At 40.5% G+C, this 1,145,784-nt stretch overlaps 3 protein-coding genes, 8 long non-coding RNA genes and 1 other non-coding gene across 17 annotated transcripts; 4 read left to right on the top strand and 8 right to left on the bottom strand.

Moving 5' to 3' along the window:
- Positions 1 to 4,449: 4,449 nt before the first annotated feature.
- On the bottom strand, positions 4,450 to 4,521 carry TRNAC-GCA (transfer RNA cysteine (anticodon GCA)). Its single transcript has one exon. It is a non-coding gene; the product is annotated as a tRNA-Cys (tRNA).
- Positions 4,522 to 108,368: 103,847 nt separating this feature from the next.
- On the bottom strand, positions 108,369 to 113,153 carry LOC129620689 (uncharacterized). The gene is made up of 2 exons (XR_008698667.1): positions 112,741 to 113,153; positions 108,369 to 108,703 (listed from the first exon to the last, which is right to left on the bottom strand). It is a non-coding gene; the product is annotated as an uncharacterized LOC129620689 (long non-coding RNA).
- Positions 112,071 to 123,024, top strand: DIO2 (iodothyronine deiodinase 2). Of its 2 annotated transcripts, none has more exons than XM_055536453.1 (2): positions 112,071 to 112,978; positions 121,078 to 123,024. In XM_055536453.1, the coding sequence occupies exons 1-2, from the start codon at positions 112,757 to 112,759 to the stop codon at positions 121,663 to 121,665; spliced, it is 810 nt and encodes a 269-aa protein (XP_055392428.1). In that variant the 5' UTR covers positions 112,071 to 112,756; the 3' UTR covers positions 121,666 to 123,024. The 2 variants fall into 2 exon arrangements, with proteins under 2 accessions (XP_055392428.1, XP_055392429.1); XM_055536454.1 differs by having other exon boundaries at positions 121,078 to 121,653.
- A 33,918-nt stretch (positions 123,025 to 156,942) lies between these two features.
- Positions 156,943 to 182,492, top strand: LOC129620687 (uncharacterized). 2 transcript variants are annotated; one of them, XR_008698666.1, is made up of 3 exons: positions 156,943 to 157,196; positions 158,341 to 158,450; positions 182,137 to 182,492. It is a non-coding gene; the product is annotated as an uncharacterized LOC129620687 (long non-coding RNA). The 2 variants fall into 2 exon arrangements; XR_008698665.1 differs by lacking the exon at positions 156,943 to 157,196 and adding an exon at positions 157,439 to 158,039.
- Positions 182,493 to 291,580: 109,088 nt separating this feature from the next.
- On the bottom strand, positions 291,581 to 295,714 carry LOC129620684 (uncharacterized). Its single transcript, XM_055536451.1, has 2 exons — positions 294,087 to 295,714; positions 291,581 to 292,482 (listed from the first exon to the last, which is right to left on the bottom strand). The coding sequence occupies exon 1, from the start codon at positions 295,379 to 295,381 to the stop codon at positions 294,617 to 294,619; it is 765 nt and encodes a 254-aa protein (XP_055392426.1). The 5' UTR covers positions 295,382 to 295,714; the 3' UTR covers positions 291,581 to 292,482; positions 294,087 to 294,616.
- Positions 295,715 to 313,936: 18,222 nt separating this feature from the next.
- LOC129621873 (uncharacterized) lies at positions 313,937 to 340,230 on the top strand. Its single transcript, XR_008699778.1, has 4 exons — positions 313,937 to 314,111; positions 323,742 to 323,893; positions 331,136 to 331,266; positions 339,786 to 340,230. It is a non-coding gene; the product is annotated as an uncharacterized LOC129621873 (long non-coding RNA).
- A 44,963-nt stretch (positions 340,231 to 385,193) lies between these two features.
- On the bottom strand, positions 385,194 to 443,239 carry LOC129621872 (uncharacterized). 3 transcript variants are annotated; one of them, XR_008699777.1, is made up of 3 exons: positions 443,116 to 443,239; positions 386,944 to 387,040; positions 385,194 to 386,451 (listed from the first exon to the last, which is right to left on the bottom strand). It is a non-coding gene; the product is annotated as an uncharacterized LOC129621872 (long non-coding RNA). The 3 variants fall into 3 exon arrangements; XR_008699776.1 differs by lacking the exon at positions 443,116 to 443,239 and adding an exon at positions 388,837 to 388,950 and having other exon boundaries at positions 386,944 to 387,078; XR_008699775.1 differs by lacking the exon at positions 443,116 to 443,239 and adding an exon at positions 388,781 to 388,905 and having other exon boundaries at positions 386,944 to 387,078.
- LOC129621871 (uncharacterized) lies at positions 404,378 to 414,427 on the bottom strand. The gene is made up of 4 exons (XR_008699774.1): positions 414,379 to 414,427; positions 413,965 to 414,029; positions 413,401 to 413,625; positions 404,378 to 404,869 (listed from the first exon to the last, which is right to left on the bottom strand). It is a non-coding gene; the product is annotated as an uncharacterized LOC129621871 (long non-coding RNA).
- Positions 443,240 to 478,100: 34,861 nt separating the features above from the next.
- Positions 478,101 to 509,061, bottom strand: LOC129621870 (uncharacterized). Its single transcript, XR_008699773.1, has 2 exons — positions 508,011 to 509,061; positions 478,101 to 478,233 (listed from the first exon to the last, which is right to left on the bottom strand). It is a non-coding gene; the product is annotated as an uncharacterized LOC129621870 (long non-coding RNA).
- An 11,063-nt stretch (positions 509,062 to 520,124) lies between these two features.
- Positions 520,125 to 1,133,055, bottom strand: LOC129622140 (neurexin-3-beta). The gene is made up of 7 exons (XM_055539030.1): positions 1,132,984 to 1,133,055; positions 940,049 to 940,282; positions 726,767 to 726,938; positions 695,218 to 695,307; positions 689,043 to 689,350; positions 578,367 to 578,445; positions 520,125 to 521,479 (listed from the first exon to the last, which is right to left on the bottom strand). Exons 1-7 carry the CDS (start codon positions 1,133,053 to 1,133,055, stop codon positions 520,554 to 520,556), a joined length of 1,881 nt encoding a protein of 626 aa, XP_055395005.1. The 3' UTR covers positions 520,125 to 520,553.
- LOC129621867 (uncharacterized) lies at positions 858,564 to 886,380 on the bottom strand. The gene is made up of 3 exons (XR_008699770.1): positions 886,140 to 886,380; positions 859,409 to 859,849; positions 858,564 to 858,985 (listed from the first exon to the last, which is right to left on the bottom strand). It is a non-coding gene; the product is annotated as an uncharacterized LOC129621867 (long non-coding RNA).
- LOC129621865 (uncharacterized) lies at positions 862,822 to 869,144 on the top strand. 2 transcript variants are annotated; one of them, XR_008699768.1, is made up of 4 exons: positions 862,822 to 862,956; positions 863,962 to 865,526; positions 865,625 to 865,717; positions 867,324 to 869,144. It is a non-coding gene; the product is annotated as an uncharacterized LOC129621865 (long non-coding RNA). The 2 variants fall into 2 exon arrangements; XR_008699767.1 differs by having other exon boundaries at positions 863,962 to 865,717.
- Positions 1,133,056 to 1,145,784: the final 12,729 nt, after the last annotated feature.

Genomic DNA, 1,145,784 nt, shown 5'->3' with positions numbered 1-1,145,784 from the left:
TGAGATTCATGGGGTCGCAAAGAGTCGGACATGACTGAGTGACTGAATTGAACTGATTTGTTTCTTTTTGCTTTTATTTCTTTTCCTTGAGATGACAGATCCAAAAATACATTGCTGCTGTTTATGTCCAGGAGTGTTCTACCTGGTTCTCTTCTCTTCTGTCTTCTACTGCTTTATGGTTTCAGGTCTTACATTTACTTCTTTAATCCATTTTGAATTTATTTTTTTATATAATGTTAGAGAATATTTTTATCTCATTCTTTTACATGTAGCTCTCCTTTGGTCTCAGCACCATTTATTGAAAAAACTGACTGTTCTCCTTTGTGTATTCCTGCCTCTTTGTTGGGCTTCCCCTGTGGCTCAGCGGTAAAGAATCTGCCTGCAATGCAGGAGCTACAGAAGACACAGGTTCAATCCCTGGGTCAGGAAGATTCCCTGGAGAAGGGCATGGCAACGCACTCCAGTATTCTTGCCTGGAGAATCCCATGGACAGGGGAGCCTGGTGGGTTACAGTCCATGGGGTCACAAAGAGTCAGACACAACTGAAGCGACTTAGCAAGCACACACATGCACGCCTCCTTTGTCATAGATTAACTGACCATAAATGCATAGATTTATTTCTGAATGGTTTATTCTGTTTCATTGATTTATGTGTCTCTTTTTGTCCCAATACCATTATGTTTTGATTGCTCTAACTTTGTACTATCGTCAGAGATCAGGGAGAGTGATACCTCTAGCTTTGTATCTTTTTCTGAGATTGCTTTGGCAATTATGGGTCTTTTGTGGTTCCATATAAGTTTTAGAATTGTTTGTTCTAGTTCTGTGAGAAATGTGGTGCATATTTTGATAGGGATTGCATTAAATCTATAGATTGCCTTTGGAAATATGGACATTTTAGAAATATTAATTCTTCAGTCCAAGAACAAAGGAAATGTATTCATTTCTTTGTATCATATTCAGTTTCTATCATCAATATTTTATGGTTTTCAGAGCATAAGTATCCTACCTCATTGCTTAAACTTATTCCTTTGTATTTTATTTTTTGATGTGATTATAAATGGGATTGTTTCCTTAATTTCTCTCTCTGATAGTACATTATCATTGTATAGAAAAGCAACAGATTTCTGAATAGTGATCATATCCTGTAAATTTACTGAATTTATTTATTAGTTCTAATGTTTTTTTTTTTTTTTGGTAAAGACTTTAGGGTTTTCTATATATTGTGTCATGTCATCTGCAAATAGCAACAGTTTTACTTTCTCCCTTTCAATGTGGACTAGGACTCCTACCATACAATTATATTCAGTTACATGCCAGTAAGATTATGCTCAAAATCCTTCAAGCTAGGCTCCAGCAGCACATGAACCAAGAACTTCCGGATGTACAAACTGGGTTTAGGAAAGGAAGAAGAACCAGAGATCAAACTGCCATCGTTTGTTGGAACATAGATAAAGCAAGGGAATTCCAGAAAAACATCTACTTCTGCTTGAGTGTGTTAAAGCCTTTGACTGTGTGATTGCAGCAAACTGTGAGCTATCCTTAAAGAGATGGGAATACCAGACACCTTACCTGTCTCCGGAGAAACCTGTATGTGAGTTAAGAAGTAGCATTGCAAACTGGTCATGGAACAACTGACTGGTTCAAAATTGGGAAAGAAGTATGACAAGGCTGTATATTGTTACCCTGCTTATTTAACTTCTATGCAGATTACATCATGAGAAATGACAGGCTGGGTGAATCACCAGCTGGAATCAAGATTGCTGAGAGAAATATAAACAACCTCAGATATACAGATAAATACCACTGTAATGACAGAAAGGGAAGAGGAACTAAAGAACATCTTGATGAGAATAAAAGAGAAGAGTGAAAAAGCTGACTTAAAACTCAACATTCAAAAAAACTAAGATGATGGCATCAGGTCCCATCAGTTCAGTTCAGTTAAGTCGCTCAGTCATGTCTGACTCTTTGCAACCCCATGAATCGCAGCACGCCAGGCCTCCCTGTCCATCACCAACTCCTGGAGTTCACTCAGACTCACGTCCATCGAGTCAGTGACGCCATCCGGCCATCTCATCCTCTGTCGTCCCCTTCTCCTCCTGCCCCCAATCCCTCCCAGCATCAGAGTCTTTTCCAATGAGTCAACTCTTTGCATGAGGTGGCCAAAGTATTGGAGTTTCAGCTTTAGCATCATTCCTTCCAAAGAAACCCCAGGGCTGATCCCCTTCAGAATGGACTGGTTGGACATCCTTGCAGTCCAAGGGACTCTCAAGAGTCTTCTCCAACACCACAGTTCAAAAGCATCAGTTCTTTGGCGCTCAGCCTTCTTCACAGTCCAAATCTCATATCCATACATGACCACAGGAAAAACCCTAGCCTTGACTAGACGAACCTTTGTTGGCAAAGTAATGTCTCTGCTTTTGAATATGCCATCTAGGTTGGTCATAACTTTCCTTCCAAGGAGTAAGCGTCTTTTAATTTCATGGCTGCAGTCACCATCTGCAGTGATTTTGGAGCCCCCCAAATAAAGTCTGACACTGTTTCCACTGTTTCCCCATCTATTTGCCATGAAGTGATAGGACCAGATGCCATGATCTTCGTTTTCTGAATGTTGAGCTTTAAGCCAACTTTTTCACTCTCCGTTTTCACTTTCATCAAGAGTCTTTTGAGTTCCTCTTCACTTTCTGCCATAAGGGTGGTGTCATCTGCATATCTAAGGTTATTGATATTTCTCCCAGCAATCTTGATTCCAGCTTGTGCTTCTTCCAGTCCAATGTCCCATCACTTCATGGCAAATAGAAGGGACAACAATGGAAACAGTGACAAACTTTATTTTTTTGCATCCCGCTGTCACTCTGAATGGTGACTGCAGCCGTGAAATTATAAGATGCTTGCTCTTTGGAAGGAAAGCTATGAGAAACCTAGACAATATGTTAAAAAACAGAGACATCACTTTGCTGACAAGGATCTGTATGGCTGTGAGAGTTGGACCGTAAAGAAGGATGAGTGCCAAAGAATCAATGCTTTTGAATTGTGGTGTTGGAGAAGACTCTCAAGAATCCCTTGTACTGGAATGGGATGAAACTAGTCCATCCTAAAGGAAATCAACCCTGAATACCCATTGGAAGTACTGATGCTGAAGCTCCAGTACTTTGGCCACCTGATGCAAATAACTGATTCATTGGAAAAGACCCTGATGCTTGGAAAGGTTGAAGGCAAAAGGAGAAGGAGACAACAGAGGATGAGATGGTTGGATAGTGTCACTGACTCAGTGAACTCATTTGAGCAAACTCTGGGAGATAGTGGAGGGCAGAGGAACATGGTGTGCTACAGTCCATGGTGTGGCAATGAGTCAGACATGACTTAGCAACTGAAAAACAACAACAACAGCAATATATTCCTCTCTGGTTGTCAAGGACTGCTGCCAGTACTCAGCTGGTGCTCTGTGAGATCTTCTGCATCTGAAGATATATTCTTAATGCATCCAGGGAGAGGTATGTACTCCATGTCCACCTACTCCTCCACCATCTTGTCTTCCCGACCCACTGTTTTTTTTACTAGCATGCTGTTTAGGTTCCATATATTTGTGCTTTTACCACTTTTTCCTGTAATTGATCTGTAGTTTCGTGTTGTTGTGGTGGAGAGAAAATGCTTGATATGCTCTCTATCATATCCTTAAATTTGTTGAGTTTGTTTTTTAACCTAGTTTGTGATCTGTCCCAGAGAATATTCCATCTGCACTTGAAAAGAATGTTATTGTGGGTTGTAAGTTTCTGAAGATGTTCAGTTCAACTGATGTCCTGTGTCATTTAGGACTAGTGTTGCCTTATTGATTTTCTGTCCAGATGATCTGTCTATTGATGTATGTAGTGTTAGAATCCCCTCCTATTATGGTCAATTTTTTCTTTTATGTTGTTAATATTTGCTTTGTATATTTAGGTGTTTCTGTATTGAGTCCATATATACTAATGAGTGTAATATCTTCTTGTATTTATCCTTTTATCATTATATAATGTACTTCTTTTTCTTCTGTTATAGACTTCATTTTAAAATCAGTTTTGTCCGATATAAGTATTGCTACCCCCACTTTCTTGTCATTTTCATTTGCATGAAATACATTTTTCCACCCCTTTACTTTTAGTCTATGTTAGCATTTATTTCTGAATCAGCAACCCTATGTCTTTTGGGGCATTTAGTCCACTGGAATTTAAAGTTATTATTGAAAGTATGTACTTATTGCCATTTTATTGCCTTTTTTCCAGTTTTGCTTTGTTTTGTAGTTCTTTCCTGTATTCTCTTCTTTTAACCTCTTTCCTTGTGAGTGAGTGAAGTCGCTCAGTCATGTCCGACTCTTTGCGACCCCATGGACTGTAGCTTATCAAGCTCCTCCGTCCATGGGATTTTCCAGGCAAGAGTGCTGGAGTGGATTGCCATTTCCTTCTCCAGGGGATCTTCCCAACCCAGGAATTGAACCTGGGTCTCCTGCATTGCAGGCAGACGCTTTACCGTCTGAGCCACCAGGGATTTTCTTTAGGGATATGCTTATGTTCCCTCATGAATTGTAGGTTTTCAATTTGTGCTTACTGTAGGGTTTGTATCAGTTCAGTTCAGTCACTCAGTCGTGTCCGACTCTTTGCAACCCCATGAACCGCAGCACGCCAGGCCTCCCTGTCCATCACCAACTCCCAGAGTCCACTCAAACCCATGTCCATTGAGTCAGTGATGCCATCCAACCATCTCATCCTCTGTCGTCCCCTTCTCCTCCCACCTTCAATCTTTCCCAGCATCAGGGTCTTTTCAAATGAGTCAGCTCTTCACATCAGGTGGCCAAAGTATTGGAGTTTCATATGTTGACCTAAAAACTATATCTAATTGTTTTAAACAAGCAGTCATTTAATTTAAAACACATTTTAAAATGTGTGTACATTTTTTATTCTATTCCCTCACTCTTTGTATCTTTGATATTATATTTTACATCTTCAAGTTTTGTTTTTCAGTCGCTCAGTCATGTCTGACTCTTTGTGACCCCATGGACTGCAGCACGTCAGGCTTCCCTGTCCATCATCAACTCCCAGAGCTTGCTCAAACTCATGTCCATCACGTTGGTGATGCCATCCAACCATCTCATCCTCTGTCGTCCCCTTCTTCTCCTGCCTTCAATCTTTCCCAGCATCAGGGTCTTTTCTAAGGAGTTAGTTCTTTGCATCAGGTGGCCAAAGTATTGGAGTTTCAGCTTCAGTGTCAGTCCTTCCAATGAATATTCAGGATTGATTTCTTTTAGAACTGACTGTTTTGATCTCCTTGCTGTCCAAGTGACTCTCAAGAGTCTTCTCCAACACCACGGTTCAAAAGCACCAATTCTTTGGTTCTCAGCCTTCTTTATAGTCCAACTCTCATATCCATACATGACTACTGGAGAAACCATAGCTTTGACTAGACGGACATCTGTTGGCAAAGTAATATCTCTGCTTTTGAATATGTTGTATAGGTTAGTGATAGCTTTTCTTCCAAAAATCAAGTGTCTTTTAATTTCATGGCTGCAGTAACAATCTGCAGTGATTTTGGAGCCCAATAAAATAAAGTCTGTCAGTGTTTCCATTGTTTCCCCAACTATTTGCCATGAAGTAATGGGACCAGATGCCATGATGTTAGTTTTTTGAATGTTGAGTATACCAGCTTTTTCACTCTCCTCTTTCACCTTCATCAAGAGGCTCTTTAGTTCCTCTTCACTTTCTGCCATAAGGTTGTTGTCATCTGTGTATCTGACATTATTGATATTTCTCCTGGCAGTTTTGATTCTGGCTTGTGCTTCATCCAGCCTGGCATTTCACATGCTGTACTCTGCATATAAGTTAAATAAGCAGAGTGACAATATACAGCCTTGATGTACTCTTTTCCCAATTTGGAACCAGTCCATTGTTCCATGTCAGTGTCTAACTGTTGTTTATCCTACTGATTATTGTAGTTATACTTTATTTTACAAGTTTCTTATCTTTCAATCTTTGTCCTAGCTCATTTAAGTAGTCAGTCCTTAGCCTTTACTGTATATTTCCCTTTGCTAGTGGCATTTATCCTTTCCTATAGATACTTCTCCTTACAGCCTTCTGTTTTCCACTTGAAGAAGACTCTGACTTTTTTAGGATTGCCTTAGTCTTAATGAACCGTTTTAGTTTTTGTATGTCTGAGAAGGTCTTTGTCTCCCCTTTAATTCTAAATGATAAACTTGCTGGGTAGAGTATCTAGGTTGTGGGTTATTCCCTTTCAGCTTTTTAAATATACCATGACATTCTTTTCTGGTCTACAGAGTTTCTGCAGAGGAATGAGCTGGTAGCCTTGTGAGGGTTCTATTGCATGTGACACTATTTTTCTCCTGCTACCTTTGGAATTTTCTCTTTAACTTTTGTCATTTTAATTATGATATGTCTTGGTGTGGATCTGTTTGGGTTTATCTTATTTGTTATTCTTTGTGCATGCCTGGTAATTTTCTACAGGTTTCCAGCATTGTGAATTTTACGTGCTTGGGGGCTGAGTTTTGTTTTATCTTTTAAATAGTCTTTGACTTTTTTCTGAGCGGTAGTTAAATTATTTGGAATCAGTATGATTCTTTTGAGTCTTGCTTTTTAGGTTCATTGGGGCAGACCCCAAGTCAGCCTTTAATACTAATTTAGCCCCACTTCTAAGAAAAGGCCATACTGAGAACCCCACTTAATTCTGCATGTATTAGAGAGCCTTTCTACTCAGGGTGGTTAGATTAGAACTATTGTCAGCCCTGTATGAGTTTTAGACAATGTTCCACGTCTCCTTTCCCTGGCTTTGGGTAGCTTCCTCTCATGTACATGCTCATCAATAGTCAGAATGTGAAGGACTCTCCTCCTTCAGATCTCTGGAAATCTTTCTCTGTGCAACTCCCTGTCCATACTGTGGCTCACTAATTCTATCTTCTTTCACCTCCTTGAATTATAAACTCTGTCTCCTTAATTCAGAAAGACCTTTGGTCCTATTTGGGTTCCTTTTTTTTTGTTGTTGTTCCAAAGCCTAGAAACTCTTAGGGAAGTACATGAGGGCAATTATAGGGCTCACTTCATTTGTTTCATTTCTCTCAGAGACCTCAGTCCTGTGGTGCCAGTTGTCAGATGTTTGAATATCATTGTCTCACATTCCTGCCACGCCTCAATGCGTTTTCTTGTTGTTTAAGACAGAAAGATAAATCTGGTCTATATTGCTGTATCCTGACTGGAATTAGAAGTTTCTTGAAGGGTGAAGTGAAGTGAGAGTCGCTCAGTTGTGTCCAACTCTTCGCAACCCCATGGACTACAGAGTCTATGGAATTCTCCAGGCCAGAATTCTAGAGTGGGTAGCCTTTCCCTTCTCCAGGGGATCTTCCCAACCCAGGGATCGAACCAGGGTCTCCTGCATTGCAGGCAGATTCTTTACCAGCTGAGCTATGAGGGAAGCCCCTAAAGGATACCACTCTTTAAAAGTTAAGGCCATTTTATGTGTTATTTCATTTACATCACAAGTGTTTTATTCTCACAAATTAGAAAACTGAGACTCAGAAAGAAAAATTATCTAATGTTGAAGAATGTTACCATATAGAGGTTAAGAGCATGGCTGAAGAGCTAAGGCCATGAGTTCAAATACTGACTTCATCACTAATAAGCCATTGTGGTGGTTTAGTCACTAAGTTGTGTCCGGCTCTTGTGACCCCATGGACTGTAGCCTGCCAGGCTCCTCTGTCCATGGGATTCTCCAGGCAAGAATACAGGAGTGGGTTGCCATTTCCTTCTCCATTAGACCACTCTATATTTCTGTTTCAAAATTAATAATAATAATTTCTAATTCATGGATGCATTATATAGAATGGGCTTCCCTGGTAGCTTAGTGGTAAAACATCCACCCACCAATGCAGGAGACATGGGTTTGATCCCTGGGTTGGGAATATCCCCTGGAGAAGGAAATGGCAACCCACTCCAGTATTCTTGCCTGGGAAATCCCATGGACAGGAGAGCAAGGCTGGCTACAATCCATGAGGTCATTAAAGAGTTGGACATGACTTAGTGACTAAACAACAACATTATGTAAAAAATGTCATCTAATATATATCAGGTGCTCAGAACAGTGCCTGGCAAATACTGAATTCTCAGTGAATGTTCAGTTCAGTTCAGTTCTGTAGCTTAGTCATGTCCGACTCTTTGCGACCCCATGAACTGCAGCTCGCCAGGCTTCCCTGTCCATTACTAACTCCCAGAGCTTACTCAAACTCATGTCCATTAGTCGGTGATGCCATCCAGCCATCTCATCCTCTGCCGTCCCCTTCCCCTCCTGCCTTTAATCTTTCTTAGCATCACGGTTTTTTCAAATGAGTGAATTTAAAAAGTGAATGTTAGTTATTGTTATTTTCAAAGTCACATGGTCTGTAGTGAAATAGGGTCTAAAATGGGGTCTCTGAAGCTCTTCAATTCACGTGATTTGTATTATTTCATGTTGGTTCTGGAATAGCAAGCCTTATAACCATGATGTTCTCAAATCTTAGCTGATGGAATCTGTTGAACACATATGCATTAACTGTATTGACTTAGGGTCCTATGTATTCAAAACCATAGAGCTAGCTGTTTGTGATATAAAGTTACCCCCTAGTGATTCAAGTTACTTTAGGGGCAGTCACTTAGGTCTCGGAATATAAAAATTGATTGAAGCATTCCTGATGTCTGCTGCCTAGAGTAGGCCAATACCTTGGTAAATTTGCAAGCAAACAGTGCAAGAATCATTGGTACATCATTTTCTTCTCTCCTTTCCACTTCAGGCCACTCTTTTGCCATATATCCACACTGTACCCATTCAACTCAAATTCAGCTCACAGCCCGTGCAAATATTTTGGGTGGCACCCTTGCCTGAATCACAATGCCCATGGGGGCTGGCATGTTTCTGTAATTTCCTTTCAGGTTCAAAAGTCTGTGAAGGACTATTTTAATGAAAGATTAATCTCTTTCAGGAGGCGTGATTCTATTTAGACATCTTGAGAACATAGTGAAAAAGACATCGGACCATTTTTCTTTATTCGAAGGAGAGACAGAGAAGAGAGAGGGAAGGTGAGGGTGGAGGGAGCCAGAGAGACTAAGCCTTCAAGCAAGCTGGTGGCCTGGTGAGCCATGGAATAGAAAGAAATGATCAAATGGAAATTTCCATCATATCTAAATGTTTAAAAGAAACATAATATTCAGAGTTCCTCAAAATGTTGGAAACATCTACAAAAGCCCCCAGTGTTCGAAAGAAGGTAAATAATTAGGGGATTAATGAGCTGTCGCCCTTATTTTTCCAACAACTTATCTACATTGGTAAGCTCTTAAAATGGCTATTCATCCTTACCAACATGGCCTTCATTTCTCAGAATTCATCTCAATTAATGTGGCTTTCCTGTCAAAATAGTACTTTTTAAAGGCCAATCTGTTTTTCTTATAATCTGGGGTCAATTCAGGCCTTTAAGGGTTTAGTGGACCTAATTTTTTTAATTTAATTTCTTCATCCCTTTTGTGTCTCTGTCATTTCCCTTTATGATTACATCTGAATGGAATTTCTTCACTTTAATTATAAGTCACTAGTGTTCTTCACAACTTGCTCCCCAAGCGCTGAGGAGCAGCTGGTGGTTCCAGGAGGCAGGGGGGTGCTGAGAGGCCCTCTCTGTGCTGAGAAGTTGTGTCAGGAATGTCCTGTGTTTAAATGTAAGTTCCTTTGTTTGTTTATCTGCAATTGCATGACTGACCTAAGCTAAGTGAAACCCGATGAAAGAGAAGGAAGACTCTCATCACCATCCACTTTTTGTTTTCTTGGCCCACTGAATATGTTTTCCCAAGTTTCTGGCATTTCGTGTAAAAATTGATTTGGAACTATTTTTTTGTGTTTAAAAACAAATGCATTATACTCTCCTTTGTGATTTGCTGACAAAGCTTTACAAAATGGTTAACTGTGACGTAAGAACAAAATTTTGTGTTTTAAATTATTTCTCTTTTGCAATGGTAGAAGAGTTGGTGTCTTAAACAATCAAACTCGTAAACTTCAATGAAAAGTGCACTTCAAAAGCATTGGTGAACAGTGAAGTTTCTTCTGTTGATACTTGGGATCATAAAGCCATTTAACCTTGATTCAAAAAGAAACTCTTGTTTGATTGTTTTACTTTTCCTGGGACCTACTCTGAAGTGAAGCAATTCATACCTCAGAAACCAATCAATGCTTGTGCAGGCAGAGGTCGCCAAGTAAATTGACGCAAAGTGCTACGTCATGTAATTTTACCAGCCATGACTTCCGAGAGCATGATATGCTGCCTACGGTCACCTCCCATTCTCAGGGGAGTGCTTCACCACACAACTGAAGTAGAAGTCATTAAATTGTAAATGCCATCATATAGACACAGAAAGGATTGGTTAAAACACGCAAAACGTTCTCGAGGTTTATCATGTTTCCATAGTCTTTCTTACGGAGCACGTTTTAGTTTTTCAGATGGGTACAAACATAAAGGAGGTTTGAGTAAATGGATGCAGGAAATAAAAGATCTTGTAATTGCAGTTTGTAACCTCATAAAGAAAGTTGCTATGTTGAATGTGTATTTATTTTCATTTCCCTATTGGTGTTCTACATTTACTTAGGGTAGTGGTGAGCTGGAGCCTTATAGTCCCAGAATGCCAAATTTATTTAGTGTTTATAGCAGCAATTCCCAACCTTGTCTGGGCATTTGAATACCTTTTGAACTGAAAAAAAAAAAAAAATTTCAGGTGTCTGCTGCTGCTGCTGCTGCTGCTAAGTCGCTTTAGTCATGTCCGACTCTGTTCGACCCCATGGACTGCAGCCTGCCAGGCTTCTCCATCCATGGGATTCTCCAAGCAAGAACACTGGAGTGGGGTGCCATTGCCTTTTCCCTCAGGTGTCTGAGCCCTACCCAGAACCTACTGAAAACTAATCTTTAGAGATGAGGCCTACGGATTTGATTTAAAGCTCCATTAGTGATTCTTATATACATCCAGGATTGAGAATTACACTTGCATTTAAATTTTTTCTTTTAGTTTTTATTTTGAGTAGTTCCACACTTCTTCCCATACAGTATAGACTTATTAGAGTAGTCCAGTTAGTAGTCAATTTGAAAGATTCCAAATATCCAGGTATATATGTATTTTCAGATAGTGATTTTGAGAATTTTATTGTGAGAAGATCTCTCCTTTTCTTTCTTCAATCTTTTGCTCTAAAATAAATGACAATAATCATTATTGTTGTTGTTGTTCAGTTGCTAAGTCATGTCTGACTCTGCGATCCCTTGACTGTGGCACACCAGGCTCCTCTTTCCCTCACCATCTCTAGGAATTTGCTCGAACTCATGTCCGTTGAGTTGATGCTGTCTAACCGTTTCATCCTCTGTTGCCCCCTTCTCATTTTGCTGTCAATCTTTCCCATCATCAGGGTCTTTCCCAATAATCATTACTATCATTCTTTATTGAGAGTCCACTTTATCCAACACCATACTGCCTTTTTTTATTCAATATCTTATTTAATGTTCACATTTATCTACAAGTAATAGCAGCAACAAAGCAAAAGCCAGAATTTAAACTGATGCCCATGTGATTTCAAAATTTGTTCTATTTTATACCATTCCCTTCTCTCCTCATTTCTTTTCATCTTTCCTACCCTTTGCCTCTCAGCTCCTGTTACCTTTAGTTTTTGTCTTGTTTTCTTTATCTTTCCATGCCATAAGATATCTGTCTTGAAAATGAGAGAGAAATTTTTGTGCGAGTCTCACAAAAATTCTTGGTAACAGTGATTGCCTCACTCTTCTTATAAATATTTCCACTTAGAGGAGTTCTCATAGTCACTGATTTGACAAACATTGGTTTGGTACCATTTGACTAATGGAAATATTTATATTTTTTGACTGCTTCATTTTAAAGAATGTCCTGGGATTTGCTCAAGAGAATATAAAAACCTGCTGTCCCTGTTTCCATTTCCAGGCCCAGATATGACCCCAGTACTTTGAAGCATCTGCTTTTAATTTTGCATATTTTCTATCTTAAAGGTCATCTTTCTGAACTAGGTTTAAAGTAACTCAACAAACTAAACATGGGAGATAAAGGTAATGAGGCAATGACTCTGGTTAAAAGTGGTAAAAATTGCAGAACTATCCCCCTGGGATATTGAAGAGTTCTGTAACCTGGTCTTTGGTGGAGTCATGTAGATGGCCTCCTATTCATGACCTCCCACCTGTATGTGCCATGGGCCCCAGAGCATCTAGCTTCTCATCCACTGCTGCTGCTGCTGCTGCTAAGTCGCTTCAGTCATGTCTGACTCTGTGCAATCCACTGGTGCTTCTCAAATCCCACCAAAGAAATGCATCATTGCGTAACCCTTTCTCCTCTAATCCACTTACTTTCCTCTCTAGATTTGGGCGATGGGGAAAATGGTTATGGCTTAAAACTACTATGTAAAATAAGGAGAGACTTTAAAAACTGATAGGAGTAATGGGGAAAAGCTTTGACTTTCACTCTGTGGTTGAGATGGGCATATACGTGAGTGGTCATATTCCAAGCTTTGACTTTCACTATGAGGTTGAGATATGCATATATGTGAGTGGTCAGATTCCATGTGATACTTTTTAGCATTTTGGATAGAAGTTGTAGAGGAGACTAGTTCTAGATTCAAGGAGTGCAGGGATGAACAACTTTTCTTAATCAGTTTCAGAACTGAAGAAATTGACCAAGTTGGCAAGGATTAACTACTCCTGCCTAGCAAAATTTATATTGTACATAGCTGATGCTTACTAAATATTTGTCAACTGAGTATGCAACCAAAGAAGAGTAGAAGGATATGTTAGGTTAGACAGCTGGAAGCCCCAGAGCAATGATGTGGAGCCAGAAACATCCATTTCTGCCCTGAGGACCATGTGTGACCTTTCCTTCTCCAGAGGTTCTGCTTATCCTTCTTCTCCAAAATGAGGGTTGTTGTGGCAGCTACCTCATAGGTAGTTGTGAAAGTTAAATAAAATACTCTATGTGAAAGTACTTTGTAAATTAATGGCCGTGAGTAATCAATTAAGGAAACAGGAGAACTCTGACATCACAGATATAATAGTGTGGATTTAACTAAATGTTTGGTACAGAGTTTGGAGAAGGAAATGGCAACCCACTCCAGTATTCTTGCCTGGAGAATCCCATGGACGGAGGAGCCTGGTGGGCTACAGTCTACGGGGTTGCAAAGAGTCAGACACGACTGAGCAACTTCACTTCACTTCACTTCACTTGGTACAGAGTTATAAAAGATAAATTAATAGGGGCTTCCCTGGTGGCTCAGATGGTAAAGAATCTGCCTGAAATGCACAAGACCTGGGTTTGATCCCTGGGCAGGGAGATCCCCTGGGGGAGGGTATGGCAACCCACTCCAGTATTCTTGCCTGGAGAATCCCTATGGACAGAGGAGCCAGGTGGGCTACAGTCCATGGGGTCACAAAGAGTTGGACATGAGTGAGTAACTCAGCCCACATACAATAGGGGTAAAGTTATATAGGGGAATTCCTAGGTGGCGCTAGTGGTAAAGAACCTGCCTGTCAATGCAGGTTAGATGTAAGAGGCACAGGTTCAGTCCCTGGGTCACTAAGATCTCCCGGAGGAGGGCATGGCAACCCACTCCAGTATACTTGCTTGGAGAATTCCGTGGACAGAGGGGTCTGCAAGATGCAGTCCATAGGTTTGCACAGAGTCAGATACATCCGAAGTGACTTAGCACACAAGCATGCAAAGTTATATAGACTATGCATGTTTGAACCTAGAATTTATGTCTTAAGACAGAAACTCTGATTTAAGGTAGATAATTGATTCAGGGCAAGGATCCTCTCTTATTAATACTTAAAGTTTCAGTTCTAGCATGGAACTTGAAGTTCAGTGCACATTTGAGGAACAGATGGATAGGTGAACAGATAGTAGTGTGGCTACATAGCTCTGTAGTCATTTTTGTTTTAAAAATAGAAAGGCAGTTTTTGATATTCCCTTTAGCTCAGCCCAATACAGTCTCAAACGAAAACCAATATCACAACTTTTACTAAACGCTTTGGTGAGACATGCAGCGTTTTATCTCAGCTTTTAGAAAAACAGATGATGTCTTGAAACACTGCTGAGAGAACAAGGCTTGTTCTGTGTGATTGGAAACTACATTTTCTGAGTTAGTGTTATAGTCAACTGATGAGACCCACCAACTGTTAAATGATTGTTAGCACAGAAAAAGCGGTAGAAAGAAAGAAAGGGTGCTATCCACCCTTCTTCTCACAGGCCAGAATGTGCACAGTGGCGCCTGCTGGCGATGAGAACCAATATCCTTATTAGGCACTGAGGTTGGAGGAAGGAAGCGACCCCTTTGGGGAGCCAGCTTCATCCAAAGTTAGAGACAATTATGAATGAGGTGTTTACTTTATGTGCCAAGATTCATTTGAACCCATCAGAGTTTCGAAAGCACCAGTTTGTCCTATCTCAGAATTTGTGAGTTCATTCCTGTCGGCTTGAGTTTTGGGGCCCTTACATTTTGCCCATTAACATCTTGCACAGAGAAGAATTGTGTATGTTTTTAGATATCCATTCGAACTACCGGTGAATTCAACCAAATAGCTGTTTGGTTGCACGAACTTGTTTTAATAGTTTGAAATCCCCTGTTAGGAAGCAGGACACAAAAATTTGACCCCTGGAGGTTAACAAAAGAGACATGAGGGTCTGTGATAATAATTCAGTTCCTGTTATCTCTACCATGGGGGAACTTTCTTGGGATATGAGAATTCATCAAGTTTAAGCCGACGCCAGGGAAATAGGATGCTTCCTAGTGACTAGACAACCAATCTTCAGCCATGAAATCATGATTATAATGTCCATGTGCAAAGGAGAGAAAGACCTGAGGTTCTGGGTGGGAGAGAATGGCTCAGGCCGTAAATATTACTTGTTGTCAATATCTAGGCTTAACCGGGTAAAAACTCACTCCTTTCCATTTTTCTGTCTTCAAGACCTTAAAGGGTACTGAGAGCAAATAGGTTACCCTATGATAGTATCCCTAGATCAGGAAGATCCCCTGAAGAAAGGAATGGCTACCACTGCAGTATTCTTGCCTGGAGAATTCCAAGGACAGAGGAGCCTGGAGGGCTGCAGTTCATGGTGTCACAAAGAACCGGACACGACTGAGTGACTAACACTTGTACTTTTTCATGATATTATTAGGTGAAGTGTGGATTTGAAAGTCTCTTTGCTATTTATTTATCTATTAGCAAATGTTTATCTACCAGATGCTATTTGCCAAGTGTTATTCTAGGTGCTTGCGTTACAGTGATAACACAAAACCTCTGCCTGTTTGAAGATTACATTCTGGTGGAGAAGCTCAACAGTGATCAATTAACCAGATAACCATATGTCAGATAAAGATAAATATGGTGAAGAAAAATAGAGAGATGAACCAGCACAGATTGAGGAGGTCATTTTATTTATTTTGTTTAACTTTTAATTTTATATTGGATTATAGCCAGTGAACAGTGTTGTGTAGCTTCAGATGGATAGCAAAGGGATTCAGTTATACATATACATGCATCCATTCTCCCCCAAACTCTAGGGGAGGTCATTTTAAAGGACATGGTCAATTACTTCTTGGCCTTTCGGCTAAGATCGAACCTAAAGGAAGTGGTCAAGGAGTTGACACAGGAGGAGAGAGCTGAATGAGATGAAGGCTAATATGCGGGAGGGTCTGAGAAGAAGGTGAGCAGCATATACAGAAGCCTTGAGATAGGATCAAGCCTAGGTTCTTAGAGAAGCAGAAAGGAAGGTGATTTGCCTTAAGTGGAAGGATCATAGGAATGAGAGAAGACTAGAAGCAAGGGTGAGGGACGCCCATGTAGTTAGAATTTAGATACTATTCTAAGTGCAGTGAGAAGTTAGCAAATACTTTTTAGCAAGTGGGCAATATTATTCGATTTGCATTTATTTACTGGAATATTGTTTTACAATGTTGTGTTAGCTTCTGCTGTACAACAAAGTGGGTCAACTATATATACACATACATCCCCTTCCTCTTGGATCTCCCTGCCATACCCCTGTCCCATTCCAGCCCTCAGGTCGTCACAGAGCACTGAGCTGAGCTCCCTGCTCTCAATAGCAGGTTCCTGCTGCTGCTGCTGCTAAGTCGCTTCAGTCATGTCTGACTCTTTGCGACCCCATGGACTTCAGCCCACCAGGCTCCTCCATCCATGGGATTTTCCAGGCAAGAGTACTGGAGTGGGGTGCCATCGCCTTCTCTGAGCAGGCTCCTACTAGCTAGCCATTTTATACATGGTAGAGTATTTATTTTTCTGCTGCCACACAAAGACTAACCTTCTTGGGGGCAGTCACACTTGGAAGCAAGGAGACCAGTTATCTCCTCTCACGATCTCTAGCTTACAAAGAAGATGAGTTCTATGTGAAATAGATCACCAGTCCAGGTTTGATGCATGAGACAGGGTGCTCAGGGCTGGTACACTGGGATGACCCAGAGGGATGGGATGGGGAGGAAGGTGGGAGGGGGTTTCAGGATGGGGGACACATGTGCGCCTGTGGCGGATTCATGCCAATGTATGGCAAAAACCACTACAATATTGTAAAGTAATTAGCCTCCAATTAAAATAAATAAATTAATTAAATTAGAGAAAAAAGACGATGAGTTCCTCAGGGACTCATCTCTACATATCTCTACATCTCTACATATTATTGTTTCCAGGGCTTTGCCCTATGCTGGTGCTTCACAGGCCTGTGGTAAGTATTGAATATATTCTAGAAGAGCAGATAAAGCGGATTTCTAGTCTAGAGTGGAGCAGGAATATTTCAGCCTCGTGACTTGGGGCCCTTCTCACAGAAGTGTCTCTGCTCTGTCTTCCCCAACCATGAGGGCGAATCAAGCCCCTTCTGTTTTCTATAGTCTCCTAAGTGATTCCCTGGAATTATGGGAAGATAATTGTACCAACGGCTGTATAGTCCTTGCAGGGAAATACTGGGGAAGCTGTGAAAGCATTGCCTGAAGTGAGGATGAGGAGAAGTTTGAGCTGTACAGAATGTGTAGCTTGAAGCTAGAGAGATCAAGCCTAGACAGGCCAGAGGGTCAATTTGTTGTGCTGACTTCAAAGACACTTTGTGGATTTAAACCATGGAAGCATTAAAATCTCCCCTTCCCCCTTGTCAGGATAAAATGTATTCCACGGGGTCAGCGAGCATTGGGTAAGAAATAGGTCTTTCTTCTTTGATGGGTCCCTCTGGAGATGTGCCTGGACCAGTGTTAGAAAATCACCCTTTCCTAGCTAAATAAAAGAGACAACTCTGTGCAAGCCTCCTTATAATAATTTTGACTTGTGGGTGTCAGGTAAGTCTGTGAGCTCCCGCCCTTGTTATAAACACTGACTCCAGAAGAGGCGAACATTCTTAATTTTTACAGTCATGATGCAGTCATGCCTTGAGAGCGTCTGAGAAGTGCTGTAGGGGCACAAAGCATTATTACTATCATTATGGCAGTAATGACTATGATTATAATACAGTTGGGGGAGCTGAGGAGGAAAGGCAGTTAAAGGTGAGTAAGCTGTACCTTCTGTATCTGAGTAAGATGTGCAGTGTTAAAAAATTTGTGCATGTGTATGTGTGTGTGTGTGTGTGTGTGTGGTGGGCACAGGGAGGCATCATTGGGTATTGAGATATCATTGCTGCGCTCGTCTATTTTAGTGAACCTGTGTTCAGAAAACATCATTGCATGCCTGTACTTAAATCCTAGAGCCCAGTTTTATTTTAATAATATGTTGATGTGAAATATGATTTCCCTGTGTGTCACTTGGGGCGTGATGTGATCTCAGAAATTCTGGATGCAGCAAGAGTTTGTGATATAAAGTATTTATTTCAGCTATTGCTCTAACTGTGATGGGGAATAAGAAGATTTGAACAGAAGGTCTGTAGTCTGGCTTCTTTGTCACTCCGTGTGTTTTCTCCACTTCCTTTCTGGATCTCCATTTTTGGGAACCTGTGATTCCGAAAAACTACTGGCTACTCATCTGGCAAGCATTTAGGGAGTGTCTATTAAACATCATACCTAGTATTAGCTTGTAGGATTAATGAGATAAATATGATGATTTGTTCCCTGCTTTCAAGGTTTTACAGGTGAGTGAGGGAGTCAGACAAGAACATCAATGGGTTTGATGTGTTAAGTTCAAGCTCACCAATTGCCCAAATACTTTGATCAAATTTGCACCTTAGGCACCTCTCTCTGGGGTCAGTGGGTGGGATGGATTTAATGGGCTGAATTGGAAGCAGGGGGGATCTAATCAGGCCCTTGCAGAGGTATAGCTGAAAGATAAATGCCTAACTCTCATGTCTTTTGAAAGATTTTTCACCTCTGAAACCCAAATACTTGGCATTATTTATCATGAGATCAGGTGGAGGAAAGGACTATTTTGTAGAATTCTGATAATTTGTGTGTCTGGAACATTCAGTTCCCGGATTGTGTGGCCTGGCTGTGAACTGAAAAGGACAGCGATCATCTCTGCAGGGGTGAAAAATGCCTGCACACTTCCTCTGAGTTTGAGGGATTCTGGGCAGTTGAGGACTTGTTGTTGTTTGGTCACTCAGCTGTGTCTGACTCTTTTGTGACCCCATGGACCGTAGCCGACCAGGCTCCTTTGTCCATGGGATTTTTCAGGCAAGAATACTGGAGTGGGTTGCCATTTCCTGCTTCAGGGGCTCTTCCTGACCAGGGATCGAACCTGCATCTCCTGTATTGGTAGGTGGATTCTTTACCACTGAGCCACCTGGGAGCTGAGGACTTGACTTACTCAGAAGTGTTTTGTGAACAGCTGTCATAAAAGCCTGGGGTTACACGTGACATTTTGGGCATGGTCCTACATATTGCCCAAGAGAGTGTGCACACTAACAGTGACCAAAATTATTGCATCTTTTATATCAGACTGGATTGCTTAGAGAAATTTTAGAAACCCTCTTTTGGAATTTGAGGATTATTTGGTGGGTAGGAGAGAGAGAGGGAATGGAGAGAGACCAACTCAGAGAGACTACATCTATTACCATGACTGTGGTAGATGCAGCGTGTTTTGGAAGAAGATCCTGGTTGTTCATTTCAGGTATAGTGTTCAGGTAAAACTCCCAGGGCTATATGAAACATGCTCTATAATTTCTTCCCTATCTTGAGAAAGCTATAAACCCATGACTTTTAAGATTATAAAGAAGAACAGTGTTTTGAGTTTGTAAGTTTGAAAGGCTGAGTTTGACTTTGTATCACTGGGAAAACTATAACCATTATGAATGAACCATGCAGAGTACATTCACAGGGGTTGTGTTTTACCCACTTTGGAATCAAATAGCTTCTGGAACTTCTGGAACTTTGTATGCAAATATTTGCTGTTAATTACAAAAGAGGCTTGATTGAAGTCAGCCTAACTTCACACACCTGAGTTATAAAATTAAAGAACTGTTTCCATTCCCTCTGCTGCTGCTGCTGCTGCCAAGTTGCTCCAGTTGTGTCCGACTCTGTGTGACCCCACAGATGGCAGCCCACCAGGCTCCCCCATCCCCGGGACTCTCCAGGCAAGAACACTGGAGTGGGTTGCCATTTCCTTCTCCAATGCATGAAAGTGAAAAGTGAAAGTGAAGTCGCTCAGTTGTGTCCGACTCTTAGCGACTCCATGGACTGCAGCCTACCAGGCTCCTCTGTCCATGGGATGTTCCAGGCAAGGGTACTGGAGTGCGGTACCATTGCCTTCTCCCCATTCCCTCTGAGAGGACAGAAAAGAGGAATGACTCTAAACTGAATCAGGGAAGATAAAGCCAGCAAGGCTCATTCTTAGTACAAGTAATATAAGAAACAAACAGCAGAAGACTGATATCAAATCATCAAGAGAAATATCCTGATGGCCGTTTTAATGAAACCTTGAAGTAGCCTACCTAGGTTTTGCCCAACTCTTCTAAGAGTTTAGATAAGATAGGACTCTGCCATCTTTGAAGTGTTCTCTCAGGTGTGGGGAAGGGACTAGATAAGCTCCGTATATTCTGTATTAATGTAACATTATATGTAATTGTAAGTTACCTTTGAATTGATAGCATTTGCTACATGGACCATTGTTGAATTTAAAGGTGATACTCATCTATTGCTTCTAAGTAAGAAAAGTCTTTCTAAATTTATTGTCAGAAAGCATCTTTATATGGCTGATTCATGTAGATATATGGCAGAAACTAACCCAATATTGTAAAGCAATTATCCTCCAAATAAACATAAATAAATGAAAGAGGAAGCATCTTTACCAGAAGCAGAAATAACATGGGTTGCATGGGGACACACTCCAGGATGTGAAATCACTCCCTTTTATAGTTACACAGATGATTTTTACAGCTTCAAAAGCAACAAAAAATGGTCCCCCGTTAAGATGCCTTAAGTGTAATTGGATTGCTGTTTATTCACACCTTCTTAAGGTAGGCCCAATACTAAATGTTTCCATACGCACGATCATGTTACATGGTATTTTATTTTACTTTCATTTGTGATTATTGTTTTGGCCACACCCTGCAGTGTGTGGGACCTTACTTCCCTGACTAGGATTCAGACCTGCACCCCCTGCATTGGTATTTGAGAGTCTTAACCACTGAAACAACATCATATTTTATTAGATGAGGAAACAGGTATAAGAGACTAGTGAATTGTTATTTTTTTTCCAGGGACACAGAGATAAAATGTGGCAGAACTAAGACCTGAAGCTCTGACTTTGTGGCTCAAGGTCCTCTCCTGTGCATTGTGGTCTGCTTTTACTGACATACTGCTGGAAACTCTGGCCGTCAGGCAAATCGAGCCCCAGGCGATGTCGCTGTCCCCCACACCACCTTCAACCCTCATCCCACCACAAGCTACCCTAGTCATTTGAACGTTTCTACCTCTGCCTTCTAGCTTCAGCTGTTATCTGCCTCCATACCCAGTGTTGAGAGAACAACTCCAGGATCCTCTTAAACTTTCAGAAATTTTGGTTTCAGAGGTCTTCCTAATACAGCCTCTGCTGTAATGTTCAGAGGCATGCTAGAATACATGTTAGAATCTGTTAGTTCTAACACCCAAATATTTCTCAGGTTGGTCAAATTTCCTCTATTACCACATTTTCTGTCCTAGCTCAAGCCACCATTTTGGAAGAGGCGAGAGTCTGAACTATTGCAAAAGTTTTCTCATATTATGCTCTTCAGAGTGTCGTCTGAGGACCACTATCTTTCAGATCAGACTGTCATCCAGGAGTTTATTATAAATGCAGAATTTCATGCCTTGCTTTAGAGAATCAGAATCTGCATTTGGATAAAATACCCAGATCTTTGTGTTTAAAGTTAGAGAGTCATTGTTCTTATAGACTTCACCATACAGGTTTTTATTTTAACTTTTTAAAGTTTTATGTCATTGTTTTCTTTTTTTTTTTTTGAAATTATTTTTTGATGTGGACCACTTTAAAAGTCTTTATAGGATTTGCTACAGTATTGCTTCTGTGTTATATTTTGTTTTTTTGGCTATGAGGTCTGTGGGATCTTAGCTTCCTGACCAGGGATTGAACCTGCCCTCTCTGCATTGGAAGGCAAAGTCTTAACCACTAGACTACCAGGGAGGTCCCCTGAGCTTTTAAAAATGGATATGCATTCATACCCATTTCTTTAAGTCCTTGATGTCTTCCCCAAACCCAAACTCCTTACAATAATCTGTAAGGTAATTGGAGATCTAATTCCTATCTACTCCTGGGTATACTAACCTCCTTTTAGCTCCTAAAACACACCACACTTCTACCCACAAGATGTACCCACGTTATTTCCTCTACCCAGAACACTCCTCTCCTGCTGTAGGATTGATAATTAGTTTCCTTTGTTTTGCCTCAGTTTAAATATCACATCTTAGGGAAAATGCACCTGAGAACTTTAGGTTCTTCCAGTTTTTCTGTATTATAGCCATGTTGTTTTCCTTTAGAACATATATCTCAGTTTATCATATTATTTATTTTTCCTAATAATTATCCATTTTCCCTACAGGACTATATAAGGGTAAGTACGTAACGGTTTTCCTGGCATTTGACACAGCGATTAGCACAGAGAAGATGCTCTATAGATGTCTGTGAAAAAGTGAATAAGCATACTGTGGTTACACGTGTGTATGTGTCTGCTCAGTTGTGTCTGACTCTGCTACCCATGGACTGCAGCTCACCAGGCTCCTCCATGAAATTTTCCAGGCAAGAATGCTGGAGGGGTTGCCATTTCCTGCTCCAAGGGATCGTCCCAACCCAGGGAATGCTTCTGGATGAATTTTTTCAGGAGTATATAATTCAGGAAAGTTTGTTAGAATTTACAATTAATGCAATTGCTACTAGTTTTTTTGTTGTTGTAGTTTTACCTGAATTATGTTATTTATGTATGTTAACCATACATCTTCTGTAAGATTTTCCTAATACTGATTTGTAGCATTACCAGGAAAGGAATTTTCATTTCTAAGCTGTTAGTAAATATGGACTAGTTCTCATTTACCTACCATAACCAACACATATTGCTCTCACACCAAATGTCCAGCCATCTCCTTAATGGAAGCCAGAGAAGGTTGTCAACAAGTATAATTGCTTTGGGCTAGAGTTGATATTGAACATATTGAACAAATATTCTTTCTTTCTGCTTTCTTTTTATTTTTTTAGAAGAGAGTGCAGTAAGGAGATGGGGAAGAGTTCAAGGGCTGATGTCTTGAAATATTAGGCTGTAACTGATGGCTACTCCAGGGTCAGAAAAAGAAAACTCCCTTGTGATGTAGGGTTGCACAATTGCATAAAGCAGATGTGTAATAAAGGCTTGTATCTTTCCCTGAAACATCTGGCATTACTCATCATGAGAAGCAGGTGCCTAGGCTGGACAAGACCACATGTCTGTTCCAGGATGACACATTTCTGTTGTTTCTGGGTTGCATTTGAATTTTCTTTGGCTCCTGTCAACCCAAGCACGTTAACGATCAAAATGATAACACAAAGATTGCCCAAGAAAAAGAGTAAACAAGGTGGCTGCTTTTTCTGGCATCATGAGACTTTGAGTTTCAGAAAAATTAGTAAGCCACCCTATGCCTGACATCCCATGACGGTCCAGATACAAGGCTTGTATACTTGTTGTGACAGGTTGAATCATGACTTCCATGGACTCCAAAAGGAGGGTTTGCCAGCTGGTTAGTCTTTTTTAGGTCTTAGTCAAACATGGGTCAGGGTGTCATAAAGTGTACTGAATTGTACCCTTCTCCCCACTTAAAGCCATGCTGTCTCATCGGACAAGGATTTGTGAAAGTATTGGAAAAACGTTGACAAGTGTATAAAACTTCAGCCAGGGTACATCTTGTAAAAATTGACTTATTAAGAGAACATGATGCAATCACCTGTCTTGTTAAAGCCTTTTTTTTCCTTGCTTTACTCTCACGTGGAATTAAATCACCTATTGTTAGATTTCCAGGATGAAAACCATCTGGTTATTCAGGTCCATGCATACGCTTTGGATTATGATCTCTCTCTGAATTCCATGCGGTTTGGCTAGGACTTGTTCATATTTGCGGTTCTGATAATGGCAGTGTTTCTCAAGGTGTGGTGTTTGATTATCTGCTTCAGAATTACCTGGCACACTTGTGGAATGCATCAATCTCTGGCTACGGAATCAGCATCTCTGACATAAAGTTTGAAAGTTGATGTTTTCAACAGGTTCCACATGATCCGAGTGAATTCTAGTGTTTGAGAACTACCAGCCTGTGTTGAAGTTAAGTTTGCTATTTTTGATTATTTTCTCATAGGCTTTAAATAGACTTGGAGGTTAAAATAGTCAACTTTAAAAGTAAGGATTTCATGGATCAGCTTAACCTTACAACTTGGTTTTGGCTATGATACTAATGAAAATTATCCTATAGTTAACCCTTAGAAGTGTGAATGTGTGAGTCCTACTCAAAAGTGATTAGGACAGAGGCTTATGTTCAGGGATGGTTTACATGGTTTGGAGTGTTTGTGTTTGTGCATGTGTACACATGTGTGTAGAAGAAAGTAGAGTTAATTGGGGGCCTGTTTTGGATGAGAACCTTATATTACTTCTTCTTGTCCCAGGTTGAATATATATGGAATAGAAGAACTAAGAGGAATTTGTCTTTTGGATTTTTCCCTTAAAGAAATGTTTTTGTTTGTTTTGCAAAAGAATAGATGTACACTATAACTAAATTCTTTTCTTGACTCTTTTTTTTTTTTTTTAACTCTTTAGTACAGAGAGACAAAAACTGTCATTTAAAAACCATCCAAGATGTTTTAATTCTCACTTGGAAACATAATCTTCATTTCCTAGCAACATTTATTGAATTGTAAAATACAAATAGAAAATATGCAAACTGAACTTCATCATGTAACCAGTACTGAGATTAAGAAACAAAACTTCATTGACACCCCAAAGTTGCTCTTGTCCCTAATTCTGGTCACTTACACTTCCCAAGAAAAGACATTTTCCTGATGACTAGAAGTTATCTTATTTCTAATAAAGATCTAATCATTTACTTCGGAGAAGGCAATGGCACCCCACTCCAGTACTTTTGCCTGGAAAATCCCATGGGCGGAGGAGCCTGGTAGGCTGCAGTCCATGGGGTCGCTAAGAGTCGGACACGACTGAGCGACTTCACTTTCACTTTTCACTTGGATGAATTGGAGAAGGAAATGGCAACCCACTCCAGTGTTCTTGCCTCGAGAATCCCAGGGATGGGGGAGCCTGGTGGCTGCCATCTGTGGGATCACACAGGGTCGGACACGACTGAAGTGACTTAGCAGCAATCATTTACTTATCTTTTGTAATTATTAGTCTTTCTCCAGATATTAGAATCTTTAATGTCTTGATGATCAATATTAATTCAGTCTGAACTTTTTCTGGCTAAATATTGACTTTAAGAAACCCACACTATTCTGTAAAGCATTATCCTTCAATTAAAAAATAAATAAGCTTAAAATTACAAAAAAAACCCCTTTTTCCCTTTATTAATTTATAATTCTAGAAGTCGTCTTTCATTAAGTGAAATTCTCTAGGTTCACACAGAATCATTTCTGTTTATTCCATGTTTTGATTCTAATCTGAAATGTACAAATTAAAATTTCAGGGTAGATGTAGGTATGTAGTCAATATTAATTATGGAACACTCAGGGTGATTATTTGAACTACATCAATTTAAAACAAATGGTTAACATTTTTTTCCATTTTATCCAATGGGAAAATTTGGTTAATAAGCAAACCAACTTATTGCATATAATGAATTTAGTGTAATAGTTTATTGGGACTAGAGATAATTCAATAGGAGTTGACATTTTGGTGTATTGGACCTACAAATGCAAAGAAATATGGAGCTATTAGCGACGTCACATGATTATCTCTTTTAGTCATAAATCAGGCTCAGCAAGGGGCAAGCCTACTGTCTAAGGATTAAAAGGAAGGTGTCGTGATGATATGAAAAGAATACTTTGCTTAGAGTGTGCCACCTTGAACAAAGCAAGTCATATAGCCTCACTAAACATCAGTCTGCAAATCTGTAAAATGAGAATAATAATATTTTCTTTGCAAAATTGTAGCAAGACATAGATAAGATTAATGTTCATAACTGTCTAAGCAAACAGTTGAACATAGTGACCAGTCAGTCACTGTGAGTTTCTCTCCTTCAGCGGGGCATTTCCAAAGGAATTTCACATGGGAGGAGTATTCTAGTAAAAATCAGGCCATACTATATCCTTTACAATACATTTCTTTCTACTTATTTATTGGTCTATCTATCTATCTAAAACCAATACATGCTAATTACTTAGAAATTTGGAGATCAGTTCAGTTCAGTCACTCAGTCATGTCTGACTCTTTGTTACCCCATGAACTGCAGCACACTAGGCTTCCCTGTCTATCACCAACTCCCAGAGCTTGCTCAAAATCATGTGCATCGAGTCAGTGATGCCATCCAACTATCTCATCCTCCGTTGTCCCCTTCTCCTCCTGCCTTCAATCATTCCCAGCATCAGGGTCTTTTCCAATCAGTCAGTTCTTTGAATCAGGTGGCCAAAGTATTGGAGTTTCAGCTTCAAGATCAGTCCTTCCAATGAACAACCAGGACTGATTTCATTTAGGATGGACTGGTTGGATCTCCTTGCAGTCCAAGGGGCTCTCAAGAGTCTTCTCCAATACCACAGTTCAAAAGCACCAATTCTTTGGTTCTCAGCCTTCTTTATAGTCCAACTCTCACATTCATACATGACTATAGGAAAAGCCGTAGCTTTGACTAGACAGATCTTTGTCGGCAAAATAATGTCTCTGCTTTTTAATATGTTGTCTTGGTTGGTCATAGGTTTTCTTCCAAGGAGCAAGCATCTTCTAATATCATGGTTGCAGTTACCATCTGCAGTGATTTTGGAGCCCCCCCCCCCCCAAATAAAGTCTCTCACTGTTTCCATTGTTTCCCCATGTATTTGCCATGAAGTGATGGGACTGGATGCCATGAGGTTTTCTGAATGTTGAGCTTTAAGCCAACTTTTTCATTCTCCTCTTTCACTTTCATCAAGAGACTCTTTAGTTCCTCTTCACTTTCTGCTATAAGAGTAGTGTCATCTGCATATCTGAGGTTATTGATATTTCTCCCGGCAATCTTGATTCCAGCTTGTGCTTCATCCAGCCCGTCATTTTGCATGATTTGGAGATAGAGATATGCCAGAAAAAGTCCCTTAATATATACTCTCAGAGACAGCCACAGGAAATACTGGTTCTTATAGACATCCTGTTTATCATTGAATTTCCTTAGAACCTCTCAGAATAGTAGGCTTTCTCAATGATTGAGAAATTGAACTTTTTCAAATACTCTATTAAAGTACTCATAAATTCTTTATGAATATTAATTATGGGCTTAGAATGGAACTGAGGAGAATTTCTGGCCCACCTGTTATTTTTTTCAGTCCTTAAGGACAGACACTTGCCTTATTAACTTCTCAAATAACTCTTGAATCAGAGATGATAATGTATCTTTTTATAACAGGGTAGAATTAAAAGTAGATGTTAATATAATAAAACATTAAAAAATTCTCTCTTATTAGATTTTCATTTCATTTAAAGATTAAATTGTCTTATTTTCCTTTCCTTCCCTCCCTCCCTATTTTTTCTCTCTAGTAGAGCATGGGAAAAATTGATTTCATTCATTGTCTCCCTTGCAATATAGGCAACTTCAGCCACCTTGTAACCCAGGGGAAATAATTCCTGCCCTGCTTTCCTCTTAAGCCATGACTGTCAAAAATCAACCGTGATAATGTATGTGTTTTTTATGAAATAAAGTGCTATAAACTTTTTGTATTGATATAGCAATAACAGGAAAACGCTTGTGCACAACATTAATGTAAATATTTATATTGGGCTATACATGAATGCCAAAGAATGCTCAAACTAGCACACAATTGCACTCATCTCACATGATAGTAAAGTAATGCTCAAAATCCTCCAAGCCAGGCTTCAATAGTAAGTGAACCGTGAAATTCCAGATGTTCAAGCTGGATTTAGGAAAGGCAGAGGAACCAGAGATCAAATAGCCAACATCTGTTGGCACATCAAAAAAGCAAGAGAGTTCCAGAAAAACATCTATTTCTGCTTTATTGACTACGCCAAATCCTTTGACTGTGTGGATCAAGACAAACTGCGGAAAATTCTTAAAAAAATGGGAATACCAGACCGCTTGGCCTGCCTCTTGAGAAACCTGTATGCAGATCAGGAAGCAACAGTTAGAAGTGGACATGGAACAACAGACTGGTTCCAAATCGGGAAAGGAGTACGTCAAGGCTGTATATTGTCATCCTGCTTATTTAGCTTATATGCAGAGTACATCATGAGAAAAGCTGGGCTGGAAGAAGCACAAGCTGGAATCAAGATTGCCGGGAGAAATATCAATAACCTCAGATATGCAGATGACACCACCATTATGGCAGAAAGCGAAGAAGAATGAAAGAGCCTCTTGATGAAAGTGAAAGTGGAGAGTGAAAAAGTTGGCTTAAAGCTCAACATTCAGAAAACTAAGATCATGGCATCCGGTCCCATCACTTCATGGCAAATACATGGGGAAACAATGAGAGACTTTATTTTTCTGGGCTCCAAAATCACTGCAGATGGTGACTGAAGCCATGAAATAAAAAGAAGCTTACCTCTTGGAAGGAAAGTTATGACCAACCTAACAGCATATTAAAAAGCTGAGACATTACTTTGCCAAAAGTAACTTTGACAAAGATCCATCCAGTCAAAGCTATGATTTTTCCTATAGTCATATATGGATGTGAGAGTTGGACTCTAAAGAAAGGTGAGCGCTGAAGAATTGATGCTTTTGAACTGTGGTTTTGGAGAAGACTCTTGAGAGTCCCTTGGACTGCAAGGAGATCCAATCAGTCCATCCTTATGGAAGTCAGTCCTGAATATTCATTGGAGGGAGTGATGTTGAAGCTGAAACTCCAATATTTTGGCCACCTGATGCGAAGAGCTGACTCATTTGAAAAGACCCTGATATTGGGAAAGATTGAAGGCTGAAGGAGAAGGGGATGACAGGGGACGACAGAGGATGAGATGGTTGGATGGCATCACCAACTCACTGGACATTGAGTTTGGTTAAACTCGGGGAGTTGGTGATGGACAGGGAGGCCTGGCGTGCTGCAGTCCATGGGGTTGCAAAGAGACAGACACGACTGAGAGACTGAACTGAAGTGATATTACCTCTTTTCTAACTTTCAGTGGATATAAAAAAGCAGCATCATGATAAAGAATATAACACATTTTTCTAGCCCTTATTTTACCCAGGGTATGGCCCATTTCCATTACCATTTTTCTTCAGCTTTTATATTTATATATACAATAATTACTGTTAGCAAAGCATTAAACAGGCTACCTTGCATTTGGGAAAAATTAACATTAAGCACTAAATTTTACAGTCATGCATCCCTTAGACACAGATTAGACTTGTGTGTCTCTGTGCAGAAATAATACATGATGTGCTCTGAAGTCAGAACAAACTGGTTTTGAGTCATTGCTCCACTCTATCAGCTATGTGACTTTCAGGGTAAATTATTGTCTTCTTTCAATCTCAGCTTCGTGAGGATTAAATGAAATGGCATATATCATGTCCCCGGGACAGTGCTTGACTGAATTTAGGAATACTGTCAGGATTAGTTCCCTTTTTCTTCTCATCACAACACCAAAATATTTACTTATAAGAGATATGAATGGCTTGATAATTTAGAGTCATGTGAAAAATCTATAACATTTATTTTTACCTCGGCAGCATAGTGTGAAAAGTCATGGTTTTGTCTACATGGATTAAGAGGCTATAAATTTTATTTTCAAAAAAGATGTTTAATTGGAAATTTGTTTACCTTGCATAAGGCACACACACATGCTACCAGTGAATTAATGACTTAAACCCATAGAAGGGATAGGAGAAAACTTGGGAGAATATTTGAATGAGCTTGGATTAGAAAAAAAGGCTTTCTTCATGTAACAGCAATTCAGGGATCATAAAAGAAAAGTATGTCACACTTGATTATACTAAAATTTACTACCTCTGAATAGCAAAAACAAAACAAAACTATAAAACAAAGAGTGAACTGTGGAAATTTACTTATAATTCAGAAGCAAGGCTAATATTCTTAATATGTAAGGAGCTCCTACAAATCAACCAGAAAAGATGAACAACTTAGTGCAGTAAACCAAAGTCCTGAAAGGGCAAAAGTCTAGCTTTTTAACAATTTTCCTCAAAAATTCTTATATTGGTAGTATTGAGTCCAAATACTGAAGAATGAATATTACACCATCTTTCTACTGGAATAGGAAGACAGTGGTTGTAATTAGACTCATTTTGCATGAAGGACTTTTCTTAACTGGCTGAGTATTTAGAAGCTGTGTGTGTATGCTCCGTTGAGTCTGACTCTTTGCAACTCCATGGACTATATAGCCTGCCAGGCTCCTCTGTCCATGGAATTTTCCAAGCAGAATATTGGAGAGGGTTGCCATTTCCTTCTCCAGGGAACCTTCCGGACCCAGGGACTGAACCTACTTTTCTTGCATTTCCTGCATTGGCAGGCAGATTCTTTACCACTGCACAACCCGGGAAGCCCTTTTGTAACTATAAGTTTCCTAAAAATATTGTTTGAAAATTCTAGTTTTTTAAAACAGTTATCTTTTTAAACATCGGTTTTCTCTGCCTCTTTTGTCAGAGCATTAGGGAACAGACACTGAACTCTTTCTTGATGACTTCGTGAATCATTAAGAACACTGGTGTTTGTACTCCATCAGGTAGTTGTCGTTCGGTGCCTAGTCTCTTTGCGACCCCATGGACTGCAGCACGCCAGGCTTCTCTGTCCTCCACTGTCTCCCAGAGTTTGCTCAAATTCATGTCCATGCACTCTATTGTAAAGGAGTGCAAAGAGGTTATAAAGGTTCTTTACCTCAGTGCTTGTTAGGCTCAGATTGCTATGCATTTTTAATTCTGAGGGAGATATTAAGGCTGGCAACAAAAGACAATTATATTAATTAAAATTACCCTTGAAAATCCCTTAGGAAGTCTCTTCTATGGAGATCAAAGTACAGTCTCAGGAACTCCAGAACAGTTTCTCCTAGGCATTGGAAGGGATTGCTGTTTCTCTAATTGAGCATCAGATAAGATAATTTTTTCACTATGCGGTATCAGGTTTTGTGGGAAAAAAAAAAATGTCTGTTTTTAAGCTCTAAGGCACTTCCTTCGTGTTTATACATTATGTGAATGTACTGATTATATTCTCAGATATATCCCGTGAAATGTGTAAATATTTTATATTCATTTTACAGGTGGGGAAATGGAGGCTTTGAAGGATGAAATTCCTTACCAAATAACACATAGGTTATTACATATGGGGAGGCTTTCTGGGTAGTGCTAATGCTAAAGAACCTGTCTACCGATTCAGGAGATAGAGTGGTGGGTTTGATCCCTGAGTGAGGAAGAGCCTTTAGAGGAGGGCAGAGCAACCCAATCCATTATTCTTGCCTGGAGAATCCCATGGACAGAGGAGCCTGGCGTAGGGTCACAAAGAGCTGGACACGATTGAACACACACGCAAGGATAACATATGAGAGAGCCTGTGACTTTGATTTAGATTAATCCCATGGGCTTCCCTGGTAGCTCAGACAGTAAAGAGCTGGCCTGCAGTGCAGGAGACCCAGGTTTGATTCCTGGGTGGGGAAGATCCTCTGGAGAAGGCAATGGCAACCCACTCCAGTATTCTTGCCTGGAGAATCCCATGGATGGAGGAGCCTGGTGGGCTATTGTCCATGGGGTCACAAAGAGTCAGACATGACTGAGTGACTCACACATGCTATATCAAATTTCTTAGAATTGCACGGTTCTGAGTGAGAGTCCAATAAACTTTTTTATTGAATAAATTATTGAAGTTTTAGATACTAGCTTTGGGAGTGAATGTGTATTAGCTATTCAGAGATACAACTATCTTCTACTTCTCATCAGTATTCTGCCTAGGCGAGGTATAAGTAAAGTATAAGGTGCCACAGTTTGCAAAGATATGTTTTTCATCATGTATGCAGCTTGCCACACTGATATTAGGGAAAACACATTATGATTGAGCAACATATTTAAACCATTTCACTTTGCATTTCACATTTCTGTACTCTCATTGTCCTCATGAATCTTTCATTGTACCTCAGAATTGGGAAATAAAGTTGAGCATTTCAGGGAAGGAAGCTTTCCTGGGAAGAATGTCTGTAATCAGCTGATGAAATGAATACAGTTGGCTATGTATGATGGAACTCCTACCATATACATCCCACAGAAAGCCCTGAGTAAGGGAAAACAAAGCCACCACAGCATGTTTACCATTCATTCATGAGTGCTCAGGTCTTGACTTCAAGACTCTGGCATCAAAGATATGATATGAATAGCAAGCATGAAGGTGAGACCCTGAAAAACAGGAAATTTTATATAAATCCCTCTTGTGATTGTGATCAAATTACTTAACGTTTCTCTGTTCTTTCTAAGAGGAGATTAGCTAAGGAATCATTGTCCAAACCTTACTTCAAGCAATTAATCCTAATACTTACCCAGATGTTTTAGATTCTCATGACATCTAAACTTCTCATTCTCTTTTCAGTGTTCTCAATGAGAGTTGCTTGTGTTCCCCTTAGGATGAGTCTTCTGTGTCTTTTCAGCCATGATTTATCATCTCTTCTCCTGTCCTTCCTTCTAATCTCCTCTTCTCCTATCCATCCTCTTCCCAACTCCGTCACATGAGTGCTGCACAGCTTAAATAGATTTGCTGAATTATGCATTTAATCTGCTTTGTAGGGTCCATTTTGTTCTTCTTATGGACCTTCCATTGCTACAGAACTTCGCCCATGTTTAATGTATGAGCTGCCATAAAGAACTCTATTTTTTCAGCATTTTTGCTGGAAATTGTCTCAATTTCCCTGTTTTGTTAGTGTGTATGGACTAGCAGCTCCTTGTTTGATCCTTCCACCCATTCTCCCCTTCCTCTCATGCCTGAGAGAATGCCGCTGGTGGTCACGCTTAGAAACCGTGGCTAAAGCCACTCACAAGCTGGGTGACTTTGGGTTCTTTCATAACTTCTCCCGTCTTAGTTTCTTATCTCCAAAATGCAAATGATAATAATAACGTCTCTTTGAGTTGGTGTGAGGATTAAGCAAGATGATGCGTATGAAGTTTTGGCATATTGTACGTGTACAGGAAATGTTGAACTATGGTTACAATCATCCCCATCTCGTTTCTCAGTTCTTTCGTATTTGAAACACAATTTGTGCTTTGCAGTTTGTACTCACTTGGAAGTAAATGTTTTATGTTGTGCTGATTTCTGTTTTCCAACCCATTCTGATGGTCCCTGTATTTTTCTCTTCTAGCCACTGCCCTGTTTTTTTCCTTTCAATATCACATAATTTGAAAGCGTATTCTACATTGTCAGCTTTGAGTTTAGAATTTTAGAGGTCTTCAGATCTGAAGACTATGGGGCCCCTGCTCCCAATATCTACCCATATATAAATTAAAATAAAATTGCTTTTCAAAACAATTTTTGAAAGCAACGCAAAATTCCGTAATAACTACCTTTAGGTTGTGTGTATGTGTGCTCAGTCATGTCCAACTCTTTGCCACCCCATGGACCATAGCCCTCCAGACTTCTCTGCCCATGGAATTTCCCAGGCAAGAATACTGGAGTCGGGTACTATTTCCTACCCCAGGGGATCTTCTCAACCCAGGGATCAAATCCATGTCTCTCGCATCTCCTGAAGTGGAAGGTGGATTCTTTACCACTAGTGCGATCTGGGAGGCCCTATACAGATAAAAACATATGAGCTTTAAATGATGAACTTAAAGATTTAAAATTTTAAGTTTATAAATTTCTGAGTCAATTCACTGAACTTGAACTTTTAGTTTTTTTAGAGGGACCGCTGGTGAACTGTTATGAATTTCCATGTTAAATAATTCAGCCTTATAAGCCAGTTGTCATTTCCTTGTAAGACAGATGTTTATACACACATACTAGTATATATTATATATATATATATTCATAGTATTGTTCAAAGTACATAATATCTGGAGAGAGAAGATAAAAACAGTTGTCATATCTGGCATTCGCTGGCAGGTTTTTATATAGGTTTCTCAACATCTTTGAGTCTCCTTTCCTGGTCTGTGAAAATTGGGTCATAACAATATTTTCTTCTCAGTGTTGCTATGAAGATTAGGGAAGATTACGCAGGCAACACCTTTTGAGAGGTTATTACTCACTGTATAACTTTAGTGAGTTAAATTTACATTCGGCATACTTTCTTTGTCTTATTAAACCATTTAGGTGTGAAATCAAGGTCGGTACTGAACAACTGTTACCTATCTATCCTCTGCTGTTCAGCAACTGGTCTGGGCTGCTTGGTGAGCACAGTCTCTCTTTCCCACCAACACATGAACACCAAGAAGAAAGGCTCATTTCGTGACAACAGGAAAGGTAAGGAGTAGATGCCGGGGTCCAGCCCCGGCTGATCCAGGGTATTCGAAGGAGAGACGGCGTAGGCGAGGGTCAGGAAACAACTGCTTAATTAAATGTTAATTAAGGATATAAAGAGTAATAGAATGAGGATAGCTCAGTAGGAAAATTCAGTGGAGAAAAGAGGCTGAGTAGCTTGGTTTACGCGGGAGACCAATAAAACTTCAAGACAAGAAGTTTGCACCACTTACGTAGGCCACAGGCGTCCTTCCATTCTCCCGAAGGAGAGGAGACACTGAGGCCTCCCCGGTCGGATCTTAGAAGCCCAGGCATAATTAGTAAGCATGGTGGGTTCCGCGCTCCAGATGGAGACTCAGCCAGAGTGAGAGAGAGACATGGGGAGACCAGTCTTTCGAGGAACTGATCCCAATTCTTTATTTTCCATGGTCTACTTTTATACACTGAGATGTTATGCAAAAGTCACGTGGGGTCAGCAGTCCTGACTTTTATCAAAGTCAGGTGCTTCATACAAATGTATACAGAGGTCTTAGGGGTGTTACATCATCTTCTGGCCAGGGGGCCTGCTGACAATTTATGATCCTCTCCTTGTGACAGCGGTCAGTCAACCAGGACACTTATTTCTCCAGGGGTGATTATTCTTAAAACAGACGCCACCCAAATAAAGTTACATTCCTATAGGGAGAGGGTGTAGTGGGTTTTAGTTAAGGAAAGAATTTACTTAGCCTAAGGTCTAACGTGATTAATATCAAAGGTTAATACTTATTTCTTCTATATATTCATTAATGTGTATAAGGGCAGGGGATGTGGAGACTTAGCAGTAAACATTGGCTCAACAAATGAAAAACCCTTCACCAATACGATTTCTAATCAGCCCATTATACTTATACTAATAATTTTCTAACTTTTCTAAGGAACCTGTTTTTAGAAGGTTTAAAGCATCTCGTGCCTCTCACAGTTGGGAGGCTGTGAGCAATCACATGTGGCCGGACAAGCCTGTCAGGCAGGCTAGAGAACCTTCAGAGGAGTTTGTAGGTTGAAACGCTCCTATCACGCCCAGGAATTATTATTAACTGGAGCTCTAAGTTAACTCCTTCTCCAAAAGAGGTGGTGGGGGACAGCCCCCCGTAAAGTCAGAGGTGTAGGGGAGAGCGCAAAGTAGTAAAGTAGGCAGGCTCTGGTTATGGGGGTAGATGCTTGAGGATTTCCAGGGGGACTCCTGAGGCTCCATCCCGCCTTTGCGTATGTCGAGCCTCCTTCCTCATGACCTTTGCCATGGGCGGAGTGCCTCACGCCGGCCCCCAACAAGTAGATATGAGAAGCAATATCGAGTTCATAGTCTTGTTGGGAAGTTTAAATGCAATTATTTGTAAATTACTCACCACACTGCCAAATGTAGAAATGCTTATGATTAGAAAATGCTACATAAACGGGGCTGTGCTGATTGCTGCTGATAAAATCTTCAGAACCAGGGTGCCTTCCAACTTTTGGTTGACATAAAACAGGTTCAGGATTTGCAGTAAATGAGGGTGACAGTCAGACCTAGGTGAATACATAATTAACACGGAGGAAGACATAGTGTACATAGGCAATGGCGTTAGTCCTCATGATTTTCATGGATGGTGAATCTGGACAGTCAAGCTTTTTTTTTTTTTTTTAATACTATACTTTCTTGTTGCCTGTTATGGAGAATGGGTGATGTAAATTAAAAGACCTTTATGTTTCAGAGTGTCATGGGGTTTGGGGTACAATTTAGGGGTAGTTTCTGAGGCAGAGTTGAAATTTTCAGCATTCTAAAGGGGAAAAGTATTTGAAGATCCTGAGAAAATTGGAGAAGGGAAAGAGTCAACAAGGTTGGTCAGTGTGTGGTTGAAGGAGAAGAGGAAGAAAAATCCTGGTAGTGATTTAGAAAAGAAGTCTCTAATGGGTACCTTTAGACAATTTGGAGGAATATGCAATTTAAATCTTTCTCCATATTCCCGACAAAATCTTCAGTAAAATCTGTACTACCCATGAATGATTGGGTGTAGATGCATTCTTTAGAAGAACTATGAAACACAGATATACCTCTAGTACCGCTAACATGAGGTAGTGCAAAACTGGTGCATTTAAGAACATCTGAGTCACACTCTGCCTTTCCATCTATCTTTTTACTCCGTTGTTCTCAGAGCATTGTTTTATAAAGAACAGGCTTCCTCATTCATAGCTTTTTTATACCCAGATTTGAAATCATCTTAGAGTTAAGTTCTCAATACCAGAACCCCCTTATCTACCTTAACTTGCCCTAGAATATGCACACTACTTTGATATGAGGGCTTAGATATTTAGTCCAAGGGAGGAGAAGGTGAAATCAGAGTGGTAATGATAGTAGCAATAATTGCTACTGGCTGAGAGAGATGCATAGAATAATGGTATAATGAAAAAAGATCCGTGTAATTGTCCAGTCCGATCAAGGTTCTGTCATTATTTGCAGTGTGACCTCAATCAACTTATGTAATGTCTCCAAATTTTTGGTGTTCTCATCCATAAACCCTCTCCTCATAGAGTTGTGAAAGACTCACAGAGAAAGGGAACAGTGATGGAAAAGCAACAGGTTGAAAGAATCCAACAGAAAGCATCACTGTTTATTAAAACGAATGATTTTTTTTCCCCCTAGATTTTAATGAAGTTGTAGTCCTCTGGCTAAATATTTAATTTCAATTGTAGAACATGGCTAGTTATACTATATACCAAAAGAAACATGCACTTTTACAAATGTTAACTTATTCTCTTTTGTAAGAAATTAATTGTGATAGTCAAAAAATCTTCAGATAGTTTCATTTTTCATTATTATTGTGAATAATCTAGTAAGTTTATGCAAGATTCTAATATTTACAGTAGTAGGTAGTATTGACTGCCTACCTATGTGTGGAACTCAATTTTTAAAAATTATCATTATTCAACTAACGAGGATAAACAATTTGCCAGTTTCTTTAGGCACAATCTGATACTGGTAAATTGAACAATTCTAAAACCAGTTATATGCATCACAAAATAGCAATAGAAATATGCTCCATTTGAAAATGTGCTCTTATCTTTGGATTTTTATTATTCAGTTAGCACATTAGCTTAAGGTGTAGTTCAACTACTAAAGAGAGGATGACTGAGCCATTTATTAGACATAGAACATGAAATCACTCATTCTCCCCAGTGAGTTTCAAATTTCTAGTCCATCTGGAACTAGGCAATGCCAACCAATTTGAAAAGGAAACAATCACAATCTCTTTGCCAAGATTTTCTGTCTTAATAGAACTGAAGACTATGAACAACATTTTTCCTTTCGCTGTTGCTGGGCAAAAGTTTTACCTTCTCTAAATCTTGCTTACATAACAAATGTAGTGGTACTTGAGAAATACAATGGATCATAATGACTGTTTTGTAGCACTGTCTTTATTGAAGAAAATGTTTACCCCAGTATTTCAACATTTATGGAATAAACAAGGGAGTTAACAAGAGAAGTTACTTTCAAGTTTCTTGATTCATGACACTGTGGGATGTTTAGCTGTGGGAGTATTTTTAAAGTTTCTGTTCCTATTACAAGGGATGATCAAAGGCTAAGTATAAGTAGGGCTCCCCTGAGCAACCAATATACAATCATTTAGTAAATAAGTGAGAAATTCGAAGGCTTATGTGATAAAGTACTTTTTTTTCCAAGTAGAATTTAAAAATTAACAGGGGCCAGATGAAAATTAATATAATTAATAGAATCTATGATTAAGGATGGATGGCCTGATCAAGCCATTTTAAGCATATTTATTCATCTTCAAAGCCAAGGGAAAATGCTTTTGAAATTAGGTCAAAAGGAGAAGTGGTTTTTCTTAGTTTATTGTATGATCTAACATTGTTTGAATTCTATATTGTAGAGTAACAGACCACAACGAAGATACTATGAGATTTGTTTACATTTCAAAGAAAAGCATAAAAGACTTTCATTCTGCAGAGTTGAGAATTTATGTGATTCCTTTACAGTTGATTCCAGGGTTTCTTAATTATCTTTAATGACAATAAGTTTTCTGATTTTTTCATATCTTACCTTAAGCAATTTTTGATGTATTAGAATTAGAATTATTGCAAATACTATTAATCTTTTTTATCAAATAAGAAAAAACCTATGTTATAACATTTTAAAACTTGGTTTTGTGATTTTGGTTTGTTAGATATTAACTTGTATATTCTTATAAGTTAAATGCAATTATATTGATATATAACCATTTCAAGAATTAAGCTGCAATTGACTGGTTACATGACAAATGTAATGTATAAAATTACATTTGTAGACATTAAATTGAACACTTGTGAATTTAAATTTTTTAGTTTTAATATTTTGGAACAAATAGATATTTTTATATCTTTAGTATTTTTGTAGTCTTTGCATCTTGGTTCCACAGATAAACACATTTTTAAAAATCCCAGGTCATTTCTTTGTATCCCTCCTATGTTTCACAACTGATTGCTTACTACCTAGCATGTGTTTGCTATTGCTGAAAACTAACTGATTATAAAGTACAACCATATTTTAAACTTTGAAATAATTGGGTAGCCATTGTTGGCATAATTAATCATGAGCTTGAAGCTCAACATTCAGAAAACTAAGATCATGGCATCTGGTCCCATCACTTCATGGCAAATAGATGGGGAAACAGTAGCTGACTTTATTTTTGGGGGCTCCAAAATCACTGCAGATGGGGATTGCAGCCATGAAATTAAAAGACGTTTACTCCTTGGAAAGAAAGTTATGACCAACCTAGACAGCATATTAAAAAGCAGAGACATTATTTTACCAACAAAGGTCTGTCTAGTCAAGGCTATGGTTTTTCCTGTGGTCATGTGTGGATGTGAGAGTTGGACTATAAAGAAAGCTGAGCACCGAAGAATTGGTGCTTTTGAACTGTGGTGTTGGAGAAGACTCTTGAGAGTTCCTTGGACTGCAAGGAGATCCAACCAGTCCATCCTAAAGGAGATCAGTCCTAGGTGTTCATTGGAAGGACTGAAGCTGAAACTCCAATACTTTGGCCACCTGATGCAAAGAGCTGACTCATTTGAAAAGACCCTGATGTTGAGAAAGATTGAGGGCAGGAGGAGAAGGGGATGACAGAGGATGAGATGGTTGGATGGCAACACCGACTCAAAGGACATGAATTTGGTTAAACTCCGGGAGTTGGTGATGGACAGGGAGGCCTGGCGTAATGCGGTTCATGGGGTTGCAAAGATTCAGACACGACTGAGCGACTGAAATGAACTGAACTGAACTGAATCATGACAGTTTGTACCTAATGACAGGCATTAAAGAGTTAACCTCTTGTAGATTCAGTGTATATTCTTATCAAAATTCCAGCTAGCTTTTTTGGAGAAATTACAACCTGATCCTAAAATTCATAGGGAAATGACAGAGGATCAGACTAGCCAAAACAATTTTGAAAAAGAAGAACAAAGTTGAAAGACACACATCCCTATTTCAAAACCTACTATAATACTATAGCAATGAAGATAATATGTCATTCTGGCTCAAGAATTAACATGTAGATCAATGAGATAGAATTAATAATTTGGAAATAAACCCTAGATTTTTGGTTAATTGATTTTTGACTAAAGGACCAAGTCAATTCAATAGAGGGAAGAATAGTTTTTTCAACAAGAGGTATTGGGATAACTAAATATTCATGTGCATAAGAATGGATTTAGATTTCTACCTAATATTATACACAAAAATGAATTCAAGGTAGATTATAGGCTTAATATAAAAATTAAAACTAAAAAGCTCTCGAAAGTAAACAGTATTAACTCTCTGTGATCTTGGGTGAGGCAATGAATTCTTAGAAATTATATCAAAAGCATAATTACTAAAAGAGAAGATTGATAAGTTGTGCTTCATGGAAATTAAAGACTTTTGTGTTTCAAAGAACACCATGAAGAAAGTGAAAAGACAACCCACAGAGTGAGAGAAACATTTACAAGTCATATAACTGATTCTTTTTTTTTTTTTATTTTATTTTATTTTTAAACTTTACATAACTGTATTAGATTTGCCAAATATCAAAATGAATCCGCCACAGGTTTACATGTGTTCCCCATCCTGAACCCTCCTCCCTCCTCCCTCCCCATTCCATCCCTCTGGGTCGTCCCTGTGCACCAGCCCCAAGCATCCAGTATCGTGCATCGAACCTGGACTGGCAACTCATTTCATACATGATATTTTACATGTTTCAATGCCATTCTCCCAAATCTTCCCACCCTCTCCCTCTCCCACAGAGTCCATAAGACTGTTCTATACATCGGTGTCTCTTTTGCTGTCTCGTACATATAACTGATTCTTAAATCTAGAATATATAAAGAATGCTTACAACTCAATGAGACAAACAACTCAATTAAAAAATGGACAAAGAATTTGAATAGGTAGTGCTCCAAAGATATATGAATGTTGAATATGCATGTGAAAAGATGTTCAAAATTATTCATTTTTAGGAAAATACAAATCAGAACCACAATGAGATGCCACTTTATGTCCACTGAATAGCCATAATAAAAAAGAGAGAAAATAACAATTGTTAGTGAAGATGTGAGAAATTTGAACTCTCATACATTGCTGGTGGGATTATAAAACTTATCACCACTCTGGAAAACTATTTAGCAGTTTCTCAAAAAGTTAAGCACAGAGTTACCATATGACTCAGAAATGCCACTCCTAGATACCTATCCAAGAGAAATGAAAACATATGTTCACACAGAAATGTGTATAAAGATGTTCATAGCAGCATTATTTATTAGTAGCCAAAAAAGTGGAAACATCCCAAATACCCACCAACTGATAAATGGATAAACAAAATGTGGTAAAGCCATACAATAGAATATTATTCTATAATAAAAAGGAATTAATTACTGCCACATGCTATAACACTGATGAACTGAAAAAGCAGTATGCTAAGTGAAAGAATCAATCCCTAAAGATCACATGGGGTATGTTTCTGTTTATATGAAATGCTCAGAATAAACTAATCTACAGAGACAGAAAGTAGATTAGTAGTGGCCTATTGGCTTCCTTGGTGGCTCAGAGGATAAAGTGTCTGCCTGCAATGAGGGAGACCTGGGTTTGATCCCTGGGTCGGGAAGATCCCCTGGAGAAGGAAATGGCAACCCACTCCAGTATTCTTGCCTGGAGAATCCCATGGATGGAGGAGCCTGGTAGGCTACAGTCCACGGGGTTGCAGAGTCGGACGTGACTGAGCAACTTCATTTTCTGCTTTTCTATGGGGGAAGGGGTGACGGGGTTGATGGGAGTGACTACTAAGAGGCGTGAACTTTCTTTATGGAGTGATGAAAATGTTCAAAAATAAGAGCATGGTGATCATTGTGCAGCTCTGTAAACATACTAAAATACATTCAATTGTACACTTAAAATGAATGAGCTTTGTGGTATATAAATTGCATATCAGTGTGTGTGCTCAGTCACACACTACTTATTTTGAACATTTCATATAAACAGAAACATATCATATGTGATCTTTTGTGACTGATTCTTTTACTTAATATACTATTTTGGGGGCTCCTTGATATTATACCATGTAGCAGTAAGGTATAGCATGTAGCAGTAATTAATTCTTTTTTATTATAGAATAATATTTCATTGTATGGCTATACCACATTTGGTTTTTCCATTTATCAGTTGGTGGGTATTTGAGACTTAGGCAAGAATACTAGAGTGGGTTGCCACTTCTTACTCCTGGGGATCTTTCCTGACCTTGGGATTGAACCTTCACATTTCCTGCATTGGCCAGTGGATTCTTTATCACTGTGTCACCTGGGAAGCCCTCAAATTATAGATCAATAAAATTGTTTAAAAATTGAGGTAGCTTCCAAAATGTAATAAACTAAGTGGCATGTGAATATTTCTGATCATTGTTATTTATAACAGCTTTAACAGCTGTGCTCCCTATTTTCTCTGAAAATAGTCTAAATATAGCCAGTTTCATGTACTCCATCTCTGTTTCTATATCTGTGTTGGCTTCTACTTCTTCCTGTCTTTTGCTGTATCTCTAGCTAATTCAATCTGTAAAATTAAAGCACTATAATAAGATTTGTTTTAAAATCTGTTTAATACAGCACTGTCTTCCCATGTTTTACTAAATATCAGTTCAGTTTATTTCAGTTTAATGTGCGCTAAGCTAAGAAACCACTTTCTTATTTATGCTGGATATTAGCAGATGCACTTGGCAATTATGGATCATAGCTGATCCTAAGTAGCCTCAGATGAATTGTTGCTTTCTCAAGTCTTGACATTTCTCATTAACATCTAAGAAAATGCTGATTATTTGAGGAAATAGGATGAAAGACACTAAAATTACCTAGGGAAAGAAAGCTCACTGAGGCTCTTTTAGTGTTTGAAGGATAATGGCCAGTTAATCTCCATAAAATCTGAGAAATATATGTAAAGACCAGCAACAATAATTTTGTTAATGTCTCAGGAACAAATTCCTGAGAACAAGGATTTCAAACTCTGAAATGAGTTACAAAATCTAAGCTGGGCATTTCTTTCTCTATCCACAGAGGAAAAAATAAAAACAATTTACACAGCCCACTGTGAACATAATGGTTCAAGGCAGAAGATGTCCTTAACTGAATCAATTAAGCATATTTATTTTTTTCCTGGTAAGTCTTTAGTTTTTTATTGAGAAAGTTCATTTATGGACCAAATATTGAAATTAGTGTTGATGTATTTCACATCAATCATTTCATGATTAAAAGAGCTTCTGGTGAAATAGGTCAGTTGAACGGACATCCTAGGCTAGCTTTGAACAAAATCATACAGTTGCTAGCGTTGTTCTTTGGTAGTCTCTTTCTTCTTTCATGAATTACATCTCTTACTAGTAGGCAGCATGGTGTAGTAAAAACACTTGAGACCTGAAAATGCAACCCAGTTTCCCATATGCAAGTTGTCCCTTGGGTTGTCCGGTTGCTGAACTCTATTTCCACATATTCAAGATGAATATTATCAGCCCTACTTCATGGAGTAGAAATGAGCATTAAATGAGACAGTGTCACAGTGTACAGGAAGTGAAAGAAATGGTTCCTCCCTCTTCTTCTCAAAGTCTCTCCTGTCACAAATACAGCAGAGAACTTCAACAATTTTAAGATGATCTTGTCTTGTTAAGGAGTATATGAGTTTTGAAATAGCCTGTGTAGAATTTTAAATAACATCGGACATGTGAGAGGGAGACACTTAAAAGCACAAAGAACACTCTAAGTTCTCTTAATTAATATTATGGAGGTGAGCATGCCCATCATGTACTGATTCGGGCCAGTTTGGCTCATGTGATTATACAAGTTATCAGCTAACTGGCCAAGGATGTTTGGCCTGATGGCTTTGATCTAATGAGCATTTAGGTGATATTTAAAAATGGTGACATATAGTGAAATATCATTCAGCCTTAGAATGAAATTCTGACACTTGCTACAACATGGATGAGCCTTGAAAATGTTGTGCGAGGTGAAATGTCAGATACAAAAGGGCAAAATGTGGGATGACTCACTTATCTAAGACATCTAGAAGAGTCAAATTCGTAGGGCAGAGAGTAGAATAGTGGTTTCCAGGGGCTGGAGGAAGGGGAAATGAGGAGTTATTGTTTAATGGGCCTAGTTAAACTCTAGGCCCAGTTTGTGATGATGAAAAATTTCCAGTGATAGATCGTGGTGAAGGTTGAATAGTGTGAATGGACTTAATGCTGCTAGCTGAACTACACACTTAAAAATGGTTAAAATCTTATATTTTATATCATGTATATATGTCACAATAACAAGGGCAAACTGCTAAATACAAAATAAATGATATAATACAAACAGTGGAAAGTGTAAAGATTGTAGAGCTTGTGAAGACAAGCCACAGACTGGGAGAAAACCTTTGCAAAAGACATATCTGATAAAGGACTGTTATACAGAATATACAAAGAATCCTTAAAACTCAATGGTAGAAAGTGAATGACTTGATTTAAAAAATGGGTGCCTGAACAAGTATCTTGCTAAAGAAGATAAACAGATAGCAAATAGCCTTTAAGATCTGCTCCATATCACATGTTAAGAGGGACATGCAAATTAGAACAAAAATGAAATATCGCTATACACCTATTCAGTCAGTTCAGTTCACTTGCTCAGTCGTGTCTGACTCTTTGCGATCCCATGAACCGCAGCATGCCAGGTTTCCCTGTCCATCACCAACTGCCGGAGTTTAACCAAACTCATGTCCATTGAGTTGGTAATGCCATCCAACCATCTCATCTTCTGTCATCCCCTTCTCCTCCTGCCTTCAATCTTTCCCAAAATCAAGGTCTTTTCCAATGAATCAGTTCTTCACATGGTGGCCAAAGTATTGAAGTTTCAGCTTCAGCATCAGTCCTTGAATATTCAGGACTGATCTCCTTTAGTATGGGCTAGTTGGATCTCCTTGCAGTCCAAGGGACTATCAAGAGTCTTCTCCAACACCACAGTTCAAAAGCATCAATTCTTCGGTGCCCAGCTTTATTTTTAGTCCAACTCTCACATCCATACATGACTACTGGAAAAGCCATAGCTTTGACTAGATGGACCTTTGTTGGCAAAGTAATGTCTTTGCTTCTTAATATGCTGTCTAGGTTGGTCATAACTTTTCTTCCAAGGAGCAAGCATCATTTAATTTCATGGCTGCAGTCACCATCTGCAGTGATTTTGGAGTCCAAAAAATATATAAAGTCTGTCTGTTTCCACTGTTTCCCCATCTATTCGCCATGAAGTGATGGGACCGGATGCCATGATCTTAGTTTTCTGAATGCTTAGTTTTAAGCCAACTTTTTCACCCACCTCTTTCACTTTTATCAAGAGGGTCTTTGGTTCTTCTTTGATTTCTGCCATAAGTGTGGTGTCATCTGCATATCTGAGGTTATTGATATTTCTCCCGGCAATCTTGATTCCAGCTTGTGATTCATCCAGTCCAGCATTTCTCATGAAGTACTCTAAATATAAGTTAAATAAGCATGATGACAATATACAGCCTTAACGTACTTCTTTCCCTATTTGGAACCAGTCTGTTGTTCCATGTCCAGTTCTAACTGTTGCTTCTTGACCTGCATACAGATTTCTCAGGAGGCAGATCAGGTGGTCTGGTATTCCCATGTCTTTAAGAATTTTCCACAGTTTGTTGTGATCCACACAGTCAATGGCAAAATACAGAAATCAAACATCATCAAAGGCTGGACAGGAGCTCTGATTAATTGCTGGTGGGTGTGTGAAATGGTGCTATCACTTTGGAAGACAATTTGTCTACTTCTTACAAAACTAATGATACTTTTACAATATGAACCAGCAACCATGTTCCTTAGTATTTACTCAGAGGAATTGAAACCTTCTTATCATCCCTGTTAACAGCCACCCAATTCTACTTCTGGGCAGTAGTGGTGGTTTAGTTGTTCAGTCATGTCCAACTCTTTGTGACCTCGTGGACTGTAGCCTGCCAGACTAACATCCATGGAATTGTCCATTCAAGAATACTGGAGCAGGTTGCCATTTCCTTCTCCAGAGCATCTTCCCGACCCAGGGATTGAACCAGCATCTCCTGTGTCTCTTGTATCACAAGCAGATTCTTTATCCACTGAGCTACTGGGGAAGTCTGTTGAAACCTGAAAGTGAGAGTGAAATCACTCAGTCACCTCCGACTCTTTGCGCTCCCATGGACTGTAGCCTATCAGGTTCCACCGTCCGTCTGTATTCACACAAAAACCTTTACAGAGATGTGTGTAGCAGTCTTGTTCATAATTGCCAACATTTGGAAGCAACCGAGGTGTTCTTCTGTAGGAATGGATAAAGAAACTGTGTAACATCCAGACAATAAAATATTACTCAGTGGTAAAAAGAAATAAGCTACCAAGCCATGAAAAAACATGAAGAAACCTTAAGTGCATATTACTAAATGAAAGAAGTCAATCTGAAAAGGCTACATCCTTTATGACTTTAACTATATGACGTTCTAGAAAAGGCAAAATTATGGAGACAGTAAAGAGATCCTGGTTATCAAGAGCTGAGAGGAGGGAGAGATGAATAGGCAGAGGATAGAGGATTTTTAGGGCCATGACAGTATTTTGTAGAATCATAATGGTGATGTACATTACCTAATACTTGACATTATACATTAGTCAAAATCCATAGACTGTGAACCCTGATGTAAAATATGGACTTTGGATGAAATTATGTATAGGTTGATCAATTGTAATAAATGTACTGCTCTGAAGGAGGGCGTTGATAATGGGGTAAGCTATAGACATGTGGAATTAATTAAGTGTGTGAAATATCACTGCTCATTCCCCTTATTTTTTTATGAACCTAAGGGTTCCCTAAAAATATTCTATTTTTTAAATAAGTGTGCAGATCATAATTATATAGCTTGGTGGATTTTCATAAACAAAACTTACTTTTATAACCAACACTCAAGTCAAGAAATAGAAATACGAGAAACCTCCCATGTCACTTTTTATACGCTATCCACTTGCCATAAGCAACCACTACCCTGTCTTCTAAAATGATCCCGCCTTCTAAAACTATTTCATTGTGTGAATATTCTGTAATTTATACATCCATCTCCTTTTTGATGGGTATTTGAGGAGTATCCTGCTTAGAGTGATTATGAAGTATGCTTCTATGAATGCTGTAGTGCATTGTGTGTTTTGGTGAACATATGAATGCATTTGAGTCATCCCTTGGAGTAGAACTGCTAAGCCATCGTGTATACATATATTTAACTAGATACATATTCTCAAGCAGTTTTTCAAAGTCGTTGTATCAGTTTACACACCACTAGCAGTGCATGTGAGTTGTGTTTGCTCTGCATTATCACTAGTCTTGCCAATTTTATTTTTCTGTCTGTTCATTTTAGCTATTCTGGTAGATGTGTAAGCAGTATCAACTCATAACATCTTCCAAATAACTTCTCACTTGGCTCTCTCACAAATATCTAGGTGTCTCTGCTTTTAGTTAAATTGATATTTAGATTTTTTAAAAGTCCCTTTATTTTTTACCTAATATCTAAATTCTTATTTCACATGATGCATTCTTAAATAAAACAGTGGATTTTTGGTCTGGGTTCCACTTTTGTTTTCCTGGCAAATACTCAAAAGACAACTATTAGCATCAAGATTCCAGTGTCCTGGTATGAATAAATTAACAGTTGTCTGAGAACAGTTAAAAATCTAGCTTAATTCTTTTGAAATATTTTGACAACTGTTTTTACTGATGTAAGTAATTTGGGTGGTCTGTTTTTATGGAGAAGGAAAATCAAAACGTTTTGAAACCTCAAATGGGTAAAATTACTGATATTGACTAGTAAAAGTTCATTATTTATCTAGATATATAACCAGGATATGTAGAAAAATTGGGTCCTGCTAACTGGTGGCTAAATAGAAATGACATTAAATCTTACTAATTCAGATTAATTGAAAGACAGTTGTATTAGTATTAAGTTTGAGGTCTATGAAAAATTTAGTTTTAAATATTCTAAATACATACTAGAGAATGGGTAACTAAAGTACTTCGGAGGTCATCTAGGACTTTGATAAATTCCTAAAGAGTGAATGAATAAGAAGAATGCATAATAAATTAAGAATTGATAAAAATAAGGATTTCCCTGTAGCTCAAATGGTCAAGAATCTGGCTGCGATGCAAGAGACCAGGGTTCGATCCCTGGGTTGGGAAGTTCCTCTGGAGAAGGGAATAGGTACTCAATAAAATTTATATTTTCTAGTCAAACATGAACCTATGAAGTACCATATATACTAGAGATTTGGTTAATTTACCATTTCTCCTTTTTTTAAGCTTTTCTCTGATCTACAACAAATTCAAAATGGGTAGATTATGAATTAAAGAGTAATTTGTAAGAGTAAGTAAAGAATTTTTGTAGCACTTTGATCTTTGGGGACTCCCAGGATTAAAATTACACACATCCAAACAAAAGAATTATTTGAATATCAAATTATTTGTGTTAGTTGATAAGAAGCACATATAAGTTCTATAAATAATTAACCATCATTATGTATTGCTATAACTGCCAACAGCATTATACTGTTTGTGATACATTTTTAAATAATCAATCATGCTGCAAAATCCATTAACAGTTCTGTTGGTCTTGTGTCAATCCTCAGCTGTCACTCAAGGGTCAAACAGTTTAAAGGTGGAAGGCACGGTTTTATATTCACACTAGAATTCAGTCCCAGGGTAGATATGAAAAAGTGGCCTTCCACATTTTCACTATCTGATGTTGAAACAGGAACCGTCATGAGTCTTCTTATTTAGATCTCCTGGAGGGGCGCAGAAGGATGCCCTTGAGGTATTTAATTAGATGGATTCATCTCTATCCTGGGGTTATTGAGGGTTTGCCAAAGGAATATAATACTTTGTTGTTACTTCAAAAGGCTTGTGTGCCAGTTGAAAAATTATACTTTATAGGTTTCAAATGAGCAAGTAGAGATCCAAGGTTCCCAGCCATTTCATTCACCACAAAACTGTCAGAAGTGTTCTCCAATTGTTATTTTCATTTGTTATTACAGTAAGATCCTTCCTGTTATTGTTTATTGTGATTTTGAGGAAACTTCATTCCCATCTCCATCATGATTCTCGGAGACCTTTTCTTTTGTATTTCATTTTCTGTTAAATTTCTGACTTCCGTGAATCACCCATCGGCTTACATTAGACTTGGATAATGTCATTCCTCTTCCTGGCACACATGGTATCCTAGAATACAGTCTCCATGGTGACAGAAACTTTTGTCTGTTTCGTTCAGTGCTACATCCACAGGGTCTAGCATAATGCTGGAAACATAAATTTTTCTTGGAATGAATGAATGATAGACAGCAATTTTGGCTCTGGGTAAATTGTAGCAATTAAAAAAAGTAAGATTGAACTAGTAATTTAAATCCAGTTCTCTAGATATCATTGGTAAAGGAATCTATTTTATATAAAACTTCCAGATAATCCATGACGAACCTCAAGAACTCCTTTCTTGTTTAGTTACAGAAAGTTACCTAGGCTTTCTTATTTCCTTTACTGTCAAATGCTTTGAAAATATGAACTGTCTCTTCTTCCTTGCTGATGGGTCATCCACTTTATCTCCTTCTCCTCCCACTGTAGTCTGACTTCAACCCTACCATTTTTCTGGAGTTCCTCTCGTTAATGTTACCAAAGATACAGAAGTTTCTTCTGAGTTTCTTTGACACTTCTAGAGGGTTGATCCTTGTAGCCTGCTCCTTTTTGTGAAACTCTTTGCATGCCTTCCGTTTATCCATTTTTCTTGGTTCTCCCAAATTATTGCTTATTTATCGGTTCACTTTGTGACTTTTTTCTGCTTTTACAAGGGAATTGGTCTTCTTTATACCTATTTCTCTTCTTAGTATGTATCATTTCTTCTGTGATCCCATTTATTTTTTTTACTTCTCTTCCCACTGCCTTTCTATATCACCAATCTGACCTTATTCTCCAGTTTCATACCTTTATGCTCAAAAGCTTTTAAAATCTATGTGTCCCTTACGTTGAGCCTATTCAACCTATTTGAGTCCAACCTATTCAAAATTTAGGTCAATGCCAATTCTTAAAAGTTGTACACTCTCCAGTCTCCCTATTTCAAGTGATAGAAACATTATCTCAGATACTCAGGCAAGAAAAGTAAGGTTTATTCTTGACTTCTATCTTCCCCACATCCATCCAGGCACTGAATCCTATAAATTATAAAATAAGGTTATTTTCACTCTTCATGGTAGTTAAATTCTATAAAGCCACTTTGATGATGAATCAGCAAATACTGATTCATCAAAGTCTATGGTGATTCATCAAAATCAGCAAATCCTATGGTTTGCTCATAGAAGAAATACATGATTAGATATCTGTGAGCCTCTCTGGTTATAATATTTTTGTTAATTGATTAATGCATAACTTTGTTTCATGTATTATTGTTTAATAATACATGGCATCTGGTCCCATCACTTCATGGCAAATAGATGGGGAAACAGTGGAAACAGTGTCAGACTTTGTTTTTTTGGGCTCCAAAATCACTGCAGATGGTGACTGCAGCCATGAAATTAAAAGATGCTTACTCCTTGGAAGGAAAGTCATGACCAACCTAGATAGCATATTCAAAAGCAGAGAAATTACTTTGCCAACAAAGGTCCATCTAGTCAAGGCTATGGTTTTTCCAGTGGTCATGTATGGATGTGAGAGTTGGACTATAAGGAAAGCTGAGTGCCAAAGAATTGATGCTTTTAAACTGTGGTGTTGGAGAAGACTCTTGATTGTTCCTTGGACTGCAAGGAGATCCAACCAGTCTATCCTAAAGGATATCAGTACTGAATATTCATTTGAAGAACTGATGCTGAAGTTGAAGCTCCAGTTCTTTGGCCACCTTATGTGAAGAACTAGGACTCATTTGAAAAGAACCTGATGCTTTGGAAAGATTAAGGCAGAAGGAGAAAGGGATGACAGGGGATGAGATGGTTTGATGGCATCACTGACTTAATGGATATGAGTTTGAGCAAGCTCCGGGAGTTGGTGATGGACAGGAAAGCCTGGCGTGCTGCAGTCCATGGGGTCGCAAAGAGTCACACATGACTGAGTGAACTGAATTCCACTGAACTGAGAATATGTACATTGGGCAGCTCAAATTTTCACATCTCTGCATGTCTATGAATGACCACAAAAGGAACATTAATACTGATGCGAGGGTGACAAAAATTTTTAGTAAGTAGGTATATTTTTAAGAACAGACCTTAGGGGTACTTAGGATCAATTTTAGCTCTGAATCTCTGAACTTTTCCATCTCCATTGTTTACTTCTTATGCTCATCATTTCTTTCTTGAGTTGTTATAATACTCACCTATTATCATTGGTTCAGATCTCCCTTTAATTCCTCCTTCTACTGTTTTTGAGAACTCATTATTGATCTTGTCACATTGAAGTATAAAAATTTGTAGTGTGTAACCACACTGGTGAAGGATTATCTTTAATATATCAACACATCATACAGATTAGTCCCAACCAGTCCCATCTTTAATACACACACTACTATTTGAGCATGAGTATTCAGTGTTCAACAAAACCCAATACATTTTTATTTTATATCTCTAGGCATTTTAATACTTGTCACACTCTCAGTAGTAACCTTATCCCTCTTCATTGCTGGATAAAGACATTATCTCTTTTGAGTAGACATTTGAATCTTTGTCAGGCAGGTGATTGTCCTCTCATCTCGCTTCTATAGATTATCTTAATTTACCTTGACTCTAGTATTTGCACCGTATACTGAACCTTCATTAAAAATAAGAACCATATCTGGTTCATATAATTGCTCTTTCTGCACTCTTATGTTGGAGAAGGCAATGGCAACCCACTCCAGTACTCTTGCCTGGAAAATCCCATGAGTGGCGGAGCCTGGTAGGCTGCAGTCCATGGACTCGCTAAGAGTTGAACAGGATTGATGACTTCACTTTCACTTTTCACTTTCCTGCTTTGGAGAAGGCAATGGCAACCCACTCTAGTGTTCTTGCCTGGAGAATCCCAGGGATGGGGGTGACTGGTGGGCTGCCGTCTATGGGGTCGCACAGAGTCGGACATGACTGAAATGACGCAGCAGCAGCAGCAGCACTCTTATGTAATCTTTGTAAAAGTTTAATTTTATTTTTCATTTTAATTAATTATTTTTGACTGGGTTGAGTGTTGCTGCACATAGGCTTTTTCTAGTTGCAGAGGGCAGGGGCTACTCTCTACTTGCGGCATGTGGGCTTCTCGTTGTGGTGGCTTCTCCTGTTGTAGAGTTCAGGCTCTAGGGTTTCAGTATTCACAGCATGTAGGCTCAGTAGTTGTGGGACATAGGCTCAGTTACCCTGGGACGTGTGGAATCTTCCCAGACCAGGGATTGAACCCATGAAACAACTTAGCAGCAGCAGCAGCAGCCTTGTATTGACAGGCAGATTCTTAACCACTGGACCATGGGAAGTCCTCTACTAATTTTATGAATTTGGCTTCCAAAATACCTGAGAGTACCAGGCTTAGCATCTAGTCCTTGTTAGCCTAACAACATATGTGATGAGTACACGAGTGAATGCATGAAAGAATAATTAATTGAACTTTGGTCAATTCGTGAGAGATTTTTGGTTTGTCATATACTTACACTAGCAATTCATAAGAGATTGTAAAATGACGGTCCAGAACAATACAGTCACTAAAATTAAAGCAACTAGAGTATGCAACATTTGCTGACATTTGTTTCTTGTGTAATCTCTCTTCATGATTGTATTATGTTTCCTGTAGAATGGAAACAGGATGACAGCCATTTTGAAATTCACTCTGAGCTGGTGGCACTCATGTTCAGTTAGCGTGGGTCAGTTACCAATAACTTTTGCTAACAGGATTGTTTAGGGAAACAATGAGAGAAGAAATGTGTTAAGATTCTGAAGAATATTGAGTTACAAACATTATTTTATAGTTAGTTTCTTTGCAGGGAGATCATAAAAGAGAAAATGATCATATCAAGAGAGTTCGATGAAATAATTTGTAAATGATAGTATGAAAAACTTGACTGTATTTATTTTTCCTTGGAAAGTAATAACATTTGAAGCCATGAATGTCTTTTACTGTGATCCATCTTTACATTTTAGAAAAGTCATTTATATGCTGATGAATTTAATACCTTTTGCCCTCATTTTTAGATGAACATCATTGAGTTACTTGGATGTTAGCAAGAAAAATTAAACTTCTGAAATGCTTCATTCATGACTAGAAATTGAGTATTTTATTATATTTCTCTCTAATGGATAAAAAACTAGAAAGGATGCATTTTTATCTGTGAGAATTTTGTTTTTTATATCTAAAATGTGTTTTACTATTGCTTGGAAGCTATCATAAAGCTTTTATCTTCTCTGTATTCATAAATGCTTGTGTGTATGTTTCTATCTGTTGTTCAGTCACACAGTCCTGTCTGACTCTTTGCAATGCCATGGACTGCAGCACGCTAGGCTTCCCTCTCCTTCACCATCTCCCGGAGCTTGCTCAGACTCAATGTCTGTTGAGTCGGGACAACATCCAACCATCTTATCCTCTGTCATCCCCTTCTCCTCTGCCTTCAATCTTTCCCAGCATCAGACCCTTTTCCAGTGTGTTGGTTTTTAGCATCAGGTGGTCAAAGTATTGGAGCTTCAGCATCAGTCTTTCCCATGAATATTCAGGGTTAATTTCCTTTAGGATTGACTGGTTTGCTCTCCTATAACAAGATATATACCCCACAAGGTTTATGTATGTATTTCTATCTATTAAAATTTTATTTAATTTTAGTTGAAGGATAATTGCTTTATCATATTTCATTCAGTTCAGTTCAGTCACTGAGTTGTGTCCGACTCTTTGCGACTCCATGAATTGCAGCACGCCACGCCTCCATGTCCATCACCAGCTCCCGGAGTTCACTCAAATTCCTATCTATCGAGTCGGTGATGCCATCCAGCCATCTCATCCTCTGTTGTCCCCTTCTCCTCCTGCACCCAATCCTTCCCAGCATCAGAGTCTTTTCCAATGAGGCAACTCTTCGCATTAGGTGGCCAAAGTATTGGGGTTTCAGCTTCAGTATCAGTCCTTCCAATGCATATTCGGGATTGATTTCCTTTAGGATGGACTGGTTGGATCTCCTTGCAGTCCAAGGGACTCTCAAGAGTCTTCTCCAACACCACAGTTCAAAAGCATCAATTCTTCAGTGCTCAGCTTTCTTCACAGTCCAGCTCTCACATCCATACATGACCACTGGAAATACCATAGCCTTGACTAGACAGACCTTTGTTGGCAAAGTAATGTCTCTGCTTTTGAATATGCTATCTAGCTTGGTTATAACTTTCCTTCCAAGGAGTAAGCATCTTTTAATTTCATGGATGCAATCACCATCTGCAGTGATTTTGGAGCCCAGAAAAATGAAGTCTGACACTGTTTCCACTGTTTCCCCATCTATTTCCCATGAAGTGATGGAATCAGATGCCATGATCTTAGTTTTCTGAATGTTGAGGTTTAAGTCAAGTTTTTCACTCTCCTCTTTCACTTTCATCAAGAGGCTTTTTAGTTCCTCTTCACTTTCTGCCATAAGGGTAGTGTCATCTGCATATCTGAAGTTATTGATATTTCTCCCAGCAATGTTGATCCCAGCTTGTGCTTCTTCCAGCCCAGCGTTTCTCATGATGTACTCTGCATAGACGTTAAATAAGCAGGGTGACAATATACAGCCTTGACATGCTCCTTTTCCTATTTGGAACCAGCCTGTTGTTCCATGTCCAGTTCTAACTGTTGCTTCCTGACCTGCATACAGGTTTCTCAACAGGCAGGTCAGGTGGTCTGGTATTCCCATCTCTTTCAGAATTTTCCACAGTTTATTGTGATCCACACAGTCAAAGGCTTTGGCATAGTCAATAAAGCAGAATAAATGTTTTTCTGGAACTCTCTTCCTTTTTCCGTGATCCAACAGATGTTGGCAATTTGATCTCTGGTTCCTCTGCTTTTTCTAAATCCAGCTTGAGCATCTGGAAGTTCACAGTTCACATACTGTTGAAGCCTGGCCAGGTGAATTTTGATCATTACTTTGCTAGTGTGTGAGATGAGTGCAATTTTGTGGTAGTTTGAGCATTCTTTGGCATTGCCTTTCTTTGGGATTGGAATGAAAACTGACCTTTTCCAGTCCTGTGGCCATTGCTGAGTTTTCCAAATTTGCTGACATATTGAGTGTAGCACTTTCACAGCATCAGCTTTCAGAATTTGAAAGAGCTCAACTGGTTTTTCCATTTGTCATGTATGGATGAGAGAGTTAGACTGTGAAGAAAGCTGAGCGCCGAAGAACTGATGCTTTTGAACTGTGGTGTTGGAGAAGACTCTTGAGAGTCCCTTGGACTGCAAAGAGATCCAACCAATCCATTCTGAAGGAGATCAGCCCTGGGATTTCTTCGGAGGGAATCATTCTAAAGCTGAAACTCCAGTACTTTGGCCACCTCATGTGAAGAGTTGCCTCATTGGAAAAGACTCTGATGCTGGGAGGGATTGGGGGCAATAGGAGAAGGGGACGACAGAGGATGAGATGGCTGGATGGCATCACTGACTCGATGGATGTGAGTTTGAGTGAACTCCGGAGATAGTGATGGACAGGGAGGCCTGGTGTGCTGTGATACATGGGGTCGCAAAGAGTCGGACATGACCGAGTGACTGAACTGAACTGAACTGAACTGGAGTTCCATTACCTCCACTAGATTTGTTCGTAGTGATGCTTTCTAAGGCCCACTTGACTTCACATTCCAGGATATCTGGCTCTAGGTGAGTGATCACACCATCATAATTATCTGGGTAGTGAAGATCTTTTTTGTATAGTTCTTCTGTGTATTCTTGCCACCTCTTCTTAATATCTTCTGCTTCTGTTAGGTCCATACCATTTCTGTCCTTTATCGAACCCATCTTTGCATGAAATGTTCCCTTGGTATCTCTAATTTTCTTGAAGAGATCTCTAGTCTTTCCCATTCTGTTGTTTTCCTCTATTTCTTTGCATTATTTGCTGAGGAAGGCTTTCTTATCTCTCCTTGCTATTTTTTGGAACTCTGTTTCTATTAATTTTTTTTTTCTTCTGAGATTGGGATTCACAATCTAATATAGAGAAAGAGAAGTAGAATTGTGCAGCATAACGAAAAAAAAATTTACTTTTGACCTTGGATCTAGTCTTACCTCTAACTTTACCAGTAAAATTATGTTACTTTAAGCAAGCCATGTGATATCTCTGGGCCTTATTTCTCTTACTTGTATAAATGACTCATTTGGACAATATAATTTCTAAGATTGAAATTTCTTTCTTGAAAGATGAAATTTTAGTTACTACACAGGTGTTGACAGATTTATTCCAAGCATGGAATAGATACTTAACACATTGAATACATATTTGTTAAATGAAGGAATCCTGTGTGATGGGTATTTTTATGTGTCAACTTGACTTGGCCACGAGGTGTCCAGAAATTTGACCAAAGCTTACCTGGTATGTCTGTGAGGCTGTATCTGGATAAGATTATCATTTGAATCAGTAGACTGAGTAGAGCAGATTGCTGTCCTAATTGGGTGGACCTACTCCAACCAACTGAAGATTTAAATAGAACAAAAAGGCTGAATAAGAGGAAACTCCTCCTGACTGCCTGCTTGAGCTGGAATGGGTCTTTTCCAACCTGAAGCATCAGCTCTTTTGGGGTCTCAAAGTCTGCCAACACTTGAACTGAAACTTACACCCTTGGCGCTCTCTGGCCTTTGGACACAGACTAGGATTACACGTTGGCTCTTCTGGGACTGTAGCTTGCCAACTGCATGATGGGGTACTTCTTGCCTTCATAATCGTGTGAGGTAATTCCTTATAATTTATCTATCTATCTATCTGCCCATCCTATTGGTTCTGTTTCTCAGGAGCACCCTAATACATTCTGTGTGTGTTCATCTCCTTAATCCTTACTTCTCCACCTATATCCAATTAGACATTAAGTTTTGTGAATTCTTCTTCCAAATTGTCTGGGATCTCTCCAAACTAAATTTTACTGAATTGAAGCTACCATTAATTTTATAAAACAATGCACACAGTGTCTTCCTTTGTTCAATATCTCTTCCCACAAACCTGTTTAACAAGTGGACTAACAATTTTCTAAATGTATCAGTTCAGTTCAGTCACTCAGTTGTGTCCGACTCTTTGAGACCCCATGAATCCCAGCATGCCAGGCCTCCCTGTCCATCACCAACTCCCAGAGTTCACCCAAACTCATGTCCATCAGTCGGTGATGCCATCCAGCCATCTCATCCTCTGTCGTCCCCTTCTCCTCCTGCCCCCAACTCCTCCCAGCATCAGAGTCTTATCCAATGAGTCAACTCTTTGCATCAGGTGGCCAAAGTATTGGAGTTTCAGCTTTAGCATCAGTCCTGCCAAAGAACACCCAGGGCTGATCTCCTTTAGGATGGACTGGTTGGATCGCCTTACAGTCCAAGGGACTCTCAAGAGTCTTCTCCAACACCACAGTTCAAAAGCATCAATTCTTTGGTGCTCAGCTTTCTTCACAGTCCAGTTCTCACATCCATACATGACCACTGGAAAAACCATAGCCTTGACTAGACAGACCTTTGTTGGCAAAGTAATTTCTCTGCTTTTGAATATGCTATTTAGGTTGGTCATGACTTTCCTTCCAAGGAGTAAGCGTCTTTTAATCTAAATATATATTTTATTATAAATAAGTGACCTTTTATCTAGATAAGTTTTGATATTTCTTTTTTTCATGACATGTGCTTTAATGAAATTAAGATGTAGGACTACTGTACAGATTAGTTAATTTTTAAATGCAAGGGATTCATTTGTATTTAAAAGGACAATGGGGAGTAAATAGTGAGTAGCAAACCATTGGTATCAAGGTATGTAAAATGTAAGATCCATGAAATGTGTGTTAATAATGTGGATGTATTAGAATCATAGCTTCCTTTTTATAAAAGCATAATTAATTAAGTAGACAACATGCTAGGTATTGGAGAAAGAAAGATAAACTTATCCTTAAAAAGACAAAGCAATCTTGAGAAAGAAGAATGGAACTGGAGGAATCAACCTACCTGACTTCAGGCTCTACTACAAAGCCACAGTCATCAAGACAGTATGGTACTGGCACAAAGACAGAAATATAGATCAATGGAACAAAATAGAAAGCCCAGAGATAAATCCACGCACATATGGGCACCTTATCTTTGACAAAGGAGGCAAGAATATACAATGGATTAAAGACAATCTCTTTAACAAGTGGTGCTGGGAAATCTGGTCAACCACTTGTAAAAGAATGAAACTAGAACACTTTCTAACACCATACACAAAAATAAACTCAAAATGGATTAAAGATCTCAGTGTAAGACCAGAAACTATAAAACTGCTAGAGGAGAACATAGGCAAAACACTCTCTGACATACATCACAGCAGGATCCTCTATGACCCACCTCCCAGAATATTGGAAATAAAAGCAAAAATAAACAAATGGGACCTAATTAACCTTAAAAGCTTCTGCACATCAAAGGAAACTATTAGCAAGGTGAAAAGACAGCCTTCAGAATGGGAGAGAATAATAGCAAATGAAGCAACTGACAAACAACTAATCTCGAGAATATACAAGCAACTCCTACAGCTCAACTCCAGAAAAATAAATGACCCAATCAAAAAATGGGCCAAAGAACTAAATAGACATTTCTCCAAAGAAGACATACAGATGGCTAACAAACACATGAAAAGATGCTCAACATCACTCATTATCAGAGAAATGCAAATCAAAACCACTATGAGGTACCATTTCACACCAGTCAGAATGGCTGCGATCCAAAAGTCTACAAGTAATAAATGCTGGAGAGGGTGTGGAGAAAAGGGAACCCTCTTACACTGTTGGTGGGAATGCAAACTAGTACAGCCACTATGGAGAACAGTGTGGAGATTCCTTAAAAAACTGGAAATAGAAGTGCCTTATGATCCAGCAATCCCACTGCTGGGCATACACACTGAGGAAACCAGAAGGGAAAGAGACACGTGTACCCCAATGTTCATCGCAGCACTGTTTATAATAGCCAGGACATGGAAGCAACCTAGATGTCCATCAGCAGATGAATGGATAAGAAAGCTGTGGTACATATACACAGTGGAGTATTACTCAGCCATTAAAAGAATACGTTTGAATCAGTTCTAATGAGGTGGATGAAACTGGAGCCTATTATACAGAGTGAAGTAAGCCAGAAAGAAAAACACCAATACAGTATACTAATGCATAAATATGGAATTTAGAAAGATGGTAACAATAACCCTGTGTACAAGACAGCAAAAGAGACACTGGTGTATAGAACAGTCTTATGGACTCTGTGGAAGAGGGAGAGGGTGGGAAGATTTGGGAGAATGGCATTGAAACATGTAAAATATGTATGAAACGAGTTGCCAGTCCAGGTTCGATGCACGATACTGGATGCTTGGGGCTGGTGCACTGGGACGACCCAGAGGGATGGTATGGGGAGGGAGGAGGGAGGAGGGTTCAGGATGGGGAACACATGTATACCTGTGGCGGATTCATTTTGATATTTGGCAAAACTAACACAGTTATGTAAAGTTTAAAAATAAAATAAAATTTAAAAAAAAGTTGTCTAGTGGAGGAGACAATGCATTTTATTAGAGGGAAGAATCAAGTCTTATGACTGAAGTTGCTTTATTCTATTGTTAAATGGGATATTAGTAATATAGTAGTTACTTTATACTGTTATGGATTTTAGGTTAAAACCAACTTGTGCTTCTTTTTCTTGTTACATGAACACTGCAGATTATCTGTGATGTTGGTGGATTTGGTTGGTCTCTCTTGGGTTCCACATGTCTTCTCATTCTGGGAGTCATGTTAAGGGGTCCACGTTTGAACATCCTGTTCCTTTGGTGAAGATAAGAATAAAAGAGACAGAGCCAGATTGTATGCAGGTGTGCAAAGCTTCTGCTCAGACTTAAGGTACATCTGGTTTACCCGGATTTCATTGGCCAAATCAGGGCACATGTCCAAGCCTCAAAAGAGCAAATACTCTGCCTTCAAGGAGCATGGCACAAGTAAGAAACAAATAAATTATTTAGGAACAAATAATGTAATCTACTACAAGATGTAATACATGTAAAACACATAAAGGATTTACTGCATCTGGCACAGAGTCCACATATAATGTTTATAATTACATGATATAATGTTTGTAATTATATGATAATATCAATAATGATGATAGTGGCTAAATGGTAAAGAAACACTGATAATGCAGTAATCTCATTATTGCAGGGGACTGTAGGACATCACTATAGAAGAGGAAATATTAGGCCAGTAGTTCAGGGGAGAAAGAGAGGAAGGTAGCTCCAGATGGAAAAATACAGTACTACAGAAAAAGAGTCAACTAGAGGCAAAGTAGGCATAGGGTTTATGAGCCTTCCTGAAAGTAATGTCTTATATCTAACTAGTTATAACATTTATGATAACTTCCAGTAATAGAATATTTAATTAAAAGTAGCTTAAATTGCAAAACATGTGTGTATCACTGAATAAGAAGTCGGTGGTGAATTTCAGGATTCATTCAGTAATATAGGCGTGTTTTCACTGAGGTGTTTCACATTTCCAACCTTCGACCCTTAGGGTGATGGTTTTTGTCCTTAGATCTTCCTTCCTGTATCCACACGTTAACTTCTGAAGCCCAAGGTGTCATGACCTCACTCAGTAGCACCTAAATGCGGGATGAGAGTATTTCTTTTGGTATCCCTCTCTCTTTTTTAAAAATCAGATCTGAAAATATTTTTCAGAAGCCCCCTTCAAAGCTGAATTCTTATGTTACATTGGTTAGAACTAGCTCAGATGTCCACTCCTACATAATCAGTGGCAAAAAGAAATGGAATTACCATAATTGATTCAGTGCAATAATGGTATAAGGAGGTTCTTACCGTCTCTAAACATATTTCTTCTTCTGGACAAGGATAAAATCAAGATTCTCTTAGCAAACAAGAGAGTAACAGCTCTTAGGCCTTCCATGATATTTCCCATGCACAGATATGAGATTTGTGTTTTCTATTCAAGATGTGTTGGTAACATGGAGACACAGTACAGGGTCCAGGATTTTGTGTGACAGCCTCCTTTGTCTTCAAAACTTTTCAGAGGTTTGGCAAGTGTATGATCTGATTTATATGACAAACTGAAATAGACTTCATTGGGAAAATATCTACCTGTCTTTTTCCTAATAAGCACATTTGGTAGATCCCTTCTCCTATTATTTTTTTCCTTTTCTCTATTGATATATTGTGGCAAACTTCATCAACACTGACAATTTTTGTGGTTCTAGAGGTTGGAAAGTCCAAGATTAAGATGCCAATAGATTTAGGGTCTGGTGAAAGCCCATTTCCTGGCTCAGAGACAGCTGCCTTCTTGCCCTGTGCTCTTTGTGTACTCATCAGGGCATCAGTCCCATATGCCTCCCCCCTCTCCCCCCCATGACCTTATCTAAGCTAATTATCTCCCAAAGTCCCCAGAGCCAAACACATCACACTGGAGGTTAGACTTCAGCATACATATTGGTTGGTGGGCTGGTGGTGGGGGGGCACAAATATTCAGTCCGTAGCAATACATCATAACTTCTTTTTCAAAAAAAGACTCCTTAATTTTGTATAAAGCCAAAGGACAAAGAATGCAGCAGTATACTCCCTTGAAATGTACTCCTCTTTCTGCCATTGCAGAGGCCAATTTAAACATCTGATCAATTTGGAGCTTTCTTGAATGGGATGTTGATTCCCAAGAGTAACTGCAGGGAACAGTAAATGCCAATGAGATGGCATGAGTCAACACATACACACACACTTAGGATTTAAAAAAAATGTTAAAGCTTAATTTATCACAATGAAAAAAATTAAGGTTCTGGAGCAAAAGGTAAAACTCATCTATTTTCCTCTCAATCCATATTCTAATATTCAGACAGCATTGTTCTGTGACTCATCGGACTAATCTCTCTGTTTATGACATATTTCAATGCCCACACATTTTTAGTTCTTATGACTTTCTTTTTTTTTATGACTTTCTTTTGCTCATAGTTTGAGTCCATTATGTTAGCTCTTCATCAGTGTATTAAAGAAGTTTCTACCACTTTATCCTTCAGTGTCTTACGTTATAGGCTTTTTGCCGCCCCCTCCCTCCCATCCCTACTGCCTGATAGAATTTAAACCACAAAATGGAGAAAAAAGAAGAAACCAGGATGCATGGAGTTTATGGGAAAGATTAATCATGAGAAATAATCTGAAAAAATAAGAAAACAATGAGGACAAAGCAGCTAAAAATGGCTGTATAGTGGGTGAACCCCTTGAGGAAAAAGACTTCATAACCATGGAGGAGGCAGAAGGGTTTAGTCAACACAGTTGGTATATAAAAGTCAGATCCTGCTTTTCCCAGTTTGATTGGTAATTTTAACTTTTAAAACATTGAACAAATAAAGCTTTCTCTTAAATATTTATGTCAGGATTTATGGCATATCTCTTGAATTTTCCTGCTGAAAATAATTAGCAAAAGCATGGGCACAGCAATTTTTAGATTTGTTTTAGCAACTTACTTATTCCCATTATATTAAAAATACTATGAAGAAAACATGTTTAAGTAGATGGAAGTTTCTCTAGGAACAACGGCATAATCAAGCATGGTCCTAGGCAACTTCCGTTCAGCATCTCATGGAGTCTTTCAACAATCCTGAGAGGTGTGCTTATGTTCATTTTATATACAAATGAATCTAACCTCACAAAGTTCGAGAAATTCACCTAGGGTTTTCAAATGGGAAACTGGGACTTGAGGCTCTCTCTCTCACTCCAAAGCCTGTCTGAATCATTCTCTATCATGCTTTTAAAGAGGTCCACGCTAAGTTGCCTCCGTTATGTCCAACTCTTTGCAACCCTATGGAATGTAGCCCATAAGACTCCTCAGTCCATGAGATTCTCCAGGCAAGAATACTGGAGTGGGTCGTCATGCCCTCCTCCAGGGGATCTTTCCAACCTAGGGATTGAACCCTCATCTCTTAGGTCTCCTACATTGACAGGTTCCTTATCACTAGTGCTGCCTGAGAAGCACCTTTTAAGGAGTTGGATGAGATTAAAAAAAAAAACAAAAAAACAAAACAGGTTTAGAAGAGCATTAGAATGAATTTGGGGAGAAGGAAAAGGTAACCCACTCCAGTGTTCTTCCCTGGAGAATTCCATGGACAGAGGAATCTGGCGGGCTACAGTTCATGGGATCACAGAGAGTCAGACATGACTAAGTAACTAACACTACTACAAGAATGAATTTGTGATAAATATATCAATTTTATATACTCACTAATTCAGGAAAAGCTATGCTTGCTTCTTTTAATTGTTATAACTTTATAGTTCCTTTATAACTTTATAAAGTTATTGTTATAACTTTAATTGTTATAACTATAGTTCCTTTTTCTTGCTAGAAGTAGAAATTGTTATGTAGCTTTGACTTAAGGGCTTACATTTTGTTTTTAAATTAATATATACTTATTGTATACTGCTGGTGGAAAGGCAGATTGATAAAATCTTAATGGGTACAAGTTAGCAATATATATTGTATGTATATTAAAAATGTTTATATCCTTCAAGCTAATAATTGTCCTCCCATGTACTTGGTCTAAAGAATCTGTTACAGTCTCGAGATTATGTCAAGGATGATTATTGCAACATTACTGTAATTTCAAACATCTGAAATGGCCAACAATGGATTATTGATTGAATAATTCAGAATTTAGCCATGAGAGGAAATTCTATGCAGTCATTAAACATTATAATTTAGAAGAGTAATAATTTAGGTAAAGATTTATTAACTGAAAGGTTAGTTTACAAAACAGTGTGTAAAGTATATTCCAATTTAATTTAAGTTTAAATAAATATATCTATTAAGAATAAATAAGCAGACATGCCAGAAAGGTTAAAGATGATTATCTGGGTTGAAGAATCACAGACAATTTTAATTTTGTCCTCATGTAGACAATGGGGTCAGATTGAGAAGGAAATTACCCCTCTTTTCTTCCCTAGCATCTTTTCTTCTTGATGCTCTTTATTTATTTATTTTAATTGTTGAAGTACGGTTGCTTTCCAGGGTTGTATTAGTTTCTGTTGTACAACAAAATGAATCAGTATACATATACATATATCCATTCCTTTTAAGATTTCCTTCCCATTTAGGTCACCACAGATCACTGAGTAGGGATTGCTGTGCTAAATTAGCTATTATTATTAGTTATCTATTTTATACATGCAACTTAGCAGCAGCAGCAGCAGCAGCAGTGTATATATGTCAATCCCAATCTTCAAATTCATCAGGAAGAAAAAAATCATACAATATTGCTTATATATGGCAACTAGACAAGGGTACAGATGAGTATTTGCAAAGCAGAAATAGAGTCACAAATGTAGAGAACAAACTTACGGTTACCAAAAAGGGGAAGAGGGAGTGCGATGAACTGCAAGACTGGGACTGATGCTCTTTAAATCAGTTTTAAACTATGACATGTGAAAACTGTGTTTGTGCTTAGCTACTCATATTTTTGCCCTTCCTTGCCATAGCCTCTCCCCACCAATCAGGCCTACCCTCAAGAGGTCAGTTTGGACACCTGAGCTACATCTCAACGTTTGGCAAAACATGGCAGCAGTAAACCAGAGGACTCATTCCATTTAAATAACCAATGGTTTTAGACCCATATGCTTCTTCAATGTTGTAATAGGATCAAGGAAGCCCTTCCCCAATCCACTAGGCTTTCTCTACTGCAGGGATCAGGTGTGGAGGCCAACTGTAATATTATTCAAGTAACTTGTCTTGCAACTAGTCAAGAAATTTGAGGAGTGGTCACCTTAGTGAAGTATTCAATCTGACCTAGACTTTCTTTCTGTACCTTATTACTGGCTGTTGATTTGATAAGCACCAGAAACAGTCTTAAAAGGGTGTTGAGTGGATTTTAGATCATGCCAATCATTACATTTTCAGAGGTGGTGCTTTGAGGGGATACTTTTCACCAGACTCTAGATGGGAACAGAGTTCACTTGTCTGAGCTTTCTTACTTCTCGTGTAAGGACAGAGGCACAAAAGTATTCATGAAGCATCTGGCAAGAACAAATTTTACATATTGCAATAAGGATATGAGGCAACATGTCTCTTTCCTTTGTATTCTTCATCTTAAAGTGAAGTGGCTCAGTTGTGTCTGACTCTTCCCGACCCCATGGACTGTAGCCTACTGGGCTCCTCTGTCCATGGGATTTTCCAGGCAAGAATACCGGAGTGGGTTGCCATTGCCTTCTCCAGGGGAACATCCCGACCCAGGGATCGAACCCGGGTCTCCCGCATTGTAGGCAGACGCTTTACCGCCTGAGCCACAAAGGCAGTCACTTCATCTTCAGAGGTCAGTCTATTTATAAAAAATCGTTGTAAATGCCTTCCCCAGTGGTCCAGGGGTTAAGAATCTGTCTTGCAATGCAGGGGACACAGGTTTGACCCCTGGTCGGGGAACTAAGTTCCCACATACTACAGAGCAACTAATCCACGCCCACAACTAGAGAGTCCATGTGCCGTAATGAAAGATCCTGCATGACACAACAAAGGTCTTGTTTGTGGCAACTAAGAATTGATGCAGCCAAATAAATAAATATATTTTTAAAAAATGGTTACAAATGGATATATGCAACTTTTTTCTTAGAAAACACCCTAAATTGCAAATGCTTTCATAATTATTACTAATAGACATAACATACCTAGTACTTTGTGCTAGGTACTGTGGCAAGTGCTTTATATATATTAGTTCATTTAATCCTCACACCTCCATAGGTTAATTATTATTATTATTATTATTATCACCATCCCTATTTTATAGATGAGAAAATAGGCTCAGAGTCCCCAGCGCAGGGTTATACAACTAATATGGTGAAGCCAGATTTGGAACCTAGGCAATCCAGTTCTACCATCAGATACTGCCTTGGGTTAGTTAGATATCTTTCTAGAAAGTATTGATATTGATAGGCCTGATTTTAATAGCAACAGCACCATCACAAACACCTTGTTTAACCATAATTGTCATTCTAGGGGATGATACCAGCAGATAAGTTTTCCTTTGCTAAAAGCTGATATAAAAGACACCCATCACTTGAAAGACAGCCCTATAGTTCCATATAGCAAAGAGAAAGTTTATGTTATTCAGGAGACTGTCAGCTAAGTCTTTGAATTAAAAAAAAAAAAGATATTAGAGGATTTCCCTGATGGTTTAGTGGTTAAGACTCCTTGTTTCCAATGCAGGGGTTGCGGGTTCAATTCCTGGTCAGGGAACTAGGATTCTGCATGCCATGGTGCATGGCCAAAAAAAAAAAAAAAGTCATCAGTATCAGTATCTGAGCTGAAACCACTGAAACCAAGCCAGAGGTGACCATACTTTTCAGATTATGGTAATAGGCTTGGACTGAGATTGCAAATTTTCTGCAAGTGGTAGGCATCAGACCCAATGTTTAATTTCTTGCTCTACCACTTACTGTTGAGATGACTGTATTTATTTAGTTTTTCTAATTTGTTTTAAACGTTGATCTTGTGTAATTCTGCTGCTTAAAATCCTTCAGTCTCTTCTAATTTCTTGGTAAGTAAAACCTAAACTCTTAAACATGACCTGCAAGGACAAGTGAAAGCTTGTTCCTGCCTACTTTTTCAGTCTCACAGGGCACTTCTTTCCAGTTCAGTCACATCTCACTGGCCTCACTGGCCTTTCGTAAGCTCCTTACAGTTCTAAGAGGCTCTTCCCTTTGCTTGATACATTATTTTCGTTCCTTTCACCTGGCCACTCGTCCTCCAGATCTCAGCTTAGATGATCCTGCCTTAGAAAAGAGACTCCCTTCCCTGAATTAGTTTCCCATCCTTTCACTTTATGGCCCTTATTCCAACTAGCCGTCAAACATTTATTTATGTAATTATGTTTTAACATTTGTCTCTCCTACTCTTGTTAGCTCTTTGTAGTAGCTACTACAAACTCTGTTTGGTTCCCTATTTTTTTTATCTAGCATGTAGTATAGTGCCTGGCAATATATAGACATTTGATAAACATTCATTAAGTAATGAATGAGCCTCCGTGCCTTCATGTACAAAAAGGGACTTTCTAAGATTGCTGGGCAGATTACATGAAATTTATTCACAAACACTTACACACTCCCTGTCTAGTATAGTTCTAACATATTAGTAGATCCCAAATAAATACTATTAGTTTTTTTGCCTTTTTCCTTTGATAGTCATGACTCCACTCTGGGTTCTGTTTAGCTTCTCATAAGTCATGAATGAGGATGATGAACAATGGCTGGTGGAGATGCTAGGTGTGGGGAATGGGAGAATTCCAGGAAGACGGAGCAGTGTGAATGTAAGCAGAGAGACAGAACATTGAATGCCAAGTTTGAAGAAAAGAAGTTCTCTTGATAGACTAAAACTCAGACCTATGTAAGAGAACTATGGTAGAAATGTCTAGATAAAATAGATTTGAATCAGATTTGGCAAGTCTTGTTAAGGAGTTTGGAAGGGATGTTGAGTCAGTGGTACAGATTTTGGTGTTATTTGCAAGCTTGCTTGGGAGGGAAGAAAATTCTAGTGGGATACTTCACTAGCAGCAAGAAGCAATGCAGAATATCACCACCGGTTAGGCTTGTGTATAGAACTGGCTATCATTTCCTTTGCTATTTTTTTCTTCTTCCTCTTGAGTGCCAATACTTTCCAACTCTGACTTAGTTTTATTTCCTCCTTATTCTGTTCTTCTCCCTGAGTGTCTCATTCTGTTTACCTGTTATAGGACTGGACTATCTCTTTCATACTTATGAACATTAAATCTTATTTCAGTTCAGAGCATTAGCTCCAGATTTCATCTAGCCAACACTCCCTGGACTTCCCTAAGATATGTCAATCCTGATGTTTCTAAAATCCAATCCACTATCTCCCCCCAAACCTCTTCCTATATTGCCTGTCTGTAAGATATAGCATAAGCATCATCCATTCAGTAACCTAAATCACCGTCCATTCTTTCTTGCTCTCTTTCCCTCCTGTGTGGAATAAGCAAGTCCTATAGATTTTATCTCTTTCAGTTCAGTTCAGTTGCTCAGTCGTGTCTGACACTTTGCGGACTTTAATCTTGACTATTCTCTACTTACTCCTCTCTTCTTCACCCTCAGTGACACTGCGTTAGTTCATGCTCAATGAGTCCTCACCTAGCCAACAATAAGCATGTCCCAATAAGTCCTCTCATCTCTAGTTGAATATTTTCTTTCACTACTTTAAGCAATTTTTCTAAGATGCAAATATGTGTGACTTCTTGGCTTAAAATGCCTGTTTCTCTTTGTCCCTGGGATGAACCCTAAGAAGTTTAACATCTTTATTTTGACCTATGAGATATACCTCTTCCCAGGTGGGGTTATTCCAAACCCTCTTCAAGCAAATCTGCTCTTTTCTCCTATGTATATCACTCTATTTTCAGGCCAGACTGAGTGCCTAGCACAATGCCAAATACGCAGCAGGTTTTAATTAATATTTGCCAAAACAAAATGTCCTGAAGGTTGAAAACAGACTTGGACATGGCTTTCACATGGCACGTAGGAGGAGAAAACAACAGAGCCAGGATAAGAGTGAAAATGGGTGATGAAGATAAAGAACAGTTACTGAAATTAGAGGAGGTAAGAATAGACCTTGGAATTAGAGAAGGACAAGAGTAATAAAATCAGCTTGCCTTTGATTTCTAAAGAAGAAGGAGCAGGTCAAAACTGTCAAACATAGCAGGAGGGTCAAAGAAGAAGAATGAGAAAAGATGTTTTAATTGGGGCTATTAGTAAATACTGAGGAATGTGGGACAAGGAGGTTGAGGCAAGAAGTGCTCTTGAGAATTTTAATCATAAAACGAAGAATGTTATCATGGAGTTCACGTTATAAGCAGACGTCCCCCCTTTTCCCCAAAGAATGCGTATTACAAATATCCTTCCAATTAATTTGGGAAAGTTTAAAAATGTGATGTAGTTAGGTTTTACACATTCCTCTCTCCACACCAACTACTTCTAAATCTTGGAAAGATTGGTAGGATAAACATTGTACATGTAAGGAACTGGGTTTGGTTGGAGAGAAAGAAAGAAAAATACCTTTTTATATGTTACTTACCCACTTTTTCAGTTTTTCAAGGCATTTGTGCAGATTTTAAAAGTAATGCATATTTATTACCATTGTAATATTGTCATATGAAATCATACATAATTCCTCTGCCCTGAGAAAACTATTAACATATTCATATTATGTGTGTGTTAAAGTATAAATATACCTATTGCATAACTTAATTTTAGCATCCTGGCTCAAAGTTTCAATGATTAGATAGCAGTGAGGTGGGTTTATTCATTGTTTGGAAATTATTGGAGCTGCATATAACTATTTTTTCCCCCCAGTGGAAGCTCCCACTGCATTTTTACACTTAACACTTGTGCTGTTTGAGTGTAGTCTAACAGCACTGAGGAATTTATGACAAAGGTTTGTGAGTAGCAGGCTAAGGCGCAGAGTTTCTAGGCTTAGCAACCCAAAGAGAAACGGTCAATCAATAGTATGTTGTAAAAATTCTACAGAATAAATAATTCAGGCTTTCCTCTTCCTCCAAAATAAACTCACCCTCTCAGTGGTTCTTGACGGACTTTTCATTCCCTGACTGCTACCCTCCATGACGTCATAGTTCCTTTGTGACCAGGCCAATGGTCACCCAGGGATTATAACCAGGGGTGTCCTAAGACTCTCCAAGGAGAGCAGTTCTTACAATTTCCTGAGCTGTCAGAGGACACGGGACTATGGAGATGAAAGTTCTTGCCATTTCTTACCATATTTCTAGCTGGCAGCTATGGGACCCAGGATTGGACTCTCTATTGAGGCTTTGGGAGAAACTCGAGTTCTCACCTTAAAAAGTTCCACCAGGTTTGGAGAAAAAAGCAAGCAATGCAGGTACATTGTTCTGGTCCTTTATGGACTCTGTAGTCTCAGGGCACTGCTTTTTAGTGTTATTTGAAGCCTGCCCTGTCAACTACAGAGGAGATGAAACTAGCCTGACTTCTAATGCCAGCCACACTCTAATATTGCCGTCTTCCCTGCCTTTTACAATATTCTTTACATGTCATGCCAGAAAATAAAATAATAATTCGTGAACCTTTTTACCCCGATAAGTGCTCACACAATGAATTTAATTAAAATCCCCTTTATCTATTATGCTGAAAACAAGGAATTAACAATATCCATTAAAATGACTATTACATTCACATCAACTGGATTTCAATACCTGACTAAAATGATATGAAGGAAGCCATAATCATGTGAGGCCCAATATGGTGTATAAATTTTAAACCTTTCGAAACCCTAAATTATTCTAATCTGCAAATGTAATTATCATAAATGTCAGTCAAACTTTCTCATGGCCTCTTTCTGTTGAACATAAAGAAACAAATGAAACTCTGAAGCTTTTAAGTTTTACAAACTCACAATTGACTCCTCTATGACCAGTGGACCGTCAAGTTGAGAAGAAAGAAGAGATTTTTAGGTAGTTTAGGACCTGAAATATAGTTTGCAGAAGAGATAATCAGGAGATTATGGTCAATGATTTACAGTATTCCTTTGAATTCAAGTTGGTTGGATGATAATGCCAATAACTTTTTAACAGTAGCTATAGAGTCAGCTTTTTGCTATAAATTTGTAACATGACTAAGAATCTCTATATAATATTCAACTTTATATAGTAGGTAAGGTTGTTGCTTTCCTTGACACCTTTAACAAGTAGTGTTCCAGAGCCACATTTAAGGTTGAGACATGAAGTAAATAAAGGTAGCGATCATCTCTCTTATGATATCAAAGGGCATATTTATCAAAACCCAATGCTATTGCTCCAGGAAAGGGAAGAAAACATATTATTTCTTGAGAAGAGAGAACCTAGTTTTAATTGAAGCACTGTATTAAAAAATGATGACCACAGAAGAGATATACACTTATTTTAGTTCATTCTTTACCATCATTTCCAGTTATGCATAGTATCTAAGCTATGCATTCTAACTCACTACAGGGATAAAAGTTTTTTATCTATGGGATATTTCCTTCTGGAGGACAAAAAGCCAATTCTTTGCATGTTCCAGCTCCCTTCTGACATCAATCATTATACAGTCAAAATTCCAAACTTCAGTTAAAAAGAAGACAAAGAACTTCGTAAACAGCCCTCTAATTATACACAGATTGTAAAATTGCCTGAAAGTTATCTGTTAACCTGTTAGATATTTAAAATGAACTCCACAAACCAGGAAAGTAGCCTTGTTAAGACCTTCTTCACATCATTCCCACTTTAAATCACATCAACCCAGGGCTCAATCTATATTCCTTTTTCCTTTGTGATTCTGTTTTTAACCCTATTTGGTATTTGTCCCTTCTCCATTGTTGGGAAGGTCTGAAAGCCTGTCATATTGAGCCTGCTGCCTCTCCATTATTTGCTTTGAACAATCGCTATTATGTTGCCCTAATAACCACAGTTGTGTAAGCATCTATCAGTCTCTTTTATCGTGGCATTATTTCTATATATGAAAGTGATTTGCCCTCCCTGTCTGCTGATGACTTCCATTGCTAGTATTGACACATGGCTCAACTCTCAACCCTTAACTCTTGTCTGCTCTTTCTTTCCCTCTCTCCCTCTGGAGCAATTTTAGCCTTTATCCTAAAACATTACTCTAAAATTAATGAAACTAGAGTGGCCATAGATCTTCAGTGACCAAAAAGGCAGCAGAAAGACTGAATTGCCAAATCTTGGGGAAAAAAAAAAATCTCAGCGCAATGCCTCATTTCTGAGGCATGATTATCATCTCTACTAATTGATTGCTATGCTGACAGCATTATTACCCTCAAGAGTGCCAAGGATTTTAATGAAACTTGAGACTGGATGCTGTCTTTGGACGCTGTTACAGGGACAGCCAGAAGTCCTAGTGATGCCGCTCTAGACTGCAATTGTTTCAAGCTAAAGGTCTTTCGGGGGTTTCCCAGGTGGAGCTGTGGTAAAGAACCCGCCTGCCAATGCAGGAGGCGCAAGAGAGGTTGAGATGATCCTCTGGAGGAGGAAATGGTAACTCACTGCAGTATTCTAGCCCAGATAATTCCTTGGACAGAGGAGCCTGGTGGGCCACAGTCCATGTGGTTGCAAAGAATTGAACATGACTGAGCAGCTGAGCACACACGTAGACACAGAGGTCTTTGGAGCAGGCCAGATTCTGACCTTGTGAATTCTGACACGCCTGTGAATGTTGACTATGCCATGGATGTTCCTGTTGGTGATTTTACCATGAGCCCATACTTTTCCAGATAAGACTTTGAATGAGGTCCAGAGCACAGGAAGCAGGATTAGGAAGAATTTCTATTGCATCTCTTCAACTTGGTTGACTACATGTCACAAATGAGTAAACTGAGGTTCAGAGAGATTAAATACATTGTCAAAGGTTCCTCAACCAATGAAGTGGTAGAGTCAAGATTCAAACTCCAACCCTCTCCCCATTTTATCATGCCTCTGAAGTGGAGTTTGGAGTCCTTAGCCTCTGCGGTGGACACTGACCCAGAGTTTTGTGATGACAGAGCAGGTGGAAGCAATTCTTCATGGCGCGCTAACAACATTCAGACTCAGAGCAACGTGGAGCAATGAAGAGAATGCTGACAAACATTGTGAGCTCACTTGGGGCAATTGTTCAGCAGTTGTGAGCTGAATCCTAAAGCACCTATTGAATGTAAAAACTGTACCTGCAGTCTCAGATCAGGCCAAATCACAGGTTTTATGTATTGGATTGACCAAAAATTTCATTCGGCTTTTCTCAAAGGTTTTACATATTGGATTGGCCAAAACCTTCATTTGGCCTTTTTCCTCAACATGTTACAAACTTTTGGATCTGCCCAATATTTTGTGTTATTAGCTTTAGCTGTTTGGTGTGTGCATGTTTATGCATAGGCATATGTGTGTGTTGTTAGTGTTGTGACTAGTCATGAGATTAGTCTGATCCTTATTTACTCTGTGAGTGAGAGAGGTCGCTCAGTCGTGTCCAACTCTTTGCGACCCCATGGACTGTAGCCTACCAGGCCCCTCTGTCCATGGGATTTTCCAGGCAATAGTACTGGAGTGGATTGCCATAAACATAAACACACCTTCTCTGGTGGCTCAGACGGTAAACCATCTGCCTACAATGCGGGAGAACCAGGTTCGATCCCTGGGTAGGGAAGATCCCCTGGAGAAGGAAATGACAACCCACTCCAGTACTCTTGCCTGGAAAATCCCATCGACGGAGGATCCTGGTGGGCTACAGTCCATGGGGTTGCAAAGAGTCAGACACGACTGAGCGACTTCACTTTCACTTTTTTTCACTTTCTGTAGTAATCAAATCCTATTGGCCTCACCTTCAAAACGAATCTGAAATCTGACTATTTCCCACCACCTCCACTATTACCATTTTAGCTTAAAGCCACCATCCTCATTTGCCCGAATCACTCTAAAAACTTCCTAACAATTGTCTGTGTCCTCCTACATTCTGTTCTTACCTCGCAGTGGTAGTCAGAGTGCTCCCTTTAAAACTCTTATCAATGCCCTCGGGGGCCCCCTTCACAGTTGTATTATATGCATCCCTGAAAAGTCCTTAAGAGCCCACCAGCTTCTGCACGGTCAGAATCTGCTCATCTTTGGATCCATTTCTTACATGCTGCCCTCTCTCTGCCCTCACCACTGCCTCCTTGCTGTTCTTGTCCGTCAAACATGCTTATGTGTCAGAATCTTGGCACTTTCTGTTCCCCTCACTGGAGGCTCTGCCTTCCACGGTGCGCTCTCATTCACTCACGCATCTTACATCAAAAAAGGCTTCCTTAAGCCCTGCTCCTGCTCCCTGCCCACTGCCCACACATATTCACTTTCTTTTAAAAAAAAAATAAAAATTTGTTTTTGGTCTTTTTTTTAATGAATATGTTCATTTTTAACTGGAGAATAGTTGTTTTACAGTATTATGTTAGTTTCTGCCATATGTCAACATGAATCAGCCATAGGTACACACATGTCCCTCCCCTCTTGAAACTCCCTCCCACCTCCCACCACATTGCACACCTCTAGGTGGTCACAGAGCCCTGGGTTTGAGCTCCCTGCATCATACAGCAAATTCCCACTGGCAATCTATCTATGTTGATCATATAATATATATGTTTCAATGTTACTCTCTTAAATGGTACCTTCCTCTCCTTCACTTTCCACAAGTCTGTTTTCTATGCCTGCATCTCCATTGCAGTCCTACAGATAGATTCATTGCTGCCGTCTTTCTAGGTTCCGTATACCTGTGTTAGTATACGATATTTGTTTCTGTCTTTCTGACTTACTCGGTATAATAGGTTCTAGGTTCATCCACCTTATTAGAACTGATTCAAATGTGTTCCTTTTATTGCTGAGTAATATTCCACAAACAATGGGATATTACTTTGTACAATATTCTATTGTTTATGAAATATTACTTTGTTATGGATAAAGAACACATTTTCTTTATCCATTCATCCATTGATGGACATTTGCTTCCAGGTCCTAGCAATTGTAAATAGTGCTGCAATGAACACTGGGGTCCATGAGTCTTTTTCAATTACTATTTGCTCAGGGTATAAGCCCAGTAGTGGGGTTGGTGGGTCATGCGTAGTTGTATTCCTAGTTTTTAAAGGAATCTCCATACTGTTCTCCCTAGTGGCTGTATCAATTTACTTTCCTACCAACAGTGCAAGAAGATTCCCTTTTCTCCACACCCTCTCTGGCATTTATTGTTTGTAGATTTTTAAATGATGGCTACCTGCCTCTTGAGAAATCTGTATGCAGGTCAAGAAGCAACATTAGAACTGGACATGGAACAACACGCTGGTTCCAAATAGGAAAAGGAGTACGTCAAGACTGTATATTGTCACCCTGCTTATTTAACTTATATGTAGAGTACATCATGAGAAACGCTGGGCTGGATGAAGCACAAGCTGGAATCAAGATTGCTGGGAGAAATATCAATAACCTCAGATATGCAGATGGCACCACCCTTATGGCAGAAAGCAAAGAGGAATTAAAGAGCCTTTTGATGAAAGTGAAAGAGGAGAGTGAAAAAATTGGCTTAAAACTCAGCATTCAGAAAACTATGAACATGGCATCCGGTCCCATCACTTCATGACAAATAGATGGGGAAACAGTGGAAACAATGAGAGACTTTATTTGGTGGGGGGGTCCAAAATCACTGCAGATGGTGACTGCATCCATGAAATTAAAAGACGTTTGCTCCTTGGAAGAAAAGTTACGACCAACCTAGACAGCATATTAAAAAGCAGAGACGTCACTTTACCAGCAAAGATCTGTCTAGTCAAAGCTATGGTGTTTCCAGTAGTCATGTATGGATGTGAGAGTTGGACTGTGAAGAAAGCTGAGCGCTGAAGAATTGATGCTTTTGAACTGTGGTGTTGGAGAAGACTCTTGAGAGTCCTTCAGACTGCAAGGAGATCAAACCAGTCCATCCTAAAGGAGATCAGTCCTGAATATTCATTGGAAAGACTGACGCGGATGCTGAAACTCCAATACTTTGGCCACCTGATGCGAAGAGCTGACTCATTTGAAAAGACCCTGATGCTGGGAAAGATTGAAGGCAGGAGGAGAAAGGGACAACAGAGGATGAGATGGTTGGGTGGCATCACCGACTCAATGGACATGGGTTTGGGTGAACTCTGGGAGTTGGTGATGGATAGGGAGGCCTGGCATGCTGCAGTCCATGGGGTCACAAAGAGTCGGACACGACTGAGCGACTGAACTGAACTGATTCTGACTGGTGTGAGGTGAGGCCCCATTGTAATTTTGATTTGCATTTTCTAATACTGAGTGCCGTTGAGCATCTTTTCATGTGATTATTAGCCATCAGTTTCTCTTCTCTGGAGATATGTCTGTTTAGGTCTTCTGTCCACTTTTTGATGGGGTTGTTTGTTTTTCTGGTATTGAGCTACATTAGCTACTTGTGTATTTTGGTGATTAGCACTTTGTCAGTTGTTTCATTTGCTATTATTTTCTCCCATTCTGAAGGCTGTCTTTTCACTGTGCTGCAGCGTGAGGGATCTTCATCCTATTGTGCGGGATCTTTCCTTGTGGTGCATACACTCTCTGGTTGTGTCTTGCAGCCTCAGTAGCTAGGACATGTGGACTCTCTATTTGTGGGGTGTGGGCTCTGGAGCAGGTGGGCTTAGTTGCTCCACAGCATGTGGGATCTTAGTTGTCTGACCAAGGATTCAACCTATATTCCCTATATTGCTGGGCGAACTCTTGGCCACTGGACTAAGGGAAGTTTCCACATTTACTTTCTATTCTTGGCTCTGAATGACTTTTCTTCATAGCATATAACACTGACTGACATCATATTTAGATCAACTTTTTTTTTTTTTGCTTTGGTTTGCTTTATTTTATGTCTCTCCCACTAGAATATAAGCTCCAGAGAAGTGGGACAATTTGGGGCTTGTTCATCACTCTGTCTTCAGTGCCTAAAGTGTCAGACATATAAGTTTTACAATAAATATCTTCAATGGATTAATGAATAAAAGTAATTATTTAACAACTTCCAAAGAAGAGATGCACATTTGCTTTGTATCCCTGACAATGAGTGAAAAATTTGTTAATAAGTGCATAATGGAGTTCTGATATACTAACATTTATTAAACTTAGACTAGGTTCTGGGAATACAAATAAGAAACAATTAATGCAGTCTAGATTTGAAGAACTACTGCTGGAGGAAGAGGCATATAGATAAGTGTTATGATACAAAGAAGCAAAAGTTACTGTGAAACTTAAGAAGGTTCAAACCTGGTCAAAGCAGAGGAGAAATTAGAGTCAGAGAAAGACAGTTAGAATTTCCAGAGGTTTCTTAAGGAGGTGATAGCTCACTTCAGTTCAGTTCAGTCGCTCAGTCATGTCTGACTCTTTGTGACCCCATGAATCACAGCACGCCAGGTCTCTCTGTCCATCACTAACTCCCGGAATTCACTCAGACTCATGTCCATCGAGTCAGTGATACCATCCAGCCATCTCATCCTCTGTTGTCCCCTTCTCCTCCTGCCCCCAATCCCTCCCAGCATCAGAGTCTTTTCCAATGAGTCAACTCTTCGCATGAGGTGGCCAAAGTACTGGAGTTTCAGCTTTAGCATCATTCCTTCCAAAGAAATCCCAGGGCTGATCTCCTTCAGAATGGACTAGTTGGATCTCCTTGCAGTCCAAGGGACTCTCAAGAGTCTTCTCCAACACCACAGTTCAAAAGCATCAATTCTTTGGCGTTCAGCCTTCTTCACAGTCCAACTCTCACATCCATACATGACCACTGGAAAAACCATAGCTTTGACTAGACGGACCTTTGTTGGCAAAGTAATGTCTCTGCTTTTGAATATTCTATCCAGGTTGGTCATAACTTTCTTTCTAAGCTCAACTGAGGGCTAAAGGATCCTTAGGATTTATCTAACAGAGAATGTGGGAAAGGCTGATCTAAGAAGCAGGAGTAGGTACATATGAAAGTGCAGAGAGAGAGACTGAGAGAGTGAGAAGGAGAGTGAGACAGACAGAACGATTGACTTTAAAGACCTTCAGTGGATCTCATTCATGCCCCATTTATTCGTGAATGAAAATGGAGAGAGAGGCAGGAGATTGTGCCTTAAGACAGACAGGTAGCAGGTTTCTTGGTAAAATGAACAACAACAAAAAAAAAATCTTTTTTTCCGAGAAGCTTCAGAGAACCTTATATTGACTGAAATTTGGAAATTTTTAGAACTGCTTTATGGTTCTACTACTTGAAGTTTGAAGGTGAAAACTTGGCCAACATAGATTCTTCTAGTTCTAATGTAGGGTGACACTTTTCAAAGCACTTTATTTACTCTAGATATATAACATGTTTTGAGATTTCATATTAAAAATGTCTCTTATTATTAATCTGAAATTACATATTTGTAGCCAAGTTCTCAATGACTCCAAAATTTTAGCTGAGTCCCAGAAATTTTGGCTGCAAACACTAAGGCCAGCCTCTCCTGATATCAAAAATAGCATGGGATCTGTAAAACCAAAGTTCTCTGTGCTGTTGTTATTGTTCCGTTGCTAAGTTGTGTCCAACTCTTTGTGACCCCATGGACTGCAGCATACCAGGCTTTCCTGTCCTTCACCACCTCCCGGAGTTTGCTCAAATTCATGTCCATTGAGTCAGTGATGCCATCCAGCCGTCTCATCCTCTGTTGCCCACCTTGTCCTGGTGTACTGTATTGATATAAAAGTCTTATGGTTCAAGCCTCTGATTGCAGACAGCGTTATACTCCACGAATAAACCTTGTAGTGCGAGGACTAAGTGGGCCTTATGGGGATTTGAATTTGAGATTTCAGAGCTTCTAAGTATTTTAGCTGATGCTCAGACAACCACCTGATTCCTTCAGGGCTTTTTTGTTCTACTAGTGGAGGAACTCAACATAAATAATCTATGGACAAATTCTGGCTCTTCTGGTGGATTTGTTAGAATCTTTTGGAACTTACACACTTCCAGAGTTGAACTCAAGCCTCCCGAACTGGCCTAGAACACTCGTGTTGACCCCTTCACAAAGATCATATTATGTGGCAGCATCTCAGACATTTTTATTATATCCAGTTGGAGAAACAAAAGACAAAACCAAACTCGCTGAAAAAATTCACTGGATTGAGTACAGTTTCTCTCTCTCTTTTTTTTTTTTTTACTTTGGAGAGAAAGCTCTCATAGGCTTTCCAGCTGCTTATCCTTTCAGAGTTCACTGTGACCAAATTCACAAAGCTGTTTTCTGGCATTACTGATAATTACGCAAGCAGATGTACCACTGAATGCTTTGATCTTAATGGTTGTGAATTAAACCAGCTTGAGCTTTGTCAATACTTTTAAGGGGAAGTCTACAAGAAATGGTAAAGGTCTGAAGCAGTAAACCTTGCTGTTTAATACAGTTGAGTTCGAAAGCGACCTGGAGTACAGTAGTTGTCCAAGAAGGCTTTCTGTGTTGTCCAGAAATTTATTCATGATGTCATTATCCTTGATATCAATTTTTAAAAGATGGCAGTAATAAATTACAGCAATTTTTAATTTAAAAATTTTGGCAATAAGTGATACTTGGTATTTAAGAAACAGATAGGCTTGAGGAGGCCCAGAATCTAATCCAAAGATTCATCTATTATTTCTATGGATTAATAAGTATTTCCCTTAATCATCAGCATCACCAAAAAATGTCTTCATATCTGGATCTGTTTTAAGTCCTATATTTCCAGCTGTGTATGGAAATACCAGAATTACAGCATGGGGAGAAAACTCATTATTTCCTCTCCTTTTCTAGGGCAACTACTGTTTCTCAACTCTGTGGTTTCTAAGCAAAGGAATAATAAAGTTGTCAGGACACTACAGATATAAATGAGGTAGCATCTTTTCCTTTTATTTCCAAATTCATTAAGTCACTTTGGTGTGTTAATTCTTTCATACAGTGGCTCTTAAATCTGTCTTTTCCTCTTTATTCCCATGATCTTGATTCATGTTCTTACTACATTATTTAGAATTTGTGGAGGACAAAGACACTCTCAAAGAGTCTTAGACTCTTCCTAAACAGTTTAATTTCTTACTCACTCTCTCTCAATCTCCTGTATATCCCTAAAATTATAGGCTTCCTTAAATCCTGTTTTGTCATGACGACCTTTACAAAAAGTTCAAGCTTTGTGTCTGACTTTATTTGTCCCCCAGTGATCTTTTATAGCTGTGCCTGTTATTCCCCATCACTCTGGGGCACATATCATTCGTTCCATTTTGACTTTTTCCTGCACTCTGTGCCACATCATGGCCATTCTACTCGGACACATAGCAAGAGTCCTGGACTAGGAGTCAGAAAGTGTAGGTCTTGGTTCTACTGCTGTGAATTATCTATGTGGACTCGGGCTTGCCATGCACCCTCCTTGGATTTCAAGTCAAATATAACTCCAAAGAAGTTGCTATATTGATATCAATAACATGCAAAGTAAAGACAAAGGAAAAAGATTACTTGTGATTTTGAGAAGCACTGAAAATGATGAAAGGCTAAGTTCATAAAAATGAAAACGTTCTCAAGCCTTGTGGCTCATCTGGTAAAGAAACTGCCTGTAATGTGGGAGACCTGGGTTTGATCCCTGGGTTGGGAAGATCCTCTGGAGAAGGGAAAGGCTACCCACTCCAGTATCCTGGCCTAGAGAATTCCATGGACTGTATAGTCCTTGAGGTCACAAAGAGTCAGGCACGACTGAGCAACTTTCACTTTCATACTTTCAAGTTGTATATATACATCATTACCTCAAAAATTTAAATCAAAGATTAATAAAATCACAGGAAATATACTTCAAAACACCATCAACGCTGGTGATATTTCTTTTAGTCTTTGAGAGCACATGTCAACTCAGATACTTTTATATCTACATGCATAGAAAATTTAAACCAGAAAATCAGAAAGCCTGTTCTAATTTACCAATATGGAACATTGTATCCATCAACTGGATAAAAAGTATTCGTTTCAGGCACATACAAAACATATGAGAACTGACCCTGTGCTGTAACATAAAATTAGTCACAACAAATTTCAAAGGATTGGCAGCATAAATGCCATGTCATCTGATCACATGCATTCTAAGGCACTTCAGTCCAGTCCTTTGTGACCCTATGGACCATAGCCTGCCAGGCTCCTCTGTCCATGAGATTCTCCAGGCAGGTAATACTGGAGTGGGTTGCCATGCCCTTCTCCATGGGATCTTCCTGACCTAGGGATCGATCCCGTGTTTCTTAGTCTTCTGCATTGGCAGGTGGGATCTTTACCACTAGTACCACCTGGGAAGCCCGAAAATGAGGAAAGATGGTAAAAATTAACAAAACCAGAAGTTCATTTTTTTGAAAAGTACTAATGAATTAGATGAAATTCTGACAATGTTAATTAAGAAAAAAATGGTGAAAATTACAAATAAACATTATTAGGAATGAAAATGGGACAGATGTTATGCAAATTAAGAGATATTATAAATAACCTATGGCAAAATATTTGAAATCCTAGGAGAAGTAAACAAACTATAGAAAAATGCAACTTCTGAAACCGACCCCAGGAATTCAGTGTACAGCTAATTATATAATCATTAAAAAAGTTTCATTAGAGTTTAAATTTTTTCTCACAAAGGAAAAATCATGATAAGATGATGTTATGGATAACTTATACTAAATTTTTAATAAAAAGATAATTCTAAACATTATAAACTCTTGAAGACAAAAAGATCATTCTCTAGCTAATCTAAAGAGACTAATATTACCTTGATACTGAATACCAGGCAAAACTATTAAAAAGTACTAAGGCAATCTCCTTATTAAACACAGACATAAAATAATAGCAAATGAAATCAAGTGATGTATAAAAGATTTAATCATGACCAAAATAGGTTTACCTTAATGATAGTCTAATATCAGTTAAATAAATGATCACATTAACAGAGTAGGGAAAGTCAAATGTCACATCACTAAATAGGTTTAAAATAGCATTTGGTGAAACTTAATATCCATTTTAGATAAGAATTCTTAACAAACTGGTAATAAAAGAAACTTTCCTTATTCTCATGCAAGAAGCTACAAAATCCTATAGGAAGCATCATTTTAACTGTGAAATATTTGAAAGCATTCCCTTTCATATCAAGATAAAGTCAAAAATTGTTTACACAGAAAATTCTGAAGATTCTATAGAAATTTTATTACAGTTAACGTGAATTTAGCATCATTGCTAGGTATAAAAGCCACATAGTAAAGTTCATTGTTAGATATAATAACTATGTAATAGTCTGTGAGCGCCAAAGAACTGATGCTTTTGAATTGTGGTGTTGGAGAAGACTCTTGAGAGTCCCTTGGAATGCAAAGAGATTCAACCAGTCCATCCTAAAGGAGATCAGTCCTGAGTGTTCACTGGCATGACTGATGTTGAAGGTGAAACTCCAATACTTTGGCCACCTGATGCGAACAGCTGACTTATTTGAAAAGACCCGGATGCTGGGAAAGACTGAGGACAGGAGGAGAAGGGGATGACAGAGGATGAGATGGTTGGATGGCATCACCGGCTCAATGGACATCAGATCAGATCAGTCGCTCAGACGTGTCTGACTCTTTGTGACCCCATGAATCGCAGCACGCCAGGCCTCCCTGTCCATCACCAACTCCCGGAGTCCACTCAGACTCACGTCCATCAAGTCAGTGATGCCATACAGCCATCTCATCCTGTGTCGTCCCCTTCTTCTCCTGCCCCCAATCCCTCCCAGCAACAGAGTCTTTCCCAATGAGTCAACTCTTTGCATCAGGTGGCCAAAGTACTGGAGTTTCAGCTTTAGCATCATTCCTTCCAAAGAAATCCCAGGGCTGATCTCCTTCAGAATGGACTAGTTGGATCTCCTTGCAGTTGAAGGGACTCTAAAGAGTCTTCTCCAACACCACAGTTCAAAGGCATCAATTCTTTGGCGCTCAGCCTTCTTCACAGTCCAACTCTCACATCCATACATGACCACAGGAAAAACCATAGCCTTGACTAGATGAACCTTTGTTGGCAAAGTAATGTCTCTGCTTTGGAATATGCTGTCTAGGTTGGTCATAACTTTCCTTCCAAGGAGTAAGCATCTTTTAATTTCATGGCTGCAGTCACCATCTGCAGTGATTTTGGAGCCCAGAAAAATAAAGCCTCACACTGTTTCCACTGTTTCCCCATCTATTTCCCATGAAGTGGTGGGACCGGATGCCATGATCTTCGTTTTCTGAATGTTGAGCTTTAAGCCAACTTTTTCACTCTCCACTTGCACTTTCATCAAGAGGCTTTTTAGTTCCTCTTCACTTTCTGCCATAAGGGTGGTGTCATCTGCATATCTGAGGTTATTGATATTTCTCCTGGCAATCTTGATTCCAGTTTGTGTTTCTTCCAGTCCAGCATTTCTCATGATGTACTCTGCATATAAGTTAAATAAACAGGGTGACAATATACAGCCTTGACGAACTCCTTTTCCTATTTGGAACCAGTCTGTTGTTCCATGTCCAGTTCTAACTGTTGCTTCCTTACCTGCATACAAATTTCTCAAGAGGCAAATCAGGTGGTCTGGTATTCCCATCTCTTTCAGAATTTTCCACAGTTTATTGTGATCCACACAGTCCAAGGCTTTGGCATAGTCAATAAAGCAGAAATAGATGTTTTTCTGGAACTCTCTTGCTTTTTCTGTGATCCAGCGGATGTTGGCAATTTGATCTCTGGTTCCTCTGCCTTTTCTAAAACCAGCTTGAACATCAGGAAATTCATGGTTCACATATTGCTGAAGCCTGGCTTGGAGAATTTTGAGCATTACTTTACTAGCGTGTGAGATGAGTGCAGTTGTGCGGTAGTTTGAGCATTCTTTGGCATTGCCTTTCTTTGGGACTGGAATGAAAACTGACCTTTTCCAATCCTGTGGCCACTGCTGAGTTTTCCAAATTTGGTGGCATATTGAGTGCAGCACTTTCACAGCATCATCTTTCAGGATTTGGAATAGCTCAACTGGAATTCTATCACCTCCACTAGCTTTGTTCATAGTGATGCTTTCTAAGGCCCACTTGACTTCACATTCCAGAATGTCTGGCTCTAGGTCAGTGATCACACCATTGTGATTATCTGGGTCGTGAAGATCTTTTTTGTACAGTTCTTCTGTGTATTCTTGCCATCTCTTCTTAATATCTTCTGCTTCTGTTAGGTCCATGCCATTTCTGTCCTTTATCGAGCTCATCTTTGCATGAAATATTCCTTTGGTATCTCTGATTTTCTTGAAGAGATCCCTAGTCTTTCCCATTCTGTTGTTTTCCTCTATTTCTTTGCATTGATCGCTGAAGAAGGCTTTCTTATCTCTTCTTGCTATTCTTTGGAACTCTGCATTTAGATGTTTATATCTTTCCTTTTCTCCTTTGCTTTTCACTTCTCTTCTTTTCACAGCTATTTGTAAGGCCTCCCCAGACAGCCATTTTGCTTTTTTGCATTTCTTTTCTATGGGAATGGTCTTGATCCCTATCTCCTGTACAATGTCATGAACCTCATTCCATAGTTCATCAGGCACTCTATCTATCAGATCTAGGCCCTTAAATCTATTTCTCACTTCCACTGTATAATCATAAGGGATTTGATTTAGGTCATACCTAAATGGCCTAGTGGTTTTCCCTACTTTCTTCAATTTAAGTCTGAATTTGGCAATAAGGAGTTCATGGTCTGAGCCACAGTCAGCTCCTGGCCTTGTTTTTGCTGACTGTATAGAGCTTCTCCATCTTTGGCTGCAAAGAATATAATCAATCTGATTTCGGTGTTGACCATCTGGTGATGTCCATGTATAGAGTCTTCTCTTGTGTTGTTGGAAGAGGGTATTTGTTATGACCAGTGCATTTTCTTGGCAAAACTCTATTAGTCTTTGATCTGCTTCATTCCGTATTCCAAGGCCAAATTTGCCTGTTACTCCAGGTGTTTCTTGACTTCCTACTTTTGCATTCCAGTCCCCTATAATGAAAAGGACATCTTTTTTGGGTATTAGTTCTAAAAGGTCTTGTAGGTCTTCGTAGAACCGTTCAACTTCAGCTTCTTCAGCATTACTGGTTGGGGCATAGACTTGGATTACTGTGATATTGAATGGTTTGCCTTGGAAACGAACAGAGGTCATTCTGTCGTTTTTGAGATTGCATCCAAGTACTGCATTTCGGACTCTTTTATTGACCATGATGGCCACTCCATTTCTTCTGAGGGATTCCTGCCCGCAGTAGTAGATATAATGGTCATCTGAGTTAAATTCACCCATTCCAGTCCATTTCAGTTCGCTGATTCCTAGAATGTTGACATTCACTCTTGCCATCTCTTGTTTGACCACTTCCAATTTGCCTTGATTCATGGACCTGACATTCCAGGTTCCTATGCAATATTGCTCTTTACAGCATTGGACCTTGCTTCTATCACCAGTCACATCCACAGCTGGGTATTCTTTTTGCTTTGGCTCCATCCCTTCATTCTTTCTGGAGTTATTTCTCCACTGATCTCCAGTATCATATTGGGCACCTACTGACCTGGGGAGTTTCTCTTTTAGTATCCTATCATTTTGCCTTTTCATACTGTTCATGGGGTTCTCAAGGCAAGAATACTGAAGTGGTTTGCCATTCCCTTCTCCTGTGGACCACATTCTGTCAAATCTCTCCACCATGATGGGTTTGGGTAAAGTCCGGGAGCTGGTGACGGACAGGGAGGCCTGGCATGCTGTAGCCATGGGGTCGCAAAGAGTCGGACATGACTGAGCGACTGAATAGTCTGTAAGGATTAAAATGAATAATGTATATACAGCACTTATCATTTAAAACTCAAATGACAAAATTGCTATTAATATTTTAAATGTTGTATCCCTATACATTGGTGAAAAGCAGAAAATATAATTTCAAAATACTGTGTTAGTCTGGGTTTCTTCAGAATCAGAGCCTAAAACAAGGGTTTTTGTGCAGTTAGATAAACTCCAGGAGATAGTGAAAGACAGGGAAGCCTGGCATGCTGCAGTCCATGGGGTGGCAAAGAGACAGACGTGACTTAACGACTGAACAAGGACAACAAGGTAAGTTGAGAACCTGATTCCACGTGGCAGTTGTGACACATGTGGGGATGACTAAGAAGGGAATGAAAGCCCAAGATATAAGTCTGTGTTATTGATCTGGCCACGTGGGTTCTGGAGAGCTTGTGAAATCCATCTCAGAACTCTCCTCCCAGGGTAGGACAGGGAGAAGCATTTATCCACAAACTTCTGTCTACCAGTGTTCAAGGATGGACTCAACAAGGACTAACTCTTGCACTTTCTGATGCCTACAGAGGAACATGATGAGTTAAGCATGTTCTTAGTAGGGTTGTGCATTAAAAAAATGTACATCAATGGGTTAATACATTCTCATGTATCCCAAGGGCTTTCCTGGTGGCTCAGTGGTGAAGAATCTGCCTGGAGATTCCTTAGATGTGGGTCAATCTCTGGATCAGGAAGATCCACTGGAGAAGGAAACAGCAACCCACTCCAGTACTCTTGGCTGAGAAATCCCATGGACAGAGGAACCTAGAGGGCTACAGTCCATGCGGTGGCAAAGAGTGGGACATGATTAGCGGCCAAACAATGTATCCATACAAATAAAGTGCTACTCAGTAGTGAAAATACATGACCCATCCCTATGTATATGTATAAGCATCAGCATCAGTGTGGATAAACAGCAAAACTTCATGTTAGGGAGAAAAACATGTTAAGGAGAAAAAAAAGAGTAATATACACAGCATGATTAATTCCTATAAAGTTAAACCCTAAAAATATGTTATTTAAGAAAAACCTACATAAGTGATAAAACTATAAGAAAAACAAAGAGATGATATATATGAATTCAAGGTATTTCTATTCCATAAGGGCTTTTAAACTAATGTCATTTTTTCTCCCCTTACTCTTTAGTGCTAAATACATGGGATTTTATATTATCATTGTTTAAATTGTTGAGATTTGTTTAATGTACCATTTTATGAAATGTTTCAACATGATAATAAAAAAATAAAAGTTTCAGTGACAGAGTGTTCTCATAAATAATTCTAGACATGTCTATTTTATGAACTATTTCCCTACATGAAGCTGAAGTATTCAGCACTTATTCTTTATTTGGTCTATAAAATTTCACTGAAAATCAAATCCTTCTTATACATGACAGCTTTTTAAGTACTCCAAGACGGTTGTCTCTCTTTAGGTTTCTTCTGTTCCAAAAATCAACCATCCTTAAATCATGTTTCTAGCACGTCACCATTTTGGCTACCTTCCCCTAGACACGCAGCCAGAACTGAGTACAACATTCCAATTTGTTCTGGCCAGTGAAACGTCTGATGGGACTATTAACTTGTTTGGGACACTACATTTATTGACGTAGCCCAAAATTGACCTAGGTTTTTTGAAGCCCTGTACACCTCATTTATTTAAATTGGACTCCTCATTATTTCAAACCTTTAAGTCTTTTTCTTACAAAGTATATGTAATAAGATTTTCTCATCCTATACTTGTGAGGTTAATTAAAAACAACAACAACTATGTTTAGGACTTCACATTTACCTCTGTTGTTAACCTGGAACTCGGTTACATTGTTGTAACTTGTTGAGATCTTTTCAATCCTCATTCTGACATCTATGTGCTTTTCTTTCTAGTTGTGTATCATCAGATTTGATAAGCAGTCATTTGATTAAACAAATATTATTTAAAGTTACCATGTATGCGGCAATGTGCTAGGTAATGGAGATTCACCCCAGAAGTTAATAAAAACATTAAAATAGAGATATCCAGAAGTAAAGACTTCTCTCTAAGTAGTCAGTCTACTCAGGATCAAAACCTCTTGATGTCTGATAAAAATTGGCATGTAGATTTACAATCCATATTTCCCTATCACTTTCCCTTAAAATTTTTCTCTGTTCTCAGAGTGAACTCTCATGTCTTTGGTGACAAGACCTAAATCTATACCTTCAGCCTTGATTGAATTTTCATCTGTGATTGACTTGTCTGTTTTGCTACTTCAACTTCCTCAAAGCAAAGCTATATGCAGGATTTTCTTTATGTGCAAACCTGTCCCTTTCCATTGGTTATTATCCATATTTATTCATGGCTTTTACATCCTCTCGATGTTCATTCCTGATCAACTTGAAGTCATTGTTTTTTAATTTTAAAAATCATGTTGATTTTTCCCCTAGTATAGATGAATGTAGGATTTCATTAGTTTTAAAAAGAGGAAATTAACAGTGTGATGGTCCAAATAACAATTAAATAACCTATAACTTCAGCATCCAGAAATGAGCATGGTTATATTGATGTTATTTACCTAGTCATTGTTCTGTGTATTAGAGAAACACCTTATTCACTTACCTGAATAAGTAGAAGTTTAGTAAATAGCTAGAGAATAAGTAGAAGTTTAGTAAATAGCTAGAGAATAATCACAGAAGGATCTATCTGTGTAACTGTCAGTCACATTAAGAAGCAGGTTATTGCAAACAGCTAGATGACCCTCAAATGCTTTTTCTATGAATATCTTCTCCCCCTCTCCAAACATTTCTATTCTGACTTAGAGTATTATTAGTTTGTTTTGCATGTTTTTTAAACATTTATTTAAGTGAAATATGTAGTCTTTTGTGTGTGGCAAGTTATTTTGTCCCATGTTATATTTGTGAGATATATTCACATTATATGTGGGACAGTGGTTTATTCATTTTCATTATTGTGCAGCAGTCCATTGAATGAATATGCCACAATTATTTGTTCCCTCTAGTGTTGATTGGAGAAGGCAATGGCACTCCACTCCAGTACTCTTGCCAGGAAAATCCCATGGTCGGAGGAGCCTGGTAGGCTGCAGTCCATGGGGTCGCCAAGAGTAGGATACGACTGAGTGACTTCACTTTCACTTTTCACTTTCATGCATTGGAGAAGGAAATGGCAACCCACTCCAGTGTTCTTGCCTGGAGAATCCCAGGGAAGGGGGAGCCTGGTGGGCTGCTGTCTGTGGGGTTGCACAGAGTCGGACACGACTGAAGCAACATACCAGCAGCAGCAGTGTTGATTAGCATTTGAGCTCTTTCAGAATGAGATAAGCGTGAATAGGGTTTCTATGAATATTTTTGTGTATGTGTACATGTATTTTCTTTGAAAAAGGCCTTAAAATGGAGTTGGTTAATAGAACATACTTATAACCAACTTTTAGAATCCACCAGAAGTCTATGAGAATTTTAGGTGTCTCACATTCTCATCAACATTTAGTTTTACCAGTCTTATTTTCCCCACTCCAACTGGTACATGTTGACATCTTCTTGTGGTTTGGATTTACATTTTCCTGAAGTGTCAGAATGTTAAGCTTCTTTTCATTCAGATGTCTTCTTTTGTGTACTAAGTCCCTATAAATATCTTTTCCCAACCAGTTATTTACCTTTTTCTCTCTTAAAGGATCCTTTAATAAACAGAAGTTCTAAATTCAGATGTCTTTCCCTTTCGCATTAGTGCCTCATGTGTTCTAGTTAAGACATTTTGCTTACCTCAAAGTATAGGAGACAGTCTCCCATAGTTTCTTCTGGAGCCTTCCTTGTTTTATCTTTCACCTTTGGATCTATGATATACTGACTGATTTCTGTATGTAATATGAAGCGTATTCCCTTTTACAATATCTAGACCCAGAATAATTGGTTGGAAAATGCCCATTATTTCTCCACCGCTTTGCATTGCTACCTTTGTCATGAACAAGCTTTATATATATTTATGCCAGTGTAAGTGTGTTGATGGACTGACTATTATGTTCTGTTAGTCTAGGCATCTACTCTGTTGGCAATACCAAGCTCTCTTAATTACTGGAGTTTTAGAATACATCTTGGCATCTGTTAAAGTACTTTAATTCTGTTCCTCAAGATTTTCTCCACAAACTTTTGCCATTTACATTTTTACTTTTAGAATTAGTTTGCCAATGTCTACGCAAAATCTCACAAAAAATAACAACAGCGGCAACAACAAAACCCCACTTCCTGAATTTTGACTATGGAGAGATTTAACTGGAAAGATCAATTTAAGGAGAATAGATATCTTTATTATATCTTCATTATATATTAACTTACTTTATTCCTCTGATTATTTAAATCAGGGGGTGATGAACTACAACCCATGGACTAAATACAGTCTTCTGCCTCTTTCTGCAAATAAAGTTTTATTGGCACACAGCCACACCTGCCTATTCACATATTATCTATTTCTGAATTGGCATTACAGGGCAGAGCTGGCCAACTGTGATAGAGACTATCTAGCCTATAAAGGTTAAAATATTTATTATAGGATCCTTTACACAAATATTTGATGCCTCCTCATTTGGATACTGCTTACTTTTTTCCCATGATATTATTCTGTTTTTTTCTATGTGGAAATGCTTTGCATATTTCCTTAGATTGACTCCTAGAAATGTAGTGTATTTGGATGCTGTTGTAGATGATATCATTTAAAATTTCATTTTCTATTCTTGATGTTTAGAAAAATACCACTAATTTTTATATATTGACTTTGTACCCAGTCTGTAGACTCTTTTTGATATTCTATCACACAGTCCTGTGAGTTGTTTTCTCCTTTGCTAGTTCTCATATATCTTTATTAAATTGGTGACAGTGGGAATCCTTGTTTTGTTACTGATAAGAGAGGGAAAGCTTTCAACATGTCACTATTATGTAGGGGATTTGCTGTAATTTTTTCAAATAGCTTTTTATCAGATTAAAGAAGTTTTCTTCTATTCCTTGTTTACAATGAGCTTTTATTATGAATTGTCGAATTTTATTAAATATTTTCTCTGCATTTATTTTCTCATATGATATATGACATATCCATATGATTTTATTCTTTTTTCAATTAATGTAGGAAGTTAAATTAATAAGTTTTGAAATGACAAACCTCAATTTGCTGAAATAAACCCAGTTGGTTCTGATATATTATTTTGGTGTTTTTTTCAAATAGTTTATGTAAATATATATATATATATGTGGCAATTACAATTATTTCTTTTCTTATAAGATTTGATATCAAGGTTGCTGCTGCTGCTGCTAAGTCACTTCAGTCGTGTCCGACTCTGTGTGACCCCACAGACGGCAGCCTACCAGGCTCCTCTGTCCCTGGGATTCTCCAGGCAAGAACGCTGGAGTGGGTTGCCATTTCCTTCTCAAGGTTATGATACCTCAAAAACTGAGTTGCAAAGTGTTATTTTTATTATTCTCTTGAATAATTTATTTAAGATTGGCATTATTTCTTCCTTAAATATTTATATAATTTATTTATAATATCATCTATATATGGAATTTTCTAAATGGAAGGATTTAAATGAGCTAAAATATTTTATAGCTATAAGAATTTCTACTTTCTTTAAGATGCATAAGTTGGTGACAGAACATTGCTTCTTCTGCAACAACTAGAAAAACCTGAATAAATTAAAAATTATATATATATAAATTGTATATGTATCAATTATGTATAAAAGCCATCAGATAATTGTGTGTAGAGGTCTAGAGGAATCAGTTTCCAGAGAATGAAGAGACCTTCTAGATGGGAAAATTTGGCAAACACCTTTCTCTCTGGGGGCTTGTATCAAGTCTGATCATGAGCTAAAGTTTTAATACAGACCAGCAGACCCTGCTGCGGGAAAGAGAAATCACGAGATCTCCATAGATGGATGGCATAGCTACTTGGAATTTGGATGAGTCCTAATGCAGAACTTTTCTCCTTTGCTTTTCGCTTCTCTTCTTTTCACAGCTATTTGTAAGGCCTCCCCAGACAGCCATTTTGCTTTTTTGCATTTCTTTTCCATGAGGATGGTCTTGATCCCTGTCTCCTGTACAATGTCACGAACCTCAGCCTATTGTTCATCAGGCACTCAATCTATCAGATCTAGTCCTAGCATGTTGAAAAGCAAAGACATTACTTTGCCAACAAAGGTCCGTCTAGTCAAGGCTATGGTTTTTCCAGTGGTCATATATGGATGCGAGAGTTGGACTGTGAAGAAAGCTGAGCGCCAAAGAATTGATGCCTTTGAACTGTGGTGTTGGAGAAGACTCTTGAGAGTCCCTTGGACTGCAAGGAGATCCAGCCAGTCCATTCTGAAGGAGATCAGCCCTGGGATTTCTTTGGAAGGAATGATGCTAAAGCTGAAACTCTAGTACTTTGGCCACCTCATGCGAAGAGTTGACTCATTGGAAAAGACTCTGATGCTGGGAGGAATTGGGGGCAGGAGGAGAAGGGGACGACAGAGGATGAGATGGCTGTATGGCATCACTGACTCGATGGATGTGAGTTTGAGTGAACTCTGGGAGTTGGTGATGGACAGGGAGACCTGGCGTGCTGCGATTCATGGGGTCACAAAAAATCGAACATGACTGAGCGACTGAACTGAACTGAATATTTCTCTGCCATATTCCTCCACTGGACCATCTCTAGGGTTATATAGCAGGGAGACTGGGACTGAAATACTCAATAAACACTATTTCTGTGTCTCAATACTTTGAAGCCAAATTCTGCAAGATGGAGAGGTTCATTAGGAACACAGAAGAGCTCACACCTTTGTTTAAAGTGGCAACACAAATCTGACTCAGCTCAGTTTCTAATTATTTCAAAACGATCTGCTTCTCCTTGTGTCTGCTTGATGAGGGAAAAGGTGTGCATTATGTACATATATCTAATAGTCGGCACCTGCTCAGTTGCAGACTCTCAATCCATCGCCCCTCCAGCCTCACCCACTCTTGGCGACCATATGTCTGTTCTCTATGTGAGTCTGCTTCTGTTTCCTAGATAAGTCCGTTTGGTCAGATTTTAGATTTCACTTAAGACTGACATCATATGGCATTTGTCTTTCTTTGATTTTTCTTAAGATACTTTTAAAAGTAGAAATAATTATTCATTTTTTGACCTAGATATCTTTGGGTCCATTATTCAATCAGCCACAATATTTAATTCAATTGAGAACTTCTTTGCAATATGTTAGAGTTGCTTTCTTAACATACCCTCACCAGGATTAATTTCTATCTGAAAAAAATATTTGTAATTTTATACGTGAAAAATAATATCATGAAGTTATTTAATTTATATTTCTTTTAAATATATGTTTATGCATTTGTTTTGGTCACATTTTTCTTACATTGTCTATTCATGTCTCTTGCCTGTTTTTCTACTGGATTAATAGAAATTTTCTCAGTTAATTTAAATAACTCATAGGGAAATTATATTTAGCCTCTATTTACAATAAATTTATTGGGCTTTTTTCTCAATTAATTATTTGTCTTAATTTGGTTCATAGTAGTTTGTAAACAAAGGTATATTTAAATCTATTTTCCTTTGTGAATTCTTCTATTATTTGCTTTAATTATTCACCTCCAAAAGAGAGATTTACCTGTCTTGCCTTATAGTTGTTTTCATGATTTCATGCATTTTTTAATAGGAACGTCTTTCATACATGTGAATTTGATTTCACACATATCTTTAAAATGAAAACTCCTCAGAGGGCAAGGTCCAAATTGTCATAATATTTTTATCTCTTAACATAGAGTACTTGGAGTGACAGGGACATAATAACCTGCAGTTGAATAAATGTTTACAGAATAAAGTTGTCTGTGCGCTTATTTCTTCAACTACTTTGTGTCTGTATTTCTACTTTTCCCTATTCTTGAGATCCTGTGTGTTTGATGAACGTGTGGTTGAATCCTCCTGGTGTCTTCCTTTTATAATTAATATAGTCATTATAACATTACAAATTTACCTGATGTAAGCTTTATAACTGACTTTGCCAGTCATTTTGTGGTATAAGCAGTTAGCAGTTGCGAAGTATGTAGGGAAAAACAAAGTAGAGATGAGAATGTGTGGAGAATGCCTTTATAGTTCTCCCCAAGGCAGATTTATGGTATGTTAATGAAGCTAAATCTCAGGCCCTTTACTTGCAATGTGTTTATATAGTCATATATTTTTGTAAAATTTACACAAGGGAGGTATGTTAACCACGTCTGGTTAAAACAACTGTCTCTTTACATCCCAGCTTTTATTCTTTTATACTTCTTGTATTTGGGGGTTTGGATAGTAGCAGACACTTTTAGTAGTAATGCCTTTAGTTCAGTTTAGTGGAGCGTGTTGTTGTTTAGCTGCTAAGTTGTGTCCAGCTCTTTGAGACCCATGGACTGCAGCCTGCCAGACTCCATGGTCCATGGAATTTTCCAGACAATACTGGAGTGGGTTGTTATTTCCTTCTCCAGGGGATCTTCTGACCCAGGGAACAAACTTGCATCTCCTGCATTGACAGGTGGATTCTTTAATGCTGAGCCACCAGGGAAGCCCTTTAATGGTATGTGTTTATGTTATGTGTAGTCACTTGTGCGTCAGTAAATCATTGCTGGCTGATCTGATGTGGGATTGCACCTCGGAATGCTTTCCTCCATGACCAATCAGTTGATACTATGACAACAAGGTATAAGACCAGAGGACTAGGAAAAGTGGTTTCGAAGGAAAAATAGGATTGGAAATATAAATTATAAACTCATCACTGGAAATCCTAGCCTTACAACTCTCGTATAATAGAAAATTTGACATTACTTTTGCATTGACCTTAATGACTTATAAAGCTAAAAAAACTGATCAATACTAAGAAATTTTATTCCTCTTTGCAAATTTACAGAAAAGACAACTTATTCTCTATAGAAAATTGTATGACAGTATTGTTATATTATGAAGAGATGATAAAAAGTGCAGTCACAAAATATAAGAAATGTATCAGGTAGTTAATTAGTAAAGAATACTGCATTTTCCGATGTTTGTGGTATTTCTCAGCCTTTTAAAATTTGTTATTTGTTTTGATGTCTTTTCAACATTCTGAATAGCTCCCAACATTTTTTTTCTTAGAGAGGGCCTTCCCAAATTACAGAAACTTTGAACCTCATAAAACTTGTGTTTTCCCTTATGCCACGTTATTGACTAAGAAAAATTCGTAGATAATTGTTCCCATTAGTGAGCCAAAGTCCTTGGATCTGCAAAGTCAATAAACTTCAAATCACTCAAATCACATGAGACTTCTATTTCTAGTAACCGTAGTGCTCCTTTCTCTTTGGGGGCGGGATAGGAGGACAGGGAGGAAGACCGAAATTTTGGTGGGTGAAACTGCTTACCTGATCCTGACAGCCTCTCAGGCTGGGATGGTCTCATCAATAACCCCGTGCTGAACTATTAGCACTCTCAGCTTCCTCTTAAGAGATGACAGTTCAAGGGTAGCTTTCTTCACCCAGTGACACTCCCTCAATCAAAAGAGCAAAATGCTTAATTGGAAGGAGGAGCAAGACTGCATATTTCTGGCAACAAGAACTGGCTGCGTATTACTTTCAATCCACAGAGCTCCTTGTACTTATTTTTGCATGACTGTGAAAGAGATCCTCCGCAGAAGCCCTTGACTTGCTGGTACAAGAGCTGGGGCAGGGCTTGTACCCTTTGCCTTTGAAGGGAGTGGCTGTGATGCTGGGAACAAGAAGGTTACAACAACTGTGCCTGTACACTCTCACAAGTGATGCCTGATTAAAAATAATAACAATAATCGCATGCCCATATTTGTTTGTACATGCATTATCTTTGTAGGATGGGCAGAAAGGTATTGCTGGCTGAAGGTATTAGAAATGAAAGCCAGCTCTTAAGCTTCGCCCTCACTTGGTAACAGGAGGAAGGTTGCAATGGACTATCTTTAGGGGTTGTGAGGATTATTCAGTCCTGAAAGCAGAGTTGAAATTTTTTGGCCCTAATGCAAATAGGATAGATGTCTAGAGAGTATCACATAACTTCTGGTATTATTATTATTATTTTTTAATTACATGAGTTGAAGAGCAATCACAATGCAAGTAGAAGCTTATTTGAGTTCTAGCTGCTCAGATGGTGTCATTTCTACAAACATTTACAAAAATCTCTTACTGAAGGATTTAAGTTTTTTGTGTTCACATATTTATGCTATTATTTTGAAAGTAAAGGGATGAAAATCTGCTTCATAAGTTTCTATTTCTCTTAAGGATCATGCTCTCTTATTGCTATTGGGCATCTTTTTGACTAACATCAATTAGTTTTATTTTTTTCTGCTGTAGAAAGAACAGAGCTCCCATTTGGGGGTGAAACAGGGAGAAAGCATCTCAGTTGGCCTTTTACTAAATCCTTTTCTCCTTACCTCCACTTCTAAATCACCTACAGAATTAAAAAAAATGCCTGTTGGCCACTTAACTTAATGAAACTGTTAATAGCTAATGCAAGAACCTTGCCTCTGTGTGCTCTAGATACATATATGCATAGAACTGCTCTGGGTTCACACCTGCCCTGAATGTCAGGGTAATCCATGTCTGTCAAGGACCGGCTTTAAAATCCTCATTCTCAGAAAACTAAATTGAGAAGTGCTGACGAGAAATGGCACAGGAGCAAGCTGTCTGGGGGTCTAGAGATCAGCCACAACATTGTCTGGTTAAAAATAAACTCTCCATTTTTCTTTTAAAGAAGTCTGTCATTTGTGTCAAAGGGGATCCTTGTTGGCTTGTCTTACAATTACTATGATTTTCTTTAAAGCAAGATGGATGTAAAAGAGGCAGTAGTTCTACTCTTTGTCTCTTAAGTTACCCCATTTTAGGAATTGGTTATATTAGTTATCATGTATGGTTGTTCTAAATCTGTATTTTTCAACTGGGATTAATTCTGTTGCCCAGGGAACACTTGACAGTATGCGAGACATTTTTGGCTGGGAGATCAGATGAGACGGTGGAACTAAGCATCTGGTAGATGGGCGGACAGCTTCATCTCCGTTGGCCATCCTATTAGGGAGTAGTCTAGTGGTGGTTTCACGGTAATCAGTCAGGTTGGTGTAAAACCTTTCTGAGCTCAGGACAAATAAGTGTATCTGTAATGTTTATAATTTTCATAAATGGACTAGAAGTCATTGTGTCCCCTGTATTTGCTATTATGCAAAAATCTTGTCTACCACCACCAAGTAAATATTTGCTGTTTCAGTTTGTTATCCTACCTGATAAATTCTCAGTTAAGAAATCACAGATGCTATTATCTAACAATTTTTGACAGCCTATTTGGATAACTAGAAGCCTTTTTGTGGAATTGATTGAAATGCCTATAGAATATATAATCACTGTTCATGTTAAGAGAAATTTTGAGCAAATTAATAAAAGTATTTTCAGTTAAAGATCCATTATTAAATTTGAATCACACAGATACACTCAACCCACTCCATAGATCTCTCCATTATGCTTAGATCTTGAACAAAATCTAGTTTATTTCAAATATGGAACCATTTCTGAGTTTTGCAACGATAGTGAGATTCCAGAAGAAAACTAGAAAGATAATCATGACAGTAGAAATTGGTCCTGTAATAAAGAGACTAAATAAATGAGAAATATTCATTCTATAAAATTTTAAAGTGATGTGAAGTCATTTAATGAGTGTGGGGGACTATCATAAAGGACAAAAATAAACTAATACCTATTGCTGTAGAAGGCAGAGCAAAAAGAAGTGGATCATTTATAAATTAGAAGGGAATATTTCCAAGAGTGAGATAGTCGAATGTAGTTGTGTGTTACTGAAGGAAAAAATTTTAAAACTAGAGTTTCTAAAAATAAGAACATTTAACTTATGTTCAACAGTTCGGCTCTTTTAATGGCAGCCTGTATTAGTTTCCTACAGCTGCTATATTGGATAATCACAAATCAGTTGGCTTTAGCCAATAGGAATTTCCCCCTTACCATTCTGGAGGCCAGGAATCTGAACTCAGAATCACTGGGTCAAAATTAAGCTGTGGATAGTGTCACGCCTCCTCTTGAGGCTTTCGGGAAGAAGCCTTTCATTTTCTCTTCTAGTCAACATCCCTTGGTTTGTGACCACATCATTCTAATCTTCCAGGCTGTCATCTTCAAGTTGGTTTTGCTGTGTCTGGTCATACCTTTTCATGTGTGTATGTGTGTGTGTGTGTATGTGAAATTTCCCTCTGCTTCCCTTTTATGAGGATGCATGACATGGCATTTAGAGCCAACTCAGATAATCCACAATATAGTCACATCTGCAAAGACCTTTTTTCCAAATATGGTGACATGTATGGATTCTAGGGATTAGGATTTAGACTTAGTATTTTTGGGGGTGAGGTTTTGGTTGTTTTGTTTTGTTGTTTTTTCCAGCCTGCACACAAATTGAGGGAGAAGCTGATAAGAGCGCTTCAAGAACACTTTCAGCATTACGGTTTTGTAATTCAAAGAGTATGACCTTTGGCAATTTGCTTTCCCCTCTCTTAGCCCTGGTTTTCTTACAAAGTGAGCTTAATACTGGTATGTAGGCCAATAAGATTGTTCTGAAGATTAAATGACTTAACACAATTAGAGGAGTGACTAGTACTAAGAAGTCTCATTCAGTGTCAGCTGTCATTACTTGTTGGCGCTGTCTGTGTTGATATTATCATAAAAGAAGGATTAAGTGAGATGATAATTGAGCACCTACTTGGTGGCCTATTATATAATCCACGTTTTTTTTTACAAGTGCATGCTTGGTCACTCAGTCGTGTCCAACTCTTTGTGACTCAGTGGACTGTAGCCCACCAGGCTTTTCTGTGCATAGGATTTTCCAGGCAAGAATACTGGAGTGGGTTGCCATTTCTTCCTGCAGGGGATCTTCCTGACTAAGGGATCGAACCTGAGTCTATTGTGTGTCCTGTATTGGAAGGTGGATTCTTTAACCCCGAGCCACCTGGGAAACCCGCACATTTCTTTGCTATTACTTTATTCTGTCTTGACATGTTTAATAAAGTCAAGTCTTGACTTGGTATCCAAAGAATATATTTGATCAGCTTTGTCGAATTTATCGAACATTGTCTACAATCAGGACAGACTAAACTACACCCCAAAACTGAGACAGCAACTCAGAAATCAAGTCTTACAAATGTTTCCATTAATAATAAAAGCCTTAGGAGTAGTAGAGATGACCATATGATCAGAGAAGGAATTATCTGATACTCTAAAAATATTGGAGTCACCTCTTCAACTTTTTACAAACATAAATAAAATCTCAAACTTTTAAGTTGTAACACATATCCTTTCCTGCTAAACTGAGTACCATCCTTACAAAACGTGACCTGTTTAATATCAGTCTTCATTCAGGTTGGTCTTTGTACTTCTAAAACTTTAGACTGTCCTTTCCCCCCTCCCCATCATTACTGTAGAATCAGCACAACTAATGTGTTAGTAAGAAAGCAGCATATTGTGTACAAAACCTTTTCTAGTCAAAGGTTTGTTGCTTAGTTGCCAAGTCTATCTATCTCCTTTGTGACCCCATGGACTGAAGCCTGTCAGGCTCCTCTGTCCATGGGATTTCCCAGCTAAGAATACTGGAGTGAGTTGCCATTTCCTACTTCAGGGGATCTTCCTGACCCAGGGATCAAACCCACATCTCCTGCCCTGCATTGGCAGGCAGATTCTTTACCACTGAGCCACCAGTCAAAGGCCTTACTAGGTCTTTTAAATTGTGACATTCTGTGTTCGCACATACATTTTAGATTTCATCATTTTGAAGACGAAACTGCTATGCCTACTGCACATACTAATTGGTAGGGCCTAATTCTTTCAGGGGCTACATTAGGCCAATGACAGAGTCATTGACTGACTAGACTAAAAATAATATTAATTTATTTTTATTATTAATATGATTCAAAAAACAAGATTTCAAAAATGTCAAGTGTGCACGAATGGAAATAACACTTTCTTTTTTCTTTTCTGTGCATTTCACCAAAGAATACCATGTGTAGCTCAAGAGAAATGGCAATCTGTAGACTTTTTGCTATTTGAAATACTATTAGGTTAAACAATATGAAATTGCTGTTTTTGCAGGTCATAAAAGGTTGAATATGGTGGTTTCATATTGTACAAGGTGAACTACCCCTGTGAAAAAGGAGCTCAATTTTCCAGAGCTATTAAATGAAAGTAGCTAGATGAAACATTCAAGTATATAGGGAAAATTCTGCATTTTCAAGTTACTTGTATTTCTCCTAAAAAATATAAACTAAGTCTTCTTTCACATCCTCTACTTTAGTGTCAGTGATTATGGGAACATACATTATTAAAAGAAGGGAAATGAGCAAAAGAAATTCATAGTGGAGAAACTAGGTAAATAGAAAGCAATGAAAAATGCAGATTGTTACAAACTTTGTAATCATTTCTGTTTGACAGTTTTTATCTCTTTAAATGTTTATCTTCTTACTCATTTTTATTTCATTTTTATGTGTCTCATCAAGTTGGATATCACTCAATGTTTAGCTCTTTGGTGTCTCAACATGGAAAGCAGATTGCCCTGGCACTTTTATGTACTGTAGAAAAGGAAAGTCATTTTCATTTATTGAGATTTATTATTTGAATATGTTTTCCAATATAGCAAAGCACACCTACAAAATTTAATGTACATGCATATGCAAGTACACTATTCTAGCATCGCATCAGATAAAATTTTATACTTCCTGTAGGAGAAAATGCAGAGTCAAATAGATGCAAATACTTTTCCCTTCTCCCTGCCACCCTCTTCTTAGTGATCAGTGATATGGTATTATATGGTATGAAATAGAAAGGTATTATATTTTCCACAAAACCCTCCAAAATATCCATTCATCACTTTTGGGGCTGGAGATTGTTCTGGAATGGTAAGTAGTTGAGAAGATGGCAGATCTCTGGTGGAAGAGTTTATTACCTTCTGGGAATGTTTGATAACTTAAGGAAGGAGAATGACTGTGGAGTTAGGCATACAGATCTATTATTATGGATTTCACAAAGTTAAATTTTATGTTCATATGATGTTTGTTTTTATATTAAATTTCTGATTTTCTTTTCTCAATGTAGCTTCACCATTAAAAATTTCACATCAAGAAATATATTAGCTTGCCATTGATCACCTCCCTGAATTCTTATCACAAGCTTTTGTTCTATCAGAATTGCCAGAATTCTTATGACCTAGTTGGCAACTTCATGTCACACCTTTGTAATGCATTGCATTTTGGGGTGGATGCAAATGAGTAAGTCGAGACCACCTCTTAATTTAAAAAGCAAGCTTACTCTGGGTCAGCATGTGTACTGCATACAATAAAAGGCAAATGAAAAAAGGAAATGACTGTGGTTCAAGAATGAGTGGAAAATGCTAGTTTTATTATCTATGTACACTTTTTTTATACCACGGCCATTACTGTAGCACAAGGGTACTCAGATGAAGATGGGATTCAAGCCCAGAGATACTGGGAAGGAATGTCCATTTTCCATTTCTTTCTTAGTGGCTTGACGGATGTGTCAGAGTGATTAAAAAGGTAGATACGAAACAATAAATCAATTAGCTAGTTAATTTATATGATACTTTCTGTAGGCAAAGAAACATTGGAGATGTTTTTGGAGAATCAAAAATCTTGACTTCCTTCAAAATTACATGAGAAGCAGGAAAGTGGGTGGAGATGAAACAAGATTGGTCATGAGTTTATATTGTGGAAACTGGCTGATGAGTACATGAGGGTCCTTTATTCTCATCGCTCTAGTTGTGCATATGGTTGAATTTTCCCTTAATAAAGTGTTTTCACATCCCAGGATTTAACTAGTTCCCGGCAGGAGTTTATATTTTAAGTATGGAAGTAAGAATGTTCATTGTGCACCAATACAGCAGGTTCTGCTTTTCATGTGTGTGAATCATGCTAAGTCGCTTCAGTCGTGTCCAACTCTGTTCGACCTTATGGACTATAGCCCACCAGACTCCTCTGTCCATGGGATTCTCTAGGCAAGAATACTGGAGTAGGTTGCCATTCCCTCCTCCAGGGGATCTTCCCAACTTAGGGATCAAACCTTCCTCTCTTACGTGTCCAGCATAGGCAGGTGGGTTCTTTACCATGAGCGCCCCCTGGGAAGTCCCCTGCATTTCACAATATTTCCTATTTCCATAAAATCTTGATTTCTGCATTTTTCTTTGACTAATTCATAAATTTTCCCAACAAGTAAACATCATTGTTTCTAACTCTGCTTTCTCTACACTGTCAGGGGGATTTATCATGAGAGGTCAAAGGTAATAAAAATCACAAATAAAGAAGAAAGAGGGATATGCTAAGGTATAGACTAAAGAGAACAGAAGGAATGAAAATTTGGATTAAAGTCATTCTGAGTTACTGGGCTCATTTTTCCCTGCCTGTAGCAGTTTAAAGGCCCATCCTGTTTGATGGTCATTAATTTGGAATCTCAGGATGCTTTAGGAGCTTCCTGGGTGTAGTATCTGTGTGTGTTAAGTGGCTTCAGTCATGTTTGAGACCCCATGGACTGTAGCCCGCCAGGCTCCTCTGTCCCTGGGATTCTCCAGGCAAGAATACTGGAGTGGGTTGCCATTTCCTTCTCCAATGCATGAAAATGAAAAGTGAAAGAAAAGTCGCCCAGTCGTGCCCGACTCTTAGTGACCCCATGGACTGCAGCCTACCAGGCTCCTCTGCCCATGGGATTTTCCAGGCAAGAGTACTGCCTAAAAATAAGATGATTGCCTTGAAATCATGTACAATGGTCATGGAGAACTGGAACCGATCTTGTCTCTGCCATCCTGTCTTTGATATATTCTTTAACTAGATGTGAATGGCACTGCCAAGTGCTCCCAGCCTCCATGGCAAAGTCATAACACTAAGATGTTAAGATTGAACTTGTACATAGTAACTTCCTGTCAGTTGAAAAGTAGACAGGGTATACCCAGGTCCTTGTTTCTTGTTGTTACTGATAGGATCTGTCCAAAGAGTTTTGAGCAAACTTTTTCATTTTGTGTAGCTGTAACAGCTCTATTGTTTATCAAAAGAAGATTATTTATTTCTAAATAACTTTCCCTGGTGGCTCAGATGGTAGAGACTCTGGCTACAATGCAGGAGACCCTGGTTCAATCCCAGGGTCAGGAAGATCCCCTGAAGAAGGGAATGGCAGTCCACTCCAGTATTCTTGCCTAGAGCATTCCATGGACAGAGGAGCCTGGTGGGCCATGGTCTATGGGGTCTCAGAGAGGTAGACATAACAGAGTGACTAACACACACACACACACACAACTTATGTTCCAGGGTAAAAAAATTCTATGTGAGTTCCTTTAATAGAGATTAATGATAAAATATTCTAAACACAGATGTATATGAAAACATTGTTTAAAGTTTGCTCCATTAACAAGCACTATGTTCCTAAATTCAATTTTGCATATTTAGTGGGGCCTGTGTATCTTCTTCATTAACTCTTTCTTAACTTATCCCACACGTCTATGTGTACTCAGTTGCTCAGTTCTGTCCGACTCTTTGTGACCCCATGGACTGTAGTCTGCCAGGCTCCTCTGTCCACGGGATTCTCCAGGCAAGAATACTGTACTGGGTAGCCATTTCTTTATCCAGGGTACTTCCCAACCAGGCACTGAACCCATGTCTCCTGCAGATCCTTTACCACTGAGCCACCTGGAAAGTCCCTATCCCACATAGAATTGACTAATAGGGTTTCCCTGGTGGCCACCAGTATGGAATCTGCCTGCCAATGCAGGAGACTCAGGTAGACTGGTGGGCTACAGTCCATGGGGTTGCAAAGAGTCAGACAGGACTTAGCGATTGAACAACAGCAACAGTTCTTCCCTTATGCCATACTGACTGCTGCAGTTCTCTCCGTTATAGCCCCTAGAATGCTGAGTTGCCTCTTTGGTTTACATGTCTGTCTCCCCCTATTGGACTCTGAATTTGATTGAAACCCAGGGATCCTTTTCAATGCCAGTATGATGATGAGCTCTTTGTAGGTTTCAGTAGACATCTGTAGTCAGAGGAAGACTATCTGAATACATGTCTTGTTGTGGCTAATCCTTTGAGTGAACTTGAGCTAATTTTACAATGTAAGCAAATGTCTTTGGTTTTTTCCTATCCCTTTTCTCTTGTTTCCCATATCCTTTCACTGAGAGCTGCATATAGAAAAGCAAAGTATTTTGCTCACTGATTTCCAATTTCACACCCTTTCCTTGAACATCTACGTTCTTTATATTTCTCTATTTTTCCCAATATTTAGCATCTGTTGTGATCAAGGAATTGAATGTTATCAATTATGTCCTTTCCCCCTCCAATATTTATTATCAATACACTTATCCTTCTAAATCCTTGCTTCTTGACTCCTCCCAACCCATGAAATCTTCTGATTCTGTCTGGAAAAGCCATTCTGTCACACAAGAAAACAATTAGCTTTGATAGCTCTTTGGAGACTATTGGGATTCCCTGGTGACTCAGACAGTAAAGAATCTGCTTGCAATGTAGGAGACCCAGTTTTATTCCCTAGGTCAGGAAGATCCCCTGAAGAAGGGAAAGGCTACCCACTCCAGTATCCTTGCCTGGTAAATTCCATGGACAAAGGAGTGGGTGGGCTAAAGTTCATGGGTTCACAAACTGAGCAACTAACTCTTTGCAATTATAGTTCTGGAGAGTAGGGGCATGTTTTCATGTAGCATGAATAAAACAAAGTGCCACACATATTGATAGACACTGAATTTTGTTAAGGCTTCAGTTTGATAAGCATATTACCCACTAAAATGTCAGTGGTTTTCCTCCTTTGTCATTGAACATTTATCTGCCCAATTGTGGTCTAGGAAACTTAGGAAGTCAGTTGCTTTCTAGGATCAGGAATATTCGGGTAGTTTTTCTTTCTATTCTCCCTAGAATCATGAAAGATGCAGAAGTGTGTCATGGTGAATAATTTAGAGCTGAGTTTCATACTTCTCTAGAGGTCTCTCAAACAGATTCAGTTCAGTTTTGAGTCTGCACAAAGATTCAGGTCAATTGTTGTTATTCTTTAGGCAAAGTTTGCTCCCATCTCTAACATCCCCATTGACAGCTAATCTGTCCTGTTTTCCACTAAGTACACAATGTTTCCTTAAAGTCAGGTAGAGCAGGTTGGTAATTAATACTAAAATCAGATCTGGCCTGCCAAGAACTTTTTTTTTCCCCCTCAAAGAAGTCTTTATTAGAAGGAACTTACTGACTTGAGCAGGTCTGAATAAGCTTATCAGCCAAAATTGCTTTTTATTTTGAGTATTTTTTTTTAAAAAGACTAAGTCTTTTCAAAAAGCATGGATGTGTTAGCCACCAAGATGAGAAAAACGTGGGAAGACAGCTTTAGCTCCATTTTACAGGTATGGAAATCAATACAGAGGTTTGCTTTTGGTCATATGGGCCTCTGTGGCCCCAGAAATGGATGGAGTCTGGTGATGGTTAGAACAAGATATCTCTTGATAAGAGGTGAATGCCAATTTTCTGAGTAAGCTGTTATTATTTAACATTTAGCAAGAAGCACTAGAGATATTTGGTCTGAAGACTTTGAAGTCTTGATATTTATTTTTATTTATTTTTTGGCTATGCTGAGTCTTCATTGCTGTGAGGGCTTTTCTCTAGTTTCAGCAAGTGGAGGCTACTCTAGGTGCAGTGCACAAACTTCTCATTGCAGAATTTGAGGACTTAGATTTGTGTATCATTTAGATCATTACTGATACCAAAAAATCATAAAGAGTATGGATTCTATTTTGGGAAGGCAGATTTTGAGTTCTTAAAACATGATAGACAATTTCCCTGGGAAAACAAAATAAAACAATTCAAGAATTTGTAGCTATCTATTTTTAAAATTTTTTGTACAAGCTGGGTTTAGAAAAGGCAGAGGAACCAGAGATCAAATTGCCAACAGTTGTTGGATCATGAAGAAAGCAAGGGAATTCCAGAAAAACATCTACTTCTGCTTCAGTGACAATGCCAAAGCCTTTGACTGTGTGGATCACCACAAACTGTGAAAAATTCTTAAAGAGATGGGAATAACTACCTTACCTGTCTCCTGAGAAACCTGTATGCAGGTCAGTAAGCAACAGTCAGAACTGGACATGGAACAATGGACTGGTTCCAAATTGGGAAAGGAGTATGACAAAGCTGTATATTGTCACTCTACTTATTTAATTTCTATGCAGAGTACATCATGCAGAATGCTCGGCTGGATGAATTACTAGCTGGAATCAAGACTGCTGGGAGAAATACCAACAACTTCAGATATGCAGATGATACTATTCTAATGGTGGAGAGTGGAGAGGAACTAAAGAGTCTCTTGATGAAGGTGAAAGAGGAGAGTGAGAAGCTGGCTTAAAACTCACCTTCAAAAAACGAAGATCATGGCATCTGGCCCCATCACTTCATAACAAATAGATGGGGAAAAAGTGGAAACAGTGACAGATTTTATTTTCCTGGGCTCCAAAATCACTGTGGATGGTGACTGCAGCCATGAAATTAAAAGACATTTGCTCCCTGGAAGGAAAGCTATGACAAATCTAGACAGCATATTGAAAAGCAGAGACATCAGTTTGCTGACAAAGGTCCATCTAGTCAAAGCTGTGGTTTTTCCAGTAGTCATGTACAGATATGAGAGTTGGACCATAAAGAAGGCTGAGCACCAAAGGATTGATGCTTTAGAACTGTGGTGCTGGAGAAGAATCTTAAGAGTCCCTGGGACAGCAAAGAGGTCAAACCAGTCAATCCTAAAAGAAATCAACCCTGAATATTCACTGGAAGGACTGATGCTGAAACTCCACTACTTTGGCCACCTGATGTGAAAAGCCAACTCATTGGAAAGACTCTGATGCTGGCATCAAAGATTGAAGGCAAAAGGAGAACAGGGCAGCAGAGGATGAGATGGTTAGATTAGCATCACTGAATCAACCAACATGAATTTGAGCAAACTCTGGGAGATAGTAGAGGACAGAGGAGACTGGCTTGCTGTAGTCCATGGGATCACAAAGAGTTAGACATGGCTTAGTGACTGAACAACAACAATTTTTAAATAATCATTTACCTAAGTGGTTGTGTCTTGATAAAAGATACCAGTGTCCATTTAATAAATGAGGCTGAATTTTAAAAATTGATTTGAATTTCATGCCTTGTATTTTCTCCTTAGAAGACATGCTAATTCATTCACATCTACTGACTCTTAGAAAGGCATAACTATTTACTTAATCATACAAAAAATAAGTCTTCAGAATTGAAATGGACAAAGAGATAATTTATGATTATGGTATTCTGCCATTAGCCCAGCTGGATTATTTTATGTATGTGTTATATATTAACTTATTCTTAACTATTATCTTAATAGCACCAGAGGCTTAAAAGGGTTTTGAGAGATTATCTCATTGGCCTCCCTCTCTACCTCGAGAAGAGGTCCACTGATAATATTTTCATAACCTCCCTTGGGGATATATCTTATTGTACAATCAATCTCATTGCAGGTATTTTATCCCCATATCAAACATGGATTTTTCATGCTACAGTTAATTCTATTAGCTTCACCACTTTCACTGAGCTTGAAATAGAATATCTATCTTATCTTCTCTATGCATTTGTACCTACTGAATCTTGAGAGACAAGGTGTGGCATCCTTTGCTCTCAGTGGGAACAAGCTACAGTATTACCTCTGGAATGGCATGAAGCAGCATGTGTCTTAATATTTTTTGCCAAGCTCTGTGTTCATGTACTCAGCATATGAATGAGGTGATGTATATGTGATTTTTTTTAAAAGAGCTACTATAAAACCATTTATAGAGAATGACTTATTTTATTTTAAAACCTAATTATCATCTGGTGGTTTCCTATGAGCTGTAGAATGAAACAAAGGAGAAGAAAAGTTGTTCCAAAAATGATGACTGATTCTGACTGTTTCCTTGTTTCTTTTGGTCTATTGCCTTGGGTCAAGGATTTGGGGAGAATGAAGACACTGAATCAAATTTTGGGAAAAGAGATGAGATCAATTTGTTCCTTCTGAGGGCTTTTTGTCCTGAAGGAGTTTGCTGCGTGTAACTTCACAGAGTGTTCTTCTTCTCATCTATTCCACTAACCCTCCATCCAACCCTGGTGTCTCCAGAGATTAATAAACGAGTCTCAAAACTCACACTCAGAGAGTCTCAGAGCACCTAAAGAGGTCTGAGCACCAGGGGTGCAGACTGGCCATCGGTTTAGGTCTAGACCAGGTCAACGGCCAAGGAAAGCCGTCGTCTCCTCACAGCTGTGGCCTCTGTGAATTGAGTCGCTGGCATCCATCTAGTTTCTGGTCGTCTGTCTTCCTGCATCACCGCAACAGGCATTAATGGGCTCTCTTGTGGCAGCCTCCGTGGGCAATTCATTGAGTCTCCTCCTTTCTACATTCCTTTCTCCTCTCCACCAGCATCATCTTCCTTCTCTCCCTATCTGCTTTCCCCTCCTCCTGTGTTTTCCCTTTTCCTTTCCTTCTTGGTTTTGCCAGTAGGTGGCCTGGAAGAAAAAAAAAAGAGCAGCAGCTGTTCCTGAGGGGAGAATGTCTTAACACCTCAGACAATGCCCTCTGCCAGGGTTTGCCAAGGGACCTAAGACACAGCTGGGCTGCTGGGATAGACTGCTCATCCCTCCCACAGTGTCTGCCCCTTCTTGGCCCCAGCATTAAGTTGCTTGGTTCAAGTGTGTCAGAATTGACTCTGGGGTGTCTGTTTATCCACTGAGCTTCCCCTTTCATCACAAGGCAGGGAACACAACTGTTTGTAGAATGGATGGGCCCACAGGGAATTCTGAGTGATTCAGTCACTGTGGTGTAAACCCTTCATTATAACTCCCTCTCAGCACAACCAGGAGTCACCAGGGATGGAAGGTAGTGGTGGCTGGGTTTCCCAGGTGGCTTAGTGGTTAAAAAAAAATCCATCTGCCAATGCAGGAGACACAAGTTCGATCCCTGGGTCAGGAAGATCCCCTGGAGGAGGAAAGGGCACTCTACTCCAGTATTCTTGCCTGGGAAATCTAGATCTTATAGACAGAGGACCCTGGCAGGCTGCAATCCATGGCGTCTCAAAGAGTCGTACATGACTTAGCAACTAAATAACGACAATGTTTGTGATTTCCTTCTCTGAAATGCACACTTGGCAGGTGGGTGTATGTATGGCAATCATATTCCCAGACCACAATCAGTGCAACCTGTCCTGACCAGACATTATTGGATTTATAATATATTGATTAGACAAGTTTTTTTTATGAAAGTAAAATTTAATCTCCATTTAAAATTTACTTTAGCAAATCACTTGAGTTAGAAGGAATAACATTTTATGAAACTGAGACTGCTTGAAAATCCACAGCATGAATTCCATAGATTCTTGAATGCCCTTTGGTGTCTTCAGACAACAAAGAGTAGGGGTAGCTTCCATCCTTGAAATCTCCGGGTTTGCTTTTAGGTTATCCAACTTCATTCTCTTAATCTCAACTTAAGAGTCAAAAAGTAGACCAAAGGAAGCCTTATAACTCAGAGGCTTGCTTTTCCAACCAGAAGGAGCCAGTGAATGGTAGTACATGCTGCTCTCAAGCTATCAAAAGAGAAAAAAAAAATTAAACAAATTTATAGTGATTCTCTTCTTATTAAAAAGCCTAAGTCACTTTTCTCTAGCTACCTCTCTTTTGGAATTTAAAACCTGTGTACAACATTGTATGGGGAAATTCAACCAGCATACCACATATTGGGTTGTATTATATGCTCAGTCACTCAGTCGTGTGGCTCTCTGTGACCCCATGGACTGTAGCCTGGCAGGCTCCTCTGTCTATGGAATTGTCCAGGCAAGAATACTGGAGTGGGTTGCCATTTCCTTCTCCAGGGGATTTTCCTGACCCAAGATCAAATCCACACCTCCTGCCTTGGCAGGTGGATTCCTTACCACTGAACCGCTAAGGCTAAGAATACTTATGTGATCAAGAAGATATCCAAGCTTTTTGAATGGAACCAAGAGTTTGAGTTGGGCAATATTAAGCAGATATGGAATCCCAGATATCCTTTGTAATTCAGAAGGTAAAATTACCTAGTACCACCACTTTGGGCAAGGGTTTTCATTTTCAGAGTAATGACCAGGATCAATAAAATAGTCACACAGGAAAAGAATTGAGGTTTAGAGTTGGGGGAAATACCCGATACCAGCTCGGTCTCTACAACCTTGATAATCTACTTTCTCTCATTTACACATTGGGAGAAATCATCCTCTGTCACTTTATGGGTTGTTTTTGTCACTTAAAGGATATAAAATTACTTGAAGATCAAAGTGCTAAATATTAATAACTAGAATAAGCTATTAGGAATCATGATAAAAAGAGAAATAGCTTTGGAGAAATATAATTTCTAGATTAGGCAGACCATCTAAAAAGAACAGTGCTTGGTTTTGTGATTTATTCATTCATTCATTTAGAGAAAGTGATAGAAGAAATCTGAGAAATGTCATGATCAGATTGACTTTCTGCCAATTTGTTCTTCTAATTTTTTTAGGAAAAAACCCTCTCAAACACTTCTGATTTTATAGGAAAGACCATAAATAAAGAATGTAAAAAAGAAAAAAAATCTGATTTTCACCATTTGTAGTCTGCATGTGCCTTGAACTTTGCATTTTAAAAGAAGGCATTTTTTTTTCTGATTTTCTACCAAACATCCTCTTTGTCTTGCCATTTCCAAACATACAACTCGCACTGAAAGCAAATGACAAGTGCAGGAGAAATGGTTCGTAGCTACCAAGATATCTCTACCTTAAAGTAGCACCAGTTTACTTCACACAGAGCAAAAGGAATGTCTGAGAAGGGGTGAACTTTTCAGGCTTGGGCACTGTGTGGCAGTGTCTGTTCCTGAGTCCACACCTTCTGTCATTGTTAGCTGGCACTTCGGGCACCATAGTTTTCCCATCTACACCAGTTAAAATACCATGTTGTCACCTCCCTTTCTTTGTCCCTTCTTTTCTTCCATAGTGCGTCGAGAAAACTGAGGGAATGGAGTGAATGTATATTATGTATACAAATAATATCCTTTGCTAACACTGTATGCTAGTCATAGGAAAAATATTTTTCTATGTGACTTCTGTTCATTTTTCCAAGCTTTGACGTATTCTCTAAAAATTTAGTCCATGTGACGCAAATCCAAAACTTGCCATGAGCTAAAGTGATGATAAAAATGAAGGAATCAGGTTTTTAGGACAATAGGGAGTGGTGAGGACTGTGCCGATGGGGAGGACCACCCCCAAGTCCACCAGGTTGTACAAAGTTTTGGAGCACCCCAGTGAGTGTCAGCATATTGTATGTGGATAGTGCCCCCTAGTGTGGAGCAATGTATGCCCAGCCCATCTGTCCATTCAAGACTCCTTCCTTGAACTTACTGTGTGCCAGGCATGGTTCCAACTGCTAGGAGATAGCAATGACCAAAACAGACAGAAAACTCTGGTCTCTCAGAACCTACAGGCACTCGCATTCAATTATTTTCTTAAAGCCAAAAAGCACTATGCCAACCAGATAAAGTGCATATGCATGCTGAATTTGGCCCATGGGTCCACTAATTAATAACGCCTGCCCTAGGCTTTTAAATGAGTTCTGTAATCTTGCAGATTTTACCCACAGGGACAAAACAGAGAAATGGGCCTCATATTTGCACCCACTGCTTAACTCATGCATAAGGAGAGCTCCTTGAACATGGAGAAGTCCGAAAATTAATTTTCAACTACCATTCTATATCCCCACCCCAATGTCTGTACTTGCCATTCCTTTTTCCAAGAAAATATAATTCCTAGAGGTGATCTGTTAGGTGAGTGAGGAAAGAAAATTAGAATGAGATGGAGGTCATGGCATTCTGCCAAAGCATTGTCTGACTAAGTACCTGTCTGTTCAGAAAGCAATGGGCAAAGCAAGCACTGAGTGTGGTCAGTGTGACTTGAGACAATTCAAAGTCTGCTCTTAACGACCTACAAATTTAATTAAAATTTTTTCAAGCAAAAAGGAAGATTCCCCAAAGTATCATGTTTCTTAGGGCTATGCTAACAGAAACAGGGCAATTTCAGAATTTAAAGAGCTCTCTTATAAAGAATGTATTTCTTACTCTGATGGCATCTTAATGCCATTAGATAAAAGTTTTATTTAATCTGCATCTAGGCAAAATGGAATGGAAAGGAAGTCTGGTCACCTAGCTACTTTCATGGGTGGAAGATTTTCTTGTTTCTTTCTTTCTTTTTTTTTGCATTGGAAATTTCAGTAAAACTGAAAAGAAAATTTGCACTAATTTTCTACAAGAAGCTTTAAAGAAGTGCTGTGATGGTATTCAAAGAGTTTAAAAGTTTTCCACCTCACAGTTTGGATTTTCTTAAATAAGACCATGACTCAAAAGTACTTAAAGAACCTAGGTCACAAATCTGACGGGAGATAGTTGTAGGATGTAGACATAAAGACAGAAGGTAAGCATTCACATCTTCCAAGAAAGAGAACAGAGATCATGTCTGATCACTCTTCCTCTTTTCTACCTGCCTTCCAGGAACCTTTCTTTCCCAAACTCCTTATAAATAAACAAGAACAATAATAATAATCAGAGGAGAGAGAGTTTCCCCATCAACCCACATGCTATATTAAATAACTTTTCCCAAAGTTTGGGAGCATTTCCTGAAAACCCTCAAAGGTATTAATTTTTTCCTCTCTCTTTAAATCACAAAGCAAAATTCCACTGTCCCTCTACCACCCCCCCCTCTTCTAAAAAAAAAAAAAAAAAAAAAAAAAAAAACTTGTCGAGTTTTGCTTTTCTATTCACTGCAGTCCTGGCCAAAGTAAAGCCCTCTTTCTCAATGACGTCAAGATCTTTACCAAGATTAGGCTTTCATTTCTCTATTGCAGCAATTAGCCAGGGAATGTATAAAAGGCTTCAGGGAGACTCACTGGGCTGCAGAGAGAGGCACTTTGCACCACAGACAGAGCAGGAAGGAGAAGCCAGAGGCAGTCAGGGAAAGAGGAGTCAGACGCTCCTGGGGAAGGGAGAGAGTGAGACAGGCTGGAGAAGAACAGAAAGTGTGTGTAAACGGAGTAAAGAGGGGGAAAAAACTACCCTACAAGCACATTTTCAAAACTCTGGCAATTCTAGAAAGAAACGGGCTACATTTCTGAACACAGAGACAATGAAAAGCTACAGAAAATTTTGCAATCTCTGCCACAGTCTCATAGGTGCTTAGAAATGAAAGTAGAACTGCCTGTCTTTAACCGACTCTGAGAGGGGTAACTGGATTAGGGACGGGTACGCCAGTTTTTTTGTTTTTGTTTTTGTTTTAACATCTTAAATCCTGAAAAAAAAAAAAAAAAAAAAAGCAGCAGCTCCGAATTGAATGAATTGATGGGCACACTCCAACTGCTGGGCTGGAGAGACTGGAACTTGGTCTTGCCATTTCTGCTTCTTTGAAAAAGGAGACAACTTGGGCTTCTTTTTTAATTTATTTTTTCTCCTTCTCTCCCCCTATCCCCTACCCCCGACCTCCCCCTTCACCTCCCCCCACCTCTCTCCATCACTACCCCCACCCCCTTTTAAATAAGAGGCTGAAGGGGAACCAGAGCGCACAAGGGAACTGACCCGGGAGGCAGAGAAGATGGGCATCCTCAGCGTAGACTTGCTGATCACACTGCAGATTCTGCCAGTTTTTTTCTCCAACTGCCTCTTCCTGGCGCTCTATGACTCGGTCATTCTCCTCAAGCACGTGGTGCTGCTGCTGAGCCGCTCCAAGTCCACTCGCGGGCAGTGGAGGCGCATGCTGACCTCAGAAGGAATGCGCTGCATCTGGAAAAGCTTCCTCCTCGACGCCTACAAACAGGTGAGCTGCGCTCCAGGGGCTTCTCCGCAGGGCTGCCGGGGGCGGGAGGCGGAGATGCTGGAGGGGACCAGATGCCTGCAGGAGCTGAGGGGTGAGCTCTCTGGAGCCCTGTCTGGAGGCCGTAAGGTGATGCTCGGGAGTTTACTCTCTACACCTGTCCCACGATCACGCACCTGAGATTTGGGGATGACAGGTATTACTGAGTCCCAGTGACTGTGTGACTTCAGAAGGAGCCTTTCTAAGAAGAGTCAGGAGTGGCTTGCTTTGACTTGGGAGCAGAGGGTATTCGTGTCTGTAGAATAATGTTGGGAAACGTCAGAAAGGTGTCCCGGGAGGGCAGACCCTGCCTTTATTCTGCTCTCATCATGAACTGGTGGTTTTGATGTTTTGGTTGATGAGAGGCTGCATGAGACTTTAGGAAAGACTGTTTAATGGGTGGGCACTAAAAAGCAGGGGGGAAGAAAGTCAACACCACACAGGACTCTCGGAGAGCTGACAAGATTTAAGGAAATAACAGAGTGGGTGTGATTCAGTGGGTCTCGGCTTCACTCCTGGTAGAAATATGAGTTAATGGGAGCAAGTCTGTGTGCCCCTCAGCTCCTGCCTTGATCTAGATTTCAGCCTTTTGAAGCAGTTATCTGGCACCGAGTCTGGAGCTACTCGGTATCTGTTTGAAAAGGAAAGGTCTGAGAACAACCTGTCAACAATCCAGACTTTGTTCGAGAAACCACATTTGCTTTGTTTCTCAAAACTTATGCAGGTTGCCTTTAGACCGAGCAGATAAGTCTAGGGTTCACGACAGTCTCAAAGCTGTTATAACTCGTGCCTAGAACCTTGAAGCAGTGGCTTCACTTACCTGCTGAAGCCATGTCCCCGGGGCTGCCCTTTCAAACCCAGAAAGGTTTTGTTTCTAAGTGAAGAATGCTGCTTCGAGGTGGTGGAGCATCCTTGGGTCAGATCTTAAGGGGCAGAGAGGAAAGGGCACCGAGTCCTCCCCTATGCCCGTGTGACTCCTGAAGGTCCCTGAGCTTAGGAAGAATTGACTCATCCCATAAAAGCTACTATCAAAGCAGACATCCTTGATTTCCCTGAACAGTATTGAGGGACCTTGCCCGAGATGCTGGGGAAGGGGGTTTAAGAGAAAGGTGGGAGCTAGTGAAGTGATGTATTATAGGCAGACAGAACCTCAGAAACAGAGCTGGAAAACTAGAATAAGAGGAAGAAGAGAACGAGTCCTCTGTAAATAAACACTAGAAAAATAAATCTAGAGAATGAACTTATGGTAACCAGGGGGGAATGGTTGGGGGGAAAGATAGATTGAGAGTTTGGGATTGACATGTTCACACTGCTCTATATAAAACAGATCATCAAAAAGGACCTATAATATAGAACAGGGAACTCTGCTCAATACTCTGTAATAACCTAAGTGGGAGAATAATTGGAAAAAGAATAGGTATGTTTATATGTATAACTGAATCACTTTGCTGTATACCTGAAACTAGCAGAACATTGTTAACTATACTCCAATATAAAATAAACATTAAAAAATATCTGTGCACCAGCAAAGGATAAGAAATCATTTCTAGTAACAAGGAATCCAGAGTGGGATCCTTCCACTGAAAATTAAACAAATGTTTAAGAAGAAAATATTCATGGTGAACTAGGAAAGTTTTAGTATGATACTTGTCTTTGTTATTGGCAGTAACCTGCAGAAGGTTTGTATTCGTTGTCCTGAAGATAGGAATATAGTTAAGAGCTCTTGTTAGTAAGTGAAATGTTCTTTATAATAATATTAAGTGATACTCAAAGTTCTAACACCAAAAACTCATTTTATATTATGTACATGGGCTGAATGGGTGATGTGGGAAGGAGATATTGAGACGATCGCTTCATTTGCATGCATTATATACTGAATGTTTATGTTTCATTTTGAGGGGTAGAGAATTTAGAGGAGAGTGGGGCTTATACAAGTGTGTTAGGTGTATTATGACTTAGGAAGTTCTTTCACCTGTATCTGTTTTTCCTAGGTGTTAGGAGATATCATGGCAATGTCAGTTATTTGATCTCTATTAAACTCTTCCTGTTTTGAAAGTCATTGACTTTTGCCATACAGGAAAAACCACTGCTTTGGAGAATTTTACCTGTATTCATAGATACCCTCACACAAAATATGGAGGTGGTAATGGTACCCACCCACGTTAAGTGAGGCTGTTTCTCCTATCAAGCAGCTTACTGAAGTAAAAAGAGAAAAGGAAACACATGCCTCTTTAATAAACTTGATCACTTATTTATTTTTTCACCAATGTATAGGGTTTCATTGTGTTGCAATGTTTTGTTGTCCCTCCTGTAAGGGACTGAGAAGCTTGAGTGATCTATTTTCTTCTTTGCACATGGTTTGTGTGTTCTTCTTCTGTACTCTTTCTGTCTACTGATTGGTGACCAAATTCATGACTGATGTCATGCTGCTTGTTTTTCATGACTTATGTAAATGCTGCCATGAGAAGAAGCAACCCAAGAACTCATATATCCAGAGATAAGACTGGACTGGGTGTGTGATGACTGGAAACATGGTAAACGCAGCTTGCACTGAATTTAGGTCTTCTTCCATCTCCAAGTGTAGCAAGGGTGGTGGTGGGTTTCAGGGTCACTCAGAACCTCTAAAATGGGTTGAATCACTTCCCTGAATGCTGCTGCCATCTGTGCCACTGCCGTTGGGTGTAGCCATGTCTAGAGACTCACTGGAGGAGTCTCTGTTTGGTGTCGCCCTGTTTCACAATCCTGACCTAAGGCTGCCACCCCCAGAAGCAGAGTGTTCCGGGATGTCGAGTGTGCACATACCATCCAATGAGGCAGGCCGTTTCTAACTCTCCTGGTTGTCGAATGGCAGATACTTGAGAAGCTATTTAGAGCAAGTGTGGTAAAAATGTTATCCCTGTGTTTGGCTTCTGCAGGAGGCAACAAAGAAATGAAAAAAACAAAAAACTTGGGACAAAATAAAACGGAAAACCCTTCTTTGTTAAAATGTTGCATGGGACTTAAAATGAACTTTCTAGGGAAGCCTGTAAAGATAATTTGGGTTTGATTAGAGGGAGTCCCAAGCATGATTTTGATGAAAAAAGGAAGTCTAATGGATTTTGTTGAGAGATTGAGGTGTATAATAGATGTTTGTTATTTAAGTTTTCCCTAGTCAGTGTCCCTGCGTCTAACACTGCATCTTTGTGCTGGTACTCAAAGACTCAGAAATGCAACCAGTAAGCAGACCGCTCTGTCTGGGAGGCTGGCTCCTACCTAAATGAAGTGTAAAATAAACACACAGTATAGATGCTGACAAGCACTTTAGCTCCTACATGGGCAATACTGCTGTGGCACAGAAAACATATTCATTTGAACATATAATTTTGGTTTTGAAAGGGTCTCTTTAACATTCTCCTCCTCCTCTTCACTCCCCTCAGCCTTTTGACACTCGTTTCTATAATGGAAAATGGCTCTTCTAAGAAAGAAACACTCCCCAAAGAACACAAGGCAGGCTCCCGCCAGAGTTTGTTCATCACTTGGATAAAACACTGGGAAATGATAGAGCTTCGAGCTGTGTTTTCAAGTTACAAATCAACAAGAGAATGGCCAAACAGGGAATTGAACTCAGAGGAAAGAGTAGGTAGCTGATCCTCTGATTTGTTTGGCCGATTTGAATATAAATGGTTAAAATGCTGCTTAATAATTGTTTGGCCACGTCTGTAAGGACATTGATATAGCCTGGTCATTGTGTCAAAGAATTTGAAATTTCCAGGGCTTTGGAGAGCAAGAAGGAGGTGTAAAAAGAATTCTGCCACATACCTACCCCAATTTTTATCATTTGCTTTGCTTTCTATCATGAGATTAGGTGATATTTTGTCCAGAGGCCTTTCTCAGGCTGTGGAAAAGGAAGAAAAACAAGGTTAGTAGTATATGCTCTATTTCCAGCTTCTCCTTGATGAATGGTTCTTTCTTTTTTTTTTCCCCTTGCCCTGCATTTCACAGTCCACATGCTAAAGCAGCATTATCCTTTTCCTCATGCACTGAAAACTGTCAGCAAAAGGGATCCTATCATCAAGGGAATCAAATATACACCATATTGTTCATATTTATAAATATGGCTATGACAACATTTGAGCGTGGCCCAGAGATGTCTTCTGTTATAAAAATACAAACCCTTTATTTCCCTCCCTTGTTGGTGTTGTGTTGATATTGATTTTAAAAAACAGAAGAAAGGACAGATGTAATAGAGCAGATGAGAGAGGTAAAAGTCAGTGATGACGATATTACATTTTACGTATGTCCTTTCTGATCCTTGCAAAATAAAGGGACCCTTTGGGAACATCGGAACTTCAAGACCAATTAGTGGAAATGATGCTTCTTGTGTTTGGGCATTAAATACTGGGCAGGGTTCTCTTTAGAGCGGCTAATGCTGGCAGGGAAAGAGGTACCGACCTAATTACTCTTCCGCAAGAGTAAAAAATGCCTTTTGAATGCCTCTTTGGCAAATATGTCTCATTAAGGACAAAAACCAAACACAAACCCTCTAAGAAGGAGAAATGAAGATGATAGGTAACTTGTGGCCAGGAGACTTTCTGTGCCACTGTGGGAAATTCAAACAGGGTTTGGGAGTACCAGGGGATAACTGGTTTTTGTCAAGCTTCTTTCCTGCAGCCTAAATGTTACTATGGACCAACTTTATTTTCTTCATCATTTTGGCTTTCTGTCAAGGAATGCTTTGCTCCTGGGGAAAGACTCTTCCATCATGGAAGACAGCGATGATTCTCCCATTCTACCTCAGCAAGGTGTGAAGCAGAGTAAGAAATTCACCCTTTGAAACTTTGGTCATAATACAAACCTAATTTTCTTGATAACCAAATAGGAAGGTGAGAAATGAACAATAATATCCTTCTAAAAGATTTTTTTTTTCAGTTTAAAGCAGACTTTCATTTTATAAAAAGCTTTTCCCTTTATTGTTGCTAAATTATCCCATATCAGCAGTTTTTAGAAAAAATAGACAAATTGAATGATTAAAATATGACATTTATAAAAGCAGACTACTGATCTACTCATGTCTGGACCTTCAAATCATGGGTGTGTGTTTTTCCCTCCTATTTGTAGTAATAGCATTGTGCATACCTATGCATTTTCTCTTACCTAATCACCCTCATGAACAAAAGTATAATTCTTTTTATGGCATTCTAATCTGCAGTCAAGTCCTATGGCTCCTTTACAAAATAAAGAGGATTGGCTGCTCTCATTTTATGCACTGAACAGCAGAGATGATCAAGAACAGAACAACAGGACTGGGTGTGGACTGTGGCAGTCTCTACAGGGGCTTCCAGGGGCTTCACCCTTTGAAGTCACCTGCCTTGGTGAGGTCTTCCATCACTCCAATGTGCTGATGTTCACTGTAGGTCAAGGTTATTATTAACGTAAAATGCTTTGCTGATCTCCAGCTAAGATGATAACAGCTACCATCCATTCAAAACTTTATTCAACAAAAAATTCCAAGCATACATATCCATTGTTCTCCAGCTTAACAAAATGCCAACCTCTGCCCCCTCCCCCACCAAACACACATACTAAAGAACATGATATATTTGGTAGCTTATCCTGATATTTTAAGTAGAGGTGTTGTACTTGTTCTAAGTTGAACTAACATGTTTGTATTTTGAGAAAATTATGTAGCCGAACTAGACATTGTCACTAAAGAAGGAGAAGGTGCTTTAACATTCCAAGAAAATTAATTACAGGTAACAAGAGAGTCACCTACGACTGAAGTCAGATTAGATTACTCAGTTGAAGAATCAGGCATAATGCAAGGATCAACAGTTCGGCTTGGGTGAGAGTCAGGTGCATCTGAGGCCCATGTCACAAGGCCAATACAACTGTTCCATTCTTAGAAATGACTCCAAAACGCAGGTGGATGTTTTCCACCTACCAGGAACCTACAAGTCTGCAGTCCAGAGATGATTCTTCTCCTGTGTATGGGTTCCTCATTTCATGAGAAGTTGCTACAATAGCTAGTGGATTCAGACTGGTCTGAATGCATTCAGATCTTCGTATCACAGCATGTTGAGAAGCACAGCGTGACAATATTGTTAGAAGCAGCCATCCTAGAATCATTATTCTTTTTTTTTAATGGGGAAGATATAATGAGAAGGTGATGGTAATGCTACCTTTTATCTAAATCTACAAAGAAGTACAAAAATAACCCATAGATTAAAAAGCTTATCATACCTTTAGGATGTATAGTACATTTTAAAATTTCAAGAGATGAATGTAGCTCATATAAAACAGTCCACCTAAAAGTGGTTTATAGGTTTTTTCACCTAGTTCCACTTACAAATTAACCAAGAAAATTAATATAAAGAAAATAACTTTTTTCCTGACAGTGACTGAAAAAAATGTACTTATTTAAATCACAACACCACCTTCCTTTTCTAAGAAAGAAGATTATTGTTTTAATATTTATTTTAGAAAGCTTATAGTCTTTGTTTTAAACCTGCCCTGCTAGGATTTTTCACAAGGGAGATAAAGGATTTCTTGACTACTTCTTCTGCAGTTAAAACGAGTTATGTATTAACATTAGGTAGAAGCTTCTCCATGAAACCCCTTGAGTGTTTTATATCGGTTTAAATTGTTGAGTTTTTAACAATTCGCTTGTAAGTGACTTCAATTAACATCAATGTTATATGCGGTGGTATTTATATGAGGGGGAAAAATGAATCCAGTTGGAAGTGTTTTGTAATATTAAGGACAGTGTATAAAAATCAATTATACTGTTGTAAGTTGTCCCCAATGTTATTGGCTTTGATTAAACCATTCTAGGGGAAGATCCAGTTCTGCTAATTCAAACTGAAGTAATTGGCTCTTTTATGTTGCCTGCTTTTTATTATCAATTTACAGATTCAAAGGCCAGCAAACTTTCTTTCAGTCTGTGTTCAATGATTTAAACCACATGCAAAGGGAGCACCTAGAACAGTTTTGCGCTACACCTCTTCTGCCTGAGTATTCTAAATCCAGTGGGATTTGTTAATAAAATGTACGGTAGGAAAGTAAATGGCTTGTGACTTCTGAGATTAAAAAGGTGAAACAAACTAAAACACACATGAAATATGAGAAATTAAAAGTCAGATTCTACAAAACATAAAAGTATATGTTTTCATTCATGTGTTTGTTTAATGGAAATGGCGAGGTTCTAATCAAAAGAACCCTGAAGTATGCAGTAGCTATAGAAACCTCCAGAAAGGATGTCATATCAAAGAAAGCTTGAATCACTTCTAAGAATAATTATATTACAACATAGAATTACTCAGAAAAATGGTATTCAGTTTCACATGTTTGCATGGCATCTATAATGGCAACTTACACTCCCACAATGATTTATAGTGTACAGAGCTCTTTTCCCTGTGTCATCCTTCCATACACATATAGGAAGATGGACATTATAAATGACCATTTTACAGATGGGATAGTTGCAGCACTTGAGAGATTAAGTGGGAGTAGCTCTTCTTATAAATGGCAGACCCCAGGTTTTTGCATTCTGGGTAGGAATAGAGTCCATAGGTATCCTTGTCCATTGGTTCAGATTAAATGACTTTTAGGCAAGACTATAAAGGACTTTCCTGAGTACTTTAGAATTCAGAAGTGGGAATTCAGAAAGAGGTGCCATGTCCCACAACTCTGATCATTTATTTTAAAGTAGACCATTCACTTTTCACTTCTAAAATGAAACCCATTAATCATTTGTTATATATTGTGAGCTAAGCACTGACACAGAGTAAGCTCAGTAAAGAACACTAGCCTCAACTTAATTATGAAGACAGTTAACTGCAGTACCTTCAGTGATGGGAAGAATTGCCTTTAGTGACTAGACAGAATGAAAAAGACTTTTATTCTCTTTAGGGCCATTCATTACCTTACCTGCCATGATGAGTCTTTACTCAAGTCAATATGTGTTTACCATATCCTCCGAAGGAAATGCCGCATTTTATTAGAGCCAATCGTTTCTGTACAGAGTGAACTGAAGTGAGTGCGTGCTTCATGTGGTCTTGCCTCTCTCTTTCGTTTTCCATCACCAGGTGAAACTGGGTGAAGATGCCCCCAATTCCAGCGTGGTGCATGTCTCCAGTCCGGAAGGAGGTGACACCAGTGGAAATGGTGCCCAGGAGAAAACAGTGGATGGAACTGAATGCCACCTTCTGGACTTTGCCAGCCCTGAGCGCCCACTGGTGGTCAACTTCGGCTCGGCCACTTGACCTCCTTTCACTAACCAGCTGCCAGCCTTCAGCAAACTGGTGGAAGAGTTCTCATCCGTGGCTGACTTCCTGTTGGTCTACATTGATGAGGCTCATCCTTCAGATGGTTGGGCAGTGCCTGGGGATTCTTCTTTGTTTTTCGAGGTGAAGAAGCACCGGAACCAGGAAGACCGATGCGCAGCAGCCCACCAGCTCCTGGAGCGTTTCTCCTTGCCGCCCCAGTGCCGAGTTGTGGCTGACCGCATGGACAATAATGCCAACGTTGCTTATGGGGTAGCCTTTGAACGTGTGTGCATTGTGCAGAGACAGAAAATTGCTTATCTGGGAGGAAAGGGCCCCTTCTTTTACAACCTGCAAGAAGTCCGGCGTTGGCTGGAGAAGAATTTCAGCAAGAGATGAAAGCTAGATTAGCTGGTTAAAAGTATGATTGTAACAGAGCTTTTTTTTTTTTTTTTTTTTTTTAATTTATGTAAAGACAAGGAAACTAAGAATTCAATCCACTATTTCAACTGAGTCCCATTTTCTCACTGAAAGACGGGAATTTACGTGTCAGAAGAACATAAACCTCTAACATCTGGATACTCCTTTCACCACTTAAATGGCTTTTGGCTAAATAGTAGCCCTATCTCTTCTCTTCCTGGTGAAAAGCCCAGAATGAAAAGATCCCAAGATGGAAAAGAAGAAAACTTGTTTCAGCCTGTGTTCATTTCTGCCCTGATAAAAGAAGTGATACAGCTGATGCCTGCCCTGGGACCTGAAGAAAAGACTAGGGGAATGACTGCTGTGTTAGGGAAGCCACCATCCTTGTTAGTATAAAGGGTGTTACCTGGGCTTTATTCAGCATGGAGAGAGCCCAACTGGATATTTGCCAAATCTTTACTTAGAATGAGTCTTCAAGTCCAGGCCATGTGGTTAGGACCTTATTGTTTAACATGTTAGAGAAGTTTCTGACCTTCTAGTTTCTAGCCATGTACTGCTCTGTGCCAGTCTGAATGTCCCAGAACTCGCAGGTATATTTGCAGATATCAAGAATGATACCGACTGGAGGGTTAGAATGGTCATCTGATATCTGATGGTTACTTTCTAGGCAGGTGGAGAAAGTACTAGAAGCAAATCAAATCGACAAGCTAGGAAAAGGAGGCAGAAAGATTAGGAGGCTTCATAGAGCTTCACCTTGAAACTGTAGAGAGTGGTACTAATTTGTCAGTCACAGAAACATGGAAACATACGCAAAGCTAGAAAAAGAAGCTCCACTAAGATAGCATAGAGAATATACATATGAAATCTATGTATTTGTCATATATTCCTGGATTGAAGAGAAAGGGGGATTGAGAGGGAAAAATGCATTTTAATATTTGTATTACTTTTTGAAACACGGTTGTGGTGTTTATGTGATGCTGATGAAAGGTAGCACCAGTGGGCCCAGTGGGGCCAGGGTCCCCCTCTGCATCCCTACAGTTGTGCTGTGGTCCCACTGCTTCTTGGTCTGGGTCTCTATGGCAGTGTTCTCTGAATGATGAGCTCAGCAATATAGAGCCAAACAGAGGACAAGAAAGTGTGAGACAATTCCCATCAGCGATTTTGGAGGCTTTGCTTCTGATGGAATCCTCAGGATCATGGAGTTTGGTAGGATGGAATTCCCATTCATATTTAATTTGGACTTGGGTTTTCCTCTGTTCCTCTTAGATGAGGTATAGTCATCTAAGACTTCTGTAGTACATTTTTATAATGCTATTTAAATATATATTCCATATTTCTCTTTAAAATGAAGATATTATAGTTCTACTTATAAGTAATATAAGTATTAACTAATGTCCTAACTTCCAAAAAAGATCAACCAATTTTGTATATTAAATTTTTCTTGTAAATTTGAGGATGTTATCAGATCATAGTATATGGTTATATTTATATGTACAATCAAAGGTTCCTATGGCCATTCCATTAATAATTGAATCATAAAAGTAATAGAAAAGGTATCTAAAATTGAAAATATCTTCCTGAACTAACTGCCTGAAATCAGAAAAAAAATGGGAACTGAGTGTGCAAGAACCGAAAACCATTTTATTTTTTAAATGGAGCAACATAATAGTCATATCACTGCATCATTTATTGTTCAGATATTAAAGCTCCATTTTAAAAACTGATTATTTTTAACTGCAATATTTAACCTTCTTACTGTTCTAAATTCTACAAAATGTACCAACAAAGAAACAAATTTTGAAAATGTGACATTAATGAATTTCTGTAAAATCACATTGAGAATAGATTATTTCTGAGTCCTCAGTTGTTAAACCCCTTGATTTATCAGCATAGCCCCTTGATTTTTACCTTCAAAATAGTGTCGTGATTTGTGTGGTATCCTAGGGAAGAAAAAGAAAAGTTGGTGGCAGCACACTCACGCTGTTGTCTGTAAACCTCCCCTTTGTTCTACACGTACAATAAGGGAACAGGATGTTGGCGAAGCTGGTGGGGGGATGAGACGTGGCTAAGGCAGGCAGTGCCAGTTGTCTGGGGGGAAAGGGTGATGAGAAAACTACCCTGCTGTGATACATTTTTAAAGAAAGAGAAGGTTGTGTGCATGCAGTTCTTCTCCCTGAGGATAGGCCGGTGGAGACGGGAAGCAGTGGGAAGTAAACATACAAAGGTATAGGCTGAGTATCAGGGACAAAGACATGTTCAGTGGAACACAGGAGAGTTACTGGAAGAAAGGCTGTTGAGGGCCAATGGAGAAAGTGAATTGACAAAGCTCAGGAATCCTACAATATGTAAAATGGCTTGGTGTTATCAGAGTTAGGAGAAGCCTATAACTACGTAACTTATTTATCTCAACATGAACTTTTGTGATTTCCTGTGGTGTATCTTTAAGGAACTTAATAAGAACTCATTATTTGAGATAGAGGAGAATCAGTGTTTAGCTGGTATGCTCAGAGAAATTCTTAGACTGTCAATATCCTGAAACTGATGGGTATTGTCAATACCCTGAAATCAATACCCCACCTATCTTATCTTTTATAAAGTATGTTCCTTTGAAGAATTTTTGTTCCTGTTCTCACAAGGCAAAATTTATAAATTTATATGTATATATATGGTATAAGATATAAGTTTATATATACATATATAAACTTATATATATATATGATGTCTTTTTTTAGAACCTAAATATTTCCCTCCCACCCAACCCCATAGGCTATGTTTACATGGAGCTATCAGTTTAGCCTTTTAAACTGAATTAGCTTGTCTATTATAGAAATAGTTTCCAAGCAATTTTGGGTGTTATTTATAGCATCTGGATTTACTCCAACATGTACTGTTTGAAAGACTTATATCTTGGAACTATTCAAAACTTACTTTATTGCTTAGAGAAAATAATAGTGAAATCAATAATGACTTTCTTGAATGGGCATAAATGAAATGCTTGCACAATAGGATAAGTGTTTCATAGAGATTGGGCTTCCCTGGTGACTCAGATGGTAGAGAATCTGCCTCCAGTGCAAGTAGACACAGGTTCAATCCCTGGGTCGGGAAGATCCCCTGGAGAGGGAAATGGCAACCCACTCCAGTATTCTTGCCTGGAGAACTCCATGAACAGAGGAGCCTGGTGGGCCATAGTTCATTGGGTTACACAGAGTCTGACACGGCTGAGCGATGAACACTTTCACTTTCATACAGATATTAAAGTGTATCTGACCTCCTTAGAAGCAGGTTAGTGCTGTACTTGCTATGTATAGCTAAAGTTATGATCATTTAACTCATATGACTTTTCATATTCATATTTTTGATCTCTGGTCTTTTGTCTTCACCTTGTTTGTAGAATGTACCCCTGATTTTTAGTAATATCAACTTTGAAATGGTCTGTTGATTTAGTTAAGTGGTGGCTCAGATGATAAAGAATCTGCCCACAACGCAGGAGACCTGGATTCGATCCCTGGGTCAGGAAGATCCCCTGGAGAAGGGAATAGCAATCCACTCCAGTATTCATGGCTGGAGAATCCCATGGACAGAGGAGCCTGGTGGGCTACAGTCCATGGGGTCACAGAAAGTCAGACACAACTGAGTGACTAACACTTTCACTTTCCTACCATTAACCAGGAAATGCCAATTCTGTGATCAAGAAGAGCAGAAAGGCCTGCTCTCTTTCATTTTGTCTGAGTGTATTTCACATTTTGGGCTCTTGAATAAAATTTATGAAATATGGGGAGATCATACATGGATGCTGCCTTGCTACATAAAATACCAGAGGCACAGGTTAAAGACAACGTCTGTGCCTTTGGGGAAATTCCCAGCTGGATATAGGATATTAGTTGCCCTCAGCATGCCCTATGGGCTGTGTCCACAGTAAGCAGAACGCATTGATGTACATGCAGGACTTCCCATTCTGTGGATGATAAGAGGATAAACATGGACATTTATTCTACCTAATTTCTGACTTACAGTTGGAAGATAATTACAATCAGATGGCCATTGTAAAGGAGAAAAAATAGACACTAACTTCTGTCCCATTGAAGAATTAATAAAACCTTTGCCAGCATTTAAAGCTTTTCAGAACAGAACTCAGTGCTATTCTCTGAGCAGTGGAGATTAACAGTGAGATTTTTAATTTCTCAGTGAGGTTTTAATTTAAAAATTTAAAATTTAATTTTTTTAAAGAAAAACAAGGGTTTTTCTTTAAAAAATGATATTGCCAAAAATCAGAACTAAAATATTTTTAGTTATATTCCAACCTCCTCTCTTCTTCCTCCTTTACCTTAAAAATAGAAGCTAAGCCCAGTCTTCCTATGTAAGTCCAGACGGGGTGTAAGTACCAACCTTGGCTTGGTGATTCACCCTCTCTTGGTAGTGTCCTGTATGAAAGAAGGGGACCAGGACCTGGGTGATTCAGGAAGTGGCAGACTGGGAAGAACTAGGCCCTGGGGGCTTGGTCTATTGATCTGGGAAGACCTGAAAAGAAACTTCTCACCTTTGGAGGAGGACTGATGAGTGCCATTAGAGTGGCTTTAGCAAAATATTGGGCCACTTCCTAATGCCTTACCTTCTGGATAGCTCCAGAAGCAAGGTCTCAGACTTAAGATCCAGTGCTGTTCCAAGGTGAGTCAATCAGTTGGCAAATACGTAGTGATCTCTGAACAATACTGCTCATGCAAGTTGGGGCTCTCTGCCAACTTGGACAGCAGCACTGGAGCTCCATGGAGTTTATTTTTTTTTAATTTGCTGCAGAGACTTTGACGACCCAGGAGATGGTTAATGAAGTCACTATTTTGGCTCAAAACTCCCATTCCCTGCCCCCCCACCCCCAAAAGCAAATAGGTAAACACATAAATGAAAGAAACCCACAGAATAGAGTGGGAAAGAAATAAAATCCTCTCAAGGCTTCTCCAGTCCATGTCACTGGTCGGTGCTGTTTTTATGGGTGTTAAGATTGGAAGATGTCATGACATAAGAATCCAGTACTTTATAACCAAAGCAATTAAAAGATATTGGGTAGGGAATGTTGGCCAGTTTTGTTTAAATTTGCATCACATCGTCACCAGACTCCATCTCTTGCCCAGATAATCGGGCACCCGGACGGGGAGATTAGAATGTGCAGAAGTTACTAGTGTGCAAATGATAACTGCTAACGAAAGAGTCCTTGACTCAGTTAGTGGTTGGATGTAGTCACACTCGTTTGCCTCTGCCCATCCTCGCCTCCCTAGCAAGGAGAATATTCGGGGCATGATGCTATGAGTACTGGGTAAATGTGGTGAGAATGTGTGTGTGTGTATCTCTGCTTCTCAACTGCAGAAACAGAAATGCTTTGGAGATTATCAGTAGAAAGAGTGTATTATATTGGTGCTGAGTGGTATGTGTGCTTTTAAATTTGTTCTTTATTTTAATAAACTTTGAATAAAAGAATAAAGTTACTCTCTGGTTCTACTTGTTTATTTTTAACTTACTCTCTAGACCTTGCCCCTGGCAGGAATACATTCATGGTTGACAAGGGAAAGAGAATCCATCATTCTAATATTTATTCCTTGGTATTTGTGGGCAAAATCGCCAGCAACGCCAGGTTATTTTAATCTCATGCTGTGTGCCAGAGTCTTCAAGGAAATCAAGACAAGTTAAAAGAAAATCTTCAGATACTTTCCATATTCATGAACAAGTTGCACTCAGAATTCATGGAAAGGGGCCTGTTAAAGGGACTGTGGAGCAAACTGTTACTTTGTTATATTTACACCCCAGGTTTTCTAAGTGCAAAAAATAAACTTTCCAAGAAGTCGGTTTAAGCAATACATATAACACACAGCATGTATGCATGTATGTGTGTGTGTGTATTTATGCATATATATGTAGTTGTGTATATATTAATATGTATGTCAGTTCAGTTCAGTTGCTCAGTCGTGTCTGACTCTTTGCGACCCCATAAATCGCAGCGCACCAGGCCTCCCTGTCCATCACCAACTCCCAGAGTTCACTCAAACTCACGTCCATCGAGTCAGTGATGCCATCCAGCCATCTCATCCTCTGTCGTCCCCTTCTCCTCCTGCCCCCAATCCCTCCCAGCATCAGAGTCTTTTCCAATGAGTCAACTCTTTGCATGAGGTGGCCAAAGTACTGGAGTTTCAGCTTCAGCATCAGTCCTTCCAAAGAACACCCAGGGCTGATCTCCTTCCGAATGGACTGGTTGGATCTCCTTGCAGTCCAAGGGACTCTCAAGAGTCTTCTCCAACACCACAGTTCAAAAGCATCAATTCTTCAGTGCTCAGCCTTCTTCACAGTCCAACTCTCACATCCATACATGACCCCTGGAAAAACCATAGCCTTGACTAGAACCTTTGTTGGCAAAGTAATGTCTCTGCTTTTGAATATGCTATCTAGGTTGGTCATAACTTTCCTTCCAAGGAGTAAGCGTCTTTTAATTTCATGGCTGCAGTCACCATCTGCAGTGATTTTGGAGCCCCCCCAAAATAAAGTCTGACACTGTTTCCACTGTTTCCCCATCTATTTCCCATGAAGTGATGGGACCAGATGCCATGATCTTAGTTTTCTGAATGTTGAGCTTTTAAGCCAACTTTCACTTTCATCAAGAGGCTTTTTAGTTTCTCTTCACTTTCTGCCATAAGGGTGGTGTCATCTGCATATCTGTATGTGTATGTGTATAATTATTTACATGATTGTTCACTAGTGTGTGATGAAAATCAACATCTAAAAACATTTATATTAAGCACTTTCCACTATGAGACAATATAAAGGATAAGAATGGTTTACGAAGGCGGTGTCCTGTTAATGACAAGGAATATATTTGCAATGTGGTTAAATATGGGCTTCCTTAGTGGTTCTAACAGAAAAGAATCTGCCTGCAATGCAAGAGATGGGGGTTTGATCCCTGGGTCAGGAAGACCCCCTGGAGAAGGGAATGGCTACCCACTCCAGTATTCTTCCTGGAAAATCCCATGGATGGAGGAGACTGGCGGGTTACAGTCCATGGGGTTACAATGAGTCTCATGACTGAGTGACTAACATTTTCACTACTTTTTTAAAATATGTGCATTTTGCTCCTGAAAAAAAGGTAACTTAACCAAAGTATTAGTATCTTTTGAGACTCTTGCTCATCATTCCCTATACATAGTAATTTAACTAGTATTTGTAGTATCTTATATAATATTCCAGAATTTTAATGGAAATGTAAACAATCATTACTAAATGAGACAACTATTGATGGAATTTCTGTTCCTCGTGAGGTGTATCCTGTGCTGGGCTCAATGGGATGTGAAAAAGCAGTAAAACTACACAAAGACGTGACTACCTCAAGGAATCTGTCACAGATTCATCAAAACTAAAAGTGGCAAGATGATGTTAATCTACAAAAAAGTGAGTATGTTGGCTGATATAACTAAACCCTGGAAATGCTTGGTGTGAAACTTACCCCAGGGACAGCAAAAACCAGAAAACTTAGAAACCTTCAGTGCTCGCTGGGTCTTTCATCTCTTCTTTTTGGGGGTACCAGCTTTTTCTTTCAGAGCAGCTTCTCTTTATGCTTGGTAGCCTGGCTGGGGGAGGCTCCTCACTCCCAAACTATGAGATGGCTCCGATAGAGTTTGAACCTATCCTGAGGGAAGTACTGGAACTGGAGCAGCTCGCGTTGCATGCCCAGTCTGTGGTCATGGGAGTGGGGTTGCTACCAGAAGGACAGCAAGGAGTGCTGGGAATATACTGAGGTGCATGCATGCTAAGTTGCCTTTGTGACCCTATGGACAGTAGCCACACAGGCTCCTCTGTCCATGGGATTATCCAGGCAGGAATACTGGTGTGGGTTGCCATTTCCTCCTCCAGACAGACAAAGGCATCAGAAGTTCACTCAATGGCTATTATTTTTAACTTGCCTAAAAATGAGGTGCATGTCAAGAAGTGACTGCATATGTACAATAATTAAAAACAAGTTCAGAGAAAGAATAGAGCCCTCAGAGGAGACTTTGTGCAGTTTAAAAAGACTTGAATTGACGTAGGAGGATGGGCAAGATTTAGATAGAAAAGAAGATGAATGTCTCCCATTTAGTAAGTCAATGCATATTTACAGAGTGTTCATTAGTTGTAACTAAACAGGACAATTTAGCAAAAAAACAAAACAAAGCAAAAAAAAAAAAACCCACTAAAATATGTTGATCACTTTTAGAAGGGAGAATTCAATCCAATTCATAAAAATTGAGAGAACTGAGGATAGGAGATATGTCTTGTATTTCTTAGGTGAAATACAAGTTATTCTGCTCACCTCTCTTAGGTGAGCAGAATAACTTCACTAATAAATAACAAACATTAAATATCCAATGAATGTATGAGCACCTATTGTCATAAATAAAGTGCTAGTCATCAAAACAGCAAAACCTACCTTCAGTGGTTATCTATACAAATGGTATAAAATATGATTTCCCGTACTGTGTTTATACTCTGGCTGGTAAATGAAAAATCTTAACATTGTAGTACCTAATGTACTAGATATAATCTTCAATTATACTGAACCATAAAACCTCGAAGTTTTGCCATTTAACCCCATCTAGAAAGACTTCTAGAAGAAACAAGAACAAACATAGAAAAGGGCATTTTAAAAACAAGGGAGTCTTCCAGTCAGCATTGAGCCCTGAAATATAGTTCAGGAAAATTTGTAATAAAATTCCTTAGTAGAATAATGTGTTGTATTGGGGTATTTTGCAAAGGTATTCACAAACCTTTCCCAGATTTCACATGGGTGAGGGTTTGCTGAGGCTTCATCATCTTGGTCAACTGCCTAGATTTGTGCAATAGACAAAAGGAAGCTATTCTATAGTAAGAGGTATAGAGTAAATGCCCATCATATACTAATGAGAAAAATGGAAAGCTTAATCAGGAAAATGCAACATATGTTGCTGTGAAATTAGTGAGCTGTCCTGGGTGAGCCTGCACTTGAGGAATGCATGGGTCTACCTGAGGAATCAAGACTGGCTAGACCCCTGATGCCCTTGAAGCCCAAGCTGGCACTTTTACCATGTGGCTTAAACAACAGGGGGAAAAATTCTGGGTCTTGCAGTTGCCTAGGTCTTATAGAGTAGTGGCAGAGATTCCAAGTACTTTTTGATAAATGGTAGCCATTTTAACCGGCCCAAACCAGGGAGACTGGACTGAGAGAATGCCTGGGAATCCAGAACCCACCCATTCCCACTCCTGCTTCAGAAAGTGGAGTTTGACTTTTGTTTCATCTCCTGGCTTTGCTGTTCCCTCCTTATTTTCCCTCTTCTTCCAAAAAATATAAGAACTTTAGCCTGGATGCCATGAGCATGGATATGGGGTGGGGTGGAGGGCATTGTATCGTTGACTTAATCCATGTAATACAGGCAAAAATCTTGATTCATATATTTTAGAAAACATGTGTGAAGCAATTTAGGCAATTTATCAACATGTGTCTAGACCACAGACCTAGGTGTCCTCATAGGTCACTCCCGTAGGAGGTGCCATCCCCACTTAACACTGCAGGATGGTTGTTCCTCAGGTGTTCCTGCCTCAGCCACCAAGCCTTCATTGCTTTTTGCATTTCTATTTATCTGTACTTTATCGGTTACCCTTGCTACCTTAATTGTTTGGGGTTTAGGTGCTCTACCAATTCTCCTGGGAGGAATGCACTGTAACTATTTGGCATAGTAAGTTTCTTTACAATGAAGAAAATCCTAAGGGAAATTTTAGGAATTTCCACCCCCTGATGGTACTAAGAAAATCTAATTCCCCATTTCCAGCAGTCATCATCCTATGGAGACAAACCTCCTCTGCTTTTGTAATGGCTGCACTTTCCTTCATCAAACACAACAGTAATTTATTTTATTGGTCAATTCCACTGATTACTCTACCAATGTAAGTATTCTCCCTATTACTCTTTTAGGATGTACACGTATAGGCTATATTGTAATGACTGAATTCCCCTAAATGTATTCTTTACCACTATTTTTATGGAACAATTTCTTTTGGCCTATTCGTTCTCAGCTTGTACACATAAGCATCACCCTTGGGTATAACTGAGGAATGTCTGCTCATATTTTGCTAAGTTCTAGGTTCTGACCTGCATCCACTTCTCCTGTTCTAGTGCTCAGGGCTTCCATATAGATGGTAAGTTATATAAGGCCCACCTTTTAGTTGTATCTTTAGAAGGTTCATCATCTTCTATTACAGGTGGACACTACTTTGCTCTTCTGTAATACATTATTGGCTGTAATCTATGTAGTTCACTCCATGGCATCACATGGTTACCTTCTAAACAATTAGAGAAAAAGAAAAGGAATCCCCTCATTTAGTGAAGAAGAGAGATAGGTTGGATCCCAACTGAATTGTCAATTGAATTGTGACCAGGCATGTTCCTACTGGGTGTGTCACGATTACGGAAAAGACACCAGGAAATTATCCAGAGTAAGGGCTATTCAGGTACACCTAGTTACACCCATAGCCCAGAAACACCAAACATATTTATATGCCGATTTTGTGTGGAGCTGGAGGGCCTCCAGGTAACCTGCAAGTGGCAATAATCCCTTGAGTGTTGTGCTGCTTCACTGACTTCTTAGTAATTCTTTGGAAACAGTCCTCTAAAGGCACCAGTGGCTTCCTTCTCATCTAGGCAAGTCCGGGGGTATAATTTGTTTTCAGTCCTCACTCGTATTTCATAGCATGTGAGCCTTCTCGCACGTATAGCTTCTTTTCTTCTCTCTTCCTATTTATTCTATTAAAAGTGGATGTTCCCCTAGTATTATTCCTATGTATTCTGCTTTTCTCTTGTAAACTTTCTGAAATAAAGAGAGAAGATGTGTCATTGCAAATGGCACTAGTTAGCATTAGGTTTGCCTGTGAGGAGCAGAGACCCAAAATAGCAATGACTTAAACAAGACAGATCCTATTTTTCTCTCTCCCGTAAGCATGCTGAGGTAGGCAATCTGCAGTAAGTAAAGAAGCTCTGTTCCATGAAGTCCTGAGAGATCTAGACTCCTTCTAGCTTTCTGCTCCACCCTCACGATACTTTACGGTTCTTATATCCCAGATAGAAAGGTAAAAAGGAAGAGAAAAGGGGGGAGATTCTCAGAAACCGTTTTATGGATGTTTCCACTTACATCTCATTGGCCAAAACTTTCATCACAAGATGACTCTGCCTGCAAAGAAGGGAAGAAAATGTCTATTTCGGGCAGCCATGTGCCCATCTGAAAATTCTATTACTATAGAAGAAGAGGAAAACATATTTGTAAAGACATTCTGTATTTTCTTCCAGCAGTTTTAATATTTGCTTTTCCTAAGTATGTATTTTACCCATCTGGAGCTAATTTTGTCTATACATTAGGTAAGCAACCTAATTTGACTTTACTTTCCTGCCTGAGTGGTAAGTCACTTCATCATGTCTGACTCTGCGATTCTATGGACTGTAGTCCCCCAGGTTCCTCTGTCCATGGAATTCTCCAGGCAAGAATCCGGGAGTGGCTTACCATGCCCTCCTCCAGGGGCTTACCATGCCCTCCTCCAGGGGATCTTCCCAATCTATGGTTAGAACTCACATCTCATATCTCCTGCATTGGCAGGAGGGTTCTTTACCACGAGTGCCACCTGGAAGGCCCTTAATTTCCTGACAGAGAATTATTACAGTAGCTTTATTTTTTTTTCCCCTCCCACTGGTCTATAATGCCAGTTCTGACTAGTTTTCTTATATGCATGGGTCTGTCCCAACATTCTCTGTTCTGGATTTTCCTTGTCTATATGTTATTCTCTAAACCAATCCTATGCCATATGCTTTTTAAAAGACATTGTCTTTTCTTTCTTAAAAATATTTTTTTTCTTTGGCAGCGTCTCGTCTTAGTTGCAGCATGTGGGGTCTCCTTCCGCCATGTGGGGTCCCCTTCCGCCATGTGGGTCCCCTTCTGCCATGTGGGGTCCCCTTCCGCCATGTGGGGTCCCCTTCCGCCATGTGGGGTCCCCTTCCGCCATGTGGGGTCTTCCGTTGCAGCACACGGCCCTTCTAGTTGCGGCACAGACTCAGTACTTGTGACGCCTGGGCTTAGCTGCTCCATAGCATGTAGGATCTTAGTTCCCCAACCAGGGATTGAGCCTGTGCCCCTTGCATTGTAAGGCATATTCTTAACCACTAGATCATCAGGGAAGTCCTCTACGTCTTTTTTGTTATTATATTGAACTATAAGAAGTTATCAATTTTAGCTTTTGACCTTTAAATATACCAGTTTCATATGATTCGAATCTAATACTATAGTTCCATAAAAGCTTTGCGATTACAAATCCCTTCCCTTACTTTTCTCATCCATGCTTTTTCTTTCTGAGGAACTTCGTGGTTATTTTCGGCATTTTGTTCTTTTGTATAAATTGTAGAATAAATATTTCAAGTTCCAAGAAAATATATTTTAGCGCTTTAATTAAAATTTTGTTGCAGTTATAATTATCTTGCAGGATACTCGACATTTCTGTGGTATTGCAGCTTTCTATACATGAACATGATACATCTTTCCATTTGTTTAGGTATTCTTTACTGTTTTTCAATGACGTTTTGTACTTTTCTCAATGTCGGTCTCACACATATTCTGAAATGTCATTATGGTGCATTATTTTAATTCTTTTTTTTCAAATTACTATCATTTCATACACAGATGTTCATTTATATTTACTTGAATATATACCAATTTATTTGCTTACCAATTCTTCTTGGCTATCAGGTCTGCTTCATGAAATGTGTTTATTTCTCCTAAAGTTCATTCTTTAGATCTTCTTTTAGTGAAATTGTGCTTGTACTAGACTTTCTGTCTTTCTCTTCTTTTTAAGAAGAAAGGATTTCTTAAAAAAAATCCTTTTTCACTCTTGTTCTTTAGGCAGGTATATAATTATATTATAAATAACCTTTCAGAGATACTATTCTACTGATATTTCCTATATTGCTGTTGAAGTCTGATGACAATCTGTTACCAATTTGTATGCATTTTCCCCTTCTTCTGGCTATATTTTAGATTTTCTCTTTGATAACAGAGTTTTGAAATTTCACTATCATGTACTAAAATAAACATTTCTTTTTATTTACTCTTATTGATGCTGCCATGCTTTTTGAATTGAAGATACATGTCTTTCAGGGAGTCTAAATAATTCAAAGACATCAGTTCTTTGAATACCAATTATCCTTCATTTCTTTACTTTTTCCTCTGTTAACTCCAAATAGATGTATGTATGTTCTAATTCTATTTTCCAAGAATAGAATAAATTTTAAACTTTCAAAGGTGCTGCATTTAAAAAAATTTTTGGATTTTTCAGATATGTCTTATGAGTTCTACAATTCTTTCTTTAGTTTTGTCTAAAAGATTGCCAGGAGAAATATCAATAACCTCAGATTATTATGCAGATGACACCACCTTTATGGCAGAAAGTGAAGAGGAACTAAAAAGCCTCTTGATGAAAGTGAAAGAGGAGAGTGAAAAAGTTGGCTTAAAGCTCAACATTCAGAAAACTAAGATCATGGCATCTGGTCCCATCACTTCGTGGGAAATAGATGTGGAAACAGTGGAAACAGTGTCAGACTTTATTTTGGGGGGGGGGCTCCAAAATCACTGCAGATGGTGACTGCAGCCATGAAATTAAAAGACACTTACTCCTTGGAAGGAAAGTTATGACCAACCTAGATAGCATATTCAAAAGCAGAGACATTACTTTGCCAACAAAGGTCCATCTAGTCAAGGCTATGGTTTTTCCAGGGGTCATGTATGGATGTGAGTGTTGGACTGTGAAGAAAGCTGAGCGCTGAAGAATTGATACTTTTGAACTGTGGTGTTGGAGAAGACTCTTGAGAGTCCCTTGGACTGCAAGGAGATCCAAACAGTCCATTCTAAAGGAGATCAGTCCTGGGTGTTCTTTGGAAGGACTGATGCTGAAGCTGAAACTCCAGTACTTTGGCCACCTGATGTGAAGAGTTGACTCATTGGAAATGACCCTGATGCTGGGAGGGATTGGGTGCAGGAGGAGAAGGGGACGACAGAGGATGAGATGGCTGGATAGCATCACTGATTCGATGGACGTGAGTTTCAGTGAACTCCGGGAGATGGTGATGGACAGGGAGGCCTGGCATGCTGAGATTCATGGGGTCTCAAAGAGTTGGACATGACTGAGTGACTGAACTGAACTGAACTGAATCTGTTGTTTAACCAATCTACTGAGTTTTGAAACCCTAAATTTATATTAATAATGTATTAAAGTTCTTTTGAGTTCTTTTTCAAATGTTCCTGGTTATTTCTTTAAAGTACCATGTTCTATGTTCTTATTTTTAATTCTCTCTTCCCTGACCCCACCGCCACATGCCAAATTTTTATAAAGTTTATTTTAAGATAATTTGTATCTGATGATTCCCACGTTTGAAGACCTTGGGCTGTTTTTCTCTGATTCTTGCTATTAGTACATTGTTTACTTGTGTTTTTGATAACTTTATATTGTTTCTTTTAGCTGATATTAATTTATGGAGTTTCTGAGGAATCTGAGTTAAGGCAATTGTTTCTCTAGACTGGACTTGTGTTCCCTTCTGTCAGGTATCCTGGGCCACTAATAACCTAAAGGTCCTTAAAGATTAATTTTCCTTGCAGTTTACTAGAATGCAAAGGTAGCAAGTGTTCAAGTCACTGTGAGGACAGGCTTGTCATTATGAATTTCCAGTGGAGACTCATTTTCTCTTTGTACTGAGACCTAAGGAAAGCTTGCTTCCCTGTTGCTGTCTTTCCCAGTGGATGAATTTTTCCTGGCTTACATTTTTATTGAGGGAATGACTCTTCAAGTAACTTTCTGTAGGAGACTGATTTGACTTATTACTGTGACCCAGACAGAGGTCTTTCTCACCTCTCCTGGTCTTGGCCATTAGAACCCGAGCATCTAGATTTCTGCTGTCAAGAGATGCCCATGGCAATTTGTGATTTTAAAATTGGCTTGCACTCAGTTTCAGGCTCTTTAAGGCTTATTTTTTAACCTGAGAATTTCTTTTACTTTTTTGTTGCTCAATTATGTTTTAAAGTCTATTTGCTTTACTTTATCCAGAATTTCTCAGGGTTTGTAGTAGAAGTTTTTTCTGGAATTTGTAGGTCAACCTGTTGCTGAAAGCAGAACTTTATGCTATTCATTTCTATGGAATGTTATCCATTCTAATTATTATTATTATCATCAATTCTAATGACGTGAATTCCAAATCTATATCTTCAGGCCTAAACCCTCATTTGCTTTCTATTTCCCTTAGGCATTTATTAATATGACATAACAGCCTGAATATTTTGTTAGCTGTTAAAACTCAAGGTAACTGAGGTGAAATTTATCTTCTTTGACAAATTGCTTCTCCCATTAAACATTGCACCTTTCTTATTTTAATGTCAACATTATTCCTAGTTTTTAGCCTGTAGACCTTGAGAATACTAGAAATGAATTAGTCTACCTTCATGCCCTTTATGTAATCTAACACTGTCTCCTCTCTTTGACCCAATATCTATATCAAAAATTATCATTTTAAATCCCTACTCAGAATACAACTACCTCATTTAAGATTAATTTGATGTAATTTTAATGTAGCAGATATATATTGATTATCTGTTTTCTCAAAGATAGTATGCAAGTTGCTACAGATAATACAAAAGACATGATATTTAGCCCTTTCCTCAAGATTCTTGTTTTCAATGACTAAAGAAAAGGCAGTTATCTACTAAATTTGTATACATTATTATTCAATTAAGTAGTGACTCAACACGGGCAATTGCCTAAATGTCAAGATCAGGTAATACATGTATGGGCGGGGACAGGAAGTAAGAGATTTTAAATGCTTGCTGGAGTTAGGAAATGACACTAAAGGAAAGCAGAGCTGAGATGGTTTACTGATGACATCATTTCAGTACCTACATCTAAACATTCTTAAATATAGTCTAGCTAAATAAGTCCATTTTTTTCTTTTTCTTTTTTTTTTTTTTTTTTGGCCTTTTCATACAGTTCATGGCATTCTCAAGGCAAGAATACTGAAGTGGTTTGCCATTCCCTTCTCCAGTGGACCACGTTTTGTCAGAACTCTCCACCATGACCCGTCCGTCTTGGGTAGCCCTACACAGCATGGCTCAAATTTGCATTGAGTTAGACAAGGCTGTGGTCCATGTGATCAGATTGGTTAGTTTCCCGTGATTGTGGTTTTCAGTCTGTCTGCCCTCTGATAGTGGAGAAGGCAATGGCACCCCACTCCAGTAATCTTGCCTGGAAAATCCCATGGACCGAGAAGCCTGGTGGGCTGCAGTCCATGGGGTTGCTAGGAGTCGGACACGACTGAGCGACTTCACTTTCACTTTTCACTTTCATTCATTGGAGAAGGAAATGGCAACCCACTCCAGTGCTCTTGCCTGGAGAATCCCAGGGATGGGGAAGTCTGGTGGTCTGCCGTCTATGGGGTCGCACAGAGTCGGACAAGACTGAAGCGACTTAGCAGCAGCAGCCCTCTGATAGACAAGGATAAGAGGCTTATGGAAGCTTCTTGATGGGAGAGACTGACTGAGGGACAAAGTGGGTCTTGTTCTGATGGGCTGGGCCATGCTCAGTAAATCTTTAATCCAATTTTATGTGGAAAAGCAAGAGAGTTCCAGAAAAACATCTACTTCTGCTTCATTGACTATGCCAAAGCCTTTAACTGTGTGGATCACAACAAACTGTGGAAAATTCTTAAAGACATAGGAATACCAGACCACCTGACCTGCCTCCTGAGAAATCTGTATGCAGGTCAGGAAGTCCTAGTTAGAACTGGGCATGAAACAACAGACTGGTTTCAAATCAGCAAAGGAGTACATCAAGGCTGTATATTGTTACCCTGCTTATTTAACTTATATGCAGAGTACATCATGAGAAACGCTGGGCTGGAAGAAGCACAAGCTGGAATCAAGATTGCTGGGAAAAATATCAATAACCTCAGAGATGCAGATGACACCACCCTTATGGCAGAAAAGAAAAAAGAATTAAATAGCCTCTTGATGAAAGTGAAAGAGGAGAGTGAAAAAAATGACTTAAACCTTAACATTCAGAAAACTAAGATCATGGCATCTGGTCCTATCACTTCATAGCAAATAGATGGGGAAGCAACAGAAACAGTGACAGACTTTAGTTTTTTGGGTTTTGAAATCACTGCAGAAGGTGACTGCAGCAATGAAATTAAAAGACGCTCACTCCTTGAAAGAAAAGTTATGACCAACCTAGACAGCATATTAAAAAGCAGAGACATTACTTTGCCAACAAAGGTCTGTCTAGTCAAAGCTCTAGTTTTTCCAGTAGTCATGTATGGATGTGAGAGTTGGGACTATAAAGAAAGCTGAGCACTGAAGAATTGATGCTTTTGAACTGTGGTGTTGGAGAAAATTCTTGAGAGTCCCTTGGACTGCAAGGAGATCCAACCAGTCCATCCTAAAGAAAATCAGTCCTTAATATTGAAGGACTGATGCTAAAGCTGAAACTCCAATACTTTGGCCTCCTGATACAAAGAACTGACTCATTTTAAAACACCCTGATGCTGGGAAAGATTGAAGGCAGGAGGAGAAGGAGACGACAGAGGATGATGATAGATAGACGACAGGATGAAATGATTGGATGGCATCACCGACTCAATGGACATAAGTTTGGGTGAACTCTGGGAGTTAGTGATGGACAGCGAGGACTGGTGTGCTGCAGTCCATGGGGTTACAAAGAGTTGGACACGACTGAGTGATTGAATTAAACTGAGCTGAAGTAAGTCCATCAATTTCCTTCTTCCCCTTATATTTCTTTAGCTTTTCTTTGCTATCCTCTTGTCCCCCTTTATTTACTATTTTATTTTAGTCATCCTGCCTTCCCCTGTAGTTGTCCGGTTGGGGTTTCAGTTCAGTTCAGTTCAGTCGCTCAGTTGTGTCCGACTCTTTGCGACCCCATGAATCACAGCATGCCAGGCCTCCCTGTCCATCACCAACTCCCAGAGTCCACCCAAACTCATGTCCATCAAGTTGGTGATGCCATCCAGCCATCTCAACCTCTGTCATCCCTTTCTCCTCCTGCCCCCAATCCCTCCCAGCATCAGTGTCTTTTCCAATGAGTCAACTCTTCACATCAGGTGGCCAAAGTATTGGAGTTCCAGCTTTAGCATCAGTCCTTCCAATGAACACCCAGGACTGATCTCCTTCAGAATGGACTGGTTGGATCTCCTTGCAGTCCAAGGGACTCTCAAGAGTCTTCTCCAACACCACAGTTCAAAAGCATCCATTCTTCAGCACTCAGCTTTCTTCACAGTCCAACACTCACATCCATACATGACCCCTGGAAAAACCATAGCCTTGACTAGACATATCTTTGTTGGCAAATTAATGTCTCTGCTTTTGAATATGCTATCTAGGTTGGTCATAACTTTCCTTCCAAGGAGTAAGCATCTTTTAATTTCATGTCTGCAATCACCATCTTCAGTGATTTCAGAGCCCAGAAAAATAAAGTCGGACACTGTTTCCCCATCTATTTCCCATGAAGTGATGGGACCAGATGCCATGATCTTCGTTTTCTCAATGCTGAGCTTTAAGCCAACTTTTTCACTCTTTTCTTTCACTTTCATCAAGAGGCTTTTTAGTTCCTCTTCACTTTCTGCCATAAGGGTGGTGTCATCTGCATATCTGAGGTTATTGATATTTCTCCCGGAAATCTTGATTCCAGCTTGTGCTTCATCCAGCCCAGCATTTCTCATTATGTACTCTGCATATAAATTAAATAAACATGTAAAATATCATGTGTGAAACGAGTTGCCAGTCCAGGTTCGATGCACGATATTGGATGCTTGGGGCTGGTGCACTGAGACGACCCAGAGGGATGGTATGGGGAGGGAGGAGGGAGGAGGGTTCAGGATGGGGAACACATGTATACCTGTGGCGGATTAATTTTGATATTTGGTAAAACTAATACAATTATGTAAAGTTTAAAAATAAAATAAAATAAAATAAATAAATAAATAAATAAGCAGGGTGACAATATACAGCCTTGACATATCCTTTTCCTATTTGGAACCAGTCTGTTGTTCCATGTCCAGTTCTAACTCTTGCTTCCTGACCTGCATATAGGTTTCTCAAGAGGCATGTCAGGTGGTCTGGTATTCCCAACTCTTTCAGAATTTTCCACAGTTTATTGTGATCCACACAGTCCAAGGCTTTGGCATAGTCAATAAAGCAGAAATAGATGTTTTTCTGGAACTCTCTTGCTTTTTCGATGATCCAGCGGATGTTGGCAATTTGATCTCTGGTTCCTCTGCCTTTTCTAAAACCAGCTTGAACATCTGGAAGTTCACAGTTCACGTATTGCTGAAGCCTGGCTTGGAGAATTTTGAGCATTACTTTACTAATGTGTGAGATGAGTGCAATTGTGCGGTAGTTTGAGCATTCTTTGGCATTACCTTTCTTTGGCTGGGGTTTAGTTTCCAACAATAACAAGAATCCAAATTATCCACCTCCAGTGAGGTTTCAATCTTGCATTGCCCTGAGGTTTCCCCTTCTTTTTGCCTCTAGAGTTACCTACTCCTCAAGACTCATTGCCCCTTGAAGTGTGCCTTGGAGTCTCTATTGTTTTCTTGCTATTTTTGGATGCCTATTACATTCATTTTCTTTCTTTCTTTTTTTTTTTTAAATCAAAACAACATATGGCTAAGCATTAACTATTTTATATCTACCTTAATCTGTGTCTTTAACCAATACTAAATATAGGAAGGATAGTAATATAATACATATCTTAAAGTCATCTTTCTATCCTTGCAGTGGTAAGCATAAAGCCTGATTCATAATTAGTGCTCAGTACATGCTTGTTGGACTGAATCTTGTGCCAAGAAGACTATTCCCTGAGAAATAAGAAAAAGAAAAAAATTTTTCCTCCTACGTCTGCCACCTACTACAGTGAGATCTCTGATTCAACATATATATTTAGAAGACAATTATTCTGTAACTTGATGGGTGGTCAGGAACTTTTTCTTCCAATATAAATATTCTTGCATCATAGTCACTCCTTAAAATTCAGCTTCAATAAAAAACCAAATTATTGGCTGGAAATGTGGATTGTTAAAAGCTAATGTTTTTATCTAGTTCCAAAAATCTTGTTTTAACTTTTGACTCAATTTACTGCCTTTGTTTGAGCCTCTGATTCCAATTTGCCACCAATAACAATAAGTTCAAAACACAAACCCCCATCATAGATTATATATGTTATATTTGCTGTACTCTATGAACTATAAAGAATTCTGATTTTTGATCTGGAGAAACACATATTTATATTATTCACTGTTTGAGATTCTGCTACAGATGGGTACTGCTAATTTATGACTATAAAGACAGATCTCATTTGTATTGTTTGTTCTTTTTCTCTCTGATGAGTGTTCAATATAGTTTCTTGAATATGGTAGATGTTTGATAAATATATGTTGGATAAACGAGCAAAATTATGTATTTTTATAATAAGGTTAATAAAGAATCAAGACTTTTATTTACACAAGTTGGACCTTGTATAGTACAGAACTATGTTGATATTTATGGGTTTTTTTTGTTCAGACACTGAGTCATGTCTGACTCAGCAGCCCCACAGACTGCAGCATGCCAGGCTTTCCTGTCCATTACTATTTCCTAGAATTTGCTCAAACTCATGTCCATTGAGTTGGTGATGCCATTCAACCATCTCATCCTCTGTCACCCCCTTCTCTTCCTGCCTTCAGTCTTTCCCAGCATCAGGGCCTTTTCCAATGAATCGGCTCTTTGCATTGGGTGGTCAAAGTATTGGAGCTTTAGCATCAGTCCTTCCAATGAATATTCAGGGTTGATTTTCTTTAGAATTGACTGGTTTGGTCTCCTTGCTGTCCAAGGGAGTCTTGAGTCTTTTCCAGCACCACATCCAAAAGTGTAAATTCTTCAATGCTCAGCCTTCTTTCTCAAATCTTTTAGTGTCTCTATCTCAAAGCATTTACTTGTCATGCAGCAGGGTAATGTGCTAACGCAAGTAGAGAAGAGAGGAGGGGTCCAGGGAAGATAGGAACAACAGAGAGATATTTTTATAATACACCTCATTCTTTAAATAGCAAAAAATTTAATTTCAGGAGACGTCCTATTCATTATGAAGTACATCAATAAGGAGACATGAGTCAAGTGAGGAAAGCCTAGTTTATTGTAGCTCTGTTGCCAACCAGCTATGTGTCCTAGGGGGATATCACCTTCCTGGTCCTTTCTCCTCATTTAAAATGGAGAGACAGGCTTGATTTTGCTAAGGTTCTTTCCAGCCCTGACTTTCTATATTTTATACCCATTCCACAGTGTTGTGTGTTTCAGACTCAGGGGACGACAGTTGAAGGCACAAGCCATGCCTGCTGCTACTCAACCTGAGTAGGTTTCAGGCAGGAATATAATTCTGGTGTGAGCAGATCTTCATATTCTTAAAAACAAACAAATAAAACCCAGATATCTTGATTTTATGTGAAATTTCAAATTTTTCAATATTGGCCACAAAGTCAAATAGTTTTAAAACATTATTTAATCCAAACAAAATACAACAGCAGGCTGGGTTTGGCCTATGGGCTGCCAGTTGTGCTTTAAGGAACTTTTTATTCTAGCTTTATTACTGCTATCCTGGTCAGCTGTGTATATTATTTTTCTGCTGCTTCCACAAAGGATAGATCCAGCCCAGGCTAGTAGGAGACACACTGTAGCCTACTAAATCTCCAGTATGTGTAGGTTTAGCATTCTAGCGTGTCATTATAGTTACAGCATAAGGAAAGACTATGTGAATGAAAGCTGCTCAGTCGTGTCTGACTCTTTGCAACCCCATGGACTGTAGCCTGCCAGGCTCCTCTGTCCATGGAATTCTCCAGGCAAGAATACTGGAGTGGATAACCATTGCCTTCTCCAGGGGATCTTCCTGACCCAGGGATCAAATTCGAGTCTCCTGCATTGCAGGCAGATTCTTTACCGTCTGAGCCACAGGGAAGCCCTTATTCTTGCTTAAATTTCCAAGGTATGTTATTTCCAAGGTATTTTATAGCTAGTTATTTCATATAGGCCCCAGTCAGGATTGCCGTATTATTTGCGGAAAGGAAAGAGAAGTCTACAAAAGGGCCTTGGAAGTACTGCAGTCAGAGATTCAGTAGAAACCTTGAGGTCTATTTCCCATTTTTTATCAGAGAATATATAAAGTAGACTCAGTGAAGGAGGAATGGTATTTCATATCTAACCCAATTATATTCCTTCTACAAGTTTTATGGCTGGTGAGGTCATCTAAACTTAATTAAAATTTAATTGAATCAGAATGGTGTGGCAGAATATCACATGGACATTGGAGTCATACTTGGGTGTGAATCTAATTTCAGACACTAGCTGCATGACCTTAAAGTTATTAATCTTGTCTGTGTCTCAGATACCTTTTCTGTAAAAAGGAATTATAATACTTACCTCTGATGATTATTGTGGGGAATAGAGCTAACACATATATTGATACAGAGTGTATGATAAATAATAGCCAAACTTAAACTAAAGTTAGCATAGTTCTTTTTGGAGTCTCTCCTACGAGAAAGTTTCTGTTTGTGCCTTTAACAGGAAACAAACCCAAACAAAGCATTGTTTCTGGCTCTCAAAGATTGAATGCTGTAATTGGGGAAAGGAGGTATAATCATACATGGTTTTCATTCATGGTAGATGCTAGTGTATATTAATAAACAGAAAGAATAGGAGTACATGTAAAATCACATACCTCCTTTATTAACACTTTTATTATACACCTTATTGAAAATTCCTTGTGTCTTGATTATTTCAGTAGGAAGAGTTAGATTGAGAAGAGGTGCTAGGAAAGCCCCTCCAGGAGAATTAAACAGCATAAGAAAAAGCATATTTTCCAGAAATCATAGGACATACAATTGATGGAAAATACAATGAAAACAGATTTTGGAAAGATGGTTATATTAGCAGAAGCAACACCCCCATCATCAAATACCAATGGAAAGATGTGGGAAAATAAAAATTAGTAAGTGCCATCTTTTAAAAATGTTAAGAAATAAAGTTGAAAAAAAGTATATTACATAAAGTATAGAAGAGAGACCTAAAACTTCTCCCTATATGAGGGCAAGTGCTCTCTGCTTGGGAAAGTAAAGATTAGAGAAGACTCCGGTAGACTGCACCGATGGGACTCTAATTGAGAGGAATGGCAGGCCTGGGGTAAGAAGTCATAATAAACAAATTGGAAGATCGAAAGTTTTTACCCTAGAGAAATGGGGAAAGTACATTTGACTAGTCTTGTTCTAGTAGAGGCCAAGTGTGATTGAATTTTTTTCTTCATCTGTGCTGTGCTGTGTGCTGGGTTCAGTCACATATGACTCTTTGCAACCCTTTGAAGTGTAGCTCTCTGTCCAAAGAACCAGGCTCCTCTGTCCATGGGATTTCCCAGGCAAGAATACGGGAGTGGGTTGCCATTCCCTCTTCCAGGGAACTTGCCCATCCAGGGATCCAGTCTCCTGTGTCTCCTGCACTTCAGGCAGATTCTTTACCAACTAAAGCCCACCACTGAGCCATTGACCAGTAAATACAGAATATCATCAAACACAGGGTTGCAAAGAGTTGACATGACTGAGCAACCAAACAACCACAAATTCAAAAGGATAAGACCACTTTTTCTTGGGTGGAAGAAAAAAAAATTAGAAGCATTCTCATTCTTAATGTGATTCAAGAAGTCACAGTTTTGAAAATTGAGCAAGTCATTGTGAAAGGATATATTCTAAAGTCATAAAAGATTTCATGGGAATTTTTTTTAATGCTTAATTACAAGGAGGTGATGAAAAGTTGATTAAGTACTCTGAAAACTGAAAAACAATGTTTGGAAAGTTGAAAATATCTCCAAGAATCAATGGTATAAAAATTAGAATTCTTGAGAGGAGAGAGAGAAAAACTGGACACAGATATAGGAAAATCTCTACACAGAGTAGATTGCAAACCAGTAGATTGCAAACCATAAAACCATCTTTATGTCAGAAAGATGACATAAAGAAGTAAAAGAAGAAATTGTTCTGAAATGAAGAAAGATCCAAGTCTTTGGGAGGACTCACCAATTATCAGATAAATTTAATGGAAATATACCAACATTTAGATATAGTTTGATGACATTTTTAAAAATCAAAGAGAAAAAATAAACTTAAAAGCATAGAAGCAATTTTAAACAATTTGGGTTAAAAAGAACTAAAATGGGTCTGGCATCATACATCTTCTCCAAAATATTGAAGATAATAATGAAGAATGAACAAAAAGGTTTTGGATTTTAAAAGACTGTCATCAAGAGTAATATATCTTAGATTTGCAGGGGCTTGGAAATTATGTCATCACAGTACCCCCACAAAAAGAGAAATTACTTGAACATACATCCTCGGAAAGACAACTGACAGTTAAATAGTAAACTCAAAAATAAGAAAATTATAGTTAAAACTAAGATTTTGTTTGGAGCAAGTAAACTCTTTGAGTATCAATACTTATTTCTTGGGTGACAAACATTTTGGATATCAAATATTGCCTTTAAAATAAAAGATTCATAATAAGGTAAGATAAATAATAATTTGATCTTCAAATTCAGATTATAGAAGCAAAACCTATGAAACTGATGAGTAAATAAAATAATTATAAAGTAAAATAAATGTCTTACGTACCAGGAAAACACACTCTTTTCATTCCTGATGCTAATAACTAGAAAGTACTAGGTTATAATACATTTTTGAAAGACAAATTAATCTTTTCATCACTGCCAGGAAGAAAACATGATGTAAACCTTCCAAATCACTGCAGCAAAAAAGATAACCTTAGGTAAGTGTCATGACACAACAATTAAATAATATAACCATTTAATATATATATTAAATGTCAACCATTGTTAGTTCTTTGAAGTATGGAATAAGTTTACTTGTCTACTCATTAATGCTTATCTATGTTTTGCATGCTTTTTACAATAAAGACCAATTAACTACATAGTAACAATTTCTATTTTTGAGCCAGTGCACCAAATATCATTTTAAAAATTAATAATTATTTTCAAGTATAGAAAAATGCTACCAGTATTCTATCAAATGAAAAAGAAATAATGTTTTCACTTTTGTAAGTAAGGACATATGTAGACAGATCAAAATACATTTGAATGGTGAAATTGGGATTCAAATTTATATCATTTTTCATATTTTTTGCGTTGATTTTCTGTAATTACCTGAACAACAGCAACAACAAATGCTGTCAAGACCTTAGCTGGAGCCAAGGTGTGCCTGGAGAATTGAATATAGGCTAAGGGGTTTGAAAAAGTTCTTGGCCAATGGGGAGACATTGAAGCTTTTTAAGAAGAGAACAGATATGAACAGATTTGTATTTTGAGAATAATAAGACAGAAGTATTGTTATTGTTTAGACTGGATTCTAGTGGAAAGTTGATCAGAGTTTATTGTAATGGTCTAGACAGGAAGTAATAAGGTCCAGAACTATATCTCTGCAGCAGGGATAGGAAAGAAAATAGACATTTGATCTAATAAAGAAGAAAGGTCAAGGGGACTTGGTGACAGCATGTAATGTTAGAGAGCTCAGGAAAGAGAGAAACCAGAGATAGAGAGTCAAAATTATTGGGAGAACAATGGTGCTCTTAGCAGGAATAGGACAGTGAAGGGAAGAAGGAAGAGGAAAATGTTTAGGAAAAAGGATGCTGAATTTGATTTCAAATACGTTAAATTTCTAGTGGTCAAGAAACATCATGTCTTTGAGGTTTTATGGAGGAACGGCTGCACTTCCCCTAAAATACTCTCTTGGAGTTGTGATGGTCTTATTGGATGATCCTTCCCTTCCTTGACAGCATATGAGCAGAAATCCAGACACTCCCTGCCCTCTATGGCTAATGACCCATACAAGTGCCTTCTGCCTTCCCTGCCTTGAGTTTAGTGGCATAATTGTAGACTCAACGTCAAAGACTCCACCGAGATCAAAGTGTGCCTAGGTGATTCCTAATATTCTTGGCCAGCCAACACTGCTCTTGGGCCATGGCAACTAAGGTCTTTGACCTTGGCTGAGCACTTTACATAGTCAACCTCTCCAATAGGGAGTGATCCCCACACTAGACCTCTCCTCACTTCTAGATTGTTCTGGGAACCTGAGATACTGAAGGCGGTTCTTCTCAGAGCTGGATCCTCTTCCCCAGTCTGTCCTCCCAAGAGTGAATTGCACAGTTGTTCTTTTTCTCTTGACCCCAGGGTAGCTGAAGACTAACTCTTGTGGAGGAGGAGTATGAATTGAAGTGGGAGTCCACTCCATGTGGCTAAGGCTCTTTGTGGTGAAAGATGGAAACAGATGTGGAAAAGGTGAGTGGACCATGGTATGGGGCCTTCATTTGTACTTTTGCTGTGAACCACACAGTCTAACTGGCAGGAGGGCAAGCACAGGACAGCCGAAAGACATTTAAAATCTAGGAATATATTAATGTTTTGGTTACGATGCTAATATGCTGAGTGTACTGGCTGGTAAGGGGAAAATTAGGCACAGTTTTTTTAAATAAGACTTTTTTTTTTTTTCCCTAAACCACAATTAGTGGCCCCCTTGAAGAATTTTCTTTCCTTTTGTGACTCATAGAAGGCTGAAATCACTATTTCCTATTGAGGGGAAACACAAGAAAAGAGAGGAGATGTATCACGCTTTGGTCTACCCTGGCTTTATGTTTTCTTGGCCTGGTTCCTAAATAAAGGAAATCATTTCCCACATATTCCTCCTTATTCCATGCCTCCTTGTACATCCTTAGCACCATTCACAAGTCCCAAACTGCTCCTGAAGGGGAGATTTAGCCACTTAAATGATTTGCGTCTCTTCCTCCATCTCTCTTTTAGAAACTGAGCCTGAACACTGATCCTTACTGCCTTCTTTTATCATGTAGCCCTGAATGTAATGGCCATTACATTGGCCATTGATTGGATCAAAGGGAAGATACCTGAGCCAACGCTCCTACATGTTAGAAAGTAATGATGGCAGATGCCTAAGATGTTACCTGGGACCATATGGAACCAAGGAGGCCAATCAAGATAGAGAGGAAACAGAGGGAGGTCAAAAGGCAGATGCCAGTGCTGCTGAAGAGAAATGAGTTGCCCCAGCCCCGGACTTCCCAGTTCTAGATATACTTGTGTAGCCCTAATCCTCTTTCTCTTCTCTCAGCTGCCTGTAAAACCTCTTGTGTATAAGCTTGTATATAAGTTAAAGAAAAGTGAAAAGAAATTGAAGTCGCTCAGTCGTGTCCAACTCTTTGCAACCCCATAGACTGTAGCCTACCAGGCTCCTCTGTCCCTGGAAATTTCCAGGCAAGAATACTGGAGTGGGTTGCCATTTCCTTCTCCAGGGGATCTTCCCAACCCAGGGATCGAACCCAGGTCTCCTGCATTGCAGACAGATGCTTTACTGTCTGAGCCACCAGGGAAGCCCCCATATATGTTAGCTATGTGTCTATTCCTTGTAACAGATAATCACAAAGACAATTACATCAACTACACTTGGCAGAATTTAGTCCCTTATTCTTAAGATTCAATGATCAGGGACTTCCCTTGGTGGTCTAGTGGTTAAGAATCTGCCCACCAATGCAGGGGACATGATTTGATCCCTGGGTCCAGGACGATCCCTCATGCCACAGAACAACTAAACCCATATGCCAAAACTACGGAGCCTGTCCACCTAGAGCATGCGCTCTGCAACAAGAGAAGCCACAACGATGAGAAGCCCTTGAACTGCAGAGTAGCCCCCACTTCCTGCGACTAGGGAAAGCCTGTGTGCAGCAATGAAGACCGAGCACAGTCAAAAATAAATAATCAATTAAAAAAAGAAAGACTTAAAAAATGATTCAATGGTTGACACTACTGAGCTTGGTCATGTTGACCATTTAGCTCTTTTATAAGGATGCTGGAGCATGAGAGATTAAACAGCTTGTCAGTTTCCCTCAGAAAATTCAGAAGACTTAAATGCAGTATCTTGATTTGGTTTTCTTTCTTTAGCTATCCTCATACTCTGTTCTACAGCTTGGTACTACTTCATAAATATTGTTAATCAAAATATGGTCAACTTATCAAAAATACCTATACCTTGGTATAATGTGCAAATCCAGTTTTTCCTGCTTCACTAATGTTTTCTCTCCTTTCCTTTATAATCAGTCCCTTTTCTTAGTTTATTCTAGATGCTATACTGAATTATGAGGCCAGCGAGCAAAGTTTCTGTATACATTTCTTTTACCCTTCTGATCAAATGTTCCTGACTTTGCTAGAAACTGCTTCCTGAGAAGGCAAGATAATAAATTTAGCTTCATATTCAACCTAATCATTTGGCAAAGCTATTATACCATTGGACATTGAACAGTATTCCAGAGCTCACTCACTGACCTCTGATCTCAAAACTCAGTTGACTCTCACTGTGGACAGTCACAGGTAATGAGAGGCATGAAACCACCTCCTGTATCCATCTCCTCCTCTTACATAGCTCTGATTCCTAGGGATGCCTGGACGGTATTGTGTGGATTGCCCAGAAGAGATTCTCTACATATGAGCCATGGATTATGTGCAATGTACTGTGGAATTGCACTTAGCGAAGAATATGGTCAATAGACTCTCTCCAATCTGCTACCTAGATAATTTTGGCTCACATTCCAAAATGTTGTATTATATTTGAATGCTCATAGCAAGTAAGTAGGTAAAAAGAAAAAGGAAGTGATAGCTCTAAATTTTATAAGGCATTTTGTTTTACAAAATACTTTTGCCACATAAGGTTACTTGTTCTCAGAAAGCTCTAGGAAGTAGATACTATTACACACATATATATATATGTAATAATATATATATATATATATATATATATATATATATAATTACTTGGAAGAAAAGTTATGACCAACCTAGATAGCATATTGAAAAGCAGAGACATTACTTTGCCAACAAAGTTCCATCTAGTCAAGGCTACGGTTTTTACAGTGGTCATGTATGGATGTGAGAGTTGGACTGTGAAGAAAGCTGAGTGCCGAAGAATTGATGTTTTGAACTATGGTGTTGGAGAAGACTCTTGAGAGTCCCTTGGACTGCAAGGAGATCCAACCAGTCCATTCTGAAGGAGATCAGCCCTGGGATTTCTTTGGAAGGAATGATGCTAAAGCTGAAACTCCAGTACTTTGGCCACCTCATGCGAAGAGTTAACTCATTGGAAAAGACTCTGATGCTGGGAGAGACTAGGGGCAAGAGGAGAAGGGGATGACAGAGGATGAGATAGCTGGATGGCATCACTGACTTGGTGGACATGAGTCTGAGTGAACTCTGGGAGTTGGTGATGGACAGGGAGGCCTGGCGTGCTGCGATTCATGGGGTCTCAATGAGTCGGACACGACTGAGCAACTGAACTGAACTGATATATATATATACACATATATTTTTTACTAATAAGCATGCAACTCTGGGAAAAGTTCATTTCTTTGATAAATGGCAGACATAGAACTTGAATTCCAAATTTGCGTTTTTTTGGCCTACATCCTGCTAGCTTTCATTTCTTCACTCAACAAACATTTCTTGAGGACCTATATGGGTTGGGCACTGTGCTGAGGACTGAGCACAGAGTGGTGAACTTCTGTCTTGAGAGGTTAGAAAACACTTTACAATAGGAGTGGCGTCCAAACTGAGAAGGGAAGCGGCAGTAGATGTTATTCAGGCAAAGTGGGAGGGCTGGGAGCATTCCAGGGACCAGATTTTTATCTCTAAACTATCCCTATGGACCTTCAAAGTAGAAATTAGGCAGGGAAGCTGAGAACTAAATTTCCACAATTGTGTAATCTCATGTTTAAACATGAAGAGTGATGCATCCGTTAGATTTCCTCTTTCCTTTCCATGTCTTGTCACAACCTTCTCAAGACCAAAGGAAAGTATGAAGTGACTTGTCACTACTTTCTCGAGACCAAAACAAGTTTGACACTTGTCAAAATGGCCTTTGATTTGTTTTCATTAACTCAATGATAATCGTTTGGCAATCTGGTTTTTTTCCATTATCTCAATGATAATTAAAGATAGAATTTTGACTCTAACTCTTTCACAAAAACTATGAGGCCACCCTTAATAAAAGCTGGCCTGCTTTCTCAAAAGCCAAGTGATATAGTTGGGCTTCCGTGGTGGCTCAGACAGTAAAGCATCTGCCTGCAATGCAGGAGACCCAGGTTCGATCCCTGGGTCAGGAAGATTCCCTGAATGATGGAAATGGCAACCCAGTCCAGTATTCTTTCCTGGAAAATCCCATGGATGGAGAAGCCTGATGGGCTACAGTCCATGGCATCGGAAAGAGTCGGACATGACTGAGCGACTTCACTTGGACTTCCCAGGTGGCGCTAGTGGTAAAGAATCTGCCTGTCAATGCGGGAGACGGAATAGATGCGTGTTCAATCCCTGGGTCAGGAAGATGCCCTGGAGGAGGGCACAGCAACCCACTCCAGTATTTTTGCCTGAAGAATCCCATGGACAGAAGAGCCTGGAGGGCTGCAGTCCTTGGGGTTGCAAAAGAGTCAGACACAACTGAATCGACTTAGCGCACCCACATAGGTGGCTCACACAGAAGCCATTAGAAAAAGAGGGCATCTGGCTGCAAGAGCAAGATCTGTAGCTGGGTATTCCATGGAAATTTAAGCAGATGGCAAACACTTCCAACCAGTCAAGCAAAGTCCCGGCTCCTTTTCCCACACACAGGATTAACAAAGACAGCGGCAGGGCCAAGCTAACAGCCTGGTTTGGGTGTGTTAGAAAGCTGACTAGTTCAGCCCTCAGATTGGCAGTTGTCAGAAATGAGGAAAAGATAGAATCCATGCTAACTCATGAAGTCTTTGGCACATAGCTCCATCATCCTCCTAATGAATCCCATATTCCACTGGCTTCGAGGAGAGTCAACACCCAAGCAACATAATAAACACTGCATTTGGAAGCAGGAGAGTATTTGCAGGGGTGAGGTAACAAAACAGTTTACAACAGAACACTGAGAACAGCACTAGAAAGACTGCAGAGAGCAGTGCAAAAGCAGACCCCAAACTGGCATGGGTTGGATTACATATGACATATACAGGGACATAAACTCAGGACACTTCTGTAGGCAGTCAGGGACATGGTTAAACTCTGTCCAATCATCACTGAAATAGTTATTTCTAAGCAAATTCATTGTAAGTAGCTAGGATGGCAATTCATGAGGAGCTATTTGAAGAGCAAGGGGTGTGGGAAGACCCCTGCTTGCTAGCTGAGTGGCTCAGAAGCCTTGATTTCAGAATGAATGGATAAATTTATAAATTAAGGTATGCCTCTTACAGAATTGTTATTAATAAAATCAATAAGACTCAGTCCTTCCTTTGAAGGAGTTCGCAGCTTAGAAGGGAAGACATTTAAATTAAGGTGTGTTGTCATGATTTATAGTGCTCTGAGAGATTTGCATGGAGTGCTGAGACAGTACAGAGGGGAACATCACTGCCTGGGAGAGTTACGGGAAGCTTCCTGGTGGAGGTGACATTTCATCTGGATCTTGATGGATTAATAAGAGTTTTTCAGGATGAAGAAGATGTGAGCACATTCTAGGACAAAGGAATTACCTGTTCCCTCACATCCTTGTCTCTACTATCTCCTGTTAAAATCACATGCTATTTGAGAAAGTTCACCTTTGTGAATTTATCATAATAGAAAGAAAAGCCCTGAGGATGGAGAACAGTGTGGTCCAAAAGAAATAAAATGTGAGCCACAAATGAAAGCCACAAATGTAATCTCAAAATTTATAATAACCACATTACAAAAAACAAGAGTAAAGGGAAACAGTTTAATTTTAATAATATATTTTATTTAAGCTAATATACCCAAATACTTTTATTTCAACATGTAATCAATATAAAAACATTTGAGCAATATTTTTCTGCATTTTTGAAGTCTGTTTTGTGTTTTATACTTTATAGCATATTTCAGCTTAGGCTAACTACGTTTTGAATGCCCCACAGACATTTGTGGCTTGTGGCTACCGTACTGGACAGCTTAGAAGACCAGCTTGTGAATTTTGCAGAATGGGATGCTCCCAGAGAGGTCAAACTTAGAATGAGTCACAGAAATGGCCAGGGAAGTACAAAGGTTGAGGGTGCTTGGCCGGGGCTGGGAAGATCAGCTTTGCTTGCTTTCTGATTTCATCCAAAATTGGTCAGCAGGGTCAGTACTGGTGTCTGCTGCTCCACCCGCAGAAAGTATGTTCAAGTCAAGTTTTCCTGGGAAAACTCTCATTTTGCCTTTCTTTTTTAATTTTATTTTAAAAGCCCACAGGCTATTCTTCTCAGTACCTAGTAATGCCTTTTGCAGCTCTCTTAAGAATCAGGGCCCTGAAATGTCTCCCACATGTTAGCCCCAATGGACCCTGTCTCCGTTCCATGGAAACCTTGCCCAGAAATGACCTCACGATCGTCTCATCATGGCCAGAGGAAAAATCGTACTGTCTGGGGCACCAGGAGCAGGGGTCGGAGGCGAGCTCAGTGTCCTTGAAATAGTGTATCATTACCATTGCTACCCACAGAGACCAGTTGTAAACAGTGCTCACAACTAAATCAGGCCTGACCAAGGCATAAGAGAACAGGTCCATGAAGCTCTTGGATTCCTTTGTCCAGAATGGCTAAAGGAGCCAGTCACTGTAGACTTTCCTCTTCCGTCCTGGCTTCCTGCTCCCGACTGACCCCAGGCTAACAGCCACGCTTCTGACCCTCCTATATTCCCAGTACTTAAAAATGAAACAATAGGTAGGATGCTACTGCACGTGACCTGGTCATTGTCTTTAAGGATTGTTTCCAAATATACTTTTACTTCTAGAAGGTCAGGGCAAGCTACCCTGGATATGGCGGTAGCTGCAGGATCATTAATAGAGACAATAGGGACCACGAGAAATTAATCAGTAGAGGAGATACCATTTAATATGAGTCCTGTGCTAGTCCTCACTGCTTGTGAGAGTTGGCTCTGTTGTGTGTGGCTGCCAAAGGGCTGTTTGGAAGAAATAAGCCATTTCTATTCATCTTTTTTTTGATAATAGGTAAATCAAGATCTCTGAGAAACTTGCAGGAAGTGATTAAAAGGAAGGGGCTTGCTAGGTGCCTCAGCGAATAAAGAATCCGCCTCCAATTCAGGAGACAAAGGTTTGCTTCTTGAGTCAGGAAGATCCCCTGGAGAAGGAAATGTCAACCCACTCCAGTATTTTTGCCTGGGAAATCCCATGGACAGAGGAGCCTGGTGGGCTATGGTTCATGGGGTCTCAAGAGAGTCAGATACAATTTAGTAACTAATCAACAATTCATGCATTGGAGAAGAAAATGGCAACCCACTCCAGTATTCATGCCTGGAGAATCCCAGAGACAGGGGAGCCTGGTGGGCTGCCATCTATGGAGTCGCACAGAGTCGGACACGACTGAAGCGACTTAGCAGCAGTAGCAGCAGCAGCAACAACTCTAGGAAGAGGCCATACATCTTTGGATGGAAAGCCAAGGCAATTTAGAATGGAAATAATAAGTAGTTTTTATTTGGATTGTATAATCAGCAGCAGCATTTATTACTATTGTTTTGTTGTTTTTTCCAGATTTGATCCTTTCTTGAGTCATATATTTTAATTATGTAATTGTGTTTACATTCTCTCTACTAAAACGCTTTTAGGCAGCCTAGTCCACCAGAAGACAATGTGCATGCCTGTGAGTGCATATGTGCAAATTCAGCCTTTGAGTACAGGTAAATAGATAAGACAAGTCATTACTTAAATCACTGTAGCCTGGGTCATTACCCACAATATCATCTGCTGGCATTTTCTCAAACATTCTTCTGTTAAAGAACCATTAAATAACTTCTTGTAGGAAACTTAAGTATCAGAGGATAGGGCAAATAAATAGGATAACAAGTAACTGTTTGCACTGTTTTGGCTAGCATCCAGTGTCACTCAGTCTATTTATTAATTAAAGATACCCTAAATCTGATCTTATCGATGGAAGAGGGTTGGGGTGCAGATAGGACTTCAGTACTAGAATAAGAGGCTGAATTCCACATGGTTCTATTAAACAGTGCAAATGATAGCATAATTTTAAATATGTACCTCCCTCTGGTAGAAAATAATCTGTGTGTTAATATTTTGAGAAAAAAAAACAGAAATGGAGAGGATTTTGCATTTATACTTGCTGATGATATATTATGCTCAGAGAATCTCACTTGAAACCCACCTAAACATATTGTTACCCCAGAGTAAGGGGCCTGCATAGTTTTGGTATGTATCAATGTATATTATGTATATAGAGCTTAATCTTCTGCTGTCTAAACCTTGCTCATCATTTGATACCAATTCTGTTTTAATCCTTACTGCCTGTGTGAATTGCCTGTGTTGCATATAGATGCCTTCGGGATAGTTGGTGCTGGTCTAGCCAAGGGTCAACCTAAGGGCTTTGTTCTTTATTGCTGGAGCCAGACAAGGGTTCTCAATTAAGGCAAAAGATGCTAAGACCAGAAGAGTTGCCTCAGAATATTGCCAAGTATCAAATTTCAAATGAGAATGAAAATGAACACTAAATCTGGAGAAGTCAAAGTTGGAGGCCAAAGTTGAGAGTGTAGGGTCAAGAATTTGGAAGTAGGAAGCTGAATCACTCAATCCATGTTTACCATGACTCCATAGTTCTTCATATAACACCATGCTTCTTCCTCTTCTATTAAAACTAGATGTTAGACTTCGGTCATGTTATTGAACCTCATGTTTCATAGGTAAAAACACAGCCTCACAAGATAGTTATACTTGTAAATAAGTTCTGAAAACATCATGCATGCACAAGTCATTATCATCAGATAATTAGCTATTTCCCAGGAATACTCAGAACTATACTCAAAGAAAAATCGCTGTGTCTTTACATGGTTCACATGGTAAATAGCCATCTAAGTGGATAAAAATCTATATTGGTGGGCTCTTTCATTTTCATATTACTGAATTTTGATAGAATATTTTCCCTGGAATCAAATTGTTAATTGATTGAATTGACTGGTTGTTAATTAAATCAAAGCAGCTGAACCAACTTTGCATAGACACATCAGAAACATTCCTTTCTGATGATCCTGGTTCTTCCCGAGGTTTAGGGCCTTCAGTAAGGAAAATCTTTTTAACAATCAAGTTTGCTTTGGCTCTTTGTGAGTGAGCAATGGATGTGTCATGAAGTTCACCAAGGAGGCAGTAATGATTCTACACATTGGGCAACCTCTGAGATTTACTGTCTTCCGTGGCTCCACTAAAGAGCCCATATAAAACTTCACAGAACATTGTTCAGTGTTTAAAATGCAGTTGATATATTTCCTCTACTGTTGGTTGAAGGCTAAATTTTCCTTCCCATTAAAAATTAGTATAATTACTTGGATATTTCACAGATATTGAGAATTAGGTAAATGATCATGTCTCTGTTTTTGCTTTAATTTCCAGGAAGTTCTGAGAAAATTTTGGCTGAAATGTATATATATATATATATATATATATATATATATATATATATTTATACACACACACATATATATATTCCAAAATATGATATATATTTATATTAAATGATATATATTTGCTTATATATATGGATATATCTTATATATATGCATATATCTTATATATATATATGATTGCATGCTTATATATTTGTGTTCAATCCCCCCCTTTCTTTAAATGCTTGTTTTTATTTATGGTTTTTTCTAATTTTAGTTTAAAAAATATTATGACATTAACTTTCTGAAAACTGAGTCAAGTCCTACAGGATACACAGGCATTTAAACAAAGGAACAACTAATATGTGTTCACAGTAGGTTAGACTATATATATAAGACCCTAGTGCTTCTACATGAGAAATAAGTTAGTCAGTGATGTAGTACCTCATTTTGTCTGCTGGCTTTCAGAAGCATCAAAATAAAAATAGTTTTTCTCCCTTTTCTGTCTGTTAACAGAATCCTTCTTGTCCTTCATGACCCAGCTCAAGCTCTGCTTTCTCCATGAAGTCTTCTTGGCTGTTCTAACCAAATGACTCTCTTCTTGGAATTTCCATAGCACTTTGAGCTCACAGGGCACAGTTTAACATTCAGTGTGCTTCCTTGTATTTTTCCTTCATTGTTTCTGCTCCAGCCACACTGGGTCTGCTTATTATCCCTTCACCCTGCCTGATGCTTTCCCAGCTGTGACTTTGTTCTAGAATGACCTCTCCTGAACTCTTCACATCAGATTCTACGTACTTACCAGCCTCCAGGTCAAATAACGTTGCCCCACAAACCTGCACAGTCTGTCTGTATTTTTGGTTGCAAATGATAAAATAGCAAATCAAATGAATTTAAGCAAAGATAGAAATCTGTTTTATGGGAGTCTACCTACAGTAGAAACAGTCTGGTGGTTCACCAAACCATGGCTCCTCTCATGCAGGCACTCAGCTGCACCTATTTCCCATCCTCTCTACAGTTGGGCATGACCGTGTGAATGGGTTCTACCAGTGGAATATAGGTCTAGTTCATGAATCCATCGCCTGAAAAACTTCATTTTCTTTTCCCCTTTAGCCCCTGAGAGAAGGTTCTAAGGACCAAACAGAAGTGATGCATGAGATGGAAGACACCTGAGTCTCCTTGAATCACCACTCAAACAAAAGCCACCTGATGAAGCTACACAAGTGAGATATGTGTGTGTGTGTGTGTGTGTGTGTGTATATATATATATATATTTTGTGTAAAGCCACTAAAATTTTGGAATGGTATTAACCATTGAATACATGGGGGTAAGGAGAGTGAGAGAAATCACGTACCATAATTTTTACCTGTAGGAGACAGATTTTTTGCAATTTAGAGATAAGTAGGAAAGAGCATGGAAAAGAGGCACTGCTCAAAGTGCCTCTTATCCAAAGAGACATTGGATAAAGACCCAAAGGAGTCATGTTCAGGCTTGGCTTATTATCTGTTGGGCTCCAAATTAAGGAAGGTTGTCAACCTCTTTAAGGGGAAAGGGAGATAACTCTCTATTAATATTTTGACAGGGCTTAGGACTCTGAAACTCTGCCTTGAGTCCACTGAAAAATGCAGACTGTTACAGTGACTTTTAGATATCCAAACCAAAGGGTGTGGATTTTACTCTTATAAATGATTAATTTTTTTATTTGTTTGTGCCTTGGCTGCCATTGAGAATATTAAGTGCCTTGTGAACTTTCTAACTCTCCTTTTGACTCTCCAGACTTATTTCAATAAGTGCCTCATATGTGTTCTCATTGATGGCTTATTGATTTGTCACTTCCTCCTCTTTTCATGCTCACATTTCATTTGGAGGTACAAATTCAGATTAGAAATCCCATTAAATTACTGAAAGAAGGCACACTATTGTTTTAGAGGAAGCCTAAATTAGAAACGCCTTTCTTTTCTGGGTTAGATCATACTTGCATCTTTGGGTTATACTGAGATGGGAATTTAAAAATGTTAGTAATCATATGTTGATCAACAAGGTTTAAATATTCCTTGCTCCCTATAAAATACTTTAATATATCAAGGAATACTGGATATTCAAGGAAACAATATCAAGGAAAAAATATCAAGGAATAGTGTCTGCCAGATCTAATTCCTTGAATCTTTTTATCACTTCCATTGTATAATCCTAAGGGATTTGATTTAGGTCATACCTGAATGGCCTAGTGGTTTTCCCTGCTTTCTTCAGTATAAACCTGAATTTTGCAATATACATCTGATAATCTGAGCCACAGTCAGCTCCAGGTTTTACTTTTGCTGACTGTATAGAACTTCTCCATCTTTAGCTGCAAAGAACATAGTCAACCTGGTTTTGATACTGTACATCTGGTGACGACCTTGTGTAAGTTCATTTCTTGGGTTGTGGAAAAGTGTGTTTGTGGAACCAGTGCGTTCTCTATACAAAACTCTGTTGGCCTTTGCCCTACTCTGTTATGTACTCCAAGGCCAAACTTGCCTGTTTTTCCAGGTATCTCTTTTTTTTTTTTTTTTAATTTTTTAAAGTATTATTTTATTTTATTTTTAAACTTTACAATATTGTATTGGTTTTGCCATATATCAACATGAATCCACCACAGGTATACACGTGTTCCCCATCCTGAGCCCTCTTCCCTCCTCCCTCCCTGTACCATCCCTCTGGGTTGTCCCAGGGCACAAGCCCCAAGCATCCAGTATCGTGCATCGAACCTGGACTGGCAACTCGTTTCATATATGATATTATACATGTTTCAATGCCATTCTCCAAAATCATCCCACCTCTCCCTCTCCCACAGAGTCCAAAAGACTGTTCTATACATCAGTGTCTCTTTTGTTGTCTTGTATACAGGGTTATTGTTACCATCTTTCTAAATTCCATATATATTCGTTAGTATACTGTATTGGTTTTTTTCTTTCTGGCTTAGGCTCCAGTTTCATCCACCTCATTAGAACTGATTCAAATGTATTCTTTTTAATGGCTGAGTAATACTCCATTGTATATATGTACCACAGCTTTCTTATCCATTCATCTGCTGATGGACATCTAGGTTGCTTCCATGTCCTGGCTATTATAAACAGTGCTGCGATGAACATTGGGGTACACGTGTCTCTTTCAATTCTGGTTTCCTCAGTGTGTATGCCCAGCAGTGGGATTGCTGGGTCGTATGGCAGTTCTATTTCCAGGTTTTAAGGAATCTCCACACTGTTCTCCATAGTGGCTGTACTAGTTTGCATTCCCACCAACAGTGTAAGAGGGTTCCCTTTTCTCCACACCCTCTCCAGCATTTATTGCTTGTAGACTTTTGGATCACAGCCATTCTGACTGGCGTGAAATGGTATCTCATAGTGGTTTTGGTTTGCATTTCTCTGATAATGAGTGATGTTGAGCATCTTTTCATGTGTTTGTTAGCCATCTGTATGTCTTCTTTGGAGAAATGTCTATTTAGTTCTTTGGGCCATTTTTTGATTGGGTCATTTATTTTTCTGGAATTGAGCTGTAGGAGTTACTTGTATATTTTTGAGATTAGTTGTTTGTCAGTTGCTTCATTTGCTATTATTTTCTCCCATTCTGAAGGCTGTGTTTTCACCTTGCTTATAGTTTCCTTTGTTGTGCAGAAGCTTTTAATTAGGTTCCATTTGTTTATTTTTGCTTTTATTTCCAATATTCTGGGAGGTGGGTCATAGAGGATCCTGCTGTGATGTATGTCGGAGAGTGTTTTGCCTATGTTCTTCTCTAGGAGTTTTATAGTTTCTGGTCTTATGTTTAGATCTTTAATCCATTTTGAGTTTATTTTTGTGTATGGTGTTAGAAAGTGTTCTACTTTCAGGTATCTCTTGACTTCCTACTTTTGCATTTAATTCCCTGTGATGAAAAGGACATCTTTTTTTTTTTTTTTTTTGGTGTTACTTCTTGAAGGTGTTCATAGACCCACAATACCTCTAAGAACTAGCACCAAAAAGTGAAGTTGAATTGGTCAACTTCAGCTTCTTCGGCCTCAGTGGTCGGGGTATAGACTTGGAGTACTCTGATGTTAAATGGTTTGCCTCAGAAATAAGCCAAGATCGTTCTGTTGTTTTTGAGGTTGCTCCTAAGTACTCTGCATTTCAGACTCTTTTGTTGACTATGTTGTTGCTGCTGCTGCTGCTGCTAAGTCGCTTCAGTCGTGTCCGACTACTCCGTTTCTTCTAAGGGATTCCTACCCACATTAATAAATATAATGGCTATCTGAATTAAATTCACGGATTCCCATCCATTTTAGTTCACTGGTTCCTAAGATGTTAATGTTCACTCTTGCCATCTCTTGCTTGACCACGTCCAATTTACCTTGATTCAAGGACCTAACATTCCAGGTTCCTATGCAATATTGTTCTTTACAGCATCAGACTTTATTTGCACTACCAGACACATCCACAACTGAGCACTGTTTCTGCTTTGGCCCAGATGCTTCTTTCTTTCTGGGGCTATTAGTAATTGCTGTCCACTCTTCCCCAGTAGCATATTGACCCAGGGGGCTTCTGACCCAGGGGGCTCATCTTCTGGTGTCATATCTTTCTGCCTTTTCATGATGTTTGTGAGGTTCTTGAGTCAAGAACACTGGAGTGGTTGCCATTTCCTCCTTCAGTGGACCTCATTTCATCAGAACTCTTCACTATGATTTGTCCATCTTGGCTGGCCCTGCATGGCATGGCTCATAGCTTCACTGAGTTGCACAAGCCCTTTCACCGTGAGAAGGCTACGATCTATGAAGAGGTGTTCAAGAGGTATGGATTACCAATTCTGCAGCTTCTTTATTTGTATTCTGTGAGTGAATAAATAAGTGAATTACAGTGATATGATAATGAAATCCAAGCTTTTTGACAGATAAAGAACTTGCAAATAAGTAAAAAGTGAAGGCTAAAGAGAATCTTGTACTATTGAATTGTATTCAGAGTTACCTGATTATAAATTCAGTCATATTTGAGTATAAACTCATGATTTTGAATGTACATGGAAATAGAAATAGGTATATCTGTATGTATGGTTTGGAATACTTCTATAATTTCTAGCTCTGCCATAGAGAGAGACTAGAAGTAATGACACCCTTGTAGCAAAAAAATACCTAGCCCCCCCTCTTCAGATCTTGGTTTCTAACACCACTCACCAACTGGAAGATCCCTATTCCTCAGGGAAATATCTGATTCCGGGCTGGGATCAGAAAAGTACATGATGAGCCTGAAACATTTTATGATGCCAAAAAGTCAGATGTGCTCAAAAGCAGATGGGATCATCTCAAGGAGTCAACTTGAAAGAATTCCAAACACATTTGAGACAATTTGTGTAATAAAAAAAATAATGATTCCAATAGCTTAAAATATGTAGGATAAAATAAACATCCATTAGCCCATACAAACATAAGCAAATAAGTGGTGGAGAAGGGGCAGTTCTTTAAATTGAATTCTAAGTTAATAAATGAGGAAGTCATAGAGAAAATAAATGTCTGAAAAACTGTCAAGCAGGGTGAACCTAAGGAGACATGGTAACTAAGTGTAGTCTGTCATTCTGGATGGGATTCTAGAATAAGAAAGATGGTACATAGAACTGAGAAAATATGAATAAACTATGGACTTTATTTGATAATAATGGATCAATATTGGTACAAAAAGTATATTTTTGTAAACTGTTAGTAACAGGGAAACTAGGTATAGGGTATATGTGTATTCTAAAACTGTTCAGAAAGAATTTATTTAAAAGATTTTTAAAATCACCATTTGGTTAATACCAGAATTACTGCAGTCAAGTATTATCAATAGATGTTAAAGTTAGTAAGCAAAATACAAAGAGAAATAGGATGCTTGTATAGTTTCAAAGTGTCTCTGTATCAGTGAAAGTGAAAGTCGCTCAGTTATGTCCAACTCTTTGTGACCCCATGGGCTATACAGTCCATGAAATTCTCCTGGCCAGAATACTAGAGTGGGTAGCCGTTCCCTTCTCCAGGGGATCTTCCCAACCCAGGGATCGAACCCAGGTCTCCCTCATTGCAGGCGGATTCTTTACCAGCTGAGCCAGAAGGGAAACCAAAATACTTAGTAATTACAAAAAGAAAATAAGTAACTTTATAGTAGGGAAACTTAGCAGATACCACCATTTACAAATGATCAAAAGCAACATCAGTAATGAAACTTATTGACAACCTATGGCTCCTCTTATGACACAGTTTCCCTATAGGCAGTGCTTCTTGAGTTTTAGTACTCATGCAAATCACCTAGGGAGTGTTAAACATGAAGATTTTGATTGAGGCAGGATGGGTCCTGAAATCATGAATTTCTAGTAAGATCCTTGTGATCTGACAGTGCTGTCAAGTGGATCACACTTTGCAGATCAAGGCCTGTAGGAAAAGCCCTGTGAGCTCTTCAGCGGTGGGGAAGTTGGGTGGTAGGAAAGTATTCTCATTGCTTTTATAACCCTCCTCCAGATTTTCATTTACCTTATTTGAGATTTCTTTCTCCAGTGCATTTTTAGCATCATATATATCCAAAGCTCAAATAAGTATCATGACTAAGCAGAAAATTGTAAGTGAGAGATTTGCACGTGATAAGAGTTTTCCTTTCTTGGAACAAATATGTACCCCATCTGTTTTGGAAGCGGTAAGACCTCTAAGCATACTTCACTTAGAAACAATTGTCAATAGGCTCTACCTGTTAATATTATCTGGTGTCCATGAGTAGAAAACTTTGTTTCACAGGGTACAGAAAAGGCACATTGAGGTACCATTTAGGGAATGATCCTGAACGTTCACGAGGACAATGAAAGACCAAGTACCACATTAACAGCAAGGCTGAAGAGATGTTTTCCAACAGCATGGGGCAGTACCTAATGGAAGACAGGTATAACTGTGCATCATTTATTGGTATTGATTCAAATGGAGTTTTGCATCTTCATAGAATTCTGCATGTGTTTGCTATTCAGACTTCTCAGTACCAGTGAGGTTGCTGCTGGCCTGGCCATCATTCCTAACCTTTCCATTTCGGAGACAGCAGCTGCCTAATGATAGAGAACGAAAGGGCCCTCTTGAGCAGGATGATTTGAAAGAGTGCTTGAACCATTGTGTTGTTGGCCTTAGTTGCTGGACTGGAAAGATCCTCAATTGTAAGGAAACATGAATAGCTTTGCTCCCTGGTGTGACTGCATTTTATGTTTCAGGGTCATATATGAATTCATGAACGCTAAGCTAATCTCATCTAAGAAAATGCAATTGGGGTGGGAGAGTGTCTTGGTGTCAAGATCTTGGTCAGCCCCTGAAGCATCTCCCTCTCAGGGGCTGGCACCAAGTAGAAAGTGGCTGGAAATGGTTTTGTTGTTGTTCCAGGGCACTTTTTTTCTGGCTCCATATAACAGCCTCTACTTCCAATCCTTTTACTCTCAGCAAGATTTCCTACCATGTTCTTTCATGTTTAAAGCAATGATGCTTTGGAAAATCTGCCTGGATTTCAGTTCAGCTCTGTCTCCTCCCCACTCACCTCTAATGTTGCCTCTCCAATTAACTTACCTGACTTTGTGTCTTGCAATCCACAAACAGTATTTCACCTCTCACATCATATATCAGAATCTCTTAAGGCAGGCAATGCCTTCAAATTTCTAAGAGATGGTCATATCTAACCAAGGATTCATGCTAAGTCAAACTTCTAGTAATTCCCAAGCCCCCAAAGTAAGAATTATAAGGAGTTTCTTGGAAAACTGCTGAAGATATGATGCACCAAGGTAAAGAACAAACCCAAAACACAAATAGTTGGGATCCTGGAAACATGAAAGCAAACACAGGAGAGGGCCAAAAGGAATAGTCAGCATAATAATCAGGGAAATTCCCCAGGATGCAACTGTGACATTGTCAGGAATGACAGTCCTGATTGGAACAGGAGGGTTGAGGACCCAAGGAGAAATTCAGTTGAACTATATTAGGATTTTGGAGAGGGGCAAAGTATATGTGAGGAAAGGCAAGATGTGTAAAAAAATCAATGCTTACCTTCCACTTAAGAACATAGGAAAGTTAGGAAAGAGCCCTGTATACATGCTTTGTAAATATGAAGAAGAAAAGAATAGTTAAGGAGTTAACCAAGGTTTGTCTCTGAAGCTGATACATGGAAATGAGCACAAGGAGATGGCTGTTTTTGTTGAAAGGCTTGGAAAACATATTTTTCATATATATACACATACACATGTACACACACACATTTGAAAATATCAAATGTTGATCTTTTTTCAGGTAAGTGGATGGAGTCATATATATATATACACACACAACTACATATACATATATACATATATATATATACATACATACACACACATGCACACACATATATGATAATGTCAGTTGTTGATTGTTTTTCAAGTAAGTAGATGGAATGATTTACTTCAGGCAATTAGTAATCCTGACAATGGTCTTAAGAGTAAGGTGGCTGAAGTAATACAATTCAAAAAGCATTTATTTAAGCATGTGCTGTGTGCCAAATGCTATGGTGACAAGGACAAATAACATAACATTTCTACCCTTGAGGACATCACAATCTAGGCAAAGAGGACATGCACACAAATACCATGATGCAGAATATGATAAGAAATACTGTGAATAATGCTCTGGGGACTGTGGAGGAAGGAGCAATGACGTCAGAGGGGCTGGGTTCCTGAAGGATGCAAGCAGAGTTCAGTGTGAATGGCATTGCCCAATAAACTGGTGAACTGGTTTGTTTTCTAGTTCTTGTTCCTTTTCTTCTGTTTGAACAGAAATCAGATGATAAGGAATCTCTTTCTGAATTCTGAATATTTGTTGGGTTAGGAGAAATTTGGGTCTCTGGAGAGAGGAGAGGGGAAGAACCCTACAAATGAAGGGGTAACTGGAAGAGAGTTGCAGGAATAGGGCACAAATGGTGGGTGGGGAGAATGGCAAGTGTTACACGTGAGTATAACCTGCAGGGAAGAGATGTGGCCCGTGGTCAGTGGAAAGCAATGAATGCTCAGAGGAAATTGATCTATTCAACCAAAAGAAGTGAATGAGATCCTGAAAGTAAACTGGTCCATAGGGGAGCCTGTGTGAGAGCTGTGATTGTCTTTGTATTTCCTGTGCCTAGCTAGTGTCTGGCATGAAGTAAGCAGGTCAAGTTAATAGAATGGAATCAGCCACTGGTCTTTGGAGGTAAACGCAAAGGAGCCATTCCCTGAAGGATCATCACTAATGATCCTAGTAACCATAATGCAGATGATTCACATTTTTTGAGTATTTAACACGTGCCCCATTGAAGTAAACACTTCACTGAAGAAGCATTGGCTTCCCTAGGTGGTATGTATCATTAGTAGGCTCATTTTATACATAAGTAAAAAGCTGAGACTTAGAGAAGTTAAGTTACCTTTGGATTTTGGAGCAGATACCATTCTTCTCTTTGTTTTAAATTGTGTAGGTGTTTAGATCACCCAGTTATAAAATTACATGATGTTTTTAAAGGGATTATTATATTGCAATGCTGCTTTATTTGATCCTACAAGGAGCTCAAATTGTTGCATTTCATTTAAAGTTGGCCACAAAATTACATAAATATGATTCCACCTTTGATTTAAAATAGTACATATAACTGGGGATCAGCAATATGATTCAGCATTTTTTCACATACCATGTGTGCAGGCTAAGTGGCTTCAGTTGTGCCCATCTCTTTGTGATCCCATGGACTTTAGCCCACCAGGCTCCTCTGTCCATGGGATTTCCCAGACAAGAGTACTGAAGTGGGTTGCCATGCCCTTCTCCAGGGGATCTTCCTGACCCAGGGGTGGAAACCACATCTGTCTCCTGCATTGGCAGGTGCGTTTTTACCACTACACCACCTGGGAAGCCTACATACCAGTAACATATAAAATAGACTCCTAATTAATTTATAACCTGCCACCAATTGTAAGGCAAAAGCCATTTCAGAAAATTTGCAATGTGAGAAAATATTCACCTTAAAATGAATTGAAGTATAATGGTTATAAGGTAGTGAAATTATAGGTGGTTTAAATCCTCTAGCAGAGACATTACTTTGCCAACAAAGGTTCGTCTAGTCAAGGCTATGGTTTTTCCTGTGGTCATGTATGGATGTGAGAGTTGGGCTGTGAAGAAGGCTGAGTGCAGAATTGATGCTTTTGAAGTGTGGTGTTGGAGAAGACTCTTGAGAGTCCCTTCGACTGCAAGGAGGTCTAACCAGTCCATTCTGAAGGAGATCAGCCCTGGGATTTCTTTGGAAGGAATGATGCTAAAGCTGAAACTCCAGCACTTTGGCCACCTGATGCGAAGAGTTGACTCATTGGAAAAGACTCTGATGCTGGGAAGGATTGGGGGCAAGAGGAGAAGGGGTTGACGGAGGATGAGATGGCTGGATGGCATCACTGACTCGATGGATGTGAGTCTGGGTGAACTCCGGGAGTTGGTGATGGACAGGGAGGCCTGGCGTGCTGTGATTCATGGGGTCACAAAGAGTCAGACACAACTGAGCAACTGATCTGATCTGATCTGATTTAAAATATAGGCATGGTTCTAAAATTTCAGCATTACTTTTATCCCCATAAGAAATTTTTTTTTAAATATTAGGAATATTTAGAACATCCTCACAACCTGGAATATAGATATATAATATAGATAGTAGACATCAATGTAACTTATACCATTCATTTTTTAAAATTAAATTCAGTAAAAGCTTTGTGATTGACATGTGTGAGAATAAATTCCCTAAAACAGACTGTTATCAAAAAGTTTAAAAGGGAAAGAGGATTTCCTACAAAATATGCTGGAGTAGACGTATTTATTCTACTTCTTACAGCTGCCCCATGCCAGAAACCTAATGAACATTAAAGCTTAAATTTGGAAATATAAACTCATATTTGCATTAAAACTTAAAAGTGACTAAAATTCCCAATTACGGTCTATGAATTGTAATTGTCCATCAAATATAGTAGGAAAGAAAGAAAGAAAGAAAGTGAAGTCGCTCAGTCATGTCCAACTCTGCCACCCCATGGACTGTAACCTATACCAGGCTCCATTATCCACGGGATTCTCCAGGCAAGAGTACTGAAGTGGGTTGCCATTTCCTGCTCCAGGGGATCTTCCCAACCCAGGGATCAAACCCAGGTCTCCCACGTTGTAGGCAGACACTTAACCGTCTCAGCCACCATATAGTAGGGCTTGGATCAAACAGAAGGAAGAAATCGAAAGCCAGTTTTCATCTTTCTGAGCCTTAAGCAGAGTACAGATTCTTCTTAAAGTAAGTCCTGATAGATCCATGTAATGATTTTTTTTTTAATTTGGAACAATAAGAAGTAAGTGTCTGAAGGATCATAAGAAAAATGATCAAAAGAAACACCAAATCCTCAGGTAACATGCCTTTGTGATGAGGTGCTTCCTTGCAAGTCACATAGACTTACTTGAGTTGTCAGTTGCAGAAAGATCTACCCAGGACAGAAGACAGAGCCAACCGGATGGAAAAAGTGCAGAAATGACAAAGCAGTTAACACAAGTCAACCACCTGCCCATTCCCCATACTCTTCTGAGCAATAATCAGGAGGAATCCAAAGCAGGACCTTGGCACAAACGCTACAGAAACAAGAAGATGAAAAAATGCATGACTTACATTAAAGAGCAAATGAAAGTACATTTTAGGGAAACACAAACTTTCTAGGAAATAGAAGAAAATTCTACCAAATACGTTTTATACACTTTGACGCCATTCGAGTTACTCATGAAACCAGTGCCCATGAAGGTCAGACTGAGGCACCAAATATAGATGAAAAAGTAGATCTTCATTTTATTGCATTAGTTCATGTAGATGGGCATCTCTATGAATTTGATGGACGGAAACCATTTCCAATTAACCATGGGGAAACTAGTGATGAAACTTTATTAGAGGATACCATAGAAGTTTGCAAGAAGTTTATGGAACGTGACCCTGATGAGCTAAGATTCAATGCCATTGCTCTTTCTGCAGCATAGCCCATCCAGAGTGGAAACACCAAATACTGTATTATTTGCAACAAAATTAAATTTCCTCTGCCAGACAGTAACTCACAAATTTTGATATTTTCATTAACTTGACTGATTAAACTTTATGTGAACTAAAAAAAAAAAAAGGAATTAATTGAGAGACAAAAAATTACTTTGGAAAAAAATGAGATAAAAGTAGTTAAAAGAGGTAACAAAAAAGTATTGGGAGATGGAAGGGACACTGACAAAGCTCAAGAATAAGGCTAAGAAAAAAAATACACTATTGCATAAAAAGTAATGACATTAAAACCAGCAGCAAAAAAATAGATTTCTATAGTACTAATAGCATTTTAAAACTGAGAAATGTCATGTTGGTGACGTGATATTTAGACCCGAGGATGTCACAAAGGAAAATATAATTAGAGAGCTCATGATATGGAAGCTATAGGAGTTTGATAGCTATAGGAAGCTATCAAAGTATCACATAGCTAGTATATCTGTGGTATAAAACATACAGAAATGGAATATATATTCAAAGATAAAAACGGAAAAAATTTCACAGATAAAGGAAGACAAGAATTTCCAGGGTGTAGGAGTGTAAGATCAACATGGAAACAGAAAGAGTTTAATTTCAAGTGTGATCTAGTCTCAGAGTTTTCTCATTGTCATCACAGAATTCTGAAACAAAATATTATACACACACACACACACACACACATATATACACACACAGAAACATGCAAGGACTCATGAGCCTTTCCTGGATTACAAAAGAAAACAAAAAACAAAAATCAAAAGAGAGAGAGAAACTTCCCTTATGGTAAAATTCAACCTCCTGAGATGAATTTTAAAATTCATCCTAAGAGATGAATCAACTAAAGACTAAGAGAAGCTATATCTTGTAAGAATAGTCAAGAAATGGAGATTCAATTTAAATATAGGCCTTAGCTTGAAAAACAAAGGGATTATGATAACTAATTGAATGCAAATGTTAAAAACCTTGACAATATAAAATTAAAATATGGCATATAAATTTCTGACAGGAAAGGAGAGGTTGAAGAAAATTTTAGTGGAGAAATGTCATATTTCATAACTGGAAATATTATATAGCATTAATACTGCCTAATGTTGAAAAATAAAGAACTATAAATATTATATTAAATTATAAATATAATCATTAATGAAAATTATAAATATCATTAGATTCTAAATATAATCATTAGGAATATTATGAGTCAGTGAGTCAAATTCGCTCAGTCGTGTCCGACTCTTTGCGACACCATGGATTGTAGCCCACCAGGCTCCTTTGTCGATGGAATTTTCCAGGCAAGAATACTGGAGTGTTTTGCCATTCCCTTCTCCAGGGGATCTTCCTGACCCAGGGATCGAACCCAGCCTTCTGCATTGCAGGCAGATTCTTTATCATCTGAGACACCTGGGAAGCACTTAGGAATACTATAAATATCATTAAATTATAAATATAACCATTAAGAAAATTATTGTAACATAAAGTACAATAACTTTAAGTACAATAAAGTCTCAATAACAATGGGAAGAAAGCAAAGAAATTTTAAAAATTTTTTAATTAAAGAAATTTTAAAAATTAAAAAACTAGTTTTACCTGTTAACAATAGCTATAATAAAATTTTTTTTAAAAAAAGAATTTTTAGCTTGGATTTAAGACAAACTACAATAAAAACAATCAAATAATTTATATAGTGAAAAATACAAAACTTTGAATAGATATACAGATATATATATAGATATAGATATACATATATGGATAGATATACATACACATATATACATATCTATACATATATCTATGTATATCTATCTATCTATTGAAATCTTGGCAACAATCTACATGTTAGGTTGAGTGTATTTCAACCCAAGCATACCACAGAAAGAAGACTGAGATATCTATCATCTATTTATATGTATATCTATGTATATCTATTTATCTATCCACCTATATATATATATTTAACATATATATACATATACTAATATGTAGCTATGGTTAAAATAAAATAGTCTGTTACCTGAAGAGAATAAATTGCAGATAATTTATAAGGATATAGAACTGTTTGATTTAAAAATTTCTAAATGAATAGAAAATTCTAGAAGGATGCCCAAGAAGCAGTTTATATTATATACATCTTGGATGATCCAGTTCATTTTCTGTATTGCTGACTAATTGAATTTTAACACTAGAGTATATTACTTTAGAAACTAAAAAGTAAAAATTACCTTTCCTTAAAAAATATTTTTCAGCTGATATTGTTGAGTTTTGTCTTCCATTTGACTATAAAACATAATGCTAATATTTCATAATTATTTATAAAACAATGGCTAAAAATAATATAATACATCATAAGTTCATATTCTATTTAGGCTATCTAAATTCATGTGCTTTCAGAGTGAACATACCATTTTCATATTTTTTATATATTTGCCTACCAGCAAGTACAGTCACAAATTATAGGCAAATCATGTAAAGATGTAGGATATGTTTTGCAATTTTTGTCTTGTTTTTTAAATGAATACAGTTATCCAAAAGTAACAAAAAATTCACATCTTGCACAGAAAAGAATTTTCAATACATGTAGGAAATTTAAAAGCCCAAAGTGGAAAAAGTGTCAATGAGAAATATTAAGGGGACCACAAGTGATTTTTTTCCTTTAAACTATTTATATTAAAAATTCTACATATAACATGCATCGCCTATGAAACTGAAAGAAAAAAATATAAGGAGGCCAAAGCCAACTTTTGGTAAAAGAATTTAAAAATACACATTTGTCAACTTCAGAGCTGTCTTAGACCTTTTTGATTTCCTCCTTTCCTTCAAGGCTTTTAATTGCAACTCTTGGTAAGTCCCCAGCGAGAACCTGTTTTCTCTATGGGAGTTTATATTTCAATGGTGGCGAGAGACACAAATAACAAAGCTATGATTTATTGCGTGTTACAATAGAATATTAAGGAACATAGAAAAAACTTTGTTAATTGAATAAATATGTCTGGGAAACTTAGAGGTAATATAGTGGAAGGCACTTTAGCTGAATCTTAAAGAGCACAAAGAGAGTCACAGCGTAAAATATTACTTGGCATGAGTTAAAGGTACACAGTAAGCCCTGTAGTTTGGCCAAAGGACAGGCTCCACTGCCCAGTGGGTGTGAAGGTGATAGGTCTGCCAATGCAGACTGGGGTCTGTCTGGGAGAGGACTTTAACATCACGCCCAAAAGCCTGAACTATAACTGACTAAGCGATTTGGTGCTTTATGGGGTTAACTAATGATGAGGGAAGGACAATGGATTTGTCATAATCGTAATAATAGGGAGTAGGAAGTCATGATACTTTTATGACTAGATGGACTTTTGTTGGCAAATTAATGTCTCTGCTTTTGAATATGCTATCTAGGTTGGTCATAACTTTCCTTCCAAGGAGTAAGCGTCTTTTAATTTCATGGCTGCAGTCACCATCTGCAGTGATTTTGGAGCCCCAAAAAATAAAGTCTGACGCTGTTTCCACTGTTTTCCCATCTATTTCCCATGAAGTGATGGGACCATATGCCATGATCTTCGTTTTCTGAATGTTGAGCTTTAAGCCAACTTTTTCACTCTCCTCTTTCACTTTCATCAAGAGGCTTTTTAGTTCCTCTTCATTTTCTGCCTTCCCTGGTGGCTCAGACGGTAAAGCATCTGTCTACAATACGTGAGACCTGGGTTCGAGCCCTGGGTTGGGAAAATCCCCTGGAGAAGGAAAGGGCAATCCACTCCAGTATTATTGCCTGGAAAATCCCATGGACAGAGGAGGAGCCTGGTAGGCTACAGTCTATGGGGTTGCAAAGAGTCGGACATGACTGAGCGACTTCACTTTCACTTTCTGCCATAAGGGTGGTGTCATCTGCATATCTGAGGTTATTGATATTTCTCCCGGCAATCTTGATTCCAGCTTGTGTTTCTTCCAGTCCAGCATTTCTCATGATGTACTCTGCATAGAAGTTAAATAAGCAGGGTGACAATATACAGCCTTGAGGTACTCCTTTCCCTATTTGGAACCAGTCTGTTGTTCCATGTCCAGTTCTAACTGTTGCTTCCTGACCTGCATACAGGTTTCTCAAGAGGCAGGTCACGTGGTCTGGTATTTCCATCGTTTTCAGAATTTTCCACAGTTTATCGTGACCCACATAGTCAAAGGCTTTGGCATAGTCAATTAAGCAGAAATTGATGTTTTTCTGGAATTCTCTTGCTTTTTTGATGATCCAGCGGATGTTGGCAATTTGATCTCTGGTTCCTCTGCCTTTTCTAAAACCAACTTGAACATCTGGAAGTTCACAGTTCACGTATTGTTGAAGCCTGGCTTGGAGAATTTTGGGCATTATTTTACTAGCATGTGAGATGAGTGCAGTTGTGTGGTAGTTTGAGCATCCTTTGGCATTGCCTTTCTTTGGGATTGGAATGAAAACTGACCTTTTCCAGTCCTGTGGCCACTGCTGAGTTTTCTAAATTTGCTGGCATATTGAGTACAGCACTTTCACAGCATCATCATCCAGGATTTGAAATAGCTCAACTGGAATGCCATCACCTCCACTAGCTTTGTTCATAGTGATCCTTCCTAAGGCCCACTTGACTTCACATTCCAGGATGTCTGGCTCTAGGTCAGTGATCACACCATCGTGATTATCTGGGTCGTGAAGCTCTTTTTTGTACAGTTCTTCTGTGTATTCTTGCCGCCTTTTCTTAGACTGCATGAATTTTTTTTCCTGACGAGTTTAGGTGAGTGCATATCTTCCTGTCTTTTGTCTTAATTCCACTCTATGCGCATCTGCCTTAAATGAAAATTCAGAAAGCAGTGGAAAGTAAATGTATAGGGAAAACAGAAGATACATTTTTAAAAGAGAGGTAGAGGCAAGATAATAATATGGAGACAACCAATATCACAGAAAACCAGAAATATAATGCCATATAAAATAGCATGTTTACAAATAATGAGGGAAATAGGGAAGAAAAACAATGAGATTTAAGCTTCAAATAATTCTAAATACAATAACAGCTAACACACACACAATATAAAAAAGCACCAATTAGTGACAAAAATGAACCCGGAAGAGTCAGAGACTATCTGTGTAAGTTCCCGTATGCAATGTTAGTTATGTAGAAGGATGTGCCTAATACAACTTCATTTGACAGTCAGGGCTTTTCCTGAGACCATCAGGGCATAGAAACCATATTAGTGTTAATTCAATTTATTCAATAACCTGTGTTAGTCACTCAATCATGTCCTACTCTTTGTGACCCCACAGACTGTAGCCCGCCAGGCTTCTCTGTCCATGGAGTTCTCCAGGCAAGAATACTGGAGTGTATTGCCATTCCCTTCTCCAATTCAATAACCTAATTAATATCAATTTCATGTAGGCCAGTTAGCTTCATTAATGAGTATAAGCTCCTAACAAACTCAAGATCATGAGGTCAGTATGAGTCAGCTAAGTTTTATCTATTGGAGGACATGTGTTATACTTTTAAGACCAGTTACCCCCAGTTACCCCTGTCATGAGTGTATTTGGTCATGAAATAAATGGAGTGCTGGTGGCAGGCATGCAGAGTGGGTGGGCAGAATTTATTTAACAAGGAGAATATGCATAGTTTGTATAATCTGTGATGACACTAGGAAAATAATTCAAAGCACCTATGTTATGAAGAAAAGTCAGTAGCATCATCTTTATTATTATTATATATTTGCTAAATATGAGTAGGTTACTTAACTCTGTACCATTGATAAAAACCAGTTTACCAATATGGAAATCAATTGAATGCTCTTCTGTTCTTGGGTGGTTTTCTTCCTTTTAGCAAGAGTAGTTTTGGTGTTGTCCAATAAACACGACAGGGCTTGGAAGTGGCCTTGAAATATGATTAATATATTTGGAAACAGGTGAATTGGAGATAATTATGGGAAGAGGATGCTCTTTCCAAAGTTTTGATGGAGGCGGGGGGGGGCGGGGGGGCAGTACAGATTTAAATGTAAAGTGTTAGAAACCAAAGAGATAATGGATCAAGAATAAACATTATAAATATTTTAAAAGTTGTAGGAAAACATTAGATCACCGAAAATTTGAGTTTTACTGAGGACATACTGGGCCAATTCTGAATTCAGAAGAGACTCATTAATGTATGCTCAAATGTGTTCAGAGAAAGTTACAGACCAATAATACACATTGTCTACGTAAATGCACATATAAATACACTGCTTCCTGAATGTGTGCCTCTGTGTACATATGTACACTTAAACTGAGTGTAAATGGACAAGAGCCAAATAAATATCCATGTTTAAAGAGCAGTGTATATATTATATTTCCATTTATTCTTTTAAAAGAATAGTTGCTGAGGCTAATAATTTTCTTTAAAGGCTACTCTAAAGACCTCTGGGATTCTGCCCTGCTCAGTTCTTTCTATAAAATTATAAGCATTGAAAATTTACCACATTCAAGGTCCTTGACATTTATTTTAAATTATTTAACTTCCCACAATAACTCTATGAACTCTGAACTATCATTGTCCCTATATTAAAAATGAGGAAATTGAAGCTGGGCGATAATAAGTAATGTGCCTAAAAATCATGATTAATGAAAGGACTAAATTTTGATTCCCAAACCCATCTTTTAATTCTATACTGCCTCTTTTTGTATTTTATATTAGAATCGGTAGCATGTTAAAAAGAAAAATTGGTAGCATTTATCAAAATTGGAAGCATGGGTTTAGGTTCTAAGATTTTCAAAACCCCTTGTGAAATTTAAAAGAAATAGAACAATTGTTCAATAAATAGAACAATTTTATAGGTGATAAAGCAGATAAACAAGCAATTAAACGTGACAAGAAAAGGCTACGTAGAATTAAAAGTGTGATTTTACTACTTAAATCAATATCACTAAAGCTAATAGCGCCTTTCTGTCTTAGCAAAAATATGAACTTAGTGTGATGAATTATGCATTACCTGAGCAAAATCTGATTGTGAAATCCTCTGAAGAATTTACTTGAATCCTGTTTTTCCAGTTAGAGCTTTTATTTGCTTCAGGGAGAATTTGGTAGTGAGGAGAGGTTCACAGAAAAGGAGCAAATAAGAAAGAGATTTCTCTAACCCACCTCACTAGGGAATAGTTGGAAATTTATGGACATACTACCATAAAAAAAAAAAAGGCAACAAGAATAACAATAGCTGACATTTCCTGAGTGTTTTGTGCTTTAGGCTTTCAGGCTCCCTCTGAAGGGCTTTACTGTATGTTAACTTGCTTAATCTTCACAAAACAAAGGCAAGAATAAACCTGAAACCTGGACATTGTGGCACTAGTCCCCCCGCCCACCCCCCCACCCAAAAAGTGTGGCACTACTTTTTGAGGTAGAGATGCACTCTACTTAATGAAAGAAGTGAAAATTTCAAACATATATATGAGTTGTCAATCATGTGCTATGTAGGAAGAATCGTTACAGATTGCTTTATTATATTTACTTACTTAGTTCGGGTTGAGCTGGGTCTTCGTGGCTGCAGGAGGGCTTTCTCTAGCAGTGGCTAATGGGCTGCTCTTGCAGCCTGTTGCAGTTCATAGGCTTTTCGTTGCAGTGGCTTCTTTGGTGGAGCACAAGCTCTAGAGTGTGTGGGATTCAGAAGTTGCAGCGCTTGGCTCAGTAGTTGTGGTTCATGGGTTGGAAGGCACATGGGCTCCAATAGTTGTGGTTCAGGGCTTAGTTGCTCCATGGCATGTTAAATCTTCCTGGACCGTGGAGGGAACCTCTGTCCCCGGCATTGGCAGGTGGATTCTTATCCACTGTACCACCAGGGAAGTCTTCGAGCTACTTTAAATATCAAATTTTTCTAACACGTTTCAACTACCGGATTTATAAAATATTGATTTAGATAGACACTTCCAAAAATATCATTTTTAAATTAAAAAATATATATACTTCTCATATTTATTTGTCAACCCCACCCAATCTAAAGATGCCTGGCTTAGAACTTTTAGAGAGATAAGGTTAACCAGTAAGATGATTCTCCTCTTTTGCTTTTGTTTTTAAAAGTATTATTGAAGTCATTTACTAGGGCTATACTAGAAGAGTGGCTTCGACTTCTTCTGCAAGACTCATTTTCACTTCCTTTGGTCCTCCTTTGGTTTCCTACAGTCACGGACCATGTCAGATCCTGTAGAGTCTGCTTCTGATGCCTGGTCAAAGTTGGAATCATGGAAAGCTTAAGCTGGAAGGAAAATCCTCATATATCATGCAGTAGTTTAACTTTCCTCTGTTTCTATATAGATGAGGAAGGAAAAAAAAAAAAAAAACAAAAAAAAACCAAGTAGAAAGTGGTAAAGTGACATGACTTTTGTTGAGCAACACTTCTAATTCATTTTTCCAGCACTGATTGAATTGTCTACATGTTTACTTGTGGCTGTTTTCTCAGCTCACGCAGGTAAGTAGGTACTATATTAATAGAAAATAAGTATCTCGGTAGACTGGATTCTTGGCTACATGTCAGTGATTTGTAATTTGATTTCTCTCCAGCCTACCTCTTATTAATAATGTGGTTATTCTTTTCAAAAGAACAATTTGATCTAGTTCATAATCTGAATATCAGAGTCTATTAGTTGGCATCTAGCTCCACATGTGTTCTTGGCTTTTGTCCTTTTGCTCAATAACTCTCTGAAAACAAAGTCATGAATATATTGCAGATCACACCCTATAAGATTTAAAGGCTTAATTAGAGTCATGCGGCTTATAACATCTAATAATTCTCAAGATGGCACTGGGTCATCTCACCAAGGAACCAGAGAGGGAACTGTGCCTGACTGACCATTTACTGTTTGGGGATGACTAGGGCAATTGGTTCCAATAAACACTTAGTTTTTACCCATCCTAGGCTGAATATAATGTTAGATCACATGGGAAATTTCAAGAAGTAAAGGATGTAGTCTTTAAGAAGTTTCTGTGTTACTAAGGAGTTTCTGCAGTACTATGAGTCAGGGTGAGGTATTGGCATGGGTCAATCAGAAGAGGAATCTAGCAGGAAGATGAGTTAGGTGGGAAGTAAAAAGTGCTGATTTGAGTGAGTGAAAGTGAACTAGTTCCAAGAGTATAATAACAGCTTGCTTATTGAATTCTTACTTCGTGCCAAACGTTGTTCTAAACACTTCACTTATATCAACATAATATATATAACATAAACATTTGTATTAATCTAATTTATAATAATCCAGTGAAGTGAACCTGCTATTGTTCTCATTTTGTGAGATGAGGAAGGCTAGACAGAGATGTTGGTTTACTTGCTTATGACCAGATACCTGTAAAGTGAAGGAAGCAGATTTCAAATCCAGGGAATCTGGCTTCAGAAGTCACACACTAAATCACTGACTCATGATGACTTTGATAGCTGATTGTTCCATGAAAAACATAGTTAATTAATTGGCCATTAGACACAAATGTCTTAAAGAACTTTAAGAGTCCATCTTATCCCCTAAATGCCAGATAGATGATAATCACAGTGACCTGTATTTTGCTTTTTAGATGCTTTTTGAGAATTCTTTTCACCTCAGTGCAGGAAAACATGGGAAACTCAGTACTTTAAAGAAGGAAATCATTATCCTATTTAAGATAATTTTTACTAACATATACTTAACAAATTGTAAGATATACAAAATTGCATATTTTAAAACATTTAACATAATCATTATACAAAGAGACTCAAAATGACCACTTACTCCTATGCTCTAGACAAGAAGATTACCTAGCCAGAACATCACACTTAGACGTTATGGAAAAAGTGAAATTCTAGGGATATTTGAGGAGCAATGAGTATACAGAGCAGCCTTGGAAGAGACCAGTGCGTAAGATGAAGGGCAGACCATGAAGTGGGAAGTCAAATGGGCAATGCCAGCTTGTCTTTGAGACAACAGTGAGATTGCCATTCAATGCACTCATTCATTCCCTTTCCTAATAGCTTTACCTTTGTGATGATTAAGAGAGGCTTAAGCTGATCTTTTAGGTAGATAACCAATCTTCCAGCATCTCACCTTAGATCCTTTCCAAGAAACTTGAAAGAAACTACTGTAATGAAATCTATTTATCTCTTCCAAAGATGATATTTACCTTAGTTAGACATTAGGCCCAATGGTATCAATGCCTGCTGAGCATTGACATAATTTTCCAAGATAAACAATGGCTGTTGAATTCATTCAGAAGGCATCAACTCTTTTAACAAGGTTGCCTGGTTTTTAATCCCAAAACCATGAGTCAGTGAAAAGTTTCAAGGGTATTATAAAGAGTCTCAGTGGAGTTCCAAATTTTTTTTTCCTTCAAATCTATCAGAATCCTCCATCTGTAAATGTATATCCCTCCATATTTTGGGTAGTGGTCTCAACACAGTATTCAGGACACATTACTCTTCTGATTATGTCAAAATATCCAAGTCATGTAATTCAGGTATACTGTAATGATAGCGCAACACTCAAGCCAAAATCCAAGGTAGGAATTGCTTACTTGTTGCGAATAAATATTTCCCAACGCCTTTGTCTTTTACTATTAAGATGATTACCTTAATCTCATATGGGCCTGGCAATACAGCATGTCCTCTCTCATCAGGGAACTCCAGATGGGATAATAAGTGGCTGGATTTGACCTGTAATTTTTGTGGTTATGCTGCCAAAACACTGACACCAGTATCAGATTTAGTCACACGAATCTTACCAAACAGGCTGACTATGAGTTCTTGCTGTTCTCTGACAAACAGCTTTACACACTGACACGTTCCTAATGCCATGAGAAAATTCTTGGAAGCTTGGTCTACCTAAGGCTGTAAGGTTGACCATGTGGGTTAAACTGGACAGTTACTGATACAACTACTCACCCCCTTAAAATTATAGGTAAATAAATACATTAACCCATAGTTTTAGTTAATTCATTATGGCTCTGAAGTGAGTTGAGAAATAGTTCAGCACAGTGAGACCCAGTGGTATAGGAGAAACCACACTGGATACAATGCAACCAGGAAAGAAAGCCGGGTTCCGAGAAGCCATGGAAAATGTGAAAGTCACTTCATTGTTCTGAGTCCCAGTTTCCTTATCTTTTAAATATTAAAATTACTGAATGATTTGATTAGAAAACTTCATTAGAAAAACTTACTGGGATGGTTAAAAGTTACTTATTTTAAGCTGTTAAAATTTTTTTTTTTAATTGTTAATTTAATTAAGAGAACTCTGTAGTTTTCCACTCAGATTGCAATTGTTCTACCTACACCCCATATAAACCATAAATAGTTATATAGCAAGTAATTTGAAAGAAAGAACCACACTTTGGTTATCATTATAGGAATCCCACTGTATCACAAAGTAAATAGTTCTATCTTTTATCTGCATTTGAAGATCAGAGGGCAAATGGCTTTGGGAGTTTTAGAATTATCTATTAGTTTAATTCCAAATCAAGTCTCTTTGGATCCTATTAAATGAGTAGCCTTCTTACTTTTTACAGTTCTCCCACTGAAATAACCTCTTTCTTTCCACTGTTTATGGAGAATTCTTTTGTCCCCCAAGACTTGTCCCCCAGGACCAAGTATCTCACCCCCTAGAAGAGTTGTCAGAATTCAGCTTAAGTTCAAAAGCTCTTCCCTGTCTAGAGTAAATGTGAGGACTATGTATCTGTCCTCTATTGTGTTTTATCACCAACGTTAATCTCATTGAGTGTTGTGTTGTTAGAAAGCAACCTAGTTCTCTCTGCGTATGACTCCACAGTGGGACACTGCTGAAGGACTTTTATTCTTTTTGCAGAAGCTCATAGGACTGTCGTGGCAATTTAACTGGGTTATGTGTATGAATTTCCAGGTATCATGCTTGACCCAGAGTGGGTGTTAAATAGATATTAGTTCTCTCTATATATCTTTTTAATATTTTATACCAAGAAATACATATAAAAGCCAACTTTCATTTAAAAATATGCTTTGGGTTGAAAGTTATCATTCCTGAGTTTTTAGCTTTTTGGCTTCTGTGTATTGAGGAAGCAACTCCAGTTTCTAGAAGGGGTAAAACTATAATGCAATTTCCATGGCTAATTAGTCTCTTTGTTAATATCGGCACCATTGAGTACAAAATTTACCCAGATTCCTCCTTGAAGTTTTTGTGAAGTACATTCTTCTTCCTTCATCAATCTGACAGTTGCAATTCAAAAGACTATGTGTCACTTGCTGGTGCTATCTCCAGCCCCTGATGTTAGCCGGCTGGGAGACAGCTGCTACCTTCCACTTCAGAAATGACTGCAAATCAGCTATTAGTGAAGGGCCCCCGTATGAGGGCTTTTCAGCTACATGTTGAATTTCTCAAGAACAGAATCCTGATTTGTTGAGCTTGTGTTATTATCCAGGCTTGGCCTACGTACACAAACCAGCTTGGGAATGAAACAGAGATTGAATTCAGTTTCTTCCTTTTAAGTGACTGACTAAAACCTTTTTATTAGTTTTCCTTTTCCAATATGACTAGTTTTATTTCCTCTTCAAATTATTGTGTCTAAATAGACAGGGCCTTGGAATGAGATCACCGAGTCAACATTCCATTATGAATCTTTCTTGACTGCAAGGAATAGAAAAGGCAGAGGGGAGGGGAGGGAGGCAGGCGGTGGAGAATTAAGTGTGAAAGCATCCCAGACAAGAGCAAACACTGGTGACCAATGTCAGGCACATTTCCACCTGCAGCTGCCTGGAACCAAGCGTGCTCATTATTTGATTTGGGGATATTTAGCAAGGTTCATTTGACTGTTCCAGAATGACTTGTCTCATGTCCATTCCCATGGTCAGTCTGTCCTTGGACTTTGTAAAAGGCCTTCCAGAGACATGTACTAAAAAGCATTTTTTTTTTTTTTTCAGGTTTCCTTAGAGGAATATCCATATTGGACTTTTCTTTCAGGGGTATTAATTTACCGAGGATGGATGGAACTTTCCCTTCTTCCTCTTTTCTTTGTTTGTTTTTCTTTTGAGCCAGTCCTCCTCTTAAACTCAATGTTATTATGCAAAAAGAAGGAAAAATTTGCTTGAAGAAGAACCAAAGAGTGTTCAGTTCAAGCCTGTAGTTAAAAGAAACTGCTTATTACTTTTTTATGTCCCGATTTTCTCTTTGTTTTTACAAGTATGCAAGTATCTTAGAGACCTAGACTGATTACAGAGTGATTCCATATTCCAGTTATCTGACAGATGATATGTAATAATCAGTTAATTAAATAGGTCTTTGCTTGACTTATTAGGACTGGTACAATTTTTCAGAATATGGAAGAGCGCATGAAGAAGGTGCCCTAGCCAGCAGGCACAATTAAGGAAAAATTACAGCCAGTGGACACTGTCACAGCATCACAAGCTTTCTGAACTAATAGTACAACCCAGAGCTCAGATTCAAAATACCAGCTGTTGAAAGAGAATTCGAGACCAAATGTTTTATACATCTGTGTCATGGAAAACAGCAATCTGCTGCACTTTTTTTTTTTTTTTGCAAGTAGACTCTCTCCAAGTTAAATAGGGCAATGCCCAAGGAGCGTTCCATGGATTCTATAATCATGTCCTCTTTGTATCAAAGATTCCATTAGTTGGTTAAAAAAAAAATAGGGTGGTGTTTCTACCTAATTGATTTTTTCCCAAGAACCAGTTGACTGGTGAAGAAGCTTAACTCCCTCAAAGGTCTGGTTTCCAAGTATTCTAAAAATTACCACATCTAAAATCTTATCAAAGTTTGAATTAGCCCTATATGGGATTAAGGAGATGTGGCAGAAACATTTTGCTATTCCCAGGAAGGTCCAGAGCTACATTAGTCAGAGGAGATTTGCAAAGTGTCCAGAATATGAGGCAATTTCCAAAGGGCTGCTTACAGGGCCCTCCTCATTGACCAAACATATTGGATCAGGCTTGACAAAAGATCAATTGACTTTGGACGATGATTTGTTTTCTCGACCTAAATGCTGCAGTGATATAATGAGGATGAGAGAGGAGTGGGGGGGCGGGGGCTTGCACAAGCTACTCTTCCTTGTACATTTTTTTCTCATGCATGGATTAGAACAATAGAGAAATCTTCCTCCTTCCAAAGACTGATTGCTCTTCTTGGTGTAAACGTTATACTGAAATTACTCTTAATGAAGACTAGTTAACTCTATCAGTGAGAGAAGAAAATATCATAAGAGACCTGGGAAACCACACTTTTATCTGTGATGCTTTATTTCTTACACTGAATGGTAAATTAATGGATCACATTATATTATTTTTTATGCTTTTTGTATATCTGAAACACCTCAGTATTAAACAAGAATCTCCCAGGTGAGCCACTAAGAATCTGGGGCTTTGGAATGACACAGACCTAAGTTTAAACCTTGTTTCTCCCAAACATCAACTGTGGGGTTTTTTTTAAATTTACTCAGCCACAAATCAATTTCTTCAACCTTAAAATGAGAACACAGGGGTACCTGCTTCATGGGGTTATTTTCTGGATTAAATTAATTAATGCACTTACAATGCACACTGCTTGACATGATACAATCAAGACAGTAAGGTTATGCTTAGACATAAAGTGCAGGTTGTGTTCTACACTTGTGTGTAGCGTAATTACCTCTTTGAAAACTTACTAGCCACATTATACTGGCTAAGTCATTTAAACCTCTGAGAGCCCGATTCTTCCTCTTACAAAAAGTGAAAAGAATTGCATTACCTATTCTGTCTTTGTTACAGGATCCCTAGGAGTATTAAGTGCAATAGTGTGTAAAAACACTTTAAAATATTTAACGTCTCCATAAAAATTAAAGCATTTCTTTAAAAAAGTTAAACTATTTTTATTTGTTACCATTCACTCATTCAACATCTTTTAATTGTTGGAAAGAAACTACTGCTAAATTGGACCCTTTGATAAATTCTGTGACTACAGAAATAATTTTAATAAAATATATGATTTCTACCCTCATGCCCTCTTAGAGTGCACAGTCTGGTGAAGGGGATGAACAGTAACTGAATATCTTAGTCAGCCTAAGCCTCCGTGCTGCTGCACAAAAGTAAGAGTCCCCATGCTACTGCACAAAGGTAAGAAGTGGGTTTCATGGTGAAATGCTGGAGAAGTAGGAGTGGACAAACAGCAAAATCTTTGTAAAATGTGTTAATGATGTTGGTCAAAGAAGTCACTGAAGGACACTAAACATAATGTTATGGGACCAAATTTATTTATTAGGTCATTTTTAATTCAGATTAGAAAGGGAAAAGAAGTGAAGTAGGTAAACCAGTTAAGAAGGGTTTTTTTTCAGTCCAAGAAGAGAGTCTAGGAGTTTGGAGTAGAGTGGAGGTGGGGTGATGTTGGAGAAAGATATATTGGGTTGGTTACAAAGAAATATGCAGAGTACATCATGAGAAACACTGGGCTGGATGAAGCACAAGCTGGAATCAAGATTGCCGGGAGAAATATCAATAACCTCAGATATGCAGATGACACCACCTTTATGGTAGAAAGTGAAGAGGAACTCAAAAGCCTCTTGATGAAAGTGAAAGAGGAGAGTGAAAAAGTTGGCTTAAAGCTCAACATTCAGAAAACGAAGATCATGGCATCTGGTCCCATCACTTCATGGTAGATAGATGTGGAAACAGTGTCAGACTTTATTTTGGGGGGCTCCAAAATCACTGCAGATGGTGATTGCAGCCATGAAATTAAAAGACACTTACTCCTTGGAAGAAAAGTTATGACCAACCTAGACAGCATATTAAAAAGCAGACATTACTTTGTCAACAAAGGTCCGTCTAGTCAAGGCTATGGTTTTTCCAGTAGTCATGTATGGATGTGAGAGTTGGACTATAAAGAAAGCTGAGCACTAAAGAATTGATACTTTTGAACTGTGGTGTTGGAGAAGACTCTTGAGAGTCCCTTGGACTGCAAGATCCAACCAGTCCATCCTAAAGGATATCAGGCCTGAACATTCATTGGAAGGACTGATGCTGAAGCTGAAATTCCAATACTTTGGCCACCTGATGAGAAGAGCTGACTCATTTGAAAAGACCCTGATGCTGGAAAAGACTGAGGGCACGAGGAGAAGGGGCTGACAGAGGATGAGATGGTTGGATGGCATCACCGACTCAATGGACATGAGTTTGGGTAAACTCTGGGAGTTGGTGATAGACAGGGAAGCCTGGCGTGCTGCAGTCCATGGGGTTGCAAAGAGTTGGACACGACTGAGCAACTGAACTGAACTGTACAAAGAAAAACCTGAACAAAGCTTTCAGCCAACTCAAATACATATTTAGGACTGGAGAGTGGCTGATGGATTGGCTTTGGGTTGGGTGGAGCTGAGACAGGAAGAAAAGTTTCCTGCTTCATTGACTGATATTGGATATCACAGCCTATAAACAAAAGGTTGGATGTAAAACTTTTGAATGATCCCTTAAAGTGTAACACTTTATTGAAAGGTAAATTAATCAATTCACCCAGAATACATTTACTGAACTACTAATGGCAAAGTACTGGTCATACAATGGAAAACAATAGAGACAGATGTAATTCTGCTCTCATAGTGCTTACAGACTAAAAAGGGAGAACATGACTAAAATAAATAGATAAAATCATCACAAGTTATGATAACCCTGAATTGTTTTCCTGTGGCTGCTGTAGCTGCTGCTGCTGCTAAGTCACTTCAGTCGTGTCCGACTCTGTGCGACCCCATAGACGGCAGCCCACCAGGCTCCCCCGTCCCTGGGATTCTTCAGGCAAGAACACTGGAGTGGGTTGCCATTTCCTTCTCCAATGCATGAGAGTGAAAAGTGCAAGTCGCTCAGTCGTGTCTGACTCTTCGCGACCCCATGGACTGCAGCCTACCAGGCTCCTCCGTCCATGGGATTTTCCAGGCAGGGGTACTGGAATGGGGTGCCATTGCTGCCGTAGCAAATGACCAAAACCCCAGCAACTTAACAGAAATGTATTTGCTAATACTCCTGAGGACCAATAAGTATCACTGGGTTGAAATCCAGGTGTCAGCAGGGCTGCCGTCACTTTAGAGGTTCTGGAGGGAAGCCCCTCTTTGCCGCTTTGAGCTTCTAATGACCACCGGCATTCCTGGGCTTGTGGACTTATCATACCAGTTTCTGCGTCCATGATCATGTTGCAACCCTCTCTTTCATGGTAACATCTTCTTCAGCCTTCCTCTTATAAAGGACACTTGTGATGGCATTTAAGTTTCCTCTGGAGAAGTCAGGATAATCTCCCCATCTCAAGATCTTTAACTTGATTACCATTGCAAGGTTTTTCTGCCACATACAATGACACATATTCCAGGAATTAGAATGTGGGTATCATTTAAGGAAATATTTTTAAGCTTACTGAATGCCTTATGAAGAAAATAAGCATGGGATTATGATGTGAGATAATGATGAGGATATACCTGATGGCTGGAGGGTAATGATGAGGAAGATTGGCACATTGAAGGAATGATGAGGAATGAGGTACATTGAAAAGAGAGACTGAGATCAGATCAGGGTGCTGCAGGTGTCCAGATTTTATTCTAAATGCATTCGGGCACTCATCCAGGGAATTGAATTAGAAGGCAATGTAATTTTATTTACATGTTTATAAAGATCATTGTCTCTGCGGTAAAGAAAATTGGCAGGAGATGAATGACAATGGAAGCAGGGCGATATGCCAAGAGGCTACTATGATCATTAGGACAGAAGAGGATGATGGTTGGAATGTGGAGGTGACAATGGAGATGTAGCATCTGGGACAGAGCTGAGATTCATGTTAGAGATAAATAATCAGGGTCTGATAGATTGGGCTTCCTGGTGGCTCAGATGGTAAAGAGCCTGCCTGCAGCATGGGAGACCCAGGTTCGATCCCTGAGTTGGGAATATCCCATGGAGAAGGAAATGGCAACCCACTCCAGTACTCTTGCCTGAAGAATTCCATGGATGGAGGGGCCTGGTGGTCTATGCTCCCTGGGGTCGCATAGACTCAGACATGCCTGAGTGACTAGCACTGAAACACTAAGTGGATCGGGTATGAAGGGTGAGAGGGACAAGGAAGAATAAGGGAGGAGATTGCACTTACATTTATAACTTTAATATTAAATAACTGATGATCTTACTCACTGACACGGAGAAGGGAAATTCAGGAGGAAACAGGAGTCTGCCTTGGAATGTGGATCCTCAAATGACCATGAGGTTATGGAGCTGTCAAACAGGCAGATGCGTGAACAGATCTGGAGCTCAGGGAAGAGGTATGGGCCAAAAATAGAAATGAAGGAATATTTAGCACAGAGGTAGGAATTCAATTACTTGCCATCTCCTGCTTGACCACTTCCAATTTGCCTTGATTCACGGACCTAACATTCCAGGTTCCTATGCAATATTGCTCTTTACGGCATCAGACTTTGCTTCCATCACCACTCACATCCACAACTGGGTGTTGTTTTTGTTTTGGTTCCATCTCTTCATTCTTTCTGGAGTTATTTCTCCACTGATTTCCAGTAGCATATTGGGTACCTACCGACCCGGGGAGTTCATCTTTCAGTGTCCTATCTTTTTGCCTATTCATACTGTTTGTGGGATTCTCAAGGCAAGAATACTGAAGGAGTATTATGAAGAAGGAGTTGTATGAAGAAAGTTAAAGAGAGAGGAAAAAAACAACAACAGCAACAGCAAAAGTTAGAAGGAATGGCCAGTAACAGAGGGAGGAAATACCCAGAAGAGTATTGTCCTGGAAGTCAAGAAAGGGGAATGTTTTATACAAGAGGGAGGATGGAAAAAAGTGCTTTGTGTATTTGACAACATGAAGGTCACTGACTTTGACAAGAGCAGTTTCAGTGGAATTTGATGATGGTACCGAAGCCAGGTTGGACTGGTAAGCCATTAATAATAGGAAAAGCAAAAAGGTGAATGTAAATGAGGATATAGAGACAGCACATAGACAACTTTCTGGAAGTTTTCCTGTGGAGGGGAACAGAAAATAAGATATAACCAGACAAAGATTTTAATTCTAAAGGAAGATACTATTAGGGTACGTTTGTATATTTTCCGAATAGGGATAATATAATAGAGAGGAAGAATTTTGGTGACACAGTGAAAAAATACCTAAGTTAGTTCCACGGTGACCTTGTAATTGAGTAAAGGACCATGGTAACCTTGCTTGAGTAAATGAATATCAAAACTTTCAGCAGCTGCGTCAGCTCTCCAACTCTCTGACGTTCACCTGTGTTCTGACACCTGCGTTCTGTCCCCTGGGAAGAAGACAGAGCCTTTTTAGTGTTAATCAAACAATCCATGTCTATTTGAGAGGCTCTACTGTACCTAGTAGCTTTCGGGGCAGAGTCACTCTCATTTATTACTTTGTTCTTTCCACTTGAGAAGCCCCAGAGTTTCTTTTATGATTTAAGAGGACTTTTCTTAAAATCAGTTTTGGTTTCATCCCCATGCATTATACATCTTGCTAGCAATGATCGAGCCAGATCCTTTTCCCAGGTTCCAGCAGGAGGTGGGATGGGAGGGGATCACTTGTCACCAGATATTCTTAAGTGCTTTAGGAACAGGAGTCGTCCAAGACATCCCCACCCTTGGCCTCTCCCCTGCCTCCACATGCAGCTCCCAGCAATACAACACTCCATGCTTCCGCCTATCTAGAATTGGGTTCTTTTTCCCAAATAGGTGCACGGGCAAGGCGTTGACTGGAGGAGAGACTTCAAAGCCTTGAAAACGTCAGCCTCCAGTCCCCAGCCTTACCTCTTCACTCTTCTGCCTCATGAGGAAGTTGTCAGGGTTTGAATACCAGTCCAGCCATTTGCTGCTCTGACTCCCCAATCCCAAGCTTCATTAAAAATATGCCTGAAATGTAGAAGGTAGATGTTATTGCTAGAAGATATTAAGGAAGAACTGGACATTGCAGCTTCACGTTCCATGAAGACATGGGATCTATGTTTTCAGTCAGCTGTAGTTCTGTCAAGAAGGAAGAATTTGTTGAAAGAGGTTAGCAGAGGATGAAGTTCGCTTTCCTCTGCCCATTCCTTACTAGGATTTGAATTTGAACAGCCCTGATTTGTAAGCACCAACCCTAGTGTTTACCTTGAGACTCCCCAGTCCGGGAATCTGGTGATTACTTCCCTATGAGAAGAAGGACATGTATTATAAGGAATCAGGAAAGTGAAGGTCAAAGTGAAGTGAAGTGGAAGTCGTACAGCCGTGTCCAACATTTGTGACCCCATGGCCTGTAGCCTGCCAGGATCTTCTGTCCATGGAATTCTCCAGGCAAAAATACTGGAGTGAATTGCCATTTCCTTCTCCAGGGGATCTTCTGGACCCAGGGATTGAACCTGGGTCTCCTGCACTGCAGGCAGATTCTTTACCTTCTGAGCCACCAGGGAATCCCAAGGCAGGAAGGTTAAGGTACTATTTTACCAAAATTATTGGAATAAATCCAGAACTCTATGTCACGTTCCCCCCAAAAAATCTTACCTGAGGGGGGAAAAAAGAAAACACGTGACTTGGTTCGGAGAGTAAAAACATGTACTAGGTGAAAAGTCCATTGTTGCAGCCACAGGGCAAAAATCAGGCTTGATAATGATGTTCATGGAACTGTGGCATAGTAGTGCCCCAGAGGAACCTGATTAAGAGTTGCAGTTAAGAGCCAGTGGTCCCATGGGGACATATTCTGACCTGTGTGCACACTGAGGCAGTTTTGAAACATTTCTAATCTTGGGTGAGCTTAGCAACTCAGGCATCCCTAGTGATAAAAAACAATAACCCCGAGGAGAATACTAATGCTAAACTTAACTACCCTCCCCACAACTTCGCCACAAGAGAATCATCATTTATATTTTTGATATTTGTATTTCAAATAATAATTTTAGCCTAGGATAACTAATCTATGATTTACTCTGGCAACAGTAAATCCTTTATCTCCACAGTATGCATTTAGACTTGCTTAAAATATTCTGTATTCTCTCAAGATAGGCTCTTGTTTCATTTTTAACTTCTGAGGTGGCAAGAGAGAGTGATGTTTAGAACCATAATAAGAATGGCAGACAGGGGTGCAGAGATGAAAGTGACTTTCCTCTGTTGAAGAATGTTCTGAAATGCAGGGCTGGCATTTTGATTCTCAAGTAAGGGCTATGTACTCTGGTTACAGGCAGAGGTAAAACTTTCTAACTTCTCGTTGTTGAAGCTGAAAGCCCATAGTATTTCTACAACACTCTAAAGGAGAATTTGGATCAACCAAGATGATACCAGTTCTAAAATGTAACTCTGAAGCTACTTGCCATATCATCAGAACACATAGAACAGGTTGCATATTCCTCAAGATCTCCGATAGGTCTTTGCTTATGTGGCTTTTCACTGATCAGTTAGCATCTACTGGGGAAGAAGAGGCTTTCCTGGTGGCTCAGAGGGTAAAGAGTCTGCCTGCAATGCGCGAGACCTGGGTTAGATCCCCAAGTGGGGAAGATCCTCTGGAGAAGGAAATGGCAACCCACTTCAGCACTCTTGCCTGGAAAATTCCATGGACGGAGGAGCCTGATGGGCTACAGTCAATGGGATCACAAAGGGTCAGACACGACTGAGCGACTTCACTAGGAAGAAGAGAACATAAGCAGAGCAAAGGAAGTGACAAGGCAGAGAGAGGACATCACAACCAGGAACGTTACCTCTAAATGCTCTGCTTCAAAGGTTTGCTTTTATTTGTCATCGGCTTATCTTTCACTCCCAGAGAGTCTGTCAGAGCTTCATTTGAGACTGCTTTCAACTGTGGTTTCATGTAGAGGGTGACCTGTCAAAATCCAGTGGAGTCCATGCAATGAAATGGAGCAGACACTGGAAACTGCCAGGAGAGCAGAGGCTGCACTTTATTTCACAACCAGATGATGACAAGGAAAAACCAAAAGTCCAGGAATCCAGGCTGCCATGGGGACTTGGCAGCTAGACCCAAGGCCATGAGGCAGGACACCAGAGTTCAGGCAGACAGTGTTCCACCGGAGCTCCAGGCCAGTTGAATCATCCCGAACCATGAGATGGGAAAGACGAAAGGTCAGGTGCTTCTTTTACCAGGGGCCAGGAAGAGATCGCAGTAGTCCTTGAGATTTCTTCTCCAGTGTTATTCAAGGGTCAGGTGGCATCTAGAGGGCCCTAAGGGTTTCAGTAATTCTTGGAAGGGATAGCCCACGGCTCATCAGATTAAAAGCATTACTGGGCATTCAGAGGCCAATTTCCTGGGCCAATTGCAACTCTTCACCTTTATGTCCTTGAATCATGACCAATGGCTTGCCCTTCCTCTTTGGTGTTTGTACCATTCAGATATTTACTCTCTATTCTCAGGCACTCTCATGCCCTGGGTAAAGCCATTAATGAGTGAACAAATGTTTGCTGAAATGGATGTCTCTGTGTTAGATACTGAACAGGGAACACACAAGTTCGGGGCCAGAGGCTCTCCCCACAGGGCCTTTTCAAAATGCTCTGGTCAGCGTAGATTACTGTTGTCACTGTTACAAGATACGGTTCAGTTCAATTCAGTTCAGTCGCTCAGTCGTGTCCGACTTTTTGTGACCCCATGAATCGCAGCACGCCAGGCCTCCCTGTCCATCACCAACTCCCGGAGTTCACTCAGACTCACATCCATCGAGTCAGTGATGCCATCCAGCCATCTCATCCTCTGTCGTCCCCTTCTCCTCCTGCCCCCAATCCCTCCCAGCATCAGAGTCTTTTCCAATGAGTTAACTCTTCGCATGAGGTGGCCAAAGTACTGGAGTTTCAGCTTCAGCATCATTCCCTCTGAAGAAATCCCAGGGCTGATCTCCTTCAGAATGGACTGGTTGGATCTCCTTGCAGTCCAAGGGGCTCTCAAGAGTCTTCTCCAACACCACAGTTCAAAAGCATCAATTCTTCGGCACTCAGCCTTCAGTTGAGGGTAAGTGGTGAATAAGAGGATGCAGAAGTAATAGTTATAGAAGCTCAGATTACTGAACTGATTAGACAGAGTAAAGCAATGTTGACTCACTGAGGCACAATAAGACTATTATTGCCTATTGCACTGTTGAAGCCATCTCATTCATTAGGCTTATGTTCTTTGCTTCCTAGAGTAGTACCTTGCTCATCTGAATATACCACATTGTATCTAGTACATTGCTTACCTTGTAGAGGCCACTCTACAAAGGTCTTTGAGCCTCTGGGCATATGGTTTCCCTTTCTGAAAGCCTCTCCCAGCACCACTACTCCCTTACTCCTGACACTTTTGCTGGAATAACTCATGTCATTCAGTTTCAGGTTGGACATCACCTCCTCTGGAGGGTTTACCTAATTCTCCCTCTAGATGTTTTGGCTAGGTGTTCCTCTTCTGGTTTCCACTGTGTCCTTGTCAAGACACTTACATCACTCACTGAATTATGTCTTCCCTTACTGCCCTGTAAACTTGTGGGCAGGAACAGGGTCTTGAGTGCACATGCCCAGAGCAATGCCTGGCTCAGAGTGGAAACTTAATAAATGCTCACTCTTAATGAATGAATGCATGAAAGAGTGAATGCATGAAAGAGTGAATGCATAAAGGGAGGTGTCATGAAGACACGGAGGCAGTTGCTTTGGCTGTGTTTTGAGCTCCTTTCCTGGTCTTCAAATTGGCCCCCTTCTTCTGGCAATGGGGTTCCTCTCATCTACATCCACCTGGGAGGTCTCATTGGAGTGATTTGCAAGGAAGGGGTGCAATCATCAGGATGTTTATTGGACCATCCTCTCCCTCTAGGCTGGCTGTTACTTCACAGGAGTGGAAGACTGGGCAGGTTACAACTCACCAGTCTTCCCACTGTGACTCTCTTTCATTTCAAGCCAATTGACAAATGTTTATTGACTTTTCTCAGTGCACGTTCTCTGTTGCTCTTGGCTTAACAAAAACCTGTACAACCATCCTCTGGTTAAATTTCTACTCTTTCCCCAACTTTACATGTGAAGAAACTTAGTTACATAACATGCAGGCAGTCAGGCCAGGCTAGTGACACATATCCCTTTCGAACTGGAAGCATCTGGGTTTACAAACTGTGACAGGTTGTTCCCCCGCTGCCTTGGAGGTCCTGGTTCACTATCTCCTGTCAGTAAGGAATGAATGGGGGAAAGCATTTCCTAAGTTTGAGTTCCTATGGCTTTCTTAGAAAATAAATACCAGCTTTTTATAGATTCTGATGTATTAGCCAAGCCAGCTTGCTGAATGACTTTGAAAACGTTTGGAATCCATCGCTGTGTTAACAGTGGTCACAAAAAGGAGAAAGTGGGACTATTCACAATGTCAGCCTTGGTTTTCTTTCACCTTCTCTCCACTACCACTCCCAGACTCACCTTCTGAAAGGCATGGCCATCTCTCAGGGCCCTTGGGATATTAGAAAGCCCTTCTTCTCCTGGAATATCTTGGATTCAGTGTTCCCTTCTGCTGGGCTTTTGCTTCATCTGAACAGGCACCTTACCTCTCAGGACTCCTCTTCCATTGTCTCTCCAGGATTTCTGAAATTTCTCCAACCAAGAACAAAGCCTTTCTTTAGTAATTAGTAATAAGTTTTGAGCCACGAATACCCAGGGATGAGAAGCCAGTTGATTCAACTTGATATACATCAGATTTGTCCCCAAGGCTTGAGTTTCATAGTGAATAGGGAATATAGAAGTAGATACTGATTTCATGGAGAATTCCATGGCAGGGAAGAAAACAAATTAAACTGGAGATACCCAGAGAAGTTGCCATCTTCAAGGTTTTCCCTTAGACAGTTTTCTCATAACAGTGTTCATATCTTTATCCCTTTTGTCTTCCAAACATTTGCTGTGAAGATGGAAGTCATAGCAATCATATTTTTTTTGGAGGAATACTTAGGGCTTCCCTGGTGGCTCAGAAGGTATAGAATTCACCTTCAATGCAGGAGACCTGGGTTTGATTCCTGGGTTGGGAAGATACTCTAGAGAAGGGAATGGCTACCCATTCCAGTATTCTTGCCTGGAGAATTCCATGGACAGAGGAGCCTGGCCAGCTACGGTCCATGGGGTCTCAAAGAGTCAGACATGATTGAGTGATTTTCACTTTCACTTTTTCATAGACATGGTGGGAACAGTAGTACAAGCGGCCAGTTAGGAGTGTTCACCCAATGGTAGTCAAAGTCTTCTCATTTAGAGATTATAGAAATGTAAGAGAAAGCATCCAACCAGTCCATCCTAAAGGAAATCATCCTGAATGTTCATTGGAAGGACTGATGTTGAAGCTGAAACTCCAATACTTTGGCCACTTGATGTGAAGAGCTGACTCATTTGAAAAGACCCTGATGCTGGGAAAGATTGAAGGTAGGAGGAGAAGGGGATGACAGAGGATGAAATGGTTGGATGGCATCACCAACTTAATGGACATGAGTTTGGGTAAACTCTGGGAGCTGGTGATGGACAGGGAAGCCTGGCGTGCTGCAGTCCATGGGGTGGCAAAGAGTCGGACACAACTTAGCGACTGAACTGACCTGAACTGAACTGAAGAGAAAACAGAAGGAAGAAACCATTCATGGTCTTTATTTTTGACACATATAAAGTGTTCTTAAGTTGCAGACAGTATTCTTTAGCTGGCTGAATAGGGTTTCTCCAGGCAATAGTCTCATATTTATCTTTGTTTCCCAGAACCTAGCATTGGTCCTGGTGTTTATTATGTGCATAGTAAATATTTCCTAATTTGATATTCATATGTATTCCCTTTGAGATCCTTTGTATTTCATTTACCTAGGGCCTCTCAAGTTTTTATATTGGTTTTGTAAAATGTAAGGATGTTTCTTGAAATCTCTGTGAAATATTTTGTCTTTTATTTGCAACAGGTCTCTTATTTGTGAGAAGCTCGCTCTTCCTTAGGAGAATAGGCTGTATAATATATGTGAAAGGACCAAAATTACTCCAGAGATAAATACCACACTTAAACTATTATCACCTTTTTCATTCATGCGTGTGCCCTTGTTGCTTTCAGAAGCGTCCCTGTTTGGACAAGTGTGATAGTGTCTTTAAGCTCTTCGATGGTATTGATTCCTCAGTTACCATTTTATTAGGTCAAGCAGCCTGCAGGGGTCTTAAATTAACAGTAGCCCCTCATGCAAACACGCGCCCTACATAGCAGCCATGGGGTCACAAGCAAATGTGAGTTCCTGGTATGATTTCCCCAGTGGCCCTTGTGAGCAATGATCTCTGCTGCCTCCCAGAACCTATAGGCCTATGTTCTACTTAGTTAAGGCCCCTGTGGGGCTGATCAAAACCTTCTCTTTTGGTTTGAATTGACCAATAAAGTCCTAGCTTGGGAACCCCAAAGCACTCCACCTATGGCCATGTACTCCAGGTCCTGCCTTCCTCTCTGTCTGCCTTGAGCCCCCTGCGTGGCTCTTCAAGGCATGCTGTGTACTTCCTCCAGGACCTGTGACAAACTTGTTTATTTCAGTTGTTCTTGTGGTCAGTGGTTGAACCATGGCTCCTCATCTGTCGTCCTGTGTTCCACTGAACAAATGTTAATTTGGCAAAGTCATAAAAGCAATAAATTACACAGTCCCTATAAAGCCCTTGGAGTCAGAAGACTTAGGTGATAGTCCTAGACTGCCCATTTGTGACCTCACACTAGCTATTTACCAACCTCTGGTCTCAGAATGAGTCTCAGTATCTTAGCTAAAACAATCTCTTCTTCCTTTACCCAAGCCCTTGTTCTCATTCAGCCCGTTTTATCTTCCTTCCCTTAGTCACTTGCTATCCTATCTCCATTTTATTCTCTTCATAGCACTAATCAGTTCATGAATTCTAATTATTTTTTGATGCATATACTGTCTTTCCCCTCAGTCCTTGCCCCTCCTGCACACATAAATGCAAGTCCTTAAACAAGAGCTTTGTTTTCTTCACTCCTGTAATCCTAGAAGAATACTTAGAAAATCACCTAGAGGAGTACCTAGTACACTTGACATGCTGTACAAATATGATATCTAACTAACCAAAGTCAAAGACTTTTAATGCTGAAGAGGATAGATGTTAGAGGAGAAGTTTTGATATTCATTTTAAAAAAATTTATTGCACTGTAGTTGACGTACATGTTGTGTTAGTTTCAGGAGTGATATTCTCTTTCATTAGATCAGTCTTATACTCCTTCACTGTGGTCCAACCGAGTTTGTACAAATTAAATGGTTGACATTCAGCCTGGCTGAAATGTGTTAATGAAAGAGAGTTTGCCAGAAGAAAGGAATAAAAAAAGCAAAACTAGAATAAGAAGGACTCTATTTTCTATAGGAAATGTCAGTCGTCTCATCTCACATGAGGAGATGTCACACTTTCTTCATGATATTTCCCCTACTGGGAACTTCTCATATCGAGCAGACTACTTTTTATTTTGAGGGATGTCTTTGAAACATATAGTAATATCATCACATGGGGTTCAGCTTACCCTCCCATTTGTGCTGTCAATTTTCATTTTGGTTTCTTCTCAAAGAGATCTGCCATTGTCACCAGTAACTGGTAAAGGAGGTCAATTTTGAGTCTCCTTTTGTTGGTGAGAGGAGTTAAGGGCAAAGGACAAGTGGTAAGCTTTTAAATCAAATCCATTCAGAGGCATTTCCTCTTAGAAAAGCAGATTGTGTAGTCCTAGCCAATGAGAAGGAAATGGCAACCCACTCCAGTGTTCTTGTCTAGAGAATCCCAGGGACGGCGGAGCCTGGTGGGCTGCCATCTTTGGGGTCACACAGAGTTGGACACAACTGGAGCGACTTAGCAACAGCAGCAGGAGCCAATGAGATGGTTAAGTTTATGCATCAATTTGTTTGGACTAAGGAATGCCCAGATAGGTAGTATAACATTATTTCTGAGTGTGTCTGTGAGTGTTTTGTGGTGTGTCTGAGTGTGTCTGTATCTGTGTGTGTTTCTGGAGGAGACACATTTGATTCATACACTAAGTAAGCAAATCATTCTCACCAAGGCCGCCAGACATTATCTGAACCATTTAGGGTGTTAAGTAGAACAAAAATTTAGAGGAAGGGCAGATCTGTTCTCTTATTGGGCTGGGACATCCATCTTCTCCTGCCTTAACCACCAGCATCACTGGCTTTCCTGGACTCCCAGGTTGCAGATGGCAGATCATGGGGTTTCTCAGACTCTGTAATTGTGCAAGCCAACCTCTAACAATAAATCTCTTTTATATATCTGTATATATTCTATTGATTGTGTTTCTCTGGAGAACGCTGGCTAATAGAACCAACATTAGACTAATGAGGAAAAGACAGAAAATATTTACTTTGATAAGTTGTAGTATAGCTGACTCCCTGTAATAAAAGTTTATTATAATTCTTAAAATCACAGGTTAGTTTGTACTCTTCCTCATGAAGGAGTTTATACTTCTTTGATTAGTTTGCTCTAAAATATTATAGAAAATGCTGGCTGTATGGGACTCAGATGTTATGTGGAGGAACTGGGTGACAGCTAAAGAAATTGTCTGGGCTGTTTGGCAAAACTAATACAATATTGTAAAGTTTAAAAATAAAATAAAATTAAAAAAATAAAATAAAATACCACATATTTATCATTGCTATTGTTGCTATTCTCTGCAAGTCCTAGGTTCAGAGCTCATCACATTTTAACTAGAAAAGGAAGTTGCATTTCCATTTACACCAAAATTGTAGGGCACCAAGCTCAGGTAGGAAATTAGAACTCCTCATGATATCCTGTGGGCTTCCCAAGTGGTACTAGTGGTAAAGAACCCACCTACCAATGCAGGAGACATAAGAGATGTGGGTTCGATCCCTAGGTTGGGGAGATCCCCTGGAGGAGGGCATGGCAACCCACTCCAGTATTCCTGCCTAGAGAATGTCGTGGACAAAGGAGCCTGGCGGGCTACAGTCCATAGAATTGCAAAGAGTTGGACATGCCTGAAGTGAATTAGCATGCATGCATGTGTGATATCATGTTATTTCTCAGACAGCCCAAGGTAAAGCTTTCCTTGTACAAGGCAGTCTTTGAGCTATAGCAATATTTTGGTGGCTACTATGCTTTTTCTTTCCTGATTCAGTAATTACCATTTAACTATAGCCTCTGAGAAGCAACTTAAGAGAGGCTCATTATCTTTGTGAGAAATTCAGCATCCAAACCTATAGTAGACTTGGTGTATGAGTGTTCCTTCCTCATAGCTGAATATCATTACTCGGTATGTATGCTCTTGTTTTAACCCCTTCTATATTGACTCTGGCCTTGACCATGTGACTCTAGCCAAAAAAAGATTCAGGTCATAGATTAGTAAGTGCTTGTACAAATGCTGGATATTAAATATCTTGTTCTATTGGATATTCTGTTTTAGAATCCACTTGTCAGGAAAGAAATTGTATTACCTTGAATCTACCATGCCATGAGAGAGCCCAAGTTAGTCATGTACAGAGGCCAGAAAGTGCATTGAGAAATCTGAGAAAGAACTAGAACCAGGGTTCCAAACACATGACCTCTGTTCAACCACCCCTCACCACTTGAGCCCTCCCACTGACGGCTCCAGGCCTTAAGAGGCAGTGATAAACCACTCCCACTGTACCTGCCAGAGCTCACAGAATCATGAGCAAATAAAATAATTGCATTTTTAACTGAATAAATTTTGAGAGATGATTTGCTAGGCAGCAGTAGATAATGGAAATAAAACTATTGTCTTCAGAATTCCCTAATGCTGCTGGGCCTATATAGAAATGGGTAAAATTGCTTATTGCTAAAGGGTGCTCAAGCTGAATTTCTTCCCTGGTCTGACTCTCACTGACCTTAGTTAGGTCACATGCTCATCAATGACCCAATCACTGATGGCCAAAGTATTTTCTCAGGCCAGGGCTACATATTCTCTCTGGGAATTTCACCTGAATCAGAGATGGGGGTATTATTACAGTAAAGGGAAATAAACTTTAAACAGCCAGAAAAGACAGATATCTATTGCAAACACACAAAAACCAATGCCAAGTTCTGGTCCATTGTCCAAAATTTCAATAATAACATATCCTAAAGAAAAGTCATTATTTCCATTGTAACTTCATGACTCTTTGGCCAAAGAGGAGTAACCAAAGATAAGACATATCAGAATCTGATGCTATTCAATGGTGTTAGCTACCAAGAATTCTGCTATATTCACTGCTACTTTTGGATTTCCAGGGGGTTTTTATAGCCAAAATGGCCTCCTTATATCTCTGTTTGGCCAGAGTCCTTACTCCTAGACTCTTGGAAATTGATTCGGCCAAGGTGATTTTTGTATCCCCCACAGATACTTTCATTGACAGAGTTGCACTTTCTGGGAATGAGATTTGAATGAAATTTTGCTCTATATGAAATGTGAGAGTTCTCCAATGAGAGAGACAAAGTCCTGGGTTTTGTGTTATTAATTGTTCTCTGGGTTTCACTTCCAGAGTACAAGATGACTTTAGTCAAGGAGTTAATCCTTTTCATTAAGACCTGAATTGGAATTTAGGGCATGAAATAACCAGCTGGCACTCTTCTCATCCCTAAAATGCAGTCCACCTGGCTGCCACACACAGATAATGGCACAGCCTGTTTGGGCTAAGAAGCCAGGTTTGCTCAGAAAAAAAGTCCAAGCTTTTCTAACCTTTCTTTCCCAAGGCCAGGATTCTTGTCCACAACCTGAAATTATTAATGGAAAACTGCATATTGATAATGTAAGTCTGTGTTTGGTGGGTTGGAAGAATAAGGATGTATGGTAGACAGCTTTTAGCTTTGCTAGTCCAGAATCAACATTCTTTACTTCTGATAATGACACTTAGAATTTACTTTTGAAAATTACCAGTCCCTCTCTCTATGTATGTTATATAAGATGGATCTATGCCCCACTTTAGGGATGAGCACCTCACTTCAACCTAACGAATGTGTTCTATTTTATTGCCATATTTGTTGGTTCAGAGTTGGAAAGATCTAATTTTTACCAATGAGAAGACTTTTGTCTTCTCATTTTTGTCTCACAATTGTTTCAAGAAACAATGTACTCTTCCTACTGATCACGGGATGAGGAAGATGTGCCTTGAGCCAGTGTAGGGGAACACCACTCTGGAGAAGACCTGACTAAAGGTGATGCCAACATAAAACAGAACAGAATTAGGAAATGGAAAGAGAATGGAGACATAGTCCTGATGATATTGAGTCTCCAGATCTAGCTATGCTTGAAGTCAATTTTTGCTTACAAAGACCAATAATCTCTTATGTTGACTTCCAATTTGAAGCTAAAAGATGCAACTCAGTGAATTTCAAGCAATGTTTCTTAACTTCCTTCTTCCCTGGACTGGCCATTGTAACCCACAGACTGGGGAATTAGAGCTGAGGATGGCTAAATAGGGGAGCCATAGGGGATTTTGATTTATTTTGGTATCTAACATGCCCATAAACACTATGGGTTATCTCAAGACACTCTAAATTGGCCTCTGCACCGCTGGCATATGCTACTCTAGTCAGTTCTTCATGCTATAGTCAGAGTGAACCTTTCAACATGCAATCTAACTATGCCACTAGCTTGTAGGACGAGTCCAAATACCTTAGCATGTTCACAAGGCCCTTTTGTTTTAATTCTTGTTTATCTCATCAGCTGCTGCAATTCCAGATTCTTCCTCATCTGTCACCTGCCCCAACCTGCTTCTCTTCACCCAGACATTTTGGTGAAGTCTTTGGTTCTAAGCCTTATTCTAAGTCTTGATGCCACTACTTCCCCTAACCCCTTTACAATTATGTTACAAACCCCCTAGTATATGTTATTGTATCACAACACTTAGACAATGGAAAATACAAGTATATAATACAGCACGTTGTCCCACTAACCACACTATATATCCTATTTGGCCAGGGACCATAAAGGCCTCAATCACCATTGCATTTACAGAACCTAGGTGTCACTTACATACATTACTGAATAAATGACTAAATGAATATACCTATGTATTCTAGACTGACTTATACTGTTAGTTGTTCATGTTAATGCTTCTTTTAAAGGCCAGAAAAAGGAGATGTGAGTACAGGATCCCCTATTTTCTTTTTATGAATTTCTATAAGTGGAAGACTTCTTTTTTTCATTCCCAGGAACTCGGGAATGGTTTGAAATGGTTATCCAGGCTCCCTCCTGTATCTTTCTCAATAGTCTCCAAGGATGAGGAGTCATGAATATGAATGGTGAGAAGTCTACTTCCGGTGGGTCACCTTTCTCTATGGAGGGCACTACTCACGACCAGAAGGGCCAGTCTGTCTTGATCTCTTGGACTGGAATGTGCTCACATCCAGAGGTGTGCTGTCCTCTGGTTCTCTTTCTCTTCTGATGCCCAGGCATTAAACCCACTGGGGTGGACATGGGGACTGTCAGTTTCCGGCTTCTTGCATGTGACTAAGAAGATAAGTGAAATGAGGCTATCTTGAGTACAAGGGTAATGAATTGAATAGTGCCTGCACTTTCCGCTGAAGTACATGTCCAAGTTCTGACCTCCAGAACCCGTAAATGTGACCTTATTTTGGAAAAAGGCTCTTCACAGATATTAAGTATCTTGAGATGGAATTATCCTAGATTTATAGTGAGCCTTAAATCCAATGACAGAGTCCTTGCAAGACACAAGCAGAGGGAGATTTGAGATGAAACACAGGAACACAGGAGAGAAGGCAAGTAAAGATGTAGACAGAGACTGGTTATGCTTCCACAAGCCATGAAGCCACCAGAATAGCAATTTAAGATGAATCTTAAGCACACTAGGCTGCCCTAGTATGCTTTACTAGGTATTATCAATTAATGGCATTAATTGATACAATTACCATACGTAGAGGAGAAGGAAATGGCAACCCACTTCAGTATTCTTGCCTGGAAAACCCCATGGACTGAGGAGCCTGGCAGGCTACAGTCCATGGGGTTGCAAAGAGTCGGACACAACTGAGTGACTTCACTTTACTTTATTTTACACTTTACCATAGATAGAAATGTTCCCTCACTACATACTGTAGTAATTATTATATATGATTTATATAATTATATTTTAAATATAAAAATTTGTCTTTGTATTACATATGTATATTTCAAACTGTTGAAAGTGTGTGAGTTGCTGTATTTCAACAAATCATCTGAGTGCCTAACATTGTAGCTGGCACTATTCCAAGAGGTGGGGCTACCATGGTGAATATGGTAATCAAGGTCCCTGCCTCATGCAGTTTCTGTTCTAGTGGGGAAACCCAAGAAATAAGCTAAAATAAAAACAAAACAGGGTGGCAAATACCTAGGCTTGGGATATGCCCATTAAAATAATTAGAACCCATCTCTCTCATGAGGTCGCACTTGGGTTGAGAATCAAATAGTAGGAATGAGCCAACCAGGTTGGGGATGTTGGGAGAGGGGGATGAAAACATCTAAAGCAGAAGGAAGGATTTTCCTGGTGGCCCAGTGGGTAAAACTCTGGGCTTCCTCTGCAGGGCCACAGGTTCAATCCCTGGTCAAAGAAGTTTTATATACAACGGGTTGTGGACAGAATAAATTAAGAGGGAAGATTGAGAGTAATGGTCCTGAAGCAGTAATGAACATGGTGTGTAAAGTATTTGGATTATTCTAGGCACAAGAGTATCCACTGGGGATTTTAAGCCACTGAATGACATAATCTGATTTATGCTTTTTAAAAGATCATGTAGATAAATGGCTGAAGTCATCCTGAGTTCAAGGATTTGGTTTATTCTTTTCATATAAAAAGTTTTTCCTGTTTAATTTTTGCCAATAAAAATGTGGAATAAATGACCCCTCCTTTGCAGCTTTATTTTGAACAATTGACTGTATTGGTATAAATTCCTCTGCAAGTAAAATAAAATCTTAAGACCCATTGTCACTTCCCTTTATAGACGAACAATCAGTGTGGTGAATTGTCCTTGAAGGCAATCAAGCTAAAATGTTCCCTTCTGTTCCCTCCAAGATTCCCTGAACCCAGGCAGGCTGGATGCGTACTGATGAGGTGGAGATGGCGTCCTGTGCAAAGAGAAGCCAGCTGGGATTTGAGTGGTGGGGGAGTGCCAACTTGCTCTTGGCCTCTCCGGTAGAAAAAGCCAAATCACTCAGGGGCCAGGCGATTGTACTCCATGCATGGTTTGCTACTAATTGTACAGCAGAGGAGGCCTGGAGCACCTGGTGCCTGTTTGCAATGCAAGCTGGACAATGCAAGAGAATAAACATCTCTCATAACCTCAGTGATGACCCGCTTGGGATGAGCACAGGGTCTTTAACCTCTGGGGACTCCCCAGCCAGATGTTCTCACCTGTGGCAGATTCATTTCGATATTTGGCAAAACTAATACAATATTGTAAAGTTTAAAAAAAAAAAAAAAAACTCTCTTCTTATGATTGCACCAGGACTTACCCTGCAAAAAACAACCTCCTAGACCAGAGGCGGGCACCTTACCTGCAGACAAGAGCCCTACCTTCTTCATTTCTCCTCCTCAGCTTCCCCTGGATTTTACTCACTTTAGAGAGACCCATATACACAGATATGAGTACTGCTGAGTTAAATTTCAATGAAAAGTGAGTCAGGAAATGATATGGAAGTTTCTACAGAGCAGCATGTGACATTAAGTATTAATAATCTGATTCTTTTCAATGTGTTAAGCATACGGCTACAATATCCAGTTGCATTGCATTCTAATAACTGAATAAGTTAATAGCTAAATAAGTTTTTTTCTGTTAATCTAACTTTTGACCTCTAACTTCTGGCATAGGTTTATTTGGGGAAGATAGTGTTCCATCTTTGCTAGTCATAGATGATGATAGTCACCCCCCCCCCCAAAAAAAAATAGCTTAAGTGGGATTCTAATTCATAAATGATTCTTCTGATGTAGAAAGACTGGCAGAGTCCATATTAAACCTTATATCTGAACCTGAGCAGAATTTATCATCTCTGTATTTCACACATCTTCTTGGATCTTTGAGAAGGAGTCTCAATGTTCTCCTCTTATTTTCTTCTATTATTTTCAGATCTTTTTCTTTTTAGCTGAAGTTATGTTGACTTCTTACTTGCTGGTAGTTGATGTCAATGAGATTTTTTTGATGCCAAGAATTTATCCCCTTGATTTTCCCATGGAATTCTTTCTCTAAAATGGAAATAGTCTGGGTTGGGTTGCAATTCCTCACACCTGCACTTGCCTGCTATGGTCTTTTTCCACTGAAAATCCTTCTCTTATCCATGTCTGGCATATGACCTGAGCTTAGCCAAACAAGCATTTCCCCATTCCCTCCAAACTTCTATGACCCAGATAGGCTCTACACTTTAGTTATTGACACAGAAAGATGATGGTGTTTGGAGACCACATTTATTTCGGCACATAAACAGGCATGGAAGTTACAGAGGAAGGAGAGCCAGCACTGCTGGTGGCAACAGAAGGGACATTCAGACCAACTTTTCCTGTTTTGCCAAGAGATAACTGTATTTCCTCTTCTGGTTTCAAATATCGATAGCACCCTTATTTCAGTTTATAAGCTGATCTCCCAGCATCCAGTTCATTCGTTGGTGAATGCCTGCTGCTATTTACCTGAAAAGTCCCTTAAATAAATCCACTCTTATTCAAAATAGCCAGAATGAGGGTCAAATTTTGCTTGCAGATTAGAACTCCCACTGACCCTTTTTGATCACCTTCAGGAGGTGATTCAAAAGTAAAGTCTCCCTAATAAAAAACATGAATTTTCCATCAATGAGCCTGTCAATTCATTTAATATTTATTAAGTGCCTGCTATTTTCTAGGCCCAGGGGCATGAAGATGAAAAGTAAAATATAAGATAGTACCAGACAACCTGATCTGAGACAGTCAGTTCCTAGGCAAGTTGATAGGGAGTCTAGGGGTCCCCAAGGAGAGAGGGGTCTGGAATTCTCAAGGAGGAAGAAAGGACAAGCTTTTTTTTTTTTCTTTTCTCCACATTCCTTAGGATTATATAACAATAATGTATCCTGCCTAAGGACAGTCTTTGGATTCAACCTTTTGTTATCTTAAAATGTTAATTATGGGAGTAGACCTGGTCTTTACAAGGATGTATCTTGCCTGAGGACAGTGTTACCTTAAGATGTAAATTATGGGAGTGGGTCTGATGAGGTCTTTGCAACCTCCAGACATTCTTTGGCTTATATAACTTCATTGTTAACACTAGCAAGTGGGTACTCTTTCTGCCCCCTTCTGATGCCTATGTCAGAAGCTTTCTCTATCTCCTTTATACTTTAATAAAACTTTATTACACAAAAGCTCTGAGCAATCAAGCCTTGTCTCTGGCCCCGGATTGAATTCTTCTCCTCCGGGAGCCAAGAATCCTGGTGTATTCGCGGGATTCAACAACAACCTTTCAGATCTGCCTCTTGAGAAATTTGTATGCAGGTCAGGAAGCAACAGTTAGAACTGGACATGGAACAACAGACTGGTTCCAAATAGGAAAAGGAGTACGTCAAGGCTGTATATTGTCACCCTGCTTATTTAACTTCTATGCAGAGTACATCATGAGAAACGCTGGACTGGAAGAAACACAAGCTGGAATCAAGATTGCTGGGAGAAATATCAATAACCTCAGATATGCAGATGACACCACCCTTATGGCAGAAAGTGAAGAGGAACTAAAAAGCCTCTTGATGAAAGTGAAAGAGGAGAGTGAAAAAGTTTGTTTAAAGCTCAACATTCAGAAAATGAAGATCATGGCATCTGGTCCCATCACTTCGTGGAAAATGAATGGGGAAGCAATGGAAACAGTGAGCGACTATTTTTCTGGGCTCCGAAATCACTGCAGATGGTGACTTCAGCCATGAAATTAAAAGATGCTTGTTCCTTGTAGGAAAAGCTATGACCAACCTAGACAGCATATTAAAAAGCAGAGACAAAAATAAAATAAAAATAAAAAAATAAAAAGAGACATTCCTTTGCCAACAAAGGTCTATCTAGTCAAAGCTATGGTTTTTCTAGTAGTCAGGTATGGATATGAGAGTTGGATTATAAAGAAAGCTGAGTGCTGAAGAATTGATGCTTTTGAACTGTGGTGTTGGAGAAGACTCTTGAGAGTCCCTTGGACTGCAAGGAGATCCAACCAGTCTGTTCTAAAGGAGATCAGTCCTGGGTGTTCATTGGAAGGACTGATGCTTAAGCTGAAGCTCCAATACTTTGGCCACCTGATGCGAAGAGCTGACTCATTAAAAAAGATCCTGATTCTGGGAAAGACTGAAGGCTAGAGGAGAAGGTGAGATAGTTGGATGGCATCACCAACAAGAGTTTGAGGAAGCTCCAGGAGTTGGTAATGGACAGGGAAGCCTGGCGTGCACAGTCTGTGGGGTCGCAAAGAGTCGGACACCACTGAGTGACTGAACTGAACTAGTTATTCAGATTCTAGTGGTCAAGAATGAAGCACTAGCCAGATACATGTGTAGTAGAGAGTGGGCGATCACTGGGGATGCCATCTACGTGGGCCATCAAGGATGAAGTACCACAGTTACTGGATTAAGGTTTTCTTTTGGCATTAGAGCCAGACGAAGCATTAGACACACTGGAAAAGAGAAAGGCACCGAGAAAACTGAACTGGTCTTGCCAGAGAATAATGGGATGTGCTATAAATAAAATAAATTTTCCCAGGGTTGATCTAACTCAAAAAACAACAACAACAACAAAAAATACAAGAAAATCTCAGCAAAGAGCATCCTCAGACTTTTTTTTTTTCCCAGCAATATTAACCATTACAAATGTCCAGAGCAGCTAAATAATTTTTGCGGCTTTTGGATAGTGAAAGGTAATGACCTAAAGATAAATAGTGAGAACACAGCACAACCAGAAATGAGGCATGGACCAAAATTCAGCTGGCAAAACTTGGAGCAATTATAATAATTTATCACATTTATATGATATCATTCAGTTTATAAAACAGTATAATGCCAATGTGTTATTTAGTGCTCAAATATCCATTAGATAGTGAAATAAAAAGCACAATATCTCCCCCCTTTATTACATAGAAAAGTTAATTGAGGTTCAGTGGGGTTAAATGACTTGTCCCTCCTCCCAGAATTAGTGACTGAAGTACAAGACGGGAACTCGGGTCATCTGATTCATAATCTAGGGCTTATTCCAAAACCCAGCCCATGGGTCCAACCCAGTTTACCTTTCTCTAGGGTGCTTCATGCTTGAAAATTCAGCAAAAGAGATTTTATCAGATTAACTGGTACACATGAACCAGTGTGGTCTGACCCCCCACTAGTAAGGAATTTGAGATGTTTAGCCTAAGGAAGGGAAAATTGATTCAACTTGCTAGAGAAAGAGGAAAAAGGAAAGTTACAAATGTTTTGCTCAGAAAAAAAGGTTGGTTACTAGCTCTCTTTACATCACTCTTCATAAAGGTGTATTATATATATGAAATCTAGAAAAATGGTACTGATGAACATAATTGCTGGGCAGGAATAAAGATGCGGATATAGAAAACAGACTTCGGACACAGCAGGGGAAGGAGAAGGTGGGACGAATTGAGAGAGTACCATTGAAACATATACATTACCATATATAAAATAGACAGCTAGTGGGAAGTTTCTGTATGACCCAGGCAGCTCACCTAGATACTCTGAAAACCCAGAGGGGTGGAATGTGGTGGGGGATGGGGGGAGGTTCAAGAGGGAGGGGGCATATGTACAGGATGGGTAGGCTGATTCACATGGTTGTATGGAAGAGGCCAGCATAATATTGTAAAGCAATTATCCTCCATGGAGAAGGAAATGGCACCCCACTCCAGTATTCTTGACTGGAGAATCTCATGGACAGAGGAACCAGGCAGGCAACAGTCCATGGGGTCACAAAGAGTTGGACACAATTGTGTGGCTAACTTTATCCTCCAATTAAAAATAAATTTTAAAAAAGTACTTAAATATTTTTTTAATTGTGTGAATTAGTTAAATTACAAGATGTGATGAAGAAAGATATTATGATTGTGAGTTTTCTCGATGTCCACAGTCTTATCTCTCACTAGGCTGTGTGATATTTGAAAGATATCATAGTAAAATATAATTTTACTTTATACGAAGAAAGAACTTGACAAACGCCTTCCTTCTATACCAAATCAACAATGTACAGCAAAATTTAAAACTCTTTAGCCTTATCCTCCATTGGACACGTTCCAATCAATATTGACAGTAACCTAAAACTATGAGAAGGGAGATGAAGAGAATTATGGGTTTATTCAGGGGAGTACTTGTATCCATTTTCAAACCAGATCAAGGGAACTATTGTCTTCATCCTGCTTTTATTTTCCATAGGATAATGTAGGATGAGTTAGACAGAATCACCTCTAGAGGGTGGAAATGGAGCCACACTTTAGGAGAGATTCACAAACTCTGATGAATGCAGCTGCCATTGATGGAGGAAAACCTCTAGATTTACATCAATCATTGAGGGAAATGTTTAACAGGAAACTAAATCATGGTTTAATAAGCCACAATGTCTTACAATTTTATAGAACCAAACATGAAGTCTAGATCTTTTGGCATTTCTATCTCAGTTTGAGGTGTTTCTCCATTTGAAACAATACCAGAAGTCTTGAGAATAAGTCAACTTATCAAATACTAATATTCGTATTGACTAGTGAAAGTTTATACATAGTTACAACTAGGCTATAAGTATATCATTTGTCAGGTTAACATCTGTTTTGAGCCCTTTTGAATTAAGACTAAATATCAATATATCAATACATGTATGCATATATATAAACAACTGTGTGTATGTAGATATATATATATATATATATATATGTATATATCTCCTGAAGTTTCCCCAAATTCATGTCCATTGCATCGATGATGCCATCCAGCCATCTCATCCTCCGATGCCCTCTTCTCCTTCTGCCCTCAATCTTTCCCAGCATCAGAGATTGATGACCATGAGATCACAAGGAGTCGGACCTGACTGGGTGACTGAACAAACATACATGTATTTCCTAACAAATTAGGAACTCCACAAATATGCATTTCCAATCACATGATTCACAACTATTCTTTCAATGAGTACATACCTGCATACTCAGTTGCTAAGTCATATCTAACTCTTTGCGACCCCATGGACATTAGCCCGCCAAACTCCTCTGTTTGTGTAATTTTCCAGGCAAGAATACTGGAGTGGAATGCCATTTCTTTCTCCAGGGGATCTTCCTAACCTAGGGATTGAACCCACATCTCCTGCATTGGCAGGTGGATTCTTTACCACTGAGCCACCTGGGAAACTCCTTCAATGAGTACACCTATGACCTGTTTCTCATTGTTGATAGTTTGTAAAATGAATGAATGAAGTGAAGCGAACATGAACGTCGCTCAGTCGTGTCCAACTCTTTGTGACCCCATGGACTGTCCATGGAATTATCCAGGCTAGAATACTAGAGTGGGTAGCCTTTCCCTTCTCCAGGGGATCTTCCCAATCCAGGGATCAAACTCAGGTCTCTCGCTTTGCAGGTGGATTCTTTACCAGCTGAGCCACAAGGGAAGCCCAAGAATACTGGAGTGGGTAGCCTATCCCTTCTCCAGCGGATCTTCCTAACTCAGGAATCAAACCGGGGTCTCCTGCATTGCAGGCAGATTCTTTACCAATTGAGCTATGAGGGAAACCCCAAAATGAATGAGGGAATGTCATTTTTATTTTATTTATTTTATTTTTTGGGGGGAATGTCATTTTTAGTTCAATTCAGTTGCTCAATCGGGTCTGACTGTGACCCCTGGGACTCCAGCATGCCAGGCCTCCCTGTCTATCACCAAATCCTGGAAGTTTATTCAAACTCATGTCCATTGAGTCAGTGATGCCATCCAGTCATCTCATGCTCTGTCATCCCCTTCTCCTCCCGCCCTCAATATTTCCCAGCATCAGGGTCTTTTCAAATGACTCAGTTCTTCACATCAGATGGCCAAAGTATTGGAGTTTCAGCTTCAGCATCAGTCCTTCCAATGAATATTCAGGGCTGATTTCCTTTAGGATTGACTGGTTGGATCTCCTTGCTGTCCAAGGGACGCTCAAGAGTCTTCTCCAACACCACAGTTCAAAAGCATCAATTCTTCAATACTCAGCTTTCTTTATCGTCCAACTCTCTCATCTATACCTGACTACTGGAAAAACCATAGCTTTGACTAGATGGACCTTTGTTGGCAAAGGAATGTCTCTGCTTTTTAATATGCTGTCTAGGTTGGTCATAACTTTTCTTCCAAGGAGCAAGTGTCTTTTAATTTCATGGCTGCAATCACCATCTGCAGTGATTTTGGAGCCCAAAAAGATAAAGTCTGACACTGTTTCCCCATCTATTTTCCCTGAAGTGATGGGACCAGATGCCATAATCTTAGTTTTCTGAATGTTGAGTTTTAAGCCAACTTTTTCACTTTCCTCTTTCACTTTCATCAAGATGCTCTTTAGTTCTTCTTCACTTTCTGCCATAAGGGTGGTGTCATCTGCATATCTGAGGTTATTGATATTTCTCCTGGCAATTTTGATTCCAGCTTGTGCTTCTTCCAGCCCAGCATTTCGCATGATGTACTCTGCATAGAAGTTAAATAAGCAGGGTCATAATATACAGCCTTGACGTACTCCTTTTCCTATTTGGAACCAGTCTGTTGTTCCATGTCTAGTTCTGTTGCTTCTAGACCTGCATACAGGTTTCTCAAGAGGCAGGTCAGGTGGTCTAGTATTCCCTTCTCTTGAAGAATTTTCCAGAGTTTGTTGTGATCCACACAGTCAAAGGCTTTGGCATAGTCAATAAAGCAGAAGTAGATGTTTAATAAATGCCACAGTACTGTTTTTTTAATAATTCATTAATTCGGCAAATGTTTATTAGGTACCTACCTTATTCATGGGAAATAGATGGAGAAACAGTGGAAACAGTGTCAGACTTTATTTTTGGGGGCTCTAAAATCACTGCAGATGGTGATTGCAGCCAGGAAATTAAAAGACACTTACTCCTTGGAAGGAAAGTTATGACCAACCTAGATAGCATATTAAATAGCAGAGATATTACTTTGCCAACAAAGGTCCATCTAGTCAAGGCTATGGTTTTTCCAGTGGTCATGTATGAATGTGAGAGTTGGACTGTGAAGAAAGCTGAGCACCAGTGAATTGATGCTTTTGAACTGTGGTCCTTGAGAAGAATCTTGCAAGTCCCTTGGACTGCAAGGAGATCCAGCCAGTCCATCCTAAAGGAGATCAGTCCTGGGTGTTCATTGGAAGGACTGATGCTGAGACTGAAACTCCAATACTTTGGCCACCTCATGCGAAGAGTTGACTCACTGGAAAAGACCCTGATGCTGGGAGGGATTGAGGGCAGGAGGAGAAGGGGATGACAGAGGATGAGATGGCTGAATGGCATCACCGACTCAATGCACATGAGTTTGGGTGAACTCCGGGAGTTGGTGATGGACAGGGAGGCCTGGCGTGCTGCGATTCATGGGGTCACAAAGGGTCAGACACGACTGAGCGACTGAACTGAACTGAACTGGACTGACCTTATTCATGCCACTACTGCTCAAGATGCTAAAACACAGCAAAACAGATAAAACACCTTGCATCCTAGAGCATAAGTAAAAGGTCTCGTGCATTCGATAGGATGTGTTCTAATTTCTTTGGATCTCTTTTTTTTTTAACTTTGGACTGTAAGTACTTTATCATGTTGTGTTCATTTCTGCTGTATGATGAGGTGAATCAGCTGTGTGGATACATATATCCCCTCCCTCTCTGTCAATAGTGATGTGTTCGAAAGGAAGAAAATAAAAGTGTTAAAGCATTTTGCAATTTTACATAGAACCTCTAGGGAAGAGTCCACTGAGAGGAATAGAACAATTTGTTTGGATATCTGGCAGGAAGAGCGTTCTGATCAGAGGGAACAGCAAGTTCAAAGGCTCTCCGGCAGGGCCGTACCTGGTATGTTATAGGAACACTGAGGAGTTCAGTGTGGCTGGAGAAAAATAAACATCATGGCCTGGGCAGAGGGGGAGATGTGGGTAGGAGATGAAGATAAAGTGGTACCCAGTGGAGCTGTGGTAGGGTTGCAGGTCATTGTACGGAATTTGACATTTACTCTCAGTGCAATTAGATCTTTGGTAAAATATTTATAACAAAATGCAGATATGTTTTTGTAATTTCAGAACTTGACCCCGATACAAAACAATTCAACTCTAGAGCAGTTTTCTGAATATATTTTATTGAGGACATTTAGATTTATACAAACATTTTCTGTTGGAATTTGTTTTTGCCTGACCAAATTTAGTTTTTAAATGCTCCAGAAAAGGAAAATTTCCACACAAAAGATTGCTAAGGTGAATTGCTTATAAAGAAGTTGCCATTTGACTTGTTGGTTTTATAAATTTATTTTCCACATCATTTTTTCCTAGGCTAGGTGCATGTATAATTTTTATTCAGGTATTAAGCTGATGGCTCAGAGGGTAAAGAATCTGCCAACAATGCAAGAGACACAGGAGATGCAGGTTTGATCCCTGGGGCAGGAAGATCCCTGGAGAAGGAAACAGCAACTCATTCCAGTATTCTTACCTGGAAAATTCCACGGACAGAGGAGCCTGGCGGGCTATAGTCCATGGGGTCGCAAAGAATCAGACGTGACTGAGCTCACAGCGCTAGCACTGGCAAGGTATGTTCAAAGGAATTTTAAAGGTAATTTATGTAAATTTTCTCATTAGATTAATTTGCACTTATCAGAATGTTCTAGGATTAAGTAAAGAAAATCAGTCTCAAAATTCCATCTCCCTTTATTGCCTTTATTGAGTCCTGGAAAAAGCAACTGGACTCAATGATTTCAAAAACTCTTCCAATCCTCCAACTTCTAGAGGTCAGATTAGAAACGCATAGATGTTCAATTGGTGTACAAAACCATAGAGTTGGAAGGGGACCACCTTTATAGCTGAGGAAGGAAGGACTAGATAATTTAAATAACTTGCTCAGGTTACCTACTAGCTTGACCAAGATGGGCACCCAGCTGCCTCTGTGTGTACTTCACTGTGTTTCCAGTGAGAACTCTGTTTTTCCTTGATTTCCTCACTGTGGACTTAGCAAGGATGCGTAACTAAGGATCTTCTTTGGGGTGACCAGTTTCTTCCTTGAGAAATGGTTCTCTCTTCTTCGCCTTGGTTTTTACTTTGGTGCTCAGTAACATTCCGGTTCTACTCTTTGGTGTTCACCCCAATTCTAGTCCACCCTAGATCATTTTTGGTTTCCATCCTTGTACAGCTGAAAGGCCTTTCCTACATTTGTCTCCGTTCTGTATGTATTACTTTTGATGAAGTCTAATTTCTTTTCCATGTACATAGGAAAGGGTGCATCTGCCTCATTTATTCCTCTCTGCAGTGTCATCTCAGTGATTTTACAAGGCCCTGGATATGCTTGTGTTCTGCTATCCAGCTGTCCCTTTTTAGAAAGACAGAAGAGTTGGGCTTCGATCTGAGTCAAGTCTAATGGGGGTAATAGAAGATCAGGAGGTCAGAGTTAATACCAGCACTAATTTTTTTTTTTTTCTTGTCTTCAGAGTTCTGGCTTCATGCAGCAGACAGAAGGTGAATCTGGTCTGCTTCCAGTTGTTGAAAGGCAGCAGATTTACTAGACGAGTGAGATCATTTTAATGCTATTAAAATTGGCAGGCAGGACTTTGCTATTACAAGCATTTTGAATATTAGATCTTGTCTTTTATATATTGCCACTTGCTAACAACATGTGGGACAAATCCTAAGTGACCAGAGAGATTCTTGGAGGCAGCAAGTCCCATTAATTTAAAAAGAGATAAGTATCACCTAAAATGACTGTCTAAAAGCTTTACAATTGCACATTCTCTTGGAAAACGCATTTTTTTTTGAAATTCAGAAATTCTTATTTCTCTTCCTCCTTTATTCTTTTTGAAAAAATAAAAGTAAATTAAATATTTTAAAATGCTTGAAAGCTTTCTTATGAGGTTAGGGATCAAACTTCAGCTTATGTTGGACCAGAATTCCTGGTCACCTGACCAGCTAGACCCTTTTGTGACAAGATGACCATTGATTACATATCCTTAGTTGGAGTCAGTGGGGACCAAGGCTATTCTTCGAATAACTTTTTGGAGAGGCGGACCATGAATTCAGGCCATCTGGAGTGACTCTTGTGTTTATCTGAACAGTTTTGCAGCACAATAGGCCCTATTGACCCAACTTAAAAATCATAGAACATTGCAGTTAAAAAGGAGCTTATCTCATTGGAAGGTCAAGCACAAGGCCACAGTACTGTTCTAAGGCATCTTTCATGGAGGTACTCACTTCAGCCAGCAGTGACCCATCTCATTTCAGTGTGGTTTTCTCCACAGCTAGACATTTGCCATGCCTAGTAAATTAATCTTTGCAACATCTCTTGTTTCTGCCCTTTCTTTGCATCTTGTTGCCACTGATTCTAGATCAGACCTTCATCTCCTTTAGCCAGACAATTAAAATAGCTTTTGAGCCATCTCCCTTATTATCTCTCCCCTGTTTCTAATCTATTTTACTAATTAATGTTGAATTGATCTTCTTCTTCCCTATTCAGTAATTTTCAATGATTCTTAACTACATAGGCTTTAATAAAAGTGTCTCGTGCAGGCATCTGTGGAGGGAGGGAAGTGTTTTGGAAATTCCATTAGCATTGGCATCAGAGACTTGGGTTCAGATCTGAGTTTGGCCTATTTCTAGCTAGGCGATTTGGGAAAGCTATTTCATATCTCTGAAATGCAGTTTTCATGTATGATACAGAGGTGATGATAACTATTTCTTAGGAATTTGGGGACGATTCAACAAGATGTTAGATACTGCTGCTGCTGCTGCTAAGTCGCTTCAGTCATGTCTGATTCTGTGCGACCTCATAGACAGCAGCCCACCAGGTTTTCCCGTCCCTGGGATTCTCCAGGCAAGAACACTGGAGTGGGTTGCCATTTCCTTCTCCAATGCATGAAAGTGAAGAGTGAAAGTGAAGTCTCTTAGTCCTGTCTGACTCCTAGCGACCCCATGGACTGCAGCCTACCAGGATCCTCCTTCCATGGGATTTTCCAGGCAAAAGTACCGGAGTGGGGTGCCATTGCCTTCTCCAATGTTAGATACTAGGTAAAACGTACTCAAAAAACCATAGCTGTGTGTATCCTGAGCCTTCTACAGCATGATTTGAAATATATTCCACATTACTTTTCTATCAGAATCCTACGTTCCAACAAAACCTGTTCTATGATGTGAGTTTGATATACCATATTTGGTTGCAGCCTTTTTAAAAGTATTGTTGATGTCCTTATAGTATTCATAGTGCTTTGTGCATATTAGGTACTCAAAAAACATCTGTTAACCTTGGATTCTCAAATAGATTTCATTACCAGAAAGAGCTATTTCTCCTTTGTAAGATTCTAAATTGCCTTTCTGAGTCTAAGTGATCCCACCAGGTCTGGGCAGGGTGAGCCTATTGTACCTGCATCAGATCCTCCCTGACTAGGCAAGTCATCAAGCTTCCAGGTAGACGTGGAGTTCTTCATTCACTTCTGGGTTCTTTGCCCCAGACGTTTTACAGCTTGCAGTGAATATGGAGATTGGGATCACCTTGATGTTGTTTGCTGCATTCCTTTCGTGGGCAGCAAAATAGGGAAGGGTGGGAGCATTTCCTTGAGGTCAGTTTGATAGTTGAGGGTAGGGAACTTAGGCAGGTCAGTTGGCCAACTCCACAAATGGTAGGTGAGTGCTGATGGGGAGGAAAATCAAGTGTGTGCTAGAAAGGGAATCACTGCCAAAGGTATTGTGGAGTTCTATTTGATCAAATGTTAGCTACAGATTTTAAAGAGAAAATACAAGCTTGTAAAAAGTACATGCAACAGAGAGCCAGTAGAAGACATTCAAAACTCCCTGATTTAATTCCTGGCATTTACCTGCCCCCTCCTCCTCTCATAGCTCAGTCAGTAAAGAATCTGCCTGCAATGCAGGAGATCTGGGTTTGATTCCTGGGTCAGGAAGATTCCCTGGAGAAGGAAATGGCAATCCACTCCAGTATTCTTGCCTGGAAAATCCCATGGACAGAGGAGCCTGGCGGGCTACAGTCCAAGGGGTCACAGGAGTTGAACATGACTTAGCAACTAAATCACCAAACCACCTGCCCCCTTGACCTTCGTATGCCAGTTTCACATACATCATCACATTTCATCCTTTGTAAAACGCTGGTGAGTAGGCAGGGTAGGCTCTGTATGCACTGTCCATCACTGCTACACTCCTCATCCACTCCCCACTCTCTGCCTTTTTTGTTGGTTGTTAGAAGTTTGGAGGAGTGTAGGGAGTTCTCCCAAGATCTGACAGCAAGTGGTAGAGGAGCATCAGACCCAGCAGTTTTAGTCCCATGGTACTTTCCAGTACAGCGGAGGAGAGAGGGAACTTGATTTCTGACCCCTGTGTCACTCTGACCCCACTGAAATAGACTTAGTACCTTCTGCAGATAGAAATTCACCATCTTTCTTTTTGCTTGTGCAAACAGTAAGCTTTAGAGTAACAAAAATAGAAGTTGACAATTATTTATTATACATCATGTGTCTGTAAATATATGCATTATATAATATTACATATGTATGTGTGTGTGTGTGTGTGTGTGCTTGTCTCATTTATTCTTCCCTATTGCCCAGTAAGGTAAGTGTTGTTTGAAAACTTAGGCTCAGAGAGGTAAAATAAATTGACTAAGGTCACACAGTTGGTACAGAGCTAAACGTTAGAGCTGCAGACTGAATTCCAGCTTGCATCTATTTGACACTCCCATCACTGCATTACCCTGTCTTCAGCTTCCTGTAGTGGGTCCCCTTCTCACCCAGACTAGTTTTATGACAACCAGTCACAATGTTCACCCATTCAATATGACTTGTTTTGTTTTCTGCAAAATTTGATGAGAGAATCCCTCTCACAGATTCTGGTATTATTCTGGGAACCAATTTATGCAAACATACTCTAAAATTCCATATAAAAAGAGGGAGTTTTTGACCTCTTGAGCTTCTGTGGTTGGCATTGTGGTATCTCATGGAGTGTGAAATTGAGAGAACATATGTGAGAGTTCATTTCCACATTCAAAGAAATCCAAGATCATTTTGGCAGGTTGTTTGCTCAAGCCTCCCCTCCATCTCCAGGAACATAAAATAAAGTGTCCTTTGAAAAAATAAAGCGTCCTTTGAAACCATGGGTGTGTTCCACTTCTCAGTACTCCAAATTGCCTATGGGAGCCTGATTTATGTCTTCACACTCAGGAGTCATGTACTTTCAGCCAGATGACCTTCCTTGACACCACTTTTAAGAGGAGTAGGAAAAAAAATCAGAGAAAAGACGATGGGCCATAGGTTCTGCTCTGCTCTGGATATCTCAGATCTATTCTTGTTTCTGAAGACCATATCACACTTTCCATGCACTTAACACTTCCAGACACTACCTACAATATACCCAGCACTGTCCTTTGACATTTCCAAATATTAACTCATTTATTCCTGACCTCCACTTTGTGGTGATTATACAATCCTTGTTTTAAAAATAAAGAAACTGAGGCAGAGAGGTTAACCTTTGAGCTAATAAGTGGCAGTCCCAGGATTCCAATTCATATATCAGGATCCCAGTTCACATACCTATTAAAAACTTACTGAGTTGATGTGAAAAGGAGAACATTCTCACAGATTCATTTCTTCCTGTATCAACTCTAAGTATGCATGTCTTTGTTTCTGGTCTTGCATTTTCAGATCCATTTTATCTTATTTCTCACTTACTCTTTGATTTCCTGCCATGTTTCTTCCTTTCTAATGACTCTAGTCTTCTTTTTTTCTGATGACTATACCATACCTAGTCCCACATCCTTGCTTTTTATTAGATTTTTGCCCTGTAGCTTGGAATGCTCAAATTCCCCTTTTTCTAGTTAAAAATTTATTCAGCTTAAATTCCATTTCAAGTTTCATCCATGAAAATTTTACTCATAATTCCAGACCGGGCTGATTTCAGTCTGTTTTGAATTTCTTTAGCACTTGGCTTCCCAAGTAGCTCAGTGGTAAAAGAATCCGCCTGCCAATACAGAAGACACAGAGTATGCAGTTTCGATCCCTGGGTCAGGAAGATCCCTTGGAGGAGGACATGGCAACCCACTCCAGTATTCTTGCCTGGGAAATCCCATGGACAGAGGAGCCTGGTGGGCTACACCCCATGGGTCGCAAAGTCGGACACGACTGACCGTACATGAAATGTGTCTCTGTACCTATGCAATGGAGAACATATTATTTATGTTTATAGGCTAATTTTGCCTCCTTACCTAGGTTGCAATCCTCTTGACTTACAAGATGACATACATTTTTTTCAAAAAAAAAATTGTTACCTTTCCTAACAAAGTGCTGTGGATTTTCCAAATGTTCAGCAGATAATTAATTGAATTTTCTAACTATCTGGATATTCCTGGCAGACACATGTGCTCACTTCATTCCCTAAAATCATCTTCTCAGTTTGATTGGTTTGATGGCAAAGGGATTTCGTATCTGTGGCCACCCCAGTGGATTGCTCAGGATTGCCTGGAAGGCTATGGAGAGGATAATTTCAACGAGTTATTGGAAGGCAGTGGGAGGGAAATTCAAAAGGAAGAGGATATGTGCATACATACAGCTGATTCACTCCCTTGTACAGCAGAAACTAACACAACATTGTAAATTAATTACACTCCAGTTGAAAAAAAAACAGAGTTATAGCTTGATGATTGCTAACCAGTCACAGCATCCTTTCTTGCTGTTGCGGGTGTGGTATGGGAATGTGAGGGTAATCAATCCTGAATTTACTGACCCTAGTTTGGTAACAGGGAAAGAGAATAATCTATTTATGAGGGAAGTGGATTGAATTTCAGCCTAAGGATATTTTAATATAATTGTTGACCTGTCTGATAAGTAGTACAAAGATTGGAGCAACTCGGGGTGTTGATGATGAATTATTTATTTATTGAGATGATACCAGAAAAAAGTGTTCTGCTTTTCATTTGCCTATTTGATTTTATTTTATATGTGTGTCATAAAATCTCTTTTTCATACAATGTCTGTAAAGAAATGCTTCTTATGGCTTTGTAATAATTTATATATATATATATATATATTTAATACCCAGCAGTTTTGTTTCTAGGAATTTGTCCTTACATCGTGCCAGAGACACATTCAACATACATACATTATACAAACAAAAATTGCAAACATGCAGTTACTTTTTATGTTGCCCTAAGTTTGAGGCTTATAACAAGGAAACCCAGTTGCCCGAGAAAACAAATCACGTGAAGACAATTCCCATCCCAGTTGTGTGTGGAGGCGAATGCTGCCCCAAATTATGTGTTACTAAAATGTATTCCTTGAAAGGTCATTTGTCCACAATTCAGAGCAGAACTGGACTATCATGCAACCAGGGGAATATTTCACTTGAGGACACTGTGAATGAGTTAATAAGTGGAAAAGTATTTTATTATAAAAATCTGGTACTTTTTATCAGCCCCAATTTTTTCTTCTTGACATTTCTTTCTTGCATGTTTGCCTTTGCTGAATTGAGGTTAAAACTCAATAAAAAACAAAACATGGACATTTAGGAGATTGGCTTGGGGATGTCTAATAAGCATTCCTCTTTTTATTCTGGCTTTCTAGTTTTCAGTCTAAGGTCACACACACACACACAGACACGCAAATTATCCAGTCAGAGAAGAAGGAAATAATCTGCCTAATTATTTTTTGAGTGTTGAGTAACTCCTTGTTCATGGAGGGTAAAAAGTCTTTATTCACATCACCAATGTAGCTTTCTTCTCAAATCATAGGAAGAAAATCACTGTGCCCTGATTTGAACTGTATATTGGATATCTGGTTTAACACATGGAGATAAGTTTCTAAGATAGTTGCAACTAGGGAGACTTTAGAAGGTTGCTGCTGCTGCTGCTGCTGCTAGGTCACTTCAGTCGTGTCCAGCTCTGTGCAACCCCATAGACGGCAGCCCACCAGGCTCCCCTGTCCCTGGGCTTCTCCAGGCAAGAACACTGGAGTGGGTTGCCATGTCCTTCTCCAATGCATGAAAGTGAAAAGGGAAAGTGAAGTCGTTCAGTCGTGTCTGACTCTTAGCGACCCCATGGACTGTAGCCCACCAGGCTCCTCCGTCCATGGGATTTTCCAGGCAAGAGTACTGGAATGGGGTGCCATTGCCTTCTCGATTAGAAGGTTGCAAGATGAGTCAAATGCAACCTGGCTTTCTAGAAACCATATAGCAGAATGTTTCTATCTGGGCCTCAGATAAGGGCATATTCTGTCTACCTTGCTCACTGCTTCAGTCCTAGGGTCTAGAACAGTGCCTTGATCATGGTGAGTGCCACAAAATTGTTGTTGTTCAGTCACTCAGTCATGTCCATCTTTTTGTAAACCCATGGACTGCAGCATGCCAGGCTTCCCTTTCCTTCACCCTCTCCCAGAGCTTGCTCAAACCCATGTCCATTGAGTTGGTGATGCCATCCAACCATCTCATCCTCTGTCATCCCCTTCTCCTGACTTCAATCTTTGCCAGCATCAGGGTCTTTTCCAGTGAGTCGGCTCTTGGCATCAGGTGGCCAAAGTATTGGAGCTTCAGTTTCAACATCAGTCCTTCTAATGAATATTCAGGATTGATTTCCTTTAGGATTGACTTGTTTCATCTCCTTGCAGTCCAAAGAACTCTCAAGAGTCTTCTCCAACACCACAGTTCCAAAGTATCAACTCTCATATGTGTACATGACTACTGGAAAAGCTATAGCTTTTATTTTTTGGACCTTTGTTGAGAAAGTAATGTCTCTGCTTTTTAATATGCTGTCTAGGTTGGTCATAGCTTTTCTTCCAAGGAGCAAGTGTCTTTTAATTTCATGGCTCCAGTCACCATCTGTAGTGATTTTGGAGCCCCCCAAAATAAAATCTGTCACCATTTCCATTGTTTCCCCATCTATTTGCATGAAGTGATGGGATGGATGCTATGATCTTAGTTTTTTGAATGTTGAGTTTTAAGACAGCTTTTTCTCTCTCCTCTTTCACCTTCACCAAGAAGCTTTTTATTTCCCCTTCACTTTCTGCTATAAGGGTGGTATCATCTGCATATCTGAGGTTATTGATATTTCTCCTGGCAATCTTGATTCCAGCTTGTGCTTCATCCAACCCGGCATTTTGCATGATATATTCTTCATATAAGTTAAATAAGCAGGGTGACAATATACAGCCTTGACGTACTCCTTTCCCAATTTTGAACCAGTCCATTGTTCCACGTCCAGTTATAATTTTTGCTTCTTGGCCTACATACAGATTTCTCAGGAGGCAGACTATCTATGGAATAAATAAATAAATATATGTACCCATTAAGAAAAACTCAGTCAATGTAGATCTTGTTCGAGCACCAAAATTATGACCTTGGTTAGTCAGTTCAGTCGCTCAGTCGTGTCCGACTATTTGCAACCCCATGAGTCACAGCACGCCAGGCCCCCCTGTCCATCACCATCTCCCGGAGTTCACCCAGACTCACATCCATCGAGTCAGTGATGCCATCCAGCCATCTCATCCTCTGTCGTCCCCTTCTCCTCCTGCCCCCAATCCCTCCCAGCATCAGAGTCTTTTCCAATGAGTCAACTCTTCGCATGAGGTGGCCAAAGTACCAACGTTTCAGCTTTAGCATCATTCCTTCCAAAGAAATCCCAGGGCTGATCTCCTTCAGAATGGACTGGTTGGATCTCCTTGCAGTCCAAGGGACTCTCAAGAGTCTTCTCCAACAACACAGTTCAAAAGCATCAATTCTTCAGCGCTCAGCCTTCTTCACAGTCCAACTCTCACATCCGTACATGACCACTGGAAAAACCATAGCCTTGACTAGATGGACCTTTGTTGGCAAAGTAATATCTCTGCTTTTGAATATGCTATCTAGGTTGGTCATAACTTTCCTTCCAAGGAGTAAGCGTCTTTTAATTTCATGGCTGCAGTCACCATCTGCAGTGATTTTGGAGCCCAAAAAAATAAAGTCTGACACTCTTTCCACTGTTTCCCCATCTATTTCCCATGAAGTGATGGGACGAGATGCCACGATCTTAGTTTTCTGAATGTTGAGCTTTAAGCCAACTTTTTCACTCTCCTCTTTCACTGTCATCAAGAGGCTTTTTAGTTCCTCTTCATTTTCTGCCATAAGGGTGGTGTCATCTGCATATCTAAGGTGATTGATATTTCTCCTGGAAATCTTGATTCCAGCTTGTGCTTCCTCCAGCCCGGTGTTTCTCATGATGTACTCTGCATAGAAGTTAAATAAGCAGGGTGACAATATACAGCCTTGACGTACTCCTTTCCCTATTTGGAAGCAATCTGTTGTTCCATGTCCAGTTCTAACTGTTGCTTCCTGACCTGCATACAGATTTCTCAAGAGGAAGGTCAGGTGGTCTGGTATGGCCATCTCTTTCAGAATTTTCCACAGTTTATTGTGATCCACACAGTCAAAGGCTTTGGCATAGTCAATAAAGCAGAAATAGATGTTTTTCTGGAACTCTCTTGCTTTATCGATGATCCAGTGGATGTTGGCAATTTGATCTCTGGTTCATCTGCCTTTTCTAAAACCAGCTTGAACATCAGGAAGTTCACAGTTCACGTATTGCTGAAGCCTGGCTTGGAGAATTTTGAGCATTACTTTACTAGCGTGTGAGATGAGTGCAATTGTGTGGTAGTTTGAGCATTCTTTGGCATTGTCTTTCTTAGTCAAGCTCACCCTAAATTAGAGAGTTTCTGTTTTTACAATCCTCAAATATTAGGACTTTGGAAATAAGATTATTTTTATTTTTTTAATAAGAATCTTGATTTAGATGAGTTAAGGAATTCTTATATTGGATTTTAAAAAACATGGCATTTTATATAAACTCATGTAACTGATTATAAATAGAAAACTAGAGGTGTGGTTTACATTTAATTGTGCGTCTTTCTTCACTTAAGAACTATTGAACTTGCTAGGAACATATTTTAAATATCAATCTGGCTACCTCTGTTCCATACTATCTATTTTTAGTCTTCTTTTGTTGGGCTCACATCTCTAGATATTGGTTTATAAGTAGCTGCTGCTGCTGCCGCTGCTGCTAAGTTGCTTCAGTCGTGTCCAACTCTGTGCGACCCCATGGACTGCAGCCTACCAGGCTTCTCCGTCCATGGGATTCTCCAGGCAAGAATACTGGAACAGGTTGCCATTTCCTTCTCCATTATAAGTACCTAGATAACACTAATTTATGTTTCATTCCATATACACAATTTTCTGTCTTAATATTGATTGCTACTCTTTTGCCATACATTGGTTTCTATTTCTTTGTGCATGCACATGTTGGGCATCACATTGATTCACTAAAGAGGTGCCACTTCTCTTTTTCTAGTTGGCTGCTGCTGCTGCTGCTAAGTCATTTCAGTCATGTCTGACTCTGTGCGACCACGTAGATTGCAGCCCACCAGGCTCCTCTGTCTCTGGGATTCTCCAGGCAAGAATACTGGAGTGGGTTGCCATTTCCTAGTAGGAAAAGTCTATGTATTTCAAGCTCACTTTCCAGGACATTGGGCTCCATCAGTGTTTTCCTAATTCCTGAAACTTGGGCTAACCTAAGCTGTCTTTAGCATTGCTTCTCAACACTGCCCTTTCTCTTTGGTTTTCTTCTCTCAGTACAGGACCCAGCAGCCCAGTCCTCTTAAACAGTGGTTCCCAGCTTACTGCTGTTATTCATGAGCTATTAGCAACTGTAATTGCTAATGGATAAACTACCAAAAACTGTAAATAATTTGCTTTTTAAAATACAAAGGAGAAATCTAAAACAGGATTCAGAATTAGGTACAAAGAAGAGAAGTGCATTTCTTATCAGAGAGGAAGAAAGGGAATTTGCAATTCACCAGTACAATACTGATTAGGGAAGAGAGATTGCAATTTTAGAATTAGACAAGTTAAGCTAAGAAACAATGGTGCATGTGATATTTTAGAGGTTTAGGAAGAAGAAAATGCACATAGTCTTTCAGTGTTTTTTTTTCCTCCTCCCTTGACTTTAACAGTTACTGGCCTTTAGTGTTTAAAAACATCATTTCTTTCAGAAGTGATGAAGATAATATCCTTGATATTTTAATAAATATAAATAAACTCAAATTTTTTCCAAGTTTATTTTTACATACCTGAGTTTATTATATATAAAGGTAATGTTTTTCTATATAATTGACTACATACTTAAAAATCTAGAATAATTTAACAACTGTGTCACATTTTATATACTATGAACATACTCTTTAAAAGTAACCTCTGTATAAAAATGTTTGATTTATGTCCCTGAAAACTAATCTCAATTAAAATATTAAACCAGAACAGATTCAAGGATATTTATACATTCTTTGGGATATCCTGTTGAATGAGAAAGAAATAGGATTACAGCTGGAAATTGCATACTGTGAATATACTCATAGAAGTTTATTATTTTAGTGTTTGTCTTATAAAGGACAAACAAAAGGAAAGCCTACTGAGAGACCATTGTTAGGTCTTTAATGTTTGGTTGTAAAGCTCCAGGACCAGGGACATCATTGGTGGTGTTGCCTTACTAACCCCAGGCTGTAAAGTTTTCCTCCACTAGACTAGTGTCTCCACGGCCCCTCCCTGGTTCTCTTCACAGCCAGTGCATTCTCAACCTTGGCCTCAAGCAATCCTTCCTGACTCCACTGGTCTCTCCTCTTGGCTATCTGGGAATGGCTCTGAAGTACTCTCTTGTTTTGCAAAGGATAGGGATGTTTCTCTGTAGACTGATCCAGAAGACTGTGGGTACCATAGGCCTCTGTGATGCTCCCAGTGTGGCTTACCAGAGATTCTTCCATCTCACAGAGCTGGGATGGATCACAGACCCTCTCCTCCAGCGCCCACAGAACCAATTCAATATATATTTGAAGAATTAAATTAAAGCTGAAACCACTGGCAAATTTGTAATTTAATTTAAAACTGCAGCTGTCCCAGGGAGAGAAAAAAAGACTTTTTAGCACTTTCAAGTCCCATCATTCATTTCCTATGTGACCAATCGTGGCTAGAGAGACCTCCTAAAGAGTGCCTCAGGGAATGCTTCGGAGGGGTTACAACCCCTGGCCAGCAGTGGCAAGTCACTTAAGCTTTCTTTCCAGGTGTTCATACAAAGCCTGGTCTCCAACAGTATGTCAGAGAATAGTGCTTTTAGATTAGATTTTTAACTTGGCAATTAAGCAAAATAAAACCCTTGAATTACAGAAATAAAGTGCAGAGTGAAACATGTGACTTCCTAATGAAATGAGCCAGTCTACACACCTCTCCCTTCTCTGAGAAGCTTGGGACAAACCCTGCCTAAACTTGATGGCTCTTCTGTTATGAATCCTATATGTATTTTCTAAAATCAGCTAGACGCAGGCGAGTATCTCACACTTCTTTGTGAGTATTTCCAAGTCAATTCCCATGTGTGGATTTTGTGTTTAGAAGAAAATCCTTCATGAGCTTGGGCTTTCAGTGTTCTTCTCTTATTTCTCGCAGCACTTAGTCGATTGCCTACTGAGTCAGAAACTGCTTGTTAACCAGATTACTTGCAGGCCCCAGCTGCACTTGGGGTGGGGTACTTGGTAAGTATTACTGACTGCCTCCCTGGCTTTTGAGGCTAATTATTCTTTTACATCTCATGGTAGAGCTCTACCACATCCTGTGAAGCTATCACCTTGATGTAAGAATGTACATCTTCAAGCGTTCCAGCACATATCAAAGAAAGAACTGAAACATGGAAGTCTTGCAAATATTAATTTATTATACTGTTTGCTTTATGTTTGAAGGTAGGAGCCACAGATCACCTGATATGCAGCAATAATACTATTAATAATAATAATATTGTGTCAGTCACACTGTAGGGTTTCCATAAATATCTGATGTTTCACTGGGTTTAAAATTCACTGTGCCTTCTGTCATATTTATGTATGTGTGAGTGTTTGTAAATACCCAGTATAGCATCTCTTTGCTGTTGTTGGCTTCTTAAGAGGCAAGACTAAGAACAGACTTAATTCAAATATGAGGTTAAGGTCTCAATCGAAATGTTTTATGTTGTTTTACATATACTGGTGATCGGGCTAGATTTGTGATATTTTAAATAGTATTTTCCATTTCTCTACCACTTTTATAATAAACATAATTATATAATTTATGACACTACCTAAAACTGAATTATGTGTCTTCTTGAATTTAATGACCCATGATGTCATTATCAGGTTACATAGTCTGTGTCTGTTTAGCAGGGACCCAACAGCCTTCAATCTAGTCAATACATGCAACTAAAAATCTGTATTATAATGCATTTTAAAAACACTTAAAATATTCTCTGTATAGAGCTCCATGGTTTTAAAACAGGGCTACCTTTGATGTGTGTGCTGCGTTACAGTAGTTGGATTGCTTTTTGAGAACGCTCTCTCCCAACCTCATAGACTGTGGAATCTCTGAGACTTGGGGACACTCTGCTGACTTGGCTGGGAGAACGTTCTTGCCTATTCAGTTTTTGCCACTGCCTTTGGCACCTAGAAGCCTACTTCCTCTTCCCCTCCCGGGTTTCTGTATAATAAGTGCGTCTGGGTTTCTGTTGCACGGAACGTCCCAGGGCGAGAGACTCTGGGGCAGTCAAACAAAGGCAGGATTTCATTCACCTGGCACGCTGACCCCTTGGATCCTGGCTGGAAACCGGGCACTGGGGCCCAAGGGCTGAAGCAGCGCCTTACATAAGCCCCAGGGCTAGCAGCTGCTGCCTGCCCGACCGGCTACAAGGGAGTGCTTCTCCCCCAGTGGCACATGGATTTCTTGTTGGCCAACATGCTGTTTCATAATTAAAAAATCCACTGTCTTCTGCAGATATGCTCCTCGATGATGTCCACACATACTGGTATCTTGGCTCAAATGAGAGAGGGAAATTTGCATGTTAATAGAGTAATCTAATTAACTTCTGGCAAAACGCCCTTAATAATCTTCTTACTTTTTTCCTCTTCCTCTATTGCCCAGCTGTGCCACAGTTAAAATAGCAACAGGTCAGGCTTCCTAAGACAGCCCTGGCCCCATATTCTGTCCTGTGCACACCTTCACAGCATTCACAGGTGACCCCTGAGAACTAGAGTCATGTGAGCCCAGCTGAGAGTCACTGCAGAGCCTCAATCCTTGTACCTGAGAAAAAGAAAGGGTTCTACCCAGTGATTCTTCCCATTACTAGTCCTTTGGATTGTGTGGCCATATCCCCCATGGGGATCTTCCGGCCCACCAGCCTCCTGGGTGGTTGTCTGTGTAAGGCATGTCTCTGAAGGCTTTCTGGAAGGATGGTGTCCATCTCCACTCTTGGGAACAACTTTATGTTTCATGAGCAAGTGAGGGCTAAAGGCCTCCTCCTGCCCCTGTGGAGGGCATGAGACCGCATCAGCTAAGTCCTCCCAGTAGCTTTCCCATGCTGGAGTCTGGCACTCTTTGCTTCCCAGGAACTGTAAGACTACTTTTTTCTTTTACCTAATTTAGGGTTATCAGTTTTTTTTTTTTTTTTTTTTTTAACCAGGCAGAGTGATAAATCAGCCCTCTAAGAGGGCTGGTTCTTGAAAGCCATATAAGCAAAAAAAAAAAAAAAAAGCAGTATGAAATGTTTTCAAATTCATAACAAAAAACTGTATTCCTAAGTGGCTTGCTGCTTTTTTATTTTGGCTGTTGTCTCTAGGCTGCTGCAGTGTGTATATCTAATTTTGACACCTAGACTCCAACTTCCCAGGTGGAAAACTTGGTCTTCTGATTTCACCTGTTTCTGTGGACTAAACTGTTCAGTCCAACTGACGCTGATGCCTCCTTCATCAAGCCGGTCAGCTGGTTCAGAGCTCTTCTCCCAGCCAATAGGCAGCCTTGTGAACTTGACCTTTAGCTTCAAGTTTAGTTTTGCTTAAATTTCCCATTTTGTGTTCCTGATTTGGGAATGGACACTGAAGTCAGGAGTGGATGACATGGTGACTTATTTTCTAAAAAGGCGGCTCTTCCTCAGTGGGGAATTAAGGTGGAAAACAGAACTAAAGGATACAAATTGTAAACCCAAAGAGGTCACGTGCGTCTGTCACGCCAGCAGAAGATTCAGCAGGACTCTGTCACTGGCGTCCATTCAGACTTCACAGGCCTTTAATGTATTAGCAGATCAGTGGGAAAAAAAAAGTAGCTGTACCATGTAGAGAGGAGAGCCATCGCTTGTTTTCTTTCTTTTCACAAAGTTAGTTTCCAAGGAGGGTGGCTCAGATTCTCTCTCACCACTAGTGGGGTGTGTGTGGGGGAGGAGGAGACTGAAACCCTAAGAGGCTGGCATCTCATTAGTGGACCTAGAGTCCATACAGACTTGCAGAGTAAAGTCCGCTCCCACTCTGGATAAGAAATAACGGAGACCTTCTCAGGCCACTGGGAGGAGGTGCTGTCTAAAAATAAGAAGACTTTGAAGGGGAATGTTGCAGCTGGGCCAAGAATCATGAACTCAAGGGTGGACTTTTGCAGTCACCAAACACTCTTTGGGGATTCTAATGTTACCCATCTTGAGAGCAGTGGTGACCTGCTGTTTGCACAGTCCCAGCCCTGGTCATATTTTTGACTGTCTTCATCGTGGCCTCTAGCAGGCCTGGCTGTTCTCTCCATATTCCCGCCTTCTGTCTCTCCTACAGCAGTGGGTGTCAGCTAACATAGAAAACATAGTTACCTCTTTGGGAACTGGGGAGTGTGGGCGAAAACTCATTTCCTCGGGCAAACAGAGAAGTATGGGAGGGGAGGGACTATGGAATTTGGTTGAGGAAAAAGAAAGAAAATAAGTTTATTCTTGTCCCTTGGGAGCTAAATTTGACAAATGCCTGACTTAATAAGGAAACCCAAGCCTCCCAATACTCAATATTATGTATATAAAAGGGAATAATAGCATCTCAGGAAAGAGCCACCAGGGCTTTCATGAAAACTTTGAACGGTTGTCGGTTTAGGACAACTGGATTCTTCTTGCTTTAATGTTTTTTTATATCCACTTGTGCCAGTGGGCTCCTCATGAAGGGAAGGGTTTGGAAAGTAGTAACTGTTCCTCCTTTCCCCATCTATGTCAGTGCGTGTATTTGTGATCTAGGACCCCAGAGATAACAGACACCACTAAAGTAAGTGAACACCTTCCTAAGAAATCCAAAAATATCCAGCAAAATGTATAGAAGAGCTTGTTTAATCTGTTACTTCCTCACGTAGCTTCTAGGTAATGAGATCAGTTGTGTTCTAAGGGGAGTTAGCAGGACTCAGCATCCCAGGATTTGTGAGTAAATAGGTCTGTGTCCTCAACAGAGCAAAATCCCACGGTGGGAATGGAAATGATAAGGAGAGATCATGTACATCAGGGGCTGTGGACAGTTTCCCATCTTTCTGCTGGTCTTTGCTCTCCAAAATTAGGTTTAAAAAACCAAAAACAAACAATCAACAACTTGGCCAGAATTTATAGTAAGTATAGGACCTTTTTTTTGGCTATGACCCCAAGGAACGTGCTCACAAGTAAATCATTAATCCAGTTCAGCACAGATAAGCACATTGCCGCAGTCTGACCATCAATTTTTCCTTGACTGCTTGGAGAATAATGCATCTCAATGCCTGCTACACCATAATGACATAAATACAAGGTTTCAATTTATCAAGTGCTTTCTCATTCATTACCTTGTTTAGAACCTCATGGCAGCCTTTTGAAATAGACACTGAATATTTCCTTAGTCACATTCTTTTAAATGAGCAGATTGAAGTGTCTGAAACTTGACTGACTTGCCAAACACCTTGCAGATGGAGTACAGCAGAGTCAGGCCCAGAGTCCAGGCCTCTTGACCCCTAGCCCAGTGACTTCCTGTAAGCTCTTCAGAGTACCAGTGTTTAAGTGGAGGAGGATCCATCTGAATCCTCTAGGGAAGTGTATAACATGGCTTCTCCCAGTTCCAAGGGGCAGAAAACTCGGTTCAATTTCTTTTAAGGAAAAAGACAGGATTCTTTGTTTGTATAAATAAGGGGTCTGGGAGGACTGGTTGGCATCAGTTTAGTTCAGTCACTCAGTCGTGTCCGACTCTTTGTGACCCCGTGAATTGCATCACGCCAGGCCTCCCTGTCCATCACCAACTCCTGGAGTTCACTCAGACTCACGTCCATCGAGTCAGTGATGCCATCCAGCCATCTCATCCTCTGTCATTCCCTCCTCCTCCTGCCCCCAATCTCTCCCAGCATCAGAGTCTTTTCCAATGAGGCAACTCTTCGCATGAGGTGGCCAAAGTACTGGCGTTTCAGCTTCAGCATCATTCCTTCCAAAGAATACCAGGGCTGATCTCCTTCAGAATGGACTGGGTGCAAGAATGGATCTCCTTGCAGTCCAAGGGACTCTCAAGAGTCTTCTCCAACACCATAGTTCAAAAACATCAATTCTTCGGCGCTCAGCCTTCTTCACAGTCCAACTCTCACATCCATACATGACCACAGCAAAAACCATAGTCTTGACTAGACAGACCTTTGTTGGCAAAATAATGTCTCTGCTTTTGAATATGCTATCTAGGTTGGTCATAACTTTCCTTCCAAGGAGTAAGTGTCTTTTAATTTCATGGCTGCAGTCACCATCTGCAGTGATTTGGGAGCCCAGAAAAATAAAGTCTGACACTGTTTCCACTGTTTCCCCATCTATTTGCCATGAAGTGATGGGACCATATGCCATGATCTTCGTTTTCTGAATGTTGAGCTTTAAGCCAACTTTTTCACTCTCCTCTTTCACTTTCATCAAGAGGCTTTTTAGTTCCTCTTCACTTTCTGCCATAAGAGTGGTGTCATCTGCATATCTGAGGTTATTGATATTTCTCCTGGCAATCATGATTCCAGCTTGTGTTTCCTCCAGCCCAGCGTTTCTCGTGATGTACTCTGCATATAAGTTAAATAAGCAGGGTGACAATATACAGCCTTGATGTACTCCTTTTGCTATTTGGAACCAGTCTGTTGTTCCATGTCCAGTTCTAACTGTTGCTTTCTGACCCTGCATACAGATTTCTCAAGAGGCAGGTCAGGTGGTCTGGTATGGCCATCTCTTTCAGAATTTTCCACAGTTTATTGTGATCCACACAGTCAAAGGCTTTGGCATAGTCAATAAAGCAGAAATAGATGTTTTTCTGAAACTGGTTGGCATGGCTAGACCCAAATCCATAAATATTTTGTAAGAAATAAATTATGTCAAACATTGTCACATCTCTAGGCAATCTTTCCTTCTCTGTGTGTTTAATTCTTAGGCAAGCTCTCTGTAGCATAAAGATGGACAACAGCAGCTCTTAGCTTTATAATCTTCCAGTTAAGTGATATCATAATATCAGCTAAAGCAAGTCACTGTTTTTCTAATAGTTTTAATCCAAATCCTGAGATTGATTTTGTCTTTTCTTTTTAAAAAGTTTTTTTTGAAATTATTATTTTAAAGATTTTTTTAATGTGAACTGCTTTTAGCCTTTATTGAATTTGTTATGATATTGCTTCTGTGTTTTATGTTTTCATTTTTTGGCCATAAAGCCCATGGGACCTTAGCTGTCTGCTCAAGGATTGAACCCACAACCCCTGCATTGAAAAGCGAAGTCTTAACTGCTGGACTTTTTCACTGGCATGATTTGGGTCACATGCCAGGAAATGTGGTATCTGATGGCAGGACTGGTTCATGGGTCTTCCATCCAAACAGGATTGGGGCAACTCTAATGGCATAGATCTGGAGTGAAGGAATGGTGGTTTCTCAAAGGAGGGTCAGGTGCTATTATCAAAGAAAGAGAGAATAGACCCTTAGCAAGATAACAAACAAACCCAAAGTCCTTTAGAAGGGCTGTTTCCAACTTACATATGAGTTGACCCACCCTTCTTATGAGACTGGAGGAACATGTGGGGCGTGTGTATTTTGAATAAGCAACGTAGGCGGTTCTGATACACATCCTTTCCTCTGCTTTTCTGACAACTAACACCCTCTATCTTGCTGTTTATCATTTAACTAGAATATTTGTTTCCTTCTATTCACCATTCTGGGCTTCAGTTCAGTTCAGTTGCTCAGTCGTGTCTGACTCTTTGCAACCCCATAAACTGCAGCACACCAGGCCTCCTTGTCCATCACCAACTCCCAGAGTCCACCCAAACCCATGTCCACTGAATCAGTGATGCCATCCAACCATCTCATCCTCTGTCATCCCCTTCTCCTCCTGCCCTCAATCTTTCCCAGTATCAGGGTCTTTTCCAATGAGTCAACTCTTCGTATCAGGTGGCCAAAATATTGGAGTTTCAGCTTCAACATCAGTCCTTCCAATGAACACCCAGGACTGATCTCCTTTAGGATGGACTGGTTGGATCTCCTTGCAGTCCAAGGAACTGTCAAGAGTCTTCTCCAGCACTACAATTCAAAAGCATAAATTCTTCAGCACTCAGCCTTCTTTTTCAGTCAGTTCTAGGCCTTTACAATGAAGGTAAACCACATTTTCTTAACATGGACTCATTTCTGGGAATGTTTTAGATCCTAGGAACTTCATTCTCAAAGACAATGCAATCTACTCTTGAAGAATAAGACATTAAAACAACTTTTTGTTGTTGTTCAGTTGTTAAGTCATGTTCAACTCTGCAACACCATGGACTGCAGCATGGCAGGCTTCCTTGTCCTCCACTATCTCCCAGGGTTTGCACAAATTCATGTCCACTGAGTCAGTGATACTATCAAACCATCTCATCTTCTGCCACCTTCTTTATCTTTTTCCTTCAATCTTTCCCAGCATCAAAGACTTTCCCAATAAGTCAGTTCTTTGCATCAGGTGGCCAAAGTATTGGAGTTTCAGCTTCAGCATCAGTCCTTCCAATGAACACCCAGGACTGATCTCCTTTAGGATGGACTGGTTGGATCTCCTTGCATCCCAAGGGACTCTCAAGGGTCTTCTCCAGCACTACAATTCGAAAGCATCAATTCTTCAGCACTCAGCCTTCTTTACAGTCCAACTCTCATATCTGCACATGACTACTGGAAAAACCACAGCCTTGGCCATACAGAACTTTGTCAGCAAACTGATGTCTCTGCATTTTAATATGCTGTGTAGGTTTGTTATAGCTTTTCTTCCAAAAACAAGCATCTTTTATTTTCATTGCTGCAGTCACTATCTGCAGAGATTTTGGAGCCCAAGAAAATAAAATCTATCATTGCTTCTATGTTTTCCCCTTCTACATATCATGAAGTGATAGAACCAGATGCCATGATCTTTGTTTTTTGAATGTTGAGTTTTAAGTCAGTTTTTCCAGTCTCCTCTCTCACCCTCATCAAGAGGCTCTTTAGTTCCTCTTCACTCTTTTTCATGAGAGTGATATCATCTGTATATCTGAGGTTGTTGATATTTCTCCCAGCAGTCTTGATTCCAGTGTGTGAGTCATCCAGATCAGCATTTCACGTGATATACTCTGCATAGAAGTTAAATAATCAGGGTGAAAATATATGGCCTTGTCACAACATTAAAACCTGTGTTTTCCACATTTCTATATTTTAGGAAGCAGGTTGCACTTAAAATTTTTGGTTAATAAATTAAGAGCAGTTATCTACCTCTCCCCCCCAAAACCGTCAATTTTATAAATGACGTGCTTTACAGTTGATTGGAAATTACAATGAGCAGAAGTCTGACATTAAGTATAAAGAGCCTTAATAACTTACACAGAAACCACTGAAATATGCAGCTATCTCTCAGCTTTTGCATTATCTCTTTATGGTGGGATAACTGTGAGGAGCCACAGATTTGCATAATGTCTTTCCTTGGGTGAAACATGGGTTCAAATTAATTTCCAAATTATTTCTTACATTAAAAAGATTCGATAAATGTGTGTGGAAAAGGGCAGACTGAGAAGAACTTGCCTTTGTATTACAAAGGGTCCATACACAAACACATACATTCACAAAAGTACACCACCCACATTCAAGTGGGCTTTTCCCTGATAGCTCAGTTGGTAAAGAATCCACCTGTGATGCAGGAGACCCTGGTTCAATTCCTGGGTCAGGAAGATCCACTGGAGAAGGGATAGGCTACCCACTCCAGTATACTTGGGCTTCCCTGGTGGCTCAGCTGGGAAAGAATCCACCTGCAGTGTGGGAGACCTGGGTTCTATCCCTGGGTTGGGAAGATCCCCTGGTGAAGGGAAAGGCTACCCACTCCAGGATTCTGGCCTGGAGAATTCCATGGACTGTATAGTCTGTGGGGTCACAAAAGTCAGATGTGACTGAGCAACTTTCACCTCCACTTTCATTCACGTTCAAGTGTGCACTCACATACACATTGTTAAGAACTCAGTTGATTTTGCAGAATCATTTCAGAGGAAAAACTTAATTGCACTAGACTTTTCCCCAAATGGCTCAATATCCTCCAAAGTCCAACACAGAGCTCTACGGCCAGAATCACAGGCCTTTGCTTGTCACAGGTAACATGCTGGCTGCCACTTAATACCACTGCTGACAATAACTTCACATACTCCTCAAAGAAGGAAGAAGACTGTATGAACAAGCTTCCTAACTCACCTCTGTTCCATTAGCCATAATATCACTGTCAAATACACAATCATTCTGAAAGAATGGGATAGTAAACCAAAGATGACTCAAAGCAGGTTGTAGGAAGAAATGAACCCAACCACTAATCAAATTTCTCATTGAGCACATTATTCAACAGCATCCAAATAATATGTATTCAATGACTATGGGTTTACCATGTTTGTGTTTGTTTATAAACATTGTCAAGGATGCAGAGAGATGATGAGGAGGAGAAAATTTTAATTAAGAAAGTTTATTCAGGTTCAGAGACTGGATTGTGTAGTTACAGAATTAATCTTGGTCTGTTGCAATCCAGTGGTTATTTTAGGAATACCTAGATCCATAGTTCTGACTCTTGGTCAACACTGAATAAAAGTTTATGCTGTAAACTGAATGTTTGAGTTTGTATGTTGAAGCTTAATCCCCAACAGAATGGTATTTTGAGGTGGAGTTTTAAAAGGTGATTGAGTCAGAATGGCTGCAATCCAAAAGTCTACAAGTAATAAATGCTGGAGAGGGTGTGGAGAAAAGGGAACCCTCTTACACTGTTGGTGGGAATGCAAACTAGTGCAGCCACTATGGAGAACAGTGTGGAGATTCCTTAAAAAACTGGAAATAGACTTGCCTTATGATCCAGCAATCCCACTGCTGGGCATACACACTGAGAAAACCAGAAGGGAAAGAGACACGAGTACCCCAATGTTCATCGCAGCACTGTTTATAATAGCCAGGACATGGAAGCAACCTAGATGTCCATCAGCAGATGAATGGATAAGAAAGCTGTGGTACATATACACAATGGAGTATTATTCAGCCATTAAAAAGAATACATTTGAATCAGTTCTAATGAGGTGGATGAAACTGGAGCCTATTATACAGAGTGAAGTAAGCCAGAAAGAAAAACACCAATACAGTATACTAACGCATATATATGGAATTTAGAAAGATGGTAACAATAACCCTGTGTACGAGACAGCAAAAGAGACACTGATGTATAGAACAGTCTTATGGACTCTGTGGGAGAGGGAGAGGGTGGGAAGATTTGGGAGAATGGCATTGAAACATGTAAATATCATGTATGAAATGAGTTGCCAGTCCAGGTTCGATGCACGATACTGGATGCTTGGGGCTGGTGCACTGGGACGACCCAGAGGGATGGAATGGGGAGGGAGGAGGGAGGAGGGTTCAGGATGGGGAACACATGTAAACCTGTGGCGGATTCATTTTGATATTTGGCAAATCTAATACAGTTATGTAAAGTTTAAAAATAAAATAAAATTAAAAAAAAAAAAAAATAAAAGGTGATTGAGTTATAAGGGTGGAGCTCTTATGAACGGGATGGTGCTGTGCTCTCTCCGACTCTTTGAGACCCCATGGACTGTAGCCCTCCAGGCTCCTCTGTCCATGGGATTCTCCAGGCAAGAATACTGGAGTGGGTTGCCATTCTCTCCTCATGAATGGGATTACTGGTCTTATAAAAGAGACCCCTCCTGCTGTCAGATGTTACGGTGTAAAAAGGCAGACATCTATGAACCAGAATCCAGGAAGTGGGCACTCACCAGGGGCCAAATCTGCCAACACCTAGATCTTGGACTTCCTTGAATACAGACCTGTGAGAAATGAATGTTTGTTGTTTAAAAGCCACTCAATCTATAGTATTATATAATGGCAGCCCAAATGGACTAAGATAGGCTAACTGGTAATGAATATAGTCCTGTGCTAGCATTTGAGACAGGATAGGGGCAACCTATTCCTAGAAAGTGTTTAGTGTGATAGTTTATATCTAGATTCTATTACCTTCCTGTGATTTCTTCTACTGAGCCTGGACATGCAGCCTGTTTTGGCTATGTGACAAGAAGGATATCAAAGATCCCTCCTTGGATAAGACTGTGGCTTGCCTAACACTGACGACAGCCTTGTGATGTTAGGCAGGGTTGTCTTCACTTCACTGGCGCTAGCCAGAGGTAACACAGTATAGCCTGAATTTGAACCCAAGTCTTTTTTTTAAGATTAGTGCCTTTATGCTTTCATGATGTTTTCTGCCAAATTAACTTGCCTCAATTATCTTTTCAAATTAAGTTGAGGACTAAAAGCAAAACAAGAGTATATTCCAGAAGCAATTTGATCTGCATCTGTTAATCTTTGCTGAGATTGATCTCAGAATAATGATTATCCTCCAAAAGGTCTACTAATGAAAGCTTTCTTCTCCCTTGCTTGCTAATTGTCTCCTACAGCACAGGGTCCTGCCATTCAAGCATCCCTCTTTTAATAAACAGAAATACATATCACAAGAGAAATACTCATCTTCTTATAATTCTTGCCTCAAAGTAGATAGAGAAATAGAAAAATTACACTATGGAATAACTACAACAGAGGATAATATTTTACTGTACCTTTAATACTATTTTCACTGGCAAAGCACAATAAACTTAAGTGAAGACTATGGGGCCAGAAGACCAAAAACATGTACATGTGTACATGTGTCAGATTTTCCACGTTAGTTCAGATGAAGTCAGTTTGTGTGTGTGTGTGCTCAGTTGTGTCCTACTCTTTGCGACCCAATGGGCTGTAGCCCAACAAGCTCCTTTTTCCGTGGGATTTTCTAGGCAAGAATCCTGGAATGGGTTGCCATTTCCTCCTCCAAGGGATCTTCCCAATCCAGGGATGGAACCCGCATCTCTTGTGTCTCCTGCATTGGCAGGCGGATTCTTTACCACTAGTGCCACCTAGGAAGCCATAATATAAAACATACACTTGTATCCAACTCTTTGCAACTCTATTGACAAAGTAAATTTGGCAATTACTTATGTGCCACTCACTGAGTGGGTAGAAAATTCTAGGAAGGGCCATTCTGAAGTGCACTGTGAAATGGGAAAAATGTAAACATACTCCCCTTTGTCTCTACAGACCTTACTCTTCCAAATTTATGGTGCCTAATTCTGGCAATGGTTTTAAGCATGACCTTACTAGCGTGGGAGATGAATGCAATTGTCCAATGGTTCGAACATTCTTTGGTGCTACCCTTCTTGGGAACTGGGATGAGGACTGACCTTTTTTCCAGTCCTGTGGCCACTGCGGGGTCTTCCAGATTTGCTGATGTAATGAATTCGAAACTTTGATGGCATCATCCTTTAGGGATCTGAATAGTTTTGCTGGAATTTCATTGCATCCACTAGCTTTATTGACAGCAGTGTTTCTTAAGGCCCACTTGACTTCACCCTCCAGAATGTCTGGCTCTGGGTGACTAAACACGCCATCGCAGCACTCCAGTTCATTACGATATTTTTTGTACAGTTCTTCCATGTATTCTTTCCATCTCATCTTGATCCCTTCAGTGTCTACTAAATCTTTACCATTTATGTCCACTATTATGCCCATCTTTGGGCAGGATACTCCCTTGATGTTTCCAGTTTTTCTGAAGGGATCTCTAGTCTTTCCCCTTTTGTTGTTTTCTTCTAATTATTAACCATTGTTCATTGAAGAAGGCCTTTTGCCTCTTCTAGCTGTTCTTTGGAACTCTGCATTTAATTGGATGTATTTCTCCATTGTTTTTTGCTTCTCTTCATTCTCCTGCTATTTACAAAGCCTGCTCAGATAACCACTTTTCTTGCATTTCTTTTTCTTTGGGATGGTTTTGTTTGCTGCCTCCTGTACAGCATTATGGACCTCTGTCCATTGTTTTTCAGGCACACTGTTAACTAGATCTGGTCCCTTGAATCTATTCATTACCTCTACTGTGAATTCATACAGGATTTGACTTCATGCTTAAAATCTTCCATGCTAGGCTTCAGCATTATGCAAACCAAGAACTTCCAGATGTCCAAGCTGGGTTTAGAAAGGAAGAGGAACTAGAGAACAAATTGCCAATATTCACTGGATTATTGAGAAAGCAAGAAAATTTCAGAAAAACATCTATCTCTGTTTCATTGACTATGTTAAAGCTTTTGACTGTATGGATTATGAAAAACTGTGGAAAGCTCTTAAAGAGATGGGAATATCAGACCATCTTACCTGTCTCCTGAGAAACCTGTATGTGGGTCAAGAAGCAACAGTTAGAACCCTATATGGAACAACTGATTGGTTCAAGATTGAGAAAGAAGTATGAGAGGGCTGTCTGCTGTCACCCTGTTTGTTTAACCTATACTCTGAGCAAACCATGAGAAAAGCCAGGCTGGGTGAGCTACAAGCTGGAATCAAGATAAGGGGGAGAAACATCAACAACCTCGGATATGTGGATGATACCCTCTAACGGCAGAAAGCAAAGAGGAACTAAAGGGCCTCTTGATGAGGGTGAAGGAGGAGAATGAAAGAACTGATTTAAGACTATTTTTAAAAAATTAAGGTCATGGCATCCGCCCCCATTACTGCATGGGAAACAGAAGGGGGAAAGGTGGAAGTAGTGACAGATTTCCTCTTCTTGGGCTCCAAAATCATTGTGGGTGGATACTGCAGCCATGAAATCAGAAGACAGTTGCTTCTTGGCAGGAAAACAATGACAAACGTAGACAGTGTGTTGAAAAGCAGAGACATTCTGCCGACAAAGGTCCCACATAGTCAAGGCTGTGGTCTTCCCCATGGTCAGGTATGGTTGTGAGAGCGGAATCATAAAGAGGGCAGAATGCCAAAGAATTAATGCCCTCAAACTGTGGTGCTGGAGAAAACTCCTGAAAGTCCCTTGGGAAGCAAGGAGATCAAATCAGTCAATCTTAAGGGAGATCAACTCTGAATATTCACTGGAAGTACGGATGTTGAAGCTGAAGCTCTAGTATTTTGGTCATCTGATGCAAACAGACGACTCATTGGGAAAGTCCCTGATGTGGGAAAGATTGAGGACAGAAGGAGAAGAAAGCATCAGAGGATGAGATGGCTGGATGGCATAACTGATGCAATGAACATGAACTTGGGCAAACTCTGGGAGATGGTGAGGCACAGGGTAACCTGGGGTTTCAAAGAGCCAGACACAACAGGGTGACTGAACAACAACAAAATCCCTCCCAATATGAAAATAGGCTCCCAAGAAGGGATTGACAGATTCATACATACAGCTGAATATACATATATAACCATTTTTGCTGGAGATTTTCTGCTTGCCCATGCACATTTTCTCATAACTATTCTTTACCATTTTCTCTGCCCAGACCATGCCATATGTTACTTATATCAAAGAGCTCTCTAGCCTCTTGGCTTTAGGTTTGGTTTGGCCAACAGCAGTCCCTAGCAAAAGACAGGAAGAAGGGATAAAAATGAAGCCAAGATATTAAGTCACCTGCTACCCCTCTGCAGGGGCCACAGGCTGCTTTCTGTCCCCTTTCAATGAAAAGTCACAACTCCTCTCAGGGTCCCCTTTCCACACAACTTTTACTTTCTAGGGCCTAATGATTGCGCTCTCTCTCTCTCTCTCTCTCCCCTAAATCCTTTGGATCAAAGGATAGTAATTGTCTTGGGATACTTCATTATCTCCTGTATTTTAAAAAATATTCTGCCTGGGACTTCCTTAGCAGTTCAGTGGCTAAGACTTCACCTTCCAATGCAGGAGGTGCAGGTTCGATCCCTGGTCAGGGAGGTAAAATCTCACATGCCTCATGGCCAAAAAAAACGGAAACATAAAAACAGAACATAAAAACAGAAACAAATTTAATGAAGACTTTAAAAACAGTCCACATCAAAGAAAATCAAATCTTAAAAAATAAAAATAAAAACTCAGCCTGCCCCCTTATAAATAGTTTCCTTACTAAACTATCATGAAATTATCCTAATTTTATTGTGCCAATTTTCTTTTTTCCTGAGATCCTGTGTGATGCAACCAATGGGCTTTCACATTTTAAAAGAGCAATGCATGAAGACCCAACAAATCAAATTTTATTTATGGTATTTCAATTCTGACTAGACAGAACAAGTTCTAGGTTATATTAATAGTCTATTGCCAAAAAGTTCCTTAGTATACAATAATAAGCGATCACTTAGTTCATGAGTCTGCAGAGTTCTGCTGATCTGGAGTAAACTGATAATCTCAGCTAAGCTGACTCTTTGGTTTGCAGTCAGCTGCAGGTCTTCTAGATGTCTCTGCTGATCTTGGCTGGGCTCATTTGCAAGAGGCTGAATGTCTGCTGGCAGATGGATGATCTAACCAGGCCTCATCTGGGACAACTAGGCTACTTGGCTTTGATCCATCTGGCTTTCTTCTTGCAGCAGATTAGCCAAATGTTCTTATGGCAATGTCAAAGGTCAAGAGGGAAGAAGGCCAATTGTGTAGGTGCTTTTCAAGCCTCTTTTCAATTCAGGTCTGCTAACATCTCATTGGCTTAGCCAGATTTTAGGGCCAGATCCGGAGTCAGACAGAACATTACAAGGCTACCTGGCAAAGGATGCACACCTGGGAATCTATGATGAATTGGAACCTCTGATGTGACCAATTAACCTCAGAGGCTGTTACAGCTATCTGGTTCTTTACAAAGGAAGTGACATTTATTGTGGGCCTTGAAAGATGAGTAGACTGTCATGAAACAGAGGAGTAAGACAGTATGTGCAAAGCTTAGAAGCATGAAAGTTCTTGGTGTGCTTAGGAAGTGGTAAATCAACACATATTCTATTTTTAAACTTGATATAAATGGGTCATATATTATGAACTCCTGTTTGGCTTCTTTCACTAAACATTATTGAAGATTCAATACTGTGAATATGTCAGTTTTCCTTAAAGTGATCTATAAATTAATGTAATTTCAATAACAATATCAGAATTCTTTTTTATAAGTTAATCAGCTAATTGTAACATTTATATGAAAATCAAATAGCCAAGATAAATGATCTTCCTTTTAAGGTTTCAGAGCCTCTGGATTTAGTTTTAATACAAATTAAACACTTTGAAGATTATACAATCAAATAGTTGTTTTTGGTCCCATTAAAAAAAAAGCCTCATTTTAAATATTAGTTGTGTGTGTGTGTTTTTTTTTATGGATTCTGCTAAATGGGAAAATTTTAAGTGCCAAATGGCCACAAGATACTTGATCTTAATGCTCAAGCTCGTTCGCAGTCGTATCCAACTCTTTGAAACCCTATGGACTATAGCCCGTCAGGCTTCTTTGTCCATGGGATTTCCCAAGCAAGAACACTGGAGTGGGCTGCCATTTTCTCCTCCAGGGAATTTTCCCAACCCAGGGATCAAATCCTTGTCTCCTCTGTCTCCTGCATTGCTGGTGGATTCTTTACTGCTGAACCATTGGGGAAGCACCAATTTTATCTTAATAATATCTTATAAACATATTGCTGTTAATTCAAACCAAGTAAATTGCCAGCATGCTCTATTTTTTTATGTAAGACAAATAATCTTAACACAGGTGAAAGAATTTCACTACTAAATATTTTCTAATCTAGGAAACTGGCATATTCTTTCATTTATGTAAATATTATTTCACTTCCTCTATAGTGGCATTTTGCTTTGTTTTGAGATCTTAAATAAAAGAGATCTTAAAATATGAGGATCTTAAATAAAAGATGCTAGATTTTTCCTTCTAATCTTCTCAATGTGGCACATACCCAATAAGGAGATTAAAAAAAAAAAAGATGGGATTTTTTTTTTCCTGTGCTTTTCTCATGTTGTTATTTCTATGAGAAGATTCTGATCTGAAAAGAGAAACAGTCTGGAGAGATGACAGTTCATGATGGGACCTTATTCTCTATGCCCTTTCCTGGAGTAAACTTTCCTATAAGATTGAGATTCTAGATTTGCCACCTCCTTCCTGTCTGTAGGCTCTTGAAAATGCAGCAGCTCCCTTGATGAGTCTCACATGAAGAATAGAAAACGTGACGGCATTGATATCTCCCTGTCACACCTCTTTCTCAATTTCCCATGGTCCCCAGGTGCCTTGGGGAATATTCCATGTCTTCTGAAGCCATGAATAAAACCTAAGTATTAGGTGAGAGGGAAAGCTAAAATCCCAATCAAAAGATAAAGCGAAGGCCTGGATCATCTTCATGGAGTGAATGAGGGTGTAGCTGCATCCTTCTTAGAATGTAGATGGCAGAAATCTGCATTGCAGTCAATGGAGAAGCATCAGATGGATCAGGTACCACATGCCAAAAAAGCACTGGGTGTTATCTAAGCTTGGAAACAGGATAGGGGCTTTAGTTACAGATGCTAGCATGATCACAGAGAAAAGAAAGTGTGCTGCTTATTCTGTAGAAACAAAAAAAGGGAGCAATGAACCACCCAGAGCCTCTGAATCAGGGCCAAGAAGAGGGAGAAGCATAGAACACTTGGAAGGGACTGAAGGGCGGGGTGGGGGGGAATCCCAATTATATTAAGGTTTAATCTGGAGGTGACTAGGAAGTTACTGGACAACAATAGGGGAAAACCTAGAAATAAATGAATTTACTCTGAAATTTCAATAATTAGTACAGCATGGAAATGGTAACTGAAGACCATTTTTTGATCACAGGAAAGAAAGAACACTTAGAGTTTTTCACACTTCAGTTTTGTAGGCTATTGAGACAGTAAAGAGTGTGTTTGAAACAAAGAAGTAAATGAAGGCAGATTTTAAACAGCCTTGACTCACAGGAAGGAGTTTGAGCTCTGATGTGGCCTATAGAATAAATATTTCAAGCAGAAGATTAAATATGGTCAGTTCTATTACATAAGTACACTTGACCCTTGAACAGCACATATTTGAACAGTGTGGGTCCACTCATACACAGATTTTTTCAATAGTAAATTCTACAGTGACACACAATTTGCCTCAGCTGAATCCGTGAGTGCAGAAATGTGGATGTGGAAGAACAAGAACCATGTACACGGAGAGCCAATATGCAAATATTAAGGATGCTAAGGACAGCAGATTTTCAGCTTCGAAAATGGTTCAAGGGTCAACTGTATTTCTAGTAGCAAGGTAGGATATGCTATGAAGGAGAGCAACTTTTGCAGCACATCACATAGGAGGTTTTAAGACATCCAAGCAAGAGATGTTGTTGTTGCTCACTTGCTAAGTTGTGTCTGACTCTTTTGCTACCGCATGGACTGTAGCCTTCCAGGCTCCTCTACTCAGGGGATTTCCTAGCAAGAAAATATTAGAGTGGGTTGCCATTTCCTTCTCCAAGGGATCTTCTCAGCCCAGGGATAGAACCCATATCTCCTGCATTGGCAGGCAGATTCTTTACCACTGAGCCACCAGGGAAGCCCATACTAGAGATGACAAAGACTTAAAGCAGAGGCTTGACAATGAAGTTTGTACACTGGTGTACAGTATATGATTCAGGAACAGAACTTTAAACCTCAGTTTGAATCTTCTAAGGGTGTGAGAAGAGTTGAAGACTCTTTTTTGTACTTTATTTTTTTAACTTATTGGAAAGTAATTGTTTTACAATGTAGTGTTAGTTTCTGCTATACAATGAAGTGAATCAACTCTATATTTACATATATCCCTATCTCTTGAGCCTCCCTACAGGCCCATCCCACTCCTCTAGGTCATCACAGAGCACTGAGCTGAGCTCCCTGTGCTATGCAGCAGGTTCCCACTAGCTATCTATTTTACACACGGCAGTGTATATACATCAGTCCCAATCTCCCAATTCATCCCTTCCTCCCTATCCCCTCCTGTGTCTACATGTCCATTCTCTATGTCTGGGTCTCTATTCCTGCCTTGGATACAAGTTCATCTGTACCATATTTCTAGATTACATATATATGTGTTCATATATGATACTTTTTTTCTGTTTCTGATTTACTTCCCTCTGTTTGACAGACTCTAGGTCCATCTTGTGTGGCATAGTCAGAAACTGAGAAACAAGAAGAGGGTCAGGTCTAGGGACAGAAACTATGCATGCAGTTGTGTACATGCATCTAAGATGTCTCTGTAATATTGAGGTAAGACTTGTAATGAAAAACTAAGGATGTAAAGCAGGAACTCAGAAGAGTTTGAAGACTGGAGATGAAGACACAGTGGCTGATAACTTTCTGTGTGCCAAAAACTTTCTTAAGGACAGTTTTTTTTGGAAAATAGAACATAGGAAGTCTAGTCATCTTGGGTCTCTGTCACTGTCTGAGTAAATAGTAATTTGTAGGGCCCTGGGAAATTCCTTGCCCCCAACAAGCCAGCCAGATGTCTGAAGTCTTACTGCTAGAATATATTCCTTTGTTTCAAAATTGCCTTATCACATGGCCCACTTTTAATGCAAATGTTTATATAAGAGATACATCATTGAAACCCCATATCTTGATAGTAATTTGGGAAGAAGGAAAGTTAGAAAATACTAATACAGAAAGAGGCGATAAGGATGGATGACTACAATTTTATGTGTACTTCATATTTTCATAAAGTCTTCAAAGATACTACTGTGGTAATCTACAGTGTCTGAGATTTCAGTCACTATTTCAGATTTATGTATTTTCGTCTTGTGACATAGGTCTTTTTTCAGTGTAACCTCTGCTACATCTCTGCCCCCTTTATTTCTGGAAAAACTCTATTGGAGTCACAGCCTTAGTATGTAATAAACATAATTACAACCTTGGTCTGTATCCACATCTTTGGAGGCTTATTGTTGGTTTTTTTTTTTCGGAAAGCTAAAGAGTGTTTAGATACAAAACCAAAGACAGTAGAGGCCTTGCTTAATTGACCTGAATAGAATTGGGCTTTGGAGGGATGAATAGCTATAAACTCTAGAATATTTCAGAATTTTGTTCCTGCAACAAAGAAAGGTTAATCAATTTCTCTAGAGACCCAACAGACTCTTCTTAAAATCCCAGCTTATTCCATGTATTGCAGCCACAAGAACTTGAGGGTTTCTGTGCCATAGTTTCTAAATATGTAAAATAAGGAGAAGAGTCTATTTTATAAGGTTGTTTCAAGGATTAAAAAGCATGAAACATCAGATTGCAAGAGCTCAATGAATTGTGGGTATGTAACTGTGGTGTTGGAGAAGACTCTTGAGAGTCCCTTGGACTACAAGGAGATCCAACCAGTCCATCCTAAAGGAAATCTGTCCTGAATATTCATTGGAAGGACTGATGCTGAAGCTGAAACTCCAATACTTTGACCACCTGATGGGAAGAGCTGACTCATTGGAAAAGTCTCTGATGCTGGGAGGGATTGGGGCCAGGAGGAGAAGGGGACAACAGAGGATGAGATGGTTGGATGGCATCACTGACTCAATGGACATGGGTTTGGGTGGACTCTGGGAATTGGTGATGGACAGGGAGGCCTGGCATGCTGTGGTTCATGGGGTTGCAAAGAGTCAGACACAACTGAGCGACTGAGCTGTACTGAATGCTCAATGGATCTCATCTAACATCTCTTACCTTCAATCCTGTGTGGAGATCCCTGAAACACACCTCCTTTTACATATCTTTGGATACAACGCAGGGACTCAAAAGAAGAGACATGTGAAAAATGAAAAGCAGTCATGTGAATTTGAAATGTTGGGTGGGGAACGAGCTGGAACATGCACTAAAACCATTACTGTGTCCAGGCTGGGTAATCATGCATCTACGTATCATTCCTTTTTTAAAAATGTTTTTTTTTAATTGTAGTAAAATTGTGCTCACATAATATAAACCATGCTATTTTAACCATATTTAACTATACAGTTCAGTGGCACTAAGTACATTTACATTATTGTGCAATTCTCACGGTCATTCATCTCCTGAATTTTTCTCCTTCCTAACTTGTAACTCTGTCCCCATTAAACATGAACTTCCCATTCCCCCTCCCCCACCAGGCCCTGGCATCCACCAATACACTTTCTGACTGTATGAATTTGTCTATTCTGGGTACCTCATATAAGTGAAATCCAAGCCAGAGAAAATAATAATCCCAAAAGATACATGCACCCCAATGTTCATTGCAGCACTATTTACAATAGCAAGGAAATGGAAGCAATCTAAATATCCATCAGCAGAGGAAAGGATAGAGGATGTGGTACATACATACAATGGAATATTACTCAGGCATAAATACAGCCCATTGCATGTCAGACAGAACTTCCTTAGGAGTAGAAAAGGATGAATCATCACACACTGTGTTTGAAGTGGGTGGAATCCAGGCAGTGGCTGTAATTTCATATTCAAAATGACTTACTCTGCTCTCACAGTGGATTTTCTGATCTTCTTGGGTGGCATCCTTAGTAGAGGGCGTCACATGTGAAGCATATCATTGCATTCCCATCAGCAAAACAACATTCTCCGGTGGTGTTTTGGGAAGGGTGTGTAAATGCTAACCAAAACCACAAAGAAAGGATGTTGCCACTTTCCCATGGCATGTAAGAAAAACATGAATGTTTAGATATGTCCAATTACATGCACACTCAGCATAGCTATGGAGAAGATCAGTTTTCAAAGTACGACTGCATTGAGTCAATGAGGTATGACTACAAAGAAAGTAACGATGTTTTCAAGTGCAATTGCTGAAGCAGTCACATATGATGTGTGTGTGTGTGTGTGTGTGTCCTTTTCAAGCTTTTTGCCTACCATTTAATTTAATACTGGGAAAAAATTTCAATGGATTAGAAAAACAAGTCCCACGCATTAATGCTATGTTTTTAAACAGTTTGATTCCAAGTTATTCATAAATAAGTATCTAGAAAACAGAACATTTGATGACAAGAAATATATACATTTACTTATTTTATAAGGCAGGGTTTGCAGTAAGCATTAAAAGCTACCCCTTTGCACTCTGATTTTTGGCCCTATCCACATCTCCTCTGAGGAATGAGTTACTGAAGCTGTCTCTTTTACAGACATTTCATATTCATAAAGTGATGGCTTTCTCCTGGCAGGCTTTATTGTCATTCAGCTAAACTGGAAGTCATTTTTCTGTAGAGAGCCTCACTACTGGAACAAACTGAACAAGTACTCACATCGCACATAAAAAGCTTTTGGAAGAGACCTGGGATTGGCTCTGGGGTAGACATAATTCAAATGCAAATGCATTTCATCAGTGGTTTGTCTTGCATGCCAAATTTTGGAGCAAAAGGGAAACTAACTACTGATCGTTTGCTCTTTTCTACCAGTAAGCAGGGTGCCAACAGTAGAACCAATATCTTTTCTTCAAAATAGCGTCATAAGAGACTTGAAGCATGGTAATGCTCAATTCATCATTACAGAGAGACATCACCAACTCTACCCCATAAGTATTTCTCATTGACCTGAGTCTTATAACGATAAGAAAAATTAATTGGCTACATTTATATATAACAAGGATTCATATATGCAATCAAAAGGATAAAATAGCCACATTTGTCTTATATCTAAAAACAGTATTCTTAAAATTTTTTTACTTTTTTTTGCTTTGCTTTTATACTGAGTGTTGCTTATAGAGTTGTGGTTTAACAACCAGTTTTTTATGCTCTCAACATCAGAGAAATATCTTCTTCAACATTATATTTTTAAGGTTTACATAATATTCCACAATGTAGCAATTCTAGAATTTACTTACCTGTTTCCTCCAGGAAAATTAGACATTTAGGCCCTTAAAAATATCTCTTTAGGATTCTTTCTTTATGATAGATGCCCTAGAAGTATAATTAACAGCTCAAAAGTTATGAGCATTTATTAAGGCTTTTGATGTTGTTCACTCGCTAAGTCATGTCCGACTCTCCGTGACTGCACGGAGCGCAGCATGCCAAGCTTTCCTGTCCTTCACTGTCTCCTGAAGTTTGCACAAGCTTATGTCCATTGAATCAGTGATGCTATCCAATCATCTTATCCTCTGTCATCCTCTTCTCCTGCCCTCAATCTTTCCCAGCAACAGGGTCTTTTGCAATGAATTGGCTTTTCATATCAGGTGGCCAAAGTACTGGAGCTTCAGCTTCAGCATCAGTCCTCCCAATGAATACTCAGAGTTGATTTCCTTTAGGATTGACTGGTTTGATTTCCTTGCTGTCCAAGAGACCCTCAAGAGTCTTTTCCAGCACCACAATTTGAAAGCATCAGTTCTTCAGTACTAAGCCTTCTTTATGGTCCAACTCTCACATCAACAACCCCTGAATGCAGATGACACCACTCTAATGGCAGAAAGCAAAGAGGAACTAAAGAGCCTCTTGATGAGGGTAAAAGAAGAGAGTGAAAAAGCTGTCTTAAAACTCAACATTCAAAAAACTGATATCATGGCATCTGGTCCCATCACTTCATGGCAAATAGATGGGGAAAAAATGGAAACAGTGGCAGATTTCATTTTCTTGGGCTCCAAAATTAGAGATGGTGACTGCAGTCATGAAATTAAAAGACAGTTGCTCCTTGGAAGGGAAGCTATGACAAACCTAGACAGCATATTAAAAAGCAGAGACATCACTTTGCCCACAAAATCCATATAGTCAAAGCTATGGTTTTTCCAGCAGTCATGTATGGATGTAAGAGTCAGACCACAACTCTTGATTCTTTCTAATTCCCCTGTACCAGTGGTCCTCTCTTAGATGTGATCATGCCCCTTCTCCCACGGGGTGTCTGACAACTCTGTAGACATTTTTTTCTCCACAACTAGGGAGGTGCTACTGGCTTCTAGTGGGTAGTGGTGAGGGACACTGCTAAACATCCTTTAGTGTCAAAGACAGCCCTCCACAGAAAGGCTTTTTTGGCCTGAAATTATTAGTACATGATTCTTGTTTTCATACCCGCTCTTGAGAATTACAGTTGATCCTTGAGCAACGTGGAGGTTAAGGGTGCTAACCCTCTACACAGTTGAAATTTCATGTAGATAACTTTACAATCAGCCCTCTGTATCCTTGATTCTGCATTGTCAGATTCAACCAACCTCAGATCATGGAACACTGTAGTACATATTTACCAGAGAAAGATACACATTTACATGGACCAGTGCTATTCAAACTCTGTTATATGAGGGTCAATTGTTATTGCCTTGGTTATTTCAGTAAGAAAAGATTGATTGAGAGGAGATGCTAAGAAAGATCTTCCAAGCGAAGGGTTAGGGAAAAAATCCTACTTGTTAGAAAGCATAAGGCATAATAAACAACCAGAAATATCTCTAGAAATTGTCAAATGTTCCCTAAGGAATGAAATAGACACTATCTGAGAAACACTGATTCACGCCAATCAAATTGCCTTGCTGTTAGTTGGCATTCAACAAATAATTGTTGATACATATATGAATTATTTCAATTGTGCTTGTTTGTTAATTTACTGAGGTATTAATTCCTCTCTCCTTTCCCAAAATAGTAGCTTGCATATTTAAATGCAACTCGTGTATTTAACTGAAAACTGAGCAATAAAAGACTCTAAATTATTGAAAAGCCCAGAAATTATGATGTTCACTGAGTAGTAAAACAAGCCAGCATTCCTGGTAGCAAGCAATTAGCTTTTTTCCAGAAAAAAGAATTGAAGTTCAGAAATTTGGGCTGATTTGTCCAAGGTCACACAACAATTTCCATGCTGGAGCTAAATAGTAGCCTCTTCTTATTGAGGACACAGAGCCATCTTCACGTTTGGCACCCCCAGGGCCTTTTACCCACCAGCTCCATCTTCTGCTGTAGAAAAAAGTCCTATTGAGAACAAAGACTGGATCTTCCATCTCTGTCTTTTCCACAAAGTCAAGCCCAGTGCACTGTATTAAGTATCAGAATTCAGATATTCATTTGAATCAGAAACGTGATTCAAATGAATAACATTTCCATTTACTCAAGATCTGATTTCCTTTCTACGTCTAATCAGAATCCTTACCTTTCAGCTGCCATAGATCACAGTCATTATCAACTGATGGAGACGATCCAAGACTCTAAATTTATGGTTCTGGGAGTCAACAAAGTGCAAGTCTCTGTCTGCACTTCAGCTGGTGTTTTGGAAGGATGCTCCATGAAGTTTTTATGTAGAAGCCTGGCAGCAGCATTTGAAAAGTGGGGAGTCACAATTGACATTCATTGTTCTTTTAGCATTCTGTTGTTTAATCAGTGCAGTGGCTCAGTTGTGTCTAACTCTTTGCGACCCCATGGACTGCAGCACGTCAGGCTTCCCTGTCTGTCAACTCCTAAATTTGCTCAAATTCATCTGCATCAAGTTGGTGATGTTATCCAACCATCTCACCCTCTGTCATCCCCTTCTCCTCCTGCATTCAATCTTTCCCAGCATCAGGGTCTTTTTCAATGAGTCGGTTCTTCACATCAAATGGCCAAAGTATTGGAGCTTCAGCTTCAGCATCAATCCTTTGAATATTCAGGACTGATTTCCCTTGGGATTCACTAGTTGGATCTCCCTGCAGTCCAAGGGACTTTCAAGAGTCTTCTCCAACACCACAGTTCAAAGGCATCAATTCTTCAGCACTCAGCTTTCTTTGTAGTCCAACTCTCACATCCATACATGACTACTGGCGAAACCATAGCTTTGACTAGACAGACCTTTGTTGGCAAAGTAATGTCTCTGCTTTTTAACATGCTGTCTAGGTTGGTCAAAGCTTTTCTTTCAAGGAGCAAGCATCTTTTAATTTTATGGCTGTGGTTACCATCTGCAGTGATTTTGGAGCCCCCTGAAATAAAGTCTGTCACTGTTTCCATTGTTTCCCCATCTATTTGCCATGAAGTGATGGGACCAGATGCCATGATCTTAGTTTTCTGAATGTTGAGTTTTAAGCCAACTTTTTCACTCTCCTCTTTCACTTTATCAAGAGGCTCTTTAGTTCTTCTTAGCTTTCTGCCATAAGGGTGGTGTCATCTGGGTATCTGAGGTTATTGATATTTCTCCCAGCAATCTTGATTATAGCTTGTGCTTCATCCAACTTGGCATTTTGCATGATGTACTCTGCATAGAAGTTAAATAAACAGGGTGACAAGACACAACCTTGATGTACTCCTTTACCGATTTGGAATCAGTCTGTTGTTCTATGTCCAGTTCTAACTGCTGCTTCTTGACCTCCATACAGATTTCTCAGGAGGAAATTTGTATGTTGCTTAATAGATGGTCTCAAAGTAATTATGTGCCAGAGTCTGGGCAGCAATAAGGGAGGTCAGTTTGCCCTGAAAGGCTTTGGTGAGGGTACTTGGCTGACTGGCTGTTTGATATTTGAGTCAACAAGTATTTATTGAGGCTCTACTCTGTGCAATACACTTGGCTAGGCACAGTAAAAGATAGAGCCATGGTGCAAGATAAATCGCAAGCATTAAAAGGAACTAAAAACTTGTAAGGGAGAGAAGCACATAAATTAACATTGGGCTTTAATTAGAGCTGTGAGAGAAAGTAACAATATGGACTTGTGGGGTCAGATAGGAGAAGAATTATGACTAATTGAAGATTCAGTTGAAGATCCATATATAGTCATGTATGGATGTGAGAGTTGGACTATAAAGAAAGCTGAGCACCAAAGAGTTGATGCTTTTGAACTGTGGTGTTAGAGAAGACACTTGAGAGTCCCTTGGACTGCAAGGAGATCCAACCAGTCCATCCTGGAGGAGGTCAGTCCTGGGCGTTCATTGGAACGACTGATGCTGAAGCTGAAACTCCAATACTTTGGCCACCTGATACGAAGAGCTGACTCATTTGAAAAGACCATGATGCTGGGAAAGATTGAGGGCAGGAGGAGAAGGGGACGACAGAGAATGAGATGGTTGGATGGATGGCGTCACCAGCTCAATGGACATGAGTTTGGGTGAACTCTGGGAATTGGTGATGGACAGGGAGGCCTGGTGTGCTGCACTTCATGGGATCTCAAAGAGTCAGACACAACTGAGTGACTGAACTGAACTGAATATCCAGAAAAGACTTAAGAGCTGGCATTTGGTTTGGGCATTGAAGGATGGATGAGTTTTTGACTGTAAAGAGGAATATAAGGTGCAGCATGAGCAAATTCTCAGAGATTAGGAAGCATAGAACATGTCCAATACATAATAATAGTAATAATAGTTTGATAGTTAATATGCATTAAGGTCTCACTATTTTCAAACATATTCTACTAAACTTTGTATTCTTTTATTTTAAAAATGGAACCAGAGTATGGGCAGAGGATCTAAATGGACATTTTTCCAAAGAAGACACACAAATGGCCCATAGGGACATGAAAAATTGTTTAACATCACTAATTTATCAGGAAAATGCAAATTCAACTGCACAAGGAAATATCATTTCACACCTGTTAGAATGGCTGTTATCAAAAAAACAAGGCAAGACAAATGGAGAAGATGTGGAGAAAAGGGAACCTTTGTACACTATTGGTGAGACTGCAAATTGGTGTAGCCACTGTGGAAAAGAGTAAGGAGATTTGTCAAAAATTTAGGAACAGTACTGCAATATAACCCTGTTATTCTACTTCTGAGTATTTTTCCAAAGAACATGAAAACACTAACCAGAAAAGATTCATGCACCTTTATGTTCATTGCAGCATTATTTACAGTAGCCGAGATATGGAGACAACTTAAATGTTCACTGATGGATAAATGGATAAAGAAGATGTTACACACACACACACACACAGGACTATTACTCAGTCATAAAAAAAGAATAAAGTTCTGCTGTTTGAGACAGCATGGATGGACCTAAAGCGAAATAAGTCAGATGGAGATAGACAAATAACATGATTTCACTCATATTTGAAATATAAAAAGAAAACAAGCAATCAAACAAAAACCCCTTAATAAGCAAAACAATAACAAAATCATAGATACAGAGAACAGATTAGTGGTTTCCGAAAGGGAAGGGCGTTGGAGGTGGGTGAAGTGGATGAGGGGAGCCAACTGTATGGTAGGAACGGTAACTAGATTGTGGTGGTGGTTACTCTGTATTATGTATAGATGTTGAATTATGATGTCGTATACCTTAAACTTATATAAAAAATAGAACCAGAGTCAATTTATCTATTAGGCACAGTGCTTAGGGTCCACAATAGTTTTAGAGATCCATGAAAATGTTTTCACTTTTTTTTACAACCAGAAGGAAAATAACATAACTTAGCTTGGATTATGTTTGTCTTTATACCTATACGGTTATAAAATGATAGTTGCTCTGTCATGTCTGACTCTTTCTGACTCCATGGACTGTAGCCCACCAGGCCCCTCTGTTCATGGAATTCTCCAGGCAAGAATACTGGAGTGGGTAGCCATTCCCTTCTTCAGAAGATCTTCCTGACCTAGGGATCATACCCAGGTTTCCCACACTGCAGGCAGATTCTTTATTGTCCCTAGTAACTCAGATGGTAAACAATCCGCCTGCAATGCGGGAGACCTGGGTTCGATCCCTGGATTAGGAAGATCCCTTGGAGAAGGGAAAGGCTACTCACTCCAGTATTCTGGCCTGGAGAATTGTACAGACAGAGGAACTTGATGGGCTACAGTCCATGGGGTCGCAGAGAGTCAGACACAACTGAGCAACTAACATGTACAGTCATAAAATATAATTTTAAATATTATTTTCATGGCAGAAGGGCCCACAAAAGACATGGTCCTGAATGAAACCATCTTTGACTCCTCTCATTCCTTTGTTTCTACCTTCAAACTACTGGGTTGGACAGAAAAGTTAGTTCAGGTTTTCCCATAACATTTTATAGAAAAACCAAGCGAACTTTTTGGACAACCCAATATATTCTAAATCTTTCCTCTCCCATTGTATCAGACAAAGGCATACCACCATAATCTCTTACATGGATTGCAATATAAGCTGTTAGCCATTTCCCTGCTCTTACTCTTGTCCCCTAAAATCCATTTTCTATACAACTGCCCAAGATTTGTGACCATTCCTCTTCTTAAAAAATTCCAGTGGCTTCCTATTACACTAAAAATACATTTTCAAATTCTTATCTTCTGGGAGTTGGTGATGGACAGGGAAATCTGGTGTGCTGCAGTCCACGAGGTTGCAAAGAGTTGGACACGACTGAGTGACTGAACAACAACAATTCTTATCTTAGCCAAAGGGCCCTGCCTACCAGCTTCAACTCAGTACTTGTCACTCTCAGCATGACCACTGACCTGATAACCTAGATGTGCTGGTCTTTTCTCTGTTCATTGAACACACCTATAATGTCCTCGCCTGCCCTTGTTTTGTATGACTTTGGTTTCCCAGTATTAGATCTCAGTCCATATGTGACTTCCTCAGAGAGTTTTTCTATGGCCACAAACCAGACACTCCTGTATATCACCCCATTTTACTTTTTTTTAAATGGCATTTATCAATACGTGAAATTCAATATGTATTATTTGCATTTTTGTTTATTATCTTCCTTAACTAGAAGGGGAACTTCCTGAGAAGAATGACTATAATATCCTCAGATTTTAGAAAAGTACCAGGCAGACAATACACACTGAATTGTAAAATTATTCACTGGATATAAATTCTGTGTCTGCTACATATATGACATTGGGATTCAATGTGGAATAATTTGGGCTTCCCAGGTGGTGCTAGTGGTAAAGAACATGCCTGCCAATGCAGGAGATGTAAGAGATGTAGGTTCAATCTCTGGGTTGGGAAGATGCCCTGGAGGAGGGCATGGCAACCCCCTCCAGTATTCTTGCCTGGAGAATCCCACAGACAGAGAAACCTGGTGGGCTACAGTTCACAGGGTTGCAAAGAGTAGGACATGACTGAAGTGACTTAGCCTGCACGTGGAATAATTTGGAACTCATAGAGCTTAGAGTCTAGCAAGATTTACATTTGTTATCTAAATAAATCCTTGCAAGGAATAATGTAGAAACTGTTAGTATTCCATTTTACCAAAGGCTGACACTGGGACTAGAGAGGTCACTTCTTGTGTTTGGCTGGGACTTGAACCCAGGAAGTTCATCTTCAGAACCTGTCTCCTTAAGAAAATTTAAATTTCTCTCAATAATAAGTATACTTGTCTTGAGCTTAGGTAATGGGTGGAAATATTTTGAAGTGCCTAGGATGCCAAGGTTGAGAACATTTTCCTTAAGTGAAAAGTCAATGAAAAATTATTGAAAGGTCTTAAGCAGAAATGTGCTTTAGAGACAATGCCCCGGGAATGGTACAGGAGGTCTATGGGAACAAGGGAGCCTGGAAGTAGAATCAGAGTTAGAAGGATAATGCTATGGTCTGTCAACCATTCATCATATTTTAGGAACTTAATAATAGTTCAAAATTGTATGTTTGTACACATTTCCTTAATAACAGCTGCTGAATGAAGGAAGGTTCATTTTATGAATCTATTGAGGACAAATCTCAGGCAGAAACTTTCCAATTCTATTCTGGAAATACCTATTTCAGATATTTCCAGATGAAAATTACCAGAAGTCTTCATATCCAAAGATAATTACAGCTGTTCTCTACAACAATTATCAGCTTGTAGCCACAGATAATATTTAGTGTGGCCATGCTGACCTGAAATAGTTTTGTATTCCCTTCGTATTTCAGATTGATCATAACTATCCAATATTCATTAATTCATTTCTTAATTCATTAATCACACATGCATTGAGCATAGTATTTTTGGGGTATGCCCAGATCATAGTTTAGTGAGGGAGACAGACCTATTCCCCAGTGAAGAAAATTTTCTAGAATCTGGATTTACTATAACCAGAACACTTCTCCCTGTCTCTACCACTGTCACTCTGGACTAGCCTTTCTCACTTGATTTTTTCTAATTGCTTTATAATTAATCTGTCTCTTTTTACCTTTCTCCTTATTCTATACATAACAACTGAAGTGATTCTTATAAAACATAAAAAAGATGATTCCATTCCTCTGCTCAAAGCCTGCAACGGCTCCTTATTACACTCAGAGGAAGGGTTGGAACTTTCAGAGGTCTACCATGCCCCATGTAATCTATCATAGACATTAGCGTCGATTCCTCTTCCCTACCCACCTCCATCCCAGTCCCCCTTCTCCAGCCACACTAACATCTTTAGAGCTCCTCAAATACCCGATGTGTCCTGCAGTGTTAGGACACTGCCGGCATTTCCCAGCATCTACCAGCTCCTAACATCCTACATCATGTATCTTTTATAGTATCATTGTCTGTCTCCTTCACCTTGCCTCCCTCCACAAGGGCAACATCTTTCTTTGTTTTGATCACTGCTGATGTCTCATTCACCCAGAATTGTGTTGACACATAAGAGATGCTCAAAAATTTTTGTTGGATGAATAAATAAATATGCAGATATTTAATGCAACATGGTGATCTGAGTGAAGAAAGTGTTCAAGAGAGTGGATCAAAGAATAGAGACTCAACTGGAAAGAATTGTGGGAAGAACTCTGAGAAAAATACCCACCTTAAACCAAATATCTAGTATTCTGATTCGCTGAGACACATTTGAAGGCAAGCGTGAACAGCCTTGTTGAACATCCCCACATTGAAGAAAGGAAGAGGACCCGAGATACATTTCAAATACTGTTCACCACCCTCTGCCCTTTTATGTCCACATGAGCCCCATTTATAGCCGACTCATCACAGAATTTTCATATGAAATGACAATGGAAGATCGTTTTCCATCATGAATAAAGAGAAGCTTGGTTTATACACTAATGCTGACTTGTTCATCACCCTCAATGTTTATTAATGATAACTTGGGTTAAGCCTTAATATATTGGCTGGAAGGTAACATACAAGCCCCAAGAAAGTTTTTCCTTACCTCCAAGTGTTCTCCCTACCAACATTCTACAGAACCTTAAAGTTTTTCAGTAAGACAAGTATTCCTTGTGGGGTTTTTTTGGCCTCTGTTAATATGTATATACTTCTGGTAAGATTAGCATTAACCTAGAGAAGGAAATGGCAACCCACTCCAGTACTCTTGCCTGGAAAATCCCATGGATAGAGAAGCCTGGTAGGCTGCAGTCCATGGGTTCACTAAGAGTCGGACACGACTGAGTGACTTCACTTTTACTTTTCACTTTCCTGCATTGGAGAAGGAAATGGCAACCCACTCCAGTGTTCTTGCCTGGAGAATCCCAGGGACGGGGGAGCCTGGTGGGCTGCCGTCTATGGGGTTGCACAGAGTCGGACATGACTGAAGCGACTTAGAAGCAGGAACCCTTTGGAGTGAATATTTTATTGAACATTTTCAACCAAGAATTCAAAAAGAAGATGCTGATGGAGTAGGGAAATGAGATGGAGGGAGAATATGGAGTACTAACTGGAAAGGACTGCCTTGTAAAGAGTTTCAAAACAGAACGTGTGTGTGTGTGTGTGTGTGTGTGTGTGTGTGTTTTAGGGGATGGAGAGTGTAGGCTGAGGCAAAGCAACGTCAGTGAGCCCAAATTAGGAGAAAAGAGTTCTTACAGAGGTTGGGCATTGTGAGGACTTTGAAGACAATTCCTATGTATCACTCAATTCAGCGTGGGTCCAGTCTCGTCCTGGGCCGGTGCAAGGGGCATCCCAGTGCAGTGGCTAGAGCACTGGGCACCCAAACTGCCCTTAGCGTAACCCCTTTCTATTTTTGTTGCCTTGAACTGTGATTTCTTCATCTACATAGCAGAGATAACACTGTCTTATCTTCCTGTCTTCAAATATTAGGATCAAATGCACTCACCAAAGGAAAAACTATGTAAAACATCTAGAAACTTAAGAAGGTGCTTCCCAAAGGAGAGGAAGAATGTCAGAATGACCTAAGGGGTATTTTTGCATAACACTTGCTCCCTGCAAAGTTCCCAATTGTTGTTTTTCCCTCCAACACTTTGATTTTTTTTTTAAGCCATTTTTTTTTTCTTATGATAGATTTCGAACACACACAAAAGTAGAGGGACCAGTGGAGGGGCATCGCTTAACTTTGCCCTACACTCCCCATCACCTAAGTACCTTGGCATTGTCTGTAACCTTGTTTTAACAGTTTTCAGTATATTGCCTAAGTTGTTTCATCTAAATCTCCCCACCATCTATCCCTCACTGTGTATTAATCATTACAGCTTTATTGAGATAACATTTGCATTACATAAATGCATACATTTAAGTGTAAAGGTCAATAAGTTTTTGTAAATTTATGAAGTTGTGCAGCCATAGCCATAATAGACTTTTAGAACATTTTCATCACCCAAATAACTTCTACCTTTTCTGTATGCAGTCTTGTTCCACATCCTGCCCCTTTACCAGGTTGAAGAATTTCCTTTTCTAGTAGTTTATTGAGAGTCTTCGTCATGAACAAGGTTGAATTCTGTCAAGTGCATTTTTACTCATCCATCGTGATAACTACTTTTCCCTTTATTCTGTTAGCATCGTTTATCACAATAACTGATTTTTTGAAATTAAAGCAATTTTGCATTACTGAAATAACTCCCACTTGGTCATGGTGGATAGGGCTTCCCAAGTGGCTCAGTGGTAAAGAATTTGTCTGCCAGTGAAGGAGACACCAGAGACACGGGTTTGATCCCTGGGTCGGGAAGATCCCTTGGAGGAGGAAATGGCAACCCACTCCAGTATTCTCGGCTGAAGAATCCCATGAACAGAGGAGCCTGGCGGGCTGCAGTCCATGGGATTGCAAGGAGTCGGACATGACTGAGCACGCATGCTGGATAATCTTCTTTAATATGTTGCTGGATTCAATTTGATAATTTTTAAAAGAAGGAATTTTTCATCTCTGCTCATGAAGATGGTAATGACAACCCTGTATGCGAGATAGCAAAAGAGACACAGATGTATAGAACAGTCTTTTGGACTCTGTGGGAGAGGGAGGTGGGGGGATGATTTGGGAGAATGGCATTGAAACATGTATAATATCATATAAGAAATGAATCGCCAGTCCAGGTTTGATGCAGGATACAGGAAGCTTGGGGCTGTGCATTTCTTTTTATGTGATTTGTCTGGTATTGGTATCAGGATAATACTAGCCTCATAGGATGAGTTGGAAATTGTACCTTTCTCTATTTTTCAAAAGAATTTGTGAATTTTTGGTATTATTTCTTCTAAAAATATTTACTAGAAATCACCAGTGAAAGTCATCTGGACTTGGACATTTCTTTGTAAAAAATTGTTTGTTTATTTTTTAAGTAGATTTGCCAGTTCTTTGTAGAACTTTCTCTTTCTTTTTGCCTCAGCAATTGGCAATACTCTAGATGGTAGCTGCTCCTGGAAGATTTTTAATTGATAATTCAATTTCTTTTTTTCATATGCCTATTACTTTTCATACTGAATCAGTTGTGGTTATTTGTATCTTTTTAAGAATGTCATCTTTCCATCTAAGTTGACTAATTTGTTAGTATAACATTGCTTATATGGTCCTTTTCATTGTTTCTTCAGTATTTCTCATAAGGCAATGCTCCTAAAAAACATTTCCCTCAGTCTTTGTTTACCTTAGAATGTCTATGTATCACTTAACATAGAATTCTCAGTTGAGAGTTACATTTTCAGTATTTGACTGTGTCATTTCATTGACTTTTCAACTCCATAATTTTTAATGAAAATTCAGTCATTTAATGGTATTTTTATTTCCTGGATGTGAGGAATTATTTTTCTCTTACTGCCTTTAAGAGTCTTTGGCTTTCAATAATTTTATTAGGTTGTTCTTAGGTATAAAATTTGGGAGTTTGTATTCTACTTAGGGTTGGTTGAGTCTCTTTACACCAAGTTTTTTTTATCAGTATTGGGATATTTTCAATTATTCTTTATTTTCATTTTTTTCTGCCCTTTGCCCCCTCTCTTCTCCATTGAGGACTTTTATAGCACATACATTGTATGCTCGACATTGTCCCATAGGACTCAGGATCTGTTCAATTTTCTTCATTCCTTTTTTTCTCTGTTCTTCAAAACTGAGTACATTCTTTTAATGTGTCACTGATTCTTCTTTTATTTCAAATCTGCTATTCAGCATCCCTATAAAATTCATTTTTTGTTTGTTCTACTTTTCAATTCCAAAATCTTTATTTTTTAAAATTTCCATCCTTTTGTCATAATCGCTTATTTGTTGACTTCTTGTCATCGTACTACATTTCATTCTCTAAGCAGAATTTCTTTAGCTTTTTGAACATGAACAGTTCCTTGAGAGTCTTTACTTGATAAATCCCAAATGTGGGATCTTTTTTATTTCTTTTTCTTGAGAATGGGATAAACTTTTTGTTTCTTTCCATGTCATATAGTTTTTTTAATTTTTGTTGAACACCAGATGTTTGGATAACCTATTATTGCAACTCTTGATTGTAATCCCACTCAAAGTGTGTTGTTGCTGTTGCTTATGTGTTTTGTAACTTATCTGAACTGTATTTATGGAATCTGTTTCCCTATATTGTGAAGCTACTGGTATCTTTGTTCAATATACTTTTTAAAATTCTTGTTTTTGCCTTTAAGCCTTAATACCTCAAAGTCACATCTCTGTTTTTGCAGAGCTCAGTAGTCAGCTATTGATTGGACAGAAGTTGTACTCGAACACCTCAAGCCAGAGTAGTTTACACCTTATGTTGGTGGAGATGTTTTTATGCTAAGGAGTGCATTTAAAGTTCAGGCAATTTTAAATTTGCCCAGATTTTGCTTCCTTCTAAGCTCTCTCATATCTTCTGTGCAGTTTTAGGCAGTATCAAAATCAGCCACGGATGTGTGGATGGCTTGGGCTCTCTCCAGTCTTTCCTGTGCAGATGTGTTTCTAATACATCTCTGTAAAATTTCTGGCTAGTTTGCTATTCCATTTTTTTGTCCTAGCCAGGACTATAACCTCAGGCTAACTGAACCTCTTGTCTTCCCAATTCATTGCCACTTAAATTCATTTGCTTCCCAATTCATGTGCCTTTTGTCACGGTTTTTATTAGATGATAACACTGGTTGTGTTCTGATCCAAATCAAGACATCCCCTCTAGACACAAAGCTGCTTGTTTTATGCGTTGCCCTGCATTGGTAGCATCACCATGCAGATTTAGCTGAGATGAGGGATGGGAGCAGCTTCAGGAGGAAATGTCACAGAACCTCAATGTTATTATAAAAAATACCAGTTTTCTTTTTTAAAACAATAGACACTTCTCAGTTTGTTGTATTATTGTGGTCAATTTTCATAACCCTGAATTTCTTCCAGTTGTATAATATTTTGTGGGGAGAAAATTTACTGAACTTTTTATTTTGCTATATCAGACTTTAGATTCTCATATGCCTCTCTCTCCCCTATTGTGAACTGTTGCCAGGATGAGCCTCTCTTACTGACTGAAGTGTTCCCTATACTTAAAGTTTGTACTCAAGTGGGCAAAATGTGCAATCATATGTATGGATTTATAACTTCAGAAGAGATAGTTTTAGGAAGGTAAATCTTTGCATGGATCTGGAAAGCAAAGTACATACAAAGTACATACATATCAAGTACTTTCCTCTATGCACGCATGACTCCCTAGGTTCCACTAATTTCTCCTTAATTTTTTTTCAATTAATTTATTTATTTTGGGCTGCACTGTGTCTTCATTGCTGTGTGTGCAGGCTTTCTGTAGTTGCAGCTAGCAGGGGCTACTCTTCCTTGCGGTGTGAGGGCTTCTCTTGTTGAAGAACACTGTTTCTAGAGCATGGGCTCAGTAGTTGTGGCACATGGGGTTAGTTACTCCGAGGCATGTGGGATCTTCCTAGACCGGGGATCGAATCCGTGTCCCCTGCATTGGCAGGCAGATTCTTATCCACTAGGCCACCAGGGAAGTCCCAATTTCTCCTTAATTTTGTTTTATTTTCTATAAAGCACTTGGGTAAGTGAAAAGAAAAACCATCTGCTTACTTGTCCATAATGTTACTTTTCCAGCCTAGGGTAATCAACCATGCTGGTTTGCCCAGAGATATCCCAGTGATAACATTACAGATTCCATCTCCTGGAAAATTCCTCATTTTCATACAGATTGGGATAGTTGGTCACCCGGGTTATCTTTTCCTCTGTGAAGCCTTATATTCCAGCTGTGCCAAATCCCAGAGAATTCCAAACTCTCCTTCAAAGATAAGTCTGCACACATGCATGGAAAAAGTGTAAGAGCACTAGCTGAACTGTGCAATCAAGTTTAAACTTCTGTTTATATCATGTTTGCAAACATTCCATTGGCCAATGCAAGTCATGTGGCCAGACCCAATATCCACGGGATGAAAAAAATATATCATGCCTCTATTCTGAGGATCCGCAAAGCCACACAGGAGAGGGTATCCGTACAGAAGTTGTGAGGTACTGGGGACAATGGAGTAAACGTCTACACTGTTTTTCTCAAATCAGCCTGAGCATAGACTCTGCTCAGTGACCAGGACATGCCTCAGGCATTCAATAACCATGTGGCCTTAGGCTAGTTACTTTACATCTTTGTATGTGAATGTTCTCATCTGTAAAATGGAGATGATAATGACCTATCTTTCATAGGATTGTCCAGGATAGTAAGTAAGATTATTCAGGCGAAGTGCTTAGCATTGTGCGTAGCATACTGCCTCACATCTCCTGGCATATAACAGGAAACTAGCAAATGTTTGCTGAATGAATGAAGAGAGGAGAGCTAAGAAAGGAAAGAGCTAAGAAATACACAAAAATATATTCTAAAATGTTGGGACAGTATAAAAGATAGACTTGGAAATTGGAAAAGTCAATTAGGAAAGTGAATTACAGCTTAGTTGTGGTGAAAGAGAACATATTGAATGTTTGCCCCTGGGTAGAATTAAGGCATTTATCCAGATAATCAGACTCTATAATGAATCATTTCACTTAACAAAGAAAAGTTCTAAATATTGGCCAGGAATACCTATTGTAGTCAATACTTCTAGCACTTAGCTACGTGGTCAGTTCTGTGTGAGCTCAGCTTCCTCTCATCCTCGCTTAGGCTATGTTGACTGTAAACGTAAGTGATATGTTTTGTTTTGTTTTTCTTTCTGAGGGCCTTTTCCAACATCATAGAAACAGACATTGGAACTAAGGGGAGTTCTTGCCCATGGGACACTCTCAGCTGGAGGGGTAAGAGTCCAGGGACAAAGGCTTCAGCCTCCCATACATCAGGAGGTATTTCATAATCTGATCAGAAGTTTCCAGTAGAATTGAGCCCCAATTGTAGAAAGCATCCTGGTATTGGCTTTTTCTCTTTCCTCCTCTTCTCTCCTAATTCCTCATACTCTTCCTAAATAAACTTACTGAATACTCTCTCAGGTTCAGCTTTCAAGGAAATCCAAGCTAAGGCATATATATTTTTGACCTCCTTTTTTTAATATCCCCAGTCTGCCCTCCCGAGTCTGTCTCATGCTTCCACCTGGAATAAACATTTCTATTTGGGAGGGAATGTTTATTCTGTCTATCCGACCGTACCAATCAAGATTTCCTTAAAGCTCAACTGACAGTATTTTGTATTACGAAAACAGAACGGTTTATTTTTGTTTTCAAAATATAAATTGAGTTAAAATATAAAAGTTACATTTGGAAATAATTTCTTCAAATTATAAAGGCATTTTGGAAATGCTGATGCTCTTTTCAAGAAGGTGTCTTCTCTCTGGTTAAAATTTAGCAGTCTATCTAATCACATTCATACCTTCCTGAAAACGTTGTTCCAGAGCGTAAGAAAAACACTTTAGTATTTTTCTGGCAAATTGTTGACCCTGAGGAATACATAGCTATGGAAAACACTAAAATCAAATAATATTTCTTTCAATGGAATCCTTCCTGCAAGCATATTTCAATAATCTTTCTGGTGAAAGTTCAAAATTCTGTTTTTGGTTTTCATTGTGGACTTTGTATAATGGAAATTCTATAACTGTAAGCCAATCTATGATGAATTCCTTATTGAATAAATGAGGAAACTAAGAAGGAAATTATTTCCTTGAGAAATGATCTTGAGAAGGAAATAATTCCCCAAAGCTCCTCAACTGATTGTCACCAGAATTTCAGAATTCCAGACTCTTAACTCTTTAGCTAGTTATATCTTCCATATTTTTCTGACTGACTTTTTCCCTTCAACAATCCCAATTTAAGATGTTGCTGCATGAAAGGTCCATTCTCTTCATGGAATCATGCTTCCGGAACTCCGTATCGTGTTTACTGTTGAAGATTCTCTTTATATCTTACTCTTAAGTCTCTCACTGACCTTTGGGATTTTCCAACTATTTTGCTCCCCAAGCCCACACTCACCTGGAATCTTACACTTGATGCCATTTGATCTCTCTGCACAGCATGCTCAGTTTTGCCTCCTGAAACTCAGGGCAGGCTTGGTGTCTTTGCACCTGAGTCTTTATGGGGGAGTTTGAACCCTGGTTACCTTGTTTTTGAGATGAAATAATGAAACACTCTCATAATAAGAGTTTATACACAAATTCATACTTACTGATTACCAAAGAAAATGAAACAGTGAGATGTTTCTTTTTCCTTCTTAAATATTTTGATACATTCTAACCAGAAAAGCTTGATCAGATACCACTCTTAATTCTCTCTTCCTTTCTTCATTCCTGCCTGTAAACAAAGTCTCTTCTCTAATTAAGCAATGTAAAGAATATAATGGACACACTACATGTCCTTTAATCTTCCTGTGCCCTCACCCTTTGTCTATAGAATGCCTGAATTCTGCTTTGCTCCTTTGTTAAGTGAGATGTCCATCTTTATTCATTGTTGCCAGTGGCTCTGATTGGGATAAAAGTTTGGGTAAAGCTAGGATGCTATATCAGGAAGGCTATCCCTGATCTGCATTGGGGCCAAGTGCTCTAATAAACTTATCAGTAACAAAGGGGATGTTTTGAACTCTATCTCTTTGACTTATGCACTTATTAACTTGCTTCTAAAAAATCTCCAACAAAATCTCCTAAATTCCCAACATACAAAATGAAGGAAAGGCTTTAAAAATTTTTTTTTTCTTAGCAACACAGAAACCTCAACAAAGACAATGGTCATGGGAATGACTAAGAAAAACAATAACTGGCTATTCCTAAATGTTCAATTGACCAAAAATTTGGAAAAGTTACAGTATTCTGAGGGCTAAAGCTATAATTGTTGCTGCTGTTATTTAGTCACTAAGTTGTGTCTGACTCTTGTGCAACCCCGTGGACTGTAGTCTGCCAGACTCCTCTGTCCAAAGTTGGGTAAATGCAATTACCTAAGTGGAACAAGATCAAAATAATCCAGAAACTTTACTACCATAAAGCTATTATTTCAGTACTTAATATTAAAAGATACCATGGTATGTAATAAAGCACTGTTTAACCAAAATGTTGCTAGCATGTTAAAAAACATTTTTTATTAATAAAGGGCTTTTTTATTTGTACCACATTTCTAAAAAATTATCTTAGTTCTTTCAAAACTGCTTTGATTCTAGAAATTAACAAATATGGTATTTCTCCATATTTTAACACAGCCCTTTGATATCTGCAACTCATTTTGTAATATGAAACAACAGAGTTCTGGTCTTATGATGATCAAGTTTATTAATTATGTGGATTGGTAGAAGTGAAGTGGGTAGGGAGTGACTTGAATTCAGTTCGTGGTTTATTTTGAACTAGGGAGACTTTCTGAGTGCACATTACAGTTTTCCAAACCTGTTGCCTCTTTGCTTGTTTGTTTTCATGCAGGTGCTACTTTTATCACTTATTTAATCTAATCAAATTGTGGTTAGAGAATATGATCTATAATGTCTTTTCGTGGAGTTTGTCAAACCTTTTTTGTTGATAATTTTTGTACATATTCCATGAGTACCTGAAATATATATTTTATTTACTGAATACAAGGTTGTATTTAAAATCTGTTATTAATAGATTGATCTTATTAATTTTATTTTTAAAACTTACCATATTTACTAATTTTTATTGGCTTCTTATACTGGTTTCTGAGAAAAGAGTGGTGCAAATCATTACTCCACTGTGAATTGGTCAACTTCTTTTTGTAATTATGTCCACTTTTGTTTTGTATATCTCAATTTTCAATTGGTAAGTGTGTATATGTCATGATCTTTAAATCTTGGTGGAATTTTCTCTCTATCACTACCATATATTTTTATCTTAAATTCTAACCTGGGTGCTATTTTAGCTACAGTAGCTTTTTTATCATTTAAATCTGCTGTATTTGTATATGATAATTTTTAAATTAAATTGAAATAAATTCTAGCACATAAGTAATATGTTTACTATACTATTTACCCATCATTGCATAACAAACTACCCCAAATCTTCAGTTCAGTTCAGTTGCTCAGTCATGTCCGACTCTTTGCAACTCCATGAACCACAGCACACAAGGCCTCCCTGTGAATCACCAACTCCTGGAGTCCACCCAAACCCATGTCCATCGAGTCAATCATGCCTTCCAACCATCTCATCCTCTGTTGTTCCCTTCTCCTTCTGCCCTCAATCTTTCCCAGCATCAGGGTCTTTTCCAATGAGTCAGCTCTTCCCATCAGGTGGCCAAAGTATTGGAGTTTCAGCTTCAGCATCAGTCCTTCCAATGAACACCCAGTACTGATCTCCTTTAGGATAGACTGGTTGGATCTCCTTGCAGTCCAAGGGACTCTCAAGAGTCTTCTCCAACACCACAGTTCAAAAGCATCAATTCTTCGGGTCTCAGCTTTCTTTATAGTCCAACTCTCACACCCATAAATGACCACTGGAAAAACCATAGCCTTGACTAGATTGTTGTTGGCAAAGTAATGTCTCTGCTTTTGAATATGCTGTCTAGGTTGGTCATAACTTTCCTTCCAAGGAGTAAGCGTCTTTTAATTTCATGGCTGCATTCACCATCTGCAGTGATTTTGGAGCCCAGAAAAATAAAGTCAGCCACTGTTTCCCCATCTATCTGCCATGAAGTGATGGGACCAGATGCCATGATCTTAGTTTTCTGAATGTTGAGCTTTAAGCCAACTTTTTCACTCTCCTCTTTCACTTTCATCAAGATGGTCTTTAGTTCTTCTTCACTTTCTGCCATAAGGGTGGTGTCATCTGCATATCTGAGGTTATTGATATTTCTCCCAGCAATCATCATTCCAGCTTGTGCTTCCTCCAGCCCATCATTTCTCATGATGTACTCTGCATATAAGTTAAATAAGCAGGGTGACAATATTCAGCCTTGGCGTACTCCTTTTCCTATTTGGAACCAGTCTGTTGTTCCATGTCCAGTTCTAGCTGTTGCTTCCTGACCTGCATACAGGTTTCTCAAGAGGCAGGTCAGGTGGTCTGGTATTCCCATTTCTTTCAGAATTTTCCACAGTTTATTGTGATCCACACAAAGGCTTTGGCATAGTCAATAAAGCAGAAACAGATGTTTTTCTGGAACTCTCTTGCTTTTTTGATGATCCAGCGGATGTTGGCAATTTGATCTCTGGTTCCTCTGCCTTTTATAAATTCAGCTTGAACATCTGGAATTTCATGGTTCACATACTGCTGAAGCCTGGCTTGGAGAATTTTGAGCATTACTTTACTAGCATGTGAGATGAGTGCAATTGTGCGGTGGTTTGAGCATTCTTTGGCATTGCCTTTCTTTGGGATTGGAATGAAAACTGACCTTTTCCAGTCCTGTGGCCACTGCTGAGTTTTCCATATTTGCTGGCATATTGAGTGCAGCACTTTCACAGCATCATCTTTCAAATCTTAGTGACTTTAAATAGTGGCATCACTTATTTTGTTCATGAATTTGTGATTTGGGCAGGGTTTGGTGGGAAAACTCTTCTCTGCTCTGCTTGGTGATAGCTTGAGACAGCCCAGGCTGGGGTTGGATCATCTGAAGGCTCTCCCATACATCTCATGCCTGAGTGGAGAACACTCAAATTGCTGCTGCCATTCTCTCTATGAGGTCTGTCTAGTATGACATTGCAGGGTAGCTAGACTTCTTATATGCTGGCTCACGCCTCCCAGCCAAGAGAGCTAGGTACAAGTTGGGTTGCCACTTATTATGTGGCTTAGGAAGTCCAGCAGCATCAACTAAGGCCAGCCCATATTCTACAAGAGGGCTGGACTTACCCTTGCCTTTGAGAAATTACATTATTTATTTTTAAAATTATGTTAAAAATATATATAAAAAAACAGAAATTTTGTCATTTCAACTATTTTAAGTGCATTTCAGTGATATTAATTACATTCACAATGTGCAATCACCACCAAAATTTTTTCATAATGGGTTATCCATGTTAGAGCTTATATAAGAACCCCATTCCTTTTCATGGCTGCATAATAGTCCATTGTGTGCATATATCACATTTTATCTACCTGTTCATCCATCCATGGACACTTGGGTAGCTTCCATCTTTCGACTATTGTGAATAATGCTATTATGAACACTGATGTAGAAATATCTGTTTGCATTTGTGCTTTCAATTCTTTTGGGAATATACCCAGGAGTGCAGTTCCTGGATCATGGTAATTCTGTGTACTTTTATATTTAAGAACTGAAGTACTGTTTTCCACAGCAGCTGCACAATTTTACATTCTCATCAGCACTGCACAAAGGTTGATATTTCTCCATATCCTCACCAGCACTTGTTTTCTGCATCTGTTTTTTTTTTTTTTTTTAAATAATAGACATCCTAATGAAAATGAAGTCTCATGGCTGTGAACCATCTCACTTTTTTTTTTTTTTGAAATTGGAGGATAATTGCTTTATGATATTGTGTTGGTTTCTGCCATACATCAGCAGGAATCAGCCAGAGGTATACACATGTCTCCTCCATCTCACCTCCCACTCCACCCCACCCCTCTAGGTTGTTACAGAACACCAGATTTGAGCTCCCTGCATCATACAGAACATTTTCACCAGCTATATGCTAATTTATGTGCCCATGCTGCTTTCTCAATTTGCACCCCCTCTGCTTCCCCCACCATGCCCACGAGTCTGTTCTCTATGCCTGCATCTCCACTGCTGCCCTGCAAAGTGGCTCATCAGATCCACCTCGCTAGATTCCATAAGTATGCATTAATCCATAATACCTGTTTTTCTGTTTCTGACTCACTTCATTCTGTGCAACAGGCTCTACTTCCATCCACCTCACTAGGACTGCCTCAGATGTGTTCTTTTAAAGGCTAATATTCCATTGTATATATCTACTATAACCTCTTTATCCATTCATCTGTCGATGGATATCCAGGTTGCTTCCACGTGCTAGCTATTGTAAATAGCGCTGCAACGAACATTGGGGTACATGCATCTCTTTCAGTTATTGTTTTCTCAGGGTACTATGCCCAGCACAGCAGCTTCATTTTAATTAGTTTGCCTGATACAACTTTTCCATACCTGTGATGTTTAATATGTCTGTGTGATTTTTTTTTAAAATAAAGATTGGTGAGCTATATTTTTTAAAAATGGATGTTCTGTCTTCTAACTTGTAAATTAACATATACCATAATCACAGACATATTTACAATTACTTCTACTATTTCAACTCAAGCTTACTGTTTATTCTTCTTTTCCTTGGCTTTTAATCTTCTGCTTCCTTGTTTTCTCTTTGAACAATAATTTAAAAATAACCCCTTAATTTTTCTCTGCATATTTAGAAGTTATGAGATTATCTTAATTTTTCACATACATATATTCACATAATTTGTTCTAACAAATCTAAAGATACAGGAACCTAACACTATAATTACACAAAGTATCCTTTTTTATCTTGTTACTAATGTTTTAGGTGTTGTTATTTACTACTACTAAGTACTGGAGTGAACTTTAATCTGAGGAATAATGTTTTACTCAATTCCAGACACCTCTCTGGAGAAAGCTCTGATCTCTTCAACTGGCACTTCTTCATCATTTCTTAATCATTTTCTTGATCAATCTTCCTTGTCCCTCTGTCTTTATGTGTATTTCTTTGACTCTTCACATTAAATTATGAGTGAATTCTTTTAAACTATATTCTAATTCATTAGTTCTCAGAGATGGTGAAAATCAACAATGCTCATTCAGTTCAGTTCAGTTGCTCAGTTGTGCCCTACTCTTTGTGACCCCATGGACTGCAGCACGCCAGGCTTCCCTGTCCATGACCAACTCCTGGAGCTTTCCCAAACTCATGTCCATCGAGTTAACCATCTCATCCTCTGTCATCCCCTTCTCCTTCTGCCTTCAATCTTTCCCAGCAGCAGGGTCTTTTCCAATGAATCAGTTCTTTGCATCAGGTGGCCAAAATATTAGAGCTTCAGCTTCAGCCTCAGTCCTTCCAATGAGTTTAATAATGCTGATAATACACTCTAAAGAGTATTTTCATTACCATGTGGCAATGGCAAGCAAGCACCTCTTCTATACAAGGTCATACTATAGCTATAATAATAGGTGACAAGTGCTTCTTCTGTTATTGTTATTTTCTTACCAATGATAGCCCAGTGTTACTTAGCTCCTCCCACTTTATGAGCAAATAAATTATTACCATACCCAAATGTTGAATTGCTAGCCTCTCTTCCTTCTTAACAATATCCAATTCAGAAGCTTTCTCCACTTCCATAATTCATTCCTTTTTCAAATAATCCTGGCAATGCACAAACACACCCTCAACTACCTTTACTGAGATTCTTCCATGGTGCACTCTGCCTTGTTGTAGTAAACTAAATAAACCTAACTTTATTTGGGTGTATATGTGCTTTTAAATATATGACTGCAAGTTTGCTAATAATTTGGTGATAGGTTTTTAAAAATAATTTTACTGTTTTCGTCCCCCTTTGGCTGTTTTTTGCTGCTGCGTGGGCTTTTCTCTAGGTTGCAGGGAATGGGGGCCACTTTCTGTTTGTAGTGCACAGACTTCTCATTGCGGTGGCTTCTCTTGTTTCCGAGCACATGTTCTAGGATGCTGGGGCTTCCGTGTTTGCAGGGTGAGGTCTCAGGAGTTGCAGTGCAAAAGCTCAGTAGTTGCAGCTCCCCGACTCTAGAGCACAGGCTCAATAATTATGGCACTCGGGCTACGCAGCATGTGGGATTTTCCTGCCTCAGGGATCAAACCTGTGTCTCCTACATTGGCAGGTGGATTCTTTATCACTGAGCCACCAGGGACTCCCTGCTGACAGTTTTTGTATGGTGGATTTCAACAGCGTTCAGTTTAGATTCCATGGGTGTTCTTTATCTCCAAAGTTTCTAATTTTTTTTCTGAATTGTTACATATTTCCTATTTTTACTTTATATTTCTTATAAGATTTTTAATGTGAATTTTTTCTCTCTTTTTATTACATTGAGCATCCTAATTTTAAAATCTGTACTAGAAATTATATTGTGAGTGGGAGATAACATGTGTCTTTATTGTTGATTTTGTTGGCTGACTTTCTTTTGTTTGCAGATTTCCTCTACCCCTTCATGTATGTAAATTTGGCATTCTTTAATAGTCTCTATCCCCAAAGATCTAAAAACAAGATTCAGGTCTTATAATGGAATTTAGGTATACCTGCTTTCTAGTGGTAGTGAAGATAATTCAGATCTAATCAACAGTCATTTCAATTTTGCAACTTTTACATTGTCTGACTATGTCCTAGGATACTTTTCAGGGGGATGGTGGTGATTGATGATGAGGTTTATTTTTTATATATTTTTAAATTGAGATATAATTTGTGCTAGTTTAGATGAAAGAAAGAAAATGAAGTAACTCAGTCTTGTCAGACTCTTTGTGACCCCATGGACTGTAGCCCTCCAGGCTCCTCTGTCCATGGGATTTTCCAGGCAAGAATACCGGAGTGGGTTGCCATCTCCTTCTCCAGGGGATCTTCCTGAGGCAGGAATCGAACCCGGGTCTCTAGCATTATAGGCAGACTCTTTACCGTCTGAATCACCAGGGACAACAAAGCAAACAGCAAAGCAATTCAGTTATACATATATATAACTTTTTTTCAGAATCTTTTCCATTATAGGTTATTATAAGATAGTGAATATAGTTCCCTATGACATATGTCCAACATATGTCCTTGTTGTTTATCTACTTTATATATAGTAGTATATATATATTAACCTCAAACCCCTAATTTATCTCTCAATCACTCTACCGCATTATCCCCTTTTGGTAACCATAAGTCTATTTTCTACGTATGTGAGCCTATTTCTGTGTTTATAAATAAGTTCTTTTTTATCATTTTTTTAGATTCCACATAAAAGTAATATACATATATGTCTTTTTCTGTCTAATTTGCTTCACTTAATATGATAATCTCTAGGTCCATCCATGTTGGTGCAAATGTCATTATTTCATTCTTTATCATGGCTGAGATGTGGTGTATACATATATGTGTGTGTGTATACCACATCTTCCTTATCCATTCATCTGTTGATGGACATTTAGTTTGCTTCCATGTCTTAGCTGTAGTTCTTCTCATCAGGTGGCCAAAGTATTGGAGTATCAGCTTCAGCATCAGTCCTTCCAACAAATATTCAGGCCTGATTTTCTTTAGGCTGGACTGGTTGGATCTCCTTGCAGTCCAAGGGACTCTCAAGTCTTCTCCAACACCACAGTTCAAAAGCATCAATTCTTCCATGCTCAGCTTTCTTTGTAATCCAACTCTTACATCCATACATGACTACTGGAGAAACCATAGCTTTGGCTAGATGGACCTTTGTTGGCAAAGTAATGTCTCTGGTTTTTAATACACTGTCTAGGTCGGTCATAAGTTTTCTTCCAAGGAGTAAGCATCTTTTAATTTCATGGCTGAAGTGACCATTTGCAGTGATTTTGCTGCTACTGCTGCTGCTGCTAAGTTGCTTCAGTCGTGTCCGACTCTGGGCGACCCCATAGACGGCAGCCCACCAGGCTTCCCCTATCCTGGGATTCTCCAGGCAAGAACACTGGAGTGGGTTGCCATTTCCTTCTCCAATGCATGAAAGTGAAAAGTGAAAGTGAAGTTGCTCAGTCGTGTCTGACTCTTAGCGACCCCATGGACTGTAGCCCACCAGGCTCCTGCGTCCATGGGATTTCCTAGGCAAGAGTACTGAAGTGGGGTACCATTGCCTTTGGAGACCCCCAAAATAAAGTCTATCACTGTTTCCACTGTTTCCCCATCTATTTGCCATGAAGTGATGGGATGGGATGGGATGCCATGATCTTAGTTTACTGAATGTTGAGTTTTAAGCCAACTTTTTCACTCTCCTCTTTCACTTTCATCAAGAGGCTCTTTAGTTCTTCTTTGCTTGTCTTCCTGATGCTGGGAAAGATTGAAGACCCTGATGCTGAGAAACACTGAAGGCAGGAGGTGAAGGGGATGACAGGATGAGATGGTTGGATGGCATCACCGGCTCAATGGACATGAGTTTGAGTAAACTCCAGGAGTTGGTGAAGGACAGGGAGGCCTGACCTGCTGCAGTCTATGGGGTTGCAAAGAGTCGGACACGACTGAGTAACTGAACTGAACTGAACTGAACTTGGCTATAGTAAATAGTGCTGCTATGAACACTGGGGTTCATATAGCTTTCCAAATTATAATTTTCTCCAGATACATGCCCATGAGTGGGATTTTAGGATCACATGGTAACTCTACTTTTAGTTTTTTAAGGAACTTCCATACTATTCTCCAGAGTGGCTGTACCGATTTACCCTCCCACCAACAGTATAGGATGGTTCCTTTTTCTCTGCACTCTCTCTAGCATTTATTACTTGTAGACTTTTTTAATGATGGCCACTGTGACTAGTGTGAGATACTATTTCATTGTAGTTTTAATTTGCATTTCTCTAATAATTAGTGATGTTAATCATCTTTTCATGTGCCTGTTGGCCATCTGAATGTCTTTAGAGAAATGTCTGTTTAGGTCTTATACCCATTTTTTGATTGGGCTTTTCTAATATTAAGCTGTATGAGCTGTTTGTATATTTTGGAAATTAATCCCTCATCAGTAGCATCAATTGCGAATATTTTCTCCCATTCTATAGGTTGTCTTTTCATTTTGCCAGTGGTTTCCTTTGTTGTGCAAAAGCTTTTAAGTTAAATTAGGTACCACGTGTTTATTTTTGTTGTTATTTCCATTATCCTTGGAGACACATCCAAAAAAATATTGCTATGATTTCCTCCAGGAGTTTTATAGAATGCAATCTTACATTTAGGTCTTTAATCCATCTGAGTTAGCTGTCCGATTTCCCCAAGAACATTTATTGAAATGGCTTTCCTTTCCCTGCAGTATACTCTTGCCTCCTTTGTCGTAGATAATTGACCACAAGTGTGTGGATTTGCTTCTGGGCTCTCTATCATGTCCTATTGATCTATGCGTCTATTTAAGTCCCAGTACCATACCGTTTTCATTACTGTAGCCTTATAGTATAGTTTTCGGTCAGGAAGCCTGATTTCTCCAGCTTCATTCTTCTTTCATAAGTTTATTTTGGCTATTAGAGGTCTTTTGTGTTTCTACAAATTTTATAATGCTTTGTTCTGAAGAAGTGAAGTGAAAGTCACTCAGTTTTATCCTACTCTTTGTTAACCCATGGACTATACTGGAGTGGGTAGCCTTTCCCTTCTCCATGAGATCTTCCCATCCCAGGGATTGAACCCAGGTCTCCCTCATTTTAGACAGATTCTTTACCAGCTGAGCTACCTTCTAGTTCTGTGAAAATTGCCATTGGTATTTGATAGTGATTGCATTGAATCTATAGATTGCCTTGGGTACCATAGTCAGCTAACAATATTGATTCTTCCAATCCAAGAACATAGTATATTTTTCCATCTGTTTGTATCATCTTCAATTTATTTCAACAGTGTCTTATAGTTTTTGGAAAGCAGGTCTTTTGTCTCCTTAGGTAGCTTTATTTCTAAGTATTTTGTTCTTTGAGACATGATGGTAAATGGGATTTTTTTTTTTCACTTTCTCTTTCTGATATTTTGTTGTTAATGTATAGAAGTGCAGCATATTTCTGTATGTTAGTTTTCTATCCAGCAACTTTACTAAAATCATTGATAATATCTAGTAGTTTTCTGGTAGCGCCTTAGGGTTTTCTATATAAAGTATCACATCAGCTGCAAACAGTGACAATTTTACCTGTTTTCCAATTTGGATTCATTTTATTTTCTTTCCTTCTCTGATTGCTATGGCTAGGTCTTCCAAAACCACATTGAATAAAAGCAGCAAGAATCAGCATCTTTGTCTTCTTTCTGATCTTAGAGGAACTGCTTTCAACTTTTCACTTTTGAGTATGATGTTACCTGTGGGTTTGTGGCCTTTATTATGTTGAGGTATGTTCCCTATGTGCCCACTTTCTGAAGAGTTTTTATCATGGATGAATGTTGAATTTTATCAAAAGCCTTTTCTCTACCTATTGAGATGATCATATGATTTTTATTCTTTAATTTGTTAATAATATTTTATTTTTAAAGCTATAGCCACAATTTTCAGGAAGGTGTGATGATAATGATAGTCACCTTTCCTACATATCCTAAAAATACCTATAAAAATATCAAGAAGAATAAATAAAACCATACAAGTCACAAACATCATAATTATAAAGCAAACAAATATTACAACCTCAAATTACCTGTACATGGAAAAATAATAATTTTGAAGAGAGCTAGTTCTTGAACTCCCACAATGAGTCCTTGTAGAGAACAAGAGGGAAAGAGCAAAAGTGTGCAGAAAAGAGAAGACTGAAGTAAAACCACATTCAGAAAGACACATTTTTTTTTTTTTAGTGCAAAAATACTGAGAAACCATCCTGGTAGATCAAAGCATGGACATAAAAAAATGTCTAGCCCTAAAATACTGTCTTATACAGGCAATGCTTCTTGGGAAAATAGACTAGAGAGGAAGGGACAGTTTTCTAGTTCTGGCCATGAAAATTTAACAGGGCATACACTTACTCTCCCATGGTAAACAAACAAGGACACTGAATAAAAAATACATTAACTCATTGTTTACAGATGTTGGACAACTGACAGCCCAAGACAGGGACCCTGAGAGCAGAGAAATAAAGAAAATGGGCCCTGTGATTTACCTGACTCTCTGACTGGAGGCACATTCTAGACCTCAGTGAGGGAAAGGAGTTCTAAGAACAACATGCCAATCTTACTGAGTTAGGTAGATAGTCAGAGGTAAAGGAGGCATAAGTCTTAGGGCAGGAATTTTAGTTTTAGGAAGAACAGAGCTGCTACTACTACGCAGACACACGTGGCTCCAGAGAATCTGCATAATGGTAATCTCTAGGCTGTATTGATTATTAAGCTGTGCTTTTATGAAATTCCATAAGCTGAATAGAGAACAACTTCCATGGAGCTAAAAACTGAAATACTGCCTGAACACACAGAAGGTGAAGAAATGTTCATGCTTCAAAATGAAGAATTAGGAGTTTTCACTAAATATCTGAGACCCTAGACAGTATGTTAAAAAGCAGAGACATTACTTTGCCTACAAAGGCCTGTGGAGTCAAAGCTATGGTTTTTTCTGGTAGTCATGTATGGATATGAGAACTGAACAATTGAAAGACTGAGCACTGAAGAACTGATGCCTTCAAACTGTGGGGCTGGAGAAAACTCTTGAGACTTTTTTGGACTGCAAGGAGATCAAACCAGTCTATCCTGAAGGAAATCAGTCCTGAATATTCATTGGAATGACTGATGATGAAGCTCATACTTCAATATTTTAGCCACCTGATGCAAAGAACTGACTCATTTGAAAAGATCCTGATGCTGGGAAAGATTGAAGGCAGGAAGAGAAGGGGATGACAGAGGATGAGATGGTTGGATGGCATCACCAACTCAACAGACATGAGTTTGAGTAAACTCTGGGAGATGGTGAAGGACAGGGAAGCCTGGAATGCTGCAGTCCATGGGTATGTGGAGAATAGGACACAACTGAGTGACTGAACAACAAGAATGAGCTCTTAGAAGGGTCATATTCAGCAGCTAGACTATATAATCCTGGGGGCTTCCCGGGTGGCTCAGTGGTAAAGAATCTGCCTGCCAATGCAGCAATCACAATCCCTGGGTTGGGAAAATCCCCTGGAGGACAAAATGGCCACCTGCTCCAGTACTCTTGCTGGAATAATCCCATGGACAGAGGAGCCTAGTGGGCTGCAGTCCATGGGGTAGCAGTGTCAGTCACACTGAGTGACAAAGCACACATGTATGCTAAATAACTTTGAGAGGAAAGGCTATTCAAGGCTTGCCCTGATGCTGCTGCTAAGCCACTTCAGTTGTGTCCGACTCTGTGCGACCCCATAGAGAGCAGCCCACCAGACTTCCCCGTCCCTAACAAAGCTTAAAACCAAGCCTTAAAATTATCCAATTGATCTGAAGTAAATTGACTCTTTACCAAAGCACAGCCTTACAAATTTAATAGAAGACAATAAAATCCAGGCACTCAAAAACTTACAGATCTCAAGATACAATATCTAATAAAAATGACTAGACATGTCAAGAATCAGGAAAATGTAACTCATAAAGAGAGGAAAAATAAGTGAACAGAGCAAACACAGAAATGAGATACTGGAATTGTTAGAAAAGGATTTTTAAATAGATATTATATGCAGGTTGCTCAAGGATTTAAAGAAAAATATGAACATAAAGGGGAGAGACATGGGAAATATAAAACGTACCAAAAGAGTCATCTGTTTATAAAAGCATAATATCTGAAAAAAAAATCTATTGTAATAAAACATACAACAGAACAGGGCAGAAGTACAGATTAGTGAACTTATTAAGTACATAGTTATAGAAACTATCCTAGTGGAATAGAGCATAGACAAAGAAGGATGAAAATATGAGGCTTATTAACCTAAGAGAAAATATCAAGCAATTTAGCATACACATAATTGCAACATAAGATGGAAAAGAAAGAGAAAGGGAAAACCAGAAAAACACCTGAAACAACACTGGCATAAAAATTTTTAAGATTGATGAAAAGTATAAAACCACATCTTCATGAAGCAAAGTGAACTGCATGCAAAATAAAATCACTAACAGAGAAAACCCCACCAAGTAACATGATATTTAAATTCTTGAAACCAGTATAAATAAAGTGATAATTCTTAACAGAGGCAAGAGAAAAAAATCCATGCTACTTAGTGAGAAAAATGATAAGGATTACAGCAGACTTTTCATTTTAAAATGTAAGCCAGAAGATGATGGAATATCGTTTTCATTGTATTCCTGCCTAGAGGGCTTAGTTCAGTTCAGTTCAGTCGCTCAGTCATGTCCGACTCTTTGCGACCCCATGAATCTCAGCAGGCCAGGCCTCCCTGTCCATCACCAACTCCTGGAGTTCACGCAGACTCACGTCCATCGAGTCAGTGATGCCATCCAGCCATCTCATCCTCTGTCGTCCCCTTCTCCTCCTGCTCCCAATCGCTCCCAGCATCAGAGTCTTTTCCAAAAAGTCAACTCTTCGCATGAGGTGGCCAAAGTACTGGAGTTTCAGCTTTAGCATCATTCCTTCCAAAGAAATTCCAGGGCTGATCTCCTTCAGAATGGACTGGTTGGATCTCCTTGCAGTCCAAGGGACTCTCAAGAGTCTTCTCCAACACCACAGTTCAAAAGCATCAATTCTTCAGCTTAACCCAAGTTCAATTATAAGGAAACATCAGACATCCACAAGTTAGAGACATCTTCAACATATCTTGCCTGTACTCTTCAAGAATCTTGATGTCATTAAAGCCAATTCAAAAAGAGACTCATTTAAGTGATGAAAGTAACATGAAACTAAATGCAATGTTGATCCTAAAAAGTTTTTCTACCATATATGCTATAAAAGATAGCATTAAAACAATTATCAAAGTTAAAATGAGTTCTGCAGATTATAGAATAATGTATCAAACTTATTTATCTGATTTTTATCATTCTACCATGGTTATGAAAATGTGAGTATTTGGGGGTAAAAAGATCAAATTTTTGAAACTTTTTATCAAGTATATGTATTTACATATATGTAGAGAGTGACGAACCAGATGCAGTTAACAATTTGAGAGTATAAATTACATTTTAAAAGCAAGCAAACACTTTATTATTTATTTATTTATTTTTGTTAACTTTTACTGGAGTATAGTTGCTTTACAGCACTGTGTTAATTTCTGATATAAAAAATAAAATCTTGGAAAAAAATCAGATTTGTGATCACCAGAGACAGGGATGGTAGGGAGGAATTGGATGAAGGCAGTCAAAAGGTACAAACTTCCAGTTATTAGATAAATAAGTACTAGGGATGTAATATGGAGAAGGAAATGGCAACCCACTCCAGTGTTCTGGCCTGGAGAATCCCAGGTATGGGGGAGCCTGGTGGGCTGCCATCTCTGGGGTCGCACAGAGTCGGACATGACTGAAGCGACTTAGCAGCAGCAGCAGCAACAGGGATGTAATAATGTACAATGTGATCAATATAATCATAATAACAGAGTGTTATATTTGTGAAAGTTGTTAGAGCAAATCCTGAGAGTTCTCATCACAAGCAAAACATATTTTCTGCTTCCTCACTTTTATATTTATGAGATGATGGATATGCACTAAACTTTTTGTGTTAATCATATCATGATATATATGCCACATCATTATGCTGTACACCTCAAACTTTTACAGTGCTGTATACTAATTAGATCTCAGTAAAAGAGGAACAGGAGCTTCCCTCCTGGTGCAGTGGTAAAGAATCCGCCTGCCGACGCAGGGGACACAGATTCCGCCCTTGGTCCGTGCCCTGGGGCACCTAAGCCTGTGTTTACTTGTGCTTGGGCTTTGCTCAGTTTGACTCTTTGCATGACCCTTTGGACAGTAGCCTGCCGGGGTCCTCTATCCATGGGATTTCTCAGTTAAGAATACTGGAGTGGGTTGCCATTTCTTCCTTTAGGAGCTCTTTCTGACCCAGGGATTAAACCTGCATCTCCCCTGGGTTCTTCACCCACTGAGCCATTGAAGAAGCCTCAGCGAAGCCCATGCACTGCAACTATGCAGCCTACACTCAAGAGCTGGGGAAACGCAACTGCTGACCCCAAGCACTCTGGAGCCCGTGCTTCGTAGCAAGAGAAGCCACCATGATGAGAAGCCCGAACACCAAAACTAGAGAGTAGCTGCACTTAGAGAAAAGCCTGTGCAGCAATGAAGACCTGGCACAGCCTATATAAATAGGTAAAAATAATTTTTAAAAAACAAGAAGAAAAAAGAAGCAGTTGGGAAATTTAAATGGAGTCTATGTAAAAGTCCTTTCTACTCTTACGATTTTCCCATAAATTCCAACTATCTCAAAATAAAGTGTCATGTTAGTCACTTAGTCGTGTCTGACTCTTTGTGACCCCATAGACTGTGGCCCACCAGGCTCCTCTGTCCATGGGATTCTCCAGGCAAGAATACTGCAGTGGGTTGCCATTTCCTTCTCCAGGGGATCTTCCTGACCTTGGGATCAAACCCAGGTCTCCTGCATTGCAGGCAGATTCTTTATCATCTGAGCTATAGGGAAGTCGCCTATATAAAGTAAACCTTTGCTCCGAAGTAACCACTGCCTCCCACCCCAACACATACATATGCTTTTCCCAAGTGAAGAGAAGCCTATTTCCCTGGCTTCAAACAGCAGTCTTGTTCCAGCCCCCTTTTTTGCACGTCCCCCTCAGTCCCTAGAATTCTGAAGAATCCCTATTTCTGAATGGCTCAGTCTGCTTTTGAAACAAAGCCCAGGAGTCTTGGGCTTCAATTTACTTATGGGCTTGAGAATTTTGTCCACAGTTACTTATCTTGTTTTTCACCATAACTATGTCTCATTGCTTCATTTTGTTAAAAATGGCACTGACTACTGAAAGAGTATAGAAGTTTGAAATTATGGAACCATTTAGATCAAAAATTTTAGTTGGTGGCTTTAACCAAAGCTACAGCCACTGTTGTATTGCTAATGGCATTAACAACATGTATTTTGCCTAAAACTAAGTATATGCAGAATTCTGAGTCTTTTAAAGTCATTTCTGTCTTTGGAAATCCAAATTCAACAAATTTATTAGTTCAGCAATACAGTCCATCCCCTGGGATATCTAGTATATATGATTAGTACAGTGACCATGGGACAACTAATGAAAAAGCAAACTGAAAATAATTTAGGTAGGCATGAAGTTTGATTTTAGAAACTGATGTTAACTCATGTGAAACACTTTCAGCATTCACCAAAGAAATATTCTGAGTGCTTACTGCATGCAATGTGGAGCTAAGTCACGTTATAATGAATCATCCCTACCATAGCTTCCAGGATCTTACCAATAGGATAGGATCTTACAATCTTCCAGGATCCTATCCAATAGGATAAATAAGCCATCAATAAATAACCACAATGGGCTTCCCAGGTCACACTATTGGTAAAGAATCCTCCTGTCAAGGCAGGAGACATAAGAGAAGCAGTTTCGATCCCTGGGTTGAGAAGATCCCCTGGAGTATGAAATGGCACCCCATTCCAGTATTCTTGCCTGAAAAATTCCATGGGCAGAGGAGCCTGGTGGACTACAGTCCATGGGGGCTGCAGAGAGTCTGCAAAGTCAGGACTGAGCATATGCATATCATTCCAAACAACAATGCTCTTAGGAATTCAAAGAAATGAGTGATGAATTACAGCTCTAAAGGATTAAATAAGGCTTTTAGGAAGAGGTGGCTTTGTGGGTATGTCTTTGGGATCCTGAAAATGGGTTCTTTGTAACTATTAAAGGAGGGGTAGGAGTTTAATCTTGGGACAGCTTAATTAATGGTGGAGCAGCATAAGGAAGAAAATAGCCTTATTTCAAATATATGATTTATCTAACGTGACCATTTTGTATGTTCGTAATGGCTATGTTCTTTTCTCATCCATAGCTTCTTTCCCCCCTCATCATCTATCATTCTCTAGCTTGTGATTTTTTTTAGTCTATTTAATTTTAGATTTATTTTCCTTTACTAACCCTCTGAGTAGCTGTAGTCGCTGATTGTTAGTGATCCCCTACGAACAAATCTTGTCACAGGAGGAAAAAGCAGCAATTTCTAGTGATCACTTTCAATGCCTAGCAGGCCCTTTCTCATAACCCCGTTGAAACGTTTATTGTCTTTCAAGGAGACAATGCAATAGTTTTTACTTCTATTTCAGCATCTCCTTCCCCTGTAATCATACTTCTTTATGTCTCTGGCAGTGTGGTATAATGGACACACAGTTGAAATCTGCCAATCTGAATACAAATTCTGGTTTTGCCTCTCCCTGCTTGTATCCTCAGACTCATGTTTCCTCAGTGTACAATATGGGGCCGTTCCTGTAAACCTTTCAGGCTTGTGGAGGCAATGAACAAGTTAAAGGCATCAAGGTGTCTAGTTTACATAGGAGTAATCGATAAATGCTATTTTTCCTACTTTCTCACTGCTTTTAATGATTCTCTTCCTGCAGCCTTGCACACCCTCATTTTCTTCCCCTTCCTCTTGCTCTGTTTATTAAAATCCAACTCATCTAAGTCTCACTCTATCTCCTGTGGATCCTTCCCTAAATCACTGCAGTGATAATTGTTTGAACTTTATTTTGTGCTCTAAAAACATGTGAACGGACTTCCATTTAGCACTTAGAGTGCAGCCCCATTGCTCAGGGCATCAGTTAAAATAATTCAACTCAAGGAGTTTGGCGATACTGCTATTGCACCATCTATATTAACAGTCGATGAATGCAATCAAACCCAAAAGAGTCACTGTCTGTTGGTGAAGCCCTTGGAAAGAATGCGGGAATAGATTTCAGTGTTCTCTGTCATGACTGAGCTGTATTCCACCTGTTAGATATTGGTGATAACAATATCTATATCATAATATTTTCTTGGGCTCCAAAATTATTGTAGAAGGTGACTGCAGCTATGAAATTAGAAGACACTTGCTCCTTGGTAAGAAAAGCTATGGCAAACCTAGACAGCATATTAAAAAGCAGAGACATCACTTTGCCTACAAAGGTGTGTACAGTCAATGCTATGTTTTCTTCAGTAGTCATGTACAGATGTGAGATTTGGACCATAAAGAAGGCTGAGTGCTGAAGAATTGATGCTTTCGAACTGTGGTGCTAGAGAAGACTCTTGACAGTCCCTTGGAGAGTAAGGAAGTCAAATCAATCAATCTTAAAGGAAATCAACCTTGACTATTCACTTGAAGGACTGATGCTGAAGCTGAAACTCCAATATTTTGGCACCTGATGCGAAGAGCCAACTCATTGGAAAAGACCCTGATGCTGAGAAAGATTTCAGGCAGGAGGAGAAGGGGATGACAGAGGACGAGATGATTGGATGGCATCACTGACTCAATGGACATGAGTCTGAGCAAACTCTGGGAGATGGTGAAGGGCAGGGAGGCATGGTGTGCTGCAGTCAATGGGGTCACAAAGAGTCTGACATGACTGAGAGATTGAACAACAGCAAAAAAAATAACAAGGGTGATATTAAACATTAATTTAAGCCATAAAGAAACACTGGTTAATAAAGAATTTAAAAAAGAACTCATGTATACACCACTAAACTGTACAGACACTTGGGTGTCCAGAGAGCAGTTTGGATAGCATGTGTGTCTTATGTATTCCTTTTAAAATCAAATATTGTAAAATATGTCTTCTTTGCACTTCTCTACTTCGTATTTCTTTATCTCTTTGTAAAACTGCATTGTAACCCCTTGAGGACCAGAATTATACTGGGAATGTAACATATTTTTAACGAATATTTAATAAAATTAAAACTGAAATGGGATATATGGAGATACATCAGTAGCAGAATAAGGCAGAAAAAGTCAGTGGAGAGGCTGGCACCTGATAAGCCCTTTGAACAATCAAAGTTAATCCTTTAAGTGCACTGCATACATCTTTCCTTAGATCTTCCTTTCATCTTCATGGAAGTCCCATTGTAAAAACCAGTTATGACCTCTACCTTACAGAGGAAGAAACTGAGGTTTAGAGAAAGCTTAAATAACTTGCCTGAGGTCAACTTCAAGTAGGTGGCAGAGACAAATTTCAAATATAAACGTAAAAAAAGAAAACCAAATCCACAGTCCACAATTCTGAATCTTTAGTCTTCCAGATTTCAAAAATCCTTTTTCTCCTTTGCCTTTCACTCTCAGACTATAGGATTCTTCTTGCACAATATCAGGCTAACCAGTCAAAAATTAATTTATTTTACTGTTCATTAAACTAAACAATGTAAACATAGACCTACGGTAATTTGAAAGACAGCCTATATGAAGCCCAGTTTCAGTCTTTATTAATGTTGGAAAAATTGTCTTGTCCATGAGGATGAACCAAACCTAAAGGCATGCTTGGGATCCTGCTTCGGTTTGTGTTCTGTCGGTCCCTCTAGAGGGGTTTAGGGAAGGACCTACTAGGATTTGATTTTGTTTGCTCATCAATTTATGGGGGGTAACTCATTTTGTTTTACTGCAAAAGTATCTACATCTTTGACATTTTGTAATTCACATAGGTCAGCTTGATTGTGCTAATGGAATAGAACTGTGGAGATTTCAAGAACAAACGTTCTGAGCAGAGTTTTCACTGTTCCCATAACACCTGAATAGATATATGGAATGTTCCCTTGTGAAGGAGACTGGCAGGGTATTTGGCTCAAAGAAAGATAGAAGGCAAAAAAGAGGATGAGAAGACGAAAAGAACCTGGCTCCTTTGAAAACAGCTTATTAAAAAGAAGGTTTTGCCCAGGAAAATGTTGGCTTTGGCTGCTCTCTAGTGGTGGGCGGTGTTCACTGTCAGCAATTCTTTCTGCCTAGTTTCCACGTTGAAGGGCAAGACGGAAAAATCCAAACGTTTGCTTGGACACCTAGAGCTGGGTTGCAAACACACACACACACACACACACACACTTACACATGCATACACATGTGCAACAAGCCTGGGGGAGAAGGAGAAGGTTGGAGAGAAGACTTCTCTGGGCAGGAAAAGAGAAAGGGGACAGAAAGATGGAGTCTTCTATGGCATCCAGAGAAAGGCGTGAGAGCAGAGGTGAATTCCATAGAGTCTTAGACTTTGGATAGCTGAACTCACTTTCCTCTTTCCTTCATTACCGGAAGCAGCCACAGGAAGGACTCAGCTTCCTCACTGACACCCAGTCTAAATGTAGCTACTGTCGTTTCCAAGGTTGGAGTTGCGTCGGCACCAGAGTTATAGCTGGTGGTTCAGAGCTGGCTTCTTGCACAGATCTACAGAAAATGAGCAGGAGAACTGGAATACAGCGGCTGACACCTGTGACCCTTGCTTTCTGGAGGAAAGATTTGCGTAGGTCACTCTTGTCTTCTTTCCACCTTGAATTACTCAGCACAAGGTGGCAGAGCCCAGGAGACGGCGGACCTCTGGGGTCACGTCCAGGTTTCCCTAAATCTTACTTTGTACGACTACACTTGTGTTTTGTTTCGTAAGCATTTAGTGAAAAGGTCATTAAGTCAACCATTTGGGGGTTGTTGTTTGGTTTTTAGAAATGTGCTGTTTTGGTTTACAGCTGACTTATAACTTGTGTTTGAATTTATCTCTGCACTGATTTTCTGTGAAAAGGTATGCAGTTATTTTATCCCTTTACGTCCCAATTATTACATTTATAAAATGGTGGTGGCAGGGGAGGGAGGCTGGTTGATATTCTGGGCTCCTTTTATCTCTGACATTCTTAAATAGTAATATTCATCAAAGACACATGTTAAAGATAGCAAAAATAAAAAAACATATATATATCTCCTGGGTTATGTGAGGGACCCTTTACTAAAATATCCTTTACTAAAAAAGGGTTCTATGTGAGACCCTTTGAGTCCCAGCCAGCTGAGCAGTGGTTCACACAGAAAGGACTACTCAACCCAGGATAGCAGGTAAGTGCACAGCGGTGACCTGAGGCACTTCCGTAAAGAAATAAGCTCGTAGCCATCAGCAGAATAAAGATCCCACGCAAAATTCCCTTCATTCCGCCATTTTCCAGGTCTACTTTCTTCGTGTTTATGACTCTATATGTAAAGCAATGTGGGGAATTAAAGCAATGATTTGGATAATTCAAGCAGAGAGAAACTCCACAACACCCACATACACTGCAATTATATCTAGACATTTCAGGCAGACATGGAGCTCAAGCCCGAATTATCAGGATAGTGCTTCAATTCTTCTGAAAAACAGCAATGTTAATTGCCTGACACACTCAATGTGGAATCACAGGAGGCTGATGAGAGAGCAAAATTCTCACTTGATATGACTAACAAGGAGAGCATGGAACAGAAATATTCCACATCAGATGAAACTTGGTAGGAAAAGATAAAGGTAGTGAAATGAGGACTGCCAGCAGAGGTTGCAGAGGCCAAAGGAAGGCTTTTATAAATCGGCTGGGGAAATGGAGAGATGGGGAAAATTAAGGCTGCTAAACAGTGAGGATGGGCATGAAACTGACAACAATTCTAAAGTAGCTGAGAGACCAAACTCATTCTTTGAATCTAGTTTTAACAGAAAAAATGAAGCAAACAAATTTGGACTATTAAAGATATAATGAAAACCTTGCCAAATAGCTATTGGCAATAATCAGGTGAGGGAATACAGAACTTGGAAATTTTTCACATTTATAAATCATCCAGCCAAGCACCTGAGATTACTAAGAGAATTGGCTGATATGAATTACTTACTAAACAATTCACACTTAACTTTTTGAAAAAAAGAAATTATATAGCTAGGATGGTCATAAACGCCTTTTGAAAAAAAGATACCACAAATCTTCTTTCTGAAAATTGTGCTATTTCCTGAAAGGGCAGTCCTACAAATCTGAGGTTCAAATAGCAGACAAAAGATGGACAAAATACCACTAATGTATATTTAAACTATAGTTCCCTTTATGACCAGTCCAGGCAAACAGTAAATGCTTAATAAGAATAGTGATGAACCACAGCAAGGTAAAACAAATAAGACAGAACATGAGTGACCTGTCATTAAAACATTAAAGTCCAGGAGGCCCAAGTTTGCTGAGCAAGGCAAGAGACTTTCAATGTGTGATGCAATGGAAAGACTGTGCCTTATTAGCTTTGTGACTCTGACCAATTTACTTAATCTCTCTGTGTCTTATTGTTACTACCCTTTTTACAGGTCATGAAACTCCCAATTTTCCTGGCATTCCAATGAGCACACAATGTAGATAAAATATCTAAAATTGCCCTGGACTGTAGCAAATATTAATTCCCTTATCTTTCCATTAAGAATCCCCTGCCTCAGCTTTTAGTAGATAAAATTTGGATCTTTTCTGAATAGTACTCCAGCTAATTGTAGAAAATCTTGTGGTTGGAACAACCAGTAACTTCATCCTGAACACAGATATAAAAATCCTCAACAAAATATGAGCGAATGAAATTCAATAGTACATTAAAAAGATCATATGCCATTATCAAATGGGATTTATTCCCAGGAGACAAAGATGGCTTATCATACACAAATCAATAAATGTGATACACCATATCAACAAAAGGAAGGGTAAGGATCATATGATCAGCTCAATAAATACATGGGAAATGTGGAAGTGAAAGTGTTAATCACTCAGTTATGTCCAACTCTTTGTGACCCCATGGACTGTAGCCTGCCAGGCTTCTCTGTCCATGAAATTCTCTAGGCAGGAATACTGGAGTGGGTATCCAGTCCCTTCTCCAGGGGATCTTCCTGACCCAGGGATTGAATTCTGGTCTTGTTCATTGAAGGCAGATCCTTTACCATCCGAGCCAGCAGGGAAGCACATGGGGGACTATGTCAAATTAAAAAACATCTTCACATCAAAGAAAAATCAAGAAAATGGAATGGAAGAAAATATTTGCAAACCACATCTCAAATAAGGGGTTATTATCCAAAATATGCAAGAAATTCAAAAAACTCAGTAGGCTTCCCTAGTAGCTCAGTTGGTAAAGAATCTGCCTGCAATGCAGGAGACCTCAGTTCAATTCCTGGGTCAGGAAGATCCCCTGGAGAAGGGATAGGCTACCCACTCCAGTATTCTTGGTCTTTCCTAGTGACTCAGCTGGTAAGGAATCGGCCTGCAATATGGAAGACCTGGGTTTGATCCCTGGTTTGGAAAGATCCCCTGGAGTAGGGAACGGCTACTCACTTCAGCATTCTGGCCTGGAGAATTCCATGGGCTGTATCGTCCAGGAGGTTGAAAAGAGTCAGACTGCACAACTTTCACTTTCAGTAGTAGAAACACAACCCAATTAAAAAAATGGCCAAAGAACCTATATAGATGTTTTTCTAAAGAAGATTCACAAATGGCAAAAAGATACATGAAAAGGATCTCAACATCACTAATCATCAGGGAGAAGCAAACCAAAACCACAAAGTATCACCTCCTATCTGTTAGAATGTCCATTATAAAATAAAAAAGACAAGAGAGAGCAAATGCTGTCAAGGGTATGAAGGAAAGGCAAGCTTTGTACACTTTGGTGGGAAGGTAAACTGATATAGCACTAAGGAAAGGAACATGAAATTTCATCAAGAAATTAAAAATAGACCTACCACATGATCCAGCAATCCCACTTCTGGGTTTACATCTAAAGGAAACAAAACCGTTATCATGAGGCAGTATTGGTACCCCAATGTCGGTGTGCCTGCTCAGCTGCTGAGTCACATCCAACTCTTTTGCAACCCCATGGACTGTAGCGCCAGGCTCCTCTGTCCATAGGATTCTCCAGACAAGGATACCGGAGTGGGTATCTATGCCCTCCTCCAGGGAGTCTTCCTGACCCAGGGATTGAAACTGTGTCTCCTGTACCTGCTGTATTACAGGCAAATTCTTAACCACTGAGCCACTGGGGAAGCCCCTCTCCCATGTTTATTGCAGCATTATTCATGATAAGCAAGTTATGGAAGCTAAACATTCATTGATGGATGAATAGATAAAGACAATTAGACAGAGATAGATGATAGACAGAATATTAGTCAACCTCAACAAGAAGGAAATCCTGCCATTTGTGACAACATGGGCATGATGCCAACTGAAATAAATCAGAGAATGACAAATACTGCATCATACCATTTATATGTGGAATCTTAAATAAAAAGCAAATTCATAGAAATAGAGAGTAAAAAAGTGGTCGCCAGGGGCAGGATTGTGTGGAAAACAGACTGGTATATAAATATAAACTTTGGTTTATAAGATGAACAAGGTCTGAGGACCTAATGTATAACATGGTGGCTATAGGGCTTCCCTGGTGGCTCACATGGTAAAGAAACTGCCTGCAATGCAAGTGACCTGGGTTCAACCCCTGAGTCAGGAAGATCCCCTAGAGAAAGATATGGCTACCCACTCTAGTATTCTTGCCTGGAGAATTCCATGGACAGAGGAGCCTGGAGGGCTAGAGTCTGTGGGATTGCAAAGGGTTGTACATGGCTGAGTGACTAACAGACAGACAGACAGACAGACAGACACACACACCACACACACACACACACACACACCACACCACACACACACACACATACACCACACCACACACACACACACACACACACACCACACACACACACACACATACACACACACACACAGGGTTTCCCAGGTGGCTCAGTGGTAAAGAATCCATCTGCCAATGCAGAAAACAAGAAATGCTGGTTTGATTCCTGGCTTGGGAAGATTCCTGGAGTAGGAAATGGCAACCTGCTACAGTATTCTTGCCTGGGAAACCCCATGGACAAAGCCCTGGTGGGCTACAGTCCATGGGGCCACAAGACTCGGACACAACTGAGCATTACACACATAGTTGATAATACTGTATTATATAATTGGAATCAATTTGCTAAGAGAATAGAACTATGTTCCTTGTAGAAAAAAAACAACAAAAAAGATAAATATGTGAGGTGACAGATGTATTAATTAACTCAATGGTGGGAATTCCTTCCCAGAGTGTATATTTCAGCCATTTCAGTTCAGTTGCTCAGTCGTGTCCAACTCTTTGTGACCCCATGGACTGCAGCATGACAGTTCTCCCTGTCCATCACCAACTCCCGGAGCTTGCTCAAACTCATGTCCATTGAGTTAGTGATGCCATCCAACCATCTCATCCTCTGTCGTCCCCTTCTCCTCCTGCCCGCAATCTTTTCCAGTATCAGGGTCTTTTTAAATGAGTCGGTTCTTCACATCAGTTGATCAAAGTATTGGAGTTTCACCTTCAACATCTGTCCTTTCAATGAATATTCAGGACTGATTTCCTTTAGGATGGACTGGTTGGATCTCCTTGCTGTCCAAGGGACTCTGAAGAGTCTTCTCCAACACCACAGTTCAAAAGCATCAATTCTTTGGCGCCCAGGTTTCTTTATAGTCCAACTCTCACATTCATACATGACTACTGGAAAAACCATAACCTTGACTAGATGGACCTTTGTTGGTAAAGTAATGTCTCTGCTTTTTAATATGCTGTCTAGGTGGTCATACCTTTTCTTCCAAGGAGCAAGCGTCTTTTAATTTCATGGCTGCAATCACCATCTGCAGTGATTTTGGATCCCCCCCAAAATAAAATCTGATACGATTTCCACTGTTTCCCCATCTATTTCCCATGAAGTGATGGGACCGGATGCCATGATCTTAGTTTTCTAAATGTTGAGCTTTAAGCCAACTTTTTCACTCTCCTCTTTTCACTTTCATCAAGAGGCTTTTTAGTTCCTCTTCACTTTCTGCCATAAGGGTGGTGTCATCTGCATATCTGAGGTTATTGATATTTCTCCAGCAATCTTGATTCCAGCTTCTGTTTCTTCCAGCCCAGAGTTTCTCATGATGTACTCTGCATAGAAGTTAAATAAGCTGGGTGACAATATAGAGCCTTGACGTACTCCTTTTCCTATTTGGAACCAGTCTGTTGTTCCATGTCCAGTTCTAACTGTTGCTTCAGTTGGTGTTTAATCTCTTTTCATTAAATTGATGAAATGAGTGAACTCACTAATTAATTCTTATTTTTGTATGTACTAAACCAATTTGTTTCCTACAGTCTTCATCTGGCTGATTGCATCCCTGTGGTCTATTTCCTAAAGATTGGGAGTGAATATGGAGGCTTGAGGGGTTTTGTGGGTTTTTTTAATGCAGTGAAGAATTCATAATCCATGATTTCTTTTGATAGGACTTTAATAGTCCTTGATTGCTTCCTTCTTCTTTGATATTGAAAGGTTGTTGTTGAATCACGCGAAGACACCAGGATTCTTGGCCCCCGGAGGAGAAGAATTCAATCCAGGGCCAGAGAAGAGGCTTGATCGCTCAGAGCTTTTGTGCAATAAAGTTTTATTAAAGTATAAAGGAGATAGAGAAAGCTTCTGACACAGGCATCAGAAGGGGGCAGAAAGAGTACCCACTTGCTAGTGTTAACAATGAAGTTACATACTCCAAAGAATGTCTGGAGGTTGTAAGGACCTCCCATAATTCACATTTTAAGATAACAGAATTAGCCAGAAGGTTTGATCCAGAGACTGTCCTTAGGCAGGATACATTATTGTTATATAATCCTAAGGAATGTGGAGAAAGAAAAAAAGTTTGTCCTTTCTTCCTCCTTGAGAATTCCAGACCCCTCTCTCCTTAGGGACCCCTAGACTCCCTATCAACCTGCCTAGGAAATGACTCTCTCATTCTCCCCTTTTCTTTTAGGAGAACTATGTTGCCTAAGGAAAAGGGGCATCATTCTCATTCTATAACTGCTTCCGAGCTGACAAGGGGCATTGTCCCTAAATTGGTGAGGCAACATATTCTCCTAATCCTCATATTGAGGATATCTGATCCAGGGGCCCCAAATAGTAGTTGGAGGAAGCTACAGCAGTAGCAGGAGTTTGAGCAACCATTTGTAACTTAAAAGCTTTCATGCGGCTAGAAACAAATCCAGTTATACAATTACAGGTGCAGGGAGCAAACAGCAAAAACACAACATTCAGAATCAAAATTAAAAGTCACATCATGTCCATAGTTAAAGTGCAAAGTGTTGCACCAGTCCATTTTAGGGTTGGTAGATGTCATCAGATGAAGAAAAGGCATCGCATGTGATTGTTGTCGAAGGTATTCACAGACTTGGAGAAAGTCTTTTCCTTGAAGTGGGGATGTCCACCACGGGAAGCCTTCCACTGACGAAGAGGGAAGCGCTCCGCAGACCCAGCAGTTTATCCTTTAGATCCTCCCGAGCTGCATAGTTTAAAGTTAGGAATTGAGAACAATTGTGATCAGGTGTTTCATTTTCCTTCTCAGGAAGGAAAGTGGCAGGATTTAAATTTCCACAAACTTTAAGCTTAGTTACTGGTCCTTCTAACAACAATGACTGATACTTAAGAAGTCTACTGTCTGTCATCCAAATATTAACCTTAGAATTTAAGATTCCACTCACCTCATGAGAAGTCAGTACAGTAAGGTTTCATCCATTAATTATTTTTAAAGCTTCAGGTGCTAATAAAGCCACTGCCCCAATTACTGTTAGGCAGTGGGGCCACCCACATGAAACTACATCTAATTCTCTGCTTAGATAAGCAATAGGTTGCTGGTGAGGCCCTCGGGGTTGGGTCAAAACTCCCAATGCCACACCTTTTCTTTCAGTGACAAACAAATTAAATTTGACCCTGTGGGCAAGCTCAGAGCTGGAGCTTGCAGGAGAGCAGTCTGAAGAAACTTAAAAGCCTTTTGAGTTTCTGGAGACCAAACCAGTTTGTCAGTTTGGGCCTGCTGAGTTTCAGCTATAAGTTTATATAAAGGCCGGGCAAGTTCCCCGTAACCCAGAATCCAAATGCGACAGTAACCTGTGATTCCCCAAAATCCTCTCAATTGTCTTAAAGTCATAGGTAGGGCATGATTTAGTATCAGTTTAATTCTCTCAGGGTCTATGGCCCTAGTCCCTTCTGATATGATTAGGCCCAGATATCTAACCGATTGTTGACAAAGCTAAGCCTTTTCTCTTGATGCCTTGTAACCAGTCTGCCAGAAAGTTTAAGAAATCTTCTGAGGCTAGCGAACAAGCTTCCTCTGTCTCAGCACAGAGCAAAATATCATCTACCTATTATAACACCACTGCTTCAGAGCTGTTAAAGTTTTGTAGATCCCGTGACAAACTTTGTCCGAATAAGTGAGGACTGTCACGAAATCCCTGGGGCAAAACTGTCCAGGTTAACTGGGAAGCTGGCTGCATAGGGTCTTCAAAGGCAAATAGGAATTGACTTTCTTCGGCCAAAGGCACTGAATAGAAGGCATCCTTTAAATCAATTACTGAGAAATATTTGGCCCATTCAGGAATTTCAGACAATAGAGTATAAGGATTAGGCACCACAGGGTGTAAAAGAACTACAGCCTCATTTATTATTCATAAATCTTGAACTAGTCTCCATTTACCATTCGAATTCTTTATACCCAAAATAGGAGTGTTGCAAGGACTGTTACAGGGAATTAATAGTCCCTGCTCCTTTAAATTTTCGATGATGGGTTTTAACCCTTCCTTAACTTCAGGTTTCAGTGGATACTGCTTCTTATGTGGAAATATGTGCGGGTCTTTGAGCTTAACAACTACAGGAATAGCATTTTGAGCTCGACCCACAGATTTTCCATCAGTCCATACTCTAGGATTTACATTTTGTTCAACTAAAGGGAGAGAAAGGGAGGGCTCCATATTCATGAAAACAGAGGCATGGACCTTGCTCAGTATATCCCTTCCCAACAGGGGTGAGGGAGATTCTGGCACGATCAGAAACTCGTGTGAAAACAGCACAGAATCCCAGTTGCAAGATAAAGAATAGCTGAAATAATACCTTTTGGCTCGTCCAGACAGTCCCATTACGGAAGCGGATCAGGAAGAAAGTGGGCCAGGGGCTTCAGTAAGCACAGAATAAGTTGCCCCAGTATCTAAAAGGAAATCGATGGATTGGCCCCCCCACAATTATTAATACCCGGGGTTCCTCAGGTGTAATTAGGACGGGAGCCTGTGTGGGGACCCCCTGGCACCTTCAGTCCTGATTGTCTTGAGAGTCCAACCCGGGAGACCTACGCCTCTGGGGGCAGTCTTTCTTCCAGTGTGGTCCTTTGCAGACCGAACATGGAGCCGGGAGCAGCTTAGATGCCTGAGGGCAATCCCGCTTGAGGTGCCCCTCCTTTCCACAGTAATAGCAAGCCCATCCCTTTTCACCTGGGCCCCTCTGGGCATTTTTCTCAGGCTGTTTAAGAACGTTTTTCATAGCCATGGCGAAGGCTTCCACCTTTTCCTTTGTCTTTTTTTGCCTTTCTTTCTTTTCCTCATATTCCGTACCATAATAGACTGTCTGAGCCAGTTGTAACAGAGTATCTAAAGACTGATTTGGTCTATACCCCGTTTTAATAGCTTACGGCGGATATCTGGAGCCGACTGAGTGAGATAGCTATCCTTTAAGATCACTTTTCCCTCTTCATTTTCGGGATCAATCTCAGTGAATCTGCGAAGGCCTTCTCTCAGTCTATCTAGGAATTTACCAGGAGCTTCTTTCTCCTCCTGTTCTATATCTGCCAATTTGCCATAGTTTAAAGGTTTAGAACACGCCTGCCTAAGTCCTTCAAGAATACATCTAACAAAATGACTCTGATCCCATCTTCCTTTAGCTGTGTTGTAGTCCCAGTCTGGTTGTATAGTTGGGACCGCCTGATTCCCAGTGGGGAGGGCCGCTATCTCGTTCTCCCTCTTCCCTACTGATTCATTACCAAGCCATTCATCTCCATAAGCAACCGCTTTCCCCAAAACTCGAGTCTTTGACTCAGGAGTCAGCGTTTGTCCCAAGATATACATCACATCCTTCCAAGTGAGGTCATAAAGCAGAGTAACACCTTTAAAAGCTCTAATATATTTTTCTGGGTCCTCTAAATAATCTCCCAGATCCTCCTTGATTCTTTGTATTCCTTGATAAGAAAAAGGCTTATTAACTCTCACAGACTGATTATTTCTCCCGGTGAGTGTTTCATAAAGAGGCAACAGCTTGTGTGGCTGTTCCTCAGTCTCTCTGGCTGCTCTGTGCATATGATCCCAGGGATAGATTGGAGAAACCTGTTTTTCCTCTTCTCTTTGTCTCCTGTCCTCCATCTCATCTCTTACTTCGATGGTCTGAGTTTCTACTGAAACCAGAGTAGTCTGAGGTCATACTGAGACAGGGGTTGTTTGGACCTCCATGTGGGCAGTTTGAATCCCAGTTTGGAGTCCCCAGTATGGGGGCAAAGTAAGAGGACAGGAGGGAGCTGAAGGTTTCACGCCCAAATCTATACCCTTAGGACATAAGTCTGGCATACTTTGCAGAGAGAAAAAGGGCAACACATATGCTACTTCTACCCATTTCCCTTGTTCCTTACAGAACTGGTCTAATTGTAGAACAGTATTATACTTAAGAGACCCTCCAACTGGCCACCGTTCGCCGTCCTCCAATGGATACAGTGGCCATGCAGTATCACATAGGAAGACCAGGTGTGTCTTCTTTAAGCCCTGGGGATCAAATCTATCCCAGTTTTTCAGGATACAGTTCAAAGGAGTGAGGTTGGAATTGTTAGCTCCCATCTGTAAGAGAGAAAAAAGCGACCAAGGCCATTTTTCTACCAGAGGCGTCCCTCCCTGCTCTAGATGGGGGTGTAGACAGACGTTACACCAAAAGCTTTCCCTTTCTGGTCGGACTTAGTCTGTCCCTTACCGACACAGGCGCCATACTCGTCCCTCCCGGTTCTACCACCGAGATGGGGTGGGGATGTACTAGGGGTAGACTTGATAGCATCCCTACTTGACGTCCAGCTCTTCACCCTTAACCTTGCTTGCCTCTGATGTCACCCGGGGTGAATCAGAGTAACCTTCCGGAATGCCTCCCAAGCTAAGACCGCTGTGGGAAACATTCATCACCTGAGTGCCTGTGCACGACCCTGAGTATTTCCTGACTACAATAAGACCGACATGAACATAAAACTGAGATGTTCTTTCCAAGCATCACCACACCAGTATAACAGCCTCCTCTGATCCACTAAGAGCCAGTGTTACCAAAGAAAAAACCCATTGCAGTCCCAATCTGAGTAACCTTTAACTTCAGAGATGTTCTGGGAGCTAGAGCTCCATCTAGCTTCTGAACTTTCGATTCCTAGCGAGGCTAGGTGCTTTATTGGCTACCAATCCAAGTTTGGGACCTAAGCCACAGTACACAATAACAGTATAGATCACAAGTCCCTTGAAAGTCTATGATCCAATAGATTAGGTTAGTACTTCTAATTCCCAAGAAGTTATGAAATGGTCAAAGAGACCAAAAATTTGACCAAGAAAGGAGAGTTCGGTCCACATGCTTTGCCCATTTCTGGTCGGTTCCCGAAGCAGACATTGGGTGCCTCTTGGCATTGGCAGGTCGGTATAATGCCCCAACAGGTTTCTGCCATAAGCCGTATGAGATCACCGTAGAACCGCAGAGCAGGGCTCCTTCCTTGCTTCACGCAGAGCATGCCATTCATTCACACAAGCACACCATAGAGTTAGTAAAGCACAGCAGAAAACGTGTTCGCTAAGAGAACAAAGAACTAAAGCTTCAAGCATCCTTACCTTGTCCTGAAGGATCCCGGACGAGCCCCCAAGATGAAAGGTTGTTGTTGAATCACGTGAAGACACCAGGATTCTTGGCCCCCAGAGGAGAAGAATTCAATCCGGGGCCAGAGATGAGACTTGATCGCTCAGAGCTTTTGTGTAATAAAGTTTTATTAAAGTATAAAGGAGATAGAGAAAGCTTCTGACATAGGCATCAGGAGGGGGCAGAAAGAGTACCCACTTGCTAGTGTTAACAATGAAGTTACATACTCCAAAGAATGTCTGGAGGTTGTAAGGACCTCCCATAATTTACATTTTAAGATAACAGAATTAGCCAGAAGGTTTGATCCAGAGACTGTCCTTAGGCAGGATACATTATTGTTATATAATCCTAAGGAATGTGGAGAAAGAAAAAAAGTTTGTCCTTTCTTCCTCCTTGAGAATTCCAGACCCCTCTCTCCTTGAGGACCCCTAGACTCCCTATCAACCTGCCTAGGAAATGACTCTCTCAATATGATAACATGTTATAGGCTCAACGTTCAGTTCCTGCTCTAAACCTGGAGTCTACCATATTTCCCAAAGAATTTGATTCCCCTAGTGGTTTCTAAGGGTGCTCATCACTCCTGGATTTGTCGTTATTTTTAGGCCTCTTGAGGGGAAATAGATGAGAATGTTTTTTAAAGTTGTTTTTTTTTTTAAACGTTTATTAATGTATAATGAAAGGACAATAAATTCCAAGTACCTAAAAGGTGCAATTTGATCAGTTCTGATGTGTGCAAACACTTAAAAAACTATAATTGAGACAGCAAATAATTTTATCACCCCTAAACATTTCCTCTTGCCTCTTTGTAATCCATTCCTCCTTCTACTCCTGTCCCTAATCAACCACTGACCTGCCTACCATTAATATAAATGAATTCACCTTTTTAAGAATTTTATATGAATCAAATCGTATTTTACATGCACTTTTTGACAAACTTCTTTCAGTCAGTATAGGCATTTTGAGATTTATCCATGTTGTTGTATGTATCAATATATCAGTTTCAGGGTGAATATATTTCCACTTCTGTTGGGTATTTAGGAGTGAAATACTCAGTCATATGGTAATTGTTGTTTAGCTTTTTAAGAAACTACCAAACTGTTTTCCAAAATGGTTATACCATTTTACCTTTTTTTCCAGCTGTTTTTAGTGAGTTCTTGTTGATACTGTGGTTTCAATTTATGTCTCTCTGACTACTGATAAAGCATCATTCTTTTTTGTGAAGTGTCTGTTCAAATTTTGCTTATATTTTCATTAGACTTTTTAAACTAATCATTGAGCTTTGAGAATTATTTATACAGCACTTTAATATTTGTGTTGTATTAATACTTTCTCCCATTCTGTGGCTTGACATTTTTTTTATTTTCTCAGTGGTGCCTTTAGAAGAGTAACTCTTTTGCATTTTGTTTGATTAAGCTTAGCAAACTCTTGTTTTATGGTTTATGCTTTTTTATTTCTAAGAAAAACACCACAAGTTTGCAAAACTGTTCTCCTGTGTGTTCTTCTAGTTGCTTTATAGATTTAGATTTTATAGTTAAGTGTATAATAAATCTGAAGTTAATTTTTTTATACACTGTGTGAGGTAGGGAATCAATATAATTTTTTATCATTTGGCTATTTAGTTGGTCAAGCATTATTTGTTGAATTTCTTTTCTCATAAACTGTGTTGACAAGTTTGTTGAAATTCAACTATTCATATTTGTAGGGATCCTGCTTTTGATTCTCTAGTCTATTTCTCTCTTGTTTACCAATGTTTAACTGGATATTTAAAGTCTTGTGTATACAGTCAATTACCAATTGTATATTTAAGTCTTGAAAACATATTTTAAGTCCCCCACATGTATTCCTTTTAAAAACTGCTTTCGTTATTCCAGGCTTTTAAAAACTTCCTCATAAGGTTTAGAATCAGTTCAGTAATTTCTATAAAAATGCTTGCTGCAATTTTTATTGGGAATGCATAGAAACAATAGGTTATTTGGGGGCAAGTATTCACCTTACAAATATTGAGTCTTATAATCTGTGAAGGTGACATATTTCTCCATTTATTTAGGTCATCTTCAATTTTTCTTTGTAATTGAAGAATACCCATAAATAATGTAGTGTCATATGACTTTCAGTGTAGAAGGCTTAAGTACCTTCGTTATATCTATTCCTAAGTGTCGTGTCTTATGAAACTATAACATATCATTTTAAAATATAGTCTAATTTTTTAATATTTAAGAATATATATTACATTTGTATCCTGTGACATTGCTAAATTTGTTATTTTTAATAATTGTTTTGGACATTTCTTGTGATTTTTTTATGTAAACAATCGTTTCCTCTATAAATTGGGGCAATTTCATTTTTCCTTATTATTTATGCCACTTTTTAAATTTATTGCAATGGCTAGCTCCTTCAGCATTATGTTGAACAGAAATGATCAACATGGACACTTTTGCTTTGTTTATGATTTCAAGGGGGAAAAATTTCAATATTTTACCATCCAATATGATGTTGACATTGGCTGTAGATCTTTGTAGTTTTTACAGATTAACAAAATTCCCCACTAATCCTAGAGTATACAAGTTCATTTGATATGGTTTCAGATGCCACATTGCAACTAAAATTTAAGAAATCTCTACTTGTGTTACATGAAAAAAAGGTGACTGGTTCTTCAGGTATTTCAAACAATTGGACAAATATCTTTCCATAAGACAATCAACACACTTCAGCATACAGCATAAATATAGTGTACATCTGATTTTGTCACTTAGCATAAGAACAATATGTGTAAACAAGAGATGAGATTAAACAAAATTAATTACTTTTACAGCTTCATCAAGAACATTCATAATGGTGTTTTTTAAAAAAACCACACATGCATTGAGGTGAAGAATATAATGACTAATTAATACCATTATGCACTACTGCCTTGATGAAGGTTAAATAAACTTACCCATGATTGCTTTTGCACCTTTCATGTAAAATGTCAAGATAGTGAAAAAGGTAAATAACGTCATATTATTAAGAAAATAGTTCTGATATTATGGATTCCTGTCAGAGTCTCAGTTTCCCTCAGTGTTCCACTTAGAGAGCTAATTCTCCTAACTACTTCAGCCCTACACATAAAAGCATGACCATTATGAGGTCAATACTAAATATCCTGAATCTTCAATAAGGTTTCTCTACTTTCACAGGTCAAAATTTGAATAGTGCAGCACCTTACATGAGCTCTGGGAATTGTTTCCTTACAGTGATTCTTTGCCTGGACTGATGGAATGGTTTACCCTCAACTCAGTAATTAGTCAAAGACTTGAATAGACTTTGCTGGGATTTTTCTGGAACTTTCCCTTATTTCTAGCCATCTGTTCCACAATATCTACCTGCCTCAGCTTCCAGTCTCTGCTCTTCAACTCAACTTGGTTATGTTTTTGCCACAACCTGAAAAATACCTTAAAGTAGAAATTCAGGGCTATTACTGAGCTCATAATTCTGTTATCTGTTTCTGAGATGCCACAGTCATTCATTGCTTGCTGTCAAATGTCAGAAAATTGTGTGTGTGACATAGATTTTAGTTTTCTAATTGTTCACCATTGAAAAGAAAATTTAATTCAATTTATTCTATCATGCCCAGATAGATAAGTCAAATTATTATATTTTTTTAAGCCCAATATTTCCAGTGGGTTTCTTCCAATGATTTTTTTTCTCATTTTATGATTATATTTTTCCATATTTCCTGAAATATTTTAAAATCTTGATTCATCTTTTCTCTAATACTTTTACTAGAGATTGTATATACATAAACCAAGTCCTTTTTTGCCTTTTGAGGTAGTTATACCACTCTAGTGTTTAGTTATACCATTCTAGTGTTTAGTTCAGAGAAGGCAATGGCAACCCACTCCAGTACTCTTGCCTGGAAAATCCCATGGGCGGAGGAGCCTGGTAGGCTGCAGTCCATGAGGTCGAGAAGAGTCGGACACGACTGAACGACTTCACTTTCACTTTTCACTTTCATGCATTGGAGAAGGAAATGGCAACCCACTCCAGTGTTCTTGCCTGGAGAATCCCAGGGACGGGGGAGCTTGGTGGGCTGCAGTCTATGGGGTCGCACAGAGTTGGACACGACTGAAGTGACTTAGCAGCAGTAGCAGCAGCAGCAGTGTTTAGTTATCATGGCCTGTGAGTTTGTGTTCCCTGGGGGCACCAGCTACTCTGATTACTAGTGTAATTTGGAGAAGAATTTAGGAAAAAAGCATTCATCTGTGTTAAGGCCTAATGTGTTTGAGGAGAAGGGAAGAGATGGGCCAGAGAACTGAGAAATCCAGGTACCAGAGATCCCCTGTTGACCACTCCTATTTGCTGTCACTCCACCACGCAATTTTTCTGGTCATAGTTTCATCTTCTAAAGCTAGGAAAAGCAATGAAAGGAGGCAGTTTCCTTAGAGTATCACATCAGCCTTAAAGGTTTTGATATGAAGTGGGGAGTGAACGCTTGAGGAGAACTGTTACCATCTGCTCTTCATTACAGTAGGGCTTTGGAATTACCCTTTTATTAGCACTGAGGTCTGGCTCACCACTGTAGGTTTCTCCCAGTAAGAGGGCAGTTAGTGATTGCTCCAGGTACCAGAGGCAAACAGCGTGAAACATCCACTTCTGTCTCAGTCTTCATTTTCTTACTTTTGCTAAAATTTTCCACAGGTATTTTTATTTTGCTATTTTTGTTGTTGTCAGTAGCTGGGGTCAAAATCTTCCTTTTATTTCTAAGATTTCTCCAGGACTTAAAAAATGACAGTTGAAGTGAGATATCACTGCCATTTTGCTATTCAGTTGTAATTGCAAATCTCGCTCAGTTTCCTTGCTTAAAATAAGAATAACATTAATATCCATCTTATAGAGCTCTTTTATTTTGTATTTATTGTCTATTTATTTTTGGCCACACTGGCTCTTCTCTGCTGTGCATGGGCTTTCTCTAGCTGGAGCAAGCGACGATCTAGTTATGGGGAGGGGGCTTTTCACAGCTGTGGCTTCTCCTATGGAGGAGCACAGGCTCCAGTAGTTGCAACGTGGGGGCTCAGTGATTTCGGGTCCCCGGCTCTAGAGTGTGGGCTTAGTAGTTGTGGTACACAGGCTTAGCTGCCGTCTGCCATGCAGGATTTTCCCAGACCAGGGATCAAATCTTTCCCTTGCATTGGCAGGCAGATTCTCAACCACTGGACCACCAGGGAAGTCTCATCTTACAGCATTTGGAGAAGATTAAATGAGAATACCCATAATCTGGTGCCATCTAGAACAGTGTAAAAACTCAGTAAAAACTAGCTGTTACTATTCTTACTGGAGTAATCATTACTCATGAAACATTGAATAAAACAAATCCAAAAAGAGAGGCACTTGGACTGCAAGAAGAGCCAGCTAGTCCATCCTAAAGGAAATCAGTTCTGAATATTCATTGGAAGGACTGAAACTGAAGCTGAAACTCAATTCTTTGGCCACCTGATGTGAAGAATTGACTCATTTGAAAAGACCCTGATGCTGGGAAAGATTGAAGGCAGGAGGAGAAGGGGATGACAGAGGATGAGATGGTTGGGTGGCATCACCAACTCAATGGACATGAGTTTGAGTAAACTCTGGGAGTTGGTGATGGACAGGGAGGCCTGGTGTGCTACAGTCCATGGGGTCACAAAGAGTTGGATACAACTGAGCGACTGAACTGAACTGAAGAGAAAAATCTATTGTCACTGAGTATATTTATTATATGGGTAGGAAATGGCAACCCACTCCAGTATTCATCCCTGGGAAATCCCATAGACAGAAGAGACTGGAGGGCTATATATAGTCTGTGGGGTCGCAAAAGAGTTGGACATGACTGAACAATTGAGCCTGCATATTTATTATACTTAGTATATTTACTTACTAAGCCACCTAATTGTATATTATTCAGGCCTATCTTTCCATCTTGTCCACAGGATTTCAAGGGAGGCACCTTGTCAACGCTGTGATAAAATTCAGAGGCATTTCTTCTAAACAGGGCTCTGCTCTAGTTCACCAGGATAAAAATGATCCAAAAATAAAATTAAGTAGCTCCAATATGAGATCTTCGCTGCAAATTAATGTTTAAAAGTGAGGTAATAACCACTATGAGAGAAGTGCTCAGACCTACATTTTAAGTGAATAGATTTCTCAAAACTGACAATCATCTCACCAGGCAACCATTCACAGAACCCTATTTGTGTGTCTTCTATCTGCTTGCACCTTCCTTTTAATCATGGTTCTTCAAAAATTTGCAAGGATGGTTTAGCAGTATCAAAGTAGGAACTCTTGGTATTCAGGAAAATCACTAATTTTGATCAGGAGCTTTAAGCTCACTGAGTGAGGCTGGTTCTTGATTACATTTCCTGCCCTCATTTGGGCTTTTTCACGGTGAGTGTAAGAGAAAATGGCTTCCTACATGGCACTAGTGGTAAAGAAACCACCTATGAATGCCAGAGACATAGGAGACGTGGGTTCGATTTCTAGGTGGGGAAGATCCCCTGGAGGAGGACATGGCAACCCACTCCAGGGTTCTTGCCTGGAGAACCCCATGGACAGAGGGGACTGGAGGGATATGGTCCATAGGGTTGCAAAGAGTCAGACACAACTGAAGCGACTTAGCATTAATGCATGCATAAGGGAAAATACCGTTTTATACTCAGCTGTGGTTCTCTAAGTCACTTTGCATTCCAAGGGCAAATGTGAATAGAAAGATTTTGATTTCCTGGAACTCGCCTTCTTTATGACCCTGGAGGCTACCATTTAGCTCAGCTTCTCAGACCACAATCTCCTTCCCTTGATGAATTCACTCAGCATCTCATCTTGCCTCTAGCTGTGCTTCTTGATCACATTAGTCCATTATCTTCCTCCCCTACACACACACACACACACACACACACACACACACACACATGCACACCCCATTTGAGCTCTGCCTTTCCTCCCAGAAAGCCCTGGTCCTAATCTAATTATGCATATTTTTTCACCCTGTCTCAGAACCTGCTTACCAGAGGGAAACAAGATGGATTCATCTTCATCAAGTCACAAAAATCTTTGTTAAAATTTTCCTTCAGGACAGGGGGCACCTCTTGGTCTTGCATTTGCACGACTTAGTGTAGCTCTCTCAAGTACTTCCTCTCATCCTGCTTATCATTATCAATATGCTCTTACATAAGGGTTGGGAAGATCCCCTGGAGAAGGGAAAGGCTACCCACTCCAGTATTCTGGCCTGGAGAATTTCATGGACTATTTAGTTCATGGGGCTGCAAAGAGTCAGATACGACTGAGCAACTTTCACTTCACTAAGCTGTGTCCACCTGTGGGCTTGTGAGCCACTGGACACTTCTCAGAGCACCCTGCCTTCAAGCAGTCCATTCCATACCTTGCACTTTGGTTGTAGGACATTTCTTCGCTCCTCTGATCCTGAGCTGACCAGAGGCTTGCTTCTCAACCACCTTGGTCTTTTTGAATTCCTCTTTTTTGTCCAGAATTAGATCCAAAAGAGTAGCTTTTGCTTTTATGCTTCTATTTATTTTCTCACTTTTTGAGAGAAGATATACCTATAAATTGCTCCCCTAGTGGCTCAGTGATAAAGAATTTGCCTGTCAAACAGCAGATGCGAGTTCGATCCCTGGATTGGAAAGATCCCCCAGAGGAGGAAATGGCAACTCACTCATTCTTGCCTGGGAAATTCCGCGGACAGAGGAGCCTGACAGGCTACAGTTCACGAGGTCGAAAAAAAAATCAGACACAACTTAACGTCCAAACAACAACCATATACCCAGATATAATACTTGGATATACTTGCTTGTTTTTTTTTTTTTTTAAGAGGCATCCTTTTCCTGAGGCATCTCCCAATTATCCATTGTTGTCTCTATTAGAATATTATTCTTCATCCCCCTTTCTATCCTTAAATATATCCCAGGGCACAATATGATTATTTCTGCATTTTCTACAAGATAAAATTATTTTCTCATTGTTATTTATTTTTATTTTATTCATTTATTTTTGAGTGGGCAGGATTAACGGTCACATAGAAACATTAACTCTAAAGTACTTCCAGAACTGGTAACTGCCATGTCCCCCAGTAATTAACATTAACTACTACTAAAATAATAAAGTATATCTATATCAAAATATCCAGCTAACTTTTCTATCTGTAAGGGATTAACAGTTCAGACATAGTGAACAGCACTTCTAAAATTTATAATCTATACAGACACATAAGCCCACATACTGAGAAAATAAAGGAAAATGAAGTTGTCTTAATTTATTTTGTTCAACAAACTTCCACAGACACACACATCCCCCACATATCTTCCAAAGGTCTTAATTTTGGAGTTACATAATTTTTCTCCTATAGAATGAAAAAAATGAACACTAGCTACTTCCTTTAGCCAAAGTACTGCAGAGATAAAACTTCTTGCAAACTCAGCGACCTGAAAATAGGATTCTTTATTAAGGTGAAATTGTGGAGAAATGTAATTAATCAAATATGTATAGACTTCCAGTTTCAGTACTTTGGGAGACAACAAAGCTAATTCATGTCTTTTGTTCTTAATATTTTCTCTGTTGGAAGAAAAGCATATGCCTATTTACCTAATTCTGAAACAAGACCCATAAAAGTTAGTGCTTCAGTGGAAATATAAGGCTTACAGGGTAAGGGATTGTAATGGTCAGTCTATGTGTCAGCTTGGCTAGTCTATCGTGTTTGTGCTTAGTTGTGCCCAGCACTTTGCGAACCTTTGGACTGTAGCCCGCCAGGCTCCTCTGCCCATGGAATTTCCCAAGCAGGAATACTAGAGTGGGTTGCCATTTCCTCCTCCAGGAGATCTTCTCGATTTGGGGATTGAACCCACGTCTCCTATGTCTCCTGCATTGCAGGCAGATTCTTTACCCGCTGAGCCATCAGGGAAGCCCATATTATAGTTCCCCGTTATTCATCAAGCACTAATCTTGGTGTTGGTGTGAAGGTACTTTGTAAATTTAATTAACATTCATAGTCAGCTGACTTCAAGTAGAGGACATTATTCTGGGTAATCCCCATGGACAGAGGAGCCCGGCAGGCTACAGTCCACAGGGTCACAAAGACCTGTGTCCGACTGAGCAACTTAGAATGCACGCATGCATGCGTGTGTGTGTGTGTGTATATATATATATATATATAAACACTTACTCAGTTGTGTCTGACTGAGCAACTTAGCGTGTGTGTATGTGTGTGTGTGTGTGTGTGTGTATACATACATACATACACTTAGTTACTCAGTAATGTCTGAGTCTTTACGACACCATGGACTGTAGCCTGCCAGGCTCCTCTGTCCATGGGGATTCTCCAGGCAAGAATACTGGAGTGGGTTGCCATGTCATCCTCCAGGGGACCTTCCCAACCCAGGGATTGATCCCAGGTCTCCCACATTGCAGGTGGATTCTTTACCGTCTAAGCCACCAGGGAAGCCCATATATATGTATATATATATACATTACTGGTTGAATCTTGACAGATACAGGGATTAATCCTGGATTGTTGATGTGGAGATTTTGAGCTATACCTTAGAGAATGAGTAGAATCTAAGAGGTAAAGTCAAAGCTACTGGGCCACTGGAAAGATATGAAAGTTTTTATACTTCTGCGCTCCAGTATTATCTTCCCACTCCTTCATCTATCCTTCATGCTCTTACTTCCTCTAATATACACTAATCATTTTAATTAGCTGCTTTTCACAATGCTAATGTTTACTGTTTTGAGCACCTATTATGCACTAGGCTTGTGTTTGTTTTTTCCACTTCTCATGACAATGATTACTATTATTTTATGAATCAGAAAATAGGTTCTCAGATAAAGTGCAGCTAAAATCTTTATTTCATATCTTCGTAGTTTTGTCAGCTCTGTTTCCATTGGAGATAGACATCCAGATGACTGTGAGCCTGAGGGAAAAGACACAACATCTCAAAAATGACCATAGAACATTCTATTGAAAATGAATGTTCACAGTACTGTCTCTGAGTAGTAAAGGAAAAGTGTTATTTCCATATTTTGTATTTAATAAAGAAAATCAGAAATATTTTATCACATTTTGTATTTTTCAGGATTGCCTAGAGATACAGAATATATATGTATATAAATATATACACACATACATGTATGTATATATGTGTATGAGAAAGATATATTATACATGTGTGTATATATATATATATATATACACATATATATACACATATACATATATAGCGAGAGAGAGAGAGAGAGCGCCATTATGAGGAATTGGCTCATTTGAATACGGAAGCTAAGTTCCACAATTGCTGTCTGAAAGCTGGAAACCCAGGAAATCTGGTGATGTAGTTTAATCTTTGACTCCAAAGGCCTGAGAACCAGGAGAGCTTATGATACCTGGGGCTTCCCTGATGGCTCAGATGGTAAAGAATCTGCCTGCAATGCAGGTGACCCGGGTTCTTCAATCCTTGGGTCAGGAAGACGCCCTGGAGAAGGGAATGGCTACCCACTCCAGTATTCTGGCCTGGAGAACTCCATGGACTGTATACTCTATGGGGTCACAAAGAGTCAGACACGACTGAGTGACTTTCACTTTCATAGGATTCCAAAGTGGGAAAGGAAGATGGACAATGCAATGAAAGAGCTAGCATGTGAGCTGGCTACAATGATGGACTGTCTTATGATTTTGCATAGAGCATGGCAGTTAACATGGAAAGAAGAGCAGACTAGAGCAAGGAGCTGGAGCTTGGGTTCTTTAGAGTCCAAAGAGTTCCTTGTCCATTGCCTTTTGGCTGACTGGACTCAAATTACATCAATATTAGTCACCTTTTGGCCTGGTCCTGCTGTTGCCCACTGCCGGGGTCCAGCCCCGGTGGATCCAGGGAATTCGAAGCGGGGACGGCGTCGGCGAGGATCAGGAAACAACTCCTTAATTTAACTTTAATTAAGGATATAGAGTAATAGAATAAGGATAGCTCAGTGAGGAAATTCAGTGGAGAAAAGAGGCTGAATAATTCAGCCAGAAGGTGAGAGAAAAAACGACATGGGGAGACCAAGTTTTGGTGAACAAGGCCCGCACTTTATTTTCCAAAGTAGTTTTTATACCTTAAGTTATGCATAGAGGATAATGAGGGAAGGGGTAGAGTCATGCAGCAAGCCAGGCTTTCTTCCTGCAAACTTATCATATGCAAAAGCTTAGGTGATTTGCATCATCTTCTGGCCCGGAGGCCTGTTAACATTTTAAGACCCTTTCTTCAGAAAGCTTATTTTTCTCTAAAGGTGATTGGTCAGGAGGCACCCTCCAAAAGCATTAGATAAAGTTGCATTCCTACAGAGCAAAGGTGTGGTGGGCTATAACAAGAAAAAGAATTAACTCAAGGGTCCCAGGTTACAAACATTAAAGCTACTACTTACACCAATTTTATTAATCAATACACTGCCAGGGACACAGCAGGTAAGGGATATGGAAACTTAGCAGCAAACATTGGCCCAACAAGTGAAAATCCCTTCACCAATACAATTTCTAATCAATCTTTTAACTGCTCAAAGGAATCTGTGTTTAGACAGTTTAGAACATCTCATACCTCTCACAGTTGGGAGGCTCTGAGCAATCACATGTGGCCTGAAAAACCTATTCAGGCAGGCTAGAGGATTTGCAAAGGAGTTTGTAGGTTGAAACACTGTCACACCCAGGAATTGTTAACTGGAGCTGTAAGCTAACTCTTTTTTCAGAGAGAGGTAGTGGGGGACAGCCCCCCGTAAAGTCAGAGGTGTAGGTGAAAGCACAAAGCAGAAAGTAGGCAGACTCTGGTTTTGGGGGGTAGATGCTCGAGAATTTGCAGGGGGACTCCTGAGGCTTGATCCCGCCTTTGCGTATGCCGAGCCTCCTTCCTCATGACCTTTGTCATGGGTGGAGCTCCTCACGCTGGCTCCCGGCAGTGATAGAATTCCAGTTGAGCTATTCCAGATCCTGAAAGATGATGCTGTGGAAAGTGCTGCACTCAATATGCAATATGCACTCAATATGCAATATGCCGGCTCCCGGCAGCCCACAATGCAGGTTTTACTGCTTCCTTCCCAGCCTTCCATAGTTGTCACTGCCCTGAAGCCTTTGCTCAGAGTCCAGCTTTCTCAGTGTCTTGGACTGGCCTGTCGGGGTCAGTCAGCTACAGGAGTTCTCCAATTGCCCGGGGCAGCATCTCAGGCCTCCTGATGTCTAGCTTCTGTCTCTCCTGCCTGGGATTTCCATAACTTGGCTTACGGTACAGCTGTCCTGCAATGAACTTCCAAACAGCCTGCCACAAGGAAGACACCGCCCTTTCTGCCAGTCATATCACTCTGTCCATCCTATCTGACTCCTCTTCATTTCAAAACTCATGACACAGGCAGACCAAGCTCTGGGACCTGCAATGAATTTTATATTTTCTAATTCTCATATAACCAAATATGAATACTTTGGGAGGCCCATGGAGTTTGCTATAAAGAGACTTTGCCTGTAAAGGAGCATACCTGTTTCTCTTTCGGCCAAAGGAAGCAGAATACAATGTCCTTCCTATTGCAGAGGCACCTGGAAGAGACAGGGGCAGGACTTGAAGGTGTTCAGCTGAGTCAGGGCACATAGAACCTTCTGGAAACTGACCATATGAGTAATTTACAGCAGGTATTATACAAAAGCATTGGCTGGGATTAAAATACTCTTTGTAATAGAGTAGATAAAGACCTCCAGATTAAAGTCTGATCTTTAGACTCGTTTGTAAAATATTGAGGATAAAAGTCCTAACGTAAAAAGGTGACCTTTTTACTCCTAGAGCAAGTTATGGGACAAGAACTGAGAGTCTTGGGCTTAAGAGGATCAGTAGGACCTGGATGGTGTAAGATGGAGGAATTCGGTCCAAACTAGAAGAGATTCTTAGGAATACCTAGTAAAGATCTTTCAAAGACCCCTTAAGTAAGAGAAATAAATATTTTATCAGAATCCCAGTAGATATAATTTAAATAATTCTTAAATATAATTAAACTTAAATAATAGACAAAGACAGATATAACTTTTTTTTCTCATAGTATAGGTTGATATTTTCAATTAATAGTTTTCCCATCTTAATAAAAACTCAAGTTGAAGAATGCCAAATTGCTATCATAGATAGGGCATCTTCATGGGACAGATCTTACCTGTTATTGCCCTCAAGATTAATTAATTAACTAGGCAAGTATTTATTAAATAACTATGTGCTTGACCCTCTTCTAAGTACTTGATATATATATCAGTGAAAGTAACAGATTAAAAAAAAAAAAATCTCTGTCCTCATGGAAAGCCAGCTTAGTGATGTTCTATAGAGAAAGCTACCATGACAAAGACTGTTTCTGCTAGGATATAAAAGTAAAGACAGAGAAGAGGAGAGAAAGAGAGAAAATACATGAATGAAAGGAGAAAGTTTCTTAGTCTTATCTTGAAATCTTATTTACATGTGGTAGTCCAGGTTTCTAGAGTTACTCCACTGATACAATCAAGTATTAGATATCAAGTGGGAATTGAAATAAAGGTATTTGATATTATCGAGGCCTTACAAATAGCTGTGAAAAGAAGAAAAGCGAAAAGCAAAGGAGAAAAGGAAAAATATAAGCATCTGAATGCAGAGTTCCAAAGAATAGCAAGGAGGGATAAGAAAGCCTTCCTCAGCAACCAATGCAAAGAAATAGAGGAAAACAACAGAATGGGAAAGACTAGAGATCTCTTCAAGAAAATTAGAGATACCAAGGGAACATTTCATGCAAAGATGGGCTCAATCAAGGACAGAAATGGTATGGACCTAACATAAGCAGAAGATATTAAGAAGAGGTGGCAAGAATACACAGAAGAACTGTACAAAAAAGATCTTCATGACCCAGATAATCATGATGGTGTGATCACTGACCTAGAGCCAGACATCCTGGAATGTGAAGTCAAGTGGGCCTTAGGAAGCATCACTACAAACAAAGCTAGTGGAGGTGATGGAATTCCAGTTGAGCTATTTCAAATCCTGAAAGATGATGCTGTGAAAGTGCTGCACTCAATATGCTAGCAAATTTGGAAAACTCAGCAGTGGCCACAGGACTGGAAAAGGTCAGTTTTCATTCCGATCTCAAAGAAAGGCAATGCCAAAGAATGCTCAAACTACTGCACAATTGCACTCATTTCACATGCTATGAGTAAAGTAATGCTCAAAATTCTCCAAGCCAGGCTTCAGCAATATGTGAACTGTGAACTTCCTGATGTTCAAGCTGGTTTTAGAAAAAGCAGAGGAACCAGAGATCAAATTGCCAACATCTGCTGCATCATGGAAAAAACAAGAGAGTTCCAGAAAAACATCTATTTCTGCTTTATTGACTATGACAAAGCTTTTGACTGGGTGGATCACAATAAACTGTGGGAAATTCTGAAAGAGATGGGAATACCAGATCACCTGACCTGCCTCTTGAGAAATCTGTATGCAGGTCAGTAAGCAAGTTAGAACTAGACATGGAACAACAGACTGGTTCCAAATAGGAAAAGGAGTACATCAAGGCTGTATATTGTCACCCTGCTTATTTAACTTATATGCAGAGTACATCATGAGAAACGCTGGACTGGAAGAAACAGAAGCTGGAATCAAGATTGCCAGGAGAAATATCAATAACCTCAGATATGCAGATGATACCACCTTTATGGCAGAAAGTGAAGAGGAACTAAAAAGCCTCTTGATGAAAGTGCAAGTGGAGAGTGAAAAAGTTGGCATAAAGCTCAACATTCAGAAAACGAAGATCATGGCATCTGGTCCCATCACTTCATGGCAAACAGATGGAGAAACAGTGGAAACAGTGTCAGACTTTATTTTTCTGGGCTCCAAAATCACTGCAGATGGTGACTGCAGCCATGAAATTAAAAGACACTTACTCCTTGGAAGGAAAGTTATGTCCAACCTAGATAGCATATTCAAAAGCAGAGACATTACTTTGCCAACAAAGGTCCGTCTAGTCAAGGCTATGGTTTTTGCTGTGGTCATGTATGGATGTGAGAGTTGGACTGTGAAGAAGGCTGAGTGCTGAAGAACTGTGGTGTTGGAGAAGACTCCTGAGAGTCCCTTGGACTGCAAGGAGATCCAACCAGTCCATTGTGAAGGAGATCAGCCCTGGGATTTCTTTGGAAGGAATGATGCTAAAGCTGAAACTCCAGTACTTTGTCCACCTCATGCGAAGAGTTGACTCATTGGAAAAGACTCTGATGCTGGGAGGGATTGGGGCCAGGCGGAGAAGGGGATGACAGAGGATGAGATGGCTGGATGGCATCACTGACTCAATGGACGTGAGTTTGAGTGAACTCCGGGAGTTGGTGATGGACAGGGAGGCCTGGCGTGCTGCGATTCATGGGGTCGCAAAGAGTCGGACATGACTGAGTGACTGAACTGAACTGAACTCTCAATTCCAATAATTATGATAGATTTAATTTCAGGAATGTGAAACTCTTTGGGCAAAATTGTGTATTATGTGCAGCATGAGTTAATTCTTCTGGAAAAATGTAGCTTAGTAAAAAGAGGGTTGCACAGTAGAAAAAGGAGGCACTCCAATTAAAAAAATATGTTTAAAGAAGAAGGCGGCAGTGGATTGGTGGAGAAGAAGCAAGTTTGAGTAAACAAGAAGGAGATCAAGAGTCTAAAAGAAATAAGCAGCAAAATACTTATTACCATCATGTTTTGCATGCTTCAGTCCAGAATATGGAAATGATGCTTTGTTTAATTTTTTTCCCTCCCTTTTCAAGCCCTCAATTAGGTCCTGAGAAAGGAGTCAGTGCACCTTTAAAACTTTCCGCTTAATCACCTATAGCGAATGCTCATTTAATGATTGTCTTTTTGTACCAAACAAGAAGTAACAATGCTTTTAGCAAAAGAAATGGAATGAGAGAGAAATTGCCTAATCAGCCCTGCTCATGCAGTGCTTTGTGAGAAAGATTATTGAATTTTCAGTCTCTGCAGAATTTTAATGAAGCTCCATCTTGCTGGAAAATCCAGCCCTTTGTCAACAGAGTTCAATAACTCGACCACCCATGTAATAAGATGTACCACTAGAAATCTTTTGCTTTGCCAAAGCCAGAGGCTTGCTTAGAAGTATCCAGGAAATATGGATGCACTTGCTGTGTCTGCCATCCTAGATAAAGCTCTGGTGGTTATGGGTAAAATATAGTTTTTGCACTATGATATAAACACCATGTGCACTATTTATATCATAGCCTAGTGTGTACTCTATTAATATTTATGTGAAAGTGTTAGTCACTCAGTCATGTCTGACTCTGCAACCATGTGGACTGCAGCCCACCGGGCTCCTCTGTCCCTGGGTTCTCCAGGCAAGAATACTGGAGTGGGTTGCCATTTCCTTCTCCAGAGGATCTTTCCGACCCAGGGATCGAATCTGAGTCACCTGAATTAAGGGAGGAATTAATATTATAGCCCTAGTTAAATAATATTAGTCAGGACTCAAAAATGGTAGCAATAATTATGTCAGGACTCCCCTGGTGATCTAGTGGTTAAGAATCTGCCTGTGCTTAGTAAACTCAAACAGGGGCTCTGTATCATTCTAGAGGGGTGGGATGGGCGGGAGATGGGAGGGAGGTTCTAAAGGGAGGGAATATATGTATACCCATGGCTGATACATTTTGAGGTTTGACAGAAAACAACAAAATTCTGTAAAGCAATTTTCTCTCAATAAAGGAAAATTAAAAAATAAAAATAAAAAAGAATCTGCCTGCCAATGTAGGTGACACAGGTTTGATCCCTGATCCAGAAGATTCCATATGCCAAGGGTCAACTAAGCCCGTGCACCACAGCTACTGAGCCCATAAGTGGAAACCACTGAAGCCCACATGCCCTCTCACTATCTCCACTTTGCAGATGAGAAACTAAGGTTTAGTATGGTAGATAGCATGATCCCAAAGGTGCCTGTGTCCTAATCCTTAGAATGAGATGGAGAGATTTTCTGGGCTTGATGTAATCACAAGACTCCTAATGTAAGGGGAGTAGCAGAGTCAAGACACGCAGAGTAGAAGACGCGATTATGGAGACAGAGGGTGGAGTGATACAAGAAAGCTCCATGAGCCAGGTGACTGCTAGAAGAAGAAAGAGGTAAACAGGTTCTTCTCTAGACTGTCCAGAAGAACCAGTCCTACCAGGACCTTGACTTTAGCCAAGTGAGCCTGATTTCCAACTTCCGGCCTCCACAATGGTAAGAGAATCAATTTGTGTTGTTTTAAGCCATCCAATTTGGGGTTATTATAGCAACACGAGGAAATGAATGTACTTAGTAAGAGTAGGGAATTCCCAGAAGGTTAGTCATTTAGGGCAGGGTTTCTCAACCTAAACTCTACTGAAATGCGAGAGTGGGATTTCATCATTGTTCATGCTGTTCTGTGCATTGTAGGATGGTGAACAGTGTTCATGGTCTCTATCCACAGTTGTTGGTGGCATCCTGTTCTGTTTTTAACCATTAAAAATGCTTCCAAATATTGCAAAGTGTGTTGGGGTGATTATCCCAATTGAGAATCACCGATCTAAGGGAGTGGTAGAGTCAAGATGCAAGCTTACATTTTCTGGATCAAAAAATGTTTCTTTTAATAACTACTGTCTCTACTGCCTCATCAGGTGATAGGGTGCACTTGTAATTGTTAATTATCAATGAGAACTTGCCCCTGGGGTTACATAAGTCTTAATATATCCCTAGAAACCCAGTTTACATCCTTTCAAATCCTGTGTCAGTTATCTTAGGTTGGGTTTGGAATGTGAGATGCTTATTGGAGATCAACATCTGTGAAATTAAGAAAGGGGATCATTAGTGGGCAGAGTAGAAGCTGAAGAGCAACACAGCCTGCCAAACCCTCACCCAACCCAGGAGAGCACTCCAGAGAGAAGTTGAAATGGTCCCATCTTGGGTCAAGATGGCCAGGTCTTCCTGCCAGTGACTCCCTCAGTCACCAGCTATGGGTTACCTGGGAAGACCTTAGATCAGATGACTCTCTGAAATTGAAGTAGACACCAAATGTTAATGTTAGTTGCTCAGTCATGTCCGACTCTTTGCGACCCCATGGACTGTAGCCCGCCAGGCTCCTCTGTCCATGGGATTTCCCAGGCAAGAACACTGGAGTGGGTTACCATTCCTTGCTGAAGTAGACACCAAAGGAACTTACTATACTGCTTACAACTGAGTGGCAATTCCTTTCTTGGAGGTGAGTCTAGGCAACCCATCCCCATATTTACCAATACTGATCCACTGCATTATTCAGGTCCATTTCCTCATATATGTTTTGGGAGCAGATGTAGGATTCTGATAGCTTCTCTTATGAGTAAACTTAGAAGAGGGAGCCTGGAGTCTGTAAATGACACTTGTCCTTCCTTCCTTCACTATCTACATTATGTTCTCTCATCTTTGGCTATTGTTTTTGTTGAACCTGGTGACTTACCTATGGTATGACCCAAATTCTCATCCCTGAGTACACTGAATTCATTGTCACCATGCCTAGGTAACTATACTTGATGAATTACAGAAATAATGTGGTGGGGTAATTACTAAGACACCCCCAAGTGGATCACATGGTCATCACTATTGAATAGGAGGATTATCTCTTCCTAATGATCAGGATTAATTGTCTTTGCTACCTTGGCTACATCTTATCTATTGGTCTATGGACTCAAGAAGTCCAAAGATCCCAAATGGCCACCGTAGTTGTTATTCAACGGGACTTTGACAAATATGCTCTGTGTGAAGACCAGAGCCTTTAATTCGTGAGAATGAAAAGCATAAAGTCCCTGAATGACTCATTGGAAATAACTCTAAATGGAACCATAACTAACCACTTCTTTGTTCTTGTGCCCATTTATTTTACCTATTAGGGACATCGTATATAAAGATGCATCATATAATGCCTATGCTTTTTGCTAGAATGACTCCCCATCCTCCTGAGTATCACCTCTGAGCTGGTGCTTCAGATGTGCCTTCATTGGCTGCTCAATCAATCTGGCATCTTCCAAGTGGTAAAGACTTCATGCCTTTCACAGAGCATCTCTGGTAACCAAGGAATGTGAAGGCATAAACTGGGAATCATGATTTTTATTTGACAAATCTGGAAACCCTCCATTTGAAGCACTTCAAAATAAATCTATTATTATTCAATAATAAGTAATATATTAGAGGCTTCCCTGGTGACTCAGATGGTAAAGCGTCTGCCTGCAATGTGGGCGACCTGGGTTCAATCCTGGTTTGGGAAGATCCTCTGGAGAAGGAAATGACAACCCAATCCAGTACCCTTGCCTGGAAAATCCCATGGACAGAGGAGCCTGGTATGCTACAGTCCATGGGGTTGCAAAGAGTTGGACACTACTAAGCGACCTCACTTTTTCCTTTTTCTAAGCCTCCTCTTATCATCTTGAGCTTTGGCCATCCAACATGCCTGGTGATGCTCTAAGTGAAACCCTTTTTGTGGCTCTTTGTTCATATCCTTCCCCTGGAATGCCTCCTCCCACTTTCCTTCCTGGTAGATTGCACCCATCTCTTAAACCTCAGCTTGACTTGCTCTCTTTGCTTCCCCAAATCCCAGGTAGTCACTTCTTTCTTATCTACTTATATTTCCTTCAACTAAAACATTTCGGCTGTTCTCCACCTATCCTCACTTTATCTATTGGGTTAGCCAAAATGTTCATTTGACTTTTCCATAGGATGTTATTCCCAGACCAGGGATCAAACCCATTCCCCCTGCCATGGAAGCACAGAGTCCTAACCACTGTTCTGCCAGGAAAGTCCCTCTGTCTTTTATTTTTGTTCATCAAGCTATCCTAACCTACTTGAGGGAAAAGCTTCATTCTTTCTTGAAATGTCTAATGTAGTGCTACACTCTACAGTTCAAGTTATCTTGGTTTTTGAAGCTCACATTTGTTTAGAATCTTTCAGAAATTTTATTCATTTTTATAAATATTTATGTTCATAGGTTTTGTCACAGCTAATTTTATGTGATGTTGCCTTTTTACTATGTGATTTCTTAAAAGAATATAAACAGTATTTTTCAAGAGAAAAGAACACAGGGAAAAATTAGGACTCTATGTTGGGCTAATTCATTAGACTAGCAGCTGTGAAGTTTTGCATTCACAGAAGAAAAAAGGAAATTGATCTTGCAAGCTTGGTTCCATTACCACCAGTTTATCATTCTCTGTGAATCAAAATGTATCACACGGCGCTGACTCCTCCTAGAAATTCCCAGAAGCTTGGTAGCAAAAATACTACTGGGAACATGTGAAATCCACAGTGGAAGCTAGAAAGACACCCCAGCTCCAAATGTCAGCAATAAATTTGGGTCAGAATTGATTCAAATAATACAGTTTTAATTTTGACTGTTATTGCAAATATCAAATATCTTGTAAGTGATCAGTTTTATATGCACCTGTTTTTTTTTTTTTTTTTTTACTCAGTTGTTTGATATGAGTCATGAATGTTTTTCAGCATGCTAGTATAATGATCAAATCACACTTAAAGGAAATAAGTACCATGATCATGTCACAGTGGATTAAAGTGTAGAGAACAAGGGAGAGCCCCAAGAGAAGAGGTTGTTATTAATATAATGATCGAGGCTGAAGTTAATATGACCTGAGCCGGAATAGAAGCACCAGAGAGATTATCATAAGACATTTACAAAACCAGGTGATTTGTGGTCATGGAAGGTGAAAGCCACCTGGTTTTCAAGCCTAGGAAACTGCAATAATGACAACAGATTCTTGGAAACCAGAGAGAAGAGAAAAAGGAGGAGTTTCTGGGTGAAATAGAAAGTCGTTTCTTTGCATTAACCCAGAAGTGATAGGTAACTGCAAGTATATACATTTAAATTACTTGTCAAATTTTCCATGATATATTCCAAATAGACACACTGCCATATGCTTATTCATTCAGCAGGCATTTGGTGAATTTTATCTCTGTATTTTGGTATCTTTGACAGGACCCAGTGCGTTTGGTTAAATGATAATTGGACCAGAACACAATACAATCAATATCCTAGTATTGTTCAAAATGAGCACTGGTTCAATTTGGGTCAATTAATGATTTATCCATTTCAACAACAGAAATTGCCCTGAGATTAAGACAGTACGTCCAGAAGAGTCTTCTATGTAAAACCAAAGGCTACCATAGTGATAACATATCAGCCACTTAAAATTTTGCTAATAAAAATGAGGGAGACTAGTAACAGTCTGGGAAGCACATCAACATCTTTAGCTTCAACACAGTTTAACATTAACTGGTCTGCATAAAGACAAATTTTCAACTGTGCTAGATAAATAGTGAAAAGGAAAAGATGAAATTTGCTAAGCTTGGTCCTCAATGTGGGCAAAAAACTACCTGGAATTGCATGGTCACAGATCAATGATGTGCTGAGAATGGGTAGTTAATATGAGGACTTGCTAAGGTTTCATTCATCTCCTGCTCTCTTGAAACCAAAACCATCAGGTTTTATTTTTCAGTTTCCATTTTGAAAGACCACAGTTTTCTCAGAAGAAAAGGGCAGACAATCACTGCTTCAGTAAACAGTGGGCTCAGTGTGGGTTGTCCAACTGTCGTGGTTTGCTGAAGACTTGAAGGGATTCCAGGGACCTGGGACTTTAGTTTTATTTTATGTTTTAATTGGAAGACAATTGCTTCACAATGTTGTATTGGTTTCTGCTGTACAACAACGTGAATCAATTATAACTGTCACATCTCATCCCTTTTGAGCCTCCCTCCGACCACTGCTTACTATTAGAGAAATGCAAGTCAAAACGACAATGAGGTATCACCTCACACCAGTCAGATGCCATCATCACAAAGCCTACAAACAATAAACGCTGGAGAGGTTATGAGAGAGTCAGTTCCTAGGCAGGTTGATAAGGAGTCTAGGGGTCCCCAAGGAAAGAGGGGTCTGGAATTCTCAAGGAGGAAGAAAGGACAAACTTTTTTTTCCTTCTCTACATTCCTTAGGATTATATAACAATAATGTATCCTGCCTGAGGACAGTCTCTGGATTAAACCTTCTGGCTAATTCTGTTATCTTAAAATGTAAATTATGGGAGGTCTTTACAACCTCCAGACATTTTTTTGATTCATTGGAGAGTATATAACTTCATTGTTAACACTAGCAAGCGGGTACTCTTTCTGCCCCCTTCTGATGCCTATGTCAGAAGCTTTCTCTATCTCCTTTATACTTTAATAAAACTTTATTACACAAAAGCTCTGAGCGATCAAGCCTCGTCTCTGGCCCCGGATTGAATTCTTCTCCTCCGGGGACCAAGAATCCCAGTGTCTTCGCGTGATTCAACAACACCCTTTCAGTTATGGACAAAAGGGAAACTCTTGCACTATTGGTGGGAATATAAATTGATATAGCCACCATGGAGGACAGTATGAGTGAGTGCTAAGATGCTTCAGTTGTGGCCAACTATGTGCCTCTGTGGATGTAGCCCACCAGCTCCTCTGTCCATGGGATTCTCCAGGTAAGAATACTGGAGTGGGTTGCTATGCCCTCCTCCAGGGAATCTTCCTGACGCAGGGATCAAATCCGCGTCTCATGTCTCCTGCATTGGCAGGCGGGTTCTTTACCACTAGCACCACCTGGGAAGCCTGAAGAACAGTACAGAGATTCCTTAAGAAACTAGGAATAAAACTACCATATGACCCAGCAAACTCACTCTTGGGCATATACTCTGAGAAAAGAAAGTGAAAGTGAAGTCGCTCAATCATGTCCGACTCTTTGAGACCCCATGGAGTCCATGGGGTCCTCCGTTCATGGATTTTCCAGGCAATAGTACTGGAGTGGGCTGCCATTTCCTTCTCCAGGGGATCTTCCCAACCCTGAGAAAACCACAATTCAAAAAGACATATGTATCCCATGTGACTTTTATTTTTAAACTACGATAGTCTTGATTAAAGTGGGAAGAGTGGGTCACCCTAGAGCTTCCGAGTGTGTTTTGGGAGCTATTTATGTGGTCTTGGCTGCTAAAGAATATGAGTTTCTTGGTTGTGAAATATTTCTTCTGCTTCCTGATGGTCTGGCTGAAGAGATTGACATTGGGGCCAGGTTTTCAAATGGTCAAGGTGAACTTAGATGGGACATATACGAGCAAGAGTTTGTTCCTCTTGAGTTCTGTCATTAGAAATGTTTTCTGAGTCGAGTGATTTGGGATGTATTTCCATAAGCCAGTTTACTTGTGCACTAAATATTTGTGCTTTGCTACCTGGTTTTACATGGTTTTAACTCCTTATGAGAAATGCATGCATTGACAAATACAGATGAAAGGGCTGTATATTTTCTGTAGTAAGTAGCAAAAATCCAATTCAGGCTGGCTAGGAGAAAAGGCAATTTGTTTGGCAGGTTGCTAGTTCATTTCACTTATCCAAACAACAAGAAAGGTAGTCACAGGGATAGCTGGAATTCAATCCTCCCATACTTTTCCATCTCTCACCACTGCTTCTTGTAGCAAATCTACGTTATGCTTTGCCCTTTGGACTAGGTTACATGCTGCTGCTGCTAAGTCACTTTAGTCATGTCCTACTCTTAGCGACTCCATTGAGGACCACAGCCTACCAGGCTCCTTCGTCCATGGGATTGTCCAGGCAAGAGTACTGGAGTGGGTTGCCTTTGCTTTCTCTGTACCTTACATGACATACAGGAAATACCAAGACCTCCTACATTTCATGCTCTGGCACTTTGTACCAGAGATAGAGTGAGAGAGAGATTTTCACATTTCTGATCTCAATTAAAAAAAAAAAAAAAAATTCCCAGAGAAATGTTCTGATTAGCAGAGTCTGTAACAAGTGCCTCGCCTTGTACATTTCACCAGTGTTCACGACCTGTACAGTCGTGTAAACCGCTTAAGCTGCGCAGCTGGAGTCCCTAAAAAGTGACGCAGTGACAGCAGGGGACACGTGGGAAAAAATGTCGGCTCTAGATTTCAGAATGGTCAGCCTAGCAGAAGGATGCCTCCGCATAACTTACAGTGTGTTTTGCAAAGCACTGCCCCCAGACCAGCAACATCAGGATCACCGAAGAACGGGTCAGGCATAAAATCCACAGCCTCACTCTAAATTGGAAATTCTGGGGGCGGGACCCAGCAGTGTGTTTTAGCCAGCTCTTCAGGTGATTCTGACGCATAATAAATTTTATAAACCTTAACCTCAAAAAATAAGAGAGCCACATTTGAGTAATCGAAAACATTTGTAAGAGGTACTGGAGGACCTGAAATAAAGATTAAAGAGGCCTCACTTATTCCACAAACCTCTCTCCTGTCCAGCCCTCTTGTCAGAAGAGAGTTTGCTTCAAAATTCCTGTCTGGGATGGGTAGCTTAGCATCTCACTCTTGTTCATGGAGTGACATAGCGAGCCCTAAATTAACACATGATGCACAAGAAATAAATTGTCTTATTTAATGGATTTCTGGATAACTAAGAGTTAAATGACAGCAACAAAAGGAAGCGAAAAAAGGATTTTCAACAAGGTCCAAACAAAAGCGTTTGATTGTATTCGCTCACTTCCTTTAATGTCTCAGCAAAGCAAAATGAACCTAAATGAACCTGCTTTGCATTAGTCAGTGCTGTTGGTCTTCTTATTATATTATTCCAAGTATTACTGATTGTTTTACAGTAAAGAAGAAACGTTTGCTTAAAAGATTGTTTTTAATAAATCTGGTTTTTTTCCTTCCTCCCTCTCTCTGTCTCTCTCCGTCTGTCTATGTATGTCTCTCTCTCTGCCTCTTGCTTTTTCCTTTTCAATCAAGGCCAATACAATTTTTTTTAATGTCCTATTTAACATAGGCTAAGGAATGATGCTAAAGCTGAAACTCCAGTACTTTGGCCACCTCAGGCAAACAGTTGACTCATTGGAAAAGACTCTGATGCTGGGAGGGATTGGGGGCAGGAGGAGAAGGGGACGACAGAGGATAAGATGGCTAGATGGCATCACTGACTCGATAGATGTGAGTTTGAGTGAACTGGAGTTGGCGATGGACAGGGAGGCCTGGCGTGCTGCAATTCTTGGGGTCACAAGTAGTTGGACATGACTGAGCGACTGAACTGAACTGAATTGAAGCTGGAACAAGCTACCTGGAAGCAAAGTTGCTCAAGTTTCCTTTCATTTGGAACCTACATAGAACAATTACTATTTTCTGTGGGTAACTACTTGTTTAGACCATTTAAAACTTTAGACTGAAATTTAATGCCAGTTTTCTTTACAAAAAACTTGAGAGACTTGCTTAGTTTCTCTCACAGTTTTTCATAAATGTTGTTTTCATCCTAAGATACTATGATATTTGAAATTTTTCTATCATCTATATTGTAGAATTGAGATCATCAGACTGCCTGGATGAAATTCTGCCACTTTCTAACTGTGGTATTAGGCAAGTTATACATCTTTAACTCTGATTCCCCTCATCATTAAGCCAAAATATAAAACCACCCACTTCATAAGGTTACTGTGACAATTAATGAGCTCACATCTTTAACCCAGCAGTGCCTGGCATGTGGTAAGGTCCCCAGTACATGCTAGTGATTATTAACTGTTCCTTTTGTGAGATGTCGTCTCACATTCTCTTGATCTTTCATCAGTAAGTGCAGCCAAAGACTTGGCCAATTTCATTTGCAGCTTGTTAAAAAAGAAACAAATATCTAGGAATGAGGAAAGGAGTTAAAGGCTTCCCCTATAGTAGTTTACCAGATTATATATTAATGAATTACATTTAGTAAATATACAGAAGTTTTATAAGTCTAAGAATGAATAAACATATCTTGGTCTGAAAATAAGAATCATTTAAATGCTGCTAGAACCACCTATAACATCATGTCCCATGCACTAGATTTAGTGTCACTGGTTAAATGGCAATAGCAGTGCTCCAACATAAGAGTATACATTTTTATTGTTGTTGAAAGAACTAAGTGAAAGGGTCTCTGTATAACATGCCAACTGATTTTTTTTTTTTTCATTAAAATCTGTTTTATTTATTTATTTATTTTTTACTTTACAATATTGTATTGGTTTTTCCATACATTGACATGAATTCACCATGGGTGTACATGTATTCCCCATCTGGAACCCCCCTCACCCCTCCCTCCCCATCCCATCCCTCTGGGTCATCCCAGTGCACCAGCCCCGAGCACCCTGAATCATGCACTGAACCTGGACTGGCGATTCGTTTCACATGTGAAAATTTACATGTTTCAATGCCATTCTCCCATACCATCCCACCCTCACCCTCTCCCACAGAGTTCAAAAGACTGTTCTATGCATCTGTGTCTCTTTTGCTGTCTCGCATACAAGGTTATCGTTACCATCTTTCTAAATTCCATATATATGTGTTAATATACTGTATTGGTGTTTTTCTTTCTGGCTTACTTCACTCTGTATAATAGGCTCCAGTTTCATCCACCTCGTTAGAACTGATTCAAATGTATTCTTTTTAATGGCTGAGTAATATTCCATTCTGTATATGTACCACCGCTTTCTTATCCATTTGTCTGCTAACTGACATCTAGGTTGCTTCCAAGTCCTGGCTATTATAAACAGTGCTGAGATGAACATTGAGGTACATGTGTCTCTTTCAATTCTGGTTTCCTTGGTGCATATGCCCAGCAGTGGGATTGCTAGGTCATGTGGCAGTTCTCTCTCCAGTTTTTTAAGGAATCTCCACACTATTCTCCATAGTGGCTGTACTAGTTTGCATTCCCACCAACAGTGTAAGAGGGTTCCCTTTTCTCCACACCCTCTCCAGCATTTATTGCTTGTAGACTTTTGGATAGCAGCCTTTCTGACTGGAGTGAAATGGTACCTTATTGTGGTTTTGATTTGCCCGAGGTCAGCGGCAGAGGCCGAGAGGAGCAACCCCACGTCCAAGGAGCAGTGGCTGCGCTGGCATAGGAGGGCCGAGAGGAGTTACTCCATGTCAAAGGTCAGGAGGGGTGGCCGTGAGGAGATACCCCTCATCCAAGATAAGAGAAACCCAAGTAAGACAGTAAGTGTTGTGAGAGGGCATCAGAGGGCAGAATACTGAAACCATAATCACAGAAAACTAGCCAATCTGATCACACAAACCACAGCATTGTCTAACTCAGTGAAACTAAGCCATGCCGTGTATGGCCACCCAGGACGCGAGGGTCATGGTGGAGAGGTCTGACAGAATGTGGTCCACTTGAGAAGGGAATGGCAAACCACTTCAGTATTCTTGCCTTGAGAACCCCATGAACAGTATGAAAAGGCAAAATGATAGGATAATAACAGGGGAACTCCCTGGGTCTGTAGGTGCCCAATATGCTACTGGAGATCAGTGGAGAAATAACTCCAGAAAGAATGAAGGGATGGAGCCAAAGCAAAAATAATACCCAGTTGTGGATGTGACTGGTGATACAAGCAAGGTCCAATGCTGTAAAGAGCAATATTGCATAGGAACCTGGAATGTCAGGTCTATGAATCAAGGCAAATTGGAAGTGGTCAAACAGGAGATGGCAAGAGTAAATGTAGACATTCTAGGAATCAGTGAACTAAAATAGACTGGAATGTGTGAATTTAACTCAGATGACCATTATATCTACTACTGCGGGCAGGAATCCCTCAGAAGAAATGGAGTAGCCATCATGGTCACAAGAGTCCAAAATGCAGCACTTGGATGCAATCTCAAAAACGACACAAAGATCTCTGTTTGTTTCCAAGGCAAACCATTCAATATCACGGTAATCCAAGCCTATGCCCCAACCAGTAACGCTGAAGAAGCTGAACTTGAACGGTTCTATGAAGACCTACAAGACCTTTTAGAACTAACACCCAGAAAATATATCCTTTTCATTATAGGGGACTGGAATGCAAAAGTAGGAAGTCAAGAAACACCTGGAGTAACAGGCAAATTTGGCCTTGGAATACGGAATGAAGAAGGGCAAAGGCTAAAAGAGTTTTGCCAAGAGAACACATTGGTCATAGCAAACACTCTCTTCCAGCAACACAAGAGAAGACTCTACACATGGACATCACCAGAAGGTCAGCACTAAAATCAGATTGATTATATTCTTTGCAGCCAAAGATGGAGAAGCTCTATACAGTCAGGAAAAATAAGACCGGGAGCTGACTGTGGCTCAGATTATGAACTTCTTATTGGAAAATTCACACTGAAATTGAAGAAAGTGGGGAAAACCACTGGACCATTCATGTATGACCTAAATAAAATCCCTTATGATTATACAGTGGAAGTGAGAAATAGATTCAAGGGACTAGATCTGATAGATAGAGTGCCTGACGAACTATGGGTGGAGCTTCGTGACATTGTACAGCAGACAGGGATCAAGACCATTCCTATGGAAAAGAAATGCAAAATAAGCAAAATGGCTGTCTGAGGAGGCCTCAAAAATAGCTGTGAAAAGAAGAAAAGTGAAAAGCAAAGGAGAAAAGGAAAGATACAAGCATCTGAATGCAGAGTTTCAAAGAATAGCAAGGAGAGATAAGAAAGCCTTCCTCAGTGATCAATATAAAGAAATAGAGGAAAACAGCAGAATGGGAAAGACTAGAGATCTCTTCAAGAAAATGAGAGATACCAAGGGAACATTTCATGCAAAGATGGGCTTGATAAAGGACAGAAATGGTATGGACCTAACAGAAGTATAAGATATTAAGAAATGGTGGCAGGAATACATAGATGAACTGTACAAAAAAGAGCTTCACGACCCAGATAATCACAATAGTGTGATCACTCACCTAGAGCCAGACATCCTGGAATGTGAAATCAAGTGGGCCTTAGAAAGCATCACTACGAACAAAGCTAGTGGAGGTGATGGAAATGCAGTTGAGCTCTTTCAAATCCTGAAAGATGATGCTGTGAAAGTGCTGCACTCAATATGCCAGCAAATTTGGAAAACTCAGCAGTGGCCACAGGACTGGAAAAGGTCAGTTTTCATTCCAGTCCCAAAGAAAGGCAAAGCCAAAGAATGCTCAAACTACCACACAATTGCACTCATCTCACACGCTAGTAAAGTAATGCTCAAAATTCTCCAAGCCAGGCTTTAGCAGTACATGAACCATGAACTTCCAGATGTTCAAGCTGGTTTTAGAAAAGGCAGAGGAACCAGAGATCAAATTGCCAACATCCGCTGGATCATGGACAAAGCAAGAGCATTCCAGTGAAATATCTATTTCTGCTTTATTGACTATGCCAAAGCCTTTGACTGTGTGGATCACAATGACTGTGGAAAATTCTGAAAGGATGGGCATACCAGATCACCAGACCTGCCTCTTGAGAAACCTATATGCAGGTCAGGAAGCAACATTTAGAACTGGACATAGAACAACAGACTGGTTCCAAATAGGGAAAAGAGTACGTCAAGGCTGTATATTGTCACCCTGCTTATTTAACTTCTATGCAGAGTACATCATGAGAAACGCCAGGCTGGAGGAGGCACAAGCTAGAATCAAGATTGCCAGGATAAATATCAATAACCTCAGATATGCAGATGACACTACTCTTATGGCAGAAAGTAAAGAGGAACTAAAAAGCCTCTTGATAAAAGTGAAAGAGGAGAGTGAAAAGGTTGGCTTAAAGCTCAACATTCAGAAAACGAAGATCATAGCATCTGGCCCCATCACTTCATGGGAAATAGATGGGGAAACAGTGGAAACAGTGTCAGACTTAATTTTGGGGGGCTCCAAAATCACTGCAGATGGTGATTGCAGCCATGAAATTAAAAAACGCTTACTCCTTGGAAGGAAGTTATGACCAACCTAGATAGCATATTGAAAAGCAGAGATATTACTTTGCCAACAAAGGTCTGTCTAGTCAAGGCTATGGTTTTTCCAGCGGTCATGTATGGATGTGAGAGTTGGACTGTGAAGAAATCTGAGCACTGAAGAATTGATGCTTTTACTGTGGTATTGGAGAAGACTCTTGAGAGTCCCTTGGACTGCAAGGAGATCCAACCAGTCCATCCTAAAGGAGATCTGTCCTGGGTGTTCATTGGAAGGACTGATGCTGAAGCTAAAACTCCAATACTTTGGCTACCTCATGCAAAGAGTTGATTCACTGGAAAGGACCCTAATGCTGGGAGGGATTGGGGGCAGGAGGAGAAGGGGATGACATAGGATGAGATGGCTGGATGGCATCACTGACTCGATGGACATGAGTTTGAGTGAACTCTGGGAGTTGGTGATGGACAGGGAGGCCTGGTGTGCTGTGATTCATGGGGTTGCGAAGAGTCAGACACAACTGAGCAACTGAACTGAACTGATAATGTGTGATGTTGAGCATCTTTTCATATGTTTGTTTGCCATCTGTATGTCTCCTTTGGAGAAAATTTTTCTGGAAATGAGCTGCAAGAGTTGCTTGTATATTTTTGAGATTAATTCTTTGTCCGTTGCTTCATTTCCTATTATTTTCTCCCATTCTGAAGGCTGTCTTTTCACCTTGCTTATAGTTTCCTTTGTTGTGCAGAAGCTTTTAATTTTAATTAGGCCCCATTTGTTTATTTTTGCTTTTATTTCCAATATTCTGGGAGGTGGGTCATAGAAGATCCTGCTGTGGTTTATGTCAGAGAGTGTTGCCTATATTTTCCTCTAGGAGTTTTATAGTTTCTGGTCTTACATTTAGATCTTTCCTCCATTTCGAGTTTATTTTTGTGTATGGTGTTAGTGTTCTAGTTTCATTCTTTTACAAGTGGTTGACTGCTTGTTAAAGAGATTGTCTTTTCTCCATTGTATATTCTTGCCTCCTTTGTCAAAGATAAGGTGTCCATAGGTGCTTGGATTTATCTCTGGGATTTCTATTTTGTTCCACTGATATATAGTTTTGCTTTTGCACCAGTACCATACTGTCTTGATGACTGTAACTTTGTAGTAGAGACTGAAGTCAGGCAGGTTGATTCCTCCAGTTCCATTCTTCTTTATCAAGAAAGAAGAATAGCTTTGGCTATTTGAGGTTTTTTATATTTCCATACAAATTGTGAAATTATTTGTTCTAGTTCTCTGAAAAATACCGTTGGTAGCTTGATAGGGATTGCATTGAATCTATAGATTGCTTTGGGTAGTATACTCATTTTCACTATATTGATTCTTTTGATCCATGAACATGGTATATTTCTCCATCTATTTGTGTCGTCTTTGATTTCTTTCACCAGTATTTTATAGTTTTCTATATATAGGTCTTTTGTTTCTTTAGGTAGATATATTCCTAAGTATTTTCTTCTTTTCGTTGCAATGGTGAATGGAATTGTTTCCTTGTTTTCTCATTGTTAGTGTATAGGAATGCGAGGGATTTCTGTCTGTTGATTTTATATCCTGCAACTTTACTATATTCATTGATTAGCTGTAATAATTTTCTGGTGGAGTCTTTAGGGTTTTCTATGTAGAGGATCATGTCATCTGCAAACAGTGAGAGTTTTACTTCTTTTCCAATTTGGATTCCTTTTATTTCTTTTTCTTTGATTGCTGTGGCCAAAACTTCCAAAACTATGTTGAGTAGTAGTGGTGAGAGTGGGCACCCTTGACTTGTTCCTGACTTGAGGGGAAATGCTTTCATTTATTCACCATTGAGGATAATGTTTGCTGTGGGTTTGCCATATATAGCTTTTATTATGTTGAGGTATGTTCCTTCTACTCCTGCTTTCTGGAGGTTTTTTTTTTTTTTATCAAAATGGATGTTGAATTTTGTCAAAGACTTTCTCTGTATCTATTGAGATAATCATATGGTTATTATTTTTCAATTTATTTATATGGTGTGTTACATTGATTGATTTGTGGATATTGAAGAATCCTTGCATCCCTGGGATAAAGCCCACTTGGTCATGATGTATGATATTTTTAATATGTTGTTGGATTCTGTTTGCTAGAATTTTGTTAAAGATTTTTGCATCTATGTTCATCAGTGATATTGGCCTGTAGTTTTCTTTTTTTGTGGCATCTTTGTCAGGTTTTGGTATTAGGGTGATGGTGGCCTCTTTGAATGAGTTTGGAAGTTTACCTTCCTATGCAATTTTCTGGAAGAGCTTGAGTAGGATAGGTGTTAGCTCTTCTCTAAATTTTTGGTAGAATTCAGCTGTGAAGCCATCTGGTCCTGGGCTTTTGTTTGTTGGAAGATTTCTGATTACAGCTTCAATTTCCATGCTTGTGATGGGTCTGTTAATTTTCTATTTCTTCCTGGTTCAGTTTTGGAAAGTTGTACTTTTCTAAGAATTTGTCCATTTCTTCCAAGTTGTCCATTTTATTTGCATATAGTTGCTGATAATAGTCTCTTATGATCCTTTGTATTTCTGCGTTGTCTGTTGTGATCCCTCCATTTTCATTTCTAATTTTGTTGATTTGATTTTTCTCCCTTTGTTTCTTGATGAGTCCAGCTAATGGTTTGTCGATTTTATTTATCTTCTCAAAGAACCAGCTTTGGCTTTGTTGATTTTTGCTATGGTCCCTTTTGTTTCTTTTGCATTAATTTCTGCCCTAATTTTTAAAGATTTCTTTCCTTCTACTAACCCTGGGGTTCTTCATTTCTTCCTTTTCTAGTTGCTTTAGGTGTAGAGTTAGGTTATTTATTTGACTTTTTTCTTGTTTCTTGAGGTAAGCCTCTACTGCTATGAACTTTCCCCTTAGCACTGCTTTTAAAGTGTCCCACAGGTTTGGGGTTGTTGTGTTTTCATTTTCATTCATTTATATGCATATTTTAATTTCTTTTTTGATTTCTTCTGTGATTTGTTGGTTATTCAGCAGCGTGTTGTTCAGCCTTCATATGTTGCAATTTTTAATAGTTTTTCTCCTGTAATTGAGATCTAATCTTACTGCATTATGGTCAGAAAAGATGCTTGGAATGATTTCAATTTTTTTGAATTTACCAAGGCTAGATTTATGGCCCAGGATGTGATCTATCCTGGAGAAGGTTCCGTGTGTGCTTGAGAAAATGGTGAAATTCATTGTTTGGGGTGAAATGTCCTACAGATATCAATTAGGTCTAACTGGTCTATTGTATCATTTAAAGTTTGTGTTTCCTTGTTAATTTTCTGTTTAGTTGATCTATCCATAGGTGTGAGTGGGGTATTAAAGTTTCCCACTTTTATTGTGTTATTGTTAATTTCCCCTTTCATACTTGTTAGCATTTGTCTTACATACTGTGGTGTTCCTATGTTGGGTGCATATATATTTATCAATGTTATAGCTTCTTCTTGGATTGATCCTTTGATCATTATGTAGTGTCCATCTTTGTCTCTTTTCACAGCCTTTGTTTTAAAGTTTATTTTAATCTGACATGAGTATTGCTTCTCCTGCTTTCTTTTGATCTCTATTTGCATAGAATATCTTTTTCCAGTCCTCCACATTTAGTCTGTATGTGCCCCTTGTTTTGAGGTGGGTCTCTTGTAGACAACACATAAAGGGGTCTTGTTTTTGTATCCATTCAGCCAGTCTTTGTCTTGGTTAGGGCATTCAACCCATTTACATTTAAGGTAATTATTGATAAGTATGATCCCGTTGCCATTTACTTTATTGTTTTGGGTTCGAGTTTATACACCCTTTATGTGTTTCCTGTCTAGAGAAGATCCTTTAGCATTTGTTGGAGAGCTGGTTTGGTGGTGTTGAATTCTTTCAGCTTTTGCTTGTCTGTAAAGCTTTTGATTTCTCCTTAATATTTGAATGAGATCCTTGCTGGGTACAGTAATCTGGGCTGTAGGTTATTTTCTTTCATCACTTTAAGTATGTCCTGCCATTCCTTTCTGGCCTGAAGAGTTTCTATTGAAAGATCAGCTGTTATCCTTATGGGAATTCCCTCGTGTGTTATTTGTTGTTTTTCCCTTGCTGCTTTTAATATTTGTTCTTTGTGTTTGATTTTTGTTAATTTGATTAATATGTGTCTTGGGGTGTTTCGCCTTGGGTTTATCCTGTTTAGGACTCTCTGGGTTTCTTGGACTTGGGTGATTATTTCCTTCCCCGTTTTAGGGAAGTTTTCAACTATTATCTCCTCAAGTATTTTCTCATGGTCTTTCTTTTTGTCTTCTTCTTCTGGGACTCCTATGACTTGAATGTTGGGGCATTTAACATTGTCCCAGAGGTCTCTGAGGTTGTCCTCATTTCTTTTAATTCTTTTTTCTTTTTTTTCTGTTTCATTTATTTCTACCATTCTATCTTCTACCTCACTTATCCTATCTTCTGCCTCCGTTATTCTACTGTTGGTTCCCTCCAGAGTGTTTTTTATCTCATTCATTGCATTTTTCATTATATATTGACTCTTTTTTATTTCTTCTAGGAGAAGGAAATGGCAACCCACTCCAGTTGCCTGGAGACTCCCAGGGATGGGGGAGCCTGATTGGCTGCAGTCTATGGGGTCGCACAGAGTCAGACACGACTGAAGCAACTTAGCAGCAGCAGCAGCAGCAGGTCCTTGTTAAACCTTTCTTGCATCTTCTCAGTCCTTGTCTCTAGGCTATTTATCTGTAACTCCAATTTGTTTTCAAGGTTTTGGATCATTTTCACTATCATTATTCAGAATTCTTTATCAGGTATATTCCCTATCTCTTCCTCTAATTTTTTATGTTTTATATTTTTGCTGAAAAAGATGAGGAAAAAATGAGTTCCTCATGGTGATTTAAAATATGTCTATGCCATGTTGCAACTAGGTTCTTTATAAGATTGAGATTACATAACCCTGTCCATAAGTTGTCTTCTTAGCAGAAATCCTGGGTCTTAGAAATATGAAATTAAAAGACGCTTGATCCTTGGAAGAAAAGCTGTGACAAACATAGTGTATTGGAAAGCATAAGCATCACTAGGCTGACTACTTTGGCCACCTGATGTAAAGAACTGACTCATTGAAAAAGACCTTGATGCTGGGAAAGATTGAAGACAGGAGGAGAAGGGGATGACAGAGGATGAGATGGTTGGATAGCATCACCAACTCAATGGGCTTAAGTCTGACCAAACTCCAGGAGACGGTGAAGGACAGGGAAGCCTGACATACTGCAGTCCATGGCATTGCAGAGTTGGACACGACTTCATGACTGAATAACAACAAAGAAACAGAGGAAGGAATATGTAGGTCTTATCTGTTGAAGTTCTTATTAGAAAAATTTGGTACAAAGCCATTTTAGTTGCTAAAACTGGGAGAAAGTAGAAGTCAATCAAATATAGCAGCTGTCTTATTGCTATACAATGATACTGCATAAGAGTTCACCTAAGCAGGATACAAAACCCAGTTCCAGTTACTGCACTGGGAATTTCAGTAGACTGAATGTAATGACTTTCTTTGGAGTTAGGCCAAGGTATCTGGGTTGTGAGCATCTTGTTTTGGGCAATTTGTGCCGTGAGACCATTAATGACTAAATGTGCTTGGTGTCTAATTTCTTGATATTTCACAGAAGCCAGAAAGAAACTTCAGTAGATTGTCTTATTCATCACTCTGATTCCAAACAGAGCAGGCTATACCAAAGAGTGATTTTTATAGATGATAATATAATCTGTGGAACTTTTGAGCTGTTAAGATGGTGAGTATTAGCAGATGCAATTATTAATATTCATTATGTTCCAAGGGACTTCTAGCAACTTAAAGATTCAAACAGTGAAAATAAGTGTTTACAATGCTGAAAAAATGAATGAACAGATAAATCTGCAGTGACTTTTTTCCTATTTATAGAAATCAAACAGAAACCCACTGAGTAGTTCCATATATTAACAGACTATTTGAAGAGTAACCTTTAGGCATGGTTCTACACAAGAGATTAAGTTGCTCAAATAAGCCAGTTCAGTTCAGTTCAGTTCAGTCACTCAGTCGCGTCCAACTCTTTGTGACCCCATGAACTGCAGCACGCAAGGCCACCCTGTTCATCACCAACTCCCAGAGTCCACCCAAACCCATGTCCATCAAATCAGTGATGCCATCCAGCCATCTCATCCTCTGTCATCCCCTTCTCCTCCTGCCTTCAATCTTTCCCAGCATCAGGGTCTTTTCCAATGAGTCAGCTCTTTGCATCAGGTGGCCAAAGTATTGGAGTTTCAGCTTCAGCATCAGTCCTTCCAATGAACACCCAGGACTGATATCCTTTAGGATGGACTGGTTGGATCTCCTTGAAGTCCAAGGGACTCTCAAGAGTCTTCTCCAACACCACAGTTCAAAAGCATCAATTCTTTGGCACTCAGCTTTCTTTATAGTCCAACTCTCATATCCATACCCGACCACTGGAAAAACCATAGCCCTGACTAGATGGACCTTTGCTGGCGAAGTAATGTCTCTACTTTTTAATATGCCGTCTAGGTTGGTCATAACTTTCCTTCCAAGGAGTAAGCATCTTTTAATTTCATGGCTGCCATCACCATCTGCAGTGATTTTGGAGCCCCCCAAAATAAAGTCTGACACTGTTTCCACTGTTTCCCCATCTATTTCCCATGAAGTGATGGGACCAGATGCCATGATCTTAGTTTTCTGAATGTTGAGCTTTAAGCCAACTTTTTCACTCTCCTCTTTCACTTTTATCAAGAGGCTTTTTAGTTCCTCTTCACTTTCTGTCATAAGAGTGGTGTCATCTGCATATCTGAGGTTATTGATATTTATCCTGGCAATCTTGATTCCAGCTTGTGTTTCCTCCAGTCCAGCATTTCTCATGATGTACTCTGTATAAGTTAAATAAGCAGGGTGACAATATACAGCCTTGACGTACTCCTTTCCCTATTTGGAACCAGTCTGTTGTTCCATGTCCAGTTCTAACTGTTGCTTCCTTACCTGCATACAGGTTTCTCAAGAGGCAGATCAGGTGGTCTGGTATTCCCATCTCTTTCAGAATTTTCCACAGTTTATTGTGATCCACACAGTCAAAGGCTTTGGCATAGTCAATAAAGCAGAAATAGATGTTTTTCTGGAACTCTCTTGCTTTGTCCATGATACAGCGGATGTTGGCAATTTGATCTCTAGTTCCTCTGCCTTTTCTAAAACCAGCTTGAACATCTGGAAGTTCATGGTTCACATATTGCTGAAGCCTGGCTTGGAGGATTTTAAGCATTCCTTTACTAGCATGAGATGAGTGCAATTGTGTGGTAGTTTGAGCATTCTTTGGCATTGCCTTTCTTTGGGATTAGAATGAAAACTGACCTTTTCCAGTCCTGTGGCCACTGCTGAGTTTTCCAAATTTGCTGGCATATTGAGTGCAGCACTTTCACAGCATCATCTTTCAGGATTTGAAATAGCTCAAATGGAATTCTATCACCTCCACTAGCTTTGTTCATAGTGATGCTTCCTAAGGCCCACTTGACTTCACATTCCAGGATGTGTGGCTCTAGGTGAGTGATCACATCATCGTGATTATCTGGGTCATGAAGATTTTTTTTTTTTTGTACAGTTCTGTATATTGTTGCCACCTCTTTTTAATATCTTCTGCTTCTGTTAGGTTCATATCATTTCTGTCCTTTATCGAGCCCATCTTTGCATGAAATGTTCCCTTGGTATCTCTAATTTTCTTGAAGAGATCTCTAGTCTTTCCCATTCTATTGTTTTCCTCTATTTCTTTGCATTGGTTGCTGAGGAAGGCTTTCTTATCTCTTCTTGCTATTCTTTGGAACTCTGCATTCAAATGGGTATATCTTTCCTTTTCTCCTTTGCGTTTCACTTCCCTTCTTTTCACAGCTATTTGTAAGGCCTCCTCAGACAGCCATTTTACTCTTTTGCATTTCTTTTTCTTGAGAATGGTCTTGATTCCTGTCTCCTGTACAATGTCATAAACCTCCATCCATAGTTCATCAGACACTCTATCAGATCTAGTCCCTTAAATCTATTTCTCACTTCCACTGCCAGTATCCCTTAGCTTTTCTTTCTTTCCACATTTCCAAATTTCAGATATATCTAGACATGCCTTAAAAATCTAGAAATTGAGTCAACATAAATATTTAATTCAACAGATTTCTTAGAGTTGACATTGTTCTAAAGATAAGTAAATCCCAGCTTTTGCTTTGAAGGAGAAGTGATCCAGAATGGCAATTGGCAAATGTACTTCACCCTTGAAAAACAAAAACAAACAAAAAAAATCCCAACAAAACCTGATATTCAAGGCACAATATTAAAAATACCACAAAGAGTATAACGTGTTTTGAGTTGGAATATAATGGTTTAAAGAAGGAAGAGCTCAGCTAGTGATTGGAGAGATTAGGAACAATGAACCTTGAGGGACAGGATGGATTTCTAATGTAGGAGATAGGAGGCAGGCTGTCATTCCAGGCAGAAATCACAATCAAAATGATCTAGCATGTTCTGGTATTAAAGAAAGGTAGAGTTTGTTTGAATTTTTGGAAGCTTACATGTAGAATGAAAATATTATTGTATGAGTGACTGAGACTTTATTTTGGATGGTCTTAAATATCAGAACAAGGTCACAGGACCCCCCAGCCATGAAGGTTATGGGGGCAATCTGTATACTTTCTGAAAGTGACAAGGGCAGCGGGGTAGAGAGAACTTGGAACTAAATGGCTTTGAGTTGTTCAGATAATAAGACATATGGGCCCATATTTGGGTACTTTTAGTGGGGGTATTCCAGAAAATTTTGGGTCAGTTTTATAAACCAATAGATGTAATTTTATGAGTAGTAAGTTCAAAGCACTACACTTGGATATATAAACAGAATTGTTATAAAATCATAATTGAGAAAATACAAAATAGTTGAATAAGAAATCAGATTCCATACATAGAAAGAGCTACAACGTTACAGAGATAGCTGATTAGAGATAAGTTGTCTCAAACCAATAGAACCTTACATTTCATTCCCTCTGACCAACTACTGAGATCTCCTTTTTTTCAAAAGCATATTATCAGCATTCCCTACAGATAACAACTCAATTATAAGTGAACAGCACAGAATATTGAGCAATATTTTTATAACAATTTGACATCATCATCTCATGACTTAAAGTGCCAAAAGAAATCTGCTATCTAATGGTCATGTTTTGATATTATTTGGAATAGTGAATCTGGTTTTTAGGTTCAACTTTCATTGTTGTTAATAAAGAAATAGATCTACCTCGACAATTCCCATAAAGGGAGAGTTGTCTATTGTTTCTGTTATGTCATTTTAGATAGTGGAAGATGATCTTCTTGGTAACTTTTTCTCAAACCCTTGTAGTTATTAAAATTATTTTGTTTAAGCTAAAAATATAATTCTTATGATGCTTTGTTTTCCTTTGGTGTTCATTTTGACCTGTCTGCCTTATGCTGCTTTTGTTTATGATTTCTATTTTACTCTTGTGATGTCTAGTATGAATTAAAAATTTTAAAGTCAATAAGCACCATGAGTGATACAAGAGCTATCAATTTCACGACCAGAAATCCATGAGAAAAGTAGGTAGGCACTTTAGTTTAAGGGCCCATATTGGGTGTCTTTTTCTTTCTTTATTTTTTTAACCAATTTAAATAAAAATTTTCAACAAAATAAAAGGAGTACTGAAAAATTAAATTCATGCTTCTTAAGCTTCTACACTCAGTGCTGTGTTTGGTGTTATAAAAGTGGAAGCTCTATAGTAAATAATAAAACAGAAAAGGAAAAGAAAGATTAGAGGAGCCAAACAAGTACCTTTAAAAAAAATTATACCTGAGGCCAAAACACCACGTGTGCTCTCCCTCTCTGTAAATAAAAGGTGGATAACAAAGTGCTGTATTTTAAAATAGCCATGTTCTATAGCAACTGAACTTTATAAGGTAAATTTTTGTGTTTTCACTAATGCCAGAAAAAAATTTTAACTTTGGTTGGGATACATTTAATAAGAACAATGCTGTATCATAGGTTACAGATACAGATCAGTCGCTCAGTCATGTCCAACTCTTTGCGACCCCATGAATCGCAGCATACCAGGCCTCCCTGTCCAACACCAACTCCCGGAGTTCACTCAGACTCACGTCCATCGAGTCAGTGATGCCATCCAGCCATCTCATCCTCTGCCGTCCCCTTCTCCTCCTGCCCCCAATCCCTCCCAGCATCAGAGTCTTTTCCAATGAGTCAACTCTTCGCATGAGGTGGCCAAAGTACTGGAGTTTCAGCTTTAGCATCATTCCTTCCAAAGAAATCCCAGGGCTGATCTCCTTCAGTTAGAAGTTATTTCATATAAGAAAATGATAAATGCCATAATTGAATTCTCACCATCTTTCAGGCACTTACTCTGCTAAAGGCTTTATGGGTATAATTACATTTTGCCTTTACCATCATTCTGTTGTTCTTGGTCAGTCATTTAGTCATGTCTGACTCTTTGTGGCACCATGGATTGCAGCACACCAGGTATGCCTGAACTCCACTCTCTCCCAGAGTCTGCTCAAACCCATGTCCATTGAGTAGGTGATACCATCCAACCATCTCATCCTCTGTCGTGCCATTCTCCTCCAGCCCTCAATCTTTCCCAGCATCAGGGTCTTTTCCAACGAGTGGGCTCTTCACATCAGGTGGGCAAAGTATTGGAGCTTCAGCATCAGTCCTTCCAATGAATATTCAGGACTGGTTTTCTTTAGGATTGACTGGTTGGATCTCCTTGCTGTCCAAGAGTCTTCTCCAGCACCACAGTTCAAAAGCTTCCATTCTTCAGTGCTCAGTCTTCTTTATGGTCCAACTCTAACATCCATACATGATTACTGGAAAAACTATAGCTTCAACTACACAGACCATTGTCAGCAAAGTAATGTCTCTGCTTTTTAATAAGCTGTCTAGGTTGGTCATAGTTTTTCTTCCAAAGAGCAAGAGTCTTTCAATTTCATGGCTGCAGTCACCATCTGCAGTGATTTTAGAGCCCAAGAAAAAAAAGTCTGTCACTGTTTCCATTGTTTTGCATCTATTTGCCATTAAGTGACGGGACTGGATGCCATGTTCTTCATTTTTTGAATGATGAGTTTTAAGCCAGCTTTTTCACTTGTCTCTTTCACTCTCACCAAGATGCTCTTTAGTTCCTCTTCATTTTCTGCCATCATCTCATTATTTCAGCCCCACCATCATCTTAAGAAGTGTTATCTAAATTAATTAAGTAAAATTGAACTGTTCATTTGGTTTTTGACATTTAAAAACATCTCATTAAATACTTTTATAAAAATAGCATCATTTGTACTTCTCATGTTCAACACATTTAAATGCCTATGTAAAGAGACAGCATGGTTCTTACATGTTATCTCATTGGACAATGCTATATCAGAAGCTAGTTAGATGTTGCTTCATGTAAGAAAATTATGTGTATACCTGTGGCAGATTCATTTTGATATATGGCAAAACCAATACAATATTGTAAAGTTAAATAAAATAAAATTAACAAAAAAATAAATAAAATAAAGAGAAAAAAATAAGAAAATTATGGACACCATAATTGAATTCACCACAACTGAACTCTCACCATCTTTCATGTGCTAAAGAGATTATGACATTCCTATCATCTTCACCATCATGCTGGGAAGTATAATCATTCTGATTTTACCGATGAGGAAATTCAAGTCCCAAGAGGTTTAATTCTAAAGATCATTTACTCAGACTCATTTGTAGAAATTGTAGGAGCTGGGTGAGGACATAAATAAAGGACTTCCTGCCATATGGCAACATATTTAATAGTAATAGCTCAAAGTATCACAGTGGTAAATAAATATATTGCATTCTTCTATTTTGACACATGTACTTTCATAAAAACAAAATTGAAAAATAGATGTAAATCTATATTTTTTATATTACTCAGTTCAGTTCAGTTATTCAGTTGTGACCGACTCTTTGCAATTCCATGGATCCCAGGGAAGCACACCAGGCTTCCCTGTCCATCACCAACTCCCAGAGCTTACTCAAACTCATGTCCTTTGAGGCAGTGATGCCATCCAACATTTTGTTGACAAAACATTAAAAGTGATTAAAGTTAACAATTGCTGTATGTTTTCAGATATTATGTCTCTGGAGTAAAAATGTATGAATGAGTAATAACATAAGAAAATAAAAAATTATTATGATGGATATTCCTTAAAATATATTTTTCTTGTCTTGAGCACAATAATTATACTGTTATAAGCAAATTTTTTTGAAATATTTGTATTCTACCAGTGTAATAATCTAAAGGATTAAAAAAATAAAGCAAAATTGTACTGAAAGTATGCAACATTTGCATGTATTTTGCCCAAATTCAAATATTATGTACCCAATATAGTTTATCAAAACTATAAATTAAAATCAATGTAAAGGATCAAACTACTGTGATTCAAATTTAAATTTATTTTCTTCTAAAATATTTTAAATTATTAAATTTTGGAGAGCCTAATATAAGTATATTTAAAGAATATTAAACTAATTTCATAAAGATGAAATGCTTACTTCAGTCTTTGAAATTTAATAAAATCTCAAGAAATATTTTATAAAAACAAAACTGATCCCACTTTGAGTATTTAATAGCCATTTAAACACCAACGTAAAGAGATGGCATTACATTGTCCCATACTACATCTCTTGGGCTTCCCTGGTGGCTCAGATGGTAAAGAATCTACCTGTCAATGCAGGAGACACAGGAGACCTGGGTTAAATCCCTGGGTCGGGAAGATCCCCTGGAGAAGGAAATGGCCACCCACGCCAGTATTCTTGCCTGGGAGATCCCATGGATGGAGGAGCCTGGCGGGCTACAGTCCACAGGGTCACAAAGAGTCGGACATGATTGCATAACACCACAGCACGTGTTAGATCTCAGTATACCCACATATATGTACAAATTGAATGTAACATAATGTTTAATGTTACAAAATGTTCCTTAGTCACCAACACAACTGTTGCAGAAACTGCTCTAATTAGTGGATGTCTTTGGAGCCATTTGTTTCAGTACAACTTGGAAATGACACTTCATTATGTAAGAATGTATTGCATTTATGCTATCTAAGAGGAAGTTTTGACAAGTTAATTAATTTGTCTTTTATCTAAACGCCTCTGCTGCAGCTCCAATCGTCCCTGCGCTCCGAAGCAGTGTTCTTCTTTGATGTCCCAGCAGCACCGCCCGCAAGCCTTCGCAGTATTCCAGTTGGAGGTGACTTTTCTTCTGAAGAGATATGGGGAAACATTTCTCTGGGTCCTGAATTGTGTTAATCGCGAGAATGGATGTTGACAATCGTGTGTCAGTGTTGAATGCAGGATCCTGAGTTAGTAAATGTAGTTTGGAAGTTTTGGATCTACTGCTGCTGCTGCTGCTGCTAAGTCGCTTCAGTCGTGTCCGACTCTGCGCGACCCCATAGACGGCAGCCAATCAGGCTCCCCCGTCCCTGGGATTCTCCAGGCAAGAACGCTGGAGTGGGTTGCCATTTCCTTCTCCAATGGAGGAAAGTGAAAAGTGAAAGGGAAGTCGCTAGGTTGTGTCCAACTCTTCGCAACCCCATGGACTGCAGCCTACCAGGCTCCTCCTTCCATGGAATTTCCCAAGCAAGAGTACTGGAGTGGAGTGCCATTGCCTTCTCCGTTTTGGATCTGAAAACCCCTTAATCCACAGAGTCCAGGGTAGGTGTCCTCTTTTCTGGGTCCAGGAGGCATTATGACACAACTGGATGATGGAGCAACTGACAATCCAGTGAGGACCTCGCTGATTCAAGAACCTAACTCTTCATCATGAAGAGTCAGTCGCTCAGTTGTGTCTGATTCTTTTCAACCCCATGGACGGTACCCACCATGGTCCTCTGTCCATGGAATTCTCCAGGCAAGAATATTGAAGTGGGGAGCCATTCCCTTTTCCAGGGGATCTTTCTCCCCCAGGGATCAAACCCTGGTCTCATGCACTGCTGACAGATTCTTTACCTTCCGAGCCAGCATCATGCTGCAGCTCAGTTAGCCTCCTGTGTTAGGTACTCAGCTGTTTTGTACCTACCTTAGAGGGAGTTGAGAAGGAGAACAAACGTTTAGCTTCTGTTGTAAGTGATAAGAAAATAGGGGCATCAGAACACTCTTTAACCTTTTCTCAAATCCTTCCTCAAAAATGAAGGATGAACATGTACAGATAAAGCGTATTTCTACAAAGCTTTCTCAGCTTCCTTTTACTCTTGAGTCCATTAAAAATGAATACATAAATAATAAGCAAAAAAGGTTTCCTCTTCTAAGACTGTTACGTAGCCAAGAAGCAACTTCAAAAGCTGGGTTCTCACTTCCTTCAGTAAAAGCAGTCCTGGAGCCGACTGGAGAAAACAGGGTGGAAGCCTGGGGGACCCTCGTCATCCGGGGGACCCTTGTCATCACTCTCCCCAAACAAAGCCAGTCTTCCCTGTCTCTGCCTTGTGCCTCTGTGTGATGCATAAGTCTCCCAAGAAAAACAAGAGCACAAAAAGCTCTTCAGGTGCTAAGGAGGCTGGACGTGGGTTTCAAGTGCCAATGAAGGAGCTGAATTAAAAGCAAGTGTCAGTGGTGCCTCTAAGCAGTTTTCAGGGCCTTAAGAATTTTTCTCTTCTATAGTGGCCAAATTCTCAGAAGAAGAAGAAGAAAAAATTGCGACTGAGGATGTCCGTATTAGAGAGAAAATTCCTTCTATTTCCTCATCCTCTCCATCTATCTCCATAGCCCTGTGAGTGTTTCTGAAGTAGGCATATTTTCCTGGTGATATAATATATATATGTGTGTGCTCAGTCGTGTCCAATTCTTTATGACCCTACAGACTATATAGCCCATCAGGCTCTTCTGTCCATGGGATTCTCCAGGCGAGAATACTGGAGTGGGTGGCCAGTTCCTTCTCCAGGGGATCTTCACAACCCAAGGATCAAACCCGGGTCTTCTGTATCTCGTGCATTGCAGGTGAATTTTTTAACCACTGAACAGTCGGGGAAGCCCGATATAATACATACCATGACACAATTGCAATAGGTTCTTTTTTTCAGGATGAATGAAGGATGACCACTGACTCCATGGTGTCACCTCAGATTTTCTTCTTTTTCAGAGTATCTCAAGAGTGCTTTTGTTTTCACTGGATTCTTTATTGTAAGTATATAATTGGAATCCAGCAAAGGAATCATGAGAACATTCACAAAACTTACAAAAATATTCATCTGTGGCTCTTTCCATGCCCCTGACAACTTCTCATTTTATTGAGGTGATGTCTTAAAAAATAATATTGCTCCACTGCAAGGCTCCCGATCTTTGCTGTGATTCTCCAGTTTCCATACAATTTGCATAATTTCTTTCATGGGCAGTTTGCCACACTATTTATGTACCTGTGTATTCTTGTGGAGTGCAGAAGTATTGTCTCCACACTCCACAGCAGTGAGTGAGTTCATGGAATATTTGAGCAGGAAGCAACTTTTCATGTCATCTGGGCTGTCATGTAACAGAACAAGAGCTGGAGACTAAAGAGTCTAAGTGCCTTTCTGGGCTACATGCTGAGCTGGGGATCACTGATGGAACAAAAAATGTCACATCTAAGACCTGAAGAAGTGAACTGAAAGCTGGAAACTCTTAATGGCCTTTTTAGAGCTTCTGTCTTAATTCAGGCTACTCTGTTTCTCCCTATTCCAAGTACCAAAGCTCTCCACGTTATTCTCCTAATTACATGGAATCCCCAAAAGACTGTCTCCCCACCTTTTCTAGGCATCCCCTTTGCACTAAGACTATTCTCCCATGCTCTTCCCTATATGCCTATCAAAACATAACTATGCTCTGTTCCACACCTGCCCAGACCTCAGCTACCTCTGAGGACCACTCAGGCAAACACATTTATGAAAAGTAAATGAACAGAGTGTGCTTGGTTGCTCAGTCGTGTCTGACACTTTGCAATCCTTTGGACTGTAGCCCACCAGGCTCCTCTATCTATGGGATTTTTCAGGCAAGAGTATTGGAGTGAGTTGCCATTTTCTTGCTCCAGGGGATCTTTCCAACCCAGGGATCGAACCCAGGTTTCTTGTATCTCTGGCATTGCATGTGGATTCTTTACCCGCTGAGCCATCCCAGAAGCCCACATGAACACTAATAACTCAATGAGAGTCTCCAAAAATTCTAGGACTTATCTGCACTTAATTAAAAGACTAGTGAAAATCCTTAGCATAACAAGAACAAATTGCACTTAGTAAGAATATTGAGAATAGGAATAAAGATAAAAAACTATAGCCCTACCAACATGTATTTTTGCATTTAAACACAACTGTTCATTAAATTATATACAGTTGATTGGAGGACAGTGATTCAATCATTCTTGGTAAATGCTTTTTGTTTAAGTAATAAAGAACACTGTGTAGGTAATGCTGCTCAAACACAGGTAGACCCAACCATCATTTCAATTTATGATTCCACAGCCAAGGAAGATGAGTCAAGGTGAGACTCTTCCGAGCAAGCTGCTTCAACGGGGTGAGTTGCTGTCTGGTGAGCTCCACGCGACAATGGGCACCCCAAACTTGGAAAGAACGAACCAGATACAATAAGGTCATGACACGTGTCAACTGAAAAATATTTGCAATCTTAAATTTGAGAGTTATGCTTTATTTGGTGGGAATTTTTAGGACTTCAAGCCCAGGAGACAGCATTTCAAGTAACTCTGAGAGAACTGCTCCCAGGAGACAAGAGGAGAACCCAGGTAATATAGAATTTTTGCAACAAAGGGCAGGTAGTCTGAACATCCAAACATTATTGCTAAAGAAAACCAGATACCACAAGTTAAGGAATTTAGTGCTGTTCCAGTTATGGAAAAATGCAAGAGACTGGGCTCACTGAAATCATTCCTTTGATATGTGTGCCAAGTCGATTTAGTCGTGTCCAGCTCTTTGTGATGCTATGGACTATAGCCCGCCAGGGTCCTCTGTCCGTGGTGATTCTCCAGGTAAGAACACTGGAGCGGGTTGCTATGCCCTCTTCCAGGGGTCTTCCCGACTCAGGGATCAAACCCACATCTTTTCTGTCTCCTGCATTGGCAGGCAGATTCTTTACCACTAGTGCCCCTGGGAAGCCCTTCCTTTGATAGGCACCTCAGCTATCTGGGGTCAGCTTCCTGTTTTTCACATTCTAAGCTTCCTTCAGGCTCATCCTAAGGAGTGTCTGCAGTTTGATGGCTGCTTCTTCCTGAGCGCCCTTGGAGCTCACCAGCTCACCTTCGGTGGTGGCTGCAATTTCTAAGGACCATGACATCCTTTGTCCACTGATACGGCAGGAAATACTCCATTTCTCACAGGCACCACAGTGTTTAAATTACTAGAGATGCTGACTACCACATGTATCTGCTGAAGTAGAAGTGACTAACTCTGGGCTCTGGCTGTTTCTTTTAAGGAGAGATTGCCATTTAACTCTAATTCCACACCTACCCCTCAACCAAGTAACCCTTTTTAGCTTTTTATCACCAGTAACTGTCTTGCTTGAGTTCTGTTTCAAAGAGGATAACGCTTTGCACCATAAAGATACAAAATTCAGTCAAAATGTTTATATCACTTAGGATAAAACTTCCATGTTTTTACTCATATTGGGTTTCCCAGGTGGCTCAGTGGTAAAGAATCCACCTGCTAAATGCAAGAGATGCAGGAGACATGGGTTCAATCCCTGGGTTGGGAAGATCCCCTGAAGGAGGAAGTAGTAAGCCACTCCACTATTGTTTCCTGAAAACTCCCATGGACAGAGGAGCTTGGTGGGCTACAGTCCATGGGGTTGCAAAGAGTCATACAGGACTGAACAGCCACAGCCATACCCATAGTATGGAATATTTCTCTCTACTGTTTGCAACAAGGTGTTTTGGTTTTCTTTCTACTTTTGGAGCTCCCCCGTCTTGTAGGTATAAGCATCAGCTTCAGGGAGTAGAGAAGGAATAATGGAGGAGTCAGTTCTGCTGCTTGTATGGCACTCAAATTTGTGGATCTTTTGCCCAAATGCAAAGCAAAAATTCTCTAGTAGTTTTGGAGTTCAGAACAAGCCTCACCCAAATATGTCATGTTTACATGAGGATTATTTTGAGCTAAGGGAAAACAAGTAATTAACAAACATCTGCTCATCTTCTTATTGTCCTGGGAATGACCCTCCTATCCTTGGAAGCCCCCAGTCCCTATCAAACCAGGTGTTCAATCCCTGGTCCGGGAAGATTCCACATGCTGCAGAGTGAGTAAGCCCGTGCACCACAAGTATTAAAACCTGCATGCCCTAGAGGCCATGCTCGGCAACAAGAGAAGCCTCTGCACTGCAACGAAGAGTAGCCCCTGCTAGAGAAAGTCCACGTGCAGCAGTAAAGACCCTGCACAACAAAATGTAAATAAATAAATGAAATTATTAAAAACTTAAAAGTAGAAACTTTTGAGAGATGATTTTGTAATCTGGAACTCATTTGACAATATAGGAAGAATATGCTATGAATTAATTTGCCTTACTTGCCAGAAACAATCCAGGAGACCCTAAAATGTGAAACAGGTGTACTGAATGTTTACTCATTAATAATAATGGCTCTAAAATTAGTTGCTTTGTGTGCAAAATCTTATTCAGGTAGGTATTGATATTCCCACTGCTCAGATGAGAGAAGTGAGACTCAGAGACGTAACCTTATGATGTTAGTACAAGCTAGGGCTGGGCTATAAACTCTGAACTATCTCCAAGCCCCATATGGTTTCCATTGGATCACATGCCTTTTTTGTTCCCTCCCCTTACTGTGTAAGGGCTTCCCTGGTGGCTTAAATGGTAAAGAATCTGCCTGCAATGTGAGAGACCTGGGTTGGGAAGATCCCCTGGAAAAGGGCATGGCAACCCACTGTAGTGTTCTTGCCTGGAGAATTCCATGGACAGAGGAGCCTGGTGGGCTACAGTCCAAGGGGTTGCAAAGAGTTGGACATGACTAAGCATGAAGTGAAGAGGAACTAAAAAGCCTCTTGATGAAAGTGAAAGAGGAGAGTGAAAAAGTTGGCTTAAAGCTCAACATTCAGAAAACTAAGATCATGGCATCTGGTCCCATCACTTCATGGGAAATAGATGGGGAAACAGTGGAAACAATGTCAGACTTCATTTTTGGGGGCTCCAAAATCACTGTAGATGGTGATTGCAGCCATGAAATTATAAGACGCTTACTCCTTGGAAGGAAAGTTATGACCAACCTAGATAGCATATTGAAAAGCAGAGACATTACTTTGCCAACAAAGGTCCATCTAGTCAAGGCTATGGTTTTTCCAGTGGTCATGTATGGATGTGAGAGTTGGACTATGAAGAAAGCTGAGCACCAAAGAACTGATGCTTTTGAACTGTGGTGTTGGAGAAGACTCTTGAAAGTCCCTTGAACTGCAAGGAGATCCAACCAGTCCATTCTAAAGGAGATCAGTCCTGGGTGTTCTTTGGAAGGAGTGATGCTAAAGCTGAAACTCCTATACTTTGGCCACCTCATGTGAAGAGTTGACTCACTGGAAAAGACTCTGATGCTAGGGGGGATTGAGGGCAGGAGGAGAAAGGGATGACAGAGGATGAGATGGCTGGATGGCATCACCGACTCGATGGACATGAGTTTGAGTGAACTCCGGGAGTTGGTGATGGACAGGCAGGCCTGGTGTGCTGCGCTTCATGGGGTCTCAAAGAGTCGGACACAACTGAGTGACTGAACTGAACTGAAAGTGACTAAGACTTTCACTTTCTGTGTAAACAGGAAACACTCAATAAATATTTGATGTGTACCAAAGACACTTGACCTAGATTCCCAAAATGTAAATAAAGGATATATGAGGTCAAGCTATGTGAAGTAAAAGTGTGTGTTACTTTCTGGCAGGTGGAAAAGACCAGCTGTGGGTAAACTCAGGACATGAGATATTTGACTTTATCAACTTCCACTCTGCCATGCATACTCACCCAGAAGCACCTGAAAAGTTCTCTCCGAATCCCCACCACCAACACACAATCTTCTCTCCCACTTTTCATCGCTCATTATTAGAGCTAATAAGGGGCTGAGATTTTACAACTCCAAGAGAACTCAGAGAACCCTTGGAACCCACAGAAGTAGCTCTAATAGCAAGTTAAGGCAGAGACAGAACTCTAAGAACAGTCACTTCTCCACCCAGCATCCAGAAAGCAATCTTGAAGTATGACTCCAGTCATATCCGCTGTTGCTTGCAATCTTTCTGTGGCTCCCCACTGCCAGCCCAACCTCCACAAGGTGGCCGGCAAGGCCCTTCATGGCGTGACCCCCGTCTGCCCTTCAGCCTCATCTTAGGCCACTGTCCACTGTTTTCAGTGCTTTCCCATTGTATCAGACTCTGTAGGTGCTTCCAACTCACTAAACTCTTCATCTGGGTCTCATCACATGACTTTCTCTGTCTGGTTTATCTGCATGACCGCCTCCGGATCATCCTCTGAGTTTTGATTAAAACCTTCTAAGAGAGACCTACCCTGACCCATTTACCAAATGAAAAACTCCCATCTGTGAACTCATTCTCCTCTTCCTGAACCCTGTTCATTTGCCCCTGAGAAATAGAATACTGCTGCCATGTCAGTAAACAAGTGTGTACTGTGCCCACACTGCATGACAGCCACCCTCGATGGTGAGCCCTGAGGTGGTGACTCAGGATGGAAACAAGGAGTGACCATCATCTAGCAGTCATAAAACTGCAGTTACCCCTGACAGAGCACCCCAAATAGACTCAGGATGAGAAAACACACTAAGACAGCCGAGGTGCACATCAAAGGAAAGATGCCAGTGAGCCCAGACTTCCCACACATTAAAAGTGCTAAATTCCTTAACTTGAAATGTCTGATTTTCTTTTATTTGTTGCTGCTTTTGTTCAGTTGCTAAATCGTGTCTATTTTGCAACCCCATGGACTATAGCCTATCAGGCTCCTCTGTCCATGGGAATTCCCCGGCAAGAATACAGCTGTGGGTTACCATCTCCTTCTCCAGGGGATATTCCCAACCCAGGGATCGAACCCACGTCTCCTACATTGACAGGCGGATTATTTACCGTGAAGCCACCAGGCAAGCTTTCTTTTATTAACGGTAGCCTTTTGTTCTGACTTCCTGGTGTTGTTGCAAAAACTCCCGCATATCCGGGCTTCCCCCCTTCCTCTTTAAAGCAGTTTTCTCAGCATTATGCAAGAGTCCTGGCTCCTAGGCTTGAAGTCCTGAGAATGTTTGCAGAATAAAATACAACTCTCAACTTTTAGGTTATGCATATTTTAGTGTACACTTCTATTGGAGATGTCACCATTTATAATTATAGATTTCATTGGGTTTCCCCATCAGGGTGTAAACTTCCTAAAGGCCAGCAGCTAGCAAAACACGTGTCATATTCACCAGCAAGCACTGAGTGCCAGGCTCACTGCCAAGCACCTAGTAAGTGGTCATTTAATATTTGTTGTATGAATGAATAAACTTGAGTGTTCTGAGTACAACAGTATTCTTTCAATGACAATTTCCAGCTTTCTTTCCTCACCCTTAGCCCTTGTTTCCTGCCTGTGCTCATTTCCTTATTTTCTACCACCTTAAATGCTTTGCAAGCCCTATAGCTCAGGGATCAAGAAGATCCAACCAGTCCATTCTAAAGGAAATCAATCATGAATATTCATTACAAGGACTGATGCTGAAGCTGAAGCTCCAATTCTTTGGCCACCTGATGCGAAGAACTGACTCATTGGAAAAGACTCTGATGGAGGGAAAGATGGAAGGCAGGAGGAGAAGGGAATGACAGCGGATGAGATGGTTGGATGGCATCACTGACTCAATGGCCATGAGTTTGAGCAAGCTCTGGGAGTTGATGATGGACAGGGAGGCCTGGCGTGCTGTGGTCCATGGGATCGCAAGAACATGACTGACTGAACCAATTCCTTTGGTGGGTACTGATTTACTAGATAAAGGCTTCCTGATTTACAGTTTAAAAATAGTTGTGCCTATTGTCTTTTTTTTTTTTTAAATGCACAATGTGAGAGTTGCGAGTTAAGTTTTATTTGAGGCAAAAGAGGACTGCAGCCTGGGAAAACACATTTCAGTTGACTCTGAGAAACTGTTCCAAAGAGGCAGGAGGGAAGGTCAGTATGTATGTGATTTTGATGAAGGAGAAATACATGCAATCAAGCACATTTTTTGCAGAATATTTCTGCTAGTCATGACGAGCAATAGGCACCAAAAAAGATTTTAGTGCTTTGTTAAATATGAGGAAATGTAAGAATTGGGTTTATAAAATTGACTCCTAAAAATATCTGTCTGAAGACTTGTTCCGCCAGGGTTTCCCCTGGGCACAGAGTGCCTCAGTTCTGCTCTCCTCCCTGAACTCTTTCATGGGGTGTTGAAAATCAGCAGCTGCAGCAGCACATGTTTAATCCTTGCAGAGGTAGATGGCAAGTGCCAAGGACAACTGCCAATCTGTAGTTAACACTATCTTAATTTAAAAATCTTTCTCTTCAACAGACTTTTTTTTTTTTCTCTCTGTTACACAGATGCTCATTCTGCTCACACTTTGGACAGGGTTGGGTGCAGTACAAATCTGAACAGTTTTCTCGCCATGTCCTCGCACTAAGCGTATATCTAGCCCAAGCAGGCGTAATAGAGCTGCCCAGGAAATGTGAGCTTCAAAATTGACAAGGGGTGTCTGTGGTAATATTACCCAAGAAGTATCATAGACCCCTGTAGTGCTGGGCAGAGTTGTGGGAGGTGGCTTAGAAGCTGTTTCTTTCTATTACTTCTTCCCATGCAAACCGAGAGACACTGACTACAGAGAAAAAGAGGCTGTTCCTGAGCAACTGGCAGCCACAGAAGGACTGCAGCTGAGTTCATTAAAGAATACATTTCCTTAGGTTTCATTTCTGCAGGGATGTGCTGTAGCGGGGGAATTGGGGGAGGAGGCAGAATCAGGGGAAAGATCTCTATGGGCAGTTTGAGGAAGAGCCCGCATTTGGTCTGCATGAAATACCAGTCTTACACCAAAGACTTTATGTTAATATAAAGGAATTTAAGTTTCTCGCTGCTACCATTGCTCTAAATTCACACTGACAGAGTGTGTGGAGCTCTTGGTGAGGTGAGGATTGTGCTAAATAAGAAGTGAGAGGAGAAGATCCACACTCTAAGAGGATGTTTCCCCCAACTCACCTGGCTCAGGGTTCACTAGTGCTTTACGAAGTTAAAGTGAGAACTCAGAGACCGTGGCTTATGATACTGGACCAATTTCATGCTTATGTCAATTCATGTCATGGGAAAAAAATAAGTCCAATCATTCTGGGATAAATTTTTTGTTTGTTTTTTATTAAATCTAGATTTTAAGGAACTTAAATCTCATAGAGTCTGAGGATATAGGAATATTCATTTGGATGGATGGGGATGCGGTGTCAACCATCTGATATGTTAACGACTCTTTCTGTGTTGAATAATAATTAATAGTAATTCAATTAATAATGAATATTTTAACAGTAAATTTAACTATAAATGTGCAGGTGAATTTTTAAAAATAAACTTAAGATAGATAAAGTCTTATCATGACATTAAACCAGAAACTATAAAAGAAAATAAATTAATAAATCCATAACAATTTTCACAGAAGACAGTCAAAATTGAAAATACTGATTAAAAACTGGGAAAATTATTTGCAATACACAAAATAATTTAATATTATTAGTAATAATAAATGTAAATTTATTACCCAACATATATAGTGATTATTTTGTACCAGACATTGTAATAAGCTTAACTAGCTTGCTAACAACCACGTGAAGTATGATATTCTTAAACTCACTTTACAGATTAGGAAACTGAGGCTCAGAGAAGTTAAAAGAGTTATCCAGAGCAGGAGTTTATAAATGGTAGAAAAGGGATATAATGAACTTTTACAAAGAGAAAAAGCAAACACTCCACAAGAAAAATGGGAGATCTTCTTTAAAAAGACAATGGAAATGAACAAAAGACTACAGTGTTTTTTATTCTTTTCGTTATCACAGGAAAGAATGAGTTTCTTCCCAGGAAACACTTTGAACGGACTTTATGGTTGAAAAGATAATCCCTCTTGATTCAACCTAACTTAAAAGTTTAAGTACAAGATTCAGATTGCCTTGCATTTCAACTAACAAGAATGTAGGATTTCTGGGAAGACTAAAGGATCTGGAACTCCTGAGAAGGGCAAAGACTTCTGAGGAACTCCTCAAGAACACTGAGAAGGAAAGAAGAGTTCAAGATTTGAGAAGAAGCTTGTGCAAGGGCTGAGCAGATGCAGGAGGGCAGAGGAGGTCTCCCCTTGGTGGGCAGGAGCAAGACCTCTGGGAACAGAGAAGTCCAATACTCAGTTTTAATTTATTGGCTAATTTATATTTGTAAGCCCCAATGATCTAATTTCCCTAAACATTTGCAACTCACAACAGGTTTATGTTAAGACTATGTCTGAAACTGCAAAGGAGGAGTGGTGTTCAGTGTCAGGGACAGTGGTGTGGAGCAGGCTGGAGGCTCAGAGGATGAGCTAAGAGTACAACCAACTTCACCATGTGCTGAATCCTCAGAAACCATGATTCACAGGATGTGGGGAGGGAGATTAGCCAGGGGCTAGAGAGTTTCAGAAGTGCGGTGGTTGGGAACATCCAGGCGGCTCACATCTGGGCTCCATGGGCAGAGCATATAGAGAGCAAATGCTTAGGAAAATACAGATAGCAATCTGTACAGAAAAAGCTGTTCATCCTGACTATCAAAAAAATAAAAACTTCATATGAGAAATGTCTGCAGATGAGACTAAAGATCTTTTAAAATATGGATAATAAACTTGGGTACACTGTTAGCTAGAATACTTCCAGAACGATGGTTCAAAAATGAGCTATGAATGGATACATGTGTGTGTGCGGCTGAGTCCCTTTGCTGTCCACCTAAAACTGTCACATTGTTAACCAGCTATACCTCAATATAAAATAAAAAGTTTTTTTAAAAAACCAGAAAAAGATCACACACACAGAAAAAGACACAAGCAGACATTATTCAGGTATTTCTGGGGGGAAAAAAAAAAAAAAAAGACCTAAATCAGATCAAACCATCAAAGCAAGCCTCTAGATCAAATTGCCAGTTTTCAGGAAATATGAGAGGCCAAAGTACATGTTAAATGACAACACAAGGGAGCAATCATCCAAATCCAAAATTCAAGAGACTCTACCAAGGAAATTGCTTTAAAAAAAATGTACTAAGGGAAAAAAGACATGGGAGAATTTATAAATTAGAAGAAACTTAAGAGACATAGGAGGACCAAGTGAATGTGTCAACACTGTTTAGAAGTTAATTCAAACAAATGAAGATTAAAAAAAATCATTTTGGAGGCAATCAGGGAAATCGAAACACTGGATATTTGTTGATATTACAGAACTGTCAATTTTTTAGGTGTGATCATGGGATGTGGTTATGGTTTTAAGCAATTTTTTATCTTTTAAAGAAACAAACAAATATTCAGGGATGAAATGAACAAAAAAATGAGTTATGAGAGTACAGTTACTCCAACTGTTAAGGCAGGTGCAGCCCTGAAGCTGGTTGGCCTTGCTGAGAACACCTTTCCCTCTTTACCCTCAGACCGTCCAAATACTGTCATTTCCTCTCTGTGCTTTTACTAAAAAATGATGAGAAGTACCTGGTGAGTGTCTGAGCAGTATAAATATACTAGAGTGGCTTGGCAATTCAGATCAACAGCTTGAACACATATACGGTTAGACTTGGCAATTCTATTTCTAGAAACCCAGAGAAATTTACTGGAAAATGCACAAAGATATATTTCAATATGTATATTACAGCATTGAGTGCAAAAACACTAAAAAAGCAAAAAGTTGTGTTAATCTATTTTCTATTGAAATTCATTTATGCGGGGACTGTACAGTATAACAGTAGACATCCTCTCAGGGCATCCCTTGTGACTCAGTGGTAAAGAATCTGTCTGCCAATGCAAGAGACATGGGTTCGATCCCTAGTCCAGGAAGATCCCATATGCCTTGGAGCAACTAAGCCCATGCACCACAACTATTGAGCCTGTGCTCTGGAGCCTGAGAACCACAACTATGGAAGCCTGAGCATCCTAGATCTTTGCCCTGCAACAAGAGAAGCCACTGAAATTAGAAGCTTGCACACTACAACTAGAGAGTAGCCCCCACTTCCCACAACTAGAGAAAAGACTCAACACAGTCAAAAATAAATAATTAATTTTAAAAGAAACATGAAGGCAATCTATGTGTACTTGTCTGATGCTACATATATAGTGACAAAAAGCAATGTAGTAGCCAGAAAATGAAGTATAATATTTATAGCATAAATTACTAAAAGTTTTATGGCTTCCCTAATAGCTCAGTTGGTAAACAATCTGCCTGCGATGCAGGAGACCTGGGTTCGATTCCTGGGTCAGGAAGATCCACTGGAGAAGGGATAGGCTACCCTCTCCAGTATTCTTGGGCTTCCCTTGTGGCTCAGCTGGTAAAGAATCTGCCTGCAATGCGGGAGACCTAAGTTCAATCTCTAGGTTGGGAAGATCCCCTGGAGAAGGGAAAGGTTACCCATTCCAGTATTCTGGCCTGGAGAATTCCATGGACTGTGTAGTTCATGGGGTTGCAAAGAGTTGGGCATGACTGAGTAACTTTCACTTTCAATAAAAGTTAAAATATAAGCATTGAGAGTTTATCAAAGAAAGGTGAAAACAATAAAGATTTTTATTTTGGAAAGAAAAGATTTACTACCATTTCAAAAAGTCAGTAAATACCAAAAGATATTTCTTTTTTTTTCATAAATGTATTTGTTTTAATTGGAGGCTAATTACTTTACAACATTGTAGTGGTTTTTTCAACAGAATAAGATATTACAGTCAAGGTCTGTTGTATACTCTAGGCAGACGATGAATACAGCTTTTCATATTGGCGTCTAGTGTCTCTTTTCTGCCTCGGTGTGTCATATGTACTCCTCACTAGCAAAAGAGAGAAGACAGCTTGACATAATCCCTATGAGAGATTATAGGGACTTCCCTGACTGTGGTTAAGCACACACACCTGCCATGTGTGTGTGCTCAGTTGCTCAGTCATGTCCAGCTCTTTGCGACCCCATGGACTATATATAGCCCACCAGGCTCCTCTGTTTGTGGGATTCTCCAGACAAGAATACTGGAGTGGATTGCCATTTCCTTTGCCAGGGGATCTTTGCAACCCAGGGATCAAACCTATGTCTCCTGCATTGGCAGGCAGATTCTTTACCAATGAGCCACCTTGTAAAGCTACTTGCAATGTTGGGAATGCTGGTTCAATCTCTGGCCAGGGAACTAAAGTTCCACAGATCAACTAAGCCCTCATACTGCAACTACTGAGCCGACACACCACAACTAGAGAGTCAGTGAGCTGCATGAAAGATTGAACATGATGCAACGAAGATTCTGAGTGCCATAGCTAAAACCCAACACAGTCATACAAATAAATATTCAAGAGATGATACAGTTCGACCAGATACGCAAGTGTAGTATTGGTTTGGAGTCAGGAATGCTGGGGGGAAATGCACCTCACTATTTCCAACTTAATTAGAGAAGTCTTCAGAATGAGCTTTGAGAATTGCTAAGCCAGCATCTTGCAAGAATTCTATTCATCTCCCAGTAATTTTCCCCTTTCATAGGATTAAAGAACTAATTTAATACGATTGCTGAACAGATTTTTATCAGGCTTGAGGCTATGCCAATATTTGAGTATATATATGCATACATATAATGAGCAGGTTTTCCTTTCTCTCGTCTTCTGCCAAAACCCCAAACATTGACAACAAAGATATAAAATGTGATAAAAACAAGGACATGTTATCTGGAGACTGAAAAGGAAGCCAGTCTTCTAGAGAAAGAGATAAACATGCTTCATTACATCCTAAGCTATTAGTGAAACACTTCTGTGCAAATGTATCGAGCATCCTCTATGTAGAAGGCATTCTTGAGACTATCAAGGAATACATGAATAAATACGTAACTGTGGTGTAGAGTGGAGAAGGCAATGGCACCCCACTCAGTACTCTTGCCTGGAAAATCCCATGGATGGAGGAGCCTGGTAGGCTGTAGTCCATGTGGTCGCTAAGAGTCGGACACGACTGAGTGACTTCCCTTTCACTTTTCACTTTCATGCATTGGAGAAGGAAATGGCAACCCACTCCAGTGTTCTTGCCTGGAGAATCCCAGGGACGGGGGAGCCTGGTGAGCTTCCGTCTATGGGGTCGCACAGGGTTGGACACGACTGAAGTGACTTAGCAGCAGCAGCAGCAGTGGTGTAGAGAGGCTTATAGACTATAGAGGAGAACAAATATAACATACAAGTCAAAGGTTATGTTCTACAGTTTGTACTGCAGAAACAGTAGGGTTCTTTGTTATAAGTGTATCATCTCCTACGTGAAACCGAACACATTTCAAAGGCTGGGTGTGTCTGCTGCAGGAGGAATTGAGGACAGAAACTCAACAACTTGAGTTACAGCAGAGTCTTGACTTCTCATCGTTTCTTTCAGGATGATCAGTCTCACCTGAGTAAATATTTAGATACTTTCATCTTGAATTTCCTGAATGGGCTGACTCTCCCCTCCACTTTTTACTTCCCAAGGCAGTGTCTTGTTTCAAAGGAGAGCTAACACGACCTGAAGGCTTCAGGGTTTGGCCTGATTTTCATGTTGCCTTCCTCTCATTCTCTCTCAGTGTTGATTCAGTGGTGTTGGAACCTGTTCCACTGACTTTGGAAGGACATCAGTATTTGTCACTTGTCAGGGGACATTCAACTTTAAGGAATCCAATATGTTGTCTCCCCTTGTGTGCTGTTTCTCAAGGACTCTGTTCCTTATCAGTTCCTGGAAAACAGGAACGAGCAGAGCTGCATGCAGTTCTCAGGACCGAAATCATGGGAAAGAGCACCTGCTTGGATTCCCTTCAGTGACTCCCTTCAGTGACTCTCTTCAGTGACCTTGTACTTAAAGGACTATCTGTTTTATTGCAACTGGTGGAATTTCATTCTTCTTAATGGCTGAGTAATCATTTTATTGAAGATATATAAGCATGCGTTTCTGCAAATAAAGTACCCTTGTTTCACTCAAGACTTGGGTCCCCTGCGTCCTTCTTGTTGACTCTGGTCCCCAGGTCCCAGTCTACGAAGACTGTGACAGTCACTGACTTTGAACCATGGCCACCACGAGCCTACAGAGGGCATTTGCCAGGTCGGAGACAAGAGTCTCCTGCGTGTGGACACAGTCGTGCACCAAGGGCAGAATGGAAGTTAGATCACAGTTGCACACCTCTCCAGGAGGCTCTTTGGCACAAGAACAACCTGCATGACCATTCATGGGGCTCCTGCCATGAGCATTGCCTCTCACAAAGCTTCCCTCTTCTGCTTTTTCTGTAGTTCAAAGTCAAGTGTTGTGGACCTGCTCAGTCCTCACAGATACTTCTCCTCTTTGGAGGAGCAAGTAGTGCTTCTGGATCCCTTTCACATCAGAGGCCATGGGGAGTCCATATCATGATCTTCAGTCTTGAGCTCATCAATCTAGGTAGCAGTGAGCTAGATCCTGGGACAGAGGCTGCTTGCTGATGGACACTAAAATCCATGAGTACATAGACAGCCTGTTGCCAGAGTGGGAGCTTAAGGATAGACTAAGCACATCCCAATTTTATTATCTGCCTATAGGATCAGCACCTGTACATGGCTTCTACCTGCAGTCTAGTAAAAATGCTCTCAGAACACTTATTTAATTTTGCAAACATGAAACACAAGTAAAATGTTGAAAGTAATTCATGTTCAGTAGACCTTGATTGGGAATTCCCAGGTGGTGCAATGGTGAAGAATCTGCCTGCCAATGCAGGAGATGGAAGAGATGAAAGAGAAGCAGGTTTGATCTCTGGGTTGGGCAGATCCCCTGAGAAGAAAATGGTAACCCACTCCCACTATTCCTGCCTGGAGAATTCTGGGGATAGAAAGGAGTCTGGCAGGATATTGTTCATGGGGTTGCAAAGAGTCAGACATGACTGAGCATACACAAAAAGACCTTGATTTAGGTACGTGGTTTGCAACTGCCTAGCTCTAAAAAGACAAAAATGATAGCTTATCCCATTACCATACCTAATGATTTATATCCTGCTATATAACTTTGTCAACAATATAACATTGGCATTTTAGGTATCAGTGAACTAAAATGTACTGGAATGGGTTAATTTAACTCAGATGACCATTATATCTCCTACTGTGGGCAAGAATCCCTTAGAAGAAATGAAGTAACCATCATAGTCAACAAAAGAGTCCAAAATGCCGTACTTGAAAGCAATCTCAAAAACGACACAATGATCTCTGTTCGTTTCCAAGGCAAACCATTCAATATCACAGTAATCCAAGTCTGCGCCCCAACCAGTAATGCTGAAGAAGCTGAAGTTGAACAGTCCTATGAAGACCTACAAGACCTTCTAGAACTAACACTCAAAAAAGATGTCCTTTTCATCATTGGGGACTGGAATGCAAAAATAGGAAGTCAAGAAACACCTGGAGTAACAGGCAAATTTGGCCTTGGAGTATGGAATGAAGCAGGGCAAAGGCTAACAGAATTTTGCCAAGAGAACTTACTGGTCACAGCAAACGCCCTCTTCCAACAACACAAGAGAAGACTCTACACGTGGACATCACCAGATGGTCAACACCAAAATCAGATTGATTATATTCTTTGCCACCAAAGATGGAGAAGCTCTATACAGTCAGCAAAAACAAGACTGGGAGCTGACTATGGCTCAGATCATGACCTCCTTATTGCCAAATTCAGACTTAAATTTAAGAAAGTAGGGAAAACCACTAGACCACTCAGGTATGACCTAAATCAAATGCCTTATGACTATACAGTGGAAGTGAGAAATAGATTTAAGGAACTAGATCTGATAGCCAGAGTTCCTCATGAACTATGGACAGAGGTTCATGACATTATATAGGAGACAGGAATCAAGACCATTCCCAAGAAAAAGCAATGAAAAAAAAAGCAAACTGGCTGTCTGAGGAGGCCTTACAAATATCTGTGAAAAGAAGAGAAACAAAAAGCAAAGGAGAAAAGGAAAGATATACCCATTTGAATGCAGATTTTCAAAAAAGAGCAAGGAGGGTAAGAAAGCCTTCCTCAGTGATCAGTGCAAACAAATAGAGGAAAACAATAGAATGGGAAAGACTAGATATCTCTTCAAGAAAATTTGAGATACCAAGGGAATATTTCATGCAAAGATGGGCACAATAAAGGACAGAAATAGTATGGACTTAACAAGAGCAGAAGCTATGAAGAAGAGGTGGTAAGAATACACAGAAGAACTATACAAAACAGATGTTCATGACCCAGATAATCATGATGGTATGATCACCAACCTAGAGCCAGACATTCTGGAATGCAAAGTCAAGTGGCCCTTAGGAAGCATCACTATGAACAAAGGTAGTGGAGGTGATGGAATTCCAATTGAGCTATTTCAAATCCTGAAAGATGATGCTGTGGAAGTGCTGCACTCAATATGCCAGCAAATTTGGAAAACTCAGCAGTGGCCACAGAACTGGAAAAGGTCACTTATCATTCCAATCCCAAAGAAAGGCAATGCCAAAGAATGTTCAAACTACCACACAATTGCACTCATCTCAAACATTAGCAAAGTAATGCTCAAAATTCTCCAAGCCAGGCTTCAACAGTATGTGAACCGTGAACTTCCAGATGTTCAAGCTGGATTTAGAAAATGCAGAGGAACCAGAAATCAAATTGCCAACATCTGTTGGATTATCAAAAAGCAAGAGAGTTCCAGAAAAACATCTACTTCTGCTTTATTGACTATGCCAAAGCCTTTGACTGTGGATCACAACAAACTGGAAAATTCTGAAAGAGATGGCCACACCAGACGACCTGACCTGCCTCTTGAGAAACCTGTATGCAGGTCAGGAAGCAACAGTTAGAACTGGACATGGAACAACAGACTGGTTCCAAATAGGGAAAGGAGTACGTCAAGGCTGTATATTGTCACCCTGCTTATTTAACTTATATGCAGAGTACATCATGAGAAATACTGGGCTGGATGAAGCACAAGCTGGAATCAAGATTGCCAGGAGAAATATCAATAACCTCAGATATGCAGATGACACCACCTTTATGGCAGAAAGTGAAGAACTAAAGACAGCGTATTAAAAAGCAGAGACATTACTTTGCTGACAAAGTCCATCTAGTCAAGGCTATGGCTTTTCCAGTAGTTATGTATAAATGTGACAGTTGGACTATAAAGAAAGCTGAGCACTGAAGAATTGATGCTTTTGAACTGTGGTGTTGGAGAAGACTCTTGAGAGTCCCTTGGACTCCAAGGAGATGAAACCAGTCCATCCTAAAGGGAATCAATCCCAAATATTCATTGGAAGGACTGATGTTGAAGCTGAAATTCCAATATTTTGGCCATCTGTTGTGAAGAACTGACTCATTTGAAAAGACCGTGATGCTAGAAAAGGTTGAGGGCAAGAGGAGAAGGGAACAACAGAGGACGAGATGGTTGGATGGCATCACCAACTCAATGGACATGAGTTTGAGTAAACTCCATGAGTTGGTGATGGACTGGGATCCTGGTGTGCTGCAGTCCATGGGATCGCAAAGAGCTGGACAAGACTGAGTGACTTAACTGAGCTGATATAACTTTGTTATATTATTTGGGAAAAATAAAGAGCTGACTGCACCATGACCATTGAAAAGTGATTAAAATGTGAGAAGTTACTCACTCTCTTATAAACTCACCTCCTTGTTAATATATACAAGGCATTCTTCCTCTGGTATGAATTTTTGTTTTTTATTGTTTAATGTAATTTATGCTTGTGATTTTCAGACAGTCATGCCAATGTGACCATCCTGAGACTATTCTCCAAGACTGTGCACAGCATTCAAGAGTGCTGCTGCCAGAGCCTCTTCAGAGAGCAATAGAGATTGCGTCTTGAGAAAATCTGCATGACCCCTCAATCCGTTCACAAAAGGTAGCAGGAAAGAGTCCATGGCTTCCATCCCATTTCTTAAAGTTCCCTAACAAAAATATATCAAAACAAAACAAACATAAAAAACCTATGACCCAGTGTACAATTAGAACTAGCCCTCAGGGAGATTTCATTACACGATTGTATTATAATCACTTCATTACATACACATATATATCTTAGAAGATATTTATATGTCTTTTCTTTGAATTCTTTAAACCTGAAGCTTAAGTGAGCTATCTTTGTTCTTCAGAGGTTAAATCACTAGGGCTTGTGGGAAGAAAAGCCAGAAAAAATGAACTTCCTCTCACTCTGTAAGCCTGCTGTACAAATTTAATATCTGTTGGAACCTCCAGGGCCTACTGTGGAGCAATATATAAGAACAAAAATACAATACCAAAGAACACTGCCTCATATGCTATTGCAGTCACACATACACAGCTTTTTTTTTTTTTTTCCTGTCTTCAAGAGGAAAACACATACAACCATTTAAGGTGCACTTCATTTGCATAGAGAAATGAGAATTTTAAGATGTTGCCATGAAGAACTGCAAATAGAATGCAGACTCTTTTCTCCATTAGAGCTCGAGTCAAAATGGCAAAATGAATATATTCCCCTCTTCAGAAGTATCCTTTCTTGGGAGCTGAAAAAATATTTGCGGGAATAATTTTCAAAAACAATGTAATTTAGGTCATTTTGATTAAGGAAGCTATAGTCCCTTTGGAACATGAGAACAATGCACCACAATTACTTCAAAATGGTATTTTATTTATTTAATCAGAGAGATTTTTCTCATTGAAACTAGCTTGTTTTCTTGCTCTTGTTGTCAGCTTCCATCTTGCATCTCAACAGTGCCAAGGACTCAACAGATCAAGCTCCAAAGCATCTGTGCCATCCTTCTTTGTCCCACTGTAGCTACCAAGGCTCGCATTTAAGCCATCTCACCTAATTCATTGCTATAGACCCTCTATAGCAATGGGTCCTTTCCTCTAGGCCCACTTTTCATAATCATTTCTCTAGACTACAATCTAGATGAACGTTTGTAAAAACCCAGGAGGAATAATCTTCCTACCTTCCCCTGCAACAAACATCTAATAGTTTCTCCATGGAACAATACAATTCACCTTTGGTTTGACATTCAATTGTTTACCACACACTTTCTGCTCTAGCTCAGATTGCAACCAGCCCTTTCAACGTTATACCTTTATTGGGTCAATCTGTGATACCCTAGGGACTGGGCATCTTTCTATCTAAACCCTACTCAAGTTGAAAAAAGTCTTCATATGTCTCTTGTCCACCCTAGCAAAAAGCAATCTACTCTATTTCTTAACCCCAATAGCAGACCTTCCATAAAGGATTATAGCCTCTTTGTCTAGTACAAAGAAGTCATTGCTCAGCCTTGAATTTGGACTTTCTTAAGTCCATGGTGCGATAACAATCTTTGAAGCCAGACCACTTGATAGACAGCAGGGTTTTTCTAAATCCCGACAATCCCTTAGGTATATCAAAAACCAAATATGAAGCACAAATGATAAAAGAAAATAGATAAATTAAATTTCGTCAAAATTAAACACCTTTGTGCTTCAAAGGACACCAGGAAGAAAGTGAAAAAATGACTCATGGAATGAGAGCAAATATTTGCAAATCCTATGTCTGATAAGGGATTTATATCTAGAATTTATTTTTTAAAAAGTTTTGTAACTCAGCAATAAAAAGACAACTTGAAGAAAAATAAGCAGTCTTTGAAGCATTGCTCCAAAGAAGATATACAAATGGCCAATAAGGACAGGAAAAGGTGTGCAACATCGTTAGCAGGAATTGCAAATTTACAAATGGCCAATAAGAACAGGAAAAAATGTGCAACATCGTTAGCAGGGAATTGCAAATCAAAACCACATCGAGATGCCACTTTATACACAGTAAGATAACTTCAAGCAAAAAGACATATAAGAACTTTTGACAACATTGTGAAGAATTGGAAATCTGTATACTCCTGATCTCAGTGAAAAACAGTGCAACCTCCTTGGAAAATATTCTGACAATTCCTCAAAGGGTTAACCAAAGGCTTTCCATTTAACCTGACAATTTTCAAAAGAATTGAAAATCTATCAATGCAAAGAAATAGAGGAAAACAACAGAATGGAAAAGACTAGAGATCTCTTCAAGAAAATTAGGGATACCAAGGGAACATTTCATGCAAAGATGGGCTCGACAAAGGACAGAAATGGTATGGACCTAACAGAAGCAGAAGATATTAAGAAGAGGTGGCAAGAATACACAGAAGAGCTGTACAAAAAAGAGCTTCACAACCAAGATAATCACGATGGTGTGATCACTCACCTAGAGCCAGACATCCTGGAATGTGAAGTCAAGTGGGCCTTAGGAAGCATCACTACAAACAAAGCTAGTTGAGGTGATGAAATTCCAGTTGAGCTATTTCAAATACTGAAATGATGCTGTGAAAGTGCTGCACTCAATATGCCAGCAAATTTGGAAAACTCAGCAGTGGCCACAGGACTGGAAAAGATCCGTTTTCATTCCAGTCCCAAAGAAAGGCTATGCCAAAGAAACCTCAAACTACCACACAATTGCACTCATCTCACATGCTAGTAAAGGAATGCTCAAAATTCTCCAAGCCAGGCTTCCACAGTACATGAACTGTGAACTTCCAGATGTTCAAGCTGGATTTAGAAAAGGCAGAGGAACCAGAGATCAAATTACCAACATCTGCTGGATCATGGAAAAAGCAAGAGAGTTCCAGAAAAACATCTATTTCTGCTTTATTGACTATGCCCAAGCCTTTGACTGTGTGGATCACAATAAACTGTGGAAAATTCTGAAAGAGATGGCCATACCAGACCACCTGACCTGCCTCTTGAGAAACCTATATGCAGGTCAGGAAACAACAGTTAGAACTGGACATGGAACAACAGATTGGTTCCAAATAGGGAAAGGAGTACGTCGAGGCTGTATATTGTCACCCTACTTCTTTAACTTATATGCAGAGTACATCATGAGAAAGGCTGGGCTGGAAGAAGCACAAGCTGGAATCAAGATTGCACGGAGAAATGTGCATATCAATAATCTCAGATATGCAGATGACACCACCCTTATGGCAGAAAGTGAAGAGGAACTAAAAAGCCTCTTGATAAAAGTGAAAGAGGAGAGTGAAAAGGTTGGCTTAAAGCTCAACATTCAGAAAACTAAGATCATGGCATCTGGTCCCATCACTTAATGGGAAATAGATGGGGAAAGAGTGGAAACAGTGTCAGACTTTATTTTTTGGGGCTTCAAAATCACTGCATGGTGATTGCAGCCATGAAATTAAAAGAAGCTTACTCCTTGGAAGGAAAATTATGACCAACCTAGATAGCATATTGAGAAGCAGAGACATTACTTTGCCAACAAAGGTCCGTCCAGTCAAGGCTATGGTTTTTCCAGTGGTCATGTATGGATGTGAGAGTTGGCCTGTGAAGAAAGCTGAGCACCAAAGAATTGATGATTTTGAACTGTGGTGTTGGAGAAGACGCTTATGAATCCCTTGTACTGCAAGGAGATCCAACCAGTCCATCCCAAAGGAGATCAGTCCTGGGTGTTCATTGGAAGGACTGATGCTGAAGCTGAAATTCCAATACTTTGGCCATGTGAAGAGTTGACTCATTGGAAAAGACCCTGATGCTGGGAGGGATTGGGGGCAGGAAAAGAAGGGGACGACAGAGGATGAGATGGCTGGATAGCATCACTGACTCGATGGACATGGGTGTGGGTGAACTCCGGGAGTTGGTGATGGACAGGGAGGCCTGGTGCGCTGTGATTCATGGGATTGCAAGGAGTCGGACACAACTAAGCAACTGAACTGAACTGAACTGATGTCTAAGTGAATGTTCATAACAATGTTGAGCACCAAAGTTGATGACCTAGAACTGTGGTGTTGGAGAAGACTCTTGAGAGTCCCTTGGACTACAAGGAGATTGAACCAGTCAGTCCTAAGAGAAATCAACCCTGAATATTCTTTGAAACGACTGATGCTGTAGCTGAAGCTCCAGTACTTTCGCCACCTGATTCGAAGAGCCAAATCATTTGAAAATACCCTGATGTTGGGAAATATTGAGGGTAAGAAGACAAGGGGGTGACAGAAAATGAGATGGTTGGATGGCATCACTGAGTCAATCAACATGAGTTTGAGCAAACTCCAGGAGATAGTGAAGGACAGGGAAGCCTGGCATGCTGCAGTCCATGGGGTTGAAAAGAGTCAGACATGACTGAGCAACTGAAAAACAACAGCAACAATGTTATAGCAACTGAACAACAACAACAATGCCATTCATAGTAGCCAAAATGTGAAAAGAACCTGTATCAGTCTTAATTGAACAATGAATAAGCAAAATGTGGTATATCTATACAATGGCAGTAAAAAGAAAGGAAGTATCAATACATGCGACAAGGATGAACACTGAAAATATTATGTAAGTGAAGCCAGTCATCAAAAAAAAAAAAAAAAAAATGTCCACACACTGTATAATCCCATAGGATATACTCATAGTGGGCAAATCCATAAAAACACAAAGTAGATGCAGGATTTCCAGAGGCTGAAGGAAGGAAGGAAATGAGGAATAATGGTTAACATATTTGAGATTTACTTGGGGTAATGAAAGTATTCTGAAATTAGACTGTGGTAGTAGTTAGGTGACTCCATGAGTATGTTTATAACTACTGAACTGTATACTTTAGAAGACAATTTTAATCCATTTTGAGTTTATTTTTGTATATGGTGTTAGAAAGTGTTCTAGTTTCATTCTTTTTCAAGTGGTTGACCAGTTTTCCCAGCACCACTTGTTAAAGAGATTGTCTTTAATCCATTGTATATTTTTGCCTCCTTTGTCAAAGATAAGGTGTCCATAGGTGAGTGGATTTATCTCTGGGCTTTCTATTTAGTTCCATTGATCTATATTTCTGTCTTTGTGCCAGTACCATACTATCTTGATGACTGTGACTTTATAGCAGAGACTGAAACCAGGCAGGTTGATTCCTCCAGTTCCATTCTCTTCCTCAAGATTGCTTTGGCTATTTGAGGTTTTTTATATTTCCATACAAATTGTGAAATTATTTGTTCTAGCTCTGTGAAAAATACTGTTGGTAGCTTGATAGGGATTGCATTGAATCTATAGATTGCTTTGGGTAGTATACTCATTTTCACTATATTGATTCTTCTGATCCATGAACATGGTATATTTCTCCAACTATTAGTGTCCTCTTTGATTTCTTTCACCAGTGTTTTATAGTTTTCTATATATAGGTCTTTAATTTCTTTAGGTAGATATATTCCTAAGTATTTTATTCTTTTCGTTGCAATGGTGAATGGAATTGTTTCCTTAATTTCTCTTTCTATTTTCTCATTATTAGTATATAGGAATGCAAGGGATTTCTGTGTATTGATTTTATATCCTGCAACTTTATTCATTGATTAGCTCTAGTAATTTTCTGTTGGAATCTTTAGGGTTTTCTATGTAGAGGATCATGTCATCAGCAAACAATGAGAGTTTTACTTCTTCTTTTCCAATTTGGATTTCTTTTTCTTCTCTGATTGCTGTGGCCAAAACTTCCAAAACTATGTTGAGTAGTAGTGGTGAGCGTGGGCACCCTTGACTTGTTCCTGACTTGAGGGGAAATGCTTTCATTTATTCACCATGGAGGATAATATTTGCTGTGGGTTTGTTATATATAGCTTTTATTATGTTGAGGTATGTTCCTTCTATTCCTGCTTTCTGGAGAGTTTTTATCATAAATGGATGTTGAATTTTGTCAAAGGCTTTCTCTGCATCTATTGAGATAATCATATGGCTTTTATTTTTCAGTTTGTTAATGTGGTGTATTACATTGATTAATTTGCAGATATTGAAGAATCCTTGCATACCTGGGATAAAGCCCACTTGGTCATGGTGTAGTAAGACCAGAAACTATAAAACTCCTAGAGGAGAACATAGGCAGAACACTCTCTGACATAAATCAAAGCAGGATCCTCTATGACCCATCTCCCAGAATATTGGAAATAAATTAAAAATAAGCAAATGGGACCTAATTAAACTTAAAAGCTTCTGCACTACAAAGGAAACTATATGCAAGGTGAAAAGACAGCCTTCAGAATGGGAGAAAATAATAGGAAACGAAGCAACAGACAAAGAATTAATCTTAAAAATATACAAGCAACTCCTGCAGCTCAATTCCAGAAAAATAAATGACCCAATCAAAAAACGGGCCAAAGAACTAGACATTTCTCCAAAGAAGACATACAGATGGCTAACAAACACATGAAAAGATGCTCAACATCACTCATAAATCAAAACCACAATGAGGTACCATTTCACTCCAGTCAGAATGGCTGAGATCCAAAAGTCTACTAGCAATAATGCTGGAGAGGGTGTGGAGAAAAGGGAACCCTCTTACACCGTTGGTGGAAATGCAAACTAGTACAGCCACTATGGAGAACAGTGTGGAGATTCCTTAAAAAACTGGAAATAGAACTGCCTTATGACCTAGCAATTCCACTGCTGGGCATACACACCGAGGAAACCAGAATTGAAAGAGACACGTGTACCCCAATGTTCATCACAGCACTGTTTATAATAGCCAGGACATGGAAGCAACCTAGATGTCCATCAGCAGATGAATGGCTAAGAAAGCTGTGGTACATATACATAATGGAGTATTACTCAGCCATTAAAAAGAATACGTTTGAATCAGTTCTAATGAGGTGGATGAAACTGGAGCCTATTATACAGAGTGAAGTAAGCCAGAAAGAAAAACACCAATACAGTATACTAACGCATATATATGGAATTTAGAAAGATGGTAATGATAACCCTGTATGCGAGACAGCAAAAGAGACACCGATGTATAGAACAGTCTTTTGGACTCTATGGGAGAGGGAGAGGGTGGGATGATTTGGGAGGATGGCATTGAAACATGTATAATATCATATATGAAACGAATCACCAGTCCAGGTTTGAAGCATGATACTGGATGCTTGGGGCTGGTGCACTGGGATGACCCAGAGCAATGGTACGGGGAGGGAGGTGGAGGGGGTGGAGTTCAGGATGGGGAACACATGTACACCCATGGCGGATTCATGTTGTTGTATGGCAAAACCAACACAATATTGTAAAGTAATTAACCTCCAATTAAAATAAATAAATTTATATTAAAAAATATAAGACAATTTTATGCCATGTGAATTCTATATGTCAAACATTCATTTTATAAATGCCATTGGGAACAAAGTGTGATTAAAAAAAAAAAAAAGAGTCATGGAGGGCTTGAACCATGAAGTTTTACTACAATAGTAAGATAAAGAAAGGCTATCAGAGCAACTTTCCTTCAATTTAGAAAGAAAACAAAGTGTTAAACCATAAGCAGGAAGCAGAGAAAGAAAGAAAAACTGAAAGAGAAAGATGATGCCTGGGTTCTCCAGTAGCCCCAAAGCACTGCACGCAGGCAAAATGACAGAAATTCTGGTACAAAACCTAGATCCCTTGAGAAAAAACTCTGAGACCCTTTGGGCTGGTCTTCTGCTTTGCGGCATATTGCACAAGGCAGTTCCTCCCCTTCAAATGCCTTGGCCTTTTATCTTTTGCAGTGATTGACCTTAGAGACCTTCAGATTTTCCAACTTCCTGAACTTCTGTTACAAACATCACTCTGACTTAAGAATTTCCTCTATTTTCTAAACTGTATCTGAGTCCCTGTGCCCCGCCTCCACTCAGACCCTAACAGAGATATAAGGCACACAGAATAGAGTAAGAATATGAAGAGGAAAGTCAAGGCACCCAAATCGGCCTCTCGCCTGGGATGTCAACAGTTTATAAGCTACCGTGTTTGCATATTAAGCCATTCTGTTATATCCTTTGATCCTCAGCAGGGGACTAAGGAAGAGTCTTTGAAAGGACACTATACAAAGACCATCAAGAAAGAAGATTTATGGTCCTAGGGGGACAGTGAGCAGCTCCAAATGCTGTCTGTCTCTCAAACTACAGGGACAGAAAGAACAGTCCTTCAAGTCTGGAGATGAAAAACAAATAGGGGCATTGGTTTTAAGGTCAGAAGGACTGTAATATTCAGCAAGAGGCCAGCACAATCAAAATCATCAGTAAAACCTGGGGAAAAAAGCCACTGACCCAGTATTCAAAATTATCCTAACAGTAAAACAAGGATATAATGACCTGTGTGTGTGTGTGCGTGTGTGTGTGTGTTAGTCGCTCAGTCATGTCCAACTCTTTGTGACCCCATGGACTATAGGCTGCCAGACTCCTCTGTCCATGGAATTCTCAGGCCAGAATACTAGAGTGGGTTGCCATTTCCTTCTCCAGGGGATCTTCCTGACCCAGGGATTGAACCCAGGTCTCCTGCATTGCAGGCAGATGCTTTACCATCTGAGCTACTAGGGAAGCCCTGTAATGACCTCTCCTGTTACCCAAATCCTTTGATATGACACACATATATGCCTATGTTTTTATAGATTATATAGATGTAGATGAAATCCAGAGCACAGAAACATCAAAGGTAACACCCTTAAACCAAAACTCGTGAAGAATTCCTTAAAAATAGAAGGCAGATAGAATTCAATTGACAAAGAGAAAAGATCAGAAGAATCCACCACCCAAATGCACCCAAGAAGAGGGCAGCTGTGATGATGACAAGGATTCTGAGCACTCTTATTCAACTAGATTAACAAGGGAAACACGTTGAGACCCTGAGGCATTAGACAGCAAAACTAAATGGGTAACTGCACTCAGAGTGCCAGGTCTGTTGGGTGAACACTGGGAGATCTCCACAGCATCAGTCCAGACACAGAGTGTGCGCAGTTAGAGATGGAAGCAAAGCAGCACATTGGCTGCTGGTAATGGGATCTCCAGGAGGCAGAGTTTTCAGTCCCATTCCCTGATACCCTGCATGGCAGCCTTATGTTCCACTACTAGGTCACTTGAAGTTCCCTAAATGTGTCTACTGGTCTTAGGCCACGAGTCTGTACATGCTATACATTTTACCTAGCATACCATCTCAACCCAAGGCGTCTGGTAAAGTGTTAGTCATTAAATAGATGAATATATGTAAACTGTGTACACTGCTTATGACCATGCCTGGACATAGAACATACTTAAGGAATCTTGGCTATTTTTCTATCATTAATTATTATTATTCACCAATTAAGTCTAATTTCAGGAAACCACCGCAGAAAATCATTCCTTTACCTGATACCCCCAAAGTGGTGGAATTAGCACCTTCTAAAACACTTAGCCAGCTTCTCTGGTGGCTCAGTAGTAAGGAATCACCATGCCAGTGCAGGAGATGTGGGTTTAATCCCTGGGTCAGGAAGATCCCTTGGAGAAGGAAATGGCAACCCACTCTAGTATTCTTGCCTGGAAACTTTCTCGGACAGAGGAGCTCGGCAGGCTACAGTCCATGGGGTCACAAGAGTTGGACATGACCTAGCAACTAAAACAATGACAAAAACACTTGGGTGTGGAAAAATGAATCTATATTAATCTGCCTCTCAATTTTAATTGTGAAAGGAGGAATTTTTAAGGTATTAACCTTCATATATTCAGCATGTAACTCACATACCAGCACATTAAGGGCACTAAACAGTTTCACTGACAGAATGAACAAATAAATAGGACTGTAAAAATGATCATTTTCTTCAGATAATCTACAAAGGGTGTGCTTGTCAGCAGATCTTTGAACATTAATTATTGTACCCCAGGGGCTAAAAACTGACATCTGTGTGAGCTGCATTGCCTTTGATATGAGGCAAGATATTTCATGTCTTCAAATTACATGGCTCATTGAACTTCCCTGGATAAGACAAAGGCCATCATTTTGCCAAAACATCACTGCGTGTCACATTTCTGTGATCCTAGCTTTTGAGAGGAGTGATTGAAAACTTCATCTGGACAGCTTCTTTTTGAGCTGGCCAAGACACAGTTGAGACATGGGTGTGATCTCAGGGTCAGGAAGATCCCTGGAGAAGGGAATGGCAAACCCACTCCAGTATTCTTGCCTGGAGAATCCCATGGACAGAGAAGCCTGGCAGGCTGCAGTCCACGGGGTCACAAAAGACTCAAACATGAATTAGCGAGTAAATGACAACAAGAAGACACACTTGGAGGGACTTCCCTGGCAGTCCATTGGTTAAGACTTTGGCCTTCTAATGCAGATGAGAGCTTGATCCCTGCTTGTAGAGCTAAGATCCCACATGCCTCATGGCCAAAAAAGCCAAAACATAAAACAGAAACGTTATTGTAACAAGTTAAATACTTTAAAAATGGTGTGCTTTAAAAAAAAGACACAGTTGGAAATTATTGCTTATGTGCTAAGTCGTGTCTGACTTTGTGACCCCATGAACTGTAGCCTGCCAGGCTCCCTGTCCATGGGATTTCCCAGGCGAGAATACTGGAGTGGCTCACCATTTCCTTCTCTAGGGCAACTTCCCGAGCCAGGAATTGAACCTGTGTCTCCTGCAGGTTCTTTCCCCCTGAGCCACCCGGGAAGCCCAGTGGTCCTAAAACCATTGGTTTTCCTCCATTAATGGCCACAGAGAATCTGAGAGTTAACATTATGTGTCCCAGTACCCAGCCGTTTGGGCCAACATTATTCTAGATATTTCTGTGAAAGTATTTTTAGATGAAATGAGCATTTAAGTCAGTATACTTTTAATAAAGCAGATTCCCCTCCATAATATAGGTGGCCTCATTCCATCAGTTGAAGGCCTGAATAGAAAAAAGGACTGACCTCCTGCCAGGAAGAGGAATTCTGCCAGCAGACAACAATGTCCATCTAACCTGGGCCTCTAGCCCACCCTGCAGCTATTCGACTTGCCAGTTTCTTCAATTACATGAGCCAGTTCTCTAAAATCTATCTTGCTATCTATCTACCCATCTCTTGCAAACTCACACACAGATCCCATTGGTTCTGTTATTCTAGAGAAACCAGTCTAATACAGTGAATACTCAGAGCCCACAGCTGACTAACCTGTGTGATAACTATCATATGCTAAAGCCTCAGTTTCTACCTCCTAGCAGATGAATAGAGCCTTCCCCTGGTCAATTTATTGAAGTAAATAAAGTTTACCCTCAAGGACATCTCTGGTAGAAGAGAGGTTAAGAACTTGCTTTGCAATGCAAGGCATGCGGGCTTGATCCCTGGTCAGGGAACTAAGATCCCAGATACCAGCCAATGTGCCACAACTAGAGAATTCAAGTACCACAACAAATAGATTCTGCATAACGCCATGAAGATCCCAAGTGCCGCTATTTAGACCTGGCACAGCCAAATATTATAAATAAATTGTTTTAAAGTTTGTCCTCAATCCGATTTTGTCTCTCTTTTATATCCTTTTCTAACATACATGATCATCTTCATCCTCCCACACAAAGGGCCATGTGTCCTCATGTATCCACCATGGGACCACACAGAAATTTAAAATTCCATGGGCCTGCCTCTCTTCGATGGAGCAGACAGCAGCTTAAAGAGAAACTACACACAGGTGTAGAGAACAAACATATGGACACCTTCCTAAATTGAAGCTCTGTCCCCATTATACACTAACTCCCCATTTTCCCTCCCCGCCCTCCAACCTCCTAGCCCCTGGCAATCCATCAGTGCACTTTATGACTATGAATTTGACTGTGCCAGGTACCTTGCGTAAGTGGAATCAAACAGTATTGGTCTGCACCTAGTATATATTGGAATGCATTTTTAAGGTTAACTTAATATATGTCCTCCAAGCAGATTATACCTTCTCCCCTGCCCCCCGCCCCATGCTATACAGCAGGTTCTCATCAGTTATCCATTTACTACAACAGACTGGGGACAGAGCTTCCATTTAGGAAGACGAAGAACTCAGGAGATGGACAATGGTGAGTTGTAAACAATGTGAGTGTACTTAGAGCTACTGAACTGTATGTACAGTTAAATATGGTTGAAACAGTATTTTATATTATGCTACTTTTGCCATGATAAAATACTACTAATAAAAAGAAACTGAACTAACATGACTTGTACTAATTGTTGGATCTCTTTGGGCAGCCTTACCTTTCCTCTGGGGCTGCTGTTGACACAGATCCTCTCAGAGCCATGGAGGGCCTTGTGGGAAAGGACTGTGCCCTTCCTCCTTTCTGTGTGGGGTGCTTCTCCCCTACCTCTTCCTCGTTGCCATTCAGCTAATAGGATGTTTTGAGCAGTGGGGTGAGAGGTAAGAGACATCTGTAGCAGGGATGTCAAGAGTCCTTTGCAAAAGAGAGGAGTTTTTAAGACAGTGTAGCTTTAGCAAATCTCTGTGGCATTTTTGCCAACTTTGAGAAAGTTACAGTATACGTTTGTGACTTGTGTGTGTGCTCAGCTGCTCAGTCATGTCTGACTCTCTGGGATACTATATGGCCTGTAGTCCACCAGGCTCCTCTGACCATGGAATTTTCCAAGCAAGAATACTGGAGTGGGGTGCCATTTCCTCTTGCATGGGATCTTCCCTACTGAAGGATCAAACCCATGTCTCTTGAGTTTCCTGCATTGGAAGGCAGATTCTTCACCACGAGTGCCACCTGGGAAGCCCAGTTTGTGACATATTACAATCAAATTTGGATAGACATAAGAGAACGTATACTATAAAAGTCACAACTAACCATATATTTTCAATTTTTAAAAATTGAAATAAGAGGTGTTAATAATGGAATTTGATATTAATCCTCTTCAGTGGTTATAGGAACTACAAGCTTTAGGCTTTGTCACCTATTTAACTGTGTGATCTCAGTTGCTGCTATGAAAATCTCCTAGCAATGACTGTTCTTGTTTCGATACTCATTAAAAGCAAGCTGCCTTTAACCAAGTTCTATAACAAAGCTAGTAGAGGTGAAGGAATTCCAGCTGATCTATTTCAAATCCTAAAATGTGATGCTGTTAAAGTGCTGCACTCAATATGCCAGCAAATATGGAAAATTCAGCAATGGCCACAGGACTGGAAAAGATCAGTTTTCATTCCAATCTCAAAGAAAAGCAATGCCAAGAATCACAACAAACTCTAGAAAATTCTTAAAGAGATGGGAAGACCAGTCCTCCTTCTTTGCCTCCTTACCTGCCTCTATGTGGGTCAAGAAGTAACAGAACCAGATATGGAACAACAGACTGTTTCCAAATTGGGTAAGGAGTATGTCAAGGCTGTATATTGTCACTCTGCTTATTTAAGTTATATGCAGAGCATATCATGCAAAATACTGGGCTGGATGAAGAACAAGCTGGAATCAAGATTGCCAGGAGAAATATCAATAACCTCAGATATGCAAATGATACCACCCTTTTGGCAGAAAGTGAAGGGGAACTAAGGAAATTCTTGGTTAAGATGAAATTTTCTTGGGCTCCAAAATCACTGCAGACAGTGACTCCAGCCATGAAATTAAAAGACGCTTGCTTCTTGGAAGAAAAACTATGACAAACCTAAACAGCACATTAAAAAGCAGAGACATTACTTTGCCAACAAAGGTCCACATAGTCAAAGCTATGATTTTTCCAGTAGTCATGTATGGATGTGAGAGTTGGATCATAAAGAAAGCTGAACATCGAATTGATGCTTTCGAACTGTGGTGTTGGAGAATACTCTTGAGAGTCCCTTGGACTCCAAGGAGATCCAACCAGTCCATCCTACAGGAAATCACTCCTGAATATTCATTGGAAGGACTGATGGTGAAGCTGAAACTGCAATACTTCGGCTACCTGATGCAAAGAGCTGACTCATTAAAAAAGACCTTAATGCTGGGAAAGATCAAAAGCAGGAGGAGAAGGGTCACATTTAGCAGCTGGACTAAATAACCCTGAGGGCTTCCCAAGTGGCTCAGTGGTAAAGAATATGCCTCTCAATGCAGAAGGTGCAGAAGGTGGGATTCGACTGAACAAAAATATTTTAATATTCTATACTTCTATATGGGCTTCCCTGGTGGCTCAGAGGTATAGAATCCACCTGCAATGCAGATGTGGGTTTGATCCCTGGGTTGGGATGATCCGCTGGAGAAGGAAATGGCAGTAGAGTCTAGTATTCTTGGCTGGAGAATCCCATGTACAGAGGAGCCTGGCAGGCTACAGTCCTTGCAGTCGTGAGAGTCACACAACACTTAGCTACTACACAACAACACAATAATACTTCTATATGATTCATGATCAGGAACATCAATGATCATGTAATTTATCAAATTCATCAATGATCATTCAGAAGCACTGATAAATACTGATACCTCTTTTTGTATGATAGTGTAACTGAAGTGAAGTGAAGTTGCTCAGTCGTGTCCGACTCTTCACGATCCCATGGACTATTGTCTACCAGGCTTCTCTGCCCATGGGATTTTCCAGGCAAGAGTTCTGGAATGGGTTGCCATTTCCTTCTCCAGGGGATCTTCCTGACCCAGGAATCAAACCCAGGTCTCCTGCATTGCAGGCAGACGCTTTACCCTCTGAGCCACCAGGAAAGCCCGATAGTATAACTAGCACTATGTCAGTTCAGTTCAGTTCAGTCACTCAGTTGTGTCCGACTTTTTGCGACCCCATGAATCGCAGCACTCCAGGCCTCCCTGCCCATCACCAACTCCCGGAGTTCACTCAGACTCATGTCCATCGAGTCAGTGATGCCATCCAGCCATCTCATCCTCTGTCATCCCTTTCTCCTCCTGTCCCCAATCCCTCCCAGCATCAGAGTCTTTTCCAATGAGTCAGCTCTTCGCATGAGGTGGCCAAAGTACTGGAGTTTCAGCTTTAGCATCATTCCTTCCAAAGAAATCCCAGGGCTGATCTCCTTCAGAAAGGACTGGTTGGATCTCCTTGCAGTCCAAGGGACTCTCAAGAGTCTTCTCCAACACCACAGTTCAAAAGCATCAATTCTTCAGTGCTCAGCCTTCTTCACAGTCCAACTCTCACATCCAAACATGACCACAGGAAAAACCATAGCCTTGACTAGACAGACCTTTGTTGGCAAAGTAATGTCTCTGCTTTTGAATATGCTATCTAGGTTGGTCATACTTTCCTTCCAAGGAGTAAGCATCCTTTAATTTCATGGCTATAGTCACCATCTGCAGTGATTTTGGAGCCCCCAAAAATAAAGTCTGACACTGTTTCCCCATCTATTTCCCATGAAGTGATGGGACGAGATGCCATGATCTTTGTTTTCTGAATGTTGAGCTTTAAGCTAACTTTTTCACTCTCCACTTTCACTTTCATCAAGGGGCTTTTTAGTTCCTCTTCACTTTCTGCCATAAGGGTAGTGTCAACTGCGTATCTGAGGTTATTGATAATTCTCCCGGCAATCTTGATTCCAGCTTGTGCTTCTTCCAGTCCAGCGTTTCTCATGATGTACTCTGCATATAAGTTAAATAAGCAGGGTGATAATATACAGCCTTGACGTACTCCTTTTCCTATTTGGAACCAGTCTGTTGTTCCATGTCCAGTTCTAACTGTTGCTTCCTGACCTGCATACAGATTTCTCAAGAGGCAGGTCAGGTGGTCTGGTATGTAGCAGTATGTTAAATTTGGTGTCGCTAGTAATAAAGAGGGCTTCTCTGGTACCTCAGGTGGTAAAGAATCCACCTGCAATGCAGGAGACCCTGGTTAGATTCCTGGGTCAGGAAGATCCCCTGAAGAAGTGATAAATTCCCCACTCCAGTATTCTTGGGCCTCCTTGGTGCCTCAGATGGTAAAGAATCAGCCTGCAAAGCGGGAGACCTAGGTTCCATCCCTGGGTTGGGACTATCCCCTGGAAGAGGACATGGCAACCTACTTCAGTATTCTTACCTGGAGAATCCCCATGAACAGAAGAGCCTGGCAGGCTACAGTCTATGGGGTTGCAAAGAGTCAGACAGGAATGAATGGCTAAGCTCAGCAAAACACAGTGATAAAGAAGCCACCTGTCAATGGAGGAGACATAAGAGATGCAAGTTCAGTCCCTGGATCAGGAAGATTCCCTGGAGGAGGAAATAGCAAACCACTCCAGTATTCTTGCCTAGAAAATTCCAAGGATGAGGAGCCTGGCTGGCTACAGTCCCTAGAGTCACAAGGAGTCTGACAAGACTGAAGTGACCTAGCACACATGTAAATTTGAGAATCATGATTCCTGCCTTTTACGGTGTACAATCTAAGACATACTAATGTCATTAAAGGATGAATATCTTTAACTTTAAAACATTTCAATTAAAATGAACAGTGGGCAATTGACAAAATAAGATGGATTAAATAGCTAATAAACATGTGAAGAAAACTCTAGTGTGACTAATAATCAAGAAAAGAAAATGTTTATAATGAGTTATCTTTTTAGACTCAAATTGATGAAATGTTATTAGTTCTTACCATCAGCAAGGGTTTGAAGAACTATATATTTCTATCCCACCAAGGAGTCAATGAGTCAGTAAATTATGTGTTTTTTTTTTTCCTCAAGCTAATTTGAATTGAGTCTCTATCACTTACCATAGAATGAATCCAACACTGTCCAAATAAGATATTTTTTCTTCCTTCTTATAACTTAAAAAAAAAAAATTTGTTTACCAAATTGAAATTATGTTATCTCTCTCTCTCTCTTCCTCTCTCTCTCTGTCAATCTAAATATTTTAAATCAGGCTTAAAGGGCAAGGAGAGAAAGACTTTAATTTTACTTATGCATAGTTCTTAGTTAACTAGGTCCTACTTTCTCTGCTCTTGCTTGCTTTAATCTAAAAGCTCAGTTTCATCTGGTTTGTGATGAATTTCAAAGAATAGAACTTCAGACTTGCTTAAAATAAGTCCAAAATAAGAAAGACCAAATTTATACATGAACATCAAATCTGAGACATTTTATTTTACCAAATAGATGCCTTGCTTTTATAAAAAAAGGTTTCTTGTATAATTCCTTTAGATAACTATTTCCTTTAGTGAGCCTCCAACGTGATTCAATTTATAAGTAACTTTCCAGAAGCATCGATAATGTCGGGCTGGGTGGTGATCATGTGATACAGGGGCTCAACCCCAGTCTTCACTATTGAAATTAACTTGCAAGAAGAGAAGCAAGGCCCAGAATATAGTCAAACAAGGTGGATAAAACTTTCAGATATCCTCAGAGTAAAATGAATCTTTTTAACATTTGGCACTCTTACTACCTGTAGATGTTGTAGTTTATCCTTGAGTTGATATAGCTCCTGTCTACCTGGGACAATTTGTTTTTTATTTGCGTGCCATTGCAATCAAAAAAGTTAACAGAAAGCAAGTGTTAAAGAAAACAATCTGATTGTATTGCTTGGTTGATTGAGTTCTCTCTATGGAGTCTTAAATGCAGACATCTCAAGGGCTGGAAAAATGTCAACTTATAGACCGCATGAAATTGTGGAGAATTTCAAATATCTCCTTGGGCTGTATAAATCCCCTAGTCACTACTCTAAGACATAAAGTTACTTGCTTTCCTGGACAATTAGCTGATTGTGTTTTTAATATTTCAATGAGATATTTTGGTGTGAGAACACAACTATGAATAATAGATAGAAAAGTTCTGAAAAAGCATAAGTAGAAAGTATATTATAGCCAAAAGAAAGAGCTTCTTTCCTTAGTGAATCAAAAAAGCAACTCTACAGTGTGTATTATTTCTACTGTTGAACAAATAGGTAACTATGGTTCAAGTTATTGGCTCATAGACAAGAGGAGCACAGACCTATAATTTTCCCTCAAAGATTTAAGGATGATGACAGAGAATAAAGTCTCAGCTAGGAGCTTGCCAATGATTTCCTTGGAGCCACAGGGGTCCTGGGACATTATGAAGATAATAACGAATATTTCAATTAGAAAAGATAACTGAAATGACTTAAGAAATAAGGGCATACGTAGATCATTACTTGAAAAGCTCAAGGGTAGTGCTTCGTGCATACCTGGTTGAATTTAGGAGCTAAAGTCATTCCAAAGGGAACTGGTTTTTGTCTCTGTGACGATTAGTTTTATGTCTCAACCTGACTAGGTCATGGAGCTCCCAGGTATCTGGTCAAACATTATTCTGGGTATATGTGTTTTTGAGAGTTATTGAAATGGCACAGAATTCACTACCAATTCTAACTCAAACACACTCCTCATCACCATAGGGGAAGAGAGAATTGTCCTTACTATGGAGCCCTATACCAAGGTCCCAGGATAAAAATCTCTGGAATTGACCAAACCCCATAGCAACTGTTGCCATAAGCCTCAGGATCTAAACTGGCCAGTTCCCTGACCCCATATTGGTGAAATATGCATCCTGTATCGACCCTATAGCACCCTGGTGAAAGAAAGAAAGTGAAAGTCGCTCAGTTGTGTCTGACTCTTTGTTACCCTGTGGGCTGTAGCCCGCCAGGCTCCTCTGTCCATGGAATTCTCCAGGCAAGAATACTGGAGTGGGTAGCCGTTCCCTTCTCCAGGGGATCCTCCCAACCCAAGTATCAAACTGAGGTCTCCTGCATTGTAGGCGGATTCTTTACTAGCTGAGCCACATCATTCCAGTAGGAATTTTTCTGTCTTGAGGTTATAAAAACTGACTGCTAGCCTGTGAAAGGGTTTGGCTCTCTCTTGAGCCAGCTGAAGTGTCTCCCACTCTAATAAACTTTATTCTCTTCTCATCCTGCCTCATGTCTGGAAATTCTTTTCCAACCTGCTCACGGACCACAGCAGTTACTGCAAGTCAATTAATTGGATGTGAAGGTAACAAGTTTGATCTTTGTCCCTAAAAATCTATGAAAGGCATAGATGGATGCCATATCCATTTCAAGAAAAGTCTGAACATGGGAAGTGGTGGAGGCTGCATTGGTTAATAGCAGCACTCAACCCATGCTTCCTAGGGATTAACTGTGGGGCTCAACCTGGAAGCCAGTATGACACCACCCAAGGGGGCTGCTTAGAAGGAAGGTGGGACTCCAACAGAGTAAAGCACTGGATGCCCACGGTCTGGGGTGGAATTACAAGCAGACACCAAAATGAGAAGCACTGCTTTAACCGAGGCTGTTCCCACTGGGGAAATTTTTGAGAAAGACACAAAAGTTCCCCAAGAGATAATGAGTCAGCTTTGGCCACCCGCCAGGCTCAGAGACCAGCAAAGTGAGATCATGTGGGCAGGAGCCAGCCAAGTGTCACCTTTCCTGCCCCTAATACATCTTCTTCCTCTTGCTATTCCCCTCCCTGCACCCCCACACTACTCCCAGAATGGACAAGGAAACAGCACAGTTGGGTGAAATAAGAATTCTAACCTCAAATAAAGCTCGGAGTCTAGATTACTACCACAGACTGGCCATTTTAATTATGAAATGAGATTGTTATTGCATTTAGAAGTACAAAAGAATCTTTTTTTAATTAGCTAAGAGCCATGAGACCTGCCCCAGTCTTTTCTGAAGGTCCAAGGAAGAAAGAACCTATATGAGTGTTTTAAAGGGGCAGAGTTTTATTTTGCTTTCGCTTTGTTCTCATACCCTAGAAAGTCTTACTTGTTAGTCGTAATGTTTGTATCTGGATGGCGTTCTTTTTGGTACTGTAAACATAATAATTGAAGGTGCCACCATGGAATCAGAGCTAGATTCAAATGTCAGCTCCACCACCCGTAAGCTATGTGAACCTGGACAAGAAACTTAGCCATTGCAATCTTTTTCTCTGGAAAATGGGGATAATGATTATTCCCAAAGGGAAACCCAGTCCAGTATTCTTGCCTAGAGAATCCCATGGACAGAGGAGTTGGGTGGGCAGGCTACAGTCCATAGGGTCTACAGTCCAAAGAGCTGGACTTAACTGAAGCAGCTTAGCACAGCACAAGGCACTACCTCACAGAGCTGATGTGAGGGCTAAATAAAATTATGTAGGCAAAATCGCTGAGTACTGTGTGCACCATAGTGAGTGTTCTCTAAATAGTAACAATAATTAATCATTTTTACCAAACAGTCACAATTAACTTCTTTCTCCTTGTCTCCAAGAGTGTATTGATATTTGTCAGACAACTCATTTTTCTGCTACTCACTAAACTCATCTTTTGGATTTCAAATTGTTTTCTTTCTAACTGCAAGATAGTTACAAAATGGTGTTAGTTTCTGCTGCACAACAGCATGAAGCGGCCATAAGTGTACACATACTCCCTCCTTTTTGAGCCTCTCCCTGCACCCTCCCCCCCGCCCCGCAATCCCATCCCTCTAGACTGTTGCTGAGCACCGGACTGAGCTCCCTGCATTGTGCAGCAACTTCCCGCTAGCTATTTACACGTGATAGTGTGTAGTTATCAGTGCTACTTTCTCAACTCATTTCACCCTCTTCTTCCCCAGCTGTGTCCACAAGTCCATTTATTGATTTCCTCATTCCGTTTCCACTTATTTCTGCTCTGATTTTTATGATTTCTTACCTTTTTCTAACTTTGGGTGTTTTCTTTAAGCTCTGCCCACTGAAGTAAAAGTCTGCAGTCATTCCTAGTAGCTGGCAGCACTGCGATGGGGAGTGGGAAGTATAGCCAATTGAAAACTGAAGGCAGAACTCTCAAGTGAAAAGCGATTGTTTTGCCTGGCAACTCCCCAGTTCCCTGCAGAGTGAAAAATCCTCTGCCCCCTTGGTAGGAATGATCTAGGATTTTGAAGACTTCTGGGTTCATCATACTGATTTTCCACCACTTTTGAGATAATCATTTCACTGAAATTCCAGTTGCATGGGGCACATCACATTGTGGCATTTTCAAATATTTCCACTTATGTTATAAGAATTATTGTCTGATTTCTTCCTTATAGGTGGGAAAGGAAAGAATTAACATGATTTAAACTTTACAAAAAAGATCTTCATGACCCAGTTAATCATGATGGTGTGATCACTCACCTAGAGCCAGACATCCTGGAATGTGAAGTCAAGTGGGCCTTAGAAAGCATCACTACGAACAAAGCTAGTGGAGGTGATGGAATTCCAGTTGAGCTATATCAAATCCTGAAAGAGAATGCTGTGAAAGTGCTGCACTCAACATGCCAGCAAATTTGGAAAACTCAGCAGTGGCCAAAGGACTGGAAAAGGTCAGTTTTCATTCCAATCCCAAAGAAAGCAATGCCAAAGAATGCTCAAACTACCACACAATTGCACTCATCTCACACGCTAGTAAAGTAATGCTCAAAATTCTCCAAGCCAGGCTTCAGCAACATGTGAACCATGAACTTCCTGATGTTCAAGCTGGTTTTAGAAAAGGCAGAGGAACCAGAGATCAAATTGCCAACATCCGCTGGATCATGGAAAAAGCAAGAGAGTTCCAGAAAAACATCTACTTCTGCTTTATTGACTATGCCAAAGCCTTTGACTGTGGATCACAACAAACTGGAAAATTCTGAAAGAGATGGCCATACCAGACCACCTGACCTGCCTCTTGAGAAACCTGTATGCAGGTCAGGAAGCAACAGTTAGAACTGGACATGGAACAACAGACTGGTTCCAAATAGGGAAAGGAGTATGTCAAGGCTGTATATTATCACCCTGCTTATTTAACCTATATGCAGAGTACATCATGAGAAACGCTGGACTGGAAGAAGCACAAGCTGGAATCAAGATTGCGGGGAGAAATATCCATAACCTCAGATATGCAGATGACACCACCCTTATGGCAGAAAGTGAAGAGGAACTCAAAAGCCTCTTGATGAAAGTGAAAGTGGAGAGTGAAAAAGTTGGCTTACAGCTCAACATTCAGAAAACAAAGATCATGGCATCTGGTCCCATCACTTCATGGCCAATAGATGGGGAAACAGTATAAACAGTGTCAGACTTTATTTGGGGGGGCTCCAAAATCACTGCAGATGGCGCCTGCAGCCATGAAATTAAAAGACGCTTACTCCTTAGAAGGAAAGTTATGACCAACCTAGATAGCATATTCAAAAGCAGAGACATTACTTTGCCAACAAAGGTCCATCTAGTCAAGGCTATGGTTTTTCCTGTGGTCATGTATAGACCTTGAAGAGAGCTGAGCACCGAAGAATTGATGCTTTTGAACTGTGGTGTTGGAGAAGACTCTTGAGAGTCCCTTGGACTGCAAGGAGATCCAAGCAGTCCATTCTGAAGGAGATCAGCCCTGGGATTTCTTTGGAAGGAATGATGCTAAAGCTGAAACTCCAGTACTTTGGCCACCTCATGCAAAGAGTTGACTCATTGGAAAAGACTCTGATGCTGGGAGGGATTGGGGGCAAGAGGAGAAGGGGACGACAGAGGATGAGATGGCTGGATGGCATCACTGACTCGATGGATGTGAGTCTGAGTGAACTCCGGGAGTTGGTGATGGGCAGGGAGGCCTGGCGTGCTGTGATTCATGGGGTCGCAAGGAGTTGGACATGACTGAGCGACTGAACTGAACTGAACTGAACTGAAGCTGATTACTCTTGAAAATGGAAAGCCTCTCATCTTAAAGAGCATTAGGTAATCAATCTCAGGTTATCCTCTGTCTTCTAAAATCTTATAAAAATTAAAAAGGATCCATAAAACTAGCATGCAATGATAAGCAGGGCTACTCAAATGAAAAAAATAGACAATTGGCAAAGAGGGCATGAAGTGCACGTCAAATATCTGCTGTTTCTACCTGGCTGTATTGGGGTGTTATTGTGCTCGAGGATCTTATTGTCAAAAGAAGCCTCAGGGGTTGTCTATATCAGTCTCCTCCATCCCCTTCTATCTTGCCATCTGATCCTGACCCTCCCAACTGATGATCCTTAGCTTCTGCCATGATTTATTGGACTGCTAGAATAGTTACCTCATTCAGTGTTTTGTTTTAGAGATATAATACATTTTTGTGGTTCAAAATTTAAAAGGCCCAAAGGGGTATATAGTAAAATATTTCTTTTTTTTTTTTATTTTTTGTCTCAAAACACAGCTTGTGGGATCTTAATTTCCCAACCAAGGATCAAACCCATGCCCTCTGCCATGGAAGAGCAGAGTCCTAACCACTGCACCCACAGAGAATTCCCTGTCTTATCCTTATTCACAGATAACCACTGGATCTTCCCAAAGGGAACTATTGTTATCAGCTTGATATTACATAATGGATTTTGCACCTTGATTATTTTGGGGAAAGGAAATGTGGACCCTCTTTTAATATCTTTATCAAATTTGTTACAGTATTGTTTCTGTTTAAGACTTTGGTTTTTTGGCTACAAGGCTTGTGGGATCTTAGTTCATTGACCAGGAATTGAACCCACAGTTCCTTCATTGGAAGGCAAAATATTAACCACTAAGTCCCCTGCATCTTGAAATTTTAACCTAAAAATTTATTTTAGAAATTTTTCCTTATCCATACATAAAGAGCATTCTCATTCTTTTTTATAGCTGTGTAATTTTCCATTGTATGCATATACCATAATTCATAATTCAGCTAGTCCCCCGCTGTTGACATCTATACTATTTCCAATATTCTGTATCTCAGAAAAATATGATGAATAATTTTGCATAAAGGCATTTCCTATATGTGTATGAATACATCTGCAGATGAAATCTCAATAGTAAAATTACTGAGCAGGAGGATATATGCATTTATAATTTGGATGTGTCCACATAAAGATAATGGACAGACACACACTCATGTTACATGGCATGGGAGAAAATTAGGGGAATTTTTTTTTTTTTCTTTTCTTTGGCTGTGCTGGGTCTTTGCTGCCTTGAGCAGCCTCTCTCCAGTTGTGGTGAGTGAGGGCTCCTGTTCATCGTGGTGCCTGGGCTTCTCGTTGTGTTGGCTTCCCTTGTTGTGGGGCACAGGCTCTAGAAGCACACGTTTCAGTAGTTGCAGTGCTTGGGCTCTGCAGGTGCGGCTTGTGGGCTGAGTTGCTTCTTGACATGTGGGATCTTCCCAGATCAGAGATCAACCTTGAGTCCCCTGCATTGGCAGGTGGATTCCTACCCACTGTGCCACCAGGGAAGTCCCAGAAAAGTAGGTTTGTTGGGAAAACTCACAGGTGGGAAGGTTGGTAGTGTGTAAGGCTTCACTGTCCTGTTAAGCTCCCAAGGAGAGGCCTTTTGCACTGGGAACTACAGGATGTACCATGGCAAGTCCAGGAAGAGGACCCTATACACATTCAGCTCTTTGCATTTCTAGGGTGATCCAGGAGAGAGCACTTCCTTAATTCCATAGCAGGTGATGCTTCCTGGACTGGGAACTGTCCGCTCAGTTAGTGACTTTGTATACTAATGTTGCTCTTAACCACAGGTCTCCCACTAGCCTAAAGGCCCAACTCCAACCTGGAGAACTAGCTCACTGCTAAGCTACAAGAGGGTAAAGAATCCGCCTGCTAATGCAAGAGACGCAGGTTTGATCCTTGGGTTGGGAAGATCCCCTGGAGAAGGAATGACAACCCAGTCCAGTGTTCTTGCCTGGAGAATTCCATGGACAGAGGAGCGTGACAGGCTACAGTCCATGGCATGGCAAAAGGAGTCAGACAAGGCTTAGCCACTAAACAACAAGCTACAAGAAGTGAAAAGTGAAAGTGAAGCTGTTCAGTCGCGTCTGACTCTTTGTGACCCCATGGACTGTAGCCCAGCAGGCTCCTCCACCCATGGAATTTTCCAGGCAAGAGTACTAGAGTGGATTGCATTTTCCTTCTTCAGGGGCTCTTCCTGACCCAGGGATCAAACCCCGGTTTCTCACATTGCAGGCAGATGCTTTTACTGTCTGAGCCCCTAGGGACAAGAAGGATAAGGGAAAAAAATTTAGAGGAGGCAGAGAGCTGTGACGATTCCCAGGATTCCTTTCCTTAGCTGTGTACCTGCCTGCCTGCACTTCAGTCCTGTCTGACTCTTTGCAATGATATGGACCATGGCCTGCCAGGGTCCTCTGTCCAGACAAGAATACTGGAGCAATGATCTTCCAGGGGGTCTTTCCAACCCAGGGATCAAGCCTGCATCTCTTATGTCTCCTGCATTGGCAGGCAGGTCTTTACCACTAGGGCCACCTGGGAAGCCCCGTTTCCCCAGCTGGTCCCAGTCCAATAGCCCTGCATAGAGGTTATGGTAATTTACACTCACGCTAATGAATGACAGGTTTCCTCATACCTGGAACCATGAGGACATTATCATCTTTTCTGATCTTTGATAATATGGTGGTGAAAAGTGTAGCCTCAGTATGGTATCTTTTTTTATTATCTAGGCTGAGCATCTTTTCATATGTTTTAAAATAACTAATTTTCCTCTTTTGTGATATGCCTGTTCATATCCTTTCCTATTTTTATATTGGATTATTGGTCTTTTTGTTATTGCTTTCTGGAGATTTTTATCTCTCATATATGTTAGGAAATTAATGCTTTGTAACATGAATTGTAAGTGTTTCCCAGTTTATCATCTGACTTTTGACTTTGCTTATGGTGGATTCTATCTTGCAGGAATTTAATTTTTCATGCAGTTGAATTTATCACTTTTCTTTTTTTGGATTTTATGTTATATAGAAAGAACTATGTACTCTGAAATTATTTTAGAAAGCAACACTTGTGCTGCAGGCTTTTTTTTTTTTTTTTTAAGGACGTTCATGTAGTACTTCTTTTTCTTTTTTTTTAGACATTTAAATCTTTATCTAATTATTTCTAGTTTTTCAAGTTGAGGATACATAGTATAAATCTGTACATCATTTTTTTATCTAAGGAATTAGGAGTTGCCTGCTCTTTTTAAGTACTCAATTATTTTAGTATGCTAACCATTCAGTCAGTCAGCCTTGTTTTCTATGACTGTAAACTGTCTTAGGATCAATTTCCCTAGAATTATAAGCAGGTAGATAATACTAGACTTCCATGAAGCTTATATAGACATCTTTTCCAGTTTTTGGTTTTTTTTAAATGCTTATCTAGCATTCAGCCATTCTTACTGGGTTTTAAGTAGTATTATATAACTTTATCCAAGTTGCTCATAAGAACTTTTTAATGAGAAAAAAAGCTGGTTTTCATACACATAGCAAAGTGGAATAAAAGTTTCAGTTGAAAGGTTGTAGAACCAATTCCAGTGCCAGGGGATGGTGAGGGTTTCCCACATATCCAAACACACAAGGCTGCAACACCAGCCAAGCGTCCTCTGTGCCTGTGTGCAAATCACTTCAGTTGTGTCCAAGTCACTTCAGTCACTTCATGGGGTTATTTGCAACCCCATGAACTGTAGTCTGCCAGACTCCCCTGTCCATGGGATTCTCCAGGCAAGAATATTGGTATGGAGGTATGCCCTCTTTCAGGGAATCTTCCAGACCCAGAGGTCAAACCCATGTCTCTTGTGTCTCCTGCACTAGCAGGTGGGTTCTTTACCATTAGCGCCAACCAATGTCCTACAAGGCAGCTCAGTTCTAATACTATCCACCCAGAGACAGAGTCAGATCTCACAGGTTAAGCACTCTGTCCGAGGAGACTGCCCTCTACTTCAAATGCACATTGCAAACTCAGGTTGTTATTTATCCTTGTTTCTGAGATCTCTGCACAAAATTTATACATAGGATTTGTAACTCCTTCTCTCTGGCTCTCTTCTTTCTGGAGTTTTCCCCACCTCACTTCTCTTGTTTTTTACATTTTATTTAATTAATTTATTCATTTTTGACTGCACTGGGTTTCCGTTGCTGTACATGGGCTCTCTCCATCTGTGGTGAGTGGGGGCTATTCTTCAGTTGTGGTGCATGGACTTCTCATTGCAGTGGATTCTCTTTTTGCAGAGCATGGGCTCTCAGATGTGCAGACTCAGCAGTTGTGGCACAGGCACTTAGTTGCCTTTTGGCATGTGTAATCCTCCTCAAGCAGGGATCAAACCCATATTCCCTACATTGAAATGTGAAAGTGAAATTGTTAGTCACTCACTCATGTCCAACTCTTTGTGATGCTATGGACTGTAGTCTGCCAGGCTCCTCTGTCCTTGGAATTCTCCAGGCAGGAATACTGGAGTTGGTTGCCATTTCCTTCTCCAGGGGATCTCCCCAACCCAGGGATCAAACCCGGGTCTCCTGGATTGCAGGCAGAGTCTTTACCCTCTGAGCCATCAGAGAAGCCCTCCCTATATTGGCAGGCAGAATCTTAACCACTAGATAACCAGGGAAGTAAGTCCCTCTTGCCTTTTAGAAATTGTAGCTCCTCAACTCGGTCCTCTGCTTTTTAGATCAAAAAGAGTGTGGTTTTCTGTTAGATTTTCACCTGTCCTGCCTGTCTCTGCCTGCCACCTGCTTTACTTAAACACTAATGAGAAAAGAAGAAGAGGAGGAGGAAGAAAAAGGAATGAAAGACAAGGATAGACTGACAGTTATCCAGTGCATTTACCTCTCCCAAGGGTCAGCTCCCCTTCAAAACCAGTTTGTTAATTGTCCAGCGCTTTCAGGTACTTTTTTGTGTTGTATCCAGAGTTTGCAATTGTTGTCTGTGGGAAGACAGTATGCAGGAGCTTACTTGGCCTTACTAGAAGCAATGAAAAACAGAATATTTAAAAGATGCTTGTAATTAGAGCCTATTGATAAAAAAAGGGCAGCATTTCTCTTAAAGATAGAACTCTAGGGAAACATTTTAATGGTCCTTTGGCTTATGTAAATGTTAAGGCCAAAGCTAGAAGGGATAAGAGGTATTACCAAAAAATGGGATGCAAAAATTGTGATGCATAATGAAATAACAGGGCTATAGTTCCCTGGGGATGAGACTGAGGGTGTTTCTAAGATAAGAAGAAAAGGATGGGGAAGAAGGGTGACATTAGAGTACCAGAGGAACTTGGCAGGAGGCAGGGTACTAAGAGATGAAATAAACAACTAAGTAAATAAAGGAGCCCCTAATGTAGAGGAAATAGTGTCAGGATTGTCTGATATTCAAGGGCAAGTTGTATCTTTGTTTTAGTCCTCTTTAACCCAACCCACAGTTTATATCCCACTAATTATAAAAAAAATTTCAAAAGGGGGCATATACACTTTATCTGATTACTTTCTTGTATTGATTACATACTACTTCTCTAGCAGGTATATTATCTGAAAAATCATCACTAAATTAACTCTAGGACAACAGCCTCCTAGAAAGATTAATGATATATAATTTACCTTTATGAAAGAAGCAAGCATCCAATAAATTAGAAAATGCATACCATCATCCAATAAATTGTGAAGTATCCCAAGTGCTTACCTTATCGATTATTTGACAAATGGACTTCACATTCATTCAGTTACATCATTCCTATTTTCATGTGACTTGCTCTATTGTTTGCTTAAATGTATGTCTTTTCACTAAAAATGTTAGGTGTACTTCATCCATTCTGTGTCCAGGAGGGATAATGAGCAAAGATGATCACTTTGGAACACTGAATAGTCCTTGATCACCTGTCACTGCTGTTACTGCTTCAGATGGCCTGGGTTCCAATAATAGTCTCATTCTATCTATAGATAGGTTGCCAAAAGTTTAAATGTATTTTATATAAAAGATTCTTTTATTATTTTCAGCACAGCCCATAATTCCATGTTGGGAAATATTTGCTTCTAAGTAACAATTTTCGTTTTCATTTCAATAGGAAAAAAGGTATAATTGGCAAGCAGAGTGTCTGCCTGGGTAAGAACAACAAGGTTGAAAAATTTCCATATAAACACAAAATATCTGTGTTTTAGTTAGCCTGGTAGCATTTGCATAGATAAATACACAGGATTTGTTTTCACTTAAAAACAATGAAAATGATTTGTAAGTACTACATCAAGATACTTTTTTTAAGTTGCCCCTCCCCCACCTTCTTTTTTTTCTGATAACCATTTCTTTCTATTCCTTTCATTAAATAACCTCTTAAGCTTTATCAGTTCCCTAGGGTGACCATGATGCTGATACTGAAGCTGAAGCTCCAGTACTTTGGCCACCTGATGAGAAGAGCCCACTCAAAGGAAAAGACCCTGATGCTGGGAAGGATTGAGGGCAGGAGTTAAAGGTGGGGGGCAACAGATGAGATGGTTGGATGGCGTCACCAACTCAATGGACATGAGTTTGAGCAGACACTGGGAGATAGTGGAGGACAGGGAAGCCTGGCATGCTGTAGTCCATGGGGTCACAAAGAGTTGGACGCGACTTAGCAACTAAACAGCAAGGATGACCATAAGAAAGTACCAACCTGAATGGCTTAAAAACAACAGAAATGTATTACCTCACAGTTCTAGAGCCTAGAAGTCCAAAACCAAGGTGTTACCAGTACACACATACTTTTTGAAACCTGAAGGGGAGAATCCTTTCTTGGCTCTTCCTAGTTTTGGGCAGTTTGCTGGCAATCTCTGGCATTCCTAGACTGGCAGCTGCAGAATTCCAATCTCTGCCTTCATCATCACATAACATTCTTCCCCTTCCTTTATCACCATTGTCTTCTTAGAAAGGCATCTGGCCATGTTGGATTAGGATCCACCCTACTTTAGTATGAACTCATCTTAATTAACTGCATCTACAATCACGCTATTTCTCGATAAGGGCATATACTGAGGTATGGAGGGTGGTTAAAATTTTAACATTATCTTTTAGGGAAGCACAGTGCAACCCAAGAAATCACTTTGCTCAGCCTTTTGGATGGGTCTGACTCCACGTTTAGCTCAAGAGCTTGGCATGTGGCTCAGAGCTAGTCAATCAGAGCTTTCCTTTAAGTTGCCTCTCCCCCAGCTTCCATTTTTCTGATAATCAGAGAACATTCTCCTGCCCGGGCTGCTTGGTTCAGGTCCCTGCCTATCTATGAGTCAGAGTTAATTAAACACAATGGGGGATTTTGCTGAGATTTCAAAGGAAGGAGCACTCTGGTTTAATTGTGCATTGTTTAATTCTGAACCTAAGGCATGTTAAGCCTAGACTCCCCGCTGGCAGCACACTTACCATGAATTGTGTTCATTCATGGAGGAATGTTGAGGAGAGAGAAGGAGAGGGGGAGGGAGATTAGTCAGGGTTCTCCAGAGAAACAGAACTAAGAAGTCATTTCTTGCAATGATGGAGACTGAGAAGTCACAGGATCTGCAGTTAGCAAGCTGCAGACTGAGGTCTCCAGCTAAGAGATCCAAGACTATACTGGTGATATATTTCCAGTCTGAAGACCTGAAAACTGGGAGACCTGATGGTACAAATTCCAGTCCCCAAACTGGCAGCCTTTAGACCCAAGAAGAGCCAGTTTTTCCAGTCCAAAGGCAGGAAAAGACTGATATCCCAGCTCTAGCAGCGTTTATAGGCCATTAGACCTTCAACTGATTGCTTGAAGCCCACCCACATTAGAAAGAGCAATCCGTTTTATTCAGTCTAATGATTCAAATGCTAATCTCATCTTAAAACCCTCTCTCTTCAAAAACAGTCCTCTTTTTTACCCTCTCCAACATTTTAAATATCTCTGAGGCAGCCCTTATGCTAAGGATTGCCAAAGCAAGTTTCAGGACACTTCTTTTGCAAGTATTCTCATTCGAGATTGTAGAGGTATTGTTCCTGGTGAAGTTAAGGTTCTTTCTTCACTGCTGCTGCTGCTGCTAAGTCACTTCAGTCATGTCTGACTCTGCGAAACCCCATAGACAGCAGCCCACCAGGCTCCCCCATCCCTGGGATTCTCCAGGCAAGAACACTGGAGTGGGTTGCCATTTCCTTCTCCATTTCCTCACTGCAAAATAATTCAAAGACAAAGCAGGGAGATTAAGAAAGTAAAATGAAAGTATTTAAGCAAGAATACACCCTCCAAGGGAGAGCAGGCACACAGATGACGGGCTACGACGCTGGGTTTCTTTGGCAAGTTGTGAGGGGCATACACATGAAGGGGCAGAATATTCACTGCGTAAGGAAGAGTTTGAAAAGGCTCATTTTGGAAAAAACCATGATGCTGGGAAAGATTGAAGGCTGGAAGAGAAGGGGACGATAGAGGATGAGATGTTAGATGGCATCACTGACTCCATGGACGTGAGTTTGAGTGAACTCCGGGAGTTGGTGATGGACAGGGAGGCCTGGCGTGCTGCGATTCATGGGGTCACAAAGTGTCGGACACGACTGAGCAACTGAACTGAACTGAACTGAAGGAAGGGTTTGGGGATCGTATTCCTTGGTTTTCATCCCAGCTCCATTTTCCCGAGGAGAGGGGTGATTCTTGTCCTTATTTAGCTTAGATCAGAAGTGTCAAGGTGTCAGCTCAAAATGAGTGCTCCTTATCTGCAAGGCCAATCTTATTGTAATGAGAGCACAATGAACAACTGGTCACAGTTTGAAGGCACGAGATTCCTGCCTTTCCCTATCTGTCTTTGTCTACTGCCCAGACACTTATCACCCAAAATGTATGGTTTCCTATCAGTCCAGAGGCTCCTGCTTTCTTTTGTCTGCCCATGGACCCCTACTGTTCACCATTTGCATGATTTCCTGCCACCTGGCCCCTGACCCCATTTCTCTGCGCATTCCTAGCCACCTGCCTGCTGGAACAGTATTTTGCACCTATTATTTGTTCTTAATCCTTGGGGTCTTAAACTGACACCAAAAAATATTTTTTTTAACATCTTGTTATAGATGCTTTTATATTTTGGTTAAATTGTTCCTGTATGGAATAGTTTTAAAAATGGGGAAAAAAAGAATGAATAGTTGTTCTGTACTTTTCAAACATCTAGCTATTTCTATTTTTATGATGAAATTTTCCTCAGACAGAACAAAACATGCAATGGGACATCTCAGATACTAAATCCTTAGACCGCTTCAGTTTTTAACCTGAAATTATCCTATCGTATTCGAAAAGAAGCTTATTCTCTACCATTTACATTCCAAAACTTGGTGCTTCTGAACCCTCAATTAAGCCTAGCTAACTTAATTATCTTAGCTAAGTGTTTCTTTCTCATTCAGCTTGTAGTTCATTTATCCCTTCTTGGGATATAAGTCATTATGATAGAGCTATATAACCAATATACTTGTTTGTCAGGAAGTCATTTTAATGTCTTTGAAAGACTGAATTATCACAGTTTGAGTTCCATATCAATATAAAGAAAGAATTGAATTCAAGCCCAATAAAGCCATCTCTTCTTGGTTTTTATCCTCTTTGACTGCCCTGTATCAATTGTATATTAAAATTCCTGACCAAATCTCATTTCACAGGGCTGCCTCTGCCTCTGTCTGTAATGTAGTGACTTTTTCGACCTTTTCTCTTCCCTTGACTTTTGTGGCTGACTCTCTTCCTACCTTTGGACTTTCCTCCCATCTGCTTCTTTGAATCTTAGGCAGTGTCCTTGGCCATTTTCTTCTTTTCTTTCCCTTAGCAGTTGCATCCATACCCTGGTAGAATGGCCACCTCTCTGCACCTAATTTCCCTGGTATCATCTTGACTTTCTTATTTGTTCCCTTGCAGTGATTTGTGTATTTATGTTTATTGTGGTCCTTATCACATCAAAGTGCAATCGTTTTCCTGTTGGACTGTCTTTGCATCTTTGACTTTTAGATCATTGACATTAGGGATGTGGCTTCTGGTTCACCTATCCAAAACCAGACATATAGAAAGTGTTCTTTTGAGTGATTGAAGTTTTCTGTCTTTACCATGCTTGTGATAACATCTGTATGTCTATTTAGTTCCTGAAACTAAACATGGATAAAACAAATGGAATCATTGTTTACTACTGTCAATTAGAAAACGGCACTTGCCATGGGTGCTTGCCATCGGCCTCTACAAGGATTAAATCATGTGCTGTTGCCGTGGCTGACTTTCAGCATCGTCTGAGGGGAGTTCAGGAATGGAGATCAGAAATGAGGCACTCTGCACTGCAGGAAAACTGGCAGGAGAGCTCTTCAGATAGTTAGTCTCAGGAGCTGATTTTATGAGCCCAATTCCTGTATCTCCTCATTTCTAGAAAAGCACTAAAAGCTTTCACGGTGATACTTGTTTCTTATGACTCGCAGAAGCCTCCCAAGACCAGCAGAAGCTTTCTACAAAAAATACGTGCTTGATTGCATGTATTTCCCCTCTCCCAAAAGTATATATATATATATGTATAAACTGTCCTCCCTCTTGCCTCTTTGGAGCAATGTCTCAGAGGAATTTCTAGCTGAGGTGCTGTCTCCCAGGCTGCAGTAATAAAGCTTAATTCACAGCTCTCAAGTTGTATATTTTTAAAGTCAATACCACCAATCCTTCCTTCTGATTTCCTAACTTTAGTTACAGGATTAAACTTAGATTCTTCTGTTGGCCTTATCTAAGTAGTCATCAAGTCCCGTCTATTTTGCTTGGGCAAATTTTTACATTTGATCCATTTTTTTTTTTCATACCCAGCTTCCAAATCTTCATTATCATTGGTCCGGAAATGTATATTAACTTTCTAAATGCTCAGTTGTGCTCCAGAGAAAGCATAGTTTTGAAGCCAGGCAGATCTAGCTTCATATCTGAGTCAATTATTAAAGGAAAAGCAATTTACTTAATGTTTTTGAACTTTCATTTCTTCTTTCTTTTTTCTTTTTTTGCATAGTAATCATTATCTCCTCCACTGGATATAAACTCCTTTTGGGCAAGAATTATGTCTTTCTTGACTTTCTGTTCTCATAAGCATCTATTAATTGATGTTATTTGCTAAATAAATGAATAAAATAAATGAGAGTGATAATCTACCTCACAACGCTAAAAAGATAAGCTAAATGTGATAAAACATGTCAAGGGGCCCAAATAGGTATGTGGAGGGGCCCTGTTAAGGATAACTAAGACTCCTGTTGACATCATCAGATGAGCTATCAATGCAGCCAGGACCAGCTGCCAACCATGTCAGTGATGCTATTTTTGACTTCTCATTTATCCTGCCAGTTCAACCAACAACATAGTAAAGAGAATAGTCAATTGACAGAGTCTTTTTATTTCTTTAAGCAACTAAGTTTTGGAACAGTATAGCAATGGGGTAAAGCCATAATATAAACTTAAAATACATGGCAATGGCTTTGAGGTTGCACTGTGGGTAGAGGAATGAAGACAAGTAGGGAGACTTAGTATAAGCTGATAAGGTAATGAGGAAATTAATGTTAAAGGCTAGAGAAAAGGCATCCAGTCTTCTATAGTGATGGAAGCTTTGACAACATTGTCACCTATTGTAATATGGATGATATAAAATATAACTAATAAACTTGAGGATTTTGCAAAAGTTGTTCAAGGTAGAGCATTGAAAATGTCAATTGGCTTCATTTAACTGCTGATAATGGCGTGACGAAAGAGAAAGTAGACCTAAAGAAACAGTTTGGATTTCAAGCAGAATTCAGAGGAAAGTCTTTCAACCTAAGTTTTAAGGATGGAAAATAAAACTGTTTCTCATTCCAAGCCTCTCCAGACGGTTAAGTTGGCAATGTAAGAAATAACTCTGGGAAAAGATCAAAGCCAGGATGATGGTAGTACGATGTGGTATTAGATCAGGACCAAGTAAAGGATGTGTCTATAAGACGATTGCATGCTCAGTCACGTCCAACTCTTAGCATGAACCCATGGACTGTGGCACATCAGGCTTCTCTGTTCATGGGATTTTTCAAGCAAGAATACTGGAGCGGGTTGTCATTTCCTCTCCAGGGGATCCTTTCCAACCCAGGGATTGAACCTGGGTCTCTCAAGTCTCCTGCTTTGGCAGGCAGATTCTTTACTGCTGAATTACCTGCAAGCTCGTAAGATTATTAAGACCTTATAAAGACTGCTTCCTAGTTGCTCTCAACTGGATTAAAAAAAGAAAAAACAGCTTATAAAAAATGTAAGGGCCTGATTTACAGACCCTTACAGGTAAAGGAGATCAAGACAGTTAGTCGTAAGGGGAATCAACCCAAAATACTCATCGGAAGGACTGATGCTGAAGCTCCAATACTTTGGCCACCTGATGGGAAAAGCTGACTCACTGGAAAAGACCCTGATGCTGGGAAAGATTGAAGGCAAAAGGAGAAGAGGGTGGCAGAGGATGAGATAATTGGATGACATCAATGATTCAATGGACATGAACTTGGGTGAACTCCAGGAGATGGTGAGGGACAGTGGAGACTGGTGTGCTGGAGTCCATGGGGTCGCAAAGATTTGGACACAGCTTTGCGACTGAAAAACAACAACTCAGGTAAATGATTTGCAAAACTTTTAGAGGCTGTGTTCCATAGCACCCTAACCCTCTCCCCAAGGTTGAAAGAACCATAACTTTGAGTGTGTATATGGCTTTGGTCAAAAGATGCTGACCCCAAAAGTTTGTGTGGCTTATGTCCAAAGATACTAGCCCCAGTAGTAGTCATAAGCAATCTGCAAAGTTTCTAAGAGAACTGTCAGAAGGAATCAGTGCTGGTTTAGACTAGAGATTGGATTAGGACTGAAATTGTTCAAAATGAATCAAGATTTCTGGACTCCTAACCCTCTACTGACAGGAAATAGGATGAGAAAAAACTTCTCAAGTGCAAAACCAGGCCATTTCTAAAGGAAAAGAGAGTTTTATTTAGCCGGAGTATCTGGAGTTCAGACTGTAAAGCCAAGGAGAAAAATTCAAAGGGAGTAAGATGTGGTCCTCGTCAATGTCCGTTTCCTGATTCTGCATCACGGAAACTTAGCCACGTGTGTCTGGCTGGGTATCATCATTTCTATAAACAGGTGACAACTTAGGGCTACCTGCTTCCCCTTTTTGAGTGGGAACATCTATTATGATTATCCTATTCCCTATTCTGCACTGTTTATTGGAGATACGAGAGGGGTAGATGCTTTATAGGTTCCTACACCCAAGAAGACTCATTCTCAACGGAACCTAATTTAGCTGAAAAAATTTTGGACCTTGAGTCTGATGTTAAAATGGCATGAGACTTGGGGGAGGGGAATAGGATGGGAACAGTTTTCATATGGAAGGAGTATGAATTCTTACAGCTAGAGGATAGTGCTAGATTGTTTCTACAAAGCTGATGCAATAGTATCTTCTGTTCCATGTGCTTCTTTGCAGTATGATCTTCCTGTTCCCCTACCAAGCCATGGAATATATTTCCCTTCTCCTTAAATTTGGCATACCCCATGGGGCTTTCTTCATAGCTCAGTCAGTAAAGAATCTGCATGCAGTGCAGGAGACTCAGGTTTGATTCCTGGGTCTGGAAGATCCCCTGGAGAAGGAAATGGCAACCCACTCCAGTATTCTTGCCTGGAGAATTCCATGGACAGAAGAACCCAGAGGGCTACAGTCCATGGAGTTGCAAAAGTTGGATGTGACTTAGCTACAAAATCATCGGAGGCAGCAGCATGATATTTTTTGAACAAAAGATTGAAGCAGATATAATGCTGTGCAAATTCTGAGGCTGGTCCCTCAAAGATCTATCACTTCTACTTTTGCTACTAGGAACACACATCAGAATCTCACTACTATGCTGTGAGGAAGCCCAAGGAGTCCCAGGAGAGGCTCAAGTAGATGAAAATTGAGGCTCCTGGTTGATTACCCCAGCTGAGTTTTCAGTCAGCAGTCAAAACCAACTATAACAATATAAATAAGACAATTTTAGATTTTCTAGTCTTCTTATCACCTCAGTTCAGTTCAGTTCAGTAGCTCAGTCGTGTCCGACTATTTGCGACCCCATGAATCACAGCACGCCAGGCCTCCCTGCCCATCACCAACTCCAGGAGTTCACTCAGACTCATGTCCATCGAGTCAGTGATGCCATCCAGCCATCTCATCCTCTGTCGTCCCCTTCTCCTCCTGCCCTCAATCCCTCCCAGCATCAGAGTCTTTTCCAATGAGTCAACTCTTTGCATGAGGTGGCCAAAGTACTGGAGTTTCAGCTTCAGCATCATTTCTCCCAAAGAAATCCCAGGGCTGATCTCCTTCAGAATGGACTGGTTGGATCTCCTTGCAGTCCAAGGGACTCTCAAGAGTCTTCTCCAACATCACAGTTCAAAAGCATCAAGATTCATTTGGTGTCAGCTTATCAGCTCAGCTGACACCAAATGAATCTTAGGTACTCACGGAATCTTAAGAAATAATACATTGCTACTGTCTTAACTGGGGCCTCCCTGGTGGGTCAGCAGTAAAGAATGTGCCTGCCAATGCAGGAGACGTGGGTTGGAAAGATCCTTTGGAGAAGAAAATAGCAACCCAGGCCAGTATTCTTGCCTGGGAAATCCGGTGGACAGAGGAGCCTGACAGGCTACAGTCTAAGGGGTTGCAAAGAGTCTGACAGGATTTAGCAACTAAACATCAGCAATAACTATCTGAAGAAACTAACTCTTGGGGTTGGTTTGCTACACAATAAGAGATAAAGGAAACAAAAGACATACTTGGAGACAGATTGTAAATATCCTGGCTACTGTTTGGGAGCCAAAAGAAGGGTTGGATCGTCCAGGTCATAGTTTTCTATGACCTCACACAGCTGACCTTATGGATATTTACACGCCTGGGAGTCAGTGGGTCTTCTGAGGCTTGGAGTCCTTGATGCCTGATATAGTATCTGACTTACTAAAGATTTAATAAGCTCAGGCACACCTCAAAGTGTGTGCTTAGAAATCCTCAGATCTTATGTTTGTTGCTTTTAAATCTTCAGAAATGGGAAAAATATATGCCTCAATATATTCTCAAGTTTATTTTCTTGGGTTTCTCCCACTATTCCTCTGGATATAGTCCTATTCAGTCAAAATAAACTACTCATTTCCCCCAAATATCGTTTCCTTTTCAGACTCTGTTTCTTTGCTACAGTCACTTAATCAATCACTTTTGTGGAAGTTCTCTGAAAATTAAAAGGGCTATAAACTTTTATTACTTTGCATCGGATTTTAGTTACAGGCATATTTTCTCTACAAAATTATAATTCCATAAGAGTAATGAATGTCAATTTTATTTTTGTTGCATCCTCTGTGCTAAAAGAGCCTTAAACCTAGTTGGTAATCAAAAGCATTATATTTCTGTCTACATGTCTGTCTGTCTATCTATTATATCTAAGTCTCAGATAAATCTAAACCCAATGCCTATAAAATCCAAACTCTCTGGCATGATGCATGAGGCCCTTCACAGTCAGGCCTCTGCCCTCTCTCCAGCCTCATTTCTTGCCTCTCAATCACTTTCACTAGGGATTTGCAATGATGGAAACTATTAAAGAAAAAAAAAAGGCAGTATGTTCAAAGGATTTGGGGCAGCCGTTAATGACAAATCACTGCTCCATGGAACCCATGGCAGAGACTGCTCTCTCTCAAGATTCCTTCTCTTTTCTCTAATAATAGAACCACTGCAAGTTAGTTAGGCAAATATTCATCTAAAACATGAACTTCATTTTCCTTGAAGCTTCATGTAACCATGTAACTAATTTATATCCAATTAAATATGAAGAGACGTGTCATGCACAGCTTCTAGGGAATGTTCTTAAAAGGTGGGGCTGATTACTTTTACACTTTTTTTTTTTCTGCAGCTGAGTTGCGGACATCAAGGGACTCAAATAAATCATCTTGGACCGTAAGGAGGAAGCTACATGTCAAAGATGGTAGAACAATAAAATATAATGATCAGAGCCACTGTACACATTCTGAAATGCTTATGCCAGAATTAATTTATGTCTGAGAGCAATAAAGGTAAAGCTACTGCTATCTGAGCATTTTTGTTACTCATAGCTGAAACAAGTCTTCCATAATACCACGCCTAACCTACGGAAGGATTGTTGAATGAACCATCCTCCAAGTATAGGGGTATTCATGTGGCAATAAGGTTCCCACTTCAGTTGAAGTTTAAGTCTTTTTGGTTTACCTCATCTGGATCAACCCAGCTCGCACATGGAGAATAAAATGATAACTTTCATAAGTAAAAAGGTTTGTGTTCACTTTCAGTTTTTTATTTGCTTTCCATTTAATCTAGTTGAACCTGCCTGTGCTTGTCTTTTTGACAATAGCATCACTTCCCTACCCATTTCACGTTTAAAATCACTGAAATGTGACATGCAGTTTCAAAGAAAGAAAGAGATGCCTTTTCTTCTGTAAAAGGATTCTAAGCATTGTCCCTACCCATTCTCTCCTCTCCTTAAATTCCTTCATCCACTTGACCTCCCTACTCGCTATATGGGGATGACTAAAGGAAAATATTGAGGCATTTTAGCTGCTCCCATGTTTTTAATACTTCCAAGATTATCCCACATGGCCATGAGCTTATTCTTGGTGCGAAGGCAGCCACGGCTGGCTTGCTTGATGCCTCTGACTTGTGTGGATGGCCTGATAGTGTGTAATGCAGGAAGTGTCACATGTGAGCAAACCTTGTTAAGCTCAGATGAGGGAATGGGGACAGGGATGCCCCTCTGTTATAATTTCCAATTTGGCAAAAGAGGTGGGATATCAGAGGACTGTTACAGGCAGCAAAGTGATAGATGTGTGTGTGTGTGTGTGTGCGTGTGTGTGTGAGCTAGTTGTGGCCAACTCTTTGTGGTCCCATGGACTGTGGCCCACTTGGTTCCACTGTCCATAGGATTTCTCAGGCAAGAATACTGGAGCAGGGTGCCATTTCCTACTCCAGGGTACCTTCCTGACCCAGGGATTGAACCTGCATCTCTGGCATTGGCAGACAGATTCTTTACCACTAGCCCCACCTAGGAAACCCAAAGTGACAGATAGCCTTGCTATTTCAAGGAAAATAAAACCTATTCACACAGTTGAAGATCAAAAGGAAGATTGCATCATTAGTTGTCTTTAATAATTAAACTATTCATTAAATGATTACATTTTAGGAGTCAAAATCTCTGGAAATCTTTTTATTCTTATTAAGATTGTTTTCATTGGTGTTAATCTTGTTCTTTCTGTCTTAAATGTCCTTCCTATTCTTCTCTATTACATCATGTCCTTTACTTCCCTTGAGATTTTATTAAAGGCTTGCCTTTTATAATAAAAGACGGTCATAATCAACTAGCTACCTCTAAATTGGGATACCTTGTGTCTATACTTGATGTGCATAGAGAGACTGAACAGAAAATCAGGATGGCAGTGATGGTGGAGCTGTTTTTGAAGCATGAAATTCAAGTTCCAGATCATCTCTGCCCAGAATGACCCCACATAAGCTTTCTGTACCGTGAGAATTCTTTGATAATGTGAGTGAGGGATTGACTTCTTTGTAAATATGAGTGATCAATCCATCCAGAAATGACCAAAAGCAACCTTAGATCTTTTGAGAGAAAACACAAGCAACTTCATTTTATGTCTACTCTATGGTGAACATGTCACTGGGTCTGCAATTATTATTAAGACAGAGACCCTGCCTTGGATGACTCTCATTCTGGCAGGGAATACAGGCATGGGCTTCAGCAACTTGGTTTATTTAGAAAATTTTGTTCCTAAAAAAGAAATCAACTTGCAAGTGGAAAAATTAAAGATGCATTTTTTTAACATTGCATATCCCAGACAGTCCAGCAACAGCACCACTGGGCATTTATCTTAGACAAAAGAAAGCTTCAGTTCACACCAAAGCATTCATATGAACACTCATATCAGCATTGCCAAAGTGAACAATCCAACGTCCTTCAGTGTGTGAATAGATCAACACATGCATACATTCATACAGTGGAATACTATACAGCGATAAAAAATAAATAGGCCACTGATGCAGCACAACTTGAATGGATCTCAGGGGCATTATTCTGAATGGGAAAAGAGCCAATGTCAGTAGCTTATATATATTATGACTTTATTTATAAAACTGTATTAAATGGCACAGCCATAGAGATGGAGAACCAAACAGTGGTTGCTAAGGTTAAGATGGTGTGTGCATATATGCTAAGTCACTTCAGTCATATCCAGCTCCTTGCGATTCTATAAACTTTAGCCCACCAGGCTCCCCTGTCCCTAGGATTCCCCAGGAAAGAATACTGGAGTGAATTGCCATGCCCTCCTCCAGGAGATCTTCCGGACCCAGGGATGGACCCTGTGTCTCTTGGCCTCCTGCACTGGCAGGCAGGTTCTTTACCACTGATGCCGCCTGCGAAGCCCAGAGGTACAAGCAGATAAGGGCAAAGGCAAACTCTGTACTATGTTTACAACTTCTTGTGAGTCTCAAATTATTTCAAAATTTAAAGTTTTTTAAAAAAATCACATATGATTGTGAGACTCGGGGGGCAGACATTCAGGCAACTCGCTTGGAAATATTGGAACCAGGGGATGGAAAGCCATGTCAAGGAACACTCTTTCTGGGACTTCTCTGGTATTCCAGTGGTAAAGAATCCACCTTCCAAGGCAGGGGATACAGGTTCCATCCCTGGTGGGGCAAGGAAAGCCCCTGCCCCACAATTCTGAGCCCGCACACCTCTCTAACTAGAGGAGCCTGTGCACTAGAATGAAGACCCAGCACAGCCAAAATACAGAAAAAACACAAAAGCCTCTTTCTCTTACTGCCGCTTCTCTTGGTCATGCCTGCTTCATTCTCTCTCTTCAAAACTAGCTTTCTGTTATTCACTTCTACCTCTATATAGAATAACAGAAAGTGGGAAAACTGCAGTTTGTAAGTTTTAAAATCCTCTCCATTTATGCGTCCGAGATAAGGGTGGCATTTCCTGATCTCAACTCCAAATATTACAGAAGGGATGGCCCCAGCTTCAGTCACACACAGACTCCTTATACAAGCCGTTATTGCCAGAGAAACTGAGTTGCTGCTGCTAAGTCACTTCAGTCATGTTCGACTCTGTGCGACCCCATAGATGGCAGCCCACCAGGCTCCGCCATCCCTGGGATTCTCCAGGCAAGAACACTGGAATGGGTTGCCATTTCCTTCTCCAATGCATGAAAGTGAAAAGTTAAAGTGAAGTCACTCAGTCATGTCTGACCGTCAGCAACCCCATGGACTGCATCCTTCCAGGCTCCTCTGTCCATGGAATTTTCCAGGCAAGAGTACTGGAGTGGGGTGCCATTGCCTTCTCCGGAGAAACTGAGTTACACTGTAACAAAAAAAGTCACAGTGTCCAGGGAAAGAAGAATGGTTTAGGGCTAAGGAGACATACCAAAAAGTGGTTATACAGGTACACGAGCAAACCAATTGTATTATGGGTTACTGTGATACTATTGAAAGTATACATTTGGTCCTTCCACAGAGCTTCTAAAATTCTTGGAATTTCCTGAGTGGTAAGGCTGAAAGGCGGAGAAGGCAATGGCACCCCACTCCAGTACTCTCGCCTGGAAAATCCCCATGGACGGAGGAGCCTTTCATATGTTGGAGAAGGAAATGGCAACCCACTCCAGTGTTCTTGCCTGGAGAATCCCAGGGACGGGGGGAGCCTGGTGAGATGCCGTCTATGGGGTCGCACAGAGTCGGGTTGCACAGAGTCCGACACGACTGAAGTGACTTAGCAGACTTAGCAGCAAGGCTGAAAGGAGCATCTTTTGTTATTTAAAGTCCCTTTCAACAATGCCTGCCTTTAGGCTAGTAAGGTGACTTTTGCAAGATGGGGATTGGGTTCCAGAGGAACCAACCATGTGATTAGAGGGTTAGAACTATCACCCTCCTCCCAACCTCCGGAGGTGATAGAGAGGCTGGAGAGTGACTTAATCATCAATGGTCAGTGATTTAATCAATCATGCCTACAAGTGAAGGTCTCTCCAGGTGGCTCAGTGGGTAAAGAATATGCCTGCAATGCAGGAGACTCAGGTTCAATCTCTGGGTTGGGAAGATTTCCTGGAGAAGGAAATGGCAACCCACTCTAGTATTCTTGCCTTGGAAAAGCTCATGGACAGAGGAGCTTGGCAGGTTACAGTCCATGGGGTCACAAAGAGTCAGACACAACTGAGTAACTACGAAGGGAGAGACCTTAAACAAAAGAGTTTGGAGAAATGGGGGGGACAAGATGAATTGGGAGATTAGGATCGGCATATATACACTAGTGATACTATACATAAAACAGAAACCTTCTGTATAACACAGGGAACTCTCTTCCATGCTCCATGGACCTAAATGGGAAGGAAATTCAAAAAAGAGGGATATAAAGATACAGATAGCTGATTTACTGTGCTATACGGTAGAAACTAACACCGCATTGTAAAGCAACTATACTCCAATAAAAATCTAAAAAGAAAAGAAAAAGTAAACTCATGGCTCACATACAAATACAAGAGCTTCTGGTGGGTGAACACATACATACACTGGGAGGGTGGCACACTCGAAACTCAACGGGGACAGACATTCCTGCATTGAGGACCCTTCTGGACATAACTCTATGTACCTTTTCATCTGACTGTTCATTTGTATCCTTTATAACATCCTTTAAAATAAACCAGTAAATGAAGTGTTTGCCTGGACTCTATGAGCTGGGGTAGCAAATTATTGAACCTGAAGAAGAGGTTCTATGAAACCCATGCTTTACAGTCAAGTCAGACAGAAGTATAGGGCTTCCCAGGGGGCTCGGTGGTAAAGACTCAACCTGCCATGCAAGAGACACAGGTTCTATCCCTGGGTCAGGAAGATCCCTCGGAGATGAAAATGGCAACCCATTCTAGTATTCTTGCCTGGGAAATCTCATGGACAGAGGAGCCTGGAACACGACAGTCCATGGGGTTGCAAAGGGTTGGATGTGACTTAGCGACTAAATATTGATAGTAGCAGATAGACCTATGGGTAGTCTATAGGTCCACTACTTGTAATTGGCATCTGAAGTCCTATTGGACTGAATTCTTAACCTGTAGGATCTGCACTTACTCCAGGTGGGATCAGAAGTGCATTAAGTTGTAAGACACCAAGGGATTCCCAGGTGGCACAAGTGGTTAAGAATTTGCCTGCCAATGCAGGAGACACAGAGACATGGGTTCAATCCCTGTATCAGGAAGATCCCCTGGAAAAGGAAATGGTGAATTGCTAGGTGTAAAAAGCCCATGAATTTGGGTTCAGCAATATGGTGAGTGGAGGACAGTTTTCTTACGCATTACATTTAGAAAATGCTACACCACCTGAATGAAGAATTCGCTTTGAGGTATAAAAACTGGATCATCTATCTACCTCTGTTTGACTAACCCCCAGCACTGCATTTTTTTTCTTTCTCTTTTTATATTTTCTTGTTGGTGTTCTTGAATGTGACATAGGAATCCTTTCCTGTTACTTCATCATTGTGAAGCTGACACCCTACAACAGTGTTGCCCCCTAAGGCTAGCAGATCTCTTGCCTTGATCTCTTTGGGTGCTTATGGAAGGGTTCTGTGGCTATCAGTCAGGGTAGGGTGGGTTGTGGTCACAGCAACCAGCCCTTTTGTAGTGGCTTATCACAACAAACGTTCAACGTTGTGCTAGTTAGTTTCTGCTGCACAACAATGTGAATCAGCCTTAGGTTCACATATATCCGCTCCCTCTTGAGCCTCCCTCCCACCACCGCCCACCCCAACCCCTCTAGGTCATCACAGAGCACCAAGCTGAGGTCCCTGTGCTATCGAGCAGCTGCCCCCAGCTATCTGTTTCATACACAATCATGTATATATGTCAACACTACTCTCTCAACTCACCCCCCGGGCCCCGACTTCCCTCACTGTGTCCACAAGCCCATTGTCTATATCTGTGTCTCTATTCCCACCCTGCAGATAGGCTCAACAATATCATTTTTCTAGATTTCATGTGTATGTGTTTTCAGTCATGTCTGACTCTTTGCAGTGCCATGGACTCTAGCCCACCAGGCTCCTCTATTCATGGAATTTTCCAGCAAGAATACTGGAGCAGGTTGTCATGTCCTACTGCAATGGATCTTGCCAAGCTGGAGATTGAACCAGAGACTCTTGCATCTCCTGAATTGGCAGGCAGATTCTTTACCTCTGGTGCCACCTATGCGTTATTATATTTGTTTTTCTCTGACTTACTTCACTCTTTATGTCAGGTTCTAGGTTCATCACATCACAGGACCCAGTTTGGTTCCTTTTTATAACAATACTCCATTGTGTATATGGAAGGGGGGTTGATCTCCATTTCATGTCGCTGTCACAGGATCTAGGCAGAACGAGGCTGCATTTCGGGGAGCTTTGCTGCTGCTCCCTGGACAAGAGGAAGTGGAACACAGAGTATTGTATACTGGCTCTTAGAGGCGTCCTTACAAATACGACACACAGCATTTCCATTCACTTTTTTTTTTTTTTTTGACCAATGCAAGTAACTTGATCATGTCTAGCTCTCTGTAGACAGGGGAAGTGCCAGAAAGAGAAGACCTGGAAAAACTGTTGGACAGCACCCATAGTTGATTGGACTCTAGAAGCTTCGTTTGCTCATGAGCTCCTCGGATGGCTGACCTCTAGCTCTCTGAGCAGTATATGTGATTTCCCAGTGCCAGCTCACTTTCTGTGTCTTCCTCCAGCAATTTCACTGTGGAGTGTGTAATCTCTGTAACAGAGGGAAAGAACTTCCTTAGTGGTACATTTAGACTTCTGCTTGCTCTCATAAGTGTATGTAAGAGTGGGTGCTAAGTCACTTCAGTCAAGTCTGACTCTTTGCTACGCTATGGACTGTAGCCCGCCAGGCTCCTCTGTCCATGGGATTCTCCAGGCAAGAATACTGGAGTGGATTGCCATTCCCTTCTCCAAGTAATAATGAAGGTGAGAGACAAATTTCACTTACTTCATTAGGCTGGTCCCAATGGTTCTAAATGCTTTAGTGTCTAAAATATTGTTTAGGTTTTTGATCTAAAAGCCATTGCTTGTCTCATTCCTCATCACTCTGTGACTTAGCCCACAGGAGATTTTGTTACAAAAGCAGAGGACAAATTCATGCCACAGAATGACTGAGAGTGTTTGTTCTTTGTTAGACATACCACTCTTTTTGCTTGTCTTTGTGTGCTTGTTTCTAGCAATTGCTCCAGCATTTACAACATGCATCTTTAATCTGCTACAGTTGACTTGCAGATACCATTTCACTACAACATAAGAACCCTGAGGGGCTTCTGGTTAGCTTCTTAACTGGTGGTCCTGTGGTTAAGATCTGGTGCTCCCAAGGCAAGGAGCCCAGGTTTGATCCCTGGTCAGGGAACTAGATCCAGCATGCTACAGCAAAGATCAAAGGTCCTGAGTGCCGCAATTAACCTGACACAGCCAAATACATAAACAAACATTAAAAAAAGAGAAAACCTTGAGTGAAGTAAGTCAGACACAGAAAGACAAACACCAAATGATATCACTTATACGTGGAATCTAAAAAATGGGTACAAATGAACTTTTTACAAAACAGAAGTAGAGTCACAGAGGTAGAAAACAAACTTATGGTTACCGGGGGAATGTGGAGGGGGGGGATAAACCGGGAGATATGGATTGACATATAAACACTACTATATGTGAAACAGATAACTGAAAAGAACCTGCTGTATAGCATAGGGAACTCGACTCATTACTCCGTAATGGCCTATATGGGAAAAGAATCCAAAAAAGAGTGGCCACATGTATATATGTATAACTGATTCACTTTGCTGTACCCCTGAAACTAACACAACATTGCAAATCAACTCTACCCATAACAATTACAAAAAAGAAGCAGCATATTTCCATTTCCTTCTCCCTCTACAACTTGTACTATTGTTGTAAAACACTTTAATTTTATGTATTATAGATGATACCTTTCATCATTTTTGCTGTAAAAAAAATCAATAGCTTTTAAAGAAAGCTGAACATGAGATTTAAAAGCCTTTGATATTTGCCATATGTTTGTAATTTACCATACCTTTTATTCAGTCTTTTTTTTTCCCTAAGATCCAAAATCCCATCTGAAATCATTTTTCCTTCAACCTGACAAACTTCCATATCATATCTTAACATCGAGGTTGGCTGGCAACAAATTCTCTCAGCTTTTGTTTGTCTGAATATGTCTTTAGCATGCCTTCATGTTTAAAGATGTTATTGCAGGTTTCAGAATGCCAATTTGATAGGTTTTTTCACTACTCTGAAAGTCGTTTTTCATTTTGTTTTGGCTTGTCTCATTTCTTTGGAGATGTCTGTAGTAATTCTTTTCTTCATTCCTCTCTAGGTACCATGTCTTTTTTCCCTCTGGCAGACTAAAATTTCCTTATCATGGTTTTCGGGAATTTGTTTATGATGTTCTTTGGTCTCATTTTATGTGTCGTGTGTGTGTGTGTGAGTGTGTGTGTGCATGCAGGCATCTGTATTAGTGCTTATGTGGTTATTTCCTGTTTGGGTGTCATTGGACACCTTTGATCTGTAGATTTTGTAAATTTGGAGGCATTATTTCTTCCTAACCCTCTCGTAGTTTTCCTATCCTTCTGTGATGCCATAAACACATATGCTAGACCACTTGATGAGGCTTTGCTGGTGGCTCAGATGATAAAGAATCTGCCTACAATGCAGGAGACCCAGGTTTGATCCCTGGGTCGGGAAGATTCCCTGGAGAAGGAAATGACAACCCACTCCAGTATTCTTGCCTGGGGAATTCCACAGGACAAAGGAGTCTGGTGGGCTATAGTCCATGGGGTCGCAAAGAGTTGGATAAGACTGAGCGACTACCACATACACACACAGACCACTTTGTACTGTCCTATTGTCACAAAGACTATAGTTATTCGTCTTCTTTCTGCATTTCTGTTTGGGTTGCTTCTACTGCAGTGTCTTCAGGCTCACTAATTTTCACTAATGCAGTAATCTAATCTGCTGGTAATCCCATCCACTCAATTTTTCACCTCAGACACTGTATTTTTCATCTTGAGAATTTCCTCTTGGAACTTTCTGATATCTTTCCTTTCCCTTCACATTGTACTCATATTCTTTAACTCAGACACAATGAGCATATTCATAATAGCAGCTTTACAGGCCCCTTCTGATAGTTTTTTTAATTTCTGTCATTTTTGTATCTGTTTCTATTGACTGATTTTTCATTTGGTTTTTGGTCACATTTTACCTCACTTTATATAGTTAATAATTTTATGTTTGAATGTTAGACACTCTAAATTTAATGTTATTTGGGATCTTTTGTGTGTGTCTTCCTACAAAGAGTGTTGGAAAATGGTTTGGAAGGCTCCAAAAGTTACTTGCTGCTGCTGCTAAGTCACGTCAGTCATGTCCAACTCTGTGCGACCCCACAGACAGCAGCCCACCAGGCTCTGCCATCCACAGGATTCTCCAGGCATGAACACTGGGGTGGGTTGCCATTTCCTTCTCCATCAAAGAAGAAGAAGGAAAGGAAAAGGAAAATGGCAACCCACTCCAATACTCTTGCCTGGAAAATCCCATGGACAGAGGAGCCTGGTGGGCTACAGTCCATGGGGTCACGAAAAGTCAGACAGGACTGAGCAACTTCACTGTCCATCAAAAGTTACATACAGATTGTTATTTCTGTTTAGTCTCTAAGTCCTGTCTGATACTTTTGCAACTCCATGGACAGTAGACTGCCAGCTTCCTCTGTCCATGGGATTTCCCAGGCAAGAATACTGGAGTGGGTTGCCATTTCCTCCTCCAGGGGATCTTCCCAACCCAGGGATCAAACATCTCTTGTGTCTCCTTCATTGCCAGCGGATATCTTACTGCTGAGCCATCAGGAAAGTCCTTACTGTAGTATGAAGTGAAGTGAAGTCACTCAGTCATGTTCAACTCTTTGGGACCCCATGAACTGTAGTCCACCAGGTTCCTCTGTCCATGGGATTCTCTAGGCAAGAATACTGGAGTGGGTTGCCATTTCCTTCTCCAGGGGATCTTCCCAACCCAGGGATCGAACCCGGGTCTCCCGCATTGCAGGCAGATGCTTTACCCTCTGAGCCACCAGGGAAGCCAGGCAGATGTTTTAGTTTTATCCTACTACTGCATGCCCCGCTTCTGCTGATTGGAACTCAAATGTCTCTCATCCTTGTGTGAGCTCTGGGATTGTTCTGCTTTGTTGTTGTTGTTGTTGTTCAGTCGCTCAGTCGAGTCCAACTCTTTGCGACCCCATGGACTGCAGCACACCAGGCTTCCCTGTCCTTAACTATTTCCCGGATTTTGTGCAAATTCATGTCCATTGAGTTGGTGATGCCATCCAACCATCTCATCCTCTGTTGTCATCCTCTCCTTTGCCTTCAATCTTTCCCAGCATCAGGGTCTTTCCAATGAGTTGGCTCTTTGCATCAAGTGACCAAAGTATTGGAGCTTCAGCATCAGTCCTTCCAATGAAATTTCAGGGTTGATTTCCTTTAGGACTGACTGGTTTGATCTCCTGGCTGTCCAAGGGACTCTCAAGAACCACAGTTCAAAGGCATCAATTCTTCAGCTTCAATTATGAGGTGATTTCAAAATCATTTATATTCTTTCAATATATAAACATATGGATCAGACATAGGCTGACAGATTTCTAGGTAATAATTTTTGATAAATGGCAACTTCTGGAAGAATGGGGTGGAAAATGGACAATGGAGCATAAAGGGCTAAACAGAGAGAGTGGGCTGCTCCATGGAAGACCATCAAGATAAATTGTTAGACACTTAATTATTTAATGTTGTTTTTTTTAATTAATGACTTGCAAGAAGATTTACAGGTGTTTGAAATGAAATAATTTTGGCTTGCAAAATAGAAAACATTAAAGGGGGAGAAAGATCTAATGCTAGGCCTATAAAGGGTAGCAAAACTCAAACCCACAAAAAGCAGAAACACTGAAGAGACACATTGCAACCATCATCAATTTATAAATGAGTCTGTAAAGCATCAGCCAGTTTAAAAATTTGAAGACTTCTATTCTATTATTGGGCTTTCCTGGTGGCTCAAATAGTAAAAAATCTGCCTGCAATGCAAGAGACCTGGGTCTTGATCCCTGAGTTGGGAAGATCCCCTGGAGAAGGGAATGGCAACCCACTCCAGTATTCTTGCCTGAAGAATTCCATGGACAGAGGAGCCTGTCGGGCTATACAGTCCCTGGGGTGCAAAGAGTTGGACATGACTGAGTGACTTTCATCCATACACACACATTCTGTTATTGTCCTGAAGATAGATGTTTCCAGTCATTAAGTGAAATGTTTTTAGAGGTTTTGCTGTTTGTTTTTTTCATAGTAATAAGTGATGGATATATCAGCAAGAACTGAAATAAGTGTGTTTGGTTTAGTTCAATTCAGTCACTCAGTCATGTCCAACTCTTTGTGACCCCATGGACTGCAGCACGCCAGGCCTCCCTGTCCATCACCAACTCCTGGAGTTTACTCAAACTCATGTGCATTGAGTCTGTGATGCCATCCAACCATCTCATCCTCCTTTGTCCCCTTCTCCTCCTGCCTTCAATCTTTCCCAGCATCAGGGTCTTTTCAAGTGAGTCAGTTTTTTGCATCAGGTGGCCAAAGTACTGGAGTTTCAGCTTCAGCATCAGTCCTTCCAATGAATATTCAGGACTGATTTCCTTTAGGATGGACTGGTTGGATCTCCTTGCAGTCCAAGGGACTCTCAAGGGTCTTCTCCAAAACCACGATTCAAAAGCATCAATTCTTCGGCACTCAGCTTTCTTTAGAGTCCAACTCTCTCACAATCATACATGACTATTGGAAAAACCATAGCCTTGACTAGACGGGCCTTTGTTGACAAGTAATGTCTCTGCTTTTTAACATGCTGTCTAGGTTGGTCATAACTTTTCTTCCAAGGAGCAAGCGTCTTTTAATTTTATGGCTGCCGTCGCCATCTGCAGTGATTTTGGAGCCCAGAAAAATAAAGTCTGACACTGTTTCCACTGTTTCCCCATCTATTTGCCAGGATGAAACCAGATGCTATGATTTTAATTTTTTGAATGTTGAGTTTTCAGCCAGCTTTTTCACTCTCCTCTTTCACCTTTCTCAAAAAGCTCTTTAGTTCCTCTTCCTTTCTGCCATAAGGGTGGTGTCATCTGCATATCTGAGGTGATTGATATTTCTCCCGGCAATCTTGATTCCAGCTTGTGCTTCCTCCAGCCCAGCATTTCTCATGATGTACTCTGCATATAAATTAAATAAGCAGGGTGATAATATATAGCCTTGACATACTCCTTTCCCTATTTGGAACTAGTCCATTGTTCCATGTCCACTTCTAACTGTTGCTTCCTGACTTGTATACAGATTTCTCAAGAGGCATGTCAAGTGGTCTGGTATTCCCATCTCCTTATGAATTTTCCACACTTTGTCCTGGTCCACGCAATCAAAGGCTTGGCATATTCAATAAAGCAGAAGTAGATATTTTTCTGGAACTCTCTTGCTTTTTTGATGATCCAACTGATGTTGGCAATTTGATCTCTAGTTCATCTGCCTTTTCTAAAGCCAGCTTGAACATCTGGAAGTTCATGGTTCACGTACTATTGAAGCCTAGCTTGGAGAACTTTGAGCATTACTTTACTAGCGCGTGAGATGAGTGCAATTGTGTGGTAGTTTGAGCATTCTTTGGCATTGCCTTTCTTTGGGACTAGAATGAAAACTGACCTTTTTCAGTCTTGTGGCCACTGCTGAGTTTTCCAAATTTGCTGGCATATTGAATGCAGCACTTTGATAGCATCATCTTTTAGGATTTGAAATAGCTCAATTTGAATTCCATCACCTCCACTAGCTTTGTTCATAGTGTTGCTTCCTAAGGCCCACTTGACTTTGCACTCCAGAATGTCTGGCTCTAGTTTGGCGATCATACCATCATGTTCATGACCATTATCTGGGTCATGAACATCTTTTTTTTATAGTTCTTCTGTGTATTCTTACCACCTATTCTTAATATCTTACGCTTTTGTTAGGTCCATACAATTTCTGTCCTTTATTATGCCCATCTTTGCACGAAATATTCCCTTGGTATCTCTAATTTTCTTGAAGAGATCTCTAGATTTTCCCATTCTATTGTTTTCCCCCTGCTGCAGGGCTGGGGACACTGAGTGTAGCAGTGCATGCATGGGACCTTTTGAAGGAGGTCGCCATCATCTTCATTACCTCTGCCATAGTTTGGCCCCAGGTAAATAACAGAGAGGGAACACAGTGCCACCCATCAGAAAAAAATTGGATTAAAGATTTACTGAACCCATCAGATTTACCACCCATCAGAACAAGAACCAGCTTCCCCCTCTGTCAGTCTCTCCCATCAGGAAGCTTCCATAAGCTTCTTACCCTTCTCCATCAGAGGACAGAGAGACTGAAAACCACAATCACAGGAAACTAACCAATCTGATCACATGGACCACAGCCTTGTCTAACTCAATGAAACTATGAGCCATGCCATGTAGGGCCACCCAAGACGGACAGGTCATGATGGAGAGTTCTCACAAAATGTGGTCCACTGAAGAAGGGAATGGCAAACTGCTTCAGTATTCTTGCCTGGAGAACCCCATGAACAGTATGAAAAAGCAAAAAGATAGGACACTGAAAGATGAACTCCCCAGGTCGGTAGGTGCCCAATATGCTACTGGAGATCAGTGGAAAAATAACTCCAAAAAGAATGAAGAAATATGCATGAGTATATATATATTTCAGTTCTTCAAATTTAAATTTAGAATTTTTAGGCATTATAAACTTTCTTAAAAAGAATAAGGTTTCTTTAGCTAGACCAATCTGAGACGGCAATGGCACCCCACTCCAGTACTCTTGCCTGGAAAATCCCATGGGCAGAGGAGCCTGGTAGACTGCAGTCCATGGGGTTGCTAAGAGTCAGACACGACTGAGCAACTTCACTTTCACTTTTCACTTTCCTGTATTGGAGAAGGAAATGGCAACCCACTCCAGTGTTCTTGCCTGGAGAATCCCAGGGACGGGGGAGCCTGATGGGCTGCCGTCTCTGGGGTCACACAGAGTCGGACACGACTGAAGTGACTTAGCAGCAGCAGCAGCAGCAGCAGCAGCTAGACCAATATTTATTCAACACTGAACCTCCCCATACTTGTCTAGGTGGGAACGCTGTGTTTTCCTTCCTTCTTTCTGGTGAACGTGGCCAAGACCATGAGACTTACTGGCCAACTCCAGCTCATACTGGCTCTCCCAGCTTGAACTCAGAATATTCATACAGTCCAAAATAAAATTTGCTTAGAATCAACTAGTCCTTATGGCCATCAAATCAGCATGTAATACCACACTTCCTTGGAGTAGTTGAATTACCAGTTCCCCTAGGACCAGCTCTGTTTTTACTACCTCTCTTGCTAGGCACAGAGGCCAGTAAAATTTTACCTGATGGTTTACCAAATCTCTCAAAATGAACTTGGAGAGAAGAATATCTAGTTTCAAGAAATACTTCCACTGATTGTCTATTTAATCTTGGTCTTCCATGACTTTGTACTCACTTCATGCATGCGTGTATGCTATGTCGCTTCGTCTATGTCCTACTCTTTTCTACAGTATGGACTGTAGCTGCCAGACTCCTCTGTCCATGGGACTCTCCAGGCAAGAATACTGGAGTGGGTTGCCAGGCCATCCTCCAGGGGATCTTCCCAACCTAGGGATGGAGCCCACATCTCTTTTATCTCCTGCATTGGCAAGTGGGTTCTTTACCACTAGCGCCCTTGGGAAGCTGTATTTCACAGACTTAGGTTTATGGTGGGCAACGAGGACCCTGAACATATTTAAATGTCAGTTCAAATACCTTTAGAGACCAGGTATGTAATGAGGCAAGCATTTGAGCCTATGACAAAAGGAAAACGGAGTCTGTGGAATATCCAGTAAGTTTCATTCTTACAATAAGTCTCATGAAATAAAAATAGTTTATTAACCTCCTTTTATGGGTGGGAAGACTGAGGCAGAGAGAGAATAAATAGCTTACCCAAGGCACAAAGCTAGTTATGATTAAAGCTAAATTCAATCCAGGCTGTCTAGCACCAGGATCCGTGCTCTGGGTAGCCAGAGGTATAGTTTGGCAAACCAGGTAGCAGGAGGTCTACAAGCTGAATGTTGCAGAAACAGAAAATAACTTTAAAGAGTTAAATGGCCTGGGTCACAGTAAAGGAAATAAGAAAGAGATGTTAATAGCAAATCTCACCCCTTTTCTCCATCAGGAAATGTTCACATCCTTTTTGATAGATGAGGGGTCAGTGCTCAGGTGAGGCCAGGTCAGGGCCTATAAGAGCAGATTCCCAGCGGGGGCTCGTGACAGGACAAAGGCGTGTGTGTGCAATGGTGCAGCGATGCTCACAAACCATCCAGAGGAGCTCACAGAGATGAGGACTGTCTATTCTGTCAAACCTCTCCAGAATCCAGCAGAGAGCTTAGGAAACATGTCAACAGGAAATGCCAACGTGAAAATACTGAGATTGAAATCAAGGCAGACACAAGGAAACCATCCATTTAGAGATGATGTTTAAGACAGGAGAAAGGATAACAAATCATTTTGACTTCCTGAAGTCTTGCAGTGTTCTTAAATACCTATTAAGCATGAATGATATTAATTAATCTCTTCATTAGAGATAATAGAGTACACTGCTTTAATCCATTTGGTAAAATGGCCATGAGCAATTCCTACTGTATCGCTCCTCAGTTTCCATGCTCCTTCTTTTTTCCATTGTATTCCTTTGAAGTTCCCCCCACAATAGGCTTTCCAGCATACCTCAAATTTTAGAGAGCAGAGATGTGGACATAAGACTGTTCTGAATTTTCTCTCTGGCTTACAGGCTGTAGGGGAAAAAAAAAAGTAGTGATACAAGTTTCCTACACATGAGGGATTGGGTTAGTACTGGTCTGGATAGGAGATGCACGGGCTTCTACAAACCTATTCTCATGGTAAATACTTTACAATCCTAATCCTGGAATTTGAGAAGGAAGCTTATTAATATGTTTCAATCACAGTAAGCACCTTTGATGAAAGGTAGTATATTGTAGTAAGTCTAAACAATGTTTTCCTCCTCTGCAAATTTCCCTGGGGATGCTCTGTCGGTTAGATGGCAAAAAATCTTTCTGCCTTTTCCTCTTTTATCCCCGCTTTCTGATCGAGCTGATTGCAGACTCAGTCAGCTTGTTATACCTGTTGGCCAAAAGGAAGAAGGGAAAGAAAGAAAAATATTTCTAGTTATTTGCTGGGATTCAATGCTAAATCATATGGTTCCTGAGCTTTATCTGAAGGGTGTATGTGTGAATGTCCTGCTGCTAACTTGGGTCTGCGTAACTGCACTTTGGGGCTGGCAACAATCAAATGGGAAACAGCTTTCACAGCTGAGTGGCTTTTTAATTTTCCTCAATAAAACATGTACTGGTATTAGGAGGGCTCTGCTGGTAATCGTGGTTGGCTGCATTATGGGCCACCTTGGCTGATAATTATCCTGTGTTTCCAAGTGTTTGTGCATCCTAAGACCACGTAAGCATCAGGAGACAGGGGCTGGTCTTCAGTTGATGCAATACAAATGCTCTGATGTCTGGGAGCTTTGATGAAATGGAGAGGTATGCCAGAATTGTCAAAGCATCTGGGCTGAGTGCTTTGGGCCTCTGAGGAGATTCTCTATCCTAATAGGCAATGGGCCAGATTTGAAAAAGAAGCCAACTTGCTTGGAAATGAAAACACCTGTTTCCTCACTTCTCCTTGATTCTCAGGAAGCTCTCCATGGATGGGATTGATCACATCTTCATTCATTCCCTTTTGCCCCATGTCTGAGTAGCACACCCTTGTCTTTGGAAAGCTACCCATTGCAAATCTGCTCTTCAGACTGGCTCTCTTCCATTCCCTGCCTTTGGATAGCTCAAGATTGGTTTTTTTTTGTTGTTGTTGTTGTTGTTGTTTTTTCCCTAATTCTCAGCTGAACAAAAACTCCTTTTAGCAATAAACAAGGTGTTAACCCTTCTGTACCGGAGGGCCTCATGCCCTATTTTTATTACAATATCTTTATATAAGGGATAATTTTTTTTTTTTACCCTGAATGTGACTAGTATTATTTAGTCTGTGGAAAGGTTTTTATTATTAGCTTCCTACTCTCCTTATTCCAGCTCCAACCTTATTCTGCCTTTCTTAACTCCAGTTATCACTGCTATTTGATTAATCGCATAGCTATTGAGTCAGTCCATAGCCATGCCCTCTGCCTAGCCATGGGCATCATCAGTCATCTTTTCATATTTGATTGTTTATTTATTCAAAAAGTATTTATTGTTGTGCCTGCTAGCCACAGGCAGTAGGGCTCAGTCTCTTTTTTCAACGTCTAATAAAGAAGACAAATGTGAACAAAGTACGGCTACAAGAAAGCATATTTGAGTCAGAGGTCAACCCCGGAAAAGTAAGAGTTTAAAGATAATCCATTATCTTCAGGCTAGAGTGCATGACTAAAGTGCTGAACTAATTACATAGGATATGTAAATCTAAATTAGGTTATTCCCTGAGATCATGTATTACTGGACAGCACTAAGTACATTAATTCAACAAACATTTTAGTACATCTCTCTGCTAAGCACTGAGCCTAAAGACCTTATGGAAACCAAGCTGATGCCATCTGTCCTCTGCCTCAGGGAGGTCACAGTCTAGTGAGTGAAAGAGTGAACCAGCATTTTATTCATGTTGGGGAAGTGCTTTGAGACAGGAGTAACAGCAGGGCCTGGGTACCCAGACGTGGACACTCAACCCACCTGGGAGGTGGCAAGTTTTGAAAGAAGGTTTTTCTTCTTTAGGTTTGGGCTTTATTCAAGTGGAAAAGGAGAAGGACATTGCAAACAGAGGAAAGAGCGTGTGCAAAGCGTCAAGACCAGAAAAGCAGCATGGCTTTCCACATAGAAATAAACCAATGATATTACTCACTGAGCTTTTTGAGAACTCGATTGTGCTTTCAAAGCACCCATGATACATGATGAAATTTAACCTGCAGATTGAAAAAAGAAGAGACAGGTATTGTTTCATCAGTTAAGGGGAAGCAAGAGAAATTTGCTGTCAGAAAGAGAGGTGTCTGCCCTGGGGCTTGGCTTTCATATTGCCACTGGGATGGCTCTGCTGGGGGTGCTGAGACTTTTCTCTAAGGTGAGAGCTTCACCCTGGACTTTTCAGGGCTGGCCTTGACCTGTGAGGGTAGAGACAGCAACACTCTCTCTTGTGCCTCACAAAGGATCGTTTAGATGGTATTTGGAACTTCCCCACTCAAGCCCACATTTCTCAAAACAAAGTTAACAAGCTATTGACTCAGTGGAATCCCAGCTAGAGGCTAAAATGCACGCACAGGGTCCTAGGATCCCTACTCAAGAGACTTCCTTGCAATCAGCCTAGGTGAACCTTGGAGATGTAAGTGCCTCTCAAGGGAGACTTAGAACTGAAATTGATTCTATCAAAACCCACTACAATATTGTAAAGTAATTAGCCTCCAATTAGAATAAAGAAATTAATTTAAAAAAAACTGTCTCAGCTACACTGACAAAACTTTCCACATCCAGAAGAGCAGAACTATCTGAAAATAAAGAAAAACATGAAAATCTTCTTGACATCATGGAAGACCTGAGGAGTACAAGCTTAATATAGGATGTAACCAGCAATTAATAGCCTTGTCAATCTCAAGGCCCTGTCTTTGCTCGGGTCCATGAATGGTGTTGGTAGGTAAGCATTTTAAACCCTTGCCACATGATGGAACCAAATTATATCTCACATGTTTATTTTTACAGTGGGGAAACCTGAAGGACAGGTGAGGCAAGGAGAATTGCCCAAGCCCACCCAGTTTTCAAGTTTGGGGACTAGAAATGTATTTCCGAGATCCTCTATTTCTTACTCCAGCTACCAGGATGTGTTTGCTGCTGTAGTTGGATTAATTGAGCCACTACTGAAAATTCTCTCCAATTTTCCTTTGCTAATTGAAAAAGGGTTCCAATTCCAAAGCTTCCCTGGAGGCTCTGTGCAGACATTACTTTGGAAGTCAGCATGTCAGAGGGAAAGCTGTTTCTGTTTCTTACACTTTCTTCTTGAAAACTGAGAAACATGTGGACCAAAAAAATCATAAGCAGGCTTTTGGGCTTGATGGTCTATGAAGGCAAATGTATATAGTGTATTATTGATTTATACACTATTGTATAATTATTCCAGTGTCTGAAAAAAGAACATGGAAAGGCATGATCTTTCTTCCCTACAGGCAAATTTATTTATGGTGCATTTTGTCATCCTGACCATCAATATTTTATTAAAAGGTAAACACTGAATTATCTTTACTTATTTATTAGAAAAAAAAAACTGAGTTCATAATGTTTTTTGCTATATCAAGTTTACCTGTATTTTGAAGAATTCGGTCCACTAGAAACTGTTTCCCTTCTTTTTCAAATTCTTCTAAATGTCATAATTATTAATAATGCCCTTTCTTTTAGAGATAATTGTCCATATCTTTTGGTTAGAAAAGTTAAGTAACCTGAAGGTTTATCTTTTTAAAAATTATAATAAACATCTTTTAATCCTACATCTTATTCATTGATACTGAAATCTTTTGTTAATAATTTGTATCAGTGCAAGAGTCTCTCTTAATTCATATCAAAACTCAAAAGGAAATTACTTTTGCATGTATTTTAAAAGCTCCAAATGTTCAGAATTAAGAATATCTAAGGATTTTTAGATGCAATTATTTTATTTCATGCTGATTAGATGCTTGCTTTAATAATTGCTCCAAGGATATCTGGACCTGAAAACACCAGCTGAATAGTGAGGAGCTGAGAGGTTTACCATGACAAAGGTGTGAAGTCTGTCAAAAGGATTCTGGTGTTTTCAGAGGCACAAGAAATTTTAAATTAGTCAAATTCCTTTCCCACTCTTATCCTTGGCCTTTGTCTCCTTCGCCTGCCTCTTAAAATCTCAGCAGTTTCTCTGAGATGAATGACTGAATTAGATGACTTGCTATGAATCACTTATTTGCAAGGTAACAAACAAACAAAAACAAATTTCTACCTGCAAGCAAGGACTGACACTACAGATGATTTTTTTTTTTTTTCAGGACAGTTACCTCTAAATTTGTGTTCTAGGGAGAAGTGGTACTGATCAGTCCTCTGATTGCTACGGTGATAGCAGAATGAACTAATAGGAGGATTATAAAATATTTTGATGATGGAAGAAATATTCTGTAACATTTATAAGCTTTTGTAAAATCATACACCTCTGACTCAAGGTATATAATTTTTTTATATATAATCTAGTCAAAGCTATGGTTTTTCCAGTGGTCATGTATGGATGTGAGAGTTGGACTATAAAGAAAGCTGCTGCTGCTGCTGCTAAGTCACTTCACTCGTGTCCGCCTCTGTGCAATCCCATAGACATCGGCCCACCAGGCTCCCCCCTCCCTGGGATTCTCCAGGCAAGAACACTGGAGTGGGTTGCCATTTCCTTCTCCAATGCATGAGAGTGAAAAGTGAAAGTGAAGTCGCTCAGTCATGTCTGACTCTTAGCAACCCCATGCTGAGTGGGGAAGAATTGATGCTTTTGAACTGTGGTGTTGGAGAAGACTCTTTGAGAGTCCCTTGGACTGCAGGGAGATCCAACCAGTCCATCCTAAAGGAAATTAGTCCTGAATATTCATTGGAAGGACTGATGTTGAAGCTGAAACTCCAATACTTTGGCCACCTGATGAGAAGAACTGACTCATTTGAAAAGACCCTGATGCTGGGAAAGATTGAAGGTGGGAGGAGAAAGAGATGACAGAGGATGAGATGGTTGGATGGCAACACCAACTCAATGGACATGAGTTTGAGTAAGCTCCGGGAGTTGGTGATGGACTGGGAGGCCTGGTGTGCTTCAGTTCATGGGGTCACAAAGAGTCAGACACGACTGAATAACTGAACTGAACTGACTTAAGGTAACAACCACAGAGCAACCATCATGGCATCAACACATTTCCAAGAGTTTGTAAATGAGGATTCTAAGGGACTATGGATATTAAAAAGGGGAGCTCTGGACTAGTAACAAATCAGGGTTTATTGTTTTCATTGTTATCTGGTTTTCCATTTCTTGGACTGGGGAATCTTTACCACATGGCCAATAGCATGAAGAAGCATAGGGATCTGTTTGGCTAAAGGAAAGGTGGTACAGCATGAGGTGCCATGTGCAGGGCAGAAACTGGGGCAGAAGCCAATATCATGGCAGAAAGTCATTGTTAATCATCAGGACAAAGGCATGGAGTATTCTAGAATGTGATGACTTCAATAGTGTATTGGGAAAATAAATTCCAGTAGTGATGAGATGATAGAGCTCAGGATATAGGTCAGGAATATGTGTAAGGATCTCTCTGCTTGAGAGTCGGCCACACGCTGTGGTCAGAGTTATTGCTTAAAGAAAGTGCAAGGGACTTCCCCGGTGGTCCAGTGGATAAGACAAAGCACTTCCAATGCATGGGGACAGGTCCAATCCCTGTTCAGGGGGATCCCACATGCCACAACCAAAGATCCTGCATACCACAATGAAGACTGAAGACCATATGTGCTTCAACTAAGACCTTGTGAAGCCAAATAAATACATTTTATATATATACACAAAAAAATACATTTATATATATATATACACACAAATACATTTATATATATACACACACAAAAATACATTTTTATATATATATATACCCCCAAAATACATTTATATATATATATATCCCCAAAATACATATATAGATACACACACACACACACACACACACACGAGAAGGCAATGGAACCCCACTCCAGTACTCTTGCCTGGAAAATCCCATGGACGGAGGAGCCTGGTAGGCTGCAGTCCATGGGGTCGCTAGGAGTCGGACACGACTGAGCGACTTCACTTTCACTTTTCACTTTCATGCATTGGAGAAGGAAATGGCAACCCACTCCAGTACTCTTGCCTGGAGAATCCCAGGGATGGGGGAGCCTGATGGGCTGCTGTCTCTGGGGTCGCACAGAGTCAGACATGACTGAAGTGACTTAGCAGCAACATACACAAAAAACATTAAAAATGAAGAAAATACAAAGTTCTGATCATTAAGCTTCCCTTGGTAGAGGATTTTACTGGGGTTATATAGTTCTCTTAGCATAGCATGGTAAACTTTGAATGCACTTAAAGGGTTGGTTGGGCTTCCCTGATAGCTCAGTTGGTAAAGAATCTGCCTGTAATGCAGGAGACCCCAGTTTGATTCCTGGATTGGAAAGATCCACTGGAGAAGGAATAGGCTACCCACTCCAGTATCTTGGGCTTCCCTGGTGGCTCAGTTGGTAAAGAATCTTCCCACAATGCGGGAGACCTGGGTTAGATCCCTGGGTTGGGAAGATCACATGGAGAAGGGAAAGGCTACCAGCTCCAGTATTTTGGCAAAGAGTCAGACAGGACTGAGCGACTTTCACTTTCACGCCAAAGCCTTGGTTGGGCTTACCCAGGTGGCACTAATGGTGCAGAACCCGCCTGCCTCGGCAGGAGACACAAGAGAGGAGGGTTTGATCCCTGAGTCTGGAAGATTCCTGGAGGAGGGCACGGCAACCCACTCCAGTATTCTTGCCTGAAGAATCCCATGGACAGGGAAGCCGGGCATGTGACAGTCAATGGGGTTGCAAAGAGTTGGACACAACGGAAGCAACTGAGCACACAAAGGCTTGATTTATGCTGTGGGTTTGGAGAAGAGCAACTTGTAAGAAAAATGCTATTAAGAGAGGTTAAATTCAAGTACTCATCATTCTTTGAAGGCAGCAGCTTGGTAACACTTCATAAAATATGCACCAATGTCACAGATGTGACTTCTCCTCTGAAGAATCAGGATTGGAAGAGATCACTGATGTCACCGAGTACAAGGTCACTACTAATTTATTTTTATTAGGCTGCTGAAATTTTTAGACATGACCATGCAGAATACAATTTAATTCAAATCGTATTCACCACTTCATCACCATGACTGGTCTTTATTTAATTAAAGAGGACTGTTTAATTTATGAAGTGCCAACCACTAATGCCCCAATGGCAAGGAGGTGCCAGTTTCTAAGATATAACATAACTTTAACATGTGGTATTGGATTAAGAGATGTGGGCTTTTCAGAGTACACACAAACTTACAGAATTCACTATTCATTAAGAAATCCACATGCCATACCTCACCTGACCACCTCAACCTTAGGGGCACTAAAAAAAGCTGAATGAACCAATAAATCTGATGAAGTTCATGAAATTTTAACAGGGTTACCCAACTTCAGCCTCTAAGTACTCTGTTGGGGAAGTTGAAACTCTCAGGTTTGACTTATGAAGAGAGAAACTCAAAAAGGAGCTACTCAATCACCTCCCTTGCCTGGTACCTCTAACATAAATAAAAATGAAAAAAGACCCACTCAAACTCTCCTACCCTCTGTGCTTAAGTCCCTATTGACAATAAGCACTCTCTATTATTTAGATAAGTAAAATCTGAAGGGCCCATGAAGCAAACAAGGTAAAGCTGATATAGTATTTTATATATTTCTTTTCTTTTATTGGCTGCACTATGGAGCATATAGGATTCTAGTCCCCTGACCAGGGAATGAACCCTCTCCCTCTCCCTTGGAAGCATGGAGTCTTAACCACTAGACCACCAGGTAAGACCTGATATAATATTTTAAAACTAAGTTAATAATATTTTAAAAATAAGCTATTCTAGCTGAGTAATTATCCTAAGTGTTGTTTTTTTTTTTTTCTGATGAAACATTTGCTCCTGCTTGATTAATTAGTATTGAATGAAAGGGACTGTAAAAAACTGTCCTTCAATTTTCTGCTTGGGATCAGATTTTAATGATACTACCATAACTAAAAGATGATGCTGTGAAATGCGGCACTCAATCTGCCAGCAAATTTGGAAAACTCAGCAGTGGCCACAGGATTGGAAAAGTTTAGTTTTCATTCCGATCCCAAAGAAAGGCAATGCCAAAGAATGTTCAAACTACTGCACAACTGTACTCATCTCACACGCTAGCAAAGTAATGCTCAAAATTCTCCAAGCCAGGCTTCAGCAATATGTGACCTGTGAACTTCCAGATGTTCAAGATGGTTTTAGAAAAGGCAGAGGAACCAGAGATCAAATTGCCAACATCCGCTGGATCATGGAAAAAGCAAGAGAGTTCCAGAAAAACATCTACTTCTGCTTTATTGACTATGCCAAAGCCTTTGACTGTGTGGATCACAAGAAACTGTGGAAAATTCTGAAAGAGATGGGAATACCAGATCACCTGATCTGCCTCTTGAAAAATTTGTATGCAGGTCAGGAAGCAACAGTTAGACCTGGACATGGAACAACAGACTGGTTCCAAATAGGAAAAAGAGTACGTCAAGGCTGAATATTGTCACCCTGCTTATTTAACTTATATGCAGAGTACATCATGAGAAACGCTGGGCTGAAGGAAACACAAGCTGGAATCAAGATTGCGGGGAGAAATATCAATAACCTCAGATATGCAGATGACACCACCCTTACGGCAGAAAGTAAAGAAGAACTAAAGAACCTCTTGATAAAAGTGAAAGAGTAGAGTGAAAAAATTGGCTTAAAGCTCAACATTCAGAAAATTAAGATCATGGCATCTTGTCCCATCACTTCATGGGAAATAGATGGGGAAACAGTGGAAACAGTGTCAGATTTTATTTTGGGGGCTCCAAAATCACTGCAGATTGTAATTGCAGCCATGAAATTAAAAGACGCTTACTCCTTGGAAGGAAAGTTATGACCAACCTAGACAGCATATTAAAAAATAGAGACATTATTTTATCAACAAAGGTCTGTCTAGTCAAGGCTATGTTTTTTTTTTTTTTTTTTTTCCAGTAGTCATCTATGGATGTGAGAGTTGGACTCTAAAGAAAGCTGAATGTCAAAGAATTGATGCTTGAGAGTCCCTTGGACTGCAAGGAGATCCAAACAATCCATCCTAAAGGAGATCAGTCCTGGGTGTTCATCGGCAGGACTGATGTTGAAGCTGAAACTCCAATCCTTTGGCCACCTAATGCGAAGAACTGACTCATTGGAAAAGACCCTGATGCTGGGAAAGATTGAAGGCAGGAGGAGAAGGGGATGACAGAGGATAAGATGGCTGGATGGCATCACCGACTAGATGTCCATGGGTTTTGGTGGACTCCGGGAGTTGGTGATGGACAGGGAGGCCTGGTGTGCTGCAGTTCATGGGGTCGCAAAGAGTCAGACATGACTGAGCAACTGAACTGAACTGAACCATAACTAAGCTTCATCAAATTGGTCTAACCTATGTGCCAGATTTGTAATTTTACTTCACAGTAACTATAGGAATTTATTCAATCACTCAACGAATATTTATAGAAAACCTACAGTGTATGTTTGAGACACTGCCACAGATGTGGGATGCCAGAATTACTAGCCGGACATGTTTCCCAGTCTATTAGTTTTCTAAGGCTGTTGTAACAAAGGATTGCAAACTGGGCGGCTCAGACAACAGAAAAACTAGGTGCCTCATGCTTCTGGAGCCTAGAGGAAACAAGCTGTCCACAGCAGTGATTCTTTCTGAGGGCTGCGAGGGGAAGCTTTGTTCTAGCCTCTCTTCCTGGCTTGCAGATGGCCATCTTCTTCCTGTGCCCTTTTTCATCACCTCTCCTCTACATGGATCTGTGTTTCTTTCCAAATTCTCCTTTATATAAGGACACCAGTCATACTGGATTAAAGCCCTTCTGTCTTCCAGGAATGCCATCTCAGGTGGCGCAGTTGGTAAAGAATCCACCTGCCAATGCAGGAGGCTCAAGAGACACATGTTTGATCCTGGGTTGGGAAGATCCCCTGGAGGGGGAAAGGGCAACCCACTCCAATATTCTTGCCTGGAAAATTCCATGGACAGAGGAGTCTGGTGGGCTACAGTCCATGGGGTCACAAAGAGTCAGACACGACTGAACTCACACGCCCAACAACAGCTATTCCAGGACAGGCCTTGTTTTTAACTAATTACATCTCCAAGCACCCTATTTCCAAATAAGGCCACATTCTGGGTAAGGTACTTGGAATTAGAACTTCAGTGTGTAAATCTGGAGGGATGTTGTGTGTGTGCTCAGTCGCTTCAGCCGTGTACGACTCTTTGTGACCCTATGGACTGTAGCGCTCCACGCTTCTCATATCATGGGATTCTCTAGCAAGAATACTGGAGTGGGTTGCCATGCCCTCCTTCCGGGGGTCTTCCTGACCCAGGAATCAAACCCGAGTCTCCTGTGGCTCGGGTTTGATCACCTGCATTACAAGTGAGTTCTTTACTGCTGAGACACCAGGGAAGTCCCTTGGAGGGATACTACTCAACTGATAACATTTGATCTGTGGACCTTTAACAGAAGCAGGTGACATTTTGATAACAAATTACAGCAGAGCATAAGGAACATTATACTGGAGTAGGGGTCAGGTAGTGGTTGAGCCCACAACCATAGTTAACAAGCCCAGATTTTATCCGAAGGCAATGGAAATCCATTTTGAAGGTATTTAAATAGAGTTTTGATGTAATGAAATTTGATTCTTAGAAAGATCACTCTGGCTTCCCTGTGAAAATATGTAGGGGAGACTAGACAGAGGATGAAGGTACTCTAGTCTAGCATAGAAGCCGTAGGTTGATAGAAATGGCTGGGTTCAAGAAATATTTAGAACAGACTCAGTAAAATGTAGTATTCAATTGGATGAGGAAAGTGAAGAAAATAAAGGAGTTAAAGGTGATGTTCATGATTCTGGCTTGAAAAACAGTTTTTCAAATAGCAATATCCTTTGCTAAATAGGCAAACAAAGAGAAATAAGAGGAGGAACTGACATGTTCATTGCTGGCCACGTTAGTATATAAATACGTCTAGAAATTTTAAATGGGCTTCCCTGGTAGCTCAGCTGGTAAAAAATCTGCCTGCAATGCAGGAGACCCTGTTTCAATTCCTGGGTTGGGAAGATCCCCTGGAGAAGGGATAGACTACCCACTCCAGTATTCTTGGGCTTCCTTGGTGGCTCAGATGGTAAAGAATCTGCTTACAATGCGACAGGCTTGGTTTCGATCCCTGGGGTGGGAAAATTCCCTGGACAAGGTCATAGCAACCCACTCCAGTACTCTTGCCTGGAGAATCCCCATGGACAGAGGAGTCTGTGGTCCGCAGTGCTGGGGTCACAAAGAGTCAGATGCAGCTAAACAGAGCATGGCACAGAAATTTTAAATAGACCTTTCAGTAGGCACAGTAGTTCGTTTCATGGATCTTGATCTTAGCCTAGAGAGATCGACCTGAAATGCAGATTGGGGTAATCTCAGCATGTGGGTCAGGGTTCTGGCAGCAAGTAGATGGCATCCTGGAAAGAAGTCACTTGAAAGGACTTTAATGAATGAACTATTTACAAAGTTATTGGCTGGGTTCAGGGAACACAGCAAGAGTTGGGGAAGTACTCTGGAACGAGCACAACTGAAAGCTGCTACTATCTCGAGGCTCGAGGTGTAAAGGGAAAGGAAGAGTTACTGGAACCTTCCAAGAGCTATCACTATCGGAGCAGGTTGCCTAACAGGAAGGGTCTTTGACCACTCCAATCCAGATCTAGGCATGTAAGAAGCCAGAAACAATAATAGCATCTTACCTCTTTCTCCTCCCCGGATCCAATTTCCTGCTGATATCCTTCTTGACAAAAACACACCATTAACCAAAGGACCAAAGAAGCCGTTTATAGAAAGCAACTTCCCAGGGCCTAGAACAGGATGAAGAAAGGTGGGCAATTTACCTGGAGGGGCAAAGAAGCCATATGTACCAGCACAAGCCATATGTACATGATGAGGGACTAGATATTTGATAGGGACTCATTATCTGAGCCCTGGCAAAGAGCTGACTCGCTGGAAAAGACCCTGGTGCTGGGAAAGATTGAAGGCAGGAAGAGAAGGGGAAGACAGAGGATGACATGGTTCAATAGCATCACTGACTCAATGGACAGGAGTTTGAGCAAACTCCAGGAGATAGTGAAGGACAGGGAAGCCTGGCATGCTGCAGTCCACGGGGTCGCAAAGAGCAGGAAGTGACTGAGCAATCAAACAATAGATCATCTGGGAACAAAACATAGATGGAAGGAAGAAGGCAAAGACCTTCTTTGCCAAACATCAAAAGTTCAGAAAACAACTAAACTTGAGGGTCTAGAAAAAGTGAACTAATCATCAAAGCTAACAACAACCAAAAAAGATTTAGAAAAGCAGAGAAGCATAACATCTCACACAACAATGAAAAAGAGAGAGCAGCAAACAGTGTCAAATGCTGTGATGAAGCGAAATAAAGACAGAAAAGGGTACATGAAGTTTAGCTTGTATGGTGGCTATTTGAGGACTCGGGGGTAGCTTATATGAAGTGGCGGGGTTAGTAGCTGACTCAAAGAATAAGGAGCATGTGAAGAAATGAACAGAACAGATATAGCTAATTTATTCCTTCAGGGGACTATGAAAGCATATATCCCTCTCCTTTGTTAAAGGATTGGACAGCATGTGTTGTTAGTCCCAACAGTTCAGCCCATTACAAGACATTGTAATTGGTCTTGATCTTTTTCTCTGGAGACTGGCCAGCCCAGGTTCAGGAAGAGGATGTTGCCTTAGGTGGCTGTGGTGTCTCCAGGGCTGCCTGCCTTGAACACGTCTAAGAGTCAGAACGTTTGAAGAATGGCCACCATTTAAAAGGCTGGCATCTGGTTCTCTTTTCTACTCTGGGAACGACACTGTGGCTTTTCAGGGAAGGTCCAGCAGACTAAGGGGTCTGTCTGCTTAACTCCGTTGCGATTATCACAGTCTTCACTGATGCCAGTGTGAGGACAGGGAGAAGCCTTTCCAGCCTTCCCTGTGTTGCCTCTAAGGGTTTTTATTACTCCACCTATCTTGAGATTTAAACATGAATCTCTGACATGCAAGGCTTCTTTAGAAGACCAGATGTTGGCCGAGAAAACCACTCGGCTGTTCTACTTTCTCACATTCTTGTGTGACTGTGACATACGGTGTGAAGCAAATATTAGTGCCTGGAAATATAAAACATCAGGATGCATCTGAGTTATTCCTCCCCAGTTACGTTTGATCTGTGAATGGCAGAAACACTCCATTTCATAGCCATATTTATCATTCAAAGTAAATCATGCATTTGGGGGGCATAAAATCAGATGCTTTAGAATGCATGTGATTACCAACTATGGCATATTCCTCCAAAGAAAGATTGGAATTATGCAGTCAATGAGAAGGATTGCTGCTTTAGAATGTGGCAAAGAGAAGATAAGGTGAGAGATACATTATAATAGATTAATACTAAGCAAATGTTATTTTCCCCTTTCTTTTTCAATCCCAGAAACCAATCCCCATAGGGATAACTTTGCGGGGTATTTTTCTTTGTTTAGTTTTTATTTCTTGAAATTTGAAATCTGTAAATCAGATTTTTATAGGCCCAATAATATTTTCTGATTGATTTACATTATATTTTCAGAGATGAGTTTGCATAGAAAAGTAAATGTTAAGACATTAAAAATTACCTTTTAAATAATTGCTGATGTGAGACTATCAATATATACATCAAGAATCGGTATGAGAGAAGCTGTATCTAAATGCTAAATTCAGTGTTATAGGTTAAGAAAATGTCCAGAGCAATTTTGCAATTGTAAGTTCAGTTTAGTTTCAGGAGTTTAAATGAACAATGGCAAAGGGACCTGAGTGTCCAGATTCAGATCATATCAGATCAGATCAGTCGCTCAGTCCTGTCCGACTCTAACCCTAACCCATGAATCACAGCACGCCAGGCCTCCCTGTCCATCACCAACTCCCACATGTCCATCGAGTCAGTGATGCCATCCAGCCATCTCATCCTCTGTCGTCCCCTTCTCCTCCTGCCCCCAATCCCTCCCAGCATCAGAGCCTTTTCCAATGAGTCAACTCTTCACATGAGGTGGCCAAAGTACTGGAGCTTCAGCTTTAGCATCATTCCTTCCAAAGAAATCCCAGGGCTGATCTCCTTCAGAATGGACTGGTTGGATCTCCTTGCAGTCCAAGGGACTCTCAAGAGTCTTCTCCAACACCACAGTTCAAAAGCATCAATTCTTTGGCGCTCAGCCTTCTTCACAGTCCAACTCTCACATCCATACATGACCACTGGAAAAACCATAGCCTTGACTAGACGAATCTTTGTTGGCGAAGTAATGTCTCTCCTATTGAATATGCTATCTAGGTTGGTCATAACTTTCCTTCCAAGGAGTAAGCGTCTTTTAATTTCATGGCTGCAGTCACCATCTGCAGTGGTTTTGGAGCCCCCCCAAATAAAGTCCGACACTGTTTCTACTGTTTCCCCATCTATTGCCCATGAAGTGATGGGACCGGATGCCATGATCTTCATTTTCTGAATGTTGAGCTTTAAGCCAACTTTTTCACTCTCCACTTTCACCTTCATCAAGAGGCTTTTTAGTTCTTCTTCACTTTCTGCCATAAGGGTGGTGTCATCTGCATATCTGAGGTTATTGGTATTTCTCCTGGCAATCTTGATTCCAGCTTGTGTTTCTTCCAGTCCAGTGTTTCTCATGATGTACTCTGCATATAAGTTAAATAAACAGGGTGGCAATATACAGCCTTGATGTACTCCTTTTCCTATTTGGAACCAGTCTGTTGTTCCATGTCCAGTTCTAACTGTTGCTTCCTGACCTGCATACAAATTTCTCAAGAGGCAGATCAGGTGGTCTGGTATTCCCATCTCTTGAAGAATTTTCCACAGTTGATTGTGATCCACACAGTCAAAGGCTTTAGCATAGTCAATAAAGCAGAAATAGATGTTTTTCTGGAACTCTCTTGCTTTTTCCATGATCCAGCAGATGTTGGCAATTTGATCTCTGGTTCCTCTGCCTTTTCTAAAACCAGCTTGAACATCAGGAAGTTCACTGTTCACGTATTGCTGAAGCCTGGCTTGGAGAATTTTAAGCATTACTTTACTAGTGTGTGAGGTGAGTGCAATTGTGTGGTAGTTTGAGCATTCTTTGGCATTGCCTTTCTTTGGGATTGGAATGAAAACTGAACTTTTCCAGTCCTGTGGCCACTGCTGAGTTTTCCAAATTTGCTGGCATATTGAGTGCAGCACTTTCACAGCATCATCTTTCAGGATTTGAAATAGCTCTACTGGAATTCCATCACCTCCACTAGCTTTGTTCGAACTGATGCTTTCTAAGGCCCACTTGACTTCACATTCCAGGATGTCTGCTCTAGGTCAGTGATCACACCATCGTGATTATCTGGGTCTTAAAGATCTTTTTAGTACAGTTCTTCTGTGTATTCTTGCCATCTTAATATCTTCTGCTTCTGTTAGGTCCCTACCATTTCTGTCCTTTATCGAGCCCATCTTTGCATGAAATGTTCCTTTGGTATCTCTGATTTTCTTGAAGAGATCTCTAGTCTTTCTCATTCTGTTGTTTTCCTCTATTTCTTTGCATTGATCGCTGAAGAAGGCTTTCTTATCTCTTCTTGCTATTCTTTGGAACTCTGCATTAGATGGTCAGATGTTTAGATTCAGAGTGTCCAGATTAGGAATCAGCAGAAGCACTGACTTCGCAGCATGAGACATGTCTTACACAGGAAATCCCAAACTCCCCATCCTTATTTTGCTGTCTCAGTGCTCCTCCCCTTCCCCTCTGACTTCCACTACAAAGCACATACAGTTAGGGTGGCATAAGGATCTCAAAATTTATGCAAAATCGTTGCTCTGAAAATTGTCAGTTGAATACTATCTTAAAACTTCCGGCCTGTCAATGTAAGGGATAGAATAGGTAGTACTTACAGCTTAATTTTTAGAAACTACTTTTGAAATCATTGCCTTTGGTAGCTATGTTTCCCTGGGAAAGTAAAGTAAAATCCGACTCTTTGCAACCCCATAGACTGTAGCCTACCAGGCTCCTCCATCCATGGGACTTTCCAGGCAAAAAGGCTGGAAGACCTTTCTAATTTATATATTTTCATATTCTCATTCCTTTTCAGTTGATGGGATTCTCCAGGCAAGAACACTAGAGTGGATTGCCATGCCTCCTCCAGGGAAATCTTCCCTACCCAGGGATCAAACCCATATCTAAGTCTCCTGCATAGGCAGGCAGGTTCTTCACCACGTAAGAGACACAGCTTCAGTCCCTGAGTCAAGAAGATCCCCTGGAGGAGAGCATGACAACGCACTCCAGTATTCTTACCTGGAGAATCCCATGTTCAGAGGAGCCTGGTGGGCTACAGTCTGTAGGGTTGCAAAGAGTCAGACACTACTGAAGTGACTCAGCATGCACACATGCACATTCTCTTTCCTGCAAATCCTCTCTTCCTTCCCTCAACAAGTCCATGCCCATGATATGCCATCAAGCCTGCTTTGAAAATCTTGACTCTAAACATTTTTTTTTTTTTAATGACAAGCCTGTTCTTAAAAAAAGTCTCATTGAATGCGTTACAATATTGCTTCTGTTTTACATTTTGGTTTTTTGGCTGCAAGGCATGTGGGATCTTAGTTCCCTGACCAGGGACCGAACCCACACATCCTGCATTTGAAGGTGAAGTCTCAAACACTGGACCACCAAGGCAGTCCCTCCATCCTTCCTTTCTAAGGTATCAACTCTTCATTTCATCAAACTAATGCTATTAGCTTTTTTAAATACAGTGTCCTTACTTTTGCAGTGAAGTATTGGGTATGGAGGCCTTCCGGTAGCTCAGCGGTGAAGAATCTGCCTGAAAGGCAGGAGACGCAGGTTCGATCCCTAGGTCAGGAAGACTCCCCTGGGGGAGGCATGGCAACCCATTCCAGTATTCTTGCCTGAAAAATCCCACGGACAGAGGGGCCTCGTGGGCTACAGTCCACTGGGTCACAAAGAGTCGGACACAACTGAGACGGCTTAGCATGCATGCACACATTGGGTAAGAAAAGAGCCTTGGCTTTCTTAGGGGCAACAAAGCCTTTGTTTTTTTGGTAAGATCCAAATCATTCCTGCTCACCTAACAGGGGAGCTTATATGTAGTCATTCTTCCTGCTTTTCCCTCTGCCCTCCCTAACCATTTGTTCTCAAGATAGTCTTCTATACATATTTAAGTCTCAGTTCAAGTTCTGCCTTCTGCAATGAAGCTGCCTCTGTTCCTCCTGGAAGACTTATGCCGTCCTTCCTAGGCATTCCCATGGTATGTTTTTTATTAAAATATTAAAACCTATTTTACATTGCATTGTAATTTTATTTCTCCTCTCCTCAAACCACAATGTGCTTTAAATTAAAGCTTATCTCATTCTCGACCTAATCCCCAGCACTTGACATAGTATATGGTATATACCAATAATAACATGAATGACAAGGAGATACAGAAACAGAAAAAAAAAAAGCAATGAGAATAACAAAAAGCAAATGACAAGGCTATTGAGACTTGTGGGTGCATGTGTGCTTAGGCGCTTCAGTCGTGCCTTACTCTTTGGACTCTATGGACTGTAGCCCACCAGGCTCATGGGGATTCTCCAGCAAGAATACTGGAGTGGGTTGCCATGCCCTTCTTCAAAGGAATCTTCCCAACCCAGGAATGGAACCGACATCTCTTATGTCTCCTGCATTGACAGGCAGGTTCTTTACCAATATTGACACCTGGGAGGCTTACTATGAGGCTTACTCTGATCCAAAGTTGGTCTTGATCAATTTGCAGGTTAAAACTGTTAGAAGTAGGTATGGTTACAAGGAACAGAAAACCCCAAATTAAAAATGAGTTCAAAATGATAGAAGTTTATTTTTCCTTCACATTCAGCAGACCAGAGGTAGTAGGTCTGGACATGATATGTCAATCTGTGGTAGCAAGAATCCAGGATTTTTGTATCTTGTGATCTTCCTTGGTTGACTTCTATTCTTCAGATCCTTAAGATTATCCCATGCTTCAAGCTGGATACCAGAGCACCTCTGGAGCTCCAGCAGTCATACCCACATTTAGGCAACAGGGGAAGAGAAGGAGGGGAAGCTTCTGTTCTGACCCCACCTGCTTCTTTTCCTAACTTTTCTCAGAAGTTGTGAGTAGTACTTTTTTTTGTGCCTTATTGGCTGAAATTAATCACATGATCATTCTTAATTGAAAGGCATGGTGGGAAATGAAGTCTTTACTCTGAGAAGGGATGTGCCCAAATAAAAATTGGAGATTCAATAAAGAAGTTAGGAAGAACTGATATTAGGAGATAATTAGCAGTCTCTGGCATAAGTATACTATCAAATTTAACCCTCTCAACAACTTTATGAATGCTAACCTTAGGGTGCTATTATTATTGCCATTAACTCATTTGCCAAATTTGTGCATTACTATATATTAGATCTAGTTCTAGGACCTTGGTATTTCGAAGGAAATAAGGTGTGTAGGCCCTTGTCCTCTTGGAGGTTTTATTCTGGTTGGGAAGGCAGGATTAGGGTTAGACACATATGTAATATAATGTTAGACAGCAATAAGTTTCTTGAAAAAAAGTTAATCGGTGTAAGAGAATAGTGTATAATACAGTTAAGTTTAAATAGGATGATCCTGAAAGGACTTAGAAGGAGTAGCTTTTGATGGATGGAATCAGAAGAACATCTGAAGACAAGGTTTCCAGGCAAAAGGAATAAAAACACCTTCAGTGGGACATTAGGGGGTTAGTAAACATACTGGTTAGTGGGGAAATGAAATCAGAGAAAATGAGGTGGAACCAGACAACAAAGGGCTGCAGACAGTGACAGGAAATTTGGGTTTTATCCTGAGTTTGATATGGGCTGCTGGAGCTTTTGAGCCAATGAGTGTGATGATTAGACTTAGGCCTTAAACCACTTGGGTTATTTCATTAATAATGGACTCAAACAGCAAGAGGTCAGTGGAATAGAAGGCAAGGTGAAAGCAAATAAAGCAAAAGGGGGTCATTTAGAGAGTTTAGGTGAGAAATGATGGCAACTTGGACTAGGACGGTGATAATGATGAAGGTGATACGTGATCAGAGGCAGGATATATTAAAATTAGATGTGCGGGAAGAGTAAAATTCATCAAGGATGTCTTGTAGCTTTTTATGATGGTTGATTTTATGTGTGAACTTGGCTAGGCCACAGTACCCAGTTTTTGGAACTGGTTCCTGAATCTGATTAGATTTAAAGGCACTAATGGCTATTTCCATTAACAATAAGAGCACAGATAGTCCCTGGTATAATGTGACAGGAGCAATTCACAAAATATCACCATTGGATACTCCTAAACAATTAATTACTCAGATAAGTTTCTGAGTTTCCATGCATTTGATACCTCAGAAAACTGTTGTCAAGCAATGGGTACATACTAATTGCTCCTAATTGTATTGAACAAAGTGAGGAAATAAAAGAATGTACTCAGGGGTTCAAATCTCCAGTTTGTGGCTTGCATAAATGATCTAAAAATTTCTAGTCTATCTTGAAAGAAACTTTTATCGCTTGTAGCCAAAGGGCTAAAGTTGCTGAAAACCAAACCCATAGTTTCATCCTGGAAATAGTTGAATTACAATGCAAATTGAATTTCCAACCTCACAGGGTGTCTGCTGTTAAAGTGAAGGTATCAACTGGGAAGGAATGGTATCCTTGTAATTGGAATGGGGACATATGGGAAGACCCTGATGAAGCTGAGAACACTGAAATTTCAATGAGTCTTCTTTGCTAGTAGAAGCAACTGTTCCATTCCCATCAGAGGAGATGAACTCTACTTTACCTGAGAAAATTATAATGCTTCCCCTGAAGTAGTTGCCTTGCAAGACTTCATTGATTCTTCACTATTCTTTGTTTCTAGACCTATTGTAAGACTCGAGTTCCTGTAGGTTCCTGAGGTAGAAAGTGTGGCTTTCTACCTACCACTTTCTTTCCTACCACTTTCCTGAGTTAGAAAGTGTAGCTCATGAAGAGATTTAGTACACTCTGCAAGAATGATATGACTTTTCCAATGTGTATAAACAAAAATCCATGGACCACGTGGGGGAATAATTATTAAAAGTGTGGCAAAGCAGTGGAGTTGGTGATGGACAGGGAAGCCTGGTGTGCTGCAGTCCATGGTGTCACCAACAGTTGGGCACGACTGAGCAACTGAGCTGAACTGAAAGCAGTGGAAAGATCATAAAATTAGATAAGGCAGAATTAGGGAGTTAGAACTTTAACAGTTGGTTGTCTGGATGCGACATGAACCAAATGGGGGCTTCCCCTAAATGAACTGAAGTGCCAGAATAGCCTTGACATACTGCAGAGGAAGATATTCAAAGGCTTAGTTAGAAAGGATTTATCATTTAAGACCTGGTCACCCAGCCTAGGAGAGTACAAAGGACATATCTTTCTCCAGAACTTTCTCATATCTTCTCACAAATGTGAGAAATAAATTTGTGACAAGACCTACAACATTCTTGAAAATCTCTGGGATTACTCTTCTCTGTAGGTCATACATTATAGAGGGAACTGCTATCACTGAATTGGAAAACTTAAGTGCATTGAATGTAATTGGATCCCAGGATATCAAGGGCCAGGCTCAGGGCCCCTTGAATGAATGAAGGAGGGGCCAGCTACCCTCCAGGAAGGACTCTAGTACCCTGCCAAAAATGTATTCAGTTACTCTTTCTCTTACTCTCCTCCACAGGATCAACAGCTTTCTACCAGAGTACCTGTGCATTGAGGAAAAAGAAATGAGCTGACTTCTTGAGGATTATTGGACTCTAGCCCTGAATTGGCACTAATTCCAGGAGACCAAAAATGTCACTGCGTTTCACTAAGAGATAAAACAATTATTCTATTGAACTAGAAGTTTAGACTGCCACCTGCTACCATGAACTTCTCCTGCCTCTGAATCAACAGGCAAAGAGGAAGTTACTGGGGACAGGCAGCCAAATTACTGATTAGTACTAAGAAGAAACTGCACTGCTGCTCCACAATGGAGGTAAGAAAGAGTATGTGTGGATACAGGAAATCCTTTAGGGTGTCTCCAGACCCCCCATGTCCTGTGTTTAAAGTCAGTGGAAAGCTACAACAACCCTATTCAGGTAAGAAAACTAATGGTCCAGATCCTTCAAGAATGAAAGTTTGGGTCACCCTACCAGGTACAAAACCATTACTAGATGCAGTGTTTGCTAAAGGCAAAGCACATACGGAATGAGTAATACAAGAAGGTATTCGAAAATATGACATGGCCAGTTACAGAAATGAGGGCTGTAATTATCATAAGCATTTTTTCTTATTGTGCTATGAACATATTTATAAATTTTACCTTATATATTATATATTTTCTATATGTATTATAATATAATATCTTTGGGGGTTTTATCCCTTTATCATACAACATAAGATATATTGGCTTTACATCATACTATTTAACCAAAGGATGTCAAAGTAAAAAGTAAACATCAGCTGAGGACTTTGCATCCTATTCTAGGGACAATAATACTGCTTTTATGGTTATACATGGGATTTTTGTATCCTGTTAGACAGAAGTATGACCTTGATATGTCCTTTACTTGGAGATTAAATATGGTGTATGTAGATGTATATGAGTTCCAACATGACAAGGGGTGAACTGTGAAAGTTAATTATCCTGTTCACTTCATTAGATACTTCTGTGAAGATATTTTAAAAATGTGATTAACATTTAAGTCAGTAGACTTCAAATAAGGGAGATTACCCTGCATAGTGTAGGTGGGCCTCATCCAATCCATTGAAAGCCCAAGATAAAAGACTAAGATTCCCCAACAGACAAAGGAACTTTGCCTGCAGACTGTGTTTGTACTCAAGTAACAACCTCAGAGAAAAGGAAAGATATAAGCATCTGAATGCAATGTTCCAAAGAATAGCAAGAAGAGATAAGAAAGCCTTCCTCAGCAATCAATGCAAAGAAATAGAGGAAAACAACAGAATGGGAAAGACTAGAGATCTTGGCAAGAAAATTAGAGATACCAAGGGAACATTTCATGCAATGATGGGCTCAATAAAGGACAGAAATGGTATGGACCTAACAGAAGCAGAAGATATTAAGAAGAGGTGGCAAGAATACACAGAAGAACTATACAAAAAAGATCTTCACGACCCAGATAATAACGATGGTGTGATCACTGACCTAGAGCCCGACATCCTGGAATGTGAAGTCAAGTGGGCCTTAGAAAGCATCACTATGAACAAAGCTAGTGGAGGTGATGGAATTCCAGTTGAGCTCTTTCAAATCCTGAAAGATGATGCTGTGAAAGTGCTGCACTCAATATGCCAGCAAATCTGGAAAACTCAGCAGTGGCCACAGGACTGGAAAAATCAGTTTTCATTCCAGTCCCAAAGAAAGGCAATGCCAAAGAATGCTCAAACTACCACACAATTGCACTCATCTCACACGCTAGTAAAGTAATGCTCAAAATTCTCCAAGCCAGGCTTTAGCAATATGTGAACTGTGAACTTCCTGATGTTCAGGCTGGTTTTAGAAAAGGCAGAGGAACCAGGGATCAAATTGCCAACATCTGCTGGATCATGGAAAAAGCAAGAGAGTTCCAGAAAAACATCTATTTCTGCTTTATTGACTATGCCAAAGCTTTTGACTGTGTGGATCACAACAAACTGTGGAAAATTCTGAAAGAGATGGGAATACCAGACCACCTGACCTGCCTCTTGAGAAATCTGTATGCAGGTCAGGAAGCAACAGTTAGAATTAGACATGGAACAACAGACTGGTTCCAAATAGGAAAAGGAGTATGTCAAGGCTGTATATTGTCACCCTGCTTATTTATCTTCTATGCAGAGTACATCATGAGAAACACTGGGCTGGAAGAAACACAAGCTGGAATCAAGATTGCTGGGAGAAATATCAATAACCTCAGATATGCAGATGACACCACCCTTATGGCAGAAAGTGAAGAGGAACTCAAAAGCCTCTTGATGAAGGTGAAAGTGGAGGGTGAAAAAGTTGGCTTAAAGCTCAACATTCAGAAAACGAAGATCATGGCATCCGGTCCCATCACCTCATGGGAAATAGATGGGGAAAGAGTGGAAACAGTGTTAGACTTTATTTTTCTGGGCTCCAAAATCACTGCAGATGGTGCTTGCAGCCATGAAATTAAAAGATGCTTACTCCTTGGAAGAAAAGTTATGATCAACCTAGATAGCATATTCAAAAGCAGAGACATTACTTTGCCAACAAAGGTCCGTCTAGTCAAGGCTATGGTTTTTCTTGTGGTCTGTATGGATGTGAGAGTTGGACTGTGATGAAAGCTGAGCGCCGAATAATTGATGCTTTTGAACTCTGGTGTTGGAGAAGACTTTTGAGAGTCCCTTGGACTGCAAGAAGATCCAACCAGTCCATTGTGAAGGAGATCAGCCCTGGGATTTCTTTGGAAGGAATGATGCTAAAGCTGAAACTCCAGTACTTTGGCCACCTCATGCAAAGAGTTGACTCATTGGAAAAGACTCTGATGCTTGGAGGGATTGGGGGCAGGAGGAGAAGGGGACAACAGAGGATGAGATGGCTGGATGGCATCACTGACTCGATGGACATGAGTCTGAGTGAACTCTGGGAGTTGGTGATGAACAGGGAGGCCTGGCGTGCTGCAATTCATGGGGTCGCAAAGAGTCGAACACGACTGAGCGACTGAACTGAACTGAACTGAACAACATCTGCTTATCTCTGCATCTCCAGCCTGTTGGTCTTCCTTGTAGATTTCAGTCTTACCAGCCCTTACAATTGCATGAACGGAATTAAAAAATACATCTCTCTCTCTATAAGTACATACATCCTATTGGGTCTCCTTTCTGGAGGAGTGGGACTGATTGAGTTTTGATGTGAGCAACTGGGTGAATGGTTGTAACACTGGCCACAATGGGACAGGCAGTGAATTGAATGGCAGTGAAGAAAAGAGAGAGGAAATGGAGAGAAATAGGAGTTTTATATTAGATGTGCTAACTTTGAGAACCTTATCACACAGCCAAGTGGAGGTGTAGAGTAAAGCATCTATAAAGCAGTGTAATGCTGGAGGGGGCAGGGGATAGGTCACAACTAGAAATCTAAAACTGGGAGTCATCTGTATATAGAAGGTATTTAGAACATTGGGATTAATTAGCTCAACTACGGAGAGAATGTTGATAGAGAGCAGATGACTGAGGACCGAGTCCCTAGGAAGTCCACTCTTTAGAGGTCAGGAAAAAGGGAAATCAAGCAAAGGAAACTGAACAAGGACAGACCCAGGTACAAGAAAACCCAGGAGGGTAGAGTGATCCAGAAGATCAAGAAGCTGTCTTAGAAACAGGGCATTCATCAATGGTGTCAGATGCTGCTGAGAATTGGGAATTGTTCATTGTATTTGGTGTATAAGAGATTCACCTTGAGAAATGGAATATCAGTAAATGGCGGGGACAAACCATGACTGGGGTGGGTTAAAGAGAAAACAGCTATTACAGAAGGAAAGCTAGCAAGTATAGACAACTTTCTAGGAAGTTTCAACTATGAAGATGAGCAGAGAAATGGGGAGTTGATGCAGGATTTCATGGGATTTAAGAACAAAGGCAGATTGGTGAGATTGCAGAGGGAGGACAAAGGAGACCACTAAAATTTTTTTAAATTTCAGCCTTTCATCATTAATGTTTTCAAATTATTGAACATTGAATGCAGGGATAGTTCCTTAGGTTTTTATGCATTACCAGGCAAGTTCTGCTTTTGAACTGTGGTGTTGGAGAAGACTCTTGAGAGTCCCTTGGACTGAAAGGAGATCCAACCAGTCCATTCTAAAGGAGATCAGCCCTGGGATTTCTTTGGAAGGAATGATGCTAAAGCTGAAACTCCAGTACTTTGGCCACCACCTCATGTGAAGAGTTGACTCATTGGAAAAGACTCTGATGCTGGGAGGGATTGGGGGCAGGAGGAGAAGGGGACAACAGAGGATGAGATGCCTGGATGGCATCATTGACTCGATGGATGTGAGTGTGAGTGAACTCTGGGAGTTGGTGATGAACAGGGAGGCCTGCCGTGCTGCAATTCATGGGTCGCAAAGAGTCGGACACGACTAAGCGACTGAACTGAACTGAACTGAACTGAGGCAAGTTCTAGCATTGTTTAAGGAAAGATGGCTCTAACAATTATATGGCACCTGGAGTCATATACCCTTACCACAATGAAGTCCCAGGAAAATTTTTTACTTTTTAGTATGGAAGATATGTCTGAAATTTTTTATGATGATGTTAGCAATTCAAGACAGAGAGAAAGGGATGCAGGAGAGAAAAAAAAAAAAAAAACTGCAACAGGAAAGTTATAAATAGGCAAGAGAGGATGGGATTGAATGTATTCATGGAAGGTAGATATTAATTCGGAGAAGGCAATGGCACCCCACTCCAGTACTCTTGCCTGGAAAAGCCCATGGATGGAGGAGCCTGGTAGGCTGCAGTCCATGGGGTCACAAAGAGTGGGACACGACTGAGCGACTTCACTTTCACTTTTCACTTTCATGCATTGGAGAAGGAAATGGCAACCCACTCCAGTATTCTTGCCTGGAGAATCCCAGGGACGGGGGAGCCTGGTGGGCTGCCGTCTATGGGATCACACAGAGTCAGACATGACTGAAGTGACTTAGCAGCAGATATTAAATTTGACCAGGGAGAATTAAATTAAAGCAGGGAGGCTGAGTATATGCATAAAAATATAGACAGATGAGTGATGGGGAAAAAGTGTAGTTTTCTTCTGATTGCTTTGAATCTTATCTCCCCCCTCACACACCCCCTTCCCCCAGTGAAATAAGAGTTGAAGTCATCATTTAGACGTAGAATATTAGGAAGGGGTTAGAGTTTTGAGGAATTAGAAAAGCATGTGATAAGCCATTTGAGAGTGTGGAAGCAGAACTTCTCCAGGAAAATGCAGAATGACTGTTGGGTTCTGGTGAGTCCTTCTTCACATCTGCCATCACAAATTCAGAATAATGTTGTTGTTTAGTCACTAAGTTGTGTCTTACTCTTTTATGAGCCCAAGGACTATAGTCCACCAGGCTCCTCTGTCCATGGGATTTTCCAGTCAAGAAAACCAACATCTGATGGATCATAGAAAAAGCAAGAGAATTCCAGAAAAACATCTATTTCTGCTTCAATGACTATGCCAAAGTCTTTGACTGTGTGGATCACAACAAACAGTGGAAAATTCTTAAAGCGATGGGAATACCAGACCACCTGACCTGCCTCCTGAGAAATCTGTATGCAGGTCAGGAAGCAACAGTTAGAACTGGACATGGAACAACGGACTGGTTCCAAATTGGGAAAGGAGTATGTCAAGGCTATATATTGTCACCCTACTTATTCAACTTATATGCAGAGTACATCATGGGGAATGTTAGGCTGGATGAAGCACAAGCTGGAATCAAGTTTGCCATGAGAAATATCAATAGCCTCAGATATGCAGATGACACCACCCTTATAGCAGAAAGTGAAGAGGAACTAAAGAGCCTCTTGATGAAAGTGAAAGAGGAGAGTGAAAAAGTTGGCTTAAAACTCAACATTCAGAAAAAAAAAAAGATCATGGTATCCAGTTCCATCACTTCACAGCAAATAGATGGAGAAACAGTGGAAACAGTGGCAGACTTTATTTTCTTGGGCTCCAAAATCACTGCAGATGGTGACTGGAACCATGAAATTAAAAGACGCTTGCTCTTTGGCAGAAAAGCTATGATCAACCTGCTGCTGCTAAGTCACTTCAGTCGTGTCCAACTCTGTGCAACCCCATAGATGGAAGCCCACCAGGCTCCACCATCCCTGGGATTCTCCAGGCAACAACACTGGAGTGGGTTGCAATTTCGTTCTCCAATGCATGAAAGTGAAAAGTGAAAGGGAAGTCACTCAGTTGTGTCTGACTCTTCACAACCCCATGGACTGCAGCCCACCAGGCTCCTCCATCCATGGGACTTTCCAGGCAAGAGTACTGGAGTGGGTTGCCATTGCCTTCTCCAATGATCAACCTAGACAACATATCAAAAAGTAGAGACATTACTTTACCAACAAAGGGCCATATATTCAAAGCTATAGTTTTTCCAGTAGCCATGTATTGATATGAGAGTTGGGCGATAAAGACAGTTGAGTGCCAAAGAACTGATTCTTTTGAACTGTGGTGTTGGAGGAGACTCTTGAGAGTTCCCTGGACAGCAAGGAGATATAATCAGTCCATCCGAAAGGAAATCAGTCCTGATAATTCATTGGAAAGACTGGTGCTAAAGCTGAAACTCCAATACTTTGGCCATCAAATGTGAAGAACTGACCCATTGGAAAAGATCCTGATTCTGGGGAAGATTGAAGGCAGGAGGAGAAGGGGACAACAGAGGACAACAGAGATGCTGGATGGCATCACCGACTTGGACATGAGTTTGAGCAAGCTCCGGGAGTTGGTGATGGACAGGGAGGCCTGGCGTGCTGCAGTCCATGGGGTCACAAAGAGTCAGACAGGACCAAGTGACTAAACTGAACTGATGGTAAAGAAACACCGCAGATGTAATTAAGGTTAAGTAGAGTTTAATATGAGCTTCCGCCGTAGAGAAGGAAATGGGAACCCATTCCAGTACTCTTGCCTGGAAAATCACATGGACAGAGGAGCCCAGTGGGCTACAGTCCATGGGGTCGCAAAGAGTCGGACACGATTGAGCAACTTCACTTTACTTCACTTCCCTCATAGCTCAGTTGGTAAAGAATCTGCCTGTGATGCAAGAGACCTGGGTTTGATTCCTGGGTCAGGAAGATCCCCTGCTGAAGGAAATGGCAATCCACTCCAGTATCATTGCCTGGAAAATCCCATGGACAGAGGAGGCTGGCAGGCTACAGTCCACAGGGTTCCAAGAGTCTGACACAGCTTAGCAACTAAACCACCACCACCAGAGTTTAAGATAACAGTGATTATCTAGGTGGCCCATGGTAATCACAGGAGATATTTAAAAGCAGAAATATAGAAAAGGAGGTCAGATAAATTCAAGGAATTTCAATAAATTTATTAGATAGTAAATGAGTGTTGCTTCAAACCACTGTTCGTTGTAATTTGTCATGGCATCAATAGGGAACTAATATGTAGGTTGCAAAGGTCAAGTTGTTGATAGACTATGCAAAGGAATGATCACTAGTAATGGACTAAACAATCCTACCAAGCAGGGTAAGGAAGAAGTAAAATGAGAAGGACGATGAGACAAAGTGAATTAAAATTTTTGGAAATTCCTTGGCAGTCCAGTGGTTAAGACTTTGCCTTATAAAGCAGGGGATGAGGGTTCAATCCCTGGTCAAGAGATAAGATCCCCCATGCCTTGTGGGGAAAAAAAAAAAACAAACACAAAAAAACACAAAAAAATGGAAGCAATATTATAACAGATTCAACAAAGACTTAAAACATGGTCCACATCAAAAAAAATCTTAAAAAATAATAAAATGAAAAAAATACACTTGATGGATTGAATAAGTATTAGAATCACATGCTGAAGGAGGTAAGTTGGACCCAGAATATGGCCATCAGAGTGTATGGTTGAAATGGGATAAAAGCAAGAAATTTTGAATAGCAAAGGACAAATTATTGTTAAAAGCCAGGAGAGTGGATGGATTATCTGTATATGTGCTGAAGCTACATAACATGGTGACAGGAATGATAATTGAGAAAGACCTGGAGAATGAGCCAGGCACTAAGGTCTCAGATGAAAGGTAAGGAAAGAGCAGGGGTACTGATGGACAATTGTGTCATGAATGGATGATAGATAGTAGTTTGATGTCATGCATGTGTGCTAAGTCACTCAGTCACATCTGATGCTTTTTGACCCTATGGACTATAGTCTGTGAGGCTTCTCTGTCCATGGAATTTTCCAGGTAAGAATGCTGGAGTGGGTTGCCATGCCCTCCTCCAGGGGACCCTCCTGACCCAGGGATCGAACCCATACCTCCTGCATTGGCAGGTGGGTCCTTCACCACTAGCACCACTGGGGAAGTCACCATAGTTTGATGGCACTTGCTTCAAAAGTCATTGGGCTTGTGGGTGGTCAGAGGAGAGATGATTTAGAAACTGTAACAAAGAACAAGGAGGACAATTATTTTACAAAAAAATGTCATAGAGAAACAGCTATCATAGGAGAGAACTTTAGGAAAACATTCATTTTCCCTTAAAGAAAGATGGTGAGAGAATCCTTTATAAAATAGCTTTTTTTTTCGCTCCCTGATGATCAAACTATGATTCCAAAGAGAAATGTGGAACAGTTTGGTGCTTTGTAGAAAAATGACAGCTTGAGTTAGATTTTGTTTTTGTTCTTCAGTCGCTAAGTTGTATCTGACTCTTTGTGATCCTATAGACTATAGCACACCAAGCTCCCCTGTCCCCACTATCTCCCAGGGTTTGTTCCGTTTCATGTCCATTGAGTTGGTGATGATATCTAACCATCAATCTTCTGCTGCCCCATTAGATTTAGGGTTGTATAGAGCTATAGTAGCATAGGAGTCCTTGTAAAGAATATCATGTGAGCTTGGACCTCTTGTGGACTTAGAAGTCATGGAAGCCTTTTTTGGAGAAGGTGGGCCTTTGACTCTAATTTTGCCTTCTTTCTTGGAGTTGATTAGTTAAGCAATGGGGCTGAAGTGGTAGTATTATAGAGGTAGGGATTAATGGTATTATTAGGTTCATGAGACAATCTCTGGACATTCCTTAAATCCTGATGTTTTACATTTAATAACACTGAGGCATAGGGAGATTGAATAAATCTTATAAATTTTGTCAGCATGCAAGTTAGAAAGCTAGGATCCAAGTTCAAGCAATTGAAGTCTAGAGAAGGGAGTTTTAACTATGATGTGAGAGGCACTCTGGATTGCTTGCTGACTAATGGATGGATTCAGAGGGATCTGGTATTTGGGAAAACATCCTTGCTGGGGGTTAGGGTTATGTCAGTTTGCTGAAGATCCAACACTAGTGAAACACTGGCTTGAGTCTATGAGACTTTGAAGACTTATTGCCATAATACTGTGTTCTTTAGTCTCTTACTCTTAGAATACTAACTAGTCCTAGAAACCCAGTCACCATGCTGTAAGGAAGCCCAAAAGAGAAATGGAGGCCACAGGCCCTGAGACTCAGCTGACCTATCACTGGATCAATGGAACCAGCTTGCCAGGCATGGGGGTAAGATGTCTTGAGTATAAATCCCCCAGCCCTAAACTGTGCTCCCCAATTGATGCCACATGGAGCAGACACAGGCCTTCCCTTTTGAGTCTTGCTCAAATCTCATATTTATGAGAAAAATAAATAATTGTTATTGTAAGCCACAAAATTTAGAAGTTTGTGATGCCACAATAAATAACTGGAAAATTGAACCACCAAGTTACCAGATATCCAAGAGCTTTTGCTTCCCCAGTTGTAAAGTGAAGATCCGAGCATCAGACCAGAGGTTTATCATACAGATTCATGGGATGTGGAAACACACATATTCTGGTCAAAGTTGCCTTCCCCACTCTCGTGCCCCCTACACATCCCAGATTAGAGAAAGGAGCCAGAAGTGTTTATTTTAAGAAAATTGTTTCCTTCTGCTGTGTATTTGTGGTTGTTGTTCAGCCACTAAGTCGAGTATGTGTGCATGCTAAACTGCTTCAGTTGTGTTCAACTCTTTGCAACCCTATGGACTGTAGCCCACCAGGCTCCTTTGTCCATGGGATTCTCCAGGCAAGAATACTTGAGAGGGTTGCCAATTTCCTCCTCTAGGGGATCTTCCCGACCCAAGGATTGAACCCACATTTCTTCTATCTCCTGCATTGGCAGGCAGATTCTTTACCACTAGTGCCATCTGGGAAGCCCTGCAAGGCAGAAAGAAGATTATTCTATCTATTGATTCTGATTCTCCAAATAGTTCACATTCTCACTGGATTCAGGTCTCTGATCAAATTCCATCTTCCTAGAGAGGCTTTTCTTGGCTCCCCTGTAAAAAATATAAAATACTCTTTAACTTAATATTAATTAATACTGTTAATATTCATGACTTTTCTTCATAGCTTTGATCATCACCTGAATAGCAGTATATATTTGTGTGTTTATTATATCGTTTCACTCAATGAACACAAAATCTCACAAGAGCTGGGATTTTTCACTATTTTGTGCTCTACTATCTTTGAAGCACCCAGGACAGTGCCTGACATAGAGCAGGAATTCGATGAATATTGGCTGAATGGTTAATGAATGAACTTTCTCTGGTATGGTCCTTGCTTTTGTTTCAATTTACTTCTTTCAGATGGTATGTGGAAGACATGTTGAACAGAGTACTGACTTCAAGATTAGAAAGTGAGACAGACTGTAAGAAAGGAAAAGGCAGTCAAATATGCCAATTACTTCCGAAGGGTAATGGCATATTTTGAAATTTGGAGGCTGCTTTATTAAAATTCATTTTGCGCTACATAAAATAAGGAATTGGGAGGCTGACAGAAATGAAGCTCAAATAGGCATTCATTTCCTTTATCTTTTTACAAGACAGATCAATTAGTAATTTTATGCTTGAAAAAACTCATTTTTAAATGTTACGTGGGACTCAGTGTAATATCAAATCTGGCCTAGAGTCACCTTTATTAGGGAATTGAAAGCACTTCTACATCTGTGCATTCCACCAAAAAAAAAAAAATACTCAGCAACTCAGTTTTTGCCATCTAAAGTTTATAACAGGAGGAGAAAAACGGGCACAGAAATGATCTTGTTTCATAATTAACTCCCACAAAAAGTTAAGGCAGATGATCAGCTCTGGAATGGAACGTTTTGGGCTACACTTGCATTCGTAAACCAAGCCATGGAAACCCTTCCAGACAGGTGTGTTAGAGTCCAGATGGCCTCAGTGAGGGTCCAGGAAGCCAATGCCTTCTGCTGTGTTCCTGGCCACTCGCACAGGCTCGCTGGATTTGGCGGCAGCAGCACCCAGCTGGGGGGCGGCCACCGGGGCGTGCAGGTGGTGCTAGATGAGAAGCAGTGTTTCCAAGCAAGAGACTGCCTTGCTCCGGGAGAACTGCCTCCCTTTTCACTACCAGGTTATAAAGCTAAGATCCAAGTCCATTTACAGCTGATAAAGATCCCAGATACCTTTTTGATAAGAGAGCTTAGGTGTTACTTAACCTCAGTATCCTAACTGGGGTAATTGCACCCTGCCACTTGAAATTTCCCCTGAGAATTCAATTAGAACCAGCCTTGGCCTTTGCTTTTCTGTCCCCTTCTGGGTTGCTATGTGGCTATTAAACAGCTGCTGAGCTCCACTCTACCCAACACAAAAGAGTGTGTATTCTTTATGAACTGGATATTGGGGTAAGGATGTGGAATGTTGGCAAGCCTCCATGTGGATCTAGTTCTAGCAGGATGTTTCGCTGGTATAATTATACACAAGGAAACCTTGGCCCTTTTGAATGCAAACAGTGTCTTAGGGAAGTGATGCTGACTGATGCATTTGGTCCCTTCCAGTGAGAATAAGGCAGTGAGGGAACTCTGCAAGTCACAAATCTGATGATGGACTCTCTACCTGGTGGAAGGAGCCCTATGGGATGACTACTGTGCAAACAGCCCTACCAAGAAAAACTCAAAGAACCATATTCAAAGTTCTGGAAGGAAGCCTTGTCTTTCTTCTCTCCTCTCAGCACTTCCAGGCCCACTGTGGCTCAGAGGGTAAAGCATCTGCCTGCAATGTGGGAGACCTGGGTTCGAACCTTGGGTCAGGAAGATCCCCTGGAGAAGGAAATGGCAACCCACTCCAGTATTCTTGCCTGAAGAATCCCATGCACAGAGGAGCCTGGTGGGCCACAGTCCATGGGGTCGCCAAGAGTCAGACACGACTGAGCGACTTCACTTTCACTTTCTTTCAGCACTTCCATCAACTTACCCTCCATCCAGCAGTTATGTTCTAGAAGGGCTTATCCGTGGAGGTAGAACCCCTTTGGAAGAAAGCTGAAAGCTCCCAGTTCCCCAGATATCCACCTCCTCATTCTCTTAGCACTTTGTTGGGTTAAGACTGCATTTTCAGAAGGAATTGTTAAAATAAGAGTGTGTTAATTCAGAAATCTATTCATAGCTACATTTACTATGCCAGCAGGTTTTAAATAGTCCCCTGTACCAAACTCAACCAAAGGAAATCCTCAAAGAGGACAGACTTCCAGGTTACATCCATGCCTGTGCCTGATTCCAGGAGTGCTACTTAGGGCTCCATCCTTCTCTCACAACCAGATGGCTTCCGTGGACAAGCAAAGGGAAGGCGGGCTACTGTAGGAATATTACTCGGGGCACTTTAATTTATAGAAAGAGAAATAATTCACTAATGCTAGTTCCTTGACAGTGGGAAAAAAATGTGACTAGCCAAAGTGTCTGTAAGTCCTTTTCTGTATTCTTCTCTTTGTATAAATCCATATTTACAGAAAAAAAAATGCTCATCTTGTACTTTTCTGCACAGATGTGTGAGCTAGTCCTTCAAAGTCTTCAAATAAGACATGTCAAGTTTTTCTCTCCAAAATAAGCTGCTTTCATCAATATTAAATTCTGCTGAAGCAGTTTGTGTCACTCAGAATTGTGATGGTTTCAAGCAACAGAAAGCTTAGCTGTAGTTCAAACAAACAGACTTTTCTCACATAACCAGAACTCCAGAGGTGGGTGGTTCAGAATCGGCACAGTCGCTCTAGGAAGTTTATATTAAAGAGCTAGGCTTCTTCTACCTCCTGCTTCATCATTCTTAGCTTGTGTCTATTAATCAGTACTTTGTGATTGTAAGGTGGCTGCTTTCCTACCATTGACCTTGATAGTGTGCAGATACAAATTGCCTTTGGTATGAATCAACATACATGGTCCCCAGAAAAAATTTCCATCAGCGGTAAATTTACTACTTGTAGGATTTACAGTGTCAAACCTACTCTTGTCCTCCTCCTCTATCAACCTCAGGCATACAGTCTTGAAACCCAACTTCAGGATACTGGTTGGGAGAAAAAACTTTCCCTCTACCCTCTTACGTTCAGTCTTGGAGGTCTGTGGATTAAACTAACAAAAGCCATGTTAAGAGAAGAAAGGCACAGAATTTTTCTGAATAGTCATATGCACAGTAGTTCATAGGAATGACACTTAAAAGCAGACTCAGGGGCTTTTATATGATTTTACCATAGGAAAGGGGGTTAGGCTTCAACGATTACAAATTGTGATTAGGAAACATTTAGGGGAACTAAAGGGTGATAAGGGCTATTTTAGTAAGATTTGTTTATATAAACTCATCTTGGTGTTGATGCCTCATCTCAGGTGATAAAGAGTCACTCTTTTCTTCTTGTGACAATGGGGTCACCTTCTCAAAGGGAAATTTATGCTTTGTTTTTAAGCAGAGAAAGGGAGGGCAGAGAACTCTTCCTACATCTGTTGATTCTCAATTGCCTTCAGCTTAAAGCAATCTTTGGGTCAAAATGGCATAATTTGGGGGCTTACATCCTGATCCCCATCAACATCTATCTGCAAGATCCCCTACAGATTGCCAGTTATTGAGGAGAGGAAAGTTGATTGTTTCATGTTGGAATTTTATTTGAGTCTATAAAAGGTCTGAAGATGAAAGTCTTTAATAAGGGGAGTCTCTGTATAAGTGTTAAATTAATGACGATGAGCCTCACAGTTGATTATGGCCCAGAAATATATCACAACACTGCAGCTGAGCACGGGGCACTAAACAGTGGGATAAGTCAACTGTTCTTTCCTCGGACAGTAAAGAATCTGCCTGCAATGCAGGAGACCCAGGTTTGATCCCTGAGTCAGGAAGATCTCCTGGAGAAGGAAATTCTTCTTGCCTGAAGAATTCCATGGACAGAGGAGTGTGACACGATCTAGCAACTAACACTTCATTATCGTTCAACCTGGTGGACAGAATGAGACCTGGGATGTGTAAATGTTGATGGCTGGGTTAGAGAGACAGAGAGAAGACAAAACAAAATGGTAGCACTGCAGATGCTGCTGTGGTAAGTGGTCACCCTAGGGGAAGGCTTAGCAGCTGGCAAGTAGAAGGTAACTTTGAAATCCAGCTTAATCTTCTCCCTGAACCAGGGGGCCAAATCTGCTTTCATGGCTAGAGTCAAATGCCCTAATTATTACCCAATTTGCTTTAAACTGATTCCTTTTAGTTTATTAACAAGTTTATGAGTTAGGTTTCAGTGAACTCTTCACCTATACAAGTCTTTTTGTTTTTCTGTCTTGATTTCAAGAGTGAGTTAGTGAAATTATTGACCAAGATTGGGTCACGGCAATGAAATGCAAACTACGGTTGTTGAATTGAGGTGAAGAATCAGATTCACTTGGGAAAATTCAATCTCATTTTCATTCTCTTCTCGTCACTAATGGCCTTGAGGAAGAACCTTCTGTAAACACTATAATTAGTATTATATAAACAGAGGCTTTCTCTAGGTTTTCAATGGCCTCTGGGAGGTGGTCTCAGGTCCAACCCATGCACAGATCTAGGTGGGAAAAAATTTATTCTGTAATAGGTGTGGGTTTAAAACCCAGTTCTTCCTCCACTGCTGCTTTGGAATAGAAAGTTCCTGAACAGTCTGTTAAAAGGCAATTTAACTGCCTTAAGACAAAACCTAAGATAACTGTTTCCAGTAAAATTGCAGGAAGAATTTGAGAAAGCAGGATGAATTTTCTAATATGGAATTGGGCCAAAGCAAAGGCTAACTCACTGTACCAGGTCCTTAATGGGCACAATCTTAGGGCCATTGCCTCTTCCATTAAAATACCTCTAGGTTTTGAACTGATCTTCAATGTTGCTGAATCCTGTTATTAAATTGGCCATTTTGCTTTTCATGTTTTATTTGCTTTTTTTTTTTTTTCTTTTGACCTCAAAGCCTTTTAGGTCTTCATCATTGCAGCTGGCAGAAGACCTCCTATCTTCATTTAGTTGTTTCTGTTTGCCATAATGTCTCTCCTTAGCCTGAAGCATGTTTTAATTGGACAAAACCATCATTTTATGTTCAAGTTGGTTAAGGAGCTCAAAGCCTTACTTTAGGGTGCATGCTAAGTTGCTTCAGTCCTATCTGACTCTTCGTGATTCTATGGACTGTAGCCCACCAGGCTCTTCTGTTTATGGGATTCTTTAGGCAAGAATACTGGAATAGGTTGCCATTTCCTCTCTCAAGGGATCTTCCTGATCCAGGGATCGAACCCATGACTCTTATGTTTCCAGCTTTGGCAGGTGGATTCTTTACCCCAACACTACCTGGGAAGCTCAACCTTAGGATGATTTGCCTTATTAAATGGCCTGTACAAGACATGTTGACCTGGAGACTGAAACTCTTCCAAGACTTACAGATCTCCTGGGATCCAGAGAATAAGATCACAGGGCAGAGGGTGTCAAGAACTTCCTGATTTTAATGATACTAATAAATAGATTTTGCCTCAATTGGGCCACATTTAACCTGCTAATGGAATGGAATGGGAAGCCAGATTGTTTTATAATTGACAGCTCTGTCTCCCAGCAGATGGCTATAATCTCCTGCGTGTGCCAAACACAGACTCTAGGATTTTTGAGTTTGTAGTGAAAACAGAAAGGACAAATATTTATCGTAATTACAACATTTGCACATTGGATATAGTTTCACAGCCTTTTAATCCTCCTTGACTAGAAAATACAGAGTGCCTTTTTCTTTGCCATGCCAGTAAAAGTTTATTTACCAAGGCTTTGAGAAACATTTCAATTTTTAAAAAATATAAAGCCAGGACATACAGAAACAGCTCTCTTTTTAGCTTACTTACTAGTGAATCTGTACAGTCAATTCTGGATTGATCTGAGGAAATGATCCAGTTTTCAGATTTCTTTTTTTCCATTCATGACTGCTTGTTAGTTCTTGTCAAGAAGGTCAGTTGGAGATCTCTCCAGTTATTTTCATGACTATATTCTATTCAATCTATGAAAACTGCTTATGGGACAACATGGCCTGCACCCAATTAATCCTATTGGATTATGTCCACCTCCATTGTTAGCAAATCGTGAGTCAGCAACTACATTATGGTCTTTCCCCAAAGTACTGAACTGTTTCCAGAGAACTGCAAGTTGTAATTCAAATGTGAATTGCTGGGACCAAAATCAATGGAAATCATACAGCCCCAGCAAGTATGAGTTTAAGACACACCTCTTCCACTTCAGGTTTTGCTGCCTTGAAGAAGTGAAGTGAAAGTCACTCAGTCTTGTCTGACTCTTTGCGACCCCATAGACTGACTATACAGTCCATGGAATTCTCCAGGCCAGAATACTGGAGTGGATAGCCTTTCCCTTCTCCGGGGAATCTTTCCAACCCAGGAATCGAACGAGGGTCTCCTGCATTGTGGGTGGATTTTTTATCAACTGAGCTATCAGAGAAGCTCACTTGCTGAAGCAGAAAAGCAAGAAACACTTGCTGCCTTTGGCAAGTCCACTAATGTTTAGACCATCTCCTGACTTGTCTAATACTACACTTTGAATATGATGAGTTTGACAAAATGTTCAACAGTATCATATATCTGGTCACTCAGATTCTTGCTTCTTGTAGTATTTGATTAAAAGTATCTGATGGTGATAGATTGCATACATAGCCACGTCATGCCACGGACTATCCGTGCTCTCCTTACTACTTAAAAAAGGTGCACGGATCCCATTCAGCCAACCTGAATTATGGTCTGTGGAGCTATGCAGTGCGTGAAACGTGCATGGGTATACACAGCAGCCTTGGGAAGGATTAATTCAGGGGGAAAAAAAATTATTTACTGTCCACTGATTCCCAAGTGACATTCTGAGCTGTGGAACGACAAAGACAAAGCAGAGTTGCCCACTGTCTGTGATGTGGTCTGAGGCCAGGACAATGAGACAGTTGCTCTAACAGAGTTGCTGTGTGCAGACCGTGGAGGAGGGAACCGGCTCTGTTCGTTGTAGCTGACTGGAGTTTGAAGACTGCTGCTGCTGCTGCTAAGTCGCTTCAGTCGTGTCCGACTCTGTGCGACTCCATAGACGGCAGCCCACCAGGCTCCCCCGTCCCTGGGATTCTCCAGGCAAGAACACTAATTTGTCATTATTCATGCCAAAAGGGGAAGTGAGTCATTCTGAGCAGAAGAAACAGACAGATGAAGCTCATGACACACTGGAAAAACTGTCCTACGTACATGTGACTATGGCTTAGGTAAAAATTTTGCAGGTTAGCAGAAATGAGCAAAGAAAAATTTAGAATGTTAATTTGGGGCCACTCAGAAAGAGTTCATATTCTCCCAGTGGTTTAAGTTTTATTGCTGAAACAAAGATCCTAGAAACTTCCCAAGCAGCTGAGTGTTTTATTTAAGTGTTATGTTTTAAAAACTCAGTAATAGGAGATTTCTATGGTATCATAGCAGAGAAGGCAATGGCACCCCATTCCAGTACTCTTGCCTGGAAAATCCCATGGACAGAGGAGCCTGGTATGCTGCAGTCCATGGGGTCACTAAAAGTTGGACACGACTGAGCGACTTCACTTTCACTTTTCATGCATTGGAGAAGGAAATGGCAACCCGCTCCAGTAATTTTGCTTGGAGAATCCCAGGGAAGGGGGAGCCTGGTGGGCTGCCATCTATGGGGTCGAACAGAGTCGGACGCGACTGAAGCGACTTAGTGGCAGCATGGTATCATAGAAAGAAATGAAGATATTAAATCTAAAAGGGAAAGTTGATAAATTCAGCTTATCTTTTGATTCATCTTTTGTTTTTAAAATTATTTCTATTTGCAAAAAATAACTTGAGAGTTAAATTCTGTTAATACTGACTACAAGGGTGGATCCAGTTCCATCACTGGTACTCCTTTACAATTTCATCAGTTTGAATGTTAGCTAGAAACACATCACCATCACTTAGAACCTGGAAATTTTTGTCATGCAAAGACTGCCTCTGTTGTAAGGGGATCTGATACATAATCGTGCAGAGCTATAAACAATACCACTCAGACCAACAGAGCTTTCTGAGAACTTGTAAAGAGCAGAGGTCACTCAACTATATCTGAATTTGTAATTCCTCTTGAGAGGAAAGTCCAGTTGGATAAGCTTTATATCCAATCTTTTTGGTTTTTTGGCTTTCCAGGTCTTCTCTATGGTGACATTTACCATGATAGATTGCCACCTGTATTGTGGGCACTGATTTCTGGTTAAGGTTTGGCAGTTCAGGCATTCCTCTAAAACACTGGCATCCAGATCTGCTGTATCATCAGAATTCGAAGTAAGACCTTTAGGCATTCTCTCTGGGATGAAATTACTGCTATCAGCCTCTTAGGCACCCTATTTATAAGTTTTTCAGATCTAGAATTCATTGTTAATAGTTTTGACTGTCCTAATAGCCCCTCTGCTTTTTTATCACACAAATTAAGAATGGACAATAATGCTCTGTGACTTGTGGACACAGCAGAGGAAGGAGAAGGTGGGACGGATTGAGAGAGTAGCATTGAAACACTTCCAGTACCGTGTGTAAAGCAGACAGCGAGTGGGAAGCCGCTGTGTAACTCAGAGCTCAGCCTGCTGCTCTGCTGACCTAGGCAGGTGGGAAGGAGGTTCAGGACAGAGGGGATTCATGTGTACGTACAGCTGATTCATGTTGTGGGATGGCAGAAACCAACACAACATGGTAAAGCAATTATCCTCCAATTAAAAATAAGTTAAAGAAAAGAATGCTCTGTGATGACCCAGATGGGTGGGATAGGGACTGGGAGGGAGGCCCAGAGGGAGGGGATATGTGTGTACAAAAAGCTGATTCACTTCCTTGTACAGCAGAAACTAATACACCACTGTAATGCAATTATACTCCAATAAGAAAAAAAAAAAAAGAATGTCCTAGTTATGGTGCAAATGACCCTCAAGATAGCACCACTGCTCCCTGGAAATCTTCATCTAACAATGACAATCCACTGAGTTTAAAGTCTTTATACATTGGTGAGCAATCTTTGAAAAAGTGGCCTTCAGAGCAAAGAAAAAAAATCAGGGAGTTATAAATGACCTGGTGAGACATGGATGTCCAAGCAGCTGCCAGAAGTTGACCGATCCAAAGTCAAAGGAAAACTCAGTTTGAGTGTTGGCTCATTTAAGGAGAAAGCATGATCATTATTGCCTACCTAAAGATTATTGTCACACGGACATAACAGACTAGTCGTCTAAATTGAAGAATATTTGTGCTAGGAAATCAAGTGCCTGGCACAGAGTAATCACTCTGTTAACATTGGCAATTAATTCATATTATGTTATATTATAATTTATATTATATAATTAATAATTATAAAATAATGCTTTTATAATCATAAAATAATAAAAATAACGTTACAAATAGTATTATAAACATATTACTATTCCATAGAACTGAGAAATAAATTGAAATTTCAAGTTGAACATAAAAGCAAGTACTACTCTTTTACATGAATTAACACAAAGCCTATAATTCAAGCTATATATTGAAAAAACCTTTCTGCCAAATTCATAATGTGAGGAGATGGCCCGCCTGCGCTTTGATCCTGCTATACAGGTGGAAGTACAAAACAGCTCATGTCTGATAATATGTACTCCTCTACAGTGTTCGACAGATATAGTTTGGAAGATGTGATTTAACTAAAAGAATCTCTGGAATGGAAATGACAAGCCTTCTTACAATGAGATTAAGCATTCTGCAGCTTCTAAGAACAACTCTAGTTACAGTCTTGGGAAAAATGCAACATATTCCAGACACCTTGCTAGATTTCATATTTTACAACCATCATCCCATTGGATTTTCTCAGAAGTCCTATGAGGTAGTATTCTTCCTTCTTTTCACATATGAAGAAACTGGGATTCAAGAACTGGTTCCTATCACACAGCCAGTAATTGGTGGGCTGTGGTTTGAACCCAGACTGACTGAATCCAAAGTCTGTATTTTTAATCACTACAATTCATGGCTTTCCCACTAATGCAAGTTCAGTGTGAGCTCTATTCTTCTCTTTGCATTATTTTATGCATCAAGAGGCTTCACAAATGTGATTCCTTTAGACTGTCTGAATGATTGAGTGAACCTCAATGCAAGGATAGTTAGGTTTCTCTGAAACACCCTGTCTGTGATAAATCTCTCAAAGGAAATAGTCCAGGGATAATAAATTGAGGCATCTTGGGGACTCATGGGAATTTACCTCTGTGATTGATGGAATGAGCCGACTGTCACCTGCACATATAGTAAATAAAACCATGGAAATGCATGAGATTGCCGCCTGAAAATTGACATTGGTTTGTTCATTTTCTTACAGGAAGAATATAATTGAAATGAAGGAAGCTAAAGGGAACTGTAAGAGTGACTGATAGAAAGATAGAGCTTAGATTAGGAAACTAGGCGAGAGAATGAGAAGTTTTATTATTATGATATTACTATGTCTTCAAAGTATGCCAGTGCCCTTTTCTCAGTGGAATCACAAAGTATATAGCACTGCACTAGGCACCGTGGAAGAGGGAGAAAGAGAGAGATCTGGGGGAGAGAAGAGGTGTGCGGTCTGCTCTAGACAGCTAATGATTTAATTCATGGTTTAAAATTAATTTATTGGATTGACTGGCATTCGCATGAACACCACAGGCATGGGTTCATCACCCAAGCCCACTTTGCTGATGATTTCATGTAATTTGTCTATAACAAAATGGGCCTTCTAAGGAAGAAAACCCAAGCTCTCTTGAGCTGGAAAGGCTGAACAGAATGGAAAATGCACTGTGTCAACGTCATGGAGGCAAAGCGCTCCTTAAAGAGGCAAATGAAAGAACACAAAGGCAAGACCCTGCCTTTTATTATATGGCAATGGAAAGCGGATAATTAATGATGTGAACAGCAGAAGACCTTGGTGCTTCCAGTATCTCAAATTTTAATCGGGGAATAGAGAATTGATTACAAAAGGAAGAGGGTCAGGAAGAGTTCTTTAAATATGGCTTTATCAGCCTTATATTTTTACCTCAAAAATGTGTACTTAATTTGTACATGATATAAATGGCTGACATTCCAGAGGATCTGAGATAATCATCAGGGCCTCTTACAAGAAAGGGGAGGTACTGGGCTAACTCCTCAGAAATTATTTAGATATCTACTTCCAAGCCGCAGCTACATGGAAATGATAATGGAAAAGCATAAGCATTAAATTAGGAGGAAGTAACAGGAGGAGAAAAGTTCAAAAAGGGAAGGAAAAATATTTTGTTTAAATTTCAAGGAAACAGGAGGATAGCAACTTCCAACTGACGCTGTGTTTGGGCCTCCATGAGGAATTGTAAACATTTCCCTTTGAGACACTTCATACTAGGGTGAATCATGCTTCTAGCAAAGTCTTTTCTAATTAAGTCTTCTGTATCTGTCTATAGGATGTGGAATTAGCTATGTCCTTGACTCCCAAACCTTTCCAGAATTTAACTCCAATTGGAAAACTTTAGTGTGAAACCGCACATCTCTCCTTTAAAGTCATAGCTGTTAAAAATGTGCTCGTGACTGTGGGCTATTGTGTCCCTGGAATGAGAATTCCCAGAGAATGACAGGCTCAGGGCCATGGAGCCTGCTGAAAGTTCTTGAATGAACAGACCCTGACCACACAGTTAGAGAACACCTCTCTCCTACTGAATCTCTCTAGTACAAAATCTCACCCCGTGTCATTGTCCTCATGACAATGGACGTGTTCGGAAGCCAGGTTCAGCATTCTGTCAGTGGTCAAGCCCTTTGCCATTTAGACAGCCACTACCCCTCTGCTCACTCGAGTTGTGGAGGCAAACAATGATTGTCACTCGGGTTTAATGATAGTTTCACTTTGAAGAGTTCAGAATAAAAGACACCCTGAACACAAAATAATGGTCTCCGCGGATTACTATGATCGTCCAAGAACAGAAGAGGAAAAGGGAGAAGTCCTTGGTAGTGCAAGCTTTTTATGACATATCAATGCACAGCCCATGCTTTCTGGACCCAGGATGTCACAGAGACCTGCCAAATTTGAAGGTTAGGAAGTTCTTGTGGGCAAACAGAAGTGACATGCATTGCATAAGCTTCTGCCTGGAGGAAGTTTCAAAGATTCCTCATATCCTGGGCTACATGAGAGCTATAAAATCTAACCAATAAACATTACAGATCTAGACTGCTATCTTCCAATGCAGGCATTTATTTTGGAAGACTGGATACACATATTGTCTTTTCATTGGGAAGACTGAAAAGTTCCAAGTGCATAACCCTGCCTCTCCCTCTCTTGGATTAATGTCAGTTAAATGTCTTGGTTTCAAAGTGTCAGTGAAAAAGCTAACAGCACTTCATTTGAAAAGGAAAGATGCCAGGAGACACAGTGACTTAATGTCAACCTCCATCCAGTTAATGCTTAGGTTTTCTTCAATCAGAGAATGATTTCAAGTGAAAGAAGCAAAATTCTCCATTAACTACAGATTTAGTCATAATTTCTAGAGAGCTTAAAGTAAGGATGAAAAAATCACATTTTTAGACAGTTTAGAATATAAATCAAATATAAAAACACACATAAAATTCATTTCTTGGTTAATCAGAAGACACAGCATATCAGTGCAAATGACCCTTCTATTAAAATTTAATGGGAAAAAAAAATTAGTTAAAGTTCACCTGGTTGACTTAATTGCTGATCTTTTTTTTTTTTTTTTTTTTTTTTTTTTTTTTGCCTTTTCATACTGTTCATGGGGTTCTAAAGGCAATAATGCTGAAGTGGTTTGCCCCAGCCCCTTCTCCAGTGGACCATGTTTTGTCAGAACTCTCCATCATGACCCCGTCAGTCTTGGGTGACCCTACGTGGCATGGCTCATAGTTTCATTGAGTTAGACAAGGTTGTGATCCACGTGATCAGTATGGTTAGTTTTCTGTGACTGTGGTTTTCATTAGTTTTCTGTGACTGTGATTTTCATTCTGTCTGCCATCTGATGGAAGAGGATAAAGTGCAAGCTTCCTGATGGGAGGGACTGGCTGTAGGGGAAACTGGTCTTGCTCTGGTGGGCATGGTCATACTCAGTTCAGTTCAGTTCAGTTGCTCAGTTGTGTCTGACTCTTTGTGACCCCATGAATCACAGCATGCCAGGGCTCCCTGTCCATCACCAACTCATGGAGTTTACTCAAACTCATGTCCATCGAGTCGGTGATGCCATCCAGCCATCTCATCCTCTGTCGTCCCCTTCTCCTCCTGTCCCTAATCCCTCCCAGCATCAGGGTCTTTTCCAATGAGTCAACTCTTCACATGAGGTGGCCAAAGTATTGGAGTTTCAGCTTCATCAGTCCTTCCAATGAACATCCAGGACTGATCTCCTTTAGGATGGACTGGTTGGATCTCCTTGCAGTCCAAGGGACTCTCAAGAGTCTTCTCCAACACCACAGTTCAAAAGCATCAATTCTTCTGTGCTCAGCTTTCTTCAAAGTCCAACTCTCACATCCATACATGACCACAGCAAAAACCATAGCCTTGACTAGACGGACCTTTGTTGGCAAAGTAATATCTCTGCTTTTGAATATGCTATCTAGGTTGGTCATAACTTTCCTTCCAAGGAGTAAGCGTCTTTTAATTTCATGGCTGCAATCACCATTTGCAGTGATTTTGGAGCCCCCAAAAATAAAGTCTGACACTGTTTCCACTGTTTCCCCATCTATCTGCCATGAAGTGATGGGACTTGATGCCATGATCTTCGTTTTCTGAATGTTGAGCTTTAAGCCAACTTTTTCACTCTCCTCTTTCACTTTCATCAAGAGGCTTTTTAGTTCCTCTTCACTTTCTGCCATAAGGGTGGTGTCATCTGCATATCTGAGGTTATTGATATTTCTCCCAGCAATCTTGATTCCAGCTTGTGCTTCCTCCAGCCCAGCATTTCTCATGATGTACTCTGCATATAAGTTCAATAAGCAGGGTGACAATATACAGCCTTGACGTACTCCTTTTCCTATTTGGAACTAGTCCATTGTTCCATGTCCAGTTCTAACTGTTGCTTCCTGACTGCATATAGGTTTCTCAAGAGGCAGATCAGGTGGTCTGGTATTCCCATCTCTTTCATACTCAGTAAACATTTAATCCAATTTTCTGCTGATGGATGGGGCTGTGTTCCCTCCCTGTGGCTGGAGGCAAAAAGATGGTAGGGGTAATGGCAGTTTAGTTTAGTTCAGTCCTTCAGTTGTGTCTGACCCCATGGACTGCAGCACACCAGGCCTCCCTGTCCATCACCAACTCCCAGAGTTTACTCAAACTCATGTCCATTGAGTCAGTGATGCCATCCAACCATCTCATCCTCTGTTGTCCCCTTCTCCTCCTGCCTTCAATCTTTCCCAGCATCAGGGTCTTTTCAAATGAGTCAGCTCTTCTCATCAGGTAGCCAAAGGATTGGAGTTTCAGCTTCAGCATCAGTTCTTCCAATGAACATTCAGGACTGATTTCGTTTAGGATGGACTGGTTGGATTTCCTTGCAGTCCAAGGGACTCTCAAGAGTCTTCTCCAACACCACAGTTCAAAAGCATCAATTCTTTGGCACTCAGCTTTCTTTATAATCCAACTCTCACATCCATACATGACTTCTGGAAAAACCATAACCTTAACTAGATGGACCTTTGTAATGTACACAATCATAATATAGCTCTGAAGTGGCAGAGAATGAGTTCAAATCTGACACCCATAATTCTTCTGTTTCCACTGTGCATGTGACTCTGATTTTTGCAAGTTTAAAAGTGGTCTAATCTCTGCTTCACAGAGATTAAAATGATACCATATGTTCACCATCTAGAGTAGTGTTTGACAACCAATAGGTATCCACAAAAATGTGATTATAGCAATCATGGTTATTGCTATTAAAGGAAAAAGTCACAGAAAGACTTGCCCCCATGAATGGTCTAATAATAATACCCTGAGTTCTTTAAAAGAAAAAGATCTGTTACTTTGGAAATATAACCTATCTCCAAAATCTGCATGCACGTATTTCTTGCTAGAATAGACAATTTTATCCTGAGATTTGGTCACACATCATAGATCACAGTTAAGCGTCGACTGGATGGAGGATATTTTGTAGTGGTGCATAAAGAGAAAGAAAAAAAAATTACAGCCACTTCAAAAATTCTAAGCAATGAGTAGAAAGCAAAAGATTAACTGCCTAATAAATATACCTGGAAAATTCCTTCCATGGCTAGAATATGAAACTCAACCCAGTATCAGAGAAACCTATTTAAAACCAAAAATGCATTTCAGATGAGCACTTGTATACGCTTCGGCTGCTTGTATTTTAGCTCATAGTAAATGAAGATGTTCTAGCAATGTTCAGAGATTCTCTCATGTACATGATTGTGTCATGGCTGCAGGAGAAACATTAAAAACTGCCAAAAAGGAGGATTGGTAAAGATGAGAAGGGTATAATGGTTTGCTTCTACCGGGGCAGAAGAAGCAGTGTGACAACTTGCTGTGGGTGGGCTCTGTCCCCCGTATTCAGCTCTACATTGTCTAAAGGAAACATCCTGAAGTGGACAGGAAAGGTTATCAATAACCCCAGCTGAAATGATTTTCCTATTTTTATGCAATTTCTTTCAGAGAACCTACTTCTCTGGCCCTTGTTTCACTTTATCAACTGCATATGTATAAACACATATACCACCAGATCGTAAATAGAGTAGCTGGGAGTAGTAAACATGTCTGGTTTTTAAGACAGGATGAGTAGAATACCAATGGTCCATATTTCTCATTTGGGCCGTTTTTGTCTATCGCGTAGTGACTTAAATGTAACACTAGGCTATTTAATCCACGTAAATTTAAATTATTATTTGATCCTAATAGCACCTGTCTAACATATTCACCTTCAAAATCAGCAGCAGCATCCCATTAACTAGGCCTCACCTGTGGAAATAAAGGACCAGCATCGGGAGAGTTTTCAGCAGAGAAACCTGGAAAAGGAGCGTCTCTTAACTGCTTTAGATCTAATCTCGGTAATGGGACAGACTCTAGTTTCCCTGTGTCTTTTCCCCTCCTCCTTCACATACTCACTTTGGGTAATTAAAGGAAAAAACAGATGTAGAAAATTCCTGAGGACATTAAATTAATCCTCTGTGAAATTTCATTATTTTATTCATAAATGGTATGGCAGGGTTATAAACATAGTCAGATAGTAATTGTGTTAGGACTAGCTGCAGTGTAAAATTTTTAAGTACTAAATTTCATTACCAAAACACACTTGGAGACACCATAAATGAATGCGGGCTTTAATCTTTGAGTGAATATAAACCGCATCCTCAACTGTGTAACTATTTTGCACATCAGAAAGAGGGAATTTCTCATTAGCTGCTACATCAAGCTTTTAGTTTAAGGAAAGAGCCTTGCCCAGTAAAACTGAAAACAAAGCCAGATCTTAGCCAAATTGATTTCTCTTTGCAGGCCTGACCTCTAATAAGTGACTTGGGTAGAGCCCTTACCACTTTTTTCATAAGCTAAAGGAGAAAGAATCATTAAGAGATGAGCCTAAGGCATTCTGAAATATACTTGCCAAATAATAAACGTATCAATTTCTTCTAAATGAATAAATTATTAATTCTCATCCAACTCTACCAAGCCTAACCATTAGGAAATGTAGGTGCCAAGAAGAGAAATGAATCTCAACAAAGAGTGTATCTCCTATAATAGGAGAGTCAAGACAGACAAGTTATTAAGTTATTAGATAGGAACCTTACAGATAATGCCTTAAAACATAGGAAGGGCAATGTTCAACTAAACATTAGGAAAATGTATTGCAATTTTAAGTGTTTCCAACTACAGACCAGAGAAAATGTTCAAGGACATAAAGAGATGCCTACCTTAACTTTTTAAGATTCATCAATACTGATCCTTACATCTAGTAAGAAACTTGATTGTACACTAGAACTAGCATTGGTGATGCAAAAGTGTGTGTCCAGCCCTTTTCACATCTAACATTTTACACATAAATTCTCTAGTAGTTATTTATTTCATTAGCACAAGGCAAGTTTCCCATTTTTCTAAAGGTGAGGGTGGTTTTCTTATTATTACTGCATAGAAGACTGCAACCAAATTTCGTGACAGTTCAGTTCAGTTGCTCAGTCGTGTCTGACTCTTTGCGACCCCATGAATCGCAGCACGCCAGGGCTCCCTGTCCATCACCAACTCATGGAGTTTACTCAAACTCATGTCCATCGAGTCGGTGATGCCATCCAGCCATCTCATCCTCTGTCGTCCCCTTCTCCTCCTGTCCCTAATCCCTCCCAGCATCAGGGTCTTTTCCAATGAGTCAACTCTTCACATGAGGTGGCCAAAGTATTGGAGTTTCAGCTTCATCAGTCCTTCCAATGAACATCCAGGACTGATCTCCTTTAGGATGGACTGGTTGGATCTCCTTGCTGTCCAAGGGACTCTCAAGAGTCCTCTCCAACACGACAGTTCAATTCTTCTTGCACTCAGCCTTCTTTATATTACAACTCTCACATCCATACATGACTACTGGAAAAACCATAGCTTTGACTAAACAGACTTTTGTTGGCAAAGTAATCTCTCTGCTTTTTAAAATGCTGTCTAGGTTGGTCATAGCTTTTTTTGCAAGGAGTAACCGTCTTTTAATTTCATGGCTGCAATTACCATCTGCAGTGATTTTGGAGCCCAAGAAAATAAAGTCTCTCATGGTTTCCATTCTTTCCCCATCTATTCGCCATGAAGTGATGGGACCTGATACCATAATCTTAGTTTTCTGAATGTTGAGTTTTAAGTCAACTTTTGCACTCTCCTCTTTCACTTTCATCAAGAGGCTCTTTAGTTCTTCTTTGCTTCCTGCCATAAGGGTGGTGTCATCTGCGTATCTGAGGTTATTGGTATTTCTCCTGGCAATCTTGATTCCAGCTTGTGCTTCATCCAGCCTGGCATTTCGCATGATGCACTCTGCATATAAGTTAAATAAGGAGGGTGACAATATACAGCCTTGACATACTTTTTTCCTCATTTGGAACCAGTCTGTTGTTCCATGTCCACTTCTAACTATTGCTTCTTGACCTGCATGCAGATTTCTCAGGATGCAGGTCAGGTGGTCTGGTATTCCCATCTCTTTCAGAATTTTCCACAGTTTATTGTGATCCACACAGTCAAAGGCTTTGGTGTAGTCAATAAAGCAGATGTTTTTCTGGAAATCTCTTGCTTTTTTGATGATCCAATGGATGTTGACAATTTGATCTCTGATTCCTCTCCCTTTTCTAAAACCAGCTTGAACATCTGCAATTTCATGGTTCACGTATTGCTGAAGCCTGGCTTGGAGGATTTTAAGCATTACTTTACTAGCATGTGAGATGAGTGCAATTGTGCAGTAGTTTGAACATTCTTTGATACTGGAATGAAAACTGACCTTTTCCAGTCCTGTGGCCACTGGTGAGTTGTCAACATTTGCTGGCATATTGAGTGCAGAACTTTCACAGCATCATCTTTTAGGATTTGAAAGAGCTCAACTGGAATTCCATCATCTCCACTAGCTTTGTTCATGATGCTTCCATGATGCTTCCTACGGCCCACTTGACTTCACATTCCAGGATGTCTGGCTCTAGGTGAGTGATCACACCATCGTGATTATCTTGGTCATGAAGATCTTTTTTGTACAGTTCTTCTGTGTATTCTTGCCACCTTTTCTTAATATCTTCTGCATCTGTTAGGTCCATACCATTTCTGTCCTTTATTGCATCCATCGTTGCATGAAATATTCCCTTGGTATCTCTCATTTTCTTAAAGAGATCTCTGCTGCTGCTACTGCTGCTAAGTCACTTCAGTCGTGTCTGACTCTGTGCGGCCCCATGGACTGCAGCCTACCAGGCTTCTCTGTCCATGGGATTCTCCAGGCAAGAACACTGGAGTGGGTTGCCACTTCCTTCTCCAATGCATAAAAGTGGAAAGTGAAAGTTAAGTCGCTCAGTCATGTCTGACTCTTAGCGACCCCATGGACTGCAGCCTACCAGGCTCCTCCATCCATGGGATTTTCCGGGCAACAGTACTGGAGTGGGGTGCCATTGCCTTCTCCCAAAGAGATCTCTAGTCTATCCCATTCTATTGTTTTCCTCTATTTCTTTGCACTGATCACTGAGGAAAGCTTTTTTTTTTTTATCTCTCCTTGGTATTCTTTGGAAGTCTGCATTCAAATGGGTATATATTTCCTCTTCTCCTTTGCCTTTAGCTTCTCTTTTTTCAGCTATTTGTAAGGCCTCCTCAGACAACCATTTTGCCTTTTTGCATTTCTTTTTCTTGGGGATGGTCTTGATCACTGCCTGCTGTACAATGTCATGAACCTCCACCGATAGTTCTTCAGGCACTCTCTCTATCAGATCTAATCCCTTAAATCTATCTGTCACTTCCCTTATAATCATAAGGGATTTGATTTAGGTCATACCTGAATGGTCTAGTAGTTTTCCCTACTTTCTTCAATTTAAGTCTGAATTTGGCAATAAGGAGTTCATGATCTGAGCCTCAGTCAGCTCCCGGTCTTGTTTTTGCTGACTGTATAGAGCTTCTCCATCTTTGGCTGCAAAGAATATAATCAATCTGATTTCAGTGTTGACCATCTGGTGATGTCCACGTGTAGAGTCTTCTCTTGTGTTGCTGGAAGAGAGTGTTTGCTATGCCCAGTGCATTCTTTTGGCAAAACTCTTAGCCTTTGCCCTGCTTTATTTTGAACTCCAAGGCCAAATTTGCCTATTACTCCAGGTGTTTCTTGACTTCCTACTTTTGCATTCCAGTCCCCTATAATGAAAAGGACATCTTTTTGGGGTGTTAGTTCTAGAAGGTCTGGTAGGTCTTCATAGAAACGTTCAACATCAACTTCTTCAGCATTACTGGTTGGGGCATAGACTTGGATTACCATAATATTGAATGGCTTGCCTTGTAAATGAATAGAGATCATTCTGTCATTTTTGAGATTGCATCCAAGTACTGCATTTCAGATTCTTGTTGTCTATGAGGGCTACTCCATTTCTTCTAAGGGATTCCTGCCCACAGTAGTAGATATAATGGTCATCTGAGTTAAATTCGCCCATTCCAGTCAATTTTAGTTCACTGATTCCTAAAATGTCGATGTTCACTCTTGCCATCTCCTGTTTGACCACTTCCAATTTGCCTTGATTCATGGACCTAACCTTCCAGGTTCCCACGAAATGTTCTTTCCAGCATCAGACTTTACTTCCATCACCAGTCACATCCACAACTGGGCATTGTTTTTGCTTTGGCTACATCCCTTCATTCTTTGTGGAGTTATTTCTCCACTCTTCTCAGTAGCATATTGGGCACCTACCGACATGGGGCGTTCATTTTTCAGTGTCATATCTTTTTGTCTTTTCATACTGTTTATGGAGTTCTCAAGGCAAGAATACTGGAGTGGTTTGCCATATCCTTTTCCAGTGGGCCACATTTTTTTTCTAGAACTTCATTAAGACATGTCCATCTTGGGTGGCCCTACATGTCATGGCTCACAGTTTCATTGAGTTAGACAAGGCTGTGGTCCATGTGATCAGTTTGATTAGTTTTCAGTGATTGTGGTTTTCACTCTCTCTGCCCTCTGATGGATAAAAATAATTTAGTGACAAGCAACCATTTATTAAAGATTCCCTATTGTAGCCAGTTGCTTTGGGTCTCTGCTCAAAAACCATCAACCCCCACTTCTGTTTATTTGTTTTTAATTTATTTGTTTTTAATTGGAGGATAATTGGTTTACAATATTGCATTTGTTTATGCTATACATCAACATGAATCAGCTATAGGTATACTTATGTCTCCCTCCCGAACCTCCCTCCCATCTCACACCCCATCTGACCCCTCTAACTCGTCACACAGCCCTGAGCTGTGCTCCCTGCACCATACAGCGTATTCCCACTGGCTGTCTACTTTACATATAACCTCCACCTTTAGCAGGAGTGAAAAGTTAGAAAGTTAAGTCGCTCAGTCGTGTCCGACTCTTTGTGACCCCATGGACTGTAGCCTACCAGGCTCCTCCCTCCATGGGATTCTATCCTTGCTCAAAACTAGCCAACTTCCTACCTTCAGCAGGAATTAACATAAATCTTTAAGTTAAAGCTTCCAGAGCTAAAAAAGGAAGCTACAAACAAAACACAGATGGAAACAGCTAGGAATTATAAGGCATGACTCTGACCTCCAACAGACCCTAAGTTTTAATATATATTGATTTGACTATATTAGCATATTAAATGAAACACCCAGACAGAAGGACCAAAACAGGATTAAAGGGGGTGTCCTCCTACTCTGTCAGAAAAAGCTCTGCCCTTTCCCCATAGACTAATACATAGCCTCCCCGTCATTAGCCTCACTCCTCCTCCCTTTGTCTTTACTCTCAAAACTTAAATCACTCTCACCAGGTGTGTTTCCCTGGTGGCTCAGTCAGTAAAGAATCCTCCTGCAATGCAGGAGAGCCAGGTTCGATCCCTGGGTTGGAAAAATCCCCTGGAGGAGGAAATGGCAACCCATTCCAGTATTCTTGCCTGGGAAATCCCATGGACAGAGGAGCCTGGTGGGCTACAGTGCATGGGGTCGCAAAGAGTCAGACACCACTGAACAACTAAAACCACCACCAGGTGGGCAAGAAGCTGATCTGTGAACTCAGTTTCCACTTGTCTATTCTTTGGCCACCGAATAAAGCTTGTACTGCGTCAATCTCAGCTTTGGTTTCAATATTTGCCTACTAGAATTCAAACAAAAACAGACACCCCCTCCCCTGCCGACACACCATCAAGGCATCAAGGCAGAGAGCCTCAGCTGGGCTAGGGACACAGCAGGGTTCATAAGACTTAATTCAGCAACTCTACGTGTCAGGAATTTCAACAGCGCACAGAAAGAATGGATTGTTTCTGACCCATGTTGTCGGAAGCATCATCTGAAGATACTAGGAAGGCTGAGACTAACATTATCTGAAGGCTGTTCACTTGCATGCCTGATACTAATGGCTATCAGCTGGTACTTGAGCTAGGCTGGTCAGCCAGATGACTAAATGTGGCCTCCCCGTGTGGGCTGATATTCCTCAAAATATGGTGGCTGGGATCCAAACACGAGGGTCTCTAGAAAGGAAGTGCTAGATGATAGTTGTATCACCTTTTGCGTCCTGGCCTCACATGTCAGACAGCATCTCTTCTTTTGCACTCTGTGTGCCGGGTGGTCACAGAGGCTGACCTACATCAGGAGGTGAAAATTAGACTCCCTGTTTTGAAGGAAGAGAAATGTCAAGGTTCTGAAATTCTGGGACTAGAAACCTGGCTGTGGACATTTTTGGAAAATAAAGTTGGCCACAGTGATTTTTTTTTTTCCCTTCTCTTTTCATTTCTTTATGTTTCATCTTTGCTTTCTTATAGTGTCTAAGGAAAATAGCAAATCTCACACAGAAACCACACTTCTGGTAAATTCTAGTGATATTTTGGTCATTTGCTGTGAATCAGCTTATTGTATATTAATGACGTTTTTACCTAGGATTATTCTGGTAGGCCTACCAGCTGTTTGTTCTGACATAGGCATTTTGGAGTTTAAACTTGAGGATAAAAGAAAGTAAAGGAACTTGGAAGTGCTAATTGTTGGAAAGAAGTCCAGAACGCAAAAGATGTTTAAAAGTGGAATGAAGACAGATGTTGAGATTTGCCTCTATTGAGAAGAGAGATTTAGGATGTGAAGGAAAGAACGCTTTGTTGAAAAGGATTAAATGTTTCTTGGAGCATGTAAAGTTTTCTGAGGATTTTTAGAAATCGCTTATTTGACTTCAGGGCATGGTATTTTCTGCATACTGCCAAGTAAACATTTTAATGAAGAAAAAAAATCTTCATTTATTTATCAACAGATATAGTAACCCCATTTCTAACATTCTAGGAATAAATGAGTGATGCTTTTGAATAATCGCCTATGTCCTGATGCTATTTCCCTGACTCATTGAGGATACTTACAGATGATGGGCCTGGCCACTTTACTTCCTGGAATGAAGTAGGCAGCACAAGCGAATTCTGAGCTAATGCAGTTGAGTATTAACAAAAACGTAGAGAAGAAATCTACTTCTTTGAAAGCCACATCCCATGAAGATCTCTTTTGATATTACAAATCAACATTCAGCAATCGATTCTATAGAAATAATTTCAAAAGTGCATGAGGACGCTTATTGTAGGATTGCTTGTAATAGTAACAACTGAAACAAACTAAAATGGACACCAGTAGGGGAACGTTTATATTTGTCAAGAACACTACCTCGGCCTTCAAATAACATATACCTGCTTTCATGGAAATGTGTCTGTGTTTTATTGAACCAAAAAAAAAAAATTGTAAAACATAATGAGTAGCACAATCTTATTTTTGCTTTTAAAAAGAACATTTATATCCTAAATAGAAGACTTAGCTTTCCCATACTGCACAAAATCTCTAGAAATGATAGGATATTTTCAAAATTCACAACCTGCATGTAGATCAATATGCAGAACTTTCAATGGACCCAAATGTATGAGAAATTCTTGAAAGACGGAAAGTGAGAGAAATGAAATCATAATAAAAAAAGTTCCCAAAACATGCAGAGTGTTTTTCTTTTAGAGAAGTTAGAAGCAGTAACAAGGGAGCTTCATATCCAAGTCTAGTGGATATTATTGCATTGGCCAAAAAATTCATTTGGATTTTTCCATAAGATATTACAGAAAACCCAAATAAACTTTTGGGAAACCCAATAGGATCTAGACATTTCCTAGGAGTAACCAAATGGGCCATTCAGAAAGGAGAACTAAGTCATGAGCTGCATATTCCACCTTCTGAGTCCAGAGAGCAGCATAGGAATGTCAGCCCCGGGTACGATGCAGGGCTTTGCAATGAACACTTGGGGCCAAAGAAGCGGGGGAGCATTGAAGGCTACCACGCTGCACAAGGGGCGTAGCCCAAGCCCGTCCGCTCTGAATGAAAGCTGCCAGGGCGCAGGTCACAGCGGTTCATCTCATTTCTCCCCGTAAGTGGGGATGTCAGTCATTTCAGCTACAAAGATGACAGCTCACCAGCAGTTGCCAGTCATCTGAGGAATTCAATGCTTTGTTGTTTCTCAAGAAAAAATGATTAACTCCATCTTGAGAATAGAAACTTAGGACAGTAAGCATCATAGAAAGTTTAGAGGAATTTATATCTGCAGACATATAAGAAAATATTTGGCGCATTTAAACTTAGCCTACTATGTGATGGAAATTGAAACACGTCATCAGGATGTGACAAGTTCAGAACCCTGCACGCTATTTTTTCCATTTTTTCAAATTTAAATATATTTTTAATCTTTATATTAATTTTAAACATGTTTAATTTTTTCATCTTTAATCTTTATGGTTTCTGCCATACAACAATGCAAATCAGCCATAATTATACATACATCCCATCCCTTCCCAGCCTCCATCTCCTCTACTCATCCCATTCCTCCAGGTCACCACAGAGCCCCAGACTGGGCTCCCTGTGCTGCATTCTCACCAGCTGTCCATCTTACAACTGATAATACATCTATGTTGACACTACTTTCTCCATCTGTCCCACTCTCCCCCTCCCCCACTGTGTCCATCACTGCACACACTATTGATCAGACTGAAAATTGGTCCAGGTGCAGTGGAAAAGAGTATGCAAGAGCCTGAAAAAATTAAAAATAGAATTACCATAGGATCCAGTGATCTCACTTCTGAGTATTTATCCAAAAGACTTGAAAGCAGGATCTCAAAGATGTGTTAGTACTCTCGTGTTCATTGTGACACTTTTACAAATAGCTAAGATGTGGAAACACCTTAAATTCTCATTGATGGATGATGGAAGAGAAAAGGTTGTTTATATACAGAATGGAATATTATAGCACCTTTAAAAAGAAGAAATTCTGCCATATCCAATGACATGAATGAAACTTGAGGACATTAAGCTAAGCAAAATAAACCATAGAAGCACAAACATTTCATGACTTTACTTATATCAGTCATCTAAAGTAGTCATACTCAGAGAAGGGGAATATAGAGTAGTGATTGCCAGGGGCTGGGGAAGGAGGAAATAGGGAGTTGCCATTTAATGGGTATAAAGTTTCAGTTATACGAGATAATTTCTAGAGACCTACTGTACGGCACTGTGCCTATAGTTAACATCACTGGGTTGTACACTTAAAATTTTAAGAGGGTAAGCTGCATGTTAAGTGTTCTTACTTTAATAAACTTTTTCAAAATTTCAAATAAAACTGTCATCAACTGTTTAAAATAAAACTCCGTAGCTGGGATGAATAGGAAGACAGTCACAGTTCAAGAGAAGCTAGCAACCTGGCATACAGAATCAAAGTATATTCTAGAATTTTATAGTCAGAGAGGCAGCATTGTACGATGGTTGAGAACACAGACTCTGGAAACAGACTGATTAGGTCTGAATACCAGGTGTGTACTACAAGCTGTTGTGATATTGGAAAAAAATATTTTTAAAAATGTGTGCTCATTAAGCTCTTTTTTTCTTCTTTAAACCCCAAATATATCCTATAATATTAGCTCTTCTTTGTGAAGCTAGGGGCTAGGGCATCACAAACTTTATTTTCCTTCTTCCATTTGTTTCCTGTAAAGTCATGTTGATAGAGGTCACAAAAGCGCAACTTAGAGGCGGGAAGCAGTGGTAGGAATGCTCTGCCTGCCTGTCATTCCTGACGCCAGATTCTAACAGCGGAGGTGATTCTGGAAGTAGGATTGGTCCTGTCTCTATCTTCTCTTGGCTCCCCCAGAACAGGCTCCTCCCATCTCCTCCCTGTACTGGCCAGTGAGCACCATCTCATTTCCAAGGCCCCTCCGCTCCCTTTGTGACTTAGATGGCGCCCCTTGCTCAGAGTTCTGTACCTCAGTTCTATGGAGTTTCTCAGTTCTGACAGTCTTCCTACATTCCCCAGACATAGGGATGGTAGCCACGTGCTGCAGCTCTTACCTCCATGTACCTCTAGGTACCTCAGTGTTCTCATTTTGCTTTCTTAGTATTCCAGTCCTAGCTAGACCAATTCCCTGTGTAAGTTTTCTAGCCAGAAGTGGGTGGCTATAAAGAATAAATCGAGTTAATACACGTAAAGTACCAAGAACAGTGCTTACACATAAAGAGCCTTGTAAGTATTCACTATCATTATCAAATTTTACCTCAAAAAGCTGAGAGAGATGTAAGAAGAAATTGAGAGGCATTGAAGACAGAATTAGGAATTTCAGCAACTGCTTCTGTTTGTAAGAATAGAACTTACTCAGAGGAGGCAATGGTAGCTATATAGATAAATATTATTGATAGATATAGATGGTAAATGAGAAGATTTGGCTGAGTTTGGTATAGCTATGCCATTGGCAGAACAAAACACATCCATGTAAACAGACACACAGAAACATAATACCTTCTACCTAGGTATCATTTTCAAATTTTAGACTATTAAGGATAAAGGAGTTAGTACCAATCTTTATTTTTATCAAATGTATATAAGGAGAGAATAAGAAAATAATACTATTTAATGATTTAATTTGTGAACATAGGTGCAATATCTCAAATAAAATACCACTAATAGATCACAGCAATGTATTGGAAAATAATATAGAATGATTAAGTAGCATTTATCTCAGAAATGCAAGAGTAGTTTAATATTAGAATTCTTAAAGAGATGGGAATACCAGACCACTTTAATTGCCTCCTGCGAAATGTGTATGCAGGTCAAGAAGCAACAGTTAGAACCAGACATGGAACAACAGACCGGTTCAAAATTAGGAAAGGAGTATGTCAAGGCTGCATACTGTCAGGCTGCTTATTTAACTTATGTGCAGAGCATATCATGCAAAATGCTAGGCTGGATGAAGCACAAGCTGGAATCAAGATTGCTGGGAGAAATATCATTATCCTCAGATATGGAGAAGACACCACCCTTGTGGCAGAAAATGAAGAGGAACTGAAGGGCCTCTTGATGAAAGTGGAAGAGGAGAGTGAAAAAGTTGGCTTTGTGAATGCCAACTAAGATCATGGCATCAGGTCCCATCACTTCATGGCAAATAGATAGGGAAACAGTGGAAACAGTGGAAACAGTGACAGACTTTATATTCTTGGGCTCCAAAATCACTGCAGATAGTGACTGCAGCCATTAAATTAAAAGACACTTGATCCTTAGAAGAAAAGCTATGACCAAACTAGACAGTATATTAAAAAGCAGAGACATTACTTTGCCAACAAAGATCTGTCTAGTCAAAGCTATGATTTTTCTAGTAGTCATGTATGAATGTGAGAGTTGGATTATAAAGAAAGCTGAGTGCCAAAGAATTGATGCTTTTAAACTGTTTTAAACTGGTGTCGGGGAAGACTCTTGACAGTCACTTGGACTGCAAGGAGATCCAACCAGTCCATCCTAAAGGAAATCAGTCCTGAATATTCATTGGAAGGACTGATGCTGAAGCTGAAGCTCCAATACTTTGGCCACCTGATGTGAAGAACTAACTCATTGGAAAAGAGTCTGATGCTGGGAAAGAGTGAAGGCAGGAGGAGAAGGGGATGACAGAGGATGAGATGCTTGGATGGTATCACCAACTTGATGGACATGAGTTTGAGCAAGCTCCAGGAGATGGTGATGGACAGGGAAGCCTGGCATGCTATGGTCCATGGGGTTGCAAAGAGTCAAACATGACTGAACTGACTGAACCCTATGAGCTAACTTTTACTTTGCAACCAACCGTTTCAAAGCTCAGTTACTCAAAACATTTGATAGTTCTCATGATTTGGTGAGTTAAGTTTGGAAGTTGTTCTCACTCAGCTGAAGACGAATCATCTAGAATGAGCTTACACCCATGTCAGGGTACCTTCTGGAATGGCAAGGATAATTAGGGTGTCCAGGAAGAGAAGCAAATGTAACTGCAGAAGTCTTTGTCAATTTCCTACTTGTGTCAGATTTGCTATTATCTCAGTGGCAAGCAAGTCACGTGGCCAAACTCATAGTCAGTATGGGAGGGGACCACACATAAAGTCAAAGAGATTGCACAGTAAGCAGTGAAGAGGGGGCATACCAGGGAGATGGACATAGTGGAGGATGAGGAAGGATTTTTTATTTCTTCACTCAGTAACTTAGTGTTTTGTTGTTTACAATGAACATATGTTACTTCTGGAAATTGTATTAGTTAAAAAAGTAAATAGAAGAAAACTTTCTTCCGTAGGTAAGGAATCTCCAAATTTCCGGGACCTTGACTTCATTCTCTGTGTCTGCCTCCCTTCAGCCTCCCTAGCCACCGAATCTTCTGGCACTTACCTTTGTCAACATGCCTTTTCCCATGGTGAGATGCAGCAAGATGCCCACCTCCTTCTAGAAACATCACGTTTGCAGTCACCCTAGCATCTGCCAGCACATATGCACAGATATCATGGAAACATGCATAACAAGGTCAACCAGGACAAACAGCCTTTTAGAAATCCCTAGTGGTAGCAGCTGTTTCTGTCTCCCAAGGGAGTGTTTAACTTTCCCATAGAGCCAAAGGCTTTTCGTGCAGTGAAATACCACCACTGGCTGATTTAGGATGCAAACGGTGAGTCTCCCAGGACATGGTTTAGAAGCATATAGAGTAAGAAAAGGTTTATTGTGAGGTTGGAGAAAATAAAGATGACCCAGGAAGCTATGAGAAAAAAAAAAAAAAAAAAAACAATGGGGGGAAAAAGCAAAACGGTGGGTTTTGGGTGGTTAAAATTCTTTTAGATGGAAGTATGTTAATTACTTCCCTGGTGGCTCAGATGGTAAAAAGTTTGTCTGCAATGCAGGAGACCCAGGTTTGATCCCTGGGTCAGGAAGATGCTCTGGAGAAGGAAATGGCAACCCACTCCAGTATTCTTGCCTGGAAAATTCCATGGACAGAGGAGCCTGGTGGACTATAGTCCTTGGGGTCACAAAGAGTCAGACATGACTGAGTGACTCACATACGCTATGTTAATTACTAAGTGATTGTCTCCTTTGTTGCCCTTCTATACCCTGCTTTGCTAAGCTGATGCCTGGATGCCGCAAAGTACATTTTCCCTTGTCAGTTAGGTATTGCCAGAATGAGCCCGGGACACGCTCCTTCCTCTTTGCTTGCTATTCTTGTCCTTGGAGCCCATTTGCTGTTTCTGTAAGCATCCCCCTAAGACCTTCACTCCAGTAAAGGCACTGGCTTCAGTCTCTGTCCTTTGTCAGACTCTGTTAGGCTGTAAACTAAACTAAACTGCTTGACTAAACTAAAGTGCCTTTGTTCAGCTCATGGAGAGACAGTACAGGCACTGGCTTCAGTCTGTATCCTTTGGCACTTCCAGAACCAGCCTCACTGCACCTTCTCAGGGGTGTGAGCACTGGAGCCTCAGCATCCTTTCCCCCGAAGGCTTGCTGCAGGGAGGAAGCCAATTCCGACCTATGCTGGAAACTTTCTTTGACTTGCTATTCGTTGCTTTCGTGATTATAACCATATTCAGTGGCTTGCATGGAGGACTCTGCCCCTCTGCTGGACTGTAACCTAAACGTGCCTTAGGTTAGCCCAAGGGAGAGACTGTCCCTGCCCACCTGGGAAGAGAAGAGAGCCACACACCCATTCCAGAGGTTGGCCATTCCCGTGGCGATGTTTGCAAGACTGAGACCCTTTCACTTTACTTCCCCACTTCCTCTCCCTCTCAATTCTGCCTTTTGACTTCAGCTCCTCATTGTTTCTTTCTCTTTGATCTATAAAAGAACCTGGCATCCAGGCCCGGATAAGATAGTTATTTTGAGGGGCTAGTTGCCGGCTCCCTGACTCAAGTCTCTTCCTTGCCTCAGCACCTCATCTTTTGGATTCAGCAGCCTGTTCTGGGGCGAGGAAAGCTAGCTTGGATTCGGTAACAGGCTCAGCTCTGAGGTAAGCCCTACCATCTCCCAGATACTAATGTGCTAGCATCAGTCATATGGTCTCTCCCAACCTTGTTGGGTCTGAGCTACTAGGTCCTGATTTCCATTTTTTTTTTTCCCCTCCAGCCTTAAGGGGTAGTGACTGCTTGCAGTGTTTGTAATGTTTGTATCACCTCAGTGTAACCTCTTTTTATTTCACTGTGGAAATAAAGAACACCCCAAACAAAGAGCAAACAGACTGATTATTCAGCGCTTTCTACATAGCAAGAGTCAGTCATCATCATTTGCACTCGGCAGAGACTCAAAGGCAGTGTGGAGTGTGGGAAATCTTTAGAGTGGAAGGAAAAAAGGGAGCTGTGGGGCATGCTCTGATTGGAGGTTGTTGGAATACAGAAGCTGGAGGCAGGCAAGCTGGAGGCAAGGTGTCTGAGGTGAATGTTTTGTGGAAGGACATTTGGCTTAGGCTAGGCTATGCTCCCCAAAAGGGATGGTATAAAAAAAAAAAAAAAGATGGGGAAGCTGGCAGTCATTGGTTAAGTCCTGATCATTCTCGGCTGATTGCTATCAGAGGTTGATGGTGAGAGTTATATTGTCATATATAAATAGGCCATTGTTCATTTGTACATTCAGTTGCTTGCCTCCAATTCCTCTTTATTCCCTATATTCCATTTTTCTCTGTTAGAATATCTAGCTCATTTTCTGTTTTCCTAACTTGATCCTGGCTGACACGAACAGTGTCTAATATTCGATACTCAAAAGTTTCCATTGTGTGTGTGTTTATCAATTTTGCCAGATCTTTCATAAATCCGATACACAGATGGCTTGTATGAATGGTGTTTGGGAAAAAATCGACGACATGAGTACATCTGGAAGAGTGTAGTACAGGAAGAACAGCTGCAGGACATGAGGCGCTAGTGAAACCAGACTTCAACAGAAACAGGAAGGTGAACCTGGAGGGGTCTAGAGAACCAAGCCCCAGAGGCATTTCCATCCCATATTCTATCTCAGGAACTGGTCGCTTTGGTTTGGTTAACCAGTTCCCAATTAATATATCGATTTTTTATCTAATTGTATTGGCAATACTTCTGTAACTCATCTGTGTGTGTGTGTGTGTGTGTGTGTGTGTGTGTGCCAAGTTGCTTCAGTCGTGTCTGATTCTTTGTGACCCTATGGACTGTAGCCCGCCAGGCTCCTCTGTCCATGGAATTCTCCAGGCAAGAATACTGGAATAGGTAGCCATTTCCAACCCAGGGCTTTGTTCACAATTCTCTTCAACTTTCCTTTACTGAATTCTTAGCCTGAGCTCGATGTTGTAAGATATTTTTAAAGTGGAAATTACCGAACCTTTGTCCTCAAAGGGCTTAGAGGCTTTCTGAGGAAGAGATTAAGATCCAGAATAAGCATTAAAACTAAATGGTACTATTTTATTTTTCGAAAGAGAATAAAATGCATATTGTGTCTGTACATTGTGAAGACTTTGCAGAGTAGATCACACTTTTATAAAAATTCGCTTTTCCATAAAGAAAAAGCCAAGATTTAAAATTTTTGAAAAGTTGTGATTGCAAAAATTGCTTATAATTCTACCTATTGAAAGCTCAAATTTTTTGTTTTACCTTTCACATATACACAGTTTAAACAGTCATAAAGGGCTTCCCTGGTGGCTTAGATGGTAAAGAATTTGCCTGCAATGCAGGAGACCTGGGTTCAATCCCTGGGTCCGGAAGATTCCCTGGAAAAGGAAACAGCTACCCATTCCAATAATCTTGCCTGGGAAATCCCATAGACAGAGGAGCCTGGTGGGCTACAGTCCATGGAGTCGCAGAGAGTCGGACACGACTGAATGACTAACACATTCACTTATCATTTGTATTTACATTGTCATAAATATTCATGTTTTGCATATTTTTATGTTATGTTATTATCATTTTAATGGCTTGTAACATTCCATTGTTTGTGTCAAAAACAACACAAACCTTCTCTGGGCCGTTTGTTCATTTTAATTTTGCCATTTTACATTTATGTATGTAAATACAGTGTAATACACATGAAGATATTAACTGTGCCACTAAATTTTTGTTTCCAGTAGATTGTTTCTTTGGATATACTTTTAGAGAAGAGAGGCTGGGTTATTAGCACATTTATGGCTCCTACTTTTGAGATATTATTTTACAAAAAGATTGTACTGTGTTGGTTACGAAGGAACTGATTTATCTTCGCCACATCAGCTCATGTTATTTTTTTTTAAATCCTAGTTTTCAAGGTGCTATAATTTGCATTTTTAACTACTAATGAGAAATAGAACCTTTCCATCTGTTTTCTTTTTGTTGATGAGGATTATAAAACATGTAGAGGAATAGGAAAAAACCTTGAAGAAAGGAATGAACAGGGCTGAATGGTAAATATGAAGCTGGCTGGATGATAGGAGAATAAATAGATAGAAATGTTATTTGTAATATGTACATGTACTTATATATACATATGCTCATATATGCTGATCTGTCTCCAGATTTTTCTCTGATCAAATATATGCTGTGAGACCAGCATTACATGAAATGATGCTTTAAATAAAGCATGTTTGTCTTGCAACAACCTGATGTTTGCTTTCCTGTTTCTGTGCTAAGAAACTGAAAGCTCAAGGAGATTGTCCCATGCCTGTAGCCACCAAACTTAGTAGCAGCGTGGTTTTTTTTTTTTCCATTGCCTGTCTTACTCTAATACATTTCTAAACACCAGGGGATGACTTTAAATGTTTTAATTAATGTGGAGAATTTATATTGAGAAATAAAGGCATACATGATAGGTTATCATAAATTGGTAATAATGGAATCTTCCTGAGTCCTGGTAGGATTTATGAAAACAAGATCCATATTGGCCATAAGGACTATATTCATCCTCTGCTGCCAAATGGACTTGGTTTTAGTTTAATTCTCTTTATAGAATTGATGTTTGTTCTTGGCTAACCATCTATGATATCATTATACTGCACACAATGAATTATTCACCCGACTGTGCCTTACAATTAGCCTCAGCAGAGTATTTGCTCCTTTCGTCCAAACATTTTACTTTATCTATAAAGATTAAATTAATCATCTCTGCCAGCAATGAATAACTGAGAGAATTAGTTTTTAATATCTGAAGTAGAGAAGGGGAAATTGCAGGCAGAGCAATACATTTTGCTTGACCAGTGTTCCATGTTTCCTTTCATAATTTGCATTCTGTATCACATGCAGCATCTTTGCCTGGGGAGAAGAAGAAATAGGACACATTATTTGATCAATGACGGCCAACCTTTTGGGAGGAAGGCAGCTGGACGAAGATTAATTAAAATGCACTTTGAGTCATACTATTTCAAAGTCCCATTATTAATTTTTACAACAAAACTATAAGTTAGATATTATTAGTTTCCTATTTTACAGACTTAGTAAAATCAGCACAGCGAACTCAAGTGATGAACCCAGCATATGTGCCTAGGCCATGCAGCATCAGTATTCCAGTCCTGAGCTCTGTTCTGGTGCTTTCTGATGGGTTCACTGCCTTGGGTTCACTCTTTCTGTTCCAATCTACCACCAACTCATGGCATCACAGAACCATGAAATTCCATGAAGGAAACCATCAGGAGAGAAAGCAAAACACCCTCCAATACATGTACTATTTGGAAGGGAATCGACAGTTGTTTACCTTTAACCTGGGATGAAAAATTTGGAAATAAGTTGCCTTCTTGAAACAGTTTTTCTGGCTGTTTCCACTTTTGTGTGATTGAATGGTTAAAAAAAAAATAGGAGAGATGAATTTTTTCCCCTCAAACAAGTCACAAGTTCAGAATGTCTCAAAATGCTGTCTGTTGACCACTTAGGTTAGAAACACCTGGGTCCCACCCCCCCACCCCCACATACTAACTCACAAGCTTGGAGAGTGGGACCCAAGAATCTTCATTTAAAACCACTCTCGAGTAACATTAAAATATATATAAAACGTCTGCCTGCAATGTGGGAGACCAGGGTTTGATTCCTGGGTCGGGAAGATCCCCTGGAGAAGGAAATGGCAATCCACTCCAGCACTCTTGCCTGGAAAAGTCCCATGGATGGAGGAGCCTGATAGGCTACAGTCCATGGGGTTGCAAAGAGTCGGACACGACTGAGTGACTTCACTTTTTTTCTTTCTATGTGTAAAATAGATGGGAAGTTGCTGTATAACACAGGGAGCTCAGCCTGGTGCTCTGTGACAATCTAGAGGGGTGGGATGGTGGGCTGGGGGGAGAGGGAGGCTCAAGAGGGAGGTGATATAAATATATATACACACACACACACACACACACTTTTGTCTGATTCTCATTATTAGATGGCAGAAACTAACACAACATTGTAAAGCACAATTATCCAATTAAAAAAAATATAACCATTCTCCATGGTTTGAGGTCTACTATTATGAAGGTTTCCTACCATAAGATAGTGATAGTGATAATGATGATAAATGGAATGGTTCTTGGCACCTTATTAGTGATATATATATATAAATTATTAAAATTTTTATGCATAGTTATCCTATTTAAACTCATAAAAACCCTGTGAGGCAGTTACTATTATTATGCTCACATTAGATGAGGGAACGACAGCTGCATAAAGAGAAAGAATCAAATCTAGGTATTCTGGTTCCAGACTTCATCATGCCTCCTGAACATCTACATTATATGTGTTTCAATTATAGAAGAGTTCAGGCAGCAATGTCCAAGGCAAAGTGTTACAACTTACAATGAAACCCAAAAATTAAATAAAAAGAAAGCTGAACCTCTCATTTTGTATAAGAAAGTTTTCTGCCAGTTTCCATGGAATAACTAGTAGAATAACTCAGAGGAGCAGTAGTGGTATTGTGATTACCTTTAAAAAAAATCCTGTAGTTTATTAAAAGATGTAACTAAAATCCTAGCTAAAATTTTATGAAATATTTAAACATTAGCATGAGAAAACCAGACAAAATTGAATAAAAATAAGAACACTTCTCAACAGTGAGAAAAATAAGACATAACTATGTAGCCCATAGAGAACAGAAGTGGTCTTCAAAGGGTGGTAATTGCAGAGTGGTCTCAGAGCTGTCAGGACTTTCTTTATCTTGACTACATAAACTAGTGGGGATTATATTTCCTAGGGATCTCGACAAAGCTTCCTAATCAGAGAAAATCTGGGGCAATTTCCAAATGCACTTGTTATTACGATACTTAGAAGTAGCAGCATGTGACTTCATGCTCTCAATTTTTTCACATATTTTCCACAGTAGTCATAAAATACCATGGTATCTTGGAGCCACTTTGGAGGGGAGAAAAGAGGCTCAAATATTGATGGTTTGTGTCACCACAGTTTCTTTTTAAAAATTAGAATGGGTGCATCCTTATTTATAGCCTGTTGAATTGTACATTTGTACAAATGTTTCTGTAGAGCAATTGGCTTAGGTAGGTTTTGAAAACATTCCTTGATCTAATACATCTAGCTATACAAATTTATTATAAGATAACAATGAATGATATGAACAGAGATTTTTTCCACAAGGAGGTTTATCATGGTAGTTGCAATTTCTGTAAAAAAAAATTGGTAATACAGAAAACTACTACTTGTTATCTCAACACAAAAACAATGGCAATAATGAAACATAATGCACTTGCCTTCTAGTCATTTTTTATTTATCATGGCTGTACCTAATTGTCATTAATTATTTATTATATCTTTTTAAACTTAATATCATGTCATAAGCTTTTGCTCATACTGATAAATTGTTGTTTACATGAATTTTAATGTCTTTAAAATGATTTAAAGCAGTATTGCAAAGGCTAATCATTATTTTAATTGCATTATTTTAATGATGTTGCATAAATAAATAATTCCCTATTGCTGAATAGTCCCATCCCTTCATGGGAAATAGATGGGGAAACAGTGGAAACAGTGTCAGACTTTATTTTTTTGGGCTCCAAAATCACTGCAGATAGTGACTGCAGCCATGAAATTAAAAGACGCTTACTCCTTGGAAGGAAAGTTATGACCAACCTAGATAGCATATTCAAAAGCAGAGACATTACTTTGCCAACAAAGGTTCGTCTAGTCAAGGCTATGGTTTTTCCAGTGGTCAGGTATGGATGTGAGAGTTGGACTGTGAAGAAGGCTGAGAGCCAAAGAATTGATGCTTTTGAACTGTGGTGTTGGAGAAGACTCTTGAGAGTCCCTTGGACTACAAGAAGATCCAACCAGTCTATTCTGAAGGAGATCAGCCCTGGGATTTCTTTGGAAGGAATGATGCTAAAGCTGAAACTCCAGTACTTTGGCCACCTCATGCGAAGAGTTGACTCATTGGAAAAGACTCTGATGCTGGGAGGGACTGGGGGCAGGAGGAGAAGGGGACGACAGAGGATGAGATGGCTGGATGGCATCACTGACTCGATGGACGTGAGTCTGCGTGAACTCCAGAAGTTGGTGATGGAATGGGAGGCCTGGCGTGCTGTGATTCACGGGGTTGCAGAGAGTCGGACACGACTGAGTGACTGATCTGATCTGATGTGATTGCTGAATATTTTTCTATTTTGTTTAATATATAAAATAATGACAAAACAATTGAATATTTACTTATAATTATTCACAACTAGAGGTAGTTTTTAAACCTGTAAATGTAGATGTTTAAAAAAAAAGTCAAATCTCACAAAACACAAATTGGACGTTTTATTCAAAACATAATAAATGTAATATACATTTATCACATAAATAACCACTCCCTTTAAAAAAATTCTGTTTAGGATTTCATATTATTTCCTTTTGTCTATTAACTTTGCTTAAGGGAAGATTGGAGAAGGCAATGGCACCCCACTCCAGTACTCTTGCTTGGAAAATCCCATGGACGGAGGAGCCTGGTGGGCTGCAGTCCATGGGATCTTGAAGAGTCGAACATGACTGAGCGACTTCACTTTCACTTTTCACTTTCATGCATTGGAGAAGGAAATGGCAACCTACTCCTATGTTCTTGTCTGGAGAATCCCAGGGACAGCAGAGTCTGGCGGGCTGCCGTCTATGGGGTTGCACAGAGTCAGACACGACTGAAGCAACTTAGCAGCAGTAGCAGCAGCAAGGGAAGATTATCTCTACTCAGCTTTAATGATTTGAATTAATATAGTCAGGCATTTACCAGTGAGGATATACAATTAGTATTTCTCAAAATCATGTTCATCACCTAATGATTATCAGGAGATTATGAAGTCATATTTTTTCCTCTAGTTATATTTCTATAATATTTCCTCTATCTTCCAAATTGAAGACTAATACTGTTTTAATGCTTCAAAAACACATAAAAAGAAAATATTCTTTATTAAATGTAATAGCTTACAGTCTAAAGATGTTGGATGTTATCCACGTTGTTGGGTAAGCATGTGTGCATATGTGCTCAGTTGCTAAGTTATGTCTGACTCTTTGCAACCCCATGGACTATAGCCTGCCAGGCTCCTCTGTCCATAGGATTTCCCAGGCTAGAATACTGGAGTGGGTTGCCATTTCCTTCTCTAGGGGATCTTCCCGATCAAGGAATTGAACCCACATCTCCTGTGTCTTCTGCATTGGCAGGCAGATTCTTTACAGCTGAGTCACCTGTTGGATAAGAGCTACTACCAATGATGATTTGGATTGGTGAAACTTTAACTCTGGTACTGTGTTATAAAGGATCTTTATTCCTGACTAAATTGCTTAGGTATCAGGATCTTCTTTCACTGATATTTTTCAGTAGTACCTCTGCTTTCTTTGAAAGACTGAAAATTCCTTTTTTCCTTGAATGTCCATGAAGAAGTTAAGTAGGTGATACATATTTATGTTTCACAAATAAATGGAAATAATTGCTTTGTCTCAAGGTAAATGACTAGAAAGTAACTAATCATGCAAATTCATCCTTCTATCTCAGACTTTTTGAAAAGTATGGGGTATGTTAACTTATTAACATAGAAAGATGGTTTACAAAACCCTATAATTCTGCTTAAATGAAAAGCCCTTGACAGTATAAATCTAAACATCTTGTCATTAATAATATTTTCATATATTAGCCAAAGTCTTGCTCTCAGTAATGCTTTCTTTTACCCCATGGAATTTATCCAATGCCTCAGAGGAGTAAAACTGCTAAGAGAAGCTAATAATAATAACAACATATCTTAACTATTTCAGAAACCAAAGCTTTTAATTGCAAAACCATAAATATTATTTTTCTTTCTTCCTAAGGACCTTATATGAACCTTGGTTTCTGAAACACACAGTCACTGTTTCACACAAGACCATCATTTATTTTGTTTTACTTTTAATAATGTAAAGAGTGCCCATACTCTCCAAGAACAAGAACCTTATCAATAACCTGCACCTGCTTATATGCTCCTCCTCTACCCTTCTTCCCAGAGGTGACCCTCTCTCAGATTTTGTCTTATCATTCCCTTGTAATTTGGCTCGTGAACACATGAGCAAGAGTTGCTCTTTGGTAAGCAGGAGCGGAATTGCTGGGCTGTAGCAACTCTGTCAGGTATCCAATCACAATAGATAATGCTAAAGAATTTGAAGCATGATTGTACCAATTTACCCTTCAATGAGCTCTGCATAAGCAATCCTGTTGATTTCTGTTCTGGAATTGCCTGACATCTTTACCAGTTAAATACAATCAAAGCTCATCTTGTGTATGTGATTTGCTGATCTTGATCGACCGTGGTTGAGCATACTGATTAATGAGATATATGTTTTCTTCTCTGTACATGGTTTTTGCTTTCTCTTCACTTTTCTGTTGGTAAGTTTTGTTTTTTCTAATGATTAGTTGGATATATTAATATACTGATATACATACATAAAAATATATTTAAATTTTTTCTACTGGTTAATAAAATATATATATATATATACACATATATGTATACATATGTATATATAATAATCTTTGGGATTATATATATTGCATATATGTTCTCCTAGTTTATTGCTTATTAAGACTAAGACACAGGATTGATTTTGCAATATGCAGTCATCTTTGTTTCCATATGAATTACAGATTTTTTTTTTCTATTTCTGTAAAACATGCCATTTGGAAAGGATAATGTCAGCAAAGATGATGAAATAGGAAATTCTCAGTTTACACTCCCCCTGCAAACAACAGTCTGGCAGCCATCATGAATAAAAGTGCCTCTGTGGGAACTTTCATCAAGAGGCTTTTATTGGAAAAGACCTGATGCTGGGAAAGATTGAAGGCGGGAGTAGAAGGTGATGACAGAGAATGAGGTGGTTGGATGGCATCACTGACTAAACAGACATGAGTCTGAGTAAACTCCGGGAGTTGGTGATGGACAGGGAGGCCTGGCGTGCTGCAGTCCACGGGGTCACAAAGAGTTGGACATGACTGAGCGACTGAACTGACCTGACTGTGGAAGCTTTGGGATCCAGGTAGGAGGTTTTGAACTCCAAATAAGGCCAAGACTGAGAAAAGCTGCTTTGAAAAGGCAAACACACATCCTGTGGCAGGTTTGCTGCACACAGTCCCAGCTATAGACCTAAGCGTCCCCATGTCTATGGACTCAGCTCCAGCAACTTGGTCAGACTCGTGCAACCAGCTTCACCTGCCACAGGTCTTGGGAGGAACCATTTCTCAGAAGAAGACACCCACATGGTCAACAGGTATATAATAAGGTGTTCAACACCATTAATCATCAAGAAAATACAAGTCAAAACAACAGATATCACCTCACATCTGTTAAATGGCCATTATTAAAAAGAGAACTGTTGGTGAGGATGTGGAAAGATCTAAAATCTTGCACACTGTTGATGGGGTTATAAATTGATATACTCTTTATAAAAACTATATGGAGTTTCCTTTAAAATTAAAAATAGAACTGCCATAAGATACCAATTCCCCTGTGGGTATTTTCCCAAATGAAATGAAATAATTATCTCAGACAGATGTCTGTATCCCCAGGTTCTCTGCAACACTACTCAGAATAGCCAAGAAACTACTTAAATGTCCATTGGTGAGTGAAGTGGGCAAAAAGTTAGTGTATACATAAGAAAATATTATTCAGCCTTAGAAAAGAAGGAAACACTGAAATACCAACAACATGGATGGAACTTGAAGACTTTATGCTAAATGAATAATGACAGAATGGACACAGTATAATTCTACTTAAAAGAGGTATCAAAAATAGTCACATTCATAGACTCAAAGTCAGGGCTAAGGGGGAAATAGGAAATTACTAAATCAATAGATCAAGTTTCAGTTAAGAAAGATGAATAAGTTCTGGATGATTTGCTATACAGTGTTGTACCTACTGTCACGAGTAATGTATTGTACCTTTAAAAATTCATTAAAGATGCTGATCTCATTTCAAGTGTTCTTACCACAAGAAAATGACAACAGAAAAATAGAAAAGACCCCAGATAAGCATCCATTAATACATGTATATGCAGGGAGAAAAATTATTGTAGAAAACTCAGTAGAAATAATGAAGAAATTTAAAGGATTGCTAAAATAAGGCATATTCAGAAGTGTAGCTAAGCTTTTTGAACTATGAAATCTGATTGAAAATTCATGAGAATAATTTTCTTAGGAGAAAGTTAAGAGAATCATGGCTGCGTCAAGCAAAAATAAGAGCATATATATATATATAAAACAACTACAAACATAAAAACAAACACAAAAATAAGACAAATTTTATACTATGAAGAATAGATTTAGCAAAATGCATGAAACCATCACCATATTTAAAAGCCAGTTTTCCTAGCCCCATAACAGGCCACAGAAGGAAAATTTGCTGAAATACCTAAAAAAGAAACCATATGTTTAGAACTGCCCCTCCATTAGATAAATCTGGCTGGAGAAGGAGACTAAAACTTAAGAGTCCAGAACACCCGTATGTCACCCCAGGAAGAACCTGAGGAAGGTGGAAACCTTAAAGGGATTGCCTGTGTGACATAGGGAGGGAAACGTGGAGGAGAAACAGCGATGTGGGAATGTGAATTTCCCTGATGCTAACATAAAGGTGTGTAAAGGATGATTTCAACAGTAGCTAGAGACCTGATATGAACAGGTTGATGTAAGGGAAAAAAAGTACCAGTCATCATGGAAAAACAACCAGAGCCAATCAAGGATAAGAAAGAGAGGAAGGAAGGAAGAAAAGAAAGAAGGAATGGAAGGAAGGAAGGAGGAAATCAAGAAAGGAAGGAAGAAAAGAAAGAAGTTGCAAAGAATACCACAGGTTAATAGATCATAATTAAGGTCCAGAAATCTTATGCGTTGGCAATGTAGGCAGGTTGAACTGATTAAGGACATGCTGAATTGGTTGTGACCTCCTTGAATTAATTGAGCTTCATTTCTGTCACCAGGTGGGGTGGGTTAAGATAATGGAAAACATATAAAGAGTGTTCTCAAATTTTAACCCATATCAGAATCACCTGGTGGGCTTATATATAAACCACAGATTGCTGGCCCTACCTCTAGAGTGTCTAATTCAGTGTGTCGGTAAGTCTCAAATGGGGCTCAATAATTGCATTTCTTATAAGTTTCAAGGTGGTAGGTACTACTGCTGCTGCTCTCAGAACACATTTTGAGACTCAGTGCTGTAACAGAGAAGCAGCCACATTGCAAAGGCTTAGTGCAGTAGAAACATAATTGTTTATAACATCCTCTCAATGTGAGAGTGTATGTGTGTGTGGCAGGGGAGTGATGCTGTTTCTACATAACTTCCAAGGTCACCTTGGGCATCATTACTAGCTGTCTGACAGTGGAAGGAGGAGGAAGATTATATGGGAGGTTTTGATTGGCTGAGACTGGAAGAAACTTCTCTTTTTCTATGGGCCAAAACTCAGACACATGGCCACAACTAATTGCAAAGAAGACTGAAAAACATGGCTTAGTTACATTTCTAGGAGGAAGGGGAAACAGATTTGGTAAACAGCTAGGCAATTTTTACTGTAGTGCTCGAAATGTTAACATAGGCTGAGTTAAAGTAAAAGAGAGTCAGATATCTTTTATGTCTGAATTTTATGGCCTGGGGTTTTATATCATCAACACAGATGACAAGAATAATCATGACCTGGTTCCTGCCTACATCTAAAGCCTCATCACTCTTCTTTTTATTCCTTTGCACCTTCTGCCACAGTTTGACAAAGCTCATTTCTGTTTCTCAAAGGAGTCATGCTCTCTGATTCTTCTCTGTATCCATTTTTCTTTACCTGAAAGGCTATTTCCCATTTCCTCATCACCTTCTTGTTGTGCATTTGTCCATTAACTCATTCATCCCGTAGGTCTCACTTTGAAAGCCACTTCCATAGGGAAGTCTTCCTTGACTAAAGAAGACTTTAGACCACCCAGACCCTAGACTACAGTAGTTACAGCTGACATCAGGATGTGCCAGTTTTATTTTTTCTTGTTTTCACTTTTGTAATTGTGTAATTTTCCTATTGGACAGAAAGCTCCAGGTCAAGGTCTGAGTTTATTTTTTTCTACTATTTTATTAGCACTGCTCAGAGTGTTTCAAATAGTACTCAAGAAGTACTTGTGGAAGAAAACAGAGAAAGAAGGAATGAAAGGAGGTAGGAAGGAAGAAGGAAGGCAGGCATTATTTTTTGGTGAGATTTCAGAATACATCAACCATGAGCTTGTGGTGTTTGTTACATACTGACTGCCTAGATTGACAAGGTAGGTGTCCCAGTAGTTGAATCTACACCCCTTCCCCCCTCACTTTTCCACACGTGCTCTCTACAAGCTGCGTGCTTGGCCAAAGAGAATGCCTCTGAGAGGGGAAAGCCCTTCCTCATAACTGTCTGTGGATCCATGTCCTCCTTGGCATCACTAAACAGGGTTTCATTTCTCCATAATGGGAAATGTAGTTGTAATATCCTGATGAAAGTGACTGCGGACTACAGAAACAGCATAGATTTTGACACACTGCTGAGAAAGAGAGAGAAAGGGAGAGGGACAGGGAAAGAGAGACACACACAGAGAGAATGATGAAGACAGCTTTGAGTCTTCCAGATTCTTACTGAAATGGAGAATACGAAGACAGGAACTGGAAGACATTTATCTTGATGTTGTACAAATGAAATTTTGAAGATAAAAGGAAGGATGATTCAAGAAACCCAGTGAATCTGAAGTCAGAAGTGACTCAAGTTGGGAACCTGGTCTGCGACAGATTATAGCTCAGCTCAGGTTGTGACTGATAAGGCATCAGGCTTCCCAGCTGGCACTAATGAGAAAGAAGCTGCCTGCCAATGTAGGAGACTTAAGAAATGCAGGTTCGATCCCTGAGTTGGGAAGATCCCCTGGAGACATGCAGTGGGAACCCACTCCAGTATTCTTGCCTGGAGAACACCATGGACAGAGGAGCCTGGCAGGCTACCATCCATGGGGTCTCAAAGAGTTGGACATGACTGAGGCAACTTAGCACAAAATACTGGTAAAAAAAAAAAAAAAAAAAAAAGAACAATGAGGAGAAAGGTAAAGTGAAAGAGTGCTGCAATTTTCCCCAGCTTGAGTATAACTGAGAATCTTACATGCTGGTATTACTGAGGCTAATTGATGGAAGGCAGAAAATACAGAAAAAAGAACTCCTGAAACATACTGCCTCTTTACGGTTACTAAACTAGAAATTATTCATGTTCGTAGTCTGGGCCCTTGTCACCTGGCTCTGCACACACCTTTTTCTGTAGGTTAACTGCTCAATGCTCTTTGAAACAGAATGATAAAAGTCCTATGTTCAGCTCTTCTGCCAGACGGGTTCAGCACTGCTAGCCCTGTGCTGTAAATGGAGTCTGCTGAGATACCTGTGACCTCTCCTTGAGGTTCGGTCCCTTTCTCCTTTTCTCACTGTGGGCTTTTTGCCCTGCTTTGCGTGATCCTCCCCAGAGACTGTGGCGGCATAATCAAAGGAGAGGAAACATAAGCCAGACAGTTTAGTAATGATTTGTAGCTCTTATAAAACCATTTCTCTAAGGAAGGAGATGCTAATGAATTGTTGCCATAAGGGCTAGGGATTATCTGTGATTCCTAATTATTCCAACTACCCAGAACATTTTCGCCATAAGAATTAAGACCTGCCTACACGGTTTGGATAATTGAGATCAGGTTCCTGATTTGCTGAGTAATTAAAAGCACAATTGATCCTTGAATCTCTAACTGTGTATGTACCCATCTCCTTTATTAGATATCTTTTTACATTTAATGCATATGGTCCATGTTTAAGTAGGAATCCTGTAACTTTTATTTTCCTCTATGGATCAATGAAACTCTCTAAGTAATAGTATGCTAGGGTCAAATCCTATTTGCATGAATAAAACTGAAGCCAACTTTTTAAAATGCCAGCAGAAGAATGCATATGTTTTGACTAGTTTTTATTGTCAACTGATTGGGGTTTAAAAAAAAAAAAAAAGCTTTTATTTTTAAATGGCAATTATCTTTGCATTTACATATCACCACTTTGTGAGGGAGTCTGCAGTGATAGGTTATTCTTTCATTGTTATTCATGAGATACTGTCGCCAAGTCATAAAACTGTAGAATGAGTTGCCCCAAATTGGGATTAGAGTGTAGCAATCAGTCATTGCCTCTGGAATGCAATGAGGCCCCAGTGATGCAAAGCTATAGTTTCTGACAGCACATTTATTTTTTAAAGAAGTTGGATTGGAGAAGGCAAACAGGAGGTAAGAGGAAAAGTTCACCCGGAGAAAGCATGAGAACTCATTAAGACTATTTCAGAGGAGGAAGACTGGAAACAGTGAAAATCAAAGAAACAGTAGTGGTCCTTGTCCTTCGGAAACATTTAGGGAATCCACTTTTAATCCACAAAGTAGGTTGAACTTAAATTGTAAAAAGCACTAAAATTCCTATGGGAGCATTCTACACCCAAGCTACCTTAAAAATAAGCAATATTCCTACAATATGAGAGAAAGAATGTAAGCATGTACTTGGCCTTCTGCCTCATCTCAAGTAAGATATCGTCTGCTCAACTTGAAAGACAGCCAGAATGCATGACGCTCGACTCGCAGAAAATCAAAATTTCCTGTTAATACTTCTGTCCTCCTCCCTTGCCCTCATCGGCATGGTGACCAGATTTAGATATTGGAGGAAATAATTACGTGTGAAAATAGAAACGGGTAAATATTTATGGGAAAATAATATCCCATTTTCCTGAAAGTATATACTGAATAATAAAAAACAAAACATAAAATAGATTTGTATACAAATACAGGGAGAATAAAATTATGTGCTATAATTTTCTTCAAGTAGGTTTTGTTTTTAAAATCCCCTGGAAATGTCCAAGAGTTCGATGGAAACTACTCTGGATACAAAGAGCTGTCCTTTCTGTTTCCAGTTACTAAAGTATCCTTACAGACATTTATTTTTGTTCTACATTTCCCTTTCTCTGGCACCCTAAAATAAAGTGATCTGGTGTCCCAACTTGGATTCTCTGGTCATTACTCCAGACGACTCTCTCTTAATAATCAGTTACTCTGCCCTTGCCAAGCTATGGATAGAATAACTAAACCTGTTTTGCAAAGAGTTATTTCCTAGACTTTCTCTATCGACAGGGATAGCTAGAATTGGATATTTTAATCTGACAGGAAACATTTCAGGTAGGATTAATAGCTATCCCGCCTCTTTGGGAAAGTAGCCTGTTACGGATACAAATGTCTAGATTTATCCATTTTCCACCCAGGCTGCACAAGGTGCAGAGTGAACATCAATAAGAGGGGGCCACAAACTTAGATATTATTACCACTGAATGTAGATCTATGCTTCAGCTAAGCAAAGGTGGGCCAGTTACCAATTAACAGTTAATTTCAATTAAGAATGGATAGCCTGACCTTCTGAATGTGCTAAGTTGCTTCAGCTGTGTCCTACTCTTTGCGCCCCTATGCACTGTAGCTCTCCAGTCTCCTCTGTCCATGGGGTTCTCCAGGCAAAACACCGGAGTGGGTTGCCATGCCCTCCTCCAGGGGATCTTCCCAACCCAGGGACTGAACCTGCATCTCTTACGTCTCCTGCATTGGTAGGCAGGTTCTTTACCATTAGTGCCACGTACATCAACCTAAAACTTTAGAGGCACTTTAGACCATAAAATGGGTCTTTGTATAGGAAAAAAGATACTTGCTACTCCACAGATGATTTGGATTCTTTACAGAGTTAGATGCTTGCTGCTTGTGTTCTGGTCCCAGGGTAGAGTGTTGGCTGCTATGGTGAATAAAAGATACAGTAAAGAAGAAGTTTCTATCACTTGCTATAGTCTATATGACAGATTTTGCCTTAAAGAAAAAAAAAGGTGAATCCCCTTCTTTTGCTACTTATTTCAGTACATTCTCTTCTGCAAAGCAAAAATGGTGATGTAGCATGGGAGACTGTGGTGTCATTTTTTTAAGGAGGAGGAGCTCAGAGAAGAATTCTAGGTGAGTAATAGTACCCCACTCTTGGAAGCTGCAAACAAAAAGATCTAGAATTATGCACTCTTACCCACAAAAAGGGAAAATAAAATGATGTGACCCACAATGTCAATCACTTTAACAACCTGCAAGGCAAATGACACGATGCATGCCCTGCTTTCCACCCAAGTTAAGGAATCATGGCAATCTGTTCCTGCCTCCACAGAGCAATTGCTGCAGTTACTGATCATATCTGTCGAGTGGTGACAAGGGGAAGATACCAGATTCCCCACTCTTTTCTGAATAATGAAAATTAGAGAGATGACACTCTTTGGCAGTCAATTTCCTTTGGGGAGGGGAAGGGAAGGTAGGAAAAGTGACCTGTTTCTTCTCCTTCTGGGTGTATTTGTGGGTTTTATCTTCAAAGATGGCTTAGAGTCAGTTCTGCTAAATTTCCTCCGAAATGCTTCGCAAATGGGTATCAGCCACATGCTGATAAATATACGTAGACTGTAGCTCAGACGGTAAAGAATCTGCCTGCAATGCAGGAGACTTGGATTTGATCCCTGGGTCAGGAAGATCTCCTAAAGAAGGGCAACCCACTCCAGTACTCTTGCCTGGAGAATCCCGTGGATAGAGGAGCCTGGTGGGCCACAGGCCATGGAGTCACAAAGAGTGGGACACAACTGAACGACTAACACGTCTGCTAAACAAGCATACCGCCACCAGAAAGACCCCTTGATCATTAAAATAGCCCGGTAATTCAGATGGTTGTCGGCATGCTGAATATTTTCTTTTCTGCCTAATGCTTAATTCATTTGCTCATTCATTCAGTCACTTATCACCAACAATTTATGTATCTTCATAAAGGGTTAAGTATGAAATGTAGCAAATTGATATATTTTCTCTAATTTCCATCTTTTACTGTTATTTTCCTCCTTACTCCTCTCCCTTTGGTTATCCTCTGGATAAGAAGAATTAGCCATCACATTATTTATGTGTTTTTATATGTTAATTTATCCAATGAACTTTAACTGAGCACCTAGTATTCACTAAGCTCTGAGCTAAGAACTGCAGGGAATACAATGATAATTAAAACCTGATCCTTGAGGAATTTCAGACTACTGAGTTCCAGCAAACAGACTACTTATCTTTTATATTCTTTCGGGTAGAAGAAATATGGAGAATTTTCCCTCATTGCAAAATCACTGGGCCATCTGATTTTAATTTTCAAGAAGCTTCCATCAGGAAAATCCATCATCTCTCTCTAAAAAATATGATCTTTCCGCAACAGTGTAAATTGTCTTGGCTTATTGTCTTTACTTCCTCACCTTTTGGTAAGTCCTCAATTCCTGATATTGGAGTTCTGCCTCAATTACCACAGGGAACTCTCCTTACCTAGGCTATCAGTGACCTTCAAACCCAAGTCAAAGAAACAGAAATGAGAGAATGCATGGCGTGTGCATTTATCCTTATTTATTTTACAAATGCATACTGGGTATCCACCATGCACCAAGAGCCAGGCATGTTGAGGGAACTCTGAGTAAGTCTCTGTTGAGAGTGGTTTTCCTTACAAGGCTGCAAGTCTCTTGAGGGTAAGAACTTTGCTTTTGCTTTTTGCCTAGAATTTCACAATACTTTTCAGATCTTATCTGAACTGCTGTGCTGTATTTGATGGAAGAAATTTCTCCCTCTTTGAAGCTCCTCCCTTCCCTAAAGCATGGGTGAAAAGTGGAGTGAAAGTGAAGTTGCTCAGTCATGTTCTACTCTTTGAGACCCCATGGACTGTAGCCTACCAGGTTTCTCTGTTGGAGTGGGTTGCCATTTCCTTCTCCAGATCTTCCCGACCCAGGAATTGAACCCAGGTTTCCCGCTTTGCGGGAAGACGCTTTACCGTCAGAGCCACCAGGGAAGCCTTGGTAGTTATGTTCTAATGTGGTTTACTTGTTTTTTACGTAGCCATGCCTTCCTAGTGTCATAACGCCCTAATGAGTAAGGCTGTCTTTGCAGTGTTCCTCAAGCGGTTGAGACTAAGTGTATTTTCGACCAAGAAGGAGCATTAAAATCAGTTTCTAGGAGAAGGAATGAACCGAGTTCAAATGTGGATAAAGCTAAGATTTTTTGACTCAAGAAAGGCAAAGTGGAAATACCAATATCAGAGGTGGGTTTGATGTTGACTTTATAGAATCAGATGTGCATGGACTACGGGAAAGGACCATGGTGGTTTTCAGAAGGAGAAACTTTTAAAATTCTCCAAATCCAAGTGGTTCAGTGTTATCGGTCAGAGCATAGATGGGGTACATCTATACATGAATTTATAATTTATCACAAATAAATAAAACTTGTCTCTGGTATGGTAAACACCTACTCTTTAAAAATGTTTTGAATTTCTGAAATTTAAATTTAAATGAGTGTTCTTTTTTAATGAGTGCTGCTTCTTCTCTGCAGAAAGGTTAGAATTTCCATGTATTCCATTATTTACTCGCTACACTTTTATTAAAATTTTAAAATCATTTTCACTTTTATTTTATTCTGTGTTTTGGCCACACTGTGTGACCTGCAGGATCTTAGTTCCTGGCCAGGGATTGAACCTCCACCCCCTGCATTGGAAGTGTGGAGTCTTAACCATTGAGCCACCAGGGAAGTCCCTACCCTCTACTCTTTTATATATACCTCCAGTGAAGTTTGAACAATTTTGTCCACATCCCCAGTTTTGATTAAACATAATATATCAATAATTCTTGATACAGCTCTCCCATGAACTTGTTGATCATCTTGTATTTATCCTCTTTTCTATGGATATCCATTACCATGCTTCTACATGTATTTAACAAATATTAAATATTGCACACAACAACAAATAAGACAGACATAATTCTTGTTCTCATGAAGCTAAATCTGAAGGGACATCATGCTCTGTATTGAAAGATCAGTAGTTCCCCCAGAGCGGCTAATACTGTGGCTGGTACACAGTAAGTGCTCAATAAAAAGCTGTACTATGAGTGAATAAATGAATACATGTGCCATGTTCTCTCTCATCTCTGTGCCTTTGACTGTATACTTTTCTTGTCTGGAAAGCTCTGTCCATACCTTCAGTAATTCGTACAGTTCATTTGATTCCTTCTTGATGCCACTGTCTCTTTTTGGCCTTTTCAGTACACGCCAGGCAATCTAGATGCTCCATTCTCTGTCATCCTGATACATTTCATTCACACTTCATTTGCACACCTTAGGTACAAACACCAGGATAAGGTTAGTTGCCTTCACATGTGGTCGTTAATTGCCTATGAGCCGGAACCATGTCTCTTTCAGATCTCTCTCTAGAGCCCAGCACAAGGGCTGGTTCACAGTAGTTCATCAGTGAATATGAATTAATAAATGGGAGGAAGTGAATGAAATAAATTCCATGGACAGAGGAGCCTGACAGGCTGTGGTCCATGAGATCACAAAGTTGGACACAACTGAGCAAATAAGCACAGCTCACCAAATGATTTTGCATCCAAGGCTTGACATGCTTTGATCCCAAATTTTCACTTATGTATGTCCCATTTCTCCATGTATCAACTAGGATCCAGCCAATGTGTTGGTCTCAGATGTGTCTTTCAATTTCCCCATCTTTATGCCTTTTACATATTGTTGCCTATAAGTGAATGCATCTTATACTTCTCCTATTGCTACTAACCATTTACGCCTCAGTTCAGTTCAGTCCAGTTCAGTCGCTCAGTCGTGTCCAACTCTTTGTGACCCCATGAATTGCAGCACACCAGGCCTCCCTGTCCATCACCAACTCCCAGAGTTCACTCAGACTCACATCCATCGAGTCAGTGATGCCATCCAGCCATCTCATCCTCTGTCGTCCCCTTCTCCTTCTGCCCCCAATCCCTCCCAGCATCAGAGTCTTTTCCAATGAGTCAACTCTTCGCATGAGGTGGACAAAGTACTGGAGTTTCAGCTTTAGCATCATTCCTTCCAAAGAAATCCCAGGGCTGATCTCCTTCACAATGGACTGGTTGGATCTGCTTGCAGTCCAAGGGACTCTCACGAGTCTTCTCCAACACCACAGTTCAAAAGCATCAATTCTTCGGTGCTCAGCCTTCTTCACAGTCCAACTCTCACCTCCATACATGACCACAGGAAAAACCATAGCCTTGACTAGACGAACCTTTGTTGGCAAAGTAATGTCTCTGCTTTTGAATATGCTATCTAGGTTGGACATAACTTTCCTTCCAAGGAGTAAGCGTCTTTTAATTTCATGGCTGCAGTCACCATCTGCAGTGATTTTTGGAGCCCCCAAAAAGTAAAGTCTTACACTGTTTCCCCATCTATTTTCCATGAAGTGATGGGACCATATGCCATGATCTTCGTTTTCTGAATGTTGAGCTTTAAGCCAACTTTTTCACTCTCCACTTTCACTTTCATCAAAAGGCTTTTTAGTTCCTCTTCACTTTCTGCCATAAAGGAGGTGTTATCTGCATATCTGAGGTTATTGATATTTCTCCCAGCAATCTTGATTCCAGCTTGTGTTTCTTCCAGTCCAGTGTTTCTCATGATGTACTCTGCATAGAAATTAAATAAGCAGGGTGACAATATACAGCCTTGACATACTCCTTTTCCTATTTGGAACCAGTCTGCTGTTCCATGTCCAGTTCTAACTGTTGCTTCCTGACCTGCATACAGATTTCTCAAGAGGCAGGTCAGGTGGTCTGGTATTCCCATCTCTTTCAGAATTTTCCACGGTTTATTGTGATCCACACAGTCAAAGGCTTTGGCATAGTCAATAAAGCAAAAATATATGTTTTTCTGGAACTCTCTTGCTTTTTCCATGATTCAGCAGATGTTGGCAATTTGATCTCTGGTTCCTCTGACTTTTCTAAAACCAGCTTGAACATCTGGAAGTTCACAGTTCACGTATCGCGGAAGCCTGGCTTGGAGAATTTTGAGCATTACTTTACTAGAGTGTGAGATGAGTGCAATTGTGTGGTAGTTTGAGCATTCTTTGGCATTGCCTTTCTTTGGGATTGGAATGAAAACTGAACTTTTCCAGTCCTGTGGCCACCGCTGAGTTTTCCAGATTTGCTGGCATATTGAGTGCAGCACTTTCACAGCATCATCTTTCAGGACTTGAAATAGCTCAACTGGAATTCCATCACCTCCACTAGCTTTGTTCATAATGATGCTTTCTAAGGCCCACTTAACTTTACATTCCAGGATGTCTGGCTCTAGGTCAGTGATCACACCATTGTGATTATCTGGTTCGTGAAGATCTTTTTTGTACAGTTCTTCTCTGTATTCTTGCCACGTCTTCCTAATATCTTCTGCTTCTGTTAGGTCCATACCATTTCTGTCCTTTATCGAGCCCATCTTTGCATGAAATGTTCCCTTGGTATCTCTAATTTTCTTGAAGAGATTTCTAGTCTTTCCCATTCTGTTGTTTTCCTCTATTTCTTTGCATTGATTGCAGAGGAATGCTTTCTTATCTCTTCTTGCTATTCTTTGGAACTCTGCATTCAGATGCTTATATCTTTCCTTTTCTCCTTTGCTTTTCGCTTCTTTTCTTTTCACAGCTATTTGTAAGGCCTCCCCAGACAGCCATTTTGCTTTTTTGCATTTCTTTTCCCTGGGGATGGTCTTGATCCCTGTCTCCTTTACAATGTCATGACCTCTTTCCATAGTTCATCAGGCACTCTATCTATCAGATCTAGGCCCTTAAATCTATTTCTCACTTCCACCATATAATCATAAGGGATTTGATTTAGGTCATACCTGAATGGTCTAGTGGTTTTCCCTACTTTTTTCAATTTAAGTCTGAATTTGGCAATAAAGAGCTCATGATCTGAGCCACAGTCAGCTCCTGGTCTTGTTTTTGTTGACTGTATAGAACTTCTCCATCTTTGGCTGCAAAGAATATAATCAATCTGATTTTGGTGTTGACCATCTGGTGATGTCCAAGTGTAGAGTCTTCTCTTGTGTTGTTGGAAGAGGGTGTTTGTTATGACCAGTGCATTTTCTTGGCAAAACTCTATTAGTCTTTGCCCTGCTTCATTTTGTATTCCAAGGCCAAATTTGCCTGTTACTCCAGGTGTTTCTTGACTTCCTACTTTTTCATTCCAGCCCCCTATAATGAAAAGGACATCTTTTTTTGGGTGTTAGTTCTAAAAGGTCTTATAGATCTTCATAGACCCATTCACCTTCAGCTTCTTCAGCATTACTGGTTGGGGCATAGACTTGGATTACTGTGATATTGAATGGTTTGCCTTGGAAACCAACAGAGATCATTCTGTCGTTTTTTAGATTGCATCCAAGTACTGCATTTCGGACTCCTTTGTTGACCATGATGGCTACTCCATTTCTTCTGAGGGATTCCTGCCCACAGTAGTAGATATAATGGTCATCTGAGTTAAATTCACCCATTCCAGTCCATTTTAGTTTGCTGATTCCTAGAATGTCGACATTCACTCTTGCTGTCTCCTGTTTGACCACTTCCAATTTGCCTTGATTCATGGACCTGACATTCCAGGTTCCTATGCAGTATTGCTCTTTACCACATTGGACCCTGCTTCTATCACCAGTCACATCCACAACTGAGTATTGTTTTTGCCTTGGCTCCATCCCTTCATTCTTTCTGGAGTTATTTCTCCACTGATCTCCAGAAGCATATTGGGCATCTACTGACCTGGGGAGTTCCTCTTTCAGTATCCTATCATTTTGCCTTTTCATACTGTTCATGGGGTTCTCAGGGCAAGAATACTGAAGTGGTTTGCCATTCCCTTCTCCAGTGGACCACATTCTGTCAGATCTCTCCACCATGACCCACCCATCTTGGGTTGCCCCATGGGCATGGCTTAGTTTCATTGAGTTAGACAATGCTGTGATCCTAGTGTGATTAGATTGACTAGTTTTCTGTGAGTATGGTTTCAGTGTGTCTGCCCTCTGATGCCCTCTTGCAACTCCTACCATCTTACTTGGGTTTCTCTTACCTTGATCATGGGGTATCTCTTCACGGCTGCTCCAGCAAAGCACAGCCACTGCTCCTTACCTTGGACGAGGGGTATCTTCTCACCTCCACCCTTCCTGACCTTCAACGTGGGATAGCTCCTCTAGGCCCTTCTGCGCCCATGCAGCCATGGCTCCTTGGACGTGGGGTTGGTCCTCCCGGCTGGGGCCCCTGGCCTCGGGCCTGGGGTTTCTCTTTCCGACCACTGTCCCTGGCCTCCGGCGTGGGGGTGTGGGGTAGCTCCTCCCGGCCGCTGCCCCTGACCTTGGACACGGGGTCAAAGCCCCTTAAATGCTGATCTCCTTCGCTACTTTTATTACACTCCTCACATTTCTGACTCACCAAGTTCAGTTCAGTTCAGTCGCGCAGTCGTGTCCAACTCTTTGTGACCCCATGAATCGCAGCACACCAGGCCTCCCTGTCCATCACCAACTCCCAGAGTTCACTCAGACTCATGTCCATCGAGTCAGTGATGCCATCCAGCCATCTCATCCTCTGTCATACCCTTCTCCTTCTGCCCCCAATCCCTCCCAGCATCAGAGTCTTTTCCAATGAGTCAACTCTTCACATGAGGTGGCCAAAGTACTGGAGTTTCAGCTTTAGCATCATTCCTTCCAAAGAAATCCCAGGGCTGATCTCCTTCACAATGGACTGGTTGGATCTGCTTGCAGTCCAAGGGACTCTCATGAGTCTTCTCCAACATCACAGTTCAAAAGCATCAATTCTTCAGTGCTCAGCCTTCTTCACAGTCCAACTCTCACCTCCAAACATGACCACAGGAAAAACCATAGCCTTGACTAGACGGACCTTTGTTGGCAAAGTAACGTCTCTGCTTTTGAATATGCTATCTAGGTTGGACATAACTTTCCTTCCAAGGAGTAAGCGTCTTTTAATTTCATGGCTGCAGGCACCATCTGCAGTGATTTTGGAGCCCAAAAAAATAAAGTCTGACACTGTTTCCACTGTTTCCCCATCTATTTTCCATGAAGTGATGGGACCGGATGCCATGATCTTCATTTTCTGAATGTTGAGCTTTAAGCCAACTTTTTCACTCTCCTCTCTCACTTTCATCAAGAGGCTTTTTAGTTCCTCTTCACTTTCTGCCATAAGGATGGTGTCATCTGCATATCTGAGGTTATTGATATTTCTCTAGGCAATCTTGAATCCAGCTTGACTCACCAAACACCTCCTCATTCTTAGCATATTTCCCACCTCCCTATATGAAACTACCTCATCTTCCCATGAAGTACTGTCAGACTTTTCCTATTAGGTCAAAATGAATTCTCTCTTCTATTACAGTTTAGGATCTAATCACATCAGTTCAGTTCAGTTGCTCAGTCGTGTCCAACACTTTGCGACCCCATGAATCACAGCATGCCAGGCCTTCCTGTCCATCACCAATTCCCGGAGTTTACTCAAATTCATGTCCATCGAATCGGTGTTGCCATCCAGCCATCTCATCCTCTGTTGTCCCCTTCTCCTCCTGCCCCCGATCCCTCCCAGCATCAGAGTCTTTTCCAATGAGTCAACTCTTCACATGAGGTGGCCAAAGTATTGGAGTTTCAGCTTACATATTCCATAGTAAATTATAAGGACTCTGAGTAGGAGAAATTATGCCTTACAAAGAAAAATCACATCATATTTACTCAAGTTGTCTTTGTGCACTAGCTTCTTCTTAAATACAGGTAAACCATTTGCAGGAGACCCAGGTTTGATCCCTGGGTGGGGAAGATCCTCTGGAGAAAGGAATGGCTACCAGCTTTCTTGCCTGGAGAATTCCATGGACAGAGGAGCCTGGCCAGCTACAGGCCATGGGGTCTCAAAGAGCTGGACACATCAAATAAATTATCACTTTCCCTTTCAGACTATTTGGACAGGTAGCATCTCTTTCTATCTCCCATGAGCATGTGCATTATAGGAATGCAGGTCAAAACAGGGAGAAAGGATTTCTTTTGATAAATTCTAGAGAATACAATCTTTATTCCTTTCTCTGACAAAATTGTCAGGTTCATAAATAGATGACCCTGTAGCAGACACGAAAGCATGTCATCATGGCATTTCAAATACCAAGAATAAAGAGAAGATTCTGAAAAAACAAGGTCACGCACAGAGGACACAGAACCAAAATGGCACTGGTCTACTCAATAGCAACATAATCACACAGAAAACCACGGGGGAATAAAATTCTTAGGGAAAAAGAGTTCCCCCTATAGTTCTGGTACTGAAACAGAACTATTAATACTTTGAATAAAGAAATTTCCAAAGATGCAAAATCTCAAAATTTATACACCATGCATCTTTTCGCAGGAATTTCCTAGAGAATGTGCCTTATTTAACAAGGGAATACAATTAGGAGAAGAAAGAGATAGAATCCAGGAAACAGGAAATCTACCATAGGCGAGAGTGAGAAAATAGCAAGTTGATGACAAAGGATGATAACCATGACGGAGGTGACTGAAAGAACTACCAGTTCATGTTGGAGTAACAACATGGAGAACTCTAGGAGGGATAGCTCCATGAGTGACAAAAGGCAATGGCTAGATGATTGGACAGATTTGGTGATGTAAAGTCTTATCCTGGTAATCATTTTCCAAAGCCATTAATGGAACTAAGAAGGTTTGGCCATATGAAGGTTTGTCCAAATGAATCCAAGTAAATGGGAAAAAAAAAAACAGAAGATCAATTCTGGAAGAAGACAGACATTGTATGAAAAGTTTATATAGGAAAACAAAAGTAATTGTAATACACTACTCAACAGAGAACTGTTTTTATATAATCGTAATCAAGAAAGGAACAAATAACAATAAAAATGTATAACTAGTTTGAAAGAATGAAGTAGAGTAAGCGGGTGTATATTAGAAAAATTCTAATGTTCTACATTAGGAAGTCAGTGAATGATGTTTTAAATTAGTGAATCGAAAGATAGCTAGCTACATGCTATAGAAATATGGAGGTAAATACCAGATGGAATAGCAAAGCATAGAACTGGCTGCCTTTGGCAAGCAGGATGAGGGTAGAGGGGAGGAAAATGAGAGCAGGGGATGATATTTGTTATAAAGCTACTATCCTATTAGCTCTGATAATACAGATAATAGGATTCTGTACTGCTCTGATACAAATAAGAATCTAAATTAATATACCCTTGCACCCAGTAAACTTTTGGATATGGACATAAAATTTGACAATATGTATAAGGTGGTGGCACAGTGGTAAAGAATCCGCTTGCCAATGCAAGAGACACAAAAGACACGTGTTCAATCCCTGGGTCGGGAAGATTCCCTGGAGTAGGAAATGTCAACCCACTCCAATATTCTTGTCTGGAAAATTCCATGGACAGAGGAGTCTGATGGGCTACAGTCTATGGGGCTGCAAACAGTTGGACATGACTGAGTGACTGAGGACACATGCATGGTTTATCACAGCATTCTTCTGCTGCCAATGCAGAATCAGTGAATTTTTTGTGTGTGGAACCTTCTAGCCACATTAATGCAATAGTCTGCATTTAATATGTGGATTGCCATTCAAGAGTCTAGGAAGGGTACTGCTTGACATTAGGGTTTGGTGGTGGTATATAAACAGGGTATGCCTTAGAATTATTTGTCTTTAGTTCATATCTTGCCAAGCTATACAACCTCAGGAAGATTGTTTACCTTCTTGAGTTTTCTCAAACACAAAACTAGGATAGTAATACCTTATCATAGTGCTTTTTAGTATCAATACTCTACTTGCTATGATAACAGTTGGCACTTTTCATATTGCTGTTAGTGCTGGTTCTTCTATCATGCCTGTTTGGAACTTGACTTACATATTTTAAATTCTTAGGTATTAGGAAAGAATTAAGTTTTGATCCCCAAACCTACTGGAAGTGTGACCTTGGGTAAATTCACTTAAATTCTCTTAACCTCATTTTTCTCGTATGTGACACAGGGAGAGAAACGGTGCTGATCTCAAAGGATTGTTATCAGGAATGAATGAGATAATACATGCAAAATTCAGTAGATAGTCTGACAAAGCCTCAATGTGCAGTATTCATTTTATTTTTTATGTTATCTTTTGCTTATCATAGATCAGTTTCCTTCTCTGTCGTATCACTAGGGATTCAAATAATTTACCAGAAACTCTAAGAATTTTCAAGTTAAAAGGTACCTGAGCTATCAGGCAACTAAAGACTTCAAGTCATGCTTTTTTTGGGTCTTTTAATTTACTTAGTTTTTAACTTTAAGCTTAAAAAACTAGGCTCAAAAAGGAAGAGAGAAGAGAGAGTGTAGAGAAATGACATTCCAACCCTTCTCAGGAAAAGCCAAATTTTAGATTCTTTGGAATAAAATGGGTCTTTACTGCTTATGAGGTTATTTCTGTGATGTAAAAATTCTCTTCATATTTTTCACTATTGCATCATGTTTTTCTTTTATGTCCTCCTGTTGCATCTTGGCTGCGTCAATCAGACAGACAGAAAATAAGCATGCACCTTTTTCTCTGCATCTATAATGGAAATCTTAGCAGTAGACAGTAGCTGTTCTGTCTGCCCATTAGATGCAAGTCACACTTTTTTAAATTAGCAGAGTTGAGTGCTTCTTTGCCCTTAAGTGTATACATGCTCTTTCATTACTTAATGGGCTACGTGGCTCTCAAACGCACCAACAGCACACCATCACGTTTGCACGTCAGAAATACAACTTCTCAGGCGTATCCTAGACCTCTTGAATCAGAAAGTCTGATTCTTCTGGGGCTCTGCAATCTGTGTTGTAAAGAGCCCTCCAGGTGATTCTCATACATACTGAATTTGACACCAGCTGGTCTAGATCTTTCCAAGCATAATACCAGAAAAAAAAAAAATACAAAATGATAGCAATGCATTTGCACATGTCATGAGTAGCAGGTCAGCTATATTCATCTGTTCCTTCCACGAAAGCTCACTGCAGATCTCCTTCATGCCAGGCACTGTAACAGTCACTGAGTATTCAAGATGTTTTATCAGGGTATAGCAAACATTTGCCAAGATACATCAAACAGAGCCTATTGGACTCACTAATTGCTTTCTTGTAAATGTGGATGCATTATCAGGCCCTCTAGAATTATTTCCTGGGCTGTAGCTTTCTTATTTAAATCATAATGGTTTCTGATGTCTCATGTCTATTCTTGAGAGCTGATATATTGTATATAAACTCACTTGTCTTATTGAATGTTCTACACAGAATTTGGTTATAAAATAAGTAATTTTCCTTTTTATCCAAGTAAAGCAAATACCTAACAGCAAATTATTTTTGCCCTTACATGTTTTTAAACTGTAGATGATTATAGCTGGGGTGTTTGTTATCCTTCACAACATATTATTCCAAATGTACACCCTTATCTCCAGTCATCAGAGAGAGTCCCTGAAAATACAGGTTTTTTTTTTTTTTTTTATTGCTCTGGGTAGCTAACCAGGGACTCAGTGTTCTCAAGACTTTAGAGAGCCACCTAATACACCATTGCCACTCCCTGGCCCAGATAAAAGTTTTCAAGGCCTCAATTTTAATAAAGGATTAAAATCCAAGTAGATTCATTTTAAAGCAGGAGAGTAAAATAATAGAATATGGGCTATAGAGGAGGGAAGACAGGAGGTGGGAGAGAGAGAGGCAAAGAAATAAGCATAATTGGCATTTTAATGGGAATAAGTAAACAGCCTGCACTATAATAAATCTCCTAGGCATTTGATCCCAGTAAACCATCTTAATCCTTAGGGCTATTCTGGCAGCAAGAGATAACTGTTTTGAAACCAAAATGTATTTAGCATAAAACTCACATTCCAATGTTTACTGTGTATCTGCTTTTAAAAAATAAATTGAAAATCCAAACTTCTTTGAAGTGGTGTAAGGGGAAACAGCCTCTTAAGGCTCCTTCTATGTGTCACCCAGCACCCGCCTGCCAAAGCCAACACCCGAATGCCCACTGGCCTGGGAACTGGAGGCCTTGTTAACTGAGGCCCTTAAATCCACTCTTTCATCTGAGCATGTTTGACTGACTTGAGCTGTGGAAAATTTCCCTTGTTTGTGTACATGCAGAGGGCTTTTTGGTAAGGGTAGGACTTTCTGGAATCTCATTTTCAGAGGTTAACAAAGTTGACTTCAGTAAGTCAACAGTCTCATCTCAGTAGACTTATGTGATGGAAATATCAAAGTCACAAGTCAATGCTGACCTATAAAATCCTTGAATTTAAAAAGACAAGAATTATTTTTCAATGTTAACTATGACTGAAGAGTGATTCAACTTCTTGTTTCTCCTTTTTTCCCTCAATAGCCCACCAACTTCCCTATACCCAGTATTCCTCATAACACACACTTGCCAGCTATTGCAACATAACATCAACCTGTCTAATTATAAAAGCTAGTGCCCAGAGTGATGTTAGTAAGAGGCAAAAGAGGTGATTCTCAACTTAATCCACCCTCACAGAAAGAGCAGCTAGCAACTATTCATAAATAAAACACCTTTGTGAAGATCTCAAAACCCAGGGGTGAGGTTAAAACACTCCATTGGACCCCCCCAAAAAAAAAAAAGAGAGAGAGAGAGAGGAAAAGAAAAAACATGTTAGAAGGTAAAAGAAGTGGTTTCACTCTGATTGCAAGACCCTTCCCCCAGGTTGGTGCAGCACCACCCTGAAGGGGATCCCTCTGGATATACAGTTCGTCCACCGGGAAGAGAAGAGCTCAAGGTAGACATGCAGCTTCTCCAGCATTCTGGGGTGCTTTCAGGGAGACACACTTATATACTGCCTTACATTTATCAGTGGGAAATCAGGTAGAGAAGAAACGGGATGGGTCTCACAGTAATGTGCTTATGGATCTTGGAAGACCACATTCCCGCTGCTGTAGTGCCCAACTGCAAATTCCAACTGGTGTGTCTGCTCTTCTGCAGAACTAAACTGGTGGCCCCATCTGGCCAGAAAGGCCAGATCAGCCTTGTTTGGATCCACAGTTGACAGCTTGTTTTATTCAGAAAGCACAGTCTAGAGACCCACATGGACAAGAAAGCAAGACAATGGCCCAGGCCAACTATTAAGCATAGCCTTTAGCCCTGGCAAACTGGGAAGTCTGGCCAGAGATTCCAGGCAACATCACAGCACCTCTACAGGCTGAACTTAGACAGAAAGCAAGTCTTTGGCCCTGCCAAACTGCTAAAGATATGCTCCAGCCCTTTCCAACCAGGAAGCCTGGCCAGGGAAATCTAGCAGCTCTAAAGTATATCCTGTGTCCCACCAGGGTAGGGAACAAGTCAGCAATTCCACCACTGGCTGAATCAGGTTGGAAGGAAGAAGGGAGAACTTCTTTAAATATGCAAATAGTAATGCAAGTAAAGATGATCATGAAGAATCAGGTACACATGATATCACCAAGGAAACTAATAGAGCTCTAATAATAGACCCTAAGGGCTTCCCTGATAGCTCAGTTGGTAGAGAATCTGCCTGCAATGCAGGAGACCCCCATTCGATTCCTGGGTTGGGAAGATACCCTGGAGAAGGGAAAGGCTACCCACTCCAGTCTTCTGGCCTGGAAAATTCCGTGGACTATATAGTCCATTGGGTTGCAAAGAGTCAGACATGACTGAATGACTTGCACTTAACAGACCCTAAAGTAATGGAGATCTATGACCTGTCTGACAAATAATTTAGAATAATCCTCCTAAAGTAATTCAGTAAATTAAAACACAGACAGACAATGAGATAAAATTAGGAAAGCACTGCATGAACAAAATGAGAGTTCAACAGAGAAACAGGAAGCATAAAAATTAAAAGAAAATGAAATCCTAGGTACAGTGACTGAAGAATTAAACTTGGCCAAGCAGAAGAAAGAATGTCTGAGCCTGAAGACAGGTTAGGTGAAGCTATTTATTCATAACAGGAAAAAAAAAAAAGAATGAAATCTTGTGTGAATTATAAGATATTATTACCATTGAAAGAAAAATCTACACACTACTAGAGTCTCAGAAAGAGAATAGAGAGGCAGAGAAAGGGGCAGGCAACTTAATTAAAGAAATGATGGCTAAGAACCTTCCAATTCTTAATGTTTCAGGATATAAAATCAACATGCAAAAGTCAGTTCTCTTTCTACACATTACAAATAAACTATCTGTAAAAGAAATACATAAAATAATCCCATTTTTAATAGCATCCAAAACAATAATATACTTAAAAATACATTTAACCAAGATAGGGAAAGACCTTTACACTGAAAATCAGAAGATATTGATGAAATAAATTTAAAAAGACACAGATAAATGGAAAGTTATCCCATGTTCATGAATCGGACAGTTTAATTTTGTTAAAACGTCTTTACTACCAAAAGCCATGTATAGATTCAATATAATCCCTATCAACATTCCTATGTTATTTTTCATGAAAATAGAGAAAACGATCCTAAAATTCATATGGAACTACAAAGACCTTGAATAAAGCAATCTTGTAAAACAAAAACAAAAATGAAAAAAACTGGAGGCATCATACTTCAAACTATATTACATTGCAATATAAGGTTATGGAATACAAAATTATAATAATCAATACAGTATGGCACTGGCATAAAAACAGACCCATATACCAATAGGACAGAATTGAGAGCTCAGAAATAAACCCATATGTATACCTTCAACTAGTATTTGACAAAGGAGTTAAGAATACACAGTGGAGAAAGGACAGTCTCTTCAACAAATGGTTTGAGGAAAAATGGATATTCGAATGCAAGACAATGGATTTGGACCCCTAATTTATACCACAAAAAAAATTAACTTCAAATGGATTTCATAGCCAAAAACCTCCCCAATACCAAGCTCTTTTTTTGACAATGGTTCCGGGGATGTTTTTCGGCTATAACACTTCAAGCATAAGCAACAAAAACAAAAGTAATGAAGAAGAACTACTCAAGCTAAAAAACTTCTTCCCAGCAAAAGAAAAAAATCAACAAAATGAAAAGCCAGCCTACTGAATGGGAGAAAATATTTGCAAACTATATGTCTTTTAAGGAGCTAATATCCAAAATACATAAGCAATTCTTAATTCTTACAAGTCAATACAAGAAAACAAATATGATTAAAAATGAGCAAAGAACATGAATAGACATTTTCCCAAAGAAGACATACAAATAAGTACCTGAAAAGGCACTCAATATCATTAATTATTAGGGAAATGCAAATCAAAAGCACCAGGAGATATCACTTTATACCTGTTAGAATGGCAATTATCAGAAAGATAAGAGAATGTGGAGAATGTGCTGGTGAGAATGTGAAAAAATGGGAACCTTTGTGTTGGTAGGAATGGAAATTGGTGCAGCCACTATGGAAAAGTGTGCGTGTGTGTTTATTAACATCCGACACTATTTCTGGAATGGAAAGGTGGGGTGGTTGGGGGACAGGGAAAGAGAGGATGGAGAAAATTATTTGAGAGGCTCAAATTTGGACCTATCTTCTGAGCAATTACAAACTGCAGGGATTTAGAAGCATCTCTTCTGCTTCTGCTCTCCTCTTGCCCACATTTCCCTCCTTGTTTGGTTTCTACTAAATGACTATTCTAGTTTTCCCATTTCAAATTGGACATCACAACAGAGCTGCACAGCGTGCTGCCCATCCCCTAGTCAACACGCATCGGCAGCATCTCACACCTACCTCTCTCCACGCTTCTATTTCCACTTCGATGGTTCACGAGCATGTAGGCCACTTTTTCAGCTAACTGGCCGAGGAGAAGCACGAGGGCTCCAAGAGCATTTCTTGAAAAGTGCAAAACCAGCGAGGTGACCTCACTCTCTTCCAGGACAAGCAGAAGGTTGTCTCAACATGAGCAGGATAAAACCCAGGATGCTGGGAAAGCCTTCATTTTCACGGAGAAAAACCTGAACCAGGGCCGTGTGGGCCTGCATTGCCGGCCGGGGTTCTGTGTGCGGAGATGCACCTCCATGGCTTCCGGGAGAGCCGCCCCCAGGAGGAGCAGCTGAAATTCATCAAGGAGATGGTGACCACCTGAAAACCTGACCAGGTGGGGTTGGGCGGGTACCTCTTCGAAAGGCTCAACCTCAAACACAACTGGGCTTCCCAGGTGGCTCAGTGGTCAAGAATCAGCCTGCAGTGCAAGAGATAAGGGTTCGATTTCTGGGTGGAGAAGATCCCCTGGAGAAGGAAATGACAACCACTCTAGTCTTCTTGCCTGGAGAATGCCATGGTCAGATGGCCCAGGCAGGCTATGATCTATGGGCTTGCAAAAGAGTCAGACACGGCTTAGTGACTAAACAACAAGCACAAGTAGAGGCAGAAGCCCAGTGGCCTTTGAGGAGCCCCTGTGGTGTCAAAGCTTCTCCCCGAAGCTCCTCTCTGCAGTCCTTGGCAGCTTTTTAATCACTCTAGAGCCTTCTCCTCAGCCTTGGGCCAAATGGAAACAATAAAGCTTTTTGCATTAAAAAAAGAGAAAAAAACAAACAAACAAAAAAACTCCAAACAACCCCGATGCATGCACATAAGCACATTATCCTAGGTGATGCATTAACATCAAAAAGTACACCACAATACTAAATAATTGTTAGTTTTTTAAGTTTTAATGACACCCTTAATTGAAGCTACCTTGTACTCCACTCCTCACCCTGCCTAATTGTCTTTCCTTGCAAACCTAAACCACCTTTTTTGTTTGTTTTAAAAAGAACACTTATGTATTGTCTGCTAGATTCCCCTGACCCTCACAAAAAATTAAAATTAAAAATAAATAAACAAATAAAATGGGCAAACTGCTAAGTACAGAGTAAAAACAGGAAAATGGTTTACTTGTTGAAACCTACTATTTACGGTTGAAACCTACTGTACTTCATGAAACCAAGAAGCAACAGTTTATGGTGGTTCTAGCCATGTTTCCTAACACTTATTTTGAATTGGTGATGGAAAAGAAGATACTATTAAATGGTCTATGAATAACTTTCTCTTTCTCTCGTAATAGTTTTATGATGAAAATTCTAGGCCAAAACTTGCAGGTGAGTGAGAGCAGAGAAGAGAAAAATCACAATTTTCAACAGTGGAACAGTGATAACATTGTAACTTGAGAATATACTTAATGAACTATCTCTTCTATGTAGACTCATGCAAAATCAGTGTAGCTATAGCTATTGCAAATACACGAGTATAACCCTAGGGAAAAATGCTAGTAGCTTTGTGATCACATTTCTAGAGGTAAAACAGAATTTCTTAGCTTCCACAGGTGCAAATGAGTAGTATTCTCCTTTACTCATTCCCTTGAAAGAGAACATGGATTCTATTCCAATATGTCACATTTTACAAAAGATTAAGCAGCTGTATATAATCTATAGACTGTTTTATTCATTTCAAAAAGTGATTGAGCACAGTTGAATTGAAATACAATACATACAAGCTGAAAAAATCCTTTCAGTTTTCAAGCAATCTCATTAAATGGTGAAGAGTCTACTTAAGTTAATCTTGTCTTTCATGTTGTCATTGAATAAAGAACTGGAATCATGCCATTAATTTGTCCATTGGAAAGAATGTTAGGTTTAGTTACTCTGAAACACATTGAACAAGAAAAAGACTCAGGTCAAGAGATCCAGCAATAAATATTCTTTTAAAGCTTCTTTTGTGCTTCTTAACATTGTGTGGTATTAAAAGATATTCTTTCATGAAGATGTGGGCATAGATAAAACAAGAATAGCAAAATATTAGTAATTCTTCAAATCAGATAATGAATAAATGGGGGCTGTTATACTATTCACTTTATTTTTGAAAATATTTGGAAACGTTCAGAGTAAAAAATCAAATTAAAAACAAAACCAAAATACACAGAGATCCATGGCATGAAAGGAGGGACTGTGGTCCTCTCTGCATTGGAGATGAAGATCTAGGTTTTCATTTTGCTGATGAACCAGGTCCAGTTAGTTACTACGTTTACCGCTATTCATTGATCCATTGGAATGCAATTAATAAATTGATCTACTGGCTTAAAGTTAGGAAAAAGGTTCAAATTTCTTTATTCAAAAAAATTAATTTTACTCTAATTTTTGATCTTATGCTTTATGTGCATGTATAGAAAGATTCAAATTCAGTTCAAGGTGATTAACTGAACAAATTTAGAATTTCAGAATGATCATGAGCTTTTAAGTGGACACACAGTATTGTTGACTGTAGGTACAATGTTGTAGAACAGATCTCTAGAACATATTCATCTTAACCGAAATCTTATGCTTGTTGACTAATAATTTAAAGAGAGTAAATCTCATGTTAAGCGTTCCTACCAAAATAAAATATTAAAAATACAAAATAATGCATATCACTAAAGGGGTGAAGGTTTCTCTGAAGGCCTCTTGCTGTGTTTAACTGACCAGCTGTCACAGGAAACCCAAGGACCAGAAACCCAGGAGAGGAGTGAAAATCTTAGGATGTGAGCCTCTCTGGGTGTAATCCAAGCTGGATCTTTTAAGCAGAGAACTTTAGTGGTAGTAAAGGGAAAGCTTTGCCGATGACCAGGCAATTGAATTTTATATTTTCTTAGCAAAGGAAAGAATTCAGGAAATAGAGTGATTGCCTGTCCTAAATATTTATGCAATTTCTGGTACTGGTTAGCCATCCTAAATATTTATGCAATTTCTGGTACTGGTTGGCCATGCAAGTAGCAACTAACTTTGATCCTGCCTGAGTCAGGTAACAAGGCCAAATTATAATAATGATCAACTTCTATTAAGGTTTATGATGTGTCAGGTATAGGCGAAGCATTTTTCCATGGGTTATTTTATTTAATCTTTCCTGACAAACCTATACAGTAGGTAATATTATAATTTCCTTTTATAGGAATGAAAGCTGAGCCTTAGGTACACTAAGTAATTATCCAAAATCACAGCACCAAAATACACACCATGGCATTCTGACTCTAGAACCCAGGTACCTAACCACTAGAAAAGTTCATAGCCTCTTGACAGTCACGCCATTCATTTAATACAACTCCAAAGTTTGGTTTGGCTTCCCTTTAGCTGTTCCTGTCTTTTAGGGCCTCTCATACAACCTTAACCCTGCTTTCAAATCCTAATCCCCATTCCTCTTACAATCCTATTCTGCTCTGTGGTTTACTTTCTCTTGGATTTATTTCCTGTTCTATCTAGCACATGCATTCACATCAACAAGGCTAGAATTGATTTTGAATTCGTGGACTCCTTAGAGCCTTGAAAATGTTCACTTTACCAATTCCCAACACCATGCGTATCTATGGTGGACTTAATTGTGTCTGCCACCCCTCAAATTAATACGTTGAAGCCCTAACACCTAGTGTTACCATATACAAAGGCAAGATCTTTAGGAACTAAATTGAAATGAGGTTCTAAAGGTGGGAACATGATCTGATAAGACTGTGGCCTTATACAAAGAGGAAGAGAGATTGGTTCAGGTTGGCAGAGTAGAAGGACATGAACTCATCTCCTCCTGTGAGAGCACCAAAATTGCAGCTAGCTATTTAACAATCATTGACAGGACACTGGAAACCCACACACAAAAAAGATACTCCACGTCCAAAGGAGAAGCCACAACCAGATGGTAGGAGGGGCATGATAAAAAAGAAGAGATCTCTTCTCTCTTTCTTGCACATGCTCAGAAGAATAGTCATACGGGGACAGAATGAGGAGGTGGCCATCTGTAAGTCAGGAAGACAGCCCTCACCAGAAAACAAACCCTACTGGATTTTGATCTGGGACTTCAGTCTGTAGAACTGTGGGAAATAAACTTCTGTTGTTAAGCCACCTAGCCTATGACATTTTGTTATGGCACTCTAAGTAGACAATACAACATCTTATTACCTCTTCCTAAGCTCCAAATGCTCTGGGAAAAAAAAAAAAAAGTTGACATTGAATTATTTCTTTAGAGCTACCATTATGTAAGTGAAAGAGCTCTAAATTTGGAACTGCAAGACTGGGTTTTAAGCCATGAAATAAAAAGAAATGTTGCAAAAATATAAAGTATTACTATTGATGCCAGATGAAGTCAGCCAACCTCTTCCTAACACTTTTCATTGGCTGCCTTCTGAACAGACTGCCAACAGACTTCTGCCTTGTGCTCACAGCCTCATTATTAGGCACAGAACTTTGCCTTCAGTTTATCCAGAATTACTGAGGCTTTGACTATACCTGTCACAACTTCTGTCAGTTCACGGCAATATGTCCCTGATTCCATTTCCTCCTTTATTGATATATCAGAAGAACAATTCACCCCCTCTCTGTTCACAGCAGCACTTCTATCTGGAAACTTGATCACTCCAATAATCTTATATCTTCTTTGAGAGAGTATCAGCATTGCCTTTCTCTTCCTGTGTCCTCTTAAAATCACTAGCCCTTGACCTTGAGAAGTACTCAAGACATTCTCCCATCTCTCTCTTCCCCTCATTGACAAATTCCACAAACCTTCAGAGCCATGTCTTCCAATAGTATAATTTATACAATCTGTGACCCATCCAAATTATTGTTTTGACCCTACTGGCTCCTAGTTCAATACTTTTTTTTTTTTTTTTGAATGGCATTTAGCTCTGACCTTTGCCTATCAATTTTTTCAAGGGTTTACCTAATACATCAGCTCCTCTATTAAACCTTAAGTAATTTCTTCTGAACTCTCAAAGAACTTGGTTTGCACTATTTTGTTTGACAGCTTGTTGAGCAACCCTTAGTAAATTATAAACTTCTTAATGCTCTCAATTTAAGACATAGTAATCATTTAATAATGCCTAATGAATACATTAAGCTGAGATGAGCTACCCCACATCCGAGGTCAGGGGTGGTGGCCGAGAGGAGCTACCACATGCCCGAGGTCAGGGGCGGCAGCTGAGAAGAACAACCCCATGTCCAAAGAGTGGTGGCTGCGCGGGCGCAGGAGGGCCGAGAGGAGCTACTCCATGTTCAAGGTCAGGAGGGGCGGCAGGAGGAGATACCCCTCGTCCAAGGTAAGGAGCAGTGGCTGTGCTTTGCTGGAGCAGCCATCAAGAGATACCACATGTCCAAGGTAAGAGAAACCCAAGTAAGATGGTAGGTGTTGTGAGAGGGCATCAGAGGGCAGACACACTGAAACCATAATCACAGAAAACTAGCCAATCTGATCACATGGACCACAGCCTTGTCTAACTCAATGAAACTAAGCCAAGCCCTCTGGGGCCACACAAGATGGGAGGGTCATGGTGCAGAGGTCTGACAGAATGTGGTCCATTGGAGAAGGGAATGGCAAACCACTTCAATATTCTTGCCTTGAGAACCCTATGAACAGTATGAAAATGCAAAATGATAGGATACTGAAAGGGGAACTCCCCAGGTCAGTAAATGACCAATATGCTACTGGAGATCAGTGGAGAAATAACTCCAGAGAGAATGAAGGGATGGAGCCAAGGCAAAAACAATACCCAGTTGTGTATGTGACTGGTGATAGAAGCAAGGTCCCATGCTGTAAAGAGCAATATTGCATAGGAACCTGGAATGTCAGGTCCATGAGTCAAGGCAAATTGGAAGTGGTCAAACAGGAGATAGCAAGAGTGAATGTCAACATTCTAGGAATCAGCAAAGTAAAATGGACTGGAATGGGTGAATTTAACTCAGATGACCATTATATCTACTACTGTGGGCAGGAATCCCTTAGAAGAAATGGAGTAGCCATCATGGTCAACAAAAGAGTCCAAAATGCAGCACTTGGATGCAATCTAAAAAACGACAGAATGATCTCTGTTGGTTTCCAAGGCAAACCATTCAATATCACAGTAATCCAAGTCTATGCCCCAACCAGTAATGCTGAAGAAGCTGAACTTGAACGGTTCTATGAAGACCTACAAGACCTTTTAGAACTAACACCCAAAAAAGATGTCCTTTTCACTATAGGGGACTGGAATGCAAAAGTAGGAAGTCAAGAAACACCTGGAGTAACAGGCAAATTTGGCCTTGGAATACAGAATGAAGCAGGGCAAAGAGTTTTGCCAAGAGAACACACTGGTCATAGCAAACACTCTCTTCCAGCAACACAAGAGAAGACTCTACACATGGACATCACCAGATGGTCAACACTGAAATCAGACTGATTATATTCTTTGCAGCCAAAGATGGAGAAGCTCTATACAGTCAGCAAAAACAAGACTGGTAGCTGAATGTGGCTCAGGTCATAAACTCCTTATTGCCAAATTCAGACTTAAATTGAAGAAAGTGGGGAAAACCACTAGACCATTCAGGTATGACCTAAATCAAATCCCTTATGATTATATGGTGGAAGTGAGAAATAGATTTAAGGCACTAGATCTGATCGAGTGCCTGATGAACTATGGATGGAGGTTTGTGACATTGTACAGGAGACAGGGATCAAGACCATCCCCAGGGAAAAGAAATGCAAAAAAGCAAAATGGCTGTCTGGGGAGGCCTTACAAACAGCTGTGAAAAGAAGAGAAGTGAAAAGCAAAGGAGAAAAGGAAAGATATAAGCATCTGAATGCAGAGTTCCAAAGAATAGCAAGAAGAGATAAGAAAGCCTTCCTCAGCGATCAATGCAAAGAAATAGAGGAAAACAACAGAATGGGAAAGACTAGAAATCTCTTCAAGAAAATTAGAGATACCAAGGGAACATTTCATGCAAAGATGGGCTCGATAAAGGACAGAAATGGTATGGACCTAACAGAAGCAGAAGATATTAAGAAGAGATGGCAAGAATACACAGAAGAACTGTACAAAAAAGAGCTTCATGACCCATATAATCACGATGGTGTGATCACTGACCTAGAGCCAGACATCCTGGAATGTGAAGTCAAATAGGCCTTAGGAAGCATCACTATGAACAAAGCTAGTGGAGGTGATGGAATTCCAGTTGAGCTATTTCAAATACTGAAATGATGCTGTGAAAGTGCTGCACTCAATATGTCAGCAAATCTGGAAAACTCAGCAGTGGCCACAGGACTGGAAAAGGTCAGTTTTCATTCCAATCCCAAAGAAAGGCAATGCAAAAAAATGCTCAAACTACTGCACAATTGCACTCATCTCACACACTAGTAAAGTAATGCTCAAAATTCTGCAAGCCAGGCTTCCGCAATACGTGAACCGTGAACTTCCAGATGTTCAAGCTGGTTTTAGAAAAGTCAGAGGAAGAGAGATCAAATTGCCAACATCCGCTGGATCATGGAAAAAGCAAGAGAGTTCCAGAAAAACATCTATTTCTGCTTTATTGACTATGCCAAAGCCTTTGACTGTGTGGATCACAATAAACTGTGGAAAATTCTGAAAGAGATGGAAATACCAGAACACCTGATCTGCCTCTTGAGAAATTTGTATGCAGGTCAGGAAGCAACAATTAGAACTGGACATGGAACAACAGACTGGTTCCAAATAGGAAAAGGAGTACATCAAGGCTGTATATTGTCACCCTGCTTATTTAATTTCTATGCAGTGTACATCATGAGAAAAGCTGGGCTGGAAGAAGCACAAGCTGGAATCAAGATTTCCGGGAGAAATATCAATAACCTCAGATATGCAGATAACACCTTCCTTATGGCAGAAAGTGAAGAGGAACTAAAGAGCCTTTTGATGAAAGTGAAAGTGGAGAGTGAAAAAGTTGGCCTAAAGCTCAACATTCAGAAAACTAAGATCATGGCATCTGGTCCCATCACTTCATGGGAAATAGATGGGGAAACAGTGGAAACAGTGTCAGACTTTATTTGGGGGGGCTCCAAAATCACTGCAGATGGTGACTGCAGCCATGAAATTAAAAGACGCTTACTCCTTGGAAGAAAAGTTATGACCAACCTAGACAGCATATTCAAAAGCAGAGACATTACTTTGCCAACAAAGGTCCGTCTAGTCAAGGCTATGGTTTTTCCAGTGGTCATGTATGGATGTGAGAGTTGGACTGTGAAGAAGGCTGAGTGCTGAAGAATTGATGCTTTTGAACTGTGGTGTTGGAGAAGACTCTTGAGAGTCCCTTGGACTGCAAGGAGATCCAACCAGTCCATTCTGAAGGGGATCAGCCCTGAGATTTCTTTGCAAGGACTGATGCTAAAGCTGAAACTCCAGTACTTTGGCCACCTCATGGGAAGAGCTGACTCATTGGAAAAGACTCTGATGCTGGGAGGGATTGGGGGCAGGAGGAGAAGGGGACGACAGAGGATGAGATGGCTGGATGGCATCACTGACTTGATGGACGTGAGTCTGAGTGAACTCCGGGAGTTGGTAATGGACAGGGAGGCCTGGCGTGCTGCGATTCATGGGGTCACAAAGAGTCAGACACGACTGAGCAACTGAACTGAATAAGACAATTTAGCCATTGCTATTTTAGGGCTATGGGCCAGTCACTGTGCTTATAACCAGGCACTTTTATGCACGTGAGCTCATTTAATTATAGAACAACACTAAGAGGAAGGCGATATCATATGGATGAAGTTAAAGTCGCTGCACACTTTACTCAAGGTTTGACAACTGATAAAGGACAGACCCGGGATTCACAGCCAAAATTTATGAACTAAGCTTTTCTGATTTCAAAGCCCACGGCCAAAGTTAAACACACTGGAAAGAGATGGTATAGTCAATACCTCCTCATGGAGACAATGAAAAAGTACTTCTGTTCATGGACATTAACCAAAGTATCTGAGCAAATGCCACTTAGATCTTGATAACTCTACTATATTACCCATCATCTGGAAATTTCTCTGGCAAGTTTAACATTTTATTAAATCTATACTTCCTTTGCTTACCCCAACGTCTGGCCAAGTTGACTACTTTATGTAAATTATCTGAAACAGGAATAAAAACAGGAACTTATCATAGTTTAATATTATTAAGCCTCATTATCTATTTCCCTGATAGTCAATAATATAACCATTCCACCAATGAAATCTGAAGGAACAGGGTTAGTCATATTTGTTTTTGATTATAACTCTTTAAAAATTGGTAGCCAAAATATGGTTATAGTACAGGTATTTAGTTAACCCATGTTTCTAGATCATGATAAAAAATGTAGAGTATTATGGATTATCCAATTGGCAAAGTAAGCATGTGCTTAAGGAACCAGCATATCAAGGACACCTGAGTAATGACAAAGGGTCCAGCTGTAATGAATGTTACAGAATTTTGTAATCTGAAAATCTAGAAACAAGCTAAAATGTAAGCACTCACTTAAATTTGTCTTCGGATTTAGTGTTTTTCTGAAAATTTTCAGTATGCCAGGAGGCTTGGAAAGAAGCCACCTAAAACATTCCAGTGCTTCAGATAAGAACATGGTTTTGGAAAATATAGAACATGGTTCTGGAAAACTGTTGAAAGTTTGTTAACTTACAGCTAATACTTTATGTTACCAAACACTTAAAAAAATACAGTATCTAATAATTTTTTTCCAGAATAAAATGATTCTGTAGTCTTACCTGTTTAGGAAAGTTTTTCCTTCCTGGTTACCTTATCTAAATAATAATGTAATAACAATCATTATGTAAACAATAATAATAATAATCTAAAAATAATGCCTCAGTTGACAGACAATAACTGCTTAGCCCACAAATATATCACTTTTGATAACTTTAGATAAGCAATTAGTAGCGATTTATAATATTTTAGTTCCCATGAACATGGTCCTAATTTACTTAACTTCTAATATGATGATCATATTTAGCCCCAGTGCAAGATCTTTTAATAAATGTTTGGAAAATAAAAATGCATCATCATACAAGGATTGGGAAGAACATTTTATTGCTAAGCATATCCTTGAACAAAAATGCAAATATGAAATAAAAGAGAAAAGGAAAAAAAAAGCAGTAACTTCACAACATCATAAAATAAATTTCTTAAGAGTTTGCTCATAAAACAACAGGAATATGATAGAAGCTAACATACAGAATGCACATGTTCCCATAAAATTGTCCAAATAGAAACTTACACTAAAAGGAATATAACAAATGTATTTTTACTCAAATAAAAAAATGCAAAGAAAGAAAGCAGGAAATCAGTTCACAAGACCTCAAGACTCCAAGAACAGCAATCTTTTACAGACATCGAGATATAATCAACTTCATATAGGTTGGGCCATTTAGGTTATCTAAAATCGTGCTCTGATACCTCTTTATAATCCTGTCTTTTCCAATGATAACAAAATAATCCAAAACTCTTAACACATTGAAATATCAGATAATGAGGAACACCTCTTTCCATACACATTAGTAAAGGCTACCATCATTGAGATTGCATTTTTTGCCCCACATCTTTAAGATATTTTCTCAAAGTCAAATATTCATGCAACTTACAAAGACCAGCAAGAGTAGATTTCTAAATCTAAACAGCTGATTGATTTTCATCTGTACAAAAGAAACTCTATATATCTGACCCTCCAGAGGACACATTTCATTTTCATGTAAATACTTGTCTTGCTTCGTCTCTTGCTTTTGGGTTAGGTATGGCCACAGAACCAGTTTATTGTTTTACTGTACATTGTTTCCTCTTTTCAGAAAGAAAGACAACTAGAACAGAAACCAAACAAACGGAAATAAACAAAGGAAAGAACAGTTCTCAAAGCAGTATGTACACAGGTGGCTAAGGAACTATACCAGCAAAAATGTAGTAAAATATGTAAACAAAATCTGAGAAGAGTTTTTTTTTTTTTAATTCTCCTTGACACAGTTAACTGTGACAAAACTAAAACTCACACTTTCTTCACATTTTAAGGTTTACTTTTTTGTTGTTTTGTTATTTTCTTTGAAAACAACATTCTCATTCCACTGCAAGATTTTAACAGTTTTCCTGTTTCAGTCATCCCATCAAACATACCATGATAAATATATCTGTATATATATTTATTTATATATATTATACTATTAAATTCCATTTTTTGTGTGTGTGTCACAGCAGCGTTATTCATTTGTTATTTATTTATCTTTAGAAAAGATGGGTGAAGGGAGATGTGAGCAAATGGAAGGATAGAGTTATCTGTAAATGTCAGGGTGGAAAATAAAATCACTAGGAAAAACATTATCATGTTGGGGGCGGGGGAAGAACTATGAGTTTTACACTCTGTCACGCTGTGTTTGGCTTGTGTGACCTTTTGTGGTTCTATCACAAGTTGAACTCCCCTATTGTCTGTTTTGATTCTGTAACAGACTTCTTGTACTGTCTTTTCTCTTATATTCGCATGCATTTCGATCAGTCACAGATCCAGCCCACCCCCCGGCCCCCTTTCCTAGGACAGGCTCTGTTTTAATTTGTGGGGCTATCTCCTTTAGCTCAATTTGGCTGGGCTCATGGACAGGAACAATATTGTTAAGTGAAGCTGATAGCTCTGAGAAAGCCAGCCCTAACCACATCTGTTCAGGGTTTGGGTGGCAAATTCTGGAATTTGATCCTGAGGGACCAGCTTTTCCAATCAGAACCATCATCCATCCCATGATTTTGCTATGTGTTCAGCAAAGCCTCATATAGAAACAGACAACAGATTCTAGAAACACCACAACCTGATATGTAGAGTGAACACCATGGTAGCTTTTGAGTTCATATGGCAATAGTCTCTCTTACTTTTATTTTCTGAGATTTTGTTTTTCTTCTTCTTAACTTATGTCCAATTATTTTCAAAAAATAATCAAATACCCAAAAGCCATTTTTTTCCCCTCAGATCTTGAAAAGTTACACGCACACTGGCCAGAACCAGATAAGGGTGGGGTTTGTTGTTTTTAACTTTTTTCTTTTCTTTTTTTTTGTTTTTTGTTTTTTACATAATTAAACAAACAAACAAAAAAAACATTATTACAGTCAAGCTTCACAAACATTATTACAGACTCACTTGGAGTTATGGAACAAGTAAGCCATGAAGTCTTCTACCTTGGGTGAAAGGTCCTCAAGAGAAGGAAGCTTCCAAGTCTGCGAAAAGTTGGGGGGCCGGGGGGGCGGGGGCGGGGAGCCACCTGCTCACTCCAGCGTGCAAAAGTGTGTGCTGGCTGACACAGCAGGGCAGAAAGAACTTTCTGTCTCCGAGCGGCGACTGCGTCAAAGAAGCCCGTGGCTTGCGCCTTCTCGGTTAGGTGCATCTTGGTGTTCTGTTCACGAATGATTTTCCCCACCGGAGTCATGGTCCATACAGCCCCGTCTCCTAGGACAGTTCTGACCCCTGCGGAATGCTCAGGTTGCCAAGTACACGCGCGTCTGTGGGCAAAGGAACGACCCGGGCTCAGCTTCGCGCGCCGGGAGCGGCGGCGTGGCGCCTACACGTAGTACTCCTTGTCCTTGTTTTTCTGTTTCTTGTGGCCGCCCTTCGAGCTCGGTGGCTTCTCCTTGAGCAGCGTGCCGTTGCTCTGCGCCGAGTTGCTGATGTAGTTCCGCGTCTCGTCCACCTGGTAGGAGCCCTCGTCCCTGTTCCTGTACTTGTACATGGCGTACAGGAGGATCAAGATGCAGAGGGCAGCTGCAGCCACAATGCCGACGACCATCCCTGTTGTGCTGCTGGACTCGCGGATCACCTCTGAGGCCCCCGGGACCCGTCTGACTCCCGGCTCCGTGGGGTTTGCTGTGGGCACATTACGGAACATGGGGGAAGTAATTAGTGGGCTCTTCAGTTTGGTGCTGTCTAGCTCATAGGCAGTGGGCAACGGAAGCAAGACTAGATCAGGCTGGGGTTTGAGCTCACGGTTATTCATTTTGCCAGCTGGCAATTTGGGCACCATCCCAGACGAGGAGGAAGCTGTGAAGCGGATCAGCTCAGGGGACAAAGATGTGGTAGTAGTCCTACTAGTTTCGGAGGCTTTGTTAGGTCTAAAGTCCTTGGATTCCCACTTGGGCGCATGTGCTTTGTAGCCACCTTCGAAGATTGAAGTGGAAAGACTCTTATCTGTTACCAAGGAGAAGGTGGTGTAAAAATCTTCATCATCAGTAGGGGGCAGGTTAGAGTCAAAGGTTTCCCCTGAGCCATACCCAGATATCACCAAGCCATCATCATCACAACCATCGCTGCCTTGGTCCGACAAGCAAGGTAACCCCGCCTCAGAGGTCATAGACAGGGAATCTTTGGTGGTCTCAATAATGGTGAGGAGGGGGCGGAAGGTAGGGGGGAGTGTAATGGAAGGTGCACGAGTAGCAATAGGAGGGGTAGCTAAAGGGTCTTCTACAAGAAGAGGGATAACTAATTCACCTCCTGGGATGGAAAAGAAAAAAGAGAAACAGAATTAGTACATTTGTAGAAACACAAGTCACAGCCATGCTCAGTGAATGCAGTTCATAGGTCACATCTCAGAAATGATGAGAGCCTTGGATGCACAGCCAGACCCTCTCTACTTGCAGCCTAATCGTTCTAGGCTGATCTAGAGCCCATGGTATGCCTCTTGCCACCAAAACCTGAAATTCATAGAGTGAGGGCTTAGATATTTAAAGATACTCTCAAGTAATTATTTAGGTAGAATTCAAATAGGCTTTTTTCCAGGATCTGCTTATGGGATGATGACATTTAACTACACCATTGCAGTTACTCACCATCAATTGTGCGTGTGTGTGTGTGTGTGTGTGTGTGTGTACATGAACACATGCATGTGATTAATCTGAGCATTTCTTTATTTTCTTCTTGCTGCTGCTGCTGCTGCTAAGTAGCTTCAGTCATGTCCGACTCTGTGTGATCCCATAGACGGCAGCCCATCAGGCTCCTCTGTCCCTGGGATTCTCCAGGCAAGAACACTGGGGTGGGTTGCCATTTCCTTCTCCAAGGCATGCATGCATGCTCAGTCACTTCAGTCATGCCCAACTCTGTGCGACCCTATGGACAGCAGCCCACCAGGCTCCTCTGTCCACAGGATTCTCCAGGCAAGAATACTAGAGTGGGTTGCCATTTCCTTCTCCAATTTTATTCTTGGGTTTCAGGAACACACAAGAGCTCATCTTCAGTATTTTATAAGTTACTACTTTTTATTTCACATTTATCAAGTGTAGTCTTCCTTTACTATAAGCTAAGTAAGGGGAACTTACAGAGGTTGAAAATGTTCATACAATAGGCCCATTTTGACTATGCTATTCCAGAAATTCCTCTGACTATAAAACAACAACTTGCTTTGTATTGCTCTAATGTTATATTCATACATTGCTTTTATGTTATATGCAATATACGCTGAGCAGATACTAGATTTTAAAAATACCCAGGCTATATATCCATGACTTACTGGAAACTTACTTTTAGATCCAGAAATGTATAGAGAGCAAAGTGAATTTTTAAGATCAGTGATTCTTATTTAGAGTAGTAGATATTTATCAGTTTACCCACAGACCTTGTTACTGCCCTTATACTAGGACTAGGTCAGGAAAGGAAGATCAGACGAGTTCATGGAAATCATGGTTATCACAAATATTCTGTGGTGGCTGTTACTCACCTAAATGTAGGGCCAAGCTTATTATTCCTGTATGTAAAGCAAGATAATCCTGTGTCTCTTTATAGTGTTATTTTCAAACAGAGAAAGAATCTCAGGAAGTCACAGTTCATGTCTTCTGTTAAATTTATTTGAAAAATTATTCCAACTATTGCTTTTAAAAAATCTTCTAGCAGAGACGGCATGATGTGTCCCTGCCCCAGTTAATCTGCTTTCACCCATGTCAGAAGCTTTCATTCTCTGCCAGAGAAACTGAGTCAGAGAGGTTGGCAACAGTGTACCCAATGCGTACCATATGGAACGGAAGGCACAAGAGAGCATGGGACCGTCATTCCTGACCTACACAACGATGTTACATATGTGGGGAAATAAAACAAGAACCTTTCTGAGAATCTCAAGATGATATTTTGGCCTGTGCTCTAAACCCCAAGCTTCTCTTCTAGCGCTCAGAGTTTGCAGCTATTAAGCAACCGATTTTTGCTCAATTGCAGATTTTACAAAGCTTCAGGCTTGCTTTCCTGGGCTAGCAGGCCTATGGTTTTTTTTTTTTTGTTGTTGTTGTTGTTGTTGTTTTACATTGTGAACATATATAATTCATATGTCTTGCAACTTAATGCATAATTTACACACTTTTGCTAGTTTTTATAAGTGGAATTTAGAATACAGGCCCCCAAAGGTAAGCCAGTCTTAAACCTAACCCCGAGGTGCCTCCTTTTCCCCCTATTCTTCCAGCCCCGAGTGTTATATTTAAGGTGATGGAAGCAGGCAGTTTTGAGTAAGGAAAGAGCAGTGAGAACAAAGGAGTGAAGGCACTTGCAGTCTGCTTAAAGATTCCCTTAGGATTGCTCAGAATGATTTTACTTGCCTTTGGAGGACAAGGCAGGATTTTCGTACCCATCTCACCCAGAACAAAGGTTTAGCATGGGTGTTCTTTTCTGGCACAAATACAGAGGGTCATTTGCCTTTTAGAGCAAGGATAAAAGTCAACCCAATATATATTAAGTGGAAAATAAACTGGGATAAAGGGCAAGGAATGACTGATTTGTTGGGAGGCAAAGTCCTGGGACAGATAATTGAATGCAAAGGCAAACTGTTAAGTAGGATGTGAGTGTCCCTTTAAGTGAGATGAAGAGCACGGTCTTCCTGATTACAGAGTGGCATTCATCTGCACTTTTAGTGTGCCATCTGTGACACCCAACTGGAGTCTTCACGTTTGCCTGTTTTTTCCCCCCGTCTTTTCAATTCTAGCTAAAGCTTCCAGAGTGTCTTTGTTGTTAAAAAAAACCCTACAACATCTACACACTGCTCATTCCGCAGTTGAATCACTTCCACTTTCCTTTGCGTTTCACTTCTCATTCAACACCCTGAAGTGAGCATCTCTCTTGGAGCAGGAAAAAAAGTGAAAATCATCCTTTTCATGATGGGAAGGAAAGAAGGTCTGGAAGCTTACTAATTAACAAAGAGCTTCTAAAAGTTGATAGGGCCCTTTTGTAAAATGGTAAAAGCTTATTTCAAAATTAAAATGATGGGTAGGCTGGTGCAGAGTTTTAATAACAGAATCTGTTAAAACTGTAATCTTCAATTTTCTTGGCCATGCTACTATTAATCCTAGTAGTAGTGATAAAAATGATAAATTATGCACCTCTTAGGGGCTTTTGAGCCTAAAACCTGGTAATGTTTTATCAATGAAATTGTAGAAATTTCCATAGCTCCCCTGCCCTTGCATCTCAAGGAATTGGAAGAAATGTCTTTAGTTTAAAAGGGAGTCCACTGGAGTATAGGAGTTGGTATTATAAAGGGGAATTAGAGTGAATATAGGTGGAAATTTTTAGATAACAGTAAACGGGAATGGTGCCTGGGACAAGTATATGTCATTTTTATATCAAATTCTATATTTAAGATGACTCTAGGGTCCAGACGAGTCCAAGGGCTCTCACATCATTTGAGATAAACAGGCGAGGGAAGTGTTTCTCCCATCATTAGATCCTTACTAGAAATGACTTTAACTGCAGAAGGCTGTTTAAGATTTCATGTTTATTTGTGTTAATCCAAAGTGACTATCCTCAGAAATGTTGGAGCAGCTGATAATTTTTTTCACTGCCCAAAGACCATGAAGTCAGTGATCTCTCAGATGGCCATGCTTACAAAAGTATTCACAGAAGCAACAAGCTTAAAGTCATCCGGAGCTGCTGGCAGAGTATTACAAAACCTGTAATCCATCAAAACTCTCATTTCCTATTCTGTCCCCAGAATTTTTCTTTGGTTTGGAATAAGAACTATCTGTTTTCCTTAAAGTTAGCATTTTAAATCAGGAATGTATACTCTTTTTTGACAGGGTTGTGTTCTTCTTTAAACCAGAGAGATCACTAGGGATATAAAAGGTCTATTTTAGCCCTGAAGGCTGCCCTGCTTTTTTGCTTTATGAGTGTATTTATAGATATATAATTCATGCGTCTAGGGCTTATATTCAGCAAAAGGGGCTCTCTGCCATCGGAAAAGACAGTGTATTAAAAATTTAATAGAATTCTTCTGAACTGTGAGAATGTTGTAGGTTATAGTGATGTGGTGGGTCATCTCAAAACACAAGAAGAGAAGCAGAAAGTTTCAATATGGCTCCAACCTTTGCCTCTCTGGAGATATTTGGGTCTTAGAAGTCACAAAAATTTGAAGAACAGTGACACTGAAGAATGAGACTCTGGGAGAAGACGACATGCTCCAAGTCCTTAAATTTCTTTTTATCTGTGTTTAGGTTCTTTACCTCATCTCTTATTTTCATTTTCCTAATTCTCTGCTGGGAAACTCACACACAGTGGGGAGGAGTCATTTTTCCCCACCAAATTAGTTATTGAATTGTATTCATTTAGTCATTTGGTGCCACAGAAGTATATATTTGTAACACATCCATATCTGGAAACTTGGAACCGTGAAGCTCTTCTTCAACCATCCTCAGGAAAAATAGTCATGGATAGACATGGCAAGTCCCTGGGGAGTAGACACCGGGGAAAAATTCAAGTGTCTCAAAGGGACTTATCTTTTTAAATAGTATTTTAATGAGATGAAAATCTTTAGGCAGGACATTTTCCCCATAGTTTATCTGAAATGGATTTGATTCCGAAAGGCTACAGAGTCTATTCTTTTCAAGATATGCCCAGATAAGATGAGCAATAGCCCCTTGATATCATCGTGTGGGTGTGCATGCTAAGTCGCTTCAGTCGTGTCTGACTCTTTGCGACCCCATGGACTGTAGCCCACCAGGCTCCTCTGTCCATGGGATTCTCCAGAAAAGAATACTGGAGTGGGTTGCCATGCCCTCCTCCAGGGGATCTCCCGACCCAGAAATCGAACCTGCATTTCCTGCATTGGCTAGTGGGTTCTTTATCACTAGCACCATCTGGGAAGTGTAAAAGAAGGAATGTCTTGTGGAGTTTTTCATCTGCATATTGATTAAGAGTTTTGCCTTTGAAATCACTCAGACTTAGGTTAGCATCACAGTTTTCTGGTTTACTAGCCCTATGAGTTGGTCAAATTTATTAAATTCTTTGTAAAATAGAAATAATAACACAGCTTACCTCAAGCCACCAGTGTAAATAATGATTCATGTTAGTGTCACTTAAAATGCATGTTAATATTTAGCACAGAGATGACTGCTATTCCAATGTGCTAGATATTAGTAATATTTCTATTAGGTATTTTGGGCCTATAAACACTGATACTGTTGATTACTTTTTTCTGACCATTTTTAATAAGAGTAGTCTCATGCTGAGGTAGAAGTATAATAATATAGGATCTAGATAATTAATGCTATTTTTAATGCAGTGTTTGAAGAATGATTTATAATAACCCCAAAAGCTTGTATTTAAAAGAAATGACTAGCCTTATATCAAATGGACTTAGGCATCTTCAACAAAAACAAAATGTTTCAATTAGATAAAATAGCACTCCATTTAGGAGGTTCTTAGTTTTACACCTAAACTATCATCCAACACATCAAACAATATACACTCGTATAAACCAAGGCAGATAAAGCTCACTCACAGATGCTGCTGAGTTAGAAACATATCCCTTATCCACACTTCAGTTTGATATTTTTGCAATAGTAATACCAATCCTAAAATTAGAGTGAAGCAAGTAACTTCTTTATTTAAAAATTCTATAGCACTTCTTGCTGATCTTATGTTTCCTGAAGTGCATAATTGATCCAAATACCTTTAAGGGCAAGCGGTATTCTCATGGTAGAGTCACACAAATGGTAATACCTACCGAAAACATTTCCTAAGTAAAACTTTAGGTGTGAAAATCATCATGTTTCTTCTTGAGAGACTCTTAGGATCCTTTTAAAGCTTACCTGATTAAATCCTTGAGAGAAATGGCAAATATTAACAGAAAGGGAAAAGGAAAGACAGACAGGGAGGAGGGGAGGTTGGGTGCTTACTGTGCATGGGTGTCTTTCACCATAGTTCGTTGTAGACTTTGGAAGGCAGCATTATCATATTATCATAGGACAATACTTAAGATATCTGAGATTCATGATGTCTCTTTTCTCAATCAGTCTGATTTTGTAGTTTTCAGTGATGGTGATATTTTAATCCTGGATAAAACAAACTCTACCATAGTCACTTGAGAGTATCTTATTTCCCCTGTGCTGAAGGAAAATAAAATCAGGGACTGATTTCCCCAAATGTTTTCTAAGGAGTTAAATTAGGATGTAATTACCACTAATAACACTTGTAGTTAACTCAATTAATTTTCTTCTAGGGTACAGGCCTCCCATAGGTTGTATCTAATTTCACATCCCACTGTAAAGACTACCATTACTTTCAAAGCTTTAAAAGTTGGTTCAGGCAAAGAGGTCAGGCTTCCCTTGGATGGTAAGAACAATTTACCTATACCTTTCCACCAAGAGTAGAATTCACATCGATTATTAGGAGCAATTCAGCACAAAACATAACAGTGAAAATTAAGCAAATAGACACAAATGAAATAAAACATTTACTATTATCTTAAAAAATAATAGAGTAGAAAATAAAATCAACTTCAGGGCCAAAGTAAGCTAGAGGGAAAGAGAGCAAATAACATCAACATCAAGGCATTCACAATTAAGGAAGGACAGAAAGAAAAATAAAAGCAAATTAAAAAATACAGGTTGTTGTAGAGAAAATAAAGAAAGAAATCATTTCCATATAGACACAATAATTTAAAAAAAAAGCATACTGTATTAATTTATAGTCAACTTACATCAACAAATTGCCCGCATGTTTTTTGGCATGAAAGAAAAATTTACAAAAGAAAGTTGTGTAAGAATGCTCTTGGACAAATAGAATTGCCACATTCTTGTAACTTGCTTTTTTTGTTGTCATTTCTTTTAAAACTTTTGAGCAAAATGTCTAATTTTCAAATATAATAATTTACAACAGAGGATGATACAGGAGGCAACAACACATACATCCACACCACATAACATGAAAAGAAAAAAAAATCTGCACTTTACCAATTTTTTTTACTTTCAGGGGCTTGGGAGGGCATATAAGTCTTGAATTTGAAATTATTCTGATTGCGATGATTTAAAAAAAAACTTTTAAAAAAAAATCCTGTTTAATTTTATAATTTGCCTTTTAAAAAAAATCTATGAATCTAGAGAGTTTTGAATGAATTTCTGCATTAATATAGGTTCTCAGATATATATTGAGTTTAAATCTTTTTGTCTTTTTTTGACAAGTTTTAGAATTTCTTTAATTGAAGGGGATGGATGACAGCACATAAATTTGAACAATGCTAAAGAAAGGAGGGGGATGGGAAGGGAAGATGCAGAAAGGGTAGGGTCATATCTATGAGTGTACTACACAAGAGATGAAGATGATGGGAGTAAATGTGTAAGTGAGTCGCCATGTCCATGTAAGGGCGGCACGGAGTGATCTAGCTGCATTAGAGCTTCTGGCTGTAAGGAAGGGATGGGCAATATACAAAAACAAATGAGCCTACACATGCCCATCTACAGATATAAAGAACAGAACTCTAACACTGACAATCTCACACACCCTAAGCTGCAACTTCTTCAACATGCAATTATTCCAAAAGTCATTACAGTTTCATTAAAGATTTTCCAATAATAAAAACAGTTAAACTTTTGTCCCTACTAAAAGTAGCCAAGATACATGAAATAATAATAGTAATAATAATACTACTGCTTATAATAATGATCAGAAGGTTAAAAGCAAAAACAAGGAGACTAGGTTTATGCATTCAAGTTGAAAAACTTCATCGGCAGCCACACAGCCCCATCGAGAGTTAGGGGAGGGGGTTAGAGATCTTCCTATGTGACTGAAAGACAAAGCTGTGCAGGGAGCCCACTGGCTGGGTCATTCATTACTTCCTTCTATAGGAAGGGTACTGTCTGAGTGACATCACCCATCTTCCCCATGCCACCCATGGTGCGTGTGATTCTGGTGAGACTGGGCTTATGTGAAAGATGTGGCTGTGGGGATTCTGCAGCTGAAGTTGTTCCACATTTAAAGAGGGAGTGGGGGAAAGTTGCAGAAAACAATTCATAACTTTTTTTTGTCATAGTTTTGGATAAAACCAAATCTAAAGATCCAGCAATTAAAAAGAAACACATCAATATATATAGATAGATAGATAGATAGATATAGTACAAAAAGCACTTAATTCCCAAACAAGAAGGGAGCAAAGAACAAAAAATAATTTAAAGAAAAAAGTAGTTCACACACTTTCAGAGATGAACAACCAGATGCACACGCTGAGGAGGCACAGACAGAGCAGTCAGGGGACACTTTTTTTGTTGTTGTTGTTGTTGTTTGTATTTTCTGGCTTATTGATTCCCCTTTTGGTGATAGCCAACATTAAAAACAAATTTTGCATTTTCTTTGAAAAATAAAGTTTGCATTTTCTTAATTTTTTTTGTTTTGTTTTGCATTTTTTAAAAAAATAAAAAGGGCGTGCAGTCTGGATGTACGTCCTAAGTAGACATTTGAGAGAGAAAAAAAGAGGCTAAGACTGACAAATGGGTAATTGTCTATTATCCTGTCACGGCAGGAATGCTAACCAAGTTAATACATGCTAAAAGTAAGTTGCATTTAGGGAAAATAGAAAAACAGAACAGCAAGCTAGGGTTGGGAAGAGGTCAGCAAGACAAATTTGAGAGTAGGAGAAAGGTATTGGATTTAGTTTCATGCCTTTCCAGTAGGGGCAGAGGGCATCCCAAGGCTTCTTGCCAATTGCATTCTTGGACACGACTGAGTGACTGAACTGAACTGAACTGAAGCATGTGTGTGGATGTGCATTCGTGTGTTGGGCGCTGAAGTAGAGCCTGTAGAGGCAGCAACTGAGGTAAAAAATACACGTGAGTTCGTGGGTTCTGCTCTAGGAAACTCAGCCCGGACTCATTCACAGTCTCAGAAGGCACATTTGGTAAGACATAGAGGGATCATTAACACGGCTCCATGTACGTGTCCTTGGGCTTAGCCAAATTGACAGGGTACACGTGTGACAATTGTGGTCGTCAAATGTACCTGATAAATGGAGAGTTTGCAGCTTTTTCTAAGTAACAGGAGCAAACTCTCCCGCTCTCCAGTCCGCTGCTCTGAAACAGTGCAGTGCCACAGAGTCAGTAAGCTACAGGATCGTCAGACAATGAAGGTAGCTTATTTGAAGGACATTGGGGGAAACTGTGCCTGTCTCCTAGAGACTGTGTGGGAAACAAAACTCTCCATTCAACCTACAGTTGACAGAAAGAAAAAAGTGTGTGTGTGTGTGTGTGTGTGTGTGTGTGTGTGTGTGTGTCTGTGTGTGTGTGAGAGAGACAGAAGATAGTGCAGAAAGGATCATGGGGAAAGAGTTTTTAGAAATGGCCTCAGCCTCTACTGGAAGAGATCACAAGAATTACATTAAATAGTTTATCCCTGTGAGAACATTAATGGTCAACCAAGGACTGGGAAACCCGGGTAGGAGAACCACAGAGGTGAGACACTTGAGAGCATCTGGTTCTGACAGCCAATTCCAACCACTCCTAAGAAGTTTTTTGGGGTGACTTTGACAAGTAGAATACATTTGTGAGGAGGAGTCAGACTTTTGTCCCCTGTGGGACGCCCCTTTTATTATTTTATTTTAAAATTATTATAGTAATGTGTCCCCATGGGTCAGTCCGTACCAAGATTTTTAGTCTCTGGTTTTATGTGAATTGTTATTCTAGGAACTTCACAAAGGACAGCTGGCGGTTTTAGGAGGAGGGGAAAAAATCCCAATAATATAGGAAAAGAAAAACCCTTGTTGCCATTCAGTTAATTTTTTTAGAATAATTATACTTTTTTTTTTTTTTTTTTTTTTAGAATAATTATACTTTTAACATTGAATTTTATTGTATGACAAAACCCTATAAATGTTAATATTGCCTCACAAGGCATCAATTAACTTCTGTAGAACAAAGTTTTAATAACATTCACATGGGCTATTTTTGTTTCATGGGCAATTTTGTAGGAAACATAAGTGATATAAATCTGAGATATGTCCAGGTATCATACTCCTGTAAAATGAGAGGTGTTTTGAAGAAGATCCATCAGCAATTTGAGTCTCCTAAGGTTTATACTGAGTAATTTACCTATTTCAAAATTGCCTGTTTTAAAGCTTATATAAGTAGGACACCATTTACTTTCTGGAAATCACTGGTTTAAACAATTGAACATATCAAAATTTATGGTTGTCATTTTGCAAATAAAATAATATACATATTTTTTAAACCCATGGAAGCCACAGTTTCAGATGAAGCCAACACAGTTCTATATCAGTGCATATACATTTTAGAAGTCAACCAGCAGTTAATACACACAAAGCTTGTCTGATTTCTAACATAAGATAGAAAATAATGTTGCTAGTAGCTCATAATCAGGTCACAACTTCATTTTCATATTTCATTAGATATCTACACTAGGTTTTTATTACCAATAACTGCATGGTTCTCTGTATACGCCTCTACTGAGTGTTAAGAATGCTTTGGGATTATATTTGCCATTGAGAACAAATAATACTATAATTTGACTTGAAATAGCATATTTTGATGTAACATTTTTATCCCACTATGTCCAAATAACTGTCTAAATGCAAAATCCGACTTTTAAGAACATCAAATACAATAAAATGGAGTTACTCTGAATGCATCTCGGAAAGTGTACTTGTTTTGAAGAAATATGTTTCTAAGCTGCCTGCGGTTGTTCCTGAGAAGCCCAAAGAATACTGAAGGAATTCAAGGTGCAAACCCGCTTCTCTGGCAGAGTGGGTCCTACTTGATAGGGACACTGTCTTCAGTGTGCACAGGTGAGATCCCAGAGGAAGGGCCAAATGAATTATTTTGTATAACCTCCAAGATGGAAAAGAGTCCAGAACACCATCAAGCCCAATACTCAGAATTGTATTTCTGTATTAATGATCTGCTTGCTAAATAAAAGCAACTTTTTACACTTAAGAAGAAAGATAGGATAAAACATTACAAAAGGTAGTACTACATTTTCAAACCTCATAAGGTAGGACGTTTACATGTAGAAGGACCTTGAATTAATGACTTCTTCCCCTATGTTTACAGAACCCTTAACTTGTACCTGCAGGTCTGTCCCCTAATCTCCATTCTTTTCTGTGAACCTACTGCATTCTATACAGATTTTCAATGACTCCATTCTATACAGATTTTCAATGACTCCAACACTCCATTTCATTTAATTTGTTTTCTTCTTAGTTTCAGCTAGATTCTAAGAACTTTAGGGTGAGAATATTGCATCTTGTTATCTTTATTTTTCCAACTAACCAGAATACTAATAATCATTCAAACATTTTTAAATGAACTAATGAATGCATATCATTAACTGCTTTTTTTTTTCACCCCTACACTACCCTAGAGCTTTCCATAGAGGAATTAAAATCTCATATCAAAAGTGGCTCACCTTGTACCTGAAATCTAGTATATGGGACAGAAGTCTTAGAGTCTGGAGACCTGAGTTCCAATCTTGATCGTATTACCTACCTACTATGCTAGTTTGTTAGGACATGGAAAAGTCAGTTAATCCCCCTGAGTTTGTTTCTTCATGTGTAATATGGAGATTATAATGTCTGGTTAATTAACCTACCTCAAAGGGTAAGTTTATACAACTGAGACTTTGAATGTGAAAGAGTTTATAAATTATAAAGGGCTCTTCAAATGTTTGTTACTATTTTCTTCAAAGTTGACACAGTAGCATCAACTATAAAATGAGGGTTTCATATTCAGAAAAGACTGAGTCCCAGACAATGGAGATCAGCACTACTCCAAGCGTGATACTTGGAGTAGGTGCTTCAGCTTGTTCATCAAACAAATAATAACCTCAGTCAAAAATCTTAACATAAGTAGTATTATTGCTGTGTTGTGCTGTGCTTAGTCTCTCAGTCATGTCCAACTCTTTGAGACCCCATGGACTGTGGCTCACCAAGGTCCTCTGTCCACAGAATTCTCCAGGCAAGAACACTGCAGTGGGTTGCCATTCCCTTCTCCAGGGGATTTTCCTGACCCAGGGATCAAACTCAGGTCGCCTGCCTTGCAGGCAGATTCTTTACCATCTGAACCACCAGGGAAGCCCCTGTTGAACTTCTCTTGAACTCCTGTTCCTACCTCTCCAGCAGTGCTAAGTTCTTAAAGCTTGATTAGTTCATATTTCAGTGGTGAATTGTTATTTCTGCATATAATTTTATAGTTACTTTGTCTCACTCTTCTGTGGGGTAGAGTTAAGCTCCAAAGAGGTCATTATTGAGATATGTTCCCATAGGAACACTTTTTATCAAGTCATGTGATTTGAGACAAGTTACTCCTCACCCCAACCCCTGGAATCTCAGTTTGCTCATTTACAAAACCAGGAAGACAAGTCCTTTTAGCTCACAAATGTATGTAAATTTAAGTAAAATTACTTTGGAAACTATACAATATTTGATTCAAATGGAAGAAGATGTCATTCACTATACACTACTTGTCACTACTGAAGAAACCAATCAGGATAGTGACAAGGGTGGATCTCTCACCAAATTCACTTGGAAAAACATATCCCAACAAGGATACAGAGGATAAGATGAGGATATGAAGGGATGGAGGGTCAAGGTAGCATTTTAGCTCTTTTCTTCCAGAAGAGTTAATATTGGTTAAGATATACAAAAGGGAAAACCCACTTAAGAAATTTCCAGGAATTCATATTTTTATTTTCATTTTGTTTGAATGGTAATCAGGTATTAGTATAAGTAATTCTGTCTTCACTCAGGATATTACAAGCTCCTTGATGCACAAGCTGAATCTTTCTAATTATTTTATGTTTTTTTAAATCCATTTAACATAGAGCAAGGCACACCACAGTTCTTCATTACATATTTGTTGAATTCAGCTACAAAATATAGAACAGCTTGCAACACTTGGATCTCTGATTTGTGAAGTGGGTGGGATTCAAAAAAAAGTCATCCTTATTGGCACTCATTTATTTAATCAAGAGTTCTCTTCGTCAAGTGTCTTCATGAAGAGAAACAAAGAGAAAGAGCAGTGTAACTAGGGCTTAAAGCCATGAATTTAGCAGTTACTCTCCTTTTCTTAACCTGGCTTCTCTGTGGGTTTTTAGGGCTAAAAGATGCATACAGCTCATTATTTGCAAGCTACTAGGTCCTCATAATATTATTAAAGTGCAAGACAGTAGCTAATAGAAAAGATTTGTTTTATCCACATAAAGATGACCTTTGTGCCAGTCAGAAATGAAGACTGTCTGAAATACTTTATTCCTTTAGCTTGAATAGCCCAAGATTTTTCCAGTTTTCCTCCTCTTCTGATCCTTCATCCTTCTATTTCTTGGTTAGTTCCAGGTGTGGCCCTAGGCCGAGCCATCCCATCCTGTCCCTTGTCTGTAAAGACCTATCACCTATATGATGGGGATTGCAGTTCAAGCCTCCTTTCAGATTCCAGTTTCCCATATCCAACTGTCTACTCAACGTTCCTACTGCAGCACCTTAAATTCAAAAGAGCTAAGAGAGAACTTTGGATTCTACTGTCCTCCTAAACCTGCATCTTTCCCATCTTTTGGGTGTGGCCCAAGTGTTGTTGTTTGTTGTTTAGTTGCTAAGTCATGTCCAACTCTCTGCAACTCCATAGATTGTACAGTGTATATGGGGAGGTGAGTTGGGGGAGAGCCTCAGATAACATGACTAATTAGGGGATCCAGGTGAACAAACCCCTAATTAGTCATGATATTTGAGCCCCTACCCCAACTCACCTCGACACATGCAGTGTAGCAGGAAGTTCTGTTGACTCTGGCAACAAATCCCTTACACTGACTCTCCCCCATAGCTATCACCCATGTCGTAGAGTAAGCCACTCTAGTTCCCTGCGTGGACGCTGCAGTAGCCTCCCCATTGATTTCCCACATCCACTTTTGGTTCACTAAAATCCATTCTCCATAACAAAGCCACAGAAATGTTCCAGAATTATACAATATAAAACAGGTCAAGTCACTTTCTTGCTTCACTTCTTCAAAGGTAGAATTTTCCAAACCAAAATTCTGTACCATGACCTACAGTGAAAGTTGCCTGTGATCTGCCTACCACTCATCTCTGACAGCTGCCCCTGACCCAGAATGTCTCAGAATCTGGCCCCCCCGTTACTTTTTGCCTGGTTGATTTCTTCTGATGGTCCAGGTCTCTCTTCCAATTTTACTCTTCAGAGAGGTCTTTCATGACTTCCCTAGTAAGCAACCTGCTCGCTAACTGATTATCCCCTCATGATTCTCTGTAGAACTTACTAGGTAATTCACACCCATTTATTCATGGAATATAAGCTCCATGAGAATGGAGACTTTGTCTTATTCTCCAGTGTACTTAGAGCGCTGCTTGGCACTTGGTATGAACTCAGAAAATCACGGCTAGTGAAAGAACCATGGCTCAAATAGCCCGAAAACCCTTCAAAAAGGGAGGTCAGGCTACTCGTCTCTCTTGCAATCCTCCACAGCTCCACGCACAGTGCTATTCCCACAGGAGGCCTTGAGTAAATGGTCTGTAGACTAACTATCGAGGCATTGCATTCTCTATTCTGTTTTATTTTCTTTTACTCTTCTCTAAACCAGATGGGATTTCCCTGAGTTCCAGCTAGCAGTTCCAATGCAAATTGGACCTTCTCATCCACAGCTGGCTTAAGCCTTCCCCCCAAACCCCACATCACTAACTCATTCTTCCTCTCATAAACTGGTGCTGGGATGTTTATTAAAAAACTCAGGCTTTCCTTTGCAGTTGTGAAAGCTAAAGATAAAATAAACAGGACAGTCAGGCCTACCGCTGCCAGACTCTGATGTATGTCTTCAGGCAATAGGAAGGAATGGCCAAATGAATTATCAGTGGGAGTAATGGTGGTCGAGGTAGTGAAAATGTACTTGGCTGTTTTGCCTGCTGTGGTCCTGCAGTCAGTAACAGCAGAACCCAGCAACAGTGGGGTCTTTTTCCTGAACTGATACCATGAGATTTTATGACCATGTTGTTAGAGTAATAAATTATTCAAGAAGCTTTATTTTGCTTCTGTTTTCCACCCAAGTCCATCTACTCTGTCATTATGACCAGAATCCTGACCATGTTCTTTGAGCTGGTGGGTTTTTGGTGGTAGAAGCTGGGCATTCCTCTGGTGCCTCCTCTCTGCAGACCCCTTAAGTTCCCTATGTTGTCCATGAGAAACAGCCATACTTGATGGTATGTTACAATAACATACACCATATCTTGAACACACCCTCTTTTCACCTAAACTCCATCTTCACTGCAAGCAATCTACAGTGTTCAAAAAGCAATATCATGAAGGCATTTTTATACTCAGCAGAAATTAATACTATGCAAACAACATGAAAAGCTTGCCCAAGACTCATGCATTTGACATCAAAATGATATACCATGATTGCATGACTTTGACTATGTCTTGTGGTGGTTGTTCAATTGCTCAGTCGTGTCTGACTATCTGGGACCCCATGGACTGCAGCACATCAGGCTTCCCTGTCCTTCACCATCTCCCGGGGCTTGTTCAAGCTCATGTCCATTGAGTTGGTGATGCCATCCAACCATCTCATCCTCTGTTGTCCCCTTCTCCTCCTGCCTTCAATCTTTCCCAGCATCAGGGTCTTTTCCAATGAGTCAGTTCTTCGCATCAGGTGGCCAAAGTACTGGAGAGTCAGCTTCAGCATCAGTCCTTTCAATGAATATTCAGGGTTGATTTCCTTTAGGACTGACTTGTTTGATCTTGCAGTCCAAGGGATTCTCTTCTCCATACACAGTTCAAAAGCATCAGTTCTTCAGCGTTCAGCTTTCTTTATGGTCCAGTTCTCATATCCATACATGACTACTGGAAAAGCCAAAACTTTGACTAGACAGACCTTTGTTGGCAAAGTAATGTCTTTACTTTCTAATAAGCTGTCTAGGTTGGTCATAGCTTTTCTTCCAAGGAGCAAATGTCATTTAATTTCATGGCTGCAATCACCATCTGCAGTGATTTTGGAGCCCAAGAAAACAGTCTCTCACTGTTTCCATTGTTTCCCCATCTATTTGCCATGAAGTGATGGGATCAGATTTTATGAACTTCATTTTTTGAATGTTGAGTTGTAAGCCAAGTTTTTCACTCTCCTCTTTCAATTTCATCAAGAGGCTCTTTAGTTCCTCTTCACTTTCTGCCATCAGGGGGGTGTCATCTGCATATCTGAAGTTTATTGATTGTAGCATGATTGCATGACTTTGACTATGTCCTACCTGAGCCTCAAGCAGCTGATTTACCAGAGAGAAGAAGACTACAGAGATGCCTACATGTGCAAGACACATATCATGAGATTTATTTTTAAAAGTTGTAAACTCAAATATTGTAGATTAGAAAGGAGATATAATAAATTCCCTAGTCATTCTAAAAACTCAAGGCACATGGGCCTCTAGATTAGTAAAGGTACATGCTTGGGGACAAACGCACATGATCAAATGGTTGACATAGTGATCCTTACAAATATGAAAAAGGACAAAATATATATAAATTTTAATTATATAGTTAAAATACTAAATTAACCAGAAGCCTACTTCTAGAGGAACATGTTCTTAAGAGTTATTGAGAACTTATCTGCCAGATATTGTACTAAGTACTTTAAATATTTAATTTCACTTAATCATTACAAGTTCATCTTACATATCAGTCAGCTTGGGCTGAAAGGAGTTAATTTGCTTGAAGTTATACAACTAGGAAGTTGAACAGTCATGACTAAACTTAATCCTATATGTTTTACATTAAACAACAATGCTGCCGCAAACCGGGATGTTTTTAAATATTCAGTTCTCGGTGAGTATGGGAAGTTATAAACAAGCTAATCTTTAGGTACAAAAACAGCTTCCACAGGAGATCCTAAGAGCTCTACCTATTTATTTCAAACTCCAATGCACAAAGAGATGTTCACAGGGGCTCCGAGGGGTCTTTTGGCACAATCTCTGGTCATCGAAGCCAGACCTACTAAATCAGTCTCTGTTGGGTGTAGTGGGGACAAGATGACAGGCAGTGTCTGAATATCTGTTGTTTTTTTTTTAAAGCTCTCCAAAGGGTTTTTATGCAAAACCAGGTTGAGCTCATAATCTAAAGACCTAGCCTAAATCCCAGCTGTGATCCGCTCCCTGTAACCTTGAATTAAGCTATAACCTCTCTTGTTTGTAAGATGGTGATAAACCTCAGTGGATGTTGAATTAATAGGAGATGCTAGCTATACAAGCATTTTATAAAATATATATACATACTTTTAGAAATGTTTTAAGAATAACAATTATCTTAACTGGCACATCAAAACCTGCTTAAAATTACTAATACATTAATTTTAGGACTATACAAAATATCATTTTTTTTCTAAAATTCTACCTATTCTAAATTTAACATGGTGGAAGCTTCTGTTATCTACAAGTACCTATCAAAATAGTCTAAATGATTTGATATCTCTGCTATTTTCCTGAGTTGTCAAATTACAAATGCTCTCTGAATATCTCTGTTCCACATTGTTTTCTTCCATACCACATCCTAATCCATCGATGCTGTGCACAAAGTTTTAAAAAGTGCTACAAATCAATAGTTGGAGAATTTCACCACATTGTTTTCTTTTGATACCCTATTATTTTATTCTACATTTTAAAACCAAACTGGTAGGGTCCACTAATTGTTCTAAAGAAAAATGGCTTTCTCTGGACTCATCAGACAGATGCCACTCTCAGCCTCAGGTAGGACAGAAGACCCAAGAATCAGCTTCCTACCGAGTCCTTTCAGAACCATGGAGTCCACCTTGTCCGCTAGAGTGACATGGTGTTCGGATGAGGACGAGACACTCGCAGGGCTGCAGATCAGTGTCACAAAGTGAGAGAGGGTTACAGCCAGCTTTGAAAACAGAAGTGCCGACCACCATGTGGTCACCGTTAATATCTCCTCGGCCACACCACATCAGCTTTTTGCAGGGTGGTTTCCCGTATTATTTCTCCACGGTGATAGCAAACAGATCCTGATATATTTTTTTCCTGGGCTGTTTCAGATGAATATGCTACTGGATCTTTAGCTAACATATGATAACCACATGAGGTATCTATCAAAAAAGAAAATATTTGAGAAACAATAAAGGTTTTCTCTTCCGCAGTGGTATTGTGTTTAATTAAGAAAGTCAGCATGGTGAAACCCTGAAACCTACTTCCAATCTCCATCTTTATGCAGAAATTTAATGTACTCACATGCACTGACTCCGTTAGAATGTTTGCTCATTAATTTTGTTCCTCTTTCATAGTATTAATCTGTAGTAATGTTTCCCCCAATGCTATTAGCCAAAAGGTCATAATTGTTCTTCCAAATGGACGGATGGCACTGAAATCTGAAACTTAAAATTAATCAACTGCTAAGTATTGTCTCTGAAAAATCATGTAGCCTACAGCTGGCCTTTGTTGGGTCTCTCTTAAAAAAATAAGGCTACATTTTCTTACATATTATTTAGTTATTCAACACAAAATATATTAGCCCTCCTGCAAACAACTTACTAGGAAAATCCTTATTATCTTGGACTCTAGATAGGATTTTTTGATAGTGACAGATCATCATCATTCTCTTTTTTTTTTTTTTTAATTGATAGGCAACGTGACTAAGCAACCCAGTTAAGACCTAAGGCTTGAGCAGTGTCATGAAAACTTAGACCAATCATTTAGTTCTTATAAAACCAGTTTTATCTTTCATTTTGTTTTGGTTCTATTCAAGTTGTCCTTCAGATGAGGGTATCTTATTTCCTTGAAAATATTACTTAGAAAGAAATAAGAGAATATGCAGTTATGGTACATGCATCTGTCTGCTTGAAAGTCAGGGCTGTTTCACTGGATAGCTCCAGGGAATGTGGTTCCTATTGCAGTTCATGTAAGGAGTATCCCCTCAAGTTGAGCAACGCAATGCCTGCCCAGTCTATGCAACAACTCCATGCAAGTTACCTCTGTACTTATGAATTAGCATTTGTAACTACTCCAAATAAGACCTATTTCTGGTTCAGTTCCATTGACGACAGACAGTATTTGGACAGGGCAGCAGCATGCAGTGGACAACTGTCCTTGGTCACTGCTACTTAAGGGTGTGAGTGGAGTTGACCAGATGGATAAAGACAGGGAGAGAGGAATTGTAGGCGTGTTGCCATAGCACAGAATAAGCACCCAATAAATAATTACTGGAAAATAAAAAAAGCTATTTCCCAGCATACCCTATGGACTTGGCTCATGGGCACAAATCAAGACAAAAAGATATTGCACTTTAAGTGTCTATGCATTGTAGCTTCTAAAGACCCTTCATATTTGAAGAGGTTTGTTTAACCTATAGTCCCTAAGACTTATTTCTTTGGTTTAGATGGAAAGAATTTTAAAGCAAGGACTAAACTAGAAATAACTCACTCTGATACATTTACAGAAAGTAACACAAAAGAACTATGAAGGGTAAAAAGAATAACTTTGTTGAGTAATGGCATTCACTATTTGTGGTCCAAAGAATAAAGTCTTGAAGGAGAAAGAGATGGAAGTAGCTATCCAATGTTTCCAGAGAAACCAGAGAGATAAGTAAGATCAAATGCTGTTGGTCTTTTCACACTGTTTATGCATCCTGCTTCAAGCAAAGTTTCCAGAAAGTAAGTTCTCCTGACCTTCCTAGAAAAGACAGGACATTAGGAAGCAGGGCATGGAGGTAATCTCACTTAGTGGTTATGTAACCTCAAGTAAGTGGCTTTAATTCTCTGCACCCCCTTTTATTGCCTGTAAATATAAGGGTTAGATAAGACAATCTTTTTTTTTAATTAATTTACTTTTTATTGAAGGATAATTGGTTTACAGAATTTTGTTGTTTTCTATCAAATCTCAACATGAATCAGCCATGGGTATACATATGTCCCCTCCCTCCTGAACTTCCCTCCCATCTCCCTCTCTATCCCACCCCTCTAGGTTGATATAGAGCCCCTGTTTGAGTTTCCTGAGCCATATAGCAAATTCCCATTGGCTATCTATTTTACATATGGTAATGTAAGTTTCCATGTGACTCTTTCCATACATCTCACCCTCTCCTCCCCTCTCCCCATAAGCCCATTAGTATATTCTCTATGTCTGTTTCTCCACTGTTGTCCTGTAAATAAATTCTTCAGTACCATTTTTCTAGATTCTGTATATTTGCATTAGAATATGATATTTCTCTTTCTCTTTCTGACTTACTTCACTCTGTATAATAGGTTCTAGGTTCATCCACCTCATTAGAACTGACTCAAATGTGTTCCTTTTTATTGCTGAGTAATATTCCATTGTGTATATGTACCACATTTTCTTTATCTATTCATCTGTTGATGGACATCTAGGTTGCTTCCATGTTCTCAGTTCAGTTCAGTTCAGTCGCTCAGTCATGTCCGACTCTTTGCGACCCCATGAACCACAGTATGCCAGGCCTCCCTGTCCATCACCAACTCCCAGAGTCCACCCAAACCCATGTCCATTGTGTCGGTGATGCCATCCAACGATCTTATCCTCTGTCATCCCCTTCTCCTCCTACCCTCAATCTTTCCCAGCATCAGGGTGCTGTTGTAAATAGTGCTGCAATGAACAATGGGATACATGTGTCTTTTTCAATTTTGGTTTCTTCAGGGTATATGGCTTGGAGTGGGATTGCTGGATCATATGGTGGTTTTGTTCCTAGTTTTTAAAGAAATATCCATACCGTCTTCCATAGTAGCTGTATCAGTTTACATTCCCACCAACAGTGAAAGAGTGTTCCCTTTTCTCCACACCCTCTCCAGCATTTATTGTTTGTAGACTTTTTGATGAGGGCCATTAGAACTGGACATGGAACATCAGACTGGTTCCAAATAGGAAAAGGAGTTCGTCAAGGCTGTATATTGTCACCCTGTTTATTTAACGTCTATGCAGAGTACATCATGAGAAACGCTGGACTGGAAGAAACAGAAGCTGGAATCAAGATTGCTGGGAGAAATATCAATAACCTCAGGTATGCAGATGACAGCACCCTCATGGCAGAAAGTGAAGAGGAACTAAAAAGCCTCTTGATGAAAGTGAAAGTGGAGAGTGAAAAAGTTGGCTTAAAGGTCAACATTCAGAAAATGAAGATCATGGCATCCGGTCCCATCACTTCATGGAAAATAGATGGGGAAACAGTGGAAACAGTGTCAGACTTTATTTTTCTGGGCTCCAAAATCACTACATATGGTGACTGCAGCCATGAAATTAAAAGACGCTTACTCCTTGGAAGGAAAATTATGACCAACCTAGATAGCATATTCAAAAGCAGAGACATTACTTTGCCAACAAAGGTCCATCTAGTCAAGGCTATGGTTTTTCATGTGGTCATGTATGGATGTGAGAGTTGGACTGTGAAGAAGGCTGAGCACCAAAGAATTGATGCTTTTGAACTGTGGTATTGGAGAAGACTCGTGAGAGTCCCTTGGACTGCAAGGAGATCCAACCACTCCATTGTGAAGGAGATCAGCCCTGGGATTTCTTTGGAAGGAATGATGCTAAAGCTGAAACTCCAGTACTTTGGCCACCTCATGCGAAGAGTTGCCTCATTGGAAAAGACTCTGATGCTGGGAGGGATTGGGGGCAAGAGGAGAAGGGGACGACAGAGGATGAGATGGCTGGATGGCATCACTGACTTGGTGGACATGAGTCTCAGTGAACTCCGGGAGTTGGTGATGGACAGGGAGGCCTGGTGTGCTGCGATTTATGGGGTCGCAAAGAGTCGGATACGACTGAGTGACTGATCTGATCTGATCTGATTCTGACCAGTGTGAGATGATATCTCATTGTAGTTTTGATTTGCATTTCTCTAATAATGAGTGATGTTGAGCATCTTTTCATGTGTTTGTTAGCCATTTGTATGTCTTCTTTGGAGAAATGTCTGTTTAGGCCTTTTCCCCACTTTTTGATTGGGTTGTTTGTTTTTCTAGTATTGAGTTGTATGAGCTGCCTGTATATTTTGGAAATTAATCCTTTGTCAGTTGTTTCACTTGCTATTATTTTCTCCCATTCTGAGGGCTTTCTTTTCACCTTACTTATAGTTTCCTTTGCTGTGCAAAAGCTTTTAAGTTTAATCGGGTTCCACTTGTTTACCTCTGTTTTTATTTCCATTACTCCAGGAGGTGGGTCATAGAGGATCTTGCTTTGATTTATGTCATCAAGTGTTCTGCCTATGTTTTCCTCTAAGAGTTTTATAGTTTCTGGTCTTACATTTAGGTCTTTAATCCATTTTGAGTTTATCTTTGTGAAAAAGCAAATGCCTTAAGGAAGGTAAGTGCTGTTGCTGATGAAGCTCAGAAATTTTCCAAAGCCAATAATATCATTTCTCAAATATTTGGAACTGATTATATTTACAATTTACCTAAGTCTGTGTCATTATATGGGTTTCCCTGGTGGCTCAGCTGGTAAAGAATCCTCCTGCAATGTGGGAGACCTGGGTTTTATCCCTGGGCTGGGGAGATCCCCTGGAGAAGGGAACAGCTACCCACTCCAGTATTCTGGCCTGGAGAATTCCATGGACTGTATAGTCTATGGGGTCGCAAAGAGTCAGACAGGACTGAGTGACTTACTTCACTTCATGTCATTATATAACAAAGTATATGTTTTATGTTGCCATTAAAAATCAAAAGTCAATTCCCTAACTACTTCACAACACCCTTTTCTTAGTGGGCCCTGTGCTGTGCTGTGCTGTGCTACGTTGCTTCAGTCATGTCCAAATCTTTGTGACCCTATGGACTATAGCCCACCAGGCTCCCCTGTGCATGGGATCTTCCCGGCAAGAACAGTGGAGTGGGCGGTCATGCCCTCCTCCAGGGAATCTTCCTGACCCTGGAATTGAACCTGTGTCTCTTACGTCTCCTGCATTGGCAGGTGGGTTCTTTAGCACTAGCACCACCTGGGAAGACCCAGTGGGCCCTAGAAAGCAGTAATAATTCTTGCATTAAGATGACAAACACCTAGGAAAGGGTGCTAAGAATATTATTTTGGGTACATGGCATATTGAGTAGAGAAAGGAGGGACTCTTATTACTCAGGGATGAAGGTTTGAAAGTTGATTTCCCACTGTACAGACTAACCATTAGGGGAATCCTACATGGAACAACTGATTGGTTCAAGGTCGATAAGGAAGTACTACAGGACTGTCTACTGTCACCCTGTTTGTGTAACCTATACTCTGAACACGTCATGAGAAATACCGGGCTGGATGAGTTACAGCTGGAATCAAGATGGGTGGGAGAGATACCAACAACCTCAGATATGCAGATGATACCACTCTAATGGCAGAAAGCGAAGAGAAACTAAAGAGCCTCTTGATGAGGGTGAAGGAGGAGAGTGAAAGAGCCAGTTTAAGACTAAATATTAAAAAACTCAACAACAACTAAGATCATGGCATCTGGTCCCATTGCTGCATGGCAAATAGAAGGGAGAAAAGGGGGAGGTAGTGACAGATTTCCTCTTCTTGGGCTCTGAAATCACTGTGGATGGTGACTGGAGCCATGAAATCAGAAGACGATTGCTTCCTGGCAGGAAAGCAATGACAAACCTAGACAGTGTGGTGAAAAGTAGAGACATTATTCTGCCAACAAAGATGCAAATAGTCAAGGCTATGGTCTTCTCAGTGGTCATATACCGTTGTGAGAGCTGGACCTTAGAGAAGGCAGGACACCAAAAAAGCAATGCCTCCGAGCTGTGGTGCTGGAAAAGACACCTGAAAGCAAGGCAATCAAACCAGTCAATCTTAAGGGAGATCAACCCTGAATATTCACTGGAAGGACTGATGCTGAAGCTGAAGCTCCAGTATTTTGGACATCTGATGTGAACAGATGACTCACTGGAAAAGTCCCTGATGCTGGGAAAGATTGAGGTCAGGAGGAGAAGAGGGCATCAGAGGATGAGATGGCTGGATGGCATAAGTGACGCAATGGACATGAACTTGGGCAAAGTCTGGGAGAGGGTGAGGGACAAGGCAGCCTGGTGTGCTGCAGTCCATGGGGTTGCAAAGAGTCTGACATGACTGGGTGACTGAACAGCAACAACAACATTTGGAAATCAGACATCAACTGATGAATAAACCAGAAGAGACAGCATAGGAGTTAGTGGGTCAGGGATTTTTTTTTTTTTTTTTTAGGTGACACATAAACAATGATAAATGTTCAATCTAGCAACTCCAGCTTTTAGAAGAAAGTGCTGGGCATGGCTGACTTTTATTGCTTTAGAAAGCTCCATGTCTCTATCATTTGTACCATGCTAGTGTTCAGACGTATGATGTTCTCTGAAGCCCTCCATCCAAGGTCTTCTGAGACTGCATCACAACAATTACCCATCTGTATACTAAAGCTACAAGCAGTTCTTTCTCTGTTGGATAGCTTGTATTGTAATGGTAGCCAAATAAAAGAAAGCGACATAGATTTTGAAAAGCATGGTTAGAAAGCATCCCAGGTAGCTTTGTGTCATGTGGGCTAGTTTTATCTGTTGTCCAAAACAGTGGACGGAACTTTCTCACAAACCAGGAGGACACTAAAAGCGTAACATTTCCTAGCCAAAGAAGGGCTCTTGGTTTTAACAACCTTTAAGAGCATCAGGTGTCAACTGGCAAGAGTTTCAATGAGAACCACTCAAGTCTGACCTTGGAATTAGGTGTTATAGGAAAGCCAACTGGGATGGCAGAAAGAGAATGTCTAGCTAAGAAAACAATAGATACAGATCATGCTTAGCAACTTCCTTGTCATTTGCCAAGGGGTTCCTCCCAATGCACAAAACCATTTTAGTCCAAAGTCTTTGAACTGTTAGTAGCATCCAGCTGAACTTTGTTGAGAAGAATAACTTTGTTCTGACCTTCCCTACATAACATTAGAAAAAAATCTTACTAGGAAGAATTCTACCTTAAAGCTGCAGCGCTGTGGAAATTTGAAAATCATTTGCAAGGACTGAGTTCTGATTGAAATGTACTGTGTAGTTTCTAATAACCATCCACAGATAGGCTATTCTATGCATGCCAAGATTTAAACTGCATCGTCCTAACGGTGGCTAAGTCTCATAGGGTGATGTTCCCATGCTGTCACTGGCAAGTATCTTATGTAACTATGGTGATCATCAACGACAAAACCCATGTTCTCTGTGCAGGGTTGTGATTTAGTGTTGAAGTCCTAACTGCCTATGCTTATACCAAATCCCAAACCACTTTGCTTGTGAATAAAAATATGAACCCCAAGGCAGTGACCACATTCCAGTTTGAATAATTATGTTGGTTGCCACAAATTTCTTCCTGATTCAATCCTTCGATTTTGTCGTCTGAGATTTAGCTATTCACTTTATCCTACACACCACATTTCCACCCCCTCAAAGAAAGGCTTTGCCAAAAAGGAGCTCCCTATGAGCGAAAAGTGACCATAATTCCTAGAACAGAAGCCTGAAAAATGTGCAAGGAGATATCAAAATCAAAATCTTCAGATGTTGAATTTTTTCAAAGTTTAAAAGAACAATTCTGAGAATCATGTTAATATTTATCCTTATACATCATTAAAGGGAAATGTATTATGGTGTGGAAGAAAATATTTTAAAACAATATAGTTCTGCAGCTTCACACAGCCCAGTGAGTGGCAACTGTATAGGATAGATTCAGAATAGGGACCTGGTTTCCTGTTTTGTTATCAAGGCCACAGAACCCAAAAGAATAGTCTTGTTTTTTGAAAGGGATGCTACAAGGTGGCCTTCAGTGTTTGGGGAAAGTTACCATGATTCCATTTGTTCTCTGAAAAAATCAGGGTGTGAAAAGAGAAATGTGCCCAAGAAGGGTTAGGCCTATCTGAATCTGAACGTCCCAGTTGAATAAGGTTGGGGATGAATGCAAACGTTTCTGAGTTTGTTTTTAATTTTGTCATTTTCAATTATTTAATTCTAACTCAGAATACCAGCTTTGGCAAAAGAGTTAACTGGCCCCCTTAGAGTCACATCGACTGTCATAGTCTTTACTGGGACATAAACGAGTATGGGCACACAGCTACATCTCGAGCAACGTGTAAGCAATGTTTTCAACGGTGACATTTTCACGTAGAATGTTGTGTCTTTAGCTGAAAAGCCGAGAAGCAAATAAGATACAGTTAAATGGTTGGTTCAAGAAAGGGAAAAGTTAAAAGTAGTGGGCCCTCCAAAAGAGTCAGAGGAGACTTCTTGTCGCACGTTCTCTGTGCTCAGTTATAGGAATGGTACTTGGAAATCCCTTAGCAGATGAGAAAAGTGACAGAGCAGAAGTAAAGAAAAGAAAGCGCATAAGCTCTGGGTAAAATGCCAGCGTTTGTAATGGAGTTTGCTTTTCCAGTGGTACTTACTAAAATCTCAGTCGCAGTAAGAACTGTTGGATTTCTGGGTTTTCTTTGCTACGTTTCTTAAGGGCTAAGGGCGGCTGTTATTCTTACTGATGGGTGTGGGATAATTCTGCTTGTTTAGCTGCCAATTCTCTGGATTTCCAGTCTGTCTGTATAGTTCTTACACAGCAGTACTTCTGTAGCAAAAAACCTGAGCCTTTGTACACACTGCAATGCATACATTCTTTCATGGAGGTTTTCTTAGGAGAGCAGCCTCTTTTCCTCTCCCTGTTTACATACAAGATGTTGTTACTTGGCAAATCTATGTTAGAATGGTTGTTTCAGATTGAAAAGAGTTTTGTACACCTGGATTATTTTCATTCCAAAAGGTCTGATTAAATAACATCTTATTGTATTTGCACAATAATTCAATTTAGCTATATGGCAGAGCTTAAACCAGAATCTTTAAATTTAAAAAAAACAAAAAAAAAACAAAAAAAAACTGTGTGTATGTCAATTAAGAATTTTACATGACTGATCAGTACTCTAGAGATGATTTGCCAATATACCGATAGGACAAATACAGTATCATTTAGGGAGAACTTGGTAAAAATAAGCATTTAGGAGGAGGTGAACCATTATTTTCAGGGTGATCTCACAATTTTTTTTGGATAACAAAACTTACTGAAAATCTGATGAATACTGTGTGCTCTTTCCCAATCAAAATGCTTACATAAATAAAATTCTGTGAAGACATTCAGATTTCACCCATGGATCCCAAGCTAAATTTTTAAGTAAGGCAAAAAGTAATATCTGTAAAAATACCTCATAAACTCTAGAGCTATATATATACTTATGAGGCAACTGTGCAATATAAGCAACAAAAAGAATTAATTCTCATTACTGCTATAATTTATATTGTAGTCTGACTCACTGGAATTTAATTCATTCTTTTACTATCTCTAGTTATCTGAGTTAATATAAAAGCCCATTATTGAGAGTTGAGTTTAAAATTTGCCTGCAATATAAAACATATTTTATTCTAATATAATGTGGCTAGATATTGTTACGTTTGATATCCATCAGCACCAGTAAAATGAACCCAACCTCAGGTGCAAATCTAATAGGACTGAATGTTAATTAATGTGATCCAAACAACTCACTGTTTCAGACTTGCCTCTATGAGGAAGGATGGCTATGGCCGCACGCTAACAGAAAGCGCATTAGTTGCATGGATTTCAGTTTCCTTTATCTATGTTAGCCACTGAATGCTACATTTCTTTGAAGATTAATATTTTTTCATTGTTTTTCTTTATGTTTAGAGAACTGGTTTAAAACCATAATGTTACAGAAGATTCAGTGGATGTATTTCATGTATTTAATCTGATAGTTTCATATACAACTTTTCATCTAGGAGAATAAATCCATTTTCCTTTCAAGATTCATATGTGCAATACCAGAGAGTACTAATATCAGGTATGGAAAGCCACTTCATGTCTTCATATATATTTGGGCCCCATAAAAATCCTTTAATGAATGAAGTAGATATTATTTATATCTTAAAGCAAGGTTTCTGCACCTCATCACTGCTGTCTTTTTAGGCTGGATAATTCTCTGTTGTGGGGGCTGTCCTGTGCACCTCAGGATTTTTAGCAGCATTGCTGGCCTCTACTTACCAGATGCCAATAGCATCTCCCCAGTTGTGACAATAAGAAAATGTCTTTAAAATTACCAAATGTTTCCTTGGGGCAAAAATCATCCTCCAGTTTAGAACCAGTGGTTTAAAGGTAAAGAAACTACATCGCAGAGAATGTAAGGCATTGGCTCAAGGTCATGAAGACACAGAACTAGAACCCAGGCTACAGCCCACAGCTCTGATATCCAGTTCTCCCCTTCTGCTGCAGTCTACAGTGCAACTTACAAGATACTACATATTGTGATTCCTTTAGTGCTTCTGCTGAACCATGAATATCATTAGCATAGAGGGCTTCCCTGATAGCTCAGTCGGTAAAGAATCCACGTGCAATGCGGGAGACCTAGGTTTGATCCCTGGGTTGGGAAGATCCCCTGGAGAAAGGAAAGGCTACCCACTCCAGTATTCTGGCCTGGAGAATTCCATGGACTGTATGGTCCATGGGGTCACAAAGAGTCGGACATGACTGAGCCACTTTCACAAAATATTCTAATACCATTGGTATAACTAGGAGGCAAAAAGTAACATATATGAAAGAGCTTGTTAAATTCTAAAGTATCATAAAATTTTCACATTAGCATGAATATATTAGAGAGAGACACAGAGAGAGAGAATCCACTTTGAGATAAAATTTCAAGGGAGGGGACTTCCCTGGTGATCTAGTGGTTAAGGTTCTACATTTCTAATGCCAGGGACTCTGGTTCGATCCCTGGTTGGGGAACTGAAATCCCACATGCTGTGCAACATGGTCAAAAAAATTGGGTGGGAAATCAGAGAAGACATGAAAAATTCAAAGTAAACTGGAAACTGGAAGGTGAATCTGCTGATTTCAAGTCCCCAGTTGCAGAACTGATCTTAAACAGTAGTTTAAGTACTTAATTCAATCTGGCTGCTGTTGGCTTCTTTCCAAAACACTCTATTAGCTGTTACAGTGGAATTTTGCCAGCAGCCAAATTATCAGCTTTTGGTCTCTAGTAGGGTAGCAGGTACAAACAAGGGATATTCATCCCTTAATGTTTCCAAGAGTAGCAGAACTGGGCTTAACGGAAATAGCTTCATCCTCTAGACATATTAAGTAAAGATGGAAAAACCATGTTTGGCAAGATAAAAAAAATGAAACCTGACCCAATGTCAAGGGCCTCAGAAACCTGCTATCTAAGGAATCTGTGGCTCTATCCTTGCTTTCATGAATACACAGCATTCCCAGGAACCTGGACAATCCACCCACCTTACTCTAACCAGAGGATGGGCTTTCCCATCTTGCATGTGGGAAGCCCTGTGGCCTGACCCACTTCTGCCTTCCTTTTGAGCATCATGTCTCCTTTTCTAACTGAATATTTACAGAAGAAAAGCAGTCACATATCAAGCTACTGTCTTTTCCTCTGTCACACAAGAGTCATACATTTTAGGGTTGCAGAGTATAATTCAGACATAAAGGTGCCTCTGCATGACCAGATCTCCTGGGAAAACACTCACTAGCTCTTGTGTAAAGGCAAGATTATGTAACAGAGTAAAAGATGTGGAGATAGGTCTGCAGTTCTATTACCCTTCAGAGAAAGTACTAAATTTCTTGTCCCTTTGAGCAAAATGACACAGCTGGTGAAAAACCAAGCATTTTTCTGAAAATGCTCTCGACACCCCCCAGTTTCCTATTGAATCTAGACACTTCCCTCATTTTTCTTTTCCTCACGAGTCCCTGGTGGTCTCTCTCTTTCTCTCTTATTGGACTGTCGATCCTTAAAGACTTCATATCAACAGCTTCCTGAAATGGACTGAAACCTCCTAGGAGTTTATCTGTCAATTTAATATTTGTGTCATCTGAAAAGCAGGTGAGCTTATTTAACCTCCTTTCCATTTCATCAATCAGTGTAAAGGGAATGAGGGAGAGGACTAAAAATAGATGGCTTACAGAGATTAACAATGCCTCGCACCAAGTAACATTGAAAGTTCACAAAGTTGCTGGAGTAGTTAACTGAGCAAGTCTCCTTTCACAGATTAAATGGTTTAGAAGGAAGGCAATGACACAAGGTGGATTTGACCATTAAGACCAAGGGAAAGGCTACTTTGCCTGTGTCTGTATTTAAACTCTGGTAAGTTCAGGGTTTTTATAGCAAGTGGACAAGCAGACTTGTTCTCCTCCGATGCATTATGGGTGAGTCTTTACTACTGAACAGTAGTAAACCAAGACCTCCTTTCCCTAGTTCTGGCCAGCGGCATCAGGAAAGGGTCTGGGAGGCCTTTCAGATCCACAGGCTCTAATTTCCAAGCTTTTGTAAAAGGCAACACCCTCCTTTTGAGCATCATGTCTCCTTTTCTAACTGAATATTTACAGAAGAAAAGTAGTCACATATCAAGCTATTGTCTTTTCCTCTGTCACACAAGAGTCATACATTTTAGGATTTGCAGAATATAATTCAGACATAAAGGTGCCTCTGCATGACCAGATCTCCTGGGAAAACACTCACTAGCTCTTGCCATTTTAAAATTAGAAAAGAAAAGGATTTGTTCATTTTGTTCGTTATTCAGAGCCATGGGAACCTGACTCCAAGCCCATTTCTTGAGTCTAAATCCAAACTCTGTGGTCAGATAAAGGATCTTATGTAAGTACAAAGCATCCTCTGTTTTCTCAACCAGAAATAAAACAAACTGTTTCTAGATTCCAACCTTACTCTTTGGAAACTTACTCAAGAGTTTCACGCAATTACAACTGAAGTACCATAGTCCTAAGTGTTCCCTAGAACTTCATTGACTTTAAAATGGTGCAACTTCCCTGGATAAGTTATGCCCGAGTCAAATTGACAGTCAGCTGAGTGGTAACAATGGCCTTCTCCAGCCTTCCATGCCCGGCCATTGTGAAAGAAGCAACCATGATGCTCAGCACATTTTTACAGCATGAATGAACCTCATCACTCGTCTTTCAAATTCTCCAAGTGTGTTGCAGACAGATAAACAAGCCCTGCTTGGAGGAAGGGCCTGAATTTGAAGCCGTGGAGCGTATCGCCTTCATTCAGAGTGTGTTGAGTGAAGCAATGCATTGTAAATGAAATACAGTCAGTGGTCCTGTGGATATGCAGACGCCCTCATTTAAGAAAAAAGTCATTGGATTCTGTGGCCATGGTAAACTGGGTGTGTAGAGGATGTTGTTACCACAGCTATTCTATTTCACTGAAAAAGATGCTTACAAGCAACCTCTCTCAAGGAAGAAAATTTCAGAAAAGTCTGTTATCCCGTAGAATTAAATATCTATCTCATTCTCTATCAATCATCTATCATCTATCTATTTTCATTCAGAGGTCAGAACTAAGCTTTTGCAGCAGCACATACTTTGATCACTGTGTGGGCAATAAAATAAATCATTTATCATTGATTCAGGCCACCACTGTTGACCTTCCTGGCTACTGGCTCCTGACTCCATAAAATGTGCTTTGCCACTTAACAAATCTAAATAGTAACCAGAAGTAATCTTAAAAAGTGCAATGAGCAGAAGGAGTGATAGATTTGTACAAGTAGAAGGTAAACCATCCATGGGCAATGACAGACAGACAGAAAAACTGCTGTTTCCCAGTGGACAGAAAGAATACTGAAATTCCAACCTAGTAGTGGGACGCTGTTAGCAATTCAAAGTGTGACTTCAAAAACTCCTGTGGTGGGAATAGTCATCCTGGAATATAGTTCTGATTATTGCCTTTTAGGAAGAAGAGTATTTCTTTATTACAATAACAATTATTAACTATATATATATATATATATATATATATATATATATAGAGAGAGAGAGAGAGAGAGAGAGAGAGAGAGAATAGATAGGAAAGACTATGTGCTCAGTCATGTCCAACTCTTTGTGACCCCATGGACTGTAGCCTGCCAAGCTTTTCTGCCCATGGGATCACGGGATTTTTCCAGGCAAAAATACTGGAGTGGTTGCCATTTCCATCTGCAGGGGATCTTCCTGACCCAGAAATTGAACCATATCTCTTGCACTGGCAGGCAGATTCTTTACTACTAGCACCACCTGGGAAGCCCCAAATACAAATTACTATTATTCAATAATATATTATTGTGTATCTATTATTAAAGATTAATAATATTAAAATATTATTATTATTCCAATTGTAGAAGCATAGCTCTTTACTGTGGGGCAAGTATTGAGAAATCGGAGCAGGTATAAACCATTCCCTTCAAAATCATTAATCACACTGGGAAATGATCAGCAACTTTAAAGTCAAATAGCCAATGGCCTGACTGATGATGACTGTAATGGTGAGCGTGCTGGGGAAGACGGGATGTATTCTGTCTAAAGTATGAGGCAGTGTAAATTACAAGTAGATCGATATTTGATCTCTGCTTCCTCACTACCATCACCGAAATGCAATCCTTTTCTCTAGCACAATCCTTTCAGGCAACATCTGTTTCTTTTAAATACTGTTGCATGACTCACTCACTAATAGGCTCAGAAAGATATAAGAACGCCCAGAATTTGGATGCTGTCTTCCGTCTCTCACGTCCAAGGTGTATGAGCTTGAAGAAAATGATGCATAGTCACACATCAAACTGTAAAGTATCATCTAAGACTCTGAGAACCTGCAAATGACTTTGGTGATGCTTCCAGCCTAAGACATAGATTCCTGGCACTCTCTCCTTTATTGGTAGGAATTGGATCAAAAAACATAAACTCACTTTTTTTTTTTTCCCCAAGTCAACTTTCCTTCAGTGAAGTCATCATGTCACTCCTTGTACTGTATCTCCATTCTTCATGAAGCCCACTCACTGTCTACCAAGGGGCTGTACACGGTCGGTAAAGTCCCTCTTATCTCCATTCATCAAGATACAAAGGAACCCTACAGGCTATTCCTGTGAAAGTTCTTTCTTTCATTTCTAGCTTGCACAAAATCCTGTGAGCTAGCTGCTGCTCCAAACAACTCCCTCTCGGAGATGGCTGAATCTTTCTCACACCTAAAATTTTTTGCAAGCTTGAATGTTTTTCCTAATTCTCTGCCCAGTTAACTCCCATCCATCCCACATAATTCAGCTGAAATGGCGTTGCCTCAGAGAAGGTCTCTTGTGCCCACCCTGCACACATGGACCTCACCCCTACCTTGTCGCAGGTCCTGCCATGACACGTGGCATGTGTCCTGGCTTCAGAGCACTTCTCAAAGTATTTACTTGGCGATCACTTGATGAATCAGTGACAGTGCCCCCACTTGGCTCACGAGGGGCCACCTCTGTTTCACTCACTCATGTACCCCTATGCCTCTCCCAGGACTTAATACATCATAAGTGCTTAATAAGTCGTTGTTAAAACAAAGTGTTCAAGAACAGTAGATCAGAAAGGTGAAATTTGTTTATCAGTGTCCTCTAAGGAATGGAAACTGCAGGAACCTTGATGTCTTCCTTGCTATGATTCTAGTTATTCTATGATTCTAATATTCATTTAGATGCTGAAGCTGAAGCTCCAATGCTTTGGCACCTGATGCAAAGAGCCAACTCATTGGGAAAGGCCCTGATGCTGGAAAGAATGAAGGCAGGAGGAGAAGGGGGCAACAGAGGATGAGAGAGTTGGATGGCATTACTGAATCAATGGACATGAGTTTGAGCAAACTCCGAGAAATCGTGAAGAACAGAGAAGCGGGTGTGCTGCAGTCCACGGGGTTGCAAAGAGTCGGACATGACCGAGAAACTGAAGAACAACAACAATGATTCTAGTTAGTTAATTCTAAGACAGGAAATCTTACTCCTGTGCTTTAGCATCCTCCTGCTTCCTCAGCAATCCATCCAGGAGGACTTGGAGACACTGACTCACTCTTCTTGATCTGTGACCAGCACACGTAAAACAATGTAATATGTCAAAAAATGCTTCCATAATTTCTGAGCATGACAACTAAATGCATTATGAGATCCTGGACTGGATCTTGGATTGGAAAAAACAAATTTAAAGCCCATTATGCATATTGCTAAAATCTGACACCACCCTTATGGCAGAAAGTGAAGAAGAACTAAAGAGCCTCTTGATGAAAGTGAAAGAGGAAAGTGAAAAAGTTGGCTTAAAACTCAACATTCAGAAAACTAAGATCATGGCATCTGGTCCGATCACTTCATGGGAAATAGATGGAGAAACAGTGGCTGACTTTATATTTTGGGGCTCCAAAATCACTGCAGGTGGTGATTGCAGCCATGAAATTAAAAGACGCTTACTCCTTGGAAGGAAAGTTATGACCAATCTAGACAACATATTAAAAAGGAGAGACATTACTTTGTCAACAAAGGTCCATCTAGTCAAGGCTATGATTTTTCCAGTAGTCATGTATGGATGTGAGAGTTGGACTGTGAAGAAGGCTGAGCACCGAAGAATTGATGCTTTTGAATTGTGGTGTTGGAGAAGACTCTTGAGAGTCCCTTGGACTGCAAGGAGAGCCAACCAGTCCATCCTAAAGGAGATCAGTCCTGGGTGTTCATTAGAAGGACTGATGTTGAAGCTGAAACTTCAATATTTTGGCCACTTGATGCGAAGAGCTGACTCATTTGAAAAGACCCTGATGTTAGGAAAGATTGAGGGCAGGAGGAGAAGGGGACGACAGAGGATGAGATGGCTGGATGTCATCACTAACTCGATGGACATGGGTTTGGGTGGACTCTGGGAGTTGGTAATGGACAGGGAGGCCTGGCATGCTGCGGTTCATGGGGTCGCAAAGAGTTGGACACGACAGCGACTGAACTGAAGTGAACTGGGTTCTAGAAATGACAGTTTTCTTGTATTTGTTTAATGAGCAAAATGAGAGCAAAGCACTTTCCAAACTCTACATTTCTATCTATTAAGTAAGCATTGTGTCCCACGGGGCAGGGCATGAAGGGAGGGAGGTCCTGAAGGTTGTTCTTTGTGCATCATTAAAAAATTGAGACTTTTTCAGTGGGTAGGATCCCACCCAGTCCAACATAGCAGCCAACTCTCCTTGAAGCACTGCTGAAATTTTCTGAAATGAAAACAGAATCACAGTGAAGAAAGTGGAGGAAAAAGTCAACATGAATGGTGGCTGATAAGCTGAACACCTGCTAATCAAGTTCAGTAATACAAATCAGCATTTGTGCAGTGCCTGACCCAGAGAGAATCAGTAAGTAATCTGGAAATTGAAACTACTGTAAAAACACAATGAAGAATTATTTCGCCAGTCTGTGTGATACAGGGAACTGTGAAATGGCATTTGGCAGTGGCTCCGGAAAAAAACAATTCAGTAAACAAATGAAGTCATGACAAGGGAAGGTCATAAAGTGGACTCCGAATGTGGCCAATGAAAAGTGACATCAGATTTTTTAATGGCTACAAATACGAATGTTTGCCCTTTAGCAGTACTGCCTGACTTTTTTTCAAAACATGGCCTATAAAATCGGTGATAACTTAAGTACATTATCAATTTCCCATTTTGGTCTCTTGAATTACACATAGATGCTTTTAAAAAGGGACATTCTTAGAAGCACAAATCACAATTAAATCAATTATATGTAAATTTAAACAATATTGTCCATGTGATGATAGGTCACAATTTTAACTATTTGATGGGTAGCTCCTGATAAATTCACTAACAAAGCCAAAAGAGTGAAAGAATTAGTTTCAGAAAACAAGAGAGAAATCGAAAAGTCTTAGCAAGCTCTCTCATCTCTTAAATGGAACTGTGAAAATCACTGCTAGTGCTGATATTTAAAAGTGGCTGCTTTTATCTTTTAAAAACCCTATTGTTTGAATGGATATGCTCCAGGCATCACATTTGGGCCATTTGTTTTTACCAGCTGTTTCTAAAAATATGTTCATGGTGCAGACGTTTTTCTGCTTATCTCCAAAACTACTTTTGTTGAGGGCTTTCCCCACTTTCCACAAGGGAAAGGCTAGAGACGTGGAAAACAACATCTGCTGAAGGCTCTCACAACTTCAGGGAGGGACCACAGTTTTAAGCTTTAAGTGAGAAAAGAAGAGGCAACACCAAAAATCTCCAATAAACTACATGACTGAAGAGACTGCCACATTCCTTTTGGATTAAGGGTAATCAAATATTTTAATTTCGTTCATACAATCCTTGAAGCAGCAGAGACAGCTGTTCCCTGCATGGAAGAGGGTCTCAATTAATCTACAGCTGGCTTAATTTTCTGGCCATTCTATCAAGGGAGAGAGGGAAGAAGAGAGAGGTGGAGAGAGAGGAATGCAAAGTTTTTAATTACTTCTCTGCAACTGCATTCTTTCATCTATTTATTATATCTAACAAGCAGATGTACAGATGAGGGGTGGTCAGGCAGTGAGGATGTACGTGGCAACTAAAGGTTGGGCTAAAGAGCCAATCATATTCCCAAGTGTCTGCTGAAGGCCACTTCACATCCCATCTGCTCCTGGTTTGCAAGTACAGATTTTACACTTTCTGGGAATGGGTCATTTGCAGGAGACCTCCTGCCTACTGCTGCTGTATGACCACCTGGTGTGTCCATGGACCATTTGTCAGCTGATGAACAGGACTGACCCTAGGGAACTGGTGCATGCTCAGCTATCCAGAGTCCTGCACATCATCATCATCACCATTATCTTTTAATTCTTCCAACAGCTCTCCTTGCAGAGCCTTAAACCATGGACCTAATCCAAACTCACCACAAAGACAGGATTCACGATTTTTTTCAAATTACAGGTATGGCAGAGTCCCTATATCTAAAGAGTCACAAGAGTTCTGTCTTCATCCAGCCAGCCAGTGCATGCTCAGTTGTGTCCAGCTCTCTGGAACCCTAAGGGCTGTAGCCCCTGCCAGGGTCCTCTGTCCATGGAATTTTCCAGGCAAGAATACTGAAGTGGGTTGCCGTTTCCTACTCTTGGACTCAATATACTTTTATATTTATATATCCCGAGTGGCTCAGTTGGTCAAGAATCTACCTGCAATGCAGGAGACCTGAGTTCAATCCCTGAGTCAGGAAGATCCCTTAGAGAAGGGGATGGCAACCCACTCTATTATTCTTGCCTGGAGAATTCCACGGACAGAGGAGCCTGGTGTGTTTCTGTCCATGGGGTCGCAAAGAATCGGACACGACTGAGCGACTAATACTTTCACTTCATTTTCATATAGCCCTTATTTCTAATTATAAATCTAATACATACTCAACATAGAAATTTTGGAGTATGAATAACAATATAAAATCAGCCACTGACCACTACCTGATGATAATCACTGTTATATCTGTTACTGATAACATAATCCTCATACCAGATTCAAGACACTAAACCTTGGATATCCAATAAACACTTAATAAACCTGATATGATTTTTATTAGGGGCTTCCTAGGTGGTGCTAGTAGTAAAGAACTTGCCTGCCAATCCAGGAGACATAAGAGACACAGGTTCAATTCCTGGGTTGGGGAGATTCCCTGGAGGAGGGCATGGCAACCCACTCCAGTGTTCTTGCCTGGAGAATCCCAGGGACGGGGGAGCCTGGTGGGCTGCCGTCTATGGGGTCACACAGTCGGAAGGGACTGAAGTGACTTAGAAGCAGCAGCAGCAGCTCTTCAATACAGTCCTCTCTACATTGTAATAAGACTAAAAATAGGAAAAAATTCTAGATTTAGATTTGAGTCCTTAGAAATTTTTCTTTATGATTTTTTGTTTTTGTTGTTTATAAACTGATTTTACCTTTCCAATAACATGCATTCTATATATATGTTTTGGAAATCTCCCATTCTATGTTGTGCCTTTTAAGCTACTTTTTTATACTGAGATTCAAAAACACTCTTATACTTAATATCTAAGAGAAATAACTTCCTGGGGCCTCAGTGAAATAAAGAGCTTGCTTTTAAGACTATTTAGTTCATTATGCGAAAAGCCAGAATCAAGATTGCCGCAAGAAATATCAATAACCTCAGATATGCAGATGACACCACCATTATGGAAAAAAGCAAAGAAGAACTAAAGAGCCTCTTGATGAAATTGAAAGAGGAGAGTGAAAAAGTTGGCTTAAAACTCAACATTCAGAAAACTAACATCAAGGTATCCAGTTCCATCACTTCATGGCAAATAGGTGGGGAAACAATGGAAACAGTGACAGACTTTTTTCCTTGGGCTCCAAAATCACTGCAGATGCTGACTTCAGCCATGAAATTAAAAGACATTTGCTCCTTGGAAGATAAGTTATAACCAACCTAGACAGCATATTAAAAAGCAGAGACATTACTTTGTCAACAAAGGTCCATCTAGTCAAAGCTATGGTTTTTCCAATAGTCATGTATGAATGTGAGAGTTGGATTATAAAGAAAGCTGAGCACTGGAGAACTGATGCTTTTGAACTGTGGTGTTGGAGAAGACTCTTGAGAATCCCTTGGACTGCAAGGAGATCAAACCAGTCAATCCTAAAGGAAATCAGTCCTGGATATTCATTGGAAGGACTGATGCTGAAGCTGAAACTGCAATACTTGGGCCACCTGATGTGAAGAACTGACTCTTTGGAAAAGACCCTGATGCTGGGAAAGATTGAAGGCAGGAGGAGAAGAGGATGACAGAGAATGAGATGGTTGGATGGCATCACCGACATGATGGATATGAGTTTGAGTAGGCTCCAGGAGTTGGTGATGGACAGGGAGGCCTGGTGTGCTGCAGTCCATGGGGTTGCAAAGAGTTGGACACAACTGAGTGACTGAACTGAACTGAGTTCATAATAAAATTTTAGACTTATAAGGGCTTTCAGTCTTCAAAATCTACTAAATCTAGCTGTGGTAGCATAGCTAACATTTTAAATCTGTTTAAAGGTTTCTAATTTGGGGATTTTGGTTTGTTTTCACAGACAGGTAAATTTGAAAAAAAAAAAAAATCTATGGGGAATGACTAATATCCAGGTGCCAACCTTTAGTTTGCTAATTAAAATGCTACAGACAGTACCAAAATACTATCTTTGTAAAAGAAACTGATTTTAACAATAAAAAAATGCATAAAACATAATCTCAAAATATAGGGCAGTTCTGTCCATTGAACTTTGTGAAAACTCACTATATTGTCCTTACTTTTCTCATTTCACCATGGGTCAGTGAAGGTTTGGCATAGTTTGATGCTTGTTTTGGTTTTGAGCGTGGGAAACAGGACTATAGTAGGCCTAGTGATCTTTCCTGCATGTAGGAAAGTGTTCTTACTGACCATGTATCCCTAAAGCACACGTATGTGGACTGCGTACCATGAGCTGTTGGGTTGGCCAAAAAGTTCATTCAGATTTTATATCTTAGGGGAAAATGGAAACAAATTTTTTGGTCAAGTCAATACCTCCACGAATTGCTTCACCATGTATCCATCATCTCTTAGTTGGTCCCCCAGTGACCAAAGAAACAGAGAGCTATAGATCTGACCACTAAATGGTCAGCAATACCCTGTCTTGTGTGGCAACAATGTCCAATGGAAAGAAGACAAGCAAATTTTCATACAATTCCCCTGAATTCTCTGTTGAATGCTTTCTCAGTTTAAAATTAAAAGGTCTGGGCTCTTTAAGAAACAAACAAACAAAAAAACTTGATACACAATATCAGTAAAATAGCATGAATTACGGATTTAGGACACTCAGGATTTAATTCCAATCCTAAAAGAAACTAAGTCAGCGACCTTGAACAAATCAATTTACCTTTGTAGGTTTTAATTTTGTCACCTAAAACAAAATCGTTACAATGAACTTTAAAGTTCGTTAAGCTTACAGTCTTAAAAGTTATGTAAACTTTATGATTATAATTTAAAAAAAAAGAAATGCAGGAAAAAAAAAGCCTTCAGCTTTATGGGAGTTTAAAAGAGGAATTGCTATGTTTAATTTGATACTCAAGGTCACCAAGTCATATTTTGACCAAAAATCTTACTAAGAACACATTCTTCAAACTTGATAAAAGGGTTAGATCTAAAGAAAATTTTTAAAATAGAATTAAAAATGCCACGTGTCCAGGGAACTCTACGCAATGCTCTGTAATGGCCTATATGGGAAAAGAATCTAAAAAAAAGACTGAATATATGTATATGTATAACTGATTCACTTTGCTGTACACCTGAGAATAATACAGCATTGTAAATCAGCTGTACTCTAATCAAAATTTTTAAAAACCCCAAAACACATTGTGTGTCTCTTGAAACTTGCTTGACTTCCATAAGGTGTATCTTTATTTTATTATTCCCTTGTGGCTCAGCTGGTAAAGAATCTGCCTGCAATGCAGGAGACCTGGATTTGATCCCTGGGTCGGGAAGATTCCCCTGGAGAAGGGAAAGGCTACCCACTCCAGTATTCTGGCCTGGAGAATTCCATGGACTGTATAGTCTGTGGGGTCACAAAGACATGACTGAGCGACTTTCACTTTCACTTTTCATCTTTATTTTAATGCTTTAAAATATTTAATTCAATGCTGCTAAATAAGGGCAAGTTCTCCCTGGTCTGTGACTTCTCCCTCTTGCTGATATGTCATCTATCATGTCCCCTATGGCATGCTGGTCTATTTCATCTCTTCAAGTTACCTAGCTGGTCCCTGGGGACTGAGTTTGCTCCTTTGCTTTTATAGGGAACGCTAAGGCAATGGCGCCCCACTCCAGTACTCTTGCCTGGAAAATCCCATGGATGGAGGAGCCTGGAAGGCTGCAGTCCATGGGGGTCGCTGAGGGTCCGACACGACTAAGCGACTTCACTTTCACTTTTCACTTTCATGCATTGGAGAAGGAAATGGCAACCCACTCCAGTGTTCTTGCCTGGAGAATCCCAGGGACGGGGGAGCCTGGTGAGCTGCCGTCTATGGGGTCGCACAGAGTCGGACACTACTGGAGCAACTTAGCAGTAGTAGTAATGATGAAGTGTGAACAAATAAAGAAATAAACAAGCAAACAGGCAAGTCAATAAACCAACCAACCACATAGGAGGATACCAGGCTAGTGCACATATAAAAGGGAGAAAAAGACATTCACTTTACTGCATTTGGCTATGTCCCTATTGGGTCATCAATAGTGCTTAATTTATCCTTGTTTTACTCTTATTTTCTGTAAGTCCTTTGATCTCAGAGGCTTTTAAAAAACTAATTCTAAGTTATGTTGTTTTAAATCTCAATCCGAGCACCTCCTATCCCCAAAGTGCCTCCAAATGTCTTCCCTTTCTCCATCAGTTCTGCATTTTGTTTTTACTTTCTTTTGGAGCCCTGGTTGAGAACTTGACAACTCCAGGCACAACACCACACTGGGGGGTGGGGGTGCCGGGTCTTGCTAATGGGGAGAGCTCTTAATGTCATTACTTAGCATCCGGGCTTCCAGAAGTTAATCTTAGGCTCCCTCTGGGATTGGGATACATTAGGATCTGGTTTCATAGTTTACTTGATGTGGTTCATATACAAGTCTTTCCCACAGATTTCTAATGTTAAAGATGATAAAGGGACTGAGGCTTCATTTATGGAATCAAATCCTTAAGTAACAACCACCACTTCTGCAGTAACTCTAAGTGTGGCTTTGTACCTGTATGTTCCCAGTTTTGCTCCGGCCTCATCTCCTGCCAGGTGGTAGAACACTTTCTTATCCTCAGGATATTGGGTGCTCCTTCCTGCACCCTACTGTATAATCCTTTTTCTCTGACATTCAGAAGACTTAAGACATAAATAAATGCTTCTGTCTACAATGCTGGAAAGAGTCCTATATATTGCTGAGTCGCTCAGTCGTTTTGGACTCTTTGTGACCCCATGGACTGTAGCCCGCCAGGCCCCTCTGTCCATGGGATGTCCCAGAGAAGAATACTGGAGTGGGTAGCCATTTCCTTTTCCAGGGGATCTTCCTGACCCAGGGATCGGATCCGCATCTCCTGTGTCTCCTTCATTGGCAGGCAGATTCTTTTTCTACCGAGGCACCTGGAAAGCCCAGTCCTATATTAATCGTGCCCCTTCAATTCTGTTCTCTCCATTCACTGCCTCTGTCACCAAGAATTTTTCTCACTTTCCCCACAAAACTTACAAAGCTACAAATCAAAAAGTACAGGGAAAGAAGAGGTTCTCAGCAGGTTGCAAATATCATATCCCAGTCATTTAGACATTTGTCAGCTCAATAAGCCACAGCCAAGGCTTGGGGAAGAATTACTGGGATGTGACACAGTATGTGGGCTGGAGTTCAAAGAAACTGCTGCCAAAAAGGTCTAAAAGCTCAGAGGAGGCAGCCCACCCCCCAGCGGAGGCACAGAGAGCAAAAGCCAGGATTGCAGAAGGAATGGCAAAAATCAAGCACTTACAAAAATTTCAGTGCAGATGCTGCGGGGAGGGGACCCAGACTTTGTAGGTTTGCTTATTTTTTTCATCTTACTTCATATGTGAGCTAATGACATATTGAAAACAACGGTGAGAAATGAGCGTTCAATGCCCTTCCATATCCTATGTGCTTAGTGGGGAACTCAACGAGTATTTATTAAGCTTGTTGCTGCTGCTGCTGGGCTGCTGCTGCTAAGTCGCTTCAGTCATGTCCGACTCTGTGTGATCCCATAGATGGCAGCCCACCAGACTCCCCCGTCCCTGGGATTCTCCAGGCAAAAACACTGGAGTGGGTTGCCATTTCCTTCTCCAATGCATAAAAGTGAAAAGTGAAAGGGAAGTCGCTCAGTCGTGTCTGACTCTCAGTGATTCCATGGACTGCAGCCTACCAGGCTCCTCCATCCATGAGATTTTCCAGGCAAGAGTACTGGAGTGGGGTGCCATTGCCTTCTCCGGTTATTGAGCTTGACTATAGTGTAAAGCAGAGAAGGTAATGGCACCCCACTCCAGTGTTCTTGCCTGGAGAATCCCAGGGATGGAGGAGCCTGGTGGGCTGCCGTCTATGGGGTCACAAAGAGTCAGACACGACTGACGCGACTTAGCAGCAGCAGCAGCATAGCGTAAAGAATCTGTCTGAAATGCAAGAGATACAGGAGATGTGGGTTCGATCCCTGGGTCGGGACGATTCCCTGGAGAAGGGAATGGGAGCCCACTCCAGTATTCTTGCCTGGGAAACCTCATGAACAAAGGAGGCTGGTGGGCTGTAGTCCATGCAGCTGCAGATTCAGACATGACTGAGCATGTGATGGATGATGGATAAACGGGCAAGAAGGATTCATCTATTTAAAAAAAAGAAATGAAGGACTTCCCTGGCAGTCCAATGGTTAAGACTTCACCTTCCATGCAGAGGGTGCAGGTTTGATCCCTGATGGGGGAGCTAAGATCCTATATGCCTCGTGGCCAAAAAACTAAAACATAAAACAAAAGCAGTACAGCCACAAATTCGATAAAAATTTTTTAAATGGTCCACATCAAGAAACATCTTTCAAAAAAAAAAAAAGAAAATGACTACAAATTCCTAACATCAGATTTTTCTAGATCAGGGTTCAGCAAACTTCCAAGCCCAGCTTGATGTCTGCTTTCTCTTTTTTTTTTTGGCCACTTTGCACAGCTTGTGGGATCTTAGTTCTCTGACCAGGGACTGAACTCAGGCCCTTGGCAGAGAAAGTGCAGAGTCCTAACCACTGGACCCCTGCTTTTTAAAATTAAGTTATATGGAATCACGGCTACAATCATTCATTTATGTATTGTCTATGGCTGTCTCTGTGTTATAGCAACAGAGTTTGGTCTTCGTCACAGAGACTGTGAGACTCTCAAAGTCTAGAATGTTTACTTTCTGGGTCTTTACAAAAAAAAAAAAGTTGGCTGGTCTTTGTGCTGGGTGATTAGGCTGACAATTTGAACACACAGCAATAAAATATTGCCATACCCCTCTTTTAGTAAAATGGGGGTATCTGCTTCAAAGCTAAGTGAAAGCAGAACTCAACAGCAAAGGGTCCTCAAACATTTTCAGCTTTACACATTTTCCAGTTTAGGCTTCCAGATTGGTCAGGATGGATATAACTTGTAATGAGACCCTCAGATGCTGAAGCAAGCTACACTTCCCTTGTCAAGAGTCTAATAAAAGCAAGCACAGCTTTCAAAAGGCACTTTCTATTTCATTATGAATTTTAGTTCTCAATAACTCCTTTAAGATTCTTTGCTAGCATAGACAAGTCAAGGGCCTATAAATGGTTTGGGGTTTTTTGTTTTGTTTTCATTTTTCCTTTTTCTTTTTTTAATCATTTGAGACATAATGCAAGGATGTGGGGGAAATGAAAGAGAAAATAAACATACGAGTAGGAATTTAAGAAATGTCAAGAAAGGGGCTAAGGGAAGAAACACATCCTCTCAGATACACGTTCACTTACTCTGTTGCTTTCTATTAGCTGTAACGTCTAAAGCACTGTGGTCTGAAGAATATAATCATCTTGGAAATGAAAACACAGCGTCTCACCAGAGTTCTCACTATGAGCATCTATTCTTAGAGTCCTACGTGGTTTAGTCACAAAGTCATGTCCAACTCTCATGACCCCATGGACTACAGCCCACCAGGCTCCTCTGTCCATGGGATTTTCCAGGCAAGAGTACTGGAGTGGGTTGCCATTTTCTTCTCCAGGGGATCTTCCCGATCCAGGGATCGAACCTGGGTCTCCGGCACTGCAGGCAGATTCTTTACCAACTGAGCCACCAGGGAAACCCTCTTAGAGTTCTAACATCACTTAGAGGTGGCTGTTACCTGATCATACATTCTCAATAGGTCTGCTGATGAGCAGTGAGATAGAAGCCCTCACTGCACAAACTGTTACCTAGGTGACATCAAGAGAGACTAATCTCATGTAAGTGATGGTTTTCATCCTGAATACTGGAACCATTTCATCTTGCAGGAAGCCAGGGCAAGTCATTTAAATCATAGTTGTTTGGATAAATCATCATTAAACAATTTCATAACCCCTATCAACCAAGGTTTTCATAGCTTTTCAGATGCACAATAAGTAATACATCTAACAAGTATTTACCAGACATTTAATATACTCAATACACAAACCTTTCATTATTATTAAAGAGGTAGGTAGATATATATATATATATATATATATATATATATATATACACACACACATACATCAATGAAGAATACTATATAATAAGAGACAGTATTAATGTAGTGATTTCTGTGTGGATTTGGGGCCAAGCTGGCTTGAGTTCAAATCCCATTTCTCCTGCTTCCTTCCTATGTGGAACATCTGTTTAGCTCCTCTGTGCCTCAGTTTACTCATCTTTAAGATGGAGATGATGATAAAGCCCCTCACGGGATTGCTACAGCGACTAAAGAAGTTACCAATGTAAAGTATTTGGAGCTATACCTGCCTATAGTAAATGCTCAATGAATACTTAGTGAAGGAACAAAGACGGGGCCGTGGAAGACTTGGAGTCCTAGACATGACTTCAAGGGACTTCATTCAATATTACATGTGCTGTCACTGAAAGCTGACCAGAGGGGCAGGTAAACCTGACATTAAATCAAAGTTCAAGGTTGTATCATCAGCATCTCAATCAGAGACCCTATCTCGTCAGACTAGAAACGCTAATAAGATCCACACTTTCCTTTTTAATTCCCAGATTTCTCAAAACTCTTTCACAAAGCAGCAATTAAGCATCTAACGGTAAAACTGATTTTTTTAGCTGTCATTTATTTTCTGCGATACAATAGTTCTCGTGCTGTTTTAAGTATGAATGTGCTAGTTTATGATAAACTGGGGAAGGAAAGGGCACTGATACATTTCACTGTGAAGCTGGTTAACCATCATGCATCAAGTGCTGTAACAAAATAAGGTTCCTTATATTTTAAAAGTTAGAAAAACATAACTAATAGAATGATGCTGCATATGATAATTTTGTGCTAAGAAATGCATCTATTATTGTCTTTCCAAAGCTCAAGAAACAGAATTTGGAAGCCTAAGAAATATCCTGTTCGTCTTCAGTGTTACTAAGGGAGGCATTTTGGGCAACTCTATTTTGAGGAAACAAAATTAGTCAAAGCTCCATAAACGAGCGTGTCACAGTTCTAAAATTTAGTGCTCTAATAAGTGTTCAAGCCCAATCCTCTGTGCACACTGCAATAGAAATAAAAGTTATCCATTTCCTAACAGATCTGGGTTTGAATCTTACCTCGCCACTGTGTGCAGGTATGCAACCTTGGAAAAGCAAAGTTTGTGAGTCCCGATTTCCTCAATTGTAAGATGGCCACAATAGTTTCTACGCCGTAACAATGAAAATGAGATTTACATAAAAATACCACACTTGAAAGCACCTGGCACAGCATGGTGCCTGCGCTGGTGCCATATTAGAGCCAGCGCATGATCTCTGATTGCTATGTTTTCAGGAATTTTCCAAGTCGGTTGTTAAAACACAGCCATAACCGAATACCTTAGATGAAAAACAAAGGTAATAAAAGCTTAAAACCCATTACTTTCTAATTACTTTACTGTGTTTTACGATTATGTATACTCTTGAAATCCTTGATATCTATCATATCTGTATGGTGAAAGTGTGTGCTCATGAGCATTACTTCCTAATTCTGAGTTTAATATTGTCATATCAGTGGCTTGAAATCAGCCAGAGTGGGGATATTTTATACGACAGAAGCTGCCACACACGACAGATTATGGTTGTGTGTATCTACGTGTGTGCTGGTTGTATGCATTTATGAGCATACTGCTATATCTGACTGGTCAGCAATACCCTCTCCCTCCCCCCATCCTTCCCGCCTCTTTTGATTTCTTCCCCCACTTTCTTTACCTGCTTTCTCTCTTTTCCTCCTTCAATTTCTCCCTTCCTTCCTTCTTAGAAAGTTCTTGGTCCATGCAGCTACTGCTACTGCTGCTAAGTTGCTTCAGTCGTGTCGGACTCTGTGGGACCCCAGAGACGGCAGCCCACCAGGCTTCCCCGTCCCTGGGACTCTCCAGGCAAGAACACTGGAGTGGGTTGCCAGTTCCTTCCCCAATGCATGAAAGTGAAAAGAGAAAGTGAAGTTGCTCAGTTGTGTCTGACTCTAGCGACCCCATGGACTGCAGCCTACCAGGCTCCTCCGTCCATGGGATTTTCCAGGCAAGAGTACTGGAGTGGAGTGCCATTGCCTTCTCCGTAGAGCTCACAAATTTCGTCTTTCGTTGCCCTTGTTCTATACCCTTAAGAACAGCAAAGACCTACACGGACATGACTGAAACATCTCATCATAAAACCATCTGCCTTGAAACACTTTCTCTTCTTCAGGTTAAAAAAGATGGACTTTTTAATCACAGGATCCTATTTCAAAAATCAGTCTAGCGATTCATTTTAGACCTATTTTATACTCTTGTTCAACCTCTGTGGGTAAGGAGACAGCAGTTGTTACAAAGATTCATTTTCACACTCGTAGTATTAAACAAACCAAAGCATTCCAATTTAGGCGGCAAATTCCCTGGGTATTCACAGGTATAATCCAGTATCTGAATAATTACCTGGGTACTTTCTTCCACCTCTCTCTCAAGAAATTCAGACTCAGTTCTCAGAACTATATCTACTGTGTACGTCTTATTCTTTGGAAAGAGAAAAACAAAACACAAAGAACTTGGGTCTGAGTTAAAGTGTTGGCTCTCTAATGCTTCCATGAATTAAAAAATAAAGTAAAATATATATCATTTGACTAAGAGAGATCAAAAGATAATCTTACCTTGAAATATGCATGAGGTGGAACCAGTGAGTTTTTGGTTTTTTTTTTTTTTCCTTTCTCTTGGATGACTCGCCAAACACATTTATATTTTAGGTTAAAATACATAAATCAATTTTATAATCAAGTACTTTCATATTTCCGCAAATTCCTCACCGATTCAGGAACAGACACTGCCCCATGTAGCAAAAATGATAATGCTCCTCAGTCACATTTCCTGAAAAATTTTACTTTTGATCTGTTCCTGAAGAAAACGTTTAACTAGAAGATTGGTATTCTATGGGAAAATTCCTTGGAAATTTGCTCTTACACGAACTCCCTTTAACAGGAAGATTATTAAATCATGCCAAAGAAATCAACAAGGGTTTCTTATTGTTGTTCACGGGGTGGCTGTTTAGCTATTATCATTAGTAGTTTCCCATTGCAAGTTTTGCCTCCTTAGCCAGGTAAGAAGCGCAACTTATTACTTCCAGATGAAACCAGTTATCAGCCTTACAATTCCACTGAAAATTTGTTTAGCTTCTTTGTGAAGTTCCCTAAGGGCAAGGTTACAAGTAGAAACAATAGGGGAGTGAGAGATAAAGGGAGAGGATTTCAAACCACATATTACAAACAGAGAACAGAATCACAGAACGACACCAGGACAGTGGACTCCAAGACAAGATGGCAAGACAGATGTGCCAGACGAGACACACGCTTGACCGCTGTGCCAAGGAAAGCAAGCACAAGAACAGAACCAGACAGAGATGCTGCGAGAGCAGCTCTTGGAGCTGCTGCGTGACCCCATGGAAATCATAATAAAAATGAGGACCCATGAGATTGTAACTACAAAGGAAAGTTACCCCCACGACTCATACACTGGACTTGCTGGGTTAGCCTGGATGTGTCAATTGGATGAAACACAGGAGATGGCGTCATGACAGCCCATGCAGTGGTGATGGAGGCCATGGTTAGTTGGTTAGCTACAGAACTGTCACGGCATGCCACACAATGATCCTGGGCTTGTCCGGAAACAAAAGATACAACCAATAGTCTATATCCGCAATAAAATTCTTTTTATGCCATCTGAAATTTGTGGAGAGGGATGTTTTATTATTATTATCTTTTTCTGATTCACTTGTCCTTTTTTCAATAAAATGCATGGTCATAAAGGGGAGAGTAAAGGCAAGTGGCCTGTGCAGATATAAGGAAAAATAAAAAGGAGAAAGGAAGAACATTAAAATAAAAAATATATATATAGTAGAAAGAAGAGGAAAACACAGTGTTTCATTCTTTTATACACAACTTTCTTGGATTTCATTGGAGTTTGTTTTGTTTTGAGCATAAATACTGGAGGGAGACACTGAAGGGGGAGAAATTCGAGATTAGGATGGCAAGAAAAGATTTTGTTGCCTTTGTTGATTTGTATATCTATATAGCTCTCAGTATTGAAAGAATAATGACTCATAAAAGTATAGCAATGAGTTAAAAATAGCCATAATGACCAAAATACTAAATATGAATCAAAACAAAATAAATTGAACCACCAAAAATTCATGCGGCACAAGATGAGGTGAAACAACAGAAAATGTTCTTCAAATATATACAAAGAATATATCTATTTATATATATACACAGGGGTGTGCATATATGGATAGATATATCTGTATAATTTTTTCTCTCCACCCCTCCCAAAGATAATTGAATTATGGAATCATCATTATAATTATGATAAAGAAGAAAACAAAAACCTAAAAAAAATTAACATGCTTTTTTGCCAAGTTAAAACAGTATCATGCGTGTCTATGTTGGCGGATGTAAGAATGATGGTGTGAATTTCTGTGTAAACACATGGGTGATGGCAGGAGCTGTTGTTAATCTCTGTTTCCATTAGTCTAATACAACATACTGTGTCTACATATATAAGGAATGATAGGCTACATATTTAGCATACACGCATACATAAATATATATGTATATGTACACACAGTATGTGTACTGGGGCTTATGGGAGAAAAAATAGAGAACACAAAGAATCAAAGAAAACCCATTAAAAATCTCTCTTTTTTAAAACCCAATCCCTCTTTATTTAATCGTTTTCTCAGGGAGGGGGGACTTGCTTAATGATTGCATTAAGCTCACTCCTTATCAACTACTTGCATTGGCATTTGAAATCAGGAAGTTCTCTTGAGTCTGGCTTAAAATTCTTTCAACCTGCCCATCCTTTGCCTATTACCTAAGAAGCTCTAGGTAATACTGTATATGTTCAGCACTAATTTTTCAATCATAATGAGTCAGAAATTCTGTGCCCCCAACTTAAGGTATACAAGCAAGCTCTTTGGGGTTATATGGTGCTACGCAAGTTGACATGCTGTGTGATTTTTCTTGCTTGACCTTGGGTGGGTATGCTAAGTGTGGAATTAGAGACCTGTTTCCAGTACTGATAACATTCCAGGCATTTCCATTCATTGTCTACATTGTTTCTTTTCTTTTTACCCCTCCTTTCCTTTTATTCCTCTTAGTTTTGTATCTGACTTCCCTAATAGACTATGAACTCCTGGAAAGGGTCTCCTCTTTTGTTTTCCTGGTATCTACTCTCCTGTCTATACATGGTAGTCACTAAAGATTATCGCATAAATAAGTGATTTATTAAACTATCAAATGGAAAGTTACATGTTGATATTATTGATCTCTTTTCCTTTTCAGCATCACCAAAAAATCTTGGGTAATGGAGATAAACAGAATTTTGTTTTCATTTGAATGGTTTTTGTTATTAGATTTATTTGTTTTGGTTATAAAATCTATGATAATGATCAATCCACGAACACATTTTATGCACACCATTCCTGTACTATCAAGTGCCTAATTGCCAACTAGTAGATTTTTCTATACTTATATTTTTATTCTTGTTCTAATTTTCAAAGCATTTTACCATTTGGGATTTAAAGGCCACATATTGCTTAAAAATTAGATTGGGCTAGGATGGAGTTGCGGAGAAGGCAATGGCACCCCACTCCAGTACTCTTGCCTGGAAAATCCCATGGACAGAGGAGCTTGGTAGGCTGCAGTCCATGGGGTCGCGAAGAGTCGGACACGACTGAGCAACTTCACTTTCACTGAAGGAAAGGGCAGCCCACTCCAGTGTTCTTGCCTGGAGAATCCCAGGGAGGGGGCTGCCTGGTGGGCTGCCGTCTATGGGGTTGCAGAGTCGGACACGACTGAAGTGACTTAGCAGCAGCAGCAGCTGCAGGATGGAGTTGGGTTATAAAAAAGTAATACAACTTATCACTGAGTTAATGAATAAAGACAGAAACTATCCCATTAAATTAAGAACGCTATACACCCATGAATGTAATCTATTTAAAAACTGGCAGGACTTAGACTAGGTCTACATATGTGAATAGTTGCTTGCTTTATGTACATTGGACATGTACTATAGCTCAGATCTAATGCATGTCCAGTCAATAATGATTCCTTAATGAAATTTACATCTATTTATATTCCTCTTTCCAAAGCTAAAGCATTTCTCAGATTACTTCTATTTTACCTTTGTTCAAAATATTTTTAAGCAGACCCTAAAATTGAAGGTGAATTCTGGGCACTGTGATACTCAGACATTCCTACAGCATTTTAAAACTATAATTTTATTTATATTTATTTATCTTTGGCTGTGCTGAGTCTTCATCGCTGCACGGGCTTTTTCTCTACTTGGGTGAGTGGGGGTTTTTCTCTAGGTGTGGCGTGCAGGCTTCTCATTGTGGTGGCATCTCTTGTTTAGAAGCGTGGGCTCCAGGGCATGCGGGCTTCAGTAGCTGCAACACATGGGCTGAGGAGTTACAGTTCCCGGCCTCTAGAGCACAGTCTCAATAGCTGCGGTGCACAGGATGAGTTACTCTACAACATGTGGGATCTTCCTGGATAAGGGCTCGAATCCATGTCTCTCGCACTGGAAGGTGGATTCTTTACCACTCAGCCACCAGGGAAGCTCAATGGTATTTTATTTAGGCATTTACTATTCTACTAGGCACTGAATAGCAACATTTTCTATTTACCAATCATGAGTTTCCATATGGAAAAATCTAAAATTAAATAAAAATCAATTTCTTTGTAATAAAAATGTACAAGTTGATAACTCTTGGAGCTTGCTAGAGCCACTAACGACAAAATGCATTTCTGTAAACCCTGAAGATTACCAACATCCTAGTTAAGGTTGATATCAGCACATTTATTATTTTTCCTCTATGAATTCTGAAAAATAATGCTCTCTTTCTTCCTATCCTTTATTGGAAAACTATTACTGTCTTAACACTTCAGTTGCACTTTCCGCAAAGTCCCAGCAAATAAAAACTCTAAGGATTTGGTGAGCTTTTAACAATTCAGTTCCAGATTTTCATATTATAAATACTTTACTGAAGCACCTCAAACTGATAAAGACTAAGAACCCAGTTCCACCTGGAGAACATAAATATGGGTAAATTCTTGGTGTTTCACCAAATTTAAATTTCCCTATAATGAGTTGGATATTATAGTGTGACTAACAAAGAGGAACAAAGCAGCCATAACACCGAATGCAAATGTGAGGATTGTAGATTTGAGGAGTAAAAATACATCTGAGAATCACTCTGGGAATAGTAATTATTTTGTGATCTCAGATTACTGTCATTAGTTTAAACATGTCCCTCAATCCCACCATTATGGAAATTGTTTAGTACAGTCCTATTGATGAATGAATGTGTTTCATCTTCACTTCCTGTTACTGTCTGCCCTCTGGTGGAAGTGCTGGTCCCTTGAGATGTGATCAAAGGACATTTAAGATCAGTGGAGGCAAGAAACCTGGCTAATTGACAACTAGAAACATGTATCCCTGGATAATGGCTGGATGAATCAATATAGTTGTTAATTACTGCCATACCCACTGCTCAGGTGTAAAAGGCATTTCTTTTTATTTTTTTTTTCCTCTGCTCTATAAACCCTGCTCCCAGGATTTTTCCAATCTTAAGACCACAAAACACAAAATTCAGACAATTGGTAGTTTTTAATTATGCAAAAGCCAATCTGACAATACATTCATTTTGATGGTTTTTTATTTTTTTCCTAAAGATGGAGACACTAGGCATAGAAGTTGGGAGAGGGAGAGAGAAGGAATGAAAAGTGAATTCCATCACTTTGAATTTTAGAATCCATTCCCCTATTTTAGATCATAGAGGCAATCTTACTAAAGATCTTAATTTTTATTTGACTTCCACAATCACATGCTGTTGCTAAGTCGCTTCAGTCGTGTCCGACTCTGTGTGACCCCATGGACTGCAGCCCACCAGGCTCCCCCGTCCCTGGGATTCTCCAGGAAAGAACACTGGAGTGGGTTGCCATTTTTTTCTTCTCCAATGCATGAAAATGAAAAGCGAAAGTGAAGTCGCTCAGTCGTGTCCGACTCTTCGCGACCCCATGGACTGCAGCCTACCAGGCTCCTCCGTCCATGGGATTTTCCAGGCAAGAGTACTGGAGTGGGCTGCCATCGCCTTCTCTGTGAGAGAATCCTATTTCCTAGCTATTTGAATTCATAGTTATTTGAATCCTCTCCAGCTTGTTTATTTTGTTGTTGTTGCTGTTGTTGTTGATTACAAAGAGGTAATCAACAATGAAATATGCATTTACTGCACAATTTAATATCAATAGAAGTATAGTTGGGAGGAGAGGCATTTATATGCAAAGACACAAATCTGAACTATTAAATACTTCTTTTGTAGGGGACACAATTACTGTTTACACATTAGGAAAGATAAAATCCTGATCCTCAACTTTAGGTACTTAGATAGCTATTCAAATATTCTTCTGAATATTTTTATTACTACAGATGGACTCATTATGATTTTATAGTTCACAATTTCAATTCTGGGTTCTCAAAGCAAATGTTCAGAAAATGAAATTTTCCCTGCAACTCACTATAAAACGGTCTAATTCTCAGCAAAAGAAGGGATGTGGTAGAGAATTGTTTTTGCTAAAGAAATGTGGATTTTGTTAGGGTGATATTTACTTGTATGAAATCATATATTTTAAATAAGTCAACAGGTTTCATTTAGTTGTTTAAAGGGAGATGAAGTGAGAGATATGAAAAATCTCCAATTTTAATTTAAGGTTATGAAGTATTTTGAGAATCATATAAATTCAGTCAGCAAATAGTAATTGAGCTTTCACTCTGTGCCTTGCTCTCATGATTTAGCCTTTTTAAAAAACTTATTACGTACGTTCCAGCAAACATATACAGAGAAAATTTGAGATCTAATGGATTTATGAGGTTTCTAGACTCATCAGCCAAGCTAAAAAAATGTAAGTGGTCCCTAAACATGATATGACTAAGCTACACCAAACCAGGGTGATCCCTAAATGCCAAAGTGGGTTGTCAGTATAGAAGTCATTTGCTTACGTCTGGCTCAAAATCAGCAGACATAAAGTCCATTTTGATTTAAATAAAATTAAATATGAGAAATCATTTCATTTAATATTTGATGCCCAGATGAAAACAAAAGTTGTTGAATATAACATATACTAGACCGCCCAAATTTATGAAAAGCAAGAGCATCTAATGGACCTAAATTAATCAGGAAAGAACTTGCAGAAGTGAAATGCCTTATAACTGAGAGAGCCTAGAAAATTATAAATTTGCTAACACAGTGAGAGAAGATAAGGTAATTTCAAGTATGATACAAGATTAGCCAAAGTTAGTGTATTTACATTAACCATCAGGTCTAGAAGAGAATAAAATTTTAGAAACTGAGGTAGTGAATTAGAAGGTTCAAAACTAGAATTTTAATCGCAGTATTCGCATAGAATCTCAGGGCTAGCAATTTACTTCAAAGTTATGTAAAAGTCAGCATTATCTACTGTTGCATGGGCAACAGAAGACTTCTCTTCAGGCAGTGCAAAATCTAGCCATGGAAACAACTGGTTTGAATGCTTCTGATTTTTAATCTTCATTATTTCTGGAAAATCTGAAGGCTATAGAGAGATTTCTCATACAATGCAAAAAAGAACTTGATAGCTCTATGCATGTAATCTTCATCAGTATTAATCAGGCCCCCAAGGCAAAGCCTCTGCATCAACAGGAGTATCTATCTCCTTCTTGCATTAAATATGCCTCTGACTTTTCCCCTGTGCATCTGAATCCATTACCAGGAATACTTTCTGGAGTTAAATTTAGAAAGAAGAAACATTCATTCTTCAACTGTGATCAGTTAAATAATCCTGGGCAAAGGATATTAATACCAGTCTCTTAGCTGGTATGTTAACTCCTTTGGGATGGGCTCTCTGTTACCTGCTTTATTTATATATTCCCTCCCATTCTCCCTTGCAGAACACAACAGATTGTTTTAAAAATTGTTTTTATTCTGCTACCTGCCCCGTGTAATTATATCACTCAAGAAATGCTGGTATTGAATTTCTGTCCTCTGTTTTTGAATCAGATGAAACACCTGCATAGCCACTAAAAAAGAAAACGGACTTAGTCTGGGGCTTTTCAGGTTTTGGCCTGTTTATGTTCGATACCAAATGGTAACCAAATTATACTCACAACCTGGGGAGCTGCAGATCTCATGAATCAGAGATCTAGAAAAGCCCTCTGTCTTCTGATGGATGTTGCTATGGAGATGTCTGTTGTGTGTATGTATGTGGGGGTGTGGAGGTAGTAGGGAAGACAGGCATGATGATTCAGAATGATCAAGTCTAGATTTTATAATCTAAAGATCTGTTAAACATTGGTGCATATATATAGATATCACTGCTATGAAAGCAAGAAAACCAGATAAAGGGTAAATAGGGAATCCAAATTAAAGTCTAAGTATCTTAAATTATTGGCCCCAATCAATTAATTTAACATACGTCTTGGAGATCATGCCATATCCATAGCTAAATTCTTAATATCTTACACATACCTGGCATACACCAAGGACCCTCAAAAAATATTTGTTGAACTGAATTCTGCGGGAGAGGTAGTTTAGATAGTAAAGCTCTATATTATATTTTCCAACAGCTCATTTGTGAAAACCCTTAGAACAGGAAGGATTCAAATCTGGAGATGTACTGTATCCTGCCTGAGGGCTCAGCAATATTTATTAAATGAATGAATGAAAATCTGTTCTGGTATGGATTGGAAGAATCCTCCCTTTATAGTTAAAACTTCATTTAATACCATATTATGACTCAAAGTCTGAAACAAAATCTGACTAACCAGGTTACACTTACTTTCCTTCCACAAAACTGAGCTTCCAAAGAAACGGAACACACTCCAGAAAGAAAAGGCCCTACATATCACTGCTTTGTCCCTATGCTAAGAACAGAACACCCAGAGAACTTCCTGGATCCAAAGCCACTTGCAAGACACCAAGCAGTCAGTCTTCTACAAATTCTGTAAATCATTTTAGGATAACAAATGAAAGATTTTACTTTTGTTATACTAATATTTTTTCATGAATCTTAAATTTCTCTAGAATTAACAAGCAACCAAAAAAAATGTTTAATGGCTCTCCTTTTCTTTTAAAGAAAAGGAAAATAAAAATAAAGTAACCCGAACAATCAACTAGAAAATTCTATTTATTTCTCTTAGCCTTTGAAGAAATAAGATCCTAACCCAACTCCAGCTTTGAAATGCTATTAAACATACACAGAAATTCGATGATATCTGTTCTCTATTATATATATAAATGTAAATTTTTAACTTATAGCAAGTCTCAAAACAGACGACTTGGGAAAGTTGATAGGAAATAATTAGGGACTGCAGTTGCCTACTGGACATTATATCATATATAGCTCACTATAAAGAAAGACCATAAAACATTGAAATGTATCTGGGTGCAAATGGGGAACACACTGAAGCTGCTGATTGCCAAAGTCCTCTCAACTTCAGCACAGTAGATACATTTTGAAGCATCACAGCCATTAACATGGCATGGTTCTGTACTAATTTTGTATTTACTATGCTATACTGCTGCACAAATTCTCTAAACACACAATGAACAAAATTAGTATAAATATAATACCATGTTAACTGCTGTTGAAATCCCATGGAAAAAAAAAATTTTTTTTTTTGGTTGGTTGGTTTTGGTTTTGTTTTGTTTGCCGCTTAAGAGTCAGAACAGTTCATGAGGATTAAATGACTTTTGTGGCTCCACTTTGGCTTTATGTTTTTGCTTTTTTGTTGTTTTTGATGTCAATCCAATATAGAAGTCTTCATGCCCTCACCCCCTGTCAACTTCATAGCTGCCACTGGCTGCTACACATTTTCTGTTTCTTCTGGTGGTTAATCTGGGTGTCTAACTGCTCACTGTTATGTTCTATTGAGTTTTCTTTAGCTAGTCAAGGAACTGACTTTCAATTTCCCTGGGGTCTTATGGCTCCTTCCATGGGATTTGATGCTTTCGACTATACAGTGATATTTATATATGTATTTGCATACATATATAGATATAGGAAATACACACACTAACACACTATAATATATATAAAACACATGTATATTCACATATATGTATGTATTGTTTTTTGCAAATGAAAAAATAAAGCAAGCAAAACAAGACTGACCTAACCTACCTGTACTCGGCTCGCATTCAACGAAGTCTTCGTCATCGCTTGAACATTCAGCAGATGAAACAAGGTCATCTGATGTTGGCTGTGCGTGTCAAAGAAAAAATAATGAGATGGGGGCAGAGAGAGAGAGATAAGGAAACCAATGAACAAAAGCACCAAAGACTTATCATTGTGTCCTGCCTCCATCATCATTACTGTCTCTCTTCTCTAAACAGGGCATGTTGTAGGGTAGAGAATTTTAACTCCTGTGTAGCTGTGGATGGCTCTGGGTCCAGACACTCTGGGTGGGTCTCATGGGAAGCTGAGTAACCCAAGGTGGTTCCAGGAGGCTCAAGCCTATCCCATCCCTGTAGATCACATTTGCAGCCTGACTCTATCCTGACTTTAATTTCAATTTTGAGAATCAGAAGGGCAGGATAAGGGCTATTGCAGATGGTGGCAAGAGAGCAAGCCAGCACAGAAACGCTTGGCAGCGTGGAGAGAGTTTCAGTGCATATGGTGTGCAGTCTCAAGTGTATGATTTGCTGGTCGCCAATCTATAGGCTGGCGTAATTAATGAATGCCGCGGAAGGCAGTCTGTTCGGGGATAGCATAATGACTTCTCTCGCCATCAGCGATTTCTTCATGTAATTGCTGCAATTAGCTGAATTAGTAATGTGGACCAGCAGACAAGACAGCCTCTGGACACAGGTAAGGCTGTATCTGAAGAGAGCACAAAATTTCTGATTGTAACAGTGGTAACTCAATTTGAGACAATTTTTTTTTTTTTTTTCTGTTGAATCCTGAAGAAATTACCCAAAGACAGGGAATCTGCTGCTGCAAGCAATATAAAGGACTGTGGGCATGGTGAGTGAGAAGGGCCCTTGCTAGACAGTAAATAAGAAGACTACTTTCTGTACCTGGTATATACTACATGCACGATAAATATTCTTTAAATCAACCCATCAATCATTAATCTACAGCTCTTGTCTAAAAACCAAACTTTTGTCCTACTCTGTGCATGAGTATTCAAAATACAGCAGTTGTTCAACGAATGCTCATTGTTTTCTACTTCCTGATGTTCATAGTATTAACTGACTTGCTAGTCTTATTATTCCCAAGGCACTGAAGTCTCAATCCATATTCAAGAAGAAAAGCAATTACCACTCAGATGCTCTGCTAGACACATATACAGGCTTACTAGTTATAGTTATTACTAATTAGTGAGACACAATTCTCACACTGATCCTTCGGGACAGGGATGATTATTATACTTTTAAAGAGAACTGAAGTTCAGAGAGGTTAAGTGAGTTGCTAAAAGACTCACAGCTGGTAAAACACACAGTGAAAATCTGAACACGTGCATCTTATTTAAAAGTGGCATTTGTAGCTCCTGTAGGCTTCTTGCGTCCCCTTCTTACAGGATGCTATGGACCGAACTATGTCCTCTCCCAAATTCGTATATTGAAGTTCTAACCTCCTTGTACCTCAGAATGTGACTGGTATTTGGAGATGGAGTCTTTAAAGAGGTAATGAAGTTAAAAGGAGGTCATTTGGGTAAGTAAATCCAACATGACTGCTCTCCTTACAAAAAGAAGCAATTGTCTCACACACACACACACACACACACACACAGGGGAGACCACGGGAAGGCACAGGGGAAAGACAGCCATCTATAAGCCAGGAGAGAGGCCTCAGGAGAAACTGGACCACTGACAGCTTGACTTCAGAATGCCAGCTTCTAGAGCTGTGAGAAAATAAATCCCTCTTGTTTAAGCCACTCTGTCTGTGGTCCTTTGTTATGGCAGCCCTAGAAAATGAATACGCATGGCAACACATATGCTTAGTGTTTCCAGACAATGTCCTTCTTGAAATAGACATAAGAGGCATAGAATCGCTGAACACAGCAAAGCACAGTAGAAAAACCACATTAGGTAATTGATTTCGCTTAATTGACAGCGGCAGAGAGGTGCCTTAAACCACATTCTTGATCTTTATTCTACACTTGTCAAGGAGATACTTCAACCCCTGCTCTCCTCCTTAAAGTTAATAGAAATCTATTTTTCAAACATTCTATTTTTATTTTCAATTTTTTAAATTTTCAATTTTCAAGACACTAGTGACATGTACATTTCACTTCCAGCAACTGATGCTGGCATTGTATCCTGGAGTATCACTATTTGTGTTAGAGAGATCATAAGCTCGCTCTTCTGGAGTTTCTGGCTGTGATAGGGCCAGTACATGTCCATTTCCCATCATTTAGGGAAGGGAGGTGGTAAGAGAATAAATATTAGCTGTGCAGATGTAAAGATAAATACAGGGGAAAGGCCACATTTCTCCCAGCAATCCTGATTCCAGCTTGTGATTCATCCAGCCTGGCATTTTGCATGATGTACCCTGAATATAAGTCAAAGAAGCAGGGTGACAATATACCATCTTGACGGGCCCATTTACCAGTTTTGAACCAGATTGCCAGGAGGAATATCAACAACCTCAGACATGCAGATGATACCATTCTAATGGCAGAAAGCAAAGAGGAACTAAAGAGACTCTTGATAAGAATGAAAGTGAAATAGCTGGTTCAAAATTCAACATTCAAAAAAAGAAGAACATGGCATCCAGTCCCATCACTTCATGGCAAATAGAAGGGGAAAAAGTGGAAACAGTGACAGATTTTATTTTCTCGGGCTCCAAATTCACTGTGGACAGTAACTGCAGTCGTGAACTTGAAAGACAGTTGCTCCTTGGAAGCAAAGCTATGACAAACCCAGACAGTGTATTAAAAAGCAGAAACATCACTTTGCTGGCAAAGTACAGTCACAGCTATGGTTTTTCCAGTAGTCACGTATGGAGGTGAACTGGACCATAAAGAAGGTTGAGCTCCAGAGAACTGATGCTTTTGAACTGTGATGTTGGAGGAGACTCTTGAGAGCCCCTGGGGCTACAAGGAGATCAAACCAGTCAGTGCTAAAGGAAATCAACTCTGAATATTCATTGGAAGGACTGATGCTAAAGCTGAAGCTCCAGTACTTTGGCCATCTGATGTGAAGAGCCAACTTATTGGAAAAAGACCCTGATGCTGGGAAAGATTAAAGGCAAAAGGAGAAGGGGATGACAGAGGATGAGATGGTTAGATAGCAAGCACAGACTCAATGGACATGCATCTGAGCAAACTCTGGGAGACAGTGAAGGACAGGGAAGCCTGACGTGCTGCCGTCCATGGGGCCACAGAGTCAAACATGGCTGAGCGACTAAACAACAATGCTAACACAATCATTGATAGTTCTAAGGCATGCGTTTTCTATGGGGATGACACCACTCAGCAATAATTGTTGTGGGCAAAAGGGGGAAGATCTTAAATATGGAAATGGCTTGTGACCTGCCAAGGGCCACAGTTCTTAAACAAATATACTGTATACATGATAGGAACAGGCAATGGCACCCCACTCCAGTACTCTTGCCTGGAAAATCCCATGGATGGAGGAGCCTGGTAGGCTGCAGTCCATGGGGTCGCTAAGAGTCGGACACGACTGAGCAACTTCACTTTCACTTTCATGCATTGGAGAAGGAAATGGCAACCCACTCCAGTGTTCTTGCCTGGAGAACCCCAGGGATGGGGGAGCCTGGTGGGCTGCCGTCTATGGGGTTGCACAGAGTCGGACACAACTGAAGCGACTTAGCAGCAGAAGCAGCAGCAGTATACCTGATATTAAGATTTTATGGAAAAGAGCACTTGAGGGGGAATGGCCTAAAAATCTCCTTAAGGTTGATAACACATTTCTAACATGTAATCAATTGGAAATTAATTGTTGGTGACTTGATTATAAGAACCTTACAGAATGGCCCATATAGGCCTTAACTAGCTTTGGTCACTGGAAATGAATGAAAACTGCTGAGTTAATGAAAATCTAGCAAGTTCACCTTAAGAAATGAAGGCCAGGTAATAAAGTTTAAAAAGGCCACTGAGCAAATATATGAAAAGAATGCAAAACTTCAAGAGAAACCAAAAAGGTGTTAACATATTAGGGGAATCTTGAACATTGTAAAAACTAAGTGAATTTTTATCAGCCAAAAAAACAATGCAAAGTTGTTTTTTTGTTTTTGTTTGGTTTTTAAGATAAGTACTAGGCTCTACAGTTGAAGACAATTTCTTCACTTTGCTCTTAGCTTCCTCTTAAATATGGAAATGGCTTGTGATCTGCCAAGGGCCCACAGCACTTAAACAGGCCCACAGCCTCCTCTAATACTACAAAAATTCTCCCCGCTGTGGTTTAAGTGACACTGTCCCCAGTCCCTATTCCCCTTCTCCATCACTACCTCCATTTCTGTGCCCACAATGGGCCCCTAACCCCCAGGGCAGGCCCCACACCTATACTCACCCATATCTTCACTCCTCTTCTTTCAGTGAAGTGAACTGGCCATGCCCCTCTTCCCAGAGATTTTTTTTTTTTTTTTAATATGTGTATGGATGAGAACAATGTTCCTCCCAGAAAACAGAAGCACATTTTGCCAGAACCTCCTATGCATGGTGACTAAGAACCGGAGACGACAGGCTGTGAAGAGTGGGCCTGCCTCTAGACAGTATAGTTGGCAAATCCCAGCTCCTAAACATACAGTGTGTGAGCTGGGAGAGCCAGTTACTTCCCCTCTTCAGACCTCAATTACTTTCATCTCTAAACTGGGATGAATACAGCCTTTTGTCATCACCTGGGCATGTGATGTAAAAGTAATGTTAAAAGTGAGACTCTGTTTCTGGCATATGGTACATGCTCAATAAACATTAAAACTAGCTAACTCAATCAACCAGTCAATCAACAGGAACATGGAAACTGGTCGCTACTCCTAATTTGCATAGATTCGCTATCTGCCTTTGCATTCTGTCTTTACTGATTTATCCCCCATTAGAACTGCTCTTCCTTGTTGATAATTCCTGACCTCCACTAGTGATACAAACACCATTTCTGGTTAGATCAGCCATGAAGAGTGATCAAGAAAAATATACTGAAGAGCATGCCAAGAGAGCTTAAAAGTTTACTGGAAGATGAAATCAGTTTCCAAGGGCTGTAGGTCCAGACATTCTGCAAGGGTCTCACATGAATTCAACCCTTTCCTTTCTGTCTCTCAAACTTCACCATCACCATTTATGGCCACAGCCACTGAAATCCCCAAAGCAATTACAAATATCTCAACCCCCTCCTTGCCCATTGTGGAAAACAATGTTTATCTGGAGAACCTGGCATTGGATACAGCCATGCCTGCCACAGAACACCATGCCCCTCTGCCAGGGGCAGCAAGCTTTGATTTGCAAAAGGCAGGATTAAGATCACTATATTTAGGGATTAAAAAAAAAACCAAAAAAACTACTTCTGTGTCTGCTACCTGAAAACAACAGCAAAAATGACAAACCAAGGCTTTTGGATATACACTCAGGATCACATCCTAAAGTAATGTCTATTTGATTCAAAATTACTCTCAGAAAACCCAAGGCTTTTAGGAGCTTTTTAATATTTCTTGTCTGTGCCTTTCCCCAGTTATAAGCGAATGCAGGGTCTGACTCTTACCCTTGGAAGAAAAGGCACATTTCTTAACTATTGGTTCCCATGGGTGGTGGAGTACGTTTGACTATGGCAATATTACACAGACTCTGGATACACCTATCACAGGCATTTAGAATGGAACTATGGGCTTTTTTCCTTAAATAAAATGCAGTAGCCCTAGGCTGTGTGTATGTGTGTATGTGTGTGTGTGTGTGAGAGAGAGAGAGAGAGAAAGAGAGAGAGAGAGAGAGAAAGAGAGAGAGTGTGTGTTGGTGAGTGTATCTGTTTTCTTACAATCATAGTCATTTTTCATTAATATTCATAATTCCTTAGAAAGAAGAGCAGTTAGTACTCTTGAGAGGAAAAAGATATTTGAACTCTCTAAAATCAGGCCTATTAATTTACTACTTAAACACTTGCTATATTCAGGCTTTGTGCTAAGCAGTTAACACATATTAATTTTCAGTACTCATAATAACCAAGGGTAGAGATATTTTAAAGACATCTGCTATTTCTAACTGCCCACCATCCACACTTCTCAAATAGCAGTGTTGCCTTAGGAACTTTCTCTATTTGTGTCCTTGTGTGAGAAATGTTCATCAGGGTGCCTTGCGTGTCATCTTAACATTTTTTCTCCTCACAATGATTGTCTAAAACTCTCATAATTCCCAATGGCTAATCACTGTAGATGGTGACTGCAGCCATGAAATTAAAAGATGCTTACTCCTTGGAAGGAAAGTTATGACCAACCTAGATAGCATATTGAAAAGCAGAGACATTACTTTGCCAACAAAGGTCCGTCTAGTCAAGGCTATGGTTTTTCCTGTGGTCATGTATGGATGTGAGAGTTGGACTGTGAAGAAGGCTGAGCGCCGAAGAATTGATGCTTTTGAACTGTGGTGTTGGAGAAGACTCTTGAGAGTCCTTTGGACTGCAAGGAGATCCAACCAGTCCATTGTGAAGGAGATCAGCCCTGGGATTTCTTTGGAAGGAATGATACTGAAGCTGAAACTCCAGTACTTTGGCCACCTCATGCAAAGAGTTGACTCATTGGAAAAGACTCTGATGCTGGGAGGGATTGGGGGCAGGAGGAGAAGGGGACGACAGAGGATGAGATGGCTGGATGGCATCACTGACTCGATGGACATGAGTCTGAGTGAACTCCGGGAGTTGCTGATGGACAGGGAGGCCTGACGTGCTGCGATTCATGGGGTCACAAAGAGTCATACACAACTGACCAACTGAACTGAACTGAACTGAAGCTTAAAGTGTTTACATACTGGGGTTCCTATATGTCAAATATCAACATTATCTGTAAGTCAGATGTTTCCTTATCTGACTTACTTCAAGGAAGACTAGAAGATCCATAAGCAGTCCCTGGTCAGTTTTTCAGTGGCTGAGTGATTAGATCCACCTTCAGCGATATGTAACTATATCATCAAGGTGCTTTTTCATTCATTTACTCATTCCTTCATTAATACCTGATTAATATATTTTATTGCTATATTATATATAATACATTAATACAGTATATATTAGTATCATTTTATTAATATACCATTTATTAATATTCATGCCATTTAATAAATATCTATTGACCACCTATGTGTCAAGCTTTGTAGCAGGAGGGATAAAGTGATAGACAAAGCAGTTCTTTTGCCCTGGGAATTCTCAGTCTCTGAAGAGCCTGTCTGGTAAACGGGCAAGCCTGACAGAGCAAACTGGACGCTTTGACAAGAGGCAGCAGCAGGTACTAAGGGAGCAAATCGCAGGGGAAGAGAGAGAGCTCCTAGGCCAAGGAGGATGTGGAAATGAGCCCTCGGGGACAGGCAGCAGCGAAGCAGGGGAAAGCTGAGAGCTTTGAGGAGGAGAAGGGCATCCTAGGTGAAATCGACAGTCTTTGCAAAGGCTCAGCGACATGAAAAAGCACAGTTTATTTGTATACCTGTGAGTAGTGCAGGACGACTAGAGTGAAGAGGCGTCCCAGGATGACAGGATGACAGCTCCCTGAGTTATCGCGCTGTTCTTGCAAACTTGGATAATAAGCGTGAATTTAATATCCTGCCCTCCCAGACGCCTCTCCTTCTTCCCTTCCCCACACCTCACCGGTGTCATCCGTCACATTTCCTTAGGAAGCGGATACACGTGGTTTCAGAACACAGGCCTGAGTCTGACTGCACCATCCCCACCCCAGCCACTATGCAGATGAAAGACCTTTACTCACCCTCTCAAGGGGAGGAAAATATACTTCTGTCTCAATATATTAGCCAAGTCCTATATTAAAAATAATAATTCACACTACCCAGTTTTAAAATATGTATTTCATATTTTTAATCCACATGTTGAAAGTACTTGGTTTTGTATTAGGACTCATAAAACTAAAGATAGGTATTATAATAACTTTCAATAAAATATCTCTCTGGCAGGAGCCCTCTTTATTCCTTTCCTAAAAGATTTTTTATTGCATTTATATTCTTTTTTTTACCCCCTACCAATGTTTATTGAAATTACCTTAGAATAAACTGGGACAGAAGAAAGCTCAAAACTCTGTCCACCCAAGTAAATTTATAGGTATATTTACTTTCAATTCCCTCAGTTTCACAAGCCTGGCTTCTCATTTTCCACCAATGAGTTATTGTTTCTATAATCACCTGTTTCTAATTATTTACTCTGAAAGGCCCTACCTCATCTCAGTATAGGGATGGTTCCACACCATTCTTCATTGTTATTCATTATTTGGCACTGAGAAAAATATCTGCTGCCATGGTCTAAACAGTTTAAGAGAGTTTCACTCTTCTCCCTCCTTAGTGCCCAGGTACCTATGTGTGATTTCAAAATTCCAGCCTTTAGCCCTTTATCTTTTACTAAGAATAAGCTAATCATTTTGGCGGGGGGCGGGGGGGGGGGTGGAGATAATAATTTTCTTCAACCCAGCTCCTTGGAAGCACGGTTATTTGACCGAGATTAAATGCAAGATAAAATAAGTCCTGCCACAGAACAGCTTTATGAAATTATAAATAACGCACTCAAGAATGATGATTGCTTTTCTTCCAGTGAAAAAGGAAAAGAGAAAGGCCCATAAATATTCTGAAGTTCCACAGAAAACAGCCATACATCTCTGCAGCTGCTTCATGCTAAAAAGAATTAAATTCCTTCCCATGCTTGGTGTTTTAGTTTTCTTGTCTCCATACTTCCACTCTGAGATGGAGCTGGAGTTCAGTATCTCATATGACAGAAGGTCTCACTCTATTTAAAAAAAAAAAGAATGTCTGGGATACTTTTAATTAAATAAGAACTCTAGATCAATCAGTAATCTTTAATGATATTTGAAAAGTTTGACCACCTCAATTTAAATGTATTTACTAAGCTATTCTTCATCAAACCATTGCCACTGCATAGTTCAACCTCTGAGCAATGCTAGTAGATACCCCTCCCCATTACACACACAAACTACTGGATGAGTTTTAGACTGCACCAAAGGTAAAACCCTGGAAGTTGGGCAAATTTGTTAGAAGTGATTATCTCATCCCTCTCTTCTTCACCATCAACCCCACCACTTCCTTCAGTTCAAACCCAATCCTAAAATAGTCCTTAAAGTATGGTAAGATTGTATGGGCATGATTATCTCTACCTCACTTTATTTTTTAAAGAGTTTTTTGATGTGGACCATTTTTGAAGTCTTTGTTGAATAGGTTGCAATATTGCTTCTGTTTAATGTTTTGGTTTTTTGGCCAGGAGGCATGTGGGATCTTATTTCCCTGAACAGGGATCTAACACCCACCCTCTGCATTGGAAGGCAAAGTCTCAACCACTGGGCCACCAGAGAAGTCCTTATATCCTCACTTTATTCTTAACATCCTCTTTATAGTCATCTTCAAAAGAAGCAACCAATACCATTATGAGAAAATGAAATAAATCATTTGAACTTGTCATACTCAAGTGTAAAAGACAGGGGTATGTCATGAGGCAGGTTCAGAAAAATGAAAACAAAAGGTCAAAGCTCAGCCTGGAGAGGACACTTTCTGAATGACCCTTGAGCCCCACCTCTGTGTAGGTATCTTTATTGGAACCACACTGAGTTTTATTTTATTTTTTTCAAACTTTAAATTTTTTATTTTGTCTTGGGATATAGCTGCTTAACAGTGTTGTGGCAGTTTCAGGTGAACAGCAAAGGGACTCAGGGATACACACACAGGTATCCACTGTCCCCCAAACCTCCCTACCATCCAGGCTGGCGCATAACCTTGAGCAGAGTTCTCTGTGCTATACAACAGGTCCTTGTTGGTTATCCATTTTACATATAACAGGGGACAACACTGAACTTTTAAAAAGTTTTCTGGAGTTCATGTCCTTGTGGTTTTTCAAGATATTACTTTCTTCTATCTGGAGATAACCCCTTGCCAAGTAAGATATGACTACACACATATTTTACTTGGCTCATATTTCCTTAGAATGAGAAGGTTTTAAGAGAATTGACCTGGGCTACAGACATTGCATTCAGCATGACCAAATTAGTTAATTAAAACTAAGCTCTGTCAGAAAACTGAATATAAAAAATAAAAGCAAGCAACAAACCAACAAAACCCTCATTTTTCTGGATATATGATTTTATAGATGTATGTAATTACTCATTCAATCAGTCTTCCCTCAACAAACATTGACAATAGCCTAACATGCTTCAGTCACTGTGCTGAGGGGCTAGGCTGAGCCAGTCTCTGTCCTCGTGGAGTTTACAGACTGCCAGGACTGGAGCTAGGCCCAATGAGAACGCACTGAGTGATGCTAAACCATCAACTGTAATACAAAACTTGAAATGAATATGAAGCTCATCAATGGCATTTACTACAAAACATTTATTATTCGTTATCATTAAAAATGGTAGACTGTATAGGAATCCAAGCCAAGGTATCACCAGCTTCCCTTTAAACTCTGCCCACTGTCAATAGCCTCCACATAGTTCCTTCCACCCCTGCCCCCCTACTCCACACATATATTGGAGCAGAATAAAGAATGACATGATTTATAATAAATTGTTCTAATGAATTAACCTTTAAGGAAATCCCTTTGTAGACTCAAGATTTAATTAACAGTATAAAAAAACCAAGCTAAGCTCAGCCAAACTTTGTGCCAAAGATTGGAGTCCTTTATTTCTATCCTTGAAGTCCTGTAGGATTATGTAAATAAATATGATGCAATATCTTTTTTTTTTCTTTTTCTTTCCAGTTTTAAGATTTTTCTTCCATCTGCTCAAAAAAAAGGGAGGATCAAGAGAGAGGAGAGGGAGGAGGGAGAAGAGAGTGGGTAAAGGGGGATTAATCTATCTGTTGTTCAAGGCAGCCTGACAGAGGGAAGAGGAGTATTGAACCACAGAAGATTAACCAAACTTCAATGTACCTTCCCCAAAGCAGGAGGAATGTAATGCTACGTGGTGTTCCACTGATAAGCAAATCCCTCTAAATCCTTTCAATTTATTTCTTGGCCCGGAGAAATTACATATTATTTAGAAGGCAGGGGAGAAAAAAAAAAAAAAAAACTCCAAAAAAAACCCACAGCTACCCAACCAGACACATCTTCAGGAATCTAGATCAAGAGCCTATTGATTATGTACACACAAAGGTCTGGCTTTAATGGATGCTTTCCTTATTGGTGCAGCCCTCTCCAGGACTGCTAATCAGAAAGGCTTGGCTGCGTTCCTCTGTAAACTCTTCCGGCTTTCACCACAAACCTTGTTTGGAGCATGGAGGGTCTAACCATGACAAAGGAATGCCAACAACTGGAGCTCAAGCTCCAAAGACCTAGGGCTTCCCTGGTGGCTCAGATGGTAAAGAATCCGCCTGCAATGCAGGAGACCTGGGTTCGATCCTTGGGTTGGGAAGATCCCCTGGAGAAGAGAATGGCTACCCACGCCAGTATTCTTGCCTGGAGAATTCCATGGACAGAAGAGCCTGAGGGGCTCCAGTCCATGAGGTTGCAAAGAGTCAGACATGACTGAGAGACTTTGACTTTCCAGTGACCCAACCTATGTTTCCTGCTTGCTCACCTTCTTGTTCCCTTGTCTTTCTCTCTCTCTCTTTTTTTTTTTTTTTTGAGTTGGAGATTAATTTCTAAGCTGAGGTCTTTATCCTAATGATAATACCAAAATCAAGCATTTGTTTTTAAAGGGTGAGGGACCAAGGCCAAATATTAACATGACCCACAGTGACATAGGCATCAGTCAATGGATGTTGAAATTATGAATAGTCTGGATTCTGCAGAGCATCACTGTGTTTTGATGGTATGAGTCATTTATCCATGTTTATTCTTTCTTGCTCCACAGTTCAGGAAGAAGGAATGGGTTTGGGGGAGAAAAACGAGGAAAAGTAAAGTCATATTTCTTTCTGAACTCATCTTACTCCTGGCCCTCTTTTTCATTGCTTAACCTTATCACTGAACACAGGAGACATGGCCCTTCCTTGCAGGTTGAGAGCACAGCTTAGAAGACTTCATAAGCCCTAACATTAGAGGATAGCAAGGAGTCACAGAACAAAGTCATTCCTCGATTTCGGTCAGCAAGTCTGAAAAAAGACATAACGTAGCCATTCAGTCCAGGGCAAGTAGCAGTGGCTTTCTGTTTTCGGTCTTACGATGAAGTAGGCATGCCCGCTGAGCAGAAGGGAAAGGAACGAGGCAACAGCCAAATGCTGGAGACCAAACATAACCTTGCCTTTATTTTGTCAGTGGTAGGCCACTTACACCAAAGAGTGTGCAACACACGTGAATATCCAACAGGTCTGGGGGGTGGAGGAGACTTGAAGATCATTATCTTGCAAAACTAAGCATGTTTGAAGCCCATGCCTAGTGAACAAGAAAGTAAGAAATGCAAGCTCAAGACAACGTAGAATGAACAAGAAGGAAGAGGTATTAGTACAATCCAGAAATTAGTATGTGGCACAGAAAACTTACCCCAAACTGTCAAATACAATGGATTGAATGTAAGATACAATTGAGAGAAAGACAAGGTTGTCTATTCCTCATTACTCTGAAAAGAGAACCTCCTACTCAGCCACATCATGTAACGTGAGAAAAGTCAGCTATGGGTGTCAGAACCACAGCAGTGGTTGAAGCAAGGTTTGTGCCTCTCACACTTGACTTAAGGGTGATCTGCAGTGAGTAAGCCTGAGTCCAAACTGGAGGGGACAATGAGAGCCAACTCAAGAACCTGACATCAACCCCCAGGAGAGAGAAAATGCAAAGGAGTTCAGCTTGGTAATGAAAACCGATCCCTGGTTACTCATCTCTGGAAGACAGTACCAACCTCCCACAGAGAAAGATGGGGGGACAGATTCAAATGCAGCTCTTTAATTTGTATTATAAGTTCCAACTTAGAGAAAGTCTTCAAGTACTGTTCCGTGAGAAAACTGGGAACCCAGATGGACTCAGTTACCCTCCAGAAGTCACTTCCTCATTCTTAGGCTGCAACTAGCCTTAAATGGATGACCCCATGCTCTATACAGACTCAAAACAACTTACAAAACCAAACACAAGAGACTTTCTATGTGGAAAGGGACAAGACTACTCATTTCTCATCATTTCTGATGGGCAGCAAGGCTAACAACGTTTTCCAGTTTCAGTTTATAAGCAACAGCACCCATTTATTAATAAAGTAGGCATCAGAAATATAGCAGGTTTGTAATAATCCCAGGCCTGAGACCTATGTAGTCACATAGGGGTCTGTGCTCACAAGGACCTTGTGCTTGGTCTAATGCTCTGCTTTCACTATCTTGAAATCCTGAACCACTTTATTCCTGAATTTGTGTTTCATAAGTTCAACAGGAGAAGGGAGCATGTGCACAAGCGGATGGGATGCATATCATATGTGGGTCCACCCCTGTTCCAGCTCCCCCATCTACACAGACAGCCTCTGATGCCACACAAGCACAAGAGTCTGGGGACCCCTCCTAGGTCCAATGAATCCAACATTTTTATTGAATTCATCACTTAATATTTCTTCCTTCTTTCTTACTTTACACTGGTTCCTGTGGATTTCACAGCTGCCCCTGAGAACAATTCTGCAAAATGTTTTCCAACAGGCCAAAGAGGTCTGAGGTGGTTTTCAGAAATTCAAATTATAACAAGTAGTTTAGGTGTGGGATCATTTGTGCCTTTACCCCTGGCCTCATGACTGTGGGGTGGGTATAACTAGCCTGATTCTCTCCACGATACTTTGGGAGAAAGGACTCTTGCCCTAGGATGGCTCCTATAGGGGCACAGTTCCTATACTGGAATGGCTCCTCTATGGTCCCTGCTTCCTGTCTCTCCTCTCCTCCAGATCTTTCTAGACCACTGTTTAATAACATTCCAAATAATATCCCATTGTAAGTCCCATGCCTTGGTTATTCCCATTTCTTCCCAATTCTGAGAAGAGTTTCAATGCAACCACTTGAAAAATGAACCATGTTAGCACAATTTTTTGGAAATTTTTACCTCTTTAAACATAGACAGAGGCAGTGGTGGGTGGCAAAACCAGAACCAAGAACGGATTAGACAGAACCGTGGAACTCTGCTAGCACTGACTGAGGCGGACTTCCCCGTGAGATCCTGGAGAGATGGCTGGTCCTAGGAAGAGTGGGCTGCCCTTCCAACCTGGCCCTCTCGGAAGAGAAAACCAGTAAGTCCTGACTCTACTGAGTCAGTGGCATCTTTAAAAACTGTCAGAAGAGTATTTTTAATTTACACTTGGCCTCTTTGAAAGAAATCAATATGTCATTTGACAGGATGTCTTTTTTATCCAAGCGTCTTTATTTAGCTTTTCTGTAGGTTTTCCCCCCTTAGTCTTCTAGGGAGCAAAGGAAAAAGTGTTTTGTCTGTATTTGTATTGATTTAATCACTTCGAGCAGAAAATAAACAGCAAAATACAGCAGAGTAGCTTTAATGACCATCTTTTAGGGATCAAGATCTCTAAGCAACACAGCTTTTGATTCTAGGTGATTGGAAATAAACAGAAATCAATAGAACAGGATTACTGGGCAATAAACAAGAGAAACCACATTTATAATTTAAGAAGCTTCTTTTCATGCATTCATTACTGAAGGGGGCACTTGAGCCCTATTCTATTTTTGCAGCAGCATAGATTTCCTCCCAGCATGGTGTCTTTTCACTTTCTTCTCTTTTTTTTGAGAGTTACTGAAAAACAGCTTCTTTAACATTTTTCCAGAAGCTCCTACTTTCCTAAGGCTGCTCAGAAGAACAAAAACACAAAAGGAACTCTTAGCACACTAGACCAGGGTTGGTTTCTCAAACACTTTCCTTTCCAGACCCCTATATATCCAGAACAGTGCCTGGTGAGGAGGAGGCCACCAGGGGCTCTTGGTGGGAGAGGGCTGAGGGAACAGAATCCCTGCCCTCAAAGTATTTTACAGTGAATTGTCAAAGACAAGTATTGGAGACATAATCAATACCTGGCCCACTTTTCCTCCCTTCCAGGGCTAGCAATGCCACCAGCCTAAGCAAGCCTCCTTTGCAATTAGTGGTGGCCATGTGGCATTGATCAGGACAAAGTGATGATAAAGCAAGTCTTTGAGGGGTTCAGGAAATGCTTATTCTATTCCTAATAAAAGAGAATGACTCTCACATGTACACCCATGGCTGATTCATGTCAATGTATGGCAAAAACCACTACAATATTGTAAAGTAATTAGCCTCCAATTAAAATTAATTAATTAATTTAATTAAAAAAAAGAGGGTGACTTGGCTAGGCCAACTGCTTTCCCCTCTTCCTTGAGTTTGGATGGGATATATGGAGCTGCAGCAGCCACCTTGTGGCCACGAGGTGGCAAGCGTGAGAGACAGGAGAAGGAACGGAGGAACTGACTCATATATTGTCAGATCTGTGATACGAGTCCAAACAGTTTTCCACCTTTTAGCCTCCAGAATTCTGGTTAAGTGAGAAAATTTATCTCCTCTTCAGTCACTTCCGGTTAAATGTTTGTTTTCATTGTAGCTGTTTAGTTGCTAAGTTGGGTCCAAGTCTTTTGCGACCCTATGGACTGTAGTCTGCTAGGCTCTCTGTCCATGGGATTTCCCAGGCAAGAAAACTGGAGTGGGTTGCCATTTCCTTCTCCAGGGGATCTTCCTGCCCAGCGATCAAACCCATGTCTCCTGCATTCTTGGCAGGAGGGTTCTTTACCACTGAGCCACCAGGGAAGCCCTAACTAGAGGCTGAACACAATTGTAACAGAGAGAGCAATCCACAGAGAACAGACAGCCAGAGACAGAGACGATGCAAAGCACCGTGTGAGGGGGTCTCTGCTTCTGCTTCCCTGGTGGCTCAGATGGTAAAGAACCCGCCTGCAATGTGAGAGACCTGGGTTTGATCCCTGGGGTGGGAAGATCCCATGGAGGCGGGCATGGCAACCCAGCCTGGAGAATCCCCATGGACAGAGGTGCCCTGGAGGGCTACAGTCCATGGGGTTGCAGAGTTGGACACGACTGAGCAACTAAGCAGCAACTCACCAGTGGGTGGGGGAGGGGGTGCATTTTAATAATATCCAGGACCAGAACCTGGAAATTGCCATAGTGATTACAGTGCTCTTCAATATGCCAATTCTGTGGTCTGATGAGATTCCAAAAGGGATTCGAAAGAGGAGAGCTCATTCTAATGTTGGGTAAGGAGAGAGAAACATTTTACCTTAGTAATATTTTCAATTGAAAATCTTATGAGTATCTGCAATCAACATATCCCAGACTGAACTGATCAGTTCCTCCCATGGCTGCCTTTCTTGCCTCTGATTGTCATGTCATTGCTCTCCAGGAAGGAGCCCAAACCCTCAGGCTCATCTTTGAGTCTTCCCTGCTCAGCATGATACCTCCAGGCACCACGTCCAGGGAAGCCCATTTCTAATATTTTAAATGTCACTCTGCTTTTCGTTTCTACTGGCCTGGCTGCTTACCTGGATGAATCTTGAGATTCTTCAACCAGACCCCCTGCCCCTGTCTCTTCAATAAACCCTCCAAAGTGTCACTAGATTAAAAACGAGGCTTTCAACATGCCACTCTCCTGGTTCAAATCTATCCCACCGCTTATCAAATAAAGTCTAAACTTAATTATCTTTTTCATTCAAGATCCTCCACCTCTGGGCCCCAAAGTAACTCTGTAGCACTATATTCTGCTACCATTTGTCCCATGAGCACTTCCACATTCTGACTATTAAATAAATGTTTGCCATGCCTTAAACAAGTCTGATAAGTTCCTGACAATGTTCTGGCTTCTATCACTCCTTCCCCAGCTCTATTTGCATTTCATTCCACTTAAAGCTGGTAAACTTCTATATAACCTTCTTTAGAGCCCAGCCTAAATTCATTTTCCATGCAGCTTTGCCCTGATCCTATGGCTGAAAAATAAAATACTCTAGCATGCTAACTCAGTACTTTCTTAAAATCTCACTGAACATATTTATTACATTCTGACTTATAATGCGTATCTGGTTTACATTCCCTTCTGCTTAATTGCTACCTCAGAGAAGGAAGGGGTGTCATCGATAACCAGCTATAATATCAGGAAAGAGTATTGTGTTTGGGGGTCTGAAAGCATCAGTTCGGCCCCTGGGGAGAGAGGCCAGGATGACTATAAGAGCTCTGCCTTCCAGTTTCCTCTTCTGTAAATCTGAGAGGACATCAACCTCATGCTATTATTATGTGGCTTGAAATAGGTATCAGTGACTCAGAGATGTTACTATTTTGTGATGTGCTGTTAATATTGTGATATTATTTATTGTTAGTTTGAAATCACCCACAGGACTCTCATCGCACTGGACTGGAGCTTAGGTGCATAATAGATCTTTCAATGAAAAGGAGATACTTAGGGAATGTCTGCTGACTTAAACAGAATTGGGCAAGCCAAGAGTCAGGTTTGAAGAGTGGAAGAGGGATGGAGAGGCAGTCTGTTTCCCATCCTTGTCAGATTATCATTAATTCTCACCTTTGGAGGTGTCAGAGACAGCAATACCTTTCTAAGTTGTTCCTCAAGAACAGGAATTTCTCTGGAAGACTATATTGGCTTTCAAGATACAAAGTGTTCCTTTGGTCCAGACAAGACCCTAAAGAACCCATCTTGCCATTCTACAACCACGTACCAAGGAGTCAATTCCTTATTTGTAGGACTGTAGGTTTAAAGTAAGTCAAATATCATGTAGCATTCTGGAAATTGGGACAATTTAAAATTTTAATAGACTAGTTTTTGCAAAAAGTCCAGTAAGTGTCCCTCAAAGAGATTTGGGTCTTGCTTCTCATCATTCCAAATCGGCTTCACTGAGCAGAGCCCAGGAAAAACCAACCTAGGGCTCCTTGGCCACACTAGTCCTGTTGTCACGCAAACGTTTCAGTAGAATTCTTTCTATAAAAGAAAGAGGAAGTGCAATCGCTCTGAATAAATGCCCTCTAAAATGACTGCAGCAATTATGCTGTTTGTAAGTACCTCTGAGTCCATTAAGATAAACATCTATCTTTGAATATTCACATTAATGCACCAGGCTGTTCTTTCTTAGATAAATAAATCTTCCTTGAACACTGCACCGTTATACAGTTTATCGTTCCTTGCTCTCCTTCCCTTCAATGCACACATTAATGCATGCAGGGGGAGATCACTGTTGCAGTCCTAGTCACAGAGCACACATTAACACACAAGGCAGTCTCTAAACATCGTTAAATGCAGAATAAACACACTTCAGGTTTTAAATATCTTCATAGGTGGTATAGCCAGGAAAACACTGGGCAAGACTCTTTCCCACGTAAGTTATATCTTACAGGAAAAGGCAATAAATGCTTGCATTTAAAATAGTTTTAATAGGCTTCCAATTGTTCATCACCTAGAGGTCCAAATGGAATCTAATTCCCTAGTTACTCCTCAGTGAAACAAGTTTATCTCTATACTTATCATAGGCTATATCTATGGCACTAGTTGTATTTTAAGCTTGGGTACCAATTCTATTACTTTTGCAGCTATACTGGGAAAATGCTCAAGGATTCCCAGTCCTTATTCAGAGCACTCGATTCTTCTCCGCAGAAGTGAATGGTAGACACAACTCCATAAATAGTATGTGGCTTTAACTGTCTCCTGTAGGTGCCACACTGGATGTAATAATATCAGTAGGAGTAATATTAAATTTGACATCAGTTTTTAACAATCAGTGCAGCAGAACTGATTCCTCAGAACAGACAGCGGTCATAGCACTGGAGCTGGGTACTGGCAGCTTGGTCTGTCCCAGGCCTCCCTCTGCTTTGTGCTATGGGCAGAGGAGAGTCCGCTAGGGGGCGTGCAGCTGGCCTTCAGGTCACCGGGGCTCTTGGGGGTAGTGGCTATTGACTCAGAAGTCTCATAGTGTTTCAACCATTTTAACAGAGGTAAGCAGATTGTTTAGCAGATGATGCTAAGGACGCCAAGGGGATCCACTGAATTTATCTAGGAAGAGATTCCTTTGAATTGAGAAAAGACACCTGAAATGATCTCAGTCTTCAAGAAGCTGATCATAAGGAACGTGTCTGGGATAAATAACCTTAAATAATAGCAAAAAGGAAGAAAAGGGCTCTGAGGAAAGGGTTATAGATGCTGACGGGAATGGCAGGGAGGAATTCATGAAGATGATGGTCTTTAGGTTTGGCTTTGAGAGGATAATAGTGGGCAGAGGTAGAAATAGACAGTCCACGTGGATGGCACAAATAAATGCCTAGAAACACGAAAGCAGAGAGGAGAGGATGGGAATAAGAGACTGATCTGGTTTGGCTGGAGCACAGGGTGAGTGTGAGAAGGTGGGTATTAAAGTTAGGGGGCTCCAGGGAAACCCACCTCTGTTTCTTGACAAACAAGTCAAATCGAATATATACTAACGGTGCCCTGACAAAGGGATCTTTTTACACAAAAGCTAGCACATGCTATTCGTTTAATTTCAGAAGAAATATATGTTCCAGGCATTTAAAGAAACTGCCACACTAAGCTAATTTTCACTGCTGGGGACACAGCTGACTGAGGCCTTTGCTGTATACACTTGAGATGAATGGAAATGCTTGCTTCCACCTCTTCTTAAGAAAGGCCTCCAGGAGAAGGTGGGTGCCTTACAAAGAGTTCTTATCTGTGGGTCAGAATCCTGCTCTCTGTTTTGAAATTCACCCTGCAGAATTCTTGACTGAATAAAATGTTTAGCCTGAGAGACAGTTAATAAAGCCCTGCAGAGATCTTTTTAGCCCCATTGCATGCAATGAAATGCCATACATCCGGAAGGGCTATGTTCACGCCTGTGTGTGGGTCTGTATGTGTGTGTGTGTGTGTGTGTGTGTGTGTGTGTGCGCGCGCGCGCGCGCGTGTTAGAATAACAGAAACATAAAAGGGACAAAGTTAGTTTCAACAGCCCAATAGATTCCCAGCTGGAACACACTTTGGAAGAGAAAGTTACATAAAAGAAACTTGGGCAGCTTTAAACACCATCTGGACCATGCTGTGCTCATTTGAGCTTTACCTGTTTTTTTTTTTTTTAAAGCAACATAACAAAAAGTACCTACAAATACAACTAGGGAAGAGATTTTCTGATTCTTTGGAGATCAGATGCTCTTGCCTCAAACACTGTAGCACATCTCCTTCAGTCCTATTTGATACAGGGATACATTTCGCTTTTTAAAGTAGCTAAAAGAACCTTCTAAAATCCAGTCCTAATCTTTGGAAGGGAAAAAAAAAAAAAAAAAAAGATGTGCAAAAATAAACCAACTACCTTTGAAACCTAATTTAAAGAGATTTCCAAACAACGCAGTTGCTTTCTCTAGTCTTCAGAGGTAAGAGGTAAATCCATGAATCCCGGCGCTCTAGCTAAAACACTGGCATTTCCAAACCTTAATGCATCATGCAACCAAGAAAAGGCAATAAGGTTAAGGGCATAGAACAGAACCCAGGACTAAATCAACAGGGTAATAAGCAAAAGCACGTCACACCTTCTATTTTCTTGTTTTCATTAGTTAGAGCCAATGTGGGGAATAGTTAATATTCATCAACCAATTTATGAGTAGAAATGTTTTTGGCTCTTGCTTTGGTTCTTTCAAATAAACAAGAATCCATTTTCATATTTTACATAAGACATTAATATATTTGAAGAGGTTTGAGGGAGGGCTTAATTGTATCCTTCTATTAAAAGGCAGAGTAATATTTTTCTCTCAAGAGACAATTTTCATGTGAAGTTGTAATTGCCAAGACTCACGGCACCCCATCAGATCATTTTTATTTTCTTTTTGCATTAGAAAGACGATGAGGAGATTACTGAAGAGGCGAAGTCTCAAAGGTCATAGAATGAATCAAGAATATGCATCAGAATTCACACTTTTTTCTCAAGGTGGGTGCTAAAGACTTAATCAGCATATTCAATAAAATACAACGACTTATGAAAAAAGCTAATTCTAAACACACACATGATACTATTACAATTTTATATAATAAGATGCAATCATACTGCTTTTAGTCACATTTTCATTAAAAAAAATTATTCAAAGAAACTGCATGGCATCCAGACAGAATGATTTCCTCTGAAAATTTTAGGAACTGTATTCTCTGGAAGAGGTCAAAGAATGTCTGATTTTAGATTACTGTCAAAGCAGTAGTGATGTGAAGAACTGACTCATTGGAAAAAACCCTGGTGCCAGGAAAGATTGAGGGCAGGAGGAGAAGGGGGTGACAAAGGATGAAATGGTTGGTTGCAATCATTGACTCAATGGACATGAGTCAGTGCAAACTCAGAGAGATGGTGAAGGACAGGGAAGCCTGGCATGCTGCAGTCCATGGGGTTGCAAAGAGTTGATCACGACTGAACAACTGAACAACAAGTAAGGTTGTAGTGAAGGAAGCAGTGAGATTTTGGAAATACATTCCTTCTCCCATAGACATGACCATTTGCTCTTCAAGACACAGGAAAAACCAGGGCTGTAAACAGATGCTGGCTCCATTGTAACATGAGCCATCTTTTCTCTTTTCTCCCTTTCTTTTTAAAATCCTCATCTGATTCATAAAGAAGCAATTTGAAGAATTTTAATTTCTTTTCCCACTTAATAACAGTAATGACCTTCTGGGTCCAACCCTTCCTCCTAGTTAATGATCAGCTAGCTGAAAGGCTGGGCAACAAAGCCTTGCAACCTAGTCACTAACTGCCAATTAACAGCCTCTTTATCAGTCAGTGCTGTTTAAATATGACAAGACATATGCCAAGCTATCCACAGAGGGCTGGGTACCAAAATCATATCATTAGAAACACACTTCCATCAAGGCAAAGCTCTGGGGACATTCTTGCTACCACAGCACTCATTTTTCTGAACGACAGGCAAGTGGCAATGTGTCCCCTTGTTCCAATTCTCAGCAGAGAGATCTTGACTGAAGAAGACAAATTCGCTCATCTCCGCTGTCTGTAAGGGTAAACACTGGACACCCCCCAGACACTTAAAGGGGTCACTTCAAGGAGGAACTGCCAAACAGAAATGCTGACCTGTACATGTGGCCATAGGCCTTATTTCTTCTTGGGTCATGGTAGACCTACTAGTGTGCTACTGCAGAAAAGAATAAATTTGGGGGAAAAACCCCCAAATCAGATTATATCCTATGGGCCTCTCCCCCCGGGTTTAATTGAATTCAATTTCTTTCTTTTCTATGTATTGTAATAGCGCGTAAGCTCTCTCTTACAGCCAGCCCTTCAGCACTCCTAGGCAACACCTTGGAAATTACAATATTGTTGGCTAATGGTTTCCAGACATCATTATTGATTCAGATTTTAGAGCTATTATGCAAGAGATGATGAAAATCACTGAAAGTGTAAAGTGAAAGTGAAGTCGCTCTGTCGTGTCTGACTCTTTGCAACCCCATGGACTGTAGCCCACCAGGCTCCTGCATCCATGGGATTTTCCGAGCAAGAATACTGGAGTGGGTTGCCATTTCCTTCTCCAAGGGATCTTCCCGACCCAGGGATTGAACCCGGATCTCCTGCATTATAGGCAGATGCTTTACCATCTGAGCCACCAGAGAAAGTAGAAGGAGCAGTTACTATTGGATACCAAATCTGTGTCACTCATGCATTTCTTAATGCCCCCAAAGATTGCAATGTATGCTGGAATATATAAAATGATATCTATCATGGTATTCTATACACTAGCTTCACTCATCAAAAGAATAAAACTGTTAAATCTTCAAAGAATTGTGATAATTATACTTTTCATTTGTATAATGGATTTCATTCTCAGGATACTCTTTCTATATGATGCACAGCCCTGAAATTGCTAGTCGGAAGTCATGGTCTTAGTTGGGATACAGATGGGACCAAATGCAGGTCTCTTGGCTTCTGTCTATTATTTTTGCTCCATGACACTGCAGGGAAAAGTAACAGACTCAGGGTTAATGAACAGGAGTCTGGCTCACAGCTACTCCAGAGAAGGGAGAGGAGTACTTAATAATCTTCTAAATTTTAGTCAACTTGTTATTTGGGAGAATGGCATTGAAACATGTAAAATATCATGTATGAAATGAGATGCCAGTCCAGGTTCGATGCACGATACTGGATGCTTGGGGCTGGTGCACTGGGACGACCCAGAGGGATGGAATGGGGAGGGAGGAGGGAGGAGGGTTCAGGATGGGGAACACATGTATACCTGTGGCGGATTCATTTTGATATTTGGCAAATCTAATACAGTTATGTAAAGTTTAAAAATAAAAAAAAAAATAAAAAAAAAAAAAGCTTCCATGAGCGTTCTCTTTGAGTGACAAGTTGTTTGTTTGCTTTTAGGAAATAAAAACATGGAATACTGTGGCACAGGACATGGTGCTTTCAAGGGAAAGAAGAGTTTTCAAGCTGTGGAAAGAGTCCAGATGTTGTCAGCGATCAGTTGTTATGAATGAGGCAGGTTTATCCATATGCAGTGAACACGTGCTGCAAGACTCTTCAACCAGGCAGGTGACATACAAATCTCACGACTCCAACCCACGTCAGGCAGCATAGCATAAAATTCCACAGAACACTTAAGCAGCCTTTTCTCCACCTTCCCCCATAGACTAGTGAAGTGAATACGTTTTAATGAGGACCCCAGCAAAGCACAAGAATGCTTTTGAGCTCTTATGGGCAATGTAAGCAGTTGAACATTAGCTTTCTGGTGGTGGTGTAGGGGAGTGGGGAATCTGATTGGTATGGAAAACTGCTCCCGTAGCAGGCAATGCACTCTGTGTGTTGGTTCATGCACATTGCCAATGGGTGGCAGCCCTTACTGAATTTCACTTTCCCAGCTTGAGAATGAAAAAGAGAACTGGATCAAGCGAAAGGTAACTCTTTCTAGAATCCTTAGAATCCCACAATGAGACAACATATCAAAGAGCTGCAACCCTGGGGTTCAGAGCAGAATGGAGAATATGACATGAATTCTTCCTGCCTGCCTGCTTCCATGGAGTATGAATGAAGGAGTGAATGCTGAAATCGGATGCCCCTGGGTGGTGACATGTCAGCTCACCACCTTCCTTGGCTCCTTGCATTCTTTAGCATCTCATGTACATTACTATGTTTATTGATTCTACTCTTTTTCCTATATCAAACCACCACTAACTTCCCAACCTCATATGTATTTTTCACAAAATGATTTTTCCCCCTAAATTACAGCCAGTCATTTAAATTGGATCAGCCAGTCTATGGTAGTTGGGCTAGTGATCAGGAATTAAAAATATTAACGGGTAGGTAGAAAAACGGAATATCAAGAATCATGAGAAATAACTCTTTAGCATATAATAATACAAAACTATATGAACTCCTTAAGTAATAGAGTTAATTTTATACAAACAGAAGCAAAGCTTTATTTAGTTTAAAGGGTTTCATCAATTATTTAAAAACAAATAAACGAATTTACCTTTGAACCAGAAGTTTCAGTGTGCTTGAATTTAAAGAGTGAGAGATATCTTGCACACAGATTAAGGTAATGCCAGAGTTTGCTAAAAGAAATATTTTCTATGGTGTTTTTTTGAGATAGTAGATGATACAGATGAAGGTCAGTTTACTACATTTCCATATTTTGGGGCACTGAAATGACCCTGAGGTGTGATACATCCTGAAATGAAGTCATATGACCCTAAGGGTAGTTTTCTAAGATAGAAAAGATGACAGGTATACTCTAGAAATATTTGCATCAGCAACATTTTAACAAAGGATTTTCTGTTGATCAAGATGTCTGTAACATAGAATTTTCCATCTCTGGAGTATTCCAAGTTGAGACTGTGTTAGAGCCAGCTCAATACACATGGTAAAGGTTTTTTAATTACAAAAGAATAATTCCCTATAGATTTAAAACTTGTATCTAAACTAAGAGGCAGAGAAGTTAAGTAGCTATCTCAAAATGCATAGCAAGAGAGTAACAAAGAAGTAAATTACCTCCTCAGAATGTGTTTTGTGAATTATTTGGTTTTCCCCCAAAGGCCAGAAGTATATATGTGGAAAATTTACATTTCTTGGAAGCAGGAGTAAAGAACTATGGACCCCTTACATAGATGTTATAAAGAGAGATCACAGTGAAACTTTGGAGGCCCAGTTATCTTGCACATGGTGCTGCCTGATTAAGAAAAGAGTTCAGAAAGAGATACTCCAGTCTTCTCTAGACCAGCATCTCAGGATGAGACTAAGAGCTGCTGGAATGATGGGTGAGTGAAACAGGGAAGCTTGCTTGAACATTTACAGTGAAGGTTAGTGGGATAAGCAGAAGACCGTGCCTAAAAAGCTGGTGACAAAGGCCAAAAACAAACTCTGAATCCACAGGAAGACGCTTTATAGTCATCTGCTGTGATGGTAGAGAACATGGCTGCAAAGACGATGTGCTTTTTAAGCAGAAGTCCAAACAGAAGGCAACCGATGGTTCCAAAGACTCAGAGACACGTTAAAATCTCTACTCAGGAAGTAGGGTAGCAGAGTGAATTTATTTAAAGCAAGCAGAGTAACAACTGTACGCCATTTACTAAGCACTTACTGTGCACCAAGCACTGTATAACTATCCCATTTAATCCTTTCAAACATCTTGTGAAGGTAGCACCATCATTTCTACTTTGTAGGAGAGGGAACTCAGGTTCAGAGAGCTCCAGAATGCAAGTAAGAAGTAGCAAAACTATAATTCTGACCCAGATCTGTCTGATTCTAAAACATCTTTCTTTTAACCATACATAACCTGTGACCAGAGACGAGGGGAAAAAGGTCAGGAAGTGAGTAGAACGGCCTTTTAAACTCTGAGCAAATCTAAGAGAGTGACACACGCCTAAGGAAGCTCAGATACAAAGTAATACCGCTAAACAAAAAAGTCCAAACAATCATATTTGCACTTTGAACTAAAATGACCTGGAGGAGAAGGGGACGACAGAGGATGAGATGGTTGGATGGCATCACTGACTCGATGGACGTGAGTTTGAGCAAGCTCCGGGAGTTGGTGATGGAAAGGGAGGCCTGTCGTGCTGCAGTCCATGGGGTTACAAAAAGTCAGACACAACTAAGCAATTGAACTGAACTGAACTGATCTGGGGATACATGTAGACTCTGTAAAGACTCAAGAGTCTACACATCTACACCCGCCCCCCGCCGCCCCGCCCCGCCTTGGAAAGGCTTTTATACACAGTCTACAAAAAAACAAAGCAAAATGCTTGTCCATTATTTAATGTGATAATATAGACTGCAGTTGAAATATTGTTTTTCAGGTTTGTCTAGTTTATTGCCTAACATTTCCCTGCTGCACAGCAGAGTCTCAAGCCAAATGCATGTTCCACACCACCACTCCTGCGTCAGTTCAGTCAACCTTATCTGACACGTTTATTATGCACAGGGCACTCATTACAAAGGCAATGTGCCAAATTGCAATGGGCCAGGCAGCAGAAAGGAGGTTCACAGAGAAATTGCCTGCAATGCAGGAGAACTGGGTTCCATCCCTGAGTTGGGAAGATCCCCTGGAGAAGGGAATGGCTACCCACTCCAGTATCTTTGCCTGGAGAATTCCATGGATAGGGGAGCCTGTGGGCTACAGTCCATGGGGTTGCAAAGAGTTGGACAAGACTGAGTGACTAACACTTCTACTTTTTCAGAGAGTTTATAGAGAAGCCTGGATCTTTGAGGGAAAGCTTTCCAGGGAAATTCTAGTTTGTTTTAAACTTTGACGTAGTCATAGTGAATTGTCAAGCAACAAGTTCCCTGAGCAGAGAGGCATGATTCTGAATACAGTCAACTTTGGTTGAATCTTGAAAGTTTTTCCTATATTGTCAAGAAAACAGCACACGGAGCTCTGCTCAGTGTTATGTGGCAGCCTGGGTGGAGGGGGCTTTAAGGAAGAAGGGATACATGTACGTATGGCTGAGTTCCTTCACTGTCCGCCTGAAACTATCACAACATTGTTAATTGGCTATATTCCAACACAAAATACAAAGTTAAAAGGAAAAAAAAAAAGCCATTTTCAAATAATCTAGATAGATCAGTATTTCCTGAACTGAGAAGCTCCTCGTCCTCCACTTTTGATTTCACCATCTTTGGACCAGAAAAGCCAGTCTGCTGGGTCAAAAGCATTGCATTTCCTAATGTGTACAAATAAATAAATACCCTTGAAAATAGAAATGGAAAAAGATAGAAATAGATGAAGAAATCCACAGTCATCTATCAATCTCTTCATCTGTCTAAGAAGTAATTTTTGCCTTGTGATGTACTCTTAAACTCTATCTTCTGTTGATATTTTATTTTAGGTTTACACACCAGGTGCTGCTTCCAGCAAAAAAAAAAAAAAAAAAAAAATTCTTTCTTCATTCTAATACTTCGTTCTGTTTCTTGTACCACTATTTCAAGGGTTATTTTCAATCTTCCTTGAAATCTGTTTCCCAATATTGTCTCTCCTTATCCCAGGGTTCTGTATGCATTCTGATTTGAAGGATATCTTTTTTATTTAATTTTTTAAGATTTTTTTTATGTGGGTCATTTTAAAAGTCTTTATTGAATTTGTTTCATTATTGATTTGTTTTATATTTTAGTTTTTGGCCACAAGGGATATGGGATCTTAACTCTAGGATCAGGGATCAAACCCTCACCTTCTGCATTGGAAGATGAATTCTTAACCACTGGACCACCAGGGAAATCGCAAAAATCTCTTTTAAAAGACACTCTGTATCTACAGATAAAGACAACTCAGTTCCTAGTCAGGTGTAGTAATGGTCTCGAGGTGCATGTACATTTCCTATTTCATACTTCCAAGAACGGGACAGAATAGTCTTTATCTTTCATCGGTTAGATTTCACAGGAGGCTAACAAAGTTTGATCAAGATGAGGGACTAGAGAAGACAACATGCTATTTATGATAGTCTGTGCTATAAAAGCCCGTATGCCACTTCTCCAAAATTACTCACTTGTCCTTTGGCTCCACTGCCTTCCCCCAAGAATAAGCTCAAGGGTGAAAGGATGGGGAGGGAAGACAGAGAGAAGGAACTGGAGAGCAAGAGAACAAAAATGTAATTGCCTATCAGCTCTACTATCATAATTGTTTTCAAACTCTGACTTGAGTTGAATCAGATGAACAACCAAATCAATTTCTGCAGTTGGTGATGAGAACATTCTTAGCTTATAAATTAAAATGTCTTCCCTGGAGGACAAAGGAATGCCACTTCTGGACTCCCCAGTACAAGGAAGAAGAGAGACACCCCCCTTCTTCATGCCCTTCATGCTTTTCTTGCCCTGTCCCTCTTAGCCTCTGATCACAGTCTTTGCTTTCTCAGTGTGGTCCCATCACCTGTATCAGTGCAGAAGGCCCCAGAATGCTGAATAATTCCATAGAGAGCTCATGTTTTTTTCATCAGAGAAGTGCATGAACTATGGGGAAATCATTAACAACCTCCTCCAATATATAATTTCCAGGAGACAAAGGAAGAGATAATCATGAAGGAAGGAGGGAAAAGATATCCTGATATTGGAGAGGTTACTGCTCTGATTTTTCAGTGTGACTATCACATAATCACAAAGCCCTGTGATCTTATTAAATCAATAAAGCATGGCTCACAAACCACACTGGCATACTAGAAACTTTAGACTCAGTTTGATAAATGTTTATTGAGTGCCTAGGCTGTGCTAGATACTATGTGCAGCCGTGTAAATACAAACTAAAAATCCCTTCGGTCAAGGATATCATATTCAAGGAGGGAGAGGGATTCATGAAATGTAATTACAATATGACTCATAAATGCCATTAAAGCAGAATAAATAAATCACCATAGAAACAGAGGAGAGGGATAATTAACTTAATGTGAAAGCTGTAGCGAAAATGTGGCATTTTAAGCTGGTCCTTGAAGGATGATGTCAGTCCTTATCTGCCACAGTCCCACCCAATCCACCTCCAAAACTTTGGTTATTTATTCATCCACTCACATTTATTCCTTAACCATTTAAGAAGTGCCTGCTTTGGGTGGGACACTCTGTACTAGCCCTGGGGCTACAATGCTGACTTTGTACAGCTAGGTCTAAAGCACATGATGCGAATAATATTGTTTGCTCTCTACTGACCAGTAATTAAAATTTGGAAATAATCTAATGTGTGGTTACCCTATATGCTTAATCAATGTGCCTAGAGCCAGACAGAATCTCCCAACATAGCCTTCTTACTGAGGCTCTTACTCTTTACAGAGTTGGCTAGAATGTCTGCATGGTCTATTGGTGTCCAACTGTCCCTTCATTTATACCCTCCTATCCCATCTTCTCCCTTATTCAAACTTGGCGTGATTGAGTGGACATCTGAAACTCAAACTCTGCAGTCCAGCTGACATGTGAACGTGGCCTACTCATCCAATTCCTACCAGATTCTGCTTCTGGATTAACTCACTTTGAACTCTGTTCTTCAGTCTAGGCACTCGTTTCCCCTTTTTTATGCATCCTTAACAACCAGAATTGAGTTCCTCTAAAATTGAGTTTCCCTGCCAAGTTTATGATTCACCTCTCTTTCCAGAAATGTCTTCTCTTTCTTGTCCCATCTCTGTTCTCCTCCAAATTGAGAAGTACCAACAGAAAGGGGATGACAGAGGACGAGATGGTTGGATGGCATCACTGACTCAAAGGACATGGATTTGAGCAAGTTCCGGGAGATGGTGAAGGACAGCGAAGCCTGGTGTGCTGCAGTCCATGGGATTGCCAAGAGTAGGACACAACTGAGCTATTGGACAACAACAGAAAGGGGAACTAAGACAGAGCGGGACCCTGCAGGGCCCTCCTGGATACAAAAGGTCCTCCATGTACCCAGTTTCTTGTTCATAGAAAAATGCTTTGGTCTCCAAGGCCTTCTCTGGACTCCAAAGAGCAGACGCTAGCAGTTACTAATCAGGGAAGTGAGGGGACATGGAAACAAAGGAAAAGCAGTTGAGAAGCAAGTGCTTCAATAAAGCAGTCTTAGTTCCTTCTCGAGGGACATATATAACCATATGATGCAAGTCATTTGAGTTGTTCTACAGGAACTAAGACCCCTACCCAGGTGGACGATGGTGACCACATGTTAAGCTCTAGCACTGGACCCCAGCTTAGTTGGAATCAGAAGGCCGATGCTTAAGATTCCCCAAACACCACTCTGTTACCTCATCAGCAGCCGATGAGAAGAAAGTCACGTCCCCTGCCACTCTTACCCCAAACATCACCTTTTAAAACTCTTCCCTGAAAGCCACCAGGGAGTTTTAATCTTTTGAGCATGAGCTGTCCTTGATCCTTGCTTGACACGATGCAATAAATGCTGTACTTTCCTTTACCACAACCTGGTGTTAGTAAAACTGACTTTGCTGGGCTGTGGGAAAGGGGACCCAATTTTGGTTCAGTAACATAATCTTATTTTCTGGGAAGAATTTTGAATTGGTCTTACCCATTTTACATTAAACAACTTCCCTTATGAATAATCCAATTCTTAAATGGCACTAAGAATCACACCCAAATACACAACCTACTGCCCTAACTTGAAATTGGATGACTGCAGTAATTACGACTGAATCCATCCTGGGTTCAATTCATTTGTTGATGTGGTCCAGAATGCCTGAAACTCATCCCTAGAGTTACAATCTCCCCTTCCTCCATCAGGTAGAATATTCAGTTTTGGCATGGGTACCAAAATATATAAATGCTAATTTCATGGTCTTATGTATTAAACATCCTCTAGTGATATTTAATATAAAACAGCATTATGCGCAAGCCAATAATATAAAAGCCAGCTAAATGTAAATCTGCATTGGTTGTGATATAAACAGTCATAGAATTATACTCTGCGTTACTGTCCCTGACTGACACTGCCTTGCTCCTTATGCTATAATCCTTCTTTACTAGTAAATCTAAGAATAGGGAAATCAAGTATCTAAGTCACCACTCCATTCAGTAATTTCAATGGTGCCAAAAGGAAACCAATTGTACTACATATTTAATTCACTTCTTACTCCCCCTCCACCCAACAACATGAGTCACAACCTATCCTTCCCACATCACCGCATCATCATCACGCTTTCCCTACAAATTTCCCTTCTTTATCCTATGACAAATTCAGAAGGCAGAAAGACTAGTAAAAGGGAAGCAGCAGTCATCTAGCTGGGACTCGTGCTTGTGCTCAGTCACTGGGTTGCAATTGATAATGGGAAAAAACCTAATATAGAGAAACCAATGTGGACAATTACTTACATAGAAGTAATTACAAGGTGGGCAGATTTTTCCAGCAGAACTTTCATCAAAGGGTATGTGAAGGCATGTCCACAAGGAGACTGAATTTACTTTATCCAAGTCTGGTAATACCAAGGCAGTTCCATGGTCTGACCATGGATTTCAGATAGTAATCCAATGTCTAAAGTTCTAGAACTAGTTTCAGTCATTGTTCTCCCTCTTTTGTCTGGAGGTCTTCTCCAGTGGATGGGAACATCTCAGTGCATGAAAGCACAGAGCTGTAAAGTGCTTACAGAGGTGAGAAAGTACTTATAGAGGTGAGAAAGAGGAAATTAATTTGCTTTTGGATAAGCAAGATAACCACCGACTGGCAGAGCTCTGGATAAAATTACCATTGACTTGCTCTCTGTATTTCAAAGTTTCTAAAATATGTTTCTTTTATAGCAGACCCTTTGCAAATACAACATAATCACTCAAGATTATAAATGTCAGCCTATAGGATTACAGACATTGAACAAACCCAAAAGTCAATATTGGGAAAGGTCACAATGATGGACACATAAGCCACAGAACTAATCTCTTTGGTTAACATCTTGTAAGATTTTCCTCACAAATCACATAAAGTGCTTTAGGGCTCCTCTTTTCCAAATCTTCTCCAGAATATATTTCTGCCAATAAAATGTCTATCACAACTCTTTTGTATCATGCTCAGTTTCAGTTCAGTTCAGTCGCTCAGTCGTGTCCGACTCTTTGCAACCCCATGAATCGCAGCACGCCAGGCCTCCCTGTCCAACACCAACTCCCGGAGTTCACTCAAACTCATGTCCGTCGAGTCGGTGATGCCATCCAGCCATCTCATCCTCTGTCGTCCCCTTTTCCTTCTGCCCCCAATCCCTCCCAGCATCAGAGTCTTTTCCAATGAGTCAATTCGTATCATGCTCAATTGCCCCCAATTAAGAGTTGGGCATGTATGGCATTTAGATGAATTAATTTACCTAACCATTTGTATTTTCAATAAATATTAATTGAGAAATTGCTAGGCGTTAGGACTGGAACTCACTGGTCAGCAGAAACAGTGGTGAATAGAATGAACCCAGTCTGCCTGGGTTCAAATTCCAACTTCACCTATTAGCTGTGTAAATTTGGGGAGTTACTTAACTTTTCTCTCCCTCAATTTTATCATCTTTTTAATGGGTACTGCTCTGGGAATTATGTAAGTTAATACATATAAAATGCTTAGAAGAGGGGGGTGCAAATGTGAGCACCTTAGCTAATGCTGGCTGATTTAATGATGATGCTACACATGGTGATGTTACTTGTTAGAAGGAAACCAACATGGATCAACTAATCATACCAATGCATCCCACATAATTACTCTTCCTACAGTATTGTGAAAGAAACATACATGGTGCTATGAGAACATACAAATGGGAGGTTAGATCCAATCAGGGAACTCAGGGAAGCATTTCTTTTATAAAAAATAATTGAGCTGAGACCTGAGGGATAGAAGGAAATAAACAGGCAGAGTGTTAGGAAGGAAGGAGGACTCTATGAAGAGTGCAAAGAACGTCTAAAGGCCCGTTGTTGGAAAGCAGCAATGCAGCCCATTAGCAAAACCTCAAGGAAAGTCAATACGGCTATAACATAGAGGTCAGGGTTGGAAGGACGAAGGGGGGACTGGCGAGGAATGAGACGAAAGAGGCAGGAGACAGATTGTACAGGGCCCTGTATGCTGCATTAAGGGTCTAGTCTTCCCCAAGAGTAATGGGAAGCCACTAATGTCATTCTGATAAGTGAGAACAAGGATTCATACCGAGGTTCCCATTGGGTGCTCATCAAAAAACCACATGAGCAGATAGTGTGATCAGTGTCACTGAGCTGAAAGGCCCCTGTCCTCTGCCACCTCTTGGTATGCTATGCAGCTCATTTCCCATTACTTCTCAGCTCGCAACCTATCTCCAGCAAAACCAAACTATTTGGAATTCAGAAAGTATCATGTAGGCTCCCTGCTGCATTCTGTGTGTGGCTCCCTCTGCCAGCAATGCCCTCCTGCCTCCTCCCTGCCTGGTAACTTCTATTCAGAAGTTTTGTGCCTTTATGGCACAGCTTTACCATCTGCAAATAACATGGCCCTGGGTATAGCAGACTAGCAAGGAATGTTTGCAGTCAGCATGCATGAGTCTGTACTCATCGCAACATGAGAGTTCTGGTCAGGATCAGCTTGCCAGGGGCCTAAGGAGCTCTCTGTGAGACCACGAATTCCTTATGACCAGCAAAAAAATCAGCAAAGAGCTCACACTTTTTCCGATTCCTCAGTTCAAAAAGTTTTGTAAATTTATTTTAAAACATGAGTCCCATTCTAGGGCAATGAGAGCACATTGAAGTCCCTGCTTGCAAGAGCCAGTTCCCCGTCTTTGCTCTATCTAAGGCACTTTTTTTTTTTTTTAATAATTTAACTCAATCCCACAGAACTCAGTTGACAAGGCCTTCTGCCAATGGTCTTGTGTATCTTAGATGCGATCGTGTCTGTATGAGAATATTTGGCATTTGATGTTTCTGAGTACAGGAATTCAGTTCAGGAATGGGCTTTTTGAAAAGCTAAGTGTCTCTCAGGGGTGTCAGATAATTCATTGATAAATAAGATGCAGATGACCTTTGGCATGCTTTGTTAATCATGTCACATGAACTTATATTACTCCAGTCACCAGTTAACGTGGCAGCCACTACTCCCAGGAGAAAAGCCTGTTTCTGGAGGCAGAGAGGGAGTTCACAGCAAATAGCTGCATGGAGTGGACATATGGGTCTGGTTATCCTGACAAAATAATTAGACAAGTACACAGAGAGACTGTACTAGGATATTCGATGCAGGGTATTTTTTCTTTTCTAATAATGATGCCAATAAAACATTAGAAATATCCTAATTACCCAACAATAGAGGATTGATTAAATAAGAATGAATGAAGAATAAAAACGTGCCTGGATATAGACATGGAAATATGGATTCATATGTTCAAAAATTGGTTTATTATAAATAAATGCTATATGAACACTGTTCCCCCACCCACCCACCTTTAACACTGTATTGGAAATATCTTTACACGCCACTGCATGTGGGTGCATTTATTATTGAAATCAAAGTATAAGACTATGAAAACACTGATGTTTTTAAATACTTGAAGTTTATAAAACTTTTGGAATTAAAAGTAGGGAATGTGAAAAGTAACAGACGTTTCCTTTTTACTTCCTAATCAGTCTTGTTGAACTTGTGATCTCCTATTGCAGAGGTGAGTCCTTAGTCAGAATGACCTTCTCATGATTTTTTGAAAATATGAATATAGTTATTTACTTATTTGGTTGTGTTGCACCCTAGTTGCGGCAAGCAGGAGCTTTATTTCGGCATGCAAACTTCTCTCTAGTTGTGGCAAACAGGCTCTAAAGCGTGGGCTCAGTAGTTGGCAGCATGTGGGTTTAGTTGCCCTGTGGCATGAGGCATGTGCAATCATCCCAGACCAGGGATCGAATCTGTGTTATCTGCATTGGGAGGCAGATTCTTAAACACTGGTCCACCAGGGAAGTCCTAAGCTCATGATTTATAATCAAAGCTTCACTCATACAGACTATATAGAATTTCCTGGAAGTATGCTATTTGCTATAGATAAAATGAATGAGATCAAGTCTGCTGAAGGAAGCAGCAAGTCAGTGAGTAATCTATTAGAACAGAGCAGAATGGAGGCATCACTAGGCACACACCCGTCTCCTCTGCTGTCACAGAAGCTGCCAGTAATACACTGGGAAGGTACCACACCACGTGGGGTTACTGTAAGACTAACTGAGCCAAATGAATGTCAAGTTCCCACTCTAGCACTTGTAATACACAAAGGTTCAGTGAACGGTAGGAAGAGGACAGGAAAGAAGATGCTCTCTTGAAAGAGCATTGGTCGTATGTCTGAAGGTACTGGGAACCAAATTTTGGTGTCAAGATATTTGGACAGGCTGCTAGTGAAATGCTCAGGGATGTTTTTGTCTTCTATTTATCAGGCTCACCTGTGGTTCTTTTATCTTGTCTCCTACGATATAAATCACCAACACCATCTGATAGGTTGAAGCTGAGCTTCCATCCAAGTAGAATTAACGTGGTATTTTATGCCTAAATGTTATCAGGATAAAGCATGAAGCTTCCAGTCAGGTTGACAAATAATAAAGTGGAAATTTTAAGGTGAATTAGACAAGATCATCGGTCTCAACTGACTGAATAGTTCTGTGGTATGTTTGCAGTATGCGTGTGTGTGTGTGGATGTTGGAAGGATGCGTGTGTGGGGCAGGTAAAGACCAATTTACAACAGAAACAATAAAAAAAAATTCAGAACACTGGTGACATAATAGAAAACAAAATAATATAAGAAATGAGCAGAAAAGCAAAAAAAAAAAATGCTGCCTTGAGAACCAGTCTATGTAGATGTTGGCTATGCATGTTCTAATGCCATACTTTTTGGCCTAGATCTGGACTGGATGAAGCACAAGCTGGACTCAAGATTGCCAGGAGAAATATCAATAACCTCAGATGTGCAGATGACACCACCCTTAAGGCAGAAAGCGAAGAGGAACTAAAGAGCCTCTTGATGAAGGTGAAAGAGGAGAGTGGAAAGGCTGGCTTAAAACTCACCATTCAAAAAACCAAGATCATGGCATCTGGTCCCATCACTTCATGGCAAGTAGATGGGGAGACAATGAAAACAGTGACAAACTTTATTTTCTTGGGCTCTAAAATAACTGCAGTCAGTGACTGCAGCCATGAAATTAAAAGACTCTTGCTCGTTGGAAGACAAGCTACGACAAACCTAGACAGTGTATTAAAAAAGCAGAGACTATCACTGCCGACAAAGGTCCATATAGTCAAAGAGACCATTTTTCCAGTATTCATGTATGGATGTGAGAGTTAGACCATAAAGAAGGCTGAACAACCGAAGAACTGATGCTTTTTAATTGTGGTATTGGAGAAGACTCTTGAGAATCCCCTGGACAACAAGGTGATGAAACCAGTATATCCTAAAAGAAATCAGTCCTGAATATTCATTGGAAGGATTGATGCTGAAGCTGAAGCTCCAATACTTTGGTCACCTGATACAAAAAGCCAACTCATTGGAAAAGACCCTGATGCTGGGAAAGATTGAAGACAGGGGGAGAAGGGGACGACAGAGGATGAGATGTTTGGATGGCATCACCAAGTCAATGGACATGAGTTTGAGCAAGCTCTGGGAGATGGTGAAGGACAGGGAGGCCTGGCGTGCTGCAGTCCATGGGGTCGCAAAGAGTCAGACACGACTGAACGACTGAACTGAAATGATGTGAGCTTAATCTACCTGATATCAGAATATGAACACTCGGCACCCTGGAAATTTGGTCTTTTCTTTAGTTCCCCTAAAGAAATCATTAAATTTGGGCATAATGAGATGGAAAATACTGAAAGCTCTAGGTGACACCCATGAATAAGCCATTTTACACCACCTACACATTTCAAGCAGTCTTCCTTCCTCAAGACATATGGTTGGGCACACTTTCTTCTTTCTACTACTTGCGAATGCAAGGGTAGCATTTCACAAAACCAATTATGTGTAACTCTAATCCAATCAGTGACAGGAAAGAGTTAACACGCCAATTTTCTTGCAAGGAGTAAATTGCCAGAATCTTGTTGATTTAGGAGTGCTAGCAGTTTTTCCAATATTAGTCTCATGAAGTCACCAGACTGATTCCTCTAGAGTATGGTAGAAGTGAGAATTAGAAATGTGCTGAGTTACAGAACTCCATAAAGGCGGTTTCAAGGCTTCCACCTAACCTTGTTTCCAACATGAAATCAGCAGTCCCCCAGGCACCTTATAAAAATTCATTCAGGATGCAAAGTATTGATACAGTGAATTTATACAGTCACACAGGAGTGACTGCCACAAACACACAGCTGATGTCAAATGCAGCCCCAGCGTCAGGAATCAGCTGAAGGTGCTCTCACGTCTATGGCTCCAAAGAGCCTCTCAAGGCACAAGGAGTGTCTGATCAGGGCCTTCTTCCTTTTAAGATACAGCCTTTGGCCCGCATGAAGAGTTAAAAGATTTTCTTTGTGCATATGAGCTGATTCAGTCACTTAAATAATACATGTAATCAAAAGTAAGTTAATTGATAGAAACTGGATATTATGACTCAATTGGGAAGAGTTCTAGTTGAGATGACTTTCCATAGAAATTTTAAGCTTTAAGATTTAAATGAAATCCATTCCACTGTTGCTCAAACTTCCATAGTCTAATGAGAAAGGTATTTGGAGGACAACAGAATGCATTTCTTATCTATTGGCCAAATAATCTGTGTTACATCTGGGAAAAGAACAGTCTCCCTACACAGCTATATTAGATCGAGCATTAAGTTCAGTGCCTCTTCATGAGATACTGAAATACAGAAACGCAGTGAAAGAAGGTCTGTTGGGTGGCCAAATGTTTCCTAGTTAGTTACTGGTGAGTTAAAAGCGAGGGTCAACAACCAAAGACAAATATTAGCTGTATAAAGATATATTACACATTTGTTTCTTTTCTGTTTTGCATTATCTCTCACTATTCTATTATCAGCAGCGGGTTCTCATTTTCTCTCTTAGCTACATCAACACCCTATTCTTCAACCATAACCTCCTAGAGCAATAACTTATGTTTTTCTATCAGACATAGATCACTTGCTATGTGCATAATTAGTGAATGACTATGAAGCACATCCGCCTTGGGGCCACCTTTGGTGACCGTGATAGGACACATGTACGCCAAGGGCAATGAGGCCAAGGGGGTGCCTGGCTGCCAGCGGAGGCTTCGCAGGCACAGCCACATGCATCTCTGAGCTGCTTTGATTTGTGCCAGGTGCCCCTTGTCAGCGTGAAGAAAGACAAGTCCAGATAATCCAGAAGACTCAGTGTGCTGGTGGCCTCTTTGAGGCTCTCTTGCTGAGGGCACCTGAGAAAGGTCAGCAGCAGTGGGAGGAGGCAAATTCATCCAACACAAGGGAGAATCTGAGGGATTTCCCCTTGGGTAAGTATACTTGCTTTGCATTTTAAAGCAAATTTATTTTTAAGTTCCCCCTTGCCCTTTAAGAAATAATTTTTTCTTTAGTCATATCCTTTGCTTGAATATTTTTTCTCCTTATTTCCTCCTCCATCTTGTCCCTCTTTCTCCCACTAAACTTCTTTCCTTCCCGCCAAAGAAAATACCACAGGCCAAAAAGCTGTGTGGTGTGACTTCTTAGAAAGTCTTTTTTGTTGTTGTTGTTAAAGGTTAACTTATTCAAATATATGCTCTAAGGCTTGGAATTAGAAATCATAATTATTATTTTTCCAAGTACCTAGGAATAAAACTGATATTTGCATTAGGAAACTTGGGGGTCCTTCTTTTAGTCAGTTATTAGAACTATTTCTATGGGTTAAATGTTCTTTGGACATTTAAATATTACTAGTAGTAAGTATTGTAGTAACCATTACTAGACTTAGCTCACTTTGCTTCTCTTTTTGAGACGTCCTATGCCTTCTGGCCCACAGCTCAGTATGATCCCATCTAATATATACATACACACACACGCACACACACACACACACATATATGAAAGCTGTATGAAGAGATAATTTCCCAGTATACCAATTACAGGAATTATCCTACTTCAGTTCCAACACTACATCTTAGTCATGTAACACAGTATTCATTCCTCCAATCAGAGACTGAAAATATAAAGACAGATCTCATCTACCTACATGACTCTGTTTGAACGTCATACAAATATATTTTGATCTGATTTCCTATTGCCAAATAAATAGCCCAGATTTCCTTTCTTCTATGAAATTAAGCTTTCATTTGTACATCTTTCCAATCAAGACATTATATTCCATCCTAGAGTAATCCTTACTATTTATATGGTAAGTTTATGACTAAGCTTGGGTTAAAACAGTATTTCAGGAATATTAAATTTTTACTTTGAAGTACTACTCTAAACTATTTATCAAATTAAATACTTTATTACATATAAGAATTCAAACCTCTTTTTGAATGTCATATCATAAGTGATTGTGTCAACAGAAGTGGAAATACGACTTCTAAGAAAAATGTGATGTCCTTCATAAGACTGAAGGAATATAGCTCCTTTTAATTGTTCTGAATAAGTGACTGTGCAAAAATATATATAGGGTGCTTTTATATTTAATCTAAACACCCCTAAAAGCAATCATTTAGGAAAATAAGATTTCCATTTAATTGGGCTTTTTCTGTTGTAAAACTAGCAGAGAAGTGTTCTGTCAATAGTGAAAGACAAGGTTTGTGGAAGGGTACAATAGCAATAGTCAAGACATTATTTGACTGCTTATGGGTATTAGCAGTGGTCTTTTTTAAGCTTTAGCCACTTCTTATTAAGCAAGAAGTATCTTTCTTATCCAGTTATAACAGGAAGTTCTGACTTGAAACAGCCAATCAGTCTCCTCAACTTCTAAGTGTCACCAAGTAACTAAGCTACTGGGTCTTTGTGCCAAAACTCAAAGCATTTACTTTTACTATTGCTTTAAAAATCTCATTATCACCTACTTTGTTTTGTCCTCAATGTCTTTTTCTCTAAGAGCAGATTTCTGAAATTCAGAAAATACATAGATGAATAAGAGGATATTAAGGCAAGCAAAACAGAAAGACAACTGGGTCTAATTTCTCTCTCTTACTGATGAGAAAGCTGAATCTTGTGGAATTTAAATGGCTCTCCTGGATAGTTGCAAGTGGGAACCCATGACAGGAAGCCAAATCTTGAGAAGCGCAAAGTGTTTGGAACAATGCTTCAGTGGTTGGACTAAAGTACCTTTGAGATGTCTTGCAACAATGAGTGTGTAAAGTTCATCTCACTTTCTACTTGGCCAGTTTATCTCTGATTCTCTCTGGATTTCTGACACAGTGCTGGACATTACCTAAGTGCAGCTGGACTTTGGTTTAGAGATACCAAATGTAGTTTATAACGTTTGTCCTTAAGGAAGTCAAGGAGGAAAAAGGTGAACAAGAGTGATCTGGAAATCACTTTAAAGGCCTAAAAGTAGGGGAATTTGCTAATTTGTTCCATGAAGGTAATCCTATTCTGTGCCATAAAGGATTACCTTCCTGGAAAAAAAGAATTTCCTTAATGTCAGTACATAACACATTCTGCTTTAAAAGAGAATGTATATTTAAGGAAGAGAAGTATATTTTTCATTGTCCAAATTTTTGAAGTAGCTTTGTAAGCTGGCAACAGCAAATAATTAATATGGTTGAAAGGTTGTATCCAAGGTCACGTGACACATTAATATCAGACCTGGACAGAATGCAGAAGTCCTCACCTCTAGTGTTCTTTCCACTGCACTGTGCTGCATCTTTCAAATTAGGTAAGTGATACCAAGTGACTTGCAGACTTTTTGAAATTAATCATACTAAAATACACATATGCTTGAAGATTAAACTGGGAGGAGAAAAAGAGCAGATCTAATTAACACTGCTGGGATAATTTATGATAACTCAGTCAAACAATATCATTATTAATGTGACCTATCTTTCTCTAAAAATGTCATGAAATCCATCAATGATCAGACATAGCTGCATCTTTTGTTTGAGTCTTTCAGCAAGACAGAACCACCAAAAGACCAGTGATGAAAATACCAGGTTGGTCCTATTTTATCCAGGTGCTCTGATATCAGTGAACAAACCAGACCAGACACACCGCATCTCCTCTGTGCACCTCATTTTACAAAGGTAAAATAAAGAGGCTGCCTTTGTTTTTACTTTCAAAAATGAATATGTTGCTAATTTAAAAGCAATAAATAGCTCCTCAAGAAAACTAATTTGTGCACACCCACAGTCTATCAGCTTGCTTGGAGGTGGGCATCCAACCAAATACCCTCCTGAAATGAAAGGTTCACAGAGGGCATGAAGCTCCCCTGGTCCCAAAGGTGAAGCTGGACTTTGGAGTGCTGCAATCACAGTTGGTATGCATTCCACTTAGACCACAGCATCCAGTGTATTTCAAGTGAACCCTTAACCAAGATATACTAACAGGGGCACAAGACAGGTACAGAGCGATCACAGAAGCAGGGTCACCAGAAAACACCCTATTCTTTCTTTGTCTTCCCCTGCTAGCTAAACTTTCAAGTTCTCAGGAGTAAAGCCAGCTTCTACATCTGGCTTCCTGGCTTCCTCAGTTTGAGCAGACTTGAGAACTGGGTCAGAGGTAGAATGATTCCATCCCAGATTCACTTGGCAAAATACTGTTACAGGGAGCACATTGATCACAGATGCTTTTTGAAATGACTAAGTCCATTAGGAATCAGAAGAGACGAGAAAGGCAAAGGAGAAAGGAGAGATATACCCATTTGAATGCAGAGTTCAAAAGAATAGCAAGGAGAGATAAGAAAGCCTTTCTCAGTGATCAATGCAAAGAAATAGAGGAAAACAATGAATGCGAAAGACTAGAGATCTCTTCAAGAAAATTAGAGATACCAAGGGAAATTTTCATGGAAAGATGGACACAATGAAGGACAGAAATGGTATGGACCTAACAGAAGCAGAAGATATTAAGAGGAGGTGGCAAGAATACACAGAAGAACTGTACAAAAAAGAGCTTCACAACCCAGATAATCACGATGGTGTGATCACTCACCTAGAGCCAGACATCCTGGAATGTGAAGTCAAGCGGACCTTAGAAAGCATCACTACGAACAAAGCTAGTGGAGGTGATAGAATTCCAGTTAAATTATTTCAAATCCTAAAAGATGATGCTGTGAAAGTGCTGCACTCAACATGCCAGCAAATGTGGAAAACTCAGCCATGGCCACAGGACTCGAAAAAGTCAGTTTTCATCCCAATCCCAAAGAAAAGCAATGCCAAAGAATGTGCAAACTATTGCACAACTGCACTCATCTCACACGCTAGCAAAGTAATGCCCAAAATTCTCCAAGCCAGGCTTCAACAGTACGTGAACCATGAAACTCCAGATGTTCAAACTGGTTTTAGAAAAGGCAGAGGAACCAGAGATCAAATTGTCAACATTCATTGGATCTTGGAAAAAGCCAGAGTGTTACAGAAAAACGTCTATTTCTGCTTTATTGACGATGCCAAAGCCTTTGACTGTGTGGATCACGACAAACTGTGCAAAATTCTTAAAGAGATAGGAATACCAGGCTACCTGACCTGCCTCCTGAGAAACGTGTATGCAGGTCAAGAAGCAACAGTTAGAACTGGACATGGAACAACAGACTGGTTCCAAGTCAGGAAAGGAGCACGACAAGGCTGTATATTGTCACCCTGCTTATTTAAATTATATGCAGAGTACATCATGTGAAATGCCGGGCTGGATGAAGCAGAAGCTGGAATCAAGATTGCCAAGAGAAATATCAATAACCTCAGATATGCAGATGATACCACACTTAAGGCAGAAAGCGAAGAAAAACTAAAGAGCCTCTTGACGAAAATGAAAGAGGAGAGGGAAAAAGTTGACTTAAAACTCAACATTCAAAAAATGAAGATCATGGCATCTGGTCCCATCACTTCATGGCAAACAGATGGGGAAACAGTGATAGACTTCATTTCTTTGTGCTCCAAAATCACTGCAGATGGTGACTATAGCCATGAAATTAAAAGATGTTTCCTCCTTGGAAGAAAAGCTATGACCAACCTAGACAGCATATTAAAAAACAGAGACTTTACTTTGCCAACAAAAGTCCATCTAGTCAAAGCTATGGTTTTTCCAGTAGTCATGTATGGATGTGCGAGTTGGGCTATAAAGAAAGCTGAGCACCAAAATATTGATGCTTTTGAATTGTGGTGTTGGAGAAGACTCTTCAGAGTCCCTTGGACTGAAAGGAGATCCAACTAGTCTATCCTAAATGAAATCAGTCCTGAATATTCATTGGAAGGACTGATGTTGAAGCTGAATCTCCAATATTTTGGCCACCTGATGTGAAGAACTGACTCATTGGAAAAGACCCTGATGCTGGGAAAGATAAAAGTCAGGCAGAGAAGGGGACAACAGAGGCTTGAGATGGTTGGATGGCATCAACGACTCAATGGACATGAGTTTGAGTAAACTTCAGGAGTTGGTGATGGTCAGGGAGGCCTGGTGTGCTGCAGTCCATGGGGTCACAAATAGTTGGACACTACTGAGTGACTGAAGTCCATTAGGAATAACAGAGTTGGGCTGGGACGTCCCTATTTTTTATTGGCATTTTCTACTTTGGCACAAAACAGCACAGTATCTTGGGCAGAATATTAAGATTTAGTTCTCTGGTTTGAATCAGTAACGATATGACAAAGAAAGAAAATCTATAAAATAACAGCACTTTTTTTTTTCAAATATGTATTTAAAGGTACAAAGGTAAGTTAAGTTTTATCTTTATACTCAATTCTGAATTATATTTATTTCGTCGATGTTTCAGCTAGCCCCAGATCAAAATAATCACTCTCAGAATTAGAAAAGGAAAATTTTTTCATGCATGACTCAAAGATGACTTATTTTTCATTTATATGAAGGAATCAACCCATAGTGGGAGAGGGAGAGGAAAAACATATCTGAGCATGTTTTAAAATTAAATGCCAAAAGCAAACATGTCTATATTTTGTGAGGAACTCATGATTTACTGAAAGTTTTTGAAAAGTCATCAGTACTTCACTAACTTGGCTCTGGGTACCTCATTCTGTAGTATACACTGTGCCTGTTTTATCTTCAGTGAATCAGAGATATGATCAATTTGCTGGGACCGCCAAGAGAATTACCAAAATAGAGATAGGAGATTTTCTGGCATAAAAGAACGAGTGAAGGAAAACTGCTCAATTTTCAATTGTAAGATTGGAGGAGTGACCATTATGTAAAGATAAATATACAGATGGGTAGTGCTTTAAGTAAAACTTAAATGTGGAAATCAGCATTTGCATAGAAGATAAGATAAAGAGTGATTATTTGCTTTGGAAAAATATTACTAATAGGGTTTACTCAAATAGCAAGTTCTTCCACATCTTTAAGCAATGACTTAATATCCAAAGACTCAGTTCCTACCCACCTCTTCAAGAACCTTCCCAGCATGTAACGCAAGATGCCTCAGTTTGGGGGGAAATGGGTACATGTACATGTATGGCTGAGTCCCTTCACTTTTCACCTGAAATTATCACAACATTGCTTGTTAACTGGATATCAGTTCAGTTCAGTCGCTCAGTCATGTCCGACTCTTTGCGACCCCATGAATCGCAGAACGCCAGGCCTCCCTGTCCATCGCCAACTCCCTGAATTCACTCAGACTCACGTCCATCGAGTCAGTGATGCCATCCAGCCATCTCATCCTCTGTCGTCCCCTTCTCCTCCTGCCCCCAATCCCTCCCAGCATCAGCGTCTTTTCCAATGAGTCAACTCTTTGCATGAGGTGGCCAAAGCACTGGAGTTTCAGCTTTAGCACCATTCCTTCAAAAGAAATCCCAGGGCTGATCTCCTTCAGAATGGACTGGTTGCATCTCCTTGCAGTCCAAGGGACTCTCAAGAGTCTTCTCCAACACCACAGTTCAAAAGCATCAATTCTTCGGCGCTTAGACTTCTTTACAGTCCAACTCTCACATCCATACATGACCACAGGAAAAACCATAGCCTTGACTAGACGAACCTTTGTTGGCAAAGTAATGTCTCTGCTTTTGAATATGCTGTCTAGGTTGGTCATAACTTTCCTTCCAAGGAGTAAGCGTCTTTTAATTTCATGGCTGCAGTCACCATCTGCAGTGATTTTGGAGCCCAGAAAAACAAAGTCTGACACTGTTTCCACTATTTCCCCATCTATTTGCCATGAAGTGATGGGACCAGATGCCCTGATCTTCATTTTCTGAATGTTGAACTTTAAGCCAACTTTTTCACTCTCCACTTTCACTTTCATCAAGAGGCTTTTTAGTTCCTCTTCACTTTCTGCCATAAGGGTGGTGTCATCTGCATATCTAAGGTTATTGATATTTCTCCCGGCAATCTTGATTCCAGCTTGTGTTTCTTCAAGTCCAGAGTTTCTCATGATGTACACTGCATATAAGTTAAATAAGCAGGGTGACAATATACAGCCTTGACATACTCCTTTTCCAATTTGGAACCAGTCTGTTGTTCCATGTCCAGTTCTAACTGTTGCTTCCTGACCTGCATACAAATTTCTCAAGAGGCAGATCAAGTGGTCTGGTATTCCCATCTCTTGAAGAATTTTCCACAGTTTATTGTGATGCACACAGTCAAAGGCTTTGGCATAGTCAATAAAGCAGAAATAGATGTGTTTCTGGAACTCTCTTGCTTTTTCCATGATCCAGAGGATGTTGGCAATTTGATCTCTGGTTCCTCTGCCTTTTCTAAAACCAGCTTGAACATCAGGAAGTTCATGGTTCACATATTGCTGAAGCCTGGCTTGGAGAATTTTGAGCATTACTTTACTAGCATGTGAGATGAGTGCAATTGTGCAGTAGTTTGAGCATTCTTTGGCATTGCCTTTCTTTGGGATTGGAATGAAAACTGACCTTTTCCAGTCCTGTGGCCACTGCTGAGTTTTTCAAATTTGCTGGCATATTGAGTGTAGCACTTCCACAGCATCATCTTTCAGGATTTGGAATAGCTCAACTGGAATTCTATCACGTCCACTAGCTTTGTTCATAGTGATGCTTTCTAAGGCCCACTTGCCTTCACATTCCAGGATGTCTGGCTCTAGGTGAGTGATCACACCATCATGATTATCTGGGTCGTGAAGATCTTTTTTGTACAGTTCTTCTGGGTATTCTTGCCACCTCTTTTTAATATCTTCTGGTTCTATTAGGTCCATACCATTTCTGTCCTTTATTGAGCCCATCTTTGCATGAAATGTTCCTTTGGTATCTCTAATTTTCTTGAAGAGATCTCTAGTCTCTCCCATTCTGTTGTTTTCCTCTATTTCTTTGCATTGATCGCTGAAGAAGGCTTTCTTATCTCTTCTTGCTATTCTTTGGAACTCTGCATTCAGATCCTTATATCTTTCTTTTGCTCCTTTGCTTTTTGCTTCTCTTCTTTTCAGAGATATTTGTAAGGCCTCCCCAGACAGCCATTTTGCTTTTTTGCATTTCTTTCCACGGGGATGGTCTTGATCCCTGTCTCCTGTACAATGTCACGAACCTCATTCCATAGTTCATCAGGCACTCTATCTATCAGATCTAGGCCCTTAAATCTATTTCTCACTTAACTGGATATACCTCAGTACAAAATAAAAAGCTTAAAATAAATGAATAGGATTATGGTGATGGTCACTGAAAAAAAAAAGAAAAAAAAAAATAAATAAAGCAAGCTGTCCCAGGTAAGAGCCACACAGGTAAATGTGAAAGCTGTGTCAAAGTACAGTTGAACTAGTCTCTCTAAGATCATAGAGGGGAAAAATGGCTGGGAAATAATACGAATTGTGGAAAGGTTAAGAAAAGAAGAATCAAAAATGACTGGTAGAGAAAACAGTAAACTAATTCTGTGAACAATTAACCCACAGGATCTCTTTTTCATAAACATTGCTAACAAGGTACTTCCAGACCAAGACAGAAATAAAATCCTTTCATCAGTTAGTGAAGCCACTGTGGGAGAATCCAGCTGATGTCCTAATTAGGTACCTGTCTGGTGTTCCAGTGGTTAAGACTTCATCTTTCAATACAGAAGGTATGGGTTTGATCCCTGGTCAGGAAGCTAGGATACCATATACCTCATGCCCAAAAATACTAAGATATAAAGCAGAAGCAATATAAAGCAGAAACACATTCAATGAAGACTTTAAAAATGATTAACATCAATAAATAAATACATAATTAAAAAATAATAGATTATATGTATAGTTTAGACATACGAGAAAGGCAGTCTTAGACAGTTAAATAAGAATTTCTAAGATAAGAATTATGTTAAGGTTCTATTCAGAGATATAACATCAGCTTTATGATGAGGACAGTACATTCTCATGCCTTTCTCCAGCAGGAAGAGATTTGGTATTCTAGCGAATCTTTCCTGCTCACTCTGACCTCTTAGTTTAAAAAACTATTTATTATCAGACATAGTAAATAATATCAATGACAAAGTCAAACATGGCTAAAGAGGAAGAGTCCTTATGGATCCATAGAAGTACTTAAGGACCCTGACTTTGCAGAATGAGAGATGGATGATTTGATCAATAAAACCAAAGGCCTGAAATACTATAACCTGTCCTGACCTGGGGGTGGGAGGATGGGATAGAGGTGGATCATTAGTGAATAAAAAAATCAGGACCACTGGATTTCACTCCCAGGTCTCATGTTGGCTTAGTTTTTGTGACCTTCATTAAACAGATATGGTTACAGGTGAATTTGCAAGGCATGTCAGAGGTAGAATAGAGAGACATAAAGACAATTTGCTGAAAGTCTAAACTTAAGTAGAACAAGGACAAAAAGAAATTCAAGTCCAAAGTCATTGATGTAGGAGGCTATACCCACAGCACAGTCTAAGAGTGAAAATACACAGACATAGTCAAGTTTATCAATTATTTTAAAAGTGCTAACAAGTAAGGGTTTCATGTACAAAATAAATTCAAAACGATTTGCCTTGTAACTTCTCCCTGGTTCATCACCCAGATTCACTCTGACGGTGCCTGGAATATGCTTTCTCCATCTGGGCTGAGTCCCCATCACCTAACAAAGCTGAGTACTAAGCAGAAGAGGAGGGCCTGAGTATTTCCTAATCTAGCCCTTCTCTGTTGCAGACCCGCCCTCAACTAACAATTGCTAGTCAATTTTAAGAGCTGGGAATTCCACAGACCATTAAGAACATGGTGATGAAAATATATAGGTAAGCTGAAAAGCCTAAAATAAAAGTCATCAAAATTATTGGAAACTGAGTGATTTTTGACAATCTATGTCACAAGCCAACGTTCTGGCCTTGCAATCTCTTTACCCACAAATCAGCTATTACGTTATTTTGGTAATTAATTTATTGTGATTCTGCTACACACTGGGGATTGCTTTCAATTTTGGGATGAATACAACATAACCTCACTTCATGTGCGAAGTGCTAAAACCCAATTTCCTTAAAACTGAGGTCCTCTGCCAAGTTTATGATTAACTTCTCTTTCCAAAACTTTATTCCCTTTCTCGTCCTGCTTCTGTTCCCCTAAGGACTGAGGGTATCAAAGAAAAAGGGGATTAAAACTGAGCAGGACCCTGTGGGACCTCCCCCCGCTGGGTTAAAAAGCCCTTCAGTTTCCCCCATTTTTGTTTGTAGAAAAAGGCTTTAGTCTCTTAGGCCCTCCCTGAATTCTAAAGACCAGATTCAAGCAATTTCTAATTAGGGAAGTGAAGGATAACAGGAACAAAGGAAAGACAAACAGTTCAGTGACAAAAACAAGAGTCCCAGTTCCTCCTCAAGACATATGCATAACAATCTGATGCATATAAGTGAATTGCCCTGCAGAAACTAAGAGCCCCCAACCCCAACCCTCCTTCTCCATGTTTTATCAGAACTTTCCACCATGACCCATCCATCTTGGGTGGCCCTACACAGCATGGTTCATAGTGTAGGGCCTGGAAAAGGTCAGTTTTCATTCCAGTCCCAAAGAAAGGCAATGCTAAAGAATGTTCAAGCTATTGAACAATTACACTCATGCCACACACTAGCCAAGTAATGATCAAAATTCTCCAAGCCAGGCTTCAATAGTACGTGAACTGCAAACTTCTATATGTTCAAGCTGTATTTAGAAAAGGCAGAGGAACCAGAGATCAAATTGTCAATAGCTGGTGGATCATAGAAAAAGCAAGAGAATTCCAGAAAAACATCTACTTCTGCTTCATTGACTATACTAAAGCCTTTGACTGTGGATCACAACAAACTGCAAAATTTTTAAACAGATGGCAGTACCAGATTACCTGGTACTGCATGCAGGTCAAGAAGTAACAGTTAGAACAGGACATGGAATAATGAACTGGTTCCAAATCGAGAAAGGAGGTACATCAGGGTTTTACATTGTCACCTTGCTTATTTAACTTACATGCAGAGTACATCATGCAAAATGCCAGACTGGATGAAGCACAAGTTGGAATAAAGATTGCAGGGAGAAATATCAATAACCTCAGATACACAGATGACACCACCCTTATGGCAGAAAGTGAAGAAGAACTAAAGAGACTCTTGATGAAAGTGAAAGAGGGGATTGAAAAAGCTGGTTTAAAACTCAACATTCAAAAAATGAAGATCATGGCATCCAGTCCCATCACTTCATGGTAAACAGATAGGAAAACAATGGAAACAGTGAGAGACTTTATTTTCTTGGGTTCCAAAATCACTGCAGATGGTGACTGCAGCCATGAAATTGAAAGACACTTGCTCCTTGGAAGAAAAGCTATGATAAACTATACAGCATATTAAAAAGCAGAGACATTACTTTGCCGACAAAGATCCATCTAGTCAAAGTTATAGTTTTTCCAGTAGTCAGTATGGATGTGAGAGTTGGACCATAAAGAAAGTTGAGTGCCAAAGAATTGATTTTGAACTGTGGTGTTGGAGAAGAATCTTGAGAGTCCCTTGGACTGCAAGGAGATCCAACCAGTCCATCCTGAAGGAAATCAATCTTGAATATTCACTGGAAGGACTGATGCTGAAACTGAAGCTCCAGTACTTTGGCCACCTTATGCAAAGAACTGGCTCATTGGAAAATACCCTAATGCTGGGAAAGATTGAGGGCAGGAGGAGAAGGGGATGACAGAGGATGAGATGGTTGGATGGCATCACTGACTCGATAGAGATGAGTTTGAGTAAACTCTGGGAGCTGGTGATGGACAGGGAGGCCTGGTGTGCGGCAGTTCATGGGGTCACAAAGAGTCGGACATAACTGTGTGACTGAACTGAACTGAAAACCTCCCACCCACATAGAATCTGGTGGTCATCACAAGCATGATACTCCACTTGCTGACCAGAAGCACTAGACTCCAGACTGGCTGGAACCAGAGGTTGACGATTCCTGAAATATCACCCTGTTGCCTCACCATCAACGAATCAGAAGAAAATTCAGAAGCTGCAACTCTCAGTCAAAATATTGTCTTTAAAAACACTTTCCTAAAAGCCATCAGGGAGTTCGGGTCTTTTGAGCATGAACCGCCCATTTTCCTTGCCTGGCACTGTACAAAGCAATAAATACTGTCTTTCCTTCGCCTTAACCTGGTGTCAGTAGTCGGGCTTTGCTGTGCATCAGGTGAGTGGATCCAAGTTCAGTGTGGTAACACTAGTAAGGAATATATTCAGATATCTAAGCAAGGAGTTGGTATGGTACATTAGGTGTTTAAGAAGGAAATCAAGGATTTTCCTGGTGGTCCAGTGGCTTAGACTCCACATTCCCAATGCAGGGTTTCAGGTTCAAACCCTGGTCAGGGAAATAGATCTCACATGCTCCAAATAAGAGTTTGAATGTCACAACTAAAGATCCTGTATGCTGCAACTAAGAGCTGCCAGAGCCAAATAAATAAATATTTAAATAAATAGGAAATCAAAGTACTAGGAGAACAGAGGAGGGGCCCCTAACCTCAGTGTCCTGAGCAGTAAGACCACTTTCCCAGAGTGATGACATCTAGGCTGAGACGTCAGCCAAAGGGGGTAGAAGGTGAAGTCTGTGGTGATGGCTTTGCAAGACTGATTCAGATAAGGGAGTAGCGTGTTCAAAGGCTTGGCTGCAGGAACAGTAATATGGATGATCACGGTTGTCTTTTGACTGCTTATTTGTCATAAAATATCTGGCAGTGATACTATTTGCAGGTACTGTCTGGATGGAGGTATAGGTGTAGCTGGTTCTCAGAGTACCAGAATATGCCACCTAAAAGATGCTTGGCATATGGCTTATTCCTAGCTAAAGACTACTGAGAACCATCAGACCAAAGAAAAGCTCTAGAAACAGGCTACTTTCCTTCTATAAAAGAAATTTACATTTATAAAAGAGACCTACATTTGTAAAGGCATCCTCCTTTTCCTGACCAGGACACAGAGAACTTGTAACAAATCTTGTCTATGGAGAAGGCACTGACCTAAATCTGCATAACAGACATTGCGAAACAATCCCTGTTTACCATACCTTTCCTATCAGCTTCCCATAACCTGCCTCTCCAGCACAGAAGCCAAAATCCTCCTTTCCTCTGTTTAACCTAAGATGGTATACAAGACAAAGTTCTAATCACTCCTTTGGGTTACTCATCACTTGGTGTCCCTGTGTGTACATGAACATTGCACATGTCAATAAATTTCCTTTTTTTTTTTTTTGTCTTGTTAATCTGTCTCTTGCTGTCTAATTACCAGGGCCCTGGTTGGGAAACTTATGGTGTGTAAAAGAAAGGTATTTTTTTTCCTCTCCTCCAGTTCTCACACATAGTCAGGCGGGTTCATGCTCCAAACACGGACACACATATGTTCCATACCTACACACTGCCATGCAGAATGGACAACTATCAGATACCTGACAACCTCTCCTAACAATGCAGAGGTGATTAACTTCTCAGAGCTGATAGCAGGCAGGATGCTGACATGGGCTGGGTGAGAACTTTCAAGCACACTTCAAACAACTCAATTAGATCAAGAGAAAAACCTCCAGAAGCATCTCAATGGATTTACTGTACAATATTTTTCCTCTTGTTACAATATTAAAAACACACACACACACACTGCTTCTTCCAGACCTGCAGCTGAAAGGTTGCTCCAGCCTTCCTTGCTGCCTCCCTTTGAATTTAGTTTGCTTTCCTTTTTAATTGGCTGTAAACACATTTGCAAACTCTTCAGAGGAGAGCATATTTATGTGGGAGACCAGGCCCCTTCTCTCTCAGTTGGCCCCAGAAACTGTTCCAATTCACCAGGTATTTATACATTTGACGATCGCGCCGAGGCAAGAAAGAGGGTGAAGGGCAAGCGCACCAGTTTCGGATAGGGAGATCACAGCAGAGAGAGCAAGCAGGAAATGAAAAGATGAGTAAACCTACCATTGCCCTCTTTTACCGAGCTCCAGTGTGGTTAGTAGGCACATGTGTGGAAGACAGAGTGAATATACAGCTCCTAATTCATTGTCTATGATTCAGCACTGTGTAAAAGGCAAGCAACGCTTCGTGTGCTTGTAAGAAGGCAGGAGGAACCGCCCTGTTTTACTGGGGGAAAAATAACCCCCCACAATAGAGAGTAAGCATTTGGGTAGCTGGACAAAGGAACTCTGTGTGTGCAGTGCGGTTGGTAAGAGTGTGGGGAGCACCTCTCTTATTTCATTTTCAACCTGAACAATCCACATTTATGCTTTCTCCAGTCCATTTTTGCTTAATGTGTGTGTGTTCATCACTCAGTTGTGTCCAACTCTTTGCGTCTCCGTGGACTGTAGCCTGCCAGGCTCCTCGGTCCATGGAATTCCCCAGACAAGAATCCTGCAGTGGATTGCCATTTCCTTCTCCAGGGTATCGTCCCAATTTTTGCCTAATAACTTGGATAAAATGATCAATGTCTATTAATAAAATAGCAGCAACAACACTCACTTGTTGCGTGTCTTTTGTATGTCTATCCTAGCAATTTTACTTTATTATCCCATTTATAGTTTACAACAAAGTAGACACTATTCAGTTCAGTTCACTTCATTCGCTCAGTCGTGTCCGACTCTTTGCGACCCCATGAATCGCAGCACGCCAGGCCTCCCTGTCCATCACCAACTCCCGGAGTTCACTCAGACTCATGTCCATTGAGTCAGTGATGCCATCCAGCCATCTCATCCTCTGTCGTCCCTTTCTCCTCCTGCCCCCAACCCTCCCAGCATCAGGGTCTTTTCTAAAGAGTCAACTCTTCGAATGAGGTGGCCAAAGTATTGGAGCTCCCATTTTATACATCCAAGCCACTCAGCAAGGGCATGACAGAGTCACTGAAATTTGATCTGAGGGCTCAGATTTGTATCCACTGTGTATTAATTGATGATAAGCATCAGTGACCCAGTATTAAACATATGGTCACTTTTACGGCAGTCCTTTAGTTTTGCTTTTGGCTTTGTTTCTAAGAAATCAGTTCTTCCAACCTGAAGTTAGTAGCAGTGTATGTTAGGCTTGTTTGTATTTTGAAACATCAGGTGGCTGAGTTATGCACATCCCTAAACCTACTACATGGCTTTTATAGATGAGTCCTCAGACACTGCTGTACTGAAGGGGCAACTAACCTGAGCTGGTACAATTTGAAACTGACCAGGCCCTGTGGGGCTCCTGGGTAGGGAAGCTTTTCTGTGTCCCCCATTTCTTGTTTGTAGGAAACTAGTTTCAGCCTCCATGACTCTCCCTGAGTTCAAAGGGGCGGGTTCAAAGAGTTGCTAACCAGAGAAGCGGGGGTCTGGGGGATACAGAGATAAGGGAGGAGCAGTCAAGAAACAACTGTGCATTCTCAGGGCTCAGTCCTGGCTCCACCTCAAGAGACACACATAACTGCATCTCTGTGCTCTTCTGCAGAACTAAAGCCCCTAACAAATGGAAGATGGTAACTACTTGAAGCATTCTTCAATCCAGAGAGAAGGTCACAGTTTGATCAAACAGAACTCATCAGGAGACCGCCTGAGGCCAGATTAAAGGAGGGCAGGCCCTGCACGCACCCTGATCCTTGTCAGCAATTCCACCCTCGAACCAACGCTGTAAAACTCCTCACCACAGCCACAATGCCCCCAATCCTGCTGGGACACAATTCTGAGAGCATGAGCCTGCTAACTCACCCTTTGCCTGGCAAGGCAATAAAGCTATTCTTTTCTGCTTCACCCAAAACTCGGTCTCCAAGATTTGATTCGACACCGGTGCACAGAGGCCGAGTTTTTAGCATCAAATTCCACAAAGGAATATTTTGGATATGGGGAATATATGACAGGAAATGAGCCACATTTTTGGAGTCTGTGGTTCTCCTATTGTATTCTTTTCCTGGAGTGGCTGTGAAACGCCTTTCAGCTTCTTCTTGCCTCTCCCATTACACTTTTCCCCAACAGCCCTCATAATTTTTAGAAATGAAATTTTATTATGTCATCCTCTATTTTAAAATCCTTCAGTGGCTCCTCATTGCACTGAAAATAAAATCCTAGTAAGAAAGTTCTCAGGAAAACAATGTCCCAGTTCCTCCACATTACAGTTTCTGTAAACTCCCTGATCTTTGAAAAGTTCTATGCACAACTTTTCTAACTCAAGTCCAACTTGTGGAAAGATGTGGAGTCTCATTTCTTTGGCAGACCTTGGCATAAACTGCTGAGAGTCACACGACAGATTTTGTGTGAGGGAGACAGGTAGTTTTTGTTTCAGCCCTGCTAAAGGCAGGATAGCAGAGAATTCCATGTCAAGGAATCTTACTCTTCTCTAAAGAAGCAAATAATTGTTTTAGAGGTTCTTAAAGAAGTAAAACAAATGACTCAAAAGTGAAGGATGAAGGGGGTGGGGAAGAAGATGCTTTTCAATCTGTGCAAAACTAAATGAAGGACAGCTGCCAGCTGTCTATTCTTCCTGCAAAGGACAAAACAAAAGAAATAGGGTTCAACCCTGTGAATAAGATAAGGAGAGTAAAATACAGTGGATTGCGTGATTGAAGATTCTCTAACTGGGACATCCCTGGTGATCCAAGGGTTAAGAATCTGTGTGCCAAAGTAGGGGACATGGGTTCAACCCCTGATATGGGAACACTGCCCATGCTGTGGGCTCTCAGAATCCCAGAGAAATAGATTTCTTTTGTTTATAAGCCTACAGAATGCTGTTATAGCAGTTTTGACTAAGACATCAAGAGACCCCAAAGAGTGCTGGCAAACCACTAGAAGCTAGAAAGAGGCAAGGAATGAACCCCCTACAGGTTTCAGAGGGAGTGTGGCCCTACTGACATCACGATTTTGGACTTTTAGCCCCCAGAACTGTCAGACCAAAATTTCTGTTGTTTTAAGTCACCCATATTGTGGCACTTTGCCAAAGCAGTCCTAGGCAATTACAATTACTAAAGATCTCTTCCAATTCCAAATTTAGGGCCACATTACAAGAGACCGACTATGGCCCATCGGATTGAGAAAGATATGAATTCTCCCCGTTTTCTGCTATGTCAGTGAATTGGCATTTAAATCTCCAAGATCTATTCCATCTTCTGTATACTCTAGCCATGGTATTCCTTTCCTCTTATCAGCTTAAGGGTGCACATGTGACTTAACCCTGACCAAAAAGACGTCAGGGGAACTTAGGAGTGCTGATGGTGCTGGAAAGGATTTTCTTGCACCTAAGCAGCTGAGTTTTTCCTTTAGATGTCATCATTCCTGGATCTGACATTTGGAAGAGCTATAGATGTCTTGCATAGAGGATAGTCAGTCTAAGGACAAAGCTGACATGCTGCAGATGACAGAGGGAAAGAACCTGGTCTATGAGAGCATCAATGAGCCACAAAATCAACCAACTGCGGAGCCCATTCCACTTTTGAACTTCTTGTTCCTTAATCTCTCCCTAGTTCTACATCATTTAGTTCACTACCCTTTCCTTAGATTCACATTTTTAGCCCTGTACTTAAGAGGTAACTAAAGATACTTATGCCTTCCCACCAGTTTAGTTTTATTCCTCGATATGTTTTATGTTTAACTTTTGCCTTAAACTGATCCTGACTAATAAATGTATCTTTTGAGAAATCCTGTTCAGAGACCCTCTCTCAGCAAGTTTTTCTAGTGGCTTCTAACAGAACTGACTTGGGTCAACCTGAGGCTGTCTGGACTATTCTGAAAACTCCAGAACAATGGAAGGAATCTCTTGGTTACGTCATCCATAGATCCCACCCCATCCTGATTTTCTCCAACATCAGTTAGCCTTAATATAACATGCTCCATTATTAGTAAGAACCAAGGAGCTCATTAGAACCATGTAATTGTTCAATTTATCTACAGGTAAATGCAGGAAAAAAATCTGCAAAACCATCATAAGAACTATATTTCTGGGGAAAGTGACATACAAGGGTACTTCACCTATCAATTGTTAGGAATTTACCGTCTTTCCTTCTCAGAAGCAAGCTTTGATATTGACCACAGGAACAGAAACTACTGAATAAGAATTTTCTTTTAATAAAATATTTATGCTTTGAGGCCTTTACCTGTGTCCATATTTGTGTGGCTCATGTTACAATGCCACATAGTCACAGGACAGGCTACCCCTTCTGATGAGATTTACACCACCGTGCTCATAGGGGCAGAGAGAGGTTTTATTCTTTGACTAAGAGTCAGTTATAGTTTTATTTAAGTCTTTTGCTCAGTAGTAATTTTTTAAAGAAATAAAATATTAAACACATTTATAGAATATTACTACAATTTCTGAGCTCAGAAAAGCTTGCAGAATGTGACAAAGCACAAAGGGTAAAGTTGTCTGTGCAAGTCTCCTCATTAACACTGTCAAATGTTACGCCCCACAGATGAGTTAGTTCTTCTATTGTAAAAAATTAATAAACAGAAACCTCAATTAAATAAAGTGGGGAGGCCAGAGGGGAAGCTCTCATACCCCGAGACAATCACAGAACCCAAAAGGGAGAAGAAACACCTCTTCTTTCCTGGCAGAGACTCAGCCAGTGAAAAGCCAAAGACGCTACGTTTACTAAAGCCCCTCAGCTCTCTTTTCCTCTTTATAAAAGTCTTCTCCTTCTCTTGCAGTTTGGGGACTTACATGTGCCTCAATCTGGTGACAGATTCCGAACTGCAGTTTTCTGATGATCCCGTTTTTTCTGGAGAAGTCTGGCAATTTATTTGTTTCAGGGCAACATGATACATTCAGCACTCATTCTGGTGTTGTTGTTGATTAGTAGCTGAGTCGTGTCTGACTTTTTGCGACCCCATGGACTGTAGACCACCATGCTGCTCTGTCCATGGAATTTGCCAGGCAAGAATACTAGAACAGGTTGCCACTTCCTTCTCCAGGGGATCTTCTGGACCCAGGGATCAAGCCTGCCTTTCCCGAATTGGCAGGTGGATCCTTTAGTACTGAGCCACCAAGGAAGCCTTGATGCCATGCTAACTTCTCATTATTCTTCCCTTTGCCATACGAAATCAACTGGAGTTACAAGTATGTGATGCTTTAAAAAGTCATTTCCTCTAAGTCAGAAACTTGTAAGTGGATGGAAAGGCCAAAAAAGGGAAAAAAAAAAAAAAAAGACTTAAAAAACAAAACGAAACACTTAAAGGCTTTGACTGCTTCTCAGCTTTACTTTTATTGTCTTCTCCCCCAAAATGCAGTTTGGGGCTACTAAAAAATTTCTAGGTTTGGAAGTGGTGATTAACACAAAACTTTGCGGTGTGAAGTTATGGGGGCTACTAAAACCTCTTTGATCCATATTTATGTTTCCTCATTGGAGGCAGAAATTTATCACAATATTTTCCCTGACATTCACATCTAACAGTTGTTCACTATGCAAAGAAGCTTGGTGATGAGCATCACAGCCACCCACCTGCTCATGCAGCATACAGGCATTTGGATAAAAACAGGTGGAATAGGAAGACTCTCATTAATCTCAATTTATTAATCTATCCAGTAGGACTGACAAAAAGAATAAAACTCAAGCAAAAAAAAAAAAAAAAAAAAAAAAAAACTCAAGCAATGTGAATATTAGGAAGCAAGACTAGAGACAATAGACTAAAATAATTTATCTGTTTTAAGTAGCCAATGTAAAATTGACAGGCTACATTTATTTGGAAAATCTTTTCCCCAACAAGAATTATGGCTGTATAGACATAGCATGAAGTTTAACTAAACTAGAGTCTGTTTCTGCCGTGTTTCAGGACCCAAAGCAAGAAACAGCATCATTTTCTTGACTGTTGTATAATTGTAGTTAAATGACTAGATATTCATAGAATGGTACAAAAGAGAAAAGAAAAAAAAGGTAATGGTCAGGGAGCATCATGGGGTCTTATCAAGTTGGAAAGGGCCATGGGGATAATTTAGAAAAGTTTTTCTCAAAGTGTGAAATGTAGACCCCTATTAGAATGACCTGGAGAGCTTTTTAAAAACATAAATCTTCAGAACCCATCCTAGACCTCTTAAAATGTTGAAGGGTAGAGCCTTACATCTCTCTCTCTTTTTTTTTTTTAACCTCACTCTCTTTCAGTTCAGTTGCTCAGTCATGTCCGATTCTTTGCGACCCCGTGAACTGCAGCATGCCAAGCTTCCCTGTCACATCATCAACTCCCAGAGTACACCCAAACTCATGTCCATTGAGTCAATGATGCCATCCAACCATCTCATCCTCCATCGTCCCCTTCTCCTCCTGACCTCAATCTTTTCCAGCATCAGAGTCTTTTCCAATGAGTCAGCTTTTCCCATCGGGTGGCCAAAGTATTGGAATTTCAGCTTCAACATCAGTCCTTCCAATGAACACCCAGGACTGATTTCCTTTAGGATGGACTGGTTGGATCTCCTTGCAGCCCAAGGGACTCTCAAGAGTCTTCCCCAACACCACAATTCAAAAGCATCAATTTTTTGCCACTCAGCTTTCTTTATAGACCAACTCTCACATCCATACACGACCACTGGAAAAACCATAGCCTTGACTAGACGGACCTTTGTTGGCAAAGTAATGTCTCTGCTTTTTAATATGCTGTCTTTGTTGGTCATAACTTTCCTTCCAAGGAGTAAGCATCTTTTAATCACTCTCTCTGATACCAACAACTTTGTGTTCATGTAAGGAATGAAAGGGCTTCCCTGGTGGCTCAATGGTAACCATCAGCCAATGCAGGGGATGTAGGTTTGATCCCTGGGTTGGGAAGATTCCCTGGAGAAGAAAATGGAAACCCACTCCAGTATTTTTGCCTAGGAAATCGCATGGACAGAGGAGCCTGGTGGGCTATATATAGTCTATGGGGTCATAACAGTTGGAGACAAATTAAGGACTAAACAACAACAACAAGGAATGAGATAGCACAGTTACTTGAGAAGTTATTTTGAAATACACTTTTCCTTCTAACTCCTAAATCCAAACAAAACTCTAGAGTTGTTAGTGCAATTTTAGAAAAGCCTCCAAGGCAATTTCACCTTCTTGGTAACTAGCGATCTCATCTAATGCCTTCACTTTACTGACAGGAAAATAAAGTCTAAGAAGCTGTGATCCATCGAAAGTTAAGCAGCATGTGCTACTGGCTGGGCCAGGACCCTAATCTGGGTCCCTTGACGTGTGTCCCACTATAGAGGCCTCATGATATGATTTTTTAACTTTTTTTTTATTTTAGAAAATGTCAAGCATAGAGAAAAGCAAATAAAATCATCTATGATTAACCTCCACGGCCATCAACCAGGTTCAACAGTGATCAGATTCATGACTGGCTTTGTCCCACGTCTATCTCCAATCACCTCCTCACCCTAGCGCCTGATTATTTTAAGGCAATTCCAGAATCATGTCTATTATCTACAAATATTTGTCTGAGTATATTATTACTCAGTATAAGGAAGAACCCACAATAAAATATTGCTTAGTTTCTTGGCACTTCAGCATTTTTTAATCTAAAAAAACTTGGGAAACCATTTATATACTTGAGTTACAAATATACTTCTCTCCCTTGTCCTAGAATTAAGAGGTTTTTATAAAGCATACATTAGTTTAATTCTCTGACCAACTCCATAAGTGTTTGATTCCAGTGTAGAAGAAATTGTAGCAATATAAACTGAAATATTGAGGCGTTATGGGCCAGTATTCTTGCCTGGGAAATCCCATGGACAGAGGAACCTGATGGGCTACAGTCCATGGGATCGTAAGAGTCGAACACAGCTTTGAGACTAAACAAATGGGTAATTTAGGGACAAATACACTTAGAGATAAAAAATATCATCTAATGGGTCAGGTTAAGACCCTTCCTTTATAAACCAAGACATAATTAGATCAAAGCAATAAGTCAAGTAGCAACCGATCACTGAGCAGTTTTTTGGGGGGATGGGGAATGGCCTTTTACTCTATTTAGAAGTGCTTGGACTGACACAGTAATATAAGATGGAAAGGTCTATAAACAAATCATGCCAGATCATATGTAAAATGTTTATTTATTGTGATAGGAGGGGGCAGAGGAATGGAGAGAAAGTGAGACAGAGAGAGACACAAAGAGAGGGAGAGAGAGAAATTCATGCATACTTTACCATATTCAGTACAAGGAGGTACTTATCATTATGGCAAATTATACAGCACATGAATAAACTGAGGTAACCATAGGGCAATCATCTCTCAATTCAATTAACAAGAAGTGCAACATCTTGGAAAACTCCAAAAGACTTAGACTGCTTTCTGTTACTGTTACCTAATGGTTGAAATATCCAGAAAACTTTCCCTGTTCTGAAAACTGCAGGGCTATAATTCTAAAAGGAAATAACTAATCTCACATATTGCTCAAAGTGCCATGATATATTGGAAAGAGATAAACTAAATGGAGTAAAGTATAAAGATCACAATAACACATGAAGGTTCCCTCTTTTAGATTTTAAGAAAAATAGTAGCTGACAAAAGTGAATGAGGATATTGTTATGAGGTAAGCCTGTAAACTGGTGTTCTGCATAAACATTACTGCAGTAAACTTACAATGGCTAAGAAAAAGGAAACACGTCACACATATACCTACATACAAATATATATGTATGTAAGTGTATGTACATACTTTATATATATTTTTTAATGTATGACGTCAGTGAAAATGTTGTCTGATCTATTTCTTAAAATTCTGAGAAGAAATTAGAATAATAGTATATTCTATTAAATAATGTATTTCCTATTGCTTTTAGAAAACATGCAGTTGATTCTCAATTTTGTTTTTGTTTTTTTGCTATTGTTGATGTTGCTTTTGGATTTAGCATGTGATTTAAAGGAACATATCAGTGAATTTCTACATTTAAGAAACGAAGATACCAATTATTTCACACTATGGTAAGCTAAATCCCCTGAAAGAAAAATGATTTGTCTCCGGTCACAAAGCTAATTATTTGAAGAGCCTGGTATTTTTATTTTGCTAGGGAGATATGCCAGTTGAACCATCCATCAAGCAGTAGTTGTGCAATAATATATTGAGTATGTAAGAGCTCAATAGAGTACAGGCTCCCTAACCTTGAGAGGGTTACAATCTAATTTGGGAGATAAGATACAGGAACAAAAACTAATTTTTAAAATGATATTAAATAATGTAATATGCATTTATAATATTTTGGAGCAGAGTCTGATAAAGGAAAAAGCATTAGTCAGTACAGGTAAGGTGACATTTAAGCTTGGTTTCAAAGGATGAAAACATGAGTTTTAGCCTCTGGGAATTTGCAATCCGGTGTTGGAAAGAAGGGAAGGTAAACATGAAAATAATGACCTATGTTAAAAAGCAGATCTAAGTTGTATAATGCAACCGAAAGCAAAGCATGAATACTTAATAAGTATTAATGTGTTGTGTTAATAAGTCGTAACTGAGTAAGTATCCTAATCTCCCAATTCTTCCTGCCCTCTCCTTCCAACTCCCATGACCACATATCCATTCTCTACATCTGCCTCTTTATTCTTGTCCTGGAAGTATGTTCGTCTGTACCATTTTTCTAGATTTCGCACATATGCATTAATATCGATATTTGTTTTTCTCTTTATGACTTACTTCCAGCAGAAACTAACACAACATTGCCCGGCAATTATATTCCAATAAAAATTTAATAAATAAATACATATCATTAGTGAAGGTCAAGAATCATAAGGGGTTTCATGGAGAATTTACACTGAACCTTAAGGGACAAATAGACATTATCAAAGAAAGTGGAATGCAGCAGAATACTTTCGAACAATAGTATGACTTGATTCAAGGAGATATAGAAAGAGGCGGGCCTGCTGGTTGAGACAGAGGGGAAATGCTGGTGAGCACTGGGAGAGAGAGGATTGGCAAACAGGCCGAGGTGCAGAGAGCTCGGCATGCGCTCTGAGAGTGGAGACAGCTGCAGGCCTCCAGGACTTCCCGAGGACACGGACAAGCTGTGACAGTGTTTCGGAAAGAAAACTCAGATGACAAGGGGGATTGGACCACTGGGCAGCCAGAAGCAGAGTGGCCAGTTAGGAGGCTGTGACTGTATTTCAGAAGAGAGGTTAGGGCCTAAAGTAGGACAGTGGCAAAATAAATACATGAGACAAGAGGGGAAATTATTGGGACTGTCAGTTGATGGAGCATGAAGAATAAGGGCAGAGTTGAAGATGATCCCATGGTTTCAGCTGAGCGGGCTGAAACTCAGTGGAAGGAGAGTGATCTACTAACTCAGACAAGGAAAAGGGCCAGGGGTGGCTTTCGTGTAAGATACAAGACAGTTTTATTCAGTGAGTATGAGGGGGCAGCCGGCATCTTCCAGCTCTGTGAAGGAGGCAGTTGAGAACTGGAACTCAAGCAGGAAGGCAGATTTTTAAAAATGGTGTCCATGTACACACTGCTATATTTAAAATGGATAACCAACAAGGACCTACTGTGTAGCACACGGAACTCTGCTCAAGGTTATGTGACAGCCTGGATGGGAGGGGAGTTTAGGGGAGAATGGAGACATGTATATGTAGGGTTGAGCCCCTTGGCTGTTCCCCTGAAACTGTCATAACATTGTTACTCAGCTCTACTCCAGTATAAAATAGAAAAGCTTAAAAAAAATAAATAAATAAAACTACAACACCAACATAAAAAGGGTGTCCAGGCATTTACTCCAATTATATGAGGGTGAATAAGGAATCAGAATTGAGAGTATGTTATGTGTGAGGCACATTAAAGATAGAATTCTTTGAAACAGGTTTTATTTGGGAAATAGTGGTAAACAATGAAAGACACGTACATTCCAAATGCCCTTTCTGGTAGCTAGCCTAGCTCTTGCAACACATGCTGACCAGAACAGGCGAAATGACTCTCCCACAGTTGTACCTTGGATCTCATTCAACCGCTGTCTTAACTTTTGCAGGTACCCCACTTTCACACTTTTTTTATAAGTTTGTTTGTTTGTTTGTTTTGATGTAGACCATTTTTAAAGTCTTCCTTGACTTTAGAACAATACTGCTTCTGCTTTATGCTTTTTTTTTTTTTTTTTTTTTTTGGCTGCAAGGCATGTGGGATCTTAGCTGTCTGACTGGGGATCAAACCCTCACCCCCTGCATTGAAAGGTGAAGTTTTAACCCCTGGACCAAGAGGGAAGTGGCCTCCCTACCTTACCCTTATCTTTCAGATTTTGTATGTTCCTATTATTAGTGCCAGGTTATGACTTTGAACTCCTCCATTATGTCTCTCAGTCATAGAATACAGCTTTGAAAGATCAGTGTGCCTTTATTTCAACCCCAAACACAGGCAGTGGTGGCTTTAGAAATTCTAAATAAGAAGAGCTTAAGATCATCAGTTTACTTGGAAAGGGAGGTCAGGACACTTACTCTGAAACTTCAATTTTCATACTAAGATGTGTTTTTTACTTACATTGTATGTTGGAGTGATAAAACTTTCTGAAAATACATTTACGATTTTTATACTCTTTTGGTAACTACTGCTGTTGCTATCATTCAAGGGGTCTGATGTATTAGTTTCCCATGGCCATTGTAACAGGTTAACACAACGGGTTGGTTTCAAACACAGACTTTTCTCTTGTGGTTCTGGAGGCTGGAAATCCAAAGTAAGTAGGACTGAACTGTAATCAAGACATCAGCAGTGCTGCGTGCTCTCTGAGACCCTAGGGGAGAGCTTGTTCCTTGACTGGTCCAGTTTCCGGGGGCTGCCAGCATTCTCTGGCTTGTGGCTGCCTCACTCTACTCTCTGGCTCCATCTTTACACAACCTTTTCCTCTGTGTTTGCAGGCAATCTCTCTCTGCTTCTCTCTCATAAAGATACTTGTAATAATATTTATCCAGGATTATCTCCTTTGCTCATAGTCCATAACTTAATCATGCTTGTAGATACCCTTTTTCCATAGAAGGCAAAATGTATAGGCTCCAGGATTTTGGACCTGATATCTCTGGGGGACATTTTTCAGTCTACCACAGGTGGAGAAGGGGATGACAGAGGATAAGATGGTTAGATGGCACCACGGACTCGATGGACATGGGTCTGAGCAAACTCCAGGAGACAGTGAAGGACAGGGATTTCTGGTGTGCTGCAGTCCAGGGGGTCGCAAAGAGCCAGAAACAACTTAGCAACTGAACGTTGATCAACCACATGCAGGTGGGCCCAAGCAATCTCTCAAGGTTCCCTGGGGTGACATTCCCAGAGAGTTATCCCTTGTAAGATCCTGAATGTCAAGGTAGTAGCTTAGATATGACTTTTAACCTAAAAAGGATCTGGCCTTTCACATCTAAATCTATTCATCTCAGTTGTCAAGACAGCGTTATCACATGATGGATTTCATATGAAGCCCACCATTTTTGGAAGCAATCTCAATTTTGCATTTAAGTATTAGAATATTTTCCTGAGAATACTGCACAATATGTGACATATGGATTTAATTAATATGATGCCAAACCTAAGATCATCAATTCCCCCTGGTGACATTAAGATGAAATCAATGTTGTAGGCCACAAAATATGCAACCTGACAAAAATGACAGTAATTAGAAAATTGTTAAAATGAAACACATAAGTTCCATGCTGAGACATAATATATGTGGCAGAAATAGAGATTTATATAGTGGCATAATAGTTGCTGATAGCAAGAAAATACTACTTTAGTCAATGTTTTTAATCACTTTACTGAAAAGGGGGTCAGTGGCATAGAAGATCTAAGAGTGGATAATTCAACATTTAATTTTATTAGGGTATGTCAAATTTTCCATTATTTTGTTGAAGTTACTTTAGAATAATATTGATATCACTGCACTTGTTAAACGTATTTTAAGTTATTGTTGCGTAACTGCTGAGTGACTCAGGAAGCCATCAGTCAATACTTCTCAAAACCCAGACCACAAAGTGGAGAACCCATGGGCCAATAATTGAGCTCTTCACGCATTTTTAATGATGTTACTATACTTCTAAAGAGTGAACCGAAAAATACAATGTAGACCCTGTACTTGGTCTTGAGAAAAGGAATAATATACACAAGTGCAAAACTTTTAAATAAGAACAGAAATTTGCAGCTTGGATGTTTTGAACATCTGGATGCTTGATGTACATCAAACAGCTGAAAGGATTAACTGAGACTTTTTGTTTGTGAATATGTTAGTTTTGGAGTCATGTGGACACAGCTAATGATTCATTTGAGAGGAACACATTAGCTATTCCAAGTTTATTAAGAAGCTCTATCTTTCCTCTCACCCGTGGAGTCAGGCCCTGTTATTTTATAAGCCCTATTCAAACGCATCTGCAAACAGATCTCTATACACAGCAAGCATCAAGCATGCTGAATGCAAAGACTAATACATTCAGCAGAGGAAGTTCTCATTTATTTTGCTTATGTTTAAACCATGTTTGAGCATTGTCAAGCTCCCTGTAGATTTCTCCAAGTCTAATACAAATTAATAAAATGATACTGGACCAAGCCAGGAAAATCAAGACATTATTTTAAAATAACATTTCAAAATATGTAACCTCATTAGGGGGCTTCCCTGGTGGCTCAGTGGTAAAGAATTCCCCTGTGATACAGATGTCGATTCGATCCCTGGGTCCGGAAAATCCCACAGGGAAGGAAATCGCAATCCATTCCAGTACTCTCGCCTGGGAAATCCTATGGATAAAGGAGCCTGGCAGGCCATGCAAAGAATTGCACATGACTTAGTGACTAAAGAACAACTAACCTCCTAAGTCATGTAGGTTAGGTGTGAATACTCACCATCTAAAATATTTGTGGAAATTGTACTGGTGATATTTTGTTCAGAAGATATACTTATTGCTATTTTTATTATGGCCTTAAAATTAATTGCACTTGCTTCTAATTTTTAAGTGTGGCTATTTGGAGATACAGGATGGTGCTGAACTAGAGTGTAGGCTGGGTGAAGAGGAGTGTTCATGGAACAACAGAACGAGGTAGATCCCCAGTAACTAGAATCCTGGTCACAAGAGAAAAGCAGAGATGTTCCCTTCCAGAGGAACATGTGGCTGAAGGATTGAGTTCCAGAAGTCCAAGAGCAACCAGCAGCAAGACTGAGCCAGAGCTCCTCCCTGCCCCAGGGCAAGGTATGCCCAAGCCAAGGGCATGGCTGGATCCATTGGTGGGTATCATCAGACTCTTTCAGAAGATACAGGGTAACAGGACAGGGGACTGAGCAGGATGTCCTAGCAGCAACTAGCAATAACTCAAGAGTAATAGACTTTCCCTCAAACACTGTAATAGGTAAGAAAATAATGAAAATTCAGTACTGCAGTTCTTCCGGATCCTCACGTGAGAAGCATTTCAGACAATTTAAAATTTTATTATTTCCCCCAGTCACTTTCTTCTGACTTACACCCAATTATATTTCTAAGGACAAGAGTCATGTGTGAAGTTTGAAAATTTACTTGCTTTTGAGTTGTGTGTACACAAAGTATGTCTGAGAAATACGAAAACCCCACTTTGTCCTTGTTCCATAACTTATAAAACAGCTGAACACAGCATTGTCCTAAGATTTTCCATCAGTGAGTTAAACCCATGCCAAGACCAGGAAGTTTGAGGCTTTAAAGTCTTATTTCTCTACAGACATCTCTCTTCAACTGAGATTTCCTTCTAAAATGTTATAAATATAGTTATCTCTCCCCGTTGCTATGGGAAAAATTATTCTTGTGTAATAATTGGCAATGGGTGTATCCACACTGTAAAATAGCATAGTGATCAGTTTCACTTCTTTTTCCAAATCTGTATACAAGACCACAAAAATGGTAATAGATTTGACTTTTGCTTTTAAACCACAAGGTCTTGGACTTGAAGCATTTAAGATAAAAAAAAAATGCTATATAACAGAGTAGAAGGGAGGTTCAATATACCTTAATACACTACAGTCACAAGATACTCTATTATGAACAGGGGGTTCAGTGACTGAAACTCAAGAATGGCTAGACAGTGATCTCTTTCTCAAGTATACTTTAAATTCAAATGAATCAATGCCACCAATTAGAATTTTCCAAACTTTAGCTATCACTTTGCTGCCATGCAGGGTTTATTCAGAACACTTTAACCAAAGCTTTAAAGCTTTGTGTCCAGCTTTCTCAAGAAGCCACTGGAGATTTGGTTCAAGCATTTACTTAGAAAGGGGTCAAAGGGTGAGTTTTCTTGTTCTTATAATCAGATTCAAGAAGAAGAGGCAATGGAACTGGGAGATATTGGTAAGAGAATACACACTTTCAGTTATAAGATAAGTAAGTTCCGGGGATTTAACAAGCATTGGCAACCCACTCTAGTACTCTTGCCTGGAAAATTCCATGGACAGAGGAGCCTTGTAGGCTACAGTTCATGGGGTCGCAAAGAGTCGGACATGACTGAGTGGCTTCACTTCATGATGATCAAAGTTGATAATGTGGTATGATATACTTGAAAGTTGCCAAGATAGTTGATCTTAGATGTTCTGACTTCAAAACGTAAATGATAATTATGTAAGCTGATGGAGGTGTTAGCTAATGCTAATGCCAGCCATTTTGCAATATATATGTATCCAATAAACACACTGTACACCGTAGACAACGTTATATGTTGGTTATAGCTCAATGAAGCTGGGAAAAAAACAGTTTTAAAAGGTATTCTGGAAAGAAAGCTGACATGACAATCTGGAGACTGTGGGATTCTGGTCTCATTTTTGCCACTAATTTACTGGGTGGTCTCAGAAATCATCTAACTATCCTGTGCCTCCGGTTCTCTCATTTGTAGAAAACAGGAGCTAACAGTTTGCTTAGAAAAGTAAAAACAATAATAACCAGATTATGCATGTTCGTAGAGATATATCAAAATAAAGATTATGAGTGATTTTTGTTTTCTCATGCATGCTATTTCCAATACATAAATTTTTGAAAGCAATAACTGTATGAGATCTAGTTTATTTTTTTATTATATGGGTGAGGTGATTTCTCATTTCTCTTTCCAGGCTAGGATTCCAAGTCTCAAATATACAAAAATAATATGCATCACGTGAGACTGCCTGGACATCTGCCATCTAATTATCAGCCCAGCTGCCCTGTCTCCCAGCTTGCTATGACATCTGGATCATAAATGTCATGCCATTTCAGTTATTCAGCATGCCCTGCCACACCCCACACCCTGCCTTGGTCCCCAAATTAAAAATGGACACTTTCAAACAGAATTCCCATGTCTACACAGTATTGGAACCCCTTTGACCAAAAGCAGAAAAGAACAACTTTATAAAGGAATATCAGAGTGGTGGTGTAGTGGGCAAAGAAATAAAGAGGAGAAATAAGTTTGCTCAGAAATGCACAGGCTTGGGGAAGGTATAGGTTATGATATGGCTAAAAAAGAAAAAAGGAAAAAATGTGGACCATACATTGAGAAAGGTATTTGATTAAAAAAAATGGTACCATATGTGACTGCAAGCCAATAAATATTAAGGAAATAATCCAGAAAATGTCATGGTGGCGGGATTATATTGGGGCTGATGGGCTGCTGTCTATGGGGTTGCACAGAGTTGGACACGACTGAAGCGACTTAGCAGCAGCAGCAGCAGCAGCAGCTGGTGGCTCAGATGGTAAAGTATCTGCCTGCAGTGCAGAAGACCCAGGTTCGATCCCTGGTTTGGGAAGATCCCCTGGAGAAGGAAATGGTAATGCACTCCAGTACTCTTGCCTGGAAAATTCCATGGACAGAGAAGCCTGGTGGGCTACAGTCCATGGGGTTGCCAAGAGTTGGACACAACTGAGTGACTTCACTTTCACTTTCTTTCAGAATCATGTTTATAGTATTAATCAATTGTGTAAGCATGGGGACCAGCTCCTGGCACTTTCTCATCATAGGCAAGAAAAGGGGATGTCCTTGGTTTCTGTCATGGCAGGAACATGCCTATGCTGAAAATCACAGGGGGAAATATAAATTTGTAATTGTACCAAGTGTTAATTTTTCTTATTACAATATATAAGAAGGGTAGGAAAAACAAAAATTACTAACTTCATCATCATACTTGTGTGTATATTTCCCCCTGTGATTTTCAGCACAGTGTGATGATGCAGTTAGTAATTTTTGTTTTTCCTACACTTCTTATATATTGTAATAAGAAAAATTAACACTTGGTACAATTACAAATCTATTTTTACAGATTTTGGTTTTCCTCCAACTATTATTCCTTAAAAAAATTGCCACAGTCCTAAAAAAATATTTTAAAAAAGCCTAACAAACAACAATCCAACAAACCAAACTTGGGCATCATTTAATATCTAGCCAGTTCATTGTGTTGAGATATAAATCTGTGAATTCAGCAATTTCCTACAGTTTGAGAAACTGCCTGCTTTCACACCTCTGCTCATGTTGAGTTATAAAGAATTGTTGGAATCCTGCACAGAAATGGACCGACTTCATTATCACGTATAGTAGAGGTTTTAGCTGCACATTTTCTCTTTGCCTGAAGGAAAAACGATACCCTTGATAACCAAAGAACATTATTAAAACCAGTTTCCCAAAGAGTTTAATGATAACTAAATTATGTCTCCTTAAGAAAACCAAATTGGGAATCCAGTTATGCATATTACATTTGACACAGTAAGATTTTTGTATTGCTGGCTGTTAAATTGCAGGAGGATTTTATTTTTTATTGCACAATTCATAGGATTAGCGGAGGGCTGGCATTTAAAACACATTTTGATTTTCAAATTAATTATCAAGGCTTTTATGAATACTGAGTCTGTCGTTTCTATCTTCCCTTCACACTCCCTCCCCCAGGTTTTGCTGCTGCTCTGGCTGGAAGAGACATCTGGGCTTAATTATTCACCCACTGCATACTTTGCAGTTTGGTCACAGTAGTAGATTCATGAAAAAGATTTAATATTATCCAAGGTCAAGACCCTTTTATATAACACTTATTTAACAGCTGATCCTGCTGGTATTAATAATACTACCAAAATATGGACTTGAGTAGTTTCTTTTGAGCCCTAAAGAGTCATGGCTGTTTTTATCATTTTCATCAAACCACATTAATACAGTATAAATACTGATTAAGAATACATGGCTTAAAACTCCACCTCCAAAGTTCACCAGCCAATATGACCTGAGAGGAACTTCTTAAGCTTTTTGATTCCTCAGTCTTCTTATACATAAAATGGAGACAAAAGAACCTTATTCATCAGGGTGTTGTGGGAATTAAATGAATTAAAAAATGAAAAAGTATATTAAACAGTCCCTGGCTTACAAGTGCATAACACGTGTAGCTATTATTACAGTGTCATTATGAATGAAATGCACAAAAGACCCAGTTTTAAATCTAGGCAAGTTCCGTGTTCTATTACCTTCAGATGATTTCAATTCCCACACTGTACCTTAATTTATCCCTTAATAAAATAGATTGCAAATTAAATTTCCTCTTGCCTACCAGTCAAGGCTGGTCTCACATTAAGCAGATGAGCTCCAAGCCTGACTGGCACAGTTGAACCTCTTATGTGAAATACTCCTTCTTACTTTCCCCAGCTTCATATTCCTCCTCATCCACATACACAACTTACAGTTTTCAATCAAAAAAACTAAGTGACTAAATTAAGTTTAGGCTAAACATTAAGACCTTGTTTACTATAATGACCTTAGCTTGACTTACTTTATCAGACATATAGCTGGATCCCAAGGACATGGTATATAGGATCGATCCATTATGGTAAAAATAGCCTCAGATAGGGTGAGTACAGCATAGTGTACCTTGTAGTCTCAGGGGGAAAACAAAAAATCCAGCTTTCCAGGAGACTATGGCTAAACACAGAAATAAGAGACTCAAGGGTAAGATCAGGCACAAAAATATGACCAATTCATTTAATTTGTAATTTTATACCCCTACGTGGAACTTACTGGGGGAGGCGGGGGATGAAGGAATAAAGGGGTTATATCCAATGAATGCCAAAGTGTGTCAAATACTGTAGAAAGGCCACAAAAGCAGATATTTTAAAATCAGGGCTACAATAAATGAAATGACAGACAGGATAAGCTAGATAATTGTAGTTTTTTAAAAAAGGAAAATCAGAGATAAGAGAAAATTCTAATTTAAAAAAAGGGGAGGAGTTGAAAAAAATGGGTCATTTAGAGAGCCAAGAAGCTCGTTGGGTAGAAATATTTAACAAGTTCAGGTCCATTTTCTTAGTTAAGAGTTTTGTGTTTAAATGGTAGCTTTTAATTGATGATAGTTTTAAAAAGGGCTTCCTTGGTGGCTCAGTGGTAAAGAATACACCTGCCAATTCAGGAAACTTGAATGCCATCCTTGGGTCCAGAAGATCCCCTGGAGAAGGAAATGGCAACTCAATCCAGTATTCTTGCCTGGGAAATTCCATGGACAGAGGAGTCTGGTGGGCTATGGTCCATGGGGTCACAAAAGAGTCAGGCACAACTTAGCGACGAAACAAGTTTTCAAAAAAGAGTAAGATATATCACCTGAAAGGAACAGATATTAAATTGGAAAATACAACAATCAGTCCTAAATGGGATGTTTTAAAGAATACTTTGTTTTTCACCATTTTTGCATGATGCTTCTGTGATTTCTTTTATATTAAAAAAATCTACAGGAACAACTGAAACCAAATAAAATCTCTTCTCAGAATAAAGGCAGTTCTTTTAAACTTGAGCTCTCCATTTAACAATTTGCAAGATGTTTCCATTGATGCTAACAGGCTCTTTGGCATTGCTGTAATTTAGGAAATTTCTGGAGAAGCAAACCAGACGGAAGCAGAATGAGTGGCTGTGGTTTGCTCTGTTCATTCGATCTACCCTGCACTGTGGAGTCAAGAGCTCAGAAAACACCATTGTTTTTCTTTCCTTCAACCACAGAAACCACGGTCTGGCAATCCACACACACTGTTTTCCTATCACGGGAAATTTTCATTCAGTATATTTCTGAGTCATGGATGTTTCCAAAGGGAACATCAACTCAGAATGATAAACTCTTGAGATCACTCTGCTAATACCCCATCCCTACTGAAAATTACTATACAGTGGAGGAAACTGACTTTATAGAATGATGTGGTATCTTCCAAAGGCAGAAGAGTTATTATTATAATTTTTTTTTACGAAAAGAGTTACTTCACTGACCTTGTCAAAGCTAAAGGGTAGGATGGTGGAAGACGATTGTTCACTTCAGTAAAGAATTCACAATAAGTTTCTCTTAAATATTTTTCTCATCTGGTGCATTCAAAGTTTCCACCTATTAAATTGTAACCTACAAGTAGCTCATTCAGGAACACTTCATTTTGGGAATTAGTTAATATCTAGAACTCATTTTCATTCATAAAATACCAACCATGTAACAGAATACAGGGGGGAAAAAATAAGTACTCACTGTATAAATCTTCCTTAATTATTATAATGAACCTCTTCCCACGATTCACCTTATAGAGGAAATCAAAATGCCAGACCTGATTCTCCAATGTGTCTTCATAAAACAATTCATTGAAATCACCATCGTGACCAGCTGAGCTAGTTCCCAAGGGTCTAGCAGGAACCCAATCTAACTGCAAGTCTCCATCAAGCACTTTGCATTCTTTTCCAAATCACCATGCACAGAGAAAATGAGGGAGGTGGAAGAGGCCTGCATGATTACCAGGGACTTGCCTGGGACTATAGTGATTTCGGGTCCCCTTTAACCACCTCGGGTGGTTAGACAGCGTTCCAAAGGCACCATCTGGGAAGCTGGGGCCTAGGTTTCCTGGGCCTTATCAAAAACACTCTTCCTTCAGCAGGAAAAACAGGAGAAAGCATTCACCATTACCATCAGACTCCACGATAAGTGCCATCTGGCTGCTTGCCACAGTCCCTTAAAAACATCTGTATGTTTCCCAGGCCAGCAGCCCCCTTTCTACGAGGAAACATGCCTCCATGAATCTCTCTATGACAGAAGGTTTCCCTGGTCATCCACCAACCACACCTTCCTTCTGACTCCCGTGGATCGTGCCACTGTTTTGCTTGGCCCAGTCAGTGCATTTACAGCGTCAAAGGAAGGGGATCACAGCATACTGACTCTTTCCACAAACTGTTTCTTAGAATCATGCTCTGCTCTCATTTGAATTCCATGTAGGACAGCCACTGATGTTACCCCCCCAGAAAGAAACTGTCTCAAAACAACCCCAGCCCCCACCCCCACCCACTCGAGTCCATTAGTTACCATGCCTCTTTCAGGCAGAACCTAGGGAAGTGGGGGAGCCTTTGCTTTGTAAGGGGAACAGACCCTATGGGGGGGCCTTTGAGCAGGTAAGCCCTCCCCTGTATCCTCTGCTTTAGCTCCTCTCTGAACCTGGATAACAGTATCTGATGAACATTTCCTGAGTTGTTTCTGTTGTTGTTGTTCAGTCGCTCAGTTGTGTCCGACTCTTTGCAACCTCATGGACTGCAGCACACCAGGCCTCCCTGTCCATCACCAACTCCAGGAGCCTGTTCAAACTCATGTCCATTGAGTCGATGATACCATCCATCCATCTCATCCTTTGTTGTCCCCTTCTCCTCCTGCCTTCAATCTTTCCCAGCATCAGGGTTTTTTCCAATGAGTCAGCTCTTTGCATCAGGTGGATAATGTATTGGAGCTTCAGCCTCAGTCCTTCCAATGAATATTCAGGTTGTTTCACAGGTGCCAAAACTGCCACCACATGAAGATGTTAATTATTTGATGACCATGAGCACATGATCTCCAAGCCTGCTGGAGACGTATTGGAGCCTGAGGATTGATAATGTAACCCCTGTGACACCTCCCTGTTACGCTTGCACATGAACTGGTCATGTACTCTGCAAGTCCTTTCCCTTACCTGGCCTTTAAAAATGCTTTCCCGAAACCCATCAGGGAGTTTGAGTTCTTTTGAGCACTAGCTGTCCAGGACTATCTATAATAAATGCTGCATTTTCCTTCACCACAACCCGATGTCAGTAGATTGGCTTTACTGGGCACGAGTGAGCGGACCCAGGTTTGGTTTGTTAACAGTTGGCTGTTATTTTTATATATATGTATATGTGTATATAATTAAATTTATTTATTTTTAACTGAAGCATAATTGCACTATAATATTGTGTTAGTTTCTGCCAAACATCAACACCTTTGGCTGTTACTGACTTAGGGAGTGAACCATAGAGGCATAGGCAACCATAGGTTGCCTTTCTCAATTCCCTCATTTAAGAAGTGAGTTTCTGGAAACTTACAGAAGCAAATAGGAACTTACCCAATATTTTTGTGACAAAGACTGCGTATTGTCCCTTTAAATGTCTAGGTTCCAAAAACAAAACAAAAAAAAAATGTTTTGTTTTAGAAAGAGAACAGCTCAGCTGGTTTTAAGGTACATGGCTTTCCAGTTTGTGATTGTATTTTCTTGCCTTTTTGCTTTGCAAGTGGGTGTAGCCTTATGACATAGAGGCAAAGTGTTAAGTGCTACTTCTAGGTCTTACCCTTAAACACAAGGCATGATTTTTTCCCTGTTTCTCTTCCCATTGACTGGAAAATAGAAAAGACTTGAACCCAGAGATGTGAGCCCCCTGTTGCGTGTGGCAGAATATCCCATGAGTCCTAGACCACTCACCTAGGGAGTGTTACCTTCTTAAGGCACTTCGTATTGATGAGGGTGGAAAGAAGGGCTCTTCCTTATAGAAGCTGAGCCTTCACAATACCTAGTGCAGCCAGCGAAATTCATCTCTTCTGGAGAGGAAGGTACAAGCATCACTGCAGCAGCTTTGGACATTCCGTAAAGGTGATTAGCATTTAGAAATAATATATGACCCCAGGAGACAATGAACTACTCTAGCACAGGCATCGTTAGCATTCCCAGCACCTGGCACAGAGTAGGTGCTCAATGAAAACACTACAGTTTGGCACCAGGAGTTAAAACCACCACACCCCTTCTCCTTTCTCACTGTATCATCTACTTTCCCTGTCAATGCAGTGCTAATTTCTCAGGAGACAAATGAGGAACTTACTTCCCCAGTGAGAGATTAATTATTCCATGCCACTTACCTCCTGACCGTATCAGTCTGTGACAGCATGCAAAGATAAATGGTGAGGCAACCATTTGAAAGGAAATCATTATGGCACCTCTCTGCTCCGTGTTATCACATTCATATCAGCATGGGAGATAACTTTGAAAGTGCCTGTACTGCACTGAGAAGCAATGTTCTGGCTGGGGCCTGCAAAGATGAAACAGTCCCTCCCTGCCTTCTTCAAAGCCTTCCTGGGGCAGTTTGCCTTTCAAAGGCACCCACAGCTTGTATGAAGGGCTACCCCAGAAGTGGTGGGTACCATCGACCTTCTTCTCATAAGAGAAAGCAATCAGGGAGGAGAGGGGCCGTTTCCTGGCAGTGGGGAGGTTTGGGTGGCTGCGAACATTGGGACTGGCCGGTGGACTGTGAGTTCCAGCCGGGTCCTGTGCTGGAAATATTGGAGCTGCCCATCACCCAGCTCACCGTTGGCTCTCCACAGGTTGGAAGGAGGAATCAGGGTCTCTACACGCCATCAACTAGGTGGTCGAAATTTCAAACAAAGAGCCTACTATTCCATGTAGTTGTTTTCGCTTTTAACATTCTACTAAATTAAAGGCGCAGTAGAAACACGTACTCAGTTAACGTACTGTACGCAGGACTATGCTAGCTCTAACGTGCTTTATCCTAACACAGGCGTGAACTGTGTAGAACTTTACAGGAACACTCTCAGTTTGCTTCAGGGAGAAGGTGACTCTCATTCGAGGCCAGCAATGTAAGACTCTACAGTCCCTTTTTCCTGCAAAGGGGGCGCCTTGTAGAATTTCAGCTGATTTGCACACATGTGAAATGACTCATTTTCCCCACACAGGGCTCTGGGAATCCGAGCTTCAGATCAGGGGCTAAGAGAAGGGTTGCTTAAAACCTATCAGATCTGAATGAAAAAAAAAAAAAAAAGATCCAGGATTTCTCTTGTAGCTGGTTCCCTCCAGGCCAAAGGAATGAGTATAATATTTGCACAGCGGGAGTCCTTTTTTTTTTTTTCCAACTGTCATAAAATAGCAGCAAGAAATTAAGAGTCATTCACCGCAGATGAAGTAAAACAAAAAGAAAAGAGAAATGAGATTTCTCAGCCTCAAAGGTTAGACCCGCCAATGTTTTTCTTATACCTAATCACCTGAAGGTATACATGGGGCTGTGACCTAAAACAAATAAGCCGTCTGGGCTGTGCTCCACTAAATTTATGTCATCCTGGGCCTGATGCAGGCTGTCCTGGTACCCTGTGGTTACAGGCGCTGTCCTTTGCCCTTTACTGAAAAGTTGAAGTGACCTTGAGTGGCAACACACCGCTGGATAGGTCTCCAGAAAAGCATGTCTTTATTTCAGAAAATAGCATCTTTATCCTTAACCTGATTAGTCAGCAAGGATTTTCTATATATACAATGCTCATGGTTCCTCTAAAACTTGCTGCCAATACACCCCTGGTCCAGTAAAACTGCATTTAACCAGAAACCAACCAGTGAAAGGTTTAAATAAATGCGCTTTCTTATTATTATATGATTTCACTCAGATTTTAGTAGTCTAGGGTGTTTTTCAACACCAACAACCAACTCTCCAATTCCTCAGGCACCAAAAGGGTGTCCTACATTTCGATTCAATTCTGATTCTTATAACTCACAGTTAGCATCAAATTCTGTGAAAGGCTCTGAGCTGAAACAGGAGGGAAGGGGCCGGGCACAACCTTTAAAAGAATGACACCACCACGTAGAACCAACTGGGTCCAAGATGGCGGAAGATGCAACTCCCAGTTGACCTTGAGCCTCCTTCTACGCTCACTGTGATACATTAGCTAAATGACATACCCAGCAGCGTCATGACAGTCCTGAGGCCAACCATGAAAGGCCAAAAAGTGGGTGGTGGCCCAATTCCTGGAAATCCCTACCCCTTCTTCAAATAGAATAATCCTCTCACGCATTAGCCTATGGAATTACCCAGCCATAAAAATAACCACCTCATATTTGAGGGTCTCTCATGATGGCCCATCCTCTGTGGAGCATGTTTCTCCCAGAGCCATTCTCACCTTTTGAGATGGATGGTATTTTTGTCTGTGAAATGTGTATCATTCTAAATAAATCCATTTCTTATCACTTTGTCTCTCACTGAATTCTTTCTGCGATGAGACATCAAGAACCTGAGCTTCATTAAGTCCTGAGACCAGGTGTGTGATCTCAATTAAAATACTATGGGTTCGAGTCCCCAGCTGAATTGTGTGGCTTCAGCTCCATAAGGCTGCCCTCAATTCAGATGTCAGTCATGAGCACTGAGCTCCCAGGTTACCCTATACTTCTGTAAAACTTGGCTCCCAAGGTTTGATGATTTTCTTGAATGGCTCACAGAACTCAGACACTTGAGTTATGTTCATCAGCTTAATATAAAGATACAAATGAAGAGCCACATGAAGAAGTGCCTAGGACAAGGTGGTAGGAGCTATCATTTTTGTGGAGTAAGGGTACACTTCCATCCTGGCATATAGGTGCACCCTCCAGTTCAAAAGCTCTCTCAATCTCCTTGTTCAAGACATTTTGTAAAGCTCAATCTCCAAGCCCCCTCCTTTTCCTGGAGTTGAGAGGTAGAGTTGAGATCCCACTCTCTAATCACTTGATCTTTCTGGTTCCATGCTGAACCTACCATTCAAAGGGATCTATTCAAAGTCACTTCATTAGCATAAATGCAGGTGAGACTGAAAGGGGTTTACTAGAAACCACAGAAGATAATACACTCAGGGAATTCCAAAGGTTAGGGAAACTCTACCAGGAACTAGGGACAAAGACCAAATTATGCTTCAAAAAGAAAGTGGCAAATGCTAAGCTTATCAGAAATATATTTTAGGCAACAAATAACTGGAAATACTGTAACATCAATAGAGATTTCACCTAATTTTCTTAAGCACTATGTGTTCATATGGCTAAATAATTTTATCAATAGCAAAATCATACTGAAATGGAGTAGGACCCTGTGGAGTCCTCCTGGGTACAAATCTTTTCTGTGTCCACCATTTCTTGTTTGTAGGAAATAGGATTCATTCAGCTTCCTTAACCTTCCCTGAGTTCCCAAGAGTATATTCAAATTCCAAAGAAAGGCAATGCCAAAGAAGGTTCAAACTACTGCACAATTGCACTCATCTTACACACTAGCAAAATAATGCTCAAAATTCTCCAACCAAGGCTTCAACAGTATGTGAACTGAGAACTTCGAGATGTTCAAGCTGGATTTAGAAAAGGCAGAGGAACCAGAGATCAAATTGCCAACATCTGCTGGATCCTCAAAAAAGCAAGAGACTTCCAGAAAAACATCTACTTCTGCTTCACTGACTATGCTGAAGCCTTTGACTGTGTGGATCACAACAAACTGTGGGAAATTCTTGAAGAGGTGGGAATACCAGACCATCTTACTTGCCTCCTGAGAAATCTGTATGCAGGTCAAGAAGCAACAGTTAGAACTAGATGTGGAACAACGGACAGGTTCCAAATCAGAAAAGGAGTACATCAAGGCTGTATATTGTCACCTTGCTTATTTAATTTATATGCAGAGTATATCATGTGAAATGTTGGGCTGGATGAAGTACAAGTTGGAATCAAGATTGCTGGGAGAAATATCAATAATCTCAGATACCCTTATGGCAGAAAGTGAAGAGGAGCTAAAGTGCCTCTTGATGAAAGTGAAAGAGGGGAGTGAAAAAGCTGGCTCAAAACTCAACATTCAAAAAATGAAGATCATGGCATCTGGTCCCATCACTTCATGGCAAATATCTATAGATGGGGAAACAATGGATACAGTGCGATATTTTATTTTCTTTGGCTCCAAAATCACTGCAGATGGTGACTGCAGCCTTGAAATTAAAAGAGTCTTGCTCCTTGGAAGAAAAACTATGACCAACATAGACAGCATATTGAAAAGCAAAGACATTATTTTGCTAACAAAGTTCCATCTAGTCAAAGCTATGATTTTTCCAGCAGTCATGTATGGATGTGAGAGTTGGATCATAAAGAAAGCTGAGTTCAAAGAATTGATGCTTTTGAAGTGTAGTGCTGGAGAAGACTCTTGAGTGTCTCTTGGACTGCAAGGAGATCCAACTAGTCCATCCTAAAGGAAATCATTCTTGAATATTCATTGCAAGTACTGATGCTGAAGCTGAAACTCCAGTACTTTGGCCACCTGATGGGAAGAACTGACTCATTAGAAAAGACCCTGATGCTGGGAAAGATTGAAGGTGGGAGGAGAAGGGGACAACAAAGGATGACATGCAAGGGAGGGGATGCAGAAACTAAGGAGGAATAGTCAAGGAACAATGGTGCTGCTGTGGGACAAGGTTTTGGTTCCTCCTCAAGAATATGCATAAGAACATCTTTGAGTTCTGCTGCAGGAACTAGGGTCCCCACCCACGTGTGTTAGTGGCTCAGCCCTGTCAGATGCTGTGACCCCTTGGACTGTAGCCTGCCAGGCTCCTCTGTCCATGGGATTTCCCAGGCCAGAATACTGGAGTGGGCTTCCAGTTCCTTCTCCAGAGGATCTTCCTGACTCATATAGAACCCAGGTCTTCCACACTGCAGGCGGATTTTTACCGTCTGAACCACCAGGAAAGCCCTCCTACCCAGGTGGAAGATGATAAATTCTAGCCAAGTACAAGATTCCTGGAGCACTGCCCCGTTAGCTAACTACCAACCAATTAGAAGAAAGTCTGCACACAGCGGAAGGTAAGGAAGACTCTGACTCCCTCACCAAATGACTCTCCATTTAAAGACTTTGATGGCCAAGTGGAATCTTCAAAGTTGGCATTTGGATATGAGTCTGCATCTCCCCAGGTTACCATCCTCCTGAATAAAGCAGCCTTTCTGTTCCCACCAGCACTTGTCCTCCAAGCATTAGCTTGAGTGGCAAGCAGCTGAACCTGAGCTTGGTAACAACACCAGCAACATTTATTGAACATCTCCAATTTGCCAGACACCGTGCTAGGTACTTTATGTAAATGATTTACAATTTTCTCCAAAACACTGCAAATGGAGAAAGAAGGTAATTCTGCCAAAGTCACGTGGATTCTCTTGATATTAGAAGCAGACGTGGGTCTGCTTGACCTCAAGGCAGTCTCTTTCCCTTGTCATCTATCTCATGTTAATTATTTGAGAATCATGGTGATGAAGCTGTTACAGTGCATGAACTTACATCCTCAGAGAACAGTAACAACTCTATTTAATTTTCTGTGTTTCAAAGCTCAAGGAATTTTTCAACAAATGATTAAGCAAAAAGCATTCATCCCCCTGGACTTTCAACACATCATTTGGCTTATATGTTGCTTTCAGGAAGATCCCCTGGGGAAAGGAATGGCTCCCCACTCCAGTTTTCTTGCCTGGAGAATTCCATGGACAGAGGAGCCTCGAGGGCTATGGTCCAAAGAACTGGACATGACTGACACTTTCACTTTTTACCTTTCTCATCTATAAACTGAGAAAATAATAGCACCATGCACACAAAGCTCTCAGCTTCGCACATAGCACCTGGTAAGCACTGTATTCAGGGAAGTGATAGTTATAACCAGTAGATAATTCAGATTAATAACCACAGAACTCTCCATTAGCACTGGGGAAATACTTGTGCAAAGTCAACTGAAACAGTACTCGATGTACTTTAGACTCAACATACTAGTCCTTTTACTGAATGAATTAAGTTGTGGTCAGTGTGCAAAGAGTAGCATTAAATATTTTTTTTCCCTGCTAAGTTAAATCATTACAATGGAATGAAGTTATGTGAAAGCAATTCTACAATCAAATATTGTATCCAGACAGATTTTATCAATCTCATGACTGAGAAAACAACACCATTACTAAAACTGAACCCCTATGGGGCTCCTGGGCATGGGGACCTTTCTGGATCCCCTCTTTCTTGTCTGTAGGGAATAAGCTTCAGCCTCCAGGACCTTTCCTGAGTTCCAAAGGGTAGGTTCAAACAGCTGCTAATCAGGTAAGGGAGGGCATGTAGAGACAAGATAGTCAAGAAACAATAGTTCAGCCTTGGGACAGGATGCTGGTCCCCTCTCAATGGATACACATACAATATCTTACATCCTTGAGCTCTTAAAACTGGAAGAAAAGGAAGATTGAACTATTTGATGAAGCAGTCTTCAGGGAACATCAGGAGACCCCCTGAGGCCAGATTAAAGGCAGGCAGACCTTGTACTCATCCTGATTCTTATCAGCACCATTGCTATAAAACTTCTCATCACATCCTCCCGGGTTGGAATACACAACTTTTCAGGGCACAAGCCTGCTGTGTTCCCCGTTGCCTGGCAAAGGAATAAAGCTATTCTTCCTGATTTTACCCAAAATTCCATCTCAAAGCTTTGATTTGGCACTGGTGCGCAGAGGCTGAGCTTTCAGCATCAGTGCTTCCAATGCGGCTGCCACTCAACTGCAGAAACTGAGTCAGACCAGGACATTTGAAAGCAAATCCTACATCTTAGTCTCTAAGTTCACATGAATGACTTTAATTAAAATTTGCTTTTTTTAAATAAACAAATTAGACAACAGGAACAGAAAAATCCAGCCTCAGTCTCTGGTTTCTATGCTGTCAAGACAAAGAAGAGATAAAAAAAAATACTGATCTCTTTAGCAAAAAAATATTGCAGGAGTCTTTTCCTTGGAAAAACAGTAGGAATTTCCTCCAAAATGCATCTAAACTCTACCTCTGTAAGCTCCCTGGGACACCCGTTTGTCACTGTGGGGAACATCTGACAGTTTCTTGAAGAGCCTCGAGGTAGAAATATGAATCAGGTTAGATTCCTGCCTTGGACTGATTCTCCTCAGGGCCATATCCATGTTCAAAAAGCACACCCAGATGTTAGCAGACAACTGCACTGTCATTTTTCCCCTTCCAAAATTTCTGTCAGGAAACACTGTAGAGTTATGACTGTATAAATATGCCGTGAATGAGATCCAGTAACAAAAACTGGTGTTGTTTATTCATAAGGTATACCAGGCCATTAGTGGGAACATAAGGCTCTTGACTGCTTATTTCAACATTTCACTGAAAGATCACAAAATGTGTCTGAGATAGGCCATACTTTCTCTAACCTCTTTGAATGAAACAAGTGAATCAATGGGGGAATCTGTATATGAGGCTAGAACTGGACATGACCCAGTCCAACACAACCTCTACATTGGCAGTTTTGCCCAATGTCACTCAGCTTGTTAGTAGAGAGTAAGAAGTGGAATTCAGCTCTCCCCTTGCAATCCTAGTCCTTCTGTAAAGCCACACTCCCCTATGGTAGCCATTGGGACCTGGAGGTAAAGTAGAACAGTCAAGATGAACCTCAGAGAAAGAAGCAAATCACACATCACAGGTTTCCTTAAGAAACTCATAGAATTCTCTGTGTGTCTCAAATCCCATTTCTGCCAAACTGAATAAGTGAAAGTGAAGTCGCTCAGTCGTGTCCGACTCTTTGCGATCCCATGGACTGTAGCCTATCAGGCTCTTCTGTCCATGGGATTTTCCAGGCAAGAATGCTGGAGTAGATTGCCATTTCCTTCTCCAGGGGATCTTCCCGACCCAGGAATCGAACTCGGGTCTCCCGCATTGCAGGCAGACACTTTACCATCTGAGCCACTGAATAAGGGGAGCATCAAAGACTATTTTTGGAGCCCACTTGTCATTTTTGCCTTGTTTGGTAAAATGGAAATTTTCAGACCTGTGTCAGTCTAAAAGTCCTATAGGAGTTCTAAATTTCTTAGCCCACTTTTTATGTTTACCTATTTTTCAATACCAAAAATAGTTACTCTTAGAAACTATCCTGAAAAGACTTGAAAACCAGAGAGATCTCTCTGATCTTCCAAATATGTAAGCAGCTTCTACAATGGGCTTTGCTGGGCATATTTGAAGGTATGGCAATAAATGCAGGTTATTGGGCTTCATGACCTCATCCCAGGCCCCCTACCTTCTCCACACTTCCACATACATCACCTATCTGCTTCCTCACCTAGTCACTTCAAGACTCTGGTCAAATTCCCCCTTTTCCATTAAATCTTCTTGAAATCCTTCCAGTATCACTCACGGTGGGCTTACATCTGTGTTCGTTTCTTACTAAATTTTAAGCTTCTCCAGTAGACCGTAAATCCCTTGAGGGCACCGACATGCCATTGTTTTTCAGTTGCCACAGAGCTTTGTATATAACCAGAGCTCAAAAATAAAGGTGGATAGTTTTTCTCCCTCATGCTTGGAGAATAGAAGTCATAGCTTATACTTTTGAAGTACCTCCCATAGCATTCCAGGCAGGATACTGAGATTGTCTTGATTTACACATTTCAGAGTTGATGTACATTATGGGATATGCAGGAGCATCTGTGGTCTCTGTTTACAAACCACCAACAGCACCTCCACATACTCGCCCTGACCCAATTGTGACAACCCAAAATGTTTGCAGACATTGCTAAAAGTCTTCCTGAGGTGGGGATGTGCAGGGGTCAGAAGTCATCCCTGGTTCAGACTCACAAAATATATTACATTTACAGCCATAATAGAGGTTCCAGATATAAAGAGTATATTGTAAACTTTCTGGATCTCTGTGACTTAGAGAGAAGTTATCAGTAAAAAACAGATAGCTAGTGGCTGCTGCTGCTACTAAGTCGCTTCAGTTGTGTCTGACTCTTAGTGACCCAATGGACTGCAGCCTACCAGCCTCCTCCATCCATGGGATTTTTCAGGCAAGAGGACCGGAGTGGGTTGCCATTGCCTTCTCTGATAGCTAGTGGGAACCTACTATATTCGCACAGAGCTCAGTTCAGTTCTCCGTGGTGACCGAGATGGGTTGGAAGGGGTGGGGTGTGAGGAAGGTCTAAGAGAGGGGGGATATATGTATACATATAGCTTATTTCACTTTGTTATAGAGCGGAAACTAAGACAACACATCCCCCAAATTAAACAAAAAAAAAGTATGGTACAATCAAGACTCAAGTTCCTTCTCAACAGTGGGCCCTTCAGAGCCATCTTTTAAGCAGATGTTTTAGCCAGCCTGTCTCTGGGGCTGGAGTAAGCGCTGGGTCAAATGCGTGCTGGCGCTGCTTTGTAAACCTGAGCAGGCTGAGACACCTGTAAGGAGGTGCACGACAAAGAGATCGCTTTCTTGCCGCTCTTGCCCATGGCCGCCATCTGACCAAGGAGAGAAAAGTGCTTTACTGAAAGAATAGTCCTCCTTCCCTGAGCCTGGGAGATCTAGCTTGAAGTACAATTTCATAGAAAATTGAACTCGAAGTCAAAAGAAAGCAAAAATGAGTCAGTCGATTAAAAGGCATTGTCTAAGAGAGGAGAGGGTTTGGTTTCTGCTAAGTTTGGTGCTCCAGAGACCAGCATGGAGCCGGTCTCCACCGTGTCAGCTTTACTAACTTAACACCACCCTGTCAGCTTTACCAATTGGTGCTTGTGCCTTGCATGGCAAGCTCCTGTGAGGGGAAAGGCAAGTTTGTCTCAGTCTCAGAGGTTCACTGGTGAACTAATAAAGAGATGAAAATGAGTAAACACTTCCTGATGTTCAAGCTGGATTTAGAAAAGGCAGAGGAAACAGAGATCAAATTGCCAACATCCTCTGGATCATCGCAAAAGCAAGAGAGTTCCAGAAAAACATCTATTTCTGCTTTATTGACTATACCAAAGCCTTTGACTGTGTGAATCACAATAAACTGTGGAAAATTCTGAAAGAGATGGGAATACCAGACCACCTGATCTGCCTCTTGAGAAACCTATATGCAGGTCAGGAAGCAGCAGTTAGAACTGGACATGGAACAACAGACTGGTTCCAAATAGGAAAAGGAGTACGTCAAGGCTGTATATTGTCACCCTGCTTATTTAACTTATATGCAGAGTACATCATGAGAAATGCTGGGCTGGAAGAAGCACAAGCTGGAATCAAGACTGCCGGGAGAAATATCAATAACCTCAGATATGCAGATGACACCACCCTTACAGCAGAAAGTGAAGAGGAACTAAAAAGCCTCTTGACGAAAGTGAAAGTGGAGAGTGAAATAGTTGGCTTAAAGCTCAACATTCAGAAAACGAAGATCTTGGCATCCAGTCCCATCACTTCATGGGAAATAGATGAGGAAACAGTGGAAACAGTGTCAGACTTTATTTTTTTGGGCTCCAAAATCACTACAGATGGTGCCTGCAGCCATGAAATTAAAAGACACTTACTCCTTGGAAGGAAAGTTATGACCAACCTAGATAGCATATTCAAAAGCAGAGACATTACTTTGCCAACAAAGGTCTGTCTAGTCAAGGCTATGGTTTTTCCTGTGGTCATGTATGGATGTGAGAGTTGGACTGTGAAGAAAGCTGAGTGCCGAAGAATTGATGCTTTTGAACTGTGGTGTTGGAGAAGACTTGAGAGTCCCTTGGACTGCAAGGAGATCCAACCAGTCCATTCTGAAGGAGATCAGCCCTGGGATTTCTTTGGAAGGACTGATGCTAAAGCTGAAACTCCAGTACTTTGGCCACCTCATGCAAAGAGGTGACTCACTGGAAAAGACTCTGATGCTGGGAGGGATTGGGGGCAGGAGGAGAAGGGGACGACAGAGGATGAGATGGCTGGATGGCATCACCGACTCGATGGATGTGAGTGTGAGTGAACTCCGGGAGTTGGTGATGGACATGGAGGCCTGGCGTGCTGTGATTCATGGGGTCGCAAAGAGTCGGACACGACTGAGCAACTGAACTGAACTGAAACACTCCCTGAAAACGGTAGCAATTAATTCTAAAAATGGCAATTTATCACAGAGCTGCAAAGGGACACGGGGCCCCTGGGGTGTGCTTTCAGGTGGCTATTCATTGCCGCGTCTGAAATTTCATTTGTCTCCTTTACACAAACACCTTCACAAAAGGGTAAGAGTGGAGACTCGGCAAAGGGGAAAACAAAGGAAGAGGCGGAATGAGAGCACTGCCCGGGTTATTAATGGAGTGGACTCGAATTTCATGAATCTTAACATTCTGCTCTTGGAATGAGAGATTGATCATTTTAGATGCTACAATATACCCAAGACTTAGGCCAAATGCTAGTCCAGGGTGGGTCTGAAGGGGTGTCTGGCCATGTGTCTTAAGATTAAACAGCTGGTGGTGGGCAAGTCCCGGAGAGGGAGAAGGCAAGTGTAAAGGGAACAGCATGTTTTTGGTCTCTTTCTCCCTCATCCCTCCTTCTACTCCCATTTCAGCCACCCTGTCCCCATTTCCATCTCTTTCCTATCAGCCTCCCAGAATTCACAAAGCAGCCAGTTGTAAAAATGAAGATTTAGGTAGTATATTTTCAAGTCTCACCTCAACGCTAGTATATTGATAAACTTCTCTCTGATACATGCTCATACACACACCAGGTCTCCTAGACTCCTGCTGATCCCTCTAGATTGCAGTTATCTTGCCCATGTGGTGGACATGGGTGGATGGTATAGTAAATAGAAAAGACTCTGAATAAAATTCATTCGAAAGCATAATAGCCAGAGACAGCCAAGTACATTCCTTAATTTCAGTAATTCAAGAGAAGAGAAACGATCTTCAGTGATGATCCTTTATATCCCAGGTTATTTTGCTACATTTGACCCACCCATCTGTCCATCCATATATCAATACATTTTTATTTTAAAAAATATCGAATGCCTGCCAAATGGCAGGCGCTAATATAAGTGTCTGTCCAAACGAAGACTAAAATCTATTAAGAGAGGCAGATATGAAAAGACAATTACAATAGAATAGAATCAATACTACAATAATGATAAGCTCCATTACTATGGAAACACAAGAGAGAGGCACCTGGATTCCAGATAAGATATCCCCAAAGATGTAAAGTCTGAGCTGAGTGTTTTGGGAAGAACATGAGCTAGCCAGAAGAAAAAGATTGAGAGATTGAGTTCTCAACATAGAGACCAGCATGTTTATGGCTGAAAACAGGAAAGTTCATTTGCGAATTCATGCTGGCAAGCAAGTCAGCCTGGCTAGAGCACTATGGGAGAGGGGTGGTGTAAAATGAACTAGAAAGAAAGTAGATGCTTGCTTGAAGTATGCGATCCTAAGATCGGATTTTATCCTGAAGACCTTGGGATCCTTTGGAGGTTTTAAGCTTGGAGATGGCGTAGGCACATGTACACTGCAAAAAGTTACCCTGACACCACTGTGGAAACTTGTACCGATGGGCAAGACTGGCGTCCAGGAAAGCAGTTACAAAACTACCAAAGTAAACAAGATAATGGCAGTGATGCTGGGGAGAAGAGGTGGGCTTATTTGCTGCTAAATAGGTAAAAGGAGATGTTAAGATGATTTGTGTAAACCACACATCAATCCTGTTCTGAAAGTAGTAGTGATAGTGTTAGTCACTCAGTTGTATCTGACTCCGCGACCCCATGGACTGTAGCCCACCGGGCTCCTCTGTCCAGGGGATTCTCCAGGCAAGAATACCGGAGTGGGCAGCCATTCCCTTCTCCAGGGGATCTTCCCGACCCAGGGATCAAACCCGCGTCTCCTGTACTGCTGAGCCACCAGGGAAGCCCTGTTAGGTCTTCCATAGGCCCATCCATAACGTGGGATTAAATAACTTGCTTAAGGTTCTACAGTAATAAGCCAGTGGCGATGTCATAAAATCTTCACTGTCTAACTCCAGTGGCCTTTCTCTTCTTACTGGGCTGAGCACAATTATCTCTCAATGGTGTTCTTAGTCCTAGGAATTAAAAAATGAGTAAGAAGCTTCCTGGCAACAAGTTGCTCAGAACGGAGTAGACTATTAGCAACTTCACGTTACTCTACCCTGTATCCTTGTCTCTTGCTTTAATCCACGCAGTAAGCTCCAGGATAGGTCTTTTATAATTCTCACCGTCAAGAAAAGAATCCAGATCCTGAGTTTACAGTTCTCCTTCCCTTGATTTCATTCCATTACCTAAGTAATTCCTTCCTCTCCTTGTGGCCAGCCATTTACAAATATCTGCAACTCGTAATGTCATTTTCTCTGACTTGTCATTTAGCCAAACAATACCAATGTAGCTCCTTTAAACCTGCACAAGTTATTCCTTCACTTTCCTTAATCCTCTTGCCTCTGACTGGTCTACTTCCAATCTGTCTACGTCTTGAAAGATCCTATGGAAGCAAAAGATACAGTGCTTTTATTAATAATTCTTCTTTTACATCATGCATTTTCACCATTTTCAAGCCCCTTTTTATTACTTGAGAAACTTTGCATGAAAATAACATTATATCTCTTGAGAAGCTTGTCTCCTCCAACTGTTCATTTCTCCAAGGAGACCCACACACCACCCACCTTTTCTATCCTAAAGAATAACGATGTCAAAAGAGAAGGAACAGTAACCATGATTAACATACTACTAGGCAGTCACGATCCGTTTCTGGAATTAGTTGAGTAGTAAGATATTTTGTTGTTCTTTTAAGGCTGCAGGAGGATGTACGAAGAATAAAAATAAAATTTATCTGCAAGATGTTTCTAAATGGAATGCATTTATGACATTCTTATAGGGCTTATTTGCAGCTCTTTAAAAATAATTGACTATCTAATTAGAGAGATAGATTACATCAGTATAGAACACACATACAGATAAATACTGCTTTTTTATAGCCTCCACTATCACAGATATAGAAACACACAGAGTAAAACTCATTCAATAGCTTAACTCTTGGGTTTTCTCTATCTACATACATCCAAAACAGAAGCTCAAACAAAAGCTCACAGCTTTTACCATGTAAATAAATATAATTCTCTAATTCTCTACAGACTGAAAGTTCCTATGGTATACACACACACACACACACACACACACATACACACACACACACACACACACAGATTGATCACCATTCTGAAGAATTTCTCTCTAGTTTGTTGAATGCTCTGGTAACATTGAAAAAAATATAATGGGTTTAATTTTCTTTATCTTCAGACAGTTTATTTATGACCCATTCATATCTGCTTGAAGTATATCAGTGGGAAGGAAGACTTGGAAATGGTCTAGGAACCTGATTGAGAAACCATTATGGATTTGCATGGCAGTACAGATGGGTCCTCCAGAGGCTCTGGTGTTAAACAGAGAGCCTGATACTGCTTGAAGAATGGCCAAGGTTCTTAAGTTCCATACCTCAGTCTACCTGTCTGAGAAATGGGAAGAGAGTATGCACAGAAGTTCATTGCATTTATGGTTCAGTTCAGTTCAGTCGCTCAGTCGTGTCCAGTTCTTTGTGACCCCATGATCTGCCGCATGTCAGGCTTCCCTGTCCATCACCAACTCCCAGAGTTTACTCAAACTCACATCCATCGATTCACTGATGCCATCCAACCATCTCATCCTCTATCGTCCCCTTCCCGCCTTCAATCGTTCCCAGCATCAGGATCTTCTCCAATGAGTCAGTTCTTCACATCAGGTGGCCAAAGTATTGCAGTTTTAGCTTCAGCATCAGTCCTTCCAATGAATATTCAGGACTGATTTCCTTTAGAATGTATTGGTTTGATATCCTTGTAGCCCAAGGGACTCTCAAGAGTCTTCACCAACACCACAGTTCAAAAGCATCAATTCTTCAGTGCTCAGCTTTATGGTCCAACTCTCACATCCATATATGACTACTGGAAAAACCATAGCCTTGACTAGACAGACCTTTTGTTGGTAAAGTAATGCCTTTCTTTTTCAATATGCTGTATAGGTTTGTCAGAGCTTTTCTTCCAAGGAGCAAGTGTCTTTTAATTTCGTGGCTGTAGTCACCATCTTCAGTGATATTGGGGCCCAAGAAAATAAACTCTGTCACTGTTTCCATTGTTTCCCCATCTATTTGCCATGAAGTGATGGGACCAGATGCAATGATCATACCTTTTTGAATGTTGAGTTTTAAGCCAGCTTTTTCACTTTCCTCTTTGACTTTCATCAAGAGGCTCTTTAGTTCCTCTTCACTTTCTGCCATAAGGGTGGTGTCATCTAACGCACTGAGAGAAGGACCTCAACCTGAGCTCAGCAGAGTGAGACAGGGTGGGAGAGCAGGGGTAACTCAGCAAGCAGGAAATATTGGAACTGTGTCATTGAGCGACTGTTACTCTACTAAGCAGACAGAGTGAGTAAAAGAGCAAAACCAATAATAATAATAATAGTTAACATTTATTGAGTACTTAATTTTGAACTGTGGTGTTGGAGAAGACTCTTGAGAATCCCTTGGACTGCAAGGAGATCCAACCAGTCCATCCTAAAGGAAATCAATCCTGAATATTCACTGGAAGGACTGATGCTGAAGCGGAAACTCCAATACTTCGGCCATCTGATGCAAAGAACTGACTCATTGGAAAAGACCCTGATGCTGGGAAAGATTGAAAGTGGGGGAAGAAGGGGACAACAGAGAATGAGATGGTTGGATGGCATCACTGACTCAATGGACATGAGTTTGAGTAAGCTCCAGGAGTTGCTGATGGACAGGAAGATCTGGCGTGCTGCAGTCCATGGGTTTGCAAAGAGTTGGACACAAGTGATCAACTGAACTGAACTGAGCTTACTTAACTATGCATCAGCTAGTTGCTTAGTCCTGTCCAACTCTTTGAGACCCCACTGTCTAACTGTTGAGACAGTCAACTTTGAGAGAGGCTGATTTTAGCCTGCCAGTCTCCTCTTTCCATATAATTATACAGACAAAAGAGCACTGGTGTGGGTAGCCATTCCCTTCTAAAGGGGATCTTCCTGACCCAGGCATAGAACCTAGGAGTCCTGCATTGCAGGAGAGCCACCAAGAAACCCACTGTGTATCAGGCATGCAGTAGTCTAAAGATATGAAACCAATGAACTCATATTTTCTTCAGTAACTCTATGGAAATGCTGATATTTTTATTATCTATCCAAGATCCCATGTGCTGTAACTAAGACCCAGTTCAGCCAAAGAAACAAATAGTAATTTTTTTAAAAAAGAAAGCAAGCATGGGGTGGGAAGTTGTAGGGCCTTATAAGTATGATTCCACATGAAGGGTGAGATCATAGCTGGAAATTGTTTAACAGTGATTTTTCTTTGCAATAAACATATAATTCTCTTCTAGAAAGGGAAATTGTTGAGAGTATAATACTGATGAAATTTAAGTATAAAGGAAAGAGAGTGTCCTCATCTGGGGAGAGTAGGGAGCTGATGGCAATGGTAGGAAACAGGTTCATAGAACCTGCTTATTGTTTTGAGATGGAAAAGCCCTAGGTATACTATATAAGCTGAAGAGATTATATTAATGGCATCACCAGAAAATGAAGGCAATGAATGATGTCAAAAAGCTTGGGAAGAGTCCGGGGTGGAAGGATCAGGAACACAAGATTTTGAACGGGGAGATGAAGGACTTCTAAGGTGAGCACTGATGCAGGTAAACCTAGAGGTGGAGGGATTTAAAGAAACTCATGATCAATGGGTATTTCCTTCCAAAACAAAGTAGCATTTGGAATTCAGTCGTGCAGAGGTCAGTAAGGGAACTGAGCCGGGAGGTTGAAAACATGCTAATCAACAGTTAGAGGCCAAGAGGCTGCTGACCAGGAAAAGGAGAGCCTTCCAAGGCAGTTTAAAGGCACAGTGAATGAGTGACCTCACAGGCTGGGACCCTTGAAGGATGGCCCACTCTTTGGGATTCTGAGACACACCCTTCATTTTACAGGCAAAAGGTTTGATGGTCTAAGAGGCTATGATTCATGGTAAGGAGAATTTGGATATTATATCAATGAGACATCATGAGAAAACAAGGCCAAGATAAGGAAGAGTAGTACAGTAGCCTTGGCACCTCAAATCTGGTGATGAATCATCATAATTTTTCTACCAGAAAGTCCATGAAGCATTATTTATAGAAGCAGTATCATTAAGAGACATTTACAATTTAAAGTACAAACATTTTACATACTCAGAATTAAACTGCATTGCTTTCTTCTGATTTGCTAAACAAAAGTGCAAAATGGGGCTTCCCTGGTGACTTAGATGGTAAAGAATCTGCCTGCAATGTGGGAGACCTGGGTTTGATCTCTGGATCAGGAAGATCCTCTGGAGAAGGGAATGGCAACCTACTCCAGTATTCTTGCCTGGAGGATTCCATGGACAGAGGAGCCTGGTGGGCTGCAGTCCATGGGGTTGCAGAGAGTCGGACATGACTGAGCAACTAACACACCACCAAGTGCAAAATAATAAAATAAAAGCCTGGACTGTCCACCAAGCCTTTTTCTGATCTCTTTCCCTTAAGTTGTCTGGGTGATCTTATTACAAATGTAGTTTTAAGCACAGAAAACATTGAGATTTGAGTCTGGGAAAGAAGTTTGAAAGAACTAACATGTTGCTGAAGGGCCAACACTATTTTTAAGTTGGCTGGACCGTGCTGCTGCTTTGTTAGTGACGGCACTGGGGACATTCCAGTAAAAAGGCAGAAAGATAAGTGTTCTCTTTGGAGTCATCACAGGAGTCAAAGCCACGCGTGCTTTTGAGGATGAAAACCTGGGGCCTTTCTGAGAAAGACTTGTTAGCCAACAGACATCCTTTGCCAGTTCAAATACTTCTTCAAAGCTGTAGTCTTGTTACTAAGAGAAACCTCCACCGCCATCCAGTAGCTGGTGAAAACTACCCCTGGGGAAATAGACCATCACTTCACACCAAGAAGAAACGTCTAAGAAAGCCTTGGATTTTGTATGATCTAAGTAACATTTAAATGCAACACAGTAAACTGAACACTCTGCACCATTAAAAAGGAAGAAATCATCTGGGTAACAAGCTAAAACATGCTAAGTTTGGAGGCAAAGACTGTGAACACTATTCATCCAGCTTTGGCTGGAGACGCCCGCTATTATTACTAATAATCAGAACAATGGTAGTAAATGAATTTAATCTGAAAGCAGGAGGCATAATTGACGGCGTAGGCATGATGTCTTATAATCATCCAAGCCTCAGCTATGCCTGGGCAGCAAGAGTGGGAAGAACTAGGGGAAATAATTACAATTAAGAAGAAATTGACATATGAATTGAATTGGGCACATTATCTTCAGCTTCTGGTTCAGAGTTTTTATTACAAAATTAAATAGAGAGGGTAATCAAACTGCAGGAAAACTTCCACTGAGCTTCACAGTTTTCACTAAGGAAAAAAAAAAAAAACCACCAAGACAAAGCATAAGAAAGGAGGAAGAAGAATTGTGGGTGTGTGTTCAGTCACTAAGTCGTATCTGACTCTTTGTGACCCCCTTGGACTGTCCCCCGAGGTTCCTCTGTTTATGAGATTTTCCAGACAAGAATAGTGGAGTAGGGTGCCACTTCCTTCTCCAGATCTTCCTGACTCAGGGATTGAAGCCGCATCTCCAGTATCTCCGGCACTGGCAGCTCAATTCTTTACCACTGAGCCACCTGGGAAATCCCAGGAAGAAGAGTTAGATGTTTTCCAATTGCTAATTCCTGGTTACTAGTGTTCTATTAAAGAAACAAGGAGGTGACATACAGGACGGCTGTAAAGTCTGGAAACCTAGATACACACACACACTAATTTTGTTGTGGTTGCTGCTGTTTTTTGGCTGCTCTGTTTGGCTTGTGGATCTTAGTTCTCCAACCAGGGACTGAACCTGGGCCCTCAGCAGTGAAAGTGCAGAGTGCTAACCACTGGACCATCAGGGAAATCCCCAACTAGATAGTTTCTTGATTTTACAATACGTGAGGGTCTATGACATGACATCTGGGACATATGATCTGTTCAATGTATATGGTCACTCTTTAGCAAATAGAGTTCAATGTATTGAGCATAACTGTGCTAAGCACAGTGTATTCACGCATTTGTATCAATTCTTACATATGCATCTGTGAGGCTTTGGCTTAAATTGTTTGTATCTCCGATTGTCACTGAGGAAACCATGGCACACCATGCGGGCAGGAATCTAGAGGGTTCAGAACAGGAGACCACGAAGCCCACTCAACATTCAATCCAGCTTTGCAAACTCAATCAAACCAGCCCCACATCATTCTGTCATAGTAACTGATGGTGCTTCATCCTGTTGGCTTCCTTAAGGGTGGCCTCCTGGTCAGTTAACATCGTCAGATCTTGTATGTTTCAAGACTTGAGAGCAAAACTGTAGACTAAAAACCTGAAACATGACACAGCAGGCTCCCTACAGCAAGGCCTTAGCACAGGCTCTTCTCTCGGGTTACAATACTTCGCCTTGTTCTCCCCCGCTGCTTACCTAACTTATCCTGAACAGTGCAGCTCCTACACGGCACCCTCAAGAAACTCTTGCCACATCAGAACACTAGCTCAGATCCCCTTCAGCTTTCTTAGCAGCTTGCGCTCCTTCACTGAACTCATCTTGTGATTAAATAGTTGCTTGTGAAATTAGTTTGTTTTATGCCTTCTTCCTGTTATGTAAGCTCCATGAAGACAGGTAGCATACATCTGTCTTATTCACCCTTCTGTCCCTATGCAGATCCTTCCATACAGTAGGCAGTAGCTACTAACTGCTGAGCAATTAATCTTCCTCTTTTAATTCCCTTACATCATCTTAAATTCAAATTAAATGCTGGGGGGAAAAAAAAAGACTACAAAGACCCCCCTTTGCCAATGCTGGCTCTGCCTTGCAAGCAAAACCTAAATTAAGGTTTGCCCGAATCTCCAGAGTCCTTTAAAGGAAAGATACTTTCACTTGAGTCTCTCTCCTCAGGGAGTTTTGAGGAAGGCTGGGAGAGGCCACTGAAGCCTTGTTCAATTGTCAAATCATTCCCTTGGCCTCATTTACCGAGCTCTGTAGGACACGACATGATTTAACACCATCAGACATGACAAAGCCATCTCTGATATTTTCTAACATAATCGCCTTTCATTGTACATTGCAAAGGAAAATGTTTCTTGAATTTAAGAAGGATGTTGAGATGGGAAAAATGTTTACAACAGAAGAAAGAGGAAAACTCTCTTATAAAAATACCTAAGAGGATGAGGAAAAAACCCAAAAGAATGTAGTTTACTGAAAATGAAGGGGAGAGAGAGAGCACAAACCACCTTAATCCCCCTCCTATCAATGGCTTGAGTGGCCTTGTTTTATGTAATCTATATTTCCCTCTAGTTATTACTATGCATATTGCTGAGTACAACATAACAAAAATAAGTTGTCTAGACATTCACCCCACATCCTCTAAATTAAAAAAAAACATGAATTACCCTGTAGCTATTGGAGTCAAAAGAACATTTTATAGGGGCTCTGTGTATGGCTGTATGATGTTTTCAGTATGGCTTTGGGAGTCGATTTTGTTATTACCCTCCTCTTCAACTATTTTGATCTACTTCAGAGCCTCTAGCAATCTTTGTTTACTGGTTGGCAATGTTGATAGCAATGGGTCCCTGTAGAAATAACCTTGGGAACATCCTCACCAAGTTCACTTAAATTTCCCCTGAAACCTCCTATTTGTGATTTGCTCACACTGGCCTCCAATCCTCTCTCCTCCAACAGATGTAATCTTTGGCTCATACTTAGTATAATTACTTGATCAAATCCTACCTCCAGTGTCTATATCCATATATGAAGAAAGTGAAGAGTTAGTTGCTCAGTCATGTCTGACTCTTTGTGACCCTGTCAGGCTCCTCTGTCCATAGAATTCTGCAGGCAAGAATATTGGAGTGGGTTGCCACTCCTTTCTCTAGGGGATCTTCCTGACCCAGGGATCGAACCCAGGTCTCCTGCATTGCAGGTAGATTCTTTACTATCTGACCCACCAGGGAATATCCAACATGAATGTACTGATTTTTTTTTTTTTTTTTTGGTGGAGATTCATTTGTCCTCTTAGAATGTATTATTCCTCTTGAATTGCAAGGAATATGTGGAGTGATTCTTTTTCTACAGGATCTACATCAACTTGTACATGTAAAGGAAAGCTAATAAATATATTACGGTGATAAAGCCGAAAGAAACTGAGAGCCAAGTGAATAGACTTTATCACCAAACACTGTCTGATGGAACCCAGTGGCATGCAAACACATAGTCTGACACTGCATAGCATAAAAATTCCAAAGTGACTATTCTAATCCTTGCTCATCTCAAAAATATAAGCAGCTGGTGTGAAGGAAGAGCCAGCTATGCTCATTTCTGAATGCAAAATATCCAAAGCACTTATATGTATTATTTAATTCCTATGCTCTCTGAGATGGCTAGAGAATATTATATGAGGGAAAGCAAAAAAAGAAAAAGAAAAGAAAACCCACAAAAATAGAGGACCCTAAGGAGAGCTTTGTCTCAGTATACAGAAGGAGTTGGTAGTATAATAATTCTTACTGGAATTTTGCATTGAGAGTAAATTTAGATATAATATATGCCTATTAAAATACCTATTAAAAATACAGCAGCTGCCCTTCCTAGCAGCTGAGGTAATGATGCCTCTGCCCTGTAGTAACGTGAGTTTGGGTGCTCTGTGAAGTTTTAAGTTACATAGATGCGTTATTTAGATAAATTAAATGAAAGCATCAAATTAATATATGTTTATTGTTTATTTATTTTTTGGCTGTTCTGTCCGGCTTGTGGGCTCCTAGTTCCACAACCTGGGATCAAACCTGGGCCCTGTCAGAGAAAGTGCCAATTCCTAACCACTAGACCTCCAGGAATTTCCAATGTTTATTGTTTAAATTACAAAAGGTGGGCAAGTAATTTGCCCCTGGACAGATGGCTTTGATGGATGAAACCAGGTTGGCCCATCTCTAAAGTTCTATGCATTGTGTGGAACCAAAAAATTAGACAGTATCTGAGATTCTTTGAATATAAACATTCTATGAGGTTATAATCTCAAACTAATAAAATATCTGCAATAAACATTATAGACTGAGTCCTGGAGACAAAAATACATTTCAAACACAACAATTTTATTTTAACATGATTTATGATTGCCATCTTTGTTAGTCAAAAAGAGACGGTTCACATTTGAAGCTTGCTTTCCTCTTTTGAGTAGAAATTAAAGACATTATTCTTTAATTGTTATTCTTCAATTGAGTTGACCTGTATAAACACAGACAGTTGCTGCCCCTGCAGCTGTAATAGTGAGCAGCGTGCTAGAGCTTCTGTAGAAAACGGACCCAAAAATGAGTCTGCTCAAATTTAGACCATATTTAAGAGTGCTCCCAGACTATGGGTTCATTTAAGGCAGAAATATAATTACTTCGCTTTGCAGAGTCAGACACGACTAAGCGACTTTCACTTTCATATTTACTTCACCCTTGGTTTCTCCAAAGCCTGGTACTCATAAGGTACCCCATATTTAGTAACAGAGTATATGCCCCAGAGAAGAGAGACTTTTTGTCTGTTTTGTGTATTTCTATAACCGAAATGCCTAGAAAGGTGTGTGACCCATACTAGACACTCAGTTTACGAAAATATTTGTTAACCGAATACAAATCCAACTAAAAGTGAAGTCACATGTGGGTACCATAGTTAAATATTTTATGCCCTTATAAACTCAACTTTGGAAAGACAGCATTTTCTAAATCAGATGATAGTACTTTCTGTCTAGGTAAATGAATCTGCCATTTTATCAATAGGTATATGTGTTCTAACAGTGCTTTTAATATGGTTCCATCTTTCCCAAAGGACCACTGCTATGTGGTCTTCCTAAATGACAGAGCCAGAAATTACTTAACAATCATCCTTTCTTTGAATGAGAAACAGGAGAGAATCAGACACTGTGGCTTACATAATACATACATAGAGTTATTTTTTTTTAAAATAGCCTCTTCAGAAACTTGAAATCAACCAGGATAAGGATGCAATTATATTATGGGAGTTACAAAGCAATGAAATTATTCTGTCCAGTTTTTGCATAAGTGGTCAGGAATAACATTTGCATACGTTACATCATATTGATTCTTGCAGACAGAGACTCAATAAAGACAAAAGAACACATGCACAAATAAAATGTCTGGGGGGCGGGGAAAGAACAGAAGACACAGATGGAGGCATCTATTATATTTGGCTTTAAAATGAAAACGACAAAAATAATAGAATCAGCAAACAAAACCAAAAATAAATGATGACCACCACCAAACCCCATCCAGGACAGTCCTCATTAGTAAAAAGTGTCTATTTCTATCTTTGTCCTTGTTCATTTCTCCCTCGTGAAATCCTCTTTCAAATGTCATCCCCTCCCCCTTGCCAATAGATCAAGCATTCTCTAACAGGATAGATAGGGCAGTAAGGAGCTAATAATGATAATAATAATAATGAGAAATGGCCTCAGAGATATATTTCATGTGTCTTCCCCTCTCCTTGTCTTTCTTCGGTGGAATAGCTTCCCAACCAATGGGGCATTAATCATCAGAACAGCAGCTCGGAGATAAAGGCCGGGTGAAATTTCATTGTGCATTACAGTGTGAGTTGTGTGTGCATGAATACGTGTCTCGCTCACTATCTGGGAGGAGGACGTGAAGAGGCGGAGGAGAAGAATCTGTCATTTCATATATTTAGACTGCTCAGGATGGTCAGGACTGGCTTCCCATTGTTACTGTGGATTAAAATCATTCATGTCCTTCTGCTTTCATTGGAGGTCACCTCTCAGAAATGGGGATACACATTGTGACAAGTTAAATTCTACCTACTTTTTTTTCGCATCTGCCTTGAGGGCATGTAGCAGAGGAAGGGCCAGGAGGGGGAGGTCAGTGGAACCAGGAGCAGGACTGTCTGATGGGATATATTTTTCTTGGTGAATCCTCATCAGGGTGGTGTCTCTTGCCCTTACATAATGCTTCAGGTTAACAAGATTTCCTGTTTTGAACAGCCTTGAATTAAGTTTGGGGAGACCGTTTGGAGGAGATAGATAAACAGGTGCTACTACTATTCAACAAAGAACTATAAATACCTACGAGGTCCTGGCTCCAGAAAGTGAGATCCACTAACTATGGCCTGACATCATTGGGAGCTAGCTAGCTTGATCCTGTTGTTGTTCAGTGGCTCGGTCGTGTCCAACTCTTTGCAATCCCATAGACAGTGGCACGCCAGGCTCCTCTGTCTTCCACTATCTCCTGGAGGTTGCTCAAATTCATGCCCTTTGAGTCAGGGATGCTATCTTAGCTTGATCTTAGCCCTGCCTAGAATGGACTCAGAAGCTGCTCGCTAATCACATCACCCAGGTGATCTGCGTACATGTAAGTTTCAGAACATGTAAGTTTCACTGTTTTAGCTAATACATGTGAACACACGTGAGCATCCTCTCTTCCCCTCTCTGTCACACACATGCATATACAATGAGAGATAGAAGAGGCCACATTATATACATAAGTCAATCAAATTTCCACCAAGTAATTCTCTCAGTGACTGCTGGCCACCACAGATATGGTGTACATTTATTTCCCCAGACATCGCATCCCTGGATGATGAAAAAAAAAAACAAACACAAAAAAACCAGAAGAACCTTAAATTCTCCGTTTAGCTAACAGAACTAGCTCTCTAGACAACCCAAGGCTTTAATTAGAAGGTTTCAAAAGGCAGGGTTGTCATAACAGCCTCAGTGTGTTTCTAACTTTTACAATCATTCAAACATACACCAGGAAGATATGAAAGCACATCCCATCCCTCCTACAGCCTTGTCAAAGGCAGAATGGAAATATCCATCTTGAAGACTGGCTAGCAATGAGTGCTGCTTAAAGTCATTTCCCTGTCATCTATAAATAGAAAGAGATGCATTTTCAGAGAAAAAGAACATTCTTGGACCTTAGCTTAAACTGGAATCATTGATTCTTTTCCACAACTCAAGAGACATTTATTAAGTGCTTTATCCTCTACATAGAGGTAGTCATTGTGGAACTCTTTCTGAAAGCTTTCAGCAAAGGGGTGGAGTGGGGTACAAAAATAAATCATTATTTGCATTGTAATTTGAATTCGATTAAAGATATCCTATGCATTTCTCTCAACCTGAGCCATCCAATCCAGGAAATGGACAGATTGTTCTTACAGCAAAATGATTACAGAGGATTTTTGCTTGCTCTCTGCTTTCTTCTCCTCAACTTTTCCTCCCCTCCATCCTCTAATTCATTTGTCCATCCATTCATTGTCACTGGATGTACAAGGTGCTATGTTAGCTATTGTTAGGAAAGTGAAGATACTGGAGACAATGTGAATCTACCCTTATATTTGTTAGCTGAGGAGAGAGTGGAGCCCTAAGGAAGCTAACTGCCCTGTAATAGGCCAAATGGCTAAAGAATAAAACCCAAAAGTTGGATGTCAAAGAGACCTGGATTAGAATCCCATTTAAAATAACAACAACAACAATCTGCTGAGTTGCACCAGCTGACGCTGTTGACTTGTGTTATTGTAACCTATCCATGAAGTCGATGTTGTCATCTCCATATGCCGGTGGTAAAACTAAGCTTCAAGAAGCAAACTAGCCAAATTCCAAAGCTGATACATGAAAGACCACCTTGAGTCATGGCTTTAACCATTTTATCTACAAGTTAAGTCTCCTGATTCTTGTTTCCGAGCTCTCTTTCCTTCATATCAGACTGCTTTCTCACAGCTGTCTCTGTTGACCTTGAACATCAATAACATTGCCCCCTGATCTGCTTCTTCCCTCTTAAAGATAAGCATTCATTCACTTAATGCAGTTTCCTTTCTTTCAACAAACATTGATTGAGCCCCACTTTGTGTTTGGCACTGTGCCAGGGCATGAATGTTGAGTCAGGAGCTACGTAGAGATTATTCCTTCTCTTGATCTAGTGACTTCTCATAGTATCTTCCAGAATCTTCTTTTCAAAGGATCACAAACTATGGAGCCACATAAATCATAGAGTCAAGACCAGGAATAAAGAGTTTCATAGAAATGGCAACCCACTTCAGTATTCTTGCCTAGAGAATCCCATGGACAGAGGAGCCTGGCGGGGTTGTAAAGAGTCAGACACAACTGAGCAACTAACACTTTCACTTTCATCACATACTTAGCTGTTTGCTGTTGTTGTTAATCGCTCAGTTGAGTCCGACTCTTTGCAACCCCATGGACTGTAGTCTGCCATACTCTTCTGGCCATGGGATTTCTCAGGCAAGAATATCGGAGTGGGCAGCCATTCCCCTCTCCAGGGGATCCTCCCAACCCAGGGCTCAAACTCAGGTCTCCTGCACTGAAGGCAGATTCTTTCCTGTCTGAATCATCAACTTAGTTATTAGAGAAAAACAAAAAAAGTAACTTAAAGTGGGTAGAAGACTCCTACCCACATATGCACAACCAGGTAAATTAGCCATTGGTTAATTTTCTATCCATACCAATAGAACAGAGTAGAAGCAGCAGTCCATTAATATAGTTTTTATTTGCTGATATATACAAAGGTAGGTTTTAGGAGAATTAAGAATTAAATAATTTGGGAAAGGAATATGGCAAACAAATTGGACAGGGAAAGTAGGTGAGATTACATTTTCAAAATTGCTTTGAAACTGTAAGTGCTAGAAACCACCTTTGCCATTAGGATGGCAAATAATTTCTAAGGAAAGGGAATTTAAGACCAGAAATCAACAAGAACAATCTCTCATACCAGATACAAGGAGACATCTCTGGACTCTTATTCTTAAGATTTCTTGATGGGCAAAAAATCTACATGTTAAATAGAGACAAGATCAGACTCAGCAACTGTACAAGGCAAGGAGTCCAGAGCAGCAAAACCACTGCTGAGGGCATTTCCTCTTGGTCCAGTAGTTAGGACTTCGTGCTTTCACCACAGAGGGCACCGGTTCCATCCCACAAACAAACAAACAAACTGGAGCTGACTACCATTCCTACTGGTGAGCCTCATCAGAGAGCCAGAGCATGGGCCTCTTGAGGTGGCAGAAGTGGGGATAGCGCTTGGAAGTGGGATTCAGTCGTGAGCATCATAAGACCTGTGTACTCCCTGAAAAGGTGCTAGTGGATTGCCGTCCATCCATTCGTCTCCAGCAATACTGACTGAGGGCTTACTCTGTGCCCTGATAGCGCCTGAAACGAGTATCTTGCCATCCTAGAACTCACATTTCACCAAACAGAGATGACAAGCAAATGTGTGATATCATGTCAGGTAGAGATGACTGCTCTGAGAGACCACGAAGCAGAAGGCAGCAGGGAGTGGAGAGCTATTTCACAGGGGATGGTCAAGGAGGGCAGCTGCAGAAGGTGCCATATGGGCAGAAGTCTGCACACAGGAAGGCAGTGAGGCATTCAATCACTGGGAAGAGCTGCATCAGGCAGAAGCAACTGCAAGGGAAACGCCATGGGCGTGCTTGGTACATTCAAGCAGGGCTGGGACTAAGGAGGAGGCACTCACCTATTGCGTAACGTTTAAAGGAATGGCCTCAAATTCAATCATCAGAGATAAAGAATAATTTATTGCAATGCTTTGAAGTCAGCATCAATGCAAAAAAAAAAAAATTCTTGATCAGCAAAAAATCAACATATTAAATAGAGACAAGATCAGACTCTGCAAATGCACGGCCCTCGCTTGTCTCTCCCTTCTCCTGGATCTAAGTTTAAGGAAGATCAAGAAGACCTGTGTGCCTGGAGCAAGATGGTAGAAAACACCATCAGAGAGACAGAGAGAGAGAGAGACCAGGGAAGAGATCCATACGGCAGACGGTAAAGATACAGGCTTTATACTTGGCCAAGAAGTCTGTTAGGTGATTGGACAATCACTAAGAGTTTTAGAAACATTTGGGGGACTTCCCTGGCGGTCCAGTGGCTAATACTCCATGCTCCTAATGGAGGGGTCAGGGTTAGATCCTTGGTGGAGGAACTAGGTATCACATGCAGCAACTAAGAGTTCACATGCCTTAACTTAGAGTTCACATGCCTCAACTAAAGATCCCACATTGTGCAACTACAAAAAGAAAAAAGAAACATTTGAAGACCCCCACAGTGAGTAGCCAAGAGCTGCATATCCCTCTCAGCTATTCAGATGGCTAAAAATAAGATCCAGTGCTTTATTCGAAGTTCTGGTCAGTGATTCTACCCTATAAATATTACATGCTAATTAGAAGGGCATCTCTACAACTTATCTGAGCATCTTGCAGAGTTCCTGCCTGTACATGATGAGGACCTTCTCAGAGATCCTTTCAGGGACTTTTTCAGCTTTGGGAAGTACTGATCTATTTGTACTGCTGACACCTAAGTCTTTAAGAGGTAGGTAAACCCATCAAGTTCCTTTTTTTTCCCCATTAGAACCATGCAATTCCAGAGAGAAAATGTCACTGGAGGGTTCTACTAGGTAATGAGTAAATTAGAGTCCATTTCCTTCCCCCTCCTCCCCATTTGTTCTCCAAGAGGGGAAAAGAAAGTACCTGCATGAGGGTAAAGACGAAACAGAAGGTATTTCTTGGCTGGCAGCTGAAGTCTAATTAGACAGACAAATCTTCATTGCCTCCCCCAGTTATGAGGCTTGGCAGGAAAGGAATGAGCCCTGGAGCCCTACATTATGCAAGGCCGTTAATCAATATTAGTTGAGCCCTGATCCTAAAATAAACTTCCCCTGGAGGCTCTGTTGTCTTATGGCTAAAGCGAGGGATGGAAATCTGTGTGGACTCCTTGTCTCACTTCCATCAAGCTGATGGAAGCAGGGAAAAGGTAGAGGGGCCCAGAGGGGTAATTTGGGGGGTAAGTATAACATAATTTACCTCCTATTAGAGCATGGTATTTGGAATAAGGTAGATGAATCTTGTATCCCAATCCAAGACAGTCTGATTATTCAAAGAACCTTCAGAAACCTGTTCCAGCCAGAATCTCAAAACCCTATGGATAACAACATACTGAAAATGAATGTGTCATTTATTTGTGGAACCATATGAAGTTGCTGATATTCGACCACTCTGCTCCTACATAACTGGCAGCTTCACACGCTTCGTCCTAACAAAAAGCTTTGTATGTAATAACCACTCAACTAACTCCCATTCCATAAATTCCTTCTAATTGATGAGTTCAGGGCTATGATTCAATCTGGAACCCTCAAAGGAAATCCTGGGTAATAATGGGTTTGTGTGGGTGTAGACAAAATTGTTTTTGTGCTTATCCAACCATACAAGGAGGCTAAGCTCTATGAGGATCTATGAGTCCTGGGAGAGTCTCTTGCGTTGAAGTGGTTTTGTGAATGTCTAGCATTTAGTGAAAACTTATGGAATAGGGCATGGCCTAAGTTCTTTCCACATCTGGCTGTATGTATTACTCACAACAAGCCTATGGTAAAGATGCTGTCGAGCCCATTTTATAGATAATTCAGTTCAGTTCAGTTCAGTTCAGTCGCTCAGTCATGTCTGATTCTTTGTGACCCCGTGAACAGCAGCAGGCCAGGTTTCCCTGTCCATCACCAACTCCTGGAGTCCACCCAAACTCATGTCCATTGAGTCAGTGATGCCATCCAACCATCCCATCCTCTGTTGTCCCCTTCTCCTCCTGCCCTCAATCTTTCCCAGCATCAGGGTCTTTTCCAATGAGTCAGCTCTTTGCATCAGGTGATTATAGATAATAGAACTGAAGTTTAGACAGGCTAATCAACTCACCCATAGATACATAACTAAAAAACTGGAAGAATGCAGGGTCCAACTAGAAATTCTGACTCTAATTGCTCTCTCTTCCCTTCAGCACACTGAGACTCCATCAGGAACAAGCAGTGAGAAGGATCAACTGTTTTTTTGTGTTTTTTTTTGGCAGGTTAACCTGCTGGTTTTTGGTCTGTTTTAACTTCTAATTTTATATTGGAGCATAGCCAATTAACAATATTGTAATAGCTTTAGGTGAACAGCAAAGTGACTCAGCCATACACATCCATGTAAAGGGTCAACTTTTTAGTCACAAGTTTTGCTTTTTTTTGTTTCGCCATAAGTAGTATCAAGGCTGAAGGGTGCTTCTGACTGTCCCCAGTGTAAAAGCAGACCATGGGGAGGACTTTCCATGAAGGTATTGTTACAAAACCTGAAAAACTGTGGCTTCCTTCTGCAATTTTTGAAAGTGGTCCATGTATTTCCCACCAAACTTGTGAGTTAGAGCCAAGAATGAAATCTCATAAAGCTTTTACATCTTTCATTTCTATTGTTTATTGGGAATAGTTCCAGTCCAGCCTGAGTGTTGTGATTTTCTGGTAATTTTCTGGTGTCCGGCAGCCCCGGCCAATGCCAAGGTGACTTTACCAATGCCCAGTTCAGAAAAGTGGGTCACGATCAGTCTCTTGCTAAAAGCTTATAAACGATTCCAAATGGTGATTTGCACGGAACACATTGAGTTCTTTCTTGACTAATAACTTGGTCTAGAGCACTAAGGGAAGAGAATACGCCTTATTCTTGGAACTATTTTCCTCGTGGCCCTTTCCTCTCTTGCAGGAATGTTTTGGTCCTGGTGGCTGACAGTGATCCCTAAAAGACTTTTTTTTCTCACTTTTACCTTCTGTCCTGATTGAAGATTCAGGAATGTGAATGTAGCCTGAATTGAACTTTTCCATTTTAGAGACTTTTCCATTTTAGTGGCTATTACAAGGTCACTCCCCAGCACTGGGGTCAGATGTCAGGTAATGGACGTGCCTGTATGATCTCCATAGTGAAACCCACAGGGAACCTGATCTAGTTCTCCCCTCTAGGACCTCTTCTGTTGGAGGGAGTTTTAGGCCAAGACACTCAGAATCTGAGTCTCTGATCTCCCACCAATCCTCCTCTATACACTCTCTGTTCTAGTTGAACTTGGCTATCTCTCTAGGAATCATCATCTCTGACTTTGTCAATTTAGCTTTGTACATTCAACCAACCTGAGGTTTGTTCCTTTCTCCATGTATCCAAGACTTGGAAAACTCTCTCCACGAGACCTAAGCCTCCATGAAAGGAGTCCTAGAGACACGGAGAGGGACATGTTCACAACTGAGTCCAGTTCATCCACTGAGGCTCCAGGTGCACGTGTGAAGCCAGAGCCTCCAGCCCAGAGTAGCCACTGAGTGACCTCAGCAAGTTCGATGTAAGGCAGAAGAATTGCTTTGCTGTTTTCACAGTTGTTCAGTCACTAAGTCATGTCTGACTCTTTGCAACCTCATGGACAGCTCACTAATCTCCTTTGTCCTTCACTGTCTCCTGGAGTTTGCTCAAATTCATGTCTATTGAGTCGGTGATGCTATCTAAACATCTCATCCTCTGCCTCCCCCTTCTCCTTTGGCTTTCAATGTTCTGAGCCCTGCCCAAATTTCTGACCCATAAAACTATGAGATCTAATGACATCATTATTTCAAGCTACTAAATGATGACAGGTTGTCTTCACAGCTAGGTAACCACAACATATGTGACCTCCCCAGGGTCACTTAGCTAATACGAAGAGGATACTAGGTTCCAAACTCAGGCAATCTGATTTCAAGTACATACATTTCATCAGTCTTATGGACGGAGGAGCCTGGTAGGCTGCAGTCCATGGGGTCGCTAAGAGTCAGACACAACAGAGTGACTTCACTTTCACTTTTCCCTTTCATGCGCTGGAGAAGGAAATGGCAACCCACTCCAGTGTTCTTGCCTGGAGAATCCCAGGGATGGGGGAGCCTGATGGGCTGCCGTCATGGGGTCGCACAGAGTCGGACACGACTGAAGCGATTTAGCAGCAGCAGCAGCAGCAGCATAGTGTTACCACTGGGGGTGTGGGGGTAAATTAAATTGTCCAAAGCCCAGTGATCATCTTAGAGGGAAAATCTTCCATAAGCCATGCCACTTCTGATTGTTAAATGATAAAGTACATTATAAAGCCTATCTTGTTTTCAGATTTATTCAACAAATGTTTATTGAGCACCTACTAAGTGCCAGATCTTTATTTGAGAATTATCACCCATCCATTTGCTTTCTCAATGTATCCACCTCTTCTCTCAATCTTAACTTTCTTTTTCAATCAGGGGAGTAACCAGAGACATCCTTCTTAATGTAGGGTAAAGACTTAATGCTTGGCACCAGAGCTGTGAGTAATTGCACATAGTCCATGTAATTCACAAGTATTTTGTAACACACTAGTGCATTAGAAAGATCAAAATGCTAATTATTTCCAGGAGGCTGGAGCATTAGAGGGCCATCAGTTCAAAAACTCTTTGTTCACCTTCACACATGGCTAAGAGCATCACTAAAAGCACTTTGCAGTTTTCCTTTGATCTGAAATCAACATTATCCAAGGTCTATTAGAAATGAACTGTTCAAATGATTTTTTTTAACCTTATGCTTAAAGAAATAACTGGTGGATTTTTAAATAACCAGATATTTATACTTGTGAATGCACATGCTTATTTTGTTTCTCCTGGAAGAGTCAAATTTTAGGGCAACTCTACTCTAGCAATATTATCAAAGCCAAGGAGGACAGAACAGAGTCACTTGGAAATGGCTGTAAGATTTCACACCTAGGTGAAAACGTGGATGATGAATCTATGGACATGAAATCCAGTCTTCCTCACCTCTTTTTTTTCCTGCAGATTTCTTAGAGATCAAATTTTTTAAATCAAATTAATTTATTTTTAATTGGAGGATGACTGCTTTACAATATTGTCTTGGTTTCTGCTATACATCAACCTCCATCCCACCTCCCACCCCATCTCACCCCTCTAGATTGTCAGGGAGCATTGGATTTGAGGTCCCTACATCATACAGCAAATCTCCCCGACTATCTATTTTACATTTGGTAATGTATGTTTCAATGCTACTCAGAGGTCAAATCTTTAGGAATCCATTTCATCCAGGAAAATTAGCTGGCTCACACAGGGCACATTAGAACTTCTGAGAGTGACTTTCTTCACCCAAAGTCTTTACAGTCTGGAAACTGTCTAAAACCCTGGATAGAATCTAAGGGTTGTTGGGCCCACATGCCTAACACAAGCTTGATGTGATCTACAGAATGTACGTAAGGAGCAGACTTGGAGACAGGCAGGCTATTGTGTTTTATGTGTGCAGGTGTTCACTGTTGATAACCTTTTTTTTTTTTTAATTCACTAAACATTTTATTTTGTTTTGGAGTATAGCTGATTAACAATGCTGTGATGGTTTCAGGTGGACTGCAAAGAGACTCAGCCATACATATACATGGATCCATTCTCCCACAAAGTCCTTCCCATTCAGGCTTCCACATAACACTGAGCAGAATTCCATGTGCTATACAGTAGGTCCTTGTTGGTTATCCATTTTAAACATAGCAGCGTCTACCTGTCCATCCTAAGTTTTCTCCAGAGTCCAAAGCAAAGTTCTTATGGCTGGTTGGCCGAACAAAAAGTGCAAAACCCTTGGCATAGTTACTTCCTTTAACTAATCTTTACAAAGAATATGGGGCTTTTAAATCTCTCGTTCCAATCTATTCCAATTCTGCTCATCTGTTGGCTTTTCTCCAATAGCACTTTATGGTTTTATACACTCTTAAAAACAACAAGCATCAACAGGTTTATAACTCATTTTTATAGCCTTGTCTTTAGAAGCAAAAGGAAAGCCATGCAGATGTGATCCAATTATTACTGGACTAAAGGAACAGAGACACATCAGAAAGGAGCTGTCAGAGATGACCAGCTGTCCACAGCTGCTGTTCTCTAAAATGACAATAGGTCCAATGATGTCTAGAGTCAGAACTGCTTACAAGACTTTTGTACCTTCTAGCCTAAGCTTTCTTAGTTTGTACAAATACTTAATCTACTCCCATTTATGTATTTGCCCCTGGAGGGAAAGCCCAAAACTGATCACTATTATGGCTTGGTCCCTGAATCCCCATGTAACATTAAATCCTTCTGAGGTCAGTAAAAACATGGCCTCGAAAAAGACTACAGGACCATCCATCCCTGCGAAGAAAAAGCCATTTGCTCCTCTGCTTCCCACAGAGTTAGTGGAATGCATTCTGACAGAAGCAGAACCAGACCTGTGCAGACAGAACTATCCTTTCACCAACAATAAGCAGATCTGCTCTAGAGCTATAGAGAGTCATAATAGAAATATATATTGCCTTTTATCTTCTTTTCAGTGAGTAGAGTGAAGTGTCAGGAGTTATTGCTTTAATATCAGTGGAGAAGAAGCTATTTTTTTTGAGCATGTACATAGGTCTGAATGTAACAACATGTGCAACTCTAAGACTGTGAAGTAACCGGCTTCTCAGTAGCCTTTCTAAAACACGTAAAATTGTACTGATGACATCATCTGTGAATCAGCTTCCGACTGTTCCTGTGGAATCATGTAAGGAGGTGTCTGGCTATGTCTACTCAAAGACAAGGGAAAAGGAAGACAATTCTACCACTACCTAACTCACATAAAATTAATTCAGAAGAACGAGAACACATCAGAGATTTAATTGATTATTGAATTTAGGTTTACAGTGCCCACTGAAATCAATGTCAAAGACTCAATTGAAGCCCTGGATAATGTCTTAAACCAAGAAAGGACAAGTACTGATCTACTGAATCTCCTACAGACACTAACCAGGCTAAGCGTCAATTCCCCATGAGCGCTGCTGCTGCTTCTGCTGCTAAGTCGCTTCAGGCGTGTCCGACTCTGTGCGACCCCATAGACGGAAGCCCACCAGGCTCCCCCGTCCCTGGGACTCTCCAGGCAAGAACACTGGAGTGGGTTGCCATTTCCTTCTCCAGTGCGTGAAAATGAAAAGTGAAAGGGAAGTCGCTCTGTCTTGTCTGACTCTTAGTGACCCCATGGACTGCAGCCTACCAGGCTCTGCCACCCATGGGATTTTCTAGGCAAGAGTACTGGAGTGGGGTGCCATTGCCTTCTCCGCCATGAGCAATTGGAATGTATTATTTTTTTGCCAGAGCATTTAAGGCTAATAATTCAACTTTATACCCTCTAATATCTAGATTTATGAGAAGCCAAAGTGATCAGCAAAGCATTAAGCTTTAGCTTGGCTACAATTACTTTTAAGTGACAAAACAAAAACATTAACAAAAGCTAAGGACTCCCTACATAGTTAAACTCAGACCCTCAAATTTGCTAATATAATTAGGATTTTGGTCAATACAATGTAAAAGAAACAAAGTAGACCAAAAATAACAAGTGATTAATCAACACTTATAAAATACAAGTATTGCATTTTATAAAGATTGATGGAAACTTCAGCTTCATCTACCCTTGACTTAATGCTACCCCACGGCCTCAGAAATGAACAATTCATGTCCCAATAGTAAGCCATCAGGAGGATGCAAATAGAATTTAACTAGAATATAGTCTTTCCTGTGATAACAAATGTTCCTTTCCTCCTTATCTTTTTCTGCTGTTGAAAAGAAAGGTAATAAAATGAGAGGAGAGAGTATGTCACAGTGAAAATGTTCTCCATCTCTCACCTTGAATAACAGCTTTACCATTTCAGTGATGGCTATAATAAGAATAATAACCCATGCGTGCACACCAGACATTCATAATTTCTTTATCAATTACTTTGTCTTTCTCTACTCCTGGGTGTTACTACTATGAGCATCTGTAGGTGTCCTTCCTACAAACATAGTAATTCAGACACTTTAGCTACAAAGCAACACTGACCATGATAGCAATGTCTCAAAGACAAAGATGCAGAATCAAGGAAATGTTGGAGAGAAGCTTACCTGAATGCTGGCTGTAGAGCGATTCTTGCGGGTTGTGGTAGTAGCCATTGTAGTGGTGGTCTCCATGACGGTGGTAGACATTTCTGGTGGCATGGAGGTCGTCTGTGTTGTTCCCAAGATTGATGGGACTTCTCCCACCAGCCGGACACTTCCATTGATTTTAATATTGGGGTTGTTCTCAGCTGCCATGTTCAGTACTTTCAAACCATCATAATAGAGCCCAGAAAGCTGGCCTTGGAAGAGGCGTCCTTTGTCCTTTCCGCCAATAGCTATTTGCGCCTGGGTGTTGAAGATGGTTAACTGCCGGCCTAGTGGGTTGGGTGGAGGAAACATCATTATTCCCATACATTTTTCTCTGCCTTACCTGGTCTGAATGGACCAGACATCAAAACAGGCTTCCTTGAGCAACTGAAGGGGAGAAAATTGGATAGCAAAAATTCAGTATAGGTATTGGCAAGTAACAAAAATTCAATCTCGGCATTGGCAAATAACATTTCCCTATGTTTATCTCTTCCACTGTCTAGCTGAATATCCTAGACAGCCTGAATAATTGAATGTCTACTTCTTTATTGTGAAGCAGGAGAAATCTTGCTTCAATGATGAGTGGTACTGCATTCTTCCAGGGTATACAGTTGTGGATGACAGAAAAAGAAAACAACCCAAATCAGGTAATTATAATAATAAATCATAAATACCTATCGTACTGACTTTTTTAACCTACAAAGTAACATAATGAAAATGATGAAGAATATATAGGGCAAATAAAAACTCAGTGGGGTAACTCAGAACACTGAATTAAAAAACTAGGTCTGATAATTAAATTAACTGAAATTAAATTAGATTTTAATTAAGAGACCTGGAGCTATTGTGTACTTATAAAAATAAACACCTCTAAGAAATTAAAGATTTCCTAGAAATTTTGCTAATGTATAATATTCTATCTGTACTTGCTATTTCATAAACTTCATGACAGATTATTTTCTGTCTTTATTCATTGGGGGAAGGGGAGAGACCATGGTCACACAATTAAATTTCTCTCAAAGGTATGGAAAATAAGTAGGCATTGATCATGTCAGCGATAAAGGGGGAAAGAAAAATGACATCATTCAAAATCAACAAATTTTAAAAGGAGGGATGCTGCTAAGTCACTTCAGTCATGTCCGACTCTGTGCGACCCCACAGACAGCAGCCCAACAGGCTCCGCCGTCCCTGGGATTCTCCAGGCAAGAACACTGGCGTGGGTTGCCATTTCCTTCTCCAATGCATGACAGTGAAAAGTGAAAGTCAAGTCGCTCAGTCGCGTCCGACCCTCAGCAACCCCATGGACTGCAGCCTTCCAGGCTCCTCCATCCATGGGATTTTCCAGGCAAGAGTACTGGAGTGGGGTGCCATTGCCTTCTCCAAAGGAGGGATAGGTGTTAATAAAAAAGGCAACACATAAAACACCTTAAATGATATACGGGCATGTTAACGGATTGAAGACACAGCAGCTCACCTTATTGCTAGTTCCTATTTGGGGGACCATTTATGCTCTATGCACAGAAAACTATCAGAAGGAAAGCATGGCAGAACAGAGAATGGTATAAGTCAACTTATCTTACACCCCAACTATCCCCATTTTAAAAAGCTTTTCTTAAGCTTGAGATCTTTCACAGAAAAATCTAGCTTTTGAAGGACAAAGCCTTCTATTCTATTGTTTCTCCAGATTATTTGTCTGCTTTTCCATATGGAGAAAGAGGGGAAAACTTTTTTTTAAATGGAATTAAGTTTATCCTTTTTGAATTTTTCCTCCATTTTAGTTAGTGATCAAACAATGCTCCAGTCATCCTTAATCTTGCTGGAATTATTTTAGCTATTAATGACTGAAAACAATGTTCTATTATACTCACCTGTTTAATTGAAAGGAGTATGTTTTTTTTAAGACTGAGATCTTTGCTCTATGATCTCTAATATGAATAGAGACATACTGTGATATTTAGGCTCGTAACTTCTACAACTATTATTATATGGTGTTTAAAGTCTATATGTGCTGTGTGTGTGCTAAGTCGCTTCAGTCACATCCAACTCTTTGCAACCCTACGGACTGTAGCCCACCAGGCTCCTCTGTCCATGGGATTCTCCAGGCAAGAATACTGGAGTGGGTTGTCATTTCTTTCTCCAGGGATCTTCCCAACCTAGGGATTGAACTCGTGTCTCTTATGTCTCCTGCATCGGCAGGCAGGTTCTTTACCACTAGCACCACCTGGGAAGCTCTTAAATCTATATAAAGAGTAGTATCCTTGAATTTCTAGTATATAATCCCTTCTCAATTCTAGTGGAATCCCTTCTCAATGTATAAAAATGGGTGAAATGGAAGAGGTAGAAAAGGGAAAACACCTCTACTCAGTGGGAACTCTGTACAAGAGCCCAATCCACTCATCAGGCAACTCTTAAGGGCATATTAGTCAAGAATGGTTGATAAATAATACCCCTTTGGGAGCTTTAAACACTACACTATGGAGAATTGGCCAGATAATTTTGTTATAGTGAAAATAATGTCTATAAAAATATGTGGAGCATGGAAATGGAATCTGTTGGCTTTAAAAACAAAATTGCCCAGATCCTAAGGGACTAATCAAATAGATCTAATAGATTTCCATTTCTTTTCCCATCAATTCCTTCAGTGCCCTGTGCACACACATTGTTGCCTGTTCTTTGACCTCTCATTTTTCATATGAGATGCAGCAAAAAGTTCAATGCACAGTAATGCTGGGTAATGGCCTAGAGCTCATACCTCATTACTATTTAGTTTTTTGACAACAGCTTTTTTCCTGGGAGCCCTAAGCTTACTACTGAAAGAAATGCCATGATGGAAGGGGAGAATAAACATGCTCTCAGCTTTGCATAGGCATTTGGAATAGCTTAACATAATAAAAAGTTGCCTAATAGGAGAATTGAAGGGCTAAAGTTTAGTGTCTTGCACCAGATAGCCCCAATACCATAATATCCCTTCCATTCACATAACTGTTGGCCAACCATAATATTTATTCATTGCCTTTTTTATATATAGCCCAGCACTGAAGATCAGTTGATGCTTATAACTGACTACAGTAGATTTTGCATTTCTAATATTCCCAGAAGTACTCCACATCTATAATGGTCTTCATCTTATTTTCCTAGTGATGTTATTCCGCCTATGCTTACAAATGAAAGGAAGGTCAGAGAGAATTGAAATGCAAAGTTGAATTACACTGGCTAGAAATGATGGATCTCCTTTATTCCAGTTGCCACGGTTCACTCCAAAAAGTGGTCTCTGCTTGTTCAAGACAGACCCAAGTGTGGAGCAAGGCAAGACATTTCCTGGGCTACACAATTAAACCACAGCTTCATTTCTGGCTATTCCTGCTTTCACAGAGAGATCTGACTAATCATTTCTTGAGAACAAGACACTGGTGGGGTAAATAGGGAAGGAGTGTATATGTTTCAGGTATCCATCATGCCATAGGAAGTATTTGGGTCTTTGTTTATTTGTCTGTTTCATGGTGTATTTCTGACTGGATCTGCTTTTGTTATGTTCTAAACCCCTTTCCCAGCCCTCTGTACCTTAGATTAGGTGGTTAATAGTAATGTTGGCAGGCACTAAAGGAACTGTGGGATATTCAAGTCTTCTGCTATCTTTTCCTCTGGTCAATTTCACTCTCTCAAGGAAGCAGGAGTAAGTGAGAAACAATCATCACGACCCTCTCCCTGCAAAGGACATAAGGGACCCACCGCAGAACATTTACCATCTGCCCAAGATTCTCAAAATCAGTGCCAGGTCTCCTTATGGCCACTCATTATGATCAATCGTGTTTCTTTCTTTTTTATTTTTAATAAGGGATGACCACTATTCTATCTATATTACAATCTGATAATGGATTCAAATCTATCACCAATAATATATAAAATCTGACTACAATCCCAGTACAGGCTTTGTAGCAGGTTACTTGGTGTTTTGTTTTGGGTGCCCATCCTCTTGGAAGTCGTTAAATGCTCCCTCATGTGGACACCAAGTTCACATACTGCTTAAATTAAATCTTTGTATGTTTCCAGTCAGTGTTGCACAAAGACTAATTAATTAAACCTCAGAACACCCTTGGGGAATAGGCAGTATTATTTCTCCTCTCCTCAGATGGGAAATCTGAGATATAAAGAGGTTAAGTGGATTGTCTAAGGACAGAAAGTCAGTCAATAGCAGACAGCGCCAGAAAACAGGCCAGGGAATGCTGTGACTCACATCTCCTCTCCAATGACAGAAGCAACTGTCTCTGCCCAAGTGACAGAGCAGTCCAAGTCCTTACTAATGCCTCTGCCTAATCATCTTTCCAGATTCACCCTTTTCTAACTCCTTGTCCTTGCAAGGTCTTTGGTATACATTTTCTATTTCTATAAAGGGAAAGTTGGCTAGACAGAGGAAGAGATAAAGCAATAGAATGAATAGATGTTACTTACCTAAATGAAACAAAAAAGTGATTTGGGCTAAAATAATGTAGAAGAGAGAACCCCCCAGTTTGTATAGAATTCTTTTCAATATTATTTGCATATATAAACATACATACTCAGTTAAGAAACAAACTCCTCCCTTCCTCCCATCCAAACCACCCCTACCCAGTCCCACCCATTCAACCTCTATTGTGTGTTTGGCAGCGTCCTTCTATATAAAAAGCCAACTGATAACAATGCTATTGGAAGAACAACTAAAAGCCTACTAATAACTTTAAAATGATTAATACAAATGAAAATGCCTGGCATGCTATTGAACTTAGACTTCAAAAGGCAATGGAGTAAAATAAAATATTATTAACATAAAATTGAAAGAAACAAAAAATAAATTTTCTCAGGCACATGAGACTCAGACATGCATCTAAGTTGTCTTTTCCTTTTTAAGAAGTGAGGCAATCATCATCTCTAATGTTAAAGGGACTTTATGAGCTGGTGATTACTAAACAAAATTATTTGCTTTTTAGAGTTATTCTTTATTTTTAATTAGACCACGTACGTTAAAAACAGGGCAAACAGTTAAGACTCAGTGAGGATTTTCCGTGTTTAAAGTTCTGAATGTTTTCACTCAGCTTGCAACTGTAGAAGTCCTTTGTCTTTTTTTTTTTACGTTGCATATTAACATACCCCATTACTTTTTATAAATAATCAAATCTCTACATATTTTAAAAACTCACTTAATATCTCCTTAAGAAAACAAACAAACAAACAAAAAAAACACCTCAAACTACAAGAGTAGCTACTGGCTCGGGAAAAAAAAAAAAACAGTCACCAGCTTGTTCAAGTCAGAAGTCTTTCTTCATTGAAAGGCAATGAAGAGGAGTCACACAGAAAATTCTAACGTCACATGTAACCGCTGCCCTCTTTCATTAACCAAGTGGTTGTTTTCTCTGGCAAATGAGAAACTGCTGTTTTGCCTTCCATTAACCTTTCATTTTCCAACTCCTTATACTTTTGTTGCATAAGTATCAAATACACAAGGGTACCACGCAACTGAAGTGTAGAATACGTTTATTTATTTATTTATTTTTAGTTTCCATCAGTAACTAGGATGCCATTAACCTCTTACGAAATATCTTTGCCTCTGCAAGTTTAATTCTGAAGGCAAAATCCACCCTTCTCATTCTTTCTTTGTTTAAAAACAAATGTTAAAGAACATGGCTCCCCTTATAACATTTGTTTAAGCAGTTTAAATGACGAGTCAATCTATGATTTTTTGTTGTTGTTGATGCTAACCATGCTACAGATAGTAAAGCCAAAACAGCCTCAAGATGTAAGTTTAATAAGTTCTTTTGAAATTTCTTTAGAAAGCTCTGGTATAAGAGGTAATTTAAAACAAATTAACAAATAATGTCATGCAGTGGTTAAATTGCCATAATACATTTCTTTTTTTTAGAGGTTCCTGGAATTTCTTGTTGGTGGTTGTCATGCTGATAGAAAACTAGATGTTAGTCCCTTTAACTGTATTTTAATGGCAATGTATTATAGCATGATTTATCAACATATGGCAGGTGGAAGCTGACACAAATTATAATGAAAATTAAAACAGTCATTTATGCAGCAGGCGATTATCATTTAAGGAACATTTATTTGCAGGCTTTAAAAATGAGGGTTTAGAGTCAAATGATTTTAAAATGAAAGTTTTAACGACAGTTACCTTTTTCCTGCAGCCACTCTTCTACGGGCCGGTTATATTTGAAGGGGATTTTCTGTTTTACCATTTGGAAGCGTTCATTATCAGTGTTGCCTTTAAAGTTTAAAAAACAGCTTAAAGAACAATCTGAAAAGTCAATAAGTCATTCAAAAACATCCTAGGTTTTTGGTGTGTTTTATGAAGTTTTTTAGAGATAGATAGCAATTTATCTTTAGTGGAGGTGGAGTCGAAGTCACTCTGCCCTTGGTTGACAGGTTTGAGGTCAGGTTATTCTTAGCTATGCCGTGCTCCATCAAGTTTTGGGCAAGTGGCTGGGGATGGGCATCCGTGAGAGGTGTGGCTGTTTACAGAACGGTTTACCCTCTCTCTTCTCCATCTCTCTCCAACCATACCTTGATTGGGTCAATGGAGGAACAAGGACCCCCTTGACTTGTGAGTATCAGGACCCTCGGTGTCTCAGTCACACATGTTCCACACTCACTTTACCGTATCCCATCAGAATACAGTAAAGAACGGAGCCCTGGACTTCCTTATTCTCCTCTTAAGTGTTTGCAACTGCTCTACCTTGCCAAAGAAAACAATTTAAGCCTTGATGGCCAACAGAGACTTCTTATTCCATAAAGTGGGGACCTGGCATCCCATTGCCTATGTAAAATAGGTAGAGTACCACATGGAAATCTTTTCATCTCTATCCCTTGGTCCATATCTGTTCCATATTTTAAAATCAGAGGAACTCCCAACTAAACATCTGTAAATAAAAGCAGCTATACATTTAGTGGTATAGCATTTCCAGGCCTTTGAGCATCTATATTTTATTAGTACCAATAGACACAGGTTTTATAAGTTTACCTAGTCTCGCTCTCTTTCCTTACTATGAGAGGTCCTTCCTGAATATGTCTCCATTCAAAAAGCCTGGTAGGGATACTTCTTCCAAGCATGAAATATCTAATTAATTTCAAGGCTCAAATATAATGCTTTTAACTGTGAGTATGCCCACTTTCTTCCCTTTGTAAATGTTATTACCACCCCTGGATGGTTTGTCTAATTAGGACAGACTTGGAGAGTGGTGTTGTGAAGATATACCCCTAATGAATATGCTTCAAAACACAAAATAATGAAGCCATGCTTTGGGAACTCTACTGTCTTATCAACCAACATCATGGAGATCAAACAGAAACTAGTGAATTTCTAAATTACTTCTGAATCTTAGCCTTCTAGTATTGGAACTTCAGGAAGCCCAATCCAGATCACCAGTGTTAAAAGTGAAATAAAAATCTCAAAACAGGTGGTTTGAAAGCAATTCATAAAGTATAAAAGCTAGAAAGAATATTAGAATGGCATGTAGCACCAGGTGGATAAAAGCTTGCCCCAGTATTTCCATCTCTGGGCCACCTGCATGTCGGAGTTTTTATTGGTGGAGAAGATTCTGTGTGTGGTCAGACTAGTACCTGCCTTCTGTGAGAGGCAGAATGGTAAAGGGGTAGCAGTACTGGGTACATTTAAAAGATTTCCCATTCATTTCTCCTTTGAACAAATTAGTCTTAGGAGCTGACTCATTATTCTTACTCCCCAGGAGTAAAAACAAACAAAAAGCTCATCAAAGAGGAGACTGTGGATCTGTTTCCAGCTTACATTATGAGACCCTATCTGGTTGGCATCAAGCCTAATATATTAACATATCAAAGGACAACATGTAATGAACGGAAAGAACAACTAACAATTTTGGATTGCAGTATATAATTTAAAGTTTTCCTCAAAGTGTTATTTCTCACAGAAGAAAAAAAAAAAAAAAAAGAGAGAGAGAGACAGCTAGGAGCCAAAATAGAAAAAGGTATCTTAACTTCTTGGTGTTTCAATAAGCCCACGGTGAAAAAAAAGGTAATTTTAAGTTAACGTAAATAAATACCTATGAGACCATTATATGATCATCCTGGTAGATCTGGTACACAGAAGTCTACTAATCCAAAATAAAGTTGGGCTAATTTTCACATGTCCTAATAGAAAAGGAAGATGTGCTTTTCTGAAAAGAACGTATATCTGTGTAACTCTTAACTCTACCCTACAGGAGACAGCTACACAAGGGATATATATCATCCATCTTCACAAGCTTTGACCTCTCTCAAGTTTTAGTCACAACAACATACTGAGAAATGCCAAATGGATTATGCCAGATTCACCTTGAATATATTCTATTACTTTGGGTTTTCTGTACCTGTCATTGGTGCAATATTAAGTGTAGCAATGACCTTTTCCCACTCTCTGTAGAATGGATTAGTGAAGTCAATAACGAAGAGAAAGCTAAATATTCTTAGTACCACGCAAGGCAAAATATGAAGTACCGAATGTTCCAGACTGACAGCTCTATATGTACCAACTTAATTAAGAAGCTGCACTGACTTACTTCTTCCACAAACATAGGAATCTTGGTCCTTCTAAGTATCCCCCCTCCCATTCAATCTGTCAAGCATAAAGCTCCATGGAAAATCATTTCAGATATGGTACGGGCTAGACGACTAAGAAACAATGGGGGAGAATCAATAAGTGATGTGTTGGGAGGACAGCATAGCCACAATTCAACCTTAGACCCTTCGGAAAGTGAAAGACAGAGAGTCATTCTTCTCCATCTCAGCTTTAAAGACATTTAGAAAAAAGTTTTAAGTTTTCCATGCCAGACAGATAGCATCTGGCAGAGGGGATAGCGATCTTGCGTACTGTTAAAAGTTGTGAAAGATGGAAGGTCATTTGGAAAACCAAATTGGTTTAAATTGCCACATTAACATTGTTCTTAGTCTCTTTTCATGTTCTTGTTGGTTTTTATTTTAATTTAGCTCAAACATTAGTGAGAAATGTTTTAGAAACATGTGCATGAGAATGAGTTCATTTGCCCCGAGCCCCATTTGTTTGAAGAGCAAACAACCTTCTAAATATCAGAATTCATACACAGGGACTACTCTGAAAGCTGAACAAACCTCATCAAATCCATTTACATTCATATCCAATCCTTAATGACATTTAGTTGTACATTTTATATAGCAACCAGTATGAACATTGAAACAAAGACTAAAATCGATACTTCAACAGACAGGGATGCTATCCTTAAGAAAGAATGGCCTTATGAATAGTAATGTCATAATGTCATTAAAAAGAGGCATATGTGCATTACTAATTAGATCCTAAAAATCTAATGACTACAGTTCTCAGCCACACTGAGAAATTTACAAATTGCACAATGAAATCTTCAAATAGATAGTTCTTAAATTACTTATATGGATCTGACACTCACCTACATGGGACTGAATTTTAGAAAAAAAAGTTCTGATCATATTTCATTCTACTTAAAAAGTTAGAGGTGTGTGTGTGTGTGTGTGTATCACCATCCATTTTTTATACAGTTAGTTGCCTGTTGTCATTTGCTTTTGTACTATTGACTCTATTATCAAATATTTCAGTTCCTGGAGACACATACAACCATGCACTGTTTAATTTCAATATTGTGAAGAGCAGAATGCTTTGAGGTAAAATTACTAAGGCCCAACTGGTTCATACACACAGCTACAACCTTTATGCAGAAACAGCTCACATTTGTGACATTTGGGTTAATCCATTTAGAAGGAAAGGAAGAGAGAACAGAGGAAGGAAAGATAAAGAAAGCAAGTTGACCCTTGACTAGTTTTCCAATACATTAAGTCCCTCTTTAGGTAATCTGGAAACTTGCCGATTGGCCCCAAAGCAGTAAAAATTCTTTCAGCTGAAGAACTTAAAGATAGAGCAAACTCTTGTATAGCACAAAAAATAACTTTTACACCATTTTTTTACTCTGTTGGTCCAATCATAGATCCTATTCATTAGAAGTTATACTAATTTTCTTAAAATCGTCATCAGTAAAGTATAGGAGGTCATAACTTTGGGCTGGCTTTGAGTTTTAACTTCAGTAGCTGCTTGACCTTGAACAAGTCACTTAGCCTCAGGTTCTCCACTTCCCAGTTCGCCAGAGGACTCAGTATAGGATATTAAGAGGCAGAGCATATACAGACCCTGAGATATGAAAAAAGAATCCAATCTATTCAAACTACTTAGTATTATTAATATGATTGAATTCGTTCCTACTAATCAAAAGGAAGCGCATTAATTTCATGGTCTCCAATCAAAAGATGACTGTATTGTTACCTTTGGTCCCACAGGGTTCATCATTCAAAGATTAACTGACCATAGAAAATGAAACAGCCTATATATCCCCTAAATCCCCTGGTTGTGGCTTTTTATATTTCTACATCTTCTAAAATACACTCAGATAACCCCATTTCCAAAACAAAGTGGGTTTCTAAAACCACGGAAAGTAAAAGAGCAATTTAGGCATTGACAAATGTGATTTCTGGGTCCAGCCACAGGTAATGATGATATACTGCTGCTAAGTTGAGGAAGAGTGGCTTAAAGGTTCTGGCAATTTGCACTGGGCTGGCAGAAAATGCTTTCTTGCAGGTAGACTATTAATACCATCTGAAATGTTGTCAAGCACATGGACATGCTAATAGGAATATCGTAGCAACATTCGTCTGTGCAAAATTAATGCCAGAGGTATTTTTTGCATTTTGTTTTGAGTCTTGGAATAAAGGAAGGGAAAGTTTTCTTTATTGCTTTGTTGACACTAAAAAATGAGACTGTGGGTCTAATGAACAGTCAGAGAATGATACTATGTATTAGAGCTAGAGGCAAAAGAAAATCGATGTGGGCAGGCTCAAGTAGTATAGGCCATTTTCAGAGGTGCTTAGAATGTCTCTCTCCCCAAAGAACACTTTGTGAGTTTCAAAGCAAAGTGAGACACTAAAGACAAGGAACTGGGGAAACTCCTTGAGCCTTGCTCTGATTTTGTTCCTAGTCTTGACCCAGATGAACTCTCTTTACGAGTCAGAAAAAGGGGGGTTGTGCTTCCCAAAGGGCATCTAGAATATTCAGCTACTTGTAAGTGATGGATAGACCTCAACATAGAATTAATATCTTATATTTATAAAGTGCTTTGTGAGCAAGGAGCTCAAAATGCACTTATAAGCATCATCTCATTAATCCTCACAACACACCTTTGGGGCTGAAGAAAAAAGAAGTACTTGTATGTTGTGAACCTCAATCCTTTAGTATGCCAAGGCAAAGAAATTAATCTCTTGGAGCAGAAAACTGATCAGCTGGGGGAAGTAAATTAATATACTCAGAGCACAAGGGCATTATTAAGTAAGGGAGCTTTTCCAGACTCACTTAAGTGGCTCCAGGCGCCAGGAAGAACCACCTTTCCAAAGTGATGAGACATTTACTCTAAGAACGCAGTGTGGGCCGCCCAGGGATGCCCTGATGTGGCTGATGAAACTCACTGCCTCGTATCTTCTGGGTATGTGTGGAAATGGAAAATATATGTGGACTGACATATTATCAATTCTTTCCTATATCAAAGTCAATATCGATCCACCATTTCTAGGCTATAGGAGTTGAGTTATTTAAGCAAAGATGGCTCAAACACAAATGAAAAGAGCATTAGCTACAGAACCTTTTAGACTTTGGATGCAATCCTATCTCAGACATTTACCACTTCCATGAACTTGCACAATTTTCTTAATCTAGATGTCTCAGTTTCTTCATCTAGTCCCCAAAAGATATGCAGATGATAATACCTATATTACAAGATTTTGTACAAATGAAATGTAACAATCCAGGCAAGAATGCTCGTGGGGAGTTGGAAGAGGCTGGGAAGGGAGTGAGTGAGTGATTTCTCTGCATTCTCAGGGGATGGGGGCAGGGGCTGTGCTAGAGATGTAACCCTGGTGCTCCAGGTCCACTTACCTAAAGGACCACACCTCTGACCCTTAACCCTGGTGCTCCAGGTCCACTTACCTAAAGGACCACACCTCTGGCCTTTGCTTGATGTTTGTCAGGCTGGCTAAGATGAGTATGTGTGCAGACACATTAACACTGAATTTCTCCCAGATCTCCATCAAAGTGCTATTTCTGTTGAAGTGCTATAATACTAAAAAACCTTTATCCTGATGCAATAATTAGAACATGTATCACAATTCCTATCCTTTCCCTGTATTTTGAAGCCTTAATTCTATTCTTCACTTTCTTCCAGAAGCTCTTCGACCTTGGACTTTTTATTTATCCTCATCTATTAAGGATACTATCAGTCCCAGAAAGATGAACAAAGTAAAGCCCAGGTGACCATGATATCTTTATTTGCTTTTGAAGTTTAAGAGACTGTTTCCAAATCATATTTACTGGAACTTTCTTCATGAGCATAGGTCTATCTAGAATTTATTCTTTATTTGAGATCTACCTTCAGAAATGACATGCCATAAATTAACAAAACAAAACTGACTATCAAATTTGCTTTCCTTTCTCAAGGGGTGTCACTCTTTTTCCTTCTATAATTATTTCAAAATATGCCCTGAAGCTAGGCTGGTCAATTTCAACCTGAATTTTGTCTGTTCCTTTCTGGTAAACATGCTAAGAATATCTATGTCTTGGTGTGTCTTCAAGCCTTAGTTTCTTCATAAATAAAATGAGAATTATGATAATAACTGCAACATAGGATTGTTGCACGAATTAAAAGGGAAATGAGTGTCTGTAAAGCACTGAGCATAGCAATAGAAAATAAGTGCTCAGCATATGACTTATCACCATTGTTGATATTGTTCCAACAGCACTTGATTGAGAAGGGTTACAGTTAAAAGAAGGCAAGCTTATGAAATTTACTTCACCATGCGATGGTTAGTGTCCAATCTTTGCCGATTTCCTTTTCGGCCTAAAACCTTAATGTTCGGTCTTCAAACTTTCAAGATTCCCCCAGATGCCCTTCTTATCACGTATTTCCTCTACTGTTGGGAAAGCCCCAGTGTGATCCTCAGGCTCACTCTTCACTGTGGTCTGTTCACTCCTGCAGGTCACCCCTTTGTGTGGTCTCCCTGTTTCTTTTCAGTCTTATTCATTCCTTTCAATTCTCATTGGCGGTCTTCCTTTCCACATGTCCCCAGTTTTCATTTTCTTTCATTCTTCTTCTGCAGAGGATATCAAACTCAATGTTTTTAAAGCCAGAAAGCTAGAATATTTGAGTTTGAAAAATTCTGCTCATTCAAACATGCATGTGTGGGGTCACTGCACAGATTTGAGGACAGGAAGGAGGTTTGGAATTTCAATGGGCAACAAATAGGAACATTTTCATCCTCATGAATGGGAAAGTCACACCAATATCAATATTGCTGATGCCATGCTAAACTTATGCTATAGTTATTATTTTTGCTTAGATTTTATGGAGTCTCTGCTCTTTATAAATTATAGATCTTCCAGACAAACTTTGAAGCTTATGCCTACAAATGAATATATTATTCCCAAGGGGTCTAAAAATAACAATCAATGTCCCATATATTGGGCTTCCCAAGTGATGCTAGTGGTAAAGAACCTGCTTGCCAATGCAGGAGACAGAAGAGATGCAGGTTCGATCCCTGGGTTGGGAAGAGCCTCCGGAGGAAGGCATGTCAACACACTCCAGTATTCTTACCTGGAGAATTCCATGGACAGAGGAGCCTGGTGGATCCATAGGATCAAAAAGAGTCAGACACAGCTAAAGTGACTTAGCAAGCATGCACCCACATACATCCCATGTATTGGCTTGGCCAAAAAGTTCATTTGGGTTTTTCGGTAATATCTTATGGGGAAAAAAAACCCAAATGAACTTTTTAGCCAACCCAATATTCATCCACCTTTGACCTGATGAATATGCTGTTTTTTGACAGTTGTCTAGCTACAGTCCATGGGGTCACAAAGGGTCAGACACAACTGACAGACTAACAATTTAAACAGCACAACACAGCACAGTCACATATTAGGCTTATTTCCAGCTTAAGCCCAAGACAGTTTCCAATTAAATTACTTCCCAAAAAGTTTGTCCCATCTTGAATTCAGGTAGTATACTTTCTGAACTTCAAAGCAGGACTTTAATTACACTAAGTGTATTCTTTTTCATTTCATAACAGCATTCCAACCTGATAAGAAAATGTTCAACTCTAGGTTTGTTGTTTCCTGTAAGAGATACCTTTCTGAGTTTTGTGTCATTTTGCAAGTTTGATAAGTATATCTTTTGTGCATTCATTCCAGACTCTGAAAAACACACAGAATAGGAGGATTATGTGGTAACTTTAAGAGGTTTATACATTCTTTGAAACATCTGTCTGTAACAGGCGGAACTTGATACTCCAACTTCAAATATGGGCTGGACTTAGTAACTCAACTGTAAAGAACAGGATATGATGGAATTGACAATGTGTAACTCTTAGAGATTAACTATAACTCCAGTACTTTGGCCACCTCATGCGAAGAGTTGACTCATTGGAAAAGACTCTGATGCTGGGAGGGATTGGGGGCAGGAGGAGAAGGGGACGACAGAGGATGAGATGGCTGGATAGCATCACCAACTCGATGGACATGAGTTTGGGTGAACTCCGGGAATTGGTGATGGACAGGGAGGCCTGGCGTGCTGCAGTTCATGGGGTCGCAAAGAGTTGGACATGACTGAGCGACTGAACTAACTGAACTGAACTCTTAGAGATTAGATCAGAAAAGTCGCTGTGACTTTCTCTCTCTCCTTCTCTCATGTCCACTCTGGGCAAGCCACTCTTGTGTCATAAGGACACTTAAGACACCCACATTTTGAGGAACTGAGGCCACCAGATTCTCCAAGCCTGGATAAGTCTTCAGATGGCTACAGTCCTAGTCGATATCTTAACTTCAAGCCATTAGACACTTCAATACAGAACCACTCGACCAAGTTGCTACCAAATTCTGACCTATAGAAATTGTGAGATAATAAATGTTAGTTGTTGCGTGCCACTAAATTTGGGGGTAATTTGCTATACAGCAATGGATACAGAGTAACTAGAGAACTTCATCTGAGTGTTTCAGTTCAACCAGAGGCAGAGCTCCTTAAGAGGCTCTCATAACTTGCCTTATACTATACTCTTTCCAAGGAAGTGAAGATACAATATATTTATAACATACTACTCGTGTGACAATTTGCTAATGCTATCCAAAGGGAATTTAGACTGTTTAGATACAGGACGTGTTTCAAAGAGCCCAGGCCATCACCAAAGTCTTTGTTAAACATGGTTAAATACATACTAATTTATCTGTCCAATAAAACACATGAGAATTTTTGCATATTAGTTTCAAAACACATTCTTTAGGGCAATGTAAAATTTAGGACACTTCCCCCAAACTAGTTTTCTACTCCAACTCCTGTGATTATTTCTGAATGAACATTAAAGAGATACAGAGTTCAGATTTCTTAGGCATCCTGAGACGTGACTCATCTGAGACCCAGAGATCTGAGTTCTTTGGGGAATCTATTACCATTTCCTCATCTTTGAGGAGAACTGCCTTTTCCTACTTGTTTGTATCAGCCTTCACAGTCTGAAGGAAATTCTTGCTGGAAAACTTGTGGAGGATGTGTGGGGTGGAGGGTGAGTGTCCACATAAACACTGAGCTCCCTTTTAAGTAAATGTTTTTTGTATTTAATAATCATAAATCAGTTTCTAGGAGCAGAGGTCACTAGGAACTTATAGTTTTATATTTTGAGAGAAGTCTACTCTTTTAAGGTTGAGCAGACCTCAAAGATCAACCAAGAACTATGTTTCTCTGGGACTTCCCTGGGGGTCCAGTGGTTAAGACTCCATGCTTCCAAAGCAGGGGGCAGCGGTTAGATCCCTGATGGGGAAATTAAGACCCTACATTCCATGTGGTGAGGCCAACAACAAAGTGTTTTAAGAAGAGAAATTTGCAATTAAAAAGAAGAAATATGTTTCTCAAACTTTCACTCAGAACAACATTAGTAAGAGGACTCCTAGAATAGGCAAGCATCAGAGAGTGTATATCTTAAAGACCATCCTTTCCCAACAAAGAAATTAATGAAAGAATTCTCTGTACTCCGGTTTGTTTGGTTATGTGGCATTTCCAAGGCTTTTCAAAAAATGAACCAGTTGGTAGCTACGCATCATTTAGTGCGAGATTCAAAGGTCAGGTATACACGACTACAATGTGATATAAGAATCAAAATTTTCCCAGTGAAGGGATAACCTCAGGGAACGTGGTCCGTGTAGTATATCTCGAATTCATACAATGCCTCGTTAACTCTGCTTGGCAAATTAATTCAAATTGATTTGTTTGTGAGAACTGCAGCCTGGCTTCAAATCTGGCTACAAACAAAGGATAATGATAAACAACAACGTATTCAGCTAAGAGAAAATGTCTCAAGAAAAGTATGGATCAGCATGGGGGCTCTTTTTATAACATAACTGACTTTGTTAAAAATAGAAAAGAAATGAAAGGGAAGACATAGCCTAGACAGATAAAACACATTTTATAAATAACATTAATATATCATAAATACCCCCAAACAAAGACAGATAAAGTGTCTGAAAGCATCCAAGAGGAAAGGGAAAAAAGGGATTAGAAAATTTTCAAATGGACATTTAATCTTTTAAAACACAATTAACTCAATTTAAGGCAGAATACTATGATGCAATAAAGGGGAAAGAAAGAAATCTGTGTGATATGGTAGGGAGAACTAAGATTAATTTCAAAATGTCATATCCTAAAGAAATCTTTTTTTAAAAAAAAGACAATTCCTTTTTTTGAAAAGGAACCATCAGTTGAAAGTCACCAGTTTCCAATCTCATTTTGAGGCCTTGATGATTGAGAAGGAGGGAGTTTAAGAGGAAAAGAGATTGTAAAAATGAGAGTTTTTTCAAGCTCTTTGTTGTTGTTCAGCCACTAAGTTGTGTCCCACTCTTTGCGACTCCACGGACTGCCACATGCAAGTCTGTGGAGGGGTTCGAGCTCTCTGCTAAAAGTGAGTGAAGTCGCTCAGTCGTGTCCGACTCTTTGCAACCCAGTGGACTGTAGCCTACCAGGCTCCTCTGTCCATGGGATTTTCCAGCAAGAGTACTGGAGTGGGTTGCCATTTCCTTCTCCAGGAGATCTTCCCAACCGGATCGAACCCAGGTCTCCCTCATTGTAGGCAGACGCTTTACCATCTGAGCCATCAGGGAAGTCCTGAGCTCCTCTGCTAGTGTGTTAAAATTGCAAAATAGCTATAATCCCATTCCAATATCCAAGCCCTTCTATAATGGGACTTTGTCACTGCTCACATTGGAGGCTGAGTCTATTTTTCCACCCTTTCATTCTCGCTTGGCTCTGAGACTTGCATTGTTTGGCATAGGGCATATTGCTGCTGCTACTGCTGCTGCTGCTGCGTCACTTCAGTCGTGTCTGACTCTGTGCGACCCTATAGACAGCAGCCCACCAGGCTCCCCCGTCCCTGGGATTCTCCATGCAAGAACACTGGAGTGGGTTGCCATTTCCTTCTCCAATGCATGAAAGTGAAGAGTGAAAGTGAAGTCACTCAGTCATGTCCAACTCTTAGCGACCCCATGGACTACAGCCTACCAGGCTCCTGCATCCATGGGATTCTCCAGGCAAGAGTACTGGAGTGGGGTGCCATTGCCTTCTCTGATAGGGCATACTAATAAATGTAATGGAAGCAGAAGTTTGAACAGCCCTTGAATGTTAATGCTTGCCCTCTCATTCTGCTGAAGCCTGAGACTCCATATGAAGGAAGCTGGTCTGTGCTGTGCTAAATCATCTCAGTCATGTCTGACTCTTTGAGACATCATGGACTTTAAACCAGCAGGCTCCTCTGTCCATGGGATTCTCCAGGCAAGAATACTGGAGTGGGTTGCCATGCCCTCCTCCAGGGGATCTTCCTGACCCAGGGATCAAACCCATGTCTCTTATGTCTCCTGCATTGGCAGGTGGATTCTTTACCACTAGCACCACCTGGGAAGCCTGAAAGCTGGTCTGGGTTCCTGGAAAATGAGGGACTACAAGAAGAGAAACCCCAGCCACTCAAGCCTACTTTGCCAGCCCAATCAGCTCAGTTGAGCCCATAGCCATGTGAGTGAGGCTGTCAAGATCATCCAGTTCCATCCCAGCCAGCTTGAAACAGAAAAATCACCCATACAACCCATAGACACATGAGCCAATAAATAAAGTTTTGGAGTGGTTTGTTATGCAAATAGTAAGTGATACAGCTAGGAAGTCCAGGAAATCCAGTAAGGATAGGGAAGCTGACATGGGGTAAACAAAGCTTCTTCCCATATGTGGGTTTCCATCAATGCCCAGCAGGAGAAGGGGAAGCACTCAGCTCCTGTCTGGGAAGTCAGTTTGTGTAGGAAAAGCTTAGGGGTCTTGGAATAGACACATGGAGACTCAAGCCCCTGTTACCTATTCTTGGCCTCTTCCTCATTCTCAAGGGTGCATTATCAAGTCTCTGGGAAGGGAGGCGATAATGCAGCTTACATGGGAGGGGAGGGAAAGGTTAAGGCAGAGGGAGTTGGGACAGGCAGGGTGGGAAAACTAGAGAAGATGTATACTTCTCTGATATCCACTCATTTCTAGACTTAGACAAAGGGAAGGGAGGGAGGGTGGTGGTGGGGTACTCTAAAGGTAAGAAGGAATAGAGCTAATGAGGGCCATCACTATTTAAATGATGGATGGACAGAAGTTTGGTAAGAAAAACAGGTTGGACTTACCAGTAAGATATCCCAGAATGCTAACCCCTGCTCCACTAATGGATTTCTTACTTCTTCAATGGTTTCATGGGGAACCCTGGAGGACTGTCTTCTCTTTTCTGAGCAAACACTGCCTTCACTAACCCCAATCTTCTAAACCCAACCCAACCAAACCACATATAGTCCTGGAGGGCACAAATAATCACTGGTCATGAATCATCACTGGTCATGAATAGCTTTACTTGGGTTTAGAATAGAAAGATGTTTCCCATTATACATCCTACTAATACAAAATAAAAAAGCAAAACAGTGAATTAAAGACCAAAGCCAGACAAAATACATTTCTACCTTGCAACCTTGGCTTTTAAAATCAGGTACTGCATCTTCAGTCCCTTTTAAAGCTTGTGGATTACAAAAAGTAGCCTTCATAAATTCATGGATGAGTTTAAAAGTCATTTTCTTATGTCTTAACAGTCTGCATTAGAATAGTATTATTTTAGCATGTCTATGGCAGTTAGATTCAAGAGAAAAACATTAAAATGACCAAAATCTAAGGGGTTCAATAAAGAGAAAGGACAATTAATGTTGCTAAATGTTTTGTGTATCACGGTTTGGGTTTCCCAGGTGGCTCAGTGGTAAAGAATTTCCTACCAATGAAGGAGACTCAGGAAACATGGGTTCTATCCCTCAGTTAGAAAGATCCCCTGGAGGGAGACATGGCAACCCACCCCAGTATTCTTGCCTGAAAAATGCCAGGGACAGAGGAGCTGGTGGGCTACAGTCCATGGAGCTGCAAGAGCCAGACATAACTGAGCGTACCTGACAATATCACAGTCTATGCCACATTCAAATATTAGTTCATTGTAAATGTGATATCCAGAACAGCAATTTTTTAATTAGGGTTTTTAAAGTATTTTTAAGAAATCGGTCAATGATTATGTAAAATTATGGACATGTTTCAAATATTTACCTAGCACCTAGACTCCACTATCTTACACTGCATCTGTTCTTGTGGGCAGGTTTTTTTTTTTTTCCCCCTTTCCTTTAGTATGAAATGATAATTACCTTAATAAGGTATTTTTTTTTAAAGCAATCTTTTTACACAATCCTATTTTCACAGTCCCCTCCTCAACACACTACGACTCTCAACACTGACACATCTTCAAGTGTTCAAGAATATCCACAAAGTTGATGACTACTGCCAACCTCAAATAGAGACAGGTATCCTGACACCAACAAAGTAACTTATTAGCTTTGAAGGTTAAATGATTACTAAACTTCTTATAATTTCTGAAAACCTATAAATGTGAGGCATATACATTAAATATTAATGACTCTTCCTTCTATTAGTTATTCAATACAAGACATTAAATACATGACAATAAATCTTGGCTATCTGAAGAATATGCCCAAAGATGTATAGGCTATTTTATATTTAAACATATTTATTTGTTTGGGGGCAAATGCAATATTTTTATATTTACTGGATGATGTTTGGGTGCATGTATCCTGTATAAAAAGAGAGATTTTATATCTCAAAGGAAAGAATGTCTTTGCATGTTCTACCTAGAACCTTGCATCTTTCAATAAGAAACAACTCCTAGATACCTGTAAGAAATAAATACCCACAATTTAAAGAATTATTCAGAATAATTTCAAATGATATTCATTATAATAATGAAATTAATCAAAATATAAAAATAAAAAATATTTTTATAAAAGTTAAGGAAGGGATATAACACAGACCTACTCTTTGGGGGAAGAAGCAAACTCTATCATCTGTGATATTTCAAATGATACTAGTTAAATTAGAGTCATCTATATTGCGTAGAAATTTCTAAAGCAACCAGAGAAATGGACCAGATGACCTAGTATTTTCACCATTCTAATTGCTAGACTCCTTTGAAACTTGTTCTTTCAGAAATCTACTTTTATCTTCAAAATAATGATCCAAGAGATTAAAAGAAGCCTTGAGTGACTCAATTTGCTTACTCCAGTTCATGCAGTATCTATTGATACACCATTGCTGTCCTGTCAAAAAGCACTTAGAACATTAGTGAGTATAAGGTATAATTAGGATAGGAGATGAGACAGGTAGAGCATGCACTTCCCTTGGTTTGATCTTTTCATTTCTGACTTTCAGGGATGGTGGCTTATTTAAATCACATTGGAATCCTCACAAGTGCCTAGACTTCTGAACAGGCACTGAAATTTCCCATTTAACCACAACTCAAGGATGCTGTCCAAAGATTTATTTCATTTATTTTTTTATTTTTTCTTTCAAAGATTTTACCTTTCAGTGTGACTCAGAAAGAACCTGGACACAGTGAGTAGTAAAGATATATGCAGATTTCCTCCTTAGCCCATTGGACTAAAGTGAAGTCGCTCAGTCGTGTCCGACTCTTTGTGACCCTGTGGACTATAGCCCACCAGGCTCCTCCATCCATGGGATTTTCCAGGTGAGAATACTGGAGTGGGTTTCCATTTCCTTCTCCAGGGGGTCTTCCCAACCCGGAAATCTAACCCTGCATTGTAGTCAGACGCTTTACCGTCTGAGCCACCAGGGAAGTAAGTTCTAATTGAATAACGGTCCACTCCTATTATTCAGCTCCTAGCACAGAGATTTGCAGAGATAGAGGCTTCATAAATACTTTTAGAGAAGAATTTGAATGATTTTTTGCTAACAAAGGAATGTAGATATAAGGGTTGCTTCTGTCCCTAGAGGTTGTCTACGTCATTGGTATTTCAACCACAGCTATATGTATAAAATATAGAGCAGTTTAAAGGCGCATAGTTCAGTTCAGTTCAGTCGCTCAGTCATGTCTGACCTTTTGTGATCCCATGGACTGCAGCATGCCAGGCTTCCCTGTCCATCGCCAAGTCCCAAAGCTTGCTCAAACTCATGTCCCTCACATCGGTGATGCCATCCAACTATCTCATCCTCTGTTGTCCCCTTCTCCTCCTGCCTTCCATCTTTCCCAGCATCAGGATCTTTTTCAAAGAGTCAGCTCTTCACATCAGGTGTCCAAAATATTGGAGCTTCAGCTTCAACATTAGTCCTTTCAATGGATATTCAGGACTGATTTCCTTTAGCATTGACTGGTTGGATCTCCTTGCAGTCCAAGGGACTCTCAAGAGTCTTCTCCAACACTACAGTTCAAAAGCATCAACTTTTTAGTGCTGAGCTTTCTTTATAGTCCAACTCTTATATCCATACATGACTACTGGAAAAAACCATAGCCTTGACTAGACGGACTTTGTCGGCAAAGTAATGTACATGACTGTGGCTCAAACTCTTCAGTCCTCTAGTCAACACTTTGCTCTTCTAAGCGGGTGCAGTGGGGGGAGTGACACAAATCAAGGAATCAAAGCCAGAGTGAGAGGAACAAAGTACATTTACACTGGCTGTTCTATCTAACCAGGAGAAGAATGAAAGCAACTGTAACTTGGCAAAATGAGGCAGCTAGGTCACCACACAGCCACAGAATGAGCTCATTAAAGTTCATTAACGTTTCAGCCTGTGTGTTTAGGGGTGGCATCTATACCTACTATCTCATTTCAATCAGGCCACCAGGAAGGTGGGCTTGGAACATGTGTTGCAGATGAATTACATGCAGCTCTTGAGGATGGACATGAGACCAGAGACTCGCTGTGGAGGTCTGGGAGCAGGGTTCCCCGGGACTGTGAGTCAGTGTTGGCATGGCACCTTGCTCAGTTCAGCTGACTTATTTCAAGAACAGATCTATTAAGAGAATTTCAAAATTCCCTTTATGGACCTACTTGGAGCTCAAAATTCCCTGAGGCCATAGTGGGAGAAAGTCACAAAATGAAGCAAAAGTATTAGATTTCACTTGGTTTATCTCCTGTAGGAGAGCTCAATTGCTCCCTGAGAACAACATATTTTTTTCTATGTATTGCCTTCATTTTTACCTCTCCGGTAGGTCCAACCGCACCCCCACCACACAGAAAATTCAGTAAAAATATCAAGCTATTCATTTTGAAAGTCTAAAAGCATTTCAGTTCTATTTCAGTTTGTGCTTCACTTATATAAATTCCTATTTTATTTGAAACAGCATCTCACAACAGTTTTATATAGGTTTCAGAATGAGGTAATAAATATTTCTAAACCTTGGCTATCTGAAAAGACTTTAGCTTTACTTTGACTTTCCACTTATACTTAGTTTAGGTTTATACTTATTTCTTTTTTGAACTTCAGTAGATGCATAAATGTGCTCCTTCCTCCCTTTTTTCAGTTCGTCTAAGTATGCCAGGAAATCCACCTTTTGAGACTCACAGAGAATCATCTGACTAATGGGAAGATAATCTAATAAAATCAGATTTAATTGTTTCAACAAAGAAAAAATTTGCAGTAAAATCTTAGAAGTTATTCATAATAAAACATTTGGTTTTTTTCTACTGCTTTTAAAATGGACTTTTTATGTATAAGTAATGCTTGTAAAGGATGCTTTTTGTGAATTTTTTGCTGTGTACATGCAGACAATAAAATCAGAAGTCATCTCCAATAACCTCAGTACAGGTCTGCAGTTTAACATCTATTGAGCATGTATTACATAGCCACTTTGACTCAAAAATAAAAAGGGAGGAATTAGCAAAAAATTAGCAAAGTGATCAAATGATCACTTAGCTTGAGCTAGCAGGAGCCAGGAATGGTGGTATATGCTTTCTATTCTGGTGGTGAGAACTCTGACTTTTTATCAATAACTTTATTGCAATCAATACTGAGGTCAGTAAAATGTGAAGGAAGCTATTTTGTATAAATAAAATCTGGTCTGTCTTAGACCGATTTCTTTTTTAATTTATTTTAAACTTGTCATGATTGTGTATATATACAAAAAAAAAAATGTGCAACCTTGTTCTTGTTCCTTTAACAAATAGGAGAACAGAGTCTAAAGTCTCAAAAACTCAACAGCAGGAAGTGGACTGAGTCACATCTCAGGAGAGTCCACCTTCTTCAAAGCAGATCAATGGCTGGAAACAAAGCAGAATTTCAAACAAGAGCTCTCTTCGGCAGGTTAGGGACAGCCAATGACAAGAAAATGGAGAGAATGTTCTCTGGGATGTAGAAAATGGACATATCAGGGAGCAGGCAGAAGAAAAGATAAATGCTAAGAAATCAGTAGCACCTTTATACTGAAGGGTTATGAAGAATAGGGAGGGCAGTTAAAGCAGTGGCTGACAAAAAAACCCCCCCATGAATTGAAAAGTTAAGTATACAAGTTCTCTCGGGGGGAGGTGGGGGAAGGGTATTTGGAGTTCCACAACTTATAGTTACTAAGTAGAAGGAACAGAACTTAGTAGTAGAATAAGTAGATTATTTCCTGCTTCCTGTTGGGTTTTTCAAATCTTGCTCTGAGAAATGCAGAACATAACATAAATAAAGGGAAACTGAATCTATGTCTTTGGTGTTCAGTTAGGAAATTGGTGTGTGACTGGGCTTTTGTTTGTTGCTGTTCAGTCACTAAGTCACTTCTGACTCTTTGCGATGCCATGGACTGCAACACTCCCGGTACCCTTGTCCTTCACTATTTCCTAGAGTTTGCTCAAATTCATGTCCATTGAATTGGTGATGATATCTAACCATCTCATCCTCTGTGGTCCCCTTCTCCTCCTGCCTTCAATCTTTCCCAGCATCAGGGTCTTTTTCAAGGAGTCGGCTCTTTGCATCAAGTGGCCAAAGCATTAGAGCTTCAACTTCAGCACCATTCCTTCCAATAAATATCCAGGGTTGACTGGCTTGATCAACCCTGGATCAAACTTGACCAGTTGGATCTCCTTGCAGTCCAAGGGACAATCAAGAGGGTTTTGTTTAAGTACAGGTAAGTGAATCACTGTTCCAGAGATGCTCCCCTCCACTTCTTTATCCTGAATTAACCTCACCATTAGGTCTACGCTACTCTACATAGAAGTACTGTTTATTCTCTGTGTCTCTTGGGATCAAACTCACCTTAGAGATTATCTTTCTCCATTATTCCAAGTAGAGATGACATAGCCCATATAATGAAGCTTATGGATCAGTAAAAACAGAGCTATAGCTTCAAAATATGCATAATCAAGACCAGGGTCTCCCAGCTACAACAAAGTAGCAAATCTGACTCACCACAACTTGATTTAAATATCTTTTTATCAGAACACAGCCCTGCTCATTCATGTATTTATGTATTGTCTACTGTCGGTTTTTCACCATAACAGCAGAGTTAAATAGCTACAACAAAGAGCTTATGACCCCCAAAGACACTAATATTCATTATTTGGCCTTTTACAGAAAAAAGTTGCTCTAAATAAAGGTATCAGGTCTCCATCGTTGTTGTTCAGTTTCAAAGCCATGTCCAACTCTTTTCTGACCCCATGGACTCTAGCCCACCAGGCTCCTCTGGCCATAGCATTTCCCAGGCAAGAATACTAGAATGGGTGCCCCTTTCCTTCTCCAGGGTGTCTTTCGGACCCAGGGACCAAACTTGTGTCTCCACACTGGCAGGCAGATTCTTTATCACTGAGCCACCAGGGAAGTCCATCAGAGTCTCCATGCCCATATTCAAGTAAAAGTTGGCCCTATCAACCACCAGCTGTATGATACTGGAGAGGATGTTCCTTAATCTCTCTGAGCCTCCGTTTCTTTATCTCTAAAATGGGAATAATAACAGAATCCCTTTCCAGGATGCTATAAGGATTCAATGTGATAATCCAGGAAGCTGGCACAGAATAAGTACTACGTCAGTTTTACCTATTATTAACTAATATCATTCCTCTAAAATCCTTTATGCAAGGATATTTTGTACTGTCCTCATTCCCTTCTCCAGGATACACAGCTCTGAAACACTGGTAGACATGTGGAATGAAGACTTCACCCTTGAATTCTGAGAAAACCACAGTTCTATGATGTGATTAAAATGAAGACAAATCAAGTTTAATTAAACATTGAGACTGGCAATTGTGCTTCGGCCAGAAGCACATTTCTAGTAAGTGTTTAATAATGTGATTACAGAGTGCACTGCATACACTGGGGTGTGAGAAACAATAGTACATTTGCATGTGAATATACATCTGTCAGTCAAATGAATTCGAGCCCCACATACAGTGCAAACTGGAAAGCTCCTGGGAAATAGATGGAAAAGTTGGGTAATAGAAAGGGATAGGAGTGTAGGAATGAACAAATTTGTGTAGAATCCCAGTTCTGACACTTCCCAGTCCTGTGACTGAAAGAAATGTGCTCAAACTCCCCACGCCTTGGTTTATTCATCTGTAAAAGAGGGAGATTCATATTTCTCTCATGCAATCAATGGACAGATTACACTAAATGAAAACAATCTATGAATGTGGCCAGCCTATCAGTGGTCTCAATTTGAAGGTGCAAGCTGTCAAGTCAGTTTTATGCTTCTGTCTGTGGACATATGTCTGATAAGTGTTAGTCTCAGAGTCAGACACTACCGAGTGACTAACACATATCAGACACCTGTCTAGGTAAAAGGGCGGAGTTCCTTAGCGTTATCCTGGAGAGCCCAAGGTTACAACCTAAATTCCATCCCATACCCACCCTTGTATGGTCCCCAGGCTCCATCAGACACATTCATGTGCCACTGAACCCTGTTCTTGCCTGACTGATAGCACTCTGTTGCACTCTTTGGAACTGCAGGTGGAGTGTAGCACACAGAAGCATTAGGTTCGCCTTCTAAGAGTTACAGACGGAAGTTCCAGATCTTCATGGACTAACTTATGACCCAGGGAGTTAATGTCATAAACCTCCAAATTCCATTTGCAAAGTGATGATAAGAATAGCCTCTCCTTAGGGTGACTGTGAAGATTTAATCTAAGAACCATGTTTAGTGCCTGACACAATAACCACACAATCAAATTTAGGTTTAATATTACCTTGCTTCAGTACGTGCAATTCTCTTCTACTAGACTATGGAATCCTTGAGGGTCTGGGTTGGTTTTGTTCCCATTATACACCCATCATCTAGCATGGATTCACGTGTAAAGTAGACTTTGAATAAATATTTGTTGAACAGTGAATGAATGAATGCATAAAGAGATCACTCCACTCAAATCCACTCCCCTGATGAGGAGGATTAGCAATCTTTTTAATATAAAAGGCAACATAAATTAATAAAAAGACTTTTGAGGTGCTTCTGCTATTTGAAAATGTGGCATAAAATTTTTTTCTGGTCCATCGTCCACTTACTTCCATCATTGGTTTTGCTATAACCTTTCACCTTTGGCTTTAATTGTCATTTTCTAATTCTGCACCTGGTCCCTAAGTGTCCTTATGCAGCACTGCGTATCCATCATTTGCATTTGGCAAACCCCTCCATCCAGGCCAACACAGTGTCAGGGACTTATTGTAAAGCTGTAAAAGTACTATGTGAAAAATTAATGCATTTCATGGAGCAAACTGTGACTATCATTGGGAATCTAATCCAATCCACAATAATTCCATGAACTGAAGATGAAAAGTCCTTTTTTGTCCTTGACTCATCTGTCCTTCCTTCTCTGACCCTCCTTTCCCCTTTCTTCAGGCTGCTGGGGTATTGACAGGGATTTAAGAGGAGTGGAAGGTCTTTATCTCTTTGAGATGAGCTGCAATATGATTACAATCGATTGAGTGATTTACAGTTTACAGCACCTTTCATTACCTCTGTGCTTTATAGAATTATAAACGACATCCTGTATGTGAATATATATTATTATTATTGGATATTTATGTACTATCTTCCTCTAAGAAGCTAAGAATTCTTTTTTTAGGCTTTAAATAACTGCAGGGACCCTGTAAAACTCGTGCAAAGCTTAAATTGAGGAGACTGAAAATTGGAAAGTTTTCCTATAAATAAAGCTGTACACTTGGGTGAATGTTAGGACATTTGCTGCTAACATAACTCTGGGGCAGAGAGAAAATTGTGTTTTAGCTTAGGATAATAATTCTAGATTTTCATAATTAAAGACAAATTCTGCAGGCCATAATTTCATTTACTGCTGGAGCTTCTCTATGACAATTGGACAAACAAAAACTTGTAATTCACTTGGCCCAGCTTTGGAATTATGCAATATTTGATGACTGTTTTAATTCAGAATAATTCTTGTTGTTATTAAGGCCTTGCATAGAGTAAGATGTTATTAGTATTTTTATGTCACACTATCTCAAATGAGCATAATTTGAAAATCACATTAAATTGTGACCATGCTCTAATTCTAAGCTTCAAAGGATCATTCCATGGATCTGGTTTAATAAAAATGTACTCATTATTCATAGAAATTAAGAAATCATTTTTCTTAGATCCCTACTTAAATAGTGCCTAGAAGTGACCCTCAAATTTCTTATTCTTATTTCATTAAGTTACTGGACTACAATATGTATAATATTTAACTTATGGGTAAATAAACAATTTTCATGCACCTTTTAATTAGTAAAAATTCAGCTTCTACAAATCCCAAGATAGTCTATTGAAGATTAGAAAAACATAAACCAGGACTTAAGACTAAGTGGACATCTCATAAAGTCCTGTAGAATTTTCCATGAAAATTATTCTTCTGCTCAACAAATGTCTAGACTCAAAGTACTGCCCTGTTCACAAATGAATTCTATTAAGTTACTATGATTGCTATCATGTTATATACTAGAAAGTTTCATCGTTATAACAAGCTCCTTTGTATGCTACTTATTTTATAAATAACCTTGAATCATGTGTTAGCTTAATGTCTCAGAAGCATACACCACGTGTCTCTGTGTCCATGTCCCATGTGTCCATGGGTACCTCTCCCTCTACTGGAAATATTCTTCTCTTCCATGGGATGATTACATATATATATATATATATATATATATATATATATATATATATATAATCATATGTAAATATACAATTTACATATGTCTATGTACACATCTTTGTCTTTTTTGTCTTCTGGGTGGTTGTGTTTAATTTTAGCATTAGCCAGAGGCCCACAGTTTGCTTGAAACTCTTATCAGCTTCTAAGAGACATTTACAGGGAGAGAAAGGCTCTAGGTTTGATAGCGGTAATTGTATTTAACTTGTAAGATACAAGGCTATTTATCTTGTGTCTGGGAACTCACAGAAGAGAAAGGAGGTTTGCCTGATAAAACAAAAATTAAAGAAAAAAATACTAACCACTCTCTCACCGCTCTGTCTTTCTCCAAGCAAGACCATGAAACAGTAAAACAGACTTTCACCTAGTAAAGCTCTTCCCGTCTGCTTAGATATGTTGCCAGGAGGTAAAAGAGGACGGTGAAAGGAAACAGCCTCCAAGTCCCCAAGGCCTGAGCGATGGTGAACAGGAAGGCAAGTGTCACAAATGCCCAGGGAAGTGCTGACTTCTAACTTGGCAGAAATTGAAAACTGAACTTGAGAGAAAACTTCTAAATTGTCCAGACTTGGGATAAGTCCAGAATTTCTGGGGCTTCCCAGTGCCCCCGGAAGAAGCAGAGTGTGATGAAACCATACAGCTCTCAAGTAGGATGGTCTTGGATCATAATAACAGCTTGCTATGTGAGCCAGCTAAGTACCTGAACTCTCAGAACTGTTCCTCTGAAAAATGGGGACAGAATGACCTTGACCTCGAGAGTTACATTAGGGCTAAGATACTGAACATGAAGTAGGGAGTGTGTGGTAAATGCTCAACCAAGAGCAACTATCACCATCTGGATAAGTTTGGCTTAGAGATGCTGGCATCTCCATTTACTCCATCTCTGGGACAACGACCCTATAAATTGGATGGAGCACATGTGCAGGACTTCCCTGTAGCTCAGACAGTGAAGAATCTGCCTGCAACACAGAAGACCCCAGGGGTTCGATCCCTGGGTTGGGAGGATCCCCTGGAGAAGGGAATGGCAACCCTCTCCAATATTCTGGTCTGGAGAATCCCATGGACGGAGGAGCCTGGTGGGCTACATCCGTGGGGTTGCAAAGAGTCAAACAAGACTGAGTGACTGACATTACTACTTTATATTATGCCAGTGACTGAGTAATGACAAAATGCGTTAGATGCGTTCAGGAGGTATAGGAAGGTAAATGTGCATTGTCTTATCAATGGTGTAAATGAAGATTTATATTATATAAAACAGAAAGAAGGAAATAAAAGAGTATATTCTAGTCCCACACTGTCCAACACCAGTCACCAGTATCAAAGTGTTAGCCTGAGACTTGAATGAAAAATGTGTTTGAAGTGAAGTCTCTCAGTCATGTCCGACTCTTTGCGACCCCATGGACTGTAGCCTACTAGACTCCTCTGTTCATGGGATTTTCCAGGCAAGAATACTGGAGTGGATTGCCATTTCCTTCTCCAGATCTTCCCGACCCAGGGATTGAACCTGGGTCTCCTGCATTGTAGGCAGACGCTTTACTGTCTGAGCCACCAGGGAAGTGGATTTAAAGGGATTTAAATCCCTAAGAGCCTAGGACATAATAATTGCACAATAAAAATAAACCTTCAGGGCCATACAAGTTACACTGCAAGTGTGGCTAGGTGTGGTTAGTGGCTACCACATTGAACAGTACTGGCATGCACCATGCACTCTGAATGAAGAAAAGAGATAGTCCTAGCTTTCTAAACATCAGTGATTTTCAAACCTACCTGCACACAGAATCACCTCGGGAGCTACCTAAAAATACTGATGACTGGACCAGTGCTTCTCCAGTTTTACTGTGCACATGAGTCACCCGGGGACCTTGTTCAATTCAGATTCTGATTCAGTAGATTTACGGTGGGGCCCAAGATTCTGCATTTTAAACAAGCTCTCAGGTGATACTGAAGCTGCTGATGCCTGGGCCACACCCCAGACCAGTTAAATTAGATCACCTGGGCCTGGGGCCTGGGCACCCAGAGAGGTTTAAAAATTCCCCAGAGAATCTCATTTGCAGCCAGGTTAAAGAATGCTGCTTCTCTCTCACTCTTATACATGTGTGTGTGTGTCCCATGTATATATATATATGTGTGTGTGTATACGTATATACACATATATGTACATTTGTATATATATATAATTAATTTTTTTTCATCAAAGACAAACCCTAAGAAGCTGAAAGTCTCCTGTAAATAGAAACTCACCTACCTCTGAATCCTAATTCATTCCTGACAAATTGGGAAAAAAAAATGACTGTTTAGCCACACAAGTATTTAGCACACACTGGTTTGATCAATTAATTGATACATCTTGTGATCAAATGTTTGAAGAACTTATTGCGAGGTGGTTTTAAAATATACTTAGCAAGGTTCGAACACCTTTATTAAGTGAGTCTCTCTATTTGATGCTCTAGCTCTACAGTCTGGAAACCACGCTCAAATATGGCTTTCCCTTTGGGTTGAGTTTATACTTCTTATTCCCTCTGCAGGACTTCACTATCTATGTTTTTTCTCCAGTTGAATTGAAAGTAACTCTAGTCCTGAACGGATGAATGAGCAGGTAGATGGGGCTTGTTTTAATGTGCACTTCAACTCTGGCAAGGCCTCAAATGTTTGCAGGCAAAGATGAAAGAAAAGGAAAGAAAACCTCCTGGTTAGGAATTAATGAAAACCCAAGGCCTGAGAAATTCCAGCATCATGTCAAGCACACAGACTTGTTTTTAACCCTTCAAAGTCTCAATTATCTAGGATGAGAGGTGAACAACAACAACAACAAAACTCTCTTATCCCCATGTATGCTGTCTAAACAATGAAGGGATAATAAGCATTTGAAATAAAATATGTTGAAGACTTTCTTTAACTCAGTAATTCTCAACTGAGGCAGCATATCCCCCAGGAGACATCTGATGTTCGTGGAGATGCTACTGGAATAAAGTGGGTGGAAATTAGGGGGTCCTGCTAAACATCCCACAATGCACAGGGCAGCCATCACAGCAAAGGATTATCCAGCCCTGAATCTCAACAGCACCAAAGCTGAGAAATCCTACTAACTAAACAAGCTCAGGCAAGGACTTCTATTTGAGAAATACCTTAATGAAAAAATAAAAATGAACATCTCATGACTTAGTGTCTGTATCAGTAAAATGATGACTTGGAGAAAGAGGAAAATGAAAAAGAAATTTGAGGAAGTGCAATCTGAGAATGAGGACGGCAATCTTGGGTCTGCCCCTCGAGTTGTGTTTTACTGGGTAAGTTATTTTGACTTTCAGAGGCTCAACAATCTAACCTTAATATGAGTATGGTGGTAATAATACTAAACCCAGCTCCCTCATAGGAGGGGATCAGGAGTAAAGGCAGAGAGGCATAGGAAGGTGCTTAGAGCATCAGTAAGCACTACGTGTGTGCTAAGTCACTCAGTCGTGTTCGAGTCTTTGGGACCTCGAGGACTGCAGCCCACCAGGCTTCCCTGTCCACGGAATTTTCCAGGCAAGAACATTGGTGCTTAGCCCCTTCAGTTATGTCTGACTCTCTGTGACCCCGTGGACCATGGCCGGCCAGGCTCCTCTGTCCATGGGATTCTCCAGGCAAGAACAATGGAGTGGGTCACCATTTCCTCCTCCAGGAAGCACTATAGCAATAGTTTATTTATTCGTTTAGCTTTTACTTTCAATCCCTATTAAAAAAAGGTTCTGTGGGACTTGACGCATTCAAACATAAAGAAAGAGTTTTCTGATCCAGTGTCCTTGAAGGGGAGCCGTGTCTACATCTTTTTTCATGTTCTGAGTTGGGTGGTCAGACAGGATTGGAGCATAGGTCATTGGTGGGCATTCTACTGACTGAGGAAAGGGCATCGAATCAAGAGCACATCAATGAACTTGGTGTGACGTCAGCAGAGGAAGGACACTGAGACTCTGCTCTTTTCAGCACCGCCTGCCATGGGAAGATGGGGAGGCTCACGCACTGAAGCTGCTTATCCATCTTCATTTTCCAGGAAGCCTGGATCTAGAAAAGTCCCATCAGTGAACCATGTTCTGGGTTCTGAAAGCCCTGATGACACCAGCTCCTGAATCCCAACAGCACCCCCTATTCACGGCAGAGAAAGGATCTTTAATAACCCCAGTCTGCTGAGCCTCCCAGGGGATCTAGAGAAGGCGCTCAGTCGTGCCCGACTCTTCAACCCCATGCACTGTAGTCTGCCAGGTTCCTTCGTCCACGTGATTTTCCCAAGAGTACAGGAATGGATTGACATTTCTTTCTCCAGGGGATCTTCCCAACCCAGGGATCGAACCCAAGTCTCTCGCATTGCAGACAGACCTTTTACCCTCTGAGCCACCAGGGCATCCAAATGCTATTTGAGCGTCTAATTTACAAAGGAGAGTAGTATCTATTAGAAAGTCAATCAACTTGTTCCCCACTGCCAAAATTACCTGTGGCTCCTGTAGAAAGTGAAAGTGAAGTCGCTCAGTTGTGTCTGACTCTTTGGGACCCCATGGACTGTAGCCCGCCAGTCTCCTCTGTCCATGGAATTCTCTAGGCAAGAATACTGGAGTGGGTTGCCATTCCCTTCTCCAGGGGATCTTCCCAACCCAGGGAGCGAACCCGGGTCTCCTGCACTGCAGGCAGACTCTTTACCGTCTGAGCCACCAGGGAATCTGGAGCCTGGCTAAAATTAATTCCTCACGCTCGACTCGCCTTTCACCTTCCCTCCCTTGTCCCCTCCACCACATTGTGTCAAGACAGCAATTAGAGGCTTTATAAGGAACATCTGTCAGTGCCTGGGTGATAACTCTGGGCTGATTTTTCTTTTATTGCCCTCTCCTGTTCCTTAGCCTTTCTATTTTCAGGTTCAAAAAAAGAAGCTGCTTTTGAGTCGGATCTCCCAGAATTAAGAGAGAGAAGATTCTGATGGCTACAGAACTATTTTCATTCCGGAGCCTTCCTGATTCACAAAAAGCCCGTGCTACCTGCCATGGGCCCAGCTGGTTTCTAAATCCTTCACAGTGGGATGTTTCAATCGAGTCACACAAAGTCCTATAAATGTCTGTGAGAAGGTTCTGGAGTTGACCCATTCATCCTGGTGTACAGGGACCTGCTGAGCAAAAAGAGTTTCCTGAGAGCACAGCCTCAGGGTGGGATGATGTCACTGAATATTCTGCAGGAGCGCCTCTATATTTCTCTCCTGTTTAAATGGTAGCTTTAGACAAGTAGCACAACCTGACCCCTCTTGGTGGTTTCTAGACTTATCACTAGCAGTAACAAGAAACAGGGTCACTTGTAGAGATGTGGATGGACCTAGAATCTGTCATACAAAGTGAAGTAAGTCAGAAAGAGAAAAATATATATATCGTATATTAATGCACATATGTAGAATCTAGAAAAATGGTACAGATGAATCTATTTCCAGGACAGGAATAGAGACACAGACGTAGGGAATGGACATGTGGGCGTGGAAGGGGGAAAGAGGAGAGTGGGATGAATTGGGAGATTAGGACTGACGTATACACATGACCACTGTGAAATCGATTGCCAGTGGGAAGTTGCTATGAAGCACAGGAAGTTTGGCTTGGGGCTCTGTTTTGACCTAGAGGGGTGTGGTGGGGGAGGATGGGAGGGAGATTCAAGAGGGAGAGGATATATGTAAACATACAACTGATTAACTTTGCTGTACAGCAGACACTAACACAACATTCTAAAGCAATTATACGCCAATAAATAAATTTAAAAAAAAGAAGAAGATGGCTTGGGGAATGGATGGCTATATCACTTTTGCAGAAACTATATCAAGATCTTGACCAAGTGGCTTTGTTCTTTGATACCTAGATACAGAGGGCATTTTGATCTTATGGTTGAAAAATAAACAAATATTGCCAGATTGCTCTAATGGAGCTTTAAATTTAGTAAAATGGATCCTTTCAGTAGCACAGGACAACAAGAGGGAGAGAAAATAAGGTATCCAAAACTGAAAAGGTGAGACCCTCCTAGGAAGTCCTAGTCCAACTAGAAAGCTAACTTCCCAAAGCCATTTCCAATCTAGGTAACGGGAAAAGTGACGGCTTCTTTAAATACTCAGTATTCTTGCAACTGCTTCAGGGAAGCACATTACCATTGTCGTTAGCAGGACAGCTTGGCCTCACTACGAATGTGTCTTCCTGCACGGCTAGGATAACTTGTTTTTTTTAAAAGAGGATTTTCTACTCCAACCACCTTTGTGTGGTTACTGCATTGATCTTTGTAATATGATACTTTAAGAAAAGGAATAAATATAAGATGACACAAGAAAGATGCTCATTTCTCTCTATTCATTTTCAAAATCTCCCCCAATTTGCTATGGGACGAACATTAGAAATGGTGCTCAGCTTGGAACTGGAGAATCTGGTCTCAGTTCTGTCCCTCATTTAGTATTCTCTCATGACCTTAGGAAAAAACACAATATCTCCCCGGGTTTCATTTTAAATTTGAAATAGAGAATAAAGATGCCTACTCTGCCTAATTTACAGGCTATTTAATGAAGTGGTCTGTTTGAGTGAATATGTAATAGTAAGAAATGCTAGTCAAATGTTTGGTAATCCTCATAGCTAATATTCACTGAGTAATGACTTATCTGCCCCAGCATTATGTAGGATATTTTACACGTATATTCACATTAGCCCTGGAAAGTAAGTATTATCATCATCCCGTTCTATAGACTAGGAAACAGAGACTTGGGAGGATCAACATCTTGATAAAGGTTTGGGACTGGATCACCAAATAGGAGGAATGAGCCCTTATCTAGAGAACTAAGAAAGCGGGGAGAGTAACAGAGGAGAATGCGGGGAGAAAGAATCTGATGTATTTTTGAAAGCACTATAGAGCCCCTCAGAGAAAAAATCAGAACTGTTAGAAATTCTTACACGTATTTTACAGTTGTTATGTTTTGAATTGTATGTGGGGACATGTGCCAAACATTTCAGTGCTTAGGGCATTTCAAGGTCTTAGCCTAGCCGGCCTTGGAATTACAGCTAACGGTACCAGGATCCCAGCTCCAGCCAGTTGACTCCAAAGCCCATACTTATGACGGCCATACTGTACCATGTCCTGCAATAATAACACATATTATTACTAAATAAGTTACCAACAGTTACCAGTCATAATGGTTTTCAGTGGGAAGCAATGCCATTAAAGAAAAGTTTATCCTGTTTTGAAAACATAGGAAGCAACCCACAATTTGGAACTAAAGATACAAAGAGACAGGCACACAGTTAGGGTGACTGGTTTTCTTCCATATACGTGGCTTTACAAATGGCCATTAAAGAGCCTGCTCACTGCTAGCAGCAAACTCGTGAATTCCGTTTGGGCTCAGGGCAAGTGTTAGCATCAGTTTAGAATCTTTGAAATTCCTAATAGAAACATAACAATCCCTACAGCAGCAGTGGCAGGGCCAATGATAATGCGCACGGAGAGGGATTGATTTTTCCTATGAACAAATGAACAGTTTTTAAGATTTCAGGCTATTTTGATGGCTCCCACTCCTCAGCCCCTGGAGCTGAAGCAAGAAGCATTTAAAAATCAGATCTATTAGTGCCTGGTGAATTTGGATGATGCTGAGAATTCACAGTAGCTGCTAACACCTCTGGCTTTCCTCAAAGGCTCAATGATAAACACAGAAAGTCATTTTTGTGCCTATAATAATCTGAGAAGTGCTAAGAGTGTGTGGAGAGACTCCAAGCAAAGACTGAGCTGGATACTGTATGGTCAGATGGATACTGAGATGGTGGATAAGTGAGTGGGTGGGCTTTGTGCTTCAGTACTTTGGGGGTCTTGTATGTTCATCTATGAATGCCTCCATAATTCTTAATCCAGACATAGGAAGACTATGGCTGATAGAGGGAAAACCCAGTAGCACAGCTACTTCTGATTGGCTTTGAAAGAAAAGCAATGCTGACTCAGGCATGAAAAAAATAATCCCAGCCTTCAGGTAATGGGACATTCTTAGGCCACAAATAGGCAAATGTACTTCACATATTTCTCTCATGTGTGATGATTATTAGCTAGATGGTTCTTACACTTCTGGAAAGGTGCTTCTGGCTTCCTCACCCCTGGGCGCACCTCACTAAAAAGAAAGTGATAACAGTGAGAAAATCATGGGCCATTTTGGAGTGTAGGAGAGAAAGAGCTAGGCATCGCATACACACCCCCATTAGTGACAAGTTCAATATTCTGAGCTATTCTCTTGTATCCACCAGGTGATAATGCAATGATGAAACAACAGTCTTTAGCCAAAGAATTTTTCCTCCCATTCTGGGCGTTTGTATGATCAGCATTCAGGCTCTTAGGAGAAGTGAAAGATAAGAGGGAAAGCTAAGGGATTATTTGAACAGTCTTCCCACTGCCCTTGATTTGGCCATCTGGCCCTGGAAGTTTGCTGGTGAACTCTCCTTGACTATAAAATTTAAACAATTGATGAACCCCTCTCCCTGCTATTAAAACGCCTGTTAGGATTGATCTCTGAAAATCGAGGTAGGCTAGCATAAGTGAGAGAGAGAAAAAAAAAGGGGGCAAAGTCCACCAAATGAATGAAATCCCACCCTGAAGTTTTTCTCTTCCTGTTACTCTGACTTGATGCTCCTCAAGTTTAGTAAATTTCCTTTTACAGTCTTTCTGCCATCTCTGGCCATCTGTATGTTCAACCACACCTGATTGAACGGTGCCACAACCATTAATCAATAATCACATTGATTATTCCACAAGTATGGATACTTGCTTATATTAGAGATGATAGGCCTTACCCCCATCACTCATCATTTGCAGTGCCCCAGCAAATCCATAGTCATTGTATTTGGTATGACCCAGTCAGGCACTATTAATCAGACAAAAGAAGTATTCAGTGCATAGTTGGGAAGTCTCCAGAAGCTCCTATCCTGAACCCAGTCCTAAAGAAATACTCAATAACTTAGCTTCTCATCAAAAAAAAAAAAGAATGATGTGTGCTTAATATTCAGTGTTTTCATGATCTGGTGACAGTCATGAGAAAGTCACCAGTTGGAGGCAAAAACGGGAGAACAAACGAGAGTCTGGTCATCGAGGGTCAAACATGTACCTGTGGGGTAGTGCTCGTTCACCGGCCAGTTGTCCACCTGCAGTGTGGCGTTGCCGCCGTTCCTGGTGAAGCGCACCACGTGGTATTTGCCATCATTTACCGGAGTCCTCTCCTCTTTGATGGAGATGTCAACTGTGCCAATATTGAAGACAACTCCGATCTTCCCCTGTTCCTACAATAAAGAGACACAAAAGGCAAGTCACCACCAACCGCAAGGCTTTCTCCCTTTCAAGTTGATCCGAAACTAACAATGAATCTGTAGGTACCCCAGAGAGAGCTGTCAGCTTGAAGTTAATAATGGTATCCTACATTTCTCCATGGGCTTTCATCCTGAACATAAAAGCCAAAGGTACAAAACCACCCAAATTGCTCTCAGAGGCTGCACTGCACAGGTTACATCATTTGATTGCCCTCAACAGATATCAAAGCTGGAACCACAGAACTACCGAACAAGTGAGGAAGGACACTGCAAGGTTCTGGGGGATGAATTAGGCCTGTTTTTGAGAAAAGGCTAATCAGACACTGAATTGTAGGTTCCCTCACAATTCAGATTTAGGATTAAAAGGGAAATACAAGGCTGCTTGCATGCTGGGGGACAATCAAGACCCAGAGGAGGTGTACACAGTGGTTAAGAGCCAATTCCATAGAAGGCGGCCCTGCAGGTTTACTCCTGGTGACACGTTCTGCAGGTTGAAAGAATTTGGAGAATACATCCTCAGGGAAGGCAGCTGGAACTGAGCTGGGGTTTCCCGAGTCAGATGCTGGCACTCTTCCTACGCGTGTAGCCCTATTCCTCAGATTAATCCAAAGAGGGACGTAATATTCACTGCTACAACTTTATGTTACACAGCAGAAGAGAACCTCTGTGGCCCTAACACAGACTTCTAGAAGGGAGAACACAATGAATTCCAGAAGGGTAACATTAGGGCAATGAAGCTGATGACTATGGTGGTGGTGGTGACATTATCCAACCCCTGGGAAGCCTAGAAACACTGGCATGTAAATAGCAGTGCTATTAAAAGTCTTGCTCTTCTCCTCTAATAATTGGTTGTGACTAAGAGTTGGAATTACTATTCAGAAGATGACATAGCATCACTGATCAGATATAATCAGTCTCTTGCCACCTCTATGAATGTATCAGCATGCAAGGTGTCAGGAGACATCTTTCTCCATTTCTCTAGTTGTCTGGCTTATTGGTTAAACAGTTGGTTGGACTTTCAAAAATAATAAAATTTAGCTGCAATTCTGATGTTCTACAAGACTGAGTCACAATATTTGTTCCCATAGTCTCTGCTATGCTCTATTTCTTTATATTCAAGAAGGAGGAAGAGGAGGAATAAAGGATGGAGAAGAATATGGGAAAAGAAGTCCAGAATCCACATAAACCAAGACATAGGAGAGATTTCACTGAATCTCAAGTTTATTAATTTGGTTCATTCAATACGTAAATACACTGTTTATTAAGCACTCACTATACACAAAGTTGGGGCTTCCTCTGTGGCTCAGACAGTAAAGAATCTGCCTGCAATGCAGGAGACCTGGGTTCGATCTCAGGGTCAGGAAGATCCCCTGGAGAAAGGAATCGCAACCCACTCCAGTATTCTTGTCTGGAGAATTTCAGGGTCAGAGGAGTCTGGAGGGCTACAGTTCATGGTTCAGGTTGCAAAGAGTCAGATATGACTGAGTGATTAAACGCACATGTGCGTGCGTGCACACATACACACACACACACACACAGTTGGAGTCAGTAAGAGTTCTGGTGAGATGTTAGGTACTGGTTTCCGTGTAGTTTGCCACACATTTTCCCAGAAGACAGGCTTTCCTCAACTAGTCAATTTTCCTTTAGTATGTGAACACATCTTGTGCCCAATAAAAGAATGAGTAAGGACGTAGGACTCTTAATCTTTAAAAGCAGGAATCTAGACTGCTTTCAGCATGCAGGGATACTTTAGAAACATCACTGCTTCTTTGTACCCTGACAGCGCAGCACGTGATGTAAAACGATGTCTGCAATGTCCATGTTCTGTTCTGGGAGAAGTAATTCAGTTGCCTCCCCAAATGGAGACTAAACATACTCATTTTCTTAAGTTTTAAAGAAACAAGATTGCTTAAGTCCCTGTGTATTGTGACAGTGTGCTCTCAGCTTTGCTTTGCTTTCCTATCTCTGTATCTCTGGCAATAAAAAAGTACCTACTATTAAAACATGACGCATGCGTAAATGAACCAGATGATGGCTTCCTTTGCATCTTTCATGCCCATAATTTATAGTATTATGATCCATTTTATTCTTTCTCCTTAATTCTCTGGGAATGTAGACATGACAACATGACTTTTCTGCTTTTTCTTACTTAAAGAGTTGGCATGAACTTCTAAGGGTATGTGTGTGTGTGTGTGTGTTGTTACCTAATCATCCCCAAGCCTAAACAAGCAAGGCTATAAGACTCTGATGCTGGGAGGGATTGGGGCGAAGGGGACGACAGAGGATGAGATGGCTGGATGGCATCGCTGACTTGATGGACGTGAGTCTGGGTGAACTCCGGGAGTTGGTGATGGACAGGGAGGCCTGGCGTGCTGCAATTCATGGGGTCGCGAAGAGTCGGACACGACTGAGCGACTGATCTGATCTGATCTGATAACAACCTGTGTCTTGCTAAGTCACTTCAGTCGTTTCTGTAGCCTGCCAGACTCCTCTGTTCATGGGATTCTCCAAGGCAAGATCCTGGAGTGGGTTGCCATTTCCTCCTCCATAACAATAACCTTTTTAGCAGAACTGAAGGACTAGGCGAGTTAAGAAACCATGACTGCAGATATCATCACTCCACTGCCCACCCCATGTGGGCTGTTGATTGCACCACTGTTCTTCTATAAAAAACCACCGTATAAATCCTGGATGCGTGGAATGGACGGTTGGTGATTCAATTCACCTCAGAGTCACTAATTAATCAGGGATGGAGAACAGTTTTAGGGGGAGAGAGGAGACCTTGAAACCAGCCTTCTGCAGCTTTTCAGCAACAGCAGTGGCAAAGTACAGTTCTGGCTCACTGAGTGGTCTGATGAGCGAGATATGTTCACTTGGGCAGCTTCTCTGCAAGATCCATAATAGATTCAGGCAAAAGAAAAGATTTAATCTCTGCCAGGATAAATATTTGGTCCTTATCTTAGGCACCACACGTTTGCCATTGCAATCATTGTTTTGGAGAGGTCTTCTTAATCCTGCTCACGCGTTGGCCCTGTCAGGGGAGACCCTCACCCACATGTTTCATTGTGTTTCCTGTAGTGGTAAATGTGGCTGTGCTGGACCTCAGATGTGGTCTCTTCCCTCGCAGTAATAAGATTTCATTACTGCAACCCCCTCGTCATTTGTCTTGGGACCACAGTGGCATTATAATCCGCGGCTAACTGCTTTGTCTCAGTTCATTACAAGCTTGGTGGCAAATACTCATACAGTTGCCCAGGCTTGAATCCATCACGCTCAGCTGCCATGAAAATAAACTCTGCTGGCACAGGTGTCCAGAAAAGAGAAGATGTGAAGGATAAAAGACATTGGCTTTGGAGTCAACTCTGACTAACCTTGGGCAAGTTATTTAACTTTTCTGAACCCATGTCTTAATAAGATATTATGGGGACAGGAGACCAGCTTTATATACTTTGGAGGACTATTATAACATGATTAATATGATAATCATGAATATCATGATAGTCATGATTTCATAACTGAAATGACATGATTAATATGATAATACTTCATAAATAATAAAATATTATACACACATATGAGATACATGAGAACAGGAGAATGAGCCATCCAATCATTTGACCATTTAAAACAGTCTGTGATTACTAGAGAAACTAATTGCTTCAGTATGATAAACATAGCTTTTAGCGTCTCTTGGTTCAAACAATACCACTGACATTAAAAATATATGACCTTGGGCAGGTTGTTTAACTTCTGATATTTCTTCTGTAAAGGGACAAATGGAGGATTTTAGAAGAATACACGTGTGTGAAGCACATGGTATATGGCTGAGTATACATTGCTGCTGCTACTGTTGCTAAGTCGCTTCTGTCGTGTGCGACTCTGTGTGATAGCACAGATGTCCCGTAGACGGGAGCCCACCAGGCTCCCCCGTCCCTGGGATTCTCCAGGCAAGAACACTGGAGTGGGTTGCCATTTCCTTCTCCAGTGGATGAAAGCAAAAAGTGAAAGTGAAGTCGCTCAGTTGTGCCAACTCTTAGCGACCCCATGGACTGCAGCCCACCAGGCTCCTCTGTCCATGGGATTTTCCAGGCAAGAGTACTGGAGTGGATTGCCATTGCCTTCTCTGGAGTATACACTGGGAGCTCCATAAATGTCAGTTGCCTTTTCTCTTTCTTTCCCCTCGTGAGTGTAGCTGAATGTAGAGGCACAAGCCTAGGACTGATTGGTCTGGCAACATTGTTATTAATGAATATTGTAGAAATAAATGTACTGTGCTATGATTAGTCACATCCAACTCTTTGTGACCCTATGGACTCTAGCCCACCAGGCTCTTCTGTCCATGGGGATTCTCCAGGCAAGAATACTGGAGTGGGCTGCCATGCCCTCCTCCAGGGGATCTTCCCAACCTAGGGATTGAACCCAGGTCTCCCACATTGCAGGTGGATTCTTTACCATCTGAGCTATCAGTGAAGCCCAGAAATAAATGTAAATTTTAGCAAATAGAACACTAAAAAAACAAGATTTGCACAGTTGATTTTCTACCACAATTTGGTAGTGTCTCTATCTCCACGTTCCTTGGTCCCTTTTATAAGCCTCTCCAAGATAAGCAAAGTGTAGCTGCAAAAAACAGCATGACTATAAATTTAAATAACTCCACGCCCTTCACCACTAAAGTTGCTACCAAGGCAATCATTTCGATCTATGTTCCTCCTTGATATTAAATACAAAGACAAGTGGTAAATCAGAAGACATTACCAAAGAATCCTCAAGTGCATTCAGGAAAAAACTGAACACTATAGAAAACAGCTGTCTTTAAACTGTCAGTAAGTCATTCTTCATCAGTAATGACTCTTTATGAGCCCACCTGGTTCCTCAAATTAGTCCAGCTCCAGCTTTCTGATCCCTCATCAACCAAATCACAGTTACTGCTATGGAGAAGACCCTAGAGATGCTACAATACTGGAGTCAGATTTCAGGAGCAGGAATGCACATGGGCAAGAAAAATCCTCAGGAATAAAGGTCTCCTTGAAGGAGATCTCTTCATTCATTCCAGAGTGCCCCAGAGGAAGGTGGAATGCACCAGCTGCTATTTTGGAAAACTGCAGTTGAAAGAAACAGAACTGGGGCCCTCAAACATATGCCATGATGATATACAAAGGAAGTGGTTCTCAGTATCTCAACTTCTGGCCTCACATGGAATTTGTGAGTTCAGTGTTAGGTGATCACGCACGATAACAACACGTATGTGAGCCCTCTTGGGGTCAGACACTGAGGCCCACCATACTCATTTCAGAGTTCGGGTTATAGTTAATAAAGTGGTCCATGGCACTGTTTTACTACAGTGTAGTTCTCCTCCATCATGGGCTCATAGGAAGAGAAATTCTGGGTCCTCTCGTGATAGTGGGGCCAATGGACCAGTGTTGGCCAATGAAATCAGGTGTTGACTAATAAAATCAGGTGTTGGCCAATAAAACCGTGAACCATCCATTTAATTACTGATGTGAGACCTGCCAGAGTTCTCCCATTTGCTCCAAAGAAGGGCTTTCCAGGTGACTCAGATGGTAAAGAGTCTGCCTGTGATGCAGGAGACCTAGGTTCGATCCCTGGGTTGGGAAGATCCCCTGGAGAAGGGGATGGCTACCTACTCCAGTATTCTTGCCTGGAAAATTCCATGGACAGAGGAGCCTGGTGGGCCAGACTATAGTCCATGGGGTTGCAAAAACACTATTGAGTGACTAACACTTTCCCTGCACCCAGCAAATTCCTGGTAGTAGCTTCTTTGTCAGTCTGGGTCATCGAGGGAGGATGACAATGCAGCAGACATGGAGCATTCATGGGAGGATGACAATGCAGCAGACATGGAGCATTCGAGAAACAAAGCTTTGTTGCTGTATGCCAGCAAAAATTTGAAGCTGTTTGTTATGGCAACATAACCCAGGCTATCTGGATGATGAACTATGTGCTCGGCAAATAATTTTAATAGAATAATTTTCAAATTCTCACAATTACCCTCCAAATTTTATAGGTTAAAAAGATGAAGATTCAGAGATTTGAGAATTCACACAACTGCTAAGAAACATATTTAATATTAGAATACAGGTCTTTCTGACTTTACAACCCATGGATTTTTCACCTTGTTATGTTTCCATTATATGTATTACACGTTGCAACTGAGTTATATATATACGACAGTATACACATTACGCATTTTACACTTTACATCTGTATAACCTGCCAATCTGTCTGCCTAAAGTACTTGCGTGCATTCCAAATGTAGGAATCCTAACAGGTGCTCAGTAAATGCTTCCTAAATTAATGGATGAATGAATGAATAATGAATTAGAATGTGTGGTCACGATAGGAAAAAAAAATTGTGCTAATAAGCTTTTACACCATGGGAAGCTAACTAGGATTTTAACAGTATAGGATGAAGCAGAGAATTGGTTATCTATATTGAGAATTTTTATTTGCAATACATCTTAGGCAAAACATATAGTCTCATTATGCTTTATATACACAATCTAAAAATACAAGAAGTGTTAGTCACTCTGTTGTACCCGACTCTTTGTGACCCCCATGGACTGTAGCCCACCAGGCTCCTCTGTCCATGGAATTTTCCAGGCAAGAATAACTGGAGTGAGTAGCCATTCCCTTCTCCAGGGGATCTTCCCAACCCAGGGATTGAACCCAGGTCTCCCACATGGCAGGCAGATTCTTTATCATCTGAGCCACCAGGGAAATACAAAAGGATAAGGTACAATTTACTTGATTTGTCAGATAATTTTGACTGAGGGAGTTTTTTTTTAAAGTTCACTAGAATAAAACACCCTGCATTTAGTAGATCACTCATGGGTTCTTTTTGTCACTATTAATTATTTTTCAGTGAAGACTGTAAGTCCATCCTTTCAATGTTATAGTCTCCTTGTTCTAGACCCAGGATAACTGTGAGATAATAAGCCATTAGTGTGCACTTCTGGTGTACAAAGCCATGTGCTATGAAGGGATTCAAGATCAGGTCTCTCTCAGTAAGTCCAAGATGGAGAATAAACCTATCAGGAATCACTCAAAAGACAAGGTTCCAAGCTGTGCAGCTGGAGATGGTTTGAACTCCAATTAACATCCCATGACAATGACCCAGTCTTCTTCCCTCGAGGAGTTTACGTGTGGCTGTGTGGCAGGAAGGGCAGGGAGGGAAGAAGAGAAGGTGTGTTCTGGGTCCCGGAAGCCTTTATGATTTAGAAGCAGAAGACCCAAGCCCTGTCAAGGTTCTGCATCTTGTAGTCCAGCTGATCTGCAAGAGGTCTCAGCTGTCTCTATGAAAAATGAGAACAGTATTATACAGACAACAATAATACTAATGCCTGTGTTAGATGGCACTTAAGAGAAATGAATGAAACCTTGGCAGATTATGATGTGCTGCACAGAGGATGCTATAAGCATAATGTTAACAGTGGGGGTGTAGATGGCAATAATAGTAAAGAGAGGGAGGATAACTGGGGGAGAAACAGTATGACAGATGATGGGTGAGTCAGAGGCTTTGGACATGCCCTGTAGGATAGTTCTCCGTGTATCTGAAATGACTATCTTCCATTCGAGATCATCAACTCCAGCATCTGTACAGATTGTCCCTAGAAAATTCACGTTAAATGGCTTGGAAATAAATTCTATTTTCCTAAATCTGCACGAGTCGCTACGACCTTTGTACCCACCCAGGAAAATTGCATCCACCTTCTCCCCTGGCTACAGCTGTGCTTGCTCCTGTTGTTTTGCTGATGTCTTGTTGCATGAGGTCAATCAATTAAAGTGGATTAGATCCACAGACCGAAATACTAACAGAGGGCCAAGAGAGATAAGACTGATAAATAGCTCAAGACAGCTCCTTCTCTAACTCCCAGCAAATAAGGAAAAAAAAAGAGAGAGGGCAAGCATGGATGACAGCTCAGGACAAAAGAACTCTGACCTGAAGAGGGGAAATCAAGGAAGGACAAGGCAGTTGGTGCAAGTAAATAAGTTGTAAGTCAGATCCAGGGCTAGAACAGTCACCGGTCACACACCAGAATCCTGAGTCATCATGTCCTTCAAACCCACTCTGAACATGCACTGTGGATCCACAGACTCCCATGTCACACCGCCTGGTTTGGTAGTTAAGTCTGACTATAAAGCAAAAATTGAAGTTCATTTCTGTAGGAGCCTCCATGTTGTGCCAGAGCCTGGAGCAGTCTCCTGGCAGGATTCAGGTGACAGCTGGCAGGGCAGTGCTGACTGAAGCCCAGTACAGACTGAACATCTCCTATAAATGCCTTGTTTCTCCTCCAAATCTCTGCCACAGCTGTGAGGAACCACCCAATGGCCTTAATAAAGAGACCTTAAGCCCTGTGCTCACAGTAACAGCAAAATCCTCAAAATGAAGAAGAAGCATTTAAATCACCAAGAATGCTTCCAGAATATCTGACATCTTCCCTGCATACGTACAAAGTGTGGTCCTGGGACCTGTAACATCAGCATCGCTTAGGAACTCATTAGAAATGCCAATTCTTGGATCTAAAACCAGACTGTGAGGTGGTAACTTCAGAGTGGGGGCCAGCAGTCTGCATCTTCACAGGCTCTCCAGGTGGTTCAGACACTAGCTCAGGTCTGGGGACCAATTCTTATATGAATGTCTTGGTTCCCCTAGGGCAGTGGTTTCAATTGGGGTAGAGTGGGTGATTTTTGTGCCCAGGGACATTTGGCAATGCCTGGAAATACTTCTGCTTGTCACAGCGGGAGGTGGGGTGCTAATGGAATCTCTGGGGTACAGGCCAGAAATGTTCAATATCCAGCAATGCGCAACCAAGAAATGCCTGTCCTATACCACGAATCGTGTCACTGTTGGAAACTCTGCAGCGGAAAGTGCAAAACTTCAGCCACACAACAAACATCCATAGAGCATGTTCTGCCTGACAGAAACTGATCTACAAGCATTTAGATATGCATGATCAGATTGATTTCCCACAATACTCCTCCTATGAGGTGTGTGTGCATGCACATAACACAAATACACACAGCACACACATGTCCACGAGAGCATGCCTGTGTACGCACAGGTGAAGTTTTACTTATTTTGTATAAAACTGGCTGGCCCTCGGAGCACAGGATAAGCCATGAGCATGAGGGGATAATCTGAGTTACTCCTCCTCTATGTTCTATTCCAGTGCCCTTTTTATAGATGTAAACTTGGCAATGCGAGCTCACAGAGCCAGGCAGTGGTAGGCCTGGAACACACGTCCTGCGATCCATGTTCTCTGTATGCTCTTGCGGACATGCATTGCTACTACCCCCTGGGAAAGCCTTTATTGCATCCCTGGGTACAATGGCATTAACTGATCATCCCAAATCCATTTTAGTTCCTTGACTCTTCACTACGGGCTAGGTCATTCTAGTCAGTTTCCATGAAGAGGTATAATCAGTTCTAAGTGGGCTTTAAAGGAAAAACTCTGTGTCCTAGAACTAGATATTCTAGCTCAAGGAGGAGCAGTAGCTCCCATAGAAAAGCAAGGCTGGTAAACAGCTCACAACCTTTCAAGACCTATTTTGTGATGGTAAGGAAACCTTCATGGATTCTTCAAAGTGCTCTATCTGCCTATCTTTCAAGTGATAGACAGTTAACATTATGGCTTTGAGGAGAGTGGACCTAGGTGAATAATAAACCTCAACCAAGAATTATTGGTTTCATAAACAAAGGATTCTCAGTCATTTCCATAGATTAATTCCCAGGCTAAACCCTATACCTTTTTCTAGCTGAAGAGGAAAATAAAAAAATAGTATACACATTTCAGAACTGAGAGATTTATTACCTTTGGGATTATCAGAAAATACAATGTAGATGATTGCATTTTTTATGATGCCTTTGGAGACTGGGTATGTAGAAGATTCGGGAGGCAGAATGGTCTAAAGTAAAGACCAGCAACTATGGGCCAAATCTGGCTGTTGCCTGTTCATGTAAATAAAGTTTTATTGGGACACAGCTGTGCTCATTCGTTTCTATGTGGTCTTTGGCTACGGTAGCAATGCAGCAGCAGAGCTGAGCAGTTGCAACAGAAAAGTCTGCTGACCCCCATTGTGAAATCTGGCAATATGGACAGCTAGTTATGATTTTTTTTTTACTTTAGTTTTTAACCAATAGTTTAGGTTAACATGTTCAGAATAATTCAAACACGAGTGGGAGGGTCAAATGGGGAGCCTCCACTGGCTCAACTCAACTATTACTGACAAATAGAGCACATTTCTAATAAGATGAAATATATAAAAATCCATCCAATTGAGGCATAAACTAATCTATTTCAGACCCATTAAGGGTAGTTTAGATACTACAATCAATTCAACATAACTGTTTGAAGGTAGGCAGCTGCGGATACAGAGAAATAAATTTGAGGCTGCTGGCAAAAGCTGATGGTGCCTAGAAGAGGCTGGTAATGGAGGAGATGGAGCAGAGTTGTAAAAGTTATTAAAATTATAATGATATGACATTTTCCTTCTGAAAATGTGTCTGGTTCTGTGGAGTGAATCATGAACATGCTAAAGGCTCAGGACTCTAAAAGCCAACACATATCACTCTGATGCCAGGACTTGAGTTTAATCCATTAGATGGAATGAAAGAAGAGAGTATCATTGCAGCCCAATGAATATCTCAGTCTCCAGGGCTCCCATGCATCTGCAAGACACCTGAGTCCCTTGAGTGATAAATGGTGATTCACGGAGCTCTCTTGGTTTACCTGCAAGGAGAATCGACGGTGTCATCATCTTGGAACGAACATACTGCAATAGAGACTCATTTTTCCTTTGCTAGTTATCGTAAACAAAATGGCCAGCAGACTCTAATATATCAGCGGGGCCTGTCTGCGCTCAGGGACAGTGGTGTGTGTGTGTCCTGGAGATAGTGTTACAGCTTGGTATTTCATCCAAGTGATGGTTTATGATCCTCCTCTTTGTCAACGATCACCACTGTAACAGTCTCTTTAGGATCTTATCAGTATTTCTAATTCAAAAGGCTCATTCTGACCTACCCCCATTGGCCATAATAAAAGCAAGAGAGGGAAGCAAAAAAAAAAAAAAAAAGGGAAATTTAAACAAGCTGGCGCAAATAAGAAGGCAGGCTTTCTGGCCTCCAAGCTGGTTTCAAAGTCACTGTAGGGGAAAGTAATCCGGGTGTCCCAACAAAAGTATGAAAAAAAGAACACCTTCCCTGGGGCCCGGGTGAGATGAGTGAAAGTCACCCAAATGTGAGACTTGAAAACGTGTCACAGGGAGATGACTCATGCCTTTGGAAAAGCATCCAACATAGCAGCATTGAGAATTATTTCAAAGCTGCATGATCCTTTGATAGAATAATTAGAGAGCACATCTCCTTATCTTAATTTACTTGAATTTAGTCTTGCTACCAAGCTGTAAAGTGAATACGTCTCACCCGAGTGGGAGAAATACCCCTGAGATACTAGGAAGTTGTTGTTCGTCTGTGATCTGGCATGCACTGTGAGCCACCCGGGAGCTAACCACAGCTTCAAATACACAAATTATCCACGGAGTTTATATTATATCCATGCACAATATGAAGAAGAATTTCTATTATGGCATTTAAAGGGCACAAACATTCCTTATTCTCTCCTTTATGAGTGTGCTACAGTTTTATCCACTGATATAAAGATGCTAAATGTTTGCATCCAAAAGTCTAAGGAACACATTGCTAGGGAAATAGAGGTTGTATGTGTGTGCACATGTGTGTGTTGAAGCAAGACCTTAAAATTTAATGTAGCCCAAAGCTAGTTTCTCAGACCCTCTCCTTCATATTTTAAGTAAAGGGATGCTGATTCAGGAGAACCCAGGCCTCTCTGTATACATCAAAAAGCAGCTGTAGACAAGCTTTTATCATGCCCCTGGATGGCCCCTGAACAGTCAGGGCAATGCTTGGGACTTTACTTCCTAGAAGCCTTCTTAGGAATGCGAATCTATCACACATAAAACTCAGCGCAAGGTATGGATTCACATGATCAGGCTGATCTACGGTCAACATGAGCTCCAGGGAATGAATGGCTTGATCATTCGGAATCACTTATCCAGTAACTCAGAGGCAGAACAGATCTCCTAGGCTGGCTCACACCAACACTGAATGAGGTATCCTTTCTGACATGGAGAAGAGACTTCCTTCTGCCAGAGAGTCCAGTTTTCCTAGCCAGTGGACAAAGACCTACAGGGATAAATAATATCCTGCATGCATGCTGTCCCAGAGCCATCTTTGACTAGTCATCCCATAATCCCTCCAGTATCCACTCAACAACAGAGTTGATTGTTTGCATTGATTCATTTCATTTTTTTCTTAATGGAACAGTTCTTTCTCCCAGTTACATCATGAGCATCATGAGGGCAGAAGATACATTTTGATTTTTCTATGTCTTTCTCCATATAGACTGATAAATGTTCAGCTGAGCATCTGACACAGTGGTTAAAGCATCTTTGCATTTCTCAGCAAGTAACACTTGAGTGTAACATCTCCATCCATGGTCCATGTATTGCTTTGCAATTTTTTTCTATGATTTTGCTTTGAGTGCTTTTGAAAATGTGACCCGTGACAACGACTCAGGGGACCGTGGGCACTAACTTATTTCACACAGCCTACTAAAACAGTATCCAGGATAATTGCCAACAAGCCTACGCAGGCCAAGGAGAACTTGCTCCATAGACCTGGAGGTGAGAGGTTTAGTAATTCATTACCACGGTCCTCAATCCACCTTTGATTTTTTTTAATTCGAATTAGATTCAAATAAAAGTCCTAGGGATGGACATGACTCCATACCATTACCAGTTCCTCGAACTATTTGATTCTCATGAAACAACATGTTAGCCATTGAAACATCCAGGAGTCCAGACTTTCAGGAGACTCTCCATTTTCCTGCCTTCTCCTCTGCTCCTCAGTGCAGTGACTGCTGGGCAGTGCAACAGCCGAGCTCTGCCCTTGGGGGCCTGTTCCCTCATCACAGTTGTCTAGGCCAGCTTTCAGCGAGCTGTACTATAATCTCCATCCACTGTCAATTTGCACTAGACTTAGCAAATTGAGGATCTTTACACATAGTAACATTTTTAAAAATGCTACCTTTATTTCTCTAAGTCAATGTTGCCTAAGTCTGAGTCAACTCACAGAGGACTTGCAATCAAGTATCTACTGATTATACACTCTAGACAGGGCACTTTGTCAGACCCATCAGAAGCTAAAGAATAGATTTAGCATGATTCAGAGAATCCCATGGATGGAGGAGCCTGGCAGGCTGAAGTCCATGGGGTCGCTAAGAGTCAGACACGACTGAGTGACTTCACTTTCACTTTTCACTTTCGGGTCACATAGAGTTGGACACAACTGAAGCGACTTAGCAGCAGCAGCAGCAGCCCTTAAGAGTATAAACTCAGTACCATTTTTCTAGATTTCATACACATGTGTTAATATACAACATTTGTCTTTCTCTTTCTGACTTACTTCACTCTGTGCAATAGGCTCTAGGTCCATCCCCCTCATTAGGACTGACTCAAATGCATTCTTTCTTATAGCTAAGTAATATTTCATTGTGTGTATGTACCACGATTTCTGTATCCATTAATCTGTTGATAGACATCTAGGTTGCTTCCATGTTCTAGCTATTGTAAAAAGTGCTGCAACGAACAATGGTGTATAAGCATCTCTTGCGATTATGGTTTTCTCAGGGTACATGTGTGGTAGTAGATTATTGGGTCATACGGTACTGATGAACCTATTTACAGGGTGGCAGTGGAGACACAGACATAAAGAACAGGCTTGCGGATACAGTGGGGGAAGGGAGGGTGGAAGAAATTGAGGGAGTGGCATGGAAACATACATTACCATACGTGAAATACATGGGCAGTGGGAATTTTCTGTGTGACACAGGGGGTCAACCAGTGCTCTGAGACAACCTAGAGGGTGGGATGCGGTGGGAGATGGGAGGGGGGTTCAAGAGGGAGGGGACAAGGTATGCCTAGGGCCGATTCATGTCGATGTTTGGCAGAAACCATCACAGCAGTGAAAAGCAATCATCATCCAATAAAAATTTTTAAAATAAATAAAAACATCTAGAATCTTAAGAAGAGTGTAAACTCCACCATGATATTATAAAAAGGCATTAGTGTGGGAATCAGTAGACATGGATCTCAGTTCTAGTTGTTCACTTAACGCAACTCGTGGGACAGGTCACAAGTACTCTGGGTGTAGTTTCCTCGGGTATAAGACAGGGTTGGCATCACTGAGCTCTTGGGTGGTGATGAAGGTAAAAAGAGAGAGAGATGTTTGTGACAGACACTTGAAAATTATGGGGCACTGAAAACAAAAAGCGTCTCGTTACGAAACAGGTGGGGACAAATACAAAGGAAAAACAAGCACACGATTCTCTAAATTAAGACAGAAGGAATAAAAATAAACATCTCAAGTCAGTCCTTGACAAATTGCCCAGGTGACTGGTGGTAGAGGATTTACTGTGTGTCCTCAGGGCAGAAAATGCCACCTTATTTAGTACGGAGTCAGGCCAATGATGGGGAAAATGTGGGGTTAGATCAGACATATTTAAGTAATAAAAATGAGGAAGGAGGAATGGCAGGAGTTTAGAAGGTTGATACTATTGGAATGAAAATGAAATTCAGTCTGAGATAAAGAAAAATAGGCAATACTAGGCCAAAAAAAAAAAAAAAACCCACTTGAGAATATCAACCAGTTAAAACTTCAGTAATGTTGCTGAGACACAAACCATTGCATGTTAAGATAGACTTCAGGGCTCAACATATCTAAGCAAAAATAAAGCATGTTTAAGGTTAATAAGCATGCTAAATATTGGAGAATATTTTCTTTCTTGCCCAAAGGGCCCTCCCCAGACTCCCCAGCAAATGTTTCCTGGATAATGGCTCAATTACATTTATGGAAAACTATAGACTCAAAATAAATCTAAATAAAATCCTTTATTCCCCAAGTGTGCCCTGCTGTTGATTCCCTAGCTTTCTGCTGCTGACATTTCTCTTCTAGCAGGAAAATGTTAGCTGTTTAAAAGGACAATGGTTTGTGCTGTGCTTATACTTGACCTTGGCCCAGAGGCTCAGGGTCCATCAGAGTAGACACCAACCAAGTTATATTAGAGCACCCATGTTTCAGCAGTCAGCAGTTATCTTACTGTTGCTAACTAGTCATATCTCTGTTCAGTGACACCTTTGAGTCATTTAAAGCAGTGATTAAGGCCAGAGGAAAGTAAAAACTTAGAAGGAGAGGAAAGGAAGTAATAGGCAAACAGACAAGGAATTAGATGAGTGTGACTAAAGCTATCTGCCAAGCCTTCTGAAAGAACAGAAAACTAGCTTCCTAAACCCCCACACATAGATGTATTTCTTGCCATTCTACTTTGTACTGACTTCAAGAAACTTTCTGCAGGCAAATACCTGAGGTCAACACCTTAGAAAGCTAGCTACAAGGAGAAACACCTTCCTTAACAGACAGCAGGATGAATTTCTGATTCAGTTGCCAAAGGATGACTGCCAATAAGCCATTCCACCTGTGCTCACCAGACAACCAGGATCAGCCACAGAAACAAGCACACAGGGCACCTAAGACCAAGCATCCACGACACACAGGTCTCATCTCCACTCTGGCGCAGGGCAGAAAGGGCCTGCAGTCAAATGTCTACTCCCAGAGGGACGAATCAAACTCTAGTATTCTTGCCTGGATAATCCCAAGGACAGGGAAGCTTGGCGGGCTACAGTCCCTGGGGCTGCAGAGAGTTGGACAAGGCTGTGAGTGCTTGCACGTGTTGAACCTGGCAGGGTATACCTCTTGGAAGAGTACTGAAAGCTGTGTTAAGGTTTGATTTTTCTCCATTGATTATTTTTCTCCAATAAAAGCTTATTAGTTGTGCCGTGTAAAACAGAAGTTACAAATAATCTATAAAGTAGACCAGGCCCTCAGATGTATACTATTGTATTTTTAAATGGAGGTTCTCATAGTATCTTTTAAAATGTGCCTTAGTTTTCAACATTTAAAAGTCAGAAGGTCTCTCATAAACAGATTTGTACAATCTTTGAAAGCAACACTGGGATAATATTTCTAAAACATGATTAAAGGCCAGAACTGATTGCAAGAAGAAGACGTGCATGCTCAGTTGTGTCTGACTCTTTGCGACCCCATGGACTGTATCCTGCCAGGCTCCTTTGTCCATGGGATTCTTCAGACAAGAGTAATGAAGGGGCTTGCCATTTCTGTCTCCAGGGGATCTTCCTGACACAGGGATTGAACCCACATCTCCCTCAACTCCTGCATTGGCAGGCAGATTCTTTACTACTGAGCCACCTGGGAAGGCAGAAGAGAAGGGCACAAGTTGCCCAGTGAAGTCTCTCCCACCCCCTCTTGACTATTAGATGAGAAGTCTGAGTGTAGCTTGCCATTTATCACTTGTTTTGCACTGTAAAGATGAAAGGGAGTTATGTTATGCTATGCTAAGTCACTTCAGTCGTGTCCGACTCTGTGTGACCCCAGAGGTGGCAGCCCACCAGGCTCCCCCATCCCTGGGATTCTCCAGGCAAGAACACTGGAGTGGGTTGCCATTTCCTTCTCCAATGCATGAAAGTGAAAAGAGAAAGTGAAGTCGCTCAGTCGTGTCCGACTCCTAGCGACCCCATGGACTGCAGCCCACAGCCTCCTCCATCCATGGGATTTTCCAGGCAAGTGTACTGGAGTGGGGTGCCATTGCCTTCTCTAGAAAGGGAGTTATAGGGTTGACCAAAAAATTGGTTCAGGTTTTTCTATAAGATATCATCACATGACTAGCAATGTCTCTGACCCTCAACAAAAGACATATCAAGAACCATGGGATTCAAGAAAAATAAAAGGAAGTGCATTTTTATCTTATACCCTATTCCATTTTAATCACTTAAGTTATCAGTCTGCCCTTTGATGTTTCTGGTTTTTTAACACCTAATGTATCATAATAGTCACATTATTTTTAAAAATATATTTATTTATTTATTTTTGGCTGTTCTGGATTGGGTCTTTGATGTGCTACGTGGGCTCTCTGTTGCTCCTTGCAGGCTTTCTCTAGTTGCAGTGAGCGGGGTGGGGTCTACTCTCTATTTGCAGTGTGTGGGCTTCTTTTGCTGTGGAGCACAGGCTCTAGAACATGCAGGCTTAGCTGCCTGTGGCATGTAGGATTTCCCGGATCAGGGATTGAACTGGTGTCTTCTGCATTGGCAGGCAGATTCTTAACCACTGGATCACCAGGGAAGTCCCACATACTTATGAGAAAGACAGGTTTGGCTTTGGATCTTAATTCTATCACTTATTTGACCAAATTGTTTAGATTTTCTAAGCTTCAATTTTCCCATCTTTAATGTTGAGAAAATATTACCTACCATAAAAGCTTGTTATGAGGATAAAACAATCTATGCAGGCAGCTAGCGCACAACAGAAGACACTCTAGGAATTGGTTTTTTTTTTTTTCCTTCCCCTTTGAAGGGTTGGGATGAATTAAGCAGACTCGATCATAAAATCACACACACATATGAAGTGCCTGCCAAATTGTAATGACCCAACTGCTGCTTCAGAGAGATGGCTCAGCTCAAGGTTTTAATGCACTTTTCATGAACTGAAGCACAACAACAAAATCTATCACTGTTAGGCAGCCTCATAAGAAGATCCGATTTAAACAAAACAGACTTCCTTTTGAGCTCTGAAATATGGTAGCTACCTTCACCTTGACTTAGAGACACACCAGTAGGAAATGTACACTTAGCCAATGAACAGCAGGATTAATAAATGCCAGCAAAGATAATGATAATAAAATGCATTGTTGAAAGTTTCCTAAGAGCAGACCATCCAGTATAGAAAGGTACATATAAATTTTATGCAAACACACTTTTGGTTCTGTGAGTTCATATATCAGCATGACTACAACCATCGAGAAAAATTTAATGTAGGCCGCTGCTCTAGAACGACCATTTAATTTTGAGCAGACCATGATATTGAAAAAAAAATTAAGTTATATAACACACTTGCCAAATAAATAAAAAAATGTTCATTGCAATGTAACAGCTAGAAAAACAGAATCGCTACTCTACCATGTTGAGGATTAAGTGGGCAATAAATCATAGCCGTCTGCATTCTGAATTCCAAGCTAATTGAGGAATAGACCCAGCCTAAAGGACAGCCAACTTCATTGCTTGTAAAGCTGAATGTGGGAACTGCTCTGGGACGAGAACCGGGCCCGGCCTCACACCAGACTTCCTACTCATATTCCTTGTCCCCTTCGCTTCTCCATTGTCTCCTGCAAAGATGAAACCGGCTTTGGCCTGTGTGCACTCAGCACAGGGATAAAAAAGCTCTCTGAACAGAAAGAAGGAAGGGGTCTCACCAGATATGTGCAGACCCTTCATCCAATCCCACCACTAAATAAGGAATTGAAGAGAAGGTACAAGAAGTGTCACCCCTAAATTTTCTTTCCAGGACAGAGAATTGCTTCACAGTATACATGCACATGCGGAGAAGGCAGTGGCACCCCACTCCAGTACTCTTGCCTGGCAAATCCCATGGACGGAGGAGCCTGGTAGGCTGCAGTCTATGGGGTCACTAAGAGTCGGACACGACTGAGCGACTTCTCTTTCACTTTTCACTTTCATGCATTGGAGAAGGAAATGGCAACCCACTCCAGTGTTCTTGCCTGGAGAATCCCAGGGATGCAGGAGCCTGGTAGGCTGCAGTCTATGGGGTCACTAAGAGTCGGACACGACTGAGCGACTTCTCTTTCACTTTTCACTTTCATGCATTGGAGAAGGAAATGGCAACCCACTCCAGTGTTCTTGCCTGGAGAATCCCAGGGATGCAGGAGCCTGGTAGGCTGCAGTCCATGGGGTAGCTAGGAGTCGGACACGACTGAGCGACTTCACTTTTACTTTTCAATTTCATGCACTGGAAAAGGAAATAGCAACCCACTCCAGTGTTCTTGCTTGGAGAATCCCAGGGATGGGGGAGCCTGGTGGGCTGCCATCTCTGGGGTCGTACAGAGTCAGACACGACTGAAGCGACTTGGCAGCAGCAGCAGCATGCATGCACGTGAGTCTTCCCAGATGGCACTCGTGCTACAGAACCCACCTGATAGGGATGAAATGCAGGAGATGAGAAAGACATGTTGATCCCTGGTGGGGAAGATCCCCTGGAGGAGGGCATGGCAACCCACTCCAGTACTCTTGCATGGAGAATCCCATGGACAGAGGAGCCTGGCAGCCTACAGCCCATAGGGTCGCACCACGTTGGACACTACTTAGCACACACACGCAAATATCTACATAGATGGTGGAACTATCTCTCTTCTATTTTTGAACCTTTTCTTCAGGGACCCCTACTAATAAAGATTGACCCATAAGAGCAGCTTTTGTTGTTGTTTAGTCGCTAAGTTGTATCCAACTCTTAAGTGACCCCAAGGACTGTAGCCCACCAGACTCCTCTGTCCATGGGATTTCCCAGGCAAGAATTCTGGAATGGGTTGTCATTTCTTTCTCAGGAAATCTATCTGACCCAGGGATTAAACCCATGTCTCCTGCATTGGCAGGCAGATTCTTTACCACAGAACCACCAAGGAAGCCCTTAAGAGAAGCTGCTGCTAAGTCACGTCAGTAGTGTCTGACTCTGTACGTCCCCATGGACCGTAGCCCACCAGGCTCCTCTGTCCATGGGATTCTCCAGGCAAGAATACTGGAGTGGGTTGCCATGCCCTCCTCCAGGGGATCTTCCTGACCCAGGGTTCGAACCTGTGCCTCCTGCATTGGCAGGCAGGTTCTTTACCATGAGCGCCACCTGGGAAGCCCCTATAAGAGAAGCCGAAGAGACAATATCCAGGCATCTAAAGAGGACTTGTTATTTCGAGGTTGGTATATGTTTAGAGGTTTGGAATGTTTACTTTATGGGCAGGTGAAGCTGCCTTCAACTAACCAGTTACCACTAACTATTGATAACCACCATTGCTTCTGTTGATTACTGATATTCTTAGCAACATGTAGCTGACGACTTAGACTTTTGGACATTGCAGTGCCAGAAAAAATACCAGAAAGAGAAATGTTAAATATGACACATGGGGCTTCCCTGGTAGTCCAGTGGCTAAGACTCTGCACTCCCAATGCAGGGGGCCCGGGTCCAATCGCTGGTCAGGAAACTGGACCCTACGTGCTGCAAATAAGAGCCTGCATGCCTGAATGAAGACCCGAGTGCCACAACTAAGAGCTGGCACAGCCAAGTAAATACATTTTTAATCAATAAGTAAATATGAATTATAAGCAAAGAAATTAGCAATCCTAATTGGTAAGGTTTTAGGAGGCCTGTGGAACTTTCTTTATATCACAAACTTCTGCCTCCATTCTAAGGGCCCAGAGCTTGGCTGTCATTTACATCACCAGCCAGGATTCCTTAGCACAGCCCAACTATGCTGTCAACCCACATCCCAAGGAATGCATATAATCACCATATTTACTGTGATGACCCAGGCAATAACGATACCCACCGCCTGTAAGAAACTAAAACGCACGTGTCATTTTGGAGATGCTACTTGCTCAGGCGGGGTTGCCTGTCAGCTGTCTCTGGCCAAGCGATACAACCTACAATTTAGTTAACAAACTGAGACATCATAGAAATCAGTGCTTTTAACAGGCTTCCTTGAATCACTTGGGTTTTTCCGCCTGTCTTACATGTCACAAGTCTCTGGCAATGTGGCACGAGTGGGAGGAGGTCCCAGTGGAGTTGAAAAGAAGAGAAAAAAATGGGGGAAAAAAAAAAAGGCAAAATAGTTGGCTGAATTCTAAAATGGAATCTGCCCTAGAAGTAGAAAATCCAGAAAAAAAACAAAACACATTTGTTGGCTCCAGTAGTTCTATTGTCGCCAGCTGGGCAAGTTTCAAAGTCTTCAGCCTTGCAGCCCAGATCTTCCATTAGCAGAGGGCAACCTTTATTCCCGGCCTTCTTACCAAACTTCCTCAACCTTTCACCCTGTCTGCATCCACTGATTCGTCTCGTCATTCATTTAGCAAGTCTGCATTAAGTACCTAATATATAAAAGCTTTTGTTCTAGGTACTAATTCTAACGTGAACAGACCATTTCTACCACTCGAGTGCTCCTGTGCTGATGCTCAGGCCTGAGGATGGAATGGATGGTGGCAACTATCAAGAAGAACAGAGACTGGACTTGGGCTTATTTTAAAAATGAAGAGAATACAGGGAACCCATCTTAGTATAAAGGCTTCCAGGAAGCCACCTAGTAGATTGATCTGTTAATTTTCACAAGAGTTTTCACTGATGTTTATGATCTATTTAAAGACAATAAAAATATGGAAGCAGTAGAACTGGTTTTAGGTTAGAGAGATATAGGAAGGTTTTACAACGGAAGAAGAATTTAAATTCAGCCCTGAATGTGGACAGAATGGGGATGGTCCAGCTGAGATGCTTTCACATCAACAGAACTATAAAGATGCAAGATCTCTGAACCTGGGTTTGGAATCCAGGAAACCTGGGTTCAACCCTGGACTATTTCATGTGAATCAAGTCACATCAAATAAGTCTTGCAGCTTCTCTGAGTATTGCCTTTCTTATCTTAAAAAAAAAAAAGTGATAAAATAAAAGTACTTAGTCTATGCTGTACACAGAGTAATTACAAAAGCTGAGATAATATATGTAAAAGTGCATGGAAAATTGTAATGTGCAATACACATACGATCATTAGGTGCTCTGCATTAATTGTTCATTTGATTTTAAATGTAGATGGCTGCTTCTTCTTCTAGCTTTTACTTTGATAATTTTTAAAAGACTGCTTGCACCCTTTTTAAAACTTTCAATAGAAGCAGGAAATGCTTCGCTTCTTACTTATCTATTTCTTTTATCATAAAAAAATCAAAGTGTTCCTTGGAAATCATCTCATTAATCTCTTGGAGGGAGGTAAGATAGAGGACACATACTTTGCACGATTATAAATGAGTCTCAGTTTTGCAAATGGAAAAGCCTGACTTTTGAGGCTTGCCTTAGCCACATAGAGAGTAAAAACAGCACCCAAAATGACCTGGGCATCTCTTTATCCAATTTTATGTTCTCCTTATTATTACATGCATCCCCAAATCTTATTCTCCCAGGAGACTTCCAAGGATAGATCTGGCTTATCAGTTCTGAAATAAGTAATACTTTACATAACTGTTTTTAGCCCCTGCTTTTTCATCTGAACAACAACCTTAAAAAAAACCTAGCAAACAGGATTTTTGTAGCAGTGAAAAAGGAATAACACACATGTAATATTTATGAAAGAAACCTAGTCCAGGATCTGTAACATGTCAAATGAAAAATAAAGGCTAGCTCCTTTTGTTTTACAGGAAGAAAACTTGGTTTACATAAATCTCAAGAGTGTTGCCCTGACATGTATGGAGTTGAGTCTAACATTGAAAAGCACTTAGACTGATCATTAGTAATAAATCTCAGAACCAAGTTTCCACCAATCAATAAGCATCTGTTGTGTACATAGCACATGCCAACACTTGGGCTAGATCCTAAAGACATAAAGATACACAGGACACAGTATAAGTTTTCCAAAAGTTTAACTGAGAAGCTGAGATAAGACATGGACAAAATAGCAGGTAAAAAATAGAAAGTGGTAAAGGCAAAGACACAGACAAGCAAAATTCAACAGGTTTCATGGAAGAGGTGACCGATAGGTTGGGTTCATGAAAGATGGGTAGGATTTCAAAAAATGGAAAGAGTGAAAATAATGTTGATGAAACTGCATTCTAAGCAATGAGACGAGCACAGTCCAAAGGAAAGATGAGGTCTAGTCAGTGGGTGAATTTGGTGAGAGCACAGTGTATACAATAAAGAGAAATGACTTTGCTGGATACAAACGCAGGTTGAGGTTGAATCATGTTTGGCTTGGGAGGTTCTACTAATGAATAAAACTTGTCTTTAGTTGGGAAGCCATTGAGTTGAATGACAGAAAATATTGTTTAAAAATATTTGAGCATGTTGTGAGCAGATGGAGAAGAGGCAGAGGAGGGGAAATGTAACAGATAACAGAAAAATGAGCTAACAGATGGCATGAGGTCCCAGAAGAGACCACAGGGCAGGAGGCCAGGGACACAGGTAGCTCAGCTACCTGTGAGGGGCACAAGGCATTCTTCCTGAGACAGAAAAGGAAGCCAGAATAGTAGCAGCTGCATTAGGATGTAGGGAGCCCACCCTCATTTGATGAAGACACACACTTTTAAAAGCACAATCATTTGTTAGAGACATTGCAGAGGGGATTTTTAAATTGAGTTGGGGTGGAACTGGGACATTTATGTGTGGGTACCTATGTGTTAGTTGCCCAGTCATGTCCGACCCTTTGTGACCCATGGACTGTAGCCTGCCGGGCTCCTCTGTCCATGGAATTCTCCAGGCAAGAGTACGCTGCCTTCCCTTCTCTAGGGGAACATCCCCACCCAGGGATAGAACCTGGGTCTCCACCATTGCAGGCAGATTCTTTACTATCTGAGCCACTAGGGAAGCCCAGGACATGTATGCTCCCTTCCAAATCTGTGGCAGGGGATATACCAATTGAGGCATCATTTTCAAAATGGAGAAATAGTTCAGTTCATACAAATAGTCAGTAAATCTACTCAGAAGAGGAATTATTAAATGGCAGGTGAAATTTACTAACAGAAGGATTTTGTTCAATTGGCAGAGTCTTTTTCTGTTTATTTAAAAAAAAAAAAAAAAAAAAAAAAACTTACACCCAGCTTCGGAGCCAAACATTTATTACCTTTTTGGCCTTTATGAGTACTTGACTTTGTGACCTCTGGGCTTTAGAAACTACAAGAAGATGCAATGAGCTATCACAGCTTCACCAAGAATAGTCACACCAAACTAATCTCGTTTTCTTGAGAATACATTTACCAAGTGCGAAGGTCAGCAAGATGATGTGGGCAGAGTGTAAAAATCACAACAAAGAGTCAGACAAGGGCTTTAGTGATATCTCTGAGATCACAATGGAGAAAAATGGGGACCATTCACACATTACGAGGATTTATAGATGGCCCACTAAGCAGATGGCTGGATCCTGCAGGGCTGGTGGCAGGGCCAAGTTCTCAGCAACTCCCTGCTCAATATTTGTATCAGTGACTTGGATGAAGGAAAAAAAGCCAGGATTAGAAATTCCCCTCTGTCCTACATATGGGAGGAATACCCTGAAATGTCAGAATGTAAATGTTATGGTTTTTCCAGTAGGCATGTATGGATATGAGAGTTGGACTCCAAAGAAAGCTGAGCACCGAAGAATTGATGCTTTTGAACTGTGGTGTTGGAGAAGACTCTTGAGAGTCCTTTGGACAGCAAAGAGATCCAACCAGTCCATCCAAATGGAAATCAGTCCTGAATATTCATTGGAAGGACTGATGCTGAAGCTGAAACTCCAATACTTTGGCCATCTGATGCGAAGAACTGACTCAATGGAAAAAAAAACCCTGATGCTGGGAGAGATTGAAGGTAGGAGAAGAAGAGGATGACAGAGGATGAGATGGTTGGATGGCATCACCGACTCAATGGACGTGAGTTTGAGTAACCTCCAGGAGTTGCTGATGGACAGGGAGGCCTGGTGTGCTGCAGTCTATGGGGTCGCAAAGAGTTGGACACGACTGAGCTACTGAACTGAACTGAACTGAAATGCTATGGAAAATAGAGGATACAACTCGATGAAATTTAGTTAAGATAAATAGTCACCTACATAAAGGAAACAATTAGATAAGTATGGGATTAGGATATACTCAGTCAAAATGGAATTCCAGGAGAAGAGATAGTGGTGTTATATGACCAGGAGCTCAATAGGATTTAGAAATAGGGTAGAATCTCTACCAAAACTTTTATGTAAACTCTTGATGCTTGAATAGAAGAGTGTTGCTATTGGAGACGGGAATGGTCTCCCTGTGTCCAGCAGAAGTCAGGCAAAGAGCAGAGCACACTGCTCTCCAATAAACACTCGGCTTCAATAAACTCATGCACAGGTTTTAATGATAGTCCACAGCAGCTTGGCAAGGATGGAAAAGCACTTTCATGTCACTTGAGGAATGATTATGGAAACTAGAAAAGCAAAAACTTTAAGAGGAATATATGCTAGCTGCCATCATAAAGAACTATTTCATGAAAAAAGAAGTACATACTCCCTGCACTCCTGACTACAGACTTCTGAGGAGCAGGAAGAATGTATGGGGGGGTACAGATTTTGATTAAAAATAACATTTGAAGAATGTATGGGGGGTACAGATTTTGATTAAAAATAACATTTTTTTTTTAATACTGTGTGAATATTCCCACAATAAGGCAGGCTACCTAGGCAAATCATGGGAGAATGACCAGAAGAAATCAGGCAGCCAATGAAAATGCATGTATCAGGACTGCTGTGGGAACAATTACTAAGTTGGGAGGGGGGTTAATCTAGATGACTTCTAATATCTATCTGGAGGAGTCTAAATTTTGTCATCAAGTATAACTGAGGAGGTAACTAGGTTTGTCCATGTGGTGATTTTGATTACTGTCCCATTTCTTCACTCCCTGGAATACTGTATAACTTTGCAGTGTCTTTCCACAGTAGGAAAACAAATTCCTTCCCATCTCATGACCATGGCTTTTCAACATGACCTGTCTGACCAACAGGATGGAAGTGGATGTGATGCCAACCGAGGCTTTAAACATGCTTCTAAAGCTTGGCTTGCCCTTTTGTGCTCTGGAACGCACCATGAATAGAGGATGGCCCAGGAAGCCCCCGACCCTGCAGCATGAGCCCCAGAATAAAGGATCATAGGGCAGACCTGAATCTAATTTCAGCCTGGAGCCAATCCTAGCTCAGCGGCAGCCCAAAGAAGCACGACTATGCTGAGTCTGGCTGAGATAAGTCACACTTCAGTCAACCTGCAAGACTGTGAACACAGAAATAAATATTTGGTATTCTAAGCCAATAAATTATGATGTGGTTTATTATGCAGCATTATTAAGCAATGACTAATACACTCAGCTTCAGGAAGCAAAAGACTCAAAAACTTTCTATTACTGATTTCCAAGTTGTAACTCAAATGCAAGGAAATTGCCATACAACATTTTCACTCTACAGATGTAAATGTGTACCTGATTCACTCTGCTATAGAGCAGAAACTAACATAGCTCTGTAAATCAACTGTACTCCAATACAATTTTTTTAAACGATAAGTTATGGTAAGTTGTATCCCTTTTTTGCATCTAATTTAAGTTTTTGAACTTATGAAATGTTGGTATTGCAATCCATTCTAAACAGCTACTGATAATACAGAAGGAAACTCAGCTCCATTGCTTAGTCCCTAACAGAATCACTTTCTTAAGTTGAAGTCAGTGGTAGCGTCTTCTGGATAAGTCATGAATTTAGAAGACTTTTTTTTTTTTACTAGTTGAGCCCATTAATCTGATTTGCTCTTGGTTACTCAGTGGTCAGAATTATCCCTGTTTTGTCTAAGTCAGAATGATGTAATTCATACTTTGCCTCTCTTAAGAATGGATAGACCACGCCAAGTAGAATATACATAACCAAGAAACTTTCCACGTTTGAACTAAAGCCAAGCTTGAGCTTTAGGAGCGTGTATATTTTTTTCAGGAAATTCAGTTTTTCAGCAAGGCTAAAACTTGTTCTGTTTACAGGAGTTAAAATATATGGAGATCCTTCAGGTACTACATTAAGGACTTCACAAAGATCCTATCAGTAATCAATATAAAAAGAGAAAGGCCACATTGTAAAAAGTTAAGCAAAAGGAGCAAACACATGTAGTTTGTCCATCCTAAGGCTCCAGCACAGGCTTACTGATAATGATCTATAAGGGTGGACATTAGGAATGGGGCGGCTATTCATTGCTAGTTTGGGAAATGACTAACTTCCAATACAATGCATCTCCTTTGCTTCACTCTCAAAGTATCAAAATCAGGAAATCAACTATGCTTCAATAAAAAAAATTAAAAATGTAAATATCATAGAATTGCTGAAAACAGCCATATAAAAACATCCTTTTATTCACTTAAAATCACAGGCTCTACAATGTTCTACAACAATTTGCGGAATGTTCCCTATCATTAGAAGTAAATAATTCTACCTCACAACTGGAAATACTAAAAATCTGAAGAAAAAATCAGTTTACTACTTAAAAATTTAATCTGAGCTCTGCGGCTTATGTAAATTCACCCTGCATTTCTTTTTGCTCCATCTATTGGACAAACGATTGCTCTTTGCTTTCTATTCCAAAGAATTGCCTTATAGGGACAGCAAAATGAATAGCATCAACAGTATCCCTCCATGGATAACTGTGCTGCTCCAGGTCCCACTGCTGCGTATACTAAAACCATTCCTTCAGAAGGCTCTGGAGCACCTGATTGATTCATCCTTCCCTAAGAGGGAGGAAGAGGGAGAAGAATTCATTATCTGAAGTGGAAGCCAAAAGGTAGCAGTCTCTGTTCAAGGTCATAACCCAAAGCCCAACACCTGGTTCTCTAGCTACAACCTTAGAAACCCATTAAAAGAAATCACGACTCCAGCTACCTCAGGTCACCTAAACTGTTCCCAGTGGGAAGCCTCTTTGCAATTTGATGCAAAAGGTTGGTTCTCAATTTCTCCCACAGCAGAAATAAGTTCCCACCACAGTCAGGACGCTTGTTCCCACCTATGTGTCCTATCTTTGCACCCCTGACTTCACCCCTTTGCTGAATTTACCAATCATGGCAAGTCTTAATGACCATTAAACATTTTTAATTGCAGGCACACATTTAACTACTCCATTAAATAGCTAAAGCCACATCAGGACTCAGCCACAGCTATTGAAAAAGACCTCTTTTCCCAAAAAAGTCATAATTGTTAACCTATCCAATGTCTCTAGGTTTTGTCTTGATGAAATATCTGTTGGTGCTTAAAATGCATCTTTTGTTCATGGTTATTTCTTTGGATACACAGTTATATATCTGATGTGGGGCACGTGGCAGCAGGGGAGAGTATGTAAATGTGGTTGTGTGTGTGTGAAGGAGGCTCGTGACTCAGAACCGCATCTCAGAGAGATGCAAGGCCAGGGAAGGGTGAGTTACCACCTTGCTTGTTCCTCCCCTGGCGATTCGGTTCTGTCCAAATAACTCTCGATTAAAGCACCACGCAGAGACATTTCACATTTCCTCCTTAAGATCATTCTGACAGCTCACCAGCTGTTCTCTGCTATTTTTTGCCATGATGGCATGGGTAAGCCACAGAGCCTTCTCGTTACTCTGCCAACAGCGATGCTGCCTGCTGTTCAGTGCTCAAAGTCTGTTCCTCAACCCAAGCTCTACCATCTTGTCCATTTCCCACTCACCTGACACAACAGAGATTTTAAGAGTTATTAATATGCAGTCCCTCGAGAAAAACTAGATGGTGGCAGTGGTGGTGGAGATCACTGCATGGAAAGCACAGGCACACAAGGATGTTTTATGTAGTAATCATTAAAACCATATAAATGTCCATATATTGGAAATACCTATATCTTTAGCCGTTTCCAATGCTTGAAAGGGTGCCATAAAGTAGAAAGGATGTGGGTACTGAGTTAGACAGATCTAGATATTGAATTCCTATTCTCTTTTCTAACTAGATGCTTCTCTGAGCATCAGTTTGTCCATCTGTAAAATGGGATTTTCTGTCATATAAAGAAATCAAGAAACTTGAAGGAGACCACAAAACAACTAGAAAAAGAACCACAACTCAAATGGGAATTTCAGAAATCCTAGTTCAAATTTTTTCCTCTCTTTAAAGGCCACCTCATCAAAGAAAGCAAACAAAAAAAAGAGAGATTGAAGGAGCTTGGGGCTTGACTTACACCTAAGGTTAACAGCACAGAATCTATTTTTCAAGCTCATGGCGTGTCAGAGTCACTGACTAGAAAGAAGGAGGGTGACAGACACTGAGCCAGAGGCAAAGACATTCATAATGCAAGAGATAGTACTTGATACAAATACAAGAATGAAAAAGGAGTGTAGATGTATGGATGCTTATAATATAGAAATATATTTTCTATACCCTTCATCAGACCCTTAGAGCATCATAACTACAACAAAATAACCTTCACAACTTGGTTCTGGGATCAGAGGTTCCAACCAGACCTGAAAGAGCTGATAAATCTCAGCCTTACTTTCTTGATCTCCTACTTCTTTGCTGCCAACCCCTAAGTCCTTTTCTCTGAAAATACTGAAGGCTTTCACCAGGAAGTACAGGTATTAGGAGCAGAGTCATACAGCCTGGGTTTCTATCTTGGTTCCTCCACTTGCAAGCTGTGTGATTTGGGGAAAGTTTTGTCATCGGTAGCATGGTAATGATAATAACGTTGGCAGTCCAGTGGTTAAGAATGCGCCTTGCAATGCAGGAGACCTGGATTTGATCCCTGGTCAAGGAACTAAGATCCCACAAGCCACCGAGCTACTGAGCTTGCAGGCAGCATGAGAGACAATGGAAGATCTTCAGTAAGAGTCCCTCTCTGCTGCCCTGCTTGGTGACTGCATGCTCAGCCTGTGCCCACCCTCGCTGCCCTGCCTCTCCTCTGGATCCCACTGCTCTGAATATGCCAAGGTTCAGGGGAAGCGAATGTGTCTTCCCGATGCCCTGGGGCTCCTATACCTAAGCTGTAGTAAGTTCAGGACACACAGATTCTAAAGTGAAGGACAACAGTCATAATCATGCCTGCCATTTCTTAGCACTTAATCTGTGCGAGGCAATGTGCTAAGTCCTTTCAATACACATGAATCTGCTCTATGAGATAGATAATATCGTCATCACAACTTTCTCAGTGGGCGCTCCTTTCTCTTCCTTTGATCTTTTTAATATTCCTTGGCATATTTATTTGATTGTGTCAGGTCTTAGTTGCGGCACTTGGGGGGTCTTCACTGCATCGCGTGGGATCTTTTGCTGTGGCCCACGGACTCCCTAGTTACCTGCAGGCTCAGTAGCTCAGGGGCACGTGGGATCTTAGTTCCTCGACCAGGGATCGAATCTGGGTCCCCTGCATTGCAAGGCAGATTCCTAACCACTGGGCCACCAATATTATTATTATCATTACCATGTTACAGATGATGAAACTTTCCTCCAGTCACACAACTTGCAAGGGGAGGAACCAAGATAGAAACTCAGACTGGTATGACTCTGCTCCTAACACCTGTACTATAGTGATGGGTACACCATCCACTGCATGTATTAAAAACCAGAAACTCCATGCTGTATCACTTAAAAGGGCATCAGCCAGCTAAATGGTCTGACTTTGGAGCAGTGTCCTGGTCATTTACCTGACAATAAATAGTTTAGTCCGGTCATTTATCCTTTCTGAGCTGTGAAATGAAAGAACAGACCAGAGGTCCTCAAATGCCTTTGCTCCACTGGCCACCTCTGCCCCTTTGATGGGGGCGTTGCTGCTCCAGGAGCCCCTCTGGCCCCTTCTGCCTGGACGGTGAGAGGACATTGTGGAGGCGAGGCACTGGGTGTGCTACACTCAGTGATATCTGCAGAGTTTGTGCTTCCCTCAGGGAACACACACTTTGATTTCTAGATCAAGGACCACATCCGTGATGTTTCTGCTCTCAGGATATATAATCAAAAGATAATCTCAGAGAAGGCATTTGGGTCTCTGCCTTTTTGCTCTGGGTTAGGCACTTGAAAGAGGAAGGACTCAGGCTGCACTTTGTCAAAAGCCAGCCGCATGCTCTGCAGGACACCAGAGTGATCCCAGCTGAGGGGGAGCTGGAAGAGGCAGCAGAGTGTGACGCGCATCCCAGGGCCACCGGTCAAAGAGATAAATCCCTGGCTGTCCCCCACACCTCAGCATGTGAGCAACGGCACGCTTAGTGACCATGGGCAGCAGCCCACAGAAATGTGAAGAAGGACAATTATGTGTAGGGTTAGGGGTTGAGTTGCATCCCCTCAAGAGATATGTTGAAGCCCTCATCCCTGACACCTGGGAATATGACTTTGTTTGGAAATAGAGTCTTTGCAGACATAATCAAGTTAAGATGAGGTCATAGGGTGCCCTCTAATCCAATAGATGAATCCATATAGGAAGAGGGAAAAGTCACGTGGCCAGAGAGACACACAAGTAGAATGCCATGTGATGAAAGAGGCAGAGACGAGTGACACAGCTGCAAGCCAAAGAACACCCAGGACTGATGGCCATCACCAGAAGCTAGGACGGGGCCCGGAAGGACTCTGTCCTTCAGAAGGAGCACTACCCTGCCTTGCTTCTGGACTTCTAGACAACTCCAGAACTATGACACAATACATTTTTGTTGATTTAAGTCATCCAGCTCGTGATACTTTGTTATAATATCTTGAGGAAACTAAGACCCTCCATAAACCACATCCCCACCCTTGGTTCCTGGATTATTATTTGGTCTTAAATTTCTCTTACCTTCCATGTCTGAGAATTCAGGTGAGAGTTGAACCTTGATGCTCCGGCCATCAAGGCCTGATCAAGAAGTACAAAATGTGTCTTCTAACTCAGCTGGTGCTTTTTCTTGTTTGTTTTCTTTTTCAACTCTTATTTTCATCTTCTTTGGTTTAGTATAAAACTGGTGCTCTTCAGGTTGGATGGCGATGTGATGTGTACGAACAGTAAAGATGAAAGAGCATGGAAAGAGCATGTCCAGTGGAGGCAGACAGACCAGGAGAGACCCGGGACAAATCCAGCTCATTGACAGGATGACCATAAACTTTGTGCTTCAGTTCCTTCATTTGTAAAGTGGACACAATCAAACCACCTTCTCAGCATTTTTGTGAGTTTTAAAGTCCTTGCTTTGGAGAAACTGGCCTGCTTTCTCTTCAGGCATTCCATTTCCCCAAAGCAACATAGTATCAAAAGCCAAAAAGGGACTGCCTTCATCAAAAAAAGGTAATGCATTTTTCAGACATTATTTTCACTTGGATCTAAACCAATCCTAAACCCCTTATGAGGCTTTGTCCACATGTAACCTGTCAAATATAAGACTGAAAAGAAAAAAAAAAAAGACTGAAAAGGTTGCAGGTACAAACTAATCTGTGTGTGTGTCTCATTTCCTGAGCACTAATACCTATCTTTCTCTGCTATTCATCCTCAGTCATAGAAAACCTGAGACAGACAGGAGGACGTACTACGTAACGCTGAGTTAGCCAGCAGGACTGCTACCGCTGCCCACCCTCTCTTCTCTCTCTAGATGAGAGTTGCATACATTTTACCTTGTGTCTTTCCCCAATCACAGCTGTTTCTGTAGAAAAATTTTTTTTGGAGGGGGGAGGGCACATGCCCCATTGGAATAATGTTCTTTGATAAGGGCAATATGTAGTAAGGGAAACCTAGGATCTTGTTCGTCTTTAATTTGGTTTGACCGTGTGTGTGTGGCATATTACTTCGCACATCAGAAGTAACACCAGACCGAGGACAAGGCACTGAGAGGGTCACAGAGCGGAGCCGCTGAGGGCATATTCCATCCTGGAGTGGCCCAGTTTGGCCCAGGTGAATTCCTGGGTGGCCAAATTTGGCTGGGTGGCCAAAACTCGATTAGCAAAGGTTAAAAACGCAGCTAGCTCAGTCACCCAAGAGTGGAAGAAAACTTCTGGTTTCATCTTTCCATGGGGACAGGAGGAACACCTATTGACAGAAAACAGCATAGGTCTGTCGCCACCGTCTTTTGCTGATGTTGCTTTCATGACATTTTCCAAAGACTGTCTCATTAAAAACATTCCTCCATGGCTTCCCAAACAAATCCTCTTAAAAGCTAGAGTCCAATAAGCAGAACAGAGGGGATAGGGAGTTTCCACATTTCCTGAAGGATCAGCTTGCTGTTGTTCAGTAGCTCAGTCGTGTCCGACTCTTAACTACCCCATGGACTGCCACACACCACGCTTCCCCATCCTTCACCATCCTATATGAGTTTGCTCAAACTCATGTCCACTGAGTTGGTGATGCCATCCAACCCACCCATTCTCCGCCATCCACTTCTCTTCCTGCCCTCAATCTTTCCCAGCATCAGGGTCTTTTCCAATGAGTCAGTTCTTCGCACCAGGTGGCCAAAGTGTTGGAGTTTCAGCTTCAGCATCAGTCCTTCCAATGAGTACTCAGGGTTGATTTCCTTTAGGATGGACTGGTTTGATCTCCTTGCTGTCCCAGGGACTCTCAAAAGTCTTCTCCAGCACCATAGTTTGAAAGGATCAATTCTTTGGCACTCAGCCTTATTTATGGTCCAACTCTCGCATCCATACATGACTACTGGAAAAACCATAGCTTTGATTAGATGGACCTCTGTCAACAAAGTAATGTCTCTGTTTTATAATACACTGCCTAGGTTCATCACAGCTTTTATTTCAAGGAGCAAGCATCTTTTATTTTCAAAGCTGCAGTCACTGCCCTGAGTGATTTTGGAGCCTGAGAAAATAAAGTCTGTCACTGTTTCCATTTTTCCCCCATCTGTTTGCCATGAAGTGATGGGACCAGATGAAGTATCAAGAAGTATCAGCTACTTTGTTAAATATTTATTGAGCACCTATATTAGGTGACACAATGAGCAGCTAGATGTCACAGAGAAGGCATAAATGAGGGAAACAGAGCCCCTGCTTCTCAGAAAGTAAGTGTGCCCACAGGAAGTGAGTAGCAAGAATCAATGAAGCACGCACAAAAATAACTGGAACCAAGGAGAAGTAATACGTCACCAGGAGGCCCACCTGAAGGCAAGGTTGTATTGGGTTCAGACTTATCAAGACACAGCTCAGAGAGGAAACTCTCTGAGGCTCAGTACTGCAGGCAACTAGAGGTGGGCCAAAATGACAAGAACCACCAAGATTCCAAAACCCAATGTGGGCAAGGCCCCCCAACCCCTGGAGAAATGTTTTCTGAAGGAGGTTCATTCTGCCCTGTGTGAGTCACATGTGACCAAACCTTAGAGATTTATTTCCAGTGCTGGAACGCTTGAACATGAGCAGGCTCAAAGCTGTCCTTTTGCAGGGCTGGAGGAACTCGAGAATGTTTTTCTTCAGGGGTTTGCAGCACACGACTTTCGTAATAGAAAGCAGCAGCATTCACCAAGTCCACAATGGTGCCGTTTGTCAAATTGCTATTCCAGAGAGTTAAATTATGCCCCCATGGACAGAAAAGTTAATCTTTCTCCAAAGAGCCCCATTTCCACCCAGGAAGGAGCTTATTTGCATGGCAGGAGCTGACTCTGTGTTATTATGTTTCCACAGCAGCTAGGTTCATGGGTTAACCACACGGTGTGTTAACAACAATTTCTTTTCATCCTTTTAAAATTATTTTCATTTCATTAGCTACCCCTTGCTCTTTAATTATTCTCTGCTTAGGTTTTGTTGCTGCCATCATCAAATTTCTATCAGGGGAAAGGGCTGCTACCTCTAAGTCAGTATATTTACACTGCAAGTGTACATGTGCGCACGCACACACACACACACACACACACACACACACAGAAACACACACACACACACACACACACACACACTTCTCTATGACCACACCCTGGAAAAGCTCAGCTGGATCATCCCATCTCTTTGTTCTTCTTCTTCCTCATTGAGGCCTTTGGATATCATCTTCCTCTGACCTTTGCACACGTTGCCAACCTGCTTACCTCCCACCAGCCAGCTCCATACAATGATTCCTCCTGGAATCTGAGACACCACAATCCCCACCTAGCTTGTGCCTTTAATTAAATTCTATTCCCCTACCACCCCTACCAAGATTCACAGATACCCGGAAAGGTTCAACATTAATTAACCAGGGCTCTGCAAAGTCTCCAGGCTGCAGTACGAGAAGAGGATGGGTGGCAGGATTGTGACATATCAGGATTTCTAACAGTTGTGCAGTGATCCTCTTAAGGGAGGTGCTTCAGGTCCAGCAGAAAGCCAGTCAGGTCTAAGGGAAGAGGAGTATTATACATAACTATGACAACCCAGCACTGTGTTACACGTGTTTTTTAGAATTCGATTTCTTTGTCTTCTTCCCTTTGATGGGAAATTGAGTACGGTGTCCTTTTCTCCCCCACTTTCTCCTTTCCTCTTCTAATCTGTCTCTGTCCTTCACACAGTAGAGGAAATCAGGATGATGCTAAAAATAAATAAAACCTCCATTCCACCTGTGATCCCTCTGATCATATTTCTCTGAGAGTAATATGTTAATTAGCCATCACTTTTAAATGCTTTGGATTTCTATAATTTCTTGTTGAATTTCAAAGAGGAAAAACTGTACTGGTGCATCAGAGAACAACTTCCCAATGGGAAAAAAAGGGTTGAAAATGGATCCAATTCAAATAATCATAGAATTTCTAAGATAGACAAGAATTTTAGTAGTTATCAAGCACAAAATGTATGTGATAAATAAATTCTTTCAATAACCCTGAAAAGTGTCTGTCCTTACTTTTTCTTCAATACCTCCAGAGATAGGAAACTCTCTCCTATGAAGAGCCCATTCGAGATCTAATTAGTTCTTAAGAATGCCAGAGCTTCTACCTACAGTGGTTTTTGAGGTTGTGTAAAACAGAGCTTGATTTCAGCCATGAAATTAAAAGACGCTGACTCCTTGGAAGGAAAGTTATGACCAACCTAGATACCATATTCAAAAGCAGAGACATTACTTTGCCAACAAAGGTCCGTCTAGTCAAGGCTATGGTTTTTCCTGTGGTCACGTATGGATGTGAGAGTTGGACTGTGAAGAAAGCTGAGCGCCGAAGAATGGATGCTTTTGAACTGTGGTGTTGGAGAAGACTCTTGAGAGTCCCGTGGACTGCAAGGAGATCCAACCAGTCCATCCTAAAGGAGATCAGTACTGTGTGTTCAATGGAAGGACTGATGCTAAAGCTGAAACTCCAGTACTTTGGCCACCTCATGCGAAGAGCTGACTCATTGGAAAAGACCCTGATGCTGGGAGGGATTGGTGGCAGGAGGAGGAGGGGACAACAGAGGATGAGATGGCTGGATGGCATCACTGACTCGATGGACATGAGTTTGAGTGAACTCCAGGAATTGGTGATGGACAGGGAGGCCTGGCGTGCTGTGATTCATGGGTTCGGAAAGAGTCGGAAACGACTGAGTGACTGAACTGAACTGAACTGAAAACAGAGCTAATGACCTTGTCCTGGTAAGTCTTCTTTCTTTGGGTTCAAACTCTGGACTTTTGACTTGACTCTTTTTTTAAACAGAAGCCATTGTCTTTTATTTTTATTTTTCCAGCTTTACTGAGGTCTAATTGATAAATAATAATTATATATACTTAAGACGGGCTTCCCAGGTGGCTCAGTGGCAAAGAAGGCACCTGCCAATGCAAGAGATACGGGTTCAATCCCCAGGTCGGGAGCATACCCTGGAGTAGGAAATGGCAACTCGTTCCAGTATTCTTGCCTGGAAAATTCCATGGACGGAGAAGCCTGTCAACTACAGTCCATGGGGTTGCAAAGAGCCAGACATGACTGAGCAAACAGTAGTAGTAGTATATTTAAGATATACAATGTGATGTTTTGATGTATCATGAAATGATTACCATAATCAAGCTAATTAATACATGTTATATAGTTACCTTTTTCTTCGGTGAGAGAACACTGTATTTTAAATCATTTTTTTTTTCTCAAATTAGAGTTTGCCAGACACTTTTTGTTTTCTTTTAAGAAGAGCCTATTTATTTTTCAAAATTAACAAGCATTGCTACAAATAAGAGGAATGGTCAGAGAGGAACCTGGTTGAAGGCACTTGTGGCAGTCCTGGATCTTAAAGCCTCAAGCAAACAGATCTGTAGACGTCATAGCTAATGATGAGCTAGCAACTCTGGCTCAGCATGGGATGAGCTCCAGCTCAGTATCAGAACCGGCAAGTTTAAGATTGACTTCATTCTTGCTCATGTCCCTGGCCCTCAGAACCTGCTCTGTTACTACTACCATGCTCTCAGCAGCAAGCCTGGCTCCACCAAGGTGTCCTTGAACTTCTGAAAGGGCTGTAGAACATAATTCTCTTCCTCACTTCCAGTACATGTCCTTACCTGGATAAGTTAGGCCTGGCCTGCAGAAGACCAGGGTCAAGTCAAAACCCTCACCCTTTAAACCCCTCTGCAAAACCCAAATGGGAGAATCTTCAAGTTGGTTGAATACAGACATCATCTAGAGATACAGATTTTTCAAAGACTCACATAACTGACATATGAGAAAAGGAAATTCAGTTCAGTTCAGTTCAGTCGCTCAGTTGTGTCCCGACTCTCTGCCACCGCATGGACTGCAGCACGCCAGGCCTCCCTGTCCATTACCAACTCCCGGAGTTTGCTCAAACTCATGTCCATTGAGTCAGTGATGCCATCCAACCATCTCATCCTCTGTTGTCCCCTTCTCCTCCCGCCTTCAATCTTTCCCAGCATCAGGGTCTTTTCAAATGAGTCAGTTCTTAGCATCAAGTGGCCAAAGGATTGGAGTTTCAGCTTCAGCATCAGTCCTTCCAATGCATTTTTAGGACTGATTTCCATTTGGATGGACTGGTTGGATCTCTTTGCAGTTCAAGCGACTCTCAAGAGTCTTCTCCAACACCACAATTCAAAAGCATACTTCTAAAAAGGTCACAGGAGGTGTATGAGGAAAGCACAGTTCTTAACTTGTACTGAGTCAAATTCACAGACTCAGAATTTGAGAGGCAAAAATCTCTCTGTCCCACAAGTATGGTATTTAAAAAGAAAAGGAGTCATGGATATTCAGTCTACAATTCTTGATTTATCATATAAGAAAAAGATATTGCTTCCAATTTTTCCCAAAGGTGAGATTCTTGATTATTGTAAATTTTAAAACCTCTAAACTGTCCTCTCATAAGGAAAAACGTGCCTTCATATATATATATATATATATATATATATATATATATATATAAATGCCTACCAACTTTTCATTATTTTACAGTCCAAAGAAGTCTCAGTACATACTTCCTTCTCTATTAACAGAGCTATTAAAAGGAAACATATTTTGTTCCTCCAAAGTTTTTTAATATAGTAAGGAGGAGGAAATGGCAAGGAACTGGTAACCCACTCCAGGATTCTTGCCTGAGAGATCTCTTGGACAGAGGAACCTGGTGGGCTATAGTCCATACAGTCGCAAGAGAGTCGGACATGACTCAGTGGCTAAACAACAAGGAAGAAGGACAAAATCCAATTCCTTAGATTTTAAAGAATCCTAAAATGGGTTTTTTTAATGCCACTATTAAGACTACACAAACATAGTCAGTACCCATGTTGAAAATTGTAACTCTATAAACCATCACAAATGTAAGAAATATTCTTTCAGGCTACCATCTCTTGAGTACCTCCTACACGTCAGCACCCATCCGTGAGGCTTTGTAAATACCATTTAACTCTCTAACAACCTTGTGTTAGTTACTATCACTCATCCTTTGAATATGCAGTGACTGACATTCAGTGAGATTAATAACCATACGCAGTATCACAGAGCCAGTAAATGGTACAATCAGGAGGTCACCCAGTTGTACCTGATAGTCACTGAACTGATACAGGGGTGGATGAATGGATGAATGCAATGCTATTTAATGACAGATAATACAAATCCAGAAATGCATTAAATAATAATAATGACTAAGTAATCATTTTTCAACCTGCTCTCCGTTCCGAGATTGTATCTGTATCACCATCCAATTGGCCATGAACCCACATCAGGAAGAAGCTAAGAAAATCCATGAACTGCCATTTTGAAAACTGAAACACTTCTTACAGCTACATGCTTTCAGCTACCAAAGGGCATGCCATTATTATAGCTTCCATTTGGGAAGAGGATTCAGGAAATGTCATTTTTCTTATTCGTCCCCAGGCTCTCTGATCAGAAGATTCACTTTGTTGTACAGCAGAAACTGTAAAACAATTGCTTACAACGTACAACATTGTATAACAATTATACTCCCATACTAAAATGAAATAAAAGAAGAAAAAAAGCTACCAGTAAAAACTACATGGTCTGGTAATTGGCCACTTCAACCCATTAATCTCATCTGCCTTCTACCACTTTGCATCATTCTCTGTTATCATTTATTAAATATGTAAAATAATAACCCTGAGACATGATTGGCATAGAAATAGCCTATCTGAATAGCCTGGAAACCTTGGAAGGAAGGGGTATTATGAGGGCTAATGGTGTTAAGAAGAAGTTTGGAGTTGTAAACACTCAATGTGAGTGACTAATTCATGAAGTAGCACTAAGGCCTAAATGGGGAAGGAACATGTCTGCCACAAATAAGCAATAATCCATAAGAGCAAAGGTCACATGTCAATTCTGTTTGATGCTGCAACGTTTGCAACCTGCTTTTCTGCAAAGGAACAGAGTTTCCGAGCTGAAAATGTGGGCTAATTGAGAGTTTTGCCGTATTTCTGCCTTTTTTTTTTTTTTTTTTTAATCTTAGTGAAAGGGAGAACACAAAACTACACTAAGAATTAGAAAGCTGAGCAGGTAGGCTACATCACTGGGGACAAAAACAGGAAAATGACTACGGGAGCATGACCAATGAAGGAAGGAATATGGTTACAATCGGGTCCAAGGAGACATCTGCTGGGGTTCGGGCCCCAGGCTACGTTACAGATCTAGTTTAGGCAACAATAGTATTAGCATTTGTTGTTGTTGTTCAGTTACTAAGTCGTGTCCAACTCTGTGACTCCGTGGACTGCAGCATGCCAAGCTTCCCTGTCCTTCACTATCTCCCGGAGCTTGCACAAACTCATGTCCATTGAGTCGGTGATGATATCTAATCATCTCATCCTCTGTCACCCCATTCTCCTGCTGTCAATCTTTCCCAGCATCAGGGTCTTTTCAAATGAGTCGGCTCTTCGCATCAGGTGGCCAAAGTATTGGAGCTTCAGCTTCAGTATTAGCATTGCTGCTGCTAAGTCACGTCAGTCGTGCCCAACTCTGTGTGGCCCCATAGACAGCAGCCCACCAGGCTCCCGTCCCTGGGATTCTCCAGGCAAGAATTCTGGATGGGTTGCCATTTCCTTCTCCACAGTATTAGCATTAGGACCATCTTAAAGAACACTCCCAAAGGGAAAATGTCTATCTGGAAACTATTTATGTGACAAATTATAAACCTGAAGTGATTATTTAATCACTCATATAATTTGTTCATTCATTATTCATTGAACTAATAAATGCAGACCATTGCAAATACATTACAGAGACACAAAAATGAAGTACAACCAACGTCTTGTCCTCTAAAGTTTATACTGAGGACTTCCCTGGTGGATCAGTGGTTAAGACTTCACCTTCCAAAGCAGGGGTGTGGGTTCAATCCCTGGTCAGGGTGCTAAGACCCCATACACCTCGTGGTCAAAAAAATCAAAAGCATAACATAGAAGCAGTATTACAACAAATTCAATAGAATTTAGACTTTAAAAGTGGCCCACAGTAACATGTACATACTGCTATATTTACAGTGGATAACTAATAAAGACCTATTGTACAGCATGTGGAACTCTGCTCAATGTTATGTGGCAGCCTGGATGGGACTGGGGTTTCAGGGAGAATGGATACAAGCATGTGTATGATTGAGCCTCTTCACTTTTCATCTGGAATTATCACAACATGGTTAATCAGTTAACCCTAACACAAAATAAAAAACTTAAAGAAAATGGTCCGTATCAAGCAAATCTTTTAAAAAATGTATAATGGCCTGAGCCAAACCTGTAAACTCATAAGTTAAATTAACTATTTCATCCCTACATACTACTTGTTTTATACTTGATACTTCACATCAACTTTCTAATTACAGTTTATTTAGTCTTCCCTATAAGGCTATGGGATATGCATTAATATCACCCCTACTTTATAGATAAAGCAACTATGGTCAAAGAAGCTCATTTATCAGCCCAAATCTATGGAGCAGGAAAGGGGCAAAACTGGAATTTGAATTCAGGGCAAGGCTGTTACAGAGCCTGAGCTATTGAACGCTACACACTAAAGGACACAGCTGTGTTGTCCACAGACGCTGTGTCTCTAAAAAGGGATCACAGCGCAGCTGGACACAAGGAGGTGTGTTCAGACCCACCCCCAGGGCAAAGGAAACCCTGAGAAGTTTCTGAGAGGAGCTATCTAGGATGTGAAGACTTGACTGACTGAGAGAGCAGTCTGTCCCACGTCTTTCTATCCCATTTTGGAAATGGAATATAAAGGGGAATTCAAAACTGGTGTATACAACGAGTCAGTAGTAAGACTAAGCATAGAAACATCTTCACCTGTCACCCTTTGGTCTTCCTGTGTACCTAGAAAAAAAGAAGTCACACTGATGCTTTGAAGATAAAACTGATATTAGCCTTAGGGAGGAGGCACCTATTTATTTATTTATTTCATTTTTAAGTAATTACTGGACTTGCCAGGGAAATGTCATATTTGGTATTTTGGTTGATTTTTTTGAACAATTTAATTTATTTATTTAGGCTGTGCTGTGTCTTTGTTGCATCACTTTTTTTTTCTCTAATTAGGGCGAGCGGGGGCTAGTTGTGGTGCATGGGCTTCTCATCAAGGGGGCTTCTCTTGCTGTGAAACACAGGCTCTAGGCCCGTAGCTGCAGATCCCAGCTCTGGTGCACAGGCGCAATAGTTGCAGTGCACGGGCTTAGCTGCTTCACGGCATGTGGGATCTTCCCGAATCAGGGTTCGAATCCACGTCTCCCTCATTGGCAGGCGTACTCTTCACCACTGAACCCCCAGGGTAGCACAAGAAGCCATTTAGAATACATATTTTTAGGGTCCCCCTGTGAGAGAACAGAAATGTGGCTCTTTGGCAGTCTTTTGAATTTTTAATCATTATCAGTGGCTAGGAGCTTCCCTCATAGCTCAGCTGGTAAAGAATCTGCCTGCAATGCAGGAGATCCCAGTTCGATTCCTGGGTCAAGAAGATCTGCTGGAGAAGGGATAGTCTACCCACTCCAGTATTTTAGGGCTCCCCTTGTGGCTCAGCTGGTAAAGATCCACCCGCAATGTAGGAGACCTGGGTTCAATCCCTGGGTTGGGAAGATCCCCTGGAGGAGGGAAAGGCTGCCCACTCCCGTATTCTGGCCTGGAGAATTCCAGGGACTGTATAGTCCACGGGGTCATAAAGAGTCAGACACGACTGAGCGACTTTCACTTTCACTTTCATCAGTGGCTCAGCCATGGAAGTGAAATCTGCAATATGACTGCAAGGCACCCAGTGGGAGAGCAATCTCTGCCCGTGGGCTGTGGAGTTAAGCAAAGGCAAGCCTTTTCAGTAAAGGAACAGTGGTCATGGTGGGAGGGTAGGCATCGAGGTGAAGCATCTCCAGGTAAGGCACAGGCTTTCTCATCAGAGCCTTCTGAGAGTATGGAGAAAGGACTTAAAAGAGTGGTGGACAAAGAATGAAAAACAAATAAGATCCATTAAACTGAAAAGATCCAGTGCTCATAATTTAACGAGAACGTGGGAACTAGGGCCTCGAGGATGTCTCTCATGGCTTCAAGAATATTTTAAAAAAAAAAGATTTTAGATGAAACAAATGGAGAATTTCTTCCCATCCCCTGGAGGGAGTCAAAGACACTAGAAAGAACAGCTAATGGGGAATACGCCAATAGGTCAGAATTAAATATTCTGAGTAAGACCTGTGGAAAAGAATGAATTGGCATCCTTTTGGAAACAACCACTTGCATCTTCCTGGAAAATGTGTCAGGTTACAGTCAGTTACGCTGTTTTGCCTCTAATGGCTTCAGAGCAGAATTTAATATGAGGGCCAGAATATCATCCATACTCATCATCAACTGTATGGACTCATCAAACAGGGAGACACTGTGCTAGCTTGTCCTTTTTCTCTCAAAGTAAATAAACCAAGTTTCCACAGCTGTCAGGCCTTAAACTGAGTTAATGTGCGGAGTTGAATGAGATTGTAAAAACAGAAAATAAATCGGATAATTGACTAAATATAAATGGAATAAAGGCATTTTCATTCTAAAATGTGTTCGGAGAAAATGTAAAGTAAGATGAATTGCAGTAAAGGAGGGTGAACATGTGTCCATAGGCTGCTTTGTCCATCTGCTCAGACCTTCTGCTACAGCTGCAGAATGTCCACGTGCAATGTGGGGATGGTGAGCTAATGGCATTTCCTTGAGAAAGGGGGGAGTATTTTGGCTCAAGTACAGCAGGAACAAAAGCTATAAATGGTTTCACTGGTGACACCACAGAGGCTAAGAAAATAGTTCCTTAAGGGCCACCAGAATCTCTAGCCTCATAGTATTTGTCAGCATCACTTAACTGGAAATTATTGAATTTCCCCCAGAGTATTCAGAAATCTACTTCCCAGGTGACTCAGCGGTAAAGAATTTGCCTTCCACTGTAGGAGACTTAGGTTTGATCCTTGGGTCGGGAAGATCCCCTGGAGAAGGAAATGGCAACCCACTCCAGTATTCTTGCCTGGGAAATCCCATGGATGGAGGAACCTAGTGGGCTACAGTCCATGGGGTCACAATAGAGTTGGATGTGCCTTAGTGACTGAATAATAACAAATTCAGAAGTCTAGTAATAATTCCATTATTCTTATATAAGAGGTTATATAATAGATAAGTATTATAGAATAATAGCAAATTAAATCATAGTAGACAAGTTATACTTATTGAGCCCTCATTGGGGCTCGACTCTACTAACTGCTTTATATATTCTAGTTCATTTAACTCCACAGTAACCCTATGATACAGGTACAGGAATTATGCACATTCTAAGGATGAGAACACTTAAGCTTACAGAGGTTTAAAAATGCCTAAAGTCATTTAGCAAGTGAAAGAAAATTTTATATAAATCATCTATGAAGCTCTTTGCTAATATTTCTGATTTCTGGAAGGGCTCTCCAGATTTTACTTGTTTCTGAGTCTAGAAACAGTTTCTAGAGGCAAAATAATCATTTCTCTTGGATCCTTAATGGCTAAGTGCCTATGAGTCCGTTAGGGATGGTATAGCACAAATATAATAGATTCAGTAGTCTATGAATAATAGAAATTCATTTCTCACAGTTTTGAAGGCTATGAAGTCCAAGATTAAATTGTAGGCAGAACTGGTGCCTGGTGAGTACATCATGAGAAATGCTGGGCTGGAAGAAGCACAAGCTGGAATCAAGATTGCCGGGAGAAATATCAATAACCTCAGATATGCAGGTGACACCACCCTTATGGCAGAAAGTGAAAAAGAACTAAAGAGCCTCTTGATGAAAGTAAAAGAGGAGAGTGAAAAAGTTGGCTTAAAGCTCAACATTAAGAAAATTAAGATCATGGCATCCGGTCCCATCACTTCATGGCAAATAGATGAGGAAACAGTGGAAACAGACAGACTTTATTTTTCTGGGCTCCAAAATCACTGCAGATGGTGATTGCAGCCATGAAATTAAGATGCTTACTCCTTGGAAGGAAAGTTATGACCAACCTAGAGTCGGACATGACTGAAGCAACTTAGCAGCAGCAGCAGCAGACAGCATATTAAAAAGCAAAGACATTACTTTGCCAACAAAGGTCTATCTAGTCAAGGCTATGGTTTTTCCAGTGGTCATGTATGGATGTGAGAGTTGGACTATAAAGAAAGCTGAGCACCGAAGAATTGATGCTTTTGAACTGTGGTATTGGAGAAGACTCTTGAGAGTCCCTTGGACTGCAAGGAGAGCCAACCAGTCCATCCTAAAAGAGATCAGTCCTGGGTGTTCATTGGAAGGACTGGTATTGAAGCTGAAACTCCAATACTTTGGCCACCTGATGCAGAGAGCTGACTCATTGGAAAAGACCCTGATGCTGGGAGGGATTGAGGGCAGGAGGAGAAGGGGACGACAGAGGATGAGATGGCTGGATGGCATCACCAACTCGATGGACACGGGTTTGGGTGAACTCCAGGAGTTGGTGATGCACAGGGAGGCCTGCATGCAGCAGTTCATGGGGTCGCAAAGAGTCAGACATGACTAAGTGACTGAACTGAACTGAACTGAGGGCCTGTTTCCTAGATAGTATCTCTTTGGCTGGGACTTTGCCTGTCAGACGGGGCAAGGGACCTGTCTGAGACTTCTTTTGTAAGGTACTAATTCTAGTAAAGAGGGTTCTGTTCTCATGACCTAATCAAATCACCTCCCAAAGTCCTACCTCCTAACGCCATTACGTTGGGGGTGAAGATTTTGACATATGCATTTTGAGGTGGCATAAACATTTTGTCCCTCGCAATCAGAAATATTTATTTGTGCAAACCTGCATCACACAACTCAGATAAAATACACTGTACCTTGCTCTAACTATGACCTTCACCATATGGACTCTGAGCTAAACCATAGTCCAAAGTTTGGTCATGATGCTCTAACATCACCCTGCAGTCCACGGGAGCCACCCAGGGACTTGGGGTAGAACTCCTCAGCGCTCATTCAGTGTCCTAGCCCGGTTCCTCTCAAACTACACACAGCTCCCCTAAAGTTCTTGTCAAAATGCAGATTCTGACTCAGGTCTGGAATAGGACCCAGGATTCAGGATTCTGCATTTGACTCACATATCCAAGTGAGGCTCATGCTATTGGTTAGAGTATACTTTGAGTAGAGAGGTTTGAGAAAATCTGGATTCAGCCGAGGGGGAAATGACCCATTTCTTGAGGAGAAAACAGTAGCTCTAAGAAAGCTGTTAGATTTGGTCAAACTCTATTTTTGTCATGCTATAAATAATCCACTATAAATAATTGATCAGTTTGCCTAATTTGTAAACTAGGTCTAAAGATCAACTGTTTTTCAAGCAACAAAAATGCCCACTGTTCAAAGTCATTCTGATCTATTCATGGTAGGGAGAGGAAACAAGAGGTCAGTGCATGGAGAAAAGGTTCAGGACACTGAATGTTGGTTCTCTCTCTGAAAAGTCTGAACCTCCAGGTTTGAGCCAAAGAACATAACCATTACACAGATTCAGTACCCCATGAGCTGGCTTGGCAAATTTTCCAAGTCTAAGGGTAAAATTTAATATGTAAGTCTAATCCTATCATTTGAATCTGACAATGGATGGATAAAATATTCACTTTTCTCTCTTTGAGGCTCTTTCTGCTATGCATGCATCTTTCTCATAGAACCAGTACTATAAAATAGCATTTACCTGCTTACATTTTTTACTTTGTATTGATGCTGATCTCTTTGAAAGTATATCAAAGTATATCAAAGAAATAAGAGATATATCTTAGCCAGATGTGTAACCAGAAAAACCCTCAGCATAGTTGGGTGCTGATTAGAAATTATAATACTTACAAGAGTAGATATTGTTGACTAAATGCTTTTCCTGTGGTTGACCTCATACAAAATGTTTGATACACGTTTCGTCTAATCCTCAGAACTATCTGAAAGTAATTATCATTCTTGTTACGTGGGGGGTGAGGATGGGGAACAAATCCTAACACTACTTGCTTTACCAATTTTTCTGTAGTGTTGAAATAGAGGTGGTCATGCCTTGGCTCCTGAAATGCTCCCTTTCCCCTAGGTTCTAATTTCTGGTCCTTTCCCTTCTTTAGTTACCTTGTCTTTTGCTCACTATGCCTTCACTTTCTCCTACCACCTCCTAAATACAGACTTCCCCCAAGGTTTGAGTGTTATCCTTTGATTCCTGTCTCCAGCTACATCTTATCCCCTTCAAATCTCATGCCTGCTCAAGAATGTATTTACTCCTATTTCCGGAAAATCCTCCAAAATCACGTTCTTCATCTCTGTCTTGGTCTTGGACTCCAGTCCTTTCATGTCCAACTGTGTCCCCGTGCCTCTGCTTGACTGTTTCATGTACCGCCAAGCATCAGGAAAACGCTCATTCCCCTTTCGGCCAAAGCCAGTTCCCTCTAATTCTGTGATCTAGTTTTGGAAACGGCACCATTAATTTTCCATTCACTTAGGTATGAATTCTCTCTTTCAAAGTCCAATCAGCCACCCTGTCAGTGGATTCTTCCTGTAAAATATTGTCATCTTTTTTGCACTCTAATGCTACCACAAGTCTTTAAAATATCACATCAGTAGTATCTAAAATTAGCTTTCCTTCCATTCCTTCTCTATTCTCCTCTATCCTTGCACATGTCCTTAAAGATTTTCCTATGAATCTACTTCTCAGTTCAAAATACCTTGATGATTTCACAATGCCAAGAAACTAATCCTTGACATTCAAAATTCTCCAACAGCCTAAATTGCTTTATGGTGTTCAACTTTTAAACTCAAACCTCTTCAGGAATTTCCAAAGCTTGCTGTATTAAAGCTTTCTTCCTAACTACCTCTATAAAACCATTATATTCCAGCCATACACATCATTCTTTGATCCCTCCCTACACTTTGTGATTTCTTTCTTGTAATTCTATCCATAAATATTCAGAGTGTGTGTGTGTGTGTGTGTGTGTGTGTGTGTGTGCGTGCGTGCCCAGTCGTGTCTGACTCTTTTGTGACCCCACAGACTGTAACCCACCAAATTCCTCTGCTGTGGAATTCTCCATGCAAGAATACTGGAGTGGGTTGCCATTTCCTTCTCCAGGGATCTTCCTGACCCAGGGATCAAACTCATGTATCTCCTGCACTGGCAGGCAGATTCTTTATCACTGCACCACCTGGGAAGCCCATAAATATTTAGTTCTAACCACAAATATCACTATTTTCTCTTGACTTATCTAAATTCTATCCATTCTTCAAAACATAGCCAATGCAATGCTAACCTTGTAAATACCTCCAGGGTCAACTCCAGGCATTGTCCCTCATGAATTTTCGAGACAGTATTTCCTTTTTTTGGAAATTCACATCTAAATCACCTGTGGAGCTTTTGTAAACATAAACAAATGGGCCCCATGTCAGAAGTGATAAAAAGAATTTCTGTCAGTCAGTCAGTCAGTCAGTTCAGTCGCTCAGTCGTGTCTGACACTTTGCGACCCCATGAATCGCAGCACGCCAGGCCTCCCTGTCCATCACCAACTCCCGGAGAACACTCAGACTCACATCCATTGAGTCAGTGATGCCATCCAGCCATCTCACCCTCTGTCGTCCCCTTCTCCTCCTGCCCCCAATCCCTCCCAGCATCAGAGTCTTTTCCAATGAGTCAGCTTTTCACATGAGGTGGCCAAAGTACTGGAGTTTCAGCTTTAGCATCATTTCTTCCAAAGAACACCCAGGACTGATCTCCTTTAGAATGGACTGGTTGGATCTCCTTGCAGTTCAAAGGACTCTCAAGAGTCTTCTCCAACACCACAGTTCAAAAGCATCAATTCTTCGGCACTCAGCTTTCTTTATAGTCCAACTCTCACATCCATACATGACCACTGGAAAAACCATACCCTTGACTAGACGGACCTTTGTTGGCAAGCTGCAAACAACTTTAAAAGCCTCGTAGATCATTGAACTAGACACTCATGATTAAGAAACACTTTCTAAAAACATATACGATGCTTGCTTCCTCTGGAGAAGGCAATGGCACCCCACTCCAGTACTCTTGCCTGGAAAATCCCATGGACGGAGGAGCCTGGTGGGCTGCAGTCCATGGCGTCGCTAAGAGTCGGACATGACTGAGCGACTTCACTTTCACTTTTCACTTTCATGCATTGGAGAAGGAAATGGCGACCCACTCCAGTGTTCTTGCCTGGAGAATCCCAGTGACAGGGGAGCCCAGTGGGCTGCCGTCTATGGGGTCGCACAGAGTCGGACACGACTGAAGCGACTTAGCAGCAGCAGCTTGCTTCCTCAGTAGCTTAGAATTTCTTGAGGTCAGGAATTATCGCTATATTTGATATTTCTTAAAAACCTACAAGAGTGTCCTAAATACAGAAGAAAAATATTTGTTGATTTGGTTCACTTTTATGAATATGATGTTCTTTGTAATACTGAGGAAAACATCATGTAGAAAGACACAAATCCTGTTACTACTTTAAGATGGTCTCCAAAGAAAGGACATATAATAAGGGACATGCTCAATATAAGTACAATTAATTTGTAGTTAATTATTTTGGGCGGTTTTGGATTTTAACACCAGAAGGAATCTTATGACCAGAAGTATCATAGGTAAATGAGAATATTATCTTATTTCCCACAAAATTAATCTTCAAAAGTTCACCAGGGTTAAAGACAAGCCGTTAACATTAAAAGCTAACATTAACAGTAGAAATTAAAATCTTTGACCGGAATATTAAAATAACACAAATTTCGTTTTCTTTCTCCACCTGAACCAAGGAAGTGTAATATCCCCAGCAAATTACGTCTCCCTCGTGCTGCAGTTCTTCAGTTATGATATCTGAATTCAAATTTTAAAACGATAATAATGCAGTCTTAGAATTCTAGACACCCTTGTTGATGTTATTTTTTGACTCTGCAGTTGCTAACGGATAGGTTGACTAATGTGACTGACCATCCCAATTCTTGGATTTACCTAATAGGTGTCTTCCTGCATAAATCCCTCAGTGACAACTGGTTTTAGTCATATTCCACTCAGAGAAAAATGCGTCAGTAAGTGAAGGGGAAAATTATTGCTTTTAACATATTTTAAGTAAAAAACTGAGATTTGAATATGGTTTTCTTTCTCTGCTGTTGGTAAGTTTTGAGCCTCCTCTCTATTCATATTTGTTATTGACAACAGAAGATATAATCTTTTAAATACATACTTTCAATGCTTCAAATTTGATATATTTCCTAATGGGCTTCCCCAGTGGGTCCACAGTAAATAATCCACCTGCAATTCTTTAGTTCCTTGCTTCTTATAAGTGGTTGATTAGGAATATTCAATGTAGACATTTTGGGTATGTCTGTGAACAGTTCACACTATGGACTATTAGCCCTCTGTTTACCACTGGAAATAGAGTCATTAGCATCTTTAAATATAATCAGATTAGAGAGCCAATTCCAGAAACCTCCAAACCAATTCAGAAAACTTGTCCTTAACAATTTGTTCCTCTAGAATCAACCTTGGTAGCAAAATCTGTATTAGTAAGGGTTCTGTAGACAAATCATATACAGATACACACACACTACTATTTTATTTATAAGAAACTGGCTCATGTGATCATGGAGGCTGAGAAGAGTCCTATGACCTGTCATCTGACAGCTGGTGACCCAGGAAAACCAGTATTGTAATTGAGTCCAAGTTTAAAGGTCTGAGAACCAGAAAAAGGTTCTTCCTCTGATAGTTTATCTATTCCAGATGGATTGGATGCTCACACCCACACTGGGCAAACTACTTTAAGACTACAATGACCCAAATATTAATCTTACCAGGAAATACCATATAGACACACCTAGAAATAATGTTCAATCTGGGTACTCCGTGGCCAGTCAAGTTGACACCTAAAAGTCATCATAGTTAGGTTCATTTTTAATCTCTCACTGTCTCAGTTTCCTCATTTATAAAGTGGATATAATATCTGAGAGGGTTGCTATGAAGATTATAATTTTAAATATACATAATGTGCTTCAAACTAGGACTAATGCAATTAAGCTCTCAATAAATACTAGCTGTTGGTATTACTCTTTCTAAAATGCTCTTCTGTACCATGTCTGCCTAAAGAACTCCTATTCACCCTTCATCACCCAATTCAAGTGTTTATTTCTCTTTTAAGATTTTGGTGAATATCTCAGTCCTCTTCTGCAGCTGTATTACCTTCTATGTTACTAAGATTCCTTGAAGATACACCTATGAGTATATATCAACAGTTCATTATAGTTATTTTCTTTATATTTTTCTTTCTTCCCTCTGGCCCAATCTCTGAGCCTTTTGAGAATGGGCTAGTAGAAGCTCTCAACCAATGGCTATGGATTGCATTATTCATGTGTCACTACGGTCAATCTCCGGTAATCTTTAGGGATGACACTGTTGCAAGCCCTGGGGATCCTTTGTCAGTGCACTCCTAATGGTTTAGCATGGAGTGAGGGAGGTGCTGTGGAATTCACACAGTCATCTTCCAAAAGGGAAGAACCAGTCTGGCTTTAACACACCCATTTCACTCTTGTAGAACCAACTGATATGTACCAATGCCTTCCTGGGCAACCGCTGCTTTGAAAAGGAACTGCTTTATCCAATACCAGCCTGAGAGAGCAGTTAGGAAAGAGTCATGTGAATAGATGCTAGGGATTCCGGTAATGAAATCCCACCAGTTTGTTATGAAAATCGAATACAATCTGCTTGCCGTGGGTATTTAATGAAACGTTTCACTGGGTACAGGAGAAGCAATTAGGCTGCTGAAAATTGCGTTTGCATTCCCTATAATTCAATACTGACCAGTGTTAGCAGCGGAAGATGTGACAGGACTGATAATTAATTTCACATGCAATCAGAGTCACACGAGGGGAGGGGAACACAAGGAGAGAGAAGCTGAGGGAAGGCGAGGGATCTGTGTGTATTCAGAGACAGATCAAGTGTTGCTTCCAAAGGCCTGATAATGACTTCTGCATAGCCAGCATCTGGGAAGGAGAACAATCCAGCCAAAATCCAATACTGAGAACGAGTTTCCATGCCTCACATGGGGCGGCGGGGAGTGGGTAGTCACGAAGGTCAACCAAGACCATTTCTTCTCTTGTGTCTTCTCTTCCTTAAGCTAAAGACTAATTGCATCTTGCTTACATTTATAAATAAGTAAACAGTGAGCTTTGTGAAGGCCAGTAACATTTCTTGACACTTCTGTTCCCTTTGTGCTTCTCCTTGACGGAAATTTTTATTTCAACTACTTCCTGTGTATGTGAGAGTGTGTGTGTGTGTGTGTGTGTGTGTGTGTGTGTGTGTGTGTGTGGTGTGTGTGCTCTGTCTCAATAGAACCATCACAGAGGTAAACTGCCTTGAAGCATCTCTTATATGTTTGCTTGGTTCTCTATCAGATTTCAACTCTCACATTTTTGGAAGACTTGCAGCCTTCCAAAGTTGTTAAAAACAGCAGCAGATATCTTTGATGTACTCAGATAAGTGGGCACAAATTGCCGTCAGAAAATAGAGCATGGACCTTTTGATATTTATATTTTATATCTATCAGTGTATCTATCTATCAGAGAGAAAGCCTTAAAATGCCAACATTTGGCAGGAGGTGGGGGGAAGTGATTTTAATGAAGTCTAGTGCTAGATAAACTATACTGTGGTGTAACAGAAGCACCACCAGCTATGGGCTCCCCAGTAGATTTCAGCTCTGGGTTTAATATGTTTCCGGCTAGCCTGTAAGGAGAGACTGACATAGAATTATGTCTGATTCATCTCTGTATGCTCTAAACCTAGTTCTTGGTGGACAAAGGTGATCCACATATTGATTGAAAAAAAGTAAGTATGTGTGAGTTAGTGAACCAGTCATTGGTCAGCCAGTTGGTGAGTTTCTTTTAGGATCTGGTAGAATTTCAGACCCTATGAGGTCTTACATTTATTTATTATAGAAATCTAATTGCTTTACAATACTGTGTTCATTTCTGCTGTATGGCAAAGTGCATCAGCTATCTGTAAACATATATCCACTCCATCTCAGGGCTCCCTCCTCCCCCAACCCCTCGAGGCCATCACAGAGCAGCGAGCTGAACTCCCTGTGTTCCGCAGCAGCTTCCCGCTAGTGGTTTATTTCACACATGGTAGTGTGCAAATCGGAGAAGGCAATGGCACCTCACTCCAGTACTCTTGCCTGGAAAATCCCATGAACAGAGGAGCCTGGTGGGCTGCAGTCCATGGGGTCGCTAAGAGTTGGACACGACTGAGTGACTTCACTTTCACTTCTCACTTTCATGCATTAGAGAAGGAAATGGCAACCCACTCCAGTGTTCTTGCCTGGAGAATCCCAGGGACAGGGGAGCCTGGTGGGCTGCCGTCTATGGGGTCACACAGAGTTGGACCCGACTGAAGTGACTTAGCAGCAGCAGCAGTGTGCAAATGTCAGTGATGCCTTCTCAATCATTCCAACCTATCCCTGCTCCTCATGTCCACACGTCTATTCTCTGCGTCTGCATCTTTACCCTTCAGATAAGGTTTTAAAAGATCTGTGGGCAATGTCTATTCAAGTGGTACAACACGTGTCAATTACTTGCAAAAAAGAAAACCCAAGACTAAGGCCAATGTGTTATTCCTTTGCTACTTGGAGCTGGGAATGATTTTGCTAAACACAGCTAAACAAGCACAGTCTCTAAGCAGCTGGCAATGTACTTTCTGAAGGCTGGAACATCCACAGCCATGAGAGGCAGCCTGGAGGTAAGATCTTTCCTGTTGGAAGCGGGACGACTGATTAGAAACTGACAAACTAACATATGCTATAATTAGGAGTTGTGCTCACTATAAATCACAGTGATACAAAATTAGTGGCATAAACACTACAAAGATTTACTCTCTGACATTTAAAAGTCCCACGTCAGGTAGTTTAAAGCTGATATAGAATTTTCCACAAAGTCATGTAAGACTCAGACATTTCTCTTTATCTGCTACCTTCGTGTTCCACCCCTAAAGTCACCTTATGATCCAGTATGGATGCTGAAATCCCACTCATCATAGCCATGCCTGCTAAGTCATTTCAGTTATGTCCGACTCTTTGTGACCCTGTGAACTGTAGCCTGCCAGGCTCCTCTGTCCCTGGGATTTCTCAGGCAAGAATACTGGAGTGGATTGCTATTTCCTTCTCCAGGGGATCTTCCCGACCCAGGGATCGAACTCACGTCTCTCATGTCTGCACTGGCAGGCGGGTTCTTTACCACTAGCGTCACCTGGGAGGCCCATTATACCCACCCAGGCAGCAAGAGAGGCAAGGGGTGCCCTACCCACGTCAGATCCTTTAAGCAAACGTTTTAAATGTACCACTGGACACGTCTGTAGACATGTCACTCATCAAACTTTAAGTCCCATGCCTGTTTAATTGCTAGGAAGGTTGGGAAATGTTTTCTTATTTGGTTTGTGTTAAAGGTGGGGGCACTGTCATTGTATACCGAAAATCTGTTAATAAGAAAATGAGAAACAGGGTTTGGGGTGGGAAGTGACCGTTTCTTTCCCATGGTTACATAAAGCCTGTCCCAATTTTCCCATCGCTTTGAACCAGGAGTGCAAAAGGAAAACAAAAAAGGATCCAGAATCTTCAGGTGTCTCAGTCTTTATAATTTACAAGGCATTGGCATTAGCACTGATTCATTTGAGCTTCTGGAGACCTTTGTGGATTTATGCAGTCTTAAATAGCAGTGTCAAAGTTCAGTGCCTGTCTCCTTATTACCAAAGCATATATACATATATTTTTTCAAGCTCAGTATGTTAACAAGACTGAAAAATTCCCTAAGCACATTGATAATTAATGTCAGAGAAATGATAATACTATTCATTCACCACTTAGTATATTCCATGCATTACACTATGTCCCATGTATATTTTATTTTGATCTTCACTTATTTCCCATTTTGCAAATGAAGTAAATGTAACCTTCCTAATGTCACACAGCTATTCCTGGAGCTAGGATTCCATTCAGGCGATATGACTGCACATTGTAAACTTCAAACCACTGAGCGATCATGCCTCCTGAAAGATAAGGAATTTTCTCAGTGTGGACTGGTGCTAACTTGCAGTCTAGTCCTCCTCAACTTCCAATACTCTTGAATCACCATGCATAGTTCATTCAGAATTATGTGTGTGTTTAGTTGCTCAGTCATGTCTGACTCTTTACAACCCCATGGACTGTCGCCTGCCAGGCTCTTCTGTCTATGGGATTTTCCACTCAAGAATACCAGAGAGGGTTGTCATTTCCTACTTCAGGGGCTCTTCCCGACCCAGGGATCCAATGCGCATCTCCTGTATTGGCAGGCAAATTCTTTACCACTGTGCCAGTTTTATGGTTTTAAATAAGTGCTTATTTCAGTTAGTTTTTCATAGTTTTAGATCATAAACAATTTGTATTTTGCCTTTCTCACTTCACATGCACCATATGCATTTTCTATAATATTTTATTTACTCTTTGTATAGAGCCTGTCCATGTGTTTGGATTGGTCATCTTCCTATGCTTTTTAAAAGAAATAAAACTATATTGTTATTACTAATTGAAACCTGCATCCAAAATTTGATCTTCTAAAAGTTGAGCCTTTCCATTGTAAAGTGGCCTGGTCTTCTCCAGGTACCAATCCAATAAACCAACAGCTGACTGAGCCCCTTGTAGAAAATTCCATAGTCTAGCCAGGGTTGCCTCACATCCCATTGACAAACAGCTCTCTCCAAAGCGAAAGTGTTAGTCGCTCAGTCGTGTCGGACTCTTTTCGACCCCATGGACTGTAGCCTGCCAGGCTCCTCTGTCCACGGAATTCTCCAGGCAAGAATACTGGAGAGGTTTGCCATTCCCTCCTGCTGACCCAGGGATTGAACCCTGGTATTCTGCATTGCAGGCAGATTCTTTACCAACTGACCCACTCGGGAAGCCAAAGGGAAAAGTTACACCATTTTCAAGCATTGGCAGCTTTCAGTCCAGAACTCACAGAATAAAGAAGGAATGATCATTGCACTTGTCATACAAGCTTTGAGAAATGAGTAAGCAACTCCATTAATAATGTTAGTATAAAGATGACCACTTCCTGCCCTCTTTTTCAGGAGGGTACATGGCAAGAGCTGTCATGCTTAGTAAGGAAGGACATACGTCTTTTGGGAAAGATGACATTTACTTGCTTTAGAAGTGGTTAACACTGCTAGGTCAACCAATGCAAATATTTGAAAGCATCCATAAACACGAAATAATGTGCAGTGTAGCAGGAATACCGAGAGCATCAGAAATGCTTCTTAATTTTATATTTAGATGAAGTAACATAAGTTCAGTGCTCAGTGCTGTGACTAGTACAGGGCTTCTCTGGTGGCTCAGATGGTGAAAGAATCTGCTTGCAATGCAGGTAACTTGGGTTCAGTCCCCAGGTTGGGAAGATCCCCTGAAGAAGGGAGTGGCTACCCACTCCAGTGTTCTTGCCTGGAGAATTCCATGGACAGAGGAGCCTGGCAGACTACAGTCCATGGGGTCACAAAGAGCTGGACACAACTGAGTGACTTCAGTACACTCAGGGGATCAATAAATATTTCCCCTCCCATCTTCCTTTTCTTGTCCTGTTTGTGCAAGAGAGTGTGTGTGTGTGTGTGTGTCAACCCCGATCTTCTAAATTCTTCCGTCACCCCCACCCCCCACTTTCTAAACCTTTGGTATCCATACATTTGTTCTCTACGTCTGTGTCTCTACTTCTGCTTTGAAATAAGATCATCTATATCATTTTCATAGAAAGTTTTATTTCAAAGCTGCTCTGTATAGTAAGATCCATGAAGTTATATAGCATGCTTGGATTACTCATTTTTGTAATGTTAGTAAAGTAGCTGGCATACAGCATATGTTCAATCAATATTTGATGACCTTATGAATCAATTAAATCAACGGAATCTACACTGTGAAGGAAAAAAAAAACCTATACTATTTACACTATACAGTAATAATATAGGGGTCAATAAGGGATGCCCAGTAAATTATCAGTCTCTATTTCTTCCTCATTAAAGATCTAGTGCTAATCCCTAAGTAGTGTTGCCAGAGTTGATTATTTCCCTTTATTTTTCAAGTTGAATATGGCAGAAGATTGCTGGGAGAAGTATCAATAACCTCAGATACACAGATGACACCACCCTTATGGCAGAAAAAAAAGTAGAACTAAGGAGCCTCTTGGTGAAAGTGAAAGAGGAGAGGGAAAAAGTTGGCTTAAAGCTCAACATTCAGAAAACTAAGACCATGTCATCTGGTCCCATCACTCCATGGCAAATAGATGGGGAAACAATGGAAACAGAGAGAGACTTTATTTTGGGGGGCTCAAAAATCACCACAGATGGTGACTGCAGCCATGACATTAAAAGACGCTTACTCCTTGGAAGAAAAGCTATGACCGACCTAGACAGCATATTAGAAAGCAGAGACATTACTTTGCCAACAAAGGTCCGTCTAGTCAAGGCTATGGTTTTTCCAGTAGTCATGTATGGATGTGAGAGCTGGAGTATAAAGAAAGCTGAGTGCCGAAGAACTGATGCTTTTGAACTGTGGTGTTGGAAGAAGACTCTTGAGGGTCCCTTGGACTGCAAGAAGAGCCAACCAGTCTATCCTAAAGGAAATCAGTTCTGAATATTCATTGGAAGGACTAATGCTGAAGCTGAAATTCCAATACTTTGGCCACCTGATATGAAGAACTGATTCACTGCAAAAGACCCTGATGCTGAGAAAGATTGAAGGCGGGAGGAGAAGGGGATGAGAGAGGATGAGATGGTTGGATGGCATCACTGACTCAATGGACATGAGTCTGAGTAAGCTCTGGGAGTTGGTGATGGACAGGGAAGCCTGGCATGCTGCAATCCATGAGGTCAAAAAGAGTTGGACACAACTGAGTGACTGAACTTAACTGATGACTGAATATCTCTTCTTGCTTCACAACGCATTATAAATATTAGCCTTTACCTCTACAGGATCAAAGTGTATCTCTGAATAGACAGTAATCAATCTACAGACTGATTTCTTCCCCAAATTTCTGACAGCCTCTCTATGGCCTTAAAAGCCTGCCCTGAATCTGGGTTTTCTCTGAAGAAGTCTACACTCTGGTCTTGTGACTGTGGCAGGCAGACCTCAGTCTCTTTTGATGGAATGAGTCCCTTCCAGTTGGGAGTGTGGGCTGACAGTGGTTTTCCCATTGGCACATCCCTGGAACACCCATCATTAGCCTTTGGGCTCACTCTTTTGCATCCAATATCTTGTGGTGGACACCCTCCCACACAAACTCACCACCCTGAATCATAGTGAAGGAAATCTAGGGATTGAATTATATGACTAAACAGGTATATGAGAAGGCTCGGGGACTAGAACCTAGGTCTTCCAATTTGCAGTTCAATTTTCTTTTCATCACAACGTATTACCTCTCTTTCAGGAACTGAGTCAATAAAAACTATGTCTGTAGAGGAGGGGAGGATCACTGGGAGCTGGATTATATAGGAGAACATTTTCAAACATAAAGGTCCTAGAATTGGGTCTTGAAATAGCAGGGCCAAATTGGACATGGCAGATGAATAAACACCTTTTATCAACATGCCCCCTGGCATTCTTACGAAAAGTATATTTAAAAAGCACATGAAGGAAAAAATCGACCAATATAAAGAGGAGAGTTCCAGTTTACACATATTTAGAATCGTGTCCCATTCCTATTTGGCACTTTTATTCATTAACACATTGCCTCATGCAGAGGAAACGAGGTGCCCTAGGCTGGCTGGACACCAGTACAGCTGGGCAACATAGAAGTTAACCTGCTGCTGCTGCTAAGTCGCTTCAGTCGTGTCCAACTCTGCTCGACCCCATAGATGGCAGCCCACCAGGCTCCCCTGTCCCTGGGATTCTCCAGGCAAGAACGCTGGAGTGGGTTGCTATTTCCTTCTCCAATGCATGCAAGTGAAAAGTGAAAGTGAAGTCACTCAGTCATGTCCAATTCTTAGCGACCCCATGGACTGCAGCCCACCAGGTTCCTCCACCCATGGGATTTTCCAGGCAAGAGTACTGGAGTGGGGTGCCATTGCCTTCTCTGAGGAGTTAACCTAGCACCAGCAAAAATCCAAGGGTATCCACAAATCCAACCCTATCCACAGATCTCCAACTGGAGGCATCCTTCTTACCTCCACTACAAGAAGGGGATACAATAGCTGCTCTAGAGAGCTCTAGTAGAAGCCTGTGCTTCAGTTTCCTTTTTGTTTGAAGTGAAAACATACAACAGGGATCAACGTCTTCCAATGCTGGTGAAATCAGATCACTATCTCCAATACCCTTGCTGGTTTCTGTAACTTGTCCAACCTTTTCTATTCTCCACCACTCATATCACTAATTCAAGTCTAATCCTAAAATTTCACAGTATTATGTAAACATGAGGAAAGAAAAGACAGATAGCAATTTTATCCAGAGATAACCAAACTCTCTCAGAAAGATCCCCTGGAGAAGGGAATGGCAACCTACTCCAGTATTCTGCCTGGAGAATTCCATGGACAGAGGAGCCTGGGAGGCTACAGTGCGTGAGGTCACGAAGAGTCAGACATGACTGAGCCACTAACACTTTCAATTTCATCTAATTCTCAGTGGCTTCTACATCATTATTCCTTCCAGAATAACTATATTGATTGTACAAAATTTTGAACCCTGCTGTCTCCAAAACCTGTATTATATCTGTAGTCATTTTATAGCAAATGTCAAGATAAAGTACAAGCACTGGGTTACAAAACGAAGAAAACAAAAAATCCAGATATGTTTATCAATGAAACCAAACATCAACAGCTTTAAAATGTAATCAAAGTGATCCCATGATGGAAGAAATATTTACAAGCTCTTAGAGCCTGGTCTACAATGAAAAAAAAAAAAAAATGTGGATTAACATCTAAATATGTGGTTCAAACTGCTATTTTTCCTGTGGTCTTGTAAACGTTCATTCGCTCTGCCTGACTTAACTAAATTCTATTTTTTCACCAGAAAATATGTGTTCCTGGGAAAAGATTAAGCTACAGACAAATCTTGAGTTTCTCTCCTTCTCCACTAGGGAGGATGGTGGTTTCTTAAATTACACTTTGCCAATTCGTAGAATATTCCATCTGGATGTGCACGATTTCTCCTAACTCTCTGGAATTGAAATTCCACACACTCCTGAATATTTAGTTTTTTCCAAGTGTTAGAGGAGTGCTTTGTAGGCCAGGAGGACTGTTGTCTTTGTTACAATCCAAGTGCTTTTATTTTTTTGAAAAAAAAAAAAAAATTATTCTCAGTTGACTAGTATAATAAACATTTTACATTAGTAGTTAGAAAAATAAAATTACATACACAAAATGTATATAAATTGCTTTATGAATTCTGTCCTCTCCATCACCTACATGGTTAAATGCGTTTGACTGCTAAGTCCACAAATGGATCCACATTTTATTGTAACAGCACAAACACACATAAACATATACATACGTGCAAATAACCATGTGCATACATCACACCCATAAACACATCCATGTATACCTTACACAAGGGCTTCCCTCATGGCTCAGTCAGTAAAGAATCTGCCTGCTATGCAGGAGACCTGGGTTCGATTCCTGGGTCGGGAAAATCCCCTGGAGAGGGAAATAGCAACCCATTCCAGTATTCTTGCCTGGAGAATCCCATGGATAGAGGAACCTGGCAGGCTACAGTCCATAGGGTCATGAGAGTCAGACATGACTTAGCGACTAAGGAGAGAGATACATTACACAAGTGTCGTGAACAATATTTACCCTTTTGTCTAAGCAAATTCAACACATTAGATTACATATAGTAGCATGCCATCATATGTGTCTGTAAAATAACCACCTCTGTTAAAACCCTCTTCCTCTTTGTTTTTTCCTAATAACACTTGACAGAGGATGAGATGGCTGGATGGCATCACCAACTCAATGGATGTGAGTCTGAGTGAACTCCAGGAGTTGGTGATGGACAGGGAGGCCTGGTGTGCTGCAATTCATGGGGTCGCAAAGAGTCGGACATGACTGAGCCACTAAGCGACTGAACTGAACTGAAAACGTGTCCAAATTGACAATTTACTCTGTGCCAAAGAGTACCTAAAATACTGACACATATGTATTAGATTGTAACTATTTGTTTTTTATATTTATTTTCCCCATTCTACTGAGTTAGTTGAAAACCATGTACTCTGGATTAAACATGTTGGCATTCCTCATAACCAGAATATAATATGGCACAAAGTAGATGCTTAATAAATTCCTGTTAACAATTCATTCATTGAAAATTATAACAGTAAAATCAATAAAAATGTAAAAGTCCATGAGATGATTATTCTACTCTGTAAAAATAAAATTCATGCAGAGAATTATTAGAGAAAAACATAAAAATGACCCTATGAGATGGTCCTTCCTAATTGAAATGAGTGAGCTGACTGCCACAGCCTCTGTATTTGCATGTTCAGGCAATGCCAGCAGCTGCTCGTGATCACATACTAACAGAAATAACTGGTGTTGAAATCATCAGAAATGTTTGCATGGGCACAGTAAATTTAGAATATCACCTGTAGACCCTGAACATCACAGCCACTTCTAACTAGTCTTTACTCTCAAACTTTTCCCTATCAGTTTTTAAGAACAAATACATGTGTCCATGTATTGTTTATTTCTTTAGTTTTTGGTCTCCATAGTAATTGAGGGTCCACTGTGGAAGAAGGGAGAAGACTGAAGAGGTGGAACAGCTGCACGTTTTACCATGAAGATTTATCCGGAGGTAACAAACAAGGCCATTTGTTAATTTCCCTCCTGAGTGGGTTCTGGAGGCTTTCCAATGCTCAAAGAAAGCCTCATTAGCTAATTCCAGAGCAGACAACTACTCCTGAGCTGCTGAGCAGCAGCCTTGAGTTCAGGCCCCTCTACTATGCAAATCATGGTGACCCTCTATCATTCTGGTCCGACTAACCAACAAGAACTCAACAGTGTGCATCCTCCCATATACCTTTTAATGCATTATTTTGTGCCAATACTTACTTGTCTCCTGCTCCTTCTTCTGGCCAATGGAGGACAGCAGCCTGGGTACACACAAGGTGTGGAGCAAATGATGCTGCCCATCCAAGCATGTGATGTCTTGACAGCACACACAAGGACTACAGGACCAGGTAAAGCCAAATGAGCCCCAGGCAGGATCCTATCCAGACCCTGGGACTCCTTCTCCCAGCATGTGTGCTAAGTCACTCAGTTGTGTCCATCTTTTTGCAACCCTATGGATCATAGCCTGCCAGGCTCCTCTGTCCATGGGATTCTCCAGGCAAGAGCGCTGGAGTGGGTTGCCATTCCCTCCTTCAGGGAATCTTCCTGACCCAGGGTTCGAACCCACATCTCTTATGTTTCTTGCATTGGGAGGTGGGTTCTTTACCACTAATGCCACCTGGGAAGCCCTTCCTCCTCCCAGATCACTTAATAACATGCAGGGTGTAGCCAAGAAAATGATAATCTTATCAATGTTTCTGGATGAAATGATAATTTTATTATTATTTGAAACAGTATTCTAAGCGTTCATCCTGCCAGAGGCCCAGGTACAACCTTAAAGACAGAGACCCCAGAGGTCTGTCAAGGCTGGTCTCAGGTGACAAAGAGAACATTGATTGAAAGTCCCCCTGACTTTGGGCCATTCTTACCCACATTTCTCTGAAGTTAATGATACTTTGGAGGAGAGGCTGAATCCTCATCACACCATAATGGAAGACTGGCCGTGTAGCTTCACACTGACTAGAGATCAAATCATGTTTTTAAAGGATGAAATGAGAAAGAGCCTCAGCTCTGAGATACAAAAAGCAATAGCAGTTCCGGCTCCTCCCACTCCCCCTGGCCACCAGAGTGTCCCGACAGTCTTATAATGAAGCAGTTACCATTCTGTTTTCAAGAAAGTAAGGCTGGGAAACTTGTGAATAACAGATTAGAGAAGAGGCAGCTCAGAGGCAAAAATGATCAGTTCAGAAACTACTACAGAGTGAAGCAAGTTAGAAAGAGAAAAACAAATACCGTGTATTAACGGGTATGTGTAGAATCTAGAAAAATGGAACAGATGAACCTGTTTCCAGGGCAGGGATGGGGATGCAGACACAGAGCAGGGCCATGTGGACACAGAGGGTGAAGAGGCGAGTGGGATGAGCTGGGGGAATTAGGGTTGACCCATGTACACGGCCACGTGTCAGAGAGAGAGTTAGTGGGAATCTGTGGTATAGCACACGGGGCTCAGTGTGGTGCCCTGTGATGACCTAGTGGGGTGGGGTGGTGCAGGTGGGAGGAAGGTGCAAGAGGGAGGGGATATATGCATACATAGAGCTGGTCCAGGCTGTTGTCATGCAGAAACTATCACAGCACTGTAAAGCAATTATATTCCAATTGAAAAAAAGGTCTCACCTGGTAAAAAAAAAAAAAAAAAAATAAGAAAACATCCTTGTAAGACATGGAAGGGCTGAAAGAGGACTGAATTTTGGCTACATTTCAGATGTTGACTAAGTAGGGCTGGACTATTAGTTAGTTTGAAGGTAAGAGATGAGTCAGAGTTGATCTTGAGCCCCCAGTCTTTGTCCAGGGGAGGTAAGCAGCATATGGAATAAAGAATAGTGAGCAGACTTGAGCCACAATAAAATGCCAAAGGCAATTCCAGCAGAGATACCTGGCAGGTAGTTGAAAACACGGTTACAAGTTAGATTCAGGGATCATTCATAATAGCTGATGGCAAATGCATGAGAGCATCTATGAAAAAGCATATTTTAAAGGAACTTACAGAAAATGGGCTTATCTCTAGTTTTCAAATGTTTTCTAGTCTTAGAGGAATAATAGGCTTCATCTTTTCTGAAATGTGTGTTTAAGCAAAAATGGTGCTCTCTTTGGTAATAATAAACCTTTGGTTTATTAAATTCCCATCTCACAGAGAAAGGAAACAAGTAACTACAAAACACGAGGATGCTGTGGTCCCACAAGTCCAGCACATTCATTACACGAGTGGAGGCAGTGTCGGGAGGGAGGCTGGAGGAGGCAGAAAGAACAGGAGAGGAGAGCCAAGAAAGGTTATTATGAGAAAGCTCTGTACACCACTGCAAAACTTGGGATTTAGAAGAGTTGAGAGAGCATTCTTTAAATTAATTTATTTATTTTAATTGGAGGCTAATTACTTTGCAATATTGTTGTGTGTGTGTGTGTGTGTGTGTGTGTTTGCCATACATTAACATGAATCAGACACAGGTATACATGAGTCCCCCATCCCAAACTCCCCTCCCACCAAAGACACAATAACCATGGCCAGCTACCTCAGGAGCTGCTCTCTCTTGGAGCTATAAAACGGTTTTACTGCCTGCCCAATCTTGTTATGAGACAGCTCATTATGACACAATTTCATGTATGCAACACATAAGAACTGCATGGTTGCTATGAAATTATTAGCCTGTAACTGGGCTATTAATCCTGTTCATACAACGCAATGATTATGAAGAAAGCATTGTATGCTTTCTTCTTTAAATGCAGAGGCAGTGCTCCTGTGGTAGGTAAGTAATATCTTGCCCCTAAATTTGTTTTATTTAATCCAATAAGTGTTTTAAATAAAAGAAAATGTAAACATAAGGGATGGATTCAAAGACTAAGTACAAAGGTCTGGACTTCTGGCTTGTCTTGACAAAGAAGAAAGCTTCATAGGAATAGTCCAGCATTCCTGTTCAATAATGATGAGTAGAAGCTGAGTAGTAGCTACCTCCTTCGTACTGAGTTCTCCTATATGCTCACTGCTGTCTCTCTGATAGGGAGGCCAAGAGTTAGTGCCAATCTTGCCTAACTATTGTTTTCCTGATCTCAGTCCTAAATGGATAATTTCTTTTACATGGCCCCCTACAGGCATATGGACCTTCCCTGGTGGTTCAGCCAGCAAAGAACCCACCGGCAATGCAGGAGACCTGGGTTCAATCCCCGGGTTGGGAAGGTCCCCTGAAGAAGGGAATAGCTACCCCCCCTCAGTATTCTGGACTGGTGAATTCTATGCACTTCATGATGGGATTCCCTGGTAGCTCAGCTGGTAAAGAATTTGCCTGCAATGCAGGAGACCCAAGTTCAATTCCTGAGTCAGGAAGATCCACTAGAGAAGGGATAGGCTACCCACTCCAGTGTTCTTGGGCTTCCCTAGTGGCTCAGCTGTTGAAGACTCTGCCTGTAATGTGGGAGACCTGGGTTTGATCCCTGGGCTGGGAAGATCCCCTGGAGAAGGGAACAGCTACCCACTCCAGTATTCTGGCCTGGAGAATTCCATGGACTATATAATGGGATCACAAAGCATTGGACATGCCTGAGCAAATTTCACTCACAGGCATATGAGTTTTGTAGCCTCTGTTTTAATGAAGTGAACTGAAAGTGACTTCTAAGATGACTTTAGAATGATGATGAGTTGTCTAGATCTGTTCCTAGCTGTGAACCCCGAGCAATGGCTGTATCACATGCTTTAGAAAGCAGTATATAATCTGGTAAAAGAGGGGTCAGAATGAAGCTTATAGAAACGAGGGCTTGATCAGGACAGAGACTGGAGGAGTGTCGCACCTTGGGAATGAAGAGGGAGAGGGTTAAAAGCATGGCACCTCAGTCTACTTACCTTAAATGGGGGAGAGTACGCAGGATCTGTTTTTTGGGAGAGGATCAGACTGCAGAGTAAAAAGCACAGGCATGGGACAGCTCGAGAATCCTTAGATGGAAGCAACAAAGAACAGAATCCAACCCCTCCCAGAGAGGGTTGATAAGTACAAGGAGGAATACACACCTTAATCCCATCTGCTGCAGTTGAGAAGAGCTCCGTTATGTCAATGCCCTTCAGAGAGGACAGGTATCTGAGAAACCCTGTATGACCCAGAGACAAAGGCAGAAGAACTAGGTGGACAACGTGACCATGCCACAGGGGTATTCACAGGGACTCTCTCTCTCACTCATGTTTCTAAAGCATTTAGTGTTTTCATCCCTTAATAAAAAAGTAGGAGTGGCGATTCCTCTCAAATGCCAATATGGGAACGTGTACAGCAAAGCCTGCACACCAACCTTAAGTCCTCCTAGACCCCTTAGTAATAATCACGCTCTAATTAATACTGTCATCTCATCACTATATGCATTTATGTACACAGGTACCCACACGCACCTGTGGCAGAATAAAGTATGATATGAAAAAGCTACTCTCTTTAAATTTGAGATTACAGGCTATTTTAGGAAATCAGAAACTTACGAGTTTTCATTCTTTCCTTTATCCCTTCCTTTCCTCCACTTCCTGTTCTTCCTTCGTCTCTCTCTCTACCTGTATTTTCTCACCTTTGGTCACAAGACACTCCAGTTTCAGAATTAGCCACTTCTTCAAGGATTCCTAGCTCCATTTATTGTAGAATGCCATTAGACACCTTGTGCTGGAAGAAGCACAAGCTGGAATCAAGATTGTCAGGAGAAATATAAATAACCTCAGATATGCAGATGACATCATCCTTAGTGCAGAAACTTAAGAAGAACTAAAGAGCCTCTTGATGAAAGTGAAAGAAGAGAGTGAAAAAGTGGGCTTAAAGCTCAACATTCAGAAACACTAAGATCATGGCATCTGGTCTCATCATTTCATGGCAAATAGATAGGGAAACAATGGAAACAGTGACAGACTTTATTTTTGGGGGCTCCAAAATCATTGCAGATGGTGACTGCAGCCATGAAATTAAAAGATCCTTGCTTCTTGGAAGAAAAGCTATGATCAACCTAGACAGCATATTTAAGAGAGACACTACTTTGCCAACAAAGGTCCATTTAGTCAAAGCCGTGATTTTTCCTGTAGTCACAAATGGATGTGAGAATTGGACCATAAAGAAAGCTGAGCACCGAAGAATTGAGGCTTCTGAACTGTGGTGTTGAAGACTCTTGAGGGTCTCTTGGACTGCAAGGAGATCCAACCAGTCCATCCTAAAGGAGATCAGATCTGAATATTCATTGGGAGGACTGATGCTGAAGCTGAAACTACAATACTTTGGCCACCTGATGCGAAGAACTGACTCACTGGAAAGACCCTGATGCTGGGAAAGACTGAAGGCAGGAGGAGAAGGGGACGACAGAGGATGAGATGGTTGGATGGCATCACCAACTTGATGGACATGAGTTTGAGTAAGCTTTGGGAGTTGGTGATGGACAGGGAAGCCTGGTGTGCTGCAGTCCATGGGGTCACAAAGAGTTGGACACGACTGAGCAACTGAACTGAACTGAACTGAACTAGATACCAAAACCTGGGTGCTAGTGTTCCTTGTGTGGTTTAAAGTCACCAAGAAAATTGGTTATCTCTAGCCTATGCTCTTCAATTTTTGAGTTTCCTCCTCTATCAGTGGATTTGCAGAGCCTACTTCTCAGCTTCCCTGATTTAACCCTGTTGGCCTCACATCACTCCCCTGCTGAATCACCTTATGTTACTTCCTTTCCCTTGCCACTTAACCAGGGCAGTGTCTCCAAGATTCTAGTGTTTGACCTTAAAATACTTGAGATTTTATCTCCCTTTGAATTTTATCATTATCACTCCCATTGTGATATTTTCTTACTGAGGCTCTGACCTCAACTTTTGCGCATGTGAAGTACTCATGTGCGTTTTATGTGTGCAAGAAAACAGTCTCTCTTCCATTCAGAGACTATTTCAAGGACCTCACGAAATTTACTAGCCACACTGGAAAATCTCTAAGGAGCTCATAGTTTAAAAGGATATAAAAGAGAGAATAAGGTTCACAAAAGCAGGGAAGAACGTTAAAGAATGTGTGCCCATAAGTAGACACTGCAGCAGGGTGGAACAGTAAAAGACCATGGATCTCGAGCCAGACCACCTGAATTCAAACCTCAAACCTCAGCTCAACCACTTTTTGGCCTTATATCTTTGCAGAAGCCACTTAACTTCTGTGAGTTTCAGTTTCCATATCAATAAAATGGATCTATTAATAATAGTATGCACCAGTACTCTTGCCTGGAAAATCCCATGCGCAGAGGAGCCTGGTAGGCTGCGGTCCATGGGGTCGCGAAGAGTCGGACATGACTGAGCGACTTTATTTTCACTTTTCACTTTCACGCATTGGAGAAGGAAATAGCAACCCACTCCAGTGTTCTTGCCTGGAGAATCCCAGGGACAGGGCAGCCTGACACGACTGAAGTGACTTAGCAGCAAAGCAACTGCTATTACTCTCAACAGAGTATCATTCAAGTGTTCAGAACACTGTTTGGGACAGAGAGAGTTCTATATACGTTGGTTATTGTTGTAATGAATAGTAGCAGTTACACTGAAGACTTGAATCAACTAAATCTTGGCACAAAAGGCCAATCTTACCCATAGGGTAAGATTTGGTTTGCTCTGCTTTGGGTTAGGAGTGTGGTATTTATGATCTGTCTGGGGGAAAACAGAGAAGGATTAGGGTTACTGCTTTAAACAGAGGTTTGATGACAACAGAGGAAGTAGGACTAGGTACTGTCAACTACAAATTGGCACTTATCTTTGTCAACTACAAATTGGCACTTATCTTTGGCACATTGAAGCCAGGGAGAGAAGGGGATGACAGAGAATGAGATGGTTGGATGACATCCGATTCAATGGACATGAATGTGAGCAAGCTCTAGGATACGGTAAAGGACAGGGAAGCCTGGCATGCTGCAGGCCATGGGGTCCCAAAGAGTCAGACACGACTGAGCGACTAAACAACAATTGGCACTTGCCATATACCTCTACAAGGATTAAATCATGCGATGCTGCAGCTGCTGATTTTCAACACGTCTTGAAAGGAGCTCAGGGTGGAGAACAGAAATGAGATTCTCTGTGCTTTGGAAAAAACTGCAGAACGAATCTATAGATAGTTAAATATTTTCAGGAGCTGGTTTTATGAGCCCAGTTCTTGGATTGCTTCATATCTAGAATATCCTTCATGGTGATGACTGCTCCTCATGACTAGTGGAAATCTTCTCCAAAAAATATGTACTTGATTGCATGTACTCCTTCACCGAAATTACATATGCCCTGACCTACACCCCTGCCTCTTTGGAGCAGTTTCTCAGAGCTATCTCCTGGGCTATAGTCCTCATTTTGCCCCAATTAAAACTGAACTTGCAATTCTCACATTGTGCATTTTTTAAGTCAACAGTGCTTTAAAATTTTTCCTCACCAGAGAAATCATCTTCACACTTCGAGGAATCACAATACACCTGGTCATCAAGGAGGATAAACTCAAGGTGGGAGAGGAGAGAACAGGGAAGTCATTTTCTCCCAGTCATTTCAAGTGTAAGGCCCACATGAGTGCTATTCTGGGATATGGAGGGGCGTTCTATAAATGATTCTACTGATGTTAGGAGCCTTTAAATAATTATGATAATACAGTAAAAAAAAAAAAAAAAATTGGAGGTCAGGAAAAGTACCCCAACTGGAAAATGAATAACAACCACAAGGTAATACAAATGGGACACTGAAAGCAGTCCCGGCTAGAACTAAGGTTTCACTTAAATAACACTGCATTTTATATTTCCTGTGAATCCCAAGTGATTTATACAATTACTAAGAAACTACCTAACCCTCTTTGTTTGGTACTGTGTGGGCTTAGTCACTCAGTTGTGTCTGACTCTTTGCAACCCATGGACTGTAGCCCGCCAGGCTCCTCTGTCCACAGAATTCTCCAGGCAAGAATACTGGTACGGGTAGCCATTCTCTTCTCCAGGGTGGTCTTCTCAACCCAGGGATCACACCAGGTCTCCTGCGTTGCAGGCAGATAAGAAGGAATAAACAGAGAAATGGGTCCTTGGAGTAACATTTTCTCATGCAAACTAATGTAAATCACACATCTCTATATTGCAAGTTTTTATGATTAAAAGTGTGTGCATTTCCAGAGCACAAAACAAATTTTACAACAGGTTAACTAGCACTGGGCTGATGTTGGTAAAGGACTTATAGTACACCAGAGAAGCCTGGAAAACAATTTTCTTGCTAGGGAAAAATGTCCCCCAATATTGTGGCGCATTGAGGAGTTGGTGGTGGCATTAAGGTCTTCCCTTGCAGCTCAGTTGGTCAAGAATCTGCCTGCAATGCAGGAGACCTGGGTTCAATCCCTGGGTCAGGAAGATCCCTCGGAGAAGGAAATGGCAACTCACTCCAGTATTTTCAGCTGGAGGATCAAAAGGACAGAGGAGCCTGGCAAGCTACAGTCCATGGGGTCGCAAGAGTCAAACACGACTTAGCAACTAAACCACCACAAGGGCTTACTGCTAGCTTGAAGCAGTCTCTCTTCTCTTCACGAACAGAAACAATCTTGAATCTAAGAAATAATTTAATTAAGTGGAAGAACTGAAAGGCCTCCCAGTGTATAGAAAGAGGGACTCAGTAGAGAAATGGGATCACCCCCTCACCAGTGAGGGGATCATTCTGGTAGACTGGCATGTATCTCAGACTCACTGCTATGTATATCTCAACAGTCACAATTCCCTTTGGCCACTAAGAAAAGATAGGGAGTCTTGGTTCAGGGCACATTTGAGGACCTGCTGTGCACTAGGTATTTCCCTATTTCTGATGTCCAGAATTTCCCTATTAGGTATCATTTTTAGATGAAGTAAGCTAAAATTTAGAAAAGGGATATGGTTGGACCTAGAGATTACCATACAGAGTCAGAAAGAGAAAAGCAAAAACCATATATTAAAGCATATACATGGAATCTGAAAGAATTGGTATAGATGATCTTATTTACTAAACATAAATAGAAACAGATGCAGAGAACAAATGCATGGATACCAAGAGGAAAAGGAAGGGATAGGATGAATTGGGAGACTGGGATTGACATATATACCCTATTGACACTAAGTATAAAACAGATGACTCATGAGAGCCTACTGTGTGTCACGGGAAACTCTACTCAATGCTGTGTGGTGACCTAAATGGGAAGGAAATCCAAAAAAGAGGAGATACATGTATACGTATGGCTGATTTCAGTTTGCTGCACAGCAGAAACTGATACAACATCGTAAAACAAATATAAACGAAGTCCCTCAGTCGTGTCTGACTCTTTGCAACCCCGTGGACTGTAGCCTACCTACAAAAAAAAAAAAAAAAAGAACAAAACATTTCCCCAAATCATGCAGCAGGTAACTGAAAGGAAGAGGCTTCAGACACACATCTTTCCAACTATATCGTGCTGAGTATTTACTGCCCTTCTGAACCATCAGCTCATCTTTCCTCATAATGCATCCCTCATGTGTCCAAAAGGAAAGGGAGGGGGGCACCTTAAACCCACTGACAGAAAGAATGTACTACAGAATGGAAGGAATAGGAGAAAACTTTGAAAAATAACATAATGGGCCTAAAAAAGGTTATGGAGCCCAAGTAGGGTCTATACATTGAGAAAGACCCTTTCTCTCATGGCAAAAACCATGGAAAAAACCTGCTGTCTTCACACTTGTATAACTAATCTTCAGATTTGGATTACTATTTTGTTTATGAGACCACAGAAGAATAATTGCCACAAATTTCAGAATGTTCTGGATCAGCTCTGCTCAATAGAAATAAAGTAATTATAAATTTCCTGGAAGCCTTATTAAAAAACAGCATAGACAAGTATGTTAAATTAATTTTAATAATATATTTATGCAGCCCAATCTATTAAAACATTATTTCAACAACTAATTAATGTAAAATGTAAATGAGATAGTTTATATCTTTTTTTAATGCTAAGTCCTTGAAGTCTAGTACATATGTTACACTTAGGTTGCACATTCCCATTCAGATAAGTTTTCAAAGATTTAAGCAAAATACGGTTCTTTCAGAATGATAAACTTGTGTTTAATGGAAAATATTTTACACTGCTTCAGTTTTTAAATTTAAATTTATTATACTTAAATTTTAAAACTAATTTCCTCATTCACCCTAACCTTAATTTAATTACTCAATAGCCACATAGGTCTAGTGGCTTTTATATTGAAAAGCATAGTTTAGAGAAACAGTTAGTATAAGCTTTTTTCCCCCCATATTACATCTAAGACTTCCATAGTTTACAACTATGAAAATAAAAGATAAATCTCACGTATCCAATGAAGAAAGAATTGAAGGCATTTGCTGTAAATATTTCATACATCTTTCATCTCTTGGTGATGGTCTACAATAGGAATAAGACAAGACAGGTACTGCAAACAGGTGGTCTGTTATTCCAACTTTATTTTCTTAGAGACCAGAAGTACAGCTGGTTGGATAGAAACAGGGTGGCAAGCTGGCTAATGTAAGATGTTCATACTTTCAATAACCCCTGCAACTGAATAATTTTGGAAGGCATTTTTAATACTGTTAGAGAATCAAGCACTAGCAAACAACTATGAATTTTTAATAAAAGTATGCATAAATTATGTTGAGTGTGAAGCCAATAATTATTTAAAGTGTGGAACTAATTATACACAAGTAGTCTTGCAATTGTCTGACAGAAATAAAACGAATAAAATCATCATGATGCCTTTAAAGGATAGGTCGAGAAGAAACCATCCTAGTTAAATAAACATAAACTTACACCTAAGGAGGCCCCAGGGCATTTAGGCCTACTCAGGACTACTCCTGTTATCTGCTACATAAACTCCCAACAGTGAGACTCAGAATTTTTCTTCCTTTCAGCCAGCTTTCTTAAGTTTATCTCCCACAGACTTTTGGGTCATCATTCTTAAAGACACAAACCCCTCTCTTCTCTCAGAAAATTCCTTGAAGCCTCCGTGATGATGAGAAACTGATCTTTAGAGTATCAATTGCAAAACAAAACAAAGAACAAAAAACCTTTCATGCCATCATTCTCTAGGAGCTGGAATTTCTTCTTAGGTTTGAGTGGCATTTGCACTATTCTTGGCTACAGCTTGATCTAGTACATGTGTGCATGCTCAGCTGTATCCAACTCTTTGTGACTGTAGCCTGCTAGGCTCTTAGGTCCATGGAATTTTCCAGGCAAGAATACTGGAGTGGGTTGCCATTTCCTACTGCAGGGGATCTTCCCAACTCAGGGATCGAACCCGTGTCTCTTGCATCTCCTGTACTGGCAGGCAGATTCTTACCAACTGTGCCACCTGGGAAGCCCCCAACATATTCTAGAGACCATCCTAAAGTATGTAGAACCAAAAGGATATAATATGCATTCTAAATGACGTAGTATCTCTAGGTTGCAATTCATTTTTTCCTTGATCCTCAAATATCCAAAGTATCCAACAGACTGTAATTAGCGTCAGTGGCTCTCCACGGAAATGATTTTTATCAGACCAGGAGAAGGATGTGTAATTCAAACATACCTCCAGCCTGAATGATTCTATTAGCCTTTTCCCCACCTCTTCTATACTGAGAACCACTAAATCAGTGCATTTATATTCTGTAGCAGCTAAATTACATATATTTACACATCATTTCCAAAGAAACTTGTACATTTAGGTGAATGTGTCACTTTTCAATCAAACTACTATGAACACACACCCTAATTTACCAAAAAGGTCAGTATTGGCTTTTGCATCATAAAAGAAAACCTCAAAGAGTTTCTCGAAGCAGCAAGTTGCTCTAAAACATTTGAATGGTTATTCAACTTAAAAAAAATGTTTAATACATAGCATCTTAGGAGGGCATCTGTTGGAAAGTTAAGTGCACCTGTACCAGTAAAATAATGATTCGTTCTAACTGAGGTTACTGGAGAAGGAAATGGCAATCCACTCCAGTACTCCTGCCTAGAGAATTCCCTGGAGAGAGGAGCCTGGTGGGCTACAGTCCATGGGGTTGCAAAGTCGGACACCACTGAGCAACCGACACACACACACAACTGAGGTTGTGACCGTTTTATTATTCAGGCCGGCAGAGCTGCCCCAACTGCCTGCAGTGCTGAAGGGACTACAGAGGGAATATCATATTGGGTAACATTTTATTTTCTAAAAACTGCAATGCCTCTTTGTTAAATTAAGGAGTCATCAAACTGAAAGTTATTACTTTTGCTACCATAATTAAATTTGTGTTTCATTCTGAAGTGGCACTGGATCAATGAAAAACAATATTTATATCTAATGGTGCTTTTTTGGCTTGTCTATTTTACCTTAAGCAGATTTTTAAAACGCTGCTATTTAACAAACACATATGCAAACACACACACAAAATATTTTCTGAAATACCTTTATCATCCCATTTTATGAATACTAGAGTTTTATTTTCTTAATGAGATAAATTATTTTAATAGTAGCTTCTTCTCATTTACTGAATTGATACTAAAAGCAATCATTAACAGGGGGAGAAAGTTATCTCAAGATGAAGTCAAAAGTTTTTTCAAGGATTCTAGATGAAAGAGGGCTAAGATACAGACTAGCAGTCTAATAAATCTCATTGGACAAACACAAGGATATGACAGATGTAATGTCAAATGAGATGAAAATAAGCAACTAATATTTTTCACCTATAAAATGCCAGCAAATGAAAATATATGATAACTTATTTTTTAAATAAGATTCTACATGATATCAGATGTCATTATTTTTCATCAAACCCATAGTCAGAAACTTCTCTACTTTATCTGCTGTTCTTCTAGGCCTCCTTCTACTTTTTGCCTCATCCTCCTTTTTCCATTTAGAGAAAAAAACATTATTTGTTGACAGATGATAAGGTCTCTGCTTGACTTATATGTCAAGTTAAATAGCTCCTTAGCATTTTAGCTAAATGATCTAATCTTAATCATACTGTCAGCATTTAAGATAGTGAAGGTCTTGGAAAATCACGTAACAAATTATTCATGATAGATATACAAGGAAGATGAAGGTACGAAACTCATCTGTTAGATGATCTTATGCTAGAAGAAGTTGGAATTCATCAGTATTGAGGAGATGGAGTATGAACAAATATTAAAAGAAAAAGTCCTTGTGACTTAGTCTGGGTTGAGGTCACAATTACATTACATAAATTATTTAATTTATAAAAGAAAAATGAAATTTCACAGCAATAACTGGAGAAGATCAAAAACACAGTTTTATTTTGGTGGTAAAAATCCATCTCAGAGTTTCAAAAGTCACTGAAATACGTAGTTTCATCTTCATCATCTAGTAGGCAGCAAATCATAATGTCTAATTTCATAAGAAATCTGACTTGCTCAAAAATGTGAGGCTCTGTATGAATGTATATTAGTAAAAAGCTATCCAAAAATTAGAGGGCATTAAAACGTTCTCTTTCTTATTAGGCATTTGTGGTACACAAATGTATGCATTTGTCAAAATTCATTTGATAGTACACTTAAGAGCTGAGCATTTCACTGTATATAAGTTATACTTAAATAAACAAAATTTAAGACCAACCAAAGCAAACTATCATTCTAGCCAAATGTCAAAATAAACCCCAATATAAGAATTTGGGTCTACCATTAAAAAGATTGTGAATCAACAAGGGCTCACTTGTATGGAAGAAAAGGGCAAAAATAAATTAGAGGATGCCCACCACAGAGAAACGGAAACCCTATTATTACCAATTCCTTAAAATACTAAGTTAGAAATTTAGGGAAATCATGCCAATAAAAATTTTAAAAACTAATTCATGTGAAATATACAAATCAAAGTGAATTTAAAGAAACATGTAAACTTTAGTTTCATCAAATATAGTTCATAAGCTAGTTTTAATGCTCAAATTTGGACTAATACATCACCTGTTTCAAAGTCTATTAAGGAGACTTATTTTTATAATTCTATAATTTTTTTTTTTAATTTAAGGTTTACCTAGTGTTTTTCTGGCAATCATGGTTCTGTGAAAATATCGGTTAAGGTGTGGACCAAAGCAGAACAAGAAATATTCTTTTATGCATATTTTATACAATTTTTAAAGTCCCAATAGGCTTATTGAAATGTAGCATTGTGGCTCAAATCATAGTAAAGATGTGATAATGGTGACTTCTAAATGTTGATTTCACTGAAGGCATGAAAACGGAAGAGTGAACTTTCATAGGAAAACAAAGAAAAAACAAGAGAAATCCCTTTAAATTTCATATCATGTTACATGAATAGCATGTTCCATATCCAGAAGCATACATAGTATCTATTTTCATAAATACTTTTCAGTTAAATATTGCCCCAAGCCATAGACACTATAAATAAACGTATAGGAAAGCTCTCACTTGGCAATGCCAAGGCCCAGTGCTGTTAGTGCAAATATAATCTCACTGTTCTTTGTCCTCTACCAGCTACCACTGCACCTGTTTGCTCTATTGATATTCACAGGAAATTTGTTTTATGAGAGAGAAGGAAAACTTTGTTGGAGCTAAGGCCCTGAGAGACCTTAGGAAGCTGGAGGAAAAAGCAGGGCTTAAGTGATGGGTTGTAGCCAAAAAGCTAAAAGAACAATTAAAATTTCAAAAGAAAAATTCAAAACTGGAGGCATAAGCACAACTTCTTTTCCTGGGTAACATCCCAGGGTTTAGTGCTGGGGGAGAGGCCATGGATCTCCTTTCTATGGGAAGCCTGGCATTGCTCTGACAGCCAGGGGGCTTTGAATTTGGGAAGAGATGAGGTCCTGCCCCAGTGGTCATGTATGGATGTGAGAGTTGGACTATAGAGAAAGCTGAGCGCCGAACAATTGATGCTTTTGAACTGTGGTGTTGGAGAAGACTCTGCAGAGTCCCTTGGACTTCAAGGAGATCCAACCAGTCCATCCTAAAGGAAATCAGTCCTGGGTGTTCATTGGAGGGACTGATGTTGAAGCTGAAACTCCAATACTTTGGCCACCTCATGTGAAGAATTGATTCATTGGAAAAGACCCTGATGCTGGGAAAGATTGAGGGCAGGAGGAGAAGGGGACGACAGAGGATGAGATGGTTGGATGGCATCACTGACTCAATGGATATGGGTTTGGGTTGACTCTGAGAGTTCGTGATGGACAGGGAGGCCTGGCGTGCTGTAGTTCATGGAGTTGCAAAGAGTTGGACACAACTGAGCGACTGAACTGAACTGAGGTCCTGCCCCAGGGAAACAGGTGGCTCTCATGATAGATGCTTTCATGGTGGGGCACATACACTTAGATTTTAAGGACAATGCTTCATGGATGACAGAGCGGTAGAGAAAGAAACAATGATTAATTTGGGTAATACATGATATCTGAAAATGATTGATCAATGTGTGGGTACATACAACACATGCCTGATGGATGTCCCAGAAATAACTGGCTAACATTTTCAGAGTGCTAATTTCTGACAGTCAACCCAGTATTGATTACTACCATCATAACCTTGACAATAGTTATAGACTGGTGGAGTCTATGGGAATTTGAGTTACTCGCTGATATTCTGTTTAATTGATTCTAGAAATCTTTTATTGTAGAAACAAGGCGGATATGCTAATAAAATATATATGACTTCATGTATAATGGAATCCATCACAGCAAAGCAAAAGTAGGCTTATCATGTTTTTTGTGGATAAAATCTATTACTCATATTTCTGCAACCATATTGGTGGATATTTTCTACTTCATGTTGCAGATCTAGTTTCCACTTCACAGATACTCAGTAGCATTTACTTAATTTTGATTACATCCTTATGCAATGGTACTAGTGTTATTTTACAGTAAAGTTTAAGTCAGCTCAATTCTAGCATCAGAGACTCATTAAGAGTGAGCAATTTGGTGCTTAATGAGTTGTTAACCCTGAGTAAATATATTAAAATAATAGAGTGATAAATTTAAATTGAATTGCATCAGGCTTGCTTTTTGTTCAATAATGTCTTCTGCAGCAAGAGAAAGAGCCACTTAAAAAGCAATCTTTGATAAAATATATTCTGAATCACTTATACTTACTTCTCAGTTACTATCTATCTCTTCCTTATTTGATTCTTTATCTTATCAAGACATTCTCTTTTAGTCATTGCTATGAATATTTCCAATTTTATTTCTAAAAGGAACAATATAATTAACAATGAATAAGTCTCAGGCAAAAAATAAAAATGTCCCTGAGATAAGTCCACATATTAGAAAGATATTATTGGATAAGTAATTAAAATTCAAAGCACATTTGTCAACAGTGGGTTCATGGATAGACAAACGTGGAGCCTCTTAGTTCATTTGTTATGCACTTAAACCATGGCCTATATGACAATTCTTAATCAACATCTCAGCTCTCTGCAGCTTGAATCAAAGCTGTCAATGTTAGTGACACAAGTAAAATTCTATTACTCTAAGTCCCACAGAACCTTGGGAACAATTGAAGAGGTAGAGTTTAATCTGTCTCATGGCTCATCAACAAAAACAGTTTAGTTCAAACAGCAGACATCTTCCCCACATCTCTGTAAGAAATCAATAGGGACAGCTGGACTTAAAGCTCACAAGTGGAGTTGGAGGGATGAGTGATGGAAAAAAATATCCTCTGACTCAAAAATGAAGCATATTTGAGTTAGGACCAACTGAGTAAGGCCAAACATGTAATTCTAAAACATTCATATGAGAGCCATTTACATAACCAAAACAATATTTTGATCTACGGTGTTACAATAGTCATATAAAACACAAATTCAGGAACAAAGCTACTTGTGAATGAGAGCCCCTTCTATACTAGAATGGGCAAAATGTAGAAATTGATTTCTTGACAGGTAACATCTCCCTGAAATGAATCTGAAATGACCTGTAATCATATCTGAGCATGACGGTGAGGTTAGTCACCCAGCTAGATATATCTCTAATAATTTCTTACTCAAAGGGAAACAGGAATTCAAAGGTAAACAATTAACAAGCCTAAGAAGTCAAACACAATACAATCTGGAGAATTCAAACTCACACCACCTTTAAAGTGTCATATATCTACAAATGAAAACAGATGAACATGTAAAACTAAAGACCTTTTCCTATTCAAGAACTAGGTCTTAGCATCAACAGCCTACTGAATCCTGGTCACTAAGTTCTGCTGGTGTTTGGAAAGGCAGTATGTATGTATAACATATATGGAAGGAGGTATTTTACATATATACCTGTGATGTATCTTAGAGTATCTAGAAATAAGATACAAAGTATTTGTAACTTGGGTCTTCCATTTACATATATAGATTTCTCTCTCTTGCTCTCTTTGACTCTTTCTTTAAAATCTATGCGTGCATGGTTGAATGTGTATTTGAAAGCATACAAATTTACATATTTGTCTTAAATAAATTTGCCATCTAACTTTAACACATCGCTAGCCTGATTTTTAATCCATGCAATTAAAAGAGGTGTTGACAGCACGTGAAAGAAGCGTCCAGCAAAGATACATCATGGCGGTGATCCAAGGGCTTCCCTGACGTTAGCATGTGGTGGAAGAGACAAAGATCTGATCACAAAAGCTGCTACAGAAGCTTTCCAAGAAGTCAAGGAAAGAGATACTTAAAACAGTAACAAAACTGTCTTACAGAACAATTTATTCTGCTTTATTTTATAAAAAGTGCAATAACTTAAGTTTGCATAACACCTTTCATTCAAAAGAAAGCATTTTACATGCAATGAAGCTGATTTTAAGATATAAAGCTCTGAAAATCTCCAATGAAATGCCGCTATATTCTTTTGGAAGAATAGTAAAGGCTCTAAAAATGGCTCCCAAAGAAAAAGTCTGGCACGGCCATTCTGAGAGGAAAATGCAGAGAAGATTCAACTGCGGTAAGGCGTTAAAAGCACCAAAACAGCAATCAGGAGATGGTGAAGGACAGGGAAGCCTGGTGTGCTGCAGCCCATGGGGTCTCAAAGAGTTGGATATGACTGAGTGACTGAACACCAAAAACATGGCTAAAGTTACTGATATGGCTAGGAGTTATTAGGAGAAGGCAATGGCACCCCATGCCAGTACTCTTGCCTGGAAAATCCCATGGATGGAGGAGCCTGGTGGGCTGTAGTCCATGGGGTCGCTAAGAGTCAGACACAACTGAGCGACTTCACTTTCACTTTTCACTTTCACACGTTCGAGAAAGAAATGGCAACCCACTCCAGTATTCTTGCCTGGAGAACCCCAGGGACAGAGGAGCCTAGTGGGCTGCCGTCTATGGGGTCACACAAAGTCGGACATGACTGAAGCGACTTAGCAGCAGCAGCAAAGATGATAATCAAGTAATAGATTAATGCAGCCTGCAGCAAGTATTGTTAGGCTAATAATTTGTTTATGCCAATTAATTAGTGATAAAGAAACTAAAATATAGGAATGTACATGAATAGCTAGTGTTGGTACAGAAGAAAGTAGGAATGAACCCAATTGTCACAAAAATCTTGGATGAAAAAGGATCTCAATAATACCTCCTCTCAAAAAACACAAAAAGGGAGTTGGTGATGGACAGGGAAGCCTGGTGTGCTGCAGTCAATGGGATCACAAAGAGTTGGGTGAGACTGAGCAACTGAACTGAACTAAATTGAGATTTGATTTTAATGTCCATGAATTTCAAGTGTCATGACAGTAAAATTTGCTGGCGTTCTGCCAGCAATCTACAATCAAGGTGTGTTTTACAAGCATCTTTCCACCATAGCCCCAAGCCAAGAAGGCATGAGGAGGAGTAGTGTGAAAAGGAAGGGAGGAAAGCTAAGAAAGTAGGTGAAGCTTTAGGATTAAAAAAGAGAATCCCATGTTGGCAAGTGCTTTGCCTTAAAGACCCTTTCCTAGTCCACTCCTCTCCTCAATATTGGGCACTGCAAAGTAGACCAGTATGGGTTTCTTTCTAATATTTCTTTTTATTATTTATTCATTATTTGGCTGCACTGTGTGGCTTGCGGGATCTTAGCTCCCTGACCAGGGATCCAACTCTGGCCCCCTGAACTGAAAGCATGGAGCCCTAACCACTGGCCTGCCAGGGAAGTCCTAGTTTGTTTGTTTTTAAATAAGGCAATTGAGTTGCAATCAAGGCTCTACCACCAACTACTAGGATCTTCAATAATTATTTAACCTTATGGAGATCATCTGAATAGGCCCCCTCACTTTACAAATGAGGAAATGGAATCTGGAGAATTCTTGCAGCCTAAGCCTGATAGCTCATTTGGTAAAGGGGCTTCCCTCAGAGCTCAGTTGGTAAAGAATCCGCCTGCAATGCAGGAGACCCGGATTCGATCCCTGGGTTGGGAAGATCTGCTGGAGAAGGGAAAGGCTACCCACTCCAGTACTCTGGCCTGGAGAATTCCACGGATTGTGTATAGTCCTTGGGGTCACAAAGAGTCAGACACGACGGAGTGCCTTTCACTTCCACTAAGCTTTAATATGCATGTGAATAATGGCTTTTATTCATTAAGATTGTAAGGACAATGGGATGCTGTATCTGAAATGGCATGGCTTCTTTATCAAGAACATTTCTTTCCTCGTTAAAGTATTTTAATTGACTTTGAATGAATGCTAGTAGAAAGTATTTTTACAATCACCTGTGAAACATTGACTACCGCTGGAAACCGAGTCAAACCAGACTCATTACATGCTGCTGCTGCTGCTAAGTCTCGTCAGTCATGTCCGACTCTGTGCGACCCCATAGATGGCAGCCCACCAGGCTCCCCCATCCCTGGCATTCTCCAGGCAAGAACACTGGAGTGGGTTGCCATTTCCTTCTCCAATGCATGAAAGTGAAAAGTGAAAGGGAAGTCGCTCAGTCGTGTCCGACTCTTAGCGACCCCATGGACTGCAGCTCACCAGGCTCCTCCATCCATGGGATTTTCCAGGCAAAAGTACTGGAGTGGGGTGCCATTGCCTTCTCCGCATTACATGCTAGAGTCCATGAAATGACTAACTACATCATGTTTTTTCCACAGCCTACTTCCAATAAACTCCATACCCACCATCTGACCATAAGCAACATCATACAATACCATTTCAAAACAAAACAAAGCAAAACTATTACTTAGCATTTCAGATAAATCTTTATATTCCATGTTTCCTTATTCACTTTATCCAATGTTCTAATCAAGTAAAACTCAAGCTTATTACTCATGAAAAACATCAGCTTTCCTTATTTCTGTTCTTTTGCTGATTTCAAGTTATATTACATTTGCTCAAATACAGAATATAAAGCATGGCATGTCCTAGCTGGCAATGTACTTTAATTTGGATTCCTAATTATGATTGACTCTGTTACTAAGAATGCCAAGTGTTTGGCACATACATCTCCCAGGGCCTGGGGAAAAGAAAAATGAAAAGTCAATTTCTCTGTTGCTATGATTAGATAAGAGAGGCAGGCAGTTGTACTTATTTGAAGGAGCACCATATGCTAAGCCACAAGCTTGGCCTTCACATGCTGTAAAACCAATGTGCATGCACAGCTAAGACACAGGGAAGTCAGTGGTGTGTGTACACTAATTAATAAGTCAGTAGCAGCTTGCTGTCCACTCGTAGCTCATCTTTAGGAGACTATTACGAAAAGGTATGCCAAGGTTCTTCACTATATCCAGGTTGTGTTTAGCAAGTGTCTTCCTAAAACCTTTTTAGTTTAGCATCATAATTCCACTCAGCCCATATATACTTGATTAGCAAGAGTTCTCTTTTTTTATTGAAAAGTTTCTTTAATTGAAATATAGTTGATTTATAATATTGTGTTATTTCAGATGTGCAAGCATAGTCATTCAGTATTTTTGCAAATTGTATTACATTATAGGCTACTACTAGATACTGGGTACGAATCCTGATAGTACATAGTAAACCCTTGTTGCTTAAGAGCTGTTCAGTCTTTATCAAAGTTCTCACACAGATTCCACCCAGATCTTTTCAGGCTGGGTCACATTCTTTCAGAAAGGGTCATGCCTTTCCAGTTACTGCCTTGGCCATGAGTCCCCACATAGGTCTGGCAGACCAGGTGAGGATAAGGGTCCCTCTGGTTGTAGGTCTACCAGTTTCCTTCCTTTGACCAAACTCATCCTATCGGCAAGGGTGAAATCATGAAACTCAAATTCAGTCAATATTTTCAAGTAGTTTTTAACACAAAAGCGCTGATTTCTCACGCTACCCATTGACAGGAGAGATGCAACACATTTATTAAGACATCAAAGCCCTTAGAGGGCTTCATGTCCTCTGACTCGAACACCTGAACGTTACTCTTAATTTGGAACAGAAAAGACCTTTGGTTGCTTCGCCTCTTTTATTTTCAAAGGCAGATGGAGCATCCTCAACCACCTGACTTCCGCTACTACTCAACATCTCCACTTGTCTGGGATGATGCAGAAAGCAGTTTTACATGCTCATCTGCAGCGTGTGGGTTCCCATGCAATCTCTCCTGTTCATTCACCGCTTTGCTCAAGTGGGGACTTGCCCATTCGTCCTGCTGTGGATCACCCTAGGTGAGAATTTGAGCCAAGAGCTGTTGTAGGATCTTTTGCTGTTTCTCAAACAAGGCCGGTGACTTCAGCTAGTCAGCTGGGCCCCTAGAGTGCTGAAGCTGTACTACTGCTTCTAGCTGGGTGGGAAAAACCATCTCTTCTCCAAATCTGTATGACCACGATGCCCTCTAGGTCTCAGAGTTATAGTGTTGGTAGCCCAAGTCCCACAAGGCTTTGAGTTAACTTGCTGCCATCTCTTCTGTCTGCATTCTCCGTTCCTTACCTCCACAGTCACTTCCTCTATCACCTTAGTGCTTATTTCCCTCTGGTCCTCTGGTTAAGAAACAAAATTCCACAACCATATGGACTCAGGCAAGTAATCACCCATCTGTGGGGAGTTTATTTTTTCTTGTTTGTTTTACTAGACTCACTAATCCAACCTTTGGGATACTCTTAGAACATTCCATCTGACTTTTGGATTGACACAATATCCCCTCTCTTCAAATGTACTTTTTTCCCAGTGGGCCCCAACCATGATTTTTATTCATTATACATTTCCACTTGGCTGAACCCTCTGGAACGGAGAGAGTTTACAACTGGAAAATGGCCTCAAACTCTCTGTAGAACTTGCTGTTTGTCAGTCAGGCCAAAAAAAATAATTAAACTGTCCAGGGGAAAAAATTACCTGGTGATGGTCAGAAACTCTATTTCAAAATCTATTTTCTTAAGTAATGGATTGCAAGTTTATGATGACTTCATGGGGTTGGAGCAGACATGGCTCATAGAATACAGTTCTCCAAAGATGTAATCAGCTTAATCTCTTCATCCAACCATCATTATCAGTGAAAAAAGAGCTGCCTCTCTCCAAGCATGAACAATCTGTAATAATTGGGAAGGATGGCCTGCAGTGACTGCAAGTCATTCTGTGGAGTGGCTCAAGTGCAACCTTTAGTTTCTAGAAAACGAGGGAGAGGGGGAAAGAATGCACCCAAATAGTGGTGGTTTATTCCAGCAGGTGATGCCGTTTACTTAGAGGCTGACTTCTCCTTCCATCAACCAAAATATACCTTTCTGAACCTTAAACATAAAAAATCATGGATGCTGTAAAAAGTTATTAAAGAGGACCATGCTCATTGCCAGATAGCTCAGCGGTAAAGAATCTGCCTGCAATGCAGGAGACTCAGGTTAGATCCCCTGAAGGAGGGAATGGCAATCCACTCCAGTACTGAAGTGACTGAGCGTGCACATGCTCGGGATTTAGAGGGAAATTACCCTCTCTAGGTTTGTTGTGTTGAGATCACTTTTTTTGTTTTTTAAGTTGTATTACAGCTGCTTACAATGTAGTGTTAGTGTCTGCTAACAAAGTGAATCAGCCATATGTACACACGTATCCCCCCCTTCTTGTGTCTCCCTCCCACCCCACCCCCATGCCTCCCCCCCTAGGTTATCACAAAGCACTGAGCTGAGCTCCTGGCACGATACAGAAACCTCCAACTAGCTATCTGTTTTACACATGGTAGAACATATGTCAATGCTACCCTCCCAATTCATCCCACCCTTCCCTTCCCCCTCTGTGTCCACATGTCCCTTCTCTATTTCTGCCTGCAAATAGGTTTATCTGTACCCTTTTTCTAGATTCCATATATATCTGTGTTAATATATGACATTTACTCTCTCTCTCTTTCTGACTTGCTTTACTCTGAATGACCAGCTCTAGGTCCATCCACATCACCACAAAAGACCTACTTTTGTTCCTTTTTATGGCTGAGTAATATTTCATTGTATAAACTTAAAACCTTTTATACAGCAAAGGAAACCATAAATGAGATGAAAAGAAAACTCTCCAAATGGGAGAAAATACTTGCAAAGGAAACAACTGCCAAGGGATTCATCTCCAAAATATACAAACAGCTCATGCAGCTCAACATCAAAAAACCAAAGAACCCAATCAAAAAATGAGCAGAAGATATAATTAGACATTTCTCCAAAGAGATACCTCTTTAAATCAGAATATATGTGTTGCAGTTTTGCTTGACTTCTGTGTAGCAACTTGAAGGGCAATGAGGAAGCAAAATACTCTATAAATACTGTGGAATTTGCTCTTAGCATTTGCTATGAAAGGAAATATTCCTAAGACTATCCTGTCCTAACTTTTATTGTTTTTTGAGACAGACAAGTTCCACTAACAAGTGGTTGCATTTCTCAGGTCACTGGCAGATACCCTGAAAATGTCATAGTGAAGTTATGCTGAATTGTTAAAATCATTAATGTCATACACAGTACTGCTGTCATTCATTCATTCACTCATTCATTCTTCTACTCATTTTCATTCCTTCACCTAACAAATATCATTAATTTGTAACCAGTGCCAGGTATTATGGTGGGCACGAAACTTATAAAAGTATCCATGAACTATGAAAAGAACCACGGAGAGTCAGACATGCAGCATTTTATAATATGGATCTATTAGTTATCAGCCTAGCAATATCAGGAAAATTATTTAGCTCCTCTTGCGCTTCTACTGGATAATATCATGCCTCCTCAAAGGGAGATCAAATGAGATTATTTGAGAAAAATCTTGCATAGGCAACAAAATACAATACAGGTTCAGGTTTAGTTATATCCCTCTGATATGACAATTCTTAAGACCCTTAAAACTAATTGATGAGGAAAAACACATACACAGATAAAGAACTAACCGGACCTTTAGTAAGTGCTAAATGAAAAGCTCTGTCATTAGGTTTAAGGACTTTAGAGTATGGGGGAAAAAAGTAATTTCCAACTGGGAGGAACAAGATTTGACTTTGGCTTTGAATTACAAGTCAGTGGGAGAACAAGGATATACCAAAGAAACAAACAAAAACACAAACAGAAACAAAGAAGTAATAACTCAAACACTCCATAGCAGTGGTTCCCAACCTTGTTGGCACTAGGAACTGGTTTCATGGAAGGTAACTTTTCCAAGGACGGAAGAGGAGAAGAATGGTTTAAGGATGATTCAAGAGCATTTCGTTTATTGTGCACTCGGGCTTCCCTGGTGGCTCAGCTGGTAAAGAATCTGCTTGCGATGCAGGAGACCTGGGTTCAGGCCCTGGGTTGGGAAGATTCCCTGGAGAAGGGAAAGCCTACCCACTCCAGTATTCTGGCCTGGGTCGCAAAGAGTCGGACACGACTGGGTGACTTTCATTTTCACTTCTACTTTATTTCTATTATGACATCAACTCCACCTCAGACCATCAGGCCATCAGACCATCCCAGAAGTTGAGGACCCCTGACTTATGGGTTTGAGCCATGCCTATAAGCCCCTTGGACCAGAACTCTTTTGAGCCAAGGACTGGAGGGAGTTAGGGTTGATATATGGGTTAGAAGAGCATCACAGGTTGTCTTCAAGACAGGTTAAAGACCTGGGATATTTTAAACAGGCCACTGAAAAATGCTAAAGCCTTTTGAAGAGAAGAGATCAAAGGTGAGAATTATTAGATGAGTCTGGCAGGTTGTTCAGCGGAAGCCGGAGAGAAAGAGAAAAGGGAGGCAGAACCAGAGGGGAAGAAGTCTATCACAAAAGCCAAGATGGGAGGGACTGTATCTAAGGGTATTTCTTAATTTGGGAAATCAGGGATTTGTAAAGGCCAGGTGACTGGGCCAAGGTCAAGTTCACTTCGGTCACAGCACTGCCCCTAAAGCTGAGCTGATTTCTGTACTCTCTACCACAGAGGAAGAAAACTGATAGGGGAGTACCTTTCCCTGTAAAAGATGTCTTAACTAGCCTTGTGAATCAATTTTTCACAAATCTGAAAATAAGATTTATTTTTAGTTATTTTTTGGGGAAAAAATGTGGTCACAAGCCCACATTTTTCTTTTCCTTACACCACTCACAATCTTCCCCACTTCCATTTCATTTCATTCTCCTTCGATCCATATCCTTCAATGATTGAGAGTGAGTCCTCTTTTTTTTTTTTTCCACTTTGATCAGCATCAGGAGATCTTTTCTTTTTTTTTTTTTTAAGTCAAAACAGAATACATCCTGAGTTAAGTGAACTTCAAGAGACAAGCTTAGGGATGCTCTTCCCACACACTGAAGAAACAGATAATGGACCAGCTATTTATAGTCGTCTCCCCATTTCTAATAATCTTCCATTTAATTAGGGCTGTAAATAGCACCAGCAAATGTTCTGCAGCAGTGCCTGAGCAATCCTGGCCCCTCCTCAGAATATGCCCCACCCCAGGCAGTGGAAAGGATATCAGAGTGAGTTCCACAGCTAACAAAGATGCTGAGTTATGGGAGAAAGACATAGTCTTTTGTGTTACGGAGAAGAAATGACTGAGAATACAAAAAGATAGGCCTAATCCTTTCTGACCAATTTCTTTTTTCATTTTGCTTTCCCACCACAATTCTAAACAATGTCAGTGAAACAAAACTCTACAACTCTACTCACAAAAACAAACAAACAAAAAACCATAACATTTCTGTTGGTCAAAATTCCAAACAGTTGTTTCAGACAGAGTTGAAATTTTTTGTTGTTGTACCATGGAAACTAACAGAACATTGTAAAGAACTATACCCTAATGAAAGAAAAAGACACAGTTGAATTTAAAATTATATATGTAAGCTTCAAATCAACACATTTGATTACTTATTATTTAATAAACACTGTATTTCTACATGGAAGGTAATTGGAGAATTCCCAAATATACAATCAGTCCCCAAAATCCAGGGACTCAGCTATATACATTCACTTGGAAAATAAGTTTAAAATGTTCCAGAATCATGAGCATTTAATTTAGGTGCAATTTGTGTCTCCAATCCTGTGGTACATATTACCTTTTTGTTTAAACAATCCGTTTGAAATTATCAGTAAGAGCACAGTGATTATGAAGACAAAAGAAAGAGAATGTGAGTTATTCAACTCATTCAGTCTATGCGACCACTTGGAATTTTCAACTGTGTTTTATTTGTGTCCACTTAGTGAAATGGAGAGAATTGTGCTGTGTAATTTTTTTTTGGGGGGGGGGGGTATAAGTTCAAATTTGGGGCCTTATATAAAATAATGCAATTGAATCTGGATACTATTCTTAAAAGTAAAATGCATTCTTCTACTTTAATGGTGAGTTGTTTTAAAAATAATGAATGAAAAATATCTAATGAGAGTTACTAAATTATTAAATGTTTATTAAGGAAAAGAATTCATCCCAGAGAGGAAGAAAGGAGAGAGATGTTCATAAATGATTCCCACGCTCCAGGGGTGTCTCTGACATACAGTCACTTGGCTGAAACTGAATTAAGGGGATTTTTGTCCCTTGTAAACACACCCATCTTGACTAAAAAGTCCCAAAGCCTTTCCTCTTCCTTTGTCTCAAGGTATGGGAGCCACAGTATCAGATTTCCTGTCTCTCTTATTTGATAATGAAGGGTTGGGTTGGACCTTTGGGGCATAAGGCAAAATGTTCAGCAAAGAAATAATTTTGCCCAAGGAAATCCCAGGGACACAGGAGTCTGGAAGGCTACAGTCTGTAGCGTCACAAGAGTTGGACACGACTTGGAGACTAAACCACCACCGCCACCAAGGAGCCTTCTGGCCTTTGCCCTCAGCTTCTAGGAGGTAATCCGTGTACCTTGGACCGTCCTGTCTGATAGGAGCATTGTCTTTTATTTAGGGTAGGGCTGGCATGCCAGAAAGTCCAACTCTGGGATCTATGATGGGACTGCAAGGCACAGCCACAATGTGACTTAAAGTGGGGACTCTGGGGGACTCACTATCAGCACTACCTCCTGAGAAGCTAAGAGCCTGAGGTCAGCCACGTGGGTAGAGAACACACACTTATGTGATAGCGCTCCTGTACCCTAGCTCCCAAACAAAACAAAACTCTGGACACCAAGGATTGGGTAAGCTTCCCCGGAGAGCAATATTCAGGGCATTTGGTCACATATTAGTGAGTTAATGCTGCCTATGACCCCACAGGGAGCGAGCAACTGGAGAGACTGCCTGTTTGGGTCCCGGTAGGCTGCTCCATTGGCTGATTTATTCTGTACACTGTCCTGATAATAAACCACACAGAGGAGTATAATAGCTTTCAGTGAGTTCTGTGAGTTCTCCTACTAAACTATCAAACCTGAGGGTAGTTTTAGAAAACTCCTAAACTTGCAGGTGGTGTCAGAAGTGGGAGCAGTCTTACAGACTGTGCTCCCTCAAACTTTTCACAAGTGGATCATCCATCCATCCTTCACCCAGAGTTGGTACGGTAACAAAATGCACATCGTGATTGTGCTTGGCTGTCTGAAGTTAATGGACTCCAAGCAGAGAAATATGCTTCCAGGCAAGATGGCTGCCCTTCTATTATATACAGCATGTTATATATTATATTAGACATTAAATTAGGGGGGGACATTGCACAGTTCTGATGCATGAAGAGAAGCATTAATACTGGCCCTGGAACAATCAAAACCTCTAAGTACACATCATGCTGACACCAGCAGCGTCCCTTCATTCATTCACTCACTCATCCAATAGGCATGTCCAGGACATCTACTTTGTACCAGTATTGTACCTGAAGACACACAGAGATAGCATGCTCTCCACTTGAGAAATTTATCAGGTAACAAATCAGAAAGTTATGTACCCACACACATTATAAAAGTATGTAGAAAGTGTGGCTGTGCTTACCAAGTTCAGTGTATCTAAGTTTCTAAGGGGTTGAGTCACTGACTTCAAAGGAAGAGGGATGTTTGAGCTGAGTTTTACATAATGAATAAGCAGAAGGGCAGAAAATGGTAAACTCACAGACAATGATAGCAAAACAAAAAGCAGTTCAAAATGAGCAATAAGAGTACATTTGAAGGACTCAAAAGGCTATTAAAAAAATAAAAAAGCCTCCACGTTGACTTTACTAGTTATACTGAAGACTGCTAAGAGCTGATGGTAAACAATTGCTTCATTGCTAAAGAGAAAAAAGCAAAAAGCAATTGCAATTGATTTTATTATGCGAAAAGGAATTTAGATGAGATATTTGAGAGAACCTTCTTACTGCTCGACTTGAGAAACAGAGATGACTCTAGAAATTTTAGACCATGGGTCGGTTGTTGTTCAGTCACTACCTGTGTCCGACTCTTTGCGACCCCACGGACTGCAGCACGCCAGGCTTCCCTGTCCTTCTCTATCTCTTGGAGTTTGCTCAGACTCATGTCTATTGAGGGAGTGACTGTCACAACTGAAAAGGTTTAGGATAATACGAGAGCTGGCACTGAGCTTCCTCTGATTTGGGGAGTCTGTAGAAAGTGGAAAAGGAGGAAAAAATAAAAAAAGATAAAGCAGGATCAAGACAGGAATTCTCTGAGATGAGTCAGAATCCAATCCATGGGTAGTCGTAGTGGGTGGCACACGGGAGCTTGATCAGATGGAAACTGACAGCTGGGCCAGAAGGCTGCCTTCTGTCCAACATGAGGACACAACCAGCTTCCCATTTGCCTCTCTCCTGGGTGGAGAATCCTTTTTCTCCATCCAATCGTTCTTTAAAACAAGTAAACAAATCACTATTTAAATGTGGGGTTTTTCTTGCTTCCTTTTAGAAACTTGAATTTTGACATCTGTGGCCAAAATAGATGAACCTGCTCATATTATCACACTCAAAAGAAACTGCTATGTTGTCATGGCTGTTAATTTCCTTGCTATTCTGAGGTCTGTCTTTACTGAAGGCAAATAGAGGAAAGGGGAGGAATATTGAGGAGAGATTTTGACCTTTGTCTAGCTTTTCCCTAAACACATATTTGCACACAGTTGCCAGAGATGGGTGGAAGGGAGCATGTGTGAGTAACGTCCTTGGTACCTTGGGGACAATGCATTTTTAATTTATTTCTGCCTCTTTCCTTACCTAGATCAAATAAGTGGATAATGCCAGAGAGAAAGGCGCTGTCCCAGCAGCCTGAAAGAGAAGCAATTACACATTCTTTTACTCTCCCCTTGAAATCAGCACAGATAAGAAAAAATACCATTTTGGCAGCACCTGCTGCTGCTGGTTTGGGAACTTAATTTTTTTTCATCTTTCTTCTTCCCAGAAAGAAAGCAAAATCTAAGTTAAAAAAAAAAAAAAGCACAACTTGGCCAGCAGGTCAATTTTACAGCAGACTCTTGCAACAGAAGGGCTAGTGTCTGAATCATAGCTTCCCAGTTGGATTATAAATGCATGATTGATTGAAAATAAGGACAAATGCAGATGAAAAGGAAGACCATCCTCTTCCCTTTCTGCATGAAAACAACAGACACAAACCTCAGATATTCTATTAGGACACTTGGGCAACAATTTCACTGAGGGTTAGTGATTGAAATGACGAATTAAAAGCCATCAGTGACCTGGAAAGTGTTAGTCACTGAGTTGTGTCTGACTGTTTACAACCCCATGGACTGTGGCCCACCAGGTTCCTCTATCTGTGGAATTCTCCAGCAAGAACACTGGAGTGAGTTGACATTTCCTTCTCCACATGACATGGAAGCGGGACTAAAATGACAGAAAAGTTTGCTTCAGAGAGAAAAAAACATAAGGAACGACTTCGTGAAAAGTTGAGTCCCAAGAAAAGCATGGAGCCTTTTTCCAATTATCTTTATCCTTAGAAAAAAAAAAAAAATCCAGGTCATTTGAATTCAGCATTTTCCCCTTCTTATGCATTTCTCCCTTTAGTCTGATGCTATTTCAGCTTCTTCTTTCTTTTTCTTTCCTCTGAATCAATCCTCTCCCCTGCTTCCATATTTCAGAATTTGCTTACACCTTGGATCCTTGTTTTCTTTACCATGCTTCAATCTTCTACGGAGTTCTTGGATTCCACGCCCCCAGAGGGTAGGCAGCAGGCCTATACAGTTTTCTGTTTCAGCAGCAAACTCGGTGCCATGCACAGTTAGGTACTTAATTGCTTTCTGATGACTGTGATTGATGATGTTTTCCACATATACTAATTCCGGTGAGAAATACACCTCCCCTATCAGATGAGTTGCATACAAATAACTACTCCGAAAACACGACTGCAACAAACAATTCTAGAAAATAAGGTCTTCAAATTTTTACTGGAGGGCACACAAACACACAAAATCAATGGTGATACCACTTTTATAATCTTTTTAAAACAAAGATGTCATGTAAATGGGAGGTTGGGAGGAATCCAATGAACAAGTTATAGACTTACTTTTTTTCTTAGGCATGCTGGCTCAATTATTTCATCTGTAAATTGAGGATAACAACGCTTTGCCTTGCAGTGGTTTAAAAATGTCTCTGCAAATTCTTTAAAATTCCTCCCTTCAAAGAGTAGAACCTTATATTCACTCCCCGCCCCCCCACCACTGTGGGTCAGAGATAGTAAGTAGATATCCGAAGATGTGAATGCTGCTATCTGTTTTCTCTCTTTGTCTCTGCCCATCTCTCTGTCTTTCCCCCACTTCACCCATCCTGGGCAAAGCCAGTTGCCGTATCTGAAACAGCCTTGTGGAGAGGTCTGTGAGAGGAGCCAAGGCCTCCTGCCAAGAGCCAGCACTGATTCATCGGCCACCAGCCGTGAGAATGGACTATCATGGAAGTGCAACATCCAGTTCTGCTCAAGCCTTCAGATGACTACAGCCCTGGTGGACACCAAGGACAATCTTGTGACACAGTCTGAGTCAGAACCACTTAACTTAGTCACGCCTGAATTCCTGACCCACAGCCACCATGAAAGAGAATGTTTATTATTGTTTTAAGCCACTACATTTCTGGGTAATTCTTATATAAAATCACATTATTAATGGGGCTTCCCAGGTGGTGCTAGTGGGAAAGAATCTGCCTGCCAATGCAGGAAACGCGGGTTCGATCCCTGGGTTGAGAAGATCCCCCGGGGGAGGCAATGGCAACCCACTCCAGTGTTCTTGCCTGGAAAATCCCATGGACAGAGGAGCCTAGCAGGTTCTCCTGGGGTCCTGCCATGGGGTTGCAAAAAGTCGGATACAACTTAGTGACTGAACAACAACATTATTAACAGACTCTTTTTCTCATAATGTTATCCAAAGATCTAATGAAATAATGTGTAAATCAGTTAGCACAGGATAGTAACTCAACACATCTGAGTTCTTTATTCCTATTTGACAGTGATCAAACATGACTATGACTGTACTCATTTCACAGAGACTCTTTAACCCTTCAGGTTTTCAAGTAGATCCCTGCCAAAGGTAGAGGAAGAATAAGCCTAATGTCTATTTAACCTAAAGCCTGTCTCTCATTTATTCCATCTAGATACTTCATTAAGTTCTGAAGTCCACTCTAATGGCTTCTAATATTGCATTTAGAAAGAAGACAGCACTCAGTTAAAAAAAAAAATCATGTATGATAAAATAGCATTGAGAAGCTGAGGATGGGGTTTACCTAATTGTCTCAGGCCCACCAATAAAAAATAAAACAGAAGGAAAGCAAGTCAGAGAGTGAAGACTCCAATAGTAATCATGAGTACTCTGACAATAATAAAATTTATTAGCAATGACAACAAAATGTGTCTAGCAGAATGCTAGAAGATTTATATGGAGTACCTCACCTAATTGTACCTAGTAGGACACAGGTAAGGGAAAAGGAAGTCTCTCAGTCATGTCCAACTCTTCGCGACCCCATGGACTACCGCCCACCAGGCTCTTCCGTCCATGAGAGTTTCCAGGCAAGAGTACTGGAGTGGGGTGCCATTGCCTTCTCTGATGCTTTTAATCTACCAGGTAAGTAAAATATGTTACTAAATTAACTGCACCATTTTATAACTTTTAAAACATGGTTATTAGAAAATTTTTGATTTCTTATTTCTATTGGACAATGTTACTTTCTATAAAAGGTCTTAAAATAGATTTTTTATTGTCAAAGAAACATCTCATATTTTAGCTAACCATCAAACAGTTTTCTCTTGCCCCTTTCCCGCCCCTTTATGTAGGAAAGCATGAGGTTTTTGTGCTCCAACTCAGAGGAGTGGAGATGGAGCCTTACTCATAATGTCTTGGTTGCAAAAAGGGAAAATTGTGCATCTGTGGAGACCCAAGTTGGCTACCGAACTCGCACTGAAGTCTTGACACACCGCTGCTCCTTCTGGGCCCAAGTTGTAAAGTGGAAGACTGAGCTAAATTGATCTCCAAATCACCCTGATCATATCAACTGCATATGTGCGTGCTCAGTCACTTCAGTCACGTCTGACTCATTGTGACCCTATGGACCGTGGCGCACCAGGCTCCTCTGTCCATGGGATTCTCCAGGCAAGAATACTGGAGTGGGTTGCCATTTCTTTCTCCACAAGGTAAGTACTTATTATGCCTGATACAGATGAGAAAACTGCAACTCAGAGAAACTTGATATATTTGTGAGGCTACATAGATAGTAAGTGGTGGAACTCAGGTGGCATGAATCCAAGTCTGCACTTTAATCAAAACCACCTTTCCTAAGAAATGGCAACCAAACTAACATCCACTTGGAAGAAAAATGTAAGACATTTTTGTGCATATATCTCATTGCTGGCAGAATATATTCATATTCTGGACTACTTTTTTTTTTTGCTTTTGCTTATTTCTTTATGCTGCTTTCAATCTTTCCCTAATTCTAGCTGACACCAGAATAGCTTTTATTTTTATTTTCTTTGATATTATGTAAAAATGTGTGGCTGTGATAAGAAAAGGCCCTGGATTGACCATCTACTTCAGGGTGAATTTACAATACAATGACACATTATTACTGCTGTGCGTTATTGCTGTTATTATTATTAATAATGTCTCCTATTATCACAGAGAAGATCCTAACAGAGATGGGACTTGATCTAAAATCACTTAATATTCTGTTCCATAACCTCAGCCTGGCCTCCAAGCTGGAGAGGGAATTGATAAAGGATTACAAAATCGGATAAGCAACTACATCATGGACATGGCAGCCCTCCAAGACAACTTCATTATCAACTATAAGCCTTATGAATGGCCAAATAACCACAAAAGCAGATGAGAACACTAGAGTTGCCTTATGATCCTCTTAAGAAAGCAATGTACAAAACCCACAAAACAAAGGGAAGACATCCTTCCTAGTGCCTTCAAGGAAACTGATGGATGTACATGTTCTACAAACAGCAGCAGCTAAGGCTGGATACAGCTTTTCAAGTGCTGGCCCATGAGCAGTTAATTAAAGAATTCATTTCTGACTCTCACAAATTGAAGAGTTCTATATAAAATTTCACATTTCTAGCTTTTTTTTGTTTGTTTGAAAAATGGAAAACTCAGACAAAACAGGTGCTGTCCATTTCTCCCCCGTCTCTGTCAGTCTCTACTGTTCATCTCTCTATACCTCCTGCAGCCACACACATGCCTGCGGACATATTCACTACAATTATTTTTGGTAATTAAATTAACTTTCAGGATTCAGACTTTAAACTAATAATGTCGTTTCTTCCCCAGAGGTCTGACCTACTGAGGAAATGATCTTATGGACTGTAGATCAAAAGACTGGAAATAAAGACCAAGACCCAGGGAGAGCCTTGCAGAAGCCCACTGATGCCTACACTTTGTTCCTATCACCACCCTGGGATGTCATTTCCGACTTTAATCATATATGGGCACGGTTTTTATTTTCTTTAATTTTCTAGTGTCCTTTGTGTTTAAATGAGGTGTTTAAAATGGCCCTGTTTCCAAGTGAGGATGTACCCTCCAACACCAATGCATTTTTACCTTGCTTATGGGAGTTTTGTTCATTTTCTTGGGTTGTAAAATAGTCCATTTTATTATAAAAATCTAGCCCAAGCTAATTTGTCAGTCTTCTCACAGTCACTAAGCTATACTGTAATTTACCTATGGTTTCAAACATATACTGTACTTATCCAATGGATGGTAACTTTCTGTGCCAGCACTTGGATAACCACTTAGGGAGGAATGAATACATTTGTATCAATGGTCCCCAGTGTGTTTAAATGTGAGTGGTTATGTACTAAACGATCGCGTCCCCCTAAAATTTATCTGGTAATGGAGAAGACCCTTGAGAGTAGCTTGCACAGCAAGGAGATCCAACCAGTCCATCCTAAAGGAAATCAACCTTGAATATCCATTGGAAGGACTGATGATGAAGCTCCAATACTCTGGCCGCCTGCTATGAAGAGCTGACTCACTGGAAAAGACCCTGACGCTGGGAAAGACTGAAGGTAAAAGGAGAAGGGTGCAGCAGAGGATGAGATGGTCGGATAGCATCACGAGCTCAATGGACACGAATCTGAGCAAACTGCGGGAGATAATGGAGGACACAGGAGCCTGGAGTACTGCAGTCCATGGCATTGCAAAGAGTCAGATACAACTGAGCAGCTGAATAACAACAGCAACAAAAATTTATTTGTTGAAGCCATAATTCCTCATGTGACTGTATTTGGAGACAGAGCTTCTAAGAAAGTAAGGTTAAATGAAGTCAAGGGGTGGCTTGATCTGACAGAATTACAGATTTGTGCCCTCATAAGAGGAGACATATGAGAGAAAAGGCTTGCTTTTTCTTTTCTGCAGCACCCTTCCCCAAGCACATATATATATCTATGCCAAGGAGAGGCCATGGAGAGACACAGACAAGGCAGCATTCTTCGAGCCAGGAAGCCAGCTCTTATCAGAAACTGAATTGGCCAGAACCTTCCTCTTGGACTTTCCAGACTCCAGAATTGTGAGGGATAAAAATCTGTGGGTTAAGCCACAGTATCTGCGGTACTGTGATGGCCCCCGTTGGCTAAGACAGGACCCGGGGCCAAACTGGGTCCCAAGACCTCCACGGTCAGCCTCTGGGGGTCTGCTCTGGGCAGGCTGTATGTCAAGAGGGGGCCTATGAAGAGAAGCGTCTGTAAGAGAGGGCTGGCGGGGGTGCCAGAGGCGAAGAGGAAAAAGGGAAAGGGGTGTTTCTTCATTAGCCTCAACTATGTACCCAGCTGTTGTCTGTGGAGAAGGATTTCGTCCCCATTTCTGTGGAGAACTCTGCTGGGCCTTAAGAGGTTAAACTGAATCTTGTCCTTGACGGTCTTCCAGTTTGGAGGGCTCAGAAAGCAACATTCTCATGGCAGAGATTCCTTGAGTAACAATTACATATTTGGTTGGATTGGGGAGGCAGCAGACATCAGCAAAGAGGCCAAGAAGGAAGACCTTATGAGAGGGCGGATTATGATCCCTGGAAAACTCAGAGGTCACCTGGAGATGACTCTTGCCAGGGTGGGGAGAAGGTTGGAAGGGAACTTGAACTAGGGGCCAAGAACACAGGACTTTTGGCCCAAGGGCACCAAGACAGCAAATGTTAAGGATTCAAGCTTTATATCCGTAAGGTGGCATGGCCTGGGGACAGTGGTGGACACATCCACTCTTGCAATGCTCATAAAAGATTTTATTGTAATTGATGAAAGTATGTTCTCAGGAGTCTCTGCTTCAGTTTCTCTGTCACACACACACACACACACACACACACACACACAGACGCACATTGGGCCCATCCAAAGCCCCTTAGTATTTTAGTTTTTCTTTCCTAATCTTCCTCTCACTGTTTGGGAAATACACATCCTAGAAGGTATAGTGGAAAACGTGTACAGTTCTAAATGTGGGTCAAGACTTACCCCCAGAGCTTGCCCAGTATTTTTAAGTGCAAGATCAGTATCAGCGATCTTGATAGAATAAACGCAGAAAATGTGGGGATGCGATGCCTGTTTGTTCTTCCACTCACTAAAGAGGAAGGCTTTTTCTAATGGTTTTCTGCATTAGTGCAAGTAAACAATGAAATAAATAGATGGATTTTTTTCCTCTCTTCTAAACTATTAAACTTATAGAAAGCAAGAATATATTTCCAGTGTAGCAGCAGTAGGAATTGTGTGGCAAGAGGTGGGTATCGGTGTGTTACCAGGATAAAAAAAAAAAAAAAAGATAATATGCAAGTGAGACAAATAGCCACATAGAAACCAGCAGGAGTTTCTTCACATCCTCAGTAATAAAATTTACCGAGTTCTGGGTTGGGGGTAGTTTGTGTTATTATTTTTTTTGTGTGTGTGGTCATTCTGACATCAAAATCTTCCCTGATATATCAAAAAGTCAGAACATCCTGAAAATATCCATTTTTTTTCAAGCCTAAGAACCTTAATAACATGTTTAAAATGGATTTCATCAACATAGCAATTTTAGATTCAAAGAATGCTCAGGGAATGTGCTACTGCAGGGCATGATTATCTTTCCCCAGCCTACCTAGCCAAATGGCCATTCCCAGCTCAATTATTAGCCATTGTTCTGTTACTGTGATCCCTCACTTCCATGTCAATGCTGCTTGTGAGTAAATGGTGTTCTTAGACACAATAGTAGCAATTTGTTCCTTTTGATGGAACTGAAGGATGAAGAACAGCAGAAGAAGACAGCACAACTCAAAAGATGAGTTACTTTGATCATTATCTGAGTCATGGATAGGACGTTTGAGTCATAGTATGGCAATATCACAGGAAGCAGTATTTGCTTCATTAAGAAAACCCACAGGAAGTGTCTTTCCACCTCTGGCTAAAACATGGTCAAAAAGAAAATATCAGGAATATTATATTTGAGTTTTTCAGACATTCTGGTGATTCAGGCAGAACATCTCTTTGAAGTGACGGTTTGATGAACCTCTTTAGAGTGAGTAAGACAGGTCAAAATCTATGTTTGACATGTTTGGAATCTGTAATCCAGGGACTCAGGGATGTCTGTGTCTTGAAAGTTCTAAGCATTTTTGCTCACCGAGAAGGCTCAGTGCATACTGACTAGCAAGAAAGATGCTTCATTCATCTGAATGTTGTTAGGGTGTGAATATAATTCCACTTATTTCATGATGTGATTTTTACACACTGAGTGTAGATTACAGATAAAACCTGATATCCCTCCATCTGAACTCCAAATAATACATCCCAAAAACAGACTCAGGAATAATTGTGTACCTTCAGAGGGCCAGACACAATGTAAACGCCTGGATATCCTTTGGACCTGTATTTTGAAATGAATAAAATCTTTTTGACCCATCCCTTCTTTCTGTATTCATCAGCTCCAATTCATTGTGATCAAAAGAATCTCAAAAATAGAGATATTCCTGTTTTGGGTAGGCTCCAGAACATGATGAATCATTAGGTGTGTCTAGCTGTGGGATTACTTTCATATATCTCTCCTCCATGTCATGATCAGAGCTCTAGAATCGAGGACACTGAAAATCCTGGTCTGTCTGAAATCCATTTCTGCATTTTCACTATCTTGTGATGAGTACAATGGAGGCCAGTGGTGTGTCTAGTGATTTCAGATTGTCAAACATGGATCCAGAAAGTCCCCATGCTAGATTTACAGAGCACATTCCAGCCTAAGTCATTAAAAGTAGCTAAAATTTTTAAAGATTTGTGTTTTCTTTTCTGTCTACATAGTTAGAATAATAACAGGATAATAAAAAGAATCAAAAGCAAACACAAAGAAAAGCATATTAAACATAGAAATAGAAATCAGTAGCTGTTCTAATGGTCACGAGTATATAATAGTAAATATTGCTAAGTGAAGAAAAATCACATTCAGAAGCAAGAGTCAAGGGAATTAGGGAGACAGATTGTAATTAGCAATTACCAAAACTGGATCATGTCCAGGACATAAGGGCTAACATCACCTCTACCATTCTAAGAGGTGCCCTGGGATTCTTAATAAACTAAAGTAATTAGAAGCCCCTGCCCTATCTTATTTGCCATTAACATATGGAAGTCCAATCCTATCTTGTACCCAGAGGTCAGTTCTGTTCAGCATCAAGAATTTTTTGCATAAATACAAAATATGTTATTTTTCACTTTTTTTCAATGACTTCAAAGTCACTAATTTAAAAATCGGTGTCAGTTTGAACACAACTTAACCTGAAATACATTTAAAGAAATTATGCCATTCAAGGGTCAAAAAAAATCACTGTCAAATTAATAGCTTAAACAAAATTGATATCAGAGTACAACTTCTGATGCAACCTTACACTCACAAAGGAGTTGCAAAGGGAGTAGGAAAGGGCACGTTTCAGGGGGATGTTCTAATTGCTAATTACATGGGAATTATTAGGAGATCCTTAAAGTAGGATCTCTACAAGCAATATTTTATTATAAGTTTACATTACTTGAAAATAATAACCCTTTATGTCTTTAAAGATAATATGCAATTATTATCAGTGCAAACATGTATTTCCCCCCAATTAAACTAATTTACTGGGTCTTTACTTTCCATGTATGATATTAGAAATATTAGAATGATGCAATGTTATCCAAGCCATCTGACATTGCTATAAAATCAAGTGTTGCGACTAAGTGATTTTTACAGATAACAGAGTTATTGATATAACACTTTTTTTTATATAGAGGGGGTAAAAATTAATAAATCAAAATGTCAAGTATTTATTGAACACTTACCACATGAAGGGCACTGGGCTTGAGGCTGTGTCGAAAGTGGATGACATCATACCGAAAACAATTTAACCCTGGTGATATACAGCTGTGTACTTATGGTCCTATGACTCTGCAATGCCATCAAGCCCCTGAGTCTCCCAAGTTATAAAGGGTTTGTTGTTCCTGAAATGTGTGTTTCTCCATGGGGGCAAAAATCACAGCAAGATTTGGCTTTAACAGTTTATGTCAGTAGAAATTCTGGAGGACACTGCAGGGGTTGGACAAGCAAAGAATTGACTATTAACTGAGAGCTAACTCAGGGTGACCAGTAAGAAGGGGTGGGGTAGGCTCCTCAAAGAGAAAGTAAAGGCAATGAAATTTCCTTAATCCTTCAGTTTCCTCCCTGTTCAGCATTAGACCAAAGGAAAAAGAGCAGTAGGTACCGGCTTTCTGCTCCCACCTTTAGTGAAATTAAGGAAATTTGCTCCATGGAGTTAATTATTGGAGTTAACTGGCAACTTGATGCCTTTGTTCTGGTAAGAGTAAGAACCTGCTAAAGACATGTTCCCAGGGGCTAATAGGAACAGAGGAATGTCAGCTCAGAAGCCACACAACTGGACATATAGACTCTCCCTAAACACCCCCAAATATTCTGAGTACATCTGAAACTGAAGTAGGGGAAAATAACACATGCTAAGCTTTGCTTAAAGTGATTAAGTTATATGTCTGTGCTTTAAAAGTTCCTGTGCTGTTTCCTTCTTTGCACTCAATATTTTTTCTTAACAAATATTAAAGACAGTAATTTGTGTTTACCAAGTAATTCACACTGAAATTTTTTAAGACTCTCATTTATGAAGAAAGCATAATTGGTCTGAAGGATTCCCTGGTGGCTCAGTGGTAAAGAATCCACCTGCCAATACAGGAGACGTGGATTTGATCCCTGGGGGTCAGGAAGATTCCCCTGGAGAAGGAAATGGCAACTCACTCCAGTACTCTTGTCTGGGAAATCCCATGGGCAGAGGAGCCTGGTGGGCTACAGTCCATGGGGTCACAAGAGAGTCAGACATGACTTGACTAAACAATAATAATTGGCCAGCTCCTGTGCTATCCCTTTCTTTTCCATCCCCTCTCTAAAAACAGTCTAGGTGCTTAGCTTTATTCTTTGCACAGAGACACATCTGTTTCTCTCAAAGAATCTACCCAATTGCCTTTGAGGTAATATTGAGCCTTTGATCTTATAAAACCGAATCTAACGGGTACTTACAAACCTGCATTTTTCTGGCCATCAGTAATTCCCATAGCCCTATTGAAATCAGCAGGCAATTGTAACTCAGGGGAACAGAATATGAAGAGAATAAAACCCTGCCTACTGATGTCAACACCCAATTCTGAGTCAATAGACTCTGAGTATCTTTATCAGTGATGACTTATCAAACTTGAAAAAAATATAGGATCTCTTTAAAAGAAAAAGCCATTTGGGGGGAGCCACTCCCCTCCTCCCCCCATCACTCCAATTATTTTTATTTTAGCATTATATAAATATACACAAACAGGATTTCCCCGGTAGTCCAGTGGTTAAGAATCCGCCTGTCAATGCAGGGGACACAGGTTTCATCCCTGGCCTGAAAGATTCCACATGCTGCAGGGCAACTAAATCCATGCACCACAGTTGCTGAGTCTGTGCTCTGACAGCCCAAGTGCTGCAACAGCTGAAGCCCACACAGCCTAGAGCTCCTGCTCTACAATAAGAGAAGCCACAGCAGTAAGAAAACCATGCGCTGCAGCTAGAGAGCATCAGCTCACCACAACTAGAGAAAGGCCGTGTGCAGCAATGGAGGCCCAGCACAACCCCAAAATACAAATGAATTAAAATGTATGCCCATTTAAAAAATATATATATACATATATACAAACAAACGTAGCTACAATCCGCTTATGCTTATAGCCCTTATGAAAGCAAAACAGATTTAGATTTTCTTAAATTTACCAAGGCTTGCCTTGTGGCCCAGCATGTGGTCAATTTCAAAACAGATTTAGAAATTAAATACAAACAAATCCAGAAATGCTGTAAAATATCAATTAACAACTTAATTTAATGTGACAGCTGATGTTGCTTAGTTTAAACAAAACTACCAGTCCCAGTCTACGGCCATACCATCCTGAATGTGCCCAATCTCATCTGATCTCGGAAGCTAAGCAGGGGCAAGCCTGGTTGGTACTTGGATGGGAGACCATTCCCACAGTAGTAGTCCTGACCTGAACTAGTCAAGCCCAGGTTCACTAGTCAAGAAGCCTGAGCTCTTCAACCTTCTGCAAGCAATGCTCACTATAATTCTAGCCTCCCTCCAGTTTTCTCCAGTTGAAATAGTGTGAAAGTGAAACTGAAGTCGCTCAGTTCTGTCTGACTCTTTGCGACCCCATGGACAGTAGTCTACCAGATTCCGCCGTCCATGGGATTTTCTAGGCAAGATACTGAAGTGGGCTGCCATTAAATAGTGTGAAGGCTTTGCTTATGAAAGCATGCTCTGACGTCATTTTATCTTATGCATGGTATAAACATATCACTCATGTTCTTGGTCTGCCTCTGTTCTTTTCACATTAGTTCTCCACAGTGAAGATAGGAAAGGTTTGGTCCCCATGCGGCATGAAAACAACTCAGCACAGTCATTAAAATCCTGTGAAAGCACCTGAGTATTCAGTGGTCACAGTCAGATCATTCAAAATATGCTTGTACTATTATAACTTTTTCAGCTGTCACTGACATCTGCCACTTGCAGAGAACACTCAGACCCATGAGAATGCATTCTTGGAAACTCCGTCCTTGTGTGAGCAATTTGTTTCTGTAGGTTGTACCCCAATAAGCTTAGTCATCTTAAACTCCAAAAGGTGTGGGATGATGTTGGCAAGGATGGTGGTCATGATTCTTTCTTACTATATTTAGCAGTTTGTTAATATCCTCAGCCAAAAAAAATCTCATTTGGGGCTTTCCCTAACTAGATTCTCAACATTTCTGAAACTCCAACCATGGTCATTAGATAAAGCAAGTTCTGCTAAAGATGCATGGCAGATTTAAATAATACCAATTACCATTATAGACCTTATTCAAGGGATGAGATCTGAGACTCAAACTACCTTCTCTTTTCCTCAGTGGCTTCTTTTATTCTCAGTTCTCTTAAAAGTCAGTATACCCAGGGGCTTCCCAGGGGGCAGACTGGTAAAGAATCCACCTGCTAATGGAAGAGATGTAGGCAGTACAGGTTTGATACCAGGGTAGGGATGATCCTCTGAAGGAGGAAATGGCAACCCACTCCAGTATTTCTGCTTGGAAAATTCCATGGAAGTGGAGCCTGGTGGGCTACTGTCCAGGGGAGTTGCAAAGAGTTGGACATGACTGAGCATGTAATGTTGACATATCCTAAACCACTATGCAAAGACAAATAGTTAGAACCTAGGAATATCTCTTTTTAAAAGACTTTTTTTTTGATGTGGACCAGTTTTTTAAAGTCTTTATTGACTTTGTTACAATATTGCTTCTGTTTTATGCTTTGGTTTAGTGGGCACAAAGCATGTGAGATTTTAGCTCCCGACCAGAGATTAAACTCCTATCCCCTGCATTGGAATGCGAAATCTTAACCTAACCACTGGATTGCCAGGGAAATCCCAATCTTTTTTCTTTTTTTTTTTTTTAAGATTCTTGACATGTGTTATATTATGAAACCTATAAATACACTTACTGTGTATTTATAGTTACTTTACATGTTTTTAAAAACTATAAAGTTCTGTTGCTGTTTCTTAGCTCCATTATTCCCAACACCTGGCCATAAGGTTCTTCCTTCCTCTGGGATGGGCCCTCTTGATCACTTATTCCAGAAGGATGGAGACCCACTGAGTAGCCAGGTCTATCTCAGCTGCCCCTTGGACTCATCTGGGTAGTGATTTGGACTCCCTACCCAGGGAAGTCAATAAGGCCCAGCTATTTTCAAGGGAGGCAGCTGCTGTGTCCCAGTCAGAATCATTTGAGGCCATTTTCTCTCACTGATAGAGAAGAGAGATCCACTTACAGTGGAAATGCTGTCAGCTTGCACCACTGAATTCAATTACCCGTCTTCACAAGTGGCCATGGTGTGCCTTGCAGTTAGAAGAAGGGAACTGGGTTAAAAGTTTTCTTTTGCTTTCTTCTTTCCATTTTTTTTTTTAAGGAAAAAAAATTGTCAGTTATTAAACTTGTTAGCCTTCACATTACTTGTAGGAAACTCGTCTCCAATAGGAGGGGCATTTATTTAATGAGACCCTATTTCAACAGAGTACACTGTAATGGAAAACGAAATCCTACAGTTAACTAGTCAAATATTAAGACTGATCCCTGTCAACATTATGGTCACAGCCTCAAAGCGTAGACTGGGGTTTTCGGGAAGTTAAACATTTTCTTTATTTACATAGCTTCTTTATTACTGCTATAAGCCCCTTGAGACTGATACCCACAACAGATCTTGATCCCTACAAGATCCAACAAAGGGTATCCTCTGTGAAATAAGCTGCTGGGCAGAGAGCAGGGATCAAGTAAAAGTGTGACTTGGGGTCGGCCTGAGTCAAATCTTAATTTTGACACGTGACACTGAAAGAAGGCTGAAGAGTTGATGCTTTTGAACTGTGGGGTTGGAGAAGATTCTTGAGAGTCCCTTGGACTGCAAGGAGATCCAACCAATCAATTCTAGAGGAAATCAGTCCTGAATATTCATTGGAAGGACTGATTCTGAAGCTGAAGCTCCAATACTTTGGCCACCTGATGAAAAGAGCTGATTCACTGAAAAAGACCCTGATGCTGGGAAAGACTGAAGGTGGCAGGAGAAGGGGACAATGGAGGACAAGATGCGGGATGGCATCACCAACTCAATGGACATGAGTTTGAGTAAGTTCTGGGAGATGGTAAAGGACAAGGAGGCCTGGTGTGCTGCAGTCCATGGGGTGGCAAAGAGTTGGACACGACTGAGCGACTGCAGAGCAACAGCTCAGGTAACTTTTATAGTCACTAAAATGTCTCTTGTCCTCAGTTTCCCACTCACAAAATAGGAATCATATACTAGATTCTTATTATAACATCATCCATTATAGGTAAGAACTAGCGTTAAAGTATGTGGTCTGTTTTTAAAGAAGTTCAGTCCAGTCCAGTCGCTCAGTTGTGTCCGACTCTTTGTGACCCCATGGACTGCAGCACACCAGGCCTCCCTGTCCATCACCAACTCCCAGAGTTTACCCAAGCTCATGTCCATCGAGTCGCTGATGCCATCCAACCATCTCATCCTCTGTCGTCCCCTTCTCCTCTTGCCTTCAATAAGGGCTTTGTAGTGAGCTATCCTTTCAGAGTGACTCTGCTTAAGCCCCTAATTACTCATCAAGAGTTTACAGTGAGTCAGGTTATTAGAGCAGGTTAAACATGTTTCTTATGTTACATTCAGGGCCTCCACATTGTGTATTACTCTGGATCAAAGTTTCTTCCATGCTTAATTCACTGATATTCTTCATTGATGAACTGATTCTGATTGTCAGTCAAAAAGAAAAGTTTCCTTCAAAACTTAGTAGGAAAATAACCATTCAGTTCAGTTCAGTTCAGTCGCTCAGTCGTGTCCGACTCTTTGCGACCCCAAGAATTGTAGCACGCCAGGCTTCCCTGTCCATCACCAACTCCCAGAGTTCACTCAAATTCACATCCATCGAGTCGGTGATTCCATCCAGCCATCTCATCCTCTATTGTCCCCTTCTCCTCCTGTCCCCAATCCCTCCCAGCATCAGAAACTTTTCCAATGAATCAACTCTTTGCATGAGGTGGTCAAAGTACTGGAGTTTCAGCTTTAGCATCATTCTTTCCAAAGAACACCCAGGACTGATATCCTTTAGAATGGACTGGTTGGATCTCCTGGCAGTCCAAGGGACTCTCAAGAGTCTTCTCCAACACCACAGTTTAAAAGCATCAGTACTTCAGTGCTCAGCTTTCTTCACAGTCCAACTCTCACATCCATACATGACTACTGGAAAAACCATAGCCTTGACTAGATGGACCTTTGTTGGCAAAGTAATGTCTCTGCTTTTCAACATGCTATCTAGGTTGGTCATAACTTTCCAAGGAGTAAGAGTCTTTTAATTTCATGGCTGCAGTCACCATCTGTAGTGATTTGGGAGCCCCCCAAAATAAAGTCTGATACTGTTTCCATTGTTTCCCCATCTATTTCCCATGAAGTGATGGGACCAGATGCCATGATCTTCGTTTTCTGAATGTTGAGCTTTAAGCCAACTTTTTTACTCTTCACTTTCACTTTCATCTAGAGGCCTTTACCCAACAATAAATAATATTTTTTTGTTTACACTGATTTAGATTTGTACAGTCACAGAAATACAGAACAAGCAAGACAGAAATTACACTGACTTTTAACACAAAATATAGCTCTCCTAAACTCTGACTTCCAACCTGAAGGGACTGGAATGTTAAACCAAATTCAAAATGGTATGATCTTTACAAGGAAATCCGTGGAACTTCAAAGTACTTTATCACTGGCTATTAGACAGGAACTAATGAGAGTGTAGGTGGGGAACTGGCAAAGAGACAGAAGTTTGGCAGGGCCATCTGATGCCATTATTTGTCTTGATACACTGGCGGATCTGTGCACCAGGCTGTATCTTTCTGTATGACACCACAGACCACTAGCTCCTATGTGCCAACTGCCACTGAGACCAACAGTCCAAACATCCTCTCCATTTCAAATAATAACAGTAATGCTGCTTGACCTGACAGACTGAATGCGGTAGAGGGACCACAAGGGAAGACATTAAGCTTATATTTAAGGAGAAATATCAATAATCTCAGATATGCAGATGACACCACCCTTATGGCAGAAAGTGAAGAGGAACTAAAAAGCCTCTTGATGAAAGTGAAAGACGAGAGAGAAAAAGTTGGCTTAAAGCTCAACATTCAGAAAACGAAGATCATGGCATCTGGTCCCATCACTTCATGGCAAATAGATGGGGAAACAGTGGAAACAGTGTCAGACTTTATTTTGGGGGATTCCCAAATCACTGCAGATGGTGATTGCAGCCATGAAATTAAAAGACACTTACTCCTTGGAAGTAAAGTTATGACCAACCTAGATAACATACTGAAAAGCAGAGACATTACTTTGCCAACAAAGGTCCGTCTAGTCAAGGCTATAGTTTTTCTAGTAGTCATGTATGGATGTGAGAGTTGGACTGTGAAGAAAGCTGAGTGCTGAAGAACTGATGCTTTTAAACTGTGGTGTTGGAGAAGACTCTTGAGAGTCCCTTGGACTGCCAGGAGATCCAACCAGTCCATTCTAAAGGAGATCAGTCCTGGGTGTTCTTTGGAAGGAGTGATGCTAAAGCTGAAACTCCAGTACTTTGGCCACCTCATGCGAAGAGTTGACTCATTGGAAAAGACCCTGATGCTGGGAGGGATTGGGGGCAGGAGGAGAAGGGGACAACAAAGGATGAGATGGCTGGATGGCATCACTGACTTGGTGGACATGAGTTTGAGTGAACTCCTGGAGTTGGTGATAGACAAGGAGGCCTGGTGTGCTGCGATTCATGGGGTCGCAAGGAGTCAGACATGACTGAGAGACTGAACTGAACTGAACTGAACTGAAGTGACGAATGATGTTCACACGCATCCCACTCCAAAGGTAGGGCCTGTGATGTGCAATCATACCGCACCTACTCTGGTTGTTAGAGTCGTAGAATGGCAATCAGGATGCCTGGGTGTTGTGCCAAGCTCTGATACAGTGTATGACTCCAGGAAAATCATTTAAGTCCCTGCACTTTTAACTGGCATTTTGAAATGGGCATATTGCCTCCTGCTCGGCAGAGGAGAATCCTCTCTAAGATCTGACATTTATGTGATGCTTAAATACGCTTCAGACCAGTTTAACTCAAAAGTCCTAATTATAATGACAGATTTAGACTATTTTTGGAAAATAGGTAAATACCAGGAACTGTGTCAGTAAACCTTTCCTAAAAGGTTTATGATAAGAAAGAATCCAGTTCATGCACAAGAATATTGCAGGGGGTATCATATGGGAGAAGACTGTTAAATGAGGCATTGTCTGGGACTGTAAACAATATGAACAAAGTTCACACGAGCATTCGGTTCTGTTTTCCAAGCTTCCTTACCCAGAAGCTAGGTTAGCTAGCTTCTTGAAGACACATTCCAGGTAGAATGAGAATGCTCCTCACAAAACTGAATTGTGTGAATTCTTCATTCTCGAGGGAATGGCCCTGCTACTTTCTACCTTACATTAAACCGTGAAGAAATGCTGCTAGATAAATCAAAAATAGATGCCAATGTTGATAAAACCGGCCCAGTTGTGTGGATAGAGACACCCGCCAGTGAAATAACAGTAATATGTATAATTAAGGGGAATTCCATTATATTTGATTCAAATTACAGAGTCTATCAATCGGAGTGAGAAAAAAAGGTATATATATATATATTTATATTTATATTATTTGGAATAGTATATATATTTATATTATTTGGAATATATATATATTATATTATTTGGAATAGTGCATATATATATATATATATTTTTTTTTTTCCCCCTCAGCTCCAAGAAAGAGCAAACATCAGTAAACCTGCAAAGACGGCAGATTTGTACAACTGCCAACAGAAATCTTTTTTAATTTGCCTTTTCCTTCTCGTTCCATTTCTACAACATTACTGCACTATGTAGTCAACATCACAATATGGCTTTGCTGTCTATTCCAAGAAGAGTCAGATCCATATGTTCATCTTGTTCTGTCTCTGTCCCTGCAACATCTCTCTCTCTCACACCCTCATTTTCTTTTTGGTTTTATGGCACAGCATTACTAGTTTTATTCAACAGCTGGAGAAAGACAATTTGATGACATTCATCTCTCACGGAGCCCAGGCTGACCTGCCTTTCTCCCTCCACTCTCCCCAACGAGGAGCAGTAATAAAAGCTCAACAGCTCTAAAAGCAATCGATTCAGAAACGGTGTGGTGCAATTACCAGCCCGGATGGCAGCAAAGACTTCCAGTAAAATAAAAGAAAGACACATACAGTCTCTGCAGTGGGAATGGCCTCCATTGCACAAGCCGCCCTCTGGTCATAAAGAGGCACCAGGCAGTGCCTTGTGTGATGGGGGTGAGCCACTGGACTGCAAGGACCCAGGGAGAAGAGGGAGGAGAGGGTCTCTCAAAGAGCCCAGGGGATTATGGACAGGCTGGTTATTCCAAGGTAACAGTTCCAACTACTCTCTACTGAACCTGAAATCTCTTGACACCTTTCTTGTCTTGCTCTCCATACAGAGTTTACTGTTGTACAATCAGTTTAGTTCAGTTTAGTCGCTCTGTCATGTCTGACTCTTTGCAATACCATGGAACCACAGCACACCAGGCCTCCCTGTCCATCACCAACTCCTGGAGTCCACCCAAACCCATGTCCATCGAGTCGGTGATGCCATCCAACCATCTCATCCTTTGTCATCCCCTTCTCCTTCCACCTTCAATCTTTCCCAGCATCAGGCTCTTTTCAAGGAGATCTTTTGAAGGAGGTCACCATTATCTTCATTACCTCCACCATAGTTTCAGTTCAGTTCAGTCACTCAGTTGTGTCTGACTCTTTGCAACCCCATAAATCACAGCACGCCAGGCCTCCCTGTCCATCACTAACTCCCGGAGTTCACTCAAACTCATGTCCATCGAGTTGGTGATGCCATCCAGCCATCTCATCCTCTGTCATCCCCTTTTCCTCCTGTCTCCAATCCCTCCCAGCATCAGAGTCTTTTCCAATTAGTCAACTCTTCGCATGAGGTGGCCAAAGTACTGGAGTTTCAGCTTTAGCATCATTCCTTCCAAAGAACATCCAGGGCTGATCTCCTTTAGAATGGACTGGTTGGATCTCCTTGCAGTCCAAGGGACTCTCAAGAGTCTTCTCCAGCACCACAGTTCAAAAGCATCAATTCTTTGGTGCTCAGCTCTCTTCACAGTCCAACATAGTTTGGCCCCAGGTACAAAGCAAGGAGGGAACACAGCCCCACCCATCAGAAGAAAACAGGATTAAAGATTTACTGAGCATGGCCCCGCCCATCAGAACAAGAACTAGCTTCCCCCTCTGTCAGTCTCTCCCATCAGGAAGCTTCCATAAGCCTCTTATCCTTCTCCATTAGAGGACAGACAGACTGAAAACCACCATCATAGAAAACTAACCAATCCGATTACACGGACCACAGCCTTGTCTAACTCAGGGAAACTATGAGCCATGCCATGTAGGGCCACCCAAGACGGGCTGTACAATACCTCTCTTGTTACTTTCTAACAGAAGACCCTCCTTTCCCCCACCCCCATGAAGTAAAGCTAGGAAAGCTGAATCATTAGAGCATCCATTCATTCTGGGCTTCCAAAGCCCCGAGAGTGGCCATAGCAATGTGTTCCTTGGGCTGTGTCTTTTCTGTAAAATTGGTAAACAAGATACTTTAGCTGTAGTAGCTGAAGACCCCAATACCCTTCATCTCTAGCATCCTCTCCATCACACATCCCCTATGTAGGGCTTAATGAAGCGGCAGTCAATGTATTTGGGATCCAACTAATGGGAGGTGGATTGGGATACATTTAGTTCTTTGTTGGGATATCTTCAAATAGTTCACAATATGTCTTTGCAGAATTAAGGCTTTACTCACTTTCCAGGTATAGAAATGGCTTCCAGAAGTAGTCTGACCACCTCCATTTCTATATGACCTAGTCTTGACAGAATCTGCCCAAAGTTGAAATATTCTTTAAAAATTCACTTGACTTTAGCAATATAACATTTCAAAAGCTACTAATAATAAAAAATACAAAATTTGATCAATCAAGCCTCCCCCCCACCAAAAAAAAGACTGAATTACCCTTCTGTTAAAACGTTACAAAATTGTCATGAAAAGGCATCCAAAGAGAACATAAATTACATTGTAGGGAAAACGTATCATGGAAGTGTGTCAAGCAATTATCTCAAAAAAGTAGATTATTGTATACATTTCTGTAATGTTTATGATATTTATCAGTTTTTTAAAATTTGTGAATATTCATTATTTCTTTTCTCATGCTAAATTAAGTCACTCATATCTAATTTTTCAATATTTTTCTTAAAGAAGTTACATACCACACGTATGCACACTGTATAAGCTTCAGGCCCCACAAAGCACGAACTTCCCAAGGGCCTCCTTGCTCCCAGTTCTGTCCTCAGAGAAATCCAGGTTACCCCTTAGGCAATACTCCTCTCTCTCCCCTTCAGGAATGCTAACTGGCCTGGAAGTCTCCTGTATGAACATGCTGACCTAGTTTACACAGTGGCCTCCAAGCACAAGGCGGGTTTAGAGTACAAGTCTATCCAGATATTGTTTCCACAGGAGCTTTATAAACTCTTCACAATACGAATACTTGATCTCAAAGGCAGCATCACCCAAAGAATGTCTAAGTTTGCTAATGATGTGGGATGCTGATTGCTTTTCACAGGTAATAAATTCTATGATCCACTGGGTTTGGGAACAATCAGGTTTTGGGGGAAAGAGTGAGGAGGGGATTTTTTTACAGTAGGAATTTTCAGTTTTTAGTATGTTAATTGGAATCATAGCTATCCAAAAGAACAGAGTATTCAGTATTCCCAACATTGATTTGAGCACGATTTTTACTTTTTATGGAAATGAGAATTTCCTTGGTGGATCATCTTATTGGAAAGAGAAAAACAGAAATCTGGAAATCAGATTTGCTAGGTTTATAGCAAATATTAGTTTTATGATCAATCTCAAGACCTCAAATAGATTTAGTATTTAGCATACATAATAAAGTTGCATGTGTCTATCTCCTCTGGATCATGAACCCATCTCAGGCAAAGCCATGGCTTCACTTTACTAAGTATGTATCTGTTGTTTGTTATGCCAGCTATTAGGGATGTAAAGATGGCCCCATCTATTTCAGCCAAGTGAAGAAGGTAATAAGTAGAATAGAATATGGGACAGAATTCATGGAAAACCAAAATGGTAGCAAAACCATTGTGTTTGCAGAAAGAGATAAGGGAGAGTCAAGTCAAGCCACAGAGAGGAGATGGCACATGGGTTGGGCTTTAAATATAAAACTGGGTAAGCTGTGTTGGTCAAGGGTGAATGGAGGTAGACGGATCCCAGCCATAGAGCAGAATGTGAACAGAAGAGCCTGATGGGATCAGAGGTGTTCTATTTACATGCATATACCATGACCCTAACAATAGAACTCAGACATAATAGATGCTCAAAATATTTGCTGGGAGACTTCATTGGTGGCCCAGTGGTTAAGAATCCAACTTGCAGTGTAGGTGACGTGGGTTCAATCTCTGCTTGTGGAACTAAGATCCCACATGCCTTGGAGCATCTAAGCCTTGGCTCTGCAATTACTGAGTCCATGCGCTCTGGAGCCCATGGGCCACAGCTAGAGAGTCTGCATGATGCAAGCTGTGTGCCACAGCTAAGACCTAATGCAGCTAAGTAAATAAATGCATATGTACTGAAATGAAATAATCTCACCTTTCTAGTCCATTCAGTAAGCATTTCCTTTACTCAGTTTCCCTTTTACCAAATGGTGATTGAGCTTGTCCCCACTTGACTCACAGAAAATCACACATCTAAAATGCCACTTGGAAAATGAAGGTATAAGAGAAATGGAAGATTCTGGTCATGCTCAAAGATTTTAACAACTGGTGCATCACAGTGGCCCACACTCTCCCAACAACTTTCTGCAAAGGGTATGCATTTTGCTCTCCCCCTTGCTGTTGGGGAGCAGAATGGTTGTTTGTGGGAACATGATAATGCCTCCCATCTGCCACACTCTGACGCTGGAGCAAGGAGGATGTCTGTGTTCCGTTCTGGGAGAATTTGTATTTCTCCTTATGATCTTCACTGAAGTTGGCTTAAAGGTAGGGACACAGCCAAGGACAGCAGCAGCAAACAGAGGTGATACCTTCCTAACATTATACTGAAGGAAAGTGAAAGTGAAATTTGCTCAGTCGTATCCGACTCTTTGCGGCCCCATGGACTAGACAGCCCATGGAACTCTCCAGCCCAGAATACTGGAGTGGGTAGCCCTTCATTTCTCAAGGGGCTCTTTCCCACCCAGATCTCCCACATTGTGGGTGGACTCTTTACATCTGAAACACAAGGGAAGCCCAAGAATATTAGAGTGGGTAGCCTATCCCTTCTCCAGTGCATCTTCTTGACCCAGGAATCGAACTGGGGTCTCCTGCATTGCAGGTGGATTCTTTACCCATTGAGCTATCAGGCAGTAGTAGAGTAATTTGGCTGGAATATCACTGTAGAGATAAGCTGAGAAATTATGGTCCACAGACAAAGTGAGTTGGCAAGGTGAAAATGTGGAAGTAAAATGCAAATACGCACTCTCCAGCATCAGAGAAACAAGCATTTGGGTGTTTTGTTTGTTTGTTTTTTAGCTGAAATAAAGACTAATGTGATTTAGGATTCTACAGTGCCTTAATGCTATTCTACTGCGCTATTCTCCCTGGCTGAAATGCCTCCTCCATCCTGTCAAACTGGCAGCTCCTAGACATCCTTCATCAACCAGTGGCGATCTTACTATTTCTGCAAAGCCCTCCTGAATACAGCAAGCAGAGCAAGGGTATTGTTCTGCATACTCTCTTGATAATATATATATATATATACACACACATATACACACACACACACATATATATATATATACACACATATATATTCACACACCTAACTCTTACACATATATATGCATGCATGCTATGTCTCTTCAGTCGTGTCCGACCTTTTGCTACTCTATGGACTGTAGCCCACCAGGCTCCTCTGTCCATGAGATTCTCCAGGCAAGAATACTGGAGTGGGTTGTCATGCCCTTTTCCAGGGGATCTTCCCAGGGATGGAACCTGCATCTCTTATGCATTGACAGGCAGGTTCTTTACCATTAGCTCCACATGGAAAGTCCTATAGGGGTGTGTGTGTGTGTGTGTGTATAATAGGTATATACCTATTATTCTATAATGCATTGACTTTATGACTTTATCAAAGCTTAGATTCTGAGATGTTAAGGTCAAACACTAGATCTCTTCATCTCTGAATCTCTAGCAGCTCATACACTGCTTATCACCATTATAAACGCAGTTAAATGGTACCATTATTATTATTATTTCACAGGGTAACACATAAAGTACATAAAAGAGCCAGCCAAATTTTTGACACTTTATCCAACTTTATCATGGTCTTATCCTTCCCAAAATGCCATCCCATCTAGATAATTTTATTTTCCTTGCTTTTGCTTTTAAGCAAACACATTGTGTTCTTGACTAGAATACTCTCTTTTCTCTTTTCCATCCATTCAACTCTCAGCAATGGTTCAGGCCCAGCTCAGAAATCTCCTCCTCTGAGACAACCTATGGACTAGGAGAAAATATTTGCAAACCAAATATCTGATAAGGGGTTAATATCCAAAATATATAAAGAACTCATTTAACTCAATGGTAAAAAGAAAACACCCCAAAACAAATGAAAAACCCCAAGTAATCCAATTAAAATATGGGCAGAGGGACTGGATAGACATTTTTACCAAAGAAGACACAAAAATGGCCAATAGATGCAATAAAAAGTTGCCCAATATCACTAATCATCAGGGAAACTCGAATCCAAACTGCAATGAGATAAGTCTCATACCTGTTAGAATGGCTGTTATCAAAAAGATAACTGCTGGTTTAAAAACAAAATACAAAAGGGAACCCTTGTGCATTATCGGTATAAGTGGAAACTGGTGTGGTTACTGTGGAAATCGGTATGTAGAGTCCTCAAAAAACTTCAAAAAATAGAACTACCATATGATCCAGCATTCCCACTTCTGGGAAAATATCCAAAGGAAATGAAAACAGGATTTTGAAGAGTATTTGCACTCTCATGTTTATCGTACCATTATTCACAACAGCCAAGATACAGAAATAACCTATGTGCCCACCGAAGGATGGATGTATAAAGAGATGTGGTATTTTTATATACAATAACATATTATTCAGCTATGAGAAAGAAGGGAATCTTGCCATTTGCGACAGCATGGAGGGAACTTGAGGGCATGATGCTAAGTGAAATCAGTTAAACAGAGAAAGACAAATACTGTATGATCTCACTTACATGTGGAATCCAAAAAAGCTAAAGCCTTAGAAGCAAAGGGGGACTTCACAGGTGGAGCTAGTGGTAAATATCTGCCTAGCAATGCAGGAGACACAAGAGATGCAGATTCCATCCCTGGATTGGAAAGATCGCCTGGAGAAGGAAATGGCACCCCACTCCAGTATCATTGCTTGGAAAATTCCATGGGCAGAGGAGCCTGGCAGGCTACAGTCAATGGGGCCACAAAGAGTTGGACATGACTGAGAGACTGACCACATAGAAACAAAGAGTACAATCATGGTTACCAGGGGCTGGCATTGGAGTAAACGGGGAGATACTGGTCAAAGTTACAAACCTTCAAGTTATAAATAAATCCTGGGAATCTAATGAACAGCACTGTGATTAAATGTATAACATTCAGAGAGCAGATCTTAAATGTTCTGACCACAAAAAAAAAGAAACGGTAATTATGTGATGCAATGGAGCTGTTAACTAAGGCTACGGTAACAACTTTGCAATACATACGGGTAGCAAATCAAACATACTGTATACCGTGAATGTATATGTTCATATGCCATATGTTATATGGCAATTATATCTCTATAGAGTTGGATTAAAAAGAAAAAGGAAGGACTTCCCTGGTGGTCCAGTGGCTAAGACTCTGATCTCCCAGTGTTGGGGCCCTGGGTTTGATCCCTGGTTGGGGAACTGGATCCCGCATGTCACAACTAAGACCCTGTGCAGCCAAATAAGTAAATAAAAATAAATATAAAAAGAAAAAGAGGAATCACCACCTCTATGAAGACTTCCCTAGCTACTCCACACCTTAGGGAGGGTTTTCTCTACTGAACTCATGAAACGCTGTAAGGAGATTCATCTATTATCATTATCAATAGAATCTGAGTTTTTCTCCCCTGCCACGCCAGCATTTCATAGTGCAGGGGTCCCCAACCCCTGGGCCACAACAGGTACCAGTCTATGGCCTGTTAGGATAGGGGCTGCATGGCAGGAGGTGAGGGGCAGGTGAGCCAGCCAGGAGTCATCTGTTACTCCCCATGTCTGTTAGTAGCATGACTGCCTGAGCCAGCCTCTCCTCTGCCTCCCCCAGCCATGGGAGAACTCTTTCACAAAACTGGTCCCTGGCGCCAAAACGGTTGGGCAGCGCTGAGAGAGTTTACACTGAACCAGATGATGCGATCGTTATCCTATCTCCACATGAACCAGGCAGCCCACCCAAACTACACTGGATACACTGAGGCGCTGACCATCTCATTGTGCCTGCGTGCGTGCTCAGTCACTTCAGTCGTGTCTGACTCTTTGTGACCCTACGGACTGGAGCCTGGCAGGCACCTCTGTCCAGGCTATTCTCCAGGCTAGAATACTGGAGTGGGTTGCCATGCCCTCCTCCAGGGGATCTTCCCCAGCCAGTGATCAAACCCAGCTCTCCTGTTTTCTGCATCGCAGGCAGATTCTTCACTGCTGAGCCATCAGAGAAGCCAGACCACCTCATGCCATTGCTCATAAGAATTAACAGCTTAAAAGTGGCTATGACTATGAAAACTGGGAGACAGAATTCTATTCTACCTGTGCTTTCGCCAATACGGGCTCAAAAGAAATTCTACCAACTGTTTCTCTGCAATGCCTCAAGCCCAGCCAAACCTCTAGAATTCTCCCAGGAGGCGATCTGAGCGCAGCAGACCCTGCGTGCCTGGCAGGCAATGGACTGGTCCTTCTGGCTTCCTCCCGCCTTCCATCAGGATGGCGACCATCTGACAGTTCCCCTGTCCCAGATGCCTTTGAACCCATCATGACAGTAAAGACAAATGTAAATAAATAAAAGTGAGATTCATACTTTTTGCAGTCTCACCTTGAATTGTGGGAGGAAATGAATGCTTCAGTGTTTCCCAGAGTAGGAAAGAGGTTTGGGTTGGATTTTGTCATGTTTAACAAGGAACTGAAAGAAACGTGATGCCTTTGGCAGGGAATTCGTAGAGCAGGTGTTGCATTTCAGCTCCCCTGGTTTCCATTTTGCTGGTCTTCATGTTAACTGCAACACCTTCTCTCCTCCCTGTGTTCTGCCTTCTCTACCTCAAGTGTCTGAGTAGCAATCTACATCTCATCAAGTACCCCCTTACTGAGTACCCCCCCTTACTGAGCAGGCCTCTCTGTGGTTAAGCTGGAGTTTTCTTCCTCAATTATTTCCCCAGCTTTCAATATTTAGAATCAAAGCTTCTGCCAAAGAACCACACACACACACACAAAAATCAACCCAGCAAACAAAAAGCACCAATACTTTACATCAGGATATAATAATTTGCATCAAAATGGAACTTTCCTAGGTTCCCTTTCCTCAAAACCCCTCTTTCAGCTATGAATATATAGATAATCCCATCAGAATAGATCAATCCAGTTAGAACTTCCCCCCAAAATGTGTTTACATCTCAGTGGAGGGGTTCCTGCTCATTCCTTCACAGGTATCTTTCATATATTGTGCTGAGTGTTAATAAAGACAACAATGAACAGAACATAGTGATACTGAAAGCATCTTTGATAGTTTTGTTCCAGCGGTTAGCCAAGGTACAAGGCAGGGACTCCATGAGCGGACACTTTGTTGAGACTTTGAAGTGGAATCTAAATGCTTCATCACGGCCCCGTGCCTGGCTAAATTCTAAACTCAAGTGAAACATCTAGAGTGCTAGCATCTCTCTCCTGCACGTGTGCTAACTCTCCAACTTACCTAGATTTCCTAGGATCTGCTCATAGGATAAGTGTGTGCCTGAAATTATCACGGATTGCAAGCAGAATGGGGGTGGGCAGTACAACATGGGACGTGGTGCCCTGAGTAACTACTTTACTAACAGCAGTTTAGAGTCTAAAACCAGTCATTCGTGGGCTTCCTGTTGACCAAACCCCCTGCCAGCTGTGAGCCTTTTGGCAAACTAGATGATCCAATCTCCTAATGATTCAATGAGTCTCTTTTTCTCTTGTCTTTCTGCAAGAGCTCTCAACACTGACCCACTCATATAGATCAAGTAAAGATTTTAACACATTATATTACAATTATATTCAATCTTCACAACACCTCTACTAGCTGCCATTGTTAACTTCATCACACAGAGAGAAATGAAGCTCAGAGGTGTTAAGTAATTACCTAAATTCACATAGCTGATAAGTGGCAACCCTACACTCTTTCCGAATACTGGGCTGCTTCCCATGGTAACATGCACTAATCAAACTTGCACACTTTATGATGTAATAGTGAGAAGGATATTAAATATGATATGCAAAGTAGCTATATCGTACCTGTTCTATTTGTTGTTGCTTAGTTGCTCAGTCATGTCCAGCTCTTTTGAGATCCCATGGACTGTACCCTGCCATGTTGGTCTGTCCATGGGATTTCCCAGGCAAGAATACTGGAGTGGATTGCCATTTCCTTCTCCAGGGCATCTTCCCAACCCAGGGATCAAACCCGTGTCTTCTGCACTGCATAGCAGGAGATATGCAATGATACCCATATATATAGATACCCAATAGAGGCTAGATGCTTTCACTTCCTTTTGTCTTACAGTTAGTACATGTTGCTCTTTTGATTCACTAGAGAAACAACTTTTGATACAATAGCAACATATATTGGGAAATAAAGGTACTGAAGCGGAGAAGGCAATGGCAACCCACTCCAGTACTCTTGCCTGGAAAATCCCTTGGACGGAGGAGCCTGGAAGGCTGCAGTCCATGGGGTCGCTGAGGGTCGGACATGACTGAGTGACTTCACCTTCTCTTTTCACTTTCATGAATTGGAGAAGGAAATGGCAACCCACTCCAGCGTTCTTGCCTGGAGAATCCCAGGGACGGCGGGGCCTGGTGGGCTGCTGTCTATGGGGTCACACAGAGTTGGACACGACTGAAGTGACCTAGCAGCAGCAGCAAAGGTACTGAAGCATTCTTAGCCACAAAGTAAAAGAAAAAAAAAGTTCTGCTGGTTTAGCTTTGTCATATGTAATGCCTCGCTGGAAGCAGGATAGGTAACACCCCGTACAAGAAACCACAAGGCTTTCTGTCAAAGTACCTGGGACCATCTGGACAGATGGACAGAGAGAAGTGAAAACCAGGTGTGTCATCTGGGTGCTGCAGGAAAACAGACCGTGGTCTCCTGGTACTGTAGCTTCTTCTGAAATCAAATGCCAACAATGCTCTGGTGCATTTTTCATGAGCTGTGCACTCAGCCATGCTCAGAAACACTAGAAGTTTCCCCAGGGATATATTAGCAAACAACTCACCCCTCCCTGCACCTCCCAGGGCTTAGTAGTCCCCTCCCGCTTTGTGTGCTTCAGTTTCACTGAGAACAGCTTCTGCTCAAAAGCCGGTTCCTCCCCAAGTCCCACAGCTGGGCTGATGCTGGGATGCTGGCTTCCCTGCCTGTCTCAGAGACAGGGCAGGACAGACAGCTCACCAGCTCAGCTGCACCTCGGTCTCCTCTAGTACTCTTGGGGAAAGAAATGTCATCCTGATGTGCTGAGAAATAACCAATCAGATTTTTTAAAAGAAAGAAGGAAAAAGAGAAAAAAAGAAAAGACTTGGGGAAAGAGGGATAGAGCAATCACAGCCAGTGTTTCCTTAGAGCTGCATTTTCCACCAAATTCCATTAACACAAAATACTTCTGCTTCCTTTGGTCCCAGTGGGAGACCAAACCATCCCTGATCAGACAATCTGGATATGCTTTTTTTGCTATTTCCATGATTTTTTTTTTTTTTTTTTTTGCTTGTTTCTCTTAAAATCCCTTTTTGTAAACAATCTCCTCTTATTCTCCTTCTCCCTCCCTCAAAGATGTTCAAACTTCTGAGCAGGAGGTTAGGAGCCAGGAAGTATATAAGTGTGTGTGTGTGGAGGAGGGGCATGGAGGGGAGATAGCCGATTACCTAATATTTATTAAGCACCTAAGAAGTGCCATGCACTGTTGCTCTGAGAGCATTAGAAGGAAACTTCTTTTAACAATACCAAGAGGAAGCTATCATTCAGCCCATTTTACAGATGCAGAAGTTTCAGTAAGCAAGCAGCTTCTTCAAGGTCACCCAGCTAGTAAATGCCTGAGTGGGGGTTCTAACCCTCTTCTAACTAACCTTGTGTTAAGAAGCGCTTTTTCAGTTTCTAAACTGTACCTGCTCCTGCCTTGTGGGCAAGGGAAGGGCAAACCACGTGCGAGTTCACAGGCGTCCGACCTGCAATTAGCAAAGATTAAAGATGGATAATACTGAAGCCAGGGAAGTCTCCCCATCACCCCCCTGATAAAAGTCACTTTATGCATGCAGTTATTCTGTGTGTTGATCACAGGGGTGTCCAATCTTAGGGCAGGGTGAGGTGACAAAGTCAGCGTAGAAGATCAGGTCAGGACTGTCTTAGAAACTCTCCTAAACTGGCCCTTTGGATGCACTGCAGTGCCATCGCTCAGTAAGAGTAATATTGGCACTTTGCTTTTGGAAGACATCTCTCTGTCTCTTTGGTTGGGTTATTTTCTTGGGTTTCCAGGCTGCATGAAAAATGTGTACTGTATCTTTAAGGACTAGACCCATACTCAAGAAAGAAAGATGCTCAGCCTTGAAAGACCTGCAAGAATGAAGAAATTGAGGGCATAACAGATTGAAGCCTCACATTCACTCTGTCTCCCAGCATAAGCTTATTGAAGAAAAGTGTGTTTAGAAATGCCGTATTATGCCAATTATTCTTGGGTGTTCACTCCCTGGCATGCCATCTGACAATCTCTCCTCCCCTCTACATTGATGAGGTTGCATGCGTGCCATAGACTGCCAGGCTCCTCTGTCCATGAGCTCCTCCAGGCAAGATTACTAAAGTGCATTGCTGTGCCGTCCTCCCAGGGTTCTTCACAACCCAGGGATTGAACCGTGATCTCCTATGTTTCCTGCTCTGGCAGGAGGGTTCTCTATCACTAGCACCACCTGGGAAGCCCGTTGAGGTCGCTTAAGTCAAACACATACATGCTGCAATCCCACTGCATTCACAAGAGGAGAGCAGTCACAGGCAAAGCAAATCCAAACTAACAGGTCATCAAAGATTTTCCAATTAGCTCTGGAACACAAGCCTTGCGTACATAATCTCTGTTTGAACACAGGTGTTTCTGGTGTTTGGGGAATTCATAAGCCTTCCAAGAAATCAATGAACCCACACTGTGATTGCCAAAATGCCATTCAGCTGGCCCCTCCTCACTGGTTTCCCTCCTCCTTGCCTTCCCCTCTATGGTCACCATCACATCTGAGTTCTGAGCACCAGTGCGGTGTAGAAATGGCCTCTATCGAGACTTGCTGGTTCCCAAACTTCCTGAAGAGAAGGGACCTCACGAGGGAACCGTAGCTTTAAAGTCTTCTCTTTCATCTTATAAAGCACCTCAGATGACCAACCAGCAAACAAATGTCAACACAATTTGAAGCAAGATTTGGCTTGTGAATTAACTGCGTTTAGATTCTTGGACATTTATTCCATTTTGTTCAGTGTGTTTAATGTGTGCGGCATGAGTAGGATTGCACTTTGAAGCTAAGTTTCTGGAGGCCGCGTGCAATGTAGTCCCGTGATTTTGTATCGTGTCAAAGGCAGACCAATGTAGTAATACATTGCTGGTCACGGTGATGCCTTTCAGAAGAAGATTATTGTAGGAGCTTATGCTACATCACGTGACTATAGTGCTGATACTTTTAAAAGAGCATCCATTCAGAAACAAAAGGATTTTAAATTTCTTATAACTCCAGAGCGAAAGTGTGTGCATGTTTCTGGGGGGCAGTGGTGATCACTGGCATAATGTTTTCTTTAGTCTTATACGGGCCTGGTCTACGGGGAGGACTCAGCTTACGTTTGTTGAATGAATAATTGAGAGTAAGATGATCAAATGGGTAGTCAGTAAATGAGGGGATTAGTAGATCAGTACTTGATTTCCTTGCCTTACAGGAGCTTTTTCTGGCTGTTTTACACCTCTGTGACATTCAAGCTTGACTGCGGTACATGGGCATTCCTTTGAGTTCTCTCATCTCTTTCTCTCTGGGTCTGTTCCTCTCCCCACAGCAGGAGCCAATGAGCTCCGGCCTTTTAGGAGTGAATAATAAACACAGCCTGTCCTGTTTAGGTTAGAGTTATCGATGGGAAATGACTTGATGAATAGTCCTTGCTTGACTGATAAACTTATATATCAGGAAGTAAATCTAGTGGAAAAGGAAATCTATCCTCCACATGCACCAGCAGATGGGAGACTTATATTGACAGTAAAGATTCATCTTCTTAATTCTGAGTAGCTCTGAGGCGTCCTTCTTGGTACCCATCTTTCTATTTTCCTGATATCCACAGCCCCAGCCTTCAAAGGATGGTATTACCTGTTTATTGATAAGGACAGCTGCACCGTTTTGCACTTACAAATCACTTTTTGATCTTTGAATTTCAAGCATCTCACATATGCTAACAAATAAGACAAACACCCTAGGGAAATGTTTTACACTAAATGCAATTCATTAAACAAAAACACAGAATTTGGTTTCTTGAACTGATCTTACCCAACAGTTCTGAGATGGAGCTCAGGATTTCAGGAAATAATAATACCATTGGTTATAATTCTACTAGGATGCTGACACATTATTTCTATTTGATTTAAGGAAAACAGTCATAGAAGGTTTTTCCTCCCTTTCAGAAGAAAGGAATCTATGTCTCAAAATTTTTTAACTAGCCAGAAGTTATTAGACAGCTAGAACATGCCAGCCTCATGCAAAGAGTTGACTCATTTAGAAAAGACTCTGATGCTGGGAGGGATTGGGGGCAGGAGGAGAAGGGGACGACAGAGGATGAGATGGTTGGATGGCATCACTGACTCGATGGACGTGAGTCTGAGTGAACTCCGGGAGTTGGTGATGGACAGGGAGGCCTGGCGTGCTGCGATTCACGGGGTCGCAAAGAGTCGGACACGACTAAGCAACTAAACTGAACTGAGAACATGCCAGAGTAGGAATCAGGCTTGTCTGATTACGAAGCCCATGTCTCTTTTTATTGAATATTACACTGTCTAGGTTATAGAAAAGCCATCTATTAATGTGGATGAAGAGGTCATATATTGCATTTGAACACATTTTAATCAAATTGCCAGATTCCATTTCCCGATGTGAAAAAAAAGTACACACTCTCTCCAGAGATACTGGGGACTGTGGCGGGCAGAATAATGGCTGCCCCAAGGATGCCCATGGCCACATTCATAAGACTTGTGAATATGTTGCCTTCCATGGTATAGGGGAATTATGACTGCTAATCAGCTGACCTGAAACTATGGAGAGTAGCCTAGATTATCCATAAGAGCCCAGTGGAATTGCCAGGTAGCCAGTGGAAAAGGGAGACAGAGGGGAGAACCAGCAAGAAGGCAGCATAAGAAACCCACAGCCTGATGCTGCTGGCTTTGAAAACGGGGGGAGGGAACCATGAGCGAAAGAACGCAGCTGGCCTCTAGAAGCAGGGAAAGACAAGGGAATGGATCCTTCTCTAGAACCTCCACAAAGCAACTTCCCCCAGGACACCTTGATTTTATCCAGACTTCTAGAAGCTGGACGTGAACCGTGAGATAATAAATTATGCTATTTTAAGCCATGAAATTTGTGATAATGTATTGCAGTAGCAATAGAAAACTAATACAGGAATCAATGGGGCTTAAAACCACAAAGACAAACACACAAAAAACAGACCCAAACCAAGCCAAACAAGCAAGGGTTACACACCTTGCCAAGGCTGTGCTGTCTTGATGGTCTACCCTGTAGTTCAGGGTTTCCTGGGACAGCAGAGATTGTGATCATCTTTAGACCTCAGACATGGGTTATCTGAAGCTTCATCCTCTCCAAAGGAAAACAGAGGTTCTCTGTAGTTGATGAGATCATCCAGAGGGCTATATTCCAGAGACCATAATGGAAGAGCCAGTGGTCTACATGGTAGTTTTTGAGTGGGTGACCCAGGCTGTTTGCTTCTGAACACGATTGCTTTCAGTTCCTAGGTCTGCTAAAATTCACAGCTATTCCCTCATAGCTCAGTTGGTAAATCATCTGCCTGCAATGCAGGAGACCTGGGTTCGATTCCTAGGTCAGGAATATCTCCTGGAGAAGGAAATGGCAACCCATTCCAGGACTCTTGCCTGGAGAATCCTATGGGCAGAGGAGCCTGGCAGGCTACAGTCCACGGGATCCCAAGAGTTGGACACGACTTAGCGACTTAACCACCACCACCATCCTTAGAACTAGCGACTTAGAAGAACCATTTTTCAAGAGTGCCATAACTTCCAGAACTTCAGAATCTGGAAGGGCCAACTTTTTTTTTTTTTCATTTTGCCTGATATCCAATCTCTTCCAACAGAAATGACAGTCATGTAGTAAACCCCATAGCCACATGCTATTTTTCTATCCTCTCTGTGGACCATTATTAAGAAGCGTGTGTGTGCGCTAAGTCACTTCAGTCCTACCCGACTCCTAGTGACCCTAGGGACTGTAGCCCGCCAGGCTCCTCTATCCATGGGGATTTTCCAGGCAAGAATACTAGAGTGGATAACCATGCCCTCGTCCAAGGGATCTTCCCAACCCAGGGATCGAGCCTACATGTCTTGTGTCTCCTGCATTGGCAGGAGGGTTCTTTACCACTAGTGCCACCTGGGAAGCCCATTATTAAGAAGAGATACTGTTAAAGAAGGAAATGGAATCATACTTTCTGAAAGTCCATTTGCATATTTGTTATTAATATCTTGGCATTATTTTTTCTAATTGTTCCATGTATGCTGGCTCCCCAGGTGGTGCTAGTGGTAAAGAATCTACCTGCTGATGCAGGAGACGCAAGAGATGTGGGTTTGATCCCAGGGTTGGGAAGTTCCCCTAGAAGAGGAAATAGCAACCCACTCCAATATTCCTGCCTGGAAAATTCCATGGACAGAGGAGTTTGCTGGACTACAGTCCATGGGGCTGGAGTCGGACACGACCAAGAGATTGAGTGCACACACATCATGCAAGTGAACACCATACTCTCAATGAATTCACAATTTTTTCAGAGGCAAAGAGCTTGCGCTCTGTCTTCTTCATGTATCAATACTACTACTGTATCAATTGTCTAGTGCTTGTCTGGTGACTTAATCCTGCCCCAGGGCACCATTACTAACTGTTCAGTTATGGAAACAGCACTGAAAGTTCAGCTGTACCCCTTAATTCAACCACCCTAGCTCCATGGGGATACATTGACATTTGAAAAGTATTTTCATTTTCCCTGCCTATCTTTTTTCATTTGCTCTCACTTCTCAGGATGAGATTAAAGGAGACCCTAAAACTTGAGTCCACATAGCTTCTGTTAAGTATTAGGAAGCAAACAAAGAAACATGCCCTTAGCTCAAGGTTACCAAATGGCAGCCTATTATAAGGCAAACTGTTTCACTTGGCTTGCCAAAGGCTTGAATTAGAGACCAATACTTAAAAGTCAGAGGATTTATCATATACACCAGACATTTGGCTTCTCTTGAAAAGTTGGCAACTTACAGACTCAAATTTTTGGGTGATCATAATTAGTGGGAGCTGAGTGGTCACTGTCCCCAATGTAGCCACCTTGCTGGCTTTCCTCAGGCATGTTACCTGTCTGGCCCCTCTACAAATGTGAGTTGGCAACCTGTCTTCAATGTGTTTAACCATCTCTGCATCAGCTCCAAGTTTTCAAGGTCTGAGGTGGCCTGTGCCAACCACGTCCTGCCAAACATAGCCAACCCTCGAGCTCACGCTGTCAGTCACAGCCAAGGCAAGCCTATCACCCTGAGACCCAAGGAGCATGCATGGCCCACCGCATCTCCACCAGGGAAACCTCAGGCCACAGAAGCTGTTAACACATCCATCTCTCTGTCAGGGATTAACAAGCTGATCTGGAAACGTAGGGATAGTGGGAAGCCTCATGAACCACTTCTACCCTTGGTTTCAATCCAAACAGAATGTCAAAAGGGAAACAGGCTTGGGATCTCAGAAGCTACTGCGTGTAACTGGACTTCTGATCAGTTTAACAGGATGTTGAGCCATGTCATTGAAGGTGTCAAATCCCCATGTTGCCACTGATAAGTAATATAACAGATGAAGACAGAGGAATAATTTCTTCTTGACCAGAACTGGCAATCAGTTGGCACCTCAGAAGATGACAGCTGGCTTGCATTTATGATGGATATCCCAGTGCTTATATGTATGAATACTACCAGCCAAACTCACTGTGCTGAGCAACTTGCTTTGATAAGAGTTTATAAAGGCCAGCCTCCTGGGCTAATTATAAGTTAGAGGGGGAAAAAATATGTCCTTTCAATGGAATGTCTCTGTTTTTCATTTCAGAGAGCCCCTTTTCTCACTGAGATGTGGGGAAAGCCTCTTCTTTGAGGTTTGTCATTGTTAGGAGCACCAGCTATATAATATTGTACTCTTTTTTTTTTTTTTCCCTTGCTGGACTGAAAAAGGTACTTGCTTTTCATTTTCCCTCACGGAGAAGCCTGCTGCCTTGTTTTGTTGGCTATTCCTGCCCTTCTGTAGCCCTTTCCTATTTCTGCCCTCCTTTAAAAAGATAAATTTCTTAACTGAGAAGGCTGTATCTTCTGAATGGACCTTTGCCACAGGAGCCTTTGGGGTTCTTTCCCTTGTTTATTTTTCATCAAAGAGAGCTGCATATGACTCACTTATCATATTTAAATAGACAGAGCAGCCCAGGAGAGGAAGGGAGAGGCTTCAATAGGGGACTTTCAGCTCTTTCTTTTCGGGGATGTGGCTGGGTTTGGCTCTGCAGTGAAACTGAAGAAAATGCTATCACAACCGATAGATAAAAGAGCAGACCAGGCAGAATACCTCTCACCTAGCTCCCCTTGTCTTTAAAATAGATGCTGTCCAACTGGTGGGTCCGAAATAAATTAAGTCTGAAGGATGCTCCCATAAGCAAGAGTTATGGGAGCCCTCTTCAGAAAATGCTGTGACTTTTATTGTAGCTTTTAAGGGACAGTTGGATGTTTTGTTTGATGTACTTCATTATGACTGCTGGAATTTTAGCCATGATTGTTTTCCTAGTTTGGTATTGAGAAAGAAAAACAAAGTCGCTCCCAACCTCTGGAACATGACCCTGACACTCACAGCTAGACCGCACCATTCTCCTTCTGGACATGAGCAACCTCACAGAACACAGAACTCAGACAGGGTCACTCAGAAACAGTGATAAAGCCAGGCAAAACAAAGCCACTTCTTCATTTTGCCTGTGCAAATGAAACAAAGTCACTACTTCATTCACAAAATGCCTAACATTCCCCTCTTCAGGCTGGTGACTGTTACTTCTTTACCAAGTATTGATACACTGTATCTATAGTCTTGATGGGTAAAGAATCTGCACCCAATGCAGGAGACTTGGGTTTGATTCCTGGGTCGGGAAGATCCCCTGGAGAAGAAAGTGGCAACCCAGTCCAGTATTCTTGCCTGAGGAAACCCCATGGATAGAGAAACCTGACGGGCTACAGTCTGGGGCAGGGGGGGAGGGGGGGGGTGCAAAGAATCGGACATGACGGAGCAACTAACACTTTCACTTTCACCCATAGTCTAGTGGGTTTCCCCTACAGACAGGATGTGTTGATGGGCTCCTTTTTAGAATTGCCTTTGCTTTCCATGTTTCATCTACAGCAAACTTGGCTTTCTTAGACTCCCCTCCAAATCACCCACCCAAAGCCCAAATCTTACAATATTAACAGGTTCTTTCCAACGCCCTGCAGCTTAGACACTATGGTTCCTCACAGTGTGTTCTCTGCAGCCAGTAACAAGCACAAAGCAGTTAACCACAGGAGGGTTCCTGGTGGTTTCTTTGCTGGAGACATTAACAGTGTAATTAAGTATTTTCCAGAGACAGATGCCAGTTGCACTATTACAATTCCAGGGAACTCCTATTTCTTTCAAGATCAAGCTCACCCACCTTCTCAGGTACACAGGGGCTTGCAGGAGAGGGCCATGCTTCTTTCCTTCGCCATCAGGTCACTGATTGATCTTTATCACTTGTAGTGGGTTGAAGGGTGGCTCTCCAAAAGGTGTGCCAACCTGGAACATGTGAGTGTGTGTGACCTTATCTGGAAAAAAAGGGTCTTTGAGAAGATGATTAAGTATCTTGAGATAAGATCATCTGGATTATCTAAATGGGTCCTAATCCAATGACAAGTGTCCTTATAATAAGAAAGAAGACACAGGCAGAAAAGGAGAAATCCCTAAGAGAGGATGATTTGAAGATGGAGGCAGAGACCAGAGTGATGTGTCTATTAACTTTCAAGAGAAGGATGGAAAAGGATCTCTTTCAGAATCTCTAGAAGGAACCAACCGGCTGACACCTTGATTTCAGATAGATGACCTCTGGAACAGTGAGAAAATTAATTTCTTTCTTTTAAGCGACTAAGTTTAAGTTAATTTGTTATGACAGCCTTATGTAACCAATAGACCCCTTCCCTAACTACACAGAACCACTCACGTCTGTCCATGCTCATCGCTTGGCCTGGGATGGCCTTTCCCCCGTTTGTCATCTCTACTCTTGCTCATCTACAAAACTCAGTCCAAACACTATCTCTCCTGAAAGTCTTCATGGACCTCCTCCCTCAGTCTGATTGACATGACCTCTTTTGAGTTTCCATAACAGCCTGTGCTTTGTGCTGGCTGTGCTGTAACCCTAATTTACCTGTTTGTCAACATACCTGGGCTGTGACACCTTGCAGGGAGGGTCCATGCCATTTAGCTCTAAGATTTACAGGCACGGTGTTCAGAACATAGAAAATGTGGGCTGAATGAATTAATGGATGGATGAACAACTCCTTTTGTTCAGAACTCTCTTTCTTGTTTCTTCACTCTTGAAAAAAAGTCCTATTTATAACTTTTTTTTTTTTTTCTAATCCACTTAAGGGTATGTGGTCTACATCAGTGGAGCCTAAGATTTTGCCAGGAGCCTGGGAAGACTTTATATTCATTAGAATAGTAATTGTCACAAATTAAAACATATAATCATCAAATAAAGCACATGTAAGCCAAGCCAGGGGAGCTTCTGCGCATTTGCAGAGCTCAAGGGTCCCACGTGCAGTGGGTGGCTGTGTCGCATGTATCCTCTTCTCTTTGTAACCCTACTGAGCTCCTGAGAGCACAATGGTTGCAACTGAAGGTGTAATGTACATTTTGGACGCATACAACATGCATCTCTAACTCAGCACAGAGGAACTACCTTACAAGTCTCTGTGGCATCCTGGAAAGATCAGAAACCAGGCCAACCTGGTCTTAAACTCTTGGGTCTCACCACTCAGCGGCTGTTCAATTTGACCTCCAGGAATTTCAGTTTTCTCACGTGATACTGACAGGCTTCCCAGGTGGCGCTAGTGGTAAAGAACCCACCTGCCAATTCAGGAGACTTAAGAGATGCAGGTTGAATCCCGGGGTCAGGAAGATCCCCTGGAGGGGGGCATAGCAACCCACTCAAGCATTCTTGCCTGGAGAATCCCATGGACAGAGGAGCCTGGTGGGGTGTGGTGCATAAAGTCACAAAGAATCAGATATGACCGAAGCGACTTAGCACGCTTGCACAGAGAATGTGCTTAATGCATGACAGGTGATAACACAATTTGTAACAAAATGGTATAATAGCCACTACTGGAAATCCAAAACAAAAGTCCTCAAAATCAATTTGGAAGAGGAAAGAAAAAAAAAAAAAAACCTGAAAATAAAATGAGAAAAACTTCCCTCCATCCTCAGAGCATAAAGCATAAAGCCTCAACCTTTTACTCTGGAGGGTTCAGTAATGAATTTCTATTTTAATTGACGCTGCAACCGATTCAGTGTTTTCACTCCACTACACTCCCTCTCTTGGTGACGCTGTGTGAGAAGGAGCTTTTAAATCAGTCAGTGAGCATAATGAACTCCAATTTTCCTTCGACAAGGGCAAAATTACAAACGTGCTTTTCACTTCCAGACAATTAATTTGTTTACACGATTCCTTTGCTTTGTTTTATTTCATAATTCTTTCCTCTCCACTTGCCTAATCTCAAGGGTTTGTTATTAACTTTTTCAGGTGTTCCTCCAGGGTACAGCAGAGTACAATTTAAGGGGCATTCTTCCCTTTAATGAATTTCCTCTTGGGGAATGAAAGAATAAAACAGATATCAAAAATAGAGCTGGGAGATCACTTAGACAGTTTACACAGCCATCTCTATCTATTTATCTATCTATCTGTTCATTCTTCATTTAAACGTAAGATTACTTGCCGTGTGTGTGTGTGTGTGCTCAGCTGCTCTTTCCTATTCAACTCTTTACCACCTCATGGACTGTAACCCACCAGGCTCCTCTGTCCATGGAATTATCCAGGCAAGAATACTGGAGTGGCTTGACATTTCCTCCTCCAGGGGATCTTCCGGACCTAGGGTTTGAACTTGCATCTCCTCCATCTTCTGCCTATGTTGGCAAGCAGACTGTTTACCACTGCACCTCGTGAGCAGTCCTTATCTGCCACAGTGCATCTCTAATATCAGTGTCTAGAAAGGGATCCTGGAGAAGGCAATGGCACCCCACTCCAGTACTCTTGCCTGGAAAATCCCATGGATGGAGGAGCCTGGTAGGCTGCAGTCCATGCGGTCGCGAAGAGTCGGATACGACTGAGCAACTTCACTTTCCCTTTTCACTTTAATGCATTGGAGAAGGCAATGGCAACCCACTCCAGTGTTCTTGCCTGGAGAATCCCAGGGACAGAGGAGCCTGGTGGGCTGCCGTCTATGGGGTCGCACAGAGTCAGACACGACTGACATGACATAGCAGCAGCAGCAGCAGCAGAAAGGGATCCATGCTTCCCCCAGGTTGTCTGACTATGGGAAGATCCATCATGTGGTTTATGTTTAGCAACGTGAACATGCCCTGCAGGATCCTAGATTTTTCATCTTTCTGGTGTTCCAGGACATTTCCTGATTCATTTCATGCAAATTGTGTTTTTGCCCAAATGATCATTGCTACATTTCCATTATACAGTCATATCTCAGTATTTTCAACTGCTAACAAGCTACTCTTGGCAGGCAGGGTCTTTTTATAGTTTTCCTTTTTCATCTGTGTGTGTGTTTTCCAAACACTGCCATGCTTTTGATTGATCTGGGGCTCTCCATAAATCTGTTTTTAAACTCGGAATAGAATTCACGTAAGTTGCCCTAGGAGAGTTTCATTTTACAGAGTTAACATAAAAAGCCACACAAAGTTCTGAGCTCAGTGTCATTCAAAGAGTTCAAACAGAGTGTAGAGGGGTTAGGTTTGCATGTGCATTTATTTGTTCTGCAGGTACAGTGTCTAGTAGAGAGGACAACTATACCTATAAAACAAAGTGTTTGGCATTTTAGACATAAAACCCCTTTTAATTTATTAACTTGACATGATTATCAATTTTAGAGTCCTTGTACCCCAGGTCTCTTGTAACAAAGCAAAGGTAATTTTTTATACAGACAAAAGCACCATATACTATACCATATCACATGCCAGCCCTGTTCACAAAAGGAGTAGCTGACCCAGGGATGCCACTCAACTTTCCTGCCAATGGCTTGAAAAGTGACTTGAATAAATGACTAGACTTCTCCAAGCTTCAAAGTTTTCATCCAGAGTGCGCTGCAGTATGCTAAAAGGATCTTGAAACTCTCTTCCAGCAACAACATGACGTTGTAAGAGCCTTAACAATTTCCTCAATAGAAGAGAGAAAAGCATGAGTCCCCAATCCCAGACTGTTATATTAGATGAAAACATGTATTCAAGGTAAGGAGGACACTTGCAAATTAAGTACATATATTAGATCTTAATTGCTACAAGTTGTTATCAATTACTATTAATTACTATGAAGCATTAAGCAAGCTGAGAATTTTTACTAGAGTTGTTTTCTCATTTCTGGCTAATTAGAACATTATCTACTCTTTGGCCACTTTTAATGTGCAGCCATTATCATTCATAGAATGGACACATTATTTAACTATCGGGAAGCATAATTATTATTGGTGCATCACAGATGATTGGGGTGGTAAGGAAGTTTGCAGGTTTTAAACCTTCCAAAGAGGACCAATATGCCAAATTTTGGGGGATAGAACACAAGACGTGTTGGGCGCATTTTTACCTTTTTTCCGATGACAAAACACTCCTATATGAATATGGAGTCACCCGTCACAGAGGTGGCGGCATAGTAGATTATCTGTTTTAGGGGACAGCAGCATAACTTTCACTGTCAAACAGGAGATCTGAGCTGAACTAAGGTCAACTCTTAAAACTCAAATCACACCCCTTCTAAACAATTGTTGATCGTCAGAGCTGTTTCCTTTTGAAGTGACTTTTGGCGCTAGGATAGAGGATGACAATTTACACCAAATGAAACAAAACTCTTAGGCTGGGAACTTCACCTTCAGCCTGTTGAGAGGAGATAGCACAGCATCATCTTTTAGAGCCTGGAATTGGACTTCTTGCTCTTAACGTGAGCTCTGACGCTTGCTAGGTAGTGCTATGCAATCATGAGCAAGATTCATAAGTTATCTGCTTCTCAGTTTTGTTTGTTTGTTTTAATCTGTAAAACAGGGATTGAAAACAATATTTAGCTCATTAGGGTTTCATGTTCTATGAGAAATAAGGAAACTAATATATGTAAAACATAAAGATTCAGGAATGACATAAACATTTGATAAATATGAGACTATTAAAATCTAGTTTCTTATGATAAACAAAGATTGATTTTGTGGTTCGGTCACCAAGTTGTGTCCATCTCTTCACAACTCCATGGACTGCAGCATGCCAGGCTTCACTGTCACTCACTGTCTCCCAGAGTTTGCCCGAGTTCATGTCCATCAAGTTGGTGATGCCATCCAACCATCTCATCCTCTGTCACCCCCTTCTCCTTCTGCCTTCAATCTTTCCCAACATCAGGATCTTTTCCAATGAGTCAGCTCTTCGCATCAGGTGGCCAAAGTATTGCAGCTTCAGCATCAGCCCTTCCAAAGAGCATTCAGGATTGAGTTGCTTTAAGACTGACTGGTTTGATCTCCTTGCTTTCCAAGGGAAAAAAAAAAGATTGGGTGAACCTAACAGAGACACCCCAGGCTTCAGTAGGCTTTAGTTTCAGGTTTTCTCTTTTCAAGACAAAAATTCAGGAACAGAATGGGATGTTCTTATTAGGAAGATTTTAATGTTTGCCAGGAAACTCTCTCCCCTATGTACAGATGAGAGACCTCAAAAGAGGGCCTCTGGAGGTATACAGGAGTGCCTGTAGGTTTACTTATTTTTTCAACTGATATTTATTGCCAATTGTTGCAATAATTACTTATTAATTTTTTTGAAAATAATATTCTTGGGAGAGGACTTAGGTGAGAATGGAGACTAAGAAAAGAAGACCTGGAGTACGGGAGTAATCATAGGGGTGTACCTGGATACCCAGACCCATGGTGCATCTCTACATTTTTCATGTCATGTTACACACAGAAATGATATTCACAGGGCATCCTGAAGTAACAGGCACGGCTGCTCATGGCTGGTGACGCTCTGTCTAGATGATCTGGCCTCCTAGCCCTGCAATCCACTGTAGGCTGAGGGGCCTGATGTCCCAGCAGCACACTGTGTCTCAAGCTGATGTGTACTGGCTGGGAAGCCTGGTTTCAGAGGTTTTCAAGAAGGGTCAGATCCCAAGAAAGAGAAGAACTTCAAGAATTTTCATTTTCCTCTCAGACTAGTGCAGCTGTTTTATAACTTGCGTGTGTGATCAGTCGCTCAGTCATGTCCGACTCTTTGTGACGCTATGGGCTGTAGCCTGCCAGGCTCCTCTGTCCACAGGATTTTCCAGGCAAGAATACTGGAGTAGTATTCCCTTCTTCAAGGGATCTTCCCAACCCACAGATTGAACCCCTGTCTCCTGTGACTCCTGTACCGGTAGGCGGATTCTTTACCACTGAGACACCTGGGAAGCCCTTTTTAACTTGCAGTTTCTAAATATTAAAATTAATGGTCTAGTTACATGATCAAATCTCAGGATCAATAAAAAAGAACCCTTCCTTGTAAGAGTCAGGATAGGCTATCTATGGTATATGAACAAATTAAATATTTGTAGCTTAACATGCATACACACACACACACACACACGCACACGTGCGTGCATATTGCATGTTTATTTCCTGCTCATGTAAGTGCTAATATGGGTTGGTGGCCTGACTTCATCTTCATGCAAGACTCTCTAGGATACTAGACCTCTAAAGTTCAACCAAGAGGAGGCAGCGAAAGACAGGAATGGAGGAAGGATGGATATGAGTCTAAATTGCCACCTAGAAGTGACACACTTTGCTCCTGATCCAACTCCATTTACCTCAAACCTTGCATCAGTGGAGGCCAGAGGATGCAGACCAACATGGGGATAACTGATGAGCACAATTTCTGCCCCCTTGATCAAAGTCCTGTTAAGTTGTAGATCATGTATTACTGCCTGATACCTTAGAAACTTCTGTTGCTTTTTACTCAGATCTATCTCAAGCCAACAGAGACCTGACAGGACCCACAATGTACAAAATGTTATATTAATAGGATGAATGTCTAGCTGTTGCTGCTGCTAAGTCGCTTCAGTCATGTCCGACTCTGTGCGACCACACAGACAGCAGCCCACCAGGCTCCCCCGTCCCTGAGATTCTCCAGGCAAGAACACTGGAGTGGGTTGCCATTTCCTTCTCCAATGCATGAAAGTGAAAAGTGAAAGTGAAGTCGCTCAGTCGTATCCGACTCTTCGTCACCCCATGGACTGCAGCCCACCAGGCTCCTCTGTTCATGGGATTTTCCAGGCAAGAGTACTAGAGTGGGGTGCCATTGCCTTCTCCGGAATGTATAGCTAGTATTCTCAAAAAAGGTATTAGACTGGATAGCATGGTCTGAACCCATTTCACAGCTAAAGTGAAACATCTTTGGGGGTTTTGAGAGGGTAACAGGCAGGAAGGCCAGGGGTCTCCAAATGGAGGAAATAGCCTGCAAGTGTCAGACATTTTTCTCTCTCTTAAGCGGCAGGAGGAAACAAACTAACAATATTTTTTTCCTTCTCTATACAAATTTAAAGAGAGGTTTCTCTTAAAATACTGTGTTGCCATAATGACACTAGAGATAACCAATGCCTTTTTCTTATGGAAATGTTTGTCTTAAGCTATGCTAATGTACTACGCCTTTACCCCAAACTCTGTCTCCAAGTCGGTTCCGCCTCTTGGCCCAAAACCTACTTGACAAACCAGTATGTTATACTCAGATATTGTTCCCCTAATCTATGTAAATGAAACTATTTGTATGGTGGTCTGTCCTTCTTTAAGATTCAAGTTAATTATTTTATGGCCCAAGATAAACCATTTGGTGCCATTCTAAATTTTAAGACATTCCTTTCTTTCATTAACAGACTGCTAGTGACTATATAACATCCAGCTGAAGACTAGCAAGGGGGTACTCTTTCTGCCCCCTTCTGATGCCTATGTCAGAAGCTTTCTCTGTCTCCTTTATACTTTAATAAAACTTTATTACACAAAAGCTCTGAGCTATCAAGCCTTGTCTCTGGCCCCGGATTGAATTCTTCTCCTCCGGGAGCCAAGAATCCTGGTGTATTCGCGTGATTCAACAACAACCTTTCATCTTGGGGGCTCGTCCGGGATCCTTCAGGACAAGGTAAGGATGCTTGGAGCTTTAGTTCTTTGTTCTCTTAGCGAACACGTTTTCTGCTGTGTTTTACTAACTCTTCCGTGTGCTTGTGTGAATGAATGGCAGGCTCTGCGTGAAGCAAGTAAGGGGCCCTGCTCTGCGGTTCCACAGTGATCTCATACGGCTTATGGGAAAAACCTGTTGGGGTGTTATACCGACCTGTCAATGCCAAGAGGCACCCAATGTCTCCTTCAGGAACCGACCAGAAATGGGCAAAGCGTGTGGACCGAACTCTCCTTTCTCGGTCAAACTTTTCGGTCTCTTTGACCATCTCATAACTCCTTGAGAATTAGAAGTACTAACCTAATATATCGGATCATAGACTTTCAAGAGACTTGTGATCTATATTGTTACTGTATACTGTGGCTTAGGTCCCAAACTTGGATTGGTATTCAAGAAAGCGCCTAGCCTCGCTAGGAATCGAAAGTTCGGAAGCTAGATGGAGCTCTAGCTCCCAGAACATCTCTGAGGTTAAAGGTTACTCAGATTGGGACTGCGATGGGTAACGCTGGCTCTTAGTGGATCAGAGGAGGCTGTTATACTGGTGTGGTGATGCTTGAAAAGAACATCTCAGTTTTATGTTCGCGTCGGTCTTATTGTAGTCAAAAAATGCTCAGGGTCGTGCACAGGCACTCAGGTGACAAATGTTTCCCACAGCGGTTTTAGCTTGGGAGGCATTCCGGAAGGTTACTCTGATTCACCCCAGGTGACATCAGAGGCAAACAAGGTTAAGGGTGAAGAGCTGGACGTCAAGTAGGGATGCTATCAAGTCTACCCCTGGTACATCCCCACCCCATCTCGGTGGTAGAACCGGGAGGGACGAGTACGGCGCCTGCGTCGGTAAGGGACAGACTAAGTCCGACCAGGAAGAAAAAGCTTTTGGTGTAACGTCTGTCTACACCCCCATCTAGAGCAGGGAGGGACGCCTCCGGTAGAAAAAATGGCGCTGGTCGCTTTTTTTCTCTCTTACAGATGGGAGCTAACAATTCCAGCCTCACTCCTTTGAACTGTATCCTGAAAAACTGGGATAGATTTGATCCCCAGGGCTTAAAGAAGACACACCTGGTCTTCCTATGTGATACTACATGGCCACGGTATCCATTGGAGGACGGCGAACGGTGGCCGGTTGGAGGGTCTCTTAAGTATAATACTGTTCTACAATTAGACCGGTTCTGTAAGGAACAAGAGAAATGGGTAGAAGTAGCATATGTGTTGCCCTTTTACTCTCTGCGAAATATGCCAGACTTATGTCCTAAGGGTATAGATTTGGGCGTGAAACCTTCAGCTCCCTCCTGTCCTCTTACTTTGCCCCCGTGCTGGGGACTCCAAACTGGGATTCAAACTGCCCACATGGAGGTCCAAACAACTCCTGTCTCAGTACGACCTCAGACTACTCTGGTTTCAGTAGAAACTCAGACCATCGAAGTAAGAGATGAGATGGAGGACAGGAAACAAAGAGAAGAGGAAAAACAGGTTTCTCCAATCTATCCCTGGGATCATATGCGCAGAGCAGCCAGACAGACTGAGGAACAGCCACAGAAGCTGTTGCCTCTTTATGAAACACCCACCGGGAGAAATAATCAGTCTGTGAGAGTTAATAAGCCTTTTTCTTATCAAGAAATACAAAGAATCAAGGAGGATCTGGGAGACTATTTAGATGACCCAGAAAAATATATTAGAGCTTTTAAAGGTGTTACTCTGCTTTATGACCTCACTTAGAAGGATGTGATGTATATCTTGGGACAAACGCTGACTCCCGAGTCAAAGACTCGAGTTTTGAGAAAAGCGGTTGCTTATGGACATGAATGGCTTGGTAATGAATCAGTAGGGAAGAGGGAGAACGAGATAGCGGCCCTCCCCACTGAGAATCAGGCGGTCCCAACTATAGAACCAGACTGGGACTACAACACAGCTAAAGAAAGATGAGATCAAAATCATTTTGTTAGATGTATTCTTGAAGGACTTAGACAGGCACGTTCTAAGCCTTTAAACTATGACAAATTGACAGACATAGAACAGGAGAAGAAAGCTCCTGGTAAATTCCTAGATAGACTGAGAGAAGGCCTTCGCAGATTCACTGAGATTGATCCCGAAAGTGAAGAGGGAAAAGTGATCTTAAAAGATAGATTTCTCACTCAGTCGGCTCCAGATATCCGCGGTAAGCTATTAAAACAGGCGTATGGACCAAATCAGTCTTTAGATACTCTGTTACAACTGGCTCAGACAGTCTATTATGGTAGGAAATATGAGGAAAAGAAAGAAAGGCAAAAAAAGACAAAGGAAAAGGCGGAAGCCTTCGCCATGGCTATGAAAAACGTTCTTAAACAGCCTGAGAAAAGTGCCCAGAGGGGCCCAGGTGAAAAGAGATGGGCTTGCTACTACTGTGGAAATGAGGGGCACCTCAAGCGGGATTGCCCTCAGACATCTAAGCCGCCCCCGGCTCCATGTCCGGTCTGCAAAGGACCACACTGGAAGAGAGACTGCCCCCAGAGGCGTAGGTCTCCCGGGTCGGACTCTCAAGACAATCAGGACTAAAGGTGCCCGGGGGTCCCCACACAAGCTCCCGTCCTAATTACACCTGAGGAACCCCGGGTATTAATAGTTGTGGGGGGCCAATCCGTCGATTTCCTTTTAGATACTGGGACAACTTATTCTTGCTCACTGAAGCCCCTGGCCCACTTTCTTCCCGATCCGCTTCCGTAATGAGACTGTCTGGACGAGCCAAAAGGTATTATTTCAGTTATTCTTTATCTTGCAACTGAGATTCTGTGCTGTTTTCACACGAGTTTCTGATTGTGCCAGAATCTCCCTCACCCCTCTTGAGAAGGGATATACTGAGCAAGGTCCATGCCTCTGTTTTCATGAATATGGAGCCCTCCCTTTCTCTCCCTTTAGTTGAACAAAATGTAAATCCTAGAGTATGGGCAGATGAAAAATCTGTGGGTCAAGCTCAAAATGCTATTCCTGTAGTTGTTAAGCTCAAAGACCCGCACGTATTTCCACATAAGAAGCAGTATCCACTAAAACCTGAAGTTAAAAAAGGGTTAAAACCCATCATTGAAAATTTAAAGAAACAGAGACTATTAATTTCCTGTAACAGTCCTTGCAACACTCCTATTTTGGGTATAAAAAAATCGAATGGTAAATAGAGACTAGTTCAAGATTTACAAATAATAAATGAGGCTGTAGTTCCTTTACACCCCGTAGTGCCTAATCCTTATACTCTATTGTCTGAAATTCCTGAACAGGCCAAATATTTCTCAGTAATTGATTTAAAAGATGCCTTCTATTCAGTGCCTTTGGCGAAAGAAAGTCAATTCCTATTTGCCTTTGAAGACCCTACGCAGCCAGCTTCTCAATTAACCTGGACAGTTTTGCCCCAGAGATTTCGTGACAGTCCTCACTTATTCGGACAAAGTTTGTCACGAGATCTCCAAAGTTTAATAGCTCTGAAACAGTGGTGTTACAATATGTAGATGATATTTTGCTCTGTGCTGAGACAGAAGAAGCTTGTTCGCGAGCCTCTGAAGATTTCTTAAACTTTCTGGCAGACTGTGGTTACAAGACATTAAGAGAAAAGGCTCAGCTTTGTCAACAATCGGTTAGATATCTGGGCTTAATCATATCAGAAGGGACTAGGGCCATAGGCCCTGAGAGAATTAAACCTATACTAAATCACCCCCTACCTATGACTTTAAGACAATTGAGAGGATTTTTGGGAATCACAGGTTACTGTCACATTTGGATTCCGGATTACGGGGAACTTGCCCGGCCTTTATATAAACTTATAGCTGAAACTCAGCAGGCCCAAACCGACAAACTGGTTTGGTCTCCAGAAACTCAAAAGGCTTTTAAGGTTCTTCAGACTGCTCTCCTGCAAGCTCCAGCTCTGAGCTTGCCCACAGGGTCAGAATTTAATTTGTTTGTCACTGAAAGAAAAGGTGTGGCATTGGGAGTTTTGACACAACCCCGAGGGCCTCACCAGCAACCTGTTGCTTATCTAAGCAGAGAATTAGATGTAGTTTCACGTGGGTGGCCCCACTGCCTAAGAGTAATTGGGGCAGCGGCTTTATTAGCACCTGAAGCTTTAAAAATAATTAATGGACGAAACCTTACTGTCCTGACTTCTCATGATGTGAGTGGAATCTTAAATTCTAAGGTTAATAGTTGGATGACAGACAGTAGGCTTCTTAAGTATCAGTCATTGTTGTTAGAAGGACCAGTAACTAAGCTTAAAGTTTGTGAAAATTTAAATCCTGCCACTTTCCTTCCTGAAAAAGAAAATGAAACACCTGATCACGATTGTTCTCAATTCCTAACTTTAAACTATGCAGCTCGAGAAGATCTAAAAGATAAACTGCTGGGTCTGTGGAGCGCTCCCCTCTTCGTCAGTAGAAGGCTTCCCGTGGTGGACATCCCCACTTCAAGGAAAAGACTTTCTCCAAGTCTGTAAATACCTTCGACAGCAATCACATGCGATGCTTCTTCATCTGATGACAACTACCAACCCTAAAATGGACTGGTGCAACACTTTGTACTCTAACTATGGGCATAATGTGACTTTTAACTTTGATTATACATTGTCTAGGTTCAATGACTATTTTTCTACATATAAGGTAAACCGGTCTAGATCTAATGGTTTTTTGCCTGACGTTTATCAAATATGGGACGAGGTTACATGGCTAACTCCTGAAAAAGGACGCTTGATATCTACTGCCTCTATATGCTGGGAACAAACAGAGCCGTCCCCAAAAGTTAGCCAACAACTTAATTACAATGATTGGAAACAATTGGGATATTTGTCTCAGGAAACATGCAATGTAATCATTCCCGTGTTTTCCAACCCCAGATCAGGTTCTCCCTTTGTTTGGCCAGGCACAAATTGGGACTGGATGTCTCAGTCACGCTGGCTTGCGCCAAATGGGACTTATTAGATATGTGGCTCTTACCTATGGGCGTGGCTTCCCCCTGGTTGGATAGGGAGATGCACCCTGGGTCTAGCCTTTACTCATGGCTTTATATTTTCAGAGCTTCCAGAAAAGCCTGCTAATTTACCCCACCTTAAAACTCGGTGGACAAGGTCTGTATTTTATTGGTATGATTATTTGGCTGCAGCGTTTGTTCCCTCTTTGGGGACTACAGATGTTATGTTACGAGTGGATGCTTTGACTAATTTTACTCAACAGGCATTACAAGATTCTCAGAAGGCTATTTCAGCTCTTAATGCTGAACAAGCACAAATTAGAAAGGTGGTTTTACAAAACAGATTGGCTCTAGATATTCTGACAGCTGCACAAGGAGGAACCTGTGCCATTATTCATACCCAATGCTGTACATACATACCTGATATGAACACGAATGTTACTCATTTTACTAACCACATGAACAAGATGATTAGGGCCATGGATACTCCTGAAGCCTCAATTGCCTCACTTTGGGAGACGTTAACTAGTTCCCCATGGTGGACGACTATCTTAATTACAATAATTCTGGTTGTTTTGTTCTTGCTGTTTGCTCCCTGCATCTGTAATTGTATAACTGGATTTGTTTCTAGCCGCATGAAAGCTTTTAAGTTACAAATGGTTGCTCAAACTCCTGCTACTGCTGTAGCTTCCTCCGACTACTATTTGGGGCCCCTGGATCAGATATCCTCAATATGAGGATTAGGAGAATATGTTGCCTCACCAATTTAGGGACAACGCCCCTTGTCAGCTCGGAAGCAGTTATGGAATGAGAACGACGCCCCTTTTCCCTAGACAACATAATTCTCCTAAAAGAAAAGGAGGGAATGAGAGGGTAACAGGCAGGAAGGCCAGGGGTCTCCAAATGGAGGAAATAGCCTGCAAGTGTCAGACATTTTTCTCTCTCTTAAGCGGCAGGAGGAAACAAACTAACAATATTTTTTTCCTTCTCTATACAAATTTAAAGAGAGGTTTCTCTTAAAATACTGTGTTGCCATAATGACACTAGAGATAACCAATGCCTTTTTCTTATGGAAATGTTTGTCTTAAGCTATGCTAATGTACTACGCCTTTACCCCAAACTCTGTCTCCAAGTCGGTTCCGCCTCTTGGCCCAAAACCTACTTGACAAACCAGTATGTTATACTCAGATATTGTTCCCCTAATCTATGTAAATGAAACTATTTGTATGGTGGTCTGTCCTTCTTTAAGATTCAAGTTAATTATTTTATGGCCCAAGATAAACCATTTGGTGCCATTCTAAATTTTAAGACATTCCTTTCTTTCATTAACAGACTGCTAGTGACTATATAACATCCAGCTGAAGACTAGCAAGGGGGTACTCTTTCTGCCCCCTTCTGATGCCTATGTCAGAAGCTTTCTCTGTCTCCTTTATACTTTAATAAAACTTTATTACACAAAAGCTCTGAGCTATCAAGCCTTGTCTCTGGCCCCGGATTGAATTCTTCTCCTCCGGGAGCCAAGAATCCTGGTGTATTCGCGTGATTCAACAACAACCTTTCAGTTTCACTGATCATATTAAAGATCACACCTTAGGTATACACAGCCCTATCATTTTCTTCATCTTTTATTCATACCACCTTTTCTCTGACTTTATTGTGTTTGTTAAACCTCAGTGTAGCATTTCTTGCACAATCTCATCAGTATTTGTTTTTTCCCATAAGCAGCTTTATAAAATTAGCATTACTCTTAAAATATCTCACAACCCCTTCTCACCCTTTCCCTAGCTAGGTGTTAAGATGTGTAATGTTTTGTTATTAACATGTCTATATCTCAATGGCTTTTCCGTCCTTCCTTATGCTGACAAATTAATTTTGCAAGGTGAATTTGGTGAAAGATGACCGAATGCTTTAACTGAAGCTCAAGTCCAAGACAACTAGCTCCATGTTCTCCATTGACTTTTGTGAATCAAGAATCTGGATTTAGAGATCACACAGGGCACTCATAGCCTTGGTTTCTACAAAACTCAAAAATCAGGCTGACAGCATAAAATTAGCTGAACAGATGCAATGGGACTTTTACCACTTCAAAGGAGATGGAGGAGGCTGAGCACAGCTAATTAAGCCATGTATCGAAACACAATTGCAATAAATGGGACTAGAGGGTTGAATTCTTATCTATCTTTGCTTTCAATTACAAATGTTAGGACAGTACAGCATTTCTACTGGGAGATAAGAGGAAATGAGACCCAGAAATAGAAACTTTAATGACAATACTTCATGTTTCTGTGTGATAAACCAACCAAATGTATGGGCCACTCATTTCAGAGGGCCAGTTTTGGTGTATGTTGTTTGTATATTTCCCATCAATTCCAAGAAAACAGGAGCACAACAGATGGTTTGATAATAGTGCTACATCTCAAAGTCCCATTTTCTCTTCTTTAGAACAAAAGTATTTTGTTCAAGGTAGAAAACTGCTGACACTGTACAAGAAGATGTGGCAATCTTAGTTTCCCTTCTTGGCTACATATTAGTTTGCTTGCTTTATTTCTTTTCTTTGAACACAGCCAAAATTCTGATAGTCTATTCAAAAAAAATAAAGAAAGAAAGAAGGAAGGATGGAAGGGAGGGAGAAATGCACTTCTTTTTCTTCAAGTCTAAATATGGAGAAGACAGAAGACAAGCGGAGAGCAGAAGCTGCATTTCCACGCGGAAAAGGTTTATAGAAAGAACCTTTCACTCCTGGTCTTTGTGCAGCAGTCATTTGGAGAGAATGATGGTACATCCTTTCCCGGGTTCCTGTGTGTTTATTCCTGAACATGCACTTACCCCGGAGTACACACATGTATGGACAGGGCTTCCCCAGGTGGTGCAGCAGTAAAGAATCTACCCCCCAATGCAAGATATGGAAGAGACCAAGGTTGATCCCTGGGTCAGGAAGATCCCCTGGTGTAGGTAATAGCAGCCCACTCTGGTACCCTTCAGAGAAGGCAGTGGCACCCCACTCCAGTACTCTTGCCTGGAAACTCCCATGGGCAGAGAAGCCTGGTAGGCTGCAGTCCATGGGGTCTTCACTTCCACTTTTCACTTTCATGCATTGGAGAAGGAAATGGCAACCCACTCCAGTGTTCTTGCCTGGAGAATCCCAGGGACAGAGGAGCCTGGTGGGCTGCCGTCTATGGGGTCGCACAGAGTCGGACACGACTGAAGCGACTTAGCAGTAGCAGCCCTAGCTGGTACCCTTGCCTGGAAAATCCCAAGGACAGAGGAGCCTGGCAGACTACAGTCCAATGGTAACAAAGAGCAAAAACAATGAGCACATGACTGAACGCATGCATATGTGCGTGCGCGCATGCACACACACACACACACACACACACACAACTATACATCCAAGTCATTGTTGTTGTTTAGTCGCGAAGTCCTGTCTGACTCTTTTGCAACCCCATGGATGATAGCCCACCAGGTTCCTCTGTCCATAGAATTTCCCAAGTAAGAATACTAGACTGGGTTGCCATTTCCTTCTCCAGGGGATCTTCTCCACCCAGGGATCAAACCCATGTCTCCTTCATTGCAGGGGAATTCTTTATCACTGAGCCACCAGGGAAGCTCATATATCCTAGAATATATAATTAATTTTAATTGCAATATAAACAAAATAATCTCATCTAATTTTTCATTCAAAATTGTTTCCTTTTATTTTTTGTTGTTTGTTTTGATCTAAACCCTCATTTTCAATTTGACTATGTGAATGATGCTGTTTCTCCTATGCCAGCCTCCTACTAACTGGACTAAAGTTCTCTGAGCAAAAAGATTATAGGGGGGGACCCTGAGCAAATACTTGTGGGCTTTGGAATGTGAAACTATTTCTGCTTACAGTTAGAGATGCTAATGAAATTAACTGAAGGACCTTCTAAACAAGCTACATTTTAAGATACAGTCAAGGTATTTTAAGGTATTTCCTCACCCTGCCACCATCCTGAACACAATGAAACAAACTATGAAACTACAATTTCAAAGCAGATTGAAACACTCTGAATTGAATATAGGTAATTTGAAACCAAACAAATAATTACTTGAAGTTCTGTTTGTTCAAACCACGATAATCAGCAAAGGTTGGCAGTTTTCAACTTTGCTTAGTGTGATTCTGGAAAATAGCAAATTAGCTTCATTTTTATTTGATTTGACTGAAGAATCAGAGGGATGAACTTTTTCTTTCTCACACACACGCGCGCGCACGCGCACGCGCGCACACACACACACACACACACACACACTCTTCTTGTCAAAATTCCCTCTTTAGGCCCCAATTCTGCTTTATGTAATTTCCTATAAATATTTAGTGATTAACATTTCAGAGGGAGAACCTCATTTTTCTAGTGAAGATTAATCAAATTTATATTTTTAGAGGGCTTTTTTCTTTTTTTGAGCTTTCACATTTAATTTTGCTTGAGAAACTGGAAAATTTAAAACAGGTGTTTTAATAGTCCATCAACCTGATAACTACTCAGTCAGCCATATTTTATTCTTTTTCACTTATGGGGGATAATCCTTTGATACAGGAGCTGTTCTAGCCACTAAACATATATCCCCCCATTCCCAACTTGCTGAAGAAAAAACTGAGGCTCATATACATTAAACAACATGTTCAGGATGTGGTCATTAATGAGAGGTAAAGCTGGCATTTAAACCAAGGTCCAGTAACACCAAATCACACTTTTTTCCCCCACTATACCACACTCACTTATTAATGAAAGAGCTTATCATATGCAAATGTGAAGCTGAAGAAGGCAAAATTCTGCCACCTTTTCCACCACACAAAGGCACATCATGTTTAAGAAAATGTATCTATAATATATATTGGTTTTCTTGTTTGCTACAACATTTTTCTAGACTTATTAAAAGTTTTAAGCACTATATATTCATTGCACAGATGTTACAAAATAATATGGAATCAAAATCACCTGTAATCCTGCCACTGACTGTTCATATTTGAAGATATAAATCCTTCCAATATTTTTTCAGTGCAGATATACTCATATAGAGGTGTTACCAAATAGGATTTTTCATATATTAGTTTACTTTTTGCTCCATATTTTTATGAATAAGTGTCAATGTAATTAAATGTTAGCCTACAATATTATGAAATATTTTCTAAATTATTATATTGAAGTTCAGTTCAGTTCAGTCACTCAGTCGTGTCTCACTCTTTGCGACCCCATGAACCCCAGCACTCCAGGCCTCCCTGTCCATCACCAACTCCCGGAGTTCACCTAAACCCATGTCCATTGTGTTGGTGATACCATCAAACCATCTCATCCTCTGTTGTCCCCTTCTCTCCTGCCCTCAATCTTTTCCAGGATCAGGGTCTTTTCAAATGAGTCAGCTCTTCGCATCAGGTGGCCAAAGTATTGGAGTTTCAGCTTCAGCATCAGTCCCTCCAATGAAAACCCAGGACTGATCTCCTTTAGGATAGACTGGCTGGATCTCCTTGCAGTCCAAGGGACTCTCAAGAGTCTTCTCCAACACCACAGTTCAAAAGCATCAATTCTTCGGCGCTCAGCTTTCCTCACAGTCCGACTCTCACATCCATACATGACTACTGGAAAAACCATAGCCTTGACTAGACAGATCTTTGTTGGCAAAGTAATGTCTCTGCTTTTTAATATGCTATCTAGGCTGGTCATAACTTTCCTTCCAAGGAGTAAGCGTCTTTTAATTTCATGGCTGCAATCACCATCTGCAGTGATTTTGGAGCCCAGAGAAATAAAGTCTGCCACTGTTTCCACTGTTTCCCCATCTATTTGCCATGAAGTGATGGGACCAGATGCCATGCTCTTAGTTTTCTGAATGTTGAGCTTTAAGCCAACTTTTTCACTGTCCTCTTTCACTTTCATCAAGAAGCTCTTTAGTTCTTCTTCACTTTCTGCCATAAAGTAGTACATGATGTATATTTATCATATTACAGAGTTCAGTTCACTACTCTATACCTCTAATACAAGGAGATGACGAGAATAACAGCCATTATCAAGTCAACATGAAAGAGATCTATGCTGATCAATTCTTTTTTTTTTTTAATATTTATTTATTTGGCTGCATTGGGTCTTAGTCGCCTATGCGGAATCTTTAGTCGCAGCATGCCCACTCTTAGTTGGGCATGTGGGATCTAGTTTCCTGACTAGGGATGGAACCCAGGCCCCGTGCATTGGGAGCATGGAGTCTTAGACACTGGAGCACCATGGAAATCCCCATCAAATTTCAAATAAGAATGTTAAAGAGAAACTATAATAAGCACCCCTGTGACTAAATTTTTGTCTGCTTTCAGAATAATTTCTTTCATATAAACATTCCAAAGTGGAATTGTTTGGTTAAATCTACAAATAGTTTAAAAACTTGTGATATGTTTTTCCAAATTGCCTATCAAAGAAACTGCAACAGAACTCCAGCAGAAGCACATGGTGGAGAAGGCGATGGCACCCCACTCCAGTACTCTTGCCTGGAAAATCCCATGGACGGAGGAGCCTGAAAGGCTGCAGTCCATGGGGTCACTAGAAGCCAGACACGACTGAGCGACTTCACTTTCACTTTTCACTTTCATGCATTGGAGAAGGAAATGGCAACCCACTCCAGTATTCTTGCCTGGAGAATCCCAGGGACGAGGGAGCCTGGTGGGCTGCCATCTATGGGGTTGCACAGAGTCGGACACGACTGAAGTGACTTAGCAGCAGCAGCAGAAGCACTTGGAAGTAAGTCTTTCCCAAGATCAGTGTCAATGAATTTTATCTTTTCCTGTTACTACTACTACTGCTACTACCATCATTTTTGGCTATTTTTAATATGATAGGCTACAGAAGCACTGAAATCCTCTATAACTTACCTTTATAATTGTATCATTTGCTTTTCCTACATACTAGTTCATAACAGCTTAATATCTTTGAGCCTTCTTGCCCTTGATGTTTTTCCCATGCTGTTCCTTCTACTTGAAAGACTACACTCTGGTCACAATCTCTTCATCTTTTTGAGACTCTGAAAGCCTTCTCTAACCATCATTCTTAATCAGAAAAGCACTTTATTTCCTCAAATCCTGAAGTCGTTATTCTTACTACTACTTGTTAAATAATAAACTGTGCACTTCTTTGTGGTACTTCTAGTTTTCATTTTGCTGTTTGAAACTGTTGCTTAATTTTGAATTAAACTTTCCTCATGTAGGATTTTCTTTTGTATCTTGTGCTTCGCATAGCTAGCAGATAGAGTGCTTTCATTTAGAATTCAAGTATCTACCACGTGTGTCTCTTTCCCAGCATTCTATGTTATACACTATTACATACATTTCATTATTTATTATCTCTTTTGTTCATTAGATTCTAAACCCTAGGACAGCTGGATCTATGTCCGTGCACATTAAGTGTGCAGTGTTAGTTAATTTGGAGGAATAAGTAAATTCACCTTTAAAATGCTATTCCCTTCCATATTTCTAATGAATATATGATCAGGAGCAAACTTCTGAGGACTAGCTGAGGTCAGTTACAATAGAACAAAAATGTACAGTTTGATGAATCCATTTTTTTTTTCATCATGAACTGAATTAATGGACCTTATGGACCAATAGGACTAATAATGTTTTTTGCTTTTCTGTTTGTTTCAGGAAAGCCTTTTTTGCTATGGAGCAAAAGTATTAATAAATTCAACTTCAGAGGTGTGACTCAAGCTTAGGCAAAAGAAGCTTCTGCAAACTATTGGGCTGGCCAATAAATTCATTTGGGTTTTTACATAAGACACAGTGAAAACACTCGAATGAAACTTTTTGGCCAACCCAATATTTCCTTTGTTATCATTTCCTTGCTCACAGCAACCAGACCTTCTGCCCCTTTCTGATCCATTCAGAGTATGTTTAATTTAATTCCTTTTCTAATTTTGCATCATCTAGAACTTCCTTTTGAGCAACCTGCTCAGTAGACACATAGAAATCTCCTAGTAAGCCTGCCAAAGATGATAATAATACACCATGTTCAGTCCGTTAACCCAGTACCTTTTTCCAGCATTGTGTTGACTCAAAACATTTATAATGTGCATAAGAGAGTGATTTAAGGCAACAAAATTTTGTGTTGATGACGGGAATCTAGCAGCCCACACTACTCTTCCCCCCACCCCCACTTCACAAATCAAGCACAATGCCAAAAGGAAAAGCAGCATCACACACCACAATCAGAACACATAAAGGCTGACCTGGAAGAGCCCTGTAGTGATATGGAATGCGTATATTTCACTCTGAGTTGACTCTGGTTGCATTTATTTTATGGCCACCCACATTAAGAGGTTTGCAGCTATGAGGCGGGGGTGGGGGAGACGGCAGGGGAATGTTTCCGTTTCAGGGAGACTGAAGTGAGGCTCATTTAATAACATGCTCATCTTACAAGTCTCTAATCATGGGTTGCAGATTTGGATGCCCTCCAGGTGGGTAGGGAATAAGAAGTGGTACTTTTTGAGTGCTAAGCTAGAACTGGTACCAACAATTTCATTCAAATATAAAGAAAGGAAACAAACATCTGTTAGATGGCCTTTTAAAAAATCTCTTGAAAAAAAAAAATCTCTTGGAAACCCCAAGGTGATATCCAGAAGGCTTGTTTACAGTAGAACCTATCTTGACAATATTCTCATCAGAATTATTTTTTGTTGGTTATAATTATAAATGTGATCTGATTCCTATGCTATTAACTAACATATTCATTGACCAGACTGTTTTAGGTACTGGGGAAATGTATGATGAAAGTGTAAAATGGAGCTTGTATGCCTCAAGGTATTTGCCTCCTAGGTCGAGGGGCAAACTCATAAAGTTTTCTGCTCTGTCCTCTGGTTATTAGTTTAAGAGGCGTTTGCAGGAGACCGAGGCTGCATGGTGCTAGAGGAAAGGACTTAACGCTTTGCTGGTTCGCTTAGAAATTTAGAGGAAAAGACAACTGAGAGGAGGTTGACCTCCTGCCCTTCAGTTACTTCTTCCATTGCAAACACAAAATGTGTCTGTTGCCAAATTCCACTGGAAATATCCTGCTCTTTAATCCTTCTTAGATCTTGGCCTTTGTTTGCTGAGGGCCTTAGGCAACACAGGCGAGATCGGAACTCTCATCTGCAAGACAGTTTTGTCAAGCACTTTCTTATTACCAATTACTTAGCTATGTAGTTAAGTGGTGCCAGTTTTTATCCAGTCCCAGTATCAGCAATGCCAGAGAAAAAGAGAAGCTCCCAAAGCAACCAGCCCCCTTGAAACTTGACGGAACACAGATGGGACTGCAGCACTTGAGTTCAAAGAAAAAAACTATGTGGTGGAAGAGTCCTCCACGTCACAAAAAGAAGAAAGAACAGAATACTGAGATTCCAGAGCCTGGGAAATGACAGAGTAATCCAGCTATTAACCTGGTTTGGGTCTACAATAGATTCTTGTGATTTGCAAACTTGCCCAAAAGCCTCTATTTAGCTCCTAAATCCCAACTCTGCCTTTCCACTTCATTACCTAAGTCAGGTTAAAGTATTTACCAAATCCTAGGGTGCTGAATTCCATTGATCACGTAATCTCTCTCTATGTGTCCATCTTTAAATTTTGGCAACAATAAGGAAATTCCCAAAATGCCAGCTGATAGTAGGGCTGTGCATGTGTAGCATCAGTTGTTAATTTCCAAAAGTTTTAAGAACTGAGAGCCATTTTTCCTTTAAAAGAAGTGGAAGGGAGAGATTGTGCTTATACAGCAATTAGAACAGATTTTTTTTTTCTTCCATCACCATATTTTCAGGGAATTTGCTTGTTAGACAGCATGGTGGACAAAATCAATTAACATCTTCCAAACAAAGTGAGCCTTATCTATTTTGTGTGCAAACATGGCAAGAGTCAAGCTGAGACCCTATTAAAGCCTTGCTCCTTTAGGTAAGAGCTCTCAACACAAGAATGAAGAAATTACTGACTATTAGTCTGCAATATATTTTGTACTCACTGAGAATAGCTATATTGAGAGGATTAAGACCCGTGGCTACCTGAAAACAGCATTAAGAAAATGGAAGCAATCAGCAAAACACATCGCTTCACTGCAGAGTTTAACAAATGTGAATCCAGCAAGTCCTCACAGTGAACATGGTTTTGTGTCCAATCTCCAGCCTCCAGTGGAAATCCCACAATCCAGTTTCCTTTGTGCTCAGTCACTTCAGTTGTGTCCGACTCTCTGTGACCCCATGGACCATGGCCCGCCAGGCTCCTCTGTCCATGGGATTCTCCAGGCAAGAACACTGGAGTGGGTTGCCATTTCCTTCTCCAGCAATAAAGTATGAAGTGAGTGAAGGGAGTGAAGTGAAGTCGCTCAGTCAGGTCCTACTCTTTACGACCCCATCGACTGTAGCCTACCAGGCTCCTCTGTCCATGGGATTTCCTTCAGAAGTAGCCAATAATGCTATTCAGATAGAAAAGAAAGAAAGCAACCAGGCAAGGAAGCAAGCAAGCACCGAAAATAGACTTGGTTGTCTGATAGGCACTGTTTCTATGATACAGTATAAATTTGCCTATAAAGACAATATATTTAGCGTATAGTTGACTGAAGACAGAATAGCAACAAGTGTACTTGAGATGGTAATTTAAAAATAACATTTGATTAAAAAAAAATTGTGCTCTAGCTGAAACCAGCAAATGCTGGCAGCTATAGCATGAGTGAAGTATTGCAGGTTTCCAAGAAGTAATCTAGAAACTAGTGAGAGAGCAGAAAGTCCCATGGAGCACCAGAAGAAGAAAATGTTTTAGGACTATAGTGAATATTGGTTGGATTCTTGACATTTTTGGAGGAAAGAGAGTTTACAGATTACAGAGGTACAGGAATATATAGCTAAGGACTATAATGCATTTTTTCTTCTTTAGAAGAGCCACTATCCTTTTATGTTTAAAAAGGATGACTAAGATGTCCTTAATTCTTGCTAGTTACTGCTCTAGGAAGATAGTTGGAATCACAGGCCTAGCATGAGAGAAATTCCATCATCGTCACATAGACTGTTTACTTTCATATGTAAAGTTACCAGGCTGCTAGTGAGGCTGGCAGGAGTCAGGAGTGGGGCCATCAATATGACTTACCCGCATTTGTGAAAGATGGAATTTCTGGGTCTGCACTATAAGAACACAGGGTAGGACTCACACGCTGCCTGGAAGGGAAAGTTCATGGACTCCTCTTCATCCCTCCCTTAAAATGAACAGTTTTAGCCATGTTTCTCTCCTAATTCACTGCATTCAATGGCTTTATTCTATACCCCTGGAAGAAATCCTGATGCCCCTGGCATGCCAAGTCCTTGATGGTCTATCTCCTTCTAACTCTCTCTTGTCAACTTACATCTTCCTTTCCCTCTGCGTTATAGTTATGCTGAGCAACTGCCAATTCCATAGAAGCTCTATACTCTTTTACACCTGCAATGCTTCTGCCTAGAACCATTTCCTCTATCTATATTTCCCCAATAACCATTTATAAAAGGTTGAACATAAACAATGCCTCCTCAAGGTAAGCTACTTGGACTCACCAGCACTTTACTAGTCAATCTTCATAAAGGTCTTCACAATAAAAACAAAGTGTAAGACAACATTTTATACCCAACCAAATTATACCCCAGTATAAAGTCAATGGGCAAACACTATTTAGCAGCAAAAACAGTGGAAAGCTTGAGGAAACCACTAGGAATAACTTGAGTTAACCAAGACATACATGATTGAAAAATTGACAGAGACTGAAGGTGAGAACAGACTTCTGTCCCTAAATAAGAACTATATCTAATCTAATGGAGATATGTGATGAATCAGAATGAAAGCAAGATATGTCCTGACAATGCAGAAACAATATAACTAAAATAGTTAGGTGGGGGGAAAAAGATGGGAAGTAGAAAAAATTCTCTGATTTGTTGTTCAGTCACTAAGTCATGTCTGACTCTTTGCGACCCCATGGACTGCGGCATGCCAGGCTTCCCTATCCTTCATTATCTCCTGGAGTTTGCTCAAACTCATGTCCATTGAGTCTGTGATGCCATCATCCTCTGTCACCCCCTTCTGCTCCTGCCTTCAGTCTTTCCCAGGATCAGGGCCAGGAGGCAAAGCATAACATATAAAGGTATGTGCTCAGTTAATGGAAATATATGCACATTTCTTTCCATAATAAACACTAAGAAGGATTATGATCCACTGCTCATAGTAAGGACCTAATACATATTCATTAAAGTGCTATTTCCCAATATTAAAAAAAAAAAAATCCAAGAGAAGATTATATATTTGCAGGAACTAAGGTAAGCAGATAAGACTACTCATGGCCAGAGGCTTTCCAACTGCCTTGAGCTATATGGTACACGGATGAGAAGTTCTAGTTTAAAAATGTAGAGCACTAAACATTTTATATAATTCTATAGTGGTAAACATGACCACCAGGGAGAAAATATAAACACCTTTAAGTAGCACACAGACACACAAGTCAGACCACATTTAAAACAAGTAAACAAACAAATCTATAAGAAAAAGAGAAATAGTATGAGATAAGGACCAAATATACCTGTCACATTATTAGACGTAGTCAACTTCCTTAATTTATCTATTAGAAGATAAAAAGACTTTCACATTAAAAAACAAAGCAGAATCAACTCTATACTGTGAACAAGTGAGTTGCTTTAAAAAGTAACCAATTTTAAAAGATTAAAGATAAAAAGGATAGATCAAGGGATTCCAGGAGAATGCAAACCAAAAGAAATCAGTGATAGAAATCTGAAAATCAGAGAAAGTGGTATTCAGGTTAAAGAAAAAAAATTAATCGTGTTAAGCATTTTATTTTTTATTTTTTTATTTTATTTTATTTTTAAACTTTATATAACAGTATTAGTTTTGCCAAATATCAAAATGAATCCGCCACAGGTATACATGTGTTCCCCATCCTGAACCCTCCTCCCTCCTCCCTCCCCATTCCATCCCTCTGGGTCGTCCCAGTGCACCAGCCCCAAGCATCCAGTATCGTGCATCGAACCTGGACTGGCAACTCGTTTCATACATGATATTTTACATGTTTCAATGCCATTCTCCCAAATCTTCCCACCCTCTCCCTCTCCCACAGAGTCCATAAGACTGTTCTATACATCAGTGTCTCTTTTGCTGTCTCGTACACAGGGTTATTGTTACCATCTTTCTAAATTCCATACATATGCGTTAGTATACTGTATTGGTGTTTTTCTTTCTGGCTTACTTCACTCTGTATAATAGGCTCCAGTTTCATCCACCTCATTAGAACTGATTCAAATGTATTCTTTTTAATGGCTGAGTAATACTCCATTGTGTATATGTACCACAGCTTTCTTATCTATTCATCTGCTGATGGACATCTAGGTTGCTTCCATGTCCTGGCTATTATAAACAGTGCTGCGATGAACACTGGGGTACATGTGTCTCTTTCCCTTCTGGTTTCCTCAGTGTGTATGCCCAGCAGTGGGATTGCTGGATCATTTTAAAACACTAAAAATGCAATTCACAAAGAGGACATCAGAATCACAACCATTTGTCAATCAAATGACATAATCATAACATTCAGTAAACAAAAAAGTCAAGATTCACCAGGAGAAATGTTAAGCAATGGATCTGCAATAGATCTGCCACCCCACTTATTCAATGACAAAGTAGTAAAAAATGTAACTGATACAAGTAACTTAATTAAGAGGCATATTAAGTAATCAATTTCAAGCTTTATGCTTTTAAAATAAATAGTATACTTTTTTTTTCAAGAATCCATGTGACAATCACAAATGTGATGACGTATGATCAAAAAAGAAAAATTCAATTTCTACTTTCCAAAAAAGAAAAAATAGCATAGTCCACATGTTCTGATCATAGTATAGTAACTAAATATTAGCAACAAGATCAAGAAAATAAGTGAATTCCTTTTAAAATTTGAAACTCTTAACTCTTGGGACAAATGAAATACAAACCAAACTTACAGGTTGCCTAGAAAAACAATATAAAAGCACCACATATCATACTCAGTTCACTTCAGTCGCTCAGTCGTGTCCAACTCTTTGCGACCCCATGGACTGAAGCACGCCAGGCTTCCCTGTCTATCACCAATACATACCAGTAGAAGGTACCAGTAAAAGCAGTGCTCAGAAGAATATATATGGCCTTAAACATTTTTACTAATAAGAGGAAAGAATAAAATTAAACCAATTCAAAATTTGACAGTAAACTTACCAAAAGCCCACAGAATATATTTAAGAAAACTATAAAGGATCAATTTACAAAGATAAAAAAAAAATTTTAACTTAAAAAATACAAAAGTGATATTCTGTTGACCAAAAAGCTTGTTCGGGTATTTCTGTAACACCCAAACTTTTTTTATCAACCCAATAAAATCACAATATCTAAAATCTATGTTCTGAAAAAAAAAAAAAAAGTAAAACTTTAGGTCCTCACATCATGAAAAAGAGGAAGAAAACTGCAGATACATAAAAGTTTAAAAATGATTAGTAGGAAATAATTCCAGAGTGAGAAAAAATACTTGTGGTTAACTCTGCAAATTCATTTGAAAACATGGGAAGAAAGAGACTATCTTTTTTTTAATGTAATTGCCTAAAAATAATTCTAAAAAGCTACAAAATCAAAACACATCCATATCCATAGATGATATAGAGGAGTGCCACTTGCTCCCCTTTCAGAAAAAGAAAGTAGAACGCCCAAAAATTTCGTAAAGAAAGCGTTCCATCCTTTTAAAGAACAGAGAATTCCAATACTAAATAATTACTCAAGGGCAGAGGAAAAGACAAAAAAAAAAAAAGTATTAGCAAGAAAAATCCAGTCCCATGTTTTAGAAAATACTCACAACTAATGGGACTTAATTTGAGAAATCAAAAACTGGATGGCTCAATGTTAGGTAACTATAAGGATGTGTATATTTCCAAAAGTCAGCCTCATGATTATTAAGGAAACACCAGAATCACTCCTACTAAGGTCAGGAACAAAGCTAAGGAACCCTCACTATCATTATGATGTTGTTGTACTGGGCTATTTGCCAAAGATATTAGAAACAGTAGAAACACAAAAACTAAAATGAGAACAATAAAATTATTTATAGATGATATAACCAAATACAGGGAGTTCTCAGAAGACATGACGAAAACAATGACTATTCTCAATAAGATTCCATAAGGTGGAAGAGTATAAAATTAGTACACCTTAGTTTCATATATACAAACAGCTTATTCATTGGTAGATGCACATTTATAAATAGTTATGAAGACAAAAAGTTTTGGAGAAATAACCAAAGAACAAAATGTGGCATTTATATAAAGAGCATAAAATAAAATTTAAACTAAATACATATATCATGTCTTGAAAAGAAAGACTCATAAAGGCCATAAAGGTAACTGGCCTCTTTAATTTATAAATTAATATCATCTTCTCAATAAAAACATACATTTTTATTTATGATATATGCACATATTTTAGCTAGAGAAGCTGATTCTAAAAGCTATAAAAAGTAAAAAAACAAAAACAAATGAGAAAAGTTCTGAAAGGAACAGCCATGAGGGAGAACAGGCTCTCTTACGTTTTGAAATCAATTATTCAGGCTCAACAATTCTAAAATGTACATATATAGACCAATCAATGCAGCAGGAAAAACGTCTAAAAATAGACTCTCAAACATCTGGGAACTCAGAGCACCATAAAAATGGCTTATATGGGAAAGCATGGCTTATACAAATAATGTTATTGGGATAACTGGGTAACCATCCAGAAAAATATATACATTTGGATTAACACTTCACACTTCATAAAGGGATAAATTCCACATATTGTAATTTTTTTTCTTTTGGTTGTACCACACAGCTTGTGGGATCTTAGCTCCCCCACCAGGGACTGAACCACAGCCCTTGGCAGTAAGAGTGTGGAGTCCTAACCACTGGACCATCAGGGAATTTCCTAAAATTTTAATATAAAGAAATAAAAATATACTAGTTGCCAAAACAAAATATGGGTGAATTACTTTAAAACCCCAGAATGTGAAAAGCCTCTTTTCTAAGATCTCAACTTACAGATTCCATAAATGGAAAGTTTGATAATTTCACCTTATGAAAATTGAAAGCTCAGGAACAAAACTACAAGTAAAAGCAAAAAGCAAATAAAAAATTGTATGAGGAAGAGACTGGCAACCCATATCACACAGAAAGTTTGTCTTTTTAGCAGAAATTAATTAGAAAAGAAAACCAGGAAACCAGTAACAAAAGTTGGCAAAACACATCAATAGACAAGTCACAGAAAAAAATTTTACAAATAGCTCTTAAACATGTAAAAAGATGTACAACCTCATTATAGGAAAAAGAAAATCAAAAGTGTACTGCACACCAGACTGGCAAATTTCCAAGCTTGACAAGCTGTTGGTAAGATGTGGGGAAATACTTATTCCATTTCGAGTGGGCTGTGAATTTATATAATGCTTGTCAAGGGCATTGTGGCAGTAGCTACTGAAGTTACAAAATGCATATTCCCCCTAACCTAGTAATTTTATTTTTGAGAATGTATCCTACAGATATACTCAAACACACATGCAAATGAGGCTCATATAAGGTTAATTACAATATTGTTTGTAATAGCAAACAGCAGAGTGATGGTTAAAAACATATGAGGGGGTTGCCATGCCCTCCTCCAGGAGAGCTTCCCAATCCAGGGATGGAACCTGCATCTCTTAAGTCTCCTGCATTGGCAGGAGGGTTCTTTACCGCAAGCACCATCTGGGAAACCCCCGAAAACGTATAATATGTTTATGCAATGAAATGGGATGTAGCTGTTTATAAAAGGGATGAGAAAGCTCTCAATGTACTAATATGAAAAGACAGCTGAGATACATTAAATGAGAAAAGCAAGATGCAGAATGATATATATAGTATGTGACTATTGGTTTAACAGGAGGCTCAACAAGAATAAATTCTTGCTTGTATATGTATGAGAAACCTCTGGAAGCACACAAAACCAGTAACTGGTTGGTTTCCTGAGCAGACGAGGGACAAAAATAGAAGGGAGCGTTTCTTTTTTCTTCCTTTGCTTTTTTGCTTTTCCAACTGTGCTATCATCTATTGCAAAGTTTAAGGAACAAATTGAATTAAAAACTAGAACTCTTCCATTATGATACCTAAGGGAGCGGTTTGTAAGAATGCAACATTCCCCAAGATGGAAACACACCTGCTCATACAGTCCCTCACACCTTGCAGCTCTCTAACCCCGCCTGTTAGTGGGGCAGGTGGGGGCAATTGGATTTTTAAATCATATTTACAAACTCTCATGTGACTAGGGAGCACTTGAGTCTAGTATCGGCTTTCAATCTGCCCAGGGCAGTGATTGAGGTCGCCTGGAAAACAGGCAGCATTAACTCAGCTACAAGCTGGAGGCCCTCTGACCCCAGCGGCTTAGAGCCATTGGCTCTGACTCTGGTACCCCCATGGCCTTTGTGCTGCTTGGGGCAGGCCAGCTGGCTCAGCCTCCTCAAGGAAATCCACCTTCATTTAGATGGAGTGCTAATGACTTAATTGATCTACAAAGACCTAAGCTTTGTAGTGCCCCAGAGGAAAAGCGCCAATGCCTGGCTCACTGGAGTTCTGAGATGTCTGCAAATTCAAATAAGTCTCTCTTTCTCTCAGGGCAGGAGTTTAGCTTGAAAGGTCACAGTCTACAAGGCTCTTTCCTTGTTGGTCTTCCCTTTCTCTCAGCCAAGCTTTCCTTTGCCCAAAAGTGTGTTTTGAGTGTGTCACCCTTGATTTAAACACACAAATCCCCCAGAAGGGAAAGCAGCAGCCTCTCTAGACAGCAGCGAGGCTAACTCAACAAGGCTAGCCACATCCTGCCATAATCTCCCCCTCTCCCCACTGTGAGTCAATGCAGAATTGCTCACTTATCTGCCAAAGTGTCATTATCCATTAATGGAAAAAGATCTTTTTTTTTTTTTTTTCCCATATTTGGAACACTTCAAGGTATTCTGTCAGGGAAGCAGTTAGATTCTCATTAGAGATTTAATCCTGTAAAATAGGACAAACAAGTCCAAAAGAAGAAGGAGAAGGCCCGTGGAGGCCTCTGATATACTATCTTCCTTCAGTGAAAGCCTTGTTGCCCCACCTCCTGGGAATGTTGTCAGCAAGGGGTCTGTAGCCAAAGTTCAATCCTTCTGAACTTTCTGAGGAGAAACAATCGTTTGATTTCTACCTACCTTGTCAGCCACTTCAAGGTTAGCCTCAGTTGCAGTGACCCTTCTTGCCCAAGGTCTCCCCCCGGCACAGCCCACAAACCAGGTAACTAATTATTGGAGATGGACGAAGGTCCAGCCTTCTCAGCCCAACTTGGGACAATGCCAAAGGGCTCCTGTGGCTCCAGACTTTCACGTGAAGTCAGCGGAGGCTGCCGTTGTGCCCCAGGCAGTTCCCCTCCCTTTGCCCCATCCAGCTTCTGTCCTCTCCCTCCCACAGGTGTTCATCCCAAGGACACTCCTTAATAAACATGCTGCATGCGAAACTCAGCCTGGAAGTCTGGTTCCCAGGGAGCCCTCCCCGGAACAGGACAGTACTTGCCAGGTGTTTCGCATCCATCTCTCTCAATCCTTAGAGCCCTCTGCCTGAGATGCTATCATCTCTTTCACTGCGAATGAGAAAACAAAGACCACTTAAATCTCCCTTAAGTCCACAATGAATCAGCTGCAGAACTGAGATTTAAACTTGCAAATATGTGACTGAGAAGCACCTGCTTCTGCACTCCAACACATTGCCCCTATCCAGAATCAGTCAAAGAAAAGGCATCCTGAAATGGAGCAGGACCCCGAGGGGCTCCTGAGGACAAAAGCCTTTCTATGTCCCCTTCCCTGAGTTCCTAAGGGCAGGCCCAAACAGCTGCTAATCAGGTAAGAGTCCCTTGGACTGCAAGGAGATCCAACCAGTCCATCCTAAAGGAGATCAGTCCTGGGTGTTCATTGGTAGGACTGATGTTGAAGCTGAAACGTCAATACTTTGGCCACCTCATGTGAAGAGCTGACTCATCAGAAAAGACCCTGAGGTTGGGAAAGACTGAAGGCAGGAGGAAAAGGGGATAACAGAGGATGAGATGGTTGAATGGCATCACCAACTCAATGGACATGAGTTTGGGTAAACTCCAGGAATTGGTGATGGACAGGGAGGCCTGGCATGCTGCAGTTCATGGGGTTGCAAAGAGTAGGACACGACTGAGCGACTGAACTGAACTGAACTGAATCAGGTAAGGGAGGGCATGCTAAAACAAGGAAGGAGCAGTCGAGAAATAGCAGTGCAGCTTTGGGCCAGGGTCCTGGTAGAGGGATACACATAAATCTTGAAGCTCTTCAGCAGAATGAAACCATTCCCCTGCCCCGCCCCACTCCACACCACATGGAAGATGTTTCAGAGAGAAGGGCACAGTTCAATAGCCTCGAGAACCATAGATCATCAGACCATAGATGCCAGAGGATCTCTGGATTGAAGGAACGCAGGCCCTGCACATACCATGCTCCTTATAAAGCAAGCCTGCTGCTGCTGCTGCTAAGTCACTTCAGTTGTGTCCAGCTCTGTGCGACCCCACAGACGGTGGCCCACCAGGCTCCCCCGTCCCTGGGATTCTCCAGGCAAGAACACTGGAGTGGGTTGCCATTTCCTTCTCCAATGCATGAAAGTGAAAAGTGAAAGTGAAGTCGCTCAGTCATGTCCAATCCTCAGCGACCCCATGGACTGCAGCCTTCCAGGCTCCTCTGTCCATGGGATTTCCCAGGCAGGAGTACTGGAGTGGGGTGCCATTGCCTTCTCCTATAAAGCAAGCCTACCCCTTGACAATAAAACTCACAAACCCCCCTGGGCTGGGACACCCAGTATTGAGGGTTTTAGCCTGCTATGCCTTCCTCTCCTTTGCCTGGCAAAACAAGAAAGCTATTCTTTTCAATTTCACCTATAACTCTTGCCTCTGAGGTTCAATTCAGCACTGGGGTACAGAGGCTAAATTTTGGCATCAATCCTTCTGAACTTTCTGGAGAGAAACAGTCATTTGACTTCTGCCTACAAAATGAGACCTCTCTTCTGTTCTTCAGCAAGTAGCAGCAGGATCCACGTTACCTGAAGCTTTTACTAGGCTGAGTCTCCTACAATTACTCCTCTAGGTAAACCATGGTTCTCTCTTCAGCACCTGTGGTAAAACCATTTGACTTGAAAGGTGTGATGTGGGTAGTGATTCCTAACATTTCACAATTAGAATTGACCAAACTGGGTATACCAACAGAAACGTTCAAGGCATCTCCAACATAATGCATCTGTCTCTACAAAAGAAATAAGTTTAAGCTTCAAGACTTATAACTGCCAAAGAAACCAATGACGGTGTTCTGCGTACTTATTTTTTCCAAGGGACATCAGCTATAGCTCACAATCAGATAATAATGGGATGAGGGAAGCAGAAAGCAATAATGTTATTTTTGCAGCCCTAAGTCAAGCAAAATGACAAGCATAAATCATTCTACTTTTAACCATGAGCTGATGGGACAGTGAAGTTCTAAAATCTTTTCGGGAGAATGAGCCACTACTCCATTCTAAAATGCTGCTTGCTTTCTCCAATCACCCAAGGGTGGGACTGGATGAAATTGTTGGAGAAAGAGAACAAATATTTGAAGATTTAAAGGAGAAATGTTAGTGAGGAGAAAAATATGGAAGAATAAAAAACATATATGTGTGTGTGTATTTATATACATGCATAAACATATATATTACATATATATTTTGTTGTTTAGTTGCTAACTCATATCTGACTCTTTTGCAACCCATGGATTATAGCCAAACAGGCTCCTCAGTACATGGGATTTCCCAGACAAGAATTCTAGAGTGGGTTGCTATTTCCTTCCCCAGGGGATCTTCCTGACCCAGGGATTGAACCCACGTCTCCTTGGCAGGCAGATTCTTTACCACTGAGCTACCAGAGAAGCCCATTTACATATATGTATACTGGGGTGCTCCTGGGGTTGGTGATGGATAGGGAGGCCTGGCATACTGCAGGCATACTCCATGGGGTTGCAAAGAGTTGGACATGACTGAGTCACTGAACTGAACTGATCCTGGGTAATGGAGGATGAGATGATTGGATAGCATTACTGACTCAATGGACATGAATTTGACCAAACTCCGGGAGATATTAAAGGACAGGGAAATCTGGTGTGCTGCAGTACATGGGGTCACGAAGAGTCAGACACCACTTAGCGCCTGAACAACAACAATACACATACAAATGCATTCATGTTTTTTCTATCAACCTCTCCTTTAATCTTTCCTGATTTAGTCCTATGAAGTTTTGTAGAAACCAGTTTCATGATGTGATACACTGTATACTTGAGTGGTATTTTTACACATTAGTTTGCTCCATTTATCACTTTACAATTGTGTACAGTCCCTTGTCCCTTGGAATGTAAATATTAATTTATTGGCATACTGATATTTTATATTACTGAACAGCATTAAATTTAGAAACGTCCCCAGGTGCTGCCAGCTTTCTCATAATCAAAGGACTAAATGGGAGGTCAAATTACTTCATCGAATCTGCACCCACAGTCCTGTGGTTTGGTGGCAAGAATGTCATCAGCAGAGCCATTGGTGCCACAGCAACCCCCGTCTCTGCACATTTGCAAATTACAGATTCCCATCCTCGCTCTGATTAGCTCCTGAAGTGCTGAACAAGAACTTGTAATTACGCACTGCAGTCCACTCTCCCGACAGACTGACATTACCATTTGTATCCAAGCCCATCGAGCTACAGAATGTAACCGTACTGTTGAATGAAATTAGTTCATTTGGATCCACTTGTATTAATGGAATGTGTCATTTATATTGCAGAATTGGTTTTGTCTTTTATTCAAGGCTGTGCTTAGCCTCCAGAGCTGGGGACAGATTATTCCCTCAGTGTACCAGACTGAACAATCGCTCTTCCTTGGAGCTCCTGGCAAAGGGTGGTTTAGTGGGCGGTGAAATGTTCTTTGAGTTAGAGAATCTCTCTTGTCCTGAAAGCACCACCAGCTCTTTTGATAATATAAGACAGAACCTCTAATCGGACAAATAAACCAAAATGTCTGAAGGACCCACTGAATCATCCATCATTGCAAGAATCATGAAACAGATCATATCCCAGGGTAAGGATAATGGTTGCAAAAGATCACTTTCCAATGTTTTGAAAACCTCTGGAAAAAGTATAGTTATGGATTACTAATGACTCATTGACTTTTCTTCTACATATGCTATTCTTAGGGGGTTATATCCCAGCTTACCTGGAGAGTCCAAGCCTGTTCAATTCATTTCACTTTTTCTCCTGTGCTATTTTGGCTTCATTCCATGTTAACAGTTTATTTGCAAGTTCTTATGTATCAGCATTCCTCTGCCTTTTGCTAGGACTCCAAGTGCTTCTTGGCATTTTCTTAGATCACCACAGATTTTCAGACTTCAACATCTATTCCTCCATCATTTTTGGTGGTGAAGGCGTTAGTCGCTTAATCATGTCCAACTCTTTGCAATCTCATGGACTGTAGCCTGCCAGGCTCCTCCATCCTTGGAATTCTCCAGGCAAGAATACTGGATTGGGTAGCCATTCCCTTCTCCAGGGGATCTCCCCGACCCAGGAACTGAACCCAGGTCTCCCATAATGCAGGCAGATTCTTTACTGTCTGAGCCACCCGGGAAGCCCACAGAGCAGATTGCATAGATGTAATTTCTAATGTGTGCGAGCTTCCATTCTATAGGAAACAGATGTGGAACTAACAGAGATACAGTGGGGGTGGGGGAGAACGGAGGAATTGGGGGTAATATACGAGCATCTAAACAAATGTTTGTGCTCAGTTGCTCAGTTGTGTCCAGCTCCTTGTGACCCCGTGGACTGTAGCTCACCAGGCCCCTCTGTCCATGAGATTTCCCAGGCAAGAAAACTGGTGTGGGTTGCCAATTCCTCCTCTAGGGCATCTTCCTGACACAGGGATTGAACCCACATCTCCTGGTTCTCCTGCATTGTCAGGCAGATCCTTTTACCACTGAGCCACCTGGGAAGCCCCAAGTAAACATTAAATGTACCATTTAACACTGTATATGTATTAAAATAGGCTCTGCTGCAATCCCACTGTCGTGTACTAGACTTATTTGTCCTATTTGCCAACCTTGAAATAAATAAACTTTACCATAAATAGCACTGTTTCTCTCTGGGATAAGTGCCCATTGCAAGAATTATAAAATTTTATTGTTTTTGAACAGAGGCTTAAACATCGACCCGTCACTTAAACTATTATATTCTGTTTCCATACTTGTACAACGATGATGACAGATGATATTTTATAGAGGGCTTATTCTACGCCAGGCACAGTGCTGTGAGTTTTATATGTATCGTTTCCTCATAACAGTCATCTGGGGATATAGCCTACAGTCATCTCCATTTTATAAGAAAACAGGGGCTTGGACACATTGGAAAGCTTTCCCCAAGGTAGGCCATAACTTCCCAAGCAGTCAGACTCGAGAGCCCATACTCTTACCAACTACTGATTTTGGTAGCTTATGAATTACAACTGAAACAACTATTTATTACAGAACTCTTCTTTGAGAGTCAGTCTCAAAACTTTCATAAAGTAAAAACGCTGGATTAATCATTATTTTTAAAGTTCTTTTATTTATTCATTTGATTGGAGTATAGTTGCTTTACAAGGTTGTTAGTTTCTAGTGTCCAGAAAAGGGAATCAGCTAGATGGATACAGACAGCCCCTTTTTTTGGATTTTCTTGCCATTGAGCTCGCTGGGGGCCACTGAGTAGAGTTCCCTGTACTATACGGTAGGCTCTTGCTAGCTAACTGTTTTATAGGTAGTGTCACTGGTGTATATATGTCAATCCCTTCCCTTTGAGCTTGGAAAGTTCATCCAGTTGAGGCAAGAGGTCTGAAATCAGGGGGAAACCTGGATTGGAGCAGGGCACAAGCCCCAATCCTTAAGCACAGGTCAGTTCATTATTAGGTTGATCGAGTAGGTTGAACTAGTAAACGGGGGAAAGTTTGCAAAGATTAGGGAGCTCAGTGTTCAGACTGAGAAAGATGGGAGGTGGAGTTTGTCACTCATTAATAAAACAGTTACCTAGTACAGAAGAACGCTAGGCTGACCCATTTCAAATAGCACTATATTTAACAGCAAAGAATCCACTTCTGGTAACCTGAGATGGCGAGTGGTAAAAAAATCATTTGGAGGGCCAATGCTTTTGCAGCTTTAAAGCACTTAGACCATGAGGAGAAACAACTCAGAGACTCAAGCGAGCCTGGGAACTGATCCCACTCTTGTGCCCTTTGCTTGCTCACCCAGGTGCTCTGGTGCAAGGGCCAGATCCTGACCTTCACAGGAGGAATGTCCTCGGGTCTCTGTTTATGTCTCCAGCAGCTGTTTCGTAATATTTTTCTTGGAGATGGGTTGGGGAGCTTAAGCTTCAGTACAAATTTCACATCACTTGTCTGCAGACTATTTCACTTGCTGTGTTTCAAATGGACCTGGTCAGACTACCAAGGAAGAAAAAGCAATCAGAAGATCCCTTGTGCAACAGAGCTGGGTTAGCCTTTTCTGTTGTCTTTTTGTTTTTTTCTTACTTCTTTCTTTTTAACAGGATAATTAAGAATCCTTCCAGAACCTGGAACCGGATACTCTTATCTGGTTAACATTCTTTTGTGATCAACTCAAGACTGAGCAGATCAGATACTATTATGACAAGTCTTTTGCTCTACAGCTTGGGTCTCACCATGGAGCTAAGCATGTGACAGGAACACAGATGAGGCAGGGAGAGCAACCGCCCTGCTGGAGCTGCGAGTTATTTTTAATTACTCTCAATCTCCTCCCTGACACCAGGCAGTTTTATCATGTAGCTAAGCTGGAATGGTGCTTATTTGCCAAAAGGCCTCAGGGATATATTGGTAGGAAACTGCTTGAACAGGTCCCTCCGAAGATGCTTTAAGCAGAGTCAATGCATGAGAGAGACACACTGCTGGATATTTCGAAGATGCAAGCATCTCTCAATCCTACTTTCTACTTCGTTCCAAATTGTTACACTGATCCAAACAGTCATGTTACTTATTTCACAGTCCCAACAGTGCTTCTCCTGGCCAGGTCTTCTATCCTCTCTGGTCTTCGGGTTCTGGATTAGTGTGAAGAGCATGTGTACTCCTCTCTCTCAGGAGTGCTACAATGCATCAAGAAGAGGGGAGGGTTTCCTTCCGAGTCTTCCACACTGTGTTTGATTCCCTCTGATGTCCTCTCTACACAAGCTTTTTGTGAGGCCACTGACCTCCTGCTGTCTGCTACACTAGATCCCCAAATGTGTACAGTCTTCCTGATCTCTCTTCTAAGTGTGCATTTCCAACAGCATAAGGTGCGTCTCCACTTCATTTTTCAGCCATTGCCTCAAATTCGACTAATCCCAACGATCCCTAAGTAGACCCCTTTTCTCAAGAGACCGTGTTGACAGTGTTATCACTTAACTTTGATTCTCTTAGGGTGAACCCCATGAAAACATCTCTGGGAAACAGAAAAGAAGCTCTTGGTTTACCAACGTGTTTACTATTGGCATGCATTTGGGCTTTTCCAATGCAACTAGATCTACAGTCCCCAGGTTTGGATTGTAGGTCGGTGTTCCCTACATCTCTGAGCACTGTACACTCAGCAACAGGTAAAGGCTGGTTGAGATCTACAGCAGAACCCTGAACTGATAGCATAAAAGGGCCTTACCATAGATTTCTTCTTCTATCTTTTTGGAGGCTGTTATTTCTCTGGTTTGTTTTCTAAATGCTTCAGTTCATTGATTGAATAGCAGAAAGACTCAACATTTGTCTTTATTTTAGTTTTGTACTAGCTCTTCAGAGAAGGAACTCAGTTCTCTGAAAATTTACTCATGCAAACCATGAGTATTACATATATGGTAATATGTAACCATATTACATTCGGAGCACTGAGTTGGAATAAAACTGCATCAAAAAACTGAATCCCCTTTGAGTAGAATGACAAATGATGCATTTCATGAAAAAAGTGCACTACTATTTTATAAAGAAACCGATAGGATTCGTCTCTAAAATGGTATTCCCAAGTGGCTACAGAAGTATAGTCACAGCAAACATAGGGTGCTGTAAAGTATAAAGACAATAATGACTTGAACAATAGCTCTCATTTATTGAAGGCATTCTAGGTGCAAGCCCAGTGTTACATATTTATGCATTATTTTACTAGCTCCTGTTGGTAGCTATATGAATTAGCTATATGAATTATGAGTCCCACTTAAGAGATTAAGAAACTGGACTCTAAAGACCCACAGTGATCAGTTCAAGGTCATCCAGTTCATAAGAGACAGAGCCCCAAATATAGCCCAAGTCTGACTGAATTCAAAACGAAGGATTTTAAATACTACCAAATGGCAACCCACTCCAGTACTCTTGCCTAGAAGATTCCATGGATGGAGGAGCCTGGTGTCCATGGGGTCACAAAGAGTCGGACACGACTGAGCAACTTCACTTTAAAGAAACCATGATGGCAAAGGATTTGGTCTCTTACAATGGCAAAGTATATAATGAGGCCTCCTAGTCAGAATCAGGATAAATATGCATGTGCCCATGCATTCCAACAGAACAGCACAAATCTTTCAAGAGACAGTGTGCATGCTCAGTCGTGTCCAACTCTTTGGTACGCTATGGACTGTAGCAGGCTCCTCTGTCTGTGGGATTTTCCAGGCAAGAATACTGGAGCAGGTTGCCATTTCTTCCTCCAGGGGAATCTTCCCAACCCAGGGATCGAACCTGTGTCTCCTGTGTCTCCTGCATTGGCAGGCGGATTCTGAGCCACGTGGGAAGCCCATAATTGTCTAGTCTCTGTAGATCTATCTGCCTGATGTCTTGCCTTGTTCCTTAGGGAAAGGAGACCAGAGTGTAATAATCCCTTGGGAGTAGCTCTTTACCACCCATCCCTAAACGACTTAATTTACAAATATAGTGATGTGAAGTCCCCCAGGGCATGTTTTAGGCTTTGACTGAGGCAAGTTCAGTTCAGGTAATTGAAAAATGGCGCACACCATGCAGTTAGATCCCACATGGTGATGCCTCTACGGCAGCTGGGAATCTCCATCTATCCCCTCATCTCGCTCCTCCTTGCCTTCTCCCTGGTATTTCACTGAAGACAGAATAGGTGTTTACATTCAGAGAAACAGTTTGCCTCCATTTGCTGCTCACAAACTTATTTATTTATTTTCTTTCAATTTACTTTTGCTTTTAAAATAATTTTAGGGCCTTCTCTGGTAGTCTAATGGTTAAAACTTGGGCTTTCAATGCAGAGCATGCAGTTCAGTCCTTGGTCTGGAAGCTAAGATCCCACACGTCTTGTGGTCAAAAAAAAACCCCAAAACATAAAACAGAAGCTATATGGTAAAAATTCAATAGAGACTTTAAACATGGTCTACAGTCAAAGAAATCTTAAAAAAAATGGTAATTTTAGACACAAAGCATTACAGAATTGTACCATTCACCAATTTCACTAGTTTTAAAGTCATGCCAAATAGATAAGAATCATATGCAACTTAAAGATAGATGGACTAATCTAGGAATGAATGCCTTAGAAAGAAAAGAAACAGATTCTCCTGAAGTCTATTTTATTCTCACCCTATAGCTCAGTGTCATTTTTCCTTCCAGGTTGGCTTTGCTATTAAAAGTTCAGGACTGTAGGAATGATTATCCTTATATATTTTTAGCTGTTCACAGAGCCAGAAAATATCTTGAGAATTTGGTTTTCCTTTTTAGAAATGTGACCCTCTCTATTAGAGCCTTTATATGTTTTGGTTTGATGCCCTGAACCTTTACATCTGTGTGACTGTATCATCTGGGAAGAATGAACCACAGAAAGTCACTACTGGAGTTTCAAAGGTAGGGTGGGAACAGACAGGAAAGAAGCTCTTTTCATAGCGGACATATAAATAAGCAGCCCAGATGCTCAGACCCTCTCCTTTCAGGAGATCCAGCTGGTAGATGATGAAGTTTGGAAATGGAAGAGTAACTGAAGCCCTCTCCAAAAAAATTAAACATGCAGACTGGAGTTTCATACCACGAGTGATCCCTAAGACTTTTCCCCAAAAGGAACACTAAGGGCTATCTTAAAGGATAACTTGAACCAGAAAGGAAAGGGTCAAACAGGAAGACTAAGAGAAGGAAAAAAAAATGTCAATACCTTTCAATACCACCTGAGTTGGACAGAAGAATAGAGAAAAAGAGGGTCAGAAAAGATAAAAATTCTACATGACAGAAGGTTTCCAAATGCCATATAATGAGGGCCTTGGGGGTACTGTGGGAATAAGACTTGTTTGTAACAGGTTCAAGATGCTCTCAGCTTATTCTGAATCCAGTTCTAAAGATAGTCATGTGAATTAGGCTGATACTTGTGAAGCTTAGCAAGTAGAGCTCCTAAGCGCTTGTTTTGACAGCATTGTTACTAGCTCTTGGCCAATAAGAGCCACTTATCTCTTGAGATCTTTTATAACCCTCTGCAGTTTTGTGTGAAATGTATGTTCAGGTAAACTGGTAGTTCATTGGCTAAGGAAGGAAGACATCTATTTTTTCAGTCTCTTCCTGTGGTGGATGGGTCCTGACAATTAAGGTTGTAGACAGGCTTTCTCGTATTCGCTTCTTTTCTATAACTGTATTCCCTTGAGTGAAAATAGGAGTTGTAATTTGCTTATAGACAATATTGCAAAGCTGTTGGGATGATCTCATGGTGTATAGGACTTTATCTTGCTAGTAGTCTATTACTGGCTTGGAAGTCACCATGAATTCTTGGTTCTCTGAAGTAGGAAAATAACATCTGCCAACAATCTGAATGATCTTAGAAGCATTGCTTTCTCCACTTGAGACTCCAGATGAGAAGTCAACCCTGACCAACATTTTGGTTACAGACTCGCAGAGGACTGAGCCAAACTGTGCCCAGACTCTTGGCAACAAAAACTGGGAGCTAATAAACATGGATTGTTTGAAGCTATTAAATGGATGGTAATTTGTTACATAGAAATAGAAAATTAATTACACATATCAAGGGCTAAATCTGCCCAAACCTCTATACTATATGCTGCAGGTATAGCAAAGTAATATGAAACATCTGCTCAGAGAATATTTATAATTTTTAAGAAAGACAGTGTATAAATAAAAAATGACTTTGAAACTATGTCAAGTAAAAGCAATTATTTATTCAGTACAACCATTTCCTTTTCCTCCTGGACACACTGTAGCCTATGCTTCCCATACTCCATAAAATTAGGGTGGCCAAGGGGCTGAGTTTATCCAGTGGAATACAGATAAAACCAATGTGGATTACTTTCTGGTCCGGCCCATAAAATTCTCCCATATGAAGGTATTCATGTTCTCTTCGCTTCCAAAAGTGAAGGTGTTACTGCTTCAGTCATGTCCAACTCTTTGTCATCCTATGGATTAGAGCCTGCCAGGCTCCTCTGTCTATGGGATTTCCCAAGCAAGAATACTGGAGTGGGTTGCCATTTCCTCCTCCAGGGGATCTTCCTGACCCAGGGATCGAACCCATATCTCTCATGTCTCCTGCACTGGCAGGTGGGTGCTTTACCACTAGCGCCCCCTGGATTTTAACCCAAAGCAGCCCTTGGAAGGGGCTTCCCTTGTGGCTCAGCTGGTAAAGAATCCGCCTGCAATGCAGGAGACCTGGGTTCAATCCCTGGGTTGGGAAGATCCACTGGAAAAGGGAAAGGCTACCCACTCCAGTATTCTGGCCTGGAGAATTCCATGGCCCATATAGTCCATGGGGTCGCAAAGAGTCAGATAGGACTGAGTGACTTTCACTTTCAGCCCTTGGAAGACTTGCTAGACATGGCGGCATCTCTGTCATCATTCCTACCTCTTGCCTACTGGTACCACGTTGGATTATATATACGAGTGAGATAATTTTTTTAAATGTTTGAGCAATTAACATTTTGGGGGTCTGTTTGCTATACCAAAAATAGTCTCTATTTGTCACACCTTCCTGTTAATGCAATTTGATATTTCAAAGTGAATTAAGTATTTTGAACATAAACAAATTAAAGTGATGATAATTTTATGTTATGCTTTTCAAACTCCAAAGATACAGATATGCCCTACAGGGAAAGAGAGAGGGAAAAAAATGGGTTGTGTACCCTCTTGACAATTGCTGATTTGTAAACCAAATAAATCATCACTTTCAATTTGAAACACTTCCTATTTCATCATGAAATGCCCTACATGTATAACAGTTTTTTTTTTTTAACTCAATTTTCAAATACAAGAAGGTTAAATGATCTGTTGACACCAGGAAAAGGGCAAAATTAAGGTTGAAAAATCCCTGTGCCCCAAATCCTACCAATAGTAATATAAAATAGCAAAATAATGACCCAGGGCTTAGATAAATCCTGGTAGACTTCTTGGGAGAGACAAGTTCATAACCTGGTTTGGAATAAATAAAATAATATGATTGGGTATATGTAAACTAAGGGCTTCTTTTGGGCTGTAAAGGATTGGGAGTAGGTCATTCAGAGAATAACAGACAATCTGGCTTGAACGGATGCTGTAGAGCACATTGAGGGATAAGAAGTGTTAAGATGAAATACATCAGTTGCTTGGAGTAGAATTTTGGTCTTTATCTAATAGGGAAACCAATTCAGAATCCCTCTAGAGAGGTAAAGTAACAGAAATTCTCCTTGAAACAACTGATGTGGAGTGTGTGTGCTCAGTTGCTTAGTTTTGTCCAACTCTTTGCAATCCCATGCACTGTAGCCTGTCAGGCTTCTCTGTCCATGAAATTTCCCAGACAAGAATACTGGAGTGGGTTGCCATTTCCTCCTCTAGGGGATCTTCCCAACCCAGGAATTGAACCAGCATCTCCTGCACTGCAGGCATATTCTTTACCACCGCACCACCTGGGAAGCCCCCAGTTGATGTGGTTTTATGGTTTTTCCAGTAGTCATGTACAGTTGTGAGAATTGGACCATAAAGAAGGCTGAGCACCAAAGATTTGATGCTTTTGAACCGTGGTGTTGGAGGAGACTCTTGAGAGCCCCTTGGACTGCAAGGAGATCCAACCAGTCCACCCTAAAGGAAATCAGTCTTGAATATTCATTGGAAGGACTGATGCTGAAGCTGAAGCTCCAATACTTTGGCCACCTGATGTAAAGAGCCAACTCACTGGAAAAGACCCTGGTGCTGGGAAAGACGGAAAGCACAAGGGGAGACTGAAGGCAGGAGGGGAAGTGGGTGACAGAGGATGTGATGGTTGGATGGCATCATTGATTCAATGGGCATAAGTTGAAACAAACTCCAGGAGATGGTGAAGGACAGGGAAGCCTGGCGTGCTTTAGTCCATAAAGTCACAGAGTTGGATGCGACTTAGCAACTGAGCAACAACTTGGTAGAAGAGTGTATTATAGTAGGAACACACAGGAGACAGATCCACCAGGAGGCTACTGTAGATTCCAAAACTGAGACGAAAAGATTCCAGATTAGACTAATATCTATGAAAACAGTGATTTCATATTTATAAAAGGAATGGGAAAAAAAAAACATGCTAGTGGAGAAGACTGCATAGGACAAAAAGTATTATTGCTATTATTATCCTCATTATTATTTATAGATTAAATTAAAAGTAGAGAAATGGGGAACAAAGAAGAGAGGCTCCCTGGGAAGTTCCAGATACTGGGAAATAGGTAGATTGATGAATTCATCACCTTTCTCAGTCAAAATGACTGAAGAACTATATCCTATATTTCAGTTAGTCTGTGTTGGTTGGCTGTTTAGTCACTGAGTCATGTCCAACTCTTTGTGACTCCATGGCTCCTCTGTCCATGGGATTTCCTAGGCAAGAATATTGGAGTGGGTTGCTATTTTCTTCTCCAAGTAAGTCTGTAAAGTGAAGTGAAAGTTGCTCAGTCATGTCCGACTTGTTGCAAGCCCGTGACCTATGCTGTCCCTGGAATTCTCCAGGCCAGAATACTGGAATGGGCAGTGTTTCCCTTCTCCAGGGGATCTTCCCAACCCAGGGATCGAACCCAGGTCTCCTGCGTTGCAGGAGGATTCTTTACCAACTGATCTATCAGGGAAGCCCAAGTACATCTGTAAGGCTCTGTGAATTCAAAGAGGAATAAAACTTTGTTTACCCCTTGAAGATCTTCTAAATGAATAGGCTAGAGAGGCAGGAGGCTGTCACAGTGATAAAGTAAAGTACCAGGGGAAAACAAAGGCAGGACCCCTGACTTTGCTCACAGGAAGACATATCAGAGCTAATGACATTTCTACTGGGGATAAAGGGACTGGTCTAAATTTTCCAGGTGAAGGATACAGGGAAGGGCATCTCTGGCCAAGGAACAGCATGTGCAGAGGCAGAGAAATATGAAAGAGGTTAGTTGGGGGCTTCCCTGGTGGTCCAGTGGTTAGGAATCTGCCTTGCAACGCAGGGGACACGGGTTTCATTCCTGGTTGGGGAACTAAGATCCCACGTGCCACAGAACGACTAAGCTCGTGTGCCACAACCACTGAGCCCGTGTACTCCAGAGTCCGTGTGCTGCGACTACAGAAGCCAGCCCAGCCTGGAGCATGCTCACCAGAACCAGAGTCCTTGTGCCCTAATGATGAGATTCTGCGCAACACAACGAAGATCCCACGTGCTGCAAGCAAGACCCGATGCAGTCAAATAAATTAACAAAGGGATACATAATTTTTTTTTTTTTTTTAAGAGAGGTTAGATGGTTTGCCTGGTAATGAGCTCATTGTATGTGGAGGTTAAAATGGGCCAGGGAGAATACACAGAGAGGAGGCCAGATTGTTGGATTTGTTTCAAGAATCCCTGTAAATCCTGTTTATGTTGTGTTGATAAAGTTTTAGCATTTATTTCTAAGTGGTGCCATCTAAGTCACAGGCAAACTGGGGCATGTTACCTTCAGAAACCGACATCCCTACAATGTACTTCCAGAAACAAGATACATAAAACAAAAGTTAACCAAAGGGAAAAATTAAACTGGATGTAATCAAATATATCAGTCAATGCTAAAGGAAATCAAGCCTGAATATTCACTGGAAGGACTGATGCTGGAGCTGAAGCTCCAATACTTTGGCCACTTGATGCCAAGAGCTGACTCGTTAGAAAAGACCCTGAGGCTGGGAAAGATTGAAGGCGGGAGGAGAAAGGGATGACAGAGGATGAGATGGTTGGATGGCATCACCAACTCGATGGACATGAGTTTGAGCAAGCTCCAGGAGTTGGTGATGGACAGGAAGCCTGGCATGCTGTGGTCCATGGGGTTACAAAGAATGGGACACGACTGAGTGACTGAACTGAATCAAATATAGGAAAAAATCAGAGATAAACAACCATCAAATATTACAGAAGAAATATGTGCCCTATCAAGTGACAACCCAATCACTTAAACTCTGAGGAGCCGACACTACAAATAAGAAAACTTAACTGAATTGTCTGGCCACCAGTACCCCCAAGTGCCTTGTCACTTGACTGGGTGGGCTCTTTTATCATCGCTGATGGAAAAAGAATGGGATAGCTCCATCAGCTTACTTCACTGCTCTTACCTGATTGATTCATATGCCAGATGCCAGTCAGTCTAAAATCTGGTGACAAATGAGGAGGAAGCATGTGAGAGCTTACAGTGAAAGAAGCTAACAAAGAAAAGGTGAGAAGGATCATGCAATGTGCAGAGGACATTTGAAAACCAAGATGGTGATTTTAATGGGGCAGGGGGACAACCATCTAGCCTATTTCTGGGTAAGATGACCAAAATTAAGAAAAAGGAGGACGACACATCCTCAGGTCTCTTTCAATTGAGTCTTGATCAAAACAGAAGAGAACTCAGACCAGCAGCACAGAATATGGAGAAAGCATATATTATTGTTGGATACTGATGGTTTCAAAAAACTGCTCCCAAGTTTCTCATATTTTCCTACTTAAGGACAAAGGGTCTCATTCTTAGAGCTTTAACCACTCTCAGATATCTAAGGAGAAGTACCAACGTCCCTCCAAATGCAGAATAGACCCAAATAAGAGAAAAGATACTTCATTCTGAGGGTCTGTCCTCCTTCAGGACCTATTTGGAAAGCAGACGACAGCATGCATAATACTACTTTCTAAGCAGTGATGTCATCTTTCCATTTTGGGAGAAAATACTGGCTATTTCAGCTTGGCTTTTCAAAGAGAATTTTAAAAGATAGCCTGCCTCCAAATAGCTTCTTTTTCCACTGTTCTCTCACAGTGTCTATTCCTTGAGTTGACCAAGCCACACTTGGAGTTGGCGAATGAATACCATTCACTGAATACACAAGAGTCAGTTCCTATGGGGGATGACAAAGAAAGACAAGCCCTTGCTTTCACATACCTCTTTTCTCAGAATCCACAAATATTAGAATCAAATATGTATTTGAAGCTGATCATCCAGTCCTGTGCCTTTATAATTTTAAAGAAGAAAAAAAAAAGTATCAGAATTGCTTTCTTTAAATTCTTAATGCAATTTCAATACATCAGCCAGATTGGAGCAGAACAAGAAGAAGTCTGACCCCATCTCTGGTGAGTCCTCCCAGACATTTCCACTGAACTCAGAGTCTCAGAGAACAGCTTCGGAGACACTGATCTGGTCTAATGTGCTTTTTAAAGAAGAAACTGAGGCTCAGAGAGGGGAATGAATGTTTGCAGGAATCAGGAGATGGTGTCTCAGAGAGACTATTAGGCCTAGAATCAGATGCTTTAGTCCAAATTCTCCCTCTAATTAAACATTTGACTTTGACAAGTCTCTCAATGGCCCCTGTTTCTGTATTTTTATAGCTATCAGGTGGGAATGGATGACCCCCAATGGCCCTTCCATCTGTAATATTTTAGAAGTCTGTTACTTTTTCTCTTAACTTCTATCGAAGTGGATTTCACCATATGAAACTTTCAAACGCTTTAGAAGTAAGGCTGGCTGAGCTTAGTTGGTGAGGCAGTTTTGTTGACGAATGTCACGAGGCCCACGTACATCGTCAAAACATCGACAAAGAGGACTCTCTCCTGGTGGCCTCATTCATTCAGCCTAATAATAAAACAGGGATCTTCATCACAAAACGCCCCACAGGGCTCTCACTGTCTTCTAGTAAAGGCAGTGGGCACTGGAGCATTCAGTGAGGGAGAGACTCTGGACATTTTAAGTTTAATCAAAGAAAATGATCACCCCAATCAGGAAAGCATTAGATGCATATAAACAACCCACTATAAACACCATGTTTGCTTGATGATCTGATCACCTAGGCTGTTCTTAAATACACAGATCCTTAGGGCTGTTGAAACCTTTAATTCTATAGGCTTGGAGCATATTTTTATCAAGAGCTACAGTTAATTCTTATGATCAGACAAGTATGGGAAACACTGTGTTTGTAGAACCCTCTCCACATCTTTCTACTTACATACAAGGAAAGACCAATATAAACCATGGATCAGTCATACTGCCAATCAAAGCTATAGTGATCGCCACCTGGTGCAAGAAAATGGCCAATGGATTTATTTATTGTTAAAAGAAGTTCAGGGCTTCCCAGGGGGCTCAGTGGTAAAGACTGTACCTGCCAATGCAGGCGATGCAAGAGATGCCAGTTCGATATCTGGGTCGGGAAAAGCCCCTGGAAAGGGAACTGGCAACCTGTTCCAGTATTCTTGCCTCAAAAATTCCATGGACAGAAGTGCCTGGCAGACCATAGTCCATGAGGTCGTGTGACTTAGCGCACACAAGTGAGAAGTTCCCTTTGTAACTGAAGTTCATATGTGGCATATTTAGTGCTAGGATGTGTGCATTTTTAATATCTTCTCTGCCATTTGACCGCATATGATGGACCTCACTGCAACCAACAGAGGAGGAAGATTTAGAAGCAAAGCCTGTGACAGGGAAATGGCCCAATTAACGCTGAGCCTTGAGGTTCTCTCCACAAAGCAGACACAGGCAGCATGCTAAGACGTGAAGGGAAGTGGGAGGCATGGGGAGAGTGCTGTTAGATGAGAAAGATGAAAGCACAGCAATTATTCCAATCATCAATGGCGAGGCTGCAATAATGTTTCCTATAATTGCTGAGTGATGCATGAACTCAATAATTTTAACTGGCCTTAAAAAAATTTTTTTTAGAATAGAAACTAATTTTCCTTTTAATCCCTTAGACTAGTGAAAAGTAGTCATCAGTCCCCCCTTACACAGTAGCCAGCCCAGCCTGTTTAGCCCTCCCTCACTCAAGATAAAGAAGGCCATAGATTACCAGAGACCCACGTCCAGTTTAAATGATATTTGCTTTATTTGGATGAATGATCATTAGTCTCTATTGAGTCCTGTGTTTTTATCCTCCAGATCTCATGTCAGTTAAAATTCAGATTTAGGAAAGCTGACCATAATAGAAATCCATTTCTGATAACTTGAAGATAAATGCTTATAAATTAACCTTCCAGTTAACAGATACAGGAGGACTTTTCTTCTCATTCTCAAAACAATGTGCACATAAGTCTGATACATAATTGCTACAAAAATTACTTTTTTGCATTGCATTGATTCTTTCCTTGATTCTCCCTCCAGTATACACACACACACACACACACACACAGCTAAGAAACTGCCAGAATACCAGAACAGGAGGCCAGTAGTGAAAGTTCTCAATATAGTAAGTACCTAATAAGTGAAACATGATGAATGAATGAGCCAATGGAATTACCTTGTTCCTAGAAGCAAGTTTTATTTTGTTATTTGTGTCGAAGATTCAAGAAACTAATACAAAGGAAGACAGATCGTCAGAACTGCACCGGTCATCATCTCTAATCAGGCCACAGAAAATTCATTCTTTCAATCCTTTATTCCTTCACTCAAAGACAACTTATTGAGCATCTACCCTGATTCAGGCACTATTCTGGGTGCTGAGGTCAGAGCAGTGATTTAGACTGTTCCATTTCCTCTCTTCCTTTCAGAGCAAGGCTGATATTAAGCATGTGAACACGTGACCTAGATAATTATAGACAATTATTGGAAATAACAAGGAGGAAAGGGATAGAATGATGAGTGGGGAGGGAGAGGGGAGCTTTCTAAGTCAGGATGACCGCAGAAGGTCAGTTTGAGGAGGTAACATCTGAGCAGTGAGTCAAGTGATGAGAAAGAGCCAGGCTTGGTGCTAGGGAAGAAGTCTCAGGATAATGGGGGAACCCCGATGCTAGGAAAAGCCAGGGACCTCTGATTAACATACCTGAGTGTGGTCACTGCAGAGAGAAGTGGGAGAGGACGAGGTCTTAGGGATGTTCAGGGATCACATCCCATAGAATCTTCAAGTTCATAGTGATATGTTTATGGGTAGTATACAATAGTACAGTATAGAATTGTAGTACATGACAGAAAGCCATGTGAGGAGTTTAATCAGGGGGAGAAACATCAACTGATTACATTTAAAATATCATTCTGGCTGCCCCGAGGAGAAAAGACTGGCAGAGGGTGAGGGTGTCAGACAAAAGTGAAAACAGATACAAGTACCTACAAAGATTCAGGTGAGGGACGGCTCAGGGGGTTATAGGGAGCTTCTGCTAAGGAGAAGCAGCGATGGTGAGCAGGGGTAGAAGTGGTCTGATGTGACATATATTTTTAAAGTAGATTCAATAGGATTTCTGATGAAATAGATATGGGCATTAAGAAAGGGAGGTAATGGATTTTAAGATTTTGGCTTTGAATGACTGGGTGGACATTGGATCTACTGAGATGGGGATTGCTGTGTAAAGAGCAGGCTAAGAATCAAGAGGATGTTAACATCTCTGGAGGAAAGGAAGGCAGGATAAGGGGCTAGAGACTGCGGGAAGGTAGGCAGAGGAAGGGCTGCTAAAATAGAGTGGATTAGGGAAGTCTTTATGAATAAGGTAACATTTGGGCAGAAGTGGGAAAGGACTGAATGAAAGAGTCATAAGAGGATACCTGGGAGGGAATGATCAGGTCAATGTAATGAGGGCAAAGGCCCTGAGGAAGGGATGAGGTTGACCTGCTGGAAGAATGGCAGAGGCCATTATGACTGGAGTAGAGTGAATGAGGGAGTTAGGATAATATTATTATGGCCTGACCTCATCACCTCCAGGAGAAATAGGCAAATATGGTTACTTACACCTCTTCTTGCCCTAAAACACTCCACTTAAAGTCAACCATATTGAAGCCCTTCTCTGGAATACCAAGATCAGACTGAAGGGCCAAAGTTCTGGAATCAGACCATCTGAGTTTAAGCCCTGTTCTGGAGTTGGTGATGGACAGGGAGGCCTGGCGTGCTGCAGTCCACGGGGTTGCAAGGAGTCGGACATGACTGAGTGACTGAACTGAACTGAATTGCCACCCTCTGCACGCATGACCTTAGACCAGTTCTTAATCCTTCTCTTCCTTCCTTCTCACTTATGGTATAGTCTCTCCTTTAAGGGATAGTGGTGGTAAGTATTCAATAGGTAAAGGAATTAATACAGGCAGAGTGTAGAGAACTGTGTCTGGTGCCTAGCAAGGGCTCAATGAATATCAACTAACATCAGCTGCTATTTTCGCTGCCACGTTAGTATCATTAAAATGCCCTCCTCCTCACTGGCCTATGACTCCTCAGGGGTTTCTCTACTTTGGGATCTCCAGGACCTCACCCTGGGCCCGCTGTCGACTTAGTAACTTAAGAAATGTTCACTGTATCATTTGAATTCTACTTGGAGTTACACAGTCAAGCCAGTAAACAAATTTACTCACACACTTTTACCCCAAATTTAACTCATTTGAAAATCAACATTTGGATTAAGGAACACTGCTCATTAGGCCCATCAATCTAAACACAGTGTAATTAGCGCCAAGGCTGTTTTATCCAGTGTTCTGTAATTGGAGCTTCCTATTCACTAGCACTCTCCCAAATTCCCACAATGATCACTGATGTTTGTAATGACAGGCCCGAGGCAGTGTACCATCCTGCCCAATAACCAAGAACAACTACTCTGCATTCTGCCTGGCTGAGGGCACTCCTCCCTTTCCTTGGTCTTCGAAAAATACATATCCTTGCATGTTATCCATCGGGAATCTCTTTCACCAGAGGCCAGATTTCTTAGTCTGCTGCACCCTTTGATCAGATCAGATTGCTGTTAACTGTACTACAAACTGGGTGACCAGGCTTGCCTGTGTTCATGTGCGTGTGATACATAATTAGGTCATAACCTGGGTTTGATGAGGAATGATTGATTGTTTTCTCTCCTTTTTTTTCAGTAGAAAACTCGGTAAGTTAGTGTCTACCAGAAAAAAAAAAGAAGCATTCCTTCCCCTCAGATTATTGGGTCTTGAGGGATGGTGCCAAGGTTAACAAAATCCTAGCACTGCTCAACGTTTGCCCTCAAGTGTTCTAAATTTCAAAGGATAGTTAATTCCTTTCATTTTCGTATTGGACTAATTGATGGATATGGCATCTTTTTTTTAATTAATTATTTTCCTTTACAATATTGTATTGGTTTTGCCATACATTGACTTGACTCCGCCATGACTGTACATGTGTTCCCCATCCTGAACCCTATCCCAATGTTCATCGCAGCACTGTTTATAATAGCCAGGACATGGAAGCAACCTAGATGTCCATCAGCAGATGAATGGATAAGAAAGCTGAGATGACATCTTTTAAAGATAAAATGACTAATATCAACACTGGCTACTGTGTTTACCACTTTTTCTGCACAATTTAGTTTGGGTAGGGATGGAATAACATGATCATTGTACAGGTCTTTAGAGATTATCTTAATGATCAAAAATACTGTTATCTGAATAGATATGTTTGTGGAAAAGCACTCGGAATGACAATCTGTGCAATTTAGGGCAATTTTCTTATCTAGTAGGTGTTTCAGTTTTCTCATCTGTAGAAGAGTATTAAAATAATCAGTCCCTCTTCACAGAGTTCTAAGGATTAAGTGTAAAATGCTTCGAACAATGTCTGGTAAATAATAACCATTCAAGGAATGTCAGCTAGTCTTCATACAATTCGCCCCTCAATTTATGTACTTGATAGGCGTGCTAGGTCTTCTGAGGGTCCCTTATGTTTATTATTTAATTATAATTCTAGATGGGTAGAAGAGGTGGAACTTTAAAACATGCGCGTGCGCACATACACACACACAACTCCCCAGCTGCAGATGCCTCTCAGAGAAGGCAATGGCAACCCACTCCAGTTCTCTTGCCTGGAAAATCCCATGGACGGAGGAGCCTGGTAGGCTGTAGTCCATGGGGTCGTGAAGAGTCGGACACGACTGAGTGACTTCACTTTCACTTTTCACTTTCATGCATTGGAGAAGGAAATGGCAACCCACTCCAGTGTTCTTGCCTGGAGAATCCCAGGGACGGGGGAGCCTGGTGGGCTGCCGTCTATGGTGTCGCACAGAGTCAGACACAACTGAAGCGACTTAGCAGCAGCAGCAGCTGCCTCTTGCATTGAAAGCTTTAATTCTGTCTCATCATCCTTGTCTGTGAGTAAGGGGTAAGTCGAGTGCCCATTCTATTCTTTTTCAACAGATTTCCCTTTGAGAAGGTGGTGGTGGACCTTTTTTCTACAGCGGGAGAAATCTCAGTTGCTTGGTAACAAAGCAGAAAATCAATGGCTCCTCTGGCCTTGGCAGCCCCAATATGCTCCACACCCTCACCCTCAGTCCCCAAGAACCTCCTGAGTCACTGAGTCAGCATGCAGAGTCTCAGAATCGGAGGCCTGAGGCGGCAGTATGCCACCTGGAGAAAAAGCAAGGCATAGCTTCTTCTAAAAGTTCTTTTGTGACTGTAACTGAAAGAAACAATGCCAACATGGAAAGAGGAGTTTAACATCTAACTTACCAAGTCCTCAAGCCCACCTTGTCCTCTTATCTCTGTCCTCTGTGACTATCAACAGAAGTGCCCAGAACATTTCCCAGTAAGGCTGTAAAGGGCATAGTGAACTTGCTCAGTCGTGTCCAACTCTTTGCAACCCCATGGTAGCCCACCAGGCTCCTCCGTCCATGGAATTTTCCATTGAAGAGTACTGGAGTGGGTTGCCATTTCCTTCTCCAGGGGATCTTCCTGATCCAGGGATTGAACCCAGGTCTCCCACATTACAGGAAGATGCTTTACCATCTGAGCCACCAGGGAAGCCCATTAAAGGGTAACGCCTGTATTCTGTTTTCTAGGTAGCTTTGTCTTCCACACCTATACTGTCCGGTTCAGCAGATGGACAAATATAACTGAACAACCCAGTGTTTGGGACTAACATAGTGCATTCCCATAAACCTGTAACCAGGAAGGGCTAATTCTGAATTCACACTGGATCTGCATCTGTGATTTTAACCCTTATATTTTGTGATTGTAACCCTTAAGGTTTTGTTGCTTAGTCGTTCAGTTGTGTCTGACTCTTGGCAACCCCATGGCCTGCAGCACGCCAGGCTTCTGTTCTTTAGCAACTCCCAGAGCTTGTTCAAACATAACCATTTTTGTTTGGATATGGACATGATGCCATCCAAACATCACATCCTCTGTCGTCCCCTTCTCCTCCTGCCTTCAGTCTTTTCCAGCATCAAGGTCTTTTCCAGTGAGTTGGCACTTCACATCAAGTGGCCAAAGCACTGGAACTTCAGCTTCAGCACCAGTCCTTCCAGTGAATATTCAGGGTTGATTTCCTTTAGGATTGACTGGTTTGATCTCCTTGCAGTCCAAGGGACTCTCAAGAGTCTTCTCCTACACCACAGTTCAAAAGCATCCATTCTTTGGCACTCAGCAAAACTCTGTTAGCTTTTGCCCTGCTTCATTTTGTACTCCAAGGCCAAATTTGTTACTCCAGGTATCTCCTGACTTCCAACTTTTGCATTCCAATCCCCTACGATGAAAATGACATCTTTTTTTTGGTGTTAGCTATAGAAGACCTTGTAGGTCTTCATAGAACCGTTCAACTTCAGCTTCTTCAGCATTAGTGGTTGGGGCATAGTCTTGGATTACTGTGATATTGCATGGTTTGCCTTGGAAGTGAACTGAGATCATTCTGTTGTTTTTGAGATTGCACCCAAATACTGTATTTTGGACTCTCTTGTTGACTATGATGGCTACTCCATTTCTTATAAGGAATTCTTACCCATAGTGGTAGATATAATGGTCTACTACTGTGTTCAAGATGGCCTGCCTCAGGGATATAACCTGACCCCACCCACCTGTGAAGGCCTGTGACATTCTTGAATTTTTTGTGGGACAAATAGTTCTGTGCCCAGCACCCCTCATCTGCTGCTTACTGACCCAGAAATGGCCCAGAAATTTACATTTAGCGAGGCCGGAGTCACAGACAGATGTGACATCTTTGTTTGTTGATTTGACAGGAGATATTCAATTGCATGCTACCCATGAAATGACTGTAAGGAAGTGAAACTAACATCCCCCTACCTGAGGTTTGCCATTCTAGGAGCATTTGCAGGAGTTAAATGGTTTTTTAGCTTTGATTTCTCACCCCCCGCTCCCATCTCTGATCCATAACAGAACCTGGCATTCAGGCCCTGACAATAAGATTATTTGTGGCACTAGCCTGCCATCTTCTCAGTCAGCTGGCTCCCAGATAAAATCCCTTCCTTGCCTCAATACCTCATCTGGGATTTACTGGCCTGACTTTCAGAGAACAGAGTGAGTTTGGACTCAGTAACAAACCCACACAGGTTCTGCCACTGTCAAGACCAGACTATTTGATGAGACCCACGTGGTTCTTCTCTTCTGACCTCAAACCCCCTCTTCCCACTGCCAAATACTAGCATATTATTATTGCTTGGGTTTGCATTTTATACTTTATAAGCCCTTGTCATGCCTCAGCTCATCTGATTCTTAAAGTAACTCCTTGAAAAACAAAGAGCAGGTATTACGATCTCTGAATTACACAATACAAAGAACATTCCCATCTAGAAAGTATGGAGCCAAGATGTTAACTTAGGCATTCTGATGCAGAATCCAGGCATCACTCTACTTCCTTACATTGGTTTTCTTTACTCACTTTTTTATGGTTTATAATAACTATAATAAGAGCTAATATATAGTACTTACCATGTGCCAATTAACTGTTCAAAGTGCCTTTTGAACATTTATTCATTTTAATCATTTATTCATTTTAATCTACTATGACCCTCATTTAATAAATGCAAAGAATGAGGAAGAAACAGATTAAGTGACCTGTTTAATGTCATACAACTACAGTGAGGATTTAAATCCAAACAATCCAGCTCTGGGTTCTGTGTCCTCAACAACCATTCTATACTAAGTCCTAATGATTAATGAGAACGTAGTTTGGTGGAACTAGAAGAGTGGTTTTGTAGTCTCTATGGATCTGATTGTGATACACACCTTCAACACATGACTGTGTTAATACTTTTTACAGTCATGTGCAAATGGTAAATGGCACCCCACTCCAGTATTCTTGCCTGGAAAATCCCATGGATGGAGGAGCCTGGTAGGCTACAGTCCATGGGATCACTAGGAGTCAGACATGACTGAGCGACTTCACTTTCACTTTTCACTTTATGCACTGGAGAAGGAAATGGCATCCCACTCCAGTGTTCTTGCCTGGAGAATCCCAGGGATGGGGGAGCCTGGTGGGCTGCTGTCTCTGGGGTCGCACAGAGTCAGACATGACTGAAGCGACTTAGCAGCAGCAGATGGTAAAATACTAAGTGCAGAAATTAGAATTAACAGCCAAGAAAGTAGCTAATGTCCAAGTTCAGTAGAGAAAAAAGGTAGGAAGGATGATATGAATTTAAAAAATACAGTTTTAGATAATTCTTTCAATTAAGAACTATTTGTGGACTGTCACAGACTGGAAGAAACTAAGGAGACCAGAAAGTAAATAAAATCTGGTATCCTAGATTGGATCCTGGAACATAAAAATAATTTTAGTTGAAAAATCAGGAAAGCTGAGTAGAGTCTGAAGTTAAAAAGTATTGTACAAATGTTAATTTCTGCATTTCAGTAAAGATCCTTTACGTTAACATCAGGGGAAGCTGGGAGAAGGGTATAAAGGAACTCTGTGTGAAATCTTTGTAACTTTTCTGTAAACCTAAAATTATTTAAAATGAAAGTCTTAAGAAATTATTTGTAGGTGAAGTGTATTTTAGATTACATTTTAAATTGTCCCTCTCCAAAGTGACAACTTCAATCCCTGATTTTGATAAATATTTGACTCTTTTCTATGTACTTCTTTCAAAGATTAGCCTTTTGGTTTAAAGATCTCTGATGTTCTCTGACCTTCCTTCATGCAAGGTCTCTAGGAAAGAGGCTTTTAGAGGATGATCACGTTTGATGAAATTGAAACTCAATTCTCCCTTTGGTTGTCCTTTGTACATAACCCGTTTTCAAATTTTGAGGAGATTACTTGAAATTTTGACAGAATAGAAATAGTCTCTCAGAGTTCCTGACCCATAACTGTAACCATTTCTCAGATGAAACAGGAGGTGAATGAAGATGGCCTAACCTAGTAGAGGAAGAGAGTGATTATTCATTTTTTTTTAATGTCAGGACACAGATTTCTTAATGCTGTAAAGAAAGGACTTAGTTTTGTTTTAACGATCTATATTTTTTACATAAATCATTTCAGGCTCAAATCTCCAAACAAAACAAGTCAGAGAATTAGTGCCAAGCATCAAGAATACATTTGACACATACCTGTTAAGTTTGCCATTAGATTACACTTTCAGTCATTTATTCAAGAACATTTATTGAGAACCTACTGTATATACAAGGACGGATAGGACCAGGACCCAGTCCTTAAAGAACATGAAATTCAGCAGAAGAAACTGGGTAGGAAAGCTAATTATGACACTTAGACACTGTCCCTCGCATGATTAGCTTTTGGAGTCGGTGATGGACAGGGAGGCCTGGCGCGCTGCAATTCATGGGGTTGCAAAGAGTCGGACATGACTGAGCGACTGAACTGAACTGATAAAGCAGTAACTTTTTTAACTAATAAAGAGCAGTAACTCTTTTTTAACTAATAGAGATCTTGTGAAAAATTCTGTTCAAATACAATGTTAACACTCAAGTTATAATTTCAAGCTTTCTAATGATATATTTCGTCTAGCCAAATTCCGTTAGAGTTTCAAGAAATGAAGATCTGAGTTTATATCCTAAACCATTTTCCAATATATTATTGATGGACAGGGGAGCCACTTTTTAGAGTCCAGGAAGGCAAGATAGATCATGATTGGAGCCAAATCCACACTCTTATCCCTTGATGGAATGTATTTCAGGCTTCATTTGTAATCTGCTTTAGGACAACTTAAATTCATACTTTATTCCAAATATTTGACTCTTTTCTATCTGTACCATTCTGCTGGAAGAAATTCCTCACTTGCTCAAATGTTTTTGGTTTCTTGCCTAATATTACATTTCGGCAGGTACCTCTCAAGGAGACACTGATTGTCACCACATCAGTCTGTCCACTTCTGTAGGCACTGTCCTGGGCGAAAACCATTCTGTAAAACCCTAAACCTATTCTGAACGTACAGCTTTCAAGCTTTCAGATTCTATTCTCTTGCCTTGAACTGTCTGTTGTACTCATTAATTACTTTTTTGAGAAGGAAAAAAAAAAAAAAAGAAATCTCAATTTCCCTAAAGCCCCAGACCTTTTTTTAGGATTCACCAAGAAAAGCAATTATCCTTTTTGTATAGTATTGATCTGTCTGGACATTGCCTCCCAGTGGATCATCCATTTGGTTCTGGAATTTAAAGATCCTCACAGTGCCCGCCTCTGTGTCACCACCTGAACTGCTCCTCACCACTCCTCATCAGCTGGCACTCATCATTGGTCCAGTTCACTATCAACGAGCTGTCTTACACTGGCATTTCACTTGGAAAGGAAAATACTTTGGTGTTCATGTAGTGTGTGTTTTTGGCATCTCTTCACTTAGCACCATTTAAGACCCAAAACACTTACTAGTCAACATATCTTCAAAACTGAAGGTATACTCTTAGGGAGGAAATACCTGAGATTATTCAGTGATACCCGGTAGAATTTACAATGCCATAGTACTTTCCATGTATGATTGGTAAAAATGTGTTGGGAGTAGCTGACCGTAGAAAGCCAAACATAATCATGAGATGTTACATAATTCACTCTACCAATAAGATTCTTTGAAAGTTTTATTAGTAAATATATTCCAGAAAATGATACATTATCATTAAAGCTGACTATCTTACCAAATCATTTTGGAAAGAGAGTCAGCAATGGACAATGAAGACCTACTGAAACATTCAAATTTTTTTATTGATTTACTGAAGCATAAAATTACATTTAGGGTGACTTTTCTAGTTGATTATTTTTCTCCATGCTAATGTTAACTCAACATAACATTAAACTGCAACTTTAATTGATTCTTTTAGAGTTTAGGTACAGAGGGATCTTGGGAACTAAAAATTCTGGATACTCTTTCTGAAGTTAGTTAGTACTTTGCTAGTAGCTCAGTTGGTAAAGAATCTGCCTGCAATGCAGGTTCGATCCCTGGGTTGGGAATTACCCTGGAGAAGGAAATAGCAACTCACTCCAATACTCTTGCCTTGAGAATTCCATGGACAGAGGAGCCAGGAGGGCTACAGTCCACGGGATCGCAAAGAGAAGGACACAACTAGGCGACTAACTTTTTTCTTTCTTTTCCGAATTAGATAAGCCAGTTTAAGAACAGCAGAAAAGTAGTGCCTTCCTAATGTGGGCTCTATAGCTCAGTAGGTCCAAGTTCCAGAAATTCATCTGCGAGAAGACAGGAAGATGTTCACTCATCATTGTCCTGGGTCACAGTTATCATGGTCTCTAATTGCCAGTGTGTTATGTCTATCAGACAGCTGATTGTGTCCAGACATAGAGATATCTGTAATCTCATAATGATACCAAAGCAGTGATATTGAAGCTGAATGAGATTTTTCTTAGTGCTCAAATACACTCCCTAACTGAATGCACTGTTTACTTAAGATAAAGGAGATTACTCTGCCTCTAAATTATTTATTCCGTGGAAAATTTTGCCACTTGCCTGTCCTGCTAATAATCAGCACTTGGAGACAGATTCATGCCCTTCCTCACATTTTTAAGGTGAGAAAGACCATATCTTAACAGTTTTATACAATGCTTCATTGGCAAAATTTTGAGGGTGCTGGAATTCTCAACATTTTGCCAAGGAAGTTCCAATGGTTTCCCCGAAGCCTTGTGCTTGCCTTTCTCTTTTGTTAGTAATGTAGGATCTATTCAAGTTCATGAGTGGAAAAGCCAAGAAGACAACCTCTTGGTTTCAGGTTTTCTCCTTCCACTCTGGTGGCCGATATGATGGGAGTGCCCATAAATAGAGGATCTTGGAAGCTGAGTGATTCAAGGAACAGATTGTGGAGGCATCAGGGCATCCAGGAAGTCCAGGAAGGAGAAAGAACCTGGGCTTTGGCTCTAGGTGCCCCTGGACTTAACTCTAGTCTCAGCTGTTTGCAAGCAGCAGGAACCTTGGCAAGTCACTTAACCTCTCTGCATTCTGGATCCTCAACAGCAAAATGAGGATAAGTTTCCACCTTTGAGCTCACTGAGGGGATTACGGGGAAAAACAAAAGCAAACCTATATGCTCATATACATATACACCCCTGCATTCAGTTGATGCTTTATAAATTACAGGCATTTTTATAAGAAAATAGCTACTCTATTTTTTTTTTTTCCTTCTCCTGTGAAGTATTTGTTTTGGGTTGTGCCTTCCTTGGGCTTTCTCATGAAAGGGAAATTATTAGATATTGGAAAGGGTGTCTAATTGCATCTTGCAAAGGGTCTTCTTCCTTCCCCAGGTTAACTCTTACCTACACTCCAGCTGGAGAGAATATTCATATTGATGATTATCTATGTTAATCACTTAAAATGGAATAAACAGGACATCTTAAAAGGGCGTTAGAAAAAAGGAACTCTAAGAGGGGGCCCTTCCCATTTGTTGGTGGCTTATCCTTTGAGGAAAATAAGCCATGTGCCTATGGTCGGGGATTCAATTCCAATACAGACGCTAAATTACCTGGCCTTTGTGAAAGTCACTCAGTTGTGTCCGACTCTTTGTGACCCCATGGACTACACAGTCCATGGAATTCTCTACGCCAGAATACTGGGGTGGGTAGCCTTTCCCTTCTCCAGGGGGTCTTCTCAATCCCAGAATCAAACTCAGGTTGATCTTTACCTTGCAAGCGGATTCTTTATCAACTGAGCTACCAGGGAAGCCAAAACTCACCCAGTGTTTTTTCCTTCTCAGCCAAGAGGGCTGTGGCTCGAGGCTCACCTGATTGGACTGATGAGCCACTGGCACCAAGTAAGGAGCCCAGGATATGCTTTAAACGGCTCTCCATCAGAGACCTGCTTCCTCTATGTAGTCCATAACGTAAGGCCACAAGCAGGGAGAAACGTGTCAATGGAGCAAGGTGAGGCATGAACAGCCCTGGAGCTGAAAACCACCCTCTGAAAAGAAGGCTTGTGCACACCTATAAAGAATATTATTCATCCTGGTACAACCAGATAGGCCAATACAACCCAGCTTCCAAAGGGGACAGTTGTACATAGCCACCCTAGAGGTTGAATGCATTCTCTCCCATCATGTTGACTTTCCTGAAACCATGAGGAGCTTTTCTGTGTCAAGCATGATGTTGTGCACATTACATATGTGGTCACATGTAAATCTTATAACAAGTGTGGAAAGTATACGTTATAACATTAAAGTACAGGTAGGGGAAGTGATAGGACTACTTAGGACAATCCAGGAGGAAACGATAAAGGGAGGCTCAAAACTCAAGTCGTTCTGACTCTGAGATCAAGACATTGTTGGAAAGATGCTTTGTTGACTTCAACTGACAATGCCCAAAGAGGTCACTCCAAAGGTTTTGGACTTTCTTTGAGTCTCTCAATCTACCTTTGCCCCTGTTGCTTGCAGCAGATGACCTTAATTATCCTTTTTTTTTTTCACTAGGAAGCTTATGGATATCAGATGTGAATTTCCTTGATTCTCCTCATCTTCTCAGAGTTTGGGTGCAATTACTCGGGCCCTATGCACTTCTTTGCTCCACAGGAACACTGTTCAAAATTAAACTCTCTACATTGATTATTCTCCCACCCTTCCCAGCCTTCTCCTGCCCCAGGCTGATGAATTTTGTTCAACTCTTCTCCCATGCATTGGCAATCTCTGCCCTTGTGGTGCTCCCTCCCCTCTTTCTGAAAACATCTTCAGTTCACTTAAGTTCAGTCAGTTCAGTTGCTCAGTTGTCTCCGACTCTTTGCCACCCCATGGACTGTGGCAGGCCAGGCCTCCCTGTCCATCACCAACTCCTGGAGTTTACTCAAACTCATGTTCACTGAGTTGGTGATGCAATCCAACCATCTCATCCTCTGTCATTCCCTTCTCCTCCTGTCTTCAATCTTTCCAAGCATCAGGGTCTTTTCCAATGAGTCAGTTCTTCGCATCAGGTGGCCAAAATATTGGAACTTCAACTTCAACATCAGTCCTTCCAATGTATATCTAGGACTGATCTCTTTTAGAACTGAATGGTTGGATTTCCTTGCAGTCCAAGGGACTCTCAAGAGTCTTCCCCAACACCACAGTTCAAAAGCATCAATTCTTAGGCATTCAGCTTTCTTTATGTTCCAACTCTCACATACATACATGACTACTGGAAAAAACCACAGCTTTGACTAGATGAAACTTTGTCAGAAAAGTAATGTCTTTGCTTATTAATATCCTGTCTATGCTGGTCATAGCTTTTCTTTCAAGGAGCAAGTGTCTTTGCATTTCATGGCTACAGTCAACCACCTGCAGTGATTTTGGAGCTCAAGAAAAATAAAGTCTCTCACTGTTTCCATTTTCCCCATGTGTTTGCCATGAAGTGATGGAACTGGATGCCATGATCTTAGTTTCCTGAATGTTGAGTTTTAAACTAGCTTTTTCACTCGTCTTTGACTTCTATATCAAGAGGCTCTTTAGTTCCTCTTCACTTTCTGCCATAAGGGTGGTGTCATCTACATATCTGAGGTTACTGGTATTTCTCCTGGCAATCCTGATTCCAGCTTGTGCTTCATCCAGCCCGGAATTTCACAAGAGGTACTCTACCTATAATTTAAATAAGCAGGGTGACAATATACTGCCTTGATATACTCCTTTCCCGATTTGGAACCAGTATATTGTTCCATGTCCTGTTCTAACTGTTGCTTCTTGGCAAGCATACAGATCTGTCAGGAGGCAGGTAAGGTGGTCTGGTATTCTCATCTCTTGAAGAATTTTCCAGTTTGTTGTCAATTCTCCAGTCAATGCTGAAGACCGGGGTTCGATCCCTGGGTCAGGAAGATCCTCTGGAGAAGGAAATGGCAACCCACTCCAGTACTCTTGCCTGGAAAATCCCATGGATGGAGGAGCCTGGTAGGCTACAGTCTATGGGGTCGCAAAGAGTCAGACATGACTGAGTGACTTCACTTTCACTTTCTACACAGTCAAAGGCTTTGGCGTAGTCAATAAATCAGAAGTAGATGTTTTTCTGGAACTCTCTTCTTTTTCCATGATCCAACAGATGTTGGCAATTTGATCTCTGGTTCCTCTGCCTTTTCTAAAACCAGCTTGAACATCTGGAAGTTCACGGTTGGTTCACATATTGCTGAAGCCTGGCTTGGAGAATTTTGAGCATTACTTTCCTAGCGTGTGAGATGAGTGCAATTGTGCAGTAGTTTGAGCACTCTTTGGCATTGCCTTTCTTTGGGATTGGAATGAAAACTGATCTTTTCAAGTCCTGTGGCCACTGCTGAGTTTTCCAAATTTGCTGGCATATTGAATGCAGCACTTTGACAGCATTATCTTTTAGGATTTGAAATAGATCAATTGGAATTCCATCACCTCCACTAGCTTTGTTCATAGTGATGCTTCCTAAGGCCCACTTGATTTGCCTTCCAGGATGTCTGGCTCTAGGTGAGTGATCACACCATGCTGGTTATGTGGGTCATGAATATCTTTTTTGTATAGTTCTTCTGTGTATTCTTGCCACCTTTACTTAATATCTCCTGCTTTTGTTGGGTCCATACCATTTCTGTCCTTTATTGAGCGCATCTTTGCATGAAATATTCCCTTGGTATCTCGAATTTTCTTGAAGTGATTTCTATTATTTTCCATTCCATTGCTTTCCTCTATTTCTTTGCATTGATTACTGAGGAAAACTTTCTTATCTCTCCATTTTATGCTTCCTTTATCTCCAAAACACATACACACCCTTGGTCTTTGAGTTGTATCTCCTTGAGGTAAGTAGGGCAAATATCATCCCCATTTTCTCATATCAACAAACTGATTATCATAAGATAAGTGGCTCTTCCCCAAGCCCCAGTGGCTCCCTGGCAGCAAAACTAGGCATAAAACTCAGGTCTTCTGCTCCTGGATCCCAATGTCACGCTATTCAGTACCGGTTGCCAATCAATGCCCGTGGGTAACAAAGTGAGATGGCCTTTTATATGCAACATCACTATACCAAATTCCACTTTTCTTTTGTCTCTGGAGCCTGGAGCCTGCTTCATACACAGAACAGAGTTGCCAACCCCCGGTGCCAGGGCCCTGCTTGTGACAAGGGATGCGTCTATAATTATCGACTTGCCCAGACTGCATAACCTGTCCTCCCAGGTGGGAGGGCCCATTAATAACCCTCCAGGGAAGGGTGGTGGCATCTCAGAGGCAGCCCTGCCACGTGACCTGCTCTCCCATACGGGGTTCCCCTAATCGGCACGCACATGGCCTCTAAAGTGTCACAATGCTCACTGTTTCTCAGCCTCCCACAATATACAACCAGAAAGCAAGCCCCCTTATCATTTAATAACACTCCCTGATACTGAAAGCGGGAGAAAATAGAAACGCTCCAAGTGGGAGGAGGAAGCTTGCTTTGTGAAGAAGCGATTAAGGTTGTAACACTGGTTCTCACACAGCAGGAGACTTCAGATTGGTGATCTGATACCCCTTTAACCCTCAACCCTGTCTCTGCCTTATCCTCAAGCCTTGCAGACTTCTGGGGGACTGCATCCCTCCCCACCTACACAGACTGGAGATGCCCTGATGATGAGAAGAAAAGGAAACTGTGGAGTCTGTGCCCCTGCTCTGCTAAAAGGGGTTTGAGTCATTGTTTTCACCTTGAAAGGAAATGCAGTTTAGTATAGAATGCCAGGTTGGGAGTCCGTCCTGGAATTCAGGATTGGCGTTGGCCATAAGCACACATATAAGCCTCACTGTACATGTCTGTGAAGTGGGGAGGAAGATGCATGCTACAAAATGAAATGTAACGATATGGGGCAAGGTGCTTCATGTCTTTAGAAGGAACGGTTAACAAGATGATAACAATAACAACAGCTAACGCTGAAAGGACCCTTAGGATGGGGCCAGGCAACGTGCAGTGGCTTTACAGGTCTCACTTAATTTAATACTCACATCAGCCCATATGGAACTTTATCATCGTTTCAACAGATGAGGAAACAGACATAGTGAAGTTAGGTCACTTGGTTGAAGTCATAGAGCTATTAAGTGACACTGTTAAGTAACAGAGTTAGAATCTGGACTCAGTACGTCTGGCTTCCGAGTGTGCTCTTTTTAAAGGGGTCTGCTATGAAATCAAAAGCTTTGGCTTTCAAGTTGGAGAGAGAGACAGAAAGACAGAAAGCCTTTGAAGAGGCCTTAGTAGGAAGCAGGAGCGAGCAGAGGTCACTCAGGCAACAGTGCCTCCCCGTTAACTAAGCCTATTGATTCACCCTTTCCTTCTCCATCGTCCTGGAGCTCAGTCCCCACTTTCCCAAAACTCAAAAGAAAAGCTGGTCTTTCCCTTACACACTGAAATCTGGCAATTATGAGGCTCGCATTTTATGTCCAGCTTTCTCATTAAGCAGCTCTGTGACCAAAGGTAGCTACGTCTCCAGGTCTCCGTCTGTTAATCTCCAAAATGTGGGTTTGCAATGACAGGTGCTCTCCAGCCTGTCACTGTTTGTTCTAGGCTTCCTACCGGGACCTGCTGGGAGCTGCAGCTCACTCTGCAGCATGGAGAGCCCACCGGGGCTGTGGTCTCCAAAGTGTGATAAGCATCCTCGGGAGATGCCAGGTTTGGTTCACTAGGGTGATGGGGGAAACTACCGGAACATCTATGTACCAAATCTTCATCTTTAAAAAATTCTGATATTTCTGCGTGTTTTGTAATAGAAACAACACAGTAGAACATATGCACATTACATTAAATATAAACATACTTTTAAGTGGTGCACAGTTATTTTTTTGTCTAGTATGTGCTGCTGCTGCTAAGTCACTTCAGTCGTGTCCGACTCTGTGTGACCCCACAGACGGCAGCCCACCAGGCTCCCCCATCCCTGGGATTCTCCAGGCAAGAACACTGGAGTGGGTTGCCATTTCCTTCTCCAATGCATGAAAGTGAAAAGTGAAAGTGAAGTCACTCAGTCGTGTCCGACTCTTAGCGACTCCATGGACTGCAGCCTACCAGGCTCCTCCATCCATGGGATTTTCCAGGCAAGAGTACTGGAGTGGGGTGCCATTGCCTTCTCTGTCTAGTATGTGAGACAACCAAAACTGTTTGGAGACCATGGTGAAAGTGAAAGTGAAGTTGCTTAGTCGTGTCTGACTCTTTGCGACCCCACGGACTGTAACCCACCAGGCTCCTCCATCCATGGGATTCTCCAGACAAGAACACTGGAGTGGGTTGCCATTTCCTTCTCCAGGGGATCTTCCCAACCCAGGGATCGAACCTGGGTCTCAAGTGTTATAGGCAGATGCTTTACCGTCTGAGCCACCAGGGAATCTGCTTTTGCTCTTTGCAGCGCCCCCTGGAGGCTATACCCAATTTGCCATGTTGATGAAATGTTAACCAATGCTGGCAGAAGCAAATTAGAACTTAGAGCTAGTACCAAGGTGGTTCATGTAGCAATTTGATTTTTCTTCCTAAAATTAAATGTGTAATGCATTTCTTCAATTTAAACTGCAGAGACAGGAATTATAATATTCATAATAATCTTATTATTATAAATGATAATATTGGTTTAAAAGCTCTTGTATTAAGGGGGAAAAAAATCTTATTACACAACCATATTGAAGCCTGGATTTTTAAAGAATATCTTACTTTAAAGGACAGATGCAAATATCTAATGGGAGCAAAACATCTTCTCAAAGAAAGCTCATCATTTCCCCTTAAGCTTCTAGGATTATTCTAATAATAGGTTAAAATATATGGAAACACGTTGCCCTGATAGATTTCTCTACCATTTGGTCTATTTTTCTGAGTCACAAAATAAGTTCAATTTCAAAGCAATCCTCCCCCCATTTGATTTCTCTCCCCCAAATCAAATACTCACAGTAATAACCTGGGATATGACATGCTATTCTGACCTCTCTAGTTTGGGGAGAATATTGAAATATCATAGAAGGTACAAAGATAGACTCCAAAGAAAAAAAAGGAATGCTATAAAGGTTGGAAGATAAAACATATGAAGAGGAGTGGCGAGAGCTAAATTTATAAAGTCTGACAAAGCAATGACTCCAGGGGACAAGATCACAGCCTATAAATACCTTGAAGGTAACAATGTAATTGAAGGGAAAGGATTATTCATAGTCTCAGAAGATGATATGACTGGGAGCAATGGCCTGAAGCAATGGAAGAAAATGTTTAGGTAAAACTGTCAGGCGTGAGGGAAAAAGAAGTTCTTGACTCTGTGAGGAAGGGGATGGGAAAAGCAATCCAAGAAGAAGCATGCCAGGCATTTTGATACAGACAGGCGAAGCCTCTGAGGAAGACGTGGGACTAACAAGTATGCTCCTCAGTCAGAAGCCACCTCTTCTGTCAGATTTCAGAGCTCTCAGACATGCCCCTTGAAAGGCGGCCCCCTTCAGAGAAGGCAGCTAATCAAAAATCTGTGTGAAGACAGTTTGTGTGACGTGAATAGTCAAAATGAATAGCCTGACATGCTGATATTGTAAAATTATGAATTAAAACATAGGGAAATGTGCTATTTTCTGCATATTGTATATAATGTCACATCTTAGAAATAATGTACAACTTTGCCCAGGAAAATTAATAAACTCTTCATTGACAAATTACCATTCTGTGTTCAGTGCAAAGGTTCTTCAAAGAGCACAAGTTAAGTTGAACCACTGGGTTAAAATCACTGAATGTGTTATGCTAAAGAACAGATTTAGACATGAACTATATGAATATACCGGAGCCCCGAATATTTTAGAGTAGGCAAACATGTATCCTCAGGACAGTAATGTAAAAGTCAACTTTAAAGCTGTTCTAAACTAAGTATTTTAAAAAGCTGTGTCTATGAAAACGTTTGAGAGCACCATTTATACATAATACTTAGGCCAACAGTGCTTCACAGTTAACTAAAAATCTAAAGGTTATGACCCAAAACTGTTGATTCAACTTCACACAGATTCAACTTCTGTGTGAGGAGAGTCGCAAGACCAGGGGTCCACAGGAGCGGGGCGGGTCTGGGAATGGATGAGGAAGCTGAGTGATAGGTGTGACAACAAGGGCAAGGAGACGGGGTGGCTGGAAATGTCAGAGAATTGGCAACAGTTGCTTGTCCCCACTTGACCCTGGCCACATAAGAACACTGGCCCTATGCAGCTGAACCTTCTGAAGTTCTTTTTTTAAGAAACTGGAAATCCCAAATTGCCTGTGAATTATCTGAGAATTAAAACATATTTGTGTATTAGATGAGATCTAAGGGACACTAGCTGGGCACATTCTCTAAACCTCTCACACTGAACGCAAAGGGAGACCCTGGTTTCTGAGATTAGGAACCAGGAACAGGAAGGAAGCTGGAACTAAGTGGCGGAAGCAGGCTGGTTTGCACAGGGCTGCCAAACACCAAGGAGATCAAAGGAAGAAAAGACTTCATTTTTGCTCTTCGGTCTGGTGAACCCAGGACGGAAGGAGGTACCGGGGCAACCGCAACAGCTCCATTTTAGATGCTCCAATGCAGCTGCCCTGCATACACTCGGGAATCTCGTGTGCTGACCTGGTTCCTGACCTCCTGCCTCGCTGGTGGTCATTGTGAATGGCAGAAAGTCCCTCTCAAAGGGAATCAAATCTTCAACTACCCTGAAGGCAGAAGCGTGTAGAACCATGGCTTCTTATGGACACCCACAGGGACTTCATAGGAGTTTGTTTCCAGAAGGTGCTGGGTGAAAAACAAGGCTATGTTTCCCAAATCTAGCAACTCAAAGTTCAAGGTTATAGGGTGATTCTAGGTGGCCAGCAGGTGAATTGGAGTTCACGGAACAGTATTGTTCTATTTAGGTTTTAAAACACACACACACACACACACACACACACACTTGTCCTACTGTGTGAAATGAAGTATTTTGTCTCAGTCCTTTGATTTTGGTTTCTGTAGCACTGAGATGTCACACAAAACCTGAATCGCTCATGTCACATACAACCACATGCACAGAATTTAGCCTTAGCTCTCCCAATTTGGCAACATCAATTATTCTCCTGGAGAGAGACATGAGAGCTCAATCTTCACGCCACAAAGAGAAGTTTGGTCTTCCTGCCTGCCTTGGGGTTTATACCCTAGGACAATCTTTGTTAATATACTACTTATTATACCAAACACTCACTTTTATTTTTTTCAACTAGAAGATAATTGCTTTACATTGTTGTGTTGGTTTCTACCAGACAACCATGTGAATCAGCTGCTGCTGCTGCTCCTGCTAAGTCGCTTCAGTTGTGTCCGACTCTGTGCAACCCCATGGACTGCAGCCCACCAGGCTCCCCCATCCATGGGATTCTCCAGGCAAGAGTACTGGAGTGGGGTGCCACTGCCTTCTCCGGTGAATCAGCTAGATGTACACAAATATCCTCTCCCTCTTCAACCTCGCTTCTAACCCTGCCTGCCCCATCTCACCCATCTAGATCATCACAGAGCATCAGGCTGAGGTCCTTGTGTTATATAGCAACTTCCCACTAGCTAGCTACTTTACACATGGTAATGTATATATTTCAATGCTACTCTCTCAATTTGACCCACCTTTTCCTTCCCACACTATGTCCACAAGTCCTTTTTCTACATCTGTGTCTCCATTCCCGCTCTTCAAATAGGCTCATCAGTACCATTTTTCTAGATTCCATATATATGTGCTAATATATCATATTTTTTCTCTTTCTGACTTACTTCACTCTGTATAATAAGCTCTAGGCTAATCCACCACAGTTCAATTGACTCAAATTTGTTCCTTTTTATGGACAAGTAATTGATGCTTTTGAACTGTGGTGTTGGAGAAGACTCTTGAGAGTCCCTTGGACTGAAAGGAGATCCAACCAGTCCATTCTAAAGGAGATCAGTCCTGGGTGTTCTTTGGAAGGAATGATGCTAAAGCTGAAACTCCAGTACTTTGGCCACCTCATGCAAACAGTTGACTCATTGGAAAAGACTCTGATGCTGGGAGGGATTGGGGGCAGGAGGAGAAGGGGATGACAGAGGATGAGATGGCTGGATGGCATTACTGACTCAATGGACATGAGTTTGAGTGAACTCCAGGAGTTGGTGATGGACAGGGAGGCCTGGCGTGCTGCGATTCATGGGGTCGCAAAGAGTCGGAGACGATTGATTGACTGAACTGAACTGAAATATTCCATTGTGTATATGTACCACAGTTTCTTTATCCATTCATCAATTTCAGATGGATCAAATTTAACTGTTCTTTGAAGAATCCTTGTAAAACAATGTTTGTTGAAACTGGCAAAGATTTAGCTCAAATAAAAGATGAAGAGTTAAAGAAAGAAAAAAGAAAAAAAGACTTCTATGGTTTTCTCCAGAGCTGACTTACTGTGTCTGCGTTTCAGTCCAATATTTGCATGTGTTTAACGCACACACACAGCTTGAAGGAGGAAGCACACACTCTGTGTTTTGCAGTGTTTGGGTGTGAATCAAAGGGAAACATGTGGTTCCATTCTGTTCCCTGGAGCATTCAGTTAAGGGAAGGGAAAAATCTCATTTGTGCTGATATTGTCAACAGGGGGTGATCTTGCAAATGCCTGGGGTGGGGGAGAGGAAGCTTTGGGTCAAAGTGCAGACCTCACAGTCTATAGACTTGGACAGTGGTGTGGTCAGTCTCTGGGGAGGGTGGGTTTTCCTTTGGTTGAGATTGGTTTTCGACTTTCTTTTTTTCTCAGTTAGTGCTATATGGATACCGCTAGCAATCTGCTGTCTATGAAATTTGGGTGGATGTTCTAAAGGCATCCTGCACCATTATAATACAAAATGATAGGAACAATCACAATCATTTCAAAGAATAAGGAACAGAAACTGGGGGTGAAGATGGTATTCTTTTTGTTTCCTTTTGGTACTGAAAACAAACTAGAGTGGCCTTTGTGGTGGTCACAGTAGAGCCCCCAGCTGGTAGGAGGGTCCTTTGCTCTGTTTTGATTATAAGAGTAAGGGAGGTTCATCTAAAGATTTGGAAAACAGAGAAAAGTATAAAGATGGAAAGAAAAGTTTGGAGGGATTTGCCAGTTTGTTAATATTGGGTTGGCCAAAAAGTTTGTTTGGGTTTTTCTGTAACATCTTGAATGAACTTTTTGGCCAACCCAGTACTTTACTCAATTAAATATAGATGACCTCAGGCTTTCACAAAGCTCTGTAGAACTTAGGTTCTGACTGTTTGTATCCACTGAGGACTGCTCCACCAGAACGTAAGCTCCACCAGGCCAGGGGGTTCAACTATTTGATTTCACTCTTGTATTCCTAGCACCTAGAACTTATCTGGCATGTAGTGGGAGGTGGTCAAAGTCAATAAATAAATAAACTGTTATTCACTAGTTTGCTAATTTTCACCTGTATGGTTAATTTTAACTTGAAAATTCTCTCACCTGCCTCTCATCTAAAGCTAAGTTTGTCACGTCATACGTCTCACTATATGCCCCCGTACACCTTCCCAAGCAAATCTCTGGGAGATTTTTGTCTTTTTTTTTTTTTCTTTAATAGCTGCGCTTTGTGGATAGTCCAAGACCCTCCCCCATTGTGCACTGTGTTCTGGGAAACACGTCACCTCAAACTCATTTTCTTCTTTCAAGCTTCAGTGTTGCATCAAACTTAGCTGTTTAGACATGCAACAAAACCTACTCTAGCATTGCTGATCTAAGTAGCAAACAAAAAAGCCTGCCGACCTCAGGGATTAGGCATCAAGTCAGGTGCAAATTGAAGGGAATCTGTTCCTACTTCAAGAAATATGATTTCCAGGGAAAAGGTCTACCTTTCAAGTTTTTAACTACACTCACTCTACCACTAGACATTAGAAACTAAAAGACCAGTGGGTGACAGCCCGAGGTCACTGCAAAGACATTCATATTTGGTTTTAAGTTAGAAATACATACAATTAAACACTGACTGTAGAGAGACTATATGTGTTTCCATATTATTTTATATCATTTACAGTTTTCACATAAGAATATTTGAAGACTTAGATAATAGGGTATTTATCACATATTGAAACACATGAAGGCATTTATCCAATAATCTCTGTTCAGACAGACTACATTTGAGAGAATTTTTGTTAAAATTTAACAACAAAAGTCACCTTTCAATCTCATGGTCCTCCATATTGCATGCAAAACCTCAGACTGGTTTCCAAGCCCATTTTGCATAGGGGTATTAAAGAAAGCAGTTTGGGGATAAGTAGGTACCTTATGTTGTTGAGATAAAAAAAAAATACTGGGAAGCAATAAAATGCAATGTAAAATGAAGAATTTCTTTAAATTAAAAAAATAAAGTGACTTAGTTCCAATTAGGTATTCTGCTTCAGGCAAAATACTGTGCTCCATCCCTCCATTTCTGTTTACCATTGTTGACCGCGTGGATTGAAAAAAACAATCACAGGAAAATCCTGCCAAATTTACCACATCTAACCTCAGTACAGAATCGGTAATTTTTGAAAGCACTATGCATGACGTCAGAACAGAACATACCAACATTTACTCTTCTTTCCTTCCCCTAACGCTGTGGACAATGGTTATTTAATCCTCTGAGCCTTAGTTTCTTAATCTCTAAAACAGAAGTAATCTCACCAACTTGACAGTGTTGTGAGAAGTAAATGAGCTAACATATACAAAGTGCCAGGCACACTGTCTGGACAATAAATAAAACAGCAAACACAGAAGGGATTACAAAACCATGCATGTCATCTGGTCAGAACATTAGTTTGCAGGCACGGAAAGTCAACTGGTGGAGTTCATTTCCAACAGGGTTTAGTGAACCTAAGTACTGCTGCTTGCATTTTAAAAAGGGCTGGATAATTTTATGTATCGCTAGCCACCCAAGCTAAGATAATGATCAGGGTAATCAGATTCCATGTTTCACTGTACATGGCGATCACCAGGATCAGGGGATTCCTTATTTAGGGAACTGTAGCATGACCTTACACCCCACTGCAGTACTCTTGCTGGAAAGTCCCATGGATGGAGGAGTCTGGTAGGCTGCAGACCATGGGGTCACAAAGAGTCAGACATGACTGAGCGACTTCACTGTCACTTTTCACTTTCATGCATTGGAGAAGGAAATGGCAACCCACTCCAGTGTTCTTGCCTGGAGAATCCCAGGGACGGGGGAGCCTGGTGGGCTGCCGTCTATGGGGTCACACAGAGTTGGACACGACTGAAGTGACTTAGCAGCAGCAGCAGCATGACCTTAAATCCAAACAGCATCCCCTAAAGTGATGTTACAAGGGATGAGAGACAGGTTTGAGAGATGCACACTCTCTGAGGAGGACAGGAGGTCATGGGATCTGGTAGGGGGTCAATCCCCATTTTGACACTGACCCCCATCTGCCTGGTTGCTAACCTTCCTATTGAAAACTACAACCATAACCATTTTAGCACCTTCTAGGTTTCATGCATAGTTTTCCAACCACAAACTCTTAGGCATCAGAGCTCCAGTGGGTGGTGTGTGTGTTTAGTCGCTAAGTTGTGTCCCACTCTCTGTGACCCCATGGACTGTAGCCCTACAGTCCATGGGATTTCCCAGGCAAGAGTACTGGAGTGGGTTGCCATTTCCTTCTCCAGCGGGTCTTCCCAACCAAGAGATGGAACCCATGTATCCTGCATTGCAGGCGAATCCTTTACTGCTGAGCCACTGGGGAAGCCCCAAGCAGGTGGTATGCATACCAATATTACTATGAAAATGATCTTATTTAAATGTGTAAGTCTTTCAATGGTAACCGGGCACACTCACAAGCATTGTCTCAATCAGCCTCGTCTACCATTCTGAGGCGGGCACTGTCTATTTTTCTACCACCTACTGGAGATGCCTGCGAGTTGGTGACAGAGCAAGGACCAGACTCTGTCCTCTGGCTCTGAGTTAGTCTTGCTTATGACAACTACCAGGAGAAGAGACTCGAAACGACTGATGAGAGGGCCAGAGTGACAAATGTTAAATGCTGCGAAAAATAAAAATAAAGAGGAAGAAGATGTCTCCACAAAGTGATGTCAAATGACAGAGGTTTGACTAAATATGTGGGGGGGAAAGAAAAAGAGTTCTAGAACTCTTTGGCTTTGAAAACCTCTCCCAAGCTTTTTGACTTCTGTAAACCTCACTGCCTAGGTCTTCCCTGAACCCTTAGCCTCTTCTTTCTCAGCTCCCTTCCTTCTCCTTCTTCCTCTTGTAAAGGTAGGTATCTATTTCCCAAGTTCCCACTCACTTATCTTCTTGGAGATCTTAGCAGTCCTCAGAGTCTCCACTGTCACTGCCAGACTGAGAACCCGCAAGTCCCTCTTTCGGGGTCGTCTCCCTCATCTGAGTTTATCACATGCTTCCTATTGGGAAGCTCTGCAGATGGACTCCTGGATGCCTTATATTTGCAAAACCAAAGTCAAACTATGATTTTATCCTAAAATCTATTGTTTAACATGTCCCCCTCTTTTATTGCTATTGAAATCACAACCTTCCCAGTACAGAGACGCCTTACTTCTCGCTCTGTTTTTTTGTTTTTTTTTTTTCATCCAACCAGCTAGCGATACCCATTGATTCTAGCTGGGAAATGTTCTTTTGTTTCATCCTCATTCTCTTCATATGATCAAAATCATAGAATAAATCCTTTAAAACTTTTTCCTAGACCACTTCAATAATCTCCAGCTATTGATTTTCCTAAAACCCACTGAAAAATATTATTTCAACAGAGCCAGAATAACCTTCCCCAAAATTAAGCCTTGGGGATTTTGTCTTCTACTCAAAAACTTTCAAAAGGGCTTCTCACTGCTTTCAGAACCAATCTATCCATATGGCATTCAAATTCTCCCCATTACAGGTTCTCCCCACTACAGGCCTAAAACACCTGGAAAGAAAAAAATAATAATAAACTTAAAATATTTCTTTCATTTGTTTAGCATCTACTATAGACCAGAAAAGACTCATGAAACATTTTTACACATTATTATAAATCTTTACACAGATCTGCCATGTAGCATTATTATTTTATGTGTGTGTGTGTTAAGTCACGTCTGATTTTTTGCGATCCTATGGACTGTAGCCCACCAGGCTCTTCTGTCCATGGGATTCTCCAGGCAAGAATACTGGAGTGGGTTGCCATGCCCTCCAGAGATGTCAAATAATTCATGCAAGGACATAGAGCTGGTTGGAAGCAAAGCTATATTTTTGAATCATAGACCACTTGCCTCTAAAACTTGGGATCTTTCTGCCATTCCACAGTCTGCCCATTGCCTCAAGTCATTTATTGTGGACAGACTGTATACCTAATTTGAGAATACAGCTTGCATTCACTTCCTTTTGAGGTTACACTCATGCTAGTATCTTCATTTGACATGTTCCCTCTCCAGATTCCACCAGCCAAAATCTGACCCACCCTGTCCATGCACATTTCTTCAGTGTCTAGAACCAGTAGTATCCTTACCTTCCTTGGTATACTGCCCATCTTCCCTTAAAACAGAGCTGTGTATACAGTCTTTATTTCCAACCAACTCCAAATAAATTTATCTCCACCAACTCCAAATAAATTTATCTCCATCAACTGCAAATAAATTGCCATTTCATAAATACATGTTGAATTAAAATGATCACCGCTACACCTTCTACTCTGAAACTTTCATTAGGGGTGTAATAGTAATTAAGAATCAGAACTGGATCTGAATGCCTGCTCAGCTGTTTATTAGCAGTGCTAATCCTTGGAAAATTCTCTAGCTTCATTAAACATTAGTTGCCTCATTTATGAAGTGAGGATATTAAGAGTGACTACCTCACTGAGTAGTTGTGAGCTCATAATAAAGTAAACAAAGTCTGTGCACAGTGTCTAGTACCTGGCACTTAGTCAGTATTTGCTGCGATGGCAAATGTAAGTCATGGCAATGGCAGTCATGTAAGATGAACTCTGAAGATACGGTCTGAAATATATGTAGGAAATAATCATCTATGCCATTAAATTACCTGCCATCTTATAGACAATGGAGTAGAAAAATAAACTGAATTAAAAGAGGTTAACTAAGGAGTCAAGAATAGAATAGGAAGCATTTTAATTGCCGGTCATCTCCTCTCATCCTGAGTATGAACTGACTTTGGGATGAAGGTTAGTTTGGCCGATCAGCAGGGCTTATCTAAATGTCTTTAAGTGATTCTAGGTTCCAAAGGTGTCATCTCAGGCTGAGAAATGACAGGTCTGGCTGTCAGCACCATCTTTGAGGCTAATACAGCTGTACAGTTCCCTCTGCCATCTATCAGGGAAACACTAACAAGATGAAACAGCCCCAGTGACAGCATCAGGATCTGAGCACATGATGCTATGGGGTGGGTGGCTAATGAATTCTCCAATCAATATGCTGAGCTCCGTGCCTTCTGAATGCAGCCAGGGAGCTAAAATCCATCATCTATAGCTTCAGGGAGTCAGTGAGTTATTTCTTGCCCTGGTGCACTGAACAATACTCCAGAAGTAATGACTAGTAACAGTGTAAGTGGTGGGTCAATGAGATAATTCATCTAAATGATGGTGTTAAGGTAGGGTTGTCATTAAGTCATATGAGCCCCAGCACTCACTGGATGGTGCCTAGGGTTTGCTTGCTTGCTGCACTTGGCATTCATCTGTTAGAAAAGCCTCTGCTATTCAGAACTTGTTCAGTATTTGATAACTGCAATAATCTAGGATATATGCCACCAGGTTGGCTTTAAATCAGCAATATCTTGATGCTTCCTTAGAATTTTATATTAGTTAAGTTGGACTGTCAAAGGTCTGGTTAAAAGTCTATCTATTGGTTAGGAAATTACATTGTTTTCTGAGTTTAAAAAAATGTTAATTGAATAAAAAATTATCAATAATATCCAAAGCTATCCATGATTGAAAATGCACTATATGCCAGGAGCTATATAGTAAGAGTTGTATTTACATTATCTCCTAAATGAGTAGAAAACCTAATTTCTCATATTTTAATTACCATGTTCTTTCAAGTCCATTAGCTCTATGTGAGCCAAGGTTGATCACAGAATTCCCAAAACATAGCAATTAGCATGGCATGTAAAAGACACTCAATTCACATATAAAGAGTGTCACTCGGGAGCTAAACCCTCTTCATTCTGACTTTTCTAAATTTATATTATATATATGCATTGATGATTCTGAAACAGGACTGCCATTAGTTAACAGTCAAAGTGTCAGTGGTATCAGTGATAAATGCGAAAGATATGGTCATTTGGCCTCGCTTCTCATAACTATCTCCCAGCTATAAAATATTCTCCACATGCATTGTCAACTCAGTTTTTCCAGCTATATTACTATACATTTCATCTGCACACTAAATTTATCATTCATTTTTCTTTTATGTTTGAGGACTCAAAAATCTTTGAAATGCTTTTATCTGTATATGTGCCTTTATGTTTCCAGTTTCCTTGACAGCAGCAGCTACTCATCTCTGCTCAATCTGGCTGGACCCACACTGGGATGTTCTTTCCAGCCATGACCCTTTCTGGGCCCTCCTGATGCCCAAGAATAGGGCCAAGCCCTCTAGGTCTTTATCTGATGCCCATTGTGGGTCCCAAACCACTTTCACACCATCCTCGTCTAGGAAGATTTGGCTCCCTTGATGGTCCTGCTTGTCGTTACTGTTTCCTCTTTCTCCTTCTCCCTCCTTCCCTGCTCCTCCCCACCCACCCCTGGGACCACGACCACCACCTCCTCCTCCATCTCCTTCTTTTTGCAAAATAAGCTGTGCTTCATACAACTGAAGAAGGAACTTTAGGGCAGGATGGACTATGATTTCACAGGTGAGTATAGAGCCCTTTGGAACATTAAGGACAGTGGAGGCACAGTGCATTACCTCGTGACACTGTAGGGACATCATGACCTACAATGAGACACTGAGGATGCTGCAGGGGTCTACTCAGTCTATTGAGTCAACCAGGACTCGCTCAGCCGGAACTGGGTTCTTCACTGCATGCTAACAGGACCCTCCAAAAGTCTCAACTGTAGATGTGATTAATTCAAAAATTTGCTTTTGATCAGATAAAATAGGAATTTGCTTGCAGAAACTGTCTCAGGCAACTTCAAAAACACTTAAAATGAAAGTCTGCTTTTCATGATAAAACATTTCCTTTCACTATTTTTTTTTCCTCCAATGAAGTCATCACCTGCTAGATATTTCATCAAGAAAACTATCCTTCTTTTTTCACGCAGTCCTTAGCCAATAACAACTTCTGAAAACTTTATTTTGTCTGAGCCCCGGGAAAACCTATGAGGTCATCTTTTTCGGTGCCCATTTTAAAGAAGAGAAAGGAGAGACTCAAAGCAGTGGAGCGACTTGCTGAAACCCAAGTAGCTCACTGGATACGGACAGAAATGAGACTCAAATCCAAGTCTTCCAACCACAAATTAAGCACATTTTTCTACTACGGCATTCTGCCTTTCAACACCATGCGTGGAATCAAAGTCAACAGATTTAGATCAAAATATCTTGGGAATAGCAAAGATCTGAGAAAACACACACGACTTGCATGCAGGTGCTGCCTCTGGTTCAGCTTACATAAGCAGTCACTTCGTCAAAACCCCCCACCACTCCCTTCTCCCACCTTCTCCTCCAACTCTGCCTGGATGGAACAGCTAAGCTGGGAGCTGCAGAGAGGGTCCCCAGCAGGCCCTCTCCACAGAAGGGGCTAATGATCTGGAAAAGCTCCTAAGCCTAGAAAACCCGAAGAGGCCTTTTTCACTAAGAACAAATAGCAGCTAAAGGAAAAACAGAGCCAGCCTGCAGTGCGCAGCACTCTGTGGGAAGTGAAATTGCATCTGGTGGATACTTTTGTTGTTTCCCTGTTCTTTTTCTCTTGACTTCTGTTACCAGTCTTGAACGCCAACACTCCTCTGGACTCCTCTGCAGATTCCCCCACATGCCGTGCCTGAACCAATCCAGTTCTACCACTGGCCAAATCCAAATCCAGAGATGAACATAAGCTAACAGCCACCTAACTTCACTGAGGACCAACCCAGAGGTTGATGGTTTACTGCGAGTATCTCACACACAGACAGCCAAGTGAAACATCCGAGCCAGCAATTTATAGATGCAATAGATGTGAGCAACAGACCATTTATCATAATTCAGCTCTGCTCCCATTTTTTCTCCAGGAGTCTCTTCAAGTGCTATAAATTATGGAAAAACAATACTATACAAGCCAAACTTAATAAATATCTGATTTCCCAAACTTGACAATGAGAGAATACCATCAGTCTTTTTTTTTTTTTTTTGGCAGGGGTGTTGGAAAGAGAACACTATGCCCTTATGAAAAGGGGGTTGATGTGAACAATAACCCTTTCTCTACTTCTTCGTTTTATGTAAGTGTCTACATTGTAAGTCAGGAAGGAAACAGTCGGGGAAGGTTATAGATTCTTGTCAAACAAAACAGGTGCCCTGACACATAAATTTTCACTGTTCCTGAAAGGCTCATAATTAAAAAATGAATCCAAGAGGATTTACTGTAAATTACACACAGAGAGAAGAAAATTAATAGGATGCCTTTTTTACACCCTGCATTAACTACATAAAGAGAAGCTGATTGTTGCCCAATTCTCCCCATCCTTCTATTTTGAAGGTGGTGAAAGGAGACTGTCAAGAGTTTCATGATAGCAATGGCAAGCACCTCATGGTAATCCTTTCTCCGGTCATATTCAGTTTTGTCCCTATTGTATAAAGAAGGTGAATTCAACATGACACAGCTCCATACACACAGGGTCAATTGGCAGATGTCATTCACAATGGATAGCTTCTCTCCAAATACTGAGATTAATTTCTCAACAATAGATTTCAATGGAGGGAACTTATATTTGAAGTAATGATTTGTAAAAATCCCTCTGCCCTAAGAGACCCTTCCTTCATAGAATTTGATTTCATGAGCGCACACTTCAGCAAAGACTTTTTTGCCTTTGTTAAGATACATCTCATCTATGATTTCACTAATATCATGATTAATAATTGACACAGAAAACAGTACATCACAGACACGTGAACCAAAAACGAAGAATTGCAAGCTAATTTGAAGCAAACAGTCTAAATTATTTTGATCTGTTGGCCTTCTCTGATTTTTTTTTAATGATCTAATTCTTATCTTGTTCAACAAGCCTATTTAATTACCATGAGACCCAGGTGAGTGGGAAGATGTTTGGTTTAAAAGAAATCAGCCCAACAGGAAGATTCCCTGTTCTTTCGGCAAGAACAACAGATAACGTTAGCAAAGTGTAAAATAGGGAAAAGTGTGCGTACAGTGCCTCCCCAGGCCTGTGTGGGTGTCCCTTTCTTTGTACCAATTCTTTTTACCCAGGGCACCAAAGCCTTCATTCTCACCAAGCTCTCTCCATGAATCCTTGCCACTCCCCTAAATGTCCCCAAATTAGTCATGCTGATTTATTTCTCCTTGCTCTTATGAGTTTGAGTAAACTCCAGGAGTTGGTGATGGACAAGGAGGCCTGGTGTGCTGCAGTCCATGAGGTCGCAAAGAGTGGGACAAGACTGAGCAACTGAACTGACTAAAACTTGCTCTCAAACCCTGTCAGAGTGGTTGACTTTAACCTGGTGGGGGAAGGAACTTACAAAGACTGACTAAACCAGTCAATGACTCAAGGGCCTCCAGAAGAATATGAGCTGAAAAAGATACCTGCTTCCCCAAAGGGTTTTTTAGGTGTGGTGACTTTAGGATAGCAAAGGAAGAGATATGGGAGACTTCAAGCGTGTTAAGAAGGACCCTGAAGCCTAGAGGAAGTAGGATAAATGGGCAGCCCACTTCAATCCTAACAGCCCCGCTTCCACACAGGTGGCAGACAAGGCTGGTGGAAGCCCACGCTTCCACTTGCTTTATTTGCCTTCTATTCTCCCAAATCTTCCCAATGCAAAGCTTGCACGAAGAGAGTAGGACTCAGAGCTGGCATGCAGGATGACGTTCTCTGCATTCCTGCTCTGGGGTCTTGACAACAGGCAAGTCTTGTTTTAGAGAGTGGTTGCTCATCCTGGGGTCAGACTCCCCAGTGTTCTTGGGAGAAAATTTTCTCTTCCCTCAGGTAGGTTAAGTTGGGGGTAAAAAGGGCTTCTTCCAAATACCCTGTTACCACTGCTCAAAAAGTCAGGATTTCCTAGGAACTGCCTTTCACAGCAGTTTACGAAACACAAATTCTCAATCTCTCCGTTCATGTCTCTCTTTCTGTCTCTTGCATGTGTATGTAGGTGCACACACATGCTAATTTCAAAGTTTATACTTTTTTTCTGAGCAATATATTAGCTTGACAACCACTCAGGAGTAGCAGCAAGGCACTTCTGGTTGTTTCCACAATTAACACCCACACTCGAAGAATGCAGCTCTGCCCACAGATGACCCTGGCCAGAGCCCATCTCTGGGCAAATGTGTCCTCTCTTGCTCACGCCCACTTGATTGTGCTTTTCCTTGCCCCTGGGATTCACCCTGCCTTCACATCCTCTTCACACCTGTCATTGCTTTCACTGGTTCTCTTCTCCAAGGGGCACTGCAAGGCAGAATGAAATCCATTGCTTCCTTTCCAACCCTTTCCGCTCTTAGTAATGGCCCTTACATTCCTTTCTTTCTGAGTAATTTTCTCTAGTACAAGGAAACAGACTGTGTTTAATAAACAAATCCATGTTTGACAGATAGTGAAAACCACATAGAATTATCTAGTAGGCATCTGTGGCTTCATTTTCCTGATGCAGCTATGTCAGTGTCCAAAGCAAGAGGCTGGATTTTGTCAAGTTCTTTGACCTTCTCTCCACTATAGCAAGCAACCTTCCCTTTCCTCTGCCTACTATGACATCAGATTTTAATCACATGTTCTTTATATCTCTCTGAGGACGTTTGCCCAGTCTAGGGCAGTGGTCACCAACGTACAATCTGCAGCCTGTTCTTATAGGCACATTTTTATTGGAATACCATCACATACACTTTCTGTCTCTGGCAGACACCAGAGATATTGCACCAGTGAAAAAAAGATGATTTGAAATGACTACACCAATGAAGGGGTCCCATGCTCCAGAAGGCCAGAGATATGTCAGGTCCATTCCAGAATGGTGTGGCTTCTTCACATCATAGGGTCTCTTTTTCTTTTCTTGAAAAATGCCAGATGGCATTTCCTAACCCAACCTCTGAAGGACAATCTGTTGGAATTTCCCAGAATGTTTAAGCAACGAGAACATCATGGGAATAAGTTCACAATGCCCAAGGGAGCTCTACACATTCTGATGTAAAATTTCTTGTATGTTTGCTTTTAAAAAAGAGTCAAAATGGAATGCTTTGGTTCTCCCTAGAAGTTCCCAGGATCCTCATATCCGTTTTATAAAAACGCTGCCAATTCCAAGTAAACTACCAGAAAATAAGAAAATGTTTCTCCTGAAAGTGGAACTGCTTTACAAAACACAAATGGGAAGAAATGGATAAACTGGTAGCACATTATTGGACTCGAAAAGGATGCCCATGGCTGTGCCAAATCATATTTTTCTTAGTAAGTCACACTGAATAAAAAAAAGAAGATAAATCACTGTGAAAATGCAAGTGAACTGGTAATAATAGCCCAGTTATAGCTGCCATGAAATAGTCATTAAGTTATATGCAGCATAAATCTCACAGTTTTGTAAATTATGGTGGTTCTTAGAGGCCAAATAAAGATAAACTGTACTAACTATGGCTGTGTTTCTCTGTGCTCCTTAGTGTGGCTTTTTAAAAGGCTTGAGCTCAGGCTCAGAGTACCATATGGTCTCTGAAGCATCTGAGGAAGTGCTAAAGGTTCACGGCTCTCTTCAAGACCCCTCTTCTGCATTTTGGAGCCGATTGTTTCTAACCAGTGCTTCTCTGCCTTTCTGAGCAGAGTTTTGGTTTGTTCTGGCTCACCCTGAGATCAGATAGGCTTCCAGCTCAACCTTTTCCTTCCAGCTGCTTTTCTTTCCAAGGGCTGCTGAAAGAGCAGGTGCTGGAGAGGGGCAGTTTCCAGGGCTGAGCTTGCTGTATGGTTCCAGCCAACCTCCACCACCCCAGAGCCCAGCAATGAAATCTCACCCCACGTGCCTCAGTAGACATGCACGTTAGCAAAACTCACATTCAAAGATTACCAAGAAACGTCTCTCTTCCTCCTTTTTGGAGGTTGGTGATAATCCCCAGTTGCCTTTTCTTCTTAACTGCTTTATCCCCCCTGCTATTTAAACTGAATTCTTATTGCTCCAAATTAAATCCATTCTTTCTAGCCTTGTCATTGCTAACTAATGAGAGCAATTCCTCTCTTTGCTCTTGGTGGCTGCACTTTGGGTACTTATGGATGAGAATCATATCCTTCTCTAGCCTACTTTCCTAACTGCAGACTCACAGGTGATAAAATGGGTTAATTGTTGCTATAAAAATATTTTCTATCCTCATAACGAAGTAATTTTTCCCTCCAAATCATTTTAATTTCTTTGAATTGCACTGTGTTCTTAATGATCTGCAGTGAGTGAGGGTGCAGTCTTATTGGGTTTACATATACAAGCAAAACATCGGATATATACGATGCACGCATACACCAACTCCTGGCCATTGCATTGCTTCTGTTTGCCCCACCCACTGTTGCCCCAGTTTTTACCATCTGTTCTTCACATCTCGACAAGAAAGCCTGCGGGCTTGGGCAGAGATTGCCCAAGCACAGCCTGCAGTCTGTTTTTATAAATATATTTTTATTGCAATATAATCACGCACGTTTCTTTAATGATGGATTGGCTGTGGCTGCTTTCACATTAACAATGGCAGAGTTGAGTAGCTATGTCAGAGACTGCATGACCCAAAAAGCCCCACATATTCTATTTGGCCCTTCACGGAGCAGTCCCCAACCTTTTTGGCACCAGGGACCAGTTCTGTGGAAGACAATTTCTCCATGGAGTGGGGTGGGGGTGGTTTCAGGGTGATTCAAAGGCACTACATTCGTTGTGCACTTTATTTCTGACCTAATACTGCTGCTAATCTGCGGGAGGTACCAGTCCCTGGCGTGGAGGTTGGAGACCCCTTCTTTGGAGAAAACCTTGGCAGACTGCCAAATGTAGGAGATCACTGACACTCAAGATGGCCTTGCCACTTGCACCAGGTTGATGAACTGTACCTGGTCAGTCTCTTATTCCACCTAAGTGGAATAAGGGTTAGGGTTAATGAAGTCACTCAGTCATGTCCGACTCTTTGCGACCCCATGGACTGTGGCCCACAAGGCTTCTCCGTCCATTGAATTTACCAGGCAAGAGGACTGCAGTGGGTTGCAATTTCCTTCTCCAATTTGCACCTAAGTGGTCTGCTAAATGTCTCACGGCCAAGCCACACAGTAGGGGAGGGAGTCTGGACAGGACGCGTTTTATATTTTCTATTCCCGAGGCACCCACTGGGCATCACGTTCACATCCAAGGGGGGAAAATGAGGCTTAACACACAGCACCCCTTAGGTGTGGCTCCAGCACAGAGGCAAGGATATAAACGCGTGCTCCGGTGTCGCGTCAGCCTAGAATGTTCCACGGCAGTTATCTGGCTCACTCACACAGAACAGCAGGAAGACAAGAGAATCCGAGCCCCAGCCCGGTACTCACGATGTGAAGCTGCAGGAAGTCGCCGAGGCCCGGGGCGCTGTCGATGCGCACCAGGATGCCGTCCTTCACGGTCGTGCTGAAGCCCACGGCCAGGCGGTCGGAGCGTGTGCTGGGCCTGTCGTTGGCCGGCCAGGTGTAGAGGATGAGGCCTCCGCTCTTCCCGAAGATGTACGTGGCGCCAGCTGCGAAAGCAAGGAGAGAGGGAGCGTGAGGACCCTGCAGGGCTCCTCGCAGCTGCGGTTACGCTGCCGAGACTCTGCACAGGGAGCCGTGGGGCACGACGGCCTTCACGTGCCTGGATGTGGAGACCAAGAGGGATGCAGTGCAGGGGCTCAGAAGACGCCGTCACCCCAAATTAAAGAGGCAGGCGAAATGAGTTATCAGAAAGCAGGTGCTAGAGAGAGACGGTCCTCGCGTCTCCAGGTCCTGCTGAACAAGGGCAGAGGTCGGATAGCACGCCATGTCTGAGAGCTCTCCTACCTCGGGAGAGCTATTTCATCTTCCATCTCAGACAGGACAGCACAAGAAAGGAACCTTCAGCCACCCTCTCAGAAAAGAAAGCCTGAGAAAACCGAGTTACGTGACAACGCGTTTGTCTATTTTACTCTTATGTTGCCATATAAAAAGGTGATAAATATTAATTGCCTTTAAAAAATTAAACTCTATATTTTTCCCCCTGCTGTGACAGAATACCAGTAAACCAGATGTTTCTGACTCCTTTCCAAACTAAATTTCGAAAAGAAGATACAGGAGACACGGAAAAAAAAAAAATCAGTTGAATGAATTTTGATCATGACAAGCAGCATTCAGTATGACTAGTGGAATCAGTGGTGTTTTTAATGTTTACTTGTGTTTTAGCTTTTATAATTTATAAACCCAAGGGTCAGTAAGACTATATTAATTTAAAAATAGGAAAAAAGAGGAAGAAAAATAGGGAAAATACTTACATCTCATACATTTCAAAGGCCTACTTTTAAAAACAAAGTTTTAAAATCTGAATTTGGGAAAAAGTATGCAGATTTGGTAGCCAAAACAGCTATATCATTGTAGTTTTCACGGCTATATGTATGTTACCCATAGTGAGTAATTCCATATGTCATTCCTCTCAAAGTTCAGAGGACATTTGGCACCAGATTTTCTTGTGAGTTTCCCACTGATCATAGTCCAATCCTTGAAACTGTTTTACAGCAACATGAGACAAGCATTCCTATATCTCTCGAATTTTCTAAAAATCCCCAGCATGGGTCTACATTTAGTTGACACAGAATATTGGGTTGAATTATGTTGTTTGAAGAAGAAATGAGTTATGCAGCCTGTTCAGAAATAACAGAGTAAGCTGCTATGAGGCTAGAGTTAGGAGTATATGTCATATCTTATCCCTTTCTAAAGCTTTAAGCCACATTGTATTCTGAGGCATAAAGAATTTAATTTGTCCTCTTTGAAAGGTCACTATTCTAGTTGTTCCAGTATGCTCAGTTTGTGTATTACATGTAGCATAACATTATTTTCCTTTTATGAATTTCTCAATTCTTAGGGGATGGGGGTCTGAAAAAGCCCTCCACATTCATCTGGAGATTTGAGGATTTTGGTATGGAAAGTTTATGTTTAATTCTACACGCACAACAATGTTTGCTTCTTATTATCCACAAACGCCCTCAAAGCCTCTTAAAATTAGAAATGTGGATATAATGATTTACCCTTAATATCTCTCCATCTGTGAAACACTTAAATAATTTCCTTTCTGTAGATGATTACAAATATCACCACCATTCCCTTTATTCTTTATTTGGAAAACTGAAGGTTACTCAGTAATTATTGTATAGAATCACCAAAAATGCAAATTAGCCTGTGACATTTTTGTGACCATTTATAAAATCTTACCCTATTCAGTCCTAAATATATAGTGGATTCTGCTACAGGAATAAATGCATAGTCTATCAGGAAATAAGTTTGTCACTACAAAAAGAAGAAGTAAAAAACTGATAACAGCAGCAACATATACACAGTACATTACAATCTACAAAAGATTTTTCAAATTCATTAGCTGGATCTTCACAACAATAGTCCTATGGAATAGTTCATTGATTAACATTGTTCGGAATTATAGACCCAAAGATCAGACTTAAATAATTGACACCCTCTTTAAGTCTACACTTGGACCCTACCACCTCCCAAATCCTAGCTTTACCAAATACCAATCATAGCTAATATCATTCTATAATAAACTATACCAAGGATATAAAGTTCACTGCACTTCATTTTTCCACATCTTCTCATTAGAATGAAGCAGAATAAAAAAAGAAAAAAAGCCATAGTACACAAATCTTAACATTTTTTCAAAAGTTAGTCTGGCTTTCTGACTATACATATAACTTTAGAAACTTTCTACACTGCTTATATTTTCAACCACTGTCCTATTCAGTAATTCTCAATATATAGAATACAAAGAGGAAGAGTATTTTAAAAGATAAAAACACAACTTCTTATATATAGTGGCTAGAAGGTCACCATGACTATACTTTTTAAAATAAAGAATGACATTATATGATGACAATATTAGGATAAGTAGATATAATGTATTATTTCAGTTATTTTTATTGCTTCTGTTGTTCTGAATTTAGGATGTCACTATGTTAGATAATTCTAACTTTATAGGTGAAAAGGGCATAAAAGGTACAAAGTCCTTGGGTGCATGCGTGCATGCTCAGTTGTGTCCAGTTCTGTGTGACCCTATGAACTGTCCATAAATATCCATACAGTCCATAAATATCAATAACCTCAGATATGGAGATGACACCACCCTTATGGTAGAAAACAAATAGGAACTAAAGAGCCTCTTGATGAAAGTCAAAGAGGAGAGTGAAAAAGCTGGCTTAAAACTCAACATTCAAAACACTAAGATCATGGCATCCAGTCCCATCGCTTAATGGCAAATAGATGGAGAAACAATGGAAACAGTGACAGACTTTATTCTTTTGGGCTCCAAAATCACTGCAAATGGTGACTACAGCCATGAAATTAAAAGATCCTTGCTCCTTGGAAGGAAAGCTATGACCAACCTAGACAGCATATTAAAAAGCAGAGACTTTCCCAACAAAGATCCATGTAGTCAAAGCTATGGTTTTTCCAGTAGTCAGGTATGGATGTGACAGCTGGACCATAAAGAACGTTGAGCACCGAAGAACTGATGCTTTTGCACTGTGGTGTTGGAGAAGACTCTTGAGAGTCCCTTGGACTGCAAGGAGATCAAACCAGTCAATCCTAAAGGAAATCAACCCTGAATATTCATTGGGAATACTGATGTTGAAGTTGAAGCTCCGATACTTTGGCCACCTGATTTGAAGAACTGACTCATTTGAAAAGACCCTGATGCTGGGAAAGATTGAAGGCTGGAGGAGAAGGGGATGATGGAGGTTGAGATGGTTGGATGGCATCACCAACTCAATGGACATGAGTTTGAGCAAGCTCCGGGAGTTGGTGATGGACAGGGAAGCCTGGTGTGCTGCAGTCCATGGGGTCGCAAAGAGTTGGACACAACTGAGTGACTGAACTGACTGACTGAGGCTCCACTGTCCATAGGGTTTTTCAGTCAAGAATACTGGAGTGGGCTGACATTTTCTCCTCCAGGAGACCTTCCCAACCCAGAGATCAAACCCATGTCTCCTGTGTCTCTTACATTGGCAGACAGATTCATTACCACTGAGTCATTGATCCTTAACATATGGCTTATTTTACTATGTAGAAATAAATATTAAAATGTATTTTTGTACTGAATTTGCTGGTAAGGGTGACTAAAAACCCTGGATGCTCCCATGGTCCAATGTTGGCTTTAAAGGAAGTTAAATAATAGCTACAATCCTCTACTCTGGTAACCTATTATTATTATCATTTTTTCTTCTTTAGTTAGCTTTGTTATCTTGCATGGTTTTTAAGGCAAATAGATGCTTTCTGGTCATTTTCATATAAAATACCTTAGAGTCCCGGGGGCGATATAGAATTATTTTGTTTTACATTTTCAAATTAAAAAGTTCATTTTTTAATTTTTTAATGTGGATTACAGATCACATTACAAAAACTTTTGGGGAACATCCCAGGAACTATAAGAGGCCTCCTTAATCCATTAAAGATTTTCACTTCTAAGCCATGCATTCCACATCACGTGCCTTCCACCCCAAGAAGGAGTCTAGCATTTCTGATTGCTGGTTTCTCACTGTGCTCAGTATGCTTATGCTAAGATCATACTACAGTTATCAACAATCAGTTCAGTTCAGTTCAGTTCAGTCTCTCAGTCGTGTCTGACTCTTTGCAACCCCATGAATTGCAGCATGCCAGGCCTCCCTGTCCATCACCAACTCCCAGAGTTCATTCAGACTCAACATCCATCAAGTCGGTAATGCCATCCAGCCATCTCATCCTCTGTCGTCCCCTTCTCCTCCTGCCCCCAATTCCTCCCAGCATCAGAGTCTTTTCCAGTGAGTCAACTCTTTGCATAAGGTGGCCAAAGTATTGGAGTTTCAGCTTTAGCATCATTCCTTCCAAAGAAATCCCAGGGCTGCAGGACCATGTAAATTCTCTGCTTGCTAACAGAAGTGATTAATTCAACTGAGGGGGAAAAAAATGCTGTGGTAGCATTTTGGCCATTTAACATTGAAGAATTTACAAGCTGGCAAGCAGCTGAAGTTGCTTTACTGAGTTCCAACCAACACACTGTTTCAGTAATGGACTCTCCATTCTGTGACCATTAGCCATGATTAGGTACAGACACTACCTCTTCAAATAGTCAACAAGCATTACATGTTACTTAACCCCCAACTTCTTTCTTCTGAAAAGTATCCACAATGGGTCTGGCTCATAGTTTTCATAACTGGCTAGCTCTTTATTGGGATGGAGCTGATGGTGATTTTGGCAGCTACATATCCATACAGCATATTACTCATTTAGGGGATTATCAACAGGAATAGGATCAAGGTCTGATTTAAGACTGACACTAGAAATAATAATATATACATACCAAGAAAATCCCATGGGCAGAGGAGCCTGGTGGGCTACAGTCCATGGGGTCACAAGAGTTGGACCCAACTTAGTGACTAAACCACCACACACATGTGTATACATTTGTATGTATGTGTGTGTAGGTATGTGTACAAAGAAGGGAGGTTTTAGTTAGAAAATACAATAGACTATCTGGAATTTATTATATTTCCCCATCAAGATACAGGGACTCCAGAAAATCATTTATATATTATATCAGTTATATATTTATGTTTAAAAACAACGAATTCACTGTTTCTGAAATAATTTTCAATTGGTGTTAAAATGGAACAAGTTTGGAAGCATCTCCAAAGGGAGAGAACTGAGAGAGTTGCATTTAAAGAGAACTTACAAGGAACTATACTCTATATTTAATAATAACTTACGTGGGAAAAGAATTTGAAAAAGTACATACACACACACATACTCACATATATGGGGCTTCCCCAGTGGCTCAATAGTAAAGAATCCACCTGCAATGCAGGAGACCTGGGTTTGATCCCTGGATTGGGAAGATCCCCTGAAGAAGGGCATGGCAACCCACTACAGTATTCTTGCCTGGGTAAATTCCATGGACAGAGGACCCTGAGGGCTATAGTTCATAGAGTTGCAAAGAGTTAGACATGACTGAAGCAACCGAGTTTGAGCATATACAGATATATGTAACTGAGTCACTTTGCTGTACAACTGAAATTAAGGCAACATTGTAAATCAACTATGCTTCAATCAACATAAATTAAAATTAAAAAGAGAACTAGATAATTTACTGGTGGAAAAGTGAAGCAGGTAGAATAATAAATTAAATAATAATATAATTCTTAGCATGGAAACCGCCTGGTGGGTAGACTAGGATAAGAAACGAGATGTCAGTCTCCTTGCCTGGGACTCTGAACGCTGCCTGAGAACTCAGTCTAAAATAGAATGGCACTGAGGTATGTCTACCTTCCTTTATTATATCAGGTTCCTATTCCTTATTTCTATTTCATTACTCTTTCATCAACCTTATTCACATTTGTATTCTTTATTGTGAATTGGTAAATCCTTTTGGAAATAGGCTATCAGTGACACAAAATATATTATGCCAGTAGATGTTGTTATTGCTATTAACTTAAAATTACCTTTAATTCATATCAATTATCACACAGATAATAAAACTAAAATGGAAAGGCATTGAAAATGACAAATATCTCTTCGAGGCAATGAAGATTCAAGGATCTCATAATGACTGATGACCTGCAAAGCAAAGTTTCTCAGTTTCTTTTACATATTTAGTTTTTCCCCGGTTCCCCTTATGTACACTCCTGGCTCTTTAGGGGGTGTTCATAATAATAGGGCCTTATAATTCCATAATTTCAAATCGTGTTCAAATTGCTTTCTTTGGGAGTATCTTATTTGATGCCTCTTTCTCCAGTACCCACTGAAGTGCTAACCGTAAATATTTTTATTACTGCTTTAATAGAAGGGTAAACAAAGGCTCAAAGAGATTAAATGACTTGATGTGGTGTCACATGTTGGGACTGAGACAGAGCCAGATCCTCCCTATCTTGATTCTGCCCTCGTCTCCCCACCACAGGCCATCTTGCTCACCCAGGGGACGTAACGTCTGTAAAGAAATTCCTGGAGGCCAAGAGCTGCAGGAGGAGAAGGGGAGGGTAAATAACAGATGAAAAAAGTATGAAAAACAAAATCTCGGCATTACAGAAGGAGCCACAAGGGAATACAAGGTAAGGGATATAGATTTTAGAAATAGCCCTGCAATGTATTTATTTCATAGATGGTTTATTATATCTATTTTGTGTACTCTGAAATTTTTGAAATAAACACCTAAATCGATGGTGAAGTCACCTTAAATAAAGCAAACCTGAAGGAACTGAACATTAAGAGAGAAATTTCATCTGTTTTAAAGAACATACTTCATCTTTGGCAAAGAAATGATCAGATTTACTGCTCAGCTAACTTGAGAAGCTGACAATACCGCCTGAGTCAAGTATACCATCAGGGAGATCCAAGCCCCATTTTGCTCGGCCACGCAAGGGCCCTCTCCATATGGGGCTATTTATTTCTCTTTTTTAAAGAATGAGTAAAACCAATGTGCATGGAGCTAGAGAACACAGAGGCAACATTTCAGAGCATATCCCTCAATTAGAGATAAAGTATACTCTGTTCTCATGGGAAATAGATGGGGAAACAGTGGAAACAGTGTCAGACTTTATTTTTGGGGGCTCCAAAATCACTGCAGATGGTGACTGCAGCCATGAAATTAAAAGACGCTTACTCCTTGGAAGGAAAGTTATGACCAACCTACATAGCATATTCAAAAGCAGAGACATTACCTTGCCAACAAAGGTTCGTCTAGTCAAGGCTATGGTTTTTCCTGTGGTCATGTATGGATGTGAGAGTTGGACTGTGAAGAAGGTTGAGCGCCGAAGAATGGATGCTTTTGAACTGTGGTGTTGGAGAAGACTCTTGAGAGTCCCTTGGACTGCAAGGAGATCCAACCAGTCCATTCTGAAGGAGATCAGCCCTGGGATTTCTTTGGAAGGAATGATGCTAAAGCTGAAACTCCAGTACTTTGGCCACCTCATGCAAAGAGTTGACTCATTGGAAAAGACTCTGATGCTGGGAGGAATTGGGGGCAGGAGGAGAAGGGGACGCCAGAGAATGAGATGGCTGGATGGCATCACTGACGCGATGGACATGAGTCTGGGTGAACTCCGGGAGTTGGTGATGGACAGGGAGGCCTGGCGTGCTGCGATTCATGGGGTCGCAAAGAGTCGGATACGACTGAGCAACTGATCTGATCTGATCTGATCCTCTGCTCTATACGTTGAAATTGATCTAAAACTAAAGCTTCCAGGGATGCACTTACATTTCCTTTTGCTTAAAAGTATTTCCATTAGCTCATTGTTCTTTCTTGGGGGCAATTCTTTCTTTCACAAGCCTTTGGTAGTGCTTTACGATGCTATTTATGATGCTCATGTTAACCTTAATATTAATAATTATACTCACTATAGGGAGGAATCATTTCTCACGCATTACAGTCTGTAGTACAAGAGTTCGGATTCCTGTACTTTTCCCTTTAGGAACCGCTGCTATATTAGTTTGTTAGGGCCGCCCTGACAGTGGACGTGGCCTTGCCCCTCACTGTGCCGTCCTGTGGTCTGCGCGCTTTACTCAAGTGTCCTGCTTTCTTCTTTATAAGGATACCCGCCCACCCTAATGACCTCAGTTTAACTGAATTACCTCTTTAGAGACTTTGCCTCCAATTACAGTTAAATTCTGAGGGGTTATGACTGGGGGTTATGACTTAAATATATAACTTTTGAGGGGACATAAGTCAGTCCCTAAGGGTCACTATTCCAGTTTTAAAGATGAGACACGCTATATAAAGAATGATGTTAAAAAAAAAAAAAAAAAACTTGCCCCAAATCTAAAGAAATCAGGAATTTAATCCAGATCTATCCAACTTAACGAATATATCTCCCTTAAGTTTACCTATGTAACTGCATGGGGATAGAGATAATGAGAGAGAGAAGAAAGACAATGTTTGCTAACATGTAGCAAAAAATAAACAGTAAGCAAGACAGAAACTCAATTCCCACACAACGGAAATGGCAGTAGAGGGCTGACTGTTCTGATCATTTTATCTGAGTTACATAACAATGGTAATATGAAGTTGTTCTCTATCAAGCATATAAAAAGGTCAGACAATAACCTACTCCTGATGAATTACACACCATGCTCATAAAACTCTAAATTATGAAGGGTGGACTCTATAATGAGCCTTATTTCAGAAATTAACTACAGCCAACTTAATTTAACTTTATAACCAAGCTAGTATCTCATATAGCAAAACAAAATAAGTACTAGGAAATTGCACAGCATTTAGGTTTAAGAAAATAAATATTGTTTTATTGCTAAACAAAAAGAAAATCCAGAATCCTCTGTACCATGAGCTCCTGAAGGACAGGGTTGTTTAATTTTTCTATCAACACTGAATGCTCAGGAAATAAATGATGCTGAGTTAATCAATAAAACTTGGCTCACCTATACTTTCCTATCTTCACACTGTCATTCAGGCATCTGCCCATGAATCCATCTCAGCTTTTTGTCACTTCATCTCAGTGTAGAAATATTTTATAAATACTCATCAATTAGGGTTCACAACATCCCCTACGATGGAATTGCTTCCAATTTATAAAAGAAATCTAACTGTGAAGACATTTGAATGATTTTTCTTTGGTGAATTTTTGGCAGGCTCTGATAGGGAAATCACGCCCACTTTTAGTCATTCTGCTTTACGTTACCCTTCAATTCCTAAAGTACACTGAAAACTGTTTTTAGTACATATATTTCATATATATACTTATATATGTATATATATGGAAATACTTCTTAGATTTAACAAGAGTACACCCTAAAAAAGCAAAGTAACATATCTAAGAACAGCAATGTTATCATTTTATTTTATACAGCATTAACTAAGTACAAAGATTTTATATACATTTGTCCTTAGGCAAAATATAAATGAATGAAAAGAAAAATAAAAATGATCATTTTATAATAACTCATCAGCCTTTTCCATAGCAGTTTTTTGGAAACTCATTCCTTCTGACGACATCTCATGGGATGTAGTTAGAATAAAAGGGGAGTTCGGAGTGCATTTATCTGCCTCCTTTTCCTTCTTTTGTTCCACAGCTTTGAATGTTCTCTAATAAGAACAGGCAAGGGATTCGAAGTACTGAATATTCTGTGAGAAAGAAATACAGATGACGAGTAATTGTTTGTTTCCAGTGCTTTGATTTAAATTCTTGATTATGTACTTTGTACTTTCAAGGGGTCAGGGACTATAAACAGATGACTTCAGGGTATTTATAGTTCTAATTCATAAAACATTGTTTTCTCAAAAAAGTTGGCTAATGTTTTTAAAAGTAATGACTGAAGTGTCCATGAGATATATCTCTTAATCACAGAACTGATGTCAGAGTTAGGCAAAAGAAAGAAATTTCGGTTATTAAAATCCCTTCTCTATATCTATCATGATCACTTAAGATCATGTATCTATCATGATCACTTAAGATTGTGCCTAGGTGCCTAATGATTAAGAAAGTGATAATACCATCCCTGCCCACATATGGTAACCATCTAAAAGTGAAAGGATTCACCAACATTATTGTACCTGTAGGAAACTTTCATTTTTCTTTATGCCTAGCACATCTTCCTCATTTATCTTAAAAATTAAGCCCTTCCATGTGGACATAACTATTTTCTCCCATACCAATCATATGATTTGAATGGTAAGTGTCAAGCCCTTAACAGGTTCTGCTTTTTAGATATAGCTGATTAGCTAAGGTATGGTAAATTAACACGAATTAGACCAATCAGAGAATATCACTGCATTTTTTTTTTGGAACCTGGATCCAGAGGAGCACTCTTCAGTCCCTCCTTGATGATAAAGTTATGCCATAAGAAGCACACAGCTACCATGGCCCCATTTCCTACAATGGGAAAGAGGTTGTGAGAAAAGAAACACTGGCTCAGAAAGTGAAGGCAATTGTTGAGTTGGGAATTAGACAAAGAAAGAAAGTCTTATTGTTTGAGCACTTGATTTTGATGGTCCACATTGTGAAGCTGTGCCTTGGTATTTCTTATATGAAACTCTCAGCTGCTAGCTTCTTGAGTCTAAGCGAGTTCAAACTTGGTGGCTCAGTTGCTAAAGAATCTGCCTGAAATGCAGTAGACCTCCTGTAATGTAGAAGACCCGGGTTCAATCCCTAGGTTGGGAATATCCCGTGCAGAAGGAAATGGCAACCCACTCCAATATTCTTGCCTGGGAAATCCCATGGACAGAGAAGCCTGGCAGGTTACAGCCTTTGGGGTCAAAAAGAGTCAGATAGGACTTAGCAACTGAACCAAAAACAACAGTTCAAATTTTGCTTCTTTTACAACTAGAAAAGTCCTGGATAGTAAAGAACTTTTGGTAACTATCTCAGTGCCAGGAACATGTAGGGGCACAATAAAAGACTTATAAATGAATTGGCAAAGAACGGTCAAGATGAGAAGCTGATACATTACCAAGGAATCTAAATATCATCTATCAAAGGAGCCCATTCAGTAACTCACATACATTTTAAGTTGGAACACTTGTAAAACTGATCATATTCTTGTTGACAAAGAAATCCTTAATGATTTCCATAATTAGGTTGTATAACTCAAAACCTCCAATGAATAGAATATTAATAAAAGAGACTGCTTTATATCAAGTCCTATAAGCTACAAATAAAGCTTTACTCAGAAGAAAATGTCTTAGATAATAATAAAGGAAATGAACAGAAATTAACTGAACTTTTAACTTAAGGCACTATTACAAAACCAAATAAAACTAATAGCTCAGATGTGATGATTAATAAAAGTTGAAATTTGCCCAATGTATTTTGAAAATAACAGTTAAAAAGCCCAAAGCTTGCACTTAAAAATGTCAGAGAAAGTATATAAGCCCCTGAAACACCAGAAATAAGAAAAACTCAAAGAAAAAAAAGATAGAATAGCATAAATTATAAAGGGAATATAATCATAGCTCTATAAAATGTTAAAATTATAAAAGACCATTTTGAACAACTTTAGAGAAAGATTTGAAAACCACAAGAAATTAATCATTTCTAGGAAAAATAATTTTCCAAAGAGTTCTAAGAAAAATTAGAAACACTCAATACACTAAATGACCACAGAAACCTTTGGAAACATGATTCCAGTCCTACTATTTAAAAGGTGCAGGTCTAGATGGTTTTATAGGTAAGTTTTATCTAACTTTCAAAGAAAAGTTAATCCCCAAATTACTGAAATGATACCGGATCACAAGCAAAGTTAAATATCTCCCTCAATCGATTTACAAACATAACAAAATCTTAATATTGACATCTGCTAAATACACAGCATAAAAACAGAACAAAACATTTTAGATTAATTTCACATATGAATATTGATTAAAGTTTTTTCTGAATAAACTTCAATGGTGAATTGAGAATAATATACCATTCAAAGAATATGAGAAATAATGTACTTCAACAAAAAGATATCTATCAGCAAAATTCATTACATCATATTAAAGTAGAATTATAATCTTATCCCTGATTTTCAAACAGGCTTGAAAAACTTCAGGAGTCATTTCTTCAAAAAGTCTAATTAAAATAGGGATTGCAAAAGGTATTCTAAATATTATAGAGATGATGGCTTAAACTCCAATACTTTGGCCACGTGATGCGAAGAACTGCCTCATTGGAAATAACCCTGATACTGAGAAAGACTGAAGGCAGGAGGAGAAGGGGACGACAGAGGATGAGCTGGTTGGATGGCATCACTGACGTGATGAACATGAGTTTGAGTATGCTCTGGGAGTTTGTGATGAACAGGGAAGCCTGGTGTGCTGCAGTCCATGGGATTGCAAAGAGATGGACACGACTGAGCGACTGAACTGAAACTAATGGAAAACAGACTGTAACATCATACTAAATAGTAAAATTACATAGTTTTCTCCATTAAAATCAGGAAGATAGTGATGTTTAGTATCACAACAAAAATGTATACGTTCTCACTAAATAAAGTTGTAAAATATCAGGAAATAATGCAATGATTTTTAAAAGATATGATTTAATATATTCCAAATACTGCTTAGAAGATATCGAACCAGTCAATGATACTGAAGCTGAAACTCCAATACTTTGGCCACTTAATGCAAAGAGCTGACTCAGTGGAGAAGACCCTGATGCTGGGAAAGATTGAAAGCAGGAGGAGAAGGGGATGACAGAGGATGAGATGATTGGATGGCATCACCAACTCAATGGGCATGAGTCTGAGCAAAGTCTGGGAGATGGTGAAAGACAGGGAAGTCTGGTGTGCTGCAATCCATGGGGTCACAAAGAGTCAGACATGACTGACTGAACAACAAAAATAATACTTCTAAAAACTTAAAAATTATGAGATCAATTGATAAGTTTATCCAACACAAATAAATACATAAATATCAATAGCTTGCCACCCTTGCACAGATGATTAAATTATTTTTGACAAGGGTGCAAAGATAACTCAAAGAGAAATGACAATCTTTTATTAAATGATGCTGGGAAAACTAAATATCCAAATGCAAAAAAAGAAGTGGGTATTTACTTTATACCATATACAAAAGTTAATTCAAATCGAATCAAAGACCTAACAGTAAGAGCTAAAACTCTAAAATTCCTAAAATAAAACACTAAGGGAAAAACCCACAACCTTGAATTTAGAAAGGAGTTTTTGGGTAGAACACCAAAAGAACAGGCAACAAAAGAAAAAAAAAAAAATAGGTAAGTTAACTTCAAAATTTTAAATTTTAAAGGACACTATCAACAGATTGAAAAGGTAACCCACAAAATGGGAGTAAATATTTGCAAAACATACATCTGATATGGGATTAATATCCAAAATGTATAAAGCGTTCCTACAACTCAACAACAAATAGCCCAGTTAAAATATGGGCAAAGGGCTTGAAGAGCGGTTCCCTCTGCTCTCACTAGCCTGTTTTCCAGACCTATCTCTGCTGTCCTCAGCTCTTTAGCCCATATCCCCTGCCAAAGAGAAGATCCTCTTTCTGTTTCCAAACTACCCTGTGCTCTTCCACAGTTTTACTTGTGGCCTCCAAGTAGAATGGCCTTTCCCCCGTTTAAAATCAGACAAACAGTTCTGCAGCCCAAGACTCAGTTCAAGACTTTTTCTTCTTCGACATATTCTCATTTTATTTGATAGTATTTTTTCCAGTTTTATTGAGATACAGTTGACATACAATATTATATTAATTTCAGGTGTACAACTTGATGATCTCACTAATGCATGGAATCTGAAATAAAACAGAAAACAGATACACTCAAGGTAAATACTTTAGCCTGTCTACTAACATACTGGCTTGTTGACTAAGGTGTTTACCTTATCCAGTTTTCTCTTTTTTAGTAACAGAAATACTTCAAGAATTATACCTACAATAAAATACTTTCCACTGAACATTTGGTTTTCATTTTCTGAAACACTTTTACTTAGTGAATATGTTAAAGTCACTCTCACACAGAATTTTTTTTTTTAAGAAAGGTTTTAGATCTTTAATTTTCTTTAATCAAATTTCTTTAGTCTCTAAGAACTGTAGTGTTTAGAAAGTCTGAAGTGATTGTTTTGGTCAGTGGGGAAGCATGCTCTAATGTGTGACTGAGGAAAATAACTGCTGCTGCGTGGAAGATGGAAAGAGACAAAAGCGTGTGCACGAGGATCTAGGAGGCACCTCCACCTGCAGGACGCAGAGACGCCACGTGCAGGACCCAGAGATGCAGCGTGGGGGAGAAGCAAGAGGCATGCTGAAGACACGAAGAACAGAGGACGTGGTGAGCCACGTGGCACTGGGGGAAGAAAGGAAGGCATGGGGGCTGATTCAGAGTTTTCAAATTTTGGCAAATGAAATTATAGGAAAAAAAAAGAAAAGGAAGCACAATTTTAGCACATTAAAGTGGTAAGCTTAATTTGGGGGTGACTGAGTCTTTAGTATTGGTTTAATGGCTCTGTTGGAACTCCACTCCTATAAAGGATCAGTGCCTTAATTTTAAGCCCCAAGTGAGACTATCCTATTGTGTCATCATAAAATGCACCCAGACACTGTTTAACGATCTCCTAAGTACATATGGGGAAACAGTGTCAGACTTTATTTTTGGGGGCTCCAAAATCACTGCAGATGGTGATTGCAGCCATGAAATTAAAAGATGCTTACTCCTTGGAAGGAAAGTTATGACCAACCTAGATAGCATATTGAAAACCAGAGACATTACTTTGCCAACAAATGTCCATCTAGTCAAGGCTATGGTTTTTCCAGTGGTCATGTATAGATGTGAGAGTTGGACTATAAAGAAAGCTGAGCACAGAAGAATTGATGCTTTTGAACTTGTGGTATTGGAGAAGACTCTTGAGAGTCCCTCGGACTGCAAGGAGATCCAACCAGTCCATCCTAAAGGAGATCAATCCTGGGTGTTCATTGGAAGAAATGATGCTAAAGCTGAAACTCCAATACTTTGGCCACCTGATGCGAAGAGCTGACTCATTGGAAAAGACCCTGATGCTGGGAGGGATTGGGGGCAGGAGGAGAAGGAGATGACAGAGGATGAGATGGCTGGATGCATCACCGACTCGATGGACATGAGTTTGGGTAAACTTCTGGAATTGGTGATGGACAGGGAGGCCTGGCGTGCTGCGATTCATGGGGTCGCAAAGAGTCAGATATGACTAAGTGACTGAACTGAAGTACATATTATTTGGCATTTGGAAGGCCTGAAAGATTATGCAAATTGATTTGATAAATGATACCACTGAACATGGACTTCCCTTGTAGATCAGTTGGTAAAGATCTGCCTGCAATACAGGAGACACTGGTTTAATTCCTGGGTTGGGAAGATTCCCTGGAGAAGGAAATAGCAGCGCACTCCAATATTCTTGCCTGGGGAATCCCATGGACAGAGGAGCCTGTTGGGCTATAGTCCATGGGGTCACAAGAGTCGTTCACAACTTAGCCACTAAACCACCTTTAAACCACCACCTTGAACATATGACTATTTGCCCTTCTCTTTGGTTTCCATCTATAGGAAAACATAGTTTGCATACAGTTGTAATCATAGTGCTTACATAATTTGCATCTTTTTTCTATTATAATATGTGAACTGCTGTCTATATTACTATGCTTTTCAGTTAAATGGTTGCATAATATTCCAGGAGGTGATGGGCTATAACTTAGCATTCCTTTCCTGTTGAGCTTTTAGGCTTTTAATTTATCTGTTGATGTAACTGGGCAGGGGACCACATATTTTGATATAATAATTGACTCTGCTTCTCCAAGTATATAAGCTCCTAACCTTTAATATACTTTATCCTCTTCAAAGCCTCAACTTAGACTTCTGTTTTTCTCCCTTCATTACTTTTAGCAAGACAATTGCCCTTTGCAACTATTCTATGGCTCTCATTTCCCCTGCCAAATTAAATACATTTTAAACATTTTCTCCCTTTAAGTCTCTCTTTAACATCTCCCCATTCTTCAGAAGTGTGCCTATTCCCCAGGTCCTCATGATAAAAACAATGTTTGCCTATATTCTTTGCTCTGGATCTCATGGGAGGTGGCTTCATTATTTCTACTTTAAAAATTTGCCCTTTAGTCATCATGCCCTGGAGTGAAGCACCTTCCACACCTGTTCTGGCCTTAAGCTTTTATTCACAAAGCCAGGCATCAAGTCTATAGAAACTAATTTCCCAGGCCCTCTTCTTAGTTCTAATATGATAACTTTAGCATTGATTCAACAGTGCAGATATGACATTCTGCAAATAAACAGCAGTCACTTCCATCAAAGCTTGAAGATTTGTTATGATGGATATATTCAGACATACCAGTCTCTTTTTAGAAAATGCAATTTTATGGAAAAATACAAGATAATTGGTCTTTAGCTCTTGCAATAAACTTAGATAGCCCCTGCCATATTTAAATTAATACAGTGCTTCTCCCTGTTAGATCAAGCCTCCTGATTAAGTCAATCATGTGAAAAGATTCAGGCATTGCTCATGGGCACTCAGATTTTTTCTTTTCAGTGTGAGTATTTTTTTGAATGATGTGATACTTGCCCATCTACTAAGTAAAGGAAATTGAAAGTTCTTTATTCACCCATATATCCTGTCTGTCCTTATCTTTCAGCCTCAGCCTTTGCCTCACGTTGTGTCACATAGGTGGTAGGTTTTATTGGGCACTGGAAGGTTCTCCAAAGCAATGACCTAGTATTTACAGCCTCCATGTGAACACTGGGTCTGCTGCCCAGAGATCACATGCACATCACTCTCGAGGATTTATTCCTTTCCTCATTGTCCCCATTTCCTCTGACTTTAGCTGCCACAGTACAGATCAAGAAACTCAGAGAACAGCTTTGCTTCTTTTAATCTCTCTTAAACCAGCAGCAAGAACGAATCAGACTCACATGGCTGGAGCAGCAGAATGTAAAGTGCCAAGGCTGGCATTTCAATCAGCCCTCCCACTTCCAGAGGAAGCCTGGATAACGAGGAGTGAAGAGGTTCCTTTCCGTGAACAAATTAAAAGCTCAAAGGATCTACCTTCATTGAAGCAATTCCTGACCTAGCGGCAGGATTGGTATGATTTCTTAAGCAAGATGGGAAAACACTTTCTTTGAAGGGGGCCCTCTGACTGGTCACAGCCACTGATGATCCAATTTGCCTAATTAACCCATTCAATTCCATCCCTATGTTGTCCAAAGTTTTACTTTAAAGTGAACTTTCTTCTTAAAAGTCATAAACTCTGGGGAGAAGCCCACAGACAACAGGCAAAGACACTTTGGGCTTACTATGTGGAAGTCACAGTCAGAGATCACGCTACTATTTTCTGAATGATTCCTATTCCACAGTCAAAGATGGCAAGAGTGAGCTAGCACCCGTGTGATGCCAGAGTTTGTTGCCCAGCAGGGGTCGGAGATGTGCATGGACATGATCAGATGATGAGTTCCTTGCAGGCAGTGGTGATGTCATATGCTTCTTTGCATCCTCATGATGGCCGAGTCCCAGGCTGGGCATATAAAATCACATGGTATAACAGTTGGAAGGGGAATTTGAAAGGTACCAGTTGATGTCTTGACTTATAGATGCAAATACTGAGGCCCAAAGAGGTTATAGAATTGGTCTAAGTTCTCTCTAGTCAAGGCTATGGCTTTTCCAGTGGTCATGTATGGATGTGAGAGTTGGACTATAAAGAAAGCTGAGCACAGAATAATTGATGCTTTTGAACTGTGGTGTTGGAGAAGACTCTTGAGAGTCCCTTGAACTAAATGGAGATCCAACCAGTCCATCCTAAAGGAGATCAGTCCTGGGTGTTCATTGGAAGGACTGATGTTGAAGTTGAAACTCCAATACTTTGGCCACCTGATGCAAAGAGCTGAATCATTTAAAAGACCCTGATGCTGGGAAAGATTGAGGGCAGGAGGAGAAGGGGATGACAGAGGATGAGATGGTTGGATGGCATCACTGACTCAATGGACATGGGTTTAGGTAAACTCCAGGAGTTGGTGATGGACAGGGAGGCCTGGCGTGCTGTGGTTCATGGGGTCGCAAAGAGTCAGACATGACTGAATGACTGAACTGAACTGAACTGATGAGTGGCAGTGCCCAATTAGAACTCCTTTCTCCTGGGATGGACGTGTGGACACATTGGGGGAAGGGGAGGGTGGGATGCATTGGGAGGTTAGCGTCGATGTATATACCCTGACCATGTGTAGAATACACAGCTAGTGGGAACCTGCTATAGAGCTCAGGGAATTCAGTTTAGTGCTCTGTGATGACCTAGATGTGTGGGGTGGAGTGGTAATGGAGAGGCACACAGTGGAGGGGATATGTCTATATAGCTCGTTCACTTTGTTGTGCAGCAGAAATTAATACAACAGTGTAAAGTAATTATACTCCAATAAAAAAAAAACAAAAACAAAAACAAAAAAAAACGTCCCCTCTCCTGATTCCAGTCAAGGACCCTTCTTAATGTCTTTCTGATGTCTCTAAAGCAGGTACTTAAGAAAAATGTGCTTATTGATCAACTTTAATTTACACTCCATCACATAAGATACTGTTTGAATAGTAAGAATCACTATGGAGCAGGATTAACATGTGTGTGTGTGCTTGAGAGAAAGAGAGAAAGCTTATTTGTCACCTATGTGTATATGCGACTAGATGTGTATATGTGACTAGATGTGTATATGTGACTAGATGTGTATACATGACCTATGTGTATATGTGTATGTGACTAGAAATGAGTGCAGAGATAAGACAGATGTAAGGTCACATATACTATGCTACATTAGCATTTACTCTTCATGCATATGCTCCACAGGGTACACAGTGATCTGAAACCTCATTTTTGAATACATAAATTAACAAATCTTGTATAAAGGAGCCCTTTTCTGATTCATTATTCTTAGTCCACAAGAAAGTGAAGGCAAGTGAAGAGATGTGAAAATATGTGAAAGCATTAGAGCTCAATCACTAAAGAAGCTAAGCTCAAACTAGAGTTTCTCTGCTCCCTGGAAAAGGATCCACTTGGAGCTTGACGGCATCTTTGCCAGTCCTAAGATCTCTGTTATAAGGGACGAACTAGTCCACAGTTCAGTCTCACCAGGTGTAACGCTGACAACGCACGAAGCTCCTTCAACCCAACGTCAGAGACCTTGAGAGGCAAGAAATGAGAGGCCCTGGCAGGGGTATGCTACAATCTCAATGGGATCTCTTTCAAAGCATGCTGCAGCAGGAAAGACACATATAATGGCTATTTAATCACCTTCACTATGAAGTACCAATTCTTTAGACTCTTATGACATTCATGAATGATGCAGGAGGCGGACATGATGAATACAGAGCAATTCCCCGCGACAGATACTTCCAGGGAATTTATGCCCCTCCCCCCAGGACAAAAGGGCTCCTGGGCTCAGTTATCATTTGTTCTGAGAGAGAATTTACAGTCTCACTAGCAACTCCTTTTACCCTACTCAATAAAGCGCTTATTTTGATATACTGACTGCGATTGTTCAAGAACAACTGTATCCTTGGAAATTCATGTGCAGTGAGCAGACTGGTTAGGCTCACTTTCCTTCACTTCGTGCATTTCTGTTATTTTTTCATGTTCTAAAATTTAGAGGGCTTGTATCCAGGTCTTCAAATCACCTGTTCACCTTTCTGGTTATACACACACACACATATATGCGTGTGTGTGTGTATTAAGAAAATGTGTGTGTAGTCACACACCAACACACACATATGCAACTCTTTAACATCTAAAAGCTCAAATGCTGTTTGGGTTCACCTGTGAGTCAGGTAATTCTTTGGTGTGTGGCTATATGCACTGTTGCTGCTGCTGAATCACTTCAGTCATGTCTGACTCTGTGCGACCCCATAGACGGCAGCCCACCAGGCTCCCCCATCCCTGGGATTCTCCAGGCAAGAACACTGGAGTGGGTTGCCATTTCCTTCTCCAATGCATGAAAGTGAAAAGTGAAAGTGAAGTCGCTCAGTCATGTCCGACCTTCAGTGACCCCATGGACTGCAGCCTTCCAGGCTCCTCCGTCCATGGGATTTTCCAGGCAAGAGTACTGGAGTGGGGTGCCATTGCCTTCTCTGTATGCACTATTAAATATGTAATAAAAATCTCAGTCTGTATTTTCTGCCCCAAAGTAATCTGCATGTAAATAGCAAATTAGTTGATACACTCACCAATATTTATTAAGCTCCTATTATATGCTAGGTACCTTTGTGAGTGCTGGAAAAATAGCAGTGAATATACTCGCCTTAGTAGAGATGCTCTGCGTATAATGATGGCAGGTTAAAACACACACACAATAGATCTATAATATAATATCTGGGAGTTCTAAGTGCTAATAAAGCATGACAAGAGAATAGGCTTGGGATGGTGCCTATCTTAAAAGAGATGGACAGAGTGGGTCCCTCTGAGATGAAGGCAATAGGGGCCTGAGAACAAGAAAAGTGTCACCATAACCTTATAAAGGAAAGAAGGTTCAAAACAGGGGGAACAAGGACAAGGGATAAAATTAGAAATGTGTTGGATTTGCTTAAGATGAGGCCAGGGAACTAGTATGGCTGGAATAGAGACATGAGGGACACAGTGAGAGAAAAATGTATTTGGAGAAATAGAGACCAAATTGTAGAGGGTCTCACAGGAAGTTGCATGGCAAATAGATGGGGAAACAGTGGAAACAGTGACAGACTTTATTTTGGGGGGCTCCAAAATCACTGCAGATGGTGATTGCAGCCATGAAATTAAAAGACTCTTACTCCTTGGAAGAAAGTTATGACCAACCTAGACAGCATATTAAGAAGCAGAGACATTACTTTGCCAACAAATGTCCATCTAGTCAAGGCTATGGTTTTTCCAGTAGTCATGTAAGGATGTGAGAGTTGGACTATAAAGAAAGCTGAGCACAGAATAATTGATGCTTTTGAACTGTGGTGTTGGAGAAGACTCTTGAGAGTCCCTTGGACTGCAAGGAGATCCAGCTAGTCCATCCTAAAGGAGATCAGTCCTGAATGTTCATTGGAAGGACTGGTATTGAAGCTGAAACTCCAATACTTTGGCCACCTGATGTGAAGAGCTGACTCATTGGAAAAGACCCTTATGCTGGGAAAGATTGAGGGCAGGGGGAGAAGGGGACGACAGAGGATGAGATGGTTGGATGGCATCACCAACTCAATGGACATGAGTTTGGGTAGGCTTAGGGAATTGGTGATGGACAGGGAGGCCTGGCGTGCTGCGGTTCATGGGGTTGCAAAGAGTCAGACACGACTGAGCAACTGAACTGAACTGAATCACAGGAAGTATCTCCTATGAGAGACAATCTTACCTGATACTACTCTAAGAAGATTGTACAGCTTTCCAAGTAGCTCTGTTGATAACATTTTAAGTAGGATAATGAAAATCAGGGGCTTTCCTGGTGTCTCAGATGGATAAATAATCTGCCTGTAATACAGGAGACCTGGGTTCGATCCCTGCATCGGGAAGATCTCCTGGACAAGGGGATGGCTACCCACTCCACTATTCTTGCCTGGAGAATTCCATGGACCTGGTGGGCAACAGTCAGTGAGGATGAGATAGTTGGATAGCATCCCTGACTCAGTGGACATAAGTTTGAGCAGACTCCAGGAGATAGTGAAGGACAGGGAAGCCTGGTGCCCTGCAGTTCATGAGGTCGGAAAGAGTTGGACATGACTTAGCAACTGAACAACAACAACAACAACAACAAATTGAAAATCAGACTTAAAAGGAAAGTAACCAAGTATGAAAGAGAAGACTTCAAAGTGCTGTCATATAAAGAACAAGTAAATGAACTCAGGATATTAAATCTTTGGGAGCTGGACAGGGTGGCCATCTTCAAATCTGTAGGATGCCATATAGAAGAAGGACTGTGGTCCTTTGGAAAATCGAACCAAGAATGATGGTGAAAATGCCTGGGTTCAAGATCCCAGGTCATAATGAGTGTAAACATTTTCTTGAGCTATCCCAAATGGACACTGCAAAAATGTGATTCAAATTTCACCCCCAGATATGTGTCAGCAGCAGCTGAATAGTCACTTTTCAGAAAGCCTGTAGGTCCTTTCCAGGTGGTTATAGAAGGAAACTATCAAAGAAAGGAAAAATCTATTTAAACAGAAATGCTGGCTCTGGGAGAACAAATACATTCATCTAAATTAATCACCATCTTCTTCATTAAAAAAAAAAAAGTCATATTCCTTTGCAGCAGAATTGCTGCTACCTCTTCATTGAGAAAATCAGTAGCCATTTTGGGAACCAGGAAAAATTTTCCCTGAGAATACTTTAACACATTTGGCAGAAATATCCTTGAGGGCTATATTCTCAAAGATATTTTTGGTCTAGAGTCCATCTTCTAGGAAAATCCTACTAACAAAAATCATCCATTTAAAAATATTCCTTCAATCACTGAAATAGACAAACACAACTCCTTTCCTCTTACCATGAATCCCAGAAGTGGTGGGAAGGAGGCAGGCTAAAAATGTTTCTTTTGTGCTCTGGTGGACAAGCAGAACCACTTCCTCGCTATTAATTTTCCACAATGGCTAAGATTGTCTCTCTCACTGGAACTTAATCCTGATGCAGCAGATAAGACCCAGGGTTAGACTAACAGGTACGGAAAGCCAGGGCTAAGACATCTTTGTTGAAAAGAATCTTCAGAAAGATCTTGGTATTGCCTCATTGTTTCTTGACAGGAAAAGAATTTACTATGAAGAAGTTGCCTTTTAGAGTATTTTAAATTAGAAAAAGGTAGAGAAAAAATATTTACTTAGTATTTTGGAATAAGGAAAGAAAAGGAAAAAGAAGTCAAGGGAAGAGAAGGACAGGACAAGGAAGAAGGAAGGAAGGGAGAGAGGGAAGAAGGGAAGATAGGAGGGAGAGGGGAAGAAAAGAAGAAAGAAATAGTAAGAGAAGGAAGGAGGGAAGATGAATGGGTGCCTTGCAAGAACTACAAAATAATCCCTCTGCCATAGTCTGCCTGAAATATATCAGAGTTACTATTGTCTTTCCAGGATAAGTTTCTGTATTTACATGGTTAAAGAAAAGGAGCAAAAATAATGGCAGGGATGGATAAATAGAACAAATGTGGAAGTTTTGGAAAATGAGAGTCTCTAGAAAAGAAAGCATAAGAGTAAATTAATTACTGTTTGAGGAGATAAAGAGTTTTCTTGAAACAAGGCTTTCAAAAAATGGATGTGGGGACTTCCCTGGTAGTCCAGTGACCAAGATCCTGTGCTCTCAAGGTAGGGGGCCTGGGTTTGATTGCTGGTCAGGAACTTAGATCCCACATGCTACAACTAAGAGTTTGTATGTTGCAACTAAGATACAACACAGCCAAATAAATTCTTTAAAAAAATATCTGTGTACTACATATAGAGATAACAGGATAGAAAGCTATGGATGGAAATAAAAACAGGTAAAATAAGGAAGAAATTTTTGACCCATCAAGGGGGTCACAAGAGTCGGACACGACTGAGCGACTGATCTGATCTGATCTGATATATATATTCACATCAACAATAACAAGAAAAACTCATAGTTACTGAAGGAGCCCCAGAGGTCTCCAACCCAGCAAAATTTCTACTATTCCTCCCTATCTTTCATCATATAAAACCCTTGTATTTTATTCATGGTCCTTATTAGTTTTTGTCTGTTTCTCCCAAAGCTCAAAAAAGGCAGAAACTTGTCTTTTCTTCCTAAAACTCTAGAACATTTCAAAGCACATAGTTAACTTTCTTTAATAATGCTGAATCAACAAATAGAGCTTTAAGATTTCTAGTTCCTAATAATAGGGACATCAGTGGGATTATTCATCATCGGGCATTGGCCTTCAGTCTCTACCCCTTGTGGCTCAGCTGGTAAAGAATCTGCCTGCAGTGTGAGAGACCTGCGTCTGATCCCTGGAATGGGAAGATCCCCTAGAGAAGGGAACAGCTACCCACTCCAGTATCCTGGCCTGGAGAATTCCACGGACTGTATAGTCTGTGGGGTTGCAAAGAGTCGGACACGACTCAGCAATTTCATGAGCAGACTCTACCATTAAAATTCTTATATAAATTCCAATTGCCTTAGAATAAAATCAAACTCTTAAAATGGTTCCAAAGGCCCTCCATGATCTGTCTTTTGCCATTTCTCCTACTTCACCCGGGATCATATTCCCTTTTACATACCCCAGACACTGGGGTTTATTCTAGTTTTCCTTCCAAAAGGCAAATGGCATCATGGCTTTTTGCATCAAAAGGCAAAGAGGCACATGAGACCTCTTCATGTGCTTTCTCCTCTTTCCCCAGATCTGCATTGGGTAGCTCCTTCTCTTTCAAGTCAAGGGTAGCCTCTTGAGAGACACTTTTTTGACCTTACAGCAAAAGGTAACAACTCAACAAATGAGTACATTTTCAAGAAAACCTGGGACTTTCCTGGTGGTCCAGTGGCTAAGGCTTCTCCTTCCAATATAGATGGTGTATTCATGATATGGGAGTTACATAAGATCCCCCATGCCTCAAGGCCAAAAACCCAGAAACATAAAACAGAAACAGTATTGTTACAGATTCAATAAAGACTTAAAAAATGGTCAACATCAAAAAAATAAAATCTTAAAAAAAAAAAGAACCTATTCTTAAAAAATAAGATGGTAATTAAAAAAAAAAAATCCTATTAAACTATCACTTAATCACTGCCATATATCCATGCTACTTCTATTAAATCCAGAACACATAATGTCATGCTTATTTTCACAATCCCCATCATATGTGGAGAAGACAATGGCACCCCACTCCAGTACTTTTGCCTAGAAAATCCCATGGACAGAGGAGCCTGGTAGGCTGCAGTCCATGGGGTTGCGGAGAGTCAGACACAACTGAGCGACTTCACTTTCACTTTTCACTTTCATGCATTGGAGAAGGAAATGGCAACCCACTCCAGTGTTCTTGCCTGGAGAATCCCAGGGATGGCACAGCCTGGTGGGCTGCCGTCTATGGGGTCGCACAGAGTCGGACACGACTGAAGCGACTTAGCAGTAGCAGTAGCCATCATACATAAATCTTTATTTGATCCATTTTTTAAATGGAAAGAGTGATAGTGACTTCTCTCTACTTTGTATTATATGTTACTAGAATAATTCATTAATATACACCAATTCATACATAAAATAGCAAATGGAAATCTGCTGTGGGATACAGGGAGCTTAACCCAGTGCTCTGAGACACCTGGTTAGGGTGGTTTGGGAGGGAGATGGGAAAGGGGTTCAGGAGGGAGGGGACATACGTATATCTGTGGCTGATTGATGCTGATGTATGGCAGAAACCAGCACAATATTGTAAAGCAGTTATCCTTCAATAAAAAAATTAAAAAATATGGTGATCAACAAATAGAAAGAGATGGCTCAGTTTTTTTGGTTAACTGCATGTTTGTGCTCCTTCAAAGTGAAAAGGAATTAAATGTGTGTAGTGTTAAATAAAAATAAAATAAATACAAAAAGTCATATTGAACTTATCCAAAGGGAGGTACACTGCAAATCCAAAGCAGTGGAATGACCATTGTTAGTCTGTGGCTCCTGTAACAGAAGTTTTTATCAGTTTATTCTTCACCCAATGGAGTGCCAATAGTGAGTCACTCAAAAGGAAAGGGAGAGACATTTGTTTTTGGATAGGACTCTTTAGGGCAACCCAGTCCATCCTAAAGGAAATCAGTCCTGAATATTCATTGGAAGGACTGATGCTGAAGCTGAAGCTCCAATACTTTGGCCACCTGATGCAAAGAACTGACTCATTGGAAAAGGCCCTGATCCTGGGAAAGATTGAAGGTGGGAGGAGAAGGGGATGACAGAGAATGAGATGGTTGGATGGCATCACCAACTCGATGGACATGAATTTGAGCAGACTTTGGGAGCTGGTGATGGACAGGGAGGCCTGGCGTGCTGCAGTCCATGGGGTCAAAAAGAGTCAGACATGACTGAGTGACTGAACTGAACTTTAGGGCAACACTGTCTCCCAAGGTGTGACAGCAGAAAGTCAAATCCAAAGGAATTGACACTCTCAATTCACAAAGTGGTTCACACAGGTATTTTTCAGAGGAGTTGGATGAATAAACTCTGAAAATCCTTCCTTCCTTTTCCGTGCTGTATATAAATGCAGTATATTGATTCAGGTTCCACTATTTCACAGCATTTGCATGCTCCAGTAATACAGAGGATTCATTTCCATCTCTCCATCTCAAGGAGCTGAGGTTGCTCTCAAGACAATTGTGAACAACTCCTTCCATGTCCTCCTCCTCTTTCCTTCTAGTCCTGGTATCCTGACAATTGGATAATGGGGTTAACAAAATGACTCTCACATAAAACACTCTATTTGCATTTATGTTAATCTTTTTCACTTCTCCAAGATCAATGGGGAAACATTCTAAGGAATAAATTTCCTGGTCTGAGATAGGATGAACTAGGATGAGTGAAGGGTAGTTAGCCCAAATGTTTACTTCATAATGAGAAGTAGTTGACCTTGACAATTGAAAACTGTAGGAATTTTTTAAGGATAATGGTTCAGAATTTTTCTTGCCCTGATAGATTCCTCCATCAGTATACCACGAGGAAATTATTTTTTTTAATTAAGCAATTTAAAGTGCTTTATAACTTTGGAAAGTGAGCCTATTCAAATAGAAAGACTTCTAGACTCCAAGTGTTTTGGTTCTGGACTGTAACACTGGTTAATTTCTTTAATTTCTCATTGAGGCTACTCTTGCCATTCCTGCTCATTCCCTAAGATGCAGATAAGATCATCTTCTCTGTAAAGTTCTTTTCATCCATTCAGTCAGTCATTTGGTTCAGTTCAGTTGCTCAGTCGTGTCCCACTCTGCAACCCCATGGACTGCAGTATACCAGCCCTCCTTGTCCATCACCAACTCCTGGAGCTTGCTCAAACTCATGTCTGTCACGTCGGTGATGGCATCCAACCATCTTATCCTCCATCAACCTCTTCTCCTCCAGCCTTCAATCTTTCCCAGCATCAGGGTCTTTTCCAGTGAGCCGGTTCTTCGCATCAGGTGGCCAAAGTATTGGAGTTTAAGCTTCAGCATCAGTTCATCCATTTGGTTAACACTGGTTAATTACAGTTAATTACAATTAAAAGTCATTTTTTCAACACATATATATATTTAGACCTACTATTGATCAAATTTAAAATAGGTACTGAGGACATAGAAAAAACAGGAAAAAAAAAAAAAAAGTTAGCCTCTCCAGCCACCAATTGTGCATGATGTTATCCTTCTTCTGGTGTATAAAAGGAGCTCAATTAATATTATGAAGGGGCTTTTCATAATTTACACACTTGCATCATGAAGGAATGAAAGCATATGATCTGAGAGTCTCTACTGTTCTGGTGTCATAAGAGAGACAGTCAATGATTCTATATCAACTGCAGTTGTACCAGAGGTAACACTGACTAGTTGATAAGCTCAGGCTGCAATGAACTGACTTTCCCCAAGCTGTCTCTGAACTCTTTGAAGTGGAAATTATGCATACAACACCAGAGGAGCCTGGCAAGTCACAGATGCTGCTTTTGGCTTCACCTGCTCACTTCTCTCCCCAATGGGACGATTGCCATAAGCACTAAACTTTACTGGGAAGTGCAGGGCAGGCATTCAGCCCTTTCAGGGCGAGTCTGCAGAAACTGATCACATGGAGCAGCTGAAGGTCTAGGACACCTCTGCTCACTTGCAATAATCAAACAGGAGATGCAATGATGAAACAAAATGTACCTCTGTGTTTACTAGACACTGAAATAACTGGACCAAAAAAAGAAGAAGGAAAGAAATCAGCAAATCAGGCTTTGTGTGTAGATCCAACATTAGTGTCTTTTTTTTTTTTTTTTTTCCTGAAGTTGATGTTGGGTAGAAAATCTCAAATGCCCAATTTTTGTGAATAAAATTACAAAATTAATTAAGATTTAATCCCCATTTCTTCCTACCTATAACATCTGGTGAGTACCCTCTCCAATTGCCATCCTTGCCCTGTCCCTGCTCTGTTGCAGCAACCCTAGTTTCTCTGAATAATCAAGGTTACAGCAAAACTCTATTTTTTCCCCCTAGACTTAGGGTCAAGAAGAGCCCAGAATAGCCAGGTGATAGATTCAGCACCCTGCACGGTAGTATCATAAGCCCTGGTGGAAGCACTTCTTTCTGATAAATCATGTCCACAAACTCATGAACATTGCTTAAGGAATCTTAGCTTCATTTTGTGTATCCCAATTAAAGCAACCTTTATTCCATTTTCCTAAGACCCTGCTCATGATGTCCAGGGTACAGGCTGTTAAGAAGATTAGAGGGGACCATCTAAGCAAACAGCCTAATGATTAGATCCTCATGAGTGCTCCTTAAGTGATAGCTATTTTGATTAGCATTAGCATTCTTGCTGCTGCCCTTTTCTGGTTCTTAGTTGTTATACAGGGATTCTTTAAATTGGTGGAAAAACTAATTAATGGAGTATTTACAAATCACTGTCTTCCTCACTGCAATGCCCTTGACCACAAGCTTTCTATGGCCAGAGCCCAGACACTGGTTACACTTATCCAAAATGAGAAGAGGAAAGTATGGGAGAGAAAATGAGAGAAATAACAGCAAATAGACTAATAGCACAGGGGCTGGTAAAACATGTATCCTGGATTTGGAAGAGAAGGAGGCCGCATTTCCTTAAACATTGCATCTATCTCAAGTACTAGAACAGGTCATTTCAAATTTTGACTTAGCTGAAGATTTCCATATGCCCTTCTGCAATATTCACAGTCTCCATCTATAGGGTTTCCTTTGATGCCCTTCTAAGATTTCCCAGCAGCCCAGGGATATCCTTTCAGCATTTCATCTGGACAGCTGTTCATTTCCCTCAGGATTTGTGGAACTGGACACAGAAGCCCAGGACAAGAACCTATTACAGAGAGATCCATTTTTCTTTTTTTCTCAGGTATGGGGGTTTCTATAAAAGGGCTTTGCTGTTTACTCAATACTTTCCCCCATGCCCTCCCCACTCCACCGAGGTTACCTAAAAGGTGATTTTACTAACAAGGAAAATTTTGAAACTGATAGTCCATAACAACATTAATTCGGTGCTGATCATACTGTTGATTATTTTCGGAACAGAACTGTCCTTGCCACACTGGTCATTATCAGATCTGTTGCGTTAACCTAAGCATTTCTTCCACTTCAGTTCACTTCTTTTATGCTACTTGATCCTGTAGCAAGGTCACCATACACTAAATTTGTCTCCTGGATAGCATATGGATCCAGCAACACATTACCCCAGAGCCCCACATAACTATTAATAAAGAATTAGAGCCATTTAAGCCAGCACACCATATGGTGCCTAATTTATTCAATAAATATATTACTGTAAATACTCATAATTAGTACTCCTACTAATCATACTGGTTTATAGAAAAGAAAAATCTTTGAAAGCAGTCATTTTTAAAATCGGGATCTTTGTTTTGAAGCATATTTTCCCTTTGTTACAGTTAAACTATAATAAATGCTTATTAAGAATCTTTTGTGTACTGGTTATCGGGTTAAATTCTGGGGTTATATAGATTTATAAAATCTGAATGCCACTGCTTTAAAAAAAAAACATCTAGGGGCAACTTGAATTATTGGGCTATTGTAATACTGCAAACATAAAAATATAAGTGGATATGGGTAAGTGCACTGTGGTAGAAAATCACTGTTTCATTTGTACCACTAATACTGATTTAAACAGACAACAACAATAAAAAAAAACAACTAGCAATTTAGAAGCACACGTATTTGCCAGGTATGCCTTTTACATATCCTCTTATCCAATCTTTACAAAAACAGTAACAACACTATTAGGCAGATATCATCATCTCTATTTTCAGATGAGGAAACTGAGGCATAGAAAGTAAATGGCTTTCACAAAGTCATTCAAAAAGGGGCGAACCTAGAATTGCATAAAAATTCTGCCTAAACTTAATCCTCAGGCTATTAATTATCATACCAAACTGCTCCCTTGTGTCAATTTTATCTTGCTAACCACACTGTAAACTTCAAAAAAAGCAAAGCCTTAAAGCATCCACTTTTCTCAATGACCCTTATTCCTCCACTAGTCTGGTACCCAAATAATATTTTTGATAGCTCTGTTTTGAGCAGTAAATGCACAGCTCATTTCTCTAAGGAACAGTGAACTTTTCAGTGCTCAATTCTTGCTTTGTACAATTTATATGGGTTTCTTTTCATACGTTATGAAAATGGAATATATCACTCTTGAACCAGCAGGCTTATAAAGAACAGAATAGACTTGAAAGAATATGGTATATTGGTATAATCAATGGTATATTGGTTACAGAGTGATACCTATTCACACATATATTGTTAAGTGGCTTATCATATCTAAACCTGTTTTAAGAGAAGTAAGACAAAGTAGGAAAAAACAGAAATGAAAAGAACTTTTAACTTCTGGCATGACTGGATAGAATGAGAAAATAATTTTCTGAGATATAAGGTTGACTTAGAAAGAGACTTTCAACTTCTTTACTGAGTTTTGTTTTGTTTTTTTTTCTTTAAATAAAACATACAAATGAATACCTGGCTGGCAGAGTCTCTAGAGACTATATGCTAGAAAGCTAAACATAGGTTTTTGGTTTTGATTTTCTGAGAGTTATACTTAGCTCTATACAAACAAACAAAAAAAAGGCTTAATGTCTGGTTCTGAAGCAATGTCACCGGGATGCAGTTCATCAGATCTGTAAGTATGCTGCTGCTGCTAAGTCGCATCAGTCGTGTCTGACTCTGTGCGACCCCATAGACGGTAGCCCACCAGGCTCCCCCATCCCTGGGATTCTTCAGGCAAGAATACTGGAGTGGGTTGCCATTTCCTTCTCCAATGCATGAAAGTGAGAAGTGAAAGTGAAGTCGCCCAGCCGTGTCCGACTCTTAGTGACTCCATGCACTACAGCCTACCAGGCTCCTCCGCCCATGGGATTTTCCAGGCAAGAGTACTGGAGTGGGGTGCCATTTCCTTCTCCAGATCTGTAAGTGTAGGGCACCACAATTGGCCATTTGGAAATGAATGACTCTATCCTCCATTTTTAATGCCCAGGGAAACTAAGTATGTGTGTGTGTGTGTGTGTGTGTGTGTGTGTATATATAACTTTTATTAAATGTATATTCAATTAGTGATATTTAATTTCTACTTGAAACCTATAATCTAATGATTTGTGAACAGAGTGGTCATATAATTGCTGATAAGTATACTTTGTAAGTACAATATCAGCTCAACCATTCCCGCACACGTGCACACCCATGCCCACATGCTTTCTATATACAATAGACTGTATAAAAACTCTTGTTTGTGGGTGGCATAAGGGTACTGCATTTCTTAGCAGCTTGTAGAATCAAATCTGAGGATTCACAAAAGGAACCAGAATGCATCTTGCAGAGAAAATAACAGCATGAAAGTGAGTTGGGAAATGCCATTCTATTTATTTCCATACCTTGTTTCAACATATTGAACACGACTCATGCCAAACATCAAGGTAGAAATTGTGTGCATAGACCTACTCTACAATAGATATCAAATTGCAAGAAGCTGCACTTCCGGGGTGACCAGCTGGGCACTAGTGAAATACAGCATCAGGTTTCCACTCTGAGGCTCAATTACATCCATCTTCATTACCTTACTCATGTTGGTTCTCGCTACACATACACAGTTGGCACAAAGTCTTTTCCAGAAATGCTTTTTCAGGTACTCTTGGCTCAAATTCCAGTTTTCATTTCACATTCCATTGAGATTTAATTAGAAATACATTTTTTAAATAGTTTTCTGAAGTAAAAACTAGAAGATACTGGCAGAAAACTCAGCTCTCCCTTGTTATTGCTTTACCTAGTTGGTTGGTTGTGAAACTCCTAGGAACAGTAACAGATGTTTTAAAATGCTTACTTGAAAAACCTAGTCCACACTCTTCTTAGGGAGACAAACATCAGTGACAGAAAATCCATATTAATACCAAGAGCTTTTTGCTAGTTATTTCTTTGAATGGGACAGCTTCAGAAACCATCATTATTAAGCACAACTCAATAGGTAAAGCACATTCTTTGTCTCTTTACTTCAACCTGAATGGCCCTCACAAACCCATGCCAAATGTTTACTAATGAACTTAAAAAAGGGAGCAAGATAGATAGACGGAATTAATTTGAGTCCAAAGAAGAAAGAGATCTTGAGACAATGATTCATATGTAAATAACTTACTAAGAGACACTGGGACTTCCCTGGTTGCCCAGTGGTTAAGAAAAGTCCTCCTTGCAAAGGGGGTGTGGGTTCATTCCCTGGTTGGGGACCTAATACACCAGTGCACCTCTGAGCAACTAAGTCTGGTGGCCTCAACTACTGAGCCCAACACCATGACTAAAGAGTATGCTGAAATGAAAGATCCCTAGAGCCGCAGCTAAGACCCAGTGCAGCCCAATGTGTGAGGTGCTAAGTCACTTCAGTTGTGTCCAACTCTCTGTGACTCCATGTACTGTACCCTGCCAGGCTCTTCTGTCCATGGTATTCGCCAGGCAAGAATACTGAAGTGGGCTGCCATTTCCTTCTCCAATGCAGCCCAATAAATAAAAATAAACAAGAATGCCCTCCCACAGGAACCAGTAAGATAGGAGGGGAAGCAGGGCAGGAAAGAGGAAGTCAAACAGTCACAGAGGTAGCTGCAGAGTCATTCTGTAAGAGAAATCTGGCATGTATAATGCAACTGAGTGGCTTTCCGAGGAAAGAAATAGATGGAGGATCATCTACCTAAAAGGAAAAAAAAACAAAAAAAAAACCAAAACATACTGGCTATTACCAGAGGAAGCACACTGAAGCTGAAGGATCCACAAAAATCCAAAGGCATTGATAGATATTTAATCAAAGCATGGTCGATAAATGATTAAACACCAAACCTCATTTTCCACATGAGAACAGTATGATTCAATAAAGTCAAATGACCTCCCCAAGACCCCACAGATTACACATGGTAGACTGGGCGAGGACCCAGCTCTCTGAACTTCCAGGTCAAGGGACTTCCTCTTTCCCTTGGCTGGCAGCAAAAGCTACGTGTGCTCAAATCAGCCCTGAAGTCTACAGAGACTCCCTAGTTCAGGATTCTGTGAGTGGAGTAGCAGCCGTTCAGAGTCCAGTTTTGTTCTCTGAAGTGAGTCTTCTGACACCTTTTTTTCAGTAACCATGTCTTTCCTTTCCTCTGGTCCTAGGGACGGTTGGGGTGGGAACAACACGAGGCTGTGTCAGGCCGCCATGTCTGCATTTGTTGTCTGAGAAGACACTGCAGCGGAGGTGATGCAAATTCAATTTTGAGAGTTTGTGTGTTTAAAACTAGAGGCTTAATGGGTTCTCAGAAAAAGCTTTATTTTAGAAACCATGTTTCAGAATTAACCAGTGAATGCTCAGTATTCCTAAAAGAGCTTGGGGAAATTCTGTGAGAGCTATTCATCAGAGTGAAAATTCAGTGTCTGAAGCTGGGACAAAAGATGCATCTTGAAGTGTCACCATCCATCTAGAAGATCGTTTCAGACCGGGAGAACCACATGCTCGGAAGCACTGAGGTGTAAAACCCCGCGGTGATTGGGAAGAACCTATAACCTACTCAGAACTGTTAGAGCAAGAAAAGCAAAGGACACAGAGTGGAGACGTGAGTGAGGGCAGGATGAAGAGCTAAGAGAGAAACCCAACAGGTAGGCTGGAGACGGATTCCAAAGGGCTTGGCCTACTTTACTAACAAACAACATAGATTCTGTCTTAATGGTGAGGAGGAATACTGAAAGATTTTACAAAGAGGCAGACACAATCAGGGCTGCTCCTTAGCAAGTTTAGTTGGGCAACTGTGTGTAGGATGCACAAAAAAGGTGCAAGAGAGACGCCAGGGGTTTAGTTAAAAGATATTACAGTAACTCCTGGGAGGTGGATAAAAGATCAGGCTGATGCCATTTCTGAAGGGGAAGCAGAGAATACATTTTCCAGGAGTTAGTCCGTAGAATAGAGAGGACTTAATCCAATCAGTGCTTAACAGCAAAGGTTAGAGTTGTACCTGCCATCCTCACTGTTGTGAAACAGAGTACATTGTAACCAAATTAAACTGGCTTCCAATTCTCTTTGCTCTAAAATGTCACTCGTCAAAGAAAACCGTATATGTGCCTTTTCTTAGGAGACGGAGACCGCTTGAAAAGATCTCGGCTATTCAAGTTGTGGGGCTCTGTAAGATGGGGGAGAAGAGGGGAGGAAAAAGAAATCATTCCCCAAATAGAAACAAACTGGGGATGTGCAGCTAGGAGAAGAGTCTGACGTATTTACAAACAGCTCAGGAGTGTTCATGATTAGAATACAGATCCTTGGACCGCCACACTGTAAGGCTAGAATTCTCTTGCTCTTTTCAGGATGTCACTGTGTACTGCTGAAGTGAGACTGGGATGCAAAGAGCAGGAAGAAAAAGTGTCTTTTACCAATGAGAGAGAGAGAGACGAAAAGGAGAGAGGGGGATAGAGAGAGGAGAACTATCAAAGAAAACAGCAAAGACAAAAAGAAGTATTTTTTATCCATGTCAAACACAGTCACAGAAATGGTCTTTTATTATAAAAGCCCTTTCACATCATATGTGCTTATAATCTCAATACTTTGACCTGGTTACCAGCCCCTTTTGGAGCAGTTGCCTGCAATAGAAAAGCAGCACTCCTCTGAGTGATGTCATAGGTCACTTTGGACACAAAGAGGTAGTGGTCAGAGGTCATTCTGAGCATCAAGCAGAAAAATCCACAGCCTACTGCCACCATCAAGGACAGTCTCTCTTCCTTTTTAATAGGATAATTAAATATATATATATATATATATTTATCTCTCAGCCTCTTATATACTGCTCAATCAGTTATTAAGAGAAACAAGAAATATTCACCAATAGGGCTAATATAAAAACAAGGAATCTTTTATTTGAAGGTTAAGAGGTTATTTGAATGTAGATTTAATGCCTAATCTCTTGACTTTTCAAGTGAGATTCTGTCCCAAACACTGGTCATGTCCCAATCTACCAGTCACACAGAAACAAAGTTTTTTTTTCCCTTCCTAGCAATCTCGGGCTGCTGCAAACTTTCTCCACTTATCTCATCACAAGCTTCAATTAAAGCAACTGCTTTTTTGGGAGCAAATTTCCTCCTCCTTTCCTTCTGCCCCGACTTTGATTCACCTGTCGATTGACATTCTTGCTTCATTACTTGCTGACAGCTTCAAATGCAAACCTGGCCCCTCAGCAAATTAGGTCTAATCATTTCCTTCCTTAGCATTAGCACTTCAGTGCACTGTCAGGGGCATTCAACAGACTGTGGAAGATCAGAAGCCTGTCGTGGCTCTGAGCTCCATCATTTTTGGCCTTGAACCAGACAGAGTTGTACTGGGTGTGCTCCTGGATTCCTCCTTCAAGACTATGTACCCCTTCCCCCAGCTGATGCGAGCTCATAGTTGAGTCCCTATGGAGACTGTCGTCAGTCCTGTAAAGGACTGGTTGGCTAGATGAGGATGCAGGATGGAGAGATTCAGCTCCCTCTGCTCAACTTAGGACATCTGACAAGGACCAATCTACCTCCAGAGTTAGCTGTGGGACTTGTTTAGTCGCTAAGTCCTCTTTTGCAACCCCGTGGACTGTAGCCCATCAGGCTCCTCTGTTCATGGGATTTCCCAGGCAAGGATATTGCAGTGGGTGGCCATTCTCCAGGGGATCTTCCTGACCCAGGGATCGAACCCACATCTCCTGCATTGGCAGGGGATTCTTTCCCACTGAGCCACCAGGGAAGTCCCAGCTGTGGGACTGCCAAGGCTTTATTTGTACCCGCATCTCAGTCCAAATTATCTGTCTCCCCACACCTGCTTCCCCCACTCGCATTCAGGAATTATTTCACAGCACGCTCCCCAACAAACCTTCTGCACACAGTCTTCATCTCACAGTGAGTTTCTAGGAAACTGGACCCAAGGCAGCGGCAAAAAGCTCTGCCATTTCCTGCTTGGTGATTCATCTGCATGTTGTTTCTCGTGAAGAGATTATACTATTATACTTGCATCACTGACATGACTTTTTATTTGTTAGATGGATCGTTCATCTTGAAATGCTGAACAGGGTCTCCGGCCATGGGCCCTTCTGCTTCCCTGGCTCACTCCCGGAGGCCTGGTCATTAGTCACCACATGACAGGTGCTCATTAAGACATGGAAGCTGTGCAGCCAGTTGTAAGGGGATTTACATTTTTATTAAACTTCTTTGACTTGTTTGATTTTTTTTTTTTTTAATAGACTTGGTCTCATTTTTCCAAATTGTGCACCTGTGCTCATGGCCGCCACTGGGCAGAATCCCATCCTTTATTTTCTAATCTAGAACCAAGTGGGACACATGGAGGGCCTGGATGGCCAGTGCCAGGAATTTCACAGTATCATATGCCACTTGTTTTGTTGCAGAAAATCTTATTTTTCCTAGATACTACTGACTACAAATCTGGCCAGGAATTGAGTCATATTTGATAATACTTATTCTCCAGGGCACATACATATGAATTGGAAAACTGTAAAATGCAGATTTCTGCATGTGAATTCTCAGCGATCCTGTTTCCATAGGTCTGGGGTCAGGATGAGACATTTGGAATTTCCTCAAGAACTCCAAGGGCTTCCGTCATAGCTCAGTTGGTAAAGAATCTGCTTGCAATGCAGGCGACCCAGGTTTGATTCCTAGGTAGGGAAGATCCCCTGGAGAAGAGAATGGCCATGCAATCCAGTGTTCTTGCCTGGAGAACTCCATGGAGAGAGGAGCCTGGTGGGTGTCTATGGGGTCACAAGCGTTGGACAAGATTGACTGACTAACATTTCATTTTTCAACTCTATAATGGTCCGTTTCTTTACTGAAAAAATCCAGAAATCTGAAATTGCCTTACAAGGAAAGTTGGAAATTCCACAATATCAACATTTCTTCCCTTTGACTTTGTTTCCTCTGAATTATGAAGGACAACAGATCCAATCCCTTCATTTACTGCACTATAAATTTGGAACATAGCGCTGCATTGTGGAGATTGCATTCTTCGGTGCCAGGGGAATAGTCAACAGTTACAAGAAATATATGCCTCTAAATTAAGATAAAAGTGAATGGCTGAAGCAGAATTATTCAGGCATCCATGAAACGTGTCTTCTGGCAGTCCTCTCAACTTCAGCTCACCATTGCTTTTCAGTATCTTATAGTTTGAAAACCCAGTCACCAGGCTTGCATGCATCTGCCTCTCAGTAAAATGTGCTAAACATGAAGGATTCAGAAACACACTGGACAAAGCAGACTGACATTCAAAACCGTGACAGAAGGACCTGATGATCTTTAAATTTATGGGCTTGAAGTTCACAGTAGAGAGTTTTCCATCTCATCATGCAAACCTTGCTTCTGAGAACAGACAAGCAAATCTTCCAACACCCTTTAGAATATTAATAATATTAACCTGAACTATTAAATAATGTGTGTCACTGAAAAGTGAGGTGGAAGAGATGAAATATCCTTCTACATTAGTCTTTTAGATTTGGGATTTTCTTAGGATTCAGTTCAGTTCAGAGTCTTTTAGATTTGGGATTTTCTGAGGATTAGCACATGCTAAATTTCTCCAGTTGTGTCCAACTCTTTGTGACCCTGGAGACTGTATAGCCCACCAGGTTCCTCTGTCCATGGAGATTCTCCAGACAAGAATACTGGAATGGGTTGCCATTTCCTACTCTAGGGGATCCTTCCAACCCAGGGATTGAACCCGAGTTTCTTATGTCTCCTGCATTGGCAGGGAGGTTGTTCAGTGGCTCAGATGGTAAAGAATCTGCCTGCAATTCAGAAGACTCAGGTTCGATCCCTGGGTTGGGAAGATCCCCTGGAGAAGGGAATGACTATCCATTCCAGTATTCTTGCCTGGGGAAGTCCATGGACAGATGAGCCTGGTGAGCTACAGCCCACAGGGTCACAAAGAGTCCCACAGGACTCAATGACTAACACCACGATAAGTACGCAAACACAATTTAACACAACAACAACTGATGAAATCTAATCCATAACACAAGATGGGATTAAGCACAGACACTCCTAATCAACTGAGACACAATAGACAGCATTTTACATTCGGTGATGAAGATATGAGCATAGCACAGAGAGAGGCACTAGGTTCTCCTAGAGCTGGGGCCAAGAGCCATGAGAACATCTTCACAGAAGAGAAGACATTTGGATCGAGCCTGGTCTCCTGAATGGCAGGCAGATTTTTTTACCATCTGAGCCACCAGGGAAATCCCTGGATCAGTGGCAGTGGCTGGTAAAAGATTAAATAGGAATATATATGTAAAATAAAAAGACTCAGAGCAAAAGTATAGAATATACAATGCAATTTCAGGATACTATGATCCAAAATGATTAAATGAATTAAAGACATATCTTCAGAAATGGTAGATGCTATCTGCAAAACTAAAGTTGATAGCGATGAGAAATTATATCAATAATAAAGGGTCCCATTGCTCAGGGAATAGTCAGTCTCATAATCACTGAGAACCATTGGTGGCTTACTTGCCTGGGAATGATATGATCAGACCTCTTTCATCAATGGTAACATCAGCTTCATGCAAAGAGAAGACTGGGAGTAGGGAGGAGAGAACAGATACCATTAAGAAGGCACTGTCAGGACATAAGCTAAGCTAAGTCACTTCAGTCGTGTCGGACTCTGTGCAACCCCATAGAGGGCAGCCCACCAGGCTCCCCCGTCCCTGGGATTCTCCAGGCAAGAACACTGGAGTGGTTGCCATTTCCTTCTCCAATGCATGAAAGTGAAAAGTGAAAGTGAAGTCGCTCAGTCGTGTCCGACTCTTAGCGACCCCATGGACCCCATGGCTTACCAGGCTCCTCCGCCCATGGGATTTTCCAGGCAAGAGAACTGGAGTGGGGTGCCATTTGGAAGAAACCTTTGACAGATGAATGGATAAAGAAGATGTGGTACATATATACAATGGAATATTGCTCAGCCATGGAAAGGAATGAGGCTCAGTCATGTGTAGACATGGATGGACCTAGATACTGTGATACAGAGTGAAGTAAGTCAGAAAGAGAAAAATAAATGTCAAATATTAATGTTTGTACGTGGAACATAGAAAAATGGTACAGATGAACCTACTTGCAGTGCAGGAATAGAGAAGCAGACCTAGAGAACAGATATGTGGACACGAGGCGGGGGTCAGGTGGGGGGTGGGATGAACTGGGAAGTTGGAATTGACATATGTACGCTGCTGCTGCTGCTGCTAAGTCACTTCAGTCATGTCTGACTCTGTGCGACCCCATAGACGGCAGCCCGCCAGGCTCCCCAGTCCCTGGGATTCTCCAGGCAAGAACACTGGAGTGGGTTGCCATTTCCTTCTCCAATGCATGAAGATGAAAAGTGAAAGTGCAGTCGCTCAGTTGTGTCCGACTCTTAGCAACCCCATGGACTGCAGCCCACCAGGCTCCTCCATCCATGGGATTTTCCAGGCAAGAGTTCTGGAATGGGGTGCCACTGCCTTCTCCGCATATGTATGCTACCATGTATAAAATAGACAGCTACTGGGAAGCTGCTATATACCACAGGGAACCCAGCTTGGTGCTCCGTGGTGACCTAGATGAGCTGGATTGGGGGTGCTGGTGGGAGGAAGACCCATAGAGGGAGGGGATATATGTATACAGATAGCAGATTCACTTCATTGTACCATAGAAACTAATATAACATTGTAAAGCAACTATACCCTTTTTTTTTTTTTTTAAGAAACCACTGACAGGTAAATGTTGATGAAGTCTGTCAGTAAATCAATGCAGACAAATTAAGCGGGGGAATAAGATAGACACATTTCTGATGCAGAATCAACATAATTTAGAAATCAATTAGAAGTCTATTAACAGAAACCAAAACTGTATAGCTTTTTAAAATTCATTCTTCCCTTTTTCTTTTCATTTAGCATCGCTGGTTTATTTTAACCTTCTTAACAATTAAAACCTTCAGATCTTGTTTCACAAAGTTCTGTCAAGTCAGATCTCCTACACCCAGTATGTGCAAAATTGATTTAACTCAAATATAGAATTTTATATATAATTTCTTTTCAATTTTATTTTGATGGCTTTTATTGCTTTATCTAGGTTGTCAATATCAGTTTTAATCTGGATCTATCATGTATTGTTATTGGAGAGAATTTTAATTTTTATTGTTATATGATGCTGGTTAAATGTAGAACAGTTGTATTTATATAGTCTTTTAAATGGTTCCATTTAGGGTCAACATAGAGCCAACGATCAATATTCTCTCTATATTATGTTATACATTTTTAATTTTAATGAACACCAACTATAGAATCATAAGAAAAATCTATGGAACATCATAGAGGCCAGGTCTTTGCTGAAGAATAGTTCTATAACCAATTTTCTGACAAAGGACTATATACATTTGCAAATTAACATTGGAAGGCCAAAATCAGGCATTCTCTTCTTAGACTGCTACTCTTAAGCAAATATTTACCAACTGGTACCTCACTTCCTTTATTTTGGGGGGTTCCAAAATCACTGCACATGGTGACTCCAGCCATGAAATTAAAAGACACTTGATCCTTGGAAGAAAAGCTATGAACCACCTAGACAGCATATAAAAAGCAGAGACATTACTTGGCCAACAAATGTCCATCTAGTCAGTGGTATAGTTTTTCCAGTAGTCATGTATGGATGTGAGAGTTGGACTATAAAGAAAGCTGAGCACCGAAGAATTCATGCTTTTGAACTGTGGTGTTGGAGAAGACTCTTGAGAGTCCCTTGGACTGCAAGGAGATCAAACCAGTCATTATAGTCTTAATTTCTAATGTCAAGATTTTAAAACTCTCTCCAAGGATACCGAGCACAAGACATTTTTTTTTTTGTATGTGGCATTGGAGTTCTTGGATCAAGAACTATCTGTTCTTTAAGGAAAGACACTCAGTTCTTTCACTGTAAGTAAGGTAAGTATTTTCTGGTTATTTCTTCAAGAGAGGATGATGGATCCGCACTGATCAACCTGTAAGTCAATGACTAGAACCTGTCGTGAAGAGGCCCGTGCATCTGCATACAGTCCAGAGTTTTATCTATGACTCTTATCATATCAACCTCGCGCCCAGGAATTTCTGGAGTAGTATCTATTGAACTACTCAGTTTAGTAATAATAAAGATTTATAAAAATGTATTATGTGCCAGGGACTATGGTGGGTAGTTTCTATTTTATCTTTACATAGTTTCTATAAAGAAATCCTGTTACTCAAATTTTATAGATGAGGAAACTAAAAAGTTAAATAATTTGTCCAAGATCACTGAGCAAAGGATTCAGAGAAAAATCTCATTTCAGAGGCAACACCTAAGTCATGACTCCATCCTGTTGCTTTGTCAGATATTATGAGGCAGACAAGGGAGCCCTACTGTTAAGTAGAAAAAAGAGATTGTCTTACCAACCAACCGAGGGATCAAACCCATGAGGGATAGACCTGCACTATCCTCAAATAAAATTCTCCAAAAAACAAACAAACAAAAAATCCAGCATCTGGCATTTCAGATCACTAAAAGAGCTCATCTCTATTTGCCTAACTTTAAAGGAGAAAAAGAATCAAATTCTGTGATTTCATGTCACCCCTAATTAGGTTGCATATAGTATTTAAAATACTTGCCAGAGGGAGTACAATTGGTGGGGACTCCGCAATGCACAGCCCTAATTTAATTTAATACCAGGAACATCTTCCTAGAGATCACTAAAACCCACTTTTCTCATAAGACTTTAATAGTCCAACCATCTATAAAAAGTAAAATTAATTGACAAAGAGAATGTTCTTCATTTAAAGTGTTCTCTTCAAGAACACATCTGCCCACTCCCATTACCCCCTCCTTGTTAATTCCCTCTGCATTTCTTTTAATACAGAATTTTATAGATCTGTTTCAAACTCAGAACTAAGAAGATTTTCAGGTATTGAATTCATACTAAGGAAATCTATCTTGTAATTCTAATCCTCAGTCTTGCTTACTTCCCGTTTCCCATATTTTCTGCCACTGAGAGAAAAGGAATAGCAAGCTTCTAACTCTTGTGTCCAAGTTGATTTTGTGTGCATATTGAAAAGAGAAAAAAATAAAATCTGAGTTACCCAAATAAGGGTTAGAAGTAGAATTCTGCAAAATGGTAGATGACTTTACATTTTCTGTCTGACTTTTAAAGGAGCTTGCTCAAATATTCAAAAACTGGGTTGATTATTTGAAATCAGACTTTAATCAAGGTTACATGTTGAGGCAAAAGAGAAGTGGCAAAGATATATTCCCATCACAAGCTGTGAAAGAAATGCCCTATAACCAGAGTCAGGTACTCTTTAAAGGACATCTATCATAATACTTATTACACTGATAAGTATTTACACAGACATCCATCACACCAACACACACACACACACACGCATAGGATCCTTGAGTAGAGAGCCTTATCTCACTTTTCTTTCCAGCTCCAGCACTCAGCACAATGGCTGGCTCCTTGCAGGAGCTCAGAAATTTCCTGAATAGACTGGCTGCTTTGAAACTGCAACAATTTTTGCTGTTGCTGTTTAATCACATGATACACATGTATATTTCAAGAATACCAAGTTAGGTTTGCTTTACCTGTTTGTTTCTCCTCTAAGGAGACTGAGACACAATGGGCAGAGTGAAACTTCAAACAGAAATTGCTGGAGACTTCCCTGGTGGTCCAGTGCTTGATTCTGTGCCAGGGGTCCTGGGTTCGATCCCTGGTCAGGGAACTAGACTCCATACATGAAACGATGCCACATGCCACAACTAAAGATTCCATGTGACTCAACTAAGATCTGGCACAGGCAAATAAAGACACGCTTTTTTTAATCTTAAAAAAAAAGGAAACTGCCAATGAGGTTCATCTTATATAAAGGACAGACCACCTGAGAAAAGTTTTTTTTTTTTTTTTTAATCCCAGTGAACTATTTCGATATTTCCCTTTGAAACATTCCACTGGCTGGCTGGAGTTTCTGCTTTTCATATAGCATCCTGAAGATCCACATATATTTTCACAGTTTTTTGAGATTTTTCTCAGCCCTTGTTTTGGCAAAGGTTGTTTGCATTTTCCCTCCAGTCAAAGGAAACACATCTCTTAAAAAGCAGGTCAGTGGGATTGCTAGTGTATGCCTCTATATGACATAATTCCTAGTTCTTGCCATTTTTGTTAAATCTTTTATGGAAGGGGAAAAATAATCAAATGAGAGCAGAAAACGCCAAACTGCACAATTCAGAATCAATTAAAATGTTCCATGTCACCTTAAACATCATAGGGGAAATTCAAAAGAACAAAAACAGAAGCAGGCAAAAGAATAAACCATCTAGGGAAGAATCCTTACTATCAGCTGGTGATTCGAACCAAACAACACAAAACAGAACAAAGATTTTTTATAGCACTTCTCTGGGTAGGAAAGTTACTCCAATATCTTATCCATGTCTTGCCTTTTATCTCTTTGGCCTCCAGCAACTCCAAATAGCAGCAAACTCCCCACCCCAACAGCCACCAATCCTATCCTCAACCCCCACATATTAGTCACTCAGATTCCTTTGGAAATTTATTAACAATGACATTTGGAAAGCACAAAGCCAATTCTACTCAATTAAATAAACACACTATGTTAACCTTCAGTACAAGAAGTGGCCGTTCATTTTTATCGGTGGCTGTAAACAGACTCTGAGCTTCACGAAGCCAAGATCAATAGAGCGTTGGCAAACAATAATAATCTCATGCACACTCTATCGACAGCTGCTCAGAAAATATAGTTTGATTCTGCTGGGCCCGATGATTGGGCCCTTGGCCAGCCTTTTGCCTTTTTCTGAGCGAATGTCAAAATGTCAAGAAAAGGCTTCTATGGGAGTGAAATCTATTTCAGCTTCCTGAGGAACCGAATTGGCCAAGCTCTGCTATCCGGCCATGCAGGCCAATGGAAGGGACGCCAAATCTCCAGTGAGAGGGCTGCTAGACACGTGATGGTGGAGCCATATGGCTGTGCGGATGTCACAGGGGGGTTGTCATCGCTACTGTCAACTGTGTCTACTGCAATCACCGTGCTCATCTCAGTGATGGAATGGGAACAAGGATGCATATATAACAGACGATGGTTATTTCTGTCTCTCCGGCCAGGTAGAGATGGGATTCCACAGTGGAAAGAGCTGGTATTCAATACACACTGTCCCTCCATATCTGGTCTTCATCTAACCTTCCTATGTGGGTCTGTTCTCTTCTATCTTTTCCTCCCTCTCCCCTAACCCTTCACTCTCCTTTCTGCCTCATCTTTTCATTCTTCCTCCACAGAGCACAGAAATTACTGCAAAGACACATGCAGCCTAGGAATGATGAAAGGGCTCTAGAGTTTGAATAGAGAGAGCAGTGGTCCCCAATCTTTTTGGCACCAGGGACTAGTTTCAGGGAAGATGATTTTTCCATGGATTGGGAGGCATGATGATTTGGGGATGACTCAAGTACAACACATTCATTGTGCACTTTATTTCTATTATTATTACACTGTGGTACATGATGAAAACAATTATACAGCTCATCTCAATGTAGAATCAGTGGGAACCTGAGCTTGTTTTCCTGAGCTCAGGTGGTAATCTGAGCAATGGGGAGTGGCTGTAAATACAGATGAAGCTTCGCTTGCTCACCCACTGCTCACCTGCTGCTGTGTGATCTGATTCCTAATAGGCCATAGATGGTACCAGCCCATGACTGGGGTGTGATGGATCCCTGGTCTAGAGACAGCCTTGCCTCTAACTTGCCATGTGACCCTAGACTTTCATGTGCCTATCTTAGAGCCTACATATTCTGATCTCTACAGAATACATAGAGATTGAGGTGTGATCCATATGATCTCAAAATCTTCTTTCTGTTTGAAAATTAAATTGGAGTGTAGGTACAGAAGACCTGGATTTGGGTCATAGCTCATCTGTTTGCTAGTTGGATGGTTTTCTATTTACTTTTCTGATCTCTAGTCTCCTCATTTGTAAAAAGCGAGGATAATAATCGAGTTCATAGAATTATTAAGACAATTAAAAGAGGTAATGTAAAAGGACTAAAGCTCTTCAGAAAGAAGAGTTGATTCTTATGATGAATTGAAGACTGACAGAAAGATATACATGGAAGAGATTATCAACATAGACACACTCCAGGCAATCACTGCAGGGCTCTGACTCAGAAATTGGAAATTTTCCAAGAACCTAACCTGTCTCCTAATAGCTAAAATATACACAAATAAGGGGCTTGAGGTCACTTGTAAAATAAACTATTACAAACTAGTTTTATTGAATAATTTTCATTTATCAGGCATTGAGCCAGCACTTTGTATAATTTAGTTTTATGAATGCTCTCAGCAACCATAAAAAGTAGGTTAAAAATTTGGTTCTACTTTACAGAAATCAATCATAGAGGGGTTTTAAAAAAAAAATCCCCAAATTGCAGCAACTTGGACTCGTACCCAAGTCAATGTGATAAGTGTCTGTGAGCTTAACCATTAAGCTATGCAGTCTCCATCATTTACAGTGTCATATAAGACTTGGGATTTTTAAAAACCATACTGCATTTTCCCATGAAAGCTGTATCCTTATAAATAAACAAGAGTTCGTCACTTTCTAGCAGTCATTCAGCTCTTAAAGCTTAATTATTCCCATGATTATATTCATCAAGAAACAAATTTTAAAAAGAAAAATAATCTAAAGCCAAGGACTCTGCTTCTGAGAGTTGCCTATATGCCTCTTTTCAAAAACAAATTGCCACCTAAGTAATCACAAAGATAATGGGGGACTTGTATTTTGGCATACCCATTTGTTGACAGAGATGCTGAAAGAATAATCTGGACCATGAATTCAAAGATGTTACCTAAGGCTCCAAGAATGTGATAAGAATTTAGTGATTAAGGTCTTAGCTCAAGAATTAGAGAAACCTAGGTTCAATTCTCAATTTTCCTTTTAATAGTTTTGGACCTTATACAAATTATATAAAAATCTATGAGGGATAAAATAATAGACCAATATTTCAGAATATTAAAATGAGCTTTAAATAAAGATATATGTGAAGTATTAGCTTTCTTAGCACAATGTCTGGCACATAAAAGATGCTTCGTAAATTCTATCCATTATTTTTATTATCTTTATATATTATTTTCACCCTGCTTATTTAATTTATATGCAGAGTACATCATGTGAAATGCTGGACTGGATGAATCACAAGCTGAAATCAAGATTGTTGGGAGAAATATCAATAACCTCAGATATGCAGAAGACACCACCCTTATGGCAGAAAGCAAAAAGAACTAAAGAGCTTCTTGATGAAAGAGAAAGAGGAGAGTGAAAACTTGGCTTAAAACTCAACAATCAGAAAACTAAGACCATGGCATCTGGTCCCATCACTTATGGCAAATAGATGGGAAACAGTGGAAACAAGATGTATATCCACTTGAAAGTGTTAGTCACTCAGTCATGTCTGACTGTTTGTGACCCAGGGGACTGTAGCCCACCAGGCTCCTCTGTCCATGGAATTTTCCAGGCAAAAATACTGGAGTGGGTGGCCATTCCCTTCTCCATGGGATCTTCCCAACCCAGAGATCAAACTTTGCTCTCCTACACTGCAAGCAGATTCTTTACTATCTGAGCCACCAGGGAAGCCTTGTATCCACCTACTGCTAAGTCACTTCAGTCGTGTCTGACTCTGTGCGACCCCATAGACGGCAGCCTACCAGGCTTCCCCGTCCCTGGGATTCTCCAGGCAAGAACACTGGAGTGGATTGCCTTTTCCTTCTCCAATGCATGAAAGTGAAAAGTGAAAGTGAAGTTGCTCAGTCGTGTCCCACTCTTTGCGACCCCATGGACTGCAGCCTACCAGGCTCCTCCGTCTATGGGATTTTCTAGGCAAAAGTACTGGAGTGGGGTGCCATTGCCTTCTCCATATCCACCTACATGTAGTCTTTAAGCCATGACTTTGAGGTATTAATATCTGTTTTAATGAGCATTTTCTTTAGTTTGAATATAAATTAATGTGCATTATTTAGTGATCTTCCATAACCCCATATGATCATCTCCGTATGTGTGGGAGTGTGTTTCAAATATTAATAAGTATAAGTATTAAGAGTTATTCTGTTTCTTTGAACATGTGGATAATTCCAATTGAGTTTTTTAATAACATAACTTTCACTCTAATGAATTCATTTTCCTTGTATAGATACAGCAATTTTGAGAGGAGTCCAATTGTGACTCAATAGAATCAACCATTAAAACAAATTGTTACCTATAGCTTCCCTTCAGAAGTCAAGCAATGAACAGGGTTTTTTTGGATTAAGCTTTAGTTAGTTTCATTCCAACTTTAATTACATTGAAAGAAGATGTATCAGAGCCAGCAGGAAGGCAATTTGTTTGTGTCTTCTCCGAGCAAGTATTCTGTCCACCCAGAGTATAGGTCTGTCTACACCATGTTTACCACACACTAACCACCTCCTATGAATGCAATTTACTGTGAGATGCAATCTACCAGAAAAGCAGTTGTGCTCAATGGGCATGATCATAAGGCAATGAAAACAGGTGTTCCTACCCTGTTATTCACTACACAAGGATTTGAGATGGAAAAGTGGATAGAGTTTCTAATGCAATCCCCCTTTAAGATTCACAATTAGTAACTTAACCATTCTAAGAGTGGCCCTAGGCATTACTAATCTTCTCATTATTTGAAATTTTCCTTTTTGGGGATGCAGTCTCATTAAGGGATTGTTAATTAGTCCCACGTATCATGATGGCAAAGCAGTGCTCACAGGTACTCCCAATAGATTGGGATAAAGATGGTGAGTGTGATGGGAAACAAAAAAAGGGGCACATATGGGCTTTCCAGATGGCTCAGTTGTAAAGATTACACCTGCTGATGCAGGAGACGCAGGTTGGAACCCTGGGTCAGAAAGATCTGCTGGGGAAGGAAATGGCAACCCACTCCAGTATCTTTCCTGGAAAATCTCATGGACAGAGGAGCCTGGTGGGCTACAGTTCACAGGGTCACAGAGAGTCAGACACGACTGAGCGTGATAAGCACACAAGAATCAGAGAAGAACCAGATGTCAAAAAAGAAAGAAAAGAGACTATTCTTACTTCTATGGCAAATTCCTTACACACTGTCTCACCAACAAGTCCCATCTCCTAGCCTAAGATAGGCTGTCTGCTGCACTTAGCAGAGTGTTACATTGGATGAGGGACATCTTATCCCTCGTTACGACCAAGAAGCCACACCACAAGTCTTCAAGGAAGCCCAGATAACTTTAGTGTTCTTTAAAGAGTTAGAATTAACTGACAGAAGGAAGTCATGTGAAGGTCCTTTTCCATGCCATCCTGTTTGCAAAAGGAAAGCTAAAACAATTTTTAAGAATTAGAATATGTAACTGAAATATTGTAACTTTGTCTTAGTCCATTTGGGGATTCCACAACAACAAAAAATAACATGCTTGGGACTTCCCTGGTATTCCAGGGGTTAAGAATCCACCTGCCAATGCAGGGAACATGGATTTGATTCCTCATCCAGGAAGATCCCACATGCCGTGGAGCAACTAACCCTGAGTGCCACAACTACTGAACAATGGCTGGGTGCTCTAGAGCCTGCGCTCTGCAACAAGGGAAGCTGCCACAGTGAGAAGCTTAATCACCACAGCGAAGAGTAGCCCACAGTCTCCACAACCAGAGGAAGCCCATGTGCGGCAACAAGGACCCAGCACAGCCATAGATCAACTAATTAGCTAATTTTTAAAAACAATACAGTATACTAACGCATATATATGGAATTTAGAAAGATGGTAACGATAGCCCTGTATACAAGACAGCAAAAGAGACACAGATGTATAGAACAGTCTTTTGGACTCTGTGGGAGAGGGCAAGGGTGGGATGATTTGGAAGAATGGCATTGAAACATGTATAATATCATATAAGAAATGAATCACCAGTCCAGGTTTGATGCAGGATATAGGATGTTCGGGGCTGGTGCACTGGGATGACCCAGAGGGATGGTATGGGGAGGGAGGTGGGAGGGGGGTTCAGGATTGGGAACATGTGTACACCCGTGGCGGATTCATGTTGATGTATGGCAAAACCAATACAATATTGTAAAGTAATTCACCTCAAATTAAAATAAATAAATTTAAAAAATACCATATACTAGGTGGCTAAGCAACAAACTTATCTTTCACAGATCTGAAAGCTGGAAAGTACAAGATCAAGACACCAATGGATTTAGTGTCCATAAGAATTGGTTTCCTGGGTCATAGATGGCCATCTTCTAGCTGTGTCCTCACATGACAAAAGGTGGGAAGGGGCTCTGTAGAGCCTCTTTTGTAAGGGCACTAATCCCATTCATGAGGGCTCCACCCTCATGATCTAATTACCTCTCAAAGGCTCCAATACCTAATGCTATCACCTTAGGGGTTAGATTTCAACATATGAGTTTGAGCGGACACAAACATTCAGTCTGTAAAACAGTTTACACTCAATCTAGAAAGTCATCCCTCTGGCTTTCTTACTCAGGTTTGGATAACTTTCTCTAATTTTAAAGTTTAATCTTTTGAACCAAAATCTCCTCTGAGAATTTGTTAATCTATTCCTACCATAGATGAGATCCTTATTTGTTTCTAAAGCACTGATGTGAATGAGTAATCTCCCTCAATCCCCTTTAAATTATCTTGAGCCTTCTAACTCTTAAAAGAAGGTTTTTTAAAAAGACAGATGAAACGAAAAGCAAGTCAAGATAGTGACCATAAAAATGCTGCTGCTGCTGCTGCTAAGTCACTTCAGTCGTGTCTGACTCTGTGTGACCCCATAGACAGCAGCCCACCAGGCTCCCCCGTCCCTGGGATTCTCCAGGCAAGAACATTGGAGTGGGTTGCATTTCCTTCTCCAATGCATGAAAGTGAAAAGTGAAAGTGAAGTCGCTCAGTCGTGTCCAATTCTTAGCGACCCCATGGACTGCAGCCCACCAGGCTCCTCCATCCACGGGATTTTCCAGGCAAGAATACTGGAGTGGGGTGCCATTGCCTTCTCTGATAAAAATGCTATCACTAATCAAATTAAGAGAAGCAGATGGAATGGTTTTATTCATTTATTTTTTGCCACATCATGCGGTATATAGAATCTTAGTTCCCTAACCAGGAATGGAACCCATGCGCCCTGCAGTGGAAGCTCAGATTCTTAACCACTGGGCTGCCAGGCAAGTCCTTGGATTGTCTCTATTAAAACATCATGAAAACTGCAAACTCTCTGCATATATAACTGTAACAACGATAGCAAGATCAACATAGAGAGGCATATGAGGTCTACATGGTGAAGTCTGAGGACAAAGCAGTAATATCCAGGAAACATTACTAATGCAAGGCTGTTCTAGAAACTTAGCTGAATATGATGACTATCCTTCTCATTCATTCAAGCCATCTAAACTCACACAGAGGATAAACTCTATTTTAAAACCATAGACTCAAAGATAATATTTTTCTCTTTAATGCTTTGGAAGATGTAGAGAAATTAAAGGTGAGAGGGACCAATTAAGCCTTGTATGCCATACTGTACCTGCCTCATCCTCATAACACGAAAGTACTATAAGCACAACATAGCCTCAGGAGGCTTTGTTAGGCAATTTTAAAATCTAATATGAAAAGCTAACCGATGTCTCCTAATATGGAGGTAGGCCTGCCTTTTATAGCCTACAGAAATAGAACTAGATCCTAGAGGCCTCTGCTCACTTCAGCTCCTTCGACCTTAGGAATCACTGGTGCCCCATATTCTCAGAATCAATTTGGGTCCTGTGCACACTGCCAGGGCTGTTTGCCATCTGGCATCTTCATGGTGGAAATAAGCATAATTATAAAAATCCAAGAAATATGAAACTTTTAAGCCTAAGTGAAACACAGATAGTTTGGTCAACCCCCCACACTTTATAGATGTGAAAGCTGAGGTCCAGAGTAAAAAGTTTGCCATCAATTACATGCATAGCAGAACTCCAAATTTGTAGACCAAAGATTTTCCCACTTCAGTACATTAACAGCATTTAATGCAGTAAGACCTAAAAAGTGAGCTAGTCTGCGATGAATTGAAGCATATGCTTTTAGCACCTGAACTGAGAGTAAAATTACTCAGTTCATACTAAAATCATTTAAAAATATCATGTGTGCCTCCTTTCCAAAACAATATAATTTATGATTTCCCTAAAGACTTGAAAAATCTCACTGCATATGAAAGTGTAAGAAAAGCCTAAAGCCTACACGAGTTAAGTGCATGGAGACTGCAGTGATTGGTTTTTATTTTCTTCTGTGTAGATGTTCTGATCCCAGCACAGAGTAGGTGCTCAGTTAATATTTGCTCAATGAACTAATATTTCCTTTCTCTTCTACAGAGTCTCACTAGTTTCTCTCTCTCTCTCTCTTTTTTTTTTTTTTTTTGCTGATTCTAGTCAACTACCAATCCCTAATTCAAATCTATTCTGTTTTGCCTAGAACAAGACAATGAGATGTTCATTCTTTTATTAGCAAGTGTAAGGTGGAAGTAAATAAGTTCTCAATGGATTGTTGTGATCAACCCATGACAACCTGTGCTTACATTTTGTATCATCTTTTGCCACTGTCTTTTTCTTTTAATGCATTTTTTTTGGAGTATAGTCGCTTTGTGATGCTGTGTTAATTTTCAGTGTTCAGCAAAATGGATTAGCCATACATACACATATCCCCTCTCCCTTTTGGCCTTCCTTCCCATTCACGTCACCACAGTGCATCAAGTAGAGTTCCCTGTGCTGTACACTTGGGAGATTGGGATCGACCCATATACACTACTGGTACTGTGTATGAAACATAATAAGAACATATTGTATAGCTCCTGTGTCTTTTTTGCTTGCATTTCAGTCTTTACAGCAGACACCTAATGAAGACTGCAGAGGCCACAGAGTCAAATCTTGCACTCAGTGTGGCAATGCCCTTTTCAATCTTCAAGGGACGTGCAATCACTTGGCCCTTCTCTGTGTGTTTTTCTTCCTAGAGCAGTGAAGAGAACGAATTCAAGAGTTGGGCAGCCTGGGCCCTAAGCTCAGCTCTGCCATATCTAAATTACATTTTCTTGGAAATTTATTGAAATTCTGTGTTTCAGCTTCTTCATCTGTAAAATGGGAGGGATAATAATTCTACCTACTCACATGGATATTATGAGGATAAAAAAAGAGCATAGAATCCTTAAAACAGTAACCTTAAGAGCTTTTGTAGTCTCAATTACTCCTATTACTACAACTGCTTTCCCTAATAATAGAGAGCTTGCTCCCTCCTCAAGAAGTTTATTCTAATGATTAAGACACTCCCAAATGGAAACTCCTTTCTGTTGTGGAGACCAAGCAGAGCTTTCCATAACTCCTATCTGTTGGTCGTGGTGCTGCCTTTTAGTATTAGGTTGATTAACAAGAGCCTCTTTTCTACCTAACATTCAAATGGTTGATAACAACCATCATAGCCCTACTTAAGCTTTTCTTTTACAGGCAAAGTATTTCTCCAACTTTCTTGAATTCCTTTTTCTTTCTTTCTTTCTTTTTTTTTTGACTGCCACCACTCTCACCATTCTTTCCTGTGAATAGTAATAGCTCCCAGTTACAAGCCAGGCACTGCACTAAAGCCTTAACTTGCACGATGTGACTTAATCCTTAGCTCACACCAAGTGGAAGGCCTCCATTCCCATTTACCACTGACATCACAGGCTCCTTCAAGAACTCCCAGTCGTAGAGCTGAGATGTGATACCCAGAATAGTGTGCCACCATGGACATGCCTATTTGTCAACATTCTCTTAAAATGTGGCATTAGAAGGCACACAGGACATAGACAACTTTAAAAGAATTTTTCTAAGATTTTACATTGTTAACAGATAGCCATCTATTTGAATGAGGTCTCTTTCACTCAGAATTAAGGCAATGACATTTTAAAAATCTAAGGTCAGGATTTTATATAATCCTTCTATAATTTATACATTTCATTTTAAGATCATTCTCCCTTCTTGTTGAGATTCTTTTGAATCTTAAGTCTGTTATTGACCAAATGATCTATTGCACCAGCTCTTTACCTTGGCCATGTGTCCTCAAGAGAATTATAAATGGAGAGGGGCAAAGGCCCAAGACACACAACTAAAGACTCTTTGCCAAGATATTAATAAAGATTTCAGACTGTCTCGTACTGTACTGGTACTTCAAATATATTCATTTAATCCTCACAAATTAATCCTGTGCATTCTTTTTTATGATTTTTTAAAACTTTCATTTTTTGGTCGCAGCATGCAGAATCTTAGTTTCCTAACCAAGAATTGACCCCATGTGTCCTGCAGTGGAAGTTCTAAGTCTTAACAGCTGGATCAGCAGGGAAATCCCAACCCTGTGTATTCTTATATCTACTTTACAGAAAACACAGTAGCCCAGAAAGCTAAATACTTTACCCACAGAATAGGTAGACTAGAATTTTAATCTGAGTGTATTCATCTTCAAAGCTTTCCACAATGCCATTCTATCCCATATTATATTAAGGCAAAGAAATCAGATTTCTACTGTGCCCACCCTACTGGTGACAGTCTGCTGAAATACTTTACACTTCCATCTTCTTATCCACAGTTCATACCTGTGGACTGACAGGCCTACCTGCCCTGAGGCAGTGTGAAATAGGCAAGGTATGAATCTTCAGCAACTGATCTCACAGTGGCAGATCATGGGTCACTTGACCTCAGTTTGATGTCATATGCTATTTACCCTCTTAACTTTGCAGGTCAAGAAGCAACAGTTAGAATTGGACATGGAAAAACACACTAGTTCCAAATTGGGAAAGGAGTATGTTAAGGCTGTATCTTGTCACCCTGCTTATTTAACTTATATGCAGGGTACATCATGAGAAATGCTGGGCTGGATGAAGCACAAGCTGGAATCAAGATTTCCAGGAGAAATATCAATAACCTCAGATACGCAGATGACACCACACTTATGGCCAGAAAGCAAAGAAGAACTAAAGAGCCTCTTGATGAAAGTGAAAGAGGAGAGTTAAAAAGTTGGCTTAAAACTCAACATTCAAAAACCTAAGACCATGGCATCTGGTCCCATCACTTCATGGCAAACAGATGGGGAAACAGTGACAGACTTTATTTTCTTGGGCTCCAAAATCACTGCAGATGGTGACTGCCGCCATGAAATTTAATAGACGCTTGCTCCTTAGAAGAAAAGTTATGACCAACCTAGACAGCATATTAAAAAGCAGAGACATTACTTTGCTGACAAAGGTCCGTCTAGTCAAAGCTATGGTTTTTCCAGTAGTCATATATGGATGTGAGAGTTGGACTATAAAGAAAGTTGAGCACCGAAGAATTGATGCTTTTGAACTGAGTGTTGGAGAAGACTTTTGAGAGTCCCTTGGACTGCAAGGAGATCCAACCAGCCAATCCTAAAGGAAATCAGTCCTGAATATTCATTGGAAGGACTGATGCTGAAGCTGAAACGCCAATACTTTGACCACTTGAGGCGAAGAACTGACTCATTGGAAAAGACCCTGATGCTAGGAAAGATTGAAGGCGGGAGGAGAAGGGGACGACAGAGGTTGAGATAGTTGGATGGCATCACCAACTCGATGGACATGAGTTTGAGCAAGCTCTGGGAGTTGGTGATGGAAGGGAGGCCTGGTGTTTTGCAGTCCATGGAGTTGCAGAGTCGGATACAACTGAGTGACTGAACTGAACTTCAGACTCTGCATTTACAAGGACTTGCAGTTCAATCTTGAGCGTAGTTGGCCATTTTGTTTCTACTCTCACCATGGTACTTTTGTAATGGCTGTTGAACTATTGTCTTAAGAGCACAGGCTTCTGTTTGCATTTTCAGAAGAGCTGGTTTCTGTTAGTTCATTCTCATTGACCTCTATGCTCAAGGGCAGGTTTTGGTGCAGAGGCTTCACCAACTAAATCATCTGGAGATAAATCTCAGTTGACGTGGTGTTTTACCAGACTAATGTCCACATCAATTCCAGCTCTATTCTCTTATCTAAGGAGTACTTCCTTTGGTGGGTGTGGATGGTTATTTATTGCTCATAGTTTTAGCCCCTCAAATTACTTAACCCTTCACAAGAATAAAACCACCTCTGATGGTTGTTTAACAGCTGCCTCATACACCAAGCCAACACGTCCAGGTCAAACTGTTTCAGCTGTTGCATATCTAATCTAAAATTACAAAGAACACTCAAGGAATGTGAAAGGTAATTGTAGACCTATAAATCGCTGGAAATGCTGAGGTCAGCACTTCTCTACTGCAAGACAGTGCTAGACAGTCTAACAACTATAACAGTCAGTACATTGGTTGTACATCCCAGGATATTATTGCATTGCATGCATACGTCAGAGATGTACAAATATAAACTAAATGACGGTTTTTAGGGTTTCTTTTAAGTCTTGGTTTAGCTCATGGTTTACCTCTTTTTATTAGTAAAACAGTTATAAACATGTTTTGTTAAGATTCTTCTTCTTTCCCTCCCCTACTTCTTCCTTTCCCTCATTTACCTTCTCAAATGGCAACCCACTCCAGTATTCTTGCCCGGAAAATCCCATGGATAGGGAAGCCTGGTGGACTATAGTCCATGGGGTCACAAAGGGTCAGACATGACTGAGCAACTAACACACACACCTCTATTAGACGTCCTGAATCTACTTGTATTAGTACAATCTCTATGCTGATAGAAACTAGAAATAAGCTCACACGCAAAAATGGGGTTGCCAATCAAAAAATCCTACATATCTCTTCAGAGAACCAAAAGCATGCATTTTCAAGTTTGGGGATTCAATTTTTCAATCCCTACTGCATGAAACAAGGAAGATGTGATGGAAAAATAAGATACTGTACTTCTCTGGTTTGAGATATCTTTTTTTTACCTTCATTCAAGTTATTCAGGCTTCGTTAGTGAAAATTAAAAGGACAATTAACAAAAGCAATAATATCTTAGCAGTGTCCTGCCCTAGAACATCACCGTTGGGAGAGGATCCCCCACTAGATTGGCTCCAGTGGAAAATAAATGAAGCTGCAAAGGAGAAAGATTCAGGAGGCAGCTACAGCAAGAACAGTAGAGCAGGAGCAATGGGAGCAACAGTGGTGCTTTGAGTCCAGAGCTAAATGTTGGGCTGGCCAAAAAGTTTGTGCAGGTTTTTCTGTAAGATGTTATGGAAAAACCCAAATAAACTTTTTGGCCAACTCAACGCTCCAGTGTTTTAATGAGTCTTTCCCTCTGCCACAATCAGGTTATTCAAACAAGAAGTCACTGAAGAAAGGAGAGAACATCTCTTGAGAATACAATGAAGCAAATAAAATAGACATGTGTCAGATTAATAAATGTCTAGATCTATAATAAAACAGCAGTAATTATTTATTCTATTTAAGATAACTACTGATAATCGAGTCCTTCTCATGTGCTAAGACCAGAATAAGAGCTTTCCTTGAATATCCTACCTATTCCTTGGCTTATGAACTAGGTAATGATTATCCCCATTTATACATAAGGAAGCCAAGATACAGAGATGCTAAGAAACTTATCCCAGGAGATGCATCTAGTAAATGGAATTGCCAAAAGTAGATCCTGGACTTTTCTCCCTCCAAGGCCACATTTGTGAGTTCTACTCTTCCTGCCTCCCACTGCAGAATGAGCTGAAAATATTAAGCCACTATGCTGAGATGTCCAAAGTGTCCTCAATATTTTTTTTTTCTAATTTGTTGTTTTCTTTTAAAAATGATAACACATATTTTGCACAACCATCTTCGAAGTGTGTCCTGTCATATAATTGCCAACCAAGGGCTGTCATGTAATGTTATCCTTTGTGTTTATGCTTGTAATTACACTGACAATAAGAATTACTACTTTAACTGATGAATTTACATGGAAGAGGGGTAGGCTAAATGGACAAGTATTGAATGCGTTTGTGGAAGGAGAAGACCAAATGGCACTCTGGGGTGGAGATGAAGGTTTTATAGAGATCCAAACAGAGAAAAAGGGTAAGGAAAATGAGATATCACAAGTCACGCAGCAGTACAGATGTACCAAATTCCAAAGAGTCTACACGATAGCAATCATGCTATATTCATATTGCAAGCAGAGATTTATTATCAGGAAAATGTTATCTGCCATATTAAATTAATGTTTTTAATTTCAATTGTATTGTTTACATTTCATTTGTACATTTCCAATGATTTTCCAGTCTTAGAAGAACTAGAAACTTCCAGCAGTTGTGCTTGATCTTCTGTTTGTACATATTTAGGAAACATTATAATAAATATTTTGAGTCAATCATCAGGATGCATAATTATATGTATGCATCCTTAAAAAGGGTCCTCACTTTACTCAAATATGAAATAAACTGCCTCAAGAATGGACAGGATGGTGAAAAGCTGATCAACAACATTCAACAATCTTTGTTGGCCTTGAAGCAAGAGGTGGTAACCAGGGGGATAAAAAAATAAAAAAATAAATAAGAAATGATGCTGAGAACCCTTGCAACATATACCCTTTTCATATATCATATACATCAGAATTGCCTCTGGAATCATTCAGAAATACAGATACTTGAATTTTACTTCAGATTTAATTTTTCAGTCTTAAGGACCATGCCTACTTACCTTCTAAGTTTCACAATGGTTCGATATGCCCCCCTCTTTTACCCAACTAATCATATCAAGCCAATGGACTAAGAAATGTAGAAATTTCTTAGAACAGTGCTCTCAGATGTTAGCATGTGCACGGATCCACAGATCTGTTAAATGCAGGTTCTGATTCATTCTGTCTGGGGTCAGCCCTCTGGTTCTCTGTTTCTAACACATGCCCAGGTGTCCCACGAACCACATTTTGAGTGGTCACATCTCAGGAGATAGGGTGGTGGCCACTTCAGAGTAGATAGAAAATGGACAAACCAGTTAAAACATAAGCCCACAGTTGTGTATCTTGAGTGTGATGTGTACATGAATGTATACATGTGACAACATGTCAAAGGATGATACACATAGGTGCATGCACACACGTGTCAATGCACACATGAGTAAAATAAGAAAATAATCTCAAAGTCTTTCTTTACTGACAGGTGTTTTACAGTTTCTTTACTGAGGGAGAAAGGGAAGTTGGGCTTTTATACAAATATTCAGAATTTAAAATTATAAAACGAATCTCACATTTGGGGCTACAAGACCTAAGATCTAAAAGAAAACAGGAAAAAGTCATGCAGGTAAACTGAAAAGCAGGGCATTCCTTTTGAAACACAGTCAAACTTTAGGAAATTTTAAGAAAAGGAAGTGGGTTCCTGTCAGGAAATATTAAGGTGAAGAACATTAAGAGCCCAGATGGCATAATGCTATGATGATGAAGTCATCAAGCTGTAGGAGCTGACCTGCTCTACCCTCTACTACCCCGCCTAACATATGGTCTTATTATGCATTTCTTACTCAAACTTCAATCCTTTAACCTCCAAGGAGAGCATGGCCAAGAAAAGAAACAAGCAGGACCCTTGCCGCCCACAGCATGGTGAGCAGAAAATCTGTATTTTCTACCAAAGGCTATTTCAAATGTGTTACCTTCCTGCTGGAAATAAACTTTTGGTATGTGACACATATGTCAGTTCAGCATGCACACTCTACCTTAAAGAACAGGGAGATGACAATTTTTTTAGAAGCCCAAATTGTAATATCTTACGCTTTACAGTCTATAAGGTATCTGTACTCAACTCTGGCACTGTAGTGTGATATAGGCCATAGATAGTCTGTAAAGAAATCTGCATGGTTTTATAAAAAAACTTTATAAAACAGTGAGTTTTAGAAAATTTTATTTATAAGAACAGAGAGTCAACCCTTACTCAAGGTGTCTCACATAGCTCTCTAGAGGAACTACAATTAGATTATGTATTTCATGTATTGGTCTGGAAAATCTAAATGGCATCCCTAAAACATAGAGAATGGTGGAGACAGAAGTGGGAGAGGCCTTCTAGCAGAAGGGATAAAAGTCAGTCTTGAGAATGGCATCTCACTATCATCTTCACTTTCTTCCTTAAATATTTTGTGGCTGTTGAAAAGACAGGGGAAGAAAGGGTAAGTGGCAATAGTAGGTGCTATTAGGTGACATGGTGCCTCTACTTGAGAACCGCATGGCTCTTGGGTCAGCTTGCATATTGTATGATAAACCCTACTCTCATGGTGTGAGTCCAAGACCAGAAACCCCAATACTGGCACCATCAACCCTATACATTCCAAAAGGGTCATTGAGTTTATCCGTACAACTCATTTCTTTACTGATAAGATCTAGAAAAAAGGAAATTTGTAAGTAGATTTCCTGAAGCCAACTAGACCAGATCTGTTGTACCTCCTCTACAGATGTATCTCAATCCTTGCGGAAAGAGGAATAGGCTATAAGATAGCAGGCAAGCTTCTGCAGTAGAATATAACCTGAACTTGGATCTTGTTTTGGGGCCTCTGAGTCCAGACATCTCAGGGTCTCATTGTAGCTGCAGCTGCTGCTGCTAAGTCGCTTCAGTAGTGTCCAACTCTGTGCGACCCCATAGATGGCAGCCCACCAGGCTCCTCTGTCCCTGGCATCCTCCAGGCAAGAATACTTGAGTGGGTTGCTATTTCCTTCTCCAATGCATGCATGCATGCTAAGTCGCTTCAGTTGTGTCCGACTCTGTGCGACCCCCATGGACAGCAGCCCACCAGGCTCCTCTGTCCACAGGATTCTCTCCTACCATATATATTATAGCATCATTACCTATGCCAGGCAGCAGACAATCTAAAACTGTGATGGCAGCAACTATGAGAAAAGTCATGTCATCCCACATCTGATAAAGACAATAACCAAAGAGTCTGAATGGGAGGGAGGAGGAGCATTTCTAAGACCAGGTGATTTCCTTCTGCAGCCTCCAATCATGGGAGGCATCCATCATCCAACAGGGAAAATCACTTCCCATATTTCCAGGGATGTGACTTCTAGTGATTCCTAAGCAGTTACAAAGATTTTATCATGTGGTTGTTTTTCATCATTCAATCATTCAGTCATGTCCAACTCTTTGCGACCTTATGGACTACAGCATGCCAGGCTTCCCTGTCCTTTACCATCTTCTGGAGCTTACTCAAACTCATGTCCATTGAATCAGTGATGCCATTTATCATACAGAAAACAAGCCAAAGAGAGACTAATGGAAAGTAGTCATGGTGGAAGTGATACGATAAATAAATCTACCCAATAGCAGACACACACAGACACATTATAATGACTACTTTGTCAAATAGGAAGAACTGAAGCATTATGGTCAAGGGCAGTCAAGTCAATTTGATAACTTACAAAATGACCAGATTACTTCTTTGGCAAAACTAATACAGTGTTTCAGGTTTAAAAATAAAATAAAATTAAAAAAAAATAATCTCCTAACACTTGATTTACTTGGCCCTACCACTGCTTAAAGACACACCTTCAACCAGAGTTCATTTGGTTTGAATAGTCAGCTTGCTGTGCATTCTGTTGGTACAAACCTCCTCTTACTTTAGGCTTCCCTGGTAGCTCAGATGGTTAAGCGTCTATCTACAATTTGGGAGACCTGGGTTCGATCCCTGGGTCAGGAAGATCTCCTGGAGAAGGAAACAGCAACCCATTCCAGTATTCATGCCTGGAAAATCCCATGGACCAAGGAGCCTGGTAGGCTATAGTCCATGGGGTCACAAAGAGTTGGACATGACTGAGTGACTTCACTTTCACTTTCTTTCCTCTTACTTTAATTAATGGCAATGGCCTTTGCAGAAGAAACATGGTTCTAGCTTTTCTATTCACTTTCACTCTCAAAAATCACATTTTCCCTTATATCTCAGAACCTTCTTCTGATGCCTATGGCAGACATAGCTTCTTTGACCACGGTACTCTACACTTCTATGCACAGACATGGCCTCAAATATTTCACAGTTTGGCAAAGGGTCCCCACAAATCCCTAAGTATTGGGGAGCGAAACCTGCTTATTACCTAAGATCTAGTATCTTCCTTTCAAGCCTTTTATCTTCTGGTGAAGAAATTTTTAGGAACATATAAAGGTGATGATTTCTCTAAGGCCAAGCAGCTAGAAAGTGTCACACCTACAACTAGACATGTGGTGCCCTGATTTTCAATCCAGCACTCTTTATATTTCACTCTTTTTCTGCTTCTGTGAAAACCAGGCTCCTCCAGGACTTACAGATTAATCATTTCACCATAAAGAAAACCTCCATATTATCAGGATTCTCCTTATAATGGCAGCAGAATGTTTAAGCCACAGACAAAATGAATCACATGCTCTCTGATATCACCGAGGCACCTGGTTCATTCTTCTTATACACTCTTCACAACACATGCAAAACAACCAGTTTATCTGTTGCCCCTAAACAGACCAGGAACTTCCTAAGGCCTGGACTGTGTCTTACTCACATTTTTATCTCCAGCATCTAGTACAGGGTTTGGAGCACATTTGGTACTGCCCATCCAGTCCATTCTGAAGGAGATCAGCCCTGGGATTTCTTTGGAAGGACTGATGCTAAAGCTGAAACTCCAGTACTTTGGCCACCTCATGTGAAGAGTTGACTCATTGGAAAAGACTCTGATGCTGGGAGGGATTGGGGGCAGGAGGAGAAGGGGATGACAGAAGATGAGATGACTGGATGGCATCACTGACTCGATGGATGTGAGTCTGGGTGAACTCTGGGAGTTGGTGATGGACAGGGAGGCCTGGCGTGCTGCGATTCATGGGGTCACAAAGAGTCGGACACCACTGAGCGACTGAACAGAACTGAACTGAACTGAACAATTACTAATTTGTTGAGTGGATATGTGGACAAATGAACAAATGTGTGAATAGCAGTAGAATAAACTAGAAAAGAGCACTAGACTTAGAACCAACTGTCTAGATTCTAATTCTTCCTCTACTATCTACTAGTTAATTGACATGGCGTGACTAAGTGAATGAGAGAATAAGTGAATGAGTACATGAATGACAACTTGAATAGCATATCTATCCTAATGAATCAAGCTGTTTGTGAATCAAGTATTTTGATTCTTACCTGAGATGAAGGTGAAAGAGGAGAGTGAAAGTTGGCTTAAAACTCAACATTCAGAAAACGAAGATCATGGCATCTGGTGCCATCACTTCATGGGAAATAGATGGGGAAACAGTGGAAACAGTGTCAGACTTTATTTTGGGGGGCTCCAAAATCACTGCAGATGGTGACTGCAGCCATGAAATTAAAAGACACTTACTCCTTGGAAGAAAAGTTATGACCAACCTAGATAGCATATTGAAAAGCAGAGACATTACTTTGCCAACAAAGGTCCATCTAGTCAAGGTTATGGTTTTTCCAGTGGTCATGTATGGATGTAAGAGTTGGACTGTGAAGAAAGCTGAGTGCCGAAGAATTGATGCTTTTGAACTGTGGTGTTGGAGAAGACTCTTGAGAATCCCTTGGACTGCAAGGAGATCCAACCAGTCCATTCTGAAGGAGATCAGCCCTGGGATTTCTTTGGAAGGACTGATACTAAAGCTGAAACTCCAGTACTTTGGCCACCTCATGCGAAGAGTTGACTCATTGGAAAAGACTCTGATGCTGGGAGGGATTGGAGACAGGAGGAAAAGGGGATGACAGAGGATGAGATGGCTGGATGGCATCACTGACTCGATGGACGTGAGTCTGAGTGAACTCCGGGAGTTGGTGATGGACAGGGAGGACTGGTGTGCTGCTATTCATGGGGTCGCAAAGAGTTGGACATGACTGAGCGACTGAACTGAACTGAGATATAAGGACCATTTGCCCTCCACTTTACAAATGACAAAGATGAAGATCAGAGGTTAGGAACTGTGTCCAAAGCTCTGTGTTGCATTGTGTTCTGTGTTGTGTCCAACACAGCAAGTAATTCTAGAATCCAAACTAGAAGCCTATGATTTTAGGTATTACCTGATACTTTCACTCTGAATATTTTTTACCATTCCTAGAAGAAACCAAGCTTTAAGATTTCTAGTAGCTCTGGGGAAAAAAAAAAAAAAAAAAAAAAAAACAGACCTATTGGGATGGTTTATTGACTAGATTAATCAACTGACTACATTCTAAACAAAAATACTAAAGAAGCCCCTACATAATGATGCATAAATGAGACATGATGATACATACATGATACATAAAAAATTGAGTTCGTCATATAATTTGGGGAACTTTGATGCGAGAAAGGACAACACATTAATGTTAAAAAGAAAGCAACATTAGGAGGTTGGAGGGTCCAATTAATGAGAAGATAAAATAAATGAACATGTATGGTTGATTTAGGCCAAGTGTGTATGTGTATGTGTATGTGTGTGTGTAGTTCAAATAAGCATTATATTTTATCCTAATAAGGAATAATTATGAAAATTATTTTGGACATTCAATATTGAAAGTACCCCTTTCTTAACCATTTTCATTGTAGTAACAGGATAAAGAGTCAATGAGAGCAGAAATGCTAAAAAAAAAAAAACAAAAACAAAACTCAGAGAAATCTAAAGAGAGCATGAAAATGGCCATTTTGTAGGATTAAAACCCATGACTCATATACAGGTAATCTATCCCTCTTCACCTAAAGACAGAATTTTAAAAATGGGGAAAGGCAGAAGCCCTATGGTTACAACTAATTTTAAAAAAAGGATAGAAAATGTCCATGATTAACACAAGACCCTTCTGACTTCAAAATATTAAAAGCCAGCAAAGCAGCAAAAGGGCCATAATACCAAATGTGGAGTTGAAGCTGGAGAACTAACTCATTATAAAGGTCTGGGGAATGGGAAAAGGGGTTGGGATGGATACACTCCAGTTCACAGCATTAATGCTGTCATACCAGTCTTTACACAATTTAGAGTTTGCATGTTTTACTTCAAATTTACTCCAGGCAAATAGAGAGGAGCTTTTGAAGATACGTGTGTGTGGGTGTGTGTGTGTTTGTGTGTATATATATATATATATATATATATTTAAATATATATATATTATAGTCTGTTGCCCTGAGCTCTTCCTGATATGTTAATTGGAAAATGTGTTACCTTCACTTAGCAAGTATTTACATATTAATTAACTTTGAGAAGACTGCAAACAGTTTACTCAATTGAAGGTGTTAACAATCTACACTCCTACTTGGATTCATAAGAAAAGGGGGCACCTGTGTACACATGATATTATCTAATTACTTGGCTGGAAAGGTGTACAGAATTTGCAATCCAGACACAGATTTCTGGCAACTCAGTGGGAGTTAGGGGTGTTTTTTAATAAAAGGGCAAAATGGTGGATTTATTTTAATTTAATAATGTCATGGGGTTTCCCAGGTGGTGCAGTGGTGAAGAATCCACCTGCCAATGCAGAAGATGCAAGAGAATGCAGGTTCAATCCCTGGGTCAGAAAGATCCCTTGGAGAAGGAAATGGCAGCTCACTTGAGTGTTCTTATCTGGAAAATTCCCTGGGTAGAGGAGCCTGGCGGGCTACAGTCCATGGGGCTGCAAAGAGTCAGACACAATTGAGCACACACATTCTTAATCATACAACATCATCATGAGGCACAGACACATATAAGATCAAAGGAAGCTTTCATCAAGAGTGTAGCTAATGGGAAAGATAATAAGTCCTAGGAACAGAACAAATTATGAAAAAGGGAGTGGGGGATGAGGAGATATCAAGATGGACAATGAAGAGGAGGCAGACACATGACAGACATGCTCTTGAGAGGAAAGAAAGGCTAGGGAGATGGAGGAGGATGTCAGAGAAAGGAGGGATGGGATAAGAAGGAAAATAGGTTTCTATGTCTGTGTTTAGAGTGCCTTTAAGGCAAACATTTTCTCCTGTCTTTGATGAACCTACTAGTCTAAATTAATTTTAAGAATATGTAACTGAGTGACTGCAGGTGATTTAGGTTAAGTTCTAATAAAGAATACAGGATAATAATCCAAAATATTATACAACATTTCCTGTTTTCAAATGTGTTCACCCAGCTATAAACTTACAGGGCAGCAAAAATATTAAATAAATCACAAGAAGTTAGGAATTAGGCAAGCCGTTTTATTATCAGAACTAACCAGAGTGATATCATCCTTTAAGTTATGTAAGAATTCAGCTGGTTTTGTTGCATCCTAGAAAACTTAGGTTGGACTCTGAAGCATCCAATGTGACTGAATAAGGGTCATTATTGTAAAATTGGATGAGTGTGGCAGTGAGCAACAAGAGAGAAATTAGCACTGCTCCTCTGAACATGTTAGACTGCATCACGTCCACAGAGTAACAGCGTTCAGCGCAGCTCAGCCAACGTTCTGTAGGCACGCCCTGTGTGCCAGACACGTATTCCTTACTGGACCCACAATATTACAGCCCCAGACCCAGGAGTGGCCACACAGGGTCTCTGGAAAGATGCTGAGGAAGAGATGATACATTCTTACATGATACCTCATACAATCTTGACGACCTAAAGAGCCTGACGCCTGGCTTAATTTGAGCTTACCAGTGGCAAATCTTGAATTCTATTTCTAGTTCATGTAAAAGAAGATAAGAACTCTCTGAATATGATTTCCTTCCAATGTATGACAGGAACATGGATAAAAGTGTGTACGCCTACAACAATAATAACAGCGACTAATACTGACATTCTACACACTGGTGGCTCAGACAGTCAAGAATCTGCCTGCAATGCGGGAGGTCCCTGGGTTGGAAAGGGAATGGCAACCCACTTCAGGGTTCTTGCCTAGAGAATTCCACGGATAGAAGAGCCTGGTGAGCTGCAGCCCATGGAGTTGCAAAGAGTTGGACACAACTGAGCGACTAACACACACACAGAGACGCGGGAGCAGGGCACCACTCCCGGGGAGGCACGCATGTCCAGTTTCTAGGCGCTCTCTGGGGCACAGAGAAGTTGAACAACTTGCCCAAGGCCTGGCTACAAAGTGACAGCACTGGGATTGGAACTCCCACGTTAGTTCTGTGCTTTTATTGTTAGTTTTAAAGACATCACTCATCACTGCTTCCACCATTACTGTGTCTTTTCTGCAAACCAATGAAAACTGTATAAGGACACAGGAAGCAGAACAAGGGGTTATTGTTTTTAAAGGAGGGGGTAGAGAGAGTAAATCACACATAATACTCACATAATATCTACTAATACCTAATACTGACATTTATTAACTGTCCGGAAAGGTTAAGAAACCAGATACGAACTTGAAAGCAAAGAAATCTGAAGAGTGGGAGATAGAAAGTCAAACAGTCAAATGTGCAAGTTAAAAAAAAAAAAAAATGAAAGCTCTCTTTTGAGATTGAAGTATCTCCCTACAAATTTGCTCAGTACCTCCTGTGAGGAAACAATGGATTTCAGGCAGAAATTATGAAATCCCAGGGTGGGTCATTATTAGAATAGAGACAGCTGTGATATAGCATCCTCGATCGTCTACATGCAAGGCTCAAACTCAGGGGGAATATAAAGGCCCCTTTGTTAAAATAAAGCAATCATTTCTACCTTCATTAAAGAAAATATCATGGCATTAATCTATGGCAAAGTCCCATATGCTATAGCTATACCAGTGAATCTTGCTTTGGGGAGCTGTTATCAATAGCAAATACTTATAAATAAAGCATAAATAATGCTTTAATAACATATGGCTTCACTGCATATGTTTACTTTGCTACCAAAATCTTTGCACTACCTCATCAAAACTGCTAAGAATCCTCTATAATAATTCCTTCCTAAACAACAACTTTAGGATAAATAAGTGAATAACATGAAAATGTACAGATATGAACATTTATTTATATATATTCTAAATATCTTCCAGGCTGTGTATTTAAAATAGAAAGAAAAAAATATCTGACTCTTATGATCTTGAGTATAACATTGACATAAACTATGGAAATGTGGGTTCTATAAACTCATAAGCTTATAATGTCATGTAGGGCTACTTTGGCAACTGTAGATATAGGAAAATAGAGATAGGGTTAAATGAATACTTATTTTCATTTTCAAAACATTCTGTACCTTCTTTTGTATATTTAACATATTTGTTAACTAATTATTCATGACGGTTTAGTGCCTGTCTTCCCCCACTTGGCAAGGATTGCATTGATCATACTCATGAGTATCCTTCCAGTTTTTATGAAATTTTAGTAGCTATTCAATAGATGCTTGTTGAATGGCTGATCAAATAAATGATGAATACTAAATACATTATAACGGTGTCCTACCTCTCCTAGACTGGGCTTCAGATTGAGAAACAAGGTTCTGAATCAGAGACTGAGAGATCCAGAACTTTTACTAAGAATTGTAACTAGGCGGGACTTCCCTGGAGGTCCAGTGGTTAAGACTTCATCTTCCAATGCAGGGGGTGGGGGTTCAATTCCTGGCTGGGAAGCTAAGATTCTTCATGTCCCATGGCCAAATAACCCAAAACATGAAACCAAAGCAGTATTGTAATGAATGTAATAAAGACTTTAAAAATGGTCAACAAAAACAAACAAACAAAAAAGAGTTACAAGAAGGCAAAGGATTCCACACAAAATATGAATAGTGAAGAAGACTTTTCAGCATTGCATACCCTAATGCTTGGGAGCAGACGGGTAACTAAGACCTGAAGGAAAAGTTGAGACTATTGCATATTAGGGATTTACTCTCTCCTCTATGGGTCTTAAGATACTTATTTTAAAAAGAAAACACTTTGCTGGTCAAACAAAACACATTTATGGGCTGAATTTGGCCAAGCTGTTTGCAATTTCTTAGAATTCCCTTGCTTGGTACTCTTTAGCTCTGGGCAACTTCTAACTTATTCTCCTTTACTTTCCCTTTCCCATTATCCTTAATTCCTTTCTAGATCCCCTTAGAATCGAAGAGAAATGATTTTTGAGCCTTATCTACTGAATAGCAATTTGTACCCCTGAGAGGGCCCCTCCCAGGTCTCTGGGACCTGGTCTGCATCGTACTTTACACAAAGGTAAATCTGAATTATGCTGAACTTGCATTGTTGGATTTTTCTTGAGTGTTTCTTTTCTAAATTAATTTTGATCGGAGTATAGTTGTTTTACAATGTTGTATTGGTTTCTACTGCAGAGCAAAATGAATCCGCCGCACATATACATGTATTCCCCTCCTTTTGGACTTCCTTCCCATTAGGTCACCACAGAGCATTAAATCGAGCTCCCTGGACTATCCAGTGCCTTCTCCTCAGTTATCCATTTTGTGCTTAGTATCAATAGTGTATACTCGTCAATCCCAGTCTCCCAATTCCTCCCACACACCCCTTCCCCCCTTGGTATCCATATGTTTGTTCTATCAATGGTGTGGCTAAATGGTGTGGTGAATTCGTAGCCACTTGTCTATTGACTAATGACTTTGGAATGTGGTCTTGTTCCTCTGAGTCTTTAAATCCACCACTTACCAAAGTGAAACCTGCCTGGATGTCCTTCTTTCCATAATAAAGAGAAGCATTTGGCCAATTGGGCATACCCTGTGTCCAGATAAAATACTGTTTCTTTCAATCAGAAATTTAGAATGCAGAAAGTTCTTATGAAGTTAATGTAATATTTCTAAGTTACTTTGAATTATTTCTGTCATAGATATTAAGATATTTGAGTCGTTGGGGGTCAGGAAATCCAAGATTCTTTTTTCTCAATAATAAACCTCATTGATTGGTTTCCCCCTTTCTCTTCTCCCTTTCTGGTGGATTCCAATGAGATTAAGTATATATCCTTCTCCCAGCTTTGGTGCCTGAAAGTGATGACTTATTTATATACAGAGAGCTCTGGGTATATTCTGGAATCTCTTCTGGGTTCAGAGACTAGTATCTAAAACAATCTTACCGTAATAAGAAGGAAGCTGAAGAGATGCTACTGACCAGGATTCTTGCTTTGTTCCCTCCCCTGACCATCTATTCCTTCCTCTCACTCTCTAAATACATACAGAGTCAGTCTTGAGAACAATAAACTTTGTAACGAAGAGCTGACAGCACATCCCCATTTAAGCTAACAGCCTTACTATGCGCTCTACCCCTGAGCAGGCTGTTTTAATTAGGAAGACGGATTTGGGAGTTTATATGTTCTGTTGTGCTATAATTTCTGCCTTTACAGTAATTTTCTCCTGCTTTTCACACTATAATGTGCCATAAATCCTAGTTAGGCTGTTTCACTGGCCTGTTGCTAGTCAGAGTCAATATTTCAGGCCTTTTGTTGCCATGGCAACCTTCTGCGGTACTCCTGTTCACTGGAATGTGATACAGTCTCCTGGGGAAATTGCTATGAACTTGATCATCACATGGACTCAGGCCCCCTGATGCACCAATTCTGCCCCATCTCTCTCTACCTCCCACCGACTGCTCCCAGCTTCCACTTCGTGTGTGTGCGCTTGCGGGCACACACACAAGCACATGCATATAGATTTTCCAGGGCAGATACAAGAGCAAAGAAAGCAAACAAACTAACGGAAGTAGCAGCCTTTCTTTCATCCCTCATGAAAGAGGAAGCTTAGAAAGTCGGTAAACTTAGACAGTTTTAAAGCTTAAACAAACCATGCACGCATCTCATAGCTTTGCTGTATCTTCCCCCTTTGTTCTTGCCTCGTATTTTCTCTCTAGTGCTTCGTTGCCATAAGCCCTTCATACATTTTAAAATCTCAGTACATTTCTTTCAAAATTTAATCACACTGTGCACTCCTAGCTTAAATCCATTGCCCCCTACCTTTCATTAGAGATACTCAAAACCTACTTGTCTTTCATTTTCAATAGTTTTTTTTTTTTTTTTCCTTTCTAATTTCTCTTTACCTTTACCTTCTATTCTTACAGCTTTCCTTACTCTTGAGAATCCCTTGGACTGCAAGGAGATCCAGCCAGTCCATCCTAAAGGAGATCAGTCCTGAATGTTCATTGGAAGGACTGATGCTGAAGCTGAAACTCCAATTCTTTGGCCACCTGATGTGAAGAGCTGACTCATTTGAAAAGACCCTGATGCTGGGAAAGATTGAAGGCGGGAGGAGAAGGGGAGGACAGATGATGGGATGGTTGGATGACATCACTGACTCTATGAACGTGAGTTTGAGGAAACTCCGGGAGTTGGTGATAGACAGGGAGGCCTGGCGTGCTGCAGTCCATGGGGTCGCAAAGAGTCAGACACGACTGAGCGACTGAACTGAACTGAGTAGGGGGAAGCATATAACTAGTAACCAGTAGCTATGCACACACTGTACAACATCTCTGTGGCTCATTTTCTTAAGTCTAGAAACAACAGTACCCATTCCAAAAGGTCTCTGTATGGCCGCAGTCAAATGGAAACGATACTTATGAAGAAATATTGAAAAGCAGTGCCTAGAGACCAGATGCAAACTGGATGCATTGTGGCTAATTTATACTAATTAGTATAATTAAAACCATGAAGTCCTATTCTTTAGCTGCAACTCTCCACAAAAGTTTTAAGAGCTCAGTCACACAGTCTAGTTATCTGAGTGAAGATCTGAATAAAATTCAGGAGATGACAGAAAAGGAAGATTTTTGTGTCCATTTTCTTTCTATTTTCTACCTATCTACACTTTCCTCCAGCCACAGTACATCCAGTTTGCACCTGGTCTTGCCTTTGGGCCACAAGGAGGTCTTTCTAGCATGTGGTAGACACACTGAATTTCACACATGTTGTACCCAGGACAATTCTCAGAGCTGCCCTCACCATTTCCCACATGCAGGGATCAAAGTTATAGTGGAACATAGCCTGGCATACAAAGCAGCAAGTTCTATCCCATAGCTTTAGATGATTATGCACGGAAAGTAAGATGACTACCCAGGCAGGAAGCCCTGAGCCCATTTTTCCACGCAAACTGGAGAACACGGCTCATGATGTACTTTATTGCACTGCACCCCAGTTACAGCAGCTGCTTTTGAGACAGAGGCAGAATGAACTAGACATGTGAATGACTAAATGAGAGTGACAGGGGTGAAAGGGTTCAAAAACGCTTGTTCCACTGGGCCTCCTGCTCTCTTCCAGTCCTCTCTTCTTTTTCTACCACTGAACTGCCTCATTTCACTATTCCCAAGGCTTGTGTTCCTTTCGACCCTCAGTCTTTGGAGATGCCATTTATCATATGACAATTTCACTTGTCTGCTGGAGCGGCATGTCCTCATCACTGGCCTGGGAGTAAGGAGGCCTGAGCTCGTGTCCACTCACATATCTTCTAATCACTGACTATGACCGGATAATTCATTTCACATTTTCAAGGTCCTGAGGCTCCTCATTTCTAAATTGGAGAAAGTGAAAGTCGCTCAGTCATGTCTGACTCTTTGTGACCCCACGGACTGCACAGTCCATGGAATTCTCCAAGCCAGGATACTGGAGTGGGTAGCTTTTTCCTCCTCCAGCAGATCTTCCCAACCCAGGGATCAAACCCAGGTCTCCTGCATTGCAGGCAGATTCTTTATCAGCTGAGTCACAAGGGAAGCCCCTAACTACATTGGAGAAAAGTGGGATAAATAACATAGCCTCCAATGTGTCTCCTGATTCTTCCTGTCAGTGGTTTTACAACTCCAATATTATGGAGCCTGGTCTCTATTCCCCAAATACATAAAATAAAGCGTCTAACATGATTTACTTTTTTTCTAGTAGCTAAATCCTCCCACAATCCCCAAAGCAGGTGAGGGATCCAAATTAGTGATCCTTAGTACCTACTATATTTTTCTCTCACATTATAAACATTTATTTAATTTGGTTTTTATATAACTAGCAATTATTAAATTTAATTAATGTATTGAATTAATTGCTGGCTATTCTTCTGTACAGAAAGCTTTATGTGGCTCTGACTCTATCTTGTTCATAGCTGCATCATCAATGCCTAGCAGAGCACATGACACACAGTGGCATTCAATAGGGAACTATTGTACGAGTGAGTGCGTGAATAAATGAATGAGTGAATAAAAAGACCATTTAAGTTCACTCTGAAAATCTTTTAGTTTGACTTCTAAGTTTAAAACAGAGGCAAACAGCTAATAAATACATTTTTGAAAAGTGAATAAGGCATTTCTGCCAAAAGCTTTCATCTGACCAATTAAGGAGGGTGAGGAGACTTCCTTTCTGGGCCTGGCATAAGATAGTATGCACAGTTAAGACCCAAAATATGATTAACTTTACTTTTGCTCATTCATACCTTTAAATATAACCTCCCTTTAAGTTACTACTGTCTGATAGATGATATGCATTTTTTGACCCCAATTTTGTGCTTTGTACAGCTGTAAAATAAATTGTTGCTTATCTCTTAGGAGTTAGATTCTTCTCATGAATATGCATGTGCTTTGCACATTGTTGAGTTTAAAAATCACCTAGCAAAGTGCTTGCTGTAGAGTTGGTATTTTTAACTGTTGACTAAGTGAGAAATACATGAATGAAAAAAAATTTTAAATGGTGTGATTATCACAAGAGTAATAATATTTATAGTTTCCCCCTCAATCCCATCAAGAAAACAAAAATCATTTGTACTTATTCACAACTATACAGAATCGTCTCTTTTAAGCAGGGTAGTATGGAGGAAAACTCGCCCTGGTTTTGAGATCCAGGGTGCTGGTAGGACCCTCTTGAACAAGCCGGTACCTCTCTGAAGAGAGCTGGAAGATCAGCACCTCCCGGGAAGCACTGTTGTAAGGGCCACATGAGAAAGCAGTGGGATGAAGAACCTCTGTGGGCTGTGAAGCATTGCAGGAAAGTCCATCATTAAAAAGGGAGCGGATGCCATTCTTTTCCAAGAAAGGAAGATTTCCTGGGAGAAACTGTAGTTTATCTCAAAGTCAGTGGTTCTCAAAGTACAGCGCATGGCAGAACAGTCCGGAAGGTTTGTTAAGACAAATCGGTCCTCCTCCCCACTCGCTGCCAAATTTCAGTCAGTAACTCTGGAGGATGAGAGAATTTGCATTTCTAACAAGTTCCCCAGCAACATCAATGCTAATGCTGTCTGTCCAGAGATGACACGGTGACTACCAATGTACTAAGAATGCAAACAGACTGCTCCCAGGGACTAGGGGACTGACATAAATCTACAGCTCAGGCCAGGGGGAGACAAGGAGGAGCCATGAGGCGGCGAGAACCTGGAGAGTGCCTGTCCTCCTTAGAATCGTTTGAATCCCAGATTTATTTTAGAACACTGAACTGAACAAAACAGGTCTACAGGTAGGATCTGGCCTTGCAAGAGCCGCTTCTTAAATCATGGAGTAAGACTGCAAAGAGGTTACACGGGACACTGGTGCCTGGATACCTATTGGCACTGCCTGTGAATTCCTGCATCTGATGCCTGAGAATTGCTAGCTGCTGCTGCTGCTGCTGCTAAGTCGCTTCAGTTGTGTCCGACTCTGTGCGACCCCACAGACGGCAGCCCACCAGGCTCCCCTGTCCCTGGGATTCTCCAGGCAAGAACATTGGAGTGGGTTGCCATTTCCTTCTCCAATGCATGAAAGTGAAAAGTGAAAGTGAAGTCGCTCAGTCGTGTCCGACTCCTAGCGACCCCATGGACTGCAGCGCACCAGGCTCCTCCGTGCATGGGATTTTCCAGGCAAGAGTACTGGAATGGGTTGCCATTGCCTTCTCCGAGAATTGCTAGCAGGACATCACAAACACTGCAACCTATACAATCCAATGGGTGATTGAGAGTTTCATGTTTACCCTGAAATTGTGTTCAGTAACAGTCTCTGTCCTGTTCATAAATGAGACACAAAAGAAGACAAGGAGAATATAGGAATGTGGTTACATAAACAGAGGTAAGTTCAAAATAGGAACTTCAATTGTCAAAGGGCCTGGAGGCTCAATGAAAATAATACACTCTGATATTTCTGTGGTTTTCTTCTCCCTGAGAGATACCAAATGAGAATGAATGGACCTGGCAAGCTGAGATACCATGTACACACCCGGAATGGCCAGTGTCCCAGCTTCAAAGAAGGTCATGACAAACGTGTTGACTGAGGTCTAAATCTAAAGTTGACTGAGGTGCAGGCTGTGCTTTTTCCACAAGAAATGTGTAAGTTCAGCCTGAAGAACAGACTTTGGGGATTTTGGGTTGAGTTCCAGCTCCTAACTTATCTCCTGTAAGTTACTTAAACTTCCTGAACTAGATTCTCATCGATAAAATGGAAAGAATATTCACTACAAAGGCTATTGGAAGGATAAGATTAAAAGGAAAAAAAGGGCCTAGGACAGGACTTGGCACATAGCAGACTGTAATCTAAAATGCTATTTTGGATACCATAGTTCTAAGAAAATATAGCAGTGGTCAGACCCGCGCCCATGTAGCCATTCTAGAATCTCTACATGGACACTGTCCCTCCTTCTCTGAACAACCATGACATACCATGTGTGAACCTCATAAAGTAAGCCCCCTAAAGATAAGATCTTTAATGGGTATACTGGGCTAAATAGTATCTCCCTAAAACCCATGTCCAACTGGGATCTCAGAATGCAACCTTATTTGCAAACAAGGTCTTTGCAGATGTAGTTAGGATGAAGTCATACTGGATTATTGTGGGCCCCAAATACAGTGACTGGCCTTCCTATAGGGTTTTGTAAGCACACACACACACGCACGTGCGTGCACACACACACACACACGCGTGCACACACACAAAGCGGAACACGTGATGACACAGGCATAGACTGGAGTGATGCATTTGCAAGCCAAGGAACACATGCAATGCCAGTAGCCACCAGAAACTAGAAGAGGCAAGGAGGGATTCTCCTCTACAGGTTTCAGAGAGACGGTGACCTTGCCACTACTTCGAATTTTGGACATCTGTTTTAATTTGCTACCCTGGCCCTAGAAAGCTAATGTAAGTGGTCATATATGATAAAGGTATCTGCATCTGTCATAGCACTGAATACAATACTTTCAAAGAATAGATGCTCAATAAATATTTGTTTCATGAATCATTGCTTGGCTTTTTAGTTCTGGAGCTGAAACTGATCTACACTATTTTCTCATCTACGAGCGGGTCCCTTGCTCCCTCACATGTCCTCTGTGGACCTCTGGAAGCCGAGCCACACTCATTGCTCTCTTGTACGCTCATGTGAGGCTCAGGAGTGAATATGCAGTCACTTCCCAAAATGATCACTGACTCCATTATATTCATTCCATGAAAGATGTCACAATACTTTGGACATTTCTGCTTGCTTTTTTTTTTTTTTCCTTTTTTTAATTTTTTGTTACTTCCAGGTAGGACAAAGGTACCTATCTTGAGGAAGGGTTTCTGTATAATGTGAGCATTCCTGGGGAACTGTGGAGAAGCCAATATCATCAATGAAACTGTGCGTGCAGGCTCAGTCACTCAGTCGTGCCCAACTCTTTGTGACCCAATGGACTGTAGCCCACAGGGCTTCTCTGTCTGTGGAATTTCCCAGGCAAGAATACTGCAGTGAGTTGCCTTTCCCTTCTCCTGGGGATCTTCCAAACCCAGGGATAGACCTGGGTTTGGAACCCCACATCTCCTGCATCTCCTTCACTGGCAGGCATATTCTTTGCTGTGGAGCCACTTAGGAAGCCCGCACAATGAAAAGGTATTGAGATTATTTTTCAGCAGCAAAACAAGTTGTCTTTGGGAGCCATGTAGAGGACAGGGGAGCTCAGATTTCCATGAGAATGAATATTATAAGGGTGACGTATTAGTAGCTAAGAGTCAAGGTTTTTGCTTGGGCTAAAACTAGACAAGTTAATGAGATCAATCCTTGGAGCTGCAAAGACCCAGCATGTGGACCACACACTTGAATATTGAGAAATTATTAGAGTGTGAGATCGGGAAATGCACAGCTGCTTCTACTGACTTGGAAGAAGCCAGATGCTTCCAGAATTCTGAGGAGGCTAGGCTCTTTAGAGGCCTGTTCTAAGGAACTGTGTCAAAGCTATCTTCTTTGAGCATTGCTGAAACCTCAGCTTTCTGTCCAGACTGGACCAGCTTAAAAGTCTCCCATCATGTTTCTCTTCTACTTATTTCTCAGCAATTAAAAAGGACAAAATAATGCCATTTGCAGCAACATGGAAGGATCTGGAGATTATGAAACTACGTAAGTCAGACAGAAAAAGACAAATATCATATGATATCACTTGTATGTGTAATCTAAAAGAAAATGATACAATTGAACTTATTTACAAAACAGGAACAGATTCACAGACTTAGGGAACAAACCTATGGTTACCAGAGGGGAAAGGTGTGGGGAGGGAAAGCCTGGGAGTTTGGGACTGACATGTACATGCTGCTATATCTGAAATAGATAACCAAGAAGGACCCACTATATAGTACAGGGAACTCTAATCAATTTCTGTAATAACCTAAATGGGGAAATAATTCAAAAAATATACATATGTATGTATCTATTGAAACACTTTGCTATACATCTGAAACTAACACTGTTTATCAACTATACTCCAATATAAAATAATTTTTTTAAGTAGCAGAATTATTTAAATAGAAATTGGGAACAGGCAGAAAGTCAAGAATTTTGCTAGAAACATGATTTCCAAGCCTCTAGGAACCTCAAATGATTTTTACATTTTCTGTTGTAGCTTTTCCATTGGCAGAAGCTTTTTCATTGCATCTTTTCCATCTTCTATATGCTTACCTCTCTGAGATATGTGAAGAATAAGTGAGTTAGTGTGTCTGGGGCTCAGTGATTGTGAGATAAAAAGTACAATTCAAGTTCAAAGGGTTTCATTTTTTTTTTTAAACTATTCATTCAGATCCTTCTCTATAGATTTGTTGCTCAGTTAAAGTATCTTAAAGCAACTTCCCAACATGGCATTCTAAGAGGGTCCTAGTACTATGTGAGTGATTTAAATGAGGAAGAGGGGGCTGGTTAGTTTGAGCTTGGCCTTGGAAATTGCACAAGACACAAACAATTGTACAGAAGCACACACATAACACTGCTTGAGGCATGGTTTCTTATCCAAAAACTACACTTGTATCCATTCATGTAAAATTGGGAGGGGGGAAAGAAAGATATGAGTCCGGTTCGCAGAGTGCTCTAAAGTTGGAGCTTCCCATCAATTTAATTTCACTGTTTGGATCCCTGATGAAAGCTGATGGATGTGGTTAACGCAAAGGAAGAATGGGAAGTGTCACAGATGAGCCCAGGGTTCTTATTGAAGACTGAATGTGTAAACTGAAATCTGACTGGTAAATCAGATGGCTGACCTACTAGTCAAGTACAGAATCTCATTATGCAAGAGATGTTGGAGATGTCGTCTTAATACTTCATTGGGATTCAATGGAAATTCACAGTTTGACTGACCATGCTGTCAGCTGGTGAGTTTCAGCTACGAATTTTCTGCCTGTTGTCAATGTGCCTTCCTAGAAGATATGAAAGGCCAGACCCTGATCACTCATAGACTGCCCGTGTGGCCACAGGGCCTCTGTCCACACTCTTCCCATCATCTCTTCATTCCATGCTAGGAAGGCACAGTAGCATCTAGGTCAATTTCATGGTTTCCGAGGCTTGAGGTCTTATTCTTTCCCCAAACTAAGGAAGACCATTGTTTTGTGATTATACTCAGGTACTAAACATGTCTTAAGATTTCTGCTTTTTAATTTGGAGGCTATTTTTCAGGCTTATACCTACATCACCTGTGTAGATACCAAATCACAAAGTTCAGGAGAAACAGAGATGCAAAACTCCATTGACTGACGGAGCAATGTGCAGGTCTCAAAGGGTTTCTAGTTCATTTGCTCATTCACATGTTCATTCATTCATTCACAAACTTTTATTGAGCACCCACAAAAATGATTAACATATGTTGTTACCAATAAACTTACAGTTTAAAAGAAGAAATAATTGACACAGGATTATAGGCAAGATAAGTATAGATGGAAGTCAGTGTGAGGGCATAAAGGAGACAATGGTCCATTCAGGTTCTGGGATGAGTTCTGGGAGGGGCTTCGTGAGCTTTATATTTAATGACAAGGTACCACTTAGCTCAAGAACTACATATGCTCAAGAGAAGAAAAAAAGTGAAGAGGGAAAGAGAAATCCCTCTCTTTAAATTCACCTATTTTAAATTATGTTCTGTCCCCAGAGCACCTTTCTATTATATTTGAGACAACTGCCTCTGGCCTTCCTAACACCTCCCTCCCCAAGGAGATCAGCTGTCTCTTCCCTTTACATTACTCTAGGGGTCAGAAAACGAATCTCTCTTCTATTCCTTGAAGGTGGATTTTCTTTCTTCAGTGGGAAAATGAGGTCTAATAAATAGTGCGTTGATTAATGGACAGTAACATGAAAGTAGCTCTTCTCTCTCCAAGATTTCCTCTATTAGGCAGGATACGTAGGAGTCTTAAAACAGGCAGAGTTAAAAGATGCCCTTTTCTGACATGAATTATTACTACTGATGATTTGTTTGTGTAAAATGAAGTAAAAGGATTCACACAGGATAGGCTCACCAGGTTCAACATAAACAAGCACACTCCTGGGAGGAGTCTCCTAGACTCTACGGATGCTTATTGTCTGGACGCCCTTCCTTCCTTCCTTATCTGTCTGTGCCCAGGCTTCCTGAGCGGTTCTCAGGCAAAGCAGACTGATTATCTCACGGAGCCTTCTGAAAACACAGATGCTGGGGTCACTCTGGACTTAGTGAGTCATGGTCAGGGCTGGGGAGACTCAGGCTATTAAAAAGCTCTGTAAGTGATTCTGATCATCAATTAGAGATGAGAACACATCTGTCCTACCCAAATTTCAGAGTCCGTGAGGCACATGTTTTTATATATAAATGCATATCACACCAATAATGTGCAAATATACCTTTCAGATATATTTGCAATTTCATGTATAAATATATCAGAAAATATACATATGGATCTATAATTATGCAAATATTATCCATATTGTGTTCCACATATTAATATATGCAACATTATAGAGCTTTATCTCATTTAAGTTGATATCCATATAAAAATTATTAGTGTATTTTAAAATCATGGATTCTGTCAGAAGAACTGTTATAGAAAAATAAAATCAATTTTCTATAAAATATGTCAATATATATATGCACATATACATGGTAAATATGCACATATACATGGTAAATAAATGCAGCACATATATATATATATATATGAGTTTATATATATGCAAATAAATACAATTCTTCAAAATTGTCCTAGCAGTCATTTTTTTCAGTAATGTTTTATTGCTAAGAACAAGAAAACCCTTGTACAGATCTGGTTTCTGAACCATTAATAAAATTTGTTTTATTGTTTTATATTCACATCCTGCATTTCATTAAATGTGCACACACACAAATACACACATACCAGCTTTCTCTAGAATTATCTGTAAATGGTTTTTGATGGTTTATCAATCTCAGAAACATCCATGAAAGGGTACAGTTTTGCTTTTACAGAATTAAGTCAAGAGAAAGTACCAATGCTTCTGGAATCACATCCTTTATATACCAAACAAGGTGGTGGTTTTCTAAGTTTTCAGGTTCACAACCCTCTGCTAATAGTCAGATGAAAATTATAAATATTCCCAAATGATGTGTGGGACTCTGTAGGTCAGGTCCTGGAGCGTAGGGTTTGAATTCTTGCAGAAAGATATCCATCTCTGCAGAGGGAACCTGTGCAGAGGTCTCCCCGTGCTTTCCCACAGCAATTAGCAAGATGCTCTGCTCAGAGATGCTATTAACTGGCTCCTTCTGTTGCGTACTGAATGGTGAATATTATAAGATGAGATGGTGGCTAAAGCTAAAGTCTATAATAAACACTAAATAACAGGAACAAGTGAATTTATTGCCCCAGTTAAAATGGCTAGACACAGAGGCATCGGGAAGAATGTGGGCTCTTGAGCCAGACAGCACAGCATTTACATCTCATCCCAGCCGTTTACCAAGTAAGTGACCTTGATGGAGCAAGTCAGTTATCACCACGGATTCTCAGAATCCTCATAAATAAAGGAGGAATAATACAAATGGATAGATTTTGTACTGAACAGTAAATTCACAGTGATTTAAAAAAACCTGCCTGCATGGTAAAATCTCCTGGGATGCTTTTACACCTGATCTTAGCCAAAAGGTTAAGAAGGGATCCTGGGGAGCTTTTAAAAATACCGGTATTTATATTATATTTACACAAGTTGACGTTTAAGAAATGCTGATGCCAAGTCCCCCTCATGGCTTTAGAGATTCTGATTTAATTAGCCTGGTGTGGGTCCTGGCTATCAGGGTTTTAAAATGCTTCCTAGGTGAGTTTGATAGGCAACCCAGGTTAAGAACCACTGAGATAACTAATGTAGGTAAATACCATCTCAATGCTTCATTATTAATAGGCCTTCAACAAATATTATCTTGAGGCTGCCTGGGTGAAAATCCTATTCTGGGTTTTACCAGACTGTGACTTGCAGCAGGTTCTTTCAATTATCAGCACTTCGATATCCGTATCTGAAAAGCTAAGGTAATAAATAAGTGTGTCTACTTATTAATCTGTTGTGAGAAATAAAAGATATTTCACACATATTTCATAACATGGTGGCAGATGAAATTGGATCGTGGCTGTTATTTTTATTATTATTATCATCATCTCCACCTCCTTCTGACCCCAGAACTAATCTCAGTCTTTTGTATGCTCTTTACACATATTAATTGAATAAGACATTAATAATAACGTAAATGATGATGCCTTTCAATGCAATATGGAAAAGCATTTCTATATCTTTTTTCTTTAGATTTTCCTATGTGCCTCAAAATAAAAATTTCTCCTAATACTGCTATTTGTTCTTACAAAATATTTTTATCCAAACTGTATCATGATAACATGAAGTAACTAATTTCATCAACTAACTTTTAAGTCAAAATTTCTGATGACTAACAAACTCTGGAAAATTCTTAAAGAGATGGGAATACCAGACAACCTAACCTGCCTCTTGAGAAATCTGTATGCAGGTCAGGAAGCAACAGTTAGAACTGGACATGGAACAACAGACTGGTTCCAAATAGGGAAAGGAGTACATCAGGGCTGTATATTGTCACCCTGCTTATTTAACTTATATTCAGAGTATGTTATGCTAAATGCTGGGCTGGAAGAAGCACAGGCTGGACTCAAGATTGCCGGGAGAAATATCAATAACCTCAGATATGCAGATGACACCACCCTTATGACAGAGAGCGAAGAAGAACCAAAGAGCCTTTTGATGAAAGTGAAAGAGGAGAGTGAAAAAGTTGGCCTAAAACTCAACATTCAGAAAACTAAGATCATGGCATCCGGTCCCATCACTTCATGGCAAATAGATGGGGAAACAGTGGAAACAGTGACAGACTTTATTTTTTGGGACTCCAAAATCACTGCAGAGGGTGACTGCAGCCATGAAATTAAAAGACGCTTGCTCCTTAGAAGAAAAGTTATGACCAACCTAGACAGCATATTAAAAAGCAGAGACATTACGTTGCCAGCAAAGGTCCATCTAGTTAAACCTATGGTTTTTCCAGTAGTCATGAATGGATGTGAGAGTTGGACTATAAAGAAAGCTGAGCACCGAAGAATTGATGCTTTTGAACTGTGGTGTTGGAGAAGACTCTTGAGAGTCCCTTGGACTGCAAGGAGATCCAACCAGTCCATCCTAAAGGAAATCAGTCCTGAAAATGCATTGGAAGGACTGATGTTGAAGCTGAAACTCCAATACTTTGGCCACATGATGCAAAGAACTGATTGATTGGAAAAGACCCTGATGCTGGGAAAGATTGAAGGCGGGAGGAGAAGGGGATGACAGAGGATGAGATGGTTGGATGGCATCACTGACTCAATGGGCATGAGTTTGAGTAAACTCCGGGAGTTGGTGATGGACAGGGAGGCCTGTTTTGCTGCAGTCCATGGGGTCACAAAGAGTCGGACGTGACTGAACGACTTAACTGAACTGAACTGATCCTAGTCATAATTACTATACAAAAATCACAACATAAATATTATACAAAAATAGCAAAAACCAGTCAATGAATGTTTTAACAAATTCCAGTAATATCACTGTATCTAGGTCAACTTTGTTTGCTGATTTTTAGACAATAAATATCCTAAATTTTAACTTTTGCTTTAATCAATATATGCTTTTTAATGTCCTTTTCCTCTTAATTGCCTACTAAATTTGTTCTTCTTGGTAACAGACTTTTTAAAGAGCAGTCAATCTCTCCGAATCCATTACACACATAAAATCTTTATTTAGAAGAGAGTGTATTTCATCTCTCCCATTTCTTTATCCTACACTTCTATGAAAGACTTTCTATTTTGCTGCCCTATTTCTTCCTGTAAATGGTAACTGGAATATTCTGCTTTGCTTTCTTGCCCTCCTCTTCTTTTCTGGGGCAGAGCCTTCTTTATATGTGTTCTCTGTTCTCTGTGTTATTCTGTTTCACAGTATGGTAATTTGTTCTGCGGTAATTACGTGCATTTGGATACACCAGCATCGTGTGAGCAAGCCTCTATTCTTATGCTACCTAGAATAACAATTATGAGTCAGGTTCCTTATTACCTAGAATAAAAAGATTACTTGCTGAGTACTGAAGAAAACCCCACTTCTCTAGGAGGCAATATAGGACATAGATTTTTAAACTCTTTCTTCTGGGGAAAAAAAAAGCCAGCAACCACTTTTTCCTAAAACCAGAATACTGAGGTAGACAGATGTATTATGATATGCTTTGTTGAAAAGGGGACCCAGCATATGCAATCATTTTGTAGAAACCAATGCAATTTCATGGCAAATTATTAGACATGACCGATGGGGTAATGGAGAAGGTGTGAATCTATGTAATTCTCATCAATTTTTTCTAGAGCCAAGTCCTAATGGCTTCTTCTAAAAAAAAGAAAATCTGAGACTACCTACATTCTGGCAGTTGGGTAGTTGAACATTCAATTAGAGATTGTTTGACTGCCATCCCAATCTCTTACAAGTTACACAGCACATATTTTGGTTTTATGATTCTCATGACATCCCTGAAAGACATTATCTATTTCTATATTGTGTTAGATAATAATACTATTTGGAGAATATTTTATGGTTTTTTGAGTGCTTTCAAAAACATGATTTTATATGAACCTCACATCTATGCCAATTTGAAGCAGTATGAAAATCTTTAATTTTATTTCAAAGATAAGGCAAATGGAGGCCCGAAAGGTCAAAATGACTTGCCCAGAGTCCCCCACAGCACAGGACAGTGCAGGGACTACAGTCTTACTGATGGGTTCTGGTACGGAATTCTTTTTACTTCAAAAAGCTTCCGCTCCAAATGGATTCTATTCAACCTATAGAATGCATCTGATGGACCTGTTCTAGGCTTCATTATGGAATAAGATAGTTAAATCTTCTAATCACTGCTTATTTTCTTTTGAGCCTAGGCCACCCTGGTCAGGTCGCGCTAGTGGTAAAGAACCCATTTGCCAATGTACGTGACGTAAGAGACCCAGATTTAATTCCTGGGTGGGGAAGATCCCCTGGAGGAGGGCACAGCAATCCACTCCAGTATTCTTGCCTGGAGAATCCCATGGACAAAGGAGCCTGGGGGACTACAGTCCAGAGGGTCACAAAGAGTCAGGCACGATTGAAGTGAATTAGCAATCAGCATGCACCCTGGTCAGCAAGGTGATCAAAATAATCAATCCTAAAGAAAATCAACCCTGAATATCCATTTGGAGGACTGATGCTAAAGCTCTAATACTTTGGCCACCTGATATGAAGAGCCAGCTCATTGGAAAAGACTCCGATGCTGGGAAAGATTGAGGGTAGGAGGAGAAGTGGGTGACAGAAGATGAGATGGTTGGATGACATCCCTGACAACGAACATGAGTTTGAGCAAACTCATGGAAGTTAGTGAGTTTAAAAGGGAAATAGCGAAGGACAGGGAAGCCTGGCATGCTGGAGTCCATGGGGTTGCAAAGAGTCAGACATGACTTAGTGACTGAACAACCACCCCAGTGTATTATACTTACTCATATAATTATAGGGTGATTAAAAATAAATTCTTACAAATATACTGACTTAATAAATACTACATAATATCCCTCAAAGTTGTCATTGTCTCAAATATAATCATTACCTTGATTTGAAGATTTATTTTAGCGGCATTCCAGTATTTTGTAGAAGGGTCAGTTGCTTATAAACTTTACTTGTATTATTTTATTTCATCATCCTAACAATCCTATGAAGTTGCACTGTGATTAGCCTCACTTTATAGGTAAGAAAGTGGACTCAGTAAGATTAAATAATTTGCTCAATATTATATTTTGTTTAGGTGAGAATTTAAACCCAAGGGTGTCAGGGTGTGAAATCTATTAAAAAAAAACTCTGAGACCCTAAATATCTTCACAGTTACAAATTGTAGCCAGGGGAAAAATGTCTGTAGTCTAACCTAAAACAGCTGGCCCCTACCTTTTTGCACCAGGGATCGGTTTCATGGAAGACAATTTTCCTATGGACTATGGATTGGGGGTGGGGGGATAGTTTCGGGATGAGTCAAAGGCATTACGTTTATTGTGCACTTTATTTCTAATCTAATGCCACTACTGCTCTGACAGGGGAGACTGGCATGTGGCCCAGAGGTTGGGGACTCCTGGTCTAAAAGATGTAGCATCACATTGAAAAGCAAGGACCGAACTCCAGCTTAACATACCAGTAAGTTGCAAATATCTTTCCATCTTTGCTGGGGTAACATGGCTGACTAGGTATGGGTAGTTCCTCACTCTCAAACCAAATTCAGCTTCTTTTCGTGCTGTATTTTCTCATTCAAAAGGATAGAGCTAAATCTTCCATCCAAAGGTATCAGGGAGTTGAACTTCACTTTGTACATGATTAAGAAAACTCGTTCTCAAGCTTCAGTAAATGTGAAGAGTCTCCTCTTCCATGATCCCACTACACCTTAGGCAGAACTCAGGACAGCAAGATGCATAATGTAGTGTGGGCTTTGTTCAAATACCCACCTGCTCTTCCCTTTTTTTCCTCCCTCAACTCCAATACCCACATAGTGGCTTGAAAGCTTCTGGGCAGATCATTAATCTATTCCTGTTTTAACATCCCTTTTGACAACCTCTTAATAAAATATGTTAAGGGGCTATATGAACTGAACCAAATGGAAACAAAAGGTGGGGGAGGAAAAGTGCCTAGCAACCCCTAGTTTGCAAAAATCTCTAAAAAGCATTTGCCAGAATCACTGCTTCAGGTAAAAGACGTCAAGCTTGATTTTGGAGCTAAGAGGATGGCCAACATAATGAAGTAAAAAAAAAAAAGAATTGGCCCAATTTGAACAGCAATGAGGATAAATTCTCCAAGTGCCAATTTAAAACTATATATTATAAAGTAAAGGGAGGGGAATACTCCTATCCAAGTATCATAATATTAATTAAAAGTCTGGGGAAGTTATGAATACTAAGAGGAAGCAAATCTATAAAAAATTAAATTTATCTAGATGGGTTTCACTGGGTAAAAAAAAGGAAGCATGCATTCGAAGCAGCTTCGTTCTGAGATGATGAGCATGGAATCTATTCAGGCAGTAGTTGAGGGGTGACTGGTTGCAGCACTCCTTCTTTCTGTGGTTTATTACTCAGATGGTCCCTGCAGGAACTTTTTGAAATCATGCTCAAACCAGAATCGAAGAGCTGTGTGTTTTGGGCACTTGCACTGCTGAACGATACAGACACGTTTGCATTTTTGGCTACAGAGCAAATAAAAAGAAAAGATACAGCATTTCTTGGAATTTACAAGCTGTGGGGAAAAAAAGTTGCCAATTTTGTTTTTTACATGAAAAGGAATGAATGAAAGGCTTTTTGGAGACAAATATTGAGCTTGCCTCCTTGGGACTCATGATGGATTCATAGTACAATTACTTCTTTTGTTCAAGAGAGAGGAGGCTGAGTGGGTTCTGCAAATTTGCATGCCCATTTCATCAAAAAGAGGACAGATAAAAATGGGAGGCTTAATGTTCAGAGTAAATGAAAGGCATGAGAGGGTTGGATACCAAGCAGCCATAGGCTAACTTTGGTGGTGCCAGTCTATATTATATATCGTTTAATATATTGTATATTACATATGTTCCTTATGTCCTGTGTAGGTTCATACTGGCATGTCTATGCTGTCTAGCCTGCTGAGGTCCCAGTTAGAAGTGAGTGGCTGGGAATGGGTGTTACTTACAATAGAAATGAAAATATAAGAGACTAGTGCCAAAATCTATAGAACTTACTTAGTTCAAATTTATCAAAATTTTCCCAGAAATACCCAATATCATCACCACCCACCTAAGTTCATTCCTTCACACATACATAACTCTCACTCCCTCCTCCCTTTTCCCCCTAAGGAGTGATATACTAGAATGAGCCCTGTTTTGGGAGTTCAAATTCTGACTTTACTATTTTCTTATACATAGGGAATAGCTAAATCACTTCAGTCGTGTCCGACTCTGTGCAACCCCATAGACGGCAGCCCACCAGGCTGTGCCATCCCTGGGATTCTCCAGGCAAGAACACTGGAGTGGGTTGCCATTTCCTTCTCCAATGCATAAAAGTGAAAAGTGAAAGTGAAGTCACTCAGTCGTGTCCGACTCTTAGCGACCCCATGGACTGCAGCCCACCAGGCTCCTCCATCCATGGGATTTTCCAGGCAAGAGTACTAGAGTGGGGTGCTATTGCCTTCTCCTACATAGGGAATAGGAAAAGTCAATTACAAAGTTAGAACCTTAGTTCCTCACTTGTAAAGCAGAACTATTGATGCTGATTTTATTTTTATTTTTTTAAGGTAGCTCAGACAATAAAGAATCCACCTGCAATGCAGGAGATCTGGGGTTCGATCCCTGGGTCCGGAAGATCCCATGGAGAAGGAAATGGCAACCCACTCCGGTATTCTTGCCTGGAGAATCCCATGGACAGAGGAGACTGGAGGGCTACAGTTCATAGGGTAACAAAGAATCGGACATTACTGAAGCAACTAAGTACACACATGAGACACATATATGATTTTAAAATATTCAACAGTATAAACCATATGCAGGGAAAAACAAGTTTACCCCTACCTCTGTCTTCCCAGGCAGTTTCATTGTATCTTTTTACAGAAGCAATAACACCTACCTTTACCTCATATATCCTTTCAAAGATACATATGATAATAATAGTAGGTAACACTTCCTTAGGATGTACTATGTACCGAGATGTTCCGTGTGATTCTCTCATTTAATTCTCATAATATTTCAGTGAAATAACTTTTATTACCCTATTTTGCAGAGGAGGAAACTGAGACAGAGAAGTCACACTTTAAAATGTAGTGAAGCCAAGATTATAATCCATTAATCTTGCCTGAACACTGCTGAATAAATACTAGACACCTATTTCAGAATACAAAAGCTTATTAATACATATTAAGAGGATAATTTAGAGGGTTTCCAAAGGATAAAATTTGAGACTATAAATTGTTTGATACATGGAAGTGAAATGTAAACCCCAAATCATCATGGACAGCTTACCAGTTGCCAATTTCGGATCTAATTCTTTTATAATTCTCTTAATGTCTCATGTAATGATACATTATTCACTGATGCATTATAGGCTGTAATAAGAACCTGGAAGATTATTTTACACCTGCTATTTTGTAACTACTTGTCGATCTAGATGTTGTGGAATTATCTTACAAAAACTGACAGGACAAAAATTTGGGGGCACTTAAATAAAGAATTTCTTTTTGACTTAGGATAATGAATTACACATAGATTCCAGGGTTAAAAGAAGGAAAAAAAATTCCCATTTTTCACGGGTACTGACAGGGCAACCAGGTTCCTTCTTCAGAGAAAAAGAAGCTAAAAGGCAAAGTCTGTGAGGCAGCAGAGTCAACATTCTACAGATGAAGGGCAAAGGCCTGGAAGTGCCAGTCATTCTGATGACAATAGAATTTAAGAACTTTTGGAGATCATAGAGTTCAGTATTTCACAAAGACTTTCAAAGCGCACTGGCCTTTTGAGATATTATATCCCAAAGATATTTCATGTTCAAGTAAGCTTACACAATACCACATATTGCCCAGTTTGGAAATACAGAGAACACATTATCATACTAAGAATCCTTGCGGGTCTCCATTGTAAGAAATAAACAAACAAGGATCATTTAGCTTTTTTAATCCGGAACTTTTTCAAACTGATTCCAATAAGAAACATCTTTTCTTTGAAATACCTACATCTAACAGAGTCTTGGGGGACACTTTGGAAACACTGATGTCGTTCAGAATCTAGAACTGGCACCTCCATATACACAGGGCCCCATCATCCTGACTTCTGCTGTGTCCAATATGGTATGCCCCCTCCACCCCACCCTCCCCACCTAAAGGGCAAATAGCCTAAAGAAGCTGCCATGACAAATATCACATGATCACATATTAGGCTGGAATTAATACCCAGGTCTCCTGACTCCTGGGCTTCCCTTGTGGCTCAGCTGGTAAAGAATTGCCTGCAATGCGGGAGACCTGGGTTCAATCCCTGGGTAGGGAAGATCCCCTGGAGAAGGAAAAGGCAACCCACTCCAGTATTCTGGCCTGGAGAATTCCATGGACTGTATAACCCATGGGGTCACAAAGAGTTGGACACAATTGAGTGACTTTCACCTGACTTCTAACCAATGCAATAGTATTTCCCCTCAGGATGCCCTTCTGAAGAGTTCAGCCTTGTCTTTGTTGGAAAGCACATTCTGAAGTGCTTAGAATGTCCTACTTCAACATCCATTCAGAATCCCCTGGTGGGAATATCATTTTTCTTTTTAGCTCTGCAGAATTCCCACTTATATATCTGCCTTATTCCCAGGAAATTCACTTTGTAGATATCACGTTTCCACTTGTCCAGTAAGAAAAATAATCAGATGTGGATAAGAGGGGAAAGCCAGGATTAAAAGAAAAAGAAGTTTTTTTATTGGCAGAAACTAGAAACCCTATTTTATGAAAAGGAGATATAGAATGAAGTGGGGGTTGGGAGGGGGGAAGTGACTAGGCTGTTAATTAAAGTCTCCCCACTTCGCTTCATCACATGAGTCTCTTGTTACCACGAGTTCTGAATCTATCCCATTTGACGATGGGATAAAAATGGTTACGGTCAGAGCTGACATCAGTGACATTTTAAAGAATGACAGTCCTCTACCATGAAGCTATAGTCCTGCCATCACAAACTTTGAAATGCTGTCAGAGGCCTTCCAGCACCACGGGAGAGGCCTTTAAGATGCAGGCCAGGTTGTCCCCTCACAGGAAGTAGGCAGAATCAGCCCCACGCACCTGCCACGTTACCTAGGAAGCAGCTGTCATCCAGACCCAGGCAGGACCCCAGGAGTCCAGACCTTACAAAAGCGTTCAGCCTCAGTACCCACCTGCCGCAAAAGTGTTTCTCACTGCACCTTAGCTGAAGGCTCACACTGTTGTCCATTCTAGCTTCCACCACTTCATTCAGCGCTATCACACAATGATCACCTTATGCCTTAGGATTCACCAAAATCATTCTAGATTTTGAAGTGCACTCAGCTCAGAAATGATTTTAAGAAGAGAAATTGTCCTCAAATAGGTTAAGATTTTTTGTCCTGAAAAACACTTTCTAGCTTTTAGGAAAAATTTGAAAGAAGTAGGTCCATTTTACTAGGAGGCCTGCAGTTGAATAGACAGTAGCCGAATATAGAGAAAATGGGGAGGGAAAAAAAAAAAAAAGGCATCTATAACCTACAAAGAACTAAATAGAAAAGTAATATACATTCTGAATTACTTCATTGGTCCTTGCAATCAAGTCCAAAACGAAAGAATGCAAATAGCAAAGCAGGAGCCTGAAAAGTGATTTAAGCTTGGCCTCTCAAGGTTGGTTCGTTATTCGTTTGTTTATTCTTTCATTTGGTGGTATTTCATGATGTCTATGGGCTCACACAGAGTTAGACTCCAATAATCAAGAGATGCAAACCTTAATATTATTCATTCATTCAACAATATAAATAAATAATAATTGTTAAATGCTTACTACGTACATTAACCTGTGCTAGATACTGGAAATAGAGATGAACCAGACATGGCCCCCACGTTGCTAAATTCCACAGTTTAAAGACGAAACTGATGCTAGAGTTGGACTATAAAGAGAGCTGAGCACTGAAGAACTGTGGTGTTGAAGTAGCTTGTGAACTGTGTTGTTGGAGAAGACTCTTGAGAGTCCCTTGGACAGCAAGGAGATCTAACCAGTCTATTATAAAGGAAATCAGTCCTGAATATTCATTGGAAGGACTGATGCTGAAGCTGAAACTCCAATACCTTGGAGTTTCTGAAACTCCAACACCTGATGTGAAGAACTGACTCACTGGAAAAGACCCTGATGCTGGGAAAGATTGAAGGCAGGAGGAGAAGGGGATGACAGAGGAAGAGATGGCTGGATGGCATCACGGACTTGATGGACATGAGTTTGAGTAAACTCCGGGAGTTGGTGATGGACAGGGAGGCCTGGCGTGCTGCAGGCCATGGGGTCATAAAGAGTCGGACATGACTGAGCGACTGAACTGAACTAATGGGTAAATATATAATGACAGGAGACCATAATAATAGAGCTCTATATAAAGTGCTATTGGAACACTTCTCTGTACTTGCGGCCTTTCTGTCTGCACTATATTTATTTTCAAAACTTACATTTTCTTCTGTGTACCCAGGGATGACACGCTGACATCTGAACAAGAAAGCCAATGACAGATGCCCCTTTGCTGAGGCTTAGTTCTAATCAGGCACCCAGCAGGACGGATCAGGTGGTGGTCCTCCCCAAGGAGTGGTTTGGGGTGTGATCAGGCCTAAGGGTCTCTCATCCTGCGCCTTAGCCAGCATCAGGGCGAGTGTGAGGAGACAGAAAAGTGCGTGTCCAGTGTGCCAGACTCATCCGCATTTTCTCAGAACCTTTGCTCGCCACTTGCTGTTTCGGGTGAACCAAGGGAAAAACAAGATCTTTTCACATCAAACGAAAGAAATTGGTGAGGGAGGCACTGAAGATAACCACAGAGTAAGAGGGTCATCTGCTTTGGTCTGAGCAACGGGAAGCACAATTGGACATTAGAAGACGTATTTAGCCTAAATGCATGCCAAGTATTTAACTGCTTCTGATCGTTACTGGGCTTTGTATGTAAGTGTTCCAAATAACTCCTACCACTCACCCAGTCAAGGACATCTTTTGAGAGTGTAATTAACAGGTCATCCTATCAATGCCACATTTCAAACTGTATAGCTAACATCACAGACTAAACCCTTTCTTCATAACTTCCCACTTCTGGTGACTCATCTTTGCTTCACAGAATCTGTTCTCTCATCCAGTCATTAATTTAACCAGATACTTATCAAACACCAGTATGAAACCACAGAGTGACCACTGTACTACCACAACATATTTCTTTTGATACACAAACCTGAACAATGAACATCTCAGAATAAAAGCCACTCCATACCCCCTGCCTCATCAGTCCCTCAAACTGAAAAGACAAATTATCACAGCATGTATATTGGCATTTCAGAAGTTTTAGCAGCTCCAGTCATTATTACCAAGATTGTATTTTCTCATTTATTCCCCACGCAATCATGTGGATGATGAAAACCTAAACTGAAGGTGCCTGCATGCAGGTTCAGTCGTGTCTGACTCTTTGTGACCCCATAGACTGTAGCTGGCCAGGCTCCTCTGTCCATGGGATTCTCCAAGCAAGAATACTGGAGTGGGTTGCAGTTTCCTCCTCCAGGGGATCTTCCTGACCCAGGGATTGAACCTGCAGCTCCTGTGTCCCCTGCATTGGCAGGTGGGTTCTTAACCACTCCCCTACCTGCGAAGCCTAAGCTGAAGGTAGTCTATGAAAACTTTTTGATGAGAAACCCCAACATGAGAGTATTAAGCCGGGAAAAGCATAGTAGTACATGAAGCTTCATTTTCTTCCCAAACATTCTTATTGCTCCTCAAATAAATGGCATGTTTCTAGAAGCCAGGATCTGACAGTGTTTATCATTGTGTTGGGCACAAAGCAAATGCCTAATAAACACTTGTCAGTCAGTGGATAGAATGTTCAAGTTATTTTTCACTAGGCAATTTTATATCATAAAAAGAAACTTGATGGCTCAGGATGGAGACGTAAAGTAACTGGAACTAAAAGGTAGAGCCTGAATAGCTCTACTCTATCATACAAGACCAATATCCCAGATTAACAGGAGTGCAAGGCATCAGTATCTTTGCTTGCTGGCTGTAAATCTGGACTGGCAACAGTGCACTCAGAATGAAACACTTCAGATCCATTCATCCACCTATATTCATAATACTCATATATATAGCAAATAGGAAACATAACAGAAGTTTGAGAGTGCCTAGATGTTAGAAAAAAAAGATGCATTTTACCTAATGCATAGACCATATTAACCAGATTCTAAAACAGGTTCTGATATTTTAAGTGCAACAGTTTTAAAAGCAGAATTAAAAAGGAGCCTGCCTTTGTACTGATGTCCCTAGATTACAACCCCATCAGTGACATCATCTACCTCAGGAACAAGTTTCACTTCAAAAGGAGCTCTTTGAATTCATACAATGAGTTCAGAGCTTGCTTCCCATTTCTTTCCCTCCTGTGCTTCTTAGAGAATCATAGATGCAGTCAGCTTCATAGGCAATTAATTGGAGGTTGAGGATCTGAAGGGAGAAATAGACTAGATATTTCCATGTGAATGAATCCAATTGTACCAATGAAATATTCTTTCTTTGATATTAACGTGATATAGACTGGGAAGGCAAAGGGTCAAAAGGAAGTTACAATTTGTAGAGAAATTGTTTTAGGAAAGACATATACATTTTTAAAATATTCCGTCTTTTACGTACATTTCTACATTTTGATTACACATTTTCCTTCATTTAATTGATTGAAGCAATGACTTAATTGGGAATTAGAAGCACTTCTAAGAAGGCCTTTTTCTCATCATATCACATTTCACATATTAACCAACATGTATGGATTTTTTAAAAAAATTCCTTTTAGTTTTTACATATTGATGAGAAATAATGGCATACAAACCATTTATTAAACTGAATTTTATGCCTCAGGAAGAAGATTGCTGAGGGATTTGAATTTAGTGGTAATGTGGGGCAGTGTGAAAGCTAATCCAATCTTAATATTTAGGCAGTATTTCTCTCCAGGGCAAGCTATTCATCTGGAGAACAACACAGTCACCCTAAAGAGAGAGAGGAGCTGGGAGGCACTGCTTCCACGCCCACTGATGTGTATCAAGCACATGTCCCACTGCAGAAATAGACACAACTTCCTCAGGAGGCACTTGGCTTTTTAACTCTTAGATATCAAGCAAGAAACCAAGGACACTCATAAGACACGAGGACAGCACCAGACGGGGGCCAAAGGGTCTAGACTTGTGATCCCCATCCTTCTTTTCACTGGGGAGTCAAGACAGTGTGCTCACACAAAGACCATTTGCCCTGAAATGTTTCTATTAATATTTTAAAAAAGAGAGAGGGGAGGGGGAAGGAGAGTTCTGTGTTTAAGGGAACAGAAAAAAATAAACTTTGAAAGTACTGGAGAGTAGCAAGAACACTTTAATCTCTTTTCCTCTTGATTAGCTGAGTGCAGCCAAACGCTTTAACTCTCTGGACCACCATCTCCTTGATGGTAAAAAATCTCCTTGAAGGTAAAATGAGCTGTGTAGGTATCTGACAACACTGCTTTCATTATATATCCCAATGCCTAGCACTAATAAGCACTCAATAAATACTTGAAAAATGAATGATCCAGATCTTTGGGAGGCTTCCAAGATTTTTATAAAACGCCTTGAATACTACAAATATGGCATTATGAAACTATTTCTAGCATAATTTAAACAAGAAAAGTCACCTTTTCATAGCATGGCATTGCTTTCAATTGAAATCAAACATATTCAAATACCTTCTGAGATAAGTTAGTCTGTAGACCTATAGGTTGCTGAGTTAATCAGCTATGAATAGGTAGAATGATAGATCAAATGATAAATACACCATGAAGAAAATTTCCCTGTTATCAAATTTCTGAAACATGATGTGTTTTATTCTACAGATTCCAAGCAACTCTTGTCCTCAATAGGGTGAGAGAGATGAATCAATTTGAAAAAAAAATCTAAAGATAAGCTCATTGGACCACTGATGTATTCATTACCTTTACTTTGCTAAAACCCAGTACTACCAAAAGTACATCTTAGAGAATAAACACTGCTTTTCGAGTGTATCCTAGCAGGAACAATATAAAAATAATTTAGGACCAACTGTGTAATTATGTGCATTTATTCCAAGCTTCCATTACCAGGGATAACAAGATGAATAGTAAAAGGTGAACTTTAACAATATTGTAATTATAGCTACTGGACCATACATTATTGAAAGAATTGTGCAAAATCCAAATGCAAAAAATCAACTTGATACATAAACAGAAATGAAACAATAAAATAATCAAGTGATGAAGAAGAAATGGAGAAAGCTAAATCTCTTTCCGGCACCTCTTACTGTCAGGCTTTCATTTCTTTAGCAAATAGTGTATTTTTTATCATTTTGCCACACTTTACAATTACATAGTGTTCAGTAGCTATAACCAGCTCAGTCAAATATTCTGGGATTGCCTTTCGGCTTTTCATTGTCCCCTCTCCCTTTTTCCTTCTAGAACATAATTGGAATTGATAGAGTGTTTTCCACAAGTATTTTGTGTAATGAGGGCAATAATATACACTCCACTGGTATTTCTTGAACTATAAGAATTTACATCTTTGCTTCAAAGATGCGAGTCTTGGCAATAACAACTATATTTAGGACAGTCTAGGTATTTCTCTGTATGTGAATGAACATGCTGATTCAGAATTCAATAAAAGCAACTCATTCATCAGTAAATGGTTTGAGATTTGCTGAATGCAATTTGGGGTGCTGATGAGAGGTATCAGATTCATAGAATTAGACAAGGAAGGTAGTTTACTCATTCAAACCAGAGAAAACTCAAGGTCTCATTTTATGTTTCTCAGGGGTAGTATCTTAATGGATATCATGAAGAGATTTGTTTTTAGAACTAGGTCACAGTTAACACTCAATTTTATCTGCTGATAAGGAGCAGTGATATGCATGATTAAAAATTGGTTAAAAAAAAAGCAGGCTATGTTTTATTTGAAATTCATATGTAGTTTCCTAGTGGGGAGAGTGGAGGAGAAAAATGGAGATTTCAAGATGTTTATTTTCCTAATAATATTTTATTTTATTTCAGTTCATTTCAGTTCAGTCGCTCAGTCATGTCCGACTCTTTGCGACCCCATGAATTGCAGCACGCCAGACCTCCCTGTCCATCACCAACTCCTGGAGTTTACTCAAACTCATGTGCATCGAGTCGGTGATGCCATCCAGCCATCTCATCCTCTGTCGTCACCTTCTCCTCCTGCCCCCAATCCCTCCCAGCATCAGAGTCTTTTCCAATGAGTCAACTCTTTGCATGAGGTGGCCAAAATATTGGAGTTTCAGCTTCAGCATCAGTCCTTCCAATGAACACCCAGGACTGACCTCCTTTAGAATGGACTGGTTGGATCTCCTTGCAGTCCAAGGGACTCTTAAGAGTCTTTTCCAATACCACAGTTCATTTATGCTTATATTAAAGTCATTCACATACTCAAGTGCATTTTTGTTAACAAAAAGCATACATAGACGATAGCATAGAATTAAAAGTATCATACTCTATCCTTTAGAGAAGGAAACAGCTACCCACTCCAGTATTCTTGCCTGGAGAGTTCCATGGACAGAGAAGCCAGGTAGGCTACAGTTCAAGGGGTCGCAAAGATTTGCACATGACTGAGTGACTTTCACTTTCACGTTCATGATCAATAAAATGAACAATTAAGAGATAAGCATATTCACTCTTTTAACAAAGAGTCGGTGGCAGAAAAAGTCCAAAGCATATGTAAGCTCCATCTCTATGTGGTTTTAATTTGCCTATACTTTTCCTTTGAGAGATTACTATGAGATATAATAAATTAAGAAGATACATGCATCTCCTTGGGGAAAAAGCTCTTGCAAGATAGAATCTGACCTTGGAAATTATTTGCATTCTATCAGAGAGAAAAGACAAAAAAGAAAGGTATTATAGAGAGGGATAAGCTGGTGAGGGGAAAATTGTAAGAGAGACCTTGCATATAAAAATTTATAATTCAAATCAATCTTTCAGAAATCTTTAAAGGGCTTTCAGAATGCGTTTTTGAAATATAAAGGCTCCCACTTCAATATAGTGTTTCAGTCTCCAGCAGTTCATTTTTTTCCCTTTACAACTGATGAGCTGGTGCACTCTCTCTGTATATGTATCTTAAGTACGTATATGTAGGCTTGATTAAATGTACATATGGAGATATAAACACACTGAAAACACTGCTAAAATGGTCATGTATATTAGCATATGAATTGCTCTGCAAAAGAGTGAAACTAAAAGTCAGTTTAAAAGACATTTAATGATTTATTCTAAAGTCATTGTAGTTGGCTTTTACTTATTTTATTCTAAAGAGCTTCACTTATAAACCTTTCATTCAAAGTTAAATGGCTGTTGTATCTTTTAAATGGAAGTGAACATATAGCTATGATAAACATAAGACTGTTATGTGTGCATGCTTGTGTGTTTTTCCCAAAAATGAATGGGCCATGTCATTACTATGATAGCACATACACTCTTCCCCATATAATGGATACTTCCACTGTTTTCTAGTGATCCATGCCGATCACTGATAGATGTTACGACATCCAGAATGAATGCACAGTGCCAGTGAGGTGAGAAGGTCTATTTTGTGACTTTGACCCATTAAATATCAAACCTGATAGAATCACATCTGTGGATTTCCTCCAGATTAAATACAGGAAAGACTTAAATCCCATTCTTTTACTGTCTCTCAAAAAACAAACAAACATTTATTTAGATTAGATCAGATATAAGTTTGATTGCTTAAATTATTGATAGGCACTAACTGTTTCTGTATACATATCCATTCCTACAGACCCACCTAAGAAAAAAAAGGTCCTATGTCTTCCAGAAGGGAGGTGGAGAAATCACATGAACTGTCACTGTGGGCTTTCATTCTTTACTTTTAAATGCATGTTGTATTTAAGCAATTGATTCCTTATAAACATCTGACTCCACGGCTGCTCAGCACTGGAGCAGCAGCTGTGTGGTGCTGGAGTGACTTTGAGGAGATCCCCCATGTACAAGGGCAAAGGAGAAGCCCCACCAAGATGGTAGGAGAGGTGAAATCACATTTAGAATCAAACCCCATACCTGCCAGAGATGCTTACAGGGCTCAAACATACCTTGCACACACCAGGACCCACGGACCCCACAGAGACTGAGCCAGAACTGTGTCTGAGTGTCTCCTGCAGAGGTGTGGATCAGCAATGGCCTGCCGCAGGGCAGGGGCTCTGGCTGCAGCAGACCTGGGTATGGCATAAGCCCTCTTGCAGGAGGTCACCAATAATCCCACCATAGAGCCACCAGAACTTACACAGGACTGGAAAACAGACTCTTGGAGGGCACAAACAGAACCTTGTGCACAACAGAACCCAGGAGAAAGGAGCAGTGACCCCACAAGAGACTGACCCAGACTTGTCGTGAGTGTCCAGGAGTCTCCAGTGGAGGCGTGGGTCGGTGGTGGCCTGCTGGAGGGTTGGGGGCACTGAGCGCAGCAGTGCATCATGGGACCTTCTGAAGGAGGTGGCCATTATCTCCATTACCTCCACTATAGTTTGGCCTCAGGTCAAACAACAGGGAGGGAACACAGCCCGGACCATCAATAGAAAATTGGATTAAAGAACTAAATAGACATTTCTCCAGAGAAGACATACAGATGGCTAACAAACACATGGAAAGATGCTCAACATCATTCATTATCAGAGAAATGCAAATCAAAACCACTGTGAGGTACCATTTCACACCAGTCAGAATGGCTGCGATCCAAAAGTCTACAAGTCATAAATGCTGGAGAGGGTGTGGAGAAAAGGGAACCCTCTTACACTGTTGGTGGGAATGCAAACTAGTACAGCCACTATGGAGAACAGTGTGGAGATTCCTTAAAAAACTGGAAATAGACCTGCCTTATGATCCAGCAATCCCACTGCTGGGCATACACACTGAGGAAACCAAAAGGGAAAGAGACATGTGTACCCCAATGTTCATCGCAGCACTGTTTATAATAGCCAGGACATGGAAGCAACCTAGATGTCCATCAGCAGACGAATGGATAAGAAAGCTGTGGTACATATACATAATGGAGTATTATTCAGCCATTAAAAAGAATACATTTGAATCAGTTCTAATTAAGTGGATGAAACTGGAGCCTATTATACAGAGTGAAGTAAGCCAGAAAGAAAAACACCAATACAGTATACTAACGCATATATATGGAATTTAGAAAGATGATAACAATAACCCTGTGTACGAGACAGCAAAAGAGACACTGATGTATAGATCAGTCTTATGGACTCTGTGAGAGAGGGAGAGGGTGGGAAGATTTGGGAGAATAGCACTGAAACATGTAAAATATCATGTATGAAACGAGTTGCCAGTCTAGGTTCGATGCACGATACTGGATGCTTGGGGCTGGTGCACTGGGACGACCCAGAGGGATGGAATGGGGAGGGAGGAGGGAGGAGGGTTCAGGATGGGGAACACATGTATACCTGTGGCGGATTCATTTTGATATTTGGCAAAACTAATACAGTTATATAAAGTTTAAAAATAAAATAAAATTTAAAAAAATTAAAAAAAAAAAAAAAGATTTACTGAGCATGGCCCTGCCCATCAGAAGAAGACCCAGTTTCCCCCTCAGTCAGTCTCTCCCATCAGGAAGCTTTCATAAGCCTCTTATCCTTCTCCATCAGAGGGCAGACAGACTGAAAATTACAATCACAGAAAATTGACCAATGTGATCACGTGGACCACAGCCCTGTCTAACTCAATGAATCTATGAGCCATGCCATGTAGGGTCAACCCAGACGGATGGGTCATGGTGGAGAGTTCTGACAAAACGTGGTCCACTGGAGAAGGGAATGGCAAACCACTTCAATATTCTTGCCTTGAGAACCCCATGAACAGTATGAAAATGCAAAAAGATAGGACACTGAAAGATGAACTCCCCAGGTTGGTAGCTGCCCAATATGCTACTGGAGATCAGTGGAGAAGTAACTCCAGAAAGAATGAAGAGACGGAGCCAAAGCAACAACAACATGCAGTTGTGGATGTGTAGTGATGGAAGTAAAGTCCGATGCTATAAAGAGCAATATTCCATAGTAACCTGGAATGTTAGGTCCATGAATCAAGGCAAATTGGAAGTGGTCAAACAGGAGATGGCAAGAGTGAACATCGACATTTTAGGAATCTGAGAATTTAACTCAGTTGACCATTATATCTACTACTATGGGCAAGAATCCCTTAGAAAAAATGGAGCAGCCATCATAGTCAACAAAGAGTCTGAAATGCAGTACTTGGATGCAATCTCAAAAATGACCGAATGATCCCTGTTCATTTCCAAGCAAACCATTCAATATCACAGTAATCCAAATCTATGCCCCAAACAGTAATGCTGAAGAAGCTGAAGATGAACAGTTCTATGAAGACCTACAAGACCTCCTAGAATTAACACCCAAAAAAGATGTCCTTTTCATTATAGGGGACAGGAATGCAAAAGTAGGAAGTCAAGAAACATCTGGAGTAACAGGCAAATTTGGCCTTGGAGTACAGAAGGAAGCAGGGCAAAGGCTAACAGTTCTGCCAAGAGAATGCACCAGTCATAGCAAACACCCTTTTTCAACAACACAAGAGAAGACTTACACATGGATACCATCAGATGGTCAATATAGAAATCAGATTGATTATATTCTTTGCAGCCAAAGATGGAGAAGCTCTATATAGTCAGCAAAAACAAGACTGGGAGCTGACTGTGGCTCAGATCATGAACTGCTTATTGACAAATTCACATTTAAAATGAGGAAAGTAAGAAGAACCACTAGACATTTCGGGTATGATCTGAATCAAATCCCTTATGCTTATACAGTGGAAATGACATATAGCTTCAAGGGATTAGATCTGATAGACAGAGTGCCTGATTAACTATGGATGGATGTTCATGACATTGTATAGGAGACAGGGATCAAGACCATCCCCAAGAAAAAGAAATGCAAAAAGGGAAAATGTTTGTCTGAGGAGGCCTTACAAATAGCTCTGAAAAGAGAAGTAAAAGGCAAAGGAGAAAAGGAAAGATATAAGCATCTGAATGCAGAGTTCCAAAGAATAGAAGAATAGCAAGGAGAGATAAGAAAGCCTTCCTCAGTGATCAGTGCAAAGAAATCGAGGAAAACAATAGAATGGGAAAGACTAGAGATCTCTTCAAGAAAATTAGAGATACCAAGGGAACGTGTCATGCAAAGATGGGCTCAATAAAGGACAGAAATGGTAGGGACCTAACAGAAGCAGAAGATATTAAGAAGAGGTGGCGAGAATACACAGAAGAACTGTACAAAAAAGATCATCACGACCCAGATAATCACAATGGTGTGATCACTCACCTAGAGCCAGACATCCTAGAATGTGAAGTCAAGTGGGCCTTAGGAAGCATCACTATGAACAAAGCTAGTGGAGGTGATGGAATTCCAGTGGAGCTATTTCAAATCTTAAAAGATGATGCTGTGAAAATGCTGCACTCAATATGCCAGCAAATATGGAAAACTCAGCAGTGGCCACAGGACTGGAAAAGGTCAGTTTTCATACCAATCTCAAGAAAGGCAATAGCAAAGAATGCTCAAACTACCGCACAATTGCACTCATCTCACATGCTAGCAAAGTAATGCTCAAAATTCTCCAAGTCAGGCTTCAATAGTATGTGAACTATGAACTTCCAGATTTTGAAGCTGGATTTAGAAAAGGCAGAGGAACAAGAGATCAAATTGCCAACATCTGTTGGACTACTGAAAAAGTAAGAGTCTTCCAGGAAAACATCTACTTCTGTTTTATTGACTACACCAAAGCCTTTGACTGTGTGGATCACAACAAACTATGGAAAATTCTGAAAGAGATGGGAATACCAGACCACCTGACCTGCTTATTGAGAAATCTGTATGCAGGTCAAGAAGCAACAGTTAGAACTGGACATGGAACAACAGACTGGTTCCAAATAGGGAAAGGAGTATATCAAGGCTGTGTATTGTCACCCTGCTTATTTAACTTATATGCAGAGTACGTTATGAGAAATGCTGGACTGGATGAAGCACAAGCTGGAATCAAGATTGCTGGGAGAAATATCAATAACCTCAGATATGCAGATGACACCACATTTATGGCAGAAAGCAAAGAAGAACTAAAGAGCCTCTGATGAAAAGAAAGAGGAGAGTGCAAAAGTTTGCTTAAAACTCAACGTTCAGAAAACTATGATCATGGCATCTGGTCCCATCAGTTCATGACAAATAGTTGGGGAAACAATGGAAACAGTGACAAACTTTATTTTTTGGGGCTCCAAAATCACTGCAGATGGTGACTGCAACCATGAAATTAAAAGACACTTGCTCCTTGGAAGATAAGTTATGACCAACCTAGACAGCATATTATAAAGCAGAGACATTATTTTGCCAACAAACGTCCATCTAGTCAAAGTTATGGTTTTTCCAGTAGTTATGTACGGATGTGAGAGTTGGACTATAAAGAAAGCTGAGTGCTGGAGAATTGATGCTTTTGAACTGTGATGTTGGAGAAGACTCTTGAGAGTCCTTTGGACTGCAAGGAGATACAATCAGTCCATCCTGAAGGAAATCAGTCCTGAATATGCACTAGAAGGACTGATATTGAAATTGAAACTACAGTACTTTGGCCACCTGATGGGAAGAGCTGATTCATTTTAAAAGACCCTGATGCTGGGAAAAACTGAAGGCAGGAAGAGAAGGGGATGACAGAGGATGAGATGGTTGGATGGCATCCCCGACACAATGGACATTAGTTTGAGAAAACTCCAGGAGTTGGTGATGGACAGGGAGGCCTGGTGTGCTGCAGTCCATGTGGTCTCAGTCAGACACAACTGAGCCACTGACCTGAACTGAACTGAAACATCTAACTAAAAAGTAGGGGGAAAGATGTAGACAATGTTAGCTCCATAAGTGGATGGATTATGTAGCCACCAACTGTGCATTTTGGAAACTAATAGTAAAGTACACCTGATCCACCATATTCTTTTCCTACGGCTTGATGATAATCTGGAGCAGTTAGAAAAACATGTATTTAATGATGCCATTTCCCACATGATGTGAGAGAAATAACACTATGCCTCATTGGCTAAAACAATCTCTACTACACATACACCTTTGGAGAAGTTCTCAGAATGTCAGGTTTTTGGTCTAGAAAATAAAGCAACACTCGTTTGCAGAATTGATCACAATGCAAGTAAAGTATCTGGTGTAGGGCTTAGAGCATATTAGGCTTTCAATAAAATTAGTTGTTCTTATTATAAATAACTTACACCTGTCCGTGAATTTATTTAATTCATTTCCTGGGAATATACTTTTGACTAGAAAGAGGGAAAACATTTGTAAGGAAAGGATTCACTGGAGATTCTAAGGGAAGTTAAAAGGCAGCCTCAAGCGCTAATCCAAAGTGGTAAAAACCATGGATATTCCAATCAAACAACCCGGCATAACTTCCTGGACTAGTTATTTTACCTAAGCCTCAGTTTCTTCTCGTATAGAACAGTGATTATAACAGTCACATCATTTTAAAGGACTAACGGCGATAATGTGTATATTGAGTTACCAGTAGTAACAGTACATTGGAGCAAGGTTTCCTCATCAATTAGTAGGGAAAGAAGTCAGAAAAGTTTAAGGGAAGCCAGCAAAGAAGGATTTCTCTTACTCCACAATGTTTGTCTTGTCTGTGTGATTAATACAGAGTTTACATAATTTAACTTAATTTGCATAATTAACCAAACAGTGCAGGAAGGTCAACAGTACCAAAAAACTCTCTGGATGGAAACCAACACAACAGCTCATATGGAAAGTGTGTTGAAAGCTAAACGTGCGTGTGCGCTGGGCGCAGCCAACCATTGGCTGCCTGTGAGTCGGCAATGCAGCATCACTATTTCTTAACTGACAGTTTCCGATACACATTAACAGTCATGCCCTATGGCTTGAAGATGACTCATGTTCAGGCTGAAGTGCTTTTGTCTGGCTCAAGCCTCTACATTTTTCAAAAGCCTGAAAAAATTAAACTGGACACAGAGACTACTGAGCAAACTTATTAAAGTGAGAGGATCATAAACAATTGGAAAAGAGAAAAATGGTGGGCAACATCTATGATTTTACGACGACCTCATATTAAAAGGATGCTGGTTCCACTGCTAATGCTACCACGAGCATCAGAAGAACAAATGAGCCCAAGCTGTTGCACAACTTAAGAGAGATAGAAGGGAAAAAGTCTAGTACAGTCAGACTTTTTAACCTTGCATAGATTTAGAATGGAGGTTGAAGGCAAGCAGGGAGATGACCTCACAAAGCTCTATCATTCTACATAAAATCCTTTTAACCCAACCTTGTGACATTTTACACTAATATAATAGTGTATTAGATTAACACACTAATGTAATAGTATATTATATTAATCTTGACCATTAAAGTGCAAAAATCTGAAAGAACACAGAAATTAAGTGAGTTGACAAAGGCAAATATTGAGTTACTGATTCAGTGACCAAGCCAGAAACTGAACTTTCATATCTTAACTGTGGACTATTTTCATCCACTGACTTCCCTTGACAATCTGCAAAAAGAATCCTACTCCAACTCCAGTTAAATATTCTTACAAGCATTTTATTCACCTTTTCACTGATACTGTTTCTCAGTATCTCACTCTCATTTCACCCACTGGGTCAAGAAAACTTGGCCTTTCATGAATGTGTTTCAAGAGATTCTTCTTTTTCAAGTACAGAATTCCAGGTGGCACTCAAAGATTTGTAACACCTCATGGATGTTTTATGGACTTTGCCAAGTTTTTCAAAATATTGAAGTCACTACCAATCATCTTTCTTACAAAGCTATGCAGTTAATAACTGTCATCCTTCTTAATATAGATGCCAAAACACAATGGGCTGAAGGATCTATCAAATGCTCTAATTCTAAAGCTACTATTTTTTTTTCCTATAAACCAAATTCTTTTTAATTGGTCCTTTCTTCCAGGTTTGTTCTCTGTTATCCAATTTGCTTATACCCTCAGGCTATTTCTGCACGAGTACAGCATCACACTACCTCATTATTTCATTATTACTATGTGAAAGTGAAAGTGAAGTTGCTCAGTCGTGTCCGACTCTTTGCAACCCCATGGACTGTAGCCTACCAGGCTTCTCTGTCCATAGAATTTTCCAGGCAAGAATACTGGAGTGGGTTGCCATTTCCTTCTCCAGGAAATCTTTCCAACCCAGGGATTGAACCTGGGTCTCCCACATCGTAGGCAGACACTTTACCGTCTGAGCCACCAGGAAAGTCCCATTATTACCATAGCTCTTTTGAAATACCATTTTTTAAATGACTTTCTTTGTGCATCTTTTTGCTTCTTTACCTCATAATTATCTGTTATTCTAACTCCATATTATCCAACACTGGCATTTATTTTTCAAATATTTTGGTCTGAGGATGACTGTCCAAAAATAAATCTGCTGGCAGAAAATTTGACTGAGTTGGGTAGTCTTTGATATAATTAGTTTTCTTTAATTCTGGAAACAAAATCCATAAAAATTTAATCTGAACGAATTCACGAACAGGTGATGTGGATTAAATGAAATGAATATCCAGAATGTTCACATAATAACATTTGTTTTAAATCAAGGTTACCTGTCTCCAACCCAAACTCTCATAGAGACTGATGACTAGGAAGGAAATTAAAAAATTTGGGCTGCTTTCATTTTCCTTTATGTTCATATCATCTGAATGAGATCCAAATGGGCAGGGAATTGTTAAAAACACAGCTTAGAAGACAGCTCTGGTGGAGAGTCCATAGATTAACTCATTACCCAGTTCTACATCAATCAAGAATTGCAATGATGCTACGCAGAGTATTGACTCAGTGGGAGCCAAGAGCACTGAACTCAGAGAGGCACGCTTGGTCAAAATAATAGCACTTACAAGAAGAAATTAAAGTCTCTTTAAGTAAAAATTAGGAAGGCAAGTTTTCTTTTTAATATACTGTGCTTATTAAAATATAATTCATATATATTTATGGCCTCAACACCTAACACTAACTCTGGAAAAGAGTAGGTGCTTAATAAATGGTTGTTAAATTCATCTAAATTCATTTAAGGGATGAAGGAGCCATGGACCCATAAATCAGTCTGTTCCAATTCTCTTAATTTCTTATAATCAACTCTAGTATGGAGTCAATAAATTCATAACACGGGATAATTAAAAACAGACCATGTCCCCTTGTTCTGGTCACTACAGAAACCCTACTCCTAACCTGTTCTTTTATTGCCAACATCTGTATCTTCTTAAGCACAAGACTAGAGCTAATAATGTTTCAAATGATGATGGAAATTTTGGGGAGCCCTGATTTTTTTTTTTTTTTCACTATAGCATATCCAACAGAGGTGTCTGTGCTGTGCTAAGTCACTTTAGCTGTGTCTGACTCTTTGTGACCCTATGGACTGTAGCCTGCCAGGCTCCTCTGTCCATATAATTCTCCATGCAAGAATACTGGAGTGGGTTGCCATACCCTCTTCCAGGGGATCTTTCCAACCCAGGGATCGAATCCACGTCTCCTATGGCTCCTGCATTGCAAGCAGATTCTTTACTGCTGAGCCATAGCCAACAGAGGTGTCAGGAAATTCAAAGTCAACCTGAGAACTTGCTCCAGAACATAGAGCTGCAAATATTAGAAGAAGTGGAAGTCCCCTTCCTGATTTTCCTTTCTATAGTGGGATTTAAGCCATTAAATGTAACATCAAGCTAAGCTTTCTCAGATCTTGGGCCTGCCACTTGCTAGTTAAATGATCTTGGTGAGATTATTACGTTTATCCAATTCCCAGTTTCTTTATCTGTAAATGAGGAATATAGCCTATATGCTAGATTATGTATAAGGAATAAATAAAACAAGTGTACAAATTAAGTTCTTGGAATCATGCCTAACATGAATTAAATACACAATCAACATCAGCTCTTATTCTTTCCTCCTTTCCCAGATTTTCCATCCCCCAGTGTGATAAAACAGAATAGGGAAGTAAACCAGGAACTGGGAAATCTGATCTCTTGATCTAGGTCCTGGGCAAGTTTTCTACAATATCTTCCTTCTCTTCCATGTGTAAATAGACAGACAAACAGATACAATTTTAAGAAATTAGGGGTTAATACAACGTAAGGGACAAGAACATGCTCCATAGGCTTAAACCCACGGTGCATTCAAGCCCTCCAACTATCCAGCAGAGCGCCTGTTCAGCAGCCACCCATGGCTAGTGAGCAGATGAAATGTGGCAAGAAGCCTGGGGAACTGAGTGTCAAGTCTTACCTGAAATTCATTATTTGGAATTTAAGTTTACAAAACTGATCATAGATGTAAGCTGTTAGAAAGCTGTTAATCTTTTAACGTTTTTTAATGTTGCTACCTGCAAATTTAAAAATTAAACATGTGGCTCTCATCAAATCTCTACTGGAATGCCTGCCAGAAGACAGATGCACATATTCATTCCCCATGTTGTCCTTTTACTGGGTACACGCCTTCTTCTCTGAACTGAGAATAACACTGTCAAAAACCCTAGTTCTTTGGACTTCTTGGTGGAACTATATATTGTAATAAATGATGAATGAAGAGCAAAAAGATAATGTAAATGATGTAATGTTTACATAATGCAATGTAATAATATGTAATGAGAGGAGATGTCAATAATTAGTGACTTGGAAAGGAAAGAAGGCAAAGAAAGAGGGTTGCCATTTCCTTCTCCAATGCATGAAAGGAAAAGGGAAATTGAAGTTGCTCAGTCGTATCCGACTCTTCGTGACCCCACAGACTGCAGCCTACCAGGCTCTTCCATCCATGGGATTTCCAGGCAAGAGTACTGGAGTGGATTGCCATTGCCTTCTCTGAAGAAAGAGGAGAGGGGTCTAAATAAGAGATAAAGACACAGCTAGTACATTACCAGTGCTCTGATTCTCAACCTAAGAATCCCAGGAATAAACTCCACTGGGGTTGATCACGGTGCCCTGTGTCTTTTACATTTAGTCTGAAGGGCCTGAAGAGAAGGACCTTGTCTAATTGATTCTGAATCATTTTTGCAAGACTAAACAGCAGTACACTAAAACAATTTTTATCCTAATAATTAGAAAAGTGATCTAGTTTTAATCTCTTTCATGGAAATATGAATTTTAACATAAAATATGTGTATAAAATTTGGAGGCACTTTGAAAAAAAAAAAAGTCATATAAATTCAAGTTATTAGTGTTTTTTGGCCAAAACAGAATATATAGTCAAGACGTTTTAGTAGATAAAACTCTTGTATGGCAAGAAAGCAAGAAGCAGATACAAAGAAAATAAACAAAACTTGCCCTCTTTAATGACTCAGCAGATAAATATGTTTGGGGGTAAGGAGTAAAAAAATGAAACATCAGCATCTTTGAACAGCAAGCCCTTTTCTGTGTGTACTTTCCCATTAGCTGGACCAAATAGAAATGCTGTACTTTTCCCTACCCACTGTGCTCCATTCTCCATCTGCAGTGGTTTCACTGCCAGAAATGAATTCACCAAAGGAAGCACCAAGATATCAGTGCCCTGTTCCACGGAACTCATGGTTCCCTACTGCCTCATTCAACCACAATCACGGGAAAGAAGCCATAAATTGAACCCCACCCACTAAAATGCAATATTCCAATCTTTGCCTTTCATATTATAATTATTTAGCTAACATGTTAGGAAGAGAAATCCAAAGAGAATCTGACAGATAGGAGGTAGGCTGTTTTAGACTTTACGTAAATAAAATGTCTAATATTGAAGGTCAATGAAAAAGACAATCACTTCCCAGGAACCGTGATTATAAGAGTGCTGGGGAAAGTTCATAGCAATACAGGCATACCTCAAGAAACAAGAAAAAAGTCAAATAAATAACCTAACCCTACACCTAAAGCAACTAGAAAAGGAAGAAATGAAGAACCCCAGGGTTAGTAGAAGGAAAGAAATCTTAAAAATTAGGGCAGAAATAAATGCAAAAGAAACAAAAGAGACCATAGCAAAAATCAACAAAGCCAAAAGCTGGTTCTTTGAAAGGATAAATAAAATTGACAAACCATTAGCCAGACTCATCAAGAAACAAAGGGAGAAAAATCAAATCAATAAAATTAGAAATGAAAAGGGAGAGATCACAACAGACAACACAGAAATACAAAGGATCATAAGAGACTACTATCAACAATTATATGCCAATAAAATGGACAACGTGGAAGAAATGGACAAATTCTTAGAAAAGTACAACTTTCCAAAACTTGACCAGGAAGAAATAGAAAATCTTAACAGACCCATCACAAGCACGGAAATTGAAATTGTAATCAAAAATCTTCCAGCAAACAAAAGCCCAGGCCCAGACGGCTTCACAGCTGAATTCTACCAAAAATTTAGAGAAGAGCTAACACCTATCCTGCTCAAACTCTTCCAGAAAATTGCAGAGGAAGGTAAACTTCCAAACTCATCCTATGAGGCCACCATCACCCTAATACCAAAACCTGACAAAGATCCCACAAAAAAAGAAAACTACAGGCCAATATCACTGATGAACATAGATGCAAAATCCTTAACAAAATTCTAGCAATCAGAATCCAACAACACATTAAAAAGATCATACACCATGACCAAGTGGGCTTTATCCCAGGGATGCAAGGATTCTTCAATATCCGCAAAGCAATCAATGTAATACACCACATTAACAAATTGAAAAATAAAAACCATATGATTATCTCAATAGATGCAGAGAAAGCCTTTGACAAAATTCAACATCCATTTATGATAAAAACTCTCCAGAAAGCAGGAATAGAAGGAATATACCTCAACATAATCAAAGCTATATATGACAAACCCACAGCAAACATTATCCTCAATGGTGAAAAATTGAAAGCATTTCCTCTAAAGTCAGGAACAAGACAAGGGTGCCCACTTCCACCATTACTATTCAACATAGTTTTGGAAGTTTTGGCCACAGCAATCAGAGCAGAAAAAGAAATAAAAGGAATCCAAATTGGAAAAGAAGAAGTAAAGCTCTCACTGTTTGCAGATGACATGATCCTCTACATAGAAAACCCTAAAGACTCCACCAGAAAATTACTAGAACTAATCAATGATTATAGTAAAGTTGCAGGATATAAAATCAACACACAGAAGTCCCTTGCATTCTTATACACTAACAATGAGAAAACAGAAAGAGAAATTAAGGAAACAATTCCATTCACCATTGCAACGAAAAGAATAAAATACTTAGGAATATATCTACCTAAAGAAACTAAAGACCTATATATAGAAAACTATAAAACGCTGGTGAAAGAAATCAAAGAGGACACTAATAGATGGAGAAATATACCATGTTCATGGATTGGAAGAAATCAATATAGTGAAAATGAGTATACTACCCAAAGCAATTTATAGATTCAATGCAATCCCTATCAAGCTACCAATGGTATTCTTCACAGAGCTAGAACAAATAATTTCACAATTTATATGGAAATACAAAAAATCTCAAATAGCCAAAGCTATCTTGAGAAAGAAGAATGGAACTGGAGGAATCAACCTACCTGACTTCAGGCTGTATTACAAAGCCACAGTTATCAAGACAGTATGGTACTGGCACAAAGACAGAAATATTGATCAATGGAACAAAACAGAAAGCCCAGAGATAAATCCACGCACATATGGACACTTTATCTTTGACAAAGGAGGCAAGAATATACAATGGATTAAAGACAATCTCTTTAACAAGTGGTGCTGGGAAAACTGGTCAACCACTTGTAAAAGAATGAAACTAGAACACTTTCTAACACCATACACAAAAATAAACTCAAAATGGATTAAAGATCTAAATGTAAGACCAGAAACTATAAAACTCCTAGAGGAGAACATAGGCAAAACACTCTCTGACATACATCACAGCAGGATCCTCTATGACCCACCTCCCAGAATATTGGAAATAAAAGCAAAAATAAACAAATGGGACCTAATTAAACTTAAAAGCTTCTGCACAACAAAGGAAACTATTAGCAAGGTGAAAAGGCAGCCTTCAGAATGGGAGGAAATAATAGCAAATGAAGCAACTGACAAACAACTAATCTCAAAAATATACAAGCAACTCCTACAGCTCAACTCCAGAAAAATAAATGACCCAATCAAAAAATGGGCCAAAGAACTAAATAGACATTTCTCCAAAGAAGACATACAGATGGCTAACAAACACATGAAAAGATGCTCAACATCACTCATTATCAGAGAAATGCAAATCAAAACCACTATGAGGTACCATTTCACACCAGTCAGAATGGCTGCGATCCAAAAGTCTACAAGTAATAAATTCTGGAGAGGGTGTGGAGAAAAGGGAACCCTCTTACACTGTTGGTGGGAATGCAAACTAGTACAGCCACTATGGAGAACAGTGTGGAGATTCCTTAAAAAACTAGAAATAGAACTGCCTTATGATCCAGCAATCCCACTGCTGGGCATACACACTGAGGAAACCAGAAGGGAAAGAGACACGTGTACCCCAATGTTCATCGCAGCACTGTTTATAATAGCCAGGACATGGAAGCAACCTAGATGCCCATCAGCAGATGAATGGATAAGAAAGCTGTGGTACATATACACAATGGAGTATTACTCAGCCATTAAAAAGAATACCTTTGAGTCAGTTCTAATGAGGTGGATGAAACTGGAACCTATTATACAGAGTGAAGTAAGCCAGAAAGAAAAACACCAATACAGTAAACTAACGCATATATATGGAATTTAGAAAGATGGTAACAATAACCCTGTGTACGAGACAGCAAAAGAGACACTGATGTATAGATCAGTCTTACGGACTCTGTGGGAGAGGGAGAGGGTGGGGAGATTTGGGAGAATGGCATTGAACCATGTATAATATCATGTATGAAACGAGTTGCCAGTCCAGGTTCAATGCACGATACTGGATGCTTGGGGCTGGTGCACTGGGACGACCCAGAGGGAGGGTATGGGGAGGGAGGAGGGAGGAGGGTTCAGGATGGGGAACACAGATATACCTGTGGTGGATTCATTTCGATATTTGGCAAAACTAATACAATATTGTAAATTTTAAAAATAAAATTTAAAAAAAAAGAGTGCTGGGGTTTGAAAATTCTGAATGGTAGTTAGGGGCACCTGTATTCAACCATGTAGGGAAAGGGACTCAACTAATTTACCTAATCAAGCTGTATTTTTAATAGCAAAAGGACCTCTATTGGACACTTCCATGTAGTCCTGGAAGGAGAAACAAATTTAAAATACCTTCATTCTAATCAAATGTTCAACTTGTAATATTAATGTATATAAAAGAGATATGTTTTTGAGAACTCTCTTTGTACTTACTTTCTCTGAATATTTCATTTTTAAATGTCATTGAAAATAGAATACCATTACATATTTGCAAAGAGACTATTATTTTCCCTCTATTTAGTTTCATATAAATGAAACTAAATAGAGGGAAAATTTGTTGCATTTTATTTCCTAAACTTCTGTGATTGATTTTGTGCTTTCATATCCTTGTATTTTAGAATCCTCCCTTATAAAGATCAAAACATAAAATTATTTGCCCTTAAGTTATGATTGAGTTAAACTAATTTCCAGGCACATGGGAAATACTCTATGCCTGGAATCAAATTAAAAAAAAAAAAAAAACTAACTTTCAGGAATATTCATAAGTAATCACATTTTTTATGCAGGATGGACACCAGGTTTCTACTTCTAACCCCTCTCAGAACCTAGTAGTGCATACATGGTAAGTTGCTTCAGTCATGTCTGACTCTTTGAGACCCCATGGGCCATAGCCCACCAGGCTCCTCTGTCCATGGGATTTTCCCAGCAAGAATACTGGTGTGGGTTGTCATGCCCACCTCCAGGGGATCTTCCAGACCCAGGGATCAAACCAGTGTCTCTTATGTCTCTTGCATTGACAGATGGGTTCTTTACCACTGGTGCCACCTGGGAAGCCCAATTACCACCAATTTTCCAATGGTGTGATCACAAGCAGTGAAACCAATCAAGGACAGAGAGGGAAATGCTTTGGGCACTTTAGAGTTTTAGGCAGAATTATGGCAAACAGCAAAAAAGAGCAAGAAATTCAGAGGAATATAGTGGATTGAAGTTAAAAATGATAGAGTGTGGTAGGAAAATGAGAAGAAATGAGAAGAGGAAGAAAGAATGATTGCCACAGAGGTGCGGCCACAGCAAGAAATCCGAGACACCCATCACTGGGTCCACACACACCTCCTGCTGATGCTGTTCTACAGCGTTACACTCCAAGCCCTCATTACTCTCTTCATCTGCTAAAGAGTAAGTGTCAAAATGATAGATGCGAGCTCACCGTATCAACATTTCCCTATAGCCACGAAGCCCATTATCAACCAAGATAAAGCTGTGCCAGGATACAGTTCTTATCAGAAGACGGGCAAGGAGGAGTTCAAAATGGTGTTAGATTTATCAGAATTTCATTGTCGCAAGCTCCCTAAAGCAATTGAAAAGCACTGATATTCTATGCAGGAGCTGGAATCCAAATATCATTCTTCCAATCTGTTTGGAATTTTCTCTTGTTTAAGGAAGCAGGAGGAGGAAATGTAGATACCACTTAAGACAGTGGCTAATGAGAAGAAGCTCTTTTAAGCATTCTGAGCAGTTGCTGAGTGCATGGCTGTTATTTTGGTTGGACCACTGCCCCGACAAGGGAACATAATACTAATTATAGATATCAGACTGGAAGGCGAATGATGAGGGATAATATGTAGAGACATTTTAATGTTGGGATCAATTGAACTGGGACATAGCTTCTGACAGATATTTCAATCTAAATGAGTCAGACTGCTTTAGGAAATACTAAAAAAGACTACTATAAAATACGATAAAAAAAAATTACCCATTTTCTGTTTAGGGGCAGTTATTTAGCAAATTTTGTACATATTGTCTATGTCTAATCAATTTTTTTCCTCCAAATTTTAGTATTCAGGTTATATATATTCACTGTTCCCCAATCTTTGAATATTTTCTTTATAAGTCATTAGTATGGTTGGCAGTCAAATAAAAATGACAATTGTAAGTGGTTATGGAGATCAACCAGGACTGTTTTAAATAGGTTAAGATGGAGGGATGAATGACCTCAAAGAGAAATATATAGACTATTAAAATAATGTATTTTTTCATGTAATTGAATTTCTGTTAAAGTAGAATTAATAGTATAAAAGATACACTCTTTGCCTTAAGGATCTTAGCAGCTATGAAATCACTGGAAGTTTAAAAAATGAAATCAGCACAAGAAAGTAAAGCCTTAGAAATCAGTCTCACTGTCTACTGTCTTCAGCCCTATTATTCCATTTCCTGGCTTCTTAGAATCTTGATGCTGACGATCCGAGTGAACACATATCGTTCCCTTGTATTTGTTCATTGCTCTCAAAGTCATCAGTTGACACTTAACATTTTGCTGTGTTAAATATCTCATGTTTGGTGTTATAAATTGGTGTCTTCCAATTTATCCTGTTTGATACAGTACTGGATAAGCTTCTTTTATTATTATTATAATAATAATTATCATTATTATTTATTTATGGGTAGGAGGCAGAGGAAGGGAGGGGGCATTCTATTTACAGCAAGCAAGACAGGCATCTGAAACTCTGCTTCTTACAAAGCTTGGGGGGTTGGAAAAGGAAAGCTGGAAGGAAAAAAATGGGTTGTAGCTAGCTTATCAATGCCCCTGTAACCAGCACCATCTCTCACGGTTTATTAAATACACGTGTGTGTTATGCTTTAACTTAGAGGTGAAGACACCGTAAATGGCTCCTTTCCCAGAACCCTGTTAACATTTTCAGGCCACTGATGATTTCATTTAGCATATTACCTCTTCAAAGTGATATCTCTGTAATCAAATTACCCTCCAGAAGGGAACTATGTACTGCTCTTCACAGTACGATCGATTAGAGTTATCAACTTTAATCATATGTATACAGGTGATTCCTCTTCCTCATTCATATTTAAAGGACTAGGCTTCTGCATGATATTCTTTCCTACGTCCTACCATCATGTAAATACCTGTAATAATCACTATCATTTATTGAGCAACCACCACGGCTCAGATTTTTCATGAATTATCTTAATCTTTATAACTGCTTTGTAATATAAGTTTTGTCCACATTTTATAGACGGGAATGCTGAGATTCAAAGAGATCAATCTGCCAAGGTCACACCATTTGATAAGAGTACAGATGAATGAATGTTATTGTTCAGTCACTAAGTCATGCCTGACTATTTTTTTTTTAATTTGATAAAATGGTAACTCTTTTGCTCAAATCCAGGAATCATAGGATGTAATCAGCCTAGCAAGAAAACATAAGAAAATCCAAATTTATGTATATATCTAGACCTCAACAGGCAGCTGATCATACACTATACCATGATGCTAATCACTCAAGCAAATAACTACTCTAAAATACAATGCACGTGCTTTCCCATGATCTCTACACAGAAGGAAACCACACACAAAATAGCTCTGTAGGGAATCACTCTTACAAGCCAGTTACTTAAAAACTGGCAAAAACAGTCACCCTTACCCTGACTCTGAAGGTAACGTTCACAAAGTTGAAAAACTGAAAAATACTTAATCTCTTTACAAAGCAACTAAAATTAAAGAGAACAGATATATATATTTGAAAAGTTGTGCCTGTACTACCTGAAACAAAAATACCCAGTAAATGAAAATAGGCAGTTGGCATTTTCAATTATGGAAACTAATACAAATGTTCTCCCACTGAGGCTAACACGATTATGAAAAGAATTATGTTGTAAACATATTGTAGCTATTTAACTTGAGGCCACAAATCAAGGTAGTGTATTCAGTACGCATTAGTGTGTTACAGCCACTGTGACCGCAGCCTTCTCTCATCTCCCATTAACTTCTGCATCAAAATGACATTTTTCCTTTGGCCTATTTGAAAATAGCAATACAACTTTTTCTCTTTTAAGTCACATCCTAAGGATGTGAGAATAAGGACAGGGTGATCGTGATTGGCCTTCCCACAGATTCATGGCAGGAGAGGCTGGTCAGATGGACAGTTCAGAAAAGAGAAGGATGAGAGGCTTGTGAGAGGGGGATCATTAAAATAATCCTAGAAAAAAAAAAAAACAGAATAAACATCATTTATCTGACACCAAAATCTCCCAAAAGACACTGCCACATCTTTTAGCAGAGGTTCTTCTAACAGTCTTCAGCTCTTTGTTCCCATCCCAATTTGAACATTCAGGGCTAACACTTCCCGTTATTTTTCTTTAATTTGAAGGAAATGCTGAGGCTTGACTTGCATAAGATGAAAGTACCAGGGCTCAACTCCCAGGGCCTTTACTCATTTTAAGAATAACCGATGTACCCCATGAAGTTGATGCCCAAATAACTATCACACCGTACCCTGTATATCTGAGACCCGAGCAAACACTTCCAAACCAAGGCACAAACTGGCTTCAAAATCCATGACTCCGTGTCACTAACCTCCAGCCTCCCTTGGTGCGGCAGAAACGTTCCCATGGAAACTGAGCAAAGGACGGGGAGCAAGGAAAAGAGGACAAAAGAGAAAATACCACTAACATAGCAAACCAACTAAACAGGGAAATCCTAACACAGAGGATCCCAAGTTAAACACATGCCATGTGTGAATTATACTGATGAGATTCACAAGTATGGTGACGCAAAGGGTTAAAATGTTCATTCAAACTCTCTAGCATCCTTGTTGTTGCTGTTTAGTCACTAAGTGGTCTTCTGTGTTCCCATGGACTGTAACCCACCAGGTTCCTCTGTCCATGAGATTTTCCAGGCAAGAATGCTAGAGTAGGTTTGTCATTTCCTTCTCCAGGGAGATCTTCCCAACCCAGGGATCGATCCTACGTCTTCTGCATTGGCTGGCAGATTCTTCACCACTGAGTCACCAGGGAAGCCCCAAGTATCCTCTAACAGACTCCTTTTTAGGGAAAGAAACTGCTAGCACTTCCTTTTTTTTTACCCCTGAAAAGGAAGGAAGTGCAATTCTTAGGAATATCAAGCTGAAGAAACTGGAGTTAATTCAATAGCATTAGGGGAAAATGCCCTTGAGCTGAAAGCCTAGAAGTTCTCAATGGTTTGATGACATGGCCTTCTTGAAGAAGTCCTGAGGTGGGCCAGCTAAGAGTCAACAGCAAGGACTCAAAGAAGAGACCAGTGGATTGAATAGGTTTTAGAACTACTATATGGAGACAGAGAGGGTACCATTCTAACAGATATCCTCCCCTCATCCCTTTAAGAGCCATTTGCTTACTCATCCACACATCAGTTTCCAAAGGACCAGTGGAACAGTATGTGTGAGTTTAAAAGTTCACATCAGGTCAACAGGAGATATACATATCTCTTTCACCATTGCTTCCATATTTCATGCTAATAAGTACTACTAAAATTAGGGTGACTGATCCTCCCATTTTTCCTAGGAGTAGGAGGTACACCAGGACAGCTGACCAGGGACAAGGAACTTTCAGTGCTAAAACTGTGACAGTCCTAGGAAAATTGGTCACCCTAAGATTGACCAAACCAAACCCAATTCAAATGGCGTTAGTGGATGTCTGTTTGCTTTTTTAAAAAAAAAAAATGTATTGGCATATAATTGATTTACAATCTTTGTTTGTTTCAGGTGTACAGCAAAGTGAATCAGTTACACATGTATGTATATCTACTCTCTTTTTTTTTTTTTTTTGAGATTCTTTTTCCATATAGGCCATTACAGAGTACTGAGCAGAGTTCCCTGTACTATACATCGGGTTCCTATTAGTTATATTAGTTGTTAGTATGTATATGTTAGCTCTAGTCTCCTGACTTATCCTCCTCCCCCTTATTCCCTCATAGCCATAAGTTTGTTTTATACCTCCATGACTCTACTTCTGTTTTGTAAAAGAAATCATAAACAAAACAAAAAGACAACCCTCAGAATGGGAGAAAATATTTGTAAATGAAGCAACTGACAAGGGACTGATCTCCAAAATATACAAATAGTTCATGTAATATTAAAAAAAAAAAAATTAATCCAACCAAAACTGGGTAGAAGATCTAAGCAGACATTTCTCCAAAGAAGACATACAGATGGCCAAGAGGCACATGAAAAGATATTCAACACCAACATTACTTATTATTAGAGAAATGCAAATCAAAACCACAACATGAGGTATCAGGTCACACCAATCAGAATGACCATCACCAAAAAATGTACAAACAACAAACGCTGGAGATGGTGTAGAGAAAAGGGAACCCCCAACACTGTTGGTGGCAGTGTAAATTGGTTCAGCCACTATGGAGAACATTTTGCATGTTCCTTAAAAATCTAAAGATAGAACTACCATATGAGCCAGCAGTCCTACTCCTGTATATATGCCCCAAGAAAACCATAAGTTAAAAACGTACCCACAGCTCAATGTTCACTACAACACTATTTATAATAGCCAGGACATGGAAGCAACCTAAATGTCCATCAATAGAGGAATGGATAAAGAAGTTGTGGTACATACATGAAATGGAGCATTACTCAGCCATTAAAAAGAACAAAATAATGCCATTTGCTTTCCTTTGTAAGGGAATGGAATTAACCTTTTTCCTTAAAGATTTTTAGAAGAACTTTACAACAGTTCACAAATATCCTTGAAATATAAAAACGTCTATAAATTTTAGTTACTGTTTTAAGTAACTAAATTGAAGCTTATTAAACATAATGGAAGATGATAAGGAGTACAGATTAGAATATTTTTTTGTTGAGAAGTTGTTCATATTATTTAATAGAAACATTGATAATTTTATCTTCACGAGGTTCTGCAAAAGTCAAAGATATTAACATTCACTCTTCACATTTCAGACTTTACCCAAAAGTTCAGGTCCACAACTATTTCAGAATCAGTTACATTAAATATCACAGCCATATACAATTAGGAATGAATGCCTTTTATGATGTCTCTCCACACATTTGTTTACTGAAGTGAACACATCCCCAGGAGCTTTGGATGAATTGGGGAAGTGGGGGATAAAGACCATCACAACATGTAAAGATTATAATTCAACAGCAGGAAACTGCATTATGCCTAAAATAAAAACAGAGATGTTAATGGATGTTTTCCCTATCAATATTGTTTCACCTCCTACAATTATTTTTAAGTGAAGTGAGATTGTAAATGGATTTTAAACAAAATACCCTTTGAATACCATTTCTTTTGGTTTTGTTTTTTTTGTTTTGGGCCACACTGCTTAGCATGTGAGGTCTTAGTTCCCTGATCAAGGATGGAACCTCCACCCCCTGTGATGGAAGCACAGAGTCTCAATCACTGGACCACCCAGGAAGTCCCTCGAACACGATTTCAAAGGTGTGAGGCACACAGCATCAAGGTATGACGCTGAAGGCTGAACTAGGGAGCTGGGGAGAACTCCAGGAAAAGCAAGAACTTTAGAACAACACAGCTGGCAGCAAAAAAACAAAAACAGGAACAATCAGGCTCTCCGGGTTCCCATAACGAAGGACTATGCCTGTGTGAGGGCTTCCCTGGTGGCTCAGATGGTAAAGAATCTGCCTGCAATGCAGGAGACCTGGGTTCAATCCCTGGGTTGGGAAGATCCCCTGGAAAAGGGAATGGCTACTCACTCCAGTATTCTTGCCTGGAGAATTCCATGGACAGAGGAGCCTGGTGGGCTACAGTCCATGGGGTCACAAAGAGGCAGCTAACACACTATGCCTGTGTGAATAACATGCCCCACACAGACTCCAAACAAAAACTGGCCAGAGGAAGTAAATTTTCAGGCGACCTCTTCCTTGAAAGGGTAGGCAGTAGCAAAGAAGGCTGGTTTTAATCAGGTCACCTGGTTCTATGTTAGAATAATTTAATAATAAAAGAGATAAGAGCTCACCTGATTTAGGCTTTTAACAGACTAACTGTTCATTGTCAAACTATGCTATGGAAAAAAAGCAGGACAGTATACAACTAATAAGGAGAAGAATACTACTAAAACACATCACAAATAGTAATCATTTAGTTTTATTTTCCCCTATTATCCTTGAGACTTTATGTTATGTAACATTTACAACAATAAAAAAAATTATAGCATACATAAAGGAAAAGACTTTGATTTATATTACTTTACATTTGTCCTTTACTCAGATGTGCATGAGAGATTTTAGCCACTGTGTAAATTTCTTTCTATGGTCAAGAGAAGTAGAAAAAAATATGAGCTGAATCATCTGAGTATTTGATGAACAGGACAGAAAAGCCTACTCAAGAAAGGAGGATAGAAAGGCAAAATACCATAGAACTGATAGGTAGAGTCATAATATCATATATGTACAAGTCAAGAAAATAACCAGTATTTATGGAGTGTTTACTTTTTATTTGGAACTATGATAAAGGCTTTAAGAATAGTCAGAAGAACAAGAATAATGGTTGATTACTAAGTGCTAGAGAGATCAACTGGCCCACTCTGCCCAGAACTGAGGGTTTTTCAGGATGCAGAACTTTAAGGGCTAAAACATGGACAGTCTTAGAGGGAAGCGGCTAGGATTAAATCAGGTATCCCACACAAAATGCTCAGCACCGTGTACGGTACAGAGAGAGTGCTCGTTTGTCCCAGTTTGCCTGAGAATGCCCTGGTTTTAGCACCGAAAACCCAACCATCCAGGGAACTGAGTCTCTATGGGCATTAACTTATCTAACACTCACAGCAGGCCTGGAAGGTAGAAACGAGCACTAACATTGCTCCTCATATTACAGATGGCACAAAAGAGGTCTAGATATTGTCAGTAACTGCTCATGGTTGCACAGATCTTGGCTGAACAGGGACTAGGGGTGAATAGCTTAACTCCCATCAAGCCTGCAGAGCTCCTCGCGACCTTGTATTGCCTCCCGGTTAAGTCTGGGAGCACTTGCTAGTGTCAGGAGAAAGAGAACCAGGGGGAGAAGGGGGCGACAACACCAAGCAAGCATACAGGTATCTTTGCAATCATTAGATGGTAGGTTAATATCAATGGATAATACCAGTGGAAGGTAAGGAACTCAACTGTGGAATCTGAAGAGGGCTTAGCTTGTTGAGGGCATCAATACCACGAGTAGTCTAGGAAGAGTTTTGAGCTCTCACGTTACTCTCCTCCTGGGTTTACCTTCTATCTACTCTGACTAGGGTCTTAACTAGTTATAACTAGTCACAGGGCAATGTGGCTTGCAGTGGAAAAGAAGGTAATGGATGCAATTGGGAAATGCAAAGGAAGAGAGGGAGAAATGAAGGAAGGGAAGAAAGAGGAAGGCAGAGTAGGATGGAGGAAGAGAAGAAGAAACAAGTCTAGGAGTGGGGGGAGAAGCCACATTTTATCTACTAATATGGCACCGCAGATAGATTCCTTATAGTTAATTATTGATGGTTTATTCATAATCAGTATTGGAACCCAGCCAATCTAGATTAAAAGTTTTCTTAATAATCAAAACTTTGTTACTCTCCTTTGGCAAATAATCTGATTTAAATTTCTAAGGTTGGATTCATTAAAAATAAATCCATAAAAATATGCATCTATGCCTATTGACCTGACTCTGCAGGTTTGATCATTGCAAACCAACAACCATCATCCATATGTTGGCAAAATCTGTACTTGGGAAGTATAATCTGAGTATCAACCTGTGTCTTTCACATGACCCACTTGTCAGCACCCACCATATTCAACTGAGACACTCAGAAGCATGTTCTTTAGAGACACAGCACAATTTGCTGGTACATTATTTCTAAACAAGTAAATGAAGACACGCTGGGTTGATCAGGAAAATAAAATGATATGGTATAATAATTATAGAGATTTCCCAATAGTGTTTTAACAATGCAGGTGTTTTCTTTATCAGCTGTGTTTGAGGAAAAAGAAGAATAATATAATTAGGAAGGAATGCTACCAGTTCTTGAGTGCCTTCCACTGAACATACAATGGAAGAAGCAGTGCCTGAAATGTTTGTGTGTGTATGTTCACACATGTGTATGTGAGTAGGAAAGGAGTATTGTTACACAAAGGGCTGGATAAAGAATCCTCTTTCTGCTGTGACCCAGAAACTTCTCAGGTTTTATGGACTGAAAATTTTTTAAAACACCCATCTATTTTTTAATATGTTTTTTTGGCAACGTGTTTCTAATGTTTTGGGAAAATAATACTTATTGGATATTAATGGTCTAATCCCTTTTATTTAATACATTTTTAGTCTTATTAATACTGTGTGTTTTTAAAACGCAATGCTTACCAGTGGATGTGAAATTTCTAAAATGTTCTATTTTATATAGTGTATTTCCTTAAAGAAACCTCATCACAAGTCATTTCATGGAAAGAGGCTTCTATTATTTATGTTGCATCTCATTAACGTTTTACTTCCATCTTTTAAATTTCCTTCTGAGATGAAACATTTGACTTTTATGAGGGCACTAAAAGAACAAGAATGGGCCACTTTCATTTGGGGTCTGAAAACACCATAATCTTGTAATTTATTCAAACTGAATGTTGACAAAAGCTGTTTTAACTGTTTATAGAAATGATCAGAAAGTCGGCACATCCTGAAAAGTCTCTTTAAAATGTGTCAGCTTTGCCCACTGTCTTATCGAGTTGATGACCAAATTCACTCCTTAATTACAAACTTGTGCTCCTCACAACATGAGGAATGGAGGATTCCAAGAAGCAAATCAATCACGTAAAGGTCACTCTGAGCGAAAGTAATGAAAATGACTGGATACCCCAGATCATTAGATGAAATGGTGAGCAAAAGGAGTTGTTTGCTGGTATCCAAGCGTCAATCACAAGTACGTGTAGTAATTAGATTAGGAAACATACACAAGCCTTTGACTGTGTGGATCACAATAAACTGTGGGAAATTCTTCAAGAGATGGGAATACCAGACCACCTGACCTGCCTCTTGAGAAATCTGTATGCAGGTCAGGAAGCAACAGTTAGAACTGGACATGGAACAACAGACTGGTTCCAAATAGCAAAAGGAGAACGTCAAGGCTGAATACTGTCACCCTGCTTATTTAACTTCTATGCAGAGTACATCATGAGAAACGCTGGACTAGAAGAAACAGAAGCTGCAATCAAGATTGCCGGGAGAAATATCAATAACCTCAGATATGCAGATGACACCACCCTTATGGCAGAAAGTGAAGAGGAACTCAAAAGCCTCTTGATTAAAGTGAAAGTAGAGAGTGAAAAAGTTGGCTTAAAGCTCAATATTCAGAAAACGAAGATCATGGCATCAGATCCCATCACTTCATGGGAAATAGCTGGGGAAACAGTGGAAACAATGTCAGACTTTATTTTTGGGGGGCTCCAAAGTCACTGCAGATGGTGACTGCAGCCATGAAATTAAAAGACGTTTACTCCTTGGAAGGAAAGTTATGTCTAACCTAGATAGCATATTTAAAAGCAGAGACATTACTTTGCCAACAAAGGTCCGTCTAGTCAAGGCTATGGTTTTTCCTGCGGTCATGTATGGATGTGAGAGTTGGACTGTGAAGAAGGCTGAGCACCAAAGAATTGATGCTTTTGAACTGTGGTGTTGGAAAAGACTCTTGAGAGTCCCTTGGACTGCAAGGAGATCCAACCAGTCCACTCTGAAGGAGATCAGCCCTGGGATTTCTTTGGAAGGAATGATGCTAAAGCTGAAACTCCAGTACTTTGGCCACCTCATGCGAAGAGTTGACTCATTGGAAAAGACTGTGATGCTGGGAGGGATTGGGGGCAGGAGGAGAAGGGGACGACAGAGGATGAGATGGCTGGATGGCATCACTGACTCGATGGACGTGAGTCTGAGTGAACTCCGGGAGTTGGTGATGGACAGGGAGGCCTGGCGTGCTGCGATTCATGGGGTCACAAAGAGTTGGACACAACTGAGCGACTGAACTGAACTGAACTGAACACAAGCATATAGTGACATATCTGGCCAATAGTTGGGATCTGATAAATGGTTGTTGTTGTTTTGCTAAGTCGTGTCCGACTCTGCGAACCTATGGACTGCAGCACGCCAGGCCTCCCTGCTCATCACCAACTCTAGGAGTTTATTCAAACTCATGTCCATTGAGTCGGTGATGCCATCCAACCATCTCATCCTCTGTCATCTCCTTCTCCTCCTGCCTTCAACCTTTCCCAGCATCAGGGTCTTTTCTAAGACCCTTCACCTGACCTTACTCTTTGCATCAGGTGGCCAAAGTATTGGAGCTTCAGCTTCAGTATCAGTCCTTCCAATGAATATTCAGGGTAAATGGTAGCTTGCATCACTATGTTTACTAATCACAGCAATATTTCATGTTTTGTTGGATAGCACAGTGGGGCTCAAGTACTAAGATGAGTTAAAATATTGCGTCTCATTTTTAATTTACAAGACATGATGCAACTTATTTAAAACCTTCCTTTCTAAACTACAAAAGCAAAACAAAAAATAATAACAAAAAAGTCTGTCTGATAGGATTGTTCTGAATATAAAGCTATTACAGGGAAGGAGTAAGAAAAAGAGGTAGAGAGAGAGACCAAAACATCCCTTCCCATTAATAGTACTTGATAAATGTCCACTATACCTAAAATAGAAGGAAACAATGAACAGAATTTTCAATATTCACATTTATTTTCTATTGGAATGAAGCAAAAAACAAAAAATAACTTGAGAGCTATCAATTATTCCAAGTAATAAGCCTATATTAAAAACTGACCAAAAACATTTACCCTTTGAGGAACTCTTTTTCCAAAAAACAAACACACACACACAAAAACAAAAACAAACAAACAAGCTTTTCTTTTGGATTGGTTATCAGGGGAGGAGATTTTTAGAACTTATTTTTTTAATTAATTAAATCAGTATTGAGATATTTATGTGAGCATAAATACTATATAACCTTCCCTGGAGGAGGAAGTGGCAACCCACTCCGGTATTCTTCTCTGGCGATTCCATGGACAGAGTAGCCTGGCAGGTTATAGTCCATAGGGTCACAAAGAGGTGGCCATGACTGAAGCAACTTAGCACAGTACAGCGGCATTATATAACCTAGTCATGAAAATGGGCTTCCCTGTGGCTCAGCAAGTGGAGTCTGCCTGCAATGCAGGAGAGACAAGAGATGTGGGTTTGATTCCTGGGTTGGGAAGATCCCCTGGAGAAAGAAATGGCAAACCACTCCAGTATTCTTCCCTGGAGAATCCCATGGACAGGGGAGTGTGGCAGGCTACTGTCCAAAGGGTTGAAAAGAGTCTGACAACTGAGTTACTAAGGGCACTCACGTGTGGGCACACACACACACACACACACACACACTAGAAATAACTACCTTTTATTTACCACTTACCAGAAACCAACACTGTTAAATGCTTTACATACTTTCTCTCAATTATTTATCATAATGATCTTTTTAAGGCAGGTAATGCTATCCCCATTTCATAGATTGGGGGGGGGGGTGCGGGGAAACAAGGTTATTGATAAGGCTGGAAGGTGAATAAATACTTTGGTCCAAGAGGTGGTATAGAGAGTATTATGTAGGTTAAAGATACAGACTCTAGAATCAAACAGTTCAAATCTTGATCCTCTGATCTTCAGCAAGTTGCATACTCTTCTCTCTGGTCCTTAGTTATGCTGTCTGTAAAATGGGGAAAAGAATAGTGCCCACTCCTCAGGACTGTTTTTAAGTTTAAATTCAATTCCATGCTAAGCACTTGGAAGAGTTCATGGTACATGGTCAATCCTTGGTACATCTCAGCTGTCGTTATTAGTCTAGCTCTGAAATCTTTTCTTCTTTTTAAGTTTTTCTCCAAAGGACAAATTGCCAGGCCATTGTATAGCTAAGTAAAGGAACTAGGATTCCTTTAACAACATGAGCTTCAAGAATCCATATAATACGTCCACCCACTTTATCTCAATTGATCCTAATTCTGCCCAAGGCTGTTCAACTATTAAGAGAAAAAAAAGCTAGACGCTAGCCCTGGCGCTGCAGGCTCAAGATGCTATGATCTTTCTTCTAATAAAAGAAAGAATTCTGAGATTTATTCTTTGGCTTGGTGCAGTAACATACCACAAAATAACTGGATGAAGGAGTGTAGCGTTTAGTTACACATCCAGATGTCTCAGCCAGTGTGAGAACAAACATCTGGCTGATGAACTGGATATTGCATTTTTTTTTCCACCATGACATTGGGCAATGTGTCAAATATGATTGATGTAAAACAGAAGAAAGGAAAGCATACAGAAGGAGCTGTTAAAAAGAAAAATACTCTACTAAATAAAAGATGGCATGGACTTTGCTATCATCACCTGCACCAGCAATTTATTTGTAACCAACATCAATAGCCCTATTGGGGAATACAATCTCCCTTAACTTGTTCTACCATGCTGACACCTCTAACTCAGAAATGTAATTTAAAATAAAGATTCATGGAGCTAATATCCTTCTTGTTTCAGAGTATTAAAGTGTCTATTGTTCTCACAGCTTGGAGGGGGGTAAAAGGCCCATGCATAAATGAGCACATGGATGACAGACTGCTGGATATAAATATTGCCCAGCTTTTAGTGAGATACCAATGCCTGTAGAATACAAAGCTAATGAAGGGTGCTTTTGCTATAACCCTAGACATATGGTGATTTTCCTGGGGAGATAATAATAGAACTGATCACACCAATGATTATCATGTTATTATAGCTAGAGATGGTGAGCACTTTCTTGCCCTGTTACAGGTATATTCCTGCTGCTGCTGCTGCTAAGTCGCTTCAGTTGTATTCGACTCTGTGCAACCCCATAGACAGCAGCCCATCAGGCTCCTCCGTCCCTGGGATTCTCCAGGCAAGAACACTGGAGTGGGTTGCCATTTCCTTCTCCAATGCAGGAAAGTGAAAAGTGAAAGTGAAGTCGCTCAGTCGTGTCCGACTCTTAGCGACCCCATGGACTGCAGCCCACCAGGCTCCTCCGCCATGGGATTTTCCAGGCAAGAGTACTGGAGTGGGGTGCCATTGCCTTCTCTGAGGTCTTTTCCTGCTGCTGCTAAGTCGCTTCAGTCGTGTTCAACTCTGTGCGACCTCACAGACGGCGGCCCACCAGGCTCCTCCATCCCTGGGATTCTCCAGGCAAGAACACTGGAGTGGGTTGCCATTTCCTTCTCCAATGCATGAAAGTGAGAAGTGAAAGTGAAGTCGCTCAGCTGTGTCCGACTCTTAGCGACCCCATGGACTGCAGCCTACCAGGCTCCTCCATCCATGGGATCCTCCAGGCAAGAGTACTGGAGTGGGATGCCATTGCCCTCTCCAGGTCTTTTCCTAGGTATGTATAATATCAACCCTATGAGGCAGTATTCTTAGTAGCCTCATTTTGTCAATCAGGAAACAGAGGTTGAGAGCTATTACATGACCTGACGATTTTCTCATATTTATCATGACTTTGTATTTCCAATTTCCAACTTATTCAGCCAAGGGCCAAGTACACACATAGGTTGAAAAGGAGTTACACTGAATGTTAAAGAATCTTAGAATTTTAAGCCTGCAGGGGATCTTTCAGTTCAGTTCAGTCACTCAGTAGTGTCCGACTCTGAGACCCCATAAATCGTAGCACGCCAGGCCTCCCTGTCCATCACCAACTCTTGGAGTTCACTCAAACTCACGTCCATCGAGTTGGTGATGCCATCCAGCCATCTCATCCTCTGTCGTCCCCTTCTCCTCCTGCCCCCAATCCCTCCCGGCATCAGAGTCTTTTTCAATGAGTCAACTGTTCACGTGAGGTGGCCAAAGTATTGGAGTTTCAGCTTCAGCATCAGTCCTTTCAATGAACACCCAGGACTGATTTCCTTTAGAATGGAGTGGTTGGATCTCCTTGCAGTCCAAGAGACTCTCAAGAGTCTTCTCCAACACCACAGTTCAAAAGCATCAGTTCTTTGGTGCTCAGCTTTCTTCACAGTCCAACTCTCACATCCATACATGACCACTGGAAAAACCATAGCCTTGACTAGATGGACCTTTGTTGGCAAAGTAATGTCTCTGCTTTTCAATATGCTATCTAGATTGGTCATAACTTTCCTTCCAATGAGTAAGCAGGGGATCTTTGCTGCTGCTACTAAGTCACTTCGGTCGTGTCCGACTCTGTGGGACCCCATAGACAGTAGCCCACCAGGCTCCCCCGTCCCTGGGATTCTCCAGGCAAGAACACTGGAGTGGGTTGCCATTTCCTTCTCCAATGCATGAAAGTTAAAAGTGAAAGTGAAGTCACTCAGTCATGTCCGACACTCAGCGACCCCATGGACTGCAGCCTTCCAGGCTCCTCCATCCATGGGATTTTCCAGACAGGAGTACTGGAGTGGGGTGTCACTGAGAGTAGTTAATCCTTCCCTGACATTTAGAGATGATAAAACCAAGCCTTATGAGGTCATGATTTGTTTAAGATCATACATTTTGCCAGAATGAGACTCGGGGACTCCCTTCATGAGTATCATTTCTTTCTGCCAACACATTATTTCATAATTGTCCAGTGAAATGCAAATGTCTTTCCCCAAGTGAAGAGATCCACTATAACTCATTGTTACATTGCCAACCAGTAGTTAGTCAGACAGACCAGGCAGGATTTGGTGGAGAAGTCTGATGACTGAGAGGTTGTTAGGGAAGGCACCAGGGGCAATGTCTTGAGAATATCAGCCTGTTAGTCAGCTTTGGGTTGGAGTCTTGGCTCCAGCATTTATTGCTATATAACACTGGGTGAGTAACTTAACCTCCTTGCCTCAGTTTCTTCTTCCGTAAACTGAAAACAATAATATCATTAATGTCAAAGAGCTGATGTGAGTATAGGCTGCACACAACTTAGAAAGAGTTACATGCAGCATATGGTGACTTTTAAGTGCTCAATGAATGCTAACCCTCATCACTACTTATGGGGAGAAAGGCACAGGGGGAGTTCTGGACAACCAGAGGACTTCAAGAAAGGTCTAAGATTGATGAGATTCACAGTACCAAAGAAAGGTGCCTCTGATCTGTTACCATGTTATTCAAGGTTAGCCCTGATTATAAACTCTATTACTATATTCCTTATCAATAATGGACCAATTTAAAATTCAGAGGAACCAAGGAAATGGGTTTCAATTGTGATTACCAAAAAACAACAAAAACAAAACACACATCCTTTCCACCAGCAGGCATCAGAGACTGGTCTGTGCTATGCCCCACAGGTACACAAGCTGACATATGGAAAGTAGGCAGTGTATGGACTTCAACATAAAATGACAAGCCTGATGGATCGCCTCTGGTCCAGATGCAAGCTAGTCTGGGATAAATCTCTATGGTAGATTTCTTTTGCCATTTTATAATTCAAACACCAGAGTCCCACAGTACAACAGATGCTATTTGACTGAATTCCCCATAAATTGTGGTTCCTCACCCTTGGGTTACTTAATATTCAGAATCAGGTTTATCAAGGTTTGTGCCTTAGTCTCATCACTCCAAAAAAAGAAGGGTTCCTTTTTAAGAGATATATATGGAAATCAATTCTGCCAATCAGCATGCACTTGAATCTTTGATTATAAAATGCTTTGATATAACTCTGCTTGGTTTCTAAATTTCTTTGGATTCTAGCTTCCAAAGTTCAGTGAAAACAGTTAACACAACTCCTGTAAATTTTAGTATCCTGGTGTTCGGGGAAGCTTCCACATCATTGAATGTGAAATATTAGTCATAATTTATGGACTGTATGAGTTTCCTAGGGCTGTCATCACACAGTAACAGAAAATCAGTGCCTGAAACAACAGAAACGTATTGTCTTACAGTTCTAGAGGCCAGAAGTCCCAAAACAAGGGGTTGAGAGGGTTGATTTCTTCTGAGGTCTATGTTCTGAGATAGAACAAAGTCTATGGACTGAGGTTCATGGCATTGTACAGGAGACAGGGATCAAGACCATCCCCATGGAAAAGAAACGCAAAAAAGCAAAATGGCTGTCTGGGGAGGCCTTACAAACAGCTGTGAAAAGAAGAGAAGCGAAAAGCAAAGGAGAAAAGGAAAGATATAAGCATCTGAATGCAGAGTTCCAAAGAATAGCAAGAAGAGATAAGAAAGCCTTCCTTAGTAATCAATGCAAAGAAATAGAGGAAAACAACAGAATGGGAAAGACTAGAGATCTCTTCAAGAAAATTAGAGATACCAAGGGAATATTTCATGCAAAGTTGGGCTCGATAAAGGACAGAAATGGTATGGACCTAACAGAAGCAGAAGATATTAAGAAGAGGTGGCAAGAATACACAGAAGAACTATACAAAAAAGATCTTCATGACCCAGATAATCACGATGGTGTGATCACTGACCTAGAGCCAGACATTCTGGAATGTGAAGTCAAGTGGGCCTTTGGAAGCATCACTATGACAAAGCTAGGGGAGGTGATGGAATTCCAGTTGAGCTATTTAAAATCCTGAAAGATGATGCTGTGAAAGTGCTGCACTCAATATGCCAGCAAATCTGGAAAACTCAGCAGTGGCCACAGAACTGGAAAAGGTCAGTTTTCATTCCAATCCCAAAGAAAGGCAATGCCAAAGAATGCTCAAACTACCGCAAAATTGCACTGATCTCACACTCTAGTAAAGTAATGCTCAAAATTCTCCAAGCCAGGCTTCAGCAATACATGAACCGTGAACTTCCAGATGTTCAAGCTGGTTTTAGAAAAGGCAGAGGAACCAGAGATCAAATTGCCAACATCTGCTGGATCATGGAAAAAGCAAGAGAGTTCCAGAGAAACATCTATTTCTGCTTTATTGACTATGCCAAAGCCTTTGACTGTGTGGATCACAATAAACTGGAAAATTCTGAAAGAGATGGGAATACCAGACCACCTGACCTGCCTCTTGTCAGGAAGCAACAGTTAGAACTGGACATGGAACAGACTGGTTCCAAATAGGAAAAGGAGTACGTCAGGGCTGTATATTGTCACCCTGCTTATTTAACTTATATGCAGAGTACATCATGAGAAACGCTAGGCTGGAAGAAGCACAAGCTGGAATCAAGATTGCTGGAAGAAATCTCAATAACCTCAGATGTGCAGATGACACGACCCTTATGGCAGAAAGTGAAGAGGAACTAAAAAGCCTCTTGATGAAAGTGAAAGTGGAGAGTGAAAAAGTTGGCTTAAAGCTCAACATTCAGAAAACGAAGATCATGGCATCGGGTCCCATCACTTCATGGGAAATAGATGGGGAAACAGTGGAAACAGTGTCAGACTTTATTTTTTTGGGCTCCAAAATCACTGCAGATGGTGATTGCAGCCATGAAATTAAAAGACACTTACTCCTTGGAAGGAAAGTTATGACCAACCTAGATAGTATATTGAAAAGCAGAGACATTACTTTGCCAACAATGGTCCGTCTAGTCAAGGCTATGGTTTTTCCAGTGGTCATGTATGGATGTGAGAGTTGGACTGTGAAGAAAGCTGAGCACTGAAGAATTGATGCTTTTGAACTGTGGTGTTGGAGAAGACTCTTAAGAGTCCCTTGGACTGCAAGGAGATCCAACCAGGCATTCTGAAGGAAATCAGCTTTGGCATTTCTTTGGAAAGAATGATGCTAAAGCTGAAACTCCAGTACTTTGGCCACCTCATGCAAAGAGTTGAATCATTGGAAAAAACTCTGATGCTGGGAGGGATTGGGGGTAGGAGGAGAAGGGGACAACAGAGGATGAGATGGCTGGATGGTATCACCGACTCGATGGACACGAGTCTGAGTGAACTCTGGGAGATGGTGATGGACAGGGAGGCCTGGCGCGCTGTGATTCATGGGGTCGCAAAGAGACACACACGACTGAGCGACTGAACTGAACTGAGGTCTATGTGTGCCGGGCATCTGTCCTTGGTTTGTAGATGGCTGTCATCTTCCAGTGCCTCTATGCACATCTGTCTTTCCTCTATGCACAGTGCAGTTCAGTTGTTCAGACTCTAAGTTCTAAAAGTAGACTGTAAATAATGTGGTTGTTGTTCAGTCGATCAGTCATGTCCAACTCTTCATGACCCCATGGACTGTAGCACACCAGGCTTCCCTGTCCTTCAACATCTCCCATGGCCTGCTCAAACTCATGTCCATTGTGTCAGTGATGCCATCCAACCATCTCATCCTCTGTTGTCCCCTTCTCCTCCCATCTTCAATCTTTCCCAGCATCAGGGTCTTTTCCAATGAGTCAGTTCATCGCATCAGATGGCCAAAGTATTGGAGCTTCAGCTTCAACATCAGTCATTCCAATGAATATTCAGGACTGTTTTCCTTTAGGATGGACTGGTTGGATCTCCTTGCTATCCAAGGGACTCTCAAGAGTTTCCTCCAACACCACAGTTCAAAAGCATCAATTCTTTAGCGCTCAGCTTTCTTTATGGTCCAACTCTCACATCCATACTTGACTACTGGAAAAACCATAGCTTCAACTAGACAGACCTTTGTTGTCAAAGTAATGTCTCTGTTTTTTAATATGCTGTCTAGGTTTGTCATAGCTTTCCTTCCAAGGAGCACATCTGTATCCAAATTTCTTCTTATAAGGACACCAGTCCTACCGCATTCGGTTCTACCCTAATTACCTCATTTTAACTTATCTCTATAAAGACCTTACTTTCAAATAAGGTCACATTATGAATGACTAGAATAGGACTTTATCATATGAATTTTTCTGGGGTGAGGGACATGATTCAACCTATAACAAGAACCTTCAGAATAAGAGACTGAAAAGTATGTGTATTCCTTTCTTCATTTTTTCTCCCTAAAGCCCAGCCTGCCTTCTGGAAACAGGTCCATTTTTTAACCACTCCAGTGGTTTCACTATGTGGTATTCATTGAAATTCTGTCTATAATTATGTGGGCTATTTTTTTATGATTCAGGGGCCTCACTTTTACATACTTTTGAAAACTTGATCCTTCTATCATGTCCTGTCTGATATAGGTACCTCTAAACTATTGGGGAAATTGCAGCACAGAATTTAAAGCCTGGCACAAAGTAAGTGTGTTAAGAAAATTTACCTGTGTGCTATGCTGTCAGAAATCCATAAAGCAATTTAGTTCCTTCACTTTTCATGGCAATCTATGCTAATTTAGATAATGATAACTAATGATTTCCTGCATCAAAAGATGAAAATAAATCCATAAACATTGACCTTATTGATCAACCATCTTCAATTAAATTAAAAGCAGCATTAATCAATTCCATCAGGGTGGCAATAGGAGAAAGAGCACTTTTTCCTAAGGTTGTTTGATAAGGGAGTGGAGAAATCACCTTTTGAAATGTGATGTAAAATATAGTGGACTTGGGCACAAAAAAACTATAGTAATTGATAATACAGAAGTCTAAGCAATTTAATGCATTTCCTTGGCACAAACCTGAAAATTACAATCGTTTCCCAGTGCTACAATAATCCTGGCACATCTCCATACTGAGGTAATTGCCCTACTCTTAAGTGATAAATTAAGAAGATTAACTATTGAACTAACTACAAAAAATGTACCCAATTTAAGAAATTCCAGCTCTCTGTTATCAATTCTTTATCCAAATTAAAATAAATACCTATCTGCTCTTTAACTGGTAATAAAACATTAGGGGAAACTAAAAAATTCAACATTTGTCACAGAGTTGAATAAGAGTCAGCTAATAATTATGAAGCCAAGACAGCATTTTCTCATGGATGGGTGATTCCAATATACCAGAATGAACTTGCAGCTCTGTTGACAATGATGGAAATACTGCAATGAATCCCCTCTCAGCAGGATGCTGGCATTTGAAGGATTAATGGAACAAGGAATCACAAAGGTTATGTAAAGCTTAAAAAGGCCAAGAAGGAGAAAAATCTAATTAGAAAATTATATAGAAAGGTTTAATTCAAGTTATAGGCTCAGAAATGGACTAGGACCTGGATGAGTCAAATTTCATCCTTATTTCACTCCCAAAAGTTATTTGTGAATGGTCTTAAAGGGCTCAAGAATGCCTTTGACATACTTCTAAACCTTCCTGGGGTGGATGTGATATTTTCAGCAAGTATGAATCAAGACTTGCAACCCTTTGTTCACCATCTCTTCCTATCAGCATTTCTGTGTCAACATCAAGGAGGTTTCAAGTGCTACTGAAAAGGGAAATGTTGCCTCATTCTAAAAACCGTTCCAGATAATTGCTGAAAACCCAAGGAAAGTGACACTGAATAATCACTTTATCATGCAGCTTAATGAGGTCTCTTCTGAAACTCGATCAAATTAATACTTTGTTAAGACATGAAGTATTATTTCTTTTTCTCTTCTATTTAATTTTTAAAACTTCTCCAAATTAATTTAAAAAAAAAAGACTCAGAAACTTAAAAATATTTGCAAATGGTTTGGAGTTCTTTTTTAATTCCAAAGAAATGTATCCTTATTTTTCTGATCAGTGTATAGGTAAAGGTTGTGGAAAAAATCACAGACATCATCACCTTCCCTCTCAGAATCTATTAAAATGTTATTTAACCTCAAGATGCTTATTCCAACTGGTGCAACTTCTCAAAATAGTGACTAAATAATCCAGGTCTGAATGCATTCACATTTGTCTAAAGTCCTGTGGTATTTTCAGTATGCATAATTACTGTCATGTTACTGAGACTCTATTGTATATGAGGTTTACTATTAAAACATTGGGGGTTGGGTGATAAGCAAGTCATACAGAAATACAGAGCTCATAGTCTGGACTTGCCACTGATGCTGGGGAAGACAGATGAGATCCACATAAATGAGTTAAATAGGATAGTTTTAGACAGGGTAGTCAAGCAAAACTTTGCTGAGGTGACACGGAAGTGCAATCTGAATGGCGAGAAGGAACTATCCACCCAAACATATAGGAAAAGCACATTTCACACAGAAACAACAGCAAGTTCTATGTCACCTCTCAAGAACAGGAGGGTTAATGTGGTCAGAAGGTAGTGATTCCAAGGAGCAGAGTGGGAGTACATGGGGTCTGAGATTTGGGCTTCTCACAGATCATGTAAAGACTTCCAAACAGCAAGAAAGGGATTTGGATTTTTCCTTTAAGTGCGTTTGGGCAACACTGGACTTTTGTGGGGGCGGGGGAGGGGCAGTCAAGGAAGGGTTGTATGACGTGCTTACGTTTTAAGGATAATTCTGGCTGTGTTTCTGTATGAAGAATAAATTGATGTGAGCCAAGGAATGGGAAGCAGGGAGATCAGTCAAGGGGTATAGTTGTTGTCGAGGTAAGAAATAGTACTGGCATACAGGGGTTGATGAGACAGAATCAGTGAGTTGTCAAACTTTAGACTTCTTTTGAAGGCAGAACAGATGAATCTTGCTGATGGATAATATTAGAAATCTAATTCCTATTAGTCTTGTCTTGTTTCAAAACCTTAGCATAACTGCTCTGAGCAGAGGAGTGATGTCACATGTTTCTTATTACACAACCTGCTGCTAAGGACAGAGTTGATATGGAAAAAAATACCAATATTCCCCCTAATTTTCCTAAGGCTAGTAATTTAAGCACTGTGTACTCCCTTACATCAAAGTGGGGTGTGTGCGTGTATGTGTGTGTTACGTTCACTTCAGTCATGTCCAACTCTTTACGACCCTGTGGACCGTAGCCCGCCAGGTTCCTCCGTCCAGGGGATTCTCCAGGCAAGAATACTGGAGTGTGCAGCCATGCACTCCTCCAGGGGATCTTCCTGATGGCAAGGATTGAAACAGCGCCTCTTAAAGTCTCCTGCCTTGGCAGGTGGGTTCTTTACCACTAGCGCCACCTGGAAAGCCCATCAAAGTGGTATATATTTCCGTATCTACCGTTTGAATATTTCCTAGAAATATTTGAAACATGAAAGGGAGGTTAATCTCTACCAAGCAAATCACACAAATTTGCTTTTAATGTTCAGACTTTTTCCTTTCTTTAAATGCCACTGACAACACCAGGCAAAGATTTCACCAGTAATATTTTGGGTAGTCTGAAGCTGCAAATACTCATGAAACGGTAATTTAATAAAAACAGCAAAAATGCAATTAAAATGGAAATATTTTCTTGTCTTTTTGGTGAGTAGAGGATTTTTTCTTAATTGTGAAAACCTACTGGATGAAACCCAATGAGGTCTACTGTATAGAGATTATATTCAGAATAAGATATAATGACTTATTTCCTCTGTAATATATGTCTCCATGACATTTCCCTCTGAGCTGTAAAAGTCTTAGCCTAGGCTGAGTTCTGGAACTAAGGTGACTTACATGTTCTATAAGTTCCTTTCAACTATTTTGTCAAAGATTTCCCTGATACACTTTGTGCCACAAAAAGTTCTATTCTCTAACTTTGATTAAGGGGGATATTTCAGTTTCAAATGAAAAACTTCCCAGAGGCTTTTGAATCATAGCTTACTTTCCAATCTGCATATATTTCTTATTTTTACCCTATCTAAAGAAGGTGATTAAGCTGGCAACAGAAAAGTCAATGAATGACTGTTTTCACTAGCTTCAGATTTATTTTCATGGCATAGAGTTCAATGTAAGACTCAAATAACTATAAGAAAAATTTTAATCTATTATTTTAGTTCTTTCATATAAACAATTCATGGTAATTTTTTTTTTAATTATGGGAATTGAATAGTGTTGGGAAAGGCTCTACTTTTTCGATATAACAATAGGCAAAAGGGGTTTGGCAGAAACAGGCATTGAGCACATAAATATAATATAAGGGTCATATTCACCACACAGAAGTCCAAAGGCTCACTGAAGGAAGAGTAAGTCTGGCTTTTCCACCACTTACCCCAGCTAGGTACTCTTTCTATTAACCAGGAATCCTGCATAATAACATCAGCAGTGCCACAACCCCAGAGATTTCATTTATGGGCTTTTGATTTCAGAGCCTACATCTGGAGAACAGAGATAACAAATACCTACCTCATGGTGCTGACATAAAGTCTTGAAAGTATTGTGAATGAACCACCAACTAGAGCAGGCTCTCAGGGAAAGCTGGGCTAACGGACATTTAATCTCCCTGATTTCCATCTGGGGTCCATGAGGTTGGAGGGAAGCTTCCCTAGCTCCAGGGACACAGCACACGCTTCAGCTAGCTCAGCGATACCACTGGCCAAAGTGATATTGTCAGGACATCATCTGAGACATTTAGAACATCTAAAAACGTTTTCCTGAGATAGATGGGGCAAAGATTGTCTTTTTTCTCCAACTTGAAACAAAGGAGAAAGCACATAGCTCTAGAGTTGCCAACCACGATCTGAAAACCATGTGAGCATCTAGCCTTAATATAAAGTCAGTATCTGAAAAGGCAGAGAAGAAAGAGAGGAAGAAATAACTCCTTGAGTGACATTTTGGTATCCTGGATCAAGACTCACCTGAAGTGAGTAAGATCAATGGTCTTTTCTGTTGCAAGTGTCAGTGACTGGGTTTTATTGACTAGGACAATTTCAATCAGATTTGCTGTGGTTTTTAAAACTGCTGGAAAATGTGCTCAGGGCATGAAACTGCTCCCCACTTACACCAAGACCACCATCTCCAGATAACCATTGATTTGATTCCTGGGTCAGAGGCAAAGTTTCTCTTTAGCTTGAGTAAGAATATGTGCTAGCTCTAAGCCTGGAGTCTTTTGGACTCTAGGTTCTAAATCTAGGCAGGAAATAATGTGGTTGTTGTTCAGCTGCTCAGTCATGTCCGACTCTTTGCGACCCCATGGACTGTAGCACACCAGGCGTCCCTGTCCATCACCAACTCTCGGAGCTTGCTCAAACTCATGTCCATCGAGTTGGTGATGCCATCCAATCATCTCAACTTCTGTCATCCCCTTCTCCTCCTGCCTTCAATCTTTCCCAGCATCAGGGTCTTCTCCAATGAGTTGACTCTTTGCATCAGGTAGCCAAAGTATTGGAACTTCAGCCTCAGCATGAGTCCCTCCAATGAATATTCAGGACTGATTTCTCTTAGGATTGACTGGTTGGATCTCCTTGCAATCCAAGGGACTCTCAAGAGTCTTCTCCAACACCACAGTGCAAAAACATCAATTCTTCAGTGCTCAGCCATCTTTATGGTCCAATTTTCACATCCATTCATGACTACTGGAAAAACCATAGCTTTGACTAGATGGACTTTTGCTGGCAAAGTAATGTCTCTACTTTTTATATGCTGTGTAGGTTTGTCAGCTTGTCTTCCAAGAGCAAGCGTCTTTTTATTTCATGGGTGCAGTCACCATCCAAAGTGATGTTGGAGCCCAAGAAAATAAAATCTGTCACTGCTTCCGCTTTTTCCTCATTTATTTGCCATGAATTGATGGGACTGGATGCCATGATCTTAGTTTTCTGAATGTTGAGTCTTAAGCCAGCTTTTTCACTCTCCTCTTTCACCTTCAGCAAGAGGCTCTTTAGTTCCTCTTCGCTTTCTGCCATAAGGAATAATAAATAATGTGGAGCCTCATTAAATACTGGTATCTGCGTTTTCATTGTCATTCTCATCAACAGCCTTGTATCTTATTTCTGAGCTTAGTTACGCCTTACACTTTGTTACAGCATCGTCCTTTTTGGTTTGTTTTGTTTTAACCCTAGGGGTCTGCTGGGATCTGCCACACAGGCTGACAATGCTTAATAAGACTTCTTAGATAAGACTGACTGCAAAGCAATCCTTCAGTGTGTTAGAGCAGATAACTGACCCCACTCCCACACATTCCTGTAGACCTGCAGCCATCAGAGTGGTTATAACCAATGATGAAACCCCTTCTCTCCTGGCAACAACTAACCTCCTCCTCTGAATTTGAACTGCAAATGGTTTTAGATGTTTGCCAGTTCAACTTCCCTCTGTTTAAGAACTTCACATAAAACAGTGCCCCGCAAACTTTAACACACATACAAATCCCCCACAGAGCTTGCCAAAGTGCAAATTCTGACTCAGTGGCTCTGAAGTGGAGCCCGAGATGTTGCATTTCTCCCAGGTTCCCACGCACTCTGAGTAGTAGGATTTGCAGTATGAGGTATTACAGTCTGCCTTCCCCTCACTGATGCTCATTAAGAACTTGGACTTCCTGTTACAGTTGGTGGGGATGTCTCTGGGTGCTACCTGAGCAGTGGATAGCCCCATGCCTTATCTGTAAATGCTAAGACTTTAGTTACAGTACAAAGCTGCAATGCAGGTGACCCCGGCTCGATTCCTAAATTGAGAAAATCCCCTGGAGAAGGGGTAGGCTACTCACTCCAGTATTATTGGGCTTCCCTGGCGGCTTGGATAGTAAAAAAAATCCACCTGTGGGAGACCTGGTTTCAATTCCTTGGTTGGGGAGATCCCCTGGAGGCGGGCATGGCAACCCACTCCAGTATTCTTGCCTGGAGAATCCCCACGGAGAGAGGAGCCTGGCAGGCTACAGTCCATGGGGTCGCAAAGAGTTGGACACAACTGAGCGACTAAGCACAGCACAGGCATGCATCCATAATGACCAGTCCTAAAGGGCCTAGGAGCCAACAACTGTATGTAGGAGGCAACAGATTCAGAAAAGAGGCCCTCCCGGCTGAATAACAACCAGGGTCCAAAGACCTCACAGTCCCTTGCCCAGAGATCTACACTGTAATCCAAAAAATCATGTCTCATTAACCCTCTTAAATTACATTAGCAGAATTCTCATTTTCATCTATCTTCTCTGCATTCATTATATTTTACTTTTATACAATACAACTTTGAAATTTCTGAGTTCTAAGAATATAAAATGCTAAAAGCAACAGGCTTATTTACTAATTGATGAGGACATAGAGAGGGCTAAGGCAACTGCCAACATATAAGAATTATAGTTGATTAGAGAATAAAGAACATTTCACTAAGGACTATACTTTTAGAAATTAAATAATGTCAAACACCCTATTTTATGTAGCATCTTTCTGTTTTCTCAAAATACTTTATTAACTGGCCTAACCTTCATTTTCATAACACCTGAGTGAGGTTAGAACCTACTATACTACCACATGTTGTCAAATATTACAAATCTAATTTTGTCTTTAAAAACACACACAGTACTCTATTATTAGGGAGGAAAAGAGGCACTCTATGTTTTTCCCTTAGCCCTCACCTCCAAAAAACTGTCTGTGTCTATCTGTCTGTCTTTCTCTCTCTCTCTCACACACACACACATATATTCAAAGGTAAACCAGGAGGCTGGAATATGTCAAACCTGATCCATTTCATACTACAGCTGCGATTCACAGTCAAAATAACACAAGGATACAACCCAGCTATACTGTGAAAATAACTTCTCTCAAAACAGGCTCTACGAAAACATTTCAGAGAGAATTTCACATACCTCCTTCAAATAGCTGTTTTTAATGGTTTCACAGGACAGGTTATACATAAAAAGGAATGAGAACATCATTTAATAACACTACTAATTATATATACTGTACATATATCATCACATTTAATCTGCACAACAATTTTTCCAGATGACACTAGAGATTAAAAAAATTAAAAAATGACAGCTTTCTTCAAAGTCACAGCATTATCTAAGAGGCAGTACTGAGACTTGAATGCAGGTCTGACTGATTCACACTCTGAGTTCTCCAAAGCTTCGCCTATATAACCACTAGATCAGTGCTTCTCAAATTTCAAATTTTCAATGTGCAAATGGATCACCTAGGGAGTTTGTTAAGAAGAAGATTCTGATTCAGAATATCTGATGAGGAGTCTGAGAGTGTGCATTTCTAACAAGCTTCCAAGCAATGCTGATATTGGTGGTCCAGAGACCATAGTTTGAATAGCAAGACTCTTTGACAGTGTTTCTCAAAGTGTGGTCCCTGGGCTGACAGAATCAGCGTCACCTGGGACTTTGTCAGAGGTGCCAATTCTCAGGCCCCCCTGAGGCTTACTTCAGAGCAGGATCCCAGCAGTCTGTGACTTAATAAGCCCCTTGCTGACCCTGATGGTTTGAGAACCAAATGATGAATATGAACATTTCCACAGATGTAAGCAATCTAACTCTATCCAGTCTGGCAGGATTTGTGGCTGAGTAGACATGATTCCTTCTTGTTTTTCTAGGTCACATTTTCTGATTTACCTGAAAATTTTCACCACAGCGTTGGTTAAAAAGTAGCCTGGCCAGGGAAAAGCTCTGACTGTGAAGGTGACCTTGGTCCATTGCATCACGGTGGGATGTCACTAAAGTCTGCAGTGTGTGAGCCCCCACAGAGGTCATGGCAGGGACGCAGACACTCACCTCATCTAAATTGGGTGGGGATCTTTCTTTCTCAAAGCAGTCTTTCCACCGTGTGCCCAAACCATTTTTCCCTATTTCACTATGGTTTGCAAAACAAAGACTTAATCTCACATTCTCATTCTAAACAGTGACTAAGAAGTAAGCGTGTTTCCTTAATTTGAGAAGAAACATGTCAAATAATTAACAATCACGAAAAGATAGTTATCTTAGATCTCCAGGTGGGATAAGCAGAGGAAAATTATAGTGCTTGGAAGACTCAGATAAGTGCAAATGAGAGATTTTAATTGGATTAACTTAAATGAAAATAAACAATCTTCAGCCAACACATTTGTAATAATAGTGATAATATAATTGTGCCTGCGGCATGCTAAGTCGCTTCTGTCATGTTCAACACTTGGCAACCCTATGGACTGTAGCCCGCCAGGCTCCTCTGTTCATGGGATTCTCCAGGCAAGAATACTGGAGTGGGTTGCCATGCTCTCCTCCAGGGGATCTTCCTGACGCAGGGATTAAACCTGTGTCTCCTGCATTGCATCTTTACGTCCCTATGAGAACTTGCTAATTCCACCCTAGCCATTCCTCAAAATTTCCCAACTCCTATATATGAAAATCAGTTAGAGGCTAATTGATCTTATAGTAAAGTATTGTTGCCACTCCCCACAGCCAGGTAACAGGACTTCCTTGGAGAATCAAAGTTGGGATGGAAGAAAGAAGTTTCTTTGATCTTGTACTTACAAGGGCAAAGTTACAAACTCAAACATAGAAAGAGATGAGCGGATCTCAGAGAGTCTTATAAGCCACATGCTATTCTATGACATAATCAGAAGGCAGGAGAAATTTAAGAGGAGCACTTAAATATCTAGCTTGTAAAATTAAAGACACTGAAAGAACCAGTAATTAAGTTTGGAAAACTTGAACTCAAGAGCCTATCTCTTCCCAATTGAGTGTTATATCTGTTCTGTTGCAGGGGTCCCCAACCTCTGGGCCACTGACCAGTACCTTCTGCCAGATCAACAGTGACATTAGGTTAGAAAGAAAGTGAAAGTCACTCAGTCATGTCAGACTCTGTGACCCCATAGACTTAGTCCATGGAATTCTCCAGGCTAGAATACTGGAGTGGGTAGCCTTTCCCTTGTCCAGGGGATCTTCCCAATCCAGATTCTTTACCAGCTGGGCTACCAGGGAAGCCCAAGAACACTGGAGTAGGTAGCCTGTCCCTTCTCCAGCGGATCTTCCCGACCCAGGAATTGAACCGGGGTCTCCTACATCTCAGGCGGATTCTTTACCAACTGAGCTATGACAAAGTGCACAATACACGCAATGTGAATGAATCATCCCAAAGCCATCCCCCACCCTCGGTCCATGGAAAAAGTGTCTTCCATGAAATCGACCCCAGGGGCCAAAAAGGTTGGGGAGCACTGTTCCATGGGATCGCACTTGGTCCTCTAGCCATCCCTGAGCATCCTGAGATGCAGAGTTAGTAGGTATCTGGCGGAGACAGAGCAGCACAGAGATCTCCATGTTGCTCCAGATTCTGAAGAGATCAACCCTATAAAGCTTTGAGAAAAAGAAATCGCCTCTTCTACAATTTTCAGGCACACATATCAGTTCATTGTAACAGATGCACTCTCTGGAAACAATGAGACATACAATCAAAATAGAAGGCCAACCGAAGCAGATTGTACTGCACAGAACAAAGCCATATATCTGCATTCTCTCCCTGAAGTCGTCATTAGAGCGACGAGCCCCTGCATCTGTGAGGGACTTCCATTTGGGCTTGCTTCGTTACCAGGCTACATTCACTTCAAGCTATCCAATTGGTTCCAACAACTTTAATGATTCTAACAAAGATGAAGATATTAAACATAGCTCATTATTAGTCAGAAGTCTGCCATGTTCCCTGCTGTATAATTAACTCCTTTCATTCAACATATTTAAAATAGCATCAATGAGGAATATTTAATTACCTCCTTCCAGAAGAAGGTCCTGACTCAGATTCAGTAGCCAGTTTCACAATGCGGTCCAATATAAATTGCTCTTAAAATAATGTTTCTGCTGACTATAGGGGCAGCTTAAGCCCAAGAAATTTAAATCTGAGGAAGAGAAATTTTATGACAAAACTGAAAGAAACACACTTCTTTAGTCTGCCATTTTCTTTTTATTTTTTTATAAAATAGGTGAAGCATTATTACTGGTAGTATGTTTTCCCAAGGAATTTAAAATATGCGGCCCATGAAACAAGAAATGAAACCGTAGTGATAGGGAGAAAGTGATGGATAAATAATTTGTGATCAAGATGTATCAAATCTATAGGGAAATATATAAGATACAGGTTTCTTCACCAGTTTGATCTTGACATTGCTCATAATCCGGCCACTATACTGTGAGAACATGGGGATGGAAATCACAGGAGTGACAACTAAGATAACGCTTCAGCTATGCCTCCAAGGCAGAAAGGGACGGAGTGAGGGTGATGCAATTAGGCGCCCTTGTTTCCAGTGCATGCAATCTTATTCAGTGAATACGGCACCTGCTGTATACAGCCTTATACTGTTTATTACTGTAGCCTTTGGGGAAACATTGCTGAAGCCTAAATCCGAAAAGAAAGGATGGCTAGTCTAAATGAAGATGTCGACAGGCCATACCACTTGTTTGCCATTCTAAATGCAAGGACATTTTGTGATTATTTCCTCCAAAGGACGGAATCACTTGTAACTCTTTTTTCTCCTTATCATCACCATCATCATCACGGTCACCCAACCTGTACAGAGTTCTAACCACGGGCATCCCAATATACTTGATATTGTAGTGGAGAGTTGGCTGAGGTCACCCTGTGTCCTAATTTTTTCGGGGCATTTATATCTTCTTCTCATTGTCTATAGACTCATACAACTATTGAACAGGTGACTTATTTCTTCTTTCCCAAGGGAGAGCACATGAGCTGACACCCTTGAGGCCTCAGAATTGCAAGAATGGGGGAGAAATCATCAGAGTTCATGCATTCTAGCAGCCATAGGCTGGAAAAGTTAGTTACCTAATTCCTAGACTCTGCACCCCCCACCCCCTCAAGATTCCTTGAATTATCTTTGGAAACCTTTTCCTCCAGACTTTGCTTTGGTTCTCTGAACTATCCAAAAGCCTTTCTATAACTTTCTAACTTACTGAAGGCAGTCTAATCCAGTTTCTGTTGCTTACAACCAAAGAGCCTTAACCGATGCAAATCAGAGATGTATTAGGTCGCCTAAAGAAGCTGATGATTCCATTGGCTGGAATTGACAAATGCAAAGAAAGTATAAACAGCATTATAAGGCAGCTAATGCTAAGTGACAGATAGCTGGGGACAGGCTGGGGATGTAAGACAATAATCACAGGCAACATAAAGGGGCTTCCTGAACATTTTAGGACTGGTCTTCACTAAATGCAGAAGACCATCTTGGGGATGGGGAGGATAGAATCAAATAGTGGAGATAAATATTGGGTTGGCCAAAAAGTCCATTTATTTTTTTTTTTCTGTAGCATCTTAATATCTTCTTCAGTCCTTAATGTTGCCTACCATAATTTATGAGTTAAATAATTTATATTTCGTTTTAGCTTCAGATGGAGAATCAAATATATATACACATATAAATAAATATATATATACACATAAATATACACACAAACACACACACACACACACACACACACACTCACACATATTCCCTCTTTTCTAGGACATCTCTCCCTTTACAGGAAGGAATACAAAATATGGCATACACTTTCTCTCAAGATGCCTGTTTTTAAGAGAGGGATGTGATCGTCAAGAAATGAAGTAGGGAGAAAGCATAGGGCAAATGTAAATTCAGCATTTTCTGCTGCACCTACTGCAAAGAAAAAAAAAAAAGTCAACTATCATGTTATTTGACTCCAAAGTTACTTCCTTTAATGAGAGGGAGAAAAAAAAGAGAAACAGAACAGTCTCCCAGTGCAAACGGATCCACAAGCTCACACACATGCTGCCGTGCCAACAAATCCCTTTTCCTTAAAATAAGAGCCCTTTAGGTTTTAACACAAGACTATATCCCCTGTAGCTGCAATCAACATTTTGACAGAGAAACAACACATTTCTCTGTAGCGATTACAGGAGCACTCAGGTTCCACTGGTTAGCTTTTTGCCTCCCAGCTCGGGAAGGACAGGGAAGGGAAGCCCTGGGCAACTTGGAAGTTGCATAACACAACACTGACCCTTCCTTTAATCACAGTCTAGTAAGCAGGGCTGGTAGTATTTACAGTTCTTCATACTTACAGTGGGGTTAAGTCCTAATAAATCCATTGTAAGTTGAAAATATCCTGAATTGCAAATATATTTGTGCTCAGTTGCTCAGGGGTGTCAGACTCTTTTTGACCCCATGGACTGGAGCCCACCAGGCTCCTCTGTCCATGGCATTTTTCAGGCAAGAATACTAAAGCAGGTTGCCATTTCCTACTCCAGGGGATCTTCCCAACCCAGGGTCGAACCTGTGTCTCTTGCGGCTGCTGCATTGGCAGGCAGATTCTTTACCACTGTGCCACCTGGGAAGCCCCCATACTACACTTCCTAGCCAAAAGGCTGAGAAGCGAAATGCATTTAGTACACCAAACCTACTGAGCATCACAGTTTAGCCCAGTCTCCCTTTAACATTCCCAGAACACTTAGATTAGCCTACAGGTGGGCAAGTCATCAGACACAAAGCCTGCTGTGTAATAAAGTGTTGAATCTCTCATGTAACAGACTGACTACTGGACTGAAAGGGAGAAACAGAACAGTGGTGTAGGCCCACTATATATTTATATGGTTGGAAGCGGATCGGTTGTTGACCCTTGTGATCACGTGGCTGACTGAGAGCTACTGCTGCTTCTGCCCAGCATCGGGAGAGAGGATCACGCTGTGTATCCCTAGCTTGGAAAAAGGTCAAAATTCACAGTATGGTTCCTACTGCGTGCATATTGTTATCACACCACCTTAAAGTCAAAAACTCCCAACTGAACCGATGTTAAGTTGGGGACCATCTGCCTCTCTAGGGCCACACAGTCTTTTCTCCAATCAAATGTCTAACACACAAACAGATGTGAATTGAGACAGCTCCTCTTTCAATGTTTTACATCAGTTTATAAAAATAAAGTTAATATTATCATTTTATGTATCAGTTTCAAAGGAAGTACTCAGTACTAGTTCCAAATCACAGCTTCAGACTCTGCTAATTTATGAAGCAAACACTGGAAGAAGCAGAGAACATCAAAATGATGGTCTAATCCTTGATTATTCACCACGCTAAAATGATAACTTTTGTTGGATTCTGATTGTAGCCTCCTCAGTGTGGCCTTTCTTCCACTCTGTCTCTTTATAGGATACTTGGCACTTAGCTACCAGGATGATTTGTTTTAAGCTATGTAAATACGACTATGTGAAACCCAGAGACCTTTCATGCACAATTTGGCTGTTGGGATCTCTCAGGTTTCATTTTACCCCCTGTCCTTCTGACTCACTGTATTCTAGTCGCCAGCCTCCTTCCTGTTCCTCATATAAGCCAACTGCATTCCTGTTTCAGGGTGATCACACCTGCTATCCCTTCACCTGGAATGTTCTTTCTGTATATGCTTCTGGCTTGTCATCTCACCTCATTCGGCCATCTGTTTCAATATCACTTCCAAAGAGAAGTCTTCTCTGACCATCACATCCAAAGCAGTATCCCCTCATCTCTATTTTTCTTCATAGCTCTCATCACCACTTGAAAGCATACACTAATTCCCTCTTGGGTTTAACATCAGCATCCCTGACTAGACTGCCCTTTCGTTAAGGCAAAGGCTTTGTGTCGTTTCCTGTCCCATCCCCTAGGCTGTACACACTTCCTAGGACATAGCAGGCATTCAGTTAAAAAAAAAAATCTATGAATGAATGATGGTACTATTTTACAATAACATGTTACTTTCAAGTTTACTTTTTAAATTTATTTAGTACCTAAAACAATCCTAGAAGCATAGCCTCTCAGGACTCAAGATGGGCACACAGCGTTATTCACATTTGGTTAAAAAAAGAGAGAATGTGATACAGCAAGTCAAAGAGATTAATTCAGATCCTCACAGCTGTTAAATTTCCCTGCCAGCATTTGAACTTGAGGACATCAGGACCTAACATCCTGAAAACATCAGGATGTTAGGTCCAGCTAAGACTGGGATTTCTCCCCAGGAGTCATTGCAGATGCTTCTCTAACAATTTCAGCATCAGGAGTGGACAGAGGAGAACGCTGGAAAAGACCAGAGAGCCTCATTTGTCAGAAAAAGGCATATTTTCTCTGCCCCCTCATTGGTTCCCCCTTCTTCATTCTATACCAGGCCATAAACTAGGGCCTAAGGACTCATTATCTCAGCCTTCTGAGGCCTCTCTCCAATGATGGGGAGAAGGGCTCCACCCACTACATCATCTTAATCAGCAACTTAGAAAACAGTGTCACATAAAAACAGCAGCAGACCTGAAAAAGTGCAGTAATTGCAACAGCGCTGCTAACTAACCATCCGGGCTCCACTTTTGCATAATTAAGGTGGTTTACGACAGGCATCTGTGGCATTTAAAACACGAAGAGGGAAAGCAGCAGAACGTACCACACCAGGAGCCCTATAGTCACTGAACGGAGAGGAGGCGAGGAACAAGGCGGAATCCAGAGAAAACAGTCTCTCTCTCTCTCTGTTTTTTTCTTTTTTTTGCTAGAGTCTCTTTTTCCCCCACTGTCTTTTTTTATTCTTTCCCCTACTGCAAAAAAATGAGTAGCCAAGGGGATAATTTAGCAACCAAGCTTTTGCAAAGGTAGCTGCTGTGTGCCTAAATTACCAGAGAAATGCTTTCAATTGCTCCCCTTTAGAATGAAAGCACTGCGTGGTATTTTCCCAGGAATGGAGCTTTGCACACAGCAGGGGGTGCCAGGGAGTGCTGGGAAAGGAGGATGGGGATGAGAGAAAGAGGGCTAGAAAGGATAAAACTCTACTTTATCTACTTTGAGATATGCAACATTAGAGAACAGAAAAAGGGCGGGTCATTATATACCTAAGGAAGGCACCCCACTCAGTAGCTCTCAAGAAAGTCTGGCAAAACAAATCACTCTTCCAGTCAACAAACACTGAGTGGTCCCCTACTTTTGCCAGAGACTGAGCTGGATGTTGTGAACATGGAAACAAATAAAGAAATCAACTCTGTACTCAAAAGGACCCCAGAGTCTATGAAGGAAGAAGTGAAGTGAAGTGAAGTGAACTGAAAGTCACTCAGTCGTGTCCGACTCTGCGACTCCATGAACGTATAGTCCATGAAATTCTCCAGGCCAGAATACTGGAATGGTTGGCCCTTCCCTTCCCCAGGGGATCTTCCCAACCCAGGTCTCCCGCATTGCAGGCGGATTCTTTACAAGCTGAGCCACCAGGGAAGCCCATCTATGAAGGGAGGAAGCCCAAATAATTAGAAGCCAGTGTGGATTAGTAATGATGGTGAATACCAAACAGTGAGAAAAAGCAGAGGAAGGAATGCTTGAGTTTGTTTAGAGAAAGTTTCCTCAAATAGAGGAGGCATTCAAGGAATGTTTTTGAATGAGACAATCAATAAACCAATAGATCGATCGACTCATTTTTAAGGGAGGAACCACAGGAGCCTGGTCGTCAAGGGGCAGAAGTTCACAAGAGACTCAGACAGGAAACAGTATATACAAAGATGTGTAAGCCCAACCTAAAGGGGCATGTTAAGGGGCCAGGAAGAGCTGAGTGTGAGCTCTTCCCAGATGCAGACTGGTGAGTGGTAGGAAATGAGGCTGGTAAATCAAAGTCCATGTCAGCTTCTAAGTAGAAATCTGGTCTGACCAAGGCTACAAAGAAAATGAAAATCAAAGGCAAGCAAACCAGTTAGAACCTTTCCATTACAGCAGAGGCGAAAGAGGCCATAAGCCCAGGAGTTAAGGTCTGCTTCAGCAATGCAACTCTGAGATCTGGGGATTCTTGTATCCTGAATGTGGGCCACCCATGCGGAGCAAACATCGTTGAAAGCAGCCATGCAGGTAAGTAACAACACTGAAACCATGTGTCACTATAAAATACACACGTGCTGTCCCATGTAACCAGCACATCTCCTTTTCTGGGCAGGGAAAGGAGGCTGAGCATCTGTTTGAATCAAACGCTGTTAAAAAATATCAACAATGACAGGAGCAAAACAGTTAAAATGTGCAGTACTTTCACATACACACACACAGAAAAAGCCTTAAAAAACAGAAGAAAACCTTCTCAGTGGTTTTTATACCTTGGAAAAAGGGACACAAATTCTTTGATATACCTCAATAGAGAACAAGACAAAAGACCAGTACTTTGATACTGTAAAAATTATTCTTGCAAAGTGCACGGAAATCATAGTTTTTAGCACCTCCTCCTAAATCATAAGGGAGGCGGAGAATTAAAGGTGATGGCCCTGAAAATCACCATGGGTTTTCCAGATTCAGATCCAGGGCTGCCTATATAAAGAAAGCGTTGATACTATTCCTGAAGTCAAAATTTGCAGAGCACTGGTTATAACAGTGAGATGATAGAAAGTTGAAAAGAGATCTTTCAAGTTTGGCAGATCTGCTTTGCTATAGATCTCCTCAGTCTAATAACAGCCAAACGAAGGCCTCTGAATCCCAGCAGTTCTCTCCTGTTCTATAGGTAAATTCCAGCCAAGCAGGGGCCAGATGGTCCTTTTGTTCTAGGCAAGTCTGTGGAGAGGTCAGGAAGACAAACAACCCACATACTCTGTGCATAAGTGTGGAGCCATGGTTCCATGTATTTTCAATGCATATTTATAGGCCAGGATGATACAGAGAAATCTCATTTCCATGCCCTCATATAGACAAAATATTTGCTAATATGCAGCTTATTCCAGCGCATTCTAAGCTTCCACAGAAAACACACTATCCAGCTTTCAATATCCGTGACATTCACAGTATCTACGATACCTCAGTATTCATGATGCCACACTCCTCATCCTACAATGCATCTTTAAAAAGAACAATCAGCCAGCCACACCAGTTAGGGTAAAACTGAGCATCTGTTTTTGGGAAAAGACCAAAACCCCAACTTGTTTAGCCCAAAGTGAAATCTAATTCTCTGAAGGAATCATCACTTGAGCCGCTGAATTGTTTCTGCATGTGATTTATCTGAAGATGAAAGGGGAGGTACACAATGATGTGGTGTATTTCACATTCACTCTAACTTAGTGACCAAGCATGGGTTTCTTAATCTTTCTGGGAAAGATCACACAGGAAGGTAAAACATCAATTTAATTGGAAAAACAGAAAGCGCCACATCAGGGTACATAAGTTGCTAAGGCACTGAGCCTCCTTCTCTTCTCTGTGCTTCCTGCTCTGGAGCGAACACTTGACGTTCCTGCTTTAGCGCTTTCTGCGGGGATGGAGCACACACTCATTGCTGCTCCTGATGTCATCCACACGGCCAGTGCCACCTTCATCACTGGCTTCACGGACACTCAGCAAGCCAACATCAGCTCACAACCCCCAATTCAGTAGCCACCTAAAACCAAGGGCCTGCCAACCACCTCTGTTTACGGTTATTTCAGAAAACAAGAGATACACATGACACAGGTCTCCTGAATGAATGAAGCATCCACTGTGCAGCCTTCCGGGTGTAAAACCTTGGTGTTTTCTTCCTTTTTTGCTTCTCTTAAGCCTCACTTTGAATCAATCACCACATCCTAGTGACTCTTTACTTGGACATTCAAGTCATATCCTTCCATCATTGCAGCTCCTTTCTGACCATCAAACTTGTACCATCTCCCGCCTGGATTCCCAGGATAACTGCCTTGCTAGGCTTTACACCGCCAAAGTCTGACACAACATCTCCATTTCAATTTACTAGAAGTCTCCTTTGATCATGTTAATTCAACACTTAAAACCATTGATCACTCTCCATTACCTAGAGGATAGCATTCAACCTGGCCCTTCAAAGTTCAACTTCTTCTGATCTTCCCAGATTTATCTCCCACTAAGTAAGCAGTTCTGGACAAGGAAATGGCAGCCCACTCCAGTATTCTTGCCTGGAGAATTCCATGGACAGAGGAGCCTAGAGAGCTACAGTCCATGGGGTCACAAAGAGTTGGACACGACTGAGCAACTAACACACACACACACACACACACACACACACACACGCAGGCAAGTAAGCAGTTCTCAGACAGATCTTATACTTTCTCATCTCTATGTTCTTATCTAAGCAGGGTTCAGCAAACCACAACCAAATCCTAGCCACCAACTGTTTTGGTGAATTAAGTTTTATTGAAACACAGGCTCACCCACTTGTTTATATATTATTTATGGCCGCTTCATGTCACAGCAGTTGAGTAGTAGAGATAGAGGCCATATGGCTTGCAAAGCCCAGGGCTGCCTTCGTGGGCTTGCTACCTAAACTACTATAACACCGGACATTACATAATCTGTACTTGGTTTAATGTCCTCCTGTCCCCATCTTGAAATCATTAATAATAATTTTGTCCTTGAGTGTGTGTTTTTAAAAACGAAGTCTAATGAGACAAGCGTGTGTGCATATTGTATCTTTGTTTGCTCTTGCACATGCTTGTCTCATTAGACTTAGTTTTTAAAAACACACACTCAAGGACAAAATTTATTATTAAGGATTTCAAGATGGGGACAGGAGGACATTAAACCAAGTACAGATTATGTAACGCCCTGTTACAGTAGTTTAGGTAGCAATGGCCCCTAAAAGCAGGGAGCTTTCCTGGTGGCTCAGTGGTAAAAATTCCGCTTGCCAATGAAGGGGACACAGGTTCTATCCCTGATCTGAGAAAATTTCCCTGGAGAAGGAAATGGCAACCCAGTATTCTTGCTTGGGAAATTTCATGGACAGAGGAGGCTGGTGGGCTACAGTCTATGGGGTCACAAAGAGTTGGACATGCTTCGTGACTGAACGCATGCAGACTGAACGCATAACAGGATTCCAGTAGGCAGACCTGTGATGCACAATGCAAGTTCAAGGAGATTCAGATGGACTGAAAAGTAAGAGTGTAACACCCACCACTGACAGTCCTCAGAGGCCACATTTTCACTTGGAAACAAAACTTGATTCAAACATATTAAAGAAAAAAAAAAAAAAAAAAACTAGCATTCTAAGACATACAAATTACCAAGGAATCCTATCATAATCTTTCTGACTCACACTACTTCCAGGAATTTGCCAAGCACCAAACACGACAATGATGACAGAGAAGGAAAGGGAAAGATAAACAACCCATTGTTTCTTTTCTTTTCAGTCCTTTCTTATGGAGTGAAAGTCACTCAGTGGTGTCTGACTCTTTGCAACCCCATGGACTGCAGCCCACCAGGCTCCTCTGTCCATGGGATTCTCTAGGCAAGAGCATCGGAATGGGTGGCCATTCCCTTTCTCTTGGGGATCTTCCGGACCCAGGAACTGAACCTGGTTCTCCTGCATTGCACGCAGATTCTTTACCATCTGAGACACCAGGGAAGCCTAACTAGCAAGTCAAAGGCAGGGAATATTCATAGCATGTGTGCATCAAGAGGTGAGATAAAAACAGTTTAGTCAGCCTGTGCTGGGTCTCCACTTTTCTGGTAAGAACAAGATAAGTATTCACTGCATGAGCTATGAGATGGGAAATGTTTCCTACTTCGGTAATTCTGCACGAAGTCAAAGTTCTTATGCTTGCATTTAAAACTGGCATTGTACAATATAAAGATGGATGGCAACCTTCATGTTAATAATTTAAAATTTTAAATTGCCTTTACTTAGAATGGCATTAAATAGCAGGTATAAAAGAGTGTGACAAGTTGAAAGAGTGAAACCATGGAAGGAGGGAAAATGCTTTATGTTTTAGTATTTAAGAGTACTTTGTTGTTGCTTTTTGCATAAGGAACCACATTTGCATTTTGCAGAGTGTCTGAAAATTAAGTAAGCAGCCCTTAAAAAACCTACAATATTTAGTCTCTTTCCGGAAAATATCTTGCTGTTGATCCTAGTATGATGACCCATACAGCAGGCATTCCCACCTCATTTCTGCCCCTGAGAACATACCTTTTCTTCAAGTCCCCACCCAAACATTAGTGCTTCTCAAAATCTTACTATGTTCACCACTGGTACTAAAGTAACTCCTCTTATAAGTTGTATCTGTGCATTTCATGTGAGAATCAAGCAGGTTCATCTTTGCAGTAGCCACTGTTGTTTCTAACTGGAATAAAGACAGTTTTAATCATCTTTTCTGATTATTTCTGTCACTAACGTGTAAGCCATTCAAGAAAAACAACCACAAATAAGGGAAAGATATGATAAGAGAAAACAAACTATGTCACTGTTTTTAGAAAAATGAATAAATAAACAAAGCCATTGTAAGTAAAAGCTTTTCTTATCTGGGCATCCAATAACTCATCATTTGGGAAACCATGGTGCTATGCTACGGTCTGTGGCATCCAAATAAATTAATCAGAAGGCCTCTGCTCTCAAGAGTACATAATCTAATAAGGACCACAAACATGTTCACACAATAATATAGCCTAATACACTATAATAATAATAATGGTAATACTCTACTATTATTATAGTAATACAGAATATAATGATGATAATAATAATAATACCTGGGATTAATACAAAAGAGGTACAGGATAAAATGCTGTGGGAATTAATGGGTTTCAACTGGGACAGAGTAGAGAAGACTTCATGAGACGAGGATGATATTGGAACTGAACTGAGAGGGAAGGTGGAATCTGGATCTTAGATGGGCAAAGAGCAGCGCAGGGGGTGGGGAACTGGACAAGCAGAGGCCTGGGAGTACGGATGTGCGTGCTGGTGTGGAAAAGTGCTCATCAAAGTGGGTACTTCCCCTGGTGATCGCCAGCCACTGCTACGGGGGTCTTCAAGATGAAAATACCGAATGGCCATATATATAATACCCTGTGAGGGAAGATCCTATGGCTCCAACTGTCATCTCTCCATTCCTGATCCTCAAATCAAGAATCTATATGGTGTTACAAGAAAAAGATAAAAACCTACTTAGGAGTCTACACCAAGGAACTTCTAGCAGAGTAATAGGTTCTTCCAAACTACAGCGCTGCTGGAGAAGTTGCAAACGCAGTGACATATACTCTGAAACAGAAGGAGCCCTTGGGGTGACATCAAGGAAAAGACTATTTATCATAGCTTATAATGCCTACTCCCCCTTGAGCTGTCACTCTAGGTTACAGGGTGTAGGAGAAAATAAAGAGGAAGGGAGATATAGAGGGAGGGAAGGAGGGAATGAAGGAAAGGGAAGAGAAGTGAAAGAGAGAGGGAGGAATAGAAGGGAGGAAGGGAAGGAGAGGGGGAAAAGGAAGAGAGAAGGAGGATGAAGGGAAGAAAAGAAGGAAGGGAGGGAAGGAGAAAGGGAGGGAAAACAAGGGCAAAACTGCTTCTGATCATCCATCTCTAGAGACTGAACACTTTGGGGGTGCTTTCTGAAAACGGGGTCCCGTGTTTTCATGATGATGAAGAATGGTGGAGATAAGAGAGTGTGGCCACATGAGAGCCTACAATCAGACAGAGGATCTGGCTAGATCTCATGCTTTAAGTGTTACACCCAGGCAGGACATTGAAAACGATTTTTTTTCCTTTCTTCCCCAAATCTCTGCCCATGGACGAAACTAAGAAGACACACAAGCAGGTAACATGTGCCATCTGGCAGAGTCCTAGAACCTGGCTTCTGACATTGCCTTTGCTGCTTTATCTCAAGGCAAACATGGCTCTTTTATACTCATTTCAAAGAGGAGTTTCTGGGCACTCGGAGTAAAGAGGGGAATGAAAGAGACAGAAATGGACCAAGGTCAGAGGCCCCCAATATTGCTTTTGTTTTATTCCAAATGTTCCTTCTGGAGAAAATACAACAGATTTCCTGTTTCTTAAATCTGAAAGAACAAGCAGGCTGTAAGATGAAAGACGCTGTGGCAAAGATGACTCCGAATTGAGACTCACACAAGCTACTGATTCTTCTAGCCCTTAGTTTCCTTACTGTATAATTGGGATAATAGTACCTCCCCTCATAACAAGGTCCTGGGGGTTAAACAACAGTATATAGAATCACAATCCAGCCCGGTGCCAGACACATCGTTGGCACCCAGTAAGCAGTACTGTTAATGTGATTTAGGGATATGGACTAGGGACTCATTTCTGCACCGGGGTCTTTGAGGAGGAAAAGGGATGAGATGCTGCACCCTGTGGCCTCTGCTCCCCATCTGAAATACATTATCATCACTTCAAAGTCTTAAATTATGTAAAACGCATCCCTGTGGAACAAGTACTAAGCAAATGGTAATGATGTCACTTTGGCAAAGAATGTAAATATCAATGCAAATGGAAGCCCTTGGAGAGGCAGCAGCTTTTAGCTCATCACTGACGCAGTCCTCTCCAGAAGATTTAGACATCAAAACCACAATGGCAGAGGGCACACGCCGGCCTCCACCATTCCGGCAAGGGGAGCTCTGTTCCCTTTTGGAGTAATGTATCTCAAAGAGAAGCTGTATTTCACAAGCGCACTGTCCTCTCACAGACAAGCAGGCGCTGTGCACACAAGCAAGTCAGCGTGTGAAGGCAACACATATGCAAGGTGCCACATCAGAGTGGCAGGCAGCTTGCAGCCCTGCATGCCGACTCTCAGTAGCACCCTTGGAGGAGGGCTTGATGGCTGCAGTCTCGACAGGAAGAGAGGGAGACCTTGAACAGGCACATGTTCACCTAGGGCAACAGTTCTTACCCTGTCTGCTACGGAGAGCTGTACAAAGCAAGACGAATAGACAGGAGAGCACTAAATGGCAGTGGGGATCCACGAGTAATTTAAACATTTGAGTCTTTACTTTCCTGTTCAAAGACAATTATAGACACCTGTCCACCACGGTTTGCTGTGACTTTTAGCATCTACCACGATTACTCCCAGATCCCAAAGAGTAAGCAACAAAGTGACCCCTATAGCAAGAGCAAACTGGGTTATAGAATTGGGAGGCACCGACACATGAGGCAAGTGTGAGCCCCTCTGTAACCTTGCCAACACTAGCATGGCACAATGCTTGCTCTTCACTACCTGGCCACAGTGTCCTAGATCAACTCTTTCATCATCGTGGGCATCAGAACTCTAGGGCCAGGAAATCACAACTCTCTAAGAGGTCAAGCAAATGCCACAAGTTAAAGGAGAGTCGAAAGCAATGCAGTAGATTATTCTAATGTTGTTATTCCAAAGCTACAGAAAAAAAAAATGCTTAAAAAAAAAAAAAGAGGGGCAAAGAGCAGGACCAGGGAATGGGGCATAGATGAGAGAAATCAAAAGTCAGAGATAAGTGTATACAGACCAACACAGACCTTCTGTTTCCATGAATAATTCAGGACTTACACTGAACTGACATATCTAGACAAAGAGGGAAACTGGAGCTTTTAAAGAACAGGACCTTTGGAAACTCCCGGGAAATGCTTGGGGGCTGTTTTATGCTTTCATCATATATATACACAAACAGACATGTACCTATAATATATAGCACATATGCTGCTGCTGCTAAGTCGTGTCAGTTGTGTCTGACTCTGTGCGACCCCAGAGATGGCAGCCCACCAGGCTCCCCCATCCCTGGGATTCTCCAGGCAAGAACACTGGAGTGGGTTGCCATTGCCTTCTCCAATGCATGAAAGTGAAAAGTGAAAGTGAAGTCGCTCAATGGTGTCCGACTCTCAGCGACCCCATAGACTGCAGCCTACCAGGCTCCTTTGTCTATGGGATTTTCCAGGCAAGAGTACTGGAATGGGTTGCCATTGCCTTCTCCAATAGCACATATGAGATACACATTTATACATACTGAAAAGACTGATTATGTTCCAAGGATAAAGCTATTAGATACTAGGAAATTCTGCTCAGAAATCCATAGATGTTCTCTTTTTCAGAGAAGGTGACTTGAAAGTTTTCAGACTTCACTCTTTCTATCCCAACCCAAACCCAGTGGCTCACCACTCCAAATATGGCTAACCAAACCTACCTATCCAAATATCTCCAGTTCTTTCTCCCACCCAATGTTCTGACATACCCTCATTAATAATCTCCAAACCTGGTGTGCTTCTTAGAATTTTCTCTGTACCCATCCCTATGAAGCCAAAAAAAAAAAAAAATCATAAACCTCTTTATTTGATCCACAAATTTATGGTATATTATTGAATATAGCCAGAGCCTGAATACCAGTACTATTTATCTAACTGAACTGATTATTTTCTCTTTCTGCAAAGCTGTCTATTCTCCTAATTAATGTGGAGTTATTTAGGCAGGAGTGCTTGCTTCCCTGAAATTGAGTGTGTAAGTCTGTGTGTGCATATATGTGTGTATTTAATTCAGTATCTTTTATCTATTTTTCAAAAGAAGATTAAATCTTTCCATCTCTCTAGATTTTATCAAATCTATAACCCTGGCAGCATCATTCCTTTTTCTAGCCTGCTCTTCTTACAGTCTTGATTCCATCTCCTTTAACTCAATAACATAACACAATCCCTGGTTAAGCTCCTTCTGGGGGGAAAAAAAAGCAAAAAAAAACAAAAAACAAAAAACAATGCAAGTAAGGACCTGCACAATTGAGCTCAGTTTTGTCTTTCTCTCTCTCTCTGTTGTTTTGTTTTGTTTTGTTTTCTTTTTTGAAAAAAATAGTTCCATAGCTATCAAACAATTCAAGATTCTTGGGACTGAACAAATGTTTTATAACTAATCAGCAATCTAAATAACGTAGATGTATCACCATTAATGTATCCGCATACAAGGAAAACATCTCCATAAGCATGTACTTTTGAAGGTAGTGGGGCATCACATTATTAGAATTATCATATATAAAATATTAATAACAACATTGTGCAAAGTGTGAGTTACTAAGTTGGGTCTGACTTTTTGCGACCCCATGGACTATAGCCCGCCAGGCTCCTCTGTCCATAGAATTCTCCAGGCAAGAATACTGGAGTGGGTTGCCATGCCTTCCTCCAGGGTATCTTCTTGACCCAGGAATCAAACCCTTGTATCCTGCATTGCAGGCAGCCTGGGAAGTCCAATAACAATGTTACCTGTTAAGAACAGTGCCACATAAGTCTAGACTAATATCCCATGCCCCATTAGCTCTATCTTAGTTCAAACTGTTAGAAAGAGTTTCTATTGAACAATAGTTGGCCTTTCTACTTCTAAGCATGGATTCCATTTCTTTCCATTAAAGCAATATTCTATTAAAGCACAACTAATCCCTCCTTTAAAAATACGATTTAGCATACGTATTGCAACAAAGTACCCCCAACCCATCCCATCATTATTGCAGTCAGTCTACACACAAGCCTTCTAAAACCCTTTAACTGTCATCTTCATGTTATAGGTTCAACACTCATCTCTTCAGGTTTATTTTTTTTTCAAAATTCTTTCTAGTGTGTGAATGAAATGAGGTGTATAAATATAATACCCTTTATCTGACCAGCACCATGCACAAAAGAATCAATTATGGGGCATGGTTATTTTAGCAGCTGATCATCCACACTGAGTTTGTGGTCAGCTAAAATCTTCTAGCTTGCTTTGCAGGAATTTCTGTCAAAATAGATCTCCCAAAACAAACTGTGTTTATTCATTTGTTTATTTTAGTGGAAGAGGATAGATTCTAGAATGAGAAAGAATTAAACTCGATTGTACAATATTTTCAAGCCACAGGAACTTAAGAAATCAATTTATTTAATTTTCAGTTTTCTCATCTGGAAATAAACAATTCCATATCATAGTTTCTCTCAAGGAATTCAGAGACACAAAATGCCAGGCATAGAGTAGGTGTTCAAGAAATGTTGGTTCCCTGTTCATTTCACTTTTAGATTATAAAAAAAAAAGTTTGGATCTGGTATTTGTGCCATCTGTAGACTGGTTAAGCATGTTTAGAACCTTCCTGTGAAGTGAGTACATCAGAGAATGGGCTAGCACGATGGACAGCATTCAGGGTGTCTAATCAAAATATTGCCAAAGCCAGTGAAGGGATTTAAAAGGTTCCATAAACAAAACGTTGATCTGTGAGTTCATTTCATAACTAAATAATCAACATAAATAACTACCTAGAATATGAGAAGGGCTTCCCAGGTGGCACTAGTGGTAAAGAAAATGCCTGCCACTGCAGGAGACATAAGAGATGTGGGCTCAATCCCTGGGTTGGGAAGATCCCCTGGAGGAAGGCGTGGCAACCCACCCCAGTATTCTTGTCTGGAGAATCCCATAGAATGAGAAGCCTGCTGAGCTATGGTCCATAGGGTCGCAAAGAGTCAGACATGACTGAAGCGACTTGTCATGCACACACACAGAATATGAGAAAGATGATGTCACATAACATTGCTTAAAGTCACATACCATACACACATGAATTACGATTACATCTTGATTCACTAAACAATTATTCTACAATTATTCCTCCAAATTACCTTCCATATGTTTACCATATATATGTATATATGGATGTGTATTAAAAGTCTTTGAGACATTCTAGGCCATTTCCCAAATACCTAATAAAATAATTCAACTGAAGTTGAATATATAAATAGAATGAAATCATTGTCCCAGAGTTCTTAATGTAGTAAAGAATAGAGTGTCCTTACTTTAAGAAATCTTCTCACTGAAATCCAAGTTCTTTAGAAAAAAAAAATATATATATATATGTCTTCAAATCATAAATAGCACCACACAGTAAGAGTTACAACAACTGGCAGAAACATGATTTTTAGTTAGGGCTAGTTTTGAAAACTAACAACTCATTTTTTACCTTCCTGAAAATAATGTATAAAACGGTATCTAACTGGACAATAGCTATATATAAACAATGCTCTGGATAGTAATGTAAGGAATGACAAAGCTCACAAAATTGGACTTTTTTTTTTTATATAATGGGAAATAAAATAGACATGAGCATATGGAAAGTTGCTCTGGCATAAAGAACATCATCAACTGGGATGAAATCACAAAACCATCCCAATACCACAGTTGGATACAAAAGTATAAAACATGCATTCATTCAACAAACATTTATAAATACCAACTGAGCACCAGGCACTGTGATAGATATTGGAATTCAAAAGTCAATAAAGAAGTCATTCCTGACCTTAAGGACCCAGAAGAGTGAATGGTGTTTAAAAAAATAAAATCCTCCCTGAGGGTTTTAACGTCAAGATTTACCCACATGTGCCATATTATGTTGATCTTCCCAGACACAGCCTAAAAACTACAAGACAGACACTCCTCAGCTGTCAATTATGCTTTGGGTTGTGCAGGGAGATTTTAGAATGTTTATAACAGCTGCATGAACTTATGGACATCATTTCACCTCTCTGGATCTTGATTTCTTCATTAACAATGCAGAGGCTATAACCGTAACTCGTGAGACCCTGGCCAGCTCTAACATTTTGAGAGCAAACTATGTAAAAAAATGTGGACATTCATTCAATGTGTAGAATGTCCACTGTTTATTTAGTCTCCTGATAGACTGAGCGACTGAACTGACTAGCCTTCCTTATAAACAAGAGTGTGTTGTGTATTACTCATGGGTATTTACATGCTTAACAACCAGTAATTTATGCTTTAATAAATAGCATTTCATAGATAAACTGAACATGTGAAATTGGAAAATTGTGATAATTAATTAGACATCTTGTGTTTAACTGCATTTTTTATGTATTTGCCAAAGACTTAAATTTCAAATTTTAATCTGAATAGTTTGTTAGTGATTTCTTTAATTTTTTCAGTATGGCTACAGCTTTATATTACTCCCTAACCCCAGCAGGAATATATCATCCTGAAAAATAAATAAATGGCCACATTTTATACAAACTTAGAAAAGGTACCTATTATGCAAGTTAAAAGAAGAGTCCTTCAACACATGAACACTTCAGGAATATTCTAGCCAAACAGAATCCTGCCAGATTAGTAAGAAAATTAGTTGATAAATAAGGACACTCATTAACAGAGTTGGTCTTTAAGAGAGAATGTCTTTCATGCACAGGTAAGGATACTACTAACTCTCAATTGCAATGAGGTCTACAAAGATTCATATGTGATTTGAGCCACAATTATAAGCCTAAGCCTATCTAAAAGCAGCACAGATGAAATTATAACTCTGATAATGTTATCAGAGCCTGTCCGAGGAATGGCTACATATCACAGGTAGAATGGATGAGAAGAGCACATATCATATCTTTGCAGTCTGTCTTACTTACTGAAACACAGCTTTTTTTTTTTTTTTAACCCATCCTATTACTCCAAGTATCCACATCCCATAAAACATCAGGTCTGCTTCCACTCAGCAGTTTTTACTGCTGTTAAAATGCTAATTGTTAATTTATTTATCTGTCCAAAAGCTCTCCCAGAGCCTGAGTTTTTCTTCATTGAATCAACTTGTCCTGGGGATACAGCTAAACCTGCCTTTGATCAGTGTTTAATCCTTCTAGATGTTCAGGGGTCTGTAGTTTAGTGTCTATGAGAAAGTAATTAGGAAGGATGGAAAAAGGCAGAATTATACCTCCTGCTAGCATGAGAAGTGAAATCAGAATTCTCTGCCCTCTCTTCTGTCTTCACAGACAAGGGATCACGCTACAGAATGTAAAAATCAGAAGAGTGGTGATAGTTTTAATTAAACGAAGAGGTGTGGATTGAGATTGAATAGATTTTACCGTACTATGACAGAGAAGCTTTCAGAAGCAGAACTCTACTGTGGAGGAAAAATAAGGAAAATACACTCTTCTGTCCTTAAACAGTTACAGGCAACCTTGTTCTAATATACATTCTTCAATAACTATAAGGAAATAATACCTGGAAACCAAAAAATTATATGACTGGGCAGAAAATAAAATGGGCAGAGAGAAAGAAATAAAATATCATTTTCAGTAATTAGGAGATAAACCACAAGGAAGGGAGGGTAAAATGCTAACATAAGTGGGAAAAAATGAGGCAAGACATTAAGAAAGAAAAATCTAATATGAATATCAGAAAAAGTTCCACGGTGGACAATCACAGAAACACATAAAATACTGATAGAAATCCAAAGATGCACAATGATTGTACAAAATTGAACCCAAAGAATGTTCCATAGAAATAAATGAAGCAGAGGAACCCAAACTCATCTCTAGTTCTAATTTTCTGGATGTACCTAATGGGATGTTCCTAGTAAGCACAGTATTACTCAGCAATATTGAAACAATATTGACAACAGCTCAAGAATGGCTGAAAGTGACAATTAGTCTTGTTCAGTTCCAGAATCTTGGTGACAATGTTAGAAGGGAAAGAAATGTTTCAGTGGTATTTCAATGATCACACACTACCATTTCCCTCCTCTGATGGACAAAGTGATCATCCAGGCATTGGACATAAGAGAAAGCATGCCATAGATCCATTTCATGCTGTTTCTGTAACAGGACGTGCATTCAGATCGCCCCTCCTTTTCTAACTTCTCCCCTACATCTGCTCATCTCCAGTGCCTGCCTTCATCTTTTCTTGCTCTGAGGTCTTCTGCACTTGTCATCTGGTGCTTTCGCTTCTTGAAAGAAGACAATTTTCAAACCATGGGTGGATTTAGAAGCCTCCTTTTCGTTTGTGTTGATAATCTCACTGCCTGCCCAATGTAACTGGGGCTGTCATAATCCTCCACAGAGATTTTTTTTCTGAAACTACAATGTCCTTAATAGCTCATGCTATCACATTGGCTTAGAAACCTTTTTTGTTCATGCTTCTCCAACCAACATTAGTAAAAGTTCTTGAGTACTCACTCCCAACACATGTGTATTTATTCATAATATGCTGAAGAATTGATGCTTTTGAACTGTGGTGTTGGAGAAGACTCTTGAGAGTCCCTTCGACTGCAAGGAGATCCATCCAGTCCATTCTGAAGGAGATCAGCCCTGGGTGTTCTTTGGAAGGAATGATGCTAAAGCTGAAACTCCAGTACTTTGGCCACCTCCTGCGAAGAGTTGACTCATTGGAAAAGACTCTGATGCTGGGAGGGATTGGGGGCGGGAGGAGAAGGGGATGACTGAGGATGAGATGGCTGGATGGTATCACTGACTTGATGGATGTGAGTCTGAGTGAACTCCGGGAGTTGGTGATGGACAGGGAGGCCTGGCGTGCTGCGATTAACAGGATGGCAAAGAGTCGGAGACGACTGAGCGACTGAACTGAACTGAACTGATGCAAACATGTACTACGATACTCATCCATTAAATATATTTAAAACATACTATAACAGAAATTTAAAATATAGGATAAAAGTAAACATAAATAGATTTTTAAAGCTTTCATTATATCCCATAATATATGTACCTCTCTTTGGATCAGTTGCTCTACACACTGAATTCTCCTCAGCTTAACAGAATGACATAATTCTTTCTTTCTTGTTATGGGTAGATAGGATTGTTTCTTCCCCAAAAAGATATGTACAAATCTTAATCTAGTATTTCAGAATGTGACTTTATTTGGAAATATGGTAACTGCAGATGCTATCAGTTAAGATGAAGTCATACTGAAATAGGATGGGCCCATGATCCAATACAAACAATGTCTTCATAAGAAGAACACAAGACATTTAGACACACAAGAGGAAAATGTCAAGTGGCAACAAAAATTGAAGTGCCATATCTGTTAGCCAAGGAATGCCAAGGATTATTAGCCAAACACAAGAAGCTGGGATGAGGCAAAGATGGACCATCCCCTGAGCCTTGAGAGGGAACACAGTTGCTGACACGTTGATTTTGAGCTTTCCGCCTCCAGAGCGATGACAATAAATTTCAATTGTTTTAGGCCACCTAGCTTGCGGTACTGATACTCTGTTATGGCATTCCTAGGAAATGATTATACTTCTTGATACAAAAAAACTTCCTGATTCCATCCAATAAATGAATATTAAGAAAACATCACCCAAGTTTGTAACTCCTTATTCCTATAATTCAATAACTGAAGAAAGACAGAGATTGACAGAGGGAAAGAGAGATATTATGTGATGATCAGCACAACAAAATAAAGTTATCTGTGGACTCCTGGGTGGTCTGCACCCATATAGCTTCACCAAGTATGAACCTGTTAAAATACTTTCGTAAGTAGATGACAAAGAGCTGCTGTTTTAAACAAACTCCTACCACTGATCAGTTCAGTTCAGTTCAGTAGCTCAGTCGTCTCCGACTCTTTGTGACCCCATTAATCGCAGCACGCCAGGCCTCCCTGTCCATCACCAACTCCCGGAGTTCACTCAAACTCATGTCCATTGAGTCGGTGATGCCATCCAGCCATCTCATCCTCTGTCGTCCCCTTTTCCTCCTGCCCTCAATCCCTCCCAGCATCAGAGTCTTTTCCAATGAGTCAACTCTTCGCAGGAGGTGGCCAAAGTACTGGAGTTTCAGCTTTAGCATCATTCCTTCCAAAGAACACCCAGGGCTGATCTCCTTTAGAATGGACTGGTCGGACCACTGATCAGTATAGCCTTTTTCCCGCCTTTTTCCCTCCGTCCACAATTTAGCAACTACAGGGTCAGTCGATGCCCTTCTCAGCCAGAGACCCCCAAACAGAGTCAGTTTTGCTTGGCTGAACTTCCTAGTGGCTGTTTAATATTTTAATATTACCCAGACCAATCCAACTAACAGAGATCTGGTTTCTTACTTGGCAAAAAAAAAAAAAAAGAAAGAAAAAGAAAATCTCCAGAGCTAACACCCATGAGGGGGATAATAATGGAATATCTGTTCAATCCGTATTTTTCCCTTTTGCATCTCTACCCAATGTTCATGTTGAGTCAAGGACAAGATGCATTTGCAGGATATTGGCGGCAAGGGATGCTTGCAAGGTAATCCTGTGATGTAATTAATATAACATTTTCCTAGAGGTCTCAGTCTCGTTCCTGTCTTTAGGAATAAACAGAATGGAAGATATAAAGAAATAAGAACCATACTTTCCACCTTGCTGTGGTCTGAAAGTGGGTATCCTCCCCAAATTTCTGTGATGAAATCTGAATGTCCAGCATGCTGGCGTTAGGGGATGGGACCTTTCGGAGGTCATGAGAGTGAAGCCCTGGTAAATGGGATCAGTGCTCTTATAAAGAAGCTCCCACACCTCATTCATCACATGAGGACACAGCAAGAAGGCACCATTCACGGACCAGAAAGCAGGTCCTCATCCAACACTGAATCTGCCAACAGTGCCATCCTGTACATCCCAGTCTCCAGACACGTGAGAAATAAATTTCTGCTGTTTATAAGCTACCCATCTACAGTATTTTCTTACAGCAGCCACAACAGGCTAAGACACACCTGATGTGAGAGTTGCTCTCCTTAGCACTGAAGTTAGATTTATGCCTTAGAAAGCAATGGATTCAGCCTAATTAATTTTGATGTCTATGATTTCAGAGTGCTATTTGCATGTGATATCATCTAGAAACGTATTTCTTATTTAACCATCTCCCCCAAGGGCTGTATCTTGTTCTTCTTACTTTCTAGTAACAAATAACAGCTCATATGAAGAAATAAAACTTTGTGTAGCATTGAAATGTCCTAAATAAATTGTTTTCTAAGGCATAACGTCTTTCTATTTCAGCTCGCTATGGATGGGCTAACACAATGGACAGAGCTAACAAGAATATATTTGTGTTTGACTCCATATACTCTTTTCTACATTACAGGATAATAAGGCCAGGAATATGATTAACCTGGTTAGTAATGAAAACTATATAACTTTTACCTATTTTGGAGAAAAATCTGGTAATATCTCCAGTAATACTACCCTCCACTTTATACTTTGGTATACTTTCGTAGTTGAATTTTGTCCAATTATTAGTATCTTTGTTTATAGCCTATTGTATTTTGATTTATTTCTCACTTTACGTCTGGTGACCTTTGGAAGGGGTAGTGATTTCCCTTTCTTTGCCCTCATACCACACTTCCGGAAAGGCTCCTTTAATCTTCTAAATAGTTTCTCCACAGAGACCCATTTTCTTTTTGCTAACAGAACGGAGCATTGCTCCTACATTTAAAATAATATATAGTATACTTTGCACACTTCAGAACTTGAAAGGAATGATTCCCAAACACCTATCAAAGTGTGCTTGATGAAAAGACTAATAACCATGTTGCTGTGAGGTGTTGTAAGCTTTCCCTATTTTTACCAGGCATATTTTAATCCTTAATGCACTGAATGGTGCCATTACAATAATTCTGGCTATTTCCCATCATGTTTAGACAACTGGAATCCACAGCACATTATGCGATAAGAGGAGTGCAAAGAGGGAAATTAGTCCATTAAGATTACCTAGGAATTCCAACACAACCCACGGGCTGCCAGGTTTCAAAGGGCAACTGAGCTGTGGTGTGTGCGTGGACAGAGCGTGCATGCGTGCATGCTCAGTCACTCAGTCACGTCTGACTCTTTGTGACCCCATGGACAGGCTCCTCTATCCATGGGATTCTCCGGGCAAGAATACCAGAGTGGGTTGCCATTTCCTCCTCCAGGAGATCCTCCCAACCCAAGGATCAAACCTGTGTCTCTTGCATTGGCAGGTGAATTCTTTACAGCTGATCCACCTGAGAAGACCCTGGATACAGCACAGGCATGTAAGAAGCAGGCATCTTGGCAAAAGATTGGAACACTTCCCTTGTGTTGAAGAGGAGAAAGCCCTGGTAATTGCACACAGTCAGTGCATAACCTTAATAATTTTTCTCTGTCTCCTGCTCATTTGTTTCTTTCCTATAAGACAATCTTTTGATTTTGTTTTTAGTTAGCTTCCCCCTGGTCCTTACACCATCTTACAAGGAATCAAATCTTTCTGGAACATTTGCAGTGCATCCAAAATAAAGGATAAGAGAGATTTGCAGACCCTATCCTCAAAATTATTAAAAAAAAAAAAAAAACACCTCTTATTAGCACTCAGTATCTGCTCAAAAAGTTGTTTATACAAATGTGTACAGCAATAGCCATAGCTTTTTTAGGGGAACACCATGCTGCTACTGCTAAGTCGTTTCAGTCGTGTCCGACTCTGTGCAACCCCATAGACGGCAGCCCACTAGGCTCCCCCATCCCTGGGATGAGTCTAAAAGTTTCTAGAGAATTCATTATAAGCCCTAAGGATCAGTCTTAACTACAAAAACTTTAGGATATAGCATCCCAAGTCCTTCAAATGTAATGGACAGCTGGATGGGCACGTATCTAACTGTTAAGGTTGGCTACATCATATCCTTTGGTATATGAGGTAAAGAGAGGGTAAGACAGAAAAATGAAATGCTACCATCCCCCATCAAGCCTTCAAATGACTGAAGTCCTAGCCAGTGTCTTGTGTACAACATCATGAGGGACCCTGAGCCAAAACAGCTCAACTAAGCCACTCTTGGATTCCTAACCCACAGCAATGGAATGAGATAATAAATGTTTACTGTTTTAGGCTTTTAAGTTTGGAGGTAAGTTGTTACAAAGCAATAGATAGCTATTACACCCGATAAAATCAGAATGAGCTCAAAAAAAAAGAGATAAGTCTAAAACATAATCAAATAGCTGAAAAGCCATCTGAAAGTGGTGGAGTAGGGTAGTTAAATTCACATGCTCTGAGGCAGAGACTTACAGATTCAATTCCCAGCTCTGTCCTTTTACTGATATGAGATCTGGGGGCAACTTCATCTTTTTGAGACTCAGTTTCCTTATGAGAAAGGGATAATAACAATACCTGTGCATCAGGAACAACACACAAGATCATTTCTAAGCCCAGGGACATCATAAGTATTTGATAAATAATGGCTTTTATCATTAGAAAAGTAAAAGAACTCTAAAAGCCAAATCAAGGTTATTTATCCAACTCAACTACTTTCTGGAAGTCGAAGACTGGCCCCCCACCTATCCCTTCCCAAGTGACCCTTCTTAAGGAGACAGCTCTTAATAAGGGTCAGTGAAAAAAGGCTCACCCTATCTGGAGACTAAAAAGGCTGTCAAGTTTAATGAAGCCAATAATGGGGAAAACCGGAACCTGTTCATCAACCACCGTCGCCAGTGTGGTGCTGTGGTCTAGCTCTTCCCAAACCCCTGGTCCCGAAGTGTTAATGGAAGGCGCAGAGAGGAGTCAAACAAGATGCTATCTCGCAGACCTGATGAGACCGCAATTTGCAGACAACTGGGGCTTATCTCTGATGATGAACTAGGTGTCAGGGCCGAGAGGAAAGCGAGAAAGCAGCCCCCTGGAGACCTTGCAGAGCTGGCCGCAGGGGATGTGAAAGACACCCTCTAAGTTCTGGGCAGATTAAATGAGTTTTCCAGATAAGATCACGGTGCTAAAGAAAAGCCATTAAAAACAGCCAAGCAAACAAATAACCTTGTATTAAAAATGTACATATATGTGTGTGTATACATATACATATGTCTGAATTTCTGCCAAAGCATCTATCATTGCCTTTAAAAATTCTTTATAGGTGAGTATATTAATGGGGGAAGAACTACATAAAAGCAGCATCTGTCTTTAAATATAAAAATTCAGAGCACTGTTGACTGCTATGAAACAAGTGTCCAATGTCAAGAGTAAAGGGCATGGAAAGGGTGTGATAATAAAGAATCAAAAGGGGGTGTCAAATGAGAAAGTTTCAACAAGGATGACTGTGTTGACCTCGGAGGGAATATCCAGTCTAGAGTGTCTTGTTTTTCACAACCTACCTATGGGCCCAAGACAACAGAATCAATGGATGCCAAATACTCTAGAAGAGATTTCCACTAGCTAAGCATCCCAGCTCTTAGAGATGCTCTGCAGCCATACAAAAATCTCTAGAGGAGCAGAGAACAATTTAGGCTCAACACACAGAGGTCATTTGCAGGGCAGAATTACATAATACAATTTTGCACAGTCTGGTGATTATTTCACATCAGAACTCGCCACTTTTTTAGGTTAAAAAAATAAAAGGATATTGCTTTTGAAGTTTCCATAGACTTAGAGGGCTTCCCAGGCAGCGCTAGTGGTAAGGAATCTGTCTGCCAACGCAGGAGATGCAAGAGACGCGAGTTAGATACCTGGGTTGGGAAGATCCCCTGGAGGAGGAAATGGCAACCCGCTCCACTATTCTTGCCTGAAAAATTTCATGGACAGAGGAGCCTGGTGAGCTACAGTCCATGGGGCTGAAGAGTAGGACACAACTAAGCAACTGACCCCCCCACACACACACACACGAGATTTAGAACACTATCCCAGTTGAACTGACCAAAAATTTCAATAACATTCCATTTTGACCCTATGTTATTCCTCAAGATGACATCTCATCTTAACTGAGATCCATCTTAGAGGTCCTTGAATGTAACTTCCCTCACTCGAGGGCAATGAAAAAGCTGGAGGCAAGTGAGGTCAAGCCACTGGGTTTCATGGGGTTACAAGCAAGTTTATTAATCTATCTTTTATAACCAGTGGGATCTTTAAAATAATCAGGTAAATGTGAGGAAACTGTTAGGTGAAATGGGATAACAGAAATGGTGGGGGGAAGATTTTTAAAGCCAGACAAAAAACACCTCATCACTGATGTTCGAGCCCTCATTCTGCCCCTAGTATATTGCTTTGACAAAGTCATTTACTTTCTAGTACCCTCAGGTCCTTATCTTCAAAATGTGACTCTGGCCTAGATAACCCTAAGAGTCCTCCCATCTGTAAAATGTCAGGAGACAAGTGCTTGCTCGCCTCATTTAACTTGCTGTTTGTCAACAAGTTTCAAAATGTACCTTGGTTATAGAACCCCCAAGAGCTAGAAAAATGTCTTTGAGAACCAAGTAGCTAGGATTTTGAAAACATATGGTGAAAAAAAAAAAAATTTGTATAGTTGTTTGCATAGCAGTTTGGGTAGTTATTCTTCACGAGGAATTACAACAACAAAAATAATAACAATGTTTGGCATTTATTTAAGCCCTTACAAAGGCCAGGCTTAAAAGCACTTTGCATATAGTAGCTCTTAAGTCCTCACTATCCATGGTGTAAAAATATATTATCCCCATTTTACAGGTGAGACAACAGGCACAGAGACTGTAAGGAACTCGTCCAAGGTTACACAGCTGACAAGTGGCAGAACCATCTGACATTTGCCTCCAAAACCCAAGAAGCACTGCAGTGCTCCCAGCAGGTGTGAGAAGGATGAGTAGGGTCTGTGGCATGTTCCTGTGGGTGTTTGTCTGTGAAGCAAAAGATGCTTCAGGACAGGAGCCTCATGCACTCATCTGCCTTTAGCTCGAGCGAAGGCCTCAAAGTGTTAAATAACTGTTGAATGAATGGTGTTAACAGGTTACTTTTCAAATATGCTCACCAATAGAGTGAAGTGAAAGTGTCAATCACTCAGTCACATCCAACTCTTTGCAACCCGATAGACTATAGCCTTCTAGGCTCCCCTATCTGTGAGATTCTCCAGGCGAGAATACTGGGGTGGGCTGTCATTTCCTTCTCCAGGGGATCTTCCTGACCTAGGGATGGAATCTGGGTCTCCTGAATTGCAGGAAGATTCTTTTGCTATCTGAGCCACCAGGAACTCACCAACATAACCGGGTCCAAAAAAGGTGATGGGCAAAGATGAAAGGCTCTCCTCAGATAACAAGCTCTTAGACTAAGTGGCTCTTTTCTTCACAGGTCGAAACACAAAGCTGGGGCAGACTGGCAAATGTGTGTTCAAGAAACTGACACTCATCATGCCGCTGAATGAACTGGCCCCTAATGGGACCAGGAGACGTGCAACTCTCCTCTCTAGGCGTTTGTATCCCACAGCCCCGATTTCTACCACTAAGTGCAGACTACGCCATGCTCCTTCCATTGTACTGCAGTCCTCAGCTGGTGAGGCTCCCCTGCCTATATAGTTTTTGAGCAAGTGTTTTAAAAGGGATTACCTGAGATGATAATTGTCTAAATACTTTGTAAGGCCTAAAGCATGAAGCGAACATAAAGAGATGATGGTGCTGTTGTTGCCGCTGACGCTACCACTGCCGTGGTTACCACCACCACCACTAAGTACTTCGTATGATTACTACTGAAGCATAAATCCCACAGTGTCGAGACTGACGTTTCCCCTGGACAGCTTCACCTTGAACAGTTTATAGAAGGGGCTGGCGAGCCAAACCCAGCCCTCCCTGTGTTTGTAAATAAAGCTACACTGAATGCGTCATGCCCATTCATTTACATCCAGTCTGGGGCTGCTTTCCAACTATAAGGACAGAACTGAAGAGTGGTAACAGATCCCTCACATCTGAAAAGCCAGTAATATTTACTGTCTGACCTTTTACAGGAAAGCGTTGCCAACCCCTGGCCTAAGTTGATCATGCCTGAGCAACCTTTACCTTATGCTTTAGTATGACACCTCAAAACCAGAAATGATTCCATGAGAAGTGTGCAGTGTTGTAGAGGATAAAGGGCACGAGGCAGAAGGAAGACACGTCCATCCTGCCATTAGCTTGAACACTGCAGTTGTGCCCAGTGGACTCTCCAGACCTCCTCTTTGGTACAAGGGAGCAACATTGGCTGGAGAGTACTTTAGAGCAGAATACTAGGAGATCCAGCAAGTCCCTTCTGGTTCCAATAATCTCCATGATCTTTACTTTCTTTCTAATGACACTATTAGATGAGATAGCCAGAACGTTGGCCTTCTGTCAGCTGAAAAGACTTTTCAAAGATGATCTACATAAGGGCTGAACTAAAAAGTCCTTCATGAATCATTACACCACTCATATAAGGCATCTCCTATTGCCCCAGGCTTGAACAGACTGAGTAGTACAGTGAGAGGGTTCGGGCTTTGGAGCTATGGATCCCTGCACCACCACTCTACAAGCTGTGTGTCCTTGGGCACGTTACTTAACCTTCCTGGTCCTCAGTTTCCTAAGGATGATGATATCTATCTTCAAAAGATTCTTTTAGGGATCACAGACACTGAAATATACATGAAGCATGTGAATGTGGCATATGACAAGGGCTGGATATACAGTAATTGCTACCATCATTACTACAACCCACGGGATGTGAGAGGTTGGACTCAAATACAAAGGAATCTCAGAGAAGGAGAGAGACATGCATGGCAGGCTGCCATTTGAAATGCTGGATTGTCAGAAAAACAAGGATATGTTTTGTTGCTTCCGTTCAGTAAACACTTCTGCAGGAAAAGAGCTCAGATCTAGAAAGCTGGGGAACTAAATATTGATCCACTCATTTCCAGAATACCCTTATTAGAACTGGATCCTCTCGCCTACTTCTCACTTCTCACTGCATCTCACCTTCCCTCCTCCTACCTTCAGTCCCCAATTCCATCCCTCCTACATACACATGCAGCCAAGTCTGAGACTGTGAATGAGGAGTTACACAGCTTTTCCCCACGTGTGTGCATGCACACACACACACACACACACACACGGGGGATTGATCCCATATTGTCTTCCAAAAGCCTGAATGATTTGCTGGAACCCTGCCTGAGAGAATCAGTTGCTGTCTGTCACATGCAAGGGACGATGTGTAAAGGTTGGATTTGCAGCTAATAGAAAAATCTATTTCTTTCAGTTTCACTTCTGTCACACAACCACCACTGGGTTCCCTCCAGGAACTTCCTCCTCCTTTGGCAATAACCACCCAGATGACAGAGCTCAAGCAGCAATATGAGGTGCCGAGGTTGAGCGCTGCCCTGTTAGTTTTATGACCACTGGTTCAGAATGGCCTTGCAGTGTCCACAGTCCGCCTTAATGAAGATGGGTCAGGCAGCTGCCAGTGAAATCAGATTTCTCCTCTTTCTTCCTTTTCATCTGGAAGTCCATCAAACTTTTATCTTCACAGCAGAACGGCTGTGGGACTGACACTCGGCCACAGTCAATCCCCACAGATGATTGACAATCACGGTTGTTTCTGGGAAAGTGAGCTGAGAATTTGCTTTGCTGCAAAAATGGCAAGAAGAAAAGGAGGGGGCTGCTTTTCTGCCCTTTTTCTCCAAGCAATAACATGCAACAAAACTATATAGCACATTTAACGTAATATAAAAGAAATGGAAATCCTCTGGAAAGCCAGAAGTATCATATATGGAAGCCGCTCTTGTAATTATGTCCTTATGTGTAGTAATAGCAGTTTATTTGTTAGACCAAAGGCAAGAGAAGATTTCCTAGATAAAACAGGACAGGTGTGTGGCCCCACTCTCAGCTAAGACCTAATCTTTATAAGCTTTATAAGACCTGTTCTTTATAATCCTTGTGCTGCCAAACTTCGAATCTGCATATTTCTGTTAAGATCTGGCTCTCAGCTGAGTTGTGATTTTGTGGTAGATAGCAAATAGGGCAAGAATTCTCCCATCCCCACATGCCCACACTTCTGCGATGGGACTTGGCTACTTCTCACTTTGGAGGTGGACTCTAGCTCCCCAACCAGTTGAATCTGGCTCTGAGAACTGCTTTAACCAATTGAATGCCGTAAAAGCATTATTGTGTGATGTCAAAGTTCTTAAAAGTTTCTTGTTCCTGTGGTTATCATTGTCTTAAAATGCAGCCCTGAGACCACTGTGTGAAGAAGCCTGGGCTAGCCAAGTAGAGGGTGAGAGGCAGCATGGATCCGAGATGGCCACACCACCTGCGGTTCCCCCAAACTAGCAGCCAGAACCAACTACCAGACATGTCAATGAGACCATCGGAGACCATCAACCCCCATCCCTCTGTCAGACAGCTACAGCCACAAGAGGGACACCACGTGAGGCCTTCAGGACTACCCAGCTAGATTCGACTTTTAATTGCTGACCCACAGAATCACCAGCAAGCACATGGCTGGTTTAAACATAGTCGTTTTAAAAGTCTCCAAGTAGTATGTTATAGCAGAAGTTCTAACAGAAACATGCTTCACCCACAGAGTCTTCTTTGAAGGCCAGTAGAAAGCACCTTGTGTAATGAGTGAAACAAATCCAAAGCCTTGCTCCAGCACTTGCTAACTCTTGACCCTGAACGGGTTCACTTAACTGTTGAGTCTTGGGTCTATCCTTGAGTGCCTTCAAGGATAAAATGTTGATAGTTTAAACTGCTAAGCAGATCATTTGAGATAAGACATGTAAGCACACTTAAACAGAGGCCTTGGCACACACTCTTTTGATGTTCATAACTTCCTACCTCATTATAGTTATTTGAGTGAATAAATGCTGCTAGAAGTTCATTGATCTTTGTATCACTTGTAACATACAGCCCAGGTCTCATACATAGTTGATAGTCAATGCACACACATTGACTCAGTACTTGGATAGCCCCTAAGATACAGCTTGGCTTCATGCTACCATATTTTCTGGGAATTCTGCAAGTGATGATAAGAACAGAATTGTGGGGAAACAGATTGCACTAACCTTGGTTAAGTCCCTGTACCTCTTGGATCCTCCATTTAAATATCTTTATCTTTTAAAAGGGGAAAATTGACCATGATCTTCAAGATTTCTTGCAGCTCTAAAATCCATTTATCATACTCGGAACACTGGTTAGCATTTACTGACCACTTAATGTGCCAGATTCCATGCTCAGTTCTTTGGGTAGATAGAAAATGTTAATCATAACAACCTTAAGTCTTAAGTCTAGGGCAAATTCATCCTGCCTGTGGTAGAGTTGAGTAGTTATGGTAGAAGCAGAGACAGTATATCCCCAAAAAACAAAGATGTTTACTCTCTGGCCCCTTTCAGGAAAAGTTTGATGATCTCTGGTCTAGCATAATGGGCTTCCCAAGTGGATTAGTGGAAAGGATCTGCCTGCCAATGCAGGAGATGAAGGAGAGACAGGTTCAATATTTGGGTCGGGAGGATCCTCTGTAGGAGGAAACTGCAACTCACTATAGTATTCTTGCCTACAAAATCCCAAGGACAGAGGAGCCAGGCTGGCTACAGTCCATAGGATTGCAAAAACTCAGACATGACTGAGCATGAATGCACACACGGAATAATCTGCTGAGAGAGTGATCAGTCACACCCAGTGTGATCAGTGACACTCAGAGTCTACGTTCTTCCACCAGGCTCTGTGCTGCCCATTTATTATCTCACTCATTTAATCACTCACTCATCACACCTGATCTTTCAAACAGCAGCTCACAGGCAAGGATATGCCGGGGAAAAATATTCAAGACCTCTGCAAGAGCAGCTGAGGAAATGTCAACCGTGGTCTCTGCGTGTGCATCTAGTTAAGAAAACGCCCATCTGGCCTCCCATAGCTAGAGGCCATGGAGTCACTCGCCCCACTAATTGAAAAATAAAGAGTGAAAAGATTTGCTTTCAACACAAACTTGAATGACTAAAATTACATCTTCATTATCTGAAGTGAGAGCTTGTGACTTGTCAACCTCCACCTGTTCTGGCATTGGGAAGAAACACCATAGAAATTTGCCTCTGGCTGGTCATCTCTTGACTGGCTAGCTACAACCCATTTTTAGAAAACCTGATGATTATAAAAATCTACCTGTTAATACAAATGCACCAGAGGTTTGTCACACATAATACAAAATTACCTGGTGCTTCAGGAACAATGTGTTCAGCACAGAGAAATATGGAGCTTAAGTAAAAATCTATTACAATGAACAGAAATTAATGCAAATATCTCTGAGCTGATCAACAACACTGACTTGGGAGATGTAATGCATTTCCAAAGAGGAGTGATCATTAAATGGCCGTATTTGCAGAAACAAGTCTCTTCTACAAAGAGGAATGACATAGAACATAGAACAGTACTTTGAAAGTTGTGAAGCAGTTTATAAATGAGAGGGATTATACTTATTTCTACCTTTTTCATTGTTTTTGATCCTGACCACTAGTAATGTGAAATGATTCTTTGCCCTACTCCTCAAGCTGTGGGTTGTTACATAGTCACACCTGTGCAAATTCTGATTCCTACTTGGAAATATTCCTCCTTTCAATGTCTCTATCCTGTGTGTGTGTTAGTCACTCAGCCGTGTCCGACTCTTTGCGACCCCATGGACTGTAGCCCACCAGGCTCCTTTGTCCATAGGATTTTCCAGGCAGGAATACTGGAGTGGGTTCCCATTCCCTTCTCCAGGGGATCTTCCTGACCTAGGGATCGAAACCAGGTTTCCTGCATGGCAGGCGGATTCTTTACCGGGGAAGCTCTTGTCTCTATCCTCAGGTCAGTTTAGTCACTCAGTTCTGTGTGACTCTCTGCGACCCCATGGACTGCAGCACGCCAGGCTTCTCTGTCTGTCACCAACTCCCATAGCTTGCTCAAACTTATGTCCATCGAGTCGGTGATGCCATCCAACTATCTCCTCTTCAGTCGTCCCCTTCTCCTCCTGCCTTCAATCTTTCTCAGCATCAGAATTTTTTCCAGTGAGTCAGTTCTTCACATCAGGTAGCCAAAATACTGGAGTTTAGCTTTGGCATCAGTCCTTCCAGGGAATATTCAGGACTGATTTCCTTTAGGATTGACTGGTTTGATCTCCTTGCAGTCCAAGGGACTCTCAAGAGTCTTCTCCAACACCACAGTTCAAAAGCATCAATTATTCAGTACTCAACTTTCTTTATCTCTATCCTGGTGGTGGTGGTGGTTTAGTCGATAAATCAGGTCCGACTCTTGTGACCCCATGGACTGTAGCCCGCCAGGCTCCTCTGTCCATGGGATTCTCCAGGCAAGAATACTGGAGGGGGTTGCCATTTCCTTCTCCATATCTCTATCCTACCTGGGTCCTTATTACCTTTATTTTGATGATGGCAACAGTGTGCTAATTAGTCCTTCCAAATTCAGTCTCTTGTCATACCAATTTACCCTACATGGCACTACCAGAGTAAACTAATTTTATTTTTAAGCTAATCATTTATTCATCAAGTGCAGCATGATCGTCTGTTGGTTACACTCCAGCCATTGTTCTTGGAGCAAAAACAGATGTGATTTCTGACTAAGGTTGGCAGATTAAAAAACCATGGGATACCCAGTTAAATTTGGGTTACAGAAAAATAACCAAAAATATGTAGTATAAATATGTCCTAAATATTGCATGGGACATATTGATACTTCAAAATTTTAAAAAGATGGTCATTTATGTAAATATCAAGTTTAATTGGACATCTTGCATTTTGTTTTCTTAATCTCATGACCCTATCTGACCCCAGTGGAATGCTCAATCCATCTGGGGAAATAGCTATTGATCAAATAATCTTACAACTAAATGAGAAGCAGCAACAAGAGGAGAGTTCCAGAAGGTTATGAGAACCTTTATTTGGGGAATTTGAATTTCCCAAGGAAGTGGAATTAGGCCAAGATTTAATGAAGTTTGTGTTAGGAAATATAGTCAGAGATAAGCAGGGTGAAGGCTAGGGGTTAGTTTTTGTTCTCGTTACAGAGGGAATGGTGTGATCTGATTGGACTTCACCCTGTAGGCTGGGGGAAGCTTATGGGAGAATGGTGTGATCAGACTGGTACGTGAGATGGATGGGGTATGGATAGAAGGGACAACCAGAGGCTTAGTAAGGTCTGATATTTTCTTGGGTTCCAAAATCACTGTGGACGGTGACTGCACCCATGAAATTAAAATTAAAAGATGCTTGCTCCTTGACAAACCTAGACAATATATTAAAAAGGAGAGACTTGACATTGCCTACAAAGGTCTGTATAGTCAGAGCTATGTTTTTTTCCAGTAGTCATGTACAGATGTGAGAGTTGGATAATAGAAATGGCTGAGCACCAAAGAAATGATGCCTACGAATTGTGGTGCTGGAGAAGATTCTTGAGAGTCCCTTGGACAGCAAGGAGATTCAACCAGTCCATCCTAAAGGAAATCAACCCTGAATATTCAGTGGAAAGACTGATGCTGAAGCTGAAGCTCCAATACTCTGGCTACCTGATGCCAAGAACTGACTGACTGGAAAAGATCCGATGCTGGAAAAGATTGAAGGCAGGAGGAGAAGGGGATGACAGAGGGTGAGATGGTTGGATGGCATCACCGACTCAACGGACATGAGTTTGAGTAAGCTCCGGGAGTTGGTGATGGACAGGGAGGCCTGGTGTGCTGCAGTCCATGGGGTTGCAAAGAGTTGGACATGACTGAGTGACTGAACAATGAAAAAGGTCTGTAAACGAGGTTGCTGCAACTATCCGGGTGGCATGGTTGAAACTGCTGTGAGGATGGAAAGGACAGATCTCCATACTTTAAAAAGAGTTTGTAACCACACGGTAAGCCTCTGAGTGTAGGATCCACGTTTCAATTGTCCACCATAAAGCATAGCCCAGGTCCTTGCATTGCTCATTATAAGTATTTAATGAGTGCCAAGTTCAGTGCAGGTGCATCACAATTCCCTAACTATGCTTCTGCAAGTGCTCTTTTCTTTGCTGTTCTCCTCTATCTTTTTACCAGAAATTCCCCACAAGATACTCAGTCATGCAAAGCAGGGCAGTGGACAGAAACTGGGTGTCAGTTTCTGCCCTGTCACTGAATACTTGAATGACTTCAGCAAAGACATTTACACTCCTTTAGTCCTGATTACATCAGCTTAAAAAAAAAAGGCGGGGGTGCAGGGTGGGGGGGGGACAAATAGCAATTCTACTACTTGTCCTCCTGCTGCAGAGAGCTGTGGCAAGGATCAAAATAGATCTTGCATTTTCTCTGTGACAATGTAAAACACTCTATAAAAATCAAGTAACTTTACAAAAATATACCAAAACTATGTCAACCACAAGGCAGAACTGGCCAAAATGTTGAACACTGATTTCTCGTGCACTCTCTAAAATGGAATGAATTGAAAACATATCACCCTTTTGTACATAATACATAATTACCTGCTACACACTACAAAATTTACTACATCATTGATTTAAAATGCATATTGAACCCTTAATGTGTGCAAAAAAAACCCAAAATTGTGCTGGCCAGCCAGGGGAACTGAAGCCCAAACAATCACAGGAAAACCAACTGTCCTGCTCCTGAGAGTCATCCTTCTAAATGACATTTGGATACCTCCTTTTCTGGGCCGATTGTACATTTTTCTTCTCAAGGCAAACCATCTTGAGTCAAGAGCTCCTTGGGTAGTTAATGGTGTCTTGTGATGAGCCTTAAAACTCTCCTCTCATTTTACTCTTGATTAAAAAGAAAGGAAGCTCAAGATCTAAGCCCTTGCCTGATTTATACTTCAATTTAATTTCTCCCTTTCTCTTTTCTCTTTCCTTGCACTGGATGAAACCTTCCATGTAATTAGGCTTGAAAGCTCTCATCAAACCGTTTGACTGAACTGTGGCACACAGTTTCCCTTCCAGGCTGCCGGGGCAGAGAGAGTGGGGACCCAGATAGGGAGCGGTGGCTGGGACGGACTAAGGACCGGGCTCCGTGATGACGGCGAGGAAGGAAACTCACGCGAGTGTCTGGAGTAACCTGGCTCTCAGGGTCTTGGATCCTTCCTTGCTGATGTATTCCCTCAGCTGTGCCAGAGACCATCTCAATCTCTTTACTCACGGCAAAACACGGGACACCTGGGAAACTTTGGGCTCTAACACTACCTGTGATGTAGCTCAGAGAGGACTAGTGTTTCCATTTTAACTTGCCTCTAATCTGAAAAGTGTGATTTGCGAAGCCAGGCTGTCCAAGTTTCTTTGTATGAGAAACAATTTGATTGGAAAAGGTTGCTACACACCTCTTCCTACTCCGTCGTTTGATAATTTCACACATGCAAAACAGCTTTTAAGGCCAATGAAGAGCTTTCATCAGAATACTCCTTTAGGAGCATTACCCCAGGGCCTGAAGAACATAGTGTTCAGGTGGTGGCTCTGTTTCTAAGTGTCTGAGTTACCTTGTGCAGGGAAATAAAGGATCGCTATCTCAACACTATCTCAAAAGAGTGTTCTTTATGATAGCTGGTCTGAAAGTGAAAGTTGCTCAGTCGTGTCCAGCTGTTTGCGACTCCACAGATGTATAGTCCATGGGATTCTCCAGGCCAGAATACTGGAGTGGGTAGCCTTTCCCTTCTGCAGGGGATCTTTCCAACCCAGGGATCGAATCCAGGTGTCCCGCATTGCAGGCAGATTCTTTACCAGCTAAGCCACAAGAGAAGCCCGATAGCTAGGCTAATAGATTAAAAATAACTGACAGATGATTGGGATGGCAGTACATACACATACAACGAGTCCCTGGCCTCTAAAACCCAATAAATAAATCACTTGAAAGACAGGGACTGGCTATGGAGGGCCAGGTCTCCAGGTTCCCATTCCTATTTCACACTAACACCATCCTTTCCTTAAATTATAACCAACATGATAACATGAGCTCTGTGACACAACACACCGATAACTGACATCCACGCTATACGGGAGAGATACTGAAATACGTCTATGTCTACCATGCGCAGCAGGCCTAGGCCTCATGTCTGTTCTGTACGTTCCAGGTCAGGTACTAAGCAGGTTGCTCTCAAGGCCTTTATGCTACATCACACTTTTCAGTTCACACATTCACCCACATGTGTATGTACACATACATATCACTCAGTCTGAAAACCACTGACACTCTTGAAATAGTCACTTCATAATTAACACACTTCTGCCATATGTATGTAGGTCCAGGAATAAAAGTAGATTCAAAGGTGATCTAATAAGAGTAAAGAGGTATCTTAGAAATCATCAAGATTGTGCCTGTTAATCCTGACAGAAAGATGAATACCAAACTTGTCAAGATAAAGATGGCAGGTTACTTCAAGATCATTAATCACAATTCTCCCCTTTTGCAGGCAAGAACTAAAACCAGGAAGGTTGGTGGTCTGCTTAAAATTATAACTTGAGGAAAAACCTTTGTGATGGAAACTAAACTTCCTGATAAATGACTTTCTTACAGTGAATAAAAAATGAGGTGGGTGAATCACAAATGGCTCTGTTATCAATAGAAGTGTCCTTCACTCTCAGGCCCTTAATTGAATATGTAACCATTCCCTGCTAGCTGACTGTGGAACTTATCTGAATTTCCAAAGGCTGCTTCAGAAAGCACACATAATTTTCTATAATACAATAGGACTTGTGAATACAGGGATGTGTTCTGATCTGGTGTTCTCAATACCAGGGAACAGGTTGTATGTTTGCGAAGATTACTTGACCTAAAAGTTCCACATAGTTAGTCCTCTCCTCCTTGTCTGTGGGTCTCTTATCCACAGATTCAAAGAACATTGGATTGAAAATATTTGGGAAAAAAGTTCCAGAAAATTCAAAAAAGCCAAACTTGAATTTTCTGTGCAAAGGCAAAATTTGAATAGTATTTACATTGTATATACAACTATTTGTATAGCATTTACATTGCATTATATCCCTGGAGAGGGAAGTGGCAACTCACTCCAGTATTCTTGCCTGAGAAATCCCATGGACAGAGGAGTCTGGTAGGCTACAGTCCACAGGGTTGCAAACAGTTGGATCTGACTTAGCGACCAAACAACAACAAAAACAACACATTGTATTCGGTGTTATGAGTAACCTTGGGGATGATTGAAATGATACAGGAGAATGTGTATGGGTTAAGGTAATATGCAAATACTGCACTGTTTTATTGAAAGGACTTGAGTATCTCCATTCATTCATACCTCATGGGTGTCTTGGAACCAATCCCCATGGATATTGAGAGGAACTGTAGATTAAAGGGGTTAACTGCTAAGTGAGTGGAAAAACTTGAGGTAAATTGCTTAATTCTCTGAGACTCAATTTCTTTTCCTATAAATTCATAGTAGTAATGGACGTCCCTGGTAGCTCAGACAATAAGGAATCCACCTGCAATGCAGGAGTGAAAGTGAAAGTCGCTCAGTCTTGTCCGACTCTTTGCGACCTCATGGACTGTAGCCTACCAAGCTCCTCCCTCCAAGGGATTCTCCAGGCAAGAGTACTGGAGTGGGTTGCCATTTCCTTCTCCAGGGGATCTTCCCGAGCCAGGGATCGAACCCAGGTCTCCCGCATTCCAGGCAGACGCTTTAACCTCTGAGCCACCAGGGAACACAGGTTCAATTCTTGGGTCAGGAAGATCCCCTGGAGAAGGAAATAGCAACCCACTCCAGTATTCTAGCCTGGAGAATCCCATGGACAGAGGAATCTGGTGGGCTACAGTCCATGGGGTCACAAAGAGTCAGACGTGACTGAGTATTTTGTGTGTGTAATTTTAATAATGGTACCTACCATGAAGGATGTTGGTAAAGATTAAATGAATAAAGCTAAAGCATTTAGTTTAGTACCTGACTGTAATTTACAAGAAGCCCATATTTGGTCATTCAGATGACCAAAATACACTTCTCATATGTATTCATTCTTCATCCACACTTCTGAAGGGATCACAGCTTTCAAAACCCCCGGAATTTTTGGTAAGCACCTTAGGAGCTGGGGTTAGGGGAAAGTGAGTAGGGCCAACCTGGTAATTAGAGGGTTGAAACTTTCAGTCCCACCCCCAACCTCCTAGAGGGGCTAGAGGTTGAATCAATCACAAATGGCCAATGTTTTAGTCAATTATGCTAATGTAATGAAGTCTCCAAAAGACCGCTAAAGGACAGGGTTCAGATGGGGAATACATGGAGATTTGGGGAGAGGGGCTCACCTGGAAAGGGCGTACCTTGCAGAGAATTAGATGTTCTAAGACCTTCAGGAGAGGGTCAGGTACATTCAAGGATTTGGGGAAAAAAGTGAATAATAATAATTATTAAGAATAAAGAAAATACAATTGCCATTTTTCTAAAAGCACAAAGATATCTCCTTTCTTGGGTTTATTTTTTCTAAGATTGAATTGACAGAAGTGAACACCCAAAGATGTCCATCGGAGTTCATGTCAAGAGATACACAATAATTGGTTCAAGGAAAAGATAAATAAAACCTTGACTATCTAAGTCACTCACAGGACCCTCCTCCCACCTAAACTATTCAGAAGGCCAAATTTTCCCAAGAGCTGAGATTTAACCCTTAAATCATCTTTTCAAACTTTAAAAAAATCAGAATGCTGCTAAAATTGACCCGAAGAATCCAGGAGAGTCCTGCTTTATCTATGAGCTAGTTGTTCACTCCCTTGGACTGCAAGGAGATCCAGCCAGTCCATCCTAAAGGAAATCAGTCCCGAATATTCATTGGAAGGACTGATGCTGAAGCTGAAACTCCAATACTTTGGCCACCTGATGCGAAGAACTGACTCATTTGAAAAGACCCTGATGCTGGGAAAGATTGACGGCGGGAGGAGAAGGGGACAACAGAGGATGAGATGGTTGGATGGCATCACCGACTCAATGGACATGAGTTTGAGTAAACTCTGGGAGTTGGTGATGGACAGGGAGGCCTGGCGTACTGCATTCCATGGGGTTGCAAAGAGTCAGGCACGACTGAGCGACTGAACTGAACTGAGCTGAGTTGTTCACAAGGGCCTTTCAGCCTTTATTAAAACCAGGGCTTCAAAGCAATGGGCTTTATTCTATTAGTTATCACTTATAAAGAAGCCCCAAAGACGTTGTCACCTATCCCTACTTGCTCATGATAAGTCTAGGACTTGAGACCTGGAATTAAGTGGATAATGGAAGCACACTGAAAATTGCTGACCTTTTGTCTACAGCCACTGAAGCAAGGCCAAGCCTGGGGAAGACTAGTTCCTCCTTGCTAGTCATTGCCCCTACTGCAAAGACAAGTATCTCCCCACATCCACATTCCCGAAGCTGACAGACACACCAGTGCACTTTGACAAGTCTTCTGTGCTCCTCATAAAAGGAGTTCTTTGTATGGCAACTGCAAATTTTAAAAAGGGCTCATTTCACCTGGGTGTCATGGGCTGATTATTCCTTCCTCCTTGTTTGAGCTCTGCAGACAGCCAGATCCTGCCTAGCTCCTCCTCCTTCCCTTCTTTGACAACATCAAATGCCAAAGGTGCAAAGCAAATAAATGTTAAGTAAAACACCGACACTGGTTCAGTTTAATGCTGTGCTCTGTCAACTCGCTCCACTGCCTAGCAACCGTGGTGGCTCACCCCAAGTTCATTTTCATTTTAATGTGCTCCACACAGAAAAGCCACCTAAATAGATACCCCCAGTTCTGAAGCATATAATCTGTAAACTACAGGAACGGGCGGATCATTTCCATTAGTTTCTTCTGTAGTGAAAACCACAATTTGCACCCAAAGTGTGTAATTATATTCAAATTCTGAAAGACTGCCTCGGAAACAGTTGAAATTCATAGTTTGGGGGAAAGACACTCAGGAGTAGATACCATTATGGTTTAATGTGGGAAGGGGGAGTGACAGGAATATTTCAAAACAGTAAAAAGAATTTAAAAAAAAAAAGGGGGGGTGAAGACAGTATCTGAGAAAAGGTGGCTTTCAGGATTCTGGAGGTTTTATGTTCAGAGCTACTCAACCGTGAGTGACCAAGGGGAGGGGACCAGGACAAAGAAGGTGTCCCTGAGCAATACCTGAGTTGTGGCTTCAGATGGGAAACAGGGACAGGTGAGTACACAGGACATTTCCCACATGCTTTCAGGACATGAGACCCAACCAGGAGAGGACATGTCTCCTGGCATGGGAACCAGCCTGAATCTGAGCCCTTTCTCACACTAAGGTCTCCCATACAGAATACCTGTCAGCTACAAATTGACACTTGCCATTGAGACTTGCCATCTACCTCCACAAAGATTAAATCATGAGCTGCTACAGCTGCTGATTTCAACATTCTCTGAAAGGATTTCAGGGTGGGGAGCAGCAATAAGGCACTCTGTCCTCAGAGGAGCCTGGCGGAACAGGTCTTCAGATAGTCTGACATTCTCAGGAGCCGGTGTTACGAGTCCAATGCTTCTATCTCCTCCCATCTAGAAAAGCACGGTGAAACGTGCTCCTCGTGACTAGCAGTTATTTTCACGAGACTGGCAGAAACTTTCTGGAAAAATATGTGCTTGATCGCCTGTATTCTCCCTTTACCAAAATCACATACATACTGATCATTCCCCCAGAGTTTCTCAGAAATATCTGAGATGCTGATTCCAGGGCTGTACTCCTCATTTTGCATGCCATGCCAAGTCGCTTCAGTCCTGTCTGACTCTCTGCAACCCTATGACTTTAGCCCACCAGATTCCTCTGTCCATGGGATTCTCCAGGCAAGAAAACTGGGGTGAGTTGCTATGCCTTCCTCCAGGGGATCCTCCTGACCCAGGGCTCCTGCCTGCCAATGCAGGAGATGTCAGAGACTTGGATTTGATCCCTGGGATGGAAAGATACCCTAGAGAGGGGAATGTCAACCCACTCCAGTATTCTTGCTTGGATAATCCCATGGACAGAGGAGCCTGGCAGGCTATGGTCCATGGGATCACAAAGAGTCAGACACAACTAAAGTGACTTAGCACACATACTCCTCGTTTTGACCCCAAATAAAACTTAACTCACAACTCTCACATTGTACACATTTTTTTAAGTCAACATACCCAAGAATCACACCTCTTAGCACAAAGCCAGACACCTATTAAAAGAATATATAGGAAACATTAATTTTTACAAAGGCCAGAAAAATCCAATGCTGTCAGAATCCATTCCTACAGGACTTCATCTGGTTAAGGAGAAGAGGTCAGCAGAAGATAAGATGATTGGATGGCATCATTGACTCAATGGACATACATTTGAGCAAACTCTGGGAGACAGTGGAGGAGAGGGAAGCCTGGCATGCTGCAGCCCATGGGGTCACAAAGAGTTGGACATGAGTTGGTGACTGAACAACAATGGAGATCAATCTGAAGCAAAGCATCTTGGGGAGATGAGAAGTCAGCCTCTATGTTGTAGAGTAAAAGACGGGTGATGGATGTCACATTATATTGCCCAGGTTCCCACATGATTCTGATACTGACTGATGCCCTTGGCTAAGACCCCACTTTGGCCATTTGGGACATCAGGTGATCAGATAATCCCTAAGCTCACTGTGCTTGTTGTCTACTTCTTGAGATGATGGGATTCCTGGGAGAGCAAAAAGGTCAAGAGCTCTGTAGTCAGAACCAGCTCTGAAGCCTGGATCTATCCCAGCCTACTTTGGTCCTACTTAAGCTCTCTAAGTCTCACCGTTTTTATTTATGAAATGGTAGTAACCTTATTAGGGTCAAGGATTGTGAGGATTAAATGAAACCATATATATAAGGCATTGGAAGAGAGCCTGGCACACAAGAGGTGTGCATTAGATGCTGGCGTATGATCCGAGCAACTCTTTCTCAAAACTCTAAGTAGAAATAAACTACCTGTTCTTTATAAACTCAGTTGTCATTCTGCCCCCTGCCCTGATAACGGTTAAACACAGCAGAGCATTTTAAACACAACGCAGAGCTCCTTTCTAGTACTGAAAAGGTATGTTTAAATGAAAGTGGCATTCTTTCTGTCTCAGCATGACTCTTTACTGAAGTTGGATCACGGGCTTTATAACATCACAGCGAGCCCCCCTTGTACATTATGCTGCTTCTATCAGAGGGGAAAAGAGAAAACCTGGCTGCAGCTTTGGCAAAAGATAGTATCAGAGTCAAGAAAACAGAGCTATAAAATACTGGCAGACCTACGGAACTTAGACAGGTTGAAGATACACAGTGGGGTCTTTAAAGATGTACAGATTGGAGAATCATGCCATCCTGGTGCTGAGAACCATTTGGGGAGATCATTTCACTCAACCCTAGAATCGCACAAATGATGGAAAAATGAAAAGGACAATTTTCCTCAGCTTCAGTATTAACACTCAAACACACTACATGTGACACAGAAAACTACGGGTAAGAGAAAGGAGAATACAGCTTAGAAAATCAACATGTCTAAATGTCTAAGTGATAACAGATTAATACATTTTTTTAAAAAAATGCCATATCCAGAGTCACAGAGTCAGGGAGAAAGCAAGGAGTAAAATCTATGATCAGCACAATATCCCTTCCATAAGAATTCTGGTTCCAAATTTGGGATCTATAGTCCACTCTAAGGACTCCACCATAAAAATACACTCTCAACTTCTCTATGACCTTTGAGTCCTGGTAAGGAAATGTATCAGAAATGACATTAGAAGTTTTCCACTTCCAGATCTGAAAATAGTTGTTTAAAAAGACCTGTTTTTTCCCCTTATATAAGCTAGATTAAACATTCTAGTTTTTGATGGATATGGAGCAGTATATAGTGGTATTTAAATTCTGCACAAGTTTGCTAGAGAAGAGGTCCAGTTCTAAATTTCCAAAATGGTCTCAGAATATTTCCTGGAGGCCTCTCCCCTTGTGCTTCACTGAGCTTCTAAACCATTTGCTATAATTTGTTATTCTAGGCTAAAATTCGCCAGCATAGATTTCTACCTAAGAAGACAGTTACCAAGAGAAGCAAGATGACTCCACATGCTATCTTCTTTTAGTGCCATAAACAAGGAAGTACATGGTAAGATTTTTCTCCTATTTCCCTTTCCTTGCCTTGGAGGCAGAAAGTGTTGCTACAGAAAAGAAATGAAGAAAGTCAGTACTTACATGTTGTTAACTTCAGTCTACCAACCTGCAAATAGTCAACACTGAAGCTGGATTTTATGCAAAGAACTGAAAGAGTATTATCATTCATCTATTCCCATAACATGTTTCATCTGTACACAGAAATCAAGGAAAGCACAACTTGTTTAATTTTTCATACGATTCTGTGATACATGTATGGTAAGTTATTATTAATGCTATTCCCAGTTAAAAGATGAAAATACTGAGTCTTAATCAAGTCAACTGGCTTATCGAAGGCTCCCAAGCAACAGGCAAAGACTGAGACCTATTTCCTCCAACTCTAATCTTGTAGTGACTGTTCCCAAACCCACCTAACAGTACCCTGCACCTCAGAAGTGCATCGTCATCTACCTGTCAACCATATTAGCACACGTTTTCAAAATCATTTTTCAGAAATACGTGAATACAAAAAGAAAATTAATTCCCTTTCCCCAAAGAGGTGAATATGTTGCTTGGGATTTATATCAGCAAGGGCATAATAACTGCAACATATTTTCTCAGTTGTCTCCCATGAAATATACAGTTTCCTTCGTGTGAGTTTAAAATACAGTTTCATGAAAGAAATTCAATGGAAAAACACCGAAATTGACATAGTTTTAAATGGACATACTTTTTTCCAAATATTGATAAAAGTATTCATACTTATTAAATTCGTTTCTTCTTCACTGAAGGGTGAGGTGTGCAAACAGTTGGCAATATGTGTCTTGAGAGAGGAAAAGAGTGAGTCACCGTAGCTGATTAAAGGGAGTCCCTGGAAGAGAAGGGGTGTCAGGCCTGGATGGCAGCTGGCCTCAACAGAGAGCCCTGGAGGGTGGGCACTGAAGTCTGTCTACAGAGCATGTGGCTGGAGTCAGGCAGGATCAGCCAGTGTGCGGAATCAAGGTGGAGGCTCGGTCACACGAAACAAAGAGAAAAGCAAACACAGGTTTCACTAAAGTCACTGGTGTTGCTGTCTCCATATATGCAAGTAGGATTCTTCCCAAGGAGGTTCCATCTTATCAGTTTTGTAAATCACTACCATTGTCACTGAAGGTTTGATTTTCCCATTGTAAAAGTCTGACTTCCCCGGAGATGCTCTGCACAGTACACGTTTACTTCACAATGACTGGGTCCTGGGGGTGGGGGAGGAGGAGTTCTATGAGCTGACCTGTATCCCTCACAACATTCATATGTTGAAGCCTAGACCTCCAGGACTTCAGATCATGACTATATTTGGAGGAAGGGCCTTTAAAGGGGTACATATGTCTCATGTCCGACTCTTCACGACCCCATGGACTGTAGCCCACCCGGATCCTCTGTCCATGGGATTCTGCAGGCAAGAATACTGGACTGGCTTTCCACTTTCTTCTCCAGGGGATCTTTCCCACCCAGGGATTGAACCTTTGTCTCTTGAGTCTCCTGCAATGGCAGGAGAATTCTTTACTGCTGAACCACCTGGGAAGCTTATTTAAAGGGGTGATTAACTTAAAATGGGGCTCTGAGTGAAACTTAATCCACTCTGACCAGTATCCTTATCAGCAGAGGAAATTCGGACACACAAGGAAACATCAGAGATGAGTGAACATGGAGGACAGACCCCGGAGGGGATACAGCAAGAAGGCAGCCATCCGCAAGCCAAGGAGAGAGGCCTCAGAAGAAATCAAATCTGCCAAAACCAAAAGGTTGGACTTCCAGCCTCCAGATCTGTGAGAAAATAAATTTCTGTTGTTTAAGCTACCCAGTCTATGATTTTTTTTTTTTTTTAATGGCGGCCCTAACAAAATAATATAAGAAGGGAAGTATGGTTAAGTTCAAGTTTTATCTTAAGAAATTTGCCTCTCTCCCTGATTACACAGACTTCTAGTGAAAAAAGCTTTCTGAGGTCTGATCAATTCACTCATTAAAATGTAAAGCAGAATATGTTATGTCTTCCAGACAACAAAACAATAAAGATCTTACTACTGAATTTCAGCCATCAGCCAGTTCGGTAAAGGGTTTATTTTTCCTGAAAAGGAACTGTTCCAATTTCCTCTTCTCTTTTCCTTAGGATATGGCAGCCCTCATCTCCATCGTCCACTCCGACAAAGACTGATATTACAAGTCCTAAAGAAATATACACTAGGATAGTATAATCCTCCTACACTGGCCTTTCAAGAACAATTTAATCTCCAGGGCAACCACTTGCCAGCAAACTTTAGAGACACCAAACAAAGCATCTAGAGAAGAGAGAGAAAGAGAAGCCAATTTAATTAATTCATCACTAAGGCCAAAGACATATAAATCTTACCATTTTATCTGTCAACCAACACTCTGAATTATTCAGCAATCTGAATCCCAAGAAGGGAGGGAGAAAGAAAATGGTTAGAAAGCAGCTGGCTGAGCAATAGAAAGTGCTAAACAGATCAGAGCAAAACAAGCCCCAAGTCTGGAAAAACTTCAGAGATGGAACTGTGTGGCAATGAATGAGAAGCATCATTTCCTACAAGAAAGACTCCTGGCTAATGGATCACAAGGGAGACTACTACCACCACCTTTGCTAAGATAATTCAAAGAGGACCTACCTACACACACAGACACACACACACACACAGACAGACACAGACACAGAGACACACACACAGAAACACACACACACAGACACACAGACAGACAGACACACACACGCACACAGAGGTTTCTGGTCAAGAGGCTTTCTTCTAATACCTTGTGGTATATTTTTTTCTTTTACAAAAAAACTGAGTTTTATGCCCCCAAATGCCTAAAGAGCCAGAAAGCTCTGCTATTTTGTGGAAAACAAAGTAGAAGTCACATATTAAGTAAAACTAGGCTCCTGAGAGCACACTTTTTTTAAACTGTAAGTACTGAGACACTTCTAAGTGGAGGTGCATTGGACTTCTTAAAGGTGGGAGAGAGGGAAAAGACACATAAAACTATATGTCCCATGCATGCTCAGTCGCTAAGTCGTATCTGACTCTTTGCAGCCTCATGGAATCCAGCCTGCCTGGGTCCTCTGTCCATGGGATTTTCCAGGCAAGAATACCGAAGTGAATGGCCATTTCCTTCTCCAGTTATATGTCCCATAGCACTAAATTACCTAGGAGCTTCAACAAGCATGACATAGAAGTGTGAAAATAAAGATGAGAAAGAAAAATACCTGAAGGGATATTTTGAATAACAGAATACTGTAAATCTGCATTTCACAAGGGATGTGTAGATTTCATACTAGTTAATTTGGTTGGGTATCTGGATCCTTGTCTCATCCCTCCTATTTTTAAAATTTATACAAGCATTTCTCTTTCACAGATGATCCAAATACTTCTGAAATTATTCCATGCTGAACAATACAATGTTGTATTTAGTTTTCTATCCTTAGCAGGTTACACACAGCCTAGCACATAGTAAATACCCAATAAATGTTAGTTCAGTAGAAGACAGCATGCAAGGAAGCAACAAGCCTCAGAGAAGGGACTGAGTAATGGGTGAAAGCTTACTAAACTCCAAGTGAGAAGAGAGTTCATTTTATTCAGAGACACAATTTTCACCTAAAACTAGTTTGCATACTCCAGCAAGGGTGTGCTTAGTCTCCCCAGCTTATAAAGGAGCTCAGCCCGCTCTAGGCTGCCCTGGAATCAAGATTTTAGGCAAAATCTATACATAGTAAATTTTTTAAAGAACAGAATCAAGCCTGGGTAGACGATCAGCTGTTTGGAGGATTTCTCTTTCTTCCATCTGTTTCTGTGTGAGTTTCACTATAGGATAGGAGGTTTTAGACAAAGGGGGTGCTCATTAACAGGGCAGATCTGAGGACCTCCAGCTTCTCAGGAAATGGACAAAGGGAACAAGGGTAGAAAAACAAAAACAAACAACAAAACATCTCCTTGAGTCCAGAGACCATTATTGGACTCAAGGTCCTAGTATTCGTTTATATCAGAATGAAGGACATTTACTTCCTCACAGACAGTAGAAACGGCTGCTTTTAACTCTGGAATCAGGTTGGAGGAAACTGTGAGTAACAACCATTAGCCTCCTACCACCTCCATCCAAAACATTTTTGAAAACAACTGCTGATAGCTAAGGCTTTGTCTTGGACGAGGGGAAAGCAAGGGTACTCCAAGTAAGAATGAGGGACATTAAGGAAGCACTGAGGGGTCTTCTGGTCCTTTCAGGCAGAAGAGGGCACAGCTTAGACATGGGATTGAAGCTGGAGTTTGGGGTGTCTTGTTGCTTGCTGCTTCTCCTCATTTCAAGCCCCAAAATATGAATTAAACATGCAAGGAGCCTGCCTAATATAGATGCATCCAGTCTCCAAGCCCAGATCAATGGGATGGGACTTCAGGATTGAAAGGAGATATATAAAAGAGTTAATTTTGTGAGCTTTCTTGTCTTCAGTCATGCTAGATTCTTAAGTTCACTGCATTCTATAGCTCTGATGGGAACTGAGGACCTTTTCTAGGATCTCTAATCATTTACTTACTTGGTTCTCCTTTTTCTGTGGCGCCAAATCTTATCAGATGTAGGTTAATGAGAAAGTAGACTGGGAACCAGTTAAGAAGATTTACAGGGTCCTGAGCAACCAATCAGGGAAGAAATAAAGTAAATAGAGAAGAGTTGTGCTTAACCTGTGCTGGGCTCAACTCCTCTAGGCCCCTCAGCTGACTGAGAGAGGGAGGGGGACAGAGCCAAGGGGACAGGAAGAGATTGACAGACTTAAGAATCCCAGGGAAGTACTGCACATTCCCTCACTTAACTACTTGCTGCTTTTAACTGTTTATATCCCGAACAGAAAGCATAGAGACCCTGCCAGCCTACATAACCTCTAACAAATGCATATCTTCATCTCCCTGCTGATCATTTACACTAATTAGCAAAATTTAGCTAATTATTGCTGAGCGTTTCCGTGTTTAATTATGGCTATTAGTAATTGTCTGGCTTCCTCCATCTCCCACCCCTCTCTTTTCCTTTCTCACCCTTTACAATCCCACCCCCCACTGCCAGTCCCTCTCCTCCTTAGAAACTGACAGTTTTTATTTCCATGAAATTGCTTTTGCCTTTTTGGTGGTTGTGGCTCTTTCCTCTCCTATGGTTTTTTTTTTTTTTTTTTTTTTTTCTTTTCTGAAAGCCTACACCAAAACCCAGCAGTAATTACAGAGAAAACAGCAACCAGATCAAGATCAAGCATTCCCTCCTCCCCACCACCTCCTCTCCACCAACCAGGACAAGCTCTGAGCCGCTTGACGACTCCATCAAATAAAATGTAAAGAAAGAATCAAGCGAGAGGACGTGCTGGCATTTTCTCCATGTGCTTCCACTTAACACTACAAACAGCACTGCACAGAGCAGGAACCCAGGGCCTGGAGGCGGTGGGAAGAACGGACATTCCCAGTGGGGTCTGGATGTGACAGGTCTTCAAAATACACGCTAGGGCAGGGGACCTTCAGGGCGATTTGCTCTCGCTGCTCCCCAAAGGGCTGCTCCTGCAGGAGGGCTCTGTGATCCCTGGTCTCCTCGCCGTCAGAGTGGATTGCATAGTAAACAAATAACGAAGCTCCCGTCTTCAGAACAGTTTACTACAGCAAGCGCCAACCTCCGCGGCAGACATCACCCTCTCTCTTCAGAGGTAGCCTGCTCAAAGCTGAGTTGTCATTTTAAGAGCCAGAGATCTCCTCTTTCACTCGCTATGCAAGGAGGGTCGTTTAGAGCAAAATACATCACACTTGCATGGTGTGAACAAGCCCACCCATGCTACCCTTAGTGGAAACAGATTCCCATCAGAGGGGGATTGAAGTGGCAACAATTTACACCTGGGTAAATTATAAATGGACTTTGCCTTATCTTATACATTGCCTCCTCCCAGGTAGTTAGCAATATTAGGGGTATAATTTTCATCATAGCTGCTCTCTCCATCTGACATGTGGACAAACTTAAAGCTGTGCACATGAACAGTTTAATAACCATTGGTTATTAAAAAAAAATATTTTCTGCCTCTCTACACTCAGCTACTTTCCCCCACTCCCCAACCTTAACCACTTTATAGCAGTTCAATCAACTTCAGGCTGAAGACATAAGGATTCCTTCTGCCTGCTATTTTCCCAGGACTAGCTCTCCAACAAGATCAGAGAGAAGAAGGGTAAAAACAAGGTGAATGAATGGATTCTCAAAAGTGCAGCACTGGGGACTTATCTGATAAGTTGCCTGCCATCTGTTGGGTGAAGGAAGCAGAGGGTTCCAAAGAGGAGAATTACCAGTGCTTGTGCAGCCCTGAATAAGCAAGCCAGCCCAGGTGGGGAGGACCCGTTAGAGAAAATGGGAACGGGGCACAAAACACCAGCTTATAGGGGAAATTGGGCATTTTCTTCCTTCATGCACATGCGATGCTTTTCATGATTTTCAATCCAATTTTTTTCAAATTGTTTTCCCACCCTTAACATTACCTGAAAGGCGAGTGGGTTACGGAATTGCTATGCCCCATTAAAAGGATAAAGAGCAGAGAGACCCACCGTGCCCTCCTCGAAGGGAAACAGGGGAGCGATAGATAGAAATAGGCACTGAGTGATGCTTGCTGCCATGGAAATGGTGCTCGTGCTGAGAGTGAGACCCCGGCGAGGAGGAGGAGGAGGCTACATTAGAGGAACTCCACACAGAGCTGACGATACATCCCCAGAAAAGGGACCAGATCCCAAGCGTCCAGGCCGGCCGGCGAGGAGGGCTCCGTCTCGCGTGGATTCTCAGGTGCATGGTCAACGCACAGGACCACCACGGATGGGCAGTTTGAATTCCAGCCAGTGAGGAATAATTAAGTTCATGATGCCCAGGGGCCCATCATAGCAGGAGGAATACTTGCCCGGATTTTGGAAAACAGGGAAGGAATAAGCGTTTTCAAGGCAGATGACGGGGGAAAAAAAAAAAAACTACTTAAAAGGAAAAAAACCAAACATATAAGGCAAAAGCTCCCCTTTCTTGGAGCTGAAATTTACGATGCCAAAGTACACCCAGGTATAGCAACCCTCCTAGGGAGCCCCGGAATGCCACACATGTCAGGGGAGGCCCTTCGCAGCTCCTCCTGGTCTCCGCGGGGCACCTCGGGTCGGATGACTTAACTGCACACTCCGGGAAGCCACACGGAGGGAAGGTGGAAATGAAGGAAGAGGAAGAGGAGACGGCAGGAGACCCAAGTAGGTTCAGCTTAGTTTATCCCGACATCCAAGCAGTTTGAACATTTTTTCCCCCAACTTGGCGAGCGATGCAATGCAGAACTCCCAGGAAAAGGGGGGCTGCAGATGCTGAGAGTTCTTCGCGGGGTCCTCGGAGTCTCGGTGGAAGGGCTCCGGGAGGCCGAGGCTGTGAACCCTGCGAGTTCTGGAAGAGCGCCACGGAGCAGCCGCCTGCGGGCCGGGTGTCTCAACGGGATGAAAAGGCAACAGCCGCCGGAGAAAGATAGGAACAAGAACGACCGGAGAGAGAGAGGAGGAGGAGGAGGAACCCAGCGCGGAGCGGCCACCCAAACCGACGTGGCCCGGGCGCAGAGAGGCGGGGCGGGAGAGCGCGCGAGGAGGTGCCCGGCGGGCGGCCGAGTTGGCCGGGAGGCGGGCGGGCGCCTGCAAAGCGCGCGGAACCGGGAGGCACAGGTGAAGCGAAGCGAGGAGTTGGGGCGCCAGATTCACGAATGGGCAAGTCGTATGCAAATAGCGCACTCCCGAGAGCAAATCAGGGCAGCCCGAGCGCTCGGCCGAGGGACTGGCTGGCTCGGAGGGAGGAGGGGCCCGAGCGCCCCGGAATCCCGGCCCTCCCCATTCAGTGCACTCTGGTCTACCCCCTGCGCGAGCTACGCGCGCGCACCAACACCCTGCCTGCTCACGCTCGGCTCTCTACCGGAGGAGTGAGCACAAGCGTGTGTGTGTGTGCGCGCCTTGCGCCTTTTGATCGCCCGATCCCTGCTCCTCTCCCAGGCATATTAAGCCAAACTCCGGCAATTGGAAAGGGGGGGGGGGGACTGCAGGCGGCAGCGAAGGCTGAAGTCGCCCCAGATAAAAATAAAAATCAACCCCTTGAGTCAGCAGGAGTGCCGGAGCGGCTTGCATGCGGTAGTGCCCGAGCGCGCGCGCGCTCCCCCTGGCCTGGTGGTCAGCACCGCGCGGCCACTCTCCGGGGGCGTGCCTCTTTGGGGGCGAAGGGGATACGAGCCCAACCGAGGGGCGAAGGTAAAGGCGGCGAGATGGACCCCAGGAACCCCCCGGAGGGTGAGAGGTTTGATGCGCCCCACCAGGGGAGGCCCTTGGAGAAGGTAGCTTCCACTCCTGGTGGGCAGGATGTTCTGGGAATTCAGGACCCAGGGGTTGGCTGGTCCAAGAACTTCAGAAGAGGTGAGGGCTGAATCGCCTGGCGAAAGAGTGGCTGGTCTGGCCTGCCCTGGCCTTAGAGGCACGCGGCCCCCGGAGAGTAGAGCCTCCGGGCCTCCAGGACTCTGGGCACGAAAAGAGAGTGCGGCTTTTACATCCAGGCTGAACCTGCAGGGGAGAGCGGAGAGGCAGGAAGAAGCTTGGCGGGCCCGCAGTGGCCATCTGTTACTCCAAGAGGAAGCAGACCAGAGCTCGGCCAGCAAACGGTGGTGTTCTGGACGAGGCAGCCTCCATCCCACCCTTCACCCCCCAACTTCTCACTATGCTGCTGAGCGTGATACAGAAACCCGACAGCCTCCTGGACTCCCGGGTCTTCCTGTTGCTGCCTCTGACTCCCTCCTTTCCACTCCCCTTAGTTATAAAAGCACAGTATATTTGGGGGTGGGGCGGGGATGGAGAAGTAAGGAAATAATACTTGCTGGTTAAATCACATCATATATACTACAGGACACTTGCTGGTTAAATCATGTCTATATGTCTTCAGTTCTGTTCAGTCGCTCAGTCGTGTCTGACTCTTTGCCACCCCGAGGACTGCAGCACGCCAGGTCCTGGAGCTTGCTCAAACTCATGTCCATCGAGTCGGTGATGCCATCCAACCATCTCATCCTCTGTCGTCCCCTTCTCCTCCTGCCTTCAATCTTTCCCAGCATCAGGGTCTTTTCCAGTGAGTCAGTTCTTCACATCAGGGGGCCAGAGTACTGGAGCTTCAGCTTCAGCATCAGTCCTTCCAATGAAATTCGGGACTCATTTCCTTTAGGATGGACTGGTTGGATCTCCTTGCAGCTCAAGGGACTTTCAAGAGTCTTCTCCAACACCACAGTTCAAAAGCATCAATTCTTCAACGCTTGATTATATAGATTTATATACAGACTTCCCAGGTGGCGCTAGTATTAAAGAACCTACCTGTGAATGCAGGAGACATAAGTGGCGTGGGTTTGATCCCTGGGTCAGGAAGATTCCCTGAAGGAGGGCATGGCAACCCACTCCAGTATTCTTGCCTGAAGAATTCCATGGACAGAGGAGCCTGGCAGGTTATATAGTCCATGCAGTCACAAAGAGTTGGACACGACTGAAGCGACTGAGCATGCATATATATATATATATATATATATATATATATATGTGTGTGTGTGTGTGTGTATATATATAGATAGATAGATAGCGAGAGAGACATGCACACACACACACTCAGCACTTAGGCAGCATTTCTTTTTTAAAAAGAAGTTTATAGCACCTATCATACTCCTGCTCTCAAGAAACATCTCAGGCCTCCTGACTGAGAATGAGATTAAGACAGTCCTATTCATCCTTGGGGCACCTTGAAGAGATGTTGAATAGGTTAGCATTATCTGTCTCTAACATAAAGATATCAAAGCTAGAAATGATTTGCCTTCAAGGTCAAGTATCAAGTCCCTTTGAGACTTTATGATGGTGACTTGGTGCTCTGGTTAGGAAATTGGTGTTCTCCTGAAGATCCCTGCTGCCTGCAGTAAATGGTGCACAGTCATCCCAGCTGCTCTGGCTCTTGGCTGTAAGGGTGATTCAAGATCTACGGCCTCCAATGGGATGGCCCTCATTCATGATTTTTCATGCCTTTGGGATGTGGCCCATCAACATGATGTTTTAAACTAGCAACGTGTACTCAACAATAGCACAATAAGAGAGAGGGGTGATTGATGGAGACCTGATTTACACCCTGATTTAAGACCTGATTTCTTTCTCTGTAAAATGGGAATAGTTCCTCCTCCCCTTTTAAAGTTCTTGGGAATATTAAATGAGATAATGCATATACAGCATGTGGCATAGCAGTAAAGAGTGGCAGTAATTTTTGTTTAATAGAAAAATAAGCTAAAACTCCAAAAAGGTTAAGTACATGTTTAGGGTCTCAGGTAACTATTACGACAAAAGTGAAAAAAAAATACATATTAATATCCTAGGCATCCTCCATTAACGCAGATGATAATTCCCATTCAATCCAACCACTCCTTGATGTCCTCCTCCAGATGGAATCTCATGGCGCTTTGGATTTAGTCTCTGTATCATGGCCTTAGAGAGACCTAGATGACCTGGCTTATACCTAGTTCTCCAACTCCATCTTCTTCCAGATGACCTCTTACTCTCTACCCGGCCGTCTCCTGGACCTGCTTTTTACTCTTGAATGTGCAAAGCTCTTTCCCTACTCAAGGCCTTTAAACATGCTGGGCCCTCTTCTCTGGAACACTCTTCCCTAAGATTTTCATCTGATTTTCATTGCAGATGTGACCTCCTCAGAAGCCCTCTCTGACCCTCATCTAAAGTAAGCTACAACCACCCCAAAAGGTACTTTAACCCATGACCATGTTCTGTTTTCTTCAAAGCACTCCACTTTCTGAAATTATTTTATTTATATTTGTTCATGGTCTGTCTCTTTAAAAAGCCTGCAAGTTCCCTGGATGTTGAACCTTTGCCTTGGTCTCCCCTATATTTTCTGTGTGCACAAGAGTGCGTAGTACAGAGTAGAAGCTCAGTAAACCTTTGGTGAATTAATGCATCCAAGGGATCAATTTCCAACCTCATGTGGTGTGGTTTAGTGGCTAAGATGTGTCTGACTCTTGGAACCCCATGGCCTTGTAGCCCACTAGGCTTCTCTGTCCATGGGATTTCCCAGGCAAGAATACTGGAGTGGGTTGCCATTCCCTTCTCCACAGGATCTTCCTAATCCAGAGATTGAACTCATGTCTCCTGGGTCGCAGTGGGATTCTTTACCACCTAAGACACCAGGGAAGCCCTTCCAACCTTATATGCATATATTTTTATATACCATTCATTCCACTGACATATCTGGCTCTAGCAACACTGACCCCCAGAGACACATATTTGCAGAGATCATGAGTTGACTACCTATCCACTTAATGCTTTTCTTCTTTTCTGAATTGGCATTGAGTATTGGAGACTGTATTTTTTCCCCTTAATCCCAAGGAAGGATGGGAAGTTTAGATGGACCTTCCAATTAATTCTCTGCTAGGCAACAAAATGAAAAATAAATCCTTAATTCAGTACAAAACCTGGAAATGCCACTGGTGCATAACAGCTGGAACTATTCATTTTACTTGTCATACTTATCATTTATTTATTTACTTTTCACAAAATGTCAAAAGAAGTATCTGTGAATTCTGGTAAGGCTGATTCCACTTGGGGACCGAGTAGAACACAGAGAAGATATATCAGAGGGCAAATGCAAGACTGGTTTATTTTTCTTCTTTCTCTTTCAAGTGGCAATCCACAATTATCCTGATAAAAAGCAATGTCCTCCTCCAATTTAACACATTGTTGAAAATTTTTTTTTCATTTCCTTTCTCTCCTTCTTCTCTCTTGCTCTAGTTAACACATTCCTACTTAGATGTCTTTTCTAATTCACGTCATTCTCAGGTCTATTAGAATTTACACGGAGAGTGCATGTTCAGTCACTCAGTCATGTCCGACTCTTTGCGATTCCATGGGCTGTAGCCCACCATGGTTCAGTGGTTCCCCTGTCCATGGAATTTTCCAGGCAAGCATACTGGACTGGGTTGCCACTTCCTTACCCAGAGAATCTTCCTGACCCAGGGATCGAACCTGCGTCTCCTGCATCGGTAGGTGGATTCTTTACCAACTACGCCACCTGGGAAGCCCCGGATTTATATTAGGCTGATCTATTAAGTTGGTTGCTGTTGTTGTTTAGATTTTTAGCTCCAGGGATAACCCCTAGATACTGCCTGCATCTGCAGTTCTGGATAAAGGGATTTGTCTTCACCTGGACCATCACAAAAGGCTCCCCTCTTTCCCTCTGAGTTATCTTTTCTAGTGGGTCCTTTGAGTGAGAACACTTAGGAATGAAGCATGCAGCTACATGAAGATGAGAGTCTGTTTTTAAGATAGAAAGAGAAATAGATTTAGAAACGTTATGCTCACCACAGATTTAAAGTTGAAAAGTATAAATAATTTCACAGGAACAACCACGCTTAGCTCCACTTGGATAAACCGCCATGGCATCCTAACCAGACTTTTTGGAACCTTAAGTTTCTGAATGAAATGCAGCTTTAAAAAAAAAAAGAAAAAAGGCCTGTGGCTGGATTTGCCTGGGTTAATAGCTCGGTTTCTCTATTATTTCAGGCTGCAGAATTTAGCACTATAGATTTCTTCTCCCCATTTTAATCTCCCCCTTCCTCTCCTCCCAGCCTCCAAAAAAAGACTGTCCCAAGATAAGATACGAGAATCCTGATCCATCTGACACTCTTTGTCTTGCTTTGGTGGGTGCGTGCGTACCTGTGCAGTCGCTTGGTCATGTCTGACTCTTTGTGTCCCCATGGACTGCAGCCCACCAGGCTCCTCTGTCCATGGATTTCCCAGGCAAGAATACTGGAGTGGGGTGCCATTTCCTCCTCCAGGGGATCTTCCCAAACCCAGGGATCAAACCTGCGTCTCCTGCATCAGCAGGCAAGTTATTTTACCACTGAGCCACCTGGTGGAAACCTCAGCTATGAAGTACTCTGGTGAATTTTCTGGCTCCTAAAATACGTCCCACGAAAGTACTTAATGGTGTCAGGTGCCAGGAATCTAACGCACCACTGCCCTGTCAGTCTCTCACAAGACATTCTCTCTGTGCCTGCACACGCCTTTTCTCGCTTTGCAGAGCCTCCAGCTTTCCACTTTGCTGCTGGCGAGAGATGCCCATCCAGTTGTTGGCTGCAGGTACAGCTGATCTGATGGCACAGACACAGACAGCACGGGGGCAGTCTGTTTCTCTGTGAGCCCTAAACTCTGGCAAGGACCCTTTTTCTCCCCAAATATACAGAGTAGAAATCCTTACATCTCTCTTGAAACACAGTTCCAAAGTGTAAGTTTAGGGAAGAGGGAAAAACAAAAACAACTAAACTCTCATAATGTGCAATGAAATCCAAGTCGTGAAAAAATACAGGTGACTGTTAACATGGCTATAAATATAGCCAAGGGTTCCATAAAACAGTCGAACTTTGCTTTATTATATGTCAGTGGGTTTATTTATAGCCACATAATTCATCCTTCTGCTCATTTATTTAAGAAAGCCATCCTGCAAAAAAGCAGGTTTTGATTATATTTTACATTTGGGAGTATAAAAGAGAAGCTTTATTCTTTTAAGTATCACTCCTACATGTATTTTGATTTAAAAAAAAAAAAACAAAGACAACGGCATCCTTGTATAATTTTATCATTTAGAGAATATGTTGCTTCTGTTGCTTTAATTTATCCTTCACACAAACATCCATAGTTGTTCTCTTGTCCTCCTTGTGGCTGAAGTTGGGATATCAGGAGTCTGGATGTGGAGAAAAATCTCTAGGAAATTTTCCAAATCTGTTGATCAATGGCTCTGGGATATCTGTTTTGTTGGAATTTTACACATTTCTTTAAAGAAAAGAAAATACATATATATAATGTTCCTATATAAACCTTAGCCAGCTTCCTTGGAAATCCAAATGAAATTATTTTCTCATAGAAACAACTTTCCTTTTAATCGAGGACAGGATTCAGTTAGTCATAAAGAAATTGGGGCATTTAAACTCCCGTTAGTCTTCTCTAAGCTTACATCAGCTATCAGAGATCATGTACATCTTAATCCAGTTTTAATGATTCAAACAAAGTGAGTGATTGTTATATAATAACAGAAGTAATAACACCATTTGTATGTTTATAGAGAAATTATCAAATCAAATATTTAGAAGACACTTTGAGAGTGTGCATACTGATTTTGATCAGGGGCTCTGGTGCCTTGACTGCCTGGGTTCAACGTCTTGATTTTGCTTTCTAGCTGTTGTGAAAAATGTTGGCAAGGTCCTTAGCCCTTCTTTATCACAGCTTCTCCCTCTGTGAAATGGGAATAATCATGCTATCTAACAAAAAGGCTTGCTGTGAGGATTTAGAAAGGTATTACATGTAAAGTGTGTATAAACAGTGCCTGGCACTGTGTGTATAAACAGTAAAGGCTCAATAAATGCAAGTATGAAAATAATTGTCTTTTTCTCCAGCTGACTCCTTGAAATACATCTCTGCAGATGGATTTTTTCTTTTCGTTGACAAATCTCAAGAGGACCGAGTAAACAAAAAGTTCCCCTTGCAACTCCCAAACGTATAATGGAAAGTTACTCCTCTGTGTTACCTGACTCATTGGATTCTCTTTGCCCATATATTTTGCAGAATGGGGAGCAGCTTAATCATACTCTTCTCACAAACATCTTTCAACTCCAAAACAATAAAGCTCACCATGGCCCTTGAATCAGATAATATGGAGTGCCGGAACCCAGCCCTGTTTCATCAGTAATCATTTTCCAGCATAACGGTGGAACTCACACAGCTTCAGTCTACTTTGCGATATGGAAGGTCTCTCGGGCTACTCTTCTGTCTCATCTCTTAATTTTCTCACCTTCTTTTCTCAAACAAACAATAAATTTCAATTATTTAGCCTTCTTCCTAAAAAGCATGGCTTCTAAATCCTTTAATAATTTCCATTGGATTTACCTGGCATTTTACCATAATTCAGTATTTTTTTTAAGTTACTAAGAATGTACTCTGAACTAGGTTCTACTTAATATTTTGTTGTATTCTTGTGCTTAGATGCTCAGTCGTGTCCAAGTCACTGTGACCCCATGGACTGTAGCCCACCAGGCTCCTCTGTCCATGGGATTTTTTTCAGCCAAGAATACTAGACTGAGTTGCTATTTCCTCCTCCAGAGGATCATCACGGCCCAGGGATTGAATTCATGTCTCCTGTGTCTCCTGCATTGGCAGGCAGAGAATGAGATGGTTGGATGGCATCATCGACTCAATGGACATGGGTTTGGGTGGACTCCGGGAGTTGGTGATGGACAGGGAGGCCTGGAGTGCTGCAGTTCATGGGGTCACAAAGAGTCGGACACAAATAAGTGACTGAACTGACTGAACTATTCTTCTGTATTGTTTGTTTATGCCTTTGTTCTAGCACTTGCCATATTGTATATGGGAAACTGAACATAGAGATGGGATTGATGGTTTGTTTTGTTTTTGATGGCTTTTTCCCTTGCTAGATTATAAACTTCTTAAGGTTTTAAATCTTCTCTTTTTCATCCCAGTCCCCTGAACTTCATCTGGTTCCTTGTACATAGTTACAGTATACTTCATGTTCATGAAATACATGCACTCAAATAATTGGAGTTTCAGCTTCAACATCAGTCCTTCCAATGAACACCCAGGGCTGATCTCCTTTAGAATGGACCGGTTGGATCTCCTTGCAGTCCAAGGGACTCTGAAGAGTCTTCTCCAACACCACAGTTCAAAAGCATCAATTCTTCAGCACTCAGCTTTCTTTACAGTCCAACTCTCACATTCATACATGACCACTGAGAAAACCATAGCCTTGACTAGACGGACCTTTGTTGGCAAAGTAATGTCTCTGCTTTTTAATATGCTGTCTAGGTTGGTCATAACTTTCCTTCCAAGGAGTAAGCATCTTTTTATTTCATGGCTGCAGTCACCATCTGCAGTGATTTTGGAGCCCAAAAAAATAAAGTCAGCCACTGTTTCCACTGTTTCCCCATCTATTTCTCATGAAGTGATGGGACCAGATGCCATGATCTTAGTTTTCTGAATGTTGAGCTTTAAGCTAACTTTTTCACTCTCCTCTTTCACTTTCATCAAGAGGCTTTTGAGTTCCTCTTCACTTTCTGCCATAAGGGTGGTGTCATCTGCATATCTGAGGTTATTGCTATTTCTCCCGGCAATCTTGATTCCAGCTTGTGTTTCCTCCAGCCCAGCATTTCTTATGATGTACTCTGCATATAAGTTAAATAAGCAGGGTGGCAATATACAGCCTTGACGTACTCCTTTTCCTATTTGGAACCAGTCTGTTGTTCCATGAATAGAGAATGGAGTTAATCCACTGTGGGGAGAAAGGGGACTCTGAGGAGGGATTCATATACAAGGTGACAGGTGACCCTACTGTCAAAGGACTAGAGTTCAAATCCTGATCCACTCCCTGTGACTTCAAAGCAATTATTTTAAACTCACTGAGCCTATTTCCTAAATAGTATAAACATGAATACTTCAAAACTCATAGGATTGTTTTAAGGGATAAATGAGAAGATATATTTGACAGGAACACTGTAAATGCTTAGGTTAACTATTACCACGAGCCATGGTATCGTGGTACCATGTGGATGGTGAGGCCTTGAATGATTTCAAATAGGCAGAGAAGCAGAAATGTCAGTGTAAGGAGATTAGTAGTGTTGGGTTGAATCAACCACAGAGGGCTTCCTGGAGGGGGCAAGTTTTAAACTTAGCTTTCTCTTGTCAGTTAGATTGCTAAATCCTGAAAATCTCAGAAAGGTGTCAGCTGTTTACTTCAAGCAAACAAACAAACAAAAAAAAAAACAGGTCATGGGAGAAGGAAAGGGAAGAGGAAAGGAGAAGAGAGGAGGAGAAACTTACATATTGGAAACCATGTTGTTCATCTCAAATGACCGGGCTGGGTTATTCAGAGTTGTCAAATAAATACCATATAAATAAAAAGTTACATTGCAGCACAGCCAGTTCAATGTCTCCTGCACACTTACTTTTCAGATACTAAAATACTCATTGGACCCAATTCATAAGACTATCATTTAGTCCTAGGAACATTATAGTTTAGGCATCCATCTTATACAAGCATCTGTCTCACAATTCCATGAAGAGTATATCTTCTAAGACAGAGGGACAGAGATATAAAATAACTGGCCATTTTCTTTTTGATATCATGCAGTCTTAAATCCAGTTAACAGAGAAGTCTTGGCGGGGGGAGAGATGAGATGAATGTTCCCCAAACAGAAGGTACAAAAGTGTTATCTAAGCAGTTCCAAAAATGTTTGCAAGATGAGTAATAAGGGCATTTCTCAGTGGTACTGAGGATTTAGCACTTTCCAAAACTGGTGGTGAGGACAGGGGAATACTGAGATGTAAGTTTGTGTCATAGCAAGAGAAATAGACTGCTCTTAAAATAGATGAAACAACATTTAAGATAACACTATTTTGGCACTGATGATATCTATGTCTTCAAAATCTACCATTTCCAATATGAACAAGCAGAATTCGTTGTTCTTTCCTATCTTCTGTTAACATTCGTCACATTCTCTTATCATCAGTTGGGTTTATATCTGGATCCCTTACACAATTTATAGAGGAATCATGTAGGGAACTGGGGCCTGGTCTGAGGGTCAAACAGCTTAAGTTCTAGGGCCAGATAGCTTATGTTCAAATCCTTGCTCCTTTATTTAATAGCTGTGTGACCTTGGGTAAGTTGCCTAGCCTTTGAAAACCTGTTTTCTCATCAGTAAAATGGAGATTGTAGTATTCCCTCTCTCAAATTTAGCATAATACCACAACAGTAAAAGACATTCAATGAATGTTTGTGAAATAGTATTGACATACATTTAACTACTGTAGGAGAGAAAATCTCATAGGTAGATAGATAAACAGAGACATATATAGGGTATGCATATATATGTGCGTGTATACATATATATGTATACATACATATATATGCATGTATACATACATATATGCAAAAGTGTATACATTTATATACACACACACACATAAACATATATCTCCCCCCCAAAAAAAAATATATCCACAAAATATGCAAGCATCTCATCATAAGGGAGAACTTTTCAACATCTGGAACTATTACAAATTGGAAGGAATATCGTGCAAGATAGCAGGCTCTCTATCACAGGAATGGGACAATTTTAGGGACGCTAAAGTTGCTGTCTTGCAGTAAATGAGTGGATGGAATATATAACCTCTAAACTTCTTTTCAAATTTATATATAATACCAATTAAAATTTCTTTTAAAATTTCAATTTGCCCTTAACCTCTGCATTTACTTAAATGTAATCTCTTGGCTTTATTTTGAGGTTCAAACCTGATTCCTTCATCCTACAAAAATCATAGCACATGATTGTTTCTTAAAACCTCTCACAACGAGATGAGAACTTTTAGACTTCTGTAAAATCAATCTAGTACTGTTGCACTAAACCTTCATTTCTCATTACTGCATGCAGCGCACGTTGTCTTTAGACAAATTAACAATTTTATGTTTCTATTTTAAACACCAAAGATTATTGTGTTTTTCCCCCCACTAGCAACACCTACACAGCTGCTGTTCCTGTGATCAAAGGGGATATTTTTCATTGGTGAAAAGCTCATTGCTATGGGAAGAGTATGCTGACTTGCTTGCCCTA

This window comes from Bubalus kerabau, chromosome 10, assembly GCF_029407905.1.
Source record: "Bubalus kerabau isolate K-KA32 ecotype Philippines breed swamp buffalo chromosome 10, PCC_UOA_SB_1v2, whole genome shotgun sequence".
Lineage (NCBI taxonomy): Eukaryota > Metazoa > Chordata > Mammalia > Artiodactyla > Bovidae > Bubalus > Bubalus kerabau.
This window is presented reverse-complemented; position numbering and strand designations above follow the sequence as displayed.

What these genes read in the sequence shown, in the direction of transcription:
- LOC129622140 (XM_055539030.1), bottom strand. Translation starts at nt 1,133,055, where the DNA reads ATGTCAGATGGAGAGAGCAGCTATGATGAAAATTATACCCCTAATATT. An exon ending in ACTTCCTGCAGCTTCACATC is followed by an intron (nt 726,939 to 940,048) that starts GTGAGTACCGGG and finishes TCTTTATTGTAG; the next exon opens with GAACAGGGGAAGATCGGAGT. An exon ending in TGAATGCGAGCCGAGTACAG is followed by an intron (nt 521,480 to 578,366) that starts GTAGGTTAGGTC and finishes TTTCCATCCCAG; the next exon opens with GAGGTGAATTAGTTATCCCT.
- LOC129620684 (XM_055536451.1), bottom strand. Translation starts at nt 295,381, where the DNA reads ATGGAGGACAGGAGACAAAGAGAAGAGGAAAAACAGGTTTCTCCAATC.